We start from the raw sequence: 858688 nt of genomic DNA, 5'->3' as shown, positions 1-858688 counted from the left end.
CTACCCCTCAAATATTACCAAGTTATATAATAATATCGCCATATTGTTTTTTCTCATGCTGACATAAATGTGAGAAAATTTTATCCAGTTTGTATGTTAATGGAAATTCTTGCTTTGCTTTATCATCACCATTACAAATGATTAATTCGACGCGAACGAAGTCGCGGGTACACGCTAGTATGACATATTTAAATACATACATCAAACCGTGCTTTTATCTTTATAATTTGCACTGATGAAGCATTCGGGTATTTTTACATACGACACATGTTTCTATTACACACGATATTTTTAGTAGATCATAAAAATATTTTTTCAATCTTTTAAATTTAGAATAAAAATATTTCAACTTAACGAGAAAACAAGTATCGTCTCCCAACTAACTACTAAGCTACGAAGATTATTAATACTCGCAGAGACATTTTTATAAAAACGTATTTTAAGAACGACATAATTTATTGTATCATTAAGTGTGTCCGGGTAGTACGCACGGAACACTCGCTATGTGTGTGTGGGTACCCAAAAATAAAATCGAATCGAAAGAAATCACACACATCCAGAGCGAATAAGAGGAAAGAAAAACACTTTTAATTTAGAACTAGTAGTAAACTAACACGTACTGGAACATGGAACTCATTTAATTCTGACTAGGAATGTTTAAAAATATCGATCCATCAAATTATCGATACATTTCTTTTTTGAATTTCTTAACTCTTTATAGAGCAGTACTAATTATTTTCTAGTTTGGTCAAATTGACTTCAAAAATATGTAAACTAGCACAAATGGAGCATCTCTTCTTAATAACATTTTTCAGAAAGTTAACAAATAAGGGAGTGGAGGGTTGGTGGTCGATTTTTCAACAAGAGACTGATAAAGCAAATAAATAATATGTAATGATCTAATGTATATAATGTATAAACTATATGTATCATCCAAAAAAGAGTAAGTTCATTTTGAGAATCTCTGTTAGCTCTCCACTCAAAAATATGCCCATATCAAGTAAATCAAATTTTGTTGTTGAAATATGTTGAAAAAAATAAATATGTTAAAAATATACAGAATATGTTACCGATTTTCGAAAATATCATCCGAGCCGTAAATTTGGTGCGCCAAATAAAAAGAAATAATCGTCACAGATACATTTGTTTCTATATTTTTAAATTTTTATCGCACGAAATTTGCATAGAAAATGCTTAGACGACAATTACCACCTATATGATACCACCTATATGATCACAACCGCTTACGTTAAGTTTTCGCGCCAATTCGGCCAACAACGTATAGATATGGTTAAATAAATGGTCAAAACGCGCATAGAAATAGGCATAGGAAACAAACTGGGCGATAATACACTTCCACGCGACTGATTAGTTGGTTAAATTAAAGTGGTTGATTTAGCGATCATCAGCCTATAAAGGCTAAACATCAACCATGGCGCTATAAAAGCAGTCATTAAAAGCAACCCAAATATTTGACTTAAAAATTGATTTTTCGCTTAAATCTTTCCTGGGTTTTCTTTTTTGTAAATTTAATCTACTACCAATGTTGCCAAATTAAAAGGTATGTTTTTTAACTAAAAGTTCTAATTTTTTTTTCGCGAAAAAAACCTCACAGACGTGTTTCTGAGGTTGAAATATACTACGCCTAAAAATATTTGCACTTATTTAAGACTCACCCTGTATAAGGAAATAATAGAGAAATAATAATAAATAATAAGATCTACTGATGCAAAATCTTAGGCAACCTTAATAACATTTTGAAAAGATATGAATTCTCCATTGAATATTGAAATAATATATTGTATGAATAACTTTAAAAGTGACCAACATTCAATATTAATTTTGTCTCACCCTGTATAACTTTTCTGGTCAAATTTTAATTTGATTATATTAACTAAATATTAGACTATACAGTCTAAATTACAATTTAGGTAGCTGTTCTTGAAATTTAAAGTTTATTCTTCATTTTCAGAAAATGCGAAATATGTCAAAAACCATACATTTTAGTCATATGCTTCTTTTAAGAAACTCACTCTTACTTTTTTCTAGAATCCGATAATTAATTAATATATAGAGTGTTTCATTACAAAAAACACAACTCTGATGCTAACTTTTTTTGAGGGCACCCTGTAGAACTCTATATATTTCTGTAATGTTTTCAATTATTAACCTACATATAAGTTACTAAAATTTAATTTCAATATAAACTACCGTTTTCCTTGAAGCTTCCACGTCGTATGAGAGGCGACACCCTGTATGTAGATTAGTGATTGATATCTAATTTCTACATAACTCCTGATGCTATGTCAATTCACCGTCATTATTCTGCTTTTCTTATTTATAGGTAAGAAGACAATATAGGGACATCGACTTTGTATTATCGATAATTCTTGACCGAGAACAACACTAATTCCAATTCAGAAAAAATAGAAGAGGTGGAGTGCTGTGATTTGGAAAAAATGACAGTCTAGAACAGGGAAGGAGGACTAGGTAGGTGGGAGGAGGAACAGTGACGCTGTTATTGAACTTTAATTAGGTTCAGTGCATTCCAGCACTATTTCAAAAACTATTTTCGTAAATCGTTATTTTTTGGGAATGAAATAAATTGGATTTTACTTTATTTTTGGAAACCTGGATCTTGTTTCTTGGAATTTCTAAACGTGTGGCACCGTCACTAAGAACTAAATAAACTATTTCGTAGGATTACGTAGTAATTTTTTATCTGATACGTGAAGCTCTTGAAATTCGTTAGTTCTTTTAGTAAAGAACTCTTAGACCCTAATTTTCATTTATATATTGACGTTACTTCAGAAATTATTTGGAAAAATTCGAAACTAAGCATTTTAGGACATACATTTATACGAACTTTTTTACTTATTTTTTTCTGCAGAATATGCTGCCGAAGTTTCCGGAATACAGTTCGGACCACTCTGTATAAGACTTCAAATACATCAACATTTTCGTGCCGATGAATGTAAATGTTAAAGGCTTGTGTTCAGAGGAGTTGTGGAGATATTTCTATACACTCTATATAAATATCTCCAATGAATATAGGAGAAAGTTATATTGACAATTCACTACACATTCAACTAAGAAGTGTTTTTCGAAGTAATCTTAACCAAGAACAGATAAGATATACAATATTCATTAGGATAAATTCGTCACTGACATCATCTCAAATATTATTGTTATTGCTCTGTATATCTATATCGTTCTCCCAGCATGTATTATAAAATAACTGTTCCGATCTAAAATCTTGCGGTTCATCGTACTCTACCTTCAGTTCGGTGTCCCAAACGTAAAGAGAGGAAATCTATATCATAAATTAGAAGAAGCACACACACAGACACACCGGTCTGTCTCTCATTTGATATTTTTAATCGGCGACTAAAATAATTCTATTTCTAAGCTACGCTATTAAAATAAAGCTCTTCGTGCTTGTTATGTTATGAAAACACATCTGAAATAGAAGAGGTAACGTCTGATTAAGTGCTAGGCATTATTTGAAATGGGAATAACACTTTTTTAGAGTACTGGTAGTTTTGTCTATTAAATACTTCTCCCGTAACTGTAAATACCATAGACTTAAAATAAAATATAGACTACACTATTTACATCTACACGCGGTCAAACAATCATTTTTGTACACATGTTTACTTCTGGGTACACTCGACCGCAGCCGACCAAACCTTCCTCGTCCAGCCTATGTTGTCACGTCTTTAATATTTCAATATTTTTTTTACTTATTATACACATATATTGAGATAATAATACTGCATTTTAATAAAGTAGGTTTTAATATTCCATAGATGTATTAAATAGTCCTTATACTACTTTATTATAAGTCGTATACTATGTAAAAAGGATAAATCCTTTACAATATGGCAACACCGATTAGAGGCGAGGTCGCCTATTCATTCTTCTATTATCTTGTAGTACGCGTCGCACTTGTGTAGTAAAGCATTGTTGCCGTTACTTCTCTCTAGCTGAATTATTGCATTTTCTTAGTTTGTAGTCCTTAAATGTTTATTTTATTTACTTTTTGTATTCAAGAACTATAAAATATGGTTCGCCAGTGCCAAATTTGCAAGAAATTTGACTTAAATGATCCATTTGAATCTCGAAACGACTTTCGACCGGTAGGCAACTCTCAATTTACCAATTGGGAGTAAGTGGCTTTGTTGTAGAAAGGCGCTTATTTAGATAATATTTTAGTAAAATGTAAAATCTGAATTTTTTAAATGGAACAAGGGTGACTGATTAGCATATTTCAAAAAAGCATTTTTTATGAATATATTGATACTTGGTATTTCGACCCAAATTGTCGTTATGAACCGCGTGTTACAATTTCAATTAACCCTAAAAAGCAAAAATATCATTTGTGTCATTGAGTGTCATTTTCTATCGAATAAAGTAGAGATATACCTAGGGTGCCATTTAAAAACAGAAGTTATAGTCATTTCCGGTGAAACAGGAAGTGACCAAAACAATTGAATGCGTCAATCAATCCTAATTTATGTCAAATACTAACATACCAAATCTTGTTTTTTTTTAGAAAAAAAAAAAAATATGGGAGTGAGCCACTTTTGGCGCAGCCGGTATAGTATAATAAAGACAGTACTGGGTTAAATAAATGTAGTTTTCATTTTATCCACTTCCTGAAAGCTTGCTTTAATGAAACAGATCTCTGTTTTCTCTAATTTACATAATAAGACATCACTTACCAGAAAAAAAAATTACAACATTCATGAAGTTTTTTCTCTTTCCATGTCGCCGATTCTATTATATCTATAGAATAGATCCTGTTTTAATTAATATTAGGGTTGTAAATGTTTGACTAAAATTAATAATTAATTTATTAATTTCAAAAATTAAATTGGTAATTTTGATTATTAAAATTTTTTCTATGTATAACATGTATTTTATTATTTTTATCGCTTTTGGACGTTTTTTCTTAAACTTTTATTTAAAAAACCTCTCCTAAATCTTAATAAAATATAAAAAATTTAAATACGATATATTTTTAATTGAATTATAGCTTCATTAAAATAAAAAAAATACCCGGCTATGGTACGGATAGTTCAGGTGTACTGAGAAACGAAAGACAGTGTTGCATTCCTCGTCAGAGTCGTCAGGGAACGACCGTTACAATGGAGACAACCTATCCAGCGCTCGTGTCGCACTCGTTAGAGCCTAAAACAATAACACAACAATAACAAGACATTATCTGACCGCATCTTCCAGCTATTTATGAATGAGATGCTCAGTCTATATTTTATTTTAAGTCTGTGGTAAATACAGTATAGCTCGGTGTATTTTTTAAAACAGAGGTGTATATTAATATCGTTGACTGAAAGAATTGGGAAGATACGCAACCTAATGAGCGAATTCGTGACAAAGCTGATTTGATTTCTCCTTACGTCTAAAGTAGAGGTGGGAATTCTACTATCCACCAGAGGAATAGTTCCTTGAACTAGGTATTTAGTTCACAATAGTTCCCGACTAACATTGACATCCCGGTTGCTTGCTAATGGGTTTCGTTGTCAGTCAGAACTATTCACAGTATGATCTGTATAATTTTTATAATGTACGAAACATAACAAGACGTGTAATTGCGTATGTTAAAAACATATAGGTAAGTTTTATTGTAGATAAAAATAAATAAAAAAGAAACTCAAATAAGAGTTTAAAAAAACTATATGACAAATTAATTGGAGCAAATAATACGAAAATTTTACGAAAAAAATCATTTTTCCTCACTTCAAGCTTTTTGTTGTTGTCTAAAAATTCAGAATCTACTTTGATTTATAAGATATTTCTTAATTTTAGGGACCTAAAGTGAAACATTCAGATAAAATATTCAACAACAACAAACTAAAAATCAAAAACGGTATCCACGATAATTTTCTGTGGTAATTGCGCCAGCTGTGGCAATAGAAAAGGCCGAATCAATTGTCGTCGCTTTGTATTATATCTCGGATCTGCCGACTGAATAGATTCCCGTGAACTAGTCTTTAATTAGTTCCTCTAGTTCCCCTCAGTCTTTTCGGGCCGGGACAGGTAACATACGGCTGGCACTCCCCAATCCTGTCTAGCATCGGGCTACGATCGCGTTGGCCGATACAATATACGTCGTCGTCGCATATTATATATCGCTCATAGTTTCGATTTCGGAATAGGTCCTGAGGAACTAGTTCTTGGAGAAATCGGGAACTAGTTCCTTTCATTCCGGGGACGGGATAGTTCATTGGAACTAGTTCGTTCGCGAACTACACACTTTATCTAGTCTCAAGTGCTGTACGGTGGAGCCACCAATCGTTCTGCGATGAACGCATAAAACAATTATTTTCTCTAATTCGGCTAGCGAAGGCATTTCGTAGTCGGTGGAACTGGAAGCGACAGTGTTGCCATATTAAAATGTTTAATATCTGTAATACGTTTGACGAAAAAAATCTTCTTTGGATAAAAAATCAGCGTTTATGTTTTGAAAATTTATTCGTGTTAAACATAGAATAAACAACAAAAATACATTAATGACATTTACCATAATATTTTACATTTGAAATACCAGCGATCTTCATTTTCAAGCCAACTCTGACGCCGTTCTTTGTTTAATCATATAATATTATATTAAATTGCTTAATGATAGAAAATCTTATTACCGTACTGCACGAAATTATGCGAGGAATCACCCCACGAGAGATGGTACATGTTTTTTGAAACACCTTGTATAAGCTGTAGGTAAGTCGCGAAAGTTTATTTTTTTGTCTTATGCTGTCTGTGATATTCTTGAATCAAACTTTAAACAAAAATATAGAGAACAAATGACATCTGTCAAATCGTTTGGCTTCAGTCATCCCTACCACAAAATTGACAAAAAAAAGTCACAGTTTAGCTTGATTTTCATGCGTCCGTTATCCGTTGATACGCTGCGCTGGTCCGACGGCGCTCTGATTGGTCATAGCGTTTTCGCGCCACTTTTCATCCGTAATTTTTTTACCTCAGCCCGGCAACGGAGAAAGATAGTACGATAACGGACGTTTTGACACTTTTTTGACAAATTTAATCTAGCCTTAATAAAAATATAATAGTACAAGAGCTAGCAACGTCGGGAAAACGAGGATTTTAAGTTCTTTAATATATCTTTTGCTATGCTCTCCTGACCAAAGTGCGGGCCGTCCGGCTGCCGGTAGACTACTGCGCATCACCTCTGTACAGGGTATCCCATTTTCGTGTGTTTTATGGGATTTATCGTTTATACGTAGAGATACAATGATGCGATTTTCACATGACTTTGCTACTTTTTTATGAAACTAAATATGGGTGGTCCTAGCCTCCTTCATTAAGTCCTGAAACACATAGCGAATTTGTGATGCACAGTAGAGAATAGATGAAGATATGATGCGCAGTAGTGAACGCAACGTCTACCGGCAGCCAGACGGTCCGCACCCTGTTCAGGAGAGCATAGCAAAAGATATATTAACGAACCAGCTTTACTATACTCTGTTTTTTTCTCAGGTAAGATTTCGACAGACGATGACAGAAGAAAAGCAGATGGCGTCCCATACCAATCTCTTTATTTAACTAAAAAAAAGTTTCTAATAATTTTTAAGTTAACTATGGATGAGTTTAATTATAAATCCGTCATGCGTCGTCTCTTGTTGTTTTTAACCAGTTTTATTGGTTTATTTCAAAAATGACAGATCGTATTTCAATTTTATTGGTTTGACGGAACGATAAACGACAAACGGACGCCGATGCGTATGAACTCGCCTTTAGATTTTTGACGTTTGTCAAAGTCTTGCCAAATTATAGGTTAGAATTTTGTGTCAACTTTTAGTCAACTACAGCGTTTTGGAAGATGATGCATTTTGATTCGTGTTATTACGTGTGTTTTGTGTCTTTTGAAGTCAAGCGGAGGAAAATTTGAGTGAAAATTAACTGTAGACCCAGAGCACAGTTTATGGTTAATACTCGCTGCCCAGGCAGAAAGTCTTATACACCAATAAAATTACCATCAATAAAGTTCGTACCTATACCCATAAAATAATAAATACAAGAAGAAGTGTCAAGTCAATGTTAAATTATGGAAACAGCGTGGCTGCCTGGGTAACTAATTTTCAGATATGGCGGCTGGGACATTTGACATGACATAGACATGACAATTTCAATTTTATGAAATTTATTTCCGTTTCCGGGTTTTAATGGCGGGCTGTTCAGGAGGTTTAAATGAGGGTTAATATACTTTTACTCTTTCTAGTGGTAAATAATACAATAAAATTACTCAAAAATATTTATTTGGAATTTAGAGCAATGTAAATATGCAAATCAACACAATTAAAGAGCTATAATCCAATAAACTACTGTATCAAAATCAAATATTTAAATAATATCACAGATGCTGTGTTAAAGTGAATTAGTAAAGTAACAGTGCATTGACTTACAGAAACTTGAAGATAAATAAATGTTTTCACAGCTTCACGGGCATAAAACTAAATAACTGGAAGCAGGAAAAAGGCAACCGGAACCCACACAAAACCTGGAATCAAAAAAAATATGTAAAAACATAAATATAGGTACATAAGACTTTTTGTGAATTAAATCAAACAGGACTTGAATGAAAATAAAATCAATAAAAAATATAATACATATACATCTAATACCTCATTTGTATTTTAAAATAATCTACATACATAGATTTATAGCATTATTGCTATGAAAATACATAATAGGTACCCATGTGATATAATAATTACGCATTTCTGTTCATCTTGTAGAAAATTAATGTAGGCTAATAATAGTTCAATAATCATAATTTACCTTGTATAACTTGCTTTCAATTGCTCAAAATCACCGATCAGTCTTTAAAGTAGAGATACGGAAAAATCCTTGGCAAAGAATATCCCAAGATCCTTGGGTTTAAAGCTAAAAAAATATAAAAACAGTTAATATATTACCTATTTTTACATATAATATGGCCCATACTTACCACACGCAGAAACGTCGATTTCGTCATTTTCTTCGTGTAATTAATATCATATATACTTTATTAAAGTGTTAACAAGGAACTTTATACCAAAAAACATCTTTGTACTTATAAATTTCAGCCGAAATATCAGAAACAAACTTCCAATCAAATCTAAACGGCAAAAATTTAAATGGCGCCCGACCTTGCCAGAGGCCTCGGGAGCTGACGCTGACACACAGACAAAAGACAAAAGAACAGGACGCCGACGTGCATAAAAATGTTCCGTAGCAGAAATTGACAGAAATCATATAGAAATATTCAGATTTTTGTCTAGGACAGTCTAGAAGGCCATGCTTTCTGCCTGGGTAGAACCGCGCCACAACTGTTTCCAATTTTCCGGTTTACTGTCACCCCCCTGCCTATACCATCTCGTCGTAGATAAGTGCATCTCGGATATGGTAGAAGGACTATACTAAACACATACTAAAAACTGGAGTAGCTATAAAATATCGACATCACACGATAGGTAAATAATGGATTTTAGTACTGCAGAAAAATAATGTCAAAAGGTACCTAGTGGTTTAAAAAAATTAAGATTAAAGTTAATTAATCAATCTTTAAGGCATAAAATTTGGTAAATGTTATTATTAATAAAATAATTTGTTTTATTTATGTTGTTTTATTTATTCCTGCGGAATATTACAAATTTGTATTTGTACATAAGTTATATTGATAAATATAATCATAAATGCGGGAAGTTTCATAAAGCTTGAAAGTAAGAAATAGTTCTTTTTTATATTTTTTTTGTATGTGGCGTCTTGTTCTTGTTTGTTTTGTATTAACACATACCGTTTTTTATTAAATAAAATAACTCGATTACATTTTTCCAGTTTTATACAGTTTTAGGTTTTTTTCACAATATTTTGAAGTAATCACTTGTCCTTGTCAGTCAAATTTTAAATATATTAAAATATTAATTTCCGGCTATGCGTTCCAGTTGTACCAACTTACTTCTTTGTAAAATAAAATAAACTGCTTTGAAATTAAAATGACAGACACATCTATCACTGTCAAGGATCTTCTCGTTGGACAGACTATAGCTCTTAGACTCTAAGTAAAACAGCGAAATCGTTATTGAAATGAAAATATAAAATGACACCAATCACAAAAAAATCGTATATCCCATGAAAATGCAATAAATTTAAAAAACTGCGTAATTTTCTAACCAATCGAAGTCTTTAAATTCAACCAATAAAATTAATAATCATAGTATCATCGGGCAATGGATGCATGAAAATCAAGCTTTAGGCGGTACGATTTTTTTTCATCATTAGACTGAAAAGCATTAATTCCATCATTATCTAAGGCGTATACTCTCTATTAATAATGGTAAATACACATCAAAATATTAAACCTGAAATATCTTAAACACGTACGCATCGCGACCTGAAGCTAGTACCGAGGTACTGTTAGACCAATTATTAAAAAAAGAACGGCTTATCTGATGCGTTCGAGGCTTTTAGGCCCCAGTTCACTGGCAATGAGAATAAACGATGTACAATATAATTACATATTACAATGGCAACGAATATACTAAATGGACCATTATTACCAAAGTGGAGAACCGTGCTCGGGAGAGAGATAAAACGTTCGAGAGTTATTATTTTCTTCTTCTATTTGTCGATCATTGTTCTAGATAAAAAAAAGTATGAGACTTCGTTTTGCCGAAGAAGAGACAATAGAATAGTTTGGGTTGTTTTTCAAAATTCGATCTAATAGATGGTTTGTTTTGGGGTTAAGTGTTTTTCGTCTAGGTCGTAGGGCATCATTTAAATATACATGATTTATAAATATTATATGGAAATATAAGATTAAGAGTCTATTACTCTGTACTTTCGGGTCACTCTCAGGGGTCGGGTAAAGCGGGGGTGTGGCCGAAGGAAATATATATTATATTTCAGAAATCTGCCTAAGGCTTAGCCCGATCCTGTTGTGTTAAACCACACCCAAAATTCCCAATACACGTGCTTTGACTAAGGTTTGATTAAGGTTTGCAGAGCTTCAGAATTTGCCATAAAATAGCGAGCAATTTGTTAAAAAATCATATAAATTTATATATCACTGTAATCACAAAACTTCAATCTATTTCCGTATTGTAACGGAATTGTAAATTATGTCTTTATTTTCGAGAAAATTTAGTCCAAACATAAGAAACATTTTCTTGTTGTTTGACCATCAAAATCTTAAAAATAAAGATGTTGTCTAAAAATGTGCTACAATACGGATATAGTATAATCCTTTATCTTTAGTTTCCTTCTTCATTTGTGTAAAAATACCTAACCAGTTTTACATAAAACGTTAAATGCCGAACTCTTATTTTGCTACTTTTTCGGCTCTAAGTCTAAATATACAACTGCGTTGTAGTTAAGTTAATAATGTTTATAAACTCAACGTTAACATTGACGTTCTATTAAAATTACACCACGTGGAGTCATACTTAATAATGTTAATTAACAATTACTACCTAATGAGGTAGTACCAAAAAGCTTAAACTTTCTGTATATACGATTTTTGTTTAAAATATGTTATAATTATAAAAAAATAATAAAATCTCAGGCTATTACTATGTCCAATGCCCACTATTAGATAAATTATATTATCATGTTTATAATGATACTTTAATTACATTTTTAGATCTACATATTATTTTCCTTCGTGCACACCGCAGAAGACTGTAATGACGCTATCGTTACCATGGCGTTGTTATTACCATTTACCTTTAAGAACTGTGTTTCGGTATTAAATATCGTTTAATGATCATTAACCACGAAACCGAGGAATTTTATATTAATCACTTAAAGAAATACATACACGGTTTTTTATTGACGGTACAAAAAACTACCTTAGGAGAAATCACCATCACCAAAGAAATTTGCATTGAAAGAGTATTTTATGAATGTATGTATAACGTAAAGAATTAGGGGACTCGCCTGGATATGCCTGGGGGCTCTGGTAGAAAGGAGCAGGAATAAATTACTCTGGGTACCGGGCCAGAGCGGCATCCAAGGCAATGAATGATGAATTAGCAAGACAAGGATTATTGGAATCTTATGTTGGTCCAGAGCCAGTACTGGGAATACCCAAATGAATAAACCGTAGTACAGCAAAACACTACATCAGGAAAAAGCAGAATGGCCACTAGAGAAACAGATAGGGGCACAGGCATCGCGGGGCCTTCTTCAAGAACCTAATTCTAAAATAATAAAAGAACTGCTAATGCTAGTACTAGCTACTAACTTTTAAATTAATTAACGTTCAGGCATATTTTTTATTGATCCCATCAGGTGGATGACACTTCTTATGGGAGAACTGGCAATGGTTGAAAACTTGACTACAAGCGATTTTCTAGGAATCTTCCTTACCGATAAATTATTGACAAGAGTGACAGATAAAACCTTGACGTTCTTTCAGTTTTCCAGTTCATCTCTTTTTCTTTCTAAAGTGTGCGTTGAAAGGAGACAAAAACAATTTTTGGTGACCCATAATTTGTTATTCGAACACCACTTTTCTCCTTGTTGTGTCGTTGACGTTGACTTGTCGCCATTTTATTTCTTTTGTTTACACGCTGCGTTTTGCTTTGCAAATTTAATACATAAATTATTTAGGCAAATATAGGTTTTTAATAAAACTCCTCGGACTAACGTGTAGGTAAGTATTGATAATTTTTTTTTTCATCTTAACATGCTCATTGTCGTTCTCCTGATTTTAGGTGACAGAAAAGGATCGTCAAATCAAATTGAATTTTATATTTTCCTTCCTGTTTATCCTTCCTAAATATCAACGAGATGAGCCATCGGAAGAAAGGGACCATAGTACAAAACAGAAAGGTGATCTTTTTTCTGTCCACTTCGGATATTGAAATTATTATATACGTTGTAGTCGTGTTCGGTATTATGCTGTGAGAAATATAGATAAACAAAGAACAACAGATATAAAGAATCCCAGAGGAAAAGAGAGGCAATACCTGTATGTACTCTCTCTGATATTTGTGAAAGTTACAGCAAAGTATTGTTGTAAATGTCATCTTTTTGATTGACCTGAAAACTTCGAGCAAAAAGATGACACTTTCAACAATACCCTGACAGATATCAGAGACGATACAGGGTTTTCCTCTCTTTTCCCCTGGAATACTTTTAATTTATTATTCATTGTTTATCTAGATTTCTCAGAGCACTATGAACGAACTCAGCTTGTATGTTTGAAATAATCGTCCAGTTGGCTTAAAAATGATGATCGATGACATTTCTAAGCCATCTATGACGCCATTTTTTTCAGTTTTGTTATAATTAATTTTGTCTCTTGATCTACTTGTAACAATATTCTTTTAATTTTATTAATTTATTGTGGTGAAATTAATTTCTGTTGTATATTTGATATTGATATTAAACATATTATTAAAAAATGGTGTATTTTTTGTGTTTTTGTGTATGTCATAATTAAAAATAAATGAAGAAATAATTTTTTTTAAACTTCCCGCCATGCGTGACAATTTAGTCAGTAGTTCCTACAAGCGAAATTGGGGGCGCTAGTAGCAGTAGACTTGTCAACAGTGTCAAATTTAAACGTCAATTCACTTTCCAATATTTAGCAAGGCGCTCGCACTTCTTCTTGTGTATGTGTTTTATGGATCCCATCTAACGGAAAAACGAAGCACTTTTGTATAAAGGTAAATTATATACAATTTATTTATTTTGATTCAAAGAACACATAGTTGTTCCATGTCTACGGAATATTGGAACTTCCTGTATATTCTGTAGGTCTGCTTTGGAAAAATAAATTCTCCAATTTTTTTTTCTCAAAAACTATGCGATGTGGCGTTTTTTTACAAGAGACAAAAAATGTAACAAATACTAGAAAGATAATTTCACGAAAAGAAAATCGGTCGTCGGTTGAGTTGGAAAATATTTATACTAAAATTTATGAAGGAGTGGGGGTAGTTTTCACCCTTTCCGTACTTTTTCTTGATTTTTTTGAAAGTCAAATGTTAAAGCACTTAACTACTACTACTACTACTGCCATTACTCGCTGACGAGTATTTGACACGCATCAGAGGATGGTTACGCAAGGCGTTTTCTTTCATGAGCTTTTCTGTGACTGAAAAGCCCGATACGTGATGTTATCTGCCTACCGCATTCCGGAAATTTCATTGCTTTGTTGCCTCTTTACTTTTTGGTTGTCGCTGTTAACTGAGTTTACAATTCTTTTCCATTGAGTTCTATTGTGAGCTGTTTCTTCCCACTTATTCTGTATATTAATCCCCATTAAGTTTCCGTAGAAAATGTCCTTGTACCTTTTGAGTTGTCCACCCGGCCTCCTCTTACCGTCTACAAACTCACCGTAAAGCAGAGATTTGCATATGCGGTTTTCTTGCATTCGCAGAATATATGCAATAATGTATGCAATACGTGACCAGCCCATCTTAAGCGGGATTTTGTAACCATGACTTCAATACTCTCGCAGTTCGCAGCGCGCAGTTTAGCTTTTTCAAGGACCGACACGTTTGAGACATGATGGAACATGGAACCATCGGATTCTTAAGAGTTGTCTAAGGTGTCTCTGTTGCAACTTGTTTAATGCGTTCATGTGTCGGCGGTACGGAACCGAGGTTTCGCTCCCATATAACATGGTGGAGATTATAACTGCTCGGTACACTGCAAGTTACGTTTTTGTACTCAAGTCATGGTTGTAGAAGAGCCTGTCTTTTAATTTCCAGAATGCTCTTGAGGCGCTGCTAATCCTGTGCTGAATTTCAGAGTCGATATTGGCCTTTTCCGAAATCAAACTGCCGAGGTAATTGAATTCCGCTACATATTCCAATAGTTCTTCTCCGATTTTTGTCGATGTTCAGCTTAAGGCCCAAAGCCTCGTATGCCCAGGTATATTTGTTCAACATTTCTTGTAATTGCTATAACGTTTTTGCACTTAGCAACTTATCAAAAACACTTATCAAAATATAGACACCAAAAATCTCATTCAAATCGGAATAACGGTTCTTAAAATATCAAAAAAGTGTTTATTTTTTAAAAGTTTGATGCCCTCTAGCGCACAAACGAAGCAGTATTGTATAGAGGTAAATTGTGTCCAATGAACTTATTTTGATTCCAAAAATACGTAGTAGTTCTATGTCCACGGAATATTGGGACACCCTGTAGAAAGAGGACAAACACAATAGGCCTTACAGGTGGCAGTGTTTTCAGTACAGGGCCCGTATTCTGTAACTTTGACATAAGAACGTTACGCTTTCAAAGCGGTGAGCGCAAGTATTCGATCAGCGAAACGCAAGGCAGTCGATTTTGGGATTCTCGTTGCCATGCGAATCGTGTTCTGGGTAGCGTTGAGCACATATTGGCAACATCACAATTTCTAAGTAGCTAATAGTCAAAAGTTGATAACTGACGGATGTAACAATGAAAAATGTCAATGTTACGTGAATTTCATAACCTATTGTTGAGTTATGTCAAGCTATTTTTCTATGGATATGTCATTATTCTTATTATACGAGGGAAGTGTTGAAGACTCTCAGACTTCTCAGCATTTTCTATGTTTTGAACAATATTTATAGCTGCCAAGTCGTAAATTATCAATTACTTATTGAGGAATTTATAGAAGAAGTAGTAATTTTCACTAAAGAACAAGATAACGGACAAAATCAAAATTTTTTCGATTTTCACTGACAGTTCGACAAGCAAAACGATCCTTTAAGGCAACCGTTTTCAAAGCGCTTAGCGCAATCAGTAAAGACGCTAAGCGCGTCAGACGAGAATACCAAAATCGTTGATTAAGTGCGCGCTCAGCGAAAATTAACGTCATATACGCTGAGCGTCCAAAAGCGCTTAGCGTTTTCGAAGTTACAGAATACGGGCCCAGGACAGCCTCTTATTATTGAAAAATATTGGCGCCGGGAGGCACTTATAAAAAGCAATTTTTTTTATCTCAAAATCTGCGACTTTGACTGATTTTGATGTTATTACAAATTTTGTTCCAAATATTATTCCTAATCTTAAATTGAAAACCGCGTTTCCCTAGCTAATGTAATTTTGGAGTTACGATTTTTTAAAATTTAAAAAAAACGTATTTGTTGAGTTTTACAGATATATCTCTTATATTCCGTAGAAAACGAGATCATTAAGTAAATTATTGAAATGATGTAAAGATGAGACTGAAGCTTACGTGTGTGGGCGCCTAAATCTACACATTGTCGGTAACTGACTAACCAACCGCACATCGCCTTTTGGCTATTGAAATTTCTCACGAAACTGGTTGATTTACGGCGACACCGCAGACCGAAAAGTATGCAAATCGCCGAAAAATAATCACCCGTTTATTAGCGAAAATTATTATCCTTGTGACCTTCACATTGCGGCTTGTTCTAATGAACGGCGAACGGTGGGGAAAGAAGGGAAATTTCGGGCGATGTTGCTAATATGAGAAAATTATTCTGAGATTTAAGGAATGATGAAACTTGATCTATAGAGGGTATAGGCAGTATAGGCTTGGTGCAGTCTCCGCCGGTGCTGCCACCGCCGGTTAAAAACCACTCACTTATATATTTCGAATTCCATACTATTCAGTAATAATAATGATAACCAAAAATTAAAATAATTGTATAATAATAATAATTGTGATTTGTAATTATTATTTATTATTGTATTTTATAATTTAATTTTTCCGCCGCGCCGGCACCGCACCCGCTGCAGTTGGTGATATAAAATCAATCTACGGAAAAAAAGCACAATGCTGTCGTTAACATTTGTGAATTTTAAGATTTCGCTTGATCACATTGATCAACTAACTTTTGTAATTCGTTACGTCCTCGCTGATGGTACACCCATTGAACGATTTATTTGTTTTTTTACCAAATGCTGGACATAAATCTGAACAGTTATTTACGGCCATTATAGGAAAATTAAAAGAATTACAAATTGATGTAATGGATTGTAGAGGACAAAGTTACGACAATGCTGCTAACATGTCTGGCTGCTATACAGGATTATAGGCAAAAATTAAAGAAATCAATCCATTGGCGACGTACGTTCCCAATGTGCAGCCCATTCACTGAATCTAGTAGGTACATCCTCAGGTGAGTTTTGTGTAACTTTGACATCATTTTTTGGCGTGGAACAGGAATTATACAACTTTTTTTCGGTATCAACATAAAGATGGTCTTTGCTTGAGTCCAAGTTTTCTCTTAAAAAATTATCAGTCACCCGCTGGAGTGCACGAGCAGATGCTAGTAAAGCATTTTACACGTCATACCATGAAATATCTGAGGTTTTGCTATCAATAGCTGAGGATGAACTTCAAAAATCTTCGACAAGATCGGAAGCAAAAAATTTAAGACTAAATTAATGCGATTCGAAGTTGCAATAATGACTTGTTTTTGGCATAAAATATTGGAAAGATTTAATCAAACAAGCAAATCTCTTCAAGCAGTTGACATTGATTTACAATCAGTGCTTGGATTATATGAATCTTTACACGGGTATTTAACTATTATACGAGATCAGTTTGAATCTTTTCTGACTGAAGCTGCTACTTTATGCCAAAATAATATTTTCCAGTATGATATATCCAGGAAACGAAAAAGAAAAGTACCTTTTAACGAAGCAAAAAGTGACACAGATTTTACAGACGGAAAAACGAAATTTCGAATAACTGTATTTTTCCCTTAATAGATAAATTAATAAATCATAAAAAGAAAAGATGCGTACCAGGAAGTAGAGAAAGAGTTAATTGATGAAGATCTTAAGCAAGATTGCTTGAAATTGACAACAATACCTACATATAAAAATGATCTAGACATAGCTATTGAAAACGAAATCCTCCAAGTTAAATATATTCCGAATCTTCTGCTGGACCCAAGAAACTTACTAAAATCACTTAAGAGAGAAAATCTAGCTGGAATATTTCCAAGCTTAGAAATAGCATTAAGGCTGTTTATATCCAAGACAGTAACCAATTGTTCAGGAGAGAGATCGTTTTGGACTCTTAAGAGAGGGTTAAGAATTATTTGAGATCCAAGTTAGGTCATTCTAAACTTAGTGACTTAGCCTTAATGTCCATAGAATCGGATTTACTTAAAAATTTGGACCCAACAGAAATAATACATGTTTTTGCAGAAAATAAATTCAGAAAAAAAAATTTCCATACGGTTATTTTGTTTTTTAATACTTATTATATAGCTTAGTATTTATGTTATTAGGGTAAGAAAAAGCATGCTTTTTAGATTTTAAAAGTTTATTTTTTTATATTTATGTTTATCTAGAATAGATAATATCTAAACTCGAACCTTTCTTGTCGAGAAATGAAATGTTTTTTGTTGTTTGAGAATAAAATGTTTTGCACTTTTACTTTTTCATATTTGGGTCATTTAAATAATAAAAAAAATAGATGGAGTAAAAATAGGGGCGCCAAAATATCCCAGGGCTTTGGGCGGTTTCAAATGTTAATACGCCTCTGCTCACATGTTTCGTCAAACTGCTTGAATCCATTTTTGCTATTGATCAAATCGGTGTAAGAAATTATGAAGCCATAAAATGTTGTTTCGGGAGAGTTGAATATCCGGGAAAGTTGAGTTATTGACTGTTATTGCACCCAACAACGCCTTAATTACGCTCTCCTTTATGCGTTAAATTTTTTTTGGGCAAGTTTATTAACATTTGAAATTGTCACAACACAACAAGACGCCTAGTTCGGATTCTTTTTCACTTATATTTTACTACACGAAACAGCGTTAAATCACACAAACTTCGTTTAGACCTGAGTGTTTTATAGCATCAATAACTACACTAGCAACAAACTAAAATACTTAAATATTATGACAAAGCCCCGTATTTAATATTATTTTAATGCAACCAACATGAACTGTAACCCGGACGGATCCGGATACATACTGATAATTTCTGATTTCTGCCGTTGAAGCCCTGCGGCTGGGATTTGTTGAAATCAACTGAAATGCACCAAGCCTATAAGAAAAAGGAAAAAGTGCGGTCTAAGTTTCAAACGAATTTTTATTTATTAGAAAATTAATTTGGTAATAGTTTCGACCTCGCTGTCAACGTTCACGTCAACTTTTGTATCGATTTCTCTATACATATCTATGCCATTTACATCTGACAACACTGCAGACGGGTTCACTTCAATTACCGAACCACGCGGTTGTTATTTGATGTTTAAAAATTTACGACCGCCATAATTAAACGAACGATTATTATTTTATTTCAGAGAAATATGTCCGGTTGTGTGAACGGTACTACTACTGAACCATGGTCAGAGGCGTAGATACAGCTCCTAGAAATCATAATATTATTTATTAATATGTTTTTATTTTGTAACAACTATGAATAATACCGGATTATGCATCAGCTCCGTACATAAAATTTGTTGTGATGTTTTAAGCTTATTAATTTTTACTAGCAGACCTTGCAGTCGCACACTGTTCTCTTTAGAACCTCTTTTAGTGCGAGGTGTACAAGACAGCTTTATAGCCGTAAAAAACTCATCGCGACTTTATTAGAATATTTTGAACGGGAAGGCGGTAGTAAAGGCCCTCTCTATGTCCATTAAGCTGTTAAAAAGGTGAGCTTTGTTGATGTAAATAATAACTGTTTATATATTTATAATTAATTTACTTTTGTTTCCTAAAATATTTTTATTAAAAGAAAATATGTAAAAGTGGGCAACGCTGTGCCAGTCAAGCTTAATCACGTGACTAAAAATTTATTTAATATCTATACAAACTATACAAAAATGCATCAATGTCCTGCGTAATCCCATTTCAGACATTATGCTACCCGACCTATTACTAATAATAATAGTAATAGATCAGGCTTCAAAATTTAGCTTTATTAAATTTACTAGGAAACTTTAATGACACTTCAGCAGATCTACAGTTCGAGGAGTTTTAATATAAAATTTATTTCAATATTTTATCTGGTATACGCCACTGGATATATCTTCATTATTACGCTTTTATTCATATTCCAAGTGTTCGAAATCTATACCGTTGATTTGAATACTCGACCATAAACTTTTGACCATAAAAATCTTAAGTATTATTAATGGATTTGGTTTTTACCTAGACATCTTTTTTCTTCTTCTGGTAATTGGTAGAAAAATAACCGCAATTTAAATCCAAAAAATTTTGGGCAGTTTTATTTATTTGAAATTTCCGATTATAAAAAATTTTAACATCCTGTAACTTTAAAACTATGCTTAACTCTAAAACTTTTTTTTCATATTTTTGATGAGCAGTCAATGGAGTACTTATTTAAAACTTTCGCAAGTTAATGATATTATTTTTTTTAAAGATTACTAATAGACTTGGATCAAGGCAAATTAATAAAATTGCGTGTATCTAATCAAGGGACAACTTTTAATCGACATTAAACTGCTTATACTACCTCGCTAACAGGAGAGAAAAAGATCAGTGGCGTACAAGGTTTTTTTAGAAAAATATTCCATAAAAACTCTTCTGATTTTTAGGGTTCCATACCTCAAAAAAGAAAAAATGGAATCTTTATAGGCAAATACGTTCAAATAAAATATACGGAGGGTACCGCTTAAATTCCTGTCCCGATGTTGAAGGATGGCTATAGAATGTCAATGCATTTCCTACATAAGTCTATCCTTGTTCGGGAGGAGGTTTTCTGCGCTTGCTCGATCTGTAAGCACTTTGATTGGACAGTTCCAAATCATATGATATATGATATGTTTTGTTTTGGTTTTATTTATTTTAAGTTGAGGTTAAAGACGTTCTCTAAAATCTTTCGAAAAATTGGAAGCTTTTTGTTAAATATTCTGAAATCAAATAAGTTTGATAATGTAACATTATGCGCATATTTATCAAACGAGATATTTTAATCGTATCCAACATGTTATGGCAAAACACTTTTTCGACCAAAAGTTTTCAGATATCTTCGATTTAGTTATTTTCGAATGTTTATTTTGTTTATATCTATTACAAACTCAAGGAGCAACAGTTTTTTACAAGTAGTATTAATTTTGATGCTGGTGCAATACTTCTACTCGTAAAATAAGTTTATTATAAATATTACAGACATTTAAAAGAATAGGCTATGGAATAGGTATATAAAAATTATTTTATATCTGTCTCACAATGGGGGGCTCCTAGTAGCGTAATAGGTATCTGCAGTGCGATTCTGTAAACATTTCCCTGTCTAGTGACTCATCAATCGTATACAAATAGCATAGGCTCGATAGGAAATTTCTTGCTACAGAGCTTACAGAATCCCATTGCTGATTTCTAAAATTCTTTTTCTAGATAGGCTTCCCGCATCGTAAAAACTCCTATTTTATGGTATGTAATTAGTATTCTGAAGGTATTAAAATATTTTAATATCAATATAGTTTTTTCACTGAAACTCGAGTTAAATCTTAATATACATTATTCATATTGTCGTTTTAGAGATTGTGCTTTTATACTTACTATTATGAAAATTTACTGAATAAAATATATAGTTGCAATCCTTTTACTGAACTCCTTAATTTCTTGTTTTATGAGGGGATAATTTTTGCTTATTTAGGTACTAATTTTAATTAGACTATTTTTTAATGAACTCATTTATATTTATATCATATCGTTCAAAGTAGACTTTGTTGTGTTAGACAATTATTATTAAATAAAACGAATGAAAAAAAGTCACAGGTACGATATTTTTTTTTTAAATTAAAAAAATAATTTAGTAAATCCACAATAATTGTCTTAAAAACTTCGTAGTACAAATTGCATTATTTCACTTTTTTTAAAATTCAAAAAATAATTTAGTAAAACCTCAATTAAGGAACTGTCTTAAAAACTTTGTAGTACAAATTGCATATCTATTTCACTCGACTTAAAAATTGCAGCAAAACAAAGTATAACAGTACATTTTTTACTGTCTATTGTTTCTTTTACTGCCCATGTATTTATGATCAATAATCAACATCAGTCCTGGTTTAAAATGAAACAAAAGTAATTCTTTATTATTAACATATTTTTTATTAAACAAATATAACGTACATATTAAGTTTATACATAAATCAAGCTAGATACAAAAAATATAATTATTTACATTGTTGCATTGTAAATACTCTTTTATATTATGAAAAAAAAACAATAATAATTTACAATAAGACAGTCTGTGTGTAACTGTGAAGCATTATAATTAGCCTTATGTAGTCTCTATTTTTAGTCTTTACATTATAATGTCATTTTTATTTTAAAATAGTAAGACTAAATATAATGCTTTTAACAATTATTGATTTTTGAATAAAATTAGTTTCGTATATTTTTGTCTTATATTAACATCCCTTTCATTTCTGATTTTGCTTTCATGAAACAAACGAACATCGAGAAAAATTTCTATTATTAATTTGGTTAGTTGGCTTCTACCACACAAAAAGCAGTAGCCCATTCGCATTGTTCTATTAATTAAACTACAGCAAAAGTCTTTAAAACTAAATCACAAAATTGTCAATAAACGCACAAAGATTAAAATACAAACGAAAACACAGTACACGTGGAAAACACAGAAAGTTAGAGAAAACACTAATGGCGACTGCCCAAGTCCAAACTGAAAACAAAACGCCGACGACGCGTCCAAAAATAAATCGATAACCCATCTCGACACCATTCGGCCAATAGAAAAGTAGCATTTCGGCGCATGTGCATTACATCCAGCTACTGAACAAGGATGGACTTATGTCAAACTCGATCTTCTGTCCTTCAATTCTGGGACATAAATTCTCTCATTGCTCTTATGGGGAGGCCGCGGTATATGTAAATTTAAACGTATTTGTTTATAGGTAATTTTTTTTCTATATTGTACCTCTATTTTGTTTCAAGAAACCCCACACCTGCGCCACTGCCTCGGTAGTTAGTACCTGCATAAAAAACGCGGCGACATACCCGAAAGCCACCCGACAGCCTACATAAACGTATGAAGCGGGTACATAGAGAGAATCGAAGTTGTCGAATTAAGACGGGGAGAACAGGTACAAAAATGTTACCTGCGCGCCCAGAGACAGAGCCGGGCATATCCGATTTATTGCCGTTCGGCATTTTTTTTTCATCCAAGCCCAGAGCCACGGTCACCTTGGCTCTAATTATTTTAGAGCGGTAATGGCAAAAGAAAAAAAATATTATCGACTTATATAGTACACTAGCGTGTACCCGCGACTTCGTCCGCGTCGAATTAATTATTTGTATTTGTGATGATAAAGCAAAGCAAGAATTTCCATTAACATACAAACTGGATAAAATTTTCTCACATTTATGTCAGCATGAGAAAAAACAATATGGCGATATTATTATTGTATAACTTGGTAATATTAAAATAAATTATGCGTAAACGTTTTCCCGAAAGACTAACCGTTTTTAAATAACAAATATTGTACTATTTGAGGGGCGTTTTCACCCTCTTGGAATTTGAGATTCGAGAATCCCCTCCTTATCGAACCTCTACACCCCACAGTCAACTGTTTGCCAAAATCAGCTTTAACGTCAAGCAGTTTAAGCAGAATCGTGATTACTCAATGGTCATATTTTTATGAAACACCCTGTATAAATTTTTAAAAGATCTTAAAATAGGTATGTAAAACAACAAAATAAAGTATGCATGTTTAAGAGTTTTTCCCGAAAAACTTACCAGTTTTTTAAATAAAAATATTTGTGGGGTGGTTTTACCTCTTAGAATTCGAGTTTCGAAAAAATCCCTTTTATCGAACCTCTACACCCTAAAGTCAATCCGTTTTCCAAAAATCAGCTTTTTACGTCAAGCGCTTTAAGCAGGATCGTGATTAATCAATGACCAGATTTTTCGAAACACCCTGTATACATTTTTTTAAAATCTTTTTTTTTTAATTTGAGGGGTGGTTTCACCCCCTTGAAACTGGAGTTTCGAAAAATCCCTTCTTATCGAACCTCTACACCCTAGAATCAACCTGTAACCTGTATGCCAAAATTGAGCTTCTTACAGAGCTTCTTCTTCTCTTTAATCAGTGAGTAAGGATTTTATACATACATTAGTATAGATATAGCGAGTTCTCTGATTAAAATTTGAATTTATTCTAAAATTCCCTTTATCATTGGGACTAACAAAAAACAGGCATTCCTAGTTTCATGTCATTTTACTGTAAACTTTAAAAACAAATGTTTATAACATTTTTGTTGACATTTTGAAATAGAATGAAAGTTTGTAGTGCTCAGTAATTTTACACCCTTACCATGGAACAACAGCACCACAAAGTTTCCAGATGATCACCCGTCCATCCTCTCGCATCGCCTAACGTCGCTTAACTTCGGTGATCTATCAGGAACAGGTGTTTCGACGTATTTGGGCCGTTGTCCCCACATGATTAAAAAGTGACATTTGTGGTCCCTTCCCACAGCGCAAAAACATATACCAGTATACCGGGTGCGTCTCAAAAGTGACCCTATATTACTTTTTATTTTTACAGATAAAAAAAACGATATTTGGTTTGTTAGTATATGACATAAATTAGGATTGATTGACGTATTCAATTCGTTTTGGCTACTTCCTGTTTCATCGGAAATGACTACAACTTTTAATTTTTAAATGGCACCCTCGATATTTTTTTTTACTTTATTCGATAGAAAATGACACTCTGAATAGAATGTATTTTAAATTTCACTCTAGAGTGCCAGGGCTGTGTTAAAAACACTAATTTTTAATCAAGGAACCTTGGAAAAATAGATTTGATCGTCTAATGTTTTTAGTGTCTTGTCCTGCGGCCAGTTAGAAGATGGTGACATAATTAAAAGATGATATGTCCAAATCGTATTCTTAATCATATCTCAATTTTTTTCAAATGGAACGAGGGTAGTTCATTAGACCACACACTTGGTATTTCGAATCAAATTGTCGTTATGAGTCGCATGTTGCAATTTCAAATAAACTATATTCTAAAATGTCAAAAGTATGGTTTGGTTTGGTTTGGGTGCCATTTAAAAATCAAAAGTTATAGTAATTTCCGGTGAAACAGGAAGTGACCTAAAACAATTGAATATGTCAATCAATCCTAATTTATGTCATATACTAACATACCAAATCTGGTTATATTTCACCCGGTATACTATTATACTTTTGTATAAATACACAAAACTTTTTGAAAAAAAAATAATGTAATTTATCTAGAATATAAAGTTTGATTTGATTTGAATTATAAACAATAATTTTTAAAGTGCTCGTCTTCCTAGATACGATCGATGGTATTTCGGGGCCAGTTACGCAACCGACAAAGTGTTGGCGGTTATGCCGAGAGCCGGACCGAAATTATTTTATGGCCCGTGATAGCAGTAGTACTGGGTGCTGCACCGTAATTACCTGGTGCTTAAATTACGCCCGACAGGAAACATAAAGAACGTCTTAGTACCGAATAAACTATTTAAATTGATAGTTCTTCATCCATTATCAAGATCGAACGAACGAGTGTCCATTAAAACGTATGATGGCGATGGTACTGCCTTACTATTTAGGCGTTTAACATTATCTTTGGTAGGCCAATTAAAATTTGTTTTTGTTGGTATTAATATTACGGACGTAGCATACCTATTACACAAGGCGTCATTTTGAAAAGTAACAATCAGGACAATTTTCGAAAATATAAGTTTTTCGAAAACTTTTGAGGAAATAGGGCCGTAGTGAAATTGTTTAGATGACAGACTAGCCATATTATACATTGTCAGAATGCCTAGCTGAATAAATTAGGCAAAGAAAATAAAGTCCCCCCACTCTGGGTGCCAGTCCACCAAGGGATAGAAGGCAATGAAAAAGCAAACGATCTAGCTAGAAAAGGAGCGAACACTCCACTAACTGGACCAGAACCGTTCTGCTTCCCAAGTGGAAACCAACGTAAAGCGGAAGTCGACAACCTGGAAAACTCAGTCCGTAACCTCCAACGGTTTACTGTAAGACACTCGCAGAAGTTTCTCAGAACTTAAGACAGAGAAAAATTATAGATTTTCCTTGATTCAAGATTCAAGTAAGAACAATCTTCGGATAGTCACGGGGTTTTTAACAGAACAATGTCTCCTCAACGAACACCTCAGTAGATTGAAGCTAAGAAATAACGGCGAATGCAGATTCTGTGGGGAAAAAGAGGAAAGGCCAGAACACCTCATTACTGAGTGCGCTCAGACCACAACCATTCGTGCTATGAACTTTGATACGACTGATGTCGGAGGTGGAGAACTAACCTCTCTATAACCGTCTCAGATAGTGGCTTTAGTCAAAGCCCTGAGATTGTATGATGAGTTATAACTGACGCAATAGAACTGTAATATCGCGGTGATTTCTTAACTTCTCTCCTCCCGTACATACGGATTCAAATTAGTCCAAGGAGTATGACATTTTATACAGAGGTGCTTTAAGTGACAAAAGTGAGAAGTTAGAACCGATTTTTGGGGTAATTCATCTCCGAAGAGGATGAAATACTGGATGAAAGTTGGATGCAAAAGTTTGTTAAAATCGGTTTTAGAAGTAGATATGAAATTTGGCACAGACGTTCCTTGGGCAACGAGCATTTTTCAAAGTAATTTTCAGGGTATAATTAAACAATAGGTTAAAATGGATTCTCCAAATCATTGTAAATAACTTTTATTAAATTACAATTAGCTATTAATTATATGTCAGGTTAATTATGTTGTTAAAAACAGTTTTTTTTGGAAACGTTATGGCAATGCCCATTCCATCTTAATATTATATATATTTTATTAAGCTATCTATCACAAACCCTAGGTTAGGTTAGGTTAGCAGGTTGCTGGGGTTTGGGATCATGTTTGATCCCTCACTCGGAGGCCTTGGGCCCATTGCGATGCCCCTGTATTGTTTTACCAAACCTTCCTCTCATTCTTTCTTTGCGTTAAAGCACTTCCAGCTCTTTGCAAAGTTCCCGATGTCGCTGATGTTGGCTTCTGCTTCCTCTAGTCCCTCCAAAAAACCTTGCCCTAAAGTTTTAAAGCATCGGTATTCCAGTGCCGGACAGTGGCACAGCAGGTGCTCTATAGTTTCTTCTTCCTCTTCGCATTCTCTGCAGTAGCCGTCGTCGGAAACTTTCCATCTCACGAGGTTTACCCCCGTGGAACAGTTTCCAGTGACGACACCTACAATTATGCGTACTAGGTCCTTTTTGTGCTCCAAACCCCAAACCCTAAGTACCTAATATTTTTACTAGTTGTATCTGTCACACACACAACCATCTTAATGATTACATAATTCTCACAGTGGTTACATCACACCTTATTCAATATCCAGTAGGGTGAGCCAAAAAAAAACTAACTTATGGAATTTATGGGTTAAAATGAATCTAATAACCGAGAAAAAAATATCACCGGAAGGCAGGATCTTTAGCTCAATTTTAAAAGGTGTCGGTAAGTATTCAAAGTTTTTCATTTAGATAACACGTAAAAGAATATTTTTCCGTTAAAAGTACCATAACTTTGAAACGGTTTACGATAAAAAAAATTTACATCGCGGATTCTTGTAGAACATGAAATTTCCAAAAAATTCTATCTGAGAGTAATGTTTTTTCAATTCAATAATTCGTTTTTCAATTCAATAATTTTCAAAGCTTTGAAAAGTGAAAAAATGCAGTTTTAGTGTTTAGTTAGTGATTTTTCCTAGTGATCCTGCCTTCCGGGGATATTTTTTTCTCGATTATTAGGTTCATTTTAACCCATCAATTCGATAAGTTAGTTTTTTGGCTCACCTTAATATACAGTTATCCAAAGTTTGCCTATTCAACAAAAAAAAATCGTTTCATAGCGTATATCTTCTCTCGTCAAAAGCAAATATCAAAAATAAGTATCGATAGAGACAGACAGACAACCCGAAAATGAAGCAACCAAAAATACCAATTCCACTAATATTAAACTAAAAGAGATATAAACACGAACGATGGGCAACCGTACAGTAATCAAATTAAAAATCTGGTTTTATTCCCGTAAAAATAAATACTCCTCCGAGAGTGAGAGAAAAAAATTCGTCCGCGCCCGAAAACCAGAAAGTTCAGTATCGGTCAGTCGCCTTCTAATGAACAACAAAACCTCAATATAAATTACCGACCATTAAACTGGTCGCGGACAGAAAGATATTGAAAATGATTTTCGGAGTCTTCGTTCGTTCGTTGCTCAATTAAAAATATTTGTTTTAATTCGGCTGCCCGGTAAGTAGTCCTAATCTTGACCGAAGTCCAGTCCACCGTCCGTTGCGCTTAATGAATCTTGCTTATATGTTAATTCGTTTTAAAGACCGGCATTAAAAGACGAATAATAAGTAGGGAGTTGAAGATATTTAGTCTCTTTCTATTTTTTTTTGTTGCTATCTCTGTCTATTTTATTTAATGTGTTTATTTTAGTGTTTTCCAGTTTTCCGCCTAAAACATGCAGATTTGCATATACCTATTAGATATGGGCAAAACTCAAAACTGCGATTCTCCAATAGCAATTGAAACTGCGATTGCGATTTTTAAATCGCAGCGACTGTAACCTGAGATTGCGATTTTAATATTTACCAAACCAAATTATTCGTAAAAAATGTTTTTTCCAAATATGTTAATGAGCCACCCTCGTTCCATTTGAAAAAATTGAGATATGATTCAAATACGATTTCGGCATCTTTTAACTGACCAGGACAAGACGCGAAAACTATAGACGATCAAATCTATTTTTCCAAGGCATCTTGATTAAAATTAGTGTTTTAATACAGTCATGACTTTCTAGATTGAAATTTAAAATACGATTTTTTTAAGCAAAAATGCCAAAAGTTGTCATATGATATGCCATTCTATTTAGAGTGTCATTTTCTATCGAATAAAGTAAAAAATACCGTTATATAGGGGAAATCACTCTTGAGAAACACCCCGTATATTATGATCGTGTGGCCCTAGAAAAGAATACCTTTTCTATAAATAAACTAGCGTGTACCAGCGACTTCGTTCGCGTCGAATTAATCATTTGTAATGGTGATGATAAAGCAAAGCAAGAATTTCCATTAACATACAAACTAGATAAAATTTTCTCACATTTATGTCAGTATGAGAAAAAACAATATGGCGATTTTATTATATAACTTGGTAATATTTGAGGGGTAGTTTTATCTCGTTGGAATTTGACTTTCGAAAATCCGTTTGCCAAAAATAAGCATTTAACGTCAAACAATTTAAGAAGAATCGTGGTTAAGAAATTACCCAACTTTTGGAACACCCTGTATGATTTTTTTAAAAATTTCAAAATATGTAAAAAAAAAAAAACAAATAAATTATGCTTGTCCAAGCGTTTTCCGAAAGACTAACCGTTTTTAAATAACAAATTTTATAATATTTGAGGGGCGTTTTCACCCTCTTGGAATTTGAGATTCGAGAAACCCCTCCTTATTGAACCTCTACACCCCACAGTCAATCCGTTTACCAAAATCAGCTTTAAACGTCAAGCAATTTAAGCACAATCGTGATTACTCAATGGTCATATTTTAAGAAACACCCTGTATAAATTTATAAAAAATCTTAAAATATGTAAAACAACAAAATAAAATATACGTGTTTAAGAGTTTTTCCGACTCTTCGAAAGAGACTTTCGAAAAATCCCTTCTTATCGAACCTCTACATCCTAAAGTCAATCTGTTTTTTAAATAAAAAATATTGTAATATTTGAGGGGTGGTTTCACCTTCTTGGAACTGGAATTTCGAAAAATCCCTTCTTATCGAACCTCTACACCCTAGAATCAACCTGTATGCCAAAATTGAGCTTCTTACGTTGAGTGGTTTGAGCAGAATCGTCATTAATCAGTATGTGAGTTACTTAAGGATTTTATATATTAGTATAGATTGTATATAAATTAAGTCCTATAAAACTTTTAATAAACACTCCTTCCAAAATTTCAAATATCAAACATATACCACCGAATCAAGCCTTAAATCACTTGCTATACGCACTACACGCAATGACGTCAAGGAAACCATTCACCCCCCACCCTTTCACCTGCCTCAAGATAACAAAAACGCCGAAATTACTAATAATAAGGGCGAAAGGGCCCCACAATCGAATACAGGAGCGGCCTTTATGACTTTTTCGTGTATAATTTCCTTCTTAGAAGCGAACAAATGACTTGGTGTATCTAGGTCGACATGAAATACCCCACCAAATTTATCGTTCTGATTTACTATCTTTTCTGTGCGTTCTTTTCATAAGGATAGGGTTATGATTTTCATTTTATTTCCTACCCTTGTACGGACGCATATGTAAATGAAGTCGTTTCAGGTTTCAGAAAAATATGTGGAAAGAAGTAGTAAGGCTTTCTATTAAATTAATTCGAGTAAATCATTTTGGGTTTGATAAGATTCTGGATGAATATTATTTTAAGGAAGGGTTTTTGTACGATGGACATTAATGAAATTAAGTAAATAAATCTTTTGTGTCTTCTATTAACGTTCCTTGCATATATATATTTTTTTTTGAAATTATTAAACTATAAAACTTTTTTTAACTATATTTTCTATTGCTTAACCATAACCCATTTGTGATTCTACTACAACAAATCGAAATAGTTCTATTCGTTTAAAAGACTTTCGGTCGGGTTTTACCTTCGAATTCCAGTTCTCGATTAGAATCGTTATTTATTACTGTACCGTACTCAGATTTATTGCCCCGGCAATTCTAATTTAAAACTCTTAGCCATAATTAGTTTCGAAAAATTTAATCAGCTATAAAAATGTTAATTAAAGCATATATCGTAATGCCGAATGTTGCTCGTCCAATAGAATTCAGTCCTGTTTAATTTTTACCGCTTTTTACGACGGTTATTAACCGATTTTTACAGTTCTTATCTTTAGAATACCCGAAAATAATATTTTTACTATTTAGATTTTTCCTTTACGGTCAACTGTTCACAACAAGGATATTTTTGGTTGTAAGGTTATTTTTTATTATATGATCTAGATTATTTATTAATTTCTTAAGTAAGATCACCAGATAAATCCCTAACACTTGAGATTCAAAACATTCAGTTTTAAGGCACTCTGTATACATAAATCACGTAAAAATATGTTTTTAAAATATTATGATTTTTAAAATATTATTCGCCAAAAAAATTCCGGTACCGAAATTACCGGAAATTCCCGGTTCTTTTGAGACATCAAAGAACCGGGATACGAAATTATTAATTCCCGGTTCAATTCGATTCAACTCCCAATCGAAATAAAAATGAAACTTCTACACCCTGTATCTCCGAAACTAATAGTCTAAGAGCTATATAGCAACGTTTTCGAGAAAGTATTTTAAGACGTCTGGCTCTTTGATATATCTTTTACTATGCTCTCTGGAACAGCATGCGGCTCGTCTGGCTGCCGATATCCGTTGCGTTCACTACTGCGCATCGAAAGAAGATCCTATATTTTTTGATTAATTTAGTACTATAAATTCTAGTATTGAATATAAATCGAATATGTCTCCATAGCGCAGTGAGTAGAGTTTGCGACCACGAACCGATGATTCAGAGTTCGAATCCGGTATATAAATATAAGATAGTACTATATACTAAGATAGTAAAGTATTAAATAATTCTGGTGATTTAAAAAAACAAATATTTAATACTTTACTATCAGAATATAAACGAAAATAAAATAAAAAGTCTTTGCCCTGACCCGGATTCGAACTCTGAATCATCGGTTCGTGACATCGGTTCAAGGACTAATAAAAATATAGGATCTTCTTTCAATGCGCAGTAGGGAACGCAACGTTTACCGGCATCCAGACGGACCGCATGCCGTTCTAGAGAGCATAGTAAAAATATATATCAAAGAGCCAGACGTCTTAAAATACTTGTTTTTCCGACGTTGCTAGCTCTAGTACTATAAGCATTTTAGGACATACATTTATACGAACTTTTTACTTATTTTTATCTGCAGAATATGCTGCCGAAGTTTCCGGAATACAACACTGATAAAAAAGATAGACTTGAACTAAAGTCGTCATCGTTCTTGAAAAAATTAGTGGCAAGAGAATTTATTTTAGCGTAAAAGAAAATATTTTGCCTGAAGAAAAAACTCTCTTAACTCAAGAAAACGGGTCTCTTGAAAAATTCGAAAATTTCTCTTGAATCTATTTTCATTCAACCAAGTGCAAGTTACTTTGTTTTAAGATAATAAGAAAAAAATACGCTAGGAAGTACGTCATTCAAGAAACATGGCCATTTTTCCAATAGCTAAATACTCCTTTGATGAAAAATAATAACGACACGCAAAGACGATGACGAAGGACGGTATACCTATACAATCAGTCGGCAGTCCGATCAGTCGTACGACTCGTAGGTCGCATTTGATAGGTAGCACATCATAGTACGCACGGGTTTTGTTGCTTGGAATTTTCCACTTGGAATTTTGCATAATTTGCTTTTTAAACGCATATCGTATAACAAATTAGTGTTCGTTATTAATATGCATTTGCTATTTTTTATGGACAAATTTTAGGATATATGGATTCTTTAAAGGAGTTTCTGAAAAATGGAAATTAGAGCATTTATTTGCTATACTTGAAGGTAAGAGACATTTACCTAATGCACCTGTTTAGATAATGCATGTGTGACTATAGATAGAATAAGTATATATGTATCGATTTTTATGCAAATAATTACAAAAATTTTAGAATTTCAAGTCGTCGTATTAAAAATTCAAAATGTGACCAAAGCTTATAATTTTAATAATTTATTTGCTTTACTTTGATTAATCGTGATGTAATATTTTTTTAATTTGTAGAGTGATGAACCACCCCAAAAAACACCAAGGAGTGAAGAAGCAGAAATAACTACTATCGAGGAAAATAATATCACTTTACTTACTACAGTCTAGGAAAACCTAACTTTATCAGAAAATAATATACCTCGTAATATGCCAGTATATGATGTATAGACTCCTCTTAGATCAAAATAAATTTTAGCTGAGTCAATAGTATTCGCTATTGGTTTAAGAAAAGTGTCTCTTTAATCAAGAAATGTCCTTTTTCAATCAGAATTTGTGAAATGTCCCTTTTCAATCAAGAATTTTGCATGAATCAAAGAGACTATTGTTCTTGTAGCAAGAACTTCTTTGCATATTAATTTTGGATCAAGAGTGAAATACTTTGGACAGATAGATTCTTCTATTCTCTAAAGTAATTTTTTAAAGCTTATGAAAACATAGTTAATGCTTTGGGCAAAGAAACGTCGTTCTTGGCCCTATTGAAAAGCGCCAATCTTCTGGGTCAAAGTCATATTCATTTCGACTGAGAGATCCTTTTTTTCAGTGAATTCGCACCACCCTGTATAGGTAGCGATCTATAAAATTTATTGCTGTTTATTTAAATGTGTTTTGTAGTAAATTGATCATACTCCAATATTGTGTGTACTTTACAATATGTTATAAAATAAACTGTAAGCTAAATTTCACATAAAAAATGGACTATTGTCGTTCTTTCCCCTTTCCCTGAAACATTCATAACTTTTTGATCGTACGGTACATATCGAAACGTGCAAATATAGTTTGACGGAGATGAACGCGAGACGCGAGACCAATAAAAACGGCGCGCCGCCACTCTGCCGTAAACAACAATAAAAATGGTCGCGTCTGATTGGCCGGCAGCAGGCCAAGTACCTACACATTATCAGGAAAGTAGTAGCAGGTGCGACAGAAACAGAGACAGAGAGAGAGAGTATCGAACAAACGAGAGTAAGCGCACAGTTACACACACCTTGATTGGACAACGCTGCGGTCGCATGGCCAGCTTACCTTTGACGATATGAGCGTCAAAGTTGGCGACGATTCCTGAAACAAAAGAATGGCGACGTTAGGTGAGAGAAGAGACTTGGGGCTAGAACCCGAACTAATACGTTATTCGCAACACTGATTATTCTAGGTAGCAAGTTTTAATATGTAGCAGTCTACTTGGCATTATTCTAAGTTTGCGCATGCATAAATTTAAGCATATACACGGTAGCTCATACCAGAAGGCACATTACAGGGATCTCGTAAAGCAGAAGAAGTACAAAGATGATTAACGCTTTTATGTCGTATTTTAAAAATTTATGGTAATCAGATATCACACTAAAGCCGGTCCTACACGATGCGTCCAACGTTGTAATCTAGCATAGGTTGTTTGTGTAATTTGGCACGGATTTCGACAATATGGCAATTAACAAGTGTCTCCTACGCGATGTGGCGAATGTTCATTGGAAGTTGTTCGTTGAATGTATGGAAATGAATGAAAATCTAATGACATCAACTTGTAGAGCAAGAAAATTAGCAATGTGAACGTGAAATTTGTATTGATAGATCTTTTCAAATAGTGATAGTGTCAAAAAATTAAAATAAAATTTCATTAATTTTTAAATTTAAATTAAATTTCGTTGTATCTTTGTATCTCTTCTGCCTTAAGAGATCCTTGTAGTGTGCATTTTTATATATGACACTGTGTATACTATGGAAAAATATATCCATCATAATATAATCGATAATACATACATAGGAGTATTATACACAATAGAGAAATAAATAATTTTATAAAATAAATAAGTAATTTTTCGGCAAATACTGCAGGTGCATCTACTCTATAACCTCACCCCCTGTAACTTTTTTATTTTTTCAGATAAAAAAACGAGATTTGGTATGTTAGTATATGACATAAATTAGGATTGATTGACGTATTCAATTGTTTTTGGTCTCTTTGTGTTTCTTGAAAATAAATTTATAGAAAATGACACTCTGAATAGAATGACATATGGCAACATTTGACATTTTTGCTTAAAAACAAACCGTATTTTAAAACTCAATCTAGAGTGCTATGGCTGTATTAAACCACTAATTGTCAATCAAGGAACCTTGTAAAAATAGTTTCGATCATCTAATGTTTTTCGTGTCTTGACTTGGCCGGTCAAAAAATGCCAAAATGTTAATAAATAAAAAAGTTATAGGGGTGAGCCACTTTTGAGACGCACCCGGTATACTATTATATTTTTGTATAAATACGAACCCGGTATTTAAAAAAAATTCAAGTTTTTTGAGCCCTTAAATCAATTATATTTAACGGATTATATTTATTGCGCCAATTTATACAGGGTGAGTCTTAAATAAGTGCAAATATTTTCAGGGCTAGTAGATGCCGTTAAAAGATTTTTTCTTTTTACCGTTTTTCAAATTAGGCCAAAATAACCGAGTTATTTTACTTTGAAAATTAAAAAAAAAATGTTTTTTTACTTAAATTTTGAGAATCACTGGATCTTTTCTGGGTTATCTTTCTTGTGAATTTATTCTACTATATATGTTGCCTTGTGTTTTTTAACTAAAAACTAAAAAAAAATTCCAATTTTTTTTTTCGAAAATTCAAAATTTGCAATTTTTTTGCGAAAAAACCTCATAATCGTGTTTCTGGGGTTGAAATATACTACCCCTAAAAATATTCGCAGTTATTTAAGACTCACCCAGTATATTAAGAAAATATTTAAAAAATACACAATACGGTACAAAAAAACACACAATACGGTATACGGCCATATGACAGAATAAAAGTCGTGATCACATAACGCTCTGATAAATCACAGTATCACTTGTCACGATATCCTGCATTAGTTAGTCATGACTCAGTACGAAAGTTAGTGTTTTGAATCACTGGTTTAAAAAAGCATATAGTATCAGTTAACAAGTGTGATTTAAAAATCACGGTATCAGAATAATAGTGTGATATAAAGATCAAGGTATCAATAACAGTATGCTTTAAATATCACGGTATCAGTTAAGAGTGTAATTTAAAAATCATGGCGTCAGCTAGCAGTGTGATTTATAAATCTCAGTATCGGTTAACTGTCTGATTTAGAAAGCACGGTATCAGATAAGAGTCTGATTTAGAAATCATGGTATCAGCTAACCGTATGATTTGAAAATCACGGTATCAGCTAACATTGTGATTTGAAAATCGTAGTGTCAGCTAGTAGTGTGATTTAAAAATCTCGGTATCGGTTAACTGTGTGATTTAGAAACCACGGTACCAGATAAAAGTGTGATTTCAAAATCATGGTATCAGCTAACCGTGTGATTTAAAATCATGGTGTCAGCTAACCGCGTGATTTGAAAATCACGGTATTAGCTAACCGTGTGATTTGAAAATCACGTTATCAGCTAACCGTGTGATTTGAAAATCATGGTCAGCTAGCAGTGTGATTTAAAAATCACGGTATCAATTAACAATGTGATTTAGAAATCACACTATCAGTTAACAATGTGATTTAAGAATCACGGTATTTCTCATCCCTACTACAAACACGTCGTTCCACCATTTTTATTAGTCTTTGTATTTATAAGTACCAGCCCTGAAAAATAAACCGAAATAACCTTGAGAACAGCCATATGTTAATTACGCGATTCAGTTTCAGCTGCGATGGATGGCAGCACCGTCTGTAGGTCGTCTAAACGCCGCCGTTCCAGGAACTTTTCAGTAATTTTAATTCGACATGAAACACTTATTATAAAACCGTCTTTTTTGCGCTCCTATTTCACCTGCTCTTTCGTCTATAAAATTCAAATTAAACATCGTAGTCGGCTCGGTGAACGCCCAAGGGCTCCTAAACAGCCAGAACATTGGCTATTTTAGACCGAAATAATATTCTTGGTGTAGAATTGATTTTTTCATAAATATAAAATAATATTACACTCGTCAGCACGTAAAACGGGCATCTTAAAATTTTAATGTGCTTTAAAGTTTAATATATACAGAGTGAGTTTCCTACGATGTTCTCTATGGATATCTCGGAAACTACTGGAGATAGAAAGTTGGTTAAATGGGGAAAGAATTGCAGTTTTGTGGGGTCATAAATATTTGCTTTTCAGATTTTTGAAAAAGTTCATGGCTTACTAGATATTTTGAAAAAAATTGTCCCTAATTCATTATAAGCTATTTTAGATAAAAAGTTTTCAGATAAAAGTTGTAGATAATCACATCCTTAATGAAACCGTTTCCTCCGTTTTTTTTTCTAAAGCCTGTCATTTTTGACATATGACACAAACATAGGTTTTTTTAAATGGAAACCATAGTTGGCCATGACTTCATAAAAAGCGCCATTTTTTAAGCTTTTTAGTTATATAAGCTATAATATCTTTTCTTCGAAAAATTACTGAGTTATAGCCAATTCTTATCATTTTTAAACAATTTCACTTAGTTAGCCATGGAAACAAGTTCAATCGCCGTTACTCTCAGAAATGTGAAGCTGTCACGTCCAAACTTTGTAAATTAAAATAAACAAAAATTGTAAATATGAATTTTTCAAATGAAGAAAAGCGTGTAGATATTCGCGCATCAATAGAGTGCTTCCAACATGACTTTTATTATGACACACCACCCCTCACCCCTCATAATGAAAGAAATGTTAAAAATTATTTATATCATAAGTATACAAAAGCAGGGATAGGAAGAGGTGGACTATTTGGGGCCTCTTCCCAAATAGACCACTATTTGAGACCATGGGCCTCCTCGATCACCTCACCTATCCATTTTAGAATTTTTTACGCGGTATAGTTAACAATAAGGTTTACAAAAGAACTTATGAATTAAGAAAGGCACTCGAAGTGGCGTTTAGAAAAAAAAAAAAAACGGAGGACACAGTCTCATTAAGGATGTGATTATCTACAACTTTTATCTGAAAACTTTTTGTCTAAAATATCTTATAATGGAATTAGAGACAATTTTTAAAATAGCCGATATTTGTTTTTTTCGAAATATCTAGTAAGCTATGAACTTTTTCAAAAATCTGAAAGGCGCATATTTATGACCCCACAAAACTGCAATTCTTTCCCCATTTAACCGACTCTCTATATCCAGTAGTTTCCGAGATACCCATAGAGAACATCGTAGGAAACTCACCCTGTATATAATAATATTATATTTGATCGTGATCAGTTCATTTCGCTCGTAAAAATTAACCAAAGCATGTACTGACATGAATCAGAAAATAAAATGCTGAGGAGTCATGTTTCTGATCGTAAAATTATATTTTAGGAAAATCTACACACGAAATTATTGCACAGGGTGTTTTAAAGTTAGGGTAAAAAGCAACCCCTCGATTAACCCTGTATAATATGCCAAATACTAAAGCTTCTAAAAAACTTAATTCAGGAATTAAAGTTGATATAATTATATACACTTTGCTAAAAACCATGAAAATAGGGCTAGCATAACAAAAATGTAACACTTTTGAAAATTTGATCAACATTTTCTTGGTTGCGTTTTTTTGCATCTGAGTGTATATAACTCTCTAATTGTATTACTGTATGGTAAGTGCTTTTTGGCTTTCAACCATTTCCGCATGGACTATATTCCGGTTTCAGGCTGTAACAGGTAATCGACCACATCTGCGAGATACAATTTACCCAACTCTATCTCATTCTGTCCATCGATCCTCCATTTATCTTTATATCTTTTCACTCTCTCACTGGCTCTCATGTTTGTAATTACGCTAATGTCATTTCTGGGAATCTGTCGGTCAGGGTGCAGCAGTTTTTATTTTCACTCTCGATGGTAAACAATTTGGCGACGACCATGTTGCTATTAACTTCAAAATGACTGCTTTATAAAATATTGCTCATGTATAAATGTATATATATTCTAGTATGAACAATACACTAAGAAGACGATCATTTTATTTTTATTAATTTGGTTTTGTGAGCAGTGGTGACGCTAGAACTTCCTACTTTTTTTTAGAGGCCATAATACATGTAATAATGTAGGGTGATGCTTTGTTTTACGACTTTATAAAAAAAACGTATATCCATTTTAGTAAATTTTGTGTTAATAAAATATTAATTAAGAATACATTTCGTGTTCACAAACACATACTTTTTCCACCCATACAAACACATATATCGAGATTAACATCTTTCCCAATTAAACAAATGTTTATGCAAAACTATCCGACTTTATGACATTCCCGAGGAAATACCAATTACAAAGAGGTATAAATATCGGAATGAATAATAGACCTGTAGGTACGTTCCCTCTGTGCACATAAAACTCCGCCTCGGAACCAGTTTGAAAAGGTATAATATAAAAATGGAGAGCTTTTTGGATCGTTAATTTACGGCGGCATTACCTGAAATACGGCTTAATACCTATACCTATATGATTCCGTTCCCACACATTCGAAAATATTCGTCGTTTTTCGGGTACTTATTACACGGTAAGAAGGGACGGTCAGTATCGATATTATAAAAATATCGATAGTTCTAAAATATTTTTTTTATTTCTACGAGTTTTATAATACCTGTCATTTTAGGTTAATTAGATGTTAGAGAGGTGCAACCACAGAATCAATGTTTTAAGTATCGTTGGTAGACCAGTCGCCAAATATTAAAAAATAGCTTATGGCGGGAGCAAATCCGGACAAGCTAGAATAAATTTTATTTTATTTAGTTTAGTGTAAGGAACCACGTGTTAAATTTGCACCACCCCCAAAGCCCGGATTTGGCCGCCATCTTGGAAAAAGTGGCTAAAATTTGGTTTATTTTTCATTATTTGTCAATAACTCGATTTCTATCAACTTTAGTGCAAAAAATGTACAGACTAAAATTAAAGAAGAGGAAAAACTGTATAAAAAACGTTCTATGTACTTTTTCCGTGCGACGACCCGTTTCCAAGTTATCTTGGTTTAAACACGCTAAATATATTATAAGCAGTTATTATTTCCTCTATTATTAAAATTGCTTTATGACCGGAAATTTATTTTGATGAAAAAATGACGGCAACAGTGTCTCAGGGAAAATTCTTATCAAATGACAGGAACAAATGTCAATTATATGTAATCGTTTGACGAACGAGGGCATCCAAGTCAAGCAGGCTGATGAAGATGCTGACACATTAATTGTCAACACTGCAATTGAAGAATCAAATCACAATGAAACGATAATTATAGTCGGCGAAGACACCGATTTACTTGTCATTCTTACTGCCTTAAATGGGTCTCGGTCAAATATTTATTTTCTAAAGCCAGGCAAGGGGAAGTCGCAAAGTAGAACGTGTGCACCCCATAATATGAATCTAGATGCTTCAGCTATGGACAACATTTCATTTCTTCACGCATTTACTGGCTGCGACACCACATCCGCATTATACAGACAACGAAAAATGAAATTCATTAAAGTTTTACAGAAAGAAAAAATTATTACAGACAGCTGCACAAACTTTCAAAGACCCAAACGCATCCCTAGAAGATATAGAAAAAGCTGGAGAACGGTTTCTTCTTCATCTATATGGATCCAAAAAATGCGACTCTTAGATAAGTACAGATCCCAGTGTTTCGTAAAATCTATTACCGAAAGCTTACCAAAGCCGCAAAGCAGGTTTGCATTGCTCGGTAATGTGTGCACTTTGTCAGGGCAAATCATGTTCGAATAGTTTGGAAGTGGCAAAATTAGACGAAGATGAGTACGAAGACAATTTTCCTCTCGATAAAGATCAACGAAAAGAATATTCTGCACTTTATGAACCAGATCCGGAATATGATACAGATGTGGAAGACATTCAGGAAGATTATATTGAACAGCCAGTAACATCAAAAAAACGAAGGAACTCTGATGAACCTTCCACCTCAAAAGAAACCTAAGTTGACGACATGTGGATTAGCCTTATTGGAAATGGGGAGACCACTCAAAAAAAAACACGCGCCGCCGGGTACTTTACCTCAAGGCAGCTCTCTGAGAGATAAGGCGGTTAAACTTGATTTTCCACCAGTCGCGCAACAATAAAAATTTAGTCCGTTATTGCGGTCATAATGCAAATTGCGTTCTTTCATTATGATAGCCGCGACAGCAGGCTACTGGCAACCAGTAGCAAACAAGTTTTTAGGCTTTATGTGCCGGGGGTGCCGCTCAAGGTGGTGTAGAAACAAGTACAGTTAACCCCGGATATATTGAACACGTACATTATATCAAACTTTAATTTTGTTTTCGTAAAATTCGATACTTTGGGGAGTCACACGAAAAAGCCCATACAACGTTTTTTATAGAGTTTTTCCTCTTCTTTAATTTTGGTTTCTACATATTTTGCTTTAAAGTTGATAGAAATCGAGTTATTGACAAATAATGAAAAATAAACCGAATTTTAGCCAATTTTTCCAAGATGGCGGCCAAATCCGGGCTTTACGGGGAATGCAAATTTAATACGTACTTCTCGACACCAAAATAAACAAAATAAAACTTATTCCAGGTTGTCCGGATTTGCTCCCGCCATCGATGTACTTGCCGACTGGCCTATGGGTCTAACAAGAATTTATAAAAATTGTTTCTGTGTCGTTCGTGTCAAAAACATCAGATGTCAAAAAAAATTGTACACTTGTACAATTGTACTGAGAACCCTCTCTGTTTAACCATTTAACAAATTTTTCAACAACAAAAATGACATACTCTATTAACATTAGTAGTGTAACTGTTACATCAGAACCTTTTCTTCGTAACTACCGTATGACAGTTCCGTATGACCGTTCGTCAGTTCTGCGAAAATAAAAACATGAAATATCCAAAATCACCTAAAAAATAAAATTCCCAAAATCTCAAGAGGTTCGAAAAATTAAGACTGCATCTAACAAAAATCTAGTATCGATATTAAAATCTACGTAGGTATCTTACGCTCCCTTACTAGTTAAAAGAGTATCTTTATCTTTATTAAATTTCGTGTTTAAAGAAGTTGGATTTAATGCCTGGTGATTATGAACCACGCCATATATGCGATCTAATCGTATGGGAGCAAGTGTGATGAAAATTAAAATGAATAATGTATAAGTACACAAACCGAGCCTCTGAAAATACTGTAAAGTTTTCTCTATTTTATTTGGGTAGGGTTTGTTACAATTAATTACGGAAAATGTTAATATTTTTTTTGTGTTTTATTATGAAATATGCAACCGCGAAATACAAAAAACGTTCATTGTTTAATTCTTCATCTGCTAAAAAAATAATATTCAGGGTGTTCCATATAAAAAAAACAGAAAAATTATTTTATATTTTAGAAAATTTGGCGTAGAATTTTGAACGCCCTGTATGATTTAAGATTACGATATTTATAGCAAAGTTAGTATAGACCATATAAAGTAAATACCTAATAGATATAGTTTTGATTTCAGGACAGTTCTTGTAATTGTAAAAATGTTTTTAAAAAAGGCTGAAAAATATATATTTTTTATTTATTTATTCTGAAACTGTCGAAATTTATTTACTCATATAGGATTATGTTAAGTGATCAGCCAAAAAGGCAGGCCAATACACAGGGTGTTCCATTCAAAAAAAAAATCATCACGATCCACTCACACTTTTTTGTGTCGTTTTGACCCTGTAAAAGTTAAAATATTTTCTTGAAATACATCCTAATACATGGAGTGGTCAGAATTAAAATGGATCAAGTCCAATTTCCTACTATTTTAAGATAATCGTCTTTGTATATTTATAAAATATTGTTTTTTTTTCCAGTAGAGAAATGGATCAAATCATTCTTCACGCATTAAGTAGCTATAGCCTGTTTCTGTTTGGTTTCTGAATATTCTGTTGATTCTTTTCAGAAGTGAACTGGATCAAGTCCATAAAATTTAAAGCTGTGGACGATTTTAACACATGTGCTAAAGTTTAGAGCTAAAAATTTTTTTTGATAAAGTGGATAACGGTGAAACAAAGTCTGAATCATTTGCACCAAGTGAATCAGATTATCAGCCATCTGAAAGGTAATCTGATTCTATGCATTCTGAAAATTTCATTTATCATTTTATTTTCGCTATTACTACATCAATAAGTTAAGCTGTTTTTCTTACAAATACCAAACAAATACTTAGATATCTGACTTGTTGCTGATCTGAATAAAACTGCACAAGGAAGAAAAATCTTATCATTTTATATAGATGTAAAGTAAACATACTCTAAAAGGCAACACATGAAAGATCTTCTTCCCTTTATCTCGCCTATATACCATAATTATTATAAAAATCGAAGAAAACAAAATTAATGTACCGATGAACTAATTTATATCTAAAATTTCAAGTATTTTTAGAGATAAAATGGTTCAAGTCCAAAAAAGTATAAACAAACGTTCTTAAAAATGACCACAGTTGTATTTTGAGTTATTTTAGTTTGCAATTATACAATTTAAAATATAATACAGCATTGTGTCAAGTTTTCTTCTCCAGCTTGTTTTATTTTAATTAAGTATGTAATATTAAAAAACTTTAACTCTCATTTTCGTCATAATCCAGTTCATTTCATCCAGTTCGTTTCTGAACCCCTTACGTACTTTAGTTTTGCACTTAAACAAAATTTAGAAGTTGCACTATTGCCGGACCCTGTATAATGTTCACATACTACAGTCGAATCTGTTTAAAAAATATTCACATCACATCATTACTTATTCATCCCAAATTAAGATCGCGGCAATAAAACTTGCAGCAATTCCGAGAAGACTTGCCAATTTATTTACGACCCAACAACATCGAAAACAATAAACAGGGACGACCATTCCCAAACCCGAATTTTTTTTTAGTACGAAAATTTCGTCGGCAAGACCACGTTTTATTAGTCGGTGTGCCGAAGGTAAACCTCGGAGTCGGTTCTATGGTCATTGTCGCTATTTTTACGCAATGTTACCTATCAATTATCGCCCAGACCACCGGGCCACCGACCAAAGGTCCTATGCGGTTTGGGTACCTGAAAATCGAAATGGTCTAAAGACAAACTGCACGAAAATCTTTACACGGTAATCTAAGTTCGATGTTCGATGGTGTGTTGTCGCCCAACTATATATTTTACTCCTTATGATACGCCTGTAGTTTACTGTAGTTAACTTTTAAAAAGTCCAAAAATGGGATATTAATGATTGTCTGTTAGTTCAAAGTTCTGATTATTATTATTACAAAAAAAAACTAAAAAGAAGATAAAAAACTAATTAGAATATTTAACGTTTTTGAACCTACGGATGTATAAAACCTAGAGAAATAATAAAATAAAATAAAAATTACGACCTGTTCGTTTCTATGCAAATGAAAAGATGTATAGGTGTAAAAATTCCGTTTTAAATGGTCCATTTCGAATATGAAAGCCAAATGTCCGTTAAATACTTTCTCAGGCATTTTTACGCATTAAGTTAATGTGTTTAATATTGAAATGCGTTATTTAATATTGTCGGAGGTATTCTCGTTTCGACATGAGAAGCATGTTTCTCAAATAGATTAGCATTAAAATTTAGATACAAGAAGACATAAAAGTTTTGTTTTTCTATGGATTATATTTAAATTTTATCTCGAATTTTATTAATATATAAGAAGATCTATTTATCATCGCAGGCTTTAGTGTAAAAACTGCAACCCCATAGGAACAGGTCGTAATTTTTAGTTTATTTTATTATTTTTCTAGCTTTTACATATCCATATATTTTTACTTACCAATAATACTTTTCAGAGCTTCAGGAAGACGAGCGAGACTCTAGACTGACAAATCTATACCAAGATATAAAATATGAGGAACTGTAATATTCTGGGGATGTATTATGCCGGGAGCAAAAACTCCAGTGTTACCACTTTAACAAACTTTAACGGGTCGGAGGTATGTTGATTTAGTGCTAGAACCAATCGTTAGACTTTGGAGAGCTACAATTGGGGATAATTTCAACTTCATGCAAGATAATGCACGTCCCCATACCAGCAGAGTGGCTAGAAAATATCTTGAAACGGAAGGTGTCTGAAACGGAAGTTTTGGACTAGCCAGCATTTTCACCAGATCTAAACCCTATCGTAAATTTGTGAGACCAGCTCAAAAGAAGGGTTAGAGCTCGTCGAAACAATCCAGAAAATCATGCACAGTTTATTGATGCTGTATTAGCGGAATGGGAAAACATACCCCAAGACAACGTTGATAATTTAATAAGAGGCACGCCAGCGCGAATAGAAGCTCGCATAAGGGCTAGAGGTGGCAACACGGATATTAAAATTATCAATTTCCTTTTTGTTTTTGCTTTTTGACCATTCAACATTTAAATCTTATTTCGGTTCAGAAACCAAAAAAAATTAATTGTGTTTATTTTGGGAACTGATTAATTTGTTGAATTGCTATAGAGGGTGGCCCATCGAAAACGTTCCCCAAGGCATAACGGCCAGAGTATTTATTTTTTCAAAAAATCCAAAAACACGTCAATTTTGTTTGTGAGGGTGACAACTTTTGCCCCAAAAATGATTGCAAAATATTCAACCCTCTAAGCGGGGGTGTCATCCCCCAACTTTTTTCAAATGGAAAGGGGGGCGCCGCAATGAAAAGAGCTTTCTATTCTCTATATTTCCCCGCTTCGTTTTTGAAAATCGGTCGAGTCATTGAGAAAATATGAAGGATTGAAATTTGAAAAGTTTATTTAAGCATTTATCAGAGTAAATGATAATTAAGGATAAATTCGACCAATTTGCTGTTTTTTCTTATTATTTCTAGATGTTTACGCATTTTTTCCCTTGCCACAACGTTGAACGATCAGGTGCGCTAGATAGCTGTTCTGTGACTTTTACGTTGAAATTCTTCTCAATATCGTTAAACCGACCTACAATAGAATTTCCAAAAATACCTGCCCACACGTTCAATTTCTGAGCGTTTTGTGTGTGCACCTCGTAAAAATCCCTGGGGTTGTCCTCAGCCCAGTACCGACAGTTGTGCCGGTTAACTACACCGTTGAAAAAGAAAGTACACTCATCCGAAAAACACACATTAAATAGGAAATTATTACCATTCGCCACTCGTTCACTCATAGTTTCAAAAAATTGCAAGCAACGATCAAAATCGTCTTCGTTGAGTTCTTGTACCAACTGAATTTTGTACGGGTGGAACTTGGTTTTTTCAGTATCCTTTGGAAACTTGTACGATTCCCGCCGGTCTCATTGGCTAATTTTCTTGTACTCAGAATACTGTCCATGACAACTTGGCCCAATACGAATACGTCCATAGCTTCATTTACTACAGGATTTTCCCTCTGCCTCTTTTTATTCATAACGGAGCCAGTTTCGCGAAATTTTGCTACTAACTGGCGAACAATTTTGCCATAAAGGTGTTTGTCAGGATGGCGTTTATTGAATATCTGCGCAACCCGATTGCAAACATCTAGAAATAATAAGAAAAAACAGCAAATTGGTCGAAGGAATTTATCCTTATCATTTACTCTGATAAATGTTTAAAAAACTTTTCAAATTTCAATCCTTCATATTTTCCCAACGACTCGACCGATCTTCAAAAACGAAGCAGGAAAGTATAGAGAATAGAAAGCCCTTTTTATTGCGGTACCACTTGAACCCCCCTTCCCATTTGAAAAAAATCGGGGGTGACACCCCCGCTTAGAGGGTTGAAGATTTTGCAATAATTTTTGGGGCAAAATTTGTCCCCCTCACAATCAAAATTGACGTGTTTTTGAATTTTCTGAAAAAAAAAATTACCCTGGCCGTTATGCCTTGCGGAACGTTTTCGATGGGCCACCCTGTATGAATTATCTATACTAATATAATATAAAATCCTTAAGACTCACTAATTAATCACGATCCTGCTCAAACCACTCAACGTAAGAAGCTCAATTTTGGCATACAGGTTGATTATAGGGTGTAAGAGGTTCGATAAGAAGGGATTTTTCGAAATTCCAGTTCCAAGGGGGTGAAACCAGCCCTCAAATATTACAATATTTTTTATTTAAAAAACGGTCAAGATTTTATTTTGTTTTTTTACATATTTTAAATTTTTTTAAAAATGTATACAGGGTGTTTCGAAAAATCCGGTCATTGATTAATCACGATTCTGCTTAAAGCGCCTGACGTAAAAAGCTGATTTTTGGAAAACGGATTGACTTTAGGGTGTAGAGGTTCGGTAAGACGGAATTTTTCGAAATTCGAATTCTAAGAGGGTGAAACCACTCCTCAAATATTAGAATATTTTTTTATATATATAAAAACCGGTGAGTTTTTCGAAAAAACACTTAAACACGTATATTTTATTTTGTTAAGGTAAATAAGTATTTGTCTTTGGTAAGGACTGAGTTTTATTCATGAACACAACATGTTCATACGTCTCAAAAATTATGAAAAATAATGGATGATTCCATATAAGATTGGTTGTGTGTATTTAATTAGGTACCAGAAATCTAGATATCTAGTTAAATATTTTTTCAGACTGGGCGTCTATAAATAAATAACAATTAACTGTTTTTTTTTCTAGTCGGTTTCTGAGGACATTCGTTTGAGACGTACCGCCAAATATAACGTTTCTCCTTGAAGTACAGCAGCAGCGGACGTGAAACAAACATATCTTAGACATCGAAGGCGTTCCAAACGAGATTTATTACCCTATTTGTTTCATTATTTTTCCCATAGAAACGGCACAGAGACCGAGAGCGGTATTTATAGTTTATAATCAGCATAATATTCGTCGGAACGATATATATTTACCTACTTTGTTACAAAGAAATAATTAGCATTTTATAACATCGGGTCTAAATCAGCGGTTGTCAGACTGTTCTGGACATGAACAAAAAAAAAGGATTTATAAGTAACATATGGCTCCTTTTTTAAATTATTCCAAATAGATTTTTTTAATTAAATTAATTATTAGATTTTTGTTAATGTAAATTGAGAGCTGCATGATTTTAATACCAAACGATCGAAAAAAAAGGCGTCAAAGACGGCTAGGGAATGACAATCGATGATAATTTTAGTAAGGTCAAGCCCTAGTAGAGGTCATTTACTTGCACCATACTCTTTATTATCTAATTGCACTTACTGTCAGTTGACCTTAAGAAGGTTGTAATTTATTAGCCGACCATACCAACAGGTATGGTAGGCTATTAAGATGGGCAAAAAAAAGTTTTTTAATTTCACTCGAAATGAGTTATTTGGGTCATAAATGACCTAAATACAAAATTTTTTTATGTCTGTCTGTCTGTCCGTTTGTCTGTAACACGATAGCTCAAAAACCGCTAAACCGATTTTAATCAAATTTGGCACAAAAATACTGTGGCCCCGAGAATCTGACCATTAGATTTTGGCGGGGGTGGGGTGTTGGTAAGGGGGTGTGGGAGAGGGTTAAAATTTTTAAAAAATCGTAACTCCAAAATTACAGTAGCTAGCGAAACGCGGTTTTCAATTTAAAATTAGGAATAATATTTGAAACAAAATTTGTAATAACATCAAAATCAGTCAAAGTTGCAGTTTTTGAGATAATTGAAACTAAAAGAACTGCCTACCAACTTTTTATTAACATATTTAGTATGGGCGGCTATACGTGGCTCCCGGCGCCAATTTTTTTTATTGAGTAAAAATGAATTTTAAATGGTGTAGTTTAAAATTCTTGAAAAATAATTCTTAGGAAATAGATTTATGTATCTCGAATCGTTTCTATCCTTTTGTAATCTTTCTATAATTAGTGTTAATTTTTAATATCAACATATTAATAATTTGTTATAATTTTATTATTTCTTAATTATAATTTTATCAAATTTTCTGAATATTGATATATAAGTTTTTTAATATTATATAACGGCTGATTCAATTAATATAGCTGAAAATTAGCAGTAAGGCTTTGAAGTGAGGCAAGTCTTCATTGAAATGGATAATATAATTATACAGTATGTAAACAAAGTTAAGTAGGTATTCTATACATACTCCTTATTAGACTCACAAAGTAAATTAATTGCCTATCAGACTAAACTGTAATCGAATTAAGTAAATCTTTAAGAAAAAATATACAAAGAAAAAACATATATATGAAATGATCGAAGAATTATTTACAGGGTGACCCAAGTACCAAAGATAATGTCTCTTTAATTTTTCGTTTTTGTCCTGCAGCTATTTATCAGATTTTTAGAAAATAAAAGCAAATCCTGTGCTATTTGTTTAGAATAATCCTGCAATATTTTAAGTAATTTATCTTTTCATTTGTTTCGTGGTATACAGGGTGTCCCAATATTCCGTAAACATAGAACTACTACGTATTTTTATCAAAATAAGTGCATTGGACACAGGACCTCTATACAAAAGTGCTTCGTTTATCCGCTAGAGGGCATCAAACTTTAAAAAAATAAACACACTTTTTCAGATATTTTAAGAACCGTTATTCCGATTTGAATGAGATTTTGGGTGTCTATGTTTGGCTAAGTGTTTTAACATTTGACTTTCACAAAAATCAAGAAAATATACGGGAAGGGTGAAAACTACCCCCTTCTTCTTCTTCGGGTTCCATCTCCTAATGGAGGTTGGAAATCATCATGGCAATTCTAACTTTGTTAACGGCTGCTCTGAATAACTGGTTTGAAGTCATTCCAAACCATTCTCTCAAATTCTTGAGCCATGATATTCTTCTTCTTCCTTGGCTCCTTCTGCCCTTGATCTTTCCTTCTATTATGTTCTGCAGCAGGGCATATTTAGGTCCTCTCATTATGTGTCCAAAGTAGTCCCTTTTTAAGGGTGTTAATCACCTCTTCGTCCTTCTGAATTCTGCGTTGCAGTTCTACATTTGTAACCTTGTCAGTCCATGCAATCCTCAGCATACGCCGATAACACCATCTTTCGAATTCCTCAAGCTTCTCCATTTCGGCCTTTTTAAGTGTCCAAACCTCTGAACCATAGAGTAGAGTTGCAAATATGTAACCCCTTAGCATCTTAATCTAAGCTTTAAGTTGATATCTCCACTGCAGAGACATTTTTTGAGTTTTACAAAGGCTGCTCTAGCTATTTCTATTGGAGCTTTTATTTCTGCTGATTGATCCAAGTTTTCGGTCAACCAACTGCCTAGATATTTATATTTTTGTACTCTCTCCATAGGTGTATCGTCTATTAGAACACTGGCTTGGACATCTTCTCTCTTAGTGATGATCATAAATTTAGTTTTCTTAGGGTTCATTTTCAGGCCATAGACTCTACACGTGTTGTTTAGTCTTTGTAGAAGTGTTTGCAGACCTTCCACGTTGTCTGCTATAAGGACGGTAAACTACCCCCACCCCTACATAAATTTTAATATAAATATTTTCCAACCCCACCGACGACAAGTTTTCTTCTTTTTACGACAAGTTTTCGTCTTTTTAAAAAAAATCGTTTCTTAGTCTTATTTTATTATCTTTTCAAGTCTTGTTTTTACTAAGACGCTTCTAAACCAGTTTTAATATGACTCTGTTTGGCTATTCGTACTTTAATAAATATTGCCTAAATATTTTGTATTTTTTAAAACAAATTCATTTATAGGATATATAAGTTTATTTTATCAAAATTGGACCACTCTGTATAATTAAGCAAAAAAAAACAATAATCGGTCACCACTATCAAGTAAAATTCCGAATTAAAGTAAAGAACAAATCAAGATACGACTTTATATTTGACCTGCAATAATATTTAGTTGTGATTATAGGGTATTTCCACTTAGTAACCCACCGTGTTTTTTTAAACAAAACAAAACAAGAAAGAAATAAGCTTAATTATAGGTCTTAATTAAGAGACAAAAAATGCTGCATTTAAGTTCTCATGTAATTATTTCGTCAAATATTAAACGAAGCAAGAATTAGGGATGTGCAAATAATATCGATATAATATGGCTTTAAAAATAATGCTGCTAATTTTAATCAATTTTCAGAATGTTCTACAAACAAAGAACTCAGACAAGGAATTAACGCTATTCACAGCAACTTTTGACAAGAGAAACATCACTGATTGATCTCGTAGGCATAAAATGTCTACAAAATTGCAACCAGTTCTTCGAAACCATGAAAAATCATGAAAGGTATGTTTACAATTTGCATATTTACATACTTTTAAGGTCTCTCTCTCAATTCAGTAAGTGTTATATTTAATAAAATATTTTGTTTTATTTGTACAGGGTGTCCCACTAAGAATAGGTCTCGGCTGTATCTCGGAGAGTATTAGCCGTAGGGCCTACGGAAAAAATATTTATAACTAAAGGGGCTATAAGAAATTGCTGGAAATTATTTTCAAATTTGTAAAACGGCTGTTAGAGGGCGCAACAGTTATGGAAAATAAGAAAATAGAATTTTTACAGAATTTTGACTAGATAATGGGCACTATAAATAATAGTTGAATAGCTTCATAATCTTCAGTAAATTTTGGATTTTTTTTTTTGTTAGAACCAACATGTATTTTGAATTATTATTTGAAGTAGTTGAAATTGTTGGCATTTTGAAAAAGCAATCAAAAGATAAAAACGCTGCTAAGACAGTGGCGGATACAGAGGGGGCCCATGGGTCCCGGGCCCCCCCTAAAATCTGTGACTTGTGTTAAATATTAGGCTTTTGGGTTAAAAATGGCGCCCTAAAAAGCATATTCTACATTACTTTTTATTTTGGACCCCCCCTAAAATAAATTCCTATATCCGCCCCTGTGCTAAGACTATCAAAATGTTTATCTAATAACAATTTGACGTTTATACTATTACGTCAAAAGCAACTTTTTTCAAAAAGCCTGCCATGACTCCACTGAATCATCGTTTCTTGTTCACTGTTATTAATATCTTAATTATTAGATATTAATACATCTAGTATTATAGTATTCTGGTCGATTTTAAAATAAACTAACTGTTTCTATCTTATTTTTTTTGTTATAATGGGCATAATCAAGAGGGCTACTGATACCGTGTTGTAAAAATAATTTAATTAAGGGCTTATTTTTTGGTATTTATTATAATTTTGCCAATATCTTCGGTTTGAAATAAGATATCAAGATGCGGTTTTCGCTGACTTTTTAAGCTTTTACTACTCTTTACTATCAGCTAAAATTACACATACTATCATATTTAATTTAAAAAAGGGATATGTTTGTTAAATTGTAAGAAAGCGCCCCCTAGCATCTACGTTCAAGACCTTATTATCTTTAATTTAGTATAATATAGAGTAAGAAACGCTCTTTTAAGCGAGCCCTCGTTTGTTGGATTCTGATCATCGAGAGAGAGAGAGAGAGAGAGAGAGAGAGAGTCCGGAGTTATTAACATTTAAATAAAGATAGATCTAACCTTCCCCCACCACTTTATTTTAGCAGATGGTTCTAACGAAAATGGTTCTAACGAAAAAATCCAGAATTTACTGAAGATTATGAAGCTATTATTTATAGTACCCATTATCTAGGCAAAATTCTGTAAAAATTCTATTTTCTTATTTTTCATTGATAACTTTCTTAAAATAGCCATCTCTAAGTTACATTAGAGTTCCAATTATATATTTTTTATCATTCCTCGATTGAGGTCCGAGCAAGATACCTTTTATACCTGCTAATGAAGATCAGTATTCTTCTTCAAAACCCTAATTATACAGTTAATTATATTATTTGCCGCACCGATAAATCGTTCTATTGTACGTTCATGTTTTAAGGTTAGGTTCAATGTGTTATTTTAATTTTTCCTTTGGTTGTTCCTCGTTTTTATTCTTCTTGGACTCGGCCAACGCTTGATAGGTATGAATTATATGCGCTTTAAAAAATCTAATTGTTTAATATTTCGGTGATCCGCGTGAGTCATTACTTCAGGTGAAGAATAAGAATATAAAAAACGGTTTAATGATACCTGTGCTCAATGGGGGGCTTTGTTGTTCAAGAATATTTGTTATTATACATGATTTAATATAAGACTTCGTGGGAATTTTGATCTATTGAGTCGGGTTTGTAGTGGTTATTATTTATTTTTTTTATTTAAAATTTTTAAAAAACTGTAATTATAGTTTGAAAATATTTTAAGGCAAGTTTTTATCTGCGATTTAAATACAAGAATAGGTATGTGAGTATCGAACTCAGATATATAACCTAAATAGACTAACCTTACTGTGCAAAATTAGGAATCCGATATACATAGACCAGATGTAAACAGAGAAACGCTAGGTTGTCGTTTACTTTATTTAAAAAGTTTATTAACAAATATCTATCATCTATTTTCATTCTAGCAACTCACAACTCACGGCTTTGACCCCCTGTAATTTAAAATTTAAACTCAAAAAGTTATAATCATCAACTGATCTGTGGTTAAAAACGCGCGTGACCGATGCAAGAGTAAAGTGTTTTGGTGTATTATTGTGGTGAATTAGTGTTGGTATTTTGTACACTGTTGTAGAAGAGTTACAAACTTCAAATTTTGAATTTTAGGTAGCTTTAAGCTTACAATCAAAGGAAAAAATGACAAATCTGGAAATATCCTTATGGATTAAAAGTTAGCTGTCTAATCGCTACCGGTTACTGACTTTTCAGTCGAGAAAAAGTTAGAAAACTAGAATTAATCGAAGCGGTCTCTTCTGATTTTATTTGTATATCAATGTATATTTATATTAATCGGTTTAAAAGGTTCTACGTCTTCCGATGCCATCTCTCCATGCCTGTCTGTCTCTCTATGTACCGTCTCCCAGAGAGCTTTCCTCCATGAACGTGTCAATCTCTTCCTGCCAACTTCTTCTCGGTCTACCCGGTTTTCTTCTTCCTGCAGGTTTCCAGTACATAATTTGCCTTGGGATTCTTATTTCTGCCATTCTTTGGACATGCCCATACCATATGAGTTGACTGATCTTTATCTCGTCCACTATTATATGTTTAACTTCCATAATCTCTCTTATGCGTTCATTAGTCACTCGTTCGAGTCTTGATTTGCCTGGTGCTGATCTTCTCCAAAAATTGTTGTCTTCTCCAAAAAAGACCATTGGTGCTGATCTTCTCCAAAAATCCATCTCTGTAGCTTCCAGCATTTGTTGTTTCCTTAATTGGACACACTTCACAGCTGTACGTGGTTATACTCTTTATGATGGTATTATATATTAGTGTTTTGTTCTTGTTCTTTATGATGGTATTATATATTTGTGTTACTTCTGTCCCACAATGCTTTCTCCTTCCAAGTTGGTTTCGTTCTTTTATTGCTGTATCCAACAGTCCATCGTTTGTGATTTGCATACCCAAATATTTGTATTTTGCGCAGCACTTAATTTTCTTCCCCTTCTTGTAGTATTAGATCTTGTTGTTCTCCTCCGATACATATATTCTGTTTTATTAGTATTGATCTCGAGTCCCCATTTCTGATATTCATCTATAAGCTTACGTGTCATATAATTTACGTCATCGTAATCTTATGCACCTGATCGTCCGCAAAACAAAGTGTGTAGAGCATGTTATCCCCTATGGGTACTCCCATATTTCTACATTTTTGCTTCCAACCTGTGAGAACTTATTCGAGATATATCTTGAACAGTGTTGGTAAAATACAGCACCCTGGTTTCAGACCTTTGGATCCATTAAATCCTGTTAACTTTTTGCCGACTTTTATTCTAGTTTTTGTTTCTTTATATAATAATTTTACTGCTTTCTATAGCTTCCCAAAGTCTCACCAAGGGAACGCTGTCGTGTGCCTTCTATATGAATGTACCAACAATAATTCAAGGATTATGACTTTTTTTCGAATCAACTTTCTTTAACTTCGCCAGCGACTCACTCACCGTCATCAAAATTCTAAGGTACTTCTAGAAGTGTCACAAACTTCAAATTTTGAGTTGTAATTGGAAAAATTAAAAAATCCCGAAATATCCTCATGGATCAAAAGCTAGCCGTATAGCCGCTACCGGTAACCGACTTTCCGGCGGTGGTAATAGGAGTACCGGTGATTAGATTGTTTTGAAAGTTTTTAAAAAAAAAGGAGGATGACTACAAAAAGTGCAAATTAGATGGAACTACGATACCGTTGAGCTACGAAACAAGCTTGAACAAAATAGTATCAATCGGCACAATAAAAAGAGATATGAGTGCAAAAAAAAAGAATATGCAATACCGTGACCGTGATTAACGTCAAGATAAAGTTGAAAATTCTGATTATACTGATGATGAATTTATACAAAATAGTGTTAATTATCTTCAGTTGGTTTAATGACGTTTAGAAAACAACTTAGCCCTCCGCCACTGCACTGCTCGTTCGTGTTCCTTCTACCTGTGCCCCGTCGTAGTAGGAGTTAGCGTTCATTAAAAAAGCAGTGCAATATTTTTTGTTCGTTACCCTTTTGCCGTGCTGGTGTGTACAAAGGGAGCCGGGCCAACTTAACCGCCGAATTCATTATTTCGACGTTTATTTAACGATATTTCGAATGCACCAAGTTCCGAGAATTGGCCAGGGTTGGATCTCTTAGAACTTGGAGTAGTACATTTATATAAAACAAACATTCAGAACAATACATAATTCTATCAGAATACACCAGTAATATAGTGTTATATCTATAGAAATTGTAGATCTATAAATCTAGCTAGAAAAGGAACGAGCACATCCCATAAATTGGACCAGAACCGTTCTGCTTTCCAAGTGGAAACCAAGTTAAAACGGAACTCAAGAATTTGGAATGGGAATCTTCCAACGGTCTAAAACACTCGAAGAAGAAATTTTTCAGAACTTATAACCGAGAGAGATTTTCCTTGATTTAAGTAAGAACAATCTTCGCATTGTCACTGGGTTTTTAACAGGACGCTGTCTCCTCAATAAACAATGGGGAAAATGGGGAAACAACTCATCACTGCATATACCGAGACGACAACCCTTCGTGCCATAAACTTTGGTACGATATTGGTCTGATATCGAAGATGGAAAACTAACTTCTATAAAATAGTCTCGGATACTGGCTTTAGTCGAAGCTCTGCGACTGTATGATGAGTTATAACTCAAGGAAGGAGGAAACAATAGATCTATAAGGTCGGGACGATTAATCCCCCCCCCCTCTCAATACATTATACATTCTATAACTATTTAAAGGAAGTACCTACCTATAAACATATCTGTGTGTGTGTGGCTGAGAATTTTTTTTATAAATATTAATACTAGTACTACACCGACAAATGCTGAGATAATTTCAAATCGTAACAATAAAAAAAAATCTAGTTAAGGAACCACTTATACAGGGTGGTCCGAAATGTATGCCGGAAACTTCGGCAGCATATTCTGCAGATAAAAATAAGTAAAGAAATTCGTATAAATGTATGTCCTAAAATGCTTAGTTTCGGAGATACAGGGTGTAGAAGTTTCATTTTTATTTCGATTTTTCCAAATCATTTCTGAAGTAACGTCAATATTAGGATGAAAATTGGTCTCTAGGAGTTTTTTGACATGGAAAATTTGATTTTGATGTCAATATGACTCCTATTTTGAAGTATAAGAACTTTTCGTCTGTACCTGTATAAGGCTACAGAATGAAAAAATATACATTTTCATGATTTTATACGTAAAAGACGTCTCTTGGTAAAAATCGGTAGGAGCAACCGTTCTCAAGATATTTAAAATGGAAATAGTCAATACTTGTCATTATTGACAAAAAATATTTTTTTGTTAAAAAAATGACTGAACTGATAAATATGGGAACTTTACATTTTTTTAAATTAATCATAAATCTTTCTTTGAAGAAATGATGACAAAACAGTTTCTGTTAAACTTTTGGCACAGAAACATTTCAAATTTACGATTTCAGTCTAATAACTACCCAAGTAGCATTTGGACGTTATCTAACGTCGGGTATACGTCGCGTTCAATAAACCCGACGTCGGGTACCAACGTCGGTTCGACCGCCTGACGACCCTTATTTGCACCTAAATGGGGAATACAGATTCGGGTCGCCTCGACGTCGGTATCTGACCTAATAGGGAATGTAATTCTACCAATTACCAATGTCATATTACGTTGGATTTTAGTTACTTAAAATTCGTCGCTAAGCACTTACGTTACGTTTGGTATTCATATTCGCTACCAAGAATACATAAAAACCTAACAAAACTACCTCATTACAAATGGATTCATAATCACTCCTCGAATATAACTATAAGTGCCTATCTAATTTCATATTATAATAATTCTGAATCATTAATCCAGACATCAGTTTTGTCAACGGAAGTCACTTTTTTGATATATCTGATTAAAATACTCCAGAAAACGACGAGCGCCTTCAAAATTAGGTAGATTTATGAAATAAAAATATCTATAAAAAGTTACTCGCAAAATATTTTTTAATTTTCTAGCTGGTTTAATCATAAACTGTACTGTGGTTCCCCAAACTCAACCTTATCAATATTATTCTACTAGAAATCGAAATGTGAATATAAATTTTAAAAACAAAAAACGATTTTAAAATGGCTGACAATCGAATACGTGTTAAGAATGGCGGATTTCTGTGTCCGACTTAATATGAACTACCAATATACCAATTCCGACCGGGTCTCCAACATTAGTCGTCTCACACGACCGAAGTCATCAAACCGGACGACCGGCAGTCGTATTATGACGTACCTATATAATTCCAACGTACGCCACGTAACCTCTCACTTTGCATTTTGCGTATCAGTGATTTGTGGATTTGTGCAACTATATTTTAGTTTTTGTTTTCTCGTTAAAAAAAATGGGCAGCCACTTTTTTTAAGCCTAACCTCACATGTCGGAGGAAGATGGGGTCTGCTGGTATCCTAAGCTAAAAAATGAAATTAAGATGCACCAGTGTAATGCAGCATCTCTTCTGGTTTCTTGTTTACAAAAACTTTTTATTAGGTTATGTTCATGATGTTCATTAGGTCGCAAATGCTACTTAATGGGTTGTATTTACGGACATAAATAGAGATACGTAAATTAGGTTATAAATATGAACATAAAATACAACAAAATATAATTGGACGTTACTTTAGGGATTATCAGTGAGACGTATCCTATTCGGACAACGGGTAGACGTCGGGCTAGTTCAAGTATATGTACGTCGTGCAAGCCAACGTGGGAACGACGTTGGGAAATTAATAAAAATGGTACGTTGTTATTTTGTACGTCGACATATCGTTGGATTTACCGACTCGGATCCAACGACGTCGCTTTTAATAGGAAAGCGACGTCACAGGTCGTATCACGAGCACCCGACCTAAATTTGCACAAAGTCTGACGTCGCTTCAGGTCAGATTTAGTTCGAAGTCAGATAGATGCTACTTGGGTATGTAGTCAACATCATGTTTAATTTATGTCAATGATGACAGGTATTGATAATTTTAATTCCAAATATCTCGCGAACCATTACTCGTAGCAATTTTGACATAGAGACCATTTTTATGTAAAGAACGTCGTAAATGTATATTTTTTACTCAGTAGTTTTATACCGGTCCGGACGAAAAGAGATTACACATGAAACCAGTTAAAAATATGTAGGTGGCGCCCTCTACAAGTAGGAGTCATATTGACATCAAAATCAAATTTCCCATGTCAAAAAACTCCCAGACACCAATTTTCATCCAAATATTGACGTTACTTCAGAACTTATTTGGAAAAAATCGAAATAAAAATGAAACTTCTACACCCTGTATCTCCGAAACTAAGCATTGTAGGATATATATTTATACGAACTTTTTAGTTATTTTTATCTGCAGAATACGCTGTCGAAGTTACCGGAATACAGTTCGGACCACCCTATATAATAATAATAAATAATTATTATTGTATGAGCCAATGTAAAAAAACAAAAATGTTTGAAATTCATCTAGAATTACCGAAAACAGCTTGTAAACATAACTATCCCACTCGATTTTCCCACAGGGTGAATACAAATTATGACAAAACTGATATTTTGGTTTAGATCTGTATAATATCGCTTAACCAAACAAGTTTAAATTATTACAAAAGTAAAAAATTAATTACAGTAAATTGATCTACAAAAATCGTGAAAATCGAATGAATAACAGGAATCATATTTAAACATAAATCTAAAAGTTAAATTAAAAATAAGTTATGCACTTGCATAAGTACGTAACTGTTCGAGCCAAGGCCAAGGGCAGAAAACAGTACCAAAATGCAGCAGGTACCTCAGGGGCAAATCTAAACTCGCATCTCGACTTTACACTGACCTTGGCCACTGAATACGAGAAGAGATCCGCAACAGGAAAAAATACAAAAAAGACGAAAGAGGAGAATAAGAAGAAACCAACCGGCATTACTGAACGTCTGGACCATATATAGGTCGGTTGATTATATAAGTTGATTCGGTTCTGCAACAACCCAGTTGCCAGATTTGCTTGAAATCCTTTAATCCAGTGGTTTTTATATAAGAAATTGGTCTTTTGATTATTAATTAAATTCTTTCATACTAACAGCAATTTCTGTCCGATTTTTAGACGATATAGAGTCCTCTTGTGCTTGCTTGCTTGCACAAGAGGACTCTAAGCACAAATTACCGAACTAAATACAGCCAGCAATAAAGTAGGTCTCAAAATGAATTTAACAAAAACTAAAGTAATGAACAACGAACTAGTAGACAGAAAAGACCTTCTAATAAATAACACAGCACTTGAAATAGTAGAAGAATATATATATTTGGGACAACTAATACCCAGCTCAAGATCTCTACTACCAGAAATCAACAGAAGAATTAAGTTAGCATGAAGTACTTATGGAAGAAACTCATATCATATTCAAATCTAGAATGCAACTTTATATAAAGAAGAAAACATTCGACCAATGTGTACTACCAGTCATGACCTATGTATGCAAAACTTGGACACTTAAAACGGACATTATAAGAAAACTGCAGGTCGCACAACGATCAATGGAATGCAATATGCTGGGAATAACTAGAAGAGATCGTAAAAGAATAGAATGGTTACGACAAAAGACCCAGGTAATAGCCAGGTAACAGCCATCCACAGAGAGAGTCAAATCTCGCAAATAGCAATAGGCAGGATATCTGGCAAGACGAACGGACAACAGATGGACCACAAAAATTACATCATGGAATCCACGAGGAATTAAGAAACCTAGAAGAAGACAATCTGAGATGGGACCACAATATTAGGAAATTAGCAGGAATAACTTGGGCCAGCATACCCAACTACAAAGAGAGTATGTGAGGGAAGCTGCATAATGATGATGATATTCTCAGTATAGAGAAAAAATTAGAAATAATAAAAATGTAAGAGAATAGAATCATCCAAATATATATGTTTAGTGGTGATATCGGGCATATCAGAATATCCCTGATTTTTTTAATATCGATACATTCGACATCAATATCAATATTTGAGATATTATCTCAAAGGTTGATAAATCTATTCTTAAGAACAAAAATTAAAGTTGACTACAGTCATTAGCGCAAAACTAGTATAAGATTAGTAGTAAGATCATCTGCATCTAGACGATCTGCATTTAGCCAAATAACTGATTCAAGTCAAGAGTCCCACACTAGTCTTTCAAAGTTCATTCTGTAGAGTTTCAAAGTTCATTCTCTAGAGTATTCTTAGAGAGTTTCAATAGTTCAATAGTTTCAGAGTAGAGATTTAATAAAGTACAGAAGTTAAAAACCGCTCGAGGTACATTTTTCTTTTTTTACAGTAATTTAGCATTAAAAAACCAACTACTAACCCAAACTATTACCTCATTCGCCAAGAGACCCAAAGAACGACTTTACCACGACGTCAACGTTGAGGTCATCCAGCTACTCGACAACTCAACCCACATTAGAAGGCTTAAACGGATCAAACCCTTGGAACTAGTTAATATGTGTTAGTGAAAAGGCAAATACTGCTTGTGTACGAGATAATATTAGTGTAATTAAGTTAATACGAGTATTAGAAAATAAGGGACCCATCTATATGAGATCTCAGATTGTAATAATTATAGTAAATTCCCTCCAGGGTAATTTTCTAATAAAAAAAGTAATTTAGCATTGTAGAATGTAGAATGTTTAGGAGGGGAGTTAATCACCGCGACCTTACAGATCTATTGCGTGTTCCCCTTTCTTGAGTCATAACGAGTTATAACTCATCATACAGTCTCAGGGCTTTAACAAAAGCCAGTATCTGAGACGGCACCACAGAGACCAGCTCTCCATCCTCGACATCAGCCGTACCAAAGTTCATGGCACGAATGATCGTCGTCTCGGCGCACTCAGTGATAAGGTGTTGTGGTGTTTCCCCATTTCCCCCACAGAATCTGCATTCGCCGTTGTTTCTCAGCTTCAGCCACTGAGGTGTTCGTTGAGGAGACAATGTCCTGTTAGAAACCCTGTGACAATCCAAAGATTGTTTTTACTTAAATCAATGAAAACCTTTTATTTTTCTCGGTCGTAAGTTCTGAGGAACATTTTCGAGTGTCTTAGACCGTTAGAGGACACCCATTCCAAGTTACGGATGGAGTCTTCAAGATTCTTCAGTTCCGCTTTCAGTTGGTTCCCGTTTGGAAAACAGAACGGTTCTGGTCCAGTTAGTGTATTGTTCGCTCCTTTCCTAGCTAGATCATTTGCTTTTTCATTGCTTTCTATCCCTTGGTGAGCAGGCACCCAGAGTAGGAGGACTTTATTTTCTTTGCCTAATTTGTTGAGCTTCTCTAGGCATTCCTTGACCAACTGCGAATTGATGGTTACTTGAGTTGATCGCGTTAAGTGCTGCTTGACTATCGGATTCGGAATTTAGCATTAAAAGCATGTCGATGCTTTTGATCCACATCAGCACATGTTTTTCTAACGCCACTGTCAAGGAAAAGTCATATTATTACTGTTTATTGGCAATTACTCCAGGTAGTTACTCTAGGTAAATTGTCTAATTTAAAATTGTCTAATTTAAATTCTAAAACCAACTAAACTGTCTAGTTTAGTTGGTTTTAACTCCAGAAGTTGATCTCCACGATGTTCAATTAAGGCAACAATAGCCGTTACAACTTCTGGACTTAAAAGCATCTCTCCTGAGTACTTCACTGCACATTGTTATCGGTAGATATGCTAATGCGGCAATAATTAGAATGATAAATGACGGATACAGTACTGGGAAAATTGTCAACTCAAGAGCTTGGAACACCCGAAAAGGAAAACTCCCAGTAGATGACATACCAATAATGTCAACTTTGAGAAACACCTCACTGTAGTATTGGACAATAAAAAGAATTGGAAGAGAGAAACGCTAGCTCAGCAAGTGAAAGACCACACCATAATGCAGTTATTGTTCTCGACCACGTTTTCATTTGGAATGTATGCCAACAAGAGTGTTTGTATCTACTTACGGCATTATGTTCGTAAATGTAACTTGTGGCACACAATCTACAAGACAAAAACTAAATTTGGCATCCTTGTACAATTTGACTCCGATCCACCGATTCCTATATCCCCGGGCAGCAGTGGCCACATGTCTGCCTCGAAGCGAAATGGCAACAGAGGCAGCGCCATCTGCCTGGCGGAATAGCACGTGCTGAAGAATATAGGTGAGCGAGGAGAGACTGACTGAACGCGATGTTTTTCCTGAAAAAGGCCCGAAGGGACACCGGGGCTCATTTCAGGTGCTGTTGTTTCGGATAAAGGTCGTCCCTTTTGTTTTTCTGGTTCGTTTTTAGGTAAATTAGGCAGTTGCTTCATCAAAGAGGCGTGTAAATATAAGGACAGAAGAAAAAGATGCGAGTTGGTCTAGCACAGTTTATTTATTCATCAACGAACGAGTATCTATTTTAGTTTTTGTTTTTAAAGTGAAAATATACGATGAATTCCCAGAATTCCCCAAAAGAAAAGAAGTCATAGAAAAAAGCTTAATTTCTATAAAGCTGTTGACACAACATACTGGCTTTGATAATGGCCAGTATCCATCCGAGACGGTTTTACAGAGGTTGGTTCTCCATTTCGGATATCGGCCGTACCAAAGCTTAGGGCACGAATGGTTGTCGTCTTGGCGCACTCAATGATTAGGTGTTCTGTTGTTTTCCCATTTCCCCACAGAATCTGCATTCGTCGTTTTTTCTTAGCTTCAATCTACTGAGGTTTTTATTGAGGATACAGTGTCCTGCTAAAAACCCCGTGGTTCTTACTTAAATAAAAAAAACCGCGTATAAGTGTTTTGCGTAAAATAAGTCACTGATATCGTTGATTGAAAGAATTGGGAAGATACGCAATCTAATGGACGAGTTCGTGACAAAGCTGATTTGATTTCCTCTTACGTCTCAAGTGCTATAGGGTGGAGCCTCTACTCGTTCTGCAGCCAATGCATAAAACACTCATTTTCTCTAATTCGGCTAGCGAAGGCACATCGAAGACGGTGTGGAACTGAAAGCGACAGTGTTACCATATTAAAATGTGTAATATCTGTAATACATTGAGAAAATATCTTGTAATACATTGAGAAAATGTATTCCTGTTAAACATAGAATAAACAACAAAAATAAAAATTCTTTTATAGGTACTGAATATTTCATATGATCGAAAAAAGTCGTTTAGTTGGCTTGGAAATGACGATTAGGGAATGCAATCCCGCACTAAAATCTCAACCCTGCAGACCCGCGGCATTAAAGCAATCAATCCCGCGGATCCGCAAAATTGCGGGACTGTAAACAATAGTCATACATTTTGTCCTAAATGGTACAAAAGGCATTGTACATTTTGCATAGACCCACAACACATAGATATAGCGCGTATCTTAAACTAGCTGTACAGAAATTTTGACCGATGTATACAGGGTGTTGTGATTTATTTAATATTAAATAAACTTAAATTTTATTATAATTTATCTACTTATTATATAAATAAAAATATTATTCTGATGTTGAAGCTTTTTTTAAACTTGTGTTAGTTATCTGCTTTTATATACACTCTATATCAATAATTTTTTGGCATATGCCGAATGTACAAAGCTTTTTGTACCATTTAGGGCTAAAAATGCATAATTTTCGAAAAAACGTCGTATTTTCCTTAAAACAAAAAAAAATAAAAAACCGATCAAATTGTTTTTTCTAATTTCAATACAGATTAGTCGTACTTGGTAAAAAATTCGATTTTTTAAAAATTGTAAATATGCGGTAAAAAAGATTCTTCACCAAATTTTCACTCTCATAAAGCATATACCTGTATACGAGAATTCGCTAAATATATTTTCGAAAACCACATAGCATCTTAATCACAATAAATGCATCTAAAACCTGGTCCAAACCGCATCCCAAAATCTTTTTTAGTTCAAGAGATAATAATGACGATTATTGACATTTACCCGCATTTACCATAATATTTTACATACGGAAATAAAATATGTCTCCGGCATGACGGACACCACTCTGACGACTACACTCTGGCTCCGACACCACTCTGACGACTGAAAACAGAACTACGGTACAGTATTCATTATCCGCTGCGCTGTAAATGGCTATCAGCGCGCAGCGACTAAATCTCGGACAGTTTGCCTAGCGGCGACGGTATCACCAGCTACATCTCGGACAGGTTTTGCGTTATGAAGTCGTCCATAAAGTTGCGAATCTTTTTATTTCTTCAATCAACGCTTATATCAAAAAAGCAAACGCTTACAAACGAAACTCGTGTATTGAAACTATTTCTACATTTTTAATTGTTTCTTTGAACAAAAAATCATAAGAATCTTTATGTAATAGACCAGTCGAGAAGTGGTTTTAGGTGGAAATGATTAGGGGCAAGCTGCAATAACACTTATTCTCTTTGTTTTCCTTTGTTGAATACTCTACTAAATTTGCACGGTCTATCGATCCCGGATTTGGCCGCCATACTGTCAAATTATGACATTTTTATGTTTTTTTTAAATAACTCGGTTTGGGTGCACTGTACAGAAAATTTGAAAGAGACCAAAAAGAAAGCTATTTAAATTCTCTACAAAAAATTCTTATTCATTGATTTCGTGCATAAACAGGTTAACGAGATACAGGCGCTTAAATACAAAGCATATATTTTCTAGTGGTTCATTTAATATGAGAAACTGATTCTATGTAAATTTGAATAATTTGCCAGTACAAATTTATGTTTTTCTTGTGCTCGTTTCCACAGTACCTGGCGGTAGAGCACTCGGCGCACTTTTTTTAAGTGGTTTCCCTTATAGGCCTAATCCTAATTTGTGTCTTACTTCGGAATAGAATAATGAAACACTAAAACTAAAAGTCGCCCGAACTGGTTTGGTACTGGTTGATCGAATAGATCAAGTATCAAATTTAATGCTAGCGCACATTAAGATGTATTTAAAAACAATTACCCATACTAAAATATGTAAATAAAAAGTTGGTAGGCAGTTCTTTTAGTATCAAAGTAAAGGAATTTTTCCAATTTTGGTCCGCGGTTATTTCCCCTATCCGCCACCTGGGGTCGCGTCCGATGAGAGTTTGGAGTTCTCCACACGGATTTTCTCAAAAACGGACTGCGGAAACACGGAATATTTCAAAAACTGCGACTTTGACTGATTTTGATGTTATTACAAATTTTGTTGCAAATATTATTCCTAATCTTAAATTGAAAACCGCGTTTCGCTAGCTACTGTAATTTTGGAGATACGATTTTTTAAAATTTTTAACCTCTTCCCATACCCCCTTACCAACCCCCCCGCCAACCAAAAACTAATGGCCAGATTCTCGGGTGCCACAGTATTTTTGTGCCAAATTTGGTAAAATTCGGTTTAGCGGTTTTTGAGTTATCGTGTTACAGACGGACAGACAGACAGACAGACAGTTACCATACCTGTTGGTATGGTCGGCTAATAAGCCTTAGACATTAATTGCTATAACTTTAGAACTGATAAGTTTACGAGAATAATTAATAGAATCTTTTTTGTAGAGAATTTAATTTGCTTTATTTTTGGTTACCTGCATTTTTTTCTACAATGCACCCAGACCGAGATATTTTAAAAAATCCCTAAAAATGTAGTTTTTATATCGACTTTTTCAAAATGGCGGCCAAATCCGGGATAGACAGACCGTGCAAATTGAGTATATCATTCAGCACATCAAAACAAAGAAAATAAAAAATAATTCAGCTTGCTCCTAATTATTTCCACCTAGGCCTATTTAAAATTACGTACCGACTGGTACAGAATTTCCTTTTAGGCGGAGGTTACGTTTCTTGCAAACACAGCTTAAACCGAAACCATGTATACTGAAACAGATATATTACTATGTTTTTGATTACCAAAAACATGGTAAAACTATGAATTTTTGACTTGATGATTTTGATTCGATTTTTTGACTTGACAAGCGGGAATTTTAACAATTAAAAAAATTCTAATACAAGTTTTTTGTTCAAAATATTCTTTGTTTCCATTTATTTCGTTTTATTGGCTCTATTTCCAGAATTTTCCAATTAAGATTTTCACTTCATTAGCTTTGAATATACCCTCCTATTCTTCAGACACAATCCCCTTCAAAGCAACCGTTCACATATGTGTGAATATTAGAATATGTGTCTTTGGCAAGGGAAATCGTGCAGAACTTAGCGACGTATGGAAGCATACGCGCAAGAAACTCGTTCAGGTGGAAGAGGGGATTAAGTGGAAAATGGCGCAAAGGAAAACAGATATAGAGGGTCTTCGATATGGTTTACCGGTTAATTTGGTAATAACCGTAAAGATAGTTAGATGTATTTCAAGGGAAGTGATTTTCAAACGATTGCTTTAAACATAAAGGTGTAGGTACACACGGGTGTTTTCGAGTGTAATTAAATTATTTGCGTAAATCGTCACTAAAACAAAGTATTTAAATGTCAAAGGCATGAAGTGCATTAAACAAAGGCATAAAGTGCATTAAACACAGTGAAGACACGTTTTGAACAAAATCAATACTCATTTTAGTGTCTTAAAAATTTGTACCATAAACCACTGATCTTTAGTATCGATTGATATGGAGAAGTAATCTTTGTAAAACAGTGTTAGATACTGGCTTCTGGCAAAGCTCTGAGACAGTATGATGCATTGTTGTATGCAGTTTTTCTTTAATTACTAAAAATCGGCTTGTCCAAAATTGTTGTCCAAAAAAGGTCAAAATAGCTTATATTTTACTTATTAAAAGTTTTTGGTTGAATTTTGAAAACCAACGCATTTTCTTTATTTTCCCTCTCTACATCCAACTAGGACCTTGTTTTTTTTGAACTGAAAACTTAAAAAAATAAAAAGAAATAATCCAAAGGTACAAAACGGTCAATTTATTTTTCACGAAAAAAAATTATAGAGGTGTTTCTGGGGTCGAAATATACCACCTCTAAATACTCAAAAACGTAGTGAAATATCTGTTTCAGTATACACGGTTTCGATTTACGCTGTGTTTCCAAAAAAACGTAACCTCCGCGCAAAACGAGGAACTCCTGTACTTACATAAAGATTCTTCTGATTTTTTGTTCAAAGAAACAATTAAAAAGGTAAAAATAGTGAAAAAGACAATTTATTAAACATGACTTTTTTATCAGAATGAAATAATGATTTTCAAAATACCAATTAAAAAAATAAAAACTCTAAAAGACTCGTGTGCTTCAACTAGAAATAGAAGACAGCAAGTTTGTTTTTATGTCGGACTTATTTTAGAGCGCGTAGCCCCATTATTACCTCGCCACGCCCACCGTACGGTCCAGACTTGACCCATATGAAGTTTTTGTTTCCTGTAGATAAGTGTTCTCGGAAGGACTTAAATGAAACGATTTGAACAGGCCGCTAAAATGAGGTTCGGTTTTTATAAAATGCTAAAATGGTATATCGCATGTGTGCTGTTTATTATTAGCATCTATTGCATACCTGTTAAAAGTAATGGGTGTGTTTTAATTATAATAAATTATAATTATTATATATAGTAATTAGGATATTGTTCGATTCTCTAGATCAGTGATGGCGAACCTATAACCCGCAGGTCCAAGCAAGCCACCTTTTTTTTCAAACTTTGAATAAGAAGACTAAGGAAGGAGCATAATGCTATCCATGTATTCATGCATGGTGGGCGGAAAAAGCGCCATAAAAGCACTCTAGGGTGGGGATCCTTGACAGTTCTGTTTGACGATTCATTTGACACATTTGAATTTGATTTGAAATTTTGTGGATTTGTCAGTCTTTACGGAGCTTATTTTATGTTATTTATTATTTATTCTACTACTGATAGTTGTATAAAGGTGGTAAATCTAGAAGGAAATTGTGGCGGCACTTAAATTAACAGTGACACTATCGCGATTTATCGAAAAAGACTCTAAAATAGTTGGTTGTGTAGCGTGCGGTAGATCTCGGCAAAAATTGAGTGAAATAATGGAACAACTTTTCGCTAGTAAGTGACTATATAATATACATACGTATAGTAAACCGATCATTTATGAAATTCATTTAAATTAACTAAATTATATATTTTTCTTGCATTTTAGCTTTTATTTATTACTCGTCAAAGATTAGATGTCAAAGAATTTAGATACGTTAATTTGACTTACCTGCTTCAGTAGCGTATTGGATGTTTGTGGTAATAAATACTTATTATAACTTATCTATTTTTATTAGAATTATATATTTTTATAACAATTTTAATAACTACCAACATTTATTCACAACGTAAAATAAAACAACATATCATTGAGTCTACCCCACGTCTACCCTACATCATAGTTTTACATTTTTTAAATAAAATTAGAACGACACTGATAAACCGGAATTTAAGTCGGCCATATTTTAGGCCCATCGCGGTGTACCTAAGATTTTTGATATGCTCCTTCCTTAGTCTTCTTATTCAAAGTTTTCAAACGTCACAGAAGTATTAATCACAGATAAAAGAAATAAGTTTAGATTGGAAAGTGCCCATAAGGACAATTTAAATACTATTTGGCGCTATTCTTACAACGGTCGCTCTCCAAAGCTTTTGATAATTTCGGAGCGGTTCGGCCTTTTCCGGAATTATGTTGCCAAATATTGTTTATTCAAATTTATTATTATTTTCTTTTAATTTTTTAAATAAAACACAGTGTGTTGCATATAAGAAACTTTATTTTATATAAGGACATGTGGAAATACCAATGAAACATTGGAAACCGACGCCGACGTTATGCCACGATTCACGATGGTTTTTGCAGTTCACACAGCTTTTTAAGTTTTTAATGCCACTTTTTCACAATTGTCGCAGGTAGTAAATAATTTAAACTCACAAGATAGCACTAATTACTTTGAAAATGGACGCTTCAAACACTTTTCGGTATTTTTTCAATGAGGGTTTACATTTTGAAAGATTTAATAATTTTTGAAGATTCTGACTTTGACAAGAGAAAATTATTTCTGGTCTTGTTTGCAGTTGTCTTTAGCAACAGATATAGCAGCGCCCTACAACGTAATGCGCTACAAAACAATTATAAGTTTTGGCGCCAAGCCGAGCATTTCAATCTAAACTTGTTCTAAAAAATAGTATTAATTTTTGCGACGCGATTGACAATATAAAAAAGTCATTTTAATGCCTAGGCATAAAAGTTAAGCACTTTTACGCCTAATTATTAAAGTACGAGGACATACGAAAATACGAAAATACAGGGTACGGCAATAGTACGTCGGGCATCTGTAGCTCCTAGAATAGAAAACTTGAGAATTTTGTTTAAGTGCAAACCTAAAGTATGTACCAGGATGTATTTCCGGAAAATATTTTAACTTCTATAGGATGGCTCAAAAAAGTGTTAGTGGATCTGGATGATTTTTTTTAAATAGAACACCCTGTATATTATTGCATTTTTGGCTTCCTTTCAGATCACTTTACATAATTCTAAGATATGAGTAAATCTATTTCGATAGTTTCGGAGATATTGAAAATTAAATCAAAAATATATATTTTTCAACCCAAATATTAAAAATACAAGAACAGCCCTGTTATGAAAACTGTATTAGGTATTTACTTCAGATGGTCTGTTCTTACTTTGCTATAAAAATGGTAATCGTAAATCATACAGGATGTTCAATATTCTACACCAAACTTTCAAAAATATAAAATAACTTTTCTTCGTTTTTTTAATTGGAACACCCTGTATATTATTGCATTTTTGGCTTCCTTTCAGATCACTTTACATAATTCTAAGATATGAGTAAATCTATTTCTATAGTTTCAGAGATATTGAAAATTAAATTAAAAATATATATTTTTCAACCCTTCTTAAAAAAAATATTAAAAATACAAGAACAGCCCTGTTATGAAAACTATATTAGGTATTTACTTCAGATGGTCTGTTCTTACTTTGCTATAAATATGGTAATCGTAAATCATACAAGATGTTCAATATTCTGCACCAAACTTTCAAAAATATAAAATAACTTTTCTTCGTTTTTTAAATGGAACACCCTGTATATTATTATTTTATTAGATGGAGAATTAAAAAATGAACATTTTTTGTGTTTAAAGTATTTCAAAATTTTTAATAGTTTTCCGGATACACGCGGTACTAGTTCATATGGCGCTTTCAATAGTAAAATACGAGAGAAAAATCATTGGGTGGCTTTGATAAAAATTTACTATGGAAAATGCCATATGAAATACACCACCGGGAATATCTTCGAAACCGTTAAAAATTTTGAAATACTCTAAATACAAAAAATGTTCATTTTTTAATTATCCATCTATTGAAGAAATAATATACAGGGTGTTCCATTTAAAAAAAAAACAAGAAAAATTATTTTATATTTTACAATGTTTGGCGTAGAATTTTGAACATCATGTATGATATACGATTTTCATATTTATAGCAAAGTAGACTTTATAGTCTATTATATATATTTATAGCAAAGTAGTACAGACCATCTAAAGTAAATATCTAATATAGTTTTGATTTCAGGACAGTTCTTGGTATTATTAATAATTTTTTTAAGAAAGGCTGAAAAATATATAAATTTTATATATTTATTAATATCTCTGAAATTATCGAAATATATTTACTCTTGTCTTGGGATTATGTAAAGTGACATGAAAGGAAGCCAAAAATGCAATATATAGGGTGTTCCATTTAAAAAAAATAATCCTGATCCACTTACACTTTTTTGAGCCACCCTATAGAAGTTAAAATATTTTCCTGAAATACATCCTCGTACATACTTTAGGTTTGCACTTAAACAAAATTCCCAGGTTTTTTATTCTAGGAGCTAGAGATGCCCGACGCACTATTGCCGGACCCTGTATATTATTAAAAATGATATAAAGTGTCAAATTCAACGAGCGCAACCATAGTTTCTCGATGTACAGGGTGTCTCAGAAATAAGTGCAAGTATTTTAAGGGCTACTAGATTTCGATAAAAAAAAACATATTTTATCTTTATCATTTTTCAGATAAGTCCAAAATAAAGGAGTTATTTTACTTTGAAAATTTCCAAAAAAAAATTTTTTTTGCTAAAATTTTGAGAACTACTGGATCTTTCCTGGATTTTTCTTTCTTGTAAATTTAATCTAATACCTATGTTGCCATATTATCAAGAAATTACGATTTTTAACTAAAAACTAAAAAAATTTCGAATTTTCAAAAAAAAAATTAGCGAAAAAAAACCCATATTCGTATTTTTCTACTATACTACCAGTTAAAATACTTGCACTTATTTCTTGGACACCCTGTATAATTACATACAAGGTATTTTATTTTTTTTATATTATTAGGAACGTTTGAAATTTTTAAAAAAATTATTTGTGTATGTTTGAAAAAATAGTTAAACGTATAGCCTCGCCACAAAAAGTGTAATTTTTACTCCTAATAAAAAAACAATATACTATTATTTTATACTATTATATACTATTATTTTATACTCTCAATTATTTTACCTAGCCTAGATCATTTTCTCATGTTGTATTATAAAGTTATAAAGCCGTAAAAGAAAAAGAGAAAAAAACGAAATATGAAAAAGCACCCTCTTCGAAGAGTGACGCTGTTAAGAGTTCTCGGCTTATTGAAGCACAAATACCTGTTCACGACAACAATAGGGACATTTTTGATTTGTTATTTTTTTAATGGCCCAATGCGGAGGTAGATTTTACCTGATTTGGACTTTTAATGGAAAGTCATGCTCGTTCCTTTCAGTCGAATGCCCTCTTAACTGCATTAACATTTGAAATAGAGAATACCTATATGCCGAGATATATCGCGTGAATGACTTGTCAGGTGCGCCTTTTACATTTTTCGAGAAATAAACGACTGCCTTAAAAGATGGTTTACGATGTGAGAAGATATATTTGCTTATGTATACAGTGTGTCCTCGTATCGTCTTTACAAAAGGAAACAATTTTTATTATTCACTTTGAGAAAAGCCGAGTATTCTTCATTAAAGTTTTTGCTTCTTTCAAAATGTCTAATCATTAGGGTGCACCAAAAAATTTTTTTTTTATTTTAGTTACCCTGAAAATATAATAATAATAATAATAATGCCTTTATTTCCAAAAAAAAAGTAAAATAAAATACAGTTAATTATTAATACATTAAAATAGTAAGAAATCATAGAAATTAAATAATTACACCATCAGAATATATATATATATATATATATATATATATATATATATATATATATATATATATATATATATATATATATATATATATATATATATATAAATAAAAACTCAATTTTGGAGTGGAGCGAAATTCAGAAGCATAATGCTTCTGCTCTTCCATTTAACTCTGAATGCATCCGAATGAAGTACAAAAAAAGAATAGTAAAATAGTAAAAGGTGAAAAAAGATTAAAATATGTCATATGAAAAAGAACAATAAAAAAATAATAATAATAAGCAAAACAAATCAATAAAAAAGAAACAGTGAAAAAAACTCAATTTCAAAGAAAAAAAAGTTTCAGTTAGATAAAGAAAAGAAAAGACCTACTGATTTTCATAAAGCCATCGACGGGTATGCATCTTAAATGTATGAATATTTAGAGTTTTTAGGTTTGAAGGTAATTCATTATATAATTTCGCAATACAATAACTGAACGAACCTTCAAAAAAAGAGAGAGGTCTTATGGTAGGGAATTGTAAGAGTGTCCTTTGCTCTAATATTAACACTATGCGCATTCTCTCTAAGTTGAATCTTTTCAAACAGGTAAGTTGGTTCTTGGGTAGTAATAATAAAATGATACAGACTCAGTGTGCCCAAACGATGCCTATTCTTCATACTGAGCCACTCCAATTTTCGAAGTTTATGCGAAACATGGTCAAATTTTCTTAGATTAAAAATTTATCTCAAACATGTATTCTGCACTTTTTGTATTCGATACACTTCATGAGTGTTTAAGGCTTGCGAATACAATGGAGCACAATGAGAAAAATGCGACAAAACTAGGGCATTACACAAGTTAGCATTGAGCTTATGGCTCAGATAATAACGGTGAGGATACAGTTGTCTCAAACCAGCATATGATTTTTGAATGCAGGACGATACATGCCTGCTATAGGCAAAGGATCTGTCTATTATAACTCCCAGATTTTTTGCCTGTTCGACCACAGGCAGTATGGCACCATTAATTGATAACCTAACCTCGCCGAGGAGATCCTGATAATGATTTCCGCCTGCAAACAACATCACCTTTGTTTTTTGAGGGTTTAATATTAAGTCATATTTAATGGATTCAAGATATATGTTATGTAAGTCTAAATTAATTTTATTAAGAGCAAGGCCAAAATCAGTCTTAGCAAAAGACGCATATATCTGCGTATCATCAGCATAAGCGTGTGTATGGGAATACCGGACTACATTTGTTATTTGCGAAGTATAAATACAAAACATAAGAGGCCCCAAGATTGAGCCCTGAGGCACTCCCCGACCTAACTCAACAGGTCCGGAAATGTTTGCTGAAAATATCGTTCACAATAATGAAAAAAACATTCTGGTAAAGTTGTAACAAATCAGCGTGTTGGAAATTGAACGGTCTTCAAAAAAGGTCTAAGATTCGAGAAACCCCTCCTTATCGAACCTCTATACCCGACAGTCAATACGTTTGCCAAAAATCAGCTTTAAACGTCAAGCAGTTTAAGCAGAATCGTGAATGGTCATATTTTATGAAACACCCTGTATATTACTATATTGAACTAATTTTTAAAAAATCTTAAAATATGTAAAACAACAAAATAAAATATACGTGTTTGAGAGTTTTTCCGACAAACTCACCGGTTTTTAAATAAAAAATATTCTAATATTTGAGGGGTGGTTTCACCCCCTTAGAATTCGAGTTTCGAAAAACCCCTTCTTATCGAACCTCTACACCCTAAAGTAAATCTTTTTTCCAAAAATCAGTTTTTTACGTCAAGCGCTTTAAGCAGGATCGTGATTAATCAATGACCAGATTTTTCGAAACACCCTGTATACATTTTTAAAAAATCATAAAATATGTAAAAAAACATAATAAAATATACGTGTTTAAGCGTTTTTCCGGAAACTTGACCGTTTTTTAAATAAAAAATATTGTAATATTTGAGGGGTGGTTTCACCCCCTTGGAACAGAAATTTCGAAAACTCCCTTCTTATCGAACCTCTACACCCTAGAATCAACCTGTATGCCAAAATTGAGCTTCTTACGTTGAGTGGTTTGAGCAGGATCGTGATTAATCAGTGAGTCAGTCACTAAAGGATTTTATATATTAGTATAGATTTTATTTCTTCCAAAATCAACCAAAGCCGTCGTCTTAATTGAACCTCTGTCTCCTGTTTAATACCGTTGCCCGATTTAACGACATACCGAAAGCGAGAAATGCCTTTCTCACATCACTGCAATATAACCAAGAAGCGGCGGCCGAGTACCTAGGTACCCAAATAAAACCGGTCGTCGGAACAAGATTTGGTACTTAGCCCGCTCTAATGTTGTTTTATTATGCGGACGCTCTTAAAAGATTTTATTTCAGATACATATTCGGTCGCTCTGGGCTATACGTAGATATACAATTACAAACAATTTAAATTAAGTATTACTACAGGCAAAGGAATGTTGGCATTTCAGTTTTTTTCTTTGTTAGGAGTTCTATTTATCTGCTTCATCTGTAATATTTCTTGATGATATAGTTTCGAATTTATCCGATTGTATGTTTGATTGAGATGAATTTATATCTAAAATCGTCATTATTTGCAGGAAATTACTTTATTTTAATAATTATGAAAAAGTTTTCTCTTTTATGTGTTGTGTCTTTTAAAACTATACGAGTAAAAATAAATGTTGATAAAATTATAAAAAAATAAAAACACTATGAATTGGAATAGTATCACTGGAATGAATGAACATTTGAACTTCAGAACATTTGTTTGTTTTAAAAAAAATAGTTGGTTATTTTATAAACACGTATGGTATAATGGTATATTGAACAGGTATAGAAGTATTTGGGTCGAACACTAAATACTCCGAATCAATAGGCACCCAACCCCAGTATCCCTCAAGCAGAAATCTACGCTCTAAAAAGATGCTTACAACTTATCTTAGATATGAACTATCGAAAATAAGAAATAACCATCTTATCCGATAGTCAAGCAACATTAAAAGCGACCACTTAGGGGCCAGACCACTAAGGCACAAACTAAGGAATAGAAGGTAGTAAAAAGCAAACGATCTAGCTAGAAAAGGAGCGAACATTCCATTAACTGGACCAGAATGGTTCAGCTTCCCTAGTGGAAACCAGCTTAAAGCGGAACTAAAGAACGTGGAAGAGTCCATCCGTACCCTAGAATAAGAATTCTCCAGCGATCTAAAAGACACACGAAGACATTTCTCAGGACTACGACCGTAGGAAAATTAAAGATTTTCCTTGATTTAAGTAAGAACAGTCTTCGGATTGTCACGACGTTTTTGACAGGACACTATCTCCTCAATAAAAACCTCAGAAAGTTGGCAACCCTAGCTTAACTTCCCCTTTTCATACAATTTGAAATCTACACAAATATAATCAAATTCAGCCATACATACAGGGTGATTCAGATTTTACTAGAATAACTGCAGGTATCTCTCTCGATAGAACTAATCGAAATAATGATATTTTGTATTATAAACCATACTTCAAAAACGCTTCCATTTGGAGTAAAATGGCGCTAAAATTTGAATTATTTTTCGGTTTTTATTTTATTACTCGTAAGCCAGAGGACCTAAATACGCAAGTGTTTGATTAAATACTAAGGGCAACGTGGCTGATATGTGTGAAAAAAATTGGATTAATTGCTATACAGGGTGTTGTTTTTGTGAGTGTCAAGTGCACGGAACCTTGTCGAAATTTTTTGTCGCACGCCACTGGATAAATTTGTATTTTTTTCTGATACTTTCCGTCTTTTTACTAACTTGTTTTGTTCTTAAATTTTTTTGATATGTCGCTTAGTTTTCGAGATATTCCACAAAATTCCGGACATTGCTCAGCTGCGTTTGAAAAATGTTACTTAATTAGCAGCATGCCATAAGAAAAATAATTCAAATTTTAGCGCCATTTTACTCCAACCGGAAGCGTTTTTGGAGTATGGTTAATTATACAAACTATCGTTATTTCGGTTAGTTCTATCGAGAGATACCTGAAGTTATTCTAGTAAAATCTGTATCACCCTGTATATATACAATAAGTGCAAATATTTTAACTGGTAGTATAGTTCAACCCCAGACACACGCCTATGAGGGTTTTTTCGCGAAAAAAAAATTTTGAAATTTTTTGAAAATTTTTTTTTAATTTTTTTTAGTTTTTAGTTAAAAAACATAATTTCTTGATAATATGGCAACGTAGGTATTAGATTAAATTTACAAGAAAGAAAATCCAGAAAATATCCAGTGGTTCTCAAAATTTTAGCAAAACATCATTTTTTTGGAAATTTTTAAAGTAAAATGACTCCGTTATTTTGGACTTTTTTGAAAAACGATAAAGAGAAAATATGTTTCTTTTATCGAGATCTACCACCCGTTAAAATATTTGCACTTATTTCTGGGACACCCTGTATATGGCTCATAATATATCTTTCTCCAACACATTATCTCTTACAGGAATATTATTTATAATACAGTATGATCGAAAAAAACGGCGCCAAAGACAGTTGAGGATTGTCATTCCTCCATCCACGATAATTTTGGCGAGATCAAAAATTGACATAAAAACTTGTTCAAAAATTTACATAAACGTTAAAAAAACGTTTCCAGACACAAAAATCTTTTTCCAAAAACTTATTCTTTCTCGAATTTTAAACTACACCATTTAAAAATAATTTTTACTCAATATAGAAACATTTTTATGGCCAACTGGCAGTAAAAAAAGGAGTACGGACCAAGTAATGACGTCTAGGGCTTGACCTCGCCAAAATTATCATCGATTGTCATTCCCATTTTTCATCATCGATTGTTATCATTATGGTAGTACAGGACATAAAAATCACTTTTTTTATCACTCTTTCAATTCCTGAATTTTCTGTACAGAACATAAATTTCTTTGTCATGTTACTCCAGAAAATCTTCCAGTTACATATCCTTTCAATTTATACAAATCGTACCGCATCCTTATACCGTTTGTAAAAAGAAATATTGCCTTTCAGACCTATTAACGTCAAGAAATTCTAATGGTCTAATAGCTAATTTTGCATCTTTACTTCGACGTTATTACCGGCATCGGCAGTGACATTCGATCTATTTCGCACATGTCGTTTTCGGCAATATCCTGTTTTCAGAAATAACACAGACCCTAAAATAGGTTTCTGGGACTGCGACCAAAGCAAATATGGTTGAAGATTTGAAGGTAAAGTGCTGGAAATAGTGCATAGAAAATACTATTTTTACTATTTGCTTTAAATATAATTTTGAATAATTTCGGGTAAAAATATAAAATACCATTTTTATTTTCCCATAAAAATCCATAAATAAAAGTTTTTCTGGTCTCAAATTTTAGAAATAAATAGCTAGTAGTATTATTTAAGAGAGTTGGATAACAGAAAAGGTTATGACATTACAAAAGAATATACAGGGTGGTCCGAACTGTATTCCGGAAACTTCGGCAGCATATTCTGCAGATAAAAATAAGTAAAAAAGTTCGTATAAACGTCTGTCCTAAAATGCTTAGTTTCGGATATACAAAGTTCATTTTTATTTCGATTTTTTCTAAATAATTTCTGCTGTAACGTCAACGTTTGGATGAAAATTGGTGTCTGGGAGTTCTTTGACATGAGAAATTTGATTGTGATGTCAATATGACTCCTACTAGTATAGAGCGCCACCTACATACTTCTTAACTGGTTTGTAAAGTAATAACTTTTCCTCCGTACCTGTATAAAACTACTGAGTAAAAAAATATACATTTACGACGTTTTTTACGTAAAAAATGTCTCTTGGTAAAAATCGCTACGAATATTGGTTTTCGAGATATTTGGAATCGAAATTATCAATACCTGTCATCATTGACATAAATTAAACATGTTGACTAAATAGTTATTAGACTGAGATCATAAATTTGAAAGTTTCTGTGCCAAAAGTTCAACAGAAACTCTTTTATCATCATATTTTTACATCTTTTTATCCGCAGAATATGTTGCCTGTCCAGAGTACAGTTCAGACAACCCTGTACATTCCGTTGGCAGTCAGTTATTTCAGAAGAATAACTTAAAAATAAATCATTTAATCCAAAGATTCACTTACCAAATCATCCAACTCAATTTCTATGGTAGTTAATTCAGCACTAACAATTCTGTTCTTTATTGACACAAAACTAGCACTTATATTCATTGTACTTCGAAATAAACAAATAAACAAACAAACAATAAACACTTCTACACCGATTAATTTTATAATTATTCTCAAAATTTTAACGTTTCTCTGAGACTTCAATTAGTTCACTGGGTTAACTGATTGTTAAACGAATATATTCTTTTGAAGATCGAATTGATCCAAATCATCGTTTTGCCTCGTTTAATTGCTCGCATTAGAGGGAGTACAGAATAAATGGATCTCACTTAGATCAGTTCGCAAAGCGACGTGTTTTGAATACAAATAAACAAATCTAAAAAAAACTGCAAAGAGTTCAAAAAATTGATGATTTTTTTAGGATGAATTTGTTTTCTTCTTTTTGATGTGAGACATTTGGGTTTATAGGAATCATGTAATTTATTCTTTCAAAAATTTTGTAGTAAAATAAATAGGTATAGCTAAAAATCAAAACACCATGAATAACTGGAATCTTAGGAGTATATACGGGGGCGTTTTGAAAAGTTCTACCTCAATAGTCAATATGAACATGACAGCGCTCAACTACAATGGATAGAGAACGATTTTAAGCATTTTTTTAATAAGGACTGCAGAAAAATTAGTAGACATCTCTGAAAAATAATATAAGTAGACAAAACCATACTATAAAATGACCATATACATACAGGGTTATTACAAATGACTGAATTAACATATTATTTTCAAAAGATACAGAGTGTCCCAAATAAAGAAAAAATATCATAGTTGTATTTTTTTAAATGTAAAAACCTGTATATTATTACATTTTTAGTTTCTACGATTAAAATAAAGGTAAATTTGATTAAGATTTACCACACTTTAATCTAACCCTTTTTGAAATATTTACGATTTTGTGAAAATGCAGGAACAATTTTAATGCTTCATTTTACTTAATTTTGTGCTGCAATAATAAAAATAATACTACCTTATATATACAGAGTATCTAAACATTTATATTAAATAATTATTAGCTTTAAACGGCAAAAACTTGTTTAATTTAAATAGAACACCCTGCGTATTTTACGTGAATGATATGCACTATTTAATTGTCTATCAAATTTTATCATACATTTTTAACCCTATCTCTTCAAGTTTTCGTAGAAAATACATTTTCTAAATGCATTTTTAACGATGCAGGGATAGGAGACGGATAGAGGAGAGGGTACACGGATAGGAGAGGGTACACGGATAGGAGAGAGGAGAGGTTATAGGGATAGAAGAGGGATAGGGATAGCTTGGCGCAGACATGGAAAGGGGGCACACTATGCCACAGAGGTCGCGGTGTTTAAAATTGAAAAGAACATGTTAACAATAAAGTAAACAAACTTATAATAATACACCTTTGCCAATCTAATCGGAAAGCATAATATAGCGTAGCAATGAAGCCATTTTCGATTATTCTACTGCCTTTAACCTACCTGTCTCTTGACACTGGACGAGCTGTCACTGAGACTACCGGAAGCCCCGGATTTCCTTGTGCGGCACTTTCCTTTTCCGGTCGCGGCGGAAGTTGACGCCTGCGCCCCTCCAACAGCCAACCTGTCCTCTTCTCCGGTTAAAGAGAAACTCTGAAAAAAACAATTAACTGTCAATAAATACAGTATAACTTTAGTAGCGCCCGGGTGCATATCGTTCCGGCAATCATCCGGATTATCGACGCGCCCGGATTACTGGAGCCACTTGAATTTATTCCTTTAGAAAATAAAAACAACTAAAAAAATATCAAAATCCGCCGCCCTAAAAATTTGACGAAGTTTGATGTTTCATAACTTTTCAATTTGTAATCCGATTTTTATGATTATGGTATCAGTGTGAAGATAAATTTATTGGCATTATCCTTTTATTACTTTAATGGCTTATATTTTTCAGTTAGGTGGGTATACCGGGGTAAATCAAAACGTTGTTTTTTGCAATAAATTCAAAACATCCCGTGGAAAAAATGACGGGCACTTTGAAAAAAAAACACTTTCCTGTACTTTTATATGTATTCCTAATATTTATTTTTTTGAATTAGTCCATTATCTCTATTTTTTATGAGCTACACCAAAGAATATTATAGTTAACACAGCTATACATTTTTAAGTAAAATATTGATTTCATAGATTTTTTTATTGACAAAAACAATAATTTTATAATAATTTTATAATAATTTTAATAGCGTGTATGTCGACCTCTCGCAACAAAACAGTTCGAGGTCTTATTCGTATCGAATGAATAAAGGTAGTTATTCTTTCTTGATCTACAGCTTGATTAATATCAAGCTATATAGATCGAGAAAACCCTTTACTAGATCTAAGGCTACCATTAACGGAGGAATCTCTGTTAATGCTAATAAGGGAGATTTTCACAAATCTAAGATTTGTCAGCATTCATGGAACACAGGGCACAGAATAAATTTTAATAACGCCAGCGTCAAAATTATAATGAAAGAAGCCCTAAATTGCCTCTAAATGAAAAATAAAAGAGGCTTTTTTAATACAATCTAATAAAAATAAATGTATTGCTCATGCATCTGTAGATGTTAGTAATGTATGGCAATCGCTTCTTTGATTATAAAGAACATTTTAACTTAAATAAATAACATACGTAAAAGTTAAAAATAATCATACAGAAAGTTTGGGGCTTTTTGGTTTTACCTAACTGTTATCAGGTAGTGATTGTTAATTTTGAAGTTTAAGTTGATGTATGTCATTTTAACAGAACGTAACGGTTTTTGTAGACGTATCTGTTTTAAAAAACTAAAGTGTTCTCGAATAGTTGAATTTAAATATATTAAATAGTTTTTCTTTATTCTTCGTATTTTTTGCTTCCGACGACGGAAAGAGATAAACTTTCCAAAACGTTCAGCATTTTTTGATCGTTAGGCAAATTTGTATATCTGTAAACCTAACTTCTGACAAGCAGTTTCCGTTTGGATTAAAGCAGAAGTGTTTACAAAAAACAACTATTTTATTTTGTAGATTTTCTTGCAGTGGCGATATACCCATATAGGAATTTTTGGAAAGATGAATCCGCCACATAGGTATAGGCATCTTTTACTTAAATTTAACTACCCCCCTTCCATACAATCTACATCTACATACATGTAATAGTGGGATATCGATATCGTACTATTGAAACATCGATATATCGATTACATCCCTAATTGTAATAAAATATTTTAAACCCCATTTTTTTACCGGAGTAGGGACTCGTTAAAATATATTCCATTATTTTTACGGACAGACAAAGCAACAAAGTGAAAAAGAAAAAGTGGAAGTATTTCGATTAAATCGACCTTAAACGAAATTTATCTATCGCTTCTAACAAAGATGAAGCGGATTCTTCTCGGAAATATGAACCAGTAAAATAATTCTTGCTCGGAAGGGTCGGTCGGTCTCTCTACCGACCATTAACATATTTTTTGCCGAATTAGTGGGCCGGTGGTGCAGGTACGACCCGGGTACGATCGTATTCAAGGCCGGGCTTTGTTTTTGAGCGGCCGAAAATGTCGGTCAAATGATGGCGGCTAATTCGATACACGCCAATTGCCCAACCATTTGGAAACGATATTTTAGGCGATTAAAAAACAGGAATCAAACGGGTGGAATAATTTTTAATAATTTTAGGTTATTTAGGAAGAAACTTTTGTTTGCACAGTTTTTTATTTATTTTAACCAGTCACTAAAAATGGGTAAACTTTTTGTTGAAAAAGAAAAATTTTAAAAATAAAATTTTTTAAGTTAATTATTTTATCATATTACTAGCTTGTACCCGCGACTTCGTTCGCGTGGAATTAATCATTTGTAATGGTGATGATAAAGCAAAGCAAGAATTTCCATTAACATACAAACTGGATAAAATTTTCTCACATTTATGTCAGCATGAGAAAAAAACAATATGGCGATATTATTATATACCTTGGTAATATTTGAGGGGTAGTTTCATCTCGTTGGAATTTGACTTTCGAAAAATCCGTTTGCCAAAAATAAGCTTTTTACGTCAGCAGTTTAAGCAGAATCGTGGTTAATCAATTACCTACCCAACTTTTTGGAACACCCTGTATGATTTTTAAAAAAAATTCAAAATATGAAAAAAATGAAATTAATTATGCGTGTACAAGCGTTTTCCCGAAAGACTAACTGTTTTTTAAATAACAAATATTGTAATGTTTGAGGGGCGTTTTCACCCTCTTGGAATTTGAGATTCGAGAAACCTCTCCTTATCGAACCTCTCCTTATCGAACACCCCACAGTCAATCCGTTTACCAAACATCAGCTTTAAACGTCAAGCAGTTTCAGCAGAATCGTGATTACTCAATGGTCATATTTTATGGAACATCCTGTATAAATTTTTAAAAAATTTTAAAATATGTAAAGCAACAACATAAAATATACCTGTTTAAGAGTTTTTCCGAAAAACTCACAGGTTTTTAAATAAAAAATATTCTAATATTTGAGTGGTGGTTTCACCCCCTTAGAATTCGAGTTTCGAAAAATCCTTTCTTATCGAACCTCTACACCCTAATATCAACCTGTATGCCAAAATTGAGCTTTTTACGTCAAGCGCTTTAAGCAATATCGTGATTAATCAATGGCCAGATTTTTCGAAACACCCTGTATACATTTTTAAAAAATCTTAAAATATGTAAAAAACAAAATAAAATATACGTGTTTAAGCTTTTTTTCGGAAACTTGACCGTTTTTTAAATAAAAAATATTGCAATATTTAAGGGGTGGTTTCACCCCCTTAGAACTGAAATTTCGAAAAATCCGTTCTTATCGAACGTCTACACCCTAGAATCAACCTGTATGCCCAAATTGAGCTTCTTACGTTGAGTGGTTTGAGCAGGATCGTGATTAATCACTTAAGGATTTTATATATTAGTATAGATTATTCTTGAGAGGGTATTTAGGACCTTTGTGCTCTTTCTATACAGTCTTAGCAATATGAACTTTCATTCATAAAATTAAAAAATATGTTTATACTATGTGATCCGTATAAGACAAACCTAATTTTATATAAATTCGAAAACAGAAAAAATGCCAAGAAAGAACGGATAAAATATTGGCGATAAACAGACTGATCAATTTTGCATGATTATAAGCCTTTTACTATAATCATAGATACGGCCAGTCTAGCATTAAACGTAATAAGTTTTCGATGAAGTCGAGGTTAAAAAAACGTTATTCCGACCGACACGAACGTCTGGAACATTAAAATAATTTCATCATAGAGGTATAATCAGTAATAAACCTTTGAATTTTAATTAGAGAATTTTCGGGAACTGTGCGCGGCGAAATGTAAATTTTTAAACGATTTTGGGCCATAAAACAATTTAAATTCGATCGTTACCTAACGCCGATTATTTTTTTACAAAGACTTTTTGCGACCGGTTTGGCTTTCGGTAGATTTTGAAAGCGGAATGACTTAGGGATGTCTAGAAATATCGATGATTTTTTCGACGTTTTAATCGATATCTGTACCGTAGTAGCAAACTATGTTAAGTCCAAAACTGTATATTTGTGATAGTAAATGATACTTTAAAAAATGTCTATACCTATGTGATGTGGGGGATTCATCTCCCCAAAAAAATCCTATATGGGTTTTTCGCTACTGCAAGAAAATCTACAATATAAAATATTTATTTTATATAAACACTTCTGCGTTAATCCCAAGCGGAAACTACTTGTCAGAAGTTAGCTTTAAAGATATACAAATTTGCCTAACGAACAAAAAAAATGCTTAACGTTTCGGAAAGTTTATCTCTTTCCGTCGTCGGAAGAAGAATAAAGAAAAAAACTATTTAAATTCAACTATTCGAGAACACTTTAGTTTTTTTAAAACAGATACGTCTACAAAAACCGTTGACGTTCTGTTAAAATGACATTATATCCAAGTTAAACTTCAAAATTAACAATTACTACCAGATAACAATTACTTACTAAGGTAAAACCAAAAAGCCCAAACTTTCTGTATGACTATCTTTAATTATTACATATGTTATGTTTATTTATGTTATGTTTGTTTTTTATTTTAAAGAAATGAGAAAATGAAGAGCCAAGTCCAATGCTACTTTCAATTGAGTCGTTTCAGCCGGATCATCATCGTCTGAAACGCAGACAGGAGGACAGACGTATCGACGCATCAGCGAAAAAGAAAGCAAAGGGTTGCCACTTAGGCACGTGCCACCGGCAGGCACACGTGCCATCGTCACGGCGATACAGTCGCCGTCTCTTCGTTGGAGGCCTCTTCTTTTTTATTTCTTTTTTTCTCGTTCTTTTCCTTTCGTCAGCCTTTCTCCACGCGTAAAAAGTGCACCGTATGCCTTTCTTTATAATTCACTGTCAATGTCGACATTTTTTTATACATTTTGTTTCAATTTTGCTTTAAGAGGATCTAAGTTGTTACCTATGCTTTAGGTTTAATCATTCGGGTGATATTATTAACTGAATTAATTTATTATCTCCTTTTACGGCTACTAACTACTGTCAGTTCAGTTTGCAGGTTAGTTTTTAGCTCAAACCAGCATCTGTGTAAACATCCCTATATACCAAATGCTGCACCTCCAAAATTGATTTGCAGCATTTACTATATACTTACTGCTCTACCGTAAGATTTACAAATTGAGCAACCATACAGAGTTACTGTTTAGACAACAACATTGAAAATAACAAAATAAATTATTTAGTGGTCTTTTTAGAAGAAAGGGGATGTTTAACTATGTGGAATGTAAGGAAATATTATCTAGTTTGAGAAAAAAATACACATCTTCAATTACATTCCCTCAAGCCATTCAAAATCACTTACAAACAGTCATCGAAATATTAGAGCAGAAATACAAAGAATCTCTGATATATTAAGATTTTTTCTTGAAAAAGATCTTTGGTATTACTGGACGTCTTGTCAAAGAAGAAGTAATAACTATTCTGTGGTCTTCTTGAACTTACTGAATATACCACAAGGAGTCTGATGGCCAGTGTAATTATAAATTATAAGCCGGATATTAAAGAAGTAGGAGACAGTATATACAATATAAAGGATATAATATATGTATTTGGGACAATTAACATACAGCTCGGGATCTCTACTAGCAGAAATCAACAGAATAATTAAGTTGGCATGGAGTACTAATGGAAGAAACTCAATCATATTCAAATCTAGAATACCACTTTATCTAAAGAAGAAAACATTCGACCAATAAACAAAATATATGCGAAACCTGGACACTTAAAACGGACATTATAAGGAAACTGCAGGTAGGACAACGCTCAATGGAATGAAATATGCGGGGAATAACCAAGGAAGACCGTAAGAGAATAGAGTGGATCCACAGTGTCATCCACAGAATCAAATCCCCCCAGTGAGTGGTGATGGGCAGGATACCTTGCAAGAAGGACGGAGAACAAATGGACCACAAAAATTACAGCATGTTACCCACGAGAAATTAAGAGGCCTAAAAGAAGACCAAACCTGAGCTGGGATCATGATATTATTAACAGAGATAGCTTGGGCCCACATAGCCAACAATAGACAACAATGGGCCCAACTACATAGAGAGTATCTAAATATGTGAGGGAGGCTACACCATAATTGGAAATGGTTGAATAAGCTCTAAAGGAATATAAAGTATACTCTGTTTTTTTTCTCAGGTAAGATTTCGACAGACGATGACAGAAGAAAAGCAGATGACGTCCCATACCAATCTATTTATTTTACTAAAAAAAGTTTCTAATAATTTTTAAGTTATCTATGGATGGGTTTAAATATAAATCCGTCATGCGTCGTGTCTTGTTGTTTTAACCAGTTTTATTGGTTTATTTAAAAAATGACAGATCGTCTTTTAATTTTATTGGTTTGACGGAAAGATGAACAATAAACGGACGCCGATGCGTATGAACTCGCCTTTAGATTTTTGTCATTTTTGACGCTTGACAAAGTCTTGCCAAATTATAGGTTATAATTTTGTGTCAACTTTTGTTAAATACCCTGCGTTTTGGAAGATGATGCATTTTGATTCGTATTATTACGTGTGTTTTGTGTCTTTTGAAGTCAAATGGAGGAAAAATCGAGTGAAAATTAACTGTAGACCCAGAGCACAGTTTATGGTTGATACTCGCTGCCCAGGCAGAAAGTCTTATACACCAATGAAGTTGTCATCGTTAAAGTTTGTATACCTACCATTTCGTCGTAGATAAGTGCCATCTCGTATATGGTAGAAGGATCAAACTAAACACATACTAAAAACTGGAGTAGCTGTAAAATATCGACATCACACGATAGGTAAATAATGGATTTTAGTACTGCAGAAAAAGAATGTCAAAAGGTACTGGTTTAAAAAAATTAAGATTAAAGTTAATTAATCAACCTTTAAGGTATAAAATTTGGTAGGTGTTATTATTAATAAAATAGTTTGTTTTATTTACCTATGTTGTTTTATTTATTCCTGTGGAATATTACAAATTTGTATTTGTACATAAGTTATATTGATAAATATAATCATAAAATGCGGGTAGTTTCATAAAGCTTGAAAAAGTAATAAAAAAAGTTCTTTTATATTTTTTGGTATGTAGTGTCTTGTTCTTGTTTGTTTTATATTAACACATACCGTTTTTATTAAATAAAATAACTCGATTACATTTTTTCAGTTTTATACAGTTTTTTTCACAATATTTTGAAGTAATCACTTGTCATCCACGAGAAATTAAGAGGCCTAAAAGAAGACCAAACTTGAGCTGGGACCATGATATTATTAACAGAGATAGCTTGGGCCCACATAGCCAACAATAGACAACAATGGGCCCAACTACATAGAGAGTATCTAAATATGTGAGGGAGGCTACACCATAATTGGAAATGGTTGAATAAGCTCTAAAGGAATATAAAGTATAGGTGACTTTCTCCTATTTTGATCCAAAGTATCTGTTGTATAACTGTTGTATTTATAAACTTTTTCAATAAAAAATCTTTAGTCTATACTCTTTAAATTATATAAATATACGATAGGTATAAAATAACGAAAAATCTATAATATTATATAACATTTTATAATTCTCCACATTTTGTAAACCCCATTCAAGTATTTTAAACATAAGCCCTATTTCGCCTATATTAAGCGACAGTTGTTCTGCCGCACATGTTGTTTTTGGAAATACAATAATGTTTCCGCTTCTACAGTTACGAGTTTTATATCGGATTCCCTTTCGGAAAACACAAAAGCTCATCCACCTCGTTTGCCACGGAATTGAGCTATTTTTAATCAAATTTGAAACGAATAAAATCGGTTAGAATTACTTGCCTTTTTTACATACGAAAACACGAACATTTCTGAAATTGCTAATGGAGTTATTTTGATTTTTTGAAAATCAAAATACTCCTTTTGATTTTTTAATTCTCCATCTGGCAAAGCAAAAATATACAAGGTGTTCTATTTAAGAAAAAAATGATTTTATATTTCAAAAAGTTTTATATTTCAAAAGTCCACGATTCTGCTTAAACTGCTTGACGTAAAAAGCTTATTTCTAACAAATGGATTTTTCGAAAGTCAAATTCCAACGAGATGAAACTACCCCTCAAATATTAACAAGTTATATAATAATATCGCCATATTGTTTTTTGTCATGCTGACATAAATGTGAGAAAATTTTACCCAGTTTGTATGTTAATGGAAATTCTTGCTTTGCTTTATCATCACCATTACAAATGATTAATTCGACGCGAACAAAGTCGCGGGTATACACTAGTACCTAATATACTTTTGATTTCAGAACATTTCTTGTATTTTTAATAATTTTTTAAAAAAAAGCTGAAATCACTTCTTTATTTATTTATAATATCTCTGAAACTATCAAAACAGATTTAATAATATCTTAGGATTATGTAAAGTGGAAAGGAAGCCAAAAATGGAATAATATAAAGGGATAATGAGAGGCTAACACAGAGGTATTTTTATGTTCCATTTAAAAAAAATCATCCCGATCCACACATATTTTTTTGAGCCACCCTGTAGAAGTTGAAATATTTTCCTGAAATACTTCCTAGTATGTAATTCAGTTTGGCACTTATACACAATTCCTAAGTTTTTTATTATAGGAGCTAAAGATGTCCGACGAACTGTTGCCGGATTCGTAGAAAAAACTTTGAAACGCGGCAAGCCCTAATTGCGGCAGATTTTTGATAGGCACCCTGTAAAAAGTGAATTCTCCTATTCATAAATATACGTAAAAATTAGGTCTTGATTAAAAGTACAATGAGCGTAACAATCTGAGACTATTATTTGGTGCTAAATTTGAGCATGACGATAGTATGTGATCAATATCAATAACAAACCCCCCTCTTTCAAGAAACAGATTTCCAGATACCAGCCAAGCCACTGATTCTTGTAATCGATACATGAGTCATTTAGGAATCGATGGAATTTTCCGTGTAACACTTTTGTAGCTGCCCATTGGTTTGACTTCTCTTCATTAGTTAGAGCAGTTACACGCTTCCGAGTACAGTACGTCTGTCCGTTCTGTAGCTACGGGGTATCCGTGGGAGGGGAAACGATATTCTCTCGAGGGTTTTCGTAAAAAATGAGACGACGCATCCCATCAATAAAAATTCGACAAATTTGCAAGTGGCCAATAAACTGAGTGGGCGGAGCGATTTGCGGTGACGTACTCGTCAAGTCGACGTATAAAATATATTGCTGTTTATTTAAATGTTTTTTGTCCGCATTCCTTTCATAGACACAGATCCAGCAGACGTACTGTATACACGCTTCCTAAGGTTTAATGGTGTAAAGTTAGTATCTGCTGCAATTATTGATTTGTGGATATCTGTATCAATTTGATTTTGGCCCCATATGCGTACTACGTCCATTATTCTTCTACCTCCTTCGTATCTTGGCAATGTTACTCTTTCAGTGACCGATCTAGAGTGATGCATCCTTATGTTATTAATTTAACACTTATGATTATATTAATGGCTTCGAGATCAGTTAGCGTCCACCGTACTGTACTTATCTAATTATTATTAGTATTTCATTATTACCAACTCTTAACATTTAAACCAGTCCTCATTAAAATTTGAAAAAAAAAACATAAAACTTAGAGCCAGAAATATTTTCGGAATTGTACAAAGGTTCGACTAAAAAAAGATCGAAAAATATCTGAAATTAAAATCTTTTTCTACCTGAGCAAAGCAGGTCTTACCTTTTCTTTCCTTCTCTTGATCCCCCATTAATTTAATGTAAAAATGTACCATTCGAAAATAAAATACGGACATTTATCATGATTTTAGGACAAGGGCTACAATTATGTAGCAGATTTCATATCCTAGGATAAGATACTTAAAACTGGCCCGGACTATGATTTTTTACTGCATTTTTTTTTATTTCTCAAGAGTGCTAAACATTAGAGAATGATTAGTGAATTATTATTAAAAAAAAAAATAGAAAGAAATTATGGTGTAGCCTCCCTCACATATTTAGATACGCTTTGTATGTTGGGCCCATTGTTGTCTATTATATTGGCTATACGGACCCAAGTTATCCTTGCTAATTTCCTAATACCATGGTCCCATTTCAAGATTGGTCTTTTCTAGGTCTCTTGATTCCTCTTAGGTACCATGCTGTAATTTTTGTGGTCCATCTGATGTCTGTCCGTCTTGCGAGGTGTCCTGCCCATTGCGACTTGAGAAATTTGACTCTGTGGATGGCATACTTGGGTGTTTTTTCGTATCCACTCTATCATTTTGCGGTCCTTCTTGGTTATTCCCAGCATATTTCGTTCTGCAGCAGTTTCCTTATGATATTCGTTTTAAGTGTCCAGGTTTTGCATGCATAGGTCACCGATGGGTAGTACACATTAAAGATAACTGGTGGTCACAAAAAGCAAATCAGATTCAAGAGTACGCCGCGCATCACGACTATCGTAAATTCTTCGAGTCTGTAAAAGAAGTATACGGCCCAACTAAGACCGTAAGCTGCCCAATCAAGGCACAAAACGGTGAACTTCTAAAAGAGGAAGAGCCAATCAGAAATCGCTGGAAAGAGCATTACAGCCATATCCTTAACCAAGACAACATTCCCAACATGCAAGCACTAAACACAATACCTCAGTATAAACAGCATCGATGTATTAGATATCCCAATAATGGAACAGGAAATAAATGCCTCCATAAAACAACTAAAAAACAACAAATCGGCTGGTTGCGACGCGATTCCAGCGGAAATCTATAAGTGTGCAAGTAAAGAACTTATTGGTCATCTTAAGGCTCTGTTCGATGTCATATGGGAAAGCGGAGAGGTATCTCAGGACGTTTGCAACGCGAAAGTGAATATATTTAAGAACAAAGGAAGAAGGAAGTGCATCAGATTGCGGAAACTACCGAGGAATTTCACTATACTGGTTATCGGAGGAAAAGTTCTCGCAAAAAAGATGTCAAACCGCCTTCATCCACATATAGAAAAAATCCTCCCAGAATCGCAAACGGGCTTTCGCACCACCAACCACGGTACCGTTGATTCCATATTATCCGTCCGCCAACTACAGGAAAAAGTAAAGGAACAGCAGAGTAAACTTTATGTTGCATTCATCGACCTCACGAACAGAGATGCACTTTGGGCAATTATGCAAAAGTTTGGAGTGCCCAACAAATTTCTTACTATATGTAAAAGCCTCCATAACAACAAGTCGAGAGTGTCACATCATGGATCACTGAGCAATCCCTTCCTGACAAATACAGGAGTTAGGCAGGGATGTGGCCCTAGCTCCTCTCCTATTCAACATATTCATGGCAGTGCTCTCTATTATAGTGGACAGCAAATTGCAGGAAAGAGGAATGGGTGTAAGATACAGGTATGACGGCGGTCTGTTCAACATAAAAAGACTCAGGGCAAAAACACGTATGAAATTCATCACAGAACTCCAATACGCTACTGCGATCTAGTTGCAAATACGTTACAACAATTACAGGAAATGCTGAACACATATACCTGGGCATACGAGACTTTGGGCCTTAAACTGAACATCGATAAAATTAAAATCATGTACACTCCTCTGGAAAATCATAACAGCGCTATAAAAATCGGAGAAGAACTATGGGAATATGTATCGGAATTTAATTACCTCGGCAGTTTGATTTCGGAAAAGGCAAATATCGACTCTAAAATTCAGAACAGAATCAGCAGCGCCTCAAGAGCGTTCCGGAAATTAAAAGAGAGGGTTTTCTACAATCATGACTTGTGCACAAAAACGAAACTTGCAGTGTATTGAGCAGTAATAATTCCCACCATGTTATATGGAAGCCAAACCTGGATGCCGTACCGCCGGCACAAGAGCGCATTAAACAAGTTGCAACAGAAGACACCTTAAACAACTGTTAAGAATCAAATGGTACCACCATGTCTGGTGGTACAATAAGTATGCAGCATCAGTGGGAGGAAGCAGCGCACAATAGAACGCAATGGAGAAGAATTGTAAATTCAGTTAATAACGACAACCAAAAAGTAAAGAGGCAACAAAGTAACGAGATGTTTGAATGTCGGGAGTGCGGAAGAGAGATAACATCACGTATTGGGCTTTTCAGTCACAGAAAAGCCTATAACAGGAAACGCCTTGCGTAACCATCTTCTGATGCGTGTCAAATACTCGTCAGCGAGTAATGGCAGTAAGTAAGTAATTAGAATGTAATTTTCTTTATTTCTTGAAAATGAAATATAAGAACGGTTTCTAAAAATATTTTGCGGAACAAAAAAATTAAATGAAAAATTCTTTCAAAACGTTTCAATCTGAAAAAAAATCCTCTTAAATGTTTATAGTCCGTGCCTGTGCAGGGTAGCATTCGACTGACCAAGGGTTGCGTCGTCGGAGTGTCAGAAGGCATTGTAAGCGAAATTAACCTTTGGAATGAAAGGTGGTTGAGATGAATCGACCACTCCCACGAAAATTGGACTCGATATTTCGAACATTGCAACCCGGCGGGGGGCGAGTTTCAAGACAACAGGTACAAAAAGAAATCACCCTGATGGACGAGGTTGAACTATACCTTACGTGATAGGAAGAAAGTATTGGATAAAAATGTTTTAATATAATATGTAATGTGTTTTTCGCAAAAAATTATTCAACCAAATAAAATTTATTTAAAAATTAATTTTCTGTGGTAGACATTTTCAATTAGTAGAAAAAGTTATCAAACTTTTAACTTTTCTACTAATTATACTTCAAAATTTGCGAGAAATGTCATTTTGGCCTTTGATTATCTTCCATCAAGAGAAATTGTGGTTAGAAATCGTTTTATAAGCTAAATAGTAGGCTTTCTCAATGGATACAAATACAACTGACTAACGCAAGCTGTTGCTAGGATATTCTATTAATTTTAATTGTGTTTATTAAACATTGTGGATGATCGTAAACTAAAAAGTATAAAGTGTAATTGAAACCACTAATTTATTCCACGAATTGCTAGGTTCTGAATGAACTTTTTTCTACAAATCGAAAATTACTACCACTAATTTTGGCGTTCTGAATGCTTACATTAAAATTCGAGGAATAAACTCCTACACTAATTGAAACTACTAATTTCGAGGTTCCGAATGAAGCTTATATCGAAAGTATTTTAACTCATCCAGAGCTATCCAGACACAATTTATTCCTTAACATCCTGTTTTTATTTAGAGAATTTCCAGATAAACCCTACTCATAAATCCAGAAAACAGAATAGACCCTACGCACATACAATATATACTTCGCAAAGCCCATTTCTGCCTTGTAGTCTCCCATTTCCCTCGCATTTTCGCTATTTTCCATTTCCTCAGGTTGTTTTTTATGCATGGCATGTCACCGGCCGAAAAAAAACTCCGGACCGTTAAAACAGAAACGGGCACAAGATGGGATTTCATAAAAATGAAAATTCGCGATGTCCGTCCTGAATCTTGACCAGCGCCAGGGTTGGGCGTGTAGCAAATTATGATATTATTACAAAATTTACTACAGAAAATATTTTTTTAGAAATAAATACATTTTTTAAAAACATTATATAATATCTAGTTTATTTTTAGCCGACCATACCAACAGGTATGGTGTATAGGCTATTATAAGATCGGCAAAAAAAAGTTTTTTAATTTCACTCAAAATGAGTTATTTGGGTCATAAATGACCTAAATACAAAATATTTTCATGGTGTCTGTCTGTCTGTCTGTCTGCCTGTCCGTCTGCCCGTCTGTAACACGATAACTCAAAAACCGCACGGAAAGAAATGAAACAGAAAATATCGCTAGAAAATTGTAGCATTATTATTGTATTGTCGATTCATATAATTGCAATTATTGTTACTTAGTTTGTTAAAAAATTCACGTTAGCTTATAGCAATGAATTCTATATATTTGCAGCCAAGAACATGCAGCAACCAATGCGAAACAAAATAGACAAAGTTACCAAATGAGTGTACTACAAAAGTTTGTAGTAAATTTTGCTTGTGATTGGAGCTGTAATAATTAAATTAATTAAAATTTGTGAGCGATATTGCTATTGATTGCAATAGATATTAGCAGTCTGTTGTCATTAAATAGACCTTATTTTGCAGCAACGGCAGAAATACTTGCGATAATATAGACCTCGAAAGAAATATTACTGTTCGGTCTTTTTGTCATTTAAATAAGGCGCGAACAACGACAGCGCCTCTGCCGACAAGAAGTCAAACGAGGGCCTACGTGACCAGTGACGAAAGAAGAGTCAGCTGTTGACGACCATCTTAGATATATTGTATCGTAAATCTAATTGTTAAAACTAAAACTTTGTATTTTACAATAAATAAAAGTTATTCAAAAATTCAAACCATCTTAAAATATTTTTGTTGCAAATTGTACTCGGCAACATATTCGTAAACATTGGTCCTTCGAGCCGGATAGAAGATCAGAAAGAAAAAAAAATTCGAGACAATCCAGTTTCCAGGCAATCCGAAGATGAAATCTATACAATCAATCAATACTTTTAAATCAAAGTAAGATCAGTCCTTTATCCTAATATCCTTTATTATCGATTTTTACACACAGAAAAAACAACAAGGTATTTTCAACAATAGTCTTATTATTGAGAGCAAACCCATTCATAGAAACATAGTACAGTTAGCAAAAATATTACAATCATTTTAGTTTAAATATAGACATATTGTATTACAAAAATACTGTGGGACATGAGAATCTGGCTATTAGTTTTTGGTGGGGGTGGAGGGTTGGTAAGGGGGTATGGGAGGTGGTTAAAAATTTTAAAAAATCGTAACTCCAAAATTACAGTAGCTAGCGAAACGCGGTTTTCAATTTAAGATTAGGAATAATATTTGCAACAAAATTTGTAACATCAAAATCAGTCAAAGTCGCAGTTTTTGAGATAAAAAAAATTGGAAAAATTCCTTTACTTGAGAACTGCCTACCAACTTTTTATTAACATATCTTAGTATGGGCGGCTATACGTGCCTCCCGGCGCCAATTTCTTTGAGTTCATTTTAATGTTAATATCGCAGTTTGAACAATTCAATAAGGTAATTGATGGAAAAACTTCATTTTCAGTAGTCTTTGAATTTTCTTTTTTTTTTTTGCTCGTGGAGTTTAGTCTTGATACGTAAAATGAATTAATACGAAAAACGTAATTAATGGACGTTTTCTAATGTAATAAAAAAATTACGTTTACCCATCCTTGGCCACACTTTTCCAATAATAAACCGAACGAAAAGAAATACGGTTGTCCTCCCGAATATCGTTTTATTGCCCGATCTCCAATAACCGCGTAAGCTTTCGATTTTATTGCTAAAACAACTTTCGTATTAAATTATTTAAGGGCCGGGGTATTGTCTGCTCTGGTGGCCCTTTGCTGTCATCTGGTCCGAAATAAGGGAGAGCGAGTGAAGCGATGAATATTGATCAAGTCCGATATTGAACTTTTTGCCAGAGTCCGAAGCTGTTTCTGTTTTCATCGGTTTAGAGCCGTTTGGGCGAAAGAAACTTTTAGATTTATCTATTAGGGTTTCAAAATTAAATTAAAATTGTATTTAGAATAAATATAAGTTTGTCTTTTATTTTTGTCGTATACCGGGTGGTTGTCGTATACGTCGTTGGAAACATACGATATCAAATGCACATTTTGAACTGTCCAAATATTGACAATATATGCACATTTTGAACTGTCCATAATATTGACAAATTAAACAATGCATAACCAAGCAACTGTCAATATACCTTAAGTTGTGAACCTTTTTAGTGTGAGCGTTTCCAAATAATTTATGAAGTAACGTCAATATTTCGATGAAAATTGGTGTCTGGGAGTTTTTTGACATGAGAAATTTGATTTTAATGTCAATATGACTCCTATTTGTAGGGGGCGCCACCTACATGTATTTTAATGGTTTTGAAGAATAATAACTTTTCGTCCGTACCTGTATAAAACTACTGAGTAAAAAATATAAATTTTCGTGACTTTTCACGTAAAAAATGTCTCTTGGTAAAAATCGCTACGAGCAACCGTTCTCAAGATATTTAGACTGAAAATAGTCAATACATGTCATTATTGACAAAAAAATTGCCAAACCAAACACGTTGAGTAGATAGTTATTTGACTGAAATAATAAATTTGGGAAATTTTTATTTTTTTAAATTAATCATATTTTTTGCGAAAAAATGATGATAAAACAGTTTTTGTTGAGCTTTTGGTTGAAAGCCTTCTGTTTTTCGTATTATTTTGTTCGGCTGTTAGTTTCTTTTGGGTTTTAAATTTATATTCGCGTTAATTATTTTTGTAACAAAATGTATTAAACTTAAACAGTATTACACGCGATATATTTTCTTTACTGAAGGGGATGAAATTTTGACAGGCATTAGCTTTAGTTGTTTTCAGCAGCAAAAGTCTCCCATTTCTCAGTACTGCACACTAAGTGAAATACCATTGACACTTGATATGGACACATTAGTTTTAGCAAAGTTTACAGAACATATACATATACTCTGTAACCTTTGATTTTAGTACTTAAGCACTTAAGTACGTAATACTTTTAATGACGCCCGATAAACTGCTTCTATTTGAAATTTATGTTTAGTAGTACGTTATAATGACGCTATTTCTGTGAAATAATCTGTTGATGTTGGTACTACTTTTAAATTGTCGGTAGTTGGAACCACCATACAATGGAACTAACAATGGTTATTTTAGAACATGAAGTATCGTATTTAAAGATATATTTAAGCAAAATTGACTCTATTAATATACAGGGTGATCCGAACTGTATTCCGGTAACTTCGGCAGCATATTCTGCAGATAAAAATAAGTAAAAAAGTTCGCATAAATGTATGTCCTAAAATGTGTAGTTTTTGAGATACAGAGTGTAGAAGTTTCATTCTTGTTTCGATTTTTTCCAAATAATTTATGAAGTAACGTCAATATGTGGATGAAAATTGGTGTATGGGTATTTTTTGACATGAGAAATTCGATTTTGATGTCAATATGACTTCTACCTGTAGAGGGCACCACCTACATATTTTTAACTGGTCTGAAGAGTAAATATATAACTTTTCGTCCGTACCTGTATAAAACTACAGAGTAAAGATATCCTAAGGCAATACTAGAGAGCCCTAGCCAAACAAGGTATTGATAGACCTTATATTATAGAAACTCTCGCCAATATATAACAGAAGCCAAAGCAAAAGTAATGATATATAAAACAACTCCTTTCTACCAGACTTCGCAATGTACCAGGGGCCAGCTTTGCAAATACCTTCATTCACCTTACACCTTCATTCACCTTACATCTCGGGACGAGCATGTACCTAAGAAGGGGGCAGTGTTGCCAACTGGCAAAAAAGTACGACAGAGAGACACGATATCCCCAAAGCTGTGTTCACAGCAACACTAGAAGAAATCTTCTGTCAACTGGACTGGACCAACAAAGGATTAAAAATAGATGGAGAATATCTTAACAATCTAAGATTCGCTGATGACATAGTCCTAATAGCTAATAGTCCTGAAGAACTACAAGCACAAATTAACGAACTAAATACAGCCAGCAATAAAGTAGGTCTCAACATGAATTTAGCAAAAACTAAAGTAATTTACAACAAACTAGTAGACAGAGAAGACATTCTAATAAATAACACAACACTGGAAATAGTAGAAGAATATTTTGTTTAGTTTGGGACAGAACTAATACACCAGCTCGGGATCTCTACTACCAGAAATCAACAGAAGAATTAAGTTAGCATGGAGTACTTACGGAAGAAACTCTCTCACTTTATCTAAAGAAGAATTATATTGACTTAAAATCACGTCTCTAACACACGAAATACGCATTCCAAAAATTAATCTCTTACCTTAGAAAGAGAGAAAAAATCAACGTATATAAAGGTATTTCAAAAGGAGATATCAGGGGACCTGCATTGCATTATTTTTTTCCTCCCTTCAAATCGTTAAGAATCAAATTCTTTTTTCATACTCTGCCCGGGTACCTTGTCTTTTCTACCTGACTTTGTATCAATTATTCGTGAGCTTTTTGGTTAGATGGTGGTGCCATGGACGTAGGCGTTGGCGGATATATTAATTAACAACATTTTTTCTTCATATATGGTTGTTTTTAAAGAGTACCTAATATTTATAACAATGATTCTTTTCTTCAGAAATCATTAGATAAAAATATTAATAGTTCTTTTATGTGTTCAAATTTTTTCAGTGAATTTTACTTTCTATATTATCGTTTTCTTGGTAGTCATATAGCAAAATTAAATTGATGTTAGAAATGCTCCTATTTCATTCAATATATCGATAATAATATAAAAAAAATTTCATAGCAACTGTTAAAATTGCCTTGTATCTATCAAAAATAGTAGATAAAATAGTACTTTAACTGCAAGGGTAGATTAAATGATACTTTAACAGCGAGGATAGGTTAAAAACTTTATTTCTTCTCGCACGTTTTTTAATTGCTTCCATTTTCGAAAAATTTTATATTCCTTTTCATAAGTTATTCGGGATTTAAATGGAAGTAGTTTGGATATGGCGTTTGTCGCCTCAGCCTGAATATCTGTTGGTAATTTAGGGTAAAGTCGCCCATATTGAACCGGCTCCCAAATTGAACCATTAATATTTTGTTAAGACGCGATTCAACTAGCGACATCTATAAGTGTAACCCTTAAAGAGCATAAATGGCTGAGCTAAGTTCGCCTGTAGCACGCGGAAAAAGATTTATACTTGTGTCATCTTGGGCAACGAAAGGTATTCGTTAAAGTAGGAGTAATAATTTGTGCTCTTACCTAAGCGGATTTAACGACACCAAACAAAGGTAGGGAAATACTGATTATTGTATAAAATAGAGTCAAATTTGCGGCATTTTTGATACCATTGGTAGTTTGATTCACGATAATACGTTTGCAATTTTTAGGGTATATATCAGTCAATATTGGGTTGCTTAGATTGAACCAAGAAGAGTATCCCAATTTAAACCGAGGTTCAATTTGGGAAACCATGGTACTAATGCTACAAAGAATCCTCAGGAAACCATCTGGCCACTCAACACCAATAAAACAACTAAATCTGGATTCATCTGTGGCTTCCACTTCTTCCAGTTTTCTTTCCGTCAGCTTACAAGATATCACTCCCTTGCCAATTCCTGAAAAAGAAAATTTCAGCAAGCTGTGCAAATTACCAGTACCCCTTATAAAGCATCTCTTGAAGAAACAGCGGAAAAGCGGAAACCGAAAAAAGTGCCATTGAAAGAGCTGCAGTCGGTATCAAGGTCCAAAGTTCCTAAGCCAGAAAAGACGACAATTATTGGTGAATGATTGTGTAAGGAGTGTAAGCAAACAGAACGCAAAGCTATGATTCAATACATGCGATGCAAAACCTGGTTTCATTGCGAATGTGTCGGTGTCAACTTAAAGAAAAAAATATTCTTTTGTATTCGACCAATGTGTACTACCAGTCATGACCTATGCATGCGAAACCTGGACACTTAAAACGGACATTATAAGGAAACTGCAGGTCGCACAACGCTCAGTAGAATGAAATATGCTGGGAATAACCAAGAAACACCGTAAAAGAAAAATAATAGAGTGGATACGAAAAAAAGACCCATGTAATAGATGTCATTCGCAGAGTCAAATCCCTCAAATGGCAATGGGCAAGACACCTGGCAAGAAGAACGAACAACAGATGGACCACAAAAATTACAGCATGGTATCCACGAGGAATTAAGAGACCTAGAAGAAGACCGAACCTGAGATGGGACCATGATATTAAGAAATTAGCAGGGATATCTTGGGCCCGCATAGCCAACAATAGACAACAATGGGCCCAACTACAAAGAGAGTACCTAAATATGTGAGGGAGGCTACACCATAGTTGGAAATGGTTGAATAAGCTGAAAATGATGACGATGATATAAAAAAATGGCCAGAGTGAATTGCTGACGATAATTAATAATTTATTTTACTCAATATAAAAATATTTAGCACGCCAATGGTCCGATATGGTACATAGGTTGATGTGCAGGTAAATGCAATGACAGGGTGCAGCCAAAATGCAAGCAGTGCAACATTCCCCACTTTGAACCTTTTTCGATCTCGATAAAAGGTACATTTAGAGGAATGTTTATTTTTTTTTGGTGGCCTTTCATTGAAAATGTTCTCTGTATAAAAAGTAATTACGTCTATGTATGTTTGACCATCTGTATTATTTTTTATAAAAAAAAATGTCAAAATTGAGGGAAGCTTGAAGAGAAAATCATAATGTTGAGGAAATAATATTGTTTATGTATTAAGATTTTTAATTTGTACTTCTATACAGGGTGTTTTTCAAAAGTGGCTCATCCCTCTATTTTTTTTTAATTTTTCAGACAAAAAAAATGAGATCTGGTATTTAATTTTATACAGTTTTTTTCATACTGTTTTGAAGTAATCATTTGTCACTAAAATTTGAAATAGAATAATTTCCTGCTATGCGTTCCAATTGTACCAACTTATTACTTTGTAAAATAAATTAAACTACTTTGAAATTATTATATATTACACGGCTATTAAGCTATTTTGTACACTTCGCTCTAAAAAAGGTTCTAAAAAGGACAATGTTCGACTGCAAGGTCTGCTAGTAAACGTTTTTAAGCTTAAATTTATATCACAATACTATTTATTTAAACCAAAAATTCGTAATACATAACTAAAGTGTCAAAACGAAAGACCATGTGAGGAAATAATAAATAAATGCGGCAACTTGACATTTTTTACAGCAGAGCTACCACCTGAATCCACAGTGCGAAATTTAAATTCTAGTTAGTCAGCCCGGCGCCGAATATGTCCATGGTTGGCAACAATGAATTTAAAAATCGCGCCCTCGATTACGTAACTAAAAGTTTAGTTAATATCAAATATATAAAAATATTACAACACAAAATGTCCTTTGAACTATCATTTCGGTCCTATTATTACCAAAAATAATTTTAAATACTTAAGTAATTAACTGGTATTTAATTAGAACATCTTAATGACGAAAAAATCTTAATTACCCACGAAAATATTAAAATACTTGTTAATTAATAAAACTGGTATGTATTTTTCAATATTATTCGTTGTGTTCAAATGATTTAGCAGAAAAAAACCGAAATGTCTTTAACCCAACCGGTTTTAAAGGCATTTTTCAAAAATAAACAGGATAATGATATAATTTATACCAAAAAATGTTGTTTAAACGTAACTAAGCATTAATATTAATGATCAAAGACCATTTCATGTTTTTTAAATATTAATTAAAGATTATTTTTTAATACAGTTGCATGCAGGTTTTGATTAGAGTTTCGTAATTTTTCCTTCCTTTAAATTTAAACCTATGTTGCCATATTATCCAGATATTCCTTCAAAAATAATCTAGATTCTTAAATGTTCGAATTAAAGAACATAAAAATAATTTAAGAGATGGCGATTTTGGCAAGTTTTGGGTTCGTTTAAGGACTATTAGAGCTACAATTTAAAAATAATTTTACAAGATACAGAGTGTCCCAAATAAGTAAAAAATATTTAGTTGTATTTTTTTAGATAGAACACCCTGTATTTTATTTTATTTTTAGATTCTACGATTGAAATAAAGGTAAATTTTGTTAAGGTTTATCACACTTAAACCTTACCGGTTTTAAAATATTTTCAATTTTGTGAAATTGCAGTAAAACTTATAAGGCTTTATTTTTCCAAGGGCATCAAAGTTTTTAATACTAAATATTTACTGAAGATTATTTATTGATCAAATATTGTGTTGCAATAATAAAAATTATACTACCTTATACAGAGTGTCCAAAAATTTATATTTAATAATTACTAGGAATAACTTGTTTAATTTAAATGGGACACCCTGTGTATTTTACGTGAGTGAGATGCACAATTTAATTGTCTATCGAATTGTATTATACCATTTTTTTACCAATCTCTTAAAATTTTCGTAGAAAATGCATTTTCTGATAATTTAGACCTCATTAATCACTATACCTATGGAATATTGACATTTTAGATTTTTTTAAAGCAACATATGTACATGTACAGGGTGGGTCAAATTCGACGCTTTTAAATGGAAACACCCTTTTCTATAGGAGATAGACGAAAACTAATATCGGTGTCTGGAGTTCAATTTTTGTCAAAAACATGATGGTGAAAACCGCATATCGATATCTGTTACCGTTTCGGAGTTACGGGGTGTTTTCAAAAATATGCATTTTTAACAAATCGCTGTAACTTTTTGCTATGAAAAATTTTGTATTTTTATAAAAAACATTTCCAAAGCACCTTTTACGTAGAATTTAATGGTTTAAGTATATATTTTTTTAAAATTAATAATTTAAGAATTATCAACAGAAAATTTGATTTATTATATGAGACACCCTGTATATTTTTAATTTATTGAAAATAATTTAAAATTACCTTTCCAAAAATATAACACACTTGATATTTTGCTCGATTCCTCTTCGAGATATAGAGTATATAAAAATTCGCCCGCTTTAAATAAGTAGGCTTTGAACAGCACCGGCTGTATATGCAAAAAAATCTAGCTGTGAGAATCAGTTAAAACGAAAATAATATTTGCTATGAGAGATGCAGAATTTTATAACAATTTAAAATATATTAAGACATGAGATTTTGATACAGGTGTTCGACATATCGACCGTCTTCTGTTATGGACAGACGGGGCCGTTTTTGAACATTTCTCGCGGAATTCATTAACTCAGTGGGGGTGAAAGATACCCTCTCATAACTGCTAAGTATTTCTAATTCTTGTCTAGATTATACGGAAGAATAAGGAACCTTTATTCTTCAGCAAATATATCCATAGGATTAGATCCATGGGCACTAAGTCAGGCGGCCTCGACGGCCAACGGCTGATGGTGTCTTGCTTGGCTATTCAAATATTCTTGAAATTGGCTACAAAAATTTGCTGATAACTTCAGCGTTCTGAGGCGGTGCGTCGTCTTGCTGGAAAAATATGTTTTCGAGTTCCATTAAGGGCATATCATCAATAAGGGGTCCAAAGCCTACTAGTTAAAAGTGGCGAACTTTTAAATATTCTGTATTTCGAAGGGAATTATAACAAAATATCAAGTGTGCTATATTTTTGAAAGGTAATTTTAAATTATTTTCAGTTAATTAAAAATATAGAGGGTGTCCCAAATAAAAATCAATTTTTCTGTTGATAACTCTTAAATTCTTAATTTTAAAAAATTATACTCAAACAATTAAATTCTACGTAAAAAGGTGCTTTGGAAATGTTTTCATAGAAATACAAAATTTTCCATAGCAAAAAGGTTACAGCGATTTGTTAAAAATGCACATTTTTGAAAAACACCCCGTAACTCCGAAACGGTAACAGATATTGATGTGCGGTTTTCACAATCATGTTTTTGATGAAAATTGAGCTCCAGACACCGATATTAGTTTTCGTCTATCTCCTATAGAAAAGGGTGTTTCCATTTAAAAGCGTCGAATTTGACTCACCCTGTACAGGTGGTAAAAATAATAATATTGCTAGCCCATTTGTTTACAAAAAGAAAATTATTTAAACCTTTGTAAAAGAGTATACCAATTATAAATATACCACCATTATTTCCGCTCAAAAATTAGTTAATTACATACTTAATTGTTTTAATTAATAAATTATTTTAAATAAGTATGGATTTGACTCAGAAATCAATATAATAATAAGTTATAAAAATGAACGTCTCTGTTATAAATAAGCATTCGTCAAAAAATGAAATAAAATTTATAAGGTGTTACTTTTTACCACACTGTCTAATACACATACAAAATTCAGTTTTTTAATATGTATTTGGAGCAATTATTATTAATCAACGCAAACAGTCAATTAATGTAGCTTGAATACTGAGATCATATTAACTGGTCGTCTTCAACAAAAAAATATTTAAGTTTTAAATATTTTAAGTTTTATTTATTATTAGTACCTGTACTCTTTGAAAATTTGTTACATCTTTAAAAATAATCTAAAATGTCAATATTCCATGTGTATAGTGATAAATGAGGTCTAAATTATAAGAAAATTAATAAACTTGAAGAGATAGATAAGAAATAGTTTAATTTGATAGACAATTAAATTGTGCATCTGATTCTCCTAAAATATATAGGGTGTTCCATTTAAATTAAACAAGTTATTGCCGTTTAAAGCTAGTAATTATTTAATATAAATTTTTAGACACTCTGTATAAGGTAGTATTTTGTTTATTATTCCTACACAATATCTAATCAATAAATAAACTTCAGTAAATATTTAGTATTAAAAACTTTGATACCCTTGGAGAAATGAAGCCTTAAAATTTTTACTGCTATTGCATAAAATTGAAAATATTTCAAAAACGATAAGGTTTAAGTGTGATAAACCATAATCAAATTTAACTTTATTTCAATCGTAGAATCTAAAAATAGAATAGTATACAGGGTGTTCCTTTTTAAAAAATACAACTATAATAATTTTTACTTATTTGGGACATTCTGTATCTTGTAAAAATATTTTTAAATTGTAGCTCTGATAGTCCTTCAACGAACCCAAAACTTACAATTTGCAAAGCTAATCGTTTAGCTACAATACTTCGTGTCGTATGTGGTGAACAACCCTGTAGAAAGTTTGAAGCTTTTTGGGTTTCCCTCGTTCAGTAAATTGTTATCAATATTATACAGGGTGTCCCAGAAATAAGTGCAAGTATTTTAAGGGGTGGTAGATCTCGATAAAAGAAACATATTTTCTCTTTATCGTTTTTGAAATAAGTCCAAAGTAACGGAGTTAGGTATTTTACTTTTTTATTTCCAAAAAAAATGATTTTTTGCTAAAATTTTGAGAACCACTGAATCTTTTCCGGATTTTCTTTCTGGTAAATTTAATCTAATACCTATGTTGCCATATTATCATGAAATTATATTTTTTAACTAAAAACTAAAAAAAATTGAAACATTTTTCAAAAAATTTGGAATTTTCAAAATTTTTTTTTCGCGAAACAAACCTCACAGGCGTGTTTCTGGGGTTGAAATATACTACCAGTTAAAATACTTGCACTTATTTCTGGGACACCTTGTATAGAATTGTAATCATAGCTAGTAGGTACCTGTGCACCAAAATGCGTGGTCAGTACTCCCGTCTCTTCAGCTGCGTTGGTACGTAACCGCGAAGACATGGCCCTTCTAGACCATGGTGTTTCTTATTTTCCCACACCTCCCATCGTCAGTTTTAAGGTTATGTCGCCACAAATTCACCGATCGACACGAACAACAAACATACTTCCCCGAAAAAACTTGTCCCGGTCTCTCAATATCACTACCCACTACATTTTCCAACCCTGTTTCTTTACATGATGAGATTCTATGGTTTTCCGTCACTGACAATAGCTACATTATCGATATTTTATACTGGAATTGTGTCTAATTGAAGTTTCCGAATAGTCTGGAAGGTTTACACTGTATTTTTTCGAGTTTTTTCCGAATTTTCAACACACAAAATATGATGAAAACGTCAATCGACGGCCCGCTCGACTACTAGCGTCTGCATCCCACTAGTCTTCTCGGGCACCCAACAATGTTGCCAAGTTGTAGTAGGATGTTCTGTTATAATCTAATGTTTACAAGATACTTATTTAAAATTTGATTAAAAATTAAATTCAAATATTTTTTTTATGAAAATATAAGATACTTTAAAAAAAACTTTTGATAAGCTACTATACTCTGTTTTTTTTTCTCAGGTAAGATTTCGACAGACGATGACAGAAGAAAAGTTTAAATATAAATCCGTCATGCGTCGTCTCTTGTTGTTTTTAACCAGTTTTATTGGTTTATTTCAAAAATGACAGATCATGTTTCAATTTTATTGGTTTGACGGAACGATGAACGACAAACGGACGCCGATGCGTATGAACTCGCCTTTAGATTTTTGAGACTTGTCAAAGTCTTGCCAAATTTATAGGTTATAATTTTGTGTCAACTTATGTCAAATACCCTGCGTTTTGGAAGATGATGCATTTTGATTCGTGTTATTACTTGTGTTTTGTGTCTTTTGAAGTCAAGTGGAGGAAAAATCGAGAGAAAATTAACTGTAGACCCAGAGCACAGTTTAAAGAAAAAGTCTTTTACATCGATAAAGTTACCATCAATAAAGTTTGTATATCATCTCGTCGTAGATAAGTGCATCTCGTATATGGTACAAGGATCGTACTAAACATATACTAAAAATTAGAGTAGCTGTAAAATATCGACATCACATGATAGGTAAATAATGAATTTTAGTACTGCAGAAAAATAATGTCAAAAGGTACTAGTTTAAAAAATAAGATTAAAGTTAATTAATCAACCTTTAAGGTATACAATTTGGTAAGTGTTATTATTAATAAAATAGTTTGTTTTATTTATTCCTGTGGAATATTACAAATTTGTAGATTTGTACATTTGTACAAGTTATATTGATAAATATAATAATAAATGCGGGAAGTTTCTTGAAGCTTGAAAGTAAGAAATAGTTCTTTTTTATATTTTTTGGTATGTGGTGTTTTGTTCTTGTTTGTTTTGTCTTAACACATACCGTTTTTTTAAATAAAATAACTCGATTACATTTTTTTCAGTTTTATACAGTGTTTTTTCACAATACTTTGAATTTTGAAGTAGTCACTTGTCAGTCAACTTTTAAATATATTAATTTTTTGCTATGCGTTCCAGTTTATTTCTTTGTAAATAAAAAAAAACTACTTTGATTAAAATTAAAACGACAGACACATCTATCACTGTCAAGGATTTTGTCGTTGGACAGGCTATAAAGACTAAGCAAAGGTGCTAGTTCCTGTACCTGGTTAGTATGAAATTTTCTAACATGTTTCTGAAAAGCACTCTAAGATGAACAAAACTGCGAATACATTCACAGCAAGCACTGCTATTAGAAACATTTCACTTATTTTTGCTTTATTTAGTATTCTTATTGCCATTAAAAACGTTCTAACCAGAGGTTCTCACAAAATAAACCAAATAAAAAACAAGTTTTGAAATAAACCGTAAAAATAAACGTCTTTTTTTTGAATTGTCAGCTAAACAGCTGATAATTGAAAATCCTGAAATTAAGGAACAACAAACGGCAACATTGTCGGGTGCCCGAGCAGACTATTTGGACGTAGACGCTAGTCGACTCACTTCGCAAAATTCCGCAGCACGTCGCCTGACACCGGGCCCTGACGTCACAGGCGTGGAAATATCGATTTTCCGGGAGAAACGAGGACTAGATAGTCCGGGTTCCGGTCCTAGAAGGCCCCGCGAGAGGGAGAGGGCCCTATTCGCTGTGAAACGGGTTGAAAAAAGAGGGGAGCATAGTAAAACGAGATGACCTTGTTAAAAATGTGTGTGTATTTTTTTTGTGTTCTATCCTCGGCCTACGTAGATGGGATAGAAGTTATTTAGCGAGAGGAGGGAGATGTGTATCTAGGCGCCACAAGGGCCGGAGGAGAGTAAGCCTAGATTTTTTGTTGGCGGGTTATTGTGACAGTGAATTTATAGTTATTAGTGCGTTTGCTCAGGCCTGGATTAAGGGGGGGGCTATGGGGGCTATAGCCCCAGGCCCCGTCATTGAGAGGGGCCCCCAAATTAGGAGAATTTAAAATCGAGATTCATAGAGTTAAATCGAGATTAGTTAAATGAAAATGTACATATATTACGAAAAATACCGATTTGTAACAAAAACCGATTTTTCGTCACATATTGTTATAAATCTTCAATTTTTTATAAAAGTAACTAAAACTGTATTTTAAAAACAATAAAAAAATAAAATCCAGCCTGGAACACCTGCAACAGTGCAACAGAAATATATTTAGTCTTATTAAATATATTGCAACAGCCAACTTGTTATTCTCATAATGTCAAAAACAGATTCTTTTTCTTTTCTTTTTTGGGCGGCAAAACACTTTCCCAAAAAAATATCAAGATTGCTACATAGACAATGGCTTGTTCTTCTTTTTAAATTTTTCTGGATGGATGGATTACCGAAAGCCGAAAGCGCTTAAGGAATTATTCAGATTAGATTCCTCTTTTATTCTATTTGATTAGTTATTTTTGCATAGCGCATCTATGAAGTAAGTGATTGCCAATAATAGATTTAAGAAAACAAGAACAATAATATGTTTTTGAATTGTGTAGTGTATACCAGTATTTTAAAAAATGTCATGTAGAAAATATCTTAGTGGATCTGCTAAACGTAAGGTAGGAATCAGTTTTAGCCTTATTACGCATTTACTGGATATGATCATATATATAAGAACTTTGGTATTAACAATTCAATTTACAATAACTTTCTTAAGTTTCTTCTTTTAAAAATAAGCGCATTAATATATAATAGGTACCTATATAGAGGCCATAAAATACTATTCCTTTTATAAAAATAAACTTTATGAAAAATGAAAAAGAATTCCCGTATGCTCAAAAAATATAAAAAATTCGAGAACTACTCCAATTTTGAAAATTGCTAAACAATACTCGTATTAATGAGAGATATTGATGTTTTAAGAGCTTTATGCCTTATTTTAAGCAACATTTTTCAATAATATATAGTGTGTTCCGAAACTATTATGCCAAAATGTAAGGATTGGTAGATCTCGCCAAAATATTTTGAAATTGGATACTAATGGTCGGAAGAGCGTCGTTTTCAAAATAGAAGGTGTTAAACTTTTAAGAAAAAATCTATACAGGGTGGTCCACCGAAAACTTTCCACCCCGGGTTTCTTGCTTGTAAATAAATAATTCGAAAAATGCTCGGACACGTCGATTTTGTTTTTCAGGGAGAATTATTTTTTTGGTATTTCCACCCACTTTGCTTGCACCCCTTTGACGGAGTAGCTATCACCCTTAAAATTTTAAATGGAATAGGGGGTCAAGTGATACCTTGTTTTAAAGGTCTTTTGAGTCTTTTTATATCTATAGAGTTTGAAGTCTCTATTGCAACTCGCGTTGAATGGTACGCCACTACTTTTTAAATAAAATTAATATTATTTTTGAAATCACCATTCAATTTACAACATATTTTATTTCTTGACTTTTTTTGTCCGACGCACCGTTTTCGCGTAAAAAAATAAAAACCATTTTCATGCATGACCAAATCGCTAATATGTTATCATAAATTTTAATGGCAAAATTTGTAAAACGGCAAATTTAAGTTTAAAAAGATTTTTTATTTTCCAAAAACTTCTTTCTATGAACATAGTACGAACTAAAATGCCCAAAAACCTAAATTGTCGTTTTTCAAGTTTTACCATTAAAAATTTACATTACCATTTTAGCGATTTGGCCATGTATGAAAATGCCGAAAATGGTTTTTATTTTTTTAAGCGAAAACGGTGCAATAATATTCAATTTAATAATATTTTGTTTAAGTACCGTAGGGTGGTATACAGTGGTGTAATAGATATTAAAAAAGATCGATTTTTTTTCTTAAAAGTTTAACACCCTGTATTTTGAAAACGACGCATTTCCGACCATCAGTTTTGGCGAGATCTACCTACCTTTAGATTTTGATACAATAGTTTCGGAAAACCCTGTATTTTTAAATCTACGAAAACTTAGGGATATTTTAAATTAATTTCAGATTCAAGAAGAAAAACTAAAGAAAACTTTAAAATTGACTAAAGTAACAGACTTTTTTAGAATTTGCGAAACCCCTTTAACGTCAAATTCTGAGTTGAATAAAAATCAAGATCATGAACAACTGCCTTCCTGTTCAACTTTAAGCAATATTAGTTTAAGTGAAAATAACAGCAATGAGGAAAAAATAATCCGACCTGGGGGCCCCAAGGGTAGCCTATAGCCCCGGGCCCCCTAGAACCTTAATCCGGCACTGCGTTTGCTGGGAAATTAGGTCGATATATAATGTTGGATACTTGGGTGGAATGGGAGGAATGGCTAGCAGATATAATAAAGAATTACAAAATTAAATTAGAGAAATAAATAATTAAAATTTACGCTGATTAATATGTAGCGCGAATGAGTCTTGATACGTACCTATAGATACTTTAGTCTCAATTTTTTGTAATGATTCTGTAGTTAGCCTATAAAGGAAGAAAAAAATCCCCAAATTTCATTACATATTAATGAAAAAAAAATGATTATTAAAAATCAAGCGTCTAGCCGTTATTGGCAACTACCTAACTATATGTGAAGTCTTGATTTTAGAATTCAATGTGTCATGTTAAATATTTAGTCAGCTGCCGTATATGGATCGGCCCTGATTAACATAATATACACGTCTACGATTTACGTTTTATAATTATTTCGATTGCTATTATTGGATTGATGATTGAAAGATTATCTATTTATTTACTGATACTATTTTGAAAGATATATCGGCCGAGCAAAAAAGAGAACGGCCTAGAAAAAAAAATGAGATCCAGTCAAAAATATAAAGTAAAGCCAAGTCAGTAACTTTAGTTACTAGTTACTATCTATGCAAACACTCATTTACCAACTTCATAATATAACTCAGGGTGTAAATATCTACAAAGTGCTTCTTAGGTACGTGAAAGTATTCCTATTAAAGGCTAAAAGAGATTGTTCAAAAAGGTTTCAACTGTAATGTACGAGTATGGAGCCAGTATCTCGCAGAACCCCAAAGTGTATCTGAATATAGAATCTGTAGTATGTGAAAAGTATTGCTGATCCGGATATTGGGATTGGGCTTGAAACGGGAAGTAAAAATTACCAGCCATTTAAAAAGTTTTGATAGAAAAAACTTAGAACTTAGAAATCCTTTAAGCCAACTTTAAACCAAACGAAATTTGATCTATAAAAAATAATACAACGTTAAACGTTTTAGGGTTTTAGTAAAATAAACAAAAAAAAATGGTGACAAATAGAGGTGTGTAACGGGTCGAATGACGTATATTTTTAATGTGAAATAATCTACCCACACATACAAAAAAGTAACTAGATGATATATAAATATTTATTATTCCTGTATTCAAAACTTACATTTCTATAAACCTCTATTATCTGATAAAGTTATTAGAGGTATACAATATAATGTTTATAAGAGTTTTTGTTAAAGTCATTGTAATTTTATTGTATTTTAAGTGCCGTTTCATACAATAAATATAAACACGTAAATAAATGTACGGTGTTAATGCCCAAAGACCTCTGTTTAACTTTCAAAGATTATGTGATATGGCAAAACACTAGTTTGGAGTTTTCAGTACTAATTCCTGTGGCGTCATCAGGACTGCATCTTTAGCTCTTACTTCCTCTTCATTCTTATGCTCCAATTCTTTTAGTTCATCTTCAGTGAGTTCAACAATAAGTTATTCAAGTAGGTCTTTTGCATTTTCCTGATCCAAATTGTTACATTCCTCTCCAGACAACGACTTTTCAATTTCTTTAATTTAATCTCTGATACCAAGCGCTTTCACGTGGGACACTTTCTGGCCATATGTCTATGCAGCCGTTTTTCATCTTAGATTACAAATCAACAACTCGTTGATTTGTTGAGTTACATACATATAAAACTTTCCTATCTAATACAGAATTCATAAATATACCGATGCTTCCAAAACCAAAGTACGAACAGGGATAGGAGTAAACTGGGCAGAAAACTAAATACTCCGATCCAATAGGCATCTACCTTAGCAACAGCATCCTACAGGCAGCAACCTACTCTATCGAAAGATGCTTACAACTTATCTTTGATAGGAATTATCGGCAATAAGAAATAGACATCTCATCGGATAGCCAAGCAGCATTAAAAGTAATCAACTCAGTATTCATCAATTCGAAGTGGGTTAAAGAATGCCTAGAAAAGCTGATCAAATTAGGCAACGAAAATAAAGACCTACTAGTCTACTGAATGGTTCTGGATGCCAGGCTACTAACTGGACCAGAATCATTCTGCTTCCCAAGTGGAAACTAACTCAACACGGAACTCAAAACCTTGGAAGACTCCATGCGTAACCTGGAATGGGAATCCTGCAACGGTCTAAGACACTCAAAGAAATTTCCCAGGACTTCTTTTCTTGGCTGAGAAAAATTTTTGATTTTAATAAACTTTGGTCATACTGATATCGGAGATGGAGAACCAACCTCTGTAAAACCCTCCCAGATACTGACTTTTGTCAAAGTCCTATGACGAGTTATAAATCAAGTAAGGGAGACAAAAGATCTATAAGGTCGCGGTGATTAACTCCCCCATACAATCTACAATCAAGTGAATCGTGTAAACTAAGTAAAACGGAGGATACTTGTATTTCTCCCTGCTACCTTGCCTTTTATTTTTAATTTAAAAATAATTTTAATGACATCAGTCTTCCAAAACTCATACCTTCATAAAATTCCCTTCAGGTGCGTCTCAGACACCCGAAAACGCATAAAACTCGAAATTCACTCTTAAGCCCGCCATTTTACAATAAAAAGAATATTGATTACGCCTAGATGAGAATTTTATTATTTTATGGGCTCGTAAAGCGTCATTTCGGAGAGGCGCTCAGCGCCTTTTTATTACCATTAAGAAACGTATTGCCTTGATGGGTGGATACAAAATGACTGGGGGCAACGTATGACGTACGTAAAATACCCGAAAGGTAACAGAGGACCAGGATGGTGATTTATCCTTTTTTCGTCGGTCGTTTAGAGGGCTTATATAAAGTGAGTGGAAAAATAGCAGGTGCTAGGACGGTGCTAGTCGACTGTAGATTCATATAATATGACTATACAGGGTGCTACAAATTCGAGGTACGAGCATTGGTATCTCGTTAACCGTAATAGATACGAACATGGTTAAATTGGGGCAAAGTTGCGTATTAAGATGTTCACTAAGATGCCATTAAAAAAGTTTTAAAAAGTTCAAGGATTGCTGAGTTTTTTGGAAAAAACTGATTTTTTTGAAAATAAATTTTATTTTTTCCTGTCTTTACTTTTTAGAAAATCAAAAAACTAATTACACATTCTCATAGCCACTTTATTACGGCTATTTAACAGTATTTTTAGATTTTCAAATTAGTTGATAATTTGTGAGATTCAGAGGCCAACTTAATTTTTTTAAATACGGACCTGCATTTTTTATTTCAGGTTTTGAAAAAACTCGGTCTCCTGAATATAACGATATGCCACACTTTTTATTTTTTTTTATTTTGGGTACCTTAACTGGCAACAAAAATATTTGATTGTTATTTAAAATAATTTCAAGTCCGACTCCGGTTTCTTAAATTATTTAATCTGATTATATTCATTGCAACAATATTGATCAACGCTAATTAACACTGAATAAGGAAAATCGATCCAACTGTCAAAAATCAAAATCTGAAATAAAAAATGCAGATCCGTATTTAAAAAAATTAAGTTGGCCTCTGTATCTCACAAATTGTCAGCTAATTTGAAAATTTAAAAACACTATCAGATAGCTTTAATAAAGTGGCTATGAGAATGTGCAATTAGTTTATTGATTTTCTAAAAAGTAACGACAGGAAAAAATAAAATTGATTTTCCAAAAAATCAGTTTTTTCCAAAAAACTCAGCAAACCTTGAAATTTTCAAAACTTTTTTGATGGCATCTTGGTGAGCATCCCAAAGCGCAACTTTGCCCCCATTTAACCATGTTCGTATCTAATACGGTTACCGAGATACCAATGCGTACCTCGAATTTGTAGCACCCTGTATTTCAGAATTAGTGATGTAAAAGGTAATATTACCGCGGAAATATTACCGGTAAATTTGGTAATATTACCGCAAGGTCGGTAACATTGGAAATGTTTTTTTTTCGCTCTGCTCTTTATCATTTGCTCAGCTTTAAAATAAATATCATTCGTCACGTCAGCGTCGTCACATTACAAAAAACACGAAGATCGTGTTCGTAAAATCCCTCATATTTTCAATCTTTATTAGAAATGTGGTGTTGGCGACGTATGTTACGAATATCATGGACAGAGAAACGCACAAATGCATCTATACTAAAGCAGTTGAAGGTCAAAGAATTATCTACAATGTGTCGCCGACGAATACTGAAGAAGAAGAAAAAGAAGGAGAAGAAGAGGAAGAGGAAGAGGAAGAGGAAGAGGAAGAGGAAGAGGAAGAGGAAGAGGAAGAGGAAGAGGAAGAGGAAGAGGGAAGGAGGAAGAGGAAGAGGAAGAGGGAAGAGGAAGAGGAAGAGGAAGAGGGAAGAGGGAAGAGGAAGAGGAATACTGAAGAAGAAGAGAAGAAGAGGAAGAGGAAGAGGAAGAGGAAGAGGAAGAGGAAGAGGAAGAGGAAGAGGAAGAGGAAGAGGAAGAGGAAGAGGAAGAGGAAGAGGAAGAGGAAGAGGAAGAGGAAGAGGAAGAGGAAGAGGAAGAGAAGAGGAAGAGGAAGAGGAAGAGGAAGAGGAAGAGGAAGAGGAAGAGGAAGAGGAAGAGGAAGAGGAAGAGGAAGAGGAAGAGGAAGAGGAAGAGGAAGAGGAAGAGGAAGAGGAAGAGGAAGAGGAAGAGGAAGAGGAAGAGGAAGAGGAAGAGGAAGAGGAAGAGGAAGAGGAAGAGGAAGAGGAAGAGGAAGAGGAAGAGGAAGAGGAAGAGGAAGAGGAAGAGGAAGAGGAAGAGGAAGAGGAAGAGGAAGAGGAAGAGGAAGAGGAAGAGGAAGAGGAAGAGGAAGAGGAAGAGGAAGAGGAAGAGGAAGAGGAAGAGGAAGAGGAAGAGGAAGAGGAAGAGGAAGAGGAAGAGGAAGAGGAAGAGGAAGAGGAAGAGGAAGAGGAAGAGGAATATATATATATATTTATCATAGATTTAGGAAGAACAGATATCACATTTTGCATTTTAACCCGATCAAACAATCGGAGGTTGACTACGTACTATAAAAACCAACTGAGATAGAGAAGGCGACATTGCCACATCTCAAATTTGCGCCTATCTACTTAGTTTGATTTGCAGAAACGGTGACTTTAAAACCTTCACCGGATATCAATAAATCTCAATTTCTTAATTAAATTAATAGTTTATTTTTAAAGAAGCATGCGTAATAATATGTTATTAACCAGGGAGGATATATGCGTTACTATTAAAGGACATGTTTACTGTTTAATGTGCTGAAACGTCTAGAACTATTGGCAACGTCGCTGCTAGTCTTTCAGAATGAAATGAGCCGTCCGTCCCATTCAGCCCTCGCGACGGCCCTTGGTCCGTTATAGCGCGTACTACGCTTTTAGCTTACGGTGTGTTTGAAGTCGAATCAAGTCCGAAGTGAACTTTTCAGTGTTTCTTCAGTAGTTTTGCTTTGTTTAACGTACTTTTGAATCTCCGCGAATTTTCAATATGGTACGACAGTGTCAAATGTGTGGAAAAAATAAGCTCAAATTACCCGAATTTGTCTTTTCACAGGTAGGTATTGTTTCCCGCCGCGCCGTAATCAGCCGTATAGTGTGACCAACGGATCTGTAGCTAGCATGGGTATCGGCAGGGGAACGCAGTTAGAAACAAAACACGCCCAATTTCATTCATAAAATAGGCATGGGCGCATGGTGTTATATGAAAATAATGTGTATCATAAATATACTACTCAGATTAATATTATTTTTTCAAAAACTTTATGCTGTTTGAATCGTTACTGTTGAGTTAGCAGATAAAACACTAAAAGCTTTTATTAAAGCTCCCTTAAATATTTTGAATCATTTTATTATTGTGTTGTTAATATAATAGAAGAAATAATTACAGCTGGGGTTGGAACCTTGGTGTTACACAGCAAAATAAAACACTAAATCAGTACAATACACCAAAACACTTTTAATTTTACACTGGACGCATGTTTCATTAACCATGTCTGCCATCAGCAGATGATCAAGACTGAGTCTTGAGGTATATTTATTTATATATCTGTACCTAACTATATTTTTCTTTAATACATAATTTAGATATAACTATTTCCAGCAAAAAAAAAAAAATCTTGAAAATAGTTAACTTTGGGAAGCGCAAACAAAACATAATTTTACTCATCAGTAGATCTGATATTGCCTATTACACCAGATATGGTATCGCTCCGCCAGCAGTTTTAAAGGTTAGGTCATTGTCTACCCATATGTTACATCCAAATAGATAATACTTGGCTATATTTTCTCGAATTTCGCGTATATATATTTATATCTCTCTCTGCAATATAATGGGCCGCTCCATTAATATTTATCTGTTATTTTAACATTTACGCTAAAAAAAATTCATTTGATTTTTAATAAACCCCAAGCGTTTCCCCTGCAAAAGGAAAATTCGATTCTTCCTGCAATTTTGCAAAAAGCTTTTAATTGTGGGACGAGTTTGAATCTCGAGATAAAATCTATTTATCAAATTCCTGACCACTTCGAAAAAGTCGTTGAGCTTTCGACAGCAGTCTCACGTGGTCGTTTCTTTCCAGAGAGGATATCATTTTATCGGGGTTAGTTTTCAGCCTTTTTTTCTCTCTGTGTGAATTTTTTATAGCCGATACGCTAACCCGGTATAAAGAAACATCCGCTCAAGTTTACGTTTAAGCGGCAACTCAAGCGAACTCTGTAGCTTCTTCATCGCAAAACCCTATTATGAACACAAGGAAATACAACAAATGAGATTTCATCCACGTTATTATTAACTTACCTATATAAATTAGCTATTATTTCTCTTGTCTGACTATGTAGTCTTCTTCTTTAACAAATTTATTCGTTTTAAAACAAATATACGATCAAACTTGATATTAATAATTAAAAACTACGAACGAAAAACATTATAACAAGATAACAAAACAATAAAACACAACTTAACTATCAAATATACTAAAAATATAGGAATAAAGTTTAGGATAACCGGTATAAAATACAATGAAATAAAGTAATAATGATCAAAAAATGACACCGCCACTGGATATTTCCAATAGTATTCAATATTCCTACTCTTTCAGAAGAGACCGTGAAGTTAGCAGGGGATAAAGCAAGCGAATAGGAAAGGCGTAAAAGCCATGGCAACCGCGTGGTAACAAATCCTGTGACGTACTCGCCAATCATGTTCGATGAATAGGCGGCCATGCGCGGCGATGCCGGTTTGCCAATGATATCGTTGAAAATCTTCAACTTTCATAATAGGCAGATTATACAGAATGAAAGAAATAAGTTATTAAATAAAACATATCGAACAATATGAACTACGTTAAAATTCCTTAGTAATATACGTCAGAATATATGCTAAACACATTATATATAATAAAAATATATTAAATTTATAGTTCATGTCTGGCAATTTTGCAATTTTATAGATAAACGTGGCAATATCGATTTTTTTTTCTCGCATTCCTTCCGTAGCTACAGATCCGCTGGTCAAACAGTACATAGGCGTCCCACAGGGGAGCCTCTCACAATTAAAATAATTTCTAATTATATTTGTTGAATTTTGAGCTATTAAAACAAGAACGTAGTAGCCGGTAATTGAATTATAATTCGTCTCAATTACTACTTAACTGTTGTAGATCATAACAAATTTGAATATAAACGTTGCATTTGAAACTTTATTACAAGCCAGAAAGTGACATTTTTTTTCTTAAAATTGCGTCATATTTTGGTCATTATATACGATATTCTAAAGGAATAATTCCTTTTTTTTGCTCAAATTATTTTGCTCAACAAATAAACAAAGGTGTTTACCCGCCCTTTTTTACATTTTATTGCATTATTATATCTGCCCCTTCGGTCTCGTTTAAACAATTTTTTACCACCGTACAAACACCTCTTCCTAGAGTTATTTGTACGGTGTGTTTTCCTTTTTTTAGAATGGGACGAACTGTAAATAATTCTTAGACTACTAGTTTTATACATACGTATATACAGAGTGGCCCAGGCCTCCAAAACAGCTTTTTACCTATTACGTTTTTGGTTTGTAATTTTTATTTCAATTTTTTACATAAGATGGGGGCCATTGTAACGCACATTTTCAAAATATTTTGTCAACATACAGGGTGATTCTCGGGTGATTCAAACCGCTATACATATGCTTAATACAGTTCATGAAGATTGGGACATTTAACTAAAATTTGATTGTCTGATGAAGCTACCTTTAAAAGTAATGAATTTGTAAATAAACGTAATATCTCATTATTATGCGACAGAAATCCCATACTGTAGCTAATACAGATTTGATACTTTTAATGATAAATGCCTTCTATGAGAGAGACTAAAAGGTAATTGCCTCGTATCAGAGCCATCATAATACAAGAAGAAGACCGAAAGTCAAATCTTGTCTTATATTTTCAAAAAAAAAACACAATTTTCTCATTAAATATTGATTTTAGGTATAGGAAGTTATTAATAATACAAGATTAAACAACTATTACATAGTACCTACTTTACAAGAAGCTATCGATTGCGAACTAACTAAATCGTTACTAATTACTAATTTTAAAAAGTTCTTTTTAAGATCAAAAAAGGTAAAACTAAAACCTAAATTATCATTTGAGATTAAACGGGAAGTTCTAAATAATGTTGCTTATTCTAAACAAGAAAAATTTATTTATAAGTTTTATAACATCTCTAATTAAATTTGGACGAAAATAATAATTCTGTTTGCTGTACTAGGTAATTTTCTCAGGGAAAATACGTAATAAAATGACTTTAAGCAAAAAAGTCAAAAGGACAAGTTATTCCAAAAAAGGACTGTCCTTTTCAAAAAAGGACAGGTGGCAACCCTAGATATTTCTGGAATGGAAATTTAATGGCAAATCTACAACTTTAGTTTGAAAATATGTTCCGGCCACCTACGTTTACAAAAATGTCTAAAATGTGCTTTATCTTCCTCCATATTCTGAAAAGAAAATGAAAGAAAAGTCACCAACCACAAACCTAATATAGAACTGTTTCGGAAGCCAGAGTCACCCTGTAAATATTCAAAAGTAACTGAAAGTTTATATAGAATTAACTGAAAGTTTAAATTGAAAATCGACGTTGGAGCGATTTTCGAAAACTACCTACTAACGTTTCAACATAAGTATATGTGGGATATTAATTATATTATTATATTAGACCTTATAACAAAACTCATCTGACGAAAAAGTGTTAATGTAGTATATTAATATGGAGTAAACATTTTACTAATTACTTTACTTTTACTTTACTAATTAAATTCGTTCCAAAAAACGATACGCCACTGGCCATTAGAACAATCCAATTGCGCCTAGTTGCCGGGGTCGGAAATTTTAGACTTCTCTGTCTCTTCTGTCCTTGTCTGACACATTGGAATGTTTGATACACTACTAACGAGTATTTATGAATGAGATGTTCGGTCTATATTTATAATGTCTTTGATATATATATATATATACTTTATTTCATAAATCATTTTACCTAATACTTTTGCCTGACACTCAATGCGATACCGGCAACACAACTCCTCCTTCGAAGTCGTAGTGTTGCCGGGTAACGCATTTCGTGTCAGGTAAAAGTATTATTCGGTAATCCCGAAACATCTTGTGGTATTACATTCGAAAATCGCGCCTTAGGAGTCGGTACGGTACTTTTTCTTATTAAACGTAAAATTAACAAGATTAACAATCCAAAAATAAATAATTTGTTGTTGTATTTGTTTCCTCCATGCCACATAAACAACTAGCAAAACGCTCCTCCAAAACAGTATCGACTTTTCGTAATTAACTAAGAACTAGTGCAGAAGGGGGAGAAGGAAAACTTTAATCTGACGTTTATTATCCAGCTCTAATTCGAAGAAATATTTGCCGTTCCGGTGGAAAGTTGGTCGAGGAAGGAATAAAGCGAACGTACACAAAAAGCGGAGGCCCCTAAATTACGGGCGAAGCCTCGGAAAAGCGCCGCGTCATGTTCTATTGCTTTGGCAAAAGGGAAAAAAGTCCTTTCTTATTTGACGCCCCCGAGTCGTGTGGCGCCCAGTTCAGACTAACGAATAAAATAGTTGCAGTACTTTATTAGGAAACTCTAAAGAAAGACAGAATTTGAAACAGCATAGAACCATAGTAGAAGGAAAAGAGTAGTTGCATTCTCCCAAATATTTTCTGCCAGTTTTTTAAAAAAAATATTTTCCTGGTGTCTGTCTGTATGTCCGTCTCACAGTGTTTTGAAGTATAGGAGAAAGTGGACAAAAATGGAAAACTCGATTTTAACTGCCAGAAAATGTATTTTCTTACATTACTAATAAAAGATAACATAATATTTTATATTTTAAACTAATTTTTATGATATAAAAATAAACTAAAAATATTTTTGGCAAAAAAACTTAATTATAATTTTTACAAATATGGAAAAAATCTCCTGCAGCCCAAAGGGTAATTATTTCTCATTATTAGTAAATAACAAATTAAAATCAAAACGTTCTCCAACCTAGTGTGCGTACATATCAAAGTAAAACCTCTGACGAGGGGTAGGGGACAAAAAACTCACAATCTTTTAAAATGTTTATTTATATTTAATTTGCTTCAAAAAAAGAAGGGGGCGACATTTTTCGGGACTTAACATTTCCCATCTACAGTCCCAAGAAAGCTAAAATAATTACAATCAGAATGATAAACAAATTCCAATAGTCATACAGACGTCAAAAAATATAACATACAATCACAAAACAAATTAAAAGGTTAATTTTTTTTCAAAGAAGGTTAAAAAGTTATTTCTATCACAATTATTCAATCACAGATAACATTATGGCAAGCTCAGTTTGAAAATTAAAATAATTAAATTAAAATCATAAAAGGCAATAATTTAAGTTCAACAAAAAAAAATAAAAAGAAAAAACTTCAAGAACTTTCTCACCTGGAAACGACTTTCTTCTTGTAAAAACGAATTAACTTCTTCAGAACAATCTTCTAAATGTAAACATAACTTAATTTTTTCACAAATTTTAAACACTCTTTCACTTTTGGCGTTATTGTACCATTGTTCAAAAATATCTTTTATTTTAAGTACTGGACATTCTCCTAAAAAAAATCGAAAACTTAAAATATCGCAGTTTTCCGCAGAAACTGAAATAATGGTTTTAAAGTACAATACTTGGGACAACATTACACGAAAAATCTCGTTTACCATTTTATACCATTTTTTTAAAAGCTTTAATAAAATTACACTACTAATTTTCATTCAGACTCGATTTGACTTTTTGTAATGGCCATGTATATAAAAGCAATGATCGACGCGGTTTTCAATTTAAAATTAGGAATAATATTTGCAACAAAATGTGTAATAACATCAAAATCAGTCAAAGTCGCAGTTTTTGAGATAATTGAAACTAAAAGAACTGCCTACCAACTTTTTATTAACATATTTTAGAATGGGCGGCTATACGTGCCTCCCGGCGCGGCGCCAATTTTTTTATCTGTATATGTTCTATATTTTGGGACACAGTATCATAATCTTCTCTGTAAATTTAATTAGTATATGTTTCATCGAAAGCCTAATCGACGATCACAGAGAATCTGCAGAAAAAAGAATTAAACAGACCTATCCACCGTTATATGCACGCTCTTCAGTATCAATAATGGAAAATAAAAGAGGCCTAATCTTATTACCTGTCAGTCGGACGGGTCTTCTGGGTCAGATGTCAATGATTGACGCCCGAAAAGATAGCCGGGGATTATCCATAATCGATTGGTTAATAAATAAAATCGGAGGAAGGTATTAGCGCCGGCCGGCCGGGACCGAACACCAAATAAAGTTCTTTGAGCCTTAGAAAAAGGGTCGGTTGTAGGGCGGCATGGCATGGTATTGCATGGGAGCGGGTCGATAAGGGCCTAGTGTTATGCTGTTTTGTGTATTTATTGAAACAAAGGATGGAAAAATAAAGTAGAGGGAATTGGACCTAAGATACTCTGTGATTTAAAAGTTTTGCGTCGCCTTGTATTATTGTGGAAGAATTTTTTGGAAAAAAAAAATTATGGGCTTCTTTGTAAATGTTCATTTTTGTAATACCATCGCATATTGTACCTCATTCGCCTCGGTTGATTATACGAAAACGGAAAGATGTAGAAACAAAATATTTTATGGCTATATGTGGGGAGACAATGTGCACAATTTAAAATTATTTTGAATTATACAGGGTGTTTCAGGACTAACATTAATACCAAAGTTATTATATTTTCTGAAACACCCGGTATTTTATTTAATTTTTGGATTCTTGGGCCAAAAGAAAGCTATTTATTATAAGGGTTAAATATGTTTAAAATGTTTGGTTTTTGAGCTATTTAAAGATATTTAAATATGCATGCTACAATAGAATCGTTTATCAACACTTTGTACATTGCTTTTTAGAATTAATTCTTGTGCTGAGTTTAAAAATTTTACTGAAAAATGTTACTGCTTCCTTAAATTTATACAGGAGTACCAAAAATTGCTGGTCTATTTTACGTATTTATTTTACATAAACACGTTGTTATTTTAAATGCAACACCCTGTATTTTTTAAAATAAATCGAAGCAGATTTAAATGCTTTTTCAAACTATATTAGGGTTTCCTATCTAGCCTTTCCTTTCCTTTTTATCTAGCTCAGATTTTGAATAAAAAGCGATTTTTCAATAAAATGGCAATCAAGATGGCTGGTGTCTAACTTTCAAAATCGACATTAGTTTGTGAACATTATTATTTAAATTTATAACAGTTATGCTCAAAGATATCAAAATAGGAATCTTCCTGATAAGAGTTCCTTTGAAAAACTACTTGTTCTATTTTGGGGAGCTGGTACCTACTGTGGTTTATAAAAAAAACTATTAAGCAGAAACAACCTATCGTTGGAAGTGAAAATATTTGCCGTAATTGGCTCGTTTATAGAAAATCCATATATCTACAAGTCGTCATAAAATAAATCAAAGAACTACTTCTTTTTCTTGATAGAATAATAAATACATATTTAATAAATATTATTTATTAAACTATTGTAGGTGAATTAAATAAAAGTAAACTGCTATAAATTTAAATAAAGTCCATAAAACGAATTTCGATTTTGAAAATAGCTACTAACTGTCTCTAAAAACTTGCCATGTCGACATCAGCCCTCTTGGTTGCTATTTTATTGAAAAATGCTCTTTATTGAAAATCTGAGCTAGATAGATATAGGATACCCTAATATAGTTTGAAAGGTCATTTGAATCTTTAATACCTCTGTATACATTAAACAAAGCAATCAAATTTTTCAGTAAAGTTTATTTCTCTGGCTTAAAAGTCAGCAAAAAAATGAATTTTAAAAAGTAATGTACAGGGTGTTGACAATTTTTTATTATAGCATGCATATTTAAATGTCTTTAAATATCTCAAAAACCAAAGCTTGTAAACATATTTAACACTTATAATAAATGCCTTATTTTGTGTCCAAGGATCCAAATATGAAATAAAACACCGGATGTTCCAAAAGAAAAAAATATGATTTTGGTGTGTATCTTAGTTCTGGCAAACCCTGTACATTTCAAAATAATTTTAAAGATTATGCACATTGGATTGATTGGCTATTTGGCAAAGTGATGTGTTTGGAATATGGAATCGTTAACTCCAAATATAAACCCCATAGAACATGCTTGGAACATGCTTTGCAGCGTAGTCATCTCGTAACATCTAAATGATCTTTAGAAATAATGGAGGAATATACCTCCAAAGCATATCCCCAATCTCCTGGTAAACAGCATGGGTAGACGTCTCCAACCTTGCATTACTTTATGTTGTGGAAATACGCTTAGAGATTCGCAGTTTACTTTTTAAAGAAAATTACTGTGGAAATTATTTTGTGTTACTTTTTATAAGAATACAAATTTATGTTGCAAAGAAATTACTATTATTAAGATAAAGTAAAAAACAAGCAATTGAAGTTTCTTTCAAATAAAAATGATGAATCAATTAGTCTTTAGTCTAGTCTTGACGAAAGCATGTTTATTTTTAATTCAAAGTGATCTAAAACTTTTACACAAATATTACTACCACAACTACTATTTAGCAGGGGAGATGAAAAAAGCTGAAATACATTATTTTGCTCCATTAGTATTTAAATATTGAAAAAAAAATACTTTCACACAATTAACGATTTCCTGACTTTGCCATAAATAAATTATTAACCATTATGGCACTAATTTATTCGAATTTCACCGAAAATAAAAATTATAGATTGGTCAATTCGAGGATAATAATTATATCACTTACTACACCGTTATTTTCTACTTTTCTTCGCTCAGCGTGGTATGAAGAAGAAAAATATCTCATACATATTTATGAGCTAGGAATTTTTCTAAAACCGCTTCATACGAAATAAACAACGTTCGGGAACAGATATTAACAACAGATGTCGTCGTTTTTATGAAATACTAATCAGTGAATGAGAAATGCCTTTGCAGACTACCAAAAAGCCTTTGACAGCATCGAAACCTGGTCATTTCTAGCTGCAATGGAGGACGCGAGAATTGATTCCAGATATTATTCCATTATTAAAAATATCTATGATAGTGCAACCTTCCAAGTTAAATTAGATGATGACCTCAAAACAGAAAAAATACCACTCGTCAAGGGCGTGAGACAAGGAGATACCATCTCTCCCAAGTTATTTACACTGGCACTGGAAAATGTCTTCAAGAAATTAAAATGGGAAAATAGATGTCTAAACATCGATGGGGTACAGCTTAGCCATCTGAGGTTCGCAGACGATATTGTCTTGCTGAGCACCGACATTCAAGAACTAAACACCATGCTAAATGCGCTAAATGACCAATCCCAGAAAACTGGCCTTAAAATGAACTTGAAGAAGACCAAGATAATGAGCAACAATATCCATAACATTACCGTTGACAACGTTATTATTGAAAACGTAGACCATTATATACATTTAGGTCATAAAATCAAGCTGGGCAAGGAAAACCAAAATACGCAGATCAAACGCAGGATCCATTTGACATGGGTAGCATTTGAAAATATGAGCGATATTTTCAAGGATAAAAAGGTGCCTATGAACCTAAAGAAAAAGGCTTACGACAGCTGCATTCTACCTGTGCTTACGAATGGCTTAGAGACTATGGCAATTACCTGAAAAACAGCAGAACAACTACGAGTAGCACAAAGAGCCATGGAAAGAATCATGTTGGGAGTCACCATTAGGGAAAAAATACGGAATACCCACATACGTCAAAAAACAAAATTAATAGATGTCGTTAAAAGAGTGGCAAGTCTGAAGTGGCAATGGATAGGACATGTGGCAAGACAGGATCCAGACCGATGGCCCCAAAAAGTAATCCTATGGAGACCTAGGGGAACAACAGGAAGTGTGGGCCGACCAAAAAAGAGATGGGTCGATGACGTCAGGGCAGTGGCGGGAAGACAATGGATAAGATTGGCTAGCGATCGCGAAGCATGGAAAAACCTAGAAGAGGCCTATATCCAACACTGGATGGAACCAGGCTGAGAAAGAAGAAAGAAGAAGAAGAATGAGAATAAATAGGTATAGAGTAGTCATACTGAAGCTTAAGAAATAGTTTGTGTATTAGTAGCCAGTAATGCAGGATCTGGCTAACTAGTCAAACGTTGTTCGTGTGGACCACCGAAATAGGGAAAAAATAAAACAAATTTAAAATTACAAATTACAGAAATAGTTATTTCTTGGTTTGTAGTAGTAAGTAGATAATGATGAGTTACAAAATATAAGTGTATTGGTCGTCTTTACAAGAGAAAAACCTTTTTAGCCGACAAAATGAGTTATTTGGGTCATAAATGACCTAAATACAAAATATTTTGATGGTGTCTGTCTGTCTGTCCGTCTATCCGTCTGTAACACGATAACTCAAAAACCGCTAAACCGATTTTAACCAAATTTGGCTCAAAAATACTGTGATACCCAAGAATCTCGCCATTAGTTTTTGGTGGGGGTGGGGGGTTGGTAAGAGGGTATGGGAGGGGGTTAAAAATTTTAACTCTAATTATAATAAATTAATCGTAACTCCAAAATTACAGTAGCTAGCGAAACGCGGTTTTCAATTTAAGATTAGGAATAATATTTGCAACAAAATTTGTAATAACATCAAAATCAGTCAAAGTCGCAGTTTTTGAGATGAAAAAAAAATTGGAAAAATTCCTTTACTTTGAAACTAAAGGAACTGCCTACCAACTTTTTATTAACATATTTTAGTATGGGCGGCTATACGTGGCTCCCGGCGCTAATTTTTTTTTATTGAGTAAAAATCTTTTATTAACTTTTCGAGAAAAATGCATTCTTCATAAAAGTTTTGGCTGTTTTTTCAAACCGTTATCAACAATAGTGTTTTTCTCCACACTTTCTTAACAACTATACTGTTATTATATTGTCACTACTACTGTGAAATTAGACTCACAGATTCTAATAACATGTCAGTGTGTTCAAAGTACTTATTACCAAATACTTTAACTTAGAATTATTATGTATATACGGATGTAATTTACTCTAATCTATGTAGTTTAATCAAACTAGTCAATGTGACAGAATTTACACCTTTTTTGTAGAAAAGATTTTGGTAAGATATCCTACAGAAATAACTTGTATCCGGTATTAGAATTACCGTAATACCTTAAGACAGTATCTAGTTATCTAGGAAGGTAGTGAGAAAATTGCATTGTTACACTGTTTTTTTGTGTCATTTGAACATGCAATAAAAATTTGTTCTTAGGCTTCAAATACAATGATTCTAGAAAATAGGTTGTCGTATTCCAATTTTGAAAACAAATATGTACTTATAACTTATGTTTAAAAAATATCTAATACAAGAAGATTAAATAAAACAAATGCAACAAACCAGAAACAGTAAATATAAATTTATAAATTAGAACAGAACAGAAAGAAAAAGAAGAAATATTACAAAAAATAAAAAAATAAATAAAAAAAGGCGACATCGAAAAATGCTCGGAAGCAGTGGCGTGCATAAAATGTAAGCAAAAGGGCGTACCCAAGAGAGAATCATAAAAATATATTTTTTCGTATATTACATTATAACTCATTTCTAATCCAGCAAGTAGTAATTCGCAATAAGCATTTTTATCTTATATTTTGGAAATTAAAATAAATATAATTTTTGCTTAAATTTTGAGAAAGACTGGATTTTTTCTATGTTCGCGTTTCTCTAAATTTAATTTTCAACCTATGTTGCTATACTATCAAGATATTACCTTTTCTAACAGAAAATTTAAAAAAAATACAAAACTTTCAATTTTTTTAGGAAAAAAACTCATAGACGTGTTTTTGGGATCGAAATACACCTAACTATATAAATACACCTAACTCGCCCTATATTGTTTACTTTATTATTTATGCTATTTTTATTTTATTATTTTACCAATTTTTGCCTACCTTGCTTTGATTTGTACTGCACATCATTGCTTGGAAGTAAATATCTCTATCATTTTATATGAAAAAATATATAGGGAATATCACCGATCGACTATTTCCAACCCAACTGGCCGCTATTTTTATTCGATCATACGGTATATTAAGCATTAGAAAAGGAAATAAAACTCAAATTCTCAACTTTTGAAATATAGCCACCCCAGAAGGCATACAAACCGTCAAAGCAGGCGTTTGGTATTCAGCAATACTCACATTCTTATGCAGATAACTATCAAAAATCGATAAGGAGTTACGCGTGGGCTCACCAGAGACTCCAAAACCCAAGAAAAAAAGTAAAAGACGCGAAATCGCATGAGTTATAGTAGTAAAGAAGTTAGGAGAGTAGACCCGATTTGAATTGGTAATGAAATTGAAACGGAAAAAAGAAAAAAACAAAATTTGTCGTGATTTATGCCTCCCGGAATTATATGGGCCAAGAGAAAACTTTAAATTTACGAAGTACGACGGGAAAAAGGAAATTTTTCCGTTATTTGCCAAGAAAGCCATTAGTTTTCCTTGTGCGGGTTGCAGAGGGGGTAGGGGCAGGCAGATGAATCGGCTTTTTGGAAACAAAAGGAGGAGCTGGGAATCGTGGCGGGAGTTGTTTTTGTTTAATCCTAGAAGCAGGCCTTAGTGTTGTTGGGGAAAAGGGGTTGTTCGGTTTTCGGTTACTTGAAAAACAGGGGGATACGAGAAATATGTATTAAATTTAGAAATAAAAGCATCATAGGACTGGAATCACAAGACTGGAATAGCGCCAACATAATTTTAATTCATAAGAAAGACAGCAAATAAGACATCAGAAACTATAGACCAATAATCTACCAGTAACATAAAAGATATTTACAAAAATAATAAACAACAGAATACAAAACACTGCACAACCAGGAGAACAAGCAGGCTTTAGAAGCGGCTACAGAACGATTGATCACATACATACATTCACTAAGAGAAACTATCAGCCGAACAAAAGAATACCAGCTTCCACTAGCCATAGCCTGTATTGACTCTGAGAACCCTTTCGTTATTTTTAGGCAATAAATAGACGCCCTAGCGAAACAAGGTATTGACAGGCCTTATATAGAAAGTCTCGCTAATATATACAAAGAAGCCAAAGCAAGAATAATGATATATAAAACAGACAGAGACCCCACAGTTCCCAACTGGCAAAGGAGTACGACAGGGAGACGCGATATCTCCAAAGCTGTTTGCAACAATATTAGAAGAAATCTTCCGTCAACTGGACTGGACCAACAAAGGATTAAGAATAAAAAAAATAGTCCTAATTGCCAATCGCCCTGAATAACTACAAGCACAAATCAAGGAACTAAATACAGCCAGCAATAAAGTGCGTCTCAAAATGAATCTAGCAAAAACTAAAGTAATGTACCACGAACTAGTGGAAAGAAAATACATTTTAATAAGTAACACCAACACTGGAAATAGTAGAAGAATATATATATATTTGGGACAACTAATACACAGCTCGGGATCTCTACTACAAGAAATAAACAGAAGAATTAAGTTGGCGTGGAGTACTTACGAAAGAAACTCAATCATATTCAAATCTAGAATGACACTGTATCTAAAGGAAACATTCGTCCACTGTGTACTCCCAGTCATGACCTATGCATGCGAAACCTGGAAACATAAAATGGACATCAAAAGGAAACTGCAGGTCGCACAACGCTCAATGGAACGAAATATGCTGGGAATAACCAAGCGAGACCGTAAAGGAATAGAGTGGATACGATAAAAGACCCAAGTAATAGATGTCATCCACAGAGTCAAACCCTCAAATGGCAATGGACAAGACACCTTACAGAAGGACGGACAACAGATGGACCACAAAAATTACAGCATGGTACCCACGAGGAATTAAGAGACATAGAAGAAGACCGAACCTGAGATTGAGACCATGATATTAAGAAATTAGCAGGGATAACATAGGGCCCGCATAGCCAACAATGGATCCAACTACCAAGAGAGTATGTGAGGGAGGCTACACCATAATTGAAAATGGTTGAATAAGCTGAAAATGATGATGAAGATGACGACATCATTAGGGTTTGATCCAATGTCGTTTATGTATTGCCTCATGCTAAAGCACTGCTGCCTTAAATACCAACAGCCATAAAACTATTTCTAGGTAAAAGGCCATACCATAACGTGGTATATCGATGTTTCTAAAACCAAATCAGGAACAGGGATAGAAGTATTTAGGCCGAACACTTAATACTCCGAATCAATGGGCACCTTCCCCAGCATTCTTTAGAAATCAATAAGAGTACAAGAAATAGACATCCTATCCGATAGTCAAGCAGCATTAAAAGCGATCAAATCTGTAACCATCAATTCGAAGTTGGTCAAAACAATCAGAGTCAACCAACATATTAGCAGAAGACCCACGAAAATAATTGCACATAAGACAGTATATTTGATGGGGTTTGACAAATACAAATAAGTAGTTACTACTTTAGGTATCTTTTTAAATTTGTTTATTACCACAATCTGTCTACATCCTTTTCCATTTTGGTACTTCAAGAAAAATCGGATGTTATTCATGTCTCCTAGTCTTTAAAAGTCGCATAATTATATTTAAGTACATTTCATTACCTACAAATCGTCTTTAAAGTCTAGTATTCTAGCTAAAAGCTTAGACTAGAGGTCTATATCTTGTAAGGTCATTTATATATCTATTCTATCAGTTATATATAACAAATATTGAAGCAACTTACAATAGAAAATAACTATGGGGTTTAATATAATAATCACAATTAAAATTGAAATTTGAACTGGCATTTTCATTAATCGTTAAACATTCTTCACCTAGAACATCCAGAATTCATCACGTTCATCCTTAACAGGCCTTATATTAGGAAAACAACAAAAACAATTGAGGCATCAAATTGCAAAACCCGCTTTATCCCAAAAACATTGTACAAGATAATAAGTAAAAACTGTTTTAGCACATGTCATTTAGTCAAACCAAACCAAAAACGTATCCATTAAGTGGAATCATTGTCTTGTATCTAGTTTTTGTAGAAATAAAATTAATATTCAATTTTTAAAGAGAAAAAGCTCAAATATAATTTGGATAAGGCGGGTTTTGTTGCAGTATGATGCATATACTGCAACATAACCCGCCTTATCCGAAATATTTTTGTTTTTTCTTTTTATTAAAACTAAATATTAATTTTTATTTCAACAAAAACCAGATACAAAAAAATGATTCCACTTAATGGGCACGGTTTTTGTGTGCGTTTTGTTTTGCGGGTTCTGCTAGAGCAAGATATTTGCATCCTATCTTGGAATTATTAGGTGTGCTATTTTATTAAAATTAGGTAAGGATTTGAAATGGATAAGACGTCAGTAGTAATACTATATTTGTGTAAAAAGCCTATGAAAAAATGCGGGATTTGCAACAATAATGACAATAAAAAGCAAATATAAGTGGATAAGACGGATTTTGCTGCAGTAACGTAATTTGTAGTGAATTTTATATAGGAATAAGGGACTTTTGTAGCAGTTTGGGACTATGTTTATGTAGATGTTAGTGTCCACTATTAATATATGTCATTAGGCCATCTTTTTTTGAAAATGGATAAGGAGGGTTTTGCAACTAGACGCCTCAATTACTTTCTGACTAACCCTTATAGCTATCATTCTCCACGAATTCGCCCTTACCAATTTACTTCTCTCCCCTTCCCCCTCCACTGTGCCCTCCCTCCCTTCGTTCTCCTCCAACTAAACAGTGCAAGTGAATATCGTGTATATATATCGGGCACAGAGAGCACCCGCTGCTGCCAAAATCGATAGGGTTTGTTTTCGGTACGGCAGCAAACGACTGCTGCAATAGATGGGACCCTAAAATAGCACGGCGAGGGGGGGGTTGTAAGAGTTTTAGCGGTATCAGCGTACAATGGGGTGAATATCTGTAAAATATGGTGGAAAAAGTGCGTTTGGTCATGATGGCTTAAGTAAATTCTTAGCAATGGAAACTAATAAAAGAAGTATTCCAGAATCTATACTAATATATAAAATCCTTAAGTGACTGACTCACTGATTAATCACGATCCTGCTCAAACCACTCAACGTAAGAAGCTCAATTTTGGCATACAGGTTGATTCTAGGGTGTAGAGGTTCGATAAGAAGGGATTTTTCGAAATTCCAGTTCCAAGGGGGTGAAACCACCTCTCATATATTACTATATTTTTATTTAAAAAATGGTCAAGTTTAAGTTTTTTTAAAAATTTATACAGGGTGTTTTATAAAATATGACCATTGAGTAATCACGATTCTGCTTAAACTGCTTGACGTTTAAAGCTGATTTTTGGCAAACGGATTGACTGTGGAGTATAGAGGAGGAGTTTCTCGAATCTGAAATTCCAAGAGGGTGAAAACGCCTCAAATATTACAATATTTGTTATTTAAAAAACGGTTAGTCTTTCGGGAAAACGCTTGGACACGCATAATTTATTTTGTTTTTTACATATTATGAAATTTTTTAAAAAATCATACAGGGTGTTCCAAAAAGTTGGGTAATTGATTAACCACGATTCTGCTTAAACTGCTTGATGTAAAAAGCTTATTTTTGGCAAACGGATTTTTCGAAGGTCAAATTCCAACGAGATGAAACTACCCCTCAAATATTACCAAGTTATATAATAATATCGCCATATTGTTTTTCTCATGTTGACATAAATGTGAGAACATTTTATCCAGTTTGTATGTTAATGGAAATTCTTGCTTTGCATTATTATCACCATTACAAATGATTAATTCGACGCGAACGAAGTCGCAAGTAGTTAAATATAATAATACGTACTAATATTACATATTTTGCAGGGACATTTTAATATTATTGTTGCAAGTATAGATGCTTTTTTTCTATCAAAGCGTTGCTTACATTGCAACAATTAGACATATAGTTTAGCACATTTTACCTTACATCTTTACTTCTTAATGTAAGCTTAATCTTGGTTCTAAGATTGATTTGGACCACTGCGCGGCGCGGGCAGACCTCCACTAGGGCGCCAAACGCCGCGCGGTCCTTTTCGGGGGAAGGGCGGGCAAAACGGGCCACGAAAAGGAGGAAGGATTGCGCGTATGGTACGCCATGTTACGACTGCGAGTGATTCGGGGTTAAACGCGCACATACACAAACACACACGCGAGCAGGCGGGGGTGGTGGTGTAGGCCAGCGTAAGAAATAGCGAAGGCAAAACAACGGTACGTCATTACACATGAACGTTGCGAGAGAGGGAGGTCGGTAGGACTAAGGGCGGTATTGTTGTTTGTTGTTGTTATTGTGCGTGCGGTTTGTTCGATAGGGACTCGATTTGATCCGGTTGTATGGTGGTTTTGACGGTAACACCGTTTTGTTAAGTTGTTATCTAGTATTGATGGTTGTTCATAGTACGTTGTTAGTTATAGGTGAGTAAACTAAATTTTCATCACTGTAAAGAAAACATTATAGGGTCTAATATAACTATACAAATATTTGTCTAACAACATTTTTAAATGAATGAAAAAAGTACAAAAATTGATAAATAATAAAATCTATATCTTCGTGACGTGTTCATTTTTTGAAAAAGTTTTATTTTTTCGCCACTGGAATAGAAAATTACACTTGAGGGTTGGAACCTTTGGTAAAACACTCATTCACCACAATGCTTCAAAACACCTTACCTTTAGCAACGGACTACATTTCTCAGCAGATGATTAAAACTATTTTGAATTAGTTTCAATCATCTGCTGATGATACTAACATGGTTAGCTAAACGCGCGTCCAGTGTTAAAAGTAAAGTGTTTTGGTGTATCGTGGCGAATGTGTGTTTTATTTTACTGGAAAAGGAACACTGAACCAAAAGTCGACATAAATATAATGAAAAAGTTCATTAATATAATGAATTAAATCATTAACTCAATAAACTCATTATTAATACAACATTTCTTGCAAATTTGTTTTACTAAGTAGTAAAATGCCACTAAGAAGCTGGTTTCTGTTTGGATTCCATGCAGTGCTGCTTAAAAAAATAACTTTTAAGTTTTTTCAAGTGGTGGAAAATCCAAATTTTTTAGAAGATACAAGAAGAGATAATAGATATTCTATTAACACATAAGTAAATGTATAATACCAATGCCGGGAAGGCCTCTTGTTTAATTTTCACTACTTCACTATACTACTAACTATTTCATTATATTATTATTTATTATTTTCAAAGATAATGGTCTAATTATAAGATTTATACACATAGAGGCACTTTCTACAGGCTTGTTCACCACATACGACACGGAGTATTGTAGCTAAATGATTAAATTTTTACAAATTGTAAGTTTTGGGTTCGTTAAAGGACTATTAGAGCTACAATTTAAAAATAATTTTACAAGATACAGAGTGCCCCAAATATGTAAAAAATATTATAGTTGTATTTTTTTAAATGAGACACCCTGCGTATTATTATATTTTTAGTTTCTACGATTAAAGTAACGGTAAATTTGATTAAGGTTTATCACACTTAAACCTTACCGTTTTTGAAATATTTTCAATTTTGTAAAATTGTAGTAAAAAATGTAAGGCTTTATTTTTCCAAGGGTATCAAAGTTTTTAATACTAAATATTTACTGAAAATTATTTATTGATCAGATATCGCGCTGCAATAATAAAAATTATACTACCTTATACAGAGTGTCCAAAAATGTATATTAAATAATTACTAGATTTAAACGGCAATAACTTGTTTCAATTAAATTGAACACCCTGTATATTTACGTAAATCAGATGCACAATCAAATTGTGTTATACCATTTTTTACCTAACTCTTCAAATTTTCGTAAAAAATGCATTTTCTTATAATTTAGACCTGATTTATCACTATAACCATGGAATATTGAGATTTTAGATTTTTTTAAAGCAACATATATATATATATATTTCAAAAACGGTACCCGCTCCCAAAAATACGCCACTGAAACCTGGCACGTAATAAACCAAAGAGATAAACAAAGACACAAAAATCCACCGGTAATAATAATTGCGAGATGTTAAAAAGCGAGAGGCTCGCCTTAATTGAATCGTTTCCTGGATATACTCGACAAATTTAGAGAAATATTTGCATCCCCCTTCGCTGCCGCCAAAAAGGGTCGAAAAAAGATAAGGGTTGGTGACTAAATTGCCGCAGGGGCACGTGGAACGCTCTTCGGAAGGCTGCAGAATCGATTTTAAATTAAGCGTTTATGGCATGATGATTAAATAAAAGTTTTCATCTAGTGGAGATTTATTTATTTATCGATTAAGAAATTCGTTTTGATTTTTATTTTTATTAAAAATTGAACATACAGGAATCTCTCGTTGTACAGGGTTAACACTTAAAAGAACATACCATAACGTGGTATATCCATGCTTCAATGGCCAATGGCCACCTACACCAGCATCCTTCCGGCAGAAATCGACGTTATCGAAAGCTGCGTACAACTTATCTTAGATACGGATTGATTTTTTAACTCATCAGAAACCAGAAATAGCCATATACCGTGCTGGCAACTGTTACTTTTGGGTCGGCATTGACATATGTGGAAGTAATTCGCATAGGGATCTTATTAAGTCGCAGCGAGAGAAATGCGACGGTGTGCTGTTGCGGCGTTTTACTGTTACGCCTTTTCCTATCAAGTAAAGTAAAATCACGATCGCAAACTGCTTATTTTTAAAAGACTTTTTTTCGAAAAGATAACTAGATAAAATCATTAGACATGTTTCTGAGCATCTGAAATGGAATTATAAGGATATCGTCATTTTTTTTAAAACGAGAATACGTCAGTAATCGCGATAATTTAAAAACTCAACTTTTTAACACATACACGCCATAACTCAACAACCACTCTAGATATTGAAACTTTTTTTTATTTTGAAGATTGGATCTTTTACAATATGTTTATATGAAAAATTCGATAAGGTTGTTTATTTCCCTTCAAAAATTGTAAACAACCCATCCATTTACTTTTAGAGCATAGCAATTTTCTGCAATTGTGTAATTTTTTTATTGGTAATGATTTTCACATACTGTCTACGAAAAAAATACAGCAGAAATTTTAAGAAAGTTTTTGAAAAAACTACAATCAATTATTTCTAATAGATTTCGAGATATCGATTTTTGAATTCAGAGTTCTAATAGCGCGACCACTGTCGAACACCAACTCAATTCAACTTATTTTTACCAAAAATGCTTCTAGGTTGCACTTCAAATTTTTCAAGCTATAGGGACAATTACGACTCGTTAATAAATAAACAAATCAAGTATCACGAGACGTAATTAAATCGTGAAGCTGAACGCATAATGTACAGCTTTCCCTAGAACTTTAAATACTGACAGAGGTACTGATTGGGTCGACCGGTTAACTGCGACAAATCTGCTATATCCCCTTCCACGTCTCTTAGCAATGTGCACAGTTTCTCGGTTTATTTCATACGTTTGGCAAGGTGTTTACTGTTCTCTCTTTATTCAGTACATTACTGATTGGGTCGACCGGACAACTGCGACAAATCTGCTATATCCCTTTCCACGTCTCTTATATAGCAATGTGCAAAGTTTCTCGGTTTATTTCATACATTTGGCAACGTTTTTACTGTTCTCTCTTTGTTTAGTACATTATAAACGCCATTGTACTCTTCTTACATACGAAAATCTCGACCCAAGACTAAACTTTGCCAGCCCTTACTATATTATCCGATAATCAGGTAGTCTTAAGAGCGATTAATTCAATAATCATCCATTCGAAGTTCCATGTCATTGTACCTGTTTTCCAAGTGGAAACCAGATAACTGTTTAAAAAAAAGAACCTGGAATGGAAATCCTTCAACGGTCGAAGACCTTCTCTTTTTAGGACTTACCACCGAGAAAAATCAAATATTTTCCTTGACTTAAATATCAATAATTTTCGGATTGTCACGGGGTATTTAACAGGACACTGTCTCCTCAATAGATTGAGGTTAAAAACAACGGCGAATGCAGATTCTGTGGGGAAAATGGGGAAACAAGTCGTAGCATACGCCAACATATATATTGGCCACATAAGATACTTGGTATCGGAGATCAAAAAAGAGGAAAGTTGCAGCCTGGACAGGTATTTAATGATTTGTGTCAGAAAGATGTTAAATCACATATTATTGAACTCACCGAAGAAGAACTTAAAAAGAGTTGGAGCATATGAATGAAACTGAATAAGGAGATTAAAATGTATATAGTCCTAGCACCATACGAGTTAACACTGAAAACTCAACACAATGTGCAAGACTTGCAAGACCAACATACCAACATTAATATCAAGAAATCTACTGCATATCTGAACCACTACATTCTCTATAATAGTTATACCTGAATACCTCATCTCTCTATAGACACCAAAGCTATATTTTAAATGTAAACAAGAGCTAAATGTTTAAACAGAGCTAATTGAATGAACTGATTTTCTCGCGATGCACCGTTCCATCGAAACTGGGTTAGTATAAAACACCTCGTAACGCCGTTCATCTTTCATCACGCTCCTCACCATCTCTTCTTCTCTCTCTTTCATCACATATCGGCCTCAGTGACGATTCCGAAGAATCGCATCGCCACTCTCTCGTCAATCAACCCCCGCACGCCTCTGTTTTGTTCTCTTTCTCTCCACATCCACCCTCGCTCTGGAGTCGGTGACGTAAACGAGAGCAACGATGCGACGGACGCCAATGATAGAGCGGCCGGCACGGTGCCGGACAGCGGAGCCATCGGGCAGGTTCGTGCGGTGTTGTCGCTGTTGACGATTAGAAAGGAGATTTAAGGAATGTGAATCAGATCCTGCAAAATTATGAAAAATTTCGTTTAAAAGGTGATATATATATATATATATATATATATATATATATATATATATATATATATATATATATATATATATATATATATATATATATATATATATATATATATATATATATATATATATAAGCAGAAAGTAGTCTCGACTGACTAGTGAGAAAGAAAATCTAGGATTTAGTGGGGTTGCAGTCGGAAGGGTTTGACAAAGAATTAATACACTTTGTTAATTGTCAAGCTTTCGGAATTTATTTATTCCTTCCTCAGGACACTAAAATGGAAATACAAGTTAGACAATTGCTGTTATAAAAGTTAAGAATAAGACTTACTTAACGTGGTACAGAAAATACCTTCATAAAAACTACATTAAACATGGTTTGTGTTGATAACTCCACCGTGAAAGCATCGCTGACCAGTCAACCACAAGGACTCTTATAAGGCGGTTAAGCCGCCAAATATAAGTTAGAACATTAGAATAATTAAGAGATGTTAGAAATTTTTAAATTAAAGAATTTTTTGCGTCTCAATCCGAAGCGTGGAGGCGCAAAACAATTGACAGGCGACAACCGCGACATCCAAACGTCAAAAGTCAATTGTCAGAAGTCAAGTTAGTAAAAGTGATCTATGGATGTCGAACAAGGCTGTGGCATGTCCATCATTGTATTCATGTAAAAAACCAATGGTGTGGGTGGTCATGTAGAAAAGTGGAGTGATCAAGGCACAACACTAAAAAAACACTAATAAACATTAATAAAACACCCTTACTCGTGCACGAGAGCAAAAATATATATACATAATATATATATATATATATATATATATATATATATATATATATATATATATATATATATATATATATATATATATATATATATATATATATATATATATATATATATATATATATATATATATATATATATATATATATATATATTTATTATATTATATATATTTTTTTGAGTAATATGATCGAAATAAAATAGCGTCAGTGATGGCTATGAAATGAAGATCGTTGTCATTTTATATGTAAAATTATATGGTGAATGTGATTGATAGTCATTTCCAAGCCATCTGAACTCCGTTTTTTTTCCGATCATACGGTATATCATTTGACTACGAATGCCATTTAAAAAACCTTTTGACACTAATACCGGCAAAACATTTTTCAAAGTGATAACAAATTTACTTCGGCAGAATACCGGGTGCGTTTCAAAAGTGGCTCACCCCTATAACTTCTTTATTTTTTCAGATACAAAAACGAGATTTGGTATGTTAGTATATGACATAAATTAGGATTGATTGACGTATTCAACTGTTTTTGGACGCTTCCTGTTTCACCGGAATTGACGACAAATTTTGATTTTTAAACGTCACCCTCAGTATTCAACGGAACAAAGGTGGCTCATTAGCATATTTAGAAAAAGCATTTTTTACGAATAATTTGGTACCACACACTTGGTATTTCGAGTCAAATTGTCGTTTTGAACCGCATGTTATAATTTCAAATAAACTATCTGCGATAATGTCAAAAGTTGACATAATGCTATATCATTCTATTCAGAGTGTCATTTTCTATCGAATAAAGTAAAAAATACAAAGGGTGTCATTTAAAAATCAAAAGTTGAAGTCATTTCCGGTGAAACCGGAGGTGATTGAAAACAACTGAATATGTTAATCAATCCTAATTTATGTCATATACTAACATACCAAATTTGGTTTTTGTACCTAAAAAAATAAAAAAGTTATAGGGGTGAGCCACTTTTGAGACGCACCCGGTATATAAATAAAAGGTTTGTAAAAAATTGTATAAATTTATGTCTTAAAAGACTTCGTTTCGGAGATACAGGGTGTAGAAATTTTATTTTTATTTCGGTTTTTTTTTCAAATAACTTCTGAACTTAGACTTTAGTTTATATTATACAGGGTGAGTCTTAAATAAGTGAAAATATTTTTAGCGGTAGTATATTTTAGGGGTAGTAAAATATATGAGGTCTTTTTTCCCAATTTTTTTTTGAAAAATTTTCCGAATTTTTTTTAAAAAGCATAATTTTAAATTTTGAATACATAGCTATATACAGGGTGGTCCGAACTGTATGCCGGAAACTTCGAGATCATATTCTGCAAATAAAAAGAAGTAAAAAACTTCTTATAAATATATGTCCTAAAATGCTTAGTTTCGGAGATACAGGGTGTAGAAGTTTCATTTTTATTTCGATTTTTTCCAAATAATTTCTGAAGTAAAGTAAATATTTGGATGAAAATTGGTGTATAATAGTTTTTTGACATGAGAAATTTGATTTTGATGTCATTATGACTATTCTTTGTAGAGGGCGCCAACATGTGCTTTAACTGGTTTGAAGAGTAATAACTTTTTGTCCGTACCTGTATAGAATTGCTGAGTTAAAAAATATACATTTTCGTATTTTTTTACGTAAAAAATGTCTCTTGGTAAAAATTGTTACGAGCAACCCTTCTCGAGATATTTAGAATGGGAATAGTCAATACATGTCATTATTGACAAAAATAAACATGCTGAGTAGATAGTTATTGGACTAAAAAGATAAATTTGGAAAATTTTTATTTTTTTAAATTAATCATAAAATTTTCTTCGAAAAAATGATGATTGGTGATCATTTGGCACAAAAACATTTCAAATTGAATGATTTCCGTCTAACTATTTAGTCAACATGTTTAATTTATATCAATGATGTATCAACAGGTATTGATAATTTCGATTTCAAATATCTCGAGAACTATTACTCTTAGCGATTTATATTAAGAGATCTTTTTTACATTAAAAACTTTGTAAATGTATATTTTTTACTTAGTAGTTTTATACAGGTACGAACTAAAAGTTATTACTCTTCAAACCAATTAAAAATATGTAGGTGGCGCCCTCTACAAGTAGGAGCCATATTGACATCAAAATCGAATTTCTCATATCAAAAAACTCCCAGACACCATATTTCATCCAAATATTGATGTTACTTCAGAAATTATTTGGAAAAAATCGAAATAAAAATGAAACTTCTACACCCTGTATCTCCGAAACTAAGCATTTTATGACATACATTTATAAGAACTTTTTTACTTATTTTTATCTGGATAATACGCTGCTGAAGTTTGCGGAATACAGTTCGGACCACCCTGTATAGGTAATGGATTAAATTTACAAGAAAACCCAGGAAAGATGCAGTAGTTCTCAAAATTTAAGCAAAAAGTTTTTTTTTTGTGGAAAATTTCAAAGTAAAATAACTCGGATATTTTGGACTTAATTGAAAAACGGTAAAGAAAAATTATGTTTCTTTTATTGAGATCTTCCAGCCCTGGAAATATTTGCACTTAATTAAGACTCACCCTGTATATTAGTATTTAGATTTTAGATATTTATTGGTATCTGTATTTGGATGTTTCTTTGACATTAGAAATCTGATTTCGTTGTCAATATGACTCCTACTTATAGGGGACGCCACATATTATGTATATTATATATGTTTCTTAACTGTTTTAGACATTAATAACTTTTCGTCCGTACCTGTATAGAACCATAGAGTGAAAAAATATACATTTCCGTCATTTTCTACCTTAGAAGTTAGTTATCCTGTATACAGAGTGGTCCGAATTGTATTCCGGAAACTTCGGCAGCATATTCTGCAGATAAAAATAAGCAAAAAAGTTTGTATAAATGTATATTTTAAAATGCTTCGTTTTGGAGATACAGGGTATGAAAGTTTCATTTTTATTTCGAATTTTTCTAAATAATTTATGAAGTAACGTCAATATTTGGATGAAAATTAGTGTCTGGGAGTTTTTTGACATGAGAATTGATTTTGATGTCAATATAACTCCTATTTGTAGGGGACGCCATCTACAAATAGAAGTCATATTGACAGTACGGACGAAAAGTTGTTTTCAACCAGTTAAAAAAATATGTAGGTGGCGCCCTCTACAAATAGAAGTCATATTAACTTTGAATTATTTTTATAACAAAATTACATTTCTCATGTCAAAAAACCCAGACAATTATTTTCATCCAAATACTGACGTTAATTCATAAATTATTTGAAAAAAATCAAAATAAAAATAAAACTTCCACACCCCGTATCTCCGAAACGAAGCATTTTAGGACATACATTTATACGAACTTTTTTACTTATTTTTATCCACAGAATACGCTACCTAAGCTTCCCAAATACAATTCGGACCACCCTATACATATAGTGCACTACTTCTAGAGCGCTTCATATCCGGCAACGCCGCATCCTTAGAGCTTAGAGCGGCCGAACCAAGCTTAGAGCGAGCTTCGCCACCACCGCGACTCATATTTTCTCCGATTTCCTCGTTCAGAACATTCGCCGTCGTCCTCGTAGTAGGCGGCGATCGAGAAGCGCCACACCGAAAATCGGCGAAACGCGCGCACCATAAACGCCGTCCGCTTGTTTCGCACCATACACACACACACTAGATTGTTTCACGAAGACAATTGCAAGCGCGGTTGCATCGCACATCAGCCCGTGTTTACGCGAGTCGGAGTTGTTTTCGTTCTTCAGTTTTTCGCGAGTTATTTGTGGTTATTTTCTTTCTCTGGTTATTCATCTGGATGAAATAAACTATTGGAGTTCAGAAACGTGAGTATTTGTTTGTTTGTTTTTTAAGAGACCTACCTCAAAAGGATAAAAAGGAACCCTTATAGTCAAGACACTTTATCTCAGGAACGCGTGGAGGCATTGTTAAGGCAGTCTCTTAAAGCTGTGAAAAAAATCAAACTTCTTAGTTAACGCAAAAAAAAAGATACGGCCGTTTAGGCCGCAAGAAAAATATATTTCGACGCTCTCAAGGGAATCAAAATTTATAAGAGTTTTTCCATTGACCTACAACTATGAAATTTTGCAAGTAATTTCGTCTTATTCTGCTAAGAGTAGGGAAAAATCTGAAAACTATACATTTCTAAGTAAATCATAAAAAAATATCGGTGTCCGTTTTTTTTTTGTATATCAATAATTGCACATTATTTAAGATGACTGGAATTGGGGGATGACAGTATTGATTTTGCAATTATCGGTAACCAATCAAACGGGGGGGTATTTTTCCCGTTCTTGCGTGTGTGTGTGCGAGGGGGAAAAGGTCGAGGGGCAAGGGGGGATACGGGGGAGAGAGAAAAAAAGCGGTCTTTTCGGTGCGTTCGGCTCTCCGCTCTATTTTTGCGCATATCCCGAATTTTTGCCATTGCGCGCCATTGTCCACTTACTAATTTTTAGTGCTGTATTGATTTTATTTATTTTAACGCGCTGGCGGGGCGGTCGGAAGATGGGAAACGAAGAAGGAATGGAAAACTCTTTGAGTTTCCGCGTTTCTTGGTGGAAAACGGTCGGGGATGTACCAGAGGCGACAAAAACAAAGCTTTTTTAATTTTCTTTTTGAATTATATTTCTTTTTTTTAATTATTATTAAAGTAATAATGTTTTTATGTAGTGTCTTATTTTTATTGCAAGGTGTTATGTTTATTTTACTTTAAATATCTAACTCCGATTTCCCAATTTGAAGAAAAAGAAATAGAAATTAAAGAAGAAAATGTTCTGATTTAAAAAAAACATCTTAGAAAATGTTTTAGTTTTATCCAAGATGTGTTTAAATATGGCTTAAACCTGTTTAAAACTATGTTTTCAAAATGTTTAGTATTTAGGTATTTTTGCAATAAATAATAAGAGAAGGGTTTGCCGAATCCCGATATTAAGTCCCGGATCCTAAAAATCTCGAAAAAATTTAAAGCTCAATATAAAAAGATTAGAGTTTATACACTTTGGTCTTTCTAAAATCATATTTTATATTTATAATAAGCCAGATTGTCGACATCTAAAAGTTATATTTCCTTGTTTGCTATATTTTGTTTTTTTTTGCTACAAGACTTGTATTATAAAAAATGTCTATACCTATGTGGCGGATTCATCTATCAAAAAAAATCCTTATGGGTTTTTCGCCACTGCACTGCAAGAAAAATCTACAAAATAAAATAGTTATTTTTTGTAAACACTTCTGCGTTAAACCTAAACGGACGCTGCTTGTCAGAAGTTGTGTTTACAATAATAAAAATTTGCCTAACAAAGAAAAAAATGCTTAACGTTTCGAAAGTTTTCTTTCCGTCGTCGGAAGCAAAAAAAAATATAAAGAATCAAGAAAAAAACTATTTAAAATATTTAAATTGAACTATTCGAGAACACTTTACTTTTTAAAACAGATACGCCTACAAGAAATCGTTGACGTTCTGTTAAAATGACATTATATTAAGTTAAACTTCAAAATTAACAATTACTACCTGATAATTACTTAATAAGGTAAAACCAAAAAGTCCAAACTTTCTGTATGATTAATTTTACGTATGTTATGTTTATTTATGTAATGTTCTTTAAAATCAAAGAAGCGATTGCCATACATTACTAACATCTACAGATGCATGAGCAATACATTTATTTTTATTAGATTGAATTAAAAAAGCCTCTTTTATTTTTCTTTTAGAGGCTATCGCTTCTTTCATTATAATTTTGGCGTTATTAAAATTTATTCTGTGCCCTGTGTCCCATGAATGCTGACAAATCTTAGATTTGTGAAAATCTCCCTTTCTTAAATAATCTTTATGTTCTTTAATTCTAACATTTAAAGGTCTAGATGTTTCACCAATGCAAAATTTATCGCATTCACAGGGTATTTGGTATATTAAAAATGTAATATACCAAATACCCTGTGAATGTGTCCTTTTTTACTGTAAACACAACTTCTGACAAACAGCGTCCGTTTAGGTTTAACGCCCAGAAGTGTTTACAAAAAATAACTATTTTATTTTGTAGATTTTTCTTGCAGTGCAGTGGCGAAAAACCCATAAGGATTTTTTTGGAAAGACTTGTATTTTTTTACTTATTAAATATGAATGTTACTTTGTTTTGTCTGTTTTAATAAAACCTTTTCTTTTTTTTTTTTCATTTTTCTATTGAGTATTTTTTTAGATCAGATTTCTTATTTTGAGGGTTAATCCCGGGATTATAGATTCTTATCCCGGGATTTAAAAACGGAATCCCGATCCCGAAAATCGGAAACGCTAGTCGCTACCCCATCTCGGAGAATTACAATTATTAAGTCCACTGAAATAATCGAAATTTAGTTTTGCGGCCTTATCGTTACACAACTTTCTTCTTAATTGATTGCCATCTATGTAGTTTAAAACCAGTGTTTAAAACAAGTGGTTTAAACAAGTTTTCAACATAAGCCAACTTTAGAGTTAACACCGTGTTTCAAACAATAAAAAGTGTTTTGAACCTGTTGTGAAAACTGTTTAAAAATAAAAAGAACATGTTTTTACAACCCTTTTTTTAGCCGACCATACCGTATGGTATGGTAGGCTATTAAGATCAGCAAAAAAAGGTTTTTTTAATTTCACCCAAAATGAGTTATTTGGATCATAAACGACCTAAAGACAAAATATTTTCATGGTGTCTGTCTGTCTGTCTGTCCGTCTGTCTGTAATACGATAACTCAAAAACCGCTAAATAAAAGAACTGCCTACCAACTTTTTATTAACATATTTTAGTATGGGCGGCTATGCGTGCCTCTCGGCGCCAATTTTTCTTTTTATTTTTTAATTATTGTAGTGAGATTATGTTTTTACAAAATGTTTTTATTCCTATAACAAGGTGATTTATTCTTCTTACAGTTAGAAACCTATATTTTATTCGTGAATATTTTTTTTTCATTTAGAGAAATTAAAAAAGAAAATGTTGAGGATTAGTTAACTAAACAAAAATTGATGTACCTATACCGAGCGACTAAATAAACTTATTGCCATGCGTGTCAATATTCTTAATTCTTTCATGCTTTTATTATTTAATGCGCTTTATTCTTTTCCTTTTTATTTTATATTTTTTTATTTTTTTTTCAAGTACATATTATTCCGTGTACTTATAAAACTCTTATGACACACATCACAAGTACATGCGAGAGGTAACCTACCCTCTGTATAGAGTATGGTACTCTAAGAAAATTCTTCCAAAATTAAGGGATAGTAAAAGGATAATTTTTCTAACTTTATTCATGTTTTTTTCAAGAGGTTGTGTTTTATAAGAACTGTTCAAGAGAGAATCCATATAGAAACATATTTAGGGGTTAATGAAATAAATTATCGGTATATTCTTAATTTTAAGAAATATAGGGAGAAACTAAATACACTTGTTTTAGTTTCTTGTCAATAATTTTAATAGTTTTATTATTTGATTATTTTTTTTATTTTATGCTCCGTTTTTTTTATTTTTTGTATTCTCTCTCAAGTACTTACTATAGGTACTTATTAAGTGACACTTGACTGATTAACTGACACATTTAATCCTATATTAGAGAGGCTTATTTTTATATCATTTTTATAAAATATGCTAATATTTAGGAATGTGAACAGTTTTATTAATTACATTCATTCTATTCATTCTCTTTTTTTTGTTCCTTTTTTATATTGCAATTTGCATGGATCTGTTGCAAGACGATCTTAACATCAATTACCACATGAAATAAAATAATTATTCTTAGTATTATCTTATTTTATAGTGCCTGATATTTTTATTTTAACCTTATATTTTATAATTTTTTAGTTGATTAATTCTTGTCATACCTCTCTATTTTATCATTTTTTAATTGATTAATTCGATATTTTGATTCTTCTAAATAACAATTAAATATGTTTTACTTTTAGCTTAAACCAATGAATCCTTTAAATTTTCAATATTTTGTTTAATGTTATTAATAATAAAATATTTTGATTATTTTTTATTATTTTTGTTGGTAAGCAAATAATAGAGTGAATGCTTGGAAATTAATGTTCCATGCTTCTTGTAATTTACAAAAATATTTAAATAACTTATTTTTATCTTTCGAGATTTTTTGTACATTTTTTTCCTCATTATTTTTGAGAGAGTACAGTTTTATATTAGTTGTTTTTATTTACAATATATAAATTCTTTATTTAAGCTGGGGAATTGGATAATAAATAAATAAGAGACATAGCTACTTTCCTACCATATATGTAATAATTATTTTTCAAAAATTCTTTACCGATTATTTTAATTAAATCTCTAAAACAATATTATAAGTAGGTATAGGAAATCGCCGAAAATATTTTTGTAGGCTGCCAGTATATAAAAATAAATTAATTCCAAACTAACCTAAATATTATTCTAGTAGAAAAATACATGGTAAAGTTGTTTATCCACTTTTGATTGAACGTATATTCAACACAGACCTCATTTTAGATATTAAAATAATAGGTATGCCACCTTACTGATTTTTATCTAATATATTTTAAATATTAAGAAACATAATTTATTTTGTTATCAAATAAAAATGTCTCAATTTTTGTTAAGTAAAATACCTGGGTCTAAAGACAAATTAAGTAACCAATATCACTAAATTTTCACACATGATACAATGATACATGTTATCCAGTTCAAACTATAATAGTATTGCAATAATGCAATATTTTCTATACTGAATAACATTTTATTTATTGTTGTTAACCGTTTCGGAATTTTGCTACGGTTGGCAACGCTGTCAACAGTGCCAAAGTCAAAACGCGGCGTCGCGTCGGGCTTGCGTCATCCGAAAAAAAAGCAGTATTGCCGCTGTGACAAAAAAGAATTATACATAATAAAATAATATTAAAAGGAAGACAAACAACTTTAGTTAGATTTAGGTATATAGATAAATAAAACACTAATTCACCACAACACCACCAAAACACTATACTTTTGCACTGGACGCGCGGATGATGCTAAAATTAGTTTACGTTATTATTACGCGCGTATTAAACGCGCGTCCAGTGTAACGTGTAACAGTAAAGTGTTTTGGTGTATTGTGGTGAATTAGTGTTTTATTTTGTTGATGTATCACTACAGGTTCTATGGGGATGGGCAATGCCATCGATCGTTATTTCCAAGTCAACTGGACGTCGTTTTTTTTTCGATCATACGGTACTATACACTTCTGATTACTGTACGTGTTTCGCAATTGATTTGTATTGATTGATAATTGGCAACACTGCATTTTTTACATAGCTTCTACCTTCTACGTCCCACTAGTCAACTCGCATACCTAACGTTGCCGTTTGTTATTCTTTAATTTCGCAGTTCTGCGCGCGCATAAACGATAATCGGACGGGTATTTCGCGTGCAATTTTAACAAAAAAAACTTACCGCAGAGACTAAGAAATGCAATCAAAAAATTACAAGTATTTTGATTGCTATTACCGACAACTGTAAATAAATAAAAAAAGCTGTAAAAAAATAAAAAAGTTTTGATTTGGGTTGGGCCACGATCCTGGGACCTCTATTTCCTGAAGCAACGGCTAAAAAGTTAAGGTATTATGATTATAATCGGAGTTGTAAGTAATATAATATTGTAATAATAATATTTATTTATATAATTACATTAGAATTAAAATCATTTACGGATTTTTCCTTATTGGTTTTAAACCTATTTAAGAATTATTTTGTATCATCAATATGACACATTTATTACATCCCATTGTAGGCATACATATTTATCATATATTTTATCGAAAAATGCTTATACGATTAAAATAAGCTTTATGCTTTATCTTTTTCTCTTTAGAAGGGATATGGTTTGTGTCGTAGAATACATTACAGTATTTAATATCCTGTACTTTGATATTCTTTTCTTAATTTACTGTAACTTATTTCCTGTAACGCCAAAATCTTGATAATATGGTGAAGGTTCACTTTTGATCTTATTAGATATACACAGTACACAGTCCAACAAGGGTCCAACTTAAGACTTAAGTTAGTTTGTGATTTATATTAAGATATTTCTTATAATATCTTTGTCTTAATACCTACTACATAAATATTATGCTTTGTAGTGTGGAGAATAAATGTTAAGATATCTTAACATTTGCAATTCCATTAGGAAGGATTTGCAAATCATTGCATGGGATCATTTTATAAGAAAATCACATAAATTAGGTGTAAGAATAGAAAAAGCTTAAGGTTGCAGAAAAATTAATGCAATATATGTATAAGCAGAATTAAACCATCAGGTACCTATTAATATTACTGACTCCACAGTTATAATTACGGGGGCCTTTTTAAGGCCTATGTAGTTTTAATGGGATGCTATAAAACCTATTATGAACATGATACTGACAAAAAACGCTGAAAAATATTTTTTTTGCTGAAAATAATTCCAAAATAACCTACAATCTGGCAACATCGACGATGTGCGCATGCGTAGCATCTGTGACTATATGCAGCAAAAACTCGTTTCAAGGTCAGCCACCGGATCCACACCTTTACCCAAAAGCCTAATATTTAACCCAATTTATAGACTTTAGGGGGGCCTTAGCCCCATGGGCCACCCTCTGTCCACAGGCCGTTCTTAAAACCCGCCATTGGCCGTTCATAAAATAAGGCGACAACAAACGGCAACATTGGTGGGTATGCGAGTTGACTAGTGGGACGTAGAAGCCTCTGTAGAGTTTAGAAGTTGGTCTTTGGTTACTTTATAAGGTCTCTGGGTACTTTAAATTAGCGTTTTAGTTCATTTTACAACACAAGAAACCGTAAGTTAGTTTCCACTATTTTATATTTACTGGGTTGGGTTTAGTTTTCTAAGTTTAGTGATAAATATAATGCTTTTCCCACGCTTTTCCATAGCCATAACCTAAAAATGCACTTTTAATTTACTTATTTTTCAATAATTTGTCGATCATCCCCAATTTTTTTGGCTTAAAATTCTTATTTAACTATACCGGGTGAGTCTCAAAAGTGGCTCGCCTCTATAACTTGTTTATTTTTCGGTTAAAAAAACGAGATTTAGTATGTTAGTATACTTGTATTCATTTAAAATTTCCCAATATGGCGGACTTCAGTATGGGAGGCTTAAAAAACGAAAATCTCTAAACTGGAATCGACTGTACTTCAAATCGTTCAAATTGATAATCTTTGGTAAATCCAATTGAACTCTGACACTTGGCTGACATTGACGTTTACAGTTCCTTTTTCTAAATATTTTCATTATTTTTTGAGTTTTTATTCACAAATTCTACTTGATTTTGTTCTTTTATTTAACCTACAACCTGCAGTACTAATTATATAGTTATAAATAATCTTTTCACCGATCAAGAATTGACGAATAGGCTGGAAGATATTCAAAATGTGTAATCGCTTAAAAACGTATTAGAAAACATTGGCTCGTTCATAAATTCGTGAAAATAAATTAGTCCAGATGTTTGTAAAAGGTATTATTATAATTATTTTGAGAAGTTTCCTCGTATCAGTAATTTTCAGGTTTGTAATATCTACTATATGATAATAAATAGATTAAAACTTATATTTCAGGAAACAGCGCGGGCATTACAGATTGTTGTAAATCAGTTTTAAAATATAAAGAAGGTTTAAAACAGGTTTAAAAGTTGAGTTGGTAGAGAAGACCTAAATAAGGTAATGTTGGTAATGGGACCAAACATCAAATAACACTTGAAATATATAATTATGTACAATAATTGTAAGTAGTTTTTATGAATCTGTTTGATATCTATTGCATTGTTTTTATATTTCTTGAAATATTTTTTTACTTTACAGGATACACAAGGAATAATAAAAAATACAATTACTCACTAAAAGCACTTAAGGTTTGTAATAGATGTAGTTAGAATATCAAACACCAAACTAAACCAAAAATTATGTTTTATTTTACTGGTATTCCTCACATTTGAAGGGAAAGTCATTTCATAAATAAGCAGGACATTGTATAGTACACTCTATATTAATAATTGTTTTTTATCCTATACTTGTTAGTTAACGCATCACTTACTCGGTATAAAATTTAGTACAGATTAACCTATAGTTGTGGTTGTGATATATTCTGATGTGTTTCTGGCAATTTAAAATAAGTTAATATTTAAACAAACATTTCTGGATTTCCTGGCAGGAGTGTGGACACAAATTTAATAAAGGTATAATGTGGATAATGTTCTGATTATTACAGTTTGCATGGATGTTTTGGTATGTTGTTATTTTTAATAAAGTATATTTAATGAGTTTTTGAGTATTTCTTTTTCCTTCAGAGGATTGTGTTCTAATCTTTATATATTATAAATTTTCATAAATTATATATACAAAATTTATTACCTTATAATTTTTTGCTAAATACTTTGTAGTTGATACAGTTTAATAGTATATAAAAGAACTATTTAAATAAGATGTTTGAAAATATATAGCTGTTTTTGCACACATCAATTTAATTTGTGATTAACTGTACTGAAAAAAAAAATTAAGAGAAATGGGGTGATTTATCAACTACAACATGAAAAGCATCATCCTATTTCCAAGTCTTCTATTAATTTCACTTATTAAACAACTATAATTATTCAATAATCTTGATAGTTCTAGGAACTCTCAGATATCGTCAAAACATGAAAACAAAAATTTACTTCCTATAGTTCTTACGTCCCCTTAACTGAAATATAAGAAATAGGGGAGTTAATATTCTCACTGAGAAAGTTTATAAAATACCTTTAAGTTAAATCTCTTCGGATCTGCGGTAAAATACCTTTATTCTTATTAATAATTACAATAATCTATGTTTTTATTTATGACAACCACCTAATAAGCTAACTTTAACGTCAACTTGACAATCCTGAAAAATGCTATTGTTAACCAAAGAGTAAATCAATTTCTGAATTCGCTAACGCCAACTTATTTTTCATTAAAAAAAAATTACCAATTTTCGTAACTAGGTCGGCCATATTGAGGAACTTTTAAAAGAATAGTACTATAGGTATATGACATAAATTAGGATTGATTGGACGTATTTGACTGTTTTCGGTCACTTTACCGGAAATGACTACCATTTTTGATTTTTAAATGGCACCCTCGGTATTTTTTACTTTATTCGATAGAAAATAACACTTTGAATAATATAATGATATCATATGTCAACTTTTGACATTTTCGCATATGGTTTATTTGAAATTATAACTGGCGGTTCGTAACCGTAACGAAAATTTGACTCGAAATACCAAGTGTACCAATATCAAATTATTCGTAACAAAATGCTTTTTTCAAATATGCTAATGAGCCACCCTCGTTCCATTTGAAAAAATTGAGATATAATTAAAAATACGATTTGGGCATCTTTTAACCGGCCAAGACAAGATACTAAAAACATTAGACGATCAAATCTATTTTTCCAAGGCTCCTTGCTTAAAAATTAGAAACTCTTGAAACTCCCAAAAAAAACTCTCAAAAAAAGTTACTTTTTTAAGAAACTCTTGAAAAAGGCCTAACAAGCCGAAACATATATTATGTAGAGTTAAAGTTATACTGTTATTAAAAAAAATTGATACATCTAAAATCGTGTTTTATCAAAATACCGTATGATCGAAAAAAAAATGGCGTCCAGTTGGCTTGGAAATGACGATCGATGACATTTCCAATATAATTTTACATATAAAATGACAGCGATCTTCATTTCATAGCCATCGCTGATGCCGTTTTTATTCGATCATACTGTACTAATACTTAATTCTTATATCAGCTTTCAAAAAATGACTTAAGTTCTCTGTGAGCTTTCAGCTCTGTGCGTCCCCAAGGCAAAGGCGGCAAAGGGCCTTGACAGACAGACAGACGGACAACAAGGATTCTGTTTTTTTAGGAACCCTAAAAATCAAAATTATTCCCAATAAAATCATTATTTCAAGTATATTTCTGTTTATTTGGAACGCGTGATTAGGTAATAATGCTACCAGCTATTTACTCCTCGCCAGAGTTAAATCCAGTTCTCTAATTCTTGCGCCATATCTCGAGCAATCCTCTCCAAAACATCACGCGCGTGTGCGATCCACTATTTATTTAAAACCTTCCAGGTTCCTTTCTCTACACTCCTCCGTCCGCAGGATTGCTTTTCTATTTCTGTTTTCCGAAAGCTGCGCTCGCGTTTGATGTACTTATAGTTATGTGCGTGGCGCTTCTATAAAAAAGACTCGTCCGACTATTTATAGAGCCCGAATAGTATTAAAAACAATCCCGTACGAACCTGGTTCAGAGTAGTAATGAAACAGAGATGTAAATAATGTCTATATGCTCTATTTTTCGACCGAGAGAATATTTAGACAGACGATGACAGGAAAAAGGCGGATTATGTTCATGCAAACCCATTTATTTCACTAAAAAGTTTCTAATATTTTTTTTTAAGTTAACTATGGATGGGTTTGTATACAGGGTGGTCCGAACTGTATTCCGGAAACTTCGACAGCATATTCTGCAAATAAAAATAAGTAAAAAAGTTCGTATAAATGTCTTAAAATTCCTAGTTTCGGAGATACAGGGTGTAGAAGTTTTATATCTCTATTTTTTTCCAAATAATTTCTTAAGTAACATCAATACTTGGATGAGAATTGATGTCTGGCAGTTTTTTGACATTAGAAATTCGATTTTGATGTCAATATGACGCCTATTTGTAGGGGGCACCACCTACATGTGTTTGAAGTGTAATAACTTTTCGTTCGTACCTGTATAAAACTACTGAGTGAAAAATATACATTTTCGTGATGTTTTATGTAAAAAATTATTATTTTATAATTTAGAAAAACATTTTTTTAAAAGCTTATTTTTATGTGCAGAATATGCTGCCGAAGTTTCCGGAATACAGTTCGGACCACCCTGTATAAATCCATCATGGCGTCGTCTTTCGTTTTTAACCAATCTTATTGGTTTATTTAAAAAATGACAGATCATATTTCAATATGATTGGAGTGATGAAACGATGAAAGACGCGACGCGCGACGCACGGAATATGAACTCGATTTAAGATTTTTGAGACTTGTCAAACTCTTACCAAATTATAGTTTATGATTTGTGTTAAATTATGTCACATAACCAACGTTCTGGAAAATGATAAATATTTGCGAATTGCTTTTGCATTTTGGTTTGTTTTTTAAAGTTAAGTGAGGAAAAATCGAGGGAAAATCAAGTGTAGACCCAGAGCACAGTTTATAGTTGTTAATATTCGGTTCAAGGAAAATTGTATTAGCCACCACTAATATTTTTTTATTACCACTTATTTACCACTTTTTTTTTATCGCCACCTATATATTTTTTGTATCTCGTATATGGTACTAAAAACTGGAGTAGCTGTAAAATAGAGACATCACACGATATTAGCTTTTAGATACAGACGTCTGGTCACTTTAATCATATCTATGTATGGTTTTGTCACTCTGAGTAACGAACTTACGCACTCAACTTACCGACACATGTCGCAAAGTAAAAATAGAAAAATTAATTCATGTAATTTATCGTTCTGTTTACATTTTTCTCTTTTCGTTTCTTCTCTATTTTTTTTTTCGTTTTATTCTTAGTATATATAAATTAAATTGCACAATAATTCCAGTTTGTGTTTCCAAAGTTTTGTCTAGTACCTAACGGTTGATTTTATATTACTGTCACCGTTTTTATTAGATTATTAATGTCAGGAGAATACTTATTATGCTTATTTTTAAACGTGTGCTTTGCAAATAATTGGTATTTTCGTAAGTGGGTGATATGCTGTTTGGAGAAATATGTTTATTAAGATTTATATGTTCTAGATTTTTGAATTGAGTATAAAACTAAAAAAAAAATTGAAATTGATATTTACCTATTTATAACATTATTTTTCCGCCATGTGCATACAATAGTGTTACCTTAATTGTTGGCTCTTGATCCTTACTTACTGCATTACTCACTGACGAGTATTAAATACGCATCAGAAGATAGTTACGCAAGACGTTTTCTTTCATGAGCTTTCCTGTGACAGAAAAGCCCGATACGTGATGTTATCTCTCTTCCGCACTCCGGACATTCAAAAATCTCATTACTTTGTTACTTTACTTTTGGTTGTCATTGTTATCTTAAAAATCCGCGTTTACATTTCTTCTCCATTGTGTTCTGTTACTGCATGCTTATCCCCTTTAAGTTTTCGTGGAAAATATCCTTGTATCTGAGTTGTCCACCCGGTTCCTTTTACCGTCTACAAGCTCACCAGAAAGAAGAGATTTCGCGGGGCGGTTTTCTTGCATCCTGCATACATGAATACATGACCGGCCCCGGACCATCTTAAGCGGGATTTAGTAATCATGACTTCAGCCTTCTCGCAGCTCGCTTTTTTATGGACCGATACGTTTGAGACATGGTGGTACCATTGAATTCAAGGGAGCTAGCATCAGTTTTCTAGATAGTCTTCCGTTTTGTTTGGCCGGTAAAACGTTATATGTAGACGTAGCATTAGACAGTGATATTGGCAGACAATTCAAATGATCTCCAAATCCTTCTAAATAAGGTTATCAATGAAAGCCAAAGACTGGGTTTAAACATTAATATATAAGAAAAACTAAATTTATGGCTGTTAGTAGAAACAATATTCCGAACACCAGAATTTACTAAAATGGAGAGGTCATCAGCAGGACACACAATTTAAATACTTGGGATGCATGATTAACCAAACGTGGGACCTAGATCAGGAGATCAAATGCAGGGTCAAAGAAGCAAGAACAACTTTTCTAAAACTTCGAATGTCTCTCACAGATAGGAACTTGAACTTCGGCTTTAGATACAGAATGGTGAAGTGCTATGTCTGGTCCGTTTTGTTATATGGTGTGAAAGCATGGACACTGAAAGTAGTAACAATAAACAGAATTGAAGCCTTCGAAATGTAGACCCTACGATGAATGCTAAGAGTCTCCTGGTTTGACCGTGTGAGGAATGAAGACATTATAAGAACCGGTCTAGAAGATCGTGAACTCTTGGAAATCATCAAGAAGAGGACACATACAACGTGGAGGACGCTATCACTTCCAGCGTCTAACTCTCCAGGGTAAAATCGAGGGGGGCAAAAGGGGAATAAGCCGAAGGAAGCTATCCTGGCTGAGAAATATTCATCATTGGACAGGCATACAGGACCTCCAAGCACTCCAAGTCGCTGCAATAAATAGAACCATCTGACGAGGAAGAAAAAATTAACGCCTACGCAGGAATCTGCACGGCACCTTAAGAAGAAGTTCTGGTTCTATGCATAACCAATTTAACTTGAAGCTAGGCTAAAAAAATTATAAAAAATCTAGTGCAATATAATCAACTTAAAGGCTTCGTTTTGAAGAAAGAAAAAAGAACCGAGCAGTAAAATGGTTTTTGCTCAGATTATCCGTTAAAAAAATTCGAAACCCACGCCTTTTTTTCTCTCTTCTTCGTCTCATTTGTAGTCTCCGCTTTTTATTTTCGAAGAGTATCGAAAATATCGGTAATAAAATAAATCAACATAATTTATGTGAATTGAAATTCCGTATACGGTGGGCGGTACGTAATGGCAATAATTGTAAGATTTTTCGGTACACGTCACTTACTAATACGGCTATTTATAAGGATTGCTTCATATGGGATTCTTAGATGAGCCAATTATTAGGGAGGGCAATTTTTAGAGAAAATGTCGATACCTGCATACCTTTTTCGGCAATTCTTTCGATACAGCGGCAAATATATTAATACAAATTTGCAAATGTAATAATCATCAACCAGCCTGAAGTGTCCACTGCTGGACGTAGGCCTTCCTCAAACCTTTCCACTCTTCTTGGTCCTGTGCCACTTGTATCCAGGTTCCCCTAAATCTCTTTAAGTCATCAGACCATCTTGTCGGAGGTCTGCCTCTGTTTCTGAGAGCATCCTGTCTTGGCCGCCATTCTAGTATTAGCTTGACGGATTTTTTCTATGCACTTTTTCGTCAGTGTAAGTGTCTCTGCGCCATATTATGTAAGTACTGGCATAACGCACTGATGGAGCACCTTCCTCTTTAAGCACATTGGTAGATCTGATTTCAACACATATCTTAGTTTGCCATGCCACAATTTAATAGATAAATAAATATTGCATTTATTTGATGGTTATAAAATATCTTCTTCTTCTTAAGGTGCCGTGCGTAGGCGTTCATCTTTTTCTTCCTCATCAGATGGTTCTATTTATTGCAGCGACTTGGAGTGTTTGGAAGTCCTGTATGCCTGTCCAATGATGAATATTTCTTAGCCAGGATAGCTTCCTTCGGCCTATTTCTCTTTTGCTCCCCTCGATTTTACCCTGGAGAATTAGACGCGGAAAGTGACGCGTTCTCCACGTAGTATGTGTTCCAAAGAGGCTATTTTCCTCTTCTTGAAGAGTTCGCGTTCTTCTAGACCAGCTCTTCTGAGAATGTCTTCATTCCTCACACGGTCGACCCAGGATACTCTTAGCATTCGTCGTAGGGTCCATATTTCGAAGGCTTCAATTCTGTTTATTGTTGTTACCTTCAGTGTTCACGCTTCCACTCCATATAACAAAACGGATCAGACATAACACTTTACCATTCTGTATCTAAGGCCGAAGTTCAAGTTCCTATCTGTGAAGTTTTAGAAAAGTTGTTCTTGCTTGCTCGATCCTGCATTTGATCTCCTGATCTGAATCCCACGTTTGGTTAACCATGCATCCCAAGTATTTAAATTGCGTGACCTGCTTGATGACCTCTCCATTTAAATAAATTCTGGTGTTCGGCATGTTGTTTCTGCTGTAGTACCATGCTGTAATTTTTGTGGTCCATCTGTTGTCCGTGCTTCTTGCCAGGTGTTCTGACCATTGCCACTTGAGCGATTTCATTCTGTGGATGACCTGTGGATATTAGAGATGTTCATATTATCGAGAAATAAATATATCGGCTATGATATCCAAAAATATCGATAATTTTAGATAAAATATCGATATATTCCAACGTTCCTACCAGTTGTACGCTATTTGCTTTGCAATGGCATCATATGTATTCTTTTTGTGTCAGGTGCGATGTGTGTACTTGATGATGTTTTATTGAACATGGTAGGTCGTTAAAAGTATTTGTCTATGTTTTTTTTTTCGCTTCTCAGCTTTGCAAAAACGCAAATAGGATTTTAATAATCTGAAAGAATGTTTTATTAATGTATAAATAAAAACAAAATATTGAAACGCCTAAGAATGATAATGCTAATATTTGAAACATAATTTTGATGTAGATATTACTCATTCCTTATTAACAGTTAGTTTAACCTGAAGACCCATCAGTAAACAATTTTCTGATTAAATAAAAGCATATAATTCGACTGGACTGGCCACCGGGAAGAAAAAAATCACTCTGTTAATCACTGTTAATGATTCATTAAAATTTCCGGCTCCGAAGCTCACCAGATATATTACCCGACTTACGAAAAATAATTACCAAACTCATTACGGTGCGCCCATGTACATTTTTACCGGTCTAATTAAAGAATTTCGGCCCACACGAATTTATTATGTATGTGTGCCTGTGTGAACGTATGCAGACAAACAGTGGAAATAGTCGTAAAGTTCCGTCTACACTTAACGTGTTAACTGTCAGTTAAAACGGAAGATCGTCTGGCAAACTGACGGCAGTTCTGTAGAGTCTTCTGTCTTACTCCTTAGTTTGGACATTAAGTTTTACCTGCCAGGTAAGAAGGCGGTTCTTGCATCCTGCATAGGTGGCCAGCCCATCTTAAGCTGGATTTAGTAATTATGACTTCAGCGCTTTCGCAGCTAGCTTTTTCAAGGACTGACACGTTTGAGACATGGTGGTACCATTTGATTCTTAACAGTCGGCTAAGGTGTCCCTGTTGCAATTTGTTTAATGTGTTCGTGTGCCGCCGGTAAGGCACCCAGGTTTAGCCTCCATATAACATGGTGGGGATTATTATTGCTCGGTACACTGTAAGTTTCGTTTTTGTGCTCAAGTCATGATTGTAGAAAACCCTGTCTTTTAATTTCCCGAATACTCTTGAGGCGCTGCTAATTCTCTGCTGAATTTCAGAGTCAATATTGGCCTTTTCCAACATCAAACTGTCGAGACAATTGAATTCTGTTAGATATTCCAATAATAGTTCTCCGATTTTTATAGCACTGTTATGATTTTCCGGGGAAGTCCACATGATTTTAGTTTTATCGATGTTCAGCTTAAAGCCTAAAGCCTCGTATGCCCAGGTATATGTGTTCAGCATTTCTTGTAATTGCTGTAACGTTTTTGTAACTAGAGCTCAGTCAACAGCATATTGAAGTTCTATGAAGAATTTTATACGTGTTTTTGGACGTGTTGAGTCTTTTTATATTGAACAAACCGCCGTCATACCTGTATCTAATACCAGTTCCTCCTTCCTGCAATTTGCTGTCCACTATAATAGAGAGCGCTGCCATGAATATATGTTGAATAGAAGAGGCGCTAAGACACATCCCTGCCTAACTCCTGTATTGGTCAGTAAAAACTGATGTAACTAGAGGACGTAGAAAGACTTAGGAGCAGGACAAATTATATTTAAAAAATATTTTAAAAATAGAATAGACATATAAAATAAGTTCAGTAAATCAAAATCTTCGGGAATTTCTTGAAAAATTGTCTTTTGGGGCAATTTTTGAGTCTTTTAGATGGGCACTTGGGCTCACTTACTCCCTTAAAGGCGTCGGCCTTTGTTGACGGGTAAAATATTAATTGCTTTCTATCACTTGGTGAGTAGGCACCCAGAGTAGGAGGACTTTATTTTCTTTGCCTGATTTGTTCAGCTTCTGTAGGCATTCTTTGACCAACTTCGAATTGATGGTTACTGAGTTGATCGCATTTAGTGCTGCTTGATTATCGGATAAGATGGTTATTTCCTGTTTTCGATAGTTCCTATCTAAGATAAATTGTACGCATTTTTCGATAGCGTAGATTTCTGCTTGAAGGATGCTGGGGTCCCTGCTTTGCTTTGGTTTTGGAAGCATCAGTATACCACGTTATGGCATGGTTGTTTGTTTTAAACTATAATGTAGATGGCATTCAAATTAATAAAGAAGGTTGGGTAACGATAATCCCGCAAAACTTATTTCAATTTTTAGAGAATTTAAATGGTACTTCTCCGAATTGTAGCACAAAATAATAGATTTAAGTGATTATGTACCATTATTTTTTTAGTTCTGTTATGAGAGTTTTAACATTTTTTTTAGACAATATTATATTGAGGTGGCAGGTTATTACTTTGTTTTTATTCTTTTAATATTAGGTTTTTTTCCAACTCACCACCTCACCTTTGGATCGATTTAATATAATGTCCAAAATAAAGTGGTGGGAAAAAGCATGAAAATTACCATTCAATAAATTTGGGACACCCTGTATGTTACTGCTAAAAGTATCTTTCATTAAAAGCATTATTATGTATTGGTATTTGGACTGGTATTTGGTTTTATATGGACTGGTATTTTTAGATTTGACACAAAAAAAAGAAAACATCAAGCATATTTTAAACAGTTAGTGATGTATTTAACGGACTTGTTAGTGGTATCACACGACGGTTTTTAAACACCTGTTAATTAAAAAATAATTTAATAAAAATTTCCCATACTCACGAACCCAGCACACACACACACGAAAATGCGTATCAATATAATAAACAAGGTAGAAAATATTCCCAAATTAAAATTCAAACTAATTAACAATTACCGTTTCTGCTTCTTCCTTTTACGACTGCCGTTGTGCCGTAAAAGAAGGGGAATTTGTTCTTCTTTTCGAAAGCTACCTAAGTAATTATTATCTGGGCTACCTAAAAATTTTATTGCCCGGAAATCTGATAATGGAGAGCGAAATAAAAATTAAGACAAACGAGAATGTTGAACAATGCTGAAAACAATGTACGCAGAAGCTGGAAATGTTAATAATTAGTTTAAATTTATATAGTTTTTATCGAGGAGTGTCTTTATTATCATATTAATGACAATAATTCCTATTTTCCCCTGTAAATCCCTGTCTACACATAGCAACACTCCATTAACTGTACCAGAACCGTTCTGTTTTCCAAGAGGAAACCAACTAAAGGCGGAACTGAAGAACCTGGAAGACTTCTCAACGAACACCTCAGTAGGCTGAAGCTGTGAAACAACGGCGAATGCAGATTCTGTGGGGAAAATGGGGAAACACCAGAAAACCTTATCATTGACTGCGCCGAGACGACGACCGTTCGTGCCATGAACTTTGGTACGGCTGATGTCGAGGATGAAGAGCTGGCCTCTGTGGAGCCGTCTTATATACTGGCTTTTGTTAAGGCCCTGAGACTGTACGATGAGTTATAACTCGTTATAACTCAACATACGGTCGTGGTGATTAACTCCCCTCCTAAACATTCTACATTCATTAAAACAAACAATAAACATAATTAATGTTTGGTGATGTTGTTGGAACAATTTACTAATCACATATCTTCTTGTTTCAGAAATGAGTCTGATGAGGAAGTGAAATCTTCTTGGCTACACTGGCGCCACACAATCGCCACGTACAAGATAGATGATTTTGTAGCGGCGACGGGCCGAAGCAGGAAGCGCAGCGGTAGCGGCTACCAGCGCGCCGCTTCCGTGGCTAGCAGCGGAACGTGGTAGCGAACCGGCACCATCATTGGCGTAGAGATTGCCCCTTCCCTTTGCCCAATGGGGGCCGAGACCTCCCCCCAACAGCAGTACTCCTTGCGATGGAACGACTTCCACTCGTCCATCCTGTCCTCATTTCGCCATCTGAGGGACGAGGTAAGGCATTAATATTTTTTAATAATTTTAGTCATCAAATACCGACGAAATAATAACATAGCTTAGATGTCGTTGATATTTGATAACTGTAAAACATTCAATTTTAAAATCAAAATATTCATAGCCGTGAGATGCGCATTAATCAAACAGAGAAAAAAAGTGAAACCAAAGCAATCAAAACACGCTGTAGGCTGTTTTTCTATTGCTAGAGCTATAGCTAGACATTAACCTAACTTTAAGGTCCACCGAGCGCCAAATCAGTGATTAGTGTTCGTTGCTTATTTAATTTGCATGTCAAAAATGTTCATTTTTGTATGCAATAAAATGTAGTTTTATTTAGACGACATATCAGTAGCTAATCATTTCAGTTGGGGGTTAGAACCTGGTGTGACAACAGCAAAATAAAACACTAATACACTAAAACACTTTACTTTTGCACTGGACGCGCGTTTCTCTAACTATGTTGCATCATCAGCAAATGATTAAAACTGTTCAAGTAACTATGAGTTTTAATAATGAAAACTTATAAATAAACCTTATATTCTAGTTTCTACAGTGTTTATTTAAAAAAAATGGTAACTAAATTAAAAGTAGACGTATAAAATACTCGTTCTATCTGCAAAGCAATCGTTAGTTCTTTCCAAAAAATAAATTTCGTAAAATTGATCTGAGCAGGTGCTTTCTTCAAATTTATGTCCCTAGTAATTTTTGCACAAACATCTGTCGAATAATTTCGACATTAGATACAGTATTTGAAGCAGGTGGGAAGTTCTTTTTTTAAATTTAGAGAAAAGAGAAAAAAAAGTTAAGAGCAGCTTTCCAAGAAAAGAATAAGGTATATTGATTACTATTTTTTATATGCTATAGATCATAATATACAGGGTGTTTCAGAAAACATGTGCCATCTCTCGTGGGGACATTCCTCACGTAAAAATAAGATTTATTTTTCATATCAACATAGGTCCGATTCTGCTTTGTTTCGTAGCTACAGGGTGTTAAAGTCTTAATATTTTGTTGATTTATTATAATTTTCTTCCAAGTACTTTTAGCGTTTCGAATGAAATTTTGAGCGTAAAAGTTACTATAAATGTGACATATTTTAAAGCCAAAAAAATGTCGACATATTCACCAGGGACGTATATATGGGTTATCACTGGAATATTTTTCTAAAAAAAGCATGTACGCCACTGACTTTTTTTCTCTTGTTAGCGAAATTGTGTAAGCATATTAATGCCGATTAAAAATTGTCTCTTGATATTTTGACTATTTCGGCATCCTTGATGAGATAAACGGAATTTTATTAGTTTGCCTTAATCCAAGTTTAATAGCGACCTTTAAAAAAATTAACATCATTAACTTGCGAAAGCTTTAAATAAGTACTCATCGATTCCTCATCAAAAAATATGAAAAAAGTTCTTATAAACATGGGTATGGAAATGCATAGTTTTAGAGTTACAGGATGTTAAAACTTTTTTAAATTAGTTTTTTTGTAATTATTTTAAATACCATTATTTTTTTTATTTTAAATTGCGGTAGATTGGACTGAAAGTAATAATATTTAATTATAAATTAAGTAAAACATATAATTTATTAATTTTATTTTTGTTTTAATTTTATTAAATCGTGATTAATAAAATTGCGTTTATCTCATCAAGAAGGCCGAATTCGACAAAATATCGAGAGATAACTTTTAATTGGCATTAAACCACCTACGCGATTTTGATTGCGCACATGTTTTTTTTTGAAAAATATTCCAGTGATAACCCATATGCACGTCCCCGATGTCGATATCGACACTTTTTTAGCATTAAAATATGCAACACTTATAATAATTTTTACCTTCAAAATTTCATTCGAATTACTAAAAAATATTAAGATTTTAACACCCTGTAGCTACGAAATAAAGCAGAATCGGACCTATGTTGACATGAAAAATAAATATTATTTTTACGTGAGGAATCTCCCCAAGAGAGATGGCACATGTTTTTTGGAACACCCTGTATTTATTCATCCAAAAAAAGTGTTTATGAGTATTAATATTTATCTATCATTATATCTGCAATACGCTTTAAATCAACGTGTTTTTTTTCAACTGGTAATTGGTGAAGTTCACGGTCTTTTTAAAGACGGTTCATTGCTGGTCAAATGGCTGGTAAACTGTTGGTAATCGTGACTTGCAGAACGCCCATGCTCAGTAATTATACCTTTTTCATATCTACAACCGAAAGTAAAAAGTCCTGTTCTTTTACTTCTTGTCTTCAATCTAGTTAAGAATATTGAATTTGTTAACTATCGGGAGGACATTTGAAGACGAATTTTTTGACTATTAAAAAAGCAATACTTATTTAAAAGAGGAATAAATTAATCAAAACTCATTCGTGCAACTTTGTGTCCACTGGATTGGCAGTTACCTTAGCGACTGGACGCTTGACTTCTAATAATTATGATTTTTTTTCTTTATAGGCTAAATGCTAACAAAAAAAATTCTAACGCTATAAATCTTCTTACAGTGCCATACTCTATACAGAGCGTTGGCACAAGTACACGGGACCTACGGGACCTTCGGGTTTATCGCCGAATCCGAACGGCACTATTTGAGCTTACTTTTTGTCAAAAACAAGATGGTGAAAACCGCATATCGGTATCTGTTACCGTTTCGGAGTTACGGGGTGTTTTTCAAAAATATGCATTTTTAACAAATCGCTGTAACTTTTTTGCTATGGAAAATTTTGTATTTTTATGAAAACATTTCCAAAGCACCTTTTTACGTAGAATTTAATGGTTTAAGTATAATTTTTTTAAAATTAATAATTTAAGAATTATCAACAGAAGATCTGATTTTTTATATGGGACACCCTGTATATTTTTACTTTATTGAAAAGAATTTAAAATTACCTTTCCAAAAATATAACATAGTTGATATCGAGATATAGAGTATATAAAAATTCGCCCGCGTTAAATAAGTAGGCTTTGAACGGCACCGGCTGTAATGCAAAAAAATTCTAGCTGTGAGCATCAATTAAAACGAAAATAATATTTGCTATGAGAGATGCAGAATTTTATAACAATTTAAAATATATTTAACCAACATCAACACATTTAAACTATATCTAATAACAATAAAAATAAGTAGCAAACCAAGACATGAGCTTTTGCTAGAGGTGTTCGATATATCGACCGTCTTCTGTTATGGGCAGACGGGGCAGTTTTTGAACATTTCTCGCGGTATTCATTAACTGAGTGGGGGTGAAAGATACCCTCTCATAACTGCTAAGTATTTTTAATTCTTGTCTAGATTATACGGAAGAATAAGGGACCTTTATTCTTCCGCAAATATATCCATAGGATTACATCCATGGGTACTAAGTCAGGCGGCCTCGACGGCCAACGGCTGAGATCTTGGTTAGCTATCCAATTATTCTTGAAATTGGCTGCAAAAATTTGCTGATAACTTCAGCGTTCAGAGGTGATGCGTCGTTTTGCTGGAAAAATATGTTTTCGAGTTCCATTAAAGGCATATCATCAATAAGGGGTCCAAAGCCTACTAGTTAAAAGTGACGAACTTTTAAAAATTCTGTATTTCGAAGGGGATTATAACAAAATATCAAGTGTGCTATATTTTTGAAAAGGTAATTTTAAATTATCTTCAGTTAATTAAATATATATAGGGTGTCCCAAATAAAAAATCAATTTTTCTGTTGATAACACTTAAATTATTAATTTTAAAAAAATTATACTTAAACCATTAAATTCTATGTAAAAGGGTGCTTTGGAAATGTCTTCATAGAAATACAAATTTTCCATAGCAAAAAAGTAACAGCGATTTGTTAAAAATGCACATTTTTGAAAAACACCCCGTAACTCCGAAACGGTAACAGATATTGATGTGCGGATGTCACCATCATGTTTTTGATGAAAATTGAGCTGCAGACACCGATATTAGTTTTCGTCTATCTTCTATAGAAAAGGATGTTTCCATTTAAAAGCGTCGAATTTGACCCACCCTGTAAAATAGGGTGGATCGTAAATCTCAAAATTTTAAAATTTTTAAAACATCGACTTGGAATACCTACGAAAAGTTGCCTTTGGTAATGTTGATAAAAAAGTGTTGCTACAACTTTTTAATAAAATCACATCTTCTGCCCTCTACCAGCCCTTAAAAATGAAAAAATTTTTTTTGAAAAATCGATTTGGAATACTCACCAAAAGTTACCTTTAATAATGTTGATAAAAAGGTTTATTTAAATTTTTTTTGATTAAATCACGTCTTCTGGTCTCTACCGGCTGTTAAAAATTGAATTTCAAACCAAAAATACGCGCCTGTTTGATATCAGCGCATGTAAATACGAATTTTTTGACCAATGTTCTTGCGAAAAGGAAAAAAAGGTACCTAAAAATGAACAGTTTTTTTTATAGATCAGAGAGCGCTTAGAAAAATGGTTATTGAGAAAATTGACATAATGGAAACCTCAAAGCTGATAGGCCAGCAGAACGGAAAAAGATATAAAACGGCAAGAACTACAACAATCCATCCAACATGAAAGCAAAATCAATTTATCAAGAAATCGAAAGTCATCGACAGATCTAGAAATTGATCATGAATTGCCTTCCACTTCCTAGGACAGTATCAAGAGTAAAATCCAGTGTACAAAATCCAGTGTACCCGGTTAACTGCAACCTAACCGGGTTCTATATTTTTGGGTCATACAGTTCCCAGTTCTGGATCGGCTCTAGGCATTTTTCAAAGTATTGTGAACCTCTTAGAAAGTAAAGAATATGACCTAGAAGAACTAGTAGCAGTAGGATGTGACGGAACCGTGGTGAATACAGGAAAAAAATGGTGCAATTTCTCAATTAGAATTAAAATTAGGACGCGCTTTACAAAGATTGGTCTATAATATAGATATAATATAGAATAATAAAAATTACCTCTTACGCATCTTTTTCAAAAGCTTGACGGTCAAACCCTAGGTCCAAGAGCTTTTGCAGGAACTATTGGAAATCAAATACAACAGTGCGAAAATATGCCAGTTGTGAACTATACCATTATTTACTGTGATTTACCAGACGTGGATTTTCTTGACTTAAGTGCCGATCAGAAATATCTGTATGAAATTTGTGTTGCAGTTTCTACAGGTGAGTGCTCCGTAGATTTATTAAACCGGAGCCCAGGAAAGTTAAGTCATTCTTGATGGCTCACTTTGGCTAATCGCACCTTAAGTCTTTATGTTAGAACCGAAAATCCAACATTACAATTAAAGAAACTGTCCAAATTTATTGTCAAGGTTTATGCTCCTTTATGCTGTCAAATTAAATGCAACTCTTCATGTGTAAATGGTGCCAAACATGTTTTACAGACAATAATAAAAAGTAACCGATACCTAGAGCAAGATTTAAAAAGTGTTATAGACCCTGTAATGCAAAGAAATGCCTATTTTGTCCATCCCGTAAATCTTCTGATATGTATGCTACATGACACTCGCCCCCATATAAGAGAGCTTGCAATCAAGACAATCGTTCACGTAATATCCGACCTTTTATTATCCCACAAATTAATTTTGACGCAGATGACTATGTTGATCTAATTGATTGGCAAAAAAATAAAATAACTTGTCCCCCATTGTTCCAAACTTTGGAAGTAGATGATTTGAAAAATATGATTTTTAGTTCTTCTGAAACAATCATCGACATCGCTGCATTTCCCTGTCACACTCAGTCAGTAAAGAGATGCATAAGTGAGCAAAAATAAATGGATGAGGGAGGGTGGGATGATACTCGCCGAGCAATTACTTCCCCGTGGTGAGTTCTGGGTTGTTTAACAATACTGAATACATAAAATATTTTTTTTTTGTCAATACACATTTTTAACTTTTTGTTAAAGTGTATAAATATTTGGGTATTTATAAAAAAAATGTTTGACCTTGGTACATAGGGTGCACTGAGTAGGGGGGTTAAAATGTCATATTTCAATAAGATATATTATTTCTAATTACTAAAGTTACTTATTACCTGAAATTTTGGCTAAAAATCAAAATTTTATATTTTTGTATTTTTTACTTTCTTTAAAGCCCGGTAGAGGGCAGAAGATGAAAAAAAAATGAAAAACGTTAAATAGATATATATTAGTTTTCTAATACTAATTGGCAACTTTTGCGCAGTATTCCAAAACGATTTTCAAAACTTCGATTTTTCGATCCACCCTACTGTACAAGGCCAATATACTCACGGTGGCTTGCCATTGCCTTCCTTGAGGTGGCGGCTCGCTGATCGCTCTATTTAAATAAATCAATATTTTTATTTAAATACATAAAGCGACTGTACTGGCTGAGGATCGAACTCAGTACCATCCCATCTCTCGCATCGCAGATCGACACACTAACTGCTTGAGCTGCGGCCGCGCCGCCGGGCTGGCTAAAAAACATATATAATAAATAATATTCTATAAATAAATTCTAATGTAAAATAACGCTAAAATTCAAAATTTGAAGTTTGTGAGACTCCTAGAGGTAGGGTTTCAGATTTTCGTGATCGGGATCCCGTTTTGAAATCCCGGGATAAGAATCCACAGGGTGAGTTTCCTCCGATGTTCTCTATGGGTATCTCGGAAACTACTGGAGACAGAGATGGAGTCGTTTAAATGGTGAAAGAATTGCAATTTTCTGGGGTCATAAATATGTGCTTTTCAGATTTTTGAAAAAGTTCACAGCTACTAGATATTTCGAAAAAAAAACATATTTTAAAAATTGCCCCTAATTCCATTAATTCCATAATCTATTTTAGACAAAAAGTTTTCAGATAAAAGTTGTAGATGATCACATCCTTAATGATATTGTGTTCTCCATTTTTTTTTCTAAAGCTTGTCATTTTTTGATATATTGCACAAACATATGTTTTTTTTAAATGGAAACCATAGTTGGCCATGACTTCATAAAAAGCACCATTTTTTAAGCTTTTCAGCGATATAAGCTATAATAAGTTTTTTTCGAAAAATTACTGAGTTATAGCCAATTCGTATCATTTTTAAACAATTTCACTTAGTTAGCCATGGGAACAAGTTCAATTATCGTTGCTCTCAGAAATGTAAAACTGTCAAATCCAAACTTTGTAAATTAAAATAAACAAAAATTGTAAATATTAATTTCCCAAATGAAGAAAAGCGTGTAGGATTATTGGTTCAACTTTTCTTGGCCATACATTTTCGAGAATACGTTAACAGGTGAACGTTACTTACGCTTTTTAGAGAACGGTTTTCAAGGCACGTTAGAAAAGTTAAATTTAGAGACTGGCACATCAACACAGTGGATTCATATGACTTTCATTATGACACTCCCCCCCCTATAATGAAAGAAATGTTAAACATTAATTACACCATAATTATGCGAACTCAGGGATGTTCTCAGGAAAGAGGTGGACCAGTTTCATGGGCCTAAAATATATTATAATGGAATTAAGGACAATTTTTAGAATAGCGGAATTTTTTTTTCGAAATATCTAATAAACCATGAACTTTTTTAAAAATCTGAAAGGCGCATATTTATGACCTCACAAAACTGCAATTCTTTCGCCATTTAACCGACTCTCTATCTCCAGTAGTTTCCGAGATACCCATAGAGAACATCGTAGAAAATTCACTCTGTATGATCCCGGTATCCCCGAATTGATTCTCAGAATGGGAAATCTAATTTAAAGAAATACTTAATAAAAATGCAGCTACATATAGGTATGCGATCAAACTTTCTAATATGTTTTTCTATTGCTCTGTACCAAAATCCCGTTAATTATAGAGACAAAAAATATCAATCCGCCATCATTGACATTTAAACAACACAGACGAATATTATTAATGACAAGTCGGTTTATCCTTCATAGACTTATTCCGCGATAATCCTCGGCACTGTTATTTTTTAATTAATTTATTTATTAATGTACAACGCAAAAATTGTTATTAATTATGTCTGTCCGGTTCTTATTACATACCGTCTGGTAAGATTAATTGATACAGTATGTAGTTGGTATCCGAGTCATTAAACTAGTTTTGGTTTATTATCCGTTTAATAAAAAAGTGTTTTGATTGTTTATTATTATTTATATTTTTTTATAAATATATTTTTCTTTTCAATTACATTTTTAATGTTCATGAAATATTACAGGTGTCCGTTTTTCGTAAATTAAATTGTATGATTCAAATTACTAGGAATCTAGAACGATTTTTAACGAGCTCTTGTCATTACACTTTTCAAATTCGTCATGAAATTAAGGTCACAGTCACGTGTAATAGAACTTACTTCAAATTTATCGTCCATATCACCTTGTACTTATTAAAAATCTAAAAAATATCGAACCGTTATTCGTTTGAAACCTCACCATTCTTCAGCCAGAAAGAAAAAAATATGTTTATCTTTTATTAATTAATTAATTATTCATTTATTTCGTTCTCTGATATTTATATCTACATACCTCGGTTGTTAAATACTGTTTTCGTATTAGAAATGGTATATAATTTGAAAACTTGCTCTATGCAGGTGTCTTGAATTTATTAGACGGGTTATGTTTGCGAAACATATGCTACATTAAAAGCTTATTCTAATTGAATTTTTGATTCTATGACGTATTTCGGAAATGTCGAAGATACATATTCTAAAGAAATATTAAACGAAGGAGTGGCTTGGAATTGATGATATGAGGTGAATTAAGTATCTCTGGTTAATTTTGCTTAAGCCTCATTCAGAACCTTGAAATTAGTAGAATAAATTAGTGGTTTCAATAATACTTTATACTTTTGTGTTTACGAGCATTCAAAATGTCTAAAAAACACAATTACACGAGCCGTTAGCCGAGTGGCTTAGTTACACAAGTTTCATTAAAAAGTTCGTATCGAACGTGTATCATTCAAAATTTAATCTACGACGCGACAAGAGGGACGGTCTAAAGAGATTTGATTTAATTTAAAAATATCAGAGATATCCTCATAAAAATTAAAATTCAAAATTATCAGGTGCCCATATTAGTCGACGCCGTGGGAATCGTGCTTGTTGATTGTTTCCATTTTGACTTTGACAACTCAATTATTGATGTTCAATTTTGTGTTAAACGTTCAGTTTTAGCAAAAAGCAAAAAATAATATTAATACGGGTGATTCTGATTCTGAAAGTGTCCCTTCGGATATTGAAGGCATTGCGCAAAACGTTGTCGATTCCCCACTTCCCGAAAAATCAAGACAAACGTACGAGCAAGCCTATGTAAAACTTGAAGATTCGTGTAAAGAGAAAGGAATCAAGAATAGTAGTAACGAAAAGATTCTCCTGGCATATTTTGAAAATCTTCCAAAACATAGGAAGGCCTCATCACTTTGGGTATATTATTCTTTGCTACGTTCAGTTATATCAGTGAAGAAAAATACAGATATTAGTAAGTACGCCATTTAATTGCATTTCTAAAAAGAAAATCGGAAGGATTTCAGTCAAAAAAATCGAATAATTTTAAGAAAAGAAGACATAACTCGTTTTTTGGAAACTAATGATAAAACTTATTTCCTGACAAAAGTTTCATTGATACTGCCGGCGTATCGAGTTGACAAATCTGCAGCTGCAAAATGTTAAAGATAAAGGACAATGCATTCATGTCATTATTCCATTTACGAAAAGAAACATATCACGAGATTTTTTATAACGAAAGGGAATGTTGAAGGAATAAATATGGTGGAAATGATTCGAAGATATATAGCTATGCGGCCAAGCAACACAGAGCATACTCGATTTTTTGTGGGGTACAGAAATAGAAAATGTATTAAGCAACCCGTTGGCATTAATACTTTAGGGAAAAATGCCGTATAAAATAGCATTGTTCCTAAGTCTTCCAAATCCACAACAATACACTGGACATTGTTTCCGTAGATCGGCTGCGTTGTTGCTTGCAGATTCAGGAGTGGATTTATTAACTGTTAAAAGACATGGTGGTTGGCGCTCTAATACAGTGGCAGAGAGCTATATAGAAAATTCCAAAGAAATCAAGAAAAAGTGTCATGTAATATTTCGGGTAACATTTCTGGCAATGATGGGTCTTCAACAAGTTCAAGCACTCAGGAAATAAATTTACTTTCTAGAAATTCAACTCACCTGTCATCGTCTGGAATTAATTTAACCTTATTCAAAGAATTTAACAAATTGTACTGATACTATAATTAATGTTTACAATAAATAAACGTATTTAGGTACCTTGTTTGCTTGTTTCTTATTTTAAAATTTGAGTGTTATTATGAATTCATAATAGCACTAGGGCTATTATAAAAGCCATAATGGCATCCAAATGACAATGTTAAATGACATTGTCGTAGATTAAAAGAGAGTTTCAAGCGATTTCAATAATCGAGCGATCGCAATTTCGCTTGATGGCTTGTCTAATAGATCGCTTGTCGCTTGTACTTGCAACTCGTAACACCAAGCAGTAAGTTGCGTGCGCAGAGCACATATTCTTTCGGTGATGAATGGCAAGTAGCAAGCGACGAGCGAGTAATCGCGTAATCGCTCGACTCAGTTTACTTTGAAGTATTGTCGATGTAGGTCGTAACATTTTGTAACGCAACGGATAATGTCGTATAAATTTGCTAGTACCTGCAATGTATGTATAAAATTCGCTCGGCTTTTATCGAGTATGTCTAGGATCGCTTGCGTTCGTCGCTCGTAACTCGTCACTTGCATCGCTCGTTCATAATCGAGCGATATCGGTTATTTCAATAATCGAGTACTCGAGCGAATTTTCGCTCGAGTTATCCCACATCACGAATTATTATCCGCCAAATCTGGGGAAAATATTTATATTAAATTTGGTTAAATCAATCTAAATAAATAAATTGTTTATATTTTGCTTGTATATGTTGCATAAATCACTGTAATATAGTAATATATGGTTTAAAAAATACTGCTTGCAGTCTTCCCACAAAATTTTTATTGCACAAAACGCATATTTCCAAAACTTTATCTCCTACGATCTGTTGTATTTTTTATACCCGAAAAAAGCAGTAAAATTGTTTATTAGAGGCGTAAATTATAAGATATAAAACACACCGTAAAGTGTGAAACCAGTTTAATCGTGTAGAATAGGATGCATTTGAGATCTTTCCAACCTACAGGTAGTAAAACTGAAAATAAGAGTCGCCGGGTATCATTTAAAGCCCGAAACGTTTCAAAGTGCAACAATTCAAAAGGCCAAAGAGTCGTTAACATTTTTCTTTGAGCTGTCATTGTCACTTAAAGACTGCGGCGATTGACATGGGTCACCCACTTTTACCGACGGTCAGTCAGGTTTATCTTGGGTTCATTTTTTTTTCTCGATTTGGGAACAATACCTAGGATAATAGCTTTCAATTCAGTAATTGTTTAGTTTTGGTCATTTATTTTCGGGTTCTCTTCTAGTGTTGGTGTAAAATATGGCCGTTCTTAAAGATTTAAATTTGTTTTTTAAATTTGAAAAATAAAACTTTTGTCCTACTTTTAAGAGATAATAGAAAGTTACGGTTTACGCTAATATTTTGGAAATTTTGTGCTCTATTTAACTGTACAAAGACAAATATATATAGCCTCTTATTTAATTTTTTTTTATGCAAAAGCAATGTCTATTGTGTCGAACAGCGCCCTCTAGCTACCACGAAAAAAAATATGGAAACAAAATTTATACTGGAGATCATTAAGGAAGAAAAACTTTTTTAAACGAGCCCTAGTTTGTTTAAATCGGCTAACCTAAACCAGAGTTATCCTTATTTTAATAAAAGCAAGTTTAATCTTCCCCTACCACTTTATTTTATGAGATAGAGCAAAATACTCTATTACAAAAAAATTACAAATTTCTCGATGATTATAATAGTAATATTCGTTCAGAACCTCGCAATTAGTGCAATAAATTAGTGGTTTCAATTACACTAATAATACTAATTTATACTTTTTAGTTTACGATCATTCAAAATGTTTAAAAAACAGTTAAATATAATAGGATAGCCTAGCAACAGCTTGCGTTAGTCAGTTGTATCCATAGAGAAAGCCTAATAATCTTATAAAACAATTAACTTTTGATTTCTAACCACAATTTCTCTTGACGGAAGGTAATCAAAGGCCAAAATGACATTTCTCGCCAATTTTGAAGTTTAATTAGTGGAAAAGCTAAGATTGATAACTTTTTCTACTAATTGAAAATGTCTACCACTAATTTTTACGTTCTGAACGCTTACATTGAAATTAAAGAAACAAACTTCTACGCTAATTGAAACCACTAATTTATTCCACTAATTGCGAGGTTCTGAATGAAACTTAATACTTTATAAGATACAGCCGAGAGCTATTCTTATAGTAGAATATCTGGTACAATAGAAAAATTATGGGGGATGAAAATTTAGTTTTTAAAATTCTTTAATACATTTTTATGAGTCTTTGTTAATAGTTTATCTATATCTTCAATACTGAGAATCAAAAAGATTCCCAGTATTTCATGACTCAAATTTTCTTCTCTATACAATAAAACCCGCTCAAATCCCACCATCAACAGTAACATTAAATTCCATTTATATCTGAAGAGGTCGCATTTCTTTTGAAGGCCGGCCTGACTCACGTTCCTGATTCTTTTTTGATTTATCAAATCCGCGAGACATTTCACCGGCTACGTGCGTTCCAACATCTTCAAATATTGTGACAAGCGATGACAGACGGTAATCAATAATACTGTAGCCTGTACATGACTGGTTTTTTTACAGGGATCAGAGTAATAAAAACAGATATTTTTTATATTTATATTTTTAGTGAAATAGGTAGCTTTAAAATTGCAATAGTTTACAAACAACATTAATTAACACTTTCTTTTATTGTGTAAAATATACATTACTTTTTTTATTCTAGATGTAATCACTATCTTTATTAAACTTACTTTTATTAAGCTCTTCCAAACGGCCTTGCAAGGACTAGGGCTCCAAATCAGTCGTTCAACTTAAAACTATAGTTGTAATAATTAAAATATCCGCTTTTACTAAAACTACATAAAAAGCTCTTTCATTTAAACGAAAAATCAAATGCTTAACATATTATAAACTTCTTTAAAAAACTCAACCAACATTCCTTGAACACAATCGTATAACTAAGAATATATTAATGGAAATTATTTAGAAATTAAATTAATCAGTTGCCAATTAACAAATAAGTTGCCAATGCGTTTTAGAATGAAATTACAACAAAAAAAATTATCTGTAATGGCCTTCTTATGGGTTTGTTCTTTGTAAGGCCAAAATGTTTTTTTAGCTAAAAAGTTGAATAACCTTTATAAATAATCTACGATGTACTTAAACAGCCGTTAAACGGTAGCCTACTAAAATGCCGTTAATAGATATTAGGTACTCATACACCAGCGTTCTTTCCTGTAATTCTTTCCTTATGCGTTCTTTCTTGTCAAAAAATTGAAAGGAAAGAACGAAGGTCCAATCCCACTAACACAAACGCAATCTTGTTGAATTTCCTGTCAGTTTTTACTGTAAGACTGGCCTGCTCTTTTTTGAAGGAGTTATATTCTTGCAAAGCCCACTAACACAAAAATACCTTTCGTTGCAGTTTTTAAAGGATTTAGTTTTGTTGTACTGTAAATGTGACACGATTATTAAAATTTTTCCCGCTAGATGATCATTTTACTAAGGATCGTGAGATTTGACTTTTATAAAATTTGTGTTGTGCAATACAAGTAAAACAAGTGGTGTGTTTTGAATAATAATATTAATATTTATTTTTATTATTATTAAACTATTAATATTAAGATGAAACCTAAAAGAATAATTGCAATTGCTGTATTTAATATTGCAATTGAAGTTTTGTTTAAGAAAAGCAGAAACGCCGCATGTGATCAAAGAAGTGGCTTCAGAAACGGAAAATGTACAGCAATATGTATCTGTTACGAGAATTACGGACAAGTGAGCCTACCGATTTCCAAAATTATTTAAGAATGGATTCTAATAACATTTGATGAACTGTTAAAATTAGTTAGTCCATACATACAAAAATTCATCGTAATTAATTCGTAAAACACTAACTAGCTAATAAATATTTAAGACTTAATAAAACTACCTGGCGTTTTAACAACAGACTTTGCTAACAGGAGAGAACACACGGATATCATCTCTCAAATGAAATGACCCCAAACCACTAATACAAATTTTTTACACGTTTTATCTTGTCGGGTTGGAACGCCAGTAGATCCTGACAAGAAAGACGGAAGGTGCATGTGTCGTGCATATACCCACTAACTGGCGTTCTTTCCAGCGGGATTAGACATTCCTGCAGGAAAGAACGCTGGTGTATGGGTACCTATTGTGACGTCGTTCATGTCGGCGGAAAGTAATGCCTATCCTTAAGCATTCTGCAAGAGCACCCGTGGGTCAGTGGCTGAGGCTATCGCTTCGTAAGCGAATGATCCGTGGTTCAAATCTCACGCCAACCAAGACTTTTTTATATATTTTTGCTTATAGCGTGATCTTATTGCATTGGTTTCACTCTTTTTCGTTGGATTGGTTTAGTTATTTGGCGGGTTGGTTAGCGTGGTTATTTGGAGGGTGTTAATTCATTGGTTAGTTGGTTATTTGGTGGGGTTGGTTGATTTTTACTAATTTATATTTGTTTTTTTATATTTTTTATCAGTGTCGAGGTTAGTTGCGTTGGTTAAGTTGGTTATTTGGTGGGGTGGATAGCGTTGGTTAGTCCTTATAAAATTCCTATATTTCATAAAGCCGTCAAGTGCGTCACATTAACGACGTCATACCTATTAACGGCATTTTAGTAAGCTACCGTTTAACGGCAGTTTAAGTAGAGCCAATAATCTATACTAATAAATAAATAAAATCCTTAAGTGACTGACTCACTGATTAATCACGATCCTGCTCAAACCACTCAACGTAAGAAGCTCAATTTTGGCATACAGGATGATTCTAGTGTGTAGAGGTTCGATAAGAATGGATTTTTCGAAATTCCAGTTCCAAGGGGGTGAAACCACCCCTCAAATATTACAATATTTTTTATTTAAAAAACGGTCAAGTTTCCAAAAAAAAACTCTTAAACACGTATATTTTATTTTGCTGTTTTACATATTTTAAGATTTTTTAAAAATGTATACAGAGTGTTTCATAAAATATGACCATTGAGTAATTGCGATTCTGCTTGAACTGCTTGACGTTTAAAGCCGATTTTGATTGTGGGGTGTAGAGGTTCGATAAGGAGGGGTTTCTCGAATCTCAAATTCCAAGAGGGTGAAAACGCCCCCCAAATATTACAATATTTGTTATTTAAAAAACGGTTAGTCTTTCGGGAAAACGCTTGGACACGCATAATTTACATTGTTTTTTTTACATATTTTGATTTTTTTTAAGAAATCATACAGGCTGCTCCAAAAAGTTGGGTAATTGATTAACCACGATTCTGCTTAAACTGCTTGATGTAAAAAGCAAAAAGTAAACATTTTTGGCAAAAAAAATTTTTTTGATTTCTCGAAAGTCAAATTCCAACAAGATGAAACTACCTCTCAAATATTACCAAGTTATATAATAATATCGCCATATTGTTTTTTCTCATGCTGACATAAATATGAGAAAAATTTATCCAGTTTGTATGTTAATGGAAATTCTTGCTTTGCTTTATCATCACCATTACAAATGATTAATTCGACGCGAACGAAGTCGCGGGTACATAGTTGTTTAATAAAAACATTATTATGGAAAGACTTCTTACATTCTACCGAGTTAAAAATAAGACAGATACTACTCATATTACAACAAATTACTCTTCATAAATATGTTAATAAATCTAACTCAAAAACCAAAAAAATATATTTCAGTTTGAAATCGTTTCGTTTTTCTTATCTGTTTACTGAGAATGTGATAAATAAGGCGATACCTTTGGTTTTATCGCCAAGTTCATCTAACATCATTAATCTTTTTGAAGTAACCACTAAATGTTATTGTTCTCGTTCATTGTTTTTTGCGAGCTGGTCATAGTAATCATCTCCAATGGATCTTTTGGCCGAAATGAAAAATGCAGACAGTATTCTATTAATTTTTATTTTTTTTTTATGCAAGCAGTAAAAGACACTTGATATTATCATAGTTTAAGGAAAAGAGTAGTTGCACTCTCGCAAATATTTTCTGCCAGTTTTTGCAAGCTGTCGAATATCGGCAGGTTGCAAAGCGTTTCAGTTGAATTCGGTCCGTCGAGCTGTGAGGTTCGAGCGTTGCGTCCGAGCACAGGGACGGATTGACAAAAAATGAGTGCCTTACTGTGCGCTGCTATTAATTGTGGAAATAATTCAAAAAATTGTTCTTTGAGTCTTTTTAGATTTCCATCGGATGTAAATCGGCAAGCTGATAGTAATTATCAATTAACATTTAATTATATTTGTTTATTTTAGAAGCTGATATATGTAAGATATTATGTAATTAATTAAATATTATTTTTTTTAGCATGTGGGCAGATTTTAAAAATAGTTTTTCAGATATACAGGTTGTCTCAAATCTGCGCATGAAAATATTTTTTGGTCAGGGGATTTTCCATAAAATTTTGATTCCAATAATAATTTACGAGATAATTTATATAAATTGGTTTTTGAAACAATTTTAGAGTAAATATTTTGTACATCTAAAGTCTCCGCAAATTATTCATATTTTTTACTTGAAAGAATTTTATAATAGCATAATCTCTTATAAATTTAGTGGACTGTATTTTTATGTTTTTTTTATTTATTTTTTATTATAAGTGGTCGTAATATAACAATATTCAAAATATTATAGACAAAATATTGAGTTTATATTTGAGGGAAGAAAAGTGCCACACCTAGCTTTAAACCACATAGATAAATATACAGGGTGGCCCATTAGTGCGAGGGAAGTTCAATATCGTCGTCGTTGTTGAAGATGTGAAAAAAGTTTTATTCATATGTTTCAAGGTTTATAAAGGGGTGTATCCTAAAATATTTTGTTATATACAGGGTGTCACAAAAAAAGTGATGGTAAAGTTAGTTTGATTTTTTTATTATTTTACATCATTCTATATGCATTATTCTATATTGAGTATTTTTTATGGCGTCACCAAAATCGCAATATTTAAAATGGTATATCTCAATTTTTTTAAATGCGACATTTTTCAAAGCCACCTAATATGATCTTTGTCTATCTTGTCTTGTCAAGAAATGTTCACCTTTTAATTCTACATCTGAAAGAAAAATAATATACAAGATGTTGCATTTAAAAAAAATGAGATACAACATTTTTTAAATATTATGATTTTGGTGACGCCATAAAAATATCCTGTATACGATAAAGTAAATTTTTCTACACGAATTTATTCCGATATCCTTCATGTTTAAGAAAACATAGCAAAGTATTAATAAAGTTATATTCACTCTAGTTTTTACCACGTTTCGTATATAATGTTTTTAACCAAAGTTTTAGTAAATAAGAAATAGAATGGCAACACCGCAGTGTGCTTTAAATAAAGACAGTGTACTGTAGCATAATTTTATGCCGAATCCAGTTATCTACAGAAAATTAAACTTGCTTTAAATCAAAAAAAGTCGTAGAAAATCTCTGAAATAGATAATAATATAAAAATATGTCATTATATATTTTTCCGCATTTCTTCCCATCAGAAGATTTTCAGATACAGAAGAATTGTTACCTACACGAAATGTGAAAATATTCTGTTTTCAAGCAAGTTTTTACTCGATGATCATTTTTTTTATTTTATTTTATTGTGAACTCATATTTTCCTAAATACATACTATCTGTGAAACTATGGCGAGTGCCACGTCTATACTTTGCCTAGTTAATAGACCACGACTATACAGCTACGTCGTCGGTTACGGAGGCGAGAGCAAGGTCATATAAAGTGGCAGAAAAAGAACAAAGGATTTGACAAGGAGTAAAAATACTAGTTTATATTATAGCACTATAGCACAGAAATATTCTCCAAATAAATAGCAGGAATTCTTGTGGAAGTTTTAAAAATGTAGCATTTTTTACTGTATTGTACATTTCTGAATGTCTAATTTTTATTATGCATAGTTATTTTTTATACAAGACGATAAAATAGTATTTTATCGTCGACTGGAGACGATATTGCAATTTTATCGTCGTGTATAAATTGTGTAATTTTTTTCCATAGCGAGTTACGTTTTAAAAAATATTCAGACATTATTATTTCAAGGAATTTATTACGAGTAGAAAAAATATTGTGCTGGGTTGGCGTTGGTTTCTATGTAATTTGACAAATAAATAAAGCTGTCTCTTTAGTTGTCAGTTTTGAGTCAATATTTTTTAATTCTCTTTCGTGTCAATTGCTGATTGAATTGGAGCCAGAAATGGCTCAAAACGAAATAAGTAAATTACCAACAGATATTCAGGCTGAGGCGACAAACGCCATATCCAAACTACTTCCATTTAAATCCCGAATAACTTATGAAAAGGAATACAACATTTTTTAAAAATGGAAGCAATTAAAGAACGTGCGAGAAGAAATAAAGTTTTTAACCTATCCTCGCTGTTAAAGTATCATTTAATCTACCCTTGCGGTTAAAGTACTATTTTTGATAGATATAAGGCAATTTTAATAGTTGCTGTGGAAAAAATATTGTTACGTTTTTCGTCGGTTCCGTGTGGATAGAAAGTCACAATTTATTTAAACACTATTTATTTAACACTAATGAACAAAAATAATAACGATAAAAGACTTATAGAACTATTTACAAACGATTTATAACTAAGAATTTATTTTGAATTTTAGCGCGTCAACTGTATATTTATAACTGCCCTCTAGGCCACTGCCGCCGGCTTTTTTATACCGACAGGTAAAAGAAATCTAGAATAGTCCAAAGATCGTTAGGCGCATAGAGAAGGTTTTCGAATGCTTCTCGTATGTACGAGTCCATTCTAGTGGGTCTCGATTCTTCTCGAACGAATGAATCATTGCGGTGTCTATGCGATGTTAAGGTCATCCGAGGCGGGCCATATTGTGAGGTTAGGTCGAGTCCACACCGGCTCGCAACACTGCCCCCTTCTAGGGCAACATGCTCGTCCCGAGATGTATACGGTGAATGAAGGTATTTGCAAAGCTGGCCCCTGGTACATTGCGAAGTCTGGTAGAAATAGCAGTCTACAGTTTTCTCTCCCGATCTCAGCTTTGGGTTGTAGCAGCAAACGAGGATCTCGATTCCCGTAAATCTGAACAAGACTTCAATCATGTTCCGGATTGTACGCCAACTCAAACCATCGAGTCCACACGCCAGCTTCGGAATGGCTAATCGTGCAATGTTGTTGTTTAGCAGGGCTTCTCTCAGTTCAATCAGGGTCTTCCATAGATTGAGATAAGTCGGCTTACTCGGGGACCATTCCTTGGTGACCAGGTAGAAGATGTGCCTTGCTTGACCATGTGCATTGTCGGTTAGCCTCAAGACGCTTCCAACCTCTGGATCCTGTCGGCGTAGTTCTCCGACACGCCCAAACTTCTCATTGAACGTCGCAGCGATTCCTCTGGACATCCGCAAATCTCGAGCCACACAATGAGCGAGCGAATAATCAGGAGGCACGGAAAAGAGGTCTCGTTGATCTTCTTTGGTTACACCATAGCGAGCCTTCTCACTGCTGTTGTATCGGGCCATGAAATCGTCAAAGGACATCTCCGAATCAGGGGGATCAAAGCTGCAGGTTCTCACGGTCCCAGCACGATCTTCTATTTCGCCTTGGTAGGGGCTCAAACGGTTGAAATGGACTACCCTCGGTTTTCCTTTTGGCAATTTTCTGATACGGTATACGACGTCATTAATTCTATCCATGACTTCGTATGGCCCTTCCCACGAGGATTGTAGCTTCGGAGATAACCCACGACGTCTCTGCGGGTTATATAGCCACACCAACTTCCCTGGTTGGTATCCTCCATGCTCAGCTTGAATGTCGTAGTGTTCCTTCATTCGGTCACTAGCACTTTGAATATTTAGGCGGACTCTCTGATGAATGTCGTCCATCCTTTGACGTAGTGTGTGGACATAATCTTCTCCGGCGACTTCTTCTCCCGGTCGGCAACCAAATTTCAGATCACAGGGTAGGCGCACTTCCCGTCCCATAACGATGCTGGCTGGAGTTTGCCCTGTAGATTCTTGGACGGATGAACGGTAGGCCAACAGGAACAGGTGAAGAAATTTGTCCCAGTCTCTTTGGTGGTCAGAGACTACTTTGGCCAGATAACGGTTGATAGTTCTGTTCATGCGTTCAACCATCCCATCGGATTGTGGATGTAGAGCAGTCGTCCTGGTCTTGCGGATGTTCAGGACTTCACAGACGCCTTGGAACAGATTGGACTCAAAGTTTCTTCCCTGATCTGAATGAAGCTCCATGGGAACACCAAACCTGCAGATCCATTCTTTAACAAGGGCATCAGCAATCGTGGACGCTTCTTGATTTGGCAACGCGTAGGCCTCGACCCATTTGCTGAAGTAATCCATTACTACCACAATGTATTTGTTGCCATCGTTCGTCTCCGGGAAAGGACCAGCCACGTCGATCGCTATTCGTTCGAAGGGACTACCAACATTGTACTGGCGCATAGGGGCTTTACCACGCTTTTGTGGCCCATTAATGGCTGCGCAAATGTCACATTTCTTACACCAGGCCCTCACATCTTCTTTGCAGTTCACCCAGTAGAACCGTTCACGCAGCTTGCCAAGTGTCTTGGTAACACCAAGATGTCTCCGCTGGTTCCATTGTGAACTTCCTCCAAGACTTCTGGGACCCTCTTCTTTGGAATGACGATCTGCCTTCTCTCTTCTTGTCCCTCGGGTCTCTCGATCACACGGCGAAGTAGTCCGTTATCTATTACCAAGGAATTCCACTGGGCCCAGTACGACTTCACGTTCGGCGAATATCTGCAAACTTCTTCCCACGTTGGTCTTTGGCCTGCGTTTTTCTAGTTAATTACTAAACCTAATTCTGGGTCACTGGTTTGGTCATTTGCAAGATCTTCGGGTTGCCAACTATCATTAACTACAGTTGTTCTTAGGAGTTTCGCTTCCTTCTCTTCTGCTCGGGAACAATGCTTACAGTCCTTAGCGCAAGGTCTTCTGGAAAGTGCGTCGGCATTTCGATGGATTGCCCCAGCTCGATGTTCTGTGTCGAAGTCAAATTCTTGTAATCGTTCAATCCATCTAGCTAGCTGCCCTTCAGGATTCTTAAACTGCACCAGCCATTTCAAAGCAGCATGGTCTGTTCTTAACAAGAACTTTCTTCCATAGAGATACTTGTAGAAGTATTCCACTGCTTTAACTACTGCTAGTAATTCTCGTCTGGTTACACAGTAGTTCCTTCCCGGTTTTGACAAGGTCTTACTAAAATAACCAATGACTTTTTCTTGGCCATCCTGGATCTGAGACAGAACAACGCCTAACCCAACATTGCTAGCGTCGGTATCCAATATAAAGTTTCCGTTGCCAAGAGGATAGCTAAGTATGGGCGCACTAGTCAGGTCCTTCTTCAATTTTCGGAATGCCTCGTCAGAATCTGAGTCCCAAGAGAAACGCCTCTCGCCTTCGGTAAGTCTGGTCAATGGTTTTGCGATGGTGGCGAAACCCTGTACATAGCGGCGATAATATGTGCATAGTCCCAAAAAGCTTCGTAGTTCATGTTTATCTTTAGGTATTGGCCACTCTTCCACTGTCTTGGTCTTCTGTAGATCTACCGCAACTCCTTGGGAGGAGACTACATGTCCCAAGTTTCAAACCAGAGCTCCCTAGTCGCTTGAAAACTTCTTCCAAATTCTTCAGATGATCGTCAAAGGATTTCCCAACCACTATGATGTCATCCAGGTACACTAAACAGGTAGTCCAGGATAGACCCTTTAACACAGACTCCATTAGTCTCTCAAAGGTAGCTGGCGCGTTGCACAATCCAAAAGGCATGACGGTAAATTGCCACAGTCCGGTGCCCACCGAGAACGCTGTCTTCTCTCTGTCTTTCGGCGCCATGTGACTTGCCAATATCCACTCTTCAGATCTAACGTAGAGAATATCGTTGACCCCGCCAGTGTGTCTAGAGTATCGTCTATCCTCGGCAGGGGATAGCTATCCTTCTTGGTACCATTATTGAGCTGCCGATAATCAACACAGAATCTGGTGGTACCGTCTTTCTTCTTTACTAGTACTACCGGCGATGTCCACGGGCTGTTAGATGGTTCGATGACACCCTCTTCTTTCATTTCTCGAAGGATTTTATCAGCTTCTTCACGTTTGGCGAGCGGAAGTCTTCTCGGATTTTGTTTGATTGGTCGTGCTTCTCCGGTATCAATTTTATGTTGTACTAAATTGGTACGACCTCTGTGTCCTGCTTCTCCTTTATCAAACACATCTTGATACTTGATTATCAGGTTTCCCAATTTTCTACTATTTTCGGGAGATAATCCCTTAACGTTTACTAACTCCTTCACCATTTTGTCCGGAATTTTTGAAGTCGAAACTTTGGAGGCTTCCACGCTTCGAACGACTGAGGAGACCGAACAACAGTACCCTAAGAGGGTTCCCTTCTTCAAGGATACAGAATAATAATTCGTATTCATTACTCTCACCGGTACAGTTTTCTTCGCTCGTAGCAGGGCATTTCCAACAGCGATCCCCCGTCCTATTTCGCTGTCATGGTTCCTTGGCTCCAACAGAATAATACTCCCATTATTCATTTTACCTTCCAGGCAACCATCCAAAAATATCTCACAGCGCTCAGGGATCGAAACATCTTCTGCTACTACCACGCGAAGCGTCTCCTCACATTTTCGATGTAGAACCACTTCTTCTTCATTTATTTTTAAAATTCCCTGTTTGAAGTTTAGTTCAAAACCTTTAGTGGCCATGATGTCCATTCCGAGAATAAGTTCATCTTCGATATCTGCTACTAACACTGGATGTTCAAAACTGGTGCTCCCAATAACAAAATTAAGGTTTACTTCTCCATGGACAGCAGCGGAGCCCCCCGTAGCAGTACGTAGTCGCCATTGTGTTGTTTTAACCTTCTTCGATGTTTTAAGAATGTCCGGTCTGATAATAGTTTTCGTCGCTCCTGTATCCAACAGCATAGTCCGGAACTCTCCATCAACAAAACCATCCACAAACATGCTGTTGAATTTGTGTTGTAGCGAGGCGACTCGAGCAGTTTTCGTTGGGGCATGTTGGGTACAGGTCGACGTGTGCCCCTTCATTTCGACCCTTAGTAGTTTTCCGACCTCGACGAAGCCGGTTCTTCGTTCTTCTCCTTACAACGGCTTCGCACGTGTCCTACCTGTCCGCAGTTCCAGCAATGAATCAGTCCCTTCTTGCCCATGTACTGGTCCATTACTTTCCGAACAATCCCTTCCACGGATTCGTCGGAACATTCGTCGATGGCCCGTACTCTTCCTAAAGACCGAGAACTTTGTTTCGCGGCCTCGAATTCTAGGGCAGTGCTAAAGCATCCACCAAATTGCGTTAGATTGGGCTAGGAGAAGTGCTTGTCTTGTCTCGTTATCACGTAAGCCGTCGGAGAATGCCAACTCGCTCCATAACATTCTCTGGCGTAGCAGGGTACGCAAGGCGAACGAGGCGGGCTTACGTCGGTTTTTCAAACTCCTGCAGAGACTCATTTGACTTTTGAATGCGATTTTTTTAGCTGGGAATGATAGACATGTTCCAAATGAGCTTGGCCGTACCTCATTTCTAAATGTCGTTGTTACCAATTGCTGATAATCTCCCCTGTTCCGATGGTGACAATGTCTGCAGGATATCAGTCGCATCTCGCAGTGCGACAGTCAAAGCGGTAGCCTTTTCAGCGATTGTCCATCCGTTCGCTCTCGCAGCGGCTCCCAAACTGGCAAAAATAATTGGCCCAAGCGGTTTTTCCGTCAAACTGTGGAGGCTTAATAACTGACTTTGAGATATACTTATTTTCGACTAGTTTCGGTGCCTCCGATGTTTCTTGACATTTTGGTGAATTGGCCTTTTCTATTTCTTGTTTTAAAATTTCGATTTTTCTATTTACATCTTCCTCAATCTCCGTTATTTTGTCTTGTAGTTCCGTAGAATTCTCTATAATCTTATTGTTTAAACTTTCTTCTAAATTAAGTATTTTGTCATTGAAACTGGCTTGTAGATCTTTAGAATTTTCTATGATTTTATCCTCTAAAATATTAATTAAATCCTGGGAATTTTCCATAATTTTATCTTTCAAACTGTCTTCTAATTTTTGAGAATTCTCTGTGATTTTATCTTCTAAATTAACTTCCAAGTCAATTATTTTACTATTCAAATTGTCGTTTAAATTGTCTTGCAATTCCCGGGAATTTTCTGTAATTTTGTCATTCAAACTGTCTTCTAATTTTTGAGAGTTTTCCGTCATTTTAGCTTCTAATTTTTGTAGGCACGAGTCAAGGTCACCTTCGAACTCAAAGCAAAATGTGTCCGGATCCTCGCCTTCCTCCCTTAAAACGTCTCTCAGTCTGGTTTGCAAAATGCTTTTCTTTCCATCTGTCTCGCACTCTCTCTCTTCCAATATGGATTTCAGTTCGGACACTTTCAAGTCTTTCAACAATTTCTTCGCAGCCATTGTTAGTCTTTTTATTTTTCTAGTCTATCACACACGCCACACCTGACACCAATTGTTACGTTTTTCGTCGGTTCCGTGTGGATAGAAAGTCACAATTTATTTAAACACTATTTATTTAACACTAATGAACAAAAATAATAACGATAAAAGACTTATAGAACTATTTACAAACGATTTATAACTAAGAATTTATTTTGAATTTTAGCGCGTCAACTGTATATTTATATTATAACTGCCCTCTCTAGGCCACTGCCGCCGGCTTTTTATACCGACAGGTAAAAGAAATCTAGAATAGTCCAAAAGATCGTTAGGCGCATAGAGAAGGTTTTCGAATGTTCTCGTATGTACGAGTCCATTCTAGTGGGTCTCGATTCTTCTCGAACGAATGAATCATTGCGGTGTCTATGCGATGTTAAGGTCATCCGAGGGCGGGCCATATTGTGAGGTTAGGTCGAGTCCACACCGGCTCGCAACAATATATTAGTAGTAGTGTCTCTATGTTTAATTTCTTTATTGTAAGAATCTAAAAACCTATTTACGTTGTTCTGAAAATATTAATAATTATTTTTTAAAAATCTACTTTTCAGGAGGATTTTGTGGACGTCACTTTGGCGTGCGATGGCTGTTCCTTCACTGCTCACAAGGTGGTGCTGTCGGCGTGCAGTCCGTACTTCCGCAGACTGCTCAAGGCCAACCCTTGCCAGCATCCCATCGTTATCCTTAGGGATGTTCAAAAGAAAGACATGGAGAGTTTATTAAGGTAAATAAAAAGAAGTTTTGGATTTCAAGAGTTCTTAAAATCTATGGAGTGGTTATAATGAGCATAAGATTATTTTGATCGGTCCATAGACTTTAATAATGTAGTAGTATTTACTTAAGTTAGACTAGATTATATTTCTTGATTTGGCTATTGTCCTGTTTGACTGTTACTTTTACATATTTGTTGTGGTATTCTTCTTATATTTAAGATACAATTCCGTCTGCAAAAATTGTGACATCCTTGGATTAGTCCTGTAAAATTGTATCGCCGTATAGAGAGTGAAAATAAAAAAATTACGGGCAAGCTGATTTTTTCAGAGTTTGTCAGCGACTATCTTCTGAGTGTAAAATTAACAAAATCGGAAATTTTTCCCTTGCGGTTTTTGAGCTATAGGGGTGGTTTTTTTAAAACTGTACTACAACAATATAATTAGACGCAAATTGTACATAAGAACATTCTCTATAAGTTCGCCTAATGATTTTTTTTATAAGTTTATTATTTCCGGACTTGGCGGCCGTTTTAGGTGGTTTTCAAAAAGTTTGTTTTACAGCAAATTGACCCGTATGAAAGTTGTTCATAATAAATGGACAAGCAACTTTTCCTCATGATTTTTTTTTGTAGATTGATTATTTTTGGAGATAGCATCCAGTTCATGGAAAAATTAGGGTAGTTTTCAATGTTACTTTTTTTTCAGCAAATTCACCCTAGGAAACTTGTTCAAAATAAGAGTACATATACCTTTGCTTTATGAACTTTTTTTGTAACTTGGCTGTTTTTGAATATAGCGCCCAGATCATGAACTAGTGGTGGTAGCTTTAAATACCTTTTTTTTCAAGAAATTCACAAGTGCTATTGGAAAATGGATCCGTGTTTTATTTGCAAGAAATTATTGAATGTTGCTGAAATTGTGGAAGTTCAGAGAAAAGGACTGGTAACTCTTCTAAATGCAAGTGTGGGTAGGGGCTACAAAGACAAAAAAAAATAAAAAATAAAAATTATTACTTACTACTACCCCAATTTGTTCATGAACTGGACATTATCTCCAAAAATAATGAAGCTACAAAAAAATCATGAGGAAAAGTTGCTTGTCCATTTATTATGAACAACTTTCATACGGGTCAATTTGCTGTAAAACAAACTTTTTGAACACCACCCCAAAGGGCTCATGAAACGGCCGCTAAGTCCGGAAATATTAAACTTATAAAAAAAATCATTAGGCGAACTTATAATGTTCTTATGTACAATTTGCTCTAATTATTTTGTTGTAGAAAAGTTTTCAAAAAAGTTTTAAAAAAATCACCCCTATTGCTCAAAAACCGCAAGGGGAAAATTTCCGACTTTGTTTATTTTACACTCAGAAGACAGCTGACAAACTGAAAAAATCAGCTTGCCCGTAGTTTTTTTTTTTCAAATGACAATTTTATTGGATTAGATAGGTTTACTGTGAAAGCTCTACTTTTCCATTCAAGCTCCTATGTCGTCTGACGTTCCTGAGCTGTGTCTACCTGAGCTACCTTCTATATGGTTATATAATTATAATAAAAACTAAGACATTTTATTAAATAACTGATATTCGACAAGTAATTATTATTATATCTCTTGAAAAACATTATGTCAAAAAGTTTCACGTTCTGCATGCAAATATACACTGAAATTTTCTATACCTATTATCGCTACTCTAAATGCTAATGAATGCAAAGATTAAATCTATCGGGTGACAAGTGTAATGCCATTCATTCTCTTTCTCAACGTAGTGGTCTTTCTCTTTAAACAGACTATGATGTAAAAAAATTGAATTCAATCATAACAGTACCTTGTTCAATCTAGAGTGCCACGACAATAAATATAACGACGATTTTACTCGAAATACCATGCAGGTATTTGGTTGTAGTAAAAATATGCTTTTTCTAAATATGCTAATAAAACACCATCGTTCCATTTGAAAAAATTGAGTTAAAAAGTTTGATTTTATTTAAAAATACGATTTGGGCATCTTTTAACTGGCCAGGGAAAGACCGCGACTTAATCACCGCGACCTTACAGATCTATTGTGTGTTCCCCTTTCTTGAGTTATTTAACGAGTTATAACTCATTAGTGTTGCACAAGACAAGAATTCTTGTCTTGAAAATCTCAATTTCTTGTCTTGTCTTGAAATTCAAGACAAGAAATTTTCAAAGTCTTGTCTTGCAGATTTCTTGAATGGCAAAGTCTTGACTTGTCTTGCAAGACTCTTGAAATTTATTGTCTTGAAAAATTTTACATTCTAACAAAAAGGTAATAATATTTCTATATGTTATTTCATAGAAAGCGTCGTATACCAAATGTAATACGGAAAAATGAACAACAACGATGCTAATTTTAGCAAAAAAAATCTTAACGGACCGCAAACGAATTACGTCAACTCGCCCGTTTGACGAAACAGGAGCCGTTACCAAATAAAAGCTGAATAAGAATAAGTAAGGTTAAGCTGAATAAGAATAAGTAAGGTTATTTTACTTTATTCTCAACTCTAAAACACTGGCTATGATAGAAAAAAAATAACACTGGTCAATATTAATGCCGGGTTTATATAACATTTGCAGATGTCGTAATCATAATCAGTCATAATCATCGTCATAATCACAACGCAATTTTAATGTGCGTTTATATAACATTTTCATAATCATAATTGCAAGAGTCTTGGTATCAGTGAAGTTGGGTAACATAATTAAAGGCTAAGTTCATGGTAGATGTCAACAGGTTTATAAGAAGTGGATAGTTTTACTTTTATGATTATGACTATGATTGTGATTACGACTATGTAAATGTTGGTTGCACAACCCGGCATAACTTGCGCAAAGACCTAATTATCACTTAAAAAAATTTATCATTTCTAACTTTCAAGAAATCTTGAATTCAAGAAATCTTGCAAAACTCTTGAAATTTCTTGCATATTAAAGTCTTGTCTTCTCTTGAAATTCAAGACAAGAAATTTTGAAAGTCTTGTCTTGAATTTCTTGCAAGAGTCTTGGTCTTACACGACTTTTTCAAGATTCATGTGCAACACTATAACTCATCATACAGTCTCAGGGCTTTAACAAAAGCCAGTATCTGAGACGGTTCCACAAAGGCCAGCTCTCCATCTTCGACATCAGCCGTACCAAAGTTCATGGCACGAACGGACCTTGTCTCGGCGCACTCAGTGATAAGGTGTTCTGGTGTTTCCCCATTTTCCCCGCAGAATCTGCATTCGCCGTTGTTTCTCAGCTTCAGCCTACTGAGGTATTCGTTGAGAGTGTCCTGTAGAAACCCCGTGACAATCCGAAGATTGTATTTACTTAAATCAAGGAAAACCTTTGATTTTTCTCGGTCGTAAGTTCTGAGGAATTTTTTCGAGTGTCTTAGACTGTTGGAGGACACCGATTCCAAGTTACGGATGGAGTCTTCCAGATTCTTCAGTTCCGCTATCAGTTGGTTCCCGTTTGGAAAACAGAACTGTTCTGGTCCAGTTAGAGGAGTGTTCGCTCCTTTTCTAGCTAGATCATTTGCTTTTTCATTGCCTTCTATTTCTTGGTGAGCAGGCACTCAGAGTAGGAAGACTTTATTTTCTTTGCCTAATTTGTTGAGCTTCTCTAGGCATTCTTTGACCAACTTCGAATCGATAGTTACTGAGTTGATCGCATTTAGTGCTGCTTGACTATCGGATAAGATGGTTATTTCCTGTTTTTGATACTTCCTATCTAAGATAAATTGTACGCATCTTTCGATAGCGTAGATTTTTGCCTGAAGGATACCTGGGTAGGTGCCCATTGGTTCGGAGTATTTAGTTTTTTAAATACTCCTATCCCTGTCCCTGCTTTGGTTTGGAAGGATCAGTATACCACGTTATGGTATGGTCTTTTACTCCTTTATTAAACATTTGTAGTTTTAACAGAGCCATGACACTCTAGGTTTAAAATGCTAGTTTTTTATTGTTAATTTTAAAAATTTATTTATTACAAGAATTAATAAATTTACCATTTAAAAATTACAAGAAAAAAAACACATACTAACGAATAAAGAGAGTATTTTTACTAATTACCTTGCCTACTTATAAAACCAAATCGTAGATTCATTTTTATTCAAAATTTTGCCATTTTTTTGTTTTAATAGCCCATAAACTACAATCATACGACCATAACCTCGTTTCCACTCGTCTAGAAGTATAAATTAAATTAGCAACAAATTCATATATCATCGGCAAATCGCATAGATAAAAGTAGAAAGTCGAATTCGTCCATTTTAAATGCTTCATTTCAATATTAAAGTAGTTTAACATTAAAAGTACGGTTTAATCGCTTATTAATTAGTTGAAATACAGTTATAAAAAATATATTATAATGTTGAAAATTAAAATTCGAAAAAAATAAAATTCAACATTTCATATTAAGACAGCCATTACATTGGATGCGAATTCGTACGGAGATTTGGCCCTCTTTTATTTTAAATGGAACACTCAGTATATTATTCCTATATTCAGTTGAGTCTCTTCAAAATACCTATTAAGGATGTTTACCCCTCTGACAAAGATTTTCCTAAATATTTTCATTTTTATGATTTGTCAGTAGATCTTTATTATTTGAAAAAATCTAGGTGGCTCTGATATACCTAACGTTGATTTAAGAAAAATCAAAGGATGCAGATGTAAAATACTCAACGTTAATAAAGAGGTACAAGTTTGCAACATATTTTAATTATTACAGAATCACAATCCCATATGTAAACTTATAATTATATAGCAAAAATTAATTAGATGATATTAAATGCTCAAAATACTTCCCCTCTTGTTCACTGTATAAAATGATTCTTTTTTCAAAAGATCTTTTCACATTAAGAGGCATTTGTTGAGTTATACTTCCAAAAGCATGTTAAAGCTGATATTCTCAAAACTTTTCTAGAACCACCTATCGCCAACGGTACTAGTTATTTCTGTATTTGTTTTTAATTTGTTCTTTCAATAATCCACGCCGCCTATTCTACTCGAAAATGTGTATTTTTGGGTCATCTAGTAGACCCGTTCTGTGACGTCTATATATCCATGTACTTACACCAGTGGCGGTGATTCTTGAAGTACATAATCGAATTCATTCCCATTATTCATGTATAGTTTTAATCTGTTTCTATGAAATATGATTTTGTTATTATTATACTTGTTAATAGTTTTTTTATTAATTTTATTGACTTTTTGAACCCTGTTTTTATATATTGTACTGCAATTAATATTACAAGGCAATGATTAAATTTAAAAGAGATTGTTTAATGTGCAAATTAGGGTGAATTCACATTCAACAGTTCCCATTCATTCCAATCCTCTTCCATTTTCATTGTTCTTCTATTTCTTTTACTTGTCTACTCTGATTTCTTTTGCTTCTGCTCTTTCTACAGTTTCACTAGGTTCTGGTAAGGTACCAGGGTTAAAATAGTGTTCATTACCATCACTTTCTGGCCACATTTTGGCTCTTTGTTACACACATTACAAGGAAAGAACAAGAAATCCAAAATTAGCGAAAGTAATTTATGATTACGGGTTTTGAAGATCTTGATCTCCCCACGAGAGATGGCACATGTTTTTTGAAACACCCTGTATATTACGGATTTTTAGCAGCTCTTCGAGTCTACATTTTACCGGCACGAGCCGCCTCTGACTTCAATTAGGATCGGCTTCGGCATTAGCTGTGTGCATATTCAATAACCGGGTAATACTAAGTAATCTAAATAATTAAAAAACGTGTTAAACGGAATCATCGCCGGTTTTAGACCAACTAAATTTCGAAATGCGCCGCTAATGGATAGGCCAGTATGCGCTTGTTTTGATGGCCTAGAATTAGGCGTTTTAGCTAGATTTGTTTGATTTTGGTAATTAATAGACGGGTACCTACAGTATTATTCGGTGAAATCGGTGTTTAATAGTTTTTTTTCAATTTATTGGCTTAATTCTATGTACAGGATGTGTCCGGTAACTTTTTATTCGTATAGTTCCACGCTCTGTATAGAGTAGCAACCCCTCGTATTTACTTGTGATGTGTCAGTTTTCACATGTACAGGGTGTCCCATTTTCGTGTGTTTTATGGTTTTTCTCGTTTATGAGTAGATATAGGGTTTTCACATCACTATGCCATTTTTTATTAACCATTCTTGTTTTTTATTGCCCATTACAATTGACTTTTGTCATATCCACTCTATTCTTTTACGGTCTTTCTTGGTTATTCCCAGCATATTTCGTTCCATTGAGCGTTGTGTGACCTGAAGTTTTCTTATGATGTCGGCGTACAGGTTTCGCATGCATAGGTCATAACTGGTAGTGCTCATTGGTCGAATGTTTTCTTCATAAAATAAAGTGGCAGACTAGATTTGAATATAATTGAGGTTCTTCCATAAGTACTCCATGCTAACTTAATTCTTTTGTTGATTTCTGGTAGTAAAGATGCTGTTTAGCTGCTAACATTAGTTGTCCCAACTTAGTTAACTAGTATTGCATTATTTATTAGAATTATTTTTTTGTCTACCACTATAAGACAGTATAAATAGAAAATATTTCTCCTGTAACGAATTTTTCGAAATATTTCTCTAACAAACTATAACTCCGCTCAGTTAATTCAAAGTAAGCGACCCAGTCTGTCTGCGACATGAAAGAAAAACCTACAAAGCGTAAGTAATCCCCATTAATATTAATACGGCAGCGGAGTCGGAAGGCTTCCACCGATTATTTGGACATTCCAAAAATAAATACTCGAAAATATTCGGGGCTCAGACACGTTCCAGTTGTCCGTTACATACTTCTTTTGACGCCAGGGGCGTAGAACGATGGTTGTTTGGTCTAGGCGTAATATGTTTGAATAACAGTGGCGTGTACTTTCTGGAGACATATATGCAGTTATAGTTTTTATTGCCGAAAGAATAAAGTTTATAACATTCTATATAAGAGATACGGATACTTGTCGTTACTGCGAACTGGTTGACAATGTCGAACACACATTTTTCCATTGCGCAAGATGGAGACGGTTTTCCATTGCGACACCAGATAACATAATCGACAACATGCTGAAGAAGAAATATTTTGGAAGGAAATAAGCAAAATGGTTAAGGAAATCCTTATGGAAAAAAGAAGAGAGAGAGAGAACGTATGATCTGGTAGATCCAAACCAACTACATAGAACAGAACATCTACATAGACTCTCCTTCTGAAGTAATGCTAACGCGGTTCCAGAAGGAGATACATAAGGGTTCTGAGGGTTGTTTTAATCAGTAAGAGTCTGACACCGCTTCGGTTGTCTTACCAAGTGCCCATGATGGCTTTTTTCCCTCAAAAAAATATTCTATATAAATTGAATCTTCGAAAATAAACTTCTTTTTTTTTCTAGAAATACTGTAGACTAGTATTGAAAACTCTCGTGGCGGGTGTTATTGTCTTGTATTTTATGCCGTGAATTGTGACTATTGTAATAGTGTACGAGTTTTAACAAATATTACTATTTTTAGCAAATCAGTAAATAAAATGTAACTATAATTAACGAAAATATTTCTATATATTTTCATCGCATGCTCCTGGATTTTTTATGAATGAGATCGGCCATGTTTTTAGAAAACTGTGATCCCCTTAACGTTGCTCCGTTGATTCAGATTCGTTTGTCAGAGTGTAGGGACTAATTATTTGATCATTTTTAGTGCAAAAAACTTCAGTTGTTTGTTTTATTTTAATAATAATTTCTTTCATCAGTGTCGGATTGGGACTTGTGATTTCACGATCTGGAAAAATGACATTATCCTTCAATATTTATAGAAAATAAATTTTAGTAGACGATTTGTAGTTTCTAGATCAAATAAAAACATTTTGTATTCGTTCCAAAGTTATGAACAATTTTTTCGAAGGAAATAAATCTTAAAAAGTACTTTAGGAGAGTCTATTATATACTTATTTCATTTAAAGTTTATTTTGTATTGTAGAATGTAGAATGAGTAAGAGGGGGGAGGGTAATCACTGCGACCTTAAAGATCTATTGTGCCCCCTTCCTTGAGTTATCACATAATCTATAACCCATCATACCCCTGTTGTAGAGGGGACAGGGTATTTCCCATCCTCCTCTGACCACAGTTCTTCCTCCGAGGATACACACCCTTCCACGGTTGGAGTTTGGCCCTCCGTGCCGCTCTTCACAGTTGAGGAGCTTGCCTCCGGCTGAGGAACTCGTGAGGTGGAAGCTGGAGGATCTGTCTCCATTTTCTCCACCTCTTTAACTTGGTCTCTCCTTAGACCTGATACCGGTATTGTCCCGTATCTATAATAGAGGATATGTCCCTCTTTCTCTGTTGCCTCCTTGGATTTGAGGTCAATTCCTATTGTGAGGGCCTGACCATGACCCTCCTCCTTCGAGTTGATGACTCGCCAACTCAATGTCCTTATATTGAAGTTCTGCCCTTGGATAAGGCTCAGCAGGCAGGTGGTGTCTTTCCCCTTGCTCCTCGGCAGAAAGACCGTTAATTGCCGCCCTTTCTCCCTTCACTGTTCAACCAGTTCCGGCCCTTGCCAATTTTTAAGCTTAGGTGCGATTTCCACCAACCAATTCGCCGATTATTGAGATACACAATCTATGAGGATCATGCCCGCCCGAAAGTGTATCCCCGCAAAACGCAGCTGACCCACATTTTGTAGATCGTTGTGTTGCGATCCGATCGCCACTACTTCGTCCAGTATAGTCTCTTCTAGAGACGTTTGCTGGTCGGTGGGCAGAGCAACCTCTGCTGGTGATACGTCCCTGCTTGCCTCTCGGTGTTGGACGGCTTTCCATCCAGGCTTTTTTCTATCCCTGACGGAGAATAGGTGAGAGGTTCTCGCTCCCTCTCTTGCTCTTTGATGGAGATGAGTCAGGTTGTGTCTTGGTTTCTTTACTCTCCCCTTTTCGGAGTTGTGTTTTTGCTTTTGCTTCTTATGGAGTGAGTCCTTGCAGTCGGAGGTATCTCCGTGCTTCTGCTCCGCTAAGACCTACTCTGAGAGGATCGTCTAGCCCGCCTGGTTGACCCAGGCCGGGTAGACGAGCGGTAGCTTATGTCGCTTATTGGGTTTAGAGGTAGGCTCCCGACCCTTGCTGGAGAAGGTGGTAGCTTGTGTGCCACTTGTGGAGGATGATCCCAAGCAAGTGTAGGTCGCCCCTCCTATAGTTTCCTTTGGATTTGGTCCCTTGGAACTTTCATTTGTAATGTTCCCATTGTCACTACGGGCTTCCCCACAGCGTCACCGGTGGTGTTTTTAATACTAGAATACTAGATCTCATAGTGTTCCCACGAGTCGCTAAGGATAGTCGGCCACTTCTACAGAGCCCCGCATGCAGAAGTAAGGGGTAAATACAATGGGGTGCCCCCTGATGTCCCAAGGTTGAGGCCAGTAATGGCTAGTCCTCTATCTAGCCACGCATCCCTTTGACATGGTCCCGTGAGACATGACCACAGTCAGTAGAGGGTGCTTGGTATGACGGACAGTAGCAGCCCCGTCCGGCTTCGTTATATGTCTTGGTGCAATTCCCTGGCCACGACACTACAGCCAGGGACAAGACAACGAGATGCTTCTTAGACCGAGCTAAAGTGCTAGAGGAGATTCCTCCACACAAGGCGCACCTGACAAGGAGCTTCCCCACCAACGACAAGGTCTTGCATCTACTAGGGGAAGTTATATTTTGTATTACCTACAACAAAGACTTCCAGACTCCCTACCACATAAATATTTGAATGTCATATTTTAATTATCGCCTTCATTAGATAAATAGAAATCTACAAATTAAAAAAGAAATAAAAAAGGCGACGCTAGACTTCCTACTGTTTGATTTACCGAAGTGGAAAATTGAATTATAGGATTACGACTTGATAAATGTCAAAGTACTATATCAAAAAACTTATTATTTTTATTCTAGTATAATAATACACTCTATTTTACCTTTTTTTTAATTCGGTAGACTTCATTATCTGTAGACGGTGGTATTTGGTTACATTTTAAAATTAAAAAATACGCCATAAACTATTAATGTTAAACAAATGCACCATTAAAAGAAAAAAAATATATACAGGCTATATTTCCTCGAAATTCTTTCCAAACTACCTTAGACATCACTGTCTTACACGTTAAAATCAAGACCAACACTTCTAAAATAACCAAATCGGTATAGTAGTATACATATATTTAAATTCCTTCAATTATTAAAAAATAAACTACAATTTTATTTATATGTAACTTTCACAAAGCGTTTCTGCATTCTCTCAATATCAATTAGTAGCCGAAATCTTTTTGAAAAATATCTAAACAACATTCATTTGCATTTAAAGCGAGTTGTTTGACCTTTTCATTTTGTCCGCACTAGAAAATAATTTTTGGGTGTATGTTTTCTTTCTCCCGTTAATACGATTAAAACCTTTTTGGTATTTATATATTAGGAATAATTTAATTTTATAAATATGTGCCGTTACTGCGTTTAGCAGTAGAAAGTATGCAGTTATGATATTTTATATACCGGGTGTTTCTCAAAAGTGGCTCACCCCTATAACTTTTTATTATATCTACCATACCAACAGGTATGGTAGGCTATTAAGATCGGCAAAAAAAAAGTTTTTTTAATTTCACTCAAAATGAGTTATTGAATGTTTCACTCAAATGAGTCATTTATGAACAAAAAAAAATAAAATATTTTCATGGTGTCTGTCTGTCTGACTGTCCTTCTGTCTTTAACACGATAACTCAAAAACCGCTAAACCGATTTTAACCAAATTTGGTTTGGTTTGGTTTGACTCAAAATACTGTGGCACCCGAGAATCTGGCCATTAGTTCTTAGTGGGGGTGGGGGGTTGGTAAGGGGGTATGGGAGGGGGTTAAAAATTTTAAAAAGTCGTTTTTAAAACTCCAAAATTACAGTAGCTAGCGAAACGCGGTTTTGAATTTAAGATTAGGAATAATATTTGCAACAAAATTTGTAATAACATCAAAATCAGACAGTCGCAGTATTTGAGATAATTGAAACTAAAAGAACTGCCTACTAACTTTTTATTAACATATTTTAGCATGGGCGGCTATACGTGCCTACCGGCGCCAATTTTTTATTTTGAGAGCAAGACTTGGCATGTTGGTATATGACATAAATTTGGATTCAATTAAAATATTTTATTTTTAAGTGCATTGTTTTGATTTACTTAGTAGCCGAAATAGTACATTGTTCTTTTATAATTATGTGCCGCGTATCGAATAATATTGGGAGCTAATTCATGCTAATACTTTTTAATTAAATAACTAGATAATTTATAATTTCTATTTATTTTTTGGTGATATTATGACTTCTTGAAGTACAAAAAGTTTAAAATTGGAATTTTCTTTTACACGAGTCAAAGGTAAGCAATACTTTTGCCTTTTTTCTTCTTTCGGGATCTCTCTTTCGGTTTTATTTGTTTTATCTTTTAATAAACCAACGAAGTCTCGAAGTTGAGGGCAAAGGGTATTGTAATTACTGAGTAAAAGTTAATTCTATATTTTTTAAAACAATAAAAGTATTTTAAGGGTAGTAATAATTTTATAAAATAATGTAATATATTACATGCTTTCTTCTCTTGAAGATTTTTTCGCCTTGAGATAATAGATGTAAAAATAAACTGTATGTGTGTGTGTAACTTTAGAATGGTAAACGTAAGCTGTTCCGCTGCGCTACAAAGTACCTTCTTATAAGTTAGTACCTTCTTATAAGTATTTATACTAATTTTAAATTCGTATCCTCATTAATTATAATTATAATAATTACAAAACCACATTATTTTTAATATAATGTTTTACTTACTTATTTGTGGGAAAACTTCACAATTATATAGTTCATTATGTTGAATATGTATAACATTTTATGACTATTTGTTTCGAGAAACAAAGGGAATAAAATAATTTCCTTCCTTACCAGTTTAAACTAAATTAATATTCATTGTTTTCGGAATGATTTTTTAACTCATAATTAATTTAGAGTATCACTTTATTAAGTGGATAGCGATGTACTAAATATCATTATTTTTTACAGGTTTATGTACAATGGCGAGGTTCACATTGCCCAAGAACACTTAACGGATTTTTTAAAGACTGCGCAAATGTTGCAAGTGAGGGGATTGGCCGACGTATCGGCCGCCGCCACTGGACAAAGACTAACCACCACAACAGCCACACCATCGGAACAAAAGATCTCAAATGTAAGTAAGGCAATCGTTTCTTGTTTCCAATTTCTGAAATATATCACTAGTTTATATATTATGTCAGCGTCAATGAAATTCGTCATTCTCTGAAATGCCTTGTCAATCCAAGTACTGCCGGCAAGCAGCGTAAAGCTTCATTCTTATTCTCGAAATTAGTAGAGTAAATTAGTGGTTACAATTAGCGTAGAAGTTTGTTCTTCTAATTTCACTCACCGCATTCAGAACGTTAAAATTAGTGGTAGTCATTTTCAATTAGTAGAAAAAATTAACCAAACTTTTTCCACTAATTATACTTCAACATTTCCGAGTAATGTAATTTTGGCCTTTGATTATCATCCTTCAGGAATTAGGCTTTCTCTATGGATACAACTAGTGATGGAATAACTCGAGCGAAGTACTCGATTATTGAATAACCGACATCTCTCGATTATGGACGAGCGATGCAAGTGACGAGTACCAAACGACGAACGCAAGCGATCCTAGAATGAAATAAATTGAAATCCGATTTTAATGTGACATACTCGATAAAAAGCCGAGCGAATTTTCTACATACGTTGCAGGTGGCAAATTTATACGACGCCGAATATATATTTATCCGTTGCGTATCTGAGGGACAACATTTTACGACCTACATCGACAATGCTTTGAAATAAACTAAATCAAGCGAATCGCTCGCCGCTTGCTACTTGCCATTCATCACTGCGCACGCAACTTACTGATTGGCGCTTGGAGTTAACGGGTACTTACGACAAGCGACGCACGGGTGAAAAACCGTATTTTTAAATACGAGTGATATTTATATATAGATTTTTTTGTTACATACCGCGCCGTATATATTTATCCGTTGCGTATCTGACGGACAAAATTTTACGACCTACAGCGACAATGCTTTGAAATCTACTAAATCAAGCGAATCGCTGGTTGCTTGCTACTTGCCATTCATTACAGAAAGAATATGTGTCCTGCGCACGCAACTTACTGCTTGGCGCTTGGCGTTAACGAGTACTTACAACAAGCGACGGGTAAAAAATCGTATTTTTAAATACGAGTGATATTTCGTTCGAGCGATCGAACTCGGTTATTGCAATCGCTTGAAACTCGAGTACTCGATTATTGAAATTAATCGGTTTTTCCCATCACTAGATACAACTGACTACTGCAAGCTGCTGCTGGAATATACTACTAATTTTAATTGTATTTTTTAGATATTGTGAATGATCGTAAACTATTAACTATAGATTATAATTGAAACCACTAATTTATTTTATTATATTAGTTTCGAGGTTCTGAATGAAGCTTTACTCTTTTGTTGGTACGTTGTTTGACTGTATATCTCAGTCGTTCCCTGTAATGACTGAATATTTTAATGAACCGCCGAAATTTTAATTTAAAACAAATAAAATCTTTAAAAATAGTAATTCTGGTCCTTTTGTTAATAAAGGAGTTGTAGTTTTTTTAAGAAACAGAACATATCATTTTAACTAGCTGTATAATGAACAAAACAGGTCGCAATTCGAAAATAAAACTTAAAATAAGTTAGGAACAAGATTGAAATGTATTTTTAAATGTCTTTTTAACTATACAAAAGTTTTTAATAGTACTTGAAAATAAATCTATTTAGATATTATATTATTACCAGTAATGGGAGTCACAAATTTTTCTATAGAGATAAGAACAACTTTTGCCTATTGATGTATCATCATTATCCATTATCATTTTCAGTTTATTAAACATTTTAATTATGGTAGCCTCCATCAGATATTTAGATACTCTCTTTGTAGTTGGGCCCAGTTGGGCTCAAGTTATCCCTACTAATATCATGGCATGGTCTAACACATGGTTTGGTCTTCTTCGAGGTCTCTTAATTACTCTTGGCTATCATGCTGTAATTTTAGTGATCCATCTGTTGTCTATTTTTCTTGCCAGGTGTCCTGCTCATTTCCACTTGAGGATTTGATTCTGTGGATGACATCTATTACCTGGGTCTTTTTGTCGTATCCACTGTAGTCTTTTACGCTCTTTTTCTGATTATTTCAGCATATTTCATTCTATTGAGCGTTGTGAGATCTGCAGTTTCCTTATAATGTCTGTTTTAAATGTCAAAGTTTCGCATGCCTGAGTCATGTGTCTGGTAGTACACATAGTTTTCTTCTTTAGATAAGCGGCATTCTAGAAATTTGAATATGATTGAATATGATTGAGTTTCTTCCATACTCCATGCTAACTTTAATCCTTCTGTTGATTTCTGGTAGTAGAGATTCTGAGCTGTGAATTAGTTGTCCTAAATATATTCTTCTACTATTTTTCAGTGTTGTGTTGTATTTATTAGAATGTCTTTCTCTCTACTTCAGTTAGTTGTATATTACTTTAGTTTTGCTAAATTCATTTTGAAAAATACTTTATTGCTTTAATTTTTTTAGTTATTCAGGAGTATTGGCAATTAGGATTTATTTATGTCATCAGTGAATCTTAGATCTCTCTCTCTCTCTTCAGTCCCGACCCCCATTAGGGAGTGTAGTGGTCAGCGTAACTTCATGGATGATTTTTCTCCATGCGCCTCTGTATTTGGTCCTCTCGATGACATCGTGCATTGGCTTGCTACAGCTAATCGTGATCTGGTCTATCCATCGAGTTGGAGGGCGGCCACGTGGTCTACGTCCCTCCACGTTGCCTTGAATTATGAGTCTTTCCGTATTGTCCGGACTTTTCCTCATTATATGTCCAGAATATTTTAGTTGTTTTAGTCGGATTTTACAGGAAAACCTGTTAGTAATATTAAATTAATTTATAATGAAAACGTTTTTACGGCGTTCAGTCCATGGGATACGGAGCATACGTCTATAACAATACATCTGGGTAGCACCGATCTTCTTACGTTCCGCCTGCCTGAGAGTCTACGATTCGCAGCCATACGTCAATATTGGGAGTACCAAACAGTTGACTAGCCGGTCAAATCTTGGTCATAGATAGATCTTGGTCAGTCTCCCAACAGCTACCTTTGCCATGTTGCACCTACGCTTCACCTCTTCTTCCGATGTGCCTGTATTTGTCAATAGTGATCCCAGGTATACGTATGACTTAACGACTTCAAAGCGGTCGATATAACTTATATTTGAATGGTTGTTATGTTGCCTATCAACTATCATGATTTTGGTTTTTTGTGTATTTAGTTCCAGACCGAGCCGATTGCTTTCGTTTTCTACTGCCAGTTTCTCTCGACTGCCAGCGAGTAGTGCTGTATCATCTGCAAAGCGTAGATTATTTATTTTTTGGCCATTTATTGAAATACCTCCTTCCCATGTTTCTAGCGACCTTCTCATTATGTATTCTCTGTATATGTTAAATAGTTGAGGAGACAATATACACCCCTGTCTGACTCCTTGTTCGAGGGAAAATTCCTTTGAAGCTGAATCCAGTATTCTAACTGATCCTGTAGTGTGCTGATACAACTGGATGATAAGTGAAATAAGGTGTTGTGGTACCCCACTTCCTTTAAGATTTTCCACAGGTGATGCCATCTGACTTTATCGAAAGCTTTTTGTCTGCGAAACAAATATAAAGTGTGATGTTGAATTCCCTTGCTTTCTCTATGATTTGGCGCATATTCAGAAGATGTTCCCGAGTGCCTCTGCCCTTGGTGAAACCTGCTTGTTCTGCTGGAATTTCTCTTTCTAGAAAAGCTTTCAGTCTTTCATTTATAATTTGCAACATTACTTTACTGGCATGTGAGATGAAGAAAATTGTACGATAGTTGCTGAACTTAAGTATGCTCCCTTTCTTGTGGAGAGTGACAATGCTGGAGTGTGTCGGGCCATTCTCCTTAGAATCTTAGATGGCTAAGATATATTTCCATCATTTGTTGGTCCAGTCCAGTTGACGGAAGATTGCTTCTAGTGTTGCTGGAAACAAGAAAGTCTATACGTCGTATAATTTTCAACATAGAGACAATATCATGCAATATGATCTACTGGTATGATGTCACACATCGTTGTCACAGGCCTATAATATCATCAGATAGATGACTGTTAAAACATAATCTTTAAAAAATAATGTAAAGCATCAATTCAAAATACCGCCAACACAAAAAAAGAATATACGGTACGTGGGCAGGATTCATTGCTAGTTACAGTTACAAAATCAATAAAATCGAAAGGTTAACAATATTTGAAATTAATAAATACGTGAATAATTGTAAATCGCCGCATATTACGAATCGGAAAAACCACTATCGAACCTGAGAAATATGTGATATTAACAACAATAATTTGGTTTTAATGCTTTATTTAAAGTAGGCAATCTTCGCCGCTCACTTACTTGCCCCAACTACGTGAATTTTTAATGAACGTTATTTAAACGGCTATTATTATTGTTATTACCTTGCCAAACTCGAATGCCCGGCCTTGGATTTTCGACTATTTTATGTTAATTTTTAATAATAATAGTGTATTTTTTGGATAATTACTGGTTTTAATTTGAAATCCGTTTAAAATTAGGAACACGTCACCATTTGAATATCTTACAGCGTTTTTTTATTGTACCTATAACGATTTTTAATCAGAAAACCTAAATATTCTTGATACCAATTAAACTTTTACTTCGTTGTTACCAACACTGGACATATTCGGCGCCAGGCTAACTAACTGGAATTTAAAATTCCCGCTGGGGATTCATTGGAAACTCTGCTGTAAAAAATCAAGTTGCCACATTTATTTATTTATTTCCGGCATTGTCATTCGTTTGACACTTTAGTTTTGTATTACGAGTTTTTGGTATAAATAAGCTTAAAAATGTTTACTAGCAGACCTTGCAGTCGAACATTGTTCTTTTTTATAACCTCTGCCTCTTTATGTCCCTTAAGCGGCCCTCACACGATCAATAATATTGTCAATGTTTAATCAATATTTGAAAGGTGGCCTGACACGGTCAATACATATATCAATATTAAGTTTTGTGCAGATATTAAATGTGAATTATACCCTATGCCAAAAAATGAAAGATAAAAAAGGCGTGTCATTTTGGCAGTGAGTGTCAGTCAGTGTGAAAAAATCGAAGAAAAAAATTAAGAAAAGGCGTTATACAAAAAAATTTCCAAAAAGAAAAAGGTTTGGCCAACTAAATCTTCTAGTTACGTTAAGAAACGGGAGCCTGATGATCTAAAACTGGTGAAAACAACGACGGCGATGTTCCGTCTTTCGCCATGGTTACCAATAAACTAGTCAAATTTTGTCAATCATGCGACCTAACGATCAATATATTAGCTTTATTCGGGTTCTTGTTATTACCGATTCTAAACCGTCCTAGAACTGTGATGCGTATATGCGCAGAAGGAAATATGAAGACATTATTTCATTTGCGCATGCGCTGCAGAGCTCTAGGACGGTTCAGAATCGGTAATAACAAGAACCCGAAAAACGACTAGCTCCGCCTTTAATATTGTCGAGTATTTTCATTATCCCGAAAATCCATCAATATATTGAAACTCCATCAATATGTACGCTCAAACGCTCAATAATATTGTCAATAATCCAAAATATTGACAATATTATTGATCGTGCGAGGGCCGCTTTAAGTGCTGTTAAGGAGGTGAGTTTTGTTGATGTAAATAATTCTAACTGTTTATATATTTTAATTAGTTTATTTTTGTTTCATAAAATATTTTGATTAAAAGAAAATATGTAAAAGTGAGCAACGCTGTGCCGATGCCGGTCAATATAGTAATGTGTTACTCCATAAGATAGCTGTCATTAAAAATCTGTCCAACATAAGTCAGGGAAGATTTTAACAAACGACATCTAATAAATGACAGAAAATCTCACCCTGTATTTGAATCGTTTGAATTGAATTTGGTGTAAATAATATTTTAAGTAACTTTATGTCACTAATAATTACTTACTATTCCAAACTTAATGGTGTTATAATGGGAAAAAATCTTAAATCAAGTCTATAAACCTGACTAAATAAAATTTTGGCAAAAATGTTTAAATTTGTTGTATAATTTAAGATACCGAGCAGCTCTTCATTTTAGGTACTTTATTATAGGGCTTGTTTCTCTCTACAATTTCCTGTCTCACAATGTACCGTTTGTGTCCAGAAAGGGTTCATAGTTTCATAGATGTCGATTTTCGAAAGAAATCAGTACCTGTATATTATTTCCTATATTTTTCATTTTATTGATTTTATGGAAAGCACTGTTCATTAAAATGTTGTATCCTATGTTATAGGGCTTGTTTCTCTCTACAATTTCCTGTCTCACAATGTACCGTTTGTGTCCAGGAAGGGTTCATAGTTTCATAGATGTCGATTTTAGAAAGAAATCAGTACTTGTATATTATTTCCTATATTTTTCATTTTATTGATTTTATGGAAAGCACTGTTCATTAAAATGTTGTATCCTATGTTATAGGGCTTGTTTCTCTCTACAATTTCCTGTCTCACAATGTACCGTTTGTGTCCAGGAAGGGTTCATAGTTTCATAGATGTCGATTTTAGAAAGAAATCAGTACTTGTATATTATTTCCTATATTTTTCATTTTATTGATTTTATGGAAAGCACTGTTCATTAAAATGTTGTATCCTATGTTATAGGGCTTGTTTCTCTCTACAATTTCCTGTCTCACAATGTACCGTTTGTGTCCAGGAAGGGTTCATAGTTTCATAGATGTCGATTTTAGAAAGAAATCAGTACCTGTATATTATTTCCTATATTTTTCATTTTATTGATTTTATTGAAAGCACTGCTCATTAAAATGTTGTATCCTATGTTATAGGGCTTGTTTCTCTCTACAATTTCCTGTCTCACAATGTACCGTTTGTGTCCAGGAAGGGTTCATAGTTTCATAGTTATCGATTTTCGAAAGAAATCAGTACCTGTATATTATTACATATATTTTTCATTTTATTGATTTTATGGAAAGCACTGTTCATTAAAATGTTGTATCCTGTGTTATAGGGCTTGTTTCTCTCTACAATTTCCTGTTTCACAATGTACCGTTTGTGTCCAGGAAGGGTTCATAGTTTCATAGATGTCGATTTTAGGAAGAAATCAGTACATGTATATTATTACATATATTTTTCATTTTATTGATTTTATGGAAAGCACTGTTCATTAAAATGTGGTATCCTATGTTATAGGGCTTGTTTCTCTCTACAATTTCCTGTCTCACAATGTACCGTTTGTGTCTGGGAAGGGTTCATAGTGTCATAGTTGTCGATTTTCGAAACAAATCAGTACTTGTATATTATCCTATGTTATAGGTTTACAGAGCAAATGATTGTAACAGATATTTTATTTAGAGTGTGCAAAAATTAGTTTAACCCATGGTTTAAACCGAATTTTATTATCGTTGTCACATTGCGCCGTTTTCACCAAGGTTGTCGTTTATTATTTGACAATTATCCTAATGTCAGTCATTATTATGTATAATATTGTATTGTTCTTTGAATCTTTGTTTTCCCGTTTTTGAAATTCCCGTTTTTTGCATATTTCCATAGTTTTTTTAAATTGTACTTTTAAGCACAAACAGTTCTTTTTAAGAACTAAATTTTCAAGTTTTTGTATTTCATTTCTTGAAATTGTGTGTTCAAAATATGCCGAAGCATTTAAACAGTCGAAGCAAAGAGCTTATTGTAGCTTCCCTAATAAACTATTTTGAACGGGAACTTGACAATAAAGGTCCTTTATTACTTCTTGACTGCAGTCAGAGAAGTAAGTTTGATTGATAAGCGCATTACATCACTTTCAAAGTTATTTCTACGTTAGTTTTATTAAATTCTGTGATTATGAGTTTGTGCATTAATAGCACCCTCTTACTTGTTTGGTTTATTACCACTTATGGCGTTGTAAGATGTACATCAATAAATAAATAAATATCCCTTGCCTTAATAGCGCTTAGAATTATCTTCATAATGGACTAGTTTTTGCCAATATGTAATAAGTAAAATAAGCTATAAAACAAATAAATCAATTGATTACTAAAATATTAGTTATTAAATTAAAAAAAAACGTAAAAATCTTTTAAAAATGATATAATAAATATATTGTTTGTCACTCTTAAATTAAGATGCATCTCTTAAATCGATCACAATCTGGCAGCCCTGTCGTCATCGCTTGTCACTCAAAGTTGATCACGTGCATCGGAAATTGTTTTGCGATTACCATAGATGAAAAGCATAATGTTGGTCATGTAATTTTATCGATTAACATAGATACTGTAAATAATAAAGTAGCATCTGTTGAAAAAGCGCGAATGGGCTTTTTAAAAACCAGTAAATCTGTTAATAAACATCATCTATTAATAAAATTATACTAGCAGAAAAACACATAACCGAAATATTTTCACCGCAACAATTAGCGAGTTTGCCTATCCATTTAGGATAAATCTCGTTAATTAAATCATCTGGCCTTTCAAATCATTAGAACCGGATCGTGTATACAGGGTGATTGAGATTCAACTATATTTATATTCTAATAAAGTTGCTATGAGTTTTTTACGGCTATTAAGCTATCTTGTACACTTCGCACTAAAAGAGGTTCTAAAAAGAACAGTGTTCGACTGCAAGGTCTGCTAGTAAATAATTTTAAGCTTAAAGTATCACAACACTATTTATTTAAATTAAAAACTCATAATATACAAAACTAAAGTATCAAAACGAATGACAATCTCAGGAAATAAATAAATAAATGTGGCACCTTGACATTTTTTTACAGCAGAGCTACCATCTGAATCCCCAGCGCCAAATTTAAATTCCACTTAATCAGTTTATTTTTCACTACAATTGAAATAAACAATATAATAAAGATACTTGTATGAATACTTTGAAAGATATTTATATACCTAATGTGTTTCTATTTTATTTTTGCAGAATTCTTCCTCATTACCGTGGGCTACCGACCGTCCAGAAGCGTTGCGGGAGGGTCGGCTATCTCCCCCTCCCGCGAAAAGGGCACGTAGTTCGGAAAGGGATAGTTTTCCCAGCTTTAGGGAACGCAGCCCTTCGTCGAGTAACAACAACGGGGAGATGCCCGAGTCGTTACTGGGGCAAGCGTTGGAAGGAGGACCTACTATCTTAACGAAAGAAGTAAGTAACTTAACTTACACGTCGCGTACACACCAAAGGAACATTGGTAAATAGGCTTACGAACGTTTGTAAATGTTCACAAACTTGCTGCCTACAAGAAGTTTGTAAACTGATTTGAATGCGTTTATCGGTTTCCTGCGGATTTTTGCGCTGCAATAAAAATAATGCACAGGTTGTACCTTTTAAAACAAGAAATCAAATTATCTTCTGGGTTGCATATTTTGAAATTGTTGGATTTATTAGAAAATGAAAAAAAAAATGTATTTATAAATTTTTGTTAAAAACGGAGCTTCCTTAAACCTTTACCAGATATAAAAGTAAATAGCTATAGATAATAAATTGTATGCTAAAGAAAATTTTTGGAGAAAAAGTGTTTTTTTTGGGAGGGAAAAATGAACTTGGAATTGATCATTTTTCATTTAAATATATATGTCTGATAAAATATAATATTTAGACTCTATTTTATTTGCCAATTTTCCTATTAATAGTTTCAATTTTGAATAATTTAGATGCAAATATTCCCAAAGAACTCGGAACAAATTGCTTTTCTTCAAATGGCAACCACAATCTTTTGTTAGTTGGATCCGATATAACATAGTACGATGATTAGTCGTTACGTCAGACAACATTTTTTAGATAAATTACATACATGGTTTCCAAAATGATTAATTTTAAAAATATTGTCGCGACCTAGCTTTGGGAGTTTTGGCTAGGGTCACTTAAGTCCAACCAATTAAATAAAAATACAAGTATAATAATATGAGGAATAAGGGAAATAATAATATAAATATGAGCGAAATAATCTGGTAAATGTCCAGATTATTATAGAAACATATCGGGACTGCGCGATCTCTCTCCAAGAGTGCTTTTGTATATTTCCATCGCCGATGTTTGCGACGAACATCACCTTAAATTCTCACGTTACGTCGACGTAATTTTAATTGTTTTAATTACTAATGTTTATTATAAGAACATATATCTAAGTATACGTTTATGTGAACGATTCCCTTGGGTTTACTACATCAAATTGGCTTATAAAATATGATTTTCCCCAAATTGATATAAACCCAAGTTGGCCTATATTTAAGTCTTGACAATATAAAATGGACTTCAAAACTGATTTTTTTACTATAAAAGTAATAGGTCTCAAACGTAAGTTAAAGTTTTCTTAGTTACCCTGGCAATTGGAATTACCAAGTCAAACTCTCTATACATTGTTATAAGTCTTTTATCTATGGCTTTGCCGGTGTCTTATCAAAGAAAAAATAGCCATTTTCGAAAATTCAAAAATATAATTTTAAAATGATTTTAAACACAATTTGTGTTTAAAATCATTTTAAAATTATATTGTGTTTTTAAAATTATCACAAATGTGAGGTTTAACCGTAACCAACATGAGATACAGGCCAGAAACATCGATTTGTGACGTCACCGCAATAGTCGGGCTTTTGAATTGTGCCATAAGGTACTGCATATAGTTTTTGCATAAATAATACTATTTATTGATAGTTTTGCCAAACATAAATATGAAAAATATTATACACGAAGGTATTAAAAATAACATTAACTTTTTATCACGTTAAATTAATTGAATAGCATTAAAATTTAGATCTAAAACACGAATATTAATATGAAATAAACAACAGCATAAGATGAATAGAATAAAATCCAGATAATAAAAAGCATGTCCTAAAATTGCGTTAGCGAGTATTTAGCAACTAGTAATAATATACCTTGTGATAAAGTTTCCAAATATTAAAAAATTTGAAAGCTATACTTTATCGACAAGTTAAGAAAATGTATTGAATATGATAAGGGCAGAATACATTTTAAAGTTTAATTAAAGATAATTGTAAAAATTTGCCTAACATATGTAAAAAACGTGGATATCAGGTAGAATTAACTATTATCATTAAGTAATTTGTAGTTCGATGTTCATCAAGTAACCATTTCCATATATCGTAAATAAAAAGATAAAGATATCATTTTTTTATATAAAATACTGAAATAAAGTACAATTCATTTAACTTCTTTAAAATATATTGCCATTTCATAATAATAGTATATATTTCATAATAATAATAATAATTTTCAATATTTATTTCATCCTGAATTTCCAAATCTTGTTTTCTTTCATCGGGATGTTTGGGAACATGCAGTCATATAAGAGGGTTGATTTGGAAAAATTGTATGCACAGCATCTTCTGTAGGTTTTGGACGTGACCTAGTTACAGTTAATATTGTTGGGAAAGAGAATGTAGACAGATCCTGAGTACTTATTATAATTGCTGCTACAAGGCACAGGCACAGAACAATGTCGCGGCATTTTTTATTTTACAAAGAAAAAAAAAGAAACGAAAACTGTTTTACCCTCGGTTTTACCTAAAAATACACGTCACTTACGTTGGTTTAACACTATACACTAACACTGACCCTATTAATTATGTTTTTATATAAATTCCCCAACTTTTTCCTAGCCCGAACACACAGCCCGCATCGCCGGTGTTACTATAATTTTTACCGAAAGTATGGGTTTTTTTGCGGGTACGATGTTATGAATCGGATCTAGATAGTTCACTATTCACTCAGAGTACACTCAAAATTATTTAGTATAATTTTATTAGCATAGAAACGCATAAAAAACACAGATTTGTTGCGAAACTATATGAAAACAATAGCTTTCTTTACGACTACTAATTCTCGACCACTTCGGTAGAACTGTCAAAACAGTCAGGCCTTGAATATGACGTTAGCCACGGTTCAACTAAATCCGGACATTTTTTCTCGCTCTTTGGTTTTAGCAAATTTTCAAAATATTCATTACCTCGAAAAAAATTCCGGAAATAATTTAATTTCTTGTGGTATCACTAGTGAAAATTTCCGAATGATAATTGTTCCCGATAGTTGACCGAAGTTAAGCGACGTTAAACGATGTGAGTTGATGAACCGGTGCTCGTTTGGACATTCTGTCGTGCTGTTCTATGGCAAGAGTGTAAACTCTATTAACACACACTGCTCATTCCCGCCGGTTCGAGGCCGGATGACATCGGATATCTCATGACTAAAAGTCGATTTAGATACTTGCCAAGTCGATAGGTCCGTCCAGATTAGACTTAGCTGCAGAAAGAGTCATTACCACTTTGAACTTTTGTTTCTTTCTATGATAAATTGAGTTTTTTATTTGCGTCCTTTTATTCTTTCAGAAATCCAGCAATAACTCCGAATCGCCCCAGCAAACGTGCGAAGATAGCAATAGTAGCGACACGGCGCCGAGCGATCACGGCGACGGCGAACCCGTCACACCAAAGACTGAACCACCCGACTACCCCAACATGCTGGACGAGCACAATCCCTTTCACACCAACGGCGGCTTGCTGGACCAGACGAGGTCGCCGTCCTTTCCAGGCGCTCTACTTGGACTACAAGGTGAGCTAATCAAATTGAGTGTAAATTTTCATCTAAAATTTTGCAATAGGTCATGAAATAGCTATATATGTAACAAGAATTTCATACAAGATTTTTTGTGAAAGCGGATAATTTGAGATTTTCATGCTATTATTATTATTTATTTTTAAACATTTTTTAAAGTGTTCTGGTAATCGGTTTCTAAGTCATTGTTTATGCATTGTTTTATGACAAAGTTCTGCCAGGTTCAAATGTCGCCGTATTTCCTACAAAGTTTTGTGAAAGAGTCTTTGGATATTCAACAAGCTGCTGAAACTGCGCTATCCACGTTAGTGCCCGAGAAGTCGAAAAACTTATACGAGACCACATACAACTTTGAAACCTGGGTCAAAGAAAAACATGTTGAGAATTTCACAGAAATGGTATTCCTAGCCTATTTCCTGAAGTTATCCACTACCTTAAAGCCTTTTTAAATATTCGATGCTCTCTCCGCACCATAATTTACCTGAACAGAAACGTAGATCTTAGCAAATTCAGAAACCTTATTGCATTTTTAAAAATAAAAGCTTCCGGATATCAGGCAAAGAAATCAAAAGTATTTACAAAACTGGAAATAGAACGCTTTATGAAAGAAGCCGATGACAAAGAATTCCTGTTAGCTAAAGTTGTCTTAATCGTTGGAGTATTTGGAGCATGTAGGAGGGAAGAAGTCACGTTTTTGACCGTCATTTATTAATGTGAAGATTCCGAATACAAAAACTCATTTTCCAAGAGTGTTTACGATTACCGAGGGACCCACAGATGATATCAATTTCTTACATGTATTTCGTAAGTACGCAAAACTTCGACCACTCAATGTGACACATCACCGATTTTTCTTGACGTATCGAAAAAATCAATGCTGTACCCTACCAGTTGGAATCAATACAATTGGAGGTATGCTAGAAAATATAGCGGAATTTCTTGGACTCTCCAATGCCATTGAATACACTGGTCATTGTTTCCGGCGCAGCTCTGCAACAATTCTGGCAGATTCAGGAGCGGACATAACAGTTTTAAAGCGACATGGAGGTTGGCGATCAAGCTCGGTTGCTGAAGGTTACATTGAAAATTCAATTGAACAGAAAACCGACATAGCAAAAAGAATCATGGGACAGAAAGATACGCCAAATAAGAAATTAAAAGCAGTTCACGTAGAAGCAGAATTCACCAGCATTGCCAGTACAAGAAATTTACTTATCGACTCCTACAATATTAAAAGTCTTTTATTATTAAAGGTATCATATTCGTAATATGATATTTTTACAGAACTCATATTTCACAAAGAAAAATAAATCCTAATGCTTTCATCTCTCGGGTACACTCTGTATATACTAATTTAGACAATTTTGTGACTATAATGTTAATAATCCTTTTTCTTTTTTTAATACAGATCACCCTCTTGCAGGATTAAGTGGATTGATGCCTGGACCTTCTGGAATGCATGGGAACGCCAATGATTTTGGTGAGTACATAATTTCAATTTTTGTATTGGATTTGGTGATTAGGGATGTTCCATTTAAATTGATTCTTCAGAAAACCGATTTTATATAAAATCGATTCTTTCAGATCGAGATTGAATAGTCATGCAACCCGAATTTTATCGTCAATTTCAGAAGATATCAGTAATTACGTAATAAAAAGAAATAATTTTAAAGTAATTTTACTGTTTAATTATTTAGAATTTAATTTTGATTTGTTTTTAGGTTTTAAGTTTTGAAGTTTTACGTTACACTGGCACTTAAAGTAATTTTGCTTGCTGTTGTATTATTCAGAATTATATCTTTTTTGAATAATTTGTTTTATATATTTTTGTTTAAAAAGTAATGAAAAAAATCACGCAAAAAATATATATTTTATTGCGAAAACGGAAAATCAGAGTCAAAATTGAATTAAAAAAAGATCGATGTCACTAAAATCGATTTTTTCAGTATCTATTCGCGATCATTCGATCTAGATCGATTCCTTTACAGAATTGCCCATCCCTATTGCTGATACATCCAAAAAAAAAAACATTTGTCGCCACAAGTATTGCCAGACCTTCAGATATTAATATAAAGAATGTTAACAGATAAACATCATTTATCGAACCACTGTAAATATATTTTTTTAATTTAATATAATTGATTTTATAAAATATTAAAACGAATGATGATATTAGTGTCTTCTATAGGTAAAATGAACGGATGCTTTTACTTAATTGTTAGTTTAAAAAGTTTAAAAATATGTTATAAAGAAAAAAGTTGTTTCAGCATTTGCCATAAAATAATGATCAATTTGTTACAAAACCATATAAATTATAGGCTGTACTTAAACTGTCGTTAAACGGTAGCTTACTAAAATGCCGTTAATAGGTATGACGTCGTTGGTGTGACACACTTGACGGCTTTATGAAATATAGGAATTTTATAAGGACTAACCAACGCTATCCACCCCACCAAATAACCAACTTAACCAACGCAACTAACCTCGACACTGATAAAAAATATAGAAAACAAATATAAATTAGTAAAAATCAACCAACCCTACCAAATAACCAACTAACCAATGAATTAACTCCCACCACGCTAACCAACCCGCCAAATAACTAAACCAATCCAACCAAAAAGAGTGAAACCAATGCAATAAGATCACGCTATAAGCAAAAAAAATATAAAAAAGTCTTGGTCGGCGTGAGATTTGAACCACGGACCATTCGCTTACGAAGCGATAGCCTCAGCCACTGACCCACAGGTGCTCTTGCAAAATCCTTAAGGCTAGGCATTACTTTCCGCCGACATGAACGACGCGACGTCACAATATCTATTAACGGCATTTTAGTAGGCTACCGTTTAACGGCTGTTTAAGTACATAGCGTGATCTTATTGCATTGGTTTCACTCTTTTTGGTTGGATTGGTTTAGTTATTTGGCGGGTTGGTTAGCGTGGTTATTTGGAGGGTGTTAATTCATTGGTTAGTTGGTTATTTCGTGGGGTTGGTTGATTTGTACTAATTTATATTTGTTTTTTATATTTTTTATCAGTGGCGAGGTTAGTTGCGTTGGTAAAGTTGGTTATTTGGTGGGGTGGATAGCGTTGGTTAGTCCTTATAAAATTCCTATATTTCATAAAGCCGTCAAGTGCGTCACATCAACGACGTCATACCTATTAACGGCAATTTAGTAAGCTACCGTTTAACGGCAGTTTAAGTACAGCCAATTATATATCACTGTAATCACAAAACTTCAATCTATTTCCGTATTGTAACGGAATTTTAAATTATGTCTTTATTTTCGAGAACATTTAGTCCAAACATAAGGAATATTTTGTTGATGTTTGGCCATCAAAATCTTAAAAATTTAGAAGTTGTCTAAAAATGTCCTACAATACGAATATAGTATAATCCTTTTTATCTTTAATTTTCGTCTTCATTTGTATAAAAATACCTAGCCAGTTTTAGATGAAACGTTAAATGCCGAACGCTTATTTCGCTACTTTTTTGGACTAGTGAAATCGACTCTTAAGTAAGAAACATGATAAAATAACAAAACAGAGTTATGAGCATATTTCTAACTTAAATTCCATAGCAGATGTGCCAATTTTATTCGTCTATTGTAACGACAATTTTAGGTTTAAACATTTGAACTGGACTCTTAAGGCGGTACGAAGTAAGCCGAGTCAGCTAGTTCAAAATAAATGTAATACCTAATAATAGAAATAATAAAAATATAAATGAAAAATATATGAAGTAACTTTAACAATACAAACTTATCTGACAACGCAGAGCAATTACTTATCCGACTTTCCCGAAAAAAAAACATAATATTCCGTATTTTCAACTTGACATACTCACTCCCACTCCTCATGTCACTTTCGCGTACATTTTAATAAAAATGTACCGGCCTTTGGACACTGTCCTTCACTCCTGCCATATTACACTCGGTCAGCCCGAGGGAACGAGAAGGACCAAACCATCTCCCTGTCACTACAGACGAGATATTTAATAATAAAAGTTTCTTTTTTTCCGTCTCTCTCTCTCGTCCTCAATTCTGTACGGCGCTTATTGTTGTCCGTGTTTTTGTCCAGGCGGCTTCGGCCTGACAGATGTCAGTTTTTTCGCGCGAATTGTGACACAGGCGGCTTAGAAAAGCCATTGTATTTAGAAAAATTCGCTACGTGCTGCGAATATCACGTCTGTGTATGTGTGTGTGTTTAGGATGAAACGATTTTTCAAAAGCAATTGCGTTTTGGGGATGGTATGCGTACGAGAGATCTTTTAAATATTTCTTTTTGAATGCCTAGAAGTTGAAAAAAGTCAATAAGAGTCTTTTCAAATGTTTTTTTTATGAATAAGGTGTTTATCTATACAGGGTGAGTCTTAAATAAGTGCAAATATTTATAGTGGTGGTATATTTGGATCCCAGCAATTTGTTTATGCGTTTCTTTTAGTAAGAAAATGTTGAAAATCGTGCATTGTCTTTTAAATTTTTCTGTATATTTTAGAAAGCTTTTTATAACCGCCTGTTCGCCGCAAATTTTCCCACCGTATTTCTTAATCTCTGATATTACCATAGTATAAGGAAACTAGTAGAAGGCTAGTAGCTTTACTCCTTGTCAAATCCTTTGTTCTTTTTCTGCCACTTTATATGACCTTGTTCTCGCGTCCCGTGACCACTGACGTAGCTGTATAGTCGTGGTCTATAACTAGGCAAAGTATAGTCGTAGCACTTGCCATAGTTTCACAGAGATGTATTTAGGAAAATATGAGTTGACAATAAAATAAAATAAAAAAAATCATCGAGTAAAAATTTGCTTGAAAACAGAATATTTTCACATTTCCCGACGGACGGAACTCAACTGAAACGCTCTGCAATCTGCCGATATTTGACAGATTGTAAAAACTTGCAGAAAATATTTGGAAGAGTACAACTACTCTTTTTCTTCTACTATGATATTACCATGGTTACGGCACTAAAAGGGATGCAAATGATACAGAAAAAATCCGGTGGCTCTCAAAAATAAAAAATAAATCAATTTTTTTTAAATTTTGGCCCTGCAAATAATGTACAAAAGTAGGAAATTTCAAGATCCGGAAGGATTCGACCACATTATCATCTTTAAAATTGTTTGTTGTTCCTTACTGTCTAATTCATTCGCTTGAAAAATTAATATTTACACGACCTTCGGCATTGTTTTCAAAATATCAATCATCGAAAACAATCGACAATGCATTTTGATTCGAACAGTAAGTAGTTTAAGAACAATTACCATAATAACTCCAATTTAAATCAATTACTGCGTATATGCTCAATTAGATTAGCGTACGAAATAAAATTTAACAGTTGGTAAAACATCGTCAACCGTTGATTTATTAACAGAAAAATAGGTCCCATTTCTCGTTTAGAAAGCGAATTAATTGGTTAATACAATAATGCAATAAATTCAGTTTAAAAATTGCTTAAAAACAAGAATGAATTGATTATATTTGAAATAAACACACATCGTTAAACCAGTTAGAAGAACGATCAAAATTTACACTAAATTTAAAAGGGATAATCTTGAATAAAAAGATTGGGAAGGGCCTCTAAAATGGCCGACTTAAAGGCTTCATTTCACTAGTCCGGAAAAGTAGCAAAATAAGCGTTCGGCATCTAACGTTTTATGTAAAACTGGCTAGGTATTTTTACACAAATGAAGAAGGAAATTAAAGATAAAGGATTATACTATATCCCTATTGTAGCACATTTTTAGACAACTTCTTTATTTTTAAGATTTTGATGATCAAACATCAACAAAAAAATCCTTATGTTTGGACTAAATTTCCTGGAAAATAAAGAGATAATTTAAAATTCAGTTACTGTACGGAATTCAGTGGCGCATCTAGAGATTGAGTCTGGGAGGGGTAGTTTGAATATTCAAAAAAGTACTAAATTTGAATTAAATTTTTGCTGGAAGGTATTGTAACCGGAAAAAAATCTACTTGGATTGGTTTGGATATTCTGTTTTAATTTGTATTATTAACTTTTTTGTAACAATTTTATTTTATACCAAATTATATCTTATTAATTAATTTCTTTCTGGAAGGGGTAATTACCCCCTCCTGTATATGTGCCCCTTTATAGGGCTTGTTTCTCTTTACAATTTCCTGTTTCACAATGTACCGTTTGTGTCCAGGAACGGTTCATAGTTTCATAGTTGTCGATTTTCGAAAGAAATCAGTACATGTATTTTATTTCGTATATTTTTCATTTTATTGATTTAATGGAAAGCACTGTTCATTAAAATGTTGTATCCTATGTTATAGGGTTTGTTTCTCTCTACAATTTCCTGTCTCACAATGTACCGTTTGTGTCCGGGAAGGGTACATAGTTTCATAGTTGTCGATTTTCGAAAGAAATCAGTACATGTATATTGTTTCGTATATTTTTCATTTTATTGGTTTTATGGAAAGCACTGTTCATTAAAATGTTGTATCTATGTTATAGGGCTTGTTTCTCTCTACAATTTCCTGTCTCACAATGTACCGTTTGTGTCCGGGAAGGGATCATAGTTTCATAGTTGTCGATTTTTGAAAGAAATCAGTACATGTATATTATTTCGTATATTTTTCATTTTATAGATTTTATGGAAAGCACTGTTCATTAAAATGTTGTATCCTATGTTATAGGGCTTGTTTCTCTCTACAATTTCCTGTCTCACAATGTACCGTTTGTGTCCGGGAAGGGTACACAGTTTCATAGTTGTAGCTTTTCGAAAGAAATCAATACATGTATATTATTTCGTATATTTTTAATTTTATAGATTTTATTGAAAGAACTGTTCATTAAAATGTTGTATCCTATGTTATAGGGCTTGTTGCTCTCTACAATTTCCTGTCTCACAATGTACCGTTTGTGTCCGGGAAGGGTACATAGTTTCATAGTTGTCGATTTTCGAAAGAAATCAGTACATGTATATTATTTCATATATTTTTCATTTTATAGATTTTATTGAAAGAACTGTTCATTAAAACGTTGTATCCTATGTTATAGGGGCGGAACTAGATTGAAGTTTTGTGATTATAGTGATTGTAACAAATTTCTCGCTATTTTATGGCAAATGCTGAAGCTCTGCAAACCTTAATCAAGCCTTAATCAAAGCACATGTGTTTGGAATTTTGGATGTAACTGTAGCAGATTTCTGAAATATAATATATATTTCCTTCGGCCACGCACCCGCTTTACCCGACCCCTGAGAGCAACCCGAACAGTACAGCGTAATAGACTCTGTTACAGACTAAACTATTACAGAAATTAGTTACTTAAGTTAAAATAAAACTGCGATATATAGAAAGTGATATAATCTTGGGGTAAGAGTATCTCTTGATCTCTATGAAGAATCGATCCGAATTGTATGTTCCGAATTAAAGCAGTACCAACATTACACTGTCTTTTTTCATTTATTTTATTTTTGGAAATGATATTTTAGAGAATAATCACTTAAAAGAGGCTCTAAAAATACCATAAAAACTTTTTTTAAACTTCTCCCTCGAAATTTAAATTTATGCTTTTCGGGCTTTTCTATCTTTCTTCGAACCCATTTTCCAAATTCACCCAGCCCTTTCAGCCGGCAATACTCTAAAAAAAAAGAAAATCTTTTTTCTCGCCAAGTTAAGACAAAATAACATTTTCCGCGAGATACGATCGGAATTTATAGGCAATAAACAAAAGTAAATCAGCGAAAGTGACATTGAAATTGGCTACGAAAATCCAGAGAGATAGAAAATAGATTTTTTTCGTCCTTTTTTGCGTCAGTGTGATACTATAGTTAATACTATGGTAAAATATTGCTAAAGTTTATTAGAATGCTTAGAAAAAATTGTAAGATTGAATTGAAACGATATTACAGTGAATGTAGACAGGAACTCCTACATTTTATTTTTTTTCCATAGTAACTGTTAAATTGCCTTATGGTGCGTTTAGACTTGAGCACGCACGCACTGATCCTCCGCGAATGCTCAAGTGTCACAGCCATTTGTGCGCGCACGCTCATTCTGAATCTGTCTGTGCGCGAGCAGCCGCGAACCGTGAGCGTCTGGTGTCTGGTGTCGGTTTTTGCTCAAAGGGATTTTATGCTCAAAGGGATTTTATGTGTGCGCGAACGCTCAATTTGGACCGGCAATTTGTTTTGTCTGCGTTCGTGCGTGCGTGTGTGATTTTTGTTCGTTTTCTTTATTAAAATTATGGAGTGGATCAATGAATCTTCCTTATTATTAATTGAAAAATATGAAAACTTGCCTATATTATGGGATGTTAAACATTCTTTGTATTATTAAAATATCAAAAAAAATATAACGCATGGCAAAACCTTGTAAATAAAATTAATATTGAATATGTCAATATTAATGAAATTGCTATTCTAAAATTTGTATCTTTTGTTCGTAATTTTTGGTTTTATTAAATTTTGTAAATATTTAAAGTCGGGCCTGGTCATTCTTGTAAAGTTTTTGAACTGATCATAGCCCTCCTCAGACACTAAGTTGTTGCAGTAAATTATATCGATTTCTAAAAATTTGGGTTTGCCACCAGCGACGATGTTTTCGATTTTTCTTCTTTTTAATAATTAAGCTGTGCATAACACAATGACTTCAGCCTCTACTATTTCTTGGTCGTCCATTATTTTCGCCAACACAACTCGCACAAAGCTGTGCGCGCACAAATGGATCACTTCATTCGTCGAAAAATAAGTTTTTAATTTGAACGGAGCCGAGAGCGCGAACAAATGCCGTGCGCGCACGCTCAGCTCGTGCGTGCTCAAGTCTAAACGCACCATTATATCTATCAAAAATAGTAGATAAAATAATACTTTAACCGCAAGGGTAGATTAAATGATAATTTAACAGCGAGGATAGGTTAAAAACTTTATTTCTTCTCGCACGTTTTTTAATTGCTTTTGAAAATTTTTGTATTCCTTTTCATAAGTTATTCGGGATTTAAATGGAAGTAGTTTGGATATGGCGTTTGTCGCCTCAGCCTGAATATCTGTTGGTAACTTACTTATTTCGTGTTGAGCCATTTCTGGCTCCAATTTAATCAGCAATCGACACGGAAGAGAATTAAAAAATATTGACTCAAAACTGACAACTAAAGAGACAGCTTTATTTATTTGTCAAATTACAGAGAAACCAACGCCAACCCAGCACAATATTTTTTCTACTCGTAATAAATTCCTTGAAATAATAATTTCTGAATATTTTTTAAAACGTAACTCGCTATGGAAAAAAAATATTGTTTTATATACGACGATAAAATTGTATTATCCTCTCCCGAAATTAATTCACTCGCGATTTCATCGCTCGTTTTTTTTTGCGAAACAAACCTCATCATCTTTTTTTGCGAAAAAAACTCATAGACGTGTTCCTTGGGTTGAAATATGCCACCCCTGAAAATATTTGCACTTATTGAAGACTCACTGTATAATTACATACAATAATACATAATCGTTAATACATAAATAATTAATAAATAATAATACACATACACCCTGTATCTGCGAAACTATATAAGCATTTTAGGACATACATTTATACGAACTTTTTTACTTATTTTTATCTGCAGAATACGCTGCCGAAGTTTCCGGAATACAGTTCGTACCACCCTGTGTATGGATTCTTTTAGTTAACTATTTTCCTGTTTTTTTTTTATTTAATGACATTGAGATTTTGAAATTTTGGAAAATTTTTTGGAAATTTATAGGATTCTAGTAGGATTTTTAGTCTGATTTAGTAGGACGATTAGCAAAGAGTTGGGGGGGGGGGACAATACTGAACTGCACCACTATTTCAACACTGTCCTAGCCCTTATTATGTTTGTTTCTTCTTCACTTCCTCTTAAGCATTGCTTTCTCTCACTTTTCAGTAATCGCCATAAATCAGTACTCCTAAATACCTCCCCCTCCATTTTTTACAACCCCCTCTCCTCCCTCCACACATCCTATTTACCCAGCGAAGCGTTCGTTCGAATCCTGCAATTGATCGAACCGTTAGAAATGCCCTCGGGATAAATTGAAGGGCTAAAGGAACGGACAGGAGCAGGGGGGGATGTACATGAAGAGAATAGAAAGGGATGAAGATGGGATAGTGGGCTGCCGGACGATTACCAGGGCCGTAGTTGTTTTAAAGTTAATCTGCATGGGAGTTGGTGTAGTGTCTTTATCGTTCAATCTTTCTGCGTGGTTGGACTGAAAGGCTTTTGTTGTTTTGGGGGTCTTTTCCGTTAAAGCTTTGGAGATGTACTTGGTGTTTAGAATATATTTAGCATTCTATTTGCTTTTATTTGTAAGACCGTTTCTGATATTAGTGATATACTTTTTAGGTGGATATTTATACAAATAAAACAGTCGGATTAGTTAAGAACGGCTGGACCGATTTTAATGATCTCTGATTTATTGGATTCGTCTCCACTCCGAAGAGCAGAATAACTATTAAAATAATGGAAAAAATCACGGAAAAAAATTATACAGAAAATTAATAATAATAATAGCTCCCGTATATAGCGTTTAACGCCTTGGGAGTAGCAAGGTAATACAGCTTGCCAGGCTAGAGCCGTTCGGTATACAAGGAAGGTAATGTGGCTAGCACTACGTTTCAACTGCCTATTATTACCTCAGGATTGTAAATCCTAAGTACCCATTTAAGACTGAATCGACCTAGGTACCCAATTTATTTCAATAAAAATAGTCGGCTGATGAAATATCAGGTGTAGGATTCGAACCCACTACCTTGAGATTTGTAGACGAGAGCCTGTACCTCTACGCCACCGGGCACCCAGAAAATTAATTTTTAAATAAATTATGTTTGGAACTACACCATCTTCCATAATTGACCGAATCAATTTAATATTGCCATAACTGCAAATTTTTCTGAAAAAGGAGTACAGCCATAAATTTTATTTTAGCGATATTACATTAAATTATTGCAGTATTTCCATAGAGCCAGATTTAAGAAAATACTAAGAAAATATAAATTTTCATGATATGGTAGTATTGCAAGTGGTAAATAGCTCTTATTGTATTTATTTATTACCGTATCTCAATTTTCGAGATAGTTGCAGTTATGGCGGTACAGGTATGGTTGAATTGGATGTGCAGCTTATAGCTTATTTTTAATAATTGATGTCCACTGCAAATCGGTTATATACTAGACATTATAAAATAGAAATTCATCGGAAAATAGTCGGAAAATCACATGCTTTTAGACTTGCTGCTGCTTTATTTTGTGCTGTTGCATTATCTTGTGATTTCATCCAACTAGTCTTTATTTTGGCACTAGATAGTAAGAAGAGCCATATACTTTGGTACGACTGATATCAGAGATGGAGAATTAACCTTTTTAAAATCGTCTCAGATAAAGGATTTTATCAAAGCCCGGACACTGTATGATGAATTATTACTCAAGAAAGGTGACACATTAGATCTATAAGGTCGCGGTGATTAACTCCCCCTTCCCCCTCCCATACAATCTACAATTCATTATTAAAAATAGATAACCTCACGTACGCACATAACTCCTCTTAACACGCACGAACGAAAATAGCCCCATAGTAATCTTCGATACTCCTCCCGATAAAGCTCCAGGCAATGCCGGCATTACCTTTGCTCCTTCTCCTATCTATCTTGCCATCTCCTTCCCTCCTCCTCGATTTCTCCAACGCCCACTCCAGTATTCCTCTTGAGCTAAACCCCCTCTGCCCCCTCCCAAGGGCAAAAACAGAACCGTGAACGGCCGAAAGGGCCGCCTGCCGCCGTCCGTCGTATAAATCAATAGGGCCGATGCCGGATGCGGAACGAACGGATTCGGATTTGGGAGAGAAGAGGAGGCGCAAAAGGAAAACGACGTTTGACTCGAAACATCGGCCAGTAGCGGGTCGCAGATATGGTATTGCTGATGATAGACATCGGTATTTTACTTCTTTTTCTAGTTACATTAATAAAATGGCACGTGAAGGATTTAGCCGCTAAGGGTGCCATAAGATTAAGGGAATCCAATCTGTGGAACCAGACCAACTACGGTCACTCGAGGATATAGAGACTATATAATATCGTGGGCGTACAGCGAAAATCCACTAAGTCACATTTTTGGCTGAATTGTATTAAACCACGTTCACACCACGATGTCCAGTTTTTCACGGTCTTTATCATGAAAAACCCATTAAGTCCAATTTCGGCATCCTTATATTTTTAAGTCGGGGGTTCTAATTACTTAAGTCCATTTTGCGAAAAATTACAACAGGAAACCCACACTAAATGCACTTAGTGTATTTTAATGTGTCAGAACTAAACGGAACGTTAACAACGAAAACCCACAAAGTCCAAAAAAATCCATATTATTGTATGCTTTTACCGGTAGCGTTTTCAAAGCAATGAGCGTTTTCAAATGCTCACCAAACATGATTTTGGAGAAACGATAAGGATTCGCATCCCGACAAGAGAAGAATGGGAAAGCAACCTACTAATGAACACTCAAGTAATAGCTGTCTGTAGTTTCCGTGACTTTAGGAGGTATAAGTATAGGCATCTTCGTAGATGAACTAGATATTCGACGATCTTTAAGGCATCGATCATATAGATCGATTCATATCATAAGAAAGCGGCCATTTCTATACTAGGTAGGAGATCTCGTGATATACTCTGACCGTATGCGCTTTAAGAAGCATCACCATGCATCAGTGATATCGAAAACTGTGATGGACTGCCAAGAAGCACTGTTTTGGCTGCGTCAAGGCGGGGCCACTCTGTGCCAGAGTTACCACAAGAAAATTTTTGATTGTGCAGAACTTGACCATACAAATGTGTGGCATTGTGTAGCCATTCATTACCAATAACTGTAACTATCCAATAAGACGTACATTCGCCAAATTTTAAAGCATGATTACGAGTCACTTCCACTCGTTTGGATACGTCAATATATTCATTTCCCATTTCATTTCCTGTTATGCCATCATGCCAGCAAGGATTGCAGTGCCGTCAAAATTGATGCCGCGAAACTAACGATTTTATGGACAAATTAGACCGGTTAATTCTCTTCAAAAACTGTAAACTATTCAGGACTGCAGTCCTTGCTGACATGGGAGGAAGTGAAATAGGAATTGAATAATATTCGCGTATGCAAACGAGTGGAAGTGAGACTGTGAACTATAGTAATGTAATTGAGCAGTGAATTTTGGCCAAAGTACGTATTATGTATTATTTAAGGGGTTAAGCAATCCTGTATTTTTATCGTTTTCGGCTCTTGTCTATTGGTCCTTGACTCATGGCCAAGTTTATACTCTGACAGTTTACTGAACACCTGAACACTGATGACGCATATATTTGTCAGTTCAAAATTTAAAGTACATTTGCGGCCTCTTTTGATGTACTTTTTTACTAACGTAGATAACTTAAAAGCAAAAAAAAATTAGCTTTTGTCAGCTGATTTACTATTCTGCTAATATTTTTTATACGAAATATATAAATTCTCAAAATGTGCAAAATAGAAGCGGCAGAGAGTCCACGTGGATGTAAAAGTTGCTAGTAATCTTGATCAAAATGTTCTCTTTGAAACGACCGCTGACTTGATTTCTCGTCATTCTGATTTTTCTCATTCCTAAATAAAACGATAATGAACGTTATTTATGTTCTTTGAAACAAACTTCTTAAAATAACTCGACAATATTATTTTGAACGAATCAATAACACGCGAAATTATTCAAATCACCCTCTACAAAGGCGTTCAATGGAAACGCTAAAAACGTCAGCGAAATAAATCGATTATACAAAACATTCACACCTAACTACCATCATCCCGGTCCCTTTCACCCTTCCATTCCGTGCCCGAACTGAGACATTTCCCCAAAACTTTTCTTTCCCGATCCCGTATCCATCCTTTTCCAACTCGAATCTATCCCATTATATCCGGGCTCGTTCTTTTGCAGCTTTTCTTCATTCTCTGGCAACTTGCCTATTATTGGAGTAAGCCCAAAGTAAGTCCCCTCGCGTTCCAGTTTCTCCTAGAAAAGCGAAAGGGGAAGAAATGGAGATAGGGGGAGGGGGGTTGAGTGTTAAGGACGGGGTAAAGGAAAGCTATAATAGGGGAATATCGATGTAACGGGTGGTCAAATAATACGGGGACGTGGGGTGTAACTCGGGAAACGTCATTAATAGAGGTTAAGGAAAAAAATTGCTGTAAATTATTTTCGGCGTAACAGGAACATAAAATTGAAAACCTAGGAACATAGTAGTATTGCCAGAATCGAAGGATTTTATAGTCAAATTTTGTCGATTATTGGAAGCCTGAAGGTTTTTTTATTCATTTTTTATCTTAACTGAATACAAATCTATAAATACTAAATGTAAGCACGTTTATTAGCTTTTTTTAAGTCGTAAGTTGACTATCAAATAAATAATATATTTCAGTTATAAGTATGAATTATCTTGAGTGTATTCTGAATATTTCTAAGATTATAAAATAGTGGAATTGTTTCTAGTGCTTTTTTTTGCAAATTGTTTATAATAACTGTCCTGAGGGATACAGAGTCAGCTGGCAAGTCCTGTTTTATGCCATATTTTTATTTTGAAACGTTTCCTTCTATTCTATTGCTTTATAATGTTGTATATTTAAAAAATCAGAGGCATTTTTATAAGGTGTAAGACTATTCGGCAATATTCCGCATGGAAATTAGTATCCGTTCAATGCTTCTCCAGCTTTGGAATATGTACAAAAATCTTGCCAATATTTGCCACTGCAAAAAAAACATTGATTTAAACAGATTCTTAAATGAAATAGTCTTTACCCTATAACACCCATCCTCGCTCAAATATCGTCTATAATATACAAATCACTTTCTTGTTCTAGCATCCTCATCCAATTGCTTAGTTTTGCACAGAATGGCCCTATTTGATCGGTGGAAAGGGTGTCAGAGTAGAGGAAAAAATATGGGGTTCGAAGTGTAGGAAAAACAAAATGGGGTTCCATATTAGCACCCTCTCCTCTAATAATTAATATTACTAGCAAAAAAGCAAAAAATTATAAAACATAATTTTGGCCAACTTTTAGTTCTTAATACCCTCTGTGCGCCGTCGGCGCGTGCAAAAGCAGAAATAAATAAATTTTCGTTCCGGTAAAAGCGAGAACGCCGATGAACGCTGGTTGACGGCGCCTACCTGCTTTCACCGTGAACTAGCCGATTTGATAACACGCTTTAATTTTTCAAGGTTATAAGCGCGAGGCGGCGCGGCGCCGGCGCCGGCGCTACTATGTACCCATACACAGGGTGTCCCAGAAATACGTGCAAGTATTTTAACTTAACTGGTAGTATAGTTCAACCCCAGAAATACGCCTATGAGGTTTTTTTCTAAATAATTTTTTTTTGAAAATTCGGAATTTTTTGAAAATTTTTTTGGAATTTTTTTAGTTTTTATTTAAAAAAAATAATTTCTTGATAATATGGCAACATAGGTAGTAGATTAAATTTACAAGAAAGAAAATCCAGAAAAGATCCAGTGGTTCTCAAACAAATCCCGAAGTAATGGAAAGAATGTGTAAGGACCAAGAACTATTGACTACAATAAAACGACGGCAAGCAGCATATTTTGGTCATATTTTTCGAAATAACAAATATAGTTTCCTACAGCTGATCGTTGAGGGAAAGGTTGAAGGACGACGGGGCATCGGGCGTAAACGGTTTTCCTTGTTGCGGAATTTGCGCCAGTGGTTTAATATAGGAGAGGCCAGTGCAATTATCCGTTTGGCTCAAGACAGGGAGGAATTCCAATTGATGGTCGCCAACCTCCGACGAGGAGAAGGCACATGAAGAAGAAGGTTCTCAAAATTTTAGCAAAAAATCATTTTTTTTTGGAATTTTCAAAGTAAAATAACTCCGTTATTTTGGACTTATTTGAAAAACGATAAAGAGAAAATATGTTTCTTTTATCGAGATCTACCACCCTTTAAAATACTTGCACTTATTTCTGGGATACCCTGTTAAATAACAATACACGTGATGCGTATACGCAAAGTTGCGAACGATGTCAAGAATAGGTACCCAGATTGCCGACTACCAGTAAGCGGCAAACCTGCTTGCGCTGTGTTCGCAAACTAATCCTATTAACCTATTAACATTTATAGTAACTCTATCAATACTATCAACTAAACCTCGTAGATAAAGACCAAACAACAGACAAAAAATATTGCTTTTTAACTCTCGCAAAGCACAAAGACACACTTATTCATTAACCCCGGTAGAGTAGGGTTGAAAGCAGACAATGCGAACTGTATATTATGAGGCGAGGAACAATTTAAGAATAGAACAAAAGGCCAAGGTGGCGAATAGCGGGGTGGTGGGAGGGGTTATGAAGGAGGGGTGAAAAGAAAATTGATGGAAAGGCATTGAATTTCCTTCTGGAATGCGTTTTAACGTTTTTCGTTCTATTTTTGGTGTTTTAGGAATATTATGGAGATGGGAAAAAAAGGTATAAACAGTGTCAGTTCTAGAAAATAGCTCAGAATTTGGAATACATTTATTACAGTTGGTTATTATATTTTTTTCAAACATCATAAAAGTATTAATTTTTGCGACATGATTGGCAATATAAAATAGTTATTTATGGTAGTAGTGTGTTATCTTACATACTAAGGGTCGGCATTTCTGGTCTTGGATGCCGGTTTTCATGTGTACGAAGAGTACGGCCAACACGCTTAGTAAAATAAATTGTACTGAATAAAGACAGAAGGCGAGTATTTTCCCAAGCGCATGGAATCTAGCGTCAGATAAATACTTCGTATTTTTGCTTACTCAGACTTTTTTCAAGTGTTATAACACGCGAGTGCCATACAAAATTTTATCCAACAGCAGAACTGTTTCACGTCCAATATCTAAAGAATAATTGATTTAAAAGGATCTACCAGTTCTACTTTCATTGTTGCGAATTAATAAATTATCAGGGTGCGTTTATGGTTGCTATGCAATATAGATGTGCGTTTTGTTTTTTGTAAATAATAAATCGCACTGACATTAAGATGACATTTAGATAAATCGCGATTTTTTAACGATAAAATAATGAATTATCAACCAGCAAGTCAGATTTTAAAGAAAAGTGATTCAGGTAGATCTTCCGCAAGTACTTGAGCCTACAACATCCTGGGCAATACACTGGCCATTGTATGAGAAGATCATCCGCTACATTACTGGCAAATGCAGCAGTGAACATGACAACGTTAAAAAGACACGGAGGATGGCGATCTGCAAGGGTTGCGGAAGGATATATCGAAGAGTCCATCAACAATAAAATAGAGATTGCCAAAAAGATTCAAGGTGCTGTAAGTGTTCCAGAACGAGCCTTTGTAATGACAGAGCTTATTTCAAGCAGTGGAGGGACCGCATCTGGAGGCATACAAGATTTTACAATTTCTGAATCTAGAAAAAAAATCATTTTCATTTAATGTTAATGTTAATTTAAATATTTTTTTTAATTTTCAAAGTAAGATAACTCGGTTATTTTAGACCCGAGGGGTGTTTCACTGGGGTAAAGAATGTACACGTACTGCCAAAATAATCTTTCACTGTCAACTGTCAAGCGACTTCCAATGACTACGAAGAAGACTGCCTATGACTGCCAATGACTGCCAAGAAAATGTACATGTAATTCCAATAGTGAGACACCCCTCGTTTAGACCCATTTGAAAAACAGTAAAAAGAAAATTTTATGGAGATCTACCAGCTCCGAAAACATATGAACTTATTTAAGACTCACCCTGTATAGTGTATATTTGTATGTAGATATTTTTTTTGGGAGTTTGACGGAATTTAATAAGACAAATATTATTTTTTTTATTATACTACTTAATTATTTTTATAATAAAATGAACAGAAAGGCAGAATCATATCATTGTTGGTTTGCGGTGTTCTTATTTTTGTATGTTATCTATGAGAATACCCTATTTGATATAGGAAAGTACGATAGCAAAATCGCAACCGAAGTTTAAAAGTAGCAGAAAAGAAAAAAGAAAATCACGGGCAGATTAAAAGAAAATTGTTAAAATGGATACATCATAAATAATGATAAAAAATACGAAAGATAGGAGCAAAGTTTTCTGTTAGACACAGTAAATCTTTTGATTTATGAACCGCATCTCTTTATTTAAGTCAGCGTTATTACCAGCGACTTTCTTAGAAAACTTTATTGTGTCTAATTATACTATCAGACGGATTATTTCTACAGACAGCAGAATGTACCCTGAAATTATTGTTTTTATTTTGATTTGTGTCAAAGCAAGGTTAAACTTCATAAAATATATCTTTACTAATATTATAAACGCGAAAGTTTGTACGTATGAATTAGGGTGAGCCAAAAAAACTAACCTATGGAATTTATGGGTTAAAATTTTAACCCATAGGGCAGGATTTTTAGCTCATTTTTAAAAGGTATCGGTGAACATTCAAAGTTTTCCATTTAAATAACAGGTAAAAATTTCCATTAAAAGTACCATAACTTTGAAACGGTTTACGATAATTTTTTACATCGCGGATTCTTGTAGGAGCATACAATTTACTAAAAAATCTATCTGAGAGTATTTTTTTCAATTCAATCTATACTAATATATAAAATCCTTAAGTGACTGACATACTTATTATCACGATCCTGCTCAAACCACCCAACGTAAGAAGCTCAATTTTGGCATACAGGTTGATTCTAGGGTGTAGAGGTTCGATAAGAAGGATTTTTCGAAATTCCAGTTCCAAGAGGGTGACACCACCCTCAAATATTACAATATTTTTTATTTAAAAACGGTCAAGTTTCCGAAAAAACGCTTAAACACGTATATTTTATTTTTGTTTTCTTACACATTTTAAGATTTTTTAAAATGTATACAGGGTGTTTCGAAAAATCTGGTCATTGATTAATCACGATCCTGCTTAAAGCGCTTGACGTAAAAAGCTGATTTTTGGAAAACAGATTGACTTTAGGGTGTAGAGGTTCGATAAGAAGGGATTTTTCGAAACTCGAATTTAAGGGCAAAACTATCCTCAAATATTAAAATATTTTTTATTTAAAAACCGGTGAGTTTTTCGGAAAAACTCTTATACACATATATTTTATTTTGTTGTTTTATATATTTTAAGATTTTTTATAAATTTATACAGGGTGTTTCATAAAATATGACCATTGAGTAATCACGATTCTGCTTAAACTGCTTGACGTTTAAAGCTGATTTTTGGCAAACGTATTCACTGTGGGGTGTAGAGGTTCGATAAGGAGGGGTTTCTCGAATCTCAAATTCCGAGAGGGTGAAAACGCCCCTCAAATATTACAATATTTGTTATTTAAAAAACGGTTAGTCTTTCGGAAAAACGCTTGGATAAGCATAATTTATTTGGTTTTTTTACATATTTTGAAATTTTTAAAAAATCATACAAGGTGTTCCAAAAAGTTGGGTAATTTCTTAACCACGATTCTGCTTAAACTGCTTGACGTAAAAAGCTTATTTTTGGCAAACGGATTTTTCGAAAGTCAAATTCCAACGAGATGAAACTACCCTTCAAATATTACCAAGTTATATAATAATATCGCCATATTGTTTTTTCTCATCCTGACATAAATGTGAGAAAATTTCATCCAGTTTGTATGTTAATGGAATTCTTGCTTTGCTTTATCATCACCAGTTTTAATGTTTATTGATTAAAAATTTTCATATTGCGTAAAAAGAAACTACTATAAAAAATTACTAACAGAGATTTTTTTAGAAAATTTTATGCTCTACAAGAATCCGCGATGTAAATTTTTTTATCGTGAACCGTTTCAAAGTTATGGTACTTTTAATGGAAAAAATATTTTTTTACGTGTTGTTTTTAAATGAAAAATTTTGAATTTTCATCGACACCTTTTTAAATTGAGCTAAAAATCCAACAAGTCAATGAACTTTAAATTTATAATTCATGAAAATTTTAAGATGTCTGTTTTTCATGCCGGCCAATGTATATTATACCGTATGTTCAAGGAAAAAAAACGGTGTCAAAGAAGGCTGAGAAATGACAATCCTGGCGATGTCAATCCCTGGACGTCATTTACAAAAAATTGACATAAAACTTTATTATAGACAACTTAAAAAAGGATAGAACGTTTTCAGACACAAGTAAATGAGGTCTAGAGCTTGACCTCGTCAAAATTGTCATCGATTGTCATTCCTGTGTCGTCTTTTACTCCGTTTTTTTTTCGATCGTATGATATAATAATGAAAGATAGCATGTTAGTTGATCGATAAAGTACCACCTAAATTTAATGAAGATAGGTACTTTTATTTACAACAACATAATAATACTGACGTTACTAACTTTTAAAAAATTTGAAAGTATCAAATTATCAACATTTTTCCCTCTTCCATTTCCCTCACCCATTTCCCTCACTCGGTATTTCTTATTTCTCGCCTCACTTAATTAAGCAAAATATTCTTCAATAATATCTTTATTCAATACTTATCTAACATCAACAAAGATAACCAAGAAGATTAACAATAATAATTGAAGATTTTAATACATTTATTTGTTGAAGGTAAAAATGCTAGTCTTCTTAGTCTTCTTTGGAAAAGCGAAGAGTTTGTGATATTTTGATATGTCAGTCTTTTCCCTTAATTCTAGCATTGTCCGTATCATACTGTATGTAGCCCAAAGAGTAGATGGCTTTTTCTGCTTTGCCATATCGCTAAAATATGCCATCAAGACTGTCTCCGAAGCAATATTCTTAGCATTTCTTTCGGCACACCATTTTTCGTATACTTTCAATGCTACTTCATATCGCCCCCTACTTTTCTCTGGAAGTAAACTGGCTTCTGCTCTGTTTGCAGTTTCTGTAAGTTCTGGTGGAGTACCAATATTAAAGTAGTCTTCATTATTAGAACTTTCCGACACCATTCTGGCTTTCTATGTTATATAAATTCGAAAAAGCGAACGAGAAATTCAAAACTGTCACTTAATTGTTTGTTTTGTTGTTGAAGGTTTGCGCCATAACAACCATTGGTACCGGTAACTATAGATATGGAAATGCCAAAACAGAAAACGACAAATTTTCGCATATTTTTTTTTTCAAAATAAAATACTGTCCCTATTTTTTTAATTAATGATATGGTTGTAAATAAAATAGTATACAAACCTCGGAGGAAAGTTTTCATTATTGTCTCGAGATATAGTTAATCTCTCGACAGTAATGAAACACTGCCCTCGGTATGTAATATACTATTAAAGGCTTATCAAATTATATCCCTTTTTTAGACAATCAAATCAACTTAAGTAACAGAAAGACCAACCGAAATAAAACTCCAATACCCAATCATTTATCATTTAACAACTTAATTAACTCTGGCGCACCCTGTACGCATTCTCCCGATAAAAAAAGATACCCTCCTGTTTCTATTACTCTCGTTTTCAATACCAAGCCTCGTTTCGGGGTCTCAAACCGATTCCATCATCAATTAATCGACCCGAATGCCTTTTCTCTTTCTGGGAAATTACCCCGTCGTCCGCCCGTACCCCCGCTTACCCTGGTATGGTATCAGCCGGTAATGTAGGGCGCTCCGTCATCGGCATTCGTGTCTCAACACCATAAACGCTCTATTTATTGCGTTCATGTTCGATAGTGGTTTTAAGTCGAGTCTCCCCTAGGTGTATTTTAAGAAAGTGCCCTTGTGCGTCTAGTTTTATGTATATTTTTAGGGGTGAAATGCGTGAAAGGGAAGAAATATTGCCTAGAATGTAAAAAGTTTTAACTAGTGCAATTATATAGTGATATTTATTTTGCAGAATAATTGACTAACTTTTAAAATGCCAATGTCAAACAAACATCTAAATAATATAATTAGACATTGATGTATAGTATTTCCAAAGTCAATTGGATTGATTATATTTGAGGGTTGGAAGCTTTCATAATTTCACCACAATACACCAAAACCTTTCACTTTTGCACTGGAACTGGACACGCGTTCGGCTAACCATGTTAGCATCATCAGCAGATGATTAAAACTAAACTAATACCTATCTACAAAATTAAGCGTTCATATATAGACGCTAGCATCGAAACTACAGCAACAGGAACAGAGATTTATACCTATGTTTTTTAATTATTTTTTCAACTAATAAAGGAGAATATTATTATTAAATTGAAAACAATTTAAATATTTTAATTAGCGATGTAACTTCAATATATTCAATCACAGTTTTGTTGTCGAGACCATTTGCGTTCAATAATTCCATCAAGTAGCCTAAAATATGTGGAATTGGAGCACTTGGGAACAACTAAGATACATCAAAGGAGACCAACATTTCATGTTATATTTTTAATTTTGTTAATGAACTCTATATTATTTTTAACTGAGAAAGAGGGTTCATGATTAATTAAATTTTTTAACTCCCTTGATAGCCATTTTGTGAAATTATAAGTCGGAGAACCTACAGCCGGAACAATTGGGCGCATAGATTTATCCAGCTTATGAATTTTTCACAGTACTTACTAAGTACAAGTACCATCGATGTGTTGGACTATTTAACGTTAACACTGATGTTAAAATTCATCGAATATTACTGGTGAAATATCGACGTTTTTAAAAAATCGATAAAAACCCATACACACTAGTATAATGTGACATACAAATTCGAGATAGTCGGTATACCTCTCTATCTACTATCTATCTCTCACGAATACGATTTTCTATTTTACAGTATTATTGGCGGGCGAATTGTGATATGTATTATTAAATACTAGCCTTATAGGAGTACCACTACATATAAATGAGAACTTAAAATACTAGTTTTTTGTGTATTTAAAGCAACGAATAACTTCTGTATATGTATTAGAATAAGATTATTTGTATTGATAACATTATAATAACAGTCCTTGACAAAACGCCAGGTCATTATTAAGCCCTAGCTAATATTTATATAGTTGTTGTTAACCTTATATGTCCAACAAAAAGCAACTAAAAGTGCAGCGAAACCTTTGGCATTTCAGATGCCACGACGGCCGGCTGCGCGAGTCCTTCAAGCACCACGACACGCCACAACGCCAACTTTAGAACAAGTCTGACGCTAGAGCCCTACACTCGGCCCTCTACAGGCAACCCTGCCAACACGGACGTCAAGCACGAGTGTCCTTTATGCGAACGAGTACTCCCGAACGTAATCCAAGCTAGACGACACTTGGACGAACACTATCCGAGAGAGAGCACTGTTTGCCCAGTGTTGGATTGCAGGAGGAGGTTTTCTCATCCGAATTCCGTACGGAATCACATGAGGCAGAAACATGGCGAACAGTGGGTGACTATGAAGCAGATCAAATGGAGTCTCTAAAGTGACAGTGATTGGTTATAAGTGGCTAGTGAATTGATTGGATAGTGACTAGTTTGCAAATTGACATCTTCTCTTGCAATTAATAATACTTAAATTTCTAACAACAAAAAACAAATAACGCTTTATTGTGCAAAAAGCCAAAATAGCTTCATCGACAAAGCATTTACAAAACAAACAAAAGCACAAAAAAATATACAATACAAATCATGCAATTCAAAAAAATTTAAGTCATTAAAATTACAAATAGAACACACAACACAAAAAAAGGCGTACAATAAAATTCTACAATAGGAAGATTGTAAATAGATATAATTTTAAGAGTTATAAAATACTAAATACTTGACTTTCGACAGTGTGTGGGACGATCAAAATTTTAAAATTCAAAATTGTTCATGATTTAACATCAACAAAAAAGTCGTTTACCGCCTCTCTCCAGTAAGTATGATTTCAGAGCTTTGAGAAATGCGGGAAAGAATGACAGCGACTTGATATTCAAAGGCAGATGATTGTACATTTTTTTGGCATTTTACAGTATTCAACTTTTAACTTTCTGAGCTCGGGGTTGGCAGATAAAGATCGTGCTCCGCATTCCTAAATGGATAGTTATGAGATGGCCTTTCGGGAATAGCAGATATGTGCTTGCGGATTAAGCAAACGGATTCAAAAATGAATAAAGAAGGAAGAGTCAATATTTTGAAATTTTTAAAGAAATTCTGGCAGTGAGTTCTACTGTTCAGTCTCAATAAATATCGAACTGCTCTCTTTTGAAGTCTGAAAATTTGATCAAATTTTGTTGCGCAGCAAGTACCCCAGAATGGAAGGGCATAACGAAGATGTGACTCAAAAAGGGCATAATAGATGTTGATAAGTTGTTAATTAAGTTAATAATAATTCTAGATGTTGATAAGTTATGTTCCTTAGAAACTGATCTTAGCGCAAAACAGGCAGCGCTTAGTTTCTTTGATAGAGCTTCGATGTGAAAGTCCCATTTTAACGAGTTGTCTACAACAAGTCCTAAGAATTTCACAGAGTCCAATAGTGTCGTTATTAAGTACAAAAGGTTGTATAGTACTTTTATATGACGAAACTTTAGTTTTTGATAGGTTGAGGCATAGGAGATTAGAATCGCACTAAGATTTAATGGTGATATAGCATATAGTATCATATAGTGCCGTAACATCTGGGCCGCTCCAAGTGAAACTAGTATCGTACTAGTACTATCGCAAAGAGGCAGATTTTACCGCTAATGTCTAGATTTCCAATGTCGTTGATAAACATCAGAAACAAAATAGGGCCAAGTACTGAACCGAGTATAGGCTTACAAGAAGACATAGACGTATCAATCCTCACAAGCTGCCTTCTGTTGCGAAGATATGACTTAAGCCATTCGAGCGGCACTCCTCTGAAACCATAGTATTGAAATTTGTTAATTAATATATTATGATTTACACAGTCGAAAGCCTTAGAGAAATCACAGAAAATTGTAGCTGTAGAGTGATGGTTATTCAGGCTAGTGTATAATTCTTAAAAAGGTCGAACATAGCATCATTTGTGCAACTGTTGACTGACAAAAGTGACCAAATATATTACTCCAAAATATCTAGATAAGCTAGAGGGTAATTCCAATAAGAATTGTTAATTTTTAGACTATATTAGTCAGGCTGTGATAGAATTCATTAGTGTTTGATGACTTCATCATAGAAATTGGAATAGTAGTCACTTTGATGAATTAAAAATTAAAGCATTAAATTTTGAAACATTTAAAATATTAGATCATGAGGGATATTAGATAAGCTCTTCGACATACCAGTGAGTAGTAAATAGTTAACCAGTAAATACAGCTAGATATATTTTTTTCAGGTTTTTTAATTAATAGTAATAACACTACTGTCACATCCTTTCTTTAGACAAACTATATTTTTGAGTAATAGTTGTTCTATGATGATACTTATCAAGATTTTAAGTTAAAGCTTTAAAACAAGAATTACTTTTGATAATGGAATTTAATACTTACTTTACCTTGAAAAAACGAAACTAAGATTTATTTTCTATGCATTATTTACAAAGACGTTAGTGTGTTTTAATATCTTTGATTATTTATAACAAACTATTTTACATTTTACAACTTTTTAACAATATTTTTGTATAATTTTTCTGTTACATACAGTAAAAAATTGAATGTTGTACCACAGCTTTACGTTGGACAGCCGGTTATTTAAATATGGAACATTGCGTACCTACATAGATATTTCACTTATGTAACAAGTCGGATTCTAGACTTCAATGAAGCTCCTCTTATAGGAGCCTGTATACTCAAAAGCTAGTAAAGATGACCAGCTGGTGGTGATAAGCTGTGGTTATACATTTCTTCGCGAAGCTTATTTACTTATTTATTTAATTATTTATTTTATCTTATTTATTTAATATACACCATTCAACAGCAAACTGGTCGTTCTCCATCAATTACAAATTACATATAAACAAATTCAGAGACCACAAAATAAGTAATTATAATAAAAGCTGGCAAAACAAAACATGTACAAAAGTAAAAGCAACAACTGATAGATCAGATCAACAAAACAAAATTGACAAAAAAAATGAAAAGTAATTAGTGATAGGAAAAGCCGATTAATTTCAATAATCGAGTACTCGAGTTTCAAGCGATTGCAATATCCGAGTGATCGCTCGAGCGAAATATTACTCGTATTTAAAAGTACGGGTTTTCACCCGTCGCTTGTTGTAAGTACTCGTTAACGCCAAGCGCGAAGCAGTAAGTTGTGTGCGCAGTGATGAATGGCAAGTAGCAAGCGGCGAGCGATTTTCTTGATCGCTTGGTTTAGTTTATTTCGAAGCATTGTCGATGTAGGTCGCAAAATTTTGTCCCTCAGATACGGAGCGAATAAATATATAATATACGACGTCGTATAAATTTGCTACCTGCAATATATGTAGAAAATTCACTCGGCTTTTTATCGAGTATGTCACATTAAAATCGGATTTCAATTTCACTTGTCACTTGCATCGCTCGTTCATAATCGAGCGATGTCGGTTATTTCAATAATCGAGTACTCGAGCGAATTTTCGCTCGAGTTATCCCATCACTAATAAGAATGTCTCACGTCTGAGTTCACTGGTAACTTCTGTATATTTAAATTGTTCATATTGTATTATAATATGTATTTATAGTATGTATATGTATAGTATATAAATTACAGCTATTATTATTTTTTAAATAACTTATCAAGCTATACTTAAATAAAAGAAAACGCATAGATCTCATATATTCCCATACATACTCATAGGCGTGTTTCTGGGGTTGAACTATACTACCATTTAAAATACTTGCACTTATTTCTGCGACACCCTGTATATAATAAAGTAGACTTTAAAATATAAAATTTATTTTTAATAACTAATTATATTGCTGCTTACAGTAAATAGCTTGTATAAATAAAACTTCATGGCGTCAATTATAGCCTTATATATAAATAACTATGTATAATTCAAACAGTTATATAGAATCAATTAAAAAAATGTGTTTTCTTTTATCAAAATAAAAGAACAAAAATGTACATATCTATTTCAAAATATTAATAGCATAGAAAAGCTCCCCATACACCAGAAGGTTTGGCTTGCGGGTTTCGCCTGCGGATAAAAACTTTGCATTCGTGGGGCAAGCCTGTCACAGGCCAAATCCGCTGATTTGATTAGTCTAAAAAACGAACGGAAGATACGCTCTTTCTTTCTAAGCCGCAGTTTTTATTCCGATAAATATTTATCTGTATTAAAATTCCTATAAAACGTCGAATTTTGTCCCAAACGAGAATATTTAATCGGACAAAGATCTAATCGGCAGGTCAAGTCCGTAGACCAAAATTCGAGAGTTTTGGTACGTGACAGGCCGCAGGTCCGATCTTTTGGTGCATGGGGGGCTATAGATCTTGTGACGCTTTTAAATCCATTAAACATTAAACATCTATGTACCTAAAGGAAGACATAAAAATGTATTATCTAGGCAACGAAATATATGACTGTGGCGCATTGTTAGTCACATAAGTGTCGTATTCAAAGACTTATTTAAATATTTTAAAATAAGGGAAAATAAAGTCTGGACCACGGAATGTATTGTATAAAAATTGATACCATCTTGCTTATTTACATGTATATAAAATGATCTCTTTTCAAATATGTACATACACATCAGAAATAAAGATTTAGTTTTGAACTTACGTTTGTTTAATATTTGACTTATTATAATCAAATACAATTATTTCTTTACAGTTTATCATATATTCATTTTATTTCTGGTAAGGACTATGCCATAAATTTAAAATTAATATAATAGTAATAAATATATTAACTCGAGTTTGGAATTGTTAGAAGCATATATTTTTTTAAATCTTACATTGTGTTTTTGCAATATGCTGAAATGAATAGTCAGTGATATGCGATATATCTCGCCAAAACTCTGTGTAAATTTCAAAATTAAAGAAATTGTCAGTCCAAAATGATTAGGTATTTGAAAACTCAACATTTTCAACCACTTTCAAACCAATATTAGGGATTTTAGACATGAAAGAAACATCTACTTCCAAAAACAGATAGACTGACTGAAAATTTTCATATTCGTTTTTAAAGGTCAATATATTGTGTTCTAGGGGGCCGATTTTGATGATTTTTTAACCAATTTGTAGCTAAATTATACGCCAAAGAGTTAAAATACCCCAATAGAAAAAGTCCAATACTACAAATACTCGTGCACAATGATAAATGAAACTGCCGAACAATATTACAAGAAATAAAGTACAGGATTGAGATAGCCAGAAATTCTTTTTTAAACTGATTAATTGGTATCATAAAGAGAGTTTCCTCTTCCCATTACAATCTATATCTATGTAAACCATTCCACAGGGTGTATCGAACTTTTACGTCAAATAATTTAGCTACAAATTGCTAGAAAACCATCAAAATCGGTTCACCAGAACAATATGTTTTTTTTAAACTTTACAATACAAGAAAATTTGAAGATGTCTGTTTTATCTTTTAAGTAATATCATAAAGAGAGTCTTATTCCATGCTTTTTTCTTTTCAGTTTCAAGACGATCGTTGGATATGATGCGAGTGAGAGCCACAGATCCGAGACCCTGTCCGAAATGTGGTAAAATCTACAGGTCCGCACACACGTTAAGAACACATTTGGAAGACAAGCACACGATATGTCCTGGCTACAGGTGCGTATTGTGTGGTACAGTGGCCAAGTCCAGGAATTCCCTCCATTCGCACATGTCCAGACAGCATCGGGGGATCAGTACGAAGGATCTTCCTGTGTTGCCGATGCCAGCGCCATTCGATCCGGAACTGGCTAGCAGGTAAACGATTTTCAGTAGAATAGGTGGATGGTTTTAAAAGTATTTAGTCTCTTAAAGCGGGTTACACACGTCCAACTGGATTGGTCAACGATAGAGCTGAAAACCTAATCGATTGCTAAGTCAGAGGCTGCCAGGAGATCTACAGCTTGTATTGAAATGAAATTTTGTGGGCATATGTAGGTTGATTTAGAGCATTTTTTTTAAAATATGGAGAGTTCTACAGGGTGTCCCTAAAAAAGTTACTCATCAAAGTTGTGTTTTTTGTAATGGAACACCCTACATATTAATATACTTCTTTAATGAAACTCACCTTTATTTTTCTTATAGAATCCGAAAATCAATTAATATATAGGGTGTTCCATTACAAAAAAACACAACTTTGATGTGTAACTTTTTTTGGGGGCACCCAATAACTCTAATATAATATACCCTTAAGCCTGTAAACTTTATATTTTTTAAAACAAGCTCTAAATCAACCTACATACGCTCTCAAAATTCCATTTCAATACAAACTGTCGTTCTCCTTGGAGCCTCCGCGTCGTATGAGAGGTGCCACCCTGTATATTGTTCTCCTTTTTTTATCACTCAACATAAATATTCTTATATGTTTTTTGTTTTTTGTCCTACTAGTAGTATAATAGATAAACTGACTTTATAGGTTGCTTGCGAAGGCCGGCGTCAAAATCAGCCCCGCCGAGCTGCGGGCCCGAGCGTCTCCCACCGGACCTCGGCGATCCGACGTGAAGCTGGACGCCAAGAGCGCCTACTCGGGGGCGGCCTCGGAGGCGGGCAGCTCCATCTGCGGCGACAACGACCCGGAGGACTTGACGGTGTCGCAGGCCAGCAGGTACGGGCCCGTCGATTTCGCGCTGTCGCCGCCACTGGGCCACCAGAACAATTTTAAGCCGCACAGGTAGTGTGTTGGGGTTGGTTGGGGTAATGCCGACGAGTGTTGGTCAGTGTTAGCCGGTATTAGTGTATATAGAGGGTGATGATAAGATCGATGTAAACCATTGGAGTTGTGAAAATTATGCAAGTTACAAAATTCTTTAATCCCCGTTCCAGTTCAGTGCCGGAAACATTGCGGCCTGTGAGGTTTATTGTGTTTGTTCCCTTTCTATGTCTGCATCCATTCCCCTATCCCTGTATCCTGCACCAACTTGTGCAGGTGCTTGATAGGATGGTAGCATAGTTCCTCCGGTTCTAGCCTTGCGTTTCCAAATAAAAAGTGTCGCTTGCGATCCAGAGCCTCGTAGTGATATATTGTGTGCTCTGTTGTTTCAGGATCTTTAACACAGACAAGGATCTGCAGCGGAGAATTTTATTTTCTTTGCCTAATTTGCTCAAATACTCTAGGCATTTTTTGACCAACGTCGAATATAAGACAGGATGGCTATTGGTTTCCGATATTTCCTTTTTTTTTCGAGTGCAAAGGGTGTCTATAGATTTACTTCACGATGCTCATTGTCTCTCTGCCCTTTCTTTACAACTTATTACATTTCGGACTATCCGATATATTATAGCTTCCATTGTTCTTCCCCTTTAACTAAGTACATCATAAATGCGGGTAAGTCAAAGTCTCTGTCGGTTTCTATACGGAATTGTTCCCTAAAAAAAATCTTGACCATAGTAGATGCATGATGCACTATCAACCCTACGACGATCGTATATTAATATTTTCTAAAACACCCATGGCCAGACGATGCTTGACTCATGAAGTAATCGACTTCTTGTCTGTTTAACCATAGTTGTATGTCGGGTATTAACCTGTATGTTTATCTGCCATATATTCCGTTATTCCATTTCTCTTGCCACTGTTGGGGAAGTTTTGTCCTTACTAGATTTTTACCCATCCCATGGTATCTATCATATCGTTCCTGTATGAGCAGATCAATAGGCGCTATTTCAGCTATAAATCCTATAGCCTCCAGATACCGTTTTGTAAGTGCTGCATATAATAGACGTAATGCGTTGTAGTCTGCTTAGTCTTTGCATTAGCTTGCGATTGTTAGTAGTTTCTATCTAAGTTAAGTTGTACGCATCTACAACTTTCCTATGACTTGAGATGACATATAATCCACCACCTCCACTTCCTTCATAAAAGCAAAATAAAAACACTAAATCACCACAATACACCAAAACACTTTTACTTTTACACTGGACGCGCGTTTCGCTAACCATGTTAGCATCATCAGCAGATGATTAAAAACTGTTTGCAATCAAGTTTTTAATCATCTGCTGATGATGCTAACATGGTTAGCGAAACGCTCGTCCAGTGTAAAAGTAAAAGTGTTTTGTGTATTGTGATGATTTAGTGTTTTTATTTTGCTGTGTAACACCAAAGGTTCCAACCCATCAACTGTAATCCTTCATAAAATCCTACTTTCTTCTTTACTGCCTTTACCTCTGGTATCCTTCATATACTGAGTTTGGTTTGGTTTGATTGTGGTCTCTACTCATTTCTGCAGCCTCTAGTAACGTCAAGCGATACAAAAATACGAAGTGGGCTTTCTGTATAAAATCCGTTTCTCTCCTTAGCTCCTGTTTAATTAAGTTTTGCCTCTGGTATGGTTTACATTCTGAGTTACCGTGCTCGCTTGATAGTTAAGTTTCGCTATAGGTGTTATTTAGTTACTTTCTTACCATGTTCTAATACTTCCACTATCTTAAAGAGGAGTTGTGTGCCCCAACATTTTAGGTGACGTTTCTGTTTCTTTCGTAGTTTTTAAGATATCAGTAGTGGGCATTGAAATTATTATCACTCCGTATACACTTAAATAATAATACTTATTTTGATAGCTAATCTTATATTTCAATATCACTGATGTATAAATAATGTTTTAAAAATTTCGAAAAAAATGCTAAATAGAGTTATTCAGGGGAATGTTAAGAGACACAATTTAAAAATATTTTGAATATACAGGGTATTTCAAAAACGTGTGGCGGTTATAACATAACTGTATTCATTGTGGTAGAAAATAACCAGCGAAGCAATTGTTTGTGTATTATTTTCGACTGTTTTAAATGGTTTAACCTATACGGGGTGAGACTTAAACAACTGCAAATATTTTCAGGTCTGGTAGATCTCGATAAAAGAAACTTATTTTTTCTTTGCCGTTTTTCAATTTTTTTTGCCGTTTGGAAATTAAAAAAATCATTTATTTTTAATACATTTTGAGAGGTTTTTTTGTGGATACACCGGGTGTTTTTTTTGTATTTGCATCCTCTTTAGTGCCGTAACCATAGAGTAAAGCCGTTACCATGGTAATTTCAGAGATTAAGAATTATACCGTGGAAAAATTTGCTGTGAACGAGCAGTTCTAAAAAGTTTTCTAAAATATACAGGAAAATTTAAAAGAAAATGCGCGGTTTTCAACATCTTTTTTTTTAACTTCATGACGTGTTCATGAGGTCGAAATATATATACCCCCTTAAAAATATTCGCATTTATTTAAAACTCACCCTGTATATGATTAATTTTTGAACGGTGGAATAGTTTCGTAGCTTCTGTATATGTTTACTTTTATTCTCATGATGCAGATTTTTTTCAGTTTATACACTGCCATTATTCTTTTGTAAAAACTTGCTGATTTTTTTCATGCTTTTTTGCTTAATAAGAAACTTGCACGTTAAGCTATATTAGTGATATTGAGTATTCGTTGGTTATACCATACGATCGAAAAAAAAACGGCGTCAGATGGCTGGGAATGACAATCGATGATAATTTTGGCGAAGTCAAGCCCTAGACGTCATTTACTTGTCTCATACTTTTCTTCTTATTCTTTTTAATGCTACCTGTTGGACTAAGAAAATTGTTTTATATTGAGTAAAAATGATTTTAAAATGGTGCAGGTTAGAAAATATTTTTTAGAAATTTTTTTCAGAAAAAAATAGATTTGTGTCTGAAAATGTTCTATCTTTTTTTAATCTTGATTTTTAGTGTTAATTTTTAACAAGTTTTATGCCAATTTTTAGTAAATGACGTCTAGAGATTGACCTCGCCAAAATTATCATCGATTGTCATTTCCCAGCCGTCTTTGACGCCGTTTTTTTTCAATCATACGGTACTAATATCAGAGTCTATTCAGTACTAGTACGTTTCGGCCTAGGGTTCGTCACCTACTTCATTTATTCTTAGCGAGTAGTCAGAATATCAGACTTGTTTGATTTTTATAACCAAGCCTCTCCATGGAACAGAGAATCTGATTTCTTTGATCATACGATAAGCGAATATCTTTTATTAAAATTAAAAAGTTATTGACTACTGCTGAATAGGTTGTGATAATATTTAAACCAAAACTAACCTACTTAGTCAAAATATTTCTTTTCCAGGTTCAACATAGCCACCGGCCAGGCCGTCGCGGCCAAAAGCATCGATTCCCTCCAGCACCTCTCCAAAGAACCCTACCCCGCCCCCCTGGCGCCTCCCGTCTCGGCCGCCAACACCACCGGCTCCGCCATCTTGGACACCTACCTCCAGTTCATCACCGAGAACAGCGGCATGATGGGCATGATGAACCCCGAGCAAGCGGCCGCCGCCATGCAGGCCGCCAAGCTCGCCCAGCTCAACGCCATGGGCATGGACAAGGTGGCCCAGCAGCATTTTTTGGAGAAAATGCACCAGCAAATGCAGAGCGCGAACGATTTGATGATAAAAAGGAACGATGAGATTAGGAGGAATGACGGGGAGCTTATTATGAATGATAGAAATGAAAAAGATCATGAGGAAGGTGATTCTTCTGGGGGTGAAGAGGATGATTACAGTGATGAGGAGATGGAACCTGAAGGTGTTAAAGCGGGAGATTAAGTAAACGATGGAGGTGTAGAAACGTAGGTTTTTAGTGACGGTTCAGTTAGTGCCGTTGGTCTTGCCATAGAACGCGTGTATAATTCCATCCCAACTACCTCAGTTTGAATCTTGTTAGAGTATATTTATTGTTTTTTTATACGTATATTTTTTTCCTCGAGAAATATTCGCGATATTTGTTGAAATGAATAAGGACAGCAAATTAAGGTCTTTTCATTAGCATATATCGTGTAGATTTTGTGACAAAGAAGATAATCTACTTTGACCGGCAGGAAATAGAATCAGGAATTTCAACGTTCAATATATTTTGTTCTAATGAGCCGATTTTGATGATTTTTTAAGCAATGCGTAGCTAAGTTACTTGATTTTTTAGATCCTTCCTTAATTTAAAAATAAAAGTCTCATTTGTCTATTATACGAGGGAGAACAAATTGTTATTTTTTTGGCGAAGTTTGAAAATCGTTTAACGAAATAAAAGGTATTTAAAAAGTATTTTATTATCAAAGTGCAATTCTTTTCGATAGTTTGTTTTCTTTTTGGTTTATTTCAATATCTTTATTTTTGTTGGAGATATTTGTTTTTTGAAGATGACGAAATCTTCTCTTTTAACTAACTTATATTTTTGTTTAGTTTAAAAAAGTGAGTAGAAAATATTTTTTCATTAAAAATACATCCTTGCCAGAAATAAACATAAAGATTATTATAAAAAAATGAGTCCGAGACGATTTTAGAAAAAAATATATATTTCAGGAAGGATAAAAAATGAAGATTTTAATTTTCTTTCCTCCGCTAAAAATCGGCTTTTCGGTTAAGAATCATGATCTTTTGATTTTTTTTGAAAATGTCAAAAACCGTTTGAGTTAAAGAGCTAAAAATTTAGATGAAATATTTTGATTCAAAACCAAATCGATCCGCTGAGTATGAGTCAAAAAATCCGCCGGGGCAGATTTCCTATAATAATCGGGCTATACCCTTTTATTATTACTCTCTATGTGTTGCATATAAAAAACTTTATTTTATAAAGGATAATAATGAAATCCCTAAAAAATATAAAAAAACTGTAAAAACAGCAGTATAAAATAAACAATTAGGTCACACTTTAAAACTAATAACCCTTAGTACACTAGAACAAAATATATTGTACTTAAAATGGCATAAAAATTATAAGGTTTCCGTTCTTCATGCCTGTCAGTGTAGAAAAGTAAAAATAGTCCAAAACGATACTTAATCACAATTCCATCCGTCTACCTCAAGAACGAAACAAACAAAGATAAACGGAAGAAAAATAATTAGTTTTTAGAGTACGCCCAGCAAAATATTAAGGGTTATAAAAAGTGTATACGGTCATATATGAAACACGTTTATACCTCTTCAGTGCATTATACATATAGTTATATATATTTCGAGTTGATGTCGTTTAGAAGCCTCTAAGTAGTGTAGTATTTCTATTATTATTATTTTTGATGAAAGAGTATATTTTCTAAGTCACGATTAGTAATTCTTTTACCTAAGTTATTTTAATTATCTGTAATAATAATATAAGTTGTTTCTCTATATTTTTTTTGTTCTACTACACTTTGTCAAAAAGACACAAAAATTTCAATAATGTGGAAACTATTAGTAAATAATTTTTATTATTTAGGTTGCATTCAGAATCTAAAAATTATTGGAATACATTAATGGTTTCAATTAGCGTAGATATTTGTTACTCTAGTACTTTTTAATTAGTAAAAAAGCTCACAAACTTAACTTTTTCCACTTAAATATTATAATAATAATTGAAAAAGCTGTTGCGCATGTACCAGTAATGTCATTTTAGCCTTTGATTGTCATCTGTCAAAAGAAGTGAGGTTAGAAATAAAAAGTTTTTTGTTTTATCAGCTAGTTAATTGACTTTATGGATACGTACCGGGTGGCCAACTAAGAATGGACGCCGGCTGTATCTTAGAAACTACTTATCGTATTACTTTGGGAAAAAAATTCTAATAAGTAAATCGACCAAGAGAAATCGCTGGAAATTATTTTCAAGTTCGAAAAATGTCCGCAAGGGGGCATTTCTCTGATAGCTAATCAGAAAACGGGTTTTCTCAAAAATATGCAGGTGAACAGGTATTTTATATATTAATATTGTAATCATCGAGAAATTTGTGAGTGAGTGTTTTGCTCTATCTCATAAAATAAAGTGGTGGGCGAAGGTTAAACTACCTTTTATTAAAATAAGGATGAAAAGGATGAACTATGGTTTGGGCTAACCGATTTAAAAAAACTAGGGCTCGTTTAAAAGAGCTTTTCTTCCTTAATGATATGCAGTATAATTTTTGTTTCCATAATTTTTTTCGTGGTAGCTAGAGGGCGCTGTTTGATATCATAACAGATATTGCGCTTTTGCATAAAAAAAATAAATAGGAGGCTATATTTCTCTTTGCACAGTTAAATAGAGCACAAAATTTCTAAAATATCAGCGCAAACCGTAACTTTCTATCTTCTCGAGATATTAAGAGAAAAAATCATGTTAGGCTGCCGCTTAGGATTATATGGTCTAAAAATTAGAGTAGGCTAGGAAACAAAAAGAGGTAAATTGGTTACATCAAAATATCAAAACATATATTTTAATTTCATTTTAATACCATTTAATTGTTATTTATCCATGTTCGTTCTTGATTCGACCCCATAAATTAAAACCCAGGCATATTGAATCCGATGATCTAGCTGGCCATGGAAATATGCCACTCCAGTGTATCCAAAAAGCCTCTCACATTCATAGCTAAAAAAGCGACCAAGCTGCACCAACTGCATCATCTACACCAACTGCATTCATGCTAATGAAATTGCAACAAATGCAATTTCATCATTATGGATCCCCTAACAAAATTGGCAATTCATCTCTTAGAAATTATGGATAGTTTATTTCTTTCGGATAATTAAAAAAGTCTAATCATTCGCCATCCTAGAAATCCTGCCTAAACTTGTACCGACCAACAACGGTCTTGGTGCTGAACTACTTGCATGCAAGGTAGATTTGGACCAGTAGTGCATATTGTTAAGATTCGCACTTTCGGGTCTATATGAAAAGTGACTCAAACGACATAAACTTTATATTATAATAGCAAACAACACAAACAACAGGTAAAACACGAAAACAAGTGAAATCAACGACGAACTTGGATTAATAGCTAAATGAAATTACATGAAGTTTTCGGCCATACGAAATTTGTTATTGTTAAAAGCAATATGGCGACACAAAATTCCTAGAAATTTTAAGAAAATTATTGATTGTCCGACTTTTGGACATTTTAATCTGAGAACTAACTACCTACGTATAATTAACCAAGAAATTCATAAAAATTATGTGGATGGACGATAATGTTATATAAACACGTTTAAAAATTTATGACGTCATTTTTTTTAAGAAAACGCCCGAAATTGGAATGCATGGAAACTGAACTTAAACGTTTTGATATTTTGATGTAACCAATTTATCTTTTTTTGTTTCCTAGCCTTCTACTATAATTTTTAGACCATATAATCCTAAGGGGCATCCTAACATGATTTGTTCTCTTAATATCTCCGGTTAGAGACAAGATAGAAAGTTGCGGTTTGCGCTGATATTTTGGAAATCTTGTGCTCTATTTAACTGTGTAAAGAGAAATACGGCCTCCTATATAATTTGTTTATGCAAAAGCGCAATATCTGTTATGATGTCAAACAGCGCCCTCTAGCTACCACGAAAAAAATATGGAAACAAAATTTATACAGGAAATCATTAAGGAAGAAAAGCTCTTTTAAACGAGCCCTAGTTCGTTTAAATCGGTTAACCCAAACCAGAGTTATCCTTATTTTAATAAAAGCTTTTTTAACCTTCCCCCACCACTTTATTTTATGAGATAGAGCAAAACACTCTATATAAAAAAAATTACAAATTTTTTGATGATTACAATAGTAATATTAAAAATATCTGTTCACCTGCATATTTTTGAAAAAAACCCTGTTTTTTCATTGGCTATCAGAGAAACGTCCCCTTGCGGACATTTTTCGAACTTGAAAATAATTTCCAGCTATTTCTCTTGGTCGATTTACTTATTAGAATTTTTTTCCCAAATTTATACGATAAGTAGTTTCTGAGATACAGCCGGCATCCATTCTCAGTTGGCCACCCGGTACATCTGACTACAACAAGCTGTTGCTAGAGTATTCCATTAATTTTAGTTGGACTTTTTAGCATTGTGAAAACTCTTAAAAAATATAAATTATAATTGAATTCACTAATTTATTATTACTTAAACATTTCAACCATATAGATAATGATGAGGTTACTGAGGAAATTTTTGGAATAAGTCACATCGTCCATCTTTACTGCTCTTTCTGTAGGTTTTTTGTTGATGTACCAATCTGAATTAATCTTTGTTATCATCACATTTTGACATTTTTGCTTTCATTGTTATACAAAATCAAAGGAACAAACTAAACATTCAAAATTGATAAAAGTTATTAAGTTTTCCTGGTTTTCGGGTTTTTCCGGTGGTTAGGATTTCAAAGCAAAGAACAAAATTTGTTATTTTTTTGGTATTTTTAAATTAAAATATCGTTCTTACTTATGTACTACGTTCCGTAATAGAAGAATTACTAATTGTTGACTTAAAAATACCTTTCTTTAATGGCAATAAGAACAAATAAACTTAAACAATCCGTACTGAACTACAAAAACTATCTTAATGATTCTTCCAAGCCAGAAATTATTAAGCATGTTTTAATCAAGTTGAGTAAAAAATTTTTAAGGCATTTAAAATGGTACAAAAACCGTTTTTGCCTTATCGCGATAACTGATATTTTTATATGTATATTTAAATAATTAAGTATCTTTACCAACCGAAAAACTATTTCTGTTTAAATTTTTTGAAGCTTCCAAAATTGTCTAAAATAATGCTTCCCTTTAAAGCAATTCGTAGTAAATAATAACAATCAAGATGTACGATAGAATATAATTTAGGGTTAACAAAAAAAATCGTAGATAGTTTATATATCTATATCATCACTCAGGTATTCCACCGCGCTATCATAGGAACAGAGTACAAAACTCATCGTAGTGTGTTAATTTTTACTTGTTTTACTCATTGAACGGATCTCATGTCACTTAGTGACGTCATTATTATTCACCATTTGTTTGACAATAAATCCCAATGTTAACGTGTCAACATTTAATTGGTCAGTAACTGTTTTAATGTTACGTTCATTTTTTTTATTAAAACGATTTTTTTATAAATACCGAAAAAATGGAGTTTGAGGTTGCTCAGTTTGAATAAAATTGATTTTGAAATATTTGATCCATGATTATAATATTAACTACCACCCTGGATAATCTGGTTTTACAACGGATAAGCCTTATTTGAAGTTACGATTAAACATAAATAACAAAATATAAACAAATTTTTGAATTACGTGTCACTATAACAGCCTAATTTAAATATAAAATGCATTTTTTTTTAAATTCATAGTTTGGCTTATGAAAATTTTTGTCACAGTATTATTTGAATTTATATATCCTATTCACTCTTATATCATTATTTGTTATTTAATATTTTTAATAATATAATCTGTGTATCACAGTTTTGCCAGATTATGATAATTGAAATTATTATACGGTCCTCGAGACTTTACCTCTTTGGTTTCTATTTTAATGCATGCGACAGAGATAAATATAAATGACCGGTTGACAGATAAGAGAGAGACAAAATAAAAAGCGGTATACAGCGTTGCCGGTTTTACGTGAGTAGGCAGCATAAACTTCGCATTTTTCTCTTTCCGACTTACAAGATTGCCAAAGCGATTCACTTCTTGACATGTAGGTAAACCCCGACCCGAGAGTCTTGTTTTGTCGACCCGGTATAAGTATATTATTATCATAGCCTTAAATAAATTAGAAAAAAATAAACATTTTAAAAACTATATATAATCTATTGCAGCTCTGTAGTAAAATGAGTAAATTATTGTGAGAAATAGAGTTCCAACCCTAGATGCAACATTTTTCGTAAACACATACTTGTGCGGTGTGAAATGTTGATGCAAAATCCGGCAATACTGCATAGAAGAAATTAATCAACTAACTTATATCTCTTTTCAATATATTAGGTTTTTCATTAAGCTGTCTACATCACTGTGTTACACGTTAGAATCCAGACCACGCATTTAAGATGACCCTATCGGTATATCGGTATGTAAAATGATTACCATTTAATATTTTTGAATAATATAATCGTGTATCGTACTCTTACAGATTATGATCATTCAGATAACATGATTACAGCATGACATGTTTTCATCAAGAGCATTAGACTTCAAAGTTTCATGGGTACATATTATATTTCATTTAAAATATGTAGTCGTATATGTAAAATGAAAAGAATTTTTAAATATTTTATACAAATAGAGCTCTTCAAAACTCTTTTAATTTATTTATTTCAATAATACAGGGTGTAAAATTTTCCATGGGTATTTATATTAAAATTACTGGAGTTTTATTTCAAATAAAACAACAATATTTATAAATATATAAATAGATATCTGTAACCCAGTTAGTACACTGCATATTCAACATTTTTTTAACAAAGATAGCGCAAAATTACTGCACACCCTGTATAACAGAAGATACAAAAGCTACTAAAAAACTTTTGATTAATTTTTTTTTCTTTCTGAATATTCTTTTACCATACCTTTAGTGATATTAATTTGAGGTATCTTGAATTCATGTTAAATATGCACATATACATATACGACGTTTTTATTATTTAATTTTCATCATCAGTCATTAGAATTTACAACGTAGGAATTTAAGACAAATATAAGAAAGGATGTTAGTGACATTTTACATATAGAATCTTTTTTGTTTTGTTTAGAAGCCCGCGCCATTAAAATAATTTAACATATACAGGGTCTGATAAAAGATTCTTTGTATACGGTAATAACGCCCCATATATACAGGGATGGCCGAAACTTATCAGGAATTTTTTTACGGTACTATTTCAATTTTTAGTTCTTCCGGTGTAAATATGAAATGATATTGAGCTGCAATAAGTATCATGGCGTGATAGAATCTATAGTACTTCCTTTAGCGTACTTATTTTCGTATTTTTATTCTACCATATATTCTTTTTGCTATATTATACATATATTTTTTAGATTAGTAAACGTCAAAATTTGTGCAAAACTAGGATTATACAGGATCGGTTGAAAGTTACTGGCATTATTTTCGTGAGAGGCAGCTACTTTTTCTGATATTTTTGCTTGTTTGTTTGTTACTATTGAAAGTATTGCCGGTAACTGTTAGTTAGATCTCCAATGAGCCAGAACCTAGCGATATTAGTTACGTAATAGGTTGTTGTTAATTAATATATAAGGGTTTTTAGATATTAGACACATTTACTGTTAATACCAATATACATTGTATAGTAGATTGAAAGCACTGTCCAGTGATTTTTTGCTCGTTTTTTATTATATTAACCTCATGGTTTGTTTTTTTTAACACGGGTTTTGATATTATATATAACATGTTTTACTTATTAGGTTTTTCCATATACGGAAAGCGTTTGTACATATATATACGTTAATTTACAAATTTTTCTTTATTTATTATGCACCGTTTAAACAAAATGAAAACTTGAATACTCTAACGCATAAAAAAACATTTTATTTTATCACATACATACATCATATTTTTTTAGTTTTGTACTATAATAAATCTGTATTGTACTAGTTTTAGTACCATAGAACCTACCTCAGAAACAAATATAAAACTTTTATATATAAATATAATAAAAGCATTTCAATAGTGTTATACATACGATATACAACAATGTGATAATTGCAATAGCTGTTAACTTTCAATTTATTTTTATCTTTATAACTTTAGATATAATATTTTTTTACGAAATATATTGGAAAAATGTACGGAATATAGTACACTTTTTCGATATATTTTGTAAAATAACCAGACCATAACATTTACAGTGATTGTATACTCAGGATAAAACAGATATTTTGTTAATTTAAGTGCCATGTTTTCTGATACTTTTTCTCGTGAAAAAATCTCATGTAATATAGTAGAACTCTTTATTAAAGAATTATAAGAAATGCAAATAAGATGGAATGCTATGTTCCTAAAAATTACGGTTCTCCAACAATAGACAAAAGAAACTTTAAACAAAATGTAAAGAGAAAAACTTAAAAGTGTAAATAATTTTATTATTTGTTGTAAATAACAACTTGGTATATTGTTGGGGCAACCGGGTGCCTTTACTATTAAAAAAAGTAAATAAAAAATAATAAAACAAGCAGCAATCAAGCTGACAAGAGTTCCTAAAAAGTAAATGTCCTTAGAAGCAAGAGAGAAAAAAAAATGAAAATAAAAAATATAAGAAAAATTGTTCGTCCTTGTTTGATATAGAGCTTAAAAATATGGTTGGCAAGCCTGGAATATACTAGCTTATTTGTACAGTAGAGTTGATTCGATTCTGTTTTAGTATTTTTAGGTTTTACCAACTTAATTTTTTAAAATTAACAAAAAATGGTTCTTGTTGAAATGTATTATATAAATACTCAAAACAGGGTAACATATACTACACAAATTTTGTACTAAACCCTGATTTTTTTGAGTTTAAATTGTTGGATGTATTATAACAAATTAAAACAAGAACATGTTTCTTGTTTTACACAGGTATACTGAGAGAAATTATAGTGTCTTCTTGAAAATTAGGAAAAGAGTATACGAATATATAAATGACTTAAGTAGATTAAAGAAAAAAAAAGTTATAATATACCCAACATGTTTTTATTTTTTTATTTTTTGACTCCTTTTCTAATTTGTTGTATTTTATTTTTTCAGTAACTGATAAAAAAGTTATATAGATTTGCATTTCTTTTTATTTTATATGTACTTAAATTTGTATAAAAATGATATTAAAACGTTGCACTTTTTGTCCTTTTTTCGATTATATATTATATGTTTATCGTTCTTTTTGAGATGTTTGTGCTTATTGTTCCTAATTTTTCACGGTTAGGATGTTAAGTTTTCGTTTCTGCGACGATACTTAGGTAGAGGTAGGTGCAATAAAAAGTCGTTGTTAAGCAAGGTTAGATTATAATTTTTGTATATTTGCCATACTATTATGTTATTAATACTTTGTGTATCATTTATACTTGACAAATAAAAAGAAAACATTAAACAAATATGAGTGTCTTTTATTGCTAGTTATAACATTCTTTTGTTCTAAACGCACGTTCATTCTTCTAAAGTAAAAAATATTAAAAAATGTGCGTTGCTGTGACTAAGGTCAGTGATGAGCAAGTACCTGGTATATTAAAATTTGGGTGAACACCCAAGTTTTTGCACCCGGTAAATACCAAAAGGGTCAATAAATGGTATATTAAAATTTTTTATTTAATTTTATTTTTTGTATATACCATTACTAGTTGAAGCCTGGCGCATCCGCCACATCAAAAAAAAATATATTTTTTTTAATTAAATGAAAAAAAATCCGGCGCCGACAGTTTTTAGAAGAGCAAATTAGCTACCTTTTAGTAAAAAAAGCAACTTTCTAGAGCAAGTCGTTACTTCAGTAGAGACGACAAAGATAAACATTAGCATTTTATATATGTAGATACTCGGTATATACCGGGTGCGTCTCAAAAGTGGCTCACTCCTATAACTTTTTCATTTTATTAGATAAAAAAAACGAGATTTGGTATGTTAGTATATGACAAAAATTAGGATTGATTGACGTATTCAATTCTTTTCTGTCACTTCCTGTTTCACCGGAAATGACTACAACTTTTGATTTTTAATTGGCACCATCGGTATTTTTTTACTTTATTCGATAGAAAATGACATATTATATGTCAACTTTTGACATTTTTGCTTAAAACAAAATTGAATTTTAAATTTCAATCTAGAGTGCCATGGCTGTGTTAAAAACACAAATTTTTAATCAAGGAGCCTTGGAAAATAGATTTGATCGTGTCTTGTCCTGGTCGGTTAAAAGATGCCCAAATCGTATTATTAATCATATCTTATTTTTTTCAATGGAACCAGGGTGGCTCATTAGCATATTTGGAAAAAGCATTTTTTACGAATAATTTGGTACCGCACACTTGGTATTTCGAGTCAAATTGTCGTTGTGAATCGAATGTTGCAATTTCAAATAAACCATGTTCAAAAATGTCAAAAGTTGACATATGATATATGTAATTTTATTCAGAGTGTCATTTTCTATCGAATAAAGCAACAAAACACCGAGGGTACCATTAAAAAATCAAAAGTTGTAGTCATTTCCGGTAAAACAGGAAGTGGCAGAAAACAATTGGATACGTCAATCAATCCTAATTTATGTTATATATTAATATACCGATTAAGTCTCGATTTTTTATTTGAAAAAATAAAAAAAGTTATAGGGGTGAGCCACTTTTGAGATGCACCCGGTATACTCGATTGTTTTTAATTTAAGTTATTCTACCAATTTTTAATAACAATTTGTTGTTAAATTAAAATTATTGAATTATTAATATCGCTATTAAAAAATAGGGGTTGATGGCAGATGGGTGAAAATTTAGGGTTGTATGTATTTTTTAATGCCAACATCATAAAAAAATTAAATAAAAAGTTTTGTCCAAAAAATTAAATAAAAATTTGGTGTGGACCATCATACATAAAAAAATTCATCAAAATCGGTCAAGCCGTTTCAGAGGAGTATGGTAATAAAAATTAAAAATCTATTAGATACCTATAGGGTAAAAATAATTAAAAAACTATTGGTAGAAGGGTGAAAATATAGGGTTTCTATTTTTTAATGCCAAATCATAAAAAATAAAAAACAAAAATTTTGTTCAAAATATAAAAAAAATTGGGGTGGGTCACCCTTATCACTTAGGGGTATAAAAAATAAACAACAACCTATTCTCAGACCTGTTGAATATACATATAAAATTTCATTAAAATCGGTCAAGCCACTTCGGAGGAGTATAGTAATAAATAATTTAGAAAACAACCCCTATTAAAAAATAGGGGATGGTAAAAGGGTGAAAATTTAGAGTTGTAAGTATTTTTTAATGCCAAATCATAAAAAAATAAAAATAAAAAATTTTGTCCAAGAAATAAGAATTAGGGGGGGGGGGCACCCTTATCACTTAGCGGTATAAAATACAGATAATAACCTATTATCAGATCTACTGAAGTGAATATACATATAAAATTTCATAGAGGAGTACGGTAACTAAAACTGTGAAACGAGAATTTTATATACAATATTAATGGCAAAAAAGGCCACAAACAAAATATATTTGTCCAACTTTACACCTAAAATACTTTCATCGTCGTCAACAAATAGATATAAAATATATTTATTTAAACATTTTCATTCAAGTTCTATTGTGAATGAAATTCTTTCCAATGAATCAAAATATTATACTGACAAAATGGTGAATGCATTTTATTAAGAAAAAGGCGAATGAGCTAGAATAACCAGTTGGTAAAAAAATATTACAAAAAAATATTTATGAACAAAGTATAAATATTGTTGTTGCGAAATTGAACGAAAAGAGAATTGAAAAAAAGAAAATATTGAGAAATAAATATGCCAGGGCACTCAAATGACTTACCCTTTTTTTTTGCCCACACTCTTCGGATGCACGTAACGTTTTTGCGAAAAAATAGTACCAGAAAAATAGAAACAGTGTCGGATCTCTGCACTAGTGTTTGCGACTTGGTCTCTACACACCGGCCGAATTGCGAATGTCTTCTTGTAGTACGCGCACTTGGATCGCGCGCACTGGGCAATAGAGAAATCATCTGAGTTTGAATTTTGAAACGAAATTTAATTTAATTTAATGATTTATACGATCATTCTCAACCAAACAATTAATAATCGAATAATGTAAAGAAAAATAAACAAAAAATTAAACTACTTATTTTTGCACATCACCTATATTGTACAAATGATTAAATATTGTAAACCCAAACCCAATTAAAGAAAACCAAAAAAAATGAATAATGAGATGCGCGAACAATTGTTATTAATATTGAGAAAACATAATTTCGATCTAAAATAAATTTACAATTTTATGAAATATTACTATTCTTTTTTATAAATTTTAAAACTGATGGGTTTAAAAATGTCAAAAAATTATTTTCTGTTTTTTTGCCTTGTTTTTTTTTCATAAAAATAAATTGGAGTTTCAAAAAATAATTTTTTATTAATTTTCTGATTTTTTTTTCAGCAACAATATTTTAAACTCGTTTTAATTTGTTAAAGGAAGACTCAATAGATGGCGCTTACTGCTTATTTGTGTGGGTATGGAACGCCAGCTTTTTCCGAATTAAAGATAAACAGATATTTAGGAAATCAATCAATGCATATTTTGTTTATTTATATTACCATAATATGGCGGTTTAGGGTCGATGACCGGGATTGACATAAAAAAATTATCCAGCCTGAAAATAGGCTTATCTACATATGTATGCCAGTTGTTAAATTAGAAATCTATATATAAATAAATAAATAAATATTAATAATAAATGATATAGCTGTTTACAGCAACATTAGAAGAAATCTTCCGTCAACTGAACTGGACCAACAAAGGGTTAAAAATAGATGGAGAATATCTTAAACATCTAAGATTTGCTGATGACATAGTCCTAACTGCCAATAGCCCTGAAGAACTACAAGCACAAATTTATGAACTATATACAGCCAGCAATAAAGTGGGTCTCAAAATAAATTTAGCAAAAACTAAAGTGATGTACAACGAACTAGTGGAAAGAAAAGATATTCAAATAAATAACGGAACACTGGAAATAGTAGAAGAATATATTATTTGGGACAACAAATACACAGCTCGGGATCTTTAATTTAGCAAGAGTACTTCTGGAAGACACTCAATCATATTCAAATCTAGAATGCCACTCTGTCTAAAGAAGGAAAAATTCGACCAGTGTGTACTCCCAGTCATGATATATGCATGCGAAACCTGGACACTTAAAACGGACATCATAAGGAAACTGCAGGTCGCACAACACTCAATGGAATGAAATATGCTGGGAATAACCAAGAGAGACCGTAAAAGAATAGAGTGAATATGACAAAAGACCCAGGTAATAGACAGATGCCATCCACAGAGTCAAATCCCTCAAATGGCAATGGGTAGGACACCTGGCAAGAAGAACAGACCACAAAGATTACAGCATGTCACCCACGAGGAATTAAGAGACCTAGAGGGAGACCGAACCTGAGATGAGACCATGATAATATATTAAGAAATTAGCAAGAATACCTTGGGCCCGCATAGTCAACAATATACAACAATGGGTCCAATTACTGCACCTACCCACAAGATTTTTCAGATAATCATTTATTCTTATTGTTTAAATATTTTAAAAACTTAACTAGAGTAAAATTTGATCTAAAACATAACTTTGTAGAAAAATAAATAGAATCCGTGAATCAATTTAGAGCTGAGAGGTGAAAAATTCACATTGCACACTAAAAATTCGAAAAATTATGAAGAAAATCATAAAAATAAAAACAGAATTAATGAAAATATAAAATATGCAAGTGTCGTCTTAACTGGATTAATATCTTATCTGCAAATTACATGACTGATTTATCTTTCTGCATTACTCCGACGATACGTTGCCTGTGCTATTATTCATTATTATTTATGACATGACTCGAGATTATGTAATTAAGTATATGAGGATTAATTCCATTTACAATTCAAGGCTTTAAAAAGCAAAATAAGACAACTAGAATCATTGTAATATGAATAAGAGATTTATTCAATTTGTTTCAGATGTCTTATTCAACATAAGTATTAATATGTTTAAAGATCTTTTAATTTTTTTTAGTTTAAAATGACATTACACTATCAATTTATTTATAGGCTTGGGGCATCCTCCGCCGGTGCTGCCACCATCGGAGAATATCGTAAACAACTAGTATATACAAATACACGGGTTTAAATAGCGAGTATACGAAAAAATTATTATTTGATTATTCTTAAAGTGTTAGAAAATATAATTTGTGAAAATTCTGAAAATAAAAATAAAAAAGTCAATATTTTGATATCTTCAGAAGGTCTAACTTGTATTATAATTTATTATTCCAGTTAAAAAAAACTTTTTAGATGAGTTCAACTACGGTAGCGAGCATAGTTTTAATCACCGGCTTTGCTAGTGGGGCATAGTTGGGGATATTTCGGCTATAACTATCTTTTTAAAGGTACATAATTATAATTTTAGAAGATGTTCGTAAAACATTTAATCACTAGTTTATTAACAAAAGTATACCATTAATATTGCAAATTATATTTTATCCTCTCGTAGTATATGTCTATTTAATTTTTAGCCGACCATACCAATAGATATGGTAGGCTATTAAGATCGGCAAAAAAAAAGTTTTTTTAATTACACTCAAAATGAGTTATTTGGGTCATAAATGACCTAAATACAAAATATTTTCATGGTGTCTGTCTGTCCATCCGTCTATCCGTCTGTCCGTCTGTCTGTCTGTCTGTCCGTCTGTCCGTCTGACCGTCTGACCGTCTGTCCGTCTGTCCGTCTGTCTGTCTGTCCGTCTGTCCGTCTGTCCGTCTGTCCGTCTGTCCGTCTGTCCGTCTGTCCGTCTGTCCGTCTGTCCGTCTGTCCGTCTGTCCGTCTGTCCGTCTGTCCGTCTGTCCGTCTGTCCGTCTGTCCGTCTGTCCGTCTGTCCGTCTGTCCGTCTGTAACACAATAACTCAAAAACCGCTGAATAGATTTTAACGAAATTTGGCACAAAAATACTATGGCACCCGAGAATCTGGCCATTAGTTTTTGGTAGGGGTGGGGGGTTGGTAAAGAGGTATGGGAAGGGGTTAAAAATTTAAAAAAATCGTAACTCCAAAATTATAGTAGCTAGCGAAACGCGGTTTTCAAATTAAGATTAGGAATAATATTTGCAACAAAATTTGTAATAACATCAAAATCAGTCAAAGTCGCAGTTTTCGAGATATTAACATATTTTAGTATGGGCGGCTATACGTGGCTCCCGGCGCCAATTTTTTGATTATGTAACGAGCACTTTGTTTACTCACTTGCTTGGTCGAACTGCTTGAATCCATTTTTGCTTTTGACCAAATCGGTGTGAGAAATTATGAAGCTATAAAATATTATGTCGGAGAGATTTGGATATGCGGGAAAATTGAGTTATTGAATGTTATTGCACACAACAACGCTCTAATTACGCTCTCCTTTACGCGTTAACATTTATTTGGCAATTTTATTAACATTTGAAATTGTCACAACACAACACGACGCCTAGTTCGTGTTCTTTTTCACTTATTTTCTGCTACCCGAAACAGCGTTACATCTACAAACGTCGTAGCTGAGTGTTTTATAGTTTCATTAACTGCACTAGCAAAAAACTAAAATACTTAAATATTATGACAAAGCCACGATTTTGATATTTTTTTAATGCGATCAACATAAACTGTAACCGGGACGCCGTGAAATACATAGCAAACATTTCTGATTTCTGCCGTACAGAGCGCTGCGGTCGGAATTTTTTGAAATCAACTGAAATGCACCAAGCCTATAGAAAATGCACCCATTTCTGTTAACATATAAAGTTTGTATTTCAATATACTAACATTCTATATAGTATTACATATATTTCTTGTAGATACCTACGCATACTGAAACTACACAAACATAATTGTTTCCCAATATATTTTATTGCTCTGAGCAATGCATACACACAAATATATCTGCATGCAACAGATAGATATTCTGAGAAAGTAGCGATGGCATCTCTACAGAGAAATAATAAATAATGTACGAACGTTTTCAGCTACTGCATGCCCGTAGATGCACCATTAATATTAAAGGTAATAGATTGGATTATAAATGGCCATTGTGGGTATATGGGTACTAATAAATCACAAATTTTAAAATTAAAATTTCTCTTTGAACCTTTCTCGATTTCAAATAATAAAAATTAATACTTGGATTCCTTATAGACCGTCTTCGGACCTCTGTACCACCGAATATTAACTGTGCTATATTTAATATCAATTAAACTTGTAGTTACGCAATCGAAGGCGCGATTTTTAAATTCAATGTTGCCAACCATGGAGATATTCGGCGCCGGGCTGACTAACTGGAATTTAAATTTGGCGCTGGGAATTCAGGTGGTAGCTCTGCTGTAAAAAACTGTCAAGTTGCCGCACTTATTTATCTATTTCCTGACATTGTCATTCGTTTTGACACTTTAGTTTAGTATTACGAGTTTTTGATTTAAATAAATAGTGTTGTGATACTTTGAAGCTTAAAAATGTTTACTAGCAGAACTTGCAGTCGAACATTGTTCTTTTTTAGAATCCTCTTTGTGTGTGCAGTGTATAAGATAGGTTAATAGGCCGTAAAATTTATTATAATATTTTGAACGGAAAAGCGGTAGTAATGACCCTTTATGTCCCTTAAGTGCTGTTAAGAGAGTTCGGTTGATGTAAATAATAACTGTTTATATATTTATAATTAATTTATTTTTGTTCCCTAAAATATTTTGATTAAAAGAAAATATGTAAAACTGGGCTACGCTGGCGCTGTGCCGGTCAAGCTTAATCACGTTACCACAGAAGAAGAAATAACTGTTACCACGGAATATTAACTAAAGACAAACTGTGACGTTACTAAAACTTTATTTGATATGAACTATACGCGGTGGTCCGAACTGTATTCCGAAAAATTCGGCAGCATATTCTGCAGATAAAAATAAGTAAAAATGTTTAGTTTCGGAGATACAGGGTGTAGAAATTTCATTTTTATTTCGATTTTTTCCAAATAATTTCTGAAGTAATAGTTTAAGAGCTAGCAACGTTTTCGATAAAGTATTTTAAGAAAGCTGGCTCTTTGATGTATCTTTTACCATGCTCTCTGGAACAGCATGCGCATCGGAAGAAGATCCTATATTTTTTTATTTAGTCCTATAAATTCTAATATTGAATATAAATCGAACACGTCTCTATAGCGCAGCGCGTATAGTTTCCGATTACGAACCGAGGATTCAGAGTTCGAATTCGGGTCAGGGCAAAAACTTTTTTATTTAATTTTCGCTTATATTCTGATAGTAAAGTCAATGCGCAGTAGGAAACGCAACCTTTACCGGCAGCGAGGCTGGCCGCATGCTGTTCCAGAGAGCATAGTAAACGATATATATTAAAGATCTAGCTTTCGTAAAATACTTGTTTTCCCGACGTTGCTACCTCTCGTACAAAACTCTCGTCAAAATTTGTAGCTCTCATGTCAAAAAACACCCAGACGCCAATTTTCCTCCAAATATTTAAGTTACTTCATAAATTATTTGGAAAAATCGAAATAAAAATCAAACTTCTACACCCTGTATCTCCGAAACTAAGCATTTATGAACATACATTTATACGAACTTTTTTACTTATTTTTATCGGCAGAATATGCTGCCGAAGTTTCCGGAATGCAGTTCGGACCACCCTGTATAATAGCAATGGCTAAAACTAGACATACAGAAAATATGATTATTTTTATTAAAAGATAATCATAACATAACTATGTGAAGACATGTTAGTCTTCCAATGCTTCATCTATCTTTTTTTTTCAATTTTTCTAATAGAAATAAACTATCTACCCCTTTTAATGTCCATGACACTTACATGCATGTGGACGTTCAGATATAAAATACATATCGCGTGCCTGATATGTCGTGAGTACAACTTATCTTGTCAAATGGCATTATATAAGATATAAAACGTTCTCTAGCCGAGTGCAAACAGCATTAGATAGCTGGCTAAACAACGGATCTAAATACCTAACAGTCCCGGAATGTTTGTGTACTTTTATCGCAATCAAATTTTATACTAGGCAATTTAGGATACCTACTGCGATATCAGCTATTTAATTTGAAAAAAAGACAATTTGTGAATAACTAGAGCTGCAGTAAGTCAGTTTCAAAAAGGCTTATATTTTAAGTCTTAAGTTATTTCTCAGTCTTTCGACTCGATATATTCTAAGGCAATAATAGAGGCCCTAGCAAAACAAGATATTGAAAGGCCTTATGTACAAACTCTCGCCAATATATACAAAGAAGCCAAAGCAAAAGTAATGGTATGTAAAACAACCCCAGAGTTCCCAACCGGCAAAGGAGTAAGACAGGGAGATGCGATATACCCAAAGCTGTTTACAGCAACATTAGAAGAAACCTTCCGTCAACTGGACTGAACCAACAAAGGATTAAAAATAAGTGGAGAATATCTTAACCATCTAAGATTCGCTGATAACATCCGTCCTAATTGCCAATAGTCCTGAAGAACTACACGCACAAATGTATGAACTATATACAGTCAGCAATAAAGTGGGTCTCAAAATAAATTTAGTAAAAACTAAAGTGATGTACAACAAACTAGTGGAAAAAAAGACACTCTATTAAATAACACTGGAAATAGTAAAAGAATATACATATTTGGGACAACTATTACACAGCTCGGGATCTCTACTATCAGAAATCAACAGAAGAATTAAGTTATCATGGAGTACTTATGGAAGAAATTCTATCATATTCAAATCTAGAATGCCACTCTATCTAAAGAAGAAAACATTCGATCAATGTGTACTACCAGTCATGACCTATGCATGCGACACCTGGACACTTAAAACGGACATCATAAGGAAATTGCAGATCGCACAACGCTCAGTGTATATATTCGAGATTAGTTTTTTTATAATAAAAATGCTGGCTGTTAAAAAATTGTCACTAGTAATACCACTAGAGGTCAAATTATTTCCGGAAATTTTTTCGAGCTTATGAATATATTGAAAATTATCCAGAGTCGAAGACGAGGGATAATTTTTTGAAAATATTCATGAGCGAGAAAAAATGTCCGGATTTAATTTGACCTCGTGTGGTATTCGGTAAGAAAATTCCAGACCAAATTGTGTTTGAAAATCAAAGAATTAAAATGTATTTTTCGATTTTTGGTCGAATTGATTATTTAGTTACTATGAAAACTAAGTGACACCCAAACTTAAAAACTATTTCAGTTTTGAAGCTGTCAAGCGGCACGGCTTAAAAAAAATGTATCGCTTCGGTCATGAAAGCAAAGAAAATATTCGCCAGGAGATTAAGCAGTTGACACCTGCGAATACTAGGAAATCGAAGTCAAGGGTATGGAAGCAGTTTACAAACTTTCATCTCAGCTTTGTAATTGAAATGTATCAAAATTATCATGTAAACAAATAAAAACCAGGCTCTCAAAAAGATATTTTGTCATTATAAACGTCAAAAAATTTCCAGTATAATTCGCTGTTGGGTACCCACAAGGAAAAAAATTTCACTAAAATTTATCCGTTGCCATGGTGATTTGTCAAAAAAACACGTTTTGATTGGTTAAAAATTACAGGTGTGGAATTTTCATAAAAATATATAAAATTCTTTCTTAAATCTTAAGTCAGCTTTCGAAATGACTTTAAATCTAATGACTATGAGTCATTAATATGACTTAAATAAGGGGCACAGTTTGCAAGGGTGTGTGAAAAATATATATAGTTGTTTATACCCCAGTTCCGTTAGAAAAAAAATATTTTGCAGTTAAAGGCATAGAAACACATTTTACAAATCTTTGAGTGAACATAATTTTGAATAACCCTAAAATTCGAAATTACACCAGCTACTTTTGCCCATCTAAAAAAACAAAGTACTCTAATCCGGTACGCATCATCTCCACTGATACGAACTGACGGCCGCTGCTTGGACCACCTTGACGCGATCCCACTGCCCGATAAAGATCAAAGTCATGTTTAAGAAGTTTATTTGACGGTAGTGTATTTTATAAATGGACCTCCTCCGTCACTGCAGTTAATCAGATCGAAAAAAACGTTGATTCGATGCTGGTGCGGGTGAATAATAGCCTGTTGGTACTGCCTTGGGAATATCGAAATATTTTCGTAATCATCGTGCCCACAAAACCCTTTTATATAAGTTCGATTGTGTCTGATGGATTTTCGAGTTCGTTAGGATAGGTGTCAGATTTATTCTATTCGGCTTGTATGTTTGAATCAACTTATTTTGTTACAGTTTAATACTGAGAACTTATTTTTTAAGTCAGTTCCTGAAAATACAATTTTTTATAGGTTATAGAGTAATATCTCACTTCACTGATTTGCTAACACTACGGCAGTAAAAGTACGATAATTAATTTTGAATTATCGTACACAATTTGAATACACTTGGACGCAAATTGGATATTCAATCAGTTGATGGATCTGTTCAAGTGAGACGTGCAAGAAATCAACGCCCACTTCATCAATGGTGATCCAGGCGAAGGCAAGAATGGGACTTCGAAGAAGAACCAAGTGTGTTGTCTCTGCGAAATAGGACAGAAACAGGATACGACATGGGGGATTCTATCGGGGGACCTCTACTCCAAATAAGATCGGATCAAATGACCCCTCTTCATCACTGTAGTAGTGATGAAGAGGGGTCATTTGATCCGATCTGCAACCATTCGAGGTGAACAAAATGAATCGAGGAATGTGGACAGATATAACATTCCTTCAGGACGGACTAACCTAGTATACAGACGGGTCAAAGACCGCTGAAGGAACAGGAGCTGGAGTATTTGAGGAAAGACAAAGGGTAAGCTTATCTTTTTCCTTGGGTAAATACTCTACCGTATTCCAGACAGAAATCTTCTCCAATCTACAATGTGCGAGAGAAAACAATAGAAGAGATTATTCAGGTAAGCTCATCAATCTCAATCAATGTATGCTCAGACAGTCAGGCGGCACTTGGGGCGCTTAAGAGCCCAAAGGTATCGTCGAGACTCGTCTGGGAATGCCTAGGTGAACTGGGAGCTCTGGCACGAAGGAACAGAATTAAATTATTCTGTGTGCCGGGTCACAGCGGCATCCAAGGCAACAAAAAAGCCGATAAGCTAGCAAGGCAAGAATCATGGGCATCCCATCTTAGTCCAGAGCCAGTACTGGGAATGCCCAAATGTATGGCCCGTAGTGCACTAAAACTCTGGATCAGGAAAAAGCAGAATGTCTACTGGCAAAACAGACAGGGCCACAGGCACAGCAAGGCCTTTATCCAATCAACTGCTCTAAAACCCCAAAAGAACTGCTAGTGCTTAGCAGGAATAAAGTGCGGCACAACAGGCCTCTTGACAGGACACATGGCTGTCAAGTATTACCTGAACAAGCTCAATTTGGGAAAGCTAGGCTAGAACCGGAGGAGCTATGCTCCCATCCTATCAAGGTCCTGCATAAGTTAGTGCACGGTACGGCGATATATAGTATAGGAATATAGGAGAATGGGTGCAGATATAGAAAGGGGACAAACACAATAGGCCTCACAGGTTGTTGCCTTGATATATATGTGGACTGTATAAATAAATGAACTGCACATATACATAACAACTATATTAATTTAAAGAAAATACTAAATTTAAGTGAACAGCAAATAAAAAACGTGGTGGTTGCACCAAGGAACAAAAGCAAAGTGACAAAAGTAATTTTTACCCGTCTCGCACCCTCGGACGGGGTTTAGGTACCTACAGAAGCGCCGTTGCCACTTCTATTCGAACAGACATGAATTTATGGAATAAACCAAACTAAAAAATACATTGATTTACATTTTACATACGGGCTAACACAGGTCGCAGTGTTTTCGGCCAAGGGCGGATACAGAAATTTATTTTAGGGGGGGCCCAAATAAAAAGTAATGTAGAATATACTTTTTAGTGCGCCATTTTTAACCCAAAAGCCTAATATTTAAGCCAATTTATAGATTTTAGGGGGAGCCCGGGCCCCATGGGCCCCCCCTCTGTATCCGCCACTGTTTCCGGCAGAGGACGGCCCCTTGTTATTGAAAAAAAGTGAGACATGCGCAGCGTCCAAGTGTATTGGTTCCGAGTTCACTTTGACCGTGTTAATCAAGCTTTAATTGTTGATCTGCTTCAAAGCTCCTCTCATAGTTGTCAGTTTCCGTATTTTGCATGCAAGATGATTATGATTGTCGTGTAGGTCTTGATCTAGTTTTTATTACTAGGGCTCATTGTCACTGTCATCAATCACCAACGGGTACAGAATTTTTTTCTGCTAACTCGTTATAACTCAAGAAATGGAAACACACAATAAATCTGTAAGGTCGCGTTGATTAACTCCCCTCCCAAACATTCTACATTCTACATGTCTATCAATATCGATACGAGAATATTGAATGGAATTAAGCACAAGTTATTGAGTTAAAGAGGAGTAACAAACATGTTGAAAAGAACCTGTGAAAATGTTGACGTTGAAAGAGGAAGGCCGTGTTTATGTTGGAGGCTTGACTAGTACCTTTGTTTTTATAATTTATCACAGCTCCAACATAACACATAATCATAGCCACAGCTTGTAGATGAAAGGCAGATTGAAATTAAAATTTTGTCAATATTGATAATTTAGTCAATCCTATCAAGTCAAGATTGATTAAACTGTCAAGTAAGAGTTCTCGCAGACTACTATTAAAATGAAGTTACTGTATTACTTTACTCATCAAACTAAATTATAGAAGGTATAGAAGATGTTGGTACCGAATTTTCACGTTTTTTTGTATCATCTGAATTCCAAATCTAGCTACGTCTAGAGGTGTGTAGTTCGTGAACGAACTAGGTCCAATGAACTATTCCGACTCCGGAATGAAAGGAACTAGTTCCCGGTTTTTCAAAGAACTAGTTCCTCAGGACATATTCCGGGATCGAGACTGTGGGTGATCGCTATGCGACGGCGACGGATCGACCATCGCGATCGTAGCCCGATAGTCGATGCTAGTCAGGAGTGGGGAGTGTCAGTCGTATGTTATCGGATAAGGACCTAGAGGAACTAGAAGAACTAAAAGACTAGTTTATACGTAAGGGAGTGGAGTGTGCCAGCCGTATGTTACCTGTCCCGGGCCGAAAGGACTGAGAGGAACTAATTATTAAAAGTCTAGTTCACGGGAATCAATATTCAGTCGGCAGATGTCGACCTTGTCTATTGCCACAGCCGGCGTAATTACTACAGAAAATTGTCATAGATACTGTTTTTGATTTTTAGTTGGTTCTTTGAATATTTTATGGGAATGTTTCATTTTAGGTCCCAAAAATTAAGAAATCTATACTGATATATAAAATCCTTAAGTGACTCCACACTGACAAACCACTCAATGTAAGAAGCTCAATTTTGGCATACAGGTTGATTCTAGGGTGTAGAGGTTCGATAAGAATGGATTTTTCGAAATTCCAGTTCCAAGGGGGTGAAACCACCCCTCAAATATTACAATACTTTTTATTTAAAAAACGGTCAAGTTTCCGAAAAAACGCTTAAACACGTATATTTTAATTTGTTTTTTTACATATTTTAAGATTTTTTAAAAATGTATACGAGGTTTTTCGAAAAATCTGGTCACTGATTAATCACGATCCTCTGCTTAAAGCGCTTGACGTAAAAAGCTGATTTTTGGAAATCGGATTGACTTTAGGGCTAGGTTAGGTTAGGTTTGGATAGAGAGGTTCGATAAGAAGGGATTTTTCGAAACTCGAATTCTAAGGGGCTGAAACCACCCCTCAAATATTAGAATATTTTTTATTCAAAAACCGGTAATTTTTTCGGAAAAACTCTTAAACACGTATATTTTATTTTGTTGTTAGGTAGTAATAATTTAGGATTTTTTAAAAATTTATACAGGGTGTTTCATAAACCATGAACAATGAGTAATCACGATTCTGCTTAAACTGCTTGATGTTTAAAGCTAATTTTTGGTAAACGGATTGACTGTGGGGTGTAGAGGGTCGATAAGGAGGGGTTTCTCGAATCTTAAATTCCAAGAGGGTGAAAACGCCCCTCAAATATTGCAATATTTGTTATTTAAAAAACGGTTAGTTTTTTGGGAAAACGCTTGGACACGCATAATATATTTTGTTTTTTACATATTTTGAAATTTTTTAAAAAATCATACAGGGTGTTCCAAAAAGTTGGGTAATTGATTAACCACGATTCTGCTTAAACTACTTGACGTAAAAAGCTTATTTTTGGCAAACGGATTTTTCGAAAATCAAATTCCAACGAGATGAAACTACTCCTCAAATATGACCAAGTTATATAATAATATCGCCATATTGTTTTTTGTCATGCTGACATAAATGTGAGAAAATTCTATCCAGTTTGTATGTTAATGGAAATTCTTGCTTTGCTTTATCATCACCATTACAAATGATTAATTCGACGCAAACGAAGTCGCGGGTACACGCTGGTATTCTATAAATTTGAAGACTCCATGCGTAATCTGGAATGGGAATCCTTCAAAGCTCTTAGACACTCGAAGATATTTTTCAGAACTTACGACCGAAACAAATCTTTTTTCGGTCGTAAACGAAAAAGATTTTCCTTCATTTAAGAAGAACAATCTTCGGATCAAAGATTTTCCTTGATTTAAGTAAGAACAATCTTCGGATTGTAACAGGGTTTGTAACGGGACACTATCTCCTCAATGATCACCTCAGTAGATTGAAAGTAAGAAACAATGGTGAATGCAGATTATGTGGTAAAAATTGGAAAACACCAGAACACCTCACCAATGAGTGCGCCGAGACGACACCTCGTGCCATAAAATTTGGTACGACATGTCTATGTCCCAGGAAACACACGACCTCGGTTAAGGGTTAAATATTCTTTCTATCTTTGCCCATCCACTGTCCCAGCTCATTTGACCATCATAATCTCGTCTTCCGCGGTCCCAGCTACTGCGGGGGAGTTAGCCGTAGGTCCCGTCCTTCTCTTTCTGACGTTTGTTGTGTGACAAGCGGTCGGCTCCTCACAGCTGCTGCTGCCGGCGCTAGTGCCGGAGTTTAGTCGCGTCCGGGACAGCGCACGCTACGCAACAACAAAAGCGACGACGTGTGGCCGCGGCCTAATGTTGTGCTCCGTCGCGCGAGATCGCACGTGGGACATAGACAGCGCAATCGGAAACATGAATTGAGGGAAAATTAAATAATGCGCGCTTTTAATAAAATAGATTAAAGAATGTATGTGTAGATTTTTGGTTTGAAGTGTAATAAAAAAATAACTGCAGCTAAACGCTAGCTTGAACATGCCTTGGATTAAATCTTGTTTGTGCAATCAGGAAAAGAAAAAGTCGCCTAGTATCAGCCCTCCCATTCATTTATTGTTAAAGGTATGTTTACACTTAAAGTTGTGAAATGTTGACAACCTTAATGGAATACATGACGGAAAAAAACGGCGTTGACTGGGGAATGACAGCCTATGATCATTTACTAAAAATTGACATAAAACTTGTCAAAAATTAAAACTAATTATAAGAATAGAACTCAAATCAACAAAAAATCATAGAACCGTTTCCAGACAAACAAATCTATTTCCAAAAAATATTTTTTCTCAAATTTTAAAAAACACCATTTAAAAATAATTTTTACTCAATATAAAAATAAATTACACCCTTCTTAAGAACTGGCAATAAGGGTCATTAAAAAATAAAGAAAATTACATGACAAGTAATGACAACAGGGGCTTGGCCTAGCCCAAATTATCCTGGATCGTCATTTCCCAGCTGTCTACGACGCTGTTTTTTTTTCTCGATGGTATGATATAAAAATCAGACAATAAAAATAATATGGTACGGCAAAATTGAAACTAGACAAATATTATTAAACTGAAATTCAAAATATTATTGAAATGACATTGAACTTTAAAACAAGATTATTGTTTTTACCTTATGTACTTTTCAATTATTAATAAATAATAATTATTGCGAATTGCTTGTTGCGTTTTATGATTCAATAATAAATACTCGTAATTATACTAACGAATATTTGATTTTGAAGTATCTAGATTAATTATTATTATATAAAAATACGATAAAATGAATTCAAAAATGTAACTGTAATGTATAAACATAATTTGGGGAAATACCATTTTGTTGCAAAAATGTACGTGAAACAGTTTACTTACATATAAACGAGCATATACACTATAGCAAAATAAAACACTAGTATCATAATACACCAAAACACTGTCGCTCACTAACCATGTTAGTGTCATCAGCCGATGACTAAAGCTGTGTAGTTTTAATTATATGAACAGAAGGAAAAAATTAATCGGCAAGCCCTCAACAATCTCGTAACCGTATACACCAATGTACACTGTTGTAGACATTCACACTCACACACAACAACCACACCTACATCAGTGTACACTAGTGTAACTGCCTTCCAGCATCATCAGTACGGTAAGGAATCAGCAAGCGATGACAACGATCCCAAAAAATATAAACCAGGAAGCAAACGATGCACGAAATGGATTCTTAATTCGAATTCCACTTAATTCGAATTCCACTCTTACAGAAATCTAAAAAATAAAAAAATATATAAAAGACTGTACTTAAACTGCCGTTAAACGGTAGCTTACTAAAATGCCGTTAATAGGTATGACGTCGTTGATGTGACGCACTTGACGGCTTTATGAAATATAGGAATTATATAAGGACTAACCAAAGCTATCCACCCCACCAAATAACCAACGTAACCAACGCAACTAACCTCGACACTGATAAAAAAATTTAAAAAACAAATATAAATTAGTAAAAACCAACCAACCCTACCAAATAACCAACTAATCAATGAATTAACACCCTCCAAATAACCACGCTAACCAACCCGCCAAATAACTAAACCAATCCAACCAAAAAGAGTGAAACTAATGCAATAAGATCACGCTATAAGCAAAAAAAAAATATAAAAAAGTGTTGGTCAGCGTGAGATTTAAACCCCGGACCATTCGCTCACGAACCGATAGCCTCAGCCACGGAGCCACAGGTGCTCTTGCAATATGCATGGCAATACTAGGCATTACTTTCCGCCGACATGAACGACGTCACAATATCTATTAACGGCATTTTAGTAGGCTACCGTTTAACGGCTGTTTAAGTACATCCTATATAAAATGCTACTGGAAACTGCACTAGAATCGAAATAAAACGGAAACAAGCTTTAGCTAACTTTTGATAAAGTGGCATTCTAGATTTGAATATGATTCAGTTTCTTCCATATTTACTCCATGCTAACTTGATCCTTCTGTTGATTTTAACTAAACAGACACCTAGTATGCATCTGTTTACTTAATAGTGAATTATTATTAATTAGTACTTAATAGTGATTACAGTAACGTTAGCGATTGTTAAAGTTGATCCAAACATTTGGGGCCTCTCTGTATAACTGACTTTGATAACATCATTCCTGTATTAAAGTATGACCTAATTTGATTAACATAAAAGGTGGCGTCTAGCAAAATGGTTTATTGCAAAAAAAAACTTTAATTGCCGTTAAATGTATGCATGTAGTTCTAAATTGTTTTAAGTTTGCTTAAATAAAAAAAATGTATACAATTCATGACTGGAAGAATTAAAATATATCAAGTTAATGAATAAATAAAGCTGTTTGTATTCATTTATTGTAACTTATTTTTGGCTAAATAAATAAAATAGAGGAAACATTTCCAGAATAAAATTTTGTGATCACACTTTACTAGGAATAGTTTGAAAAAATGAAGCTATTTATAGACGGACAACTGGCCACATAAAAAGCCTTATCATCGTTAGATGGCTAATTTGTTGTGTTAAGTATCCTTTTGTGTAGCCATTGTGAAATAGTCATGTCTGCCAGCGCGACCCCGGGGCTTAAAGCGGGGGCGGCCAAGCGAAAGGGTGAAATTTTGACACTAAAAGTATTATAAGGTACACGAGTTATAATTGCCAAATAGCTTTTTATTTATTATTAAGAAATGTGTAAAATTGTTGACAAAAGGCATAGAATTTGACAATGACAAAGGAAATCATCGCATACATGCATGCGTCGATTGGTGGAATGTCATGTTTATTGTTAATTAATTTAAAAGCAGTATGCAAAAGGGCAGACAAAAAATTGAAAAATATATGTAATATAATCGTATATGAATATGATTTATCTATACTTAAATGGATGAGGCGGGGAGCGTTGCCCTGAAAGCGCTAGAGTAATATCGCACTTTTGAAAACTGTCTGCAGCTGATTTAGCCACGATCTTTTGTCTGCCCTTTCGCATTCAAATTTTATATTTTAATAATTTTAAAATTTCATGCCTCTTTCGCGTTGTCTGTCGGCATTTTTAGCGAGTTGAAAAATGTCTGCCAACAATTTTCCACGTTTCTTAATAGTAAATAAAAACTATTTTCGCAATTATAACTCGTGTATCTTATAATATTTTTAGTGTCAAAATTTCACCATTTCGATTGGCCGCCCCCGCGCCGTGTAACGATGATAAGATTTTTTTATGTAGCTAGCTCGTAGACTATTAATGATCTTTCCTAGAAGTTTGTTCATACTGTTCATAGTTAAATAATTTAAATTTATAATCTAATTTTGATAAGATATACAGGGTTGTTCACCACATACGACACGGAGTATTGTAACTAAACGATTAGATTATTACAAATTGTAAGTTTTGGGTTCGTTGAAGGACTATTAGAGCTACAATTTAAAAATGTTTTACAAGATACAGAGTGTCCTTAAATAGTAAAAATATTATAGTTCTATTTTTTTAAATAGAACACCCTGTATATTATTCTATTTTTTAGATTCTACGATTGAAATAAAGGTAATTTGATTAAGGCTTTATCACAACCTAAACCTTACCGTTTTTGAAATATTTTCAATTTTATGAAATTGCAGTAAAAATTTAAGGCTTTATTTCAAGGGTATCAAAGTTTTTAATACTAAATATTTACTGAAGATTATTTATTGATCAGATATTGTGTTGCAATAATAAAATTTTACTATCTTATACAGAGTGTCCAAAAATTTATATTAAATAATTACTAGCTTTAAACGGCAATAACTTGTTTAATTTAAATAGAACACCCTATATATTTTACGTGAATCAGATGCACAATGTAATTGTCTATCAAATTGTGTTGTTCCATTTTTTACCCACCTCTTCAAGTTTTCATAGAAAATGCATTTTCTTATAATTTAGACCTTTTTTATCGCTATACCCATGGAATATTGACATTTTAGCTTATTTTTAAAGATATAACAAATTTTCAAAGGGTACAGATACTAATATTGTCGATATATCTAGTTCGCTTATTTAATTAAAAAATAAAAAGCTGTTTAAATATTTTTTGTTAAAGAGGACCAATTAATGTGATCCCAGTATTCAAACTACATTATTTGACTGTTTACGTTGTAGTAATAATTGCTTCAAATACTAAAAAACTAAATTTTGTGTGTGTATTAGACAGTGTGGTAAAAAGCAACACCTTATAGATTTTACTTCATTTATTAACGAATGCTTATTATTTATAAAAACACAGACATTCATTTTTATAACTTATTATTATATTGATTTCTGAGCCAAATCCATTATTTATTTAGAATAATTTTTTACTCATTAAAACAATTTATAAGTATGTAATTAACTAATTTTTGGTGTTTTTGGTAGGAAATAATGATGGTATATTTAATTGGTATATCTTTTATAAATATTTAAATAGTTTATTTTGTATGCCAATGGGCTTGGTAATATTTACCACCTGTACATTTTGTACATATTATGGTGCTATAAAAAATCTGAAATGTCAATATTCCATGGGTATAATGATAAATGAGGCCTAAATTATAAAAAAATGCATTTTCTACGAAAACTTGAAGAGATGGGTAAAAAATGGTATAATAAAATTTGATAGACAATTACATTGTGCATCTGATTTACGTAAAATATATAGGGTGTTACATTTAAATTAAACAAGTTATTGCCGTTTAAAGCTAGTAATTATTTAATATAAATTTTTGGACACTCTGTATAAGGTAATAAAATTTTCATTATTGCAACACAATATCTGATCAATAAATAATCTTCAATAAATATTTGGTATTAAAAACGTTGATACCCTGGGAGAAATAAAGCCTTAAAATTTTTACTGCAATTTCATAAAATTGAAAATATTTCAAAAACGGTAAGGTTTAAGTGTGATAAACCTTAATCAAATTTAATTTTATTTCAATCAGAATCCAAAAAATAGAATAATATACAGGTGTTCCATTTAAAAATATAACCATAATATTTTTTTTACTTATTTGGGACACTCTGTATCTTGTAAAATATTTTAAATTGTAGCTCTAATTGACCTTCAACGAACCCAAAACTTACAATTTGCAAAAATCTAATCGTTTAGCTACAATACTCCGTGTCGTATGTGGTGAACAACCCTGTATATAGGTATCTAGTAGATTTTTAACTTATACAGGCTAGTCCAAATTGTAATAAGAAAAAAACTTCGGTGGCATATTCTGTAAATAAAATAAATAAAAAAGTTCAGATAAATTATTGTCTTAAAATGCTTCATTTCTGAGATACAGGGTGTATAGAAGTTTCATTTTTATATCGGTTTTTTCTAAATAATTTAATTTTTAACGTCGATATTTGGCTTAAAATTGGTGTATGGTTGTTTTTTTTACATGAGAGTTTTAATTTCGATGTTGGTATGACTCCTACTCCTACTTGTAGAGAGCGCCACCTACAAGTTTTTAATTGTTTACATTTTGAAGAGTAATATTTTTTCGTCCGTACTAGTATTATATTGGGGAAAAAATTACGTAAACAAGGCCTCTAAAATGGCTACGAGCAACTGCCTTCAAGATATTTTCGATCTACACCCTGTATCTTCGAAACGAAGTACTTCAGGGCATGAATTTCTAGAAAGTATTATTTGCAGAATATTATTTCTGAAGTTTCCTGATTACAACTTGGAACATCCTGTATAATACGTATCATAACGAAATTTCATTAATCAGGTTAAATATAAAACCACAACTTGGTGAAACACATTTAACTTCTAGGTACTTATTCATTGTAAAAAGATTATACTTATCAATTACAATTTTTAGGTTGTCAAATAAAATTATCTTAAATTTGTTGATTATTTGCTATGTATTATTAAAAACATATATATAAAAAAACGTTAAAAATTATAAAACTGCATTATATAAATAATTGTATGTGATAACCTTGAATATATTTTATCAACAGTTACTGTGGGTATTTTTAAAAAGTATAATTGAGAAAATGATGGGTAAAGTGCATTTTAACAACAATTTTAGTAATTCCCGTAGTTGGTAATAATTACAATTGTACATAGTTCAGTGATTTTAAGATATTAGGATATTATTAGATATGGTGTGCTAATATTTCTTATTATATTAGTTATACATTCTTTTAAAATTAATTTAGATCGTTACTACCTCCTATAACATAAATAATACTGTTTATACAGAAATAATTGAAAGAAAACAGTAAAGTAATAGTAAAAGCCAGAAATCAGTGAATATTAACAATTAATACTAAAAGCTACTAAAATTACTACTATTCGCTAATTTGATAACACTACGCCATCGCCAGTAAAAGTTAAACTAATTTTTAAAGAAACTTTTACTAAAGAATGAAAAGAAAAAATGAATGCTATGAAATGTTGTTTATTTGCAGAAAAATATTCGTTAAGAATTGTTATCTTAAAAGTCTGAATTCCATAGTGCCAATATGTTTTTTTTTCAAAGAGTTGGAGTAAGTAATGGTATAATTCACACTCTTCTAATTTTAGATATAATCTTAACTTTACCCGTATACTCTACAAGAGAAAGGTCTCAGTTTCAATTAGTTTTCATTAAGTTGCTCAATGGGCTTTCAATTTACACCCTACGGGCTCTTTCCTTTATTTCCCTAGGTCTTTTGTTTATCTTTGTCTTATCGCCCTTAGTTGTTCGTTGAGATAATAAGGCTTAATAGAATTAAGCCTTTATCGAAGGGTTCTAAACGGTTTTATATTTTTGCCTATGAATACTCGCTTATTATTATTGCAGTCAATAATTTTGTAAAAGAGTAATTCATCCCTTTATACAGACAGAGTAATTTTATTGTGGACAGAGTAATGTTCAGAATATTTAGTGTAGTGATGGCCAAATGCAAGATCAAGACTAAGACTCCCTTGGTCTTGGTCTTGCATTAATATGTAGTCTTGATTTTGCTGCAAGACCCTTGCAAGTCTTGCATTTTTTTAATAGATTCATACAAGACTAACCGTTTTTTAAATAACAAATATTGTAATATTTGAGGGGCGTTTTCACCCTCACCCTCTTGGAATTTGAGATTGGAGAAACCCCTCCTTATCGAACCTCTACACCACAGTCAATGCGTTTGTCAAAAATCAGCTTTAAACGTCAAGCAGTTTAAGCAGAATCGTGTTTACTCAATTTTTAATAAATCTTAAAATATGTAAAACAACAAAATAAAATATACGTGTTTAAGAGTTTTTCCGAAAAATTCACCGGTTTTTAAATAAAAAATATTCTAATATTTGAGGGGTGGTTTCACCCCCTTAGAATTTCGAGTTTCGAAAAATCCCTTCTTATCGAACCTCTACACCCTAAAGTCAATCCGTTTTCCAAAAATCAGCTTTTTACGTCAAGCGCTTTAAGCAGGATCGTGATTAATCAATGACCAGAATTTTCGAAACACCCTGTATACATTATTAAAAAATCTTAAAATATGTAAAAAAAACAAAATAAAATATACTTGTTTAAGGTTTTTACGAAAACTTGACCGTTTTTTAAATAAAAAATATTGTAATATTTCAGGGGTGGTTCCACACCCTTGGGAAATGGAATTTCGAAAAATTCCTTCTTATCGAAGAATCAACCTGTATCCTAAAATTGAGCTTCTTACATTGAGTGGTTTGAGCAGGATCGTGATTAATCAGTTAGTCAGTCACTTACGGATTTTATATATTTAGTATAGATGAACACATCCAGGAACTACTGAAAGACGTATATGGGAGAAAGAAGAAATACCAAAAGAGTGGAAAGAAGCAATAATTTGCCCTATACATAAGAAGGGAGATAAGATTGAGTGTTAAAACTACAGAGTTATTATAGCTCTCCTAAATATAGCTTATAAACTACTGGCAACATATATTAAAGAAATATTAGTGGAGGAGGTTGATGAGAAAATTGGAGAGTACCATTGTGGATTTAGAAAAGGAAGAAGTACCGTTGAGCAAATATTTACTCTTAGAGAAATACAACCTAACCAAACCGATAAAGCTCCTATTTATCGACTTCCAGCAGGAATATGACAACATTAAAAGTACTGAGGTGTTGAAAGCATTAACAGAATTAGGGGTTAGCACTAACTGACCAAGATGATGAAATTGACACTCCAAGAAACAGTAAATGAAGTCAAAATAAACAAGAAAACAACGGAAAAATGTATAATTAGGGACGGATTAAGACAGGGGGGTCCACTATCTTAAATACTGTTTAGTGTAGTATTAGAAAAAGTTATAAAGGTTAGGTTAGGTAAAAAGACACCAATGCATTTTGGAGATGATTTAGTTATCTTAGCAAGAGATCGGAAAGAGCTGATATCGGTGAGCAAAATACTAGAAGATAAGAAAGAATGTCTGAAGCAAGAGTTCCTAGTATGATAATGAAACGTGAAATAGGTGGAAAGAGAAGGAGGGGTAGACCAAGAACCAGATGGAAAAAGGATGTTGAAGAGGAATTGAGAAGGATAAGAGTGAATGGGTGGAGAAGAAAGGTTAAAAACAAATGGAGAAAGATAACCAATCAAGCCATGAGCCTTTTAGAGTTTTAGAGCTATGCTTATTATGCACAAAAACAACTCAAAAACGCCTTATGTAATTTATGGATGCCTTCTAGCCTCTGAACACTAAATTTGGTGTTAGTTGTGTTGAACATGGTCTTGAATCCTTGAATTAAAAAAATCTTACCTTTTATTAAGAAAAATACTTATTACCAATATGTTTTATATTCAGGAAAAAAAACACTACATACAAAAACAACAACAAATATAGCATAATCTCTTATAAAAAACTACACAATACAACTCAATGATTCATGTATAAATCACGAACCGATAGCCTCAGCCACGGAGCCACAGGTGCTCTTGCAATATGCTTATGGCTAGGCATTACTTTCCGCCGACATGAACGACGTCACAATATCTATTAACGGCATTTTAGTAGGCTACCGTTTAACGGCTGTTTAAGTACATCCTATATAAAATGCTACTGGAAGCTGCACTAGAATCGAAATAAAACGGAAACAAGCTTTAGCTAGCTTTAGATAAAGTGGCATTCTAGATTTGAATATGATTCAGTTTCTTCCATATTTACTCCATGCTAACTTGATCCTTCTGTTGATTTTAACTAAACAGACACCTAGTATGCATCTGTTTACTTAATAGCTATAATAGCTATGAATTATTATTAATTAGTACTTAATAGTAATTAGAGTAACGTTAGCGATTGTTAAAGTTGATCCAAACATTTGGGGCCTCTCTGTATAACTGACTTTGATAACATCATTCCTGTATTAAAGTATGACCTAATTTGATTAACATAAAAGGTGGCGTCTAGCAAAATGGTTTATTGCAAAAAAAAAACTTTAATTGCCGTTAAATGTATGTATGTAGTTTTAAATTGTTTTAAGTTTGCTTAAATAAAAAAAAAATGTGTACAATTCATGACTGGAAGAATGAAAATATATCAAGTTAATGAATAAATAAAGCTGTTTGTATTCATTTATTGTAACTTATTTTTGGCTAAATAAATAAAATAGAGGAAACATTTCCAGAATAAAATTTTCTGGTCAGACTTTACTAGGAATAGCTACTTATAAATGAAGCTACTTATAGACGGACAACTGGCCACATAAAAAACCTTATCATCGTTAGATGGCTAATTTGTTGTGTGAAGTATCCTTTTGTGTAGCCATTGTGAAATAGTCATGTCTGCCAGCGCGACCCCGGGGCTTAAAGCGGGGGCGGCCAATCGAAAGGGTGAAATTTTGACACTAAAAATATTATAAGGTACACGAGTTATAATTGCCATATAGCTTTTATTTATTATTAAGAAATGTGTAAAATTGTTGACAAAAGGCATAGAATTTTGACAATGACAAAAGGAAATCATCGCATACATGCATGCGTCGATTGGTGGAATGTCATGTTTATTGTTAATTAATTTAAAAAGCAGTACCTATGCAAAAGGACAGACAAAAAAATTGAAAAATATATGTAATATAATCGTATATGAATATGATTTATCTATACTTAAATGGATGAGGCGGGGAGCGTTCCCTGAAAGCGCTAGAGTAATATCGCACTTTTGAAAACTGTCTGCAGCTGATTTAGCCACGATCTTTGTCTGCCCTTTCGCATTCAAATTTTATTTTTTAATAATTTTTAAAATTTTATGCCTCTTTCGCGTTGTCTGTCGGCATTTTAGCGAGTTGAAAAATGTCTGCCAACAATTTTCCACGTTTCTTAATAGTAAATAAAAACTATTTTCGCAATTATAACTCGTGTATCTTATAATATTTTTAGTGTCAAAATTTCACCATTTCGATTGGCCGCCCCCGCTTTAAGCCCCGGGATCGCGCTGGCAGACATGACTATTTCATAATAGCTACACAAAAGGATACTTCACACAAAAAATTAGCCATGTAACGATGATAAGATTTTTTATGTAGCTAGCTCGTAGACTATTAATGATCTTTCCTAGAAGTTTGTTCATACTGTTCATAGTTAAATAATTTAAATTTATAATCTAATTTTGATAAGATATACAGGGTTGTTCACCACATACGACACGGAGTATTCTAACTAAACGATTAGATTATTACAAATTGTAAGTTTTGGGTTCGTTGAAGGACTATTAGAGCTACAATTTAAAAATATTTTTACAAGATACAGAGTGTCCCAAATAGGTAAAAAAATATTATAGTTGTATTTTTTTAAATAGAACACCCTGTATATTATTCTATTTTTGGATTCTACGATTGAAATAAAGGTAAATTTGATTAAGGTTTATCACACTTAAACCTTACGGTTTTGGAAATATTTTCAATTTTATAAAACTGCAGTAAAAAATTTAAGGCTTTATTTCTCCAAGGGTATCAAAGTTTTTAAAACTAAATATTTACTGAAGATTATTTATTGATCAGATATTGTGTTGCAATAATAAAAATTTTACTACCTTATACAGAGTGTCCAAAAATTTATATTAAGTAATTACTAGCTTTAAACGGGAATAATTTGTTTAATTTAAACGGAACACCCTATATATTTTACGTGAATCAGATGCACAATGTAATTGTCTATCAAATTGTATTGTTCCATTTTTTACCCATCTCTTCAAGTTTTCATAGAAAATGCATTTTTTATAATTTAGACCTCATTTATCGCTATACCCATGGAATATTGACATTTTAGGTTATTTTTAAAGATATAACAAATTTTCAAAGGGTACAGATACTAATATTGTCGATATATCTAGTTCGCTTATTTAATTAAAAAATAAAAAAACTGTTTAAATATTTTTTGTTAAAGAGGACCAATTAATATGATCCCAGTATTCAAACTACATTATTTGACTGTTTACGTTGTAGTAATAATTGCTCCAAATACTAAAAAACTGAATTTTGTGTGTGTATTAGACAGTGTGGTAAAAAGCAACAACTTATAGATTTTACTTCATTTATTAACGAATGCTTATTTATAAAAACAGAGACATTCATTTTTATAACTTATTATTATATTGATTTCTGAGCCAAATCCACATTTATTTAGAATAATTTTTTAATTAAAACAATTTATAAGTATGTAATTAACTAATTTTTTGTGTTTTTGGTAGGAAATAATGATGGTATATTTAATTGGTATACTCTTTTATAAATATTTAAATAGTTTATTTTGTATGCCAATGGGCTTGCAATATTTACCACCTGTACATTTTATATATATTATGGTGCTATAAAAAAATCTGAAATGTCAATATTCCATGGGTATAGTGATAAATGAGGCCTAAATTATAAAAAAATGCATTTTCTACGAAAACTTGAAGAGATGGTTAAAAAATGGTATAATAAAATTTGATAGACAATTACATTGTGCATCTGATTTACGTAAAATATATAGGGTGTTCCATTTAAATTAAACAAGTTATTGCCGTTTAAAGCTAGTAATTATTTAATATAAATTTTTGGACACTCTGTATAAGGTAGTAAATTTTTTATTATTGCAACACAATATCTGATCAATAAATAATCTTCAGTAAATGTTTGGTATTAAAAACTTTGATACCCTGGGAGAAATAAAGCCTTAAATTTTTTACTGCAATTTCATAAAATTGAAAATATTTCAAAAACGGTAAGGTTTAAGTGTGATAAACATTAATCAAATTTACCTTTATTTCAATCGTAGAATCCAAAAATAGAATAATATACGGGTGTTCCATTTAAAAAATATAACTATAATATTTTTTACTTATTTGGGACACTCTGTATCTTGTAAAAATATTTTTAAATTGTAGCTCTAATTGACCTTCAACGAACCCAAAACTTACAATTTGCAAAAATCTAATCGTTTAGCTACAATACTCCGTGTCGTATGTGGTGAACAACCCTGTATATAATTATATAGTAGATTTTTAACTTATACAGGGTAGTCCAAATTGTAATAAGAAAAAAACTTCGGTGGCATATTCTGTAAATAAAATAAATAAAAAAGTTCAGATAAATTATTGTCTTAAAATGCTTCATTTCTGAGATACAGGGTGTATAGAAGTTTCATTTTTATATCGGTTTTTTCTAAATAATTTAATTTTTAACGTCGATATTTGGCTTAAAATTGGTGTATGGTTGTTTTTTTTACATGAGAGTTTTAGTTTCGATGTTGGTATGACTCCTACTCCTACTTGTAGAGAGCGCCACCTACAAGTTTTTAATTGTTTACATTTTGAAGAGTAATGTTTTTTCGTCCGTACTAGTATTATATTGGGGAAAAAATTACGTAAACAAGGCCTCTAAAATGGCTACGAGCAACTGCCTTCAAGATATTTTCGATCTACACCCTGTATCTTCGAAACGAAGTACTTTAGGGCATGAATTTCTAGAAAGTATTATTTGCAGAATATTATTTCTGAAGTTTCCTGATTACAACTTGGAACACCCTGTATAATACGTATTATAACGAAATTTCATTAATCAGGTTAAATATAAAACCACAACTTGGTGAAACACATTTAACTTCTAGGTACTTATTCATTGTAAAAAGATTATACTTATCAATTACAATTTTTAGGTTGTCAAATAAAATTATCTTAAATTTGTTGATTATTTGCTATGTATTATAAAAACATATATATCAAAAAAACGTTAAAAATTATAAAACTGCATTATATAAATAATTGTATGTGATAACTTTGAATACGTTGGGTTAAAGTCAGTTATTGAGATATTATTTTAAAAAGATGGCGGAAAATGATGGGTTTATTTTTTATCAACAACGAAAGAGATAGACTAATGAAATTATGGAGACATTATCATTAGTGAACACCTCTCAGGTAATTTTTACTTTTTAAAATGGTAGTGGAGGGTTGAAATAAACTATTCTTATCATTCTTGTTAATCGAAATTTAAGAGAATCTTTTATCAAACACATGCAATGTTTTAATTTGATAGTTTGTTTGTTTAGAAACTTTTTACCTCCTTGTGTTTTTTTGATAAAACTCACCGATTTGAAATTAAAAAATAAAATGTTAAGCATTACATGTCAGGACAAAAAACATTTTTAGATTAAGAATCTAGTGATAATAACGATAATAATAATCATCTAGATAATAACGTATTGCAGTAGAGTAATGTCAAATAAAATAATATTAGGAACATCCTAAAAAGTAACAGCGGCCGACTAGATTTTTTCCTAAAAAAATTACAGCAGCCCACTATATTCTTTATCAGAAAATGTTTTTTGTCCTGACATGTAATGCTTTACATTTTATTTTTAAATTTCAAATCGGTGAACTTTATCAAAAAAATACAAGAGATAAAAAAATTTCTAAACAAATTAAACTATCCAAATTAATTTTTTTGCATGTGTTTGATAAGATTTTTCTTTAAATTTCGTTAACAAGAATGATAGGGGTAGTTTATTTCAACCCCTTCCACTAGTTTTAAAAAAGTGAAAAAATTACCAGAAAGTGTGTTTTTCATAACAGTAATGCTTCCATAAAATTTTATTAGTCTATCTCTTTCGTTTTTCAAGATAAAAGCAAAAACATTATTTTTCCGCCATCTTTGTACCGCAATATCTCCCTAATGGTTGACTTTTGACCAAACATTTATGAAGCAAACTACCCTTTATTTTGAACAAGGAATCACCCCCTGAAGTTTTTCGCATTTGTTTTGAAACACCCTGTATATAAAAAAACGTTAAAAATTATAAAACTGCATTATATAAATAATTACATGTGATAACCTTGAATATATTTTATCAACAGTTACTGTGGGTATTTTTAAAAAGTATAATTGAGAAAATGATGGGCAAAGTGCATTTTAACAACAATTTTAGTAATTCCCGTAGTTGGTAATAATTACAATTGTACATAGTTCAGTGATTTTAAGATATTAGGATATTATTAGATATGGTGTGCTAATATTTGCTTATTATATTAGTTATACATTCTTTTAAAATTAATTTAGATCGTTACTACCTCCTATAACATAAATAATACAGTTTATACAGAAATAATTGAAAGAAAACAGTAAAGTAGTAGTAAAAGCCAGAAATCAGTGAATGTTAACAATTACTACTAAAAGCTACTAAAATTACTACTATTCGCTAATTTGATAACACTGCGCCATCGCCAGTAAAGTTAAACTAATTTTTAAAGAAACTTTTACTAAAGAATGAAAAGAAAAAATGAATGCTATGAAAAATATTCGTTAAGAATTGTTATCTTAAAAGTCTGAATTCTTAGTGCCAATATGTTTTTTTTTTCAACGAGTTGGAGTAAGTAATGGTATAATTCACACTCTTCTAATTTTAGATATAATCTTAACTTTACCCGTATACCCTACAAGAGAAAGGTCCCAGTTTCAATTAGTTTTCATTAAGTAGCTCAATGGGCTTTCAATTTACACCCTACGGGCCCTTTTCCTTATTTATTTCCCAGGTCTTTTGTTTATCTTTCTCTTATCGCCCTTAGTCGTTCGTTGAGATAATAAGGCTTAATAGAATTAAGCCTTTATCGAAGGGGTTGTAAACGGTTTTATATTTTTGCCTATGACTACTCGCTTATTATTGCAGTCAATTTTTTATGTAATAGAATAATTTATCCCTTTATACTGACAGAGTAATTTTATTGTGGACCGAGTAATGTTCAGAATATTTAGTGTAGTGATGGGCAAATGCAAGATCAAGCCTTTGACTCCCTTGGTCTTGGTCTTGCAGTTAATATGAAGTCTTGATTTTGCTGCAAGATCCTTGCAAGTCTTGCATTTTTTTAATAGATTCATACAAGGCTAGCGTGTACCCGCGACTTCGTTCGCGTCGAATTAATCATTTGTAATGGTGATGATAAAGCAAAGCAAGAATTTTCATTAACATACAAACTGGATAAAATTTTCTCACATTTATGTCAGCATGAGAAAAAACAATTATATATATGAGAATTAAATTAATTTATAATACACTACTTATACTAATACACTACTTAAATTAATTTATAATACACTACTATACAATTATATATTTGAGAAAAAACAATTATATATATATATATAATATACAAAATAAATTATGCGTGTCCAAACGTTTTCCCGAAAGTCTAACCGTTTTTTAAATAACAAATATTGTAATATTTGATGGGCGTTTTCACCCTCTTGGAATTTGAGATTCGAGAAACCCCTCCTTATCGAACCTCTACACCCCACAGTTAACCCGTTTGCCAAAAATCAGCTTTAAACGTCAAGCAGTTTAAGCAGAATCGTGATTACTCAATGTTCATATATTATGAAACACCCTGTATAAATTTTTAAATATGTAAAATTTTTTAAATATGTAAAAAACAAAATAAAATAAACGTGTTTAAGCGTTTTTTTTCGGAAACTTGACCGTTTTTTAGATAAAAAATATTTGTAATATTTGAGGGGTGGTTTCACCCCCTTGGAACTGGAATTTCGAATAATCCCTTCTTATCGAACCTCTACACCCTAGAATCAACCTGTATGCCAAAAATGAGCTTCTTACGTTGAGTGGTTTGAGCAGGATCGTGATTAATCAGTGAGTCAGTCACTTAAGGATTTTATATATTAGTATAGATGAACACATCCAGGAACCACTGAAAGACGTATGGGAGGAAGAAGAAATACCAAAAGAGTGGAAAGAAGCAATTATCTGCCCTATACATAAGAAGGAAGATAAGATTGAGTGTTAAAACTACAGAGGTATTATAGCTCTCCTAAATGTAGCTTATAAACTACTGGCAACATATGGTTACGTTTTTCGTCGGTTCCGTGTGGATAGAAAGTCACAATTTATTTAAACACCATTTATTTAACACTAATTAACAAAAACAATAACGATTAAAAGACTTAAAGAACTATTTATAACTTATTTACAATTTATCTAATTATTTATCTAACAGAAATTTATTTTGAATTAGCGCGGCGATTGTAACTCTACGCGTCGATCGGTTATTTATCTCTATCTTCCTTAGGCCCCGGCGCCTGCTTATATAGGAGAGAAACAGACAATCCAGATTTGTCTAGTCAATTCTTATTCGTTCTAGAACGTCGGCATCGCTGGGCGTATGAGTCATCGGCGAGTGGCCACTGTGGCCAGTCCTAAGGCCGAGTTCACACGGCACGGGTATAATAATGGGCACCGCAATAATATATAAAAGAAATATTATTGGAGGAGGTTGATGAGAAAATTGGAGAGTACCATTGTGGATTTAGGAAAGGAAGAACTACCGTTGAGCAAATATTTACCCTTAGAGAAATACAACCTAACCAAACCGATAAAGCTCCTATTTATCGACTTCCAGCAGGCATATGACAACATTAAAAGGACTGAGGTGTTGAAAGCATTAACATAATTAGGGGTTAGCACTAACTGACCAAGATGATGAAATTGACACTCCAAGAAACAGTAAATGAAGTCAAAATAAACAAGTAGGCTTGGTGTTAAATGAGAAGAAACCTAAGTTTATGGAGTTGTTAGATAGGGATTTTGAGAAGGGAAGATGTCTACAAATAGATTCTGAGGGAGGGAAACGATACAATTTTGAGGAAGTAGATACATTCACATATCTAGGAACTGTATTTCTAAGGAAACCAAATGTAACTCAGGTAGTTGTGGCAAGAATAATGGCGTAAGAATAAGAGTAAGAACATCTCTAGAAGTTTAAAAATCGGAATGTACCAAACAATGATACGACCAATAATTCTGTATGCATGTGAAACATGGACGTTCAATGTAACGGAAACTTTGAGGCTAGAGATTTGGAAAAGAAAAATACTGGGGAAGATTTTTGGAGGAAAGAAGACAACATAATATGGACCACAAGAACAAATGAAGAATTAGAACAACTATATAGGGCACCGAGTATAACGGGAGTAGCAAGAGCACAAAGACTGAGATGGCTAGGACACATTGAAAGAATGTCTGAAGCAAGAGTTCCTAGTATGATAATGAAATGTGAAATAGGTGGAAAGAGAAGGAGGGGTAGACCAAGAACCAGATGGAAAAGGGATGTTGAAGAGGAATTGAGAAGGATAAGAGTGGATGGGTGGAGAAGAAAGGTTAAAAACAAATGGAGAAAGATAACCAATCAAGAGCTATGCTTATTATGCACAAAAACAACTCAAAAACGCCTTATGTAATTTATGGATGCCTTCTTGCCTCTGAACACTAAATTTCGTGTTAGTTGTGTTGAACATGGTCTTGAATCCTTGAATTAAAAAAAATCTACCTTTATTAAGAAAATACTTATTACCAATATGTTTTATATTCAGGAAAAAAAACACTACATACAAAACAATATAGTATAATTTATAAAAAAACCTAAACAACTTCAACATTCGCGTATAAAACAATAATATAAAATTACAAACAATCATGACACTTTTTATTTACAACAGATTACTTCTGTTAAAATCATAATTATAAAATGTATTTAAATTCACATTATTGCAGAGTGTTTCTGACACAATGCCAATCGTGAATAGCAGATACATTTACAGTTCACAAAATTCAATTAAACCGTTTCCAAAAGCCAGTCCGGTAAAAACAATTCGATCTGTCGAAATGTATCTACGCTTTTTTTGGCTTCGGTTTTCAGTTAATCATTTATTTACGGATGAAAATAAATTCGAAATCTGTCCACCTTTCTTAGGTTCGTAAAATTACCGACTTTTTTAAGAAATCATGTTGCTTTATTGAGCTGTAAAGAATCAGTGGTTTCGAAAATCATACGAAATCGTTATGATTCTTTCCAATGAATTGAAACATTTTTTTATTATACAGGGTGTGGTCCGAACTGTATTCCGGAAACTTCGGCAGCATATTTTGCAGATAAAAATAAGTAAAAAAGTTTGTATAAATGTATGTTCTAAAATGCTTAATTTTGGAGATACAGGGTGTAAAAGTTCCATTTTTATTTAGATTTTTTTACGTAAAAAATGTCTCTTCATCGACATAAATTAATCATGCTGAGTAAATAGTTATTAGACCGAAATCATAAATTTGAAATGTTTTGGTGCCAAAAGTTCAACAAAAACTCTTTTATCATCAATTTTTTCGCAGAAAAACTTATGATTAATTTTAAAAAAATTCTCAAAATTTATTATTTCAGTAAAATAACTACCTACTCAACGTGTTTATTTTTTGTCAATAATGACATGTATTGACTATTTCCATTCTACATATCTTGAGAACGGTTGCTCGTAGCGATTTTTACCAAGAGACATTTTTACGTAAAAAGTCACGGAAATGTATACTTTTTCACTCAGTAGTTTTATACAGGTACGGACGAAAAGTTAGTACTCTTCAAAACAGGTAAACCTTATGTAGGTGGCGCCCCCTATAAATAGGAATAATATTGACATCAAAATCAAATTTCTCATGTCAAAAAACTCCCAGTAACCAAATGTCGAGGGGCAAATCGCTGCCAAAAATGGTGTACAATAAATACCAATTTTGGGAAAAAAGTACCAAAAATACCAAATTAGAACCAAGAATACCAAATTAGTATTATTCTTTTTAGAATCTAAAAAATTTAAGATATTTGGAGCTTTAGGGCCTATTCATGTCAAACTACGATAATTAGGTCAGAAAAACATATAAGCTTAATTCGAGTTCCAAAAAAGTACGGTTCTAGAACGGTTTAAAACAATCGCAGAGTCTAATACGACAATCATTCATGTCAAAAGTTGCAAAAAATCATATTGTGCCATTGTTTTGAACCGTTCTAGAACCGTACTTTTTGGGAACTCGAATAAAGCTACTGTCATGACACGTTTGTCTTTACAAAAATCTTTTTTAAAATTTGAACTCAAAATAATCTTTTTCATGATCTTTAATACACATATATTCTTTATTTTGCCCTAGATCATAATACCTATTTACGTGTTTGAATCTATCGAAGCTGAACCAATAACACTTGGAGTGGAGATTCCACAATATGAATAAAATAAACATAATTGTCCAGTTTTCATTAATACCATCATGGGAGAATATTATTTTTAAATTTATTAAAGATATTTTCAATAGAATTCTCTTGATTTATAACTCGTATTGCTCTTTCGGACACTTTAGGCTGCCTAGTATAACTATCCTTTCCACCAGGAACACAACAAAGATGAGGCATAGCACCAAAAACACACTCCACTTAAGCTTTATTGATGAATTGTTAGAGTCTTAAAAAACATACACAAAAATCACGATAAGTAAAAAATGTGTTGGCACTTTTAGGTTAAATCACTTACACAACGTGTAATTTTTCAATTTTTCTATTTTTTTATGCGAAACCGAGAGTGACCATATATGCAATCGGCTTCCCGGCCGTCGCCACGTGCGTCTAATCCACATCCACCGTTGCCAGATGTCCAACAAAATACCTGTTTAATATCAGTTTAATACCAAATAAAACCAGTTTATTACCAAATAATACCCAATTAGTACCAAAAATACCAAATTAGTACCAAAAGTACCAAAAAAATGCTAGTATCTATTACCAAGTGTTTGTACAATAAATACCACCAGCGGTTTGCCCCTCGCCAAATATTGACGTTGCTTCATAAATTATTTGGAAAAAATCGAAATAAAAATGAAATTTCTACACCCTGTATCTCCGAAACTAAGCATTTTAGGACATAAATTTATACGAACTTTTTTACTTATTTTTATCTGCAGAATATGCTGCCGAAATTTCCGGAATACAGTTTGGACCACATTGTAATACATCTGTTGCATCGTTAACCTGAACATAGAAAACGACATGTAAATTTTAAAAATGACGAATAAGTTCCCCATTTTATTTTACAGAAAAAATGTATTTGAAACTTTTTGAAGATCTCCTTAAAATGAATCGAATTGTTCATTTTCAATAGCTTCTACGAATTCCTTTTAGACTTACGAAAGATAAAATATTTTCAAATTAATAATAGAAAATATAACTTATATTATATTTTCAGTGGCGTAACTATCGACGTGCCGTGTGTGCGAAGCACACGGGCCCGGGCCCTCGGGGAGCCCGGTCCGCATTGGAAATATGTGATTTTTCATTAGAGCATTAAATTTGACAAAAAGGAAATTTGCTGTATTGTCACTGGATTTCTGTATCATCGAATAGAAATAGAGCTAAGCTAGTTGTAGCATCAAAAAGAGCATGAAAAATTATACTGGCCAAACTAGTTAACTCAAAATCACAAAAACTCTAGTTACCTAATGGTTCTATTAAGGGGACGATAAGGCAGCTGAGTTACGAGAGGTGTACGAAACTGTCACTTTTTTAAAATCACCCTGTAGCTCAGTAACTAAGAGGGCCATGATAAATCCTATTAGGGCATCTCTCATTTTGTCATAAGGGCAACAAAACACATGAAAATGGGATACCCTGTAGGTACAAGGTATTCCATTCGTAAAAAAATATCTTATTATCGCACCCTTATCATACGAAGGGCAAAAAAATTGCTATAGCACTTAAATTCAATTTGTTCTTGCTTTAAATAATATCGCGATTACCTGTGCTGGATATGACAGCAATTCCCAGCACTTCTTTCTTAACATGTTCATGTTCCTATTTATATTGATTATTTTAATTTAGTTAGCTTTGTTGTTGTTTTTTGTTTTGTTTTTATTTATTTGATATTTTATATGTTTTGGGTTACATATTCTGTGTTGCAGTAATAAATAATACTATATAAAAATTAATTTGATAATGTTATTTCTAACCTAAAATATGAGTGCATATTATTCAGATTAGTATATAAGCGTATATACAGTTCTTTCAATCAACGATATAAGTATTGAAATATGTAGGTGTAATAGGGGGCCGGGTAAAATTTTTGCACACAGGCCCGTGAGTCTGTTGTTACGCCACTGTATATTTTTGACAGATATCTGCAGAAAAAAATCATAATAATATATTTGTCATATTGTGACATAACTTGTGGTTCTTAAGTTTGTTTAACCAGGACCGGATTAATTTAAATTTTTGCCTATAATTTAGTATTTTTGTACCTCTCATAACTCAAAAACGAGTTCGTTTAAATGATTCAAAATTATCAATTTGTTCATTTTAAGGCTTTGACGGTCTTTCTCTCTTTGCTCATCAGATTTGCCGTGAGTTTTGCGCATATTCTATTATGAATCATTTCGCCAGTCTCTGGCCTGATGAGTTTTTCCACCATTAACAACAAAAGAATTAAATTTTTCATTTTTAACCAACTTTGGACCTTTCGAACTGCACTGGTTAAAATAAAAATGTTTAGGCATTTCAATTACGTAGAAAACACAGTCTTCACCGAGAACTCCTAGCTGATATAAACCAGAATAAATATAAAATGCGCCTTATTTTCTCCGGAGTGTTGTGCTTGGTTCAGTTGTCTGTTTATTTATTATGAATCACCACACAAGCATCTCGTTCCGTTATTACATCTGGAGAAACAGGGAATGAAGCAAAAATAACCATGAATTTCTGTCCTTAAATATAATGATAAATTTATGAAGGTTTGGATATGATAGAGGAGCTAAAGTCATAAGCGTCGATCCTTAGAAAAAAGGGGCTTAAACTGGATTCAAACGTCGTCTAAAAATACTTATAAAAGTTCGAAAATATCTTAGAATATGCCTAACTCAGGCTTTATAATGATAGAAAAAGCTACAGAAGTTATTCGCTTCACGCTGCATAACTGTTTTTTCCTTCCACTAAATGTAGGTAATCTACTACCTAAGTTTCCATGTTCAAAATAGTATGATTATGTTACATAAATAGTATGACGTGTTACATAATATACCACCCCTAACATATTTGCACTTATTTAAGACTCATCCTATACAAATCTTTCATTAATAGCCATAAGCTTTACCCAAACATTGTAAATTCAATAAACTCGTATTTATCAATGATATTATTAAATACGAGTTAAGTTTTAATTAAAATTAATTAACATGATCAAAACTTAATTACCATGGAATAACAGTATTTTTAGAAATGATAAACTTTGTGTTTAGGGTTATCACCACCTTCTCCAAAACAGAAACAAGCTGGTACTGCGAAACATGGAAAATAAGTAATCTTCTTACGTTGTTGGTGCTGTAATAAAGGCCCATACTTCTCCGAACTGTCGCTGAACAACTGTTCTATACGGTGTTAAACGAAAATAATACGGTTTTGTGACGGAAAGAACCCGAACATCTGCACGATTTCTGATCCTTTTGAAGTCTTTGTTCTAAAAGCCATTCGAAAAGCCGGCTAGGCGTTAGATTTAGACAATTAAGCAATTTCAAAAGTTGTTGTAGGACTGATACGATCGGTTTGTAAAGTCTGTTTATTCTTCGTGTATATAGTGTGGGTCATAAAATTTTAGAAATGTAAATTGAAAATTAAATGCTAAGAGATGAAATAATTTACTTTTAAAAAAATATTCCTGGTTTATTTTTTACTCATGTCATGTCTCAAAAAATACACCAGCGACTCGTTAAAATAACTGAAAATAAAAAAAAATAATGAAAAGAAGAGGAAGACAAGGGTTAAAAGAGAAACACATGTGGCTTTACTACCGCATTTAGAATTTTAAACGTAAATGGTGAGCATACAAACGCACACCACGCGTTTAAGAACAATATTTAACAGGGAGTTAAAATTTCATTACTCTGCTCTCTGGGAGCCAGATAATTTCATTTATATTTTTGCCACGTTTACAAAGAACAGAGAAAAAAAGTAAATTAAATTTTTGTGTGGTGTTTGTAGTAGGTTTATCCTGAATACTCATAATATTGTCATGCTTTTTGAGGGAATATACAGGGTCCGGCAATAGTGCGTCGGGCATCTTTAGTTCCTAGAATAAAAAATTGTAAGTTTTGTTTAAGTGCAAATCTAAAGTATGTACTAAGATGTATTTCAGGAAAATATTTTAACCTCTACAGGGTGGCTCAAAAAAGTGTGAGTGGATCGAAATAATATTTTTTAAATGGAACATCCTGTATATTATTGCATTTTTGGCTTCTTTTTAGATCACTTTACATAACCCTAAAATATGTTTTGATAGTTTCAGAGATAATAATAAATAATAAACAAATAAAAAAAAAATCAGGCTTGTTTAAAAAAATTATTAAAAATACATGAACTGTCCTGAAATCAAAACTATAATAGGCGTTTACTTTAGATGGTCTCTACTTACTTGTCTATAAATATTGTAATTTTAAATCATACAGAGTGTTCAAAATTCTACGCCAAACCTTCTAAAATATAAAATATTTTTTTTTCTTTTTTTTCGAGGGGCAAACCGCTGCCAAAAATGGTGTACAATGAATACCAATTTTGGAAAAAAAGTACCAAAAATACCAAATTATTTCCAAAAAATACCAAATTAGTGCTAAAGTCTGCCTTAAGCATCATGTTTAAAAATTTGTTTGCTGGTATTGATTCTGGCCTCGATTCTGGCTTATTCTCATCAGGTTCATTCTCGGGTTCATTTAGACAAACCATCATCGTTTCCTTAAGAGCTTTCGATATTTCTCCATTTTTCCTTAAGTGTAGAATTTATTTTCTTTAATATCGAAATAAAGTTGGTTATAAGAGGTTGATTATACTGAAACTTTTCAATTTTTCTTTTATTCCTTTGCGAGCGGCTGTATTTTGTAGACTTCCAAATTGAATTATTGCTTGTTGACGGTAAGGTTGAAGCGGGAACTGATAATGGTAGCAAAGGGGTAACATCAGTGAGATAATTATTATTGCTTGTGGATGGTATGGCTAAAGTGGCGGCTGATAAGGGTAGTTCCGAGGCTCGTTTAGTTGGGGGTATAATTGCGCAGTCTAGTATTTTTACATTAGGATTTCTTTGATTACAGGGAGCTTCACATATTAGACTAGGGGGTACAATTTTGCTACAAGAGGGTTTGCATGCCTCTGTAATTTCCTCGGTATTTTCCGTAGAAGGCTCGGTAGAAGGCTTTTTTAGAAATGAAGTTATTTTTGGTTGTGTATTTGAAGAATTTTTGCTTACCTCTGATGTAACCTCGGATTTAACATTGCGATTATTACTAATTTTTGGTATAAATAATTTATTTGTTATATCAAAATGCTTTATCAAATGATGTAATCAGCTTCCCGGCCTTCGTCGCCACGTGCGTCTAGTCCAGTGTTGCCAGATGTCCAACAAAATACCTATTTAATACCAGTTTAATACGAAATAAAACCAGTTTATTACCAAATAATACCAGTTTATTACCCAAAATACCAAATTAGTACCAAAAAAATACCAGTATTACCAAGTGCTTGTATAATAAATACCACCAGTGGTTTGCCCCTCGTTTTTTTTAAATGGAACACCCTATATATTAGATTTTTAGTAGATGTAGAATTAAATAATGAACATTTTTTGTATTTAGAGTATATCAAATTTTTAATGGTACACGCAGTATTACTTCATATGGCGCTTTTAACGGTAAAATACGAGAGAAAAATCATTGGGTGATTAAAGTTTACTGTGGAAATTGCCATATGAAATATAAATCCGCAAATATCTTCGAAACCGTTAAAAATTTTGATATACTCTAAATATATTTTAATTTTTTTGTTTTAATATTATTTCCTATAATTTATTTAAATTTCCATCCGGTTTTCTGCTTGACTTTCCTGCAAAATTTTAACTTACTGACATTTTTAACTAGCTTCGCTACTCAAAGCGTAGTAATTTCAACTTTAAAATATTTAATAAAGCACATAGTAAATTTAATTAAATTCCTAGTCAAATATTTAATATCCCAGAAATCCACGACTATACAGGGTGGTCCGAAGTGTATTCCGGAACTTTGGCAGCATTCTGCACATAAAAATATTGTATTGTGTATTGATTTTTTTCCGAATAATTTCTGAAGTAGCATCAATATTTGGATGAAAATTGGTGTCTGGGAGTTTTTTGATATGGGAAATTTGATTTTGATGTCATTATGACTCCTATTTGTAGGGGGCGCCACCTACATGTGTTTTAACTGTTTTGAAGGGTAATAACTTTTTGTCAGTACCTGTATAAAACTATTGAGGGAAAAATATAGATTTCCGTGTTTTTTTACGTAAAAAATGTCTCTTGGTAAATATCGGTACGAGTAATGGTTCTCGAGATATTTAGAAAGGAAGTAGTCAATATACATGTCATTAATGACAAAAGATAAATATGTTGGGTAAATAGGTAAATACGCTGTATGATATCGATGACATTTCCCATATAATTTTACAAATTAAATGATAGCGATCTTCATTTCGTAGCCATCGCTGACGCCGTTTTTATTCGATCATACGGTAGTTATTTAACTTAAACGATAAATTTAGTAACTTTTTGTTTTTTTTTATTTTTTTTTATTAATCATAAATTTTTCTTCGAAAAAATGATGATAAAACAGTTTCTGTTGAACTTTTGACACAAAATATTTCAAATCTAAGATCTCAGTTTAATAACTATTTAGTCAACATGTTTAATTTATGTCAATGATGACAGGTATTGATAATTTAAAATGAAACTTCTACACCCTGTATCTTCGAAACTAATCATTTTAGGACATACATTTATACGAACTTCTTTTACTTATTTTTATCTGCAGAATATGCTGCCGAAGTTTCCGGAATACAGTTCGGACCACTCTGTATAGTCCTTAGGTTTCATTTTTGACTTTTTGAGATAAAATTTATTATTTTCCGTTATGTAGGTGTAGGTCACGGGAAGTAACTAACTAACTACACAAATATAAATTTCGAAAATGCTATAAAAGTAACCTTTTATTTGTTAGGAAGATAAAATACAAGGCGTTTTAATTTATTGTGCTTATAAATCAGATTTTATGCGAGAACATTACGAACGGGTGGTTTTATGAATCAAAGTCTCGAATTTTATATTTCCAAAACGAGTTTTCTTTTGTAGTTGTTATTTATTAACTGCATAAATAAATTATTGTAGTTTGTAAATATTTAACTTACGACAAATTATATGTTTTAAGGATATACAGGGTGGCCTATTAACAATTCTTGAAAAAATCCAGATTTTTTCGTTTGATCTGCAAGACGAAGATCAAGCACGGAAGACTCTAGGAAAAAAAAGTGTAAAACAATTAAATTAAATTAAAAATGAAGAAAAATATGTATATTTGATATCAATTAAACTTTTGGTTACGTAATCGAGTGCGCGATTTTTAAATTCATTGTTACCAACCGTGGACATACACACATGGCCAAAATTATTGCATATATTGTTTAAAAATATACGGAAAGGAATTTAAAGAATCTTTTTTTATGCATAGCATTGACAATGTGTAATAAACAGTTTTTTGTTAAAATGGATATGGTAAACAATGTTTATCCTTCAGACCCAATATTATTACAAATTCTTGCACAGTTCGATTTGTGGTCTCTTGGGTTTCAGAAGAAATTTGACCATTGTTTTGGCCTTAAAATGCCTAGAAACATTATTTCACAGCTTAATGAGTCAGAATAGTAACACTGTCTCAACATGGATACCGGCAAGTTGCAATAGCTGAAATTGTAGGAGTTAATCAAAGCGATGTTTCGCAAATATTAAAAAAGTTCAGGGAGACAAACAAGGTTACAGACCGGCTTGGAAGAGGTAGAAAGAGAGTTACCACTGCTGTGCAAGACCGTCAAATATCCCTAATTGGACGACCCAATTCCCTGCTTTCTAGTACTGCTATTAAAAATGAGTTAGCTCGCCTTGAAGGAGTAAATGTTTCAAGAAAGACCATAGCAAGAAGATTCCATCACAGAGTATTACATTTAAGGAGGCCTCTACGTGTTCCGAAGCTTAATTTACAGCACACAATTACGCGACTATACAATGGGCTGAGGAGATGAAAGCAAATCTGAGCAAATAGACCTAATTGGAATTTCGTCATGTTTAGTGATGAAACAAGAATAGGCCTAGTGTCAGACTCGCGACGAACTTTGGTCTGGAGAGCATCTGGAAGACGAGTATACTTGAATGCAGCTCAACCCCGTGTCCCGTTTCAAGGGGGAAGCATTATGGTATGGGCAGGTATAATGCACGGAGCTCGAACTCCTCTTGTTTTTATTGATGGCACAATGACAGGTGCCTCATATCTTAGAGACGTTTTAGAGCCTATTGTGCGTCCATTTCGAGGGGCAGTGGGGGATTAATTTGTTTATATGGACGATAATGCTCCTCCTCATCGCACTTTAGCGGTTCGCGAGTTTTGTGAGGAAGAGGGTATAAGAAAACTGTCGTGGCCACCGATTTCTCCAGACATAAATGTGATCGAGCATGCTTGGGACATGCTAAAACCCTTGATTATGTATAAATAGATGTACAATGAGGGCTTAGTACAAGCCCGTCTTCTAGGTGGCGCCTTGCCCGTTCTGAATTTTTGTATTCCCCTACGATTTTCTTTGAGGGGAATCCGTTAAACCCGCCCATCGTTCAAAAATGGAAGGGCGCGAGGTCACATCTATTGGGCCACTTATTAGCACGTTTCACCCATGTTTTACGAAAATAGCTTTATCCTTGTTTGTTTCAACTGTGACAAGAGAAAAGGAAAAAAAGTTATATTCGCTTCTAAATTCGGCAGTTTTGTTGATCTTTCTCGACTTGTAATTTCGTTTCGTTTAGGTTATGTCTTATAAAAATAAATATTTATAAGCTTTTGAATTGAAATATACCTTAATGCATATCTGAGTAATTAAAAATTCAGTTTTTCGTCCCTCATGAAGAAACATAAACAGTATTTGTGAAATTTGGATTAGAAACTATTATTTTATTAGTTTATTTTGTTGTGTTTAAGTGTTGTGTATTTGTACCTACTGGATAATATTTTCCAACATATTTAATTAAGCAAAAAGCATCTGTTTTACAAGTAAGTAAATACTGTTCATATTTATTTCTAAATTCATATAAATTTGTTTTAAATCACTCTTGGGAAAAATGTTATACAGTCTGAGATAAGTTTAATAATAAACATTTGATAGATTGCCCAGTTTGCTTAAAAGTTTAAAAAAATACTGATTTTATGCTATAAATTGTTTCATTTCTCACTTTGCTTTTTTGGAATTGTCAGATATATTGTGTATTTTATAATTTTTCCGAGAATTTTTCTTAATAACTTGATAACGTAAAATATTTTTTATCTACAGTCAACCCTGTGTTTAGATAAAGCTTCATATCAGATTTCCTATTTTATATTTTCACTCAAATCATATTTTTTGTAAAATATGCTTGCAAAAGTAGCGTAAATTTGACAGGGAGGTATTTTTATAGATATACAGGATGATTCAAATATATATTTACTTTTAAAGTTATTAGTTATGAGCAAAGGTTATGAGTTTGTGAAAAGAAAGGCTATATTTTGTATTTTTGCTTGGTGGATTTGTTATTAAATTGTCATTCCAAAAATACCATAATGTCGTAGTCGTATAGAGTTCATTTTGACCAAAGAATATATTTTGACCCTTTTTGGATTGAATTTTATTGTTTATATAATAAAATATATATTTAAAGCCCTCTCTTTCTAAGTTAAGTTAAAAATAGGTAATATCGACGTTTTTTACTGGAACTAATTTAAGTTAATAATTAATAATTATATAATTCATATAATAATATTAAAATAGACTAAATTGTTTATTATATACAGGATGAGTCAAAACTAGATATTATATTTTTCTTTGCTATTTCAAATGAAACACTGTATTTTATATCATAAATCAACAAAGCTTTTATGCAACTTTTGTTTTATTAAGATCTATATCCCAAATTAATAGTTATTAAATTGTTTTCAATTGTCTCTTTGCGAATAAACATGATTTGTTTTACGCAATTTTTATTAGTAGGTTTGTCGTCAAAAGTGATGTATCTATTTATCAGCGACAAAAATTAAGAATTAGATGTCTAAAATAATTTCCTAATTATTTTTTTACTTGGCATCAGTAAATATGATTTATTTTATCGATGCAGCTGAAAATAATTATCTATTCTAAAAGAGGACATTGCTGTATAAACATCGATTATGGATTTAAAAATTATTTTTCAAAACAAAGTTGGACAAAATTTTTGGAGAAAAAATTGGACTTCTGTTCGAAATAATTGAGAAAAACCCAACATCTAGTTTTGACGCCCCCAGTATATATCGTGCATTATAGTTGATTATACTGCAATTTATTATACACACGTAGTTTTGTTTGGTGAAAATGAAACTTTCTAAAAGTATTCCCAATTAAAACATATTAAGAATTTCCTACATTATAATTTTGAAAGACGTTTGAGTGGGCAGACAATTTGGTCTAAAATAATCATATGTCTAAAAAAATTAGTCTAAAATAATCAAAAACCACTTAACACATATAACTCGCTTTTAAAAAATCTAAAAGAAATAAGTTTGTTTATTATATTCATATTTTATTAAATTATTATAGGTGTGACTGCTAAGTGGTCGTACTCGCCACTTTAACCAAGCATTGGTGGGACCTTCAGAGATCATAATGCGAATTTCTTCATACCATGTAAATCTATATACATGTATTAATAAATGCGTTTGCTTTATTAAATTTTTTTTCTTATACGGTATGAGCGAAAAAAAACGGCGTCTATTTGTTTACGTACAAATGACATCGATATTCATTTCCAAACCACCTCTGAGGCCGTTTTTTTTTATCGTATGGTATATATTTACATATCCCTTATCCTTTAATTCCGATTTATTTCTAATAATTATAAAAATAAGATACCTGATTAATTCTTCCGAAATATTATAAAATGAGATATCACGAAAGAAATAAAGTTAATTATCTCGTTTGTTTTGGGAATTCCAAAAAAATAAAAAAAAGGGTATAGAGAATCTTTAGAGACACAGTTCAAATGTTATTTTTGAGTATACTGGTTGCTTCAAAAAATGTGGCGGATACATGTTTTTTAATGCAAAACTCCATTTTTATTTTATTTTCGATTCTGCCTAAAATTCTATAACTTTTTTTTATAAATAACGTTAGTAAGTATTTACAATTTAAAAAAAAAGTAAAATTTTATTCCTATGTTACTTAACTGTCAGTTGTTTCCGAAGTTGGACTACACAAATTTGGTAGGAGTGTTTTACAGAGATGAAAAAAAAATATATTTATATGTAAAAATACTTGCAGTTAGATGCTACACTGTGTTCAAACATTTTTTTTGGCTGATCCGATATATATATTATTATTTTTTCTAGTGATTTTACAAAACCTTTCAACATTTGTTAAGAAAGTATATTAAGTACACCTATACTCAACAGCTTGCAATCTGTTCTGAATTTTATCCTTCTTTTAATTCATTTACATTATAACAAGTTGCCATATGACAAAACAAAAATTATTTATTATTAAACATTAAGTAAAGTGATTTATTTAGTTATATGACATTCTTAATAGAAGTTGAAGGATTTTGTAAAATCTATCAGAAAGAATTATAATATATCGGGTGTTTTTCAAAAGTAGCTTGATTGATGTATTCAATTAGTTTCGGTCATTTCTTGTTTCACCGGAAATGACTACAACTTTTGGTTTTTAAATGGTACCGTCGGTATTTTTTTACTTTATTTTGCAGAATATGGCATTCTCAATAGAATAATTCAATGTCAACTTTTGACTCTTTTACTTAAAAAATAGTATTTTAAAGTTCAATCTAGTAGAGTGCCATGATAATAAACAACATGTAACCGGTCGTAAAGATAACGACAGTTTGACTCGACATACGGAGTGTGTGGTACCAAATTATTTACCAAAATTAGGTACCAAAATTTATTAGGTATCAAAAAATGCTTTTCCAAATATGCTAATGAGCCACTCTCGTTTCATTAAAAAAAATTGAGTTATGATTAAAATACGAAATGGGCATATTTCAACTGACCAGGAAAAGACACAAAAAATATTAGACGACCAAATCAATTTTTCCAAAGCTCCTTGATTAATCCTTGATTAAAAAATAATGGTTTTAACACAGCCATGACACTAGATTGAATTTTAAAATGCTATTTTTGATTTAATTGAAAATGTCAAAAGTTGACATATGATTGTTGATGTCAAAAGTTGTCATTCTATTCAGAATGTCATTTTCTATCAAATAAAGTACCGTATGATCGAATAAAAACGGCGTCAGCAATGGCTATGAAATGAAAAGCGCTGTCATTTTATATGTAAATTTATATGAGAAATGTCATCGATGTTCATTTCATAGCCATCGCTGACGCCGTTTTTATTCGATCTTACGGTATAAAAAATACCGAGGGTACCATTTAAAAATCAAATGTATACATTTCCGGTGAAACAGGAAGTGACCGAAACTAACTGAATACGAATCAATCTCGATTTATGTCATATACCTACTAACATTCCCAATTTAGTTTTTTTCTCGGAATCTGAAAAAATAAAAAAGTTATAGAGGTGAACCACTTTAAAAAAAAACACTCAGTATAGGCTGTGTCATTGAAAGAGTCTGCAGATATTTTTTTAATTTTAAATACGTAGAATTAACCATTAATATATGTTGAACACCCTGTAGCATCTGCCTTAAATATCTACATAGTATCTAATATTTTTTCTTCATCAACAAATTGAAATATTAGAAAACTAGTTTTAGGTTACACCATTATACAAGGATTATACATAAAAAAGTAATAATTTTACGCAGGATCTAAAATAAAATAGGATGTTACATTTAAAAAAAAACATTATGTTAAATCCGTCATACTTTTACAAAGTTACAGAGGTAGGTAGGTATAGTTTCATATATTTTTTTAATTATCCATCTAGAAATAAAATATATACATATATACCTAATATAATAATTTAGTATTTAACAAGGGGCCATGAAAATCAAAATAAATATAAATCCATATCCAAAAATAAAAAATGTAAATAACGCTTTGAGGTAAAAATTCGGTCAAATCAAAGCAGATAAGATATTTTATTCTTTACCGAGAATTAAATTCGAAGAATTCCTAGTCCCTACTTCTTTGCCAAATTCAATAGTCTCCGCCCCTTTTTACGTTTTAATTTCTGCCACCAGTTGGCAGCATCGACTTATACAGGCACATTGACTAACTATTAATATATAAACAAGGCTAAAACGTTATATTGCCAAAGGAATGAGCCCCCCGTACCTTAAATGAATTGAAAATTGCTGCGCGCGAAACATGGGAAGACATTCCTCAACATCTTCTGGGCAACTTAATTGAGAGCATGCCTAACGTCGTCCCACAGCTTGCATTGAGGCTCGATGAGGCAATACAGACTATTAGTTGTGAGAAATAATTAGAATTGGTTTCAATATTTTCTGTTTTCTGTTTAAAAGTAAAGAAATTTCTTTGCAATGGAGATATAAACTTAGACTTAAGAATAAGAATGCTCCGATGCTACGTGTTTTTGACCTTATTGTATGGTGCCGAAGCGTGGACCATTAAAACAGCCGAAATTAACAGACTGGTGGCTTTGGAAAAGTGGTGTTATAGTCGCAAGTTCTGGATTTTTTGGGTCGATAAAGTTACAAATATCGAGGTCTTACGCCGTATGAACAAGGAAGAAGAAATACATAAAACCCTTAAGAAAAAAAAAATAGAATATTTTGCACATGTTATAAGAGGTCTTAAATGCCAATTTCTCCAGAATATTATGGAAGGAAAAATCCAAGGAGGACGTAGTCGGGGCAGAAGACGAACATCTTGGCTGAAGAACATCAGAGAATGGTATGGAATGACGTCGAATAGATTATTTAGAGCAGTCGCAAATAGAATCAAAATAGCAATGATGATTGCCAACCTCCGTTAGGAGACGGTACTTGAAGAAAAAGAAGAAGAAAGCAAGTTATAAGCAAAAAACTTATTTTTTATTGTTAAACAGGACTCCCCAATTCAGAAATAGAGCAAATGAAAAAATATAATGTAGTAGCATAACGTAGCAGCAAAACAGATTTGGGTGCTAAAAGTGTACACTAGTATTATAAAGTTCTGTAATAGACAACAACTTTATAGTTAATGTACGTAGTTAGTTGGCTTACCTATATGAAATTTGTTTCCTCAAAGGATTAGTTTGAGCTATTTACTGAAACATGATGTATCTTATATCACTCTACTAAAGTTTCAGATTTCACTAGGAGATGCGAAGTTTGTTAGTTTCTAAAGTATTATCTGATCAGGGAAGCTGAATAATAATAGGCTAACCCTTAAGTTCATATACATTTAATATCCCTGATGTATATTATATACTATTGAATAAAAATATTAAGGTATGAGTTTTAAATTTGGCAGATTTTTTTTGAGCTTTATTTTATGTTACCTATTTATTATTTACTAGCGTGTACCCGCGACTTCGTTCGCGTCGAATTAATCATTGTAGTGGTGATGATAAAGCAAAGCAAGAATTTCCATTAACATACAAACTGGATAAAATTTGCTCACATTTATGTCAGAATGAGAAAAAACAGTATGGCGATATTATTATATAACTTGGTAATATTTGAGGGGTAGTTCCATCTCATTGGAATTTGACTTTCGAAAAATCCGTTTGCCAAAAATAAGCTTTTTACGTCAAACAGTTTAAGCAGAATCGTGGTTAATCAATTACCTAGCATTTTGGAACACCCTGTATGATTTTTTAAAAAAATTCAAAATATGTAAAAAAACAAAATAAATTATGCGTGTCCAAGCGTTTTCCCGACAAACTAACCGTTTTTTAAATAACAAATATTCATAAATATTGTAATATTTGAGCGGCGTATCACTCTCTTGGAATTTGAGATTCGAGAAACCCCTTCTTATCGAACCACTACACCCCACAGTCAATCCGTTTGCCAAAAATCAGCTTTAAACGTCAAGCCAAAATCGTGATTACTCAATGATCATATTTTATGAAAGATCCTGTATAAATTTTTAAAAAATTTTAAAATATGTAAAACAACAGAATAAAATATACGTATTTAAGAGTTTTTCCGAAAAACTCACCGGTTTTTAAATAAAAAATATTCTAATATTTGTGGGGTGGTTTCCCCCCTTAAAATTCGAGTTTCGAAAAATACCTTGTTATCGAACCTCTACACCCTAAAGTCAATCCGTTTTCCAAAAATCAGTCGTGATTAATCAATGACCAGATTTTTCGAAACACCCTGTATACATTTTTTAAACATCTTAAAATATGTAAAAAAACAAAATAAAATATACGTATTTAAGCGTTTTTCGGAGACTTGACCATTTTTTAAATAAAAAATATTGTAATATTTGAGGGGTGGTTTCACCCCCTTGGAACTGGAATTTCGAAAAATTCCTTCTTATTGAATCTCTACTCCCTAGAATCAACCTGTATGCCAAAATTGAGCTTTTTACGTTGAGTGGTTTGAGCAGGATCGTGATTAATGAGTGAGTCACTTAAGGATTTTATATATTAGTAGTATATTATGTAGATTCTACAATTGATTTTGTTTAGAGGTAGTAAATCTAGGGAAGGGGTATTGTGTCAGTACTTAAATTAATAGTGACATTATTGGGAATACAAGAAAAAAACTTTAAACTAAATAGTTCGTGCAGTGGAATATCAGCAAAAAATAGCGTGTAAATTGAATAGTCACCTTTAGCGAAATGGGCTATATACAAGCTTCAAACAAGAGCCTTTGAAGTTGCTTATATTTTCCTACTGAAAACAAGAAATTACACACATTTATTACTATCAACCAATTAAAATAATAGCAATAAACTATTCTCACTGCTATTTTATACCTACCCTGACAATATAAACCTGCTAGAAGCAGCAATAAGATTTTAGTCGCCAACTTAACTATCAATTACGCATCCTAGAGGCCTATAAATACTTCAGAGACCATCGATAGATGAAAGGTTATAAGTTGCTGCTATAAATACTCTTATACCGCATGACTGGCATTATTTTTCACGTTAAATTTAAGGGTTCAACGACTACGACGACAATAGATGGCCGGCCGATTGTGATCCCATTAAATTAATTCGATAAAAACACACTGTATCATCTTTGCAAATTGGTCTGTCAAATAATTATGATTTTTATCTTTGTAGCTTCTTGTTTTGTTCAGGAATCGCTTTTGTTGGTTGCGCTTATAACGGATTATTAAAAAAAAATAAAAATTGGTCAAGTGCGAGTCGGACTCGCGCACGAAGTCTATCTATAAAACATTAGACACTAAAAAAATGAAGAAACACATTACTAAAAATTGTATTAATCAATAATAAATATGTAAAAAGTAAAAATAAATATGTAAAAATTAAAAAAAAAACGATTAAAAAAAATCTCGTCTTACTACGGCTCCAACGGTATAGCAGCGTAAAGTCCTAACGCTTTTACCACGCGGCCACCGAGGACTTGAGAGATTCTATGTAAAATTCTTACTTAAAAGATAATGTTTAGTGAAAGTACTTTTTTATTTATAAACATTTATTTAATTCTGTTTTTAGTATTTGTTCTTATAGCGGCAACATAGATACATTATCAGTAAAAATTTCAACTGTCTAGCTATAACGGTTCATAAGATAGACCTTTGTGACAGACTGACGGACGGACAGCGAAGTCTTAGTAATACACTGAAAAAAAGGATCTCTCAGTCGAAATGAATATGACTTTGACCCACAAGATTGGCGCTTTTCAATAGGGCCAAGAACGACGTTTCTTTGCTCAAAGCATTAACTATCTTTTCTTAAGCTTTAAAAAATTACCTTAGAGAATAGAAGAATCCTATCTGTCCAAAGTATTTCACTCTTAACCCAAAATAAATATGCAAAGAAGTTCTTGCTACAAGAACAATAGTCTCTTTGATTGAAGCAAAAATTCTTGATTGAAAAGGGACATTTCTTGATTAAAGTGGCACTTTTCTTAAACCAATAGCGAATACTATTGACTCAACTAAAATTTATTTTGATCTAAGAGAAGTCTATACATCATATACAGGCATATTACGAGGTATATTATTTTCTGATAAATTTAGGTTTTCCTGGTCTGTAGTAAGTAAAGTGATATTATTTTCCTCGATAGTAGTTATTTCTGCTTCTTCACTCCTTGGTATTTTTTGGGATGGTTCATTACTCTACAAATTACAAAAAAATGTTACATCACGATTAATCAAAGTAAAGCAAATAAATTATTAAAATTATTAACTTTGGTCACATTTTGAATTTTTCAATACGACGACTTGAAATTCTAAAATTTTTGTAATTATTAACATAAAAAAATTGATACCTATATTCTTATTCTATCTATAGTCACGCATGCATTATCTAAACAGGTGTATTAGGTAAATGTCTCTTACCTTCAAATATAGCAAATAAATGCTCTAATTTCCATTTTTTTCAGAAACTCCTTTAAAGAATCCATATATCCTAAAATTTGTCAATAAAAAATGACAAATGCATGTTAATAACTATTACTAATTTGTTATACGATATGCGTTTAAAAAGCAAATTATGCAAAATTCCAAGTGAAAAATTCCAAGCAACAAAACCCGTGCGTGCTATGATGTGCGACCTATGAAATGCGACGTACGACTGATCGGACTGCCGACTGATTGTATATACCGTATATCCTTCGTCATCGTCTTTACGTGTCGTTATTATTTTTCATCAAAAGAGTATTTAGCTATTGGAAAAATGGCCATGTTTCTTGAACGAAGTACTTCCTAGCGTATTTTTCTTATTATCTTAAAACAAAGTAACTTTCAAGAGAAATTTTCGAATTTTTCAAGAGAACCAGTTTTCTTGAGTTAAGAGAGTTTTTCTTCAGGCAAAATATTTTCTTTTACGCTAAACTAAATTCTCTTGCCACTAATTTTTTTTTTCAAGAACGATGACGATTTTAGTTCAAGTCTATCTTTTTTATCAGTGTAGGGTTCCCGTTTTTACCCCTTGGGTACGGAACCCTAAAAACAAAAAGTGTGTGCACTATGTGCGCATATTTGAAGTGAAACTTCTTACTAACAGCTATTAAATTGAAGAGAAAGAATAATCTTCGTACTTTCACGGGGTTTTTAACAGGACACTGTCTCCTCTAGAAGAAGACTGTCTCCTAACAGGACACTGTCTCCTCTGATTGAAGCTAAGAAACAACGGCAAATGCATCCAGAACCAGAACACCTCACCACTGAGTGTGCCGAGACGACAACCGTCTGTAAAACCGACTCAGATGCTGGCTTTTGTCAAAACCCTGAGATTGTCTGATGAATTGTAACTCAAGAAAGGGGGATATAATAGATCAATACAGTCGCAATGATTAGCTTCCCCTCCATCCATACAATCTACGTCTACATCTACACAATGGTTAATTATTGCAACTTGTGTCTAACATCCCTATCCGATGGCTGATGGCCATATAATTTCTTCTTAAGTTAATTAAGTTAACTGTAACTCAATTTAGGGATAATTAAAAGTTATTACACCACTACCGTCAACTACAACGCAAATCATATTGTCCAATTTACGTACATGCATAATTTATAGGGCTATTTGATATGGGCGGTAAGTTTCAGTCTAGGCGAGTTGTTGATACGATTTAGATAATGGCTTTAACAATTAGCAATATATCAGCATTTGTTACTGTCAACTGATCGCCATTATTGCATATTGTTACTAGTGGACTAAGCGATATGTGTATTAAAGTCAAAAATAGTGTTTTTGGATTTAATAATCAAACCAACACTGTTTTTGGCTTTAATAGATACATATATCATACAGATTTTTTTATACATATATAATACCGTATGATCGAATAAAAACGGCGTCAGCGATGGCTATGAAATGAAGATCACTGTCATTTTATATTTAAAACTTGATCCAAAAAGTTATACAGGGTGGGACAAAATTAATATTGAACATTGGTCACCTTTAAAAGCATGTTACTTTTTTATTTTAAATGGAACACCCAGTATATTATTCCGATATTCAATGAATAATTCATGTCTCTTCAAAATACCATTACTACCCCTACCCCTCAAACAAAGATTTTCCTAGATATTTTCATTTGCATGATTTGATCTGAGTAGATCTTTATTATTTGATAAAATCTAGGGTGGCTGTGATATGTCTGATGTTACTTAAACATAGCTGTCTAAATGGTCCAACTTTAACAAACTAGTTATTATTTTGTGTCACTTATAACAAAAAAATTTCTTAGAAATTTGCCGAAAATTCAAACTTATCCTACATCAGAGAAAATTGATATGATTCTATTAGTTGGTGAATGCAGTGTGCATTCACCAATTAATAGAATACAAATTTACCTTTGAGGTTCTGTTAAAATTCTTCTGTTCTATCAACGGTTTCTTGTAGACGTATCTGTATCTTAAAAAAGTAAAGTGTTCTCGAATAGTTGAGTTTAAGTATTTTAAAGAGTTTTTTTCTTTATTCTTTGTATTTTTTGCTTCCGATGCCGACGACGGAAAGAGATAAACTTTCCGAAACGTTAAGCATTTTTTTCTTTGTTAGGCAAATTTGTATAACTGTAAACATAACTTCTGACGAGCAGTGTCCGTTTAGGTTTAACGCAGAAGTGTTGTAAAAAAAAATAACTATTTTGTTTTGTAGATTTTCTTGCAGTGCAGTGGCAAAATACCCATAAAGGATTTTTTTGAGATGAATCCGCCACATAGGTGTAGACATTTCTTCCTATTTCTGTTTCTTCTTTAGTTTTGGAAGTATCAGTACCACGTTATGGCATGGTCTTTTAACTGCTGATCAAACGTTACTCTCTTTCAATTATTTTCTGATTTAGTAGGACGACTAGCGAAGAGTTGGTAAGAAAGTCGTTAGAAAGTACCACCCTGTATACCTTCTAACGACTTCCGAGAATCGTAATGACAGAACACGGTATTACGTTATTCATATTAACGATTACCGGGTACTATAAAGAAGCGAAAGCGGCTCTTCATGCGCGAACGGTAACATGCGTCTTGCAATCCAAACCGTTTAATTTCCATTGTTAAGTGGCCGCAATGGTAACAATTCTGGTCGCTGGCCCAGTTTAGAGACCGTAGTTAAATTACCATAATCAACAATGGTACTCGTTTTTTAATTCGGTAGATGTCCTACGTTCGTAGCTTAATTTGCGGTAGGTACTCGCTATGTTGTTTAATTTTATTTTAGGAAAATAAGTTTAGTGAATTTATCCCTTGGAAGGAAGCTAGAATTGTCCATCCGTAACTTGGAATGGGTGTCCTCCAACGGTATAAGACACTCGAAAAAGTTCCTCAGAACTTACGACCGAGAAAAATCAAAGGTTTTCCTTGATTTAAGTAAAAGTAATCTTCGGATTGTCACGGGGTTTCTAACAGGACACTATCTCCTCAACGAACACCTCAGTAGGCTGAAGCTGAGAAACAACGGCGAATGCAGATTCTGTGGGGGAAAATGGGGTAACACCAGAACACCTTATCACTGAGTGCGCCGAGACGACGACCATTCGTGCCATGAACTTTGGTACATCTGATGTCGAGGATAGAGAGCTGGCCTCTGTGGAGCCGTCTCAGATACTGGCTTTTGTTAAAGCCCTGAGACTGTCTGATGAGTTATAACTCGTTATAACACAAGAAAGGGGAACACACAATAGATCTATAAGGTCGCGGTGATTAACTCCCATCCTAAATATTCTAAATTCAAGCTAGAATTGTTCTTTGGTCAGCCGTGGCTCCAGTAATAATGTGTCGACTGCTGTGCGAGAGGTACTGAGTTCAATCCCCAGCCAGTACGGTCGATTTATTTATTTAAATAAAAATATTTATTTATCTAAATAAAGCGACTACCTCAAGTAAGGCAATGACAAACCACCTTAAGCATATTGGCCTTGTATAGCCTCTCAAACAGTGCCGTTCAGATTCGGCGATAAACTGTAGGTTCCGTGTACTTGTAAAACACTGAAGACACACATCACAAGTACACGCAATAGGTAGTCGTATTAGTATTAAATTATTAGGGTGCCGGGTCACAACAGCCTTCAAGGCAACGAAAAAGCCGATCAGTTAGCTAGGCAAGGATCATCGGCATCCTATCTTGATCCAGAGCCAGTACTGGGAATACCCAAATGGGTGATGGATCAGGGAAAAGCAGAATTTCTACTGGAGAAACAGACAGGGGCACATGCAGAGCAAGGCCTTTGTCCTAGCTATAAAACCACAAAAGAACTGCTATTGCTTAGCAGGAATAAAGTGCGGATTACAACAATAGGTCTCTTGACATGGCTGTCAAGTGTTACCTGAACAAACTCAACCTGTATCAAGGAAGTCTTTGCTGCAGACTCTGCGACAACGATCCTGAAACAACGGAGCATATAATATGTCACTGCGAGGCTCTGAATCGCAAGCGATACTTTTTATTTGGAAAAACTAGGCTAGAACCGGAGGAACTATCTATGCTCCCATCCTATCAAGGACCTGCATAAGTTGGTGCAGGGTACGGGGATAGGAGAATGGGTGCAGTTATAGAAAGGAGGAAAACACAATAGGCCTCACAGGTCGCAGTGTTTCCGGTAGAGGACGACCCCCTGTGATTGGAAAAAAAGAGGTAGTAAACACTCTATATGTATAGAGTATGTCACTGTAAGAAGAAGAATTAAACCAGGGAATCCTGTATAGCGTATTGTGTTTAAATTTCCATTATTATGACATGATTTCAAATAAACTCGATTCTGTCGTGATTAATCTATTTAAAATCTCGTGAATCGCTCTCGTTAAACCATTTGGACAATACTCGAGCCTCATCGTTACCAATTACGTAATTGCGTGTACTTTGTCGTGTTTACTAATCGATTTTCGATTGGCTATTGAAGAATATGCATCAATTTCGAAATGGAAATTGCAGCATCGACGATGGCCCAATTGCTGTTCCAACAACCAATTACACCATTATTGCTTTTTGGAAAGGCATTTTCCGCTTACTCTGTCAATTGGCTATCCACTTTCATCATAAATTTATTAGTTGTCTTAATAGGCAGGGTAGAAAAATTAAATTTTTGAAGTTCTTTACGCGCGATGGGAGTAAACATTCAAGGCCGTAACACGACATGGCCTTGACGCACGAGCTAGGGAGAAAAAATGTGGTAAAGATCGCACAAACACCAAAAACATTTTATTTAAAGCTAAGAAAATCATTATAATAAACTTGATACTGTACCTGTGTACTAATATCCTCTGGTTGTGTGCTAGAAATTAAATTTTCATGCCTATTTTCATCGATAAGTTTGTAGCTTCTGAATAACGGTCTAGGTAAAGCATCTAGCTCATGTGTTAGCTCAAAACTAGAATTATTAGAGTTAAGCAACTCGCATTTTTATTGGAGGACATTGTCATATTTATTTTAAATCAATAATCAACGAGAATATTCGTATAAATTAACAAAATTACTGTAAACTACTTTAAATACGAATTGTTGGTTAGGTTCAAAATTTTTTCTCTTCTTAAATAAATTTAAGCGTTAACATGATTAGGCATTTGCATAAAAGTGTGTATTTGAGATGGTATTCCACAAAATTTGCGGGCTGTTGAGGAAACAGAAAATATACAGATTACATAAATAAACTGAAAATAATATTTATATTAAAACAGCATTATATGTCACTTTTTCAAACAGTTTCTTCTCGTAAATTCTGAGGAATTTTTTTGAGTGTCTTAGACCGGTTGGACGATTCCCATTTCAGGTTACGGATGGAGTCTTCCAGGTGCTTGAGTTTGCTTTAACTCGGTTTCGACTTGGGAAGCAGAATGATTCTGGTCCAGTTAGTGGAGTGTTTGCTCTTGTTCTAGCTAGATTGTTTGCTTTTTTATTATTTTCTGTCCCTCACATGGTAGCTCATAATACCAAGGCCAATATCGATTCTGAAATTTAGCACAGAATTAGCAGCGCCTCAAGAGAATTCTGGAAATTAAAAGACAGGGTTTTCTACAATCACGACTTGAGCACAAAAACGAAACTTGCAGTGTATCGTGCAATAATAATCCCCACCATATTATACGCCGGCACACAAACGCATTAAACAAGTTTCAATAGAGACACCTTAGACAACTGTTAAGAATCAAATGGTACCATCACGCCTCAATCGTATCGCTCCTTGAAAATGCTAGCTGCGAGAGTGCTGAAGTTATGATTACTAAGTCCCGCTTAAGATGGGCTGGTCACGTATGCAGGATGCAAGAAAACTGCCTAGCGAAGTCTCTTCGTTACGGTGTAGACGGTAAGGCGAAACTGTGTGGACAACTTAAAAAGGTATAAGGATATTTTCCATGAAAACTTAAAGGGGATAAGCATGCAGAATCAGTGGGGGGAAGCAGCGCACAATAGAATGCAATGGAGAAGAATTGTAAACTCAGTTAACAACCAAAAAGTAAAGAGGCAACAACGTAATGAGATTTTTTGGATGTCCGGAGTGCGGAAAAGAGACAACATCACGAATCGGGCTTTTCAGACACAGAAAAGTTCATGAAAGAAAACGCCTTGCGTAAGCATCTTCTGATGCTTGTCAAATACTCGTCAGTGAGTAATGGCAGTGGCAGTTGTAGTAGTAGTAGTAGTCCATAATACAAATAATAATCAGGTATCGTTGGACCGAAAATATTAAATTTACTAGACGAAAAGGAATTTTATCCAGACTTTTTAGGTACACCCTGTATATATTTATATGACCAACACCGCGACGACTAGAACTAAAAGGTAAATATTTTGACTAAAACAAAACACGGATGATATCAGCTCTAATCTGGTACCTAACAAAAGGAAAGTCATTCGACTAAAAGCCGTTAACCTTTGGTCGGCGACACTAAAACATGGAGGTAATTTTTATTCAAATGAGGTGGCGGCAGTGCCATTGGTAATTCGGCAGGGGACACCCAGAAAGCAGAGCGGCATCCGTAATTTGGGAGCTTTACTACCGTCTGCGTCATCAAAATGATATCGGCATGATTTCCCTTTTTAACTTTGCTATTTCGTGTCCTATTCGGTGTCCAGAGTTCCTCGGGGTTTAAATGAAAAAATTAAAAACCGGTTTTTATTTTTTATTCCCTGTATATAACTTTATGGCAAACTTTGTACACCTTTTGGTTTTATATATTTGGAAATAAATAATCTTTTGAAAATTGATTAAGCATTTGAAAGAAGTTTAATTTTTGCCTTAAAATTATTTTGAAATCTTGTTTTTATACTTTTCTTTAAAATTTTTCTATATCTTTCCATTGACTGAAACGAATTATATATTGTTGGATAGAGGGTGGATGGCGCTCTTCCACGGCGTTTTTTCATGCCTTAATTATGTATAGAGTGTTTTAGAAATCGAGCTAAAATTATCCTTGTTAATATACTTACAACTTTTACAAGTTTAAATCTCTGACCCGTTAAATAAATTTAAAAATTCGATAACAATAAACTGATTTTTGAATTGAAACTTCTTTACGCCCGGTGGGAGTAAAAATTGAAGGCCGTGACACATAGGGTTGCCACCTGTCCTTTTTTAAAAAGGACAGTCCTTTTTTGGAACAAATTGTCCTTTTGATTTTTTTTCCTGAGAAAATTATGACATATGAAACACAAACTGACATACATAAAGTGTCAAATTTTGTGACGATTGTCAAAAAAGTGACGATTTGATATTGAAGAAAAATGTAGGTAGATTTCGGCATAATTTGGGACGGACTACAGGATGACGCTCTCGACGTTTTGAACCGATGCGATGCCTCTAAATGGACGAAATCATCAGGATTTTTCTTAATTCTTGGTCGATTGGAACCAAACTCAGCACGTGGGTAGAGGTACCCGAATGGAGTCCTCAGATGGACAGACAGACGGAAGTAAGAAGAAGTTTCACTTCAAATATTTTTTGTTGCCATCTTTTTGCCAGCCACTGTATTTACTTAGTTACTTAATTACTTAATTACTTACTTACTTACTTACTTACTTACTTACTTACTTACTTACTTACTTACTTACTTACTTACTTACTTACTTACTTACTTACTTACTTTCTTACTTAATTACTTACTTACTTACTTACTTACTTACTTACTTACTTACTTACTTACTTACTTACTTACTCTTACTACTTACTTATCACTTTGCTTACTTACTTTACTCACTTACCCCACCACTTACCACCTTACCTTACTTGCTTTACTTATTGCTTGTACCTCTACTTTACCTCACTTACCTCACTTTACCCCACTTACTGGCTTACTCGCTTACTCGCTTACTCGCTTACTCGCTTACTCGCTTACTCGCTTGCTCGCTTACTCGCTTACTCGCTTGCTCGCTTACTCACTTACTTACTTACTTACTCCACTCCACCAAATTCAGTCATGTATAAGCCCTTCTTACTTCAAAATTAACAATGTCATTACAAAGTAACCGAAACAATAGGTTCGTTTTATTTTTATATATTTTATTATAAACATATATATATATATATATATATATATATATATATATATATATATATATATATATATATATATAGCACCAACTAATAGAATCATATCAATTTTCTCTGATGTAGGATAAGTTGCATTTTCGGCAAATTTCTGAGATTTTTTTTTGTTTAACTGACACAAAATGATAACTAGTTGTTAAAATTGGACTAAGTAGACAACTATATTGAAGTAACGTCAGACCATATCAGAGTCACCTAGATTTTATCAAATAATAAAGATTTAGTCATATCAAATCATGTAAATGAAAATATCTAGGAAAATCTTTGTTTGAGGGGTAGGCAACCTTAATGGTATTTTGAAGTGACATAAGTTCTCCATTGAATATCGGAATAATATACTGGGTGTGTTCCATTTAAAATCAAAGAGTAACATGCTTTTAAAGGTAACCGTTGTTCAATATTAATTTTTTCTCACCCTGTATAACTTTTTGGATCAAGTTTTAAATATAAAATGACAGTGATCTTCATATTTCATAGCCATCGCTGACGCCGTTTTTATTCGATCATACGGTATTATATATGTATAAAAAATCTGGTATGATATATGTATCTAGTTAAAGCCAAAACAGTGTTGGTTTGATTATTAAATCCAAAACAATATTTTTTGACTTTAATACACATATCGCTTAGTCCACTAGTAACAATATGCAATAATGGCGATCAGTTGACAGTAACAAATGCTGATATATTGCTAATTGTTAAAACCATTATCTAAATCGTATCAACAACTCGCCTAGACTGAAACTTACCGCCCATATCAAATAGCCCTATAAATTATGTGTATGTACGTAAATTGGACAATATGATTTTGCGTTGTAGTTGACGGTAGGTGTAATAACTTTTAATTATCCCTAAATTGAAGTTACAGTTAACTTAATTAACTTAGAAGAAGAAATTATATGGCCATCAGCCATCGGATAGGATGTTAGACACAAGTTGCAAATAATTAACCATTGTGTAGATGTAGACGCAGATTGTATGGGATGGAGGGAAGTTAATCATTGCGACTGTATTGATCTATTATATCCCCCTTTCTGGAGTTAAGCACCATCAGACAATCTCTAGGGTTTTTGACAAAAGCCAGCATCTGAGTCGGTTTTACAGACGGTTGTCGTCTCGGCACACTCAGTGGTGAGGTGTTCTGGTTCTGGATGCATTTGCCGTTGTTTTCTTAGTTTCAATCCAGAGGAGACAGTGTCCTGTTAGGAGACAGTCTTCTTCTAGAGGAGACAGTGTCCTGTTAAAAACCCCGTGAAAGTACGAAGATTATTCTTTCTCTTCAATTTAATAGCTGTTAGTAAGAAGTTTCACTTCAAATATGCGCACATAGTGCACACACTTTTTGTTTTTAGGGTTCCGTACCCAAGGGGTAAAAACGGGAAAAACGGGAATATATCTATATATATATATATCGGAAAACGGGAATATATCTATATCTATATATATATATATATATATATTATATATTTTATTATAAACACTTATTGTTTGAAAAGTTTGATCGTTGTTGTATATATATATATATATATATATATATATATATATATATATATATATATATATATAACTATATATATATATGTAATAATATGTGTAATAATGTGTAATGTGTAATGTAATGTGGCCAATGTGGCAATAATGTGTGTAATGTAATGTGTATGTATGTAATATGTATATGTGTAATAATAATATGTAATAATAATAATATGGCAATAATATGTATATGTATGTATGTGTGGCAATAATAATGTATGTAATAGCCAATAATAATAATGCTGCTGCTGCTATGCTGCTATGCTCTTATATATATATGCCTGCTGCTATAGCATATATATATGCTCATATATGCTGCTGCTATATATATATATATATATATATATATATAGTGTTTGACCTCGCATCAGAAGTTTCTTTCATGAGCTTTTTTGGTGACTGAAAAGCTCAGATGCGTGATGTTATCTCTTCCGCACTCCGACACATTCTAAAAATGTCATTACTTTGTTGCCTCTTTACTGTATAAAGAACATACCAACTGACTCCACCAAATTCAGTCATGTAACCCTTCTTACTTCAAAATTAGCAATGTCATTGCTAAAGTAACCGAAAGTTCAATAGGGGTCTGTTCCAACTTCGGACCGAGAACCGGATCCTGGGATATTATATATTTTATTATAAACACTTATTGTTTGAAAAGTTTGATCGTTTGTCAAGATTAACAAATGAATTGATTGATAGGAAAGTACCGTTCTAGGAGGGTTCTATCGTCCGGTTGGAACAAACATAATAATTACATTCGACTCTATAATTAAGACAAAGACAAAACAAAACACAACTGCAAAAACAACCTAATACAAACTCGAAAACTTCCTTTTTGTTATTCAATTACATGGTTAAATGTGAGTAAACAGCTTTATAAATCCAATTAGTTATTCTTTCTGTTTAATTACAAGAGCCCGTGTGCACCACAGAGCGAATACAACTCTGTGTAGAATAGCATTAAATTAAAATTAACATTCTGCTTGGCGTGTGTGACATTCGCCTCAAATTAAAATTCTACGTTACGGTAGGCAGCGTGGATACATAGGTATTTTGTTGACAAGTTTCAATTAGTGAAAGAAGCACGTGTAAAATGATATCAAGATAGTTAAGGTTGTAGAAAAGGAAATAAGAAATACAGTTATAATGGTTAATTATTTGTTTTCTATTCTCGTCTTTATTATACCTCTACCAAACTAAATTTATTTAATACTATACAGGGTACGGCAATAGTGCGTCGGGTATCTGTAGCTTCTAGATTAAAAAACGTAAACTATGTACGTATTTACAGGAAAATAATTTAACTTCTATGGGGTGGCTCCAAAAAGTGTGTGTGGATCGGGATTCGGGATGATTTTTTAATGGAACACCCTGTATATTATTTTTTTTTCAGATCACTTTACATAATTCCAAGATATGAGTAAATATATTTAGACTGTTTCAGAGATATTAATAAATAAATAAAAAATATATTATATTTTTTAGCCTCTCTTAACAAAATTATTAAAAATACAAGATCTGTCTTGAATCCGTTACTTTAGATATTCTTTACTCACTTTGCTGTAATAAATATGGTAATCGTAAATCATACAGGATGTTCAAAATTCTATGCCAAATTTTCTAAAATATAAAATAATTTTTCTTCGTTTTTTTTTATTGAACCATGGAATTTGCCCTGTATATTATTTTTTCAATAGATGAAGAATTAAAAAATTAACATTTTTTGTATTTCAAAATTTTCAACGGTTTCGCAGATATTCGCGGATTTATATTTCCGGGCATTTCCTACAGTAAATTTTTATAAAGGCCACCCAGTGATTTTTCTCTTGTATTTTACCTTTGAAAGAGTCATATGAAACAATACTGCGTGTATCTGCGAAACCAAAATAAATTTAAATACTTTAAATACAAAAAATGTTCATTTTTTAACTCTTCATATAATAAAAAGATAATATAGAGGGTAACAAAGAAAATTATTTTATATTTTAGAAAGTTTGGTGTAGAATTTTAGAGCACCCTGTATGATTTATGATTACGATATTTATAGCAAAGTAAGTATAGACTATTTAAAGTAAATACCTAATATAGTTGAGATTTCAGGACAGTTTTTGCATTTATAATAATTTTTTTAAGGAAGGTTGAAAAATATATATTTTTTATTTTTTTATTAATATGTCTGAAATTATCGAAATATATTTTGTTAGTAATATTTCAAAAGAAATATCAATTCACATTGTTATTTTAAGTACCAGAGATTACAACTATTTTACTTATAATTTGTTCTTTATTAAACGCCTCTTAATATCAGTATGCCGCTTCTCTATTTCCACAGTGAACCACCCTGTATACTACTGTCATCAACACGCTCAACCGATCATTAACAGCTTCGACCTTTGAAACCCAATCCCATCCTCGCTTTTTGCCGTAGGACAAAAAGTGCCGCCCGTATTAAAGTGACATCTCCGTCATTTGTCATGTTCGATGAACTAATTATTTGCGGTCCGGTTGTGCGTATGTGATTTAGTGTTTTTTTGTTTGCGTCATCGTATTACCCGATGGCCTGAATTTTATTACGTCAGCTCTGGTCGTCGGGAAACGAAACACGCATTATCGGCATCGGTTAGACGGACTGGAGATGATAAATTTGTAACGGTAGGATGGCAACTATAGCGTTACGAAATAGAGTGTGATCAAAAAGTTCAAATTAAGTAGGTTTTGAACTAATTTTCTTCGTATTGTGCCATCTCTATTAACTGAGATTTAGCTCTTAAACCGGGTCCAGAACCAGACAAAAACTTTTTGACTAACCTGCGACAAAAATGAAAAATTCAGACAAGACAAATTTAAGATAACAGATAATTCTTAAATCTCAAGAGGAACTTCTGATGAACTGAGAAGTTTTTGAATTTGAAAAATTCAAGGGCGTGACACACGAGCTAGCGAGATTTGTGTGCTAGGAAGTAAATTTTCATGGGTAGGTTTGTAGCTTCTGAATAACGGTCTAGGTAATGGCACGAGAGAGCCAAGGAACAATCAGGTTCATACAAAACCGACTAGTAGACGAACTACAATCGGATGAGATTCTGGGAACGGTCTCGGATCTCATACCACCAATCCAACTCTTGACGCTCACCTACAACGTCCTGTTTTCGAATAAGGACGAATGGCATAAGCCGAGAAACGGCTTATTACATGCGGAAATGTGTTGGTACACGGACGGATCCAAAAACGATAAAGGATCTGGCGCAGGAATTTACTGAAGCAGTCCGAAGACTGAGACCTACCACAATCTTGGAAAACACACCACCATTTTCCAAGCTGAGCTATATGCTATTGAAACCTATGTGCAACTGCTGGTAGAACAGCAATACACCGGGAAAACAATAAGCATATTTTTGGATAGTCAAGCCGCGTTGAAAGCACTTGAGGCAACGAAAAGCACGTCTATGACGATTCTTCATTGTAAGAAACTACTCAATATATTAGGAGATAGGAACAAAGTGTCGCTAATATGGATACCAGGAAATGTCGGCCTAGAGGGAAATGAACGTGCTGATTCCCTCGCTAAAACTGGTGCAGGCTCGCCCCCATTCGTGGGCCCAGAACCGACACTTAGCGTACCAAAAAATCTCGCAAGAGACAGGCTCTGTGAATGGGTTAGGAGTGCGACGTTTCGGGACTGGTATGGCAGTCCCGGAATGGAACATGCCAAGACAATCCTAGCAGGGCCATCCAAACGTAGAACAGATGAATTCCTAAAGGCTGGTAGGAACGGAGCGCGTACGCTTACTGCAGTATGCACAGGCCATTGCCGGCTGAGATCACACCTACTGAGGATGGGACTGGTGGAAGAATGCCGAATGCCGACTTTGTATGGAAGATGATGAAACAATGAAGCACGTTATGTGTACCTGCCCCGCTGGGGGCAGGACCAGGTTTGAGGTGTTTGGCAAACCCACGTTAGACCTATCAGACCTAGAAGACATATCACCCTCGGACATAACGGCCTATGTTAAAAATTAACGAATGATTGATTGGGGAATATACACTTAATAAGGCACGTTTACCCCTAGCAAATAAATAAATCATTACATTATAATCATATAAATAAAAAAAGTTCGTCGGTTTCAATGTATTATTCATAAAATTTATTTAAATCGACCACCAATGCGGTGATTCTAAAGTTACTGGTACAAGTTCTGTTCAGTTTAATGAATAATTGATTTATATTACGGGTTTAGTCGAGTTTTTATTTCATTTTTGTTCCCTTTATGAGAGAATAATGGCTCTAACTAACTTAGAATTATTGCGGTATTCAGCTATTTAGACGTGGCAAATTTGTTTTGAATACTGACTCTTAAGGCAGTATTTTTTAAAGTGCTACAAAGAAATTACTTCGCGAGCTAAGATATTAAGTAGTAGGTACTTAGTAATATTTAAAATACAACAATTTAATTTTATTCATTTTTTATACACAAATGTTGGCTACAAAAAGAGGCAAGTGATCAAAATTTACCTTGGTTAATAACTAATATCTTTTAGTAATGTTTTTGACCACCTCAATGTTCTATACATTCACTGACACGTCTCAGGATAGAAGTGATGAGATTATTTATATCTGCTATCAGCATTTCATCCCATGCCACATATAGCTCTGTTCTGTGGAGGATGCGGTACACCAACCAACACATATTCGGTTGGTGATAGATCTGGAGATCTACGATATGAGGTTGTTTCTCAAACAAAAACTACTAAAACTGGATGTACTTGCCTCTGCATCTCTGCATAGAAAGTGTTGATTGTGTATTTCTCCACAGTGTATCACAAGAAGTAACAAACTTTGTGTATCTTGGAATTGTATCAAAAACATACAGGAGACAAGGAATAATGTGTTGATGTTGTTCATATTTTAAAATTTAAAAGAGTCTGCTTTACTGTTCGGGTTGCTCTCAGGGGTCGGGTAAAGCGGGGGTGTGGCCGAAGGAAATATATATTATATTTCAGAAATCTGCCTAAGGCTTAGCCCGATCCTGTTAAGCTCGATCGTACTTTGATTAAAGCTTGATTAAGGTTTGCAGAGACAAAATTGCCATAAAATAGCGAGCAATTTGTTACAAAACCGTATAAATTCTATATCACTGTAATCACAAAACTTCAATCTATTTCCGTATTGTAATGGAATTTTAAATTATGTCTTTATTTTCGAGAAAATTTAGTCCAAACATGAGGAATATTTTGTTGTTGTTTGACCATCAAAAACTTAAAAATAAAGTTAAAAAGTTAGAAGTTGTTTAAAAATGTGCTAGAATACGGATATAGTATAATCCTTTATGTTTAATTAGCCAGTTTTACAAAAAACGTTAAATGCCGAACCCTTATTTTGCTACTTTTTCGTACTAGTAAAATGGACTAAAAAATATTTCACTTAATATATTTTGAGGTATCTGTAACCCATCATTTCAAAAAACCTCTTTAGTATTGAAATGTTCTTTAAATGTTAGTTATTTTGATTTCGGCGTAAATTCTTCTTGGTATTGCTGGGAAACGGCAGTTATACCAGAAAAAATAGCGTGGAACCGGCGGACAAATGACGGGTTCTCATGACAGACCACCCAAAGGTTTACTGCAGGGTTTCGGTCGTTCTTACGAATAATTAAAGTGTAATCTCTTCGTGCAGACATATGCTGGGCGTAATTATATAGCTCATACGGTATATGTGGAATATATCAACACCTAGGTGGCAAAATGAATTTTTAAATTCTTATAGTTTTTTTTAATAAGATTTTTATTTAGTGAATTAATATTGTACGAAGTTGGATTAATCGACAAATTTATAGCTGATTTGGACTTAGTTTGTTTACGTTGATTCCATGCCTTAAAACATATCATCATCATCATCATTTTAAGCTTATTCAACCATTTCTAATTATGGTGTAACCTCCCTCACATATTTCGACAATCTCTCAAAGTATTTAGGAGCTAACATCAATAGTCAGTGCGACCCGAAAAGAGAAATATTTTCAAGAATTGAATAAGCGAGAAAAATCTTCGTGAGTATGAAATCATTTTTTACAAGACGAGACCTCAGTGCGGAACTCAGAACTCGAACGACCAGATGCTACGTCTGCTCTGTGTTACTCTATGGATGTGAGAGCTGGTCACTGGATTCACAGACCGAAAAGAATGTATGTGTACAGACGGATGCTGTGAATCTCATGGGTACAAAGGATCATCAACGATGAAGTACTCCAGCGCATACAGAGAAACAAAAAGAGATACTGAACACCATCAAGGAAAGATGCAATACCTGGGTCACGTGATGTGAGGTGATAGATACGAAATACTGCGCCTCATAATAGAGGGCAAAGTGCAAAAGAAAAGTCAGTATCCTGTCATATAAAAGTCAGAATCAGTAGGAAAATGCCAGAACTCATGGCTAAAAGATTTAAGGAGATGGTTTGAATGTTCGTCTGCGGAAATCTTCCGGGCTGCAGTTTCCAGAGCCATAATTGCCATTTGGATCGCCAACCTTCGGCAGGAGAGGGCGTGATAAGAAGAAGAAGTTATTTATTAGAATATCTTTTCTGTCTACTAGATCGTGGTATATATTACGTTAATTTTTGCTAAATTCATTTTGAGACCTACTTTATTGCTGAGTGTATTTATTTCGTTAATTTGTGCACTAGCACTAGAACTACTAAGTTCTTCGGGACTATTGTGAATTAGGACTATTTTATCAGCGGATCTTAGGTGATACATATATTTTCAATCATTTGTTGGTCCAGTCTAGTTGACGAATATTTTGTTCTAGTTTTGTCTCCCTGTTGTACCCCTTTGCAACTTGGGAATTCTGGGTTTATTTTATATATCATTACTCTTGCTTTGGCTTCTTTGTATATATTGACGAGAGTTTCTATATAAGGCCTATCTGTACCTTGTTTCGTTAAAATTTCTGTTAATGATTCAGGATATGTCGAGTCGAAAGCTTTTTTGAAGTAGGTGGTGAGTGGTTTCTCTATAGTGTAAAATATTATCGCAAACATTGAATAAAAAGAAATAGTGCATGTACCTGTTACCTCGTAAATACAGTGAGTCGCATTAGAGAAACAAAAGGTCCTCTAAATATATAACTAAATGTTCCCAAAAAACACAGGCAAAGAGATAAAACGATGAAGGGTATTGCAGACCATGTGTGTTGTCCAAGCAGCAAAATATAAAGTGGTCGAATCCTAGGATTGTCTTAGAACTTAAGGTACATTGATATTTGCCTAATTTTGCATTGTTACTTGTTAAGTTTTATGTAATTTAAAAATAGATGCAGATGCAGTAAACTAAAAGTAAATTAAAGATTTCAGTTAACGTCTCCTTTTTGCTGCCAGGGCTAATCTGGACGGGGCCTACTTTGTTTACGCGGAATCCGAACCGCGGTCCTCGGCCATATCATGGTCAGTGGCCTACCGACTTAGGAAGTGTCTAAATTAACTCTTAATTACGAGATATCCGATCTCATCCGGCCACGAACCGGTGTGAATGAGCAGTGTGTATTAATAGATTTTGCATTTTTCCCTTGGACAACAGCACGAACAGTACAGAGTTTCGAACTGGTCACCCGTCCATCCACCAGTATCGCCTTACGTCGCTTAACTTCGGTGTTCTAATGGGAACCGGTGTTTCAACGTAGCTAGGCCGTTGCCCTGCAGATGCAGTATTTCTTAAATAAGTTAAAATCGGCTTGTTGAAAATTGTTCAAATTTGGCATGCGTATTCAGCATACGCAGACTTCAATATTTCTTGTTTAGTACCTCTAACGTCATCAAACTTGTCATTCTATTTGGTTCATTTCCCACTCTTAAATAAACACGCCCAAAACGTTTAAATTTAAACCGGCAAAATTACAAACCATTGGCAGCTATATCATGTGAGTATAATTTAACTATATATGAAAACCAATATTATTCGTGCGAAGAAAACTGTACCCGAACATGATTCCCTGGGAACTTTACTACTTCCCAAGCTGCACGATTCTTGCTCATTCCTGTTAATCTAGATCAAAAAATCGAACATACATCGATCGATACACACCAAAAACCGTTCGAACCTCCTGCAACAACATAGATAAAGCTATTGCCGCCACTTTTGCATCGAATTATTTCCTTTTACGTCGCTGAGAATGCGTGTCACGGTCCTAAAACAGCGGAAGAGGAAAATCAGAATGCGGCGGCAAAGAGATGCGCCTCGATAAAAAAACCGGTTTCGTTTGATATTTTTTCAGTCGGTTAAAGTGTCAACCGTAGGTACGCACGCCTCCTCTTATTCATTCCGGCTTCGGAATTGGGTGAAGAACGGAAATGTGGCGGTACGATCTCCGGAGTGATAAAGAATTAGGGTTAGATTACAGACAAAGAAGTGATAGATGGTTGATTACTAGCCAGATCAATTTAATATATCAGAAATTGTTGTGAAGTCGGTTACAAAGAATGCCTAGATGAGCTGAACAAATTAGGTAAAGAAAATAAAGTCCTCCTACTCTAGGATAGAAGGTAATGAAAAAACAAACGATCTAGCTAGAAAAGGAGCAAACATTCCACTAACTCAGCCAGAACCGTTCTGCTTCCCAAGAGTCAACTTTCAAGAATCTGGAAGATTGCATCCGTAATCTGGAATGGGAATTCTCCAACGGACACCCGAAGAAATTTTTCAGAACATACGGCCGAGAAAAATGAAATATTTTCCTTGATTTCTTCTTCTTAAGGTGCCGTGCAGATTTCTGCGTAGGCGTTCATCTTTTTCTTCCACATCAGATGGTTCTATTTATTGCAGCAACTTGGAGTGCTTGGAAGTCCTGTATGCCTGTCCAATGACGATAATTTTTCAGCCAGGATAGCTTCCTTCGGTCTATTCTCCTTTCGGGATATACCTTCCTTGATTTAAGTAGGAACAATCTTGGATCGGATTGTTTTTAACAGGACATCGGTTTTTTTTATCAGGACACTGTCTTTTCAACGAACACCTCAGTAGATTGAAACTAAGAAACAACGGCGAATTCAGATTCTATGGGGAAAACACACAAGCAAAAAACAACAGAACCCTCATCACTACCGAGACGAAAATCATTTGTGCTCCAAACTTTGGTACCACTGATATTGGAGATGGAGAACTAACCTCTGTAAAATCGTCTCAGACACTGGATTTTGTCAGAGCCCTGAGACTATATGATGAGTTATAATTCAAAAAAGGAGGGCATAATAGATTTATAAGCAGTGATTAATTTTCCCCCTTCTATACAATCTATCAGAAATAGCGCCAAGACACGCCAAGAGGTATCCAAATAGACGAACAATATTTTTCAAAATTGCGAAATGCTTCACTACACTACTCAAATACTTCACTACAACCAAATTTCACAAAGCGTTTGTAGTCAGAAATCACCTTAATACCAAACAAAACATATCCCCTTAGATTAGATTAGGTTTTGACATGGCTATCGGCCTGTTCGGCTTCACTACAAGACGAGAGGGAGACAACCTAGAAAACTAGAACACTAAGACAGAGGGTTTTCTCTAAGAATTCAAATATAACAATAATAATAGCACCCGTATATAGCGTTTTAACGTCTTGGGAGTAGCAAGGTACAGCTTGCCATGCTAGAGCCGTTCGGTATACATGGAAGGTAATGTGGCACTACGCTTCAACCGCCTATTATTACCTCAGTATTGCGAATCCCAAGATTTAAGGAGTCGACCGAGGTACCCAAACTATTTTTATTTTATTAAAAATAGTCGGCTGATGAAATGCTGGCTGTAGGATTCGAATCCACAACCTTCAGATTGGTAGACGAGAGCTGTACCTCTACGCAACCGGGCACTATCTAAGAATTCTAAACATTTTGTTAAAGTTTGTTAGTTTTGATGTGAAAAATTTGTATACTAACGTTCCTTTGGAGGAATCATTAGACATTATCGAGACTAGATTGAGAGCAGACAAAATATTTTCTGAAATAAATTTACTGAATCTTAAGGAAGTGATGGAACTCTTTTGATATTGTGCATACGTCTAGTCAAGTTAAAGGTAAGTTTTATGCTCAAAGTGATGACTTACCGAGGGGTTCCTCGCTCTCTTCAGTGAATGATCATATTTATATGAAGTATGGTTGTGATCCATGCCATTAGCAATGCAACTAAAATCTGGGTTCGCTGTGTTGACGTTACTTTCATATTCTAGAACGGAATCGATAAATCACCCTCAATCATCTCAATTCACAAAAGTGACTCCATCAAAATTTATATTGAGAAAGCGTTCTCTGTTTGACCAAATCGATTTACAAACGTAAAAAAAATCATGTATGAAAAGCATTAAAGTTACAAACCATAAAATTTGACAAGAATTTGAGGATGACAGAATTTTTTGCCGGGAGTCTATTAAGGGATTTGTAGAATTGTAGAATGTTTAGGAAGGGAGTTAATCACTGCAACCTTACAGACTATTGTGTGTTCCCCTTTCTTGGGTTATAATGTGTTATAACTTATCATACAGTCTCAGGGTTTTAACAAAAGCCAGTATCTGAGGCGGCTCCACAGAGGCCAGCTCTCCATCCTCGATATCAGGCCTACCAAAATTCATGGCAGGAACGGTCGTCGTCTCGGCGCACTCAGTGATAAGGTGTTCTGGTATTTCCACATTTTTCCCACAAAATCTGCATTCACCGTTGTTTTTCAGCTTCAGTCTACTGAGGTGTTCGGAGAGGAGACTGTCCTGCTAGAAACCCCGTGATAATCCGAAGATTTTCTTTACTTCAATCAAGGAAAATCTTTGATTTTTCTCGGTCGTCGGTCGTAAGTTCCGAGGAACTTTTTCGAGTGTCTTAGACCGTTGGAGTTTCTTTAGTTCCACTTTTAGTTGGTTTCAGCTTGGTAAACAGAACGGTTCTGATCCAGTTAGTGGAGTGTTCGCTCTTTTTCTAGCTATATAATTTGCTTTTTCATTGCCTTCTATCCCTTGGTGAGCGAGCAAGGGATACAGAGCAATGCTTTCTTTATATTTTTATTGACTGGGCTCTGAAAAAAAATGAGCTACAGGAAACTTTGGAAGTGAAATTTTTAGATGTATTAATTGAATATACAATCAAAAACCATGGAGAAATATCTTCTAACAAGCATCTAAATATTTCACCCTGCACCAGTGTGAAAGAAACTGCAGCAATAATGTGTTTAACACTCTGAGTCTTCTAATCTTTGCCTGCAATACAATTTGTGTAGGTTGGAAAGGCTCTCTACAATTCGATCTATATAGGATAATAGAGGAGTTGGAATGTTTGAATAGACAGAAAGTCAGGTCACGTGATTTTTTCCTTAAAACCACACCAATAGTTAATTAAATAAATTAGGGTGGTTAAATGTCTGTTTAAATTACAGTTCACCAGCTGTAATTTTGTAACACCATTTACATTTTCTAGTTAAACGTCTTAGAAATAGCATTGTATCAAAGAATATTTAAAATATTATTTGATTGTATCTAATATCTGCACTAAGGCCCAGTTTTATACCTTCCAGTAACACTTAAGATTAATCTGAAGCTTAAACTGTAGTTTAAACTGAATATTTTTTCGATTAATTCAATTTACTGTTAAAATTGTCTTATATCTATCAAAAATAGTAGATAAAATAGTACTTTAAACGCAAGGGTAGATTAATGAAACAGCGAGGATAGGTTAAAAACTTTATTTTTTCTCGCCCGTTTTTTAATTGCTTCCATTTTTGAAAATTTTTGTATTCCTTTTCATACGTTATTCGGGATTTAAATGGAAGTAGTTTGGATATGGCGTTTGTCGCCTCAGCCTGAATATCTGTTGGTAATTTACTTATTTCATTTTGAGCCATTTCTGGCTCCAATTCAATCAGCAATCGACACGAAAGAGAATTAAAAATATTGACTCAAAACTGACAACTATAGAGACAGCTTTATTTATTTGTCAAATTACATAGAAACCAACGCCAACCCAGCACAATATTTTTTCTACTCGTAATAAATTACTTGAAATAATAATTTCTGAAAAAATTTTAAAACGTAACTCGCTATGGAAAAAAATATTGTTTTATACACGACGATAAAATTGCATTATCGTCTCGCGAAATTAATTCATGAGCGATGAAATCGCGATCTTTTCGGTTTGGTTTGGTTTGGTTGGTTTGGTTGGACGATAAAATACCATTTTATCGTCTTGTATAAAAAATAACTATTTTTTATAGTATAACTGTATTCAAATTTTCTTTGGTAATTTATATACATACATATTTTTATTCTTTATACCTACTGGACAAAACTAAACATTTTTCTTTTCTTTTACAGGTAAGCAAGCAATATCGATACAAAGATCTAAAGTAAAGGTAAGTAGGAACATACTAATCAATCTATGAGTAATTACCAAGAGTTATTGCGAGCTATTGTTAATAAAACAATAATAAAGTTACTATCAGTAACAAGATACATCTAAAATACATTTTTTGGATATTTATCCTTCGTGTCAACTCTATAGAAACTAATCCAAGGGTATTTTGGTTCCCTAAGGATAGATTAATGTTTATCTAATATCAAAAACTAATAGTGTATGGCGTACTGTATCGAAATATGATATATAGCCAACACAGGCTTCCAATATATTGTGTTATATCTATCTGCTTCAATTTGTTTGCTTATTTATCGGGTATTGGGGGATAATGTAATTTAATTTTCGAAAAATATTACGTTCTTTATAAGAGCATGCAAGTTATGGCTATTAAACGTTGAAAAGATAAAAGATCGAAAAAAAAAACGAGTTCCGTTGGCTTGGAAATGAATATCGGTGGTATCCCCATAATTTTCACATATAAAATAACAGCGATCTTCAATTCATAGCCAATGCTGACTATCTACCGCAATATATACACATTATACAGTAATATTACAGTTTTTTTTTGGAATTCGCAAAAAATTCACTGTTAATATAGGTTCTGAAACAATATGCTTCTAGATTTACTACTACATCTAAATTTTTCTCCTAGATACTTTCTTTACTTCTAGATTTCTTGCCAACAAAATTTCTAGAAAAAATATTTTATTCTTCAAAGGTAAAGTACTTATAAACAAAGAAAAATGTATCTAGAATTAAAAAGTAAGTGAAAATAAATATTTCCTAACAGTTATTTATTGTTGCCTGGTAATAACCAGAAATATGTAAAATAATTTTTTGTGAGAGCGTTTCGAAATTGACAGTTTTTGATATTTATTTGAGATTCGAAATTACATTCTTTTAGGCACTAGTATCTGAAAGTGACACTTGTTTAGGCACTAGTGCTTTAAAGTAAAAAATGAAACGTTAGAAACAATGAAACTATTTATTTATTATAAATCTTAAAGGTACAATTATTTAAATTATTAAAGTTAAAACAAGAGGCATCCAACTCTTTGTCTCTAAGGGAAATGCTAGTTGTAGGAGTCGGAATAAGTAAATTTCTTGTACTGGCAATGCTGGTAGCTTCTGCTTCTACGTGAACTGCTTTTAATTTCTTATTTGGCGTATCTTTCCGTCCCATGATTATTTTTGCTATTTCGGTTTTCTGTTAAATTTAATTTTCAATGTAACCTTCAGCAACGAAAGATCGCCAACATCAATGTCGCTTTAAAACTGTTATGTCCGCTCCTGAATCTGCCAGCATTGTTGCAGAGCTGCGCCGGAAACAATTACCAGTGTATTCAATGGCGTTGGAGAGGCCAAGAAATTCCGCTATCTTTTGTGGTATACTCCCAATTGTATTGATTCGAACTGGTAGGGTACAGCTTGATTTTTTCGATACGTCAAGAAAAATCGCTGATGTGTCACATTGAGTGATCGAAATTTTGCGTACTTACGAAATACAAGTAAGAAATTGATACCATCTATTGGTTTCTGTATTCAGAATCTTCACACTAATAAATGACTGACAATCTTTAATGGCATCTACGGTCAAAAACGTGATTTCTTCCCTCCTACATGCTCCAAATACTCCAACGATTAAGACAACTTTAGCTAACAGGAATTCTTTGTCATCGGCTTCTTTCATAAAGCGTTCTATTTCCAGATTTGTAAATACTTTTGATTTCTTTGCCTGATATCCGGAATTTTTTTTAAAAATGCAATAAGGTTTGTGAATTTGCTAAAATCTACGTTTCTAATCTACGTAATTTGCGGAGCATCGAATATTTACTTCACAGGGTTGACAGCTTTAAGGTAGTGGATAACTTCAGGAAATAGGCTAGTAATACATTCTCTGTGAAATTCTCAACATGTTTTTCTTTGTCCCAGGTTTCAAAATTGTTGTAGGTGGTCTCGTATAAGTTTTTCGACTTTTCGGGCACTAACGTGGATAGCGCAGTTTCAGCAGATTGTTGAATATCCAAAGACTCGTCATTATTACTTATTTTTTCACAAAACTTTGTAGGAAATACGGCGACGTTTGAACCTGACAGAACTTTGTCATTAAACAATGCATAAACAATGCCTTAGAAACCGATTACCAGACCATTTTAAAAAATGTTTAAAAATAAATAATAATACTAGCATGAACATCTCAAATTCTCCGCTTTCACAAAAAATCTTGCATGAAATTCGTTGCGAAAAGAGTATCTTAAGCACTCGACGCATTGTCCATTGTTGTCAATTTTGCGTCCCGTGCTTAAAACACATTTATTTCGCAACTTGTTACATAAATAGCTATTTCTTTTTTCTTTCAAAAATGTTATCAAAAATGTGAATATATTTTTGTATGATTTTTCTAAAAAAAATAATTTAATCACAGGTATTGTATTTGTATTATAGCTAAATGAAACCTTCAATTATTGTGATGACACTACCTAGGTAAATAAAGCTTTCCCATCTCACAATCATCGGTATGTACTGTACGCCCTCGTACCTGAGAACTACTTGTCAGTTCTATTTATATTGGGTGGTACTGAAAAGGAAATATCGTACGTTAGATAAACACTAGCGAGATTCTTTGACTGGCTCGTACATTTCGTCGCTCCGAAATACTATTTAAATCACAGCCAGTCTTGATCTGTTTGTTTATTAAATAAATAACACCTACATAATCGAGGAAGAACACCGATTTGACAATGACCTTCAAAAAAGACATTTTTTTATTATGTAATTTCGTGGATGTATTAAAAGCTATGTTTAAATTCGATGATGTAATTACAAAGTTTGTCATTATTTGATAATTTAATAATCTAACAAGAATATTGACGTTAATACTCTAATGACCATTAAACAGAGTGATCTAGTGTCCGAAATATAATATTTCAAATTTTTATTATAAATATACAGGGTGGTCCGAACTGTATTCCGGAAACATCGGCAGCATATTCTGCAGATAAAAATAAGTACAAAAGTTCGTATAAATGTATGTTCTAAAATGCGCAGTTTCAGGAGATACAGGGTGCAGAAGTTTCATTTTTATTTCGATTTTTTCCAAAAAAATTCTGAATTAACGTCAAAATTTGGATAAAAATGGGTGTCTGGAAGTTTTTTGACATGAAAAATTTGATTTTGATGTCAATATGACTCCTATTTGTATAACTGTTTTGAAGAGTAATAACTTTTCGTCCGTACCTGTATAAAACTACTGAGTGAAAAATATACTTTTTTGTGATTTTTTACATAAAAAATGTCTCTTGGGAAAAATCGCTACGAGCATTTTTTCCATTCGAATGGAAATAGTCAATACATGTCATTATTGACAAAAAAATAAAGACTTTGAGTAGATAGTTATTTGAGTGAAATAATAAATTTAGAAAATTTTTATTTTTTTAAATTAATCATAAATTTTTCTGCGAAAAAATGATATAACAGTTTCTGTTGAACTTTTGGCACAAAAACATTTTAAATTTATGATTTCAGTCTAATAACTGTTTAGTCAACTAATAACTGTTAGCCACCCTGTATATTATTACTAGCTAATCGTCGATGTTCTGCTATTTTGATTGAAGTGACTACTAATTGTGAAACTACTACAAGTGAAACAGTTTCATAGAGTTTGGATTCTCATCCTTTTGAATTCACGAGAATATTTCTATTTGTATGACAGTTTCAAATGGAACAGCATGTATTTTGTACAAATGGAGCTTTTTTGTAACCCGGGATCATACTGTATAAATAAAAAAAATAATATAATGACTTTTCTTAAATCTACACTCATCTCACATTTATTAGATCTGAGTTAATTTTATCCTTATCAGCTTTAAAAATTATTTTTTTCATCTTGTTTTTATATTATTTTCAGTAAACTTTCTTCTGCTCTTCTTTGTTATGTATTCTGTTGTTGTAGAACCAACTTTTTCATCATTTTTGTGTGAAATAAGGCGAGTATAAAGCCTGAACGTGACAGGACCGGCAGAAGTTTTCTTCCACCTCCAGGCATGGCTCTGAATATCAGATTGCTCTAATTTTTTACCTGGAAAATATCAAAAATGCCAGGTCAGAAATGGAGCTTGATGACTTTATTTTATGTTTGTATTTTTAAAAAACTTTCAGGGGGAGTTCAGAAAATAAAGTTTTAAAATAAATTATACAACTCAACCACAACAACACACCAAAACATTTTATAGTAGTCTGAACGCACGTATTTATAAATGTGTTGGATTGATTGTTTTTAGGTATATCACAGTTAATTGTTTAATTTTAATTTGATTTAAAAATGACAAATTATCATTAAAATTTCTAATTGTAATGACATTTTACTTACTTCTTCTTCTTTCTTCTCAAACTCTCCTTTTCAGGAGAGAGTTGCGTTGTCTAGGCTGCCAGGACCATTCTGGCAAAGTACTTTTCTGCTTTACTTACTGCCATTACTCGCTGACGAGTATTTGAGACGCATCAAAAAATGGTCACGCACGGCGTTTTCTTTTATGAGCTTTTCTGTGACTGAAAAGTCCGATACGTAATATTATCTCTCTTTCGCACTCCGGACATTCAAAAATCTCATTACTTTGTTGCCTCTTTACTTTTTGAATTTCGTTGTTAACTGAGTTTACAATTCTTCTCCATTGCAGTCTGTTGTGCGCTGCTTCTTCCCACTGATTCATGGAAAGTATCCTTGTATCTTTTGAGTTGTCCACCCAGTTTCCTCTTATCGTCTTCAAGCTCACTGTAAAGGAGAGATTTTTATAGGCGGTTTTCTTATATCCTGCATATGTGGGCAGTCCATCTTAAGCGGAATTTAGTAATTATGACTTAAACGCTCTCGCATCTAGCTTTTTCAAGGACTGATACGTTTGAGACATGGTGGTACCATTTAATCCTTAACAGTTGTCTAAGTGAGGGGAGTACGGAAAGCATTTGTTTCATAATAATATGTATATCATTGTGGCTAGTTCATTTTTTGCCTAAAAAGTTCAAAATCTAAAAAGTTTATCCTCTTAATTTTGTCCATCCTGTATATCCCATTAAAACATAGTTAAATTTGTACCAGCATTAAATTCACGACTGAATTTGGATTAACCAAACGGAAGGAAACGCTGAAATGGACGGCTTTTGATTAACGATTGGCATTTGGCGCTGGTTACGCAGCGGTGCATACTGTGAAAGAATCCTTCAAAACAAATTGCTCATTTTAACGAATAAAGAAATACAATCAGGTAATTATTCAAATTTCCCGCCTTATCTGATAAGGTTCATGTACTTCCAGCATAAAAGTTTTTACTTTATTTATTAGCCTCGTTATGGTACAGGTCTAAAGAGACGAGAGCGAGACGAGCGCGAGATATTCCAAATTCGCTAAGTGTGGACGGGTCTCGCGAGAGCCTCGCGAGACAACCTAGGGGTGCAACAAGGGTGCAACTTTGTTCATGTTTCAAAGCGATAGTAAAGTAATTTGTAGCTTGAGTCACTATGTTCAGTAGCAACATCGATTCTTAGCGATATTCTGATTTCTCACTTTGTGGCGAGGCGACTGCCTAGACCGTGTCGCATACGTGTGCAAGAGTGTGATAGTGATATCATATTTCGCAGCATTTGAGCGACAATAGTTTTGCAATGAACATAGTACCGATCTGGTTTCGACCTCGCTTCTAAATGATCGGTTGCTAACTTGAACAAAGTTGCACCCCAGGAAGCCTCGTTGCTATCCGTCTGTCGGTTTTTCGACGGCTGATCAAAGAAAGCTCGCGGCTAAGTCTGGACATACATGTTTATGGTAGGCTCGCTCGACTGCGAGATATTAGCTCGGATTTATGAATTTCGACTATTTAAAATTAAGTAATCTCAAATTTTTAAATGGTACACCGTATGTATTATCATTTTTTCTGATAGAATTTACAAATTTTGCGTCACTGATAATTTTTACCGTACCGAAATCTAACATTTCTTTAAACAAATTGAGTTATTACAAAATCTATTAATTTTAAGCCGGTCCCAGACACTACGTGTATTTGGCGAATGTGCGAACATTCGAATTATGTACTGCGGCTTCGGCCACCTTCCTACACGCTACGTTATTTGTGACAAATATTTCCCGTAGTAGAGCAACGCGTAGGGGAGCGCGCCGCTAAAACAAAAAAAAAACACGTAAACAAATAGCCGTAGAGTCTGGGAGTAATTCCGAAGTTGACTATGCCGCACTACGAGCTCCTTTGATTTGTGCCAGTTTACGGACAACCGCCGGGAAAATGACGAAGTACGAATCTTCGTCGAAGGTAACCTCCCACACGCTACGCGAATAAGCTCGAATACCGAATATTCGCCAAATTCACGTAGTGTCTGGGACCGGCTTTAGATATATCAAATGCAAACAAAGTTACCGAATTGTACGCAGAATCTAATAATAAAATAAAAAATACGGGATAGGGTATTCCCATTAGAAAATATGGGATAAATATGTTACCCTGTATTATACTGAACAGTAATGTTAGAATGTGCTTCTTAACCTTCCCAATAACTTTTCTATTTAACATTTGTTCTAAAAAAGGTTAAAAAACGTATTATGTAAAAAACGTCGTGTCTCAAAACAAATGAAGGGATAAAGGGGAAAACAGCCAAAAGGGAAAAACCGACAATGAATAAAATATCACGAACCAAATATCATGTTAAAGATACAAAAATTTATTACTGTATGCGTGATTTTTTGGCTACCGTTTATGTTATATACAATTACAATTTAATATGTGTTTGGCTTCCTTTCACTATGATCTAACTCGCTTGTCTCGCGCTCGGCTCGTCAGGTCTGGACGCACCATTAGAGCACAAAGTTAACCGACAAAAAAACAAACTTAAAATTCGATCCGTCAACGCCCAAAAGCAATATGCCCACCAAACTATTCCAATAAAAAGGCATTTGACCTCATAACAGACCAATAAATCTTAATGCGGCCCGTCTCTGGTCCCTGTTCGAAAGGGTTGAAGTGGTTTAAGTGGTAATAAATACCCGTAGAAGCGTTTTCTCGTGAGAATGCTTTGTTGTTCGTTAATTACCAGGGTTACAAAGTCAAGATAAATTGTTCGATTGGATACAGTTTCACGGTTCTTACTACTTTGTCAAGAGTTGACTATATTTGATTATCGGTCTGATAAAATTGTTTTGAGGGAATAACAGGGGAGAGTAATGTGATATCTGATCGAAACGATGGTCATATAAATTTTTTTGTTTAAGTAGTTTTTTGGACATACCTGTATGAGAAAAAAATAGTTAAGTTATTCAATTCGGACATATTTATTTTTGATAAAAGTCTGTGCATGTCTGAAAATTGTTAATAAACTATTTTGTACACAGTTGAATTTCAAAAATATGAAATTCTTTGAAGACCAAAGTAATATTTTTTGAAAAAAAAAATCTTTGATTTAGAATAGGTTAAATTTAAATAAATAAAGCCAAGTTGGGATATATAGGGTGAGTCTTAAATAAGTGCAATTATTTTTTTTGCGAAAATTTTTTTATTGAAAATTTGGAATTTTTTCAAAAAAATTTGTTGAATTTTTTCTTAGTTCTATTGGTTTGGTTCAAACTTTGTTCAAACCAAACCAATCCATTGATTTTGTTGCTAAAATAAAAAGAACCATACACATTTTTCACTTCGAAGGTTTCCAGACGAGCGCAATTATTATTGTCCCTTGTTTACTTTTTTTTCTTGAATTTTAATAGATAGTTCCCTCAAAGTAAACTTAAAACACATTAACCCTTTATAGTATCATGGTCGCTAAATCGACCACGTTAATTTAACCAACTAATCAGTCGCTCAGTTTGTTTGCTATGCTTATTTCTATGCGCGTTTTGGATATTTCATCAACCCTATCTATACGTTGGCCGAATTGGCGCGAAAAGTTAACGTAAGCGGTTGAATATTCGACCAGTGACCATTGGTGACACTGAGTTCGCTGTGTATCATATAGGTAATAATTATTGTCGTTTAAGCATTTTCTATGAGAATTTCATGTGATTAAACTTCAAAAATATAAAAACAAATGTATCTGTGACGTTTATTTCTTTTTATTTAGTGCACCATATTTACGGCTCGGATGATATTTTCTAAAATCATATTTTCGATCATTTCTCATAGGATGCGAGTTTCTCGATAAACAAAATTTGATTTACTTGATATGGGCAAATTTTTGAGTAGAGAGCTAACAGATAATCAAAACGAACTTACTTTTTTTCTTACATTTGATGATACATACAGTTTATACATTATCTACATTAGATCATTACATATTATCTATTTGCTTTAAAAGTCTCTGGTTGAAAAATCAACCACCACCACCTCACTTCCTTATATTTGTTAACTTTTTGAAAAATGTTATTAAGAAGATATTATGCTCCCTTTGTGCTAGTTTATATATTTTTGAAGACAATTTCATCAAACTAGAAAATCATTAGTATTGCCCTATAAAGGGTTAAATTCAACTCAGCAGAAGTTATAATTCTCTCTTTATTCCAATACTCTCCAATACTGACTTATTTTTCTGCATCGTTATGTTTTCGTTATCTGTTAAGTGGCCGGTTAGCTGTCAGTAATGCAGTTTCGCGGATAGAGGTCGATATTCAATAGGATCTACATCCACTAGTACCGGCTAGTACCACTAGCCCGTAGATTCTTATGCATTCGGACCTACTTATCTCTATTTAGAACAATCCAATCAGAGGAACCAAGAGCAATTTCTTGGAGAAGAATTCATGCAATACACCTAGTATATTCTTTTATTTTCTATAAGAGTTTTAAAAATGTTTCAAAACCTTTTACAACACCGCGTCCCGTTGTTTTTCACACCCCTTTCTATATAAAAAGCTAAAATTAGTCGTTTCGTTGAACACGTGGCCACGTTCTCAGATCAAAAGCTCCTCGTAAACCGGCCGCCCATACAGAAGGGCCGGGGCGACCGAAATACAAGGGTGAGCATGATTGTGATGTGAAATGGGCCGTAAAGAAAAAATAAACTGCAGGAAGGTCGCCGGGTATTATAGGGTCGTGTTTTAATTGACACTACCAGTCACTCATTTCCGACGAATAAAATAAAAACGTGCGCGCACTAAAATGAAAAGGAGAGAAAAAAGAGTGGAGGAGAAAAAAACAAACGATTGCCGGAAATCGTAAAATAGGGTACTTCGAGGCGACGTTGCCAAGTTGTCGATGTTTTCTCGAGCTTTGTTTGAAGGACCTTGTTTTTTCTTTGAAACTTAAATAGAACACCAACAATATAGATATACAGTTACTGCCTAAAAGGTATGTAGCAATGGTATAATATTTCTTATTTTTATATTATATACCAAACCAAACCAAACTCTAACTGAAAGGTTTGATATCACAATTATCAGGCAAAAATATTCATTCCGTTTTATTTAGTCCTTTATTCCTACGTGGAGCTGAGGGTAGAAATTGATTTCGCTCCATGATCGGTTTACTATTTCGATCTCCATTTTAATTGTTCTTTGCCATGTGTGTCTTGGACGACTAGTTCTTCTACTGCCTTGTGGTTTCCACTCAGCGATGTTCTTGCCGCTTCGTCTAAATATGTGACCCATTCACCTCTATTTCCTAAGTTTAGTGACATTATACATCTGCCTCTGGTTGGTTAAGCTCCATTAATCCTGACTTCTGATAGTGTTTGGCCAGAATATTTTTACAATTTTTTGCAGACAGCCGTATATGAATACTTGGAGTTCGTTAACTAATGGCGGTGTATTTTTCCAGGTTTCTGCACCATACAGCAACACTGACTTGTCATTTGAATTGAAAATTCATATTTACATGTTTGGTAATTTGGCCGTCTAGATCTCCAAATATTGTTGAGTATTCCAAATATTATTCTGGCCTTGTTTAATCTGTTTATGATATCTTGCTCTGTGCCTCCCTTGGTTGAGATTATACTACCCAAGTAAGCAAAATTATTTACCTCCTCTATAGGTGTTGCTCCAATGATAAAGGAGCACCGTTAGTGGTACAAACTCTCATCGATTTGGTTTTTCTAATATTGATTTTAAGACCTGCAATTCTAGCTTCAGTTGATAAGCCAAGTAGTTTTGATGCCATGCGAGACAGATGTCATCTGCATAACACAGATACTCTATCATGTTAAAGGGAGTCCACCATATTCAACGATGATTCTTGGAAATGATTCTCTTTAGAATATCGTCTAAGAGGACATTAAAAAAATGGTAACAGGATGCAACCCTACCGCCTCACCACATTCCTAATGTTGATGGATTCACTCCGTTGACCCTTATGGAAGACTGAACATTGTGCCTCATAATAGACACATTCCTAATGTTGATGGATTCACTCCGTTGACCCTTATGGAAGACTGAACATTGTGCCTCATAATAGAGCGCCTTTATGATTTTTACAATTTTATTAGGAATACTAGCTCTTCTGAGGGCTGACCAAAGAGATTGGTGCTTTAGGTTATGAAACGCACGTTCAAAACCAATAAATATCAGGAATAAAGGTGAATGTCATTGCAATGTTGTTCAACGACTCTACGGAGTGTATTTATTTGATCTACACACCATCGCTGAGGTCTAAATCCTGCTTGTTTTGGAGGAAAATGCAGTTTTATATGTTTGGATAACCTTTTAAGGATATTTATAGTATCCAAAAATGTAATGCCTCTTCAATTCTGACATTTCGAGAGGCCGCCTTTCTTTGGAAACGTAATTATAACCCTTGATGATTATGTGCAATAATGTACAAAAAGTTAGCTATCTTAAATGAAAAATTCTGGATTCTGGATCAGGAAAAAGCAGTTCGACCGCTGGAAAACACACAGGGGCACGGGCACAGCTAGGCCTTCATCGAAGGCCCTAATGCTAAAACCACATAGGAACTGCCAATGCTCAGCAGGAGCAATGTACGGATTACAACAGGCCTTTTGACAGGACATGTGGTACTCAAGTCCTACCTGAACAAGCTCAACCAGTACCAAGAATTTTATAGCCCAACTAAAATTTCTAAAAATATTTTTTGCCTTTGAAATATTTGCATGTTTATTTGAACTTTTTCGCATAACTGAAAAATGCTCTTTCCTGGTATAATATAGGGTTATGATACTTAAAACAGATTATAGCCAGAGTATAGAAAAAAATCCTTTTAATACATTAATCTACCATGATGTGAGTGATATTTTACCAACCTCTAATCGTTTTTGAATACTATCGGCAACGTTGTACGAGGAGGTGGCAGGCAATTTGGACCTTTTGTTCCGTACCTGGAACCACACGTGACCAGCAAAGTGTTATTTTTTCTCGCTTTTCACAGAGATATTATGGGCCGCGTGTTCGAATTTATTGTCATGGAATTCCTTTCTGTTTTGTTTCGGTTTCCTGGTGTCGTTTGTCCGAAACCCTCGTTGTAGTAAAAACTGTTTTTCTTTTCCTTTATCCGTTTAAATTAAATGGAAAAATACGTGACATGGCTTTCATTTTGCTCACTACCGTGTAGAGTTTGTATAGTATATTCAGAAATGCTTGAAAAGGCATAGTTTCAAACAAGTTTATAGGAGCGATTGAATTCATAAAAAAATCCTCTATAGAAGTACAGTCCTAGATAGGTCTTAATTTTAATTAAAAATAAATAATTGTACACGTTCAGGGGTTGTCAGCGGCTGACTAGCTGAGATGCCACTTCCTTTTTGGTCCAACGGTCTTTTCTCTCGAATGGTTTAAGTCGTATCTGCAACAGAAGTCAACTTGTGAGGGTGGATATCACGTTGTCTTCTAGCAAGCCAATAGAATGTGGAGTACCACAAGGCTCAGTACTAGGCCCTATTTTGTTTCTTCTTTTTATTAACGACATTGCTAACATAAACATCAGTGGTAAAATATGTCTTTTTGCGGACGACACTAGCTTCACTTGGAGCAACAAGGACGTCACGACACCATAGGATTATATCAAATGACTTAATCACCATTAAATCTTGGTGCGATTCGAACCTCCTGAGTCTCAACATTTCTAAAACTAAAGCTTTGTCGTATAAAAACTCGCTGCAGCCTTTTGTACTTGACAACACTACCATTGACGTCGTAAAATCTGTAAAATTCTTAGGGCCTTGTTGTAGATAATTCTCTAAAATGGGACATGTATATCGGCGCTTTGTCGAAAAAATTAAGCTCTGCCTGTTTTGCATTAAGATCTGTTTCTAACGAGCTTAACTTGTCAGGGGCTAGCTAGAACTCTTTATTAGGCACTTTTTGAGTCGCACCTCAGATATGCCCTTCCATTCTGGGGTATGTGTTGTGCAACTCAATTTGACCGCTTTTTCAAGCTCCAGAAGAGAGCTGTTCGATATTCACTAGGACTAAACAGCAGAACTCATTGCCAGAACTTTTTTAAAAAATTAAAAATATTAACTCCATCCTTATTTATATTTGCATCCGTTTGCTTAATAGGTAAGCATGTATCAGCTTCTCAAGAAAGGCCATCTCACACTTATCCACTCAGGAACGCGGAACAAGATCTTTATCTACCTACCCCACGCTCAGAGTTAGTTAAAAGTTCAATATTATACAACTCGAAAAAAATGCACAATCACCAATGCGCAAAGCATTGAAATCTCATTTACTAGACAAGGCTTTCTACGCCGTAAATGACTTATATTTTGATAATCGAATTTGATCTTGTAAACACTGGTCTAATATTTGTTATTACTATATTTACTATAAACTTTTATATTTTTGACTAAATATTTTTCAATATTATTTTTATTTTTTTATTCTTTGACATTGTAAACATTTATAAATGTTTATTTTAAACAATAAGACTGACAATGTAATTTGTATACTTGTTTTGTATTCTCTTTTGTTTGTTTACTTTACCTTTGTCTACAAATGGTAAAAATTTTTGACAATAAAGGCATTTATTTATTTATTTGTTTATTTTCTGATATACAGCCATAGCCAGCCGCTGAGAAAAATTCTCAGCGGTAAAAATTTAAACTGGGTAAAGTCAGCGGTGTTTATATCAACTTTTCTATGTTTATATCGTATCTGTATGTAGAATTATCATTTTCCACCAAAAACATCAGCCATTGTAATATATTTTTTTAAATAATATTTAACACTTGCGAAAGTTGCTGTTTCTTTTCGCCGTTTAGGGATTTATGAAGGAAAAAGTTAGCCGCTAGCCTCTGAACGCCCCTATTTATAATATTATGCAGTGTTACAATTTATTTACAACACTATTTCTGTATTTGTAACATCCAAACTGAAAATATTTATAACAAATGTTGTTCTCTTATCGGACATTGTGTATTTAAGAGAAATTTCCTGTTTACCGTTAAATATTTACTTACCAGACGTACAATAAAAATCGAATTTACGCTGTAATTTGACAAAATGTAACATATTTATCTTGGCGTAGTGAAAACAGAATGAAATGCCTTACATTGAAAAATACTGAAATAGTTTTATTTGTCTATTTTCAGTAGTTCGGAGTTTGTGTATTTTGTACATTCTAAATATTATAACATACTTGTATATTTTTATTTTTTTTCCATAGCAACTGTTAAAATTGCCTTATATCTATCAAAAATAGTAGATAAAAAAGTACTTTAACCGCAAGGGTAGATTAAATGATACATTAACAGCGAGGATAGGTTAAAAGCTTTATTTCTTCTCGCACGTCTTTTAATTGTTTCCATTTTTGAAAATTTTTGTATTCCTTTTCATATTTTATTCTGGATCTAAATTGAAGTAGTTTGCATGGATATGGCGTTTGTCGCCTCAGCCTGAATATATGTTGGTAATTTACTTATTTCGTTTTGAGCCATTTCTGGCTCCAATTCAATCAGCAATCGACACGAAAGAGAATTAAAAAATATTGACTCAAAACTGACAACTAAAGAGACAGCTTTATTTATTTGTCAAATTACATGAGAAACCAACGCCAACCCAGCACAATATTTTTTCTGCTCGTAATAAATTACTTGAAATAATAATTTCTGAATATTTTTTAAAACGTAACTCGCTATGGAAAAAAATATTGTTTTATGCACGACGATAAAATTGCATTACCTATCGTCTCCCGGAATTAAGACGATAAAATACCATTTTATCGTCTTGTATAAAAAATAACTATTTTCTCCAAACTATGTTTTGTGCATGACAACATAGTTTGTTTCTGGGGTACAGATGGATAGTCAAAATCTTTGATTGCATCACATTTCTCTGATATAAACATTCTTAAACGTGTCTTTTTGTGCTTTCTTCTTCCTCATCTCTTCTTCTTTTTCTTCTTCCTTTCGAATCTCGTAGGTTTTGTTTACATATAGATATACCGGAACGCGGCGGTCGGGCCCGAGCTACCGAGGCAGAACAATGGGCAGTTTGTGAATGAAAAATTGCGATTGCGGAGGCAACGGCCATTATTTTCACGTACGATTCAAACTATCGGATATTCCAGAACAATGGACCGTTCCGATCGGTTCCGACGTGACGAGTTTTGAATCGGCTGGCCCCGCTATTATGTGTACGCGCCTTTAGGAAAAAATAGTCGGTTTGTGGACAAAGGCACGATTGAGCCACTCTCCTCCTGTCATTGAATCGTAAAGACGTGTGTTTTTAGTATAGGCGGTCTATCATTGTTTTCATATGCCAACTTTTTTATCGATTTCGATTGAGATTAAAGCCCCGTTCTCAGAACTTTGTATTGTCGAGCGACACGTCAAAAGAACCAATGAGATTTGCACAAAATTAAAAATTACAGCTCTTTGCTTATAAGATTGATTTTCATTCCGACGCGCGACGGCTCCCTGATTGGTCATAGCGTTTTCGCGCCACTTTTCATCCGTAAACTTTTTACCCCAGCCCGTCAACGGAGAAACATTGTACGATAACGGACGTTTTGACATTTTTTGACAAATTTAATCTAACCTTGACAAAAATATAATAGTACAAAAGCTAGCAACGTTGGGAAAACGAGAATTTTAAGAAAGCTGGTTCTTTAATATATCTTTTGCTATGTTCTTCTGTGCTATCCTGACCAAAGTGCGGACTGTCTGACTACCGGAGACTACTGCGGTTCACTACTCCGGCATCACATCTGTACAGGGTATCCCATTTTCATGTGTTTTAATGTTTAGCACCAAAGTTTCTCGAACGTATGGTTGTCGTCTCGGCGCACTCAGTGATGAGGTGTTCTAGTGTTTAACTATTTCCCCCGCAGAATCTGCATTTGCCGTTGTTTCTTAGCTTCAACTTACTAATGTGGTCGTTGAGGAGACCTCTTGACAGTTCGAAAATTGCTCTTACTTAAATTATGGAAAATCTTTGATTTTTCTCGGTCGTCCTGAGAAATATCTTCGAGTGTCATTCAGTTAAGACAATCTGTATGCCTAGAATTGTAGAGTGTTTAGGAGGGGAATTAATCACCGCGACCTTACAGATCTATTGTGTGTCCCCCTTTCTTGAGTTACAACGAGTTATAACTCATCATACAGTCTCACGGCTTTAACAAAAGCCAGTATCTGATACAGAAACCAGCTTTCCATCTTCGACATCAGCCGTACCAAAGTTCATGGCACGAACGGTCGTCGTCTCGGCGCACTCAGTGATTAGGAGTTTTAGTGTTTCCCCATCTTTCTCATATAACCTGAATTTGCCGATGTTTCTCAGCTTCAGCCCACTGATGTCCCAAGTAGCATTTGGACGTTATCTAACGTCGGGTATACATCGCGTTCAATAAACCCGACGTCGGGTACCAACGTCGGTTCGACCGCCTGACGACCCTTATTTGCACCTAAATGGGGAATATAGATTCGGGTCGCCTCGACGTCGGTATCTGACCTAATAGGGAATGTAATCCTACCAATTACCAACGTCATATTACGTTGGATTTTAGTCACTTAAAATTCGTCGCTAAGCACTTACGTTACGTTTGGTTTCATATTCGCTACCAAGAATACATAAAAACCTAACCAAACTACCTAATTACAAATGGATTCATAATCACTCCTCGAATATAACTATAAGTGCCTATTCAAGTGACAGTGACATCATTGCACACACTGTCATTTGATTGTTTTAATGCAATAAATTTAACACTGAGATTTAAAGTATTTAACAAAAATACTTGGTCGTAAAGTAAACTTATCCAGTAGTAAATCACGCCAGATTCCTGATTGAAATATAAGTCAATCAAAATGTGGATTATTTTGTTTATTCTGTACTGAATTGACAATATAAATAATTATTGTAGAGTATTGAGATAGTAGATATCAGTGTAGAATTTTTGAATGACAAATACAATTTTTTTTATATTATTATAGTGCAAAATAAAAATAAAATGAATAGATGAAGAAATAATTTAATAATATGAAAAAACTAATTTTGAATGTGCTAATAAATATTCAAATATCATAGCTCTAGGCTATTTGTGATTGCTCAGCGTTTCTCTATGTAGAAGTATTTTAACTTGTTTACTTTGATCTCAATAATTATCACTTCTTGATGGTTATTGATTTTAACATAGCATTATTATAACCAAAAACTGTGTATCTAAATAAACATAGATTTTAACATAATCATAAGTCTTTCAACGAAACAAAATGGTAATATGTTAAATAAAAAAATATTTTTAGGTATCTTAAACTATACACAGTTAAAATTTATTAATTTTATTTTCACAAACCACCTAATACCAACAAATTGTGGGAATATTATTTGTACCTATTTCCGTGATTAATTTACTAAAAAGATTAAGTAAATAATTCAACAAATTTAGTAAGTTGTCAAATATTTTCTAATATTTTCTTTATTAATTTACAATAGTTATGACATTTTCTTATATGTATAACAGTTCTACCCAATCAATTATCGAGATATTCATTCTGAAACCCACGATATGTGATTTAAAAATTTGTAAGAATTTTTCTGTAAAACCCAAATAAAAAAATTTGTAATTCTTAAATATGTGTTTCAAGTAGGTTAAACATACAAAATACGTGATAATGGTATGGGTAATTTTAAAATTTGTACATTTGTATCTGCATTTGAATAATTTATATTACTTAAAAGGAGAAGAAAATAATCTTAATACTAAAGCGTCTTTTAAATATCATTATTACCCAGTGGCGTAGCGTGCGTAAGGAGCGCCCGTGGCGGAGAGCCTTTAGGAGAGAGGTTTGCCGCCCCTATAGAGTCAATCCGCCGCCTTTATAACAATTTTTTGTCGCCCCGCAGGTACTTTTATTATATCAATTTTGATTATATCAGTTAAAATATGCTAATAAAATTTAAGTAAAAAGAGCTTGGAAATGATGTGTATTTCTGCAATTATAAACCATTGTAGATTATTTATTTCCTTGGATCTTGTTAATATCAATCTAAAAACATTCCATTTACCGAAATGACTGGCTTTATATTAGCGTTAAAGACTCGATTAGTTTTAGTTTACGCTACAAAATATGTGGAACTATAAAAATAGCTACTAATGTAAGCTGCAGAAACATTAACCTGTCAATCAGGAACATCGTAAAATATTTAGCAGGATTACGCATATACACTGCTAAAAACGTCGAAGGTTTTGAGGTATTGAAAATATATCATACAATCTAAAAAAAAACGGCCAAAGACGGCTTTGGAATGACAATCGATGATAATTTTGGCGCGGTCAATATAATTAATTAATTATTGAATCTAGACGTTATTACTAGCGCTTACTGCCTTAGTTGGCCGTAAGAAGGTTGTAATTTATTTTATATTGAGTAAAAAATTTGTAAATAATTTAGTTTAAAATTCCAGAAATAATATTTTTTTCGAAACAGATTTGTGTGTCTGGATCTTTCTATAATTAATTTCTCTCGTCTTAATTTTTGACAAGTTTTATGTTAATTTTTAGGAAATGACAATCTAGAGATTGACCTCGCTAAAATTATCATCAATTTTCATTCCCCAGACGTCTTTGATGCCGTTTTTTTTTATCATACGGTATATGGCAAATAAATTAGGCATGTCCAATGACAAGTCTCATGGCAGTAAGAGTTTAAGATGTCAGTAATGTCAGCTACGAAGAATAGGTTTGTGGGCAGCACTCGGTAAACTGAAGCATGTACTGAGATCTGGTCTTCCAATAAGTTTAAAAAGAAAGGTTTTTAACCAGTGTATCTTGCCTGTCCTCACATATGGAGCTGAAACACTTACTTTGACAAAAAAAATATACATAGAATACAGGTCATGCAACGGAAAATGGAAAGGTCCATGTTAGAAGTTACACTTAAGGATAAAATACCCAACATACAATACGAAATCGGACAGGAGTAAGGGATGCGGTAATATCTTTTACATCTTAATTGGAATTGGGCAGGACATGTGGCTAGGATGACAGATGGATGGTGGACAAAGAGATTTGTGGAATGGAGAACAAGACAGGAGGCCTATAAAAGCAGAGGAAGACCTCCTAGTCGATGGACAGATGATATTAATAGAGTGGCTGGGAACTGGATACAACTGGCACAAAATAGAAGGAAATGGCTAGAGTTGAGGGAGGCTGTTGTTCAGCAGTGGACGGAATAAGCTAAATGATGATGATGATGAATGTCAGCATTATATATATTATTATGTGGTTTTAACCAAGAATAATTTATTAATTTAATAGTTGCGGTCATCTCATATTTACCATTTTTAGAAAAACTTCAAAGATGACTACATACAAAAAATTTATTTTGTTTTTACATTTTTCTGGTATTAGGCAAAAGCGCCATTTTTGAATCAACGTATACTAATCTCTCCGTACGCTCCTGTTTTGAACATTAAGCGTAATAAAATTTCGTTTACGATCATAAATTGCTTTAATTACATTGCGCTAGAAAAATAATGTAGCTACCGGTCCCGTTACTTTTCACTACGTTTAAATAAATGATTCTTTTCTGGCTGTTCAGGTCTCCAAACTGTAATAATAACGTACTGGTACCAAACGTGGGATGAAAATAACATCGGGAAGTCATAAATACCTCAATAATTGATTTTAATAGTCGTTTTAAAGACTTCTAGGTACAAGATATTTCGACAATACATATTCTACTACCCATTTCACAATAATTCATATGGAGTCAGTGTCCTTTCAGTTCTTTAAGTTTAGTTCTTTAAGTTTCAGTTTCTTTAAAAGTATTATTAATTGCAAGCATTATAAACCATTTTGTTCTGGTGATATAAAATATTGAAATTAGTGAGAAATTGGTTTTCGTAGGTACTTAACCATTCCTATATAAAATTCACTATAAATTACATAGAAGCCCTAGCGAATCAAGGTATTGACAGGCCTTACATAGAATAGAAACACTCGCCAATATACTATACAAAGAAGCCAAAACAAGAACAATGATATATAAAACAACCCCAGAGTTTCCAACTGGCAAAGGAGTACAACAGGGAGACGCAATGGGCAGTGTGAATAAACATTTAGTAAAAGCTAAAACTTACATTTTCCTTGCAAATGCTTAGCTTGCAGTGAATAAAAATAAGTATTAGCTTTTACTAAAAATGCAATTAGCAAAAGCTAAAGCTTTTAGCGTTGTCTAAAAATGGTGTGAATAAAAGTAAGCAATTACTAAGAATATTAAGGAAAAGCTTACATTTTTGCAAGCTTGTTAAACCCTGGTTTAGAAATTTAGTATTGTTAAACAGTTTGGCAGAAATGGCTGCTTTTATGAATATAAGATCTGTAAAATTTTATCCCGAATGAAAAGAAAGTCGTGCCAAAGAATATTACGGTCTGTATAGATTTAGTGAAGAAAATGTTGAGTAGATAGCTAACCATTTTTTGTAGCCAAAAGTGGAAACTAGAGGTGGTGCATTGAGTCCAAAAAAAAAACAAATACAAATATTTTTGCGATTTTTAAGTGATCCTGGATTTCAAATAGGGATCGCAAAAGAAGAAGGAGTTCATAGAACAACAATATGTAAAACGATATCTCACGTTTTACCAAAAATAGTTGAAAAGGCAGGAATTTGGATTAAATTTCCTATAGAAAACTCGACTGACCAGGAAATTAACGAATGGGCAGAGTCGTAAATATTTCCCTGTGCTTTTGGTGCAATTGATTGCACTCATGTACCAATAATAAAGCCATCGCTACATGGTGACGAGTATATCAATAGGAAAGGCTGGTGTAGTATAAAGCTGGATTTATAAACTCGGGAGTTGAGGTTCAGTTGAGGTTCAGTTGCCGTTCAAAATGTTCAACGCTATGAAATGAACGCGCGCATTTATAAAGTCAGTTGATCGAAAAGTTGGCAGTTCGTTTTACGTTCAGCGGAGTTCAAAGATGGTCAATGTTTATGTCGGCAGTTGCGGGCAGTTGGCGACCGCTGGCGACGTTCGGCGACAGCCAATGAATAAGCGCCTGTCGATCACGTGAAGCACAGTACGCCGATGCATTGGAAAATGACCCTTATTGTTGTTTCATTATTTCTGTTAATGTGATGTTTATATTTTGCGTAATCGTGGATTACTGTGTTTGAACTTTGACAAATACCAGAAGTATTTTTAAATCGAAAGAAAAACGTTCGAAATTTTCACAATTCCAAACCTAACCTACAACCGAAACTGACAGTTTATAAATGCAAAAATATTGAACCTCAACTGCCGCAAACATCCAACTGCAACTGAATCTCAACTGAACGCCAACTTCCGAGTTTATAAATCCAGTTTAAATGTGCCAGCAACTTGCAACGGAAAAGAAATTTTTACATCCGTAGATGCTCAATGGCCTGGCTCGGTGCACGACAGTCGTATTTTAAGAAGATCAAATATTTTTAGTATGATGAGTAGACGTCAACAGAACTACGAACTTATTTTAGACGATGAAGGGTACCGCATAACACCATGGCTATTAACACCGTATAGAAACCCCACCACACCTCAAGAAATATCGTATAATAATTTACATACAAGAGAGCGCGTTATTATAGAACGCTGTTTCGGACAACTAAAATGTCGATTCCCTGTTTTGCAACATCAGATATGATTGAACATTGACAAAATTCCGTCAGTAATCGTCAGCGCTGTGGTTCAAGTAATAATAATGTTGCCAAGTATTTAAATCGCCAAAACATGTTTTTAAATGATTTACCAAATAAGATTTTTTAAGTAACTACTTAAAATATCTAGTTTTGGCTAGTCAGTAAAAGTCAGTTATTCACTTCAATTTCAGCAAATGCTATTAGTGAAAGCTAAATCTACTTAGTACAAGCTAAAGCTTTTACTTAATACTAAAAGCAAAATCTTAGTTTTTATTCACTCGGCTCAATAACTGTTTCAGCAATACTAGAAGAAATCTCCGTCAACTAAACGGTAACTAACTAAACCATCTAAGATTCGCTGATGACATAGTCCTAATTGCCAATAGTCCTGAAGAACTACAAATACAAATTAACGAACTGTATTTAATACAGCCAGCAATAAAGTAGGATTCAAAATGAATTTAGCAAAAACTAAAGTAATGTACAACGAACTAGTAGACAGAAAAGACATTCTAATAAATAACACAAAACTGGAAATAATAGATGGATAGGTATATATATATATATTTGGGACAATTAATACACAGCTCGGGATCTCTACTACCAGAAATCAACAGAAGAATTAAGTTGGCACGGAGTACTTATGGAAGAAACTCAAATCATATTCAAACCTAGAATGCCACTTTATCTAAAGAAGAAAACATTCGACCAATATGTACTACCAGTCATGACCTATGCATTCGAAACCTGGACTAACTAAACTTCAGGTCGCACGACGCTCAATGGAACGAAATATGCTTGGAATAACCAAGAAAGATCGTAAAAGAATAGAGTGGATAAGACAAAAGACACAGGTAATAGATGTCATCCACAGAATCAAATCCCTCAAGTGGCAATGATCAGGACACCTGGCAAGAAGTTCTGACAACAGATGGACCACAAAAATTACAGCATGGTACCCACGAGAAATTAAGAGACCTAGAGGAAGGCCAAGCTTGAGATGAGACAATGATATTAGGAAATTAGCAGGGATAACTTGGGCCTGCATAGCCAACAATAGGCAACAATTACAAAGAGAGTATCTAAATATGCGAGGGAGGCTACACCATAATTGGAAATGGTTGAATAAGCTGAGATTGATTTTGATGAGTCCTTTACATATAGGGATTTTGCGTCTATCTGTATACGTCCATCTAAATTTTGACTATCTGAAATTGCTGATAATTCAGCAATTTATCTTCAGATAAGTTACTTTCAATATCCCGAAAGCAATAAACATATTAAGCAACGAAATACATCTTACCAAGTATTCGATATTTAACTACCGTTGACAATAGCGCCGCCTTTTAAGAGAGAAACCGGAAAGCACTAAGTCAAGCGGCTAAAAAAGAGAGGCAGAGGCAGAAAGAGATAATGACGTATTGTTGACGGATTAACGAGTTCCAGTTGAAGGATATGGCATAGAGTGGGAAAATGAAGTGGAGAAGCCATGCTGCCGATCGACGATCGGGAAAATAAATGTATCCAGTCTGAGTTTTAAGCACAAAAACGTTTCCTGCATTCGGGAAAAAGTTTTAGTAGTTTAAGTTGTAGTATCTACGTCCTAAATATCGATTTTTAGATTATTTTTGTGAATTTTGGTTTGTTGGATCTTCTTAGACTTTGGAACAATATTATATTAAATTTATTTTGCATTTGTTATTACATTAGTTTTCCTGTTTTGGACGCCTCAATGGAGTTATGGTAGGCTTTGAAAAAAATAACTTTTGAAGTAGTAATAGTTTATTTAAACGTCAAAGTGTTATTAGATGAAAATTTTGATCGCCACAACAGCGTTTTGTATTATTTGATTGCTTCTTCAAAATGCCTCTATTACTTAAAGAAACGGTTGATATCATTGCGGTATATTTTGAATGTTTCGGCAATGTAGTAAATAATAATTACTGCAAGGGTTTACGAAGGGAGATGTTCTCAAAGGCTATGACAATAGAATATTTCATCGTTTTGGCTCAAAGTTTGGTACTACGGGAAGTATTCATTCCCTGTTCATCGATGTCCATGTAGAAGTCCAACTGAATCAAACAATAAATGTTTTAGGATATGCGCAGTTCATTCTCCAAGTAAGTGTCAGAGTAGAGATCAGCACGGGCCGGGTAGCCCGAACGGGCTCCAGGCCCGGCCCGGCCCGAACCCGGGCCTCCGGCCGGGCCGGTTTCACACTGTCAATAGGGGTCGGGCCTCGGGCCGGGCCGGTTCCGCACTTTAAATAAACACAACTTTGCTTCTGTCCATGTTTTTGAGACACCCTGTATTATAACAGGTATTTTTAGGCTATGTTTATGTGAAATTGATAGATTGTCGGGAATCGACAAAGAACTACTTGGAATAATTGTTGATAACTGAAAGGATTTTTGTAATTTTATTTTGATCATTTTATTTTAATGGTTCGGGCCGGGCCGGGCCGGGCTACAAAAAACCGGCCCGTGCAGGTCTCTATGTCAGAGTATAATGCGAATAGCGCCTTTTTGTGAGAATTATTGTATAGATATGAGAATTTCTTTAAACTACTAAGCTTAAATAGTTATCTATAAGGCTTAGAAAATCACACTTAAATTAAAAACATTTTTTTTTAATATTTTCCAAATATATCTAAATCACATGCAAAAATATTGTTACTTTGTTCAAAGAACATTATAAATACGATAATTATGGTATTTCCTTCACCCCCCTAAATCATAAAAGTTAAATGGACGTATTTGTCGCTACGATACCCCGGCACAATGCAGTATATTTACGAATTTGACTTTGTCATCCTGTAAGTTTCAAATTAGAATCAAATCCTCTAGCTTCTAATGCGAGGCAGTCACGCTAGTATGTGTCACGTTACCCATTGTCGTTCCCCTGCCTTGTGATAAATGATAACTTCATGACGTCGGAGTTGGTGATTTGCCTATTACTGGATGCAATGACTCATCCTTAGGTATTTCGTTGGAAGTCGTATTTCAACAAGAACTTTAAACAGTAATAGGGAAAACCAGATATATTCCAAATTAAATGGAAATAGAAAACAGAATCAATACTGCAATGTATTCCATTTTTTGAAATCAACATTAAGTTTCTATAAAACATAATATGGTTTTATAATTCTGATTTTATAATTTCTTGTCCATGGTTTTACCTTATTAGATAACTGAATTAAGATGTACCTATGTACATTGTGTTGATGTACAGTATGTCCCGGATGCCGGCAAGACGAGCACAGCCATACAATTTTTTTTCACGAAGGTATTAGCGGCACTTTTGACCATCCTGTAACTTGTGCCGGTCAAGCTTAATCACTTAATGACGTATATTTGGCATGAACTGTAATATAACTTCTGCTATGCTCTCTCGAGCAGAGTGCGGACCGTCTGGCTGACGGTAGACATTGTAACATAAAACACACGAAAATGGGATGCCCTATACAGATGTGAGGCTCAATAGTGAACAGTAGTAGTCTACCGGCAGCCAGACGGCCCGGCCCGCACTTTGGTCAGGAGAGCATAGCAAAAGATATATTAAAGAACCAGCTTTCTTAAAATTCTCGTTTTCTGTGCTAGCTTTTGTACAATTATATTTTTATTAAAAAATTTACGGATGAAAAGTGGCGTGGAAACGCTATGACCAATCAAAGCGCCGTCGGACCATCGTACCAACGGATAACGGACGCATGAAAATCAAACTTATATAGTTTTTTTTTTCAAATATTATTTTTGTATAATATAAAATTGCTCTACTGTAATTATGTTTGTCCTAAATTACTAACGTTTTTTATGGTTCCAGGATGGTTAGAGGTAACGGATAAACTAATTTTCCCATGCTAATATTCATTCGTATATATCGAATGAAATATCGCTATAATAAATTAACTAGCTAAGCCCGGAAAATTGCTAAAATATATTGCAAACAATTTTGCAATTATTGTGCGGCTTAATTACTAACGTCCTACATCATCGTGTTTAACTGTTTTTTTTTTGTAACTTACGGTAATTAATGCTATTTTTTAACGTTTACTATCCACCATTTGGGTGGATGCGGTATTTATACAGGGTGGCGCACCTCATTCGCCTCGGTTGATTATACAAAAATGGAACTATAGATGCCCAAAGCACTGTTTGCAGGACAAACACTGTTGTTTTTTTATTGTATATTTCCGGAATGAAGTAATCAAATATATTTCCAAACATTTTTTAAATGGTTTTGCGTGAAAACCCCACAAGATATCTTAACTAATTATTTTATATTATGAATCTGTGTACGTAATAGAAAATCAACGTTGCCAGTTCCATTATTAATCATCGAAACTCACAATGCATTATTATTCAACTCGAACCTGAAACCAATCCTCCATTGTACCCCAGCAATAAATTACCATAATTAAACTTTAACCATTATAATTGAAACTATGTATAGATAACTAACGATGCCGATTATAACATCGTTTTCAATCTATCCCTGACTAATAAAGCAGGTACAAGAAGAATGAATGAAATCCATCTGATCTGTTTTATTCTGACGTGATATCATTCATAAATGCTCGATTAATATATTTCCTACCTCTACGCCAATGAAATATCGTTTTGTATTAAGAACTACTTCAAAACCTCATTTTTCATGTTACGGTCTTTTGGTCCATTAACTTTACGAATACACCCCTGTCAAATTGTATTAATATTTTGTCTTTGGAGATATACCATTAATAATTGAAGAAGAAAGACACGTACTAAATGCAATTCTTTATGTCTATTCGTGCTGAGATATTTTATTTAGAATGCCTTAGACAAGGGCGTTAGTAATTGTACTAACACCTGAAAAAATTTCCGAGATATTATTGGCTCAACCATCAACTCTATTTAGCAGTTGATACAAAAAAAAACCTCAGGACGTATCATCGGATAAAAAATAGAGAACATTTTTTTAAATACTACTATACAGGGGGGCGCCTTTCATACAAGGTGGAGGCTCCAAAGAGAGCGACAGTTTGTACTGAAATGAAATGTTGTGAACAAATGTAGGTTGATTAAGAGCATTTTTTAAAAATATAGAGTTCTATAGGGTGTTTCCAAAAAAATTACATATCAAAGTCGTATTTTTTGTAATGGTACACTCTATATATTAATTGATTTGAGGAAAAAATAAAGGTGAGTTTCATTAGAGAAGTACCTATATGACTAAAATGTAAGTCTTTTGTCATATTTAACATTTTCTAAAAGTGAAGAACAATTTTTAAATTTCGATAAAATCTATCTAAAATGTAATTTATCCGATATAGCCTAATGTGTAGTTAAAATAACTGTCGTGCTTTAAATCAAATTAAAACTTGACCCAAAAAGTTATACAGGTTGAGACAAAATTAATATTCAATATTGGCCATTTTTAAAAGCAAGTTACTCTTTTATTTTAAATGGAACACCCAGTATATTATTCCGATATTCAATGGGGAATTCATGTCTCTTGAAAATACTATTAAGGTTGCCTACCCCTCAAACAAAGATTTTCATAGATATTTTAATTTTTATGATTTAGTATCGTAGATCTTTATAATTTGATCAGATCTAGGTGGCTCTGATATGTCTGATACTTCAACATAGCTGTCAAATTAGTTCAACTATAACAACTCGTTATCTACTTACTGACACAAAATCATATAAATGAAAATATCTAGGAAAATCTTTGTTTGGGGGGTAGGCAACCTTACTAATATTTTGAAGATATATGAATTCTCCATTGAACACCGAAATAATATACTGGATGTTCCATTTAAAATAAAAGAGTAACTTGCTTTTAAAAGTGACCAATGTTGAATACTACCTGTATAAATTTTCGCGTCAAATTTTAATATGGTTTAACATACAATGGTTATTGTAATTAAATATTAGACTATACAGGATAAATTACAATTTAGGTAGCTGTTATTGAAATTGAAAATTTATTCTTCATTTTCACGAAATTGAGAATAAAGGAGTAACTTGCTTTTAAAAGTTCTAATGTTCCATATTAATTTTGTATCACCCTGTATAACTTTTCGAGTTTAATTTCAATTTGGTTTAACATACAATGGTTATTGTAATTAAATATCAAGCTATACAAGGTCAACTAAAATTTAGGTAGCTGTTATCGAAATTTAAAATTTACTCTTTATTTTCACAAAACGTGAAATATGTCAAAATCCTTAGATTTTAGACATATGCTACTTTAACAAAACTCACCTTTATTTTCTTTATAGAATCTCAAAATCAATTAATATATGAGAGTGTTCCATTACAAAAAATGCAATTTTGATGCGTAACTTTTTTTGGGGACACCCTGTAGAACACTATATATTTTTACAAAATGCTTTTAATCAACCTACATATGCTCGTAAAATTTCATTTCGATATATACCTATTACCGTTCTCCATGGAGCCTCCGTGTCGTATGAGAGGTGCCACCCTGTACGTTTAAAAGTAAAATGACAAATAAATTATAAAAATGTAGACCTTGTTTGAAATTTAATTATTTACACAGGTTTTAAATGGGCACTTCAACGTAGTAAGCTTAAATAAGCTATAAAGAATAAGAGTCCCATACAGGTTTCCTAACGAAGTGAAATAAAATATAAAAAAAGTAACCTGGTAACCTATGAGTACAAATTTGTATCGTATGCTGTTTCTATTTACACACTTAATTCCATGTGCTCTTTTCACAGGGTTTCTCAGAATCCAGATGCAGCTTTCTTTTTAGTAACAAAAACTCATTCCTTATTTATAAGCCTCTCCTACATCTGTAAGTGGTTAATTGACAGTGTTTCATTCACTCATTGATTTACATGATATGGCTTTGAACCAATTAATAGTACCATTTGAACACAATTCTATTGTGTTTAATTTTATGTTACCGTATTTTTTACTTCTGTGTATATCATACATAAATCTTAAAAAAATAATCAGATTTTCTTATCGAGGCTTGTATATCAACGTTCTCTTTTCTTTTTATACACCTCAGGCGAAAGCAATACATTCTAAGGTAAATTGACGCATATAAAGCGGAAATTTGGCACTGCGAATGTCAAGTTACCACGTACGTTGATCAATGGTTCGGAAGACGGATCGCGAACGAAAACGGTCGTTAAAAATGAAAAATAGCTTGTGCCATGTCATACCGTTTTCATGGCGCCTTTAGACTAAATTTGTATGTAGAGTCGTTCGTTGACATAACACTTCAGAAAAAAGCTATTTCCTTATGGAATACACTAGAGTGAATATCCTCCCAATGTTAATTTGACTGAAAAATAAATTGTGTGTATTTTGCAACTTTTTCTAATAATTGAAAATTAATACGGACTAATTTTGACGCTTTGAAATGAAATTTACTCTTAGGTTTCATTCGGTTCCTCTAATTTCAATGTGAGCATTCAAAGCGTCAAAATTAGTGGGTAGTAATTTTCAATTATTAGAAAAAGTTAATAGACTTTTAACTTTCGCCACTAATTGTAGTTAAAAACTTGCGAATAATATTATTTTGGCTTCTGACTTTTGATTATCATCCGTCAAGAGAAATTGTGGTTTGATAAACAAGTTGTTTGTTTTATAAGCAAATTATTAGGTATTTTCTATTGGTGCGTTTAGACTTGTGCACGCACGAGCTGAGCGTGCGCGCACGGCATTCGTTCGCGCTCTCGGCCCCGTTCAAATTAAAAACTTATTTTTGGATGAATGAAGTGATCCATTTGTGCGCGCACAGCAGAGTTGTGTTAGCGAAAATAATGGACGACCAAGAAATAGTCGAGGCTGCAGTCATTGTTATGTACAGCTTAATTATTAAAAAGGAGAAAAATCGAAAACATCGTCGCTGGTGGCAAACCCAAATTTTTAATATAAAAATTGATATAATTTACTGCAACAACTTAGTGTCTGAGGAGGGCTATGATCAGTTCAAAAACTTTAAAAGAATGACCAGACCCGACTTTGGATATTTACAAAATTTAATAACACCAAAAATTACGAACGAAAGATACAAATTTTAGAATAGCAATTTCATTAATATCGACATATTCAATATTACTTTTATTTACAAGATCTTGCCATGCGTTTTTTTTATTTTTTAATAATACAAAGAATATTTAACATCCCATAATATAGGCATAACTTTTCATATTCTTCAATTAATAATAACGAAGATTCATTGATCCACTCCATAATTTTAATAAAGAAAACGAAAAAAAAATCACACACGCATGCACGAACGCAGACAAAACAAATTGCCGGTGCAAACTGAGCGTTCGCGCACACATAAAATCCCTTTGAGCACTGTCCAAAAACCGACACCAGACGGCTCACGTTCGCGGCTGCTCGCGCACAGAGAGATTCAGAGTGAGCGTGCACGCACAGCCGTTTACACTTGAGCATTCGCGGAGGATCAGTGCATGCGTGCTCAAGTCTAAACGCACCATATGGTCTATGGACCACCGCAAGCTGTTGCTAGGACTATTAATTTTAATTGTATTTTTTAGACATTGCGAATGATCTTAAATTTAAAGTATAATTTAAACCACTAATTTTGAGATTGTTGAGATGTTTGCAACCAAAATGAGACTCTGTACAGGGTGTCCCAAATTCGGGACCTCCGAACTTAGAAGATATACGAGGTTAGTCAAATGGAAGTAAAGTTGCGGAATTTGATACTGATCAAAATTCTACCTTAAAAGCTTCACAACTGTGAATAATTTTTTTACGCACAAAATTTTCGAAAAAAAAACGAATATCGATTGTATTTTTATTTTTCTATTTTAAATTTGTCAAATTTTTTTACAAAATTCGTAGGAAACAAAATTCGAAAAAAATATTTAAGTTATTAATTTAAAACGACAAAGCTGCTGTATAAAAAAAACTCTAGCCTCTATTGCTCTGTGAAATTAATTTATTTATAAAAAATAAACATTCCTATTCTTTATTGCCTTATAAATGTTGAAATATCGTTATTACACGCCAATTAACTCATATAAATAAACAACCTTAAACGATAAAACTCGTAAACGTCTCGCGTATAAACTAATAAAGCGACAAAATATAAATTTCAAAAACGTGTCCCATTTCTCCAGCTAATTCATTCCTTCCTGTTTATGTAATAGAAGCAATTATAATAGTCGTATAATGTCCGCACCGCAAGTTTACAAACAAAAAAAAAGATTATTACGATGATGAACTGGACGGTTTGTAAAAATTCGGGGTCTGGACTTTTCTAAAAATGTAATAAACCAAATATTTACGGTAGTTTTATTGAATTTATCTGAAAACAGAACAAGGAAATTGAACTTTATGGTTTTCTTTTAATTTTGATTATAATTTCAGAATTACTGTTAGGGTATCTAGTAAATTAACCTATATAGCCCATGTGTATTATAATCCATATTAAACACTTAATAAAAAATAACTAAGGAAGCAGTCAAATCAAATAAGGGAAAAGTCTTTATAGTACCGGCTCCTAAATCGTACCTTTTCAATATTTGGTTTAAAATTGCACTGGCGAGGCAACTTGTAGTAATTTAGTAAGCCCAATGACCCCGTCCAGTAATATCTAAGATCTTTCTAAAGTAGCGCGAGTGCTCAATGAAACAATACATATTAAAGATTCTTTGTATCTGTACACTAATATTACGATGACTAATGGCAAGTGATTTTGTATGGCTTGAGGGAAGCTAATTAAAGATGTGAATTTTTTTCTCAAACTAGAAAATAGTTCCTTCAATTCCACTTGGTTGAACATCATCATATTTCTAAGAAGACCGCTAAATAATTTATTTGATTTATAATGATGTTGCTGAAACAGTACTTCTATATGATTGTTCAATTTCTACCAGGACCCTGAATTCTGTAACTTACAAAAAGCTCAGCGCTTTTAGACGCTTAGCGTATACGTATGTCGTTAATTTTCACTTAGCGCGCACTTGACTACCGATCTGGGCCCGTATTCTGTAACTTTGAAAACGCTAAGCGTTTTTAGACGCTCAGCGTATATGACGTTAATTTTCGCTGAGTGCGCACTTAATTAACGATTTCGGTACTCTCGTCTGACGCGCCTAGCGTCTTTACTGATTGCGTTGAGCGCTTTGAAAACGGTTGCCTTAAAGGATCGTTTTGCTTGTCGAACTGTCAGTGAAAATCGAAAAAATTGTGATTTTGTGCGTTATCTTGCTCTTTAGTGAAAATTACTGCTTCTTCTATAAATTCCTCAATAAATAATTGATAATTTACGACTGGGCAGCTATAAATATTGTTCAAAACATCGAAAATGCTGAGAAGCGTCTTCAACACTTCCCTCGTATAATAAGAATAATGACATATCCATAGAAAAATAGCTTGACATAACTCTTTGACATAACTCAACAATAGGTTATGAAATTCATGTAACATTGACATTTTTCATTGTTACATCCGTCAGTTATCAACTTTTGACTATTACCTGCATTAGAAATTGTGATGTTGCCAATATGTGCTCAACGCGTATCCAGAACACGATTCGCATGGCAACGAGAATACCAAAATCGACTGCCTTGCGTTTCGCTGATCGAATACTTGCGCTCACCGCTTTGAAAGCGTAACGTTTTTATGTCAAAGTTACAGAATACGGGCCCTGGGTATTCTTATCTGACGCACTTAGCGTCTTTACTCATTGCGCTAAGCGATTCGAAAAGGCTTACCTTAAAGGATCGTTTTGCTTGTCGAACTGTTAGTAAAAATAGAAAAAATGGTGATTTTGTGCGTTCTCCTCTTGCTCTTTAGTGAAAACTACTTCTTCTTCTATAAAGTCCTCAATATGTAATTGATAATTTACGACTTGGCAGCTATAAATATTGTTTAAAACATCGAAAATAAAAAAAAATCACTAAAGTGCAAGAGAACGCACAAAATCGCAATTTTTTCTATTTTTACTGCGAGTTCGACAAGCAAAACGATCCTTTAAGGTAGTCGTTTTTGAATCGCTTAGCGCAATTAATGACGCTAAGCACGTTAGATGAGAATACCCAAATCGGTAATTAAGTGCACGCTAAGCGAAAATTCACGTCATATACGCTGAGCGTTTAAAAACGCTTGGCGTTTTCTAAGTTACAGAATTCAGACCTACGTTTTAGGAAAATAGCAGGTTTGCTAATACTACAAATGGATTTTGGAGGTGTAGAATTTGTACTGTAGGCAAAAATGCTGATTTAAGGTAACAACTTTACATGCACACTGACAATATAATAGTAACCATAAAAGATTAATGACTTATAAATAGTTTAACTAAGCTTACTGTGTTTTTGTTTTATTTCTTTAGACATATGTTTTCAAAATTTTAAGTAATGAATCAAATTATTAACCAAAAATTAAATTAATAAATTAAAAATATAAACCAAAACCAAAAAAAGTCTATATACTGTATAGTACATATTCGGTAAATTTCTGCCCAAACTAAAATACTATTATTTATTACTTATACTGGATCTACTTATTGAAGTACCTAACCATGATTTTATTTTCCTAATTTTATAGAAAAGTCACATTAATAAAGTGTAATAATTATTCCTGTATAAGAAATTACGCCTAGTCTTGTTTCCTTTTTTCTTGGTGTTCGACAAGGTGATAAATACTGTAAGGTGTTATTTTATTTCACTACAGATTAGCGATTACTATGATAAATGAGGTTTTCTTCAATTAGAGAATTCCAGTTAACAGCACCTGATGAGGAACGAGAGTGCGAGCTAAAAAGCAAAAATCCTTGAACGTTCTAAATGGGATCATAAACCAAAAAGAATAGAGTTATTATGACCATTTATACTGTTATGGGTTATTCACATGGTGTTAACATAGCGCATATAATGTGTTAGATAAATTGGTACATGTAGAGCATTAAAAAAGAATGAAAATTATATCTAAATAAATAAACGAAACTCTGGTAAATTGCACCATTTTTACCAAAAATTGCTGGACGATTTTAACGAACTCTGCTTTGTATACAGGAAAAGTTTAGGTAAAAAATATTGAGCAGTTAATTGAACTGCTACACCAAGTAATTGAAACTGATTCAGGATGAGTTGCTTTAGTGTGCGTAAGTTTCATTTTAGTTGGAAACTGTAGAGTAGACTAGTTTGCAACTTTTGCCGGCAGTTCTCAAAAAGTTTCTTTTGTCCAAATTTACAACCTTTTAAAATACTTGCACTGATTTAAGAAACTACCTCTCTGTATATACTTAAATAAAACCTCCGTTTTATTGACTCAGAATCACAATGACGCTGTAATTTGTGGAATGTCTAAGTATAATATCGATGTGTCTTTGTACGAATAAATTAGATTGGGTGAACGCACCGACACAACTTTTAAGAGCGGTAGCTGTTTGACAAGCGTGACTGGTGGAAAAGATAAATAGGACGACGTAATGGTTTGAGAGACGCTCTTAACTATTTAGAGAGATACGCATTGTGCTTAATGCACGCTAAGTGCCTTCGATTTTGTAACGTGGAGAATCGTAATTTGTTCCTGTTTGTTACTCTCCTATTCAACTACACCCATGGATGTGTGCACGCTACAGTAATTGATAAATAACTTCGATTAACAGAGTTTGTGATTTTTCCTATTAACGAGGTTCCTCATTTTACGCATCATATTTAGTTAGGGTTGCCAACTTTCAAAATAAAAAATAGAGAAGATTAGAGAGATTATATAATATTAGATTATAGAGAATTTATTTAGAAAAAAAATTGGAATAAATAAAAAAATTTAATAAATTTCGAAACACCTACACTGTTTATTCCTAATCGCCGAGTAATTTAAAGCAACACCAACACCTTTAACGGACACACGGCTTAATCAAATAAGCATGAATGAAAATGATCCTACTTTGCACTTTCCTACGCGCTGAAAGATAGTCCGTGATAAGCGCTTTGTTAATATACCGAACAAATTGCATCCATTTCCGCAACTCACTACAATTGCTATCGTTGTATTTGCTCCTGGCGTGGGCTTCATTTAGATTAATTGGAAAAATGCAACCGTCAAGGACGTGATGCGAAATTTATCTGATTTGGTCGTGGTTCGTTGTGGGATTCGAAAATGAAGATGCATAGGCGCCGTTAGGATTCCTTTCAACGTAGAATTGTGTAGTTGGTTTCACCAGTGTTACTAGAAATTTTCAACGGAGCCCTAAGAAACCTTCATATTCCTTCAACTTTACATAAAATTCCAGATCTTGCCAAAAAGTCATCAAATTTCCTGTATTTTATCTATTTTAAAAATTGGGAGAAACTTTTTAAAAACTTATTTCTGGTAATTTTTGGACCCCGATGTATTTAAAAAAACTTTTTATTAACAAAAAAATACACGATGAAAAATGCTGTGATAGATACTCGACAGCAGTATTATAAAGTATGTTTCAAAAAATTCATTGCTTACAATGAGTGCTTGAATCGAGAATAATTAATCGTGCAAGAGGCCATGATCAGCTGACTTATTAGATATTATGTGTTCCGTTTACCTATTTATTTCTTTTTACATCAAGAACTTTGGTTTAGTTATGGTATGTGTGTAAGAAGACGTATTGAAAGATAAAAATGTATCTATTAACTTTTTGTTATATTCTAAAATCTTTCGAATTGCGGACTTTTTGAAAGCAACATTACTTTAAACTGAGGTATTCTTAATTAAACACCGTTAAAGTGAAAAAATTGATGTAGGAAAAACAATAAATACTCCTACTACAGCATATACATTTTAACAATTTTTATTGTGCAAAACTGTCAGAAACCTTCATATTGTTTTCTTTTTGGATAAAAATCCTTCAGCCCTTTAATCGACGAAATTTCGCTTAAAAGCCTTCATATTGAATTCACGAATGAGTTGAGTTCACGACTAAACTAGTTGAAAAGGTTGAATATCCTATGTAAAAAAGGCCCAATCAGCTGGATCGAAAAGATTCGGTCAGTTGAACTAAAAATAAGAGTAAGTTGTTAATTAATAATAAAATTTTAAATATGGTGTAATCTCTAAATGATTTAATGTTTTTTTTTATTTACAGGTAAGCCACAAATGTAGCTCCAAAAATTCCCGCAATATTTTCTTCATGTAAGTATAAAGGATTTATTTATTTCGCTCCATAGAATGTTGTGCTATAGTCTGTCCTGCGACAAAATCCTCGACGTGTCTGTTATTTTAATTTCAAAATAGTTTATTTTATTTTACAGAGAAATAAGTTGGCAAAATTGAATGCAAAGCAGGAAATTAATATAATTTTAATATTTCAGTGATAAATGAGATGAAAAAAAACTTCAAAATATTATGAAAAAAAAAAACTATATAAAACGGAAAAAACCTAATAGAGTTATTTTATTTAAAAAAAATATTATTTTAGGGTGTGTATTATGTGTTAATATCATGTTAATATAAAACAAACAAAGGTGTGTGTTAATCAAAACACCACGTACAAAAATCTATAAAAAGAACCATTCCTTACTTTCAAACTTCAAGAAACTTCATGCATTTATTATTAATAAAAATGTACAGTGTAAATGTTATGTTCAAATAAAAAAAAAACATTGCACAGGAATAAATAAAACACAACATAAATAAAACTAAACATTTTATTAATAATAATTTCAATAATTTATACAGTTACTGAATGTTATACCTCGAAAGTTAGTTATTTAACTTTAACCTTATTTTTTTTAAACCAGTACCATTTGAACTTAACTAACTTATTACTAAGGTTCTCTACAGCACTAAAAGGTATATTATTACTCTCGTGTGATCTCTTTATTTTGGAGCTACTCCAGTTTTTTAGTACCATATACGAGATGGTATACAAACTTTATCTGTGGCTAATGAAATTCTCTGGGTTTGCACTTACTTTCCCTTCAATTTTCCCTCCACGTAATTTTAAAAAATACAAAACACACGTGATATCACAAACCAAAATGCAAAAGCAATTGAAGGGGTGACTGCAATAACTAAGCAGCTCCATTTTAATAAATTTGTGGGAAATCTAAAAAGAGCTGCCCAAGTAGCATATATCTGACTTCAAACTAAATCTGACCTGAAGCGACGTCAGACTTTGTGCAAATTTAGGTCAGGTGCTGGTGATACGACTGGTGACGTCGCTTTCCTATTAAAAGCGACGTCGTTGGAACCGAGTCGGTAAATCCAACGATCTGTCGACGTACAAAATAACAACGTACCATTTTTATTAATTTCCCAACGTCGTTCCCACGTTGGCTTGCACGACGTAATACTTGAACTAGCCCGACGTCTACCCGTTGTCCGAATAGGATACGTCTCACTGATAATCCCTAAAGTAACGTCCAATTATATTTTGTTGTATTTTATGTTCATATTTATAGCCTAATTTACGTATCTCTATTTACGTCCGTAAATACAACCCATTAAGTAGCATTTGCGACCTCATGAACATCATGAACATAACCTAATAAAAAGTTTTTGTAAACAAACTTAATTTTTTTATTATGCCTAAAAAACACTAAAAATGCATTTAGACATTCATCTACATTTTACAGAAAGAGGTCGAGGCTTTTGCAAAATAATAATAGTAGTAGTGATGTCTTGCCTCCACCCATAAATGCTTTTTATCCGGAAGAGATGCTGCATTACACTGGTGCATCTTAATTTCATTTTGTAGCTTAGGAAACCAGCAGACCCCATCCTCCTCCCACATGTGAGGTTAGGCTTAAAAAAGTGGCTGCCCATCTTTTTTAAGGAGAAAACAAAAACTAAAATATAGTTGCACAAATCCACAAATCACTGATACACAAAGTGAGGGTACGTGGCGTACGTTGGAATTATATACGTCATAATACGATTGCCGGTTGTCCGGTTTGATGACTTCGGTCGTGTGAGACGACTAATGTTGGAGACCCGGTCGGAATTGGTATATTGGTAGTTCATATTAAGTCGGACACAGAAATCCGCCATTCTTAACAAGTATCCGATTGTCAGCCATTTTAAAATCGTTTTTTGTTTTTAAAATTTATATTCACATTTCGATTTCTAGTAGAATAATATTGATAAGGTTGTATTTGGGGGGAACCACAGTACAGTTTTATGATTAAACCAGCTATAAAATTAAAAAAATATTTTGCGAGTTACTTTTTTATAGATATTTTTATTTCATAAATCTACCTAATTTTGAAGGCGCTCGTTATTTTCCAGAGTATTTTAATCAGGTATATAAAAAAAGTGACTTCCGTTGACAAAACTGATGTCTAGATTAATGGTTCAGAATTATTATAATATGAAATTAGATAAGCACTTATAGTTATATTCGAGGAGTGATTATGAATCCATTTGTAATTAGGTAGTTTGGTTAGGTTTTTATGTATTCTTGGTAGCGAATATGAAACCAAACGTAACGTAAGTGCTTAGCGACGAATTTTAAGTAACTAAAATCCAACGTAATATGACGTTGGTAATTGGTAGAATTACATTCCCCATTAGGTCAGATACCGACGTCGAGGCGACCCGAATCTGTATTCCCCATTTAGGTGCAAATAAGGGTCGTCAGGCGGTCGAACCGACGGCGACGTTGGTACCCGACGTCGGGTTTATTGAACGCGACGTATACCCGACGTTAGATAACGTCCAAATGCTACTTGGGTGCTCGGTTCTTGCTGCATTCCCATAGCAAGGCAGCTCCAACTAACGTCGCCATTTTTGTACTGAGAGAACTGATTGCATATAGGTATTACTTTTTACAAATATACTCAGGGTTCCCTATTTAACCCCGTGTGCAATTTCTGTGCCGTAAGAAAAAGACAACATAACCCAGCTCCATATTAAAACTGCATAAGTCTATTTCACCCGGATATGGATTGAACTGCGATTGCGCCAAACTCCGATTGATTGTTGTTTTAGTTCTGTTTGGATTGCTTTTTATTTATGCGCGTAAAAGAGTGATTTTGTTTAGTTTATTGTTTCCAACTATTTTTTGATATTTTTCCAACTCCATGATAATGTGTTATAAATAATAAAAATATAAATAAAATTGAAGGTTAGGGGAAATGTCAGTCAACCACTTCCCTTTAAAAACATCGACCAATGAAAACTTCTTCAGGTGAGGCATACTCAGTTAAATGAATATCCGGGTGAAATAGACTTATGCAGAATTCCATATTGTTCTTTCACTGTTTGGGCTTCACTTTTTGGAGATTAGGCTGAGTATATTTGTAAAAAGTAATACGTATATGACTGATTGTTGCAGGAAACGATCGGCTAATTTTTTTAAAGGGTAATTCATTAAAAATCTCATTTTCGAAAAAAAGTGGAGCTGTCTGGTTACTGCAGCCACCCCTTCAATTATAAGCAATAACCTTTAATTTGTTCAATTTGTTTCAAGTTCAAAAAATCTTAAGTCGGTTCTTAAAGGATCTGCGTCCGTGTGGTTTGGTTGCGAATTGAAATATATGATCAGTCATTGTTGAAATAAACCAATAAGACTGGTTAGAAACAACAAGATATGACGCATGACATATTTATATTTAAACCCATCCATAGTTAACTTAAAAAAATATTAAAAACTTTTTTTTTGTCAAATAAATGGATTGGTTTGAACGTTGTATTTTTTTTCTGTCATCGTCTGTCGAAATCGTGTCGCAAACAGCGCATACCTGAATATGAATTCCATCTATTCTTACCCTTATAATACAAAAATAACCTAAAATATGAATTCATTTTCAATCCCATCTCATATCAAAATTACAACTCGTAAATCATACGCTATACGAAACTTAATATGCCCGGACAACCTAAAAAGAAGAAAATATCTCTTTGAATATCCCTGCCGTGCATCCCGGAGTATATTTAGAACAGAAATATGCACTCGGGCATCGGGAAAAGCATCGTTTTTCATTATTTCCATCTGGATTTTCGAGTGGAAAGCCTCCGGAATATCCCTCTCGTTACTTTCAGACGCACTCCGCCACAACGCAAAATCAATTAAAGTTTTCCAGTGGAGCTTTGCGGCGCTGGTCGTTTCATCTTTTCAAAGAGCGCCATGCGGAAAATGCGGCTGGCTAAAAATAATTCACTCGCTTGCAGTTGATTTACTTTTGATAAAGATAATGTCGGTTTTGAAGAGGATTATAATTGGGTTCGTTTACTTTTGGTTTTGGTTTTATTCAAATCAATCCGGCGAAAATTCGTATTTTCTAGTATGGATCTTCCCAAAATCGAAATGCATTACATACAGGCTCTGGCAATAGTGCGTCGGGTATCTGTAGCTCCTAGAATAAAAAACTTGGAAATTTTGTTTAAGTGCAAACCTAAAGTATGTACTAAGATGTATTCCAGGAAAATATTTTAACTTCTATAGGGTGGGTCAAAAAAGTAAGTGGATCGAGATTATTTTTTTTTAAATTGAACACCCTGTATATTATTGCATTTTTGGGTTTCTTTCAGGTCACTTTACATAATCCTAAGACATGAGTAAATATATTTCGATAATTTCAGAGATATTAATAAATAAATAAAATTTTTATATTTTTCAGCCTCTCTTAAAAAAATTATTAATAATACAAGAACTGTCCTGAAATCAAAACTATATTAAATATTTACTTTAGATGGTCTGTACTTACTTTGCTATAAATATGGAAATCGTAAATCATACAGGATGTTCAAAATTCTACGCCATACTTTCTAAAATATAAAATAATTTTTCTTCGTTTCTTGTTCGATGTTTGTAACACCTTGTATATTATTTCTTCAATAGATGGAGAATTAAAAAATGAACATTTTTTGTATTTGGAGTATTTCGAAATTTTTAACGGTTTCGCAGATATTCCCGGTTTTGTATTGTGTGGTTTTGTACCCATTTTTCTCTCGTATTTTATCATTGAAAGCGCCATACATATATGAAATAATACTGCGTGTATCCGAAAAACTATTAAAAATTTTGAAATACTTTAAGTACAAAAAATGTTCATTTTTTAATTCTCCATCTAATAAAAAAATAATATACAGGGTGTTTCATTTTAAAAAAACGAAGAAAAAGTATTTTATATTTTTGAAAGTTTGGTGTAGAATATTGAACATCCTGTATGATTTACGATTACCATATTTATAGCAAAGTAAGAACAGACCATCTAAAGTAAATACCTAATATAGTTTTGATTTCAGAACAGTTTTTGTGTTTTTAATATTTTTTTTAAAAGGATTGAAAAATATATATTTTTGATTTATTTTTTAATATCTCTGAAACTATCGAACATACTGAAACTATCGAAATAGATTTACTTATATATTAGGATTGTGTAAAGTGATCTGAAAGGAAGCCAAAAATGCAATAATATACAGGGTGTTCCATTTAACAAAAATAATCCCTATTCACTCGCACTTTTTTGAGTCACCCTATAGAAGTTAAAATATTTTCCGGAAATACATCCTGATGCATACTCTAGGATTGCACTTAAACAAAATTCTCAAGGCTTCTATTCTAGGAGCTACAGATGCCCGACGCACTATTGCCGGATCCGAATCAAAATAGGTAGTACATCTTTTTTTTTATAATTATGGTGGCGTGCGAGCGCCATTATAGTTATTAATGATACAAGTTCGATACGAACAACATAGTTGCTATTATGAAAGCCATAATGACATCCAAATGACAATGTTAAATGTGTCATAATTGTCGTAGATTAAAAATATAAGGGTGGCTACCTTTAAAATGAAAGTATTAGACACACACAACATTTTTATGATAATGCACTTGAAATAAATTGCTTGGCATTTGCACACAAAAAATAATGGAAAACTCTAATTGCCGCATTTGCAATTTTAACGATCCATTGTGAAGTAACGCATTTATTAACATTTTCAATTTAGAGAGATTTACTTAAATAGATAGGACAGGTAGCACGCTGATATGGAGAAATAATACAAAACGCGGTTTGTTATTATTTTCGTTAACTGGGAGTCGTTAATATTTTTTTTTCTCCCGTATATCGATAGAAACATTTCAATTTTCCAAAAACAGCCTATGAAATTATCCTTGCCTGTAATATATTTAATAACAGGCTTTTGGGTTGCTATTAAATAGTGTTTCTATGTTATTAGGCAACGTAAAATTAGTTTATGAAAGTGAAATTAATAGGTTTTGGTAGTAAAATATTTAATTGTAGCTTACTTCATCCTTTGTATTGTTTTTAGTAGTTCTTTTAACTACAGAAACTTAAAAAAAATAGATTTACAACCAAGGTACGATGTGGCAAACGATGTTTAGAAGACAATAACTAGATTTTTGGAAGAAAATAACTCGATACATTTTTACCATTATAATAGGGAAGAATATTATAATTTTCCGAGCTCTCCAATATAGTAAGTAAATATTTTCGTGTATTGTTGTGGTATTGTCTCTAATAGGTACCCTACAGTTTTAATAAATCGTCCATTGATTATTTCGTTCATGTCATTTTCCATTTCAATCATCAAAAAAAACACAACAAAACCACCAAAAAAAATAAGTAAAATATTTTTTGGAAGGCGTCCTGCCACTACACAATACCAGCAAACATTCCACATCCAAAAAGCAAGTGATACATAGCCATGTGGAATCACAGGTGGAATGTAAGAAAATATTCTCTAGTTTGAGAAAAAAATATACACCTTTAATAATTACATTCGTACCTTGGTTTTGGTTTTCTGTTCCATTTCTATGTATCGAATTATAATATGACGAATTATATACATTATTTCTTGAGATAATGTATATAATTCATATAATTGAACATGAATAATTTTAAGATTAAGTTCACATTATTTTTTGTTGAAGATGGATTATCATCATAAATGATAATGTGAACTAGCATAGGATATAACAGTTTCTTCAATGTTTAATAATCAATCGTGATGTGCATCCGAATTAAAATAGTTGACCGGTAAAAAAATTGAAAAATATATCGTCAATTCTTTTAATAGATAGTTTCTACTATTTTATAGCTCCACACAAATAGGGGTATGTGGCCATAAATTAAATTAAAATTAAAATTTATTGCTTTCTTTCTCTATTTTTGTCTGGAGGAAATAGATTTGAATACAACGCCATTTTAAGAGCTAACTGTGAGTTTTTATTTGTTTTCCTTTTAATATTCTTAAAGGCAAAGTAATTTCAATATGAAAAGGTTTGCATTCTTTATACTTTAGAAATATCAAGTAAGGTATGTGTAAGATAATAATTATTTTCTATAAAAGACGATAAAATGGTATTCTATCGTCGACCGAAAAGATTAATTCACGAGCGATGAAATCGCCAGTGAATTAATTTCGGGAGACGATAATGCAATTTTATCGTCGTGTATAAAGTAGGCCCTAAACGGTCAATAATTTTGATCAAACGATTGCGTCAATCGATTGAATGAAGCATGATTGACCGTCTAGAAACCCGTTTGACGATTGACTCAATCATTGATGGTCATTGATGAAAACTTTGATTTACGCCAATGATTGAAGAGGGCGCTTGACCGTGTAGGAGCGTTTTTATCAATCTTTCCGTCAGTCAGGCGCCCGGCAGCAATCATGGAGGACTCTTCGCGCCGACAACACTGAAACGAATTCGGAACGTGAGTTTACAAGTCTGTTCATAGATTTGTATCGAGATTCACCAGAACTGTGGAAAGTTAAAAGCAAGTAGCGGCGGATACAGGGGGGTGGCCCATGGGGCTCCAACCCCCCTAAAAACTGTAAATTGAGTTAAATATTAGGCTTTTTGGGTTAAAAATGGTGCCCTTACAAGCAAATTCTATATTATTTTTGATCTGGCCCCCCCCCCTAAAATAAATTTCTGTATACGCCCCTGAAAGCAAGGACTACTTTAATAGAAATAAAAAAAAATGCGGCGTTGGAAAAAAGTGTGGGAGTTTTAAAAGCGTTAAAACCGGACTACACTGTTAACAAACTAAAACAAAAAATGAATACTTTGAGAACTAATTTTAACAGGGATTTTACAAAAACAGGAACACATCGGGAACAGTACCTTAAAAACGAAAACTCTGTTGTGAATGCGTTTTGATCCAAAAATTCATGGTTGATTGAAGAGACCGTCAATGATTGATTCAATCGACTGACTCAATCATTTTATCAAACGATTGACCGTCTAGGGCCTCCTTTAAACAATATTTTTTTCCATAGCGTTTTAAAAAATATTCAGACATTATTATTTCAAGGAATTTATTACGAGTAGAAAAAATATTGTGCTGGCTTGGCGTTAGTTTCTATGTAATTTGACAAATAAATAAAGCTGTCTCTTTAGTTGTCAGTTTTGAGTCAATATTTTTTAATTATCTTTCGTGTCGATTGCTGATTGAATTGGAACCAGAAATGGCTCAAAACGAAATAAATAAATTACAGATATTCAGGCTGAGGCGACAAACGCCATATCCAAACTACTTCCATTTAAATCCCGAATAACTTATGAAAAGGAATACAAAAAAAATTCAAAAATGGAAGCAATTAAAAAAGGTGCGAGAAGAATGATCAAGTGAAAACATACTTTTAGCATATTTTTCTGAAAAGCAGCCGTCCAGTTTATGGTCGTACTATTTAATGCTAAAAAGTACAATACTGGTCAATGAAAATACATTGATATTTCAAGGTAGGGATAAACTATACCGTTTAAATTTCCGTAGTAGTATAGTAACATCTAAGCTTTGTAGATATAGCAAGTTCATAGCTTTCCTGAAGCAGTCATGTAGCGGTTACAAACCGAAAAAGTCAAAAATTTTAAACCCAGAAGATGTCGTGAAATTTCTTTGCACTGCTTTTTTGCATTTAATCTACACTTGCGGTTAAAGTACTATTTTATCTATACTGTTTTTGATAGATATAAGGCAAGTTTGCATCAAATAAATATAATAAAAACAACACGAAATAAAACAAATGTAAAAAAACGGAATATTACCCTAACAAGTACAATCGCCTCGCCGTCATCTCAACATTATAATTATCGGTTCAGACAGTTAATGGCAAACAGGATCCATCAAAGCAACACTCGATGGCTTACAGAGACACAGGAGAGGGCTCCATCAGCGGAAAATGGGACGCAAACTAATTTCTGGAGAGGATTTTGACACGCTGGCTCCACGCCAGGCCGTGAAAATTAGGCCTTGTCGGCATATTCTCTGGCTTTCAAAAATTATCAGAGAGAAACGCTATAATTCGTACGTGGATATAGGAGAAGGAACAAAAATTTGCGGATACATATTTTGCTGCATTGAGACTTAAAATTGGGATGGATATCTGAAAGTAAGATACAACATTTTTTAAGACAACTAATTGAAAATATATCGAGATTAATTAACTAATAAGGCTATCACTATCACTATATATAATCACTGCAACCTTACAACCTATTGTGTGAATGACATTTTTAACTTGATATTTAAACTTCAAAATTAACAATTACTACCTGATAACAATTACTTAATAAGGTAAAACCAAAAAGCCAAAAGCCCCAAACTTTCTGTATGATTATTTTTAAATTTTACGTATGTTATGTTTATTTATCTTGTTGTATCTATTGTTCTTTAAAATCAAAGAAGCGATTGCCATACATTACTAACATCAGTGCAGTTTAGTTTTTGCAGTGCAGTGGCGAAATACCCATAAAGGATTTTTTTTGGAAAGATGAATCCGCCACATAGGTATAGACATTTTTTACTACTAATAATGGTTAATTTAAATTTTCCGCCAGCCAGAATGTGCAATAATGTCTTACGATACGTTTTATACCTATCTCTTTCTTTTTCATATAAAGCACACATAATAAAGAAAGATAGCAATAAAGACGTACGTCCTGTCATGGTCCTGCTAATTAGTTTCAAAATTGTTATTCTGAGTTGCGCTACGGGAACGCGGTCCCACTCTTTACCATGAGATTTGTCAGTCTCTTTTTATTTGTTTGTCTATGGTACACTCAATAATGAGGTGTTCTGGTGATTCCCCACAATGAGATCCTATTTCTCATAAGTAAATCATAATACTTTTTGATGGTAAATTATTTTTATGTAACTTTTATGATAGCAATTCAACTTTTCTCTTTTAACAAAATGTGAAATAACATAAATATCTTTGAAGTTTAGTACTCTACTGCTTTTATTAAAGCCAACATCATTACAACGCGAAAAAAACTGAATTATTTCTTGACATTGCTTGACATAGTTTTTTCCTTTGTACAGCTGGGTATTATTTTCTAGTCGTCAGAAAATACTGGAGAAATTATTAAAACAATTAAGGACGGAAATATTTCTTCAGCTCGGTGTAATAGCCCAAGGTTAATTAAAAAGGTTTAATTTTAATTTAAAAATAAGGCAAGGTCGGTGAAAAAAGTAAATTGCCCAGAAATTTTAGTTAGAGGCATTAACAGGTGCTGAAAAAGCTCTTAAGAGAAATTTTAATGAATGTTTTTACCCGGTTTTTTTAGAAGCATAATTTTCTAACCAATTAGTCGATTCTAATCTTGAAGTTTTAAAAATTATGTTAAAAAATTTGTAGAAATATTAAAATTGCTGGAAAAGGGGAAAATCTTCATAATGTTATGAAATATTAAAATCATTATACATGGTGGTTCGAATTGTATAGCCGTAACTATGGTTTTGCTATGGTTATAGCTGAGTTTAAGAAATTATACCATGGGAAAATTTGCGGTGGACAGGAAGTTCTAAAAAGTTTCCGAAAAATATACAGGGAAATTGAAAAGAAAATGCACGATTTTCAACATCTTTTTTTAGCGAGAAAAAACATCATAGACGTGTTCCTGGTTCTTGGGGTCGAAATATACCACCCCTGAAAATATTTGCACTTATTTAAGACTCACCCTATAGTATAGTTATTTGACTGCCGAAATTAATAAACTGGTATATAGCCTTCGAAAGGTGGTGTTATCGTCGCATGTTACGGATTTCTTGGGCCGATACTGTAGAAATATCGAGGTGTTACGTCGTATGAACAAGGATGAAGAAATACATAAAACCCTTATTTACTTACTAATTAGAATATTTTGCACATGTTATAAGGGGTCCTAAATACCAATTACTCCAGAATATTATGGAAGGAAAAATCCAAGGAGGACGTAGTCGGGGCAGAAGACGAACATCCTAGCCGAAGAACCTCAGAAAATGGTATGGAATGGCGTCGAATGGATTATTTAGAGCAGCCGTAATAAAGCAGCAAATAAAATCAATAAAATCAAAATAGCCATGATGATAGCCAATCTCCGTTAGAAGACGGTACTTCAAGAAGAAAGATGTTTAAGTAAGAGTCGATTTAGACAGTCGCCAAGTCGGTAGGCCATTGACAATGATATGGCCGAGAACTGCAGTTCGTATTCCGCGTAAACAAAGTAGGCCCACCTCGGATTAGCAATATCAGCAAAAGGAAGATGTTAACTTAACAATGTTAACTTAACAAACAGACGTTAACTTAACAATAATACCTACAGTAGTTTTATTATTCTCTATAAAAATTTATCGTCCAATATTTCTGCAAAATCCTAAAGACTAAATTAGAGTCGTACTTCTAAACACTTCTATAGAGGCTCGGAGAAAAACTGAAAACTAGGTTAAAACGGAATTTATGACATTGCCGGAGTTTCCCGAGAAAAGTTTTATGTGAAATTCGGTTGAAATTATGCCAAACTACGTACAACCACCTCGGGCTTGTCAGATAAATCTTTTAAGCTGCACTTGCTAGCCTCAAACGGAGTTGGGAACTCTCGACTCAAAGCGGTCATTATTTTTTTACTGTTTTTGGCATTAATTGTCTTTAAAGAAGGAAATTATTATATTAAAAAAATATATTTATCCAGCAGCCACTACTTATACAGACATTGCTCACATGTATACATGCATAATAATAGTTATTTACAATACAAGTGTGTTTATGAAGTGTGAACGATTAGAACGACGAGGTCGTAGACCGAGTCGTTCTGATCACACGAGTGTTGTAATCATGTTTAAACGCACGTGTCATGTACAACGTTTTATCTTCAACCGAAAAATAAGAAAATGCTGTTTTAATTTTCGTTTATTAGTCGCCCACCTTTAACACCTTTAACATTTGTCACATTTATGCTGAAAAGTCAGTTTGCCCTGTCAAGTAAACGCGAGCACTTTTTGCCCAGAAAAATCATTTTAAAAATTACGATGAGCGATTCCGAAAGTCTCCCTTCAGATGTAGAACTTGCCGCAGTACGTGCCACGGAATCATTATTGCCGGAAAAGTTAATATATTTAGTAGTTGTTTTTCATTATTATAGCAACTAGTTGTGTTATATATTCATAACACCACTAGTTGTGTTATGAATCTCATAACATAACTGAAATACTAAAAAAATAGTGATGTAAAAACGTTATAACTAAACGGTGGTAGATAAAATAAATAATAAAGGTGCGTATTCATTATCCGAACGAACGAACGAACGAACGAACGAACGAATGTTCGCTAGTGGTATGGACGGGGACCGTACGATAGAACCGCACGAGAAGACCGGACGCGAACGCCTTTGATGTACCGACTCGAAACGGATGGTCGAGCGAACGAACGAACGAACGGCCGCCTGCGTTCGGTCCCCGTCTAAATATACCGCACTTTCATTCGTTCGTTCGGATAATGAATACGCACCTTAACACAAACGTGAATTTTTGAAGTTATAACAAACTAGTCTGTTATAACTTCAAAGCCACACCATTTTATAGAAATTATCAAGCTTTATTCATAAATTACTAATTCAATTATTTATTTAAATTAATATTAACATTAAATAAAAATGATTTTTTTGTAGATTCAGAAATTGTAAAACCTTGTATGCCTCCAGATGGTGTCCCTCCACTGCTTGAAATAGGTTCTGTCATTACAACGGCTCATTCTGGAACACTTACAGCAAATTTAATTATTTCCCAGTCTCTATTTTATTGTTGATGGACTCTTTGATATATCCTTCCGCAACCATTGCAGATCGCCATCCTTCGTGTCTTTTTAACGTTGTTATGTTCACTCCTGCATTTGCCAGTAATGTAGCGGATGATCTTCTCATACAATGGCCAGTGTATTGCTCAGGATGTTATAGGCCCAAGTATTTGCTGAAGATCTTCCTGTATCATTTTTCTTAAAAATCTGACTTGCTGGTTGATAATTCACTATTTTATCGTTAAAAATCTCGATTTATCTAAATGACGTCTTCATGTCAGTGCTATTTATTATTTACAAAAAAAAAATAAAACGCACATCTATATTGCATAGTATTGTTATACTGTAAGTTTAATTTAAATTTTATTTACTCAAACCCCTGATAATTGTGAATAAGTAGCATTAAAAAACTTAAGCTGTGTGGACTATAAACTGCAAAAACCATCGTGGCATAACGTCGGTTTTCAATGTTACATAGGATTTCATACATGTCCTTTTATAAAATAAAGTTTCTTATATGCAACACACTGTTTTATTTATAAAATTAAAAGATAATAAATTTAAATAAATAATATATTTGGCGACACAGTTCCGGAAAAAGCCGAACCGCTCCGAAATTATCAAAAGCTTTGGGTCGCGACCGTTGCAAGAATAGCGCCAAATAGTATTTAAATTGTCCTTATGGGCACTTACCAATCTAAACATGTTTCATTTTATCTATGTGAATATGAAAGCAAAACCAGGCCTAAGATCCTGCAAGACTAAAATCAAGACATAATATTATACCGTAAGACCAACAAGGAGTTGTGATGATATGCAAAGCAAAAAGTTTAGATACTCATTGGATAAAAAATATCAAGCACAGAACAGATAGATCAAAATCACCCATAAATTGACATTTATAACTCAATATTTTATTATATTTAGGCCTCGGTATATCAGAGATGAAATATATCAACATCTAGTTGATTTATCTCTATTTAACTTATCCGTTGATTTGAAAATTTATATTCTACTTTTGCAATTTCAACGGAAACCTGCCCATCCGATAAATAACCCACCTCAACAGTTTCCGTATTTGAAATTGCAGAAACCGCGTCTGTTGCTGGGTCTCATAAATAACCAACCACCTAGAATGATAAAGAACAACGTGGTGTATTACAATACTGCCAACTTGGTGATATATATCACCGTGTGCCACAAGGATATATATACAGAGAGAAATTATTAAGCCACAGAAGTGTATTTTGTGTTAAGACATGGTTAAAAATGTCTTGTGGCTCATTTTTTCACGTCAAATATTTTCTTTGATTTGTCTCTTGACATTGTCTCTAAACAAAACATCTATAAACATCTCAGTAGATCGAAGATAAGAAAAAACTTCGAATGCAGATTCTGTGGAGAAAATTACGGAATAAGTAACGGAATTCAATTACTTATCAATATCGACTCTAAAATTCGGAACAGGATTAGCAGCGCCTCAAGAGCATTCTGGAAATTAAAAGACAGGGGTTTCTACAATTATGATTTGAGCACAAAAATGAAACTTGCAGTGTACCGAGCAATAATAATCTCCACCATGTTATATGGAAGCGAAACCTGCCATACCGCCGACACATGAACACATTACAACAGAGACAACTCTTAAAAATGAAATGGATCCACCACGTCTCAAACGTATTAGTTCTTGAAAAAGCTAGCTGCGAGAGCGTTGAAGTCAAGTTGTTTACAAAATCCCGCTTAAGATGGGCTGGTTACCTATGCGGATGCAAGAAAACCGCCTACTGAAATCTCTTCTTTGTGGTGAGCTTGTAGCGGTAAGAGGAAACCGGGTAGACAACTTAAAAGGTACAAGGATATTTTCCACGTAACTTAAAGGTTATAAGATTGCAGAGTCAGTGGAAATAAGCAGCGCACAATAGAAGGCAATGGAGAAGAATTGTAAACTCAGTTAACAGCGACAGCCAAAAAGTGAAGAGACAACAAAGCAATACGATTTTTGAATGTCCGTTTTTCATTGCCACCTTTTAAAATCAAAAATAGAGGACGAGAGGGTAAAAAAGAGGTACAGGCGAAACCTTTTTTGAAACATCGCCCAAATGTATTTACCAGATAAACAAAACAAACCATTTTCAACAAAACTTTTTTTTCAAAACATAAGCTAACAGTAAATGAACATAAAATAATTAAAACATGTTTATCGCTTCCACAAATTCCTTGTGCATAAATATTTCTTCATTTTTTTTCTGTATAAACGAGTGGGAGTAGTGAAAGACACAGATTAACAATTTTGTAAAGCATTGTGACGATAGACGAATATTTATTAGATCTTGAGTTTGGTATGTAAAAAAGAGGACTTTTTCAATGCATGAGAGAAAAGAGGACAGTGAGATCAAAAAGAGGACTGTCCTCTGGAATAGAGGATGGTTGGCAACCCTACAGAAAGCTCATGAAAAAAAACGCCATGCGTAACCAGTATGATGCGTGTCAAATGCTCTTCAACGAGTAATGGCAGTAGTAGTAGTAGTAGTGTTGAGAAAATGGGGGAACACCAGAACACCTCATCACTGTGTGCGCCGAGACGACAACCATTGATGCCATAAACTTTAGTACGTCTGATATCGGAGATGAAGAACTAACCTTCTGTAAAACCGTCTCAGATAGTGGCTTTTGTCAAAGCCCTGAGACTGTATAATGAGTTTAACTCAAGAAAGCGGGACACAATAGATCTATGAGGTCGCTGTGACTAACTACCAATACAATAACAACCCATATAATTTACAATCTAGTCTATACTCTCTCAGATGTAATGTTTACTTTTTCTTAGTGTACCTTGCGGCTCATACGAAGGAAAGAGACACAGCGTGCTGTGGTGCAGTGGTCCTCTGTGAACCCTCCGCGCGTTTTCCCATTCTCTGAGACGGCAAAAAGCCAGTCGTACTTGCTCTATAAATCCTCCTAGGTTGGCAGCCCGTTTGTTGTACCATTTTCTCCTCATCGATTTTTTACTCGTTTGCGAGGCTTGTTTAATTGTTTTCTCCAGATTCCCGATAAATCCTGCTTAATTAAACCATCGGTAGGCGTAGTTGCTGTAATAGTGGAGTCGTAGTTACCAGGTAATATACTAGAATTAAATGGCAGTCAGTGACGGCGTGTGGTTCAATTTTTTTGACGGTACAAAATCTTTAAAAAAATACTGACGCCAAAAATGACTCTTTTTGGGCCATCAAATCGTCTAAAGGTGTGTCCAGACCTGACGAGACGAGAGTGAGACAAGAACGAGACGAGAACAAGACTTTTTCTATCCATTTTTTCGCTTGCCACGAGACAAGCGAGTTGGATCATAGTGAAATAACTGGTTTGTGTAAACCATATAACGTTATTGATTTAACTTAAGATTCTCATTGTTTATGTTCACATCACCGGCATATTCTTGATTTCTTGTCCAACATTCTCTTTACTTATGAAAAATGGAAAAAGTACTGGAAGCTGCTGTTCTTGGAGATATAAATGGAGCGGGGAAATAAGATGTATTTTACGCATATATTTTATAAATAATAGAGTAGACGTTACTGAATATCGGCCTGACTTTTACTGACTTTAATTTATATAATATACATGAGTGATCCATGAGTAAGATGCTTTACTTGAATTTTAGATGTACTAAAAAAAAAGACTAGTTTACTAGACCAAACTAGACTGGCAATGCCTTAAACATACATAAAAATAAATTACATTGCATGTTCCTGACCGTATTACATCGATTACATTCCCCATATAATTTTATATATAAAATGACAGCGATCTTCATCGTTGGCGCAGTTTTTTTTATTATACGGTACTTAGAATAGGAGAACACAATCAGCTTTGCACAAAAACCGGTACCGAAATCGTTTTATACAGGTTTTTTAATTTTCATATTATCATGAATCTATTTTTCTGTACCGATTGAAACCGGTTTTCCGGTATCAATTATTAAAACCGGTCTTTTGGGACCGATTTAAACTGGTCTCCCGGTACAGATACCGGAACCGGTACACCGGTCTTGTATAAGACGATATTGATACCGAAACCAAAAGCACCGGTCTTGGTACCGGTATATCGGAAGACTGCGCTCTAGTTGCAAATACGTTACAGCAATTACAGGAAATGCTGAACACATATAGCTGGGCCTACGAGACTTTGGGCCTTAATCAGACATCGATAAAACTAAAATCATGGGCACTTCCCCGGAAAATCATAACAGCGCTATAAAAATCAGAGAAGAACTTTTGGAATATGTATGGGAATTTAATTACCTCAGCAGTTTGATTTCGGAAAAGGTAAATATCGACTCTGAAATTCAGCACACAATCAGCAGCGCCTCAAGAGCATTCTGGAAATTAAAAGACAGGGTTTTCTACAATCATGACTTGAGCACAAAAATGAAACTTGCAGTGTATCGAGCAGTAATAATCCCCACCATGTTATATGGAAGCGAAACCTGGCCGCACAAACCTGACCGCCGGCACACGAGCGCATTAATTGAGTTGCAACAGAGACACCTTAGACAAATGTTAATAATCAAATGGTACCACCATGTCTTAAACGTATCAGTCCTTAAAAAAGCAAGCTGCGAGAGCGCTGAATCATGATTACTAAATCTCGCTTAAGATGGGCTGGCCACGTATGCAGGATGCAAGAAAACCGCCTACCGAAATCTCTTCTTTACGGTGAACTTGTAGAGGAACGTAAGAGGAAATCGGGTGGACAACTTAAAAGATACAAGGATGTTTTTCATGAAAACTTAAAGAGGATAAGGTGTGCAGCATCAGTGGGAGGAAGCAGCGCACAATAGAACGCAATGGAGGTTAATAACGACACTAAAAAGTAAAGAGGCAACAGAGTAATGAGATTTTTGAATGTCCGAAGTGCGGAAGAGAGATAACATCACGTATCGGGCTTTTCAGTCACAGAAAAGCTCATGACAGGAAACGCCTTGCGTAACCATCTTCTGATGCGTGTCGAATACTCGTCAGCGAGTAATGGCAGTAGTAATACCGGCAGACCGAACATGCCTAATCTGATTTCATCTAAAGACGTAAAATTTATTATTGGCTATTTATTCAAAAGAAACCGTTAGCCAAAAATACTTGCACACTCAAATTACTGACCTTATTGAATTAATAATATTTGATATGGGGTAAAAGATAACCTGCCTGACAACACCCATTCCAAAAATTTTAAATCAAAGATCCATCCACTCATTATTTTACTAAAGCATTATCATTTTAACCTCGAATATCTGGAAACTTCAATTTGGCGCTTAGTATAATAACTGTTTAAATAAACATAGTCCAATTATATTCTAAAAAACCCTGTATATCCAATAATTGCGGGCAACACCCCGAAAAAATCTAATTACACCCATCGCACATTTTTCCAATAGCGAAAAAATTCATAAATCTGAAACCCTCCAGAGCACCTGACCCGGTCCCAATAGGGTCCCCGCTGCGGTGACCCTATTTCCAAGAAGCAACCGCTGAGAGTCGTAGGGAATGCGCGGCCTCGTAAATTACAAGAAAAAGCCGCAAAAGGGATAAAAATTCGCCTGCCCGGACCCGGCGGCAACCGCAGATCGTATTTTCGGGCTAAATAATAAATGAGGGGTGGGAGCAAAGGGTGCACTAGATTATTTTAAAGTTTTCGAGGAGGGTAAAGAATGCAATATAGGCTTCGGTATATTTAACGTTGATTGTATTTAAGTTCAAGTTGACAATGCACATTATCCGTTCCGTTTCCCTTCCGTTCCATATCCTTTCCTTCCATACATTTTTTTTGGCGGGCGGACTGAAGCGTATCGGAAACAGCGTTGTCAAGTTCTTACATTTGTACCAGCTCTGTTAAAATTTGCTTATATTTATTTATTCTCTCACCTCTTAATTAAATCTATTATCTTTTTCAAAGGATACACATTTTGAAAATAAAACTTTCGTAATGATATAAATTGTATAATAAAAAGTATGGAACTGATACGGAATGGAAGCTTACGTATAGCGTCAATACAATAAAAAATACGGAACGGATATGGATTGGAAACGGAAGGTGTAGTGAAAATCAGCCTTAATAGTGTCAGGCCGGTAGACACCTCCAAGAATCTAATCTATATATCTGTACCCAATAAGAATACTATGTTAAGTTACAGAACACAGTTTCGAGAAAAGGGAATTTAAAGTTCTTTTTTGAAGTTATTTCCTAATTACTCGGTAATTTTTAAACCTATGATTATAATATTTGGTATATGAACAACTCATTTTGAACTTACGAAGTTAGAAAAAGGTAAAACATAAAAAGTTAAGTAACTTATAGGGTATATATCTCAAATATGCCAATTTTGGATTTAACATAGATTGCTTCTGGTGATAATATAAAATTTAAATTAACAAAAAATATATGTCACGAAGAACGAAATGACGTACTAAAAAAATAAAATTGAAGAATTAACCTCTATCTGGATAATTTTTGAAAAAATTCAGTGGCTATAAGAAATGGTACAAAAATTTTCAAAAATGTTTGCCTATAGTCAATATTTATCGTTATTGGAGCTTGACAACTTTATTTTTTAACTCCACGTTGACAACTAATACAAAACTTAATTTAAAAATAGTTATTTTTTATACAAGATGATAAAATGGTATTTTATCGTCGTGTATAAAACAATATTTTTTTCCATAGCGAGTTACGTTTTAAAAAATATTCAAAATTTATTATTTCAAGGAATATATTACGAGTAGAAAAATATTGTCCTGGGTTGGCATTGGTTTCTATGTAATTTGACAAATAAATAAAGCTGTCTCTTTAGTTGTCAGTTTTGAGTCAATATTTTTTAATTCTCTTTCGTGTCGATTGCTGATTGAATTGGAGCCAGAAATGACTCAAAACAAAATAAGTAAATTACCAACAGATATTCAGGCTAAGGCGACACAAGCCATATCTAAACTACTTCCATTTAAATCCCGAATAACTTATAAAAAGGAATACAAAAATTTTCAAAAATGGAAGCAATTAAAAAACGTGCGAGAAGAAATAATATATAATAAGTTTTTAACCTATCCTCGCTGTTAAAGTATTATTTAATCTACACTTGCGGTTAAAGTACAAGTATTTTATCTATTATTTTTGATAGACATAAGGCAATTTTAACAGTTGCTATGGAAAGAAAATATTTACCATATTACCAATAAGTAAGTACTTAATAATTTTACCCTACCTGCAAGGGGTAAAATCATTACCCACCTACCACGTTCTGTACAGATATACCCGAACTTTTACCAATTTCCTCCGCACTCTCTTAACAACCTTTTTCTCCATTTTCCCTGGCATACTAATGGCTCGAAGGCCGCCTCGAGCGCCTCATCTACGGTGGCATCGGTGGCGAACGAGTCCAATTTAATTCCGAAAAATGTCGTTTTCGTTTCACGAACTTCCCATTCAGCCGTCATTCTCCACCAAGCGCATATCTTTACATTTATTTGTTCGCGTCTCTTCTTCTTCTACATAGGAATGTCCATTGTAACAAAAAATATCGATACGTTTTCCCTCGGATTTTTACTTACACATATACTGTTTTTCATTTAACGTTTTATGTAAAACTGGCTAAAAATTAAAAAAGGATTATACTATATTCGTATTGTAGCACATTTTTAGACAACTTCTTTATTTTTAAGATTTTGAGGATCAAACATCAACAAAATATTCTTTATGTTTGGACTAAATTTTCTCGAAAATAAAGACATAATTTAAAATTCCGTTACAATATGGAAATAGATTGAAGTTTTGTGATTACAGTGATATATACTTTATGTGGTTTTGTAACAAATTGCTCGCTATTTTATGGCAAATGCTGAAGCTATGCAAACCTTAATCAAAGCAAGTGTGTTTGGAATTTTGGATGTAGCTTAACACGACCGGATCGGGCTAAGCCTTAAGTTCCCTACTCAAGCGGCAATTTCTTGTCAATCTGCAGGGCACTGATGCTGATTGCTTTGTGTGCAGAGTAACTGTGACAATAATAAGAGACAATTTGCAAATTGGCGATTGGCTCGGCTGCCGAAAGAATTTTATTTCCGATTCCTGCAAGTTGGGATATATGTAGAGCGCGCAAGGCAATTCCACAGAAATCGACTGACGCGGTGTATCGTTTCGTTTTGTATCGTTTCGTTTTGTTTGTAACATTTCTAAAGTCATCCACTTGGCTATTTCTTGTTTCAGACAGGACTTATCGGAAACAAGAAATAGCCATCTTGTCTGATAGTCAAGCAGCGTTAAAGGCGATCAACTCAGTATCAATCAATTCGAAATTGGTCAAAGAATGCATATAGAAGCTGAATAAATTAGGCAAAGAAAACAAAGTCCTCCTACACTGGGTGCCTGCTCACCAAGGGATAGGAGGCAATGAAAAAGCAAATAATCTAGCTAGGAAAGGAGCGAACACTCAACTAACTGGACCAGAACCGTTCTGCTTTCCAAGTGGTAACCAACTCAAGGCGGAACTCAAGAACTTGGAAGATTCCATCCGCAACCTGGAATGGAAATCTTGAAGTGGTCTAAGACACTCGAAGAAGTTTCTGAGGGCTTATGATCAAGAAAAATCACAGATCTTCCTGGGTCTGAGTAAGAACAATCTTCGGATTGTCACGGGGTTTTTAACAGGACACTGTCTCTTCAATGAACACCTCAGTAGATTGAAACTAAGAAGAAACGGCGAATGCAGATTCTGTGGGGAAGATGGGGAAACACCAGTACACCTCATCACTGAGTGCGCCGAGACGACAACCATTCGTGCCATGAATTTTGGTACGACTGATATTGGAGATGGAGAACTACCCTCTATAAAACCGTCCCAGATACTGGCTTTTGTCAAAGCCCTGGGACTGTATGATGAGTTATGATTCAAGAAAGGGGGACACAATGGATCTGTAAGGTCGAAGTGATTAACCCCCCTCCCACTCATTCTAAATTCTAAAAATTCATTCTAAAAAGTCATCCACTTCCAATTCTCTCATCAAATTTATATGAGACAACTGTTTCCTTTGCCTTAACCAGTTTTTGGTTCACCACCTTCTTTTATTATGACTTGGAATTACAGACATTCCTAATGCAATGCCAACTTTTTCTTTTTTTGTTAAATATTGAGCCATAATAATATCAGAAATCTCATAACTTTGATGTCTCTTGAACTGATTGCTGTCCTGCTAATTGCATCGTATCGAGGAGAGCGCCAATTTGATAATAATAATAGCTCAATAGCTCCCGTATATAGCGTTTAACGCCTTGGGAGTAGCAAGGTACAACTTGCTATACTACAGCTACCAATTTGATACAACACACAATCTGTCGGGTCCTGCTAATTGTTCCCTGCCGATTGAAATAAAAATTGCCGCGTGAGTAGGGTGCCTTAGGCAGATTTCTGAAATATGCGCCAAGTCAAGCAGCCGTCGTATCCGATAGTCAAGCAGCCTTAAAAGTAATCAATCATTTTCTTCTTCTTCTTCTCCTCAACCCGGATTCATCCACTCCTGGATATAGGTATCTCCTATCCTTTCCCATGTTTCCTGTTTTGTGCTGTATTTAACCACCGTTTACCTACCTCTTCCCTAATGTCGTCCACCCAACGTTCCTGTGGACGTCCCACACTTCTTTTAGTTTGCCTCCACACTGTTATTCTATGCGCCCATCTGTCTTTGTTCAGTCTAATCAACTCAACCAGTAATAAACTCAGTAACCATCAATTCGAAGTTGGTTAAAGAATGCCTAGAGAAGCTGAACAAATTAGGCAAAGAAAATAAAGTTCTCCTCCTCTCGGTACCAGCCTCCAATAGAAGGTAATAAAAAAGCAAACGATCTAGTTAGAAAAGGAGCGAATACTCCTTTAACTGGACCAGAACCGTTCTCTTTACCAACTGGAGACCAACTTAAATCGGAAATCAAGAACCTTGAAGATTCCATCCGAAACCTAGACGGATGAGAATAAGACTTACGACCGAGAAAGATCAAAGAATTTCCTTGAATTAAGTAAGAACAATCTTCGGATAATTACGGGTTTTTTAACAAGACACTGTCTTCTCAATGAGCACCTCAGTACATTACATTTTATTGAAGTACCAAGGACTTCTTAAAGAAACCGAATTCAAAGATCGATATGACTCAACTTTGCTTGTTTTTGAGTATTCGCGTTTCACACAGCAGTTAGTGAGAGCGCCCACCATAGTGACGTAGCATCTGACGTGGCACGTAATCTGGCAAGTTACGTCGAATTGAACAAACGACAATAAGTGTGTCAGCGCACACTGAAGTAGCGCTGTCAGAAATGTTTCATTTGTCGTTGTAGCATGCCATGCCACTGCTTCAAAACTAGAACTGGTTCTACTTTTCGCCACGTGCTTTTAACACGTTACTCGAATTTGACAAAAATGAAGGACGATCCGGACTTCAATATACGTTTTGTATCACTGATTGAGACTAAACAATTCATTTATGGCCACACTTGTGCCGATTATTTCAACAGGAATAAACAAGACTTGGCATGGGAATAACTTTTCTAACTAGCACGTCAAAGGCTTCTTCTTTTATTCTATAAAATGCTTGAAATCTTTCAGGATAGATATGCAATTCCCTAAAAACATTAAATCCACTGTTCCTTTGTCTCTTTTTGTAAAAGGGGTGTATCCAATAGCGACGATTTGGATAATTTTGGTTCATATTAAATAGGTTTACAAATGCTAACAAATCTTCATCCTCTGACGATGACATGTTTACGCCACTGCCACATCACCTATATGTGCATTTTGGTGGGCGCTCTCCCTTAAAAGCCAGTATAGACGTTTTGTTAAACGGAGTTTCAATTGAGCTCAATTTTTTTACTATAGCTACATCGAACAAGTTACGTAATTTAGTTTGCGTAAATGAGTTCAAACTAGACACTTGTGGATTAAGAAAGTTAATCTTTAAAAATCAGAAGCAATCAAAATATTATTAAGTATTTATCAAAAAATGGTGGTACTACTATCGATAATATCTCTCTATACCTATCGACATTGCTGGACATATCTAGTTTCTTCTCCAACTAGCTAATTACAAGTTATAATGGAATATCACTGAGGACGATTCCTTTTATTCATTTTTTGCAGTTTGTGAATAAAGAGTAGGTAGCATTTGAGATGTGAGCTTGTTAGCGCTTACCAGAATGTGTTTACCTCGTTAGTTTGTAACAAGTAACAGAATAAGTAAGTTTTTCTTCGTGGAACGTGCATGTATTATTACGTTATGGCTATACTACTTACCATTACAAGCTTATTAAATTTTAAATTGTTGGTAATTTTAAGTTTTTTTTAGCTGCTTCGTAGTGATGATTTGCCCATCTCCATAGCTAACCCCTGATGCAAAGTTTTCGTTAAAGTTCTTTAAATTATTAAAAAAAAACTGAATACGATAGATAACTTTATTTACGTTTATAAAACTGACGTCACAAAAAAAATGGTTGGTTTAATGTCCCCTCCATTATAAAAATTAAAAACTAACCGTCAACACACTCCATTCTTCTATGAGTTCCCCTCACTGTAATGACGCACCTCAATACCTGTCTAATTGCCTTTTAACTTTCATATTCTCTCTCTAGGCTTTTGTGTTCCCTGACCCTGTCTGTAACTATCACCCTCATATTATATATTTTTACGACATACAATAAAAAATCATCTGCTTGTCGACCCCTAAAATGTATTTTTTCGGTCGTGCTTTTTTTGAGTGGTCTAGAAAATTAAAAAAGCAGATGGTATAGTAAATGGAGTCAAGATGGTTATCGATAGGGTGTGCTAAAGTTTGATATAGGTTATGTTTTGAAAGGAAGGGGAAGAGCAAACATTATAGTTTTAAAAAATACCTCTGTGGAAGATTTTTATCTCCCCAAAAAAGTCATATGGGTATTTCTCTACTGTAAGAAAATCTACAAAATAAAATAGTTATTTTTTGTAAACACTGCTGCGTTAATCCAACGGAGACTAATTGTCAGCAGTGGTTTACTAACAAACAAATTTGCCTAACGGACAAAAAAATGGTTAACGTTTTGGAAAATATATCTGTTTCCGTCGTCGGAAGCAAAAATAGACACAAAGAACAAAAAAAAACTATTTAAAATATCAAAATGCAACTATTCGAGAACACTTTAGTTTTTTTTTAACAGATACGTCTACAAAAACCGTCGACGTTCTGTTAATAATGTCATTTAATGTTCTAATCAAATTTAGTGTTTTTACTCTAGCAGAGTTGCTTGTTGAAGGCCAGGTTTCAGGAGTTTCAGGGTACTAAAGATTTTTATACAGACAACAAAATAGCTATTTATTTAACAAGTTGCGAAATGAATGTGTTTTAAGCACGGGACGCAAAAAACTCGGCTTTCGCCCTGTTGGACAATACGTCGAGTGCTTAAAACACTCTTCTCGCAACGAAATTCATACAAGATTTTTTGTGAAAGCGGATAATATGAGATTTTCATGCTATTATTATTATTTATTTTTAAACACTTTTTAAAATGTTCTGGTAATCGGTTTCTAAGGCATTGTTTATGCATTGTTTAATGACAGAGTTCTGGCAGGTTCAAACGTCGCCGTATTTCATACAAAGTTTTGTGAAAAGATGAGTGATAATGACCAGTCTTTGGAAAGTCAACAAGCTGTTGAAACTGCGCTATCCACGTTAGTACCCGAGAAGTCGAAAAACTTATACGAGACCACCTACAACAACTTTGAAACCTGGGTCAAAGAAAAACATGCTGATAATTTCACAGAAAAGGTATTGCTAGCCTATTTGCTGAAGTTATCCACTACCTTAAAGCCGTCAACTCTGTGGATTAAATATTCGATGCTCCGCCCCATGATTTACCTGAACAGATATGTAAAAAAGCTTCCGGATATCAGGCAAAGAAATCAAAAGTATTTACAAAACTGGAAATAGAACGCTTTATGAAAGAAGCCGATGACAAAGAATTCCTGTTAGCTGAAGTTGTCTAAATCGTTGGATTATTTGGAGCATGTAGGAGGGAAGAAATCACGTTTTAGACCGTAGATGCCATTAAAGATTGTCAGACATTTATTAGTGTGAAGATTCCGAATACAAAAACTCATTTTCCAAGAGTGTTTACGATTAGTGAGGAACCAATAGATGGTATCAATTTCTTACATGTATTTTGTAAGTACGCAAAACTTCAACCACTCAATGTGACTCATCAGCGATTTTTCTTGACGTATCGAAAAAGTCAATGCTGTACCCTGCCAGTTGGAATCAATACAATTAGGGATATGCCAAAAAAGATAGCGGAATTTCTTGGACTCTCCAACGCCATTGAATGCTCTGGTCATTATTTTCGGCGCAGCTCTGCAACAATGCTGGCAGATTCAGGAGCGGACATAACAGTTTTAAAGCGACATGGAGGTTGCCGATCAAGCTCGGTTGCTGAAGGTTAGGTTAGGTTAGAAATTGAAATTTAATTGAACAGAAAACCGAAATAGCAAAAAGAATCATGGGACAGAAAGATACGCCAAATAAGAAATTAAAAGCAGTTCACGTAGAAGCAGAAGCTACCAGCATTGCCAGTACAAGAAATTTACTTATTCCGACTCCTACAACTTGCATTTCTCTTAGAGACGAAAAGTTGGATGCCTCTTGTATTCACTTTAATAATATTTAAATTATTGTACCTTTAAGATTCATAATAATAAAATATTTTCATTGTTTCTCTAACGTTTCATTTTTTACTTTTAGGCACTAGTGCCTAAACCAGTGTCACTTTTAGATACTAGTGCCTAAAAGAATATCATTTCGAATCTCAAATAAATATCAGAAACTGTCAATTACGAAACGCTTTCACAAAAAATATATTTTAATTCGTATAAATTTAATGCTCATGAACCAGACGTTATAAATAACAAACCTTAATTCCCAGCCCAAGCAGATTATTAGTTTCTCATATCTATTACAAAAAATGTTTCTTTATGTGCAGGAAGTTTTTATTAAAATGGGAGAAAAAAATAATAAGGGACCGACTAATCTGAGGGTAGCTTGCCGGAGCACGATTTGTCCATCAACACCCTTATTTTCAAAGCTTTCCAAATAAAATACCATCACGTTTCCATATGCATACGCTCATAAGCGGATTAATATCGTTTGGCTTCTCTTTTGTTAGAGCTACTGCATTATGAAAAAACAGTAAAAATTTTAAATTAAATTCTTCACATTTTTAAAAAAGTGTAAAAATGTAAAAATCAGGTATGAGTTAAAATTATACAGTTTTTGAATTATTTTTAAACATCATCACTATCTTTTAATAGTAGTTTTATGAAATTTTAGTTATTAGATGATTTTTAATGGACTGTCTTTTATTTTGCCTTTTTTATTCTTTGCTATTTTCGTGGATTTTGAACAATTTTATATACAGGGTCACCTCATACGCCGCGGTTGATTATATGAAAACGGAAAGATGTAGAATCAAAATATTTTATGGGTATATGAGGAGAGGCAATGTGCACAATTTAAAATTGTTTTGAAATATACAGGGTATTTTAGAACTGAAATTCATATCGAAGTTTTAGTTTTTCTTATGGAACCCGGTATTTTATTTCTTATTTGGATTCATGGACCCAAAAAAGGCATTTATTATAAAGGGATAAATATGTTTAAAATGTTTGGTTTTTGAGATATCTAAAGATATTCAAATATGCATGCTAAAATCGAATATATTATCAACAACCTGTACAGTACTTTTCAGAATTAATTCTTGTGCTCAGTTTAAAGATAGAAAAATAAACTTTACTGAAAAATGTTATTACTTCCTTAACAGGAGTACCAAAAATTACTGATCTATTTTAAGGATTTATTTTACATAAAAACTTCGTTATTTCAAATACAGTACCCTATATTTTTTTAATTAAATCGAAGCAGATTAAAATGCTCTTTCAAACTATATTAGGCTTTCCTATACCTATCTCGCTCAGATTTTGAATAAAAAGCGATTTTTCAATAAAATGGCAATCAAGATTTTCTAGTGACAGTAACTATTTTCAAAATCGAAATTAGTTTAGATTTATAACAATGTACCTAAATTTACCCACAGTAGTTTAATAAGTATCTAAGTATTCATTATTTTATCCAGAAAAATAAAGCAGCATCTGCTGGCGGAACGAATGGATATGTTACTAGTGGTTTTATTTTGTGAGGAAAATTGCTTCTTGGCCTCAAAGATGAATCCGGTGGTTCCATCATGTCTCAAACGTGTCGGTCCTTGAAAAAGCTAACTGCGAGAGTATTGAAGTCTTGGTTACAAAATCCCGCTTAAGATGGCCAAGTTAAGGGCTGGTCACGTAGGCAGAATGCAAGAAAATCGCATACCAAAATTTCTGCTTTACGGTGAGCTTGTAGGCGGTAAGAGGAGGCCGGGTGGACAACTGAAAATGTACAAGGAACATTTTCCACGAAAACTTGAAGGGGATTAACATGCAGAATAAGTGGGAAGAAGCAGCTCACAATAGAACTCAATGGAGAAGAATTGTAAACTCAGTTAACAGCGACAACCAAAAAGTAAAGAGGCAACAAAGCAATGAGATTTTTGAATGTCCGGAGTGCGGTAGGCAGATAATATCACGTATCGGGCTTTTCAGTCACAGAAGAGCTCATGAATGAAAACGCCTTGCGTGACCATCTTCTGATGCGTGTCTAATACTCGTCAGCGAGTAATGGCAGTATGCATGTATGTATGTAGCCTTACCCTTAAGTGAATTTAATTATGAATTCTCCCGATTTCCTAAGGTCGTATTTGGATTAAGTTCTGCAGGTGCTTAAAGTTTTCCATCTACTGTTCATTTGCTGTTTCATCTACTGTTCACACTAATTAGTGACTATTTATAGAAAAAAAATTACCTATCTGTTTCAGTGGTAAAATACACACACTTTTTTCAGGAACTGAATTTTTTAATTTAAAATTTTAAAGATTGTTTCTGTTCCAATATTAAATTTTAATAATCTCTAGCTGCATCCTCCTACGTATAAGAAAAGTATCACGTTCTTACCGCACCTCGAAACTGTTTAAAGTAAACACGAACAATATCAAACCGCAATAATAATAATAACTAAATTAAAATTTCCTTTCATGGCCGTACTTCTCCCTTAGTATTAACTTATAAGGTGAGCGTTTTGCATAAAATCAATTAGTATTCGGTGAAAATTTATTGCAATATCGTACATACCACAAGATTTATTATTGCCAGGTCTTTATTAAATGAATTGCCTCGACTCTGCGTCGATAATCAATTTCCATATGCAAATTTTCTTTGAATAAATATCTTAATTTCATAGTTCGCCGTTTTATATGTGTGGACTAGGAACGGGAAAAAGGTTTAGATTAAAGAAAATAACATATATTATGGTGAAATCGATGGTAGGAGTTTAATATGAATGGTTTAATTTCGTCTACAAGGTGGTCTGGGAGTTTTTTTAATGTAAACTGTACCTGTAAGGTTTATTTACATAAACACATTTGTCATAATATTATGTATATTGGTATCATGGTCTATTGAGTTTTTAAGTGATGGAAATACTTATACCATGCGAAAGGCTAACTGTATTTTTTGAATAATTTTTTTTGATCTAAATTTGATAATACTTGCAGGCTATAATAGCCTAATCGAACTAGATAAATCGCTAGAATTCTTATAGAAATGGTTTTAAACGATTCCTCTAGATTTGGGTTGATATGTGTCAAGAGTAAGTAAGTCCGAAGATACTGTGAGCTCGGGAAGAGAGGGGTTAAATAAAAAATAAAATAATATTCCTTTGATAGAAAATGACACTCTGAATAAAATGACATATCACACAACCTTTGACATTCTCGCTTAAAAAAATTGTATTTTAAATTTCAATCTTGAGTATCGTGACTATGTTAAAAACACTAATTAGCTTTGGAAAAATAAATATGATCGTCTTTATGTTTTTCGTGACTTGTACTGGCCGGTTAAAAGATGACCGAATCGTATTTTTCATATCTCAATTTTTTCAAATGGAACAAGGGTGGCTCATTAGCATATTTGGAAAATGCATTTTTTACGAAAAAAATTTGGTACCACACACTTGGTATTTCGAGTCAAAATGTCGGTCTGAACCGCATGTTACAATCTCGAATAAACTATATGCAAAAATGTCAAAAGTTGATAAGTGAGACGTCATTCTACTCAGAGTGTCATTTTCTATACAATAAAGTAAAAAAATATTGAGGGTGCCATTTAAAAATTAAAAGTTGTAGTCATTTCCGGTGAAACAAGAAGTGACCGAAAACAATTTGAATACGTCAATCAATCCTAGTTTATATCTTAACATTCCAAATCTCGTTTTTTTTATCTGAAAAAAAAAACTTTTGAGACGCACCCGGTATACAAATATTGAAGTTCAGAAAATTATCTACAAAAATGGAAGGAATGGATAATGCATTGTTTTATGGGCCTAATTTTTCAGAGTTTTATACAGGGTGTCCCAGAAATTAGTGCAAGTATTTTAACTAGTAGTATAGTCCAACTCGAGAAACGCGCCTATGAGGTTTTTTTCGCGAAAAAAAAATTGAAAATTTGGAATTTTTCGAAAAATTTTTTGGAAATTTTTTAGTTTTTACTTTAAAAACATAATTTTTTGATAATATGGCAACATAGGTAGTAGATCAAATTTACACGAAAGAAAATCCAGAAAAGATCCAGTGGTTCTCAAAATTTTAGCAAAAAATCTTTTTTTTTTAATTTTTAAAGTAAAATAACTTCGTTATTTTGGACACCCTGTATAATATTTCAAAGTAGTGTGTAAAATCAAATTAGCAAGAATTTTTCCTCCGATAGCCAGTAGTGAAATTCCTCGGTAGTTTCCGCAGTCTGATGCATTTCCTTTGTTCTTAAATATATTCACTATATTCGCGTTGCAAAAGTCCTGAGATACCTCTCCGCTTTCCCATATGACATCAAAGAGAGCCTTAAGATGACCAATAAGTTCTTTACTTGCACACTTATAGATTTCCGCCGGAATCGCGTCACAGCCAGCTGATTTGTTGTTTTTAAGCTGTTTTATGGAGTCCTTTATTTCCTGTTCTGTTATTGGAATGTCTAATACATCGAGGCTGTTATACTGAGGTATTATGTTGAGTGCTTCCATATTGGGGCTGTTTTCTTGGTTAAGGATATGGCTGTAATGCACTTTCCAGCGGTTTCTGATTTGCTCTTACTCTTTTAGAAGTTTGCCATTTTGTGCCATGATTGGGCATCTTGCCTTCTTAGATCGACCGTATATTTCTTATACAGCCTCGAAGAATTTACGATAGTCGTGATGCGTGGCATACTCCTGAATCTGACTAGCTTTTTGCGACCACCAGTTATCCTTTAGTTGGCGCAGGTTTTTTCGAAGCGTGTTGTTGGCTGCCTTAAAGTTGTCTGCTAGTCTTGGATTGTGTGGATTTGCAGTGAGGGCTTGATGTGCTCTATGCTTTTGTTCCAACAAAGCCTGTATATGCGGTTGATTTTCGTTAAACCAGTCTGGTTGTTTCTTTTTGTTGGATCTTCCCAGTACTGCTTCGCTGGTTTTGTGAATCGCATCTCTTAGTTGTGTCCAGCCATGTTCAGCATCCACGATTGAGATTGAAGTTATCGGTGGAAGTGATTCTTTGATGGCTTCCCGGAGGGTGTCGGCGGTATCGTTGTTCTCTAGACCCCGTACGTTCAATCTGATCATGTAGCTTTGCTTTTTATAGTGTGGATGTTTGGGTTGGATTTTCATTTTTGAGATTAAAAGTCGGTGGTCAGTGCCACATTCGGCATCTACTCTGGCTTTTGTAAGACTGACATCTTTTAGGTGCGTCTTTCGAACGATTACGTGCTAGCTTTTTAAGTTATCCCCATGTTCTCTTGCAGACCCCTTAAGAGACTCTCTTGCAGACGTGTCTTGAGTTTTTATCTTTCCTTGGTGTGTTAAAAGATTAAAGACCATTTTCAAAACTCTAGGATTTTCTTCCACCCTTTTTTTAACTAATTTACTTATTAGTATAGGTGCTGGGAAACACTTATAAAGATATACTTGAACAAATAGTGATGAGCAAATTCAAGACAAGGAAGATTTGACCTTGGTCTCGTATGGTAAGTATGATAAATAGTCTCAGTCTTGATCTTGTAAGTAGATTTGGTCTTGGTCTTGCAGCGCCCAGTCTTGGTTTTGGTCTTCCTACAAGAAGTCTGAACCAATAATAAAATGTTGGAGTAAGTTTCTATATGATATTTATTTATTTGAATGGTTACCCATAATATTTTTTTCGCTTGCAATAGTTTCGGAGAAATCTTTTTTTATATTTTTTTATTTAAAAGTTATAGGAGGAGAGGTAAGTAAAAAAATCATAATTTAACTAACCTAACATTTTTTATTACTTTCAATGAAAAATGTTAGGTCAATAAAAACCCTGAAAAAAAAAACAAGATCGCAACAGTTTTGTATGCTGGGTCTTGCTTAAGTATTGCAGTCTTCGGTCTTGATCTTGCAGATAAAACACTAGTCTTCACTTGATTTCTTTACAAAACCAAGACCAAGACTAATCTTGCTCATCACTAACTACGTTCTTGCATTTAAAACCACTTATAAAATAAATAACTATTCTTCTAACAGGACAGTTACAATAAGATCAAGAACAACATATTAAATTAAATATATATTTTTTCTTTCCATATTTCTAATCGAATCTAAACCAAACCGACTCCACCGCATTCTTCGGGCCTATTAATATAAATCAGGCGGATTTCCATTTTCGATGTAAATTTCTTCTTCTTTCTCTCATCGAACGTGTATAATATTCCGAAGTACCGTAGTACGGCCCCTCGGGTTAAAATATTAAACTGCCGCTTAATATGGGGCCCCGGCAGCACCAGCTTTGTTCCTATATCGATAATTAAATCCAAATACATATGTTGATGAGTATCTGAGTTAGTATTGGCGGTGCCGACATACGTTCGTGCCGATAAATTTACTGTTGATCGGTAAATAGTTGCCTAGAATAACTTGTGTATTCTATTAATTGCGATCTTGTGGGAATATTGATGTTAAAGTAGGAAAAAATATGGAGACGAAACATCGTGTACTGAGATTATGTTTAATGTCATCAATAGGAACAGAAAGAAAATCCTAGTCAGGAAAGCCTAGTTAAATACCAGTTAAGATTAACAAAAAACTAGGAATTAATTATCATTTTTTCCATTTTGTCCTTTACTTAACATCTCACCATGATCGGTTTACTGCTTCAATCTTCTTTTTAATTGTCCTTTGCCATATGTGTCTTGGACGACCAGGTCTTCTACTGCCTTGTGGATTCCACTCAATAGCTCTGCCAGCGTTGTTGTTGCTGATTCGTCTTAATGTGACCAATCCATCTCCATTCCTTCAGATTGATCTCATTATACACCTGCCTCTGGTTGGTTAAGCTGCATGATATCCATCATTTCTGATAGTATTTGTCCAGATTCCTACAATTGTTCGCAGACAGCGGTTTATTAATACTTGGGGTTTGTTAATTAATGGCGATTAATTTTCCAGGTCTCTGTAACATACAGCAATACTGACTTGACATTCGAATTGAAAATTTTAACTTTAGTAAGTTGAGAATACTGTCTAGATACCCAAATATTGTTGAGCATTCCAAATGTTATTCTGACCTTGTTTATTCTATTTATGATATCTTGCTCTGTACTTCCGTTGGATGCCTCTTGTATAGGTGTTGTTCCAATGATAAAGGGGCGACATTGTTGGTATAAACTCTCATCGATTTAGTTTTTTTTAATATTGATCTTAAGACCTGCAATTTGAGCTTCATTTGATAAGTCAAGTAGTTGACACGCATCAGAAGATGGTTACACAAGGCGATACGTGATGTTATTTGCCTACCGCACTCTGGACATTCAAAAATCTCATTGCTTTTTTACCTCTTTACTTTTTGGTTGTCGCTGTTCACTGAGTTCACAATTCTTCTCCATCGAGTTCTATTGTGAGCTGCGTCTTCCCATTCATTCTGCATATTAATCCCCTTTAAGTTTTCGTGGAAAATGTCCTTGTACCTTTTGAGTTGTCCACCCGGCCACCTCTTACAACCAACTCTTACACTAAGTACAAGCTCATCGTAAAGCAGAGATTTTGGTATGCGGTTTTCTTGCATTCTGCATACGTGACCAGCCCATCTTAAGCGGGATTAGGTAACCATGACTTCAATACTCTCGAAGTTAGATTTTTTAAGGACCGATACGTTTGAGACATGATGGAACCATCGGATTCTTAAGAGTTGTCTAAGGTGTCTCTGTTGCAACTTGTTTAATGCGTTCATGTGTCGGAGGTACGGCACCCAGGTTTCGCTTCCATATAATATGGCGGGGATTATAATTACTCGGTACACTGCAAGTTTTTGTACCCAAGTCATCATTGTTGAATAGCCTGTCTTTTAATTTCCAGAATGCTCTTGAGGCGCTGCTAATCCTGTGCTGAATTTCAGAGTCGATATTGGCCTTTTCCGAAATCAAACTGCCGAGATAATTGAATTCCGCTACATATTCCACGATGATTCCTGGAAATTGTTCTCTTTAGAATATCATCAAAGAGGATATTAAAAAGAAATGGCGATAGGACGCAACCCTGCCTCACCCCATTCCAAATGTTGATGGATTCACTCTGTTGAACTCTATGCAAGATTGCACACTGAGCCTCACAATAGAGCGCCTTCATGATTCTTACAATTGTGTAAGACTTTGAATTGACTTCGAATTGATGGTTACTCTGTTGATCGCTCTTTACGCTGCTTAGCTATTAGATAAGATACATGAGGGATTAACATATTTAAATTATGCCTATGAGCTGCAATAACGTTTTTAGAGGAGACAAAAAAAACAAAGGTTATTGTTTATATGTTTGATTTAATTTTGCTAGGAATAATAGAGATAACAACAAATACACACACCGTTTTACTTTTTTGTATGTTAAACAAGACATTAGTTATTCAACACAAAACAGAATTCTAAAACAAGCTGGAACTTTGTGGCATTAAAAGTATGCCCTTCCTCGTATAAACAAACACGATTATTTATCGTCGAATCCTGATGACTTTACAACGTTTCGATTCGAAATGGTTACCATTAAACCGAGACACTTAACATACCGAACGCCTTATCCAAATTTAAGTTACTTCACACGGCCGTCGTTAAATTTACATCTAAACAAGTCCAAAATGCTTAAACGAACAGTTTACATTGAGGACGTTAGTGGTTTCGAGCAGTAGAAACGTTTACTGGGATTTTAGATTCATGTTTTCGTTTAATCACTTTGGTGCTTTAACGGAAAACAGATAATCGTTTGGCTTCTACAAGTGTTTTTGGAGCTTTTGGTATAAAAACTAAGTAAAAAAATCAAACCGTAAGTTTTATTTATACACTCAGATGCAAAAAAACGAACTGGAGAAATTTTTGGTCAAAATTAAAGTGTTATATTCTTGTATTTTTAGCCCTATGTTCATGATTTTTTTAGCAAGCTGTATTCTGTATATAATTATATCGCCTTTTATTGGGGTTGTTTTTTTTACCCTAAATTTAAAATACCCTGTGCAATAATTTCGCGTGTAAAATTTCCTAAAATATAATCTGACAGTCACAACAATGTCTCCTGAGCATTTTGGTTTTTGGATCATGTCAATACATGCCTTGGTTAATTTTTAAGAGCGAAATGAGCTTGCCACCAGCAATTTGCAATTTTTTCAATTATCATTTCTTTTTTGAAGTTATTTTTCAATGTGACATGGCGGCTTTGGTGATTATTGTGAACTATATACTACTATGAACTGCCCATCATGTTTGACGACATGCTTGGCAGGAGGGTTAGAGGTTGCGAACCCGTACCCCATACCAGCTTCATTAAATGTACTTCGCTTGGTCCTTAAAGAAGAATGGTAAAACATAACGCAATATGATATATGCAGCCTCAATGACAGTATGAACGGACGTATACAGGAAGTTATAACAGCCAAGGACGGCAATACAAAATACTAGGGTATTTAAACAAAATCTCTTTAAATACTTGAGTGTTACAGATGTGTTCTTTAATATCGTTAGTTCTGTTATTGTTATTGATGTTTATTAAAACCGGGACTGTATCGTTAGTCTTTAACGTTTTTTCTTTTAATTTAGTATAGGGTATTCAATGCAGTGGAATATGACGTTACGACAATAATCACCAAGACCATCTCGTCATATTAAAAAATTACATCAAAAAGCAATGATAACTAAAAAAATTGCAAATTGATCATTAGTTTTCAGTTTATTTCGCTCATAAAAATTAACCAAAGCATGTAATGACATGAATCAAAAGACAAAATGGTCAGGGGTCATGGTTCTGACCGTGAAATTACATTTTAGAAAAATTTACAGACGAAATTATTGTTATTGGCTCGGTTATTGGTAAAAAACAATCCCTCGATTAACCCTGTATAATGTGCCAAATACAAAAGTTTATAAAAATCTGAGTTTACGAATTCAAGTTGATATAATTATATACAGCTGGCAAAAAAATTCATGAAAATAGGGCTAAAAATAACAAAAATCTAACACTTTAAAAATTTAACCAAAAATTTCTCCGTTACGTTTTGCAACTGAGTATGTTTTCTCAAACAGAAAAACAGATGCTCTAAAATGCTGTTTAAATTAGTACAATTCCTTGAACCGCCAACAGAGAGATTGTTTGGAACCTGGAAACTTTTAATGGTCTCGACAAACTTCAACTTCAGGAAAGAACAAAAAAAAATAAATAAAACTAATTTAAACAAGGCTTATAAACACGTTCTACGTTGTGACGGAGTAGTAATTTTCAGAAAATGACTTGGTGTTATTATAAAACGAAATTTGTAAGCCTGCAGCTACCTACTCAAACTTCGTCGAGCTGCATATCATAATTTTGCACCAACTAATGTAATAACTTGAGGGAACATTTCGTAGTATAGTTGAAGTTTATTCGTATACATCTGAATATTATCTAAATATAATATAGAAACATATTTGATAAAAATAAAGAGGTATTTTTTAACTTTTTATATACCTATAGTTCTAATCAAAAATCACACAACTATTTTATTTGATACGATACTTATCAAAGTATGAATAGTTGTACCTTTACCTAGCAAAACATAGACACTTTGATCTTTACCAACTCGAGACGGGACATTGAAAAGTCTCCGAATTTTGAAACACAACAAAAATGAGATAAAAATGTCGCCGAAAAGTATTGGATTTATCGCAATTTTGTCGTAAAACATGAATGCGAATCTTAGATATTCTCCATCTATTTTTATTTCCATGTTGGTCCAGTCCAGTTGACGGAAGATTTCTTTTTGTGTTGCTGTAAACAGCATTGGGAATATCGCCCCTTCGTACTCCCTTGCAAGTTGGGACTCTGGGGTTGTTTTATATTTCGTTACTTTTGCTTTGACTTTTATGCAGGGCCTGTCAATACCTTGCTTCTCTAGGGTTACTGTATATTGATTCGAAAGCCTCCCAAAGCCTATAAAGTCTTTATATCTTTTATTAATAATCATTAAATAACAATAAATTGTTTTGCAAGATTATATTAAATATTTTAATTTTATATGTTTCTTACTAAAAATACAATATCTATTTTCTTGTAAAATTACTTATAATTTTTTCAGTAAACCCGTAAATACACAAAAATTACTGAAGCGTTGCAACAAAGAAGATTAGAAGGCGATTTGTAGCTTTCGGTCTTTTTAATTTTCCAAATTAGATACCATTTCGGCACGGCGCGGCGGATCGGCAAATTGAATTTCCAATGAGATTGTCTTTCCCGGTTTCCTTCTCCTTTGTCCTTTTCTTATCTCATCCTTTTTTTTGAAATATTGCCCTCTACTTTTAGAATAAATTGTCGATTGGAAGGTAGAAGAGATAAGACGGTGCCGGAAAGGAATTGAGAAAAATTGTTTGTTCTAGATAAAGGGGTTTGAACGGTTGCATAAGTAAAATTAGAATTTCGTAATATAATAGTCTGATCATATTTTATACAAGAAATCATAGAATTGAGGTATTTCTTCTGAAAAATTAAAGAAGCGTCGCAGTAAGCGCCGAGATAATATTTCAGTTCGAAATTACCTATATTATTCCACTGCGACATTTTCCTTATCCTTAAAAGTCTAATCTATATTAATATATAAAATCCTTAAGTGACTCACTGATTAATCACGATCCTGCTCAAACCACTCAACGTAAGAAGCTCAATTTTGGCATACTGGTTGATTCTAGGGTGTAGAGGTTCGATAAAAGGGATTTTTCGAAATTCCAGTTCCAAGGGGGTGAAACCACCCCTCAAATATTACAATATTTTTTATTTAAAAAACGGTCAAGTTTCCGAAAAAACGCTTAAATACGTATATTTTATTTTGTTTTTTACATATTTTAAGATTTTTTAAAAATATACACAGGGTGTTTCGAAAACTCTGATCATTGATTAATCACGATCCTGCTTAAAGCGCTTGACGTAAAAAGCTGATTTTTGGAAAACGGGTTGACTTTAGTGTGTAGAGGTTCGATAAGAAGGGATTTGTCAAAACTCGTATTCTAAGGGGGTGAAAACACCCCTCAAATATTAGGATATTTTTTATTTAAAAACCGGTGAGTTTTTCGGAAAAACTCTTAAACACGTATATTTTATTTTGTTGTTGTACATATTTTAAGATTTTTTAAAAATTTATACAGGGTGTTTCATAAAATATGACCATTGAGTAATCGCGATTCTTGTTAAACTGCTTGACGTTTAAAGCTGATTTTTGGCAAACGGATTGACTGTGGGGTGTAGAGGTTCGATAAGGAGGGGTTTCTCGAATCTCAAATTCCAAGAGGGTGAAAACGCCCCTCAAATATTACAATATTTGTTATTATATAAAAAACGGTTAGTCTTTCGGGAAAACGCTTGGACACGCATAATTTATTTTGTTTTTTTACATATTAATGTGATTGATTAACTACCATTCTGCTTAAACTGCTTGACGTAAAAAGCTTACTTTTGGCAAACGGATTTTTCGAAAGTCAAATTCCAACGAGATGAAACTACCCCTCAAATATTATTATTATTAAAGTTTTCTATATAATTTTTATACACATTTCAAAATTTTTCGCAAATTTAGAGAGAGCGTTTAACCAGTTTGTATGTTAATGGAAATGTTTGCTTTGCTTTATCATCACCATTACAAATGATTAATTCGACGCGAACGAAGTTGCGGGTACACGCTAGTAACCTATATAGGTAAACTTCCATATATCTTTTTTTGTTTATGATTTACTATCTCCTAATACAAAGAATTGCACATTTTCCAGGCTATCGCACTGACGTAGAATCTATTCTACTTTTTCCACGTCTTATTGCAAAAATATACATATATTTAATAGTGTGCCAAAAGTTCTGAAATAGTCAATCCAGATTATCGAAAGATTTGTTTAACTATGTGACACACAATATCACTATTCCTAATATTAATAATAACCGTAATAAAAACTTTTTATTTAAGAAACTATAACTGATTATTCGGGATATATATCTCGTGTATAAAAGTATTCTCTTTTTCTCCTTGACACATATTACGTATCACAGGTGGTACAGAGGGATTCTCTAGCCCGGGCGATTGTTTGTAAGCAAACATGTATCTGTGTGCGGCATCTGAAAATTGTTCCGCCTGAATTATTCATAAAGATCCTCCACTCGGATAGATCTCGAACGGAACAATGGCAGAGGCCAGAAAGCCACGCAGGTGTTCTAGAGTGTAGATGCCGGTAATAGGCCCTGATTTGTAGCTTCCCGCTTTTTTCTCGGGCGAGGAGTGTACGCTGTCACAATTAATTAGGTCCAGAGATGTTAACGTTAAATATAGTAGTGATAGATAAGAAAATGATTCAAATTTCTGTATCGAAATACCTATAATTAAGAACGTTTACAGCTCAGGATATATCAATAGAAGAATTAAGTTAGCATGGAGTACATATGGAAGAAACTCAATCATTTTTATATCTAGAATGCCACTTTATCTAAAGAACAAAACATTCGACTAATTTGTACTACAAGTTCATGTGGACACTTGGAATGCTCGATGGAACGAAAAATGCTGGAACTAGGGTTTCCGAACATGATACAAACACGAAAACAAGAAACTAGTAAAGAAAAAGTATAGTTAACTTAAATCTCACATCAATCAACATAAACCAACTTAACTGAATTTGAGACAAAAGCCCTAAAGTATTGAATTAAAATGCAAATATCTATTAAAACATAACAAAATAAATATTATAGGAACTTCAAAAAAAGAAAAGAAGCAAGAACAATAAGAAATAGCATCATTACTTATTTAGAAGAGTTTGATTTCGACCGCTAGAAAGTATCCAAGGATTTTCCCACCTAACAAAAAAAGTACTTTTTTAATTATTGTTACCCGGTTCTGTGATGGCCAAAAAGATCTGAACCTTAATTGGTAGTATTAATTAGAGTTTCCGGAACCATACTAAAATATTTTCGTTCAATGATTGTGGATTTCACATTCGTCAATTAGCAAGGGATGGTTCTCAAAAGTAAAACCGATAAAAAATAGAGTTTCAAAAGAAAATAATATCAAGTCATGAGAAAGTAAACATGAACAAAAATAATGAACACAAGCGAAAAAAAAAAAGAAAACACATCGGTAGCTTAAAAAAAATCAAACATCAACCGATCTCGAAACCAACTTAAATAAATTTGAAAAAAAAACTTTACATTTTCAATTAAAGATGCGAGTGTCTATTCAGTGTCATTTTATATCGAATAAAGTAAAATAATACCGAGGGTGTTATTTAAAAATCAACAGTTGTAGTAATTTCCGGTGAAACAGGAAGTGACTAAAAACAATTGAATATGTCAATCAATCCTAATTTATGTCATATACTAACATACCAAATCTCGTTTTTTTTTATCAGAAAAAATTAAAAAGTTATAGGGATGAACCACTCTTGAGAAACACCCGGTATATTTTGATCGTGACTCTAGGAAATAATACCTGCTCTATAAATAGATAATATCACAGAGAAAATTCAATTGCTGTTTACTATAAAATGCTTCAATAGACTACAAAATTAAATTCGCAACAATATCGCAAACCGCAACTCCTAAAAATTCAAACTCGCAGATAAAAATCACGGTCCCAGTTAACAAAATAAACTAATTAATAAATTAACTAAATACAAATATATGTGCTTCTGAATACAATTAACGTAATCATAGTATAATTACAATCAATAAATTAGCTAAAACGACTCTGTTAAAAGAATCGTTAATAAGTCTAATTCCGAATCTGTTTTTAATACACCGCCAAACAACTCAGTGCCTCGATTCAATTCAAATCTCGTCTTTCCCATGCCAATAAACAACATCGATCTAACTGTTTATACTTTGCATTTTTATCAATTTCTTCGAGAATAGACACGAAGGAAGAAGCAACCCATAATTTATTAATTGCTTAATTAGAGGCTCCGTTGTTATCGTTAGTATTCTCCTTTTCTGGTTTATTTCTGTTGCTACAGACGACATCTACAATTATAGAAATTTCTGCCTGATTGCACTGAGTTTTTTCAATATGTATAGAAATAAAACAATCTCAGTTATGCAACTCTCTTGATAATATTTAATATGTGATATCTAAATCTCTATACAGGGTGGTCCGAACTATATTCCGGAAACTTCGGCATCATATTCGGCAGATAATAATAAGTAAAAAAGTTCCAATAAATATATGTCCTAAAATGCTTAGTTTTGGAGATACAGGGTGTTAAAGTTTCATTTTTATTTCGACTTTTTTTCAATCAATTTCTGAAGTAACGTCAATATTTGGATGAGAATTGGTGTCTAGGAGTTTTACGACATGAGAAATTTGATTTTGATGTCAATATGACTCTTATTTGTAGTGGCGCCACCTATATGTTTTAATTGTTTGAAGAGTAATAACTTTTTGTCCGGACCTGTCTAAAACTAGTGAGTAAATACATATATTTCCGTCATTTTTTACGTAACAAAATGTCTTTTGGTAAAAATCGCTACGAGCAACCGTTCTCAAGATATTTAGAATTGAAATAGTCAATGCATGGCATTAATGACGAAAAATAAAAATATTGAGTAGATAGTTATTTGACTGAAATGATATATTTGGGAACTTTTCATATTTTTAAATTAATTATAAATTTTTAACTGTTCATGCCATCAAAGTTTGGTGCGGCTGATGTTAGAGATGAATGAGAGCTGGCTTCTGTGGGGCTGTTTCAGGGCTTTTGTCAAAGCCCTCAGACTATATGATGAGTTATAAATCAAGAAAGGGGAACACACAATAGATCTGTAATATCGGTGTGATTAACCTGCCTTCCTAAATATTCTACATTCTACAACATCTGATCAGTCTGATCTAAACGTTTTGTACATTTCATATTTGAAAACATTGTCACTCCAAGAAGAAACTCCTTTTCAAAAAAAACTAAAATTTATGTTATGCCCTTGATTTTTAAATAAAAAAAGCTTTACTAACAAACGTATTTTCTACTGTCTTTGGTCCAAAAAGGAACCATGAACCGCTACTGTTTCGTATAGAGTAAACAAGGAACAAAAATAGACCGACATAGAAAGATCGTCCGTTCGTCTAGCACCAACACAATGGAACAAAAGGGCCCACTTGCCCAGCCATTCGATTAGTAAATTGACATTGGAATTAACTAATCGGATAAACTGAAGCCGGAACGGCGGAGGATTTAATCGGGGGTAAAGGCTATCGCACACGTTTGTTTGTTCGACGGTCGGTTCCAGCTATAATTTCAATTATGGCAAATATTTTCGGTTGGATAAAGTTGACTTGGTCAAATAGTCGATAGAGCATTAATAATATATTGAATGTTATTTATTCTCTATTGTTGGTTATGCGAGCCCAAGTTATCCCTGCAAATTTCCTAATATCATGGTTCCATCTCAGGTTCGGTCTTCTTCTAGGTTTCTTAATTCCTCGTGTATGCCATGCTGTAATTTTTGTGGTCCATCTGTTATTCGTTCTTTTTACCAGGTGTCCTGTCCAATTCCATTTGAGGCATTTAACTCTTTGGATGACATCTATTACCTGGGTCTTTTGTTGTATCCACTCTATTCTTTTACGCTCTCCTCTTGGTTATTCCCAGCATATTTCGTTCCATTGAACGTTGTGCGACCTGCAGTTTGCCTATGATGTCCGTTTTAAGTTTCCAGGTATCGCATGACTGGTATTACACATTGGTCGAATGTTTTCTTCGTTAGATAGAGTGGCATTCTAGATTTGAATATGATTGAGTTTCTTCCATCAGTACTCCATGCTAACTTAATTCTTCTGCTGATTCTGGTAGTAGGGATCCTGAGCTGTGTATTAGTTGTCCCCAATATATGTAATACAATATGTCTTTTCTTTTGACAAGTTCGTTTTACTTTTTTTGCTAAATTTATTTTGAGGCCTACGTTATTGTTGGCTGTATTTAGTTCATTAATTTGTGCATGTAGTTCTTCGGGACTACTGGCAATTAGGACTATATCATCAACGAATCTAAGATGGTTGAGATACACAACAATGGGTCCAACAATAGACAACAATGAACCCAACTAGTATGCAAGGGATGCTAGACCCTAATTGGAAATGCTTGAATAAGCTGAAAATGATGATGATGATGATCGAACGATCATGAACAAACTCGTAACCGTATACACCAGTGCATGCTAGTGTAAACTGCTACAATAGTGTACACTAGTGTAACTGCTTTCCAGCATCATCAGAACGGTGAGGAATCAGCAACAATGATGTCGATCCCAAGAATCCGAGGCACCATTTGCAACCTTGAAGAAAATAAAAATAAAAGAAGCAAACGGGGGCCTATAAAGCCCCAATTTTCAGCCTAGAACCAGAGCCGCCCAGGATTGTTGGCCAGAACATTTGCGGATGTCTGCATTGTCTGTTGAAAATTGTTATTTTTCAATATATCAATTTGAATCAGGTATTTAATTCTTTAAAATTTCATACAATAGTCGCGAACACTGTCTACAGGAGAGCCTATCCGTCCAAATTATTCTTAGCAGTAAAAAGAAGACGTTCACTCAATATTTACTTTTTCTACGCCATTCAAAGGAACGAGGCTTTAGAGTGAAGCGTGTGAGTTGCTCTAAACTCTTCCGGCCTTTGACTCCGGGGCACCGGCTCTCCTCCGGCGAATAATTGAATAACTAAACAAGAGGTGGGTTATTACGGTGCATCGCGAAGGATCGCAGCGAATTAGCCGTACCGCCAACTGAAATCCGGCCGATTATGCGGGTGAGCAATTACTAATTGCATCGCTATATTCGCTTATTACCTCTCGTCCCTAACGAACTGACTTGGATCGCGTCAGTTTACGCTTGTTACGTCCGTTTAGTGCGGCAAAACGAATTAATGTGCTTAAATAAGGCTGATAATAAGAAATAATCGTTAATTGTTTATTTTCTGCGAGTTTCTGAATTAAAACTATTATATTAGATTGAAGATTGTATGGGAAGGAGAACTTGGGCCCGCATAGCCAACAATAGACAACATTGGGCCCAACTACAAAGAGAGTATCTAAATATGTGAGGGAGGCTACACCATAACTGGAAATGGTTGAATAAGCTGAGAATGATGACGGTGATAATACCAGGCAGAGAAAAAATGGACGAATAGTTCATTCAAGCTGAGGAAGTTTTGTCTCTCCAATATGCGACTCACCGCATTCATAATTCAATTTCGAAAACAGTTTCAATATTACATTTATTGTTTGACTATTCGCCTGATCTTTTCTGATGTTCCTTTATATATTTATGGAATAAAAAAAACATTGGCTGTAACACGGGAATCTGAAGGCTAAACTTACCAGAGACAAAATTACCTCCAGAAGATACTAAAGGTATACGGTTTAGTAAATTTCTCTATTTTAAAAAGTAGTGAAATAGAAATCTACTAATTATGTTTATTTTTCTATTAGGCTATTTTCTATTAGGCTAAATTAACGTATTATTTTTTCTTATTAGGCTATTAGGCTATTTTCTATTAGGCTAAATTAAGGCTAATTAGGCTATTTTCTATTAGGCTAAAAGAAAATTTTCTAGATCATTTTATCTTTATGTCGCTGAGCATACGTAACCCACAACAATCTGATGGTCGGCCGGTCTTTAGGTCTACCGTTTCGTAATTATTTTGGCGGGTAATCTGACAGATCCCGTAACGAAAACGACAAGTGAAACGCGTTAACAAATAAAACCCGCGGCGACGGTACTCAGTACTGTAATTTCCTTAACAATACCGGCGAGGTTTCAACTTAATAAGCATGGGAAAAGATTATTTCGGAATTACAGTAAAACATGTAAAAGAAAGGTCTACAAGTTGAAGAGTTATATTTCTTGAAAAAAGTTTATTATTTTTTGTAACATTTAGATATTTTTTTGTATAGGTACTAATACATTTTTTCACTGGATTTTCAATATCAATTTTCCAATTTACACATGAAATTAACCTTAGTGTTATTCATATTTATTCCTAATATAAATATCATGACTTGAGAAGCTAGATAAATTGACATTACTGACATTCCGCCTCTGATTTTTCTAAACAGTACCAATTTTTAAACAGTTTTAGAATATTGTATGTTATAGTTTTAATATTATGAAATATATATTTTCATTTTAATCTTTCTTTTTGTTTTCAGGTAAGTCAGACTGACAACTTAGCTAAGTTTGATGGATAGTTTAATGGATAATTGGTAAGGAAATTAAATTGATCACGAGCTCAATTCATACTATCACACATAATTTTCCTATATTCACATACCTAGTTTATGCGACCAAGAACATTGTACTACACTAACATAGAATTAACGCTTTTTAAAACCTCATTTAATTATACCGTATGAGAAAAAACGGCGTCAAAGATGGTTCAGAAATGACAAAGGATAGAACCGATAGAACGTTTCTAGACACACAAATCTATTTTCAAAAAAATTTCAAATTTTAAACGACACCATTTAAAAATAATTTTTACTCAATCTAAATATAAACTACAACCTTGTTAAAGCCAACTGGCAGTAAGCGCCATTAAAAATAAGGAAGAATACACGCCAAGTAAATGGCCTCTAGAGGTTAATCTCGCCAAAATTCTCTTTCCTCAGCCGTCTTTGACGCCGTTTTTTTTATCGTATTGTATATTATGTAATTTGTTTGTCAGTGGTTCCTAAAATTATCGATTTAGGGTTATAATTATTGCAATAATAAAAATATAATGTCACCATAAAAATAATGTCACCTTTTACAGGGAGTGTAAACATATATTTATTGCATCTGATGCATATCAATCGCAGCACCCTGTACATTTTGGGAGCATTCGGTCCTATATTTTATCAAATTGTAGGATTATTTTAATCATAGGAACTAAAAATAAAATAATATACAGGGTATTCAATTAAAAAAAAACAAAAAAAACAAACTTTTGAAAATGCAGATTTTGAAAATAATTTTAAATGGTACCTACCCCTTGTAGTCGGTTAAAGATTGTAAAATTTAATTTTTTTTAAAAACCTAATCATTTAGCTACAATGCCCCGTGTCTAATAACATGAATAATAAGGTAGATGAGAAGAAAAACAAAAAACAATATAAAAAAACATAAAGGAATGTCTCTTCTAAAGCCGCGTCCACACTTGTTGCTCAACATTGTTTTCAACAATGTTTCCCAACCAACATGTTGCAGCAACATGACGGGGAGGACGGGTCTTAACCTACACCGAAATCCAAACACGTTTCCCATATACAGGGTGGTCCGAACTGTATTTCGGAAACTTCGGCAGCATATTCTGCAGATAAAAGTAAGTAAAAAAATCGTATAAATATCTGTCCTAAAATGCTTAGTTTCGGAGATACAGGGTGTAGAAGTTTTACTTTTATTTCGATTTTTTCCAAATAATTTCTGAAGTAACGTCAATATTTGGATGAAAATTGGTGTCTGGTGGTTTTTTCACATAAGAAATTTGATTTTGATATCAATTTGACCCCTACTTGTAGAAGGCACCACCTACATATTTTTAACCGGTTTGAAGAGTAATAACTTTTCGTCCGTACCTGCATAAAACTACTCAATAAAAAATATACATTTACGATGTTTTTTACGTCGAAAAGGTCTCTTGGTAAAAATCGCTACGAGTAATGGTTTTCGAGATGTTTCTAATCATAATTATCAATACCTGTCATAACATGTTGACCAAATAGTTATTAGATTGAAATCATAAATTTGAAATGTTTTTGTGCCAAAAGTTCAACAGAAACTGTTTTATCATCATTTTTTCGCAGAAAAGTTTATGATTAATTCGAAAAAATTATTATATTTTCAGTCAAATAACTATCTACTCAACTTGTTTATTTTTTGTCAATAATGACTTGTATTGACTATTTCCAGTATAAATATCTTGAGAACGGTTGCTCATAGCGATTTTTACCAAGAGACATTTTTTAGGTAAAAAGTCACGGAAATGTATATTTTTTTACTCGTAGTTTTATGCAGGTACGGACGAAAAGTTATTACTCTTCGAAACAGTTAAAACACATGTAGGTGGCGCCCCCTACAAATAAGAGTCATATTGACATAAAAATCAAATTCTTCATGTCAAAAAACTTCCAGGCACAAATTTTCATCCAAATATTGAGGTTACTTCAGAAATTATTTGGAAATAATCGAAATAAAAATGAAACTTCTACACCCTGTATCTCCGAAACTAAGCATTTTAGGACATACATTTATACGAACTTTTTTACTTATTTTCATCTACAGAATACGCTGCCGAAATTTCCCGAATAAAGTTCGAATCACCCTGTATATAACTACACGAAAATCGCCGATAAGCAAGAAAAGACAAAAATCAAAAACAGAAATCTCGCGATCCGTTGGAAAATGATCGCATGTTGTCTTCCGATACAACGAACGATCGGTGACAGCGAGTACCCCCGGGTTTTCATGACCGCTTCGAATCTTCGAGAGAGCGAGCATGGAAAATGAAATGGACCTACATCGATCCCGCCATGTCGTTTTATGCAAATGGGGATTGTTCAGGTCTCGGTGGAGGTTATTTCTCGAGCTACGAGTCAACCACGAAAAGCTTCCTTCTTGGGATCCTTTAAGCTCTCTTAAGGTTGATTCTCACTATACCTTCTGTTTCCATTCCATATCCGTTCCGCACTTTTTATTTTATTGACGCTATACGTAAGCTTCCGTATCAGTTCCGTGCTTTTTATTGTACAATTTATATCATTAAGAAAGTTTTATTTTAAAAATTTATATCTTTTGAAAAAGGTAAAAAACTTAATTAAGAGGTGAAAGAATGAATAAATATCAGCAAAATTTTAGCAGAACTGGTACAAATGTAGGAACTTGGCAATGCCGTTTTCGATACGCTTCAGTCCATCCGCCAAAAAAATGTGTCGAAGGAAAGGATATGGAACGGAAGGGAAACGGAACGGATAGTGTGCTTTGTCCTATTAATTTACATGATATAGTATTTTATGTAAACGGAAGGGAAACGGAAGGGAGCTGATATGGAATGTATAGTGAGAATCAACCTAAGCGCCGGGCGGCGCGGCGTGGCGGTTACATTAAACATAGATAAACTTTGACATAGAGTAACCCTGTACATAGTGTCACAAATTCGAGCCTTATCATTAGAACCTCTGTAACTAAAAGATACAAATATGTATAACCCTTATATGTATATAATATGTAATGTACCCTGTACCTACAGTCAGTACAAAAAGTCTCCGTACACCCTTTTTTTCAAGCAAATTTTATAGCCTTTTTTATGTTTAAAAAAAAGCTGAAAAACAATTTTTTTGAGTGGTTTTAGATAAAAATGGTTGGTACCATTCAAAAGAGAGGCAAAAATTATAAACCTCCTAAAAATTACACAAGCATTGAACAAAAAATCCAAAAGAAGTCCAGATATAAAATTTTCAAATTGGCAAAAATAATCAATTTTTTGCAAAAATCTTAAAAATGTTATGATTTTTAGCAAATTTAAAAGATTTAAAATTGTATATTTAGATTATTCTTTGTTCAATCGTTGTAATTTTCAGGAGGTATATAATTTCTGCCTCTCTTTCGAATACTACCAATCATGTTTACCTAAAACCACTCAAAAAATTTTCAGATTTTTTTTAAACATGAAAAAAAGAGGCTATAAAATTTTTTGAAAAAAATTGCAGACCCACGTCAACTGAGAAAAGTATTGAAGATTTTAAATGTATCATTAGTTTTTTAATTATGGTAAAAAAAAGTTGTTACAAGAAAAAAAAGGGGTGTACTTTTTGTACTAATATGTTTTTCAGATGGTAGTTGAATAAATGTCATTCTATAAATAAACATACTTCTTTTACAAAGCACACCTTTTCCTGTTCCTACTAACCATTTTTCCTCTCTCTTCTATAAGTCTTCAACATGCTTATAATTTATTTCTTGCATATTTCTTCAGGTTTGCCTGTTAAAGTGGCGATTTCCTTCCAGGGATCTATTTTTTTGGTTTTTAAAACAATTTTCGTCTTCCGTTGTGCTCGCCAAATGTATACGCACCTTAATAATGATATAGATAAATGATACATATATGGTAATGGACATTTAACAATCACTCTATCTGTTTAGAGACGTATATTTTACATATCTTTTTAATAAGAATCTAAGGTTAAAGTGGGAACATTTAACGTCGGAATGCTTTTAAATCCGTACATCTGCGTAATAATACAGGGCGTTTAACGATTGCACGACCATTCCAAAAATACGCCGGACCCGATAACACTTCCATAAACTCTGTAATTTCCCGAAACCCGATCTACACCTTTCGTGAGACGTAGCGCGACCCTTTCAACCTCTAGGCACAGGCATACGGTTTAATAAAAATGTTTAATATCCTCTTAATAGAGATTTTATTAAGGTGTAGGCTCTTAATGCTGGTATGCGTCGTGTAAGCATACTTTGTGCTATCGTCTTTGTAGCATCGTCAAAAAACACTAAAATGTCGATAAAACCAACTGAGTTTTGTATTATTTAAAGTGTTTAGAGGCTGCCAATGTCAGAGAATGTGTATTAATGGTATAATTCTATTATAGAAATCTCTATTGAAAGAATTAATTCAAAAATGTAAGTAAATAAATTATAAAAAATTGACAAGCAAATATGCATTTATAAAAAATATTGGTATGTGGACAGAGCATACTATCAAGAGCATCGCCTGTTTAAACTTATTTACGACACAAATAATTTTTAATATACCAAAGGATGTACAAGAAGAAGTTCATTTCTTCAAATGTGGATAAAAAATGTACTATCAGGAGCATCATGGTACCAGAACTCTATCAGTTTAACATTTTAACTACTCCTTCAACAAACATAAGAGTTAAATTACCAAGGGGCGTACAAAAAAAATGATTTCAGATGTTGATGATCTTATTTCGTTATTTCTCACCCCCTCGCTATATGTCTTTCCGGCGTTGATTCCTAGAGTCTTCTTCTCTGGTATTCTTAAAATACTCAATGCCCTTTGTTTTATTTGAATCATCTTTGAGGATAAAATGTATATATGGTTTTCTTAGTTAAAATATAAAGAAACAATACTCTATTCTAACTCCTCAGCAGTTCTAGTTGTTAAATATTTACTATATTCGCAGTACTCAATTATTCTTCAACCGACCTCGGAGTATCTCTATTTTATATTTTTAAATGTAGGTGCACTAAATTCTTCCACGAAAACTTAAAGGGAATTAACAAGCAGAATGAGTGGGAAGAGGCAGCTCACAATAGAACGGAATGAGAGAAGAATTGTAAAGTCAGTTAACAACGACAACCAAAAAGTGAAGAGGCAACAAAGCAATGAGATTTTTGAATGTCTGGAGTGCGGTAGATAGATAACATCACGTATCGGGCTTTTCAGTCACAGAAAAGCTCAGGAAAGAAAACGCCTTGCGTGACCATCTTCTGATGCGTGTCAAATACTCGTCAGCGAGTAATGGCAGTATGTTGTAGCGTTTTTTAAACCACTACCACTGCGAACGGCAGCTTTTCATCGGAGAGCAGTCGTGGATAAGGTATTTCACTAGAGAGAAAATTAATCAGTAATAATTAACAAAAGATATATAGATATTGGGCGCCAGGCATGTACAGAGAAAGAAAACACAGTTGTATAATACTTAAAACTAATGACTATATTTATTCATGACGTTCTTTGCTGATACATGACATTGTAGAGTTCTAGTAAATATACAGTGGTTATATGTCAAAGAAAGTGGTGGTAAGAGTCGTACTAAATATCAATGAAAACAACTACAATAAAATACAGGACATACAGTAAAGTTTAAGAGAAAATATGAAATGTAGCATTACTTTAATTAATTTAATATATTCCATATGATGCTAAATCGAAGATGTTACAACCTGTAGATTCTAGAATCTATGTTTGATTATCCATCTATTAAAATAGTGCAATAATATTTATAAAAGTAATACCATTACAAGATGTAATCCAATGAAACCTAAGATCTAAATTATATTTTAAAGATTATATCGACATGAATGTTCTTAACAATCTAACCACTGAACATAGTCTGTTTGATATTACTTAAGATGTACGTTATTGTTTAAGACTGAAAATGTTTTAGATGTTAAATGTAAAACTAGAACTTAAATATACACTTAGCTGTTCTTTAATGTAACCTTGCTTCAAACAGTAGCAGCGTGAGGTGGTCTAGCATCTCTGTACTGTCTGTCGGCGATCCTGTTGGTCAAAACAACAAAAGGGGCCAGATTGAGGATACCATGAATCCTTACAGCCGTAGCTACTGACTAGGCTTAGAAATGGGAGTGAAGCAGCATGGGATTCAAGCTACATCCACGCTGTGGCACTTAGATGTACGAAAAAAATCGTTCTTACTGGGGACACTCGTCCACAGGACATCTGTACAAGGCACTACCCGATACCTTGGACACAGTCCGTACCTTGGACACAGTCCGTACCTTGGAAATAGTCCGTACCTTAGACCCTAAAAATATGAAACTCTTGTTTAAAACCAAACAAGGTCTAATAAACAAAATAAACCTACCTCGAAATACTTCCGAGGGCTCAATAAATAATAAACAACATGTCCTTTCTTCCATGTGACATTCTGGAGGACAAAAGAAAAGGGACGCCAACGTGCCAGCAAAACACAAATACAAGTTGGGACATCCGTAACTCTACCCTAAAAATATTCAATAATAATATCGAATCTATAAAAGGTAATAACTCATCTTTACCTGTAGCCTCGAAATAGCAGCTGATTCAAATTATACAGCAAGATTTAAATAATCACCATTTCTAAAAGCTGGGATACAACAGAGAGTCAAAACAAAGTGAGGTTAAGCACGGAGAGTTGACAGAAGCGATGTTGACAGCGCGCGCCTTCACAGAATAGTAACAGGGTTGTGTCGAACGATAACAGGGTTGGCGACTAGGGAACGTAAAAATTACGCGTCAAATAAACTATCCGGCCTGAACGAGAGGGAATCCGGTTATGATAGGCCAGACATCATATATTATATATAAAAAAAACATGTAACGAACTAAAAACGTTACAATGTATGTATGTACACTAAATTCTAATAGAGAATATAATAGATGACCCTTTTATACCTTATTTTCTACACTAGAAAACACCGAAAAGAGACCAAACCAAGCGACGACACCTACGGTCTGATGGGTTTTAATCGGCTCATAACTCCCTGCAAACGTCGTTTTGTTCGCCTCCGATACAGGTTTATCAATTTAGCGATAATTACAGGCGCATTCCGACCTATCGACCGCCGATAACATCTCTGATTTATCTCCGCTAATTATAGGCCCGTGGAAAACGAACCGTGCCCATCCAGGTTCGATAGTTCAAATTAATATTTCCTGGTCGGCAACTATTTGCCCGAATGATTTATACTAAGCCCTTATAAATATTAAATACCGGACTTTATATTTTGTCGAAAAAATCCCGTGCTAATACATAAATATGGAAGCTTATCATGATATACATTTTGAAACATCTGTTTTGTTCAATTTTCTTCATATAATTTTAATCTGGGTGCCGTATCGCCGACACATGAACGCATTAAACAAGTTGCAACAGAGACATCTTAGACAACTCTTAAGAATTAAATGGTTCCATCATGTCTCAAACGTATCGGTCCTTGAAATAGCTAACTGCGAGAGTACTGAAGTCATAGTTACAAAATCCCGCTTAAGATGGGCTGGTCACGTATGCAGAATGCAAGAAAACCGCATACCAAAATCTCTGCTGTACGTTGAGCTTGTAGACGGTAAGAGGAGGCCGGGTGGATAACTCAAAAGGTACAAGGATATTTTCCACGAAAACTTAAAGGAGATTAACATGCAGAATGAGTGGGAAGAAGCAGCTCACAATAGAACGGAATGGAGAAGAATGGTAAATTCAGTTAACAGCGACAACCAAAAAGTAAAGAGGCAACAAAGCAATGAGATTTTTGAATGTCCGGGTTGCGGTAGCCAGATAACATCACGTAGCGGGCTTTTCAGTCACAGAAAAGCTCATGAATGAAAACGCCTTGCGTGACCATCTTCTGATGCGTGTCAATTACTCGTCAGCGAGTAATGGCGGTATGTATGTATGTATGTATCCTTACCCTTAAGTGAATTTAATTATGAATTCTCCCGATTTCGTAAGGTCGTATTTGGATCAAGTTCTGCAGGTGCTTAAAGTTTTCCATCTACTGTTCGTTTGGATACTAATTAGTGAGCATTTATAGAAATAAAATAATTTTTGTTTTTTAGCTATCTGTTTCAGTGGCAAAATACACACACTTTTTTCAGGAACTGAATTTTTTTATTTAATCTTTTTCACAGTTTTTTCAGAAAAGCTCATGAATGAAAACGCCTTGCGTCACCATCTTCTGATGCGTGTCAAATACTCGTCAGCGAGTAATGGCAGTAGTAATAATTTTAATCTAAATGAGTTTAAGTCTGGGTTATTCTACCTATAACAGGTTTTGTGCGAAGTATGTAAATCGGGAAGGATATTGTGTCAGGATTTGAATTACTGCGATAATTATGTGTAATAATATTTCAGTGATACAATTTTAACTTTACAATTATTTAAATAATGTAATTCAGATCATATTATTTTAATATTTCAAAAACAACCAAAATCATTATTCAAAAAAAACACACTAGACGTTTTCTAATTCCTTTTCCAGTTCAACAATAACAATGATCCTAGAATTTTCTTTCATCTAAAGTCTTTACAATAACATCTTTTATATGCAGTTCTATCAACAAATTACCATAATGCAATAGGTATGCGTTTCACACCAATCAAAATCAAAAGTGTTGACGGTTCGATGAAAAGAAATAAAATCAGTGCATTTATTGTTCTATGATTAAAAAAGCAGCGAGCAAACATAATGTATTGTAATCAGGGTTGGGTTCGTAACTGTTGAATTCAGAAAAAAAAATAGTGACTGTTGTATTTAATATTTGATACCCTTAATCATCAATTCATAACTTGAATTTAACTGTACAATGTATATCGACTTTTCAACAATTTTTGTTTATCTGTGTAGCTGTATTAAGCAAATTGTATCTTGCAGAATGCAAGAAAACCGTATACCAAAATCTCTGCTTTACGATGAGCTTGTAGACGGTAAGAGGAGGCCGGGTGGACAACTCAAAAGGTACAAGGATATTTTCCACGAAAACTTGAAGGGAATTAACAAGCAGAATGAGTGGGAAGAAGCAGCTCAGAATAGAACGGAATTGAGAAGAATTGTAAAGTCAGTTAACAGCGACAACCAAAAAGTAAAGAGGCAACAAAGCAATGAGATTTTTGAGTGTCTGGAGTGCGGTAGACAGATAACATCACGTATCGGGCTTTTCAGTCACAGAAAAGCTCATGAAAGAAAACGCCTTGCGTGACCGGCTTCTGATGCGTGTCAAATACTCGTTAGCGAGTAACGGCAGTAAGTATTACAGCAACAAAATAAACTTTAAAATAACGTTCAAGCATCAAAAATGGTTGAAATCCCAGGGGATCTTTCAAGAGATGTGCAAATAAATTACACAGTGTGTATTACATGAATACTGTTGTATACATCGTGACATCGGAAGATTTTGATCATATAACATATAGAACATAAATACATAAGAATCGCTTTTAAAACGTCCTTCGACATTGTGCGATGCCAAGTCGCCATTGCTTTCGTTCATCCCAGTCTCCGTCACGCAGTTCCCTTGAGCTCATCACCTTCATTGTTTCCTTCTCTTTTTTGTAAGCCAGTTTAGTACTTTCTGAGGCGGTCGCGTGTTGTCCATCCTTCTCACATGTCCATACCAGTTGGGCACTCTCTATTCCCTCTACTATAGTTTTCTGTCTATCCATGTTGTCCCTGATTGTCTCGTTTCGTACTCTATCCAGCCTTGATGTTCGTGCTGATCTCCTTATCGCGTCCATTTCTACAGCCAGTAATTTTCTTTTCTTATTCTCCGTTAACCTCCATGTTTCCGCCCCAAATAACAGATTGCTCTTGACTATCGCATCATAAATCCTTAGTGTTTTGTCTTTACCTATTTCGTTACTGCAGAGTATATTATTCAGACATTTTATTGCATTTCTGGCCTTGACTATTCTCGAGCTTATTTGGTTGTCGTCTTTCCCGGATTTATCGAAAGTAACGCTTAGGTACTTGTCTTCGTTACATGTTTGTATATATTATTTATCCAGTTTTATTACTGTTTGATCCGGTCCAACGCAGCGATATTTAGTTTTTGTGACATTCATCTCCAGTCCCCAAACGTGGTATTCCTCTTTAAGTTTTCGTGTCATATATATTCCAAGTCATCTTTGTCTCCTGCACAAATAACCTGGTCGTCAGCGAATTGCAAAATGTATAAGCAAGAATCTTCACTTATTGGTATGCCCATGCCTCTACACCTGCTTTTCCACTATTTTAAAACTTGGTTGATGTATATGTTGAACAAAATTGGTAACAGGCAACACCCTTGTCATAATCCTTTTGATATTTTAAAGAGTTTTGATATTTTATTTCCAGTTTTTATTGAGGAACAAGAATTTTTGTATATCTTTTGTATTGCAGTTATAAGTATGTGATTTAATCTGGTTAGTTTAAGAGATTCACATAGTTTGGTAATCATTTGCGTAACTACAGGGGTGCCAGGCCTCCCCAGATACTGCTGGGCACCCCCAGAGAAATCCTGAATTATGACTCTTGGCTACGTATTAATTTTTATTTGCTTGTGATGCAGTAAAAATGACGTTTTCTAGTTTTGTTTAGTTAATAATATTTTGTTGTGTTCAAAAAATGTGTTAATTATTATTTTTTTAGAAAATTGGTAGGTATTTAAGTAATCTACGGGACCACGGTTTCATAACCAAGTCTATGAAATTTATTGATAGAGAAATTCATGTAAACGTTTTATTGAAAAAAATGTGTTTTTTAAAATTATTTTTCATTTGTAAAAAAACAAAAGCCCTAAGCCCCCCCTGGGCTCAACCCCAGGCCCCCCTATGCCCAGGATAAATTGCTAGTTACGCTAATGTTGGTAATAGGGACGCTATCATATACTTTCTGAAAATCGACAAACATTAGGCGATCGATAAACATTGTTGTATCAATGTGTAATAAATTTAGTAAAATAGAAAATAGTTTACCCAACCCTTGTCCTAGAGTATAAACGTATAATATGTATTTACGCCCCGCTAAGCATAAAGGATGATGTAATGAGTTCTGAGAGGTACGATGTATTATGTGCGGTAGGTCTGGCGACGAATAAAGAAATTAAAAGTAATAAACCGATGCCGCAAAGAATGAAATATGGGTAGTTGAAATAAACGCCGACTCTATAGATTCGACATGATTCATTTTAAATGGTAATTAAAAAGTTTTCAATGGGTTTTCGCCTGAAAGGAGATGTCGGTATGATTGAAACTTAGTTTTGAAAACTTTGTACGGTATATATGAAATGGATGAATAGAATAGATTTTTATATAACTTTTTTGCCTTTTTGCCAATAGTCCTGAAGAACTACAAGCACAAATTAATGAACTAAGTACAGCCAGTAATAAGGTGGGTCTCAAAATTAATTTAGCAATAACTAAAGTAACGTATAACGAACTAGTGGAAAGAAAAGACATTCTAATAAATAACACAACACTGGAAATAGTAGAAGAATGTATATATTTGGGACAACTAATACACAGCTCGGGATCTCTACTACCAGAAATCAGCAGAAGAATTATGTTAGCATGGAGTAATTATGGAAGAAACTCAATCATATTTAAATCTAGAATACCACTCTATCTAAAGTCGACCAATGTGTACTACCAGTCATGACCTATGCATGCGAAACCTGGACACTTAAAACGGACATTATAAGGAAACTGCAGGTCGCACGACACTCAATGGAACGAAATATGCTACGAATAACCAAGAGAGACCGTAAAAGAATAAAATGGATACGAGAAAAGATCCAAGTGATAGATGTCATCCACAGAGTCAAATCTCACAAATGGCAATGGGCAAGATACCTGGCAAGAAAAACGGACAAGAGATGGACCACAAAAATTACACAGCATGGTACCCACGAGGAATTAAGAGTCCTAGAAAAAGACAGAATCTGAGATGGAAACATGATATTAGGAAATTAGCAGAAATATCTTCATATTATATATTTTGGGAGGGCCATAGCCAACAATAGACAACAATGTACCCAACTACAAAGAGAGTATCTAAATATGTGAGGGAGGCTACACACCATAATTGGAAATGGTGGAAGAAGCTGAAAATGATGATGATTATGATGATAAGGAGGGAGGATCTCTTTATGAGATAAAGACTGTTTAGTGTTTTTTTTTTCTATTTTTAACAAAGAATCATTCAATCAACACTGTAGTTGCTGTAGTATCCCTGTATATGTTGCTCAGTCTCGCTACTCTATACACGGTGTCGCTATATTCCGTGAATATAGAACTACTACGTATTTTTGGAATAAAAATAAATTCCAGGGACATAATTTACCTCTCAACCTATTTTTTAATCCCTCAATTCCACGACAGCCTACGTCCAATATTATATAACATTCAAACAATTTAATTTTTGAAATAGATACCCATATGTCTTCTCTTTTTGCCACACTGGCTGTGGAAATCACTAAATTTGACGTTTAGGCAATACAATTTTTTTTGACTTGATTTTTAAATGGCACCCTCGGTATATTTTTACCTTATTCGATAGGAAATAATACTCTGAATAGAATGACATATCATATGCCAACTTTCGACATTTTCGCATATATGGTTTATTTCAAATTATAACTTGCAGCTCGTAACGAAATTTTGACTCGAAATATGTGTGTAGTATCAAATTATTCGTAAAAAAATGCTTTTTCCAAATATGCCAATGAGTCACCCTCATTCCATTTGAACAAATTGAGATATGATTAAAAATACGATTTGAGCATTTTCAAACTGGCTAGGACAAGACACTAAAAACATTAGACGATCAAATCTATTTTTCCAAGGCTCCTTGATTAAGAATTAGTGTTTTTAACATAACCATGGCACTCTAGATTGCATTTTAAAATAGATTTATTAGTAAGCAAGCTTGTCAAAAGTTGACATATGATATGTCATTCTATCCAGAATGTAATTTTCTATCGAATAAAGTAAAGAAATACCGAGGGTGCCATTTAAAAATCAAAAGTTGTAGTAATTTCCGGTGAAACAGGAAGTGACCAAAAACAATTGAATACGTCAATCAATCCTAATTTATGTCATATACAAACATACCAAATCTCGTTTTCTTATCTGAAAAAATAAAAAAAGTTATACCTAGGGGTGAGCCACTTTTGAGACGCACCCGGTAGAGTGTTTGGCATAAAAATTCATAAAATTTTACAGATAATTTAAATATGTAATAAAAAATGAGGGTACCCATTTAAAATAAGAAAGTTACTGTCAACTTTCGGTATTTCCGGTAGTGCCGCCATATTAAAAATACTATTGATACAAATCGATAGATCTAATTGCGAATCAGTGATGTGCAAAAAATCTCCGATCTATAGATATTTTAGTTCTCTAGAAACTTCTAATGCACGCTCAAAATAGTATACGCTCAGACCCTGTATACTGTCTTAGGATAGCGATATATAATTTTTCTTGCTCTTAAGTATTGATCCTAATACAGAAAACTCGTAAGTTATAAGATTTAATAAAAACGAGAAGTTTTCCTCGGAACAAATCAAATAATAAAAAGATCAGCGTTGAAAAGGACGCGTCTGTGACAGTAAGTCCCGTTTTAGATTTCTGGATTTCTCCAGTTGAACAAGTCAGAGGGAAAAAGACCTTTTTCGAAAATTATCGCCTTACGAAACAGCTTCTGTGGAATTAAATTTCTTTTATTACCAATATGTTCAGTCGCTTTATGTTTGTGACGTGATGTGAATATCTGGGATTCAATAAAAGTTATTTTTAGACTAACAAAAGATTGGCGTTAAATTAATTTGATAAAATTAAATATTAAAAACTGAATAAAGTTGGAGTTGGAATTACACGTGGGAATTCTAGTTTCTTGGGAGGAACTAGTTCCTTAGTTCTAGTTCCTCTAGAGGAATAGTTCCTTGAACTAGGTCTTTAGTTAACAATAGTTCTCGACTAATATTGGCATCCCCGTTGCTTGCTAATGGTTTTCGTTGTCAGTCTGAACTATTTACAGTATGATCTGTATAATTTTCATAATGTACGAAATTTAACGAGACGTGCAATTGCGTATGTTAAAAACATATAAGTAAGTTTTATTGCAGATAAAAATAAATAAAAAAGAAACTGAAATCAGAGTTTAAAAAACTATATCACAAATTAATTGGAGCAAATAATACGAAAAAATTCAGTTTTCCCCACTTCAAGCGTTTTGTAGTTGTCTAAAAATTCAGAATTATAAGATATATTTGTTTTATAAGATATTTCTTAATTTTAGGGACCTAAAGTGAAACATTCCCATAAAATATTCAAAAAACAAACTAAAAATCAAAAACAGTATCCACGACAATTTTCTATGGTAATTACGCCGGCTATGGCAATAGAAAAGGCCGAATCCATCGTCGTCGCTTTGTATTATATCTCGGATCTGCCGACTAAATAGATTCCCGTGAACTAATCTTTTAATTAGTTCCTCTAGTTCTTCTCAGTCCTTTCGGTCCGGTACAGGTAACACACGGCTGGCATTCTCCACTCCCGCCTAGCATCAGGATACGTTCGCGCTGGCCGATCCGTACGTAAACTAGTATTTTATTTAGTTCCTCTAGGTCCGGATCCGATAACATACGGCTGGCACTCCCCACTCCTGTCTAGCATCGGGCTACGATATTATTATATATCGCTCACAGTTTCGATCTCGGAATAGGTCCTGAGGAACTAGTTCTTTGAGAAACTGGGAACGAGTTCCTTTCATTCCGGGGTCGGAATAGTTCTCTGGAACTAGTTCGTTCACGAAATACACGCCTCTAATTGGAACTGCAATTAACTAATTAATCTATTAAATTAATATCGTTTGGCTCGTGGCAGGCGTCTCTCAAAAAACGGATGGAAGCAGTCTCGTGCTCGTTTCGCTCTCGTCTAGCTCTTGTCTCGTCTGTACGCACCTTAATGTGGTGAATTAGAATTTTATTTTACTTCCAACTGTACTCTAAAATAATTTACAGAACTGACAAGATCATACAGGTTTACCATAAAACTGTCGTGTTGCCTATAATGAAAAAATATAAGTAAATTTACAGAAAAATCCTTATGGGTTTTTCGCCACTGCACTGCAAGAAAAATCTACAAAATAAAATAGTTATTTTTTGTAAACACTTCTGCGTTAAACCTAAACGGACGCTGCTTGTCAGAAGTTGTGTTTACAGTAATAAAAATTTGCCTAACAAAGAAAAAAAAATGCTTACCGTTTCGGAAAGTTTTCTCTTTCCGTCGTCAGAAGCAAAAAAATATGAAGAATCAAGAAAAAAAACTAATTAAAATATTTAGATTGAACTATTCGAGAACACTTTACTTTTTAAAACAGATACGTCTACAAGAAATCGTTGACGTTCTGTTAAAATGACATTATATAAAAAAAAACACAACTTAAAATACAACTGTAAACACAACTTCTGACAAGCAGCGTCCGTTTAGGTTTAACGCCAGAAGTGTTTACAAAAAATAACTATTTTATTTTGTAGATTTTTCTTGCAGTGCAGTGGCGAAAAACCCATAAGGATTTTTTTGGATAGATGAATCCGCCACATAGATATAGACATTTTTTAAATTTACAGGTTTAAAAAATTTACAGTTTATTTGTTGATGAATTACATCGCTTTCTTTAATATTATTACCATAAACAGATTTAAAACAAAAAATAATGATTAAATCCGATAATGACACTCTTGTAGGAGCAAATGTGTTTGTTTTAAAACGAGCCGTAAACAAACATCTGCCAACCAGATGTATTTTTTATATTATGTACTTAGTTAGTCATCGCAGATTTGCTAAACTCCAAGGAATCTTAACAAGTGTATGGAGTATCATTTAGTGTAAGCGTGGTAATAAATGGAAATAAATTTTAGAGAGCTATATGTTTACTTGTATGTATTTATAAGTACCTGGCACTTAAGTATGTACTGTCAATATACATACCCTTTTAGTTATTAGTTCTGATTTCTTCTTGTTGTTACTTACACTTTTTGTTAGAGGTCTTATAAATTAAATTAAATACCGGGTGCGTCTCAAAAAGCGACACACCTATAACTTTTTTATTTTTTCAGATAAGGAAACGAGATTTGGTACGTTAGTATATGACATAAATTAGGATTGATTGACGTATTCAATTATTTTTGGTCACTTCCTGTTTCACCGGAAATTACTATATAATAATAATAGCTCCCCTATATTCAAGCCGTAAGTATTTAACGCCTTGGGAGTACCAAGGTACAGCTTGCCATGTACAAGCACCATGTACCTGGCTAGCCATGTACGGCTTGCCAAGCAGTACGGCTTGCCAAGCAAGGTATACAAGGAAGATAATGTGGCTAGCACTACGCTTCACCCGCTTATTATTACCTCACGATTGTGAATCCCAAGTACAGTTCGTCTGCTGGATCTGTGTCTATGAAAGGAATGCGGACAAAAAACATTTAAATAAACAGCAATATATTTTATACGTCGACTTGACGAGTACGTCACTGCAAATCGCTCCGCCCACTCATTTTATTGGCTACTTGCAAATTTGTCGAATTTTTATTGATGGGACGCGTCGTCTAATTTTTTACGAAAAACATCGAGAGAATATCGTTTCCCCTCTCACGGATACCCCGTAGCCTCAGAACGGACAGACGTACATTACTCATTTAAGGCTGAGTCGATCTAGGTACCCAAACTATTTTTATTTTATTAGAAATAACCAGCTGATGAATTGTCGGCTCTAGGATTCGAACCCATGATACAAAGAATACAAGGTATGATATTGCGCAGGTTGGTCGGCAAGCTCCGCGCGCCAATTTCAAATTGTCAAACAGATGACACAATAAATGTGAAAATAATTTTTCAAATGTCAAATTCGATGATTTGACATAATTTTTGGGGTTATGTCCTAATTCTTCCCTATTTTAGGCCTTTTTTATTAGTGGCAATTTTTATTAGTGGCATTTAATTTTTATATATTATTAACTTTAGATCAAATCTATTTTTCCAAGACTATTTTCAAAATTTGTGCTTTTAACATAGCAATGGCACTCTAGATTGAAATTTTAAATGCGATTTTGTTAAAGCGAAAATGTCAAAAGTTGACATATGCCATTCTACTCAGATTGTCATTTTCTCTCAAATAAAGTAGAAATATACCGAGGGTGTTATTTAAAAATCAAAAGTGGTCATTTCCGGTGAAACAGGAAGTGACCAAAAACAATTGAATATATCAATAAATCTTAACTTATGTCATAACCAACATACCAAATGTGTTTTTTTTTATCTGAAAAATTAAAGAAGTTATAGGGGTGAGCCACTTTCGAGATGCACCCGGAATAGTTGCTTCAGTTAAATCTTTGGGACGCCCATTTTGCTGAGAGTTTCTGATAAACGTTGTTTAGAAATGAGAATGTTCTTCTATGTCATCTTTTTTGTTACTTGTGTATTTTTTAAATGCGAGACCATTTAGATTAATAGGTATGGATTTTCGGAAATTACAATTAGAGAAAAAAAACTTGCTTACTGTTCATTCCAATTTAAATAGTATTTCATCAAAATTTATGTTTGTACCTAAACCCACGACCAATTAAGATACCATTTTAAAAAGTGAAAAATCATAAAATTAAGATGAAAACAGGATTTGCTAAGGAAGAGGACACAATCTAAAAGATTTATTAGCAAACGAAAGCACGACCGAGGTAGGTAGGTCGTTAGCGTAATATTCTAAGTTAGGTGGCGCTGTCCCCATATATTTTCTCGCAAAGGCCCCTGGCTTAGCCAAAGTCAGTCTTGCTGCAGAGAGGCTGCAAGTCTGAAGCGGTTCTCTAAATCGCTCCAACGTCTTTGCTCCGAGCAAAGAACGGTTCGCTTCGCATGCTATTAAACTTATTAACAAGGAGGAATCCGATTTAATGGTGACGGAGGTGTAGTTTATATAGGCTCCGGCGTGATTACACCTTAAAGTGTATATGATATACAGGGGAAACTCGTTATATAGATATTCAAATCAATAATATTCTGGGTTCTTTATTTTTATATTTTTATGACTGAAACTTTTATCATCGTAAATATTACATCAATCAATGATATCATACTGGAGGTTGCAAAACCTGACGTCTCATATTATGTATTCATCTTCAAATTAAAAAAAATTAAAAAAATAACCAATAATATACAGGGTGTTTCAAAAAACATGTGCCATCTCTCGTGCGGAGATTCCTCACGTAAAAATAAGATTTATTTTTCCTATCAACATAGGTCCGATTCTGCTTTGTTTCGTAGCTTTGTTTCGATTTATTACAATTTTCTTCCAAGTACTTTTAGTGTTTCGAATGAAATTTTGAGGGTAAAAGTTACTATAAATGGGACGTATTATAAAGCTAAAAAAGTGTTGATATATTCACAAGGGACGTGCATATGGGTTATCACTGGAATATTTTTCTAAGAAAAGCATGTACGCCACTGACTTTTTAGTTTTAGACATTTTAATATGATTAAGTTGCGAAAGTTTTAAATATGTACTCATTGATTCCTCATCAAAAAAATATGAAAAAAAGTTCCTATAAACATGAGTATGGAAATGCATAGTTTTACAGTTACAGGATGTTAAAACTTTTTAAAATTAGGTTTTTTATAATTATCTTAAATACCAGTATTTTTTTATTTGAAATTACTTTATGTTGGACTAATAGTAATAATAACTAATAGTAATAACATTTAATAATAAATTAGGTAAAATATGTAATTTATTAATTTTATTTTTATTTTAATTTTATTAATTGTGATTAATAAATTTCTTCGAAACAAAGCAGAATCGGACCTATGTTGATACGAAAAATAAATCTTATTTTTACGTGAGGAATCTCCACACGAGAGATGGCACATGTTTTTTGAAACACCTTGTATACAGGGTGTTCCTTAATGAGATGTTAATATTTAAGGGCGTGATTTTTCGACCTATTCTAAGAGAAAAACTTCATATGAATGTATGTCCTAAACATCTTAATTTCTGAGATAAAGGGTGGTAATTTTTTCAAAAATAAACTTTTTCCATTATAACTCTGAGTATCTTTTTTGGTGTACATTATTTATTTCCACCAGTGCCGTCCATACGGGTTTTACACTGAATATTTTTGGAGAAAATAGTGGTACACCACTGCCTTCCCTTAAAATGAAAAATATTTTCAAAATCTCCATTTATTTTTAAACATTTATTGTCTCTTGACGACATAGTTTTTGCTTAAAAAATTAAAGTCAGTTTATCTCAGGGAAAATATGATGCGGTGACTGTTGTAGCAAATTGGTCTTGCTGTAGCAAAATCCGCAATATGCATCATAGTATTCATACTGCAACAAAACCCGCCTTATCCGATTTTTTTCTCTTTAAAAATTAAATATTAATTTTTATTTTTAGAAAAACCAGATACAAAACAATAAGTCCACTTAATACACACAATTTTTTAATGATAAATAAAAAGCTACAACTGGTATACTATTTCACATTTAGATGTAGAATTAAAAAATTAACGTTTTTTGTATTTAAATTTATTCAATAATTTCTAACGGTTTCGGAGATATTTGCGTTATTCGGTTTTATAATACATTCTTCGTGGTTTAGATTTAAATGTTATAAAAATTACCAAAACCAAATCTACCAACCAAAAAATCGTTACTCGAATTCACTTTTTTTTTAAAGAAACCATTTTTGCACTTTTTCTTGGTTTGTATACACAAAGAAATTTTTACAGTTTGCCGATCTGTATCATGGTCCAAGAACAAAAAAGAGAAACGGACAAAAATATACTCCAATACACAAATAACCGAAGAGAATCAGTTTTTTGTGTGTCATGTCTTAGTTCGTGTTGAATGAATAAAGACATTGAATAAAGGCGGCATCATTCTAAAAAAGCCCAGTTTTCTATAAGAGATGCCGCATCATGATTAGGTAATTTATATGAAGTATTAATAATCCGAAATTTCTGTTTAAAATGGGCACCATTCATCAATTGTTGATCATCAAAGATTTTTGAGATTTATGACTTATACTATTTTGGAAATATTTTCACTTATCTTTACTTGTTTACTTAAATATTTTTCAGTGTAGGCAAACCAATAGTTTTGTCATAAAACTGATTAATCCCGTTAGTTGTTTAAACAGTCTTCGGTCTTAAATCAGTTCAAGTAAATAATAAATAAATAAATAAATAAAGCTTTATTGTACAAAAAGCCAAAATAGCTTCATCGACAAAGCATTTAAAAAACAAACTATATCATACAATTCAAAAAAAAAATATCATACAATTCAAAAAAAATTACGTCATTAGAATCACAAATACATGCATACATACATTGCAGAACACGAAAAAAAAACGTATCAATAAAAATTTTACAATTTCAAAATTGGAAATGGTTATAATCACTTAATAGTTATTATAAAATATTAAATATTAGACTTTTAACCAGTGTGTGAGATGATCAAAATTTTAAAATTCACAGTTGTTCAAGATTAAACATCAATAAAAAAGTCGTTTACCGCATATAGGGCTCTCTCCAGTAAGTATGATTTCGGAGCTTTGCGAAATGCGGGAAAGAATGAAAGCGACTTGATATTCAAAGGCAGATGATTGTACATTTTTTTGGCATTGTACAATATTGAGCCTTTAACTAGTTCTGAGCTCGGGGTTGGTAGATAAAAATCGTGCTCCGCATTCCTAAGTGGATAGTTGTGAAGTGGCCTTTCGGGAATAACAGATATGTGCTTATGGATTAAGCAAACGGATTCAAAAATGAATAAAGAAGGAAGAGTCAGTATTTCGAAATTTTTAAAGAAATTCTGGCAGTGAGTTCTACTGTTCAATCCCAATAAATATCGAACTGCCCTCTTTTGAAGTTTGAAAATACGATCAAATTTTGTTGCGTAACAAGTACTCCAGAATGGAAGAGCATAACGAAGGCGTGCTTGACGCATATTCTTTTTTATAATAATATTGGCTTTCCCAGACTAAACATCCATATCCAAAAAATAGTTGGCCCACACTAATAAGACCTCATTTCGGCTCTCGGACGACCTTGCTCTATTCAGCTATCGACTTACGTGTTGACAAGTTGATTAGGCAGGTTATTGAACTCCATGTCGCCTCTAGCATGTCGTTTTTTCAAAGATGGGTCCCATATAAACGCGGCCAGAAGTATTTTCAATACTAAAAGGGCATAATAGGCTATTCTAGAGGTTGATAAGTTAAGTTCCTTAAAAAACGGACCATTTTTTATCTACACATTGTTTTACTTAATCCGTTTTTACTGAACAAGCAGAACTCACAGGTGAAAACGGTTTTTCATTAAATTTAATAATAACTGTCATACGAATCAAAAGAACTTTTCTATTTTGACTGTCTCTTACAGCCTTTATTTAATGAACTTCCAACAATTTTAACTAATTAATTAATTCAAAATTAAACAAATTACTCCCAGCTCCAACTTATAAAGTATAAATTCTTAAATGAGAGTAATTAATTAAATCTTTTTAGAACCATTTTCAAGATTGAAATTTTAGTGAAATATAGAGGGATTTAGCTCATTTATCTATGTCTACCTTCAACTCTGACGGATACTGCGTGCATATTATTTTTTTAATATTTATTTTTAATATTTTCTTAACGCCAAAAGGGCTGCCTGGCTATTTAAAATTCAAATGAAGAATTGCAGTACGAAGTACCTACGTTTTTAGAGTATAGAAGTAAGATAGATATATACATTTTGCAAAATAAATTTGAAATTTAAATTTTGGGATAACGAATTTTTTCGAAACTATAAACATGGAAATTTTTATATCTTTAGGGGATATGTTAAATTTATATTTGGCTTTTTATTAGTATGTTAAAATGTGGAATTAAAATATATTACAATAATACCCATAGAGAACATCGTAGCAAACTCACCTTCTATATGACAAAAAATTGTAAATATACAGGGTGGTCCGAACTGTATTCCGGAAACTTTGAAACCGGAATAAAAATGTAAAATGCCTTAACATGCTTAGTTTCGGAGATACAGGGTGTAGAAGTTTCATTTTTATTTCGATTTTTTCCAAATAATTTCTAAAGTAACGCCAATATTTGGAAGAAAGTTTTTGTCTGGGAGTTTTTGACATGAGAAATTTGATTTTGATGTTAATATGACTCCTACTGGTAGAGGGCGTCACCTACATATTTTTTAACTGGTTTGAAGAGTAATAACTTTTCGTCCGTACCTGTATAAAATTACTGAGTAAAAACATAAACATTTACGAGGTTTTTTACGTGAAAAAGGTCTCTTAGTAAAAATCGCTACGAGTAATGGTTTTTGAGATATTTGGAATCGAAATTATCAATACCTGTCATCATTGACATAAATTAAACATGTTGACTAAATAGTTATTAGACTGAAATCATAAATTTCTAATGTTTTTGTGCTAAAAGTTTAATAGAAACTGTTTTATCATCATTTTTACAGAAAAATTTATGATCAATTTAAAAAAATAAAAATTTCCCAAATTTATTATTTCAGTGAAATAACTATCTACTCAACGTGTTTATTTTTCGTCAATAATGACATGCATTGACTATTTCCATTCTAAATATCTTAAGAACGGTTGCTCCTAGCGATTTTTACAAAGAGATATTTTTTACGTAGGAAGTCACAGAGATGTATATTTTTTCGCTCGGTAGTTTTATACAGGTACGGACAAAAAGTTATTACGCTTCAAAACAGTTAAAACATATGTAGGTGGCGCCTTCTACTAGTAGGAGCCATATTGACATCAAAATCAAATTTCTCATGGCAAAAAACTCCCAAACACTAATTTTTATCCAAATATTCACGTTGCTTCAGAAATTATTTAGAAAAAATCGAAATAAAAATGAAACTTCTACACCCTGTATCACTGAAACTAAACATTTTAGGACATACATTTACACGAACTTTTTTACTTATTTTTATCTGCAGGATGTGCTGCCGAAGTTTCCGGAATACAGTTCGGACCACCCTGTATAATAAAAAAAGTATTTTTTAAACATTCCCCGACCTCTTCTTCATTTTGTTTAAACGTTAAAAGCATTTTATCTAGCAATGCTTTCGTGGTGTACAGGACATTCGCCGAACAACCGCTTATTTACGATTTCTCTCGAGCACAAAACGACAGAAAACAGGAAACAAACAAAACAATCATACTTAAAGTTGAATTAATCGCTCCGATTCGTCTCAGTGCCTTCCTGGTTTTTAGCGCTACAGACGCGGTTTTGCCGAGGCCAAAAATAGATAAACTAAGCTATAAATCGTCGAGGGAAGTTTCGTCGCAAATTTTCGAGTTAGTGGCATCCATTTAAGGGTTTATGTCGATGTAGTAAATTAACTTTTAATTATACGCAATTTTCTACAGTAACAAGTTACTTTTAACATACCTACTCTCAACTGTTCAATTTAAGAGACTATTATGTTGTACCTTCGGGTCGCTCTCAGGGGTCGGATAAAGCGGGTATGTGGCCGAAGGTAATACATATTATATTTCAGAAATCTGCCTAAGGCTTAGCCCGATCCTGTCGTGTTAAGCCACATCCAAAATTCCAAACACACTTGCTTCGATTAAGGTTTGTAGAGCTTCAGCATTTGCTATAAAATAGCGAGCAATTTGCTACCAAACCATATAAATTATATATCATTTTAATCACAAAACTTCAATCTATTTTCGTATTGTAACGAAATTTTAAATTATGTCTTTATTTTGGAGAAAATTTAGTCCAAACATAAGGAATATTTTGTTGGTGTTTAACCATCAAAATCCTAAAAAAAAGAAGTTGTCTAAAAATGTGCTACAATACGGATATAGTATAATTCTTTATCTTTAATTTCCTTCTTCATTTGTATAAAAATATCTAGCCAGTTTTATATAAAACGTTAAATACCGAACGCTTATTTTCTCGCTACTTTTTCGGACTAGTGAAATGGACTCTTAAGTGCATTTCTTAATAGGTACAGGGTGGGTCAATGGAAACACCCTTTTCTATAGGAGATAGACAAAAACTAATATCGGTGTCTGGAGCTCAATTCTTGTCAAAAACATGATGGTGAAAACCGCATATCGATATCTGTTACCGTTTCGGAGTTACGGGGTGTTTTTCAAAAATATGCATTTTAAACAAATCGCTGTAACTTTTTTGCTATGGAAAATTTTTTATTTTTATGAAAACGTTTTCAAAGCACCTCTTTACGTAGAAAGTATATTTTTTTTTAAATTAATAATTTAAGAATTATCAACAGAAAATTTGAATTTTTATATGGGACACCCTGTATATTTTTAATTTATTGGAAAAAATTTAAAATTACCTTTCCAAAAATATAACACACTTGATATTTTGCTCGATTCCTCTTCGAGATATAGAGTATATAAAAATTCGCCCGCTTTAAATAACTAGGCTTTGAACGGCACCGGCTGTAATGCAAAAAAAATCTAGATGTGAGCATCAATTAAAACGAAAATAATATTTGTTATGAGAGATGCAGAATTTTATAACAATTTAAAATATATTTAACCAACATCAACACATTTAAATTATATGTAATAACAATAAATTAAATAGCAAACCAAGACATGAGATTTTGCTACAGGTGTTTCTCGCGGAATTTATTAACTCAGTGGGTACCCTCTCATAACTGCTAAGTATTTCTAATTCTTGTCTAGATTATACGGAAGAATAAGGAAACGTTATTCTCCCGCAAATATATCCATAGGATTAGATCCATGGGCACTAAGTCGGGCGGCCTCGACGGCCGACGGCTGGGATCTTGGTTAGCTATTCAATTATTCTTGAAATTGGCTGCAAAAATTTGCTGATAACGTCAGCGTTCAGAGGCGGTGCGTCGTCTTGCTGGAAAAATATGTTTTCGAGTTCCATTAAGGGCATATCATCAATAAGGGCTCCAAAGCCAACTAGTTAAAAGTGGCGAACTTTTAAAAATTCTGTATTTCGAAGGGGATTATAACAAAATATCAAGTGTGCTATATTTTTGGAGAGGTAATTTTAAATTCTTTTCAGTTAATTAAAATATAGAGGGTGTCCCAAATAAAAATCAATTTTTCTGTTGATAACTCTTAAATTATTAATTTTAAAAAAAATATACTTAAACCATTAAATTCTACGTGAAAAGATGCTTCGGAAATGTTTTCATAGAAATACAAAATTTTCCATAGCAAAAAAGTTACAGCGATTTATTAAAAATGCACATTTTTGAAAAACACCCCGTAACTCCGAAACGGTACAAGATATTGATGTGCGCTTTTCACCATCATGTTTTTGATGAAAATTGAGCTCCAGACACCGATATTAGTTTTTATCTATCTCCTATAGAAACGGGTGTTTCCATTTAAAAGCGTCGAATTTGACCCATCCTGTACATTGATTTATTGTAATCTAAAATAATCATAAAACTGCAAAGATTAGACATAAAAAATATGATCCAAAAGTTTCGTGGTTGGATAAAAAAATCCTATGGGATGTTACATTAAAATTTAACTGTCAAAATCAAAGCTATTAATCAGAAAATTCGCTTTGAGGTTTATATTACATTATCTACAGTAAATTGTATCTAACCCACCTACTTTTTATAATTTAAAATATAAATTTTTACATCTATAACGCAGTTTATCGGCAAACCATGATTGCTTTCTTGTTCAAAATAATTATTGAGTAGAGACAAGACAAATTACTGAGTCTCACTATTTTTGTTTTTAACGTTATATTGCTATGAAAATCGCAGTTTTAACTAAAAAATTTAATTTCAAATTTGTCAAAGAAAACTCAAAATTATCAATTCAATTAATTGAAAATGATATATGTATATGTCATATTAGAGGAAATTAATAATATTGAAAATGACAAATATTGGATTTGAACTTTGAATAAGAAGACTAAGGAAGGAGCATAATGCTATCCATGTATTCATGCATGGTGGGCGGAAAAAGGACTCTGGGTTGGGGATCCTTGACAGTTCTGTTTGACGATTCATTTGACACATTTGAATTTGACTTGAAATTTTGTGGATTTGTCAGTCTTTACGGAGCTTATTTTATGTTATTTATTATTTATTCTACTACTGATAGTTGTATAAAGGTAGTAAATCTAAATGGAAATTGTGGCAGAACTTAAATTAACAGTAACACTATCGCGATTTATCGAAAAAGACTTTAAAATAGTTGGTTGTGTTGCGTGCGGTAGATCTCGGCAAAAATCGAGTGAAATAATGAAACAACTTTTTACTAGTAAGTGACTATATAATATACATACGTGTAGTAAACCGATCATTTATGAAATTCACTTAAATTAACTAATTATATATTTTTTCTTGCATTTTTGCTTTTATTTACTACTTGTCAAAGAATTTAGATGCATCAATTTGACTTATCTGCTTCAGTAGCGAATCCGATGTTTATGGTTATAAATAATTATTATAACTTATCTATTTTTATTAGAATTTTATATTTTTATAATAATTTTAATAACTACCGACATTTATTCACAACGTAAAATAAAAAAAAAATATTGAATCTTAACTTAAGAAAAGGGGACACAAAATAGATGTGTAAGATCGTGGAGATTCTCCCCCCCCCCCCTTCCTCCCTTTCATTCTACGTTCTACATTGGCATGGGGAGATAGAAAACAATGTAGAATACAGACATCGCCGAACGTTGTAAACCGATTAAATATAAATATACATATATACCTATAGATATAGAAAATATTTGCAGATAGCCTAGTTACTACTCTTATTTCATTATTCTTTAGGACAGAATTCTACTAAAACAAAAAAAACGTTCTGGTCAGACTTTTTTCGCCTTGAAGTTTGTTTTCAAACAAAACCGAAGAAAGAAAAAAAGCGCCTTTTAACAAAGGTCCGATACATTAATTAAGCTCAGTCTTTACAATGGGCGGTATTCATATCGGTTGGCCGGACGGGTATTGTACCGAACGTCACGAGCTCGAGGATTCCCTTGCAAGATTAAAAAGCTGTCGGCTGTAAGATGCGGTCTAGAATAATTGGAGGATGTTACGTCGGACAAAAGTTTACAGCATACGCAAAAAAAATAGTATAAGATCTTGATAAATCCAATTTGAATTTTATCTTAAATGATGCCGTAACAAGTACAGAGAAATTAATAAATGTTGGCGTGCAGTCATCAAAGACGTCAAAACTAAACTTGCGTGCATAGAAATCGGCCCACTGTAAACTTTTGACTTTAACTGTGTCCTTTAGAATCTATTTATCAGACCAAGAAAAAAAATGAGCTGTTTCAAAGACAATTTAACATGCTTTAATATGAGTATAAATTTATCCAAAGTACTTATCGTTTATATGCGTAGCAACGGGTAAAAAATGAAAGGCATTTGTGTTGTGGTGATAATAAGAATAAAAAACTTATCAAATATTGCAATTACTACTTTACTGTTACTTTGTAATCGAAATTTGCACATTGTTCTTTCATTGTTTCATTTGTTTTGTTTCATTGTTTGATTAGTGTTTCAATTTAATGCATCCATCACGGAAAAAAGCTGCCAAAGTAATCGCTTTAATTGAAAATGGACTTAAACAGAGAGCTGTAGCTCGGCAACTGCATATGACACGCGGAGCGGTTCGAAGACTGTGAAATGAGGAGACTCGATCCTTTCGTAGGCGACCTGGAACTGGTGGAAAGAGATTTACAACGGATCGTGATGACCGCTTTATTGTGTCAACAATATTAAGAAATCGGCATCTTAATGCTATTCAGGTGCAGCAACAGCTCCGTGAAACACGAGGAGTGACTGTTAGTCAGAGGACAGTAAGACGAAAATTGAAGGAAAGTAACATGACCCCCAAAACACCCGCAATTGGTCCAAAACTTACCCCAGCTCATCGTCAAACACGCCTGCCTTTTGCACGGAGCATCTGAATTGGCCACTAGAATAATGGGAATGTGTTTTATTCTCAGATGAGACCAGGATATGCCTCTATGGTAGCGACCGAAGAAGAAAAGTGTTCCAGAGGCCAGATTAGCGATTCGCAGAATGCTGCATTGAGGAGCGGATTGCTTATGGAGGTGCTTTCTGCATGATCTGGGGTACAATTTCTATGACTGCGCGAATCGACCTAGTTTTTGTCCGTTGAGACGACCGTCGGCACGAGAGAGGAGGTTTAACTGGTGCTAGGTATATTGAGGAGATTTTAGCAGTTCATGTGGTACCTTACGTCGACTGCGTTGGAAGCGAATTCACTTTTATGCATGACAATGCGAGAGCACACACATCAAGAATCGTACACGATTACATTTCAGAAGCCGGTTTTCGGGTTACGGAATGGCCAGCATGCAGTCCAGACTTAAACACGATAGAACATTTATGGGATGAGCTAAAACGAAGGATTCATACTAGACAAAGAGCCCCAACCTCTATCCCAGAGCTCATTGTTGCAGTATAAAAAGAGTGGCTTAACATACCGCAAGCAACAATATTAAACTATGAATCTATGCCAAACTGTATGAGAGATGTTGTAAGAGCAAGAGGGGGTCATACCCATTATTGAAAATTTATTTTAGTTAATTGTCAATCAATAAATAAACAAATAATGGCATACATCTTAGTAATAAAAAACGATAATTTGTTTCATGCATTAATTTAATAATTTTAATCCAAAGAAACCGAAATACAAATTAATATCTCTAAACTCTTTTCAAAGAATATAAAATTGTCTTTCAAACAGTATACAGGGTGTTTCAAAACAAATGCGAAAAACTTCAGGGGGTGATTCCTTGTTCAAAATAAAGGGTAGTTTGCTTCATAAACGTTGGGTCAAAAGTCAACCATTAGGGAGATATTGCGGTACAAAGATGGCGGAAAAATAATGTTTTTATTTTTTATCTTGAAAACGAAAAGAGATAGACTAATAAAATTAGTCTATCTAAGCATTACTGTTATGAAAACACACTTTCTGGTAATTTTTTCACTTTTTTAAAATGAGTGGAAAAGGTTGAAATAAACTACCCCTATCATTCTTGTTAACGAAATTTAAAGAAAAATCTTATCAAACACATGCAAAAAAATTAATTTGGATAGTTTAGTTTGTTTAGAAACTTTTTTATCTCTCGTATTTTTTTGATAAAACTCACCGATTTGAAATTAAAAAATAAAATGTAAAGCATTACATGTCAGGACAAAAAACATTTTCTGATAAAGAATCTAGTGGGCTGCTGTAATTTTTTTTAGGAAAAAATCTAGTCGGCCGCTGTTACTTTTTAGGATGTTCCTAATATTATTTTATTTGACATTACTCTACTGCAACACGTTATTATCTAGATGATTATTATTATCGTTATTATCACTAGATTCTTAATCTAAAAATGTTTTTTGTCCTGACATGTAATGCTTTACATTTTATTTTTTAATTTCCAATCGGTGAGTTTTATCAAAAAAACAGAAGAGGTAAAAAAGTTTCTAAACAAACTAAACTATCCAAATTAAAGCACTTGCATGTGTTTGATAAGATTTTTCTTTAAATTTCGTTAACAAGAATGATAGGGGTAGTTTATTTCAACCCCTTCCACTCGTTTTTGAAAAGGTAAAAAAATTACCTGAAAGTGTGTTTTCATAACAATAATGCTTCCATAAAATTTCATTAGTCTATCTCTTTTCGTTTTCAAGATAAAAAATAAAAACATTATTTTTCCGCCATCTTTGTACCGCGATATCTCCCTAATGGTTGACTTTTGACCCAACGTTTATAAAGCAAACCCTTTATTTTGAACAAGGAATCACCCCCTAAAGTTTTTCGCATTTGTTTTGAAACACCCTGTATATTTTTACTTAATCTGACAAATATATTCTAAAAAATATATAGTTAACTTCAAAAGTTTGCCTTGGGCCGATTTCTATGCACGCAAGTGTATTATCAAATTAAATTTCTAATATATAAAAATTCGTTTCAAACTTCTTTTTTGTTATAGTGTTATATTATCTTCCCTATAATGTCGCCTCTCATAGTTACGCGGATATGGCATCAAAACTACTTGACTTCACAAAGGAAGCTCGAATTGCAGGTCTTAAGATCAATATTAAAAAAACTTAATCGATGAGAGCTTGTACCAACAACGTCGCTCCCTTTATCATTGGAACAACCTGGTAGTATAATCTCAACCATAGATTTAGGAAGATCTGAACCAACGGAGGCACAGAGCAAGACATCATAAATAGAATAAACAAGGCCATTCATTAAAATAAATAAAGACAATGGAAGGTCCGAAATTCTTATTACACTGTAGTTATCTAAAAATACACCTAATATAAAAATGTAAATAAGTTTTCATCGCCAATTGATGTTTTGACAACTTAATAATAATTGGTAGAGTTGTCAACTAGCATGTTACTAAATTTTTGAGATATTTATTTTAATACGGTGTTTTCCGTCGATACGCGCCTTAATACATGCGAAATTGCTCACATCAACCCATTTCAAATTTTATCACCCAAAAAAAAATTATCTGTACCAAAAAAAAAGAGATAAATCCCGTACAAGAAAGTTGGAGTAATTGATTCTGACATGTCATTTTTTACTTCTTTCGCCTCTTTTATCCCTTTTTTTCTTCTTCATCCCCTCATTCAATATGCAAAGAATGAAATTCCTTGTCTGGAACAAATAGAGAACGCTAGCTGTTTCCTTCTCTATCTGTCTCTCTTATACACACGTGGATTTTAAACAGGGTCTTGCGTGATTAATTGTGGTTATCCCCGGAAGGATTAGGGTAGCGCGCCACCTGACGGAGGCGATGTTTAGTACGAGAAAAGAAATTTTTAGATAAGACGCTGTAAGGATTTTGGAACATTAACATAATCCTGATATGCTTTTTTTCGAAAATGAAAAGACCAAAACTTTTTATACAGTCATTTTTAATGTTCGTAGTTTCCTTACAAAGTGCTTTCCCACAAGATGGATAAGACGCTGTGAGAATCTACAGGGTGTAAATGAATAATTACCAGGAGGTTTTTTGTATATATTTTTAAGATAACTTGGCGTTACATTTTTTTATCATAGAGTTAAAACTGTTGAGTTGACGTCAATGTAAAATAACTGAACCGCGACCTTAAAGATCTATTGTCCCCCTTTCTTGAGTTTTAACTCATTATACACGAGGATCTTCGTATTGTAGGGGGGGGCAGGGTAGTTCCCATCCTCCTCTGACAACAATTGTTCGTCCTCCGAGGACATCTACCTCCTACACCTTTAGAGTACTACCTACACACTTTAAAAGTATACACCCCTGCACGGTTGGGGTTTAGGCCTCCGTTTCCTTCACAGTCGAGGAGCTTGTCTCCTGTGGTACCTTTAAAGTGGAGGCTAGAGGATCTGTCTCCATTTTCTCCACCTCTTTAACTTGGTCTATCTTTAAACCTGATACCGATGTAGTCTCCTGGATCTATAATTGAGGATGTATCTCTCTTTCTCGAATGCCTCCTTGGATTTGAGGTCAATTCTTGTGAGGACCTGAGTTGACCATGGCCCTCCTCCCTCAAGTTGATGACTCGTCAACTCGATGGGTGCTAATCAATCTTCGAATTCCTATGAAGCTTTTCACTATGAATTTAGTAAATTAAATCAAGATTTTTAAATCAATATTTACTAAATATATACTCAGTAAAACTTTGGTTAAACCTAACACGACAAAAGTAATATGCTGCTAATAATTCTATTGGTCTGATCTCTCTAGACAAATCTATTTATAATATTTTCTCATTAACAGCTACCAAAACAAACTCTGTATATTTTAAGCATTTGGTGATTAAAATTCTTATGTGAAATGTTTAGCCTGCCTGTTTATTTTTTATCTAGACATAACATTATGAGGTATTATTGGCCGATAGATTTTTAGTTTGAGCTTTTATCTTCAAGTCTTTAGAAAACTATCCTTAAATTTTCTCTTCTAAATACATACAGGGTGGTCCGAACTGTATTCCGGAAACTTCGGCATCATATTCTGCAGATAAAAATAGGTATAAAATCATTTTTATTTTGATTTTTTTCCAAATAATGTCTGAAGTAAAGTTAATATTTGGATGAAAATTGTTACCTAGGAGTTTTTTACATGGGAAATTTGATTTTGACGTCAATATGACTCCTACTTGTATAGAAGGCTCCACCAACATATTTTTAACTAGTTTGAAAAGTAATAACTTTTCGTCCGTCCTTGTACAAAACTACTGAGTAAAATAATATACATTTACAACGTTTTTTTACAAAAAAGGTCTCTTGGTAAAAATCGCTACGAGTAATGGTTCTCGAGATATTTGATCTTGAGAATTGATCTTATCAATACCTGTCATCACTGACATAAATTAAACATGCATGTTAACTAAATAGTTATTAGACCGAACTCATACATTTGAAATGATTTTGTGTCAAAAGTTCAACAGAAACTGTTTTATCATCATTTTTTTGAAGAAAAATTTATGATTAATTTAAAAAATTAAACATTTCCCAAATTATTCATTTCAGTCAAATAACTATCTACTCAATAACATGTTTATTTTTGTCAATAATTACACCTATTGACTACTTGCATTCTAAATATCTTGAGAACGGTTACTTGTAGCGATTTTTACCAAGAGACATTTTTTACGTAGAAAATCATGGAAATGTATATTTTTTCACTCAGTTGGTTTATGCAGGTACCGACGAGAGAATAATCATTACTCTTCAAAACAGTTAAAACACATGTAGGTGGCGCCCCTACAAATAGGAGTCATATAGACATCAAAATCAAATGTCTTGTGTCAAAAAACTCCCAGATACCAATTTTCATCAAAAATTGATGTTACTTCAGAAATTATTTGGAAAAAATTGAAATAAAAATGAAACTTTTACAGCCTGTAGATATCTCCGAAACTAAGCAATTTAGTGCATACATTTATACGACCTTTTTTACTTATTTTTATCTACAGAATATGCTGCCGAAGTTTTCGACCACCCTGTATAAACCCATGCATAGTTAACTTAAAAAATATTAGAAACTTTTTTTGGTGAAATAAATGGATTGGTACCTGCTTTTTTCCTGTCATCGTCTGTCGAAACCTTACCTGAGAAAAAAAAACAGAGCATATATCAGTTACAATTTTTTGAAATGTTTGGCACAAAAGAAAGAAAAAAGAAAGTAATTATCATTATTACAGCAATTACATGATTTTATGAAAAAAATCCACTCTAGATCTAGATAACCTAGTTCTCTAAAAACTCGTAATGCAGATTCAAACAAGGACTCCCTGTATATGTTCTGAATAAATTAAATTACAGTCACACTAATTATACAACGGCTAATAGCACATATGGCACAAATTATTCATAAATCGATCAGCTTTGACCTAATTTTGAACTAAATCTGAAACACAAGTAAAATATCGTGAGTGATGCTTTGACAGTAAAGGCGTCTCAAGAGTTTGACGTGCCATTTACAAACTGAAATATGCTTTTAATTCGTCTTGGTCGGTATCATCCAGAGATATTTCGCAATGTGTGAACTAGTTTCTGACAATTCGCAGATGAACTAGACAGCGTACATATGTGTTGTGTAGGAACAAACAAAAAAAAGGGTTATAGATAGATATATAGATAGATAATATGTAGGGACCTTTGAATAAGAAGACTAAAGGAGGGCGCGCACTGCATCGGATCGGACCGACCAGCAAAAGCGACTGCGACCATCGTACATATAGACGGCGCCGGCGTCTATTAAAACATTTCGGCCTGTAGAGGCCAGATTCCTACCTCTACCTATCTACGATAGTCGAGTCACCGCCTTCGCCGTTTCTCGCCGGACTGGTACCGATTCAGTGCGCGTACACCTTAAGGAAGGAGCATATCAAAAATCTTAGGTCCACCGCGATGGGACTCAAATATGGCCGACTTAAATTCCTTAAATGTAAAACTATGATGTAGGGTAGACGTGGGGTAGACTCAATATTTGTTTTTTTTTATTTTAAGTTGTGAATAAATGTTGGTAGTTATTAAAATTGTTTCAAAAACATATTATTGTAATAAAAATAAATAAGTTTTCATAATTATTTATTAACAAACTATTAATTATTTATTACAAACATCCGATACGCTACTGAAGCAGGTAAGTCAAATTGACGTATCTAAATTCTTTGACATCTAATCTTTGACAAGTAGTAAATAAAAGCAAAAATGCAAGAACAAATATAATTGTATATTTTTTCTTTAAGTGAATTTCATAAATGATCGGTTTACTACACGTATGTATATTATATAGTCACTTACTAGCGAAAAGTTGTTCCATTATTTACTCGATTTTTGCCGAGATCTACCGCACGCTACACAACCAACTATTTTAGAGCCTTTTTCGATAAATCGCGATAGTGTCACTGTTAATTTAAGTTCTGCCACAATTTCCATCTAGATGTACTACCTTTATACAACTATCAGTAGTAGAATAAATAATAAATAACATAAAATAAGCTCCGTAAAGACTAACAAATCCACAAAATTTCAAATCAAATTCAAATGTGTCAAATGAATCGTCAAACAGAACTATCAAGGATCCCCACCCTAGAGTCCTTTTTCCGCCCACCATACATGGATAGCATTATGCTCCTTCCTTAATCTTCTTATTCAAAGGTAGGAACAAACAAAAAAAAAACCGTTATAGATAGATAGATAGATAAATTATCATGTTCACTTGGAAATGATTGGAAAAAACAGTATTGATTCAAACAGAGAACATTAATATACTATCAATATCTCTACTCAATATCACAACTATCAATATTTGTACTCTATAGAAGCAAGCTATGTTAAGAGTTCATTTTACTTTTTCACCTGCGCAGCGGGTTTTCGGTGGTAATGTTCCCGAATTGTGAGCTATTGCTTAACCAAGTTGCAAATGGTGCCTCGTGCCTCGTTTGCTTCCCTTTTTCTTTTTTCAGGACTACTACTCCATCGTTGCTGATTTCTCCCGTATTGATGAAGCCGGAAGGCAGAAACACTAAGTATCTACGGGCAGCCATATTTTAGTCATGTTTTCATGGCTAATCTTACTGTAGGCTTTTCCCAATAATTTCGTTCTTCTTTTTTAAAAAAAATTCTAAAAGACCCCTTAAACCCCATCAAAAGAAAAATTCCACTAAAACATTCGGCGGTGGATCAATAGTAACAACTTTATCCGATAAAAGCTACTTTTTGTTTTCGCAGAAACCTCCGAATAATGGGAAAGAAAGTGCACATTTTCTTTCGTTCTCGCTGGAAATCCTTTTGGTTTGCCAAATAATAAGAAAAAGGGATAAAACTATCGATCCTGCTCTAGATTTGTGTTCCGCCATGTTCGAGATTACGATTCAGATCCAGTTGCAATTTTTCACGTTTATACCGAAATTGCTTGTCTTTGTAATCAGGTATTTTCAGAAATTTTCTTCAATATTATTCACTCACTATACCTTCCATTTCCATTCCATATCCGTTCCGTATTTTTTATTGCATTGACGCTATACGTAAGCTTCCGTTCCATATCAGTTCCATACTTTTTATTGTACGATTTATCATTACGAAAGTTTAATTTTAAAGATTTGTATCTTTTGAAAAAGTAATAGATTTAATTAAGAGGTGAAAGAATAAATATCAGCAAAATTTTATCAGAGCTATAGCTGGTACAAATGTAAGAACATGACAACGCTCTTTCCGATAAGCTTCAGTCCGTCCGTCAAAAAAATGTATGGAAGGAAAGGATATGGAACGGAAGGGAAACGGAACGGATAGTGTGCATGGTCCTATTCATATACATGATATAATATTTTATGTAAACGGAAGGGAAACGGAAGGGAGCTGATATGGATTGTATAGTGCGAATCAACCTTAAATCGTTAAATTAATTAATTTGTTTTTACTATCATTCCTTGTTTCTCTGCTCTTCTTTTCTATTTTGCACTGATTTTTTTGTCATACTCTCAATAATAGATAGTTTTTAATTATTCCAGTTTTCATCTACTATTTTTAGCCGACCATACCAAAAGATATGGTAGGCTATTAAGATCGCCAATTCACTCAAAATGAGTTATTTGGGTCATAATTGACCTAAATACAAAATATTTTCATGGTGTCCGTCTGTCCGTCTGTCCGTCTGTCCATCTGTCCGTCTGTCCGTCTGTCCGTCTGTCGGTCTGTAACACGATAAATCAAAAACCGCTAAACCGATTTTAACCAAATTTGGCTAAAAAAAATACTGTGGCATCTGAGAATCTGGCCATTAGTTTTTGGTGGGGGTGGGAGGTTAGTAAGGGGGTATGGGAGGGGGTTAAAAATTTTAAAAAATCGTAACTCCAAAATTACAGTAGCTAGCGAAACGCGGTTTTCAAATTAAGATTAGGAATAATATTTGCAACAAAATTTGTAATAACATCAAAATCAGTCAAAGTCGCAGTTTTTGAGATAATTGATTTATAACATATTTTAGTATGGGCGGCTATGCGTGCCTCCCGGCGCCAATTTTTCCTACTGCAAAAACGGCAATTCTCAAAATTTATTTTCATGATTATTTCTTATACATGATTATTTCTTTTACCAAAAGATGGGGCTTTTCCTGATATTTTGACGACGTTTTGTGCACTACGAAACCCCATCATCAATGGATCAAATCAAAAAAACGTCCGATTTAAATGAAATTTGGTATGACGATAATTTGGACCAAGACCAACTTGAGAATATACGACACGTGTCACTGTGACAGTTAGTTTTGACGTAAAAAACGTCAAAATTTGTATGAAGCACTTTAGTAACTTTTACCCTCAAAATTTCATTCAAATCACAGAAGTACTTGGAAGAAAATTATAATACATAAATCGAAAAATTATTAAGATTTTAACACTCTGTACCTACAAAACAAAGCAGAATCGGATATAATGTTGATATAAAAAATCTTACTTTTACGTGAAGAATCTCCCCACAAAAAATGAGATGGCACATGTACCAACAGGTATGGTTTGGGAATAACCAAACCAAACCAAACCATACCAACAGGTATGGTAGGCTATTAAAATCGGCAAAAAAAAGTTTTCTTAATTTCACTCAAAATGAGTTATTTGGTTTGGTTTGGTTTTTGGCTAAATACAAAATATTTTTATGGTGTCTGTCTGTCTGTCTGCCTGTCTGTCTCTCCGTCTGTCCGTCTGTAACACGATAACTCAAAAACCGCTAAACCGATTTTAACCAAATTTGGCACAAAAATACTGTGGCACCCGAGAATCTGGCCATTAGTTTTTGGTGGGGGTGGGTGGTTGGTAAGGGGGTATGGTAGGGGGTCAAAAATTTTAAAAAATCGTTGCTCCAAAATTACAATAGCTAGCGAAACGCAGTTTTCAATTTAAGATTAGGAATAATATTTGCAACAAAATTTGTAATAACATCAAAATCAGTCAAAATCGCAGTTTTTGAGATATTCCGTGTTTCCGTAGTCCGTGTTTCAGAAAATACGTGTGGAGAACTCCAAACTCCCATCGGACGCAACCTCAGGTGGCGGATAGGGGAAATAACCGCGGACCAAAATTGGAAAAATTCCTTTACTTTGAAACTAAAAGAACTGCCTACCAAATTTGTATTAACATATTTTAGTATGGGCGGCTATACGTGCCTCCCGGCGCCAATTTTTTTAAATATAACTTTATATATAAAACCGTCTTTTAAGTCCTTCTAAAGATGACTTTTAGCTGATCGATGAAACTACTTTAGCCAATAAAAACTTCTTCTCCAATTTTTTCGCAGAAAATCTCACGAAATGGAAAAGGAAGTGAACATTTTCCTTCGTTTCCTACTGAAAAATCTTTCGGTTTGCCAAACAACAACTAAAATACGAGATAGAAGATAGAAAAATAAATAGAACTCTATATCGATTTTGCTCTGGTTTTATCTCCACTCCAGGTTTCCCGTTGCCATTCCATTCCAGTTGCTATTTCTCACGTTTATTGCCAGAATTATTGGCTTAATTTGCGGTTATGATGTTCGTCCAACTCATTCAGACTTTCCAGAAAACTTTTCTCGAGCTTTGTTTCATGCGAAATTGTAATTAAGCGAATGTTCTAGCTTTCGTTCTGTTACTTTTTCCGCTTTCTTTTGTATTACGGTAAATTGGGTTGTCTGATGTAGGCAATCGTTGAAAAGCTTTTAGTTAAAGTTTTTTTTTAATGAAAAAGGATTTAAAGGTAATGGGTTTATGTTTGTTAGGTGTCATTTTAAATACTATTTTAATCTGTGACAAGGATGATTTAATTCATTAGCTGTTTTGTAACTACCATGCCATTTTTGTAATTTTTGCTTTTTCAACACTCATGAGTAAATTAGTGAGCTATGTTTTGCTATTTTACCTGCCTGTTAAGAATATATTTATGTATTAGACACATACATTACTGATTTTTTTATTGATAACAATTCAAATTGAAACTATTTTAATTTGCAACAGCAAAATAATTCTAATTTACCATAATAACACTAATAGTATATTACATATCGAGGAGGGAAGTGTTTCATTACTGTCGAGAGATTAACGAAATCTCGAGGCAATAATGAAAACTTTCCTTGGAGGTTTGTATATTATTTTATTTACAACCACATCATTAATTAAAAAATAGGGACAGTATTTTATTTTGAAAAAAAAAATAAATATGCGAAAATTTGTCGTTTTCTGTTTTGGCATTTCCATATCTATAGTTACCGGTACCAATGGTTGTTATGGCGCAAACCTTCAACAGCAAAACAAACAACTAAGTGACAGTTTTGAATTTCTCGTTCGCTTTTTCGAATTTATATAACATAGAAAGCCAGAACGTTGTCGGAAAGTTCTGATAATGAAGACTACTTTAATGTTGGTACTCCACCAGAACTTACAGAAGCTGCAAAAAGAGCAGAAGCCAGTTTACTTGCAGAGAAAAGTAGGGGGCGATATGAAATAGCATTGAAAGTATACGAAAAATGGTGTGCCGAAAGAAATGCTAAGAATATTGCTTCGGAGGCAGTCTTGGTGGCATATTTTAGCGACATGGCAAGGCAGAAAAAGCCATCTACTCTTAGGGCTACATACAGCATGATACGGACAATGCTAGAATTAAGAAAAAAAAACTGACATATCAAAATATCATAAACTCGTCGCTTTTTTAAAACGCCAGAATGTAGGTTTTAAGAAAAAGAAGTCTAGCATTTTTGCCAGGCAAAACTTTTCAACAAATAAATGTATTAAAATCTTTAATTATTATTATTGTTAATCTTCTTGTTTATTTTATTGATGTTAGATAAGTATTTAATAAAGATATTACAAGAATAGTTTGCTTAATTAAATGAGACGAGAAATAAGAAAAACCGAGTGAGGGAAATGGAAGAGAAATGGAAATCTCTAGAACTCATTCTAGAGATTTGTTGGTCACACACTCTTATAGCAATTTTTGCAATTGCTTTTTCAGCATTATAGAGGAATTTTGAACCAATGAAAATTTTTGGATTCATAAATAAATTTACGAGCTTTATTTGGCAATTTTATCTGGTGGTGAATTTTTGCACCAGTATTATAGAGATTTGTTGGCCATCTTTTCAATAGTTAACGGCATACCACTGAACAATTTGCGCTACGCGGACGATACAGTCCTTCTCGCTGAAAACATGCAAGACCTTCAGAATATGTTAAATAACGTCATCACAACTAGTCGAGAATATGGTCTGACACTCAATGTTAAGAAGACCATATACATGATTGTCACTAAAACTGGAGTGCCCAATGAACATCTGTACGCGGAAGGCAAGAAGCTCGAAAGAGTAGAGAGGTATGACTACCTGGGTACAAGTGTCGACTGCACCGCGGATTATTGTTCAGAAATAAAGATTCGCATTGAAAAGGCCCGTGCATCCTTTGTGAAGATTAAGAAGCTGCTCTGTAGCCGCGATTTGAGCCTAGATCTGAGAACTCGTATGCTCAAATATTATGTATTCCCAGTCCTTTTGTATGGTATGGAAGCTTGGACCCTCAACGAGCTTTGCGAGCGGAAACTGGAGGCCTTTGAGATGTGGACATACCGTAGGATGTTGAGAATACCATGGATACCATTCTAAAAAAAAAAAAATACCATGGACAGAACATGTAACCAACGTGGAGGTTCTGATAAGAATGAGGAAGGGCGTAGAGATCCTCAAGGAAGTAAAAAAAAAGAAAATTGCAATATCTCGGCCATATCATGAGAGGTCCAAGGTATGAGATTTTGCAACTCATAATCCAGGGAAAAATTGTAGGAAAAAGATATGTTGGAAGGAGAAGAATATCCTGGCTCAGAAACCTGCGAAAATGGTTTAATGTCACGTCATCTGACCTATTTAGGGCCGCAGCTTCCAAGGTCAAAATAGCAATGATGATAGCCAACCTCCGATATGGAGACGGTACATAAAGAAGAAGAAGTTGGCCATCTACAGTTTATGGTAGTTTTTGTAATTACTTTTTTAGCACTGTAGAAAGGTTCTGGATCCAGGAATAGTTCTGAACTTATGATTGAATTGGTGATCTATGTTTAGCTATTTTGTCTGCCTTTTTAGGAATATATTTACGTACTAGACAGGTATTACTGATATTTTTCATTGAATACAATTTTGGTTGAAACAATTTTAATTTTCAACAGAAAAATAACTCAATTTACAATAATACACCTTAATTTTAAACTCCGGACGCACGTTTATAATAAATAAAAAAGGTTTATTTTACAGGCTTAAAATATTTTTCTCGATCCTTTAAAAGTTTTTAAACATTTTTCTTGTCCTGAGACTTTCCTTCAACGGTCCCTATAAATGATTTATAGCACGTTTTTAAATATAAAGTTAGGTAAACTTTTAAGAGTTGCTTATATTAAAAGGAACTGACAATTTTTACAAAAAAATTAAGGATATAAAACATAAACTTTAGCTTCGAGGCCTTCGAGGTGTATTATTAATGATGGTTATTGCAACCATCAAATAAATGAATTATATAACAGCTTTTGCACTAGACGCGCGTTTCGCTAACCATGTTAGCATTATCAGCAGATAATTAAAACTGGTTAGTGAAAAACGCGTCCAGTGCAAAAGTAAAGTGTTTTGGTGCAGTGTGGTGAAGTAGTGTTTTATTTTCTTGTTGGCTTTTAAACATCATTTTTTTCAACTAAGACGTTTCTTTGAAAAAAGTTTGAAGTGTTTTTCAACAGAATTAAATACAACAAGTCATAATCCTCAATAAGTATTCTTTTGACTCGTGAACCTTCCGAAAGCTGTTCGTAAATTATCTCACGACAAAATCCTGAAAAAGAAGTCTCCAGCTCATTTGCAATGCTTATCGCGTTTAAGACACTGATCTTATTTTGTTCGGGACATTTCTAAATTTGCATCACGAACGAATCTTCATTTTGAATACGTTTCATCTCAATTTGTGAACCGAGGACATTGCGACGTTAATTTTTATTTTTCTATTACTAGATTTTATCTCTTAGTGCTGTGTTGTAATAGTTTTTTTAAAGAAATCTACTTGATAGTTTTTTAACAGAGTAATTCTACTTAGACAGGGTGAGTCTTAAATATTTTCAGGGCTGGTAGATGATAAAAGAAACATATTTTTTACCGTTTTTCAAATAAATCCAAAATAACCGAGATATTTACTTGAAAATTAAAAAAAAATGATTTTTCACTTAAATTTTGAGAACCACTGGATCTTCACTGGATTTTCTTTCGTGTAAATTTAATCTACTATTTATATTACCATATTATGAAGATATTATTTTTTAGAGCGGGAAGGTCTACTGTGGATCATCTATTTACCATAACACAGGTCTTAGAGAACAAAACGGTACGTATCAAGAGGTACACTAACGGATCAAGAGGTACACTTACAATATACAAGGTGGCTCATCGAAAACGTTCCGCAAGGCATAACAGCCAGGGTATTTTTTTTTTCAGAAAATTCAAAAACACGAAATTTGAAAAGTACTTTTTGCAAAAAACGCATAAATTGAATTAATTAAAAAAAAACTTATGTTATTAATGAAGCAAATGCTGAGAATGTTGCCCGTCAACCTCCATACAGTAACACAAATTATTTTCAACCCGTTCTAGAACATTCTGAAGAACTTGCGGGGTCACTTCGCGACAAACATCAATAATTCGTCTTCGCAGGTCTTCTAATGAGGCGGATGGAGTGCTATACACTTTACTTTTTATGTGTCCCTATAGAAAAAAGTAAAGGTCGAAGGAATTTATCCTTATCATTTACTCTGATAAATGTTTAAATAAACTTTTCAAATTTCAATCCATCATATTTTCTCAACGGCTCGACCGATTTTCAAAAACGAAGCGGGAAAGTATAGAGAATAGAAAGCCCTTTTCATTGCGGTACCACTTGACCCCCCTTCCCATTTGAAAAAAATTAGGGGATGACACCCCCGCTTAAAGGGTTGAAGATTTTGCAATCATTTTTGGGGCAAAAATTGTCCCCCTCACAAACAAAATCGACGTGTTTTTGAATTTTCTGAAAAAAAAAATTACCCTGGCCGTTATGCCTTGCGGAACGTTTTCGATGGGCCACCCTGTGTAGACCTTCAAAAGGCTTATGACAGCATACAATTAAATACACTGTGGGAAACGTTGGAAATAACTAATATAAATGTCAAATGCAGTTAAGAATTTATACCAGAACATCACAGCTAGAATAAAAATACGAGACTTATTGTCGGAAAACATAAAAATTACAAAAGGCCTCAAGCAAGGATGTTGCCTATCTCCTATACTATTCAAAATATACCTGGAACAAGCACTAAAAAATGGATGCTTAAGTGTAGAGGAATGGGAATCCCCCTAATAAATGAGGATACCCTATACACCCTATTTTTTGCGGACGACCAGATAGTCCTAGCCCAAGACCACGTAGACCTTGAATATATGGCAAGGAAGCTGATAGAGGAGTATAAAAAATGAGGGTTGGAGGTAAATATCACAAAAACTCAATGTATGACTGTAGGGGGACAACTGTAGGTATAACTGTAGGGGGACAAGAGAACATAGTCTCAGAGGATGGTAGCTTGATAAAAAACTGTGACAAATATAAATATCTTGGATTAAGGATCAAGGAATTTCTAAAGAATAAGAAGAACATATATAATACCGTAGTGAAAAGCATAATAACTTACGGAAGCGAAGTAGCTGAAAAGCAGAACGGAGAACATGCTATTAGCGACCGAAATGAATTACTGGAGATCTGCTGGAAAAGCATTCAGAACGTCAAAATTAGTGGTACTCATTTTCAATTAGTAGAAAAAGTTAACAAACTTTTAACTTGTCCACTAATTATATTTCAAAATATGCGCGGAATGTCATTTTGGCCTTTGATTATCGTCCGTCAAGAGAAATTGTGGTTATAAATCAAAAGTTGATTGTTTTATAAACTAAATATTAGGCTTTCTCTATGGATACAACTAACTACCGCAAGCTGTTGCTAGGATATTCTATTAATTTTAATTGTGTTTTTTAGACATTTTGAATGATTGTAAACTAAAAAGTATAAAGTGTAATTGAAACCATTAATTTATTCCACCAATTGCGAGGTTCTGGAATGAGGCTTATAAATTAAAAAAGAAATCAAAGAATTCCAAATTTTTTTAAAAAAATTTCATAAATGTGTTTATTGGGTTGAAATATACTACCCCTAAAAATATTTGCACTTATTTAAGATTCACCCTGTATATTTTCAGTGATTACATGCATTGATTATTTCGATTCGAAATACCTTGAGAACGTTTACTCGTACCAACTTTTACCAAGAGACCTTTTTTGTATAAAAAATGGCGGAAATGTATATTTTTTCTGTCAGTAGGGTGACAAGCCTAACTGATATCTTACAACACTGAGTTAGCTATCTCAAAACCCAGTTGCAAAATAATTTGACAAATTATTCAAACCACACGTATAACTTTTATGACTTCTCCGTAAAATAATCACTTAAAATATCTCTGTACTCCTTCAGAATAACCTTTTCACTGGCTTTACATAATTTTACATACATATTTTTGCGTCTCGCGCTCTTGGCGAGATACAAATCTCGGCTTTATTAAATTTTCTTCTTTATTTTCGTTTCAGAACGAAGACAGTAGCGGAGTAGCCCAAGGACCCAGCCATGCATTTCGATGTAAAACTTTCAAGAAACCGCGACCCTGTCACCTGTGCCATCAGCCCATCATCAACGAAGGATCTTGTTGCAGAGGTTAGTATGTTTTATTGTTCACATTTAAAGAAATGTTGATGTAATGCGTAAATATAATCATCTTTAAAAAAGAATTCTGTGTTTTTTGCCAATAGAAGAAAGTCTACAAAATAAAAAACTTATTTTCTGTAAACACTAGGGTTTGCGGAACCGGAGCTGTTTTTCGGAACCGGGAATTTCGGTACCGCGCCTTTTAGGAACCCGGATTTCCCGTTTTTTTCGGTACTGACTATTTTTTTTCAATGGTGGTGCAGTTCATCAATCAGAAAGCAAGGGATAGTTTCTCAAAGTAAAATGTATAAAATATTGAGATTTTTAATGAAAATAATATCAAATTATTAAGTAATCAGTCTTGAAAAATTAACATGATCACAAATAAATAAAAAAGGAACTTAAATATAACATTAAACAACATAAACCAACTTAACTGAATTTGAGACAAAAACCTTAAAATATTGAATTAAAAATGCAAATATCTATTAAAACATAACATAATAAATATTATATAGGAACTTCAAAAGAGAAAAGAAGCAAGAACAATAAGAAATAGCATCATTAATTATTTAGAAGAGTTTGATTTCGACCGCTATAAAGTATCAAAGACTTTCTCACGTAAGAAAAATAATTACTTTTTAATTTAATTATTGTTACCGAGGCCTGGCTCCGTGATGGCCAAAAAGATCTGAACCCTAATTGGCAGTATTAATTATAGTTTCCTGAACTGTACTAAAATATTTTCGTTCGATGATTGTGGAAGTAAAACCGATAAAAAGTTGAGTTTCAAATGAAAATAATATCAAATTATTAAGTCATGAGAAAGTAAACATGAACAGAAATAATGAACACAAGCGAAAAAAAAAGAAAACATATAGGTAGCTTAAAAATTACATCAAACAACATCAACCAACCTCGAACATAACTAAATTTAAAAAAAAAACTTAACAATTTCAATTAAAGATGCAATTGGCTATAAAAACATAACAAAAAAATATAACTAATCCATTTGGCAATATTATACTAAATAATAAAATAACATATTTAAACTTCAATAATTGCTAATAAACATTATAGAAATTTCAAAATAACAAATAACATCAGAAGTAAGAACAGTAACATCTCTCTTCTTCTTCTTCTTCTTCTTCTTCTTCTTCTTCTTCTTCTTCTTCTTCTTCTTCTTCTTCTTCTTCTTCTTCTTCTTCTTCTTCTTCTTCTTCTTCTTCTTCTTCTTCTTCTTCTTCTTCTTCTTCTTCTTCTTCTTCTTTCTTCTTCTTCTTCTTCTTCTTCTTCTTCTTCTTCTTCTTCCAAGTCTTCTTCTTCTTCTTCTCTTCTTCTCCTCACTTCTTTTTCCGGTCATATAAGGTATATCCTGTAATTGATCTAAGTGTTCGCATTTCTGTTGTTTTTTAGGAGCCGTTTTGTTGTTGTGTTCTCTCCTCTGGTCTCTATCGCATGTGTCATAACCGGTCTCACGCAAGCCTTATAAATTCTAACTTTGCTTCTGACGTTCTTCTTCTTCTTCTTCTTCTTCTTCTTCTTCTTCTTCTTCTTCTTCTTCTTCTTCTTCTTCTTCTTCTTCTTCTTCTTCTTCTTCTTCTTCTTCTTCTTCTTCTTCTTCTTCTTCTTCTTCTTCGGACCATGAAAGTCGGTTCCCTAAAAGAGCTTTGCCGTTTGTTGGAACTTATATAGAAACTTTTGTAAGTTATCTTCATCTTCGGATATGAGTACTGCATCGTCAGCATAGCATATTATTTTAATTTCTTTATCTCCCAGTCGATATCCTCTCCCAGCTTGTTTTACTTCATTTATGATTTCGTCCATTACGATGTTGAACAGGGTTGGGCTTATCTCCTTGTCTGATTCCGGTTGTCACAGCTATTTTTCTGCTTAGTTGATGTCTCAAAAGAACCAGGAATTTCGGTACCGGGATTTCCCGGTTCTTAACCCTAGTACTGACGATGACATCGTCCCTAATTTTACTGTTGTGTGTGAAAACCACCTAAAGATATAAAACAATTGTCAGACCAATTCTACGGATAGAAACTACCTATTCGTAAATGGTTTAATATTCAAATAGAATGCAAACCAATAAATTAATCCATCTTCGAGTTTCTAAATACCGCAGAAATATGCGCATTGTTTCAGCGTCCATGGGAACGGCGGCTCTATACGCCACACCACCGCTTCGCAGTCGTGTGTTCTCTTTTATCTTTTTCGTTTCTCCTTTTTTTCAATTTATAACTGACAGGACAAAACGCCCACGTCAACGTACGTACCATCGCATCGCCGCGTTATTTCGCTTATTGCAGGTATGTGGTCTTTAATTTTTTAACGGTTGCTTCGTGCCGCGCGCCTCGGACGATAACAGAATACGTACCGGGTATACGTACCACCTGGGCGGAGTAATGGATTAATTGTCGTTTTGTTGCAACCACGTGTGTACCACTTAAGATTATTACAATAATCATATATTAATCTCTTATATGAATTAAATGGAGATGATGATGGTTGGTTAGCAGAATTTCTTGAGAACGGTTGGTCTGTTCTTATTCTTCATTTATCAGACATCAAGTATTCAGAATAACTCTATGTATCTCTTGTATGGTTATCGAAGATTCAACAACAAAAAGTGTGTACACTATGTGTGCTCTAACAGTTTGAAATGATAAAAAAAGTGATAAATTAAAAATTAATAAAAAATTTAGTTCACTCTCACAAAATTTGTATTAAAATAACCGCCTGTCCGTCTAAGGACTCCATTCGTATACCTCTATCCACCTGCCGAGTTATTTTATTTATTTATAATTTTATAAATATACTGAGTGCGTCTCAAAAGTGGCTCGACCCTATAAGTTTTTTTATTTTTTTTAGATAAAACAACGAGATTTGGTATGTTAGTCAACTGTTTTCGGTCACTTCCAGTTTCACCGAAAATTACTGCAGCTTTTGATTTTTAAATTATATTCTCGGTATTTTTTTAGAAAATTACACTCTGGAATAGAATGACATTTTCGCATATTGTTTATTTGAAATTTTTACATGCGGTTCATAACGACAATTTGGCTCGAAATACCAAGTGTGTGGTATCAAATTATTCGTAAAAAATGTACTTTTCAAATATGCCAATGAGCCACCCTGGTTCCATTTGAAAAAATTGAGATATGATTAAAAATACAATTTGGGCATCTTTTAACCGGCCAGGACAAGACACTAAAAACATTAGACGATCAAATCTATCTTTAGAAGGCTCCTTGATTAAAAATTAGTGTTTTTAACATAGCCATGGCTCTCTAGATTGAAATTTAAAATACAATTTTTTTGAGCGAATAAGTGAAAGCGAATATGTCATTCGATTGAGAGTATCATTTTCTATCGAATGAAGTATCAGAAGTAATCAGAAGTTGGAATTATTTCCGGTAAAACGGAAAGTGGCCGAAAACAATTGAATATGTCAATCAATCCTAATTTATGTCATATACTAACAGATACTAACATACCAAATCTCGTTTTTTTATCTGAAAGAATAAAAAAGTTATAGGGGGTGAGCCACTTTTGAGACACACCCGGTATACCTATATGTATATAGCCGTTTTATAATTAAGAAAAATCCTGATGATTTCGTCCATTTAGAGGCATCGGTTCGAAACGTCGAGGGTGTCGTCCTGTAGCTCGTCCCCAATTATGCTGAAATCAACCCACATTTTTCTTCAATATGACATTCTTAGTCCCACCCTGATGAAGATGTAAACGAAACGTCGCACGGTGGGATATTAGCATGAAAAAGGTGATCGAAAAAAATCAAATATGTTTCAGACTTCCCAAAAAAAGATAAATGATAAGTTAAATCATCTCTGCCATGAATGGCATTGCTATGGGTGTGTTTAGTTGCATTCATTTGTTTCAACGAAACGTCAAAGTTGTTACTCCTCACAGATAAGAGGTAGATGGCTAAATTTTATGTTTAAAATTATAAATTGTTGTTGTTCTTGTGCTCTTTTTATGTTTATATTATTGTTTTGATTGAAAATGGCTCAGCCAGCTGCAGGTATGTATTCTACAAAAACGTATTATTTATTTAGTATTCTCTATACTAACGATTTTTTTTGCAACTAAAAGTGAGGCGTTCAGAAAATTTGATTAAATTTGTGACATTTTTATTATACTTAGAGATTTAATTGCGCATTTCGAAGAATTCAGCATATTGTCTATATACGTTTTACTTAGTAAACATTGGGCTTTCATACAGTAAAATAAAATACTGCGACTTTGCTGATAAAATGAGAAAAACATTCTTGGTTTCCTCTAATTTGCCAATCAGTGATATGCTAATGAGAGGTGTAAACCGCGATGGCATTGTTGTGTACAAAGCGATCGCATTAGTGCCATTAGCAGTATAGCACAATTTGGCATTAGTAGCGACTTTAGTGGTATGGGCAATGCTCGCGGATCAGTCGTAGCATTAGTAGTATTAGTTGCGATATTACTACTGGCATTAGTGGCATTGACCGTGGAAACACAGGAACAGTGATTTTTCTTTCTTTTTTTAGAATCGACGAATTATCCTTTATTTTGTTCATATTATTTCCTCTTTAATTGAAAATAGCAATAATTTATATAAGGTCTACATAAAAAAATTTCGATCAACTATCTGTGTCAAATACCCCACTGTGCGTGGCACAGTGGATCGAGGTATACGGAAATATGAACATTTACTTTTGTTTTAGAACTATTAGTCTGATTTAGATATTTTTGATTTTTTTGAAAAGAAATGGAAATGAATTTTTTAATTTTATTCCCAAATTTGTTTTTTCCAAGAACTCAAGATGGCGGCTTATAATAATATATAATACAAAATACAGTATTTCCAAAAGTATTTCTTAATTGCATGGATGATTTTTACCAACTTATTTGTGAGATATTTCTTATACTATTAACTTTGACCACTAACTAACAAGATTTCATTCGTTATATTTATTTTTTAGTATAAAAATTGTCATCAGTTATTAGACATTAGCTATCAGTTAAAAAATATACAAGGTTGTTCACGCTATTCGACAAGGAGTATTGTAGCCAAATTATTAAATTTGTGGAAATTATGAGGGATAGGATTGTTGATGGAGCACTAAAGCTACATTTTAAAATTATTTGCAAAACGTACAGAGTGTCCCAAATAAACAAAAAATATCAAAGTTGTATTTTTTTTAAATGAAACACCCTGTATATTATTACATTTTAATTTTTACGATAAAAATTAACGTAATTTAATTCAGGTTTACAGCAATTTAATCTTTTGTTTTTTGAAATATTTACGATTTTGTGAAAAAAAACACTAACAATTTTAATGCTTTATTTCTCTAGGCATATTTATGTTTTTAAAACCAAATATTGTACTGAAGTTTTTCTGTTTACTGGATTTTGTTGCATTAATAAAAATAATATTACCTTATACAAAGTATCTATAAATTTATTTTAAATAATTATTAGCTTTAAACGGCAATAACTTGTTTAATTTAAATGGACCTTTATCTACCCTGTATATTTTACGTAAATCAGATGAAGATGGGGTACTATATGCAAAATTTTATGCTATATCCAATTATGTATTTATTTAAATGTAAATAATTATGTATTTATTTATGAAAATTTTATTTTTTTTGTAATACACTATAATATTATAATAAGACTTTTTTTTTGGAATAAGTATGAAATTATGCAGTTTAATTTGTAATAGTCAATTTAATACGGAATTTCAAATAAAATATATATTCTGGAAAAACACCTGCATTCTTCAATAAGTTCTCTATCATAAAGTTGTGACTATTTTTACAAATTTGAAGATTTTAGAACACATTTATTCAAAGAAATATCTTAAGTTAGAAATTTTGCATAATTGATGAATGTCCAGCAAATTGCAATGTGTCGATCCACTGTGCGTGGTATTCTTTGGTGGTATCCAAATTTGCAGGGTGGGACCGTGTGTACTGTTGCTCACATAGGTAATAAAAGTTTATATGATATGAACTATAGGTAGTAAATTTTTGTTGTTCATTTTTTTATTAAAATATATGCATTAACCAGCAAAGCAATTCAATCTTTCTCACTTTCTCACTTCTACATGATTTACAGCACTATATCAAAAACCCACGCACATTCAGACACCCATTCCTAAGGAATTCTGAATCGTACGAACTCGTAAAATAATACCTCCAAACCCATTTATCATACGTACTAATTCCAAATGGTAGGCTTTTATGCCCCATATACCCATCAAGGTGTCAATAAAAAAGTCGTTTTGCCCGACCAGAACCACGTATAAGTTACTGTAATAGAGCCACGAGCAGTTCTACCATTGGTACCATTAGCCCATTAGATGTAGAAGGGAAAATAAGAATAATTTGATACGATTTCCGTCTATTTCTGCGTTTCTATGATCGACAATTTGCATAATTCGAGTATGCACATGCACCCGGCCGGCGGGCTTCTTACAAGGTTGCCCTTTTCTAAATTGACAGAAATGGGCGATAATTTGATTCAGAATATCCGATACTATGGTACGATCGATCTATAATTAGTCTTAAGCCGACCTTAAGTTGTTTGTTGGCATTAAGATTAAAGGATAATATGTTACATAAAGGGTTAAAATATTTATTTTTTTATTCTAAAAAATAAATATTTTATAATAATTATACGAAGTTTTGGTAAAAACTTGAATTTTTGATATTGAGTTACTTTGAAAGATCTAAAAACGAATTGTGAAATATTTTTTTTAAATTCAGCCCCGAGAAGGGGGGAAATAAATAAATAAAATTATTTTTTCGAAATTTCGGAGAAGAAAAATTCAAGTTTTTACCAAATCTTCGTATTTGAAGGCCTATTTTTGATAAATTTAAGCTTTTGTCAGTATTAAAAGAAAAATCCAGATTTTAGATGAGTTATTGAATATTCATAAATAAATATAAACTTTAAAAATTACTAGTAAAAATCACTCGGTTTAATAAAGCAAGTTGGTATTATTTTATGTTGTCTTTTTAACTATAGGCGCATTCACCATTTTGTCCACAATTCCTTATGTTCAATTTTGTCTTCCAGTTTTATTTATACATACATAATACGTATTTATACAAAGTACAAAGAAGGCTTCCTCTATTTATACAACATTTATACATCTCTTTATTTATACAACTAATTAATATTTTACTATTATAGAAATTTGTGTGCTATTCAATCAAAAAAATTAATTTTTATAGATACTTTCTTTATACTAATTTTGAAATAAAACATAATCGACATAAAATAATATAGGAATAAATAAAATGACAGTAAAAATGTGAGCAATTTAATCTTTACAGCCAGGGTAGTACAAGAGTACAGCAGTCATATAGGGGTGGTATATTTTGACCCCAGAAACATGTCTGAAATTTTTTTCCCGAAAAAAAATTGAAAATTTTGTATTTTTCGAAAAAAATGATTTATATATTTTTTGAAATTTTTAAAAACATAATATCTTGATAATATGGCAACATAGGTAGCATATTAAATTTACAAATAAGAAAACAGAACAATTCAGAAATTTTCAAAGTAAAATAATTCGGTTATCTTGGACTTATTTGGGAAATGGTAAAGAGAAAATAGGTATATTTCTTTTATCGGGATCTACTAGCCCTGAAAATATTTGCACTTATTTAAGACTCATCCTGTATAGCTCGTATAAGAAAGAAATTATTTTTAATACATTTTTTTACGATTTTCATAAATATGTAGATATACGTACAAATATAATAATATATAAATTAAAATTACATTTTAATTTATTAATTTTATACTTTTTGATTTTATTAATTTCTTTTATTGTTTCAGTATGTAAATATGTCTGCCACAAGGTCTGCGAAAGCAAGGTAAGTTAAAATTTTTAATAAGAAGATTAAAGATCATATTATACTTCTTCATTTATTGTACCGTATATCGTATAGTCAGAAAAAAACGGCACCGAAGACGGCTGGGGAATGACAAAGGTCGAGGCCAATCTCTAGACATCATTTATTAAAAATTGACAAATCAAGCTTGTTAAAATTTAACACTAATTATAGAAAGATAAAGATAATGAGTTTCCAGATACACAAATCTATTTCCAAAAAAAAATTTTTTTCAAATTTTAAACTACACCATTTAAAAATCGTTTTTTTTCTCAATATAAAAATAAAATAAAACCTTCTTAAGGTTAATTGGCAGTAAGCGTCATTAAAAAAATAAAGAATAGTACGGGTCAAGTAAAGACGTCTATGACTTGACCTCGCCAAAATTATCATCGATTGTTATTTGCCCATCCGTTTTGACGCCGTTTTATTTTTATTGTATGGTATTTGATTCCCTAATTCGACTTGATTCTAACTCGATTTTTACAAGTAATTGTTGAAGGATCTGATACAAAAATTTTTGTTATAACTTCTAAAATGTCGGGAATAAAACATAATGAAACCAATTAATGAGAAATACGACAATTCATACTACTACGATAAAATAAATTCTTCTGCTAACTATACAGGGTGGTCCGAACTGTGTTCCGGAAACTTTGGCAGCATATTCTACAGATAAAAATAAGTATAAAAGTTCGTATAAATGTATGTCCGAAAATACTTAGTTTCGGAGATACAGGGTGTAGAAATTTTATTTTTATTTCGATTTTTTCCAAATAATTTCTGAAGTAGCGTCAATATTTGGATGAAAATTGGTGTCTGGTAGAAAACCTCGTAAATGTATATTTTCTTACTCGGCAGTTTTATACAGGTACGGACGAAAAGTTATCACGATTTAAACCAGTTAAAAAATATGTAGGTTTCGCCCTCTACAAGTACGAGTCATATTGGCATCAAAATCAAATTTCTCATATCAAAAAACTCCCAAACGCCAATTTTCATCCAAATATTAACGTTACTTCAGAAATTATTTGGAAAAAATTGAAATAAAAATGAAACTTCTACACCCTGTATCTCTGAAACTAAGCATTTTAGGACATACATTTATACGAACTTTTTTATTTAATTTTATCTGCAGAATATGCTGCCAAAGTTTCCGGAATACAGTTCAGACCACCCTGTATATACAATACTATTCTGGTATTTGATTCGCCTCTTTTACAAGCAATTGTTAAAGGGTAGAGGACAAGTAATGATAAAAGATTTTTGTTCTTCTAAAATATTGCGAATAAAACATAACGAAACCAATTAATGATAGATACGAAAATTCATATATTACTACGATAAAATAAATTCTTCTCCTAACTACATTTTCTCTACTTGCCAATCATAGAAAATACCGACAGAGGACAACTTATAAATGTTTGATTATCATTTAAACTGCATCATTACTACATCTGCTCCTTGCTTGTATAAATATTTCTTCGGATCAAAGCTACCGTACTTCCTAGAGACGTCGAACCAGAATAAGGAAAAACGTAGCGTAATAACTGAACGGCAATAGTTTTAAAGACATTCTTTATTTACTTGAAAACGTACATGCTCGGTCGTAATAATCGGTAATAATATGGATTTTACAAGAACTGTAATTACAACTGAACGTTGCAACTGGCTGTTTGTTGTATATTAACTACGTACACAGAAAGTATGTAGTTTTAATAAAAGTGGTGATTATTATTTAAACGAAATTAATAACTTGAAGCGTAGTCTCAATGTGAGCTGATAACTGATATTTGTGATACAGTAGGTACTTTGAACAAATTCTGATATACAAGGTTCGGCAATAGTGCGTCGGGCATCTGTAGTTCCTAGAATAAATAATTTGGGACTTTTGTTTATGTGTAAACCTAAAGTATGTACGTGGCTGTATTTCAGGAAAATATTTTAACTTCTATATGGTGGCTCAAAAAAGTGTGAGTGGATCAGGATGATTTTTTTTAAATGGAACACCCTGTATATTATTGCATTTTTGGCTTCCTTTCAGATCACTTTCCATAATCCTAAGATATTAATAAATATATTTGGATAATGTCAGGCATATTAATAAATAAATAAAAAAATATATTTTTTAACCTTCCTTAAAAAAATTAGTAAAAATACAAGAACTGTCTTTAAATCAAAATTATATTAGGTATTTATTTTGCTAAAAATATCGTAATCTTAAATCATACAGGGTGTCCAAGATTTTACGCCAAACTTTCTAAAATATAAAATAATTTTTCTTTGTTTTTTTTAATGGAACATCCTGTATATTATTTTTTATTAGATGGAGAATTGAAGAATGAACATTTTTTGTATTTAAAATATTTCAAAATTTTTAATGGTTTTGCAGATACACGCAGTAATATTTCATATGGCTGTTTCATTGGTAAAATATGAGAGAAAAATCATTGGGTAGCTTGGACAAAAATTTACTGTGGTTTGTAAAACCGTTAAAAATGTTGAATTTTGAAGCACTCTAAATGCAAAAAATGATCATTTTTTAATTCTCTATCCATTGAAAAAATAATATACAGAATGTTCCATTTAAAAAAAACCAAGAAACATTATTTTATATTTTCGGAAGTTTGGCGTAGAATTTTGAACAACCTGTATTATTTACGATTACTATATTTATAGCGAAGTAACTACAGACCAACTAAAGTAAATACCTAATATAGTTTTGACTTCAGGGCAGGTTCTTGTATTCTTAATATTTTTTTTTAAGAAATTCTGAAAAATATATATTTTTTATATACTTATTAATATCTCTGAAGGTATCAAAATATATTTAATAATATTTTGAGATTTTGTAAAATGGTCAGAAAGGAAGCCAAAAATGCAATAATATATAGGGTGTTCCATTTAAAAAAATCATCCCGATCCACTCACACTTTTTTGACCTACCCTATAAAAGTTAAAATATTTTCCTGAAATACATCCTAGTACATATTTTAGGCTTGCACTTCAACACAATTTGTAAGTTTTTTATTCTAGGAGCTACAGATGCCCGACGCACTATTTCCGGGCTTTGTATCCAACTGAAATCCAAAAAATAAAAAATATTTTTTTTTGCTAGTTGCCACTGCGTACAATCCAGAAGAGAACCAGCTTATCAATAGTTTGATCATAAAGGTAATACTTCTATAAGACTAGTAATGACTTTAAGCATCTGCCAGGAGAGTGCGATGGAAACAACATGCAGAATGCTATAAACAAGGATATATGGAAGCACACAAACCAACCTTAATATTAAAATAAATGATAAATGTGAAAAACAACGACCCTACCACATTTTGCAAGAATGCACGACTTGCAAGAGGGCCAGTCTTGCGCAAGGGTCTTGTGCAAGACTAGCCTACGAACTGGCAGTTAGAATCGAGAACGAATAGGTACCAAGAAATAGAAGCCGAAGAACAACCAGGATTTAGAGCCGGAAGATCGACGGTGAACCACTTATTTACAGTCACTCATGCAATACTAGCTACAAAAAATTTAGCTACAATTATTATTTATTTTATTTTAAGAGCTACATCTTCTGTTCGTGGACCCGCAGAAGGCATACGACAACGTTCCCCTTGTGAGACTTTGGGAATCTATGAAAAAAAACAATATAAACGCAGAGCTAATAAAAGCTGTAAAATCATTATATAAAGAAACAAAAACTAGAATAAAATTCGGCAAAAAGTTAACAACAGGATTTAATGGAACCAAAGGTCTGAAACAAGGATGCTGTATTTTACCACCACTGTTCAAGATCTATCGCGAACAAGTTCTCAAAGGTTGGAAGCAAAAATATAGAAATATTGGAGTACCCATAGGGGGATAACATGCTCTACACACTGTGCTTCGCGGATGATCAGGTGCTCATAGCACAAAATTACGATTACATAATTTGACATAAATTATATGACAAGTAAGCTTATAGAAGAATATCAGAAATGGGGACTCGAGATCGATACTAACAAAACAGAATATATGTGTATCGGAGGGGAACAACAAGACCTAATACTAGAAGAAGGGGAAGAAAATTAAATGCTGCACAAAATACAAATATTTGGGTATGGAAATCACAAATAATGGATTGTTGGATACAGCAATTAAAGAACGAAACCAACTTGGAAGGAATGCTATCACGGTATTAAATGGGATACTGTGGGACAGAAGCAGAGACAACAGGAACAAAACACTAATATACAATACCATCATCAAGAGTATAACCACGTACAGCTGTAAAGTGTGGCCAATTAAGGAAACAACAAAAGGAATGTTGGAACCTACAGAGATGGATTTGTTAAGGAAAGCAGCAGGCAGGCAAATCAAGACTCGAACGATAACTAATGAACGCATAATAGAACCTCATCACCCATATTACGAGTATGTAAAAAAATTGAAATGGAATTCACAAACCAAAAACCTAATATAGAGCTTTCTCGAAAGCCTGAATCACTCTATACATCACTACTACTATAGTTTTGTATGGAAAAATACTCCTACTTAATCAAAAACTTTATAATAATTATTTTTCCCACTTATTTCGACTCTTTTATGACACGCACTGTATATAATTTTGTTGAAAAATCATCGAATCGATTTCATCTGACATAATTCTGCACAAAGAGTGCGGCCGTATCGTTATGCCCTGCAACGGTCCACTATGCTTATTAGGTAATGCGATCTACCCGAGCAACGGAACAGGACAGGCTTTTTTTTCGAATTCCTGCGATGGCACGACGAGCAGTCTCCGGAGACCTGGAAGGACGTCGATACCTGGTCGTCATTCGTAGGAATGTCGTCGAAGATCCATGTCCGAAAAACGGGAATTCCAATGGCGTAGATAATGATAAATATTGATAAATGTTTAGTGTAGGTACCTATTTGTTTAGGACTACAAGTTATTAATTTTAGTATGACAAACATCGGGTTAAGTATCTAAACATCGGCTAATCGTATATAAAACATATACAAGGAGACGAAACATAATGAACTCAGATATTGTAAACATAAAGTGCTCAGAAGTGGTTGTTCATCTGGTCTGTCATAAACTTTGGCAAAGGTCCTGTCCCCATTCTAGAGATTTGTTGGCCATCCACTGTTTTGTGACTATTCTGGCGACTACTTTTGCAGTGCCACAGAAGGGTTATGGGCCTATGAATAGCATACTATTCCAGCTGTTATGTACTTTGATGTTCTTGAGCCATATTATGTATACCGGGTTGTCTCAGCTTAAATGGATACACTATTCATCCAGTTTTCGATGCTTAAATTAGTTGAGTTTTAATCATCAGCTGATGATGCTAACATGGTTAAAGTGTTTTGGTGTATTGTGGTGAATTAGGGCTTTATTTTGCTGGTATAATAATGTAATTATATATGAATAATTAACTATGTATTATTATGTACCTACGTATTAATTATGTAATACTAGTTGAAGCCTGGCGCATCAGGAAAAAATACTGTTTATTTTTTGTTTAATTAAATGAAAAACAAAAGATCCGGCGACGACAGTTTTTAGAAGAGCCATTTATCTATCTTTTAGTAAAAAAAGCAACTTTCTAGAGCTAGTCGTTACTTTAGTAGAGACGACACAGATAAACATTATGATTTTTTGTTTGTTTTTAATTTTTACTTAGATTATGTTATGTTTATTTGTATTATGGTGGTTAGATTGCATTAAAAACTTGTTTAATGTTTTGTATAGAGGCTATCGGTTGTTACTATCATTTTTGCATTATTCTTGTAATCTACCCCTGTGTCCCATTAATGTTGATAACATAGTTAGAATGCCTTCACCAATTTGTCAAGAAAATTATTTGGTTAGTTTTTACAACTATTTAATATACAAAAAATAATTTAACCTGAAAAAAATAGAACAAAAACCACCTAAAATAACTGTAATGTAAATATAAAAAAAAACGCTATTTTAAATACCCATATCTCCGTTATATTCTTCTTAAGACAGAGATTACCATCAGATTGTTGTTTGAACAATCTCTCGTCGTTTTTACAACATTAAGCCGTTCCGAGAACAAGTATTTTTTATATGATTAATTGTGTCTTTTTAGAGATTTCAGACTGCTTATTCAACATATAATAGGTGTGAACATGTATATATAAGCAGGAGAAAAAGAGATGAGAGTTGTATACAAGAGACAAGAGACGCAGCTGGGCGCATAAGTTGGCGTCATAAAATGTTTATTAGGATTAAATAAAATATGCATTTTTATCAGGTCAATGCATTTGTTTGCAACATTGATGTTAGAATATGAACTATACCGGGTGCGCCTCAAAAGTGGCTAGGTAAAAAAAAACATTTATATATTCCTAAATTTCTGTTTTAGTGGTAAATCGCTCAGCACTTATTTTTATATTATATTTCGTTAGTGTTGAAACCGCATTAAAATAGTGTCCGAACGGTACCAATAATAAGATAAGATTGAAGCTAAAGCCCACTAGGGTTGGTACCGACTATCGCCGGTACCCAGATGGTCGTTCGGGTTTACTTCGTGACAGCACCGTTTCAAATTTAACGGATACTTATCTGTCCTGTTAAAGACCAAAGATGAAAGAAAATGGTAGTGCCACGGGTGTCGCAGATGTTAAATCGGTTTCGAGAACAAAACCACCAAAATTGGTACGGTTCGAATTTACTTCTTGAAAGAACCGTCAGGAATAAATCGTCTTTTTTGTTTCACTTATATTTCAGTGCATATATCTATTTTTTAGAGAGAAAACAAAAATAATTATAACCCAATTCAGATCCTATTTCCCGAACATGACTTTAACCCTGGCTGGAAATAAAAAAAACTTATTTTGTCACAAAAATCCTGATCTAGACACGGAAAAAAAAAATAAAAAAAATGAATTTAGCTGTGTCATTTCTTTGTCTCCCTTATCTGTTTGTACACTTGTTTATTTTGTTGATTGCTAAATAGAAATTGTTTTCTCACCGACAAGATTTATTTCTTTGGTGAGCAACTCAGTTTATTTGTCAAATTAGAAAATCTATAACTAAGAAATAGCTTTATTTATTTTTGTTTTCTTATTTTTTCACAAACTTTAGTTTTATTTTTTTTTACTTACATTGTACTTATTGAAATCCTTACTTTTTGATAAATAAACTTTACTTTATACGTAAGCTTCCGTTCCCTATTCAGTTCACTTTTTATTATACAATTTATACCATTACGAAAGTTTTATTTTAGAAATTTGTATCTTTTGAAAAAGGTAATAGATTTAAATAAGAGGTGAAAGAATAAATAAATATCAGCAAAATGTTAACAAAGCTGGTACAAATATAAGAACTTGACAACGCTGTTTCCGATAGGCTTCAGTCCGTCAGCCAAAAAAATGTATGGAAGGAAAGGATATGGAACGGAAGGGAAACGGAACGGATAGTGTACATTGTCCTATTCATTTACATAATATAATATTTTATGTAAACGGAAAGCAGCTACGGAAGGTTTAGTGAGAATCAACCTTAAGCCGGGTACAGGAAAGTGGGAAGACGGTGCACTATGGACGTACCTTAAGGAGTAGTATAAAATAAAAATAAATAAATTAAAAATAATTAACTTGCTGAAACATATTGACCTTTAAATGCCCAAATTAAAGAACATAAAAATTATTTTAAAAGGGAGATATTCAAAATTCTAAAATTTGTCAACACTCCTGGAGCACAGGCCACAAAGTATTCTTGAACAATCTAACTCTAACAAGACTTGAATAATATCCAAACTAATATTTCAATTTTCTTTGTTCCTTTCCTGTCTTTTTTTTTTCGAGCTTATTAAAGCTTTCGCTTTACCGCGAAGAGGCGTGCTAATAAAGCTTATTTCGGTGTTTTTTTTAGGCTACAGAGCACTCAAACGCGCTGTCAGCTTACAGATTAGCCGGTTGCTATCTAGTATCTTTGCAAATAAATCAGTCTGCGCCGGCTGCTCGTATTGTTCGCCCATCAGGTGAAATATACGGCCTAGAGTAATCGGATTCTTTGTTTTCCGCGTGTTTTGTCCGCGAGTTTTTGTTCTTTTTTCGCGGGTGATATCGGCAAATGGAAAGACCTGTTTTGTGCTGTGAGAAATCTTCACCTGAAACAGATTCTTCATTGGTAATTTATTATTATATATTTAAAAAAAAAATGGCATTTCAGTTCACTGTTAGGGGGTACCGAGGGTGGTACGAAGTTATGGTCAGCAACAACAATTAACAATAACAATTTTCTTTTTAAAACTTTTCGGTAACTTGTTAACTATCCTCACATTATTGTCACACTTTAATAATTATTTATTATCGACATTAAACTGATGAATTCACCTTTTTTCTAAAATTCTCAACATTTTCTCATCCGGTTTACTATTAAGCGAGATCCCTTATTAAGATACAATATTAATTGCCTCTGAGATGAATGAAAATTATTGTTCTAAATAATGTTGGTCGTTTGCCGTTTAGAAGAGAAGGCGTTACCAATAACTTTTGCGTCCCTGTTTCTATTGCTATCTGATGGTTGTCGAAATCAGTGACGACTCGTGATTTTGCAAAAATTAACTAGTTATAACAAAATTTTTGGTCCAATCCGCCTGAAAATACATAAATATACTCAATATGAAGTAATGAATAGGTAATAAATATTTAATGGTTCGAATAAAAATAGGCCGTGATCTACTTTTGTAAGTTGCCAATGCATATAACCGTTAAAAATGTGATCCAATATGCGTTTGTATTTATAGATCTCCTGATGCGAACTTGCTCCCGATTATTTCAACATTAATATCGTGTATTAATAGACATAAATACACATAATATATGATTTTATTTCTTCTCTGTTTATTTATTTAAAGTAATAAAATCACTGGCATCGCAGTAACAAAGCAGTAATAACTTATTTTAATAAAATATGACCAATTTGTTATTTTTTATTTTTGTGGTTTTAATGTCATCGTTAGATATTTTTATGGGACTAAAAAGTATATTTGCAAATTTCCGCATAGTAAAATAAAACAGCAAAAGAAAAATATACCTGCAATCTTTTAATAATCGTAATGGTTAGCGAATTGATGGTTAGCGAAACGCGTGTCCATTGTTTAAATGTAAAGTGTTTTGTGGTGAGTTACTGCGTTATTTAATTGTTCCAAACAACCAAGGCCAAAAAGTTCCAACCTAGGGCTACCAACTTTCAAAATAAAAAATAGAGGACGAGAGGGTAAAAAAGAGGTACAGGCGAAACATTTTTTGAAACCTCGCCGAAATGTCTAGAATTTACCAAAAATTTATGTAAACAGTAAACGATTGATGATCTTTCTTACTTTCTTAAAAATATTGATACTCAAAACTTGTTAAAAAAATGTTTCAAAATTTTTTTTAAAAACATAAGCCAACAGTCACTAAACATAAAATAGTTAAACATATTTATCGCTTCCACATACGCTCTTTTTATTGATGAAGTTTTTTATCCAAATGTCTCATAAACTGTCCGTATAGTGGTTTTTCTTTTAATCTTCCTATTCTTCGCTTTTCTATTTATTCCCTTATTTTTTGTTTCATGTTCCTGTTTGTTTCTTCATCTGTGTCATATTTCATTCTGATTATGATTGAGTATGTTTCTCCTTCATCTTGCTTCTTGATAATCTTCACTAATCCATCTTTGCATATACTCACTCAGTCCCATGATTGTAGTTTCAAATGCTTCCTCAAGTTCTAGCAAATCTTTTCCTCCATCTAGGCTTCCCATATCTTTTTTATTATTTTTCTACAAAATTGTTTAGCGATATTTAATGATTATTATCTAAAAATACTATTTTTACAATCACTTTTGCGTGTTTACAAGTAAAATATAAACCATAAACACAATTCTGTACGGAAATTTCATGTTTTTTTTTGCTCTTCAACTTCACTACACCCTAATACTATAATTGATAACACTGCAGACCAAATGTTCCCGTGTGTACGCTAGTCTTTAATCCGTCTTACCTGACAAGAAAAACATTAAGTGTAGACGTAACTTTAGAATGCCTGTATTATATTATTTCTAACATGTCGCCAATATCTTTTAACACTCTGTATGTAGTCAAGGAGGTCTAAGTTAATTGTCCACACACGCAGAAATAAATACGATAATAAATTACTTAGAAAACTCGTATCGAAGTAGGAATATATATCAATACTCTATTGGCCGATTTCTATAGATCATAGATCATGTCAATCTTCCACGTTTTTTTTTTTCATCTCTTTCACCATTCATGGGCGTGTATACGTGCCTTAGGGTCGAATAATGCCCTTTTGGCGGCCGTCAAAAAGACTCGTTAGGAGGTAAAAGGTCCATTAGTTCCGCATGTGCCCGCCAGGCCAAATGAAAACGCGAGAATTCTCGGGTCGTTTGTCAGTTTTAGGACCTCGTTTTAGGAAGTGGTCGTTATGATTTTTTTACCTTTGTGTTTGATGGGCGACAAAAAGGAAAATAGGTTATAAACTAAGCTGGAAATAATGTGGTATAGTTATGTTTATTACCAAAAATTTGTCAAATAAATAAATTGGAGTTTTAGTAAGAGAATTTTTTTTTGTCTGTAGGTGGGTGGTAGATAATAACGGATAAAGAATTTAGAAAGAAACTATTCTGTTGTTATTTTAAAGCCAATGCTCTCAAAAATAAGATATACCGTGTGTTGTATCGGAACGGGGGATATAGGAAATCCCATGTAAATTTTGAAAAGGTTAAATATTATCTCTCCAGATGATTTTATGCAAAAATTGTAATATACTTTTTTAAAGAGGCATTAAAGTTGTACTGTCGTCTAGAATTTCGTTTTATTTGGAATAGGCATCTAAAAGTTATTTGCAAAAATCTACCTTCAAATTACAAAAAAAAAAAATATAATACGCCCCAGAGAAAGCTATAATACCAGCAAAAATATGGTTTTGTCATTATCAAATTCGATGTCACATTTTTTTTTGTTTACAAGAATTTATGTGGTTTGAAAGGGGTGATTAATTTTTTTCTGAGTTGGAATGATAATCTAAGTATAAAAAAATTAGTTGAACTGAGAATAGTATTCGCGGTGTATGACTTGTTTGCTGTGCAGAATGAGTGGGAAGTAGCAGCTCACAATAGAACTCAATGGAGAAGATTTGTAAACTCAGTTAACAGCGAGAACCAAAAAGTTAAGAGGCAACAAAGCAATGAGATTTTTGAATGTCCGGAGTGCGGTAGACAAATAACATCACGTATTGGGCTTTTCAGTCACAGAAAGGCTCATGAAAGAAAACGCCTTGCGTGACCATCTTCTGATGCGTGTCAAATACTCGTCAGCGAGTAATGGCAGTATGTATGTATGTATTGTTTGCTGTTCATTACTCGATCATTCGCAGACCTCGCTAAGGTTACCTACAGGTTCGCGTTGCTACAGAAGCTTCTGAAATGGGTATAGATAAATCGGGTATAGATATGTGTAAAAAAATACCATCTCGATTGTATATGTTTAGCGAAGTGGATGGGTGTCACTTACAACGTAAATTAGTAGACAAAATACGTCTTACTTAGTATTTCATTGCATTTTAACTTATTTTTTCAATTTTAAATAAATAAATATGCATTTCCCCCTTTTTTTATTACTACAACCTTGAACGTGAATTACTTTATTTTCACACTCACGCCTCTTATACAATAACTAATTGATTTATGGCACTTAAAGAGTTCGGAGCGGTATATCTTTGTTAAGACGCTTTGCTTAAATATAGACGTATGAAGTTTTTATTGTTCCTAAACACAGAGAGGCCATTTTTAGATTTAATAAAAGTCTAGTGTCGGCGGATTAGCGAAGAAAGCCATATAAAAACCTATAAAGTTTTATTTTACGTCGGGCAAAAATGAGATGGATATAAAGGCTCCAAAAAGCCGGGATGCCATGCTTTACGATGTATGATTAAATGTTTTATGATCAGAGGTGAATCTCGTTACCTGGAATTAAAAAAATATTTAAAAAAGTCTATGTATACTTAATACTAGTCTATATACTCAATGCTACATTGAGATATTTCTCAAAGTTGTCCATTCTTGGTTGTAGTTGTGTCCTAAGCCCCTAGGACACCCTCAAACGGAAAATTCCTTTCCTCCAACTATCAGTGGATGATTTACCATGAATGTACAACTTAGGAAAACACCTCACTGTTGTAGTATTAAGCAATAAAAAGGATTGGAAGAGAGAAACGTTTGCTCAGCATGCAAAAGACCATACTCTAACGTGGTATACTGATGCTTCCAAAACCAAAGCAGGGACAGAGATAGGAGTATTTGGGCCGAAAACTAAATTCTGCAAACCAATGGGAACCTACCCCAGTATCCTTCAGGCAGAAATCTACGCTATGGAAAGATCCGTACAACTTATCTTAAATAGGAACTATCGGAAACAATAAATGACCATAGATAGTGGAAAAGCTGAACAAATTAAGCAAAGAAAATAAAGTTCTTCTACTCTGGGTGCCAGCCCACCAATGGATAGAATGCTGGAATGGGAATCCTTCAACAGTCTAAGGCACTCGCACACGAAAAAAAATTTTAGAACTTACTACCGAGAAAAATCCAAGACTTTCCTTGATTTAAGTAAGAACAATCTTTGGATTGTCACGGGGTTTTTAACAGGACACTGTCTCCTCGACGAATACCTTAGTAGATTGAAGCTAAGAAACAACGGCGAATGCAGATTCTGTGGAAAAAATGGGGAAACACCAGAACACCTCATCACTGAGTGCGCCGAGAGGACAACCATTCGTACCATGAACTTTGGTACGACTGATATCGGAGATGGAGAACTAACCTACAAGTCCATATAATTTTGACAGAGTTTTACTACTGAATGCTAGTAATCACTGGAGCTTACTACTAAATACTAATAGAATGACTTACTAACCGCTTTCAGTAAATCTTATTCTCGCTAGTGACCGCAAACAATTACTAGTAAAAGTTGACAAATTTCTTTAAAATACGACATGGGTAATTGTTAGCATTTGCTAGTGATTGTTAACATTCACATTCCCTGTAACATATACATCCCTGTGACAATTCCAATCCAGTCAATATACAGAGAGGAGTAAGACAGGGATGTGTGCTGTCTCCTTCGTTATTTAATGTTTATTTTGAGGCGATTTTTCAGGAAGCTTTCTCTTCAACATATTATTGCCGTATTAAAGTCAACGGCGAAGTCATTAAGAACATTAGATTTGCCAATGACACAGTTCTTATTGCCGACTCTGATACTGGTTTCCAGAGTTTAGTGGAACGACTTGAAGGCTCCTGTAAGAAATACGGAATAAAGATCAATTCTTCTAAAACTAAAGTCATGGTATTTGGAAAGAACCAAAATGTACCAATTCCTATGAAAATAGAGGGCAATACCTTGGAACAGGTCTACAAGTTCAAATATTATCCTGGATAGTTAACACCTTGAACAACGAGAGTTCTTCTACTCTGGGTGCCAGCCTACCAAGGGATATAATGCTGGAATGGGAATCCTTCAACAGTCTAAGGCCCTCGCACACGAAAAAAAATTTTAGAACTTACTACCGAGAAAAATCCAAGACTTTCCTTGATTTAAGTAAGAACAATCTTTGGATTGTCACATCCATTGAACATGAGGAATTGTCACATCCATTGAACATGGGAAACATTGAGAAATAGGCTCGTTAAGTGTTATGTTTGGTCAATCCTATTATACGGAGCAGAAATATGGACACTGAAACTTCAAGAGATGAATCGCCTCGAATCGTTCGAAACATGGATATATCGAAGAATGCTTAAAATGCCATGGACAGCCCATATCACAAATACCGAAGTCTACAACAGAATAGGCAGAGAAAGATAATTGCTCAATATAATAAAAATAAGAAAAACATCATATCTAGGGCATATATTGAGAAATGAAAAATACCACGTCTTACAATTGATAGTTAAGGATAAGATTGAAGGAAAGAGAGGTCTCGGCAGGTAGAAACTATCTTGGTTGAGAAACATCAGAAACTGGACTCACCTAACTTTTGAAGAACTCATAAGGAAAGCCGAGAATCGTGAAGATTTTGCCAATGTCATCGCCAACCTCCACGAAAGAGACGGCACGTACAGAAGAAGAAGAAGTAACATATACACTGATTTGTTTTACCGCAAAACATACAGGGTGGCCCATCGAAAACGTTCCGCAAGGCATAACGGTCAGGGTAATTTTTTTTTCAGAAAATTAAAAAACACGTCAATTTTTTTTGTGAGGGGGGCAACTCTTGCCCCAAAAATGATTGCAAAATCTTCAACCCTCTAAGCGGGGGTGTCATTCCCCAATTTTTTTCAAATGGGAAGGGGGGTCAAGTGGTAACGCAATGAAAAGGGCTTTCTATTCTCTATACTTTCCCGCTTCGTTTTGAATTGAAAATTCGTTGAAAATCGGTCGAGTTATTGAGAAAATATGGAAGGAGTGAAATTTGAAAAGTTTATTCAAACATTTATCAGAGTAAATGATAAGGATAAATTCCTTCGACCAATTTGCTATTTTTTCTTATTATTTCTATATGTTTACGCATTTTTTCACTTGCCAAAAGGTTGAACGATCAGGTGCGGTAGTTACTAGATAGTTGCTCTGTGACTTGTGCGTTGAAGTTCTTCTCAATATCGTTAAACTTTTTAATTATGGTGTACTCACTTGCAGAAAAAGTAGACATAATCTAACTTTATTTAAAAAATAGTGAATGTGGCAATCGGGTTGCGCAGATATTCAATGAACGCCTGACAAACACCTTTATGGCTAAATTGTTCACGAGTTAGTAGCAAAATTTCGCGAAACTGGTTCCGTTATGAATAAAAAGAGGTAGAGGGAAAATCCTGTAGTCATGAGAAATCATGAGAGATTCTGTAGAAAATGAAGCTATGGAGGTATTCGTATTTGGCCAAGTTACCATGGACAGTACGCTGAGTAAAAGAAAATTAGCTAATGAGACCGGCGTGAATCGTACAATTGTCCAATGGATATTAAGGAAATAGAAGTTCCACCCGTACAAAATTCAGTTGGTACAAGAACTCAAAAATGACGATTTTGATCGCCGCTTGCAATTTTGTTTTCAGAAAATTAAAAACTACACGTATCTATGAGTGAACGAGTGGCTAATGATAATAATTTCCTATTTAATGTGTGTTTTTCGGATGAGTGTACTTTCTTTTTGAACGGTGTAGTTAATCGGCACAACTGTCGGTACTGGGCTGAAGACAACCCCAGGGTTTTTCACGAGGTGCACACACAAAACCCTCAGAAATTGAACGTGTGGGCTGGTATTTTTGGAAATTCTATTGTAGGTCAGTTTAACGATATTGAGAAGAATTATTTCAACGCACAAGTCACAGAACCGCTATCTAGCAAATACCGCACCTGCTCGTTCAACCTTGTGGCAAGTGAAAATATGCGTAAACATCTAGAAATAATAAGAAAAAAACTCAGATTGATCGAAATAATTTATCCTTATCGTTTACTCTGATAAATGTTTAAATAAACTTTTCAAATTTCAATCCTTCATATTTTTTCAATGACTCTACCGATTTTCAAAAACGAGGCCGGGAACTATAGAGAATAGAAAGCTCTTTTCATTGCTGCACCATTTGACCCCCCTTCCCATTTGAAAAAAGTTGGGGGATGACACCCCCGCTTAGAGGGTTGAAGATTTTGCAATAATTTTTGGAGCAAAAGTTGTCCCAAACCAAACCAAAACAAAATTGACGTGTTTTTGGATTTTTTGAAAAAAAAAATATCCTGACCGTTATACCTTGCGGAACGTTTTCGGTGGGCCACCCTGTATACATGCAAAATTTAAACAAACCGTTTGTTGTTAAAACAATTTTATTTGATCACAGACATCTTTTTTTAACAATTTGCACAAAGTCATTGGCGTTGTTAGTCGTTTTATGCTGAACAAAAAACGCAATACAATTTTTTTTTCATAAAAACAAATATATTATGATGGTGATATGTTGACAAGGAATAATAGTTATTTTTTATACAAGACGATAAAATGGTATTTTATCGTCGACCGAAAAGATTAATTCACGAGCGATGAAATCGCTAGCGAATTAATTTCGGGAGATGATAATGCAATTTTATCGTCGTGTATAAAACAATATTTTTTTCCAGAGCGAGTTACATTTTAAAAAATATTCGGAAATTATTATTTCAAGGAATTTATTACGAGTAGAAAAAATATCGTGCTGGGTTGGCGTTGGTTTCTATCTAATTTGACAAATAAATAAAGCTGTCTCTTTAGTTGTCAGTTTTGAGTCAATATTTTTTAATTCTCTTTCGTGTCGATCGCTGACTGAATTAGAGCCAGAATTGGCTCAAAACGAATTAAGTAAATTACCAACAGATATTCAGGCTGAGGCGACAAACGCCATATCCAAACTACTTCCATTTAAATCCCAAATAATTTATGAAAAGGAATAGAAAAATTTTCAAAAATGGAAGCAATTAAAAAACGTGCCAGAAGAAATAAGGTTTTTAACCTATCCTCACTGTTAAAGTATCATTTAATCTACCGTTTCGGTTAAAGTACTATTTTATCTACTATTTTTGATAGATATAAGGCAATTTTAACAGTTGCTATGGAATTGCTATTTAACCTTAAAAATGATAAAAACAAAGACTTTCTCTAAGTCGATTTATTTTCTGTTGTCTCTAAACTTAGGTGACGATTAGTTGAACTTAAACTGCTAGGCTACTATTCTACTAAATTGCTTTCTTACAAGAACTGCCAACCGGTTTCGAGAAGTACCACACCAAACAAATTCAACGCAAACAAAAAGACAGAAGACGCGGACCACGAAAGCCGCCATAAGGCATTTGTGTGCGTTGGTTGCGGCCGGATGGTACTACTCATGGTACTCGAAGTTTTCGACCGTGTGAAATCCGATTTGACGAAGTATAGAAGAACTCCATATAGAAGTCTAAAGTACTCTGTACACGTGATTATTTACTGTACCAAACAAATACAAAAGACTGGAATATGACTGGATAAGAGGGTATATCGGTTCCATATCTGATTGGAACATCAGAAACGATAAGGCGAATAACATTAAATTTGTTCTCCAACTAACTTGGTACTCTAAAAAGGTGTCTTGAATGTGGTAAACAATGATTCAGTAAAAAATGTCTATACCTGCCTCCGTGGCGGATTCATCTCGTGACAAAACTTAGGTAGATGAAATCAAATGCTCAAAATGCTTCCTTTCCTGTTAACTGCATAAAATGATTGTCTTTTCAAAAGTATCTGGTAATTTTAAAAGGCATTATGTGGAGTTCTACCTCGAAAAGCAGCTACAATAATTTCTCTCATGTTTTCGACAACAGTTCGTCGAGTTTTGTAAACACTGTCTTTAAAATATTCTCATAAAAAAAATCAGACTAGATAAAATTAGGAGCATTTAAGTATTCTATAAATTGGTGAATGTACATTGCATTCACCAACTAACAGAATCATATCATCATTCTCTCTGATGTAGGATAAGTTTGCATTTTCGGCAAATTTGTGAGATTTTTTTTTGTTTTAACTGACACAAAATGATAACTAGTTGTTAAAGTTGAACTAATTAGACAGCTATGTTGAAGTAACGTCAGACATATCACGGCCACCTAAATTTTATCAAATAATAAAAATCTACTCAGATCAAATCATGTAAATGAAAATATCTAGGAAAATCTTTGTTTGAGGGCTAAGCAACCTTAATAGTATGTTGAAGAGACATGAATTCTCCTTGAATATCGGAATAATATACTGGGTGTTCTATTTATAATAAAAAAGTAACATGCTTTTAAAGATGACCAATGTTCAATATTAATTTTGTCTGACCCTGTATAACTTTTTGGATCAAGTTTTAGTTTGATTTAAAGTACAATAGTTAATTTAACTAGATATTAGGCTATACCGGGTAAATTCCAATTCAGGTAGCTTTTATTGTAATTTAAAAATTGTTCTTTATTTCTAGAAAATGTTAAATATTATGTCAAAAACCTTACATTTTTAGTCATATACTTCTCTTATAAAACTCACCTTTATTTTTATCCCAGAATCCGAAAATCAATTAATATATAGGGTGTTCCATTACAAAAAACACAATTTTGATATGTAACGTTTTTTGGGGACCAGTGTAGAACTCCAATAGAAAATTTTTAAAAAGTGCTCTGAATTAACCTACATATGCTCAAAAAATTTCATCTCAATACAAACTATCGTAAAAATTATTGTTACCGAGGCCCGAAGGTACCGAAAGAACCGGGAATTAATAATTTCGAGTCCCGGTTTTTTGATATCTCAAAAGAACCGGGAATTTCCGGTTTTGAACCATATTACCAAGAAATTATGTTTTTTAGCTAAAAACTAAAAAAAATTCCAGATTTAAAAAAAAATGCGCAGAAAAATACTTATATTTCTGGGGTCAGCCCAGTATAGGGTGATTCATGGTTATGGTACGTTATAGCGTGTCCGCAACCGGAGCTGTTTAACGGAACTGGTAATTTCGGTATAGTAAGTAGATAGTAAGCTTAGATAGTAAGTAGTAAATAAGGAATCGGGATATTCAGTTTTTTTATGGTACTTTCAACAGCAAGCAAGGGATGGCTGTCATAAAAAATTGAGGTTTAAATGAAACTAATACCAAATTATTAAGTAGTACGCAGTCATGAAAAAATTAACCTGAATACAATGATCACAAATGAAGAAATGAAATGAAAAAAAAATAGGTAACTTAAAATTTACACCAAACAACATAAACCAACTTAACTAAATTTGAAAATAAGCCTTACATTTTGAATTAAAAAACCACAAAGAACAAAGAAAAATATATTTAAAATATCTAAATAAAACTATTCAAGTATACTTTAGTTTTATTTTCAACAGATAGGTACGTCTATACAAACCGTTGACGTTCTGTTAAGATTTTAACAGAAGATTTTCTTGATTTAAGAAGATTTTCTTGACAATCCGTAGATTGTTCTACGGATTGTCACGGGGTTTCTGACAGGACACTGTCTTCTCGATGAACATCACAGTATAAATTGCAGCTAAGAATCATCGGCGAATGCAGATTTTGTGGACAAAAAGGGGAAACACCAGAACAGCTCATCACTGAGTGCGCCGAGGCGACAACCATTCGTGTCATATACTCTAGTACGAAGGATATCGGAAATGGAGAACTAACCTTTGTAAAACCGTCTCAGCTTTTGTCAAAGACCTGAGACTGTATGATGAGTTATAACTCAAGAAAGGGGAACACAATATATCTATAAGGTCGCGGTGATTAACTGCCATACAATCTACAAGTCCATTCCTTAGAGATCGGTTTATAGTTGCATGGATTTCATCCAATTTTATCCTTCATGTATTGCGACAAATCCTCAAGTGTACTAACGCCTTTAAAATCTGTTTTTATTCTATTTTCCGTCCTTTGACTGAACAAAGTGCAACAAATTGCCTCAGGCTTGGTTAAATATTAACTTTGCCTCGTCCGAGAAATGTTTTACTGTGTTAGGGCACGCATCCTCCATTCCATTGTGCATCCTCCACCGTAAATTACGGAATTGTTTGCTGAAAACGAAGCAGTAAATTTGCAAAATAATAAGTTTATAGTTATAAAATGGCGCTGTTATTTTAACAAACTTTGTTTAGTGTTATTTATTGATCGTTCTGTCAGAGTTATTGCACTATTAATATTCAAAACAAAGGATTCTTAAGTTTTAACTGTTTTTAAGTGTGGTAATTATAAATAGACAAAGACCAACATTTGTTTGTGGTAGACAATGATGATAAATGAAATAAAATACACCCTGGAACTGACATTTTCGACAGACGCTTAAATGCTAATTTTTCAAGCCACTTTGTATTAAGTAAAATTCCCTGTGCCAATTCACAACAATCGGTCAATTTGACTTACTTACTTACTGCCATTACTCGCTGACGAGTATATGACACGCATCAAAAGATGGTTACGCAAGGCATTTTCTTGCATGAGCTTTCTGTCACTGAAAAGCCCGATACGTGACGTTATCTCTCTTCCGCACTCCGGACATTCAAAAATCTCATTACTTTGCTGCCTCTTTGCTTTTTGGTTGTCGTTGTTAACTGAGTTTACAATTCTTCTCCATTGCGTTCTATTGTGCGCTGATTCTCCATGCATTCTCCCCTTTAAGTTTTCATGGAAAATATTTTTGTACATTTTGAATTGTCCACCCGGTTTCCTCTTACCGTTTACAAGCTCACCATAAAGGAGATATTTTGGTAGACGGTTTTCTTGCATCCTGCATACGTTACCAGTCCTTCTTAACCGGGATTTGCTAATCAAAACTTCTGCGCTCTCGCAGCTAGCTTTTTCAAGGACCTCATGGACCTCAAGGATACATTTGAGACATGGTGGTACCACTCAGGTTGCCACAAGCTACAAAATTGTGTACTTTGCTACACATTTACTTCTATGATTGCACCGCTACCTACACTACAATCGCCTAAGCTACACATTTAGAGAATTTACATATTTCGTATAGAATCAGTAAATCAGCTGACAAAAGCTGATTTTTTCTTTTAAGTTACATCAAAAGATGTACAAGTGTACTTTAAATTTTGAACTGACAAATATCACTTTCCGTCATCAGTGTTCAGGTGTTCAATTAAATATCAGAGTATGAACTGGGGGTCATAAGTCAAGGACCAAAAACGGTAAATAGACATGATTGCTTAATCCCTTTAATAATATATAACACGTACTTTAGCCAAATTTCATTGCTCAGTTACGTCACTGTAGTTCACAGTCTAACTTCCACTGGTCTGCATACGTGAATATTATTCAATTCCTATTTCACTTCCTCCCATGTCAGCAAGGTCTGCAGTTTCTACGGACAAATTTGGCCGATTAAACAGTCCTGAATAGTTTACAGTTTTTAAACAGAATTAAACGGTCTAATTGGTCCATAAAATCGTTAGTTTCGCGCCCTCAGTTTTTTTGTCACTGCAATCCTTGCTGGCATTGGAGGAAATGAAATGGGAAATGAATATATTGACGTATACAAACGAGTGGAAACGAGACTCGTAATCATGCTTTAAAATTTGGCAAACGTACATCTTATTGGCTAGTTTACAGATATTTATTATGGATGACTACACAATTCTACACATTTTTATGGTCAAGTCCAAGCACAATCAAAAATTTTCTTGTGGCAACACTCGTACCATTCTTAACAGTTGTCTAAGATGTCTCTATTGTAACTTGTTTAATTCCATATAATATGGTGGGGACTATTATTGTTCAGTACATTGCAACTTTCGGTTGAGCTCTAGTCATGGTTGTACAAAACCCTGTCTTTTAATTTCCAGAATGCTCTTGAGTTTGAGAATTTCAAAGTTGATATTGGCCTTTTCCGAAATCAAACTGCCGAGGTAACAGGATTCCGCTATATATTCAGTAAAAGTCGAGAATATAAATAAAATGTGCCTTTAAAATGTGGCACTACCGGAGAATCCTTAAGATTTCTTGGACCGAACATACAAGCAACGAAGAAGTTCTAGGACAGCTAAATAAAGATCGGGAACTCTTAACCACCATCAAGACCAGAAAGGTTAGCTACTTCGGACACATAAACGCATGGCACAAAATATTATATTCCTTGTTTGGAACATTTAATTTGGATACATTTAAGGAAAAATCGAAGGTAAAAGATGGGTAGGTCGAAGAAAACTGTCATGGCCAGAAATATACGGAACTGGACCGGCCGCGGCCTGAGGATGGAGAGGCTGTTTCATGCAGAAGATAGAGAACTCTTCAACAAAATAGTCATGGAGATCGCCAACGCCTGAAGACAGGAACGGCACCGCAAGAAGGAGACTCAGTCCTTCTCTGATTTTAGTGATTTTTATAGCATTATTATGATTTTTCGGGGGAGTACACATGGTTTTAGTTTCATCGATGTTCAGCCTCGTATGCCCAGGTATATGTGTTCAGCATTTCTTGTAATTGCTGTAACGTTTTTGCAACTAGAGCGTAGTGATCAGCGTATTGAAGTTCTGTGATAAATATCATACGTGTTTTTGCTCCGAGTCTTTTTATGTTGAACAGATCTCCGTATAGTGTGGATAAACCCCTTCATGCGAACAGACAGCTAAATTAAAGTTTATAACCCAAGCAGCATTTGGACGTCGGGACAACGTTGTGTCACGCGGCCAAACGTCGGGGCGCAACGTCGGCACAACCTCGTGCCAACCCTAGTCTGCACTTGTTTGGAGAATAATTTTTGGGTCGAAACGACGTTGGATACCGATCGACGTTGGCTAGCAGCGTAATTTAGTATAAACTGCAACGTTGTTTAAAATCCTAATTCACAGAAATACAAAACTATAATAATATGGCGTCTAAGTCGCGTTTTATCCTAAATTGGGATAATTATAGTAAAAATATTATTTTTATGATTTAGTTAGACACATATGCCAGATGGCAGTAAAGGAACACAAAACAAAAGTATTTAAGTGTGGAGGATGTTTGAAGATCATAATTATTGAAACACTTTAACCGACTCTGTAACTCGTTACCCAAGGCAAAAAAGTTAAACGCAAACAACTTTATTGATAAATGTATTGTTTCTACTTTGAAAAATACTAATGGGCCTTAAAATTAGAGAAGTTTTAAAAAATTTCTTGAATTTTTTTTTAGTAAAATGAGAATAATTTATTCGCAGTAGAAAAAATTGTTTCCGCGTGTTGTTTAGGGTCAAATATTTCAAGTTAATGTATTCAAAAAGCAGGAATTGCTATTTTAGGAACGAAACATTTTCTTATTCAACATGACGGCTTTCACTTTGTTGTTTTGGAGATTAAGATGGAGTAGTTCGAGTAGTCGCATATTGGACTAATAAAGTCGCAGTTCAGCCTTAACAAGTAGTATACTAGTCGCAAGATTGCCTAATTTAGTCATCCTAGAGTCTAGCTTGTGCCGCCCTCTATATTCTAAATAAACGAGTGAATGCATAAAGTATCGGTAATATGTCGATGTATATTTGAATTTAGTTTTATATGTACCTTTTTTATGTTCCATTTTAATTAAGTTTTTTTATAAAAACAAAAACAGCACTGAACTGTCTGACTGAACAGAACAATGAAGTGAAAATTTAAGATTTAAGGTTATGGTTCAATATAGTTGCAAAAAGGTACTGGCTCGACGTCCTACCAACGTAAGAATAAGGAAATCTAAACAACGTTGGAATTAGTAAAACAGACGACGTTTGCATAATGTTGGAATAGGTCCTGAAAGTGACGTCGGAAAACTCTTTATTGCCCAACATGGTAACTACGTTGTCCGAATAACCTAAAGATCACTTAAGCAAAAAAGGTTACAAGACAACGTTTATTCGACGTCGCAGAAGCTTTTACTTTGTTGTAGTATTAGTTCAACGTTGGCACACGTTTACTTTTATTTTAATATCCAAGGTACGGAGCTAACTATTTTTTGTAACTAATCCGACGTTGTATTTAGTAAACATGTGTCGATGTATCGACGTTGTATTTAGTAAACATGGTCGCAAGTCGTGAAAATGCTACTTGGGAAGACCTGCGTCAGACCAATAATGACATATCGCATAGAAATCCGAGAGGAAACAAACAAGACCAAAAGCCTGACGTTAAGAGTCGCTGAACTGCACAACTGTAAGAACCATAATGGGGAAGACTAGAAGAGACAGAATTAGAAACACAAATATCAGACAACAATGTGGAATACAGGACGTAGTGAGATGGGGTAGGCAAAGAAAAAGACAATTGTTCGGACACGTAAAACGCATGGAAGAAAACAGACTACCACGCAAAGTTCTTGAAGGAAAACCCATGTGTAAGAGACAGCCGGGAAGACCTCCAAAAAGATGGAAAGACAGTTGGCAGTCCATCTCCCAAGAACTCCTACAGAGGCAACCATAAAATTAACAGATCGACTAGATCAATAAGTAAAAGAAGAAGAAGAAGATCGTTGTCGTATCTGTATCTAATGCCCATTCCTATTTCCTGTAGTTTGCTGTCCACTATAATAATCATCGGCCAATTTGAAGTAGCCAACGAACGGTCGATTTGGGAAATCTACCGCGCAAATTACACATACCAAAAACAAAAACTGAAGCGAGAGGCCTGCGTAGATTTTCGGATGCACCGTCATCAAACCAGATTTATCATTTGCGCCGCTCGCTGATGGAATAAATTAATTATAATGGCCTTATAACGTCCTAAATATGGTAGTATAATTTTTAAACGAATTAACAGCAACGCTTTTTCTTTTTTGGGCCTACGGAATGGGAGTAACTGGCGATTGATAGGAGCTGGAATCAATGCATCCCAAAATATTAAAGCCACCGCATGTATTATTCGTTAGTTGCATTATTATACATATATTATAAGTATACTAGCTTTAACCTTCCACTTCCTCTGTGTAATACTCGAAACTTTTATATGATACATTACCTTTATTATTGGAACCTTCAATAAGTATTTAAATTATTTTTAATTTCACGTCACTAAGAACTTGTAGAATGTAAAATGTTTAGGAGGGGTGTTGACCGCGGTTTTACAGATCTATTGTGTGTTTTCCTTTGTTGAGTTATAACGAGTTATAACTCATCATACAGTGTCAGGGCTTTAACAAAAGCCAGTATCTGAGACGGCTCCACAGAGGCCAGCTCTCCATCCTCGACATCAGCCGTACCAAAGTTCATGGCACGAACGGTCGTCGTCTCTGCGCACTCAGTGATAAGGTGTTCTGGTGTTTCCCCATTTTCCCCACAGAATCTGCATTCGCCGTTGTTTCTCAGCTTCAGCCTACTGAGGTGTTCGTTGAAGAGACAGTGTCCTGTTAGAAACCCCGTGACAAACCTTTGATTTTTCTCGGTCGTAAGTTCTGCGGAACTTTTTCGAGTGTCTTAGACCGTTGGACATCCATTCCAGGTTACAGATGGAGTCTTCCAGATTCTTCAGTTCCGTTTTCAGTTGGTTCCCGCTTGGAAAACAGAACGGTTCTGGTCCAGTTAGTGGAGTCACTGGGAACTTAGGAAATGAACAAAAAGTTTATTATAAACTGGAAAACAAGCATATAACAGATCTTTTGCTCAATTTTTGGCTCCCCCGCGCCGCGATTTCCATTTCTTAATCCATCAAAACGTTTGCCTCCTAGTTTTTTAGTCAGATGTAACTTTTCTATAACATTTTACCCCTATTTATTGCCCAATAATGTCACTTGCAGAAAATTTGTACAAAATTGCATACTTCTAGACCAGATAGTAGTAGGTATGGGTATTTTACTGATTTTGCTGTTTCTTTTACTGATTTTGTTTTCTGTTTTACTGTTTTTGCTGCCTGCTTCATACTTTTGGCAGTCTGTTTTACTGTTTTTATTGTTTCTTTTGCTGTTTTAGGCTTTTATACCTCTATACATAGAGAATCAAAACAGTAAAACAGATAGCAAAAACAGAAAAAGAAACAGTGAAAACAATAAAACAGACATCAAAAGGTATGAAGCAGACAGTAAAAATAGTAAAACAGACAATAATAGTAAAGCAGTAAAAGCCTGGCTGTGTGTTCCAAGTATCCCCATACCTACTGATAGTAACTTTCATACAAAATAAAGTAGTAGTAATTTTTATAAACATTTTTATTCCTAATTTCACCCTCTTAGACGATAAATTGGCAATACTTATGCTTGTTAATACTTGTTTACGTTACTTAAGGAATCTTTGGGTAAAATTTCATACTTCTAGACCAAATAAAAACGAATTTTCATACATTTACATCTCATTTCAGGACTTTTTTTTCAGGAGTTTGAGTTTTGAAAAATCGGTTTTTAGTGCTAGAGAGGATGACTTTTCAAGAATCCGTTTATGGTGGTCATGATTGCGATACTTAAAGAAGCTTTGGGCAAAATTTCGACAATACATACTTGGTTTTACACTTTTAGGGGATGAATTGCAAAGAATCGTTTTTTATTGCTGAATTGCCTCACCGAAGGAACTTCTGTGCAAAATTCTATACTCCTAGAGCAGATTTAAAAAATATATAAATTTATACCCCTAATGCCTTAGTGCTTGAATTGGGTTGGTTTGGTTTGGTTTGGTAAGTAAGTTTGAATATATGTTGGAAGACTAGAACATCAACTGTAATTAGATTTAAGAATTTTGTGTGCGTTGCTTGGTAAAAATAATTTTATAGATGTTTACATACGAAGAAACGTTAAATTGATTTAATGCAATGGTTCAATCCCTTCTACTTTTTTGTTTATATTTGTAGTGTTAAAATTTGTTGATAAATTTTTCGGGTTTACTCTAATTTTTTAAAACTTCTAAATTAATTTTTATTACTACCATCGCAACTTGAATATTTAAAGCTTAGAGATTTATACCCACTATTAATGACGTCACGGGGAGAGCGGAGGCCTTTGATTTCATGAGGTATTGGCTGGATGCGGCCGTTTAGAGGCGTTAAATCTAATATCCGTCATATTTCTTGAAGCGAACATCAGACAGAGGTATCTATGCTAATGGAAACCGTTTATTTTGAACGAGATCTTATGCTAATTCTGTTTTTCGGTCTGTTGGATTTATGGAACTTATTAGGTATTTATTTTATTTAACATTTTTTCGGATTTATTTATACACTCAACGATCTTGTTAGATATTAAATAGAGATTGCATTTAGATATAGATCTAGGAATGACAGTATTTGAGGCTGTCAAAAAGTCCTGTCGTCATTTAGACTTGTTTTATGTTTTAATTAAAATCTTTGGATCTACCTGGTTTTTTTAGAAGTGGCTCACCACTATAACATTTTATTTTTCAGACAAAAAAGCGAGATTCGGTATGTTAGTATATGACATAAATCAAGATGGATTGACGTATTCAATTAGTTTCGATTACTTCCTGTTTCACTGGAAACGACACCACCTTTTGATTTTTAAATGGTATGTACCGTCAGTATTTTTTTACTTTATTTGATTGAAAATGGCATTATCAATACGTTGACATATATCAAATTTTGATATAGGGGTGAGCCGTTTTTGAAAAACACCCCGTATATATATTCTAAAGGTGATTATTTTGTGAGGATGTTATTACAGTCCTATAATATCGGACTTGGAAAGATCACCATCATCATGATATTGAATGAAATATAATAATCAGAATAAAGTTGATGATGATTAAAAATAGATGGAGAATATCTTAACCATTCAAGATTCGCTGATGACATAGATATTCATAATTGCAAATAGTCCTGAAGAACTACAATCACTAATTAATGAACTAAATACAGCCAGCAATAAAGTGGGTCTCAAAATGAATTTAGCAAAAACTATAGTAATATGCAAGGAACTAGTGGGAAAAAATGACATTCTAATAAATAACACTTTACTGGAAATAGTAGAAGAATATATATTTGAGACAACTTATACACAGCTCGGGATCTCTACTACCAGAAATCAACAGAAGAATTAAGTTAGCATGGAGTACTTATATGGAAGAAAGTCAATCATATTCAAATCTAGAATGCCACTTCTATCTAAAGAAGAAAACATTCAACCAATGTGTACTACCAGTCATGACCTATGCATACGAAACCTGGACACTTAAAACGGACATCATAAAGAAACAGCAGGTCGCATAACGCTCAATGGAACGAAATATACTAGGAATAACCAAGAGAGACCGTAAAAGGAATAGAGTGGATACGACAAAAGACTCAGATAATATTTATTATCCACAGAGGACACCTGGCAAGAAGGACGGACAACAGATGGACCACAACAATTACAGCATGGTACCCACGAGGAATTAAGAGACCTAGAGGAAGACCAAACCTGAGATGGGACCATGATATTAGAAAATTAGCAGGGATAACTTGGGCCCGCATAGCCAACAATAGACAACAATAATGGGCCCAACTACAAAGAAAGTATGTGAGGGAGGCTACACCATAATTGGAAATGGTTGAATAAGCTGAAAATGATAATAAAGATGATGATGATGGTATCTGGGAAATGAAACTTTGGATTTCACATTTAATAATATCATCATTTAAAAAGAGAAAAATGACAACGATGAAGTGTCATTTTATTTAAAATATTTCATCTCTTTCCGATTTTGTTCTTCCGAAAGTAGTAGGTATTTTTAATAATATAAATGGTTATTATAAAACGCTTAATGTCCTCTACTTTGAATCATAATATTTATAGCAGTTACAGCTTTGCTTACGTTTTAAGTATTCTAACAATAATTCTGCAATAATGATGAAGGCAGAAATAGAAATTAAATCAGAGAGGTATATTTTTTTCTCTTTGAAATGTATTCATCCTGACTTTACCACCATTTTCTTAGAATCGATTTTATTTCTGGATTTCTCTCAAGAAGTACAAAGGCCCAGCGGTCCTTGTTGCCTGCTTTTTAAACTCGTAAACGTTAGCAAATCGCTCGTCGCTTGTTCGTCGCAAACATAATTTCATTTGCCTTTATATAGCCGGTGCGGCATATGATGTAGTCGTGTTTATTTTCAGTCTCGCCAAGTTTAGGTTCGAATTTACTGCTGCAGGGGTCGCGCAGATTGTACAGAGTGCGTAGCAGGATGTTGCAGGATTCGGTTTTGTGCCCCGACACGGGTTATTACTTGGTTTGGAGCGGCAGCTAGGTTAACGTAAATATGTCCCACACACAATTACATACTAGCTGAAAAAGTTTCCTATGAGTATAAATAGATTAGATTAAGAATCCAGTCCTGTCCTTTTCAAAATCTGTAGCAGCTTGGAGACTGAACCCTCCATATAGTTCTTCAGCGTCTTATCAACGACCTATCATTGCTTAATACAAAGAATCGCACATTTGCCAGGCTGTCGCACTTTATAAAATGATTTTACGGATAATACTATATCCAGTGACTTACGATCACACCATTAAATCTTGGTGCGATTCTAATCTCCTATGACTCAACCTATCAAAAACTAAAGTTTTGTCATTTAAAAGGGGATCATCATAAATACAACCTTTTGTACTTAATAACACCACTATTGACGTCGTGGAATATTAGGACTTGTTGTAGACAACTCGTTAAAATGGAACTTGCACATCGAAGCTTTACCAAAGAAACTAAGCACTGCCTGTTTCACTTTCTAAGGAACTTAACTTATCAACCTCTAGAATAGTCTATTATGCCCTTTTTGAGTCGCATCTTCTTTATGCCCTTCCATTCTGGGGTACTTGCTGCGCGACAAAATTTGATCGTATTTTCAAACTTCAAAAGAGAGCAGTTCGATATTTATTGGGACTGAACAGTAGAACTCACTGCCAGAATTTCTTTAGAAATTTCAAAATACTGACTCTTCCTTCTTTATTAATTTTTGAATCCATTTGCTTAATCCGCAAGCACATATCTGCTATTCCCGAAAGGCCACCTCACAACTATCCACTTAGGAATGCGGATCACAATCTATGGAAGAAACCCAAGAGCTCAGAACCCGAGCCAAGAGCCAAGAGCCAAGAGCCAACCCCGAGCTCAGAACTAGTTAAAGGCAAAGAAATGTACAATCATCTGCCTTTGGATATCAAGTCGCTTTCATTCTTTCCCGCAATTCGCCAAGCTCTGAAATCATACTTACTGGAGAGAGCCTTATATGCGGTAAACGACATTTTGTTGATGTTTAATCATGAACAATTTTAAATTTTAAAATTTTGATCATCTCACATACTGGTTAAAGTCTAGTATTTAATATTTTATGACTCTTAAATGAATATATCCATTTACAATTTTTCTATTGTAAAATTTTATTGATACGTGTCTTTTTTTGTGTTCTGCAATGTCCATGTGTGTTCTATTTGTAATTTTAATGACGTAAATTTTTTCGAATTGTATGATATTTTTTATTATTTGTATATTTTTTTACTTTTGTTTGTTTTTTAAGTGCTTTCTCGATGAAGCTATTTTGGAATTTTGTACAATAAAGCTTTTATTTATTTATAATGGTTCTGTCGTTTCTTTTTTCATATTGGCAATTCTGCCAATTTGAAAAAAAACTGATGGGATTGTAGATTCCTGCAACCCCATCGGCTCTAGATGCGTATTAAGCTTACAATATGTCCTGTTAGTAGACCAACTAAAGCTTTGACAGTTCTTCTGACTTTGCTTATCAGGTCTACCGTAAATTTTGGTGAATGTTCTACTTTCTACTATGAACTTTTTCGCGCGTCTCTGCCCTGGAGAATTCCTTAGTCATTCTATAGATTTGCTGGCCACCTACGATTTTGTGACCATTCCAGTCGGCAGTTTGATTTCGGGAAAGGCCGATATCGACTCTGAAATTCAGCACACCGAATTAACAGCGCCTCAAGAGCATTCTGGAAAGACAGAGTTTTCTACAATCATGCCTTGAGCACAAAAACGAAACTTGCAGTGTACCGAGCAATAATAATTCCCACCATGTTATATGGAAGCGAAACAGGTGTCGTATCGCCGGTACATAAACGCATTAAAGAAGTTGCAACAGAGACACCTTAGACAACTGTTAAGAATGAAATGGTTCCACCATATCTGAAACGTATCGGTCCTTGTAAACGCTAGCAGTAACCATCAATTCAAAGTTGGTCAAAGAATGCCTACAGAAGCTCAACAAATCACCAAGGGATAAAAGGTAATGTAAAAGCAAATGATCTAGCTAGAAGAGGAGCGAACATTCTACTAACTGGACCAGAACCGTTCTGTTTTCCAAGCGGGAACCAAAAGCGGAACGAAGAATCTGAAGAACCTGGAAAGCGGAACTGAAGAATCTGGAAGAATACATCCCTAACCTGGAATGGGTGTCCTCCAGCGGTCTGAGACACTCGAAAAAGTTCCTCAGAACTTACGACCGATAAAAATCAAAGGTTTTCCTTGATTTAATTAAAAACAATCTTCAGATTGTGCCGATGGGGTTTCTTACAGGACACTGCCTCCTCAACGAACACATCAGTAGGCTGAAGCTGAGAAACAACGGCGAATAAAAATTCTGTGGGGAAAATGGGGAAACACCAGAACACCTTATCTCTGAGTGCACCAAGACGACGACCATTCGTGCCATGAACTTTGGTATGGCTGGTGTCGAGTCAGATACTGGCTTTTGTTAAAGCCTTGAGACTGTATGATGAGTTATAACTCGTAACTCAAGAAAGGTGAATACACGATAGATCTGTAAGGTCGCGGTGATTAACTCCTCTCCTAAACATTCTACATTCTACAAGAATATACGACTCTCCAAAAAGAGAATAACTTTACCCATCACTAATAATTACATATGAAAACAATTACTTTATGCGTAATCAAACATACAGTAGCCGCGAACATAATATTAAATGCATTACGCCATCGCCCAATGAGCGACGAGCCAGCTTCACTTCACCCATTTCGGTACCCATGGCAAGCCTCGGCTGCCGATCGTCAAAGCGCAATTTGTAAAAGCGCCTAGGCGCGCGTCAAAGTAAACACGGAGAGCTGCAGGCAGGCGGGCAACAGCACAACACCGGGAATCGTTTGAAAATGGAACTTGGACGCTCGCTCGGCGCTTTAGTTGCCGGAAAACTGTCTCTGGGTTCGAGGCTTGCGATCGGGTTGTATGGGTCTGCTCTAGGTCGTTTTTTTTTACGTCGGCGATGTTGTTTCCGTAGTTCCCGCGCTCGGAATCTTACAATAGAATAGTGCGTCTTTTTTGTTTGTCTTCCGTTTCAATGCGAGAAAGTGGATGGTGTTTGTAACGTCATTTAAAAGTAAAAGAATTTTTTTCACGATTGTTTCAAATTTAAAAAATACGTAAAAATAAGATTTATTTTTTATATCAACATAGGTTCATTTCTGTTTTTTTTTGGTACTACCGTAGCTACAGGGGGTTAGAGTCTTCGTTTTTTTTGTTTGATTTATTACAATTTTCTTCTAAGAGCTTTTAGCGATTCGAATGAAATTTTGAGGGTTACAGTTACTATAAGTGCTACATATTTTAGTGCAAAATAAGTGTTAACAGATTCACCAGGAACGTGCATATACCGGGTGCGTCTCAAAAGTGGCTCACAACTTTTTTTTATTTTTCAGATAAAGAATGAGATTTGGTATGTTAGTATATGACATAAATTAGGATTGACTGACGCATTCAATTGTTTTTGGCCACTTTCTGTTTCGCCAGAAATGACTACAACTTTTAATTTTTAATTGTACCCTCGGCATTTTTTAACAAACGAATAGGTTAACAAAGGAAAAAAATACCGAGAGTGCCATTTAAAAATCAAAAGTTGTAGTTATTTCCGGTGAAACAGGAAGTGACCGAAAATAATTGAATACGTCAATCAATACTAATTTATGTCATATACTAACATACCAAATCTCGTTTTTTTATCTAAAAAAATTAAAAAGTTATAGGGGTAAGCTACTTTTGAGACGCACCCGGTACATGAGTTATCACTGGAATATTTTTCTAAAAAAACATGAGCTCCACTAACTAACTAAACAACCTAACCTAACTTTTTTCCTTAGCAAAATCGTGTTAAAATTATGATTATTACAAGTTGTATCTTTCAAAAGCTTTGATTTCGATCTCATTTATGAGATAAACGCAAATTTATTAATCACGATTAATAAAATAAACGTAAAAATAAAATTAATAAATTATTTATTTACGCTAATTTATTACTAAAGAGTAAATCTCATTAAAATTTATAAAATAGAAAATATATTATCATAAACACCAGCGTAGAATTAAATTTCTATATTAGCAGTTAAGCGGCAAGAATCCTTATATAATTTTATTAAAATTTATAACACTGAAGTTCAGTCCTACCTACAGCAATTTAAAAAATGGTATTTGATATTAATTACAAAAAACATATATTTTAAAAGTTTTAACATCCCCTAACTTTAAAATTATACATCTCCCGTGTTCATAGGAACTTTTTTCATATTTTGTGATGATGAATCAATGCATATTTTTGGTTTGGTTTTTTAACACTGGTTATGTAACACTTTGGCCAATTAATAATATTATTTTTTTTTAAAGTTTGCTATTAGTCTTGGATTAGGGCAAGTTAATAGACTTGTATTTATCTCATCAAAGAAACCGAAAAACGACAAAATATCATGATCATCATACAACTTCTAATAGGCTTCACAATTTTGAGAAAGAAAAGTCAGTGGCGCACATGACATGACACTTTTTGAGCATTATAAATGTCGCACTTATAGTCACTTTTACTCTTAAAATTTGCCATTTTAGCTATTGACTGCTTGTACTAATCAGCACATAACTTTAATCTTACAATTTTTCAACTGCTCTTATTTTTTTTCGATAGAAACAACTCAGAATGTGATTTTCGAATGTTAGTCAAGTTTGTAAATATTAACTTATGATAAAATACTTTACTTTTTAATAGTTCAAGGTTAATTATGGCTATTATTATTCTGTACACGTGCTTTTTTAATATAGAAATTTAATTTAAATATAAAATAAACCAAAAAGAAATACAAAGCTCTTTAACATACCTATTACTTTTAATACTTGTTTTAGATAAAGATTTGCAATTTGCAATTTTTTTTATTACCGAAGTCTAGGTAGCAGCTACGTCTAGGATCCAAACCAGTAAATTTCAAAAGTTTTTTTCTTATGTGTACGTACTTATGTAATATTTATTTATTTTGTTGACGCTATTATTATTATTAGAAAACGTGACTCCAACACATTCTTTAACAATAATGCGGTAATTTTAAAAATAAACCTTTGTTAAGCTTTAAATCAATAATAGCATTGCGTTAAATCAATTTTAAATTATGTACCTATACCAGGTGTTTATCAAAAGTTGCTCACCCCTATAATTTTTTTTTATTTTTTTCTCGAAACGTCGTCAAATATAATGAAAAGATAGGGCTCTCTAACAATAAAATAAAAAAATACCGGGGGTTAAAAAATCAAAAATTGGGGTCGTTTCCGATGAAACAGGAAGTGACCGAAAAATTGAATACGTCAGTCAATCCTGATTTATGTCCTATACTCACATACCATATCTCGTCAACTGAAAAATTAGAAAAGTCATAGGTGTGCGCTACTTTTGAAAAACACCCGGTATTCCATATACAGGGTTGTTCACCAAATACGACACATTTTGGCATCTGATTCTCGTGAAATATACAAGGCGTTCCATTTAAATTAAACAAGTTATTGCCGTTTAAAGCTAGTAATTATTTAATATAAATTTTTGGACACTCTCTATAAGGTAGTGTAATTTTTATTATTGCAACACAATATCTGATCAATAAATAATCTTCAGCAAATATTTAGTATTAAAAACTTTCATACCCTTGCAGAAATGAAGCGTTAAATTTTTTTACTGCAATTTCACAAAATTAAAAATATTTCAAAAACGGTAAAGTTTAAGCCATTAAGTAAGTAAGCCATAAAGTAAGGTTTAACATACCAAATCTCGTGTAAAAATACAACTATAATATTTTTTACTTATTTGGGACACTACCTATGTATCTCGTAAAAATATTTTTAAATCATAGCTCTAATAGTCCTTCAACGACCCAAAACTTATAATTTGTAAAAATCTAATCGTGTCGTACAATACTCCGTGTCATATGTGGTGAACAACCCTGTAGAACTAACATGGATGTAAAAATGAAGAACAAAAAAATTCAAAAAATTAATAAAAACATGCTAATTGTCTCTAATAATAAAATATAATACTAAGGGCTGGCAAAGGTTAGTCTTGGGTCGAGATTTCCGTATGTAAGAAGAGTACAATGCGTTTATAATGTACTCAACACAGAGAGGACAGTGAACACGTTGCCAAACGTATGAAATGAACCAAGAAACTGTGCACATCGCTAAGAGACGTGGAAGGGGATATAGCAGATTTGTGGCAGTTGACCGGTCGACCCAATCAATACCTCTGTCAGTACTTAAAGTTCTAGGGAAAGGTGTACGTCGTTGTAATTTTCCCTATAGCTTGAATTTTTTAAGTGGAAGCTAGAAAAACTTGCATTTTTGGTAAAAATAAGTGGAATTGAGTGGGTGTTCGATAGTGGTCGCGCTATCAGAACTCTGAATTCAAAAATTGATATCTCGAAATCTATTAGAAATAATAGATTGTAGTTTTTTCAAGAACTTTGTTAATATTTCTGCTGTATTTTCTTTGTAGACAGTATGTGAAAATCTTATAATAAATCTATCAATAAAAAAATTACACGATTGCTGAAAATTGCTATGCTCTAAAAGTAAATGGATGGATTGTTTACAATTTTTGAATGGAAAAAACAACCTTATAGAATTTTTCTTATGTAAACATCGAGGTAAACATATTGTAAAATATCCGATCTTGAAAATAAAAAAAAAGTTTCAATATCTAATGTGGTTCTTGAGTTATGGCCTGTTATGTGTTAAAAAGTTGAGTTTTTAAACTATCGCGATTACTGACGTTTTCTCGTTATAAAAAAATGACACCCTAACGATATCCTTATAATTCAATTTCAGATGCTTAGAAACATTACAAACCTAATGATTTTATCTAGTTATCTCTTGAAAAAAAAGTCTTTTAAAAATAAGCGGTTTGCGATGGTGATTTTACTTTACTTGATAGGGAAAGGCGTATCGGCAACGCCGCAACAGCACACCGTCGCGCGTCGCGTCGGTCGGTCGCATTTCTCTCACTCCGACTTAATAAGATCCCTATGCGATTTACTTCCACACATGCAATTCCGACCCAAAAGTAACAGTTGCCAGCACGGTATAATATAAATAATGTATATATTAATAATCTGAAATAATATATTTACACAAAGAATTCTTGTTATAGATTTTTACACCTGGAAGTCTAGCTATATTAATAAATTTTTGCAACCTACCCAAAGTCAATAAAAACGTAACAGGATTTTATATTGGTATAACCTCGATAAAAATGAATATTCAAATAATATTTTTCCGCGTAAAAAAAGGTGTTGTAACATGTATTTATCGATTTATATTTATAACTTGTCTATATTTTTATCGACGGATCCAATCTGGCGTTAGAGATAAATTGTCAGAATTTAGGGTATTTATAGAATACCTCGTAATAAATGGGGTCTCTTTTTGTCTAACCCATTAAAATACATTGATTTATGACCTACGAAGGTGCTTGATACAGGGTGTAACAGATAAAAAAAAATTGTACTAGTGGTTGTGATTGAAGTATACGAAATAAGTATAAACTCAAAAAAGGCTTACAATATACAAAACTAATTTTCTACATCTGGACATGTCAAAAATGTAGAAAATTAGTTGGCCTAGAAGATTAATTTTCTACGTGTAGAAAATATAAAATTTACTACCTACCCAACCCTGATTGTGGTATTTTTGTCTGTATTTTTATGATCACCCTATATATTTATGTGCATACCATAGAATTTTCAGTTGAAAGGAAATATGCCGACGAGAAAATTAAATAAAGTAGAAATATAAAAAAATTCTGATTAATAGTGCAAACTTATGCAACATAAGTGGCTAACCGCATAATGATTTTCGATTAATAATAAGCAATAAGTATTTGATTTCGATTGTATGATATTGAAACCTGAACTGCATGTGTCTGGGTTAAAAATTAGTAAATTAACATTCTTCTATATAAACAAAGTGCTCTTAGTTAATATTGTTATTAATTTTCTAAAATGTCAACATAATTCTTACGTAAAAGTAATGCTATATAAGGGTAAAATAGACCTAAGGTAGAAAGTATGAGAATATTTTCTAACATATCATTAAAAAATGCATGGTCTTTTATTTTATTTTCCTGGAACTCTTTTCATTTTTTTATCTCATTTTAATATACTAATTTTTGGGTCTACTTAATTGATGATTGTAATTTATGTAGAATTAATTAGAGATATGGTTTTCTGTAAATGTCGATACTTCATATGGATATTTTTGGACGTAGGGACGTCCAAAGCATACGAAGCTGATGCACCAGGTCTTGTAAAATTGTTTCTAATACTTTTCTTCAGGACATTTTTATTCTAATTTGTTTATGCGATGTTAATTATTAAGAAACACATGTCGTTTTTTATTAAAAGTTCTTTTTTTGAGTTTTATCTGTAATTTTCTTTATAGTATACGAAGCTGATGCACCAGGTCTTCAAGAACCTGGAAAACTCCATCCGTACCCTGGAATCGAAATCCTACAATGGTCTGAAATATAATTTGTTCTATTAATCTGATGTTAATTATCAAGAAACGCATGTCGTTTTTTGCTAAAAGTGGTTTTTATTGAGTTTTATTTCTAGTTTTCTTTATAGTATACGAAGCTGATCTTTAGCACAAGCACCAGGTCTTGTAAAATTGTTTTTATTACTTTTCTTCGGGGCATTTTTATTCTAATTTGTTTATCTGATGTTAATTATCATGAAACACATGTCGGTTTTTGCTAAAAGTGGTTTTTATTGAGTTTTATCTCTAATTTTTTTTATAGTATACGAAGCTTATGTACCAGGTCTTGTAAAATAGTTTCTTTTACTTTTCTTCGGGGCATTTTTATTCTAATTTATTTATCTGATGTTAATTATCAAGAAACACATGTCTTTTTTGCTAAAAGGGGTTTTTATTGAGTTGTATCTTTAATTTTTTTATAGTATACGCAGCTGATGCACCAGGTCCTGTAAAATTGTTTCTATTACTTTCCTTCGGGGTATTTTTATTCTAATTTGTTTATCTGATGTTAATTATCAAGAAGCGCATGTCGTTTTTTGCTAAAAGTGGTTTTTATTGAGTTTTATCTCTAGTTTTCTTTATAGTATACGAAGCTGATCTTTAGCACAAGCACCAGGTCTTGTAAAATTGTTTTTATTACTTTTCTTCGGGGCATTTTTATTCTAATTTGTTTATCTGATGTTAATTATCATGAAACACATGTCGGTTTTTGCTAAAAGTGGTTTTTATTGAGTTTTATCTCTAATTTTTTTTATAGTATACGAAGCTTATGTACCAGGTCTTGTAAAATAGTTTCTTTTACTTTTCTTCGGGGAATTTTTATTCTAATTTATTTATCTGATGTTAATTATCAAGAAACACATGTCTTTTTTGCTAAAAGTGGTTTTTATTGAGTTGTATCTTTAATTTTTTTATAGTATACGCAGCTGATGCACCAGGTCCTGTAAAATTGTTTTTATTACTTTCCTTCGGGGTATTTTTATTCTAATTTGTTTATCTGATGTTAATTATCAAGAAGCGCATGTCGTTTTTTGCTAAAAGTGGTTTTTATTGAGTTTTATCTCTAGTTTTCTTTATAGTATACGAAGCTGATCTTTAGCACAAGCACCAGGTCTTGTAAAATTGTTTTTATTACTTTTCTTCGGGGATTTTTATTCTAATTTGTTTATCTGATGTTAATTATCATGAAACACATGTCGTTTTTTGCTAAAAGTGGTTTTTATTGAGTTTTATCTCTAATTTTCTTTATAGTATACGAAGCTTATGTACCAGGTCTTGTAAAATAGTTTCTTTTACTTTTCTTCGGGGCATTTTTATTCTAATTTATTTATCTGATGTTAATTATCAAGAAACACATGTCTTTTTTGCTAAAAGTGGTTTTTATTGAGTTTTATCTTTAATTTTTTTATAGTATATGCAGCTGATGCACCAGGTCCTGTAAAATTGTTTCTATTACTTTTCTTCGGGGTATTTTTATTCTAATTTGTTTATCTGATGTTAATTATCAAGAAGCGCATGTCGTTTTTTGCTAAAAGTGGTTTTTATTGAGTTTTATCTCTAATTTTTTTTATAGTATACGAAGCTTATGTACCAGGTCTTGTAAAATAGTTTCTTCTACTTTTCTTCGGGGCATTTTTATTCTAATTTATTTATCTGATGTTAATTATCAAGAAACACATGTCTTTTTTGCTAAAAGTGGTTTTTATTGAGTTTTATCTTTAATTTTTTATAGTATATGCAGCTGATGCACCAGGTCCTGTAAAATTGTTTCTATTACTTTCCTTCGGGGTATTTTTATTCTAATTTGTTTATCTGATGTTAATTATCAAGAAGCGCATGTCGTTTTTTGCTAAAAGTGGTTTTTATTGAGTTTTATCTCTAGTTTTCTTTATAGTATACGAAGCTGATCTTTAGCACAAGCACCAGGTCTTGTAAAATTGTTTTTATTACTTTTCTTCGGGGCATTTTTATTCTAATTTGTTTATCTGATGTTAATTATCATGAAAGACATGTCGTTTTTTGCTAAAAGTGGTTTTTATTGAGTTTTATCTCTAATTTTCTTTATAGTATACGAAGCTTATGTACCAGGTCTTGTAAAATAGTTTCTTCTACTTTTCTTCGGGGCATTTTTATTCTAATTTATTTATCTGATGTTAATCATCAAGAAACACATGTCTTTTTTGCTAAAAGTGGTTTTTATTGAGTTGTATCTTTAATTTTTTTATAGTATACGCAGCTGATGCACCAGGTCCTGTAAAATTATTTCTATTACTTTCCTTCGGGGTATTTTTATTCTAATTTGTTTATCTCATGTTAATTATCAAGAAGCGCATGTCGTTTTTTGCTAAAAGTGGTTTTTATTGAGTTTTATCTCTAGTTTTCTTTATAGTATACGAAGCTGATCTTTAGCACAAGCACCAGGTCTTGTAAAATTGTTTTTATTACTTTTCTTCGGGGCATTTTTATTCTAATGTGTTTATCTGATGTTAATTATCAAGAAACACATGTCGTTTTTTGCTAAAAGTGGTTTTTATTGAGTTTTATCTTTAATTTTTTTATAGTATACGCAGCTGATGCTGCAAAATTGTTTCTATTACTTTCCTTCGGGGTATTTTTATTCTAATTGGTTTATCTGATGTTAATTATCAAGAAACGCATGTCGTTTTTTGCTAAAAGTGGTTTTTATTGAGTTTTATCTCTAGTTTTCTTTATAGTATACGAAGCTGATCTTTAGCACAAGCACCAGGTCTTGTAAAATTGTTTTTATTACTTTTCTTCGGGGCATTTTTATTCTAATTTGTTTATCTGATGTTAATTATCATGAAACACATGTCGTTTTTTGCTAAAAGTGGTTTTTATTGAGTTTTATCTCTAATTTTCTTTATAGTATACGAAGCTTATGTACCAGGTCTTGTAAAATAGTTTCTTTTACTTTTCTTCGGGGCATTTTTATTCTAGTTGATTTATCTGATGTTAATTATCAAGAAACACATGTCTTTTTTGCTAAAAGTGGTTTTTATTGAGTTTTATCTTTAATTTTTTTATAGTATACGAAGCTGATGCACCAGGTCCTGCAAAATTGTTTCTATTACTTTCCTTCGGGGAATTTTTATTCTAATTTGTTTATCTGATGTTAATTATCAAGAAACGCATGTCGTTTTTTGCTAGAAGTGGTTTTTATTGAGTTTTATCTCTAGTTTTCTTTATAGTATACGAAGCTGATCTTTAGCACAAGCACCAGGTCTTGTAAAATTGTTTTTATTACTTTTCTTCGGGGCATTTTTATTCTAATGTGTTTATCTGATGTTAATTATCATGAAACACATGTCGTTTTTTGCTAAAAGTGGTTTTTATTGAGTTTTATCTCTAATTTTCTTTATAGTATACGAAGCTTATGTACCAGGTCTTGTAAAATAGTTTCTTTTACTTTTCTTCGGGGCATTTTTATTCTAATTTATTTATCTGATGTTAATTATCAAGAAACACATGTCTTTTTTGCTAAAAGTGGTTTTTATTGAGTTTTATCTTTAATTTTTTTATAGTATACGCAGCTGATGCACCAGGTCCTGCAAAATTGTTTCTATTACTTTCCTTCGGGGTATTTTTATTCTAATTTGTTTATCTGATGTTAATTATCAAGAAACGCATGTCGTTTTTTGCTAAAAGTGGTTTTTATTGAGTTTTATCTCTAGTTTTCTTTATAGTATACGCAGCTGATGCACCAGGTCCTGTAAAATTGTTTTTATTACTTTTCTTCGGGGCATTTTTATTCTAATTTGTTTATCTGATGTTAATTATCATGAAACACATGTCGTTTTTTGCTAAAAGTGGTTTTTATTGAGTTTTATCTCTAATTTTCTTTATAGTATACGAAGCTTATGTACCAGGTCTTGTAAAATAGTTTCTTTTACTTTTCTTCGGGGCATTTTTATTCTAGTTGATTTATCTGATGTTAATTATCAAGAAACACATGTCTTTTTTGCTAAAAGTGGTTTTTATTGAGTTTTATCTTTAATTTTTTTATAGTATACGCAGCTGATGCACCAGGTCCTGCAAAATTGTTTCTATTACTTTCCTTCGGGGAATTTTTATTCTAATTTGTTTATCTGATGTTAATTATCAAGAAACGCATGTCGTTTTTTGCTAGAAGTGGTTTTTATTGAGTTTTATCTCTAGTTTTCTTTATAGTATACGAAGCTGATCTTTAGTACAAGCACCATCAGGTCTTGTAAAATTGTTTCTATTACTTTACTATCTCCTACCAAATACCCTTTCTTATCAGAAATACAATTCGATATTTTACAACACTATTGTTGTCCAAATAGAATATGAAACAACCATTAATCTAAAACGTCTGCTTTTTAGGTTTTAAATACATTTGCATAAAATCAATGAACAATATCTTTTATTTTTCCATACATAAATTAATTATTTGGAAAGTTTTTTTGAGGAATGCTGGCCCAATCAGTATAACCTATTGTCTAATGTATTTAATATCCGGGTAATTTAAATCTTATTCAGAGTTCATTAGTACGATTATCCTTTTTTTTGTTTTGACTATAAGGGTATGAAAAAAAGAAGATTTATGATGTTTGATTTTTTTCCATAATTTTTATAAGTTACCGTTATATACTACAAGGTGTCTCAAATTACATATAAATCAAATATATTATGGGCAGTCAATTCGTACACTTTTACAACCGAATATTATTACTGAGACTTAACGCAAAATGCTTCCCAAGTGAAACCCAACTTAAAGCGAAACTCAAGAACCTGGAAAACTCCATCCGTACCCTGGAATGGTCTAAAATATTCGAAGAAATTTCTCAGGTACCTCACGACCAAGAAATATCAAACATTTTCCTTGATTTAAGTAAAAACAATGTTCGGATTGTCACGGTTTTTTTAACAGGACACTGTCTCCCAATGAACACTTCAGTAGATTGAAGCTAAGAAACAACGGCGAATGCAAATTCTGTGGGGAAAATACCAAAACACTTCCCGTTTTGCGTTTTGTAAAAATCAATAATTATTCTTGTAGTAAATTGAACAGTCTTCAAAAAAGGTCTGATATGAATTTTCATTTAATCGAGTCGTTTGACAGTTATTGAAGGTTAAAGTTCAACTTCAAATCGTATATGATAACTTCCACTATTTTTCATATTTTATCACAATCGTCCATAAGCTTGCGCATTTTCTTATTTCATCAATCAACGGTTTTATTATCAAAATTCATTAGGAGCACGTCTCACATTATTATGCAATACATGTAATTAAATGAAAAAACATAAGCACAGATCTTCATGGCGTGGCGTGGCGTGGCGTGGCGTGTTGGCTAATGGCGTGCCGGCATTAGTCTCACATTATTATGCAGAGCGAATTTAAATGACGCCAAAAAATATTAAAAATTAAGCATACTATTTAATTTTTGGTTTGTTTCGACGTGGTGATAACAAGTCAATTCGAGTTTTTTTTTCTTAAATGTATTGCCCACCAAACGAACAAAATCAAAATAGTCAACTATTTCAATCAGTGTTGATCGCTATGTATTATTTCTGTGACTACTGTAGCTATGTTTTCATACAATCATACGGTATTTTTATGCAGGTTTATCATCTAAAACAGAGGTTAAGTAAACAGTCAAAAAACGGAAGATAAAACTTGTAAACTGCGACGGACAATGTTGTTGAAGTTCGCACGAATGTGTTTTAAATCCAGTCCAAATATTCACCGCTATATTTATTTAAACACGTAATAATTAACAATGCAAGCGAGATTAGTTGATCGAAATTTTCGGCGGTATTATGTGTAAAGAACTGGAGAAGAACAAAAACATTTATGCATCGTCTAAACGTAGTTGTGTTGGTGAGTTTGTGTTAGAATTCGGAAAATTTCATGTGAAAAATGGGAAGAAGGAAATCTTCGAGGCGCGAACTCACCGAGGAGGACTTATGGAAAATTAGAGAGGTAAAGTAAACCAAGATATTCAGTAAAGTTATAGATTTTATTTACGTTAACGTTAACATTATTATATTTTCTTCCGTTATATGAGTATAAATATTGATATATGAGTATACATATATGTTACTGTAAATGTCCGAAATGCGGTAAAACCTAGGATAAGCGCGCTAAACCTAGGATTTACCAAAAGCATTAACTAATTCGGTTAGCCTGGTTATTTGGAGGGTGTTAATGCATTGGTTAGCCTGGTTATTTGGAGGGTGTTAATGCATTGGTTAGCCTGGTATTTGGGGGGTCTTATTGCATTGGTTAGGTGGTTATTTGGTGGGGTTGGTTGGTTTTTACTACCACTTGCTTTTGGTAAATCCTAGGTTTTACCGCATTTCGGACATTTACAGTAACATATACATTTATCAAAATGTAGTAATCTTAATCTAGAGTCCTTTTACAATTTTTAGTGTACCCAGTGATACACTACATTAGCATTATCTACGTCTTTGGTTTACATACATCTTACACTATACCGGATGCGTCTCGAAAGTGTCTCACCCCTATAACTTTCTTATTTTTTCAGATAAAAGATTGATATGTTAGTGTATGTCATAAATGAGGATTAATTGAAGAATTCAATTGTATTTAGTTACTTTTTGAACAACTTTTGATTTTTAAATGGCACCCTCAATATTTGTTTACTTTATTCTATAGAAAATGACACTCTGAATAGAATGACATATTGTATGTCAATTTTTGACATTTTCGCTTTAAAAAAAAACGTATTTTAAATTTCAATCTACCACACACTTGACAAATGATATTTCGAGTCAAATTGTCGTTATGGACCGCATGTTACAATTTTAAATAAACCATAATATGTGAAAATATCAAAAGTTGACATATAAAATGTCATTCTATTCTCATTTTCTATCGAATAAGTAAAAATATACCGAGAGTGTCATTTAAAAATCAAAAGTTGTAGTCATATCCGGTGAAACAGGAAATGACCAAAAACAATTGAATACGTCAATCAATTCTATTTTATGTCATATACTTACATACAAAATTTGTTTTTTATATGAAAAAAATAAAAAAATTATAGGGGTGAGCTACTTTTGAGACGCACCCGGTATAGGGTCGGGCATCTGTAGCTTCTATACCTAAAGCACGGCATATAAAACAATCGGCACGCCAACTCTGCTCAGATTCCATTGTTTAAAATTTCTATAAAATTTGACCTTGACGGCGCCATTATCGTTTCCTAGTCAGGGCCGGATTAAAACTTATCAAAAAATTTCTCATAAAATACGACAGTCGTATTAAAAAAATACTGTAATTGACTGAAACTGAACTTTATTTAAACAATACTTTTGTCCAAACAAATGAATCGTTAACCGCGCATACTTCTCGAAAAGTAAAAATGAAAAAATCAATTAAATATTTCACTGTAGAGAATAGACAATTAAAATTAAAAAACATGCAGCTAACAAAAACATGCCAGGAGTTACAAACAAGAATTAAAGAAATACCAATAAAATATTTATTGAACAATATAAAGAGGCTACGTACAAATTATGCCCATCAATGGGCGTAGCAAATTTTATTAATATTCAAATTTCACAAATTAATAAATCCACAATTTTTTTGAGAAACTTCTATTTATTTCATGGCAGGAAACAAAGTAGGTACCGCATTGTATTTTATACGGTTACAAAGTGAATTGGTAAACATTTTAAATTCAAAATGAACAGAACGCAACTTGTACCTTTTGTGGGCCTTATTTATATCTTCAATCAAGTCTTCTCTATTAGCTGCAATTGCCCATGTTCTTGCCCTAAAAATGTATTGTTAACTTATTTTCGATATACTCATTTTATTTACTTTTATAATTATATTTAAATTAATAGTATATTGATTTTTAAATTTAATTTAATTTAGATACAACATTAAATTTTACTAAATATTTAACATTAAATCTTACTAATATTAAAGTTTGTTAAGATTTTTAATTAGATCTTCCTATTTAGCTGAATGTTAATATGTATACTACTGTTTTTTTTTTTCACAACTAAAATATGTTAAAATAATTAATCACATATATACATACCTAATAGGATCTCTAGGAAACAGAAAGAAACTTTTATTGAACAACAAAAATAAAACTACTAAAACAAATTATATTACATAATAATTATAATAGCTCCCGTATATAGCGTTTGACGCCTTGAGAGTAGCAAGGTACAGCTCTTGCCATACTAGAGCCGTTTGGTATACAAAGGAAGGTAATGTGGCTAGTACTATGCTTCAACCGCCTATTACCTCAGGATTGTGAATCCCAAGTACTCATTTAAGGCTGAGTCGACCTAGGTACCCAAACTATTTTTATTTTAATAAAAATTGTCGGCTGATGAAATGCCGGGTGTGGGATTCGAACCCACTACCTTGAGATTGGTAGACGAGAGCCTGTACCTCTACACCACCGGGCACCTATTGGCAATTATATTACATAAGAAACGAAAATAAAACTAGAAAAACCAAATATATCACATAATAAACAAAAATAAAACAACAAAAATAAAATATATCATATATCACTCAAGAAAAAATCAAAATAAATTAAGCTGCACGCTACTGACTCGAATCTGCCGTAACTGTGTGTTGTCGCTGAAAAAACTACGACACTGGTTACTTTCTGTTGTTGGAAACGCAAATGGCGGCGTGCGCGAGGATATGCGCGTAGCGTTCCCGCCAAAGCGAGTTAGCCTGCCGTGTGATTTATATGCCATGCCTAAAGTATGTACTAGGATGCATTTCAGGAAAATAGCTTAACTTCTACAGGGTGGCTCAAAAAAGTGTGTGTAGATATGAATGATTTTTCTAAATGGAACAATCTGTATATTATTGCATTTTTGGATTCCTTTCATATCAATCAATTTTTCATTTTACATAATCCTAAGATATGAGTAAATATATTTCGATAGTTTCAGAGATATTAATAAATAAAAAAATATATATTATATAAAAAAGGCTGAAAATATTTTTCAGCTTTTCTTAAAAATTATTAAAAATACAAAAACTGTCCTGAAATCAAAACTATATTAGGTATTTAGATTAGATGGCCTACTTACTTTGCTATAATTTTTATAATATCGTAATCTTAAATCATACAGAATGTTCAATATATACCTGGAATTTTTCGCCTCTTTCTGTCCTGGTGAATTTCTCCAACATTCTCTAACTTCAGTTGTAAATTGGACCATAATATAGATTTTGATCTTTTAATTACAAACAAGGATTACAATAACGCAAGAAAACGCCCAGGCAAATAAAGCAACGAGCATCTTGTGTTTGAGCACGTTGTTTGAAAATTAGTCAAATATTTACGCTCGGTTCGGGACAGGCAGGAGGAATTTAGTGCAGCTTTGACCCAGATTTTCTATGATTTTCTTCATTTCCAATAGACAGGGATCCGTTTTATGGTATGGCGTGTTTCGTTTCAGCGGCGTTTGTTTTTAGATCGATATAAATATCACAATAGCTTGGCATCCATTTGAATAAAACTCAATTTAAGTTTCATGAAATGCAATATTTTTCTTTCGAGAATGCAATGACATGCAATATTTTTTTTTAAAGATTAAAAATAGTGTCAAATACGTATAGTGTCAAATAATTATAGTGTCAAATATATATGCTAATCATACAGGATGAGTTTTCTACGATGTTCTCTATTGGTATTTCGGAAACTACTACTGGCGATAGAGAGTCGGTTAATAGGGAAAGAATTGCAGTTTTATGGGGTCATAAATATGCGCCTTTCAGATTTTTGAAAAAGTTCATGGCTTACTAGATATTTCGAAAAAAAAAACAGATTTTAGCTATTTTAAAAATTGTCCCTAATTCAATTATAATCTATTTTAGAAAAAAAGTTTTCAGATAAAAGTTGTAGATAATCACATCCCTAATGAGTCTGTGTTCACCGATTTTTCCTATATCCTGTCATTCTTGACATATGACACATATATTTTTAGCCTACCAACGGGTATGGTAGGCTATTAAGATCGGCAAAAAAAAGTTTTTTTAATTTCACTCAAAATGAGTTATTTGGGTCATAAATGACCTAAATACAAAATATTTTGATGGTGTCTGTCCATTATAATCTCTCCGCTTGTCTGCCCGTCTGTCTGTAACACGATAAAGAAAGTAAACAAGTACATGTATATTATTTCGTAAATTTTTCATTTTATTGATTTTATGGAAAGCACTGTTCATTAAAATGTTGTATCCTATATTATAGGGCTTGTTTCTCTCTACAATTTCCTGTCTCACAATGTACCCTTTGTGTCGGGGAAGGGATCATAGTTTCATAGTTGTCGATTTTCGAAAGAAATCAGTATACATGTATATTATTTCATATATTTTTCATTTTATTCATTTTATGGGAAGTACTGTTCATTAAAATGTTGTATCCTATGTTATAGGGCTTGTTTCTCTCTACATTTTCCTGTCTCACAATGTACCGTTTGTGTCCGGGAAGGGTTCATAGTTACATAGTTGTCGATTTTCGAAAGAAATCAGTACATGTATATTATTTCGTATATTTTTCTTTTTATTGATTTTATGAAAAGCACTGTTCATTAAAATGTTGTATCCTATGTTATAGGGCTTGTTTGTCTCTACAATTTGCTGTCTCACAATGTACCGTTTGTCTCGGGGAAGGGATCATAGTTTCATAGTTGTCGATTTTCGAAAGAAATCAGTACATGTATATTATTTCGTATATTTTTCATTTTATTGATTTTATTGAAAGCACTCTTCATTAAAATGTTGTATCCTATGTTATAGGGCTTGTTTCTCTCTACAATTTCCTGTCTTACAATGTACCGTTTGTGTCCGGGAAGGGTTCATAGTTTCATAGTTGTCGATTTTCGAAAGAAATCAGTACATGTAGGTATATTATTTCGTATATTTTTCATTTTATTGATTTTATGGAATGTACTGTTCATTAAAATGTTGTATCCTATGTTATAGGGCTTGTGTATACTATATCGTATATTTTTCATTTTATTGATTTTATAGAAAGCACTGTTCATTTGTTTTTTTCGAAATATCTAGTAAGCCATGAACTTTTTCAAAAACTCGAAAGGCGCGTATTTATCACCCCACAAAACTGCAATTCTTTCCCCGTTTAACCGACTCTCTATCTCCAGTAGTTTCCGAGATACCCATAGTAGAAAACTCACCCCGTATATACTAATAATTATTTTTATTGCGTGGTGTTATTTATATTCAGAGCACAGTATATAATATCGCAGAACGATTGGTGACTCTACCGTACAGCAATTGAGATATCAAACTATCTTCGCATTTTTGAAGCAAATAGGAGCTGCTTTTTACAATAAAATCTACATATCATTAACTATTTTAATATCAGTTCTTACATCACTAATAACCTTATTAATAATAAATTAACACTTTTCAAAATTAGAGTCAACAATCTCCGCACTGCGGAATATTATTAACACAGATGTTTTATTTGCATTTCAAAATTAAATTGTTTATATTCGGTTGTGTAATTTAAACATTAGATATTTCATGGTCAAATGACATTTCCATACTTGTGACCATTAAACTTGTAAAGGCGTAAATACTGTCGTTAACTTTTTAATAGTTCAACAATATTAAAAGTCGACAGTAATTGTCCGGTTTTTCTGTTGCTATTTCAATTAAATTAGACAAATAATTAATGGTTTGTTCTTAAAGTAATTACATATTTGAAAATTATCGATAAATTTTACTCCAATTATTTTATGATGATTACGGGGGTTGTTTGATAAGTTCAACTTAATCAACTAAACTGAGTGTGTTTTTAACTTATAATGTGCAATATTTATGCCATCTTGCGTGGAGAGATTCCTTACGTAAAAATAAGATTTATTTTTTATATATATATATATTATATATTTATATATATGTATTTATATATATTATGTATTTATATCAACATAGATGCTATTCTGCTTTGTTTCCTAGCTACGGGGAGTTAAATTCTTCATTTTTTTCGATTTATTATAATTTTCTTCCAAGTACTTTTAGCGATTCGAATGAAATTTTGAGGGTGAAAGTTGCTATAAGTGCTACATATTTTAATGCTAAAAAATATGGACAGATTGACCAGGGACGTGCATATGGGTTATCATTGGATTGTTTAAAAACTTATGATAAAGAGAAAACATGTAATTCCAAAAGGGAGACACCCCTCGTGTAAAAGTTTAAAAAACTATAAAAAGGTATTTTTATAACAAATATATCTATTCATCAAATACGAAGTTGCACTTGCTGTTGTGACATTTAATACTTTAATAAATCGAAAAATAATTGTAAAAGATACAACATACAGGGTGATAAATAAGTGCAAATATTTTCAGGGGTGGTATATTTCGACCCCAGGAACACGTCTATGAGATTTTTTTTTGCAAAAAAGATGTTGAAAGTCGTGCATTTCCTTTTAAATTTCCCTGTATATTTTTCGAAAACTTTTTAGAACTGCCTGTTCACCGCAAATTTTCCCACGGTATAATTTCTTAATCTTTGATATTACCATAGTTCCGGCTTTACTCCATGGTTACGGCACTAAAAGGGATGCAAATACAGAAAAAAGCCGTTGGCTCTCAAAATTTTTTCAAAAAAAAATAATTTTTTTTAATTTTCAAACTTAAATAACTCGGTTATTTTGGACTTATCAGAAAAATGATAAAGAGAAAATATGTTTCTTTTATCGAGATCTACCAACCCTGAAAATATCTGCACTTATTTAAGACTCACCCTGTATAACACAAATATGTATATTTACTTAATAGAGAACAACGGCATACGGTCGAGTCGTCCGCTGCTGGCACGTATACGTAGACGTAAAGAATCTTTTACCCGTATTCCCGAGTCCCGAGGACTAATCATTGTCAAAAGGTAAGCTGGCATCGGCAAAATTTACAGAATAAAATCTATCGGTGAACGATGTGGAAAAACGACAAGCACCGTGGAAATGTTAATATTGTCAATATCGGGCAGAGTTACAAAGATTTAGCCATTTAGGATACGACTTTAAATAGAAAATTGATTGAAATAAAAAAAAAATCCGATTAAAATAAAAAAAATCTTATTAAAATTTTTAAAAAAAACGTGAAAAAATCATGATTAAAAAAAAATTAAATCATGATTTTTTCGCACCCTGCACAACAACCTGTATAGCATGATATTCAAAAATTATAAGTGATTAGAAAATTATTATGAATTAGTTATACAAGGCCAAGATAAAACAGACTCTGTCTGTTTAAATCGCATTTAAAACCATACCCATTTAAAACCATACCAATTTATAAGTTCACGAACCGCCACTGGTTTTGAACCCGTTAATATACCAGCTGGCAATATTAATTTGCAAATAATATTAATTTAATTAGCTTGTCCGATAAAAAGGTACTGTTTTGTTTTTATAGTTAGTACCGACTTACTTTGTATTCTATTATAAACAAATTGTTGTAATTTTTCATACTAGGATACCCGGGTATTAAGTGGATTAGTCTGCAGTTTTTATTCTATTTCTATCAGACATCAACATAATAATTAGTAAATATATTTTCTACTCAGTTTAATGCAGCCCACTCATTGTTTTTCGCATTAACTTGTTTACACGCTCCTTAAAGTTCGCACCGAACAACATAATTTGTTTAATGAAACTGCCGATTATCATTATCATCGCCATGTTACCCAAATAATATGACACGAGAAGGTCACCAGTTTGCAAACTGTTTAATGTTATATTGAATATGAAAATGCTTCTTCCAATGGTGTTCATACAATAATTAAAGCCTTAAGATAGTTATGATAATTAAATAGTAAAAATAACATTTAAAAATTAAGTTTTATTTTGTTTTTGTGATATCTCCAAAGCTGTTTACATCAACACTTGTGATATCCCCAAAGCTGTTTACATCAACACTAGAAGAAATCTTCCGTCAACTGGACTAGACCAACAAAGGAATAAAAATAAATGGAGAATATCTTAACCATCCAAGATTCGCTGGTGACATAGCCTTAATTGCCAATTATTGATTAATAATTATTAATTGCCAACTAAAAGCACATTAATAATAGTGGTAACCCTGGAAATAGTGGAAGAATATATATATTAGGGACAACTAATACACAGCTCATGATCTCTACTATCAGAAATCAACGGGAGAATGAAGTTAGCAGGGAGTACTTATGGAAGAAATTCTAGGAAAAAATAGGAATTTTGGAGCTGGATCTTTCACCGTTGTGACTGGAGTAATGCCTGTTTTTGTTCTCTTCCAACCCCATTCTTCAGCATCTTTGGTACAACCAGACCAATGCTGAACCTGGTTCGCAATGAATGCTGTCCAATTAATCGACAATTAATTATTCATAAATTGTTAATGAGCGAATTAATGATACGCCACTGTTTCATGACAAAATTGAAGAAACTAAACTAAAACTAGTTTTAGTGAACACTAATCGATATTTGATTTCGGAAAAACGACTATATGTATATCATACTTTACGCAAAATTGTAAAATGTCCAGTGATTTTCTGCCTAAACGGTTCACTTTAGCGAAAAATTTTATATAACCTTTTTTATAGGAAATTTTATTCTCTTTAATTTTGCTCTCTTCAAATTTTTGCGAAAAACGCATAGTTTTCGAGATATTTAGAAAATACCGATTTTGGGCGCCATCTTGGCAAGATGGCGGCACCGGCGGCAAGTCTGGAAATGTGCATTTTATGGATTTTAGTTAGGGACCCCAAAACCTATAAACCTGCAAAGTTTCAAAACTTCCGGACTTTTTTCCAAGCCGGCCCCTTTTTTATCCCCAATGACTGAACTAGTTTGCTTCATTAGAACACTAATCATGAAACGATTAAAACTATAGCTAGTTAATGAAAATTCCATATGATGCAAACTTTATCTGTGCCACTCTATATGTAACGAAATTTAATTTTTTTGATACTTTGATAATCGACGCCGCTGATTTGGCGGTAAATTCAAATTACCGAAGGCTTACTGGAACAGTACGGCTAATGGATTAAGATAGGTTTGGCTTCCTCTAAACGGCTCTCGCTGCAGGATTCGATCGTTTTCATATATGGAGTGGACGGGTCAAGGATGTTTGTACTTCCTTCTGTGAATAGATTAGTGTGAGAAACCTTAGCGCTGTTGTCGCGGTAAAGATAAGTAGAACGATTGTGTTTTCTTTAGTTAATGCCCATTTAAGATATACTTAGTTCTGTATAATCCATGTAACAATAATTGTAGAAAAATATGATGCCATTTTTATAAAGTAGTTTCTAATCGACAGAAGTTTGGTGGAGATTTTTCGGAAAATTACTTCATTTATTTACAGCTTACGCCTAGAAAATAAAATATCTTTTAAGACTAACTTATTATTGCTTCTTGGTGATGAACAGCTTTAAATGAGTACTTGAGTGCAAGCGGTACCTTTACCAAACGTTATAAAATATAAATCCGATGATTCCATCATGTCTCAAACGTATCGGTCCTTGAAAAAGCTAACTGCGAGAGTATTGATGTCATAGTTACAAAATCCCGCTTAAGATGGGCTGGTCACGTATGCAGAATGCAAGAAAACCGCATACCAACATCTCTGCTTTACGGTGAGCTTGTAGACGGTAAGAAAAGGCCGGGTGGATAACTCAAAAGGTACAAGGACATTTTCCATGAAAACTTAAAGGGGATTAATATACAGAATGAGTGGGAAGAAACAGCTCACAATAGAACTCAATGGAGAAGAATTGTAAACACAGTTAGCTGCGACAACCAAAAAGTAAAGGGACAACAAACCAATGAGATTTTTGAATGTCCGGAGTGCGGTAGGCAGATAACATCACGTATCGGGCTTTTCAGTCAGAGAAAAGCTCATGAAAGAAAGCCTTTTGCGTGACCATTTTCTGATGCGTGTCAAATACTCGTCAGCGAGTAATGGCAGTATGTATGTAGTATGTTATAAATTGGATGCTTTATTATTGCACAAACACCTAAATTAAATGAATTTTAAATATTTCCCAAAGTTCATAACTTGAGGTCAATGACGTGAAAAATTACTGCGATTGTTGTTTATACCTATATTCGTTAATCGCGTTAAAAAAAGCTGATTAATGGGAATAGCAGACTGTTTAGTTGTTTACAACAAAAATAAAAGTGTATTTATCAATGGAAGTGCATATAGTGCCTTATCTGATTACTGATTGCGTCTGAATTTGCATGCGCCTGAATAACTAAATTACAGCTATTTGCAGCAATCAGAAACACATGCATCAGTCAGCTACGTTCTTTTATACCTTTTAACACCAGTTTATAGAGATATTGTATCCCCCTTTCATGAGTTATAACCCATCATACAGTCCCAGGGCTTTGACAAAAGCCAGTATCGTAAAACGAATTTACAGAGGTAAATAATTCAGCAAATTGATTCAGCTTCTCTTGGCATTCTTTGACCAGCTTCGAATTAATTATTGATGGTTTTGATGTTTTTTTCATCTCAGTAGAGACGATCGCTTTTAAGGCTGCTTGAATATCGGATAAGGTGACTATTTCTTGTTTCCGATAGTTCCTATTTAAGATAAGTTGTACGCATCTTTCAATAGCCTAATGAAATCTATCATGCAAATCGACATAATTTTGTCGAGGGGCTTCTTAAATTTTAACTTTAATTATTAATAAACGTAACTTTTTAAATGAATATAATCATTTTATTGTCGTAAATTTTACCTAATTTGCAAAACTCTCAATAGCAGATGTTTCTTACCTTCTAACAAGTTGTTAAATAATAAATTTAAACTTCAATTTGTCTATGTCAAAGTCACCAATATTTTCACATTTATCCTCGTTCGTTAATAATTCCATCAAACGACAGTGACGCAGGATGAATTGCATATTCGTATTTGTCTGCATCCTGTTGAGTTTCGTTTTTTGTAGTAATGAAAAAAGCTAATAGGTTTTCGGTACCTGCTTCTTGGCACCGATATTTCTATCACTCAGAAATACAGCTTATTCTATCGTTTGAAATCTCTTAAAAATGAAACTTAATTTTTTGTATATCTTGCTAAAACCATTTAAATGTTACTACAAAACAGGCTGACAATGATGAATTATGAATTAAATATCTTCTTGGATTTTACAATTGGAGATTGGAACCTTTGGTGATACAAAAGAAAATAATACACTAATTTATCTGCTGATGATGCTAACATAGTTAGCGAAAAGCGCATCCAGTGTTAAAAGTGAAGTCTTATGATGTATTGTAGTGAATTGGTGTTTTATTTTGCTCTTCTTGGACTATTATTGTCGTCAATTTACACAACGTTTCGGTCATATGTATTATTGACCGTTATCAAGTGTGGACTAATCTGAATACTAAAACTACTCAGATTATACAGGGTGCTACAAATTCGAGGTATGAGCATTGGTATCTCGGTAACCGTAATAGATACGAACATGGTTAAATTGGGGCAAAGTTGCGGTTTGGGATGTTCACCAAGATACCATCAAAAAGTTTTAAAAATTTCAAGGATTGCTGAGTTTTTGGAAAACGGTTTTTTTTTAAAACCAACTCTATTTTTTCCTGTGGTTACTTTTTAGAAAAGTGGTTACTTTTTAAAATCAAGAAGCTAATTGCACATTCTCATAGCCACTTTATTAGGGCTATCTGATTATTGACTATTCAAATTAGCTGATAATTTGTGAGATACAGAGCCCAACTTAATTTTTTTAAATACGGACCTGCATTTTTTATTTCAGGTTTTGAAAGAACTCGGTCTTCTGAGGTCAATGATATGCCACACTTTATATTTTGTTGGGTACCTTAACAACAACAAAAATATTTAATTATTATTTTTAAATAATTTCAAGTCCGACTCTGCTTTTTTAAATTATTTAATCTGATTATATTCATCGCAACGATATTGATCAGCGCTAATTAACATTGAATTAGGAAAATCGAGCCAATTGGAAGATTCAAATAAATAATATCCAGGTCAGCAATATTATTTTTAACTTTTTATTCTGAATTTGAAATTTCAGTGTGCGATCTAATAATATGCATAATATTAATCATAGTTATTATAAATAAATCAACTTCTACAGACTAGTTATTATATTATATTATTAGTATTTATAGCTCTTTGAACTTTCTTCTTATACTTCCAAATGGATTTGCTGTTTTTACGGTTACCGAGATACCAATGCTCGTACCTCGAATTTGTAGCACCCTGTATACCAGAAGAAGGCATTCATCCGTGAAGGAGTTGCCGTTCTGGAGAAATTGACAAATTTCTTTATTTTGCTATATGTTCACTGCTACAGTGTCAAAAATTCCCTACTCAATTATTTCGAAATTCATACAGTGTTCCTACGGGTTTTATTTCTTTAGTCTTAATACAATTTAAGAATTATTTTTTTTATAGCAACTGTTAAAATGCCTTATATCTATCAAAAATAGTATATAAAATAGTACTTTAATCGCAAGGGTAGATTAAATAATACTTTAACAATGAGGATAGGCTAAAAACTTTATTTCTTCTCGTACGTTTTTTAATTGCTTCCATTTTTGAAAATTTTTGTATTCCTTTTCATAAGTTATTTGGGATTTAAATGGAAGTAGTTTGGATATGGCGTTTGTTGCCTCAGCCTGAATATCTTTTGTTAATTTACTTATTTCGTTTTGAGCCATTTCTGGCTCCAATTCAATCAGCAATCGACGAGAATTAAAAAATATTGACTCAAAACTGACAACTAAAGAGACAGTTTTATTTATTTATCAAATTATATAGAAACAACACCAACCCAGCACAATATTTTTCTACTCGTAATAAATTCCTTAAAAAAATAATTTCTGAATATTTGTTAAAACGTATGGGAAAAAATATTGGTTTATACACGACGATAAAATTGCATTATCGTCTCCCGAAATTAATTCTTTTCGGTCGATAAAATGGTATTTTATCGTCTTGTATAAAAAATAACTATTAAATTACATACTTACATATAATATAAAAACACAGCACAGCTACTTCCTAAGGCAGCATAGTAGGCGTTTCGAAAGCTTACATCTCAAGTGCATCGCTCTGCATTTTTTTAATCTTACTCCTCCTTCCTGAGTGGCAGCCAGCCGGTTCGGTGTAGTACCATACCAATGACTTTATAATAAACAGAACAAAAATATTGCAGAGGTACGCACCCATTTCTGTTTACTTTTTCGCTTGTCAATCGCAAAGGATGCATCGGTGCATTTTCTGCAGCAGACGCAAACAAACAAATCTGTGAAGTCCTCACAAGCGTGACGGTAGTAGGGCTGTTCGAAAATATCGATGCATTTAATATCGATTTTTTATACTTACAAATAATTAATTCTTCTGTTTCGTAGACCTGCATAGAAGGACTTTTTATCGGATATGATTAGGAGATATGGTGCGCGATATGGAGATCAGAAGAAAACCACAATAGATATGAGAAAGTCGCAGTGGAACAGGCCGAAGGCCACGAATCTATCTTTATATCTAAGTGTGACGTAACATCTTCAGACATATCATATTATCGATATTTTAGAAGCATCGAAATTTGATTTATCGAAACAAAAAATCGATATTTTGCAACATGTCTAGACGGTGGCACAAACTGAGAAAAAGGTGAAAGAAACCTTATTTGTCGAGTGATTTATTCAATGGAGGGCCGATAAAAGATGATTTGCACATTCTCGGTTGTAAAGTGACGCGTGATGGGTCTTTTTAGAGGTGTGGAAAACGATAAACGGTTGCTGGTACCTGCCCTGGAGAAGTACTAACATTTATATTAGTTTGATAAAATAGTTATGTGGTTAACATATCAATTACATTTAAAATACGTTGTTATGATTCAAGTTAATGTTCCGGAAGTATTTTATACATTATATTTTTTTCATATATTGTATAGGTGCATACGATAGATAGATAGATATACGATAAGCGCTTAAAAAGCAAATTCTGCAAAATTCCAAGTGGAAAATTCCAAGTAACAAAACCCGTGCGTACTATGATGTGCGACCTATGAAATGCGACATACGACTGATCGGACTGCCGACTGATTGTATATACCGTCCTTCGTCATCGTCTTTACGTGTCGTTATTATTTTTCATCAATAGAGTATTTAGCTATTGGAAAAATAGCCATGTTTCTTGAATGAAGTACTTCCTAGCGTATTTTTCTTATTATCTTAAAACAAAGTAACTGGCATTTGGTTGAATGAAAATAGATTTAAGAGAAATTTTCGAATTTTTCAAGAGAACCAGTTTTCTTGAGTTAAGAGAGTTTTTCTTCAGGTAAAATATTTTCTTTTACACTAAAATAAATTCTCTTGCCACTAATTTTCTTTTTCGAGAACGATGACGACTTCAGTTCAAGTCTATCTTTTTTATCAGTGTGTACCTATTCTTTATCACATGCTTATTACTGTACCCTTTTTGCAATTCAATACATTTTGTTCCAAAATAAGTTGCTATTACACCACAGTATAGCAAACTGTTAGCATTATCAGCAGATATAACACACTTTATATATAAATAAATAAATAACACAACAATATATATACAGCTCGGGATCTCTACTACCAGAAATCAACAGAAGAATTAAGTTAGCATGAAATACTTATGGAAGAAACCTAATCATATTCAAATCTAGAATGCCACTCTATATCTAAAGAAGAAAACATTCGATCAATGTGTACTACCAGTCCTATGCATGCGAAACCTGGACACTTATAACGGACATCATAAGGAAACAGCAGGTCGCACAACGTTCAAGGGAACGAAATATGCTGGGAATAACCAAGAGACACCGTAAAAGAATAGAGTGGATACGAGAAAAGACAATTTAATGGATGTCATCCACAGAGTCAAATCGGCAATAGACAGGACACCTGGCAAGAAGAAAGGATAACAGTTGAACCACAAAAATTACAGCATGGTACCCACGAGGAATTAAGAGACTTTAAAGAAAACCATGATATTAGGAAATTAGCAGGGATAACTTGGGCCCGCATAGTCAACAATGGGCTCAACTACAAAGGGAGTATGTGAGGGAGGCTACACCATAATTGGAAATGGTTGAATAAGCTGAAAATGATGATATAACCAAATTTAATCATCTAACAATTATAGATAAGAATATCTCTTTTCAATTTTCAAATTCCTGTACAAAAATTACTCTACTTTGTCTGCGGTTCATCGTTCCAGTTGGCATGTGGGGTCTTTGTCGGCAAAATAACCTCAACAAAACGCACCATTTCCTACGTGTGTGTATTGGTGAGTGCGCGCATGTGTTTTGCTTCAAAAGAATCGAATGTATGTTCCTCGAAACGTGAGCGAACTCAACAAGAAGTTTCGCATCGTCCGCCCGCCATGTCCAGCTGAAATATGGCCCGTTTCGCTATTTTTTTCTCCTTCAAAATAACTTTATTAGTTCTCGGGATATTTCTTAAGACGGGTGTTATTGTTATACAGGGTGCTCCAAATTGTATTTCGCAGAAAACTTCGGCAGCATAATCACCAGATAAAAATTAAAAAAAATCGTATAGATGTTTGTCCTAAAATGCTCAGTTTTGGATATACAGGGTGTAGAAGTTTTATTTTTATTTCGATTTTTTCCAAATAATTTCTGAGCTAACGTCGATATTTGGATGAAAATTTGTGTTTTTGACATGATAAATTTGATTTCGATGTCAATATGACTCCTACTTGTATGGGGCCCTACGTACATGTTTTTAACTCATTTGAAGAGTAACAGCTTCTCGTTCGTACCTGTATTAAGGTACTGAGTGAAAAGATATAAATTTTCGCCGTTTCTTAAGCGGCCTTCACACGATCAATACTATTGCCAATATTAAAGAATTAAATAAAAGATATCGTCTAAAAGAACAATTTTTGCACGAAAATGTTTAAGTTTTCTTAAATTAAATATTATTTTTTAATAACTTTTTGAGTACTTGATATTTTCAGGTTATTTGTAAATGAAATGGGTTATTATATGATTTCCTTATAATCTGATCTGATTTCTAAAAATATTTAACGGAGATACATCACTTAATAAGCTTCTATTTATTAGATTTTCTTGTTAGAAAATCCCATAATTGCCTCTAAATGGATTGGTATTTCCGATAAAGATATAAAACAATACAATTATCTAATAATCCACAGGAAAAATAAATAATCAATAAATACATCAAACATAGTTGATTATTAGCTCTCACAAAATGTTGTTAACATATTGTATTCAAAAATGCGTTTATTAAATATTACTTTTCCAGAAAACAAGTGATAATATTATTTTTATTATCTCACCTGGGTTGTTATCATAATAACATTTGTTTTTAAAGGATATTATTACAAGATATATATAGGTATCCAAAAATAGATCATTATAAGTTGCCACAAGAATTTAGATAACACAACATCATTATTGTCTTTAACAAAGCATCCATTCATTAATTTCCTCTGTACCAATAATTAGATTTTTAAAGAAACAAGTTAAATAGAGAGGCCCTAAACCTAACCAAACTTTGTAGAAACATTAATTTTATTATATCAGGTTGTAGTCTATACAGGGTGTACCATTTTTTTATATTTTTTATTATATTGATTTTATGGAAAGCACTGTTCATTAAAATGTTGTATCCTATGTTATAGGGCTTGTTTCTCTCTACAATTTCCTATCTCACAATGTACCGTTTGTGTCCGGGAAGGGTTCATAGTTTCATAGTTGTCGATTTTCGAAAGAAGTCAGTACATGTGTATTATTTCGTATATTTTTCATTTTATTGATTTTATGGAAAGCACTGCTCATTAAAATGTTGTATCCTATGTTATAAGGCTTGTTTCTCTCTACAATTTCTTGTATCACAATGTACCGTTTATGTCGGGGAAGGAATCATAGTTTCATAGTTGTCGATTTTCGAAAGGAATCAGTACATGTATATTATTTCGTATATTTTTCATTTTATTCATTTTATGGGAAGCACTGTTCATTAAAATGTTGTATCCTATGTTATAGGGCTTGTTTCTCTCTACAATTTCCTGTCTCACAATGTACCGTTTGTGTCGGGGAAGGGATTATAGTTTCATAGTTGTCGATTTTCGAAAGAAATCAGTACATGTATATTATTTCGTATATTATTCATTTTATTGATTTTATGGAAAGCACTGTTTATTAAAATGTTGTATCCTATGTTATAGGGCTTGTTTCTCTCTACAATTTCCTGTCTCACAATGTACCGTTTGTGTCGGAGAAGGGATCATAGTTTCATAGTTGTCGATTTTCGAAAGAAATCGGTACATGTATATTATTTCGTATATTTTTCATTATATTGATTTTATGGAAACCACTGTTCATTAAAATGTTGTATCCTATGTTATAGGGCTTGTTTTTCTCTAGACATAGAACTACTACGAAATTAAAAAAAGTTAATTGAACACAATTAACCAAAAACACCCGGTATATTTTCTACTTATACTTATTTTTTCTGAGCTTTACGTAGCTATATTGTCATAAAAAAAGACACGTTTATTAAATAAAACTGTGAACTTGCGCTACAATGTGCTGTTGAATTATTAATTACCTTATCCTGATTAGTTAATGTAACGTTTTCTATTGCATCTAATTTAAATGACTTGTAATTACCTCGATGAATATTGATAATTAACAAGCCGTCCCGAGATATTATATCGGTGATTCCTCACTGGAATAGACAGACTGCCTCTTCATTATCAGAGTACTTGATTAATATGAATAATATTAAATAATATAGTAATTATTGGGAAACCTGGAAATCGTCCGATTTTCACCAAAATTGGTATACACTCTATTTTGAGGTCGTAGATTACGAATCTGAAACTTTTTTTCTAGCGATCTCTTACCGTTTTCCAGAAAAACGAAAAATTATTTCAGCATGGAATTTTTCTAAATTTCTCATATTTTTAAAGTTTTCTAGCACATATTTTGTTAGGTATTCAATAAACAATGATGTTTTTGCTATTTTCTGTTACTTTTTTAACCAATTCTATGCATAATAGAGGAAAATTTGCTAAAATAAATTTGTAAACAATCTAAAAATGTTGGGTTAGGTGTTTCCTGGCATTTAAAGCAACGTTGCCAATGCTAAACCTAAATTTAGCGTGTTTTTTTCGCTCTTCTGGGATTACGAAAGGCGGTCGCCAGAAGAAACGGCTCCTTCCCATAACTGCTATTTTACCAACGAGATCTGACTATTTATAACCACCAAGTTGCACGAAAGAGTTTTGATTGCATTGGTTACAATTTTCATGCGGAGGGTGTTAATCTTTTGCTGTTATATTATATCAAAAAAAAGATTAACCCCCTCCACAAAGAAGTTCAAACCAATGCAATCAAAACTCTTTCGTGCAACTTCGTGGTTATAAATAGTCTTTATATAACTCCTTTGCGAAGGGGGTTAATCTTTTTTTAATATAATATAACAACAAAAGATTAACACCCTCCGCATGGAAGTTGTAACCATTGAAATAATAAATTATTGCCAGATCTCATAATAGGTAATTTATTTAAAATCCCTAATCACCCGAAAAAATAGAACTTATGGCAACGTTATAAATTTTCAAATTTCTAGATTAGGTCTAGAATATATTTATCTCTCTCATTACGTAGGAGAGAGAAAGAAGGATATATGAAATGTCAAAACTTCCATCTGGTCTCAATTTTCTTTGTTATTTTATTAAGATAAGTGTTTTTCAGTAAAATTTCGGACATTTTTCTATACTCAATCAAGTGTGGCTTTTAGATAAACTATAATATAATGAAAATATAGTGAAATTATTACTTTATAGGGCCGAAATAAAGAAAAATTCAATGTTGAAATTATTTTCCGTTTTTCTGAAAAACGGTTAAAGACCGCCAAGAAAAAAGTATACAAATTTTGGCGAAAATCGGACGATTTCCAGTTTTCCCAATAATTACCAATAATATGAATATAACTCTTTCTACAGTATGTGTTTGTATTCTCTTTTTTTATTATTAACTTTTTGAGAAAAATGCACTCTTCATAAAAGCTTTTGCTTGTTCTAAGATGATTAATCCCGTTTATACTTTTCCAAATTTTCATACCGCTTTAGAGCAAAATATAAAAAATATGAAAATATAATAAGAAAAATATGGTTACGTTATTATTTTGAAATTTCTAATACAATAATGACGAATATATTTTATAATTAAATTAGTGTGATATCCAGGCTGTCCATATACTTGATGAATTGAATGAAGATTTTTTTTTGTTTCCACCGTTCCTTAATTATGTTTTTAATTTTTAAATTTTTGTTTATTACTTTTGGTCAATGCTAATTTGTATTTTTGTTTTGTTTTTTCTCCTTTTCTTATCCATACTTTTTTTTCTACCGATTTTTCAGGAAGCAGCTCAAAGATACACCGACACTAGCTGGCGTCTCTATAGCCAAAACCAAAAGCACCGCGCACCGTGCATTTACGCATCGGAAAACAACGCTCAGTCCGAGCCGATCGACCGGCCCGATGGCGTCGATCGGCTGGACTCGAGCAAATCCGCCCCCACTACCGATGCGCAGAACACGCCCGAACGGGTGACGGACACGCACGAAAACGACCAAAAACGACACGATGCGCAGCAGCAGCCAAGGCAGGGGAAAGTGGTGCAAATCGAGACGGTCGAGGTGCTGTACGAGCCGATTAGGAGTAACGGGCATACGGAAACGGTAAGGGAAGATTCTGTGTGGTGATGGTACTAACAAACGTGTGGGGGGGGGGTTATGCTACTAACATTGCTCGCTGCTTGTTTTACGGTGTCTTGTTGTTTTTTACTGTATGTATAATGATGACAGTTTTTAGGTTGAAAGTCATCTAACTGTGAATATTTGAAAATTTCATTAAGAATTATGATCATTTTAATTAATACTAAACTAGAGCTAATACCTTCGAGGTTTTGATATAACCCCAAAGGTTCCAACCCACAACTATAATAGTTACTCTAGTAGACTTGGTTTTAAGTTTAGTAGGTAAGTATAATAAGTATTGTTGTTTTAATTGGACATGCTACAGATCAACTTCTGTACTTAAAACAATCTATACTAGATTAACTGCCAATAAATAATAATACTTTTCAGTGACACTGACATTACAAAAACAGAAACAATAAGCACTATGTCATAGATGAATTGATTAGCAATAAAGGCAAAGTATGCTTTAATGTTAAAATTGCTTTAAATCGTTACTGTCTTCCAAGTTCTCTTCTAAAGCAAATATTTCCAACAAAAAAAATCTGTTGAAAACAAATTATAGAGAAAATATGCACCTTAACATGGAGGTATTACCAACTTTCGCCAAAGTAATAACAGACTGTGATCCCTTGTTTAAGAGACAAATGGAGATTTCAATTTTTAATTTAAAAATACGTTAAAAAGTCAAATTATTTAGCTAGAAATTGCTTAAAAAATCGTCAAAATTGACACACTAGAACTAAATATATTTTTCCATAGCAACTGTTAAAATTGCCTTATATCTATCAAAAATAGTAGATAAAATAGTACTTTAACCGCAAGGGTAGATTAAATGATACTTTAACAGCGAGGATAGGTTAAAAACTTTATTTCTTCTCGCACGTTTTTTAATTGCTTCCATTTTTGAACATTTTTGTATTCCTTTTCATAAGTTATTCAGGATTTAAATGGAAGTAGTTTGGATATGGCGTTTGTCGCCTCAGCCTGAATATCTGTTGGTAATTTACTTATTTCGTTTTGAGCCATTTCTGGCTCCAATTCAATCAGCAATCGACACGAAAGAGAATTAAAGAATATTGACTCAAAACTGACAACTAAAAAGACAGCTTTATTTATTTGTCAAATTACATAGAAACCAACGCCAACCCAGCACAATATTTTTTCTACTCATAATAAATTCCTTGAAATAATAATTTCTGAATATTTTTTAAAACGTAACTCGCTATGGAAAAAAAATATTGTTTTATACACGACGATAAAATTGCATTTTATCGTCTTGTATAAATAATAACTATAATTTTATAGGGTGCTTATAGATTTTATCCATTTTATAAAAAGCTACTCACAATAGTGTCACCTGATTTACAACAACTTCTTAGAAAACAGAATATGTAAAATTCGCTATAATCAAGCAAAGAATCTCCAGTTTTTCCGCTTGTAAATTCATCGGCAAAGTTGACACAACTACACCACACGAACCTTATCTTTGTTCCACTTTTATTTAGTTTGTAGTTTCGTAAACAGTTAGTGTCAGTTTCGAACGGATTACGAGATGATCTTCTGTCTTAAATAACATCGGAATTTAGTGCTAGGTATTTTAATGTTCGTGTTTTGTTTTCAAAATGAAAGAGGGAGTTGTAGCAACGGAATTCCTGTATATCGGAGTCAATTGGGTGAGTCCAGTTATTTTTTAAGGTTCCATTTTATTTTTTAATTTTTATTTTTTCTGACTTCTTACCTTTACCTATATTACAATAAATGTTCGTAAAGGCCTGGTGAATTTCAGTTGATTTCAAAAAATTCCGACATCAGCCCACTCTACGGCAGAAATCAGAAATTTTGGCTACTTATTCTTAGTTTTAATAACTGCACTAGCAAAAAATTAAAATACTTAAATTTTATGACATTTAAAAAATTTGAAAGTGTCAAATTATCTACATTTCTTCCCTCTTCTATTTCCCTCATCTATTTCCCTCACCCATTTCCCTCACTCGGTTTTTCTAATTTTTCGCCTCATTTAATTAAGCAAATCTTGTAATATCCTTATTAAATACTTATCTAACATCATCAAAAATAAACGAGAAGATTAACAATAATAATTGAAGATTTTAATACATTTATTTGTTGAAGGTAAAAATGCTAGACTTCTTTGGCTTAAAACCTACATTCTGGCGTTTTAAAAAAGCGACCAGTTTGTGATATTTTGATATGTCAGTCTTTTCCCTTAATTCTAGCATTGTCCGTATCATGCTGTACGTAGCCCAAAGAGTAGATGGCTTTTTCTGCTTTGCCATGTCGCTAAAATATGCCATCAAGACTGTTTCCGAAGCAATATTCTTAGCATTTCTTTCGGCACATCATTTTTCGTATACTTTCAATGCTATTTCATATCGCCCCCTATTTTTCTCTGGAAGTAAATTGGCTTCTGTTCTTTTTGCAGCTTCTGTAAGTTCTGGTGGAGTACCAATATTAAAGTAGTCTTCATTATCAGAACTTTCCGACAACATTCTGGCTTTCTATGTTATATAAATTCGAAAAAGCGAACGAGAAATTCAACACTGTCAATTAGTTGTTTGTTTTGCTGTTGAAGGTTTGCGCCATAACAACCACTGATACGGGTAACTATAGATATGGAAATGCCAAAGCAGAAAACGACAATATTTCGCATTTTTTTTTCAAAATAAAATACCGTCCCTATTTGTTAATTATAGTAAAAAAAAAATAATAAAACTGTACCTTAATCAAAGTGCGTCTGTTCGCGTCCAATCTGAACTGACAAGAGCAGTGGATATCAAACGAGGACTTAGACAGGGATGTGTTCTTTCACCACTCCTTTTCAACGTCTACTCAGAGGAAATCTTTATCAAAGCCATCGAAAATGATGCTGGTGGAATACTAGTTAACGGCATACCACTGAACAATTTGCGCTACGCGGACGATACAGTCTTTCTCGCTGAAAACATGCAAGACCTTCAGAATATGTTAAGTAAAGTCATCACAACTAGTCGAGAATATGGTCTGACACTCAATGTTAAGAAGACCAAATACATGATTGTCACTAAAACTGGAGTACCCAATGAACATCTGTACGCGGAAGGCTAGGAGCTCGAAAGAGTAGAGAGGTATGACTATCTGGGTACAAGTGTCGACTGCACCGCGGATTATTGTTCAGAAATAAAGATTCGCATTAAGAAGGCCCGTGCATCCTTTGTGAAGATTAAGAAGCTGTTCTGTAGCCGCGATTTGAGCCTAGATCTGAGAACTCGTATGCTCAAATGTTATGTATTCCCAGTCCTTTTGTATGGTATGGAAGCTTGGACCCTCAACGAGCTTTGCGAGCGAAAACTGGAGGCCTTCGAGATGTGGACATACCGTAGGATGTTGAGAATACCATGGACAGAACATGTAACCAACGTGGAGGTTCTGAGAAGAATGAGGAAGAGCGTAGAGATCCTCAAGGAAGTGAAAAAAAGAAAATTGCAATATCTCGGCCATATCATGAGAGGTCCAAGGTATGAGATTTTGCAACTCATAATCCAGGGAAAAATTGTAGGAAAAGATCTGTTGGAAGGAGAAGAATATCCTGGCTTAGAAACCTGCGAAAATGGTTTAATGTCACGTCATCTGACCTATTTAGGGCCGCAGCTTCCAAGGTCAAAATAGCAATGATGATAGCCAATCTCCGATATGGAGACGGTACATAAAGAAGAAGATTTGTTAATTAATGATGTGGTTGTAAATAAAATAGTATACAAACCTCGGAGGAAAGTTTTCATTATTGTCTCGAGATTAGTTAATCCCTCGACAGTAATGAAACACTTCCCTCCTCGGTATGTAATATACTATTGTTAACTAGTGGTTAAACATTCGAATTCAAATGAAAAAAATATGAAATTAGAAAAATATTTGCAAATGAATTGTCCAATATTCTGTATAAATAACTTTATTTTTTTTGTTTATTTAATTATAATAAAGAAAAAAAGCACGTTCCTAGGCCCTGACCTGCTGGTTTTGACCTTGCGACTTGAGACGGTCTCAAGTTGGGTTCGCGCATTCTGCTGATTTTGTCAGGAAAGGAGACATTCAAGACCTCAGAGTGATAAAAAAGGCATAATATGTATTTGGTATTGATGGGATAACTCGAGCGATAATTCGCTCAAGTACTCGATTATTGAAGTAACCGACATCGCTCGATTATGAACGAGCGATACAAGTGACGCCCCGTGACGAGTACCAAGCGACGAACGCAAGCGATCCTAGAATGAAATAAATTGAAATCCGATTTTAATGTGACCTACTCGATAAAAAGCCGAGCGAATTTTCTACATATATTGCAGGTAGCAAATTTATCCGACGCCGTATATACCGGGTGCATCTCAAAAGTGGCTCACCCCTATTACTTTTTTATTTTTTTAGATAAAAAAAGGAGATTTGGTATGTTAGTATATGACATAAATTAGGATTGATTGCCGTATTCAATTGTTTTCTGCCACTTCCTGTTTCACCGGAAATAACTACAATTTTTATTTTTAAATGGCACCCTCGGTATTTTTTTAAATTATTCGATAGAAAATGACATTCGAAATAGAATGATGTGTCATATGTCAACTTTTGACATGTTCGCTTAAAAACAAATTGTATTTTAAATTTCAATGTAGAGTGCCATGCCTGTGTTAAAAACACTAATTTTTAATCAGGGAGCCTTCGAAAAATAGATTTGATCGTCTAATGTTTTTAGTGTCTTGCCCTGGCCGATTAAAAGATGCCCAAATCGTATTTTTGATCATATCTCAATTTTTTTCAAATGGAACGAGGGTGGATCATTAGCATATTTCGAAAAAGAATTTTTTACGAATAATTTGATACCACACACTTGGTACTTCGAGTCAAATTGTCATTATGAACCGCATGTTACAATTTCAAATAAACCATATGCGAAAATGTCAAAAGTTGACATGTGATATGTCATTCTTTTCAAAGTGTCATTTTCTACCCAATAAAGTAAAAATATACCGTGGGTGGGATTTAAAAATCAAAAGTTGCAGTCATTTCCGTATTCGGAAGTGACCGAAAACAATTGAATATATCAATCAATCCTAATTTATGTCATATACTAACATACCAAATCTCGTTGTTTTATCTGAAAAAATAAAAAAGTTATAGGGGTGATCCACTTTTGACACGCACCCGATATATTTATCCGTTGCGTATCTGAGAGACAAAATTTTACGATCTACATCGACAATGCATGAAATAAACTAAATCAGGCGATCAAGCGAATCGCTCGCCGCTTACTACTTGCCGTTCATTACCGAAAGAATATGTGCCCTGCGCACGCAGCTAACTGCTTGGCGTTTGGCGTTAACGGGTACTTACAATATGCGACGGACAAAAAACCGTATTTTTAAATACGAGCGATATTTCGCTCGAGTGATCACTCGGTTATTGCAATCGCTTGACACTCGAGTACTCGATTATTGAAATTAATCGGTTTTTCTCATCACTAGTATTTGGTATTAGAAAAACACAAAAAGAAAAAAATCAAAAGGCGCGTTTAGATTTTTAGGAAATTCAATATTTTTATGTTATTCTTAATTTTCTCTAAAACGGTACGGAAATTTGGAAAAGTATAAACGGGATTACCCATTCTAGAACAAACAAAAAACGAAAAAATTCTAGAACAAAAAGTTTTATGAAGAATGCATGTTTCTCAAAATATCAACAATAAAAAAGTTTTTCCTCTTGTAAAGACAATCTAGGGACATACTGTATTATATTATGACTCTTTCAAAAGTAAAATAAAAGACAAAAAATTATTAGGTGAATTTGCTGTAAAAAGTAAAAAACGGAATTTAGTAAAAGTCAATTAAAGATATGAAACTCGATTAAAATCCCAGAGCTTAATAGACGCTGTGTGCTTGGTTAATAAAGTTTACTGATGTAGGTCAGGCTTAACTAGATAATGTTAAGGAGAATTTCTTATCTGACTCTAAAATGAAATGATTGTTACAGTGTTCTTTTAATTTTTGATAAAAAGGAATTAATAATAAAGTTTGTTATATTAAATGAAATTGATGAAAAGCTTAACTTATTCGAATATAGTTATTGTTGTCGAATTCTGTTGTGATCAATGTTACTGAATGTTAGTAATTTCAATTTCAACAAATGTTTGATTTTCATTTAGTCACATATATGTATTTCCATCTCCAATTACACTGCAGAGCACGATTCAAGCGTTAAATATTTTTAAGATATAGTTTCCTATTGTTTACAATATTTGTGGTGCAGCTAAATGCGATTAACCTAGATTTATACGCGCATTTTAGTTTGTTTTACTATTCCACACGTACCACAATGCGTAATTTTATTATCTTAAACAACAATTCTATACAAGTTAGCAGACATCTAAACGATAGTAAAGCTAAGCATGTTATTAATAACTCCATATCACCAAAATATCACCTTCGTTTCTTAAAAAGACAAGAAATGATAACATTCCCTCTAGCTTCCGGGAGAGATATTAATATTCTCTATACAGGATGATTATTATAATACCATATAAAGATATATTCTGCTATTTAATGACAGCTTTATATTATATTTTTATATTTTAACAATAAGTCTTAAGAGTCTATGACGCTGTACTGTTAGGGTCGCTCTCAGGGGTCGGGTTAAGCGGGTGTGTGGCCGAAGGAAATATATATTATATTTCAGAAATCTGCCTAAGGCTTAGCCCGATCCTGTCGTGTTAAGCCACACACATAGACTTAAAATAAAATATAGACTGAGCATCTCATTCATAAATAGCTGGAACATGCGGTCAGACACTGTCTTGTTATTGTTTTGTTATTGTTTTAGGTTATAACGAGTGCGACACGAGCGATAGATAGGTTGTCTCTGTCGTAACGGTCGTTCCCTGACGATTCTGCCGAGAAACACAACACTGTCTTTCGTTTCTCAAGTACACCTGAACTCTCCGTATCATAGCCGGGTAATTTTTTTATTTTAATGAAGCTATAATTAAATTAAAAATATATCGTATTTAAACTTTTTTATATTTTATTAAGATTTAGGACAGGTTTTTTAAATAAAAGTTTAGAAAAAACAATTTAGAGTCCAAAAAGGATAAAAATAATAAAATACACGTTATAGAAGAAATTTTTTAATCGAAATTAGGTAATTTTTGAAATTAATAATAAATTATTAATTTTAGTCAAACATTTACAACCCCTAATATTAATCAAAACGGGATCTATTCCACAGATATAATAGAATCGGCGACAGGGAGAGAAAAAAAAATATGATTGTTGTAATTTTTTTTCTGGGTAAGTGATGTCTTATTATGTAAATTAGAGAAAACATAAATCTGTTCCATTAAAGCAAGGAAGGTGATAGGAGGTGGATAAAATAAAAACTACACCCTCGGTATATTTCTACTTTATTCGATAGAAAATGACACTCTGAATAGAATGACATATCATATGTCAACTTTTAACATTTTCGCATATGGTTTAATTGTAATTGTAACACGCGGTTCATAACGACAATTTGACTCGAAATACCAAGTGTGTGGTATCAATATATTCATAAAAAAATGCTTTTTCCAAATATGCTAATGAATCACCCTTGTTCCATTTGAAAAAATTGACATATGTATGATTAAAAATACGATTTGTACATCTTTTAACCGGCCTAGACAAGACACGAAACCTATTAGACGATCAAAACTATTTTTCCAAGGCTCCTTGATTAAAACTTAGTGGATTGAAAAAAACTGGATTGAAATTTAAAATAGGACATGTTTTTTAAGCGACAATGTCAAAAAGTTGACATATGATATGTCATTCTATTCAGAGTGTCATTTTTTATCGAATAAAGTAGCAATATACCGAGGGTGCCTTTAAAAATCAAAAGATGTAATCATTTCAGTGAAACAGGAAGAGACCAAAAACAATTGAATACGTCAATAAATCCTAATTTATGTCATATACCTACTAACATACAAATCTGTTTTTTTATCTGAAAAAATAAAAAAAGTTATAGGGTTGAGCCACTTTTGAGACGACCCGGTATATTAAAAAATATTGTTTCATAATGTAATATCATTTTAAAATTCTTGTATGTTATTTTAGATTCTGAAGATAATTTTAGAATAAACCGGAATATATTTTAAATAAAAACATTATTAATTATTAACAGGGTTATAATTATGATTTTGTTACAATGTAAGTAAGTAAATAATGTAATGTAAAAGAAAAAATTCAGATTTTACATTTTACTAAAATATTATCTAAATAAGCGCCTTTCTACAACAACGCCACTGACTGCCAATGGTAAATTGAGAGTTGCCTACCGGTCAAAAGACGTTTCAAGACTTAAATTCATTATTTAAGTCAAATTTCTTGCAAATTTGGCACTGGCGAACCATATTTTATAGTTTTGAACAGAAAAAGTCAATAAAATAAACACTTAAGGACTACAAGCTAAGAAAATGCGTTAATACAGCCGGGAGATAGCGGCAACAAAGCTTTACCGCACACGTGCGACACGTACTACAGGTAATAAATGAATGAATAGGCTCCCTCGCCTCTAATCGGTGTTGTCATATTGTAAAGAACTTATCCTTATTAAACAGTATCCGACTTATAATTTAGTAGTATATTACTATTTAATACATCTATGGAATATTAAAACCTACTTTATTAAACTGTAGTATTAATATCTCAATATATGTTATAACAAGAAAAAATATTGATAATAAGTAAAGAAGAGTCAACATAGGCTGGATGTTAGGCTCGGTCGACTGTACCCAGAAGTAAACATGTGTACAAAAAAGGTTGTTTGTCCGCGTTGAGATGTAAATAGTGTAGTCTATATTTTATTTTAAGTCTATGGCCACACACAAAATTCAAAACACACGTGCTTTGATTAAGGCTTGATTAAGGTTTGCGGAGCTTCAGCATTCAAGAGCGAGCAATTTGTTACAAAACCATTTAAATTATATATCTCTGTATTCACTAAACTTCAATCTATTTCCGCATTGTAACAGCATTTTAAATTATGTCTTTATTTTCGAGAAAATTTAGTCCAAACAAAAGAAATATTTTGTTGATGTTTGACCATCAAAATCTTAAAAATAAAGAAGTTGTCAAAAAATGTGCTACAATACGGATATAGTATAATCCGTTATCTTTAATTTCCTTCTTCATTTGTGTAAAAATACCTAGCGAGTTTTACATAAAACGTTAAATTCAGAACGCGTATTTTGCTACTTTTTCGAATTAGTGAAATGGACTCTTAAAGGTGTACAGGGTGGGTCAAATTCGACGCTTTTAAATGGAAACACCCTTTTCTATAGGAGATAGACGAAAACTAATATCGGTGTCTGGAGCTCAATTTTCATCAAAAACATGATGGTGAAAACCGCACATCAATATCTGTTACCGTTTCGGAGTTACGGGGTGTTTTTCAAAAATGTGCATTTTTAACAAATCGCTGTAACTTTTTTGATATGGAAAATTTTGTATTTCTATAAAAACATTTCCAAAGCACCTTTTTACGTAGAATTTAATTGTTTTAGTATAATTTTTTTAAAATTAATAATTTAAGAGTTATCAACAGAAAAATTGATTTTCTATATGGGACACCCTGTATATTTTTAATTTATTGAAAAGAATTTAAAATTACCTTTCCAAAAATATAACACACTTGATATTTTGCTCGATTCCTCTTCGAGATATAGAGTATATAAAAATTCGCCCGCTTTAAATAAGTAGGCTTTGAACGGCACCGGCTGTAATGCAAAAAAATGTAGCTGTGAGCATCAATTAAAACGAAAATAATATTTGCTATGAGAGACGCAGAATTCTATAACAATTTATAACATTTTAAAACAATTTTAACCAACATCAACACATTAAAACTATATCTAATAACAATAAAAATAAATAGCAAACCAAGATATGAGATTTTGCTACAGGTGTTTGACTGTCGACAGTCTTCTGTTATGGACAGACCGGGCAGTTTTTGAACATTTCTCGCGGAATTCATTAACTCGGTGGGGGTGAAAGATACCCTCTCATAACTGCTAAGTATTTCTAATTCTTGTCTAGATTATACGCAAGAATAAGGAACCTTTATTCTCCCGCAAATATATATAGGATTAGATCCATGGGCACTAAGTCAGGCGGCCTCGACGGCCAACGGCTGGGATCTTGGTTAGCTCTTCAATTATTCTTGAAATTGGCTGCAAAAATTTGCTGATAACTTCAGCGTTCAGAGGCGGCGCTTCGCCTTGCTGGAAAAATATGTTTTCGAGTTCCATTAAGGGCATATCATCAATACGGGGTCCAAAGCCTACCAGTTAAAAGTGGCGAACTTTTAAAAATTCTGTATTTCGAAGGGGATTATAACAAAATATCAAGTGTGCTATATTTTTGGAAAGGTAATTTTAAATTCTTTTCAGTTAATTAAAAATATAGGGTGTGTCCCAAATAAAAAATAAATTTTTCTGTTGATAACTCTTAAATTATTAATTTTAAAAAAATTATACTTAAACCATTAAGTTCTAAGCAAAAAGGTGCTTTGGAAATGTTTTCATAGAAATACAAAATTTTCCATATCAAAAAAGTTACAGCGATTTGTTAAAAATGCACATTTTTGATAAACACCCTGTAACTCCGAAACGGTAACAGATATTGATGTACCGTTTTCACCGTCATGTTTTTGATGAAAATTGAGCTCCAGACACCGATATTAGTTTTCGCCTATCTCCTATAAAGGGTGTTTCCATTTAAAAGCGTCGAATTTGACCCACCCTGTACAATAAATTTAAATTGCAAAAATATGCTGAGATTACAAAAAAAATATTATATTTTCTTGATAATCTAAAGACACGTTTAAAGGATCAAATGCATCTATCTTGCTTATTATGATGCCGTATAGATAGCTCAATTATACAGTTCGGAAAGATATTTTTTATTCGTGCAAGCCGCCTTGAAGATAATTACAGGGTCCCTTAAGTTAAAGCCTGTATGCCGAAAAGCTGAAAGAGATATTGCAGTTAGACCGTTGTTAAAGAATAATTAAAAAACATGATCTAGTGGTTATTCACAAGAGCGCCAGAGATGATTTAAATTCCTGTTACAGCTTAATTTAAAATACATACAAATGAATTAATTTATTAAAAGCTCTAAAATCCACATGAAGAAATAATAGAGTGTCCTAGAACACTTTTGACTGATATTTTCATAGACATATTTAAGATATATACATATTTTTTTATCTATAAATATAACTTTGTCATATTCAAATCGAGAATGCCACTTTATCTAAAGAAGAAAACATTCGACCAATGTGTACTACCAGTCATGACCTATGCCTGCAAAACTTGGACACATTATAAGGATACTACAGGTAGCACACAACCCTCAAAGGAACGAAATATGTTGGGAATAACCAAGAAAGACCGTAAAAGAATAGAGTGGATACGACAAAAGACCCAGATAACACTAGGGAACAGCAATTTTGTTCACTTGGATCTGTGACCTGTTTTTGACTAATTTTTGGTCTCTGAATTCAAAAATATTACAGTTTTTCTCTATTACGTCAAGTTTTTAAGCTACAGCATACCCCTCCTTTTACCTTAAAAGCGCACATACAAAGGGAAATAAGGTAAGATCTAACCAAATAGATTAGAATATTTTATTCATACAGAGGTTAATATATTAAAAGTTAAATTGTGTTCATACAAAAAAGAATAAAAAAGGATATTATGGTAAAAATTTCCTGTTATAGCTTTTCCTGGAGTGTTCAATTTGTGGGCATTCCCGCTTGATGCCCCAACAGTAGTCAGTCATCACACTGACATCCCATCTGCCTTGATATCGCGCCTCGATAACCTTCAGATCTTGGTGAAATCGCTCGCCTTATTCATCACTAACAGCACCAAGATTTTCTGGGAAGTTAGGAAGATGGCTATGTAAAAAATGCACTTTGCTGCTCATGTTGCAACCAAGCTTCTTAAAGCTCTCCAAGAGTTGTTCAACAATTTTGATATAATTCGGGGCCCGTGTATTTCCTAGAAAGTCTTTAACAATACTTTTTAAAGCCAACCAAGCATTCCTTTCAAGTTCGGTCATTGTTTCAGTGAAATGTTCATCTTTAATGAGTTGCCTAATTTGTGGACCATTAAACACACCAGCAATTATCTTTTCATATGACAGGCTAGGGAATGCCGAAATGATATACTTAAAGCAATCTCCTTCAATTGACAAAGCTTTCACAAATTGTTTCATGAGACCTACTTTTATATGCAAAGGCGGAAATATAATGTTTTTTCTGTCAACAAGGAGTGGCTGATTTAAAATGTTTGAATGGCAAGATCTTGGCGGCCAGTTCGATTACACCCTATGCTTCTCACGAGCTCTGCTGTCCCACATGCACAAAAAACAGGGATACTTGGTATATCTGCGTTGCTGACCAAGTAGGAAATAGACCATTTTAAGGTCAACACAGATGATCCATTGGTGCATGTTATATTGCAACAATTCAATGACTTTCTTTATATCGCCATATTCTTCGCGCAAATAAACTGAATGACCTATTGGGACTGAACCGTATAAATTAGTTTTGGATGACGCACTCACACCCCCACTCCTAGTTGAAGAATGTTCGCCGTAATCGCCGGTAGGAGAGCAGAAGTGACTTCTGTGATTCGCATTCAATCCTACGAAGCGTAGTCGCATGCACAAGAACTGTAGGGAAAAAACTTGACGTGATAGGAAAAAACTAAATACACTTTTGGAATTAGCATGTCAATTTACTTATAAAACAGCTTAAATATCGAACTCAACAGAAATTATTTTTCAAATTGTTCCCCAGTGTAATAGATGTCATCAACAGAATCAAATCCCTCAAGTGGTAATGGGCAGGACACATGGCAAGAAGAAAGGAAAACAGATGAACCACAAAAATTACAGTGTGGTACCCATGAGGAAGACCAATCCTGAGATGGGACCATGATATTAGGAAATTAGCAGGGATAACTTGGGCCCACATACTCAATAACAATGGGCCCAACTACAAAGAGAGTATCTAAATATGTGAGGAAGGCTACACCATAATAATTGGAAATTGTTGAATAAGCTGAAAATGATGATGATAATTTTGTCTATTTTTTCCAATGTTGGTTTTAATGATGATGTTTTAAAAAAATTGCAGTTAGTACGTAATGCAGTATTTAATTTTCCAGCTTTAACAAAAGAAAATAATAACCTTACAAACAAATTTAGTTTTGCGATAAAAAAAAGTATATTTTAACATCACAATTAAGTCATTTTTTGATTCTTGTTTGAAGTTATTTAAACACATACGTCTGCAAAATTGATATGTAAATCTTCTCTGAACCTAATCCCGTGACATCGTCTTCAATCTGACCGACCACCAAACCACATCGCGAATACCTTCCTCGACCAACACACACCGTCATGGTACCCTTTGCCATTTCTCCATCGCTGCAACAACAGCAGTACGCATTTGGTCCTGCAACGAGGCCCATCTGCGTCTCTCCCAGCTCCTTATCACTATCAGTCGATTACGTTTTCCGTTTTCTTATCGACAAATTCATCGTTTTTTACGCTCGATTCCCACGATTGTTGCATCGTAAATCGCCCGCGTCGCCCGCCAAATAAGCGGTCCCGAATTTCGTTTTCGATGTGCGCGACCCGCCAAAAATAACCGCGAGGAAGTCGATCGCATTTTATTTTGTTTTCAGCTGCGTTTCCGGGTGTCTGGATTATTTTGTGGCGTCGCGAGTAAGTGCGTCGCGACGCCGAGGACAACGGCGTTTCGAATAGATATTTTGTAAGGTTAGACGTGTATCGTCGCGTGCCGTGTGATTGTTTGTGGTTTGTATTGGTTCTGTTTATTTGAAAGTTTGAAAAATGTGTGTAATGACGATGACTATTGGATGAAAACTGGGATAATTATTAAGACAGTCAAATTTTTGTAAGTATATTGTAATTTGTTTTGTGTCCATGTTTTTAGATAATTTGTAAGAATAGATAAGAACTATAAGAATTCAAGAATTTTTCATAATGACTTGGTTTTGGGTTTGTTATTTTTGGCTATCCTTTTTCAACAGTGTAATTTCCTGACAAGTGTGACATTTTTTGCAAATATTGAAGTAGGTAGCTGATAAAGGCCCCATATTTAGGACATTTTCTGTACTAGACATTTTTTGTAGCATCAAAAATTCGAAAATTCGTAACCTGTGAATCAATATATATTATTAATTTTTGTCTATAAAACTATACGTACATACCAAGCTTACTTGCATAATTCATAAAATAATGTATTTTTACAATTACATTTGTATTTTTATGTGTATTGGTTTTAATGACGGCATTGTTATAAAACTACAGTTGTTAATAAATACAATATTTAATTTTCCACTTTTAGCGACAGAAAATAATAATTTTACAAACTCATTAAAGTTTGCAATAAAAAGGTATATTTTAACATGAAAATTATGTGAATATTTAATTCTTGTTTGAAGTTGATCCAAGACATGCCTCTACAAAATTGATAGATGTAAATCTTCTCTGAACCTAATCCCGCGACATCGACTTCAATCTGACCGACCACCAAACCGCGTCGCGAATACCTTCCTCGACCAACACACACCGTCATGGTACCCTTTGCCATTTCTCCATCGCTGCAACAACAGCAGTACGCATCTGGTCCTGCAACGAGGCCCATCTGCGTCTTTCTCAGCTCTTTATCACTATCAGTCGATTACGATTTCCGTTTTCTTATCGACAAATTCATCGTTTTTTACGCTCGATTCCCACGATTGTTGCATCGTAAATCGGTCACGTCGCCCGCCAAATAAGCGGTCCTGAATTTCGTTTTCGATGTGCGCGACCCGCCAAAAATAACCGCGAGGAAGTCGATCGCATTTTATTTTGTTTTCAGCTGCGTTTCCGGGTGTCTGGATTATTTTGTGGCGTCGCGAGTAAGTGCGTCGCGACGCCGAGGACAACGACGTTTCGAATAGAGATTTTGTAAGGTTAGACGTGTATCGTCGCGTGCCGTGTGATTGTTTGTGGTTTGTATTGGTTCTGTTTATTTGAAAGTTTGAAAAATGTGTGTAATGACGATGACTATTGGATGAAAACTGGGATAATTATTAAGACAGTCAAATTTATGTAAGTATATTGTAATTTGTTTTGTGTTCATGTTTTTAGATAATTTGTAAGAATAGATAAGAACTATAAGAATTCAAAAATTTTTCATAATGACTTGGTTTTGGGTTTGTTATTTTTGGCTATCCTTTTTCAACAGTGTAATTTCCTGACAAGTGTGACATTTTTTGCAAATATTGAAGTAGGTAGCTGATAAAGGCCCCATATTTAGGACATTTTCTGTACTAGACATTTTTGTAGCATCAAAAATTCGAAAATTCGTAACCTGTGAATCAATATATATTATTAATTTTTGTCTATAAAACTATACGTACATACCAAGTTTACTTGCATAATTCATAAAATAATGTATTTTTACAATTACATTTGTATTTTTATGTGAATTGGTTTTAATGACGGCATTGTTATAAAACTACAGTTGTTAATAAATACAATATTTAATTTTCCACTTTTAACGAAAGAAAATAATAATTTTACAAACTCATTAAAGTTTGCAATAAAAAGGTATATTTTAACATGAAAATTATGTGAATATTTAATTCTTGTTTGAAGTTGATCCAAGACATGCCTCTACAAAATTGATAGATGTAAATCTTCTCTGTACCTAATCCCGTGACATCGACTTCAATCTGACCGACCACCAAACCGCGTCGCGAATACCTTCCTCGACCAACACACACCGTCATGGTACCCTTTGCCATTTCTCCATCGCTGCAACAACAGCAGTACGCATCTGGTCCTGCAACGAGGCCCATCTGCGTCTCTCTCAGCTCTTTATCACTATCAGTCGATTACGATTTCCGTTTTCTTATCGACAAATTCATCGTTTTTTTACGCTCGATTCCCACGATTGTTGCATCGTAAATCGGTCACGTCGCCCGCCAAATAAGCGGTCCCGAATTTCGTTTTCGATGTGCGCGACCCGCCAAAAATAACCGCGAGGAAGTCGATCGCATTTTATTTTGTTTTCAGCTGCGTTTCCGGGTGTTTGGATTATTTTGTGCCGTCGCGAGTAAGTGCGTCGCGACGCCGAGGACAACGACGTTTCGAATAGAGATTTTGTAAGGTTAGACGTGTATCGTCGCGTGCCGTGTGATTGTTTGTGGTTTGTATTGGTTCTGTTTATTTGAAAGTTTGAAAAATGTGTGTAATGACGATGACTATTGGATGAAAACTGGGATAATTATTAAGACAGTCAAATTTTTGTAAGTATATTGTAATTTGTTTTGTGTCCATGTTTTTAGATAATTTGTAAGAATAGATAAGAACTATAAGAATTCAAGAATTTTTCATAATGACTTGGTTTTGGGTTTGTTATTTTTGGCTATCCTTTTTCAACAGTGTAATTTCCTGACAAGTGTGACATTTTTTGCAAATATTGAAGTAGGTAGCTGATAAAGGCCCCATATTTAGGACATTTTCTGTACTAGACATTTTTTGTAGCATCAAAAATTCGAAAATTCGTAACCTGTGAATCAATATATATTATTAATTTTTGTCTATAAAACTATACGTACATACCAAGTTTACTTGCATAATTCATAAAATAATGTATTTTTACAATTACATTTGTATTTTTATGTGAATTGGTTTTAATGACGGCATTGTTATAAAACTAAAGTTGTTAATAAATACAATATTAAATTTTCCACTTTTAACGAAAGAAAATAATAATTTTACAAACTCATTAAAGTTTGCAATAAAAATGTATATTTTAACATGAAAATTATGTGAATATTTAATTCTTGTTTGAAGTTGTTCGAAGACTTGCCTCTACAAAATTGATAGATGTAAATCTTCTCTGAACCTAATCCCGTGACATCGACTTCAATCTGACCGACCACCAAACCGCATCGCGAATACCTTCCTCAACCAACACACACCGTCATGGTACCCTTTGCCATTTCTCCATCGCTGCAACAACAGCAGTACGCATCTTGTCCTGCAACGAGGCCCATCTGCGTCTCTCTCAGCTCCTTATCACTATCAGTCAATTACGATTTCCGTTTTCTTATCGACAAATTCATCGTTTTTTACGCTGGATTCCCACGATTGTTGCATCGTAAATCGGTCGCGTCGCCCGCCAAATAAACGGTGCCGAATTTCATTTTCGATGTGCGCGACCCGTCAAGAATAACCGCGAGGAAGTCGATCACATTTTATTTTGTTTTTAGCTGCGTTTCCGGGTGTCTGGATTATTTTGTGGCGTCGCGAGTAAGTGCGTCGCGACGCTGAGCACGACGACGTTTCGAATAGAGATAGTTGTAAGGTTAGACGGGTCTCGGTCGCGTGCCGTGTTATTGTTTGTGGTTTGTATTGGTTCTGTTTGTTTGAAAGTTTGAAAAATATGTGTAATGACGATGATTATTGGATGAAAACTAGGATAATTATTAAGACAGTCAACTTTTTGTAAGTATATGAAATTTGTTTTGTGTTGGTTCTGTTTGTTTGAAAGTTTGAAAAATGTTTGTAATGACAATGATTATTGGGATGAAAACTAGGATAGTTATTAAGACAGTCAAATTTTTGTAAGTATGTATAAGCTACTTAATTTCCGTTTTATTGGAATATTTACAAAAAGTTAGATATAAACTTCCCAGTAAAAAGATTTTTTCGTGATCAGTTATTTTGTCGCTTATAATCTAGAAGTTTTGATATTTCTTGACAAGTTTGATATTATTGCAAATATAGACTTTTCTGATAAGATTTCAATATTTATGGTGTTTACTATTTTATATATATTTTTTGTAGCACTAAAAAGCTAAAGATATATAACATATGAATTGATATACAGGGTGGCCCATCGAAAACGTTCCGCAAGGCATAACGGCCAGGATAATTTTTTTTCAGAAAATTCAAAAACACGTCAATTTTGTTTGTGAGGGGGACAACTTTTGTCCCAAAAATGATTGCAAAATCTTCAACCCTCTAAGCGGGGGTGTCATCCCCCAATTTTTTTTAAATGGAAAGGGGGGTCAAGTGGTACCGCATTGAAAAGGGCTTTTTATTCTCTATACTTTCCCGCTTCGTTTTTGAAAATTGATCAAGTCATTGAGAAAATATGAAGGATTGAAATTTGAAAAGTTTATTTAAACATTTATCAGAGTAAATGATAAGGATAAATTCCTTCGACCAATTTGCTGTTTTTTCTTATTATTATTTTTCTTATTTCTTTTTATTAGATGTTTACGCATTTTTTCACTTGCCACAAGGTTGAACGATCAGGTGCAATAGTTGCTAGATAGCTGTTCTGTTCTTATGCGTTGAAGTTCCTCTCAATATCGTTAAACTTTTTAACAATTATGGTGTACTCACTTGCAGAAAAAGTGGAAATAATCGAACTTTATTTTTAAAATAATGAATGTGGCAATCGGGTTGCGCAGATACTCCATGAACGCCATCCTAACAAACACCTTTATGGCAAAATTGTTTGCGAGTTAGTAGCATAATTTCGCGAAACTGGTTCCGTTATGAATAAAAAGAGGCAGAGGAAAAATCCTGTAGTAAATGAAGCTATGGAGGTATTCGTATTGGGCCAAGTTGCCATGGATAGTACGCTGAGTACAAGAAAATTAGCCACTGAGCCCGGTGTTTATCGTACAAGTGTCCAAAGGATATTAAAAAAACACAAGTTCCACCCGTACAAAATTCAGTTGGGACAAGAACTCAACGAAGACGATTTTGTTCGTCGCTTGCAATTTTGTGAAACTATTATTGAACGAGTGGCGAATGATAATAATTTTCTATTTAATGCGTGTTTTTCAGATGAGTGTACTTTCTTTTTGAACGGTGTAGTTAATCGGCACAACTGTCGGTACTGGGCTGAGGACAACCCCAAAGTTTTTCACGAGGTGCACACAAAACCCTCAGAAATTGAATGTGTGGGCTGGTATTTTTCGAAATTCAATTGTGGATCAGTTTAACGATATTGAGAAGAACTTCAACGCACAAATTACAGAACAGCTATCTAGCAACCACCGCACCTGACCTTGTGGCAAGTGAAAAAATGAGTAAACGTCTAGAAATAATAAGAAAAAATCTCAAATTGGTCGAAGGAATTTATCCTTATCATTTACTCTGATAAATGTTTAAATAAACTTATCAAATTTCAATCCTTCATATTTTCTCAATGACTCGACCGATTTTCAAAAACGAGGCGGAGAAATATAGAGAATCGAAAGGTCTTTTCATTGCGACGCCACTTGACCCCCCTTCCCATTTGAAAAAAGTTGAAGGATGACACCTCCGCTTAGAGGGTTGAAGATTTTGTAATCATTTTTGGGGTAAAAGTTGTCCTCCTCACAAACAAAATTGACGTGTTTTTGGATTTTTTGAAAAAAAAATACTCTGGCCGTTATGCCTTGCGGAACGTTTTCGATGGGCCACCCTGTATTATTTATCATTTGAGGCAGTTATAAATGTACCTTTATACTTTAACATTCATTTTGATTTTTCATCCGCAGTACTAGAAATTTATATCAATTTTCGTTTTCTTTTTATCTGACCTTGACTTGTGCAAAACTTATGCAAAACTGAGACCAAGACCCAATATGACAGATCCAATAAAAATAAAAAATGAATTGAAAAATAAAAATGTTCATCAAATATTGTTTCTTTCTTTGAAGTTTCATTTGGATAAAATTACTTAAAGTACTATATACTTAAATATTTCTTTATAAAAACAACAGGCTTTAGAAGCTACTTCAGCACGATTGATCACATATATACATATACTAAGAGAAACTATCAGCTGAACAAAAGAATACGAATTTCCATTAACTATAGCCTTTATAGGCTTTGAGAAGGGTTTCGATTAGACATATCCTAAGGCAATAATAGAAGCCCTAGCGAAACAAGGTATTGACAGGTCTTATATAGAAACTCTCGCCAGTATATACAAAGAAGCCAAAGCAAGAGTAATAATAATAAGTAATATATAAAAGTAATAATAAGTAATATATAAAACAACATCAGAGTTCCCATTCTGGTAAAGGAGTCTGACAGGGAGATGCGATATCCCCAAAGCTGTTCCGTCAACTGGACTGGATCAACAAGGGATTGAAAATAGATGGAGAATATCTTAACCATCTAAGATTCGCTGATGACATAGTCCTAATTGCCAAAAGTAGTCCTGAAAAACTACAAGCACAATAAAATAATGAACTAAATTCAGCCAGCTATGGAGTGGGTCTCAAAATGAATTTAGCAAAAAATGTAATGTACAACGAACTAGTGGAAAGAAGAGACATTCTAATTAATAACACAGCACTGGAAAGAGTAGAAGAATATATATATTTGGGACAACTAATACACAGCACGAGATCTCTAGTACCAGAAATCAACAGAATAATTAAGTTAACATGGAGTACTTATGGAAGAAACTCAAGCATATTCAAATCTAGAATGCCATTCTATCTAAAGAAAGAAATTCGGCCAATGTGTATCTACTACCAGTCATGACCTATGCATGCGAAACCTGAACACTAAAACGGACATCATAGAAAAACTCCAGGTCACACAACGTCCAATGGAACGAAATATGCTGCGAATAATCAAGAGAGACCTAAAAGAATAGAGTGGTTACGACAAAAGACCCAGGTAATAGATGTCATCCGCAGAGTCAAATCCCTCAAATGGCAATGGGCATGACAAATGGCAAGAAGAACGAATAACAGATGGACCACAAAAATTACAGAATGATACCCACGGGGGATTAAGAGAGAACAATGGCCCCAATTACAAAGAGAGTATTTGAGGGAGGCTACACCATAATTATAAATGGCTGAATAAGCTGAAAATGATGATTATGTAGAAAGTGCCTCTAGGGAAAATCTATTAAAGAAGTGCAAGACTTGGATCCTCTACAGCTAGACCAGGACGCCTTTGATCTTGGCATTTTCTCATCACTATACTGGTTAAAAATGCCAACAAACAACATGACATCCAAACGCACGGCAAAAGTGAATAAGGAATATACAAATGAATCATTGCTTCATTTCGTCAATTCTGGCATATACCGTATAATCGAAAAAAAAACGGCGTCAGCGATGGCTATGAAATAAAGAGAGCTGTTAATTTATATGTAAATTTATATGGGAAATGTCATCGATCGTCATTTTCCAACCAACTGGACACCGTTTTTTTTTCGAACAGGTATAAATAAACGTATAATTTTTAGAAACACTTCTCGTTCTTCTGCCCGAAGTCGACATGACAAATTAGCTTCAAAATTTCCTCTTCATTATCAGTCATCCACCTCGTTCGTCACTCTTCTCGTCTTTCCCATCGTTCAAGACACATTATGTACGAGCGGCGCGAGTAATATCTGGTTTACGAAAATGATTTATCCACGCCGTTTTTCCAGCGGCTTTTTATCTTTGCGCCGCATTTTTTGCGCGCCCCGTATCGGCTCGAAAACTAATTAACACTTCCAGGTGCCCCATAAATATTTAAGAGATTAAATCGATCGCGGTTGCGCGCCTCTTATTCGCCAAACTATTTTATTTATTCCGTTTTGAGGCTGTGTTCGTCGTAAATATTTAATAAATAATCAAGTCGTGTCGCTTTTTTTGTCCGTTTATTATGGAGCGATAAAAGAAGGACGAGAGATTGGCCTTAAGGCGGAATTGGATTACAAAAATGGGCTGAACTTGTTGGTGACATGTCCTTACAGGACTTTTACACAATTTCGTAGCTAGAAGAATGTAGAATGAGTAGGAAGGAGGTTCACGATCTTAAAGAGGAGTAGGAGCACGATCTTAAAGATCTATTGTGACACCCTTCCTTGAATTATAACTCATCATACAGTCCACAACTCATCATACATGGGTATTTTCCTGTTGTAGAGGGGACAGAGTATTTCCTCCGAGGAGTGGACATCTACCACCTACGAGGGTATACACCCTTCCACGAGTTGCTTGTCTCTAGCTGAGGTACCCAGGTGGAGGCTGGAGGATCTCCAAGTAGCATTTTTAGACACAAAAAACCTAAACAGAATTTCTGCTGGGGAACATTGCGAAACAGTTTCGTCACATTTTTGATACATATGTTTCATAACATACTTAAATCGCTTTTTGTTTCGAAACATTTTACCAAAATATGGTTTCGCTACATAAGCTATAACAATAAAGATCTTAGCGTCACAAATTTTTCGAAACTTTTAAGAAACAGAGGTGACTCACATTTACAAAGATTTCGTACCCGTTTTGTGCCTGAAAAGTTTCCATAATTTATAATTTATTTGATATTCTGTCAAATATGAGACCATAAACTTACTTTATTGTTTTGATTTTGTTCTGCAGTTTTTGCCTTTAAACATTCTTCAACTTTTTATAGTACTATAACTAAAAAAGCAGAAGGAAGGACATATGGTGAGTACAAGTACAGATATTTTTCTTATGCGATTTTGTAATAATTTATTATACGCATTACAGAGATGATTTATTTTTTTTTCTCTTTTTTTTCCACAGTGGAATACATGTTTTTATGTTTTAATTGTGTTATAATGAGTAAATATAAAAATGTTTTTTCATTATTTTGACCAGAAATTTTGATTGGCTTTGTTGACAGGTGACAGTGCCATTCTAAATCGAAACATTTTGGAAACAAGGTTTCCATTTACTGTCGATTCATTTTCGAAACACGAGTTTCTCTCTTTTTAGACACAAATATGATATAATGTAGATGATTTGTGTCTACTCCATGCCAATTTTATAAAATAATGAATTAAAATTCCGCCATGTTGGCTAGTGATAGAGTTTTTAACTAAAAATATACGTTTTTATCGGCTGCTTTTAATCTCATAAGAACGCGTTTTACTTACATTAATTTATACTTTTTTATTTTCAGAACCATGATATAGAAATAAAAATTAAAATCTATATTTCAAACAAAAATATTTTGTAGCATCAAATAATGATATATAGAAGGGACATTAAAAATATGAAACTACATTATTAAATTAAACGATGAATTTACTTTTGTCTGACATTTTTCCATCGAGAAAACTTAAAAACAAAGATTTTAAGACAAAAAATTTTTGCCGGAGGTCGAAATGAAAGATTGAAATTCTTACAGCACCAACACTAATAAAATAAAGTAAAGCAATCTGAATTTAGAAGATGAAGGCGTTTTAGAAAAACGCCATGTCTTTTTGCTACTCTGAGGCGGGTACATCAAATTTTAACGGCTTTTAAACAAATCCGATCTCAAGGCCCTTGTCTCGCGCAGCGACTTAAAATTAATTAACGACTCCTAATGAATTACTCGAAATAGCGCGGATTATATACAGGGCGATTAATTAAACACGAACGGTTGAATAGAGTGTTTATGAAGTGTATTTGTGAACGCGTAGTTACTGACTTGGTGCTCTGATGTATGGTCCTTTGTACGGTAATTAATATTGTTTGATTTTTTATAAAATACCATTTTATCGCCTTGTATAAAAAATAACTAAAAAACGTTAACAAGATACAGAGTAGTCTAACAAAATGCAACTTTATAACTACTCAAATCAACGTTATTAATGGTAACTTCTGTCGTAGCTACAATCTCAAATCGTCTGTAAACAAACGGCGTGTATTGTATTTCACTTACCTCCACTATTTAAATCATAGAGCGAAAACTATCAGGAACTACCTACCTACCGTGGTACGACTTTCTTTATCTCGGTCCGTATCATATCCTGTGGAGTCTGCACAGTCTCTAAGCCTTTCGACTGTTAGCTAGATGATAAAATTGCCTTCCACGAGCTCTCAGCTATTTATAGTGTATCAAATCTCGAGGCATGCACAATAAACATCGCGCCAGGTCTAACAGTATACCGTGAGTGTCCATAATTACAGAGTGACTCAAGAAGTAAACACGGTACGAGGGTTGTCTTTTATATGTTGCATATAGAAACATTGCTTTACAAATAAATTAAACCTATAATGGAAGCAAATCAAGTTTGCAAACACTGGTAACAATATGTCGGAGAACTATTCGCACCGCAAATCCCTAGAGTTTTCAACATCAAAAATGGATTTGATGAGGCAACTGATATCTTAATTTCGGAAGTAGAGAGAGCTATAAGAAATAGTAAAGTAGGAAAAGTCTGCGGCCCGGATGAAGTACAGTACGTCTCGTCTGTCCGTTCTGTAGCTACGGGGTATTCGTGATTACATACATGTTGAGATGCTCAAATTGATAAATGAAGAAAACATCCCTATGCTAACTAGACTGTTAAACCAAATCTACAAAAGCAGTGAGATCCCACATTATTGGCTGAAGTCAATTTTTGTCCCTATCGCAAAAAATAACACCGCAGAAAGATGCGAACACTTCAGATTAATAAACCTAATGAGCCATGTTTTAAAAATACTTCTTAAAATAATTCAACACAGAATATTCAAAAAATGTGTAATTGATTTAGATGATGACCAATTTGGCTTTCGTGAAGGAATGGGGACCAGGGAAGCAATGTTTGGCCTGTCTGTTCTTTTACAGAAATATAGTGACCAACAAAAAGACGTATACATTTGTTTCATCCACTACGAAAAGGCCTTTGATGAAGTAGAACACACAGTGCTGTTTAACATCTTGCAAGAAAAAGGTCTAGACAAGAACGATATCCAATTCTTAAAAACACTATATTGGAATCAGACAGCATACATAAGGTTAGGGCAAGACGAAACAGACGAAATACCAGTACAACGTGGAGTTCATCAGGGATGTGTACTGTTTCCCTTATTGTTTAATATATAGTCGGGATATATATTCGATAAGGCCCTACAAGATAAAGGCATTGACATGAAAATAAATGGCGTCCCAATTAACAACCTTAGGTATGCAGACGACACTGCGATTATCGCTGACAACCCTGAGGCTCTTCAAGAACTTCTAGACGACATAGTTCGGGAAGGAGATCCATTGGGCCTTAAAATAAACACGGCAAAAACCAAGATAATGGTCGTTATAAGGAGAAATATTCCACCACCCAATATAGGAGTATACGGACAATCCGTAGACACGGTAAATAAGTTCAAATACCTGGGATCCTGGCTAACATCGGAACGTGACCCCGACTTAGAAGTTACATCGCGTATAGAACAGGCTAGATCAATGTTTAACAAAATGAGAAACCTATTATGTATACTCAATCATCTTATAGGGCTGTGAGACATGGACGATTAAAATGAACACCATGAGACGGTTGGAAGCTTTTGAAATGTGGATCTACAGAAGACTCTTGAAAATACCTGAACAGATCATGTACGCAATGAAGAGGTTCTTGGGAGGCTTAACAAAGAAAGGGGATTACTTGAAAATATAAAAAAACGAAATACAGCATACCTGGGCCATGTCATGCGCAATAGCAGAGCAAAGCTTCTGAAGTTGATTATAGAAAGAAAGGTAGAAGGCAGAAGAAGACTTGGGAGACGCAAGCACTCTTGGTTGAAAAACTTGTGAGGCTGGACTGGACTGAACTCACACGAACTGTTTCGAGCTGCACAGGACAGACAGTGATTCGCGGCGATTGTTGCCAACCTTCATTAGAAGATGGTACTATAAGAAGAAGATATAGAAACATAGCAGGCGCCTGTCAACATAATATATCAAATGTAAAAATTAACTGTTATTTTTAGTTAACTTATGGCCAAAGAGTGCTTTGTTTAAAGTTGTACTTAAACTGAATTTTTGAATTTGACGAGTCAGTTGAAAAATTTTCGGCCAATAATTTTTTACAATTTTCGAAGACAGTTGTCTCAACTAGAATGCCTTGCCGAGTTGGTTTCTGTTTTTGGCAATGAAGCACCACATCAGTCGACAATTTCTTGTTGGTATGGAGACTGTAAACGTGGGTGGATTAGTCTTAGTAACGATCCAAGAACAGGTCCGGCAATGAACGAAGGTCCGGCAACGAACGAAGAGCAGCGAACCAAGAACGGCATTCACCCAGGAAAACGTCGATGCTGTACGTAAGCTGATCCAAAAAGATCGATATGTCACATATCATAAAAGTGAAGCATCATTGGGCATTTCAAAGACCTCAATTGAAAAAATTTTACGTAAAAAATTATCTGTAAAAAAATAGTTTCTCGTTAGATACCGCATCTGTTGACCGAAGAACAGAAAGCAATTAGGGTCAATTAGTGTCAAAAAACTCTACACCGGTTTAACGCAGGAAACTCAAAAAATATATACAATATTGTCAGTGCTGATGAATCCTGAACTTACTCTTATGAACCCGAAAATAAAGGGTCAATCGGCTGCTTGGATCTTATCCGTTCTCGAAGTGTTTCCAAAGAGATGGTGGCGACATTTGTCTCAAAAGCTGGTCATGTAGCAACAATTCCTTTGCTATATCAAAGAAATCTATTTGTTTGCTCATCTATTTGTTTGCCGGAAGTAATTGCTGAGTTTCGAAAAACCAACCCTCAACGACAAATGATCCTCCAACCAAGCAATGTAAGTTCTCACACAGCTCGAAAAACAATTATTGAGTTGGCAAAGCAAGAAATCATCGAATTATTGGACCATTCCGTCCACTGCTGAACAAAAGCCTCCCTCAGCTCTAGCCATTTCTTTCTATTTTATGCCACTTGGATCCGGTTTCCAGCCACTCTCTTAATATAATCTGTCCATCGACTAGGAGGTCGTCCTCTGCTTCTATAGGCCTCGTGTCTTGGTCTCCATTTCACAAGTCCCTTTGTCCACCGTCCATCTGTTATCCTAGACACATGTCCTGCCCAATTCCATTTAAGATGTAAGACAGATATCACCGCATCTCTTACCCCTGTTCGATTTCGTATGGTGTGATTGGTTATTTTATCCCTAAGTGTAACTCCCAACATGGATCTTTCCATTTTCCGTTGCATAACCTGTATTTTATGTATGTTTTTTTGTCAAAGTAAGTGTTTCAGCTCCAGACGTGAGGACAGGCAAGACACACTGGTTAAAGACCTTTCTTTTTAAATATATTGGAAGATCAGGTCTCAGTATATGCTTTAGTTTACCGAATACCGCTCACGACAAACCTATTCTTCGTAGAATGTCGCGAGTCTCATTATCCCTTCTAATACCGATCTCATGTTTTAAGTATTTATAAATATATGCACTTGTGGCGAGGTTTATTTTCCCAAAAATTAAGAATGAACTGATGGTCAAAGGTTCCAGTCCCTAGGAGATGCAGTCAGCGTCTTTAAAAACGTAATTTTGAAGGTACCACCAAGCTACTGGAACAACTGCTTTCAGAATTTGTCCCAATGTATGCAAAAATGCATTTCTCTTCGTGAAGAATACTTCGAAAAACAATAGCGTTTAAAAGTTATCTACTGTTTTTTTATACCTCTATACATATAAAAATTATAAAAGACAACCTTTGTACAACCATTTACAGGGTGTCCCAAATTCAAGCCTAGAAAAAAAATTAAAAAGAAATAATATGTAAAATGGGATAAAAATGTACCAGTTGAAAGTTCAAAATTCAAGTATGTTATGAGAGTTGATCACTCTGTATATAAGAAGAGGTCTGGGCGATATCGAGAACGAGTTTTCAGAACCGCTCTTGCAAATAAATGTTTTAAATATGTTAATTATTCTGCATATGCGGCCAGGTATTCTAATAGAATGCTCTGGTATCCGATTTTCGTATCACCTTTCGATATAAAACTATTTACTGAGAGATACGTCCCTGATTTATTTGATTTTTTACCGCAAAAAAATAAATTGTTGTTCTTTTTAACTAGTAATGGTTTAAATTACTATAAATTAATAAATACCAAAATTACAGTAAATCACTATAAATAATAAACTGTTTGTAATTGAGCTGTAATGTATTATTAATCCGGTAAATGATGGAGATAAACAATTGTGATTGATTAAAACTTTATTTTAAGATGAAACTTTTGTTAACAAGATTCTCAGAATTCAACAAGATAAGTGACATCTGTCTAAAAAAGACAGCGATTTCGAGTGACAATTTCGCCATGTAAAATTTAGAGTGACAATCAAATATGTTTAATTTATTGTTATTTAAACGTATTTGGTGACAGACAGAAACAAAAAAAACAGACCACACAAAACAAATTATTGGTTCTTGTTTTAACCTAAAACTTCCCAATATGGCGGACTTAAAAAACGAAAATCTCTAGACTGGAATCGACTGTAGTTCAAATTGATTATCTGCGGTAAATCTAATTGAACTCTGACACTTGGCTGACTGACGTTTACGGTTCCTTTTTCTAAATATTTTCATTATTTTTTGAGTTTTTATTCACAAATTCTACTTGATTTTGTTCTTTTATTTAACCTGCAGCCTGCAGTACTAATTATATACTTGTAAATAATCTTTTCACCGATCAAAAACTGAGGAATAGGCTGGAAGATATTCAAAAAATGTGTAGAACTCTTAAAAACGTATTAGAAAACATTGACTCGTCCACAAATTCGTGAAAATAAATTAGTCCAGATGTTTGTAAAAAGGTCTCTAATTATTATTAGAAGTTTCCTCGTATCAGTAATTTTCAGGTTTGTAATATGTATATGATAATAAATAGATTAAAACTTATATTAATTTCAGGAAACAGCGCGGGCATTACAGATTGTTGTAAATTAGTTTTAAAATATAAAGAAGGTTTAAAACAGGTTTAAAAGTTGAGTTAGTAGAGAAGACCTAAATAAGGTAATGTTGGTAATGGGACCACAGATCAAACAACACTTGAAATATATAATATGTACAATTGTAAGTAGTTTTTTATGAATCTGTTTGATATCTATTGTATTCTTTTTATATTTCTTGAAATATATATATATATATATATATATATATTTTTTTACTTTGGAGGATACACAAACAATAATAAAAAATACAGTTACTTACTAAAAGCACTTAAGGTTTGTAACAGATGTAGTTAGAATATCAAACACCAAACCAAACCTAAAATTATGTTTTATTTTACTGGTATTCCTCACATTTGAAAGGAAAGTCATTTCATAAATAAGCAGAAGGACATATAGTACACTCTATATTAATTATTCTTTTTTATCCTATACTTGTTAGTTGACGCATCACTAGGTATAAAATTTAGTACTGATTCCAAACCTATAGTTGTGGTTGTGACATATTCTGATGTGTTTCTGGCAATTTTAAATAAGTTAATATTTAAACAAACATTTCTGAGTTTCCTGACAGGAGTGTGAACACAAATTTAATAAAGGTATAATGTGGATAATGTTCTGATTATTACAGTTTGCATGGATGACTGTTTTTGTATGTTGTTATTTTTAATAAAGTATATTTAATGAGTTTTTCAGCATTTCTTTTTCCCTCAGAGGATTGTATTTAATCTTTATATATAAATTTTCATAAATTATATCTACAAAATTTATTACCTTATAACTTTTTGCTAAAGACTTTGTAGTTGATACAGTTTAACAGTATATAAAAGAACTATTTAAATAAGATGTTTGAAAATATATAGCTGTTTTTGCACACATTAATTCAATTTGTGATTAACTGTACTGAAATAAAAACAAATTAAGAGAAATGGGGTGATCTATCAACTATAACATGAAACGCATCATCCTATTTCTAAGTCTTCTATTAATTTCACTTATTAAACAACTATAATTATTCAATAATCTTGATAATTCTAGGAACTCTCAGATATCGTCAAAACATGAAAACAAAAATTCACTTCCTATATTTCTTACGTCCCTTTAACTGAAATATAAGAAACAGGGGAGTTAATATTCTGACTGAGAAAGTTTATAAAATACCTTTAAGTAAAATCTCTTCGGATCTGCGGTAAAATACCTTTATTCTTATTAAATAATTTCAATAATCTATTTTTTTATTTATGATTTATGACGACCACCTAATAACCTAACTTTAACGCCAACTTGACAATCCTGAAAAATGTTATTGTTAACCAAAGAGTAAATCAATTTCTAAATTCGCTAACGCCAACTTATTTTTCATTAAAAAAAAATTACGAATTTTCGTAACTAGGTCGGCCATATTGAGGAACTTTTAAAAGAATTGTACTATAGTAGTAGTCGAGATATAGATGTAATAGTGTTTTGGTTTAATGGCCACAGCTGCCAGGCTATCCGACCAAGTGATAGAATTATCGTTTTTGAAGTTTATAAAAAGCAGTCATAAAAAATATATATCCTTCAAATCCTTCAATTTAATAGCTCTTAGTAAGAAGTTTCATTTCAAATATGCGCACATAGTGCACGCACATTTTTTTTTCTAAATTAAATATAAACTTTTGATAATCTTTTATATGTCAACGTTACACTACGTTTTTACGTCAATAAATTCCATAGTGTAGTAGTAGTAGTGGTCGTACCCACAGGAATTATCATTAAATATAATTTCAAATTCATTAATCTCACTCCAGCATTCGCTATTTCTCAAAAATGGCACGAAAACTTGATTATTTTCACAATATGATATTCCTTATAGCTTTCGAGAAACTAATAAAGCGTACGATTCTGTCTTCAAATACAGAAGCTCCATCTATAAACCGGTCTAGCCGATGATAATACCCAAGCCAAACACGACGTATAGAGAAATAAAGAAACGTCAAGTGTGTGTTTGCTCAGGGACTTCCAAGTTCTGGTTCGAACCCTTCTTAAGGGCAAAGTAGCGGCTAAGAGGAAGAAGATATTCTTTCCCCGCTTGAGTAGGAGAGTAAATATTGGAAGGAATGCAGTCACGTCGACGATTGAAAAATGTCGAGTTTGTTTATCACGAGGACGGTGCTGGATATGAAATAAAAACCTGAAAGGATGTCTCTGTTTAGTTTGCTCTTTCGCTGATGGCGCGGCGGGTCGATGAGAGAGGAAGTTAATAAATGGCCCGTCTTCTCTTTCATTTTTATTTGTAAACGACGTCCATGATCACCATTCGCTTCTAGCCCGAACGATACCGCGTAAACAGCATACGATATCGCAAATCCGTCTGGTAAATAGCATCCGTGATTCAAAATTTTAACTGCCTTAACACCTCTTATAAACACCAGACGATATCGAAATTTATTAATGGGTTGCTCGTAACCAGCATTCAGGATCACAAATGTTGTTTGTCAAATTAAACGAGCTAAAAAATAAAAAAGTGTTTTTTTCAAGCGGCCACCCCTTCCAATAACAACCACGCATATTGCTGCTTAAATTTGGTGATCTACGAAAAAATACACGTTGATGTGCTGTTTATTCACAAAAATTTCGATTACTATAGAGGAATATAAAGTAAAACCTAAAATCGTGTCGAGAAATCAACAGAAAATAGATTCCCAGATGACACTATTTTATGTTCATCCAACTTACATACATAATAAGAATTCAATATAAAAATTGTCTCTGTTCTTAGTACTCTAGATTGGAATTTAAAATATGATTTTTTAAGCGAAAATATTAAAAGTTGACATATGATATGTCACTCTATAAGTAAAAAAAATACCGAAAAAATCCTAATTTATGTCATATTTTAATGTACCAAATCTCGTTTTTTATCTAAAAAAATATGAGGAGTGAGTTACGTTTAAAAACACCCGGTATAATTCATTTGGACTGTATCGCTATTGGTGGTCCGATTATCCAAACAAAAAATTAAACCTGACAACCGTAGATCTATTTCCATCCAAACATCTCCGGAGCAATTCTTCTTTTAACGTCAATTTAAATACCTACGAACTGGATGAATGTTTAGAGAATATTCGACATCTGTTTTTTTCTGCTGTTGCCTTGAAGGGGGAAAAAGGGGGAAAATGCTTCATTGTAAACACTGTTCACCTGAGTTAAAAATAACAACGATTGGTCTGTTTGTAAACGAAAGAGGTGATAAACGGGAAAGGCCACTTGAGAACACGAAAGCCAGTGCTCGAAAACCATGTAGTTGTATAAAATTTCGAGTGGATGTATATAGGCCTGAAACAACTTTAATCGTTTGGTGAAGCTATTTTTTCATTAAACTGATGCAAAACATGTAATTTTAAGAACTTTTTTAAACGAAACTTCAAGGCCGTAGCACACGAGCTAGCGTCAGGAAATGTGTGGTAACGGCAGTGTTGTCACAGCTAGTGATTTAAAATTACCGGTATTTTTATAAATCGGTAATATTACGGTAACATTGGTAATTATAAAAAACAACTTTTTAAATAATATTATTTTTTTATTTCAAATCTGTAAAAATATTAGAAAAAAAGACAATAACGTTCTTTAGCTAGACAAAATCGCCTATGTTATAGTACGTAAGAGTGGATAATATGGTCAATCATCCTCAATCTCCTTATATGGTTCTTCTTTCTCTTTTGCTAATTGAGCCGAATCTATTACTTCGAAATCGATATCTTTTTCTTTCATTTCTTTCTCAGCAACCTCTATCATTCTTGGATGTTCTTTTCCATTTAGTAAATTATAATTATGAGCAATATAGGTAAGTAAGTTTTCCGGCCCTTTCCACGAAGTTTGTTGCTTCTTGGCCAATGGACAAATCCAAAAGTACTAAAGGTTCTTTCGGTTGCGGCTCTTTATGATGGTAAATTTAAATTTTCTATAGCCAACATATTTATATTAGAGCTGGAGCAAATTCCTGCCTACTAGACAGGTCCGGACATAGATTTTTCTATAGAAAAGAACGAATTCTTTAGCAAAATTTGTCTACGAATAATGAGATCTACGCCGCGTAGATTTGGTTATAAAAGGTAGACAGAAAGATGATGCAGGTCTTAAACATTTACTTGTCCGTTTTTCTAGAATTGCACATATTTTCTTGATTTGCGACCTAGCAACGGATAAATCTGATATTTTTCTACATAATATTAACCTTATTTCAAAAAGCAAGTAAAACTTTTGAGATTGTTGACCTGTTAGCTTCAAAAATCATTATCCACTTAGAGATTGACTTAAACAAATCAAAAGTTGCTTGTTTTGGTTAGGTTAGGTTAGGTTAACCTAACAGAAACATCTTAAATGAGTGTTTAGTGCCCAAAAAGCTTTTTTGACAAGAAACAAAGCAGTCCCATCTTGTTTTCACCAAAAAAAGGAATATATTAGACTGGGAAAAAAGCAATATTTTCAATGTTACCGACCTTGCGGTAATATTACGTAATATTACCAAAATTACCGGTAATACTACCGGATTTGTATGATGAGTTATAACTCAAGAAAGATACAATAGCAAAGCAATTGCTAGAACATATTTTTAAAATGTACAATCGCCACCTTCAATCCTATTTATATTAATATTCTGTCATTATATGTCAAAAACTTTTCACTTTTGGTTGTCTACCATAGAGAGAAAAATATCCAAAAAAAAGCATGCGTTGTCATAATAACCTGTCAATTAGAATAAACCATTCTGATTGGTTAGAAAGTATTGGTTATGAAACTATCTTTAAAGATAAGGGTAGTTAACAATATAAATTATATATTTTTTACATTATTTGGGAAGTTTTAATGAGTTTGCTGTCCTAAAAATAAACAAATATCTCGTTTATTTTGAGAAAATCATGCGGGTCAATTCTTAAAAAAGGAATTTTAATTTCCAATATCTGCCTTTCCTGATAACACGAACAATAAAAACAATCATAAAGATATGAGTAATTAATAAAAGAGAGGATCAGTTCCGAAATTCCAAATCCATAATAATTAAATTTAAATGGATTAAAGCTGTTTTGATAAACTTTCGACATAGTGGATTTTTCTATTTTATCTTAGACTTAAGATAAATTATTTCATTGTTATTGTTGTGCTCAAAGTCTATTTAATTTTATTGCATCCTAATTGTGTCTGTCAATCGATTTTCAATATTGAATTGTATATTGACATAAACATACGATTATATACAGGGTCTCCACAAACATAAGAAAATTTGATCTGGTCCACGTCTTATACAGGGTGGCGCCTCTCATACAACGCGGAGGCTCCATGGAGAACATATCGATATTAAATTTTGGTAGAATATGTAGGTTAGTTTAGAGCGTTTTCAAAAAATATAGAGAATTTTCCAGGGTGTTTTAAAAGATGTAGAGTAAAATATTCAACGGTAATAAAATAATACGTGTTTAAAATTTTTTTTTATGTGACAAAAAATAGCTAGATGAAATCAAATGCTCAAAATACTTCCTTTCCTGTTCGCAGCATAAAATCATTATTTTCTTTTCTAAAGATAGTTTCGTGTTTCGTGGCATTATGTGGAGTTCTATTTCGAAAATCAGCCACAATAATTTTTCTCATGTTGTCGACAATAGTTGGTCGAGTTTTGTAAACACTGTCTTTAACATACCCTCATAAAAAAATGTCGAGACTAGATAAATCTGGATCATTTGAATATTCTATTATTTGGTGAATGCACACTGCAGTCACCAACTAATAGAATCAAATCAATTCTTTCTGATGTAGAATAATTAAGTTTCCATTTTCGGCTATTTTCTGAGATTTTTTTTTTGATTGACACAAAATAAAACTAGTTGTTAAAGTTGAACTAATGTGACAGCTATATTGAAGTAACGTCAGACATATCACAGCCACCTAGATTTTATCAAATAATAAAGATCTACTAACACTAACACTAAATCATAAGACAACCTTAATAGAATAGTATTTTGGAGAAAACTAAATAATAAATTTAGAGTTTCAGCCAAAAGCCAAAAATAAGTTAATGACTTCATTAGAAGTAATGGTGTACTCAACTTGTATCACGCACAAATACATGAAAAGAACTTCTAATATCTCGTTTTCTACTGTTGCGTTAATCGGTCTTTAGAAACTACACGCAACTCTAATAAAACCTAAAACCCGTCTCTAAAATATCGAAACAGGTGGTTCGTTTAGAAATAAAAAGCGTGTTGAATCGTTTAAATGTAATTAGTTTAGTTATGGCCGCAGTTGTTTTTGAGAAGCTGAATACGTTAAATGCAATCGATAAATTTGATGTTAAAATAAAACAATGAAATTAGAATTGGCATTAAACCCAACAGCTGGAATACATTTTGACATTTAAATGCATTTTAATGTTTATTTTAATTAAATTTACTCAATTGGTTGTTGTTGTATTGAAAATGAAAACTACAGTGATATGATTTGGTTTTAGTTATAACGCTTGTCATATTATTTGTCACTTACAACGATCATCTTGGAGGAAACATCCAAAGCGTGGATTCCCTCTAACGTTTCTTTTATTTTGGTTTTGATTAATTTCTTTGTGTTAACTCTTTATAGGTTGGTTTGGGTCGCTAAATGGACCACTTTAATTTGACCAACTAATCAGTCGCGTGGAAGTGCATTATCGCCCAGTTTGTTTGCTATGCTTATTTCTATGTGCGGTTTCGCCATTTAATCAATCAATACGTTGGCCGATTAGCGCGAAAAGTTAACGTAAGCGGTTGAATATTCGACCAGTGAACATTGGTGACACTGCGTTCGCTGTCTGTCATATAGGTAATAATTGTCGTCTAAGCATTTTTTATGCAAATTTCGTGTGATAAACATTTAAAAATATAGAAACAAATGTTTCTGTGACGTTTATTTCTTTTTATTTAGTGCACCAAATTTACGGCTTGGATGATATATTCGAAAATCGTTAACATATCCTGTATATTTTCGATCATTTCACATAGGATGCAAGTTTCTCGAAAAAACAAAATTTGATTTACTTGACATGGGCATATTTTTGAGTAGAGAGCTAACAGAGATAACCAAAATGAACTTACTTTTTTGTTCTTACATTGGATTATACATACAGTTTATACATTAGATCATTACATATTATCTATTTACTTTAACAGTTTCTGGTTGAAAAATCGACCACCAACACCCCACTCCCTTATTTGTTAACTTTTTGAAAATGTTATTAAGAAGATATCCCTTTGTGCTGGTTTATATATTTTTGAAGTCAGTTTGATCAAACTAGAAAATAATTAGTACTGCCCTATAAAGAGTTAATATGCAAATTTAATGCTTTTAATTGTTAAATACATAACTGTCAAACTATAGAAACATCAAGTGTTACAAAACTGGCCGGATAGAACAAAAAAACTAACATTTCATGGACAATTAATAGATTTTCCAACCTTTCTCGCCATCAGGTTAATCGATTAGCAAACAATATCGATATCCGCGATGACCGTGCACTAAAACCTAGCCTAAAAACCGTCGAGAAAAACACGGCGCGGTCATTATTCAATTAGAGAATCCATTAAATTATTAAACGGTCCACGTCACAGCATAGACGTTACAGCTAATATGGAAAGGGGGAATCTGTGAGATTTTTTGCTGTCATCTGTCAATCCGACTGTCAATTAGAGACGGGTTAAGTACGACTATAAAGATAGAGTTTGCCGTTTTGTTTTTTGCTTTATTTATTTGTTCGTTGATAATAGGGTTCTTAGAGCTTCTTGTTAAGCGATTATTGAAGTAAGCGATGGCTTGATTAGTTATCTTTTTCCATTTGTTTCTGTCTTTCGCCTTTACTCTCCACCCATCCACTCTTATCCTTCTCAAGTCCTCTTCTACATCCTTTTTCCATCTGATTCTCGGTCTACCCCTCCTTCTCTTTCCACCTATTTCACGTTTTATTATCAGACTAGGCATTCTTGCTTCAGCCATTCTTTCAATGTGCCCTAGCCATCTCAGTCTTTGTGCTCCTGCTACTCCCGTTATACTCGGTGCCCGATATAGTTACTTTAATTCTTCATTTTGTTCATGTTGTCTATTTTCTTTCCTCCATAAATCTTTCTCAGTATTTTTCTTTCCCAAATCTCTAGCCTCAAACTTTCCGTTGCATTGAAGGTCCACGTTTCACATGCATATAGCACTATTGGTCTTATCATTGTTTGGTACATTCTGATTTTTAAACTTCTAGAAATGTTCTTACTCTTAATAATTTTGTGTAATGCGCTGACACATCTATTTCCTGCCATTATTCTTGCCATAATTTCTTGAGTTACATTTGGATTCCTTAGAAATACGGCTCCTAGATATGTGAATGTATCTACTTCCTCAAACTTGTATCGTTTACTTCTCTCAGGATTCAATTCTAGACATCTTCCCTTCTCAAAATTCCTATCTGGCCACTCCATAAATTTCCTTTTATTCTTCTCATTAAACACTAAGCCTACTTTTTGCGCTTGATTTTCTAGTATTTTGGTCACCGATATCAGCTCTTTCCGATCTCTTGCTAAGAAAACTAAATCATCGGCAAAGGCTAAGCATTGGTGTCTTTTTGTATACAGCTTCATCTTACAAACCAACAAGAAACAGGCATTGAAATTCGCAAAAGAAAATGGGGATGGATAGTCACACTTTGCGAAAACCTGATGGTAACATAGCGAAATCAGCGTTAGAGTGGAATCCCCAAGGCAAAAGAAAGCAAGGACGACCTGCTCAAAGATGGAGACGTTCCATACTGGATGAGCTTCAACAAATAGGGTAAATATGGAAGGAAGCAAGAACAACTGCCAAACATAGAACCCGATGAAGAGCTTTCACGGAAGCCCTTTGCTCCGCGTAGGAGATATAGAATTCTATGTGCTGTAATTTTTGTGGTCAATCTGTTGTCCGTCCTTCTTGCCAGGTGTCTTGCCTATTGCCACTTGAGGGATTTAATTCTGTGGATGGCATTTATTATCTGGGTCCTTTTGTCGTATCCACTCTATTATTTTACGGTCTCTCTTGGTTATTCCCAGCATATTTCGTTCCATTGAGCGTTGTGCAACCTGCAGTTTCCTTATCATATCCGTTTTAAGTGTCTAGGTTTCGTATGCATAGGTCATGACTGGTAGTACACATTGGAATCGTATGTTTTCTTCTTTAGATAAGGTGGCATTCTAGAGAAGTACTCCATGCTAACTTAATTCTTCTGTTGATTTCTGGTAGTAGAGACCCCAACTGTGTATTAGTTGTCCCAATAAGATAACCACAATAAATCTGTAAAGGTCGCAGTGGAATATACCAATAGCCACCAAAAAAATTGACGGTATTCTAATCTCAAAGGCATTCAGAGGATTACCTAGGTATGAGTCTATACCCTTTTTTAAACACAGTGACAGTATATTAGTTATATCTATCACCGTCCAAGCACGAATGATATATTTATTTGATAATTCAAATGACGTCCTCACTTCATAAATGATTATATACACGTGAAAACGCCATAAACTGGACTGTCGCCTAATTACACTGTTCGTTTTTTACCTTCTAAACTTCTAATATTTACTGTTAGTGTTAGCAGAGAAGCATTTAAGCTGTTTTTATTGCCCATAAAAATAATAATGAAAAACGTTGTTTTTTCAATTATACGTATGCGTTTGACACACAGGGTGATAATTTTATTCTGATAATAAATATCACGTTTTATTTTTCATATATCAATATTTACTAATTAAAATATAGTCTACAGATTTAAACACTTAACATTATTTTAATACTTACTGCCATTACTCGCTGACGAGTATTTGACACGCATCAGAAGATGGTTACGCAAGGCCTTTTCTTCATGAGCTTTTTTGTGACTGAAAAGCCCGATACGTGATGTTATCTCTCTTCCGCACTCCGGACATTCAAAAATCTCATTGCTTTGTTGCCTCTTTACTTTTTGGTTGTCGTTAACTGAGTTTACAATTCTTCTCCATTGCGTTCTATTGTGCGCTGCTTCCTCCCACCGATTCTGCATGCTTATCCCCTATAAGGTTTCGTGGAAAATATCCTTGTACCTTTTTGAGTTGTCCTTCCGGTTTCCTCTTACCGTCTGCAAGCTCAACCTAAAGAAGAGATTTTGATATCTAGGCGGTTTCCTTGTATCCTGCATACGTGACCAGCCCATCTTAAGCGGGATTTAGTAATCATGACTTCGACGCTCTCGCAGCTAGCTTTTTCAAGGACCGATACATGTAAGACGTGATGGTACCATTTGGTTCTTAAAAGTTGTCTAAGGTGTCTCTGTTGCAACTTGTTTAATGCGTTCATGTGTCGGCGGTACGGCACCCAGATTTCGCTTCCATATAACATGGTGGGGATTATTATTGATCGATACACTGCAAGTTTCGTTTTTCTGCTCAAGTCATGATTGTAGAAAACCCTGTCTTTTAATTTCCAGAATGCTCTTGAGGTGCTGCTAATCCAGTGCTGAATTTCAGAGTGACCATGATTTTAGTTTTATCGATGTTCAGCTTAAGGTTCAAAGCCTTCTATGCCCAGGTATACCTGTGTTATCAGCATTTCTTGTAATTGCTGTAACGTTTTTGCATCTAGAACACAGTCATCAGCGTTAGACTGACATTTGTCTGTGATTTTAAGCCAGGGGTAAATTGTATTGTCTGATTCTTTGGACAGACTTTACATTTAACAAAAAACCTAAATAAGCTATAACGTGACATATTTCCCCAATTCGACAAATTGAAACTTGATAAAACTGTCACGTGTCCATCTCGAACTTTCACCATTGAAAATTCGCAAGTTCCATGCCGCACATGCAAATCGACTAACCCGAAGAAGACCGACGATCACCGACAAGACGGTAAAAAAGAAGAAAATATACGGTTCGCACACTACGATAAATTCCCGGTAATTTACTTATACATGCAGCAAAAGCCGACACTATAACATTTTACATAGTTAGACAAAAATGGCGGTGACGCAATCGGCTTATTTGCCATTCTAGTCGAGACGTCGCGGACTCCTCTTTTTCTTTTTGCTTGGTAAAAACCGGGTTGGATGGCGTTTAGAATACAAATAAAAAAAGGAGTAGTGTGCGTTGCCAGAGCTGACCATTAATCGTTAGATCCTGCCAGCGATTTTGTCCTTAACCTAACTAACGTTTAACCGCAGATATTTATAGACCAGAAATACTTACAGTATTTTAGAAAGCAAGTACATTGAGATGTGTTCCGATAGATAGTCGGAAAAAGAATGTAGAGGGTGATTCACGGCGATGGTAAATTACATACATACATACTGCCATTACTCGCTGACGAGTATTTGACACGCATCATGAGCTTTTCCATCCCACTCATTCTGCATATTAATCCCCTTTAAGTTTTCGTGGAAAATGTCCTTGTCCCTTTTGAGTTGTCCACTCGGCCTCCTCTTACCGTCTACAAGCTCACCGTAAAGCAGAGATTTTGGTATGCGGTTTTCTTTCATTCTGCATACGTGACCAGCCCATCTTTTAGCGGGATTTTGTAACTATGACTTCAATACTTTCGCAGTTAGCTTTTTCAAGGACCGATACGTTTGAGACATGATGGAATCATTTAATTCTTAAGAGTTGTCTAAGGTGTCTCTGTTGCAACTTGCATAATGCATTCATGTGTCGGCGGTACGGCCGGCATCCAGGTTTCGCTTCCATATAACCATATAACATATAACATTATTATTGCTCGGTACACTGCAAGATTCGTTTTTGTGCCCAAGTCACGATTGTAGAAAACCCTGTCTTTTAATTTCCAGAATGCTCTTGATGCTCTGTGCTGAATTTCAGAGTCGATTTTGGCTTTTTCCGAAATCAGACTGCCGAGGTAATTGAATTCCGCTACTTATTCCAATAGTTCTTCTCCGATTTTTATAACATTGTTAATCTTCCGAGTGCACATGATTTTAGTTTTGTCGATGTTTAGCTTAAGGCCCAAAGCCTCGTATGCCCAGACATATGTGATTGTACCTACGTGTTTTTGCCCTGAGTCTTTTTATGTTGAACATACCGCCGTCGTATCTGAATTTAATGCCAATCCTCTCTCCTGCAGTTTTCTGTCCACTATAATGGAGAGCGCTGCCATGAATATGTTGTACAGGAGAGGCGCTAAGACAATAAGGATTGTCTTAGCGCGGCAAGGGCCTAACTCCTATATTTGTTAGGAAGGGATCGCTTAGTGATCCATGCTGGTGACACTCTTGACTTGTTGTTGTTATGGATGGTAAATAGGACGATTATGGAGAACGGGTGATGAGATTATTTTGAAAATTTGGATTTTTACATAAAGGCATTTGTTACTCCGTGGATCTAAATTAATATTAGTGTTACAGTACACTGTCTCCTCAATGAACACCTCGGTAGATTGAAGCTAAGAAACAAAGGCAAATGCAGAACCAGTGGGAAAAACGGGGAAACACCAGAACACCCTATCACTGAATTCGCCGAGACGACAACTACTCGTGTCGTAAACTTTTGTACGACTGATAACGGATATGGAGAACTAACCTCTGTAAAACCGTCTCGGATACTGGCTTTTGTCAAAGTCCTGATACTGTATGATGAGTTATAATTCAAGAAAGGGGGACACAATAGATTTACAATATGTCCCCGGATGGTCTTTACAAGAGGAATTTTTTTAATGAAATGCATTTTTCTCAAAATGTAAATAATTAAAATGTTTTGCCTCTTTTAAAGACATCCTCCCATACAATTTACATCTACAAAGCATTCCATGTTCCATTAGCTACAATTGCAGAAAGCAACAACACACGACTAACCGACCATTGATCATAAATCACCCTGTATACCATTTCTGTTTTAATATAACGAAAACTGATTTTTCTAACAAAAGAATAAGAATTCTTTAATGAGATTTATTTGGCAACACTGCTAAATCACGTTTTTTGAGAGTTAACTTAGAAATTCGATCTTTTAATTTTTTTAACGGTTCAGCCTTGTTTGGTCTTTTTATTCGTGTATGGTAATTGATGAAAATTAATGGGTCTGGGGCTATTTCTACCTGTTTTGTGACTTACCCATTGTTTGATCTAATAACTGTTGTTAGAATAATCGGGTTAATTGAAAAAAAAAACGATAAATTATAGGTTTGGCGTCATTTGGAGGCATACATTTTTTTTTCGGAAAAATAATAATACGTAACAAGAGCGTTAAGTACCTCTTTAGCTCATAATATATTAATCCAAACGGTTTTTTAGTAAGCATGTTCAATAAATTATGATCTAGTCAATTTACAAGTTCTCTTAAATTTGCAATGTATATTAAAGATGGGCCCTTTTGTCTAAGATTTAGAATGGTATGTTATGATTTGATGAAGCACTATGGTTTTCTTGATTAAGCTTCTTTGAGAACCTCGAAATTATCAATTCATCATTTCAATCAGCGTAAAAAAGTTTGGTCCTCTAATTTCAATGTAAGCATTCAGAACGACAAAATTAGTGATAGTAAAATTCAGTTAGTAGAAAGAGTTAACAAACTTTTAACTTTTTCCACTATTAGCTCTTCAAAATTTGCTAGTAATTTAATTTTCGCTGTTGATTATCATGATATTAAACGTTATATTACTAAAATGAGAATAATTTATTCGCAGTCGAAAAAAAATTGTTTCCGCGTGTTGTTTAGGGTCAAATATTTAGTTAATCAAAAAGCAGGAATTGCTATTTTAGGAACGAAACATTTACTTATTCAACAATATGGCGGCTTTCACTTCGTTGTTTTGGAGATTAAGATGGAGTAGTTCGAGTAGTCGCATACTGGACTAATAAAGTCGCAGTTCAGCCTTAACAGGTAGTATACTAGTCGCAAGATTGCCTAATTTAGTCATCCTAGAGTCTAGCTTGTGCCGCCCTCTATATTCTAAATAAACGAGGGAGTTAATAAAGTATCGGTAATATGTCGATGTATATTTAAATTTAGTTTTATATGTGCCTTTATTACGTCCCATTTTAATTAAGTTTTTTTATAAAAACAAAAACAGCACTGAACTCTCTGACTGAACAGAACAATGAAGTGAAAATTTAAGATTTAAGGTTATGGTTCAATACAGTTGCAAAAGGGTAGTGGCTCGACGTCCTACCAACGTAAGAATAAGGAAATCTAAACAACGTTGGAATTAGTAAAACAGACGACGTTTGCATAACGTTGGAATAGGTCCTGAAAGTGACGTCGGAAAACTCTTTATTGCCCAACATTGTAACTACGTTGTCCGAATCACCTAAGGATCACTTAAGCAAAAAAGGTTACAAGACAACGTTTATTCGACGTCGCAGAAGCTTTTACTTAGTTGTAGTACTAGTTCAACGTCGGCATAACGTTACAACAACGTTTACATATATTTTAATACCCAAGGTACGGAGCTAACTATTTTTTGTAACTAATCCAACGTTGTGTTTAGTAAACATGTGGTCGCAAGTCGTGAATATGCTACTTGGGCTCTATCGTGTTATTTGGAAGCGAAACCTAGGTGCCCTACCGCCAACATATGAATGTATTAAACAAGTTCCAAAGTTGTACCAAAGTTTATGGTACGAAATTGTCATCTCACTACCCAGAGTAGGAGGACTTTATCTTCTTTGTCTAATTTGTTTAGCTTCTCTTTGCATTCTTTGGCCATCTTCGAATTGATGGTTATTGAGTTGATTGCTCTTAAAACTGCTTGACTATCGGATAAGATGACTATTTCTGCTTTCCGATAGTTCCTAATTTATTAGATAGGTACATAAAAATCACAAACGTTTATAAAAACACGATTTATTGAGTCAGTAGAAAATTTGTTTCGTGATATTTTTTAACATATTATGTCTGAGACACATTGAAATTACTTATAGTCCTCATATGAACTGCATTGATAATTTTTGATCCTCTGTATTTTGAAAACAACTGTATACAGAACATATTAAGATAACGTTGCATAAAGGTTATTTTTTTTAATAATCCAAAATAACAGAGCGCGAGAAGAGACTGATTATTTTTTCAACTGAAATGATTTCACGGTCGATCGGATATTCTCTCATAAATTCAAAGGGTTATCCCATCGCAAGATAAATATTTAGAGTTCGTTGATTAGCAAACTGCGCGCCGCTTGGCGGTATATATCTTTATGGATTTAAAAGCCGGCAAAAATGTAAATATTTGCTTAAGAAAACCCGCTAAATTTATTACGTCAAAAATAAATATCCAATGCTTGGAATAACATTTACAATATTTTCAATCGGATTAAAATGATGTAGCAATATGTAAAATAGTGTAGTAATTGAATAATTGCAAACTTTCGGTTGTGTTTCTATTTTGCATATAGAGGTATTACAGTTGGGGGTTTACAATAAGAGGTAGAAAAAAAAACAATAGATAACTTTTAAACACTAATGTTTTTCGAAGTATTCTCATTCTCCACGAAGAGAAATGCATTTTTGCATCCATTGGAACCAATTCTGAAAACGGTTGCATAGCACTAAGTCACGTGGCGTATATGATTCAAGGCGTTTGAAGAGTGGATGAAAGTAAAACATGTCAAAAAAATGCAGGTGTGAACATGACAACATTAAAAAGTCACGGAAGATGGCGATCTACAACGGTTGCGGAAGGATATATCGAAGAGTCCATCAACAATAAAATAGATTGCAAAAAAAGATTCAAGGTGCTATAAGTGTTCCAGAGCGAGCCGTTGTAATGACAGAGCCTATTTCAAGTAATGGAAGGACAGCATCTGGAGGCATACAAGGTTTTACAATTTCTGAATCTACAAAAAAATTAATTTAATGTTAATTTAAATAAATAATTGAATTAGTAATTTATGAATTCTTCTTCTTATCACGCCCTCTCCTGCCGAAGGTTGGCGATCCAAATGGCAATTGTGGCTCTGGAAACTGCAGCCCGGAAGATTTCCGCAAACGAGCGTTCAAACCATCTCCTCAAATCTTTTAGCCATGAGTTCTGGCGTCTTCCTACTGATCTTTTCCCTTGCCCTTTGCCCTCTATTATGAGGCGCAGTATTTCGTATCTATCACCTCTCATCACATGACACATGACCCAGGTATTGCATTTTTCTTTCCTTGATGGAAACAGTATCTCTTTTTGTTTCTGCATGCACTGGAGTACTTCATCATTGGTGATCCTTTGTACTCATGAGATTCGCAGCATCCGTCTGTATATATACATTTCAAAGGCTTCTATACTCTTTTCGGTCTGTGAATCCAGTGTCCAGCTCTCACATCCATAGAGTAACACAGAGAAGACGTAGCATCTGGCCATTCGAGTTCTGAGTTCCGCACTGAGGTCTCGTCTTGTAAAAAATGATTTCATTCTCACGAAGATTTTTCTCGCTTGCTCAATTCTTGAAAATATTTCTCTTTTTGGGGCCACACTGACTATTGATGTTAGCTCCTAAATACTTTATTGAGGTCACTTGTTCGATTGTTTGTCCCTTGACACGCAGGTGTGCATTTATTGGAGTCTTAGAAAAGACCAATAGTAGACTAATAGGAATCTATAATGCTTTGCAGTTCTTGTATATCGTTGGCTATTATAACCGTATCATCGGCATATCTGATATTGTTTATTGGGATTCCATTGAACTTGATTCCGCCCTGGATTCGATCCAGTGCTTCTCTAAATATAGTCTCCGAGTACAGGTTAAACAGGAGCGGAGACAAGACGCAACCCTGCCGAACACCCCGTCTGATTTGTATATCTTCCGATGTTGACTGCTTAATCTCAACTACCGCCGTTTGATGCCAATAAAGTTCTGATATGAAACGTAGGTCTTGTTCGTCAACTGCGGTTGTTCTTAGAATTTTGATCATCTTCTGATGATTAACACAGTCGAACGCCTTACGATAGTCTATGAAGCATGAAAATACATTCACATTCATGTCTCTACACCTCTGTGTCATTACATTTAGGGAGAAGAGTGCTTCACGCGTTCCGAGTCCGTTTCTGAAGCTAAACTGGGTGTTGTCCATCTGATTTTTGCACTTCTTGTAGATTAGCGTGTGGATGATTCTAAAAAAGGTTTTGAGGACATGGGACATAAGGCTTATCATCCGATAGTCATCACATTGTGAGACGTTGGGTTTCTTTGGCAGGGTTACAAATGTTGATTTAAGCCAATTTGACGGTATTTTGCTTGAGCTGTATAATTTGTTAAATAATGCTGTTACCAAATCTAGACTTCTGCTTTCGTTATCTGCAATGAGTTTAACTATTATATAATTTATGAATAAGGCTTAATAATTTCTATAAAATGGAGTGGCTTTGAAGTTATTAAGTTAACACACTAGTTTGTTATAACTTCAAAAACTCACGCGTGTATTATTATTTCTTTTATACAGGGTTCTTTAATAATAATTTATGTTATACAGGGTGCGTCGGGCATCTGTAGCTCCTAGAATAAAAAACTTGAGAATTTTGTTTAAGTGCAAACCTAAAGTATGTATGAGGATGTATTTCCGGAAAATATTTTAACTTCTATAGGGTGGCTCAAAAAAGTGTGAGTGGATCTGGATAATTTTTTTTAAAATTGTATATTATTGCATTTTTGGCTTCCTTTCAGATCACTTTACATAATCCTAAGATATGAGTAAATCTATTTCGATAGTTTCAGAGATATTAAAAAATAAATCAGAAATATATATTTTTCAACCCTTCTTAAAAAAAATATTAAAAATACAAGAACTGTTCTGAAATCAAAACTATATTAGATATTTATTTTAGATGGTCTGTTCTTACTTTGCTATAAATACGGTAATCGCAAATCATACAGGGTGTTCAATATTTTACGCCAAACTTTCAAAAATATAAAATAATTTTTCTTTGTTCTTTTAAATGGAACACCCTGTATATTATTTTTTTATTTGATTGAGAATTAAAAAATGAACATTTTTTGTATTTAAAGTATTTCAAAATTTTTAATAGTTTTCCGGATACACGCAGTATTATTTCATATGGCGCTTTCAATGGTAAAATACGAGAGAAAAATCATTGGGTGGCTTTGATAAAAATTTACTGTGGAGAATGCCATATGAAATACAAAACCGGGAATATCTGCGAAACCGTAAAAAATTTTGAAATACTCTAAATGCAAAAAATGTTCATTTTTTAATTCTCCATCTATTGAAAAAGTAATATACAGGGTGTTCCATTTAAAAAAAAACAAAGAAAAATAATTTTATATTTTAGAAAGTTGGCGTAGAATTTTGAACATCCTGTATCATTTACGATTTCCATATTTATAGCAAAGTAAGAACAGACCATCTAAAGTAAATATCTAATATAGTTTTGATTTCAGGACACTTCTTGTATTATTAATAATTTTTTTAAGAAAGGCTGAAAAATACATAATTTTTATTTATTTATTAATATCTCTAAAATTATCGAAATATATTTACTCAAGTCGATCTAAGTACAGGGTGTTCAATTTAAAAAAAATCATCTCGATCCACTCACACTTTTTTGAGCCACCCTATAGAAGTTAAAATATTTTTCTAAAATACATCCTAGTACATACTTTAGTTTTGCACTTAAAGAAAATTCCCAAGTTTTTTTTTATTTTAGGAGCTACAGATGCCCGACGCACTATTGCCGGACCCTGTATGCATATGTGAGTAAGTATGGGAGTAATGTCTGTATAAGTAGTGGATATTGGATAAAATATGTTTTTTTTATTCCAGTCCCGTTAAATTCAGACCATAATACATCAAATACAGGTAGTTAACAGAGTAATCTGTCAATATGAAGTCGCCACGAAAGAATTAATTAGTCAGTGCCTCTAAATCGATCAAGACGTAACTTGTAGCTGTCAGAAATATCTATTGACACAGATTAAATCAAATCGATGGAGCGGTACAGTAAATATATAGAAAAAATTGACATTGCCCTACCTTTAATTACTTCTATTTATTATTCAGTTATGATTATAGATACTGCTGCAATACAAACACAAAAATAGTGTACCGCTAGCTTATTTGTATGCTAAAATTATTGCGGATATATGCGAATTTAAAGTGAATCGATTTCTTATGCAATGCTGTGACTGTTAATAAGAACCAGATACAATCAGCAAGATAAATATAAATAAAAATACTTTGTATACCGTACGGTCGAAAAAAAAACAGTGTCATAGTAGCTTTTGAAATCACAATATTTTATAATTTCTGTAATACCAATTCTTATATGCCATTTATTAAAAATTGCAAACATTTTTTTAAGCGATGAATTAACAAATATGATCTAATGCATTCGTGGGACTGATAATGGTACAAAATTAAGTATAATACCGCTTTAATTTAGTCATTATATCATAAAATATGTATTCATAAAATTAATTGCTTAATCAGTTTTTAACTCGTTTGTTTTTTTTCTCAATTTTCAGTTATATTTCGGAGTTTAACATATTTTCCGACCAAAAATAAAAAAAAACAACAACAATTATTATCTCAGCCTTGACCTCTAAGTTTGCCTCTGTTTAAATTCAAGTGCGAAATAGTCACATCAAGGAGAACGTCAGTAGTACGTGTTCATGTACAGTAAGGATGGATATGTATGTCGATTTTTGTAATATCGATATATCCAAATATAGATTTTGAATCTAAGCGATTTTTAATTTACTGGTATTTACACATAGGTATATTATGAATATTGAATCTGGTAGGTATTTGTGGTAGTGACTGAATATTAGCTAAACCATCTCAAATAAAAATTAAAAATGTATATTATAAATGGACTTCTGCATTAAAAAGATCCTATACCAAAAAAAAATCTGAAAATCTTTTGCAAAAAATGTTAAGAATAAGTTTTCCAATCCAGCATACCTATATTTATGAAAATTAGGATTTTTGTCGATATTTATTAAAATAGTCTCATACTGGTTCTGTGTTTAAAAAGCTTGTAAAAAGTAAAAAGGCAAATTAATTTCTTACTAAATATACAGGGTGTCCCATTAAAAATACCGAAACATTGGTAAATATCCCAAAAAATTAAGAAAAAACTAACTACGTAACTTGATTCCTCTTGAAAAGTTCTCTCTGAGTCCATTTTTGCCAATTGACAATTTGACAATTTATCAGACAGCTGACATCAGTGTTGTGTCATAATAACACAGTCATATCAAGCCTTCATCAGTGTTGTGTCATATCAAACACTGACACAACACATGATGAAGGCTATAATGTTAGCCGAAACGTTTTGTTTTAAGAACCAAATAAAGATAATGAAAAACCAAATGAAAACTTAAAGAGCGTTTTTCCCGAATCTAAATCCCAAGAAAATCAATAATTTTAGAATATTAAGAAACAAGGTTCAAGAATATCAAATTTTTCAAGGATAATATTTATTGTTATTTATATGTATATCGACTGTCCTTAAAGAGCTGCCATCCCTAATGTACATTGCTGATGTTGACTTTCTGCACGGTACAGTATTTGTAGACGGTGGTACGACTAGATTTTGCTGACGTAATCGCTATATTTCTGTTTGTAGCCACTCGACAGGAATATACGTATTCTAATTTGCATTTCAACTTTTTTATGGCATTTTTACATTCCAAATAAATTCTGCCAACAAAATTTCCACGAATTCTAAAAAAGTAGGGTTTTAATTTTGACAGAAAAAATAAAGTTATTTCGTCGAAAGTTTGAAACACCCTGTGGAGCGGTTTAACTAGGTAAAAAATAAAATAAAAACTGCTTTATCATCAAGGTATATCTTTTCTCCATAGTTTGTTTTTTGATTCATCTCAATAGCTTTATTTTAATTGGATATATTAGACATACTTCTAGCCTTTGCTTTTGATCCTCATCAACACACCTATGAAATAGTAGTTATTATTTTAAAAATGTCATTGTCATTGAAAAGTCATATTATTATTGTTTATTGATAGTTGCTCCAGCAGAGATGGCTTTAAATGCAAAAGTAAACCCATAGATAAAGGAAACAACTTTAGGTTGGAATGCTCGGCTTCCCGCCAAAACTTATAATTGTTTTAGGGTGCATACGTTGTACGAAGATCTGGCGTTGTTATAGCGGTTGCTAAGAACAACCGTAAACAAGAACAGAAATAATTTTCTCTTGTCAAAGTCCAAATCTTCAAAAATTATAAAATCTTTCAAAATTTAAACTGCCCTCATTGAAAAAATACCGAAAAGTGTTTAAAGCGTTCATTTTCAAAGTAATTATTGCTATCTTGTGAGTTTAATTTAAATTTTATTTACTCAAACCCGTGATAATTGTAAAAAAGTGGCATTAAAAGCTTAAAAAGCTGTGTGAACTGTGAACTGCAAAAACTATCGTGGATCGTGGCATAACATCGATTTTCAATGTTTCATAGGTATTCCATACATGTCCTTATATAAAATAAAGTTTCTTATATGCAACACACTGTATTTTATTTAAAAAATTAAAAAAATAATCATAAATTTGAATAAATAATATTTTGCGACATAATTCCGGAAAAAGACGAACCGCTCCGAAATTATCAAAAACTTTGGAGAGCGACCGTTGTAAAGGTGCGTATTCACTTGCAACAAAACACTCCGAACAAACCAAACGCGCCGCGCACTCCAAACAATCTGCAACAAAACATTTTCCGGGAGCCGAACGATTTTTGCGCCGAGCGTTCCGCGTGTTTGAGGTGTTCGCTGCGTTCCCACCAGTAATCAATGTTAGTGTGTTTGTCGACATGGATGCATCTGATATTACCATAGCCGCTGGTGCTTTTTTTTAATTATAGAGGCATTAGCGGGTAACAAAAAAGAGAAAAAAAGGAAAGGACGAAAAATGTAGGCAAGACGCCCCTTTTTGCGCTGTCAATATAATATGGCCTCTCTTAGTGACCTAGATTATATGCATAAGAAGAATTTAATTAATTTAATAATTAATTATAAATTTAATAAAATAGGCCGCCTTTCAAACTCATCAATTAACTCTAAACACTTTTCTTTGTTCCACTCCATAGCTAGGCACAGTTTAAAAGCACCACAAACACAACGAACGTTCAAAACTGCCGTATCCACTGAACACCGGCCAACGAACAAATTCTTTTGAGCAAATCCCGTTTACCGACAAGCTTCGGAAAATGTTTGGCGCGTTCGGTTCGGTTCGGCGCAACGTACTGAGTACACAAATTTACACAGACCTTTAAGGTGGGTATTCACTTGCAACAAAACACTCCGAACGAACCAAATGCGCCGCGCGCGCTGTAACAAGTTTGTGTAGTCAGTACGTTGCGCCGAACCGAACCGAGAGCGCCAAACATTTTCCGAAGCTTGTCGGTAAACGGGATTTGCTCAAAAGAATTTGTTCGTTGGCCGGTGTTCAGTGGATACGGCAGTTTTGAACGTTCGTTGTGTTTGGGGTGTTTTTAAACTGTACCTAGCTATGGAGTAGAACAAAGAAAAGTGTTTAGAGTTAATTGATGAGTTTGAGAAGCAGTCTATTTTATGGGACCCGACAAAAGGGACATATTATAACAAATTAAAGAAGCATGATGCTTGGGTGGCAATTGCTAATAATATAGGGTGCACCGCAACTAGGACCTACTAAGCATATTAGATTCTCAAAATCTTCTGCAGCCATCCTTGTAAAATTTTTCATATGCATATAATCTAGAGGTCACTAAGTAAGGCCACATTTTGACGGCGCATAAAGAGGCGTCTTGCCCAAATTTTTCGTTCTTTCCTTTTTTTCTCTTTTTTGTTACTCGCTAATATTATTTTCTATATTTGTTACTCTATAATTAAAAAAGCACCAGCTGCTATGGTAATATCAGATGCATACATGTCGACAAACACACTAACACTGATTACTGGTGGGAACGCAGCGAACACCGCAAACAGGCGGAACGCTCCACGCAAAATGTTTTGTTGCAGGTCGTTCAGAGCGCGCCCGGAAAATGTTTTGTTGCAGATTGTTTGGAGTGCGCGGCGCGTTTGGTTCGTTCAGAGTGTTTTGTTGCAAGTGAATACCCACCTTAAGAATTGCATTTACATTGTCCTTATGGGCACTTTTCAATCTAAACTTGTTTCCTTTATCTATGCGTCACTGTCATTGAAAAGTCATATTACTACTGTTTGAGATGCTCCAGCAGAAACGGTTTTATATAGAGAAGTAAACCCAACTAAACTAATAAAGCGTCTCTACATATAAAATAAAACATTCCAAAATCTAATTTTAACTCCACTTGAAGCTACTTTAAACTTTAGCAACCGCATACGTATTATCACCCGCAGCGCTAAAATCCTGACCGTGTTTACATCTACTCGCGAGCGCATCAAATATTCGGTAAGCGGGCAGCGCGGGTCAATCTTGAAAAATTCGCCGGCGAATTGTTGTCAGTTGTAGTTGCGGACTCGATGCCGATAGCAATAGCTAGGCGAAGCGGTCGTTGGGAGACAAGCGGTGAAACACATTGGCGTCAATGAAACATCTAAGTCGGACGAAGAATTAGAATAAAGTATTTCGATGGGGCTGATGGTGTGAGGCGATTTGGAAGTTTTGGGGGGTTGTGGTTTGTGATATTTGGTGCCAGGAAGTGATGGTTAGTAAAATGGGGACAAGTACTTCGGGGGATGGTTATGACTTGTTTTATCGGTACTGGAGTGGTGAAAAGGGGATTAAATTTAATGGGGTAAGGCATAAATAATAATAATACCTATATTAATTATATTTTTTCCATAGCAACTGTTAAAATTGCCTTATATCTAACAAAAATAGTAGATAAAATAGTACTTTAACCGCCAGGGTAGATTAAATGATACTTTAACAGCGAGGATGGGTTAAAAACTTTATTTCTACACGCACGTTTTTTAATTGCTTCCATTTTTGAAAATTTTTGTATTCCTTTTCATAAGTTATTCGGGATTTAAATGGAAGTAGTTTGGATATAGCGTTTGTCGCCTCAGCCTGAATATCTGTTGCTAATTTACTTATTTCGTTTTGAGCCATTTCTGGCTCCAATTCAATCAGCAATCGACACGAAAGAGAATTAAAAAATATTGACTCAAAACTGACAACTAAAGAGACAGCTTTATTTATTTGTCAAATTACATAGAAACCAACGCCAACCCAGCACAATATTTTTTCTACTCGTAATCAGTTCCTTGAAATAATAATTTCTGAATATTTTTTAAAGCGTAACTCGCTATGGAAAAAGAATATTGTTTTACACACGACGATAAAATTGCATTAGTGGCTCCCGAAAATAATTCACTCGCGATTTCATCGCTCGTGAATTAATCTTTTCGGTCGACGATAAAATACCATTTTATCGTCTTGTATAAAAAATAACTATTTGTCTAAAGTTTGAGTACTATTGGATCTTTCGTGGGTTTTCTTTATTGTAAATTTAATCTACTACCTATGTTGCCACATTATCATGTTTTTTTAATTCATTTTAATCAATTGCTTCACACACTCTTGCAGAAAGTGCTCAGTTGCAGTGCGCACTGACTGACTTTAATCACTGACACTCATAGATTGGACCAAGACCAACTTGACCGTGTACGACACGTGTCACTGTGGCAGTGAGTTTTGACGTAAGAAGCGTCATTTTGAGCAACTTTATTTTTGACAGCTTTATTTTTGACAGAACAGCTTTATTTTTGAGAGTTTTGACGTAAGAAACGTCAAAACGTGAGCGACACACCGTGCGCGACGCACAGTGCACACGGTCTCATCCTGCAAAGTTGGATACGACGTTTCGTTTACATCTTCATCAGGGTGGGACAAGTGGGACTAAGGATTTGATATTGAAGAAAAATGTGGGTCGATTTCGGCATAATTGGAGACCGATGCCTCTAAATGGACGAAATCATCAGGATTTTTCTCAATTATGGGTCGATTGGAACCAAACTCGGCACATGGATAGAGGTACCCGAATGGAGCCCTCAGACGGACAGACGGCCATTTTAATTCAAACCTGGTTAAATCAAATCAAATTATATTATTTATTAACTTTTATTTATTACTCTTTCAACATTTTAAACTACACTTTTTCAAACATGTTCTTCAAGTTCTTTAGTTTTATAGCTGTTAGTAAGAAGTTTCATTGCAAATAGGTGCACACATTCATGAAGTTCAGCATGCTATGAAAGCTATGAAAAATCGAAAAAGCCCCGGTCATGACAACGTACATGCAGAAGTTCTTAAAATATTTGACTCAAAGCATCTCACATATCTATTCAATCGAATATACGATACGGGTAAAATTCCAAACGACTGGCTAAAATCAACTTTTATAACAATTCCCAAAAAGGCATATCCAAAAGACTGTAGTGACTACAGACTTATAAGTCTAATGAGTCATGTTCTGAAACTTTTTCTTCGAGTCATGCGTGCTCGTATATACTCGAAACGTGAAGAAAAAAGCGGAGAGACAGTTCGGCTTCATCAAGGGGCTGGGTACCAATCGGAGGCTTTGTTTTCAATCAAGCTACTAATCCAGAAATGTTATGATCAACGCCAAGATGTCTTTGTGTGCTTCATAGATTATCAGAAGGCTTTCGACAACGTTAAACACGATATTCTCCTAAACAGACTGCTCGAGATAGGAATAGACGCCAAAGACATTAGAATCATACAGGAACTATATTGGAACCAAACCGCGGAGATAAGAGTTAACAAAAATTTACCCACAGACACCTTCAATGTGTGTCAAGGAGTCCGCCAGGGCTGTATACTGTCACCAATACTTTTTAATATATACGTCGAAAAAATATTTCAAATGGCCCTGGAAGGAGAAAGTGGAGGAATTAAGATTAACGGAGTTCCAATTAACAATGGACCAATAAAGTGACCAACATGGAAATCCTGAAAAGAATAAAAATGGAAAAAGAAATTATTATAACGGTAAAAAAGCGTAAACTTCAGTACCTTGGACACGTCATGAGAGGAGAAAAGTACCACCTACTTCAACTGATATTACAAGGAAAAATTCAAGGAAAGAGAAGTGTAGGAAGAAGGCGCCACTCATGGATGAGAAACTTACGTGACTGGTTCGGGTGCACCACAAACCAACTATTTCGGTCGGCTGTGTCACGAATACGTATAGCACTGATGATTGCCAACCTTCGCAACGAAGAAGGCATTTGAAGAAGAAGAAGAATTAACAATATAAGATATGCAGATGATACGGCAATACTAGCACCAACTTTAGAGGATCTCCAGCAAATAATAAATAAGATAGGGGACATGGGAAATCTTTTCGGTCTTAAAATCAACGCTGCCAAGACCAAACTTATGGTAATAGGACGCCCGCCTACAATCAATACCGCGTTGACCGTGGATGGAAATATTATAGAGCGAGTTCCACGATTTAAATATCTGGGTGCCATGATCAATGAACGATGGGACTGCGATGAGGAAGTTAAACTTAGAACGAATTATGCAAAGTCAACATTTTTTAAACTTAAAAACTTCCTATTAGCACGCAGTCTCCCGCTAACACTTAGACTACGGGTAGTAAAATGCTACATATGGCCCATCTTACTATACGGTGCAGAAACCTGGTCTCTCAAGGCTAGAACCCTGAACCGCATCGAGGCGATTCGAAATGTGGACTCTCCGGAGACTGTTACGTGTGCCATGGACCGCACATGCCACCAACGAAGAAGTTTTAAGAACTGCAGGCTATGAACGAGAAATGCTTAATATAGTTAAAGAAAGGAAAGTCTCATACCTCGGCCATATCCTTAGAGGAGACAAATATTACATTCCTAAGCTGATTCTACAAGGAAAAATAGAGGGACGGCGAGGCCCAGGAAGAAAACAACATTCCTGGCTAAGAAACATACGGGATTGGTGTAACATCAGCGACGCAGCCACCATATTTCGAAGAGCTGAAAACGGCAGTCTACACATTGTATGAAGAGTACAGACAATCGCCAACGTGCGGCGAAGCACAAGGCACAGGAAGAAGAAGAAGAAGTAAGAAGTTTCATTGCAAATAGGTGCACACAAAAAAACAAAGTGCACACACAATGTTTAGTTTTTTTTCTATATAAACTCATGACTAACATGAGCATCTATCTAGGATTATTATTTCATAAATTAATTTTTATTAGTTTTGCTTGAAAAAAACTAGTTTTCTCAAGGATGACCGTATATTTGCTAATTCTAAGTGCCAACGAAATAATATTGAACAGTAAAAAAAGTTGTGTGTGCTGGTTTAGTTCATTTTATATGAGATTTCTTTCAAGCCCATATTTTAAGCGTATTATTATTTGACATAGATGTTAAACTAACATTTAAATGTGAAAAGTGGTTTGTTTAGTGTCTATAAAAAGAGAACGTAGAAAATTTTTATTGTTGCTATAGATACTAAATTTTAATGAAGAAATGTATTAAAGGAAAATAAGGAAATTGAAAGTCGCAATTAGATAAAATGTCACCTTTAGAATCAAAACAAATGTAAATAATTAATTTAATGATGTTACTAGGATCATATTTCATCATTAGATATGTTGAATTAAATATATTATTAAACTATACAAATATCTGATGTCTATTGACAACCGCAAGGTTATTTTTTATAAATAATATGTTATATTTCATTCTACGTCTTCAAAGTTGTGTTGTTATAGATGTATCAAAGGAATTATAAGGGTGTCAATTACCAAGGGCGAAATTTCAAATCATCTACATTATATTATATTTCTGTCTAAAAAGAGGGAAACTCGTGTTTCGAAAATGAATCGACAATAAATGGAAACCTTGTTTCCAAAATGTTTCGATTTAGCGCTATCTGTGTAGAAATTTCGAACTAGTCACCTGTCAACAACGCCAATCAAATAATTAAAACATTTTTTTCCATAGTAACTGTTAAAATTGCCTAATAGTATCTATCAAAAACAGTAGATAAAATAGTACTTTAACCGCAAGGGTACATTAAATGATACTTTAACAGCTAGGATTGGTTAAAAACTTTATTTCTTCTCTAACGTTTTTTAATTGCTTCCCTTTTTAAAAAAAATTGTATTCCATTTCATAAGTTATTCGGGATTTAAATGGAAGTAGTTTGGATATGGCGTTTGTCGCCTCAGCCTGAATATCTGTTGGTAAATTACTTATTTTGTTTTGGGCCATTTCTGGTTCCAATTCAATCAGCAATCGACACGAAAGAGAATTAAAAAATATTGACTCAAAACTGACAACTAAAGAGGCAGCTTTATTTATTTGTAAAATTCCATAGAAACCAACGCAAACCCAGCACAATATTTTTTTTCTACTCGTAATAAATTGTTTGAAATAATAATTTCTGAATATTTTTTAAAACGTAACTCGCTATGGAAAAAAATATTGTTTTATACAGGACGATAAAATTGCATTATCGTCTCCCGAAATTAATTCACTCGTGAATTAATCTTTTCGGTCGACGATAAAATACCAAGTATCGTCTTGTATAAAAAAAAAAACTATTATTTACTTATTATAACACAATTAAAACATAAAAACCTGTATTCCATTGTGGAAAAAAAGAGAAAAAAAAACGTTTGCTGTTAAGATTTTTCTTGGTTCTTCTGTTATGTATGGGTAGCGGCTGTTATTACATTTATTCGCAAAACAAATCATCTCTGTAATGCGTATAATAAATAATTATAAAATCGTATAAGAAAAATATCTGTATTTGTACTCTCCATATGTCCTTCCTTCTGCTTTTTTAATTATAGTACTATAAAAACATGAAGAATGCTTAAATTCAAAAACTGCAGAACAAATTAATTGTTAACAAATTCTTAAAACATTTTTCTTAAATCTTATAATTTCTATTTTTCTTCATATTTTTTATTTCTTATTTGTGCTTCTTAGGAAGGAATTCATAGAATGCGATTTCTCACATACTGGTAAGGATTTTTCAATAATTACAGAACCAATTTAAGATTTATTTTCTATTTTCTTTTGGACATGGGGATTGGCCAAGCAAAAACGGATTTTTTCAAATTCTTCTTAGGAAAGTTTATGCCATTTAAAAGGAACGGGTTCTTTCTTTTCAAATACGTACACAGCTTTCATCTCTATAAGAAAAACCAGTCGCAGAAAACAAAAACATCAACAAAGTAACTTTTTATTACGACCATATATTACAAATTATACGTTTGGTTGTATATGAAAGTACAAAGGCAGTTTTTTTATATATTAAGTATACTTGTTTTTTCAATATTAATCACTCTGGGTTTAGTAAAGGAATACTACATTAATAATATAAAAGTACCTACAAGTAAAATTCATATATAGCCAAAATTTTACTTTCCAAATTGGGTTATTGATTGAAATATGTCCAATATACTTTTTTATACTTGACGTTGACGTAATTCATCGTTAATCAGAAAACACTCATTATTTGATTGATAAAACCAGTTTTTATTAGTCATTTAGTATATTCCTGTATATACATCCTTTAAATTTGTATATTTAATAAAAATTATTTGTAAAATTGTTAAAAAAGTATGAATAATCTCTTTAATATTTAAAAAAGTTATTAGCAGCAGATTAAAGCTTGATTCTCATGCATCCGTTATCCGATGATACGATATTAATTTTATTGGTTGAATTTAAAGACTTCGATTGGTTGGAAAATTAGGCAGTTTTTAAATTTATTGCATTTTCATGCCTCTGTTCATCGGATGTAAGATTTGATTGTGATTGCTGTCATTTTATATTTTCATTTCCATAACGATTTTGCTGTTTTACTTATAGTCTAAGAGCTAGCAACATCTTCGAGAGAGAATTTTAAGAAAGCTGGTCTTTTAATATATCTTTTGTTATGCTCTCCTGAAAAGAGTACGGACCGTCTGGCTGCCGGTAGACATATAGAGACATATCTGTATTCAACATGTGTTTGCTACTGCCCATCACAAATTAGTCCTATATTTCAGGAACTAAGGAGGTTAGGACAAACATATGTATGTGTATCATATTTAGTTTCATAAAAAAGCAGCAAAGTAATGTGAAAATCGCATCATTGTATCTCTACCGCGATATCTACGATAGTGAACCGCCGTAGCCTCGGCAGCCAGATTTCCTACACCTTGGTCAGAAGAGCATAGCAAAAGATGTATTAAAGAACCGGCTTTCTTCTACATTCACATATTTACATACTTTCTTTGTAGTTGGGCCCACTTGTTGTCTATTGTTGGCTATGCGGACCCAAGTTATCCCTGCTAATTTCCTAATATCATGGTCCCATCTCAGGTTTGGTCTTCCTCTAGGTCTCTTAATTCCTCCTGGGTAACATGCTGTCATTTTTGTGGTCCATCTGTGGTCCATTCTTCTTGCCAGGTGTCCTGCTTTCTACCCCACCTATTCTTTTACGGTCTTTCTTGGTTATTCCCAGCATATTTCGTTCCATTGAACGTTGATAAAAATCAGTATCCTTATAATGTCCGTTTTAAAAGTCCAGGTTTCGCGTGCATAGGTCATGACTGGAATTAGACATTGGCCGAATATTTTCTTCTTTAGATAAGGTGGCGTATAACTTTTAAATATTTCAAGGAATTAGAAGGCAACATAATGTACTATGATTACTCTTAATTATTTTTTTAACTTTTTATCCACTAGGTATATGAGATACAGAATTAAATAATAAATTTTACGTGACATTTCTCAGGAGACAAATAAACACCAGATATCTTTTTGATATATTATACATGTGCTACCTTAATTTTACTATCTCTACTTTTCAACGTAAGATACAATTTGTTTTTTCTTTTATTCAGTATGGTTTTTGATATCAATAATCAATATGGTGTTACATTTGGCGACATATTTGTTTTTTATTTGGAAATATGTAATTAAACAAATTGTAAGTTTTATGCTGCTCTTTCTTGCTGCTTGATAGATTATAAAATTTCATCATCATCATCATTATCATCAGGGTGGAATACCGTGATATTCCATACAGGCCTCTTGAAAATCAGAAGAGATGATGTAGATTGTATGGGAGGGGTAAGTTAACCGTGACCTTATACACCTACTGTGTCCCTCTCTCTTCAGTTATAACTTATTATACAGTCTCTGGGCTTTGGCAAAAGCCATTATCTGAGCCGGTTTTACAGAGATTAGATCTTCGTTCGTTGTACCAAAGTATATGGCACGAATGGTTCTCATCTCGGTGCACTCAGTGATGAGGTGTTCTGATGTTTTCCCATTTTCCACAGAGAGTCTGCATTCGCCGTTGTTTGTTAGCTTCATTCTTCTGAGCATTGAGGAGAAAATGCCCTGTTAAAAACCCCGTAACAATCCGAAGATTGTTCTTACTTAAATCATGGAAAATCTTATATTGATCGGTCTCTTTAAATGTCAATAGGTAATTGATTAGATAATAAAGTTGTTCAATAGGTGCTTTCACAGATTTTTTAAATTTTGTATTTTAATGGTTTTAAATGATTAATAAATGGCTTTATAGCTGAAACTTTTATATCTTGTTTCAAATTTGATGTACAGGGTGGGTCAAATTCGACGCTTTTAAATGGAAACACCCTTTTCTATAGGAGATAGACAAAAACTAATATCGGTGTCTGGAGCTCAATTTTTGTCAAAAATATGATGGTGAAAACTGCATATCGATATCTGTTACCGTTTCGGAGTTACGGGGTGTTTTTCAAAAATATGCATTTTAACAAATCGCTGTAGCTTTTTGCTATGGAAAATTTTGTATTTTTATGAAAACATTTCCAAAGCACCTTTTAACGTAAAATTTAATGGCTTATGTATATTTTTTTTTTTTTTAAATTAATAATTTAAGGCTTATCAACAGAAAATTTGATTTTTTATATGGGACACCCTGTATATTTTAATTTATTGAAAATACTTTAAAATTACCTTTCCAAAAATATAACACACTTGATATTTTGCTCGATTCCTCTTCGAGATATAGAGTATATAAAAATTCGCCGGCTTTAAATAAGTAGGCTTTGAACGGCACCGGCTGTAATGCAAAAAAATTCTAGCTGTGAGCATCAATTAAAACGAAAATAATAGTTGCTATGAGAGATGCAGAATTTTATAACAATTTAAAATATATTTAACCAACATCAATACATTTAAACTATATCTAATAACAATAAAAATAAATAGCAAACCAAGACATAAGATTTTGCTACAGGTGTTCGACATATCGACCGTCTTCTGTTATGGACAGACGGGGCAGTTTTTGAACATTTCTCGCGGAATTCATTAACTCAATAGATGTGAAATATACCCTCTCATAACTGCTAAGTATTTCTAATTCTTGTCTAGATTATACGGAAGAATAAGGAACCTTTATTCTTCCGCAAATATATCCATGGGCACTAAGTCAGGCGGCCTCGACGGCCAACGGCTGGGGTCTTGGTTAGCTATTCAATTATTCTTGAAATTGGCTGCAAAAATTTGCTGATAACTTCAGCGTTCAGAGGCGTCGTCTTGCTGGAAAAATATGTTTTCGAGTTCCATTAAGGGCATATCATCAATAAGGGGTCCAAAGCCTACTAGTTAAAAGTGGCGAACTTTTAAAAATTCTGTATTTCGAAGGGGATTATAACAAAATATCAAGTGTGCTATATTTTTGGAAAGGTAATTTTAAATTCTTTTCAGTTAATTAAAAATATAGAGGGTGTCCCAAATAAAAAATCAGTTTTTTTGTTGATAACTATTAAATTATTAATTTAAAAAAAAATATCCTTAAACCATTAAATTCTACGTAAAAAGGTGCTTTGGAAATGTTTTCATAGAAATACAAAATTTTCCATAGTAAAAAAGTTACAGCGATTTGTTAAAAATGCACATTTTTGAAAAACACCCCGTAACTCCGAAACGGTAACAGATATTGATGTGCGGTTTTCACCATCATGTTTTTGATGAAAATTGAGCTCCAGACACCGATATTAGTTTTCGTCTATCTCCTATAGGAAAGGGTGTTTCCATTTAAAAGCGTCTAATTTGACCCACCCTGTACATATACAAGAATTTCAATACCGACGAGAAATTTTACGAATTTTTCTCGGCTTGCATGGCAAATATTTTTAGACCGGGCATTTTTCGCCAGTGCCGAGTTATTTTTAAAGTTTATTTATTTTGAGGGATTTTTTCGAAGTATATCACTCAAGACGGGCGAAACATTAATTGATTATTATAGACTTATTTTTAGGATGTTATGCGGCAAAATGTAAGTCACTGGTATAAGCAGTGGTAAATAAAAAATTCCCAAATTTTTAGCTCAAAAAAAATATTTATTTCAAAAATATACCTAAAAATATTTTTTTTTTAATATTTATTTGCATTATTCAATAGTGTCGGTACAGTAAAAATTCTTAAGATAGCTTAAAACTTAAAGGTAAATTTGTAATGACATCATGGCAAAAAAAACAATACTTACCATTACAATAAAAATTTTATTGCGGTTTTACACGAATTTCAAGGCATCGATCCTCGGAAATCTTATTATTTAATTATTAAAATGGGGACTAACCCTCACACAGAAAGGAAAGTGAGTCAGTGTCTTATTTTAAAACTCCGTCTCTTAAGCTTCTTCTACACGTAACGTTTAACCTTTTGCCTGTCATGTAAAACGGGAGACTTTTTTGTTTAGGCTCCAGACGGTCATTCATCGTCGACGTCGAGTTCTCTAGAGCCTAGAGAACTAGACTAGAGAACTGGATCTAGGGAAATTGCCCGAAAATTATTGACCAAGGAAATATAGTTACCCTAAAATAAATATCACCGAATTACAATAGACACAAATTAACATTTCCCCGAATGTCTAATATACTAGACAAAATATTGTTTCTTTTTCGGGCAACTTTCTGGTTTGGTAGTGTGTTATTAGGGGAATTATCTTTTCGGGTAATTTTCCATTAGGGCAATATTCGTTTCGAATTTGAACATTGAAACCAAACCCGTTAAAAATAACATATCTTGTTCCAAAGTAAATTCGCTAGTAAGACGTACAGTAAAGCGGTACGTATAGACGGAGCTTTACATTGAAAGGACATATTTGCATATAATAATAAAACTTTTTAACAAACACGTCGCCTATTACAGCGTCGTAAATCATTAAGACCGTTATTGTAAAAATGCTCTAAGCAATCACTGTCGCTGTTCATTATGCAAGAATGAATACAGGGTGTGTCACTTTTACAAAGCCCCATCGAACAGGATGTTTTCAATAACCTTTTTTTCATATCAACTGTTAAAATTGCTTTATATCTATCAAAAATAGTAGATAAAATAGTACTTTAACCGCAACGGTAAATGATAATTTAACAGCGAGGATAGGATAAAAACTTTATTTCTTCTCGCACGTTTTTAATTACTTCCATTTTTGAAAATTTTTGTATTCCTTTTCATAAGTTATTCGGGATTTAAATGGAAGTAGTTTGGATATGGCGTTTGTCGTCTCAGCCTGAATATCTGTTGGTAATTTACTTATTTCGTTTTGAGCCATTTCTGGCTCCAATTCAATCAGCAATCGACACGAAAGAGAATTAAAAAATATTGACTCAAAACTGACAACTAAAGAGACAGCTTTATTTATTTTTCAAATTACGCCAACCCAGAACAATATTTGAAATAATTCCTTGAAATAATAAGTTCTGAATATTTTTTAAAACGTAACTCGCTATAGAAAAAAGTATTGTTTTATACCCGACGATAAAATTGGATTATCGTCTCCCGAAATTAATTCAGTCGCGATTTCATCGGTCCTGAATTAATCTTTTCAGTCAATGATAAAATACCATTTTATAGTCTTGTATAAAAAATAATATTTCGCCAGTATAGCGCCATATTCGAGATATTTTAATCCTGTAAAATTTATTCAAGAAGTTTTATTCAATTTTTGTAGGGCATTTTCTTGGAAATCTTAGATCGTAAAAAAGTTACATTATCCGTGAATATCTTTGATTAAAAAGTCAGTGGAAGGATTCTAATAATATTTATTAAAATATGACCATTCCACGTGTTTATACTCGGATGATGGACAATGGCTTGATCATGGCGCTAATAATCAACCTCAAGAACCTAGAAGGTTCCATCCGTAACCTGGAATAGGAAATCTCCAACAGTCTAAGGTAGTCGAAGTTCTCTTTTTATGACCGAGAAAAATCAAAAATTTTCCGTGATTTAAGTAATAATCGGATTGTCACGGAGTTTATAACAGGACACTGTCTCCTCAATGAACACCTCAGTAGTTTGAAGCTAAGAAACAACGGCGAATGCAGATTCTGTGGGGAAAATGGGGAAACACCAGAATACATCAACACTGAATGCATCGAGACGACAACCATTCGTGCCAGAAATTTTGGTACGATTGATATAAGAGATGAAGAACTAACCTCTGTAAAACTGTTTCAGATACTGGCTTTTGTCAAAGCCCTGAGACTGTATTATGAGTTATAACTCAAAAAGGAGACACAATAAAGCTATAAGTTCGTTCGCAGTGATTAACTTCCCTTCTCCCATACAATCTCCATCTACATCTACCGATTTCTCTGAGAATAGAATATTTAACTTGGCGTAAGACGTTACCAAAAGTATTCTTTCGTGAATTTTACTGAAGGATTACTTAATTAAGATTACAACAGTCAACAACTTGGTCTTAATAAAATAACTATTTTTCTACAAACGTCAAAAAATGACAAGGTTCGCGAATTGATAGAAATGTGCGAAGTGACACTATTTTTCATTTTCCTACGTTACCATGACAAGGTATGCGCGAAGTAATGCACGAAATGTCTAGTTCGCACACTGCATGTGAATTATATGGGATTTTGGAATTTTGATTTTTGAAAAATGAAGAACTAAATCATAACTAATTATTTAATTCGAAATATTCAAGAATAAACAAATAACAAATATCAAACTTAACACTAATGCATATTCTAGTTATTATTTACAATACTAACATTAAAAGTACAACCAGTACACGAACAAATATATAATCCCAAACTAGATAGTTCTGATTTTGCTTGAGATATGGGGGTTTTGGGACTTGAGACACTATCCAATTTTGATGTAGAGGTACTTGATCCCGGTATTTGAAACTCTAAAATTTTATTTAATATTTGAATTGTATTGTTGATCTTTGAATCCTCGCCGTATCCCTTGGCCACTGTCGAAGATTTCCATCCTTCGAGGCGCTTCAAACTAAATATATCACCCCCTGCATCAGCAAGGAGTGTGGCTGAAGTTCTCCGGAAACAATGCCCAGTGTAGGCCTCATAATCTGGCAGCTTCAAGTGTTTTGCTATCATTCTAGGCATCTTACCAATAGAATTTATGCCGACCACTTAGTTAACACATCTTTTATTTTGATATTTTAAAAACAATCTGCGACTGGTAGGATTTCTTAGACGAAGAACTGCGTATTTTCGATAAATTTCAATATAATTCAAATTTGACACTGTAAAGACTCGGTCTATGTTTGTTTTTATATCGGGTACTTTAACAATCAAAATTGAATATTTATCCTCTATGTTATTGACCGTCATTTTAGTAAGTTCTTCACGGCGGCAAGCACCAGTAATACCAAGTATTAAAACGACCTAAAAGGAAATCGCTAACGATGTTCAGTAATGAAAAAAACATACATTCCAAGCTCACGCTTTTTTTCGAAGCAATAATATAATAATAATAATTTTTAGGGATATCTCGATCTTAATGTTCGTAGAAAAAATATTGTTTGCAACTCGTGCGCGAACTACTTTGGTGATCTCAAATTCAAGTATCGATCACCAAAGTAGCACTTCGTGCACTAGATACAAAAATTATTTAATTATTTCATAAAAAAACAGCAATAAAACTGTACGTGCCTTTTGTATAAACTGTATACTTATGTTATTCCAATTCCTCAGCCTTTATAACTTGAGACCCGAACCGTGCCAGTACTGCCTCCGCTGGCTGAATAGAAATCGAATAATTTCATTATTATTATGAATTAAAAAGAATACCGACTGTTGTGTAAACAAATGATTTATCGGTCTTTTGTACGAACGACAAGTGGATTTGTAATAAAGCATTGTTGAAGCGAGTATAGTACGTTGAAGGAACAAACAGCACGTGATTCAGATTTGTGCGATTTTGCCGCTGCTCGTTTAAAGGTTTAAAATAGAAATCGCTTTGCTTGAGCTTATCGGTAAAGCGTGTAGGATAAGCGCTAGTTGAAATTATTTCACGGTTTTAATTAAAAGTAAATTATTTTACAGTTTTGGTTAAACTTTATGTTGGTAATGAAAATTCCTAGGAAAATTCCCTAGATCATATACAGGGTTTTTACACAACGCATTCATTAAACGTTTGTTTGCTTCTAACTTCTAAGTGATAATGATATGAAATCTAATAATTCTTGGATCTAACATTGTCTTTAATTAGAAAAAAAATACACTCAACGTTTCAGTCCTTTTGTTTTGAATTATTATAATCTAGATCTTAAAACTACTGAGCTTATACAGGATAATTCATATACAAACACCACTATCGTCTATTGTAATTTCGAAAACTACAGGAGATACAAGGATGGTTAAATTAAGAGTCCATTTCACTAGTGCGAAAAAGTAGCAAAATAACCGTTCGGCATTTAACGTTTTATGTAAAACTGGCTAGGTATTTTTACACAAATGAAGAAGGAAATTAAAGATAAAGGATTATACTATATTCCTATTGTAGCACATTTTTAGACAACTTCTTTATTTTTAAGATTTTGATGGTCAAACATCAACAAATTAATCCTTATGTTTGGACTAAATTTTCTCGAAAATAAAGACATAATTTAAAATTCCGTTACAATACGGAAATAAATTAAAGTTTTGTGATTACAGTGATATATAATTTATATAGTTTTGTAACAAATTGCTCGCTTTTTATGGCAAATGCTGAAGCTCTGCAAATCTTAATGCTGAATCAAAGCACGTCTGTTTGGAATTTCGGGTGTGGCTTAACACGACAGGATCGGATTTGTGAAGGGTACACAAACGCATTTCAAATACATCTGAAAGTCAACCTTAAAGGTCGTTTAAGGTCTCACAACAAGGTTCTTTCTGGAATCACTCAAGGAGGTTTGAAAGCCACATATGTCAAGGTCAAGCGAACTGCGCATGTGGAGGAGCCCAATCGGCTAATATCTCCTACTACTGTCGTCTGACAGACTACGTCAAATAATTAACTCATTCTCATTAGTTACTGGGACCGCCCATACGATTGGCGTTCCAGCTAATCCTTCCCCTCTTGGTCAATGACAATGACTGATATTTATGCCGAATTGTGATGTGTGTCATCAGTGTTTCACAGGTTCTAGCTAGTTTATCACCGAATCCGAACGGCACTATTTAAGACGTTGTACAAGGCAAATATACTCAAGGTGGTTTGCCATTGCCTTCCTTGAGGTGGTGGCTCGTTGGTCGCTCTATTTAGATAAATAAATATTTTTATTTAAATAAATAAAGCCACCGTACTGGCTGGGGATCCAGTCCAGTACCCCTCGCTCCGCAGGCCACTACTAGTGGCTTTTAAACGTCAATAATTGGTAAAAATAATTTTTCAATAGGCGTCTTTTTTTAATAATTATTAATTTTGAATTATATTTTTTCTTATTCTACATAAAAAGGAATGTGTCTAATCTTATTTAATATTGTTAAACAGAACTAAAATTATTCTAACCTAGAAACTTAAATACATATTTATCTATCAATGTAAGTTTGTTTTTCTTTGTCAGAACCGCTAATGATATTAGTATCATTACCAGACATGACTCAGTTTGAACTGCTAATTTTCTCATTATATCGAATTTGCTAACAATTTGCAAGTATACTTTTTTTAAATCTAGTTGTTTGGCGAAAAACGGTTAAATTTGGTTCTGTTTAACGACATGGCACAGATTATAATTAAATGAGTAGATGCAGTGGACGGATCTACAAATGTCTATTATTTAGCACCACTTTGCCAAATTTGCCAGTTTTAGTGCAATAACAAATCTAAATATTGAAATAGAAAATTTGTTATCTAAATATTGATAAACCCTATAAAGAATAGCAGACTTGGGCGACGTCGAAAAATAAAATGTCATGTTGACAATTGAATTGTCGACACGTCAACTATAAAGTCACGTCTTTAATTTTGTACCAAGTTATGTACAAAAATCAAATAAAAAATAAAATAATAAAGACGAGATTAACTCTTTTTAAAAAAGTGTTGCAAATGTTAAAGTTTTATTTTTTATTTTCTTGAGATAAAATGGATGTAAATAATAGCTAAAGAACTATTTAAATGAGATTTTTTTGTATGACATTTTGTAGCAAACAGACGAAATATTCCGAAGAAAACCTTTCACAGAAGTTATTACAAATATTAGTCAATCTATTAGTCTATCTAATCAAGCAATTTCTAATTGCCAATTAACCTGGTAGATCCAACGACATATTTTTTTTTTAATTCAGCTCCGACAAGTTAAAAGGCAATTAACCCCTCGAAGGAGTTAAAATTGATTTTAAAATCAATTTCCCCTAAACCCAAACAACTCCCGACGTATCTACGTAGTACGTACACACAGGCCTCAGCCTCATTCACTATTTAACTTTAATTTCGGGCGCATTTTGCAAGGACATAACCGAGGCATATAAACTACGGACATTAAAAAATATAGATCGTGCAATTTCCTGATTAGAATAAAGTCTGTCCAACGACAAGATCCTTGACAGTGATAGATGTGTCTGTCATTTTAATTTCAAAGTAGTTTATTTTATTTTACAAAGAAATAAATTGGTACAATTGAAACGCATAGCAGGAAATAAATATATTTAAAATTTAACTGACATGTGATTACTTCAAAATATTGTGAAAAAAAAAACTGTATAAAAAAAACTGTAATCGAGTTATTTTATTTAAAAAAAAACGGTATGTGTTAATACAAAACAAACAAGAACAACATACCAAAAAAATGTAAAAACGAGCTATTTCTTACTTTCAAGTTTCAAGAAACTTCCCGCATTTATTATTATACTTATCAATATAACTTATGTACAAATACAAATTTGTAATATTCCACAGGAATAAATAAAACAACATAAATAAAACAAACTATTTTATTAATAATAACACTTATTTTTTAAAAAAATATTATGCCTTAAAGGTTGATTAATTAACTTTAATCTTGATTTTTTTAAAATAGTACCTTTTGACATTAATTTTCTGCAGTACTAAAATCCATTATTTACATATATATCGTGTGATGTCGATATTTTACAGTTACTCCAATTTTTAGTATATGTTTAGTACGATCCTTGTACCATATAGGTACAAACGAGATGCACCTATCTACGACGAGATGGTATACAAACTTTATTGATAGTAACTTTATTGGTGTATAAGACTTTCTGCCTGGGCAACGGCTCCACAGTCAAACGATGTAGGTACTAACTGAACAGTTATTATGCTGTTTGCCAGCAATGAACGATTTGACTAGGAATTTCAGGAAAGGACGAATTTTTTTGTTTGATGCTGACATACATATTATTAACCTAAGATGACTGTCTATTTATCTACTGCTTCTAATATCTATAGAGCCGGCGTGGAAGCGTCCTTTCGTCGTCATGACAACGCGGGGAGAAGACAAAACAGAAACGCCGACATTCGGGGATGTTCGGTTGGGAAGACACGGGAAACCGAAGAAGGACCGTCTGGAACAAGGTTATTGATTACACAAATTTTTGTACTGAATTTAGTACATATTTTTCTCAGAGCAATATTTTGATAAACATTAATTTTGAAGCCGCTTTGTATAGTTTATGTTATGACCTATTACTATAAGTCGAGCACAGCTGTACCATCCTTTTCTCGAAGGTATTAGCGGTACTTTTGACCACCCTGTAACTTCGTTTTGGATAAAGCAAGAATATTAATTTTCACTACACTTGAAGACATACTATAGCTGGCTAGGTTACCAAAATATCTAGTAATTATCCCTCATAGTTTATGAATTATCGCTTGTCAGATTTCTTTAATTTCGACATTGACTCACTGACAGATCATCAAAATTCTAAGGTACTTCTAGATGTGTCACAAACTACAAATTTAGAATTTTAGGTAGCTTTAAGCTTATAACCAAAGGAAAAAATGAAAAATCTCGAAATATCCTTACGGAATAAAAGTTAGCTGTCTAGCCGCTACCGGTAACTGGCTCTACAGTCGAGAAAAAGGTAGAAAACTAGAATTAATCGGAGCGGTCTCTTCTGATTTTATTTATATATCAATGTACCAACAATAATTCAAAGATTATGAATTTTTTCTAGTCAGACTTTAACTTGTAATGAAGTCCCTATTTATTTTTTTAGTTTAATATGTTAAATGCTAGGCTTGAACATATTTCGACCAAGGCTTGATAGAGCGGCGGCAAAGTATTCCTCTAGTTCGGAAGGCCGAGCTCGGGAGGCCCGAGTTCGAGGCTGCATCGGGGCATAATTTTTTTTATTTTATTTTCGTTAATATTCTGAATATAAAATATTAAATATACATCTTAAACAATAATTCAAGGATTTATCTCTTATAGTTTTCGAGATAAAAAATAAAATAAGTGTAAAATTGACAAAAAAATAATTTTGATATTTTTTTCAGTGTATATTTCAATATCTTTCTAGATTTGAATGTGCTATTTTCCCACTATTTTTCGTTGAATTTATATTCTATAATATCCAGTATGTCATCGAGTTGCAGGAGACATCAATTACAAATGAGCTATAAGCGTGTGTGACTTGAGCTGTCAATTGCGGAAGATAGCAGACTTCCAAACCTAATTTGTTTCAAAATTAAGAACAAGTCAAACAAATCAGAGATTATTTAAATCGGTCCAACCCGACTTTGGTTCCTGTATCTAACTGGTAGAGGTCAAGTTTAGTACATTTTTTCGAGTATCTAGTACATTTTCCGATCCAGAACGCCAACCCTGGTCTGGACCGGCAGTCTGGATGGAAGCACAGGGCGCGGGGCGTGCCTTCTGCTGCATTACCGAGGCCGGCTCTCGTGATACATTTGTGATAAAACTCGGGCTCGTTGTGATAATATGTTGTTGATCGTCGCGCGTAATCGTCACAGAAACAATGACGCGCGCGTTGTGATATGTGATATAATATTAACAAGGTCTTCTGTGATCTTCCGCTTTTTATAAATTAATACGTAAATTTTTTTAAGAAAAAAGAAGTATTTTTATAAGTAATTTTTCGTTTTTTAATAAGATTTAAATGGTTATTAATATGTCCATGAGAAAAGCTAAGTCTCATTATACGTTAAGATATTCGGATTGTGTTAAAGATGAGTGGAGTCTGGATACATCCAGGATTTTGTATAAGTTGGCTTTTACTGTTTGGCATGCATCGTTTCACATCGAAAATAAAAGTCAGGTAAATAGTGATTCTATGTGTTTTGTTATGACTATAGTTTTACAATCTTTTGACCAGCAATATTAAGAAAATATTCAGTACCTTATGTGAATTCTTTTCCTGTTTTTTGGTTAATATTTAACAGCTCTAAAAGCCTAAAAGGCTCATGGCTTGATCGCTTGATTGGTTATCTTTCTCCATTTGTTTCTGTCTTTCGTTTTTATTCTCCACCCATCCACTCTTATCCTTCTCAAGTCCTCTTCGACATCCTTTTTCCATCTGATTCTCGGTCTACCCCTCCTTCTCTTTCCACCTATTTCACGTTTCATTATCATACTAGAAATTCTTGCTTCAGCAATTCTTTCAATGTGTCCCAGCCATCTCAGTCTTTGTGCTCTCGCTACTCCCGTTATATTCGGTGCCCGATATAGTTGCTTTAATTCTTCATTTGTTCTTCTGGACCATATGTTGTCTATCTTCTTTCCTCCAAAAATCTTCCTCGGTACTTTTCTTTCCCAAATCTCTAGCCTCGAACTTTCCGTTGCATTGAACGTCCACGTTATGTGAATTCTTTGCCTGTTTTTTGGTTAATGTTTGCTTTTGAATTAGATAAATAGTTCACAAAAAAGACCACTGTTGATATATTTAATTAATTATTAATGTTAATTTCTGACTAGTTTTATGCATAGATAAAAGAAACAAAACACATTTTCTTTTATTTGTTTTTTAAATAAAATACAGTGTATTGCATATAAGAAACCTTATTTTATATAAAGACATGTATGAAATATATATTAATCATTGGAAACCGCCGTTATGCCACGATCCACGATGGTTTTTGCAGTTCACAGTTCACACAGCTTTTTAAGTTTTTAATGCCACTTTTTCACAATTATCACGGGTTTGAATAAATAATATTTAAATTAGACTCACAAGATAGCAATAATTATTTTGAAAATGGAACTTTTCGGTATTTTTTCAATGAGAGCGGTTTAAATTTTTAAAAGATTTTATAATTTTTGAAGATTCTGACTTTGACAAGAGAAAATTATTTCTGTTCTTGTTTGCGGTTGTTGGTTGTTGCTTGTTCTTCAAAACAATTATAAGTTTTGGCTTTGAATTTTGAATTATACGTTATATCTCTAAATAGTTCCATACATAGGAGGCGTTTTAGAAAAGGCAAGAAGGATAGAAAAACAACATAAACACATTATAATATGGATATTGATGAAAAAAGTAGATATTGAAATTTGAACAAAAAATGTTTAAAAAATCGAAGAACTATGATATTTCATTCAATAATACATACTGTATTAATTTGTGCAAATTTCAAAACGGATGTTGGCGCCAACAACCGTTGCTCTGATATCTTTATTAAAACACAAAACCTGATCCGAATTTTTGGATCCTACGCTTTCCGCTGTTTCATAAATAGAGTTGAAAATACCAGAAATAACTTTATCAGTAAAATTAGTCACCAACAGTTAATCCAGACAATTAGTGGTCTATAATAAAATATGTATATTTAAAAAGGCCTTTTTTAATAATCTTTGGTAATATCGTTACCTTTAATTTTTTTCAGCTTTTCTTTGGTAATGTCTGGTAGAAGAACAATTACAATTCGAAGACTCCTTCTAGACATGCATCATCACAAATATAATTATTGTTAATTCGTTATTGAGTTACTTGTTTCATGCTAATATTCCTACAAGTTTTGTAGGATAATTTTTTTTTATTTTACCTTTCCTAACGTAAATTTAAAATACTAATACTGTTTAGATTTTATAGATGGCTCTGTTTTGGTTCTGTTATCAAGGATTTTGCAGATATATAAATTCTAACCTTCATTTTTTGCAATTGACGGCTTATGAAATCTGTCCGTCATCGTTTTGAAAAGGCAATTTTTAAAATAATTGAATAAAAAATGTGGGATTCAATATTTCAGTATCATAAATTACAGGGAAAGAATGAAAGAAATAAACAATATGGTTTCATTCATTCGCTAAAACTTTGAATAATTGAAGAGCATTTATCATCGGCAACCACAGACCGGCGTTTTCGTTAATAATTATTCATCTCGCTTTTGGCACACGTGGTCCATTAAGTATTAAAGCGTAATTATACTATAAAGCTCTAAGTCCTTGTCTCAAACACAGAATGTCTAAATTATCAGAATTAAAACACAAAATTGATTATTTTTAAGCTTGTGTTTGTTTATTTTTATATTTTCATATTTCTTTATTTTTCTCTAAAACGGTATGGTAATTTTTGGAGAAGTATAAACGGAATTAACTAGTTTAAATAATGCAAAACTTTTATGAAGCCATGTATATTTCTCAAAAATTAACAATAAAAAGTTGTTCATCTTGTAAAAACGATCCTTGGACATATCGTATATTAACAATTTTCTATCAAGAAAATTATTACCTTCATATAATGGAAATATCACGATATGTTTGTTCAAGAAAACTGTTAAGTAAATCTTTTTTCCACTTGCCTAATTCATATTCAGCTTCGAGCAGACGTGTACGTCACTGTAATATAATTTTCCCACAGGTACCACCGTCGATAATAGTACTTAAAAGACGCGGTGTCAACAGATGTTCTCAGACATCCTCAATCTGCGAGTATATGTGTGTCCAAACCTGGCCCAATCATAATAATCTGAAAATGGCGCCGATTATCTTCAATCGAAACCTTTCAAATTGCACAGTACCATCGAAAATATGCGAGAACACATTTTACAAGACGAATACGTACTTATATTCGTTACTGTATACATACAGGGTTATTCAAAAGTTTTGTAGTATCAAATTTCATCATCATCATTCTCAGCTTACTCCACCATTTCTAATTATTATGATGTAGCCTCCCTAATATATTTCGATACTCTCTTCTTTAATTGTTATCTATTGTTGGCTAAGTGGGCCCAAGTTATCCCTGCTAATTTCCTAACATCATGATTCCATTTCAGGCTCGGTTTTCTTCTAGGTCTCTTAATTCCTCGTGGGTACCATGCTGTCATTTTTGTGGTCCATCTGTTGTCCGTCCTTCTTGCCAGGTGCCTTGTCCATATTTCGTTCCATTGAGCGTTGTGCGATCTGCAGTTTTCTTATAATGTCCGTTTTAAGTGTCAAGGTTTCGCATAGGTCATGGCTGGTAGTAGACATTGGTCGAATGTTTTCTTCTTTAGATAAAGTGGCATTCTATTGAATACAATTGAGTTTTTTCCATAAGTCTCTTCCTCAACTCGGATTCATCCACTCCTGGATATATAGTAGGTCTCTCCTATCCTTTTCCATGTCTCCCTGTTTTGTGCTGTATTTAACCACCGTTTACCTGCCACTTCCCTAATGTCGTCCACCCAACGTTTCTGTGGACGTCCCACTCTTCTTTTAGTTTGACTAGGCCTCCACACTGTTATTCTATGCGCCCATCTGTCTTTATCCACTTTAGCAACATGACCAGCCCATTGCCATTTCATTTTAGCCACTTCCTGAATTATATCGGTAACTCTTGTTTGCCTCCTGATGTTTTCATTACGAATTTTGTCTCGCAGACAGACCCCTAGCATACATCGTTTAATAGATCTTTGTTGGACTGATCGTTTCCAGTCCATATGTTTGCACAGGCAAAATACAGGTGTTACATACTTTTCGCTTCAGATTGATAGGGATCGTATTGTTTTTCAGAATATGTCTGAGTTTACCGAAGGCTATCCATGCTAATCGTATACGCCTTGTAATTTCTGCGTGTTGGTTTTCTTTTCCAAGTCTAAATATACAGGGTGGTCCGAACTGTATTCCGGAAACTTTGGCAGCACATTCTGCAGATAAAAATAAGTAAAAAAGTTCGTATAAATGTATGTCCTAAAATGCTTAGTTTCGGAGATACAGGGTGTAGAAGTTTCATTTTTATTTCGATTTTTTCCAAATAATTTCAAGTAAAGTCCATATTTGAATAAAAATTGGTGTCTGGGAGTTTTTTTAACATGGGAAAGAGAAATTTGATTTTGATGTCAATATGGCTCCTACTAGTAGAGGGCGCCACCTACATATTTTTAAACCGGTTTGAAGAGTAATAACTTTTCGTCCGCACCTGTATAATATTACTGAGTAAAAAAATATACATATATTACGACGTTTTTTATGTAAAATTGGTGTCTTGGTAAAAATCGCTACGAGTAATGGTTTTCGAGATATTTGGAATCAAAATTATTAATACCTGTCATCATTGACATTAATTAAACATGTTGACTAAATAGTTATTAAACTGAAATCATAAATTTGAAATATTTTTATTCAACAGAAACTGTTTTATCATCATTTTTTGCAGAAAAATTTATGATTAATTAATTTAAAAAAAAATAAAAATTTTCAAATTTATTATTTCAGTGAAATAACTATCTACTCAACGTGTTCATTTTTCGTCAATAATGACATGTATTGACTATTTCCATTCTAAATATCTTAAGAACGGTTGCTCGTAGTCAGTTGCAAAAGTCACAGAGATGTATATTTTTTCGCTCGGTAGTTTTATGCAGGTACGGACAAAAAGTTATTACGCTTCAAAACAGTTAAAACACATGTAGGTGGTGCCCTCTACTAATAGGAGTCATATTGACATCAAAATCAAATTTCTCATGTCAAAAAACTCCCAGACACCAATTTTCATCCAAATATTGACGTTACTTCAGAAATTATTTAGAAAAAAAAACGAAATAAAAATGAGACTTCTACACCCTGTATCTCTGAAACTAAGCATTTTAGGACCTACATTTATACGAACTTTTTTATTTATTTTTATCTGCAGAAGTTTCCGGAATACAACTCGGACCACCCTGTATATAATCTCTTACACGTTCGATCTTATTATTGTGTATATACATGTTGATATCTTCAGAACTCTTTATTATATATACGTACTTTTGTTTTATTAAAGTTTATGTTCAGTCCTATCATTGCAGCTGATAGATGTAATTCATTTAACATTTCATCTAGTTTTGTGATGTTGTTACCTATTAGAACTATATCATCTGCAAATCTGAGGCGGTTTAGTCTGATACCATCTACGCTAATGCCCTTCGTGTCCCATTCCAGCTTTTTGAATACCTCTTCTAGTGCTAGGGTAAACAGTTTAGATGACATGGTATCTCCCTGTTTCACACCGTTTTTTTGAAGTATTAACATAAATTCCTCTGTTGATTTCTGTTAGTAGAGATGCCGAGCTGTATATTAGTTGTCCCAAATATATATTTTCTTCTACTATTTCCAGTGTTGTGTTATTTATTAGAATGTCTTTTCTGTATATTATTTTGTAATACATTACTTTAGTTTTTGCTAAATTCATTTTGAGACCTACTTTACTGCTGGTTGTATTTAGTTCGTTAATTTGTAGGTACTTGTAGTTCTTCAGGACTATTGGCAATTAGGACTATGTCATCAGCAAATCGTAGATGGTTAAGATATTCTCTATCTATTTTTAATCCTTTGTTCTTCCAGTCCAGTTGATGGAAGATTTCTTTTAGTGTTGCTGTAAACAGCTTGTTAAAAGCTGTTTACCACCCTGTATAAATTTAATCAATTAAAAAAAAGAAAGAGTTATTGAAAAATGAGTCTCGTAATTCGATATAATCTTATCGGGGGTTGTTAGTTATTCTTAATTATTTTTATGAAGTTAAACCTACAGCATCGTTTAGACAAGCACTATCTGTGTAAAAATTCATCGTACTTACGTACTTACATAAACGTATAATTAACAAATCCGGGAAAAGAAAACTAATATCCTGTACCAAGAAGCCCCACCCAACTACATGTAGTACTTTGGTACTTGGTGTTGGCGCCATGGATTTATGTACTTGTACGGTTTTGTTTGTCGGACAAATAATAGAGTCCCGTTGTTGTGTTTTTGTTAATCGTTAAAGATAATACAGAGAAAATTGCTGGGTTGGGCTTGGCAAAAATTCTAAAACAAAAGGATATGAGTAAGTTGGCGTAGTTAATGTTTGAAGAGGTTTATGAAGAATTTAGGCGCCTACATAATAAGTATGTGGATAAGAAAAACAGATAAATTTAGCAAACAGTATTAGTTGTAGTGTGTGTTAGAGTCAGAGAAATTGGTAAACGTAGAGGTTTTCTAAATTACTTGATAGAACCACAGTTGACTTATTCTTAAATTAACAAAAAATATTTTTTATCAAGAGTCACAAAAGTATTATTTTTTGCGACGTGATTGACAATATAAACAAGTCATTTTAACGCCTAGGCATAAAAGTAGAGCACTTTTACGCCTAAACACAAAAGTACGAAAATATATTAACTGACATAAAGTGCCAAATTCAACTAGCGTAACCATAGTTTATCGATATATAATTACATGCAAGGTATTAATTTTAAATTTTTTTATATTATTTGGAACATTTGAAATTGTTTCTGAAAAAAAATAGCTTGTTCTGTTCAGCGTAAATTTTTGTGCCTCGCCTTTACTACGAAAAGTGTCATTTTTACTCCTAATAAAACAATATACTATTATTTCCAATTGTGGGAATATTTTTCTTAGATTCTTCTTATTATTATAAAACAGTAGTAGTGAGAACTATCGAGTGAATACTATCGAAACATTCGATAGTTGCAATTCATTCGAATAATTCGATAGCTAGTAAGAAAACATTCATTGAAAACTATTCGAATAAAAATATCGAATAGATGCGTCATCTGCCTTGAAATATATTAATTCGGCAGCAAAAACCATTCATTTATAAAATTCATTCATTTGTAAAATTTATTTATTCGTCAGGATCGATTATAATAAAATATAAACTGGATTTTAGTTGTCGCCCGGCGACGTAGGTTTCTTTCCTAGAAACCCGACAGCGGTCGGCGGTCGGTGGCAATGGTATGAAAAAGCCGGCATCTTTGATTTTGAGTCAGATAAAGATAAGGACACATTATTTTTTTTTATTGAGGTGCTAGTATTTACACAGAAAATACATTATGAACGGCGCTGTTGCCGTATATTCGTATTAGTTGGTATTAGCAAAGAATATTATTCTTTGGTATTATAGTTAGTTAGTATGACTATATATTTTGCATGTTTTTTATTAATATTCTGTTGTTACACTACAATAATACTTTTTATTTTGGATGTAGGAAAATGATTTTTAATGTTTTTAAGCAAAACTGGTTTAATAAATAATAATAACAGTAATAATTTGTTATACCTATTAACACCAAAATTTAAAATCATTTAATATAAACATTTTTTAAGTAGTAGCAAAATATAAACAACAAATTAGAAGTCAAAATTATTTATATTAGATCCTATTTAAAAATAATATAGTCTCTCAATAATAATAATTACAGAACTATTTCGTTATATTAACAACAAATTTTAAAATCATGAAATATAAACATTTATTAATTTTCTAAGCATGCATTGTAATAGAAGAAAAATATAAATAAAAAATTAAAAATCAAAATTATATATGTGTATTACTTTTTATTACTTTGTATTAGTATTTAAAAATAATATTTGCTTTTACTGGCATTTACTTTAAAAAATAAATGAAATATTTCTTCGCAAAAATCTACATGTAAGAGAATTAGCATAAGCAAAATACAAATATCGTTAACTTTTTTTTTAAATTGGCACGTGTAAAACTTTAATCAATCAATTTAATTTTCTCATCCCAAAATTTGAGATCGATAACCATTTACTTAACCGCATTACTACATTAATTAAATATGATTATTAAGTTCAACTAATTCATAGTACTAAAACATCTAAAATACAAATACATATGTATTTTTAAAATTAATTGTAAGTTCACCTCATCTCTCTTAAAAATTGTTACTTCTCAAAATTTCCCATTAAAAAAATAGACCATATACCGTATAAAATTAAATAATTGAAAGATCGGAAAATCACACAAATTTTCGGAAAAATTTTGACCACCTGCACACGTACACAATCGTCAATTAAAAAAACACTACTACTTTAGTATTTTAAATATTTTAATAAACGCAAAAATAGCACAGTATTTAGAAGGCAAGTTATAAAAATTTGGAAGAACTAATAATGCACTGACGCAGACAAAAATCAAACGAATACTAAATTTCATTTATCAAAAGCATTCGATAGTCGTGGTTTAACGATAACCATTTAGTCGCACGGCGAGGTTGTCACATATGCTTTAGTATACAAATGAATGAATGATTTTATTCGAATGAAACCATTCGATAGTTGAAATCATTCATTCAGTAACCATTCGATAGTCTAATTCATTCGATAGTTCCCATCGCTATAAAACAGTATAATAGAAAATATATAGATAATAGTAGGGGATAATATCATAAGGGGAGAAATTAGAAAAAGTTTTGCTTCTTTTTCAGACTATTATTATCAATTTATTATTTTTATTTTCCTTGTGTGTTTATTAATTGTGTTTCTTTTGTTACAGCATACTCACGATGATCTACACAAGAATGGACCTCAAGTTAATAAGGTAACGCACTATTTACGTTAAATAATATCCTATTTAGTAATTCTTTATGTCATTTTAAATATGAAATTGTATTGTGTGTAATAAAAGTTGGCCAAATATGGATTAACATACAATATTTCTACAAAAAAGCATAATATTATTTTGCTAGTCGTAAGGTTGTATATAAAATAACATTTCTTTACTGGGAATTTAAAATGGGGTTATTTTAATATTTGCAAATTTTATTCTACACAGACATTTTGAAAATGTTTTTTTGGTTTATGGTAATTTTAATACGTTATATTTTTAAGCAAATTTGTTTTCATTTGAATATATTTAAACACAAGATTGATCATACTTAAAAAGCAACAACAGAGTAGATTAATGTGCCTGTTTTTTAAATTAGGGTTTCGTATACGAGTCCAAGACATAAAAGAAAAAAGAAAGACAAAGCACCTTTTTACCTAGAATTTATTGGTTGAAGTATATTTTTTTTTAAATTAATAATTTAAGAATTATCAACAGAAAATTTGATGTTTTATATAGGACACCCTGTATTTTTAATTCACTGAAAATAATTGAATTTTACCTTTCCAAAAATAGCATAGTTCATATTTTGCTTGATTCCTCTTCGAGATATAGAGTTTTTAAAAACTCGTCCACTTTGAATAAGTAGGCTTTGAACGGCGCCGGCTGTAATGCAAAAAAATTGTAGCTGTGAGCAGCAATTAAAACGAAAATAATATTTGCAATAAGGGATGCGGAATTTTATAACAATTTAAACTATATTTAACAACATCGACACATTTAAACAATAAAAATTAATAGCAAACCAAGACATGAGATTTTGATACAGGTGTTCGACATATTATGTCGACTGTCTTCGATTATGGTCAGACGGGACCGTTTTTGAACATTTCTTGCAGAATTCATTAACTCGGTAGGGGGTGAAAGATACCCTTGCATAACCGCTAAGTACTTCTAATTCTTGTCTAGATTATACGGGCAATTTAAAAATAAGAACTTTTCGAGGGGTGAACACTTAGGGGATTTATGGTGTACACATGAGAGGATTTCCAGGGGATGTACCGAGGATGTAGTGGATGTACCGAGGATGTAGTGGATGTACCGAGGATGTACTAGAGGATATAGGGGATGTACCGAGGATGTAGGGGATGTACCGAGGATGTACTAGAGGATGTAGGGGATGTACCGAGGATTTACCGGGGATGTATTTCGAATTATTTGGGGCATAATTTGCCGAATGCGATGTTTCAAGTCATCCAAATTTGTGGGTTTTCTTTTGAATACATTTTCCATAAGGTATCCTCTTCGGTATCCTCTTAAAAAAGGTTTTTTTCTAATATTTTTTTTTCACTTTTTAATTTTTAAATGAGAATAACTCCAAAAAGCTTGGATTTGGGTATAGCACTTACATGGAAAATATTCAGAATTTTAAGGGCAATTCAAAAATGCAGAAAAATAATAATTATGTTGCCACGAGGGTTGCCATTAAAAGAAATTGTTTTGGACAAAGCATTTTTGAGACACCCTGTATAATATTCATTTTTGGCATAATCTGCCCCGGAAAAATTAAAATAATTGATGTGGCCGAGCGATTTCCAAAAAATGTGGTTCTCGAGATGTTGATATTTATTCAATATTTTACAACCACCCTGTACGAAATCAAATAAGATCGAATATCGATATTGTGAATATAGATAGATATAGATATTTCCGATATGAAGTATTCATAAAGAGATATAGCGGTATCTGTTATATCGATAGCTATATCGATATTTATGGACCAATATATCGTTACTTGGTTTTCACGTATGTGAATTAGCTTGTGCACATCCGTTTTTCTCAATGAATTTATTAAATAAAGTTTGCACAAGCCGATTTTCACAAGCCGATTTGCACAAATTTCATGGGAGTGAAAATGGACCTTTATTTAATATATCGATAAAAATATCGATACTCAAGGCTTTGTGGCTCACCCCTACTCATAACCTCAAAATATCTCGCAAAATGTATGTATAAGTCAGATATATAGCCTTTAATCCATATCTCTGGTATAAGTTTATGCAAAAATGTGTTTGTGTGTGTTCATATCTTATTGCATAGTGCCGTAAGCGTTATGAATTAAAGGGAAGTGTGTGTAAATAATTATTATTGTACCCTCTATACGTCAAAAACGAAGTTCATAAATGCGAATGCCTTTAGCGTTGCCTATTTTTAGGTCTGTTTTATAAAGTAGATCCTCGGTAGCTACTAGATCTCATTTTTATTTGGGGTTCAAAACACGAGATTGATAACTTTGCACATAATATAGGGCTTTACGCATGACTAAGTTATTTTTTCCGCCGACATAAACTGCATAAACCGAGGCATAAACTGCTGTTATACAGGGTAAGTCTTAAATAAGTGCAAATATTTTCAGGGGTGGTATATTTTGACCCCAGGAACACGTCTATGATGTTTTTTTGCAAATAAAATATGTTAAAAATCGTGCATGTTCTTTTAAATTTCCCTGTATATTTTTCGAAAACTTTTTAGAACTGCCTGTTCATCGCTAATTTTCCCACGTTATAAATTCTTAATCTCTGATATTACCATAGTTACAGCTTTACTCTATGGTTACGGCACTAAAAGGGATGCAAATACAGAAAAAATTCAGGTGGCTATCAAAATTAAAAAAATCATTTTTTTTTAAATTTTCAAACTTAAATAACTCGGTTATTTTGGACTTATTTGAAAAATGGTAAAGAAAAAATATGTTTCTTTTATCGAGATCTACCAGCCCTGAAAATATTTGCACCTATTTAAGACTCACCCTGTATAATAAAAGTAACGGCGAATTGTTGTAGGCACAATAATAGCCGAGATGGTTACAGCTCTGGCAAGATTTGATATGGGTTGGCGCGGCTTAGTTCGATTCTCGATGACCCCATATAACTTTTTTAAATGGTTTTGATTTTTTTATCCTTTTGAATTCAACAAAAATATTAGGTGTCAACTATATTACTAGCCAATAAATTGTAGAGGTTTGAGAAATTTTGTGTAGTTATACATATAATAAAGCTCGTAATAAAGTGGGAGATCGCTCTAACATAAATAACAATTCCGGTTTCGTCGTAAGAAAAAGTAACCTTAATTTTGTTATTTTAAATAAAAAACACCCTGTAAATTTTTATATCCCTCTAGTAAATGTAAGTCGAAATGGTGCTTCATCTTTTTTTTATATATTTAATAGTTTCGGAGATAATAGCGTTCAAAATTTTAACTTTCTTTTTACCATTCAAATAAAATTTTAAAAAAATATATACAGTGTGTCCAAGATAAGTATATCTCGAAAAGTATTTTATAGATACGTAAAACGGTTCATCACGAAAATTATTCTAAATGTATGGCGTACACATGAGAGGATTTCCAGGGGATGTACCGAGGATGTACTAGAGGATGTAGGGGATGTACCGGGGATGTACCGAGGATGTAGTGGATGTACCGAGGATGTAGGGGATGTACTAGGGGATGTACGAGGATGTAGGGGATGTACCGAGGATGTAGGGGATGGACCGAGGATGTACTGGAGGATGTAGGGGATGTACTAAGGATAGAGGATGTAGGTGTACACTTTTTGCCCTATGTGTTTACCCCTCGGAACTTTTATTCTTTCTCAAAGATAAAAATCCATTAGGGATAACAAGCACGGTCCGGCAACCTTGACGACCAACGGCTCGGATTTTGGTTAGCTATTCAATTATTCTCGAAATTGGCTGCAAAAATTTGCTGATAACTTGAGCGTTCTGAGGCGGGTAAGTTACTGGAAAAATATGTTTTCGAGCTCCATTAGGGGCAGATCATCAACAAGGTGTCCAAAGCCTACTAGTTAAAAGTGGCGAACTTATAAAAATTCTGTATTTCGAAGAGGACTATAACAAAATATATCAAGTGTGCTATATTTTTGGAAAGGTAGTTTTACGTTCTTTTCACTAAATTAAAAATGTACAGGGTATCCCACATAAAATCAATTTTTCTGTTAATAGACAGTTAAAGCAAGGCACAATACGTATACGTATCTCTCGAGACGTAACGCAGAAACTTACGTTACCTCTGCCGTTGCGTTATCGTGTAAACAAGAGTTAAAGCAAGTATTTTGACGTACGTAACGCAAATGGTACATTTGTAATTCTAAATTATTTTGTGAAACAATTTATTTAATTTTAAAATTGAAAATGGATATCTATTATTTCATTGATTCCACATTTAATTTATAAAAGTAATATCGAAAAATGAAGAAAATTATAAATCGAAATTATTTTATTACAGAAAGTAGTCCTTACAACTTAAAATGCTCTTCGTAATAAAAAAATATTGGACAACAGACACAGCTTTATGATTATTTATTAGATTCCATCTTTTAGAATCCTCATATGGTTTTGGCAATAAGAATGATGCTTAATATTTTCATACTAATTTATTGTAATAAAATAGGCCCAGTTCTGTGACACTGGCCCCAAAATTTATAAAATAACTTAATTACTAGCCAGTTGTGGAAACGAGTTGTTTGTGAATTTGTACGTTCGGCATCATTCGGGTGAAAACCGAAACTCCTTCGGCTCGATACGTTTGCGTTTTGTACGTACGTAAAGGCACGTAAAGATACGTATCACGTATCGGTAAACGCAAGTGAATTTCACACTGCGCAAGCGTACATGTCAAACGATACGTTTACGTCTACGTTTTTGGCAGTGCTTTAACTGTCTAATAACTCTTAAATTATTAATTTTTAAAAAATGATATTTAAACCATTAAATTCTACGTAAAAAGGTGATTTGGAAAAAATATTTTCACAAAAATACAAAATTTTCCATAGCATAAAAGTTAGCATAGCAAAGTCAGTCAATTATATGTAAATAATATACATGTACTGATTTCTTTCCTATGAAACTATGATCCCTTCCCCGACACAAACGTTACATTGTGAGAGGAAATTGTAGAGAGAAACAAGCCCTATAACATAGGATACAACATTTTAATGAACAGTGCTTTCCACAAAATCAATAAAACGAAAAATATACGAAATAATACACATGTACTGATTTCTTTCGAAAATCGACAACTATGAAACTATGATCCCTTCCCCGACACAAACGGTACATTGTGAGACAGGAAATTGTAGAGAGAAACAAGCCCTATAACATAGGGTACAACATTTTAATGAACAATGCTTTCCATAAAATCAATAAAATGAAAAATATACGAAATAATATATATGTACTGATTTCTTTCGAAAATCGACAACTATGAAACTATAATCTTTTTCCCGACACAAACGGTACATTGTGAGACAGGAAATTGTAGAGAGAAACAAAAACAAATAACTAGGATACAACATTTTAATGAACAGTGCTTTCCATAAAATCAATAAAATGAAAAATATACCATTAGTCATAGCAAAAAACAGCGATTTGTTAAAAACACATTTTTGTAAAACACCCCGTAACGTTTTCACCGTTCTGTCAAATCATGTTTTTGATAAAAATTGAGCTCCAGACACCAATATTAGTTTTCGTCGTTTTGTTATCTCCTATAGAAAAGGTTTTTTTTTTCCTTTAAAAGCGTCGAATTTGACCCACCCTGGCCCTGTACAATTGTCATCTTTCTAACGCACTTAATGCGTAAATAGATATCCAAGTAGGAATTATTACAATCCCTTTTTCCAGATGTTGAAATCATCGTCATACAATGGCTACGGAGAGGCCCTCACCAGCCAACCGCGATCCTCCAGATCGACGCCATCCAACGTCGAGGCCACGATGGACCTCAGCTATGTCACCGAGAGGATCATATCCATGTGGTTTCCGGCCTCTACAACGTCGCATTCGTACAGACTGGGGCAGCGACAAGCAGCGCACATGCTGAGCAACAAGCACGGAGATAATTATATGGTGAGTAGAATCACAAAGATATCATGCATTCAGTTGCGTACCTCAATAAGAGCACATGTACCTCTATGTAGTAGTAGCACATGCCATTCTATACGGGGTGGTCCGAACTGTATTCCGGAAACTTCAGCAGCATATTCTGCAGATAAAAATAAGTAAAAAAGTTCTTATAAATGTCCTAAATTAGCTTAGTTTCGGAGATACAGGGTGTGGAAGTTTCATTTTTATTTCGATTTTTTCCAAATAATTTTTGAAGTAATGTCAATATTTGGATGAAAATTGGTGCCTGGGAGTTTTTTGATATGAGAAATTTGATTTTGATGTCAATATGACTACTACTTGTAGAGGGCACCACCTACATATTTTTAACTGGTTTGAAGAGTATACATGTATAAAACTACGGAGTAAAAAAATATACATTTACGGCGTTTTTTACATAAAAAAGGTCTCTGTAATTAATACCTGTCATCATTGACATAAATTAAACATGTTGACTAAATAGTTATTAGACTGAAATCATAAATTTGAAATGTTTTGTGCCAAAAGTTCAACAGAAACTGTTTTATAGTCATTTTTTCTAAGAAAAATTTATGGTCAATTTAAAAAAAATAAAAGTTCCCAAATTTATTATTTCAGTGAAATAACTATCTACTCAACATTTTATTTTTTGTCAATAATGACATGTATTTACTATTTCCTTTCTAAATATCTTGAAAACGGTTGCTCGTAGCGATTTTTACCAAGAGACATTTTTTACGTAAAAAATCACGAAAATGTATATTTTTTCATTCAGTAGTTTTATACAGGTACGGACGAAAAGTTATTACTCTTCAAAACAGTCAAAACACATGTAGGTGGCGCCCTCTACAAATAGGAGTCCTATTGACATCAAAATCAAATTTCTCATGTCAAAAAACTCCCAGATACCAATTTTCATCCAAATATCGACGTTACTTCAGAAATTATTTGGAAAAAATCAAAATTCAATAATACCTGTATCATAGATACAGTACCTGAATTTTTAACCTGTATCTCCAGAACTAAGCATTTTAGGACATATATTTATACGAAGTTTTTTACTTATTTTTATCTGCAGAATATGATGCCGAGGTTTGCGGAATACAGTTCGAACCACCCTGTATATTCCAAAAACTGTTCGTCATAGACTTGAAATTAGGAACTACTAACACTAAAACGTTTCTTCTTTTAAGAGTATTTTTTCGGCGTGGTAGTGTGATATTTTTTTCTTATGTTGTGCACCCCCAAAGCATTGATCTGCCGCTAAGTCGAGGTCATACCCTTTCAATCATTTCTGTACGAACTATATACTCTGAGATCTCCGCCCTTTCATAGTCTTAACGCACGTTCCTTCGCAGCATTACCACACAATAACGCACCGGGCAGAAAAAGTCAGCCCAACTATATAATTATGCCCATATTCGACAGGCGACAAGTGGGCAGTTTACGTCTGACCCCGTATGCGAAAAAGCGCCAAGTGTTTTTGGCCGCGAGCACACTCTTGACGATGATAAAGATCGTTGATTTCTTTTACGATTAAAAAATTCGCATTAACTTTTAACACTCTTAGATTGAAGTTAATGGCCAAAGAAACTTTGTATGCTATACAACGACATGTTCTGGTAACAATACAGATTCTGTATTGTTACCATAACATGTCATACCATGACATAATGTATTACAGATAGTGAACCAAAGAACAAATTGAATAGCGGAGTGCCTGGTTTAACGCTCTGGTTTTAAAACCAAAGAGAGATTGTCGCGTATAATCGAAATCGCGTATATTGAGAGAAACTTTTTAATACATGAATACACGATGAGTCTATAAGGTGGTGAGGTTTTTGTAGGATGTATGGGAGGAGGGTTAATCATCGCGATCTTACAGATCTATTGTGTCCCTCTTTCTTGAGTTATAACTCATCATACAGTCTCAGGGCATTGTACCCCAGTGCAGTTATGACATTCACCACGTTGAAATTGCAAAAATTTTTAGAAAGCTGCGACTATTGAAAATAGTTAGCCTTAGTAACCCTTATTAACATACTAAAAGTCCCCATTTCTCCGATGTGTGCGTCAACAAAAAAAAATCGGCCGCCATCTTGAATTTTGGTACTTTTTGGGAGAAAATGTAAATAACTCGAAAACGGTTTGTTATAGCGAAAAACTTCGAGAAGCAAAAATTAAAGAGAATAATTAAACAGTTTATTATCGCTCTTAAGGATGCTTCAGTATCGGAAAAGATTTCTTGTTTTTCATAGTTCTTATTAGTCTTTTTTCGTGAAAAAAATAAAATTTAATATTTTTAATTAAAAATCATAATATCTTGATAAACAGCTACAGTTCATATGAAATAAATTTTTAATCACGTGATTAAGCTTGACCGGCACAGCGTCGCCCACTCTTATATATTTAAATAACAAAAATAAATTAATTATAAATATATAAACAGTTATTATTTCCACCAACAAAACTCACCTTCTTAACAGCACTTACGTGCATTACGTAATGTCCATTACTAACGCTTTCCCGTTCAAAATATTCCAATAAAGTTGCGATGAGTTTTTTGCGGCTATTAAGCTATCTTGTAGACTTCGCACTAAAGGAGGTTCTAAAAAGCACAATGTTCGACTGCAAAGTCTGCTAGTAAATATTTTTAAGATTAAAGTATCACAATACTATTTATTTAGACCAAAAACTTCTAATACAAAACAAAAGTGTCAAAACGAATGACAATGTCAGGAAATAAATAAGTGAATATGGCAACTTGACATTTTTTACAGCAGGGCTACCACCTGAAAGATTAAAAACGATAGAACGTTTCCAGATACACATATATATTTCCAAAAAAAAATGTTCTCGTATTTTAAACTACACGATTTAAAAATAAGTTTCTTCTTTTTTTCTCAATAAAAAAAAGGTAAATATAAACTACAACCTTCTTAAGGCCAACTGGCAGTAAGCGCCATTAAAAAATAAAGAAGAGTACGAGCCAAGTAATGACGACTAGGGCTTGACCTCGCCAAAATTATCATCGATTTTCATTCCCCAGTCGTCTTTGACGCCGTTTTTTTTTCATCGTATGGTATTACTTATATGATGAATAGTAAGCAAAAAAGCAAATAAAATAAACCTTTTCCCCATCTCTTTCTAATAAAAGGAGGTGTTCCTTCGGGTTATATTTTAATATCCACAGACACACTCCTCCCCGGACACATGGGACGTAACTCAGCGAAGAGGAACAGGAAGAGCAATGCCGGAGGTTGTAAAATTTTCATCTCGAAAAGCGTACGGTTTCCGTTTTGATCTTCTGGCCGATGAAAGGAAAATAAATTTCTTTTTTTAGCGGTTACAAGAGTTAGAAAACACACATCAGAGCAGTAAATAAAGAAGAAACATTTAAAAAACAAAATTAAACTCAATAAAATCTAACAATATATCTTGAAAACTATTTATGGAAAAAATCATTGAATAATAAGAGTAAATCTTGATTTTCATGCTTCCGTTATCCGTTGATACCATGGTCTGACGATCCTCTGATTGGTCATAGCGTCTTTACTCCAACCCGTCAACAAAGAAAGGTCGTACGATAACGGACGTTTTGACACTTTTTTGGCAAATTTATTCTAACCTTAATAAAAATATAATAGTACACGAGCTAGCACCGTCGCCGTTGGGAAAATGAGAATTTTAAGAAAGCTGGTTCTTTAATATATCTTTTGCTATGCTCTCCTGACCAAAGTGCGGGCCTTCAGGCTGCCGATAGAGTACTGCACTTTACGACTGCGCATCACATCTGTACAGGGTATCCCATTTTCGTGTCGTTTAGGGGATTTCTCGTTTATGAGTAGAGATACAATGATGCAATTTTTACGTTACTTTGCTACTTTTTTATGAAACTAAATATGCTACACATATGTTTGTCCTAGTCTCATTAGTTCCTGAAACACAGAGCGAAATTGTGATGCGCAGTAGTGAACAGATGTTGAATACAGATATGATGCGCTGTAGTGAACGGAACGTCTACCGGCAGCCAGACGGTCCGCACTCTGTTCAGTAAAGCATAGCAAAAGATATATAAAAAACAGTTTTTTTTTTAAATTCTCTCTCGAAAACGTTGCTATCTCTTAGACTCTAAGTAAAACAAAGAAATCGTTATGGAAATGAAAATATAAAATGACACCAATTACAAGCAAATCGTATATCTGATGAACGAAGACATGAAAATGCAATAAATTTAAAAATTGCGTAATTTTCTAACCAATCGAAGTCCTTAAATTCAACCAATAAAATTAATATATTATCATCGTATCGTCGTACAACGGATACATGAAAATTAAGCTTAAGGCAGCGCAAAAATAAAGAAAGGTAAATAGATAATGAATGATCTTAATATTTACAAAGATATCTTGTTGCAGGTTTTTAATTTATCCGAACCAAAGAGGGCCTTAAGGAACGAACACAAATTTGTGAAGGAAGTGGGCTGGATGACAAACTTGGCGCCACCTCTGGAGAAGTTGTGCAGCGTTTGCAAGGAGATCGATTCGTGGCTGTCCAAAGATCAACCCAGGATAGCAGTACTACATTCTAGGTACTCATATTTTATCAACTTCTTGTAAATTAAACGGGATTTGCAAATTTTTCAAACTGAGTAGTTGGTGGTACAATTCGTGCGATGTGTGTGACTGCCGCTAGATGGCGAGATCATATAGACCTCGTCAGTGTAGTAGTACCTAATTTACTTTTAATTACTCTTAATAGTAATCAGAATACTAGATAAAGTGAAAATAAGTGGAATGAATACTGAAATGCAAGTTTTGTGCATTTTAGTGTAGGTTGTTTTATTCTATTACAATCTAATATTTACTAGAGATTTAAAATTTGTTTAAAAATTACATTCAAATATTTTTATTTATGAAAATATATGCTACTTCTGTATACTATTTTTATTTAATTTATTCCATTTCACTGAAACACACTGTACAGGATGGCGCGGCGTCTCTCATATGCCGCGGAGGCTCCAAGGAGGATGACAGTTTGTATTGAAATGACATTTTGTGAGCATATGTAGGTTAATTCAGATCACTCTTTAAAAATAAAGATAGTTCTACAGGGTGTCCCTAAAAAAATTACATATCAAAGTTGTGGTTTTTGTAATTGAACACCCTATATATTAATTGCCTTTCTGGGAGAAGAATGAAGGTGAGTTTTATAAGAAAAGTATATGACTAAAATGTAAGGTTTTTGACACATTTAACATTTTCTAGAAATAAAGAACAATTTTTAAATTACAATAAAAGCTACCTTAAATCGGAATTTACCCGGTACAGCCTAATTTGTAGTTAAATTAACTATTCTACTTTAAATCAAATTAAAACTTGGTCCAAAAAGTTGTACAGGTTGAGACTAAATCAATATTGAACAATATTCACCTTTGAAAGCATGTTACTCTTTTATTTTAAATGGAACACCCAGTATATTATTCCGATATTCAATAGAGAATTAATGTCTCTTCCAAATACCATTAAGGTTGCCTACCCCTCAAACAAAGATTTTCCTAGATTATTCATTTTATTTACATGATTTGATCTGAGTAGATCTTTATTATTTGATAAAATCTAGGAGGCTGGTAATATGTCTGACGTTACTTCAACTACTTCAACATAGCTGTCTAATTAGTCCAACTTTAACAACTAGTTATCATTTTATGAGAGTTAAAATAAAAAAAAATTCTCAGAAATTTGCCGAAAATGCAAACTTATCCTACATCAGAGAGAATCGATATGATTCTATTAGTTGGTGAATACTTAAATGCTCCTGAGTTTATCTAGTCTGTTTTTTTTTATGGGAATATGTTAAAGACAGTGTTTACAAAACTTGACCAACTATTGATGACAACATGAGAGAAATTATTGTAGCTGCTTTTCGAGGTAGAACTCCACGTATGTCTTTTAAAATGAAAAGATCATTTTGAAAACACAATCATTGTATGCAGTTAACAGGAAAGGAAGCATTTTGAGCATTTGATTTTATCGCTAATTTTTGTCACATAATTACTTAGGTTTATATCTAGTTTTAATTCTGTAATAATTAAAATATGTTTTGAACGTGTATCTTTTTATTGCCGTTGAGTATTTTACTCTAAAATCTTTAATTTTTGTTAAATTAACAAAACGTATATCACACAGCCACCCTAGATTTTTTCAAATAATAGAGATCTACTAACGCAAAATCATAAAAATTAAAATATCCAGGAAAATCTTTGTCTGAGAGGTAGGCAAACTTAATAATATTTTGAATATATACAAATTCCCCATTGAACACCGGAAAAATATACTGGGTGTTTCATTTAAAATAAAGGAGTAACATGCTTTTAAAAGTGACTAATGTTCCATATTAATTTTGTTTCATCCTGTATAACTTTTCGGGTAATATTTCAATTTGGTTTAACACAGAATGGTTACTGTAGTCCACTAAAATTTAGGTAGCTGTTATCGAAATTTAAAATTTACTCTTCATTTTCACAAAATGTGAAACATGTCAAAATCCTTAGATTTTAGGTATATGCTTCTTTAATAAAACTCACTTTTACTTTTTTCCTAGAATCCGAAAAGCAATTAATATATAGGGTGTTCCATTAGAAAAAACACAACTTTGAGGTGTAACTTTTTTTGTGGATACCCTGTAGAATTCTATATATTTTTATAAAATACGTTCAGTTAACCTACATGTGCTGCCAAAATTTAATTTCGATATAAACTACCGTTCTCCTTGGAGCTTCCGCGGCGTATGAGAGGCGCCACCCTGTATACATTTCTGTAAAGCCAATAATAGACGAATATCGAAAATGTGTGCATATTTATTATTATATGAATTGGTTAGACATTCCCGATGTACTTGTCTTTAACACCTCGGTCACGATCTCGACTTCACTATTTTATGAAGAGACTCACCCAGGCAATTTCATCCGACTGTTATAAGACCTTTTCACCTATTTAATTGCATTATTACGCTATTACAGAGCGTAGTAATTTGAGTTGTCGCTCGGGCCGTAATAAAGTTTCAATATGGTGGTGTTATTTTAGATTTAACTTGACTTTAATTGAACTTAGAGGAAACACTATGATTATTAATATGACCAGAAATGGTTTCTATATTATGTATACCGGGTGTTTTTCAAAAGTGGCTCACACAATAATTTAATTATAATGTTGGAGTTAGTGAAACGCTATTGGCGCCGGGAGGCACGTATAGCCGCCCATACTAAAATATGTTAATAAAAAGTTGATAGGCAGTTCTTTTAGTTTCAATGTAAAGGAATTTTTCCAATTTTTTTTTTTATATTAAAACCCGCGACTTTGACTGATTTTGATGTTATTACAAATTTTGTTGCAAATATTATTCCTAATCTTGAATTGAAAACCGCGTTTCGCTAGCCACTGTAATTTTGGAATTACGATTTTTTTTAATTTTTAACTCCCTCCCATACCCCCTTACCAACCCCCCACCCCCACCAAAAACTAATGGCCAGATTCTCGGGTGCCACCATAGAGGGTGCCACAGTATCTTTGTGCCAAATTTGGTTAAAATCGGTTTAGCGGTTTTAGAGTTATCGTGTTACAGACGGCAGACGGACAGACGGACAGACAGACACCATGAAAATATTTTGTATTTAGGTCATTTATGACCCAAATAACTCATTTTGAGTGAAATTAAAAAAACTTACTACCATACCTGTTGGTATGGTCGGCTAATAATGAAATGAATAATTATATTAAATTTTAAATTTCGCCATTTTGTTTTTTTTCTAGGGGTTCCAAAGAAAAAGTAGGGGTAATAGTGGCAGCCTACATGCATTACTCCAGCATATGTGGTACAGCTGAGCAAGCATTGGACCGATTTTCGATGAGGAAATTTCTGGAAGACAACGTGGGACCTCTAAGGCTGCCTTCAAATAAGAGGTACTTACTTGAACAATTTTCAAACTGATCAGAAATTTTAAAAACTCAGAAATTTTAAAAATATTGCTTACATATTGAGAATCACCGGCATCAAAAGGTGCCAACATTGCAAGGCTTCAATACACCGTCAAGAAATTTCAGAAAAATGAACCTGTGGGACTAAAAAGTTCCTTTATAATTTCTGGAAAAATGTTAATATAAAGTATTCTCTTTTCACACGTTTGAGGTATTTTTTCGAAAAAAAAAAGATCTTGAAAATCGTGCATTCTCTTTTAAATTTTTTGATATCACCATAGTTACGGTTTTAATCTATGGTTACAGCACTAAAAGCGATGCAAATACAGAAAAAATCCGGTGGCTTTATTTTCACACTTGAATAACTCGGTTATTTGGGACTTATCGAGAAAATTGTAAAGTGAAAATATGATTCTTTTATCGAGATCTACCAGCCCTGAAACTATTTGCACTTATTTAAGACTCACCCTCTATATCTATTAATCTATTCTGATTTTTTTTTAGATACGTAGATTATTTTGCTGGCCTTTTATCTCACAGCATCAAGATCAACGCTGCGCCACTTTATTTGACGCACGTCACTGTGCTGGGGGCTCCATCTTTCCAAAATGGCGGCTGCAAGGCCTTTCTCAAGCTTTACGAAGGGCATAATCCAGTCTACACATCAGGTAAAGGAAACAAATAGTAGTAGTAGTAGTAGTAGTAGTCGTAGTTTGTAATACCACAGATTAGGTATACGATATGTATACAGATAAAAATCTTATCCCTAATTCGTGGTACAAAAATTGTTTTTTAGACGATGAACAAACGAAGAAAAATTCTCTGTGCGTAAAAATAAACTCGCGTAAAATAACAATAAACAGCGTAATAGAGAGATATCGGTAAATCGAATAGCGTGCATGGACGTTAATAACGTCAGGTGGTATTTCCGTTACGTGAGGTAGTATTAACTCTCTTCATTTATAGTTATCGGATCGGAAGAATTCTGTTCGCGTCGCGTCCCCTATTTAAACTTAATCTAACTTTGAATTTAAAACTTTGAAATTGTTTTGTTTACTAGGTATTTTAAAACTAAAGCGCTAAAGTGCTTATTTCCAGTGCTTTATTGTTCAAAGTCTGCCAGTGGGTTTAGAGCAACAAATTCTCTTAGAAGGTCTAACTCGTTATCTGCCGTAAACCTAAGCCTCTTTATAGGTTCTTTAATGTTGGAAGAGGTGGAATCCATATTTTGAGCCATATTTATTTAATTAAAACTAATCTCAGCTACTTAAATATCAAATTACCTAATAAAACTAAAGTAATAATTCAAAACAATTCAAACATAACCTAAAATAAAAGATCTCGCCGGCCGGCCGCGATTATCAAATACCCACACATGCCCATTTAAGCAATTTTTAAACGTTATTTAGAAATAGCGCTTGGTGTAATTGATCCGCAAATTACGTCAGGCGGTAACGTTATTAGCAGGCGTTGCGTTATAAATTGACTCGCATATCGTAAATCGTAACTGTCATAATAAGGTACACGTAAATAATGCATGACGCTATTCGGTTTACCCATATCTCTCTCTGTCAAAATATAACGTAGGCGTAAATACTGCATGACGCTATTCGGTTTTCCGACATCTCCCTAATAACTGGGCCGGTCAGGCGCTGTGTACAATTTTAGAGGCCATAAGTGGGCGTGCTATGTGCGCAAACTAGTAACCTAACCAGTGCCCGATTCCGAAAATTGGAACCACGAAAAACAATAAAGAAAAAACAAAGTTTATAATCTCTATAATCTGTGGTAGTACTGGATGTTTACAATAGCCGAAGTTAGGCGAGGTCGAGGATATGCCATCAACGGTGAATCACCCTGTATATTGTTCTAGCTAATGATAACATGACTGCACACGCGTAATTAATAAAGATCGTATGGAAATAGTTAGAATGTAACATAATCTGCAGCGGATATAGGAGTCACCATTTTTCCTATGTAAATGGATATCTCGTTCTCTGTCGCACAGTAATAATTCTTGATTTTGACCTAGTTTATTTTTCAATGACAAAAGCGCAGCACATAAAACGTATTATGTTTCACTTAGATATGTCTTTATTGCAGTTTTGCATAATTTATATTCTAGAGAAGGTCAAAAAACTATGCTAATGTCAATTAAATAAATGAGAAATGTAATAAACTTAGTTGGTAGTTATACAGATCCGGCAACAGTGCGTCGGGCATCTGTAGCTCTTAGAATAAAAAACTTGAGAATTTTGTTTAAGTATAAACCTAAAGTATGTACCAGGATGTATTTCAGGAAAATATTTTAACTTCAATAGGGTGGCTCAAAAAAGTGTGAATGGATTAGGCTGACCGTTTTTAAATGGAACACCCTGTATATTATTGCATTTTTGGCTTCCTTTCAGATCACTTTACATAATCCTAAAATCTGAAGAAATATATTTCCACAATTTCAGAGACATCAATAAATAAATAAAAAATATTTATTTTCAAGCTTCTTTAAAAAAATTATTACAAAATACAAGAACTGTCCCGATATCAAAATATTAGGTGATAACTTTAGATGGCCTATACTTATACTTACTTTACTATAAATATCGTAATTTTAAATCATACAGGGTGTTCATAATTCTACGTCAAACTTTCTAAAATATAAAATAATTTTTCTTTGTTTGATTCAAATTAAATAAAAAACACCCTGTATATTATTTTTTTATTAGATGAAGAGTTAAAAATTAAACATTTTTTTATATTTAAGGTATTTCAATGTCTTTTAATGGTTTTGCAGATACACACAATACAGGGTTGTTCACCACATACGACACGGAATATTATAGCTAAACGATTAGATTTTTACAAATTGTAAGTTTTGGGTTCGTTAAAGGTGTATTAGAGCTACAATTTAAAAATATTTTTTACAAGATACAGAGTGTCCCAAATAAGTAAAAAATATTATAGTTGTATTTTTTTAAATGGAACACCTTGTATATTATTCTATTTTTAGATTCTACGGTTGAAATAAAGGTATATTTGATTAAGGTTTATCATACTTAAACCTTACCGTTTTTGAAATATTTTCAATTATATGAAATTGCAGTAAAAAAATTAAGGCTTTATTTCTCCAAGGGTATCAAAGTTTTTAATACTAAATATTTACTGAAGATTATTTATTGATCAGATATTGTGTTGCAATAATAAAAATTTTACTACCTTATACAGAGTGTCCAAAAATTTATATTAAATAATTACTAGCTTTAAACGGCAATAACTTGTTTAATTTAAATGGAACACTCTATATATTTTACGTGAATCAGATGCACAATGTAATATCATGTAGATACCATTTTTCACCCATATCTTGAAGTTTTCGTAGAAAATGCATTTTCTTATAATTTAGACCTCATTTATCACTATACCCATGGAATATTGACATTTTAGCTTATTTTTAAAAATGTAACAATTTTTTAAAGAGTACAGATACTAATATTGTCGATATTGTTCGCTTATTTAATTAAAAAATAAAAATAAAACTGTTTAAATATTTTTTGTTAAAGAGGACCAATTAATATGATCCCAGTATTCAAACTACATTAAATTGACTGTTTACGTTAAAGTAATAACTGTTACTTACATTGGTAATTACCAAACCAAATACTAAAAAACTGAATTTTGTGTGTGTATTAGACAGTGTGGTAAATAGTAACACCTTATAAATTTTATTTCATTTATTGACGAATGCTTATTTATAAAAACAGAGTCATTCATTTTCATAACTTATTATTATATTGATTTCTGAGCCAAATCCACATTTATTTAGAATAATTTGTTAATTAAAACAATTTACAAGTATGTAATTAACTAACTTTTGATGTTTTTTTGTAAGAAATAATGGTGGTATATTTAATTGGTATACTCTTTTAAAAAGATTTAAATAGTTTTTTGTATGCCAATGGGCTTGCAATATTTACCACCTGTACATTTTGTACATATTATGGTGCTATAAAAAAATCTGAAATGTCAATATTCCATGGGTATAGGTATATGGGTATATATGGGTATATAAATGAGGTCTAAATTATAAGAAAATGAATTTTCTACGAAAACTTCAAGAGATGGGTGAAAAATGGCATAATACAATTTGATAGACAATTACATTGTGCATCTGATTCACGTAAAATATATAGGGTGTTCCGCGTAAATTAAACAAGTTATTGCCGTTTAAAGCTAGTCATTATTTAATATACATTTTTGGACACTCTGTATAAGGTAATAAAATTTTTATTATTGCACCACAATATCTGATCAATAAATAATCTTCAGTAAATATTTAGTATTAAAAACTTTGATACCCTGGGAGAAATAAAGCCTTAAAATTTTTACTGCAATTTCATAAAATTGAAAATATTTCAAAAACGGTAAGGTTTAAGTGTGATAAACATTAATTAAATTTACCTTTATTTCAATTGTAGAATCCAAAAATAGAATAATATACAGGGTGTTCCATTTAAAAAAATACAACTATAATATTTTTTACTTATTTGGGACACTCTGTATCTTGTAAAAATATTTCTAAATTGTAGCTCTAATAGACCTTCAACGAACCCAAAACTTACAATTTGTAAAAATCTAATCGTTTAGCTACAATACTCCGTGTCGTATGTGGTGAACAACCCTGTATTATTTCAATTGGCTCTTTCAACGGTAAAATACGAGAGAAAACTAATTTGGTAGCTTTGATAAAAATTTACTGTGGAAAATGCCATATGAAATATAAAACCGTGAATATTTGCGAAACCGTTAAACATTTTGAAATACTCTTATTATTATGTTTAAATTATCTAGAGAAGCTCAACAAATTGAGCAAAGAAAATAAAGTCCTACTCTGGGTGCCTGCTCACCAAGGGATAGAAAGCAATGAAAAAGCAAATGATCTAGCTAGAAAAAGAGCGAACACTCCACTAACTGGACTAGAACTGTTCTGTTTTCCTAACGAAAACCAATTGAAAGCAGAACTGAAGAATCTGGAAGACTCCATCCGTAACTTAGAATGGGAGTCCTCAAACGGTCTAAGACACTCGAAAAAGTTCCTCATACTTACGACCGAGAAAAATCAAAGATTTTCCTTGATATAAGTAAAAACAATCTTCGGATTATCACGGGGTTTCTAACAGGACACTCCTCAACGAACACCTCAGTAGGCTGAAGCTGAGAAACAACGGCGAATGCAAATTCTGTAGGGAAAATGAGGAAACACCAGAACACCTTATCACTGAGCGCGCCGAGACGACGACCGTTCGTGCCATGAACTTTGGTACGGCTGATGTCGTGGATGGAAGTCTGGCCTCTGTGTAGCCGTCTCAGATACTGGCTTTTGTTAAAGCCCTGAGATTGTATGATGAGTTATAACTCGTTATAACTCAAGAAAGGGATACAATAGATATGTAAGGTCGTGGTGATTAATTGCCCTCCTGAACATTCTACATTCTACTTTCTTCATTTAATTATAAGCAGTAAATAAATACAAAATTTTACTATTATTTGTTACACTATGCCAATGTATTAATACATTTTATTTTCTTTTCAGGTGTTTATAATGTGTCTAATGGCATTTCTCAGTTCACTGTCAACGTTGCCGGTGAAAGAAAACGCGGTCTCCAGCTGCGAGGTGACATCCTGATCAAATGTTACCATCGAGGTACCGCCAACGACCGAGAACCTATATTCGCGTGCCAGTTTCACACGTGTGCCGTAGCAGACCACACCCTCAGCTTCATCAGACAGGAGTTAGATGTTGCTTGCAATGGTGAGTATCTCAGACAAATCATATGGATATAAAAACCTTACTGTACAATATGAAAGTACCCAAGTAAAAAGGATGTAAACAGGAAAATGCTAGGTTACCACTTATTTATTAAAAAAATTATTGACGACGCCGACGACTCTTTTTGTATTTCTCAGTTATTCTCCATGTTTCTGCTCCATATAGAAGGCTGCTCTTTATCATGGTCTCATAATATATTGAATTTTCTTCGTTTTGTTATTGATTTGCTCCACAAGATTCCATTTAGACATCCGATTGATTTTTTTCGCGTTGATAATCCTTTTCTCTATTTCTCTGCCATCAGTTCCAGTGCTATTAAATGTAATTCCCAGGTATTAATACTCTTGACACTGAGTAATTTCTTGACCGTTGTCCAAGTTCAAATTTCCTTCTTGTGCGCCTATACATAGGTATTTTGTTTTGTATACATAAATATTTTGTGATTGATATGCCAAATCACGAAAAAAAAAACGGGGTTTAGTTTGCTTGGAAATGACGATCGAGGACAATCTTCAGATTGTTTCGATCAATTTTATAATGTTTACATTTTTAAGATTATTTTTTGTCAAAAATGTGTGCTTGGATGGTGTGAGACTTTCTATCTTTTTATTAAACTACGACAAACAGTCTGTGCTATGGAACGTTAAAATTTATTATAAATAGAATTTACAAGTTAGTATTTTGGACAGTGGCGACAGTGGCTGATCAGCCAGTACCTATATTGTGTCTATATCATATGGATATGATCTAACATCTAATGCCGGGTCCAGACCAAGGCGACAAAAAGTAAACACGATTTTGAGACAAAAACAAAACAAACTTGCGACAAAAAATGGCGAACTCTGACAAGACAAACTTGAGACAAATTGTCCACACCACAAGGACAAAAGTACAAAAGTTTAGTTGTTGCGAATGAGTTTTATTAACAATGTGTGATTTCACTGGTCTCCTAGTTGGCAGCACATGCCATCCACACTGCGCCGATAACTTGTCGTAAAATATGCAAACAAAACATAAACACTTTGATCTTTACCGACTCGAGACGGGACATTGAAAAGTCTCCGAATTTTTAAACTAAACAAAAATGAGACAAAAATGTCGCAGAAATGTATTGGATTTGTCGCAATTTTGTCGTAAAACATGAATGTTTCTGTCTTGTCGTTGTTTTGTCTGCTTGGTCTGGACCCAGCATAAGGAGACAATTAATATAAATTTTACTAGACATATCGTTTACAAATTCTGATTTTCACTGAGAGGTAAATAAAGACTTGTAAATAAGTTTGCGAATAATAGATTATTAATAACTTGCGATTATCGCAGCTTTACAAATATACCTACCCCAAAACAAGATCTGTAGGATTACACTGACGAGATAATAGTACCAATAAATATAAATTAAATATTTAATTATTAGAAATGTAGATAATATTAAATACATTTTTAATTATCTTTATGCCCAGTCATGCCAGTGATATAATTAGTCATTCATTGATTGTTAATTCATAAACATCTTTTTACTAATAAATAATATGACATAAAGGAAATGGTCTCACCACAATACCTACCTATTATTTAATTAATCACACAATATATTAATTTGAATAATTTTACTACAATATAAAGATAACACCAATCCTTGAAGGAAAAAAATAATTTTTATTATAAAATTTGTTTATAATCTGTTGGGTTAAAATAATAATATTGTTTTTAAAGGCATATTCACATATGTCAGTCAGAGTAATAAAAATAACAAAGTTCTTATGAAAATATGACAGACTAAACAAGAAAATATCGTTCACAACGAATTTAAGAGTCTATTACGCTGTACTTTCGGGTCGCTCTCGGGGGTCGGGTATAGCGGGTGTGTGGCCGAAGGAAATATGTATTATATTTCGGAAATCTGCCTAAGGCTTAGCCCAATCCTGTCGTGTTAAGCCACACCCAAAATTCCAAACACACTTGCTTTGATTAAGGCTTGATTAAGGTTTGCAGAGCTTCAGCATATGCTATAAAATAGCCAGCAATTTGTTACAAAACCATATAAATTATATATCACTGTAATCACAAAACTTCAATCTACTTCCGTATTGTAACGGAATTTTAAATTATGTCTTTATTTTCGAGAAAAATTAGTCCAAACATAAGGAATATTTTGTTGATGTTTGACCATCAAAATCTTAAAAATAAAGAAGTTGTCTAAAAATGTGCTACAATACGGTCATAGCATAACCCTTTATCTTTAATTTCCTGCTTCATTTGTGTAAAAATACCTAGCCAGTTTTACATAAAACGTTAAATGCCGAACGCCTATTTTGCTACTTTTTCGGTCTAGTTAAATGGACTCTTAGGAAATTATAAATAAATACAGATACTGAAATGAGATTGGCGGTAAAATCGGTGATGGAACCGAACATGTATGAACTTCTTCGTTAAAATTAAAGGCAACAATATATTTCTTATCGTAACTGAGACTGTTTGACGAAACGGAACGGATACGTGATTGAAATGTGAATAGACCTTAATATTGTCACAATTATATCAGGCTATTAAATATGGATTTAAAGTAATTAAACAATATTAAATGGATATAAGACGTCTCATAGTCTTTAATATATGACAAATCTTGCGGTAACGATGAATATGCTCTAATACGATTATAAAATCTCGTGAGTAATGTCGTGGCATTGTTAAATAACTAGAGTGATTAGAAATAGGTGATTGTGCAGGTGTAAAACATCGTGCCTAGAAAAAATATCTTCCTAAACAGGTAGTACCAAAATTAATTTATCATTTATTACCACTTCAGGGTACAATAAAATCTTAATATATCATCACTGAGACAGAAAACTAAACAATAGAAATGGGAGAAAGTCACTAAAAGTTGGCATGTATATCATACTTTTTTTAAATCAAATAAAATTTGTAATTTTGTCACATCAGATTTTTCACTTTTTTAGACACAATACATATACCGGGTGTTGCATTGTCGGACGGGACATAGGAAATCCCATGTAAATTTTAATGGGGTCAATTATTGGCTTCCCTAATTATTTTAGAGAATAATTTTATTTAGGTTTATTGAAGAGCACTAAAACCCACATTCAAAAGAATAACTTTAGATATTTTTGATTAGCTCGTCTACGAGTTATCGCCGATTTCTTTTTAAATATTTCTCCTTTCTTATGGCCCTGTATTTACTTATGAGCACCAGTCAAGGTAAAAGATAACTGTCAAATGAAGTTGTCATTTCAGAAATTTACCTATTTATTGCTTTAAATGAAGTCTTAAATGCGTCAAATGAAGTTGTCATTTCAGAAATTTACGTATTTAGTGCTTTATTATTATTGAAAACCATTGCCTGGAAACTTATATGGTGAAATTTTGATAAAATAATTTAGTACACACTAAAAACACGGTATGTCGCTAGTGGTAGGAAAAATAATTTTTAGCGGTTACTAGTTTATTTGGTTGCCTGTGATATGCATATACAAGGTGTTTCCTAATTAATCTAAAAAATAAAAAAATCGTTAGAAAACGAATTAAGGCGGGCTCTTAATAAGTATATTTATTTTTTTCTCGACAACCGTTTGATGAACAAGAAAAACTCAAAAGATCAATTTTGTTGAAAAAGGATGGCCAGTCAAGAAAAAAATATATTCTCTTTAAAAAAGTAGTGGTGTACCATTTATGTTAAGCAAAAAAATCGATTTTTTTAAATTTTTAACACCCTGTAGAACAGAAAGGAAGTACTTTAGACCCAATGATTATATAAAAATTGTTTTAAGAACACATGAGGAATAACACCATAATTTTTTTAGACTAATTCGAAAACACCCTGTATATTGTCAACTTGACAATGACTGCTGATAAATCAAAAAATACCTTTTCAGTGAAAAAAGCCTGATTTTCGCAGGAAAAATTTTGATTTTTATTGAATTTGGGCCTGCGTTTGCAAATGCTGGCTTGTTTTTTGATTTTCTATCTATCTAAATTTTAAATACATAGTCAGAAATAGTTTTATTATTTATTAACTGTAAAAATGGTGTTTTCTTGTTGTGTTGCATCTTGCAAAGAAACTAACAAAACTGCAAAAATGTACGTGTTTCCAAAAGACGATAAGGTATGTATCTTAGATAAAAGAAAATATATGGTATGTATTCGTTGTTTGATTTTTTTTTCGTTCGCTTTAAAATCTATAAATCTCGTCTATTCATGAGACAGCCAGTCGACTTACGATCATTTACATGAAACTCTGTAAAATAAATAAAAAAATAAATTGTAAAATATATATATTCTTATGTTTTATTAAAGTTACTCTGATATACTAATATATCAGTGTAACTTTAAAAATAAATCCTTTGAATTCAAATATAAACATAAAAAACGTTTACAGCAGAAAAGGCGAAGGCGCTGGGTTAAACGTAGTCTCCACTAAAAACACGGAGGGGCGCTTTGACCCAAAATTTTACTATTAAGTTTCATATCTATCTTAATAGGAGATTATTTTCTTTTATCTATGTTGAAAACTCATACCTACATCGAAAATATTAACCATGAATTACACTACCGAAGAAAAAGTATTAAAAACTAAAAAAACGTAAACGTGCATTCGTCAGTGAAACATATGTTTTTTTTTAAATTCCCTATCCGTGTTTGCTCTTTCCATCATATCAAAACAAAACGCCTGCCGCCGTATTTCGTTCCCATCTCGTAGCTCCTGGTGCTTTTCATATTTAATGGAATATTATTTATGTCGTTTCAAAATTCGAAACGATGTAGTGTGATCTATTCCTATTTCATCTTCAAGTTTCCCTGTGCTGATCTTTCCATCGTTCTCTTCCACGCACAACAAAACTTCCAAGTCGGTATCATTTCTTCCATCTTCTTTTTGTTCCTGCCTTGCTTCACATCTGCAGTTATTTATTAGGGTACCTTTGGTCTCAAATCTCTGGATATTCCTTGCGATTGTAGATTTTCCAGGTATTGGTCTATTGGGATACAGAGCAGCAAACATGTCCGACACCTTTTGATAACTATTTCCTTGATAATACCATTTAATCATCAATAATTTTTCTTCGGTAGTGTAATTCATGGCTAATATTTTCGATGTAGGTATGAGTTTTTAATAATAATAATAAAGCACTAAATAGATAAATTTTTGAAATGACAACTTCATTTGACAGTTACCTTTTACCTTGACTGGTGCTCATAAGTAAATACAGGGCCATAAGAAAGGAGAAATATTTAAAAAGAAATCAGCGATAACTCGTAAACGGGCTAATCAAAAATATCTAAAGTTATTCTTTTGAATGTGGGTTTTAGTGCTCTTAAATAAACCTAAATAGAATTATTCTCTAAAATAATTAGGGAAGCCAATAATTGACCCCATTAAAATTTACATGGGATTTCCTATGTCCCTCTCGACGATGCAACACCCAGTATGTAGTTCCTATCAAATAAACTTTTAGTCACGTGATTAAGCTTCACCGGCACATCGTTGTTCTTTTACTTTTTGGACTACCTGTTGGTCTTTTTACATATTTACATATATTACATTTTTACATATTTTCTTTTAATCAATATATTTTAGTAAAGAAAAATAAATTAATTATGAATATATAAACATCAACAAAACTTACCTCCTTAACATCACTTAAGGGACATAAAGGGTAATTACTACCGCTTTCCCGTTCAAAATATTCTAAAAAAGTTTTGATGAGTTTTTTACGGCTATTAAGCTATCTAAAAGAACAATGTTCGACTGCAAGGTCTGCTAGTAAACATGTTTAAGCTTAAAGTATGAAAAAAAACTTGTAATACACAAGCTAAAATGTCAAAACCAATGACAATATCAGGAAATAAATAAGTAAATGTGACAGCTTGACATTTTTTATAGCAAAGCTACCACCTGAATCCCCAGGTGCAAATTTAAATTCCAGTTAGTCAGCCCGGCACCGAATATGTCCATTGTTGGCAACAATGAATTAAAAAATCGCGCCCTCGATTACCTAACTAAAATTCAATAAGATTTTGAGTTTGTCGTTTAAAAAAGTGGATTTTTTCAATGCTTAGTAGGTAACAAACAATTAGGGGATTATAGTGAAAGAAACAAAAATTGTTACTATTATTTTTGTTAATCTGATGTAGTTATTGCAGATAAAAATATTTAATAAGTGTTAAAATTAACGCTTCAAATATTGATTTTTACTTTTCTTATATAAAAAAAATAGTTGGATTTCCAAGTAAGAGCTAAAAATACTATCACTATCTTAAATCCTGATAACTCTAATCTTAATTTTTTTTATCAACTATATTATAAGATGAATATTTTTTTCTTCATATCAATCCTCTTATAGGTGTGTTATTTTCATCAGAAGTAATTTCTTAATCTGTGATAAATTTTGTGAAAAGTAAATAAGAAATCAAGGTGTGAATATTTGGAAAATAGTTTAGGAAATTTCGTAAGAATTGATTATTTATTTATAAAAAGGTGTAAGTGATAAAATGCGAAAAAATTCAGATTATTTTCTTTAAATAAAGTGTTTTTCGTACAAATTATTTGAAATGTTTTGTTTTTTTACTAGTTAGTTTTATTCTTTTTAGAGTTATGTTATGTGGTTTTGTTTGGTGATTGAACAACAGATTAAATTATATTTGATTAGGTAGATTATTAGAAAAGCTTCATTTATTTTTTGTTTAAAATAACTTTTTAGTTCTTATATTTCTGCCTCAGTGCCGAAAACCCCAACTTTATTTCTAGAAATCATATCCTGATTTTTTTATTCATCCTGTATATAGTCCAATATACAAATTGTCTTGAAATAATACATCTATTCTAATGCATCTTTTCAAATTTTTAAATATTGTAGTATCGTGATATGTTTATCAGTAATTAATAAATGAGTTTATTGATCCTAATTATACTAATGTTATTTATAATTTTCCTATATTAATTAAATTATGAATGAATTAGTTTTAGATTAAAATATCTGTTTTATCAGAAATATGCACACAATATACAGGGTGTCTTTTAGCAGATTTAGTACACTACCAGCATTTATCGTTTTGTTCTTCTTTTAAAGGACTAACTTTTTTTATTTTTTGAAGTATTATTTTACAGGGTGGTCCGAACTGTATTCCGGAAACTTGAGCAGCATATTCTGCAGATAAAAATAAGTAAAAAAGTTTCTATAAATGTATGTCCTAAAATGCTTAGTTTCGGAGATACAGGGTGTAGAAGTTTCATTCTTATTTCGAATTTTTGAAGTAACGTTAATATTTCGATGAAAATTGGTGTCTGGTAGTTTACAGTACAATAATAGGTACATGAGAAATTTGATTTTGATGTCAATATTACTGCTACTTGTAGAGGGTGCCACCTATATATTTTTCGACTGGTTTGAACGAGTAATAACCTTTTGTCCGTACCTGTACAAAACTTCTGAGTAAAAGAATAGACATTTACGACTTTTTTACATAAAAGATGCCTCTTGGTAAAAATTGCTACGACTAATGGTTCTCGAGATATTTGGAATCGAAATTATCAATACCTGTCATCATTGACATAAATTAAACATGTTGACTAAATAGTTATTAGACTGAAATCATATTTAAAATGTTTTTATGCCAATGTTAGGTTATTGATTCGCAGAAAAATGTATGATTAATTTTAAAAAATAATAATTTCCTAAATTTATTATTTCTGTCATATATAACTATCTATTCAGCGTGTTTATTTTTTGTTAATAATGACATGTATTGACTACTTCCATTCTAAGGGCTCGAACACACTGACGGCCAGGTCGCACCGACCAGGCCACTGCTACCTCTAAAACCATTAAATCAAATGATACCGCGCACACTATCGTCCTGGCCGTCCGTTGATCGTTGCGGCCAATAGACTGCACTAAAATATTATAATTTTCTGCCGCTTGTTCGGCCTATTTGTTCTGCTTGATCGTGCGCGCTCGGTTCGTTCGGGCTAAAATGCCCAAGTCTGGACGCACCTTTAGGAACAATACTGTTTTTGTCCTTTATTGATATAATGCTGAAAATCTCACGAGTTACATGTCTCACTCTATGCATATTAAATTACATAGACGTAGGATGTAGAATATTCTGTTATGAAACGACTGATGGAATAGCAGGCATCGTGGATTTGATAAACATGGAAATAACAACGTTATCGTATAGTCGGGGTTGGAGATTTTATTTACTCCATTTACCACACCAGTATTTATTAACGAAAAATCCAAGAATATTTTAAATGCATTATTTAATATTAGAACATTTAATAAGCTCATGAATAACAACTTCGCTTTTTAGTTAACTCGGATATTTTAACATTTCTGAAACTTAATTCTTTCCGAAACAATATTTTCTAATTGGTAAAACGTAAAAAATCGTTAGATCTGACAACTCTGTTGAAACTGGTCGTTCATCTGGCCGCAGCTCTAAACGCAATACATCCGGCCAGCCTACGCGACGGCCAGGTCGTTGCGACCTGGTCGTCAGTGAGTTAGAGCCCTAAACTGTGGCCCTAAATATCTTGAGAACGGTTACTCGTAGCAATTTTTACCAAGAGACATTTTTTACGTAAAAAGTCACGGAAATGTATATTTTTTCACTCAGTAGTTTTATACAGGTACGGACGCAAAGTTATTACTCTTCAAAACAGTTAAAACACATGTAGGTGGCGCCCCTTAGAAATAAGTGTCGTAAACAATGTGTTGTCACCTGGTGCCCCAAAGTTGAAACCAGTAGAGGCTATTCCTCTTCTAGCCACTTGGGTCTACTACCAGCGTCTACCACAATGGATTTACTAACAGGGCATTGTAAGATTACTAGAGGCACCTAAAGCTAGGGTTGCCAAATGTCCTCTATTTGATCTCTCTGTCCTCTTTTCTCTCACGTATTGAAAAAGTCCTCTTTTTTACACGCCAAAGTCAAAATCTAAAAATATTTGTCTATCGCCATAATGCTTTAAAAAATTGTTACTCTGTGTCTTTCGCTACTATTTTATGTTTATTTACTGATAATTTTGAAAAAACATTTTTTTTTAAATGGTTTGTTTTATTTTAACAAATTTTGAGTACAAAAAAACAAAGTAAGGAAGACAATCAATCTCATACCGTTGGCATACATTTTTGGTAAACTAGACATTTAGGCCAGGTTTCAAAAAATGTTTCGCCTGTGCCTCTTTTTTACCCTCTCGTCTCCTATTTTTTATTTTGAATTTGGCAACCCTACCTAAAGCTGATGGGATTGACGGACAAGCCATGTGCAGATTGTTTCAATCTAAAGATGAAACGACAGAACATTTATGTCGGTGCGACAGCCTGACAAATATGCTGTTCTTTGTCCTTTGTACTAGGCAATGGTAATCCATTGACAAAGAACTATATGGAGGATTCAGTCTCAAGAACAATGAGAGAAATATTAGCATATTTTTATCTCTCCACAGATAGGTGCCTTCAACATATTTTTTTGAGAGATTAATACGATAAGGACATTTATCTTATCGCTAGCCTGAAAATTACATCAAATATTGCGTTAAAGATTACACGCTTTCAACTGCGTACAGTCTATGAATATCGTTATTATTGTTTTTGCAAAAAAAACAGAAAAGTTTGAATAATTTGAGTTTAAGTTAGTTTCCGTGAATTGATTTGATTATTGCTGTTTTTTAATGATGGATTTGAAAATAAACGTGTTCGGTAAGTCAAAATAGTATCTGTCTTATCTAAATAATCTTCAAGGACTTGATTAGGCTACATTAGAACATGCACGTATTTTTTGTCTAAAAATAAATTTCAGTTTGCTTAATTTCATTTTTTTTTTTTGTTTTTTTTTCTATTTCCTCTAATACTATGACATTGAATTTTAAAATTTTATTAATCATATTATGTATTACTTTTTATATATTTCTTGTATATCTCCTAAATTTTGCTTATTTTTTATTTTTTGATAAATGAATATCCTTTTTATAAACTTTTTAAAAAATAAGTAGTAGCATCATAGCATTCTTCTATTTACATGTTACATTGTTTTTATGCCTTGGATACCTTCGCTATACAGGGTGAGTCTTAAATAAGTGTAAATATTTTCAAGGCTGGCAGATCGCGATAAAAGAAACATATTTTCTCTGTTTTTCAAATAAGTCTAAAATAACCGATTTATTCAAGTTTGAAAATTAAAAGAAATTAATTTATTTTTCAAAAATGTTGAGAACCACTGGGTTTTTTTCTGTATTTACATCCCGTTTAGTGCTCTAACCATAGAGTAAACCCGTAACCATGGTAAGAAATTATACCGTGGGGAATTTGCGGTGTACAGGCAGTTCTAAAATATACAGGAAAATTTAAAAGAAAATGCACGATTTTCGACATCTTTTTTGCGACAAAAACGCATAGACGTGTAGAAAACGTATAGTCGAAATATACCACCCCTAAAATTATTTGCACTTATTTAAGTCTCACCCTGTATATACCTAGTAAGTTTGTCTATTTACTTATATTACTTGTCTAGGGACTGATCCAACACATCAACTAATATTGAATCAAAGTTTTTTTGTTAAATATAAAATGCTTTTAAATAATATAGATAAACATCTGTGGTACTAGGCAGAACGCGATATGTCAGTACATATAGGGCTTAGTACTTTTGCCTTAGAACCACAAAAATAAGACTATACATTTTATAAAAATTTGGTTGTTTTTAAGTATTTTATTTATCTTTATCCCTTTCCTGGTATCTAGAATATTTAATACTAAGTTTTGTATTATTTTTCTGTTTGTTTTGTATAAATGATTAATCAATCGCACACTACAATACATATATGTCAAGTGGGTAATTTAAATGCTATTATTTCAGTGTTCTGTTGTAATGAGTCAATTTATGAGAGCCCAGACAGATTCATCAGTTGTATTAATAGCGGCCGCATGTTTATTAAATTGTTTTAACAACAGAAGACGTGTTTTTTTAATATAGCACGCAATATTTTTAAAAGAGATTGAAAAATAGTAATGTTATTTTGTACATAACACTAAACAGAGCACTTAAAATTATTTTGAGATTTTTGGTTCTAACAAAAAAGCAAAAAAATGTTTCGAAATTAAAAATTTCTACTTTTTTGGGACAAATTTGTCAAAATTTATATCGAACTATTAGCTTTCTGGATTAAAGCTTCATTCAGAACCACGCAATTGGTGGAATAAATTAGTGGTTTCAATTACACTTTATACTTTTTGGTTTACGTTTATTATTTATGTTTAAAAAACACAATTAAAATTAATAAAATATCCTAGCAATAGTTAGTTATCTAACCACAATTTCTCTTGACGGAAGATGATAATGAAGATAATAATAAAGGCCAAAATGACAATTCTCTCAAATTTTAAAGTATAATTATTAGTGGAAAAGTTAAAGGTAAGTATCCTATTTTATAGGGTTTGTTTCTCTCTACAATTTCCTGTTTCACAATGTACCGTTTGTGTCCGGGAAGGGTTCATAGTTTCACAGTTGTCGATTTTCGAAAAAAATCAGTACATGTATTATTTCCTATATTTTTCATTTTATTGATTTTATGGAAAGCACTGTTCATTAAAATGTTGTATCCTATGTTATAGGGCTTGTTTCTCTCTACAATTTCCTGTCTCACAATGTACCGTTTGTGTCTGGGAAGGGATCATAGTTTCATAGTTATCGATTTTCGAAAGAAATCAGTACATGGATATTATTTCGTATATTTTTCATTTTATTGATTTTATGGAAAGCACTGTTCATTAAAATGTTGTATCCTATGTTATAGGGCTTGTTTCTCTCTACAATTTCCTGGTTCACAATGTACCGTTTGTGTCCGGGAAGGGTTCATGACGTTCTGAATACTACATTGAAATTAAAGGAACAAACTTCTACGCTAATTATTACCACTAATTTATTCCACTAATTGCGAGGTTCTGAATGAAGCTTAAAGTCTGCTATATATGTAAAATGTTATCATACTTAAATATAACTTCTTTTTTATTGTTCCAGATCCAAGATTTCCCATTGACGGTGCAGTACAACTTCACTTTTCCTCCGGACCGGATGCCAGGTATCCAGTACCGGCACCAACACCCGCAGTACCGTACATCAGTTTGAACGATGACCCAGTGATAAGAACGGATAGTCCGTTTACTTTGGAGGAGTACGATGAAGAAGACGATTCTGATTCCGGTGAGTTTGATAATCTATAATCATTAGAATTAGATCTTAGACTAATCACACTTGATAACCGTCAGTAATACCATCCATCCAAGTAAAAATAAATAAAGACAATGGAAATCGGTAATTCTTTTAGTTTCAATTTTGAATCATTATCTACCACATCCAAAGAAACGATAGATCTTATTCTTCAGCCTTCTACATTATTTACAATTACCATTTCAATACAAGGCTACAAAATTGTTCTCCCCTTTTGAAATAAACTTTTATTGAATTATTAAAATACCACCAACCAACGAAGATTGAATAAATTATGGAAAATACAGGTCTCTGTAACATTTCGATGTAGAATTTATCTATCAAGCCTTGTTATCTTGATTTCCAGCGCTGTAACGTATCAGTTTCTAACTGATCTAGAGGATAAAATGAAGCAATTACTGGTAATAAGCGCCGCCAGTGGTTTATGTGATTCGTAGTTCTCGTATTGTTGCTGCGGGGACATGAAAAGCCGACAAGAACCGGGATTGGGACCAATTAATGGTGTAGAAAAAAAGAAAATCGCTGTTACCTAAGCAGCAATTTATAGTTGCGATATACCTATTATTTACAATTTAGTTGTTTACTTCTGGGGTGTTTTTATCGTGCTCGTTGCGTTTATCTTAATGTTCTTTTTTATGATTCTTGTAGCTGTAGGTAATTGTTTTCATACGTTAGGTTTTTCTTATTTAAGAGAACCGATATTTTCACGTTTAACCTTTGTTTCATGTGCTTTGATAAGCAAAGACAGAAAGACAGTTAAATCTGTAGTGGGTCTACTAAGAGGGTATTGTGCATTGTGAGCTTAATAGATAAACTGATGCGATTACTTATTTTGCACTACTCATGGAGCCATGCTATAGAAACTCTCGCCAATATATACAAAGAAGCCAAAGCAAAGAGTAGGTAGATTAGGTTAGGTTGCTGGGGTTTGGGATCATATTTGATCCCTCACTCGGAGGCCTTGGGCCCATTGCGATACCCCTGTATTGTTTTACCAAACCTTCCTCTCATTCTTTCTTTGCGTTAAAGCACTTCCAGCTCTTTGCAAAGTTCCCGATGTCGCTGATGTTGGCTTCAGCTGCTTCCTCTAGTCCCTCCAAAAAACCTTACCCTAAAGTTTTAAAGCGTCGGTATTCCAGTGCCGGACAGTGGCACAGCAGGTGCTCTATGGTTTCTTCTTCCTCTCCACATTCTCTTCAGTAGTCGTCGTCGGAAATTTTCCATCTCACGAGGTTTACCCCCGTTTCGGTCCCCACCGGGACAGTTTCAAGTGACGACACCTACAATTATGCGTACTAGGTCCTTTTTGTGCTCTAGTATTTGTTTTGTCTTTTTGCTATCTACCACTGGCCATAGTCTTCAAGCTGTAGCGCAGTCCTCACTGTTCCTATAGCCTCCTTCAGTGTATTGATCGTCACAAGTGGTGAGTCATCTGCCACGGCCTCTCCTCTGGCTCCGTCTTTGGCGAGTCTGCTTCCTGATTGCCCACCACATTGGTGTGGCCTGGCACCCAGCACAGAGTAGCCCCGCCCCGACGCAGCCAGGATAGTGCTTCTCGGCATTCCATCACAGTTTTCGATCTCACTGATTAAAGCAAAGAGTAATTAGGAACTTCAGAGTTCCCATCTGGTAAAGGAGTACGTTACAGAGACGCGATATCCCCAAATCTGTTTACAGCAGCACTAGAAGAAATCTTCCGTCAACTGGACTGGACCAACAAAGGATTAAAAATATATGTAGAAAATATCTTAAACACCTCAGACTCGCTGATGACATAGAGTCCTAATTGCCAATAGTCCTAAAGAACTACAAGTACAAATTAATGAACTAAATACAGCCAGTAGGTCTCAAAATGAATTTAGCAAAAACTAAAGTAATATTCAACGAACTAGTAGACAGAAAAGACATTCTAATAAATAACACAACACTGGAAATACTAGAAGAATATATATGTTTGGAACAACTAATACACAGCTCGGGATCTCTACAAGCAGAAATTGACAGAAGAATTAAGTTAGCATGTAGTACTTATGGAAGAAAACTAATCACATTTAAATCTAGAATGCCACTTTATCTAAAGAAGAAAACATTCGACCAATGTATACTAACAATCATGACCTATGCATATGAAACCTGGATACTTAAAACCGACATTATAAGGAAACTGCAAGTCGTACAATACTCAAAACCAAGAAAGACTGTAAAATAATAGAGTGGGTATAATAAAAAAAAACCCAGGTAATAGATGTCATCCACAGAATCAAATCCATCAAGTAGCAATGGGCATCTGGCAAGAAGGACGGATAATATATGGAGCACAAAAATTACAGCATGGCACCCACGAGGAACTAAGAGACCTAGAAGAAGGCCAAACCTGAGATGGGACCATGATATTAAGAAATTAGCAGGGATAACTGGAGCCCGCAAAGCCAACAATAGACAACAATGGGCCCAAATACAAAGAGAGTATCTAAGTATGTGAGGGAGGCCACACCATAATTGGAAATGGTTGAATAAGCTGAAAATGATGATATCTCATATTATTGTATAAAAATTATAGGTATTTTTGCACACCTTGTTATTTTCTAGTTTTTATCAGTGGAAATTTAGAGAGATGAGATAAAAATCCTCTCATTTCTTTTCATCTGAAGTCTCCTCTCATCAAAATCAATATAATTTTTGACGGTATTGAGGAACAAGCTCTTATACCACACAAATCTTTCAGATAAACACGAGAAAGTACCCTCTCAACTGCGGTATTCGGTGATTACAGACCCGAGAACACCTGTTCGACATCACTAACAGTTTCCTTTAACCCGCAATGATCGAGTAATGATGGTCAATCAGACCGAAATACCCTTCGGTCCGGCTGTTTCTCAATCTCTTTCTCTTCCCACTATGGCATCTGCACGCCACGCCACGCCGCGCCAACAAAAGTCGTGCACGCTGATTTTTTGCCACACACGCTCATCGATGCCGGCTGGTTTATGACCTGCAGTCTCGTTGCGTGTGTAACAAATTTATTTCCGATGATTTGTGTCTGTGGGGCATTCGACTGGCGATGTTTACGGTCAGTTCGATATGTCTAAACGAATTGACAGCGCGGACAGTGGACGAAAAAATGGTTATACAGGGTGGCGCCTTTTGTAACGCGAAGGCGCTAAGGAGAATAACAGTTTTGTAATGAGATAAAATGTTCTTTGTAATAACCCTATATATTAATGAATTTTAGAATTTTAGGAAAAAAAATAAAAGTAAGTTTTATTAGAGAAACATATATATAGTCTGTCCAACGAGAAGATCCTTGACAGTGATAGATGTGTCTGTCATTTTAAATTCAAAGTAGTTTATTTTATTTTACAAAGAAATAAGTTGGTACAACTGGAACGCATAGCAGCAAATAGCAGGAAATTAATATATTTAAAATGTAACTGATAAGGACAAGTGATTACTTCAAAATAGGTATTGTGAAAAAAACTGTATAAAACTGAAAAAATGTAATCGAGATATTTTATTTAATAACAAACGGTATGTGTTAATACAAAACAAACAAGAACAAGACGCCACATACAAAAAAAATATAAAAAAGAACTGTTTCTTACTTTCAAGCTTTATGAAACTTCCCGCATTTATGATTATATTTATCAATATAACTTATGTACAAATACAAACTTGTAATATTCCGCAGGAATAAATAAAACAACATAAATAAACAAACTATTTTATTAATAATAACATTTACTAAATTTTATACCTTAAAGGTTAATTAATTAACTTTAATCTTATTTTTTTTAAACCAGTAGGTACCTTTTGACATTATTTTTCTCTGCAGTACTAAAATCCATTATTTATCTATCGTGTGATGTCGATATAGCTACTCCAGTTTTTAGTACGTGTTTAGTATGGTCCTTCTACCATATTCCAGATGCACTTATCTACGACGAGATGGTATACGAACTTTATTGGTGTATAAGACTTTCTGCCTGGGCAGCGAGTATTAACCATAAACTGTGCTCTGGGCAAAGTTCTGGGTCTACAGTTAATTTTCACTCGATTTTTCCTCCACTTGATTTCAAAAGACACAAAACACACGTAATAACACGAATCAAAATGCATCATCTTCCAAAACGCAGTATTTGACTAAAAGTTGACAAAAAATTCTAACCTATAATTTGGCAAGACTTTGACAAACGTCAAAAATCTAAAGGCGAGTTCATACGCATCGGCGTCCGTTTGTCGTTTATCGTTCCGTCAAACCAATAAAATTGAAATACGATCTGTCATTTTTGAAATAAACCAATAAAACTGGTTAAAAACAACAAGAGACGACGCATGACGGATTTATAATTAAACTCATCCATAGTTAACTTAAAAATTATTAGAAACTTTTTTTAGTTAAATAAATAGATTGGTATGGGACGTCATCTGCTTTTCTTCTGTCATCGTCTGTCGAAATCTTACCTGAGAAAAAAAAACAGAGTATACCACTAAAATGTACGGATTTTGATATAAACTAATCCAAACGAATTAAGCTTGATTTTCATCCATCCGTTGTCCGACGATACGTTGATACGATATTAATTTTATTGGTTAAATTTAAAGGCTTCGATTGGTTAACCGTTTCTAACCAATCGAAGTCTTTAAATTCAACCAATGAAATTAATATCGTATCATCGTATCGCGGACAACGGATGCATGAAAATCAAGCTTTAGGGATCACACACAGGGTCACTTTTATGTATGGAAATGGTCGATTATTAGGTAAAATATAGGAGGTACCGCAAAAAGTTAAACATAAAAGTTATAGGGTTTATAAATATCTATTAGCGGGTAATAAATTTAAGTATACAGGGTCGGTCATAAAGACGTGGCATATCAAAGTTCCATTTTTTAAATAGAACCCCCTGTATATTACTGCATATTTCGGTTCTTCCTTCAATTCTAGACAAATTCAAAATCAAAGCAACCGTTTCCGAGTTATTAACTTTTGAAAATATCACTTAAACAATTCCATTTAATTAATTTCGATGTATTTGGTTTGATTTAATGATGCCATTCTGCCGAAACTGTGATACTGTTGTAATGGGTTTTTAAATTTCTATTAGCTACTAGTAAATTTAAGTACACAGGGTCGGTCATAAAGTTGTGTCACATCAAACTTTTTTTTTTAAATGAAACCCCCTGTATATTATTGCATATTTCAATTCTTCCTTCAATTTTAAGGAACAATTGTAATACACAATAGGTATACATAAATTGAAGAATTGAAATTTTAAACGAAAATTTTGTAATTTCCACATAGATTTGTTATACTTTCATTTTATACATCTATGAATGCTAACTTGAGAACTAATGTCAAATATTATTAAAAATATTATAACATCACAGTTCCGGCATAGATAAATGCAACAAGTTTAGATTGGAAAGCCCGTAAAAATTTTGGGTCGCGAAATTATTTTGGGTCGCGACCATTATACGCGATCTGGCGCTGCTATAGCGGTCGCTAAGAACAACGGCAAACAAAAACAGAAATAATTTTCTCTTGTCAAAGTCAGAATCTTTAAAAATCATAATAATCTTTCAAAATCTAAACCGCTCTCATTAAAGAAATTTCGAAAAGTGTTTATAGCGTCCATTTTCAAAGTTATTATTGCTATCTTGTGAGTTTAATTCAAGTTTTATTTACTCCGGTGATAATTTTGAAATACCGGTACCGGTGGTACTAACCGGTGATAATTTTGAAAAAGTGGCATTAAAAACATAAATAGCTGTGCTGTGAACTGTGAACTGCAAAAACCATCGTGGATCGTGGCATAACGTCGGTTTCCAATGTTTCATAGGTATTTCATACATGCGTCCTTATATAAAATAAAGTTTATTGTATGCAACACACTGTATTTTATTTATAAAATTAAACGAAAATAATAATAAATTTGAATAAACAATATTTGGCGATATAATTCCGGAAAAAGCCGAACCGCTCCGAAATTTTCAAAAGTTTTGGGTCGCGACCGTTGCAAGAATAGCGCCAAATAGTGTTTACATTGTCCTTATGGGCACTTTCCAATCTAAACTTGTTTCATTTATCTATGAGTTCCGGCAGAATGACACTCGGAATGACATCGTTAAATGAATCTGAACATATCGAAATTAATTACATCAAATTGTTTAAGTGATATTTTCAAAAGTCAATAACTAGGAAACGGTTGATTTGAGGTACATTATGTGAATTTCGAATTTTGCTTAGAATTGAAGTAAGAAGCGAAATATGCAATAATATACAAAAGGTTCGATTTAAAAAAATGAGACTTTGATGTGCCACGAATGTATGACCGACCCTGTATACTTAAATATATTACCCGCTAATAGATATTTATAAACCCTAATAACTTTTATATTTAACTTTTTGCGGTACCTCCTATATTTTACCTAATAACCGACCGTTTCCGTACATAACAGCGACCCTGATATTATATTAATTAGTTGATGCACCTTCATTCATTCCTAACATAATTATAAATACTACAAACTGGTAAGAAATAATAAAAATAGGACGAAAAATAAGAAAGTTATTAATTTTTTGGCCGGAGAGTGTATAAAATTCAAAGACTCTTTGTTCTATAACACTGAAAACTGTTTGAAAATAAATTGACCAAACTTCTCAAACGCGCAAAAATCTTTAATAGTCTATCGTCTCAAGACTTGTTTGTTTTGTCTTTTTGTCGCTGGACAAACATGAAAGAAAACCGTCTGAAAAATGGATTTTTCTCTAAAGAAAACGGTGGCTCGCGTAGCTCCGCCTCCACGGCTCGTCATCATCTTCGGACGGTCTAAATTTACGTTGGCGCTTGTTCGTACCGGGTCCAGGGTTATTTCTGGATCCGGTCTATTTCCAGAGAAAACGATCACTGTTTAATCTGTGGTGGGATGGAAAATAAATTGTACTAAATTTAGTACATTTTGTATAGGTCTAATAATTGTACTAAATTTAGTACTTTTTGTTTATCGTGGGTGCATCGGAACACGGGACATAGGACCATGTAAATTTTCAAAATTAGATGATTATATTTTTAGATGATTTTATGCAAAAATTGTATTAGATTTTTTTGAAGAGGCGGCAAAGTTGTCCTCTAGAATTTTGTTTTATTTGGAATATGCATCTAAAAATTATTTGCAAAAATCTACCTTCAAATTACTAAAAATTTATAATACGGCCCAGAGAAAGTTACAATAAAAATACCAGCAAAAATATGATTTCATCATTGTCAAATTCGATGTCACATTTTTTTTTTTTTTTTGGTTTACAAGAATTTATGTGGTTTGGAAAGGATAGATATTTTTTTCTGAATTAGAATGATCATCTAGAAATGAATTAGTTGAACTGAGAATAGTATTCGCGGAGTATGATTTGATTGTGTTCATTACCAGGGTTCGGAAGTAGTTAATTAAGACCTAATTTACCTGATTAAGTACATGAAGTTTTTCTTTAAAAACTATGTATTTTCCCGTTCATTAACTACATAAAAACTACGTTAGTAAACTACGTGTTTATATTATGATAAAAAAACTATCCTATAAATAAAAATGTTATTTTTGATAGAAACATGTAATGCATAGGCTGTTTATTTAATTAAAGAATTATAAATTCATAAAAGACAAAATATAATGGATAACACAATATATTAAAATTACTATAAAATACCAAAACTCAAAACATTTTAACACAATCAAAGTACAAATATAAAATATCATAAAATTTTAATCATCTGGTTACTAATCTTTGTCAAGACATTGTAGAAAGTATTTTTCAATCTGATTTATAAATATTATGTTCTGTAATATGATCATCAGTTTAATAATTTTCCTTTGTACGGGGAGTCTAAGTAATATGATGCAAATGATTATATTTATTTAAAGCCACATTTCTTCTATTTTCTCAAATACATTAGGTATGTGTTTTCTAAACCTTCAACTTATTATAACCTCACCTCAAATCTTTGATATTTGAAAGTTATATACATAGGTTACATAAACTACACCCTCTCCATAAACTACATTAACTACACGTAATGCAGTTTTCCTAACCCTGTTCATTACTCACTATCACTTGCAGGCCTCGCTCATACCACATACATCCACAATAATTTAACAAACAAAAGAAATATTTCTAATTAAAGGAACTTTATTAAACTATACTAATTAATAAAATATTTTAATATTTACATAATTCCCCATTCACAGCCAAACAATACCCCAAATGATTGTAAAATTCACGCCTCACAATACAAAGCTGCCAAGGGGAGAATCTTTAGCATTCCACAAAGATGTCGTTTTCAGTTCACCTAAATTTCTGTATTTAATATAAAGACGGTTTTGAGTGTTCTCTACGGGAAGAAGTCGTTCGGCGAAAGATCCTGTGGTCTTTTCCTAATGTAACCTCAATAGACTAGATATCCGTGGAAGCGTTGAATAATGAAACCATTATTCACTAGTGAATAATGAATATTATTATTATTTCATAAACTCATGTATAATAATCAAATCATAGACGAGTCGTGGAAAATAGTATATAATTCAACGAGCATATAATGGTGGCTGTTATTCACGCTGATGAAGTTTGGTTTGGTTCGGTCTGACTCGCCTGCGGCTCATGTCATAAATCATCCAAGTGAATAACAGCCATTATATGCGAGTAGAATACTACTATACTTTATCCAGGACTATCAAAAAAATTTAGATAATATTAATATAAGTTTTATTTTTAAAAAACAACTTTTGAAACCCCCCATAGATGAATGCAAAAAATAACATTGGAACTTCAAATTTTTAAAGCGAATTTTAGAATGCAAAAAGTGACATTTAAAACTTCAAATTTTTAAATCGAATTTTAGAGTAGAAAATGAGGGAATTTTAACATTGTTTCTTCGTAATGGTGTTTAATAATTTGTTTACATGTGGAGATATAACATGAGAGAGTTATTAAAAAGGAAAAAATATTTTACAAATCTTATGACAAGAAAAACAACTTTTGGAACACCCTATAGATGAATGCAAAAAGTGACATTAAAAACTTCAAATAGCTCTTGTTTGGAGTTTGGATCGAGATAACCGTGGAAGCGGTGAATAATGAAACCATTATTCACTAGCGAATAATGAATATTATTGTTATTTCATGAACTCGTGTATAATAATCAAATAATTATAGACGAGTCGTGGATAAAAGTATTTTAAGTAGTCTTTTCAAAAAAATAATCCACCACCAAGGTATAGGTATTATTTATTTTATAAGTTGCAAAAATAAGACTTTTTTGAGAAAACATTCACAGTTTGTTTTTAAAGTGTTAACAGCTCTGAATTGCTACTTTTATTTTTCACTGTGAAAATATGTTCGGCAGTGTAGTATCTCTAATTGTAAGAGTTACAAAATTTGCTCAAACCTAAGATCGTCTTATTGAACTCTCTCACTCTCATACAACATGCAATAATTCTCTAGTACATTTTTAAAAACGAAATTACCCAACCCTGAACGGTAGTACGATCGGATATCGAGTGGTCGTCTGGCACACACGAAATTTTCACTGTTCTTTTTTCCAATTTTTCGGATTGGGATCCGCGATACGGCTTTTCTTTCCGAACAGTTATATAAGACAGGCGAACATGTGTGATAGTTCTGACAAGTGGCAGTTTTTTCTTTTAAAATTAGATATCCACGATTTATTTTGAATCCATTGTGTAATTAAAAATAACTTCATTGAGTCGATTTGAGTTGTTGGTAAGTGTTTGTTTTGATAAATAAGTCACCTAAATATAACTAAATAAATTTTTAATAAAAATATTAATTTGTATATTATATTTATTTATAATATTGCATTGGTAACCCATGTGCACGTCCCTAGTGAATATATCGATATTTTTTAAGCATTAAAATATGTAGCACTTATAGTACATAACATTAACCGTCAAAATTATGACTTGATGATCATTGTGATTGATCATCTCTCGTGAGGAATCTCTCCACGAGAGATGGTAAATGTTTTTTGAAACGCCCTGTATAAATGTATCAATCAGTTTTATGCTTCAAAGTTTTTACAATTCTAATACATATTGTTGTGGATATTTTGCCAATTTTACATTTATGTTATACAAATGTCATGAATCTTAATAACTGCAGTAAAAATAAATGTTACCTAAATTCTCTGTTAGCTGATCGAAAAATATAAAATTCATAAAAAAATAACACGAAATAATATTATATAGTGTATAGTATGTGTGTTATAAATAAAAGTATCAAACTGTTATTGTCCGACGTAAAATAATATAAATTCCTATCGAAAAACAAATCAGTTCGGATCGTTTTGCAGGCCTGGCATATAAAAACGTATTTTTGGAAAATATATCGCCCGATTTATGTCAAACAATAATAATGGATCGCCTGGATGTGAATAATCCGCTATAAATTTTCATATTGCCGAATTTTTGTATTGTTAATGGGGCTAGGTCACACTGAAGTGGAATTATTGAAATATTTTTGTAACTTGTTTAATTATGACGGCAAGTCTATCCTTTGGTCTAACCCATTTTTTATTGCGAAAATTTTTCGAAAACGGTTTGATTCGGTGCTCTTTCTTGCATCTGTAGTCATGAAATTAACAACTTTGATTCATCTGATTGGGCAATTGGGAAATTTATTGTAGAAATATACAGGGTGGGTCTTAAATAAGTGCAAATAGTTTAAGGCTATATTCCGTTGCAAAACCAGGCGAACCAGACCGGTAAACTACAGTAAAGAACGGTTCCTGAAAAACATCGGTTTGATACGGAACGGTTTGGTAAAATAGTGGAAATGTCAAATGTTGAAGTTTTGTAAATTTCAATACCTTTATTATAAAATTTACCTTTTATGCATATTTAAGGTACCTATTCTCTGCTTTTACGTTTGCTTCTTCTTTTCAATGGAGTTTAATATTGAAAAATACTTTATTAATGAACTGTTAAATTAGTTAGACAGCTCGAGTGAAGATTTGCGGGTCCAATATTAAAATAGATCAATAATAAATAAACAAATCTAGTCAATAGTTATATTTTTATAGCTTAAAAAACATTCACGATTACTTGTCTTGTTTCTCATGTTTTCTTAAATGTTCCTGACTTTAAGAAACAATGGCTGCATAAGTTTAAAAAGGTTTGGTCCTAAAAAGTCATTCTATTTAGTTAATGACATTTATTTACCATTAATTACTACCTACCACCATTACTTTTGGATATAAATACAAAATATTATTATAAATTTTAGAAATTAAATGAGAATTTTACTCGAACTTCCGATATTTGCTTGATTTCTGTCACATAAATGACATTGATTGACAAACAAAATCAGAAAAACCAGCCTTCTCGCCATCTTCTCGCGCTGGTTAGTTTGGTGCCAATTATGATAGATATTTTTCAGGAACCGTGTTCCGTAATAAGAAAACTTTCAGGAAACCGATAGAAACGGAACATAAAACCATAACCAAGTTAAGCAACGGAATACACCCTTAGTGGTTGTATATTCCGGCCCCAGGAAATCGTCTATGACTTTTTTTCGCAAAAAAGGTGTCGAAAATCATGCACCTTCTTTTAAATTTTCCTGTAATAGACTTTTTAGAACTGCCTGTTTACCGCAAATTTTCCTAAATTATAATTTCTTAATCTCTGATATTACCATTGTTACGGCACTAAAAAAAGGGATGCAAATGCAGAAAAAAATCAATGGGCTCAAGTGGCTCTCAATTTTTTTTTTGAAATAAATAATTTTTTAAAATTTTGAAATTGAATTTCCCATTGAATATCGGAATAATATACTGCGTGTTCCATTTAAAATAAGAGTAACTTGCTTTTAAATGTGACCAATGTTCAATATTAATTTTGTCTCACCCTGTATAACTTTTTGGGTTAAGTTTTAATTTCATTTAGAGTACAATGGTTATTTAATTACATATTAGGCTATACTGGGTAAATTCCAATTTACGTAGATTTTATTGAAATTTCAAATTTGTTTTTCATTTTTAGAACAAAATGTTAAATATATCAAAAACCTTACATTTTAGCCATATACTTCTCAAATAAAACTCACCTTTATTTTTCTCCTAGAATCCGAAAATCAATTAATATATAGGGTGTTCCATTACAAAAAACACATCTTTGATGTGTAACTTCTTTTTGGAACACCCTGTAGAACTCAATATAATTTTAAAAAATGCTCTAAGCTAACCTAAAAATGCTCACAAAATTTAATTTCATTACAAACTGTCCTTCTCCTTGGAGCCTCCGCGTCGTATGAGAGGCGCCACCCTCTATATTTCCACCCCAGAAACACGATTATATGAGGTTTTTTTCGCGAAAAAAAAATTGAAAAATTTACAAGAAAGACAACCCACAAAAGATCCAGTGGTTCTCAAAATTTAAACAAAAACTCTTTTTTTTGAAAATATTCAAAGTAAAATAACTCGGTTATTTTGGACTTATTTGAAAAACTAAAGAGAAAATATGTTTCTTTTATCGAGATCTACCAGCCCTGAAAATATTTGCACTTATTTATGTAGAAAACTGATAAAATGATTCCTCAAAAATGTTTGGACTGATGTGAGATACGTATTCTTTAAAATCGCGATTTATACTGACATACCATGACCACACCGCGTCTGGTTTTGGTCAACCACACTCTCTCCCACACACTCATACCTATTAACGCCCGCTAGTTTCGATACACATCGAATGGTCATCTTGACGGTCTTTATATCTCGGTAGATTGACCGGTACCACCTATGGGTACCACCGCACAGTCAGTCAGTGAAGTGCGGTGGGCGTTTCAGCTTAATAAAAACCGTAAAAACGGTGACTAACGTAAGTGAGGTTATACTTCTGATATTGCATGGATCGTTTTTTTTTTCTTTTTAGTCGTTAAGTAATTTCTTAAAGCTACAATAATTTAACAACCATTAAAATTCTGAATATTCCTACTGTTTCAAAACAAAATAGATTAAATTTGCTTCACACTCAGGCCCGGTTGTGCAAACATACCTTAAACACGAGTTCAAGCGAACTTTGAAAAACGCTGAACTCAGCAATTCTATTTAGGTATATTTTTTCTTGTAGTATAAGATGGTTTAAAAAGCCCAATTTAAGCATCGAAAAAATTAAACCTTGAAAAAAGGAAGTAACAAACGAAAATGGAACATATAAAGTTAAAGGACCATAAATTAAAACAATACATACAACTTCTTATTACCAATTTCAAATATATTTTATTGTATATTGGATACCTTCTGGCATTTTTTTAAACCTACAGTATGTCCCCGGATTGTCTTTACAAGAGAAAAACTTTTTTATGATTGACATTTTGAGAAAAACGCATACTTCCTAAAATTTTTTGCTTGTTCTAAAATGGTTAATCTCGTATATACTTTTCTAAATTTGCATACCATTTTAGAGAAAACTTAAAAAACTATGAAAATTTAGTTGAAAGTCCTATTATTAATTTCCATTAAGGTCATATTTGTTACTGCTGTTAAAATATCACCATTTTCCGAGAACTATTATTACCCTTTTCATAGAAATGAACTAAATAAATTTTGTACTTCTTTAACATTTTAAAATAGCAAAAAATATGAATCCAAAATATCCTTTATGGGTATTTCGCCACTGCAAGAAAAATCTACGAAATAAAATAGTTATTTTTTGTAAACACTTTTGCGTTAATCTCAAACGGAAACTACTGGTCAGAAGTTAGGTTTGGTTTGGTTAGATATACAAATTTGCCTAACGAACAAAAAAACGTTTCATAAAGTTTATCTCTTTCCGTCGTCGGAAGCAAAAAAAATACAAAGAATAAAGAAAAAAAACTATTTAAAATATTTAAATTCAACTATTCGAGAACACTTTAGTTTTTTAAAACAGATACGTCTACAAAAACCGTTGACGTTAAAATGACATTATATCAAGTTAAACTTCAAAATTAACAATTACTATCTGATAACAATTACTTAGTAAGGTAAAACCAAAAAGCCCCAAACTTTCTGTATGGTTATTTTTAATTTTTACGTATTTTATGTTTTTTTATGTTACGTTCTTTAAAATCAAAGAAGCGATTGCCATACATTACTAACATCTACAGCATTAAAATTTTGCATTAAAAAAGCCTCTTTTATTTTTCTTTTAGAGACTATCGCTTCTTTCATTATAATTTTTGCGTTGTTAACATCTAATCTGTGTCCTGTGTCCCATAAATGCTGACAAATCTTAGATTTGTGAAAATGGCCCTTTCTTAAATAATCTCTATGTTCTTTAATTCGAACATTTAAGGGTCTAGATGTTTCATCAATATAAAATTTATCACATTCACTTGGGATTTTGTATATTACATTTTTTGTTTGTTGTCCGGTGTTCATTGGTTTAGTGTGGGTTAAACTGGATCTAAGTGTATTTTGTGTTTTGAAGGATAGTACCAATACATCATACATATTCACAATTTTTTGCATATTTTGTTGAGTATAAGTTTGACAAATGTCAGTTTTAAATCTGACGTCTGAAAAAGAAAATCAAAAATCGCGATATGTTAGTTTTGAGGGTGGCTTACAACTGTTAGTTGCTCACCCTATATATGTAATAGTAAAATATATAGGATACAAACAATTCCAAGAATGTGAAGCTTATTATAGCTGCACAATTTAGTAGTAAAAAAGGCGAAAATTACACCGTTTTGTAATAATACATTGATTTATTGACATTATTAATGTACTTTTTGCTTCCAATGCATATGTATTAATATAATTATCCAATTATCGAGTTTATTATAGTATTATCGGCACTACAAACACAAGCTGAATTTTGTAAAGATTATAAATCAAAATACATACTATATTGCAATTATTAAACTGTTATTATAAATTAAAACTATTTATATTAACTTATTTTTCTGTGATAATTAATTATTAGTATTAGGTATTATTGAATATGTATATTATAATAATATAGTTATTGACATACTTGATGATTAATTATTGCCATAGAATGCACACAGAACACACGATAAATAAATACTTTTCAACAAAGTTACGAACTTGAATCCATAAATATGATTATAGAAAATCTTTATCATAAAAATGTCAAGAATTAAAACTGTTTACGTTGATTAATAATAATTGCTCTAAATACTAAAAAACTGAATTTTGTATGAGTATTAGACAGTGTGGTAAAAAGTAACACCCTATAAATTTTATTTCATTCTTTGACGAATGCTTATTTATAGCAGAGACGTTCATTTTCATAACTTATTATTATAGTAATTTGTGAGTCAAATTCACAATTATTTACAAAAATTTATTAATTAAAACAATTAAGTATGTAATTAACTACTTTTTGGGCGGAAATAATGGTCTATTTATTTGGTATACTCTTTACAAAAATTTAAATAGTTTTCTTTTTATAAACAAATGGGCTTGCAATATTATTATTTTTACCACCAACAAAGCAACATTTTGTACATATGTTGCTTTAAAAAAGTCTAAAATACCAATATTCCATGGGTATAGTGATAAATGAGGTCTAAATTATAAGGAAATACATTTTCTACGAAAACTTGAAGAGATAAGTAAAAAATGGTATAATACAATTTAATAGACAATTAAATTGTGCATGTGATTCTCGTAAAATATACAGGGTGTTCCGTTTAAATTAAAGAAGTTATTGCCGTTTAAAGCTAGTAATTATTTAATATAAATTTTTGGACACTCTGTATAAGGTAGTATAATTTTTAATATTGCAACACAATACCTAATCAATAAATAATCTTCAGTAACTATTTAGTATTAAAAACTTTCATACCCTTGGAGAAATAAAGCCTTAAATTTTTTACTGTAATTTCACAAAATTGAAAATATTTCACAAACGGTAAGGTTTAAGTGTGATAAACCTTAATCAAATTTACCTTTATTTAAATCGTAGAATCTAAAAATAGAATGATATACAGGATGTTCCATTTAAAAAAATACAACTATAATATTTTTTAATTATTTGGGGCACTCTGTATCTTGAAAAATTATTTTTAAAGTGTAGCTCTAATCAACGAACCCAAAATTTGCAATTTGTAAAAATCTAATCGTTTAGCTACAATACTCCATGGCGTATGTGGTGAGCAACCCTGTATATGGAAACCATTCTCACCTAATAGATCTTTTTAATATCACCTAGAACACGAATCTAACGGCTCAAGTAGACCGTAAATAGTAATAAAATTTGAAGAAACCAGCTCACGCCTTAGTTGTTATTTGTTTTTCGCATATATTCGCTGCCAAATACATACTGCGAGAACGCCTACGATACAGAGAACGATTTTTGTGATCGTCGACACGTAAATGATTGAATGCTGGTACCGTTTTGGTCAGGGAAATTTAGAACATCTGGTGTATAAGTCGAGTTATGCGGCATTTCTAAAGTTGGGAAGGTTCGATATAGAATATCGGTCTATACTAGAAAAATCCACTTTCAAAACATAGCCATAGCAACTGTTAAAATTGTCTTATATCTATCAAAAATAGTAGATAAAATAGTACTTTAACAGCGAGGATAGGTTAAAAACTTTATTTCTTCTCGCACGTTTATTAATTACTTCCAGTTTTGAATTTTTTTTAAGTCTTTTTCATAAGTTATTCGGGATTTAAATGGAAGTAGTTTGGATATGGCGTTTGTCGCCTCAGCCTGAATATCTGTTGGTAATTTACTTATTTCGTTTTGAGCCATTTTTGGCTCCAATTCAATCAGCAATCGACACGAAAGAGAATTAAAAAATATTGACTCAAAACTGACAACTAAAGAGACAGCTTTATTTATTTGTCAAATTACATAGAAACCAACGCCACCCCAGCACAATATTTTTTCTACTCGTAATAAATTCCTTGAAATAATAATTTCTGAATATTTTTTAAAACGTAGCTATGGAAAAAAGTATTGTTTTATACACGACGATAAAATTGCATTATCGTCTCCCGAAATTAATTCACTCGCGATTTCATTGCTCGTGAATTAATCTTTTCGGTCGACGATATAAAATACCATTTTATCGTCTTGTATAAAAAATAACTATTTCTAAAATCTCTTAATATACCATATATATATTAACTAAAGAATATCGACTTCAAACTGCATTCTGTGAAGTCAAGCCGGTGAAATGGGTATATAAATCTTCTGAAGGAATTTGCATAAGTCGCTCAGTTAGCTGTGCTCAAGCGTAGTGCGCAAGCCTGGATTTTGAATTATCGATCGGATGGACCGATTATCTAGTTGTCTCTAACTCGGCTTCAGCTCAAACACATTGCAGGGATAGGCGATAATCCGTATATATTTGATATGTATATGTAATATACATATACACTCACGGGTACGAAAAACGGACACCTTAAAATTTTCATGTATTTTAAAGTGTCATATGTTGTGTTCTAGTGGACCAATTTTGATTATTTTTTAAGCAATTTGTAGCTACATTATTTGAATTTTTAGTATCGATCTAAATTAAAAATGAAAGCCTCCATCTGTCAATTATACAAGGGAAAACAAAATGTTGTATTTGTACTAAAACACTCCTTAATATTTTAGAAACCCTAAAAACTGGTTTAAGGTTGTACATACTTTCATGCAATAAAAAATAATTCAAATATTAAAAATTATTTAAACACTTAAAAAATTAAGTATCGGCTATTTATTTCTGACAGATAGATTACAGATGCACAGGTATGGATTTCACTATATCTCTTGAATATAAATTTGCTCATCAAATAGAATACTTGAACGCTTTAAGAAGTATATGTCCTCCGGTAGATATAATAATATGCCTAAAATAAGAATGATATTGAAAAACCTATTCAATAGTAATATTGGTGATACTCGAAACTGTCAGACGTAAGTATCTGTTTAGAAATGTTGGTATTCACTGTACACTTTTACACCAATGATGCCGAAGGCTATTTCTTCAAACAAAATAAAATTAATCATTATTATTGGCACGTATCTAATAATTTTTTTGTAAAATAATACAAAAAAGAAGAAAATAAATAACAGCATAGATCAGCAACGTCAGTCATAGTATATTGGTACATACCGAGTAAGAAGAGTTTAGTTACTGTAGAGGGATTAAATAGATTTCGATACATTAATAAGATATTTTTTCCTAGTTTTGTATAAGAAAAAGTCTCGTATCGCCCCTAAACCAACGTATCTTTTCAATATCTGGTTTATAATTGCATTGGCGAGGTATTTTGTGGTATATTTTGTAAACCAAAGTTTTTTTATGTAGTGCTTGTAGAAATAATACATATCAAAGACTCTTTGTGTCTGTGCTCTAATATGTCGATGTTATGGGATTTTGTATGGCTTGGGGAATTGTAACCGGTTTCCTGAATCGTACCATTCGCAAAACTTTAGAAAAATTGGAACTGTTGAAATAATGCTGGAAGAAATCTTCCGTCAACTGAAATGGACCAATAAAGGATTAAAAATAGATGGAGAATACCTTATTTGCTGATGACATAGTCCTAATTGCCAATAGTCCTGTAGAACTTGAAGTCATCAAGAAACAAGAATAAATTAACGAATTAAATACAGCCAGCAATAAAATAGGCCTCAAAATGAATTTAGCAAAAACTAAAGTAATGTACAACGAACTAGTGGAAAGAAAAGACATTCTAATAAATAACACAACAGTGGAAATAGTAGACGAATAGTATTTGGGACAACTAATACACAGCTCGGGATCTCTACTACCAGAAATCAACAAAAGAATTAACTTAGCATGGAGTACTTGTGGAAGAAACTCTCAAATCTAAAATACCGTTTTATCTAAAAAATAAAACATTCGACCAATGTGTACTACCAGTCATGTCCTATGCATGGGAAACCTGGACACTTAAAACGGACATTATAAGGAAACTGCAGGTTGCACAACGCTCAATGGAACGAAATACGTATGTAAATATGTATATGTAAATAACCAAGAGAGACCGTAAAAGAATAGAGTGGATACGACAAAAAAAAACAAGATATAGAAGATATGAAACTAAACACTCGCAATAATCACAACTACCCACTCCCAAAAATTTGGTAAATTTTGAAAATTCAAACTTTTTAAAAAATTTAAAACGAGCTATTTCCTTGGAACAAACGCCGTTGGCATTTGACGTTATAAACAACTTAATTAAAAATTGGAACTTCCCATGCTATTAAATTTTATAACGTATAGATTTAAAACTAGACCATGATTGGAAGAGTCTCTCTATGAAGAAAAGAGAATACAGGCTTCGTGGTTGTTGTTGTCGTCGGCAAGTTCGTGGCGGTGAAAAGAATTTGCGCCCATATACGGCAGGCAATTAGTAGTTTAAATACGGAATAGAGCGAGATGAGGAACGGATTGGAACGGTCCTTCGAGCGAGACCATTTTCGTAAGGTGACTTTCTTTTTTGCGATGCGATTCTTCTACCGCTGCTGCCGGTAGGTTCATTCTCTACATGGTTTGGTTTTCAAAGGCGACGCTAGTAGATTTATTTGTAGGAACGCAGCCCCATACAATTTCAACTATTTTATCGCTTTCATTATCATATCGTTGAAAAAGTTATTTCTTTTACCAGTCAGAAAATACACTTTTTCTGTATAATTTTTCCATCATAAACAATGTTCTTCCTAGGCCTAATCGGGGAATGAACATCAGAGGTCGGATTTATTGCTACAAATCTAAATAAAAAAAATTGTGTGTGCACTATGTGCGCATATTTGAAATGAAACTACACAACTATTAAACTGAAGAATTTGAAAGATACATACTTTTTTATGAATGCTTTTTATAAACATAAAAAAATTAGAGTTAATATAAAACTTATACTATTTATTCTAGCTTTATAATTTTATAATGTTTTTTTTTATAAAAAAAAATGATAATTCTATCATCCTGTTGGATAGCTCTGGCAGCTGTGGCCATTAAACCAAAATACTACTACATCTATATCTCTGACTACTACTAACTGCTACTAACCAACAATTTGTTTTGTGTGGTCTGTTTTTGTTTAACTGTTTTGTTAGTGTTAGGGATTTATTTTTAAATTAATTTTAATCCTACAACCAGTAAACACAGAAAATATGTATTTCTTTTGCATAATCAAAATTGTCACTCTAAATTTTACATAACCAAATTGTCACTCTAAATCGCTGTCTTTTTTAGACAGATGTCACTTGTCTTGTCATTATTCAATTCATTATTCGAATTCTCGGAATGCTTTTAATAAAAGTTTCATCTTAAAATAAAATTTTAATCAATCACAGTTGTTTATCTCCATCATTTACCGGGTTAATAATAGAGAAATTACAGTTCAATTACAAACAATTCATTATTTATAATGATTTACAGTAATTTTATTAAATTATGCGGATCTGGTTGATTATTGGTCTGAAATAAATATGACAGTGTCTTCCAATGAAAATACGAGTTACTAACTCTAAATTCTAATTCTGAGCTGGCAAATGAGCTAGATGCTTTACCTAGACCGTTATTCAGAAGCTGCAAACCTATGGATGAAAATATGCATGAAATTAAGGTTGGCACAGTATCAAGTTTATTATAGTGATTTTCTTAGCCGCGTACGGTACAGATCGTTACCCAGTGTTGCCACAAGCTTATTTTTTATCGGGGTGGATTATCACGAGATTCTTCTTAAAGTGCCTTCTCCATTCAGTGAAGATCGGCAACAACCATGGCAAATTCCTTTCTATTTTTCGCTCTTCTCAGCAAAGTATGTGAGTCCAGGCCTGTCCAATCTCTGATGTTCTTCAGCCAGGAGCATTGCCGTCGTCCGGGTCCGCGCTTTCCCTCAATTTTACCTTCGATGATGAGCTGAAGGAATTCATACTTGCTATGTCTCATGATATGGCCCAAGTAGGCTGCTTTCCTCTTTTTTATTATGTCGAAGAGTTCTCGGTCCTTGTTCAGTTGGTTTAGAACTCGTTTATTCGAGACACGGTCAGTCCATGGTATTCTCAGCATTCTGCGATATACCCACATCTCAAATGCTTCCAACTTATTCATTGCGCTTACTTTGAGTGTCCACGACTCAACCCCGTAGAGAAGTGTGGAAAGTACGTAGCACTTGACGAAGTTGTCTTTTATATGGATGTTGAGACGTTTATCGCACAGTAGGTTCCACAATTTTAGGAAGTTTGATCTAGCCATCTCATAGTTTTCACTAATCCAACTGCCCAAATATCTAAACTTTGAGACTCTTGCTATTGGTGTCTCACCTACGACTATCTCCGTTGCCTGTCTTGCATCTCTATTTATCACCATGACTTTTGTTTTGTTTGTATTTATCCTGAGACCCATTGAGTCGCCCACCGAGGACAGTCTATCAAGAAGTCTTTGCAGGCCCTCAGTGGTGTCTGCAATAACGACGGTATCATCAGCATATCTCATGTTGTTAATCAGCCTGCCATTCACTTTTATGCCGTCTTCTGATCCCTCAAGCGCATTTCGAAATATTAGTTCGGAGTACATATTGAATAGCATAGGGCTCAATACGCATCCTTGCCTAACTCCACGCTTGATAGGTATTGCTGTTGTTTCAGTGTCCTGTAGTTTTACTGTCGCTACTTGTTGCTCGTATAGCTTTTGGATAATTTTGGTCTTGGGTATCCAGGCCTCTTCTTTCAAGGATGCTCAGCAATTCCCTGTGGTTGACGCAGTCGAATGCCTTCGTGTAGTCTATGAAGCATAGGTGTACCTCCTTTCGTTGATCTCTGCACTTCTGCAAAAGCACCGATAGCGCAAACAGGGCTTCTCTCGTCCCCAGTCCCTCGCGAAATCCCATTTGCTGTTCACTTATGTCTAGCTCACATTTTCTTCGGATTCGATTATGCAGAACCTTTAAAAACAGCTTTAGGAATTGACTCATCAGACTTATTAAACGAAACTCATCACATCTTTTTGCACCAGTTTTTTTAGGAATAGGTATAAATGTCGACCTTAGCCAGTCCTGCGGTATGTTTCCGGTATTGTATACAGAATTGGAAGAGGTTTACCAATAACTTTAAATTGTCTCCGTTTATTAGTTTTATCACGAGATAGTGGGGTTAAATCGTTTCACAAAGGGGCAGGCCTACCCCGAGTGGGGTAGCTGTGGCAACTGCCACTATTACTTTTCCTCTCGCCAACCCGCGTGTCATGGTCGTGTCGCGGCCGTCATTCTTTATTTTTTTACTCCCAACACGCGTAAAGAAGTTTCACTTTAAAAGTAAGAATATGTTTTTATCGATCCTGTATCGATACTCTAAACTGGCGTGAATTGCATGAAGAATCGATGGATTCAAATCAATCAAACTACTTTAACTTTTTCATTACTAATTTCCTCTTGACAAAATAGCAGCGCGGAAAAAAATATTGACAGAAATACAGACAAAAAACATCGGGATGGATTGATTGACACTTGATTGACACAAACTGATCAAGGTTGTTCTCTGGTACACCGCTGATAGTTATCGGCCTGACTGGTTTTGATTTAACGTGTTCGGCTTGGCTTAGTATTACTATAAATCATCCTAAATCGTCAGACACGAAGTAGAGAAAATGAGAGAGAAAAAAATCGTAGTAATAGTCTTGAAGTCGCTGCTGGCGCCTGGTGTTTCTAATCATGCAGAAGCTACAACAGGAATGATTGTTGAAGTTATGATGATTATCTAAGGTGAATCAAAGAAATAAGAATAATAATTAATGATAAGAATAATTGTCTTTAATGGTGTTTGATACAATAGAAAAGTTTCTACTATTACACTCAGATGTGCCTGTACTCACAGCCATGTAAAAAAGAGATGAAATAAATATATACATTTTTTTTAATGTAACATACCGTGTGGTGCATCGAAAAATAAGTCAACAGTTTAAAGAATAAAGCTTGATTTTCATGCATCCGTTATACGTTGGTACGTTGGTCCGACGGTGCTCTGATTGGTCATAGCGTTTCCGCGCCACTTTTCATCTGTAAATATTTTACCTCAGCCCTGTCAACGGACCCGTTCATACGGACGTTTTGACCCTTTTTTGACAAATTTAATCTAACCTTAATAAAAATATAAGTAAAATAGCAAAATCGTTATGGAAACGAAAATATAAAATAACACCAACGTATATCTGATAAACGGATGCACGAAAATGCAATAAATTTAAAAACTGCGTTATTTTCTAACCAGTCAAAGTCTTTAAATTCTACCAATAAAATTAATATCGTTTCAACGTATCGTCGGACAACGGATGCATGAAAATCAAGCTTAAACCGGAGGTTTGAAACTAAAGGCACCAAGGTATTAAGTACATGGAAATGTGAAGACAAAAATAATTGGAACGGTAAGAAAATAACAATGACTTGACAATGAATATTCTTCCAGTTGAAGAAAAGAAAAACATTGACTCCTGTTTATTGGGAATACAGTAGGAAAAGACCACAGGATCTTTCACCGAAAGACTTCTTCTTGTGGAGCACACTCAAAAACCGTTTTTATGGGCATATTAAATACAGAAATTTAGATGGACTGAAAACGACACCTTTGTGGAATGCTAAAGATTCTCCCCTAACAGTTTTGTTGAGGGGTGTCTCACTCGGGTAAAAAATGTACACGTACTGCCAAAATATCCGTCCACTGCTAAGCGACTGCCAGTGACTATGAAGACTATGACTGCCATGTAATTATTAAAGGCGACTGCCATAAAACTGCCAATGACTGCCAGCGACTGCCAAGAAAATGTACATGTAATTCCAATAGTGAGACACCCCTCGAGTTTTGTATTAGTAGTAAATTTCACAATCATTTGGGGTATTGTTTGACTGTGAATGAATTCCCCATTAGTAAACATTTTATTAATTAGTATAGTTTAGTAAAGTTCCTTTAGTTACAAATATTTCTTTTATTTGTTAAATTATTGTGGATGTATGTGGTGTGAGCGAGGCCTGCGAGTGATCGGGTAATGAACAGCAAACAAGTCATACACCGCGAATACTATTCTCAGTTCAACTGTAGCGTTAACAGTAGCGTTTTTTTTTAAACAACTACCACTTCGAACGGCAGCTTTTTATCGGAGAGCAGTCGTGGATAAGGTATTTCACTGGAAAGGAAACTAATTAATAACAATAAACCAAAGAAATAGATATTGGGCGCCAGTCATGTACAGAGAAAGAAAACACAGTTGTATAATACTTAAAACTAATGACTATATTTATTCATGACGTTCTTTGCTGATACATGACATTGTAGAGTTCTAGTAAATATATAGTGGTTATATGTCAAAGAAAGTGGTGGTAAGAGTCGTACTAAATATCAATGAAAACAACTACGATAAAATACAGGACAAGTTTAAGAGAAAATATGAAATGTAGCATTACTTTAATTAATTTGATATATTCCATATGATGCTAAATCGAAGATGTTACAACCTGTAGATTCTAGAATCTATGTTTGATTATCCATCTATTAAAATAGTGCAATAATATCTATAAAAGTAATACTATTACAAGACGTAATGCAATGAAACTTAAGATCTAAATTATATTTTAAAGATTATATTGACATGAATGTTCTTAACAATTTAACCACTGAACATAGTCTGTACGATATTATTTAAGATGTACGTTATTGTTTAAGACTGAAAATGTTTTAGATGTTAAATGTAAAACTAGAACATAAATATACACTTAGCTGTTCTATTATGTAACATTGCTTCAAACAGTAGCAGCGTGAGGTGGTCTAGCATCTCTGTACTGTCTGTCGGCGATCCTGTTGGCCAAAACAACAAAAGGGGCCAGATTGAGGACACCATGAATCAGTACAGCCGTAGCTACTGACTAGGCTTAGAAATGGGAGTGAAGCAGCATGGGACTCAAGCTACATCCACGCTGTGGCACTTATATGTAAAAAAAAATCATTCTTACTGGGGACACTCGTCCACAGGACATCTGTACATAAGATAATGTCTGTACATAAGACACTACCCGTACCTTGGACACAGTCCGTACCTTGGACACAGTCCGTACCTTGGACACAGTCCGTACCTTGGACACAGTGCGTAACTTGGACCCTAAAAATATGAAACTCTTGTTTAAAACCAAACAAGGTCTAATAAACAAAATAAACCTACCTCGAAATACTTCCGAGGGCTCAATAAATAATAAACAACCTGTCCTTTCTTCCATGTGACATTCTGGAGGACAACGTGCCAGCAAAATACAAATACAAGTTGGGACATCCGTAACTCTACCCTAAAAATATTCAATAATAATATCGAATCTAAAAGGATAATGTTTCATCTTTACCTGTTGCCTCGAAATAGCAGCTGATTCAAATTATACAGCAAGATTTAAATAATCACCTTTTCTAAAAGCTGGGATACAACAGAGCGTCAAAACAAAGTGAGGTTAAGCACGGAGAGAGTTGACAGAAGCGATGTTGACAGCGCATCCTCAGAGCGATAACAGGGTTGTGTCGAACGATAACAGGGTTGGCGACTAGGGAACGTAAAAATTACGCGTCAAATAAACTATCCGGCCTGAACGAGAGGGAATCCGGTGATGATAGGCCCAGACATCATATATTATATATAAAAAAGACATGTAACGAACTAAAAACGTTACAAATTCTTTTGTAGATGATTATTCCAATTCAGAAATAAATTAACCACCCTTTTGAAACTACATAAATTCTTGTAAACAAAAAAAAATGTGACATCGAATTTGACAATGGCAAAATCGTATTTTTGCTGGTATTTTAATTGTAGCTTTCTCTGGGCCGTATTATAAATTGTTAGTAATTTGAAGGTAGATTTTTGCAAATTACTTTTAAACATATGCCTCTTCCAAAAAAAAACGAAATTCTAGACGACAGTACAATATAATTTTTGCATAAAATCATCTGGGGAGATAATATTATTTGACCTTTTCAAAATTTACATAGGATTTCCTATGTTCCGCGTTCCGATGCGCCACACGGTATACTCCTACAAGCAAAATGTACATTGTTACTGCTAAAATGGTACTATTAGTAATAGATTTCAAAACATAACGTTGTAGGTTTTTGGCAAGACTCAACTTTTACCTAATTTAATCATCTCTGAATCTCTTCTGGTTTACGAGATCAATGTAGGCTACATTCTTATATCCTTGGACACCTTGTATCTAGCAACTGAGATAATTTTCATACATTTTATACATTCGATATAAACAGATGTAGAGTATTTTGACGTTGATGTTTATACATGTGTAACTCATTATTTTTGAACCAGCCTAACCGTGAAATTTCACTCGAAACATCGCATCAAAGGAAAAGGCGTCGGATTTTCGAGATCTGAACGATTATTTCTATGAACGTACCGGAGAGATGATATCTGCCGAGCCAGATTTCGTATCAGGTACGGTTTAGTAGTAACTTGGTCTGATTTACGCAATGGGTGTATCTAAATATAATTATAGATGTTCGTATATTTTTAAATTAATGCTTGTTAAGATAATTTTCTCCAGAAAAGTTAATGAATGCAATAACGTATTTACTTTTTTGAATGTGGTAGGCAATGATTCAGTTCATATTAATAGTAAATGAATCTCTGACTTTCAGTGTCTTTATTTGTTTGAACTTACATATCGTTTCAGTTAGATTTAATATCATTAACACATCTCAATATTTAAGTATTTGTATGTATCCCTTGCTGCAGGATATAATATTCTGCGTTTCGAGTCCATTAATCCGTTAATATCTACCAGAATAATTTAGTTCAAATATGATTATTTTTTAGACTAAGGGTAATTTTTTCAGGAACATTTTCTTTAAAGAATTGTATTTTCTCTGATAATTCAGGTACCAAATTGCAAAAAAACAAATTTTGGAAAAAGGCAGGCCACATTTTGGTGTCAGAGAATGTTTTCAATACCAGATATTATAAAAAATGTCTATACGTATGTGGCGGATTCATCTATCTAAAAAAATCCTATGGGTATTTCGCCACTGGAAGAAAATCTACAAAATAAAATAGGTATGCAGTAGTGGCTTGTTAATAAACAAATTTGCCTAAAAAACAAAAAAATGCTTCGCAAAAAATACAAAGAAGAAAGAAAAACTATATAAAATATTTAAATGCATCTATTCGAGAACACTTTAGTTTTAAAAAACATAAAAATATAATAAATAAAAAAAATTATAAATTGTATATTTAAGTGAAGCATCTAGACTCTGACTAGAAATGTTCGAATTAAAGAACATAAAGATTATTTATGAAAGGGCGACTTTCATAAATCTAAGATTTGTCAACATTCATGGGACACGGGGCACAGAATAGATTTTAACAATGCAAAAATGATAATGAAAGAAGGGATAGCCTCTAAAAGAAAAATAAAAAACCCTTTTTTAATACAATCCTTGATACAATCTAATAAAAATAAATGTATTGCCCTTGCATCTGTAGATGTTAGTAATGTATAGCAATCGCTTCTTCGATTTTAAAGAACATAGCATAAATAAACATAACATACGTAAAAATTAAAAACAAATTAAAAATAATCATACAGAAAGTTTGAAGCTTTTTTTATACCTTATTAAGTAACTGTTATCAGGTAGTAATTGTTAATTTTGAAGGTTAACTTTTGATATAAGGTTATTTTAACAGAACGTCAACGGTTTTTGCAGACGGATCTGTTTTAAAAAAACTTAAGTGTTCTTGAACAGCATTTAGATATTTTAAATAGTTTTTTTTTTCTTTGTATTTTTTTGCTTCCGACGATGGAAAGAGATAAACTTTCCGAAACGTTAAGCATTTTTTGTCCCTTAGGCAAATTTGTGTATTAGTAAGCCACTGCTGACAATTAGTCTCCGTTGGATTAACGCAGTAGTGTTTACAAAAAATAACTATTTTATTTTGTAGATTTTCTTTCAGTGACGAAATACCCATAACATTTTTTTGGGTACCAGATATATTATTACGTATTTTATATTAACATATAATTAATAATGAACTCAAAAGTGAATTGTGATGAATTGCCTATTTTCTATTTTTTGTTTGATAGCATAGCCATGTTTTTGGTTGTTATTTATACTCATTTGTAAACCTTACTTAAAGTCGCTACTTTTTTACACAAGCCACCCTATATTATGTGTCTTAAAGCACATAAAATTACCATATTAATATGATAATGACATGTTAATGACAGACAAACGAAAACAAACAACCTAGAAGAGAGTAAGAAAATAAGAATCACGGTGACATTCAAGTAATGCAAAAATAACAACGTTAAACGTGCGTTTATTTATACTATGCAAATTATCGGTATAACTGCATAATAGCTGATTAATGATACGGCCTGCGGCAGTGTAAAAGTGCATTCTGTATGCACCTGTTTGTGCAGCGAGCACACCGCGAAACCTTAAAAGAGAATTCCTCCCATTCATGTTGGAAATCGTAATAAAATACTGATATTCGTTGGTGTCCTTAGCTCTGTTAGATTCCAAAATGACATATGTTTAAAAAGACCTTGTATTTACACAACATTGGACATATTTTCAGAAATTTTTCCCTTTTTCTGTAACATTACATTTTTCTTCCTAAAGATAAACTTTTTCCGTCAATTTTTACATTTGTACCAACTAGGGATGAGTAGATCCGGTATCTCAAAAGAATAGGAGGTAATTACATCAAGATTCATGGACCTACATCCAGGTTCCAGTTCTACCGGATCTATATCATTCTATACTTGCTGCGCCACAAAATTTGATCATATTTTCAAACTTCAAAAGAGAGCAGTTCGATATTTATTGGGACTGAACAGTAGAACTCACTGCCAGAATTTTTTTAACTTCAAAATACTGACTCTTCCTTCTTTATTCATATTTGAATCCGTTTGCTTAATCCGCAAGCACATATCTGCTATTCCCGAAAGGCCACCTCACAATTATCCACTTAGGAATGCGGAGCACGATCTTTATCTGACAACCCCGAGCTCAGAACTAGTTAAATGCTCAATACTGTACAATGCCAAAAAATGTAGAATCATCTGCCTTTCGATATCAAGTCGCTTTCATTCTTTCCCGCATTTCGCAAAGCTCTGAAATCATACTTACTGGAGAGAGCCCTATATGCGATAAACGACTTTTTGTTGATGTTTAATCTTGAACGTTTTAAAACTAAACTTGAACGTAGTCCTCGTCTGTTGATTTCTTTGACGAACCCTGTACAGTCATAACATATTCCATAATATCTTGAATTTACCAGTAAAGTAACAACACTAGACACTAGACACATATTTCAAATAATATAAAATAGTTTCCATTACGATTACAGCTCCCCGAAAGTTAACTTAGAAAACAGTAGATACAATTCAGCAGTAGTTAAAAATTCCCTCTTTATTTCAATACTTTCCAATACTGATTTATTTCGCTGCTTCGTTATATTTTCGTTATCTGCCAACGACTTTGCGCAGATAGGGATCAATATTCAGTAGGATCTATATCCATCAAGATCAGACCTACTCATCTCTAAATGCTACAAATAATAATAATATAGAAGATAAAAAAACATTATTATTATACTCTATATACTCAGAAAAATATAAGGTACTTCTTGGACCTTACAGAGTCCTTGTACTCAACTGCAAACTGTATCCGCATTATACGGCATACGGTCAAGGAAAGATAAAAATTATTATAGGGTCAGTCGAACACACAGACAGGCACACAAGTCGTACTGAACGACCTTGCGGAATATCGGTCCGTACCGCCAAAAGAAATCTTACAAGTTTGCGGACCTTGGAAGACGGTACGGCGTAGGGTTTTTTTGCAAAAGGAAGTGGTTCGTTCGGTGCAGTGGAAACAAAACAAAGAATGAGATATGGCAGTGGTCGGTTTAAAACAGGTTAGCCTTAAAGGTAGTACCTACTGCAGGAATCGATGGAGGACCAGACTGGTGTAACGGTTTTGCGTTATATGAGTCATTTTATCAAGTATTTGTATTGTCGATCTTAATAATATTTAAATTCGGAAAAGACCAATATCAGCTCTGAAATTCAACACAGGATTAGTAGCGCCTCAAGAGCATTCTGGAAATTAAAAGACAGGGTTGTCTACAATCATGACTTAAGTACAAAAACGAAACTTGCAGTGTACCGAGCAATTATAATCCCTACCATGTTATATGGGAGCGAAACCTGGGTGCCGTACCGCCGACACATGAACGCATTAAACAAGTTGCAACAGAGACACCTTAGACAACTCTTAAGAATCCGGTGGTTCCATCATGTTTCAAACGTACCGGTCCTTGAAAAAGCTAACTGCGAAAGTATTGAAGTCATGGTTACAAAATCCCGCTTAAGATGGGCTGGTCACGTTTGCAGAATGCAAGACAACCACATACCAAAATATCTGCACGACGGTGAGCTTGTAGACGGTAAGAGGAGGCCGGGTGGACAACTCAAAAGGTACAAGGACATTTTCCACAAAAACCTAAAGGGGATTAACATGCAGAATGAGTGGGAAGAAGCAGTTCACAATAGAACTCAATGGAGAAGAATTGTAAACTCAGTTAACAGCGACAACCAAAAAGTAAAGAGGCAACAAAGCAATGAGATTTTTGAATGTCCGGAGTGCGGTAGGCAAATAACATCACGTATCAGGCTTTTCAGTCACAAGAAAGCTCATGAAAGAAAACGCCTTGCGTGACCATCTTCTGATGCGTTTCGAATACTCGTCAGCGAGTAATGGCAGTATGTATGTAGGTAATATCTAAATATTGCTTCATAAGTTATACTAGATGAATCCCTTGTAAGTAGGTCCTTTTAATTCAATACAGATGTTGTCAATTTAAGGAAGATATATATTAAATGGAAAAAGAGGCAGAAAATACCAAGTGGGACATCCTGGGAATCAGTGAAGTAAGACGCAATGGAGAATATCTTCTAGAACTTCAATCGGGAAACACGTTCTACTATAAGGGTACATCGACGGGAAGGATAAGCGGCATAGGATTTCTTATTAAAAAGGAACGGAAAGACAGAATAGTAAACATAACAGTATAATAAGTAGAATAATCATCTCTGGAACTAGATCGGAAATCTTAATTTTTAGGACTCTTAGTATTTCGTATAGAACTCTTCGTTCAGCTGTCCATCGGTTACATTCCAAAAGGGTATGCTCCACCGTATCAGCATCGGAGTCGCCATAGAGACATCTCGGGCTATCAGCTATCTTTATTTTATGTAGGTAATACTTGAAACAACCGTGGCCAGAAAGGAATTGACTCATGGCATAGCTCATTTCTCCATATTCTCTATTTATCCAACACTCCTAGGTTCTTTATAAGTGTTCTAGTCCATTTACCTTTCCCATTTCTGTCCTACACCATATTTCCAGAACTTTGTTTCTACTTTTTTTCGCTGTTCTACCTGAATGTTCTTGCCTTTTCATTCTTTCTTCTATTACTATGTCTATCGGGGCCATTGAAGTCAGAACTTGTGCAGCCTCCGCAGATATTGTCCTGTATCCACGACATACTCTTATTGCCAATCTTCGTTGCATTAAGAAGTTTTTCTCTATGACTCTGAACTTTGCAGGTTTCTCCCCAAATTTCGGAACCATACAGAATTGTAGATGCTTGTACAGCAGCTAGCACTCGGCGTTTCGTTTAACCCAAGGTAGACCAGTTTGGCATAATTCTGGATAACATGGCCCCCTGTTTTTCTGTTTTCAAAACTGTATGGCGGATATGCTCAGAAAAGACTCCTCCCGCTTTGGTACAGTTATATTTTGTTTCACATGAAAACGTACACTGCGTGATTTTCGGTTACTAACCAAAATAACTGCCTCCGTTTTGTGCGGCGCTATTTCTAGTCCCACCTCATCCATTCCTGAGCACACCTGCTCCGATGCTTCTGCTGGGTATTCCATACGAAGGAGTCCATCATACAATACGTTCCATAGTAAAGGAACCAGTATAGATCCCTGAGATACACCTATAGATGCTTTAACTTCAGTCCTGAAGACCTACAAACACAAATTAACAAACTGAATGCAGCCAGCAATAAAGTAGGTCTCAAAATTAATTTAGCAAAAACTAAATTAATGTACAACGAAAGAAAAGGCATTCTAATAAATAACAGAAAACTGGAAATAGTAGAATAAATCATATATTTGGGACAACTAATACACAGCTCGAGATCTCTACTACCAGAAATCAACCGAAGAATTAATTAAGTTAGCATGGAACGCTCAATGGAACGAAATATGCTGGGAATAACCAAGGAAGACCGTAAAAGAATGTAGTTGATACGATAAAAGACCCAGGTAATAGATGCCAGGTAATGATGATCGCAACCAAACCTCAGAATTAAATCCCTCAAGAGGCAATGGGCAGGACACCTGGCAAGAAGAACGGACAACAGATGGACCACAAAAATGACAGCATGGTACCCACGAGGAATTAAGAGAGCTAGAAGAAACCAAACCTCAGATGAGACTATGATATTAGGAAATTAGCAGGGATAACTTGGACCCGCATAGCCAACAATAGACAACGATGGGCCCAACTACAAAGAGAGTATCTAAATATGTGAGGGAGGCTACACCATACTTGGAAATGGTTGAATAGGCTGAAAATGATGATGATGATTCAATAATATACTGGCACAAGTGATATTACACAGATTCCACAGCAATTTTTATTTTTTTCTTTTGATTATAACACACCGCAAAAACGTGTTGAAAATCAAATTTAAATTCCCATTTCCTGTTATGGCAATACAGTAACGAACGCCCAACAACATCGATCATTAATACAAGCAATTTCTGTTTGGTTCTAAGGGCAAAACTATCGCCCATAATTCAGTTCTCGTTACGCGGCCACTACACCCACTTACTACCAGTTAATAAAGGAAAAATCGTACCCAATTACGGTACTGGCACGGTTCGATGATTTATTTGCTCGCTACGGTACTGCCTCGCGTCGGAATTAAATTATCTGGAGGTTTTTCTCCGGCTATAATAAAAATTGAAAGAAATAAAATATGAAATCTTCATTTGGATAATTCAAGTTATGTTTAAATTTATTGGAAAATTGAAATAAAAATTTTGTTGTTTGTTTCAGATGACGTGAACCACACTTTCGGTCCACTAGATGGCAGCATCTACGCCACGATCGCCAAGAAACCGGAAATAACAGGCGCAGTGTCCAGTCCGCTTACTGTGTCTATGGACAGTGGGATTTCATCAGCAGGTAAGGATTGGAATTCTGGCTAACAATTCAAAAAATACCTTATGGATTATCTCGTTTCCAAAGCAACCTAACCAAGATGCGATTTTCACATAACTATGCTACTTTTTTTATGAAACTAAAGATGCTACACACAGATTTGTCCTAGCCCTCTTAGTTTATGAAATACAGGGTGAAGTTGTAAAAGTTAAAAACTGAATTTCGCATAGTTTTTCACGTAGAACCTAGTGGCGAACTAGTTTTTCGCTAAGAAACATCTTTAGGTTGATATAAAAGCAGGGTGCAAAAAAATCAAAATTTAAAAAAATCGATTTTTTTTATTTTAATCAGATTTTTTTATTTTAATCGTGTCGTTTTTCCATATCGATCGCCAATATATTTTATTCTGTAAATTTTACCGATGCACCTATTTCGGCAAAAAAAAATCTCGCGCTTAGATCAAAAGGATTTTTTTGGGAATAGTCATGACTGTCTTAAATCGAGAGTAAAATTAGTACCATCTAATGTTCAAAGTGCAAAATACTAATTGCAGAACAAAATGTCGGTAGAAATTTGGAATGAACTAGAAGATAAATGGGGAAGGCAGAAGTTACCTTGATCACCACTCAGCTATTTTAAAAAAGATATAAAACAGCCTTGGCATACCAGCGTATTTTTTGACATTGGTTATAATCCTCGGGAATAAAAATATAACCTGACATTAGAAGAAACTAGTTCTGCACTAGAGTATGCGAATGAAATGTATTCGAATACCGGATTTCCGAAACTTCACAATTTCAAAATAAATCTCTGCCATTTAGTTTAATGGCTTCACACGAAATAACTTCAAAAATCGACCCAACATTTTAATAGACGAATAGATATTATACGTGTTATATATGTTATGTTATATCTTTTACAATTAACTTTTCGATCACTTAAAGAATTTAAAGGTTAGAGAAATACTTTATAGGAAAATTTTTATTACTTTTGCTGTTATTTTTCCATTGTGTAAAAGTAAAAGTGTTTTGGTGTATTGTGGTGATTTAGTGTTTTATTTTGTGTGTAAAAGTAAAAGTGTTTTGGTGTATTGTGGTGATTTAGTGTTTTATTTTGCTGTGTAACACCAAAGGTTCCAACCCCCAACTGTTATTTTTGTATCTATACTCATAGACGAGAAACCCTGCAAGTACACGAAAATGGGACACCCTCTATTTCTCTGACTTTTGACAGTTATCTTTTTTTGTAATACCTCTTCATAGTCTATATCCAAGAATATAAGTATTTTATATCCTACTTCACCATTGTTACCGCCATTGTCTACCACTTTCAACTAAATCACCATTTTAAGTTTAAAGAATTTGAATAAATTCGCCTTAAAAGCGTAATTAAATCATTCCTCCGAATTGCGCGCTTAATTGGAACTTCGTACAAGGTCGTAGACTGGTCTTAAAACAGCCTCGGGATGTTTAATCTAACCTAAACGATGGTTTTTCTTCTAAAAGCAAAATTCTGTTCGCAAATAAACTGACAACGGGCATATTTGTGTACTTTATTTAGCAACGTTATGGTTACAATTCGAGGAACAGAGAAGGTCGACCGTTTTTGTTATTAATAATTCGACTAAATTTAGATTTAAATCATAATATCTTACTGGTTTTCGAGGGCAACCCATAAAAAAATCCTCAATTAAGACCTATTGCTTTTAGTTGGGATAACCCTATAGATTTTAATTTCACGAGACGGTAGAAATAACATTTATTGTAAACCAATGTCAAAGTTTACAGAATAAAATATAAGTTCCGTCACTTGTGTCGGCGGCAGGTATCAAAAGCCGCTTCACACACGTGTTTCCCAGTGTATTACTGGTGTGTGGACTTTGGACCCAGCATACACGGCGGATCACGTTCGGCGTATTACTCTGATTTTGGCGTTATTACAGAGTGGTCTCGCATGCATATGGAATTATTTTTCAAGTGATTATTTAATTTTCATTGCAAAATGTTACTGATCACATTAGCCTTAGTTAATTGAAGGGTCGGCCGTAACAACGTTGTATGTAACATTTTGCTGAAATGTGATGTTTCCCTAAAACAACGTTTTATAAGCATATTTGAATGTATTGGCGCAACTGGAACCGAAAAATTTTGCCCGATGTCTGGCAATAGGGCAACCTTCAGTCAGTGCCAGCCTTGCATTCCCGATAATAACGTTATACGTGCATTTAAGCGCTTAGTTAGAGGGCGGTGCAACTTTCACCAGCGGATATTTCCCACTTAAATAGGGGAAAAAAAGGAAACCAAATATAGAAAACTGGAAACAAAACGCAAGAAAACGTTCAAGAGATGCTGGAGAGCAATATTCTAATTTATCTAGTACTAAGATTTTATTTTGTAAAACCAGTTTTTTGAAAATAATGTTTGCGTTATGTAATTTCTTTCTTTAAACCTTTATTAATAAAGTAAATTTATTAAAAAATAATTTGGGCTTTAATTTAATATACATTGCTTACGTGTAACAACGTTGTAAGTTACATGAACATACAACGTTGTTACATGCAGTTTTTACAATAATGACCTCTATAGTTGGATATTTCGTAATAAGCATTTTTAAAAATTATAAATCAGTATAGTTATAGCAACTTTAGTAAACTATACTAAATACGAAGTTTTATCATCACCTAAATGACCTCTTACCGTTTTTCGTGATTTATTCCATTCACTTCTTTTGTTATATACAACGTTGTTACGGCCGACCCTTCAATTATTTATTAGTGTATTATAAAAAAAGCATAATTATTTTTATTATTTCTTAAAAATAATATTGAGTTTTTCGCCACTGGAAAAAAATTATTTAAAATATTTAATTAGAATTATTCACTTAAACACTTTATTTTTTTACACGAAAAATCATATACTGGGTGTGTCTCAAAAGTGGCTTACCCCCTATAACTTTTTTATTTTTTCAGATAAAAAAACGAGATTTGGTGTGTTAGTATATGACCTAAATTAGGATTGATTAACGTTTTCAATTCTTTTCGGTCACTTCCAGTTTCACCGAAAATGACGACAACTTTTGATTTTTAAACGGCAACCTCGGCATTTTTCTACTTTACTCGATAAAAAATGACACTCTGAATAGAATGACATATCATATGTCACCTTTTGGCATTTTAGCTTAAAAAAATCTTTTAAAATTTCAATATTGAGTGTTATAGCTTTTTTAAAAACAAAACTTTAATCAAGGAGTCCTGGGAAAATAGATTTGATCGTCTAATGTTTTCCATGCCTTGTCTTGGCCGGTTAAAAGATGCCCAAATGGTATTTTTAACCATATCTTAATTTTTTTCAAATGGAAAGAGGGTGGCTCATTAGTATATTTGGAAAAAGTATTTCTTTACGAATAATTTCATGCCACACATTTGGTATTTGAGTCAAATTGTCGTTATAAACCGCGTGTTACACTTTCAAATAAATCATATGTGAAACTGTTAAAAGCTGACATATGATATGTCTTTCTACTCAGAGTATCATTTTCTATCGAATAACGTAAAAAAATACCGAGTATACCATTTAAACATCAAAAGTTGTTGACATTTAATAGTTTCAGCTTTGAATTTTATAGTGTACGTAATTCGTGTTGGAAAACCATATTACGCACTCATGGAATACTGCACTCGTGCGTAATATTATTTTTTCCAAAACACTCGTTACGTAATATACTTTTACATTATTTACTGTTGACATTGTGTAGCTTTATTTTTGTGTTTGTTTTTAAAATTTATTTTATTTTTGCTATATCTTTTTTGCCATGTCTAAATATTTATATGTAATACACCAATAAACTGATAGTATATTTTTTCTTTTGTAGATTTACTATTAGGTATTTTTGAAATACCCCACGTTCCCCTGCACCTTGTCGCACATTGCGATCGGTAAAAATGCGGCTTCTATTTACCCCGGCTTCCACTCCTGTTTTCATCGAAGTCCGGCGTATCGGACGAGGCGGCTTCTGGCTTTTGATACGCGATTTTCAAAGTGCCGATGCTAAGTGACCGAACTTTTTGCCAATGTGTACCAAAAACTTGTAAACCAATCTTTCTTTAAATATCAATTGGGATTACTGTATACTGTGTTAAATGAGATATTCCACGAAAGGCTTCTACATGTTCTTGATGTTAATGTCATGGTTAAGCAAAGCTGAATTTTTGTCCATTATAGATCACTTCCTTGACTCTCTTCTTATACCAGTCTAGAGCTGCTCGCTGCTCTCTATTAATATTATTTTTTTTTGGATCTTTTTGCAAAGAAGTGAAGGGCAAATTTTTAGATATAGGAAGTGCTTAATAAAACAAAAAGATTAAACAAAACCTTGTTCGATTATGATACAAAATACAGACTTTTCCATTTAAAATAGCAGAGAAAAATACAACCTTTAGTTTTAACTCGTCCTGTATATATCAAACAAGATTGAAAAATGTGGTAGTCCGAATTTTGAAGAAGACACTATTATACAGTACTCCCTGTTAAATTTTTTTAAAATTCTAATTAGAATTTAGAATTTTAAGAGGGCTTTAAATAAGCAGCAAATTTAGGCTTAAAAATGGTTATATTTCAAAAACCATTCGGTATAGAATATGACATTATTTTATTTTTGGAACGGAAATTTTGTGGCAAATCTACTGAGCTATAAAAGGATATAGTATTCTATTTAAAAATGTACAACTTTGGTTTGAAAATGTTTGAATCACTCTGTATGCTGACATAAATATTTATAAAAAGTGCGTTATTATTGCCTTCATATGAAATACAAAATATTAAAAACTGAAATGAAATTCACAAACCAAAAACCTAATATAGAGCCTTTTGGGAAGCCTGAATCACCCTTTAGATTTTATAAACAAATAAAACAGCGGTAAATTTTCCGTTTGCATGGTGTATTTACGGCTAATTTACGGCAATTGTTCCACCTAATTTCAGACATTTTACTTAAAGTTTACTGGAATCGTTGTATTAACTAAATATATGACCTTGACGCTATTACATTTTTTGATGCAGGGGGATAGAGAGTGGTCGGAGGATATTTTTTTTAATTGTATCTAAGAATGCAAAAAACTGCAAATTCCTGCTATACTGCAAAATTCCTAACTATGTTATTTCACTGATTTACAATGGTGGTTGTGCTAACTTAATATTAACTTAGCACAACCATCGATTTTTTTTGTTTTTACGGCTGATTTACAATTATTCCACACAGTTTTTCATACATTTTTTTAAAGTGATTGTGCTAACTTAACACACGTAATAGTGCTTCAGCTAATGGTAAACTGCTGATGGACACATCCCATCCAGTTCGAAAGGACCCATCCCATCCAGTTCAGGAAAGTTTTCTCGTTATAATTCGGTTTTAATATATTCTTTTGATGATAAAAATGTTATTTAATAATGAATTTATGCCCCACAACCCAAGAATCATACTTCTTCAGCTAATGGTAAACTGCTGATGGACATATCCCATCCAGTTCGAAGAATCATACATCTTCAGCTAATGGTAAACTGCTGATGGGCACATGCCATGCAGTTCAAAAGGACCCAGTCCAGGAATGTTTTCTTGTCATAATTGGGTTTTAATATATTCTTTTGATGATAATAATGTTATTTAATAATGAATTTATGCCCCACAACCGAAGAATCATACTTCTTCAGCTAATGGTAAACTGCTGATGGACACATGCCATCCAGTTCGAAAGAACCCAGTTCAGGAAAGTTTTCTTGTTATAATTCGGTTTTAATATATTCTTTTTATGATAAAAATGTTATTTAATAATGAATTTATGCCCCACAACCGAAGAATCATACTTCTTCAGCTAATGGTAAACTGCTGATGGACATATGCCATCCAGTTCGAAAGGACCCAGTTCAGGAAAGTTTTCTCGTTATAATTCGGTTTTAATATATTCTTTTGATGATAAAAATGTTATTTAATAATGAATTTATGCCCCACAACCGAAGAATCATACTTCTTCAGCTAATGGTAAACTGCTGATGGACACATGCCATCCAGTTCGAAAGGACCCAGTTCAGGAAAGTTTTCTCGTTATAATTCGGTTTTAGTATATTCTTTTGATGATAAAAATGTTATTTAATAATGAATTTATGCCCCACAACCGAAGAATCATACTTCTTCAGCTAATATGGTAAACTGCTGATGGACACATGCCATCCAGTTCGAAAGGACCCAGTTCAGGAAAGTTTTCTCGTTATAATTCGGTTTTAATATATTCTTTTGACGATAAAAATGTTATTTAATAATGAATTTATGCCCCACAACCGAAGAATCATACTTCTTCAGCTAATGGTATACTGCTGATGGACACATCCCATCCAGTTCGGAAGGACCCAGTTCAGAAAAGTTTTCTCGTTATAATCTCGTTCGTAATAAAATCGTTATAATCCGGTTTTAATATATTCTTTATATATTGTATATTTGTAGCTAATATGTTCAACATAGAATAATATATCGGTGGCCGATGTGGAAAAACTACACGCGCTGTAGAAATGTAAATATTACCGATATTTGACAGTTACGAAGATTTAGCCAATTTAGGATAGAGCTTTAAATGGAAATAAGTCGTTAATTATTTGGAAATCCGATTTAAATAAAAAATTGATTAAAATAAAAAATCCGTATAAAATTTAAAAAAAATCCTTTTTGGGTTTTCAAAAAAAGGTTTTTTTGACTTCTTGATTTTATTGCATATTGGTTAAAACTAGCATCACATAATTTTCCCCCCTTTTGCAGGCCACCAGCAGAACGCCAACACCACCGCCTCGTCCGGCAGCCCCCCTCCCACCTCCGCGCAGCCGTCCCCCCTCACGCCGGAGGACCAGCACCGCGAGCTCGACGAGCTGCTCTCGGACATGATGCTGACGGTGCAGAGCATTCCCGATCCGAAACCGAGCGGTACCGTCGCGGCATCGGGGAGCAGTACCGCAGGCGCGCACCACCAGTTCTCGCTCGACAACGTCAGGTACATCGACGAGGAGGAGGAGAAACCGGCCGCGGGAGGCTACAGGAGGGAGTACCAGAGGGTGAGTGTCGATTAAGTACCTAATATCAGAAAGTGTGTCGTTGAAGAAAAGTAGTTCGGTGGAGTAAATAGTGCGAGTTTTTAAGTAATTTGGTGGAAAGGATAGGTAAAGTATAACAGTTGAAGGGTAGGGTTAGGTTGTAGACGGCGAGACAGTAATCGATCAGAAGACTATTAGAATATTTTTTTTCTGTTTAATCTGAAGACCGTACAGAAAAGACTGACTTTTTTTCTTTGAAATTTTCCGTTATTCCTTTTTTTTAATTTTACCATAGAAAACCTGTGGTTTCATAAACTATATGCATATAATAATTATATTATTGTAGTTTGTAGTTCTTACTTGCATTATGTTAGATGTTATTTTTGTTGTTATTCTTGTTGATTAGATGTTATTTTTGTTGTTATTATTTGTTGAATAACAAATAACAGTTAGAGATATCGTTATGAGTTTATTTCTTGTACTAATTGTTGTGATTGAAGTATTTGAAATGAATATAAACTCAAAAAAGGCTTACAATATACAAAACTAATTTTCTATGTCTGGACACACACAAAAATTAGTTGGTGTAGAAAATTAACTTTCTACGTGTTGAAAATACGGTAGAAAATGTACAATTTTCTACCTACCCAACCCTGCAAAAGGGTGAAAGATAAACGAATTATTCTTGTTTCAGAAGCTATTGCAAAAATGTGTGATACCTATAAAAAAGTAAAAAAAAACATGCTAAGTGCAGTAAGTAATCAATATCAAACTTAACAAAATAAGCATACAAAAACTAAAAAATAAACTAATTACTGCTCTAACAGATTACAATAATAATTTTTATGTTCTTTTTTCTCCAGAAAACCAATCATACAGCTTAATGATTTTTTTGTTGTGCGATATTTTATTTTCGGAAGGCAAAAGCTTGAGGACAGCTTCCTTTACACCTTGAATAGTTTTTTTCTTCTTTATTGAAAATTCCTTACAAGTTTCAACCACCACTGAACGTATATGTACTCTTGCCACTCCAGGACCTTCCTGATCATTATAGAACATGACTGCTTTACTTATACTATTTAGTTTTTAGCATCAATAAGATCTTCCGCAATCTCTTTAAGATTCCAAAATCCAAAAGAATCACTTTCTGGACACCGATGATTTACAACACATTGGTTTTGGTTTTTTTCACACAGTCTGTCTCTGTTCTTAGGAAGCGCTAGGAACGCCCTACAACGGATGCTTTTCAAAACAATAATAGTTTTGGCGGGAAACCGAGCATTCCAATTTAAATGTATTCCCTTTTCCTATGGCCGGAATATAAAGAAATCGCTTCTTTCAAATGTATACTTAAAATTCTTAGTCTAAGTACACTTCGATAATATACAGGGTGTCCCAGAAATAAGTGCAAGTATTTTAACTGATAGTATAGTTCAACCCCAGAAACACGGCTACGAGGTTTTTTTCGCGAAAAAAAATTGAAAATTCGAAATTTTTTGGATTTTTTTAGTTATTAGTTAAAAAAGATAATTTTTTGATAATATGGCAATATAGGTATTAAATTAAATTTAGAAGAAAGAAAATCCAGAAAAGATCCAATAGTTCTCAAAATTTTAGCAAAAAATCATTTTTTGGGGGGAATTTTCAAAGTATCTTTGATCAAGACTTATTTGAGAAACGATAAAGAGAAAATTTGTTTCTTTTATCGAGATCTACCACCCCTTAAAATACTTGCGCTTATTTCTGGGACACCCTGTATATACAGTTTAACAAAAGTCTTCAAGATAACTACAAACTAACACAATGTCATTGAAAATCGATACTATATTGCCGTTTTTTCTTACATAATACAATATTTTTATTTTATGATTAGTAATATGTTGTTAATTAAAACATTATCATCTGTAAACATCGTTGTATACAGAAGAAATACAAGATAAGAGTATTTGGCTATTGTTAGAACATGTATTTATTTATGAAAATGTTCACAAGTTTATTTTTAGGTATTACCAATTTGATTTAGTATTTTGGTCTAAATTCTCAATCTTATTCGAGTTATTATTAAATATTTCGTGAGCAAAGTATGATAACAAATATAATTAACTGAGTATGCAAATTAAAAAAAAAATATATGAAAAAGTTACGCAAAATGTCCAGGAATTTATTTTATGACATATTTGTTATATCTGGAAGTGTTGATTTATTGTAAAACAAACTTATTTATTCCTGATATATGCGTCCACCATGTCTCACTGCACTATAAGAAATCTCTATAAAATATACTCTTACCCGGAACATCCTATATACATACGCAACTATTTCTAAAGTTACTTTCCGTGTATGATCGCCATAACACATACAATATATTGTCGACTGCAATATCTATATATTTCACTATCTATTTATTTACGTTGACAAGAAATGCCTTTACAACATTAAATCATGTTTCTAGCATACTAAACCAACAGTTATTGTATCCTATTTGTCTTAGAAATTTCCCGAAACTATAAATTTTGCTTTCATATCTTACCATATAAAGTTCTAGAATGTTGTAAGTATTCCTATGGTTGTTAAAAGCGATAGTTGGAATACTAATATGCTCATTGAAATGAACACCCTATGTAAGGAATGAGTATGTTACATTTATGTTAATACAATTAAAGAAAAAAAAAACAGCGGTTTTTAAAATTTAAGTTCTAAATATTTATATTTTTTAAATTATTAAAGTAAAAAATTTTAAAAAGATTTTAGACTTATTTGAAAAATGGTAAAGAGAAAATACATTTTTTTTAGGGAGACTTCTTTAAAATTCACCCGGTACAGGTAAAAAATATATGTATACCGTGTGGTGCATCGGAACACAAGACATAGGAAATCCCATGTAAATTATGAAAAGGTCAAATATTATCTACCCAGATAATTTTATGCAAAAGTTGTTTTAGATTTTTTTGAAAAGGCGTTAAAGTTGTACTTTTTTCTAAAACTTTGTTTAATTTGGAATAGGCATTTAAAAGCATTTATTTTTATTAAACATTTGCAAAAATCTACCTTCAAACTAGTAAAATTTATAATACGGCCCAGAGAAAGCTACAATTAAAATACCAGAAAAAATGTGATTTTGTCATTGTCAAAGTCGATGTCACATTTTGTTTACACGAATTTGAAGGTACCAAATAAAGTGTGTATTCCGTTGCTTACCTTGGTTATGGTTTTATGTTCCGTTTCTATCGGTTTCCTGAAAGTTTCCTTATTACGGAACACGGTTCCTGAAAAATTCGGTTATAACTGTCACCAAACTAACCAGCGCGAGAAGACTGGTTTTTCTGGTTTTGTTTGTCAATGTCATTTACGTGACAGAAATCAAGCAAATATTGGAAGTTCGAGTGAATTTAATTTCTAAAATTTGTAATAATATTTTGTATTTACATCCAAAAGCAATGGGTGTACGCAGTAAAGGAAAATAAATTTCATTAACTAAATAGAATGACTTTTTAGGATCATTTAAACTTTGCTTAAATTGCCATTGCTTAAAGTCAGGAACATTTAAAGAAAGAAGAAACATGAAAAACAAGACAAGTAATCGTGAATGTTTTGTAAGCTATAAAAATATAAATAATATTGAATAGATTTGTTTATTTATTATTGATCTGTTTTAATAATGGACTTGTAAATTTTCACTTGAACCTTTGCTTGAGCTGTCTAACGAGTTTAACAGTTTATTATTTATAAAGTACTTTTCAATATTAAACTCCATTGAAAAGAAGAAGCAAACGTAAAAGCAGAGAATAGGTACCTTAAAAATGCATAAAAGATAAATTTTATAATAGAGGTATTGAAATTTAGAAAACGTCAACATTTGACGTTTCCAATATTTTACCAAACCGTTCCGTATCATACCGATGTTTTTCAGGAACCGCGCTTTGCCATAGTTTACCGGTCTGGTTCGCCTAGTTTTGCAACGGAATACAGCCTAAAATACCAGCAAAAATTTGATTTTGTCATTGTCAATTTCAACATCACATTTTGTATACAAGAATTTGAAGGTACCAAATAGAGTAATTTTGTATAAAATAATTATGAATTTCACAATTTCTGAACAAATTACCATGGTTAAACGGCATTTTGCTGAAAATAGTATTAGATATGTTCGCAGCTCAATCTCCGGAAAGCATATACCGAATAGGTTAACAGGTTATAGAATAAACTGAGAGTTTGAACCTAAAGGCGCGGTATTAAGCACATGTAAGTGTAAAGACAAAAATAATGAACAGGAAGAAGAAAACAACAATGACTTGAATATTCTTCTTCATGTCGAAGAAAAGAAAAACATTGACTCCCAAAAACTTAATTTTAAAAATTTCTTTTTACTTTTAATCAGACTTTTAATACATTTCATATTTGATTTTTCATCTTCCATTGAATTTAAAGCACAAATTAGCACTGTAGTCCCCACTAATTCCCCATGCGCATATCAAATTAATTTTAACCATATTATTTAAATGAAGCAAAAAGAACGCTAAAAACTTTTACGAAAAGCATATAATTACGTGTGCAACTAATGATATTCTTGTTGTTAATTAATAAAGATTAAGGTTGACAGATGTTTACGGTTTGCAAAACAGCCCGAACATGATTTACATACCATCGGCGAATATGATGAACAACTTAACCGTTTTCAGCTTTTAAATCAGATGCACAACAACAAAAAAATCACGCATTTAATATACAGTACAGGGTTGGCGCTGAACTCATCTATTATATCCTCCAAAATAGTAAAAAAATTGTGTGTTGACTATGTGCGCATATTTGAAGTGGCGGGTACCTCTATGGCATGTGCCGAGTTTGGTTCCAATTGACCCATAATTAAGAAAAATCTTGATGATTTCGTCCAGTTAGAGGCATCGGTTCGAAACGTCGAGGGCGTCATCTTGTAGCCCGTCCCAAATTATGCCGAAATCGACCCACATTTCTCTTCAATGTCAAATCCTTAGTCCTACCCTGATGAAGATGTAAACGAAACTTCGTATCCAACTTTGCAGGGTGGGACCGTGTGCAGCGTCGCTCACATAGCCCAACCATCAAATTTGGTCGCGATCGATCGGACGACATCAACTTTTGACGTTTCTTGCGTCAAAACTAACTGTCACAGTGACACGTGTTGTACACGGTCAAGTTGTCCTTTGTCCAATCTATCGACAAAATTTCATTTAAATTGGACCATTTTTTCGCCATTGATGGTGCACGAAACGTCGTCAAAATATCATGAAACGATGGGGCTACAGTCCTCTAATTATATAAGGCTTGAGTTACCACGCTCTAAAGATCTATCTTAACTTTTCTCTAAGCCGTATGCTGTCCTTATCATTTTTCCTCTTGTGTGTCATGTTGCGGCCTTGAATTTTTACACCCAGCGCGCGTAAAGAAGTTTCACCTCAAAAATGAGATAAAAATCTTAGGTTAAGGATACTTTGAGGTGTACTTCCTCATTAAATTAACCATCCTTTGCTCGAAACAATTCATGGCTGTTTTGATCACCCTGTAACTTTGTTATGGTAGCGATGAAGAGGACATACTATAAGCGGCTATTTTGCAATTAGTATCTAATAATTATAGTTTATGAATCTCTAGTCAAAATTCTTTATAACTTCGACAAATTGATCATCAAAATTCTAAAACACTTGTAGAAGTCTAAGCTTTAAATTTTGAATTTAGATTTTAGTCTGTAAAGAAAGAAAATAATGAAAAATATCGATTGGTTTATTTATTAAATCAAAAATAATTATTATTAAAAGTCATTTGTATACAGGGTTGTTCGCCACATACGACACGGAGTATTATAGCTAAACGATTAGATTTTTACAAATTGTAAGTTTTGGGTTCGTTAAAGAACTACGAGAGCTACAATTTAAAAATAATTTTACAAGATACAGAGTATCCGAAATAAGTAAAAAATATAATAGTTGTATTTTTTAAATGGAACACCCTGTATATTATTCTATTTTTGGATTCTACGATTAAAATAAAGGTAAATTTGATTAAGGCTTATCATACTTAAACCTTACCGTTTTTGAAGTATTTTCAATTTTGTGAAATTTCAGTAAAAAATTTAATCGTTCATTTCTCCAAGGGTATGAAATGTTTTAATACTAAATATTTACTGAAGATTATTTATTGATCAGATATTGTGTTGCAATAATAAAAGTTATATTACCTTTTACAGAGTGTCCAAAAATGTATATTAAATAATTACTAGCTTTAAACGACAATAACTTGTTTAATCTAAATAGAACACCTTGTATATTTTACGTGAATCAGATGCACAATTTAATTGTCTACCAAATTGTATTATTCCATTTTTTACCTGTCTCTTCAAGTTTTTGTAGAAAATGCAGTTTCTTATTGACATTTTAAATTTTTTAAAACAACATATGTACAAAATGTACAGGTGGCAAAAATAATAATATTGCAAGCCTAATTGTTTACAAAAAGAAAACTATTTAAATATTTGTAAAAACATATACACCAATTATTACTAATAATTATTAATAGACCACCCCCTTATTTTTTTCGCTCAAAATTAGTTAATTACATACTTAATTGTTTTAATTAATAAACGATTCTAAATAAATGTGGATTTGACTCAGAAATCAATACAATAATAAGTTATGAGAATGAAAATCTCTGGTATAAATAAGCATTCGTCAAAAAATGAAATAAAATTTATAACGTGTTACTTTTTACCACATTGTCTAATACACATACAAAATTCAGTTTCTAGTATAGGCCCCCCTTAACAAAAAATATTTAAACAGTTTTTTTATCTTTTAATGAAATAAGCTAACTATATCGACAATATTACTAACTGGTACTGTTTGAAAATTTGTTACATCTTTAAAAATAATCTAAAATGTCAATATTCCATGGGTATGGTGATAAATGAGGTTTAAATTATAAAAAATGCATTTTCTTCGAAAATTTGAAGAGATCGGTAAAAAATGGTATATTACAATTTGATAGACAAATTAAATTGTGCATCTGATACTCGTAAAATATACAGGGTGTGTCATTTAAATTAAACAAGTTATTACCGTTTAAAGCTCGTAATTATTTAATATACATTTTTAGACACTCTGTATAAGGTAGTATTTTGTTTATTATTGCAACACAATATCTGATCAACAAATAAACTTCAGTAAATATTTAGTGTTAAAAACTTCGATACCCTTGGAGAAATGAAGCGTTAAAATTTTTATTGCAATTTCATAAAATTAAAAATATTTCAAAAACGGTAAGGTTTAAGTGTGATAAACCTTAATCCAATTTAGCTTTATTTCAATCGTAGAATCTAAAAATAGAGTAATATACAGGGCGTTCCATTTAAAAAAATACAACTATAATATTTTTTACTTATTAGGGACACTCTGTATCTTGAAAAACTATTTTTAAATTGTAGCTCTAATAGACTTTTCAACGAACCCAAAAGTTTCAATTTGTAAAAATGTAATCGTTTAGCTACCATACTCCGTGTCGTATGTGGTAAATAACAGAACAACCCTGTATATCTTACAGTTAACTGACTACCCAGTGAACATTATAAGTTGCAAGAATCAGTTTTGATTTATTTGGATTCAAGTTTGGAAATCTCAATTTTGTTTTTTTTTTATTTTAATGTGCGTCAAAAATAAAGATACTACTAGAATACCTTTAGAATTATGTTTGTAATTGTTAGTTTAAAATTGAATCATAGCATTACATTATGAACATAATTTACCTACCTACTTCCTACTTAAAGAGATTACTTTTTTATTTTGCTACGCTTTTGGAACGCCCTATATACTTTTACCTATTTTGCGTCGTGTTTTTACTACACCTGCATAAACACCCATACATTTCCACCCGAATTTCCACCTCACTATGTATATGTTCTTTACATAATTTATTCTAAACACTTCTGAATTAGAACATTGAAATTATTCAGAGATCTTATTTATTTTGATTGAAGACAACATAAATAAATAAAAATTTAATTTAAGCACCTTGTATATGTTTGACGGTGCTTCAGATTTTTATTGGATTTGAATTGCAAAGTAACACCAACAACGTTGTCGAAGTAAATTTAGCATGAGAGAAAAAATAAACTAGAAATGGAATCTCTTGTAAATAAAAACAGTTTTAAAATTTAAATTCAATCGGACGATGTAGAGACGATCGAAGTGTAAATCTTGGAGCACAGTAAAAGAAGTCTATAAAATAAGAGGATAAAATAAGAGTCTGAAAAGAAGATCCATTAAAATGCAAATAAAGATGTTTTTCTGTAGAGCTTCGAGAGCTTGTTGGATAAGCTGATTGATGTAATTCCATCATATTTTGTCTCAAAGGCGCGTTTGCATTTGTCACTTTTATGATCATCTTGGAGGTCTTATCTAAAGTGTAGATTGTCTATTATAGGGGTTTCCATACATGAAGAAGAAATGATAGGACATATTTTCATTGCGACAGTCCGTTATGTCCGCTTCTGAATCTGCCAGCATTGTTGCATAGCTGCGCCGGAAACAATGACCAGTGTATTCAATGGCGTTGGAGAGTCCAAGAAATTTCGCTATCTTTTTTGGCTTACAATTGTATTGATTCCAAGTGGCAGAGTACAGCATTGATTTTTTCGATACATCAAGAAAAATCGCTGATGTGTCACATTGAGTGGTCGAAGTTTTGCGTATGTAAGAAATTGATACCATCTATTGGTCCCTCAGTAATAAACCCTCTTTTTAAAAATGCAATAAGGTTTGTGAATTTGCGAATATCTACGTTTCTGTTCAGGTAAATCATTGTGCGGAGAGAGAGAGCATCGAATATTTACTCTTCAGAGGTGACAGCTTTGAGGTAGTGGATAACTTCAGGAAATAGGCTAGCAATACATTTTCTGTGAAATTCTCAACATGTTTTTCTTTGACCCAGGTTTCAAAGTTGTTGTATGTGGTCTCGAATAAGTTTTTCGACTTCTCGGGCACTAACGTGGATAGCGCAATTTCAGCAGCTTGTTGAATATCCAAAGACTCGTCATTATCACTCATTTTTTCACAAAACTTTGTAGGAAATACGGCGACGCGCGACGATGGCGCGACGTTTGAACCTGACAAAACTTTGTTATTAAACAATGCTTTAAAAACATCTTAGAAACCGATTACCAGAACATTTTAAAAATAAATAATAATAATAACATGAAAATTTCAAATTATCTGCTTTCACAAATTTTTTTTTATAAAATTCGTTGCGAAAAGAGTGTTTTAAGTACTCGACGCATTATCCAACTCGGATTTTGCCTCGTTGGACAATTTTGCGTCCCGTGCTTAAAACACATTCATTTCGCAACTTATATAATAGCTATTTTTATATTGACAATCACGTCGCAAAAAAATAATACTTTTGTGACGTTTGAAAAAAAAATTGTTTTGAAAATAAATTACTTTAGAAATTGTATGATGAACACTTCTATAATAGTTCTTACATTTAATTTTTTAACGAGCACATACCTACATAGACCAGTCACAACATTTTATGTCTTTTCCTTGGAATTCTTTACTTTCGCAGAATCCTAGACGCTACTCGATACTATGCAAACTTATTTCGCAAATTTAACATAAATATTTTAAACATGACATGTCAAAAAGGAATATTAATACTGTAAAAAGTGTGATATATAGGTTTATATACTTTCTCTAGAAATAACCAACTCTCCCAATTGAACTATTGACTAATGGCAAACTGTCATAGACGTTAAAATAAGTAGATAATATTTGGCTAAATTTTTCAATTTGCTTGTGAATTATAATGACACACACAACTGTAATTGTCTGCCCTCTACTTATACAGGCTATATTGAGTTTAGAACTAACGAATAAAATGTAATTTTAAGGTTACTTAGAGTGTACTTTTTTTTACAGGAAGAAGAAAAAGATATCCCGTATCACGCGCGTGAAAACAGTAAGCCCTTCAGCTACGGAATCAACCAGGACATGATAGGGGAATCTAAGGGCCTGTCGAGCCCTAGCTTAGTGCGTAAGGCCAGCGTAAACAAGAGCCACGGAAACACTTTGGCAAAGGTAAATATCCGAATTTTTATTTGTTACAGCTGTTGCCGGATTATATAGGTTTTATATTAACAGAGCTTTCGTATGATTAAGTAATACTCCTATTATTAAGGCTAGTAAAGACATTAAGTATCCACCGAGATAATATGATGCCAACAGCATGCAGAATGATTTAAACAAGGGTAGATTGACATCGATGTTGACCTCACAGATCGTAGAGCTTAGGAGAGGAGTTAATCGCCGCGACCTTACAAATCAATCGTGTTCCCCTTTCTTGAGTTATAACGAGTAATAATTCATCATACAGTCTCAGGGCTTTAACAAAAGTCAGTATCTGAGACGATTCTACAGTCCAGCTCTCCATCCTCGACATCAGCAGTGCCAAAGTTTATGGCACGAACGGTCATCGTCTCGGCACAGTCAGTGATAAGGTGTTCTGGTGTTTCCCCATTTTCCCCACAGAATCTGTATTCGCCGTTGTTTCTCAGCTTCAGCGTAATGAGGTGATCTTTGAGGAGACAGTGTTCTGTTAGAAACCCCGTAACAATCCGAAGATTGTTTTTACTTAAATCAAGGAAAATCTTGAGGAACTTTTTCGAGTGTCTTAGACCGTTGGAAGACACGACCCATTCAGATGATTAGCATTGTATAAATTATGTTTTTTTTTTTCAGATGTTTATAAATTTATATTGTTTTATTTTTAAATTTCGGGCGTCTAATTTAAATAATAAGCAATGTTTCCTGTACCAAAGCTGTAAACTTTGCCTTTACTAAATATTGCACCCTGTAGTACATTTAATTATACTTATTTACAATCATACACTAATAAACGTGAATTGAATGTACTAATTCAAATCATTATGAATGATAAAAACTAAAACGCAAAATGAATAGCCGTATTGTTTGTAGGCTAATAGGAACACTAATAACCATTATTCTCCCATGGTAAAAATATAATCAGCGTGGGTGTTTAATATCGTCGTTTGATATCGACAGCCAGCCTTTCAATCGAAAAACCTTTCAGATAAAGGTTACGTAACGCCCAACCTAACTGCCAATTAATCCGATGAATGATTTCTTTATTTTTTCGACCAAGTCCATTTTCTTAAAAGCATTTTATAAAAGAAACTGGGTATGTTTAAAAAAATGTTGTCAGAAAAATAAGCAGGGTTGGCATGATTTAAATCAAATGATTTAAATCATGATTTAAATCGTGATTTAAATCAAGTGATTTTTTTTAATTTTAATCATGTGATTTAAATCAAAAAATTAATTTTATTGAAACTTTATAATAAATCAAAAAATAACTGTAAAAGTTATAAAAATCTATCCTAGAAAACTATAAAAAATATTTCTATAACAGATAATAAATCGAAAAATAATTGTAAATTTTATAAAACTGTAGAAAAATATCTATTCATCAATTTAAATGTTGAACCGATTGTTGAAGTAATTTCGTGTGAATCCATAAGACCGCTAAACGCAGGAATTTATTTTAAAATTATTTATAAGTGACAAAAATTCGCTTTTCGAATACATATTATTCGCCGACTAGTGCAGAACTATAATAGGTTCTTCTGATATAGAGACTATATCTTCATTCCCGAAAATCTATAATCGTTGTCAGAAAATATGTTGTTTTTTTTTAAACGTTGGTATGTTTCCAAATTCTTACCGACATTTTGATTTGCAGTAAGTACTTTACACTTTGACATTAGATAATACTAATTTCATTCTCGACTTAAGACTATTTCCGAACAATATAGTGTATTGTTTTATTAAGAGTAGAAATTATACTTTTTTTTATGATGCTGTACATTTGAAGGACCATCGTAAAGCTATTCCGACGTTACAAGGAGGCACAAAAAGTAAATTTTTACTCCGAATAAAACACTACTTTTTTAAAACATTACAAATAATTTTTTAATCAATTTCAAACATTGCAAATAATACAACCGGTAATCGAGAAACGATCTGTACACTCGTTGAATTTGGCACCTAATATCAGTTTAATAATATATTTTTGTATTTTTGTGCTTAGGCGTAACAGTGCTTTACTTTTATGCATATAGCCGTTCAAATGACAAAAATTAATACTTTTGAGACGTTTGAAAAAAAATCCTTTTGATCTGAAGCGAGCGGAATATATTGGTGACCGATGTGGAAAAATGACACACTCCGTAGAATTGTTAATGTTATCGGTATCGAGTTATTAAGATTTAGCCATTTAGGATAGGACTTTAATTGGAAATAAATCATAGTCATTTGGAAATCCGATTTATATATTGTTTTGAATTAAAATCAAAAAAATCTGATTTAAATAAAAAAATCTGATTTTTTATATTTTTTTAAAAAAATCATGATTTTTTCCAACCCTGAAAATAAGTAACCTAGAGAGTTCTAAAGTACACTGACCGGTTCTAAAGTACACTTCCCTTATGTTTCAAGTGCTGTAAGGTGAAGCCTTTACTCGTTTTGCGGCCAACACATAAAATACTCATTTTCTCTAATCAGCTAGCGAAGCATCTCGAAGACGGTGTGGAACTGAAAGCGACAGTGTTGCCATATTAAAATGTTTAATATCTGTAATACGTTTGACGAATACATCTTTGGATGAAAAATCCGCGTTTATGTATTGAAAGTTTATTCGTGTCAAACATAGAATAAACGACAAAAATAAGTTTTTTTATAGATAGGTACTGAATATTTCGTATGATCGAAAAAGATCGTTTAGTTGGCTTGGAAATGACGAAAAACTATTGATATTTACCATAATATTTTACATATAAAATAACAGCGATCTTTATTTTCAAGCCAACTCTGATGCCGTTCTTTGTTTAATCATGTAATATTATATTAAATTGTTTAATGATAGAAAATCCGTATTATTAACGTACTGTAACGATAATCCGTAAATCTACGGATTAAACGATAGTTCTGGCAACACTGTCACCAGCAACCACCCACTCTGTCCACTAAAAGCAGAACTACGGTACAGTATTCTTTATCCGCTGCACTGTATCAGCGTGAACCGACGCAGAGCTAAACTAAATCTCGGACAGGTTGACTAGCGGCGACGGTATCGCCAGCTACATCTCGGACAGGTTTTGTACCACGAAATCGCCCATAGAGTTCAGCATCTTTTTATTTCTTCAATGAACGCCGGCACGAAATCGGGCATAAAATTTTCAAGTATTTTAAAGTTCTAAAAAAAATGTTTTTTTTCAAACGTCACAGAAGTATTAATTGTTGCGACGTGATTGACAGTATAAAAACGTTATTTTAACAGAAAGCAGCGAACACTGAACAACAAACAAAAATGTAAATTACACAATACATGAGAATGTTTTGAATGTCACCATTAAATGTTTTGATTCCTTTAAAAAAACTGATATTCGCAAATCTAAAATTTGACAACTCATGAGGCACAGGCCTTTTTACTTGAGGTTTGTTTAAACTAAAAAATATGTTCTTACTATTGTTCTGTTATTTTAGTAAATATATTTCGAATTACCCTGTATATGCCTCTAATCCGACACGTGGTATAATCTATCTTCTCATTGCAAACGTTTCCTAGCGAATGTGCCTAATTCGCTAAGCCGTTCAGTATTTTGAATCGTACCGACTTAAATCGCAGGAGGCATTTGAAACGAGGCTAAGCCCAGCTTTGCTGTCACATCTGCCTTTCAATTTAAGACCAAAGCTACCAAATATCGCCATTCAAAGGGTATTTATACAACCACGATTACAGACAATGTGTAATTTTTATCTTGAACAACACAGTAATATAATGTTATTAAGTTTGTAGAGATATATGGAGTGGTCAGAATTAAAATTGATCTTTATACATTTATAAAATATTGTTTTTTCCTGCAGAGAAATGAATCAAGTCATACTTCACGCATAAAATAGCTATAGCCTGTTCCTGTTTGGTTTTCGAATATTCTGTGTTGACTCCTTTCAGAAGTGAACTGAATCAAGTCCATAAAATTTAACGTTGCGCGCGATTTTAACACACGTGCTTAGAGCTATTTTTTTTTATCAAATGGACGACAATGAAACAAGTCTGAACCATTTGCACCAAGTGAATGAGATTATCAGCCATCTGAAAGGTCTGATTCTATCGATTCTGACAGTATATTTTGCTTTATCATCATTTTTACTATTACTATATCAATAAATTAGACTGTTTTTCTTACAAATAGTTAGATATGTGAAATGTTGTTGATCTGAATAAAACTGCACGAGGAAGAAAAATCTTATCATTTCGTATAGACCTAACGTAACACACTCTAAAAGGCAACACATGAAAGATCTTCTTCCCTTTATCCCGCCTATATACCAAAATGTTTATATAAATCGAAGAAAACACTATTAATAGACAATGGGAAGTCAACATAAATCCCCAAGTGACGAGGAAGAATGTACCGATGAAACAATTTATATCTCAAATTTCAAATATTTTCAGAGATAAAATGGTCCAAGCCCAAAAAAATATATACAAACATTCTTAAAAATGACCACAGTTGTATTTTGAGTTACTTTAGTTTGCAATTATACAATTTAAAATATAATAAAGCATTGTGTCAAGTTTTCTTCTCCAGCTTGTTTTATTTTAATTAAGTAACATTAAAAAACTTTAACTCTCATTTTCTTCATAATTATCTTCTAGGACTTGATCCAGTTCACTTCTGAACCTTAAACCAAAAAAATATAGGAATCATAAAAACAGCTAGTTAAATATATAACAAACATTTTATTAACAATTATTGTTATGTTTGTTGCAGGTTCAAACTGGTGTGTACCCATCATCGAAACCCGTACCAAACTTCGAAAACGATCCGTCGGCAAGGTACCAGCCTCAATACTCCACTTTGGGGAAGTATTCGTACTCTCCAACGCCACACAGGAAGCTTCAGGATAGAGATGAAATAGACAACATCTTCACTCAGAGCGCTCTAAACGCTCAACCAATCAAGAGGGAGTTCAGAGAGGAGTATTATAAGGATGTGAGGAAAAGGTAAAGTCAAATTTTATTTTTTTCTTAAGAATGTGTATTAATATTATAGAATATGTTTCAATACCAAAAAAATTGTATTAGTTTAAAACAAAGAGTATTTACATTAATATTTTTATGTATTTTAAAAAGTCAATATATTTTGTTATAGTTTGCCGATTTTTGTCATTTTTTTGTAATTAACAGCTTATTACCCTGCAGAGTTTATACCAAAGGTTTATACATTTTGTAGGGACCAGGTAGATGACCTACTATAATATTGTAAAATCCCAAAATTAAGAAATTGGCGCTATTCCAATTTCATTATACCAGAACAAATCAATGAAAAAGAAATATTAGCGAAGTAAATATACTTATTTGCAGGTATGATCCGTTAAAGAGGAGTTTTACCGAAGGTACCTTGAGAAGAAGCCCGGAAAAGGTCACTTTCAAGTCCAGTTCAACCGCTACCAGTCCATATTCTGATTCGGAAAGTCTGTCACCACCTGGTCAGTTCAGGAATAACACCAAATCGCCAGAATTTCACGAATCGTAAGTAACTTATTCTAATTTTTATTAAAATCATATTTGTTGGAATATGAATATGACAACATCCAAAAAATTAGAGAAAGCAGACGAAACTAAAGCATCCATTTTTGTTTATCATCCATTTCATTTTATTAATTCGGCATCAAAAATAAAAGCAACATTGTATATAAGTTTCATATACATACACAAATCCTGCATTGTTTGAGATATCCCCATTTTAACATTTACTTGTAGTAGTGGATTTTGTCAATGTTTTTAATTGACATATTTCGTATACAAAACTCATAGATAGATAAATAGATAGATTTTTGAGATGGCTATCGGTCTGTTCCATTACGAACTTTTCATATTTATTTTGATCATCTTTTGATCCTTAGGTTACATTCTCCAAACCTATCAAAAAATCTAGCCAACTTGGAGAATGAACCCTCCATGTAGCTGTTTGCCAATGGCCTATCATTGCCTAGTACAAAGAATCGCACATTTTCTAGTCTCTTTCACCGACATAAAACGTATTCTGTCGTTTCTTCTTCAGATTGACAAGATCTGCAAGTGGTTTCGTGCATCGATCCCAGCTTTAGATGCCTGTAAAGCTTACAATGCCCTGTTAGTGGACCCACTACAGCTTTGACAGTCTTCCTGCCTTTGCTTGTCAGGTTTGTCGTAAATTTTGGCGAATGAATTTATGAACTTTTTCACCTCTCCCTGCCCTTGTAAATTTCTCCACCATTGTAGAAATTTGTTGGCTACCCATTTGTTCTAGCGAATGCTTTTGGAGCTGCACAGAAGGATACAATGGCTAATTTTGACAATGTCCAGAAGCAGTGCATGCGAGAGGTCACCTACGTGATACTTAGTATACTATTATATAAAGATATTCATGGTTACAAAATCCCGCTTAAGATGAGCTGGTCACATATGCAGAATGCAAGAAAACCTCATACCAAAATCTCTGCTTTTCGGTGAGCTTGTAGACGGTAAGAGGAGGCCGGGTGGACAACTGAAAACGTACAAGGACATTTTCCACGAAAACTTAAAGGAGATTAACATGCAGAATGAGTGGGAAGAAGCAGCTCACAATAGAACTCAATGGAGAAGAATTGTAAACTCAGTTAACAGCGACAACCAAAAAGCAATGATATTTTTGAATGTCCGGTGTGCGGTAGGCAGTTAACATCACGTATCGGGCTTTTCAGTCACAGAAAAGCTCATGAAAGAAAACGCCTTGCGTGACCATCTTCTGATGTGTGTCGAATACTCGTCAGCGAGTAATGGCAGTATGTATGGATTTATGTATGTACGTTATACTAATCAAAGTTGCATACCATTTAAACTCTTAGATAAAAATTACCATTACTTTTATTAAATAAAGCAGTCAAGAGTTTCTCACGATGGTCAAGCGATATAAACATATCAAAATCTCGAAACAATCACCTGCAAATCCGAACGCATCGTATCTTACCTCCGCTCTGTCCGCGTCCTTAAAAAACAAATTTCTCGCATGGCTTTTTATGGTCACGATCAGGGACGAATAAGGCAACGTGTAGTATACGTCGGCTACGTCACCTTCGATTAGGCCGACTTCTTTCTGTCTTCATGCTCGGTGTGGTAAGACTTTGGTACGCATAAACAAGCGTAGGTCGGGACATGTGCAACTATGTGTGTTTACTTCAATCAAACATATTAATTTTAGCTATTAATGGAATACTGTAGAAAAATCAATAAAAGTTGTTGTGTACATACATCACCAAATTATTTGACGACTGCACGTCACAATGTTGCTACGTCTACTTTTTTACTTTGACTTTTGACAAGTCTCAAAATCAAAATTTTCTCACCGATTTTTTTCTTCTTTCAATTTTCGACACGATCATATACAAATATTTGTTATACCGGGTGCGTCTCAAAAGGGGCTCACCGCTATAGCTTTTTTATTTTTTTAGATAACAGAACAAGATTTGGTGTGTTAATATATGACATAAATTGATCGACGTATTCAATTAATTGTTTTCCGCCACTTCCTGTTTCACCGGAAATGACTACAACTTTTGATTTTTAAAAGGTACCCTCGGTATTTTTTTAGTTTATTCGATATAAAATGACGTATCATATCAGAAGTTGACATATCATATGTCAACTTTTGTAATTTCCAATCTAGAGTGCCATGGCTATGTTAAAAACACTAACTTTTAATCTAGGAGCCTTGGAAAAATAGATTTGATGTCTAATGTTTTAGTGTCTTGTCCTGGTCGGTTAAAAGATGCTCAAATCGTATTTTTTATCATATCTCAATTTTTCAAGTAGAACGAGTGTGGCTCATTAGTATATTTAGAAAAAGCATTTTTTTAAGAATAATTTGATACAACACACTTGGTATTTCGAGTCAAATTGTCGTTATGAACCGCGTGTTGCAATTTCAAATAAACTATATTTGAAAATGTCAAAAGTTGACATATGATATGTTATTCTATTCTGAGGGTCATTTTCTATCGAATAAAGTAACAAAATACCGAGGGTGCCATTTAAAAATCAAAAGTTGTAGTCATTTCCGGTGAAACATGAAGTGACCGGAAACAATTGAATACGTCAATCAATCCTAATTTATGTCATATACTAACATACAAAATCTCGTTTTTTATCTGAAAAAATAAAAAAGTTAGAGGGGTGAATACATTATTACTTGGTTATGATTATTACACAAATGAATTCCATTTTAGTGAAGTTATTAGCAAGTTTTCTGAATGAAACACGTAATGTTCTAATTGGCTAACATTAGTCTGCAATTGTGTGATTCCACTTACAGTCTGTAAACTCATATTGAGCGAAGTTTAAAAGCCGCAAAAAATTAAGCAGCAATATCAATTTTTATGCCTCTCATGCAGTTTAACGACAAAAAGGACTCGCCATTATATTTTCCTGTTCAAAATAATTGAATAAAGACGAGACAAATAAAACTTGGAAAAAAAAGAATCGGAATGAAAATTGAAAATGAAAAATGTTAGATTAGAAAAAAATTACAAAAAATACTAAAATCGAAAACAGACTGTAAAACAATTGTAGTATAAATAATAAGTAACATAAAATAAGCTCTGAAAAGCACAACAAATTCAAACAAATCAATTGAAACGTTAAAAAACGTAAAAACAATTAATAGTAACAGGAAATAATTCATTGAAAATATCGAATATGTTTATTCAAATGGAGGGGAGGTATTTAACATAATTATTTTTTTTAATGTTCTCAGAATAAAACAGAAACAAACTATCACTAACCAATATTGATAACAATATTGGTTAGTGATATACCAACAATTCAAATGCCATCTTTGTTGTTTTTATAGTATGAAAATTTCATAAAAATATGGAGACATTTCCCCCTTGATTACAATTCTAGAACTTGAAGTAGTTCTTAGTGAGGAAATCACGTAAAATATTACTTGGAAATATAAAGGTATTTTAAATAAAGGCAAAATACGTATTGAACTGTCCATAGTAGAGGACATCGAGGACAAGCTCGTGTTTAATGATGTTTTCTCGTAATTACCCGTTCGATTCGCCATAACTTTAATGAAGTCTGGCCATATTTAACCACTTTACTTCTTGGAAACGCAGTGAAAAAACACTATTTCCTCTCGGTGTTCTTAGTTCGTAAAGAAATGTCTTATTCCCATCTACTTAAACGGCCTCGAACTCTTGGTTCTGAACGAAGCTTTTGTATTTTAATTTATAAAAGGACAGTAAGATTAATTATTATTGTTAGAATAAGGCGGTTGCCAAATTTGGTCGTGATATTTTTTGCCAACGAATTTATGCAGTATTATTTTTTAAACGAATCAAAAGACCTTCTAATATACAGGGTGGTCCGAACTGTATCACGGAAACTTCATTAGCGTATTCTGCAGATAAAAATAGGTAAAAAAGTTCTTATAAATGTATGTCTTAAAATGCTTAGTTTCGGAGATACAGGGTGTACAAGTTTCATATTTATTTCGATTTTTTCGAAATAATTTATGAAGTATCGTCAATATTTGGATGAAAATTGGTATCTGGGAGTGTTTTGACATAAGAAATTTAATTTTGGTGTCAATATGACTCCTACTTGTAGAGAGCGCCACCTACTTATTTTTTAACTGGTTTGAAGAGTAATAACTTTTCGTCCGTACCTGTATAAAATTAGTCAGTAAAAAAATATAAATTTACGACGTTTTTTACGTAAAAAATGTCTCTTAGTAAAAATCGCTACAAGTAATGGTTCTTTTGGAATCGAAATTATCAAGACCTATCATCATTGACATAAATTAAACATGTTGACTAACAGTTATTAGACTGAATTCATAAATTTGAAATGTTTTTGTGCCAAAAGTTCAATAAAAACTGTTTTATCATCATTTTTTCGCAGAAAAAATTATGATTAATTTAGAAAAATGAAAATTTTCCAAATTTATATTTCAGTCAAATAACTATCTACTGAACGTACGTTCTGTAAATAGTTATGTGTTCATTTTTTGTCAATAATGAACAAACATGTATTGACTATTTCCATTTTTAATATCTTGAGAACGGTTGCTCGTAGCGATTTTTACCAAGAGACATTTTTGCGTAAAAAGTCACGGAAATGTATATTTTTTTACTCAGTAGTTTTATACAAGTACGGACGAAAATTTATTATTCTTCAAAACAGTTAACACATAATATGTAGGTGGCGCCCCCTACAAATAGGAGTCATATTAACATCAAAATCAAATTTTTCATGTAAAAAACACCCAGATACCAATTTTCATCTAAATATTGGCGTTACTTTATATTTTTATTTGGAAAAAATCTAAATAAAAATGAAAGTTCTGCACCCTGTATTTCCGAACCTCCGAACCAAACATTTTAGGACATACATTCATACGGACTTTTTTGCACATTTTTATCCGGAAGTTTCCGGAATACATTTCGGACCACCCTGTATAGGTATTTAGTTTGATGTTTAATTTGATTCGATTTTACTTAAAGCCCCATCTACACTTAACGTTTTACCTGCCAGTTTTATCTATTCAGTCAAAACGTAACTAGTAAAGTTAATGTATGTACCCTGTGTGTAGACGAAAAAACGGTATGTTTTACTTGAGCTACAATTAAATACAATTTGGGAGTAAAATTTCTAATTTTTTTGTTTGAACTTTACTAAACAATAGGTATCGGGTAGTACATCGTCGTTAGAAACATTCCATGCAAATTTTTATCTAAATATTGGCTACCCTGTTGAATTTACAGTGAAGCAGTAATTATTTTATTTAAAGGTTTGCGTATGCTGAATATACATGCCAAATTTGGACAAGCCGATTTTTAAGAAAAATTGAATCTAGTTTTAAATTAAAACTGAACAGGTAACAATGCCAACGTACCTTAAGTCAAACGGTTTGTTTGCTTTTTGCATGCATTCAAAAAATGACAAAAGAATGAATGAAAATAACAGGCAGTTGTCATTTTGATGCATTCTATTGTTAGACATCATCATCATCATCATCATGTTCAGCTTATTCAACCATTTCTAATTATGGTGTAGTCTCCCTCACATATTTAGATACTCTCTTTGTAGTTGGGCCCATTGTTGCCTATTGTTGGCTATGCGAGCCCAAGTTATTTAATATATTAATATCCTAATACCATGATCCCATCTCAGGTTCGGTCTTCTTCTAGGTCTCTTAATTTCTCGTAAGTACCATGCTGTAATTGTTGTGGCCCATCGGTTGTCCGTTCTTCTTGCCAAGTGTCCTGCCCATTGTCATTTGAGGGATTTGACTCTGTGGATGACATCTGTTGCCTGGGTCTTTTGTCGTATCCACTCTATTCTTTTACGGTATCTTGGTTATTTCCAGCATATTTCGTTCCATTGAGCTTTGTGCAACCTGTAGTTTCCTTATGATGTCCGTTTTAAGTGTCCAAGTTTCGCATGCATAGGTCATGACTGGTAGTACACATTGATCGAATGTTTTCTTCTTTAGATATAGGGACATTCTAGATTTGAATATGATTGAGTTTCTTCCATAAGTGCTCCATGCTAACTTAATTTTTTGTTGATTTCTGTTCTTCTCTTCAAATATATATATTCTTCTACTATTTCCAGTGTTTGGTTTGGTTAGGTTAGGTGTTATTTATTAAAATGTCTTTTCTTTCCACTAGTTCGTTATACATTACTTTAGTTTTTGCTAAATTCATTTTATGACCCACTTTATTGTTGGCTTTATTTAGTTCATTAATTTGTGCTTGTAGCTCTTCAGGACTATTGGCAATTAGGACTATGTCATCAGCGAATCTTAGATGGTTAAAATATTCTCCATCTATTTTTATCCTTTCTTGGTCCAGTCCAGTTGCCAGAAGATTTCTTCTAGTGTTGCAGTTTTGGGGATAACAGTTTTGGCGATATCGCGTCTCTCTGTCGTACTCCTTTACCAGTTGGGAACTCTAGGGTTGTTTTATATATCATTATTCTTGCTTTGACTTCTTTGTATATATTAGCGAGAGTTTCTATATAAGGCCTGTCTATACCTTGTTTCCTTAGGGCTTCTATTAGTTAGACATAATATTATGAAATATATACTGGAACAAATTCACAATAAAATTATTGTTCATATTGCTTGTGTTTTTACCCATCCCTGCTGGGATCTATTAAGTTTATAGACTACGTTACGTGTATTTTTTTTAATTTTACGCCTCGTGCTTGTAATCTCCTTAATCGTTTGATTTATAGCCTATTTGAAATTTTAATTGATGTTCGGATACTTCAATGCATTTTTTGTACATTACAAATAAACAATCGTGTGTTCTAGGTCTTGTGTAGGTTGTTTAACAAATAGCAAGTTGAAATGTTTTGTTTCGAGAAACAAACGCTTTTGTAAAAATTTCTTGAAACTTCATGAAATTGTCAGGAAATTGATGTACCGGGTGGTCAACTAAGAATGGACCCCGGCTTATCGTATAACTTTGGGAAAACATTCTAATAAGTAAAGCGGCCAAAAGGAATCGTTGGAAATTATTTTCAAATTCCAAAAATGTCCGCTAGGGAGCGCTTCTTTGAGGGCTAATCAGAAAACGGGATTTTTCTCAAAAATGTATACGTGAAGATGTATTTTATTTATTTCTGTTATAATCAGTGGTACACTTTATCACTAAGTGCGCCGAGACGACAACCGTTCGTGCCATAAACTTTGGTACGGCTGATGTCAAAGACGGAGAGCTGGCCTCTGTGGAGCCGTCTCAGATACTAGCTTTTGTCAAAGCGTTGAGACTATATGATGAGTTATAATCCGCTATAACTCAAGAAAGGGGACCACACAATAGATCTATAAAGTCGCGGTGATAAATAAGGATAACTCTGGTTTAAGTTAACAAAATTTAAAGAAGTTAAAATTTACTACCAGACTATATTTTTTCCATGGCAACTGTTAAAATTGTCTTTAACCGCAAGGGTAGATTAAATGATACTTTAACAGCGAGGATAGGTTAAAAACTTTATGTCTTCTATAGCACGTTTTTTAATTGCTTCCATTTTTCAAAATTTGTATTCCTTTTCATAAGTTATTCGGGATTTAAATGAAAGTGGTTTGGATATGGCGTTTGTCGCCTCAGCCTGAATATCTGTCTGTTGGTAATTTACTTATTTCGTTTTGAGCCATTTCTGGCTCCAATTCAATCAGCAATCGACACGAAAGAGAGTTAAAAAATATTGACTCAAAACTGACAACTAAAGAGACAGCTTTATTTATTTGTCAAATTGCATAGAAACCAACGCCAACCCAGCACAATATTTTTCTACTCGTATTCTGAATATTTTTTAAAACGTAACTCGCCATGGAAAAGAATATTGTTTTATACACGATGATAAAATTGCATTATCGTTTCCCGTTTCTTGTTATACACATATATTGAGATATTAATACTACAGTTTAATAAAGTAGGTTTTAATATTCCATAGATGTATTAAATAGTCCTTATACTACTAAATTATAAGTCGGATACTGTTTAATAAGGATAAGTTCTTTACAATATGACAACACCGATTAGAGGCGAGGGAGCCTATTCATTCATTTATTACCTTGTAGTACGTTCGCACGTGTGCGGTAAAGCTTTGTTGCCGCTATCTCCCCGGCTGTATTAACGCATTCTCTTAGCTTGTAGTCCTTAAGTGTTTATTTTATTGACTTTTTCTGTTCAGGAACTATAAAATATGGTTCGCCAGTGCCAAATTTGCAAGAAATTTGACTTAAATAATCCATTTAAGTCTTGAAACGACTTTGGACCGGTAGGCAACTCTCAATTTACCCATTGGCAGTCAGTGGCGTTGTTGTAGAAAGGCGCTTATTTAGATAATATTTTAGTAAAATGTAAAATCTGAATTTTTTCTTTTACATTACATTATTTACTTACTTACATTGTAACAAAATCATAATTATAACCCTGTTAATAATTAATAATGTTTTTATTAAAAATATATTCCGGTTTATTCTAAAATTATCTTCAGAATCTAAAATAACATACAAGAATTTTAAAATGATATTACATTATGAAACAATATTTTTTAATATACCGGGTCGTCTCAAAAGTGGCTCAACCCTATAACTTTTTTAATTTTTTCAGATAAAAAAAACAGATTTGTATGTTAGTAGGTATATGACATAAATTAGGATTTATTGACGAATTCAATTGTTTTTGGTCTCTTCCTGTTTCACCGAAATGATTACATCTTTTGATTTTTAAAGGCACCCTCGGTATATTGCTACTTTATTCGATAAAAAATGACACTCTGAATAGAATGACATATCATATGTCAACTTTTGACATTGTCGCTTAAAAACATATCCTATTTTAAATTTCAATCCAGTTTTTTTCAATCACAAGTTTTAATCAAGGAGCCTTGGAAAAATAGTTTTGATCGTCTAATAGGTTTCGTGTCTTGTCTAGGCCGGTTAAAAGATGTACAAATCGTATTTTTAATCATACATATGTCAATTTTTTCAAATGGAACAAGGGTGACTCATTAGCATATTTGGAAAAAGCATTTTTTTATGAATATATTGATACCACAGACTTGATATTTTGAGTCAAATTGTCGTTATGAACCGCGTGTTACAATTACAATTAAACCAAATGCGAAAATGTCAAAAGTTGACATATGATATGTCATTCTATTCAGAGTGTCATTTTCTATCGAATAAAGTAGAAATATACCGAGGGTGCCGTTTAAAAATTAAAAGTTATAGTCATTTCCGGTGAAACAGGAAGTGACCAAAAACAATTGAATGCGTCAATCAATCCTAATTTATTTCAAATACTAACATACTAAATCTTGTTTTTTTATTTGAAAATATAAAAAAAATATGGAGATGAGCCACTTTTGAGACGCACCCGATATAATAAAGACAGTACCGAGTTAAATAAATGTAGTTTTTATTTTATCCACTTTCTATCACCTTCCTTGCTTTAATGGAACAGATTTATGTTTTCTCTAATTTACATAATAAGACATCACTTAACCAGAAAAAAAATTACAACAATCATATTTTTTTTCTCTCCCTGTCGCCGATTCTATTATATCTGTGGAATAGATCCTGTTTTGATTAATATTAGGGGTTGTAAATGTTTGACTAAAATTAATAATTTATTATTAATATCAAAAATTACCTAATTTCGATTATAAAATTTCTTCTATAACGTGTATTTTATTATTTTTATCCTTTTTGGACTCTAAATTGTTTTTTCTAAACTTTTATTTAAACAACCTGTCCTAAATCTTAATAAAATATAAAAAAGTTTAAATACGATATATTTTTAATTTAATTATAGCTTCATTAAAATAAAAAAAATTACCCGGCTATGATACGGAGAGTTCAGGTGTACTTGAGAAACGAAAGACAGTGTTGTGTTTCTCGGCAGAGTCGTCAGGGAACGACCGTTACGACAGAGACAACCTATCTATCGCTCGTGTCGCACTCGTTATAACCTAAAACAATAACACAACAATAACAAGACAGTGTCTGACCGCATGTTCCAGCTATTTATGAATGAGATGCTCAGTCTATATTTTATTTTAAGTCTATGGCTATACCCTAGTTAAAATGTGATTTTAACAAAACCATCTATAGTAATTTTAAAAATCCTCATTGTTCTTTTTTGTTCAGGATCTAGTAAATAAATAGTAATTACACCATTACAAATGGCTGTGGCCAGACTAATCTTCTTCGACAAGAAGACCATTATCGTTTTTCTTTGAAGCGAATCTGTCATTTTATTATCGACAATCAAACTGAATGCGAGCCTTATCCCAAGTAAATTCTCCAAGACTATTTATTTAGCTCGTAAATATAAAATTGATGTTAAGAAACAGGTTTCGTCCGGAGACACTTGGTTTTATAGGGCTTTTATGTCTAAATTAAAAGCTTTTTGTTTTTAAGCGTTGGACGTTTGTATTGATGGCTTTGGGAGTCGAAGAGTAAGATCCGATTCACACTATAATGCCGTTCCGATAATTGAGTCTTCCGATCAACCTGTGTTCCGATTCAAAAGGTTGCACTGTAGTTACGGGCAGCTGCTAGAAAATGATCAAAAAACAAAGCAAATTTGAATTTTAGCATTGGTTAATAAGCTCCAGTAAATGCTGGGATTCAATATACAAGTAAAAGTTGGTTTTAAAATTAATTGTTGAACATTTACTGGCGTAGTGTTCACTGAATGTTGGCTTTTACCTACTAGTAATTGTAAACATTCACTGATTTCGGACATTTACTGTAACATACGAGGCGTCAAGTTGCAAAACCTCTCTTACCCCAAAAATATTGTTTGGAGATAATATACAAAAACTTTTTCTGGAAAATGCTTGAAGCGTTATTTTACAAAAAAACGGGTCCATTGATTGGAAGCCTTGTTTTGTATCTCGTTTTTCTAGAAATAAAATTTAATATTCAATTTTTAAAGAGAAAAAAACACAAAAATAATTCGGATGAGGCGGGTTTTGTTGCAGTACGATGCATATTGCGGGATTTGCTTTAGCAAAATATTTGGAACTTGATTTATTAGATATGCTATTTTATTAAAATTGGGTAAGGATTTGAAATGGATAAGACGTCAGTAGTAATGGTATACTTGTGTAAAAAGCTTATAAAAATGGTTTACAACAATAGTGACAATAAAATGCAAATATAAGTGGATAAGACGGATTTTGCTGCAGTAACGTAATTTGTAGTGAATTTTATATTGGAATGGACGACTTCTGCTGCAGTTTGGGACTATGTTTATGTAAATTTCAGGATCCACTATTAATATATCATTAGGCCATTTTTTTTAAATGTATAAGGCGGGTTTTGCAACTTGACGCCTCATATATACTACAATCTTTGTTAATAAAATTCCTTTATCTATGGTTATCGTATCCAACAAACCGTGTTGGAAATACTTCAAAAGAAGAACGAAATAGTGGACATTATCCTCGACATTATCAAACAAAGAAAATTAGAATATCTGGGACACATAATGAGGAACCAAAATAGATATGGTCTACTTCAGTTAACAATCCAAGAACTTAGGCAAAAGAGGACCTGGAAAGCGCAGAATCTCCTGGTTGAAAAACGTCAGAATTTGGTTTTCCCTGTCTACAGGAGGGTTATTTAGAGCAGCAGCCAGTAAAGTTCGAATTACTTTGCTTATCGCCAACATCCGGAACGGATAGGCACACACAGAAGAAGATCTACGGTTAATAAACCTTTTTTAATGAATAATGGCAACCCGACATTTTTTACATCTTGTTTGTATATCGTGAGGACAGTAACCATCAATTCCAAGTTTGTCAAAGAATGCCTAGAGAAGCGGAACCAATTAGGCAAAAAAACAAAGTACTCCTACTCTGGGTAGGGATAGAAGGTAATGAAAAATTAAACAATCTAGTTAGAAAAGAAGCGAACACTCCGCCAACTGGAACAGACCCGTTCTAAACCAACTTAAAGAGGAACTCAAGAACCTGGAATACTCCATCCGTAACCTGGAATGGAAGTCTTCCAACGATCTAAGACACTCGAAGAAGTTTCTCAGGCCTTACGACCTAGAAGAATCAAAGATTTTCCTTGATTTAATTAAGAACAATTTTCGGATTATCACGGGGTTTTTAAAAGGATGCTGTCTTATCAGTGAACACCTCAGTGGATTCTGCGAACACTGGGGGAAATACCAAAACATCTCATCACTGAGTGCACCGAGATGATAACCATTCATGCCATAAACTTTGGTACGCCTGATATCGGAGATGGAGAACTAACATCTGTAAAACCGTCTCAGATACTGTTTTTTTTTCAAAGCCCTGAGACTGTATGATGAGTTATAACTCAAGAAAGGGGGACAATCCCGTACCTCCCGTACAATCTACAATTATTGTAAATAAATGAAATACAATAATTTTAAGATGGCGATATCTGAAAACCCAAATTCTTTAAACTTAACCTTGAGTAGTCGGTCGATATAATTCGATTTCTCGCCCACGCTAAAAACCAAATCTACTGAGACCAGTTGCCAAGCTCGGTTGCAAAACTAGAAATAGAAATTTGATGGGCGTCTGTCGAACTGAAAACGGAATGGATCGTACCAGTGCAGTGGGAAGTAGTAAACAGTAAAAAAGCGAGTGGGTTGCCTAATCGCGATGTCGCGTCGTCTCGGTATCTACCTATTTACTTGATTCAATTCGATAGTATTATGATCGATCAGGCTTAAAATCAGGGGCTAGGTTGTGAATATTAGTAATTATCTACATATAATATACTGTATTACGTAATAAAATAGGTACTACTTATTGCCGCAATTTATTCAGTACTCAGCTGCACAAGTTTATTGTACAAGACAAACTTCACTGTACAGGGTGTCCCACTAAGAATAGCTCTCGGCTGTATCTCGGAAAGTATTAGCCGTAGGGCCTACGGAAAAAAATATTTATAACTAAAGGGACTATAAGAAATTGCTGGAAATTATTTTCAAGTTTGTAAAACGGCCGCTAGAGGGCGCAACTGTTATGGAAAATAAGAAAATAGTATTTTTACAGAATTTTGCCTAGATAATTTGTACTATAAATAATAGCTTCATAATCTTCAGTATAGTGTGACCAACGGATCTGTAGCTACGGGGTATCGGTAGGGGAACGCAGTTGTAAACAAAACACGCCCAATTTCATTCATAAAATAGGCATGGGCGTACGGTGTTATATGAAAATAATGTGTATCATAAATATAATACTCAGATTAATATTTTTTTTCAAAAAACTTTATACTGTTTGAATCGTTACTGTTGAGTTAGCAGATAAACACTAAAAGCTTTTATTAAAGCTCCCTTAAATATTTTGAATCATTTTATTATTGTGTTGTTAATATAATAGAAGAAATAATTACAGCTGGGGGTTGGAACCTTTGGTGTTACACAGCAAAATAGAACACTAAATCAGTACAATACACCAAAACACTTTTAATTTTACACTGGACGCACGTTTCGCTAACCATGTCTGCCATCAGCAGATGATCAAGACTGAGTCTTGAGGTATATTTATTTATATATCTGTACTAACTATATTTTTTTCTATAATACATAATTTTAGATATAACTATTTCCAGCAAAAAAAAATCTTGAAAATAGTTAACTTTGGAAGCGCAAACAAAACATAATTTTACTCATCAGTAGATCTGATATTGCCTATTACACCAGATATGGTATCGCTCCGCCAGCAGTTTTTAAAGGTTAGGTCATTGTCTACCCATATGTTACATCCAAATAGATAATACTTGGCTATATTTTCGAATTTCGCGTATATATATTTATATCTCTCTCTGCAATATAATGGGCCGCTCCATTAATATTTATCTGTTATTTTAACATTTACGCCAAAAAAATTCATTTGATTTTAATAACCCCCTAAGCGTTTCCCTGCAAAAGGAAAATTCGATTCTTCCTGCAATTTTTGCAAAAGCTTTCTAATTGTGGGGACGAGTTTGAATTCGAGATAAAATCTATTTATCAAATTCCTGACCACTTCGAAAAAGTCGTTGAGCTTTTCGACAGCAGTCTCACGTGGTCGTTTCTTTCCAGAGAGGATATCATTTTATCGGGGTTAGTTTTCAGCCTTTTTTTTATCTTCTGTGTGAATTTTTTTATAGCCGATACGCTAACTCCGGTATAAAGAAATATCCGCTCAAGTTTACGTTTAAGCGGCAACTCAAGCGAACTCTCTGTAGCTTCTTCATCGCAAACCCTATTATGAACACAAGGAAATACACCAAATGAGATTTCATCCACGTTATTATTAACTTACCTATATAAATTAGCTATTATTTCTCTTGTCTGACTATGTAGCGTCTTACCCTTAACAAATTTATTCGTTTTAAAACACAAATATACGATCAAACTTGATATTAATAATTAAAAACTACGAACGAAAAACATTATAACAAGATAACAAAACAATAAAACACAACTTAACTATCAAATATACTAAAAATATAGGAATAAAGTTTAGGATAACCGGTATAAAATAATGAAATAAAGTAATAATGATCAAAAAAATGACACCGCCACTGGATATTTCAATAGTATTCAATATTCCTACTCTTTTCAGAAGAGACCGTGAAGTTGGGGATAAAGCAAGCGAATAGGAAAGGCGTAAAAGCCATGGCAACCGCGTGGTAACAAATCCTGTAATTACTCTCGCCAATCATGTTCGATGAATAGGCGGCCATGCGCGGCGATGCCGGTTTGCCAATGATATCGTTGAAAAATCTTCAACTTTCATAATAAGCAGATTATACAGAATGAAAGAAATAAGTTATTAAATAAAACATATCGAACAATATGAACTACGTTAAAATTCCTTAGTAATATACGTCAGAATATATGCTAAACACATTATATATAATAAAAATATATTAAATTTATAGTTCATGTCTGGCAATTTTGCAATTTTATAGATAAACGTGGCAATATCGATTTTTTTTTCTCGCATTCCTTCCGTAGCTTCAGATCCGCTGGTCAAACAGTAAATTATGGATTTTTTTTGTTAGAACCATTTTCCCCTATCTGCCAAAATAAAGTGGTGGGGGAAGGTTAGATCTATCTTTATTTAAATGTTAATAACTCCGGACTCTGGATAATCAGAATCCAATAAACGAGAGCTCGTTTAAAAGAGTATTTCTTATTCTATATTACACCATAATAATAATAATAATAAGGGTTTGAACGTAGACGCAAGGGGGCGCTTTCTTACGATTTAACAAGCACAGCGCATTTTTTCAAAAAAATTAAATACGATAGTATATGTAATTTTAGCTGATAGTAAAGAGTAGCAAAAGCTTAAAAAGTCAGCGAAAACCGCATGTTGATATCTTCTTCCAAACCGAAGATATTAGCAAAATTACAATAAATACCAAAAAATAAGCCTTTAATTACCTTATTTTTACAACACGGTATCAGTAGCCCTCTTGATTATGCCCATTCTAATCAAAAAATAAAATAGAAACAGTTAATTTATTTTAAAACCGACGATATACCAGAATACCATAATACCAGATGTATTAATATCTAATAATTAAGATATTAATAACAGTGAACAATAAACGACGATTCAGTGAAGTCATGGTAGGCTTTGGAAAAAAGTTGCTTTTGACGTAATAGTATAAACGTCAAATTGTTATTAGATCAACATTTTGATAGTCTTAGCAGCGTTTTATTTTATCTTTTAAATGCTTTTTCAAAATGCCCAACAACTTCAATTACTTCAAATAGTAAAGGCATTTTGAAAGGTATTAATTATTATTAAAAGTAAAACTGTATTTCGTCGCTCATAAACATATACTGTAAATATCATATTTTATGCACATCTTCCTCCAGAGGGAAATGTTTTCACTGCCTTAATATAATATATGCTCCCGCTTCTAAATTTAATTCCAGAAGTCTGCAACAACTCCAGGTGCATCGCGTCGTGCAGAGTTTACGTTCTGCATCTGTCTCCACTCACCTTTATGCACCATCGTAAACTTGCATTTTACCTTTATTCCTTTTCGTTTGCTCGCAGCCTCTCCAATCTTATTTGGAATCGACAGATAGAGGGATTTATATAGAACAGAAATTAGGTCAGAGTGAGATGTATATCGACATAAAGACTGCAGGAATTCTCAGGTGAATTTTGAAAGAAATCTATCAGACCTCCTCTTGATTTTTTAATGGGAAAACCTGGAATAAAAAGGAGACAGTTATTTAGATATTATTGGGTGCAACGATTTACGCGTTTTTTCTTCAGATTCATTATAACATCACACTAGAACGTTCGAAAAATCTAAAAAATCGAAAAAGTTTTTCAGAATTTACGACCGAGAAAAATCAAAGATCTTTTCAATCAAAGATCAAAGATTTTTCTTGATTTAAGTAAAAACAATCTTCGGATTGTCACGGGGTTTCTAACAGGACACTGTCTCCTGAACGAATACCTCAGTAGGCTGAAGCTGAGAAACAACGGCGAATGCATATTCTGTGGCGAAAATGGGGAAACACCAGAACACCTTATCACTGATAGCCTCAAGACGACGACCGTTCGTACCATGAACTTTGATGCGGCTGATGTCGAGGATGGAAAGTTGGCCTCTTTAGAGCCGTGTCAGATACTGGCTTTTGTTAAAGCCCTGAGGCTGTATGATGAGTGATAACTCGTTATAACTCAAGAAAGGGGGTCACACAAGAGATCTGTAAGGTCGCGGTGATTAATTCCCCTCCTAAACATTCTACATTCTAGATCACTTGGTGTATTTCTTTTCAGTGTCAACCAGGCTTAAGACTTAGTTGAAACACAATATTTAAGGAGAATTTAGTACTTTTTTAAGTAGTTAATCATAGTAATGGTAGATATACCAATGCGACAATGGTTAGAATGGTCATTGATGGAAACAATACCGGAAGAATTGTCAAGAACTCCCAGTGGATGCCATACCAAGATTGTACAACTTTGAGAAACACCTCACTATAGTATTGAGCAATAAAAAGGATTGGAAGAGAGAAACGTTTGCTCAGCAGGTAAAAGACCATACCATAACGTGGTATACTGGTGCTTCCAAACCCAAAGCAGGGACAAGGATAGGAGTATTTAGGGATAGGGCCGAAAAAGTATCCTTCAGGTAGAAATCTGCGCTATCGAAAGATGCGTCCAATTTATCTTAGATAGGAACTATTGAAAACAGGAAGTGGCCATCATATCCGATAGTCAAGCAGCATTAAAAGCAATCAATTCAGTAACCATCAATTCGAAGTTGGTCAAAGAATGCCTAGAGAAGCTGAACAAATTATGCAAAGAAAATAAAGTCCTCCTACTCTGGGTGCCCGCCTACCAAGGGATAGAAGGAAATGGACAAGCAAACGATCTAGCTAGAAAAGAGCGAACACTCCACTAACTGGAACAGAACCGTTCTGCTTTAGAGGCCGAACCACACATATCGCACATCCTAGGCAAAGAAAAAAACTAACGAATTAGCAAGGTAAGGATCATCGAAAACTTATCTTGGTCCACAGCCAGTACTGGGAATACCCAATTGTATAACCTTTACTACAGTAAAATTTAACGATTATGAGAAAATAAACTAACAAACCATCCACTGGAGACACAGACAGGAACCTAAGCTACGACCAAAATACTAATGTTCTGCAGAAATGAAGGATATGTATTCGTCCTTGATATATCAAGGACCTACACAAGCTGGTGCAGGGCACAAGTATAGGGTAATAATTGGACGCAGACATAGAAAGAGATAAAAACAATGGGTCTTACACATTAAGCAGTATAATGGAAAAAAAATGGCTTAAGATTTTGGATATCCCTAAAGTTGTAAACCATAAATACATACTGGATTTAATATCTGTTTATGTACAAGTATCTTATTTTGTGATGATTTAGTAAATTTAGAATCAATTTCAAGATGCAATTATTGATGATCTCGATCAGTCCTTATTGCGCGTCATCAGATATATACGATTGCCTTAACTTTCACATCGCTAAACAATAACAATACGTTTATTGTTTTCATTATACAGTCGATTTCTATCGCGTATAATCTGTAATCATTTAATGACAGGGGATAGGCGAGCGATATATGTTCCTCGGTCTTATCTCATTGTTGCATCAGAGACAAACGAAATGTAGGTTAAGACCGGTGTATCAGCTCTACATAAGAACTGAATTTAATCGATTATTTAACTATATACCGGATCTCTGTAAAAATAGATATACTGAAATTATATTCTTTATTAATATTTTATTAACAACCTATCATTTTTTGCAGATATACCAACGGTAACCTAACATGGCTCCAAAGACAACAGCAAAAACTCAAAGAAAGAAAAGAGATGCGTTTGAGGGAAGAACGGCAACCTCACGAGACCAGGTTGTTTTCCGAACTGAGACAAGTTCAAACACGTCATACCAGACCAACGGCCAGCCATAGATTAGGTAAGTCTCATTGACAGACAGAAATAAGGACTTTATATAAAGTTTTGTTCAAATCAGAGAGATCTATCTTGCAGATCACTGTTAATAAATTAATAAAACAGTAATTATAAAATGATAATTAGTTCATTATATTTTTCTTTCTACATGTATCGTGGCATTATCATATATCTTATGATTGAGGAGTATCGATGATCGATGTGACTCTCACTTAGTCTCTAGAAGCTTCCACTGGTCTACCAAATCGAAGGCCTTCTCAAAATTCTGTTATTTCATACTATTCTGTTTTCATACTATAGATATATGTTCCAAACTAAACCAAGAATTGCTTTATTAATAAGGTAGTTGTAATGATTACTAAATCCAAAACATTCCTGAAAAACAACTCCTAGAAATTTAACTTTCCTTACACCTCACAACCTTACAGGTTCCAATGTAGTTTTATATTTGTATTATATCTATATATTAGTAATCTTATATCTGTATATTCATTTATAGATGGTTACACCAGTGATACCACGGCGTTTGCCGATGATGATGACGATTTTTCTGTGCCGCTCCACATCAACACCATGCACCAAAGGAACGGAGCCGTCACTCCCAGTTCTTCCCAGTACAGTACCTTAAAATCTACGTACTCCACTCTGAACAGGAACGAAAGACCTTTTGTAGCGATCAAACGGGCACACGAAAAGCATTCTCAAGTAAGTTGACATACTATTATGAACTTTTATTTATTGTATTTGTTTTAGAAAATTCATACTATAGATATAACCACGATACACATAAATTTTGTTTAAACATTGTTTATATGTATCGTGAATATAACATTAAAATAATTAGAATATCTGCAAAATTACAACACGAAATTACACAAATTGTTTATTAGTATAAATATAACTTTCTTCCAAATTATTTGCATAGCACAATTTTTTTCCACACCAATCATTGTAGAAGTAAAATTATATAACATTTTGTTAGTTCTAGTTCACGTAAAACAAAAAAAAAATAATTCGCTATTTTATAACAAAACACTTCATTCAAAGTAGTAGGTTAATGTGTATAGAAGGAGCTTTGAATGAAAAAATTAAGGAAGGAGCATATTCTAGTTCTAGTTTTATTCAAAACATGTAAAAATGTGATGTAGGGTTGACATGGGGTAGACTCAATAATTTGTTGTTTTATTTTACGTTGTCAATAAATGTTGGTAGTTATAATAATTATTAACACAAACATCTGATACTCTACTGAAGCAGATAAATTGATGTATCTAAATTCTTTGGCATCTAATCTTTGTTAAGTAAGCAAAAATGCAAGAAAAAATATACAATAAGATAATTTTAAGTGAATTTCATAAATGATCGGTTTACTACACGTATGTATATGTATATTATATAGTCACTTACTAGTGAAAAGTTATTCCATTATTTCCCTCGATTTTTGACCGAGGTCTCCCGCCGCTACACAACCACTCTTTTACAGTCTCTTTCGATAAATCGCAATAGTGTCACTGTTAATTTAAGTTCTGCCACAATTTCCTTCTAGATTTACTAGCTTTAAACAACTATCAGTAGTAGAATAAAATAAATAACATAAAATAACCTCAATAAAGAGTGACAAATCCATAAAATTTCAAATCAAATTCAAATGAATCGTCAAACAGAACTGTCAAGGATCCTCAACCTAGCACCCTTTGTTGATCTACCATGCATGAATGCATGGATAGCATTATACTTTACTTAGATTAGCAGAGGAAGACTTTCAGACAATTAATACCTGGTTTGCCAAAAACAAATTAATATTAAATTACGACAAAACCAATTATTTATATCATTCTCTATAAAAACAATAAACCAGATTGGGACCGATTACAAATAACCAATAATAATGTAATACCAGAATGTGATTTTATAAAATATTTAGGGGTTACAAATTGGAAACTGCGAGAATTGTTGCCGAAATTTAATTATTTGAAAAGTTTTTTGGACGCCAAACAGCTTAGAATCCTGTACTCGTATCTTGTACAATCTCATTTGACATATGGAATTCTAGGGTGGGGTGTGAATGCGGCTGAATGTTATTTAAAAAGCTTGTATTCTGTTCAAAAATGGTTCATAAAAATTATTTACAATAAAAACAAATCTTTCTCTTCAAACGTTCTCTTGAAGCAGGTGCATCTACTGGATATACGTCAGCTATGCTGCCTAGATGTTATACAATTCATTTATCAGGGGAAAATATATATATATATATAGAATATGTTGACCATGAATATGAAACTAGACATAAGGCGTTTTATCCTAGCTTATGCTCTAAAACTGTTGGACAAAGATCTTCAAAGTTTTTTGCACCTCGATTATATAACGTCTTACCAACCTTTCTAAAGGAAGTTAAAAGTTACTCTGGGTTTAAAAAAGAGGTATGAAAATGGATGGTTGATCGAGGTAGAGATATGTTTAATGACCTAGTTAACTTAAAATATGCAAAATAATTTTTTACAAGTGCCAGTGAACACTATATAATATATTGTCATTGATATTTTAATAAACGTTATTATTTTTTTATTATTTATTTCTCAGTTTTAACTGGTTGTTATCCTGTTCTGGCCGGGATAGCTCCGCGATAAACGTTATTATTATTATTATTATTATACTCCTTCCTTAATATTTTTATTCAATGCGGCGAACGATGGCTGAACAATTTTCTATCTCCTTCTATATCATTGATTACTGAACATATCACATCTAACTGTCAACTAAACCATCACTCTACACCCTAACCTTTAGAGCGCGGACCCGGCCAGCATACTTGCTGCCAACCCCCACGGCCAAATAATCCGATCAGTGTCCCGTGGACCCTCCGAACACGACCAGGACGTCGGTCTTCTATCCTTGGTCGAACAGCAACAGCAACAACAGTACTCCAGCAGGCAGCAACTGATCCAGAACCAGTACGGAACCGGTTCGGACCCGTCCAATCGCTACAACCAATCGACGGTGGGTATCTCGAACGGCGCTGACTGTGACGATTCGCCTGTCAGAGACGAGAACTCTCGCTTGGACGCTCTCGATGACCTCATCGCTAACCTCTCGAGTGATTCTAGTAATAGTCCTAACCTTACGGCATGGCCTCAGGTACTAACTTTCACTTAACCACCTTTTGCACATACATATAAGTAAGACTTGTATAAGGCTAGTGTATAATAATATATAACACATATCGTCTGGTAAGACTGTGAAATAGACAGCTGTATTCAAGTAGGAGGGCAAGGAAGTTAAATACAGAGGTATACCGACATTCTCCAAACCGCTGATCGTCATAAACGATTATACAGGGTGGTCCGAACTGTATTCCGGAAACTTCGGCAGCATATTTTGCAGATTAAAATAAGTAAAAAAGTTCGTATAAATGTATGTTCTAAAATGCTTAGTTTTGGAGATACAGGGTATAGAAGTTTCATTTTTATTTCGATTTTTTCCAAATAATTTCTGAAGTAACGTCAATATTTGGATGAAAATTGGTGTCTGGTCTTTTTTTGTCATGAGAAATTTGATTTTCATATCAATACGACTCCTACTTATAGAGGGCGCCACCGACATATTTGTTAACTGGTTTCAAGTGTAATAATTTTTCGTCCATACCTGTATAAAACTACTGAGTAAAAAAATATACATTTACGACTTTTTTTACATAAAAAAGGTCTCTGGTAAAAATCGCTACGAGTAATGGTTCTCGAGATATTTGTAATCGAAATTATCAATACCTGTCATCATTGACATAAATTAAACATATTGACGAAATAGTTATTAGACTGAAATCATAAATTTGAAATCTCTTTTTGCCAAAAGTTCAACAGAAACTGTTTAATCATCATTTTTTCGCAGAAAAATTTATGAATAATTTAAATAAATAAAAATTTATTATTTCAGTCAAATAACTATATTCAACGTGTTCTTATTTTTTGTCAGTGATGACATGTATTGATTATTTCCATTCTAAATATCTTCAGAACGGTTGCTCGTAGCAGTTTTTACCAAGAGACATTTTTTACGTAAAAATTCATGGAAATGTGTATTTTTTCAGTCAGTAGTTTTACACAGGTACGGACGAAAAGTTATTACTCTTCAAAACAGTTAAAACAAGGTTAAAACACATGTAGGTGGCGCCCCCTACAAATAGGAGTCATTTTGACATCAAAATCGAATTTCTCATGTCACAAAACTCCCAGACACCAATTTTCATCCAAATATTGATGTTACTTCAGAAATTATTTGGAAAAAATCGAAATAAAACTGAAACTTCTACACCCTGTATCTCCGAAATTACGCATTTTAGGACATATATTTATACGAACTTTTTTACTTATTTTTATCTCCAGAATATGCCTCCGAAGTTTCCGGAATACAGTTCGGACCACCCTGTATATCGCATAATACTAGTGTTATGTTATCTATTTCTCCTTGTTTATAGGCTCGGTGCATTCTCCGCCGGTGCTGCCACCATCGGAGAATATCGTAAACAACTAGTATATACAAATACACGGGTTGAAATAGCGAGTATACGAAAAATGTATTATTTAATTATTCTAAAAGTGTTAGGAAGTATAATTTGTAAAAATTCTAAAAATAAAAATAAAAAAGTAAATATTTTGATATCTTCAGAAGGTCTCTAACTTGTATTACAATTTATTATTCCAACTAAAAAAACTTTTTAAATGAGTTCAACTACGGTAGCGAGCATAGTTACGGTTTTGCTAGTGGTGTCATAGTTGGGCTATTTCCGCTATAAGGAAATTTTTAAAGGTACATAATTATAAGTTTAGAAGATGTTCGTAAAACATTTAATCACTAGTCGATTAAAAAAAGTATACCATTAATATTCCAAATTATATTTTATCCTCTCATAATATATGTATTATGTGTATAATCAATAATATGCAATATGTATATAATCTATTTAATTTTTTGATTATGTAACGAGCACTTTGTTTACTCACTTGTTTCGTCGAACTGATTGAATCCATTTTTATTTTTGGTCAAATCGGTGTGAGAAACTAGGAAGCTATAAAATGTTGTTTCGGGAGAGTTGTTGTAATACTAGTACTAATTATGCTGTCCGTTACGTGTTAACATTTTTTTGGCAACTTTATCAACTTTTGAAATTGTCACAACACAACACGACGCCTAGTTCGAATTATTTTTCGCTTATTTTTTATTACCCGAAACAGTGTTACATCGCACAATGTACCTGTGTGTTTTATAGTCTCAATAAACGCACTAGCAAAAACCTAAAATACTTAAATATTAACATGAACTGTAACCGGGACGGCGCGGCGCGGCGGCGTGAAATATATACTGATAATTTCTGATTTCTGCCGTTGAAGGGCTGCGGTCGGAATTTATTGAAATCAACTGAAATGCAACAAGCAGTGTTGTTGCAGTTGCACTTTCTTGGCAGATGCCTAAAGTCATTACTAGCCCTATAGGAGTATTACTTATATGAGCACATACTTATTAAATTATGTTTTCTTCTGTGTGTTGTCTTTTTTTCTATTCTTTTATCTATTTTTTGTATTTATTTTTTTGGTCTTTTGCTTATTGTATGGTTAATGTTATTAACTTCTTATAGCTATGTTGGTTTGAAAGTATTGAACTAAGAAAAGTTGTTCGTTGAAATTTTGACCTTTTCACTAAAGTACAAAGTTACAAGTTGATTCATAAACGCTATTTACTTAATATTTTTATCAAATTTAATTGCTGTCAAGTACATTTACAAGACACTTAATATACGCCTTAAATAGAAGTAGTACACATTAATATAAGTTTGGTTAGTATAGACAAAATATTTTATTTGTCAATATATGACTGACAACATTACTATTCATATTTGAAAGAGAAGGTAGTTGCAATATAGTACATTATAAAATAATTAAAAGGTTCTAATTAAATTTGCTTTGGACAATTTAGATAAGCGCTCTTATTAGTCTATTAGGAGTCCGTTTAATTTAACTCGTTGTAATAAATTTGAAGATGAATTTAATTTAAATTGCGAGGGCTTTAAACAAGCCATGTTGGGATTTATTCTCATTATACACTCTCCGTTATCTCTGCTTTCATTAAACAACTTGTGAAAACAAATAGATACGTTACTTGAAATATGTACTTTTTTATAGCATTAAACTCTAAAAAATACGAAATATTTAATAAATGCATCATCAAAATCCTTTCTTAAAAGAACGAAGATTTCACTGTCTGTATTTTTATAATTAGATATTTTTTAGATTTTGAGCATATCATCTTCCGTAAAAATCAAATCTCAACATGACACTGTTGAGATATAAACTCAACATGTCCCGAATGAGTATGATTCTGAGACTAAACCTAAGAGTCATGTTGAGATTTGATCTGAATTGAGTTTTGATTTGATCTCAATACCATGTTGAGATTTATTTTCTTTGGTGCGAATCAAGTTGAGGTTTAACCTCAATATGACATTATGCGGCACATTCTTTTTTATTCTCAACATTTAAAATATTAGAATTTGAATGTTGAGATTGACATAACTTCGTAGGCAAAGTCTAACAAGTGTCATATTGAGATTTGATCTCAATAGAGTGCATCAATTTGAGATTTATTTTCTATTGATTTCAAGTTGAGGTTTGATCTCAATATGGACACACATTTTTTTATTCTCAATTTTTAAAATATCACAGCTATTATGATGAGATTGAAATGACTTCTGAGACAAAATCTAATAGACTTTATCTCAATAGAGATTTATTTTCGGATGAAATGATCATCGTTGAGTTTTGATCACATTATGGAATTTTAAGACTCATTCTTCTATTGTCATTATTTAAAACCACAACGTGACACTGTAGAGATTTAACCTCAATATGATGCGAATGAGCGTGAGAGCTAAAATGATATTTATCTCAATAGACCGTGTCAAACAGAGATTTGGTCTCACTATGACATGCCAAAATCCAGAAAACGACCTACTTTTATATATTTTTGGGTCAAGAGTTATTATTAAGCTTTGCGGAAATGTATATAAATAACATATAATAAAGCAAATTAATCTTTTAGTACGAACAAACGACATACACGTGGCGAAACCAACCCACTGATGCCGAGACATCTCCTTCGCATAGTTCATCGCCTCGACCCCAAACACCCGCCTTTCCTGTATTCGCCAGGACGCCATATTTGAACGCCTCCACGCCATCTGTACAATTCGAGCAATCGGAACGATTGCCTCCCAAGAGTCCTACAACCCAGCGGTAAGTAGAAATCACTACCAAAATTTGTCAAAAATTATTATAACCGTTGATTAAAGAAATAAGAAGATGAGCAACCTTATGGGCGATTTCGTGGCACAAGACCTATCCGACATGTAGCTGGCGTTTCCGTCAGCCTGTCCGAGAATTCTGAGCGCGTCGATAGTCGTTTACAGCGCAGCTGATAAAAAATACTGTACCGTAGTTCTGCTTTCAAACTAAACGACTTTTTTCGATCATACGACATGTTCAGTACCCATAAAAATATTTTTATTTTTGTTGTTTATTCTATATGTTTAACATGAATAAATTTTCAATACATAAATGCGGATTTTTTATCCAAAGATATTTTCGTCAAACGTATATTACAGATACTACGCATTTGAATATGGCAACAGTGTCGCTTTCAGATCCACACCGTCTTCGATATGCCTTCGCCGGCCGAATTAGAGAAAATAAGTGTTTTATGCGTTGACCGCAGAACGATTGGTGTCTCCACCTTACAGCACTTGAGACGTAAGGGGAAATCAAATCAGCCTTGTCACGAATTCGCCCATTAGTTTGCGGTTGCGTATCTTCCCAATTCTTTCAATCAACGCTATAACATTTAGAAAAAAGTTAGAAGAGGTCAGTTACAATGTGTAACCATTATCATAATTCTCACACTATTGGTTTGAAGGCCAATTGATAAAGATATTAGTTTATTTAAAATACCATTTTTTAAATTTAATTATACCTTTATATGAAAGTAAAACATTATCGATATTTTTCAATATTTTTTTTGTTTAAAGCCATGCGTATCATATAATTCTTAATTGTAGCCGGCTTAGTTTTCCATCAGCGACTTTGACAAAAAATGCCAAATGGACGTTGTCTCCGGAGAGGTAAAGTAATAAAAATAAAATGCATCCTACAGGAATATATATCGCATGTATCGATGTTTAGAATAGATGTTCACTTGCACTTATTTTCTTTCTACACATAATTCTATTTATATATTGATTACTAAAATTATTAATATAATAATTGTTGTATTCTGTTATTGTATTAATATTTTTTTACAATAAATTTTCTCGAAATATAAAATAAGCGTACAAATAATATTAAATTTTATTTGTAATATAGGAAATAATAGAAATCGATTATTGTTTATTAATAAAAAAAAGAGAATCATATCGAGAATCAATAAATGTCTTAATACTGATTGATTTTGGATTCAGTTACAGTTAAAAATTTTGTAACTTTTTTGATTTTTGCACAAAGCGGTAGGGTTTAGAGTAATCTAAGTGTCTAAATGCATGTCGGATATCAGAGTAAAATAAGTAATAATAAGTGTTTAATAAGCTTTCTTATTCACGCTTTATAGCATGATATTATTAAAATACAACTATAGGTTAAGTTAGAAAAAAACATACTCTCTAGCTGTAGCATATAGGTGTTCAATTTGGATTCCCAGTCCAGTCCAATTATTGTATTCTGCGAATTTAAAGATATTAAATCAAATTGAAAAATTAAGGATGACATATTTAGAGTCGAAGTTCCATCTTTAGAGTCCACATGTTCTTATCTTCAAGCCTTCAAGTTATACCCTATTAACCTCATTATTAATTTTTATTTACGCAAGATGCTAGGTAGATAATAAGACATTTTTGACAGTTATTATTGAGATCACTACACATAACATTTATACCGTGCTGACAACTCTTACTTTTGGGTCGGTAACTGCATGTGTGGAAGTAAATTGCATAGGGATATTATTAAGTCGGAGTGAGAGAAATGCGACGGTGTGCTGTTGCAACGTTGCCACATTTCTCCGGTACGCCTTTCCCTATCAAGTAAAGGTTGAAAAGTTATTTCTAAAAGACTTTTTTCTCGAAAAGATAACTAGACAAAATCATTAGATATGTTTCTGAGCATCTGAAATGGAATGATAAGGATATCGTTAGGATGTCAACTTTTATATAACACGCGATAACTCAAGAACTACTTTAGATATTGAAACTTTTTTTTATTTTGAAGTTCGCATTTTTTACAAGATGTTTAAATAAGAAAAATTCTAAACTACATACATTCCAAACATTTTAAAAACCCCATCCATTTACTTTTAGTGCATTGCAATTTTCAGCTATCGTGTAACATTTTTATTTATAAAGATTTTCACATACTATCTGCAAAGAAAATATAGCAGAAATATTAAGAAAGCTATTGAAAAATAAACTACAATCAATTTTTTCTAATGGATTTCGAGATATCGATTTTTGAATTTAGAGTTCTAATAGCGCGACCACTGTCGAACACCAAGTCAATTCCACTTATTTTTTACCAAAAGTGCAAGTGTTTCTAACTTGCACTTAAAAATTTACAAGCTATAGGGAAAATTACAACGACCCGTTATTAAATAAACGAATATAGTATCACGAGACACTTTTCACGATGTAGACTCTTCCCTAGAATTTTCGGTACTGACTGCTATATCCCCTTCCACGTCTCTTAGCAATATGCCCAGTTTCTCGGTTTATTTCATACGTTTGGCAACGTTTGTACTGTCCTCTCTTTGTTCAGTACATTATAAACGCATTGTACTCTTCTTACATACGGAAATCTCGACCCAAGACTAACCTTTGCCAGCCCTTAGTATGTTCTTTAAAACGACAGAGATGATGTTCTTAACATCAAATAAAAATAAAATCCAGAACACTGGATATGCAAGTCCAGTCTTCTTAGACACCGACTAAAGATATTTTTATCCTCTTTTTGTAGAAAGGACCGACCAACCTCACCGACAGACTTGAACGGCTCGTCGGACGTCGAGTACAGGCACGGCCCCGCGCAAAGGAGCGTCTCCGCCACTGGTTATTTGGAAAGGAACGGTTCTTCATCGCCTACAGTATACTACGGCCACTCCAGACGGGGATCGGTGGCGTCCAGTGCTAACGAACAGTCGCCCCATGAGGTGTCAGCGGCGCACGTCAAGATCGTCAGGGACACGAGCAGGTTCTGGTACAAGCCCACCATATCCAGAGAAGAAGGTAGGAGTAATACTTTTTTTCTATATAGGCTATTGTCTTCTATTACAGTTTTGTTATTATTTTTTTGGTTAATTTTATAACAATTTTTTTATATATTCACTACCCGGCAAAAATTCCTGTACCCCAAAGTTACTACTGGGATTACTTTTTCTGGAAACTTAACATTGAAGTATGAAACCGTAAATAATACTGTTTTTGTGCGTGTTAAAACTGTCACAGATAACATCAGGGTGCAAAAAAATCATAATTTTTATAAAAAAATATCAAAAAACTAGATTTTTTTATTTTATTCAGATTTTTTGATTTTAATCAATTTTCTTTCTTTAAAATCCTATCCTAAATGGCTAAGTCTTTGTTTATAACTCTGCGATATTGACAATATTAACATTTCTACGGCGCGTGTCGTTTTTTCACATTGGTCACCGATATATTTTATTCTGTAAACTTTGCCGATGTCCCTATTTCCGCAAAAAAAAAATATAAAATCGGTCGCTTAGATCAAAGGGAATTTTTTTAGTACCATCTAATGTTCAAAGTGCAAAGTACTTATTGCAGAACAAGATGTCGGTAGAAATTTGGAATGAACTAGAAGATTAGGGAAGGCGGAAGTTAGCTTGATTAACATTCAGCTTTTTCAAAAAATGTATAAAACAGCCTTGACTCTAGCTGATCTTTTGACATTGATTAGTCCTCGGGAATAAAAATATAACCTGACATCAGAAGAAACTAGTTCTGCACTAGAGTTTGCGAATGAAATATATTCAAATACCGGATTCCTGACACTTCACAGTTTCAAAATAAATCTCTGCCATTTAGAAGTGTAATGGATTCACACGAAGTAACTTCAAAAATCGGTCCAACATTTTAATAGATGAATAGATATTATGGATATGTGTTTGGTTATATCTTTTACAACTATTTTTCGATCTATTGAAGTATTTAATCGTAACTTTGTAGGTACTTATTTGAGGAATAGATAATGGGTATATTTGATATAGGAATACTTTTTAGAGCTTTACTTTACTTTTATTTTCCTTTCAGCTATAAGCATGTTACGTGATCAAGTACCAGGAACTTTCGTCGTACGTGACTCTAACTCGTTCCCCGGTGCTTTCGGATTGGCCCTGAGAGTTGCAGCGGTACCGCCCAATTTCCAGAACAAATCTGGCGGATCCGATGAACTGATCAGGCATTTCCTGATAGAACCTACGTCGAAAGGTGTGCGGATCAAAGGGTGTCCGAACGAACCAGTGTTCAGTTCACTGTCTGCCTTGATTTACCAGCATTCTATTACACAGATCGCCTTGCCCTGTAGGCTGATATTGCCAGAAGGCGACTTGAAGTAAGTAACATAGTAATTAATAATAATCTTAATGAAATAAAATAATACCTATCATAGATAGATAAATATATCTTTGAAGTAGCTCTCAGCCTGTTCCACTGTGACCTTTTCAGATGTTCAACATAAAAAGATTCAGGGCAAAAACACGTACAAAATTCATCACAGAACTTCAATACGCTGATGACTGCGCTCTAGTTGCAAAAACGTTACCACAATTACTAGAAATGTTGAACACATATACCTGTGCATACGAGGCTTTGGGCCTTAAGCTGAACATCGACAAAACTAAAATCATGTGTACTCCCCGGAAGATCACAACAATGCTATAAAAGTTGAAGAACAATTGGAATATGTAGCGGAATTCAATTACCTCGGCAGTTTGATTTCGGATCATACTGCCGAGAAAGGCCAATATCGAGTCTGAAATTCAGCACAGAATTAGCAGCGCCTCAAGAGCATTCTGGAAATTAAAAGAGAGGGTTGTCTACTATCATGACTTTAGCACAAAAACGAAACTTGCAGTGTACCGAGCAATAATAATCCCCACCATGTTATCTGAACGCTGAATCATGTCTCAAATATATCGGTCCTTGAAAAAGCTAACTGCGAGAGTATTGAAGTCATGACTACAAAATCCCGCTTAAGATGGGCTGGTCACGTATGCAGAGTGCAAGAAAACCGCACACCAAAATATCTGCTTTACGGTGAGCTTGTAGACGGTAAGAGGAGGTGGGGGAAGACAACTTAAAAGGTACAAGGATATTTTCCACGAAAACTTAAAGGAAATTAACATGCAGAATGAGTCGGAAGAAGCAGCTCACAATAGAATGCAATGGAGAAGAATTGTAAATTCAGTAAACAGCAACAACAAAAAAGTAAAGAGCTATGAGATTTTTGAATGTCCGGAGTGAGAAAGAGAGATAACATCACGTATCGGGCTTTTCAGTCACACAAAAGCGCATGACAGAAAACGCCTTGCGTGACCATCTTCTGATGCGTGTCAAATACGCGTCAGCGAGTAATGGCAGTAGTAATAGTAGTTTTCAGATTCTTCTGATCCCTAGGATACATTCTCCATACATCACACATTCTCACCGCTCGAGCAGTACCAATATGAGCGAGCACTAATATTGATATAATCGTTCTTCGAATGTAGTTGTAATATTGAAATCTAATGTAATTGCTCTCTAACTACTATATTAAGTTATGTATTAAGACTAAATCTACTTATTTTTCTAGATACGACAGTAGAACTAATCCCCAGGCCCAAATCCAACAGCAGCTCCAAGTGCAGGGTGCCGCGTGCAACGTCTACTATCTGGCAACGTTGGAAATGGAATCTCTCACGGGTCCGCAAGCGGTCAAGAAGGCGGCGTTGCAACTGCTGCAAAAACCCGATCCTCAGGAGACCGTGGTTCATTTCAAGGTGAACGGTCAGGGCATCACGCTGACCGATAACAAGAGGAAGTTGTTCTTCAGGAAGCACTACCCCATCAACACTATATCGCATTGTGGACTGGCTCCGGACGATCACGATTGGTACGTGAAGTCGGAGGATGGACAGGCAGCTAAGATTCCAAAGTACGTACAGTAGAAAACAATAGTTTTTATTGTCGGCTTCTGTTACTTAAGATCTTATGTAGCAGCATATAATATGCTATAACTGAAATCGATAATTTGGCGCCCCACGTTGGGCGCCATAGTATCAGTGTCAGGTAATTTAAGATCTCATTAGACTTGGGCTTCGTATAGCATCGAATTGCGAAATGCAAAAGCGAATATCGCAAAATAAAATTGTCTTATTTACGTAGTTTATATAACAGCAAAAATTTTCAATGAATTCTAAAGATATTTGTGTTTTTAAGCACATCTTGGAAATGTCACTTGAATGAGGAATTTTATTTATTAGTTGATATTTTCGTTTTGTGAATCTTCTCTGTGCCCTGCTAGCATACATAGGCTTATTTTATATATTTTTGAGTAATGGATGAAGATATTGCTGCATCTTTGCTAATAAAAAGTAAAAAAAATGAAATATTGAAGAAATAGTGAAATATTTAAGAAAATTTTCCAACGACATCAACGGTTTGCAGTCAAAACATTGAACTTGCATTGTAAAGAAAAATAAAGTATACCTAAGGATGTTTATATTATTATAACCATAACCAGAAATAAATGATAAGATATGAAATATTATAACCTAAAAACACATCGCAGTCTATGCCCACAGAATATTGGGATAACCTCAATATTACTTTCATTTAGTAATACAGGATGTATCTTGTATAAGTGCACGTATTTTCAGGGCTGGTAGATCTCGATAAAGTGTGTTTTCGTGTCTCTAAATCTAATCTACTACCCATATTGGCATATTATTAAGTTAATATGTTTTTTCATGTCATCCACCATATTGATGTCATCCACAGAGTCAAATCCCTCAAATGGCAATGGGCAGGACACCTGGCAAGAAGAACCGACAATAGATGGACCACAAAAATTACATCAGGGTACCCACGAGGAATTAAGAGACCTAGAGGAAGACCGAACCCTGAGATGAGACCAAGATATTAGGAAATTAGCAGGGTTAACTTGGACACGCATAGGCAACAATAGACAACAATGTGCCTAACTACAAAGAGATTATCTAAATATGTGAGGGAGGCTACACCATAATTGGAAATGGTTAACTGGTATAATAAGCTGAAAATGGTCATGATGATGATGTTTTTTTCAAAACTATCAATTTTTTGAGAAAAAATCCTCAGACGTATTCCTGGGATCAAAATATACCGCTTCAAAATTATGTGCACTTATTTAAGACTCACCCTGTATAGAATAGTGATTAATATTGTTACGTTTTTCGTCGGTTCCGTGTGGATAGAAAGTCACAATTTATTTAAACACAATTTATTTACACTAACCAACAAACAATAACGATAAAAGACTTAAAGAACTATTTACAAACTATTTATAACTATTTATCTAGAAGGAATTTATTTTTGAATTTAGCGCGGCAAATGTACGCGTTTATTTGTTTCTGTCCTCCTCAGGCCCCAGGCGTCGCCTTATATACCAACAGCCAAACAGTTCTCGAGTAGTCCATAGATCATTAGGTGCATAGAGAAGGTTTAGAATGTTCTCGTATATACTCCTCCATTCCAGTGGAACTCGATTGTTCTCAAACGTTCGACTGAATCATTACGGAGTCTATTCTTTAATGCGATATTAAGGCATATGACCTTATGGGGCGGGATATATTAGTTAGGTTAGTTCGTGTCCACACGGGTCCGCAACACTATGAAAGAAAAAAATCGAGAAATGTTATGTTGATAAAAATTCAGTTTCTGTATTATATATTTTTTTTCTTAGGCGCATTTTTGGATTTGTGGCCAGAAAACCAAACGTCAGCAACCCAGACAATCAGTGCCATCTATTCGCCGACTTGGACCCAGATCAACCTGCCACAGCCATCGTCAATTTCGTCAACAAAGTTCTGGCATCCAACGGCATCAAACCTAACATTGTCTAAGAAAAATCGACAGCTTTTATGTAGGTTATAATAATCATAATGAAACATCACTACACCTCAGAAAAAATAAAGCCAAAGGTGTATCGAAAATTCAAAATTTCTTTTCCTAGTCTGTTTATTTTACTACTTAATATTAATTTTATTTTTTTTATAAATACCAAATATACTTGCCAGATATTTTTAGAAAAAAAAATCATACAGTGATTTATGTAAATAATATTTATATTAGCAAACATATTTTTTTGTTTCAATAAGCTATTAATATAAATAGTGTCAATACTGTTATTTTATATTAAACTCTTTGGCAAGTATGTTTAGTATATAAATTATACATACAATTTTAAATATTTCTAATTTTAAAATATAGTATCACAAAATATCATGTACATATATATTTTATTTTGGATTTTATTCACGCACTATGAGTGTCTGTATTTATATATATGTTTATTGTCTCTAATTTTATTATAATTATTATTATTAATGTAGTAAACCCGTGAAGTGCTTATATTAAAAATATGAGCATGTTCACCAACATCATCAAGAAAGCTGGACTTTGTTAGTGTTTTTGTTATGGAAAATTAACAAAAAATTATCTTGTAACGAGCCATGAAAAAGAAGTGTAAAATCTGTGTATTTTTGAAAAAAAAATTAGGAATACACAGGTTATGATTGTGCTAATATTAAAAGAAAAAGATATTGTTTATTATTCATGTCTATATCACGTGTTGCATGTTGTTTTATTAAGCTTTCATTTTTCATATCACACTAACATTGTCGCATCTAATACTATTCGTTGTTTAGCTAGAATGCAGGGTAAAGGCCTGTTCACATGTGACTATAGTAAAAATCATAAGAATTTTCCGCATTTTGGCATTTTCTATCACGTTTTGTATATAATACAATCGTAGTATTTAACGTACAATTTTTATTATAAAATGTCAATAAAATCAATTTTACTAATACCAAATTCTTTTTGTTTAAAAAAATTACAATTTTGACTGTTTTTACAGATCGAATAGCAAAAACGTGTTCATTAATAATTTATTTCCAAATATAATTGACATATAATTTTCATATGTGAAGAGGACTTCAACAAATGAGATAAAATACTAGGTATATGATTACTTTTTTGTGAATCTCCATTACAACATATACATATTATATCTTAATAATTATTATAATTAAATGCCATATTTATTAAAACGAGTTAAGTTGCTTAACTGGTCTAATTTTCATTAGTACAAATGTGACGTCATTCTCGATTAGTTTCAGATAACTGTCAAAAACGAAGGAAACATACAATCAAAATATATTATAGGTCTATTGCAGAGAAATAAAGAAATCTATTGGAGATATAGATGTTATGATTAATGTAGTTAGAATAAAGTTACTAATTCAAATTCATAATTGTTTTATTTCCCAAAATCCCTTCTAAATTCAGGTTTAATCACAGATTTTTCAAATCTTAGTTGTTGTGATAAATGTGGGAACAATTATTATTTAAATTATGACTCATATACAGGGTCGGCAATGTCTTGCTTTGGGTACCGATTTTCGTGTGTACGAAGACTACAGTCAATACGCTCAGTACAGTAAGATGTATTGAACAAAGAAAGAAGAGCAAGCATAGCTGTAATAGTTATGTAATAGACACTTCGCAGCTTTCAGGTGCCAAGATTGTCGCTTGTTTGTCTGTCTAAATATTGCAGCATAGAAAATAAAATAATAAATGTGTACTTTTAGTAGTGTTTTATTCACTCTTGCCACTTATAAGCTAAAATTGCCATGTCAAAATATGTTTTGCGATATGTCATAGAAAATTATTCTTAGTTGACTGTTTCTGTGAATTATTCTCGAGTTCTTCCAAATCTCATGTGGCCGTAATCATCGAATTGTTCGTCTCTTTTTCCAAATCTCATATGTCCATAATCGTCGGAAGGGGGTTGCTGTTGTCTTTTGGTTAAATCGAAGTCATCCTCATCGTCTAAAAAAGTTTAATTATTACACGATAACACGACCGATTCGACCATGCTAAATAAATTTGTGAAATTTCTTATGTGTAAAGGCAAAAAATAACTATAACGAACGGTTATTTTAAAACTCCAAGGAAATTTCAGTTCCTAACAGTTCTTATTGCCAGAAAATAGCAGATATGAAAATAACAGTGTGCTGACAACAATGCTTGCATCACCAAATTTTATCAGGTTCAGAACAGTTGATACTTCCAGAAAATAAGAGTGTATTCTGACAGCGATGACTGTCGATCGACGCGCTATAATATCTATATCATGTCCACAACAGTGATTACATAAAAAGAAATAATAGATACGAATATAACAGTGCGCTGACGGCACTGGCTAATAATGTAAAGTCGGGATCACCGCGCTGTTCTTACAAAAAAATAACATAAAATAAAATAACAGTGCACTGACAGCGCTGTTGTCGAGAGTTGCTTCACTTCTAAAAAATAATGGGCGATAACCTGTATTATGAAGTTTCTATGAGCGAATTTCGACAAAATATCAAATAATAAGCACATAAGATAACGATGAACAGGCAACGATGGATTGTAATGTGGAGTCGGAATCGCCGCGTCACTAATATCTAGGTATCATGTCTACAACAGTTATTTATTTCACAAAATAACAGGTACGAAAATAACAGTGCGTTGATCACGATTGTTCGTTATTTAAAGGAATCGCCGTGCTACAAAATATGTCTTTTTCACAACAATAGCTTCCAAAAAAAAATAACAGCTATGAAGATAAGTTGGGGATCACCATGCCACAAATATTTGTCTGGTAGATTTTTAACAGTTATCACTCCAAAAAAATAACAGGTATGAGAATAATAAGAGCATTAACAGTATCTAATATTTTGTGTAATAAAGTTAGGTCACCGCGCCACAAATATTTATCAGGTTTCTAAAAGTTCTTGCTTTCAAGAAATAACATTTACGAAAATAACAATACGTTATCGCTGCGTTGCGAATTCCACCCTCGTTTTCGAATAAGGGAATCTCTAATATTTTTTTGATTTCAAAAACAGTTGCTATTGGTAATCAATTATGAACAAACTGATTTTATCGTTTTACTTTTTGCTGCTATAGATATTATTAAAGGATTATAGGTAAAGATTAGATTAGCTATATTATTAGGTAGACTCTAGCCGAATGGCATAACACTGACATTTTCACACCAAAGTAAACCTCCACGGGATAAATGGATAGTATTATAATAGCTGGCACTAAAATTGCTCACCTCCAAAATCATTATACGACGATTCTGGTTTTATCCTGGAATATCTGGAACGATCCTTATATCGGTACCGTGGATGGTCAGCGTTTCTGTTACTGTGGTGATCTGCATTTGATCCTGAAGATGTAATAATTTTGCATTCGGCGATGTAGTCGTAGAAAATGGCAATTGCAGAAATTAAAATAATATTTGTGATAAAAATTCTCATTTTCGTTCTAAAATTAAAAAAAAAATAGATATAAAATTACATCAATTATGGTATAGAGTGGTTTAGAATTATAATCCAAATATACTATAGTACGCAATACATGCAGTGGCGACGCGTACTTATTTGAATACTTGGTGGGTGCAGAGAAATTTATAATCTGGTATTACAAATAACTATTTACTCTGGAGGCCCTGTATCTGCATCACAAGGAGCTATGAGAATCTGCAGCAATGGAGATCATTCTAGACACATCACATTTAGTTTAGTAAGGATTAAAATGATCATTGACGGAAATAATATTGGGAGAATTATCAGCTCAGGAGCTTGGAATACTCTCAAAAGGAAAATTCCACACCCTCAACTCCCAGTGGATGGAATACCAAGAATTTCTATCTTTGAGAAACACCTCACTGTAGTATTGTATAACAAAAAGAATTAGGAGCAATATTTCTTGCTTCCAAATGCTTTTTTCAAGATGCTTGGCAAATTTATGGATCAAAAGTGGCGCGAAAATGCTATGACCAATCAAAGCGCCGTCAGACCATCGTCAAATTAACGGATAATGGACGCATGAAATCAAGCTTAAGAGTCCCTTTCACTAGTTTGAAAAAGTATTGCATAATATAATAAGCGTTCGGCATTTAACGTTTTATGTAAAACTGGCTAGGTATTTTTACCACAAATGAAGAAGGAAATTAAACATAAAGGATTATACTATATCCGTATTGTAGGACATTTTTAGACAACTTCTTTATTTTTAAGATTTTGATGATCAAACATCAACAAAATATTCCTTATGTTTGGACTAAATTTTCTCGCAAATAAAGACTAAAGATTTAAAATTCTGTTACTATACGGAAAAAGATTGAAATTTTGTGATTAAAGTGATATATAATTTATACGGTTTTGTAATAAATTGTTTGCTATTTTATGGCAAATGCTGAAGTTCTGCAAACCTTAATCAAGCCTTAATACAAGTACGTGTGTTTGGAATATTTGGTGTGGCTTAACACGACAGGATCGGCTAAGCCTTAGGCAGATTTCTGAAATATAATATATATTTCCTTCGGCCACACTTTACCCGACCCCTGAGAGCGACCCGAACAGTACAGCGTAATAGATTCTTAAGGGTTAAAATTATAATTTGGGGGTTCACGTCCACTTATGAAAAAAATGCCACTGAATGCATGCACCCTGTATACCCTTAGACTTAATTACTAACTTTCCTATTACTTACCACCGTGATATCTTCGGCGAACAAAATGAAAACGGCAACTGCACCAGTTCCGACCAGCATCTGGCTTTTTATAGTGACAACGAAAAATGTCCTCAAAACAGAGGCACGGGCATTAAAATTCAATCGGCAACACGGCGAATTGATAAAACTAATTTTCTAATGTGTCAAAGAATCAAGACGTGTCAGACCTACTTATGTACCGATTTGAAATTCAACAAATTCCCGTTTCGGGCCCGCAACTAACGCAATTATGATGATTAGAAAACGCCTCCTGTTGTTTTCTTGCGGGAAAAATTGAAGATGTTTGGAAAGCCACAATGGATAAAAACAAGGCAGTTTTTTTTTATAATAAAAAAATAATACAGTAGAACAATAGAAAACTAATCATGTTGTGCAAATATTTGTGATAGTTTGTTCTACTCATAGAGATATATGGAAAATGACTAACTACCATTATGGCTAACTATAGGGTTGTTCATGCTATTCGACACGCAGTATTGTAGCGTTGCTTGAAAGAACTGGGAAGATACACAACCTATGGCTGAGAATACACATGCGTGTTACAGGCATAGAAGCATGCCAGTCACTGGAAGATGCGTGCTACCTGCATGTGTGACCCTCGCTGCCAGTAAAAAAGCACTCTAGAAAATAGCACGCCAGTAAATCGCAAGACGTTTGATTTTTTGTGCAAGTATCACTATTGCGTCGACTGGGTGGGAGGGAAAAGCATGCAAGTCATGTTTGAACGTGTGCAAAAAACAACGCGTTGCCAATCGCCAGTATCTCGCAAGTGACCAATGGCTGCTCTACTTTAACTAGTTTTTAAAATTTTTCGTGACAAAATGGCTCGTTGGGGTGATGAAAAGACTTTAATATTTGTTATGCAGTATAGGGAGTATGAATGTTTATGGAATACGTCAGCTCCATTGTACAAAAATAAAATTGCTAGAGACAACGCTTACAAGTTTTTATTGGAGCATATGAACGATGAAAATTTAACAGTAAAATTTATCAAAAATAAGATAAAAAACTTAGGAACAACCTATCACCAAGAATTGAAGAAAATAAAGGAGTGTATGCGCTCAGGTGCAGGATAGTCATCACAACACTTTTTGCTAAGCTGAGCATAGAATCAAGCTCGGATAATTTCAAACTAGCAACTAGACTAGCATGCCCACAACTGGTCAAGTTACTTGCCAATATGCCATGCTATTTACTAGCATGTGTATTTTGGGTAGCCAAGGACAAGTTAGCAGCATACAAGTAACTGGGCCACTGGCATGCTATTTTCCTAGCATGTGTATTCTCGCCTTAATGAGCGAATTCGTGACAAGGTCGATTTGATTTCCCCTTACGTCTCAAGTGCTGTACGGTTGAGACACCAATCGTTCTGCGGTCAACGCATAAAACACTTATTTTCTCTAATTCGGTCAGCGAAGGCACATCGAAGACAAAAGCGAAAGTGTTGCCATATTAAAATATGTAATATCTGGATACGTTTGACAAAAATATTTTTGGATAAAAAATCCGCGTTTATGTATTGAAAATGTATTCATGTCAAACATAGAGTCAACAACAAAAATAAAAATTCTTTTATAGGTACTGAATATGTCGAAAAAAGTCGTTTAGTTACCTTGGAGATGACGATTATTGACATTTACCATAATACGTTACATATAAAATAACGATGTTCATTTTCAAGTCAACTTTGATGTCGTTCTTGTTTAATCATATAATGATATATTAAATTGTCTAATGATAAAAAATCCGTATTAATATCGTACTGTACCCAAAAATCCGTAAATCTACGGATTAATGAGTAATTCTAGCAGCACGATCTCTGGAAACCAACCACTCTGTCGACTGAAAGCAGAACTACGAACTACGATACGGTATCCGCTGCGCTGTAAACGACTATTATCTCTGACTAATAGACTATTAGATATCACTAAAGAGCGAAAATACGAAATATATTTTTATAAATACACTTTATAAAATCTCAAGCAGGCAGTAGATATTTATAATATACGAAATTCAAATGATCAGTTTTCTGACAGAATATATTCTCTGGTTGTTTGACACTTAATGTCAAAGGAAGCTGTTTAATAGTCATTCAGTGTTTTTATTGTCTTCTGTTTTCCTATTTTTATGTGTAAAGTTACCTTTAGTTATTGTACGTGTGGGACGACCTTAAAAGTCTGTCTGTCAAAAAAGACGAAAGAAGATGGCGGAACAATAAAGTTGTCAGTAATACGTCCGCTGTTTTAATACAAGTTTTTAATTGCAATAGTAATACCTTTGAATAATATTATCAACAAAGAAAAAGTTCAATCTTCAACATAAGCTATACAAAATCAAGAAAAAAAATACGCTTGAAAACTCAATCTTAAATAACTAAAAACGATTTATTTTAGATATAGGAACATGTATAATCAAAAAGTAACTAATTAAAAACATTTTCACTAGTGAAATAAAAAAACAGGTTTCTATTTGAAAAAAAAAATTATGATAATTTTTGAATCGTTCAATCCCATGACAGGTACCGCCAATATTATATGACATTCGAACAATTTAATTTTTGAAATAGATAGCCACATGTCTTCTTTTTATGTTACAGTTGCCGTGGTATCACTAAATTTGACGTTTAGGTTATACAAATTTTTTGACAAGCAGTTTTTTCGTCCAAAAGATTCATTTTTTTCTTCTCAAAAACGGTTAATGTTAGATATAGTGTGTTTGATATCAAAATTCAAAAAATTCACAGGGAATTTAAGTATGTAATAAAAAATGGTGGTATCCATTTAAAATAACAAAATTGTTGTCAACTTCCGGTATTTCCGGAAGTCCCGCCATACTGAAAATACTTTGAGTCGATAGATCTCGTTGTGAAACTAAGATGTACCAAAAATCTCCGATCTAGATATTGTAGTTCTCTAGAAACTTCTAATGCACGCTCAGCCTTGGACAACCTGTATACTACCCAATGAATAAAGAATACAAGAACTAATAACACCCGCGACCAAATTGTTACCATACTTGTGCCGTGGCATATATTTTTCTTAACACAGCTGTTTGAAAAGCTTTATATTTTTGATAAATGTTTTGACTACGCCTATGGTGTATGCGGTGGTGTCATGTTTGTCAAAATGTTAACAAAAGGTACAAAACTAGTATCGACGTATAGCACATATCAAGTGCATATAATATCAGAAAAATGATTATTGAATTCAATAAGAAAACACTAAAAAAGCGGAGGGGACTGTTCATTAACCTATAAAACGTAACTCCTGGCTCATTCTTATCGCTGCGGCTTTTACGCTTGAAAGCTGCACAGCTAATCACCATTGTAATAAAGTTTATACAAAGTTCACTACACACAAACTATTAAAAATCGCTAAAATTGTCGCTGATGACTCATTCGGTACTTCCAAAATATGGCGTCTAACATCACAAATTCTGCTGCAACCCGTATATGGGCGTTACACGTCCTTGTATTCTTAAGTCATTGATATTACCCGAGAAAAAAAGGAGATGACCTACAAAAAGAAATGAGATTACATCGAGAAGATAACATGAAAAAATGCCAAATCTCACAAGGCATTTGCAAAGGCACGCTACTAAAAGTTGTGAGATATCTCATGTTATACCACAGGTTAAATCAAGTCAGTTATTTTAGTTAGTGTCTAGGGAAATACCTATTCAACAACTTTGTTTAAATTATCTAATCAATCATATATCAACATTTATAGTGACCATATCCAATATTACACACCTTTATTTCTATGATTGTTATAATGACTTGGCAACTGCACGGGAACATATTCTACTTATATCGTTTAGATGTTTAAAAAAAACATTACTAGTTAACAGAAAATAACACATTTTCAGTTATCTATTTTTTATATTTTTATTCACACCATCAAAATATAAAATTTAAAATTCTCAACTATCCTTATTTAATTCAAGGCTACTATGACTACTAGAAACTAAGTAGTTTTTTATTCAGCTAGTATTGATGATTGAGACACTGTCAGTGTCTAAATAGAGAAACATCACAGCTGGTCAAGTTTTAAATTTAGATTCTAAAATAAGCTAGATCACTTGAAAGTTTATTTTATTTAATATGAGTCAAAAAAGTAATTTTAATATCAATATGTCCATTATTTTTGAGAGATTTTTCAAAAAGGAAAAAAAAATAATTGAAGATCTACCTCAAATACCTAAATGTTTATTTATGTAGTATATAGACAAGCCCATCGTACAATGCCAAAAAAAACTATTAATAGACAGTATGATTTACTTTTGACTCACAATTAAATAAAATTAACTTTCATGAATAGTCTCAGTATGACACATTTCAAAAGTGCATTTTTAATAAAAAGTAGGAAAGAACTATTGTATATGTTTATTCCAAGTTAATAAAAATATAAATATTTTTGTTTGTACTAACTACAATTACATGTTATAACGAGAAAAGTGTACAAATTATAAAAGTGTAAGAAGATTCTTTTCGTTATATATGTACTTAATGAGCTATTTATTATCCTAAAATAAATACCAACAAATGGAAAAAACAATGTCCTAGATATATTGTTTTATTACTTTCTTTAAGATAACAGAGAAAATAGGTAATAACAACTTTTCAAAATTCAACAATTCTTGGCAAACTGAAAATAAATTAATATAGTGTCAGTATTTTATTTTGTTCCAATTTTAACAGGCCTTAGATTTTCTGATTTTTTAACTAAAATATTCAATAAAAAAATGAAGCTTCATTCAGAACTTTTTAATGAATACTCTAGGTTAACAAGTCAAAAAAAGTGGGACAAAATAAAATGTTTAAGATGTTCATACATCAAAATGAACATGACTTTATAAAATCCTAATAAATTTATACATACCTAAAATGAAACCGTCTTTATCCTCTATGTGTTCAATCATCAACAAGCTTCAGCAAATCGTTTCTTAAAATCTAAAAATTAATATAACGTGTTTCTAAAGTAATAGGTACTTTATCGATTTTACCATTTTTTTTCCTTCTAAAGAAAAAATAAGTGTCATAGAAGAGACATCACGATAATTTGCAGATCAAAATGAAGTTCCTACAGAGTGAATCAAAACTAAATATAATGTTTTGCTAGTTTCCGCTATTTCAAACGAACTATCCTGTATTTTATATCATAGATCAACACAGATTTTATCTAACTGCTATGTTTCGTTAAACACTTCGTATATTATAATAATTGATATTTAAATACTCTTCTTTAATCCACACTTGATTTGTTATTTGCGTTTTTTTTATTAGAAGGCAATTCTCATTAAAATCGGTATATCGGATGTTAATGATTAATTTTATATTTTTTTACTTGACTATACGGGGTGAGTCTTAAATAAGTGCAAATATTTTCATTACTGGTATACTCTGTTTTTTTTTCTCAGGTAAGATTTCGACAGACGATGACAAAAGAAAAGCTGATGACGTCCCATACCAATCTATTTATTTTACTAAAAAAAGTTTCTAATAATTTTTAAGTTAACTATGGATGGGTTTAAATATAAATTCGTCTTGCGTCGTCACTTGTTGTTTTTAACCAGATTTATTGGTTTATTTCAAAAATGACAGATCGTATTTCAATTTTATTGGTTTGACGGAACGATGAACGACAAACGGGCGCCGATGCGTATGAACTCGCCTTTAGATTTTTGACGTTTGTCAAAGTCTTGCCAAATTATAGGATATAATTTTGTGACTTTCGTTAGTATATTCTGTGTTTGTGACAACTTTTGTCAAATACCCTGCGTTTTGGAAGATAATGCATTTTGATTCGTGTTATTACGTCTGTTTTGTGTCTTTTGAAGTCAAGTGGAGGAAAAACCGAGTGAAAATTAACTGTAGAACCCAGAGCACAGTTTATGGTTAATACTCGCTGCCCAGGCAGAAAGTCTTATACAGATACACCCCAATAAAGTTACTATCAATAAGGGCCATACTAAACATACTAAAAACTGGAGTAGCTGTAAAATATCGACATCACACGATAGGTAAATAATGGATTTTAGTACTGCAGAAAAATAATGTCAAAAGGTACTGGTTTAAAAAAAATTAAGATTAAAGTTAATTAATGTGAGGTATAACCTGTGAGGTATAAAATTTGGTAAGTGTTTTTCTTAATAAAGTAGTTTGTTTTATTTATGTTGTTTTATTTATTCCTGCGGAATATTACAAATTTGTATTTGTACATAAGTTATATTGATAAATATAATCATAAATGCGGGAAGTTTCATAAAGCTTGAAAGTAAGAAATAGTTCTTTTTTATATTTTTTGGTATGTGGTGTCTTGTTTTTGTTTGCTTTGTATTAACACATACCGTTTTTTATTAAATAAAATAACTCGAGTACATTTTTTCAGTTTTATACAGTTTTTTTCACAATATTTTGAAGTTATTTGTCAGTCAAATTTTAAATACATATATATTAATTTCCTGCTATGCGTTCCAGTTGTACCAACTTATTTCTTTGTAAAATAAGATAAACTACTTTGAAATTAAAATGACAGACACATCTATCACTGCCAAGGATCTTCTCGTTGGACAGACTATAGATCTCGATAAAAGAAACATATTTTATCTTTAACATTTTTCAGATAAGTCCAAAATAATCGAGTTATTTAAGTTTGAAAATTAAAAAAAAAATATTTTTTTGAAAAAAATTTGAGAGCCACCGAATTTTTCCTGTATTTGCATCCCTTTTATTGCCGTAACCATAGAGTAAAGCCGTAACTATAGTAATATCAGAGATTAAGAAATTATACCGTGGGAAAATTTGCGATGAACAGGCAGTTCTCAAAAGTTTTCGAAAAATATACAGGGAAATTTAAAAGAAATGCACGAGCGAAAAAAACCTTATAGAAGTGTTCCTGGGGTCAAAATATACCACCCCTGAAAATATTTGCACTTATTTAAGACTCACCCTGTATAATTAATAAATAAATATGAATTATTTACTATTGTATTTTTTTATAAATACTACACGGAAAAATTTAATTTTTGACAAGAATAAATAAGTACGCAAAAAATAGGGCAAAGTTGAAAGAAAATTGCAATATCATCCAATTATATTTACTTATAAACTTTATACACACAAAATAAAAATCTTAAAAAAATAAATGATCAAAAATACGACCTAATTGCCAATAGTTTATATTTTACCTACTCTTTTAGGTACTGTAGTAAACAACTCTAAAATGGCTTCTTAATTAATTTTCTATAAATATATAATTTAGATGAAACTATATAATTTTCAATTTTGATCTTAATTTTAGAGGAACAATTCTTTTATAAGGAACTTTATTAGATATTCTAAACTGTCAAAATCAAATACCGATTTACTATAAAAAAATTCTTCAAATCGTAGTTATATTTACCCTCCGTCAGTTTCATTTATTATAAATCTTTACTTTTTTAAGGAAGTCTCAAATATCAATGAATAACCAATAATCAAAATGTACTAAAACATAATATGGCACCATCAGATATTTTTATAATATCTTCGTAATTAATTAAACAGACGCCACTGATGAAATCCACTTTGAGTTAAATGATAAAAAGTAATAAAAACTTACCTATAATAAATGTGTATGTAAATGTTGCAATGTGTTTAACAAATACCGACCGAAAAAAACGCTGAACAACTTTTTAAATACCAATTGATGATATGCACCATACATTTTTACACTCGAAATTGACATCAATCGGCATTTCTAAGGTTATTTGATGCTGTTTTTTTTCGATTATACATTATTTTTCTTTACAAATTAACTTGACTATAGTCCGTCCAAAGAAAGTATGATTTCGGAATTTAAATGACAAGCAAGAACTGATACAAACGACAAACCCGACGTATAGAATGTTCAGCCATCGTTCAAAGTGACGTCATACATTGTCGAACTCTCTCAATCACTTGCCAACCAGATAAAAGAGATTACATCACTACGGCATTTCGTAAATTACTTCATATTATTTTTAGTAATAATTGTTATTGTCATTTAATTTGAGGTTATAATTTTATTGACGGACATCGATCAATGTCAAAATTAAATCTTGATTGATGCTGTAAAACAAAATTCAAATTTTTTTATTGCAAAAGTTCCTCAAAGATTTAACCAAAATAAACTAGAGCTCATTGCTAAGTTTATAAATTATTTTTCTCGAGAAAGAGACGCTGGTCTCAACGCTGCACAGTGGTTCCCAGATAGGTCATTACTTAAAAATATGAATTTCAAAATGTTTGCATGAAACTGTTGCTAATACTTTTCTTATATTGCCCTGTAAACGATACATAATACACAACAAAATCAAGCAAGCCTAGTGTAGCGCTTTTTTATTAAAAATCTCACATTTTTGCTACTGGTATCAAGCTTATTAAAATTGATAAAAGTTGTAGCCTTTTCTGTAATGGACGTTCGAAAAGAAGGTAAAAAGAACTGTTTTTTCTTATTTGCACTTAATTAAACCTAAGTAATATTAGTTTAAGACAATTTATTTGAAGGCAACAAAAATAGTATTTTTACATTTTTGCTTGTCACTCTTTAAGACTTTTAACTACTTTCCCTTTCAAATCCTCTTAACCGGTATGAAAATACTTGTTGTTTAAAGTATATTGCATATAAATTAATTGCAACTGGCTGCCACGAATTGCCGCCGGATCTTATACCGGGTGGTTAAAGATTGACTTTTTGTCTTAAAATAAAAGTAACTTATTTTTTCCTCTTTGTGTCAACTTATTTCGTGAACACACTGTATATCAATTGACAATAAAATTGTATTTATAAAATAAAACAACTGTCTCTTTTATTTTTTCAACATTTAAAATAAATTTGACCACTTCGATATGAAAAAACATGTACATATGTGCAAACATAATCTGTATACCTTTCCGAATAGTTAGAACTTAAAATGCAAATCACACGAACTAGGCCCAATTTTTTTAATACATATTACATTAAGTTTTTTATATAGATTTATTTAGCATTTGTTATCAATTTCTATTAAAAAAGGTGCAGTCAAGATATATCTTGATATCTAACAGTTATAACCGCGTAGCTAATTAAGGGGAACCACTGTGCGCTGGTAGAACACTCTTGGGTCTGTGGACGCCGTATATGAAGTAATTACAATGCAAAAGTGTAATTTTCCTATGTAAAATACAAATTGGTAGCGTTTACAAATAGGAATTTCAACAGTCCCAAAGATTGGAATTAAAAGGATCGTAACTGATGAAGTGTTCAAGAAAAAAATAATAAATGCCGAAAAAACGGAACTCGCTCAATCGATATATAGGAACGTACTTAAAATGTTCTAAACAATATGAACTGATCTCAGACACACCCTAAAACTCATATTTGACAAATAATGATGACGTAACGGTGAACCATGGCTAGACAGTCTTTACATTATCTTGAAACATTACATGTGCAAAAAAGGTCCAAAATTGGCAAAGCAAGGTGTTATTTTTGGCCAAGAAATCATGGAATGTTTGAAGTGCACCGAATGGACATCAACAATAGCTTAGCAAATAAGACCAAAGCAGTCTCCGAATCCGAAAATTCAGGCTATTAATATTTAATAACAATTTACAAGTTTTTCAATGTCTACAATTGTTAAAAATTAAATAAATGGGTATATTTTATACCGGGTGCGTCTCAAAAGTGGCTCACCCCTATAATTTTTTAATTTTTTCAGATAAAAAATAGACTTGGTACGTTAGATGACATAAAATAGGATTGATTGACGTATTCAATTATTTTTTGTCACTTCCTGTTTCACCGGAAATGACTACAACTTTTGATTTTTAAATGGCACACTCGGTATATTTCTACTTTATTCGATAGAAAATAACACTCTGAATAGAACGACATTTCATATGTCAACTTTTGACATTTTCGCATACGATTTATTTCAAATTGTAACATGCGGTTCATAACGACAACTTGACTCGAAATACCAAGTGTGTGGTACCAAATTATTAGTAAAAAAATGCTTTTTCCAAATATGCTAAAGAGCCATCCTCGTTCCATTTGAAAAAAATGAGATATGATTCAAAATACGATTTGGGCATCTTTTAACTGGCCAGGACAAGACATGGAAAACATTAGACGATCAAAACTATTTTTCCAAGGCTCCTTGACATTACACTACTGTTTATTTTAGCACAACCATGGCATTCTAGATTGACATTTTAAATATTAATATAAAATTATTTTTTTTAAAGCGAAAATGTCAAAAGTTGACATATGTCATTCTATTCAGAGTGTCATTTTCTATCGAATAAAGTAAAAAAATACCGAGGGTGCCATTTAAAAATCAAAAGTTGTAGTCATTTCCGGTGAAACAGGAAGTGACCAAAAGCAATTAAATTCATCAATCAATCCTAATTTATGTCACATACTAACATACCAAATATCGTTTTTTTTATCTGAAAAAATTAAAAAGTTATAGGGGTGAGCCACTTTCGAGAGACACCCGGTATAATTATTAGTATGGCATGCAAATTATTTTTTCACATGATTCTCAGTAAAAATTAACCTACAAAAAGAAGGTGCGAGTAGCGGAAAGCTAAACAAGTCTCAGAAATCCACCTCATGTCGGTTTTACTCTACCTAGTCAGGGAAATAAGTTTTCCTGTTAAAATATACCAATATTGACCACCCTGTACAATAACCTCTCTGTTCAATTTATCTAACAATCTTTAAGTGAAATACGCAAAGTAACGACAAATCTACCATTTTCCAAAAATGAAAACTATTACATCTCGCTATTACTGTAGAAACACGAATAATAACAACAACAAAAAATAAACCCTTAATCCATGTTGAAATATTGATCGACCGAAATGTTATTCAACAGATCGTCCGTGTTGAGTGATAGCTCTAACTGAGGCGTATTGAGCCCCGAGTCCAACTGAGCCGTGCTAAGCCCCATATCAATCTGAGGCGTATTCAGTTCGCTAGTTAAACCTGCCGACGACGACGCCACTGGTTGCGGCACCCTGTTCGTATTTAACCTCAAACGACTGTTTTTATCTAAATCGGAAGTAACCTTTTTCACGTCCGGCGTATAGGACACGTCCAATTCCTCGGGGAAATCGACTGGTGCCGCCATTTCCGTCAAGGCCATCAACTCCTTCTCTGCTATGTCGTCGTCAGGCTCCAAGGTCAAATCACCCGGTAGCTCATTGTCCTGGGGCTTGTTGTAGTTCTCGTTCAGGAGTTTGTAAAAGTTGGCCATGTCCTCTTGCGACATGCCCTTGAGTAGTTCTTTGATGGAGCTGAGCTCCACCTGGCTGTTGTCGATGTAGTAGCCCAGGTTGTCCTTGCTGTTGGTTCTTTGAAGGGCCGAATTTGGATCGTTGCTAGAGGATGGACTGGCCGCTGCCAGGTCTATGACGGGTAAGTTTTGGTCTATGGAGGCTTCTGATGTTTGGCTGAAGGGACTGCCGGTGGAGAGAAGTTCTTCGATGGTGGATGAGACTGACATGGTTTGGGGATTGGACGTGTTGGCTTGAGATTGTTCTCCTGCAAGAAGAAAGTAATTTTGAAAAAATAAAGATTTTAGATCAACCCAACGTCTGATAGAAACGTGTGTTGTTGGAAAATCACGATGTAATTAATACATTTTTTCAATTTAAATCGCGGGTTAAACCCCAGAAGTACAGTATGATCGAAAACAAAACGGCGTCAAAGACGGCTAGAGAATGACAATCGATGATAATTTTGGCGAAGTCAATCTCTACTAAGGGCTCAAACTCACTGACGACCAGGTCGCAACGACCTGGCCGTCGGCTGGCCGGATGCATTGCGTCTTTAGCTGCTGCCAGATGAACGACCAGTGTCAACAGAGTTGTCAGATCTAACGATTTTTTACGTTTTACCAATTAGAAAATATTGTTTCAGAAATGTTAAAATATACGAGTTAACTAAAAAGCGAAGTTGCTATTCACAACAAACAAAAAGTATTGTGTACGCGCGACCGACAAAAAGGGAGATATTCTGTTTCTTTTTTCTACTGATAGAGCGCCCTTATCGACTTTAGAAGTAAACATATTAGGGCCATCGTAAAAAAAGATCGTCAGACACTGGCTCTAAATATATGCAGGTAGAAAGTTTAGCTTCCAGTTATTTCAATGTTTACAATATAACGAAGAATCAACAGTAATTACTTCTATTTTTATGAATGTTGAAGTTACTTTCTTAATTTTTTTTTCAAAATAAAGTACCTAGTAGAAATATAGTTTAGTGAACCTTGTTTGAAAAACGTTGAATTAAATATAATATTTAAAATACAGTTGTCCTCCTTGTACAGGGTGGGTCAAATTCGACGCTTTTAAATGGAAACACCTTTTTCTATAGGAGATAGACGAAAACTAATATTGCTGTCTGGAGCTCAATTTTCATCAAAAACATGATGGTGAAAACCGCACATCGATATCTGTTACCGTTTCGGAGTTACGGGGTGTTTTTCAAAAATGTGCATTTTTAACAAATCGCTGTAACTTTTTTGCTTTGGAAAATTTTGTATTTCTATGAAAACATTTCCAAAGCACCTTTTTACGTAGACTTTGACGGTTTAAGTATAATTTTTTAAAAATTAATAATTTAAGAGTTATCAACAGAAAAATTGATTTTTTATTTGGGACACCGTCTATATTTTTAATTAACTGAAAAGAATTTAAAATTACCTTTGCAAAAATATAGCACATTTGATATTTTGTTATAATCCCCTTCGAAATACAGAATTTTTAAAAGTTCGCCACTTTTAACTAGTAGGCTTTGGACTCCTTATTGATGATATGCCCTTAATGGAACTCGAAAACATATTTTTCCAGCAAGACGACGCCCGCCTCTGAACGCTGAAGTTATCAGCAAATTTTTGCAGCCAATTTCAAGAATAATTGAATAGCTAACCAAGATCCCAGCCGTTGGCCGTCGAGGCCACCTGACTTAGTGCCCATGGATCTAATCATACGGATATATTTGCGGAAGAATAAAGGTTCCCTATTCTTCCGTATAATTTAGACAAGAATTAGAAATACTTAGCAGTTATGAGAGGGTATCTTTCACCCCCACTGAGTTAATGAATTCCGCGAGAAATGTTCAAAAACTGCCCCGTCTGTCCATAACAGAAGACGGTCGATATATCGCAAAATCTGTACATGACTACAATACAACTAAAAAAACTAATTTAATAAAAAAAACAAGTGGCTGTAGAAAAACTTTAAATATTATTTTTTTTTATTTTTTACCATCGAAACTCAAAGGTATAATAACAGGTATCATACCAACCATAAATAGAGTAGGTATGTCATATAAAAATGTTTTGAGTTTTTACTAGAATCGATCCTTGATAAAAAAAAGGGATTAGATTTAAGTTTACCTTTGATCCAGTCTGTATACTATTTCTTTGGATTTTCTGCACGTGTGAAAAAACTACACTAAAACACTATATCTTATAGAAAATAAAATATTGTGCCTTGAATTTGAGGGATTTCATCTGAAAAATTATTAATTTGGAAGAAAACCGGCAACAAGCGGCAGAAAATAATAATATTTCCGTGCAGTCTTCTGGTCGCAACGACCAACGGACGGCCAGGATGTTAGTGTGCGCTATCTCATTTGATTTAATGGTTTTAGAGGTAGGTGCGGCCTGGCCGGTGCGACCTGGTCGTCAGTGTGTTGGAGCCCTAAACCAGAGTACGTAGATCACCGAGTAGCGACAGACACCGTCGGCTCTTTTGATGTGGTGGGACCAAATTTTCTTTCTCTCTCTTATCACGTGCTTGACAGATAAACAACGTATTTAACTGCTCACCTTATGAAGTGGTCCTATAAACGTGGTATACACTGCTCACCATTTGAAGTGGAATTAAATATTTATAATATTTAGAGATAAATGATATAATATGAATCTCATTGAAAAAGATTGAAAAGAAACCTTGTGGTTGCTATTTAAAATGCAAAAAAAGTTTTTTGTGCTTTTACCTAATATCGATTTTTATCTTTTTTTGTCAGTTTATTTTTTACCTATTTTACATAAAATAATTTGTATAAAACTTAGTAATAAAAAAAATGGAATTGATGCAAAAAAGAATTTAAAAAGTACAATATGATCGAAAAAAGGCGTCAGCGATGGCTATGAAATGACGATCGCTGTCATTTTATATGTAAAATTATATGGGGAATGTCATCGATGTTCATTTCCAAGCCAACTGGACGCTGTTTTTTTTCGATCATAGAGTATTACCTGGTATTACATTTTACCCGGTTGACTCGGTCCAAGTACGCTTGGATCGTGTCAACAGGGCTTTACTAAAGATATCTAGAATACTAATTTATAAGGATGCTGGAAAGAAAAAAAAACAAATGTTTCGAGTCTTTTTCAAAACAAATTTTTCGTTTCTTTACAAAAAAATGTTGTTTACAAAGATAGTATACTTGCCAAGTACACGAGTGTGAATCCGCCTTAAGGTTAATAACAATAACTACCGCTGTTCTGTGACTACCGTATGATCGAAAAAAAAAACAGCGTCCAGTTGGCTGGGAAATGACAATTCCCGTATAAATTTACCTATAAAATGACAGCGATGTTCATTTCATAGCCATCGCTGACGCTGTTTTTTTTTTCGATCAAACCGTATTTTTAGTGAGTAATTAAATGTACTTACCGTTCATACTCTGACGGTAAAGTAAAAAGGGATTTACCATCACCACATTTTGTTGAACAAGGCCGATATATACAAGAAATACTTGACATTATAATATAGTTTTTAAATAATTATTACCAAACCACGAAATACTAAGATGAACACTTTTTAAAAACACAAACGCACAAGGATCACACGGGACACGTCGACTGACTAACTCACAAGGAGGTCCGACTAAAAATAAAGCGTACTTGACACTGGCAACAGAGTACCTAGATCCGTTGCCTGAGGCATACTTGAAATAAAGTATATAGAGATATTTGATAAATGGCAACAGTGGCAACGTCGCTTCTTCATATGACAGATAAACAACTTATTTCGCGCAGCCGCAAAGAAAATTGAAAACGGGACTGTCGCTACTCGGTGGTTTAAGTACTCTGCCTAAACGTCGTTTACCAAAAATTGACATAAAACTTGTAAAAAATTAACACTAATTGAATAGTGGAAATACCAAAGGGGGTAAGTGCCAAAATTATTTTTTCGAGATAAATTGGAGAAAAACCCAGTAGAACTGAAACTAATAAATTTTTAAAATACATATATGTATGTATATATGTTACGGTTAAAGTCCGATATCCGGTTAATGTCGACATTAACAGGTTAATGTTTGGGTTTGGTTCTGTTTTTGGTTGTTTTGTTTTGTGTTATTCTCGAGATTAACCGGGTAATGTCGATATTAACCGGATATCGGACCTTAACCGTAACATATTCATAAAACTTAAACAATAGACGCTTTCGCTTGGCACTTGTAACTTTTGTTAGAACATGCAGTATAGTATTTATTACGTTTCTAATGTAACAAATTAATATTGAAAAATTTGGCACTTACCCCCTTTGGTATTTCCACTCTTCAATTTAAAAAAAAATTAAAAATTGATAGAACGTCTCCAGACACAAATCTATTTCCAAAAAATTATTTTTTTCTTGAATTTTAAACTACGCCATTCAAAAATCATTTTTTTCTCAATATTACAACCTTCTTAAGGCCAACTGGCAGTAGGCACCAATAGAAAATAAGGAAGACTACCGGAAAAATAATGACATCAAGGCCATGACTTCGCCAAAATTAGCATTTGTTCATTGTCATTCCCCAGTCGCCTTTGACGCCTTTTTTTTCCATTGCAAAAAAAATGTAATCATCAGTAATAGTCCGATAACTTTAGTTATAATTTAATGAAAATATAAAAAAATAGAAAGTCGAAAGTTTTGGGCAGTTTCTATTTGACAAGTAGATGAGAAAATCAATGTGTTGCCATTATACCATGTTCGCCATATTGGATTTTATGTTTTTTGCGATTGGAATCCTCTTTGTCTTTTTTGACAAAAATGGTTATGAACAAATTTGTAGAGAATTTAATTATCTACAACTTTTGTATGAGTAATTTTATAAATTATTTATACAAAATGTTGTCAAAGTATTTATTGTAATTAACAAAAAATGTAAAAAATTATGATATGTTTGTGTATTTTTCCAAATTTCGACAAATTGTGACACCCTGTACAAGTGTACAAGTTGAAGTTGAATATTTTTCTAGTTCACTATTTTTATAAAAGGCAATGTTTTGGGAGAGAGATGGGCATATTTGACTAGTCTGTCCAACGAGACAGGGGAGATTTCGACAGACAACAGACAAAAAAATTACAGAAAATATAACGTGGGTATGATTAAAATTTGCAGCTATCTTTCCTGCATGTTTTATTGCCATTCCCAATTTTTGGTGTTTATCTGTATTGTAAATAAGGGAATTAATCAACAACTTCTTTAATGGGTGTATTTATAGATAATTCAATAACTGCATATTGCATAATAAAAATTACAGAAAATGTCTTTTAAACGCATAAAGCCGAACATAGAGCATAAACAATTTGTTGATCATCATTTTAATAAGCCCTGTCTATACATAACATTCTTCTTGTCAGTCTTACTTGTTCACAGTCAAAACGGATATCGTCCTATTGCTGCCAAAAGTCACTAACTAACATTTTTCCGAACAACCAAATTCAATCACTAACTATGTTTTGAAGCGGAGAATCGATTGCAAAAGTCATTAACTACGATTTCTGGCTATTTATGTTTTATTTTAATACCGAATAGTTACTAACTATAACATCTTTATGTAATGCAATTCATCTTTAGACGTATTTTTCTCGGAAGTAATAAAAAGTAAGTTAGTGACTTTTGGCAGCAATGGGACGATATGTTCTCGACCTCTCCAAGAGAGATCAAGCTGCGTATGCTAGACTTGGGTTAGTTTTGTTTTGTTTTTTGTATATTTTTCTATAGTTTAAGTATTGCCTCTCTATCATGTAACTACATTTGTCATTATCAAGTAAAACATTATGCATACACGAAAAACGGCCCGTTTTACTTGAATTGAACTAATGAGATTATTATTTTTTACAACAAAACTGTCGTTCTGCCTATACTGAAAAAACTAAATGGATAAATCGAGGGATAAATTTAAATAATTTATGAATAAATGCTCCAGATAAAAAGTTGTTTTTGTTTATACAGTTTTATACATAAAAAATAGTAGGTATAGCGGTCTGCCAAACCGCACGTAAGTTGTTATGTTCCATTTCTCACGTTAGCGGTTAATGGTTAACAAAGTTTGATAAGAATTATTGAAATATTATATTAGAGTGAGACATAAAATTAAGCAATCATATTATAGTTTTCGAGAGAGAACCTCAAGAAAACTGGTTCTTTAATATATCTTTTGCTATGCTCTCTGAAACAGCGTAAGGGCCATCTGGGGCGCTATTCTGTACACGGCATCGGCAACCGTCGGTATCGGTAAGTTACGACAGCTCTCGATACGTATTTGTATATAGTAAACATGTGTTGATTGTTGTTGTCATAGTTACCGATCGGCCCTATGGCAGATATCGCAAATTTGTACCGACGAAAATCGGTATCTCTACCATGCCCTTGTTAACCTCACGGTAGTAATACCGAGAGTCGTCGGTACAAATTTGCGATATCTGCCATAGGGCCGATCGGTAACTATGACAACAACAATCAACACATGTTTACTATATACAAATACGTACCGATAGCTGTCGGTAACTTACCGATACCGACGATTGTACAGAATAGCGCCCCTGGCTGCCGATAGACGTTGCGTTCACTACTGCGCATCACATCTGTACATGGTGTCCAGTTTTCGTGTTTTATGGGATTTCTTGTTTATGAGTAGAGATACAATGATGCGGTTTCCACATTACTTGACTACTTTTTTATGAAACTAAATATGTACACATAGATTTGTCCTAGCCTTCTTAGTTCCTGAAATAAAGGGCGAATTTGTGATGCGCAGTAGTGAAAAGATGTTAAATACAGAAATCATGCGCAGTAGTGAACGCAACGTCTACCGGCAGCCTTAAGAAAGCATAGCAAAGATATATTAAAGAACCAGTTTTCTTCATATTTTCGTTATCCCGACGATGCTAGCTCTCATACTATTAAGTAAATCTTAAAGTAGGTTCATATACATGCGAATTGCAAAATGCGAATTTCGCAAAATAAATCCGGCTTTTATTTATGTACGTAATTCATATAATAGCGAAATTCGCAATTAATTCTAGAGATACCTGTGTTTTTATTAAGGGGTATGGGATGGGGTTAAAAATTTTTAAAAATTGTAACTCCAAAATTACAGTAGCTAGCAAAACGCGGTTTTCAATTTAAGGTTAGGAATATTATTTGCAACAAAATTTGTAATAACATCAAAATCAGTCAAAGTCGCCGTTTTTGAGATAAAAAAAATTGGAAAAATTCCTTTACTTAGAACTGCCTACCAACTTTTTATTAACATATTTTAGTATGGGCGGCTATATGTGCCTCCAGACGCCAATTTTTTTTCTCTACTTTCGATTTTTCGAAATTAGAAAAAATACACAGGTAAAGGCAAGAAAATATTACTTATTAATATACACTAAAGCTGTAAGAATTTTGTTCATTTCATAATGATTGATTATGCACATTTTTTTCATTCATTTTCAGTTTCTTTGTTTTCTGAGTTTTCATGTATATGAACCTAACTGTATACCATACTTATTTTTTATTTAAACACCTAACTCTTAAAGCAATAAAAACTACAACTATTTAAAAAACAAAAGTAATATTGTAAATCCCATTTTTAGATGCAACTTACCAATTTCTAAATTATCTTCGGCTGGTTCAAGCACTGTGTAATTCTGCTCGCTCTGATCATACGGAGAATTTCTACTATCGAAATCGTTCCAAAACTCATGAGGATTATTCTTATACTTATAATCCAGCTCCATGATTTTTGGTCCCGTTTTAAGATACTTATTCGAATTCACCGCACTGACAGTCCTGCCGCTTTTTCTCGAATTGTGATGTTTCTGCATGTACGATATCAAAAAGTGTATTAACTTATTTATGATTTTAGTTTGTTTTGAATATTTCACTCTTAAAGAGTTCATTTCGCTCCAAAGAGCGGCATTTTCCTGTCTCAATTTCGTCATTTCGGTTGTGATCGAGTCGTTTTTGTTTTTGATGTCTTTAACTATATTCATCACTTCTCGAATTTCACTGTGAACTGCGTCTACGTGGCTGTTTGTAGGGCCTCTTGGGCGGTCTAAATAAAAGAAATTTCAACTTAATTATACTTATTTGTCTAATTAAAATTAAATAATTGTTTTAATTTAAAGTTAAAATTTTAAAGATACATGCACAGAATATCTAGCTACGCAACAGAAAAATACTCGAAATGAAAGAGCTAAAATTGCACAAATAGAATACTAGATGGCGCGACAATATCATAATCAGAATATAATTAGAAATTTTGAACTTTCGGTTTTGGATCGACGGCTCGTCGACGGCCTTATAGCTCGGCTAAATATGCACAGTTGCCAGATTCAAAAAGACTTGAATTGGCATCCCATTCTTTTTATTGTATATAATGCCAGTATGTGTTTCTTTCTATTCTTCTTTTCTTGTCAGATACACTTATATTAATTATTCCTTTGGCTATTAAAATAGTTTTAAGTATATTATTACAAAACATATACATTTTTCATATACACTATACCTTATAATGTTAACTAAGAAAATACCTTTAATTACCTTTAAAATTAATAATATACAGGGCGATTGATAGTGATATTTATTAATGCTGGAACGTTAGTAATGAAATATGGAAATAATTTATTAAAATGCAGTACAAAAAATGTTAACTGACTAAAAATACTATAATAACAAATTTCTTCCGTTTGCCACATTATTTATATATTATAGACCTAGGTAGATTTTAAAAAGTGACACAGGTACAATTAATAATATATTAGTTCAGCATAAAAGTTGCTGTCACGACATCGAACAATAAATTAAAATTCATAAAATAAATTAAAATTATTAATTAAACAAATCTTTATAAAGAAACGCAAGTAAACCAAATTTGGGCCCAATCGAACTCCAGGAAATGATATCATAATAGTGTACTATATTATGGTACCACTCGATATACTTTAAGGTACCATAATATTGCAATGTCACCGAAGATCCGTAGTATACCAAATTTAAGAACAATCGAACGCCATGAAATGGTATCGTAATATGGTACTATATTGAGGTACCACTTTATATACATCATAGTTCAATCATATTACAATGTAACCGAAGATACGTAGTATACCAAGTTTGAGCCCAATCGAACGCCAGGAAATGGTATCGTAATATGGTACTATATTAAGGTACCACTTTATATGCATCATAGTACCATCATATTACAATGTCACCGAAAATACGCAGTATCCCAAGTTTAAGCCCAATCGAACGCCATGTACGTAATATAGTACTATATTATGGTACCAGTTGATATGCTTCATGGTACCATAATAATGCAATGTCATCAAAAATACTCAAGTATATATCAAATATGAGCTCAATCGAACGCCAGGAAATGGTATTAAAATATGGTACTATATTAAGGTACCACTTTATATGCATTATAGTACCATCATATTACAATATAACCGAAGATACGTAGTATAACAAGTTTAAGACCAATCGAACGCCAGGAAATGGTATCGTAATATGGTACCTCTTATTATGCTCCACGGTACCATAACATTACAATATCACCGAAGATACGTAGTATCCCAAATTCAAGCCCAATCGAACGCCATCTACATAATATGGTACTATATTATGGTACCAGATGATATGCATCATAGTACCATCATATTACAATGTCACCGAAAATACGTAGTATACCAAGTTTAAGCCCTATTGCCACCATGTACCTAATATTGCTATGTCATCAAATATGGTACTATAGAAGGTACCACTTTATATGCTCCATGGTACCATGATATTACAATGTCACTGAAGATATAGTATACCAAGTTTAAGCCCAATCGAACGCCATGTATCGTAATATAGTACTATATTATGGTATCACTTGGATATGCTTCTGAAAAAAACGGCGTCCAGTTGGCTGGAAAAGGACGATCGATGACATTTCCCATATAAATTTAAATATAAAATGACAGTGATATTCATTTCATAGCTATCGCTAACGCCGTTTTTTCCCGATTATACAATATGAACTTGGTATGAACCATAGACTTAAAATAAAATATTTTATTTTAAGTCTATGGTATGAACACAATCGAACCTCAGGAAGTAGTATCATAATAGTAGAACAATAAATTATTATATTGTCGCCGAATTACAATGAAAATTCAGGATTCAATTATACAATCAAACGTCAGGAAGTGATTGTAATTTAGCTCTTAAGATTTAATTCCAACTAACATGGCAAACTGAAAAAAACAGCTCTGATCTATTTTAATATGTTTAAATGATGTAGCAAATTTGAAGGTAGGCTTTATCAGGAAGTATTACGATATGAATTACAATAATGGCAACACTGCACAAAATTCTTTTAAATTTTGTTTGTAGAAAACTGTTTTCTTTTAAATTTATTGCCCTCTATTATGTAGTAGCGAAACTACCACATCAAAATATCTGATTTGGAGACAGACTTTTAAAGCCTGTCTCCTTTTGCTACCTACAATTTTATACATGTAACGAGGCTTCTGTTGCGTAGCTAGATATTCTGTGATACATGGTTATTCACCTCATTCGGCACAGGATCAGATTTTTAGGAAATGTGAATGATGGGATCGTTGGAGTACTATTAAAGCAACAATTTAAAATTATTTTCAAAAGGTACAGAGTGTCCCAAATAAAAAAAATATCAAAGTTGTATTTTCTTAAATTGAACACCCTGTATATTATTAAATTTTTAGTTTCTACGATTAAAATAAAGGCAAATTTGATTAAGGTTTACCGCACTTTAATCTTACCGTTTTTGAAATATTTCCAGTTTTGTGAAAATGCAGAAACAATTTTAATGGTTTATTTCTCTAGCCGTATTTAAGTTTTTAAAACCAAATATTGTACTGAAGTTTTTCTATTTATTAATTTTTATGTTGCAATAATAAAAATTATGCTACCTAATACAGAGTGTGTGAAAAATTATATTAAATAATTACTAGCTTTAAACGGCAATAATAACTGGTTTAATTTAAATAAAACACCCTGTATATTTTACGTGAATCAGTTTATTAGTCTATCAAATTGTATTACACCTTTTTTTACCTCTCTCTTCAAATTTTCATAGAAAATGTATTTTCATATAATTTAAACCTCATTTATCAATATACCCATGGAATATTGACATTTTAGATTTTTTTAAAACAACAAATGTACAAAATGTACCGGTGCTAAAAACGATAATATTGCTAGCCCATTTGTTTGCAAAAAGAAAATTATTTAAATCTATGTAAAAGAGTATACTAATTAAATATACCTACCACCTTTATTTCCCCAAATATTAATTAATTACATACTTAATTGTTTTAATTAATAAATTATTCTAAATAAATATGGATTTGAATCAGAAATCAATATAATAAGTTATGAATATGAATATCTCTGTTAGAAATAAGCATTCGCCCAAAAATGAAATAAAATTAATAGGTGTTACTTTCTATCACATTGTTAATACATATACATACAAAATTCAGGGTTTATAGTATTTGGCGCAATGATTAATCAATGCAAACAGCGAATTAATGTATTTCAAATACTGGGATCGTATTAATATAAAAGTTATTTATTATGAAATAAGCAAATTATATCGACAATATTAGTATCTGTCCTCTTTGAAAATTTGTTACATAAACTTTAAAAACTTTAAAAACTTTAAAAATAATCTAAAATGTCAATATTCCACGGGTATAATGATAAATATATATAATGGTAAATTATAAGAAACTGCATTTTCTATGAAAACTTGAATAAATAGGTAGAGAATGGTATAATGCAATTTGATAGGCAATAAAGTTGTGCATCTGATTCACGTAAAATATAAGGGTATTCCATTTAAATTAAACAAGTTATCGCTGTTTAAAGCTAGTAATTGTAATTATTTAAAATAAATGTTTAAACACTCTGTATAAGGGAATATTTTTATTATAGCAACACGAAATTTAGTAAATAGAAAAACTTCAGTACAATATTTGGTTTTAAAAACTTAAATACGCCTAGAGAAATGAAGCAAACAACTGTTACTGTACCCATTTTCACAAAAATGTAAATATTTCCAAAACGGTAATATTAAAGTGCATTAAACCTTAATTAATTTTACCTTTATTTTAATCGTAGAAACTATAAATTCATGGTGTTCCATTTAAAAAATACAACTTTGATATTTTTTATTTATTTGCGACACTCTGTACCTTTTGAAAATAATTTTAAATTATAGCTTTAGTAGTCCTTCAGCAATACCATCACTCACAATTTCTAAAAATCTAATAGTGTGGCTACAATACTCCATGTTGAATGAGGTTGCCCTGTATAACAAAAGATTTTTTTCGAATGCAAGTATATTGTACAAAATATATGATAAAATATGTTTGTGATACTTATATTAAAATACAAATACCATTAATAAGTCGATAGTGTACGACAAGTAAAAAGAAATACAAGACACAGTTAAATCACTATTAAAATAGAATTACTCAACGGTAGGTACTTACTAGTGGCTTTCCTCTTAATCAAAGGCATCAGTTGAGGCACATCTTTAAGGAAAAACGGATGACTGAACTGAAACTCGTCCTTATCAACGTTCTGAATTTTATGAAAATCATACAGGTTCAGCTGCCTGACGAAGCTGGACAAGTGATTATGCTTGAAATACTTGGGCAATGTTTTCGATACGAAAGTCAATTGGTCGTGAATTATAAAGCCATCCCCGCTGGCATTCCAGCTGATAACGTCGTCGGCATTGTCGTCGTCCACCATCTTCCGCAATTTCTTAATAAACAAGGGTATGTTTCCATTATTTGGTGCAGCTGAGCCACTGGCCGCATTCGGAGGCAGCACGATGTTGATTATGGGTTCGCTGTCGCCGTCACCTGCTATATCCGAATAATCGTCGTCCGGATCACCGATCTCTTCTGTTTTCACATTTTCCATTTTAGCTTCGTAAAAAATGACTTAATTTGTTCAAAAGGTAATTTGTTTTCACATCTGACCATACCTGACGTTTAGAAAACGTAACTGTCAGTTGTCAAGATCATGTCAAGATATTTTGACGGATCGCAGTTGTTTAATAAATTTTATGGAGATCTCTTTTACCACTGAATTTTTACGAATACCTCCTAGTAGATGGCGGGGTAATCGTTTTTAATTAGTTTTAACTGCATATTGTCAGATGGCACTGTTAAAAAAATCATAATTTGTATTTTTTTAAATTAAAATAGCTAATTGTTACAAAATAAATAATACAATAATATAAATAATATTTACACGCGCCAAATCGAATACTCCAGTAGTTCGGCGTCTCTTATCAACCGGACGGTTTTGATTTTTGATATTTTTACCTCTTTTTTATTCCAGATACCAACAAAATTCAAAAGCAAATGAATGAAAGTCGGCATTTTTCAAAGATATTCGGCATTCAGCATTTTTCTTGGATTGGACGATGGACGGTGTGATGGACGGTTAGATGAAGTATGTAGTCTTATGGTAGACTTTTTTTTGTAGTACAGGAGTTAGGAATATCGTATATTGCTAAAAAATAGAGCCAACTAAACGACTCTTGCTGAAGAAATGCAAGATTGGATTGCATTCGCAACGAAGGAAGGATAATATATTTCTGTTCCGGTAAGTAGGTACCTAACATTCCATTTTTTTCTGTTCCGAAATTTAATATTTCAGATATTAAAAAATCAGAAATATCATGAACAAAAAAATCATATCTATCAAGAACAAATAAAAAGCAATCAAACTACATATGTACAAAATAAAGAAATTGTAACAGATTGTAAGTGAACTAGGAGAAAAAGAATTTTTCTCAGAAGTCTCTTGTTTGACGGTGTGACTGAAGAGTAGGCAGAGACAAATTGAAGAGAAAATGGTAGGCATTGGAAACAAAGGAAACAAATGACTAATTAGTGAAACAGAGGACAATGTTGTGTTAAAAAATGAAACGTAGCAATGCTGTAAAAATGGATAAGTAAGTATACAGATAAAGACCAATTCATTTTTTTAAGAACGAATTAATCTATATCTATATCTATTAACTAATCAAATCAATCAATTCATTTCAAATTAAGCATTAATTTCACATTTGTTAACATTTTTATGTAAGTATTTAATGTGTATTAAGGTTCGTAATAATTACTTAATATGGATATTGTAGTAAGTCATATCTTATGGGTGCATATAAGTACCGTATGATCGAATAAAAACGGCGTCAACGATGGCTATGAAATGAAGATCGCTGTCATTTTATATGTAAAATTATATGGGAAATGTCATCGATCGTCATTTCCAAGCCAACTGGACGCTGTTTTTTTTCGATCATACGGTACATTTAGGTACCGTATGATCGAAAAAAAACGGCGTCCAGTTGGCTTGGAAATGACGATCGATGACATTTCCCATCTAAATTTACATATAAAATGACAGCGATCTTCATTTCATAGCCATCGTTGACGCCGTTTTTATTCGATCATACGGTACAATAAGCACACTTTATAATAACAAAATGAAGTTTTAATATAGTTTATAAAGCGTTTTGCGTTTAGGTTGGAAACAATAACATTATAAAAATATTCCTCCAGAATCTGTCCGAAGTATCGAAATTCTACTTTATTATTTTTACGTACAGGGTGTCCCATTTTCGTATGTTTTATGGGATTTCTCGCATATGGGTAGAGCCACTACGCAATAACTAATAAAAGGATTTAGAAAAATAATAAAACAACAAAAACCTGTTCTTATTTATTATCACTCCAATTCGAATAGACAATAATGTATAAAATTCCTCAATACATTCTTCAACATATTTGTAATATTGGCACAGGAATGCTTGACTAGCAATAATTTTTCTTCAAATATGTTTTGATTTTCTTTGGTTTGGTTCAGTCAACATATTTATTAAACTCCACTTTTTATTAGAATGCTTATCAAACAAATCTCTTGTCTTGGTAAGTAGAGGCACTGTGTGATGAATAAAAATGATATCACAATAATAGTCAATACTAAAACTTAATGTATGACATCGTTTTCATTCTATCACACAGTATACTGGGTTGTGCAGCGACACTGGAAACAGGAAATTGCATGCAAATTTTTACAGGGGAGCCAATATATGATCAGTTCAATGTTTGCATGGGATTTCCTGTTCCAACGACAATGCACCACCCTGTATATGTTATAAACAGTTGCTGATTGAACTAAACCTTACTTTTTAGTGTCTATTATCATCGTTATACAATTATTCTCGTTAAAATACAATTTAAATATACAATATTTACATAACAAAATACACTGGGAAACATAGTTTAATATGAATGGTAAAAGTAGAAATTTTTTTTATATAGTCTTAAAATATTTTATACTGTTAATATGTATAGGACGTTAAGTATATAGATATGTATCACCACTATATAAAGCTTAATAATTTTCTGTTAAATACTTCTGAAAGTCGTAGGTAATATCAAAATAAACTTGAAATTAAAAAAATATTATCTTATATGAAACTTACATTAAAATAAAACATAACAGAGCAGTTGGAAATAGGATAAGTTAAGAGATAATTAAAGTTTATACAATATAATTTAAGTATCTAAAAGTAAAGGAATGTTTTTAAGAAGTATGTAGTTTTGACACCTTAAAATGAAATGCTGTGTATTGCAACAAAATGTTTTTTTTTTTTGGAAATTAAGAAACAATAAGATTTAGGATTGAAATGGAAAATATTGGTGTCTTCACTTAGAAGTAAACTATATATAATTAATACTGGCATCACAATAATCTTGTTTTACCATGTGTGAGCTTTCATGTTTTTCTTCTTCAATATTGTGTGTACTGATTTCCTTCGTTTTGAGCTAAGTTGAATTGAATCACCTGATCAAGATTAAAAACAAAATAAAATACAGACAACTCAAAGTTTATGTTAATAACTCACCTTTTGTAGGAAGGAGTAGATGCTGTAACTTTCGACTGATTGTCTTGGTCATCTACTGTACTAGAAATACTATTTGAAACTTCTAATGGAGCTACAGAAAGATCTTCCGAAAGATCTGGCTGATTCGATTTAATTATAATTTGGTCAGAATTCAGTTCTTCTTTTATAGTGCTTGTGTTATTTTTAACTTTTTCAGTGTGATTGCTGTTTGACAGGTCATTACTGATCTTGATAGTCGTTATATCTATTGAGCTTGTTTCAGGTTGGCTTGAGCTACTAGGACTTACAGACGTATTAAATGAGTTTTCAGTTGATATTTCTACTGTAACGTTGCTTACAGACTCGGTAGACGATTGTAAAAATGTTGCCGAAGTTGTTATGTCGTTCATTTCTGTAGCAGTTGTAGTATTTGATGTTTCTGTTTCGTTCACTGTATTTTGTACAATATAATTATTGCTATCTTTATTCAAATCACTTACTGTAGTGTTTGGAGTACTTACAGTAGTGTTTGTGGAAAGTATGGTAGTAGTAACTTCCAAAGAACTCTCAGAGTTTGTAACTGGTTCAACAACTACAGTTGTAGATTCTAAAATAACTTCATTTAAACGTTCGCTAGATACATTTTTTAATACTTCAGCTGTTGTACTGCGTGGCATAATCGTTGTTAACATAGAATCAGTTTCAACAGTAGTTGTATCTAATGTAGTATTCATATCTTGAGTATTATTAGTCAGTACTTGTGCTGTCTCTAACATATTTATACTACTAGAATTAGATGAGGAGGTTAGATTATCAAATTCAAGGGTAGTTGTATCTATAGCTAGCAAATCATCGTCGTTAATACTATAGTATGGTGTAGTATTTTCTCTATCTTCATTAGGACTTAAGCTATGGTTAAATGCTTCTGTTGAAGTATGCTCTGTTGTGACTACATTATTAAGTTCGAAATTGTTCAGAATTATATTACTATGTCTTTCTTCTGGTAATACATGTGATGCTTCAGTAGTTATTTCATTTTGTTCATTGGGTAATGTAGTAAAACCTTCTGTTATAATAGTTATTGTTGAAGTAGGTAGTTCTTTACCTTCTGTTGTTTCAGCTGAGGGAACAAGTAACAACTTATCATTTTCTGAAGTAGGTAAGATTTCAATTTTCTTGTCGTCTGTAATAGCGTTTGTAATATTGTTCGATTCCTTATTGGTATCGTGAATCTTATAAATTTCGATTACAGTATTTTCAACCGTCGAGTTCTTGTTTGAATCGTTGATCTGTTTTGAAAGAAAGTCAGCCAAAGAATTATTGAACTCTTTATGATTTGTGTCCAAAATAGAGTTATAGAGCATAGTAACTATATCTTGATCAAACATATTTCCTGCTTTAGTGGTTGCCTCACTGCTTTGAGCAGGTTGTTCGGTTGTTTGAATTTCTTTTTCTAAATCCGTCGAAGTTTCGTTATGACTGTCATTACTAACTTGCACCAAACCATTTGAGTATGTTTCGTTTTCAGAATTGTGTTCTTCTTTTGTATTATTATCTTTACTTAAGTGTGTTGTATTTTGAATAATTGGCATGTCATTTGGATATAATAAAGTTCCATTTTCTGCTTCATTAATTAAAGTATTACTTTCGTGTGAAATAGAAGCAGTTTCATTAAAATCAGTATGTAAGGGTTCAACGTTTACATCCAAACTTTTATCTAATGTAGCATTTTCTGTACTAGGAATTATTGTAGTTACGGAAACAACATCGTGATTGAAGTTTCTTCCTTTGCCATGAGATGATATCTCGTTTTCTAAGTTATGGCTTGTTTCGACGATATTGTTGAAATCAGAATTCTCTATATTCCCATCGTCAGACTCGTTTCTTTCGGTGTCGTTGTGGTACGGGTACCAGTGATCACCAGAGTGAAGAATATTCACCAAAGTGTCGTTTTCTATTTCGGGTAAGAACGGTGACATGTTTTCGGTAACTACGTGATCAAAATGGTGAAACACCGGAATTTTTTCTGTAGGTTCTGTTGCAACAGTTGTGTTTTCAGAAGGAACAGTTCCTACAAGAGTGGATGTTTGGATTAGATTTTTTTCTGTCATGTTATTGACCAACGTGTCATGGTTGAAAATAGATTGTGTTGTCTGTTCTTGTGAGATTGAAGAAATATTTTCTGGATGTTCCTTCAAGTTCAGATCAATATTAATAGTTGTAATTTCTTCTCTACTTTGTTCAGTGTTTATTTCTTCGGATGTTGTGGATATCTCTTCATTAGACGAAATAGATTTTACCAATTTTGGAGATACATTTTCGTGAATAATAGGTCTAAATGTATTAACTTCTTCCGATGTTGTGGATGTTTCTTCTTCAGATTCTAATGCTTTTACTAGTTTCGGAGATACATTATCGTTCAAAATAGGTTTAAATGTATTTGTTTCTTCTTCTAAATTTTTAATAGTAGTCATATTTTCACTTGGCTCTGTTGAAGTTTGATAAGAAACTACTACAGGAATGAATATTTCTCTGGAACTATCAGGTGTTTTTGAGACGTTATTATTATTATTAGTTTCTGTTGTGTGATTATGCATATCTAACGCTTCTGAAGTGTGCTCTATACCAATGACACCTAATTCTTCTGAACTTCTGATTTCGTTAAGATCTTCTTCTTGTTTGGCGTGTTCTTCTGTGTATGATTTTGTTGAGTTTGAAGAAATCATAGACGGTTCTAGATATGTTGCTTCTTCACTTGAAAAATGTTGGTGACCTTCATAATCAGCTTGATCATGTGTATTTATTTGGTTTGGTTTAGTAGTTATTTCTGAACTCGAAACATCTACTGGTGTATCGGATTCCATCCCTGATATCGGTGTATTTTTATGATTATTTGAGTTGGTGTCATGGTCAATGTGGTGTGAAATTGATATTTGCTTTACATTAGCAACTTCTTCAGTATTTGGTTCTGGTGCAATTGTTATAATTTCAGTTTCGTTAGAATGTTCCGTCGGAGCAGCATTAAATATAACGTTATGATATTCGTGAACCTCATAAGCTTTTGATGCAGACTCCTCTTGATATTCCTTATGAGTTTCTTCGTGTTCTGTTTCAGGTTTTAAAGAGGACGTTGAAACAAATACTACGTTATGCTCGGAATTTGGCTCAGCATTTGGCTCTGGAGTGGACTCAGAGTTTTCCTTAGATACTTCTTGGGAAGATACATCAGAATTTGGTTCAGGAACTGGTTCAGCACTTGGTTCGGACTTAGGCTCAGCAGTTGGTTCGGTAATAGATTCTGAATTTGACTCAGAGCTTGGTTTAGCCATTATTTCAGAAATTGGTTCAGGATTTGGTTCAGCGTTTGGTTCAGCTGTTGGTTCAGGGTTTGGCTCAGTATTTGGCTCAGCACTTGGCTCAGGACTTGGTTCAGCATTTGGCTCAGTATTTGATTCATGTCTTGGCTCAGGTTCTGAGTTTGGCTCATGTTCAGGACTTGGTTCAGAACTTGGCTCCGGCTCTGAACTTGGCACAGGTTCAGAACTTGGCTCCGGTTCAGAACTTGGCTCCGGTTCAGAATTTGGTTCCAGTTTAGGACTGTGTTCATGATTCGGCTCAGAGCTTGTCTCAGGGTTTGGTTCAGCATTTGGCTCAGGGCTTGGTTCAGAAGTTGGTTCAGGACTAGGCTCAGGATTTGTCTCAACATTCCATTGTTGAATACTGTGTTCAGATGACTGTTGAATTTTCTTTTCCGCTGAGCTTGTAGAATGTTGAGTGGTAAAGTCAGAGTGTCCCTGATGTAAGCCTCCATGTATATCAAAAGTGTCAGACGATGTAATAGACTTCTCCTTGCAAGATTTACCATCCTCATCTATAACTTGGTTGTCTGGGCAAGTACAAACAAAATCTAGATGTTCCGAATAATCGAATTCACAACCATGTTCACAGCCGTTACTGTTGTTTTGACATATATCAGTAATTTGTTCCACTGATACAACTTTAGGTGCTAAATGATATTCTCGAATAAAATCACCGTTGTTCCTGCGAATATTGTTAATTTCATTAGATATTTCTTTATCTACTTCATCGTTGTTAGAGTTTGAAACATCTTTGTACTGCCATGCCACTCTAAATTTCACCACTATACTTCCAGACCTAAAAAATGAAAATTTTCGATATACTAATATATTAGTTATACGGAAACTACTTACTCAAAATCCATAATCTTGATATCCAAGTTACCAATGTTTGATCTCAACATATTATTAGCTAGTAAGTAGGTTCTCAATTCCTCCTCGATAGTATTAGCTAACAGTTGATATTCGTAGCTATTTTTGTTTTTCAGTGCTTCAGAAAATTCCCTGTTATCGATGGTTATTTCAGATTCCAATGCTCGTGGTACTAAAACTGATTTAAATATAAAATATACCTTTGTATATTAAAAACAATCTATAGTATACCTTTTGGAGGGTGCGTTATACTGGGTATTATGGGTTGTAGTGATGTTTCTGTGCTAGATTGAGCGTTACCTATGTCATTAAATATTCCAGCCCCTTTAACGGATGGTTGATTGTCGTTGAATTGCCTTGCTGTCATTTCTTTAAGAACTATGGGGGTTTTGTTGCCGATAACTCCAACTAAAAACAAATACATACAGTTTCCTATGTCTACAACTTGTTATTTTATTTATACATATTGTGTTTTCATATTGGTAATACTCTTATAAAATTTCATTACTCTATTGCTTTTAATTTTCAAGTTAAAAAATAAGAACATTACACTTCCCCAAAATTGCAATGGATAATATATCTATATCTCTATATTATATCTTTGTTTTTGACCCAACGTTTATAAAGTGTTAGACTTAAATATATGCTAAATATTTTTAGGAGTGATATATTTCGACCCCAGGAACACGTGTAGACTTACAATGATGAAGAATCATATCCATTACACTCAGCTATATTCTTAATGTAATCTTTTCCTATTTTATATCTTTCGTTGGTAAGTGAGTAACTAATAATAATTAATCTATGAACTAACGATAAGGATATAATTTCTTAATCTCTGATATTACCATGCTTACGGCACTAAGAAGGATATAAATACAGAAAAAATCTGGTAGTTCTCAATTTTTTTAAAAAATAATGATTTTTTTTTTGTAAAACTTGAATAACTCGGTTATTTTGGACATATGTATTTGAAAAACGGTAAAGAGAAAATATGTTTTTTTTTCAAACGTCACAAAAGTATTAATTTTTGCGACGTGATTGCAATATAAAAAAGTCATTTTAACGCCTAGGCATAAAAGTAAAGCACTTTTACGCCTAAGCATAAAAGTACGAAAACGTTGTACGAAAATATATTATTAAACTGACATAAAATAAAATAAAAACACTAAATCGCCACAAAACACCAAAACACTTTTACTTTTACACTGGACGCGCGTTTCGCTAACCATGTTAGCATCATCAGCAGATGATTATAAACAGTTTATAATCATCAGTTTATATAAACAGTTTATAATCATCTGCTGATGATGCTAACATGGTTAGCGAAACGCGCGTCCAGTGTAAGTAAAACTGTTTTGGTGTATTGTGGTGATTTAGTGTTTTTATTTTGCTGTGTAACACCAAAGGTTCCAACCCTCAACTGTAATCTGACATAAAGTGCCAAATTCAACTAGGGTAACCATTGTTTCTCGATATATAATTACATAATATATGACTTTTAAATCTTTTAATATTATTTGGAACTTTTGAAATTGTTTAAAAAATGATTTGTGGCGTTTGAAAAAAAAATGGCATTTTCTATTCGGAGTAAAAATTACTTTTTGTGCCTCGCTTTTTGTGTCAAACGTACAGCCTTACCACAAAAAGTGTCATTTTTACTCCTAATAGAACAATATACCATTCTTTTATGGAGATCTACCATACCTGACAATATTTGCACTTCTTTAAGACTGACCCCGTATAACAAATTACCCTGTATTAAACACCCTATAGATGATAAATTAAAATATATAAAAATTGAGTACCAAAAAAAGTAATTCCGAGATTAAGTTTCTACTTTTTCCAGTTTAAAACAATTAAATTAATTCTAAAACAATCTGAAATATGCCCGAACGATAATTTTAATTCAATTTAATTGATTAAATTGATCTTTCCTTTAAAGATGTTTATCGAAAGCGCTCCCAGCCGATGATTTTCAACACTTTCGACCAATTAAAGCAATATGACAAGATCGTTAAACGATACAAAGTAAAATCGGTTTGTTGACTTTTCGGTGACATACCGGCAACGTATATCAAAGCGGAAGATTTTTTACGTGTTTGCGTGCGTTCTTTTTTTCTTTTCTTTTAGTGTCCGCAGCGAGAGTGAAAGTGTTTTACTCACCAGCTGCCAAGATTCCAATGATTAGCGCAGCGGCCACAATGCATACGCACAATATCCAGCAGAGGTATTTGCTGCGGTTCTTCTTGTTCCTTTTGTCCGCCGTAACGTATAATTTCTCGCCTCTGAAAAAATAATAAAGATTATGTTAATAAAATACAGGGTGTCCCAATATTTCGTGGACATAGAACTACTACGTATTATTGGAATCAAAATAGGTTCATTGAACACAATTTACTTCTGTACGGGATGGCCAACTAAGAATGGACGCCGGCTGTATCTCAGAAACTACTTATAGTATAACTTTGGGAAAAAAATTCTTATAAGTAAATCGACCAAGAGAAATTGCTGGATTTTCAAGTTCGAAAAATGTCCGCTAGGGGGCGTTTCTCTGATAGCCAATCAGAAAACAGGATTTTTCTCAAAAATATGCAGGTGAACAGGTATTTTAAATATTACTATTGTAATCATCGAGAAATTTGTAACTTTTTTGATATAGAGTATTTTGCTCCATCTCATAAAATAAAGTGGTGGGGGAAGGTTAAACGTGCTTTTATTAAAGTAACTCCGGTTAGAGAGAAGATAGAAAGTTGCGGTTTGGCGCTGATATTTTGGAAATTTTGTGCTCTATTTAACGGTGCAAACAGAAATATAGCTTCCTATTTAAATTTTTTATGCAAAAGCGCAATATCTGTTATGATGACAAACAGCGCCCTCTAGTTACTACGAAAAAAATTATGGAAACAAAATTTATACTGCAGATCATTAAGGAAGAAAAGCTCTTTTAAACGAGCCCTAGTTTGTTTAAATCGGCTAACCCAAACCAGAGTTCTCCTTATTTTAATAAAAGCAAGTTTAACCTTCCCCCTCCACTTTATTTTATGAGAGAGCAAAATACTCTATATCAAAAAAAAATTCTAAAATTTTCAAAATTTCTCGATGATTACAACAGTAGTATTCTATCTAGTAGTTTTCTGATTGGCTATAATAATTTCCAGCGATTTCTCTTGATCTATTTACTTATAAGAATTTGTTTCCCAAAGTTATACGATAAGTAGTTTCTGAGATACAGCCGGCGTTCATTCGTAGTTGGCCACCCGGTACAGAAGTGCCTCGTTTGTCCGTTATACAGGGTGGTCTAATCCGTATTCCGGAAACTTCGGCAGCATATTCTGCAGATAAAAGTAGGCAAAAAAGTTCGTATGAAAGTATGTCCTAAAACGCTTAGTTTCGGAGATTGTAGACGTTTCATTTTTATTTCGATTTTTCCAAAATAATTTCCGAAATAGAATAAAAAGTCAATACATGTCATTATTGACAAAAAATAAACATATTGAGTAGAACTTTTTATTTTCTTAAATTAATAATAAATTTTTCTTCGAAAAAATTATATTATAAAATAGTTTCTGTTGAACTGTTGGCACAAAAACATTTCAAATTTATGATTTCAGTCTAATAACTATTTAGTCAATATGTTATTTATGTCAATGATATCAGGTATTGATTGATAATTAAGATTCCAAATATCTCGAGAACCATTACTGGTAGCGATTCTAACCAAGAGACCTTTTTTACGTAAAAAACGTCGTAAATGTATATCTTTTTACTCAGTAATTTTATACAGGTACGGACGAAAAGTTAATAGTCTTCAAACCAGTTAAAATATGTAGGTGGCGCCTTCTACAAGTAGGAGTCATATATTCATCAAAATCAAAAATTCCAGATACCAATTTTCATCTAAATATTGACGTTACTTCAGAAATTATTTGAAAAAAAATCGAAATAAAAATGAAATTTCTATACCCTGTATCTCCTAAACTAAGCATTTTAGGACATACATTTATACGGACTTTGTTACTTATTTTTATCTGCAGAATATGCTGCCGAAGTTTCCGGAATAGAGTTCAGACCACCCTGTACAGAGAGCACCAAATAAATAAACACATTTTTTAAGCTATCTTAAGAACCGTTATTCCGATTTTAATGAGATTTGGTGTACCCATGTTTTACTAAGTGCTTTAATTTTCGACTTTCACCAAAATCAAGAGAATATACGGGAAGGATAAAAACTACCTCCACCCCTACACAAAAATGTTAGTGTAAATATTTTCCAACTCCACCGACGACAGATTTTATTTTCGTAAAATAATCTCTCTAGTATTTACTACATTTTTTGTCTCTTGTATAAAAACGCCACATCTCATGGTTTTTGAAAAAAAAATTTGGAGAATTTATTTTTCCAAAGCAGACCTACAAAATATACAGGGTGTTATTAATATTATAACATAACATTTGCATCTTTATACAAAAGTTTGTCCGTTAGAGGGCATCAATAAAAAATAAACCCGAATATTAATTTTTTAGGATTTTTATGAAGCTTATTGTCAAATATAATTTGTGATACCTACATAAAATGTGTGTGTTTTAACGAAAACCAGACCGGAGACATCAAAACAAGATAATAAGTGCATCTACCAGGTACTGCTATGATCGAAAAAGAAACGGCGTCCGAGATGGCTATGAAATGAAGATCGCTGTCGTTTTATAAGTATAAAACATTAAAATACATGAAAATTTTAAGGTGTCCTTTTATCGTGCCGGTGAGTGTATAAACTCAGTAAGTAGTTTTACGATAGGTTACTTCAGACTTGATAATGGGCAATAATATATTTGACCGAAACGTTGCGTAAAGTTTCAAAATTAAAGACAATGCCAGTCCAGCCAGGGAGATATTTTATTTCATGATTCATCATTATTTACCAATTTTAAACTTAAGTAAAGGGTTTTACCTCATGTATTTGCGATGTTCGTTGACAGGTACGAAATACTCATCGTAGGAAATCCTTCTTTCCTCGTCGTTGCCCTTTTTCACAGGGATCTCGCTGATCGAATTCACTTCGTAGGGAGCGTCCACACTGCCATTGGTCATCGGCTTCAAGTTGATCAGCTCCAAATTGACCATTTCGTTCATCTGGTCGTCGCGCGTCATGTCACCATTGATGGGTTTCGTGTTGTTGAATGAACTTCTTACTGAAATAAGCAAAAGAAATAATAAGCTATTATTATATTCAATTTTTTTGTGGACTTTTTTTAAATAGACCTTAATTTTGGTTTCTCATTATATTTCTCATTTTTTAAAACTTGACACACGGCCTTGAATGACGGCCCTGACGCACAAGCTAGCGAGAGGAAAAGTGGTAACGGCAGTGATGCCACAGCCACCCCATTCTGGCTAGATCTACCCCTTTATAAAACAATTTAACCCCGCTATTTTACCCCGATGAAAAATAAGCTTGTGGCAACACTGGGTAACGATCTGTACCAAACGCGGCTAAGAAAATCACTATAATAAACTTAATACTGTACTAGCCTTGATGTGTACCAATATCCTCTGGTTGTGTGCCAGAAAGTAAGTTTTCATGCATATTTTCATCGATAGCGGCAAACGAGTCTAGGTAAAGCACCTAGCTCATTTGCCAGCTCAGAATTACAATTTAGAGTTAGTAACTCGTATACTGATGCTTCCAAAACGAAAGCAGGGACAGGGATAGGAGTATTTGGGCCGAAAACTAAATACTCCGAACCAATGGGCACCTACCCCAGTATCCTTCAGGCCGAAATTTGCGCTATCGAAAGATGCGTACAATTTATCTTAGATAGGAACTATCAAAAACAGGAAATTGCCATCCTATCCGATAGTCAAGCAGCACTTAACGCGATCAACTCAGTAACCATCAATTCGCAGTTGGTCAAAGAATGCCTAGAGAAGCTCAACAAATCAGGCAAAAAAAATAAAGTCCTCCTACTCTGGGTGCCTGCTCACCAAGGGATAGAAGGCAATGAAAAAGCAAATGATCTAGCTAGAAAAGGAGCGAACACTCCACTAACTGGACCAGAACCGTTCTGTTTTCCAAACGGGAACCAACTGAAAGCGGAACTGAAGAATCTGGAAGACTCCATCCGTAACTTGGAATGGGTGTCCTCTAACGGTCTGAGACACTCGAAAAAGTTCCTTAGAACTAACGACCGAGAAAAATCAAAGGTTTTCCTAGATTTAAGTAAAAACAATCTTCGGATTGTCATGGGGTTTCTAACAGGGCACTGTCTCCTCTACGAACACCTCAGTAGGCTGAAACTGAGAAACAACGGCGAATGCAGATTTTGTGGGGAAAATGGGGAAACACCAGAACACCTTATCACTGAATGCGCCGAGACGACGACCATTCGTGCCATGAACTTTGGTACGTCTGATGTCGAGGATGGAGAGCTGGCCTCTATGGAGCCGTCTCAGATACTGGCTTTTGTTAAACTGTATGATGAGTTATTACTCGTTATAACTCAAGAAAGGGGAACACACAATAGATATATAAGGTCGCGGTGATTAACTCCCCTCCTGAACATTCTACATTCTAGTAACTCGTATTTTCATTGGAGGACACTGTCATATTTATTTCAAACCAATAATCAACGAGAATATTCGTATAATTTAATAAAATTACTTTTTTCCATAGCAATTGTTAAAATTGCGGTATATCATAGATAAATGCAACAAGTTTAGATTGGAAAGCCCGTAAAAATTTTGGGTCGCGAAATTATTTTGGGTCGCGACCGTTATACGCGATCTGGCGCTGCTATAGCGGTCGCTAAGAACAACGGCAAACAAAAACAGAAATAATTTTCTCTTGTCAAAGTCAGAATCTTCAAAAATCATAATAATCAGATAATAATCTTTCAACATCCAAACCGCTCTCATTAAAGAAATTCCGAAAAGTGTTGTATAGCGTCCATTTCCAAAGTAATAATTGCTATCTTGTGAGTTTAATTCAAGTTTTATTTACTCCAACCGGTGATAATTGTGAAAAAGTGGCATTAAAAACTTAAAAAGCTGTGCTGTGAACTGTGAACTGCAAAAACCACATCGTGGATCGTGGCATAACGTCGGTTTCCAATGTTTCATAGGTATTTCATGCATGCGTCCTTATATAAAATAAAGTGTCTTGTATGCAACACAATCTCTTTTATTTATAAAATTAAACGAAAATAATAATAAATTTGAATAAACAATATTTGGCGATATAATTCCGGAAAAAGCCGAACCGCTCCGAAATTTTCAAAAGTTTTGGGTCGCGACCGTTGCAAGAATAGCGCCAAATAGTGTTTACATTGTCCTTATGGGCACTTTCCATTCTAAACTTGTTTCATTTATCTATGCGTTATATCTATCAAAAATAGTAGATAAAATAGTACTTTAACCGCAAAGGTAGATTAAATGATACTTTAACAGCGAAGATAGGTTAAAAACTTTATTTCTTCTCGCACGTTTTTTAATTGCTTCCATTTTTAAAAATTTTTGTATTTCTTTTTATTTTTTATTATTCGGGATTTAAACGGGAGTAGTTTGGATATGGCGTTTGTCGCCTCAGCCTGAATATCTGTTGGTAATTTACTTATTTCGTTTTGAGCCATTTCTGGCTCCAATTCAATCAGCAATCGACACGAAAAAGAATTAAAAAATATTGATTGAAAACTGACAACTAAAGAGACAGCTTTATTTATTTGTCAAATTACATAGAAACCAACGCCAACCCAGCACAATATTTTTTCTATTCGTAATAAATTTCTTGAAATAATAATTTCTGAATATTTTTTAAAACGTAACTCGCTATGGAAAAAAATATTGTTTTATACACGACGATAAAATTGTATTATCGTCTCCCGAAATTAATCTTTTCGGTCGACGATAAAATACCATTTTATCGTCTTGTATAAAAAATAACTAGTAAATCACTATAAATAATGAATAATGAATAAAACATTTAAACAAAAACAGCTGTGGTCCACCACACAAAATAAATTGTTGGTTGGTGGTAGTCATAGATATAGATGTAGTAATATGTTGGTTTAATGGCCATAGCTGCCATAGAATTATCGTTTTTAAAAAAAAATGAAAAAAAAAACATTATAAAATTATAAAGCTAGAATACGGTCTTATATTAGCTCTAATTTTTTGGAAGTATACAGGGTGAGTTTCCTACGATGTTCTCTATGGGTATCTCGGAAACTACTGGAGATAGAGAGTCGGTTAAATGGCGAAAGAATTGCAGTTTTCTGGGGTCATATATATGCGCCTTTCAGATTTTTGAAAAAGTTCATGGCTTACTAGATATTTCGAAAAAAAAACAAATTTTGGCTATTTTAAAAATTGTCCCTAATTCCATTATAATCTATTTTAGACAAAAAAGTTTCCAGATAAAAGTTGTAAATAATCACATCCTTAATGAGATTGTGTCCTCCGTTTTTTTCTAAAGCCTGTCATTTTTGACATATGACAAAAACATATGTTTTTTTAATTGGAAACCATAGTTGGCTATGACTTTATAAAAAGAGCCATTTTTTAAGCTTTTCAGCGATATAAGCTATAATATGTTTACTTCGAAAAATTATCGAGCTATAGCCAATTCTTATCATTTTTAAATAATTTCACTTAGTTAGCCATGGAAACAAGTTTAATCGTCTTTGCTCTCATAAATGTGAAGCTGCCACATCCAAACTTTGTAAATTAAAATAAACAAAAATTGTAAATATGAATTTTTCAAATGAAAAAAAGCGTGTAAAATTATTGGTTCAACTTTTCTTGACCATACATTTTCGAGGATACGTTGACAGGTGAATGTTATGTTTTTTAGAGAACGATTTTCAAGACTTGTTCAGGATAATTATTATCTTTCTTGACTAATTTCACTTAGATTGCATGGCATTCTTATTGTGTTATGATTTATAACTTAAAAAGTCAGAATATAATACTAAATGGTTCTTTAGAATTTACATTACACAAACTAAAACTTAAAAAAATAATATGACTGCAGTCACTGCATACACTTTAAGTTATTTTAGAAAATGTTCAAAAAATCCGCCATTGTTTTGAGTTACATCTTTTTAAAACTGAATTATTACCTATTCTCACAGAAGGACCGGTCGACTTAATCAAACTTTCGTACCGCCACTTCGAGTACCTCTGTTAATTCATAAGTTCTTTTGTAAACCTTATTGTTAACCATACCGCATAAATAAAATGAATAGGTCAGGTGATCGAGGAGGCCCATGCAATTAGTCCACCTCTTCCTATCCCTGAGTTTATATTATTATGATATAAATAATTTTTAACATTTCTTTCATATGGGAGGGGGGTCATAATGAAAGTCATGTTGGAAACACTCTATTGATGCGCGAGTATCTACACGCTTTTCTTCATTTGAGAAATTCATATTTACAATTTTTGTTTACTTTAATTTACAAAGTTTCGATGCGACAGCTTCACATTTCTGAGAGCAACGGCGATTGAACGTGTTTCCATGGCTAACTAAGTGAAATTGTTTAAAAATGATAAGAATTGGCTATAACTCAGTAATTTTTGGAAGAAAACATATATAGGTTATATCGCTAAAAAGCTTAAAAAATGGCGTTTTTTATGAAGTCATGGCCAACTATGGTTTCTATTTAAAAAAACATATGTTTTTCATATGTCAAAGATGACAGGTTTTAGAAAAAAACGAAGGACACAATCTTATTAAGGATGTGATTATCTACAACTTTTATCTGAAAACTTTTTGTCTAAAATAGCTTATAATGGAATTAGGGACAATTTTTAAAAATGCCGAAATTTGTTTTTTTCAAAATATCTAGTAAGCCATGAACTTTTTCAATCGGAAAGGCGCATATTTATGACCCCACAAAACTGCAATTCTTTCCCTATTTAACCGACTCTCTATCTCCAGTAATTTCCGAGATACCCATAGAGAACACCGTAGGAAACTCACCCTGTATAAAAAGCATTCATAAAAAAATATATCCTTCAAATCCTACAGTTTAATAGTTTCACTTCAAATATGCGCACATAGTGTCTACACTGTTTTTTTCCATATTATTATTCATAGCGAAAATAATAGTAACAAAATGAACAATTTATTTAAATATGTATTAATGGAAAGGAAGGAAGAAATGACACCTCATTTTGATTTTACTACGAAATTTCATCATTTTTTTCCGACGTTTGGCTGAGCATCTGTGTAGTTTTATTACAATTTAATCTGTCCCTGTGTCTTTTATAGTTTTCGAGAGCACAAATGTCGCCAAAAATTATTATTTTTATTTCTCTGTGAAATACATTCTTTAAGCTGATAATGGTATTCCCGTCGCCTACCTCCATAAAAAATATGACCTTTTTATTATAGACATTTGGCATTTAATGAGAAACCAGCGTTTCTTGTAAATATACCGTGTAACTGCTCGCTCTTCATGCCTGAGGCTAAAATAAAAGGAGACAGGTGGATGGAAAAAGTAGAATTGGTAAACAATAATTTAAATAATTCAATATTTTTCTCTTTTCTTGAATAAGCGTGCTTTTTTTACTTAAAATAATAAAAACTAATTTAATTGCGTTTGTTAACAGGTTTTGAAAAAAAGATTGTGTATAATAATTATGTCCATTATTTCTATTGCTTAATTACAGTATTGGTTGTCACAAATTATTATATATGTTTTAAAACATATGATAATCGGCTAATACTTCCACTTTTTTCAAACCTTAAATTGTTCTATACTATTACAAAAAGCATAATTTTTTTCTGTTTTTAGGGTTCCGTACCCAAAGGGTAAAAACGAGAACCCTATTACTAAGACTTCGCTGTCCGTCCGTCCGTCCGTCCGTCTGTCACAAAGGTCTATCTTATAAACCGTTATAGCTAGACAGTCGAAATTTTTACAGATAATGTATCTATGTTGCCGCTATAAGAACAAATACTAAAAACAAAATTAAATAAATGTTTGTAAATAAAAAAGTACTTGCACTAAACATTATCTTTTAAGTAAGGATTTTACATCGAATCTTTCAAATCCTCGGTGGCCGCGTGGTTAAAGCCTAGGACTTTATGCTCTGCTATGACGTTGGAGCCGTAGTAAGGCAGGTTCGAATCCTAGCCACGGCGACTTTTTTTTAATCGTTTTTTTTTAATTTTTACATATTTATTTTTACTTTTTACATATTTATTATTGATTAATACAATTGTTAGGAATGTGTTTCTTCATTTTTTTTTAAATTACTTATACGCGCATTCAAAATTTCAGCTAAATCGGGAAAAAAGTTTATAATAATATAGTGTCTAATGTTGTATAGATAATGAATGGTACGGAACCCTTCGTGCGCGAGTCCGACTCGCACTTGACCAATTTTTTAATTAATAATAATATGTAAACATAAACAGTTAACAGTATAATCGAAAAAAAACGGCGTCAAAGACGGCTGGTGAATGACAGTCGGTGATAATTTTGGCGTGGTCAATCTCTAGTCGTCATTTACTAAAAATTGACATAAACCTTGTCAAAAATTAATAAAAATTATACAAAGATAAAAAGGATAGACCCCCCGTTTCGAGACACACAAATCTATTCCCAAAAAAATATTTTTCTCAAATTTTAAACTTAAAAAAAAACATTTAAAAACCATTTTTACTCAATATAAAAATAAGTTATAACTTTCTTAAGGCCAACTGGTAGTAAGCACCATTAAAAAATAAAGAAGAGTACGTGCCAAACATTTATGAATCTATAAGGAGTGAGGTTACTCTTCTGCCTGAGCGTTGATGTCTTTTAACATAGACATATACAGTGTCGCTGATATATATGGGAACGCTCGATTATTAGGTAAAATATAGAATATACGGCAAAAAGTTAATTAAAAAAGTTATAGGTTATAGGGGTTTCTATTAGCTAGTAGTAAATTTAAGCTTACAGGGTCGGTCATAAAGCTCTTAATCAAAATTTCTTTTTTAAATGCAACCCCCTGTATATTATTGCACATATTTCAATTCTTCCTTCAATTTTTACCCTCTATACAAGTAAAATGTAAACAAACCGTTTGATAATTTACAGTTTGATTTGAAATCTGCATTAATCTTTTTTACAAGATTTGACATTTTCATTGGCGTAATTTCTATTTTATTTGTAACATTGTTCTATATTAGTAAAATATAGAGACTATGAAATACCTATACAGAAACCAATCAGGTGTTTATTTTACATTAAATTAATAATCCTTGGTTATTTTGTAAGTTAATATTATAATAAAGAAATTTGATCTGAAGAATAGATAATACATCTCATAAATTATGTAAACGTATAAGTAATATAAGGACGTTATGAACATATTAATTAACACTAAGATAACATAATTGACAGTGTCATTTGACAAGATAGTTTTACAAATTGGATGATGTTCTCAAGTAACAAAGTGAGCTGTTAGGTATATAAGGACCTAATATTATTTACAGTACATGCAAAATGCAAATAATGTATATACATATATACAGATTGATCTCCAAGGTTGTAACGTAATATTTCATTTTATACTTATAATTGTATTAGGTAATATAATATAAAGGTTATGCTTATATCTAACCTAACATATTTTATTAAATTATTAAAAAAGAACTACTTTATATTATTTTTTAATATAATCTTAATTAGATACTTATGAGCACAGTGTACAGTGTATTATTTATGAAATTGTTATAAACCATTTATGGTTAAGTAAGAAATCTGACAACAAAAAGATACTATAAATTCATAGAAAAATACACTGGGTGTCAAATCACACTCTGCAAATGCCAATTTTGACGCAAACTGAAAATATGGCAAAAATAGTTAAATTTAAAAAAATAATATTAAAATATGAAATTTATAAGGAATTAAATGTAGAATTTTGAAATATAATAGCAAACATATACATTATAACTTAAGTATTACACTGCAATATGGCAAATATTCTATTCAAACGAAATTCAACAATATTTACAATGCCTCAAATTTGTCAATGTATTTTTATCCATATCTATTGAAGTTGGTTGGTATAGGAGAAACACACTGTATAGAAATAGAGATATAGAATAGAAAGAATTCAAATTGTATAGTTATTTTACTCTAGAGACGTGATGTAATCGAATTCTTAAATTTTCTCAACGAATACTGGAACTAATGCCTACCTATTCCAACATTCTAAATAATAGAGCATTCTAATTTCCAATTTGTTTACGGTTCATGTAATAAATATTTGAAATTAGTTACAAATATTATTATAAATGAAATTAACAATAGATTAATGTGCCTTTGTGATGGGTTCTGAACAATCTACTAGAAAAAGAAAGAGAGCATTAAAATAAAAACTTAAGCAATATTTACACAGTAGAAAGTAGATAATTCAGAGTGAAAAATCATCCAGTATAATCATTCTTGTTTGCATAATTTCATCCAGTGCGCAGTTTCACATCCTGCGCACTATCAGTGTTTCCTACTTAGTGTCATTAAAGAGGTGTAAATACAACTTTACATCTCTCCAAAAACATTAGTGTGAATATCCTATCCTTGTTTCTAGGTTAATATCGCTGTGGTATCATGGTCTTGTGGTGGTAGATGTCTTGTTCAAGAAGAGATGCAAAGATTTTAATGAGGAATAATAACACATATCGTCCCAATACAACACTATGATCAATTCAACCAGACACACCATTTCTTACAGGCAAGTGCCTTATAAATATTTCTTTGATGTTAATGACATCTGAGAATTATCAATAAGGGCTACAATAATCCTTTAAACTCCTCCATAACCTCTTTTAAAAATTATTTTTAATTTTTAGTTAAAGCCGGCCCTACACGATGTGTCCAACGTTGGTTCCAACGTTGGACGCATCGTTTAGCATAGTTTCGACAATATTACAATTGACAAGTATGTCTCCTCCACGATGTGGCAAATGTTCATCTGTCCAACCTTGGAAGGTATTTGCCACATTGTGTGGGACCGGTTTAACAAGGGAAGGTATTTTCGAAGAATTCGAATATTTTTTTCAGTGTATCACCTCCAAAATTAATAGTTTTATTGTTATTATTCGCATTACTTTGACGTCACGCCACATTACGCTGACCGCCAAAAACATAAAATGCTAATGAGCACGAAAAATAATTACGTCAGAACGAACCAGAATTGTCCTTTAACGCAAACAAGGTTTTTTAGGAAATCCACTTTTTTCGTACATTTTTTATTTCGCTAGAGTTCAAAGTTTTCAAGAAATAATAATAATGTCTTTGTCACCTGAAATGAGTCAATTGACCGGATCCGGTACATTGGCGCTGAGTGATCAATGGTGCAAGTAATCAGGTGTTTTTATAATGTTTTTTTTGAATATTATTTGTCGAAAATGATTGGCTGATAAAGAATTGATTATTTTAAACATTTTATTTCGTGTTAAGGTTTTTAAACAGTTTTTCATTTGAAATAAAAGTGTTCTGTCTCACTTCCATTCTTTTTACAATTTGTTGATGAAGATCCAAAGTGGGTTGATGAAGATCCAAAGACCCAGCAGGAATTCATATACGAGAGTGGTATTGGAGCAATTGCCCCATCCAGTAAAAAGTTTATAACTAAGATAAAATTTGGTATAACATAAAATTGTCACAAAACAGTTTCAATCAAAATAGGAAATTCAAATTAAGCCAAGTACATTTTTTCCACAGTAACAATACCTTTCAGCGAAAACTTGATTTAAATTTAGTACTTTATGTCGATATTTACCGAGATCTACTTACTTACTGCTATTACTCGCTGACGAGTATTTGACACGCATCAGAAGATGGTTACGCAAGGCGTTTTCTTTTATGAGCTTTTCTGTGACTGAAAAGCCCGATACGTGATGTTATCTCTCTTCCGCACTCAGGACATTCAAAAATCTCATTACTTTGTTGCCTCTTTACTATTTGGTTGTCGTTGTTAACTGAGTTTACAATTCTCCTGCATTGCGTTCTATTGTGCGCTGCTTCCTCCCACTGATGCTGCATACTTATCCCCTTTAAGTTTTCATGGAAAACATCCTTGTATCTTTTGAGTGGTCCGCCCGGTTTCCTCTTACCCTCTACAAGTTCACCGTAAAGAAGAGATTTCGGTAGGCGGTTTTCTTGCATCCTGCATACGTGGCCAGCCCATCTTAAGCGAGATTTAGTATTCATGACTCCAGCGCCCTCGCAGCCTGCTTTTTCAAGGACTAATATGTTTGAGACATGGTGGTTCCATTTAATTCTTAACAGTTGTCTAAGGTGTCTAACTTGTTTAATGTTGTTAATCTTCCATATAACATGGTGAGGATTATTATTGCTCGATACACTGCAAGTTTCGTTTTTGTGCTCAAGTCATGATTTTAGAAAACCCTGTCTTTTAATTTCCAGAATGCCCTTGAAGACAGCTAACTGTGTGCTGAATTTCCGAGTCGATATTTGCCTTTTCCGTAATCAAACTGTCGAGGTAATTAAATTCCGATACATATTCCAATAGTTCTTCTCCGATTTTTATAGCGCTGTTATGATTTTCCGGGGGAGTGCACATGATTTTAGTTTAAATCGATGTTCAGCTTAAGGTCCAAAGTCTCGTATGCCCAGGTATATGTGTTCAGCATTTCCTGTAATTGCTGTAACGTATTTGCAACTAGAGCGCAGTCATCAGCGTATTGGAGTTCTGTGATAAATTTTATATGTGTTTTTACTCTGAGACTTTTTAGGTTGAACAGACCGCCGTCATATCTGTATCAAACACCCATTCCTCTTTCCTGCAGTTTGCTGTCCACTATAATAGAAAGCGCTGCTATGAATATGTTGAATAGGAGAGGAGCTAGGACACATCCCTGCCTAACTCCTGTATTTGTCAGGAAGGGATGGCTCAGTGATCCATGATGTGACACTCTTGACTTGTTGTTATGGAGGCTTTTACACACGTAAGAATTTTACTGAGATCTACCGCGCGCTACACAACCAACTATTTTACAGTCGTTTTCGATAAATCGCAATAGTGTCACTGTTAATTTAAGTTCTGCTACAATTTCCTTCTAGATTTACTACCTTTAGACAACTATCAGTAGTAGAATAAATAATAAATAACATAAAATAAGCTCAGTCAAGACTGACAAATCCACAAAATTTCATATCAAATTCAAATGTGTCAAATGAATCGTCAAACAGAACTGTCAATGATCCCCACCCTAGGGCCCTTTGTCTGTCTTCCTTGCATGAATACATGGATAGCATTATAATTCTTCCTTAATCTTTTTATTCAAAGATATTTATTCATTTATTTTTGACATTTTTACCGAGTTAAAATTAACATGTTACTTTTAAGGCTGGTTTTTAATATATTTACACTGCGTACTAAACAGAACGAACGTTCTAATACACTTTGAGGAATGTTTGCTTTTGCATAACAGACAGAACAGGTTGATACAATACAAATAACATTTTTCTGAACCCGAACCTTTTTGTTGAACCGCGCACGGTGACCTATGGAGAAAAGGGAGCATTGTATGCTAATGGAAAACGATATTTTTATGTTAGGCAGAGAAGAGGAAATATTTTAGACGCTTACAATACACATAAAGTTTGTAAAGCTTGTTTCACACCGCAGTGATCACAGGTAAGGCGCGTATTTGAAATATAAATATGTATGTAAGTCGAGTGCTGTAAAATATTATCAACCGTTTGATGGTATAAACAACTAGACTGATACAACTTTGATATCTGTATAACTCTACAATTTATTTATGATTTTATATTTTGTAGATAAAAATAATTAGTTATATACATTTGTAAAATCCTAATTGCCAATAGTCCTGAAGAATTACAAGCCAAAATTAACAAACTAAATACAGCCAGCAATAAAGTACTCTTGATAGGTCTCAAAATGAATTTAGCAAAAACTAAAATATTGTACAACGAACAAGACAAATGACATTCTAATAAATAACACAACACTGGAAATAGTAGAAGAATATATATATTTGGGACACACAGCTCGGGATCTCTACTACCAGAAATCAATAGAAGAATTAAGTTAGCATGGAGTAATTATGGAAGAAACTCAATCATATATTCAAATCTAGAATGCCACTTTATCTGAAGAAGAAACATGCGACCAATGTGTACTACCAGTCCATGAGAGTTGTGTACTACCAGTCCATCACAGAAACCTGGACACTTAAAACGGACTTTATAATGAAACTGCAGGTCGCACAACGCTCAATGGAACGAAATATGCTGGGAATAATCAAGAAAGATTGTAAAAGAATAGAGTGGATACGACAAAAGACCCAGGTAATAGATATCATCCACTGAATCAAATCCCTCAAGTGGCAATGACCAGGACACTTAACAAGAAGGACGGACAACAGATGGACCACAAAAATTGTATTTACCCACTTGGAATTTACGAATTTACCAATTTGGTACCCACGAAGAATTATGAGACCAAGAGGAAGACCAAACCTGAGATGGTACCATGATATTAGGAAATTATCAGGGATAACTTGGGCCCGCATAGACAACATATTGAAATAAAAGTAGTAATTTACAGGTGGTACCGATTTAAAAATAATGCAATATCAAAAAAAAAACGTCAATGATACAGACATCTGCCCCGAGGCATCTTTTGCTAGTTATTTAGAAGTGTGATAGCAAAGCAACCGTCCATCACTGCAACGCTTTAAGTCGTAAATCGCATAACACCTGTATGCTATGGGCTCATCCAAGTCTCATTCATCGTCTTGGAATTTTTAATTCATGCTTTAATAATAAAAAAGTTAATAGATAAATTTATCTATTAATTTTTAATTATTTATAGTTAAAGACTACTCTACAAAACAAAGAAAATTAGATATTGGGTAGAAAATTTATTATATTTTAGTAGACCTAAGTCAGTAATGCGAACCAGTTAACTGATTTTTGGTGACACGCATCTTCAAAGATATAAAATATCATAATTCAATATCTGTCTCTCATAACGGTCATAGGTGGTTATTAATAATAATATTATTATTTACGTTAATAAAATAACTTAGTTCTGAAACCAGACGTATGAGACATTCTCTGTGTCGGAGAAATATCTTTAGTTTTGCTTAATTCCTTTTGAGACCCACTTTAATGCTGGCTGTATTTAGTTCGTTAATTTGTGCTTGTAATTCCTCAGGTCTATTAGCAATTAGAACTATATCATCAGCGAATCTTAGAGGGTTAAGATATTCTCCATCTATTTTTAATCCTTTGTTGGTCCAGTCCAGTTGACGGAAGATTTCTTCTAATATGTTGCTGTAAACAGCTTTGGGAATATCGCGTTTCCCTGTCGTACTCCTTTGCCTGTAAGAGGGAATCGGGTGGACAGCTCAAAAAGTACAAGGATATTTTCCATACTTAAAGGAGATAAGCAGCGTACAATAGAACGCAATGGAGAAGAATTGTAAACTCAGTTAACAACGGCAACCAAAAAGTAAAGAGGCCACAAAGTAGTTAGATTTTTTAATGTTCGAAGTGCAGAAGAGAGAGTATCCGATACAGCACGTATCGGACTTTTCAGTCACAGAAAAGCTCACGAAAGAAAACGCCTTGCGTAACCATCTTCTGATGCATGTCAAATACTCGTCGGCGATTAATGGCAGTAAGTAATAAAGTTTTGTTTTAAACTTTGACTTAAAAACACTCTGTATATCTTAAGACATATCAATAATTCAATTTAATATTTCTTTCCCATCTCGCATTCCAAACTGTAATTGAATGTAAATGAAATGAACGTAAATAGCCAGAGAAACTTGTGCAATAGTGATTGATGATTCTCTACAACGACAATAAAGGCCTGAAACAGTTCATAGATCGCTAACAGTATTAATATTATGAAATGTCATTAATCTACTGTCCTGTTACACCAAGCTGTAATTATATGACGCACAATTACACAGGGTATGCCAAAAAGTGGAAACAACTGGGAACTGGCACTGCAAAAGGCATATATATATATGCAGATAAGAATCGATTTTTTCGAATCGATTCCAAATAAAACGAAATAGTAGACGACAGTACAACTTTAACGCCTCTTCAAAAAAGTCTAGTACAGTTTTTGCACAAAATCATCTGGGGAAACAATATTTGACCTTTTCAAAATTTACGTGGGATTTACTATGTCCCGCGTTCCAATGCACCACACTACCACACGGTATAAGTTCTACTGTATTACAAACCTATAGGGAAATTGGAACAACTTTCATTGCACGTCATCAATGACACAATGCGTCGTCTTATGGAGTTTGCTGGTGGTCGTATTATGATGTGCAACCAAAGTTATTTTAATTTCCCTATAGATCATATATTTATACCTACGTGGATAAATCAACGCCATAAATTTAGCATTAATAAATATGTCTCCAACATCACGACATGCAATTTTCAAACCTTCTTTATTGCACTTATGAAACGTTCAATAGGTTTGTCTTTTCCGTGGACCTTACCTTACTTGATTTTAAAAACTGTATTAATTACTCTTTTATCAACCGCTTGTATATAGCCAAGAATGCAAGTGTGTTCAGTAAGAAGTTAATTTGAAGTTTGTGCAATTATATTTCTATTTTTCTCTTTGTTGGACTTTCTAAACACTCGTGAAAATGACTAGAAAGTGTTTGGTGTTGGAATATAAAGATCTCCGAATTATCTTTTCATAGGCAAGTAAAGTATTCATTGTTCTTTTATTTATATTAAACCACATGCATACTTTCTGGTTAGATTTCCTAAGAATATTGATATTCGTACGGAGTGGCTAAATATATTTTTTATATAATTTAATTTTTGTGACAGTAAACGTTCAATTTATTGTTCAAATATATGCATTTTACAAATTAATTTTTTTTAAATTAATGTTCAAATTTGGCCCGTGGACGATAGGTCCTCGACAAGGATAGTAGTATAGTAGAAGCACCACGTGTGCAACAAAAAAAGAAGATAAATGGAAGTCGTTAATATGTTTGCGACAGTTTCCATAGTGATTTACTTATCCTCGTAAGTATTGTATGGTCTAGGATTACAAATCAAAATAAATTACCTGCAATATACTCCGTCCCATTAGACACAACACCCCTATCCTTCCCATCATCCTTCTTCCCATTCCTCACCACCACCTCCGTATCCTCGTATCCAGGATTATTATAACCTCTTTCCATCTTATCCACGTCGTTCTCACCAACCAGCCGTTCCTTGATATCGAGGTTGGCCGTGGACATGTAGTGGGTCTCTTTGGGGTTGTGGTGGGCGCGGCCGTTGCGGTACTCGAACTCGTCCTGGTGGATGGGCAGGGTCACCTCGTTTTTGTGGTAGTACCGGGTGTCCGGATGGCCGTTCGGGGATAGGGCACCGTCTATGGCAGTGCGGATGACGTCATCGCCTTCGCTGGTCGCTGTGTCGTGGGTCGTCGAGGAGCTGTCTGGGTCCATTCCTGTTAAGAGAAGAAGAAGGCCTATTACAATTATTTATATATTAATCTTCTATATTTTAATATTTAAATATGGAATGCCTAAACTCTATCTAAAGAAGAAAACATTCGGCCAATGTGTACTATATAAGAAATAAGAACAACTCCACAATTTTCTTGTAAGATTCAATGGTTTGACCGTGCCAGAGCATAGCTTAACGGCTTTCCAACGCTGCTTCACTTATAACTCCGTCACACTTTATAACACATTTTTTAACTTTTTTTCATCTAAATCACTAACAGTGTTTCGAAGGGATGTCAAGCAGTCGCTGTTGAATAAAAAATAGTGTAAAATCTATATATTGTTATTTTATTTTTTATATATTTTATTTAAATTGTTATATTCTTGTTTGATCTATGATACATTTTCTTGTTTTTATGTATGTACGGTATTGTAAGTAATATACTGTTCCTAGGGGTATGTTGGGTTATGCCTGTTTTTCTCAAGCTAGACTTCGCCCATAAGAGTTGTAATTATCTGATATACAGGGTGGTCCGAACTGTATTCCGGAAACTTCGGCAGCCCATCCTGCAGATAAAAATAAGTAAAAACGTTCATATAAATGTATGTCCTAAAATGCTTCATTTCCGAGATACAGGGTGTAGAAGTTTCATTTTTATTTCGATTTTTTGCAAATAATTTCTGAAGTAACGTCAATATTTGGATGAAAATTGGTGTCTGGGAGTTTTTTGACATGATAATTTTTTTTTTTTAATTAAACAACCTATATATTTTTTTTTAAAGGTCAAAAATCCATAGATTTTCTATATACCTATGCGCTAACTGTTTTTGAATTATTTCGGTTTAATCAGCGTATTAAAAAATTTCTTTCAATAAAATTCTAGACATTTTGTAATTAATTGTGTCTTCTTCTTCTTGCTGTTGTAATAGAATCGGTATTGTCAAGACTTAAATATAGGAATAGTGAATAAAAGTAACAATTATATTGATGAATAGAAATAAAAGGAAAATGATAAGAACCTTATGAAATCGAAATTTAGACACACAATCTTCGTTTTCGATGTTTACACATTATTCAATAAAGAGAAATTGATTAATCGGCAACCTCTTTCACTTTTTACCATATAGTGCGTGCTAATTGACTAATATGCATATAGATATTTCCCTTTTAATAATAATTAATTATAAGTTATTCATCTCTAGATTGGAATTTAGTAATGAAGCGTATAAAATTATGTAAAAATTATAGTTAATCGATTTTTCTATCTTCTATTTTTTTATTTCGTAGGTTATCAAATAGAAAGAATAGTATAATATTGTCTCCCAGATAAAGACAGCGTTTACCCGCATTGGTATAGTAGTATAAGTCTATCCAACGAGAGATGGTATTCAAGGTATTCATAATTTCAATTCCAAATATCTCGAGAACCATTACTCGTAGCGATTTTTACCAGAAGACCTTTTCTACGTATAAAACGTTGTAAATGTATTTTTTTTACTCTGTAGTTTTATACAGGTACGGACGAAAAGTTATTACTCTTCAAACCAGTTAAAAAATATGTAGGTGGTGTCCTCTCATCAAAACTCTCATGTCAAAAAACTCCTAGACACCAATTTTCACCGAAATATTGACGTTACTTCAGAAATTATTTGGGAAAAAATAGAAATAAAAATGAAACTTCTACACCCTGTATCTTTGAAACTAAGCATTTTAGGACATACATTTATACGAAGTTTTTTACTTATTTTTATCTGCAGAAGTTTGCGGAATACAGTTTGGATCACCCTGTATATGAGAGACTATTATTATTATTTTTATAATGCAACTGAAAAATATGCAAGTCCGACTCGCTCTTGGTGAATTTTTTTTGGTTTTATATTTTGCATCAGCCCGTTTATTGTTAATAAGTAATAAGCTTTATCAGCTAATCTGAGATGGCGTCGTGATTTTACAAAATAACACCTCTTTTAGCACAAACCACTAGCGCTCTTAATTAGTTTTGAGTGGTTTTACAACATATTGGCTGGCCTTCGATGCAAATGGAAAATACATGAAACTTATCTTTTTCAGTTTTTAGTACCTACGCATAAAATTGCGTAAAATATAAGGTACGTATGAACGTACATAATGTCTTGAAAATTATCGGAATATTAAAGAGCCGTTAAATATGCAATGCATTGAATAATTTCAAGAATGTCTGGGATGCAATACAATAAGACCTTTTAATTTGAAGCCATAATACAAGAAAACGTGATCGGATTAAGTACACACAATACCCAAATGTATGATCCGTAATGGAGTAAAACCATTGATCCGGAAAAATCAGAATGTCCATTGGAGAAAGAGACAAGGGCATAGCAAGGTCTTTATCTAAGGACCTAATTCTTAGGACCTAATAAACTGCAGCACTATGGGTTCAGGGGAACATCTCTCGAATGGTTTAAGTCATATCTGAGCAACAGAAGTCAACTTGTGAGGGTGGATACCACGTTGTCTTCTAGCAAGCCAATAGAATGTGGAGTACCACAAGGCTCAGTACTAGGCCCTATTTTGTTTCTTCTTTTTATTAGCGACATTGCTAACATAAACATCAGTGGCGAAATATGTATTTTTGCGGACGACAGTAGCTTCACTTGGAGCAACAAAGACGTCACGGCACTTATACACGGATTATATCAAATGACTTAATCACCGTTAAATCTTGGTGTGATTCGAACCTCCTGAGTCTCAACATTTCTAAAACTAAAGCTTTGTCGTATAAAAACTCGCTGCAGCCTTTTGTACAACACCACCATTGAAGTCGTAAAATCTGTAAAATTCTTAGGGCTTGTTGAAGACAATTCTCTGAAATGGAATGGGACATGCATATCGAAGCTTTGTCGAAAAAAATGAGCTCTGCCTGTTTTGCATTAAGATCCGTTTCTAAGGAGCTTAACTTGTCAGTGGCTAGAACTGTTTATTATGCACTTTTTGAGTCGCATCTCAGATATGCCCTTCCATTCTGGGGTACGTGTTGTGCTACTCAATTTGACCACATTTTCAAGCTCCAGAAGAGAGCTGTTCGATATTCACTGGGACTAAACAGCAGAACTCATTGCCAGGACTTTTTTAAAAAATTAAAAATATTAACTCTTCCTTCCTTATTTATATTTGCATCCGTTTGCCTAATACGTAAGCATGTATCAGCTTCTCAAGAAAGGCCATCTCACACTTATCCGCTCAGGAACGCGGAGCAAGATCTTTATCTACCTACCCCACGCTCAGAGTGAGTTAAAAGTTCAATATTATACAACTCGAAAAAAATGCACATCACCTGCCATTTGAAATCAAATCCATAACATCATTTTCTTCATTTCGCAAAGCACTGAACTCTTATTTACTAGACAAGGCTTTCTACGCTGTAAATGAATTATATTTTGATAATCGAATTTGATCTTGTACACACTGGTCTAATGTTTGCTATTGCTATATTTACTAAGGACATCGAAATAAATTTATTAAAGGTCATTGATATTTACTATAAACTAACTAAATATTTTTGAATGTTATTTTTATTTTTTTATTCTTTGACATTGTAAACATTTATAAATGTTTATTTTAAACAATAAGACTGACAATTATTTGTATAATGTTTTGTATTATCTTTTGTTTGTTTGTTTGTGTAACTTGTTTGTTTACTTTGTTTGTTTAGTTTACCTTTGTCTACAAATTGAAAATTTTTTTGACAATAAAGGCATTTATTTATTTATTTAAACCACAAAGAAATTGCTAATACTTAGCAGGAATAAAGTGCGGATTAGAACAGGTCTTTTGACAGGACATCTTTCTTCTTCTTCTTTCTCAGCCTGGTTCCATCCAGTGTTGGATATAGGCCTCTTCTAGGTTTTTCCATGCTTCGCGATCTCTAGCCAATCTTATCCATTGTCTTCCTGCCGCCGTTCTGACGTCATCAACCCATCTCTTTTTTGGTCGGCCCACACTTCTTGTTGTTCCCCTAGGTCTCCATAGAATGACTTTTTGGGGCCATCGGTCTGGATCCTGTCTTGCCACATGTCCTATCCATTGCCGCTTCAGACTTGTCACTATTTTAACAACATCTGTTAATTTTGTTTTTGACGTATGTGGGTGTTCCGTATTTTTTTCCTAATGGTGACTCCCAACATGATTCTTTCCATGGCTCTTTGTGCTACTCGTAGTTGTTCTGCTGTTTTTCGGGTAATTGCCATAGTCTCTAAGCCATACGTAAGCACAGGTAGAATGCAGCTATCGTAAGTTTTTTTTTTAGGTTGATGGGCACCTTTTTATCCTTGAAAATATCGCTCATATTTCCAAATACTACCATGCCAAATGGATCCTGCGTTTGATCTCCGTATTTTGCTTCTCTTTACCCAGCTTGATTTTATGACCTAAATATATATAATGGTCTACGTTTTCAATAAAAACGTTGTCTACGGTAATGTTATGGATATTGTTGCTCATTATCTTGGTCTTCTTCAAGTTCATTTTAAGACCAATTTTTTGGGATTGGTCATTCAGCTCCTTTAGCATGGTGTTCAGTTCTGGAATGTCGGTGCTCAGCAAGACAATATCGTCCGCGAACCTAAGATTACTAAGGTGTACCCCATTGATGTTTAGACCTCTATTTTCCCATTCTAATTTCTTGAAGACATTTTCCAGTGCCAGTGTAAATAATTTGGGAGAGATGGTATCTCCTTGTCTCACGCCCTAGCCGATTGGTATTTTTTCTGTTTTGAGGTCATCGCATAATTTAACTTGGAAGGTTGCATTATCATTATTATTAATGACAGGACATATGACTGTCAAATGATCCCTAAACAAGCTCAACTTATACTAAGGAAATCTTTGCAGCAGACTTTGCGATAAAGATTCTGAAACAGCGGAGCACATGTGTCACTGCGAGGCTCTGGATGGCAACTGACACTTTCTATTTGGGAAAGCAACAGGCGCAGGCGTAGGGTTTCCGGCACAGACGACCGGCGACCCCTTCATATTGAGCAAAAAAAAATCACGTGCAACCACTAAAATCCAAGTCAAGATTCTATATCTTTGTAATAAAAAACAAACGTTATCTTAAAATATTTTACTTTATACGATTCTTATCAACAACAATAAGCAAGTTAATTATACCTCGACACAGTCATTCAACAATATTGACTTTGTAAAAAGGCGGTTTAAGTATGCCGAATTTGTTATTTAAATTCTTATTAAATACATTTTTAATTTAAAATCAACAGTAACAGTAGTTTTTTCTTTATTTAACCCGGATATTAAAAAAATATTTTTACCACGATGAAAGCGACATATATTTTCGCTAACCTAACAGAAAGTTAATGTCTCCGGTAAATATTATGCTCCAAGTGATAATTACATCAACGTTTGTTAAAAACGGACAAGTATGGACTTTTATTTAAATTCTTCACTTCAAGTTGACTTATTGAGATACAGCCACAAAAAATGGATACTTTAAACTCTTGAAGTATTTTAAAGTTCAATATACAGGGTGTGCCTTAATGACATGCTAATATTTAAGGGGATACTTTTCTAAGAGAAAAACTTCACATGAATTTATTTATTTATTTAACGTATGGCGTACATGGATTTAATTACAACATCAAATGTATATATTCAAACACAATATAACATGTAAACAGATTGTCACAAATTGTTAAAATAAAACTGGAAATCTAAAAATTTATAAAAAAAAGTTATACATAAAACATATTCCAAACAGTACACTTAAATTTTAAAATCGAGGCTATTGATCCAGTTCAACACGGTGTCTGTGGCTTCAAAGAAATCACTCGCTTCTCCGCAGTCACAAGTCGGTGATCCGGTCAGTCCCCATTTATAAAAAGAATCACGACATATGCCATGAGACGTTCTTACCCTGTTGAGTACCTTCCACTCGTGGCTGGGCAGCTCCATCCCTGGTAGAGCTGCTGTAGGGTCGATGACATAAGCTGCTTGATCTGGTTTCAGAGAGTCCCAGTACTCCCTCCATTTATCATTTATACTGAAGTTTTCTCCCAAAAGTTGTTCTGCTAATAGTAGTGGGGGGGATCTAGACTTCAGTCTCCGCAGACGGGCATCTGGCAAGTCGTTGTGGACTGGAAGGTGGGGATTTGATAATATTTTCTGGTATTCCTTAACGAGTCTTTCCTGTCTTCGAATACTGGGAGGTGCAATATGACTCAGAGTGGGTAGCCAAGGTAGAGATGTGCTTTTTAAACAGCCGCTGAATATATATATATATATATATATATATATATATATATATATATATATATATATATATATATATATATATATATATATATATATATATATATATATATATATATATATATATATATATATATATATATATATATATATATATATATATATATCTTTACGTGGCAGCTGTTTAGCCAAACTGGAGCGCAATATTCAGCAACTGAGTAAACTAGGCTGAGAGCTGATGTTTTGTTCATATGAATGTATGTCCTAAACGTCTTAATTTCTGAGATATAGGGTATAGGTATTTTTATCTAGGGGGTTATTTGACTTTTTTAAATTTAAAATTAAAATCCTAATCTGTCTATTATACCAGAGATTTTCTTTTGGTATTTTTGTGTGATTTTCATGTTCAAAGCAAAGAACATGAAAATCACTTTGTTTTGAACGTGCATCTTTTCTTCGATTATTTTTTACGGTTTCAAGGGGTTCCGTACCCAAGGGTAAAAACGGGAACCCTATTACTAAGACTTCGCTGTCCGTCCGTCCGTCTGTCACAAAGGTCTATCTTATGAACCGTTATAGCTAGACAGTTGAAATTTTCACAGATATTGTATCTATGTTGCCGCTATAAGAACAAATACTAAAAACAGAATTAAATAAATGTTTATAAATAAAAAAGTACTTTAACTAAACGTTATCTTTTAAGTAAGAATTTTACATAGAATATTTCAAGTATTATGAATACAGTGGCCGCGGGGTTAAAGGGTTAGGACTTTACGCTGCTATGAGGTTGGAGCCGTAAGTAAGGCAGGTTCGAATCCTAGTCAAGGCGACTTTTTTTAATCGTTTTTTTTTAATTTTTACATATTTTTACATATTTATTTTTACTTTTTACATATTTATTATTGATTAATACAATTTTTAGTAATGTGTTTCTTCATTTTTTTTAAATTACTTATACGCGCATTCAAAATTTCAGCTAAATCGGAAAAAGAGTTTATAATAATATAGTGTCTAATGTATAGAATGAATGGTACGGAACCCTTCGTGCGCGAGTCCGACTCGTACTTGACCAATTTTTTTGATTGTTCTCAATTGCCTTATTTTGTCGGAGATTTTTGCTTTTGAAGAACACATTAATTTTGAAGAACGATTAATATCAATTTTAGCATTAAAGGCTGGATTTGTGGAATCGTGGAATCGTGGAATATATATTCTATCATGAAGTTAATATAAAAGATATAAAAAAATTGCAACGTTATAATATAAATAATAATGTGTACTTCATATTATGAATACAGTATGGGCAGTAGTCAAACAGTAGTGCAGTAGGTAAGTGGGTAAATACTTTGAAACATAAAACTGTTAATAAATAAACAGGAAACGATATCTCATTTCAAGAAAAATGTCTATTAAATTAAAAGAGTTTAAAGGAATGCCAATGCAGACCGATGATTCAAATATATCATTTTCAGATAATGCGAAGGCCGGTATTCTTATTTAATTTTATTACTTAAACCAACATTCTTTTTCTGGAATTAGTAATAATATATCACTGTTAATTTATTAAGTTTTGACATGTCCTTTTAGATTTACTATCTCTAAAAATAAAACCAATGTTAAAGAAATAAAAAATAACATAAAATAATCTCAGAAAAGCACAAACAAACTTTCAAAATCAAATATAAATGTATCGATTGAAACGTAAAAAACTGCCAAAAACGAGGGTTCATGATGTCGATTTTTTCTTTAATGCATGATTACATGGCTACCATTATACTCTTCCCTTAATCTTTATCTACAAATAAGGTTATTTATTACTTTAAATATAGAATTTGACAGATACTCAAGAGAAACAGAGAAAATTGAATACATATACCATTTTAATAGTTATTTTTTATACAAGAAGATAAAATGGTATTTTACGATAATGCAATTTTATCGTCGTGTATAAAACATCTTTTTCCATAGCGAGTTGCGTTTTAAAAAATATTCAGAAATTATTATTTCAAGGAATTTATTACGAGTAGAAAAAATATTGCGCTGGGTTGGCGTTGGTTTCTATGTAATTTGACAAATAAATAAAGCTGTCTGTTTAGCTGTCAGTTTTGAGTAAATATTTTTTAATACTCTTTTGTTGTGCTTTTGTGTCGATTGCTGATTGGAGTAGTCAGAAATGGCTCAAAACGAAATAAGTAAATTACAAACAGATATTCAGGCTGAGGCGACAAACGCCATATCCAAACTACTTCGATTTAAATCCCGAATAACTTATGAAAAGGAATACAAAAATTTTCAAAAATGGAAGCACTTAAAAACGTGCGAGAAGAAATAAAGTTTTTAACCTATCCTCGCTGTTAAAGTATCATTTAATCTACCCTTGCGGTTAAAGTACTATTTTATCTATTATTTTTGATAGATATAAGGCAATTCTAACAGTTGCTATGAAAAAAATATAATTATAAGCTAAAACTTGGCGCCAAAGTCAAATTCTTTCACGTAAATCATTAAATAAAAATTCTCATAATTATATGATGTGAACTTTATCTGTGACACTGTACGTTGTCAATAAAGAAACACGAAATTATTGTATTTAGTAAAAATTAAAAACCAGTTTAGATAATATATGGTTCGGCTGGAATTTGAACTCGATTACAGAAACAACATTGTGCAGAGCAACAAAAATTTATATTCGCTAATCGACACAAAGAAATTGGAACACAGGCTAGTATCTCAAGGCGACCGTCCACCTCTTTACCACCTTTAAATTGCTTGTCTACATTTATTAACAGCGTTCGGTATAATAGCCGTCATTAGATAGAACAAAAATGTTGGTTCGTAATCATTTCTTCCAGGTTTCAATGTTCTTTCCCGGTTAGAAAAAAAAATACATAACAGCAATGATAATTATTTTTTATTAATTATTGAAATCTATCAAACCAATCATAAATCACATTATCGATAATAAGTAATTGATATACACCTTTGTTTGAAGGTCACAATCAATGGTGCTATTAAAAAAAGAAGTCGGAAGTCCGGATTGTCCACATGGAACTTGGAAAATCGTACATTTAAAGAAACCTTTTTTAGAAATCTATTGGTCTTTCCTTTATTATGATAACTGTGTTGCCCTAACCTTTATTAAAGCAACACAGAAGGCTGCCATCCCTTTAGGTAGGTGCTGAAGGATGTGTAGAAGAAACTGGGGACTTAACTCTAAAATGACCTCTATGGTTATACACAAGCGTTGCAAGACCCATAATAACCTACGGATCGGTGATGTGGTGTGGTGGACAAAGACATTGCAAGTGGGCGCTCTAAGGTTGCGATAGGAGTTTTGTTGAACTTACCGCCACTACATATTTTCATACAAGGCGAAGCCACATCTGTCAATGTCTTGTTAATTCACAGTCAGCAGCACATAAGCCAGACGCCTAGTGCTGAAAACCAGAAGCTAAGCGAAGAGCTAAAAGCAGACAAGATATTGGGATTACCGCTTGATGCAACAGCTACAAGGTATAGTTTTAACAACAAATTTGACATAACTATACCAGAAAGGGATTCAGATTCAAGCTGAGGCAACCTGGTAGGACCCAGACGGCTCAAAACAAGGAATATTTTCCACCTAAGATATCCACTGAGTTCCACGGAGGTCAATTCTAGACTAGTGAGGCATTGTGTGTGCTCTAAATACTTTATGTGAGCGTAGTAATATTACGTTAGTCTGAGTACCAGGACACGAGGGTCGCAAGGGTAACGAAAAGGCAGATGAAATGGCCAAGCAAATCTCATCAATGCCATTCATAGGCCCAGAACCCTTCTGCGGCGTTTTAAAAGCAGTCACGAAAATGGCTACAGAACGATGGGTGGCCAACAAATCTATAAGAGAAACTCACCAGGGCAGAAACAGGTGAAAATGTTGGATTTTTGTTGGATTCTATCCCTTCCTCCCATCCTTTACCCGAAAAACCTTAGTGGGTACGTAGCCGTAGTCGAATACGCAGCGTGACGAGAGAGAGACAAGATCGGCCGAGTACACAGTGTACACCTCCAAGCGCGCGCTATCCTCAAGTGTTTTGTTCAAGCAAAAAATCAACAGGTACGAGTCCAGAACAATCGTTAAGTGACTGACTCACTGATTAATCACGCGATCCTGCTCAAACCACTCAACGTAAAGCTCCGCGCGCACTGCATCGGATCGGACCGACCAGCAAAAGCGACTGCAACCATCGTACATATAGACGGCGCCGGCGTCCACTAAAACATTTCGGCCTGTAGAGGCCAGATTCCTACCTCTACCTATCTACGATAGTCGAGTCACCGCCTTCGGACTGGTACCGATTCAGTGCGGGATTTTTCGAAATTCCAGTTCCAAGGGGGTGAAACCACCCCTCAAATATTACAATATTTTTTATTTAAAAAACAGCCCAGTGTCCGAAAAAAACGCTTAAACACGCTACAGGGTGTTTCGAAAAATCTGGTCATTGATTAATCACGATCCTGATTAAAGCGCTTGACGTAAAAAGCTGATTTTTGGAAAACGAATTGACTTTAGGGTGTAGAGGTTCGGTAAGAAGGGATTTTTCGAAACTCGAATTCTAAGGAGGTGAAACCACCCCTCAAATATTAGAATATTTTTTATTTAAAAACCGGTGAGGTTTTCGGAAAAACTCTTAAACACGTATATTTTATTTTGTTGTTTTACATATTTTAAGATTTTTTAAACATTTATACAGGGTGTTTCATAAAATATGACCATTGAGTAATCACGATTCTGTTTAAACTGCTTGACGTTTAAAGCTGATTTTTGGCAAACGGATTGACTGTGGGGTGTAGAGCTTCGATAAGGAGGGGTTTCTCGAATCTCAAATTCCAAGAGGGTGAAAACGCCCCTCAAATATTACAATATTTGTTATTTAAAAAACGGTTAGTCTTTCGGGAAAACGCTTGGACACGCATAATTTATTTTGTTTTTTACATATTTTGAAATTTTTAAAAAATCATACAGGGTGTTCCAAAAAGTTGAGTAATTGATTAACCACGATTCTGCTTAAACTGCTTGACGTAAAAAGCTTATTTTTGGCAAACGGATTTTTCGAAAGTCGAATTCCAACGAGATGAAACTACCCCTCAAATATTACCAAGTTATATAATAATATCGCCATATTGTTTTTTTTTCATGCTGACATAAATGTGAGAAAATTTTATCCAGTTTGTATGTTAATGAAAATTCTTGTTTTGCTTTATCATCAACATTACAAATAATTAATTCGACGCGAACGAAGTCGCGGGTACACGCTAGTGATAAATAAATAATAAAAATGATAAAAAATTACGTACTAAATTTTCATTAAACTATTTAAAATATTGCATAATATATTGATAATACTCCGATACGCATAACAACAGAAATAAGTAGAAAACGAACAAAAACCCGCCAACTGTTTCAGCTATTATCTCGAGTGTAAATGGCATAATTACGATGGAGAACATAACAGTAATGAAAGAATGCGTTGTCTCTCGCACATGTAATACAGAAGAACACTTCAAAAATAGAAAGTAGACCTATAATGTGACGTCCTTCGATGCCATAAAGGTTACAGCGTCCATTCATAAAAGCACATATTGCACCTATGTGTATCTATGTACAGGGTGGACCACAAAGTTCACAACAAACGGGAAAATAGCATCGAGTCATTGAAAAAAAAGAGAGATTTTTTCAGAAGAGTTTATTTTCAGGATGTTGAATACTAATACTTTATTCGTCAATTCGATTCGACGATATCTTTAAGTAAAAAGATTAAGGATGGAGTATAATGCTGACCCTGTACATTACATGATTACATTAAATGTGTCCTACATTAGAGACGGAATCATACATTTTTGACAGTTCTGTATGACGTTTCAATTTTTTCGACAGTTTTGATTTTCATCTCAAATTTTGCGAATTTTTTCTGCTTTTCTGAGCTTATTTTATGTTATTTATTTTATAATTGTTTTTTTTTTTTCAGAGGTAGTAAATCTGGAACGATATTTTTTCAGAACTTGCGGTAGATCTCGGTCAAAAATCGAGATAAAAAAGGGAATAATCTTCACTGGTAACTATATAATCCACGTTAGGTACAGTAAACCAATCAATTTTGAAATTCACTTGGACTTAACAAATTAGATAATTGGCTGAGAAGTATTTTGAACCAGTCCATACTTTGGTTTTTTGGTAATTACCGATTAAATCGCCAACATATTGTATCAACCAAATTATATCATCACCAATTCACAGAATTGTGAACTGTGCAGGATGAATCTTAAATAAGTGCAAATATTTTCAGTGTTGGTAGATCTCGATAAAAGAAAAATATTGTCTCTTTATCGTTTTTCAAACAGGTCTAAAATTTCCACGAAAGAATTTTTCACTTTAAAAATTTCAAAAAAAAAATGATTTTACGCTTAAATTTTGAGATCACTGTATCTTTTCTTGGTTTTCTTTCTTGTAAATTTAATCTACTAACTATGTTGCCATACTAGATAGATAAGATCAATAAATTATGTTCTTTAACTAAAAAATAAAAAAATGCAAAAAAAAATCAAATTTTCCAGTTTCTTTTTTTTTGCGAAAAAAACCCTCATAATCGTGTTTCTGTATATTTGCACTTATATAAAACTCACCCTGTATAATGTCCTATTCTCACTTCAGAAATTGTACTGAAGTCTAATTCCTTATACAAAATAAAATGGGCCTTCGTTAAGCCAATATTTGATTCGCCAATGCGTCGATGTGATGACACCGAATATTACCTAAAGACTAACCGTTGATAAAACTTAAAACTGTGGTGAAGGGGTTTGCGGCGGTTCGGCAGAATGTCGGTTTTTGAGCGAACCATCAAAAGAAATATCACAAACACAAGGGACGAATTTAGTAAAGAACTAATGAATGGCATCGACAAACCGCATCATACTTACTATGCGTGCATGGACGCATGGACACATCAAATAGACGCATCAGCGCATAGTGAGTATGGAACTTTAATCTTTTTATTCAAAGGAATATACCTAAAAAATTGACTCTCCTTTAATTTTTTTTGAACAATGTCATAGTTTGATGGTAATTATGCAAACAGTTTTTAAAATTTCTATAACAATTTGGAACTTTTTATAAACTAATTGTAGGTATTCAATTTTCGACTATCCGCACAATAAAAATATGCCAAGTTGCGGTCAGTTGATCACGCATAAATAAACACAACACACAATACTACACCACATAGTAGGTCATAAATTTGAGAAACACATCGAAAATGTAAAAATTGTAAGCAGTCAAGCCGAAAACTGAACTATAAAAACCACAACATTATTATTTCTGCTCTTCGTTTTTTATTGCTTTGTTTTTTCATTCCAAATCTAATTAAATAGTCTAATAATTAAATCTAAAAATAGTAACAAATATATAAATTAAACAGACTATTCAATAAGTTAATGAAACATACCTATGCTTATAGAGAAATGCCAACAAAGAATAATAAATAATAAATAGCAACAACCATAGAACCCGCAAAATTGTGACATTAAACAGTTAATTTGATTGATACATTTTTATACAATAAGATTTATTTGCTTCTAATAGAAAAAAATAAGTCCTTGCTCTTTAAAATTTATTGGTTGACATATAATTCTTCAATAACCAAATTCAATCGCTATTTATTAATATAAACTTCTATTGAACTGATTTCTATGTGTTTAGCAACAAATCAATGATTGATATGATTTCTCAATAGGGATGTTGAGTTTATTAAGTTATTGATAGTATTATTACTATTTGTTTCTAGATAAAAAAATATTTATTATTAATTACCCAATTTTTAATCCAATTTTGTAGTATATAGTATAAAATAGTTATCATGGAAATATATATAATTAAATATTATATAATTTTTTGTTCTGAATATCTACAATTATTTTATTTTACATCATCGTGCTTGAAGAGTAACAATTATAAGATCGTTGACTCGAAGAGATGGGAATCTTAAGATAATTTTTCTCTTGTTGTAAAGATTACACTTTGTCTGTTACAGTTGTGTGAAACTAAAAAAAAACATTATGGCAAAGTTCTTTGCTGAGAGGAACAACGGTACATTAGTTTTGTGTTAGTATTAATCTAATTCAGCGTCTATTGAATTATCATAAATGCTACCTACAGTGTGGCCAATTTTTTTATAGTTGGAATCTAAGCTTAACCTACTTTTTGTTGTAATAATCATAAAAATGTTAGTTATAGACACATAATCAAAGAAAGATAGACCAATAAATACAGGGTGGTCCGAACTGTATTCCGGAAACTTCAGCAGCATATTCTGCAGATAAAAATAAATAAAAAACTTCGTATAAATGTATGCCTTAAAATGCTTAGTTTCGGAGATACAGGGTGTAGAAGTTTCATTTTTATTTCGATTTTTTGCAAATAATTTCTGAAATAACGACGATATTTGGAAGAAAATGGGTGTCTGGGAGTTTTTTCAAATGAGAAATTTGATTTTCATGTCAATATGACTCCTATTTGTAGGGGGCGCCACCTACATGTGTTTTAACTATTTTGAGGAATAATAACTTTTCGTCCGTACCTGTATAAAACTAGTGAGTAAAAAAATATAAATTTACGAAGTTTTTTACGTAAAAAATGTCTCTACAAGTAACCGTTCTCAAGATATTTAGGATGGAAATAGTCAATACATGTCATTATTGGCAAAAAAATAACACGTTGAGTAGATAGTTATTTGACTGAAATAATAAATTCGGGAAATTTTTATTCTTTTAAATTAATCATAAATTTCTCTGCGAAGGAACCACTAATTTATTGCACTAATTATTTCGAGGTTGAAGCTTAAAGCTGAATATAATGATAAACTATTAATAAAATTACAAATTACAACAAAAGAACGAAAGTGACTATAAGATTTTTTTTAAATCTTCGAAAGGAAAATTGCCATAAACAGGACAATTCTAGATTTCTATCTCCACATTTCATTTATTCAGTTTCTCTTCAATGGTAAAAGTCCCTTGTTCTTATCTACCAGTTTCATTTTTTACAGTTCCCTCATTAAATTGTCCAAACAAAAGGCAGTTACTTTTTTTCTATTGCCTTACGTTTCAATAAGATCATTAAATGGAACGTCTTGCTCTTTTGAAAAGATACAGATTGAAGATCATCTTCTATAATGGGTCAACGTTATCTTATCTCAAATCTCATTTTAGCTATATAATATTTCGACTTTGATTGGCTTCGCTCTTGATGTCTTCTATAATTGGTTAGTATGAACCTTTGAACCAAATTTAAGTGAAGCTCGATGAGGTATTAATTTAGAATATGGCTGACTTAAATCCGGTTCATCAGTGCCGTCTTAATTTTATTTAAAACGTGTGAAAATATAATGTAGAGTAGAGTCAGTAATTACATGGTTGTAGAATGTAGAATGTTTAGGAGGGGAGTTAATCACCGCGACCTTATAGATCTATTGTGTGTTCCCCTTTCTTGAGTTATAACGAGTTATAACTCATCATACAGTCTCAGGGCTTTAACAAAAGCCAGTATCTGAGACGGCTTCACAGAGGCCAGCTCTCCATCCTCGACATCAGACGTACCAAGGTTCATGGCACGAATGGTCGTCGTCTCGGCGCGCTCAGTGATAAGGTGTTCTGGTGTTTCCCCATTTTCCCCACAAAATCTGCATTCGCCGTTGTTTCTCAGTTTCAGCCTACTGAGGTGTTCGTAGGGGAGACAGTGTCCTGTTAGAAACCCCGTGACAATCCGAAGATTGTTTTTACTTAAATCAAGGAAAACCTTTGATTTTTCTCGGTCATAAGTTCTGAGGAACTTTTTCGAGTGTCTTAGACCGTTGGAGGACACCCATTCCAAGTTACGGATTCTTCAGTTCCGCTTTCAGTTGGTTCCCGTTTGGAAAACAGAACGGTTCTGGTCCAGTTAGTGGAATGTTCGCTCCTTTTCTAGCTAGATCATTTGCTTTTTCATTGCCTTCTATCCCTTGGTGAGCAGGCACCCAGAGTAGGAAGACTTTATTTTCTTTGCCTAATTTATTGAGCTTCTCTAGGCATTATTTGACCAACTTCGAATTGATGGTTACTGAGTTGATCGCGTTAAGTGCGGCTTGACTATCGGATAGGATGGCAATTTCCTGTTTTCGATAGTTCCTATCTAAGATAAATTGTACGCATCTTTCGATAGCGCAAAGTTCTGCCTGAAGGATACTGGGGTAGGTGACCATTGGTTCGGAGTATTTAGTTTTGAACCCGAATTACATGGTTGGTTTTGTTTTATGTTGCCAATGAATTTTATTCATTAGTTATTAAAATTGCTAAAAAATATATTTCTAATCAAAATAAATAATAAACATTATAATATTATTCATAATTATTTAATAACAAACATATCAGATACGCTACTGAAACACAAAGTCAAATTCACCTCAGTATCCCAATTATTTTTGGCAAGTATTGAGCAAAAATTCAAGAAAAGATATAATATGAAGATATACATTGTGTCCCACTTAAGATGGATACAAGTCAATATCTTGGTTGTTTGTTGAGCGATCTTTTTCATTTTTGGCAGGAAGCTGTATGGCTATAAGACGTACATTTTTCTCCAGGGTAAGAAATGCGATACCTCATAGACGTACGTTTTAATGGGGTTTGATATTTTTCGAGTCAAGAGTAAACTACCCTTAGGACAGTATTTATTTCCAAACTGATAAATTATATTAAATTCTCCTTACCCAAGATACTTAAGTTCTAATTTTGATAAATATTGATACAGGGTGTGTTATTAAAATAAGACATTTTTATTATTATATTTTTAAGTACTTACGACGCCACTGGATAAATAACTGGTTTAATATCAATAACCAATTATAACCAATTATCAATTAATAATCGATTTAAGTTTTCAAATAGCTTCCATAATAATTAAGATACGATACAAAAAAAGAAATATTTTCAATTTATTTTGTTTACTTTAAAAAATTGTTTTTTAAGTTTACTAATACAAATGAATAAAATGAGTTACAAAATGATTTAAAAACCCAGTTTTCAATAGAATCTGAAATATGATTTTTATTCGTTTTATTGAGGAATATTTTAAATAATCCGAAAAATAGTTATTTAAAACAATCACTAGTAAGTTTGAAAAAGATGCTCTAAACAAAGATTTATAAAACTATAACGAATTAAAAGTCAACATCTTCAACCATCTTCGACCAAACTTAAATCGAGTATTAATTGATAATTTGATATAATTGGTTATTGATAATAAACCAGTTGTTTATCCAGTGGCGTCGTAAGTACTTAAACAAATAATAATAAAAATAAAAATGTCTTATTTTAATGACACACCCTGTATCAATATTTATAAAAATTAGAACTTAAGTATTTTAGGTAAGGAGGATTCAATATAATTTATCAGATTTGAAATAAATACTGTCCTAAGGGTAGTTTACTCTTGACTCGAAAAATATCAAACCCCATTAAAACGTACGTCTATGAGGTATCGCATTTCTTACCCTGGGCAAAATGTACGTCTTATAGCCATACAGCCTCCTGCCAAAAATGAAAAAGATCGCTCAACAAACAACCAAGATATTGGCTTGTATCCATCTGAAGTGGGACACCCTGTATAATTCTAAGTGAATTTAATAGTTGATTGGTTTACTGTAGGTAACATGTATTAATATTTTACAATTATACAGGGAAACTTCGGCAATATATTCTGCAAATAAAAATATTTGTATAAATGTTTGTTCTAAAATGCTGTATTTCGGAGATACAGGGTGTAGAAGCCTCATTTTTATTTCAGTTTTTTTCCAAATAATTTGTGAACCAAGGTCGATATTTATATAAAAATTGGAATCTGGGTGTTTTTGAAATGGAAAATTTGATTTCCATATCAACATTACCCCTGGTTGTAGGGGGCGTTACCTACATATTTTTTAACTGGCTTGAAAAGTAATAACTTTTCGTCTGTACCTGTATAAAACTACTGAGGTAGGAAATAAACATTTTTGCCCTTTTCTACGTAAAAAGGCCTCTTGGTAAAAATTGCTACGACTAGCCATTCTCATGATATTTGATATACAAGGTGTCCCAGAAATAAGAGCAAGTGTTTTAACTAGTGGTATAAGTGAACCCCAGAAACACGCCTATGAGGTTATTTTCACGATTTTTTTTTCGAAAAATCGGAATTTTTTGGAAATTTTTTTTGGATTTTTTTTAATTTTTATATAAAAACATAATTTCTTGATAATATGGCAACATAGGTAGTAGATTAAATTTACAAAAAAGAAAATCCAGAAAAGATCCAGTGGTTCTAAGTTCTGGACAAGTATTGATTATTTCGATTCCAAATATCTCGAGAACCATTAATCGTAGTAATTTTTACCAAGAGGCCCTTTTACGTAAAAACGGCGAAAGTGTATATTTTTTTACTTAGTAGTTTTATACAGGTACGGATAAAAAGTTATTACTCTTTAAACCAGTTAAACATATGTATGTGAGGCTTCTTACATGTATAGAAGTCATATTGACATCAAAATCAAATTTCCCATGTCAAAAAACATCCAGACACCAATTTTTATCCGAATATCGGCATTAGTTCAGAAGTTATTTAAAAAAATCGAAATTAAACAAAACTTTTACACCCTGTATATCTCCGAAACGAAGCACTTTAGGGCATAAAGGTATACGAACTGTTTTACTTATTTTTGGATGTTTTTTATCAGCAGAATATGCTGCCTTCGATGCTGCCCAAATATCCCGAATACAATTCGGACCACCCTCTATCATTATTTCCTATGAATTTTACCAACTAAAAAAGAATATGCTTCAGACCATAAAAAGCGTGACGTCATTGATAAATAAACTTCCCGTGTTTCACAGAAAGTGCCCTAGCCTTGAGGTTACCTATATCCGTTAAATGAGCCCATTCTTACTCTAGCGCTGAAAGTAAGATTTTCTACGAATTAGTCATTTTGGTCGTTTAAAAATTCTTTGTTAACCCATGACTCGGCGCCTAGTATACCACTCTCTACCTGGAACTGTTTATCAAAAACGAACTACATATAATTATCTCAAACAAGAATGGTGAATGAACACATTCCTGAACCAACGGGTAAGTTCTACAGCAGTTAAGAGAGACATGTCAAATAATGCATCATTAAAATGTATATCAACAAAAATAATATTTTTAGTTTAGTAATGTAATATTTATACAAAGTAAATAGGATGTATAATCCAGGCATTAAATAAACATGTATATTGCTGCGTGGTATACTGAATTATTTAAATATTACAATTCCTGACGCCCATTATTATTATTCATACCGTATCAATCCCATTCTATTTTACTAACACATATCAATATGAATAACAAAAAATATAAGCTGAATTCTTTACGGATTCTTATCCTGGGTTGGGTGCAGTATATTGGAATACTTTAGTTTTTAATCTTAATATAATAAGATTAAAAACTAAAGCTGGGCTCATATATTATAGTATATTACATACCAAGGAAGGAAGTGTTTCATTTCTGTCGAGAGATTAACTAAATCTCGAGACAATAATGAAAACTTTCCTCCGAGGTTTGTATACTATTTTATTTACAACCACATCATTAATTAAAAAATAGGGACAGTATTTTATTTTGAAAAAAAAATATGCGAAAATGTGTCGTTTTTTGTTTTGACATTTCCATATCTATAGTTACCGGTACCAGTGGTTGTTATGGCGCAAACCTTCAAGAGCAAAACAAACAACTAAGTGACAGTTATGAATTTCTCGTTTGCTTTTTCGAATTTATATAACATAGAAAGCCAGAATGTTGTCGGCAAGTTCTGATAATGAAGACTACTTTAATATTGGTACTCCACCAGAACTTACAGAAGCTGCAAAAAGAGCTGAAGCCAGTTTACTTCCAGAGAAAAGTAGGGGGCGATATGAAATAGCATTGAAAGTATACGAAAAATGGTGTGCCGAAAGAAATGCTAAGAATAATGCTTTGGAGACAGTCTTGATGGCATATTTTAGCGACATGGCAAGGCAGAAAAAGCCATCTATTCTTTAGGTTACGTACAGTATGATACGGACAATGCTAGAATTAACGGAAAAAACTGATGCCATATCAAAATATCACAAACTCGTCGCTTTTTTAAAACGCCAGAATGTAGGTGTTAAGCCAAAGAAGTCTAGCATTTTTACCTTCAACAAATAAATGTATTAAAATCTTCAATTATATTGTTAATCTTCTTGTTTATTTTTGTTGATGTTAGATAAGTATTTAATAATGATATTATAAGAATATATTGCTTAATTAAATGAGGCGAGAAATAAGAAAAACCGAGTGAGGGAAATGGGTGAAGGAAATGGGGACGAGGGAAGAAATGGTAGATAATTTGACACTTTCAAATTTTTTAAAAGTCAGTAATGTCAGTATTACATATGTGGTTGTAAATAAAATGTTTCTTTTTAATGACGGCCTGCCTTTAAACAAAACGCTGAAATTAATAGTTTTAATAGAGGTACGTCTGAAAACTGTCCCCACTTGACTCAAAAATGACTAATAATGTCTACATAAGTTATATCTCGTTTTTAACCTTGGTTATGGATTTCTATTCCGTTCCTCAAATTTTTAGTATTAAGGAACACGGATTCATCATTATTATTTTCTCCAAATTTACCAGACCGAAAAATCTGTTTTTTTATTGTTTGTCTTCAGAGCTGCAAGCTCATAGAAAACTTAAGTTTTTTTTGATTCAAATCATTTTAATGACTTAAGTCATTTGATTTTAAGTTCTTTTTCGAAAGCTGACTTTTGAATGAAGTATTTAAGTCTTTTTAGAAAAGACTTAAGCCATTAAAAAGGTAAATATCAGCAAAATTTTAACAGAGCAGGTACAAATGTAAGATCTTTACAACGCTGTTTCCAATACGCTTCAGTCCGTCCGCCAAAAAAATGTATGGAAGGAAAGGATATGGAACGGATGGGAAACGGAACGAATAGTGTGCATTGTTCTATTCATTTACATGATATAATATTTTATGTAAACGGAAGGGAGCTGATACGGAAGGTATAGTGAGAATCGACCTTAAAACATACATTATAAGGAAACTGCCGGTCGCACAACGCTCAATGGAACGAAATAAAAAAAAGAGTTTCTCATAAACTCCGTGAACTGCGCTGGCTTTCTATGACTGACCGTCGTACTTTGCACTCTATCTGTCTATTTTATAAAGTTATTAAATCTGAATGTCCGCCTTATCTTCACCAAAAACTAACACTGAATCATCATTATTATTTTCACCAAATTTACCAGACCGAAAAAGCTGTTTTTTATTGTTTGTCTTCAGAGCTGCAAGCTCATAGAAAACTTAAGTTTTTTTGATTCAAATCATTTTAATGACTTAAGTCATTTGATTTTAAGTTCTTTTTCGAAAGCTGACTTTTGAATGAAGTATTTAAGTCTTTTTGGAAAAGACTTAAGCCATTAAAAAGATTTAAGTCGTTTTATGAAAGACTTAGAAAAAATAGATATTTAAATTGAATTTTGGCTACGACTTGACGGTAATTATTTAAATTTAAGTCATTTTGCCGAGTTAACTCGCAAATCATCATGATTTGAATCAAAAATATAGATTTAAGTCATAAAAACGACCTTAAATTACATTATATTGATTTAAGTTTTTTTACGAAAATGACATGACTTCAAATAAAATGATTTAAGTCAAAGACTTAAGATCTAAATCATTTAAATTTTATGTTAAAATTGATTTAAAATTTAAATCATTTTGATTTTAGAAATGACTTTTTTTTAAAACTGACTTGTTGCAGCTTTCTTTGTCATCTGGAATTTAATATAATTTGTATCAAAGAAGCTTGAACTCTTCTCTTTATTAAATTACTTATTATATCAGGATATTTTTCAGGAGCAGATTCTTACCAGAGTTCACCAAGTTGATTAACCTGCTTTTCCAATGGAATGCAGAGAAAGTTTATCCAATGACAGGACATATGACAGTGATAATTGATATCTTTAATCCCAATAAAATTTGACAACATCGCAAGGTAAAAAATAAAACTCTTATCAAAATTTTCTTTTAGGTCACTAATGTTTATAAGAATTTCCATGCTTTTGTTGAAAACTAAAATTACATTTTTTGACACCCGGAAGTTTTTAAACATAATTTGATTCCAATCAGTTTTTTCATATCCTTATTTTTTATAAGTATTTATTTTGGATTTACCAAAATTATACTTACAAATAAATAGATATAAAAAGTAAAGTTCGTGTTCAATAAAAATCAATGAGCATCATTGGGATTTCTGCTTGATATTTAAGTCGACCTTGATACCATCTTCATTGGTATCAAGGTAGTTAATACCTACATCTTCTTAGTTTAATCATACATACTGAGCTAATAAATTCAAAACCAGCTAATTGTTAATCATTTTAGATTTTTTATTTATAGAACAAAACAATGTGAATTTGCGCAATGCGATTTTTTCTCATTATGAACGCTTTTTGAATTTCCGTATTTTTTGTTCAATGTTTTTGTATTTTGTAGATATAAAAAAGTAAGTAAATAATAAAATGAAATAAAGAAGGTTACTGAAGAGATAGATCATCAGAAACCTCTGTCACAGAGTAAAAATAATCAGTTATTCCGAAGTATCTTTACCATACGAAATCGTGTACTTGCAAAACGGGCATTCGACATAGTTCATTAAAGCAACTATCAAAGAAATTTGACAATCAAAGAACTTCATCAAACATGAAAGCCATGAAGTAACTACATCGCTCCGCATCCCTTACTATAAAGGAATCGGTAATGCAATATAGAAGATTTTTCTTTTTTTCCCAGTCCCAGTTCCCATTTTACTGGCTATAAATAAGAGAAACTCTCTGTACAGTTCAATAAATTCACTAACAAAATCATGTGAACATTGCCATAATATGTCAGACATCATTTGTATATACTAGCTGACTAAACTTAAAATAAACTCAAAAAACAATCGTTGTGAACGTCTACAGGCTACGACGTGTCTGTGCACACCGCCAAAATCTATGCTCAGGAGCTCCTCAATTTTTTTTCTAAATGGTTGACGTTAGCACCATAAATGCATATATTATACACCAAAGCTATACAAATTAATTTTCTTAAACATTTAGTCAAGTCTATTACAAATCTAATGATCGAATAAAGGTTGCTCAACCAAAAAATACCAAGAAAACTAAGACTTAGGGTGAATACTGAAAGATACTATGTAGAATGTAGAATGTTTAGGAGGGGAGCTAATCACCGCGACCTTACAGATCTGTTATGTGTTTCCTTTTCTTGTAACTCGTTATAACTCATCATACATTCTCAGGACTTTAACAAAAGCCAGTATCTGCGACGGCTCCACAGAGGCCAGCTCTCCATCCTCGACATCAGCCGTACCAAAGTTCATAACATGAACAGTCGTTGTCTCGGCGCACTCAGTGATAAGGTGTTCTGGTGTTTCCCCATTTTCCCCACAGAATCTGCATTCGCCGTTGTTCCTCAGCTTCAGCCTACTGAGGCGTTCGTTGAGGATACAGTGTCCTGTTAAAAACCCCATGACAATCCAAAGATTGTTTTTACTTAAATAAAGAAAAATCTTTGATTTTCCTCGGTCGTAAGTTCTGAGAAACTTTTTCGAGTGTCTTAGACCGTCGGAGAACTCCCATTCCAAGTTACGGATGGAGTCTTCCAGGTTTTTCAGTTCCTCTTTTAGTTGATTTCCGCTTGGAAAGCAGATCTGTTTTGATCCACTTAGTGGAGTGTTCGCTCCTTTTCTAGCTAGATCATTTGCTCTTTGAATGATGGAAGAAGATTATTAGAGAATGCAAGAGGGAAGTAAAGATAGATAGGAATCGTTTCCTCGGAAGCTACGCAGCTTCGTAGATGTTGAAGATGTTTCTAGGAAAAGCATAACGGAAGTTATCCGTTCCCTCAATGCCACTGAATGGTGATAAACACTTAACAATCCAATTTTACCATCCCTAGGGATAGGGTTTCAGAATGAGTGGTATCAAACCGACAGAACATCGGAGTTCGATAAGCAAGTTTAACCAACCTCTCTCTGTCTGTCTTTATTCCTACAAGGAAGGAGTAAAGACAGACAGAGAGAAGGAATGCAGTGGCTTGTGGGTGGGCTTTGATAGATGGTCTATCCATCGGGAGGGCGAGCGGCCTCTTGATCTTTTTCCTGGAACCTCGCCCTATATAAAGAGTCTTTCTATACAATGAATATTCCTCCTGGTATTCCTCCTCATAACGTCACCAAAATATTTAAGTATAAATGATTGTATAGAAGTTGAGAAACGTTCTGTGAATTCTTGGATTATGGATTCATTGGTTCATCGGACGGTTCAGGGAATTCTGAGCATTCGTCGCCAGCAGTACATCTCAGTTGCGTTATTTTTTTTCATTTCTGACTGTCTCATCGTCCAGGACTGGGAATCAATCATTAGTATAGGAAATACTAGACAGTGAACAAGCCTTTTTTTTTAAGTGTTTTGATATGCTTTTATCTCTCCATACTTTTGAGAGTTTTCGCAGCTAAGCTTTAACCAACCAAAGGTAGCTAATGTGACACTTTCAAACTTTTAAAAAGTCAGTAACGTTACTTAGTTGTAAATAAACAATTCAAAAAGTCCGTTAAATAAGTTAGCAACATTCAAAAAAAAACGTTAAGTCGCAACAAACAAAAGTAAAACCGTTAAAAATCACGAAGTTTAACAGTGACTGTGTACGGTTTTTTCCCATTACTATTAATTTATTCGATACAAGTAGATAGAGCACGACAGAATGTGACATTCGAATTTATTTAGCGTTATTATTGCATTCGATTTTTCAAGGCTGTTTGGAATCGAACAGTGAAAGTGCACTCATACACAGAAACACACATATAAAGGAACGGCAGTCGGTGCGGCGGTTTGAGAGACAGACAAGAAAGAAAGAAAATTCGGGCAGGTTTTTATTGAGACGAAGCCAAAAAAACAGTTTATTGCTCCCCGATGTTATAATTTGCAGCGGACCAGGGTTGGATCCGTCGAAAATAGAAATTTATTAATAAAAGATTGATTTTAATGGAACCAAAGGTCTGAAGCAAGGTTGCTGTATTTCACCAACTCTGTTCAAGATCTATCTCGAACAAGTTCTCAAAGGTTGGAAGCAAAAATGTAGAAATATGGGAGTATCCATAGGGGAACATGCTCTACACACTGTGCTTCGCGGACGATTAGATGCTCATAGCACAAGATTACGATGACATAATTTATAAAACACGTAAGCTTATAGAAGAATATCAGAAATGGGGTCTCGAAATCAATACTAACAAAACAGAATATATTCGTATCGGAGGAGAACAACAAGATCTAATACTAGACGAAGGGAAAAAAATAACTGCTGCACAAAATACAAATATTTGGGTATGGAAATCACAAATGATGTGCTGTTGGATACAGAAATTAAAGAACGAAACCAACTTGGAAGGAATGCTGTTACGGTATTAAATGGGATAACTGTGGGATAAAACTAACAGGAACAAAACATTAATATATAACACCATCATCAAGAGTATAACAACATAAAGCTGTGAAGTGTGGCCAATTAAGGAAACAACAAAACGACTGCTGGAAGCTACAGAGATGGATTTTTGGAGGAGAACAGCAGGCAAATCAAGACTCGAACGAATAGAGATTATGGAAGTTAAACATACAATAGTGGACGAGATAAAGAACAGACAACTCAAATGGTACGGGCATGTTCAAAGAATGGCAGAAATAAGAATCTCAAAGCAAATCATAAACTGGAAACCTGCAGGAAGAAGAAAACCAAGTAGACCGAGAAGTTGGCAGGGAGGGATTGATATGTTTATGGAGGAAAGAGCTCCCGGAGACGGTGCATGGAGATATGGTATCGGGAGGCGTAGAACGTTTTAAACCGATTAATATACAGGGTGGTCCGAATTGTATTCCGGAAACTTCGGCAGCATATTCTGCAGATAAAAATAAGTAAAAAAGTTCGTATAAATGTATGTCCTAAAATGCTTAATTTCGGAGATACAGGGTGTAGTTTCATTTTTATTTCGATTTTTTCCAAATAATCTCTAAAGAAACGTCAATATTTGGATGAAAATTGGTGGATGGATGTTTTTTGACATGAGAAATTTGATTTTGATGTCAATATGACTCCCATTTGTAGGTGGCGCCACCTACATGTGTTTTAACTGTTTTGAAGAGTAATAATTTTTCGTCGGTACCTGTATAAAACTACTGAGTAAAAAAATATACATTTGCGAAGTTTTTTACGTAAAAAAGTCTCTTGGTAAAAATAGCTACGAGTAATGGTTCTCTAGATATTTGGAATCGAAATTATCAATACCTGTCATCATTGACATAAATTAAACATGTTGACTAAATAGTAATTAGATTGAAATCATAAATTTGATATCGTTTTGTGTCAAATGTTCAAAAGAAATTGTTTTATCATCATTTTTTCGCAGAAAAACTTATGATTAATTTAAAAAAATAAAAATTTATTATTTCAGTCAAATAACTATACTCAACGTGTGCTTATTTTTTGTCAATAATGAAATGTATTGACTATTTCCATTCTAAATATCATGAGAACGGATGCTCGTAGCGATTTTTACCAAGAGACATTTTTTACATAAAAAGTCATGAAAATGTATATTTTTTTATTCAGTGGTTTTATACAGGTACGGTCGAAAAGTTATTACTCTTCATAACAGTTAAAACACATGTAGGCACCCCCTACAAATAGGAGTAATTTTGACATCAAAATCAAATTTCTCGTGTCACAATACTCCCAGATACCAATTTTCATCCAAATATTGACGTTACTTCAGAAATTATTTGGAAAAAATCGAAATAAAAATAAAACTTCTACACCCTGTATCTCCGAAACTAAGCATTTTAGGACATACATTTATACGAACTTTTTTACTTATCTTTATCTGCAGAATATGCTGTCGAAGTTTCCGGAATACAATTCGGACCACCCTGTATATATTTTTTGACTAAAGAAAGGCAACAAAGATATTGTTAGCTATGTCTTGAAGCCGTTGTTAAACTGGCATTCCAACAGACATTGCCAACTTAAAAGAATTCTTTTTCAAAATAAAGCTAGATAACATTAATTTTTTTGAGGTTGCTATTGGCAGTTTCCACTGCGATCTTTACAAATTTATTGTGCTCCTTCCAAAAGTCTAATAACTTACGGAGACCGAATCTTCTATATAGCTCTTTAGCAAACATTTATCATTGCCTAATACAAAGACCGCCCATCTGCTAAGCTAATGCACTGACATATAACGTTTTTTTTTTTAATATGGTAGACAATGATTCAGTATTGAAACAAAAAGAATTTCGGACTTCTATTGTCTTTATTTATTTTGATTAACACAGCGTTTCGGTCAGAAGGATCATAAGTGTAAACTCTCAAAAATCATGAGTTTACACTTGATAACGGTCAGTGATTCAATCCGAAATTCCTTTAGTTTCAATGACGTTCAATGGAACGAAATATGCTGGAAATAACCAAGAGGGACCGTAAAAGGATAGAGTGGATACGACAAAAGATCCAGGTAATAGATGTCATCCAAAGAGTCAAATCCCTCAAGTGGCAGTGGGCAGGACACCTGGCAAGAAAGACAGATAATAGATGGACCACAAAAATTACAGCATGGTGACCACGAGGAATCAAGAGACCTAAAGGAAGAAGAACTTGAGATGGGACCATGATATAAGGAAATTCGCAGGGATAACTTGGGCCCGCATTGCCAACAATAGACAACAATGGGCCCAACTACAAAGACAGTATCTAAATATGTAAGGGAGGCTACACCATAATTGGAAATGGTTGAATAAGCTGAAAATGATGATGATGATGATTTCTGAGTCGCATTACCATCTGCTTCTCTATGTTTACGATGTGAGTTTTCCTGGGGAGGATATACAGGGCAGTTCAATAATAGAGGACTTCGATAACTCGGGAACGGGTTAATGTTAAAAAAAGATGTACATATAGTTAGTGGCGTTTTACAAAAAAAAATATTTTTTATGCTTCTGTTTCAATGGCTAAATACTCAGGCCTTTTTTATGTTAAAAATGTATTACTATCTATCAATTAATCATGTAGCATACATGGCAAAAAAATTGTAAACGGTTATTAATAAAAAACACATCCTTGTCGCTTAGTGTTCTCAAAATTTGCAGTGGACTCGTTTACTTCCCTTCTTTTTTGCTTCTTTTGAGACCGAGATGAGGTGAAATTTCGGCGGAATTCCTAAGAATATACCGACTCTCTTCAGGTCAACCAGCATCATCACAGAAACCAGCTTCTGGAATTTTGATTCTTACATTGATCTACTTTAAACTTTTTTAGTTCTTTTTTGGTTTGGTTTTAAGAAATATCAAAGATAAGAGATATAATAGAAATGGAGAATGTAACCTAAGGATCAGAAGAGGACCACAATAATCTCATCTAAATCCAACATATTGTATGTATTCGTTTCTGTATGATTTCGTGCTGCTAAAATATACAAAATTATAGGTTATTAAATAGCTGTACTATTTTATCTCGAGATTAATTAAGTTGTATTATTTATAAAGTTAAAAAACCATAACAGTAAAAATATTGCATAACACCAACCAGTTCAGCAGAACAGCTAAACAAAATTACAACAAAATAAATATGCATACCAATAATTGAATCCATTATGAATTACCTACTAACGAAGTGGTAATTATCATAACACTTTATTGTTACAAATATATTTAGATCAGAGAGTGAACTATAATTATTGTGCAATCAATCTGTGAAAGCAATGTACCATTCACATCGTTGCATTTACATCGGAATTACGCAAAAAAAATATATTTTAGTACTTTGCCTTAAAAGGTCTAAGTTTTTGATTCGTTTTATTCTATGATTATGTTTACGAAATATACAGGGTGTTTGACGCCATTTTTTTGTTAAAAGTTTTTAGGATATAATTCATTCATCATCATCATTTTCACCTTATTCAACCACTTTTTTTATTTTTAAATGTTTTATAATAACTAAATAACTATAGCCCGATCAACAAGAGGATACATGACAGTGACAGTTCTATCTGTCATTTAAACTAACAAGTATATTGTATTTTCTGTAATTTTTTGGATGTCGTCTCTCAAAATCTTTTCTAACTCTGGACAGACTTTAGTTATGATCCAATAGGAGAAATATTGCATTTTTTAGAAATTTGAGCATTTTAAAAAATTATTATAAAAATCTTAAATAACTACTACCAGTTTCTAAAGATGGTAGTTAATCAATTTTCCAAAGTCGATAGAATCCTTTCACTTAATTTTAGCATTCCATAAACCTTCTCTTTATAGATATACTCTTATGTATTTAAAAACAGCATTCTACTAGATATGTGTTTGAAAACATCTTCTTTACCATACGAAATTGCAGAATACAAATACATATGCAGAATAGTGTACTTTTACTTTATGCAAACGACCACAAACATGTGAGGATGTGGACATTAAAATACTTGAGCACAATCGATGGGACTGACGTTTTAGAATATTAAAATAGGTATTATTATATTGATATTTAGCATCAGGACCGTACTTATGAATTAACAATACTTATGATGTATTGCAGGGAATTAGCTGTCATTCTTCAAAGCTTGTTTTGTTCCTATTTTTTCCAGTAGCTTTAAGAGCAATCAACTCACTAACAATGAATTCGAAGTTGGCCAAAGAATGCCTAGGGAAGTTCTAATCTGGGTGCCAACCCACCAAGGGATAGAAGGTAATGAAAAAGCAAACGATCTGCCTAGAAGAGAAGCTAACACCCCACAACTGGACTATAACTGTTCTGCATCTCAAGTGGAAACCAACTTAAAGCAGAACTCAAGGACCTGGAAGACTCTATCCGTAACCTGGAATGGGAATCATCCAACGGTCTAAGACACCCGAAGAAATTTCTCAGAACTTAGGACCGAGAAAAATCAAAGGTTTTCCTTGATTTAAGTACGAACAATCTTCATCGACATAGTAAACACCTCACTGAATCTGAAGAAACAACGGCGAATGCAGATTCTGTGGAAAAGATGGGAAAATACCCGAACACCTCATCACTGAGTGCGCCGAAACGGCAACCATTCATATCATAAACTTTGGTACGACTGATATCAGAGATGGAGAACTAACCTCCGTAAGACCGTCTCAGATACTGGCTTTTGTCAAAGCCGTGAGACTGTATGACGAGTTATAACTCAAGGAAGGGGACACAATAGTTCTATAAGGTCGCGGTGATTAACTTTCTCCCTCCCATTCAATCTACAATCACAACATCGTAATTACCCCAAAAATTTGAGTTTTTGTCTGTACTATTATTGTTATAAAAAGAGAGCCAGAATAGAGACGTAAATATTCTGGCTCTCTTTTTATCTCTAGAATACATTTTGTGGTCGTATCCATTTCAAAAATCATTAAAAACTTAGAGATTGGACATTGAAATTTCAGTCTATCGCATTGACCTAAAATGTGTTCTATCGTCTCTTCTTTTGATTGACAGTCTCTGTACATGGCTTTGTCTGTCAATCCCATCAGCTTTAAATATTGAGCTTGAAATGTTTTTCCGTCTTTCTTTATCAGATTATGAGCTGTTTTGCCTGCCTCTACCCTGGTGAATTTTTTCACCATTCTAGGGGCTTGTTGGCTACCTACCAGAAGGACTCTGGACCTATGAATGGCACTGATCTACCTTTTCGTTATAACTAGCTAACTTGATGCTATCTTAGTTGCTTAGTTTGGCGTTAGCTTCTGTACCAACTGAAAATATTTACATAAATGTCAGAAATTAAGATTGATTTGCTGCATATTTAAAAAAAAATGCTATGTTATGTTAGATTATTGTTCAATGGGTTTTAATTCATAAAAAAAAACGTTTATTGTTACATAATATGCCTATTATTTTTCTATAATTTAATCTCATTCATTCCTAATGATTATTTAGACGGCTGACTGCTTCCGTGTTAAATCAATTAATTATTATTAAATTAGAGAATGCAAATGTTTCCCACCGATATAGTTTATTTTATTATATTTATATGTTTTTTCTTTTGACAATGTGTTCTATGTGGCACTCCTTATATCTCCTCGAGACATAGAGGCCGAATCTCACCTAAGCATCAGCGACCGATAATATGTACATATATTGAAAAATAAAGTATATCATCAGACAAAAGTATCGTTTCTTTCTTTAATGTTTCATATCATTAAATTACTTAAAATATTATTTATCTAAAGATTTTGTATGTAGAAAGTGCCTTTAGTAAAAATCTATTAACAAAATGCCAGACTTCCAAGAGTCTTGTAGTTATTAGACTGCAAGACCAAGACCAAGAAAGTCTTGGTCTTGCATTTGGTCATCATTAATGGCCTTGTATATAAGAATATATAAACAAGGCTAATAGAGATTCATGTGCATTATCTTCTAAATGCTTATTGCGATTTTGAAATTCCTATTCTTCAGAACTTTTTTATCACATTTCTGTTAAAAGTGTTCTTCTTATATTTTACAAGACAAACCATGGCACACTTATCTAGTCCAATAGTCTGTCCAACCAGAGGATACCTGACAATGACGGTTTTTATCTGTCATTTTAAATTACAGGAAAAGTAAATTTCTCTCATTTTTTGGATGTACTCTGTTGAAATATCCTCTAACTCTTTGAACAGTCAATTCCAAGAAATCAATTATTATTAAATGAATTAAGTAGACGTAACGTTTATTTCCCATGTGGGTTATAGTAATGATCGTTATTATTATTTATATTACCTTATTTTCTCTAATAGATATTTCCAGTTGACGCAAATTCTCAAAATTGAAGGCGTGGTCGTTTTAACTTAACGACCTTCTTATTCTAAATTGCGTTTCGTAATTGTGGTGACTATTATTATTTAAGAACTAATTGTTCGACCTTGCAGGTTATCCAGTAGCTTTAAGATAATTATTAAATTATTTTGATATAATAAAATGATTCATAAAGATACGGGATATTGTTTTTTTTTCTATTCCGCATTGTGTATTTGCTGGATTAGTAGGAGTTAGTTAAGTTCTCACATTTATATAGATTATTATTGATTAGTTTTAAGTATGTCGAATTCTTATTTACATCAGAAAAATAATACAGATATAGAAACGTAACTGTACAAAACAGCCTGCAAATTTTGTGGAATAGGTACCATCCAAAATACACACATTTATGCAAATGCCTAATAATGTTAACGCTTAAATTTATTTAAGAAGAGAAAAAATTTTGAACCTAACCAACAATTTGTATCTATAGTGGTTTACACTAATTTTATTAAATTATACGAATATTCTTTCACATTATTCATCAAGTCATTTTTGTAAAGACTTAAATCAATATATTTCGTTATTTAAGTCGTTTTTATGACTTCAATTTATATTTTTGACTTAAGTCGTGATGATCTGCAAGTTAAGTCAGTTACTCTCAAGTCAAGACAACTAGAATTCAATTCTTAAAAAAGGTACATACTTTTTTAAGCGTAAATATTAATTTTCTTGTATTGTCACTTAGCGATTTTCTTACTAATATACTATTAATTTATTGTTGGTACAAATGAGACTAAAATAGAGTTGCCAACCGTCCTCTATTCCAGAGGACAGTCCTCTATTCCAGAGGACAGTCCTCTATTTGATTTCACTGTCCTCTTTTCCCTCACGTATTGAAAAAGCCCTCTTTTACCTAACCTAACCAAACTCAAAATCTAAAAAAATATTCGTCTATCGCCACAATGCTTTAAAAAACTGTTAATCTGTGTCTTTCGCTACTCCCACTCGTTTGTACAGAAAAGAAAATAATGAAGAAATATTTATGTGTTTAAGAAATATTTGTGGAAGCGATAAACATGCTGTAATTTGATTAGGTTTGGTTAGGAAAAAAAGTTTTGTTGAAAATGGTTTGTTTTAATTTAAGAAGTTTTGGGTATAAATATTTTTAAGAAAGTAAGAAAGACTACCAATCGCATACCATTGACATAACTTTCTGGTAAATTTTAGACATTTGGACGAGGTTTCAAAAAATGTTTTGTCGGTGCCTCTTTTTTAAAATCACATAAAATAAAACAATAAATTTAAAAATCTCTTTTACCCTCGATTACGTAACTAAAATTTTAATTAGTATTGCTTATATATACTCAGTGTTTCGTGTACGAAATCCACTGTAATCCAGTAAAATTGTATCGCCGTATAGAGAGTGAAAAGAAAATTACGGGCAAGCTGATTTTTTCAGAGTTTGTCAGCGACTGTCTTCTGAGTGTAAAGTGAACAAAATCGGAAATTTTCCCCTTGCGGTTTTTGAGCAATAGGGGTGTTTTTTTTTAAACTGTACTACAATAAAATAATTAGACGCAAATTGTACATAAGAACATTCTCTATAAGGTCGCCTAATGAATTTTTTTATAAGTTTATTATTTCCGGACTTAGCGGCCGTTTCATAAGCCCTTTGGGGTGGTTTTCAAAAAGTTGGTTTTACAGCAAATTGACCCGTATGAAAGTTGTTCTTAACAAGCAACTTTTCCTCATGATTTTTTTGTAGCTTGATTATTTTTGGAGATAGTGTTCAGTTCTTGAACAAATTAGGGTAGTTTTCAATGTTACCCTTTTTTCAGCAAATTCACCCTAGGAAACTCGTTCAAAATAAGAGTACATATACCTTTGCTTTATGAACTTTTTTTGTAACTTGACTATTTTTGGAGATACCGCCCAGATCATGAACAAGTGGTGGTAGTTTTAAATGTCTTTTTTTTTCAGGAAATTCACAAGTGCTATTGGAAAAATTGATGAATTCCATGTTTCGTTTTGGGGAAATAAATGCATATCATAGCGAAGTTTGCATGTAATTTTAATATGAACACCTTTAAGTTGGTAAATTTGAAGAACTAAACAAAAATTATGAAACTACCCCAATTTGTTCATGAACTGGACGCTATCTCCAAAAATAATCAAGCTACTTTCAAAAAAAAATCATGAGGAAAAGTTGCTTGTCCATTTATTATGAACAACTTTCATACTGGTCAATTTGCTGTAAAACAAATTTTTTGAAAACCACCCTAAAGGGCTCATGATACGGCCGCTAAGTCCGGAAAAAATTAACTTATAAAAATTAATTAGGCGCACTTATAGAGAATGTTCTTATGTACAATTTTCCTCTAATTATTTTGTTGTAGTACAATTTTAAAAAACCACCCCTATTGCTCAAAAACCGCAAGGGGAAAATTTCCGATTTTGTTTATTTTACACTCAGAAGACAGTCGCTGACAAACTCTGAAAAAATCAGCTTGCCCGTAATTTTTTTTTCGCTCTCTATATGGCGATACAATTTTACTGGATTATATTAAGAAAGTAAGAAAGACCACCAATCGCATATCGTTGACATAACTTTTTGGTAAATTCTGGATTTGGACGACGTTTCAAAAAATATTTTGTCGGTGCCTCTTTTTTAAAACCACATAAAATAAAACAATGAATTTAAAAATGTCTTTTACCCTCGATTACGTAACTAAAACTTTAACTTGTATCTACTAATATATAAAATCCTTAAGTGACTGACTCCCTGATTAATCACGATCCTGCTCAAATCACTCAACATAAGAAGCTCAATTTTGGCATACAGGTTGATTCTAGGGTGTAGAGGTTCGATAAGAAGGGATTTTTCGAAATTCCAGTTCCAAGGGGGTGAAACCACCCCTCAAATATTACAATATTTTTTATTTAAAAAACGGTCAAGCTTCCGAAAAAACGCTTGATCACGTATATTTTATTTTGTTTTTTTACATATTTTGAGATTTTTTAAAAATGCATACAGGGTGTTTCACCAAACCAAACCAAATCGAAAAATCTGGTCATTGATTAATCACGTCTGCTTAAAGTGCTTGACGTAAAAAGCCGCTTTTTCGGAAAATGGATTGACTTTAGGGTGTAGAGGTTCGATAAGAAGGGATTTTTTGAAACTCGAATTCTAAGATGGTGAAACCATAAAATAATAAATACAAGAAGAAGTGTCAAGTCAATGTTAAATTATGGAAACAGCGTGGCTGCCTGGGTAACTAATTTTCAGATATGGCGGCTGGGACATTTGACATGGCATAGACATGACAATTTCAATTTTATGAAATTTATTTCCGTTTCCTGTTTTTAATGGCGGGCTGTTCAGGAGGTTTAAATGAGGGTTAATATACTTTTTACTCTTTCTAGTAGTAAATAATACAACAAAATTACTCAAAAATATTTATTTGGAATTTAGAACAATGTAAATATGCAAATCAACACAATTAAAGAGCTATAAACCAATAAACTACTGTATCAATATTAAATATTTAAATAATATCAGAGATGCTGTGTTAAAGCGAATTAGTAAAGTAACAGTGCATTGACTTACAGAAACTTGAAGATAAATAAATGTTTTCACAGCTTCACGGATAAATAACTGGAAGCAGGAAAAAGGCAACCGGAACCCACACAAAACCTGGAATCAAAAAAAATATGTAAAAAATATAAATATAGGTACCTACATAAGACTTTTGTGAATTAAATCAAACAGGACTTGAATGAAAATAAAATGAATAAAAAATATGATACATATACATCTAATACCTCATTTGTATTTTAAAAATAATCTACATACATAGATTTATAGCATTATTGCTATGAAAATACATAATAGGTACCTATGTGATATGTAATTACGCATTTCTGTTCATCTTGTAGAAATTTAACGTAGGCTAATAATAGTTCAATAATCATAATTTACCTTGTATAACTTGCTTTCAATTGCTCAAAATCACCGATCAGTCTTTAAAGTAGAGATACGGAAAAATCCTTGAAAGAATATCCCAAGATCCTTGGGTTTAAAGCTAAAAAAATATAAAAACAGTTAATATATTACCTATTTTTACCTATAATATGGCCCATACCTGCTACACGCCGAAACGTCGATTTCATCATTTTCTTCATGTAATTAATATCATATATACTTTATTAAAGTGTTAACAAGGAACTTTATATCAAAAAACATCTTTGTACTTATAAATTTCAGCCGAAATATCAGAAACAAACTTCCAATCAAATCTAAACGGCAAAAATTAAAATGGCGCCCGACCTTGCCAGAGGCCTCGGAGCTGACGCTGACACACAGACAAAAAGACAAAAGAACAGGACGCCGACGTGCATAAAAATGTTCCGTAGCAGAAATTGACAGAAATCATATAGAAATATTCAGATTTTTGTCTAGGACAGTCTAGAAGGCCATGCTTTCTGCCTGGGTAGAACCGCGCCACAACTGTTTCCAATTTTCCGGTTTACTGTCACCCCCCTGGGTGAAACCACCCCTCATATGTTAGAATATTTTTTTATTTAAAACCGGTGAGTTTTTCGGAAAAACTCTTAAACACGTATATTTTATTTTGTTGTTTTACATATTTTAAGATTTTTTAACAACTTATACAGGGTGTTTCATAAAATATGACCATTGAGTAATCACGATTCTGCTTAAACTGGTTGACGTTTAAAGCTGATTTTTGGCAAACGGATTTTTCGAAAGTCAAATTCCAACGAGATGAAACTACCCCTCAAATATTACCAAGTTATATAATAATATCGCCATATTGTTTTTTCTGTGGGGTGTAGAGGTTCGGTAAGGAGGGGTTTCTCGAATCTTAAATTCCAAGAGGGTGAAAAGGCCCCTCAAATATTACAATATTTGTTATTTAAAAAACGGTTAGTCTTTCGGGAAAACGCTTGGACACGCATAATTTATTTTGTTTTGAAATTTGAATTTGTTTTTAAAAATCATACAAGGTGTTCCAAAAAGTTCGGTAATTGATTAACCACGATTCTGCTTAAACTGCTTGACGTAAAAAGCTTATTTTTGGCAAACGGATTTTTCGAAAGTCAAATTCCAACGAGATGAAACTACCTATCAAATATTACCAAGTTATATAATAATATCGCCATATTGTTTTTTCTCATGCTGACATAAATGTGAGAAAATTTTATCCAGTTTGTATGTTAATGGAAATTCTTGCTTTGCTTTATCATCACCATTACAAATGATTAATTCGACGCGAACGAAGTCGCGGGTACACGCTAGTCGCTTATATATACTCAGTGTTTCGTATAAGAGAGTGTACGAACTCCACTGGGATTTCAAACTATTTCTAGACTGGGGCACGTTCACTAGGAGCGATACAAAGGATATAGAGAAAAATTGTGCCTCCCTGGTAAAACTGTGTGCTTCACCTAGGTAAAATGTGTAGCCATAGTGTAGACGGTGTTTAAGAATCCATATTTTGTCTTGAAACACCTGGTATATTACAGTTACGACACCATGGTGGTTGCGGGTGAAATTAAATCTATATAGCCAATTACATTTTCTTCGTTTTATTCTGGTTTCATGTTAGGTCGTAAACTGCGTCGTGTGTCGCCCGCACAACTCAATATCGCTTTCAACAGCACAAACGCGCACACATACACGTTCTTAAATAGTTATTAAACACGGCCATGGAGTTATATCGGGCCGATTGTTTGGGTTATATGACTTGCGAGCCTTTAGTAACCACGTTCGGTGGAACTCTTCTCTTTTTTCGCCATTCTTCTTGGCCGGGTAGACTGAAAAATAAGAAGAATGGGAAAGAGGCTGGACGTGTAAAACGATAGGCTCGAGCTTCGTCTGGTTCGAGGGTTCAGGGATGGCCCTGAAAGCGAACTGCCGATTGGACCTTGAATAGTTATTGCATTGTGTAAGGAGTTATTTATAAGTTGTGAGTTAAGTCCAATATATTCCATGAAAAAATGAGACACAAAAAGAGATTCATAGTACAAAAATGTTTTGATTGTCATATATGAGCAGTCCTATCATAGCTATATCAATTTAACCCTCAACTGGCGTGGTGGGGTCCAGCGGACCCCAAGCACTATTTAAACATCTGTAAAATGTTTACGTTGGAGAATTAGGCCTCGCCGCGCCATTTACCTTTAAGTTAGGGTACCAATATGTAACTGTTAAAGGCGCACTTGATTTTATCAAGTATTGTTCCTACCAGCGGGGGCTAAAGTTTCATTGGGGTCTGTGTGGCACCACCACGCCAAGAATGTTTCATTATTAGGATGGTGGGTAGTCTAAAAAGTGAGCCTCACTGGGACGCTAATTTTGAGGAAGCATTAATTGAGTGGTTTGATAAACTTAAAGAGGCCTAAGTGAGATGAAGACCATCGAGACATTGATTTTTTTCCGAAGAGTAACCATAACTACCGATTCTGAATCTCTTACTTATAGAAGAGAGAAAATTGAATAATCAGTACTAGAAAAGAAAGATATGTGGTATTTGGCAACCATATGTCAATGAAGAAATGACAAAAATCAAAAATCTCATGAATCAAATGTGCACGATTCATGTGCGGCAAATGCAGATCCTATATTAGCATGAACTGTATTTGAAAAAAGTTATGTACATTCAAGGTTTGCAGTTTTGTTGAAAATAATTTATGTTTATTACTTTAGCTTCATATTTCAGTTGTTTGTACTTTTAATAATACGGTAAAATCATAAAATATATGTTTTTAATTTCTATGGGTTTCTTAGCCAAGTTATATTTCTGTTGTCAAAAATTCCTAAAAAATGCGTTTTACTTTATTTTTGTGTCCATTCTTATTAATTTGTTGAAAATTGATGAAATTGTTTGTTCACAAGTTTGAATATATTGTAAGCAGTGTTAAAATAACAAGCTTTTTATAAAATCTCTTCATCGTGTATTTTAAACTGAAAAAAATTGGGGCCCCAGCACGCCATAAGCGTTACAAAAATTCACCAAGCCAGTTAAGGGTTAAAAATAGATGCAGTTTTTCTAAAAGTATTCAAAATCGGCTTGTCCAAAATGGTTTAAATTTAGGATGTGTATTTACCAAATGTAGACCTTTAAAAAATCTATTTACGACTTTGCTATAAAATCAATAGGGAGGGGAGCTAATATTTGAACAGTTCAAAATTTGCAATTGGGATTTCCTATATGCTTCCAACGATGATGCACCACCCGGTAGTTTTATTTTAAAATAAATAATTTTAATATTATTATTAATTTAAACCCATCCTTTAACAAAATGCCATATTTTTAATGTTCTTTGCGTGCCAATATTAATTGTTCTGCACCTACTGAAATCTTCCATTTTCATATTTCATCATTAAAATCAATATAAGAAGCTCTTTTAATAGCCATGCAATCAATTTCATTCAGGAAATCATTATTGTAATTAATTCACTACGAATATAACATAACTCTACAACTAATATGGTAAGAAATCGTATTCTTACTGGTACATTGCGCAGTATAAATTACCAACTAAATTAACACTTTTATTTAGAAAAAAAAACATATTTTCTATAGAATTTTATTAAAGAAACGTTTTTTTTCCTAGGATATATTTTTAATTAATTTATGATTCATATAATACCTTCGTCGTTACCGTTATTACGTTCAATTAGACTTAAAGTGATTGTTGTTAATTATATAAACTGAATTAATTAATAAATGAAAAGTTTATGATCGGTATCAGATAAGTAGATATTCGGATATTTTTGCAATTAATTAGAATGTTGAATGAAGCGGTGATGTTTACTTTCGAGATCCTCGATACATATTTAATTGGAATGTTTTAATAAAAAGTGAATTAGATGAAAAGTGATTGATAACTAATGTTTTTTTTTTAATATAATGTGTACAGGGTGTCCCATTTTAGTTGAAATCATACGGTATCTCCGTTATTAGTAAAGATAGGAGGATGCGGTTTGCACAAACCTGTCCCACTTTTTTATCAAACGAAACATGCTGTAAACAAAATTTTCATAGCTCTCTTCGTTTCTGAGCTACAGGGTATTTTCGAAAATTTTGCAATTTGTGACAGTCCCCGTATCTCCGTTATTGTGGCTGATATCGAGAAGGTGAAAACTGATTTTTGTAGAACTGTTTACGTAAAATACAGTGACGTAGTCTATTTTTCTACGAAAAAAATATTTTTGAAAATACGAACTCAAGTTATGTTTTTTTCAAATGGAAACCCTGTATATTTATAAATCATATGATCCATTTTGCTATGAGCTTTAAATATTGCATTAATTAGTGAAAATAAATATAGAGTGATATATATTTTTAGGAAGTTTATGGTAAGCCAGATCATATAATTTATAAATATACAGGGTGTTCCGTTTAAGAAAACATAACTTTAGTTCATATCTTTAAAAATATTATTTTCGTAGAATAACAGACTACGCCACTGTATTCTACGTAAAAAGTTCTACACTAAACAGTTATACCTTTAACAATAACAGAGATACAGGGGGTGTCCCAAATTACAAAATTTTCAAAAAGACCCTGTAGCGCAGAATCGAAGAGGGCTATAAAATTCTGTTTACAGTATCTTTCGTTTGACAAAAAAGTGAGATAGGTTTGCGCATACCGCACTCTTGTATCTTCCCTAATAACGGAGATACTGTATGATTTCAACTAAAATGGGACACCCTGTACAGGGTTTGGCAATAGTGAGCTGGATATCTGTAGCTTCTAGAATAAAAAACTTCGGAATTTTATTTAAGTGAAAACCTAAAGTATGTATAGTAGGATGTATTTCAGGAAAATATTTTACGTCCTACAGGGTGGCCCAAAAAAGTATGAGTGAAACGGGATGATTTTTTACAACAGGTATTATACCAAATTTTATTTACCTTCTCGTTGGGTATTATCCACCGCCCATTACTGTATAACATGATTGCTCCATTAATAGAAATCACCTTAAGAAAGATATCGGAATTTTTCGAACGGAAAATCAGGTCCGTAACCGACAGGCCGGCCCGATCGCGAGGAATTTATAAAAAATCTATAATTTACTCGACTTCCTGCTCGAAAAAATGATGGCAATAATTCAGTCGCGGTGTTACGCTCAAATAAAACACGCGACGACGTGAATTATGCCTGTTGGTCATTCTCGGCGAACGTGCGTGTATGTCGTTCCAGTCCGGCCCTTATACTAGGATTTCTAGGGATGTACAGTTATGTCGATTAATTATCACCACAAGGGAACTGTATACATTTTTCGTCCATGCCAATTCATGTAATACGCCATTTCCAGTTTTTTCTTAGAATCCAGTTTGAAGGTCGTTATTCTATTTAAGGTTGTAAATTCTAGTTATTTAGTAACTTTTGGTCTTTGAATGTGCAATATATTTTTTTTCTACTTTTAATAAAAAATTCGACCAATCGACCCATAATTAAGAAAAATCCTGATGATTTCGTCCATTTCATCGGTTCGAAACGTCGAGGGCATTATTCTGTAGTCCATCCCCCAACTATGCCGAAATTGTCCCTACATTTTTCTTCAATATCGAATCGTTAAGCCCACCCTGATGAAGAAAACTGATGTAAACGAAACGTCATATCCAACTTTGCAGGGTTGGACCGCGTGGCACCGTCACTCACATTGAATCCCAAACCCTCCAAATTCAATTGAATTACTACCCTCCAAATTTGGTCGCGATCGGACGACATCAAATTTTGACTTTCCTTACGTCAAAACTAAGTGTGACAGTGACACGTGTCGTACACGGTTATGTTGGCCTTGGTCCAATCTATCGACATACCAAATTTCATTTAAATCGGACGATTTTTTGATTTGATTCATTGATGATGGTGTTTCGTAGTGCACGAAACGTCGTCAAATTATCATGAAAAAATGGAGCTCTTCGAGACCCATCTACATTCCGGGTTTCAGTCCTCTAGCTCACATAGGGCACGAGTTACAAAGCTCCAAGATTGATACCAGCTTTGCTTAACGCTAGCTTAAGCGAAACTTTAGACTTCCATCGCACGTAAAGAAGTTTCACTTCAAAAACTTGAAGTAAGTATAAACTCAGCTTTTGTACCGCATTAAGTACACTACTAGGCTGGGAGAGAAATATTTTTGTAAGTGATGTCCCTTGTCCCTTTCATTCGAAATCGTCGAGTTTGGTCTTGATCTTGCACAAAAAGCAACAACAAAAACCAACACTAGCATTATATCTGCAAGATAAAGACCAAGACCCTCAGTGTTACGCAAGATCACGATCAAGACCCAACATGCAAGACTCTTGTAGAATATAGAATTTATAGAATATAGAATGTTTTGGAGGGGGGTTAATCACCGCAACCTTACAGATCTATTGTATGTGTGTTTTTTGAGTTATAACGAGTTATAACTCATCATACAGTCTCAGGGCTTTGACAAAAGCCAGTATCTGAGACGGTTTTACAGAGGCTAGTTCTCCATCTCCGATATCAGTCGTACCAAAGTTTATGGCACGAATGGTTGTCATCTCGGCGCTCAGTGATGAGGTGTTCTGGTATTTCCTCATTTTTCCTCCAGAATCTGCATTCGCCGTTATTTCTTCAGGCCCCCATTCACTTGATGATTTTGTAGCAACCAAGTTGAGCGATAAAATTGCTTTTAAATTTCATGGAAATTTGGTTGCTTGGAACGGACCATTTATAAGGCGACATTCAAGCAATTTGGTTGTCAATCAATTTTTCTGGAATTTAATCGATAATTTCCGACACTCTCCTGTTCACGTACTAAGTAATAAAAATAGTGGAGCGACCCGGTTGCCGACGTCCTCTGATTGGGTGATCCTCGAACAACCTCTTTAAATTGCTGGCAATCGCAACCTGATTCACCTTCCGCACTGTAAATCAAAAGATTGCTTGACAACCACAATATCGCTTTCAATATGACTGAAATGACGCACTAACCTGGGTTCTTTTGACAATTTGATCGAAAGCGACTAGATCGCTCGATCGGATTGCTCGTTAATCGCCTAGTGAATGATGGCCAGCCTTTAGCTTCAATTACTAAGGTGTTCATTGAGAAAACTGTATCCTGTTAAAAACTCCGTGATAATCCCAAGATTGTTCTTTGAAAAACGAAAATATGTCTAAAAATTATTATCAACCTTTGGTTTATCGATATATGTAGACATCCCTAACGTGAATTATGTCTCTTAGTCACTCTCGGAGAATGTGTGTATGTGGTTCAGAGTCCGGCCCTTATACCCTGCCATTAGGCAATCGAAAAAATGCTTCACTGCACCCGTTCGAAAGGCTTTTGGTGTTAGACGGACCGTTACCAGCCTTCTACATGCCGTGCAATATTTAAAAACATTCTTTTAATGAAATATTTCCTTTATATACTCATTTAAGTGTAAATTATTTTAGTTAAGGTGAAAACCATTTAACAATATATAATTAAAACGTATATACAAGGTGCCTTCTTTCTTGCTGTAAAATAAAATATTTACAAGGTGATTTAAAACTTCATCTACGTATACAGGCTGCCCCTGGCTGAGCTTTCATGACAAATATTTAGAGAACTAAAATATCTACATCGGACCTTTTTTACGTTTTGCAATTAAGGTATCTTGAAGAAAAAATACACCGGGTGGTTTTCAAAACTATTATTTATTTAACTTTTTTAATTATTCAGACAAAAAACAAGATTGGGTATGTTAGTATATGACATAAATCATGATTGATTGAAGTATTCAATTAATTTCGGCCTGTTTAACCGGAAATTACATCTTTCATCACAACTTTTGACTTGTAAATGGTACCCTCGGTATTTTTTACTTTATTCGATAGAAAATGATATTCTGAATAGAATGACATATCATGTTTCAGCTTTTGAGTTTTTGAGTTAAAAAAAATAGCATTTCAAATTTTATTTTAGAGTGCAAGTGTGCTTTTTCCAAATATTCCAATGTGCCACCTTCGTCCATTTAAAAAAAAATGGGTCATCTTTTAACTGACCAGAAAACATCACGAAAAGCATTACACTATCAAATGTATTTTTCTTATTGTCTTGCTAGGGGTTAGCCACTTTTGAAAAACACCCGGTATATTTAAAATTAGCTTTTCTTAAAGAAAAAAAATAGAGCTAATAACTGTCTGTCAAAGAAAAGTTCTATGTATAACCTAAATGTGTTATCAAATTATGTCAAATCTTGAAAAATCTGTCACAATGACAAATTAGTCTTTTATATTTAATCTATAGATATTAATGTAAACATTATCGTAAAGAATTTTTAAAACAACTTTTCATACAACATTTTTCTTTAGTATAGAAAGTAGCACAAAATAAATTCTTCTCTCATAATTATTTGCATATGTTAATTTTCCTTCAAATCCTTGATCTTTATTATATAAATAAATAAACATTGTAATGCAGTAGTAATATTTTATTTAAATATAGCCTAAAGCATCAATATTTTAAAAACATCTACGACTGAGTTTATGAATAAGAATTTTTGTCATGATATTTTAATAAAGTTAATACTCTCAGTAATATAGCGTGTGATCGGAAAAAACCCTGCGTCCAACTGGCTTTGAAATGATAATCTATAATATTCTCCATATAATTTTACATATAAAATTACAGGAATATATATTTCGAAGCCATCCCTAACGCCCTTTTTCTTTTGATCATAATGGAAATTTTCTCTTGTTTCTGTAACTATTTCATCTAATAAATTTACGTATATACAATGTTATAACATTTTTCAAATTTACTAAAAAATTTATTAAAAACACGTTAAAATCTTAAATTTTAATTAAATTAATATTTGTACAGGGTGGCTCGAATTCGACGCTCATCATTGGGATTTCGGAAACCGTAAGAGATACAGGATCGGTTAAATGGAGGCAAAGTTGCGCAATTTGATGCTCAATAAAATGCCGTATTGTATTTTGAAAAATTCCGAATACTTATATAGTATATATTCGAAAAAAAAAACGGAATTTTCAATTTTGTTTTCCATTGTTTCCTGGCTTTATTTCGAGCTTTATTTGTTAAGATAACTTAAAATGAAAAACACATTTTCATGTCCACTTTTTCTGCTCTATAACTCTGTGTGATTAAATATTGACTCTGACGTTTCGGCTTCTGGCGACCATTATCAACTTATTTTTTTAAATACGGACCTGATTTGTTTTTCAATTTAATTAAATCCTTTCAACACTCTTAAAACATAGTCACTTTGATATTTCCCGACGTTTCGTACAGAAAATTCCATCACCAGAATATTTTATGCAAAAAAAAATAAAAATGCAATACGGCATTTTATTGAGCATCAAATTGCGCAACTTTGCCTCCATTTAACCGATCCTGTATCTCTTACGGTTTCCGAAATCCCAATGATGGGCGTCGAATTCGAGCCATCCTGTACAACAAAACAAATTAATACAGCGAAAATACATTTTTTTAACCAAAAATTTGATTATCTAGACACAGAAGAGTTCAACAATGTGAAAAAATATCTACAAGTGCTTTATTTTTAAGTAGGTATTTTGTGAATGGCATAGAACTAAATAGATATTGTATTATCAAATGAATTTATCAAGCAATGGCATTGACTTGCTTTTCCAATTACAACTTGTCAATATTAAGATTAAGGACAACATATTAAGAACAAAGGAAAGTATGCTGAAATGTATACCATTGAAATTTGATTTATAAATTTATTTACTTTTTGAAAAAAAAAGATAGAAAAGGTAGAATATCATAATTGCCTTCAAAGGTAACATTACCTTTAAATATGTCTTAAGAAAACAAAACAATTGGCGCCATTAGAACTACGCATTTGTAAATTGTTATTTGAGTTATTTCCTGTTATTCAAAAACAATTTGACATTAGCTAAGGAGCATAAAATGTTGTATGTTCCGGTATAACATTGTTAAACAATAAGAAATGACCAAAAAACCGCTTACTAATGTGGTTTTCCAATAAATCTAATACGTTATATATTTTTTTACCTTAGAAAGACATACAAAAAGTATCAGAACAGTTATAATTGTTGCCGGTATCATAATAACTATATTATACATACATGTATTTATGTCAGTTTAATGCTAATTCTATTTTTCACACTTCAAATAGAAAAGTCAAACCATTTTTTTTATATCACCAAGTTAAAAACAAGTCTGACGTTTTTCTCTCTAATATTTAAATTAATTAACAAAAACCGTTGATTAGTTCAGTAAATACGGACATTTAGATGTAAGTGTTTTCTATATTACGTTTGTGGTTTAAAGGTACAGAAATAGATATTATTTATATATTTCTTAATTTAGTCATAGAAAAAGTAAATCCCGTTTGAAGTATTGATATTCTGCATTATTTATAAGTAATATGGTGAAGAAACTTGTACCGAATGACCTAGAATTTGAAAGAAACCAATATATCAGCTTAAAATTCACGATAAATATCTATTTTGGGTATAGAAACTACACACATGGCCAAAATTATTGCATATAACGATATTTTTATTTTATTTTGGACCTAATATGATTCTTTTTATATTTTTGGACATATTGGCTTACTACACTAGTGCAACTAAGCTATTATTATAATTTTATTTCATAATGAATGAAAATCAACAAAAACAAATTTCATTTTAAACAGAAAATATTGAAAACAATTTGAATTATTTCTCACAACTAATAGTCTGTATTGCCTCCTCGAGCCTCAATGCAAGCTGTGAGATGACGTGGCATGCTCCCAATTAAGTTGTCCAGAAGATGTTGAGGAATGGCTTCCCATATTTCGCGCGTAGCAATTTTCAATTCGTTTAAGGTACCGGGGGATCATTCCTTTTGGCAATATGGCGTTTTAGCATGTTCCAAGCATGCTCGATCACATTCATATCTGGAGACATTGATGGCCACCACAGTTTTCTTATACCCTCTTCCTCACAAAATTCCCGAACCGCTAAAGTGCGATGGGAAGGAGCATTATCGTTCATGTAAACAAATTCATTCCCCACTGCCCCCCGAAATGGACGCACAATAGGCTCTAAAACGTCTCTAAGATATGAGGCACCTGTCATTGTGCCATAAATAAAAACAAGAGGAGTTCGAGTTCCCATACCATAATGTTTCCCCCTTGAAACAGGACACGGGGCTGAGCTGCATTCAAGCGTGCTCGTCTTCCAGATGCTCTCCAGACCAAAGTTCGAGACTAGCGAGTCTGACACTAGGCCTATTCTTGTTTCATCACTAAACATGACGAAATTCCAATTAGGTCTATTTGCTCTCATCTCCTCAGCCCATTGTAGTCGCGTAATTTTTTGCTGTAAATTAAGCTTCGGAATACGTAGAGGCTTCCTTAAATGTAATCCTCTGTCATGAAGTCTTCTTGCTATGGTCTTTCTTGAAACATTTACTCCTTCAAGGCGAGCTAACTCATTTTTAGTGGCAGTGCTAGAAAGCAGGGGATTGCGTCGTGCAATTAGGGATATTTGACGGTCTTGCACAGCAGTAGTAACTCTCTTTCTACCTCTTCCAGGCCGGTCTGTAACATCGTTTGTCTCCTTGACCTTTTTTAATATTCGCGAAACATCGCTTTGGTTAACTCCTAGAATTTCAGCTATTGCAACTTGCCGGTAGCCCTGTTGAGACAGTGTTACTATTCTGACTCTATTAAACTGTGAAATAAAATGCCTAGAATTTTAAGGCCAAAACAATGGTCAAATTTCTTCTGAAACCCAAAGGACCACAAATCGAAATGTGCAAGAATTTGTGTTTTGGCCATGTGTGTATATAAGGAAACATAAAGTTGAAAATATAAGTAAAATGGTTTTGTTGCAGTTAAAGTTTGGTAATGTATAGGCTACGGTTAAAATGGATACTTGGCTAGTTTTCAAACTAGCCAGCTATTTTGCAAAAAAGCGCTGTTATTTTGTGGATTGTGTTAGTTTGCTGTTTGTTTGCAAAATAGCTGGCTAGTTTGTAAACTAGCCAAGTATCCATTTTAGCTGTAACATATATGTTTTAGTATAAATAATCAAATTCTTTAAGAAATACATACATATACCAATACCATAGTACCAGTACCATACGTATACCAGTACCACACTTCTTCAGCTATTGGTAAACTGGTGATGAACAAATGCCATCAAATCAAAAAATTATCAAATCATACGGCATCTAAAATCGATGATAATTAAATAATTATTGTAAAACAGAAAATTAATGTATAAATATCAATTTTGGATATAACAATTATTTATTGAAACAAAATGTTGGACGAAAGTATACGTTAATTTGTATTGTAAAAAACCATACGTTCGAAAAAACGGCTTCAGATTTAGCTTGGAAATGAAGATCGCTGTCATTTTATATGTTAAATTATATGGCAAATTACACATCGTCATTTACAGGTTTGGTCCTGAAGCCGTTTTTTCGATCATACGGTATAGAGTGTTCGTGGAGAAAAATATTATTTATTTTTGTTTCACCCTGTATATTCCATGCAATAAAGCGTATTTCAGCATAATTAGATTTGAAGGGAACAGAGGTATTGTAAAATAATTCTAATAAGATAATGCAATTTTATGTTTTTAAAAGACTTAAATATACAAAAATTGGTCTGAAATGGTCATATTTAAAAAAAAAACTATCCGATGTAGTGTTATGCCATTATTTTAGGAATAAATGAGGATTTTATGCAAAAAAAATATATGTTTAATTGAAACAATAAAACTTTAGGGCATAAAAGTATATTTAAAACACCCTGTATGTAATGCACCAATGAACAGATTTTTAAAATATACGTTCCCATATCTTCTTACCAACCCCCCACCCCCACCAAAAACTAATAGCCAGATTCTCGGGTGCCACAGTATTTTTGTGCCAAATTTGGTTAAAATCGGTTCAGCGGTTTTTGAGTTATCGTGTTACAGACGGACGGACAGACGAACAGACACCATATTTTGTATTTAGGTCATTTATGACCCAATAACTCATTTTGAGTGAAATTAAAAAAAACTTCTTTTCGATCTTCATAGCCTACCATACCTATTGGTATGGTCGGCTAATAAAATTTCTGAAATGGGAAATCTGGTATAGCGCCTTTTTCAGAACAATCAGATCATCCTGTATATACCTAATTTATAAAACATTTTCTGATAACTCCATATTTTCTTGTGTGAAAATCTCATACGGCTTGTTTACCCTAAATGTAAAATTCCTTTTAGCTGAGGTTTTAGACTAAAACAAGTAATACACAAGGCACGTGAATAAGGCCTGAGAACTATTGCAGGAAACCGTTATATAACGTTACAGATAATGTTATTGCAGCATAAATTATTTCTGATCCCATATCACACTGCAATTATGTTTATGCACTTCAGTAATGTCTCCATATCTGTAAAGAGTTCATTTGATGTCAGTTATTTTTAAGAAATGTTTGTGCCACAATGTCTAAATTAAGCTGTTCAATATTTACTGTTTATGGTGGAATATTGTTTTCCATAGCGAGATACGTTTTAAAAATATTCTGAAATTTTTATTTCGAGGAATTTATTACGAGTAGAAAAAATATTGTGCTGGCTTGGCGTTGGTTTCTATGCAATTTGACAAGTAAATAAAGCTGTCTCTTTAGTTGCTAGTTTTTAGTCAATATTTTTTAATTCTCTTTCGTGTCGATTGCTGATTGAATTGGAGCCAGAAATGGCTCAAAACGAAATAAGTAAATTACCAACACATATTCAGGCTGAGGCGACAAACGCCATATCCGAACTACTTCCATTTAAATCCCGAATAACTTATGAAAAGGAATACAAAAATTTTCAAAAATGGAAGCAATTAAAAACGTGCGAGAAGAAATAAGGGTTTTAACCTATCCTCGCTGTTAAAGTATCATTTAATCTACCCTTGCGGTTAAAGTACTATTTTATCTACTATTTCTGATAAATATAGGCAATTTTAACAGTTATAGCTATGGAAAAAATCTATTATTTCGATTACCATAAGCTTAAAAATAATATTGTTGAAATTGATGAACTTTGACTTTATTAAGATCGATTTTGCTTATTTGGTAATATGTTGTAGTCCTGAATGTGTAGTTTACAAAACCGTTTCGTTTTTGAGATTGACACTTTTTGTTCCAGAGATCTTTGTTGTTAAATATTTCGGAAAACAGAAAAAACTATTTCTTTTATAGATTTGTTAAAAACCCCGTGACAATCCGAAAATTGTTCATTGAGAAGAAATCAAGAAATATCTTTTTTTTTGACAAGATTTTTCTCGGTCGTTCTGAGAAGTTCTCAGAAATTTCTTCGAGTGTCTTAGATCGTTGGATGATTCCACATATTTAGGAAGAACAGATATCACATTGTGCATTTTAACCCGATCAAACAATCGGAGGTTGACTACGTACTGTATAAACCAACTGAGATAGAGAAGGCGACATTGCCACATCTCAAATTTGCGCCTATCTACTTAGTTTGATTTGCAGAAAAGGTGACTTTAAAACCTTCACCAGATATCAATAAATCTCAATTTCTTAATTAAATTAATAGTTTATTTTTAAAGAAGCATGAGTAATAATATATTATTAACCAGAGGATATATGCGTTACTATTAAAGGACATGTTTACTGTTTAATGTGCTGAAACGTCTAGAACTATTGGCAACGTCGCTGCTAGTCTTCCCGAATGAAAATGAGCCGTCCGTCCCACCACCCCTCGCGACGGCCCTTGGTCCGTTATAGCGCACTACGTTTAGCTTACGGTGTGTTTGAAGTCGGAATCAAGTCCGAAGTGAACTTTTCAGTGTTTTTCAGTAGTTTTTGTTTTTGTTTAACGTACTTTTGAATCTGTGAATTTTCAATATGGTACGACAGTGTCAAGTGTGTGGAAAAATAAACTCAAATTTCCCGAATTTGTCTTTTCACAGGTAGGTACACATTTCCGCCGTAATTGTACATAGGCGTCCTACAAGGGAGCCCCTTACAATTAAAATAATTTCTAATTTTATTTGTTGAATTTTGATCTATTAAAACAAGAACGTAGTAGCCGGTAGTTGAATTATAATTCGTCTCAATTACTACCTAACTGTTGTAGATCATAACAAATTTGAATATAAACGTTGCATTTGAAACTTTATTGTAAGCCAGAAAGTGATATTTTTTTTCTTAAAATTGCGTCACATTTTGGTCATTATATACGATATTCTAAAGGAATTTTGCTCAACAAATAAACAAAGGTGTTTACCCGACCTTTTTTTACATTTTACTGCTTTATTATATCTGCCCCTTCGGCCCTGTTTAGACAATTTTTTACCACCGTACAAATACCTCTACCTAGAGTTATTTGTACGGTGTGTTTACCTTTTTTTAGAATGGGACGAACTGTAAATAATTTTTAGGCTACTAGTTTTATACATACCTAAATACAGAGTAACCCAGGCCTCCAAAAAAGCTTTTTACCTATTAACGTTTTTGGTTTGTGATTTTTATTTCAATTTTTTACATAAGATGGGGTCTCCATTGTAACGCACATTTTCAAAATATTTTTATCAACATACAGAGTGATTCAAACCGCACGAACAATCAGATCATCCTGTATATACCTAATTTATAAAACATTTTCTGATAACTCCATATTTTCTTGTGTGAAAATCTCATACGGCTTGTTTACCCTAAATGTAAAATTCCTTTTAGCTGAGGTTTTAGACTAAAACAAGTAATACACAAGGCACGTGAATAAGGCCTGAGAACTATGCAGGAAACCGTTATATAACGTTACAGATAATGTTATTGCAGCATAAATTATTTCTGATCCCATATCACACTGCAATTATGTTTATGCACTTCAGTAATGTCTCCATATCTGTAAAGAGTTCATTTGATGTCAGTTATTTTTAAGAAATGTTTGTGCCACAATGTGTAAATTAAGCTGTTCAATATTTACTGTTTATGGTGGAATATTGTTTTCCATAGCGAGTTACGTTTTAAAAAATATTCTGAAATATTTATTTCGAGGAATTTATTACGAGTAGAAAAAATATTGTGCTGGGTTGGCGTTGGTTTCTATACAATTTGACAAATAAATAAAGCTGTCTCTTTAGTTGCTAGTTTTTAGTCAATATTTTTTAATTCTCTTTCGTGTCGATTGCTGATTGAACTGGAGCCAGAAATGGCTCAAAACGAAATAAGTAAATTACCAACACATATTCAGGCTGAGGCGACAAACGCCATATCCAAACTACTTCCATTTAAATCCCGAATAACTTATGAAAAGGAATACAAAAATTTTCAAGAATGGAAGCAATTAAAAACGTGCGAGAAGGAATAAGGTTTTTAACCTATCCTCGCTGTTAAAGTACATTTAATCTACTCTTGCGGTTAAAGTACTATTTTACCTACTATTTCTGATAAATATAAGGCAATTTTAACAGTTATAGCTATGGAAAAAATCTATTATTTCGATTACCATAAGCTTAAGAATAATATTGTTGAAATTGATGAACTTTGACATTATTAAAATCGATTTTGCTTATTTGGTAATATGTTGTAGTCCTGAATGTGTAGTTTACAAAACCGTTTCGTTTTTAAGATTGACAATTTTTGTTCCTGAGATATTTGTTGTTAAATATTTCGGAAAGCAAAAAATGCCTGCGATAATAATAACCACCGCAACCTTACAGATATATTGTATCCTCCTTTCTTTAGTTATAACTCATCATAGAATCGCAGGGCTTTGAGAAAAGTCAGTTTCTGAGACAGTTTTACAGAGGTTAGCTCTCCATCTCCGATATCAGTCGTTTATGGCACGAATGGTTGTCGTCTCGGTACACTCAGTGATGAGGTTTTCTGGTGTTTCCCCATTTTCCCCACAGAATCTGCATTCGCCGTTGTTTCTTAGCTTCAATTTACTGAGGTTTTCATTGAGGAGACAGTGTCCTGTTAAAAACCCTGTGATAATCCGAAAATTGTTCATTGAGAAGAAATCGTTCTGAGAAGTTCTGAGAAATTTCTTCGAGTGTCTTAGATCGTTGGATGATTCCCATTCCAGGTTACGGATCGATTTTTCCAGGTTCTTGAGTTCCACTTTAAGATGGTTTCCACTTGGGAAGCTGAACGGTACTCTCTGGTCCAGTTAGTGGAGTATTCGCTCCTTTTCTAGCTAGATCGTTTGATTTTTTATTGCCTTCTATCCCTTGGTGGGCTGGCACCCAGGACTTTCTTTGCGGTTATCTTTGCCTAATTTATTAATAATATACATATAATTGATCACTAAAAATTAAGATAAATACTTGCTTAATCCACAACGAAATTACAGAAAAGTTGCTACAACTGTGCTCAACTTGTCAGACTAAACTAACAATAATTGCACGAAACAATAAAGGTAAATATGATGATAAAATAAATTAAATTAAAAATAATATAGACCAAGACTTTAGACTTAACACTTTCGACAGCTCACTCTATTTAAATTGACGTAAATGACATAAACAAACAGACCAGTGTGGAAATCGAACGTTGTATAACTACAGTGTGAAGTTTGAATTAGAAATTTGCGAATATGCAGGTGTCAACAGAATAGAAATCACTTAACGCTCAGACGTAAATTTGCTTTAAATAATATATAGCTTAAAAGTAAAGTCACGTGCTCAATTTGGTTTGAAATAAAAATATGTCTTTTTATATTACCAAATATAAATTCTTTAAGTTCACACTATTTAAGCAAAATGATAAAAATCGAATTTTGAAAAATTAAGATATACATATCCTAATAAAACGCAATTAAAGAATTGTAATCAGACATTTTTAATTCAATAGATATTTTTACAAATTGCAGCTAGATTTAAATTGTATCTAATGCCGGGTCCAGACCAGCAGACAAAATAACGACAAGACAGAAACATTCATGTTTTACGACAAAATTGCGACAAATCCGATACATTTCTGCGACATTTTGCGCCAAAACACAATGAGATAGAAGCCGAAACAACAGACAATCTAATGCCGGGTCCAGACCAAGGCGACAAAAAGTAAACACGATTTTGAGACAAAAACAAGACAAACTTGCGACAAAAAATGGGGAATTCTGACAAGACAAACTTGAGACAAACTGTCCACACCGCAAGGACAAAACTACAACAAAGTCTAAAGTTTAGTTGTTGCGAATGAATTTTATTTACCATGTGTGATTTCACTGGTCTCCTACTGTTGGCAGCACACGCCATCCACACTGCGCCGACAACTTGTCGTAAAATATACGAACAAAACATAGACACTTTGATTTTTACCGTCTCGATACGGGGCATTGAAAAGTCTCCGAATTTTGAAACAAAACAAAAATGAGACAAAAACGTCGCCGAAATATATTAGATTTGTCGCAATTTTGTCGTAAAACATGAATGTTTCTGTCTTGTCGTTGTTTTGTCTGCTTGGTCTGGACCCGGCATAAGAATATTACCAATTTTTTTAATATTAGACAATATTATAGACTTTATTTAATAAAGATTTTCAGAAATCTATTTCCTATTTGTAGCTTGGGTATGTTTTTTTCATAAACCAAAAACATCTCTGAAAAACACAATGAGATAAAAGCCGAAACAATAGACAATCTAACGTATCTATCGGCTTCCGGTTGTTTTTTAACGCCAGTCGCTATTCATTCGTTCGTGTAGGCATTCCAGTCATGACTCATCCGTCCAACTTCGGCATACCGAATGACATAATCGACATATTTCCTAATAGATTATCAATTCAAATTGTTCGGTAACTATTATATGATTTCTTTGCCATTCTTCGATAGTTCCTATATCTTAATACAATGCTGAAGAAGGAATAGAGAGAGAATTATTTAAAATACTTTTTTGATAATTTGTTTGTAAATAAGTCAAACTAATTCAAATTATTTGGAAAGTTGGTACTACCACAGATCATACAGATTATAAACTTTGTTTTTTCTTTATAGTTTTTCGTGGTTCCAATTTTCGGAATCGGGCACTTGTTAGGATACTAGTTTGCGCACATAGCACGCCCACTTATGGCCTCTAAAATTGTGCACAGCGCCTGACCGACACAGTTATTAGAACGATATCGGAAAACCGAATAGCGTCATGCAGTATTTACGCGTACCTTATCATGGTTACCAGTGGCGGATACAGAGCAATTTAAATACAGAACAATTTAAAATCTCTAAATTGGGTTAAGTATTAGGCTTTTGGGTTAAAAATGGTGCTCTAAACGGCATATTTTGCATTGTTTTTTATTTGGGCCCCCCCTAAAATAAATTTCTGTATCCGCCCCTGATGGTTACGATATGGGCGAGTCAATTTTTAACGCAACACCCGCTAATAACATTAAGCGCTATTTCTAAATAACGTTCAAAAATTGCTTAAATGGGCATGTGCGGGTACATTTAACAACCGGGGCCGGCCGGCGAGGGGCGAGATCTTTTATTTTAGGTTATGTTTGAATTGTTTTGAATTATTACTTTAGTTTTATTAGGTAATTTAATATTTAAGTAGCTGGGATAAGTTTTAATTAAATAAATATGGCTCAAAATTTGGATTCCACCTCTTCCATTATTAAAGAACCTATAAAGAACCTTAGGTTTACAGCAGATGACGACTTAGCCCTTCTAAGAGAATTTGTTGCTTGTTGCCCTAAACCCACTGTCAGACGTTGAACAATGAAGCACTGGAAATAAGCACTTTAGCCCTTTAGATTTAAAATACCTAGTAAACAAAACAATTTCAAAGTTTTAAATTCAAAGTTAGGTTAAGTTTAAATAGCGGACGCGACGAGAACAGAATTCTTTCCGATCCGATAACTATAAATGAAGAGAGTTAATACCACCTCACGTAAAGGAAATAACACCCTTATTAACGTCCATGCACGCTATTCGATTTAGCGATATCTCTCTATTACGCTGTTTATTGTTATTTTACGCGAGTTTATTTTTGCGCACAGGAAATTTTACTCGATTGCACATCGTCATAAAAAACAATTTTTGTACCACGAATTAGGGATAAGATTTTTATCTGTATACATATAGTATACCTAATCTGTGGTACTACTCGTCGTAACCGTATGACTTTGCACGGAAGTTAAAAAAATACTTACTAATAATTTTTTCGTACTGATGGGTTGCGAATATTGCGAATATTTAATTTGATCCCTTCTATCATCTATATTTTTTTCAGATTTTTTTAGCATTATTTGAATAGAAATGTGGTCTCTCAAGGCTAGAATCCTGAACCGCATCGAGGCTTTCGAAATGTGGACTCTCCGGAGACTCTTACGTGTGCCATGGACCGCACATGCCACCAACGAAGAAATTTTAAGAACTGCAGGCTATGAACGAGAAATACTTAAATAGTTAAAGAAAGAAAAGTTTCCTACCTCGGCCATATCCTTATAGGAGACAAATATTACATTCCTAAACTAATTCTACAAGGGAAAATAGAGAGACGACGGCGAGACCCAGGAAGAGAACAACATTCCTGGCTAAGAAACATACGGGATTGGTGTAACATCAGCGACGCAGCCACTATATTTCGCAGAGCCGAAAACGGCACTCTACACATTATATGAAGAGTACAAATAATCGCCAACGTGCGGCTAAGCACAAGGCACAGGAAGAAGAACAGAAATATCAATTTTTCAAAAGTCTTGCAAATGGTATGATTCACAAAACCGGTTGCCAAATATCGTACCAATAGGCTTTCTATATCGAACCTACCACCTCATATTCAAATCACATCAGGCTTGTTAATATAATATATCAAAAACTTATCTTCTGAACCATTATTTATATCTGCTTTGATGACTGCTGCTGTCAGTAAAGTTTGCAGATCATACCAATACCTCAAATCATCATAAACATTTCCTTCTACAGACCAAACTAAAAGCGATCAACTCAGTAACCATCAATTCGAAGTTGGTCAAAGAATGCCTAGAGAAGCTGAAGAAATTAGGCAAAGAAAATAAAGTCGTCCTACACTGGGAGCCAGCCCACCAAGGGATAGAAGATAGTGAAAAAGCAAACGATCTAGCTAGAAAAGGAACGAACACTCCACTAACTGGACCATTTTACTTCCCAAGTTAAAACCAACTTAGACCCAACAACCGGAACCCAACAACCTGGAAGACTCCATCTGTAACCTGGAATAGGAATCATCCAACGGTCTAAGACACTTGAAGAAATTTCTCAGAACTTAGGTCCGAAAAGAATCAAAGATTTTCCTTGATTTAAGTAAAAACAATCTTCAGATTGTCCCGGTGTTTTTAACAGGACACTGTCTCCTCAAGAAATACCTCAGTAGATTGAAGCTAAGAAACAACGGCGAATGCAGATTCTATGGGGAAAAATGAGGAAAGCTTTGAGTTGCCGAGACGACAACCATTCATGCCATAAGATTTGGTACGACTGATATCGGAGATGAAAAACTAACCGTCTCATATACTGAACCGAATTAAAGTCCTGAATCTGTATGATGAGTTATAACCCAAGAAAGGGAGACAGAATAGATCTATAAGCAGTGTTGGCACAAGCTATACAATTATTGTGTACTTTGCTACACATTTGCTTCAATGATTGCACAGCTACACCACAATCGCCTGAGCTACACATTTTTAGAATTTACATATTTCGTATAAAAAATAATACCAGAACAGTAAATCAGCAGACAAAAGCTGCTTTTTTACTTTTAAATTATCTAAGTTAGTATATCAAAAGAGGCCGCAAGTGTACTTTAAGTTTTGAACTGACAAATATCATTTTCCGTCATCAGTTTGGAGATGTTCAGTAAAATGTCAGAGTATGACCTAGGTCATGAGTTAAGGACCAATAGACAATAGCGAATTATGGTAAATAGACAGGATTGCTTAATCCCTTAAATAATACATAATACGTACTTTGGCCAAATTTCACTGCTCAATTACGTCACTGTAGTTCACAGACTCACTTCTACCTGTTTGTATACATGAATAATATTCAGTGCCAATTTCACTTCCTCCCATGTCAGCAAGTACCGCAGATTCTATGGACAAATTTGGACTTTAAACAGTCCTGAATAGTTTACAGTTTTTAAACAGAATTAACCGGTTTAATTTGTCCATAAAACCATAAATTTCGCGGCATGAATTTTAACGTCACTGCAGTCCTTAATGGCACGAGAGGAAATGAAATGGGACATAAATATATTGACGTATACCACCGAGTGGAAGTGAGACTCGTAATCATGCTTTAAAATTTGGCTAACGTCCGCCTTATTGGATAGTTTACAGTACAAATGTATACAATCCGGTGTTTAAGTTTAGTAAATTTTTGTTATTTTTAATATAAAATTCAATTGAAGTGATTAAAAAGTACTCCCTCAATACAAAAAGAAAAGCAACGAAGTTACAATTAAGGAATAGATAATAAATCAAATTCAATACAAATTTCACTGGTTTGAAATGGCGCGTAGAAAATTGTGACGTCACCTATCAGCATTTGACTGAATAGTTGACAGAGGGCGCAAGCCTCTGAAGAATAATATTATGGCGTATCTAGTTCTCTGCTACCGTATTTACACCATATATCTTAAAATAACGTTAGATTTTTCTATTTTTATTAAGATCGTTAAAAAATACGATTTTATGTGGGATTATTCTTTATTACCCCAATATTAAATTTACTTTTATATTTTTTACCACTAGAAATTAAAACTTCAAATTTTTATAATTAACAGACTGCCATTTTTATCGCAGCACTAAATACTACCAAAGTTGTTCGGATGTTCCAGGCGTTCGAGGGTTCGAGGTTAGATTTGTATTTACTTTAGTATTTCACATCTCAAATTGTGATAATATACCTACATACAGTGGCGTATCAAGGCGGGGGCGTAGGGGCGGTCCGCCCCGGGCGGCGTCCTTCCAAGTACCAAAGGGGCGACAAAAAATTGTTATAAAGGCGGCGGATTGACTCTGTAGGGGCAGCAAACCTCTCTCCTAGAGGCTCTCCGCCCGGGCGCCGGGCGCTCATAACACACGCTACGCCATTGCCTACATACCTTGATGCTTTTACACCGGCGATTTCGGCACTATTAAACCGATTATCTCGTTTTATTAACTCGTGCACCATAAAAATCCCTGGGAAGATTGTTAGACGTAGCTTTTACAAACTTCTCCATACTGATAACACTATATCTAGGTAAAACGAGCACAAAGAGGAAAGAAAAAAATAACACAATGCAAAATACAAAACGCTCCGTACAAAATCCAAAATCCCACTCAAAAACGACAAAACTGACTGACATTTGACATTGACATTAATAATGACACATGCTAAACCGCTTCGACGCCGGCCACCAGTGTCTCTGGTGACAAACCGTGACACTTTTGATAGGTGACGTCAGAGATTGCAAAAGTGTAAATTTGAAATTCTTAATATTGATTATTTTTTCTTTAAAAAAATGGGATGAAATTGAAGTAAGAAATAAAAAATACGGGTGTCATAAAATTGTATGAAGATTAATTATTTGCAATAAGAAAACTATGGTTAAACTCCGGATTCTGCACAATCAATTTTTTTGTGGCAACCTTGTCTATAAGGGGTAAAAATATTATTACTTTGGCACTGAGACAGATCATTGTAACAGTCTACCTACTGAGACATCCTATATAGCATTTTTTTTGTACTATTCATCAGTTAACTGTAAATACATAAAACACATTTTTACTATATTGTCGTCGGTTTAGCATTGACCATAAAATTTATAAGTTTGAATATATATGAATCATTTCCGTATGAAGAATGACCTCTAAAACTACTAAAAAAAGTCTCAACTATAAATATATGTCTACACCTGCGGGCGGCATATCCACAAAATTATGCGATTTAATGAGGATTTTTAATTAAACTAAATAACCTTAACCGCTATTTGTTAATGGCCTTAAAATATTATTAATAGTCTCAAGTAAAAGATCTTTTATTTTTTAAATAATGAGGTTGGATTGTGCAAGGCTTTTTGTAAGAAATCTACTTAGGGGTTAAGTGTAGCATAAATCATGTTACAGTGGTACAAAACCAATTATAAAATAAGCAAGAAATAATATAAAATAAACATAAAAATGAATAACAAATAATTGCGAAAATATTGCGATGTTGACCGCGCAATAAATAATACTCTGTATAAGATAATGTGAGTTTTTCTTCGGGGGGGGCAACGGCCCAGCTACGTCGAAACACCGGTTCCCATTAGAGCACCGAAGTTAAGCGACGTAAGGCGATACTAGTGAATGGACGGGTGACCGGTTCGAAACTCTGTATCGTGCTGTTGTCAAAAAAAGGCAAAAGTGTAAAATCTATTGACACACACTGCTCATTCACGCCGGTTCGAGGCCGGATGAGATCGGATATCTCGTGAGTAGGAGTCGATTTAGACACCTGCCAAGTCAGTAGGCCATTGACCATGATATGGCCAAGGACCGCGGTTCGGATTCCGCGTAAACAAAGTAGGCCCCGTCCAGATTAGCCCTGGCAGCAAAAAGGAGACGTTAACTTCAAATCTTTACTTTACTTTTACTTTTTCTTCGCGGACTTATTCCGTTTTGTTAATTTATGAAAATATAGCTAAGCATTAATAAAGCCAAATTCATTCCATATTTTAACCATTTTTCGAATATATACTGTTTATAACCAAAGTTTCAGTAAATAAGAAATAGCATGGCATATGCTATAGCATAGCCATAGCATGGCATAATACAATTAGTGCTCTATATGCAGAATTTTATGGCTATCCAATTCTGTACAGAAAAAATGAGAGTTAATGAAGCAATTAAAAAAAAATTCAACTTTTAACTTTTTTTGGACACCCTGTATACAACAAAACATTTTTAAGATATGCACCCTTATAAACCATGCAACATTTATATAAAACTTTTTTTCATATCTTTGTCAACAACGACGATATTGGATTTTCTCGGATTAATGTGCCACCCTGTATAATAAATATGTATTAATAACAAAGTTATATAATTTCAACAAAATTTATAAAATTCTTCAATAATATTACGCAACGATATAAAAAATGGAAAAATTACACTGATTTGATCAGTATTTAATATCAATCTTACGTAAGTTGGCTTTGACTGGCTCTGCACGCATTGTTTTGGTAACCTAGCAACCAGACAAGAAACGTCAAAATTTTATTTGCTCGACAAAATAATATTAAAAGTGCGTTTATAGATGTGTGAGTTTCTTATTACGGAATAATGATTTAGTGGAAAGGCAAAAATGCAGTTTAATTGTGATTTGTGTGCCTTGTGCTTCATCATAGGCGTTAAATAAGGTAGGATGCTATTACATTATATTATTATAATAAATGTTTCAGTCTCGGTGAATTTGAAATACGAGTTTCTTCGTTGCAGCAGTTATATAAATTGTTAATTCATAGTTTGGCAAAATTTGTGATACCAGATATTATTAAACAAATACACAAGTAAGGATATTTATACTAAAATATGTAGATAAACAGGAGTTTAACTCTTGTCTTATTACTGGCCCTTCTACATTTGATTTTAAATGATAATAACTGATAATTTTATAACTAATAGTCATTAGTATATTATAGAGATTATCAGAATTATTCAAAAAATTCTAAGGACTTTTACGTTAAAAACTCAATAAAATAAACCTAAAAATCGATAAATTTTGGAACCAAATTCTTTCTATTACTGAGATTCGGGGAGATAATTATTATTATTTCAAAGTGGTTTTCTTCTATTTAATTAACAATTGCTGGGCTGACTAGCTATTCTTGTGTCATTACCGTATGATAAAGAAAAAAACAGCGTCAAAGAGAGCTGGGGAATGAATTTCGGTGATAATTTTAGCGAGTCAATCTCTAGACGTCATTTTACTAAAAATTGACAAAAAATTGTCATTAAAAATAATAGAACGTTTCCAGACACACAAATCTATTTCCCAAAAATTATTTTTCTCGAATTTTTAAACTACACCCACAGATAACATAATCACAATAGATTATATGTTCTCTGTGCTACACCATCAGGTAAAGCACTAGGACTCGACCTCATAAAATTATCATCGTTGTCATTTCCCAGACGTCTTTGACGCCGTTTTTTTCAATCGTATGTCGCAGCTTATTGAATTCAAAGAGTTACGAGACATTAGATAATTCAATCTTTTATAATCATATATTCTCTTTGTTTATAATAGAAAATTTATCAATTTAAGTCCAATAAATTTGTGGAGCAGACTTACTAAATCATTTTATCCATTTTTAAGATACAAAAAATATAGCAAACTACATACACAGAGTTACAATATTACGTCAGATTTTGCTATTTTTGATTAATGTTGTCAGACGGAAAATTTTTTGTGCTACAACTTCTCTATTTTTTAGACTATACTTAAAAGAATGAATGGAACTACGACTGGGAACCATTTGTAGATACGGATACCGTGGCAGCAGAAAAATAAAAGAAATTTCACGTCTAAAAGGCAGTCAACAGTTTTTTTTTCAAATTTTTGAATACAATCATAACTAGATTTTTCACATGCAGGTGTACTACTTGATTTTTTATCCATTTTAAGTCTACCAGTTTTTAGTAGAAATTTCCTGCAAAATGGCCAGCAGTGTTTCTTTCTTTGTAAAATTCGAAAAAATTGACAAAATGCATCTAAAATCTGCTCCGTTCCGTTCATAAAATGTATTTTTATAATCAGTAAACAATTGCGTTTAAGATATGAGATAATAGAATATTGAAAATATTTTATCTCCGTTAAATTCTGTAATTTATTCACTTTCACTTTCAAAATAAATTAAAATATAGATTTTTAAAAGGCTATTTTAATAAATTTAAAATATCTTTTCAAAATCTACTAGAAACTACGTTTACTGCGTTAATATCCCGACTTACTTAATTTATAAACAAATTTAGACAATAAAATATGGCCGAAATTGGCGCACCTCCTTTTCTGTGGTTTTGTGGGCAGCATGGTTATATAAACGGGCGATTTAATCATACCGACAAGGATAAATCGCACTTAAAATGTATAAATTGGACTGGCAATATGTTCCGTTTTAGTTTTATAGCTTAAAAACATTCAAATAGTAGCCCAAAAAATATGCCTTTGAATGCATCATTTGTTTAAAGATTATGTAGGTAGTATTTAAGTTTCCAGATTTTGACGTAGGTATCTATACAGGTGATGGACAGTTTAGAGAGTGTCAATCATCAGTATCTTTTAGACAAAAAATGCCATAGGATCAAAAAAAAACGGCGTGAAAGACGGCTGGGGAATAACAATCGGTGATAATTTTAGCGAAATCAACCCGTAAACGTTATTAAGAAGGTTGTATATAATTTTTAAATGGTCATCATCATCATCATTTTCAGCTTATTCCAACCATATCGAATTATGGTGTAGCCTCCCTTACATACTCTCTTTGTTGTCTATTATGGGCCCATTGTTGTCTATTATTGGCTATGTGGGCTCAAGTTATCACTGCTAATTTCCTAATATCATGGTCTCATCTCAGGTTCGGTCTTGCTCTGGGTTTCTTAATTCCCCTCGTGAGTACATGCTGTAATTGTTGTGCTCCATCTGTTGTCCGTTCTTCTTGCCAAGTGTCCTGCCCATTGCCCATTGCCACTTGAGGAATTTGACTCTGTGGATGACATCTATTACCTGGGTGTTTTGTCGTATCCACTCTATTCTTTTACGGTCTCTCATGGTTAATAATCTTGGTTAAGATCATTGAAAGATTGGTTAAAAAAAGGCTTCTATCTTTTCTACTTTCTACCTATCAATTTGGATTTCTAAGTAACAGTTGCACAAATGATGCTATGTTCGACCTTTTTAATAATGTATACTCTAGCCTGAATAACCATCACTCTACAGCCACAATTTTCTGTGATTTCTCTAAGGCTTTCGACTGTGTAAATCATAATATCTTAATTAACAAATTGCAATATTATGGATTCAGGGGAGTGCCGCTCGAATGGCTTAAGTCGTATCTTGGCAACAGAAGGCAGCTTGTGAGGATTGATACGTCTATGTCATCTTGTAAGCCTATAGAATGTGGTGTCCCTCAGGGTTCAGTACTTGGCCCTATTTTGTTTCTGGTGTTTATCAACGACATTGCAAATCTAGACATTAGCGGTCAAATCTGCCTCTTTGCGGAATCTGCCTCTTTGCGATTTCACTTGGAGCGGCCCAGATGTTACGGCACTATATAATACTATATCCAGTGACTTACACCATTAAATCTTGGTGCGATTCTAATCTCCTATGCCTCAACCTTGTTTTGTCATATAAAAGTACTATACAACCTTTTGTACTTAATAACACTATTGACGTCGTGGACTCTGTGAGATTCTTAGGACTTGTAGACAACTCGTTAAAATGGGACTTGCACATCGAGGCTATATCAAAAAACTAAGCGCTGCCTGTTTTGCACTAAGATCAGTTTCTAAGGAACTTAACTCATCAACCTCTAGAATGGTCTAATATGCCCTTTTTTGAATCGCATCTTCGTTATGGCCTCCCATTCTGGAGTACTTGCTCCGCGACAAAATTTGATCGTATTTTCAAACTTCAAAAGAGAGCAGTTCGACTTATTGGGACTAAACAGTAGAACTCACTGCCAGAATTTCTTTGGGTAAATACCTCAAAATACTGCCTCTTCCTTCCATTCCATTTTTGAATCCGTCTGCTTAATCCGCAAGCACATATTCTCTATTCCGTAAAGGCCTTCTCACAACTATCCACTTATGAATGATAATGCTGTCGGAGCACGATATTTATCTGCCAACCTTGAGCTCAGAACTAGTTAAGGGCTCAATACGGTACAATGCCAAGAAAATGTACACTCATTTGCCTTCGAGTATCAAGTCACTTTCATTCTTTTCCGCATTTCGCAAAGCTCTTGAAATCATACTTACTGGAGAGAGAGCCCTATATGCGGTAAACGACTTTTTTTTTTTTTTTTTTTTTTTTTAATTTGAATTTTTAATATTTGATTATCTCACACACTGGTTAAAGGTCTAGTATTTAATATTTACTATTTTATAACTTTATTATATTAATATATAACATGATTTTTATTCATTTACAGTTTTCCTTTTGTAAAATTTTCTAGATACGCCTGTGTTGTGCATATATGTTTTATTTGTAATTTTATGATGTAAATTTTTTTTGATTTGAGCCTGTACATTGTATGACATTTTTTTTATTATTATTTTGTATATTTGTTTTTGTGCTTTTTTGTTTTGTGAATGCTTTGTCGATGAAGCCTTTTTGGCTTTTTGTACAAAAAAGCGTTGTTTTTTTTATTTATAGCATATTTCGTTCCATTGAACGCTAGCAACCTGCAGTTTCTTATGATGTCCGTTTTAAGCATCCAGGTTTGGTTTGGTCGAATGGCATCCACACATAGGTCGAATGTTTTCTTCTGATAGAGTGGCATTCTAGATTTTAATATGATTGAGTTTCTTTCATAAGTACTACATGCTAACCAATTTTCGCGGTTGATTTTCTGGTAGTAGAGATCCCGAGCTGTGTATAGTACGTCTGCTGGATCTATGTCTATGCGCGAAAGGAATGCGGACGTAAAATTAAATAAACAGCAATACATTTTATACGTCGACTTGAGTACGTCACCGCAAATCGTTTCGCCCACTCATTTTATTGGCTACTTGCAATTGTCGATTTTTATTGATGGACGCGTCGTCTAATTTTTTACGAAAACACGAGAGAATATCGTTTCCCCTCACGGATACCACGTAGTTACAGAACGACAGACGTACTGTATTAGTTGTCCCAAATATTTATTTAAATGGTTTAGTTAAAAATTCGAGAAAAAATATTTTTGAAATAGGATCTGTCTTTGAATAAAGAATATGAAATGAAATTTCAGTTGAAAATAGCTGTCATTTTATATGTAAAAATTTAAAATGGTGAAGGTCATTAGCTGCCTGGTTACGGTCGACTATCCGGAAACAAAAACGAGATGTTTTACAGTGATGATTCTTACCAAAAATGACACTTAGCAATTTAAACTTATTTTAGGTGCGGAAAACTAATGCCAAGTTGTTACAAGAAGGTGTTTTATTTTAATAATTAATTCTTGTGATTTTGCAAAAATATTACATTGGTTACTTGGATTGCTTTTGGTTAGTTTTTCTTTGTAGAGGGTGTTAAGCTGTGGTTTTTATATTTTTATAATTAACTGTAGTTTTAGTAAAAAATATTATTAGATTATTAGATTTCCAAGAAAAGTTTTGCGTAGCTAAACAAAAATTCAAAACCACACCGCAATTTTTTTTTTTGTTGAAAACTACTATTTAGAGCATCTATTTCAAAAGTCCGCAATTTTTTTTCTCAAAATCGTGTTTCCGGATAGTCGACCTGTCCCTTGATGTTCATTTCCAAGCCAACTGGACGCCGTTTGTTATCATACGGTACTATTTTTTCGTTGGGGAAAATCTGTAAACTAGAGACCGTAAGTGGTACTGTCAGGGTGGTTGAGGTACCTTACTGACTAAAAAAACCTCCACAAAAAAAGATCATACGGTATTAGAACTGATTGATATTTAAATTATTCTTAACAAATTTTCCAATTATTTTAATATTATCTTTCTAACATCAATAGTTCCTGCAAATATTCCACAATGATATCGAGGACAAACGAGATCCTCGAGAAACTTCAAAATATTCCCTTGTAATTAAACATAAAATGTCAATTAATTTAATTAATCATACCAGTAATTAATTGATATTATTATGATTAGTTGATAAAACTGAAACTATAAAAAAGACAAAGAATTTTATGGTTTACCTTCGTAAGAAGGGTTTATGAGTCACATTAAATTCTGCTGTTGGAACAAGAGGTAACAATAAGTACTGCAGTCTGTATGCAGTCTGTATGTCTGTGGAGGGTTCATTGTACCTGACTCTACTGGAAACAGTAGTACTAATGCATACACTAAAAATCACAGTGTCAAAAAATACTGAATTTTTGACAACAAATTTATCTTTTTAGCGGTATAACTTTTCTCCTGTCATCCTCAGAATCAAACAGTAAAACAACATAACGAATGAAGTAGATTTTTACACAAAAAATAACTTATTTTCATGATTGTTAGTGAAAACAAGTATATTATACTGGGTATGTCTCAAAAGTATACATATACACCTCTATAACTTTTATTTTTCAGATAAAAAAAGTTTTTTTTATTTTAAGTATTATTATATTGATGTATGACATAAATTAGGGATTGATTGACGTATTCAATTTGTTTGGTTCCCTTCTTGTTCACCGGACAGTACAACTTTTGATTTTTGTATCGGCACCTGCCATACTTTTGTTTGTTCTGATAGAAAATGATACTGCAATAGAATAAACATTAGATATGTCAACTTTTATATTTTCGCTTAAAAAAAAAAAAAAAATTTTATTTAAATTTCTATCTAGAGTGCCATGGCCATGGAAACACTAATTTTAATCAAGGAGCCTTGGAAAAAAATAGATTTGATCATCTAATGTGTTTTGTGTCCATCCTGGCCGGTTAAAGATGCCCAAATCGTATTTTTAATCATATTTCAATTTTTTTCAAATAGAACAAAGGTGGCCCATTTAGTATTTGTAAAAAGTTACTTTACGAATAATTTGGCAATTAATACCTGGTATCTCGAGCTTCAAATTTGTCGTTATTACCTGCATGTTACAATTTCAAATAAACCATGCTGAGTAGATAATATATGAGAGACCATCCTCCTCATTATATACCCCTTCCTCCTCCCACACTAAGTCTATAATTTTTCAAATACGTTTAAAACGTATTTTAAAAAAATATATTTCCAATATATTTTTGGTATTTATTCTAAGATGTTCGTTTCTAGTTTGAACTGGAGGATTTGAAAAATGTAGAAATGGTGGTGGAAGGAGGAGTATAATGAGGAGGAGCGTATATTATTCATATATTATTTTACTCATATGCGAAAAATGTCAAAAGTTGACATAATGATATCATGTCATTCTAGAGTGTCATTTTGTATCGAATACAGTAAAATATACCGAGGGTTCAATTTAAAAATCAAAAGTTGTAGTCATTTCGGTGAAAGCCAGGGAAGTGACCGAAAACAATCGAATACGTCGATCAATCCTAATTTATATCAGCAAGTACCAACATACCAAATCTCTGCTTTTTATCTGAAAAATAAAAAGTTATAAGGGTGAGCCTGGAGCTACTTTTGAGACGACCCCTGGTATAAAACCGTAGGATCGAAAAAAAACAGTAATAAAGACGGGCTGCGTCAATTTTTAGTAAATGACGCCAAGAGACAGACCTCGCGAAAATTATCACGGTTGTTTGCAGTCCGCAGCCGTGTTGACGCTGCTTGAACCTGCGATATATAATAGGTACTGTAAGCATTCTAGCTATTATTTCATACACATGTCATCCGCCCAAAAACTTCTTAAAAAACAAGAGACGGAAGAAGACTCACAATTAACCAAAACGGTCCACTGACCACAATAAACTTTACCTGTTGATTTTACCGGCCGATGGTAATCCACCTGTATCCATAAACAAACAACGTTAAAAAAAATCACTCAAAGTCTCGCACTATTTCCGACTTTTTCGAGCCGTAATCTCCGTTCCTTATTATTCAGTATCGATACTAGTTCCTGTTTTTATTCCAACTATACGCCACTATACGCTGTGGTGGACAACGGTACGGTTACACGCTCTGAACCCGGCGGCAGGTAATTCAGGTTTAACCGTCGCTGCCGCCGAAGCCGCCGACGTCTGCGGAGACCGAGGGGGCGGCGCGGGGGCAGAAGGGGAGAGAGTCGAGGACCAGTGCGGCCCCCGAGGTCCAAGAACGCGCGAAGAGAAGGCTAGCGGGGCGGGTGGGAATCGGGAACGTGGCTGTTTTGGAGCTGCGTGCGGGGCTTTTTTCTGTTAATCGGAAGGGTTTTGGCGTACATCTTTGGACGACGAATTTTAGTTGTAATTAATCTGTAGCCATCATTCTTATCAATAATGTATATGTCGTAGTCTCATAAAATCCCAGCTTGAAAATCGGCAGAAAACGAGAATTACTCCCAAAGATTCAATAACAACACGATTAGTTCAGTCATTGGGATCAAAAAGGCTTGCTTGGAAAAAAGTCCCGAAGTTTTGAAAGGGGGGAAATTTGAGGAGGGCAAAATTAAAGAGAATAAAATTTCCTATAAAAAAGGTTTTATGAAAATTTTCGCTAAAGTCGTTTTCGCTTAGGCAAACCCTGAAAATTTTACAGGTAAAATTATGTATCCAGCTCCAAAACCCCTGTTGGCATTTCTATCCTGTAAATGCAAACCAACAACTGTGGTAAAGCTTGCGGATGCAGAAAAGCAGGGTTAAAATATTCAATGATTTGTGCATACTGCAAGGGAAAATCCTGTGACAACGTCACTGGAGTGTCACTTGACGAATCCGATGAAGAGGAGTTGGGCTTGCCTGTGGATATCCCTCTGGCGGCTGAAGATGAAGAGCTGGACGAATTGAGAGACCACCCTGATGAGCCCGGCACAGCAGACACGATCGACTTTGATATCAATGGGCCAGATCCGTCGGTGGGCTTGTGATACAAAGCTTTTTAATTTTGTCTTCAGTGGAGTAGGCTCCACTCCGTTAAAATAAACGCGCTTTATAATTTTACCTCTGCGGCGTGGCAACAAAATGCCATTTCTTCAATAATTAAAATTAATTATTCATAAAATTAATGAGCGAATTTATGATACGCCACTGTTTTATAACAAAACTGAAGAAACTAAACTAAACTAGTTTTTTTTTTTTTTTTTTTTTTTTTTTTTTTATATACATATTATTATCATATTTTACGCAAAATTGTAAAAATTTCCAGGGATTTTGTGCCCAAACGGTTGACTTTAGAAGGAAAATTTCTATAAACTTTTATAGGAACTTTATTTCTTTTAATTTTTGTTCTCCTCAAATTTTTGTGAAAACGCATAGTTTTCGAGGTATTCCACAAAATGTCGATTTTGGGATCTACTACATCATCTTGGCAAGGTGGCGGCGCCGGCGGCGTCTGGAAATATGCATTTTATGTATTTGAAGAATCCTAAAACCTACAAACCAGCAAAGTTGCAAAACTTCCGACTTTTTCCAAAGCAAAATCCTGCCGACTGAACCAGATATTGCGCTGTACACGACTGACATTATGATAGTTGTCAACAATACACGACAACGTTGCTGATCACGACGCAATGTGGCCAACATGAAGTGATAATAAAACGCTGAACTTAATTTTGGTAGCTTTAATCTAAATAAAATATCTGTCACAATCCTGTTTCTATAAAGTAAATGAAGAGCTGCTCATTTAAAACATTTTTGAAGCTACAAATTTCATTTAGTCAGGTTAATAGGATTTAGTGTCAATTTCGATATGAAGACGTGCATCGGAAAATGTTTTGCGATTACCGTATATGCATACAATAGATTTACGAAATATAGAAGTTATTAGATTGAAAACATTTTTTTTATTTGAAAATTAAAAATACAATTTGTTTCTTTGAAAATGTTTTAATGTATGGTTTCAGCCAGTCTAGCTATGAAGTTGCCAACTTTGTTGGCGAATGTCTATGCAGAAGATTAAACTCCTATAGTTAAAATACTAGAAGAATATATCTAGAAATATCCCAAACTTTGTTCAGTATTAAAACGACAAGCAGAAGATTATTAATTCAAGATTTTGACGAAAGAACAAATTAAATTTGCATTATTATTAAGGTAAGTCTTAAAACGTCAGTTATACACAATGGACGAGTTAATCAAAATGGCAGTTTTTTTTTGAGACATCTAAAAGAATAGTTGATATTTCCCCCATTTTCTTATAAAGAGTAACATAAAATTCACAGGTTTCTTATTGAGATAAAAATAGTTTTTAAAACATTAAAAAGTATGTGAAACCATATAAAAAACTAAAAAAAAAAAATTCTATAAATAATAATAAAACTTTTTTTTTTTTTTTTTTAGGAAACTAAAATAAAATGGCAAACGAAATACCGAACGAGTTTGCTGCTAATGTTACAAAACAGAGAAATTTTTGAATTCCTCAAGGCCCATAAATAGACCGTAATATTATTTGGATATTATAATATATGGATTTAATTTCTATTATTATTTAAATGTATTATTTAACATATCTCAAATTAAGCCTGTAGAGTTGTTCTTTTCTCTAGGATGGTTTTTGATATTTTCTACAATCAGGTTATTTCTGATTATTTAAATAAACAACAGGTACATAGTTGGTACGAAAGAGGAACGAGCATCTGGTGAAATTTCTTCCTTAGAGAGCTTATTTCACCCTGTAATCAGTAAAAATTAAAAAAAAAAAAAAAAAAAAAAAAAAAAAACAGAAGAGATAAAAAATCGTATGTCAGATTAACTTAATTTAAAAAAGTTCGTCTGTCACTGTCCGTCCGTCTGTGGACTCCATTTGGGTACCTATATCCACGTGCCGAGTTTTGGTTCCAATCGACCCATACTTAAGAAAATTCCTGATGATTTCGCCCATTTAGAGGCATCGGTTCGAAAAGTCGAGGGCGCGTCATCATCCAGCCCGTCCTCAATTATGCCGAAATCGACCCACATTTTTCTTAAAGAATATCATTCTTAGTCCCACCCCGACAAAGATGTAAACGAAACGTCGTATCCAACTTTGCAGTGTGGGACCGTGTAAACCGTCGCTCACATAGCCTACCCACCAAATTTGGTCGCGATCGGACGACATTAACTTTTGACGTTTCATCGTAAACCACTAACGGTCACAGTGACACGTGTCATGCACAGTCAAGTTGGCCATGATCCAATCTATCACATACCAAATTTTACTTAAATCGGACGATTTTTTTTTTTATTTTCATTAATTTTTCAGTACACGAAATGTCACCAAAATATCGATATCAAGAAATGCATATTTTTGTTCATTCTCATTACGAGCGTAGCCGCAAGAAGTTTGTTCATAGGGTGGCCGCGTTGTTGACATAGGTAGACCGTATGCTACACTTCGTCATTGTGGAATTAATTTTTTTTCGCGCCAACCGCGTCAAAATCTGGTCGTGTCAAGGCCGTACGTCATGGCCTTTACCCTTTACTCATCGCGCGTGTTAAGTTTTACTTCAAAAATACTTAGTTGCATTTCTACATTGTTCAAACTAAAAAATAAATAAAATATATTTAATAAATAATATAATGAAAGTAATAAATATGCCTATTGTAATAATACGTAAACAGAGACATATAGATAAGGTGTAAAATGAGGTTTTAATTTTTGCAGTTTAGATTTCGTAATATTTCACTAATTATTTAAAATAAAATGAATAATTTTGAAATCGCTTTTGTTGTACTTCTTTTGGCGGAGATTTCAACGCCCGATCAAGAAAGAGACTCCATTAAATATTTTTATAGTTAAAACTCAAAAAGCGGTTACTATACCTACAGTTCATATGAAATATACTTTTAGTCACGTGATTAAGCTTCTGACCGGTACAGCGTTGCCCACTTTATATATTTTCTTAATCAAAATATCAAAACAATTTTTTTTATAAATTAATAATATAGGGGAAATTAGTCAAATTGCTGTATTTCACCAATAGACACTTTATGTCGCACCATGGAGTTTGCTGGTGGTCGTAATATGATGTGCAACGAGAGTTATTTTAAATTTTTCCTATAAACAGTTATCATTTACTTCAACAAAAACTCACCTTCTTAACAACAATTAAGGGACATAAAGAGCCATTACTACCGCCTCTTTGTTTAAAAATAGTCTAACCAAGCAGAGTGAGTTTTAAGGCTATTAAGATATCTCGTACACTTTGCACTAAAAAGGTTCTAAAAAAGAACAATACCGACTGCGTATTCCTCGCTTGTAAAACATTTTTAAGCTTTTAGTATTCCAGTCGCTCCTTACCTTGGTTATGGTTTTATGTTCTGTTCTGTTTCCTGAAAGCTGACATGGAACACGGTTCCTGAAAATCGCTGGCTATAACGTTGTCACCAAACAACTCAGCGCGAGAAGGTTGCCTTTTCCAGCTTTGTTTGTCAATCAATGTCATTTATGTGACAGAAATCAGCAAATATTGGAAGTCTGATTGTTCTTCATTAAAAATTTGTAATAAAAAAAAATATTTTGTATTTACATCTAAAAGCAATGGAGGTAGGCAGTAAAGGTAAATAAATTTCATTAACTAAATAGGACAATGAATTTTTAGGACATATTTAAACTTATCATGGCATATTGTTTCTTAAAGTTAAGAACATTTAAAGAAAACATGAAAAACCAGACAAGTAATCGTGAATGTTTCAAGCTGCAAAAATATAAATTTAATAAAAAATTTTGTTTATTTATTATTGATCTGTTTTAATATTGGACCTGAGAATCTTCACTTGAGCTGTCAACGAGTTTAACAGTTTATTAACAAAGTACTTTTCAATATTAAACTCCATTGAAAATAAGAAGCAAACGTAAAAGTAGAGAATAGGTACATTAAAAATGCATAAAAGATAAAGTTTATAATAGAGGTATTGAAATTTAGAAAACCTCAACATTTGACGTTTCCAGTATTTTACCAAACCGTTCCGTATCAAAACAATGTTTTTCTTCAGGAACCGCGCTTTTACCGTAATCTTCACCGGTCTGGTTCGCCTGGTTTTGCAACGGAATACAGCCCAAAGGCATCACAACACTATTTATGACACCTAAAACTAAAGTGTCAAAACGAATGACAATGTCAGGAAATAATAAATAAATGCGGCAACTTGACATGAGTTGCCACCCGAATCCCCAGCGGGGAATTTAAATTCCACTTAGTCAACACGGCGCCGAATATGTCCATGGTTGGCAACAATGAATTTAAAAAATCAGTCCTCGATGACGTTACTGAAAGTTTATTTGATATGAACCAAAGATTTGCTAATGTCAAAAATCAAAACCAGGTAAAGTAACGTGAGAAGAACACTGTCAGTTATAATTATAAACACGTGATTATAAAAAATCCTGAACAAAAGCTATGTAGGTAGGTTTAATTTATTATTTTTGCACCGAACCTGAGGCTATGCGATCGTTAAAAAATTCTAGTTAATCTGTCCTACTATAAAATTGCTATTAAACGCCACCCTTGCAGTTTGAAATTCATTTATTTTGGGTGTGGCAAAAAGCGAGTGCCGCTGAAGAATGTTGAAAGACGTTGCCACATGGAGTAAGGACACTTCATAAGGTGTGCTATGGTATGCGTTTGTCATCTTGTTGTATTTGTGTCTATTTATATATACTGTTATATATATTATTTACTTACTCTTAGCTGTTGAAAAATAAATAAATGGTACAAACAGATTAGAAAATTATATACAGAATGGTTCGAACTGTGGCCTGAAACTTTGGCAGCATATTCTGCAGATAAAAAATTAAAAAAGTTTTTTTTAGTTTAAAATGTATAATCCTAAAATGTCTTAGCGTTTGAAGGTACAGGGTGTAGAAGTTTCATTTTTATTTCGATTTTTTCCAAATAATTTATGAAGTATAGTCAATATTTGGATGAATTTTTGGAAAATTGGTGTCTGGGAGTTTTTTTTTTTTTATAATTGATTTACGTCAATATGACTCAATTGTTGTGGGGCGCCACCGATATGTGTTTTAACTCTTGAATAAGAAGACTAAGGAAGGAGCATATCAAAAATCTTAGGTCCACCGCGATGGACCTCAAATATGGCCGACTTAAATTCCGGTTTATCAGTGCCGTTCTAATTTTATTTTAAAATGTAAAACTATGATGTAGGGTAGACGTGGGTAGACCTAACATTTTTTTATTTTAATAAGCATGAATAAATGCATAGTAGTTATTAAAATTGTTATAAAAACATATTAAAATAAAAAAAATATAGAAAAGTTTTAATAATTATTTATTAATTTTAAAATTTTAAAACATCCGATACGCTACTGAAGCAGGTAAGTCAAATTGACGTATCTAAATTTTTTGACATCAATCTGAATAAGTAGTAAATAATAGCAAAATGCAAGAAAAATATATAATTAGTTAATTTAAGTGAATTTCATAAATGATCGGTTTACTACACACGTATGTATATTATATAGTCACTTACTAGCGAAAGTTGTTCCATTATTTCACCTGATTTTTGCCGAGATCTACCGCACGCTAAACAACCAACTATTTTAGAGTCTTTTCGATAAATCGCATTAGTGTCACTGTTAATTTAAGTTCTGCCACAATTTCCATCTAGATTTACTACCTTTATACAACTATCAGTAGAATAAATAATAAATAATCCTAAAAAATAAGCTCCGTAAAGACCAACAAATCCACAAAATTTCAAATCAACTTCAAATGTGTCAAATGAACTGTCAAACAGAACTGCCAAAAATGGGGATTCATGATGTCGATTCCATCTCTAATGCATAAATACATGGATAGCATTATGCTCCTTCCTTAGTCTCTTTATTCAAAGGTTTTAATTGTTTTGAAGAGTAATAAATTTCATCCGCACCTGTATAAAATTACAGAGTGAAAAAAATGCGCGATTTTTACATAAAAAATGTCTCTTGGTAAAATCGCTACGAACGAGTAAACATATTGAGTGATAAATTTGAAAACTTTTTATTTTTAAAAGAATACGTATCCGAACGAAGCATGAG

At 33.3% G+C, this 858688-nt stretch overlaps 5 protein-coding genes across 20 annotated transcripts; 2 read left to right on the top strand and 3 right to left on the bottom strand.

Moving 5' to 3' along the window:
* Positions 1 to 33757: 33757 nt before the first annotated feature.
* LOC115881099 lies at positions 33758 to 105415 on the bottom strand. Its single transcript, XM_030898474.1, has 3 exons — positions 105006 to 105415; positions 79844 to 79993; positions 33758 to 33841 (listed from the first exon to the last, which is right to left on the bottom strand). The coding sequence occupies exons 1-3, from the start codon at positions 105072 to 105074 to the stop codon at positions 33758 to 33760; spliced, it is 303 nt and encodes a 100-aa protein (XP_030754334.1). The 5' UTR covers positions 105075 to 105415.
* Positions 105416 to 141420: 36005 nt separating this feature from the next.
* Positions 141421 to 244944, top strand: LOC115881087 (protein abrupt-like). 2 transcript variants are annotated; one of them, XM_030898463.1, is made up of 10 exons: positions 141421 to 141687; positions 160383 to 160689; positions 185893 to 186065; positions 198117 to 198282; positions 207148 to 207363; positions 210567 to 210789; positions 212201 to 212272; positions 239226 to 239502; positions 240161 to 240349; positions 243835 to 244944. In XM_030898463.1, exons 2-10 carry the CDS (start codon positions 160594 to 160596, stop codon positions 244307 to 244309), a joined length of 1887 nt encoding a protein of 628 aa, XP_030754323.1. In that variant the 5' UTR covers positions 141421 to 141687; positions 160383 to 160593; the 3' UTR covers positions 244310 to 244944. The 2 variants fall into 2 exon arrangements, with proteins under 2 accessions (XP_030754323.1, XP_030754314.1); XM_030898454.1 differs by having other exon boundaries at positions 240161 to 240415.
* A 24281-nt stretch (positions 244945 to 269225) lies between these two features.
* Positions 269226 to 727429, top strand: LOC115880989 (tensin-1-like). Of its 11 annotated transcripts, none has more exons than XM_030898353.1 (25): positions 269226 to 269550; positions 453538 to 453661; positions 461516 to 461553; positions 524318 to 524638; positions 604349 to 604393; positions 610102 to 610326; positions 614757 to 614929; positions 618150 to 618299; positions 618819 to 618982; positions 623902 to 624120; positions 636172 to 636354; positions 669548 to 669676; positions 676454 to 676743; positions 686664 to 686822; positions 691598 to 691830; positions 692191 to 692358; positions 710684 to 710850; positions 711346 to 711551; positions 713634 to 713843; positions 717936 to 718129; positions 718948 to 719010; positions 720887 to 721155; positions 722197 to 722497; positions 723737 to 724078; positions 725867 to 727429. In XM_030898353.1, the coding sequence occupies exons 1-25, from the start codon at positions 269467 to 269469 to the stop codon at positions 726024 to 726026; spliced, it is 4617 nt and encodes a 1538-aa protein (XP_030754213.1). In that variant the 5' UTR covers positions 269226 to 269466; the 3' UTR covers positions 726027 to 727429. The 11 variants fall into 11 exon arrangements, with proteins under 11 accessions (XP_030754213.1, XP_030754201.1, XP_030754234.1 ...); XM_030898341.1 differs by having other exon boundaries at positions 713634 to 713981; XM_030898374.1 differs by lacking the exon at positions 713634 to 713843.
* A 466-nt stretch (positions 727430 to 727895) lies between these two features.
* LOC115881058 (heat shock factor protein 1-like) lies at positions 727896 to 755080 on the bottom strand. 4 transcript variants are annotated; one of them, XR_004049977.1, is made up of 5 exons: positions 754568 to 755080; positions 749647 to 750096; positions 741829 to 742304; positions 729290 to 729501; positions 727896 to 728013 (listed from the first exon to the last, which is right to left on the bottom strand). XR_004049977.1 is itself a non-coding variant. In XM_030898437.1 (5 exons), the coding sequence occupies exons 1-4, from the start codon at positions 755004 to 755006 to the stop codon at positions 735665 to 735667; spliced, it is 1404 nt and encodes a 467-aa protein (XP_030754297.1). In that variant the 5' UTR covers positions 755007 to 755080; the 3' UTR covers positions 733557 to 735398; positions 735633 to 735664. The 4 variants fall into 4 exon arrangements, 3 of the variants coding, with proteins under 3 accessions (XP_030754297.1, XP_030754290.1, XP_030754281.1); XM_030898437.1 differs by lacking the exons at positions 727896 to 728013; positions 729290 to 729501 and adding exons at positions 733557 to 735398; positions 735633 to 735703; XM_030898430.1 differs by lacking the exons at positions 727896 to 728013; positions 729290 to 729501 and adding an exon at positions 733557 to 735703.
* A 1725-nt stretch (positions 755081 to 756805) lies between these two features.
* LOC115880976 (flocculation protein FLO11-like) lies at positions 756806 to 851545 on the bottom strand. Of its 2 annotated transcripts, none has more exons than XM_030898324.1 (8): positions 851513 to 851545; positions 782323 to 782712; positions 767168 to 767408; positions 764382 to 764503; positions 762447 to 762623; positions 762198 to 762393; positions 758008 to 762141; positions 756806 to 757946 (listed from the first exon to the last, which is right to left on the bottom strand). In XM_030898324.1, the coding sequence occupies exons 2-8, from the start codon at positions 782708 to 782710 to the stop codon at positions 757943 to 757945; spliced, it is 5262 nt and encodes a 1753-aa protein (XP_030754184.1). In that variant the 5' UTR covers positions 782711 to 782712; positions 851513 to 851545; the 3' UTR covers positions 756806 to 757942. The 2 variants fall into 2 exon arrangements, with proteins under 2 accessions (XP_030754184.1, XP_030754189.1); XM_030898329.1 differs by having other exon boundaries at positions 762198 to 762387.
* Between the last annotated feature and the right edge of the window lie 7143 nt (positions 851546 to 858688).

This window comes from Sitophilus oryzae, unplaced genomic scaffold (assembly GCF_002938485.1).
Source record: "Sitophilus oryzae breed Bouriz unplaced genomic scaffold, Soryzae_2.0 scaffold_1107_pilon_pilon, whole genome shotgun sequence".
Taxonomy (NCBI): domain Eukaryota; kingdom Metazoa; phylum Arthropoda; class Insecta; order Coleoptera; family Curculionidae; genus Sitophilus; species Sitophilus oryzae.
The sequence above is the reverse complement of the archived record's forward strand: the minus strand, read 5'-3'. Positions and strand labels throughout refer to the sequence as shown.

Bases quoted from the DNA above. Each gene is read 5' to 3' on its own strand.
- LOC115881099 (XM_030898474.1), bottom strand. From the start codon at position 105,074: ATGTCTTCGCGGTTACGTACCAACGCAGCTGAAGAGACGGGAGTACTG. The intron at 79,994-105,005 runs GTACCTACTAGC...TGTTTTTTTCAG, and splicing joins CCACGCATTTTGGTGCACAG to AGTTTCTCTTTAACCGGAGA. The intron at 33,842-79,843 runs GTAGGTTAAAGG...CTTTTGTTTCAG, and splicing joins CGTCCAGTGTCAAGAGACAG to GAATCGTCGCCAACTTTGAC.
- LOC115881087 (XM_030898454.1), top strand. From the start codon at position 160,594: ATGGGGGCCGAGACCTCCCCCCAACAGCAGTACTCCTTGCGATGGAAC. The intron at 186,066-198,116 runs GTAAATAAAAAG...TATTTTTTACAG, and splicing joins GACATGGAGAGTTTATTAAG to GTTTATGTACAATGGCGAGG. The intron at 207,364-210,566 runs GTAAGTAACTTA...TTATTCTTTCAG, and splicing joins CTACTATCTTAACGAAAGAA to AAATCCAGCAATAACTCCGA.
- LOC115880989 (XM_030898341.1), top strand. From the start codon at position 269,467: ATGCCTTGGATTAAATCTTGTTTGTGCAATCAGGAAAAGAAAAAGTCG. The intron at 610,327-614,756 runs GTGAGTAGAATC...ATCTTGTTGCAG, and splicing joins AGCACGGAGATAATTATATG to GTTTTTAATTTATCCGAACC. The intron at 636,355-669,547 runs GTGAGTTTGATA...TGTTTGTTTCAG, and splicing joins AGAAGACGATTCTGATTCCG to ATGACGTGAACCACACTTTC.
- LOC115881058 (XM_030898421.1), bottom strand. From the start codon at position 755,006: ATGGAAAATGTGAAAACAGAAGAGATCGGTGATCCGGACGACGATTAT. The intron at 750,097-754,567 runs GTAAGTACCTAC...TCTTTTATTTAG, and splicing joins GATTAAGAGGAAAGCCACTA to ACCGCCCAAGAGGCCCTACA. The intron at 742,305-749,646 runs GTAAGTTGCATC...TTCTTCTTGCAG, and splicing joins CGAAGATAATTTAGAAATTG to GAGAACAATCTCAAGCCAAC.
- LOC115880976 (XM_030898324.1), bottom strand. From the start codon at position 782,710: ATGGACCCAGACAGCTCCTCGACGACCCACGACACAGCGACCAGCGAA. The intron at 764,504-767,167 runs GTAAAACCCTTT...TTATTTTTTCAG, and splicing joins GAACATCGCAAATACATGAG to AGGCGAGAAATTATACGTTA. The intron at 762,142-762,197 runs GTAAGTAGTTTC...TTCATTTTTTAG, and splicing joins ATCAAGATTATGGATTTTGA to GTCTGGAAGTATAGTGGTGA.